The sequence below is a fragment of the Triturus cristatus genome, chromosome 6 (assembly GCF_964204655.1).
Source record: "Triturus cristatus chromosome 6, aTriCri1.1, whole genome shotgun sequence".
Taxonomy (NCBI): domain Eukaryota; kingdom Metazoa; phylum Chordata; class Amphibia; order Caudata; family Salamandridae; genus Triturus; species Triturus cristatus.
This window is the reverse complement of record NC_140589.1, coordinates 1686973082-1688126514: the sequence shown is the minus strand read 5'-3', so window position 1 is coordinate 1688126514 and position 1153433 is coordinate 1686973082. Positions and strand designations below refer to the sequence as shown.

The 1153433-nt window shown below is 44.1% G+C and overlaps 4 protein-coding genes and 1 pseudogene across 9 annotated transcripts in view; 3 read left to right on the top strand and 2 right to left on the bottom strand.

Annotated features, from left to right (window-relative positions):
• Nucleotides 1-379228: 379228 nt before the first annotated feature.
• Nucleotides 379229-858482, bottom strand: RPS6KC1 (ribosomal protein S6 kinase C1). Of its 3 annotated transcripts, none has more exons than XM_085612893.1 (16): nt 858277-858482; nt 827350-827385; nt 813569-813689; nt 794711-794826; nt 779924-780017; nt 738366-738425; nt 729838-730200; nt 694933-695054; nt 682636-682728; nt 595698-595745; nt 593108-593240; nt 539516-541117; nt 539155-539244; nt 460554-460636; nt 441192-441287; nt 379229-380428 (listed from the first exon to the last, which is right to left on the bottom strand). In XM_085612893.1, exons 1-16 carry the CDS (start codon nt 858382-858384, stop codon nt 380318-380320), a joined length of 3276 nt encoding a protein of 1091 aa, XP_085469019.1. In that variant the 5' UTR covers nt 858385-858482; the 3' UTR covers nt 379229-380317. The 3 variants fall into 3 exon arrangements, with proteins under 3 accessions (XP_085469019.1, XP_085469021.1, XP_085469022.1); XM_085612895.1 differs by having other exon boundaries at nt 729838-730164; XM_085612896.1 differs by lacking the exon at nt 794711-794826 and having other exon boundaries at nt 858277-858461.
• Nucleotides 858483-976197: 117715 nt separating this feature from the next.
• Nucleotides 976198-983657, top strand: LOC146821841 (gamma-crystallin-3-like). Its single transcript, XM_085609388.1, has 3 exons — nt 976198-976326; nt 982202-982444; nt 983322-983657. The coding sequence occupies exons 1-3, from the start codon at nt 976252-976254 to the stop codon at nt 983595-983597; spliced, it is 594 nt and encodes a 197-aa protein (XP_085465514.1). The 5' UTR covers nt 976198-976251; the 3' UTR covers nt 983598-983657.
• A 64049-nt stretch (nt 983658-1047706) lies between these two features.
• On the bottom strand, nt 1047707-1047972 carry LOC146821840 (protein S100-A11 pseudogene; annotated as a pseudogene).
• Nucleotides 1047973-1070199: 22227 nt separating this feature from the next.
• On the top strand, nt 1070200-1079150 carry LOC146821839 (uncharacterized). The gene is made up of 4 exons (XM_085609918.1): nt 1070200-1070241; nt 1076458-1076895; nt 1078100-1078315; nt 1079097-1079150. The coding sequence occupies exons 2-4, from the start codon at nt 1076458-1076460 to the stop codon at nt 1079148-1079150; spliced, it is 708 nt and encodes a 235-aa protein (XP_085466044.1). The 5' UTR covers nt 1070200-1070241.
• A 72059-nt stretch (nt 1079151-1151209) lies between these two features.
• Nucleotides 1151210-1153433, top strand: part of ANGEL2 (angel homolog 2) — a 402703-nt gene continuing 400479 nt past the window's right edge. For 3 of the 4 annotated variants that reach the window (XM_085612885.1, XM_085612891.1, XM_085612889.1), the window contains exon 1: nt 1151212-1151435. In XM_085612885.1, coding sequence (XP_085469011.1) covers nt 1151375-1151435 — 61 coding nt within the window. In that variant the 5' untranslated portion in view covers nt 1151212-1151374. Of the gene's footprint in view, nt 1151436-1153433 lie in introns of all 4 variants that reach the window. The other variant, XM_085612886.1, reaches the window with a different exon arrangement.

Genomic DNA, 1153433 nt, shown 5'->3' with positions numbered 1-1153433 from the left:
CATGGAACTGCTGTTTCAGCTGCCACAGAGGGAAAGGGTAACACTGCAAAGAAGCCGTGGGCACCGCTCGTGAAGTGCACAATGCACTGCCCCGACATGCACCGCAGCCCCGACCTCACCAACACCAGTACTTCATCATCGTAAAGCCGATATCTGAAGTGGGTGTCCTCCTGAATCCATCGACCCTACCTCATCATAAGGAACCAATGCCAGCTCAACGTCACCTCCCTGACAACAGTAAGGAACCGACGCCTCTCCTCCCCTTTGGTCATAAGGAACCAATGCCACCCGGTGCCCACAAAGCATCACCTCCCCGACACCATGCACCGTCTTTGTTTTCATTGTTTAGTAAGGTACTGTTCTTTGGGGTCCGTGTGACTCAGGGCCCGATGCCGCTCACCTTGGGATTTTCATCTGTCATGATGTTGTAATAGCCCCAGGTGGAGCTACTTGTTGCTACAAGCTTTATTTTTGTGAATAACCTATTTTTGGTGATATTGTGATATATGTATGTAGTATTTCTGACAATTTGGTCTTGTCTTGTTTTGTTAAGATAAAGATTTCCTATTTTTCTAAACTGGTGTGGTGTCCATTTGCAGTGTTTTCACTGTGTAACTGTATGTGTGCACAAATGCTTTACACACTGCCTCAGAGATGAGCCTGTCTGCTCGTGCCAAGCTGCCAAGTGGGTGAGCAAGGGTTGCCTAACGGCGTAACTCCTTTAACCTGACTAGAAGAAAGGGTCCCTACCTAGAGAATGGAGATTCCACATTTCTAACAATCCTGATTTTGGTTGAACTAAAAGTTACCTGGCCTTTCTAAAGGACTGAACATTTGATAAAATGTTATCCTGACTTTTAGGGCCCAGGCAGCAGGAGAACAATTGGGTTGAGAAGATTAATGTAGAGTTAGGATCTGACTTTGAAGCAACTGAACCTGAATTCATTGTGAATCAATCATCAGTTTTGTCGAAGTTGCACACGTAGAAACCAGTGCACAATGATTTGTTTAAATTTTGATTCATATTTTTTTCCAATGTGATTTACGAGAAACCATGAAGGGTATTTCACCAAATCAATGTAGAACAATAGTGGCCATAGTATCAGCCCTGTCTGTTATTTTGATGATAGGCTTATTATTATGTTTGAGTTCCGCAGAGCCAGTTATCCTTGAAACTATACCTACCCCTGTCGCTGTAGAAAAGCAGCATAGTTTAAATGATATACGAGCAAAAGACTTTAATTTAGAGCTTTTTCATGGTAAAGAAACTGAAGGAAATTATTCCCCAAAAATGTGGGGGCATATTATCAGGCACGGCGTTAAAATTATCGCCCCTTTATCAACAGACAACTGCCGCTAAAGCGTGATAATGGGCTTGATAATATGCCGCAGAGAATTCCAATAGAAGCCCATGTTGACACCAGAACATGGGCTTCTATGGGAATTCTCAAGGGCATATTATCAAGCCCATTATCGCCACTTTAGCGGTAGTTTTCTGCCGCTAAAGCGGCGATAATTTTAATGCCGTTTCTGGATAATATGCCCCGTGGTTCTTTAAGTTGTTGCATGATCATTCACAGGAGTTGGATGCAAAAGGAGGCTATCTCTAAATCTCTAAATCATAGAGGCGAGAAGGGAACAGATTGCGAAGGCCTCATCGAAAAGTGAGGCTACAGAGTGGGAGAAGGAAAAACAGGAGTTAAAGGATGCCAGAGTGCATCCTAGGATGAGTCTAGATATGTTAAAGGAAGGAAAGTGGTGTTTCTTAAGGTTTAAACAATGGGTTAAAAATTCACAAGAGGTGGGGAGGAGCAAGGGTATAGAAGCTGTAGAGTTAAAATGAGTATATTTTTGCTGGGAGGGAACCTGCAGTTCCTGGGGTGTATTATATGGAGGAAAAGATGTATCATCTAGATGAGTTAGAAGGCAAGCCTCTGCTCGAAAATGGGAGATTTGTCCACAGTCCATAGCAGATATTTGGGGGCATATTTGGCGCCATGAATTCCTCTGTCTGTTGTCTGATCTTAAATGACGTGAATGTCAGAAAGTCGCCCACTTTAGTTGACAGGCTGGCAGCTGACACTGCAGGTGCTTTAGATGCTATACATTCTGAGTTAGTAACAATGAGAGCGATGATGGCCCTTCAGAACAGACTTGCAGTAAATATTCTACTTTACAAAGGAGGGCGGAGTTTGTAAAGTTTTGCGCGTCCAACAATACTGCATGTCTATGCCTGATAAGAGCAAGGAGATCAAGAGATATGTTGAAAATATCACAGATTTATTGAAAGACTTGAAGGTCTTGGATGGGACCGTTGCCTGGGAAGTGATTGGGAAAAGTTTTTCGGCTGTAGATGAATGGCTTAGTGGGGTAGGTAGTGGACTTTGAGGTGCAATATTGAGGCCTATATTAGTTGTGAAGTTTGTGCGATTTGGCTGTTTCTGATGATACATGGATTCAGATTGATAATAAAAGAAGAAGGGTTCAGACAAGAAATGTGGAAAGAAATCAGCTAATAGTAAGGGAGTGAAAAAAGAGAGATTAAATTGAAATGGAAGAGATAGTGTTTTGTTTATTTTGAGTTAAAGAAGTTGGAGGAAACTAGACATAAGCAGGAGTGGCCAGCATATGGTTTCTGAAAGTGTAACCCACATTAACTCTAGCATACATGATTTATACACGATGCAGTCATTATGTACTCCTACTGTGTCACACATTATTTTTCATATTATATTTCGATTTAGCAGAATGAACTATATATGTAATTCATTTTAGTTAGCTCAGATGCATTTAAAGGTGATATGAAGCCTCACTCCTTATGAAATACATGTTGTATTTCTGCTCTTTCAGCATAAGATTTATTTTGATTGCAGGCACAAAAGTCATTATGTTCGCATGTATAAATATCATTTGTTGTTAGCTTACATTTTGAAGGTCATAGCATAGCCATTAATTTTTTTGAATGATGATTCCAGCACTTGCAGGATGGGAGGAGAGGAGGCGAATACTCCTTTGTGAGATATCATAAAGGTTGCAGTAGGAGAAGTAGTTGGCATTGCATTATCCATGAGAAGGAGGCCAGTACTCAACTACTTAGAGTATACTGAGTTTTGATTGGTTCCTGCTCTTTGGGAACCTTAAGATAATATCATTTGGATGCAATTGTATGTGTTAATTGTGTGAAACTTGTTAGAGAGAACACTTGCCCCTGTCTACCTTTGCAAGCAGATGTCTCTTCTCCTCTCTTGAGATCAATTCTCCCCTATTTTTCTGCTCATAGACATAGTCTCAAGAGCAAGTACATTTTTTCTAACTTTAATTGGAATCCTTACTTGGTTCTTCATTCGATTCTATCTTGGCTGACACCTGCTGCTTCTGAACTTCCCTGACCTGGCCACTGTTATGTTGTGCCACGCACCTTGATTTTCCAACCACCGCAGGTGAGAGGAATGCCCGCTTGATCCCTTTTGAAACAACTTCCAGAGCATGAAAGAAGAGCGTGAGCCAGCAACTATGTCACAGGGGAACCAGGGTTTGGGAGAGGAGAGAGAGAGAGAGAGATCCTGTGTCGTCGACTTCTCACAGGACTCGAGTCTTCTTAAGGGGGTGGCTCAGTCTGCACTTCTGAGCGAGGTGTAAAGCGATTCTGCTTTTGTGCCCTAGATACAAACACAAGAGGTCTCACTATTGGCAACTGAGAACAATAAAAAATAGACCACAAAATACTTTAACAGTTTCTGAATTCACACAAACTAACTTGCCACCTTACTCAACTCTTAGGCCATTTTGAATCATCATACAAGTCTCTGATGATAATGGGTGTTTTATTTCTTTCTGCTCTCGTAAAAAGTACTGAAATCTGGGTTGCAGAGGCTTATGCATAGAGTGTTCTTTTAGCAACAGTTGACAGGGTCGTTCATGCAGAATATACTTGGAACAATGTTTGTTGACTTCACACATAATAATTGGTTTACGTCACAACCAGAGGTCCGACTCTTTTGTCAAACTGAAAGAGGCAATATAGATATATCCAAGGTTCTGGGTTTTGCATATAAAATGCATGGAGATACAGTGTTCAAGGTTTAGTGCACTGGCCTGTTTCCTTGCGGCTTTCCAATGGACTTTGGATTTTGTTCTGTTCTTATTGTTGTTTCTCTTCTTTCGAGGGTCACCAGATGGAACTGTTGTTCAGAAATGCAGAGATTCATGTGGTCCTTGAAGGCTTCTTCAACTTCAGGTGAGTAGTGTAGTATGTGGAAGGGTTATACTCGCAACATCAACCGAAGCTAAGCATCGGCCTTGTCGCAGAACTTGTCTTCATCTGTCAGATGCCTTCAGACAATGGTGAGTTTTGGATACCGTGTCAGTAGCCTCATTACTTCAAATTCATTTTGAGTTTTTTAGTCGCTGTTTCGGTTTACTTATTGATGTGTGATACTTTGTCACAGTTGGAGTTGGTTCACAAGGTCAGCACTGTGATGGGCTGCGGGTAGCAGTCAAATGGGTTTGCAGAAATGTCAGCAAGTTTCATCGCACAGTCTTGTCTTTGTCAGTCAGATGCCTTCTGACAGTGATGAGTTTTGGATGCTGAGGCGGTAGGCTCACTGCTCCACATTCATTTTAAGTTTTATAGTCGCTGGCTGGGGTGTGGTATTTATACCTACTCCAGCAAAGATGTCCGCGGGCCATGGGGTGCATCCGAAATCTTGCCAATTCTCCCACGAGTAAGCAAGATTTCAATCCAGTGGTCAAAACTGAGTGGGAAGGCTAATGGTATGGGAGAGAACAGGAAAAAGGGAATGCAACAAAGTGGTTAAGGACCTTTTATGGACACAAAAGGTTTCTTAAATTCGAAAAGACGTGGAGGCCTTTTAAATTGGCAGTTCGGGTGTGAAATTACCAATCCTTGAGGATATGATTAAGTAACATGGAGTGGGAAAGGGCAGAGATGGCACAGGCGGTAACATCCTCAACCTTAGCTCAGGATTAGGGAGGTTATTTTTTAGTGGAAACAAGTCTTTGCTTTGAGTTGCATATGCTAGCTTTCATAGTGCAATATTTACATTACTGATTGAGCTGCCTGGACTATATTCATGTATGATGCATTCAGGTGATTATTGACTTTATCTAATTGATTTGGAGAGTGTAACTTTACTGATATGTTAATAAATCTTTATGGTTTTGCAGTCCACTCAAAATCTGCTTCACTGCCAATGCAATGTTAATGGATTAGTGATGATTTTCCTCAGTTCAAGACAAAGATCCCTTTGGTGGATTTAGCACAGTTACGAGTTTTCAGCAAGTTAGCGTGGTGCAAATAATACTTATTTATCTGCTATCACCTTGCATGTGCACTGTACAAATACAGGGGCTTTTCCTGCACTTGTAAATACGACACCTTTACACGCAGCACTTTGCGTGAAAGGGTTCCTCCATGGGTATTGCTGTGGGTACTCCCACACAACACCCATGGAACTCTACACATTTCTAGATTTACAAGAAATCGTAAACCTGGAAATGCGTCTGAATGCCATGCCTCTCCAGGGGAGGTGTAGGGAGGCTCATCAGGGAGAAATGTATTCATTTCTCCTCATGTTTTTCCCTCTTTCTATGCGTGCTGCATTCATAGAACTAAGAAATCACCTCTGGTGATTGTTTATGTGCAGGAAGGGACTCCTTCCTGCACATAAACAATCATTTAAAAAATGACACTTTGCAAGTTCTATGTGTGCTAATGCAGCACACATGGCAGAAAATGCCATTTCATTTCATTTATTCCATTTGTAACGCGCTCGGCTACTCAAGAGTGTCCCGGCGCGAACCAGAAGGGGGGAGAGAGACAATCAGACAAAAAGGAATGTTTTAATCTTTTTCTTAAAAACTGCGAGCTCCTGGGTAAGGCGAAGATCAAGAGGAAGGGCATTCCAGGCCCTACTGGCTCTGACCACCAAAGAGCCACCTCCAATCCTCTGGAGTTTGTAGCGAGGGACGACAGCCAGACGGAGAGCCGACGAGCGCAAGACCCTTGCTGGGGCATAGAAGGCAAAGCGCCTTTGAAGGTAGAACGGGCCCTGCCCATGAAGAGCACGATGAGCCAGGACCAGAGATTTGAATTTGATCCTGGCCGCAATAGGCAACCAGTGTAGAGAGTGCAAGTGAGTAGTGACACTCGACCTAGATGAAATACCTAAGGCTAGCCTAGCCGCCGTGTTCTGGACCACCTGCAGTTTCTTAACCATATAACCAGGTGACCCAGTAAACGAGGAATTGGCATAGTCTAGCCGGTAGAGAATCAGTGCACAGGTCACTGTTACTCTGGCTGCCTGCGGGATGAGCGGGAAAAAGTTCCTAAGTGTTTTAATAAGACCAAAGCAACAGCCGGCCGTTTTCTTGATATGAGTAGAAAACGAGAGGTTCTCCTCAAACCAAATGCCCAAGTTCTTAGTGGGCTGTCCTTCCGAGAAGGGAGGAGGAAGCTCCTGAGGCCACAGCTGTTGACGAAAGTCAGTAGAAAAAGCGCCAAAGAGCAAGATCTCAGATTTCTGCTCATTACACTTGAGCTGAGCATCAGCCAGCCAAGCGAAGATGGAACGAAGGCACTGTTGGGCGGCCAGAACAGAACTGGAGGTCTTATCCCACGTAAAGAGTAGCTGGGTGTCGTCAGCATAAGCCAGAACCTTGGCACCCAGATCTTCTGCTAGATGAATCAATGGCGTGACATAAATATTAAAAAGCAAAGGGCTAAGTGCAGAGCCCTGCGGGACTCCCGTAGTGACCATATGAGGGGAGGAATGAAACGGAGGGAGCCAGATCTGTTCGGCCCTTTCCTCAAGAAAAGACCAGAGCCAGCCCCACACGGCCCCAGAAACACCAATCTCAGTGAGACGGGTCATCAAAAGGTCGTGTGGGACCGTATCGAAGGTCGCCGAGAGTCCAGTAGGATCAAGGCTGCTCTGCCCCCAGCATCCAGGCATGTTCGAACCGCCTCTACCACCTCAACTAGAACCGTCTCGGTGCAGTGGCCTATCCGGAACCCCGATTGTGCTTGATGTAAAATACCCTCCGTCTCCACAAAATCCGACAACTGTTTGTGCACCACCTTCTCACAAACCTTAGCAATAGCTGGCAGGAGGGAGATGGGGCGATAATTGGCCGGATTAAGCGGGTCCAAGGAAGGTTTCTTCAACAAAGGAAGAATCTTAGCCTGCTTCCAGACCTGAGGGACCGCCATAGACTGAAGGGAAAGGTTAATAATCAAATTGACCTCCAGATAGATACTATCAGCTGCCTCTGCTAAGAGTCTGGCCGGGCATGCATCAGCTGGGGATCCCGATTTAAGCCCTTTAAGAATTTTCAGAGTTTCCAGAGGGGGGACCGGGGTGAAAGTAGACAATGAAGTAGAGGGAGTAATCAGGTCATTCCGTGCGCCAGCCCGCGCACCACTGTCAGGGAAAAGGATGCCTGAATGGCCAGTATTTTATCTCTGAAGAACCCAGACAGAGTATTGCACCAATCAAAGGAAGAGGGTGTAGCCCTTTTCTGGGCCAGTGGAGAGGTAAAGCCCTGGACTATGGCAAAGATTTCTTTGGAATTATTCATAGCCGCCTCAATGCGGACCGCATAGAACTGGCTTTTAGCCGCAAATATGGCGTCATAATAAGATCTTTGCATAGTTCGAAGTCTTGTTTTTGCCACAGGGCAGTAATTACTCTTCCGCCATGCCCGCTCCAAAATTTTACATTCATGTTTAAAAACTTTAAGAGCCGGGGTAAAACACGGTTTAGAAGGGGATGTTCTGGCCGGTCTGATTGGTCGACGGGAGGTAACTGAGATCACTGCTTTGGACAACCAATCCGTAAATACAGACATACACTCCTCCAAGCCCCCGGACATTACCGGCCTGGTAGAATCCAAGGCATGCACAAAATCCTGGGGGTCAATTTTCCCCAGGACAGGCTTTGAGAAGCCAGTCACCCAGGCCTCCGTCCTGGAGACTGTCCAGGAGAAGTACGAAATATAGTGGTCCGACCACGTCAAAGGGAGAGGATCATCTACCACGATGGGAAAGTTGGAGCATATAGGATCCAATAGATGACCAGCCTGATGAGTTGGCAGGCGGACAAGCTGGACAAGTTGGGCCATAGCCAGGTGATCCAACATGTCCGTCCCCTCCCTCTCATGAGGCATATCCAAACGAAAGTTAAGATCTCCCAGCACCAAGTAATGAGAGAACCTGACCGCCCTAGCAGTAAGGGCATCTCCCCAAGTTTGGAGAAAGGAGCCAGAAGGGCCCGGTGGCCGATAGATCAGGGAGGCCCCAAGAGTGAAGTGAGCTGATAGTCGGACACTAAAGTCCAGTGCCTCACAGCCGGCCCAGTCCTGGGAATCGCCCACAAAAAGATCCCAGCACTCTTTATAAATAACAGCAACACCTCCCCCTCTTGACCCTTTACGATCCACTCTCAGGATCTTATAGCCCATTGGGGTTGCCAACGCGACTATGGGGGCGGCGGAGGAATCAAGCCAGGTCTCAGTAAGAAACAGCATATCCAAGGCCCCATCCTCCAGCAGCCCATGAACTTCCGCATGATGTTGTTTTAATGAGCGGACATTAATAAGTGCAGCTGAAAGCTGCACCGAGTTAGCTCCCCTCTTAGGACAAGGGGTTATATTAGAGGGAGACGCACAGCCCAGCCCTAACTGGAAGCCACAAGACCCGGCGCCAGAGTATACCACTCGGCCAGCAATTACAGGAGAGAACAAAGATCGTGAAGCAGCCTTTCTGGCGCTGGTCGCTACCGGGGCACGGACGGGCGCAGACGGGCTTGCCTTAGGCGCGCCTTCGGTGCGCCAGCGGCACGCCCGCTGTGCGCGTCTGCTGCGCGTCCGTGCGACGCGCATTAAATGCGTCCCCGTAAAGAACAACTAGCGTGCTGACCTGCGCCAGTGGCAAGATGGCGTTGCGAGGGAAGGAAACACCCTCCAACCCTCGCCGGGAACAGCAGACAATGAGGTAAGAGAAAAGGAGTGTGCAAATAAGCAATACTGTTTTCTTTTTAAAATGCGGGTATGAGGAAATAGAATATAGCAGCAGGCAAGGAAATGTTAAAGCTTGTCACGCAGTTAAAACATCACAACATAGGCAATAGCACACATTCGCAGTACGTGTCTCAGCCCAGGTAAACCCCTTCAGGCGCTGCGCGTCCGAGCGACGCGCATTAAATGCGTCCCGGTAAAGAACAACTAGCGCGCTGACCTGCGCCAGTGGCAAGATGGCGTCGCGAGGGAAGGAAACGCCCTCCAACCCTCGCCGGGAACAGCAGACAATGAGGTAAGAGAAAAGGAGTGTGCAAATAAGCAATACTGTTTTCTTTTTAAAATGCGGGTATGAGGAAATAGAATATAGCAGCAGGCAAGGAAATGTTAAAGCTTGTCACGCAGTTAAAACATCACAACATAGGCAATAGCACACATTCGCAGTACGTGTCTCAGCCCATGTAAACCCCTTCAGGCGCTGCGCGTCCGTGCGACGCGCATTAAATGTGCGCCGCATTTCAGATGCATTTCAGATTGCATTTCAGACGCATTTCAGATTGTTTACACCTTCCTGCACATCAACAATCATCCCCGTGACGCAGGCATCCTTACACCATGGTGCAGAGGTGCCTGCATCAGCGCATGGCAGCCAATTGTGCGCCAGAGCAGGGGAAAGCACAGGGATGTGGCATTGTATTGTAAATATGTTGCATCCCTGTGCTTTGAAAGTGCCCCAGCGTGGCGCCGTCAAAGGACTTGCAGCGCAGCGCTGCAGCACTTTCTAGTAAATGAGGCCCATAATGTGCAAAGGTGTCTGATTCACAAATGGCAATTTTTGTGCGTAAAGATTTTCTACCCAATGCTAAATAACATACTAATGATACACTCACTAGAGTGATTATGGGTGTGTCTTTAAAATGTGGAATGACATATTGAGAATATGACAGCACAGTCATAAATGATTGAGCCAAGCAAGACAAGGCAATCACAGATCACACAGGAAGTGAGTAACTCGGAGAGGAGGGCCGCTAATCTAAAAAGTTTAAGGCAGACACTTACTCCTTCAACTACTCCATCTTAAAACAGCAGAAGCTTACAACTAAACGGTCATAGCCACAAGCCACACCACTGAATTCACCAATTAAGGGGGTGATTAGGACGGCGGTCGGACTTATGTCCGCCCACCAGCCTAGCGGAAACAGGGCCACGCACCAGCCATGCGGCGGTCCCGCCACCCAAATCATGATGCGAGCGCCACCGCGCTGGTCGCATCAGGCATTCTCAACATTGCAGCGGGTGCAGCTGGCTGCAGCACCCGCCACAATGGTGGAATGCCATGTTGTGCATTGCCATGCACAACGTGGCAGGCACCGCGCGGTGCCTGCCACCTTGTGCAGGGCAACCAGTGCAGTCTCCCACCCCCCGGGGGCCCGCAATGGGCCCCCAAAGTGAATCCCTGCCAGCCTTTCCATGGTGACAAAGTCTTGATTTCCACACATCCTAATATGGATGGCGGTGCCTGCTAGGCACCACCACCATATTGTGGCCCAAGTCCTTCCAGCCCATTGTGGCCCAAGTCCTTCTAGCCGGCAATCGGAATGATTGCCGACCAGCGGAAAAGCGGCGGACGCACTTTGCGTCTGCCACAATACCCCCCGCCATTATAATATGGCAGGGGATAAATCGGGTTGCGATGGCGGGCGGATCGCCACAGCCGGGCCGGCGGTGGCGATCCGCCCGCCATCCTAATCAACTCCTAAGTGTTACACACACAGATTTCAAATATCAATCAGACATTCTATAAATACTAAAAAGATAAAAACGTTTGTTCCTACATAGTGGAAGGTACACGTGTAAATGTACCCAGTCATCTACATAAAATCCCCAGAAAGTACATCAACATGGCCCTTAAGCCATTGTTGACGTAAATAAAAAGGGGACATTTTCTCATATAAAATTCGTTAAATTGTCTGATGGAGAATCGTAGCGTTTTCATTGAGAAGTGTGTATGTGAAACTGATAAAACCTTGCACAAACATAAAGTACAACGTATCTGTTGAATGGCACACCATATCATAGTTGCAAGGGATTGCAAAACTCCGATGGAGCACACATAACCCAAGTCATGGTGCTTGCTGTTTTACACTTCATGGCAGCTGGCACCTTTCACAAGAGCAGAGGCGTTGCAGCAGGCATCTCACAGCAGAGCCAGTCCAGATGCCTACAGCAGGTGCCCAGATGCCCACAGCAGGTGCGCCTCGTTCGACCAGCCCCCTGCAGCTTGCATCGCCATGTTTCAGTCCGCGAAGGACTGTGTCACATGCATCAAATCCGTTTGGTGCAATGGGTTGCAGACGTTACACCATAGCCCAGAACATCTCAATCTCCACTGCTGGAAGAACTTCAGTGTGCAAGTCACCGCTGAGGTGAGGAGAAAAGTTTGCTTGTGTAAACCAAATACCTGCCTTGGGGCAACACACAAAAGCTTCCCTTTCCAGCGCCCTGTGACCGTGGCACAACTGCAAGCCAGTGAGTGACAATGGCCGGTTGTGGCCGCTTGGTAGGAATCCATGCAGGATAAACTGTGTGCACAAGGACATTGTGAATGAGCCCATTAACAGCACTTGATGCTTGTGAGTGGCAGGTGTGCATTTCTGTGGCAGACACGCATTCTAGTGTTCCACACAGCTGTGATTCTTACTAGTCTCAGTCGCTCTCTGCTCACTCTGTTCACTCACTTCCGTTGGCCATTTGCAGTGCCTCAACTGACGTACAACTGAGTGCAAACACAAGCATGTGGCAACAGTGAGCAGACGTCACTCTTGAAGCTACGCTTCAGGTACTTGGACAACAAATGATGGCGTCAACCAGTACTCCCCAGAGGGTCTGTTTAATATTGTCCTCTCTTATGTATATGTCACTAAATAAACCTATATCCTATAAAATATGAATTCATACAATAAAACATATTTTATAGGATATAGGTTTATTTAGTGATATATACATAAGATACGCCTTTCTGTTTTCTTTTCTTCTTTTCTCTTTCTTCTCTTCATTCTTCTTTTTTCTCTTCTTTCTTCTTTTTCTTTTTTATATCCAAAAACAAAAAAATATAAAAAATGTGATGTTTTAATTTTAGAATGATCTCATTTATTAATTGTAGAATTTCTCCTTTTATATTGAATGTTAATAATTTTTTTCCCTTTACGGGTAACATTATATTTATGGTCTGATTATTTGTTCTATAAAATATCTAATTATGTACATTCATATTTCATTCAATAAAGCTTTGTTAACAAAAAAGAAATATTGTCCTTTCTGGCGCTGTGTGTTGCGTAAAAGCTACGGTGCCAGGATGAACCATTGCATCATCACTGCGCTCTTTCCAAATTCAGGGCCTTAACCATATGTTTGTCCCTCGGCCGGCTTTCATCCCCTGATGCCTATCTCACAGAGTTAGTGAACCCCATCATCGTTCTTGGCACCATCAAATGAAAGCTGAACGTTCCGTTCATCCATCTGAAATGCCATTAGTAGAGTATACAGCATCATGTTTGTGGGTCACCCGATGTCATAAACTAAAACATAGCCAGGGTGGCCGGTTCAAGTCACGTTTGCCCAACAGCTTCACATGAAGTGTGACACACGCAAGTTGTATCACGTGCACATACATTCAACTCCACTATGCTTTCTTCCTATTTCGCTTGGAATATTAAGGTTTGACACGTCCACCCTGATCTAGAATGCAGTCTTTTGCTAAGCATGTTCTGTATCCTGAGGTTTATTCCATGACACATTTGCCTTTCCACATCTCTCCCACAGGTGCATGGATATGCCATGTCGTGTTCACCATTTCCACACTCCTCCCACAGGTGCATGGATCATGTGCAACCAATCACTTTTGTTAGGTACCCTAATGGGGCAGTGGGTAGTGTTGCGATGGAAATGTGCATGTCATAAATTCCGGTGGCTCATTTCACTTACAAAAGTCTCACTGGCCGGGGCATTGTGACCCCTTTCATTGCATGTAGTGTGTGTCATGGTCGACTCACAGGGGCGTAAATACTGATCATGTAATATGGATCATCGCAAACATCCCATGCCACATAGAGAAAACGAATGCGTCAATTGGATGGACTCCCCTGTGACTCAAAAGTTGCATAGGTACATGGAACTCTACAGCATAACGTATGCCAAGCAATATGTCATGGGTGGGTGGGTATGCTTTCTTGCTGTGCCAGTCACACACCATCTAAGTCCCTGCACCACAGTTCACCTACTGGGTACCACCTTAGGCTACAAAATGACGTAGGAGGACCTCTGATGAGGTGGAAACAGCTGGAGTGGGAGACCCTGAACAAATTCCATTAGCTGTATGAGAATCCAGATGATGAACATCTGGGAAATAAGGTGAAGACGATGCCTGGAATGACATTTCAAGAAATGCTGAGCTTTTGAGGTGAATGATGGTCTAAAAAGACACTGCTCTGTGAGGGCAAGTGGACGATGTGAAGTGCCCTGTTGTCTGTAAACAGGCAATGCAGCAGACATATATAAAGGGGCACTTCTCACCCACAAGCTTCTTCTGATTTCATCATTTGGTTGTGTTTCACCTCGACAGCATCTCAGTGAGGCTTTGGCACATGTCCTGCTTATTGCAAAATTGAATTGGTGAGAAGACAGACTGAGGAACTCATGATGTTCACTGCACAGTGCTTCCTTATATGTGCCTCCTCAGTGACAACGATCATCCTCTTGAGGCTTTTTGGCCTCTGTCATACTGGGAACCTTTGTCACCACACTACAGAACATGGGGAATGTGGCCCTGGAGCGACCAAACCTCATATTTATGCTTTTAGCTCCATGTGTGTTTTTTCAAAGTGTGGACATTCTGAATTAGGTGTGAGGTTATTGCTAAGCATACCGTTCATAATTACCTCTATTACAGGGTTCTCCAAAGTGTGTCCTGATGGGCCGTATCCATGCTAGATATTTAGCATAGCCCCTTAAGATAAATGTAGTTATCTTAAAAATCTGACATGGATCCGGCCCTCCAGGACTGACTTTGGAGAACCCTGCTCTATCGTATTCTGTCTGCATGGACTGCCCATATGAATTCCATTCAGGAAAAATGTGCATGAGTACAGAGTCTGCTGCATCTGTACACATAAAATTAGAAATCACTAGATATGTCTACATATATTTTCACTTTTCCAACGGCATGTACCCAGATCCAAATGAATGCAAGTCCCCATACATTAAGGGATGGGCAAAACCCCCTGGAGAAGTGAACTTTCTTTATGTCTCATCTCGTTCAATTTCTGTATGTCACCCTTTCTCCTTTTTGCATACCCCTGCCTCTAACTTTGTCACTCTTTGCCTATGATCATCTTAAGAATTTTTGGGGCCTTTGGCAAGGCATATATTTTTTTTTGTGTTTTAAAAATACTTTTATTGATTTTAACTTATTAACAATTGGGACACTAAGCATTGTTATCCTTATAAGGGCAAGGCATACTTTTGTTTTTGTGTGACCCCATGTCTGAAAGTTTGCTTGATATCGTGTGGTTCTAAATTAGCACAATGTGGTACTAAAATTCAAAGTTTTTCCCAATAGGGGCTCCAAAAGAATGTTTTGCTCGGGGCTGAAAGGGCCGTTGCATGTCATCTCTAGATTTACTCAAATATTTTTTGTGTATCCCTCACTTATATAAATGTATTAATGCACAAAGTATTCACTTACATATGCCAAGATTTCCACAATTATTTTTGGGGGAAATTCAAGAGTTAGGGCCTGATTTAGAATCTCCAGACATTACACCGTCACAAACATGACAGATATCCTACCTGCCTTATCAGAAGTGCATTATGCACCTGTAAGATGGTGGAGAGGAGATCTGTCACTTTTGTGAAGGAGTAACCATCAGCTCAACTCTAAGTCAGGCCCTTCATGACTAAATAATGCAGTCTTGTTATGTTATGCAGCTTTGTAGAGTGCACTAACACCCAGGAGGGCTATCCTGGCACTGAGCAGATGTGAGTCTAGCTAAACCTACGGCTTAATGGGACTAGTCTAAAAGCCAGGACTCCTACCACCTGTGAAATTCACGAAGTAAGGAGGACACTCTTATGAGTAGTGGCAAGTCGTTCCATTCTTTAAGAGCAATGTAGGAGTATGCTTGACTGCCGGAACTGGTTTTCCATATGCATAGGATTTGTGCAAGTTGGTGGCAGGGGAGGAAGATGGCGACCGACTGACATCACCGCGAGGAGGCTCCACTGAGTCTCCCCATACGAGACGAATTTGAGATGCTGGGACATTATTGATTATCTTTTCAGGCAGCAGATGAACGCGGAAAACTAAAAGCAATAAACTACTGAGAGGAAAAGAATGCGGCAAAACTCACCTCAGCTTCACATCGTTGAGATCTATCCGTGACGTGAGGACGCTGTAACTGCTCGGAGATCACGGATGAAAGCTGACCTGCGTGAATCTCTCTCGGTGCAGCGGGACAGCGGAAGGCGGCTTCGCAAGCGGTTTGATCTTAGCTTGGAGCGGAGAAGACTCGTCCAGAGGCTGCGTGGTTTTCGTTCCAGGAATAGAGAAGGTGAAGGTGACGGATCGGGGTGCGGGATCAGCGCAGAGATACATGGTTGCATCCAGCGCGTCTGCCGACAAACTGCCCAAGTAAGGATGACCGGCAAGGGGGTGAGAGCAGGCAAGGGTAAGATCGCCCTGGCACCCATACAGACAGCGCAGTCAAACATCTCACTTGCACTCACTCGTCTGGGGAAAAGGATGGATACTGCGAGCGTGAAAGGCAAAGGTGGGGGCGAGAAGGGCGAAGGCATGAACAAAAACCCACAAGAGAAAGACCTAACTTCCAACCCCATGGGGAAAAAGAGCAGCATTCGAACACTTAAGGAAGCTGCTGGCTCTCAACCCTTGATCTCCATTAGTTTTGCGGTAGCAAGCGGGCCTGTGAATAGTCCGCTGGCAGAATAGTGCCACTTCAGCAGGCTCAGATATTCTTATTTCTGATGGCATAGATAAAACCCTTACCACGGTACCGGTGGTCTCAGCGGCAGATGACATCAATGGCACCGATGGCAACACGATTAGCTGACACTTAAGTCCCACCATTCTAGCAAACATCATGTCTGCCCCTAATGATTCTATTGATACTACCGGCAGTTCCACCTGTACCACACGACAATCGTACACTTACAGACTGGAGTCAAAAACGCCCGATAATCAGGATAAGTTCTACTCGCTAACAGAGGACTCCGAAATATCAGATATTAGCATTTCACTGTCAAGTGGGGAAGAAGGCAAGAAGTGGTATAGTAGTCCTAATACTGATACCCAGAGAACTAGAGTAGGCACTAAAAAACTACTCAAAAGGAGAAGGAGAGACCGGGCGCAAAGAGACGATGACTTGTCTGAAAACGAGAGTGTTAGAGAGTTGAAATGGGACTACAACAACACCCCTCTTACTTTAGCCCCAGCTGCTGCAGCTTCGGGGGGCACTCCAACAAGCAACATCTCAACAAGCATTGGCAACGGGAGTAATAAAGCAGGAGATAATGGTGACTCAAGAAGCGAACCTGCCTTGGCAGTTATCTTGCAGTCCATTAAAAGCTTCCAGGATGAAGTTAAGTCAGACAGTCGAAGATCCCGCATGGCGGCTAAAAAACTACAAGGGGCAGTCCGAAAGGTTGGTAAAACCTGTGCTGATTTAGCGGAACGAATGGCTATGGTGGAGGGATGGACTGAACAGCTTGAAAAAGATCTGACTACACTTCAGAAGCAGCAAGAGGAACATGAGGGGGTGGTAAAAGACTTGATGTGGAAAATGGAGGAACAAGAAAATCGACAGAGACGCAACAACCTTCGCTTTTTGGGAATTCCAGAAGGGGCCTGGAAGGATGACCCCAAGAAGTTCATGATTAACTTGCTGAAAGGGGCGTTTCCAGAGCTACAATCGTGGGATCTGGATAGGGAAGTTCAAAGAGCCCATAGATTCCCCCTGTTTCCTGGCAAACATGCATCAACATCACCACACCCTCGTGCCATGTTCTTATTCTTCAGAAACTTTCTCCTTCGCCAAACCCTTTTTGATCTGGCCCGACCAACAAAGAAGCGAACATTCGAGGGAATAACTTTCTTCACCAGACCTGATTTCGCTCATGCCACAGTGGAGCGCAGGTGGAGGCTCCGGCAGCTCTTTGATCCATTTAAAAAATTGGGGGCCGAAGTATATCTGCAGACCCCTGCCAGGCTGAAAATAATTTTCAAGGGGGTCATCCGCAGTTTTGTTTCTGAAATCCAGGCGCAAAAATATCTTGAACTCTCGAGACACAATTAATATAACTTATGAACTCTTTGACTACACTGGAGGGCGCTTTGCTCAATATCCCTAGTTAATAATGTATTAATTATAGCTACAATGGCTTACTGTAACTAAGAGTGGGTTATAAGGCTCAGCGGATCTCTTTTTGGTATAATGCGCTTTGTCGTTCAGTTAGGGTGTACCTATTTTCTCTCTCTCTTTCTCTTCGATGTTCTGTTTTGCCTTTTTTTAATATATATATATATATATATGTTTATTATCGTAGAATGGGGGAGTGCTCGCCCGCTATGTCTTTTGTCTTCTTCTTCCTTTCCTTTTTTTTCTCTCTCTGTTTGGGGTTTGGGGTAACTGCTGCCTGAAGATATGACTCTTTTTCTGATTTTTTTCTTTTCTGGATGATGGTTATATGTGGTTATATGTGGTGATGGGGGGGACCCGGCGGGCTCGCGGGGCTCTGCACGTCGGATGCCACACTCCTGTCTCAGCCAGGTAACCTCCAAAAGTCGGTGGAGGGTGGGGGGGAGGGCTGGGGAGGAGGGGAAGGATGGGGGAGACAGGACAAATTGCAAAAAAAGGGGTTAAAAAAAATGGTGATTATATATACGGAGCACTTTAGTACAACAAGATGTGTCTGCTAAGAATTCTATCGATGAATGTCTGCGGCCTGAATGATATCAAGAAAAGACAGATGGTGGTGGTGGGTCTTCAAGCCTGGGGCACAAATATTGTTTGTTTACAAGAGACGCTCATTGAGGGGTCACAAATGCATATTTTAAAAACACTATGCACTACATCACAGAGGACCAGGGTAAGAGGGGTTGCTATTTTAGCTAAGGGAAGCGGGCTTATCTTTAGTCACTCTAAAGCTGATACATTCGGTCGCTGGGTAATCACAGAATGCCAGTATGGGGGCGGGCAAAGGATGACTCTATGTGCCATATATGGTAGTAATCATGATGAGCCTTCAGTTTTAGAAGAGATTTCAAACGAATTGATGCATTGGTCCTTGCCTCTAATGGTCTGCGGGGATCTCAACATCAATCTCCCCAACAATTGGTCCTTAAAAGAGGGCTGGCAGTACACTGGTCGCAAACCTAAAGTTTTTAAAGCACTGAGACAAATGTGTGGTATTCATGGCTTACTGGATGGCTGGCAGACCTCAAATCCTGTTGATCCAGGGTTTGCATACTTTTCTAACCCTCATCTCACCCATGCTAGATTGGATTATTTTTTTAATTTCTAACTCAATTAAATCCAAGTGTCAAATTATGAAACTTCCCCGGATCCTATCAGATCATAATCCTCTCATTTGTTCTCTAGAAATGGACAATAGAAATAGCACTCCTAATTCATGGACCTTCGAGAAATCTCTGCTCTTAGACGAGAACTATTGCAGTCATATAAGGGAGTGGATTCCAAACGTTTTATCTGACAATGAGGGGAGTGCTTCAGTTGAAATAATATGGGACACGCTAAAAGCGGGGATCCGTAGGGAGACTATGCAATATTCTTTAAAAACTAACAAACAAGCTAAGGAAGTTATGCAGGGGCTACAAGATAACCTGAGGAAGACTGAGGAAGATTTATTAATTGCCACTATGGGCAATAGTCCAGCTAAGAAGGAAGTAGTCGAACAAGTACAACATCAAGTGGCGATCGCGAAAGCTCAAATTACGAATATCTTTTCGGAAAAAGCAATTAAAAAAGCACTCGCCCAAAAAGAGAGGGTATATGAAGTAAATGAACAAATCGGACACCAGTTAGCCGTTCGTGTGAGACAACAAGCCACCTCAAACGTAATCTGGGAAATTCAGGATTCTCATGGAACCCGCTTAGAGGGCCCTCAACTTATAAGAGATGCTTTCTGGCGATACTACCAAGACTTATACTCCGAAACTGGGGGAGGCGATCAGACGAGTATTGAGGCTTGCCTAGATAAGTCCAGTCTTGCTAAATTTGAAGCTGAAGATGCAAATTTATTAGAAGAGTCCCTCACAGAAGATGAAATCATTGACATAGTTAAAGATTTACCAAGAGAGAAAGCTACTGGGCTAGATTGTATTCCATCGGAATTTTATGCCCTTTTCCTAAATCAAATTAAAAACACCCTGGTTAATCTCATCACGCACATTTTTAAAGGAGGTCACCCCCTGAAGTCCTGGTCTTGGGCTAAAATAATCATTTTTCCTAAAAAGAACAAACCTCCGGAACAGCTCGGGTCATATCGCCCCATCACTCTCATTAACACAGATTCTAAAATCTATGCGAAAGTTCTGGCCAATAGAATAGCCCCCTTAATCCACAAGGTGATCGCTCCAAGCCAACATGGCTTCATTCCTGGTAGATCTACCACTAATCAAATCCATCGAGTAATCACCTTGTTTGATGGCATGGAAGTGTCAGGAGACCCTATGGCTCTAGTTTTGCTTGATGCGGAAAAATCTTTTGAAAGGGTCTCCTGGCACTTCCTCTGGGCTGCAATGTCCAGAATTGGGATTCAGGGAGGGTATATTCAAGCAGTTCAAAAACTATACGTTAATCCAAGGGCCGTAGTGATGTTAAACGGTAGTCTAACAGAAGAGCTGATAATTTTGCGCGGAACACGGCAGGGCTGCCCCTGCTCACCATTGCTCTTCGCAATTTATATAGACTCTTTTATCAGGCGATTAGAGGAGGACAGAGTAATTAAACATATAATATCAAAAGGCTATTCCACTAAAAATCTCGCCTATGCGGATGACATTGCTATTGTTACCATCGAGCCAATCTCGGCCATTTCCGCAATAGGGAATGAGGCGAAACAATTTGGAAATGTGTCGGGATATGCACTCAATCAGGGGGAAACCGAGATTGTGTTAAATAAGAAATGCATGATGAGGGATGCGCAGGTGGTGGAACAAGCTACTTATCTAGGTGTCTGCATTACATCTGATCTGGATAACTTGGTTAATATAAACTTGAAACCAATAACAGCTGCAATCAAGAAAGATCTTCAACGTTTGGATAATCTACATCTCTCTATCATTGGCAGAGTAAACTCGATTAAAATGGTATTCTTCCCCAAAATTCTATATTTGCTTAGAACAATCTGCTTAGAATTTTCTATACCTTGGCTTAAGTCGATAGAACGGATATTCTCTAGTTTTATTTGGGCATACTCACAACCACGGCGGACCTATAAGCTTCTTACTCTCCAGAAGGACCGTGGCGGATTAGCCCTCCCAAACGTACAGGCGTATTACTGGGCAACTGTGTTATTATATTGTAAGGAACTACTGCATAATAACTCGGAAGGTCTGGAGGGGGATGACAATACGCCTTCTACTTTTCAACTACTTCTGGGTAGTGAGAGCAGAGGGTACTGGTGGAGACATTTACACGACAGTTACCACAAAAAGGTTAAGTTTAAAACATTACTTAGTGGATTCAAGGTTTGGAAGACCGTCAGGAAATTGCTCGGGATAGGAGGATTCTCTTTCTATACACCCATAAAGAATAATCCAGATCTGCCCGAAATTTTTAATGATAAGTATATGCACAAATGGCACAATACAGGAATCAGCCAGATAGGTTGCCTCTTCTCCTCTGCCGGGATCCATTCCTTTGAAGAACTAAAAAATAAATTTGGATTAGACTGGCGGGACTTCTTTAAGTACCTTCAAATTAGAGACTTCTTGTCACAGAAAGTAAGCAGGACGGGGAGGGTTGTAAAAGTTAATCTAGTAGACACATTGTTATCTGGCACAAGAAACATGATTGGGGGTATTTATTCTCACATCAATGCTATGTTTCCCGATGATATGGAGAAAGTTACACAGAAATGGCTAGAGAAGGCTGAAATTTCCAATGAAGAGTTTAATTACGCCTATGAAATGTCACAAACAATTTTAATGTCAACCAAACGCCAAGCACAATTTTTTAAAACCTGTTTCTTTTTATACTATACACCGGATAGAATAGCAAAGTGGGGCAGTGGTATGAGCTCTTGCTGCCCTAGATGTATGCTTTATAAGGCTGACTGTATACATATCTTCTCTACCTATGAAGGACTAAAATCTGTCAAACAAGAGATAGGGAAATTTTCATCCACAATCTTGCATAACACTACTGCTCTATCCAGTGGGGTTATTTTACTGGGGGCAGCAGACCCCGGAAACACCAGTGCAAGCCATGAACTTATCTTTATAGCAATGGCTGTTTTCAGGCTATTTATTGCCTCAGCGTGGCGAGATAGTACTGCCCTCACCTTCCAACAATGGTTGGCCAGATTTCTTGCCATCGCCAACATCGAAATTGCTATCTATAAACGCAAGGGCAATAGGCGACGAAAAAGAGGTTTAAAAATTTGGTCCCCGTTAATTATATGGCGCCAGACCTTAGGATTTACGGAACGAATTGTAGGTTTAACGTGTAATCAGATGTGGGTACATTAATATATGAATTTGTGCAAGTAGAAGTCTGGGTGATTGGAGCTCGCTGAAAGGTTTGTGAAAGCAGATGCGAGTGTTGAGGTATGCTAGGCCAGTATTATGTTGTACCTTTAAAGTGTGGATGAGGAATATGAATTGTGCTCTTTTGTGACTGGGAACGTTGTGGAGCTCCTTCATGTCTAATGTGATGAGAATGGAGTGTGAGAGGTTGAGAGTGATTCTGGCCACCAAGTTCTAATTGGTCTGCAGCCTTCTGGTGAGTTTTGTTGTTGATTTCAGCATAAAGGGTGTTCCTCTAGTCTAGCTTGCTTGTGACCAGGGTCTGTGTGTGATGGTTTTCCGGGTGATGATTGGGAGCCATTTGAATATCTTCCCTAGCATATTTAGTGTATGGAAGCATGAGGCAGGGAAGTTATTGACTTGGGCAGGCATGTCAAGTTTGCTGTTGATAATAATCCCGAGGTTCTTGGTGTGGATGGGGGAACTGGGTGTCAGTTCTAGCTCTGTTGGCCACCAGGTGACGTCACACTGTGATGTGCTCTTCCCAAAGATCACGATTTTGTCTATGTCAGTGTCCAGCTTTAGACAGTTGGTCGCCATCCAGTGGCCCACCAGGTGGAGTCCAATGGTAATGTGATCTTCCAGAAGATCACGATTTCGGTCTTGTCAGTGTTCAGCTTTAGACATTTGATCGTCATCCAGTAGGCAATTTCAGTCATGCAGGCATTGAATTTGATCCGGGCACTGGGTGTCTTGTTCATGAGGGAGAGAATGAGTTGTGTGTCATCAGTATAGGAGAGGATGTTGATGCCGGGAGAGATGCTGTCTAGCAGGATCATGTATGTTGAAGTGGGTCTGGCTCAGGGATAATCCATGCTGAACTCTACATATGAGTTCACGGTTGTTCAAGGTGTATTGTGCCAGGCTGTTTGACTGGACACTTCCAGCCAGGAGGGAGCAGTTCCATCAGAGTGTGCGCCCTTGGATTCAGATGTCATGTAGGCTTTGGATGAGGATGGGGTGATAGAATGTGTCAAATGATGCAGAGAGGTTCAGGAGGAAGAGGACCGCTGTGCCTCCTCTATCTTGAGTCATGCAGATGTCAACCTTGTTGATGATGATGGCAGTTTCCATGCCTTGGTTAGGCTTGAAATCAGACTGCATGGTATTGAAGAGTTGGTGGTCATTGAAGTATTCAGTGACGTGTCTGTTAATGATTTTCTCTAAGACTTAGACCAGGAATGGTATCTGGAAGATCGATCAATAGCAGTCGAACATTGAAGGGTCCGCAGAGGATTTCTTCAGCAATGGGAGGACTGTAGTGTGTTTCCAAGCATTTGCAAAGGTCGCAAAAGAGTTGGAGGTATTCAGAATAGATATGAACAAATCGCAGAGGGTTTGCAGTCCTCTGGAGTAAGCGTGGTGGGTACAGAGATCCGATGGGGCCGATGAGTGTATAGACTTCATAGTGTCAGAGGTTTTGTCTAGGGTGATGACGGGCCATGTGATTAGCACTGGTTCTTTGGATAAGATTGTGCGGTGTTTGGTGAGATCTGTCAAGTCCGGTTGTGGGCTGAAGTTTCTGGAAATGGCAGTGATTTTGCTTCTGAATAATTGAGAGAGATTGTTGCAGAGGTCCTTCAAGGGGATCATCGAATTGGATGCAGCAAATGGTGAGGTGACATTTTTCAAAATGGTGAAGATATCTTTGCTTCTGTTGATGCTGGCATTGATGCTGTCTGCCATAGCAGCGCGTTTGGTGGTCTGGATCATTGGTGGTAGTGTCTTAGGGTGAATTAGAGTGTCCTCCTGTCTGCTTTGTCCTAGCTCATTCTCTATTAATGTTCGTTATTCACAGTGGTGTTTTATCACCCTGAATTCCTGGCCTGGGTTCTGAATCTTGTTGTATTGCTGTGTTTGAGGGGGGACAGGGAGTCAACACAGGAGGTAACCCAATTATTGAAATTCTTGATGGCTTTGGGGAGGTTGATGCTGTATTCTGGTCGGTGGGTGTTGAGAGATGTGTTCCAATCCTTGTCAGTGAGGCTGTACTAATGTCAGTGGGCTAGTCTGGCAGTGACATTGTAGACTATGGGGGTCATTATGATAGCGAAAGGACCCACACCGCTGAACCGTCGGTGGCGGTCCTTCCGTCATCACCAAGCGTTTTACCTAGGGGTGGGCGGAATTTGCGTAATCGCGTTACGCAAATCTTCGCGAAAACGTAAAAATCTCCGCAAACATGCGGAAATATCGTGAAGACGCGGAAGTGCTTGTCCTGCCTGTTCGCGATGTTTTTTGCGTGACTGCATTGGAAATGTGTCGCCAACTTGCCCATGCGGTCGCTAATGGGCGCGGCCATCTTGTTTTCACTTGTCCCACCCGCTCGCGATGCTATTTCCTGTTCCGGGTCACGCAATGCATGCTCGCACCCATTCACGATAAGTATTTCCTGGTCGGAAATGCGTATTATGCGTTTGCGACGCTATCTGTGTGCTCGGCGGGAAAAATAGAGCGCGAACTTGCCCATGCGGTCGCAAAGGGCGCGGCCATCTTGCTTTTCACTCTATTGCTATGGTTCTGGGGCCTGCTTTTCAATCCTCCCTCTATCTTTTCAATCCTTTGTTTCCGAAAACTTTTTTTGATCTTTTTTATTTATCTCTCTCTCTATTTTCCTGATTCTATATGTTTTGTTTTTGTCTACTTTTTGTGTGTTTTTTAACTACTTTTTCACTCTTTTTCTATTACCTGCTTTTTTCATTTCTTTTACTTACTTTTTAAATTTTTACCTTTTCTTTTCCGCCCCCACCTACCCCAGAACCATGGCAAAGGGCCGCAGCAGGGCTCATCATCGCAGCCAGAGCCGCAACCGCCTTCCTTGCGCAAGGGGTGGACCTTATTTGGGGAGGTGGAGTTGGCCGCACTGTTTTTGTTTGTGCAGCGCCACATCCCCTTAACCCTGGCAGCAGGTGGCAGGCCTGGGTCCGGGTACGGGCTCCGGGAGCATCGGCAGCGGTGGGGAAAGGTGCACCAGGCAGTGTTTCGCTGCTCTGGTGTCCGGTGCAGCCAGAAACAGTTGACGCACCGGTGGTCTGATATCCTGGACCGGGAGCAGGACCTGCTGGACCTGCTAGGAGTGGAGGTCCCGGGTCTTGGTGAGTAGCTATTTAATTATTACTACTTTGTGTCTGTTCTTCTGCTCTGTGTTATATATTGCGAATATATATTTTTTTCCGACCAGCTAGAATGCTGCTGCTTACATTACAGGTAAATTACGTTTAAAAGACTTCTGCGATTGTTATGACACAGGTGCTCTGCGCTACTAATCTTGTTATTTGCAACTTTGCGTTTGCGCTCATTTTGCGTGATTATGTAAGAGTTTATTATAGAGAACTTAAGTTAGGTAATGCTAGAGTGACTCTAGTCCTTCCTTTGTCCTGTCACTAAGAGATAGGGGTGGATTGATACTTAGGTTTAGTTACTTATTACGTTGTTCTAAAATGCAGCACCAACAGCAAAATGCATAAGATTAAAACTATAAACAGTGTTACACTTACAACAACTACAAGTCCATAGAACGAAGAAAAAAAATGCGAAATCATGATAACTGAACAGTGGTAGAAGCACCACCACCCCCTTGGCAGGAATATAGTTTATATAAAATTATATATGAAGATCTCTGAGCAAATTCTGGGGACCCCTCACCTTACAAGAACCTAGTACTGGTTACATCATAAGCTCTGCAAAGCTCTGGTTTGTAGAAGGGAATCTTCAGTCTGTTATGAGAAAAATGGTGCGCGTTAGTATATTGCAAGCATTTCTCAGTCGTGCCAAAAACTGTAGCATTTATATGGATAAGCAATATGGACTAACACCAGAACTCCATAACAAAGTGGCTTGTTTTGTTTGACCTTGTACGCAGCGCTTAGACAGTAGCAGTATGAGCTCATGTGGGCTCAAAGGCGTCTTTATACAACAAGCTGCGAGGTAACGACGCATGTGCAAAAATAAAAGACACAAAGGTAAAATGGTTGCATGGCTCTGGCTAACTAAGCAAAGACTAGAATGACCCCTAGAGAACATATAACTACTAGTGTCTACTCCCTGATTTGTACTAGTGATGTATGTTGTATATGTATGTATTACTATTAACTCATTTTTCAATCTTGCTAGTGAAAAATACAGGGAGGTGTATATGACACCTAAAAATTTGTAATGTTTTTTCAAGGCGCACTACCAACCACCAGTGCCGGGGCCAGCGGCGAAGGCGACGCGGCTGCTGACGGAGGAGAGGATGCGGCAGTTGCAGGAGGAGCTGCAGAGGGTGAGCCAGCAGCAGTAGTGGGCGGTGGTAAGTTAGATTCCTAATCCTTACTTATTGACATTACACTCACTGCCAGGGTGTACTGTATACTGTACAGTTGAGACTTACTAAGTAAGAAGTTGTTGTGAACGGTTGAAGACACCCTTTACTTAGCATTAGTAAAAGCATTAGCGGCGGGAGTGTTGCATAACCAATGGCCTCTTCTATCTGATTTCAACTCAGCTGTGAAAGTTTTATGGAGAAGACTAAAAGTCAGATCAGATGACCTTGATGGATGGGTTGAACGAAAAGGGAAAGAAGAGTGGAAGGAAGAAGGACGGGCGAGATTTAATATTTATGACTGGCAAAGAAGGATACGTGGGATGCATGCATGCATAGGTGGCTGATAGGAATCAGATGCATGGTTGGTTGAATGCCTTAAACTCCCACAAATGTTAAAGTCCAAGAAAGTGGGAGGATAGATACATACCACAAATGTTATGTACTGTGCTTGCTAGTGCTACCGTGCCACTATGTGTAGAATTAATTTGTCTTACTGCTTTGCTAAGAGTATATTTTACAATAGTCTTGTTTTTTCTTCTTGATATATAGCTACTCCTTCCAATGGGAAACCTGACAGGAAGGAGTTGGCAGCCAAGGCCTGGCGCCAGAAGCTGGAGGCCATACAGCGTGAATACCGTCGGCTGGTGGTTCTGGAAGAGGAGGAGGAGGCGGCAGCAGCTGCACCCTCCTCCAATGCCGCGGGCCCCAACCACCGCCCTCCAGTGGCAGCCGCCCGACGCCGCTCCTCCTTTAGCATCACTGCTGCCCCCCCGTGGATGCAACTGCCACGCATTGAAGCGCCGTGTTGCCCGCCTAGAGGAGCATGTACGTGTCCTCCAGAGTCGAGCCCGCCGAACATAAGACCCTGTTCATTGCCCCTTTTTTATTTATTCTTTTGGTGGGTGGGAATCGGGCGTTGGGTTTTCTCTTTTCTTTGGACAATTGGACATTATGTTGGACTTTTTCTTTACGGACATTGGTTGGGGTTAGGGAGAGGGGTGGGTCAGGGGTTGTGGGATTTTTTTACATAGTTTATTTTTGTTAGGGGATTAAATAATATATTTTGACTTTACATACGATGTTGTTAAGGCTTACTGTTTTACATCACACTGTTTTCTTGCTGGTGTAGGGCCGCCCACAGCCAGTGTTTGATTTTAATAATTGTCTGACTTTGTAAGACACAAACAGATAGATGCGGCACCCCTCACTGAGTGACTTGTCCTGCTAGTACTGTCAGTCTCTTCTACTCTATGCATTCTGCAACTGGACTCAAAGGGGTGTGTGAAATTGAATTAATGAAAACATGTCTATTATTAATTATGCCTCCCCCAAACTTCTCTTACCTTTGCTTGATGTTTAACTTAGGCACAGCGATGGCTGCATGGTGATTTGTTTTTTTTCCTAACATGCCATGGTTGTGGTGGTAGTAGTAATAGTAGACACTGGCAGCAGCATTTTTCAAAAAAGAAAATGAGACAGTCAGTAGCCTGAGAGAGACTCTTCGAGGAGTAGTAGAATGAAGTACAGTACAGAACTTACTGCCAAACAATAATTTGCAAAAATACAACAAGACATAATGGTGGTGGGGATAGCCTAGTAGTACACAGAGTTCTAAACTCTACTTGTGTCGAGTCACTTGACTAGGCCTACAGTACACTGGACACAAGCGTAACTGTTAGTGCTGTGTAGGAGGATGACAACAAATCCATTAATCCAATTGATGCCGGCAATTAACTCTGATGTATTAGGTTCCTTTGTTAAACAAATTACCTCACAAATATACTGCTCATGGGTGGGCAAGCAGAAGAAGAGATCCCCGCCCTGCCTTGAAATTGGAGTACTGTTGCTTTTGCCACATCCGCCCCAGCAAGCGTGTGATAAATTATTGGTGTACATTTAATTTAGTCATACCTCAATAAGTCACACAGCCCGGGGGAAGAGGGTTAGGGTTTGTTGAATGGTTGGGAAGGGGGGTTTGGGGAAAGGTTTGAGAAAGAAAAACAGTACGCATGGACAAACAACAAACGACAGAATCTTTGTAGACTACCATATCCATATCAATATGTTAAGGGAAAAAAGGAAATGCATGCATGATGATGATAAGGAGACCCGGATTACATACAGTTTGTGTTCAGTGTTACCGGACTTACTTTTACAGATAGCAAAGAAAATTTTAAAATATCTGTAGGGATCAATTATAAACAGAGAGCAAACCTAATGATAATAATAACAACAAGAACACACTTTTGTAATGATTGTAGACACAAAAATGAATCGAATTATTTAAAAGATGATGAAAGTTGATACTGTTACTGTGTTATCCTGGTCAAATGGGGAGTTGAATCTCTGCATTCCTCTTGGTCCTCCCTTCCATGGATGCTCCGTCCATCAATCTTGGGTGACGCCACTGCCTGCCTGGCAGATGTAGATTCATTGGTAATTTAAGTGTGCATTGTTTTCCCAAGTATAGCACAGGGTAAGGCCCGGCCTGTAATTGTGGATGGAAAAACAAAAGGGATATTGAGAAACCAAGTTGGAAAAAATGCACAAGTTATGGTGTAGTGCAACAAGAAAATTTTCCGAGGCGGCATGGATGCATCATCTCTACACTAGTCTGTTTCTAGCATTAACCTACAACACCAACAGGACAGAGCAGGCCCACGGTGACGGCACCCTTTGCACATCCTCCATTTAGCGTACATTTTTTTGAAAGAGTTGGACAAAGCACATATCCAGCAACATAGCATTTTACAATTTAAGTGACTAAATCAATGCACAGCAGTCATACCACCGCTACACTTGACTCCACCGCTACACAGACATGTAGGTCTGCTGTGGTTGTTGTTTACCTTTTATGCCACTCATGAAACGCCCTGACTTATTCCATCAATCATCTCCCATCCTTGTACTGAGTGACTGTGAAGATACTATGTCACTGTGGTCATCATGATGGTGTTGTTCAACTCAGTCTGCAGTGTACTGAGTGAGTGCAGATTCCATATTCAAAAATGCAATGGATCGGCCTGCAGTAGAAGTACAATTTTGTTATTAAACAACAAGAGTGGAAATTTTGACTTGAGTCACTGTTAGTGTGTAGAGTAAATACTAGTACACTTTGACTTCACTTAATGCACAACAAACAATCAAAAACATAAACACCAATCACTCAGTTGGTGTCCAATGCATGCCATTCATTACCTGTTCCTTCTCATCTTAAGTGAAGGGGCCATCTCTCTCGCCATCATCAACATGGTGCTGTCCTACTCAGTGTGCAGTGTACAGATTGAGTCCCCTTCCTATATTCAAAATGCAATGTATCGGCCTGCAGTAGAAGTACAAATTTGTTATTAAAAATACAAGAAGGGAAAAAGTGACTTGAGTTACTTTTAGTGTGTAGATTATTACATAAAGTACACAATGAAGTAACTTCATGCACAACAAACAACAACAAAATCACTCAGTCATCGTCCAATGCATGGCATCATTCATTACCGGTTCATTCTCATCTTCAGTTAATGGGCAGTCTGTCACGGATCAGAAAGGAGGATAGCTATAGTAGTCATCATCAATCATGTTCCACTTCTTTTGAAGGGACTAGGAAAGATTTTCTTTTTTCTTCTATTTTGCATCATCCAATCATCATCTGTCTTCTTGAGGGCAATGGATTTAGGGAGATTCAGGAGGATGGAGGAGCAGGATTCGGAGGATGTACTGTGAAATGCAGACAGCTGAAACTCGTATATGGGAATAAAACGAGTAGAAGACGGTGGTGATTGATTTGTTGTGATTCGAAGTTTTTAACCAGAAAGACAGACAAACAAATAAAAGAAAATAAGGAAGCAAGAAGTGCAAGACTAATTGTCAGGGAAGTATAGCTCGTCCTCAAACTCTGGGGGTTCAACCAGAAGTAGGTAATCATCATCTAACACACCACTTCCGTCACCTGAGCCGCTGTCCTCATCTTCCTCCCTTGATGCCTGTATTGTGTAAATCGGTGGTATAAAGTGCTGATTCATTTTGATCATGGTTAACCTCTCCGCGTTTTTGGGCGAGAGACTGGTCCTTCTCACTGTTACAATGGAACAAGCAGCACTGAAAACACGTTCAGAACAGACACTTGCGACAGGGCAAGCCAGATAGTTTATCGCCAGCCTGCTGAGCAGTGGCCATTGGCCCCTTTTCCAATACCAATACCGCAATGGGTTTTGATCAATGTACACCTCTGTTGGGTCGTCCAGATAGGCCTGGACCATCCGCTCAATGTTCAGGGGTGCTAAACGTTTTTCGGGCTCTTTTCTTGTTGCATCAGCACTGGACTTACCAATGCCTTGCTGTAAATACCAATCGTGTAAAGATTTTACTGGGCCTAATGATCCAGTTCTTGCTGTTGTCGATAGTGTTGGTGAGTGTTCTGAGCCAAACGCACTGCCCTCAGGCTCCGAAGTTGAACTTGACGCCGGATGCCCTGCTGCAGTACTTGTTGTGGGTTTATCTAGCGAGCTTTTAATTAGCAGCCATTCATTTTCCAACTTACTCGCTGACTCAGCTATCCAAGTTTTGTACCGGGCAACATCCATTTCTGAAAAAGGAATTAATGTCTTCAGTGCCCATTTTGTCAGTGGATCCAGAATTGTGGCACAAATGTAATGTTTTTGTGACAAAATCTAATTTTGCATCCTTGGATTGTCAGGTAAGTGACAGGCTAAGCTCTCCACCAACTCATAAGCTTCTTTTTTTCCCTCTACACCTTTGTATGCTTCAGACACCTTCTTCAGCTGATGCTCTAGCATTTGCAACAATGGGATAGCTTGGCCCATAGTACAGTCATCCTCGCTGACTTCACGTGTGAAGACCTCGAAAGGAAGAAGCATCTCAGTCAGGCATTTAACTAGGCACCATTGGTCCATCTGAAGGGTCATGCCTTTCACAGTAACATCCCTTCTATGCATGACATATTCATTGATTGGCCTGTACTGCTCAGACAGACGGTCAAGCATATAATAAGTTGAGTTCCAACGTGTTACCACCTCCTGGATGAGTGCTTTGACTGGCATTCTATAGTCACATTGAATGATCCTCAGCTGCTTCCGAGCTTTAAAAGAATGGCTGAAATTAGTGCATATTCTTCGGCAGGTGGTCAGTAAGTTGCTGACTATGGCTTCTTTTTTCAGAAAGTCTTGAACTATAATGTTAATGCAGTGCGCCAAACACGGAACCCTGAAATAGGAACCAAGCTCCATGGCCTTAAGTACATTACTGCCATTATCTGTGGAAACAAAACCAATCTTAAGCCCTCTTGGGTGCAGCCATTAAAAAACCTTGCTGTGAAACTCTTCCAATATGTTTACAGCAGTATGAGATTTCTCCATAGCGAACATGGATACAGTTGCATGTTTCCGAGTAGCTATAAAAATCTCAGCTGTGTTAACAGCACCTACTTCAGATAGCTTATCTCTAACCCCCACAAAAGAGACCCAGTGTGCAGTGATGGACATGTAATCAGTGGCTTGGCAACTGGTCCACATGTCTGTTGTCAGGTGGATATTTTGAACAGCACTCTGCTGCAAAGCTTGTCCAACCAATTCCAGCACATCATGATGTAGTGCTGGAAAAGCAACTCTTGCGAAATAGGACCGGCTGGGAACCTTTCATTTAGGGCAGATGGTTGACACAAATTCAAGGAAACCCACCCCTTCCACAAATGAAAAAGGGAGAAGGTCCAGCACTAACATCTCAGCCAGCTTTGCATTGTATAACCGTGCCGTTGGGTGGTTGCGTTGGTACTGTCCCTCCAACCTAAGCATGCTGTCAATGGGAGGCTGGATTATTTTCCTGTGTGGCGCAGTTGTGTTTTTTTAACCCAGTTAGGCTCAATGACGCACTTTGTTTCATTGCAGTACTACTCAGTCGCCTTGGTGTCTCAGCCTGACTCTGACTCTTACTGTGGTGCCACTGAGATGTTGCTGAGGATGTGGGCGGTACCACTACACTACCGGGGACAGGGCTAGAAATGTCTCTCTCTTGTTCACCTTCCACCGGAATAATATCGTCCCCTGATTGTTCATGCCCAACAACAATGGGTTGAGTTTTACTTTGTTCTAAGTGAAGTAGGTGAGCCTCCCACACGATAGTGTGGTGTATTTTGAGATGACTTATTTGGCCTCTGGTACCATTGTTTGTACCAAGCTTACCCCGTCTAACAGCATGTCGACAAATTGAGCATATAGCAATGTTCTCCTCCTTACTGCTAACCGAAAATAAGTCTCAAACTGGGGAGGAGAACTTTCTGGTGCTGCTGGCTGTGCCACTTTCAATACCAGATGAACTGGAGGGTGTGCTTGGAATGTGACTCTGTGCAGCTACACTGTGACTTCTACCACTACCTACTGAGGTGGTGGTTGAGCTGGATGTAGGTCCCTGCCTTTCCGTTGCAAACGAAAATATGGAAGCTGGAGGTCATGGTGGTGTTACCTGTGTTGGTGGTATCCGTGCTACATCCCTTGCAGCCATTTTGGATAGCATAATAATGTTGGTTTCCATCTCCTTTGGGCCGGGAGTGATGTCCGTGATGACTGGCTCGTCATCATCATCATCCCCGTCTTGTACATCTACCTCCATAACTCTAAGGCTTTCTGGGACTTTCCTTTTCACTAGCCTTGTCTTGTGGCGTGCATCACTCTCAGACTGAGCTGGTGGCTTCCAAGTGGCATCAAGATCATCAGAAACGGGGCTTGAAGAAGATGATGATGGACAAACCCTCTTTTTCCTTGCTGGGGGTCTGGAAGACAATGGATCTTCTGAAACAGTGGTTTGCTCCACTTTGTCTGCAGGAAGCTCGATTTCCTGAAATGCCCCTACTTAAAGAGGAACAACTACTATTGTGGGCTGTTGTTGTGTCTGCTGCTGTTCTTGTGGCGGCTGCTGTTCTTGCGGCCGCTGCTGTTGTTGCGGCTGCTGCTGTTCTTGCGGCTGCGCCTGCTGCTGCACGCTTATCTGCTGAGTTTCCGCCTGCGTTGATTGTGAACTACTTTGCGATAATGACATTTCAACATCGCTGCTCGTTAGTAGACTGGCTACCTCTGCGACACTCATGGGTTTGGGCCTAGGTTGGTGGGGTTGGTCCGCTGGTGCGGAGGTGCTGCTCCCAGCTTGGTTCCCAGACAACGCTGCTCCAGGCGTAATTTTTTTGGTCCCAAAAAACACATTTGCCGGCACATCGTGGTTAGTGCCTCTTCCTTTTTCTGTTCCTTCTTCTCACCGGCAACTTTCTTGGTACTGGAGGACCTGGTACCTTTCTTTGGGGCCATCTTCTTCAGATATCAGACAGGACGCAGGTGCACAAGTTTCAGAGATGTCTGTGGTCACACGTGGATGTGATGTAGTGCGCAGCAGGACTTCTGTCTGGCAGTACAACGGATGATGTTGATAGTTACCTCCTCCTCTGTCTTTTTGTGCACCTAAAAGCAAATAAGCCAGGAGAACAACATCAGTGAAATATTGCATTTGTTGTTGTGGTTCAATTACTACTAGTACAAACAAACAAATAAAAGATATAGTGTAGCCATTTGTGAGACTTTGGCAACAAGGGCTATGGTTTTCTACTTACTGTGTACAGTGTACACACTACACTCTCAGGAATGATAGGAAAGAATAAGAACAACAACCAAAATACAAATGTAATGGAAGGGAGCTGCTGCTGGCAAAGGGGATGGATGGACGCAGTAAGCCAATAGGAAAACCATGCAGGCATATATGGCAAAAGCAGCACACTAATAACTCCCACCAGAAAAGGCCACCAGCCACATGGACTCTCACAAATCACAAGCAACAAGCAGGAGGCCTGGGAAACAATGAACTGACAAAAGGCCTATAAAAGAAGCCAGGCAAAAGATGCATGCTAAACCACACTGCTTTGCCTTTTTAATGCAATAAAATGCAAAAACGAAAATCCACAGGGGAAAACAAGGTCTGCAGGGAGCACACACCAGGCACACACAACAAAGGCATTTCTTTAACACACACCCAAAAACATAAATACCCCCAAAAACACATTTTCCAACTCAATCCAATGCCATCCATGCCCTAAATGATGTTTAAATTCAACAGAACACACAGTAACACTTGTTTAATGCACCTGTGGCTACCTGCTCTGAGCCTACTGGTTGAAAGCAGGGCCGTGGGCAGATAAAGCCACACAAAATTGCAGGCCTAGGCTTCAAAATGGCCACCAGCCACATGGCCAGGCCCACCCAACTGCAAGAAACAGAGGACAGACAATGCAGGCCTATTGCAAAAAGCACACTGCCTGACTTCAAAATTGCCGCCAGCCTCATGGCCAGGCCCACAACAAGAAGCCTAGGCCATAAAGGAATACCATGCAGGCCTATATATGGCAAAAGCAGCACACTAATAACTCCCACCAGAAAAGGCCACCAGCCACATGGACACTCACAAATCACAAGCAACAAGCAGGAGGACTGGGAAACAATGAACTGACAAAAGGTCTATAAAAGAAGCCAGCCAAAAGATGCATGCTAAACCACACTGCTTTGCCATTTTAATGCAATAAAATGCAAAAACAAAAATCCACAGGGCAAAACAAGGTCTGCAGGGTGCACACCAACACACCAGGCACACACAACAAAGGCATTTCTTTAACACACACCCAAAAACAGAAATACCCCCCCACAAAACACATTTTCCAACTCAATCCAATGCCATCCGTGCCCTAAATGATATTTGAAAAGCATTCATCACACACCAAAGAAACAATTGCTTCATCATGCACCCACCCATGACTAGCTCTGGGCCTACTGGCTACCCCCAACAATAAAAAAAAAAAAGAATAAGTACCAAAATTGTAGTTGCAGCAACTGCAATGCCTCCAATCAAACAGACACAACACCAACTTACTTGTAAAATATCAAATTCAAAAGTCCTCAAATCCAATGATAATGATGCAGCAGACACAAAGAGTGACCCTTCCAGCTCAAAATCCAAAGGCAGAATGAACAGGAGATGGACAAAGCACTGGGAGGAGCCTTCTGGACAGGAACAGGAAGTTTTTTTTAAAAAGGACTCCTTGCACACAAAAGGACAGCCAAATGTCAATCTGAGGAGTTTTTTTGATCCCAATCATCATTTACAGAAGGTTTTATGCTGCTAGAGATAATATTCTTCTCCAGATTGAAAATTTAGCGTGTTTGCGATCGCAAGCTTCACCACACTTCCGCCGGATGTCGATGGCGAGTCCAAAATGACGTGTTCGCGATCTCATGCTCTCTGTCGCGGTGGAGATTGACGTGTTCGCGACCTCATGCTCTCTCTCGCGGTTTGAAAATGACGTGTTCGTAATCTCAGACTCTTGCGGTGTCTGATGGCGAGGCGAATGATGTGATCGCGATCGCGAACTCTCGCGGGATAGCGCGACCGGCTATCAACATCTCGTGGAGAACGCGAACGGATTGGAAAACTCGACGGCGATGCAGCCATGGAAAGGCTGGCGGGGATTAGGTTTGGGGGCCCGTTGCGGGCCCCCCTTTTTTGGGGGGGTTTCACTGCACTGGGGGGTACCATGGGTACCCCCCTGCATTTCCATGCACCAAGTGGCAGGCACCACGTTTTGCCTGCCACGTAGTGCAGTGAAATGCAGTGCAAGCACTTTTAACATTGCCTACGGTGCTGCAGCCAGAAGCACCGTCCGCAATGTTAAAAGCCCTGGATGCGCCTGCCAGTATGGCGGGCGCATCCTAATCGCTGTGGTGAGACTGACGCATGTCTGGCGGGCGGTCCCAAACACTGCTACGATGGCGGGAGGACCTACTCTGCCCGCCATTGTAATCAGCCACTATATGCCTCATTTCTTATCCCTTCTTCATATATAGTGTAAATATTTATGTACAAACAAAAAAGCTTATATTCTCTATTATCCTACTAATGTCCCTGATAAGTGTTCCCTTACTACATTTAGTTAAATTGGAATTTACACAGAAATACTAATCCTATTTTAGTAAGTAATCAAGGAGTCAGTCACAAGAAAAGGCATTTCGCCTAATATATCAACACAGGCACACACCAGTGGTATGAAATGTGCTGCTTCGTCTGAGTGCAATGGCAGTCTGTGTTAAATTCTATGTAAGTTATGCCTTATGGAGACAGTGGCATAGGCACTGGAAGTAGGAGTGCGGGGTGCTTGAGCACCCCCTAAATAACCATTCTGGAATTCAGAAGGAGAATGGCAATAAGGAGACCTTTACATTTTGTTTTTATCTTGTCACATTAGCTGTTTGTTCAAAGACAAGGGTCATATGTCAGGTTATGTCTTCAGAAAAACTGGATCTTAATGTTTCAGTATGGAGATTGGTGTTTTCTTTTTTTTCCTCTGACTGCAAAGTGAGAGGATTTTTGTAAAGTGAATTATATGGCAATCTTGCTATGGTGCAAAAAGTCAGAAAGGAAAAGCTGTAGAATGTCAATTCTATTCTGACACACACATCATTTAAATGCCTGTAAATGAACTATGCAAACATTAAAAAAGATATATCAGCCATTAGGAACGCACACAAGGATCATTTGATTTAGAATTCTGAATTGTGATGGAAACAACGATGTTGGTAGGCTCAAAACAAATCAAGACACTTTACTTGGTGATGCACAAATGATAAATATTTGTTAAAACCCCATTTCCATATATTGTTTGTGTGCTGTATATTTTATCTGCAATCTGTATGTCTGTGCCAATTTAATTTAGTGGTCATTTCAATGGAAAATGTGTTGTCTGTAAACAACAGTGCACTACCACAACTTGCTTTAGTAATATATGTGTGACAGTCTGCTTCAAGATGCACCACGAGCGATACTGACACATTAGACCCGTGCCACTCTCCTCTTGAATGGGCGTGGCACGTTTGTCAAGACAATTACTTATGTCATGGTTTGCATATGATACAAATTGCGACAATTTTAGGTAAAATAAAAAAATGCATTTGTGAAGGAAATATGAAAAAAACATCCAGACATTGCAGCTTTGCACTGGCCATCATTGGGTTGCTTTAAATTTTCTGAACATACATATTTGCAAGCAAATACATTCTTTCTCCTCAGCTGTCAGAATAACTCTTTATCCTCAGATGAATGTCAGTCAGGCCACCCTCTGCTGGTGCTTTGTGGCTCCTTTCCGTTGATGAAGAAAAATGCTTAAACATGAAATGAGGTGTTCGGGTAGATTTGCACGGGCCAGAAAACTGAACATCTAATTTATTTACCTCTTCTAACAAACCAATACCTGGGGAGACGTTTATTAATAAACTGCATTATCTGGTGTCTGATATGTAGCTCACACAAATTAATTACCCAGCCCATGCTAAAACCATAACAAGCCTGCAGTGCTGTAACATTTGTGCTAATTGAAAATGAGATAAGTGCTGTGGGTCCAATTTGCATTCAATGCAGTGTATTAATTATCTTCAGTTCTCTTCAGGATAAATATACCTGACTGAATCACGCTGTTAATTTGCCCAGTAATAGAGCCATAAGTGGATTCCCTTAGGTGGCCAACCAAAGACACTGGTTCTTTGCAGAGGAACTCAAATAAGCACATGTTGTGAGCAATTCTTTTCCTAAACTATGGAAAGTTTTTGCTCTTGGAATTTCTTGTGCGCTAATATACTGTTGGATAATATTGGAACTATTTAACATTTTCAAACTTGGCAGCTTACTATTTTGTGCACTGCATGTATTCGTTGGGTGTATTAAAAAATGTTGGAAGCCTGTGTGATCGCAAGGGTGTGTGTTTGTGTGTGTGTGTGTGTGGTTGTGTTGCGCGTGTTTGTGGTGCGCATGATAACTATGCACTGTACCAGGAAATTAATCTCATTGATTTTTAGGTGATGGTGTGAGTAGTTTGTGCATGAGGGTATCACATCTGTCACCCTTCTAACACTATCTACAGAGGAAAATGCTTTTCTGGTGATTTTACTGCTGCATTATCTTGGGACTTAATTACATTTTTGTGCAGATTCTGAATTAATTAAATCTTGTAATATAAGTAATGATCAGGAAAATTGTGGTTTGAAGGTACCGTAGAGCCCAGGCAGATTAAAACACTAATTGCTCCTTACTCATGGCTCTCCTTTTGGTACAGATCAAGCAGCAAACCAGGATGTGCTCCAAACCAAGCCGTGAAGGGCTTTAAAATGGAGAATAATGAGCTTATAGAAGCAGGTCTTGAGACTCTGTTTAAGTAAGTGTTTATTGGTTTATTGTTCCTTTGAACTTGGATGGTGCTCCTGGTTATCCATATATCTATATATCTATATCTATATTTATATATAGAGAGAGAGAGATAGATATACACACACACAGAGAGATAGATAGATAGATAGATAGATAGATAGATAGATAGATAGATAGATAGATAAATAAATATTGACATCAGAAAAGACAAAATGAAAGAAATCATTTTTGAGTGGGGATTTCCGGCTCTCTCAGTATACACACCCCTCACAGATCAGAAAATAACATGGGCTCTTCTTCCCTAGAGGAGCCTATGCAAATTCAAGCAAACAGTCCAAAATGTCATCAAGAGACTCAAGTAAGCATCTGATCTCTGAGAAAGAGAAAATAGTGGGTGTATGACTGCTCTGTTGTACTGGATCTTTCATGAGTGGTTCAGTTACTCAATGAATCTTCATTCATTATTCTTGCAAATCATTCTTAAAACGGAAGCAAGGACTATAATGTTCCCACAATAGTGGAGCATGTGGAATATTTATTGATCATGATTGGGTTCTTTTAAGAACAATATCTCTAAGAGAGCAAAAAAGATTTCTGAGCTAGTCTACTGTTGATGGGATGTCATTGGCTTCAGGTCATATTGTCAGGCTTCAATACATTACTGGTCTCTTTTGGAGACCATATAGAAGTGTTTTATTTCAATCTAACGGGCTCTCCCAATTGCATAGTGATTTTGGAATTCCTTGGCTAAAGTCACAATCTGTTTGCCAAAGATTTTCATGACAATTGCTATGCTTCAGGAACTTATTGGTCACTTATTGAAAAATTAAAGATATCACAACGGGGAACAGACTTTACTCAGAAGTTTTTACATTGTACAGCATTTACAACACATTTTTTACAATGAAACGACTGTTGGCACGCAACTCTTTGCATCACAAGATTTTACGACGCAATTGATCAGTTGGTGTCAGTGTTTCTCTTAGGGCTACTTTTTAGGGCTTAGGGTTGGTGTGGGCTACATTTACTGGGTTTTAGGGATCATGGCATGTGTTTGTTTCATCTATATAGGAGTTGGCTTAGTTTGGGTCTGATTTGGTGGAATTTGGCTTGATTTAGAAAAGTGAATTTGAGAATGAGGAGTTTGAGTATCATGTGTTCAGGTTGAATGCATCTGGTCTGTCTAAGGATGCCAAGAAGGTATCAGCCATTCTTAAATTCCCTTCTCACACCAATGTTAATGAAAACATAAGGTGTTATGCATTTGTCAATATTTATTTTCAATTCATCAAAGATTTAGCACATTTAACTGGTGATAGTGTCTTAAGGAAGGAAAACATAAATGGGGGTTTTCATTAACAAGCTGAAAGAAAATATAAACTACTCAAGTGAGTGTTCACTTAAGCTCCAATAGTAAAATGTATATTGTACAGACCTGATACTTCTGAAAGAACAGCATGAGCTGTCTTGTTATTAAAGTTAGAACGTGATGGATGACAACATCCTAGTTTTTATTTGACATATTTTTGATCTGAAAATGAACAGAACTATTCAGTTCTAGAAAGATAATTACCTGTAGTTGAACTAGCTTGCAGTGAATTGGGAGATCCATTGATGGGCACTAAGGAGTCCTCTGAAATTTGGACTAACTCCAGGAAATTACAGTGCATAAGAAATATTTAATTTAGGAACAGTTATCACACCAGATGGGTGTTTTTCTTTTCCCAGTATGACTTCTATTCCTGACTCAACAAATCTCCTTGCTGATGCATTGTTTCATCTTTATCCTGAATCATCACTTACTTGACTACCAACCTATTATTCCTCTCAACGTGGTGTTGCACTTCTTCAATCTTTACAGAGCGAGTTAAAAAGGCACAACAGTAATTGTATCATAATGAATAAGAGAATCTTCATCTTAAGATCCACATACATGGCAGAAGAATTTGTATATAAGAACCTTCTTGCATGCATTGTCTTAGCTTTATCCTGAATTATAATTTACTGAACAATTACTCTATTACACCCTCAACGTGTCATTTGTATTGTTCAGTCTTTTAGAGGCACAGGAGTAAGTGTATTGTAATGAGTTAGAGGAGTTTAATTTTAAGACTCCGCATACATGACATAACAATGTGTATGTCAATCAACAAGCAATCTTTTATTTCTACCAAAGAGCTCAAATAGGTTGTGAGGTGCATGTGTCATGATTCATTCATTTAATATTATAGAGGAAGAAGGACTACATTACATCTTGTTCTACATTCTCCTTTGCACCATACAAATTTTTAAGATGTTCAAGAATTTATCAATTCTTGTCCCATTTATACTTAAAACAAATCATTACTTTGCAAACCTTTTGTATAGCTGCAGTCTCATCCAGTAGTTCCGTGACCTTGGCATAGAGTTTCTATCAACATTATAATAGATCTTGAGCCATAAGGATTTTGAATTCTTAGAAGCCCCTTTGCAAGGCACTAGAGATCAAATCAGCCCTTCTTATTGTTACCATCCTAAGTCCAATGGGCAAACCGAGTACACTACTCAGAGTCTTTAACAGTTTCTCATCATCATCATCATGTTTATTTCGATCACTTAGCTCTTATTAGGTGCATAACACAATATTATTATAAAAATAGCAATCATAATTTGAAAAGAATTAAAAATAAGTTACAATAAAATACAGCAATGATTCCTTAAAAAATGAATAAGGAAAAGAGGCCTATTTAAAAGAAATATTTTTTTGAGGGATATTACTCTTCCTAATGGAATATGACCCCATATGTGCACAGTGGTTCCTTGAACAGTCAAACATGGCATAAAATCATTTTAAACAGAATCAGCAATGATTTTTTAAGGAAGGACTAGGGCAAAAGGCCTATTTAAAAACATTATTTTGAGGGATGTTACCCATGCTGATCGAGTGTAAACCCATATGTGTGCAGTGGTTCCTGGAAAAACAAACATGGCATGAATTTTCTTCAAACAGAATCAGCCCCCAATCCATAAATACAAATTAAAACTAGGCACCTAACACCTAAAACCCTACATATCAGGAGATAAGATAGTCCAAAAACCATCATTCAATACTTAGTAGTAAAAAAATCACACAATATATACGGCTCAGAAAAAGTAGTGCAAAAAAACAACATACAGTATTAAATTAATTAAAAAGATCACATGATATACTTCTTGCACCTAATCCATAGGGCCATCAGAAATTTAGCTAGGCCCAACACTACAGCACTCCTAGTGTCAGTACTGAGAATTCGAAGCACCTTAAGATAGCGTCTAGAACCAATACACCTACATAGGGGGAAAATTCACTCAAGTTTTTGTAAAAGAGACAAAAAGATTATAGATGTGCCTGGGATTCAGAACCTCCTTTGCATGCTGGGCACTGGTTACCAAGTGATTCCTGGGATTGTAATGTACTGCAAAATTCCCTAGTAGGGAAGGTCTTATATCGAAATTGGACAAACAAGTTCCGTGCCATAACTGGTGGATTTGTGTTGCAATAGGGTTTAAAATCTATAAATTCTAAAGTAAGGGATCCCTCAGCTTTGGTTAGACATTCCACCTGAATAAATTCCCAGTAGATTTCTTTAATCCTGACTCTCAGAATCAAAGCCATCTTCTCTGGGTCTGTCCAATATAGTTCCAACCCTAGTTTCCTCAGAAGTACCCTAAGTGATCGTAGTCAGGAAATGTTGCTTTAAAAAAGAGGCTGAATAAGGTCCATGAGGCCCACACGGTAGAGGGCAAGTGCTTCTGTAGACCATACCCGATGCCAAAACATTAAAAGTCTACACTCTATTTTATGAGCAATCTTCCTTTGAATCAGATCTAAAAAAACTGGCATCAGGGTGGTGCTTCCTGGGAGATTGAGTAGGGATCCAATAAAACGATCCTCAGTCACTGATAAGTTGTCAGTGTTCACACTACCCTACAGTTCTGCTCCATACAAGGCTGAGCCTAGGGCCTTGGTCTTGTAGATTTCAAATGCCAGAGCCACTTTTCTAAACACAGTTCTTCTACGTATCCTAGTTATATGTGAGGTTTGTTGGATTAGTGCAAGGTGTGCTTTCTCCTCCCAGGAAGCCCATCGAAGAGTTCAGGTAAGTTGGATGCCTAAATAATCAAAGGTTGAATTGCCCCCCAACTAGCATACTCTTTTTAAAAGGCGTAAATACATCATTAGAAAAGACCATGAACTTCGTCTATGTATTATTTAACTTCAGCCCTCACTCATCACACAAAGAGTTAAAATAATTTAATAACAGTTGGAGCCCTTGGGGAGTTTTTGATATCAATAAAGTATCATTGACAAAGAGGTTTTTGGGGCATTGCACCCATCTCTATCAGGTTGACCCACTACTCCATTAATGAATAGTGAAAACAGGGTGGGTGCCAAACGCGCCCCTGCCTAACCCCACGCCTGATCTTAAAAGGCTCTGTTAACTACCCTTCCTCCGTCCTGGGCCATATTATCAACATGTAGTCTGCTCAAAATATGTAATACATTATCTGCCAACCCCATATCGGCCAACAGCTTCCAGAATTTTCCCCTTGATACTAAGTCAAAGGCTGTTTGCAGATCCACAAATGCGACAAACAGTTTGCCCCTTTTTATTATTACTTCACTCCAGAAAATGCATATAAAATGAAAAACCTGATCCAGGGTGAGAACATTGGCACGAAACCCCACAGATCAGACAAAAGACTTACTTCTAAATTCCACTTCTGGAGTCGCGCCAATATCTGTTTACAAAATATTTAAACAATTAAACTGATGGGTCTATAACAACCAGGGTTTGCTCTGTCCCCCTTTTTAAAGATCAGTATGATCTCTGCCAACTTTCATTTAGTGGAAATCTCCATACCCATGAAAATTGCATTTGACAGAAGTTTATTGTAAACACCCCACACTTCTGGATCTTCCCTATATAGATCATTCGGATCCTATCCGGGCCTGGGGCTCTAGCTGGGATACACATATTGATTGCTGCAAGGGTTTATTTGGGAGAAAGTACCAAATACTGACCTAGTAGGTCGGTTGTTTGCCAAGTGACTACAGTTGGATTCTTCCCTGCCATCCTTACATTAGTACAATACACTAAAATGATGCACCCACTGATTTGGCTGGACAGTAAATTCAAGGGCAGGCTTTGGGCTATTTAAACATAATGATGTTTTCTTCCAAAAACACATATTGTCTTTTTCTACCAATGCTTTGTGAATAGTGGACCATAACGAACGTTCCCATTTCCTTTTGGCACGATCCAGTGTCAATCTATACATAGCTCTGCACTTCACAACTCCTTGCATGAGTTGGTCGTGGCTGCAGATAAGAGCATCCCCTTCACCTTCCTACAATCCTGGTTATACCAAGCTGATGCTTTTGTTGGATTTCTCCCCACCCGTTTTGCTTCTCCCAGGTTGTCCCTAATCAACAAATATAATGCATCATGCATAGAATTAATCTCCTCTATTCTGGCATCTTGGGGAAGGGAGGACAGGAGAGACACCTCCTTTCTTAGTTTACTCTTTATAATTTTGAGGAGGGCCACAGGTTTTTTTCCCACCCAATCCCATCTTATAGTCCTGAGGTTATTAGCTTGTGACAATACACCCAAGTTTCTAGACCCCCCATAAGCAACTTCCAGGGCTTTTGAATGACCTAGAGTTAGACTCAAAGCATTGTGGTCGCTATCTATTCATATATCCACCTCCATATCATGTACAGCTGGCCAGAGTCTACAATCAACCAGACAGTAGTCAATAAGGCTAGCCTGACTGGGTCTATTATAAGTCATTTTGCGTTTCCGATCAGAATTTTACCCTACCATTGGCAGCCCTCAGATCATTTTGCAATGTTAGAGCTAACACCTGAGCAGTTTTTTCTGTCCATCTAACAACAGGGAGCTCTAGCTGGGGGATTCTCCAATTTCTATCTATGGTCAGATCTGAAGGAGCAGCTGCAAAGGGTTCGAATGGACAGCCAAAATCCCCTTCTACCAATAATGGATAACTGCCTTTGCTCTCAGTAAGAGCAAGGCCAAAGGTAGTGGTACCTGAGCCCACTTGATTGTACACATTGTACTCTTTAATTTTCATCTCGGACTGAAAGGCAAGCTTAACTGCCATAATATCTAGAGAGACTACAGGGACAACTTTGATTTTACATTGTGAAGATATTTTCACCCAAATCGCTAAGCCCCCTTTCCCTTTCTTAGTAGCGTTTTGGCAATAGGAAGTATACCCACTCCTGAACAGAGGTAACAGACTCAATGTTTCTTGGGAAGGGTACACATCATGTGAATCAATACATTTGCCCCATTCTTCCTCTATCAACATCCTTGAGAACCCTCCTTCATTCTAAATCAATATCTTTATCTGGAATTGATTTACTGGAGATGTATTGGATTTGGAGCGTCGGTGCAGGAGCAAACTTCCCCATGTCACCTGAGTTGTTCTGTGGTTGACACAAATCTCCCTCAGACCCCATCATCATTTTCTTGGGTGACTTGATATACCGACAAATCATTCTTTACAACCTCACCAACCAACCCTTGGGCTTGGGGAAGGGTGGGTGCTTAAGTGATGAGGGTTACACAAGAAGGTCACAGCTGTTAATGCTCCCCCTCAACTCTACCTACACCCTCTTCCTGGAGTCAATCCTCATGTTCAGTGGCTCCACTGGCCTTGTTGTTTCCCTTCTGACTAGTGTCCCTTCCATTTTGGGGAGTTTTCTCCACGGTTATACGGTATTTAATCACAATTTTTGTAGTGTTTACACGGATAGTACAGGAGTCTATGACCATCAGGCCATCTACTAAATCTCTATGGGCAAAGCATACTTGCTCCATATCTTGAGTCTTCTGGTGTACAGATAGTCTTTCTGCTTGAATAGTATCATCCCTTATAATAGAGTAGCATTGGTGGGTCTTCCTAAACCAATATGTGACCTTGTTTATAAGTGAATTGTGATCCTCCCTTGCTGCTGGAGTTAGCTTTGGGACCTGCATGAGAAAAACTGCAGCTTCCTTCCTCGTGGCACAATATTTAATGTAACAGCCATTTGTAACCACCAACCTACAGTGGGGTTGAACAGTTATAGTGGCTTGTGAACCATCCTCATCTATTACTACTTCTCCTCTATCAATCCCTCTTCCTAAGCCTCTGTCCTTTGAAGGGCACCTCATTTGCCTAACCAGGCCCACTTAGACAATGAGGGAGAACGTTATTCTGGATAGGTGGTTGCCGGGCCGGCATCACTGGGCAGAACAGAGGGACAGCCTGGCAGCTATTTGTATGAAGAGACCCCTCAAGTTCATCCTCCATCATCTTTACTTGGTTTGCTCTACTTGGTACCACATCTTCTTTTGACACTCTTTTCTCCAAAACCTCCACTAATTTTCTCAAGGCAGCTACGACCCCCTTTACAATTTCCTGACATTCAAATAACAAAGTATCAGTCCTGTCCCCATCATTATTACCAATTACAATCTCAAGAAATACTTTCAACTTTACCATCATCCAGCGCTGGAATTCTACCGCTTGCGGAACTTGGCTCGGAGAAATCTGAAAATTTTCAAATCGATATCCGTGATATGCTGAATTTAATTTTAGGAGAGATAAGGGAAATGAAAAAGCTTCAGCAAATCGAGATCAATACCCTTAATCAGCGGCTAGATAAAATCGAAGAGGCTATTATGGGTCTCCCTACTAGATTCTCTGAGGTAGAGGCCAGAATCTCCACCATCGAAGATCAATTGGCAACGGTGATGACTGAAACAAAAGAAGCGGACAAGAAGAAAAGATATCTTGAGAATAAGGTTGAGGAGCTGGAAAGTCATTCCAGGAGGTCTAATCTGCGCCTAGTGGGGGTGCCTGAAGGGATTGAGGGTGCTCAGACCCTCCTATGGGTTAACACGTTCATCAAGCAGCAAGTATTGCCAGACTATGAAGGAGATCTGTCTATCACTAGGGCACACCGCATTCCAGCCCAACCCTTTCCAAATTCTCCGTATCCAAGAACAATTCTTTTAAACTTTGCTGATTATAGAGTTAAAGAAAAAGTGTTGGCAAAGGCTATTCAACAACGACAATTTCCCCTCAACGAGACACAGAAATGTAGAATTTTCTCCGATATGACAGCTGTTGCAGCTCGAAGAAGAAAAGAGTTCGTTAAGATGCTACATCTCTTTAAGGCTCATGGGGCTCAGGCGTCTATCGTTCAGCAATCTAAATTAAAAGTGCTGGTCAAGGGGAGATTTTTCATGTTTTCAGATATTGAGGAGGCCCAGACTTGTTTGAAGGGGATATCTGGCTCCTCAGGTTAAGTGTGATTTCCTGGTCGTATTCAAGCTGATGTGGGATACCCTTGACAAGAAATGTTCTCTAAAAATTTTTCCCTTTGGATTGTTCTAATCTGGTGCAGGGGGGGCAGGGGGGGTGTGCCCATGAGTGCCCAATGGGGTGTAACAACATGACACCCAGGTCTAATTATGGGAGGTGGGAGATGTGGCCTGCGTGGTGTAGGGGGGTAGTTTCCACATTTCCAGGGGAGGGGTTATTTTCAGGGTGGTGGGGGGTTGGGTGTTAGCAGGAAAAGAGCAGTAGTAAGAAGGCTCGGATTGATTTAGTAAAGAAGTATGGCAACTGGTAGTTGTAAGATTCTGTCATTGAATACCAACGGGGTATTAAATAGGAAGAAATATGGTGCACTTATAAGGTGGGCCGCTTTTCTGGACCCCCATGTTCTCTTTCTTCAGGAAACTCATCTCAAGTCCAATTCCCCCAACTTGTTTATCCCTAAAAAAATTTCAAAGGCCTTTTTTGCTTCTTCAGGGGCAGCAATGAGGGGGGTAGCAATTTATTTTTCAAATAGAATGGATTGGGAGTTTCTTCAAGTGCATCGAGACATTTTAGGGAGATGGATCTGGGTAACAACTAAAATTAGGGGTCGGATAATAAATTTTATTAATTATTATGGCCCATTATCCGATAATGTTGTACCCCTGACCCAGATCCACGAAAAGCTGATTAGTTCCCCTGGACAGATTGTCCCAGGGGGGGATTTTAATTATATTATGGATATTAGGAAGGATACCACTAATAAAAACAAAAGACAGTTGAAGGCCAATACTAAAAAAATGATGGTGGCAATTATGGAACAGTTTGGGCTCGTGGATTCTTGGCGGGATCTCCATCAAGAAACCAAATCCTTTACCTTTGATTCCAATCGCTTCTCTTCGGCCTCTCGACTAGACTATCTATTAACATCAAGATCTATACAGGTGACAAATGCGTGGATCAGTAGTAATTCCTTTTCTGATCACGCACTGGTAGGGGTTTCTTTGCTTTTGGGGGGGAGAGATAAGGAACGATCAAGGTGGCAGATGGATCATCTCCTCCTGCAAAATGAAGATTGGATTAGGGGATTCAGGGAGTGGATTGTTCATTATTTTGAGATCAACAATAACACTGCCACCCCCTCTGCTGTCTGGGGAGGTTTTAAGGCCGCGGCCCGGGCCCAAGTAATAGCTGTTATGGCCGGTCAGTCCAAAACTCGGAGGTCGCAAATTGAGAACCTTCAGAACAAGGTGGATCAAGAATATGCCTTAATGTTACATCATTCCCCCAATTCCTTTAACAAAGCTAGTAGGGAATTAAGAGATTTTTTTATCCTGGAGGAAATATGTAACTCCAAAATATATCAGCAAAAAATGTATGAAGAGAGTCAGTTAATGGGGAAGTTGTTAGCCAATTCCACCAGGAAAAAAATGGAATCCTCTCTAATCACTTCCATCAGGGACCCTGTAACGGAATTAGTTGTATCAGATAGGGATAGTGTCTCACGGGTCTTCCTCCATCACTACGGACAGCTCTATTCAACAGAGTATCCGTTTAATAATGAACAAATTTCAAAGTATTTGATGGATATTGATCTTCCCAGACTCTCAGAGGACAGAATCAAAGAATTAGATAATGAAATAATGGAAGAAGAAATTATAAGTGCAATTAAATCTATTGCAGGGGGAAAGGCATGTGGGCAGGATGGATTTCCAATCGAATTTTATAAGGTCTTTACTAAAGAATTGGCATCTCCTATAAAGAGACTTTTTAATGATATTAGAAAGGGTGGAACTGTATCTACTGAATTTAAGGAATCTATAATAATATCCTTTGTGAAAAAAAGATAAGAACCCATTAGATGTGAACTCTTTTAGGCCAATCAGCTTACTTAATTCTGATTACAAGATTTTAATGAAAGTATGGGCTCAGCGCTTCCTCCCTGCTGCTCAAGAAATAATACATAAGGATCAGACAGGTTTTATAGCAGGTCGATCTATGGCTACTAATACTCAATTTTTAATTCATGCCTTAGATTTTTTTAATACTAACGAAATTCCTGCTGCAATAATTATGGTTGACGCTGAAAAGGCCTTTGATCTTGTGAATTGGCAAACATTGTTTTTAACTTTAAGGAGTATGGGTCTCTCACAACAGATTGTTAATATGTTAAAGAATATTTATTATAGTGCAAGCGCTAAGGTGGTTATTAATCAGGAACAAGTAGGGGAAATTATAATAAAACGGGGATCCAGGCAGGGTTGCCCGCTCTCCCCGCTACTTTTTACCTTTTTTATTGAACCCTTCGTTTTAAAAATACGTAATAATGCTGCTATTTTTTCTCCTATACCAGGGATGTCTAAAGTTAAGTTGTTTGCTGACGACATCATTTTGTATTTAACCCCGACAAAAGAGAACCTAGAGCTTGCCTTTAAAGAATTTTTTTTTATTTCAACAAATCGGTGGATACAAAATAAATGAAAAAAAGACCGAGATACTGGCTCTTAATATTGATCCTAATGTTCTACCTAACAACTTGAGGGTCCAAGCTATGAAAACTGACCCGATAAGATATTTGGGTATCTATGTTACTAACCAGTATCAGAAATTATTTGAACTAAACTATCTTAGAACTAAACAGAAGATCAAAGGCTTTTTCGAACAATGGTCTACACTCCCCCTTACAATTATAGGGAGAGTCTCTTTGATTAAAATGTTCATTCTTCCCCTATTGATCTTTTTATTCTTAAACGTCCCTATTCGCCTCGATCAAACTTACTTCAATGAATTAGATACATTGTTTAGGGAATTTATTTGGGCAAAAAAGGTTCCCAGAGAAAAATTAACCACAGTACAGCTGCCCATAAATCAAGGGGGTCTAGCATTTCCGCAGATACGGACATATTATCAGGCTGCCTTATTGAATTTAGTGGTTGACCTAACTTTTTATAAGTGCATCTATGATAGCTTTTTTATTGATAAAATGATAGTAGAAGGGGGAACGCAAATGCCTGCCTTTTTAAAGACTGCCAAATTACCTAAGAGGACCCGCTACAAGTCTCTACGAGAAGTTCAGTTTAGGCTTCAAGCAATTTTAAAAAAAATAGCTCCTCAGGCTTTCAATTTCTGGGTCTGGGTGAGTGTAATAGTCTTGGCCTACATCTGCAACTAAGATATATTGAGATTTGGGGTGAGTGTGGGATTTCTCAACTTAAACACTTCATTGCCCATAACAAAATAATATCCTGGCAAGAAATAATGGATAGGGCAGAAGGTTCTAGAAAGCCCACATTTCTTGAATATATGCGGATAGTTCATTTTATTTCCAATATTGAGGGTATTTTGAATACTCCACACTATACTATGGTAGAACTCTATGATTCAAAGCTTTCGGGACTTGGGAAATGGCATTCTGTATTGCGGAAGGAGGAACAGGCAAAGGGGATAGTCTACCACATTGAAAAAATAGCAAGGGATACTGGTTGCAGATTGAGCCTTAAGGAATGGGAGAAAATATGCCTTCTAGGGCATAGGTCTCTACGTGCCGCTAATTTTAAAAGAATGTCCTTTTTATCAAGATGGCTCGCTTATTGCACCCCATCTATGATTCAGAAACGATATCTCGACCATCTCAATAGGTGTTTCCGCTGCCACCAGGAGGAGGAAGGAGGATGGCTACACATTTTTTTTTCCTGCCCGCAACTGGTGCAGTTCTGGGGGGAGATTTTCAACGATTTGGGAGCAGTTACAGGCATGAGTGTCTTTCCCCAGGTCGAAACTGCATTATTCGGGTATTCAAGGGACGAGGTTAATCTATCTAGCCCCGATAGGGTTTTTGTAGCTATATCTTGTATGGTGGCGCACTCCTTGATACTTCAAAAGCGGAAATCTAAGGAGATTCCGAATCATTTAAATTGGTTTAATAAAATGAAAAGGATCTGGAAATTTGAAGAGGCATATGCCAAGAGAGTAGGGGGCATAAGGAAATATAAGAAAAATTGGAAAAAATTTGAAGAATTACTCCTACTCAAGGATAGGTCGTAGAGATGGCGTGGATCTTCTAATTGTTAAAGAGTAATACAGCTTGAATTACTAAATCACTATTGATCCCCAAATGGACTGGGGCAATGATTTTCTACTTGTATAAGTTTTCTACTATTCATAACGTATAATTTTTTGGGGGGTCAATGACGAAAATGTTGTTCTCTTTTTTATGTGATTTTGGCAGCTTTTAATTGGCTGTTATTTGTATTTGCACTTTACCCTGTTAGCCTTATATTGTGTATTGTATGACTGCAATACTATGTTTTTCTTTTAAGTCAAGTTCTGCTGCTAGTACAATTGCACTTTAAACGGGGATAATGTTAATAGTACTGTATTCTAACAAGGCAAATTCCGGCTGCTTTTGCATTTGCACTTTAATCTAGAACCTAATTAGGTCCTTAGAGTTCTAAGATGAGTTGAGTTATATGTGACTTTGTAGTTTCATTTTGCATTTGCACTTTAGTCGTCAATATTTGTATTTGACGTTAAGAGTACTGTATTTGCCAAGGTTAACTCCGGCTGCTATTGCATGGGGCACTTTAATTTGGATTTCAATTTTTATCTTAAGTGATTTAAGATGAATCGTATATCTCAACTGAGTTATAAGTCAACTTGTAGTTACATTTTGCATTTGCACTTTATTTGTCAACTTGTCAATAGACAGTGGAATGATATGTGACTGCTTATAAATATGAAAATGCATAGCACTCCGTACTTTACTTAGTAAGTAGTCTTTCAACATACCAATATCAATGGTTGGTCTAATTGTGGTGTCTCAAATGTTGTTTTTGAAAATATGTATGTACCTTTTTGCTCTGCTCAATAAAAAAAAAAAAAAATAATAATAATTATTACCAATTACATCGGGGGCTGGTTTTTGGTATGCGACTTACCTAAAACCCCATCCTGGACTGACTTTCTGCCCATACTCGTACAAAAGAGAAGGAACTTTTCAGCACATAAAATAATACAGGAAGGAAAGAGTCAAACAGACCTTTAGCACAAAATGTCTTTCCTCCCAGTGTAGCGAGGGGTAGCGTTGAGGAAAGACCCCAATCTAAAGATTTGGGATAGAAGGAGAGTTCAAAACAGGGGGGGGATCAAAATAATATAATAGACAGAAACAGCCTTTTCAAGAAAAAAGGATTAGGTTGTAAGTCTAATACAACAGTGCATTGGGTAAAGGGTGCAGGATGTTAAAATCCCAAAATAGCAGGGACACTTTACTGTAGGGCCAACAGGGGTGGCCTTACCCTGCCTCTTCCTGGCGCTGATGCCCTTGGCTTCATCTGGGCATAGCCCGCGTGTGTTCCACTGGAACCCCCATGCGCTTATATAGCCCTAAGTTGCTTCAGCTATTGACCAGGCAGAGGATGGTGGGACTCGTAGACCCCAGCTGTCGCGTCCTCTTGGTGGCCTATTCCTCTAATGTGGCTGGATGTTGTGAAAGTCCAGAGTGTAGAAGGGACCCCTACCTGGAGTCTATTTCTTGTGCAGGTAAAGCGGTGTGGGCAGCTTACACCAGACAGCACCTTCATATTCCCCACTCGACCACAGGACACCCACGCACTTATATAGCGCTAAGCTTCAGACAGAGGTTTAGGGGATTCGTAGTCCCCAGCGGTCATGGTCGCGTCCCCATGATGGTTGGATGTTGTGAAAGTCCAGGGTGTAGAAGAGACCCCTCCTTGGAGTCTATTTCTGGTGCAGGTAAAGAGGTGTGGAGAGTTTACATCAGGCAGCACATTCACATTCCAGATCTTTAACAGTATCTTCAATGATACGGAAATGCTACTCAAGGTGGCTGAGCTTCTTACCTACCAATAGCTGCGTTTTATTTTCACAATGTGGGTCATAGCATTACCAAGGTTTAACCATTTTTATGTTTCTATGATTTTTCCAGTCTATGCCACCTATTGATCTTTTTTTTTTGTAAATCACCTTTATTGGTGTTTTCACATATTTATATATAATACGGGCTGCCGGCTTCAGTAATCAAAAAACAAACAGCACAGTGACATTAACACTTATGACACTTGGTGGGGAATCAGGCCACACTAGGCATTGGTGCCATTAGAATACGAAGACCACCACGGTCCGCAAGAACAAAGTCTAAGGCAATTCGGTTTTGTAAAGTCATAAGACGATCCTGTAGTTCTGCCGTGATATTACTTAAGGCTCCTACAGTGATGTCTATAGTGGTTTCTACGACACGAACCAGTTGCCTTATGTTTCTGCTGTTGGCCATTGGACCCCAAAAAGGAAGAAATCCTTTGAGGAAATCTCCTCCCTCTTGTCCTGCTGTGTCTTTAGAATCAATAATCCCTCTGCCATATCTGTTTCGATGATGATTTGCAGAAACGGTGTATGTAGGGGGAGGAAGGAAAGCTATATAACAGGTACCAGAAAAACCAGTTGGCAACCACGTGTAAACCCTATCGTGGCAGATAAAATACGTGCCTTGAGATGGTACTAGAGGCGGCGAGTTCTGAGAGGAGTAGACGTATGTGTGGGAACAGTTGTTTCTTTGTACGGTGTCAGTAGACTGACCATTTATTTTCAGACAGAAATTTCCCTGATGAGGAATAGTCCAAATCGGTGGAGATTTTCCTTGTTTAACCTTGTCACTAAGGCTAGTGACATAATGGGTGACGTTCCAGTTAGTGTACGCTTTTCTTTCGTCAACGGAAATCTTACTATTTTCCATGATTTTAGCCATAGCTACCATTTCCTTTATCAATGAACTATGACTAAAATCCAGACCACCAATATATGAACTAACGGATCGTCTGAATTTGCTTTGATAGGCATCGGAGAAGATAACAAAATAAGCCCAAGCAGAACCCTCATAAGAGAACGGAAGAACTAAATACAGCATTCCTTTTTCTGTGGTATGTGGCGTAAGTCCACACACCCAACAGTCAGTTGTATTGATCACTAATTGGTGTTGATGTAATAACTGGACAAATGAATTGTTGTAATATTCGGTTCTTTTAATGAGTTCATGTTGAGGAAGGGTATGAAATAGATGTGGAGAGACAGTAGAAGAAGACGAAGAGGTAGAAGGAAAGACAACTTTTTGCTGCAGAGCATAAATAATCCAACTTATACACGCCAAAAGGATACACAATAATATAATAATACATAAGGCTATATCAAAACGACTGTACATTAATCTACAGGATTCTTTTTTCATTTTATCCTTTCTCTCTCTTTTGCCTAATGTAGTTTCCATCTTTCTAAATGGATGCTCACGGCAATCTTCCTCAATCACTTAATTATGATTATCTGCCGTCCTATGACACTGCAAGTCCTGCAGGCCTATTGCCACTACTCAGGTCACAACCTGCTCCTCCTACCGTGACCCTGCAACCGGGATAGAATACTACATAGGAGAGAGAAAATCTTAAGTGTTCTTTAGTCTAGGTCTTAGGTTATAGTGTTCTTTATCAGGTGCAGTTTGATCTCGGAACAATGTTCGCGGATTTGTCGTATTCAAGCCACGATGTGGTGTTATCGCTTCCTGAAGAATGTCATTGTCCTCTTTCTCAGACAATGTTCCATTCAGGCGTGCATCACTAAAAGGTACAAATCGTGGAACCTTCTCACTCTGAGTCACTAATGCCCTTACGCACCCATTGATCGATGGGTAGAGGCAAAGGCACTTTCTTACAATGCACGCCGTGAATCCAATTTTTCTTTCCTTCGACTTTTACTGCTGTTCTCGTAGTAAGCAAAACCTGACGAGGTTCCTTCCACCGAGGCTCTAAGTTCTTCGTTCTTTGGAAATTCTTCACGCAAACCAAGTCACCTGGTTGGATGGAATTACCTGGATTTGTGGAAGCCTCTGGCAATGCACTCTGAACCTGTTGATGGAGAACACGTAATTTAGTTGTATGTTCATGTAAGTAATCAATCAACATTGGATATGGCAAGTCTGAGTATTTCTTAGGGCGAGGGACTACCCATATATTAGCTGGGCGCCCAAAAACCACCTTGTAAGGGCTAAGCCCCAAACGAGAGTGTACAGCAGTTCTGGTGGATAGAAGAGCCAATGGTAAAGCATCGGGCCAATTAAGGCCTGCACTTTCGCTAGTTTAAGTTTTAAAGTTCCATTGTAGCATTCCACTAAACCCGCTGACTGTGGATGGTTTGCCGCATGGAACTTTTGCTTGATACCAAGACCCGCACAAACTTTTTGCATGACTTGGCCCACAAATTCGCTCCCATTGTCACTCCAGACAATGCGCGGCAAACCAAACCTGGGAAAAAATTATTTTAGTAGAACTTTGGCTGTGGATAAGGCTGTATTGTCTTTTAGAGGGTATGCTTCTATCCACCTAGAAAAGGCGCGTACTACCACCAGAACATATTTAAGGTTGTTGCATCGCTCCATGTGAATGGAATCGATTTGCAACACCTCAAATGGATATGTCGGAGAAGCAAAATGACCTGTTGGAGTTGGGGTTCCCTTTCCCGGATTGTACATTAGACAAACAATACAATGTTTCACTACATTGTCTGCACACTTTGGGATTCCTTCGTTCTGCCACACTGGAGCCAGAAGTTTGCATATACCTTTCGCACTTAAGTGGGCTGGACCATGCGCCATAGTAACTACTGGGAGTACATAGGCATCTGGTAACAGCCAACGTTGGTGTTCAGAAAATTCCACCCAACATCCCATCTCATCTAACATTCCTGTACTTTCTTTCCACTTGCTCAATTCTTTCTCTGTAGCATCTTCCTGAATCGACTTTATGCTTTCTACTGTATCCTCATACATTCCTCTCTCTCTAACCCAATTCGCAGGACCCGCAACATACATTCGACTTGTAGCATCTTTCGCTGTCTTTTTCGCTACTTCATCTGCAAATGCATTTCCTCAACCAACATCATCTGTAATCTTCTTGTGTGCACTACACTTCACAATTGTTATCTGAGCAGGTAAAGAAAGTGACTCAAGAAGATCAGTCACCAACTGTCCATGTTGTATTTTAGTACCATGTGAAGTGAGGAATCCCCTCTCTTTCCAAAGACGCCCAAAATTGAACGCTACACCAAACGCATACTGGCTGTCAGTATACACATTCACTCTTTTTCCTTTTGACAACACACATGCTCTCGTTAAAGCTATCAGTTCTGCTGCTTGAGCTGAATTGTGTCTGATACGTGCTGTTTCCACAACTGTATGTAAAGTAGCAACAGCATAGGCTGAAACTGTATCTCCATTAGGGAGCTTAAAACAAGAACCATCCACTCATAGAGTTCCATCTGGATTTTCTAGCGGCGTATCTTTCAAGTCAATTCTTCCTTTTGCCTCTTCCTCAGTACGGAGGAAACAATCATGTTGTTTTTTAACGTCTTTATCTACTGGAAGAGGCAACAAAGTAGCTGGCTTTAAAGTGTTACATTGTTTGATGTGCACATGACTAGCCAAAAGTGTCAGCTCATATCCAGACAAACGAGCACTGCTAAGATGCTGTGTTTTCGTTCGGTTTAGTAAGGTATCCACTGCATGCGGCACCATAACAATAAGTGTGTTATCTAGCACTACTCCAGCAGACTGTCGAATAGAAATTGCTGCTGCTGCTGTCGCTTTAAGACAACTAGGCAATGCTTTGGCTATTGGATCTAACGTAGCCGAAAAATATGCACATGGTCGCTGTTTGTCTCCAAAACACTGCATTAAAACTGACAACGCACAACCCTCTCTCTCATGGACATAGAGCGTGAACGGCTTACTGTAATCGGGAGTACCCAATACAGGAGCAGAACATAGCGCAGCACGCAAATTAGTGAAACTCTTCTGACATTTGTCAGTCCATGGAAGGGGCTGAGGTGTATCTTTCAAAGTGAGTGCCAACAGAGGTTTAGCTAACAAAGAAAAATTCGGAATCCACTGCCTACAATAAGAAGTAATACCCAGAAAGGCACGTACCTCCCTTTGTGTGGATGGCACAGACATTTGCGCAATCGCCTGAATTCGTTCTGGGGTTAATCGTCGTCCCTCCTTTGATAGGAGATGACCCAAATAGGTAACCTCTCGACGAACATATTGTAGTTTGGAAGGTGAAACCTTATGATTCAGATTAAACAAATGGCGTAACAATGCAACAGTCACATTCTTGCAAATATCTTCTGAATCAGCAGCGATTAACAAGTCATCCATGTACTGAATAAGAGCAGCACCAGACGGCAAATGAAAGTATCAAGATGACATTTTAAAGCTTGGCTGTAAATAGAGGGACTTTCACAATAGCCCTGAGGTGCGCGCTTGAACCGGAAGCTTTGGCCTCCAAGAGAGAAGCCAAAAATATCTCTACTTTTTTCGGCAATGGGAATACTAAAGAAGGCATTCTTTAGATCGATAACAGAAAACCAAGTCGCTGTGGAAGGTATCATTGTCAACAGAGCAGTGATATCTGGGACAACAGGAAATTGTGGTACAACAATTTTGTTTACCTCCCGAAGATCAATTACGAAACGATATACAGGAGGCTGAGAAGGATCAGTGCATTTAAGAACAGGAAGAATAGGACTATTGCATATGTTTCCTCTCGTTTCTTCAACCACACCCTTCTGAATCAAATCATGAATGATTTCCAAAAGCGCTTTTTCACCTTCAGTGGAAATTCTATACTGCGGAATACGTGGCAATTCAACATTAGGCTTGAGAGTGACAACATAAGGTGGAATCTCAAGACAGCCCACATCGTTCGGACCCGTGGCCCAAAGTGTTGCCGGAAGAGAAAGCAATTCAGGTGGAAACTGATCTTTGGACAAATACATTGGAGAAATCAGTTTCTGTCCTAAAGTAAGATGTACACCAGAAGGAGAACAATATATCGTAGCATGCATTCTTTTCAATAAATCCAAACCCAACAGATTCTCACCACAACCATTCGTCAAAAGAAGCGGAGCTTCCAAATCATAAGGGCCAATTAAAATAGGCAGAGGGCAAGAAACCGGATTACGAATAGGGGCGCCAGAAAATCCTACATATACATTCGTTAAGCCAGACAAAGGTGCCCCAGGGAGTTTAGAATGAATGATAGAACTTCTCATCGCCCCAGTATCTAGAAGAAATGGCTCTGAAACACCCATTGTAGTGACATTAACATAAGGTCCATTCTTATCTACTGGAATCGACACAGCTCCCTTACTTTGCCCAAGGCTGTCCTAGTTAGCATGAAGACTTTCATTCTCGCCTTCAATATAATGGTCTTCATTGTAGTACTGTGTAGACCTAACATTTTGCTGATCAAAGTAATTTATGGAATTAGGAGGAGGAAGGGCACGCTGTTCTTGAGTCAACACACCTCGACCTCTACCTCTATTTGCTGACTGGAGGCCACCACGACCTCGTGGAGCAGATAATGCTCCATTTCGCTGCAATAAAACCGGACAACTATTCTTAAAATGACATTCCTCTCTACAATAGGCACATTGATTAGGTCCTAACAAAGGTCGCGGATTGTATGGCTCAGGTTTTTGATACAACCTCTGAAACTGCGGAGGCTGTTGAAACTGAGGCTGAACATAGCGAGGAGGATAAGCTTGTTGCAAGAGAACCTTCGTTTTTAATTCTTTCGTCTTTTTCTCTTGCTTTTCTTTTTCTTCTTTATCTCTGTTCTCATAATATTGTGCAGTAGCCAATATCTGGGCAGAAGAAGAAACAGCCCATGAACTTTCAGAATCTTCCAATTTGTGTGACAGCTCAGGAAGCAAATTAAATACAAATTTGTCCACAAATAATCACTGTCCACCCTCTGTAGCCATATCTTGACCACTGTGATCAATAAATGTCTCCTCGAAACGAGTGAAGAAGTCGGAGACACTCATCTTTCTTCTGTTTACATGCCGCTAATTTATCCCAGTTAACTCTCAAGGCAGGCATCATTGTTTTCATTAATGTAATAATCCTACCAGGGAGTTCTGAAACCAAAGCATCAGGCTTAGCACCACCCACTTGAGCTGCATCCGCGGCAGTTATAGCAGCCCAATCACCACCTAATGCTTGAACATGGTCCTCTCTACGAATTTTAGCCCATAATGCTTGTGGGACTACATTTCCTATCAACATATTGATATCAGCTAGATTCACGATGCAAGCATCAACCGTCTGTGATAATTCTTTATAATAACCCGCAGGGTTTTTATGAGGATCCGGTAGAGTCTGTTTAAGTGCTAAAACTTCAGATCTCTTCCAGGAGACATGTACCCATATACTTTGAAAATGAGCAGGAATAGCTGGATTATTACCTTGAGCAGCAACTTCTTCCTTCCACACTGGAGGAACATCTCTCATGGGATAATTTTTCAGTGTCAACCTAACTGAAGGATCGGAATCAAGGAAAGTCTGAGAGGAGAACAAGGATCTAAAGGTAATAAGTGTCCTTACAGCTTTCTCAACCTTAGAACCCACAATAAGTCCTTTACCAAAGTCAGCCTGAACGTCTAACAGACCCTGTGGAACCGAACTCAAATTCACATCCTCCCATTCCTTAATGAGAGTATCACACATTACATTGAAAACATATTTTTGCGTAGGCGCATTCCATTGTGAGAAGGTAGGCATAATATCGGGCACACTGTACTGGGGACCCCTTTCAATCCATTTACGTGCGAGAGAGTCCAACTTTTCTCATTCTTCGGCAGCTGGGAATTGACTACGAGATTGTCTTCGAGCAAAAGCCGGAGATACATTTAAAGCTTCAAAGAAAGGAGATAGAATACCAGAGACAGTGTCCGCGAGTCGCCTACGCATAGACGGAGAATTGGACATGAGGATAGGGGACAAGGTATTAGGCGAACTAACAGAAGGAGAACCGGTAATTGCAGGAGGAGCAGAAGGCAAAGAAGATCAAAGATCAGGAGATGAGGGCAAAGAAGTTGAAGTTAAAGGCAAAACTGGTAGAGGCGGTAATACTGGAAGGGGCAAATGCAGAAGAGCCGGAACAGGCGGAGGTACTGCTGGCGGCTGAACAGGCTGTAACAACTGGGGTGCATTGGCACCTTGTGCATAGGGCGGAGGCAATCTCAATAAATGAGACATTAGGGGATCTTCTTCTAAATCTTTCTTGTTATCGGAAGGGGAAACAGGCAACACCGGATAGCATGTATCTATCGCCATACGATGCTGTCTCTCTGAAATTTCCATCGCATTATCAATTTCATCATCTTTGAATTGTTGGGCAGGCTTTATAATTGTCATACCCTGTGCTTTCCTATCTCGTTTTGTTTGCTTAATTTCTCTCTGTTTGGCTTCCTTACGCCAAAGGCGGAAAGAGTCAAACATTGCCGGCCGGGCTTTTCTTTTGAATAAAACTGCTTCCAAATTATCTAGCACATCAGACTCAAAACTACCATTTTCTGGACATTTTAAAACACCATCTTTCTTCGTGTATGGGGTCCATGCCTCCTTAAAGGCAATGGGGCCAACACCATGTTTTGAATAGAGCTCATATGTGGGAGTTCCAACCGAAGGAATCGGACAAGAGTCCTCAAGCCGGGAATCCCTATTACAACCAAAGCAACAAAGTTTTCCAAACTTAGTCAGACCAGGCATCTCGTGATTTCACCGGACTGTTCACAAACTTCAAGGGGGTAAAACTCAGTTTACGCAGCACAAATGTACTTACCCCTCGGCTTCGGCTATTGCAATAGTCGAATCTAAGGACCAAAGAAACAAAGGAACAAAGAAACAAAGGACAAAAATTGTGGAAGCGACCCACCAAATACTTAACTAAGGATGTCTTCTTACGCCAACAGAGGCCCGTCTATCGTCTCGCCTTACCATACATCACCAAAGGAAAGGGCCAAGGCAGGGCGGCAATCAGGGCAGCAGTCGTCAGTAGCCGTCAGGAAGGAGTAACCACGCTGCAAAAGACCTTTGGACCACTTCGACATACAGGGGTCGCTTGGCGTGGTTCGCGATTCCTCCAGAATTTTCTTGCGGGGTTCCTCACGACCTTCAGGCAGAACCACTACCACTGAAGCCGCCCCACGTTGGGCGCCAGTTGAAGAACCAGAACCTTATGGGCCTGGCGGCGCAGGGTACGCCTTAATCTCCGGGGTTCACCTGCTTAGCTACACAGAGACACGGGGCACTCTGTCAAGCGTAAAAGATCGGATTCATTAGCTGCAGCTAGTACAGTTGTCCTAGAAGTACACACGGTCTGTTCTCAGGAGACTGCCACTTTACTCCGTGGCGCACAATCTTATATAGTACATATGTGAAGTATACATTAACCAAAAACACACCTAAAACATATAAAAAGAGCCAATAAGAAAGGTTGGAAAACAGAACAGAACCAATAGGAAAGGTTTGAAAATAAAGTATCAGGTAACTCGAAGAAGCCTCTCCTCCAACTGTGTTTGTCATCCCTCCCACAGGTTAAGGTATTAACATGTTTGTAACTGGTTTTCAGGTGGCGAGATACGTTCGTGTGTTTTGGAGGACAGTTGTGAAACAAGAAAATACAAGCAGAGGACAGCGAAGGCCAGAAGATAAGATAAAGTCAGGAGAGAATAGTGTGAACCAACACATAGTCAAGACAGGGATTAGAAAAACCAGACGGGGATTAGTGTACTCGGCCAGTCCTAACACCAGCTTTGTAAATAGAGGCAGAAGGCTTATTTTGACACGATGCTGCAAGAAAAACAGAAAAGACTTTGTTCGCCGTGCTGCCTGAGTGAGGGCAACACAAAATGGCGGCAGGGCACAAAATGGCGGGTCGATTCGATCACGATCGAAAATCGAAGTTCCTCACCCCTATGTACCATGTGTTGTAGGTCTACTACGAGCTAGGGCGACTGCTTATAGAATTACTTTTCCGGGAACCATGGTGACCGCAGCTGCGAGGGAATAGGGAAGGAAGAAGAGGGGACAAGAAGACAAGGGCGGAGAGAGGAGGGGTAGCGACAGGGGACTACCTTTGGGGGGGCAAGGTGGGCGTAATTTACCCTCAACGAATGATAAATACTCTCGCCACTGCATGGAGTTGGCCTGTGGGGGGGGGTCCCTGGCTGGCTGTAGAGTTTGTGACGTGTGCTCTGCCACGAGTGACCTACAGAGATCTAGTAACCATGTATGTGTACTAGGGGCAGCGCTGGATTTCCATGACATAGCAATTCTACGTTATGCTAACACTAATTCCAGGTCTAAGAATTTAAACCCAGTAGGAAATGCAGGGCCTGCACTGGAATTATGGTGTAGGTCATTTCCCCCAGCATCGCGCGATCTCGCCCCAGTAAGACCCAAGGTTAGGGCACGACCAGACCATGTGGATGAACTGTGCGTCCACACCTGAGCAACGATACATACATCAATTGAAGAAGGGTACATGCGGGCCAGTCTATGCGGCGTTAAATATATATGGTGTAGGTCGTTGAACTGCGTATATTTCAGTCTGGCATTTGTGGATACACTTTTGGGATATCCTATACACTGTACCCACTGCTTATCACTCATGGTAATTGATAACTCTGAGTCCCAGTATTCACGTAACTTTACCAATAGGAGATTCGGACCAGGCCTCAGGGAAGTGTATATTACTTGGACCGCGTGTCTGCCCTTTCCATGCGTTAGCAGAGCCTGCAGAACCTGTGAATCCTCTGGTTCCGAATCACCATTCACCCATGTTTGGTGAAAATTCCTTGCCAGTAGTGTATAAAGCATAAAAGTGCCCAGCGAAATACCGAAGTCTTCCACCAATCAATCTAGACTCTGCAACTGTGCGTCTGCGAACAGAGGACCCCAGGTGTCCATTCCAACCTCTGCCCAGTTCTCCAACTCCGGGTGATCGTGACAGATGAATGTCACCAGCAATATCTCAAGCGGTAACATAGGTGAATATGGAAGTGCCTGGATTTTAGGTAGCACATACCTTAACCAACTACGCTGTGCTGTCGACATTAGTAAATTGCCTTGCCGCTTTGGCATCAGAGATGTGACTCCCGATAGCCATTCTATTATAGCTGTGCGCCTTCAGGGCATTGCCCAGCTAGACATCTCAGATTTCTGGGCACTCGCCAGCCATCTCATCGGCCACTGTAGCTGCGCAGCAGCGTAATAGCACTCGTAGTTTGGTGCCCCTAGTCCCCGCCGCCTATTGATCTTTAAGTTTCATTTACCACGGATTAGATGGTCATTGATTAGTGACAGAAACAAGGACAATTAGGCTGACAAGTCTAGATCAAGTTCTTCTCCCTTTGCCCCAATACAATGTTTGGTTCCTTCCCATTTTTGATCAGTTCATACTTTACCATTCAAATTTGGGCAAAGGTATTTTGGCCCATTTTAATCACTCCTGGGGTTAATCCTGTAGCCTTTGATTTGAAGTTGCCTCACACTTGGTGGATTCATCCTGTGTTTTATGCGTCACAAAACAAACATAATGTTTCTGACCTGTATACCTATTTGACTTCAGAACAACCTCCTATCATGGTGCAAGGCCAACTTGAATACAAAGCATTTCTATCCTACCAAGAACAAAAAGGCTGAATCAGAAAAGGTTGTGTACCTTATATCATTTTCATCACCTACTTACAGTCTAATGTCAGATTTTTGCTGCCCTTTTCTGCAGCAGCATTCCTAATTGGCTATCACTCCTGTAATGTCTTTATGCTGGGTTTTTCCTGACCTTGTCTCAGGGTGGTGTTGGTGGGTTGCTGTGAGGAAATGCCATTTATGCATGGCAAATCAAACTTTTTGCTAAATGTTATTGCTGGTGTATGGATTCTAAATGTTAGCCGCCAGGCTTCCTGTACCCTGTCTCTGCCTCAGGATAGCAAAACTACCACTCCCATAATGCAATAGAATGGGTGCTGGCTTGTGTGCTTTCCCATATTGCACTGGTGTAATGTCAGCTGACTGTGATAGCTTATAAGCTGTCAGCGCCCGGTCCCAAGTATTTGGCTTTCCTTCCTTTTAGGACCACGCCCTTTCCTTGTTGGAATCCCTCCTCAGACTACCGTCACAGCACTAGTCAGCGTTCTGACTTTTCCTGTGAAATTCTGCTAAGAGAACTCTCCTTGGTATTCTGCCTTCCTGCTCTTCAGTGTGAGGACGCGCTGGTCTCCCTTCCCCTTTTTCCCACCTTGAAGCGCAAGGACGTGCTGTATCTGATTTTTCTCTTGGCTATATTAGAGCGCGAAGATGGGGACACGCTGTTTTTTTATTTTTCTTTCACTGCCATCAGAGCGCGAGGACGCTCTGTGAATACACAACTTCATGGACAATAAGGACACTTGAAGTCTAGTGCGAGCTTGCACTGTTTCGTGTTTGGTTTTGGGCTCTGCTGCTGACGAGCCGCGCGTGCAGCGGTTATTTGTTGCTCCTTGGATTCATCTTGCTCCTTCTGGGTTTGTCGAACACTCTATGCTGCAATAGAGCGTGTGAATACTCTTGCCTTCTCTGGATGAACCGGCAAAGTTGTGTGTGTGTGTGGTTCAGAGTAGTCTGCTAAGGGACCTTAGTACCTCATTTTGGAAGTTTGCAAGTTGGCAGACGTATGCTTTTTGAACAGCCTGGTTGCAAGCCACTCACGCCCCGTCCAGAGTATTCACTATTTTTTATTTATTTATTATTTTTTCACATCTGCATCGATGAAGAGCTCTCTTATACGAGGACTACCAGTAATTGCCATAGTGAGTATGTGAAGGTATACAGCCCATGATAGTATTGTTCTAACCTCTTGACTGTAAGCTGTGTTGTCTTTTAACCTGTCACTCTATTGTCTATTGCTACAGGCTCGCACTACCTACAGATTTGCCCCACCTTCCCATTGGATTGGCCTGGATGTCCCTTGGTGGTCCTACCTCTTCTCTTCGCTCCCTGGGGATACTACTCTATCCTTCTGTGTATCGTATTTAGCAGGAGGTGACTGTATCTCAAGGGAGAGGAAAGACTCACTCTTCGCTCCTGTAGATATTGGTTCTTCTGCTCAGAGACTTGACCCTCCGACACTAAACACTGGGGCACTGCCACCCAGCACCCACTATATGTGCTCTGGCTCCTATGAACATGTAGAACTAGCTAATCCCTCATTTGCATATTTAACCTACCTATAGGGCCCTAGTATATGGTACCCAGGGCCTGTAAGTTAAATGTCACTAGTGAACTGCATCACGCACTGTTCTACCACTGAAGTGACAGTATAAAAGCATGTCTTCAGGCCAGCCCCTGCAGTTTTAAAATTGCAAATTCGACCTGGCAAAGTAACCACTTTTACTAGAATAGCCAAGAACCACTGGTATCCTGGAATCAGTTGGCACTGCTGAAATAGTTTATCTTTCAAATTAATTCACTTTTCAAACACATTTTTAAAATTTGTACCTTTCTTTTAATACTTCACAATATTATCTAATTCAGTGATCTTTTAACAAAAATAATAAATTGTCCCCACTCTAATACAGAGACCAAACCTGTTACTTGTGACGACAAAATATTTTTTATATATAACAACAATAAATTCTTGTGTTATAATTAATTCAAAAAACGATGTGCCAAATGCATTTCGAGATTCAATCACTTTTTCAGGGGCTTCTCTAACCAAAAGAAAACAATTATGCATCAAGTTGGTATATTCACATATCTCATTTATGCATTATTTTCTGTTTAGAGCAGTTTTTATTCTGTTAGCAAAAATAAAGTCAAGATCCTGCAAACAAGGTTTTTGGTAATAGATACAGTCACAGTTAAATGTTCACTCATAGATTTAGTGGCCACCGATTTTAATACACCATGCATGATAGTACTCCAAAATGTTAGTAAATGTGAACAGAAAAATAGAAATAAAGAGGACTGGAGTGCCTGAACAGTGATCTAAAAGTATCTCCTGTGATCTGTTCATCGCATGCTGATGTGCATAAAAACTCTAGTACGAAGAGTGAAAAAGGAATGTCCCAAACAGACTTACTTATTGTTTTCTTGTCCAGAAAAACATCTTGTGAAAGTGCTAAAGTAAAATGAGAAAAATCACACTCTTAGTAACAAGAATAACCAAACTTTAAGCGATCCACTGGTGCACATACGGAACTAAGTAAAAAATACCTCTCTCCGTGTAATCGGAACACACCGGTGAAGATTTGAGATCAAGTATGAAAATAGCCTCACTGCATCGACAGTTAAAAAACACAAGTTCTACCTTCTCTGTGTAATCTCGATGCTGTCATAGAAATATATGGTGCAGAAACCCCGAAACCGTTCCTAGGATGCTTGTTTCCAGTCCAGGGAGGACCTGGCTTGGCAGTTTGGGCTGAACTGTTCCCATGAGGCACAGGGTCAAGACTGATTTTCACATGGCTGGGTTCAAACTGGAACGGCATGGTGAGCAAAAAAACGATGGATTTAGGCCCAGATCTCTGTATTGGGGTGAATGTATGACATTGTTCTGCATTCCGTCCATCAACTGTTGTTTTTGTCATAGAAAAATAAGCCTTATTTCTATCACCTGCAAACCTTTTTCTCAATTCTTGAGAATAAAGAGGATATCTTCAAACATCGAAACATGTAAAATCACAATGGATGAATTTAAAGAGAGATATGCAGCTAGAGGATATCCTTCTAAGATACTAAAAGACACAGAAGAATTTATTGCAAAAGAAACCCAAAGTGAAAATAGAAGGAATTATGTCTGTATCAAAATACTCAAACAAGTCCATAGTTATTAAGAAAATAATCGACTGAAGATGGGAACTATTACAGAAACAAAAGTTCCACAGTCTTTTTAACCAGAAACCATTACATGCATACACCTGATGCAAGAATCCCACAGATATATTGACAACAAAAACAACTTCACGAGAACCTCAAAGAAAAGGAACAACAAAATGCTATAATTTCATCTGTTATCATAATGTAGTCATGGGAGATACAATCATATACCCAAGAGCAGGAGAGATCATCAAACTCAGTCATTCAGCTGACTGCAATGCCAACACTCTAAAATACAGCATCAAATGTCCATGCGATCTGTTATGTATTGGCAAAACAGAAAGAAAAATCAAAGTCAGAATGATGGCGCATAAAAACATGATCCGGAATACAAACGTCAACTCCAATCTGGCTTTACATTGGACTGAACATAGGCATACTATAGCCCAGTTACAGTTTCAAGTAGCGGAAGTAATAATGAGCAAACCTGGATGAAATAATTCCCAGTTACATTCACAAAGAGAAATATATTGGATTAGACGTCTGGACACGATGCCCCCTAAAGGAGTGAATGACAAAATAGACATGAGTTGTTTTTTATAAAGAGAAACCACAGGTCAGATTGATCAATACATCATTCCACAGTAATAGCATCCTACAAATTCCCAGGTAGTTGATCACATACATATAGGTTTGGCCACTGATCCAAAGCAAACACATGTACATGTTTTTATAAGTCTTTACAGGTTCTTTATAAAAACATAATTTTCTAATAATGCACTGGGCATTTTGTGGCATTGTTACTTTCACTGGGGTTGGCTTTTTCAGGTTTTTTAAGAGGAGTAGATTTTGTAAGTTATGTTTACATTTGTAATTTGGCAGTTCATTCTGATGTGCGGCTGTATTCAAATTCATTGTTTTTAATATGTGCAGTCGGCTTTTTTGCTGTCTATTGTAGGCTGTTTTTTACGAAGAGGCATTGTTTGCAATTGAGTACACTTGCACATGGTGGATCCGATTGTCAGTGAATAGCGTCCCTTATTGTGATTAGATAGCTGACACCGGCAGTCCTATTTTCATTTCTAATTAAGAAAGACGCGTGTTTCACATGGGTTAAATACAAGCACTACAGAGATACATTCACAAGACGGTTTATGGCTGATCAAAGCTGAGCAACAGTGTTGTGCACTTCGTATCAGAAGACAGGTATGCAAGCTAGAGAAATAAGGCTCATATTTCTATGGCAGCATCGAGATTACACAGAGAAGATAGAACTTGTGTTTTTTAACTCTTGTTGCAGTGAGGCTATTTTCATACTAGATCTCGAATCCTAATTGGTGTGCTCAGATTACACGGAGAGAGGAATGTATTGCTTAGTTCTGTACCAGCACCAGTGGATCGATTAAAGTCTGGTTATTCTTGTTACTAAGAACGTGATTTTTCTCAGTTTATTTTAGCACTTTCACAAGACGTATTACTGGACAAGAAAGTAATAAGTTCGTTTGTTAGGGACATTTCTTTTTCACTCCTCGTACTAGAGTTTTTGTGCACATCAGCATGTGATGCCCAGAACACACAGGATACTTTTAGATCACTGTTCAGGACCTCTTTATTTCTATTTTTCTGTTCATATTCACTAAGATTTTGCATTACTATCATGTATGATGTATTAAAATCCGTGGCAACTAACATTTACCTTGGGGGGATTGTATCCGTTTCCAAAAATTTTGTTTGCAGGATCTTCACTTTATTTTGACTTTTACAGAATAAAAAATGGCTCAAACAGAAAATAATGCATAAATGAAATATATTAATTATGAATGTTCCAACTTGATGCATAATTGTTTTCATTTGTTTAGAGAAGCCCCTGAAGAAGGGATTGAATCCCAAAATACATTGAGCACATTAATTTTTGAATGAATTATAGCACAAGAATTTATTTTTGTTATATATATATATATATATATATATATATATATATATATATATAAAATAAATTAAATCTCATCACAAGTAATAGGTTTTGTCTCTGTATTTGAGTAGGGACAATGTATTATTTTTGTTAAAAGAAGACTGAATTAGATAATATTGTGAAATATTGAAAGAAAGGTAGAAAATTGAAAAACGAGCTTGAAAAGTGAATTTATTTGAAAGATAAATTCCTTCACAGCGCCAATTGAGTCCAGATACCAGTGGTTCTTGTTTATTCTAGCAATTATGACATGCATATGTTAGACATCGTATGTTTCAGTTGAGCACGCAACTGATAAGTAGGTAATCATTGCTAAAATATTGACAAAAGAAGAGTGCACAATACACTTACATTTCAAAGTAACCACTTTGCCAGGTCTAAACCTTCCTTTTTAATACCTATAAGCTGCTACTACTGTATGCCCTAAATGCCTGCAGAGCACGGTGCATGGTATTTAATAATTAAGGCATTTAAGAACATAACATAATGTGTGTTTGTAAAGCACACGGTCACCCAAAGGTATCTTGGCACTGAATAACAGAGGTTTATTGATGTGTACTGAAGTTTTATATGTTCTGAAAGCAAAAAATCTCCAAAGTTGTTTTTCACTGGGTAAAGGGTTGTTTTCCTGTAGAAAAGCACTGGGTTACATTAAAGCACCTTATAATGCATAACTTCAGTTTCAAGATTTAAGGACTCAAATTAATAGGAATGCAAAATCCAATCTGATGGTCAAGTCGGATTTTATATTACTGTTTTTAAAATGCCACTTTTAGAAAGTTGCCCTTTTCCTGGGATTTACCTCTGGGACTTACCTCCCACACAAAGTCAAGCATTTTTGCATGAATTTGTAAGCTAGTTGCTATGGGGATGTGTAGGGCTTGGCCCTTTTTGGCTAAAGTTCTCAAAACGTTTTGCTTTACCCCTAGACCTTTTTTCTGACATGGTGTTGCCAACTTAGATGCCTTGGACACTTTGTCACTGCTAAACAGTGTCAAAGTGCAAGTGCTCCCTATATAAAGTGTAATGGTAATTGGTTGTCCATGATTGGTATGTTTGCCTTACTAGTGAAGTCCCTAGTAAAGTGCACTATGTGTGCCAGGGCTGGTAATGCAAATGCTGCTTGTGGGCCTGCAGCACTCATTGTGCCACACACACAGGTAGCCTTAAAAAGGGAGCTCAGGCCTGCCATTGCAGTGCCTGCGCACAGTTTATTAAACTGACATGTTGTTCTGACAAGTGCACTCACTTGCCAGACCTTACCCTTCCCTTTCTATGCACATCAGACACCCCTATGGTAGGTCAAGGGTACCCCCTGGGCAGAGTGCAGTGCATGTGAAAGGTAGGACATGTACCAAGGTGCGTGCCATGTCCTGACAGTGAAATAATCTCCATTTCGTTTTTCACTGTTGAAACGCCATCTTGCCCATAGAATAGAATGGGAAGTGTTAGAAATGAGGGGGCTCTGGTTGACGCAGGTGTGAACCCACAACAAGCAGGGACCCTTTACTTCTTGTCAGGGCGAAGGATGACTCCCCAGAATAACCCCTGCTCACCCTCTAGGTGCGTGGCGCGAGCAGTCTAGGCTAAGTCTCAGGCGTACACGGTTAAGCAAATGCAATTACACATACAGTAAACCCCTTGCATGCACCACAAACGGACACCAATCAGGAAGTGTATAAAAATAAGCTTTTATGTAGATTCAGCAGATGCAAATACAAGGCCCAGTAACGTTGAACTGATGGGGCCACACTTCATAGGAATACGGTAAAGTTCTCTTTGTTACGGAAAGTTCTTTAGGCGGGCACAAGGTAACTGTAGGCCTCAGCGTACTTTGTGCTGAGGCAGCGCCCCGGAAGCACACAGCAGATGACAGGGAAATAAGAACGTTGCGGACCCTGGATCCGATGCGAGCTCGCGGTCGAGTTCGTAAGTACAGTACCTTGTTTCTTGACGCAAAGGCGGGTGCGGGATTTCAGCGGCTCTTCGACAGAAGAGCGAGGCGGCGTCCGGGGCTCCCACACTTCACGAGGGTGTCTGATCCTCAGGCTCACGACAAGAGCGGGGTGTTGTAGGTGGCGGGTGAACAAAGCGGGGCAGCCGGGCACGCAGATGCGTCCGGGCCGTCCGAGGCTTGGAGATGCTCACAAACGCCGATTCCGGCGGGAGGGTGAAGGTGCACAGCGAGCCTCCACGAGCGAGGTGACGGGGCAGCCCAGCACAGCGTAGGGGGAGCGGCTCCGATCGAGCGAGGCTCTTCCCAAGGCGGGGACAGCTAAGCAGTCCTGGTCACGGCTCAGGGAGGGACTGGGCACGAGGGTCACAGCTCCGGCGAGGGAAAGGACACCACAGTCCAGCAGCAGGCGAGTGAAGATCAGGTAGAGCCCAATGGTCCTGGGGCTCAGTTCAGGGGGCAAGCTCAGTTCCAAGCCCTTGGAGATCGTTTTGGAAAAGCACAAGTCTTGAAAGTAAAAGTAAAGTAAAGTCTTCAGCAACAGTTTCTCTTCTCTCCTTTGGCAGCAAGGTCACCACTGCAGGCCAATCCCCCAGGATAGGGACAGTCTTCCTCCTACAGCTTTCCCGGTGCCTCCTCCTCAGGCAGAGATTCTTCTTGGTCAAAAGCGGATCTAGTTTCTCAGGAGCAGGGCTCCTCCATTTATACAGCAAATCTTTTGTTCTCCCAGGCCAGGGGGGCCCTTGCCTAGTTCAGTCCGGTTTCTGAGCACTTTGTTTACGTGATGCAGGCTTTTCCTTTCAGAGTGCAGGGCAGAGTCATCAGACGCTCCACAGGGGGTGGAGCCGGCATCGAGGTAGCGGAGCACTGTCCTATTCAGAACCTAGGAGCACTCCTCCCACCCATCTACCTGTCGATCGTCCTATTCATACCAGGCTACCTAGCCCTGCCCATCTGGGTTCCCCCAGCCCTGTCACTCACACCAGCCAGACATCAGATACACAACACGCAGAGGCGGCTGAAAGGTTTAGGCAAGCAAAGGCCAACTTTCTAAAAGCGGCATTTGCAAACCCGGAATATTAAAATAAACCCTGCGAAAAGATGTACCTTATTATTCCGAGTTCAGGCATACTAAACTCGATCTCCTACCATGTTCCCTGGGTCGGTTAGGATCATAGGGTGTAATAATCCAGGCCGCCCATACTGGCCTATGAGAACAGGGTAGCCTTGCAGTAGTGAACAACAAGATGGCGGTAATTCACTACTAGGACATGCCACGCATCCAGGCTTGTCCTACCTTAGGCTTACAACGCACCCTGCCCGTGGGCCTACCAGAGGGGTGACTAACATGCAGCTAAGGGAAGGTTTTAGGGACTGGCAAGTGTGGGCACTTGCCGGTCAGCATGTCAGTACCAGACTGCACGCAGGTTCTGCGATGGCAGACCTTGGATATATTTTACCGGCCGCTTCTGTGGGTGGCACAACCAGTGCTGCAAGCCCACCAGCGGTGTTCGCATTTACATGCCCTGGCGCCCCCGGCGCACTTTACTGGGGTCTGACAGTAAATCAAACAATCCAATCATGGAATCCAACCAACATATATAATTTACATAGGGAGCACTCGCACCGCGACACTGGTTGGCAGTGGCACAGCGCGCTGAGCGGCCAACACCATAAAAACACATGAGGCACAGCGACAAAAAGAGGAAGGGAGACTCACGCCAAGGTGCCAGGTCTAACACGTGTCCCCTCCAGCTGAAAAGTGGGGAGAACTACCCTACCCCAGGGAGTTCCTCATCACTAAGGCGGAAAAATCTGGACAGACCGTCAGCATTGGCGTGATCTGTACCAGGGCGATGTTCCACCGTGAAATCCATACCCTGTAGGGAAATGGACCACCTCAACAGCTTTGGATTCTCACCCCTCATATGCATCAACCATCTGAGGGGCCTGTGGTCCGTCTGAACCCGGAAGTGAGACCCAAACAAGTAGGGTCTTAGCTTCTTCAGCGCCCAGACCACAGCAAATGCCTCACGCTCAATAGCACTCCACCTTTGTTCCCGTGGAAGTAACCTCCTGCTAAGAAAGGCTACGGGTTGATCTAGGCCCTCCTCATTAATCTGTGAGAGAACAGCCCCCACACCATGCTCTGAAGCGTCTGTCTGCACGATAAACTCTTTGGAGAAGTTGGGAGCCAAGAGCACGGGCGCCGTGCACATAGCAGTTTTCAAGGCCTCAAAAGCTTTCTGACAGGTGTCAGTCCAAATCACTTTCCTGGGCTGCTTCTTCGAAGTCAGCGCTGTCAAGGGGGCAACCATGTTGCCATACCCCTTGACAAACCTCCTGTAGTACCCGATGAGACCTAGGAAGGCTCTCACCTCCGTCTGGGTTTTGGGCGCCTCCCAATTCAGGATGGTTTCTATCTTGGGCTGAAGGGGTGCCACCTGGCCACTCCCAACTTGGTGTCCCAAGTACACCACGGAACCCTGCCCGATCTGGCACTTACTCGCCTTGATCGTGAGGCCTGCCTTGCGCAGCGCCATCAACACTTCCCAGAGGTGACGCAAGTGTTCCTCCCAAGTGGAGCTGAACACTGCGATGTCATCCAGGTAGGCTGCACTGAACGAATCCAGCCCAGCCAACACCTGGTTGACCAATCTCTGGAAGGTGGCAGGGGCATTCTTCATCCCAAATGGCATAACCCGGAACTGGTAGTGCCCATCTGGGGTGGAAAATGCTGACCTCTCTTTGGCCCCCTCGGTCAAGGCGATCTGCCAATACCCAGACGTTAAATCAAATGTGCTGAGGTAGTTGGCAGCCCCTAGCCGATCGATGAGCTCATCAGCTCTGGGGATGGGGTGGGCGTCAGTCCTAGTGACCGAATTGAGTCCTCTGTAGTCCACACAGAACCGGAGTTCGGGTGTGGCTCCCGGCGCTGCAGCCTTTGGGACCAAGACCACGGGGCTGGCCCCAGGACTGCTAGAAGACTCAATTACCCCGAGTGCAAACATCTTGGAGACCTCCTCCTTGATGCATGTCCTCACCCTGTCAGTCACCCTGTAGGCCTTGTGCCGCACAGGTGGACTATCCCCAGTGTCCACATCATGGACGCACCAATCAGTGACACCAGGGACCAGGGAAAACAGGTCAGAAAACTGTCCCAGCAACTGGCGACAATCATTCTGTTGCTCAGGGGTCAGGGTGGAAGAGAGGATGACACCATCCACTGACCCATCTTTCTCCTTGGCTGACAGGAGGTCAGGAAGAGGTTCTGTCTCCTCTTCCATTCCAGCATCTGTTGCCAAGAGCATGCCCACTTGGGACCTCTCCAAGTGGGGCTTGAGGCGGTTGACGTGTAGGACCCTTAAGGGGTTCCTAGGAGACTTCAGGTCCACCACGTAGGTAACAGGACTCTTGCGCTCCACCACCTCAAAGGGACTGGTCCACTTATCCTGGAGCGCACACGGCTCCACGGGGGCCAAGACCCATACTTTCTGTCCAGGCTGAAGCTCTACCAGAGTGGCATTCTGGTCGTACCACCGCTTCATCTCCTCCTGGCTGGCTTCCAGATTTGCCTCAGCAAGTTGCCTGAATCGCCTAGTCTGATTCCTGAAGGCCAGCATGTAACTATATACATTCTGGGGAGGCTTCCTGGGAGATTGCTCCCAGCCTTCTTTGACCAGACTTAGAGGTCCTCTGACTGGGTGGCCATACAGAAGCTCAAAGGGACTGAACCCCAGAGACTTCTGTGGCACCTCACGGTAAGCGAAGAGAAGGCATGGTAAGAGGACGTCCCACTTACGCCTCATGGCTCCTTCTAGGCCCATTATCATGCCTTTGAGGGTTCGGTTGAATCTCTCAACCAACCCGTTTCCTTGGGGGTGGTAAGGGGTGGTGAACTTGTAGGTTACACCACACTCTTGCCAAAGAGATTTCATGTACTTGGACATGAAATTGGTACCTCGGTCAGACACCACTTCTAGAGGGAATCCCACTCGGGAGAAAATTCCCATCAGTGCCCGTCCCACCACGGGGGCCGTCACTGTCCTTAGAGGAATAGCTTCCGGGTACCGGGTGGCATGGTCCACCAGGACCAGGATGAACCTATTGCCCATCGCTGTCCTGGGGTCCAGTGGCCCTACAATGTCAATCCCCACTCGCTGGAATGGGGTACCGACCACAGGGAATGGCTGGAGTGGAGCCTTCTGCTTCCTTCCACTCTTTCCACTTGCCTGGCAAGTCTGGCATGTCCTGCAGTGAGTATCTGAACTCCTGCGCATTTGAGGCCAATAAAAGTGGGTGACAAGCCTTTCAAAGGTCTTGTCCTGCCCCAAATGCCCTGCCAATGGCACATCGTGAGCCAGCCCCAGTAGGAAGGCTCTGAAGTCCTGGGGTACCACCAGCGCACGGGCTGACCCAGGCTCAGCAACCTTAGGCTCTGTATATAGGAGGTCGTTCTCCCAGTAAACGAAATGTGATCCTGACTGATCACCTGCGGCCTGGTCTGCAGCCTGCTGACGCATACCCACGAGAGAAGGGCACTCCTTCTGTGCCTTGCAAAAGTCCTCCCTGGTGGGACCCCCTTCCTGCTGCCAATGGGTCAGCTCCGGCAGGTCTCCCAGTTCAGCTATCTGCTCCCCTGTAGGCTCCAGGGCATCCCCCTCAAGGTCTGCCTCCTCCTGGACCGTGGGAACTTCAGGGGCCGGCTTCCCACGCCCCTTGCTCCTTCTCTCTGAGGCCGGTTCCTGGGCCTCCCTCTCAGGCTCCAGGACCTCTTGAGTACCTCTACTGGCTGCCATGGACCGTGTGGTGACACACACCCAATCCGGCATACCCAACATCTCCAGGTGAGCACTCCGCTCCACCTTAGCCCAAGGTGAGCTCTCCAAATCGTTCCCTAACAAACAGTCTACAGGCATGGCGGGCCTCACAGCTACCTGAAGAGTACCAGAGACCCCCCCCCCACTCAAAGGGAACCTGAGCCACCTTGCAGTGTCTCTCTGTGTTGTCAGCGGCAACAACGGGATAGAATGCATTGGGGACCACCTGCTCCTGAGACACCAGGTGACACCTGACAGCTGTCACACTGGCTCCTGTATCTCTAAGAGCTTCCACTCTATGGCCATTTATGGTCACCCACTGCCTGTACTTCTTAGTGTTCTCAGGCAGCTGGGTGGGAGGGACCACTTCACGGTCTCCTAGCGAGACCAGGGACATCTCTGCGGGACCCCACCCACCTTGGACATCCCTCTCCTCCCCCAAGGCTACACTAGTCACCTGCCGGGATGGAGCACCAGTGGGTGCTGGTTTACCAAACAATGGACACTTTACATCAGAGGCAAAATGCCCCAAATTGTTACACCTGTAACATCTTACGGGCCCCTTTTGAACAGGAGGACCTGTCGGGGCCCCGGTCGGTTTCTGGGGTGGGGGAGGCTGAGAACCCTTCCCTTGGTTCCCTTGGGGACTATTTTGGGGCCCTTTTTGGAACTGCTTCTGTTTACCCCTGTCCCCCCCACTCTTCTGCTGGGGACCCTGCCCACCTTTGGCGGAATCTCCCACGGTACCCTTGTGGACCCTGGTACTGACCCAGCGGTCCGCCTCCTCAGCAAGCTTCCTAGGGTTAGTCAGCCTACTATCGATCAGGTGCTGGCGTAGCTCAGGAAAACAATTACTGGACAAGTGCTCCCATGCCATTAAATCAAGAAGCCCTTGATAATCATTTACCTTACTACCCTTTACCCAACCATCCAGCGCTCTGCAAAAGAAAGTCACATACTCCACATACGTACTATTGGGAATCTTAGTGCAACCCCTAAACCTCTGTCTGTATAACTCAGGGGTCAACCCATACCTAGCCATCAATGCTTCCTTCATATGGGCATAAGAATTATGAACGTCAGCAGGCAAATCTAACAGTGTGTCCCGCCCTTCACTCAGGAACCGTCCCCACAACCCCGCTCCCCAATCTTTCTCAGGGACCCGGTGGGAAGACATGGCTACCTCGTAGGCTCTGAACCACTGCCCGATGTCGTCATTCCTGAAGAACTCCTTCACTACATCCTTGGGAATATAAACTCTTGGTTCCGCCGGTACTGGCGGTGTGCTGCCACCAGAGGGATTAAGCTCCAAACTTTTTGCTTTCAGCTCCAGCTCCCTCAGCTTCATGTCATGCTCTAATTGTAGTTTCTTTTCTTCCATGGCTAATCTTTGTTTTTCCATATCCATCTGCCCATGAAGTTTTGCCATTTCCACCTCGTGTGCCCGGGTTGCGGCCCTGTCTGCCAACTCTTCTGGCGACAGGCATCTGCCAAACTCATGGACACTTTCTGGTGGAACCACTTCCACCTGATTCTCTGGTGCCTTTGACTCATACCAGGCCCTCAGCGCCTTCACAATTTGTTCCTTCTTTTTCAATCCAGTTTGGGCAATCCTGAACTTGAAGCAAAGACCTTTCAAGTCTTCATTGGTACGATTCTGAAGTGCGTCTTCCTCCCAATCTACGTCTTCAAATCCAGAGATTATGGAAGCCGCCCTTCCGGCTGAAAGTGAACCAGGCATGGCTCTAACAACGGAGACTTTTGGCAAAACAAAAACAAATGCTAGCCTTGTGGCTGTGTTACTGGTCTGCTCTCACTACGTGGTGATCAGTGATTCACTATACGCAAACCACAAATGCAAATCCGTAAATCCTCACCGCTGCCACCAATGTTAGAAATGAGGGGGCTCTGGTTGACGCAGGTGTGAACCCACAACAAGCAGGGACCCTTTACTTCTTGTCAGGGCGAAGGATGACTCCCCAGAATAACCCCTGCTCACCCTCTAGGCGCGTGGCGCGAGCAGTCTAGGCTAAGTCTCAGGCGTACACGGTTAAGCAAATGCAATTACACATACAGTAAACCCCTTGCATGCACCACAAACGGACACCAATCAGGAAGTGTATAAAAATAAGCTTTTATGTAGATTCAGCAGATGCAAATACAAGGCCCAGTAACGTTGAACTGATGGGGCCACACTTCATAGGAATACGGTAAAGTTCTCTTTGTTACGGAAAGTTCTTTAGGCGGGCACAAGGTAACTGTAGGCCTCAGCGTACTTTGTGCTGAGGCAGCGCCCCGGAAGCACACAGCAGATGACAGGGAAATAAGAACGTTGCGGACCCTGGATCCGATGCGAGCTCGCGGTCGAGTTCGTAAGTACAGTACCTTGTTTCTTGACGCAAAGGCGGGTGCGGGATTTCAGCGGCTCTTCGACAGAAGAGCGAGGCGGCGTCCGGGGCTCCCACACTTCACGAGGGTGTCTGATCCTCAGGCTCACGACAAGAGCGGGGTGTTGTAGGTGGCGGGTGAACAAAGCGGGGCAGCCGGGCACGCAGATGCGTCCGGGCCGTCCGAGGCTTGGAGATGCTCACAAACGCCGATTCCGGCGGGAGGGTGAAGGTGCACAGCGAGCCTCCACGAGCGAGGTGACGGGGCAGCCCAGCACAGCGTAGGGGGAGCGGCTCCGATCGAGCGAGGCTCTTCCCAAGGCGGGGGCGGCTAAGCAGTCCTGGTCACGGCTCAGGGAGGGACTGGGCACGAGGGTCACAGCTCCGGCGAGGGAAAGGACACCACAGTCCAGCAGCAGGCGAGTGAAGATCAGGTAGAGCCCAATGGTCCTGGGGCTCAGTTCAGGGGGCAAGCTCAGTTCCAAGCCCTTGGAGATCGTTTTGGAAAAGCACAAGTCTTGAAAGTAAAAGTAAAGTAAAGTCTTCAGCAACAGTTTCTCTTCTCTCCTTTGGCAGCAAGGTCACCACTGCAGGCCAATCCCCCAGGATAGGGACAGTCTTCCTCCTACAGCTTTCCCGGTGCCTCCTCCTCAGGCAGAGATTCTTCTTGGTCAAAAGCGGATCTAGTTTCTCAGGAGCAGGGCTCCTCCATTTATACAGCAAATCTTTTGTTCTCCCAGGCCAGGGGGGCCCTTGCCTAGTTCAGTCCGGTTTCTGAGCACTTTGTTTACGTGATGCAGGCTTTTCCTTTCAGAGTGCAGGGCAGAGTCATCAGACGCTCCACAGGGGGTGGAGCCGGCATCGAGGTAGCGGAGCACTGTCCTATTCAGAACCTAGGAGCACTCCTCCCACCCATCTACCTGTCGATCGTCCTATTCATACCAGGCTACCTAGCCCTGCCCATCTGGGTTCCCCCAGCCCTGTCACTCACACCAGCCAGACATCAGATACACAACACGCAGAGGCGGCTGAAAGGTTTAGGCAAGCAAAGGCCAACTTTCTAAAAGCGGCATTTGCAAACCCGGAATATTAAAATAAACCCTGCGAAAAGATGTACCTTATTATTCCGAGTTCAGGCATACTAAACTCGATCTCCTACCATGTTCCCTGGGTCGGTTAGGATCATAGGGTGTAATAATCCAGGCCGCCCATACTGGCCTATGAGAACAGGGTAGCCTTGCAGTAGTGAACAACAAGATGGCGGTAATTCACTACTAGGACATGCCACGCATCCAGGCTTGTCCTACCTTAGGCTTACAACGCACCCTGCCCGTGGGCCTACCAGAGGGGTGACTAACATGCAGCTAAGGGAAGGTTTTAGGGACTGGCAAGTGTGGGCACTTGCCGGTCAGCATGTCAGTACCAGACTGCACGCAGGTTCTGCGATGGCAGACCTTGGATATATTTTACCGGCCGCTTCTGTGGGTGGCACAACCAGTGCTGCAAGCCCACCAGCGGTGTTCGCATTTACATGCCCTGGCGCCCCCGGCGCACTTTACTGGGGTCTGACAGTAAATCAAACAATCCAATCATGGAATCCAACCAACATATATAATTTACATAGGGAGCACTCGCACCGCGACACTGGTTGGCAGTGGCACAGCGCGCTGAGCGGCCAACACCATAAAAACACATGAGGCACAGCGACAAAAAGAGGAAGGGAGACTCACGCCAAGGTGCCAGGTCTAACAGGAAGGCTGTGTAATATGTTTTCCAGCCTATCTTCCTAAAGGCTTATAAGATGGAAAGGTGAAGTTTAGCATGCCTGAACTCACAATGTAATAACACATCTTTTTATGAAGGTGTTTTTTGCCTTGTGTGTTTATAAGCCACTCTTTTAGAAGTGGCTGGGTGTTTGTGCTCTAACATTTCTGTGTGTCTCTGTCTGGTTGTGGATTGACTGTCTGGATTTGAAAGCGATAGGATCTGGGGAATGTCATGACCCAGGGGAGGAGGTGAGACAGCAACAGGCTGACCTGCATGTGGAGATTAGGGGGAGGAGTAGCCACTAGTGGTGAAGAGGCCTGTGTTGCTGCTATAAAACAATTGTCCCATCTCCTGCTGAGTGATTGAGAATCCAGACCCTCACTAATCTAAGGAAGAAAGTGTCACTGGCAGGGAGGCACCCAGAACTGGTTTGAACAGGGGTCAGTGCCCCCTGAACACAAAGACTTCAAAGCCATTGCGGGGTATAACTATGAGAGCTGAAGCCCCTGAATTTGAGAGAATGGCTTGATCAAGATTGAACAAGACTGGAGCTAATTTGTGGTCAAGAGGAACCTTTGCCAAGGAAGATACCACCGAATAGACTGAAGGAAAGGACCGACCCTTGCTCTGTGTTCTGGGGCTAGGCCTGCAGTTTTCTGTTTTAACCAAGGAAAGGCTAAAGGGACTTTGCTGTGTCCCCCTGCTTGAAAGGACTTTGCTGTGCTGTGTCCTGAAGTAACTTATCCCCAAGGGCTCGAGGTGAGCTGGCTCCCTGTTGCGGAAACTCAAGAACACAAAAGTTTCCAGGAGAGTCTCAGCGGTGCTGTGTGCGTGTACTTGTTGCAGCCTGAGACCCTCATAAGGTGTGCCCTGTGATCGTGGGCACCTGGAGTCCAAGCGACGATCAGCGACACTGTGTGCGTGTGCTTTTTGCAGCCTGAACCTTTTATGAGGATTGTCCAGTTATTGTGTGCACCGGAATCCAAGTGAGTCTCCACGACACTGTGTGCAAGTGCTTTGTGCAGCGGGAGACCTTCGTGAGGATTGCCTTGAATCGTGCACCCGGAATCCAAGTATGTCTTTACGACGCTGTTGCGTGTGCTTTGTGCAGCGGGAGACCTTTGTGAGGATTGCCTTGTTATCATGCACCAGGAGTTAAAGGGAGTCTCAGTGACGCTGCGTGCGTGTTCATCATACAGCCTGAGAACTTCGTGTGGAGTGCCCGGATGATCGTGCACCCGAAGCTCAAGGAAGGTTCAGCGACACTGTGTGTGTGCGCCCTGTAGCAACCTGAGATCTTTGTAGCAGTAGCGCCCCGGACCAGCAGCCCCAGGGGAGCTGAGCCGCTGGCCAGAGCCCGCCATTGCCAAGTCCCAAAGATTGCATCAGAGGCCCAAGTTGCTGGACGAGGAGAGGAGAGTGAGTTTGTGCCCCCAGGTAATGTTTGTTGACTCCTGGGGCGGGACATGGGCTCGCAAGGAGGCGCTATTTGCCTCTTTCTCATTTCAGCAGCGCGAGCCTCTCCTTCGGCTCGTATCACGGCCCGCATTGCCAAAGGAGTGGCAGTACCATGGCTGGAGTGCGGAGCTGCACTTTTTGTGTTATACCATACCCGCGTGGGGGGCAACTGTTGTCAGAGGCTACCTGCGAGTCAGCACCAGTGACGAAGGGTCCACCTGAGGCACCGGGATCGGTGCCGCAGTGTATTACGGATTACTCTAGTTCTGCATAACGGAGTACCTGATTGTCGGAGAACACATTGCATCATTTCTGCATAACCTGATTAGTGTATGACGCATGGCATTATTTCTGCATAATGAACTACATGATTGTCGTATGACGCATTGCATTGTTTCTGCGTAACAACCTACCTGATTAGCGTATTACGCATTGCATTATTCCTGCATAACGAACTACCTGATTAGTGTATTAGGCATTGCCTTATTTCTGCATAACAACGTACTTGGTGGTTGTATTACGCATTGCATTACTTTTACCTTGTAAAGTACCTGATTGTTACGTACGCATTCCATTATTTTTACATTGCAAAAGTGCCTGATTCTAACATTATGATCTGCATAACATAGTGTTAGGATTACAGTAGACTGTTTAGAAGTGCTCATTAACATCGCCAGAACTTACAAGTGCTGGCTGGCCTAACCACCGGCCAGAAGGAATATTACAAATACGCATAGGTTGGATTTATATTGTGTGATCTTATCATATATCTTTTTATATAAAGTTTATACTCCTTTTTTTAAACTTGAGTGGAGTCTATTTCTGGTGTCATCATTGGGTTGCTGTGAGCGTGGTTGCAAATACTTTACACATTTGCCCTGAAGATAAGCTTGGCTGCTCGTGCCAAGCTACCAAGGGGGTGAGCAGGGCTATCTCAGAAGGTGACCTTCCTTACCCTGATGTGGAACTGCGGGTCCCTATTTGGCCTAAGGTACCTACCTCAGCCAACCAGGGATCCCGGGTCAGGGCATGAAGTTCATTTTCAGGCTATTAAGCCTACCCAGCCAGGAGGTATCCTGTCTACCCCAGCAATAGAGGTCCTTAAAAAGGGAAGTAAGGAGATGAGGGATATTACGTGTATATATGTCCCTTGTATGAGATGGGAGTAGAATCCCCAGATAGGTAATAGCTGAAGTCTCCCACTGGAATCCGCCTCTCTGAACGGGCTTCCCATGCAACCCATCCAAATGAGGAAATGCCCTCTTATGACAGCTTTTGCACTACATGTGCACCAGTGCTATCAGTAATATAGAAGGGTCACTTCAAGCATCTGTGGCCCCTTCCGTTATACTAAAGAGCCCCAGGGGCATACAAGTGCCTCCAGGAAACTTTGAAAAAAAACTGACCCTGAAGGGAAGGGTGACTTCTCACAACAGCCACATCACCACCCGGCACTTTAGTGTGCATGTCAAAGGTGTCAAGTGGTCCATGAGAATGTCCTAGGTAGAAGAAAAGGGTCTTGGGTAGGAGAAAACATTCAAAAAGGGTTAGGGTTGAGCCTTCTTAGGCTATTCAGGGGGAATGTTTCAAAAAAATTATTTTGAAACCCAATGCTTGAGTGAAGGAATCCAACTCCCTCATCAGTGCAGGGATGGTGATACTCAGGTCTGTAATGAAACAGAGTATATCATCGGCAAAGAGAACCAACTTATGCTCTCTGCCGTCTTCTGTAGGAGAGCTGTGTCTACCTCCCTGTGGCATAGCCAGTTCGTTAACACCCTGTATTTCAGTGGGGTTTACAAGCCTTTGACATTGAGGGAAATGATGTGTAAAGTGGTCATGAGCAGGAAGTTTGGCGATCCCGCGTAGGTAAAAAGCGTAGTGTTCAGAGTGTGGTCTCCTTATTTTGAACCAAATCATGGTGCACATGTGTGTCAACAAATCAAAAAAACAAGAACAACATTAACAAAGGCAGGGAGCCGGGAATCCGAAAGTTAACCCAGCCACCGGCCGTCAACAAGGGTAGTAAGACTAAACACTGGCAAAATTCAATGACAAAGGTCTCAAGAAAAACAGCACAAGTCAACAAGGAAGGGGCAAGCTCATGGAAAAACCCATGATGGCCTCCCTCACCTGGTTCGTACTCACTGGCAGATACAGTAGAGAAAAACAATGTTTGGCATGTCAATTGATCTCCAAGGAAGCAACACATCCATGGTTCCACTGTAACTATAACGCTACTCTAACCTTTGGTTTTTCCAGTGAGTTTCTAGAGTTTAAAACAATTATTTTTTTTAAAAAAAAAAATATATATATATATATATAATATATATATATATATATAATATATTTATAAAAACTAACTACTCAAACAATGATTGCGCTGAGAATATACAACTTCTTTGTTTTTGTAACTTACATATACAGAAATGTTCTCAGCATAGTTTTCATACTCTCTGTATCTTTACATAAACTTCATATTTATATTTCAAAAATACACTGATCAGTTTTTCCTATACTGTAAACTATGTGTTTTCACTATGTACATCCATTTTTAAGATGTGTGATTGCTGTCATGGGAGGCTCGTGGGAGGATCGCAAGATCTTGGAGTTATACATTTCAGTCTAATCTATTGTTCATAGATCTTTTTCACCTGGTCAGTTAAATATTGAATGCTAATGTTGGATAATAAACTCAGTACAGTATGTATAGTGTATTAATTATCTAGCGTACGAACGTACAGCTCTATCAAGATGATCACAGGAGTCTAACACACAATTCTCTGAGGAGACTATGAGGGGTCTGTGCTTTCTGTCTGGCTCTCCCGAGGCACTGACGAGAATGTACGTTTGGAATTAAGTTTTGGAATTAAGTGTATTTTTGTCATTGTGAAGAAACTAAGACATAAGTGTTGATTAAAGTAGTACAACAGTTGATGTATTGTTGATGTATTGTTGCATTTGAGATTTTTTTTAAAGTTCTCTGTTTGCACCATGTCGCTGGTGTCTCGCGAGATGCTCAGGAGAGGAAAGACATCTCAAGGAAGGACTGTGATTGGTTCATATGGATGTCTTTATTTAGCAAAGTAAGATTCCTTCCTTGTTGCTTCATTTATCTATAGGATTTTGCTGTGTGCTTAGACTCTTTTAGCTAGTTCTGTATCATTGCTGATTTTCGGTCACTAGAATGTCATCATCAAACTCAGATGAGAACCCTACACATGTTCCTGCAATTCAGCCATCTCAGCCACCCAAGGAGTCCTTGGTGTGGCAGTTTTTTTTTTAAATGTGGCCTGGTGGGAAAAAAGTATCAGCTAAACATGTCATATGAAAAATATACGAAAAGGACTACAGCAGGGACAGCAGGAACAAGCAATACAGAATGAGTACCACTGGGATGGGACCTCATTTGAGGGCTATGCACTCTCAATGCCTTGCTTGGGCTGAGTTAGCCCATGCTGAAAAGCTTGATTACTCACCATGGGCATCAATATCTTTTCAACCTGGTGACACTGTGTCTGCTCAGGTACTCAGCGCTGAAGCAGGTAACAACTCTGCTTATCTGAACAAAGCCCTTTTTTGATGCTTATGCAAGCAGATATTTTTGTCTTCTGCGACAAGTAGGGCTGCACAGGACAGTCTTCTCCAGGATCATAAATGCCCATCTGCACAGTAGTTTTTTTTAAAACCTTTTTTTCCTAGTTATTCTCCTCTTGTTTTTGTTTACTCCCAATGTCTTATTTGTGTTATACCTTTTTTTTTTTTTTTTAAAAGGTTTAAAATGTTTAAAAACACACAAAATACAGATGTTGAAGCTCTTTTCAGAGCTACCCTATACTTTTATTATGTATGCTGTGTGTCCTGCTACCCTTTTTTCCTTCTTGATGACTCTCACGAAACACTCGCGAGAGCCATGTTGCTCTCATATATAGCGCTGTTGAGTCTTGTGAGCCTCTTGCAAGAGTACTTTTATAGTGGAATTTGCATTTTCACTGAACATATCCTGTTGTAATAGATATCATTTATATGTACCAGATTTTCACTACCCTCTGTTTTTTATACAATCCCGCAAGACTCTTGTGTGATCGTAAAAGTACTTTAATGGAAGAATTTACATTTTTCTTCATTACAATACTTACCTCTTACAATCCCCACGACTAGACTATGGGGAGGGACTGGCCTCTCCACTGAGATCTTGCATGAAGATAACTAGTGTGTAGAGTAGGGTGTAAAGAGACACTTGATGTATGCTAGTAACATGGCTGCAGTCTTTTCATTCTAATTGTGTGGACTGAAGTGGAAACGTTTTGCAGAAATACATGTCTACCTAACTAAAATCCAAGGGTTGCAGCGATGATTTCAGGAATTATTTTGTATGGGAAAATGAAAGCTTTGATTATATCCTGTCTGCTTAATCAGAGCCAAACTCAGATTATATAGGAGGTTGCTATATTGTATGATTACTTGACTATAGATAATTGTTTTCAGTAATGTTACTCAGAGATATTTCAATGTGTGCAATGAACCAATGAAAAGTTTGAAATGTTGCAGATCCATTAGCCATTTCCATTGTTCCTGCTCCTGTCTCACTGTATCAATTGGGAATTGGGAAAGTCTTTTGACAGGAGTCCTAACTTTTTCTTATTCTATTGTATGTCATTATTTTACATCAGAAGCCCTAGCAAAACAAAAACTGAGTTGTTCTAGCCCGACCTGAAAATGACATGATGTGACTGTGTGCAAGTATGTGTTTTGGACAATTAACTTGTGAAACGCACAAGAGCACATTTACAAAGTTGTCAGGCATTGCAGCGCAGAAACCAATGTTGCTCTGCTGCATTGCATGAAAGGGAGGGAGCAGGACAGCACCATGTCTATTGAGATAGCGCTCTCTCTCACTGTGCTGGTGCTCAGTTAGGCTACCTAGCACTATGTGTGCCCTTGTGCGAATGCGTCTGTGTGATGCCTAGCATAGGTTTTGTACTGGAAGGGTAGACTTCCGATACAAAATCGCTGTGACCTTACACCCAAAAAATAATATGCTTAGACAGTCTTTACAACTTTTCACAATTTGGATGTGTACTGTACATGCAGCGCACATTCAACATCAGAAAAGAATGGAGAAATGCAAATGTTTCTCCTTTTTAATGTCAGCTTTGAAGGAATCTTATATTTTGATGCACAGCCCTGCCTACAAATGTTAGTAAATAGAGATTTGCACGAAAAAAACCAATGGTGGTTGCATGGGAATGCATGCCCCATTGAATCAAAGCAACACACAGAAACAGTAGTGCTCCTTTGCACCACTTTCCGGCTATTTTCCAGCACAAATAAAATGTTGTGCTAAATGTAAATCCCAAATGGATATTTTGAACCCGTCTTCATCACTTTTGTGATGCAAACCTGGCAGGAAATGTCAGTAAATCTGCCCCTTAGAATCACACTGACGTACAGCGACTGTGTTGTGATTAGCACATAAAGTGGGTAGAATTTAAGGTGGGTCAACCATGTCAGCTTGAGGCAACTAACAGACTTTTGGTAAACTTTTCTTTAACAAACAAATATCTAAAGTACCCTTGAAAATGATGGATGGAGGCTAATTGTACTTTCAGGTAATTCTGCAAAAGCATTAACCGGAAAAAACACTATATGGATCAATTTTGGCATCAATTGCAGTAGAGAAACATTCTTAATAAAAGAACACAGGTTTGTAGAAAAAAAATTATCGTAATGCGATACATTGTAACAAACCCTATTTGTTAAACAATCCGAGTAACAGTATTATTATCACTGAAAACAAGAGACTTGAAACAGTATCCACATTAATGCTGCCATTATCCGAGCAACTACAAGAATGCCAAGCTAAAATAACGAACTCAAAACACCCCAGGTAAAATAATTGCTTCTAATGGATGTGAAGTGTATGAAATTAGGCATTATTACCTAGTCATCACACTTTCAAATTGGCGGAGCTGCGGGGAATCGTGGTAACTCAGCCCATTCATGCTTCAATCAGGAGACAGATTTGAGAAAAAAGGGCAAGCTCTTTTTCATTCTGTGTTTAAAGGAGGGAAAAACATCAGTGCATTAGCAATCAAGTGCTTGAAGCATTACTGAACCCCATGCCCAGGGCAGTCAGACTTTTCATTTCCATTTTGGGAGAGGAAATATGTTTGTGGCTGTGTGGCTGCTGGCTAATTGCGTCTCATTACAGAAGGTGACAAGTGGGGGATTAGAAACACTTGTGAGCGGAGGGCATCTCACCACTACGAGCGACAGATCCTTCCCTATTCTATGGAGACAGGCCATTACCACGGGGGGTTTTAACAGCGCGCGCACACAACAGGCCGCCCTGATGCAAATCCAAGCCTGACTTTTAAGAAGAACCAGCAAGTTTCATGGAACATTGTGGGAGCAGTTTCGAAGAGCCCATCTTTTCAGCAATACTTTGACGCTGGCAATTTATTCCAAATATATTTGTTTTGCCAATGCCACATCAGCATGATCCTTTCTTTCTTCATCCGGTCTGGTTCATGATCGATTTCGCTGTCTGGGAACTCGTAGGACCCAGATATTACCACTATATGCAACTATGCATTCTGTTCCGCTTTCTGCACAACATAGAGAGTACAGCAGTGGTTCTTAATCTGGGGTCCGCGGACCCCGAGGGGGTCCACAACTGTTTCTAAAATTACTTGGTATTAGCACATTTATAAGGTATATATCCATAAAAAAGATAAAAATGGAAAATTTAAAATGTTCTTTGTTAAAACTGGGGGTCTCTGATTGGCAGAGGTAGGCACCTGTGTCCAAGCAGGGACCCTTGCTTCTAATCAGGGTAAGGATAGTACACACTTTAAATAACCCCTGCTCACCCCCTTGTAGCTTGGCCTGAGCAGACAGGCTTATCCCCAGAGGCAATGTGTAAAGTATTTGCACCCCAACACACATTAACACAGTTAAAACACTACAAATAGACACCACACATGTTTAGAAAAATAAAGTACCTTTATCTAAACCAAACAAGACCAAAATGACAAAAATCCAACATACAAGTATATTGATATCACTTTTAATATGATTACTTCTAAAATAGAACTGTAGAAACAAAATAGCTCCACCTGGGGCTATTATGACATTGTGACAGGCACAAATCCAAAGTACGGAGCCAACCTTCTAGGTGCAAGGGCCGGACATGGAGTCACAAGGACTCCCCCAACAACAGTAACTTGGAAACTAAGTCAACAGACGATGCATGGCGTCGTGGAGGTGAGGCATCGGTGCTGAGGCGAAGCCAGTTCCTTTATGCCATGGGGTGGTGAGGAGGTGAGGTGCCAAATCCAGGACAGGGGAAGTTAAGTGGCATTGGCAATGAGGGATCCGTTCGGATGAGGCGGTGCAACATCGCAGAGATCGTGAATTTACCCTCGGCGGTTATTCGCTCAGCGATAACGTGATGCTGTTGCTTGCAGTGACGGCATCGGTGCAAGCCCTGGCGTCAGGAAGGCCGATAACAGCAGGCATTGGCAGGCGTCAAAGGGCATCAGAGCTGCGGTGCAGGCGGGGCAGTACGTCGTGCACTCCACGAGCGGTGCACTCGGCCTCGGTGCAAGTCATTGCGTCACTGGCTGCATCGCAGATGGCGTCAGAGTTGTTCTTTTTGCTTTGCAGCACCAACCACACAATTCCCGGGGCCCATGAACTGGAATTGGTGCCATTTTGAATACAACCACCCACAGAGGAGTCCGGATGCTGGTCAGTGGGTGCAGGTGAAGTATTTGTGGCCCTGAGACACACACAATCCCTTGGAGATTCTTCTTCAAGCAGGATCACAGCAAAGTTCCAGTCTTTGTCCTCTCTTTGGCAAAAGCAGCAACTTCTGCCCAACCCAGCAAAGCAATAAAGCAAAGGGGCAGTACTCCTCCGTACAGCTTTCCAGCTCTTCTCCTTGGTAGAGGTTACTCTTGAGTTCAGAAGTGATTCTCTGGGATTCAGGGTCCAATACTTATACCCCATTGTTCTCTTTGTGCCAAGGGTCTCTGAGCCCAGTCCAAACCAGTTCTGTTTTCTCTGGCCCAGTTTCACTACAGGAGGTGGAAACAGCATTGTGCAAAGGAGACACAGCCTATTCAGGTGTTAGTGAAACTCCTCCCACTTATCTAATCAGGAAAGGCAGGACACACCTCCACTCCCCTTGTGACTTTCTAGAGTGAATGCACATCTCGAGCCCCTGCTACTCCAAAACCAGGCACAGAATACACAACCAGTCAGAGGCACACAGGATGATAAAGCAAGAAAATGCCCCCTTTTTTTAAAATGTGCCATTCTCAAACACACAATTTAAAAAACACCTTTACTAAAAGGTGTGTTATTAAATTTTGAGTTCAGAGAGCCTAAACTCAATTTATCTATCTTGGTCCAATGGAAAGTTACATTTGTAAGATGTTACATTGCAGCTTCCATGTTATCCTATGGGACAGACAGCCTTTCAATGGTGAAAATCGAAATTGGCAGTATTTCACTATCAGGACATGTAAAACACACCAGTAGATGTCCTCCCTTTCACATACACTGCATCCTGCCCTTCGGAGTATCTTGGGCTTACCTTAGGGGTGACTTACATGTAAGAAAAGGGAAGGTTAGAGCCTGGCAAGGGGGTTCGCTTCCCAGGTAAACATGGCAGTGAAAAACTGCTCGCACAGACACTACAGTGGTAGGTCTGAGACACATTTACAGGGTTACTTGTATGGGTGGCACAATCAGTGATGCAGGCCCACTAGTAGCATTTGATGTACAGGCCCTCACACACACACAGCACTTTACAAGGGACTTACCAGTAAATCAAATATGCAGATCATGGCTAACCAATTATAATCATAATTTGCACAAACAGCATATGCACTTTAGCACTGGCTAGCAGTGGTAAAGTGTCCAGAGTCATAAAGCCAACTAAAAACAGGTCAGGAAACATAGGATGAAGAAGCAAACAGTTTGGAGGTAACCCTGCCAAAAGGGCCAATTCAAACATTCTGTAAATGTAAAGGAATTTGAAATTGGAAGCTTAAAATTAAGGGCCAGATATATCATTCTTTCACTCAGCCCAGCATTGCAAACCACCTTTCTGCACTGCGTGAAAGGGCAGGAATGCACCCTATTTACCATTATACAGCGCGTTCCTGCCCTTTCCTAGCGCTGGTGCACTTTTGGCTCCCTAGCACCAACACAGGCACCCTTGTATCATGGTTTAAGGGTGTCTGCATACCTTCCTGCACAAAAACAACCCAGTGAGGCATTTTCCTCTTTCGACGTGTGCTGCACGTAGACAGATGAAATAACGAGGAAGGTGAACTTGCTTGGCTTGATAAATATCACTTATGTTTTGCGTCGTCCTTGCGCCTCCTTGCATGGCACAAGGGTGACGCAAAACCTTGACTCATTGGAGAAGCTCAAGTAGAAAGAACAGTAGTATTGACAATAGGTAATCTCAATTACAGAACTGGCATGCACTGACCAAAAAAAGAACATACATTAGGGCAAAAATCATAATATGCTAGAGCTTATTATATCACTTTCTGAATTATATTTTTAGAAATAGCTCCAAATATTGAATCGTTTCAATACTCCCATTAGAATTAAAAGTTAGATTTTTTTTTATCTTTTGCCTGTGTATTGAACAAAATATTTTATATTTTAGGTATTTGTTTGATGTATACTTTGTTCTTTAGTTTTGTATATTGTTTTGAGGTTCAAATCGTAGAAATTGTTGTGGTAGTGTTCCCCAGTGCCCAGTAGTCATTCATTGGTGGTGCCAAAAAGTCAAAAAGTTAAGGCTGGTGTAAAGAAAGAAGCTTCGGGACCATTATCTTTAGCCATTCACCGTTGCACAGAATTTTGCAAATAGTTAATTTTTTTAGTGTGTGGAGCTCGAAGCAGTAATGGTGAGAAGTCGATTCTTTGTGAGTCTTTCATTTGTAGTATGATGTATTCTATATTTTTTAGTGCTGCTTTCGGCGTTGGCAACAGAATTTGTTTTTCACCAGAAATATTATTTTTATTAGAGTTTAAAGCACAGCTTTCTAGACTTCGAATAGTGGAAAGAGTTGAAACGTAAACATTGGCAGAGTCAGTATGCCTAACTTTATAGTGCCAATGCATCTAAACACAAGGATGTGCAAGAGCACATCTACGCATGCATGTTTCTGCATGAGTATCAATTTAAGGCCAGAATTATAACCATTGCCAATGCTTATTTCATCATGAAATATCTTTTTTAGCACTAGTGTGTCTGCATTTTCCACTGCTGTCAGTCTACTCTCTCTGACAAAAATTAGAAATATTATAGATCTAACTTGGTTAAGGTTGCACTGTGGCTGCAGGCTAAATATACAAAGGCAATGGATGCAATCAGAAAGTATGATGCATTTGATTAAATATTCATGTTAACGATCATCAACAAAGCTCAGACAAATTCAATAAACACTGACAAAGCCAATAAGGCTTTTTGTTACAGTAAATATTTCTTTATTGTTGGGTGGCTGTGTGGTTGTGGTGTCCCCCGCTCCCAGTTGTCCTAAAAGAAAATCACACAAAGAAGCAAAGTCTTTGTCCACAACAATATGGAAGCTGAAAGTAGGGCTTCTTTGCTACAAAAAGGTAAGAAGTTCCTTCATAGAAGAGCATTGTTAAAAGTAGTGAAAAGATGATGTGTTGCAAGGTATATCCAGCAAAATATAGCATAGTGGATATTTGGCTCGAACTGTCACCCACTTTGGCCCCCACCTGAGATTATGGTAGACATTTTGTATTGTTGATGGAGCACTGTATGGCAAAACTTTGGTACCCAAAACAATAAATGAAATAACGTGGCAGTTATACGCTAGGAGCAGTATGAGGGAGATTGAAACAAGGCTCTCTTCACTCCTCAGGTCCCCACTGTCTGAAGCTGCACTAAATCTAGGCCAAGCAGTTTTACATTATGAGCAAGGCTTTTTCTCCCATGTTTTTCTTTTTTTGTTCATTTCAGGAAGTAGAATAGAAAGTGGACTTGCACAGCATAACAGTGGCTAAATAGTGAAAGTATTTGCAAGTGACAGGTCGCAAGGGGGAAAAGCATGTGAGAAAATCAAGTGTAGGTGGAGGCAAGCGAAATAGGGGTACTTGAAGTGCACCTATAGTGAAAGAATGAAAGCAAACGTGATCAGATTGCACAATTGCCCCACAAGTGTTAATGTAGAAGAGTGCATTACAAACAGTTTTTATCAAACAGTTGTGCAAGAGTGTTTATCAGATTGCAACATAAATGTGTTAAGAGATAATGTGAATCACATGCAAATACATAGAGGTTCACTGGCGCAGGCAGCAAAGCAGTAGCTGATGTAGCACAAATTAATTAAATGAAACAAAAAAGCTCATATATTTGGCTAGTAATGTTTTTTGTTTTTACAATTGTTGAGATGTTACAGATGGAGTTGTAAAGGACGCATATTTTATGTTACTGTAAGCTCGTTTTAGCGTTTGGTATATACATTAGTTGCATGCTCCTTAAGTTTCTGTAAGGAAATAGAAAGGTAACATGAAAAAATCTATCCTCATATAATGAGGCAAATATGTATACAAATATGCATATTAGTAAAAGAGCAGTTTGTGTTCCACAATTTGAAAGTGATGTATGTTTAGTGTGAATCAAGTAATAGTGCACAATTGCAATTTGCATTTAGATGATACCATCTTTGTAACAAACCAGTATTTGGTCAGAAGAATTGAGGAAGAGAATGGTTATCTAGTATGTTCTATTAGTATTCGTGGATAGTGCATGTATGTGTAAGCAAATTATTTTAAGGCACGGTGATTGAAAGTCATTAGCAGTAGTTTTTGTTAGCAAGAGAATTGTATAGGTTGTCTAATAAAAACGTGCCAAGAGCAGTGGAACATAGACAAAAAATAAAGCATTTATGTTGTGTTTTCAATAAGGTCTATTGGTGCTCATATCTATTTTGTCTATACTTGACCATGAGTCTACACGAAAGGCCAGTATTATTTATTTATCTTTAAGAACGCCAGGCACATCATCACCTTGTGAACAAAAATTATAACTCCAACATGTTATTAAGTCAACAAAGTAAAACAAACGTGCAAGGACAATTCTTGAATAACATCACGTTTTCATGACAAATTAATGCATCCAAACCTCACCCACTTTCCAAAAAGTAAACCGCCATAAAACAGCAATTAAAATGTCACTGTGTCAGCAAAGCAAAGTAAAGTAAATCGATCAAAGAACAGTCTTTGGCTCTCAAATGTCATTTCAAATCTGCACTTTGACAGAAGGACTACTTGATGCAAATCATCAAAACCTAATGAGAACACAATGGGACACTGTTATCATCCATGCAAAGCCAAGGCGTTGATGGACAGTCTGTCCAAGCAAAAGCAACCCATGAAATACGTATACACCAATGGTTAAAGGGGGTGACCCAAAGCTTACTCTCTACATCTTCTTGTAATAGTTTTTGAGGACTGGATGAAATTAGGTCATCGGAACAGCTAAAGCTGTCTGTAGCCAGCCCTACAAGGACCCTATGCAATTGAGCAAACAGAGCAAGACGATTAAAGACCAGGCACCAACCAATGGTAAAGAATGCATGAAAACTCGAGAGCAAGGATTACAGTAGAATAAAACTGTTGACTGCAGGTTGCATCTATCTTGTCCTTCTTGCACGTTAAGGGCTGGGAAGGTTGACCTTCCATAGTTACCAGACCAGCTCCTCCAGCTTGTATAGATGTAAAATGGGGAGATATGTGAAACAAGGTAGGGAAAATGTTAGACCTGGCATCAGAAAAGTACAGGTGCTCTAAAGAGGGAAGAAAAACAAAGGACATAAAAAGTCTTTCTGTGAGGAATCAGCTAGATAGGAGACTGACTGGTAACATGTAGATTGCAGTAGGCAGACTCAGACATCTGAGCATCAGGAGGGTAGAAATAAGGTTTAGCACAAAACAAGACATGTACCGACACACAACTTCAAGAACACAGTAAGAAGGTTACTGGGCATAAGAGAGTTAATTTTGGAGACTAGACCGATGGTGTGTAGGTAAAAGACAAGTATGATCCCACAAGTACATGTTCCAGGTCAGCTGGTCCTTTAAGAAACTTAGGTCACACCGTAGGCAGAAACTATATAGACAGGCTGAGATCTATGTCCATGCTGCTTGGATACATTTCATTTGGTTGTTGTAGTTACTCACTTTCACTCATTCACCAGCATTGCTTTCCCTTACCTTAGTTATTTGTGATTTTTGTATCGGTCTCTCACATGTCTCATTTCCCAGCCCTTTCCTGTTCCGTCTTAACAAGTTTAGTAGCTAGTTGTCTTATGCTGTGTTTATATTTGAATTTGCAGGTGTACACCAACAGCACTCAGTTTCCAGGAGGTGTTCAGGTTCTCTATGGGGTTTGTCACCCTCTACCTTAACCACTTAAATGTTGTGGGTGAACAGTTCATTTCCTTTGTAATGTGGAGGGCATAAATGGTTTGTCCACCACACTGGCAAAGAATATTATTTTAGAGCAAGCTCCATATGAATTTTCTTAAAAACAAAAGTACATCAGAATGTGAGGGAAAAGTTCTCCTCACATCCTTATTACTGTCTTTAGGCAATGTCTACTCTATTTTTCATTAGTACTTTGGGCTATAACTCTGTGACGAACACCAATATATGTGCAAGAGGTACCACTGGAAAGGGGACAATGGCCACTTTCCTGTGGTATCTTTCTTCAGTAAATCCCCGCTTGGGGATCACACCAGGACCACAATCCCAAAACAAAGATTCACTTACTGGACACCAGAGATTCTTTGGGAGAAAAGCCCACTCTGGCCATTGACAAGTGTTCCCAGCCAAAGAAATGAAGTCTTTCTTTCCTCCACAGGAAGGCACCAAGCCTAATAGATCACCAGGGATGAATATTCTTTTTTGTTTTTTTACCAGAAGGGGTGGGACGACCCACCCTGGTATCAGGCCATGCCCTACCCCAAAACTTCCTAAATAGCCTTTTGGGCGCCCCTCAGGAAGCAAACTGGGGGGAATTTAACCCGAATCTGCCTCCTGGGGAGGCAAAAATCCCAGTTGACACCAAGGATAATATAATTTAAAAAAGAAGGGATAGGGTAGCCAGCACAGACAGTGGTCTCTGTCCCTGCCACATAACAGGGCACTTGCAGGGTATATAGGGAGTTTAACCCAATTTGCCTGGCGGGGTGGAGGACAGAAAGCCAACTAGACACCTGGGAAAAAAGATTGAAAAAAAGGGGGTGGAGGCAGCCTGCCCACTCACCGGGCCATAAGTGCACCCATAATGGGACCAAAAGTCTGTCAGACCCCAGGAGAGAAGATTGAGGAGACGTACCCCCAATCTGCACCCTGGGGGGGGGGGGCTAGACAGAGTGCCCACTGGGATACCAGTGTTACCTTGTTTAAAACAATAATGAGGAAAATAATGGCGTGGGGACTGTCCGTCCTGACATCAAGCTGCTCCTCCAACCCACCCTTGCCATGATGCACAGCTTCACTATTTGAGTAATCTGGGGACTTTAAGAACCCTCTGCAGTTCTGAAACCAAGAGACCCAGGCAAAGCCAGGTGGTGTGGTTTATGTTCGCTCCAGCAACATTTTCTTATGAAAAACTGGCTAAAATAATGTCTTTTTTACATATTTCCATGAGGCAAAGTTCTGGAATCTGCAGGGATCCACAACATTCCCAACACCAAGCATTACCAACTATGGTACTCATTGTGAAGGCAAGCGTTGGGTCTTATCACTAAAATCACAATATAGGGGCCCCTGAAATTAGTTTGGAGCTGAGCAAAAGTGGTGTTGTGGGGTGAGTGAGGGAATCCACAGCCGCCAGACATAACACCAGCATGACCGTGGCTTAGTGTTGTGGAGGAGTGGGAAGGACTGCAAACCTGATTTAAAACAGAATTGCAGCCACATTAGCAACAGATACAATAATTAAGCTCCATCATCTGCCACAAAAGATTAGAAAAGCATTTGCAATGCAATAGGTCTCACATTTCCGAGACTTTGAGCAACTGGCATTGTAAATCACAAACCTTTTATCTATGTGTTGGTTTTGAAAACATCTAAATAAAAGGCATTGTCATTTACAATGCCAATAGCTTAAAAGTTCGCAAATGCAAGACCTATTGCATTGCAAATGCTTGTTCCCTATTCTCCTCACTGCTACGCTCATAATTTGTTCCCCACTCACTTCTGCCCACGCTCCCACTAATCTCTTACAGGCCTTTGCTCTTAGCCCTGGGAGGGAAAGAAATGGAATGCAAAGAGAAAGAAGAGCCAAGCATGGGCTAAGACGTGGGGAAAGAAACACTGAAAACGTGGGAGAGAGAAGGCAAGAAAAACAGTGCTTTGGAAACAGAGACAGGAGGGAGTACAGGAAAGAGGGAAGGAAAGCAGAGAAAGTATGACAGCATAAGAATAGGCCAGAAAAGCAAGACTTTGCACAGGATAAGTATAAAGGAAGAAAAGGAAAATACATAGGGGACAAGTGAAAGAAGGGAAAGCTAGAGACACCAAACAACAGCTTATCAAGGGAAGCAAACCAAAGAACGAGATGGTGGAAGAACAGCAGAGGCACAGGCAGCAGAAAGCAAAGGCGAGTCAGGGGAAGAAAGGCAGAGCATGGCATAAGGGAAGGGAGGAAAACACAAGAGCGTGGAAGAACAGAAGGGAGGGGATAAATGCACAGAACGAGTGAGAAGAAGGAAGAAAAGCAATATGAGAGAAGATGGGGAGGAATTGAGATAACATGGCAGGCCGTGGGTAAGTGGAGGATGGAACTAAAGAAGAGGGGAATCTGTGGTAAAGGGAAACCAGCGCACGCCTCGTGCTGAAAGTAAAAAAAAAAGGCGTGCAGGCTGCAGCGGGAGAGAGAGGCGGAGGGGTGCACCCGCGAGTGGTGCGCTCGCGCTGGGGAGAGCTGTCTGCTCTTTTTCAAAGCACATACTCGTGCTTGTGGTGCACCGCTGCGCACTCCCGCAAGGCGTATGCTGCCAAAGCACGAGTATGTGCTTTGAAAAAGAGCTGCACGACGGCTAAAGGTCTCCTAAGTAGCGCATGCGCGCTGCGTAGGTGAGACCTAAAAAACTGAATATCATAAAATGTCACGTACCATGGGCTAAGCAAGAGCTTTGGAATAAGAAGCTGCACAACAGCGAATAGGCAACATATGTATATGTGTAGCAGGGTCACATGAGAGATCACAAATGCCTTTGCCTTTCTAATGATTCACAAAATAGAGCTGAGCGCAGCCTATTCTAAAGGCACATTCTTCAGCAACTTCAAATGCCTATTGATTATCAACAGTGGTGCCAAAGGAGGAGATCAACAAATTGCAAAAGGACTGTCAACAACAGGTTTGATCTTCAAGTAAAAGGAAGATTCAATTTAACATAACTGGAGAGAACGACTCAAAGCAGAAAAAGAGAAAATGAATATCCAACTTCCTTGGAGCACCCCTTGATGGTAAAAAGAGGGAGGCTAACAAAACTTTGTCCCTACAACATGATATATACGAGCCGCTCTGATTTTCCAGTGGCCATATTTCGGAAATGGAGCTAAGCTGCAAATAATTAAGCCTGGGCAAAGCACTACGCTACGCTCGCGTAGTTTGCGAAGTTCGCGCTACTTCGCACTACGCGGATTGCACGTAGCACAGTGCGAACACGCGTAGCCTAGTGCTGCGGTCATTTTTTGCTTGCTCGCGGTCCTCAACGTCAAGTTGGCAACCGCGAACAAGCACAATGACATCCCGGCGAGACTTTTTCCTTGTTCGCGATCAGCAACATCAAGTTGGCGATCGCGAGCATGGAAAATAAACCTCCCGGCGAGATTCCCAACGCGAGGAGGTCAGGTTTCTCATTGCGAGTGGTCGCGTATGCTCGCGACCGCTCGCAATGAGAAACTACCAGTTCGCGTTGAGAAAGCTGCCGCTCGAGTAAAAATCTACTCGAGCAGCAGAAAACTACAGCTCGCACTGTGCAAAATGCCATTTTCAATGATTGCACAGTGCCGGTTGCTTGTCCGCACTGTGCAATCATTGAAAACGACATCTGGCACAGTGCGAACAAGGTACTACGTAGTTCGCGAAGTGCTACGCGTAGCTCGCGTAGTGCAAAGTGCACTTTGCGTAGCTTCGCGAAGTGCTACTTCGCGAACTACGCCCAGGAGCTGATAATTCCTGATGTATTAGTTGTAATGGGCAAAAACAGTTTGCAGCAGGAGGTACAAAATGTCAAATGGTTATACCTGAGGATGAATGCCATACAAGATGTAAAAATTAGAAATGCCTGTAGCAGAGTGAACAGCATTATTATGAGTGAATTCTGCAGCTGACAGAAATGTTACGCTATTATCCTGAGTTTTATTGGAAAAACAGCATACATACTATTCCAGGATCTGATCAGCTCACTCCACCTACTCCTTCATTTGTAGGTGGTAACCTGAAGACATTGCTTGCTGTATACTTCAACATTTACACATAGTCATCCAAACAAAGGAAATATACTGGAACCCTCAATCAGAAATGATTTGTCTGAGTATCCTAGAAAGGCTAAAATACTAAATAAAAGTATATTAGGCATTTTGTGAGCACAGGGTAATTCAGGTGAAAGACTGCATTAAGTGATTTTAGTATATATATTAGCGCGTAAGAAATGTGCGTAATTTGCTTCTGAGTAAATTCGTGAAATTGCAGCAAAATTATGCATAATTACATGAAATACAAAGTTGTCATTTCAAGCTATATTTTAGCATGAAATATGCCTGCACATCAATTTATGACATGAGAACACATTTCACACTAAAATAATTGTGCATACGAAAGCACTGCAAATAACAGCACCTCGCATGCTGTTTTCAGTCCATTACAACATAAATGGCATGTAGTTTCGGGAAGTGGCGTAATGGCATAATGTAGGGAATTTTGCGAAACAAGTATAATGCAAAATTCTCAAAATTTCTCAAATTACGGGAGAGCAATTTAAATTTCACCCAGGACTAAATATTATCCCAGTTGACTTGGTCTGTGGTCTTTTGTAGGTTATTTATGAAGCGCATGTAACACTAAAACATTTTAGTGTACTCAACTGATTTTGACACAAAACTCTTACCGATGGAAGAGTATTTCCAGGAAGTCATTTGATGAAAGTGGATTCTGCAAAGAGATATAAGGCAAATAATTTCATGTCTTGGCAACAGCCACAGAAAAGGACCTGCCCCTATAGGGTAATGTTTGAGATCTGTGTATGGTTAATGTTGAGAAGATTGGAAGGGGCTGGTTAGGGACATACCAGGAAAAGGATCTTGGCTAGCAACTCCAGGATCGTTAAATAGATTGCCCTATGTGCGATGAGCATAGAGCTGAAGATGACGCAGCTTCTAATTTGAACCCATTGTAACTACTTCAGCAATAAGGAAGTATATGAGTGTTTCGGCAAATTGAAGATCAGGCAACAGCCTTTTCCATCAATTGTAGTTGTTGCAAATGATTCCCCAGGGCAACTCGATAAATGGAATTCCCTTTGCCTGGAATCTGTTGGTATGGTGTAATAAATACAGGCATAGAGAAGTGGATAGAAATGAACGGGAGGATAGCTCTCCGAGTCTTATGTTTCCAAAAACAAGATTTTATATCTTAGCTATCTAGACCTTTGGTGTTGGCTTGGTTTCAATATACATGCCCAATACCCAATAAACATTCATTAAGGGAGCTGGTGTTGGTAGTTAGCTCCTGACTGAATGTCAATGAAAGAGCTCTGTTGGGGAGGCATCCATGGAAGTAAGATGGAGTTCACTTTTAGGTGGGTTGCATTTCATTAAGTTTGTGGTATACATCAATGAGTGAATGATAAGAAATCTGTCATTGATGACCGAAAATGACCTAAATGACTAGGAGGGATAGCCATACCGTAAATAACTTGGGTATTGTCTGTATACACATAAAAATGTGTTCTCACACAGGGAAACAGTTTAGCCAGTGAATCCAGTAGATGTTGAACAGCAGAGATGACAAAATAGAACCTTGGGGGACACCGCAAGTGAGTAATTTGTTCTCAGAGAGGTGTGTTCAGGGGTAGCGTAAGCCAAAACCTTTTACTGAGAAATGATAAGATTATTCCTCCTGAACTATTTCGCAATAAAACTGTAGACCTGGTACATGAGGGTCACCTGGGCAAAAGTTTAACTAAAGCCAGACTCAGGGAACGCTACTGGTTCCCAAATATGGACTCCATAGTAGAATACAAAGTAAGGGAGGGCGGAATTTGCAAAAGTGCCTTTCACAAAATATCACAAAACGGGAAAAAATCTCCACGATCACGCGAAATTTCGCGTGATCGCGGAGATTTTTGTGTGCTGATTAATGTGTTACTGAATTTGACCTTCAACTCGGGCACCTGCTTTATTCATATCTGTAAGACTTACAGATATAAATAAAGCAGGTGCCTGAGTTGAAGGTCAAATACAAGTGCTTCCTGTTGGAGTTTATTTTTGTGACAGGAGCATCGTGCCAGAATGAATCCTGCCCTGCATATTTACCCAAGAAGATGCCACCGTTTTGTGCAATACCTCTACCCAACTGGAGTACTTTCTACTGGCTAATCAGTAAGTGCTAACTCGTTGGGTAAATGTATGGTGCTTTTCCTACACTACAGCTGCGTAAAGGGCCAGAAGAGTTGTCTACATCGACCATGTGTGTGTGTAACGTTGCCACAGCGCCGACGGGCGCCGGGGTCCCTCGACTGAGCTGTCTATCATAGTGGGGGAAAGGGCGGGAAGACGATGCACACCGCTGGGGTGGGGGTTGTGGGGCCAAACGGGAGGGTCTTCCATGCAGTTCGCATGCCTCTTGTTTATAAAGGGCCAGAGACGGATCAAAGCAGCAGATGAGGAGACAGAACCTCCTGGTGTCAGGAACTACATGGGGATTGCGCTCGAGAAACTCATGGATGCACAGAGCTCCATCAAGGATGACAGCAAATTGTTGACGGTAGATATGGGGAGACAGCACACCTGCCTAGCCTCGACGGTGCTCACGAATGTTTTGTGCTGATTACATTGCATTACTGAATTTGAGCTTCAACTTTGGCACCTGCTTTATTTAGATCTGCAAGTGCTTCCTGTTGAGGTTTAATTTTTGTGACAGGAGCATCGTGCCAGAATGAATCCTGCCCTGCACATTTACCCAAGAAGATGCCACCGTGTAGTGCAATACCTCTACTCAACTGGAGTACTTTCTACTGGCTAATCAGTAAGTGCTACCTCGTTGGGTAAATGTATAGTGTTTTTTCTACACTACAGCTGCGTAAAGGGCCAGAAGAGTTGTCTACAGCGACCATGTGTGTCTGTAACGTTGCCACAGCGCTGACGGGCGCCGTTGTCCCTCGAGTGAGCTGTCCATCATAGTGGGGTACAGAGCAGGAAGACGATGCACACCGCTGGGGTGGGGGGTGTGGGGCCAAACGGGAGGGGCATCCATGTAGTTCACATGCCTCTTGTTTATAAAGGGCCAGAGACGGATCAGAGCAGCAGATGAAGAGACAGAACCTCCTGGTGTCAGGAACTACACGGGAATTGCGCTCGAGAAACTCATGGATGCACAGAGCTCAATCAAGGATGACAGCAAATTCTTGATGGTAGTAGATATGGGGGAAAGCACACCTGCCTAGGCGACAATTTCCGTTCCCTCGTGGATCGCGGAAGTTTCAACATTTTCGCGTTCCGCGCAGAACACAACATTTTTTAATTTTCCCAATTTCCGCGAGCGGAACGGAAATTGTCACCCACCCTTAATACAAAGTCAAAGATTGCAGCATCTGCGCAAACAGTGATCAATCTAAATTTTCTTGCAAAGTTCCCCTATCACCGGTGTTTGTACGATCCAAACCATGGGAGAAGCTTGCATTAGACATCATTGGTCCTATAAACCGGAAAAATGTACCTAAACGATTTGCATTTGTCTTAATAGACTACAAGTCCCACTGGACTGTCATAAAAATGGTAAACCAAATTACTACAGAATCTTTCATTCAATTTCTTAGAGACACCTTCGTCACTGAAGGGATTCCATCAACTATTGTCACTGACAATGGAGTACAATTTACATCTGTGACCACATCAGAATTCTTAAGAAACCTAGACATTATCCACCTCAAAACTTCTCTTTATTGTCCCAGAGCCAATCGGCTTGTGGAGCAAATGAATAGGATGATTAAGGGGTGTATTCAATTAGCATGCACCAACATGATTCGGAAGTCAGTAGCTCTAAAATCGCTGCGCATCAAGCCAAATACAAGTCATATTATGATACCAAACACGGCACCAAGATTCCTCAATGGGTGGTTGGCGGCTGGGTATGTGTCAAGAGTCCCAGATTGGGGGAATGCGCTTCCACATTTTCCAAACCTATGCAGATTGTTACAACAAACAATATGTAGCTGTTATGGACAATGGCCAAACATGGAGCATGGATAGGTTAGTCAAAGCTCCTCTGACCAATGCCCAGGGAGTCAATTCCTACTCAGATTTTCACCCGAGCCCTACCCCCAGTGGCTCGGATAACCAAAGAGTCCGCAGAGCTCCTGCTTGGCATCAAGACTTTAATATGAACAGATAATCCTACTTGTTTATATTTAGTCTTTTGTATATATATTGTACCTCTTTCTCTGCCTCTTTCCCTTCCAAGCACTTGTATTTCGTTACAAATTTCGAGGGGGGGGTAGATGTGATACATCTTATGTTTATTGGTTTCCTGTTCCCTGTGTTCCTGTAGACTACCTAGTTGGACTTGGTTCAGTCCTCTCCTTCCCACCTCTCCTCCCTTGGTTCTTCCCACTTCCTGGAGTGGACATTATAGTGATGTTGTTGATGAGATTCAATTTCTTCTGTGGCGGAGAGTGGGGGCTGGAAATAAACTCCTGAACGTATCCTTAGTGTGTGAGGATTTACTTCATTATTCATGATGATGCTTCTGCTCGATATAGATGTGAATCTGACTGAACATGTTTTTCCCCTAATTATGCCCAAGAAAGAGAGTGAAGAGAATGGACCTGTAATTTTTCTGAACCCCGTGTCTAATAAAGTCTTTGTAAAAAAGGTTTAGCAGTGACTAATTTCAGAGCTGAGATAAAATGAGAGCTAAGGGAGCTATTAAAGTTAGTTAAAAAAACATTGAGTTGCAGGCAGAGCAGCAGTCCCTGATAATATGATGGAAATGATTGAAAAAAAGTTACTGTAGAGGGGGGTTATTAACTAATTGAGGAGCTCTAGGCATAGGGTCACCTACATGTGAAAAGTTACTAATAACTTTAATCAATTAACTAATTTTAATATAATTACGAAATAAAATGTATATTAACTAAGAAAAATATATATTTACTAAATGTCTGTATTTACTAATCATGTTTGACAATTACAAAATATTATGTAAATAATTAATTGAAATGCACATAACATTTTCTTACAACATCAAAAGTTCGATTTATTTTAATGTAAAAATGTTGATTCAAATATTTTATCAAAATATATTGAGTAAATCATATATAATTATTTAACATCCAATTTTATTTATATATACTTCTAAAGTGTCAAAATAAATTATTTTAATTTAACATTATATGGGAATCTATTATTACATTATTTTCTAACAAAGGTGGTTACAATATCACTGATTGGCCATGTGTGGTGCAAGATGTCCTACTGCTCCTTTTTGGGCTGTAGTAACTTAAGCATGTAAATTCGGTCCCCTACCTGTTTAAAGCGGTGGAGACATCTAGACCTACACTTTGGAGTAACTCTACGCTTGTAAACAGTGAGTACCCAAAAGTAGTAAAGTTACTCAAAAGTGTAAGAGTAAAATTACACATGTATATTTACTCACATGTAAGTTTACCTTTGTGAATAGGTCCCATAGGTTTTACTTTAGTATGGTGAGCAATATCTTCTGATAATTTAGAAATTTGGTAGTGGAGGTATTGGGAGGAAGTTAGATCAAAATGAAGCAAAGGGGTCTTAACTAACTTTAGAAGAACAGAAGATGGTACAGTCATCATATTTACGCAAGTCAACAATGAAATCTGTGTATTTAGTTGACCAAGGAGATGAATTAATTTCTAGTGGTTGGAACAGGCAAATTTAGTTTTGATGTGAATTTTGTTCCTGTGCACAAGCTGCAAGCGGCTTTAGAACAGGTCTATATTAAGAATAGGCCACTGAAGTAAAGGGTAATGTACTCTAAATTGGTTTAACCACTGCCCTCCCTCATGGCCAGAGAAGGGTATTCTTGATGTAGTTTAATGACTTGCAACTGCAGCTCTGAAGAGCATATCCAGATTCTCTTGGACACAAAAGACAATTTATTCCCAATGACCACTGTTCTTCACAAATGGGACACTTTATAAAAATCCCCAAAAAATCTCTGACTTGTTCTATAACCGCCATGCCAAGCAGAACTCTTCTATGTCAATAACTCATACAAATTAAGTAATCTCGCACTTAGACAAAGAACAGACACAAACGAAAACATGATGCTCTAGAAGACCATTTAGTTGTTTTTGTGATAAAACTTCATCTATGGCCCTGTCTGAAGTATCAGCCTAAACGATGAAGGAGAGAAGTACGAGTACTGAAACAAATGACTGTTTAAATTCTTCAAAAGCAGGATAAGATATAGTTTGTATATGCTTTATTTCGACAATCTTGTGTCATAAAAGCTTCAAAGAGCTTTTAAAAAGAAGGTTACAAAAGTGCAAATTGACATAAGATACAGAAGTGGACCAAAACAATGTGCACAACTAGTCCATAAGAGTGCACAAATGCACAACAATAAATAGTACAGTTGTCAAAAGCTATACATTAAAATCTGTTAAAAGTTCATAGATAAAAACATAACTGGTTACAAAACAAGCATTTTAAAAACTATTAAAAGTGCAGACACAGCATCCTGCCTGGTGTGGTCATCATAAGAACCACAATATGGGACCCCCAATACATGCCCAGTAAGAGGCTAATTTAAGCAATCTTTCAGGTGACGGTAATCTAATATAAAGTGTCAGTGCATAAGTTGTAGTCTCGACGGAGGGTTAGACAGCCGTCGGGTGCTTCAGAAATTTCTTCACAGCTTCACTGCTTCTGAGGAATGATGTTAAACCACTCTTGGCAGGGTTTTTTGCCTAATTAGCCAAGCATGGCTAAGGAACTTGGCCACACCACACACAAAGAGGGCTCTTGGTTCAGACCTGAGAATGGGCAGAGCAACCAGATGGTCCAGTGTGCCCAATTGTCAGCAGATTGGTTTTAACCATTTGGACCTTGGTGCTTTGTATGCCGGACAAACAAACATAACATGGGTAACACAGTCCAGCGGGGCTCTGCAGCAGGGACAATCTTCTGGTGTCTGTTTGGGTGGGTGCCACTTTGTTGTTAGTGCGCAAACAGGGAGCGTGCCAAACCTAAAATGTATGTACAGCATCCGGTCCCTCGGTACCTGGATTATGTCTAAATAAGGTTTGAGGCCTCTAATCTGCTTGTGTAGGTAGAATTCTTCTGTCAATCTGCCCACATTGGGTTTACTGATTTCCTGGCTGGCTACCCAATCCCAGTACATCCGTTTGATTTCCTCTATGCTTGGTGGGTCTTGGCTGTCCCAATGTCCTTGAAAACCCAGAGCTGTCAGTGTTTTCCTGATGTCTGAGGTCCATTTAATTCTATGGCTAACATCTAGGAGTATGACCTCGGTAAGTGCTTCGGCATATTTGGAAAGTTCGGGGGTCCACCTTATGCGAGCCCAGAAGAGCAATGAGCGCATCTTTGCTATGTCTCTGATCGACGGTCTGCCCATATCAAGCATTGAAGGTGTCAGTGGGATGTTACGGGGGAGCATCACCAGGTTCCCCAAGAACTTGTGTTCAGATCTACAAATATCATCAACATTATCAAACCTCCATAGATTAGCTCCGTAAAGAGCTGTGCTAACTGCTTTAGCGACATAAACCATGAGGGCCGGTGCTAATGGTCTACTTTTTGAGGAACGATGTTCTTTTCCTAGTGCTCCGGTCAAGCGTTTATGGCCCAGGAGTATCTTGGCTGGGTGGGATCTACATGAAATTTTATCAGAGAGTCTGTCGCCAAGATAGTCAAAGGTACTGACTCTCTCAAGGTGTGCCCAGCCCAGCAAGATTTCTTCTAAACGGTTTGTGGGGATCAAATGTCATGAGCTTGGTTTTTGTAGTTTTAATAACCAATCCGTGGGAGTCACAAAAGGATTTGAATCTGTTAAGCAGTCTTTGTAACCCTGCTGGGGTCTTTGACACCAGCAGGGAATCGTCAGCGAACAGGTGCGTCGGTAACCTGTCACCCGTCAGGGTTGGTGCACCAGCTGGGTCTTCTTGCAGAAAGCTGACCACCCAGTTCATATATAGGGTGGACTCTCCCTAGAGCCTACACTGTTGTACTTACCACTGCCGGTGTCCTCTTTCGTCCTCTGGGTCTGGTGTGGCGCCGTGCTCCCTGTCCAAGTGTCGCCGCTTTTGCCTGTGTGGAGCCGCTGTGCGGAGATGGACTTCATTCCCCAGCGGCCTTAGCGGCGGACCCGGAAGCCGCCGGACGCTGTTTCGCGCCTGGAGGCGCTTAAATTGGAACGCTGACACTGACAGAGCGGGTGGACTCTCCCTAGAGCCTACACTGTTGTACTTACCACTGCCGGTGTCCTCTTTCGTCCTCTGGGTCTGGTGTGGCGCCGTGCTCCCTGTCCAAGTGTCGCCGCTTTTGCCTGTGTGGAGCCGCTGTGCGGAGACGGACTTCATTCCCCAGCGGCCTTAGCGGCGGACCCGGAAGCCGCCGGACGCTGTTTCGCGCCTGGAGGCGCTTAAATTTGAACGCTGACACTGACAGAGCGGGACGATGCCCGGGCAAAGGGCGGGCCCTCTGTAGCCCTCAGGAGCCGATGGAGGCTGGTACTGTTCTTGTGTGGTTGCTACTATTAGTGGCTATTGTACGTTATGTGCTTTTTATTGTCAGTGTATTGTTGCGTCTAAGCACTTGTACATTTGATTCATAGGGGTTGTGTATTGCTACTTTTATTATCATGACCAACAAATCTAGTAAGGGTACCCTTGATGGTTATCTATTGAAAGTTAATTCTGGGTTAGACCGAGAAATTACCCTTGCCGAATTAAGGGCAAGGTGTCGTAGTTCCATAGAGCATATAAAAAACATGTCCTTAACCTCAACCTCTCCCCATGATGTAACTTCATCTGATAAAAGTGCCCTCTCCCACCATGATGATATTTCATATCTTCCGGACAAGAACGACTTTTTATCACTCCCTGGTAACTCAATTATGGTTGATTCATCTAAAGATCTGTCTTCTCCTATTTTATCTTCTCCTATTAATCATCTGGCCCATTACCTAGGAAAAGGAGGAAGCTGGATTCTGAGGTCCATAAAAATAAAAATAGAAATATATCCAGCTATGAATCTGTCTTGGCTCACACTGACAAAGGCCCCATAAATGGTACCAATAACTTATCCCTCCCTGGTACCTTGGTATCCTGTTCTATAAATGACATTACGATTGCGGAATTAATGGGTAACATAGATAAATTATTTAAAACTCACATGCTACCAATTGTTGACAGTTTAAAAAGCATTGAAAAAAGGCTGGCGAAAGTTGAATCTCTAATGGGTGGTAAAGGGGACTCATGTAAGAATTCTGTAAAGCCAACAATGCTGCCTATTACTGTCTCCGTTCCTGCCGTATCACCTTCTACTCTACCTCTACATCAGAAAGCTATTCAAGGTGACTGCAGTACAAATAATGTAATGAATAACCACACAGGAAGAGTTAATATTCCTAAGTCAATCCAGTCAAACAAGGATGGAGCTTGCCAGGGAGGAAATACTCCACCACAAGGGGATGCATTGCTTGATAGAAAGACCTGCAACTTGGTTCCTATGGCTAAGATGCGTGGATCTTCCTCTATTAATCTTCCACCAGAAGCTGTTCCTCTTGTAGTGGTGCTTGCGGGTGTTCCCACCTTGAAGGATGAAGCTATAGAGGGATATTTACAACTAAAGAACAAGGTTATCCATTGGTTAGGACAAAACCGCCCTCTCCCCTCGTATATTAACGGGGAAATTTTACACGTTAGGCGTCTACCATGGTTGGGTAATACTCCAAAAAACATAAATGGGGACATTATTCTGATCAACTTTAGGGACCCCAGAGCCGTCAATCACATCTTAAACTGGCATACAAATCATAGGAGCTCCTTTATTACTACTTGGGAATTAACTTATTTTTTCCCTAGACCTAGGTCAGTCTTCACCTCTAATTTTGGGGCTCCACGTTGTACTCAATCTAATGCTTTAATTTCAACGAGAAATCGTTTTGAGGTGTTAGCTAACCTCGAAGATGTAGATTGACTTAATAACAACCAGGCCATGTTAATGAGACCCTTTGAGCCATTGTCTGACCCATCTCCTTTTATCAATGAGATAAGAAATCCACAACAGGAAGTAATTTCAGATAATTGTTCTAAGTACTCAACTGTCCCCGATCTTCTATTAACAGCCAATTGCCCGATTTACCCCCAGGGAATTACGGGGAGTTTATTTTCTTGGAATATCGCCGGGCTGACTTCCAAATTGGAATCCGTAGATTGGATATGTTTTGTTAATAACTATGATCTATGCATATTCCAGGAAACTTGGTCATGTGAACCCTGCTTTGTTCAGGGATATCTGAATTACTCGGTGCCGGCTTCAAAGGGCCCTAGGGGAAGACCCATGGGAGGCCTAACAATATGGGTTCGCCAGTGTTTAAAGCTGGTTATTAAAGTTGTGGATACCAAAAACCAAGATATCCAATTAATCAGATTGGATCTAGATAAATTAGGTAGATTGGATATCTATAATGTTTATGTTCGGAGTAATAAGGGGGGGAGGTCTGATGTTCTAGTTGCTCTAACCACTCTGCTTGACACTCACTCTCTAAATAATAATATTGTCATAGCGGGTGATTTTAATAGAACATTTGAACCCTTAATTAATGACGATGATTTATACGGTGATGAGGAGGATCGACAATGGGGTGTTCCTAAGCTTGAGCTCCCACCGGTTGTGCGGTGGAACGCCGATGTTATTGGCCTAAATAATATTTGTTATGAAAAGGGCTTAAGAGCCCTAAATGGTAGGACTAGTGGCGACAGGAATGGGTCAAGTACATTTGACAATGGCCGACATAACAGTAGAATTGATTATGTGTTATGTAGTTTAAAATTATGGCCTTTGATTTGTGACATGGAGGTTGTAGGAAGGATCGAGAGTGATCATAATCCCCTTTGCACCATCCACAAATTGTGGTCCTATACCATCTTATCTCCACGTTTTTCTACGATTGTTCCTCCCCGGATTGTTCCCACAAATGACATGCGGAGATTAAGGTGGGAAAATGTAGCAATTGACCACCAGGCCATTGCTGAGATCAATGGCCAGGTGGACATAGCAATATCAGCTATAGAGCACCTTAACCCACTTAGCTCTGGCTTAGATAAGGTTGAAGGATTACATAACTCTCTTTTTTGTGTAATCAAGGAGTATTTCCTTAAACCCGTGAAAAACAAAGGTAATAGAGTCCCTAAGCCTGCTAAGTGGTATAACGAACAATGTAGGGAAGCACGATTAGCTTTAGGTGCAGCTATCAAGGGGGGGCAATCCACTTCAATTCAAGCCGCTAGAAAGAACTATAAAACCAGTATATCAAAGGCTAAAAAGGCTTGGGATGAACACCACTGGACTGAGCTAAAGGCAGCCAGTGACAGTAGGGACTCCCGGCTATTTTGGCACATTGTTAGATGGGGAGTGCCCACATAACAACGTGCCTGAAGAAGAATGGATAAAATTCTTTAAAAACCAGTATGCTGCACCAAATAATGATAACATGGAACAGGAATTCAGTGTAGACCTCCCTAAAGTGAATGTATGTATGTATGTATAAAATATTTATAGAGTGCACTGCAACCCTACGGGCATCCTGGCGCTAAAGACATCATGAAGGGGAGAGTAACGAGGGAGGGGGGGAGGGGGGGAAGGGGATTATATTATATATCCTCGAGATAGGGCTAAGAAGGTTTCAGCCCCATGGTTCACAAAGGCATTGTGTGCTACTCGTGCCCAGTGTAAGGTGGCCGAGAGGGCATGGCGCCTTCGCTATGACCCGGAAGCTAGATTGGCTTATAGGACAATGATTAAATCCTATCATCAGGATATTCTCCGGGAGAAAAAGGATTATCTGGCCAGGAGGATTGAGACTGCCTCCAACTCCTGTAAAGAGATCTTTACTGTGGTGAGGGAGTTTACGGCGCCCAGATCCAACATGTCCCACAGTGTTCCATCGGAGCGCTGGGTCTGTGATCTGGCCAAATTTTTCACGGATAAGATAAAATCTATCCAGGACTCTTTCCCAGTGAGGTCTGCGGAGGTGTGTTCCAGTCCGATGGCCGGATTGTCCTCCCCGTCCGCGCAGGGTGCGGTTCTTGCTGAGTTTCCTCCTGTCTCTGCCGATGTTTCTTTTGCTCTTCTGGCCAACCTTAAATCGGGCTCACCATTGGATTCTTGTCCTGCCAAATTTTTGGCCAAGATGGCGGCCGTGGTTAACCCACTAGTCAACCCTTTGGTGAATCTATGCTTGAGGGAGGGGAGGGTTCCGGTGCCCTGGAAAAGAGCTATGGTGATCCCCCTCCTCAAAAAGCCTGGGTTGGACTCTGAGGTTTTGGCCAATTATAGGCCGATTTCCCTTCTGCCGGCCTTGGCTAAGATTACAGAGAAGCATGTACATGGCGTTCTCTCTAGCTTTCTCGAATCCAATGATTTGTTCCATCCATCGCAGTCCGGTTTCCGTCCTAATTTAAGTACGGAGACGGCACTTCTGGAAGTGTCGGAGATCATCAGGGAGACACTGGATTCTGGAGGAAGGGCCATGCTCGTCATGCTGGATTTGTCGGCGGCCTTTGACACCGTCCCCCATGAGGTGCTCCTCTCCAGACTTTATGACATCGGTCTGAGGGGGACGGTGTTCAACTGGTTTACATCTTTTCTCGAGGGCCGCCGACAAACGGTCTGGGCCTCTCCGAGCTCCGCCGAGATGCCGCCATTGGGAGTCGGTGTTCCACAGGGTTCTGTATTGAGCCCGACTCTGTTCAACATCTTTATGACACCTTTGGTGGCACTGGTGGAGTCCTCTGGGGCCCGGATCGTATCCTACGCTGATGACACTCAACTGCTCTTCACGTGTGGGAAAGATCAGGCTTTTGATGGAGAGAACATCCGGGGTTGCTTGGAGATGGTCTTTGGCTGGTTCCAGCGGAACAGCCTTAAGGCAAACTCCAGTAAATCGGAGGTGTTGTTTTTCGGCTGCTCTCTGGACCCTGATTGGCAGGCCTGGTGGCCATTAGGTATGGATTCCCCTGTCCAGGCATCGCTCGTGGCTAAGAATCTGGGAGTGAAGGTTGACAATAATTTGTCACTGAGCTCACATATTTTTGGCCTGGTGGGTACCTGCTTCAGCATTCTTAAGATGCTCCGGAAGTTCCTGCCTTTACTCACAGAAGAGCATAGAAAGATCACTGTGCAAGCCTTGATAGGCTCCAGATTGGACTACGCGAACGTCCTTTATGTAGGTCTTCCGGAATATCTGGTTCAGCGGCTGCAGGTTGTGCAGAACTCCGCGGCCCGGGCTATCTTTGGCCTTCATAGGCGAGCGAGAGCTTCGGGTCTGGTGCGATCGCTTCATTGGTTACCTATCCGGAAGCGGATTATGTTTAAAGCACTGACCCTGGCGCATAAAGCGCTTTTTGGCGCCGGAGCAAAGTATCTACAGCGGAGACTGTCTTTCTACCGCCCAGCTAGATCTCTGCGGTTGGAATCTTTGTTTCTCGCGGTGGTTCCTCGGGTGAGGAAGGCCCGCACTGAGGGTCGCTCTTTTAGTTTGAGGGCCCCTCAGTTGTGGAACTCTTTGCCTTTGGACCTTCGGTCCTCCTCTTCTCTCCTTCTGTTTAGGAAGAGCCTCAAGACGTGGCTTTTTAATCTTTAGGGTGTCTCTGTCTTTTTCTTTTGTCTGTTTTATGTTTTCTGTTTTACTGAGCTGCCTTGATAAAGCGCCGGGACACTCCACGGAGTAGCCGTGCGCTATAGAAATAAAAGTTTAACATAACATAACATAACATATTCTGGGAAACAGCCAGGTTTTAAGCTGCCCACGGAAAAGTGTCAGATCCTGAGCCTGTCGTAGCTCCAAAGGGAGACTATTCCATAGTCGAGCAGCCGCATAGCTGAAGGCTTTGCCACCCAACGTAGCTCTCTTTGTCTTGGGAACCAAGACTAGCCTAGCTGATAAAGAGCGCAGAGTGCGCGTAGGAACATACCAGCTAAACAGACTTTGCAGAGGTTTAGGGCCAAGGCTGTGAAGAGCTTTAAAGGTTATACACAGGGATTTAAACAAAACTCTCTGTTGTACAGGCAGCCAGTGGAGCTCGGTCAGGGCCTTGGTGCTAGATGAGAGGCGGGGTCTCAGCAGGGCAAGTTTTGCGGCAGCTGCCTGGATCCGTTGGAGCCTCCTGATTAGATAAGCCGGGGAGGCAAGCAGCAAGGCGTTGCAGTAGTCCAAGCGGCTAAGAATCGTGCAACGGACTACTGTACCTCGTACATGGAGGGGCAATAGAGGTAAAATCCTACGTAGGCCTCTCATAATCATGTAACAGTTTGAGGCCACCTTATTGACATGCGACTCAAGGTTGAGCTGCTCATTGAAACAGACCCCCAGATTACGTACAGTCTTTACTGGGGCCAGGGGGTATCCAAAGGAAGAGGCCAAAAGTTAAGTGGCAGGGCTAGAGGCACCCTGCCAACTGAGCAATGTAAAATCTCAGTTTTGGCACCATTAAATTGTAAGGCATTATTTTTCAGCCAGGTCGTCATTTCCAGCATGCAATTGTGGAAGATGGATAAGGAATCCACCTGGTCCCCTTCCAAGGAGATTATCAATTGCGTATCATCGGCATAGTTAACTGCCATAATGTTGCAGGATTTGATGATTTGCACCAGAGGACGCATATAGACATTAAACAGTATTGGGCTAATAGAGGAGCCCTGTGGGACACCCTGATTATTAGGCAGAAAATCTGACTGATACGGAGGCAGAAAAACCGCCTGCCGTCTGTCCGATAGAAAAGAGGAGAGACATTTTAAGGCCGAGCCTGTAATCCCTACCTCTTCAAGCCGATGTAAGAGAATAGTATGACTGACCGTATCGAATGCGGCGGATAAGTCAAGCAATATCAGAGTTGCCGAATATCCTTTATCCGCTCGCATTCGCAGATCGTCCAAGGCGGTGATCAATGCGGTCTCGGTACCATGCCCCGGACGAAAACCAAATTGATTCTCCTCCAGTATATCGTTGCTCTCTAAAAACCCCGAAAGCTCCAGGCTGACGAGGCGTTCAGCTATCTTAGCCGGATAAGGCAACAGGGAAATAGGGCGATAATTCCCATAACACGCCGGATCCAATGCAGGTTTTTTCAGCTTCTTTGGTATAGCTGAAATTTTATCGGCCCTGAACACGGTTGCCTGTGGACGTGCCCCTGGTCTTGATGGTGTGCCAGCCGATCTATTTTTAAATGACAAGGAGCGCTGGTGCCAGTATATCCATCTTCTTATTAATGCCATTGCTTTGGGTGCTGCGGTACCAAAATCCTGGCAGGGTGCAGTTATCATCCCCATCTTTAAGAAAGGTGACCGATCCCTTCCGGGTAATTACAGGCCAATAAGCCTCATAGACACCATTCAAAAGGTCGTGGGACGTGTGATCGTCAATAGGCTCCTGGATTGGGCGGATGAGACTAATGCTCTTTCATCATTCCAGGCTGGCTTTCGACGGTCCACAAGCACGGTGGATGAGGTTTTCCGTTTCACCCTGTTACAATGGAAGACGGTGGTGTTGGGCAAAGGAAGCTTGTATGCGGCCTTTGTCGATCTACGGGCCGCTTTCGATCTTGTCCCTCGATCTAAGCTTTGGATGGCCCTAAATAAGCAGGGTCTTCCTAGCGATTTATTATCTCTGATAATGAGGCTACACAAATCTAACTATGCTAGAATTCAGTGGGGAGGACTCGGCTCGGTAACTTCGGACTTCCCTGTAGAGAGGGGAGTCCGGCAGGGCTGTTCGATGGCTCCTGTCCTTTTTACCTTATACATTAATGATGTTGTTGCCCGCATGACTTCCGCACAAGTGGACGCTCCTTTTTTAGCTGGGACTAAAATCCCTATGTTAATGTTTGCAGATGACACGCTCATCCTATCTAAAACTCCTAGTGGTTTGCAGTGTGCCTTGTCTATTTTTGACGAATTCTGTGGGGACTACGGACTAGAGGTTAATATTGCCAAAACAAAGCTTATGATATTCAACCCCCACCGTAGCTTTAAATCTAAAATTATTTTAAATGATCGCCCGCTAGAAGTAGTGAATACCTTTACATATCTGGGTATTCATATATCTAGCAAGATGAACTGGCGGCATCATGTTGACATTGCTACACTCAGACATAGGCAATTGGCCATTTGTTCAGAGCATAGAAAATAATTGACCAAACCTGTAGAACCTATTTTACAGGTGTATGAAGCAAAAGCTCTAGGCTCCGCTTTATACGGTGCAGAGCTCTGGGGCTTCGAGAAGGTTGCTGCCCTTCAATCCTCAGAGAACAAATTTTTTAGGGCAATAACAGGTGTCCCTAAAAGTACCCCATTGTTGCCCCTTAAATATGATCTGGGTAGAAAAGCAATCTCAGATTTGGTACAACTTCGCCCCATCCTGTATTGGCGCAGGTTATGGACGACTTCTGTCCTTTCTCATTATGCAGATGGTTTTTTAGACATTATAAGGTCCGATGTTTATCACAAAATAGGATGGCTAAAATCACTCAGGACATCCCTGTCTGAGCTTGGCCTGTGCTCACTTTGGGATGCCCCGGCGACAGCCAGTTTCCCATCTAAAAGCACTTTAAAGAATATTTATTGGGAGATGGTTGCTCGCCGGTATTGGAATAGCTCGAGTGCCGGCTCTATGACCGGAGAGTTCCTAGAGGCCAAGATGTATCCTTGTCTAGAACCATATTGGGACATTATAACAAGGCCTATGGAAAGAAAGCTTCTTTTCCAACTGAGAGCAGGTGCACTCCCACTTAAATTCTTGACATCTAAGTGGGAAGGGGGATCTTGTGATGGATGCCCTGCCTGTGGTATCAGTAAAGAAACTATTGGTCATTTTCTATTTGCCTGTAAGTTTTACGCGGCTCCAAGGCGTAACTGGATGTCCCCGATGTGTAAAAATCTAGGAACAACCAGTGGTAACCTGGCCCTGCGTATTATATGTACCAGTACTCTGCCATGGATTTCAGTAGCCACTGCAAAATATTTAGGCTGGGCGTGGTCGATTAGACAGAGACTGCTAGTCGTTTGACTATTCTCATGATTAGGGAGAGACTGCTAGTCTTTTGATTATTCTCTCCTATAGCATTTTTTCTGCACTTTGATTTCTATATTATGGTTTTAAAAGTATTTTTATTCAACTATTTTTCTTCCGCCTTTTAAATTTAAATTATTTATCACCAAAAGAACAGTACGTTTTTATAGGGTCATGATTAAGACAAAAATTGCACATGTATGCTTTGTATTTGAGCATTTGATCATAATTTAATCTTATTTTTAAATATTGTATGAGTTTGTTTATTGTAATTGTATTTCTGCTTTTATGAATGATATTCGAATAAAACATACTTGACTGACTGACATATATAGAGAGAAAAGGGTAGGTGCCATGACACAACCCTGGCAGACTCCCCTGTTATCAGGGATCCGCTCTGTCAGCTGGCCTTGTGTTCCCCATCTCACCTGAGCATGATTACCCTTGTGGAGCCGGACCAGCAGATTCAGGATGAGGGGAGGAATACCCATGTCTCTAAGCCCTTGCCACAGCTTGTTCTAGGGTACCTCGTCAAAGGCAGTCTTTAAATCGATGAATGAGAGGTTAAGACTGCCCTTGCCGATTATCACTGTCTTCCAATGTATGAGGAGCAGCCTAAAGACCTGGTCGATTGTTCCAGTGCGGGCCCTAAAGCCAGCCTGATACTGGGAGAGGATAACTTCATCTTCCGCCCATAGCTGGATCCTCTGTAACAGGACTCTGCCGAAGACCTTCTGCATTGCGTCTATCAGACTAATTGGTCTGTAGTTTGAGGGGTCTTCTCCTGCGCCCTCCTTGTAAATCAGGATCACCTCGGCTCCCTTCGAAGATCCCGGTATTGGGCTACTGCTAGCAATAGCATTAGCGAGGGGAAGAATGTAGTGTGCCCAGTTTGTAGTGGCTGGGAGAAAAAGATCTCCGGGCAGGCCATCTGGTCCGGCTGCTTTAGCGGGAAAGAATTTCCTTATCGCAGCCTCGATCTCAGCCAGAACAAAGGGCTCACTGTCATTGTCAGCGCTAGAAGAGTCAAAAGGGTCATATGGCTCCTCAAGTGGCATGATCTCCGGTGCGGAGTAGAGCTTCCCGAAATGTTCGTGCCAAGCATGACTTGGAATGTGATTGGGGAGTGAGCAAGCATCGTTCTTGTTGCCCTGGGAGACTAAGGTCCAGAATAGATTGGTATTCTTAGCTAGATTTGCTTCTTTGAGTTCCTGCCAGTGTGATTCATCCCATTTGGTCTTTGCTTGGCGCAAAGCTGCTCTGCAGTTCTTCCTAGCAGCCCTAATCAAAGGGCAGTTCTTATCTCTGATTGCTGTGACTAAAAGCTGTCGTTTGTGCCTACAGTCTTTCGTTTACCATGAGTGGGGCTGTTTAAGAGGCACACTGGGCTTACTGCTCTTACTCAGGGCTAGGAAATATGCACCTACTAATTCCACTGAGCAAGAATGGACATTTGGGACGTCTGCCAGCCTCCATGGGTCAGAGGCTGCAGCCTGAAGCTCTGAAGTGCTCAAGGCCAAGACTTGACGGATTCCAGCAATTTTGGATTCTTGAAGTGCGACCTTGCACCACTTCAGGAATCTTTTGCAGTTAGAAAGAGCAACTTCTCTGGTCGTGGTTAGAATTCGGGTGCTCTCAAGATGATATGGGACAGCCCACGGAGAATACAAATTGGCACAAAGGGGCTTTTGGTCGCTGTCAGGGGTGGTACCCACATTCATATCTATAAGGCCTCCCCAAAGCCTTACATCTAGTAGGATGTAATCGATGAGTGACGGGCGGCTAGCTCTGTTATAGGTGTTTGCACCCAGATTATTTGATGGAGTTCTCTCATTTGCTGCCCTCAGGCCAAATTCCGTGGTGAGTGCATTGAGTTGAAGTGCTAACTGTGTCCATCTTTTAACAGGGGGTATGTTGAGCTGAGGCACAGCACATTTAGTGTCCTCCAGAGTAGTGACTATAGGTGAAGGTCTGCCCCCTTTAGTCCCACTTATGTAAACATTAAACAAATCAAGGAATCACTCCCCCCAGGCACCCTAAAAGTGAGTCTCAAGATGTCCGGGCTCGGACTTGATTGTAGAGTAATTCCACAGCCCAGGGCAATGCTCACCCAGATAGTCAAACCCCCTGACGGGCGTCCTCTCCCTGTGGTGGTTGCTGGCGATTGAAAACACGCAGAATTTGAATTAGTATGTTTCATTGAGGGATTGACAGTTTGCTTTTTAGCCCTGCCACGTTCCAGGATAATATTTTCAGCTGATTAGATATAGATTCCTAAGTAAAGATGAGCCCTTTCATTAACACCCTAAGTATAGGTACCGTATATCAGGGAAACTGTGTAGTTGGAGGGTAGGATCTTCATACAAGACTCTAGAGCCACTCAGATAGAAGATAAGTTCTTTATTTCTTGTTAGGCCCTTGGGTTACAGCAATGTATTAGGTACTTCTTTTTAGGGCTCCATTTTCCCACCACCTGTCCCTATCTTATAGTTCACTCCACACCACCGTTCTATTACATCCTTAACTCTCGACATTCCAGACTCCAGCTCAGACATACTAGGAATGGGGATACACAGAATAGAACAGAATAGTTCTTAATGAATTCTCTTTGCAAATTTGGCAAAGCCAAGGAAACAAGGGACGCCCTTGATACTTGAGTGGACAGGCCAGTGTGAAATGGCTGATGATTTATGTCAATCCAAAAAAAGGACATTCTCAGACAAGGTACAACCCAGGTATTCCACACTAGTTGATGCAAAGATGCAGCTCTTTGGTTTACAGACTAAATTTAAGGAGTGCAGGTGCCTTCACAGTTCTGTGACAAGCTGGACATTTATGAAATAAGAATATTAGTGTCATGAAGTGGGGTTGGAGGGGTTGCTTTCTGCTTTATGGGATTTATACATATAAAAGCAATCTGTCAGGCCTGCATGCACTAAATGTCTTCCTGCCAAGGCGAGATCAGTGATCATCTCAGAGTGCTGATACTGTGTGGACAGAGGCAGCAAACTATTCAAGGCTGTGTTGCGCAGCAGCACACTACATGTGAACTATGATACCCACCAGGCCGAACACTTGCATGTTTCAGAGAGCCATCTTCGGTTAACTGGTTTCACTTGCATTGTGATTGATGGAGACCATGCGAGACAATCATGCTACAATGTTCCTGCAGCCAGTACTTCCCATTTAATTCTGGATTCCATTTGGTTAGACCTGTTACATATTGAGGATTGCTTGTATTGATAAACAGATCACAGAGAAGTACCCTAACCAGTATTGCTGGTGATCTTGAACTTTGAAAGTAAATTAAGTTCGAACTATTGAGACTAGCGTTTCATTCATTATGGAGTTACAATGAATATGTTGAATTTTACTCTTGAGGAAAATTAACTTTTAACTATTTTTGAGCTATTGAAACTGGGATTAATCTACTAAGAATAAGTAGTGACCATTCGAGTTGAGTTGTTGAAGGATATGGAATGGTTCAGTTCAGTTCATGAAGCTTTATTCGGTTCATAACATATGATGACCATAAAAGCACACAGCAAAACACAGTAATACAGAAGTACAAACTAATATGTAAACACATTTAAAAGATCATACTTTTCCTATAATAAATAGATTTACAAATAAAACTAGCAGTATAAAAACATATATCAGGAGAATTCATGTTAAAAAGCAACCTCATTGCATCTTCCGTGTTAAAAATACCGTATTTTAAAAACATAGGTTTTAGAAATGTAATCCTTACGTTCAAGAAAAGGGTGCAAATAAGCATAAAGTGCATACTGCTTTGTTTAGAGTGTCCATCGCATGGGCAGTGGCCATCAGGATACCTTTTTTGTTGGGGGAAGGCCACCAGGACATGTGCCATTCCTAACCTTAATCTGGTTAGGACAAATCTATGAGCTGGGCGGGTTACAGTGCTCAAATACTGCTGGAAGCCCTCGTTTTCAGTGCATTTATTATATAGATGAACAGTAGTAAGGGGACCAGACTCAACTAAATGTTTTTGGGTTCTAGACAACATAAAAGATTTTTTCATATCATGTTTAACAAGAACTCGGGGAGAACAGGAATCTAGTAACAGGTCCAACCCGAAAATGGCCTGATAGCTCTCAAAAACATACTTGAGCCATGGGATTATCATACAATTATCTAATTTAAGACAATCCTTAATAACGATTTGGTTGAACTCGGTCTCTTCCTTGTGCCAAATTGCTTTATAAAGTGACAAAGGCCTAAGTGAGACAAGGTCACTCAAATAGGCAACCCCAACCTCTTTGTGGATTAACTCTGTTGGGGCGGAAGCAGGTAGGCACATTAGTTTCTTGAGGAAGATATTTTCTTCTCTCTGAAGACAACCAACATTAGAGTAACCCCACAACCCTACCCCATATAGGGCAATGGAGACACTTTTTGCCTTGTATATCTCCATCATGTCTCTTATTCGTCTATCCCCTATCTTTGCGGCAAATTTAAAAATGCCATAGGAACTTTTGGCCATTTTAGTCCTTACACTTATTAGGTCCTGGGCCCAGCTACCGTCGCTCGAGAAAGTGACACCCAAATAGCAAAAATGTCTTACTTGCTGCACTTTCACTCCTTCTATGAAAAAGGCGTGATTCTTACTAGTCTTAGCCCCACAAATGATGATGTGAGTTTTGCTTTTATTTATCAGCAGCTTCCTCTCCCCTATGAATTCGGAAAACCGATCCATCAGGCGCTGCAGACCGATAGGTGTCCGAGATAGGAGCACAGCATCATCCGCATAAAGCAGAACTGGCACACTAATCCCGGCAACCTGAGGTGCATCAGCCTTAACTGTTTTCAGGATGGTTTCTACCCCAATAATTAATAAAAATAAACAACAGAGGGGCGAGGACACAGCCCTGTCTAATTCCTCGTTTCACACTAAAATTCGGGGTACACTCCCCATTGACCCCATATCGAACGCATGCTTGCATCTTATTATATAATCTAGCGAGGAAGAAAATGATTTCCTTGGGGGCGCCTAGTTCTAACAAGACTGACCAAAGAAGCGAATGGTTAACTAGGTCAAAAGCGCTACTTAGATCGGCAAAGCAAAGATACAGATTACCATGCATAGCCTTGGTAAACTTGCCGATTAATAATTCTAAATTCAAGCACTGATCCAAAGTCCCACGGCCCTTTCTAAAGCCGTATTGGGTGTTGGCAAGAATCCCATTCTCCTCAGCCCACGTTTCCAACCTAGACAACAGCACCCTGCTCATAATTTTCACCGATGAGTCCAACAAGCTAATCGGCCGATAATTACAAGCTAATGCCTTATCCCCCTTTTTGTAGATAGGGACAATAATTGAATCTCCCCATGTGGGTGGAATCAAAGTGGTTACCGCTGCATTGAGGACCAAGGTGAGTATTGGTCCCCAAATCAGCGGTTCAGCCTTATAAACATCGATAGGGACTCCATCGGGCCCCTGAGCCTTTCCCCCCTTGCTAGCTGTAATACTACATTCCACCTCACCTAAGGAGATGTCTAGTGGAAGCATGGGCCATTGCCTTTGCTCGTTGCCAGTCGAAACACTATCTTGAAAAATAGATGAGAAATGGGACACCCAAGCCTCACTCCCCACATTAGAAGAAAGTTGGGGGATTATATCATCATGTAGGAAGGGGGAATTGATAGTGGACCAGAATAAGCGGCTATCCAAGGTTTCTGCCGCCTGTGTTAAATTATCCCAGGCTTCCTGCTGTAGTTCTTTCTTCCTTCTAGTAAGTGCCACTTTGTAATCATATCGCAAAAGTGTGACTTGATTCTTATCCCTTGGGCTAAGGGCTAAAGCTTTTTTAAGTTGGGAAAAAAGGGCTGTGCAAGCATGGTCAAACCAACCCTTACCCTTGCCTCTTATACCCGGCTTATTTCCCGTAAATATATTATTAATAATCATATTGATATTAATAAAATTAGTCACAACGGAGGTAGATGAACACCCTGATGTTAAGATAGCGTTAATATCTTCCAAATTTTTAGATATGATTATAGGCACTACTACTGCAGATTTTTCCCCTTTCCACCTAAGCCTAGTTCCATTTACTCTATGTGGCTCTATGTTAGCTAAAATTCTTGGCGCCAACTGATCTCTACTCTTCCATGACTCGATTCGCATGGTAATACAATTATGATCACTCAAGTTAGAGGCATCCCTTATCTTGATCAAACAGTGGGGCACTAGACTAGATGAAACCAAAATATGGTCGATGCTAGAGCTGGCGTTCCTCCCAGTAAATGTGGGGATAGAATGACCGCTGGCCTCTACATCAGGCCTCACCAACTCTAAATCATAAGTTGCCATTACACTATTAATAGCCTCCCCATAGGTGTTATGTGGGAAATGAGGCGTATTCTCGCCCCTGTTATTTTGTACCCCACAGGCCCTAGAGGAGGACAGACCACATAGTGTGGAATTAAAATCACCTAACCAAATAAAGTTAAGAATGCATTTTGATTCTGCTACAAGCTTCATGAGGGCACTATCAAGCTCAGCTATCACTTTGTGCCGGGAATTGTTAAAAATATTGTTATAAAAGTTAATAAACAGTGCTTCTATACCTTCTGATAGTCGCACCCAGAGGATTTGGGAATGGGTTCCAACTGACAAATGTTTAACAACCGTCAGCTTAAGGTCTACTGAGATAAGAAAAAGCAGTCCCCCCTTTGCTCTTCCATGTCTGGACTCTGAAGCTTCTACACTATAACATACATAATCATCAAAACTTGGTTTAACAATACACCAAGATTCTTGGAGACAAAGAATATCGTATGATCTAATCAGAGCCTCCCATCCCAAATTGTTTTCCTTAGAGGCCCAACCGGCTATATTCCAACTAACAACGGAGATACCCCCGTGGGAACAGTTATTGGGCTCATCTTGGGCAGTAATGGAGATATCACCGTCACTGCATATTTCATTCACAGTCACACCCAAGCTTCTGTCTGCATCATTAATCAATTTCAGATTACCCCCAGTGACGTTTGCTACTATTGATCCGCTGTTAATGGTTCCCAGATTACCATTAATCTGGAGATCCTCATGAGCTACCCTTGTCACGTTAGATTGATTAGACAGACCGCTAAAAATAGTAGTCAGCTGGGATCCGGATGTCTTCTGATGTCAGTCGTTCTGATCTAAGGAGCTCAGGGATTGATATCTATCCTGGACAGGGATTTCAAAAACTGACCCATAATTGGGGGGAAATGATCTATTTCTGTTGATGGTATGATTAGGAAGGAAGGCTCTATCCCTGTTAGTAGCATGAGGCGTCTTACTAAGATGGTTATAAAAATATCCCAGAGGTCGTACAATTACGTCAGTCTCGTTCTGTGTTATAGAGGCTGCTCTTAACAAGACCGTCGCAACATGCTGGGGGTGTTGGAAATTAACAATAACGCAATCCCCCCTACATGACTTTCTTGTATTTCCAATCCAACTAACCCTTCTTGTTGTTATAATTTGATCAGAGAACTTAACCGGGAACCCACAGTGCCTGTTTAACCAGAAAATCGTTTTGTTTTTTAGTGAGTCCTGCGACTCTGGAAGGGTTCTAGTCTGGCTAAGATCTAAAAAGGGGACATGGGATAGGACAACAACATAGGGTGCACACTCAGGTTGGAGGTCTACGGGTCGATTATTGTTAAGTACAGCTTCCCTAACTGGTATTAAAGTCACTACAGGCTCCTGCACAATACTGCTTGTCTTCCTAGCCTGCACTTCACTGCGACTTACTAGTGCAGGTGCTACTTGGACCTGCATCGCCCGACTACCTGCTCGTGTACCTGGTGTAGCTACTTGCACAGAACAGGCACTTTTGTTAATCAGTTTAGGGACGGATTCAACTCCAGGACCATCCTTCTGTGAGGGCCCAGGATGACCCATCTTAATCGTATGCCTGTCAAGAGCACTCCCTAATCTAGATACTTCGGCTGTAAATTGATCTATTTTAGTAATTAATGGCTTAACAATCAACTCAAATTTGCTCTCGATAATACCAGCTAGCAGATCAAATTGCTCGTTGTTAATAGTAACAGAATTGTCCTTGGCCAAGGTCCCTTTTTCACAGACAGAGTTCTTAGGTACAGGTTCAACTTTTCTTCGAGTAGTATTTCCTCCCCGTTTAGTAGACACTTTTCTGCATGCCCTCACTGAACGCGGGGCCGATGGGCATTGCTGTGAAACAACCTTCGGGACTGCTAATAAATCTTCAATCGGAGCACAGACATCTGAGGCATCAGAGACTACTGTGGGTAGAACTTCGGGATTAAGAAAGACTCATCAGTGTCAATAATGTCTTCTTCGGGAGGACCTAGGGGTAGGTCAGACAGATTATCTCTCCCTAAGGATTTTCTCCGGTCACTGTTTATCTTGCGTACTACTTTCACCAAATAATTGTCCATAATTGACTTTTGTTTGGTCATAGTGGCACTAGCGGATAGCACAGCTACTGCAAGCTAGATGGACCGTGGGTCGCAAGGCTAATGATCAAAGGTACGCCAATTCCCAGATATCCCGAAGCACACACAGGTCACAAGGACTATCACACAGTCACGAAACACTTACTACAGTCTGGGAGCAGCAACCATGGGGAATGGCCCAGCCCAGCCTCATTAGGCCTCTGAGGGCCACAGAGGGCCCGCCCTTTGCCCGGGCTTAGCCCGGCGTTGCCCGCGCGCGTCCCGCGATGCGGAGGGAGCCTCTCCTTTTACTGCGCCTCCGAGTGCGAAGGTAGGCGGAAGTCAGGTGATGGCGCTGAGTACGCTGGGAGCTGTAGTCTCCCCCAACTGCGGCCGGTGATATCCGTCGGCGGCAGAGGAGACCAACAGCGTAGGCGTCCCAGGTGCAGCTCACAGAGCCCAGGTACGTAGGTGCAAACTCCCTGTCCCTGCTCGCAAATACATCCCCTTGTGTTTCAAGAGGGAATGGTTAAATGCATTATAAGGAAAGATTATCAGCTTTATCTGGGACTCCAAAGGTACTGCACGAACATCATGGAAGAAGCTTGAAGCCAGGGAGATTCTCTCAAGACTCTTTCTCTTTATGGTTCACTCATCCATTGTGGGGGAGTTTTACTGATTTTGTCTCTCAGGTCTCTTTAATCTACTACCAGACACTGCTGTCCCTTTATCTCACTCTTGCTGGTCCATAATTTCTCCCTCCTTCCCCGTTTTTCCGTCTTTTTCTTACTCCTTCTTTCCTGTTTGTGTGGGATCCTTTTTAGGTCTCGGACTAGGCAATGAATGATTCATTTATGAACGCTTACTGATTATCTATATATATATATTACCTACTGGCGGTCGCCAGTAGGTAGTTATAGTTAGGACCACGTTTCCATAGGAAATCCGCAACATTCTATTTTGAATAACTTTAGCGCCGGTCGACGAATCCTTGCGAATTTTTCAAAATAGGTGGGGCGCTATGCTCCGCTCCTACCCTGAAAGTCTCGGGGGGATTCGTCAAGCGGGGGCTGAGATAAAAGGGGGGTCCCAAAACGCGTTTTTCCCATGCATTTTTCCATAGGACCTTTAGACACAGCTACAGCCCGAACGGCTGAACAGAATTACTTGAAATTTGGCAGAGAGGTAGTCCTCAGGTCAAGGAAGTGCCTTTTGTAGGTTTGGTGTAAATCTGTTCAGTAGATTCTGAGAAAATAGCCTTTAAATCAATATATATATCTGAGCCAGCTTACGGTGCGCTTACGGTGCGCTTACCGTACGCGTACGGTGACGTGCGCGAGCGCGATTCTGATTGGCTCTTAGATCTTAGTAAACATTTGTATCGGTCGAAACCAGGAAGCGGCGGCCGCCATTTTGTGTATTTCACTCAGAAAAAAAAGGGTGATAACTTGAAAAGGGGGCAAGGAAGAGAGTTACAGACCCCCTAACATTTGTAAGGGGGTCAAAGAAGGACAGAAAAGTACAAAGAAAACATTTATTGATTTTAAAAAAAATCGCGGGGTACGCGTACGGTAAGCTCACCGTACGTGTACGGTAAAAAAAAAATAACAAAAAAAATGAAATGCAGATTTAAGTGTTTAGATATTAGGGGGCTCTAAAAAGAGCCGTTGTGTTTATGAAGTGATTTTTTATTGGTACCTACAAGTAAGTACCGATGCAGAGTCTAAGGTTCAAGAGGAAGACTCTGTTCCCTTCATCAGTGAAGTGTACACCATCTCCTCTATAAATGTCTTGCATGTCGTAACGCAAGTTGTTGTGGTAAATGGAACCCATACCATAGTCACGGAGGAAAGCAGAAACAGATTTGTTGACGTGCTTTCTTGCTTTATCAATCTGCGGACAAAAATGATTGGACCAGTTCCATTTTTGCCTTTGGCATATGTTAGAAAACACAAAGGCAGTTTTAGGGAAAAGTGAAAACAGTTGTGCAAAGGTCTCCTTCATAAGCATTTCCAGACCTACCCCAGTCAAAGTGCCTAGGTCATTGCCACCACAGTGCACTATTATGAGGTCAGGGTGTTGGATTTGCATGAAGGATTTTACCATTGGCATCAATTGGTGCCACTTTAACCCTCTCTGACCAATCCATTTAATGTCTACATTTGGCAAAGCAAGGTCTCTCACCATATCTGTTTTCTCTGCATACTTTTCACTCCAGAAGACATAGCTGTGCCCTACAATCCACACTGTGAACATCTCCAAAGGAGAACTGGATGCACTCAGGAGGTGTAATTCAGTAGAATGGTAAAAAGAAATGAAAGACAGTTTGGAAATGGAGGCATACATATTTTTTTTATAAAAAAAAGAACTGATTGGCTGTTTCATACCATTCTAGAATAAAAACTAGGCTGTATGTGTAAATTTATAGAAGCATGTTTTGTATTGGTACAGAAAAATGTGTTACCAAAGAACAGTACTATGGATTTGCTGTTAGGTTTGAAAAGTCAAGCACTCTTGCTGTTTGGAAATGAAACATTGTGTGGCGAACTTCTGACCTAACTCCACACAGCAGTGTTCCATGAGCTGTTGCTATGGTAGCAGGCAGAAGTCAAGTTGGGGGAAGGGTACTAGGCAGAAGTCAAGTTGAGGGAAGGGTACTTTTGGAAAAGGGTTGGTTTTCAACCAATAGAAATGTGTGATTACATTTGAAAAAAAGGGGGAAGCACTGAGATTTGAAATTAACATGTATATGTGTGGAAAAAGAGAGGGAAAGTTTGCCATTATCTGGTTCTGCTGAGAGGAGAGAGGTGTAAAGAACAGAGATCCTGGCTCTGATAATCTGCTGTTTGAGTGCCACATTTCTTTCACAACTAACTAATTTTAAAGGTGAGTTTAGAGTTTGAGAGGGGATGTATATGGTAAATTAAGAAATGAATAATAGAATTGGAATTCCTTTTGTTGAAGTTATGTTTATTATTTTCTGTTTTGGGAGAAATTTAAATGTGAGGAACATGTAAAATAATATGGACTATGTTTTCACGATAAATTAAGGTGTACTGGTAAAAATAAGGAATACTTTAAGGGTTTGAGGTTGCACTCAGTAATGCAAATACATTCAGCATCAGTAAGGCTGGTTGCCCTTGCTGGAGTGTAGTGAGTCACCCAGGTTACACATGTTGCTGGTCTCAGAAAGCTGTTTGGTATTGCTCTGGTGATTTTACATTTGCATTAGATGGAAAGGGGGAGGTATTTTTTTATGCAGAAGCAGACTCTTAGCACACAGCCAGCTGGTTATTCTGTGGAATCATGGATAGTATTCACAACCGAGTGGGGTTTGAGGTTTCAGTTAGTAATGCAAATACATTCAGCATCAGTAAGGCTGGTTGCCCTTGCTGGAGTGTAGTCAGTCACCCAGGTTACACAGGGTGCTGGTTTCAAAAAGCAGTTTGGACATGTGCTGTTTTCAGAATCTGAAAAGTGGATTCAAAATGTGTCAGTCTGTAAAAGTGTTTATCACTTGCCAAAAAAAAGAGTAGTAAGTGTGCTTTCAAATTGGCAAAGAAATTTCGTTTTGTGATTAATATGAAAACATGACTCTGTGTGCAAATAGGAATTACAGGCAGAGATTTATTGCGTATTGCTCTGGTGATTTTACATTTGCATTAGATGTAAAGGGGGAGCCATTTTTTTGTATGCAGAATCAGACTCTTAGCACACAGCCAGCTGCTTATCCTGTGGAATCATGCATAGTATTCACAACCGAGTGGGGTTTGAGGTTTCAGTCAATAATGCAAATACATTCAGCATCACTAAGGCTGGTTGCCCTTGCTGGAGTGTAGTCAGTCACCCAGGTTACACATGGTGCTGGTTTTAAAAAGCAGTTTGGACATGTGCTGTTTTCAGAATCTGAAAAGTGGATTCCAAATGTGTCAGTCTGTAAAAGTGTTTATCACTTGCCAAAAAAAAGAGTAGTAAGTGTGCTTTCAAATTGGCAAAGAAATTTCGTTTTGTGACTAATATGAAAACATGACTCTGTGTGCAAATAGGAATTACAGGCAGAGATTTATTGCGTACTGCTCTGGTGTTTTTACATTTGCATTAGATGTAAAGGGGGAGCCATTTTTTTTGTATGCAGAAGCAGACTCTTAGCACACAGCCAGCTGCTTATCCTGTGGAATCATGCATAGTATTCACAACCGAGTGGGGTTTGAGGTTTCAGTTAGTAATGCAAATACATTCAGCATCAGTAAGGCTGGTTGCCCTTGCTGGAGTGTAGTCAGTCACCCAGGTTACACATGGTGCTGGTTTCAAAAAGCAGTTTGGACATGTGCTGTTTTCAGAATCTGAAAAGTGGATTCAAAATGTGTCAGTCTGTAAAAGTGTTTTTCACTTGCCAAAAAAAAGAGTAGTAAGTGTGCTTTCAAATTGGCAAAGAAATTTCGTTTTGTGATTAATATGAAAACATGACTCTGTGTGCAAATAGGAATTACAGGCAGAGATTTATTGCGTATTGCTCTGGTGATTTTACATTTCCATTAGATGGAAAGGGGGAGGTATTTTTTTGTGCAGAAGCAGAGTCTTAGCACACACCCAGCTGCTTATCCTGTGGAATCATGCACAGTAATGACAACCCAGTGGGGTTTGAGGTTTCAGTCAGTAATGCAAATACATTCAGCATCACTAAGGCTGGTTGCCCTTGCTGGAGTGTAGTCAGTCACCCAGGTTACACATGTTGCTGGTCTCAGAAAGGTGTTTGGTATTGCTCTGGTGATTTTACATTTGCAATAGATGGAAAGGGGGAGCTATTTTTTTATGCAGAAGCAGACTCTTAGCATTTTTTTGCCCGCTGTTAAATGATGAATGCAATTGCTTGCACAATTTATAGTGAAATGCAATATATTCTGAAAACAGCAAAAAAAAGGCAAAAAATGTTTTGGGAAAATATGTAAATATGTGTACTGTATTATAAAATGTTTTATTAAATATTAATACTTTTTTCTTTTTTTCAGATTGAGATAGAAAATTTTCGAAAACTTGAACCATTTTTAAAGCAATTAAAATTAAAATTAAATTAATAAATAATTTTTTGAGTGGGTATGGTAAGTCAAGAATTTCATGGTCCCTTTTTTCCACTTCTCCACAATCAAATTTTCAATTTTTCATTGTAGTCTCTCAAGGACCTTGTAATGTGATAATTGATTTTTAGTGTTTTTTTTTTTTTTAAAAAATAATTACGCGTACCGTACGCGTACGGTAAAAAAAAAATTAAAAAAAGTTTCAAAAAATATATTAAAAAAAGTTAAAAGGTAAGGTTGGCTCTTAAAAGAGCCGTTGTGTTCATGCAGGGACAGAGGAAAGAAAGAGTGGGAATATTAGTCTCTACGACAAATGTGCTGATCTATTAAATTGTTCACTAGGGCAACACTGGTCTCCCTATGACAAATTAGATCATGACAAGTGGCGCACCGAACTAAAACCCTCGAAAACCGATGGTTGATTTCCAGAGGACGAGAAAAAGGAGATGCTCCCCCCACAGATGAAGGGCTCAGCTGACCTGCCGAAGATGGACTCGGCACTGCAGATGATGGACCAGGCTGAGCTGCTGTGGATGTGCTTGGTTGACTTACTGAAGGGTTACCTTCAGTATGTCGAGCAAATGTCCTACCGTGTACATCTTGAAGGTGTCTCAACATGGTGTGATTCCCGAAGGAATACTTCTGGTTGGGATTCCCTCTTGAAAGTACACGGCCACAAAGCTTACAAGTCACTAAGGGTGCATTTACCTTTTTCTTGTCCTCTGGAAAAGAAAAATACTCCCATATGAAAGAGCTCTTTTGTTTCCTCCTTCTCTGCCTCAAGGTAGTGCTGCTAGCCTCACTCTCAGAAGAGTTCTGCTGTTCTGCCATCGTATCACAAAGACAACTCAGCTCCTTCTCCTAAGGGATCACAAGCAGAAATGAGGGGAATGGGTGTGGTGTAGGAGAGTTCTAGAACTGAAAGTAGTTTCAACCAATCAAAAGTTGTGTTTCATGATCACATGACCCACCGTGCGCGTACGTTACGCTTACGGTGCGCTTACGGTGCGCTTACGGTAAAAGTACGCATGCGCGTAAAAAAGACACGCGCTCGCGCGCATGCGCAAAACAGGCACGCCCCTTCACTTCCGCGTAACAAGCATGTGCAGCGTACGCGTTACGCGCTGCGCGCGCGTGACGTACGTCTACGCAAATTGCGTAAATGAACGCAAACAGCGTAGAAATCTAACGTAATGAAAGCAAGACGTGCGCATACCGTACGCGCACGTTAAACAAAAAATAAAAAAATAAAAAAGGGGAAAAAAAACCAATATGTTATACTAATAAATCTTACCTGTTTATTTTATAAAAATGGTAAAAAAAAAAACATATTGTAGAATTTTTAAAATATAACCATAGTCTTTAAAAAAGGATAGAAAATTAAAATAAAAATATGTTAAAAAAATAGAAAAAAAATAAATAAAAAAAAATAAAAAAAAAAATTAGCATTTAAAAAACCTTGCAAATTCACTGAAAAAACCATGGGTTTCACACACATTATAGTTAGGAATTAGCATTTAAAAAACCTTGCAAATTCACTGAAAAAACCATGGGTTTCACACACGTTATAGTTAGGAATTAGCATTTAAAAAACCTTAGAAATTCAATGAAAAAACCAAAGGTTTCACACATGTTATAGTTAGCTGGACATTTCACTCGTAAAAAACCAATGAAATTCCCCCGTTATAGTTAGTTCAGCTAACTATAACTCGCGCGCCCGCAATGCACTACTGATGACGTCACATATTACATCACTCATGACATGGTCACTGACATCACTCATGACATCACTGATGACATCTCAAATGACATCACTGATGACATCACTGATGACATCATCCAGTGAATGTGTGTTTTTCTGAAAATTAAATATGTTTTATATATGTATATCTCAAGGTCAATGGAAGAATAAATGGGTATATAAGTGTCTAAATGGATGCTTTTTTTTTCAAATTTTTTTTGTGTAACTGACTGATTAAGTGTATCATAGTGAATACATGGCTTACTGAGTAATGTTTAAATATGAAAATATCTGTATCAGTCTCTCACTTTGTGTATAAGTGGCTTCATGGGTTGGTGAGTAGCTTCATGGGTATCTATATAGGTTATTAGTTGTTTTTTTAAGTATCAGTCTGAGTGTCTGTATGGTTCGGTGGGGGGTATTATGTAGTGCATAGGTGCATGAATGAGTGATTCACTCTTTGTATGTGTTGAAGACAACATGTGTGCAGGACTGTATGGGTGGATGAGTGTGTGTATGGGTGTGTTAGTGAGTGAATGACTGTCTCAATAGTGTCTTTATGAGTAACTACATATGTTTTAAACTAGTATATGTGACTATTGGTGTATAAAAGTGAGTATATGTGAGAGTGAGAGATTGGAAGAGTTCCTGTATGAATAAGTATGTGTTTCTATAAGTGATTGTTTAAAAGACTAAGTATGTGTAAGTTTCCGTATATTTTTTTTAATTTTTTTTAATTTTTTTTACGGTACGCGTAATTATTTTTTAAAAAAAAAAAAACACTAAAAATCAATTATCACATTACAAGGTCCTTGAGAGACTACAATGAAAAATTGAAAATTTGATTGTGGAGAAGTGGAAAAAAGGGACCATGAAATTCTTGACCTACCATACCCACTCAAATAATTATTTATTAATTTAATTTTAATTTTAATTGCTTTAAAAATGGTTCAAGTTTTCGAAAATTTTCTATTTTAATCTGAAAAAAAGAAAAAAGTATTAATATTTAATAAAACATTTTATCAATCAATCAAATGATCTTTATTCGGATATATTTAAAACATCCATAAAAGTACATACAAGTTATTTCATACATTCTTATACAAAAGTGCAAAGTCAATGTGCAAATATGCAAAGGATACTTCTAAAAGCTAACAGGCCAAATCCATTTTGTTCACATCAGAAGCTCAATAAAATACATCGTTAAAATATATAAAAAGATCATCCCAATGAACAATAAAAAATAAAACATATATTCGACACATATTGTCGTACACCTAATGAACAGAAATGCAACATACAGATAATAAACAGACTATCAGGCCACATTCATTATAATATATAAACAGACATTATACAAGTATGTATAGACATACTTCAAGTCGTAATCATTGAGGCACGGGAGCGGACAGCAGTTTGGAGAAAATGACTGACTCTATAAATTACATCCTCATTGCTTAGTGTCCGCAAAATTCTAAAGGCCTCTTTGAAATCTGTCAGGGCATTGACTTTAAAATAAGGAATGAGAAAATGTTTAGTATATTTTTTATAGAAGCCGCAAAACAATGTGAAATGCATCAAACTTTGCTTACCACCTTGGTTGCATGGACAGGGTACATTTCTTAAATTATAGGAGTAACCTAAGGGGAAACAGAGTAAATTTACCACGCTCCCATCCCTAAATCTAAACAACAAACTCCTATTCCATCTGCCCAGTACCTTGCACAAATAACCTTGGGGTTTGTTAGGTGGCCTAGTACAATGTTCTTGTATGTGTAGGTACCCAAGGATGGCTGGCTTTCTAAATTCAGTGTTTTCTCTATTCGTTCGATACAAATCAAATAAGGCCCTTTTCACTATGAGCTTATGTGATGGGTTTATTGTGTCAGGTGCTGAGAAAAGATGCCCCATTTCTACACTTTCTAGGCTCGTCTGTACCGCTTTAAGCCAAGGGATGTAATTTACCCGCTCACATTTTAAGCAATCTAGGATTATGTCGCGGGTCAATGAAGCAGCTTGGTTACGCCAGATTTTTAACCAAAATAAAGCGGGTCTTGATTTTATAAAATCTTCTATGTAGGGGAGGTTCAGTTCTCTGTGGCATACATATGACGGAGCCGAAATGACCCCCCCCAGTACCTTCCTACAGAATTTATTTTCTTCTACCTGAATATTGGTGCAACTTGAGTATCCCCACACCTCGGCGCCATAAGTTCCTGTAGGGACGCACTGGGTTTTATAAATTTGTAAAAGTGATGAGGTGACCTCGGCGTGCCTTGGTTGGCGTAAAGTAATTAAGGAATTAATGGCTTTACCCAGTTTGTTCCTCCCTCTGGCAACATGTGGTTGCCAGGATCCAGAATCAGAGAACAGCAAGCCCAAATAAGGGAAAGTGCAAGTGCTGTCTAGAATATTATTCCCTGCCATTATATGGCGAATTTTATGTTTCTTTGGCCCACAAGACATTATATAAGATTTTTTAAAATTTGTACATAAGTCGAGATCGGCCATAAAAGAAACAAAGCCTGAAATTAAAGTGCGGAGTGCATTAGGTCTACGGCCTATGAGTACCGCATCGTCGGCATAAAGAAGTACGGGTAAAGAATTGCCATTGACGAGCGGGACATCGGTAGTTAGTTTGTCTAGTGATGAGCTTAATTCATTTATATATAAAATAAAAAGTAGGGGAGCCAGAACGCAACCCTGTCTTACACCCCTGCCAATTAAAATCTCGTCCGAAACCTCACCATCGTTGTTAATGCGAACACGAGCCTTTAAATCTCTGTGTAGATGGGCCAGAAATTGGACCAAAGATTCATCTAAACCATAGCTCAGCAAAGCTGTCCATAGACGAGATCGGTTGACAAAGTCAAAAGCGGAGCTTAAATCCATAAAACCTAGGTAAAGTGGGGATTTTGTTGCTATGATATATTTATCTAAAACTAGGTTTAGGTTCAAGCACTGCTCAACCGTCCCTACGTTATTTCTAAAGCCTAGCTGGCAAGGGTGTAAAATTTTGTTTTCCTCGGCCCAAGTACTGATCTTATTAAAAATAACCCTGCCCAAAATCTTCAGTGTATTATCAATCAGTGATATTGGGCGATATCAAGCAAGGGCAACCAGCCTTACTGATGCTGAATGTATTTGCATTACTAACTGAAACCTCAAACCCCACTCGGTTGTGAATACTATGCATAATTCCACAGGATAAGCAGCTGGCTGTGTGCTAAGAGTCTGCTTCTGCATACAAAAAAAATGGCTCCTCCTTTACATCTAATGCAAATGTAAAAACACCAGAGCAATACGCAATAAATCTCTGCCTGTAATTCCTATTTGCACACAGAGTCATGTTTTCATATTAGTCACAAAACGAAATTTCTTTGCCAATTTGAAAGCACACTTACTACTCTTTTTTTTGGCAAGTGATAAACACTTTTACAGACTGACACATTTGGAATCCACTTTTCAGATTCTGAAAACAGCACATGTCCAAACTGCTTTTTAAAACCAGCACCATGTGTAACCTGGGTGACTGACTACACTCCAGCAAGGGCAACCAGCCTTAGTGATGCTGAATGTATTTGCATTATTGACTGAAACCTCAAACCCCACTCGGTTGTGAATACTATGCATGATTCCACAGGATAAGCAGCTGGCTGTGTGCTAAGAGTCTGCTTCTGCATACAAAAAAATGGCTCCCCCTTTACATCTAATGCAAATGTAAAATCACCAGAGCAATACGCAATAAATCTCTGCCTGTAATTCCTATTTGCACACAAAGTCATGTTTTCATATTAATCACAAAACGAAATTTCTTTGCCAATTTGAAAGCACACTTACTACTCTTTTTTTTGGCAAGTGATAAACACTTTTACAGACTGACACATTTTGAATCCACTTTTCAGATTCTGAAAACAGCACATGTCCAAACTGCTTTTTGAAACCAGCACTATGTGTAACCTGGGTGACTGACTACACTCCAGCAAGGGCAACCAGCCTTACTGATGCTGAATGTATTTGCATTACTAACTGAAACCTCAAACCCCACTCGGTTGTGAATACTATCCATGATTCCACAGAATAACCAGCTGGCTGTGTGCTAAGAGTCTGCTTCTGCATAAAAAAATACCTCCCCCTTTCCATCTAATGCAAATGTAAAATCACCAGAGCAATACCAAACAGCTTTCTGAGACCAGCAACATGTGTAACCTGGGTGACTCACTACACTCCAGCAAGGGCAACCAGCCTTACTGATGCTGAATGTATTTGCATTACTGAGTGCAACCTCAAACCCTTAAAGTATTCCTTATTTTTACCAGTACCCCTTAATTTATCGTGAAAACATAGTCCATATTATTTTACATGTTCCTCACATTTAAATTTCTCCCAAAACAGAAAATAATAAACACAACTTCAACAAAAGGAATTCCAATTCTATTATTCATTTCTTAATTTACCATATACATCCCCTCTCAAACTCTAAACTCACCTTTAAAATTAGTTAGTTGTGAAAGAAATGTGGCACTCAAACAGCAGATTATCAGAGCCAGGATCTCTGTTCTTTACACCTCTCTCCTCACAGCAGAACCAGATAATGGCAAACTTTCCCTCTCTTTTTCCACACATATACATGTTAATTTCAAATCTCAGTGCTTCCCCCTTTTTTCAAATGTAATCACACATTTCTATTGGTTGAAAACCAACCCTTTTCCAAAAGTACCCTTCCCTCAACTTGACTTCTGCCTAGTACCCTTCCCCCAACTTGACTTCTGCCTGCTACCATAGCAACAGCTCATGGAACACTGCTGTGTGGAGTTAGGTCAGAAGTTCGCCACACAATGTTTCATTTCCAAACAGCAAGAGTGCTTGACTTTTCAAACCTAACAGCAAATCCATAGTACTGTTCTTTGGTAACACATTTTTCTGTACCAATACAAAACATGCTTCTATAAATTTACACATACAGCCTAGTTTTTATTCTAGAATGGTATGAAACAGCCAATCAGTTCTTTTTTTTATAAAAAAAATATGTATGCCTCCATTTCCAAACTGTCTTTCATTTCTTTTTACCATTCTACTGAATTACACCTCCTGAGTGCATCCAGTTCTCCTTTGAAGATGTTCACAGTGTGGATTGTAGGGCACAGCTATGTCTTCTGGAGTGAAAAGTATGCAGAGAAAACAGATATGGTGAGAGACCTTGCTTTGCCAAATGTAGACATTAAATGGATTGGTCAGAGAGGGTTAAAGTGGCACCAATTGATGCCATTGGTAAAATCCTTCATGCAAATCCAACACCCTGACCTCATAATAGTGCACTGTGGTGGCAATGACCTAGGCACTTTGACTGGGGTAGGTCTGGAAATGCTTATGAAGGAGACCTTTGCACAACTGTTTTCACTTTTCCCTAAAACTGCCTTTGTGTTTTCTAACATATGCCAAAGGCAAAAATGGAACTGGTCCAATCATTTTTGTCCGCAGATTGACAAAGCAAGAAAGCACGTCAACAAATCTGTTTCTGCTTTCCTCCGTGACTATAGTATGGGTTCCATTTACCACAACAACTTGCGTTACGACATGCAAGACATTTATAGAGGAGATGGTGTACACTTCACTGATGAAGGGAACAGAGTCTTCCTCTTGAACCTTAGACTCTGCATCGGTACTTACTTGTAGGTACCAATAAAAAATCACTTCATAAACACAATGGCTCTTTTTAGAGCCCCCTAATATCTAAACACTTAAATCTGCATTTCATTTCTTTTTTTATTTTTGTTTCGCGGGGTACGCGTACGGTAAGCTCACCGTACGCGTACCCCGCGATTTTTTTTAAAATCAATAAATGTTTTCTTTGTACTTTTCTGTCCTTCTTTGACCCCCTTACAAATGTTAGGGGGTCTGTAACACTCTTCCTTGCCCCCTTTTCAAGTTATCACCCTTTTTTTTCTGAGTGAAATACACAAAATGGCGGCCGCCGCTTCCTGGTTTCGACCGATTCGGATGTTTACTAAGATCTAAGAGCCAATCAGAATCGCGCTCGCGCACGTCACCGTACGCGTACGGTAAGCGCACCGTAAGCGCACCGTAAGCTGGCTCAGATATATATATTGATTTAAAGGCTATTTTCTCAGATTCTACTGAACAGATTTACACCAAACCTACAAAAGGCACTTCCTTGACCTGAGGACTACCTCTCTGCCAAATTTCAAGTAATTCTGTTCAGCCGTTCGGGCTGTAGCTGTGTCTAAAGGTCCTATGGAAAAATGCATGGGAAAAACGCGTTTTGGGACCCCTCTTTTATCTCAGCCCCCGCTTGTTGAATCCCCCCGAGACTTTCAGGGTAGGAGCGGAGCGTAGCGCCCCACCTATTTTGAAAAATTCGCAAGGATTCGTCAACCGGCGCCAAAGTTATTCAAAATAGAATGTTGCGGATATCCTATGGAAACGTGGTCCTAACTATAACTACCTACTGGCGACCGCCAGTAGGTAATATATATATATATGTATATATATTTAAAACCTTCACAACCTGCTCCACAATATGAACGGGGTCTGACACTATGGGTACACAGACGGTGAGTTTATTAAACCACCATGACATAAAATACATTCTCCTCAGTGTCCTGGTTGTAAAACCACCTGCCAGATGCGTTTCGGCGGAATGCCAGTTTCCTGTGGGAAGTTTAACAGCTGTGGGAATTTTAAAGTATAACTGGTGACTCCCATTGGAGGCTCTTAAACGTCATAGAGGGAGGACTGCGGTGTCAAGTAAAATACTGAATCAATCGACATCTTAAATATAGTCCTCTCAGTCCATAACAGTCACTCATCCCATATAAAACAGCTTGATGCGCCTCATATTAAGGCACAAAATGTGTGTTTGGCAGTCCAAATCTGCGAGCATAGGTTGGGTAACCCCCGCTCGTGCACATAATAATGCCCTGACTTTCGTCAGCTGTTTTATTGCGAAACCACACTTGCGGCTAAGTCTATGGTGGAAATACTCACAGCGGCCATGTCCCGTTAAAGCAGTTATACTGCCTTTCTCTCGCCCCACTGCAACCATGATCGTCACCGCTGGGGGGGCACTGTGTTGTGTAACTTGATACACCTTCCACCTGTTGCCAGCAGACGCAGTACACCAGACCGAGAGGCGTGTCAGTTTGAAGCGACGGCTGCTCCCAACATATAACCTCCACAGCCTGCTCCACAATATATACGATTATAATATTTAAATCCTGAAATATCTTCGGAAACCGGAACAGACGATAACAGACCCAGTTGTAAGTGCAGGTGAGTAATTTATTGAAAGTTCAGCATGCCTGCCATGACGCGTTTCAGCCTACTAGAGGCCTTATTCACATAGCGCCTTGTGAGTAGTATGTTTGTATTTAAAGTGCAAAGTGCATAGTAACCACTGACGTGATTGGTTGCCTACAACTACAGTGGACATAGAAAACATACATTTTTCTCCATATCAAAATAAATAGCTATTTGCCAACGAGCACCCTGTTAAATAACTTAAAAATACTTTTCATTAAAAGACACTTAATATGTACAATTAATCTGTATTCTAGAGTATAAGCAGTTGGGAGAAAGGGCATTTAAATATAACAATCTAATTTAAACGCATTGAAAATACATTCGTGCAAAATATACAAGATAAAATATAACCCTAGTGGGTTGAAATTGCACAAACAACTTGGGCTGAATGTTGCCAAGATATATGACCCACCCCTCAACAATAGGACACCAAATACTTGTCATGTATTTGTAGTGCACATGAGAGGGGACCATATCCCAAAGTTTTACAGGTACAAGGTAAAACCATTTGGTCACTAAACATATCTTCACAAAATGCAATGTCTACTTAAATACTAATGTATATATCTAAAAAAAACTGCTAAAACATTTGAAGATGCTGCAGTCGTATGGAAGCAATATGTGCCCTAGTGGACAATACTTAAACTATGTCCAAGTAGAGAGTGTCCGTGCCTAATAAAGTGCAAAAAGTGCAAAGAAAATGTTATAGTGTTAGAAATTTAAAATACTGTGGGTTTAGAGGGCTAGTCCGATGTTTAAGGATATGTTGTATTAGTGCAGTTATTTAGCAAAAGGAGCCCTGATACAGACATGTATAGAAGTCTTCACTAGAATTTAAACCACGTGGCATCTTGGTATCGAGTTCAAGGATATATTTTGTCTCAAGAGCTCGTAAAAGGGCTTAACGATTGCCTCCACGTCTGAGGGGCAAAACTGAGTCTATGACAAAATATTTGAGAAGCTCACTTTTGTTCTCATGGCGTTCCTTAAAATGACGAGCAACTGGGTAGGATGCGTCGCTTCCACTAATTGCCCTAATGTGCTGGAGTATCCGTTTGTGGACCTACAGTTTGGTACTACCAACATATTGCAGGCCACACGGTCACTCCAGCACATAGATGGCAAAATCAGTCTTGCATGTAAACATCCTATAGATTGGTTTAGGAATATCACAGAAAGGAATCTTGAATTCTGTTTTATTAACACCATGTCTGCAAGCTTTGCAGCTGGTGCATCTTCTGAAACCCTTACTCGAATGGAGCCATGATTTATTGATGAGTAACTCTGAACTAGTTTTCACTAAAGCATTGCTCATGGAGCGTGCTTTCCTGAATGTAATCTCAGGACTGACTGCCATTAGATCCCCAATGACAGGATCATTCCGTATCAGGCTCCAATTTTTCTTAAAGATTTTATGAAGGGCTTGATGTCGGCGATTATAAGTCAGGATAAGTCTAGTGGGCTCCCTAACTTGTACCGAATCAGCAATGGGTGTTTTGTTTTGCAAGGCTGTTTCCCTGGGAATGCAGTTGGCTTTGACGATAGCTTTGTCAATCATGGTAGCTGTGTATCCTATAGCCAGAAATCTAACTTTACTGGCTTCCTGTGCCAAACTGCACTCAGTGTAGTGCTACAAATACGCCTGATGCGCAACATCTCGCCATATGGGATGCTGCGTATCAGATATGCCGGATGGTGACGCGCGGCATGTAAGACTGTATTGCCCGCAGTAGGTTTCCTGAACAACCGAGTCTCAATTTTGTCACTTTTGACAAAGATCTCTACGTTCTAAAAAACAGACAGACTCTTGACTTAAATTGGCTATAAACTGAAAATTAAGATTGTTTACATTGATCAAGGCAATGAAATCCAGGGCCTGTTGTTTGGTACCTTGCCAAATTAAAAAGATATCATCGATGTAACGATACCATTGAATTACATGTCTGGTGAACATTTCATGGTGTATGCCATAGAGGACCTGCTCCTCACACCTGCCCATATGAAGGCAGGTATAACTTGGAGAGAAGCAAGCCCCCATGGCGACTCCTCTGATCTGCTGAAAGAATTGATTGAAAAACATGAAAAATAATTTTTTTAAACATGTAGCAATCATCGCAACCAACATTTTGTGATGGTTGAATAAATGGATAGACCTCTTTCCTAGGTAGTAATTGATAGCTTTTAAACCATCTTGATGGTATATGCTAGTATAGAGGGATGTCACATCCAACGTAATCAACCAATAGGAGGAATCCCAACATACCCCTTCCAATTTCCTCAGGAAGTCGCCTGTGTCTTGAATGTACGAGGGCAAAGCCCTCACATGTTCCTGAAGAAAAGTATCAATATAGATAAAAGTATTTTCTAACAATCCCTTGCGTGACAATATTATGGGCCTGCCAGGAGGTTTTTCAGCACATTTATGTATCTTGGGTATGAAGTATAGTGCCAGGATTACTGGATGCTCATTCTTAAGAAATTTCAGTTAGTCTAGGTTGAGCAGTCCAGCGCTTCGCCAGGCCACCAGCTGTGTGTAGTAATCTAATTGTGCCTGTTTTACAGAGGCTATATCACACCTCTTGTAGCATTGATGGTCATTTAGCTGGTTGTAGGCTTCCTCTAAATACAAATCCCTGGTCCACAGCACTACGTTTCCTCCTTTGTCGGACTGGAGAATTATGATATTCTCATTCGCCTGCAGTTTTTTGACAAGTTGGATGTAACAGTTGTTAAGTGCTGAATGCTTATGTTTGTCATGCATTGTGGAAATGTACAGTTTTTTTAATTCTGCAACAAACAGTTCATGAAATATATCAATATTTTCATGTAGCATCAGGGGTGTAAAAGTAGATTTTAATTTGAAATTGGTATTACCAGGCATATTCAAATTGATCTGTTCATCATTGATATCCGGACCTGAGAACTCTTTGTTCAATTGTTGTGAGTCTTTTAACAATTCTAGGCCATTGGCATTTAAAGCATGTGTAGTATCAGTGTTCAGACCTGTGACAGTCTTCTGTGCCACTTTGTTAGACAAAAAGAATTTGTGGAGTTTCAATTTGCGCATATATTTATAAAGATCTATCCGTGTGTTGGCATAATTGAAATTGCTTGCTGGACTATACGTAAGACCCAGGGATAGAACTCGAAACTCTGCTGGACTAAGAAGGATGTCAGTAAGATTTATTTCCGTCAATGTTGACCCTACTTGGTCGATCTCACCATTTAGAGAGCTCATTTCCTGTTCCATCTTGTGTTGGCATTGGTTTTTCTTTTTGATTTGCCATCTGTTGTTTGCTTTACGTCGTTGCCTGCGCCTTTGGTTGTTTCTTTGGTGTTGTTTGGATTTGTTCTCCTGGGTCGCAAGGTTTCTCGACGGTCCTGTCGCAAGCAATCCACCTCTTGAGCTAGAGAAAATTTTGTAAACCCCAAACCAACCATCTGTTTGCCTTGTTCGATATCCGACTCACTGTCAGGTAACGAGCTGAGGTCGGAAAATGAGGAAGCCATTTGAGGAGTTGCATTGGTGCGTGTGCTGGCTTCTGTAGGCAGATGCTGAGTTGGGTTATTGGAGGCTTTAATGGCATCAAACTTTTTAGCGAAAGTAAAATCACGGCCCTGCTGGTAATCAATTTTATCACGCTGAAATTTGTATGCCTTTCATTTTTTTATCATTTCCTACTCTTTACATAATCTAGCTAGCATGTCCTCCCAGTATGTGGCACAGTTAGCCGGAGTATCCACAGCACTTATTTCATTGTTAAGTTCATCTATTTTTATTTGTAGAGATGCACAATCGCTTTCACCATATTTCACCAATATGGTTACCAGCTTTCGTGAAGACTCTAAGTTGCACTCGGCCCATTCATTGAGCATGTTGGGGTCTGGATGTTCATAACTGGGCGCCAGCATAATGCGGAGCCCACGGGGGATTCGCCCAACCTCCAGATATCTGGTTAAGGAGCGATGCTCCCACCATTTGGCCTGTTCAGCTTTCATTAATTTTTCCAATCTCTTTTTTTTATTCATATAAACGGGCTCTGACAATACGGGTACACAGATGGTGAGTTTATTAAGGAGAGGAAGAGGACAGTTCCGCAGATATAACAAGAGGCGCGGAACCCAGGGATTTTACCCTAACCAAGGCCAATGGTGGCCACCGGCTCCTTGGGGTTATCAACCACCTCCTTTCCCACCACACATGCAATTCTTCCCATCACAACAACAATTCTATTCGAACCAGTCTTTTTTAGAGCAGGGACAAGGTCGCGCCAGAGGCAAACGGAGAGGCACCCCCACCGTCCATTGGCAACCAGATCAGACATTCCCGAACACTCGGAGCAGGAGGGGCAACCAGCAGCAAACCTCTAACTTGACCAGCGAATGAACGATCTCGTAGTCAACCTTAGTTCAAGGACCCTCACAGAAAACGAACAGAGTGTCCTAAACAGAGGGTTGGGTTTTGTGCCTACATACTCAGGCGATCCTTTTGCACTGAGATGTGAGCTGGAGAATTTCTTCAGAAAAATCCGACTCCACTTCTTTTTTAAAAATAGAGAGTCGGACGACAACATATCCCCCAGTGATGACATAAACAATGTGAACACTGGGTTACGTCTCAAAAGCAACTTTACACCTTTGCCACATCAGGTCCCTTCCCAGGTTTCGACCTTCGAGAAGGCAGTAACTTATGATGTGATGGCATTATGTGACACACGGTCGACTAATTATTGCAACTTCTCTAAAAAGGACAGATTGGCCCTCCAAAATCTGACAAAAGATACGTCCGTTATTATCAAGCCGGCAGACAAAGGGGGTGCAACTGTCCTGCAAGACGCCGCAATCTATCGGACTGAATGCCTCAGACAGCTTTTGGATACCAAATCCTATCAGGTTTTGGGAACAGATCTCACACCCAGATTAACTCTGGAGATAAAACAGCTAGTCGAGGAAGGGGAGGCAGAAGGGTGGATCACGCCACATGAGGCAAAATTTTTGGTAACTAACAACCCTGTGATGCCCTATTTTTACTGCCTCCCTAAAATCCACAAAAACCAACGACCACCCCCAGGACGACCCATTATTTCTGGGATTGGCTCATTACTTGAGCCTTTGTCTAAATTTGTGGATGTTTTTTTTACGGCCTATGGTTACTGAGATGCCGACTTACCTCAAAGACACTTCTGATGTCTTACGGATTTTGCCTGATATAGAGTTCAACATCAATACCGATATTTTGGCCAGTTTTGACGTGGAGTCACTCTATACGTGCATTCCACAACAAGAAACTTTGGACTCCATCAGGGGACTGCTGGAAGCACGTGATTTGAACAGCATGACCCCCGTCACTTTCATTATGGAGTGCGCCAGAATAGCTATGACGGAGAACTTCTTTAGATTTGAAGACCAGATCTTTCTGCAGACTTCTGGCACCTCTATGGGCGGTGTTTTTGCGCCCAGCCTCGCCAACCTCTATGTTCATCTGTTTGAACAAAATCATGTACTGAACCACAGCAACCCTTACCGTCATCATCTGGTGCTGTGGAAGAGGTACATAGATGACATACTAGTGGTATGGCGGGGCACTAGCCAAGAGATTCTGGCCTTCTACACTTGGCTTAACCAGCAAAATGCCTTTCTGAACTTTACCATGAGGTTCAATCAACGACGGTTATCCTTCCTCGATATCTCCATTTTTCTCCATGAGAATACATTGCAATGTGAATTATACAAGAAACCTATGTCGAGGAATTCTCTTCTCCCCTTCGACAGCTATCACCCGAGGGCCCTCAGGTAGAATCTTCCCGTGGGTCAGTTCCTGCGTGTGCGTAGGAACTGCTCCACTAGGGATCTTTATGACAAACATGCTAAAAAATTAGCAATTCAACTCCGGTCGCGTCAATACCCTAGGCGCCTGGTGCGGCAAGCTTGGAAGAGAGCGTCGAACAATAATCGAGATGCTTTGTTGGATAACAGCACTCCCAGGATTCCCAATGACAGGCTCACCTTTGTAACTACCTTCTGTACCCTGTCCAACCGATTACAGAAAACTGTACGTAAGCATTGGCATATCCTCAATGTGGCATCTGAAAACATCCCGCCTCCCCTTTTTGCGTTTAAGAAGGGTCCGAGTTTACGGAATAGCCTGGTCCACAAACGACCACTGTCACAGCCCACACGTGATGTTAATACTCTGTGGTCACTACCCCCGGTACGAGGCCATTATCCATGCAGCTCGTGCAGTGTCTGCCCTCAGACCACCAAGACTACATCGGTGGACATAGGGACTAGCCGTCCTTGGATACTACACAACCATACAAACTGTAATTCGGAGTGTGTGATCTATATGATCACATGCCTTTGTACTCTGCATTACATTGGGTATACCACACGCAAAGTGAATCTCCGTATAAGTGAGCATAAGAGTACTATCCGATGCATGAAACAGTCTACTTGTCTGACAGATCATTTTCTGGCCAAACAACTTAAGGCCGATGATCTGAGGTGGCTTGTGCTGGAACGTCCTTTCATTCCCCAGCACGTAACAGATATTTCAAGGTTTCTATTCTCCAAAGAGCAGAGGTGGATTTTCAGATTGAAAACAGACACATACAGCCTTAATGACAGTATACCATGGGCCTCTATCTGAAATCCTATTTGACAATTATCAGTCTGAAAATCGACTGTTGCATAGATACTTTATCAGAGACTCCATCACACACGATATCCCTAATCATTGATAGGATAGTTGATCCTAAAGGACATCTGCGCTATTGTGTATAGGAGTACTCATACTCCATCCTACAGAAACAAATGTACATCTAGGCATCCGTCATTCTTCACGCACTCTGTCTCTATGATTTGTCATTACATCCTTGGTCAATGTATGTGAACATGGAAATCGGCCGCAGTTGCTGGTTTCCGCTGTTGGCTACATTTGTATTATTCTATCTTGTATTTAGAGAAAGTGTTTTGGTGGTTAAGTCCCTTGGTTTCACTCTTTTTGTACTTATACCATACTTGACAAACAGCCCGGGATCGGTAGCTGCTACATATTTTGAAAAGTATAGACAGGTACCGTGATATGAGGTCCACCGACATAAGAGCAAACCCTTTAGGTTGTAGAAAAGCAAGCAATGGAGTGGTTTGGTTTGGTTCGTGCTTTGGGTCTTTTTTGGCTTGTGCTGACTCTGCCATTGTAAACAACCATTTAGGTTGGGTAGCTTCTATACTAGCACGCATGCGCGGGTACAGAACCACAAAGTTTTTAGGGTTCCGTTTACGACGCATGAACCTAATAGAGTGGGGTCACTCGAGGCAAGGCTTCTACTGAGGCCGTTCCTGTCGATATACTCATCCTTTTGAAACACGCATGCACCGTAGTGAGTGTCTTAGTGCTCGTGTTTCTTTAGGTCTCCTAACGCGCATGCGTTTTTGCTGTTAAGCACACTCCAGCCGCACAATTCAACTTTGAAACACGCATGCACCATAGTGAGTGTCTTGGTGCTCGCGTTTCCTAAAGGTCCCCTGACGCGCATGCGCTTTTGCTGTTAAGGACACTCCAGCCTCACAACTCGACTTTGAAACATGCATGCACCGTAGTGAGTGTCTTGGTGCTCGTGTTTCCTTAGGTTTTCTGACACGCATGCGCTTTTGTTGACAAGGACATGCCAGCCGCACAATTCGACTTGGCTAGTCCGTATAACACGCATGCTCTGAGGCGAGTGTCTCAATGCCGGCGCATGCTCCATTTGCCGCACAGTCGCGCGGGTACTAAGAACACACCCGCACCTGATTCTAATTGAGTCATTGAGCTAAATCAGGGCGGGTATTTAAGGAGCCCCTTCCTTCCTGCCGCCACCTCCCAGACAGCTCGAAGGCTGGTCTGAAGTACCGACGGACAGGTAAGGAGAGGGGGGTTCTGCGTGTTGGTTAATGGTCCATCTTTGTTTTACAAAGAGTGTTCTGCTTGAAGTTAAGAGTGAGTTAGTAACACCCCTCGCTCTGAACTCTGCATAGGACTTTAGGTCCATCTTTATTTAAACAAATAGTATTTTGTTTGGTGTCAACAGTGAAATAGTAATAACTCCTCACTCTAAACCTTGCATAGGGTATATGGTTTTTTTCCTGAACCATGTTGCATTTGAAAATGAAGAAGTTTTGAAAGGAACATCCTTTGACTTACCTGCACTATTATGTCCATAGGGGTTTCTTTAGGTCTTTGACTTTTTAGTTCTCATAGGTTTATTAGAATGTTTAAAGGTATATGTGAAGAGTCCGGACAGATGAGTATCAGTATGCAACTTGTCTGTTTGTCCTCACATTTGAACAGAGCGGTGCCTCCATCTCCGAGCAGTCAGCCGGGTGAGGTGAGGCGTTTCTCCCACAAAAGGCTGGGTGAGTTTAAAACAGTTTTTCTGAAATTTTGTTTGCAACCATCGTTTGGTTTTTCGTAAAGAAGGCAGTGCGTAATGGGCACTGCTGAATAGCGGTCATGAATGCTGTGATTTATGTGTAAGATATCTTTTTTCTGACGGTTTGATTTTCCGGATTCTTTCTAGGAAAGAAGACATAGTTCTTACGTCCAAGCACGAGATTGCTTGTCCGGTAGGGTGGCTATTGCCACGGACTTACCTGATGATTGTACCTTCACTGTTTAAATATTGTTTTTCACGATTTACATTGAACGTGTTTACCCTGCAGTAGCCTTTATTTTCCACCATATTTAGGTCCTGAAGAAAGCCGGGTCAGTTGACCAAACCGGCTGAAACATGTCGACCTTATTAGACTGAGCCAGGAAATAGTCAATTTTTTCAAGACTATTGGTTCTTTTAAATATGACACCTGGACAATTCCCAATAAACATATTTTTTGCCCAGGTAGCCATTTTTAATTCACATTCACACTAGAGCACTGCACATCACTGGAGTCCTCAGAGTTTGAACACACACCTTGGCAGGAGTTCTCCTTTTTCGGGAAGCATCAGGTTGTGTACCCAGCAGGGCCTGTTGGCTCGATATTGTGGGCCCAGACCGTGACCCCCGAGAGTCTCAGATGACGAAGCTTCGCCAGTAATGGTGGGCTGATGGACTCTTAACTCCCGCCAGGTGATGTACAACCTATCTGAGGAGTTTCTTGCACTCTTTCACAGCGTTCAGTGGCATGCTGTTCCTTATGAACGGACTTAGCACCTTCTGTTAGTTGTCGTAGTGTCTATCGGGGATTGGAGGTGTAATAGTCCCTAAATCAAATTCCCCTGTGACCCTTATATATATTGTGTTTTGAAATTATTAAACCACCATGACATAAAATACATTCTTCTCAGTGCGCTGTTCGTAAAACCACCTAGCAGACGCTTTAAGGTTGAATGCCCTTTTCAATGCCAGTTTCCTGTGGGAAGTTTGACAGCTGTTTTGGGAATTTTAAAGTCTCACTGGTGCCTCCCATTGGAGGATGTTGAGCGTCATAGAGAGAGGACAGTGGTGTCAAGTGAAATACTGAATCAATCGGAATCTTAAATACAGTCCTCTCAGTCCATAACAGTCACTTGTCACGTATATAACTGCTTGATGCGCCTCGTGTATATGTGTATATATATATATTACCTACTGGCGGTCGCCAGTAGGTAGTTATAGTTAGGACCCTGTTTCCATAGGAAATCCGCAACATTCTATTTGGAATAACTTTGGCGCCGGTCGACGAATCCTCGCGAAATTTTCAAAACTAATGGGGCGCTCCGCTCCGCTCCTACCCTGAAAGTCTCGGGGGGATTCGTCAAGCGGGGGCTGAGAAAAAAGGGGGGTCCCAAAACGCGTTTTCCCCATGCATTTTTCCATAGGACCTTTAGACACAGCTACAGCCCGAACGGCTGAACAGAATTACTTGTAATTTGGCAGAGAGGTAGTCCGCAGGTCAAGGAAGTGCCTTTTGTAGGTCTGGTGTAAATCTGTTCAGTAGTTCCTGAGAAAATAGCATTTAAATCAATATATAGATCTGTGGCAGCGCTCCGTGCGCTTACCGTGCGCTTACGGTAAGCTTACCGTACGCGTACGGTGCCGTGCGCGAGCGCGATTCTGATTGGTTGTTAGATCAAAGTAAACATTCGAATCGGTCGAAACCAGTAAGTATCGGCCGCCATTTTCTGTCTGTCGCACTGAAAAAAAAAGGTTGATAACATGAAAAGGGGGCAACGAAGAGAGTTGCAGACCCCCTAGCGTTCGTCAGGGGGTTCACGAAGGACCAAAAAGTATGAAAAATAAATTTAATAATTTTTTTTAAAAATCGCGGGGTGCGGTAAAAAAAAATAAAAAAAATAAAAAATTAACAATCACATTTAATATATAAATCTAAGGACCCCCAAGGGAGAAAAAAACAATTGATATTTTGAAAAAAATGGCGAGGCGTGCACGGTACGAAATGCGCAAGCACCGAGCGCCCACAGCGCGCGCACGGTGTGCGAAGCGCACCGTGCGCGCAAAAATTAAAAATAAATACATAACTTAGCATTTAAAAAAACGTACAAATTCACTGAAAAAACCATAGGTTTCACACACGTTATAGTTAGGAATTAGCATTTAAAAAACTTTGCAAATTCACTGAAAAAACCATAGGTTTCACACATGTTATAGTTAGCTGTACATTTCACTCGTAAAGAACCAATGAAATTCCACGTTATAGTTAGTGCAGGCAACTATAACTCACGCGACCGCAATCCTCTGCTGATGATGTCAGATATTACATCACTGATGACATATGTGTCTTTATGAAAAATAAATATTTGTAATATATGTATAGCTAAAGATACAGTATTAGCATCAACAGAGGATTGCGGTCACGTGAGTTATAGTTGCCTGCACTAACTATAACGTGGAATTTCATTGGTTTTTTACGAGTGAAATGTACAGCTAACTATAACAGGATTTTCGCTGGTTTCTTACACCTGCTTTTTTTCCTACTATGCCATATCTATCATGGGAGGTGGATTATTATCCTGAGTCCACATCTCCCTATTTACAATATTTTTCCATAACGCTGGTCCCTATCACTGGAATTCCAGTGATATTGTTGCTTATCGCCGGTATTGGCCTCGGCGATGCGCCTTGTTAATTGTGCGCTGACCGGGCAATAGAATCCGGCGATAGACGGCGTTAGGATATGTCACGCTGAAAGTGGTCAGCGATAAATATCACTGCCGCTTGTTGATATGCCGCAGGGTTCTTGTCAAACTGTGTTGGAGGCTTAAATCAGCCGCCCGTGACACAGAGGCTCATCTGTGCTGGCTGGAAATTGAAAGTCTCATGGCATTCTGTTTTACAACAGTCCATTCTTGATCTGAAACTAGCAGAAGACTGGAATACAACTATTGAATATGCTGCCTTTAAACGTGTGTCCACAAAAAGCTGCCAAGCTTTTATCATAAACTTTGGACAAGGCAGAGCTTGCCCACAAATGTCATTCATAAGCAGTTTTGACATCATGTGCTGCCTGGGCCCACAGCAATATCTGACTTTCCATTTCGCCGTGGCCAGGAGGCATGTTTGACTGCTCATCCACCTTGACATTTTTCCATCAAATGACTTGGTCCCTACGTAGAAGCAGTGGTTGTCTAACAACCCCTGCAGTTTATGCGGATATTATCAAGAAGGTTTGCTGCATCTAATCTGAGTGTTCCAGGCCCCTTTAGCTCTTAGGCGAAAACTCTTATGGCCAGCTTTAAGAGCTCTTCAAGTTAGGTCTAATTATCCTGCAAGGCATTAGGTTCCCTACTCATGCATCTAAGAAGCTGGAACAGAGATTAAATGGTTGTAATGGTTTAGCTGCAGCAATGGTTGTGTTGTACGTTATAGAGTTAGAACAAACCACTCCATTGCTCGTTTCTCACATCAACTGTACTGTTAACCAACCAGGGACATCTTGCAGCTATCAACACGTCCGTGTATAGTCAAACATCTGCCCAACATGGAGCGTACAGCAGTAGACCAGGAAAGTCCAGTGGGAAGTAACTCGATGCTAAGGACTTCAAAAACTGCTCACCAAATACCCACCAGAACTTTAGGCTTTAGGCTTTGGTTAGAACTGTCTATTCTCCATTATTTTGCAAAAGAGGGATTTTATTGTCTGGTTTTAACATTTCTTTTTAGACTTGTACACACAGGTGCCGGCAAAAGGACAGCACTCTCTGACCTACCTGTAGGGAAGCTGATGAAATGGATTATCATCTTCTTCTCTTCTGTCCTAGATATGTCCTAGATATGAGAGACAGTATAGGCATTGGATTGTGCCCCTGTGCAGATACTGATGATGATGACATATGCACATTGTAATTGACTTGGTTACCAACATGCCCCAGGACTGCCCATACATCCGTTCAATGCAGGGCAACCGTCAGGAAGGGCTGTCCTCAGCTAGGAGTCTAGGATGCTTGGTAGGTTGGTCCCCATTCCAGAGCAATCTACTCGAACCACTTAATCACACTGCACTAGCATACCACTAAGTGAGTCCAATTTGAGAAACGTTAATCCCTCAACAAACCAAAAATGTGGGATGATCATGATTTATGTTGCTGTCTATACAACATGCACTAGCACTTTATGTTTTGGACTGGATTGCTATTTCTCCAACTCTTCGCTCACTGTCTGTTCATGGGAATTACCTCCAAATAGGGAGGTTGCTTGTTGGTTCCCTATGAGCCAATACGGATCTCATTGTTTGTTTTTAATATTGTATTTATGCATACGCACATTGTAATGATTTTAATTAATCAAAAAATAAAGATGAGTTACTTCACTCATACAAGCCAGCCTCGTACATCACTACAGTGCCTATCTCACTATGAACAAATCCTTTTGTATGAGGTCTGTATAGATCCACTCTATCGCCATCTAATATTACTACTAAATCAACGTTTTCATTGGTTATTCTCCATACAACCCAAAAACTATGTGGCCTCTTTGACATATAGTTTTGTAGCTCCATAAAATGATTTTTTTAAATCCATCGATTTGATAGGAAAAGTACATGTTCCTTACAAAAACAGGATCAATCAACCTCTTCTCTTCTGAATTTTGGGCACTGGCTACACAAATCCCAATAGGTCCTTCTCATCAAGCTGCATTAGCTCTCTCAGCAATTGCAAATGGTGCATGGTAGAATATTCATTTTATCAGTTGATTAACCTTGCAGGAAACTGAGAGCAACAGCACATCAATTTATTGCAGGAGGTTCTACAGGCACTCTAGTAAACTGTAGGATAATGAGTCTTTTACTGGTTTCATTTTTTGTACCAAATGCATCAATTAATTGTATATCGATAACAGTTATTGGTACTCACACATTTACGTCTGTACCTGCCTAACACATAGTTTAAGCAGAGCCACTGATTACCTACCATCCCTCTTAAGCCAAAGAGAGCCAAGGAACATGGCATAGGCCCCAGTAACTAAAGTTGGAACTGAAAGTGTGCAACCTGTGGTGGCCTCCACAAATGGGTTCCTCAGGCCTAATTGTGGGTCATGGCAATGTGTGATGCCCAAAGGCTGGTGCCCGCAGTAAACACTGATTGCAGTGCATCTATCTGGATTTTATCTAACAGAGACAGCTCAGCAAGGCTATTCTCCTGTCACGCTTGACTCTGCTAAGTCTTCTTGCCCGAATTTTACAATAGGAACAGAAGAGGAATTTCTGACACACTCATACTGAACAGGTGTCCTTCTGTCCTTGTAATGCTGTTCATATTCCTGATGTAAAAAATAAAAACATAATTGATCTAGTTGCCTGTATGGCACAGGCAGGCTAGCTTGCTTTTTTGCTATTCTGGGCTACTCGCAAGGGCTAATTGTTATTGTTATTGACATTTATAGAGCGCTACTGCTACCCGAAGGTGACTTGGCGCTGTATGAAGTCCTACAAAAGATTGTGGATGGAAGATATGACAACGAATATTAATTGGTGAAGAGCCATGTTTTTAACGCCTTTCTAAAGGCCAGTAAGTTAGTCATACTCCTGAGGTGAACGGGAAGGTCGTTCCATGCTTTGGCAGCATTTGCTATAAAGCTTCTGCCCCTCAGCTGGGTTTTTTAATCAGTGGCACCATCGCCAGATTACCAATTGATGACCTTAACGCTCTGTTCGGAATATACCAGTGTAGACGTTGTTGCAGATAGTCTGGCCCGTTTCCATGAAGGGCTTTAAATACCAAGCATAATGCTTTGAATCGAGTGCGCTTCCTAACCGGCAGCCAGTGGAGTTTTTTTTTATCTCAGCCGAGATAGAGGCATATTTAGGGGTACCAGTCAGGAGTCTCGCTGCCGCATTCTGCAGGATCTGTAATTTATTCATCAGTCCTTCTTGGATATTAAGTATAAACTATTACAATAGTCCAATCTGGACATTGTTAATGCTGTAATAATTGTTTTTTGAGTGTCTTTGGGGATCAGTGGCAATATTTTCCTATAGGATCTCAAGATATAGGAAGTACATGACGCCACTGTGTTCACCAGGTCCTTAAAACTCAGATTGTTGTCAATCCACACTCCCAGGTTTTTCACTTTCCTCCTGGGAGTGGGAAAGGGGCCCAAAGTGTCCGGCCAGCAGTCAGAGGACCAGAAGTTAGGGTTGTTGCCGAAGACCTCAACCTCCGTTTTACCAGAGTTGAGTTTTAGGCAGTTTTGTGCCATCCTTTTGTACCGCTTTGTTCTCCATAAGTTGGCAGGGTATGCTCAGACGTGAGTCCCTTGCTCACTTTGCCACTGGATTCAAGCAAGCCTGGCTGAAGACTGCTGAAATGCCAGAAACTGGTCCTAGGAAGCTTGTTTCCGGTCCAGGGAAGGCATGGCTTTGCAGTCCGGGCTTGACTGTTCCCATGAGGCACAGGGTCAGACTGATTTACATATGGCCATGTCTGAACTGGGGTGGCAGAGTGGGCTAAAGAACGGTGATGGATCAAACCCAGATCTGTTGACTGAGTGTGAGTGTTTGATTGGTTCTGATGCTCCGTTCATCACCACCCCCTTTTGTACCGCTTTGTTCGCCATAAGTTGGCAGGGTATGCTCAGACGTGAGTCCCTTGCTCACTTTGCCACTGGATTCAAGCAAGCCTGGCTGAAGACGGCTGAAATGCCAGAAACCGGTCCTAGGAAGCTTGTTTCCGGTCCAGGGAAGGCATGGCTTGGCAGTTCGGGCCTGACTGTTCCCATGAGGCACACGGTCAGACTGATTTGCATATGGCCATGTCTGAACTGGGGTGGCAGAGTGGGCTAAAGAACGGTGATGGATCAAACCCAGATCCGTTCACTGGGTGTGAGTGTTTGATTGGTTCTGATGCTCCGTCCATCACCACCCCCTTTTGTACCGCTTTGTTCGCCATAAGTTGGCAGGTGTCAGGATTGTCAGGCCTTACTTAAAAACCAAACTTCCTGTGAGAATGAATCCCCTAAAAGCCCACCATCTAAAGAAAAGGAGATTAAGACCGAGTCAATCCAAACTGGCCGCAGGGTTGGAATGCGTGAACAGCAGGTTAGCGTTCTAGCGTACAATTCCAATCAGCTAGATCCAGGTGTCGAGTCTGAGGAGCGGCGCACTTCACCGAAGTTTCTGAGGAGATAAGACAGTATCCTGATGGCGTCGCGAAGTTAGTGAGGGAAAATAATTTTGTCGCACTTTTTCAAGTGTTCGTGATATTACGGAGTCGCAGAGAAACTACCACCCAAGTAAGACCGTTTAAATCTCTTCGAGGGATTTGAAGGAGTTAGCGCATATTGGAAAAGGATTCTATTCTAGGCTTGCGCACTAGTCCTTAGCAAGTAATAACTTGAGCTAAGGAAGTTTTAGGACAGCGCATTTAGCAGTGGCTATTCAGCGTCAGAACAAGTTAAAATTGACGCGCCAAGTTATGTAAATATAGTTTTTTCCTGTTTGCATGTAAGAATTAAATAAGACAAAAATAGTAAAATAAGATGAGGACAAGACAGTGAGGTGTTCCCCCCCAAGGTAACACTAGGAGCGGTGTTAATTCCCCCACATTAAGTAAACGGAGAGCAGAATTCTACATTAAGGCTTACAAGTGGATTATCCTCTCTTGTAAATATAAGCAAGATACAGTTTGAGAAGGAACATTTACTTACCTAGGGAATCCAGTTAAGGCACACTTCAGGACGTTGCTGGTGAGGAAGACTGTAGAACAAAAGACAAAAGAAAAAATAGATTAATACAAGTAGCAAGCTAACACCTGTCATGCTTTAGTTTACAGCACCTGAAGGAAGAAGATACATAAGACACGAATAAATAACAAGAAGAGAAGCATTGGTCACTCACAGATAGGGTAGGTGTACAGAGAGAGAAAAGACACATACACATCAAAGGAAAGTAGTAGTGCAGGATAATATATAAGTGTTAATGTGAAAATTGTCTTTCAGTACAACAACCTGTCCAGCCAAGGAGAGAAGCTGAAGATAGATAGACGTCCAGGCTGAAGAAAGAAAAGACGCTGAGTGATTGTCTCTTCTCTGTCCCATCCCCTTTCCCCCTTTGGGTTTCTTTGGCGGCACGTGTTCAAGGCACGTCGCTGGGAAGACCAGGGGAGGCATTGGGAGCTTGCGATGTTTTGCTCCTGTGTGTAGAAAAAAGTCTAGATTTGACAGAGTGAAGTGCCCACGTATTATATGCACACCTGAGCAAAATGGCGGAAGGTTTGGACTTAAAAAAGTTAGGAGAAATATTAGAAGGAATCCAAAGGGAACTGATTTCAGTCAGAGAGGACAATAGAGAGTTGAGAAAAGAAACCTCAGATTTGACATTAAAGGTGAGCAATATAGTGTCTGGCCCTAGTTTGAGATATTCGACATACCCAGAAAGGAATCCTAGTGAAGCATCAGTCTCTCAGTCTAAGGTAACGACACAAGTAAAACATTCCTTGTCACCAGAGATTCCTTTAGCGCCCCCAGAGCGATTTAGTGGAGATCCCCAAAAGGCTCAAGTGTTTCTGACGCAATGTACATTACACTTCATGTGTCGCCCGGCACTCTTCCCCGATGCGCAGTCTCGAGTGGCATTTATCCTGTCATACTTAAGTGGGGACGCTGCGTCGTGGTCTATGCCTTTGGTGACCAGCAATGCAACAATTTTATATTATTTGGATGAATTTAAAAAAGAATTTCTTCGAATTTTCGACAGGAGAAGAGTTTCGCAAGCTACGGACAATGAGTTGCTGGAAATCAAGCAGGGTAGTCGAGATCTGGTGGCTTATTTGGCCCAGTTTAATAAGTTGGTTGTAGAAACTGAATGGCCAGAGAACAAACGAGCTGCAGTATTTTATCGAGGGTTAAAAGACGAATTAAAGGATGCCTTAGCGCAAGTGCCCAACAGACCCACAGAGATTTCAGCATTAATAGATCTGGTTTTGGAAATCGATTTCCGCCAAAGTGAAAGAAGAGGAGAGAGGAAGCGAGATTTTCGTCCAAGTGTAGCCACGTTTAATCGAGTAAGAACAGAAGGAAGCACGGAGAATGACTCAAACCGTGGGGGAGAACCCATGCAGATTGGAACGATCAGAGGGCCGCTTTCAAAGGAAGAGAAGGAAAGACGAAGGGCAAACAAGCAATGCTTATATTATGGAGGTGCAGGACACTTCGTCCGGAACTGTCCCAAGAAACCAAAGCAGACACTGGCGGAAAACGCCTTGCACCACCATTAAGTGGAGTTGGACTGGTGGTTGCAGAATCTAAAACAGCTCCAGAAGCTCATACGTTGGCTAATACCTTGCAGTCTGCAGCTCCGCGTTTAATTTTGATGATGACTCTACGATATAGAGAAAAAAATTTAAGACAGGTAACTGTCATGATAGATACCGGAGCGACGGGCAACTTGTGCGATTTAAAGTTTGCAGAGAAAATTGGTCTAAGAGCTATCAAGAAGGAAAGAAAGAAGCAGTCCGAGCTGTTGATGGAACAAACCTTTCTTCAGGACCCATAGTGAGCCATACAGAACCGGTGAAATTGGAATCGAGGGAAGGTTTTCGTGAAATCTTGCAATTTAATTTGATAGACGCCCCTCAGTTCCAATTAATATTGGGACTACCATGGCTCACGGAGCATAATCCAACTATAGATTGGGGAGCTCGGACACTAACACTGAAGTCGGACTACTGTAAGGAAAATTGTTTTAAGGAATGTGCAAAACTTTCAGAGAAGACTTCGGCATTTCATTTAAGTGAAAAGGATTCAACTATCTGTGTGATCAATACAATTGAACTGCCGGCGGAGTACACCGAGTTTCAGGATGTGTTTAGTGAGGTGGAAGCGGAGAGACTTCCTCCACATAGAGACTTTGGCTGTAAAATCGAGTTGGAACCGGCGTCCAATCTCCCATGTAGCAAAATGTATGCCTTAACTGAACGAGAAGACGAACATCTGAAGGAGTATATTCGAAGGTATCTAGAGAACGGATTCATAAGACCATCCCAATCCCCTGTCTCTTCTCCACTCTTTTTTATTCCGAAGAAGAGTGGAGAATTGAGAACCTGCATTGACTACCGGGCAATTAATCGGATTACTGTAAAAATCGATACCCCTTGCCTTTAATCTCGGTACTATTGGATCAGGTGAAGGGAGCGAAAATTTATACCAGATTGGATTTGAGAGGGGCATACCATCTAGTTCGGATTTGTGAAGGAGACGAATGGAAGATGGCTTTTAGAACCAAGCATGGGCTCTTCGAATATCAAGTAATGCCCTATGGTTTATGCAACGCCCCAGCCGCTTTCCAACATTTCATCAACGATGTATTGAAGGAATTCATTGATCAGAATGTAATAGTATACATCGATGACATACTAATTTAATCGAATTCTGAAGAAGAACATGAAGAACATGTCAAGAAGGTCCTGCAGAAACAGCGTGAGAACAGTTTGTTCGTAAAATTAGAAAAATGTGCATTTAGTGTATCCTCTGTGGAGTTTCTGGGATTTGTGCTAGCTCCAAGTGGAGTAACCATGGATGAAAATAAGATCAAGGCAGTGATTGAGCGGGAATCTCCTAAATCAGTGAAAGAAATTCAAAGTTTTATTGGATTCGCTAATTTCTATAGGAGGTTCATTCAAAACTTCTCCCAGAAGCTGATTCCCATGACCAAATTACTTAAGAAGGGTGTCAGTTTTGAGTGGTCAAAGGAAGCAGAAGAGTCATTCAAGCAACTGAAGAAGGATTTCACCACAGCGCCAATATTACTACATCCCGATCCATCGGAGCCATTTTTTGTGGAAACAGATGCCTCCAATTTGGCTTTGGGGGGAGTGTTATCCCAAAGACATAAGACCACAGGGCAACTGCATCCGGTGGCCTATCATTCAAGGAAACTATCCGCAGCGGAAGTTAACTACACCATCACCGAGAAGGAGTTATTAGCCATCAAAGATGCGTTCAAGGAGTGGAGGCACTAGGCATTTGGTGACAGTCTATACAGATCACAGAAATCTAAAATTTCTAAAGTCAGCCAGAACTTTAACTCCAAGGCAATTACGTTGGTCGTTATATTTTGCTGATTATGATTTCATCATTACATATCGCCCTGGATCACAAAATGGAAAGGCAGATGCCTTGTCAAGATTGGGTACAGAAGGAGTTTTAGAAGAAATCAAGGATCAGACAATCATACCAGCAGAAAAGGTGGTTGGAGCAGTTTTGCAAGTGTCAATGGAAGACAGAAGTCAGATGTCTTTGGAGTAATTGGAAAAGTGGGTTAAAGAAGATACCGGAAGAGAAATTCGAGAAGGGTTACCGTACCATCAAGGAGCCCTTTACCTGCCAACAATCGAAATGCAGCAAAAGGCCCTGAAGGAGAGTCATGATGATATATTGGAAGGACATAAGGGAATTACAAAGACTGAAGATCTAGTTAGACGACGTTTTTGGTGGCCAAGTATGATAAAAGATGTACGACAGTATGTAACCACATGTGAGACCTGCGCTAGGGGAAAGCCGGAGCGACAACCTCCCAAGGGGTTACTGCAACCCATGCCAACTCCACCTTACCCATGGCACACCATAACCTTGGATTTAATAGTAGATCTGCCCTCTAGTAGGGGTTTTGATACAATATTGGTGTGTATAGACGCATTTACTAAAATGGCCCATTTTATACCATTAAAAGGGGTTCCCACGGCAGTAACCTTGGCACATGCATTTAGTCAAAACATAGTACGAGCCCACGGTATACCTAAGGTTTTGATATCAGACAGGGGTTCCCAATTCTTATCTCATTTCTGGAAGGCATTTACTAGGAAATTGAACATAGACACTAGGTACACCACAAGTTATCACCCAGAGACAGATGGCCTAACAGAGAGAACAAATCAGGAATTAGAACAATACCTAAGATTGTGTCTGTTAGAGCAGGAGGGTGATTGGCCAGATTTCCTGTGGGCAGCTGAATTTGCGCATAATAATGCAAAAAAATGTATCTACCGGTTACTCTCCTTTTTATCTCAACACAGGTAGACATCCACATCAATCCCTAAGTTTTCAGGAGGCAGATGTACCAGCAATCACAGATTTAGTTGGGCACATGACACGAGTGCATAGTTTAGCCACAGAACATTTAATCAAGGTCAAAGGAAGTTATAAATTCTATGCAGACAGGAAAAGAAGGAGAGAACCAGAATTGCAGGTGGGAGATAAGGTTTGGCTAAACACTAAGAATCTAGGGCTTAAGGGAGTCAGAAAATTACAGCCGAGATTTGTGGGCCCTTATTTAGTGGAGAAAAAATTAAGTACATTAAATAACCAGTTGAGGTTGCCTAAAAGTCTACGGGTGCATCTGGTGTTTCATGTCTCCTTGTTAAAAAAGGCATCAAATGATTTACGGATTCAGAAACCCCCAAGACCAATTCAAACAGAGAAGGGAGAAGAGTTCGAGGTTCAGCAAATATTAGATGCGAAGATACGAAAAGGACGACTGTACTATTTGCTGGACTGGAAGGGCTATGGACCTGAGGAGAGGTCTTGGGAAGTGTCTTCAAATGTTAATGCTCCTAGATTAATTAGGGAATTTCATAGAAGATTTCCTAAAAAGCCCAAGCAGGAAGGAAGCTCTTTGAGGGGGGTACTGTCAGGATTGTCAGGCCTTACTTAAAAAACAAACTTCCTATGAGAATGAATCCCCTAAAAGCCCACCATCTAAAGAAAAGGAGATTAAGACCGAGTCAATCCAAAATGGCCGCAGGGTTGGAATGCGTGAACAGCAGGTTAGCGTTCTAGCGTACACTTCCAATCAGCTAGATCCAGGTGTCGAGTCTGAGGAGCGGCACACTTCACGGAAGGTTCTGAGGAGATAAGACAGTATCCTGATGGCTTCGCGAAGTTAGTGAGGGAAAATAATTTTGTCGCGCTTTTTCAAGTGTTCGTGATATTACGGAGACGCAGAGAAACTACCACCCAAGTAAGACCGTTTAAATCTCTTCAAGGGATTTGAAGGAGTTAGTGCATATTGGAAAAGGATTCTATTCTAGGCTTGCGCACTAGTCCTTAGCAAGTAATAACTTGAGCTAAGGAAGTTTTAGGACAGCGCATTTAGCAGTGGTTATTCAGCGTCAGAACAAGTTAAAATTGACGCGCCAAGTTATGTAAATATAGTTTTTTCCTGTTTGCATGTAAGAATTAAATAAGACAAAAATAGTAAAAGAATATAAGGACAAGACAGTGAGGTGTTCCCCCCCAAGGTAACACTAGGAGCGGTGTTAATTCCCCCACATTAAGTAAACGGAGAGCATAATTCTACATTAAGGCTTACAAGTGGATTATCCTCTCTTGTAAATATAAGCAAGAAACAGTCTGAGAAGGAAGATTTACTTACCTAGGGAATCCAGTTAAGGCACACTTCAGGACGTTGCTGGTGAGGAAGACTGTAGAACAAAAGACAAAAGAAAGAATAGATTAATACAAGTAGCATGCTAACACATGTCATGCTTTAGTTTACAGCACCTGAAGGAAGAAGATATATAAGACACGAATAAATAACAAGAAGAGAAGCATTGGTCACTCACAGATAGGGTAGGTGTACAGAGAGAGAAAAGACACATACACATCAAAGGAAAGTAGTAGTGCAGGATAATATATAAGTGTTAATGTGAAAATTTTCTTTCAGTACAACAACCTGTCCAGCCAAGGAGAGAAGCTGAAGATAGATAGACGTCCAGGCTGAAAAAAGAAAAGACGCTGAGTGATTGTCTCTTCTCTGTCCCATCCCCTTTCCCCCTTTGGGTTTCTTTGGTGGCACGTGTTCAAGGCGCGTCGCTGGGAAGACCAGGGGAGGCATTGGGAGCTTGCGATGTTTTGCTCCTGTGTGTAGAAAAAGGTCTAGATTTGACAGCAGGGTATGCTCAGACGTGAGTCCCTTGCTCACTTTGCCACTGGATTCAAGCAAGCCTGGCTGAAGACGGCTGAAATGCCAGAAACCGGTCCTAGAAAGCTTGTTTCCGGTCCAGGGTAGGCATGGCTTGGCAGTTTGGGCTGGACTGTTCCCATGAGGCACAGGGTCAGACTGATTTGCATATGGCCATGTCTGAACTGGGGTGGCAGAGTGGGCTAAAGAACGGTGATGGATCAAACCCAGATCTGTTGACTGGGTGTGAGTGTTTGATTGGTTCTGATGCTCCGTCCATCACCACCCCCTTTTGTACCGCTTTGTTTGCCATAAGTTGGCAGTGTATGCTCAGACGTGAGTCCCTTGCTCACTTTGCCACTGGATTCAAGCAAGCCTGGCTGAAGACGGCTGAAATGCCAGAAACCGGTCCTAGGAAGCTTGTTTCCGGTCCAGGGAAGGCATGGCTTGGCAGTTCGGGCTGGACTGTTCCCATGAGGCACAGGGTCAGACTGATTTGCATATGGCCATGTCTGAACTGGGGTGGCAGAGTGGGCTAAAGAACGGTGATGGATCAAACCCAGATCTGTTGACTGGGTGTGAGTGTTTGATTGGTTCTGATGCTCTGTCCATCACCACCCCCTTTTGTACCGCTTTGTGCGCCATAAGTTGGCAGGGTATGCTCAGACGTGAGTCCCTTGCTCACTTTGCCACTGGATTCAAGCAAGCCTGGCTGAAGACGGCTGAAATGCCAGAAACCGGTCCTAGGAAGCTTGTTTCCAGTCCAGGGAAGGCATGGCTTGGCAGTTCGGGCTGGACTGTTCCCATGAGGCACAGGGTCAGACTGATTTGCATATGGCCATGTCTGAACTGGGGTGGCAGAGTGGGCTAAAGAACGGTGATGGATCAAACCCAGATCTGTTGACTGGGTGTGAGTGTTTGATTGGTTCTGATGCTCTGTCCATCACCACCCCCTTTTGTACCGCTTTGTTCGCCATAAGTTGGCAGGGTATGCTCAGACGTGAGTCCCTTGCTCACATTGCCACTGGATTCAAGCAAGCCTGGGTGAAGACGGCTGAAATGCCAGGAACCGGTCCTAGGAAGCTTGTTTCCGGTCCAGGAAAGGAAGGCATGGCTTGGCAGTTCGGGCTGGACTGTTCAGACTGATTTGCATATGGCCATGTCTGAACTGGGGTGGCAGAGTGGGCTAAAGAACGGTGATGGATCAAACCCAGATCTGTTGATGGGGTGTGAGTGTTTGATAGGTTCTGATGCTCCGTCCATCACCACCCCCTTTTGTACCGCTTTGTTCGCCATAAGTTGGCAGGGTATGCTCAGACGTGAGTCCCTTGCTCACTTTGCCACTGGATTCAAGCAAGCCTGGGTGAAGACGGCTGAAATGCCAGAAACCGGTCCTAGGAAGCTTGTTTCCGGTCCAGGGAAGGCATGGCTTGGCAGTTCGGGCTGGACTGTTCCCAAGAGGCACAGGGTCAGACTGATTTGCATATGGCCATGTCTGAACTGGTGTGGCAGAGTGGGCCAAAGAACGGTGATGGATCAAACCCAGATCTGTTGACTGGGTGTGAGTGTTTGATTGGTTCTGATGCTCCGTCCATCACCACCCCCTTTTGTACCGCTTCATCCAAACCCCTATGGCATTCATACAGTCCTGGAGTCGGTTCGCAGTACCCAGAATCCCCTCTGGCCAAATGGACACAACAATTTGGGTGTCATCCGCGTAGGAAGTCAAATTGAAACCATAGGATTCAATCAGAGGTGCCAATGAGGACACATCAATATTAAAAAGTGTCGGACTCAAAGATGACCCTTGCGGCACTCCACAGGGTGGTGAGAATGAATCAGCTTTGTATTCGCCCAGCACTACCGTTTGACTTCTGTTGGAGAGAAAGGAACTGAAAAGTTTCCAGGAGGTGCCCTGGACTCCAATCTCATATAATCGGTCCATCAGCAAAGCGTGATGGACCGTATCGAAGACCGCTGAGCGGTCCAGCATAATCAAAGCAGCCTTTCCTCCCTGATCTAAAATAGTCCTAATCTCCTCTGTGGGTTTGAGGAGCGCGGTTTCTGTGCTATGCCCCTCTCTGAAACCGTACTGAGTTGGGTTTAGTGCCTGTGAGTCTTGTAAAAACCTTAAGTTGCGTGTTCAAATTGCTCTCGATGATTTTTGCCGGAAGTGGTAGTCTGGATATAGACCTAAAGTTATTAGGGTCTTTCCCATCCAGGCTAGGTTTTTTAATCAGGGGCAGAATGTATGCCTGTTTCCAATCTTTGGGAAAGTAACCCTCTAAAAACATTGAGTTTACGATAGAGGTCAAGGTGCATGCAACTGGCTCCGCTGTCAATTTTACAATAGCTGCAGGGCATGGATCGTTCGGGGAGCCTAATTTCACTTTCATAAGACGATTGAAAGTATCTGTAGATGTTAAAGGGGCCAGTTTGTTCAACAAAAATACCTTATTATCATCTCTCTCAGAGCAACACATCCGGTCAGTAGTATTCTTGGTTTTTAAGTCCGAGAACGTTAAAAAAATAGTGTTGACTTTATCAAAGAAGAACTTCGCTATTTTTTTACACAATTCTTGACTAGCCGGGATAGTGGGAGCGGTAGGGTGGGCCAAGGAAGTGACAGTTTAAAAAAGTTCTTTTGGCGAATTATTAGCAGAATTGATTTTCTTAGTGAAATACTCTTGTTTGGTTTTTAGAAGTAACTGTTTATATTGTGCGAGACTTAACTTGTATTCTTTTTTTTCCTTATCATTGTTATCCTTCCTCCAGTTTCTTTCCATATGTTTGCAAATCAATTTTTGATTTCTAAGCTCCTGCGAATACCATGGAGATGAAGGACGCTGTCTGTTGAGGCGAAAGAGTTTTTTGGGCGCTAACTTGTTCCCTGCTGCTTCCAGCCAGTTTGTGTAAGATCTGGTAGCTTCATCCAGATCTCTGTGCAGCATGGTAAGAGTCGAGGATAGTGTTTCCTGTAAATCCTCTGCTTCCACCTTATCCCAAGCTTTTTTCTCCACATATTTTGTTTGAGGTTTGGAAAATACTTGGTCAGTGACCATGAGCTCGAATACTACGGCCCTGTGGTCTGACCAAACTAAGGGAAGAAGGCCCGTGAAACTAAATTGAGGGTTATTAGTGAAAATGCCATCTAGTGTGTGCCCTGCTTGGTGAGTAGCGCCAATCACTAGTTGCTCTAAGCTGCCTCCATTCATCAAGTCTAAAAGAATTATGGTATCTAAATCTGAAAGCAGCTCTAGATGGAAGTTAAAGTCTCCCAGTACTGTATAGGAATTCACACTTATCCCATTTTCCAATATACAGCCTGCTTGCAACAGAAACCGTCCTCCCAAACCTGAAGGCAAGAAGGGACAATGTCTTAGAACAGGTATTATGGGAATGTAGTAGTATACTGAAGGAAATTAACACTCCCCTCTCTCTCTAAGAAATCACAAAGGGAATGGTCTGCATCTGTCTAAGCATCCTACTGGCAAACTGATGGGACAGTGTGCCTGACCCCCAGAAGTAGGCAAGAGACAGATCGGTGCTCATGCCCACCCCCAGGATCGGAGGCCAAAAAGTTGTGACCTTGCATGTCAGGGCACTTATTGCTCTTCCTGCCGAGTCTAATGTATCATGACAACCACAAGTGCAAACTACTCCATCCTTTGAAGTGGTGGCACCAGTCGCCCTAGGGGAAAACCCACGAACAGCTGAGGATGAACCCAGTACCCACTTGGCATCCTCTCACCCCAATTACTGTTCAATCCTGGAGTGATTGATACCAGGTGGTGCCAACAAAGTTCAGCACTCCCCTGGAGATACTGTGCCTCCTGAAGGTTTTCCCCTCTGCAGCCGCTCTTTAACTACTGACTTATCTTCATAGAACATCTTAGCCATGACCCACTTCAGACATGCCTATGTCACTCTCATCGTTTGAACTCTGGCATCTAGGCCCTGCAATGAGGCCTATCACACAACCATATTGTCTATCATGGAAACAATCATACTAGGCTGTGTGTAGTGCTGTCACCTACAGCAAAACCATTATAAGAATATATGAGGTTGTAGACATAGACTTATTTCTGGGACAGGTATATGGAAGACGTAATAAATGGTACAAATTCTGAAGAGATAGAAGAAATCCAGGATGTCAGTTTAAATAGATAGGATAATGAATTTCAGTAAATGTGGGATACATTTCAGCTCTTTCAGGAACAGTTCATGTTCACTACACATGGGGGATTTTCTGAACGAATGCAAGAAAAATAATTTTTTTATAATAGTCAAGGAGGCAGATTTTATATTCATATTCACTTTAAATGCACTTTCAGCAGCAAGCGGATGGTAAAGGGGGAGTCAAGCAAAAAAAAAAAAGAACAGCCACATCTTGGAGATTGGTTTAATGCCCCATCCGAAAGAGCCACTTAAAACACAAACTGTTCAATAAAATATATCTGGTAACATTGAATGGTTTTTGGTGCCAAACGCTCTTTGGGAATACTGTCCTACTCCTGAAGGAGGTCGTGATATGACCCCCTACGTATCTGCAGAATTCGGAAGAGAAAGAAAAGCAGGAGAAGCCATGCTGTGTTAATCCAGATGTTGCTTGGAGAGCTGTCTCTTCCTCCACTGGTGCAATGCCATGGCAGTATCTTCTACTATAGACTCTCATGCCTTGACATTGAGGGCCTGGAATGCTAGAGCAGCAGGTCACGTGAAGAAACAACAATGCCGGTGTGACATGTGGCCACCAAGATCCCACCAGATTATTCAAGGTGTGCCTAAAAAATACACCTACAGTAGAGCACTAACCTGACCGTAGATTGTTAACAAACGTGGAGAGGTCTTTGAGGAAAGCATCACTGATTGGAACGCACCAGAAGAGTAATTTGCCACTTTGAGCACAATCTTCCAATTCTAAACACCATACAGTCCTACGTTCTGCAGTTAGGGAGGCATTGGCATTCCCAGCACACAAACTGCTCTTTGGCCTATCAGACCAGCCACCCCTTTGGAAGAGACACCCTACACTAGCTTGTGCTCAAGTCTAAGAAACTGTCTGTGTTATGCTGAGCTCAGCTGTGGAATACCTGGTGAATGCACAAATAAAATGTAGATTATAGGCAAAGTAGCAGCTCTGCCAAGTGTCACTCATCAGATGTTACACTAACGCATAAGTCTGTATTGCTACATAAGAACGTTATAAGAGCGGTGCTGCAAAACACGGTCTTGCAATTTGGAGAGTGGATGCAGGCTTTCAAATCACATTCAGCATCTGTAAAATGAAGTATTTGCCTACTGAGGGCTGATGGAAAGTGACTCGGGTCCGGATTACGACTACGGCGTCACAGTGAAGGTGCCGTGGCGGTTGGGCTGGGCCACCCCAGACCGCCGTATTACGAGTACGGTGGTCTGACCTCCTTGGGACTGCCATAGCCACCTAGGATTCGCGATCCCTGGTGTGTCGGTCTTCAGACCACAATATGCTTGGTGGTGCCACTGCAGTACCGCCAAGCATATTACTAGTTTCCTCACTGCAGCCCTAACCACGGTGGTGAGACTGCATTGGAATGGATGGCGTAGAGGAAACAAAGTGAGCCCTACATGGTTTCGTCTTTCATCAACCCCGTGGGATGCATGCAGAGGGGCACACGGTGTGCCACCCTGTTTGTATGAACCCCCTTTCCTGCACAACATGGACTTCACAGTCCATGCCATGCATGAACGGGCTTTGACGTCCTCACTGTGGTGCCTTTTTGAAAGGCACTCCCATTGGAACGCCAAAGGACCGCCCGCCAGACTACGATGAAACTCGTAAATCTGGGTGGTTGCGGACCTGTTTGGCGTGTGGGAGCAGGGAGGCGGTGTGATGGACCGCTCCCACACCGCCAAACTCATAATTGGGCCCTCAGTCTATGCAACATTATTCCTGCTACTGCCACATAATCCGAGATTGCAGTCAGGAAATGTGAGTTTTGGGGTAAAGTCACTTCCTTCAGACTGACAGCATCATAGCTTATGTGTCTCGGCTTGTGGGACTGCAAGGCCACCTCCTGTTTTTTCTGACACTGGCATTAGAATAGCGGGACTTAGAAATTACCAGCCCTGCGAGGATCGACCGGCCCAACCCTTAGCACGCAGCCAGCTGCCAGACTGCCCCCATAGCCACAGCCTCCTAGTTAGAAAAGAGCTTTGAGAGACTCACTGTGCTTCCCTTTACCCACGAGGCAGCTCGAACCACAGGCACCAGTAAATTGAACATCATTTCCTACTTTGTATTAATGACTATTTAATCTGGATACCATGTTGGAAGCATGCCCGGGAGATTAGAAAATTTGAAGTTAATAAAGAGGGTTTGTTAAGCATTCTTGCAGGGTGGGCAGCGTTTAGGGGAGGAGGTATGGGTAGTAAACCATTGACAGAAATGTGTTTAAGAAAATGTGCTTTGGGCAGGTAAGCCAAAAAATGTAAATAGAGTGAACCCTACTTTCTTCCTTCCTGCCAAAAAGCAAGTGTGATATTGGTTTGTTCCATCAATGAGCTGCATCCTCACTGCACACAGAGAGTCTTCTTATGATTCCAGGTGTGTGAGGGAATCCATCTTCAGAGACAGACTTGAACTGCTCATGTGCTGCCGAGTCATAGCTCAGACACTGATATTTGCTTTGGAAAATATACATACTCAGATGAGAGGCCTGCACTGCCAGTTTTCGGGTAAGCAGAGCATTGCCCTGTGTAGGAAGGCAGCAGTCCTCCATATTCTGTGGAAGCGAGAGGGGTATTTGTGGAGCTGTCTGATGCACAGTTTTGTGGAGATGAGGTCAGGCCCATGGAGAGCATGTGATGGTTTGTGGGATTCTTATTCATGTATTTATTTTGGGAGTTTTGTAAAGCGCTGGTGGTTTGGTGTCACCATACAATGTCCACACCAATGGCAGGAGACTGGCTGGAATGAGGTACCGTTTAATCAGACACCACCAACTGCCAAACGCTCTGCTACACCTCTCCCCCTCTACATTCAATCATTCCATTACATCATTGCATTCCACAACTATTATTCTAATTGTATAACCGTACAGTATATCAGACTTCTCCCTCCTACAACATAAAACAAAGTAATAACAACAAATATCCAGGTGAAAATGAAAAGCATAAAAAGATTAGGTCAAACATATAGCACAGAAAGTTACGTCTCAAAAATAGCACTAACCCCAAAATATCCTTATTTGCCACTGAAGATGAAAGTGAGAAAATAAAACATTAACGCTGAAAATCACACCATCATGGAAGAAACAGCACATTTTAATGTGTAATAAAGTCTTGTAAATATGTAGGTTTCTTTGTACATCTTCTACTCTACCTATCAAACACACCAACAGGAGGTCTGTTGATAGCTACGACCTCTTTATCGGCCTCTACATCATTCTTGTTTTCTGCATGAGTCAGTTCTTTCCTCCCCATCATCTCTCATGGATTTATTGCAATGGATTGTGACTCTACTCGTGTTCCAAATTCTGCCATCATGAGTCTTAACAGCATTCTTGAACAGCTTGACAACCTCCAACACTTTAGTGAACTTAGACCACTCGGAACATCCAGTGGTTGCCCTTACTCTTACCCAATCACCCACCTTGAGTACAAGATTTTTAACATTGTTCTGCTTATCATAACTGTCCTTTCGTTTTTGCAAGTCAATTTCTTCTCTCTGCACTCACCTGAAACATTGTTCACTCACCCTTTATTCCATGCCATTCGTCCTGTGCATACCTCCATACATGGAGTTCTGCCCTTGACTAGTTCAAAAGGGGCCATTTACTCTAGCCAACTGCACCCCTTCCTTTTATGTCGTAATCACGCTCTCAATCGCATCATTCACCTTAGAATGATACAAAGCTGACCTCTTTTGAATTATTCCACACTCCTTCAAATAACCTTCCATCTCCCTAGAACATATCTGCGCACCATTGTCTGTGAGAAAATATCTGGGGTAACTTTCCCTCTTCAATATATTTTCAAGAAATCCTATCACATTCCGCTACTGAGCGGGGAGTGCTGAGACCTACGAAACATGTGGGAACACTACGTTAACTATACAGTCATAAATGTATATAGGAGTGTCGGATTTTGTGCTGGGGTGTATCTTAAAAATACCTGGCTAGTAGGTGTTCACTTTTTAGTCTATCCTCTAGTCTGTATGATTAAAATAGAGTGGGGGGGGTTGGAAAGAAGGATGTCATGTATCCGTTTTCCTAAAAGGTCAACATGTTTCAAGCCGTAACCTTATTGACTTTTCATCAGGAACTAGGGAATTCCCTGGTACCACTCCTGCTGTGTCACACTGGATGCACAATTATTGCATTCTAATAAAGGTGTATTAACATGTACCACCTATCTGGTGATCACTGTCTGCATTGCTGTGGAGATATAAAATGGAAAGTTAGACTTTGCAGCCGCTGCGCTGCATGCATGCTCCCTTGCTTACAGTAATATCAGTTTTTTGTAGTGAGCACCTTCAAGTGAGGAAAAGCTGGACTTCTTTTTAAAAAGAACGTACAGTGAAGTGGGCACAGCTAGTGTAATCCCAATGGGATTCTCTAAGACCTATCTGTGGTCACAGAAACCGTTTACACAAACATACACTTAGAATCACATAAATTAATACACATCACATACATTTAGATTGCTTAGTTATTGCCTCATGGTTCCTCCAGGGGAGAGTGAAGCCCATAGTCACACTCTGTGGGTACACAATATCGTATTCTTTTATCAATGCAGGCAAACTCTTTGTTAATGCTGCATTGAGCTACAGATTTTCCATATGTGAGTAGTGCATGGCAAAAACAGTGCTGAACATCAATGAAGCCAAAACAAGTGGCGTGTGCCGTGCTTACCACGTCAGAGCTTTGCCTCTGCCCGTCTACCTATTAGGTTTATTCACCGGGGACTGCATCTTGCTGGGGCGGTGTCGGCAGGCCTGATAAATTTGCTTGAGAACGTCTGGATGCAGCGTCCTCGCCCTCACAGGAAGGCTAGACCGTGTTAAGATTAAAATGGTGGTCGGGAAATGGAACAACAACTGGGTTCCATTAAAGTATATGGTTGCTTATGAATTCCTTGCTATATATGTCGACATGAATAGGAAATATCTCAGGATGTGATCAGAATCTTTGATGGTATATGTATACGGTTGGGTTTATCAACACAAAACGTGCCATTTGACTGGAGCATAAAGATTGGGTGTGACTGTCAGTTTGGTACAAGCACTAATTATTGCTCTGTATGGATGTTCTGTCGTTTTTAAGGCACCACACTGGTGTAGTCAAAAAAGGAGGCAGGAAAATGAAAACAGACGGAAGAGAAAGTGAACCTCCTACATCAGAGTCTAAGGGTATTTTTTTGCCAAATGCATACTCGGTTAGGTTTTATTAGTTGGTCCACCCTCACCCTTATACTACTCTGTTAAGGATAAGCTGTAGATCTGGTGCCTTAAAAACCACAGAAAATCTATAAAGAGCAACAATTGGTGTCTGTACCAAGTCGCCAGACACACCCAATATTTATGTTCCCATCGAATGGCATATTTTATGTTGATAAAGTCAACCTTATATGTATAAGATCAAAGATTCACCTCGTATCCCGAGATATTGCCCTTTCATGTTGACATATATAGCAAGGAATTAATTAGCAACCTTATACTTTATTGGAACCCAGTGGCTGTTCCAATTCCCAACCACAATTTTTATTTTAGCGCAGTTTAGCGTTAGCGTGAGGACGCTCCGTCCAGACGTCCTCAACCAATTTTTATTGGGCCAGCCGATACCACCTCAGCAAGATGCGGTCCCTGGCGGATAAACTAAATAGGTACATGGACAGAGGCGAAGTTTTGACTTGGTAAGTGCGGCACACGCTGCTTGTTTTGCCTTCATTTACGAACAGTACAGCGTTTGCCTGCACTACTCGCATATGGGATATCTGTAGCTGAATGCAGCATTAGCAAAGAGATTGCCCACATTGATAAAAGAATACTACATTTTCTACCCACAGAGTTCTACTGCGGGCTTCACTCTCCCCCGGAGGAACCATGAGGCAACAGCTAAGCAATCTAAATGTATGTGATGTGTTTCAATTTATGCAATTTTAGTGTATGTTTGTGTAAATGATTTCTGTGGCCACAGGTGGATCTCAGAGAATCCCATTGGGATTATACTAAATGTGTCCAATTCACTGTATGGTTTACAAAAAAAGTCACTTTTTCCTCACTTGAAGGTGCTCACTATGAAAAAAAATTGAATAACTGCAAGCAAGGGAGCATGCATGCAGCGCAATGGCTGCAAAGTCTAACTCTCCATTTTATATCTCCACAGCAACGCAGACAGTGATCACCAGATAGGTGGTAAATGTATATATACTTTTATTATCATGCAAAAAGTGTGCATCCAGTGTAACAGAGCAAGAGTGGTACCAAGGAATTTCCTAGGTCCTGATGAAAATCCAGTAGGGGTACGGCTTGAAACACGTTGACCTTTTCAGAAAATGGATACATGACACCCTTCTTTCCAAACCCCCCACCTCTTTTAATCATACCGACTAGGAGATAGACTAAAAAGGGAACGACTACTAGCCAAGTTTTAAGATACCCTCCAGCACAAAATCCCCCCACTCCCATATACCTTTATCATTGTATAGTCACCTTAGTGCTCCAATGTAGTTCGTAGGTCGCAGCACACCCCTCCCTGCAGCAGAAAGGTATGGACCCGATGATGAAGCATGCCACCAAGGGGAAACTCTGGTGGGTGAGGGTTTTTCAAGAAAACTCTGTTTTCTCCATTGGAGGGTTAGTCTCTTAGCTGAGTTCTTGTTTTTTTTCATGAATCAGATTTGGAGGACGAACCCATTGGTATCCTCTCATGTCCACTCTGTTTTGATACATGCTGTTCCTCTCTGACTACCAACTCAGCAGTCGAAGGAAGGCTGTCGGAGTCAACAGTCTGTCAGCGGTCAGTTAAAGTACAGGCTGGATGCATTGTGATCCAGCAGTCAGACTAACCACTCCCGATGAGACCTTTAGCGGTCCAACTGCATCCAGAAGGGCTGCAGAATGCGGTCCAACCAGCATCATAATTAGGCCCTTAGTGCTGAGGTTTTAATTAACTGTGTACTTAATAAGTATAAATTTGAAACTTGATTACTGTTAGTAGGTTGTACATATTGACAAAATTAATCTAAACAGAAGAGGTTTCGATATTTGAAAGAAAATAAATACATGTGTGTCTGTGTGTGTGTGCGCATGTGTGTGTGAGAGAGAGAGAGAGGAGAGAGCGAGAGAGAGAGAGAGAGGGAGAGTGGAGAAAAATATGAATGGAAAGTGATAAACTCATAATGTAACTGCAAAGCAGATCCCTGTATTTTGTGACTGTTACCTTCACCAGTCCTTTCTCTTTAGCTGAGACCACTTTGCATTGTGGGTGTTTTAGGGCCACATAAATTATGACATTACAGGAGATGGGTAGTTTCTAATATTTAGCTAATTGCCTGGACTTAACTGCTTTGTTCTCTTCTAAATACATTGTCACTCTAAGGGGCCGATTCTGATGTCGGACGGACCGTAGTCTGTCCTATACCGGTTGGGAACTGGAACCGGATGACCTTCTGTCTTTGGTTCCAGTCCAGTAAGTAGGATTTGGTCGCCTTACTATACTTTACAATGGGAGCATGCAATCAGAACGGAATGCATGCTCTAATTGTAAAGCGCAGAGGTGCAGTTCATCCCTGCACCCAGTGGCAGGCACCTCAAGGTGCCTGCCACGGATGCAGGAATCAACAGGGGGGCACCGTAGGTGCCCCCTAGGCCGCCATTCAGCAGCCTTGCACCCATGGGGGCCCTCTTAGGGCCCCCAAACACTGATTCCCAAAATCTTTCTGTGTCGGAAAGGCCGGCACAGAGAGGCTGTGGGAATCAGCCATCGCAATCCCTCGGCCGGAAAGAGCCGGCAGAGGATTACTAGAGGGCTTCAGAATGGCGGACGAGCTCTCCTAGCCCATCGGAGGCCATTCAGAAATCCGATTTAGATCCCCTTCCGACCGACCCCATCAAACTGGGTCGGTCGGAAAAGAATCCAACCAGTCGATTACGATGGGGGCTAAAGGGCTCTGGCCCTAGGTGTCACAAACAACGCATTAAAATGTCTTACATGATCTCTCTAAAAAAAATGAAAATATAACACAGACAAACAGAAAACTATCAGCTTAGGAGGTGTGGATTGAGTGTTTGAATACAGGGGCACATGGAGCAGATTCTTTACATGTTCAGGATGTGGTGTATCTAAGTTATCTTTAATAGAAATTAGGATGAACCACTCCCACATGTGAGTCATCTTTGAAACCTTCCGCCATCACTGGTGAAGTGCAGGAGTTTTTGGTTAGGAGTAACAAGGAAATCAGAATTCCTGGTGAAGTTTGAGAAGTCATACACCATTGAGCGAATGCGTTTGTTTAGCACAGAGTGCCCAAAACAACTGTATTTGGCCCAGTAAGGCCGCAGAGATGCAGAAAAGGGGAGAAGACAGAGGGTAGTGGCTCTGCATTGGTCAAGTATACTCTGAATGGTTTGCGCTGTTGCTTGTTCACAGCATTTACTGCCAGTGTTGATGAAGTAGGCATTTTGGGCAAGTAACAATGTACTGTGTGTGGTGCAAACTTCAACTGTGGCAAATTCTGTGGCCTTAGGAACATTGTATGATGTTTTCATATGATGAGAAATTAGAGAGGGAAGGCTTCAACTCAAGGGTGGTTGCTTGGTAAATCAAGTTGACTGCTTCAGACAAATGTTTTCATTGAAGGTAGTGAATGGGATTATTGTTCTGAGTGCTGGAGCATTGCTGTTCCAAATTCATGTTGCAGCACCAGAAAAGGACTGGCTAAGATACTTTTTTAAATATATTTCAACGTTTCTAGGATAAGTATTTCTTTTTTTCCTGAATTTCTGTTTTTCCCTGTGACATTTCATTTTCATGCTGGATATGTCAGAGAGTTCAGGTGTAGGACTTATTGTATTATATTGTGTTGTAGCATTTGTGCAGTGCTTACTACCCCTATGTGACGCACTGAAGCCAACCTGGTGCTTTCCAGACCTATGACACATGATCCAACATTTTTGGTTAGAATATAGCCTCACCCGTTAATTCAACACTGCTCTTAGGGGCAAAAGTCTAGATTTGGAGAATTCTATTTCTGCAGTCTAGCCTGGCTACAACTAGGGACTGAAGGTTCTGAGTTGTGACCAGGTACCGTATGTTTCATGTATGGTATGTAGTTACCGTTGACCATTCTTGGCTATATAGCTTATGTGAAACTTAAATAAGAGTTTTTCATCAACAACAAACCTCAGATCTTTTAACTGCATGCTTACAACATTTTCTACTGTGGGCGGCCATCCCCTGCAAACATAGTGCACATCCACAAACTAACATGCGTGTGGGAATTCACAATCTTTACCAAAATCCAACCCTACTCTGAAATACAGTTGAACTTTCTCTTCTGATCATGGCAGGAGTAAATCCGTTTCCGGGAATGGCATGTGCAGTGGACCTCAGAAAAATTGATGCGGTGTAAGAAAATTGGTTTCCCAGAGGGAAAACAAGTCCACGAGGAGAAAAAAAGATATGGGAATTACCTTTGCACTGTGATGCAACGGTATTTATGCATTGGAAACTGTACACCATACACATTTACGCACGACAAAAGCCATTCCCATGCACACAAATTCACAAAACGTGAAATTCTGCGTCTGTTGCTGGTTTCCTGGAGTACTCTGAGAAATCTCTGTGAAATCCTAAAATTCATAAATCTGCACCCATGCGAAATATTAATGAAAGTGTGGGTACACACATACATGTTCAGTAGCACCTGTAAGCTATAGTTTAGCGTGCACTGGTTCTGTGAGTCGTCATTAAGTAATGTGTGAGCTATATCTTTTTTCCTTGCAGCTTTTCTTCGCCACTTGGAATCACTGTAAGGGTATAATTATTATGCTATCAGTAATCAGACAATTTTATGATGTTCACCCTTCTTCAGGCTGTCATTTGATGTCAGGGCACCCAAAGCATGCTTTCCTTGGAAACAGAGATGTATACAAGAGGGTCCAGGCTGAAACTCTCCAAGTGACAGTGAAAGGAGAAGCACCCTTTGCAATATGCTGCCATTATTATAGGTTATATGTGGAAAGAGAGAGAAAGTTAATTAAGCTACAGAAAGAGAAGTCCATCACACATCAATGGCTGCATATTAACGAGTACAACAAGCCGAGGTGTTTACTGCCAATTAAAGTGCTTTTTAAAAAAGGCATTCATTAACTCTGAAATTCAGAAGAAAGTTATACCTTGTCAAAGAAAGGCCAGAGCAGGCTGTGCCCACTTCTGCTCCCATTCATATTCAGATAGCAATTACAGCCAACCCTATATTTTCCATAGTAATGAGCCTAGGCTGCCACGTCTGTCAAAGAGTGTTTTTTAGAGCAGCTCTGATGAGAAACCCTGTAAATCTCAGGGAAACTTCTCCAATTAGTTAGCGGCATGGGCCTTCCTCGCACAACATATTTTCTGCGAAGGTGAGACGGTGAGCAGCATTTTTGTGTTCATTATTATTTCATTATAGATCATAATGGAAGCAACAAGCATATTAAATGCCTGGCCTCTGTTCTCACTGTTTATCTCTCACGTGGTTATACAGTCTGTTCACTTTTACCTCGTGCATGCGAGCTTTCCTGTCTTGTGCTGCTGCTGCCTATCGCTGTGCAACATGGCATGGCTCGCTTTGCAGCTGGAGAAGCAGATATCTAAGGGCCAGATGTACGAGGATTAGGAATAGCGATATTTTAATTGCGATTCCTTGTGAATCGCAATTAGGACATTGCTATGCCTAATGTATGAAACTCTTTCGAGTTTGATTAGCAATTCGTAGCGGGTTGCAAATAGACCTAACTCATGAATATTAATGAGGTAGATCGCAGTTTGCGACCTATTAGGAATCGCAACCATCACAGGGCTAGTGACCTTCTGAGATCAGCAGACCACCATGTCTGTGATTGCTTTTAAATAAAGCATATTTTTTTTAAAACACAGCCCCTTTTCTTTAAAGGAAAATGGGATGTGTTTAAAAAGAAGAAAAGGAAACTTGAAAGTTTCATTTTTTTAAGAGTAGGCAGTGGTCCGTGGGACCACTGCCTGCTCTTAAAACATACTTACCAACCATTCTCAAAGGGGAAGGGGTTCCTTGGGGACCTCTTCCCATATGCGAATGAAATAACACTAACTTTCAATTGGTGATAAATTGCAAATGATTTGCAACCGCATTTCGGTCGCAAAGCATTCATACATACCATTCTAATTCAGTATTAGGAAGAGACACCCTCAGCACGCCCCTTCCTAATACCACACCGCAAAACCCAAATTGTGATTTGGTAACAAGTTACGGAATACAGTTTGGGCTTTGTACATTCCAAAAAGCATTTTTGCAGTCGTAATTGGCCCGATTCTGCGATGTTGTCTAGGGTTCCTCACACTATGCAAATATTGCTTTACAGGGCCAACTATAGCACTGGTGGTGCCCAGTACGATATTCCCCATGACCTCCTTCTCTACAGATTCTCTCATCATCACCCTCCAACAATTTGGTTTAAGACACGAGGTCAGTACAATCGAGCAATCCCTAAATCTCTATTTAATTTGAGGGAAGTAAGTGAAGGCTAAAAAAAGGCTCTTTGCACCTTGCTTTTATCGATCTATCCAGTGCCTCCGATCTTGTGAACTGCATGAAGCTGTGGGATTTAATGGGCAAAATGTGAGTAGAACACGATTTATTGACACTTATTATGTGTTTACACCAGGAACCTATTGTTAGTGTCCGATATGGTCCATCAGGTGAATGCTCATCCTACATAAGATCGACTAGGGGCGTTAGGCAGGGGTGCATCTTGGCCCCTTTTCTTTTTCTGTTATGTATCAAAGGTATTAGTAACTATATTGTAGAACATGGCAAAGATGTACCTCATATGGGCCAAAAATCCTTTCCCATTGTATTATACGCGGATGACGCAGTTCTGGTCACGCATACCACAAATCCCTTTTCAATTGTTTTTAGCATTCAAGGATGACCTGGATCCCAAAGTAAATTTCTCAAAGCCATATGTAATGACATGCACCCACCCTAGTGCTAACTTAAAGACTTATAACATTGGGGACTCTGTCTTATCAAAGGTAAAAAAAAGAACAATTATCTAGGGATCTTGTTTAACCAGTCACTGAGCTGCACCCCGCTTTTAAAACTTAGAAGCCTGACTTTTAACAGGAACATTGAAGCCATTTTCAGATTTGCCTGCAAACTCCAAAACAAACCAATCCCAGAAATGCTGAATTTATACAGGAGCAAGTGCATCTCAGCAGGGTTATATGGTGCTGGCCTCTGGGGATATTATAAGGTGATATTTTACAACGTGCTGAAAATATTTAAACTATGTCTTTCTATTTTATGTGTGCTTTAATGGTCCTTGGCCGAATAAAGTTTGCTTTGACGTGACTTGATATCGCACACATTATAGAGAGACAATGAATCATATGTGTGTAAATCAGTCTATCTGATGAAAATAAGGCAATGTGGATTACAAGGAATAAGAATCACATCATCCCTACTGGTAAGCGGTATATTCTAAGAGTGTTTGGTTCTAAAGAAGCAAAAACTGAGTATTTATTACATACAACAGTGGTTGGGGTTGGCTTTACTAAAAAGAATGTATTTCTACCCAAACAAACCTTTTTTTTAGCAACGTCAGGATAATAAATGACTGGGGGAACTGTGGGGAAAAAATACACCTTTCTAACCTATAGTATGCAGTTTTTATGCAGCTCTTTGATGGCAGCTCATACCTAACAGTGCTATGAGCATAGTAATTTATGAACAGAAAATAACAAATGATCTCTGTGACAAAAGCAGTAACTCACTGAGTTATCTACATAAAATAATACAGTTCAGTGATTTGTGTGGCACACTTTCTTTGCAGTAGGTATGTTAACCCTCTGCATTATTTTATGATGAATCAAAACTGCCTCTAGACAAAACTACATTCTGTCTAGAGCACGAACATCCATCACTAGAGTAATCTTGACATTTTTATTGTTGCCTAAATAACTGCTGGACACACAAGGAACTATGCAGCAGATGCTTGTAAACCCATAAGTTATTCCAAGCACAGTGCCCCTAGCTCAGCACCAGGTGCAGTTGCACCGGTCGCACCACTCTAAAGCCAGCCCTGTTGCTTTATGCCTCACAAGATGCCTCAACTTCCACAAGAGGTATTGTAGTGAACACACTCCAAGTGTAAGAAATTTCTCGTGTTGAATGCATTGCCTATTTGAGTGAATGATACCTCATGCTCTACAATGTCACTTTTTTTATATTTCACAAATATGTGCAAACTTCCTCAGGCCACTGGCCTTACACCCACATTTTAAAAATATTAATTCAGAGCAATTTCACAAATTAACACAATAATTACAGTGTTAGTATAGTTCTAAGCAACCCAAGCTATCAAACCATTAACCTTACTAAAACACTTTTCCGTCCCACCAACCGAGGAAGCCTCAGCTTCCCTCACGCTATGCTTTTCAAAGGCTGTGACTTCACGAGGAATGTTAGTAATGTTGGATACATAACCCTACTGATATTCGGGGTTAAGGCGCAGCATTCTCGCACCTTCAAAACCCTGCAAAATTTGTCTTCCTTCACAAGAAGGATACCTAGCAATAGACAGTTTTGCATAATCATCACAGAAGGAATGAATTCATTACTTATTTGCATTAACGCACCAGCAGTGTTAGAAGCAAGCCTATCTACAAGCTTAGATAATCTTCTAATTTTGACCATCATTCACAGCCATTCCAATAGATGGATTCATAGCCTCTAATTTATCTAGCACAATTTGTCTTCAACCTTGTTTCACTCTTTTCAAACCAACAATATCGCTCATCTCATTGATATAGTAAACTTCTGGGAAAGCCAAAACAGTATAGCAGGAACCTACCCAATTTCTAGGTAGGTTAAAATGGGCAGTCTTGCCACACACATAATACATTCCCCTAAGTATTGGTTCCTTACTAACTAGAGACTCACCACTAACAACATAACGTCTATTGACCTAACTCCTGTAAGTTCACGATGCACCATACATAATTCACCCTTTATTTTATACTCCATTCTCAACCTTGGATGTAAATTCAAAGTCTTAAATTCTTCTTCAGTCTTAATCTGTTCTCTGTTTTTTTTTCATCTTTCCAATCTTTTAAAGTTTCCACTCTCTTCTCATTATATCCTTCAACAAATGTGTGCTCCTCTTTACTCAAACTACACATATACACCCTGTTAGACCTGGCACCTTGGCGTGGCTCTCCCTTCCATTTTCTGCTGTTGCCTCATGTGTTTTTGCTGGTTATAGATGCTTTGGGCACTGTGCCACTGCTGTCCAGTGCCACAGTGCAAGTGCTCCCTATGGTAAATTGATGTATGGATTTGTGATTCCATAATTGGCTGGTTTGGTTCACTTGTCATTCCCTAGTACAGTGCACTGAGTGTGCCCAGGGCTTGTAAACCAAATGCTGCTGGTGGGCTTGCAGCACTGGTTGTGCCACCCACAGAAGCAGCAAGTAAAGTGTGTCTCAGGTCTGCCATTACAGAGCCTGTGTGCAGTCTGGTACCGCCATGCTGACTGGGTAAGTGCACCCACTTGCTAGTCCCTAAACCTTCCATTTTCTGCATATTAGTCACCCCTATGGTAGGCCCAAGGGCAGGGTGCATTGTAAGTATAAGGTAGGACATGCCCTGGTGTGTGTGGCATGTCCTAAGAGTGAATTACAGCCATTTTCGTTTTTCACTATTGCAAGGCTACCTGTTCCCCATAGGCCAGAATGGGCAGTTTGATTATTATATCTTATAATCCTAACTGACTCAGGGAACTAGGTAGAAATTCGAGTTTAGTATGCCAATAACACAATAATTACAGTGTTAGTATAGTTCTAAGCAACCCAAGCTATCAAACCATTAACCTTACTAAAACACTTTTCCGTCCCACCAACCGAGGAAGCCTCAGCTTCCCTCACGCTATGCTTTTCAAAGGCTGTGACTTCACGAGGAATGTTAGTAATGTTGGATACATAACCCTACTGATATTCGGGGTTAAGGCGCAGCATTCTCGCACCTTCAAAACCCTGCAAAATTTGTCTTCCTTCACAAGAAGGATACCTAGCAATAGACAGTTTTGCATAATCATCACAGAAGGAATGAATTCATTACTTATTTGCATTAACGCACCAGCAGTGTTAGAAGCAAGCCTATCTACAAGCTTAGATAATCTTCTAATTTTGACCATCATTCACAGCCATTCCAATAGATGGATTCATAGCCTCTAATTTATCTAGCACAATTTGTCTTCAACCTTGTTTCACTCTTTTCAAACCAACAATATCGCTCATCTCATTGATATAGTAAACTTCTGGGAAAGCCAAAACAGTATAGCAGGAACCTACCCAATTTCTAGGTAGGTTAAAATGGGCAGTCTTGCCACACACATAATACATTCCCCTAAGTATTGGTTCCTTACTAACTAGAGACTCACCACTAACAACATAACGTCTATTGACCTAACTCCTGTAGGTTCACGATGCACCATACATAATTCACCCTTTATTTTATACTCCATTCTCAACCTTGGATGTAAATTCAAAGTCTTAAATTCTTCTTCAGTCTTAATCTGTTCTCTGTTTTTTTTTCATCTTTCCAATCTTTTAAAGTTTCCACTCTCTTCTCATTATATCCTTCAACAAATGTGTGCTCCTCTTTACTCAAACTACACATATACACCCTGTTAGACCTGGCACCTTGGCGTGGCTCTCCCTTCCATTTTTTGCTGTTGCCTCATGTGTTTTTGCTGGTTATAGATGCTTTGGGCACTGTGCCACTGCTGTCCAGTGCCACAGTGCAAGTGCTCCCTATGGTAAATTGATGTATGGATTTGTGATTCCATAATTGGCTGGTTTGGTTCACTTGTCATTCCCTAGTACAGTGCACTGAGTGTGCCCAGGGCTTGTAAACCAAATGCTGCTGGTGGGCTTGCAGCACTGGTTGTGCCACCCACAGAAGCAGCAAGTAAAGTGTGTCTCAGGTCTGCCATTACAGAGCCTGTGTGCAGTCTGGTACCGCCATGCTGACTGGGTAAGTGCACCCACTTGCTAGTCCCTAAACCTTCCATTTTCTGCATATTAGTCACCCCTATGGTAGGCCCAAGGGCAGGGTGCATTGTAAGTATAAGGTAGGACATGCCCTGGTGTGTGTGGCATGTCCTAAGAGTGAATTACAGCCATTTTCGTTTTTCACTATTGCAAGGCTACCTGTTCCCCATAGGCCAGAATGGGCAGTTTGATTATTATATCTTATAATCCTAACTGACTCAGGGAACTAGGTAGAAATTCGAGTTTAGTATGCCTGAACTCAGATTGATAAAATGCATCTTTTAGTGAAGTTGGTTTTAACGTTCTGTGTTTGAAAATACCACTTTTAGAAAGTAGGTATTTTCTTGTCTAACCATCCAAGCCTGCCTCTGCTGGGTTGTGTATTCCTTGTCTGGAGTTTGAGTGACAGGGGCTGGGGGATTCCAGGAGACAGGGTGAGTCAGCACAGGGCTGAATAGAGAGATCTGCATGTAGATGGGTGGGAGGAGTTGCACCTGGGATCTGAATAGGGCTGTGCCTTCCCTCCACAATGCTGGCTCCACCTCCTGTGGTGCGTCTGATGTTCCTGCCCTGCACTGTTTAAGGAAAGTCGTGTCAACAAAGTGCTCCAGGACTGACCAGGACTGGTTTGGACTAGGCATAAGCCTCTCTGCCTTCAGAGAACAAAGGATTTGCTAGTATAAATATTGGGACCCAGACCCAAGAACTTTAGATCACTTTTGGGAAACACGAAGAAACCTTTGCTGAAAAGAGGAACCAGAGAGACTGAGGCGAGACTATCCCTAAGCTTGAGGGATTGGCCTGCAGTGGTTGCCTGACTGCCAAAGAGAGGAGAAAGGAACTTTGGGTGTACTTTATTCAACTTGTGAGGGATCACCAATGCCTTGAGAAAGAGCTTGCCTCCTGCTGAAGTCTCATGGACACCAGACTTCAACCACCAGTTCCCCAAGAGTTTTTTTTAAAGTGCCTGCAGTTGTGTTGGGCTTTCTGAGGGACTGCGTGTCGCAAGGAGCTGGAAGCGCGACTCACGAAGAAGAAGCGTGTCGCAGCCGCTGTCGTGGCATCACTGAAGAAGGGTGTCGCCGCTGTAGCTGTCACAACGCATCGCAGAAGCGTCTCGCATCACCTGAGAAATGTGTCGCCGCCGCAGCGGCTGTCATCGCATCACTGAAGAAGGGTGTCGCCGCCGCAGCCGCTGTCGTCACATCACGGAAGAAGGGTGTCACCGCTGCAGCTGTCGCATCACATCACCGAAGCGTCTCGCATCACCGGAGAAGCGTGTCGCAGGGACTGTCGCGGCTCAGAAGAATCGTTGAGTTGCCACACGGCCGTCGGGCGTGCACGCATCGTGTCGCATCAAGAAGAAGACGCCATCTTTGTTTCATTGTACCGGATCTTCATTGCATCACGCCGTTGCGAGCAGCATTGCCACGGAAGCACAGTAAGAAACCGATGCATCACCGTTCCTGCGTGTAAGGAACCGACGCATCACCTTCCCTGCAGCACTTTCGTTGTATAGCGTTACGCATCCAAAGGTATATTGAACTCAAAGTGTCTAAAGAGAACTAAGCTTTAAATTTTGTTAATAAAAAGAATTTACAAAAAAAAAAAGAGAACTAAGCTAATTCTACCATTTTAAGTACAGTATTGTGGATTTTTGTCGTTTATGGTCTTGTGATAAGTCTATATAAAGAATACTTATTTTTATACTACAACTTGTGTGGTGTCCATCTGTAGTGTTGTCACTGGGTTATTGTATGTGTTCACAAGTGCTTTACACACTGGCTCTGAGATAAGCCTGTCTGCTTGTGCCAAGCTACCAAGGGGGTGAGCAGGGGTTATTTTAGGAGTGTACCCCCTTACCCTGACCGCAAGGGCCCCTACTTGGTCAAAGGTACCTACCTCTGCCAACTAGAGACCCCCAAATCTAACGCACCCCTTAATTATTTCTAATGTCCTGGTTAGTTTGTGCAACTGGATTCAAATACTTAATGTAGGTTATTAAACACCCAGGAGCTCTAGAAATAGGAAGGTTGTCCAGCAGAGCATTGAAATCTGACCGGTATGGCAAGAGAAATTCTTGTTTATTCAATATATTAACAAAAACATTACATGATAAACTGTAGGTCTTTGATAGTTGGTAGTAGGTTGCTCCTTCACCTATCAAAGAAGGGAGAAAAGCACTCACAAGACAATTGCTAACTCTTATTATCTCTATATATTCTTTCAATAGATTTGCATGGATAAAATTAGCAAAGTTACTCACTAATCTTTCCCTAACTGTCAGTGTGCTATGCCCAATTTCATAATGAACTGTAGTTAATTCAATTTGTAAAGAAGCATATCCATCCGGAAAAATTAGATATAACAGAAGGCAGTTACAGCTATTAATAACACTATTAGTGAAACCATGCTAACAATTTCACAGCACCTGCCCTATGCCATCTCTATCAAAACAATAATGCATCTTTTCTTCATTCAAAGAAACAATAATCTAAAATCAAACTTCAGAGTTCTCTTTTTTATCAGTTTATTTGTTCAGATAGTAGACTCAAGACTTGATTTCTTCATCTGGATGTGGCGTTCACAATTTTAGTTTCAATATCTCTCTACTGTCAGGATATATAAAACTTCAAGTTGATTCTTTTTCTTATAGCTTGTTTTCAAAGATGAAATGGCAGCAGTTTGTTGGATTGTAGACTTCTACGTCTGACTCTTCATCTTCCTTTTCAGACACTGGTGCCAGCTAAGCCCACTCAGGTGATATGTACTTTCTGTTCGGAATTCTCTTTCTGGTTGGTCTCTTGACAACAGATGATTCACTTTCAGTATTCTCAGAATCTATTTCAATTATATGGTTCCCTAATTGACTCTGATCATTTATTCTCCGAATGTCTTCTTTTGCAAGTTCTCTTCGCTGCCTTACGCCATTTATGTCCTCAATGCACTCTCTCGACTCTTGTCTCTTCATTTGTGACTACTGTTGAATCTTCTTCACTCACAGGCAAACTTATACTTTGATCAGAATCTTTAACTTGACTCACTGTGAATTGCTTCTTTCCCTTAGAGGTTTTTCAAAACTCAAATTTTCAGCTGGAGTTTTTAATGAACTGGATGAGAGGCTGTTTTGTCCTGCTGCTCATGCCTTTGCATCAGTTTTTCGATCTTCACACTAATCAGCATCAACAATTTAATCATTCCAAGATTCACTTCTTCTGTGTCAGGCTCCATACTGCGAACTTGAGCTTGGTCCTTGTGAATCAGTTGTTGTTGTCACCACTCCTTCATCCACCATCTTCACTCTTCTAGTGTGAGCCGTGTGAACCCACTGCGGGATTTCTCACACTTCACAGCAGTGTTAGTCATAAATACGACTTGATGTGGCCCCTTTCATTTCGACTCCGAGTCTCCTGGTTGTGTTGACACTGAGTTTTTTTTGTCAATGGTGTTGTGAAATATACCATAAGGGAGACAGATTTCTCTATCAGCCAGACCTTTGCAGTAATCTAATATGATATCATCAGTAATTGATACAAGGGTTGCTGAAGGGATGCATGCTACTCTCATTGATCTGCCCATTCAAACTTCATGAGGCGAGCGACCAGTCTTTTTGTCTGGTTTACTTCTAATACTGATTATAACAAGGGAAAGAACATCTAGCCACTTAAGATGTATCATGGCATACCCTTTAGCCAACTTACTTTTGATTTTGACATTCATATTCTCCACATCTACTTATGATTGTGGAGTATAGCTATAGTGGATCTTCTGTTCAATTTGAAGTTCATAATAACTTTAGGATATCATTCTTAATATGAGTTCCTCTGTCTGTCACAATAGACACTGGCTAACAAAAACGTGGTATTGGCTCTCTCAAAAAGAGTTTGGCAACTGTCATATTGTCACTTCTCCTGTTTGGATAGGCCTCTGTCCATTTAGATAAAAAGCAGACAATCACAAAAACATATTTAAGGCGATTATAAGCAGGCATTTCAAAGAAGTCTGCTAGAAGCCTAGTAAATGAGCCTTTTGATTTGCCTTGGGGCTCATGGCAACCAATGATCCTCTTTCCTTGAGTCTATCTTTGGCAAGTTACACACCTATGGCACAAATCCTCTTCTACAGTTCTGAATTTTGTATTGTACCAATATTAAGAAAGACCTAATCATCACATCCCTCCCTACATGCGTATGGCCATGCAAATATTGGACCATGGAATGTAACATGAAGTCTGGGAGTACAAATATTTTGAATTCTGCATTGGAATTTCTCTTACAACCTGTGAATTCCCACTTCTGCCTCTCCTTCTCTAGCACGTCTGGCTGGAGATTCTTAATTCAACAAATGTGGTCTCCACTAGATTCAACAAAAATAATTGTCATCACTTGGTTTCTGTAGTTCTCACATTGGGTTCACATTGTTCTGATTACTGTAAATAAGGGCACAGTACTTTGCCACTTGATCAACATAATTATTTCACATTGTGACTATGTCATCACTAGATTTGTCGGCTGTACATTTGATCATAGTTATTTCTCTATGTTGCTTTATTGCTCCAAAAAGATCAAGAATATAAGAGCAGCCATTCCTGATAAGAGTACCAAAGGTTGTCATAAAACCTCTTTGTGACCATAGCTGCACAAAATTGTGTAGCATTTCAAATCTATACTGGCTGTCTGTATAAATTGTCTCAATCAATTCATCTTCTAGCCAGCATGCCCTTGTCAGAGCAATCAACTCTCCCACTCTTGCTGAAGTTATGTTAGACAAGTATGATGCTTTAATGATTTAAGAAAGGGAATAAACGGCATAAGCAGCTTTTAACGCTCCATGATGGTCTCTGAAACAAGACCATCTACAAATAGTCAGATGAGCTATTCAAGAGGAACATCTTTAATATCTGTCATGACATAGAACACAATTCTGTCACATGAACACAGTCATAGTCTGGGCCCTCATCATCATCTTCATCGTTCTCTGAAACTGGCAGCAGCGTTGCAGGAGTTAAGGTATTACAACTTCTAATCTAAATGTTTTCAGGTGCTAATATTGTCTGCTCATAGCTTGTGAGGTGGTTGTTTGTCAAATGCTGAGTTCTGGTGGCAGTCGGTAAAATTTCAACTGAATGAGGGACAAACACAATGAGTGTATGACCCATAACAATGCTTTTACTTTGCTCTACTGCAAGGGAGACAGCTGCTACCCGCACACGTCCTCCACCAATGCGAACCCTTAAGCTTAGTGCGTTAGCAGCTTGACACATAGATAACAATTGTACGTAATGCAAGGATATTGTCCTTGGCGATCATTACCTGCTCTTCCTTTGTTGGCCTGTAGAACATGCCGTGTGACTGAGGGTACTGTTTGGTGCATTTTGGGTTCATTATACCCTATGGTTCTTGTTGGGGAGGGGAAGGGGTGGTTACTTGGAAGTCAGCAATAGCTTGCCGGGAGGCCCAGGGGCTGAGGATTTGAAAGCTAATTTTACGTTGCAGTTGTTTTATTCATTGCTTCTTTTTCTTTCTGTGGCGGTTGCCGTTTTTATTTTATTTTATTTCGTTTGTGTTTTGGATTCTTTATTGGCACCCTATATGGTATAGGCATATAGTTTCGTGGCGAGATTAGTACAACTCACTACCAGCATCCACCAATGTTACCCACCACTGGGGTTTAGTCCACTATGCTAATTATTGATGTTTAAACTCCCCTCATGTGCGAGGCGGTGGGTGCTGCGTCGGCGTTGGCATCCCATGTGGCCATGCTGAACATGGTGGACTATGTCATAAGAGGTGATCTGTCATCAATTCCTTAACATCACCATTGCATGGTAAATCGCGGGCATATTTGGAAATGAACACTTGGTCAATCGTTGGGTATACCTGTTGCACTCACTTCCGGCAATATTTGATGTAAGCCCTGTACGGTCTGCCATACTAGTTAACCATGCTGTTGTACCATACCATGTACTTATTCATTTGCTCGCTACTGCATATGCTGTTTATTGAAAAATGGAAAAATAACAAACTGTCAATAAAGATATTTAAAAAAAAAAAAAAAAAGGGAGACAGCTGCTACTGCCTTCAGACAACCAGGAAGAGCTACAGCTACTTGATCTAATGTAAAAGAAAATTAAGTACCAGGCCTCCATGTTTTCAAGTTAGCATTGAAAGTGAACATCCATTCTTCCCGTGGCAGAAAAGATAAAACACCATGTCATACTTAGACATTCCAACGGTGGGTGCACTACATAAATTTTATCTTAATTCTCAGAAGGCCTTCATGCATTTGTCATCAAAGGGTACCGGATCCTTGATATCACTGTGAGCAAGCTTTATTATAGGCTTCTTAGTCAGGAAAAAGTTTGGAATCCACTGGCAAAAGCAACTAACTATTCCCAGAAACATCTTCACCTCCCTCTGGGTGGTCGGAGGATTCAGCTTTGAGATCGCAGAAATGCGTTATTTTGGACTTTCCTTGTCCTCTTCTCAAATTGATGACCAAGATAAATCACTTCTTTTTTACAATGTTGCATCTTTGTAGGTGAAACCTTGTGACCATTGTCAGCAAAATGATTAAGGGGTGCAACTGTATCTAGTTTGCATTCTTCTTTTGTCCTTAATACCACTAACAGGTCTTCAATGTATTGGACTAAGACTCAATTGAAATGGGTAGCTGCAAACTTTCTAAATCTTTCTTTAGAATCTGAATAAAAAATGAGGGACTTTCAGCATACCCCTGTGAAATTCTACACCAAATGAGAACTTTATTTTCGAACCAAAATGTGGAAAGATATTTTCAATCATGCAGAGGAATGGAAATGAATGCTTGGGATAAGCTAATGACAGTATACCATTCTGCATTCAACACAACAAAAGTGTACGGTGACAATTGATATAAGAGATTTAAAGAACCATGTCCTTGGTGCTTCATAATTCTTGGCTCTGACACGTATATAGACTGAGCGAAACTCATTAGATTACTGTGTGTGGAAAGTCATCCTTAATGGAAGAGGAAACCTCACACACTTTATAGTGTCATGCTTCATCATAGGAATCCTCTCCCCACCCTGGTAGGACAATACCACCAAGGTGGACTCAACCACCTCGAAGACTGACTAGATAGGAAAGAGTTCTTACATAAATCTTACTGGACAACACCATAAGACAGGGGATCCTGCTAAATATATAAAAATGACTGAGTGTGCCAAGGGGAAATTCCTCTATTCAGTGGAACACTAGGGACGGTTAAAAATGAAACTTGGTTGGGTAGTGGAGTACAATGACTCACACCCAACTACTACCTGCCGACATGTTTCTGCCCATCATTAATAGCCTATAAGGTCTGGGGCATTTGTTAGGGCATGTGGATCCCTATGGATGAAATATTCCTAAATATTCTTCTATTTGGACAATTAAGATAGGTCAGGGAGGTCTCCAAATTTAGGTTCTGCCACACTATCCTACCTGTTGATAAGTAAGTTAAAACTTGAAACCCTAGACTTAAGTGTATACCAGCATCGTGGTCACAGAGGGGATGGGGTCCTTTGTAGTCACACATTCGTCAAAAGGAACGCCCATCTATGTTGCCTACTCCGGTCCCCACTCTGCGCCGATGGTACCCTTCTGCATCCACAGGAATCTGAAGCAATATTACAGCAGGATTTTGTACCACCGAATAACATGGGACTACAATTTAATTAATTTTCTGAAGGTCCTGCACTATTTTCCACTTATCGTTCTGGTTTTTCATGTCCATCATAAGAGAATCGCAAGGACGACCAAGCACCCCATGTAGAATACCTTGTTCAATCATTTTTTCTATGACGGTCTTCATTGTTTCTTCTGCTTGTGTTGAAAGTTTATACTGCAGAATTCTGAAATCAACAGTATTTGTTTTGACCTGTATTCTAACTGGCTTTGGACTTTATCAGTCTTATTACTTTTCCTGTGAAATCCTATACCTTTTCTTTGACATTCTGGGCCTTATGTAGGTAGCCCAACATTTACCACTTCATAAATACCGAATTTTACCGATTCGGTATTTATGAAGTGGTAAATGTTATGTAGATAATAATTCGGTAATTATTACCGAATCGGTAAAATTCGGTATTTTAGAACCGGTATTTACCGATTCGGTAATAATGCATCCCTTGAAGCCAGTTACCATTACCGAATCGGTAAATACCGATTCGGTAATGGGGGGAGCACAATCAAGGGTGGCAGGGTGTCACAGTGACACCCTGTTGCACCCCTGATTCCTGCATGTGTGCACATGTGGCACACATACATGCCCTAAGGGCATGTATGTCTGCCACATTGCACACTTAAACGTGCACAAAAATGCTTTTTTCACCTATTCGTCATTTACCACCAACTTTTAGTTGGTGGTAAATAACGAATCCCCTCAACACCCACACACTCCCCCTACATATCATTACAGGATTCGGTATTTACCGAATCGGTAAAATGACCGAATCGGTAAAATTACCGAATCGGTAATTTTACTGATTCGGTAAATACCGAATCCTGTAATGTGCCCCCTACATTGCAAAAGCCTAAATACCGGTCGGTAACGGTATAATTACCGAAAATCGGCCGTTACCGACCGGTATTAGGCTACGTACATATGGCCCTATGTCTTAAATCCAGAGGCAGGTCAGTTTTTGTTAGAATTGGGATTAGCTGAACTCTCAAGTCTTGTGACTTTATTTTAAAAAGTCAATCTTCATATTCTGTTTCAATTGCAATACCATCCTGTGTGCACTAAATCAGACAGTTCATTTTACAAAGCAAGTGCCTGCCAAGTAAATGAACAGGTCTTTAATCACACAATATGAACTGGGGACTGTTTTCTGTTGGCCCTATTTTAACCGGGACATCTGCTGTAACCTGATTAGCAATCTGCTTATTGCTAATGCCTACACTTTGGACCTCTTTTCCCAGAGAAGGGTAGGTTTCAAACCTCCACAGAATTAACTTTAAGGGGGGTTGCATCAGGATTCATCACAAATGATATAGGATGGTCATTCACCTCACCATCTACATAAGGACTGCGGTGCTCAAACACTAGGACTGCACCAAGCATGCAATCCTTCTCCCCCCCCCCCCCCTCCAAGGCACTGCCATTGTAAATGTGTCTCTTTTGAAAACTGAGGAAAATCATTGCTCAGAATCAATAGAGTACCCTGAATTATATGGCATCTTGTTTCTTATGTTTCGCTGCATCACTGGAGCTATGGGCATATTTGTATGAATCTGCCTATGATTTTGCACATTCTGCATTGGGCTGAGGCACAGTTTGATACTTCTATTAGATTTGTGTTCTGCTGCATGGGGGAACAAAATCATTCTGGCTGCAAAAAATCGGAATCAGAACTCATTATTTGGTTTCTATTGTTTCTCTGAATTTGCTTTATCTGAACAATCATCAACGTTTCCCTAATCTTTTTCTGCAGAAAGTCAAAACAATCCTTGTAGTACTTGGCGAAGTTCAGAATCTTGTCAATAATTTTAGTTTTCCAACACATTATACCCAGCTGTATATGAGAACTAAGCTATGGACACAAACCCAAAAGGAAAGCTGATACAAATCTGCTAACACCTTCCTTTTTAGGCACTTCAACTCTGCTATACATGTGCAATAGCCTTTCATAATAAGCATGCACTGGCTCTTTCTGCTCTTCTGTTGCTATCATTATCTTTGTCCAGTTTAAATGTTTTTCTCGCACATTATTTTTAAAAGTACTCCATTATGTCTCTGTATTTTTTCATGACTACCTCAGCATTGTTAGGTAGATTCCTAGATGATTCTTCAGTAGGATAAGCAACAGCAGCCTTGCATTCTGTTAGATACATCACTAGGAATAACAACTTTAAATAATGTATCAAAATCAATCCAGAGCTTCTTCACAATTGTCACCAATCTTTGAACCTCCTTATACCATTTGTCAGGTTCCTCTGTCAGTTTTGGAAAATTTGTCATAAAGGCTTAGGGATCACCTCTAGTCGAAAGCACATGCCCATAATTACCTTCATGTACTCCACTTAAAGGAATTTTTGTCCCTGCTTCTGCTTCTGAAACACTCATGACTACGTTTGCCTTCTTCCTTGTCTCACTACTTTGTAATTGGGTTACTGGTTGGGGAAGGGTGAAACCCTACTTAAGCAGGAAACACAACCCTTGTCAGGGTGAGGCCACAAGCAAATCCCAAATTAACCTGTGCACAGCCCTTGGGTAGCTTGGCACAGAGCAGTTAGGCTTAACTCAGAGGCAATGTGTAAAATAGTTGTGCAACACTTCAAATAATAACCCAGTGAAAACACACAACTAAATGATCGCACACCAGTTTAGCACAGAGCTCTAACTGTGGAGTTCTGGTCACGTTGGACAAAGTCACAAGTTCAGGCTGACCGCAATGGAGCATGGGCCGTTTACAGGGACCCAGTTAGGTCTGCTGAACAAGAGCACCTTAAATCCAGGTTGCAGACCATTGCGAGGTACCGCATTGAGGATGCATCGCACAGATGAGGCACTGTGATGCAAGGTCCTGCATCATCATTGACCATCCCGTTGATGAGGGCTTGAGATGTGAATTCCGGCATCGAGGATGTGTCACACAGTTGAGGCAATGCATCAGTTCCGAAGAGCTGTGAGGCTGCGGTGCGAGAACATGTGTCGTCGCCGAGGTTTCAGTCGACGAGAGATTTGCCGGGGGAGGGCGTGTGTCAGGAAAGTTTTGCATAGGCAGCAGTTCCAATGTGGGCTGTGAGGTCACTGCAGAGTCCTTGCATCAAGAGAACCCTTATAGCAGAGTTGAGGCATCGGTTCTACTCGGGTTTGCACTGCAGAGCAGAGGTGGTGTGTTGGTTCTAGTGAATCCACAGATGGGCTGGCAGAGCTCCTTCCTGCCCACATCCAAGGGTCCAGGACAGGGGTGGTACCACTTGGCAGTGTAAGACTCATATATGGCAGAGTCCAGGGCCTGGGTTCAAGATTGTTGGAGCCTTCTGTCCCTGAGGCTCTAGTCAGGAGGCCAGCCAACTAGCCCTTGGAGTTGCTTGGGGTCCTGGGTTACAACAGATGCAGGTCCAGTCCTTCTCACCCAGTCAGGAGGGCAGAAGGAAGCATGTCAGCACAGCAAGGCAGTAGTTCAGCAGGGCAGCAGTCCAGCTTCCCGGAAGAGAGTCCATTGGTCCAGAATTGTACTGAAGAGTTGGTGCCTGAGGTCCAATATTTATACCCAGTTCTGCCTTTGAAGTGGGATAAGTTTCTAGAGATTTCCCTTTGAAGTCCCTAGGCATCCTGCCTCCCCAGTCCTTGCACCAAACTAACTACAGGGTGTATGCAGTCCTTTGGGTGGAGGTAGGACACCGCCTATTCAAGTGTAAGTAGGGCTGTGCCCAGCTCCACCCTTTCATGCTCCCAGTGATGGCCCATCCAAGCACACCTAAGTTATCCATTCTGTGTGGCTGTCTAGGAGGAATACACAAATCCCAACTGTGAGCTATACTCAGTCAGACGACCCAGAGGCAGGCTAAAGGCAATAAATGGCTAAGACAGAAAAATGCCAGCTTTCTAAAAGTATCATTTTCACAATTGTAACTTAAAATCCGACTTTACCATAAGAAAGGGTTTTTCATTACAATTCCCAAGACATTTGAAAATAACAGCTCATTAAATGTAATAAGGTAACTCTGATCTTATCCTATGGGAAAGTTAGGCCTTGCAGTAGTGAAATACAACTTAAGGAGTTTTTCACTGCCAAGATATGCAAAACTTAAAAGTACATCTCCAACTTTTTAAATACATTGCACCCTGCCCTCTGGACTGTCCAGGGTCTACCCTAGGGGTGACTTATATTTATTAAAAAGGAAGGTTTGGCCCTGGAAAAAGATTTATTTTGCCAGGTTGAAGTGGCAGTTTAAAACTGCATCAAACCAAAAATGGTACCAGTTCCTAAGGAAAGATGCGAAAAGGGAACGCTCAACAGCCCAGGTCGGTTGTGAGTTAGGACATAAGTCTCCAAGATTAGGAATGAGAGTGTGAGAGTGGGGAGTGGTACGCCTGTGTCTGTTGTGCCCTCACACACCCTTGCGAGTGTAAAGCATCATCATTGAGCACTACTCCTCGTGGGGGTGGCGCTGCAGTCCCTCAGGTGGGCTCTCTGGTGAGATCTTTTAGGAGTTGCCGCACTTGTGCATGTGGGTGTGTGGGCCAAGTGGTGGGTGTGAGTGAAGATAAAATAAGCCGTAGGTACCCCAGTAAGTTTATTAGGGGGTCCTCTGGGTTAAACTAAAATCTAAACGGGGATGGAGATGCAATTTATGCCGATAAAGAGGGGAGAAAACAAATATATTCCCGCTGCTCTCAATCCGTGTGACAGTGTTATTGAGGTGTTAAAAGTGAAGGGTGGTCTACATGTTTTGCACTGTCAATGGGTCCCTAATGGATCCCTTCATGCTTCATCAGGACCGTGAATCTAAAAAAGGAATAGGAATCAGGGAAAAGGCGCCCTATAATCCTACCATACCTTAAATGAGGTTGGATATGTTATGTTATGTTATGTTATGTTATGTTATATCAGCTTATAGAGCGCACTAATACCCGAAGGTGTCCTGGCGCTATAGCAGAATGTCTGGAGAGGAAATGAACAGGACTCATGGCCAGAAGCGATGTCTGTGCCTAGACTGAAAACAGCCAGGTCTTCAGGCCCTTTCTAAAGGAAAGGAGATCAGAGGTGGACCTAAGAAAAAAAGGAAGTTCGTTCCAAGCATAGGAGGCCTTACGCACAATACTCTTACCACCCCAATTGGCCTTTTTTGCCCTGGTGACAACATGCCGTTAGCATTAGAGACATGTCTTAACCGTGTACTCTTGTACAAACCTAATGGAGACAGAAAAGAGACAAACAACAACAATATATATGCTTCATGGTGATGATAGCGATATGTTTCAATCCTGTTAATCTCAAGCATCATATATGTGTAGCTACATGGACATACAATGGAGTGATTGGCCCGGTGGACGATGCTGCTTTGTAGCGTGGTGAAGGATCCACGTGCTACGAGGGCCGTTTAGCTGCTGTTAAACAAATGGTTATTGGTGTATGAAGCAACTAAGGTAATGGAGTAGCGGTGTCAGAAAGGAATAGATGTATCTGTCAAATAAAAAGTGTGGTATACGTGGTAAAAAACAGGGTTGCTGTTGTGCTGGGACAACGATGTGTACTCAATACAACCCTCCATTGATCCATTACAAGTGTGCTCATTAGTAAAAACAGAGATGTTAACTAAATGAGACGTATGAAACTCACTTAAATGACAGATCATGGATATAGGTGGTTATGCGGTCGTTACGTGCCATATCGTCTAACACTGCATGTTGAGGGCTGGCAAGGCTGCAGTGCTAAGTGCATGGTAACATAACACATTGGAAAGTTGAATGTAAAAAAGAAACACAAACAAGACTTTCAATCCATACCCTCCCTGTGCTGGAGTAGGGCTGCTTTGGCGCGAGCGATCGGGTAGGGGGAGGAAGCTGTATTTGAAGGAGAAACAAACAGAGAGTGCAGATATAAGTCTCAAAATGCCACAAGCAGTGCGTTTAGATGTTACCTTGGTCTGGTGTCGTTGATAGCAGCAGGAAAGAAACAAACTTATTCCCCTCCTTCCAAAAACTGGAGACCTAGTAGCCCGCCAAGTCTGCCGGTGATTCAGTAACAGAAGTTACTGCTAAATATAGTAATACCAATCAGCTTGATTCGCGTCAGGGTGTGTGCGTCACAGATGCGTGGTAACATCATGTGGGTAGGGATGGTCAAACATAGCGGCCATCTTGAAGGGATCAAAAGTGTCTCTCATATACATTATTACGTACGTTTGTGATCAAATCGGTGGCCTCCGAAAAAAGACACACACGTGTCAACCATGGTGCTGACACATATTCATTTATACCTGTGTGACCACAAAGGAGCGTGCGTCTTGTGTTTAATAAATTGATGGTCAGGTGTGGAGTATCACAAAATGGTAGCGGCCATGTTGGAAGGTCTTGTATGTGGTGAGATCTATGGGGAAACCACATCTTGGTTAGAATAGACGTGAATAGATTGCTGAGCAATAATTTTAAATGTAATTATCCCAAACACCTAGAGCAAATCCAGACCCATTGCCCATGATGGTAAGTGCTGATAGTGGTGTGGGATTACTGCACCAACAGCGAGCATATGTATCCATACTCCTAACTGAGGATTATGTTATGGTGTCCTAAATTGGCCAGCACGGTGTGGTCGCGTGTGGGCCTGTGTGTGTGAGATAGATGTTCTAATCAATTCTTTGATAAGACGGGCAGTACATCAGAGCAGACCCCTGTGAGCTGTGGGATATGGATGTTACTTGTCAATCAAGCTCGAATGTGCTGAATGTTCTGTTATGTTGCTATTACTCACGGAGATGTCAACGGCAAAGGCAGCCCCTTAGTGGGTTAATAGTTGAAGTATCAGAGCTTCATATATGCCTATTATGGGGGAAGGTCTATGATGGGTTCAGGATGTCAGTTCCACCCAAGGTATGTCATCGTTCAACCCCCCCACATTGCTTTGTAGTTTAAAGACCCATCGTTGTTCCTGTCTGAACAGAGCCGATGATGTTCAGTTGGGGTTGGACTCAATCACGGTCCATTGTAAGCTATCTGGGAGTGGTTCTTCTCTGAAAAGTGACTCTGTAGCCTGGTTGTAGTCCTCCTTCACCGGATGGTACTTTTATGTTCTCTGTTGCGGACTTTAACTGGTCTGACTGTCATGCCTATGTACTTATAGCCACAAGGGCAGGTGATCATATAGACACAGTTCTTTGAATTGCAGTTGGTATGGCATCTCTGCTGCCATGGTCTAGTTAATCCTAAGTCTAGCTCCTTTGATGGTCTTGTTTGGGGGCAGATCGCACATGAGCCACATGGATAGTGGCCCACCACTGGGGGTAGTGTCCATAGGGTGGGTTGTTGTCGGATGGTGTTTTTGGGGCGTGTGTGCACAAGAATGTCTTTGAAGTTCTGTGTGCGTTTAAATGCAAACAGAGGTGTAGCTCCTGGATTGAAGGCACCTGTCTCCAGGATCTTCCAGTTTTTTTTCAAAATTTTCTGTATTTTGTTTGAATTGGGTGTGAACGTGGTTACACAGGTTAATGTATCAGTCTTAGGTGCCGATTACGATCCGGTAAAAACCGGGTACGAACCGTCGGTCGGAGCGTTTTCTCCGTCCGACTCGTACCCGGTTGTAAAACTTTACAAACATGGAATTACGATTCGCACGGAAACACCATTTCCGTACGAATCGTAAAAAACACCGACCGACGAAAATATACATACGAATGTGATCCGGGAATGCTGAGACGTGACGTCGGGACGCTTTCAGGCAGCGTTTCACGACCCAGGAACAACGATTCGAACCGACAGCAGTCCGGACGGCAATATTTTCACGGCACCCAAAAAGTGCCGGAAAAGCGAAGTACGGCGCGAAACGACCAGAGTAGGTGGCCCGGTACGCGCCGTACCCCCCCCCAGCCCCCGTATGTACGCGCCGACCCCCCCCAGCCCCCGTATGTTCGAGTCGTACCCCCGTGTATGTACACCCGTGTACGTGTCGTACCCCCCGTGTATGTACACCCGTGTACGTGTCGTACCCCCGTGTATGTACACCCGTGTACGTGTCGTACCCCCACCCGTGTATGTACGGTGCATACCCCCAGCGGGTACGACTCGAACGTACACGGGTGTACCTACACGGGGGGTACGACACGTACACGGGTGTACATACACGGGGGTACGACACGTACATGGGTGTACATACACGGGGGGTACGACACGTACACGGGTGGGGGTACGACTCGAACGTACACGGGTGTACATACATGGGGGTACGACACGTACACGGGTGTACATACACGGGGGGGTACGACTCGAACGTACACGGGTGTACATACACGGGGGGTACGACACATACACGGGTGTACATACACGGGGGGTACGACACGTACACGGGTGTACATACACGGGGGGTACGACACGAACATACGGGGGTTGGGGGGGGTCGGCACGTACATACGTGGGCTGGGGGGTCGGCACGTACGTACGGGGGCTGGGGGGGGTCAGCGCGTACATGCGAGGGCCGGGAGGGGGGGATTCTACTCATACATAGGAGGGCTGGGGGGAGTGTTGGGCGCGTATGCGGGCACATGTCTCCATGGTTGCTATGGGAGTTCGGTGCGGACGGTGTTTTTTCCATACGGTTGTAACATCGGACGCATTGGATGGATCGTAATTCCGCGGTCGGACTTCACTTTTCACATTTGTACGGTAAATCGTCCGTGGACGTGTCGGACACATTTTCCGACCCGAGGACGTGTGGGGAATAATTCCCAATGCGATTCGTATGGACTTTTTCCCATGCAAATCGTAATTGGCAGTTTGTACGGCATGACTTGCTTGACTACATGTAGCAGAAACAATAACAATAAATTTGACATCCATTTTAGACACAAAAATTCCCCGTGTGACTCGTATCCGGTCTTTTTACCGTACGAATCGTACAAGTGCCGTACAAACTGCCAATTACGATTCGCATGGTAAAAAGTCCATACGAATCGCATTGGGAATTATTCCCCACACGTCCTCGGGTCGGAAAATGTGTCCGACACGTCCACGGACGATTTACCGTACAAATGTGAAAAGTGAAGTCCGACCGCGGAATTACGATCCATCCCGTGCGTCCGATGTTACAACCGTATGGAAAAAACACCGTCCGCACCGAACTCCCAAAGCAACCATGGAGACATGTGCCCGCATACGCGCCGACCCCCCCAGCCCCCGTACGTTCGAGTCATACCCCCCTTGTATGTACACCCGTGTACATGTCGAACCCCCCCATGTATGTACACCCGTGTACGTTCGTGTCGTACCCCCGTGTATGTACACCTGTGTACGTGTCGTACCCTCCCGTGTATGTACACCCGTGTACGTGTCTAACCCCCCCGTGTATGTACACCTGTGTACGTTCGAGTCGTACCCCCACCCGTGCATGTACGGTGGGGTTCGACACGTACACGGGTGTACATACACGGGGGGGGGTTCGACACGTACACGGGTGTACATACACGGGGGTACGACTCGAACGTACAGGGCTGGGGGGGGTCGGCGCGTACATACGGGGGCTGGGGGGTGGGGGTTGGCGCGTACATACGGGGGCTGGGGGGGTCGGCGTGTACATACGGGGGCTGGGGGGGGGTACGGCGCGTACCGGGCCACCTACTCTGGTCGTTTCGCGCCGTACTTCGCTTTACCGGCACTTTTTGGGTGCCGTGAAAATATTGCCGTCCGGACTGCTGTCGGTTCGAATCGTAGTTCCTGGGTCGTGAAACGCTGCCTGAAAGCGTCCCGACGTCACGTCGCAGCATTCCCGGATCACATTCGTATGTATATTTTCGTCGGTCGGTGTTTTTACGATTCGTACGGAAATGGTGTTTCCGTGCGAATCGTAATTCCATGTTTGTAAAGATTTACGACCGGGTACGAGTCGGACGGAGGAAACGCTCCGACCGACGGTTCGTACCCGTTTTTTACCAGATCGTAATCGGCACCAATGATGTTATGGCCTAGCTGTGGCTTAGTTCCCGTAAGCTAGGAAAATGCACTTAATCAGGTCATATTTTAAAAAAGCAATAGCATCATATCAGTGCACACGTGATAATTCAAATGTATATTACTATTCTTCACTCTAATAATAATGCCAATTGTGACTAATACACAAAAGCTTCCTCGCTGAGTCAAGAAAAAATATTAAGCATTAAATCTTGCTGCTCATTTTCAAGTAGAATCTCTTCCCAAATGGAGCAGAAGCCCACTGTAAGTAATTGGGTTTTTATTTGAGTTGGGGGACTGCCCACCTCAAGGAATAATCACAGCTATTGACAGGATTAGCCCCAAAAGTCACTAAATTAGCCTCAGCTCTAACCTCTGGTAGCTATGCTACAGTGCATACAGGCTTAACTTAGGTCAATGTGCAAAGTATTTATGAAGTAACGAAATACACATAAAGTCAAAACCCCAAACAATATAAATCCTAAACAGAATTAGAAAATATAGAGAAAAACCTATTGAACAAAATAACATCAACACGACACAAATCCAAGATCGGGAACCAGAGATATGAATTTTTAAAGATTTAAGTGAAAATAGCAGCAAAATGAGCATAGCGCCAATGTTAGTCAATGGCGCAGTAGATCAGGATCTAGGAGTGATTTGAGGAGGACTGCGATGGATCCCTTGATAGATACACCAACTGGATTAGTCCCAAGGAAAGTCTGGACGTCAAAAAGTTTGAGAAAGTTTCAGAGTCTTGATCCACGAAGGTACTAGAAAAAGCTGTCACCCCGAGGGACAAACCTAAAAATGTAACTGCGGTCCCGCGAAGGCCCCGGAGCTTTTGAGGTTTTTGCTTGAAAAAGTATCCAAGTCCCAAACTGAAAAGGACTTTGTTGTTTTTTGCAGAGCTGCTGCAGCCTCACAGGGGGGTGAATCTGAAAATCAATCAAATGCCATTGAACTGCAGCTAAGAACTTTTCGCTGTAGGTTTCCTTGACTATGGAACAAAAGTTTTCAAAATTATCCCAACTTTTTCCTGGTGCCCAAGCAAACACAGGGGTGTACTTCTAAGCCTCCTTGGTCTTGCAGAATTGATTATTGCTGTACAGCAGAATGAGAATTTTTTAATGGAGAGGATGTGCCTCTAAACACCACAAGGTTTGAGGTCAATGGCTAGGGGAATACATCCTGGATGGAGACTGAGACTTTGTGTATGCTTGTGATACAATGTTGTGCCATGGGTACGAAATGTGCTGTAAACATTACTCTTTTATTGTAGATAATCACATTACCTTTTTGTTCTGATGTTTTGTGCCATTCTATACAAAAAATAATAAACAGATGCATTAAAGAGGTATGGTCTGAGGAGGCTGCCAAGGTCAAGGGCCTCGGGCTTAGAGCTTGCAGCGGCACGTGGTGGGCCCTCTGTGACACACGCCAGTGTCGACAGGTGAGCAGTGATCCCTGGGTGCGCAGGGTCGGGCAAAACGGCTTTGGGGACCAGCGGCCCGGGGTGCAGTAGACACACAGGATCACAGGCACCACCACTCACGGCGTGGTCCTCGTGGCGGGATGAGAGGCGCCGCCCTGGCAGGGACATTGGCCATTCCGGAAGAGAACCACGCACAGGGCTACGTGCTTTTTATTCACACCTCTACGCTAGCCTGGCGTACGCCGGGCCAGCTCACTCTGCACACGCTTACATGGGGGACGTAACAAGCTACATTTCCGTGATCTCCCCCACTGGCTGGGGTGACATGGTTGCGTCCACTGTCCACTACACTTCATACACCAGCGGTGTATGTCGACATGGATACGTCAGTGGTCTGCATACTGCAGTCTGTCCAGCACATCCACGCCATACTTGGCATTGTGTACATTCTCATTCATGGGTCACTTGCCTCCTTTGCACATGCCTGGTTCCCACCTCTCCTCACATTCTGCTAATGTGTGGCTGAGGTGCCATGCCGTTGATGGCTTGTGTACATGGCTAGCCCAGGTTGCCACAGTAAGTTGTGCTGTCGTGTCTGGTGGGTGGGCATGTTGTTTGGCATGTTGTATGTGAGTTTGTGACGTGTGCATTCCCAGAGTTGTGAATTGCATGATTGTGGATTAGAGGTGTGTGGTGTGTTCATTTGGTACTTACCAACGAGCACTGCATTTCCGTAGGTGCCAGCCTGGAAGCGCTGGTTGATGATGACCTGTCGGAAGATGTCGGAATTATGCACACTGCCTGGGTAGTTGGCGACGACGTTGGTGAAGAGTCCCCGGTGGTCCACTATTGCCTGCACATTGATGGAATGTGTGTGCTTCTGTTGCGGTAATTGGATGCAGTGTCGGCAGGGGGCACAAGTAGGACATGTGTGCAGGCAATTGCCCCCAACAAGTGCGGGAAGCCAGCTATGGCGTAGAAGTCTTGCTTGGTCTCCAGCTGTTCCTGCGCAGTGAGGGGGAAGTATAGGTACTGGTGTACCAAGCTGATGATGGCATCCAGGACCGGTGTGTCTCAGACAGATTTAGCAATTCCCAATGGGGTCGCATATGACCTGCCTCATCATTATTCATGAGGCAGGACGCAATTTGCAACCCATTGGGAATGGGCTACAATCACAGGGATGGTGGCCTGCTGGGGACAGCAGACAATAATGTCTGTGTTTGATCTTTAAATAAAGCAACTTCTTTTTAAAATGCAGCCCGTTTTCCTTAAAGGGAAATGGGATGCATTTAAAAGAAAGAAAATGAAAAGTTTTCTTTTCATTTTTTAGGAGCAGGCAGTGGTCCAAGGGACCACTGCCTGCTCATAAAAAATATTTTCGCATACATTCAGAAAGGGAAAGGGGTCTCCTGTGCATTCCTTCCCGTATGCGACTGGCTAACCACCTACTTAAAGTAGGTGGTAACTGCGATTGTTTTGCAACAGCATTTGCAGTCACCAAACAATCATACATACCAGTGCAACTCCCTATTAGGAAGGGATGCCTTAGGCATGCCCCTTCCTAGGATCACTGACACAATATAGAATGCCAAAATATCGACCTGCCAAAATATCGTGGACAAAATATAGAATGCCAAAATATCGAATTCCTATCTACAAACAGGTAAGTACAAAAATATTGAATCGAAAATATCGTTGTAAATAATATAGTTATTTAAAATATTGAATTTTTTAAATGTCCTAAAAGTAATATAAAATTAATGAAATAATAAATATAATTAACTAAAACATACTTAAAAATACTTCAATAACCTTAAAATTAATAAATAATTAATGTAAGTTATAAAAAAAGAAACATACATTTTTATTTTTTAATACATATATATTACCTTAATATTTAAAAAAATATTCAAAATTTTTAGCGTAGGATAGCAGGAGGGTAAAATTTACTATTACCACTCCAGAGAGTGCAACAGTAAGGAAAGCGTTGGAAAGCATAGGGGTAAAAATTACTATTCCCACTCCAGAGAGTGCAACAGTAGGGAAAGCGTTGGATAGCATAGGGGTAAAAATTACTATTCCCACTCCAGAGAGTGCAACAGTAGGGAAAGCGTTGGATAGCGCAGGGGTAAAAATTACTATTCCTACTCCAGTAAGTGCAACAGTAGAGAAAGCATTGGATAGCGTAGGGGTAAAAATTACTATTCCCACTCCAGAGAGTTCAACAGTAGGGAAATCGTTGGATAGCGTAGGGGTAACAATTACTATTCCCACTCCAGAGAGTGCAACAGTAGGGAAAGTGTTGGATAGCGGGAGGGTAAAAATTACTATTCCCACTCCAGAGAGTGCAACAGTAGGGAAAGCGTTGGATAGCGTAGGGGTAAAAATTACTACTCCCACTCCAGTGAGTGCAACAGTAGGGAAAGCATTGGATAGCGTAGGGGTAAAAATTATTATTCCCACTCCAGTGAGTGCAACAGTAGGGAAAGCGTTGGATAGCGTAGGGGTAAAAATTACTATTCCCACTCCAGTGAGTGCAACAGAAGGGAAAGTAATGATTTAATATTTAAATAAAAATAAATTAACTATCAATACCAATAAAAAATTAATTACAATTAATTACCAATTACAAATATTTAATAATTAATTAATTATAAATACCAATAACTATTTAGTTATTAAAAATGATTTACTTATTAATAATTAATTAACAACCAATTAATTTTCAATGCCAAAAATGTAACAAGTAATAAGAAAATTCCCAATTAATAATGAATTAACAATAAATTAATTCTCAATACACAAAAATAATTTCAATAATTACTTAATTACAATTAAATTACTTCCACCCTATTCCCCTATAAACTCACAATCTGATCTGAATAATAAATTAATACAATTACCATAATTATCAATTTACAAATTAATAAAAATTAATTACCAATTAATAAAAATTAATTACCATTTAATAATTAACAATAAATTAATTATCAATACAAATAAATTAAAATAAATATTTACTTAATTACAATTAAAATACTTCCCACCCTATTCCCCTATAAACACACAACCCGCTACAGAACTAAAATGCTAAATTAAATTCAAAATAATTAATAATTCCTAAAAATTAATATTTAATTTACTATAATTAAATTACTTCCCACCCTATAAACCCACAACCCGCTATGGAATTAAATTACGCAATAATTAAATACCATAAAATTCATCATTTTAAATAAATTAAACATACATTACAAAAATAATATACACTTTTAACACATATACTAACATAGAAAACACTTTTAAAAATTCGATATTATTAAAAATTCGATCTATTTGAATGCCTATATTATGTACTTCAATATTTTGACAGTCGATATTACTTACCTGCATTTCTATATTTTTAACCACTATATTATGTCCATTCTATATTATGTCCATTCTATATTTTAACTTCGATATTCTGTCCATCCTATATATTTTTTTCGATATTTTGTCTAGTTACCCCCTTCCTAATAGCGACTCACAAACCCAATTTTGAGAGTCGTTAATAGGTTAGCGACTCGCAAAATATTGTTTGTACATGCTAAAACCCTTTTTAGCGGTTGCAAACGGCCCGATGTTCCGTTTGTGACGGCTAAAAACTGTTGTACATCTGGCCCCTGATGCTACAGGACCAATAGACCATCCTGATGTTGAAGCATGAAGACCTTCAAAAGAGGTCATGAGCAATAACATCAGATTAAAGGAACTCCCAAAACATGGTGAGGACCAGACATCAGAGTGTAAGTCCAAAGACTGCTATGGCACATCAGGAATAGTTTTGATGACCCACCAGTATGTCTAGATCATACTCACATAGTGTCATTTGTAGGTCCCATACGTGAAACTCCCCCAGATATCTTGATGTGTGCACACTTCTATGAAGAAAAGGAAGAAATAATGACCCAAAAACACTTCCAACTGTGCCATGATTTGGTCACATCCACATTAAAGATAATGTGAGACTTAAGACAGGTTACTGTCTACCAAAGCGTACAAGGCACCACCTACCAATGGGAACATCTGCTTAGGCTAATGTTTGTCTGGGGCTTTGAAAAACGTCAAGAAAAATCCCCATCGGAAAAGCAAATGATGCAGGGTATTCATGTAAGAGAAGATGGAAACACCGGCATGCAGCCTCAGATGAAGGACAGAGCCTGAAATGGCAGGTAGTGCGATGTAACTGAAAGGGGAAGGGACGGACTATACATGAAACTGAATGGGCCAAAGACAAGTGCCTGAAAGATACCTAAAACCTCCAGAATAGGCTGGAAACCACTGAAGAGTTGTCTCAAATCGTCACCCCAGAAGGGACTGAGTGAGGAAGGGAGGTAAATTTGCTCTCTTAATAGGATTCCTTGGCAACAGAGGACTCTGTCAGTGGGGCAGGGTTAGAAATGGGGTTCCTGGTTGGCTGAGGTATACACCCAGGCCAGGCAGCCACCAAAACTCTAGTCAGGGAAAGCTATATACACACTAAAAGATAACCTGTGGTCACCCTCTGGTAAATTGGCTCAGAGCAGTCAAGCTTATCAAAAGAGGCAATGTGTAAAGTATTTGTGCAACACACACATACACTAACACAATGAATACCCCACAAAAAGACTCTGCATCGGTTTAGGAAAATAGAGAATATTACTTGGTGCAAAGTAAGACCAAAATTACAAATATTCAACCGGTACAAGTCGAGAAATGAATTTATTAAAGGTTTAATGCAAAAACAATGCTTAGAAGTCACTAGCAGTCAATAGGTTACTTGACCAGTGCAAATTCAAAGTTCAGGCCGACTGCAATGAAGAGCAGACCGACTAAAGGACACAAGCAGGGCCCGCTGAGTAAGTACCTTGGATGGAGAAAAGGGTTGAAACTGAGAGCACGATGTGTCACTCTTTTCCACTCAGTCGGGTCTCTGCTTTGTTGTAGAGCTTCACTGGGATGAAGGCAATGCGTCATAATCGAGCAATGCAGAGCGTCGTCGTCGAACGCAGGCTGTAGAACCACTGTCGTAGAATAGTCTCTGTGGCGGGCAATGCGTAGGTTCTGATCAACACAAAGGTGACCATGCGCCTGTTTTGTAGCAAAACAGCTGCAGAACACAATTCTGAGGCCCAGAACTTGGAGAGGGCACCTCAGGCAAGGGTAGGACTCACAGAAGGCAGAGTCCAGCAGCACCAGCAGAATTGCAGGAAGTCTCTTGTGTCCCTGAGACTTCAAGAAACAGGAGGCAAGCCAGCAAGCCCTTGGAGATCATTTGGAGTGAAGGAAGAGTTCAGCTCTCCTTCAGCAGAGTCAGGGAGCAGCAGGCGGCAGGGCAGCAAGCAGAAAACCAGTCCTACCAGAAAAGCAGTCCAATTGAGTCTTTTAAGCAGCACAGCATTCCTTCTGACAGAGGTTCAGTTCAAGATCCAGAAGTGTCTGCTTTTAGGGGATCAGAGACCCAGTACTCAGTGATTTGTGTGTGGGCAGGACACTACCTATTGAAGTGTAAGTGTCAGCCCCTCCCATTCCACACTGCCCAGGAAGACTCCACAGAATGCAGATGAATGCCGATGAGTGCTCAAAATGCAGATGAGCCTCACCTTCCTGTGTTTGTGGCTGTCTAGATGGAATGCACAAAGTGTAGCTGTCACCCAACCCAGAGTGTACTGGAGAAAGGCTGTCAGGCACATAGTGCAGTGAGGGCAGAGAAATGTCCACTTTCTAAAAGTAACATTTCTAAAACAGTAATGTTAAAGCCAACTTCACCAGTAAGGATGATTGATCATTACCATTCTAAAGATCTGTAACATGAAAAAGCTGCTCCTCTTTGATCAGGAATTATCGTTTAAAAGTGTATAAAGGAATTCCCAATGCTGGCCTGTGAGAAGGGTAGGCCTCACAGTAGTGTATAACAAAATAAGCTGTTTGTCACTACCAGGACATGTAAAACATAAAAGTACATATCCTACCTTTTACTTACAGGGCACCCTGCCCTTAGCGTTACTGAGGGCCTACCTTAGGGGCGACCAATATGTATTAAAAGGGGAGTTTAGGGCCTGGAAAGTAGTTATAAATGCCAAGTCGAGGTGGCAGTAAACTGCACACACAAGCACTGCAGTGGCAGGCCTGAGACAGGTTTGAAAGGCTACTTCTGTGGGTGGCACAATCAGTGCTACAACCCACTAGTTGCATTCAAGGTACAGGCCTAAGTATATGAGATACCACTTTACAAGGGACTTGCTAGTACATCAAATATGCCAATCAGGTTTATACCAATGTCATCATGTTTAGGGGAGAAGCACAGTGATAAAGTGCTCAGAGTCCTAATGCCAACAACAAGAATCAGAAAAAACAGGAGGCAAAAGGCAAAACGTCTGGGGAAAGGCCACCATGAAGATGACCGGTCTAACACGTCTAACACGTAGGGAGACATAAAGGACTTTGACTAAATTGACCAACACAATTTGACTGAAAGGTGAAGAGAACTATTTTATACTGGGTAGGGGAAATGTTTAGAGCTCTTATATTCCCTGTGACTGAGAAGCAGTGGGTGGGTTGGAAAGTTGGATGGGGTTATGTTCACAGCAAACAGAGCTATACAAACAGTACTCGCTCTAGTACTCCAATTCTATTGTACGCAGGGGATGATCCAGGGTGCGGTCCTCCCCTAACAGTGAACACTTCTGAAGTGAAACATGACTGAAGTAGTTAACTTGGACATTAAGGGCCTCAGTGTACCAGCAAAAATGAATGGCAGGCATAAATATCTTGAAATTATCCTCAGAAAGTGAAATCAGCCTACTCCAAGAGGCCCAAATCACTCAAGTGGGGCTGGGCACAGCTCAAGCCCAAATAATTCCCGGTGCCACATATTGCTGCAGGCCCACAAGAACAAAGCGTGGGTCACAATGCTGTGTGCAAATTATTTCAGACAATGTGAGTATTGCTGGATGCCACAAGCAAATCCCTGATGATCTCAGTTTTTGACAGTCACATCTTTATACTGCCCCAACAGGAACCAAAAGGTCTTATATCAGTGTATTGCCTCCTGCCATTTCACCACAATCTCTTTTAAGGTGAAAAATGTGTGTAAACTTTGTCTACCAGCATCACAAATTCGAGTGTATTGCTCTAAAGTGACTGTATTCTGCACGCCTTAAAGCATCAGAATGGATGCAAGACAGTTGAACAGTCCTGGAAAAGCAAGTGAGTAATTTTTGAATTTGTCCTAAAATTAGATCAAAATAGAGACTTTCGTGTAACTTTTGCAGAATGTGGCAACCCTGTCATTCGTATGATCACATTATATTACAAATGTCTAATCTGCGGCTGCCCCCGGCCCACCCAGGGGCCCACCCTAAACGGGCGGCCCCCCTTAGTCCCATTTGGGCATTTCCTCACCCCCACTAATAATGGCGAACTCTAGGAGGAGGCCCCTTATCAGTCGCGTCACTTCCGGCACGTAGAGGAGCGGGAGGTATTTATGCCTCCCCCGGCCATCTTGGTGTCCTCTTTGCACCGGACACGCCGTCTTGCCGGACACGCCGTCGCTCGCTCGGGAGGTGTCCTGGACATGCCGTCTGCCCCGCATATCCACGTGTTCGTGCCGATCCGACCTCCGGTGAGTGTATTCCCTTCCCCACCCCCTCCCATCACTAGTATGTGCGGCCGGTATAGGCCATTGCTCATGCCCGGTCCGCCGAGGGAGGGGATGGGGATTAGCTCACGGAGCGGGTTTCTGAATAAACCTGCAGCAATATTTTGTGTGAGACAGTCACCGGAATGCTCCTCGGCCGGAGATGCATCGGGCAACCGGAGGGGGGCCTGGAACATGTATGTCCAGCACCTGCCTCCCCTTCCATGCCAGCTGCCCTGGAGGCACCTTGGGTTGGGGAGAGGGCAGCGGCGGTTACACACGGGTAGCAAGTAAGTTGCTCCGGTGGTGATTCCGGACGACGGGGGGGGGGGCTAGGGGGGAGATTGGACTATACATGTGCGGGAGCTGTGAGGCAAGCCGGGTCAACCGCAGGCCCCCACCCGCAAGCCCCTATCAGCAGCCTGTATGTGTTCGGGGAGAGGAGATATTGTCCGTCGGCTGCGCTGTCGACTTTGGTACAGGAAACCAGGGTTCGAGCCTCGAGGTCGCGTCCTGTGATCCTGGGCAAATATCTTAACCTCCCCGTGCCTGAATATGTAATGTAAATACGGTGCCCATGTGCAGCTGCCGACTTTGGTGCAGGTAACCTGGGTTTGAGCCTCGAGGTCGCGTCCTGTGATTTTGGGAAAACCACTTAATCTCCCCGTGCCTGAATATGTAATGTAAATACGGTGCTCATGTGCAGCCGCCGACTTTGGTGCAGGTAAATAGGGTTCGAGCCTCGAGGTCGCGTCCGGTGATTTTGGGAAAATCACTTAATCTCCCCGTGCCTGAATATGTAATGTAAATACGGTGCTCATGTGCAGCCGCCGACTTTGGTGCAGGAAACCAGGGTTCAAGCCTCGGGGTCGCGTCCTGGGTTTTTGGGCAAATCACCTAATCTCCCCGTGCCTGAATATGTAATATAAATACGGTGCTCATGTGCAGCCGCCGACTCTGGTGCAGGAAACCAGGTTTCGAGCCTCGGGGTCGCGTCCTGTGATACTGGGCAAATCATTTAATCTCCCCGTGCCTGAATATGTAATGTACATACGGTGCTCATGTGCAGCTGCTGACTTTGGTGCAGGACACCAGAGTTCGAGCCTCGAGGTCGCGTCCTGTGATTCTGGGCAAATCACTTAATCTCCCCGTGCCTGAATATGTAATGTAAATACGGTACTCATGTACAGCGCTCCAATACCTTCGGGTCGGGCCCACGCTATATAATAGATGCAGCAAAACGTTTCAACGTTGGGGTGTACGAGTTTAACATTACAGGCAATGGCATTTTCTTCATGTGGGGGAGGCCTCGCCCGTCAGCGGGTCGGGCCTCACATGGTCCCAACATGACTGGGCAGGCGGTGCCAACGGGCGGGGTGTAATCCGCATGTGTCACGGTGGCTAGGGGTTAAGGTCTTCCATTATGACGGTAAAGGCTATGTGTTTAAACACCGTTGTTCCAACGCTTGTGGTGTACGGCAGCAGGTATTAGAGGCTGCGTGGGCCCGGTTGCAACTGCCTCGCCATTACCTGGGGTGCCCTACCTCCAGGTCCCTCCGCATAATCCTAAACACTGAACGGGCCCTCCTCCCCCGGCCAGAATATGGGCGGAGTGCGGCAGTTGGTGTGGGGGGGGATCTGGGGTCGGGAAGACCCCTGGCCCGCTTCCTTCTGGCACCTAGTGGCTTCGCTAGCATCGGACAACCAGCAGGTTGTTGCAGAGTAGAGCGTCCCAACCGTTTTGGGGGCCCTCTGCCCACGCGGTGAATGGGGTCCCCAGCCGGAGCGGCCCGGTCGATCAGGGGCCGTGGCAGGGTAAGCCATCTTCAAGCGGCTCCATCCCTGGGGGTGGGGAGGGTCATCAAGGCCGAACGGGAAACCTTGCAGGAAAACCAGGGTTCGAGCCTCGAGGTCGCGTCCACATCCTGAGATGCTGGGCAAATGACTTGATCTCCCCTTGCCTGAATATTTAATGTAAATACCGTGCTATGTAAAGCGCTCCATACCTTCGGGTCGAGTCCGCGCTATATAAATATGCAAAATAAATTCATGAGGAAGCGGCAAGTAGAGGGCTCGCGACCGGGCACGGCTTTTGTGGTGCTCGGGGGGGCGATCACCAAGTAGTGGGAATCGTCAGGGTCTCGCGTCTGTTGCGCAGTCTGCTAGCAAACCTTAGAACTGCACAGATGTGTTCATTGCTAGTAATCTTGCCCAGGGGGGCCACCAATGTAACCCTGTTTGATGTGGTCCTTATTAAAGCATTAATAAGGTTGTGGCCCGGGACAAGCTTCATTAGGCACAAGTAGCTCTCATGATAGAAATGTTTGAGATCCCATTGAACACAGGCGTGTTATTCCTGTACCGTAACTTGATGTGATGCTCCGGTTTCTCAACGCCGCGCCTAGTACTCTTCAACGGTGATGTGCATATTTGTTAGCCTTCAACGGATGTGTTCGTTCGCTATAATTTCGCCCAACCGGCAAGTGATTGCATTTATGGAAATCCAACGCGGCGCTTGGCCCTAGGATTGTCGGCAGTGGCCCAAGTGCACCAGGTGAGCACTGGTGCTACACTGGTGCCTTTTACCCTGGTGATGGCATTGTTAAAAGCCAGGCAGGTTCCTTTGCTCTAGGTCAGGCTGGCCATTGGGCCCTGTTGAGGCATGTTTTGGTTCGTTGCAGCACAGGCTGTGTTGCAGTGTTCAGTTGCAGCAGATTATCCTCGCTGGCTCCGCTGACTGGAGTGGGGGGTTCTGCCTGGCTTGGGTGCATACCCTGACCAACCTAAGGGTAAGAGGACTAGAGGACATTGCTGCCCTGCACTATATAAGTACCCTCCGGTGTTCCTATTTAATGGGTTTGTCCGGTAATGATTTAAAAGGCGCACCTTGGGCCTCGTTTTTGGTATCATGCTTGCACTTGTATAAGGGCGCCGCTCCATTTCGGAGGTCGTTGGTGAGGTTGACTATGCTCTCGCCGGGTGGGCCTGCTTGTGTGCCCTGAAGGGGCAATGTTCCTAGCGGTGAGCTGTGCGCACCTGCTGCCTTGCGCTTGGTATATCTTTTGGTTAGCTTGTCGCTGGTACAGGACAGGTATGATGCCCTGGTTCCTGACATGCTCGTGGCCTATGTGATGGTCTGTGGCAGGGAGCTGTATCCCTGTAGCGTGGTATCAGTCAGCTGGTGCTGTTACATAATTTCACAGCATTATAGGTTACTGTGTGTGCTAGTCACAATCAGGTAATGTTTTGATCTTTGCCCTCAGGGTAAATGGCTTTCTGGAATCAAGCAGGTTGTCTCGTAAATGGTTATGGAGAAAGGTTAGTGCATAGTGCAGACTAAGCATAGTGGGGACAGATGCCAACATGTGTCAATTTGTTTCCCTATAGCAGGGATTGTACCCCTGTGAGGTTATTGAGTTTGATTTCTCTTGAGGTCCCTGGCAGTGCCTTTGGGGCGGGCTGCCCTGCCTCTGTGTGCTTGAGGCATGCATGACTGAGTGAGATGCAACGGGGGAGCAGAAAAGAGTGGCACACTTGCTTTTCCCCGGAATTCTTATCCATGAGCCTCAGTAGCGAGAATGATCATGCCAACAGTGACAAGGAAATCATTTATGACTCTTGAATCGGCTTATTGGCAAAGAGAGGGCAGCAATGTCTAGTGACGATGTAGAGTGGGCAGTCTGTTGAATGGGTTACCATGCATCTTAACGCGGCGTGGGGGCACACAGGAGTTGTCATAGCCTGATTTCAAGAAATGGACATCTAGAACACTCGCCTGTTTGTTACACAAGCCTGGCATTGTTGGGTTCTCTGTTTGGGAAGGCAAATCGGGTCTTGCCACACTCTGGGGGGATTATACAGCCAAGGGCCACCAGTCACGTATGTGACCAAGCTGCAGGCACTGATGCCTCAGGCTTTAGAGGAGGCAGTCTTGTAGTGCGGCCCCTGCTGTTCAGCTGCTGGCGTTCTAGCGCCGCTAGACAATTTAAGGATCTTATCTGAGATGTCCAGGGGGCATCATATCTTGGCTCTCGGCTCACCCTGGGCAGAGTTTGGGACGATCTCTGCGGTGTGACTGGACTGGTTGGGAGCAGCAGCGCGGGGTGTTTTGATGCTGTTTTTATGCCTGGCCGTGAGGCTTGTCCTGCGCCGCAGGATGCTATACATGGGGTGAGTGGATGTGGTTGATGACCAGAACGGCTGACCGAGAGCTCAGAGACTATTGGAAACTGACCAATGAAATCAACGTGTGCAGGGCTTCAGACCGGAGGAGGGAAATCTGAGTCTTTTTCAACCGGCACATTGGCTAGCTACTGTATTAGTGACTGACTTGGTGTCAGTGACACTTGTTTGTTTTGGGCTTTACCCCGGTCATCACCGGCATTTCTACTGGCTGGTCTGCGTGATGCATCCGGGCTCTGCTAGGCACACGAGGTGGTAATTCTAATTGCAGAAGGGTCTGTGTGTCCGTGCGTTATATGAGATATGTGATGCCTCAGTTGGCAATGAGGTACTTATGATATGCGCCCTGCCACAAGTGTTAGTAGGATACACTGCGGATTGAGTGGATTCATAAGGTGTTATGCTATTTACAGTTCCTAGCAGCAACTACAGGGTGGTGTTAACTGAGCTGTAGGATGGTGGTCCGATTGCCCCAATGAGTTAGGTAATCCCTGTAATTTCTTGATGAGGTGATAGAACAGGGTAATAGGGGCAGATGGAAGTAAGTTTCTCTTGGATGGACGATACAATGGGTAATTAAAATAACATGGTATGGAGTCTCTTCTGTAGGGTGCATAGTGTGTCAATGTGGGAGTGCGGTTGGCACATTACATTTGCCTCTAGGATAAGCTGGAATCTCTGCCTAACCACCTACGGGGTGGGCAGGTGTCAGCTTAATTGTGTACTTTCTTCTCCTGACTAGAGAGGTGGGTTCAGCCAGGCTTAGGTGCATACCCTAACCAACCAGAAACACTATTTACATTGTTGGTGGAGAATGCCTAGGAGTTGTTTGCAGTCCATTCGCAGCCGCCCCACAGGGAGAATGTTTTGGCCACTAGGTTTGTGGAAGGCTCTGGTTTGGGAGCCTGGTGAAGAGCTAAGGTCAGGCTAGTAGGTCTCGGTCTTTCACCGCACCGTTGAGTCCCAGCCATGAGCGGATTGTATCAGGTAGAGCTGGGTGTGGGTCAGGAAGCACCAGGCATCAGTAGCACTGAGCGGCTTACAGACAGATGTGGTACCCTATCCAAAGGGCATCGGGGGATTAGAGCCCTACTCCAAGGTACCGCCTTAAGTGCTTGGAGGTCTGTTTTGCACCGCTTTCCAATGGAAACAATTGTCTAGCGGGCTGAGCTGAGCGTTTTTGCAGGCGTAAGTAACCGTATCAGCTACCAGTCCAAGCATGCTTCTGTCACTAATTTACTCAGATAACTGGGACAGGAAGTAAGGCGGGCCGGACAACTTTCTTCTAACTGCATTGGCACATCTTGTCAGGAGTATTTGTCAAAGGGATTGCACTTCGGCCGGGTAAAGTTGCACCCATCCACGCCAAGCAGATTGAGTAAGATCACCCTGGGCCGCATTGACACAGCCCAGTATTAGGCCAGTATGGTTGTCAGTGCCATTAATTATTACATTGAACTAAACAGGACGTGTGACCGTGGGTTACAACAGCAGAAATTTGGGGATAGCTAGACCCCACCCATTGTCTAGGTGTGGGTTTAATTAGTTGGAGTTGGCACTCTTGTTTGAACAGGGGTTCGAGGCTACATGAGGGCATCACCGCGTCTCAGACCGAACACGGGCATTGTGTGTTTCCCAGGGGGCAGCATTTGAAGGCAAGGCTCTTTCCAAATCTGTCACCAGAACACAAGGTAGTCAGGGCCAACTTGTCCGTTGGGTGACTTGTGCAGGCACCTGTGTAGCCATTACTCCACGAAGGGAGGATTTGTCTCAAATAGAGGGCACAATGCATATATTGTTTCAAACCAGATTCAACACCATTAATGTGTTCACCAGGGTCTAGCAATCAAAGAAGGCTGTGCAATCACCTGGCAAATGGGGCAGATTAAGTGCACTCTAGAACCAAGGTTAGGTGACACAGGAGTGTGACCCAAGATACACAGGTGGCGGAATGGCAACGCAGGATTTTCAACTTATGCTGGGTAGGAGGTTCCGTATCTCCAACTAGCAGGGTGCCATGTGGCATAAACCAGTAAATATGTGTAAGAAGGACATAGATGCAGTTCAGGGGAGGTTTGTCTAAGGTAGTACGTATTGCCAGGCATGGTTAACAACCCATCCACACCAGTTAGATAGTCACCAACTGACACCGGGAACCTCGGATCCTAATAATCATTGGAAGACACACACGATTCTGTGGTCTCGTGGGGTATGTTAGTCCCACCCTGAAGTGTAGAAAGCAATAGAACTGCACATGCCTCTATTGTGGGGGTGACAGATGCAGCAATTTGATCCCTGCCAAAGCAAACCAAGGTTCTTATGGTCAGACGCACAATATACAACCGTTCACCCTTGCCTCACTGAAGGTAGTCTTTTAGCAGAGGTATAGAACGGGACGGTTTGCGCCAGGGTGCGGATACTGCATGGGCAACACAGCAGATAGGCTGCTGCCAGACGAGGGTGCTTGCGGGCTGGGAGGCCAGGCAATGTAGCAGAGCCAATCCTAAGGACCCCTCTCCCCCACCGAACTGCCCGCAAATGCGAGTTCAGTGAGTTTTGCAATGTCGTAGGTATTTTCCCGTCCATACAAGGGCAGAAGGGTACATTGCAGGAAACTGCATAAATAGAGTAGGGGCAAGACCTATAGAGCATCAGGGATCTCAGCTGGTTAGCAGGGACGTTGGCATCTGTGATAGAGCGTTAGTCAAGCAAGTCTGGTAGTAGGCGTAAGTTCTCTCCAAATTGTTGTTGTGACTGCAATAGTGTGCGCTAGGCGGAAAACAATCTTGTTCGCTATGGATTATTATAGAGAAGGTCTGTGCACATGTCGGGTCAACCTCAACTAAGAGGTGCACTCTGCTCCCAGGTCGGGCTACGGGTCGCTTCAGTGATGCACGAAATGCCCCGTCAACATAGCCACGTATATAGGTTGGTTGTGGAAGCGGTCCTATAACGAGTGGGCTGCGGTTCCATTGAACCAGGTGATAGGGTGCACATAAGGCTAGAGAGCTGCAACTACAGGGTTCAGGAGGTGGGAGCCACTTCAGCTTGAAGGAAGATAGCGATGTTTAAGAGTAGGGCCCCCTCCTGGGAGGCCCTCACATCCTTGCAGGGCATGCGAGGCACTGGTCCTTTCCCAGAGAACCATAAATGGCCCCATGCGCAAATTCGCAGAGCAAGGGGCTTTGGCTTCATCAGGCATGAGCCATGCCGGGCGAACACCAAAGGTTATTTTACAAAGTTGGGGTGCACTTGGCACAGGTGGGCTTGGATCTGTTCCTATTGGACATGAAGATGGCCCGTGAAGTTGCAGGTTGCAGTGAGAAAGGAACCGTTTTGGTGGGGGGCTCTTTAGGTGACGGTGGTCGCCTCCAGAGCTGTGGCGGAGTTACAGGGCGATCTGGAAGCATATGGGTACAGAAAGGTTACCTCTGCAAGAGTACAATAGGAGGGCCAGAGCCAAATCACAGGAACCTCGTGTGGAGGGTCCTGGAACAACTACGTCGGCGCCCCGTTAGTCCTTCGTGCGGTTGTGGGCCTGAACAACCGGGGGTTTGCCTTGCTACGCTACGCCCTGAAAGGGGCGTGAGTAATAAGAGACCAATGTGTCACGTGATCCAGTAAGGGGATCACCCGTGATCCAGTAAGGGGATCACCCCCCATAAGGGTAGCGCTGATTGGTTTCTCCACAGTGCTTGGCTCATCAGGCTGGCAGGGCAGCATAGGTTGGTACAGCTGCCTGCCCTTGGATCGTCCGTAAGATAACCCACCATATTGCATACTTTTGTATGGAATAAACCTGCAGCAATATTTCCCCAAACAAAAGTTGTGTTGTGTATTTATTTATGCATGCATACTCTGTTGTGGTAAGGGTGGGGTGTGATGCCATAATGGGACTAAGCGCAGCAGAAAGAGCTGTTATTGGTCTTTGTGTAGCGTCCCACACTCTCACTTCTCTTTAACAACCACGCGGCAACTGTGACTGTACCGTATTCTATGTACAATTTGGCCTGACAATTATCCATTAGCAAAGCTGTGTATCTTTCTGTCGTCCGCCGTATACCAGCGAGGATCTGTTCTGTACGCCATGGGTGGACAAACACAAAGCAGACCTGCCGGCTCTAAGCAAATTTTCATCCTCGTGGACTCTACCGCGCGCCTGTTTTGTTACGTGGTGTTTTATTGTGTTTTTTCCCATGGAAGCGTTCACGGGTTTTATTACTTGACCTTTTTCTTGGCGCTTCTTTGGTTCAAAGGGTTTCTTTTTCTTTAATACGCCGTGACATTATTTTTGTTAGCAGCCGCCACCCTCTGCCCTTTGAACTACAAAGGTTAGCTCACACTTTCCATGAAAGGAAACCCATCTTTCATTTTTTTGAGACCGTGTTTCCAAATTTGGTGCCAAAAAACGAGAGATGACAATAATGCGCCGGCAGTCGGTGGCAGCTTTTGTGAGCAGCAGGGGTTTGTCAGGCGGTCACGTGAGCGCTGGTGATAAAGCGCTCAACAACAGCCGCCGCGAGGATTCCAGAGCGCTCGCCAGAAAGACTTCAGTCAGAGAACCCACTCCCTGGGCAAAGCTAAGAGGCGTCGGCAATAACGAATCAGAACTAATGTTAATTTACCTTAAATACATCAATGCTATGGCTCCCAACACCACCCGAAGGAATAAAATACAAAAGGAAATATCTGGCAAATGGGTGATTTTTGAAAAAGGATCAAAAGTTACTTTGAATTAATGATGCGTTGTATTTGATGTTTATTGTATCTTGATGCGTTGTATATGCAACTGACCCATTTCATAGAAATGTTCCTGTTGGTCTGAAAGACTTACCTGTTAATAGAGGTCAGGCGCACTAGGCCATGGGTACTCCTCGCAAACATTTTACCGGGGGCCGAAAGGTTTGGTCTATGGTGTGACTGAGGGCCGCACGGATGTCCGCAGGGTGGTGGTCGGTGGTGATGGTGGGGGTTGGGGGAATGGGAGGGGTGTAAAGTGCGTGTAGGGGAAGTGAAGCATGTACATGTACTGGCTGAATTGAATTGCACTATGTGGAACCAGAAAACCTGGGATGAATCCCGTCTTCCCCCACTCGATAAAATTGTGTGATCCTGAGCAATTGTTTTGATTTCCCTCCTTTTTCTTCATTATCACATCTAAGAGGACCCCCAAATACATTATTTCAGGATGCATGCTGTACAAAATCATCTTCTGTGTTTGGATTGAATCACTAATGGCATTGTTGTCAGGGTTGTGGGGGGGAGCAGGAATGTTTCTAGATTAATATTTAAAAATTATCACTTTAAAAAAAAATACTTTCGGATGCTCTGCTATAATCTCATTTACTGAGGTGAAACTGTACTGCAGGTTAATAAAATACCCTTTTTGAATTTTGAAGAGACTATCATATTTTACACGTTTGCTGTATTTAAAAATAAAGGTGTCCTAAAGTTAAGCGGTGCAGGACAACCTAGTTACTTCATTTTTTAACCTTTAAATAAATGCCTGCTGCTTGTTTAATACTTTTTTAGCGTTATTGCTGAGTCGAGTATACAGCAGCCCAGTGCTGCTGTTGCCCAGGGGCTGTATGTAAAGGTCAGGAAGGCCGCATGCGGCCTGCAGGCCGCACTTTGAGTATCACTGTGACTAAGCCATGGGTACTCACAAACATTTTCCCTGGGCACAAAAGTTTGGTCTGTGATGTGACCGAAGGCCGCATTCAGCTGCGGTCTGTGCAGGTAACAGCGATGGGGCTGAGTTATGTTATGTTATGTTATGCACTTTTGTATTGCGCACAGCTGCCCCAGCTAAGGGGCGTCCTGGCGCATGGCAGGCAATGTGCAACAGATAGCAGAAACACAACACAGATAAAAGATCTATTTAAAAAAGAAACGTTTTCAGAGCTTTGCGAAAGGCCAAGAGGTCAGTCAGTAGCCGCAAGTCCACTGGGAGGGAATTCCAGAGTTCAGCCGCCCTCACCCGAAAAGAGCGACCACCAGCCCGACACAACCTGTATCGGGGGACCACCGCGAGCGCCTGGCGTCCCGATCTCAAAGCGCGGGAAGGAACATACCACGACAGGAGGTCAGCAAGAATTGGCGGACCTACTCCCCTCAAGATCTTAAACGCCAAGCACAACACCTTGAACTGGATGCGTGATTTAATGGGGAGCCAATGCAAGGATCTCGAGACACCTGAGACAGAGCTCCTTCGGGGTAAGCCTACAATGGCTCTAGCCGCGGCATTCTGCACTCGTTGAAGGCGGGTAGTCTCCGCCACATTGGTCCCTACCAAAAGCGAGCTGGCATAGTCCAGGCGAGATAATACCGTGGCCTGGACTATCAGCTGCCTGGTACCACGGTCAAAGAACTTAAGAATGGGCCTCAGCGACCGCAAGATGCCAAAACAGCCGGCCGCGATTTTCTTCGAGTGGCCCTCGTAACTGAGAGCGGGATCCATCCACACTCCCAGATTCCTAAGTTCAGTGACCGGGAGAGGGACCGGCCCCAGTTCAATGGGCCACCACTTGTCCCCCCACAGTTCCGCCTTCCTGCCAACGATCATGATCTCGGTTTTCTTCGCGTTGAGCTGGAGACAGTTGTTCTTCATCCAGCTTGCCACCGCCCTAAGTCCACTCTGAAACCTGGGGGCATCCCGATCCGCATCCCCGCTGATAGTCACCGCTAGCTGAGTATCGTCAGCATACGAGACCATAGTCATGTCCCATTGCTTGACGATCTCAGCCAGCGGTCTCACATACAGATTGAAAAGCGTGGGACTCAGCGAGGAGCCTTGCGGGACCCCCTGTCTCAGAGGAAGGAATTGGGACTGGTACGGTGGCAGCGCAACGCTAAAGAAACGATCGTTCAGGAAAGAGCGAAACCACTGGAGGGCAGAGCCACCCAGCCCGACCTCCTCCAGGCGAAGCAACAGGATAGGATGGGACACGGTGTCGAACGCGGCGCTCAGATCTAATAAAACGAGCGCCGCTGTCTGCCCCGCATCCATCACTGTGCGTAGGTGTTCAGCCATGGAGAGAAGGGCAGACTCCGTGCTGTGACCAGCACGGAAGCCATTTTGGGTGGGATCCAAGATGTTAAACTGGATGAGGTGGGCCGAGAGAACTTTGTTGACATGGGCCTCCATTACTTTGGTAGGCCAGGGAAGCAAAGAGATAGGCCGATAGTTTTCAGGCTTGTCTGGGTCCAGTGAGGGCTTCTTTAGGATGGGGGAAACCATCGCCCGCTTCCAGCTACGGGGGACCGTGCCCGACTCCAACGAGATGTTGATCAGGGAGTGTACCACGGTCCGACCCACGAACGACTCATCTCTAAAGAGAGCCGAACTGAGAGGGTCGGCGGGGGACCCAGATTTCACCTGCTTTGCCAAGATGTGAAACCCTTCCAATGTCAACAGGGGAAGCGAGTGCAGGGCTGTGTCTCCACAGATGGAAATCGGAGACTCAACTGGGGGTCCTGTGGATGGAAAGGTCATATAGATGTTTTGGACCTTTTCCTGAAAGAACACCGCAAGAGCCTCACAATGAGCAGTAGAGCCCGTCGTCAGAGCATCGGGGCGCTTAGCTAGAAGATCCTTCATCAATTTGAAAATAGTTTTCGAGGGGTTAGAGCTGTTGCCGACTTCGGCAGTATAATACAATGCCCGAGCACGGCACACAGCCCGATGGTATACTTTGACGGAGGCGAGATAGATAGCTTTTTTCCCCGAATCGTACGCCTTCCGCCAAGCCCTCTCTGCGCGCCTGCAACTGCCCTTGAGCGCACGTAGGGCGCCATCGTACCATGGGCTAGATTCTCTGGCACTGGTCTTACAGGCGGTGAGTGGAATGAGCGCATCTAGCGCTTTGGAGATCCACGCGCAGAACCCATCGTAACCTGAATCAACAGTTACAAACGGATCTAATGGCTCTGCAGCGAGGACACGGTGCAGATCTTCCAGCCGTAATTTGCCCCAATGCCGCCTTACGATCAGCTTAGCAGGAGGGATGACAGTCCTACCTGATAAAGGGGTACTAATGGCGACCAAAGAGTGATCAGTCCAGCCCAGGGGCGAGACGGCAGTGACAGAAGCATCTGTCAAATTAGTGAAGAAGGGATCTAGCGTGTGGCCACCGATGTGGGTGGGCTGCTGAACAAGCTGCAGCAACTGTAAGGCCTCCAAATCCGTGAGAATGCCACTGACCGCAGGTAGGTTGGGTCTATCGAAATGGAGATTAAGGTCCCCCAGAATCGAAAAATTGGGACACCCCACCACCAAGGAGCTGACCACATCCGGGAATGCGGCGCGAAACGCCGCCTCGCTCCCTGGGGGACGATAGACCACCATCCCCGAGAGTGAGAAGTGAGGAGTAACCAGAATCTTAAACAACGCACTTTCACATCCCGCAATGGTCAGTGCGGTCCAGGAGCAAGTAAGACTAGAACGAATAGCCAGGGCAATTCCCCCTCCCCTAGAAGATCGATTAAGGGTACGGACTGTATAGTCAGGGGGGAATGCCAGATTAATAATGGCTGCGTCCTCGTCTTTCAGCCATGTCTCGGTGATAGCCACGATGTCCGGGCTTTCATCCTGCAACAGGTCAAATACTGCCTGATAATGTGACACCAGAGACCTAGCATTAAAACTAAAAATGCGGAGAACATGCTCCGGGCAGGTATAGCAAACGGCTGCCACCGGACGTGTGGGGGCAATAGAAGTAGCTTGCTCCAAAAACCACTGACAGCCAGCACAATGATAGGGACCGTCCAATGGATGTAGGAGGGGTAAGCTACAGCCAGCAGTCCGGCGTCCCAGGTCACGCAGGGTGTCACAAGAGTATGTCAACATGGCTGGAAATAACCAACCGCACCTCGTACCAGCAGGGCCTGGCCAGAGTCCCGCGCGTCCTTAGCCCGGACGGGCGCAGACGGGCAGGACTCTGGCACGACTCCGGCCAAGCGACGGCGTCCCAGCTGCGCGTTCCCGCTGCGCGGAGAGGACGACTTTAAATAGGCGTCCCCTGGACTGAAGCGAGCGTCAGGACGCTCTAAGATGGCGCCCGCAAAAGCGCCAACAGCCCCAATCCAAAATGGCGGCCAAAGTTGAATAGATATGCCCCCTCGGGACCCGGACCCGCCAAAACGGCGGTGCATCAACTCTTTAAATGCAGGTAAGTGGAGACCCTTGCCCCCAGGCCAAGCAGCAAAGCACAAGAAAAATAAACGCTAGTAAAAAGCACATTTAGTTAAAATACAGCGCTGAGGAGCGACGCGCTAAAAAGCTAGGCCAGAAGTAACAGCAGAGCCTGACCACGGGGGATTTCGAGGAACGATGCCTTGGGAAAATTAATTATTTATTTCATTTTCCCTCTGCTTCATCCCTCAAAATCCCCCACCGCTGTTACCTGCAGGGACCGCAGCTGGCCGCATTTATGCCAGCAGGGCAGCGATCGGGGTGGGATTCGCGGAATGGTGGGATAGGGGAGGTAAAGCATATACACGTAGTGGCTGAATTGCACAAAGTGAAACCAGAAAACCAGGGTAAATCCCAGCCTCCCTGCGTAACCAAATTGTATGATCCTCGGCAATTGTTTTATTTCAGTTTCCCTCCTTTTTCTTCATTATCACATATAAGAGGACCTCGAAATACATGACTTCAGGATGTGCAGTGTACAAAACCTTCTCCTGTGTTTGAGTTAGTAAACTACAATGTCGCTTAAGTTAATAGGAATCCAGGGCACCCAAAGAATGCACATAACAACTGACTTGCTTCTTAGTTCACTATTGGCATTGTTGTCCGGGTGGGGGGATGAATAAATGTTTCTAAATTCATGTTTGAAAACTTTCACCTTTAAAATAAATATTTCTCAGTGCACTGATGTAATCTGATGTACTAAGGTGAAAGGGTTCTGCATGTTAATGAAATACACTCTTTGAATTTTGAAGAGACTTTATCATGTTTTTACACTGTTGCTTCAAGATGTCTTTAAAAAAGAAAGTGCTCTTACAATTAAGTGTTGCAGGATACTCTACTTACTTCCTTTCTTTAACTTCAATAAACCTGTAAATAAATGCTTGCCTGTTTATCTAATACCCTTTAATGTTAGCGCTGAGTCAAGTAAACAGCAGCTCAGTGCTGCTATTGACCAGGGAGCCGTGTGTAAAGGTCAGGAGAGCTGCATGCGGTCCCCAGGCCGTACTTCGAGTATCACTCCACTAAGCATTCACAAACAGGCTGACTCGCAGAATGGGCCGTTTTGCGACTGCAAAAAAGCATTTTGGAATCTATGAAACCCAAACTGCGATTCAGTAACATGTTATCAAATCACAATTGGGATTTGCGACCAAATACGATTCAATATTTGGAAGGGGCGTCCCTTCCAAATACTGAATCAGAATGGTACGTATTAATGTTTTGTGACCAAATTCCGGTCACAAAACATTAATACTTTACCGATTACAAGCATGTAGTGGTAGCCTGTTCCCACCTGCCAATGTAAAAAAAGTTTGTTTAAGAGGCAGCAGTGGTCTTCAAGACCACTGCATCTTAAACAAACAAATAAAATATACATGTTTTCTAAACACAGTTCAGTTTCCTTTAAGGGAAAGGGGTTGCATTTTTTTTTGTAAAAGATTGTTTTATTAAAAAGCAATCTCAGACATAGTGGTCTACTGGCCCAAGCAGACCACCATCCCTGTGATGGTGGCGATTCCCTGTGGGTAAAAAAATTGCAATCTACCCCATTAACATTCATGAGGTAGGGCGATTTGTGACCCGCTAGGAATCTCTAATTTAAAAAGAAAAAAATCATTCATTTAAAATAGCGATTTGGGAAAATCATTATCTGGAAATCTCTATTCTAAAGATAGGTGCATCTGGCCCATAATCCGGAATTTCCAGGAGAAGTTCTACTCATAGAAAAAAGGTTGGAAATTAGGCCCTACATATTTTCCCTATTTTGTACCAAGTGAGGGAAATGTTCTGAAATAAGTGTGTTGATTCACACGCATTAACGAGTCTTGGAAGTAGGACTTCAGGAGCACTCTTACATACTCTAGCAGACCTTTGTGAATTGGCCATAATTTATCCAAATCCCTCTTACTAAGAGTTCAAAGAGGGCACAGTCCTTTCTATTTGTACTAATTGTGTATGAATATAACATGAGCATTCCCATTTTAGATGTCTTGGGACCAATTAACAAAGGCATGTAACACTACAAATAAGAACACTACTGGATGAACCATAACATGTCTTTGTGAACATGTGCCTGTATCTTTAGCCCCTCCTTCTTCCTCTACAAATAACAGGAATGATATTTTAGTGTACTGTGTCCTGTTTCAAGCTGTAGAGATGAACGTCCTCGTACTCTGCGGGCAGTTGTGCCTTAATGTCCATTCGTTTAGCTTTCATGTGTTGTGTTGCTTTACCAGCAAAGCAGACAATGCAGCCAAATATACCACTATCCATAGTCTAGGTTGGCTATGGCCTACTCTCTAACCTATTGGGAGATAGACAGTTTGGGCTAACCGAGATTCAAGCAAAAGGCCATGCTATTTACTCCTAACCTAAAGGAAGAGTCTACTTTCCCTTTCCATGGAAAATCTCTTCAGCCCCCTCAGTTGGGGTCCTTCACTCACCCTGCATTTATCTAGTGAGTGGTGATATGTGATAATATATGGCACATGTTATGTTTTTGTGTTAATCAACAAAAATAGTACTCTGGGAAAGTCAGAAAACGTATGAGGACAAGATCCCCCAGTCACCAGTAGATGGTGTGGTTTACTATAGGGATTCTCTTCACACTGATAAAGAGTATATCAGTGTGTGCGAAAACCCTCTTGGAAGGGCAGTTCTTGAGGTTTTATCGCAGGAATAGAGGATGACCTATCGGCGACAGTGTGGATGTTGATAGGATAAAAACAGAGAAAACAAATGTAATCTGCTAAAACTACCTCTTGGTAGACCAAAAGAGATAATTGTCATTCCCAAATGGGTAGGTTTAAAAATTGGAGCACTGATTTATCAAGTCTTTGCGTTGTCCATGCGTCACACAAGGTGATGCATGGACAACACAAAGGCTTCATTAAATTTAACAAACCCACGCAAGGGGTGACTTGCACCATCTTTCATGGCTTTGTTAAGAAATGTAACGCAACCCACCGGCGGAGCTGTTCCCATGCTTTCACTTATGGATTTTGGTGCATTCCTAGATTTACTAAAGATTATAAACCTGGGAATGCATCAAAATGCTATGCCTTACCCAGTGGGGCATAAAGGAGAAATATATTTTTTTCTCCTTGTTACTGCCTCTTTCTATGCATGATGCATTCTGCATCAAAACATAGAAAGAGGAAAATGCCTGTAAGGATTGTTTTTGTGCAGGAAGATGTCCCTTGGGACTGGGTTATCCAGACGGTGGCTAGTGATCATTCTAAGAATCCACCGGTTCTACTATATGACTTTCATTGTTTCTTCACAAATGTGATTTTCTGGCAGAGGGAAGGGTCCTTAAATAATACACATGGCACCTTGTGACCCGATAGTCAATTAGGTGACTGTCAATTAGGTGACTGAGCCACTGAGATTCTGTTTCTGACTTATCCTGAGTGCTCTTTTTGTTAATGTATTATTACTGCAGCAAAGTGTTCTACAGGGGAATTTTGGCCTGTTTCTTCTTGAGTTTAGAATGTAGTTGTATGTTATATGGCTGCGTTTTTTATCTGTTTTCTGGATGATATACTTTCTGGGGACATAGCATTGCACAAGATTAATGTTCACCTTTGTATTGTCTTTGCTGATGTGACATCCTTCCTGTATCTTCCCCTCAGAATGCCCTGCAGACCTTGTGGAAAGGTTTATTGAACACACTTCCAGCAACTACCTGCACTGTACGCTGCTGGAGACCAGAGAGCTGACCAATGCTTGTGTAGTTGCCAGGCATCTTTGCTAGCGGGTCGGCCTTCAAATAAGCTTACCCCTTTGGGGATGCCTGGTTCATTTTTCCAATATACATTCTCACGGACATCTTTGGACTCCCCTTTTGTTCTGCACTGGGTATTGCTGTAAACCACTGAGATCCCACTCAGGCAGGATACACAGTCTCTTTAGAATACACATTTGTTTTAACAATTAATGCCTTCCCCCACCTCTGGCCTTATTTAGAAAGCACAGGATAAATTGACCAGCTCTACTGCTCCCAGTATTTGCAAAATAAATGACCCAGCAAGACTAATTCCTTGCATTTGTGTAGATATCAAGTGTTGCTCTACAGTTTGGAGAGATGTCCATGACATTCATGTTTTTTTTAATGCTGGTAACAATGTTAGGGCATTGTAAGAGTGCTGATGATGCGCTATAATGGAAAGATTGATGCTTGATTGCCCTAAAGATGAGGAAACCCTGAGCCTCCCTGCAAGAGCCAGGCCCAGCAGTATGGAGATGAAGAGAGTACGACTGGTGGAACTCATCCTGCCATGGAGCCAAGGGAGTCTGCAGCACAGCTGGCTATGACCAACTAAGGGCGAAGGACGTTCTTCCACAGCTACTGTACTGCAACGGGTGGTGAGCCTACCATGCCTCTTGACTCACCCTGACTTGAGGGTATCTTATTATCCCAGTTTCAGCCTAAGAGGTAAATAAGGGAGTTCATTTTTGCCCTAGACTTTAGTTTAAGGTACCAATGACTGAGGTTGGTTCCCTTGGTTCTGGAATCATTTAGATAATCTCTCTTCACTTTACAGTCCTGGAAGTACAAACTTATTGTAAAGAAGTACATCGGAGGCATGGTGATGTTGAAGGCTTCCTTCTTTATTTGAAGATCCTCTTATAATAACGTCCTAGCCACAAGGCACCCCAGAGATAACTGACTCTCTATACACATAGCAACAGAGTCTTCAAGATAAACATTCCAGGACACCCAAGAATTCTACAAGAACTAGTTGGCTGACATCCAGCAGCATGTCGGGAAAATACCACACACCTTCCCCGGAAATCTAAAACAAGAACATATGCACATAATGGAAAACTTAGACTTAATCAAGTTAACAAAAAAATACAATAGTTCATGAGACATGAGAACATAGAGTACCCTTTGTTTAAAACAAAATCATGCAGGGCCCCAGGAGCTCTACATATATTGGAGCTCCTGCGTAAGGGAGAGGCAACCTTGGAGGGCACATCAAGAGCATCATGTTTAATGCAGTTACTAGAATGCATGAGGGAAATGCTACCCAAATTGCATATGTGTCCATCATCAAGTTTCACAGCATTATGAAATAGCTTTGTCACCTGAAAAGGCCGAGAGAATTTTGTTACCAGCAGACTTTTGGGGATAATGTACTTTGACACTATCTCCCACACAAATCTTTGTGTGAGAAACAGCATGTCTAGCGTCAAGGTTAGCTTTTCTCTTGGCTGACTTAAGATCCTGAATTGTCTTCCATTGAGCCTCCCTGTGATCTTCAATCTCAACACCTTTCTCCCTCATCCAAGTTTGGAACATGTGAGTGTTGGGAGTGCGGCCCCTAAACAATTCAAAAAATTCTTCCCTGTGGTCGAGAGGGGGTTAATCGGTAGACCATCACGCTTTCCAAAATTCCAGACTTCCAGTCTCTGCCTTGATCTTTAGCTAGCTGAATTAACTCCTTTGGCACATGGTTGAACCTCTCTACCATTCCATTACACTTGGGATGGTAGAGAGAACAACGCTTGTGTCTGATCCCTTTTTTTTGTCAAAAACTCTTCCATTTCTTTTGACACAACCCGAACGCCATTGTAGGTCAAGAGTGATTCTGGGAGGCCCTCTCTGCAAAAAATGTCCTCCAAGAACTTTGTAACATCCCTACTATACTCTGTGTCACTTTAACTTCAGGCCAACATGAGTACATGTCAACCAACACATGGACGCAAGACTGGCCTGCTTTACTAGTGATTGGCCCCAAAAGATCCAAGGCTATGTGCTGCCAACATCTTGTGGGTGCTTCACGTATAATTATGGGTTGCACTCTAGTCATGTAAGTCTTATCACAAGCAATACACTCCTTGCAGTCTCTTATCGCTTGCTCCATGAGGATATCAATGCCTGGCCACTAGAAGTGCAAGCAAACTCTCTCTTTAGTTCTAGATATACCTTGGTGTCCCTGATGGGCTAAGTGAATTATTTTCATTCTGACTTGTGTTGGAGGGATGAGTCTGGTGCCCCTCCAAAGTAAGCCCCCACGAACGTTCCAGAATTTCCGGACACATTCACTCAAAGTCCTGATCCCAGGCCAACCTTCAGTAATCAACCTACATACCTCATTCATGACTACATCATCCTTCATGGCGTCTTTCCATTCAACCTCAGAAATCACCCCTTCCACAATCTCGCACACCTTGTAGTCATCATCTTCCCATGAATCGTCAGGGTACAGATGGGGAACACCCACTCTGTTTGGTGACTAAACGAGAGAGGCAGTCAGCGACTTTGTTCTCTGCCCCGGGTATTTAGCTTACAATGAAGTCATAATCCTGTAGAGCAATCACCCACCTACATATTCTGGAGGAGACAGCATCTAGACTTTTCTTGCAGAAGACATCCTTTAGCGGTTTGTGATCGGAATGAACAACAAACGAACTACCCCAAAGGAATTTTTTTAACTTCTTGATGGCCCAGAAGATACACAGTGCTTCTTTCTCGATCACGGAGTATTGTACCTCTGGACCAACGAGTGTTCATGTAAGAAACATGATGGTTACTTCTTTACCGTCTCCTGCTTGTTTAAGGACAGCGCCAACCCCTTTGGACTGGCGTCGGTAACTAGAATTGAGCTTGAAGAAGTGTCAAAACTCTGAAGGGACGGAGCAAGAATTAGGGCTTTCTTGACGTCCTCGAACTCTAATTTAAACTGGGAAGACCAAGAAAACTTCACTCCCTTCTTTAGGAGGGACCTCAACGCGAAGGTGCAACTCGCGAACTGGGGAACGAATCTATTATAATATTCATGCCATCCCTAAAAAGTGACTGGGTCATCTCTGGATTGTGGGACTGGGAGTTCCTCAATGGTTTTCACCAGGCGATCTCTAGGTCTAACACCTCCTTCAGTCAGTCTGTGATCCAGATAATCGATTTCCGAAGGTTAAACTTGCATTTGTTCTCACGCAAGTTAAGCCTCTTGCATTGAACCTCTCGAGGACAGTCTTAAGCCTCTCATCATGTTCTTGTTGAGATGAGCCATGAACTAGGACGTCATCTTGATAAATCTTAACCCCCTCCACGCCTTCCAACACGTCTTCCATGACTCTTTGAAAAACGTATGCTGTGGAATTCAAGCCAAACGGAAGGCGAGTGAACATGTAAGTTCCGAAAGGGGTTATGAAGGCTGTCAAGTTCATGGACTCATATCAAAAAGAAGGGGGAAAGAGAGGTTTTTTAGCGGTTAGGTTCACCCTCCCATTGTGTACATGACTAAATAAATAATCCGAGTCTTCAGATTATGAGAACCTAACCAAAGGGTGTGAGGAAAGCACTTGTTTCCCGAAAGAACACCCAAGAAAAAGAAAGAAAGGGCAATTCCTTTCTTTAGTCCCCTCACTCACCAGGGTTTCCCCACGGTGACATGCTTCATCATTGGGGTCCTCTCAGTCCTCTACGGGCTGAGGCGTGCTGCGACTTGCGGATTTACGTAGGAGCACTGAACAAGACTATGTGTTGTGCAAGTGTTGTGGTGTGGAGTGGTTTAAAGTGAGTTAAAATAATCAACTAGTGGGCCAAAATAAATTTTATTATTGCTCCTAGCTAATTGGTTAAAAAGTGGGTGATATGCTAGAGAAAACTACTATAATGGGTAAGTGTACCTAGCATACGGTCGACTAGTTTCAAGCTTCCCAAGCTCTTCATCAGGACTACACTGGGACCAGCCCAGTGTAAGTACCACTCCTAGAAGACCTGATTTGGTGCAATAATAAGTGAAAAAAACACACAAACGCTGCGCAAAATTTGCATGCGTTAATCAAAATACATACGTAATGTACGTCTAATGAGAATCTGTAGGATGGAAAACAGACGTTAATGGAGAAAAGGCAGATTATGCTTATTGTCATAGGATAAAAAAGTGATTACACTATGCACCAGTGTCTCAATGCTCAATATTCACATATTCTTATTGTGCCACTGTATAGTTCTCCAGACAGTACATCTTTCATGCTGGCGTCTAGCTATATCGTGAATAAAAGGTGATCGTGAATGCACGAAGTGCACATTTAATAATACACACAGGACCAAAAAACATGCGTCTGACAACATAAATTACACACAAGACAAACAAAAGTACGAAAATACATACATTTTAAAAGGCAAAACTGTGCCTCATGGTCGACTGAGGGGGGGTTGGACACTCGTACACCTAGGATAGAGGTACAAGCGATGAAGTAAAAAGTTCTTGGAGCGCTGTCCTGTTAGGAGATCCAGCGCAAAATGAAGAGAGATGACATGAAGACCCATCTAAATTCACGATGGGCCAAGGGCATCCCGCTGCTGCGTGATTACTCACTTGTACTCTTCAAGCCACCCGCCGGAAACACCTACTGGTAACCTGCCTCGCCGACCGCATACTGAATGGATGCGAGCCGGGTGCCTTGATATCTACCTGGTGGGGGATGTGAAGAGGAAGGAAGGACTCGCCGGTTGCGGTCGTGCTCAATGGCCGCCATCTTGGAACTGGCAAATATCGTTAATAAAATAAAGAGTAATTCAAAAAGGAATTAATTGTTAGCAGTAAAAAAAGTATTAGCCATCCGATGCGTTTTTCTCAGAAAACCGGACAAGGAAGAGCTCGCTGGTTGTAGTTCCCCTCGATCGCCGCCATCTTGCAGCAGGCACCAGTCGTTAAAGTTAATAAAGACGAAAATTAAGAGAAATTAATTTTAGGCAATGACGAAAGTGGATATAATCATCTGCTCCGTTAAGCGCACTAAAAACGGACAAGGCTCAAGAGCCTTAGGGTGTCATTTCTCGTAAATCGAAATGGTTCGGCCATCTTAGGTAGGGAAAAGAGTATCAATCAGAGTGTAGTTTATTAAAAGGAAACGATGAAGGTTATCAAGCAGTGCCAAACTGACTTTCTTGGTAGTCAATAGGTTCCTTACCCCCAGATTGGGAAAAACACAGTTGTCCCATTAGTACCTCCATAATTGGTTCTGAACAGACCCAATTACACTTCTCATGGGTGAATGAAAAAAACTGTTTCCTCAGTTGTAATAGTGATTGTAAAGGCATCTTGTGAGGTGCCCCAAATACTGGAGAGTAGTTGTATATCTCTTGTTTTATGAAAAACAATGAAACGCAATGGCGTGCTTGAATTGCACAATATGATAGGCTCATGTATTCAGGGTGCCAAATCAGAGTGGTTAAATAACAAAGAGTTGCTGACAGATAACTCAGTTTGTTGTGAAGTGGCCCCATGGTATATCATCATTAAGGCCGAGGTCATCTGAGCGCAGTTTAAACACCCAACGTTGTTCTTTTTCGTGTAGATTCGTCTCACTGTTGGGATAGTTGTTGACATGTTCAAGAATGACCCAGCTGAAGTCATTTGGTGTATGTTGTTTTTCCAAGAAATGCGTCGTCATTTTGGTGTTATTATGTTTGCATCTGAAGTTACTGCGGTGTTCGACCATTCTCGTGCTCACTTTTCTTGTGGTCATTCCCACGTAGTGGAGATTACACACGCATGTAATGAGGTATACTACCCCGGTAGTGTTGCAATTCGTAAAAGATCGCAGATTCCACGTCGTGCCATTGTTGCAGGTAACAATCTTAGTTGCTGTGGTTAGGTGACATACGCTGCAGTTGCCACAGGGGTAATGTCCCTCTGGGAGTGGGTGTAGTAGGCGTACTGGACCAACCGTCCTTGTCAAATTAGGTCTGGTATGTACCAAGTAGTTCTTTAAGTTTTTTGCTTTCTTATGGCTAAACATTGGTAGTTGCAGATTTAAACCTCCACTATTGAGGATTCGCCAATGTTTTTTAATGATCTTGGTCACCTGATCTGATGCGGTGTTAAAAGTTGTGATGCAGATTTGTCGTTTTTCATTCTTATCCAATATTTTTTCAGGTTTAGGTTCCAGAAGCGCATCACGGTTGTTGTTGGATGCTCGTTTTTGTGCTTTGGACACAAGATGTGGTGGGTAATGTCGTTGCATCAATTTTTTGGATAGATCTTGAGCTTGCCTTTTGTAATCCTCTCTCGTGGTGCAGTTGCGCCTTAGACGCAAGAATTGCCCGAAGGGTAAATTGTCTTTGAGACTCCTCGGGTGGAAACTTTCATATACCAAGAGGCAGTTTCTTGCCGTGGGTTTAAAGTGTGTAGTCGTGATCAAGCGGCCTTCGTGCGCCGATATGTTAAGGTCAAGAAAGACCAACTCTGATCTGCTCATGGTGAAGGTGAACTTTAAAAATGGATCTTGTTGGTTGAGCCAGAGAAAAAAGCATTCAAAATCCGTCTCGTTACCCTCCCAGATGAGGAGCACATCGTCGATGTATCTCTTCCATAACTTGATATTGTTGATGTGTGGGTTGTTGTTATGGAGGATCTTGTGTCGTTCCAAATGGTGTACGTAGAGCCCCGCCAGGCTCGGCGCAAAGGTGCTTCCCATGCTCGTACCGTGGGTCTGTTTGAACAAAGAATCATTAAATTGAAAGAAATTTTCTGTTAAAGCTAGTCGACAGGACTCCAACACCACATGTCTGGGTGTGTGGTAAGCCCAATCATTTTCAAAGAGTACTTCCTCAAGGATATCCAGTGTATCCTTGTGTGGTAAACTGGTGTACAAGCTTTCCACATCAAGGCTGATTAAGATGCTGGTTGTAGGATTGAAATCTAGATTTTGAATCAGACACAGAACAGCTTTAGTGTCTTGTAGATACGTGTCGGTCGCTTGGACTAGTGGTCTCAGAAAAGCATCCGCGAATTTTGACAGGGGTTCCAAAATAGAACCAATCCCTGAAACTATGGGCCTGCCAGGTGGTTTCACCATAGACTTGTGTATCTTAGGGATAGTGTAAAAGTAGGGGATGACTGGTCGCTTGTTTTCAAGGAAATCCGCCTCTTTTCTACTGATCCAGTCATTGATAAGGGATTCTTCGACCAAGTTCGCAATCTCTATCCTCAGCCGTTCAGTTGGGTTGGTTGGTATAGCTAGGTAGTTTCTTCTGTCGTCCAGCAATCTGAGACATTCAGTTTGGTAATCCGATGTGTCTTGCAGGACTATGGCTCCTCCCTTGTCGGCTGGTTTGATTGTGATAGTTTTGTCTTTGGAGAGTTGGTGAATCGCCTCTTGTTCAATTCTACTCGTGTTATGGAAGACTCTTATGGATTTAGGGTCCAATTCCCTAATCTCCTTCATTACTGCTTTTTCGAATGCTAGTAATTCAATAGGAAGGGTATTGGGAGGAGGTGTGAAATTTGATTTTTTTGTGCAGTCCTGTGTCCGTCTTAGATGTAAGGTCTGGTTCTTTGTCTTTGAAAAATACTTCCAACTTGATTCTGCGTATGAATTCTTTCAATTCGCAGATCAGTTTAAATTTATCCAAGGTTGCTGTGGGTACAAACCCTAAACCTTTCTCCAACACATTTTTTTGAATTGGTGTTAAAGAATGGTTAGATAGGTTGACTATCAGGCTGGGTTGTTGCTCGTTGAGGGCAGATTCGGTGGGCCCATGCTTCGTGTGTGACTCCTCACTGATTCCAGTGGCTGTGCCCATTGCACTTGCTGGCCGCGTCTGTTTCTTCCTCTTGGGGGATTTTTGCCTCTCCCTAAAAAAGACTGATTGGATTCTTGGTTCTGGGGTTCCCAATACGGGTAAGGTTGTGGAGGATATGGTTGTTGAAAAGGTGGCGGCCCATAGAAGAATTGTGGGGGTGGAGGCCCATAGGGTGGGGCGTTCTGGAACGGGGACCAGCCAAACTTTGCTCCACCTCTATTCCTAGGGCGTCCTCCTCTTGGTCGTCTGTTTCTGTTCGTGGGGATGTAATTACCTCCAGGGTCTGAAAAATCAGAGCCAGTATCCGAGCCATCGCTGTCCGTGTTGTAACCCGGGTTGCGATTGGATGGAGTATAGTCGTCCCTGGTATAGGGGTACATTTTCTCTTGAGAGAAATTCTTTTGGTCTTTTTTTAGTTTAATGTACTTGGCATCTTTCAAACCAATTTCAAATTCGGCCATGCTTTTGTTAAGTTCTTCCAATCGTTTTTTTAACTCCGCTGTAGTTTGATAGGTTTTCAGACGAATCTCAAGATCATGGATTCCAATTTTCATTTCCTCAGATAAACGAGTAGCTGTTTTTATAATTAGCACTAACCAATCCCTGGTACAGTGCCATGATATTAGAGACCAGTCTTTCTTGAATAGTTTATCATTTTGAAAAATGAAAGGTTCATTTCTGACTATTAATCCACGTGGTGCGATGTTGGCTCTCACGTACTCTGTCATCATAATCCCATGTATTAGTGTTTTTATCTGTTCCCGCTTCAATTCAGTTAATTCGTCCCAGCATTGGCTTGCTTCGGATGTATCTCTGGTGTTAGTTCCTGCTAGAGGTAGCATAGACGCTATGATTCTGTCTACCTCTTCTTGTGAGTAAGTAAGGCCCGTAACTTCAGCCATGGTTGGTAAAAGTGTGAGTATGGTGTGTAATGTTGGATGTCAGACTAAGATTCTGTGATCAAGGTACAGATTCCCTCAGCTGTGTGCTGTAATCAACGTATATCAAAAAGAAGGGGGAAAGAGAGGTTTTTTAGCGGTTAGGTTCACCCTCCCATTGTGTACATGACTAAATAAATAATCCGAGTCTTCAGATTATGAGAACCTAACCAAAGGGTGTGAGGAAAGCACTTGTTTCCCGAAAGAACACCCAAGAAAAAGAAAGAAAGGGCAATTCCTTTCTTTAGTCCCCTCACTCACCAGGGTTTCCCCACGGTGACATGCTTCATCATTGGGGTCCTCTCAGTCCTCTACGGGCTGAGGCGTGCTGCGACTTGCGGATTTACGTAGGAGCACTGAACAAGACTATGTGTTGTGCAAGTGTTGTGGTGTGGAGTGGTTTAAAGTGAGTTAAAATAATCAACTAGTGGGCCAAAATAAATTTTATTATTGCTCCTAGCTAATTGGTTAAAAAGTGGGTGATATGCTAGAGAAAACTACTATAATGGGTAAGTGTACCTAGCATACGGTCGACTAGTTTCAAGCTTCCCAAGCTCTTCATCAGGACTAAACTGGGACCAGCCCAGTGTAAGTACCACTCCTAGAAGACCTGATTTGGTGCAATAATAAGTGAAAAAAACACACAAACGCTGCGCAAAATTTGCATGCGTTAATCAAAATACATACGTAATGTACGTCTAATGAGAATCTGTAGGATGGAAAACAGACGTTAATGGAGAAAAGGCAGATTATGCTTATTGTCATAGGATAAAAAAGTGATTACACTATGCACCAGTGTCGCAATGCTCAATATTCACATATTCTTATTGTGCCACTGTATAGTTCTCCAGACAGTACATCTTTCATGCTGGCGTCTAGCTATATCGTGAATAAAAGGTGATCGTGAATGCACGAAGTGCACATTTAATAATACACACAGGACCAAAAAACATGCGTCTGACAACATAAATTACACACAAGACAAACAAAAGTACGAAAATACATACATTTTAAAAGGCAAAACTGTGCCTCATGGTCGACTGAGGGGGGGTTGGACACTCGTACACCTAGGATAGAGGTACAAGCGATGAAGTAAAAAGTTCTTGGAGCGCTGTCCTGTTAGGAGATCCAGCGCAAAATGAAGAGAGATGACATGAAGACCCATCTAAATTCACGATGGGCCAAGGGCATCCCGCTGCTGCGTGATTACTCACTTGTACTCTTCAAGCCACCCGCCGGAAACACCTACTGGTAACCTGCCTCGCCGACCGCATACTGAATGGATGCGAGCCGGGTGCCTTGATATCTACCTGGTGGGGGATGTGAAGAGGAAGGAAGGACTCGCCGGTTGCGGTCGCGCTCAATGGCCGCCATCTTGGAACTGGCAAATATCGTTAATAAAATAAAGAGTAATTCAAAAAGGAATTAATTGTTAGCAGTAAAAAAAGTATTAGCCATCCGATGCGTTTTTCTCAGAAAACCGGACAAGGAAGAGCTCGCTGGTTGTAGTTCCCCTCGATCGCCGCCATCTTGGAGCAGGCACCAGTCGTTAAAGTTAATAAAGACGAAAATTAAGAGAAATTAATTTTAGGCAATGACGAAAGTGGATATAATCATCTGCTCCGTTAAGCGCACTAAAAACGGACAAGGCTCAAGAGCCTTAGGGTGTCATTTTTCGTAAATCGAAATGGTTCGGCCATCTTAGGTAGGGAAAAGAGTATCAATCAGAGTGTAGTTTATTAAAAGGAAACGATGAAGGTTATCAAGCAGTGCCAAACTGACTTTCTTGGTAGTCAATAGGTTCCTTACCCCCATATTGGGAAAAACACAGTTGTCCCATTAGTACCTCCATAATTGGTTCTGAACAGACCCAATTACACTTCTCATGGGTGAATGAAAAAAACTGTTTCCTCAGTTGTAATAGTGATTGTAAAGGCATCTTGTGAGGTGCCCCAAATACTGGAGAGTAGTTGTATATCTCTTGTTTTATGAAAAACAATGAAACGCAATGGCGTGCTTGAATTGCACAATATGATAGGCTCATGTATTCAGTGTGCCAAATCAGAGTGGTTAAATAACAAAGAGTTGCTGACAGATAACTCAGTTTGTTGTGAAGTGGCCCCATGGTATATCATCATTAAGGCCGAGGTCATCTGAGCGCAGTTTAAACACCCAACGTTGTTCTTTTTCGTGTAGATTCGTCTCACTGTTGGGATAGTTGTTGACATGTTCAAGAATGACCCAGCTGAAGTCATTTGGTGTATGTTGTTTTTCCAAGAAATGCGTCGTCATTTTGGTGTTATTATGTTTGCATCTGAAGTTACTGCGGTGTTCGACCATTCTCGTGCTCACTTTTCTTGTGGTCATTCCCACGTAGTGGAGATTACACACGCATGTAATGAGGTATACTACCCCGGTAGTGTTGCAATTCGTAAAAGATCGCAGATTCCACGTCGTGCCATTGTTGCAGGTAACAATCTTAGTTGCTGTGGTTAGGTGACATACGCTGCAGTTGCCACAGGGGTAATGTCCCTCTGGGAGTGGGTGTAGTAGGCGTACTGGACCAACCGTCCTTGTCAAATTAGGTCTGGTATGTACCAAGTAGTTCTTTAAGTTTTTTGCTTTCTTATGGCTAAACATTGGTAGTTGCAGATTTAAACCTCCACTATTGAGGATTCGCCAATGTTTTTTAATGATCTTGGTCACCTGATCTGATGCGGTGTTAAAAGTTGTGATGCAGATTTGTCGTTTTTCATTCTTATCCAATATTTTTTCAGGTTTAGGTTCCAGAAGCGCATCACGGTTGTTGTTGGATGCTCGTTTTTGTGCTTTGGACACAAGATGTGGTGGGTAATGTCGTTGCATCAATTTTTTGGATAGATCTTGAGCTTGCCTTTTGTAATCCTCTCTCGTGGTGCAGTTGCGCCTTAGACGCAAGAATTGCCCGAAGGGTAAATTGTCTTTGAGACTCCTCGGGTGGAAACTTTCATATACCAAGAGGCAGTTTCTTGCCGTGGGTTTAAAGTGTGTAGTCGTGATCAAGCGGCCTTCGTGCGCCGATATGTTAAGGTCAAGAAAGACCAACTCTGATCTGCTCATGGTGAAGGTGAGCTTTAAAAATGGATCTTGTTGGTTGAGCCAGAGAAAAAAGCATTCAAAATCCGTCTCGTTACCCTCCCAGATGAGGAGCACATCGTCGATGTATCTCTTCCATAACTTGATATTGTTGATGTGTGGGTTGTTGTTATGGAGGATCTTGTGTCGTTCCAAATGGTGTACGTAGAGCCCCGCCAGGCTCGGCGCAAAGGTGCTTCCCATGCTCGTACCGTGGGTCTGTTTGAACAAAGAATCATTAAATTGAAAGAAATTTTCTGTTAAAGCTAGTCGACAGGACTCCAACACCACATGTCTGGGTGTGTGGTAAGCCCAATCATTTTCAAAGAGTACTTCCTCAAGGATATCCAGTGTATCCTTGTGTGGTAAACTGGTGTACAAGCTTTCCACATCAAGGCTGATTAAGATGCTGGTTGTAGGATTGAAATCTAGATTTTGAATCAGACACACCACAACACTTGCACAACACATAGTCTTGTTCAGTGCTCCTACGTAAATCCGCAAGTCGCAGCACGCCTCAGCCCGTAGAGGACTGAGAGGACCCCAATGATGAAGCATGTCACCGTGGGGAAACCCTGGTGAGTGAGGGGACTAAAGAAAGGAATTGCCCTTTCTTTCTTTTTCTTGGGTGTTCTTTCGGGAAACAAGTGCTTTCCTCACACCCTTTGGTTAGGTTCTCATAATCTGAAGACTCGGATTATTTATTTAGTCATGTACACAATGGGAGGGTGAACCTAACCGCTAAAAAACCTCTCTTTCCCCCTTCTTTTTGATATACGTTGATTACAGCACACAGCTGAGGGAATCTGTACCTTGATCACAGAATCTTAGTCTGACATCCAACATTACACACCATACTCACACTTTTACCAACCATGGCTGAAGTTACGGGCCTTACTTACTCACAAGAAGAGGTAGACAGAATCATAGCGTCTATGCTACCTCTAGCAGGAACTAACACCAGAGATACATCCGAAGCAAGCCAATGCTGGGACGAATTAACTGAATTGAAGCGGGAACAGATAAAAACACTAATACATGGGATTATGATGACAGAGTACGTGAGAGCCAACATCGCACCACGTGGATTAATAGTCAGAAATGAACCTTTCATTTTTCAAAATGATAAACTATTCAAGAAAGACTGGTCTCTAATATCATGGCACTGTACCAGGGATTGGTTAGTGCTAATTATAAAAACAGCTACTCGTTTATCTGAGGAAATGAAAATTGGAATCCATGATCTTGAGATTCGTCTGAAAACCTATCAAACTACAGCGGAGTTAAAAAAACGATTGGAAGAACTTAACAAAAGCATGGCCGAATTTGAAATTGGTTTGAAAGATGCCAAGTACATTAAACTAAAAAAAGACCAAAAGAATTTCTCTCAAGAGAAAATGTACCCCTATACCAGGGACGACTATACTCCATCCAATCGCAACCCGGGTTACAACACGGACAGCGATGGCTCGGATACTGGCTCTGATTTTTCAGACCCTGGAGGTAATTACATCCCCACGAACCGAAACAGACGACCAAGAGGAGGACGCCCTAGGAATAGAGGTGGAGCAAAGTTTGGCTGGTCCCCGTTCCAGAACGCCCCACCCTATGGGCCTCCACCCCCACAATTCTTCTATGGGCCGCCACCTTTTCAACAACCATATCCTCCACAACCTTACCCGTATTGGGAACCCCAGAACCAAGAATCCAATCAGTCTTTTTTAGGGAGAGGCAAAAATCCCCCAAGAGGAAGAAACAGACGCGGCCAGCAAGTGCAATGGGCACAGCCACTGGAATCAGTGAGGAGTCACACACGAAGCATGGGCCCACCGAATCTGCCCTCAACGAGCAACAACCCAGCCTGATAGTCAACCTATCTAACCATTCTTTAACACCAATTCAAAAAAATGTGTTGGAGAAAGGTTTAGGGTTTGTACCCACAGCAACCTTGGATAAATTTAAACTGATCTGCGAATTGAAAGAATTCATACGCAGAATCAAGTTGGAAGTATTTTTCAAAGACAAAGAACCAGACCTTACATCTAAGACGGACACAGGACTGCACAAAAAATCAAATTTCACACCTCCTCCCAATACCCTTCCTATTGAATTACTAGCATTCGAAAAAGCAGTAATGAAGGAGATTAGGGAATTGGACCCTAAATCCATAAGAGTCTTCCATAACACGAGTAGAATTGAACAAGAGGCGATTCACCAACTCTCCAAAGACAAAACTATCACAATCAAACCAGCCGACAAGGGAGGAGCCATAGTCCTGCAAGACACATCGGATTACCAAACTGAATGTCTCAGATTGCTGGACGACAGAAGAAACTACCTAGCTATACCAACCAACCCAACTGAACGGCTGAGGATAGAGATTGCGAACTTGGTCGAAGAATCCCTTATCAATGACTGGATCAGTAGAAAAGAGGCGGATTTCCTTGAAAACAAGCGACCAGTCATCCCCTACTTTTACACTATCCCTAAGATACACAAGTCTATGGTGAAACCACCTGGCAGGCCCATAGTTTCAGGGATTGGTTCTATTTTGGAACCCCTGTCAAAATTCGCGGATGCTTTTCTGAGACCACTAGTCCAAGCGACCGACACGTATCTACAAGACACTAAAGCTGTTCTGTGTCTGATTCAAAATCTAGATTTCAATCCTACAACCAGCATCTTAATCAGCCTTGATGTGGAAAGCTTGTACACCAGTTTACCACACAAGGATACACTGGATATCCTTGAGGAAGTACTCTTTGAAAATGATTGGGCTTACCACACACCCAGACATGTGGTGTTGGAGTCCTGTCGACTAGCTTTAACAGAAAATTTCTTTCAATTTAATGATTCTTTGTTCAAACAGACCCACGGTACGAGCATGGGAAGCACCTTTGCGCCGAGCCTGGCGGGGCTCTACGTACACCATTTGGAACGACACAAGATCCTCCATAACAACAACCCACACATCAACAATATCAAGTTATGGAAGAGATACATCGACGATGTGCTCCTCATCTGGGAGGGTAACGAGACGGATTTTGAATGCTTTTTTCTCTGGCTCAACCAACAAGATCCATTTTTAAAGTTCACCTTCACCATGAGCAGATCAGAGTTGGTCTTTCTTGACCTTAACATATCGGCGCACGAAGGCCGCTTGATCACGACTACACACTTTAAACCCACGGCAAGAAACTGCCTCTTGGTATATGAAAGTTTCCACCCGAGGAGTCTCAAAGACAATTTACCCTTCGGGCAATTCTTGCGTCTAAGGCGCAACTGCACCACGAGAGAGGATTACAAAAGGCAAGCTCAAGATCTATCCAAAAAATTGATGCAACGACATTACCCACCACATCTTGTGTCCAAAGCACAAAAACGAGCATCCAACAACAACCGTGATGCGCTTCTGGAACCTAAACCTGAAAAAATATTGGATAAGAATGAAAAACGACAAATCTGCATCACAACTTTTAACACCGCATCAGATCAGGTGACCAAGATCATTAAAAAACATTGGCGAATCCTCAATAGTGGAGGTTTAAATCTGCAACTACCAATGTTTAGCCATAAGAAAGCAAAAAACTTAAAGAACTACTTGGTACATACCAGACCTAATTTGACAAGGACGGTTGGTCCAGTACGCCTACTACACCCACTCCCAGAGGGACATTACCCCTGTGGCAACTGCAGCGTATGTCACCTAACCACAGCAACTAAGATTGTTACCTGCAACAATGGCACGACGTGGAATCTGCGATCTTTTACGAATTGCAACACTACCGGGGTAGTATACCTCATTACATGCGTGTGTAATCTCCACTACGTGGGAATGACCACAAGAAAAGTGAGCACGAGAATGGTCGAACACCGCAGTAACTTCAGATGCAAACATAATAACACCAAAATGACGACGCATTTCTTGGAAAAACAACATACACCAAATGACTTCAGCTGGGTCATTCTTGAACATGTCAACAACAATCCCAACAGTGAGACGAATCTACACGAAAAAGAACAACGTTGGGTGTTTAAACTGCGCTCAGATGACCTCGGCCTTAATGATGATATACCATGGGGCCACTTCACAACAAACTGAGTTATCTGTCAGCAACTCTTTGTTATTTAACCACTCTGATTTGGCACCCTGAATACATGAGCCTATCATATTGTGCAATTCAAGCACGCCATTGCGTTTCATTGTTTTTCATAAAACAAGAGATATACAACTACTCTCCAGTATTTGGGGCACCTCACAAGATGCCTTTACAATCACTATTACAACTGAGGAAACAGTTTTTTTCATTCACCCATGAGAAGTGTAATTGGGTCTGTTCAGAACCAATTATGGAGGTACTAATGGGACAACTGTGTTTTTCCCAATCTGGGGGTAAGGAACCTATTGACTACCAAGAAAGTCAGTTTGGCACTGCTTGATAACCTTCATCGTTTCCTTTTAATAAACTACACTCTGATTGATACTCTTTTCCCTACCTAAGATGGCCGAACCATTTCGATTTACGAGAAATGACACCCTAAGGCTCTTGAGCCTTGTCCGTTTTTAGTGCGCTTAACGGAGCAGATGATTATATCCACTTTCGTCATTGCCTAAAATTAATTTCTCTTAATTTTCGTCTTTATTAACTTTAACGACTGGTGCCTGCTCCAAGATGGCGGCGATCGAGGGGAACTACAACCAGCGAGCTCTTCCTTGTCCGGTTTTCTGAGAAAAACGCATCGGATGGCTAATACTTTTTTTACTGCTAACAATTAATTCCTTTTTGAATTACTCTTTATTTTATTAACGATATTTGCCAGTTCCAAGATGGCGGCCATTGAGCGCGACCGCAACCGGCGAGTCCTTCCTTCCTCTTCACATCCCCCACCAGGTAGATATCAAGGCACCCGGCTCGCATCCATTCAGTATGCGGTTGGCGAGGCAGGTTACCAGTAGGTGTTTCCGGCGGGTGGCTTGAAGAGTACAAGTGAGTAATCACGCAGCAGCGGGATGCCCTTGGCCCATCGTGAATTTAGATGGGTCTTCATGTCATCTCTCTTCATTTTGCGCTGGATCTCCTAACAGGACAGCGCTCCAAGAACTTTTTACTTCATCGCTTGTACCTCTATCCTAGGTGTACGAGTGTCCAACCCCCCCTCAGTCGACCATGAGGCACAGTTTTGCCTTTTAAAATGTATGTATTTTCGTACTTTTGTTTGTCTTGTGTGTAATTTATGTTGTCAGACGCATGTTTTTTGGTCCTGTGTGTATTATTAAATGTGCACTTCGTGCATTCACGATCACCTTTTATTCACGATATAGCTAGACGCCAGCATGAAAGATGTACTGTCTGGAGAACTATACAGTGGCACAATAAGAATATGTGAATATTGAGCATTGCGACACTGGTGCATAGTGTAATCACTTTTTTATCCTATGACAATAAGCATAATCTGCCTTTTCTCCATTAACGTCTGTTTTCCATCCTACAGATTCTCATTAGACGTACATTACGTATGTATTTTGATTAACGCATGCAAATTTTGCGCAGCGTTTGTGTGTTTTTTTCACTTATTATTGCACCAAATCAGGTCTTCTAGGAGTGGTACTTACACTGGGCTGGTCCCAGTGTAGTCCTGATGAAGAGCTTGGGAAGCTTGAAACTAGTCGACCGTATGCTAGGTACACTTACCCATTATAGTAGTTTTCTCTAGCATATCACCCACTTTTTAACCAATTAGCTAGGAGCAATAATAAAATTTATTTTGGCCCACTAGTTGATTATTTTAACTCACTTTAAACCACACCACAACACTTGCACAACACATAGTCTTGTTCAGTGCTCCTACGTAAATCCGCAAGTCGCAGGACGCCTCAGCCCGTAGAGGACTGAGAGGACCCCAATGATGAAGCATGTCACCGTGGGGAAACCCTGGTGAGTGAGGGGACTAAAGAAAGGAATTGCCCTTTCTTTCTTTTTCTTGGGTGTTCTTTCGGGAAACAAGTGCTTTCCTCACACCCTTTGGTTAGGTTCTCATAATCTGAAGACTCGGATTATTTATTTAGTCAAGTTCATGGACTCATCATCAATCTTGACCTGATAATAGGCTGCCTTGAGATCCAAAGTGGGGAACACTCAAGCATTTATTAACTGGGCTAGCATCTCTGAGATGTTAGTAAGAGGGTACCTGTCTGAGACAACTGTCTGGTTGAGGGCACGGAGGTCCACACACAATCTCACTTCTCCAGAGGCCTTGTGTGCTAGAACGACTGGAACAAACCACTCACTGACCTCTGTCTCAACAATGATCCCTTCTTTCTTTAATTTCTCAAGTTCAAAGCGCATAGATTCTTTCATGGTCAATGAACACATCGCACTTTACACACTACTGGAATAGCATCAGGTTTGAGAGTGATTCTGTGCGTGTACCCTAAGAGGCATCCTAACCTCTCACCAAAGACGCTCTTGATTTTAGAACGCAAATCACATCTTTGGTTCGCTTTCATTATACCACTCGACCCGACTTTCAAAGGAACAAAATGTGAAGGGAGTTCTCTGAGAATGATACAGGGATCGCCACCAGGAACCAACGACACACCCAGATCAGCCTGGTGGAACCAGCTGATAATGCTGTCACCTCTGCAAGAGACATATATCTTCCCTGCTGTTAGCCTTCCCTTATATTCAATGTTGCCAATAAAATATCCAAATAACTGTATGGGTTGACAACCATAAGCTAGTGGCTTAATATCGGGTTTGTAGACTTTCACCTTTCCATTCAATTCTTTATCAAAGAAGACTTTTGCGATAAGTGAAATATTTGCTCCTGAGTCGAAAAGCATTCCAATTTTACAATCATTCACTTGTACCTCATCCACAGGGCCTTTACTCTTGTTCTGCCCATTTTGTAGCAAGATTTCCCCACAGTGCAATTCATTATAATCAGAATCACTCTCACCCTCTAAAGAAAATTCTTTGACATGTCTGCCCCTTCTGTTTTTTGGAGCTCTACAAGCTTTAGCTATGTGCCTAATTTTCCCACAATTGTTACACTTAGATTTGAGGGCGGGACATGTTTTGTCATTTGCCAGCTGTCCAAACATGTCACAACGATAGCACTTCACCTTAGAGTCTCCTTTGGGTTTAACTGAAGAGAAATGACCCGGTTCGCGCTGTTTCAGAGCTGGTTTCGAAGAGCTCTTTGTCACAGCGTGTACCTTTTCTTCCAAAATACCGTTTTCCTTCTTGATGACCCCGACACAGGCAAGGGAGCGTTCTATTCTCTTAGCTATGGATACCACCTCATCTAATTTCGGGTCATCCTTTTGCCATAGTTCGTCTTTGATTTGTTCGACATTGCAACCTAACATAAACTGATCGCAAAAACGCTTTTTAAGTGACCCATCAAACTTGCATGTTGCACCTAATTTACGAAGAACAGTAAAGTAAGCCTCAACAGTTTCTTCAGATTTTTGTATTCGCCTTCCAAAATGATAATGTTCGAGAATAGTGCTGACCTTCGGAAGGTAGTGTTTATCGAGTTTTTTTAGGCAAATCTCAAATTCATTGAGGCTATCTGACTCAACATCACACAAATCAGGAAGGTGTTCGAACACTTCTTGTCCTTCGAACCCAGGCAATGTGATAATAGAGCCGATTTTCTCTCAGTGCTTAGTGATACTCCACAAACCCTTGCATAGTTGAGGAATACTTTTTTCCTTTTAGACCATCGTATAACGGGATCACCAGGGTTGGAGAGAAAAAACGGAGGAGGAGTAACATTCCGCATTCTAAATAGGAGTGCAGAGAATTAACATTAATAAAAATTAATGCGATTGTCACCGAAGTAAGTGAATTTATCACTTTAACAACAACCACCTTTTGCAACAAGTGAGTGAGTTTGTCGCGTAGAGATAGCTGAAAGAAAAATAATTGTATTATTCACAGGGAACTGGTGTGCTTGTCACCGAAGAAGAAATCTGATAAGCAGGTGTGCTTGTCACCAAAGAAGTAATCTGACTAGCAGGTGTGCTTCTCACCGAAGAAGTAATCCGACAAGCAGGTGTGCTTTAACTTGTAATTGACCAGCACGTTGTCAGAGAAATAGTGAGCAGAGCTCTGCCCATAGAAGAAATGGATTTATGATCACACTGTACGATGTCGCGCTGTATAGCCAAATGTGTGTCTCAGGGCCTGTGCTTGAAAGAACTTGAAGTTTTAAGGTTACAACGTTGCTAGGAAACAGAAAGAAATGTTCATGGTGCGATGCTGACTTCCACGGTCAGGTTGCTGGGTGACAGAGCAGTTCCTTAGCAACAACAACAAAGCCGTTGTCCTCTTGTTGTCATGGACGTCAAGACACTTATGAATTCCGTAGCTCGTATCGTGCTGCGTGCGGCTCCAGCGGGTGATGTCACTTTGCTGAATGGAGACGCAACAAAGAATGAAGATAGCCGGAGGCGTGCGCATGTAAGGATGCATGTTTCGAATGATGCCTTAACGTTACAGTCTCTATTTAGTACGATAAGGTAAAAAAGTTTATAAAGAGGCGCTGAAAGAAGCGGAGCGCAGGCCATAGAGGATGCAGGGTGCCTGTAGTAATGCAGTGCAAAGTGTGCAAGGGATTTTTCATGCGCAGGGAAAGTCTGTGAGCTGAATAAAAAGGGCTGCTAAGCACATAGAGAATTCATGAGTTTATCTTTGGCTAAGCGTAGCGCGCAGAGTACCTTTAAGTTTCAGAGTGAAACACGGTTGTGTTAGGACATTTTTCTGTTGCTGTTGTGTGGATCCCTCGTAAGGTGAAAGTGGGATCCATGGTTCTTCGCTCGTGGCCAGTGTAAAGAAGTACACTGGAGGCAGGGTGATGTTGAAGGCTTCCTTCTTTATTTGAAGATCCTATTATAATAACATCCTATACACAGGGCTCCCCAGAGATAACTGACTCTCTATACACATAGCAACAGAGTCTTCAAGATAAACATTCCAGGACACCTAAGAATTCTACAAGAACTAGTTGGCTGACATGCAGCAGCATGTCAGGCAAATACCACACTTATGTAGCTGGTGTACGACTGAGACCCCTTATCCAATATCCTTGTTGCAAGCGGGCCCATTGAGTCAAGACAGCGTCTGCGATCTGTGGGTGCCTCCACCACCTGATAATGATTGCAATTAGACATTCAAGCAATAAGGCCACCAATGTTTTGTACCACTAGGGTACCTACTCTTGGTGCTAAGGCCACTCCTACCAGCCCCCTCTTGGACCATTGATATTAGAAACTAGTTGCAGCTGTGACTAGTCTCTCATTTATCTGTGACTAGTCTATCATTTATCTGTTTCCAGTGTCCCTGTCACTACCTCTCAGTCCCCAATTATCTTTTAAACTAGAGACTGGAACTTTGATTTTGTAAGGAGCTTTATGGCATCCTAAACCTTTGTCTTTTGTGGTTGGGGAATGACAGTTTCCTTTCAGGTGGTGGTTTTTGAGTGCTCAAAATGTATTCTGGTCTCGAATAGACCATGATGATATGTTATTAGTTCTCCTAATTTTGGCCTGGTAAGCACCAACACCATTATTTCAGATTATAATTTTTTGACTTTAGCTTTAAATTCTTACATTTACTATTAACTTTTTTGAAATGTTTACATATAAACTCCAAATTTGTTCTTTCTTTTTGTTCATTTCCCTTTATTTATTTCTTAGTCTTTATCTCCTACTCTATCTGAGTAACCTGATCAATCTAGTTTTTCAAAAAAATCTCTTTATTAGTTTTAACACAAGCGGGTGTAAAGCAGCCACCTGTTTGCAAACAGATGGAAATGAGGCATATCAAACAAGTATATCAGAATCTGCTGGCCGCGACACCACCCTGTGCTCTGCTGGGTTAAGATACATAATCAGAAAACACATACAACCTCCCAATAGTGTATACAAATGCCAGCTAGTATTCTTAGTTCCTTGTAACCATCTAGGGCTCCATCCAGGGCCCACCGTCACAGAATTTCCTCCTTTGCATGCTGCCATGGCTCTTTATACTTTATCAAACTTTTAGGGGCACTACATTCCCAATGCACAAATGTTTCAAATCGCATACACTAGTCCACATTGGGTTCCAAGGCCCTCAGTGTTGGAGTCTCCCTGCACCTCCACAGTCTGCTCAGATCTTGTTTCACGACCATCAGTGCAGTGTTACAAAAAAGAAGGGAGAAGTGGCCGTGGGTCTAGTCACCACAGATATCCAAGGCAATCAATTGTAGGGTCAGCTCCTTATTTTCCCCCAGTACATTTAGATCTAGGGGCAACTACAGATTGTATGTATTAGGGTACCTTTCTGCCTGCATCCCCTCAAACACAGGTCTGCCTCAGCCTTCCCCATAAAGAGCAGTCTTGTTCTTGTATAATAGGCTCTGTGAAGGAGTTTCGGCTGGATGAGTTGAAATCCTCTCGGGGGTACCAACAGGCCGCTCCCCATTCATCGTCTTCCAATCTGCGCAGGCCCCCTCCCATTTCTCCCAGAGTTGTGCCAATGGGGGTAGGCTGTTATAAAGCATGGTCGAGTGGAGTCGGGACCCTGCGTGGCGGATTAGGGGAGCTCCCAGAACCCTGTATTATTGTTTCGATTCGACAGGGGCCCCACAGCGCCTACACATGCATCCACAGATGGTGCCTCAACCTTTGATAGCATAAGTGCTGACCCCTGGACAGTTCATATTGTTCCTGTAGCTCGGAGAATGGTATCATCTCTTGTCCCCTCCAGATAAATCCCACTATGGATATACCCAGTAGGTCCCATTTTCTGTGGCTTTCCATTGTCCGTATTCTCTTCAACGTGTCTGAGGCCCATAGTGGGGTCTCCATCTTCAATTTACCTTTCCAGCCCAGGGTGTTGGTGGCTTTGGGCCTGGTCTCGACCACCAGGGTTGTGGATGTCGGCAAAGGAACAAGTCCTCTTCCACCATAGAGTTATCGGATGTAACCCTCCGGGTCTATTGCCCGTCTGTCGGCTATCAGGTAGGATTCGTGCTGAGAAGAGAAGGCCAGTTGTTAACTGTCTGAAGCTGGGTCACCTAATAGTACAACCATGGATCAGGGAGGGCTACTCCCCCGTCCAGTGATGTTCTAGTGACGGACGTCCAGGCAATCCTTGGTGTGGTGCCACCAGTGCACAATAGACCTCTTGTCATGTCTGCCACCACCCAGAAAAACCCTTCAGATACCACAAACAGGGTGTTCTGTAGCAGATAAAGAAATGTGGGGAGTAATGCAATTTTTTGTATGGCTGCCTTGCCCATCAGGGATAGTGCCAGCTGTTTCCACTGTTCTGCATCCATTTTATAGGCGGTCAGGATTTTCTCCAGGTTTTCAGCCAGAATAAGGTCTTGGTCTTTCATAACAAATATCCAGAGATGCCTAAACCCTCTTAGATGCCATGCCATTGGGTAATACCAGGCCAAATCCCACTCCCCCTCCAACAGTGGGTATGCAATAGACTCGTGCCAGTTGATTTTAAGCCCAAAATAGGAAGCAAACACCTCCAGGATCTCCAACACCCTGGGTACCGACTGGTCAGGATCTGCTAAGTACAACAAACTGTCATCCGTGTATAGGGACACAACATCTTCCCAGTCTTGGACCAGCATCTGCCTTCATCAGTACGCAACCATCAGGTAGGCCTACTCCAATAAATCTAGGGCCATTTTGACACCCAGTCACAGCATACCAGTCATCCGGCCAGCCTTCAAAGGTTTTATCTTGTTGCCCTGTGTGGCATAAAGCTAGTTTGATCGGGGGCCATCAGCATGTCGACCTGTAGAAGGCGGTTGGCTAGATCCTTTGCCCGGACCTTAGTCTCCAGGTTGAGGCATGATATTGGCCGAAAGGAGGCGTAGTCTTCTCTGGGCTTCCCTTGTCTGTGTATCATGACTAAGGTTGCCCTTCGGAGGTCCTGAGCCAGGGCTCCCTTTTGCTGGGTCCTATTGAACATTAACCTTAGTGAACCCACCTTAGTGAATCCACTGTCTGAGATTTTATACAGTTGAACAGCTAAGGAGTGAAACAGTCAGGGCCCTAGGATTTCCTGCTTTTCATCTGGCCAATAGCAACAGTCAATTCCCATTCTGGCAGCTCTACATCAAGGGTGTTCACTAATGTCCCAGAAGTCTGGGCGCTGGTATATAGTTAGTGTGAGTGTCAGATTCTAGTTATGGTACTCAACTTACACAGGAACAGAGATGCTAGTTCCCAAATCCACCCTGACAGCAATCCAGAGCTTAGTGTGACAAGTCTCTAGAGTGGCTATCTAGGGGGAAGGGGGAAAATGGATAAAATAACAAAAGAGAGAAGAGACTGTTCTGCGGCTTCCTTCAGGAGTCCGTCCAGCAGACTTCTATTGCTGAAGAGGTAACCTGTAGACAAGAGTTATTGTTATCATAAACTTTTAGTCCTTAACCTCTCTTATCTCTTAACCCCTAATGCCTTATTTCCTTACCATGCCGATTTCTGAACTCAGCTTCTCTTCTATTTCTTTTATTTCTTTTCTGTGTGTGCTTTTATTTCTTAACTATATTCTTCGTCTGCAATTAAAAAGGAAATAGCTAGAACCCAAGGTTTATCTGCCTCATATGAATCTTTCTCTCTGTGCTTCTTACTTACTTTCCTATTTTTCTTTTCACTCTCCTATGTTTTATCTTCCTTGGTATCTGCCTTAGTTCACAGTTTCTTTTTCTTTTTGCACACCTGCAATATATTTACATTTATATGTTAAGAACTTCTGCTTTCTTTTTAACTAGGTGTTATCTATTTTAATTTGGTATTCTACTTACTGAGTTTGAGGTCTTTTCCTATTTGTAATTATTCATCTGTGTATTTAATGTTTTCTCTTCTTTTCGTGGTGGTATTTTACTCTCTGTTCTTAGCTACTGTTCGACGACTTATTTCTGTGGTAAGTATGGTTTTATCTTATTCTAATTATTTGTAGTTGCTCAAGCGTTCTAACATGTATTGCAATTCTCTCTTCGTTTTTTCAGGACTTGCCGTTACAACTCGTTACCTCTGTGAAGAATTACAGTAAAGCCACTTTCCTCACAGTAAGTTCTATTACTCTATTGATATCAGTAATTTACTTCAGTTCTCTGACGTGACAAATATACACTCGTTAACTTAGCTTCGTTTTTCTTTTTCTTCCTTCAGATGCTCCTGTAGACGCTGCTTCCTCTCCCCGACGACTCGGTGCGAAATCATCACAAACTGAGATTTGCGGTTCTCCTCAAACGTCACTCTACTTCATTGAACTCGGATTTCTAACTGGTATCTACTGACTTCTGAAAGCCCTTCAGATTAGATTCTGAAAAGCCTTCAAACAAAAAAAACTGAAACACTCTTAGTCAGCGCGCTCCGAAGTACGCACCTGACTCTCTAGAATTCTTGGTGAAGTGAGCAGTTCCTAAGCAGCGCGAGCCTCACCTAGGATTCCAGCACGTTCTCGGCCAAACACTAGAACGCTAACAGCTACTCGGTTCTGGTGGCCTTTTCTGGCGCCATTTCCGAGTCAGCTCCACCCATGTACCTTCCATGGCTCGGGGTGTACAAACTTTGAGTCTTCGATGCGCAATTAAACCGATCTGTAATCTTGGGGTCCTGACAGTGAGGTTTCAAGACTGCTCAGATCAGTTCCCACCTGGTGGTTCTCCAAGTGAGTTGTAAAAGCTTGCGCTATTTCTACTGTGGATTCCACTTTTCCCAATGGCCCTCTATCAATTGCAGGAATCCATCTTTGACCTTCCTCCATTTTGGCCAGCCATGCTAGTATTTTGCTCACCTTGTTACAAACTTCATAGAGTTAAGCCTGTTTCTCCCTAACCTCATGGTCTATCTGGTGGTGCAGCTCCTCCCGTCTCCATCGATCTTACTCGCAAGGTCCGAGGCAGGGTCGTTCGAATACTGGACCTCTTATTGTGTCAGTTGGTTTTCAAGGTCCCTGATCTCTTTGTCCTTTTTCTAACATTTACCTGCAACATGGGCTACGAGTTGGCCACGCAGGACCGTCTTATAGGCCGCCCAGGAGATGTGTAGTCAGTGGTGAGTGTTCAAAGATTCCCTGTGTTAGGATGGCGGTATGCCCAAACCTACCTAGTTGGCGTTTTGGGATTAGGAGGTAATCCAGCCTGGATTGTGAGCGTAGCTGATAAGAACTGTAGGTGTATTGTCGCATACCTTGGTATTCCATCACCACAGGCAAGCGTGAGTCCCCTCTGGCACTCTCTGTCTTCCTTTTCATCCTGTCCATGTCACTTTGGTGCCATTACCCCGAATGCTGTTGCAATGCGTAAGGTGTGTAGCAGGGGGTAGAAGGTGTTGGATTTAACTCAACACCTTCCCTACTGTTGCATACACTGGATTTTGAATAGTAAATTAAGCTATTCCAATTTACAACTTCCAGCGCACCCCCGACAGCAAGTCGGGGTAAAGATTGGGATGCAACGGCATGTGGGGTAATGGCCTGCGCTGTAACGTCATACAACGGGCTTTGGGTACCCCCGCTAGCCAGGCCCAGATTCTAGTTAGTCCCTCGGTCTGTAGGCCAGGGGGAAGTACCAGGTAGAAAGTGTCAAATTTATTCCATTCCATTGGCCACTCAGGGCTGCCTGACAGCCCTGGCTGTCCATCCAGGTCCAGGTGACCTGCAGGGGAAGCGACCGGCAGGCCAATATGCCCTCCACTTTGGGTTTGAATGAAAAGCCTGCATGTGCTAGCAGGTGATATCTGCTATGTTGTAGTACCCTGCATGTGTTGCCGGCAAGGTGTGTATCCTCAATAAGAATTATGTCAGGGTTCTGCCTTGCAAGGTATTTCCAGATTGCCCCCCACCCTTCAGCTTGAAGCCAAGGTCATTAATATTGCAGGATAGAACCCTATGTTTAGGTAAATTGTAGCCATTATCTTTAGTGTCTAGCCTGGTCTAGTGCTGGTCCCTCTTGTTGGTGTCTTGGTATGCTTCTAACTATGGCTATGCCCTAAACCCACTCCTCCCTCTACCCAACCTCCTCCTGCTGCGGATTCTGAACTACCCATCCCCCAATGTGCGAGGTGTCTGTTGCTCTGTCCCAAACAACAACAACATGTGCACTATTCTTCTGATATAGATAGAAGGGGGCTAGCCTGGCCCTGTGCATGTCAATTCAATGCGTACCCTAGTGTGGACTGATGGGAGACCCCAGTGGGTGGCTCATCTATCATCCTCCGAAAGAAGCTGCCCGCAGCATACCTCATATTATTGATTATATCGGCCATCATCTGGGTGACGACTGGCCTTTTGGTGTCTTCTGACCCCGCTCCAGATCTTCTGAGTCACTGGTGTTCTCCTCTGAGTCACTGGTGTTCTCCTCTGAGCCCTTGGCCAGGGCTTCCCATTAGTTGCCCGACTCCCAGGCATGCCCCTCATTCCCACACAGAGTAATAAAAAACAATCTAGATCAATCTGCATAAATCACACGCTAATTGTGCCTAATATGCTTGGAAGCTAAAGAGAGGAAGGAAAACCCAGTCAGATGCTGGTGATGAGAGGTTACTGAAGCCCAGTACGGGAGGCGACTGAGCAGCACTGAGCCCGGCAAGATGGCGGCTGCCCTGCAGAGATCATTAGGGGGCGCGATGATACTTCTTCTGTGGAGGATCCCAGGGAAGATGACATACCGCTGATGCTTACTGGGGCTGGCTCATCATATCCTTCACTCCTGCCATAGGCTGCTGATGACTGCCGGGACTGCGGGGAGAGTCAACTGTCCAGGACGTGAGATGAGGCCTGCAGCTCCGCGGAATCGACTTGCGCAGGCCCTGGGCTGCACAGCTCATGCTGGCCGCGGGAACGCGCCGGCCGCGGGCAGCTTCCTAGAGCACATAGCTGACCGAGAGAGACTGTTGCTCATGTGCGCTCTGTTGACAGATTACCGGGCTGCCAGAGACGCCAAACTGCTGTGGACGCTGCCACCATTCCTCATATTGGGCCTGCGGTGAGTGAGGGCCACACTACCGGGACGGCAGTGGGAGGGCCCGATAAATGGAACTTGTGGGACATCTGTCAGGATCTATAGCCAACGGGAACTGCCAACCACGAGATTCACACTATAGAACAGCACAAATCATCCCCTGTTGGACCTCTGACTACCGCAGGGGCCACTGTGGGCTTGTTGAACAACAGATATTCCTTGACCTTGTGGAGCGCATATCATATTCTTGACACAAAACCACACAGCTCGAGAGAAGAGTGAGCCTTACCATAGCTGGGCCTGCGATGGAGACCATGCTGGGGGCAGGCACCAATATCTGTGTCAGCACAGGAGTGAGTGGATTCACCTAGGTGGCGCTCTCCGCTGTGGGGACACCCATCAAAATTGCACACAGTGGGGCTCAATCTACCCTGTCTCTCACTAATGGAGCCTCTGCTCTGGCATACTGAGGAGTTCGGTGACTGGAAGTTCCCCCCCGCTAGTCTGATCTGGCTAGGATAATGGGCAGGACAAAGGGCAAACTGGCTAAGCCACCCTTCGAACCTCGGAGATCAGCGCAAGCCCCTGCTGGAGACACAGAACTCAGTATGGCAGAGGGACACCAGCCAACAACACATCCTGAAGACAAAGACATGCGCGCTCCCTACTACTCACAATGCAGCAAAGTCTCACGTCTATTGGGGCCAAGATGGACTCCATGATTATGCATATAAACTTCATCACACAGTGCCTAGAGAAACACGATGGACGCATAAGCGAGGCAGAGCAAAGAATATCGAACCTGGAGGATGAGTCCTCAGTAGAAGGGGAGTGAATGCAAAGTATGGAACATCTCCTGGATGTCATCTCTGCAAAAAACGATGATTTGGAGTCTCAATCGTGCAGAAACAACATCCGAATCTTAGGTGTTCCCGAATCTACAGCTACCATGCATATGGAGGATTACATGGAGTGTATGCTGGTGGAACTGTTCGGGGTCTCTTCTCTTTCTAAACTGCTGGTGGTGGAAGGAGCTCATCGTATATTAACCGCCAGGCTCCCTCCAGGTGCTCATTCCCCGTGAGAGCAGCCAGTAATCAATGCGGGACCAGCTGGAGTGTACACTAGAATAGTATGTGCCCTCATTTTGTGTAGGTGTAGGGTTCTTGAGGCGTCAAATAATTGATGGACAGCCATGATGTCTGCTAGATGCTTTCCCGCCTTAGTGCAGGGGCCTGGGGTGTTGTATAAGCAATCCATACCTGGGTTTAATGCAACATTAAAGTCTCTGCCACATATTAAATGTGTGGAACCTATGTACAATATGAGTCCCCAGAGCTTATCAAAGATGGGCACTTGGCTGGGGGGAACAAAAGCACCTGGCACAAGCATACTCCGATCACTCCCCGGTGTTGCTGCATCTGTGCCCACCGGGAAATAGTTCCCCATACCAATCGTGGCGGCTCCAGTCCACTGCCCTGCTGGATGATTGGTTCCGAAAAGAGATAGGGCAGGAAACTCGTGACTTTTTTCCCAGAAATTTAGATTCAGTCACAATTTTAGCCTGTGTCTGGGAGGCCTTTAAAGTTACCATACAAGGAATGTACATTGCAAAAGGAGGAGGTACCTTAAGGGACATTAGGGTATCGCTCAGAAAACTTAAAATGGACATCGGAGAAGCAGAGGCCCCTGTTATTGAGGCCCCAGATGGACAGAGGCAGACGCAGCTCTGGGAACTGGTAACAAAATACCAAGCCGTTGTGGAACGTGAACAGCTCTCCCGATCACGGTATCACCGTGCCTGTGGAAGGCGTTAGCCGAGACAGTACGTAATTCCAGATTTTCCAATAATGTTTTCAGGGTGGTAGATGCAGCTGGTTCCTTACAAACAGACTCTGTGGGCATTCTCAGAACTTTTTCTAAATACTGTTCCACTCTATTCCACACACATGACGCATCACATTGACTTGTCATCCTATTTTGAAGACATTGCTCTCCGCTGGCTCAGCGAGCCCCACAGTAAGTTTCTATCTGCAGACATTGAGGAGAATGAGATCCACGTGGCCATAAAGCATTTGCGCTCTGGGAAGACCCCAGGCCTGGATGGGCTGTCGAGCGACTTTGATTAGTGTTATGCTGGAATTTTAGTCACCATATTTAAAAAAGTGTCTGAGGAAGCAAAACATTCAGCAACTCTCCCACTAACGATGCGTTAAGCAACAATTCTAACATTTCCTAAGCCGGAAAAAGATGCCACCACATGCAGGGCCTGTAGGTGCCTCTCTTTAATCAACTGTGACGTGAAAATACTGACAAAGTACTGGCTAACAGGCTAAGCTTGTTGATGGAAGGGCTAGTTTTACCTGATCAGGCAGGTTTCATACCTGGGAGAGCCACCTCCCACAATTGGTGCACTCTATTTGCAGTGTTACGGGACATTGATCCTGAGCTGGCGGTGGCATCTTTCTGGATGCCACCAAGGCCCTTGACTCGCTAGAATGGGATTATATGTTTGCGGTACTGTGAAGAATGGGACTCCCCTGCCTATCCTGTATCGCTTTGCTCTACAGCCAGCCGTAAGCCACAGTGCAGGTTAATGGTGAATACTCCACATCATTTCCCATCTCGCACGGCACCAGGCAGGGATGTCTCTTGTCACCCCTCCTGTTGGCCCTAGCAATCGATCTGCTAACGGCTAAACTCCGATAACATCATTGAGAATACATGTTACGTTACCCTTCCCGGCATATATTAATGTCACTATACGCCGGCGATATTACTCTCTACATTCGAGACCCACAAGTCAGCCTGAATCCCATTGATTTGATTTGGAGACATATCCGGAGTAAACATCCACTGGGTCAAATCTCAGGCGTTTCCACTCACCTCCAACACCCCTAAATTCTCGATGGACTACACACTGACGTGGTGTAAATCAGAGATAAAATACTCGGCTGTGGTGATTTCCAAGGATAGGGAAGAGACGCTGCTGGTGAACTACGGAACTACTATCACCTCAATCACAAGCTTGTTGACTCAATGGATCTCGCTGCCCATACTGCTGGCTGGGCGGATCTCTTTAGCGAAAATGGTAATATTACCTAAACTACTCAATCTCTTTCTCAACATACCGACTTACCCGGGCACCCTTTTTTCCACAAACTCCAAACTCAGCTAGTTAGACTGGCATGGGGAGGCAGGCAACCCAGAATGAGCTGGAATAAACCTGCTCAACCTTTTTCGCAAGGGTGCTTCGAAGCCCTGGATAGGGAGCTATATTTTCTATACGCACAAATTCCTGAAGAGGTCAACACACACTCCACGGTGGCATGCACCAACTTCGCATGGAGATGTCTAGCCAGGAAAATGAACAAACCTCTACTATATTCACCATTAACACCCCTTCCTCATCACCACCTTACGCCGGTCACACATGAAGCCTTATGTCTTAGCATGCTTGATAGGAGAGGAATAAACACCTGGAGTGACCTATACCACGAGGGTTTGTTCAAAGATTGGAAAGCATTGCTAAATGGGGGACTGTCACACCATTGGAGATTTTTTTATACATCAGAATCAAGCATGATGTCAGAGCAAGCACTCCCGACTTTCCCCAGGAAACCCCTACACTCGATATCCTACATACCCTTCTACAAGCTGCCGGACCAGTGCACGCAGTATCTAGACTTTAATACGTCGCTCTACTAGAGCACCTCGGTATACAAAATGGCTCACGGGTGGGATGGGATCAAGAGTTAGACACGCCACTCACCGATAAGCAATGGCTATACTGCTGTAAACAAACAGGAATGATTACTGCCAAGAGCCGCCTACGCATCATACATTTTAAATTCATACATCGGGTTTACTATATACCAGTGAGACTACACAGGTATAAATTAAGACCAGAAGACCTCTGCAACAGATGCAGACAGGAGTGGGTGGACTTCCTGCACCTTGCGTGGCAATGTCAGTCAATATACAGATGCTGGGTAGAGGTCGAAGCCTCTTTGTCAAAAATGGTAGGCACCCCCATTCCCCTCTCCAAGGTCACAGCGCTCTTGGGGTACACTGAGGAACTGCAGGGCACACACAGGAAATTCATTTCACTGGGGCTGCTCCGAAGCAAGGCGAAGGTTTGCATGCAGATGGTGCAGAGGGCGAGCTCCCAAATTCAAAGAGTGGCTGAATGATCTTATATATTGCAAGGACAAATTCACAACATACGTGGAGCTATTGCCGGTGACTTCCCACCCAAGGGACATTTGGGACTCCCTGCTGACCTATTTGCGAGAATACTCAGACTGATGTTTCACATAGAGAGTCAGGAGTCTCTAGCTGTCTACACCTACACTAAATAGCTGTAATGACACAAGAGCGGCGAGGACGGCACACACACATTGGGCATATGGGATTGCTTTCACGTAATGCTCTGATTCCACGCTACATAGTCCTATACTGTAAAAGGGATACAAGACAGAAGCGTCAGATACACTCTAATGATCACAGGTTGAGCACTCAAAGGACACTATGCTAAGGTGCTATGTAAATACCCAGAAGCTGTTATTACTTGACCCATGTACATTGGGAGAATGCATATCTTATTTATGTACAGGCAAATGTAATAATCGATGCACTGTGTATGCAAAACTGTATCCTTGTTGGAAAAATTAATAAAACATAAAAAATATATATGTATATAAAGTTACTATGTACCTTGTAGACAAAGAACTGATGGAGTTGATTAATGTTTGTGAGACTCCGAATCAGGGTACATCTTAATTATCATTGTTAATAATATCAGTACAGTGGTATAATTGTTGATATTTTGACCCTGTTAAAATAATTTAACAGGATCATCATCAGGACAAAACGCAGCAGTGCAGGTCGTAGCGAGTTAGCTTGGTCCGAAGAGGCCTGTATATACCTGCGACACTGATGTTTGATGGTGTGTTTCCCTACCGGGGGCACATTTCCCTGGCGATTCTTCTACATAATTGATTCATTCTTTTAGTTGCGGATCCATTCCCTAATATGGTTGTTACCATTGTCTTTTTGTACTGATGAGGACCTTGATAAATTGTTGTTAATGGGGTCGAAATATATGTACAATTATACCATTCTACTGATATGATTGACTATGATAATTAGTCTCACAAAGATCAATCTACTCTATCAGTCCTTGATCTTCATTGTACAATGTAACTCTATATATTTAATATTTTTTGCACAGCACCAACTCACTTTCTTTTCACTGATGTCACTTTACACTTTTACTGCGTCTTCTTTGGAGCACCTGCATTGCAATTTGATATATAAAATTAAATCATCTGTTTACTTCATACAGATTGTTTCCTGATATTTTAATTCTTTAGCCTAGAAGGTTCAGGCTTGTGAGTTCCCCCTCTATGGACCCAGTGGCGGCCCCTCCATAGGGGCGTGGGTGCGTCACCCCACTGCTTTCTCGCAGTGCGAGAAGCATAAACATAAAATGGTAAAACTACCATTTTATGTTTCTGCTTCTCGCACTGCGAGAAAGCAGACGTGCCTGGAGTGCCTGGTTGTGTGTGGGCCGTCCCGCTCGAGGGCAGGGGGGGAGTGGCAGGGGGGGAGTGCATGCAGCCTACACAGAGAAAATGGCCCGGCTGGAGCGCTCTCCTGCTGTGCCTCACTATCGATTGGCTTAGGGCCAGCCGGGGAAGGAGGCTGCCTGCTGGCTGCTTCCTGTTCGGGACCCGGCTGCACCATCAGACCGGCCAGGAGCGGAGATGGCGCCGGCGGTAAGGTAGGTTGGTTTTATTTTATTTAGAAGTCATACCAGAGAGTGAGAACGGCAGTAAGCCCGGGTTACAAAAGGAGGTGTGTGTGTGAATGGGTGCGCGCGCCTGTATGCTTCTGCGCGCGAATGCGCATGTTTTTTTGGGTGTGTAAAATGTGTGTCCGTGTGTTTCTATGTTCGTGTAGGTGTCGAGGGCAAAGGTTCTGTATTCCTACCTCTTTGTGTGTGCTTCTTTGTGTGTTTATCTCCCCAGGACTGCTTCGATGTAGGTTCGTTTTAGTGTACGTGTGCGTGTGTGTGATATGTGCTTGTTAGCTTTCCCGTTGTGTCAGTGGGTCTATGAATATCTTTCTATGCGAGCATTCGTGATTGTTCATCACCCCTGAGGTTCATCTCTGCCCACACGTGTTTGTTTGTGCTTGTATGTGCGTTTTTTCACAGAACCGGCAGGGGTGACTGGTGGAATTTGAAACTGGTGGGGCGTATGCAGACGAATCAACGTGTGCGATCGAGCGCAGCGAGCGAGGCCAACGGCAATAAGAAGGGTTCGGGGGTGTTCTCCCCGTGAAGAAGTTAAAAAAAAATTGCCATCTTTTTAGTGTGAGTTTCAGCACTATTTCTGTGATAAATGGACTAAAAATTCAGTTCTTCTAGGCATTCATAAAAGAAAACTCATACATTATTTCAGAGAATTTCTGGGTTGCCAAGCAAGTCTGACTTCTGAAGAGGGCTAGGGTACTAAGCAAGACTGCTTTGGCTCTACCATTTCCAATAGAAAACACTAGTTAGCGATGTGAACAAGCTCAATGGACAAACCTGGGGTCTAGGGAGAGTCCCTCTCCTGAGAAAGAAATGTAAAAAAGATTGGCAAATGGTGCATTTTAAAGCAAATGAATGCAGCGATAAAGCAAGGCTTATTAAGCAGGGGAGCGTAGAGTCTTGAAATATTAAACACATTAAAAACTGCCCCGTATCTTCTTGCATTAATTTGTTCTACAGTTACTGTAATATGTAAATTGTTCTGCATGACAACTTTAGCCGTTTAAAATGTATGCTTGCCCAGTGTCTTGCACTGCATGCAGCATTACCTTTGGAAAAATATGCTCTAACCAGACTTCGGGAAGCACCCATAGCTGCTGGCTGTAACCAACCAGTCATATAGAAATATGTGCAGACAGGTCTTTAAGTGAGATGAAAAAAGTGGGTGCTCCCTATAAAGGAACATGCCAAATAAATTTCTGTGATTCCCATAGTGTGCCATCAGACCGGTATTTTGGTTTCTCTGTGAGATGTAATTTTATCCAGATAAATGGCACAGCAACTGACATATGCCTAAAGCCTGTCAGTATGATTGGCTTTATCACTGGGTGTTAGCTGTTTAAGATAAATGAGTAACAATGATTTCTTATAAATAATTAACATTGAAAATGTTTACATTCTGAAATTCTGAAATAGTTAGTCTGTGAATTAAATAGCATTGAGGCCTGTGGAAGGATTTTTGGCCTTCAATTATGTGTGCTTTATGTTAGATATGTATCCTCTTTTTCTCTGCATATCTTGTCCATCTGCACATCTTCAACCCCCCTCTCTTTCCTCTTCAGCATCCTCTTTTCACTCTTCCCCGAATGCCGTTCCTCACATCTCTGTCACTTCACCGCCCCCAACATGCACTGCACTCCCTCAAATATAAACACTTTACTTTCTCTTACTTTTGCCTTGCAAATATTTTGACATCAGTGTACCCCCTTCACACACATTTCCACAGAATTTCAGTTGCAATTGGAATACACATATATTGTTCTGTGTGCTCTGCAGAGAGGCCAACCCACTGACTGGCACTTTGTTTGGCTTCAGCCTTAGCGCCTGCGTGCTCAACCAAAGCCCCTCATAAACACCTGGCATGGCTCAAGCCTCAAAGTATGCACTGAAAAAAATACAGATAAACAACAACATTATAAAATAGCTAACTCGTGGTTACCAGACAGACACAACACAGTGAAGCGCAACCAGTGAAACACTAGACCAGTGTGATAGCAGCAGCGCATACAGAAACGAGAAGACGAACACAAACATGTCATTTGCAGGGAATTGTCCTGTGAGTGGAGCTGGGCATTGAGCGCTGGGCTCTGACTGGGTTGGCACAGCAGTGTCATGGCTGCAGAGACAGACCCCTCCCTGATGCCTGTCACGGTAATCTCTATCCCGCTCACCAACGCGTCCAAAACGAAAACTTGTCATTTTTACCAGAGGATTGTTTGAATGAAAGCGCATGACAAAAGCGTTGTGCGGTTGAAATTTAAACATGAGACACTAGTCACAAAAATACAATTTTAAATTAGACACTGGGATGGGAGAGCTGAATATTCCGGAGTTGAATTTGATTGGCATTGGTGGAAAATAGCACATAAAGACATAAGGACCAGAATTTTGTAACGGGAAAATAAAAAAGTTCTGGCAGTAAACAAACATAGGAGGTCCAGAATTTTGCAACGGGCACACAATTGACAGCGCTCAGCTACATTGGAAATGAGGAGAACGAGGAACTGAGCAATTTCAGTGCATCCTTTAAGGTAGTAAGCGCTATATAAATACAAGTACTTGCCCTCACAGTTTACCCAATATCTTCTGTCAAGGGCACACGCTTCCTTCTTCCTGGCTTCCTTCTGTAGGGGTGCCTGCCCTCCACCCCTTATCACTGTGCAAGGTCGGTCTCCACTGTGTGTTGTGTACACTGGAATGTACACACATACAGCGTAGACTTGCACTAAGGATTAACTGCCCCCACAGGGGCAGCGTGAGGCACCAAGAGTGCACGTCTAGAGAATGTGCTGAGGTGAGTGTGTCCTCACCGGACGGGGGATCAAGGCTGTAAACCCCAAAACACTGCCAAACCCCAGAACATTTGTGCTGCACACCCTGAAAAAGCTCCAAACGTGCCCAACAGTCCCGCACTGTCACTTGTCAAGCGTGCAGGCCACAGTAAAGTGCACCAGGTCATACGTTTCAATACGATGACTCCACGTCAGAGACAGGCAGCAAAGCAGGCTGAAGTCAGACACCATATCTGGCAGGGATGCTAATTAGATTGAAATCCTCAGTGCTACAGGAAGAAACACTAACTGCAAGAAACCCTTCACAATGGGAACCTTCCAGGGCCCACCAGCACGTGCACACGCATCTGCCACCCAGGCACCGCACAGCAAACAAGTATTGAAGGTCACACGAATGCAAATCAGCCAAGGCCTTATTCACTAACCCATACCATGCAAGAACTGCCTCTCGATTCAATAATATATGACGGACTTACCCCGGCAAGGATCAGCCACGGCCGGCATGCTCATGGAAGGGTGGGGGGGGGGGGGGGGGGGGGGTTGAGGCGTGGGTGGGGGGAATAATACAAAAAATTAAAAGCTATTTACTGCGCCGCAGGGTACCACTACCACGCCGCATCCCATCCCGCATGTTCTGACCTGCAGGAAAAGGAAGCAGGCAGCCTCCCTCCTCCTACTACCTGTGATTGGCCATACCGCTTCAAGTGCGGCAGTGCTGTGCCACCCACGCACAGCACCCAATAAACAGCCAGACCTCAGACTAGCAGTCACTGTGTGGTGTCTCTTACTCTCTCAGCCAATCCAGACGCTGCATTAGCAGCGCCAGAATTTGCTGGAGCAGAGATGCCCCTCGCCCATTAGGGGATCACTGACAAAATATCGAAGGTCAAAAAATCGACCTACAAAAATATCGGAGCAAAAATATCGATGTCAAGAATATCGACATCCTATCCACAACATGGTAAGTACAAAAATATTGAAAATAAAATATCGATGTCAAAAATATCGTTATTAACAAATATTGTTTTTTCTTTAGTTAAAAAAAAGTAAAATAAACCAAATAATACTTATATATAAAATAAACATAATTAAATATATTTTATGTTTAAAATTAATAATTAATATATATAATTTAATAAAACATTAATTAAACATATACATATAATATATAATATATATACTTACCTAATAATTAGTTTTAATAATTATTTTAGTAATTTATAAAAAAAAAAAAAAAAAAAAATTACCAATACATCTATACACATAAAACAATAACATGAATAAAAATTAAATAATTACATATAACAAATTAAAAAAATTACATTTAATGTGAATATTTTTAATTATTAATTATATATTAAATTAGCTAATATAATACAAAAAATATTAAATATCAGAGAGAATAAAACTACTACTCCAACTCCAACAAAAACAACAGTAAGGAAAATGTTGGATAGCGTAGGGCTAAAAATCACTATTTCCACTCCAGGGAGTGTAACAGTAGGGAAAGTGTTGGATAGCGTAGGGGTAAAAATGACTATTCCAACTCCAGAGAGTGCAACAGTAGGGAAAGTGTTGGATAGCATAGGGGAAAAAATTACCATTCCAACTCCAGAGAATGCAACAGTAGGGAAAGCGCTGGATAGCGTAGGGGTAAAAAATACTATTCCCACTCCAGTGAGTCCAACAGTAGGGAAAGCGTTGGATAGCGTAGGGGTAAAAATTACTATTCCCACTCCAGTGAGTGCAACAGTAGGGAAAACGCTGGATAGCGTAGGGGTAAAAATTACTATTCCCACTCCAGAGAGTGCAACATTAGGAAAAATGCTGGATCGCGTAGGGTTAAAATTTACTATTCCCACTCCAGTGAGTGCAACAGTAGGGAAAGTGCTGGATAGCGTAGGGGTGCAAATTACTATTCCCACTCCAGAGAGTGCAACAGTAGGGAAAGCATTGCATAGCGTAAGGGTAAAAATTACTATTCCCACTCCAGAGAGTGCAACAGTAGGGAAAGCGCTGGATAGCGTAGGGGTAAAAATTACTATTCCCACTCCAGTAAGTGAAATAGTAGGGAAAGCGCTGGATAGCGTAGGGGTAAAAATTACTATTCCCACTCCAGAGAGTGCAACAGTAGGGAAAGCGCTGGATAGCGTAGGGGTAAAAATTACTATTCCCACTCCAGAGAGTGCAACAGTAGGGAAAGCGCTGGATAGCGTAGGGGTAAAAATTACTATTCCCACTCCAGTAAGTGAAACAGTAGGGAAAGCGTTGGATAGCGTAGGGGTAAAAATTGCTATTCCAACTCCAGAGAGTGTAACAGTTGGGAAAGCGCTGGATAGCGTAGGGGTTAAATGAACATAATAATCAATTAAATAATTTGTTATTAAAAATAGCATATTAATAATTAATTTACAAAATGATTATTAATAAATACCAATAAATTAAAATAAATATTTAACTAAATAACATTAAATTACATCCCACACTACACATACAAAAAACACAATTAATTTAACTATCAATTATTAACAATTAATAATACATTATTTATAATTAATATAGTTATAAATTAACTAGTTGATACATATTAACTACCAAATAACAATTATTCACCAATTAATTATTAATTAACAATACATTAATTAGCAATAACAACAAATAAAAAGAATTAATACATTAATTATATTTAATATATTTAACTAAGTAATAGCAATTAATTACCAATTAATAATTAACTAACAATTAATTAATAATAAATACCAATAAAAAACAATATCATTAATTAATTTAATTTAATTACATCCCACCCTATTCCCCTATAAACCCACAACCCACTACACATAAAAAATCACATAATTAATGTAATTATCAATTAATCACTTAATAAAAATAAATCACCAATTAATTATTAATTAACAATAAATCAATTAACAATGACAATAAATAAAAATTAATAATAAAGTAAGTATAACTAATATAATTAACTAATTAATAAAAATAATTAACGATTAATAATTAATTAACAATTAATTAATGATAAATACCAATTAAAGAAAACATATTAATTCATTAATTATAATTAAATTACTTCCCACCCTATTCCCCTATAAACCCACAACCCGCTCTGATACTAAAACGCTAAATTTACTTTAACAAAATTACTAATTTCTAAACATTTATTTTTAAATGGATTAAAATACTTTACAAAAATGTTTAACATACATATAAAATACATATTAAAATACCTAACACTAAAAAAAAATCGATATTATTGACAACGATATTTTTGCTTACGATATTACTTACTTCGATATTACTTACTTCGATATTAAAAAAAACGATATTACTTACCTTGGGGTTGATATTCTGGTCAACGATATTCTTGACTTCGATATTCTGTCCCTACGATATTACAAACTCGATATTAATGTAGGTCGATATTTAAAATTCGATATTTTGACTAACCACCCCCATTAGGAGACCCGGGGGCCGGAGGGGGGGGTTGCTGCGTGCAGCAATCAACCCTCGGTCCCTCGCTGTCCTAAGGGGAAGGCAGCGGCTAGTAGTGCGCATGTTCGGTCTGGTCGTAAAAATGACCATGCCCAAAACCGAATATGCGCACTATTGCTGCGCTCACAGTAACAACAACTGCTTGTTGTCTGTGTCAGTCACCACCAAGTGGGCGTGGCCCGCTGCGCGACTCATGTTATTTCAACACAATCAGATAAGATTAAGTAGAAGTGCGAGAACGAATGATGAATGGGCCCTGGGGCCATGGGCATGTGGCATTAGTGGCAGGTGGGGCAACGCCCCAGCGCCCAAATGGACGCACCACCCCAGAGAACTGGCACATGCTTGGCCTTTACAAATGCCTCTCTTAAATCAAATGCCGATTACAGTGGTGAGTGGAGTTAAAAAGAAACCTTTTTTCCAGACGATCCTTTCGGCCCCTGCCCAGATAGGCAAGTTCTTGGCATGCCTCTGGCAGTGGGTGGGGGAAACGTCTGCTTACCCACCGCAGCCGCATACTCCTTGGGCTGCACAGGTGCCCGGTGAGAGTTCTGCCACCGGGAGCGTGGGCGGGAGATACTCATGCAAACACGGTGCTTCTGCAGACCTCTCTAGCGCTGGAATTTACGAATGTTCCTATCCGCCCTCCTGCAGCCAGAACTGTGTAACTCGAGCAGAGGGACACACTCTCTGTAATATATCGTCTGGGACAAAGATCTGCCAGCTCCTAACATAACTTGCATTTGTAAAGCACACATTCTTCTTGGTGATGAAATTTTAAATGTTTATTGTGATCCAACTCATTGGTGCTAACTCTTCAGACCGCAGCAGGATTAAATCTGTGTGGACCCACCAGGATTTGAGTCTGCGGCCATCTGGTCAAATACAGATGCTTGCAATCAATGCATTAGTCTACTGAGCCATCCCCACCAACACAATGCATCAACCATCCTCAGCCCAGCTCCATTTCCTCTTACTCCTTGACTTCATGATTGTCTTTGACCGTGTTCTGCTGCCTTTTGACTAGGTTTATGTTAGTCAGTGGAAGTAAACGAGGCATGTTTGTGAATGCTGAAAAGGGTCGAAAAATACTGCAAATGTAACAGAAGACATATGGAAGTAGGTTTTTGATTTTCTACCATGACTTTGTGATCAGGCTCATAGTGTGTATCCATGTCTCCAAAGGTTAAAGGTTATGGTATTAAAAACTTAACAATACCTCGGTGGCAGCCCTGGTGACATCACCGGTCCTGCAGAATATCATTGGATGCCATTACACGGCTCTAGAGTCTTAAGTCTTTTACTTTTCCTGAAGTGCGAAAAGTTGAGTTTCACTTGCGTGTATTTTTCAAATGTGTGTTTTTTCAATAGCTGAGTTTCAGAAACTATAGGTACGAGCGTGCGGTTTTCCCTTGAAGGCTACATTGCACATATAATTTACCCGTCATGTCAGCAAGATGTCCACATTTAGCCCTGGGTGCAGCATTAGAGCTCCACACTGCCTTTGAAAACTTTGCGAAGTTGAGTGTGTGAGCCATTACTACATACTTTTGTGGGTGACAGCTGATTTTGGAATCTGATCTGTCATATATGGCTGGCATACGTATTTCAGAAAGGATTATTTGAGTGTCTGAGTTTGGCAGCAAGAAGAAAACCTTTGGCAAGAATGCCTGTAAATCTACACTTAAAATGTATTTTTTTTAAATCTAGGATTTGTGAAATGTGTCTATTGGCCAGGGATGAATTAGTGCTTTTCAAGACACAGCCTTATTCACACCTGCTATCAGCCTACTCTTAGCCTTCAGAAGAGGGAGAACCACCCTTATGCATACTGCATTCACAGAACCCGCTTTTAGCTCTTGGCACTGGTGGACAGAGATGAGCTGGATCTCATGGGCAGCCTGTGAAGGTGGCATTGGTGGATAGTGTGAGGTGCCAGAAACAGTGGACACTGTAAATGTTAGAACAGGTGAGCTCTCTCTTCCACTCTCTATCTTGTAGTCTGTTGCCATACTTTTTTTCTGCCACACTCTCAACATCTCTGTGTGGTCCTCTGTGTGATAACCTCCCCAAAAAATCCAACACCTAGCAATTTTTTAAAAGATAAATAATTCAATTGTATTGCTTTATTAACCTTCCTGCATCCTCAAGTTTGCTTGAAAATGCATCATCTGCCCACTCTTTTTTCAAAATTTTCTCGGGGGGAGAACCCCCCCCCCCCGAGCCCCCTGTAGATTGTTCGTGCTCGCTAGGTAAGCTAGCTCGCCGTAGTGCAGTACGACAATAATTTTCCGCCTCACCACTTTCAAATGTCACCAGCTGCCACTGATGGAACCATTGTTTTGCTTTATATTTGGCAGGTTGGGGACATTCTCTGGTCAAATGCCATGCCCTACATTCAACCTCTTCTCTGACCAGCCAAAGGGTAGAAAGCCAGGCCCTGCTGCCAACTCCAGCTGTGCATGGTCACAGGCCATGCACAATGGGTTTGACCTAAATTCACTGAAAAAACACAGTTAAAATTTATTAGGGTTCTGAATCACACATGGAAAATCTTAATTAGCCAGCTATGGTTACCAACGCACCCAACGCATATCATAACACACACGTGCTTTTGTTACTTATTTTGGGCACTCCATCAGAGTGCATATGTTTCCTTGCTCTCTCTCCCCATTTCCTTGTTATACCATCCAACCCCCATTGTTTCACAGCCCCCTTTCTGCTTCCCGAAGTCTCCCACGCAGCTCCTCATATCACTTTGGCTATCACTTCATATTATTTTTAATTATTATTTTTTTTTTACAAAGGTCCAGCAACTGCCAGGATGCTCTCGTCATTTTACACTCTCTGCATGCAGTTTTGTTCTCTTTTTTAACAATTTAATTTAACCTTCTAAACAGTGGTCCGACCTGTTGAAACAGTAAATTAAAAATGCTTGCCATGAGTCTTGATGCATGTGCACGCGCACATTATGACACACCCATCCAAATGAGTCAAGAGAATAGCCTGTATCAGTGGCCATTCTTGAAGTAGGTTTCTTTTAAGATTGTAGTCTCAATATGAGCTGCACCTGAGCTCCAACACAGGTAGAGATTCTAGGACCTAAAGGTAAAAGCAATTATGTGTGAGAAATCCCAATCTTACACTTGGTAGTTAGGCACAAGTAGCAAGGCCTCCCACAGAGAAAATGCCTTAATGTTTGGCTGTCTGCAGTAAAAAGAGGGAACAATATCAATGTACATAGTTACAAATGTGGAATTTTAGAACAAAACACTCTTCACATTGTTAAAAAAACACATATTGTCAGTAGAAGAGATTTTTCAATAACAGACTGGAGTAGATGGCTCATTACACAAAAGTGGGATGGATAGACTTCTCCTCCTCACACTCCCAAAGGTTTCTTTAAAGGGGCCGCACTTGCTGCTAGTACAGCTTGTCTAACTAGAACAACAAAAGCATAACATTAAGGTGCCGATTCCGTTCCGTTAAAAAAAATTACCGTACGACTCGTATCCGTATTTTTTTACACTACGAGTCGTACAAGTACCGTACGAACGGCCAAGTACGATTCGTACGCGAAAAATATCTACGAATAGCGTCGGGAAAAGTCTACGAGAGTGCGTCGGAAAGATTTTACGTCCGAATATCGTCGGGGAAAGTGTACGAGAGTGAGCCGGACATTTTTACGTGCAAATCGCAAAACACAAGTCCGAGCGCGCAAGTACGATCCCGACCGTCCGTCCGAATGCACAATCGCACGGAAAATGGCCCGTACGGAGCAAACGCAGTAGCACACATGTACCCGGGTAAACCCATGCCCGTGTACGAGCCGTACAGCCCCCCACCCACAAATCTGTCAGCACCGTACACCACCCTGTCCGCACTGTACCCCAGCCCCGCAACTGTACGCGCCGCCCCCCATGTACGCGCATCACCCCCGCATGAACGCGCCGTACCACAGGGCCGCACGTGTACGCACCGTACCCCCACCGCATGTACGCACTGTACCCCCAGCCCCCCCACCGCATGTACGCACCGTACCCCAGCACCGCATGTATGCACCGTATGCCCTTCCCCCACCGCATGTATGCACCGTACCCCCACCGCATGTACGCACCGTACCCCAGCACCGCATGCACGCACCATACCCCAGCACCGCATGTACGCACCGTACCCCAGCACCGCATGTACGCACCGAACCCCCTGCCCCCCCACCGCATGTACGCACCGCGCCCCCCATGTACGCGCCGCCCCCCCCTGTACGCGCCGTACCTCCGCATGTACGCGCCGTACCCCAGGGCCGCACGTGTATGGACCGTACCCCCACCGCATGTACGCGCCGCACTCCAACACCGTACCCCAGCATCGCGTATGTATGGATCGTACCTACGCGAAAAAGACTCATATAGAACCAGGACACTCTAAAACAGCACAAGGAGGGTCAATTCGACTCGCACAACACCACAAAACACGTCTACACGACAAATTACATCTCAATGACTGACCTGGCACATCCAAACAGGCAAACAGAGGCCCCAAATCACAACCACCTCTTATAACACACCCACCAAAATTCAAACCAATAAAAAGGGCCCACACACAACCCATGAGCCTTTGCAACAGACCCACTGCTGCTAGACCCCACAGAGAAACAACTCCACATTACTCATACCTTCACTACACCTTCACTCACACACCTCCACACAACCTCCTCCACAAACATCCCCCTCTTCACATTCACACACACACACACATTCACATTCACACCCACACACCCACAACCATCCACACCCACACCCACACCCCACACCATGCCCACAGACAAGAATCCAAAGTTCACTACGGCGGAGCTGGACCTCCCTGTCAACGAAGTCATCAGAATCGAGCCACAGCTGTTTGGAACATTGGTCAGACAGACCAGCATATCTGAAAAATCTGCCATGTGGCAGAGGATTGTCGATAAGGTGAATGCTATTGCGCCCATCCGAAGGACCAGGCATGAATGCCAAGCCAGGTGGTACGATCTGCGCCGGGCAGTCAAGAGGAAAATGAATGAAGAATATGCCAAGAGTAACATCACTGGAGGTGGGCCGCCCGGCAGACCCGTACACTACCATCCCTGGGAGGAGAAGGTGATGGCCCTGCTACCGCCGGTGGGAGTACACGGAGTTGAAGGAGTCGCAGAGCCTGGTGAGTACACAAACAACTTACGTAACATGGGGGCAATGGGGTCTACACCACATATACACCAAATGCACGCAACTTCCCCCAAGCACTCACCGCACACAACCACACTCAAAAACCACGCTCATGCCACTAACGTCTTCATGCACCCTTCACAAATCAAGGCAAGGCCATGTCCAAGGCTACAACAACCACAAACACAAGACTTGATGTCCGGGAGGCTGGGGTGGGCCCCACACAACACATTGTGGAAATGAGACGCAGACAACAATGCCCTCAGCCCATATGGCATAGGTACATACCCATGCACAATGCACAGGGACTGGCAAACTACTGACAAGGTAGCAGACACTGGGCCCTGCTGTATGCAGCACAAGGCCCTCCTGGGACCACTGTACACTCAAACACCAACTCCACAAGCACAGGTATCTAGGACAGGAACTCACACTCACTGCCATGCCAGCATGCACCATGAGGGGACAGACACATCACCTGGGAGACCCAATGACAACTCACACTACACACAACAGCAGGCCCGGTCACCCTCCCCCCCTAACACAAGCACACACCCCCGGGGCAGGCAACGGATTTACACACTCCCACAATGGACATGTGACACAACAAGACCAATCCAGAGCCAAATAAGCATCAGAGCCAACAATCTACAGGTCAAACACTCAGGAGAACATCCCAATCTGTCCCCCGCAACATACCCATCCCCAAGTGGACATTGAGAGGAATGCTAGGGACAACCAACTACCTGGAGGAACTGTGTTAACTTGAATATGTATGAAACATAGATGTCGCATGAAACACCATTAACGTTGTCTCTCTCTCACACACAGGGCAACGTCGTCGATCTCCCCCCAACACTGGGGGGGAAGAATCACAGTCCCAGGCTCCGCGTGAAGACGATCCCACCGGCAGCGACGACTCTCACCACTCCGTGGATGACCCCGACCAACCTGGACCCTCTGGTGCCCAAGCCCCTGCAGCACCTGTGTCAGGTACATGTGTGCCAACCACCACCCCCATTCCCGCCACATCCCAGGACACACCCAGGAGCCCTGCTCACACTGAACAACAGAGCCAGTCTGACCAGGAGGGACAAGGTTCTCCGGGCACCCAGGAGGAGTCATGCAACCCTGTAAATGCCATCCCTCAGGGGTCCCGTAGACCTGATGTGCCCACAAGGGCAGGCCAGGCTCAAGTGGGCAGGGGTGGTGGGAGTGGAGGCAGGCGGATGCGCGAACCTGACCAGCCAGCTCAGGACACCGGTATGTCACACATTCGCAACATCCTGGACTCATACCGGCGTGACACCAGAGGCATCAACCAGGTCGTGTCAAGACTCTCCGAGATGCAGGGGACCCTCGATGAGATTAAGAGCCTGCAGGTCGAGCATCATGCCAGTCATCAACAACACCAAGGACGGATGGAGGCAAGACTGGCTGAGCTCCTGGCGGTGCACAGGAACGTGAGCCAATCACTCCGTCAGATCGCCCAAAGCCTGGCAAACCCTCCCTGTGCCACCAGGCGTAGACCAGCACCAGACACAGGGAGGGAGGAGGAGGAGGAGGATTCATCTGACGGAGCGTCCCCAGCATCGTCAAGGCCTGCATCTGAGGGTCCCCGGAGGAAGGTGGGTCGTCCACGGAAAAGACTGTGAGGGTCAGCGGACCATCCCCATCTCCCAGGTCACCTGGCCTGGCACCTGGCCCTCTGGCGCAACAGCAGCACCTCATCCAATGACATTCTCTGCCACATGGACTTGCTGGTCACAGTCTGACCAATGATGACCAACACTGTGGTCTGGACTCTGATGACTCCAAATGCCAAGGATGCCATCTCCCCCTGTGAACTTTGGATTCTATTCCCCCGGTAGAGCACCTTAGCACATCTACCAAAAGACTCACCCCACCAACAAGAAAATCTTATTTTTCTTCACATGAGATGTTGCTGTCATTTGGCATTATTCAACAACATATGTGTGTCGAAATATCTAACTATGCCTGAGTGTTGAACTAACTCCAGCCATCCATACCCTGGGATCAGAGTCTGGTACAGGACACACATGGGTCATAAGGTATCATACAATGTAGGCATGGAGCACATCATTCACCTGTGATGGCCTCTGGCTGCTGAGGGGGTGGTTGCTAAACTGTGCGGAGAAACCTATTTGGGAGATCATCATCAAGGCGTAGAGGTCATGGCTCATGTGCAGGTACCCGCGGAGGGAGTCCCAGGTATGTGTGGCCAGGTGGGAGAACAAAGTCCTGTATGCTGGAGTACGGTGGATGTGAAGAACGGTGGCCAGGGCAAGGTTGGATGCACGGAGATGGCCCAACGGGATCTAGGATGACAGACGTACAAGGTTGGTGTGGGGTCGGGGTTGTGGACTGCCTCCTGAGTGTGGGTGGGGAGTGTGGAGGTCATCCTGCAGCAGACAGTGATCCATTGCAGCTATCTATGGTGGACGGTGAGGTGGCTGGGGCGCAGGGTGTTGAAGCTGAGGTGTGCAGACGCCCCCTGGAAGTGGACCAGTTTCCTGGGAGTTTGGATGTACTTGCTCCGTAGAGGGCAGGGCAGTATTTGACACGGATGTTGTCATGGGCCTGGGGGATGGACTGTCTTTACTTGGAGTGGATCTATCTGTGGATCATGTGCATAATGCAGAGGGCGTTGCAGCATGAGGTACAGATGCTGTGGACTAGCATGGCATATGTGAGCGAGCCAAACATGATGCACACCATCTTGTGTGTGTGGCCACTGGGTGCTTGTGCAGGGCTCTTGCGGGTGGGACACAGGCACTTGACCCAGCTGGAAGGGGACAATCCTCAGATGATCACCTCAGCCCTGTCCAAGTCCAGCCTCAGGTGGCTAGTGTTCAGCCATTCATCAATGGATCTCATGCATACTTGAATGATGGAACTGCCAATGTCTGTGTCTTTGTTGAGGGTGAGGAGCACCTGGCTGTCAATGGCATATGAGCTGATGATGAGGTGCTGTGCGCATGTGATGGTGGAGAGGGGGGTCCTGGACACTCTGTAGATTGACATGCTGAGAGATGATACCTGTGCCATATCCCAGACGATGACATCATACTACATGCTGAAGCCTTGAGTCCCACTCCCATGCCCTTGCTGGGGTACAGAGCCTGTGGGGAGTATTAGGGACGTGACCTGGTTGGTGTGACAGGGCCTGGAAGGCGGGGCAGCGCAGTGTAGGCAGTTGGAGTTGCACACTCAGCATGCAAAGGTGTCGTGTGTTAGATGTGCGGATGGACATAGCTCGGAGTGTGGCTGATACATCAGACTGTAGTGTGATGTGGGTTATGCAAGGACAGGATGGTGGTGCAATGTGCACCTTGCATGTGCTGATGGTTCAGCCTTTGGCACCGCTTTGCGGCAACAGTGGCATAGACAAGCTGAGGACAGCCAAATGAATGGGTGGAGGGAGGAAGTGAGGAGCATCTTGGAGGCATGTCTGTTGCCAAATCTGGATTCTCCGTGGGCCCTTGCTGCAGGGGCCGCAGCAGCAGGCGGCATCTCCTTGCAAAATGACAGAATCTGCACACAAAGACTAGGATGTCAGAAGGACAACTGCAACAGGCGCGTGTGGAAAGTAAGGAGTGTCCATTGTCACATGGCACACCCAGAGACAATGCATGCACAATCACCAAATAAGCATTACACCGGATCAGGAAACAGAAGGCCGACCTGCGCACAGGAGACACACCCTCAGCAGCTGTTGATGGCCCATTGTGTGGACCAACATGCCAAAATACATACACGACCATGTACTTCATGCCCAATAGGGAGCCTAATCCATGAGCTACTGCATGCATGTTGGTAAACTACACATGGACTCCTATGCATAATCTTCCACAACTATGCCAGATATGCCGCATGCAAAGTGGCAAGAGACCTGCATTGACAGAGATGAGGCACCTTGGAGTGTGACTAACACCTTTATTACACAGCCTCACACTAATGCAAATGCATCCATTGGAACAGACTCACAGGTCATTTGGCTGACCATGTGTGACCCACACTGGACACCCCCTTCAACACACAGATGTGGTAAATCCTACGGAGCTGGCACACAAGTGAAGGGGTTGAGCCTAACACCCCTTGCTGCACACGGAGAGTCTGCAATTCCCCATTGAGCCTCATATGGGGATGTCCCACACTATGTCCACCATTAGCATCCCGTATGTGCCTGAGGGACGTTATACACACATTGATGCCTTCATCAGAATCCACAAACCATGACAGATGACTGTCAGGAAGGGTGACTATCAATTCATGCAACACGTCATGTGGCCCATGGTGAGTCGACATGTATGCATGGTAACACTACATGCACAGGAGCAGTTCCCACATATCACAAACACGTACCACCCACAAAATGCCTTGCTGCACTCCTTACCCAAAATGACTTTTTTGACCATGTCTGTGCATGTAACTCCGATCCAGCACACGTTGCAATACTCATGAGGAATAGCAGGAGGGCAATGATGACATGAGCAGACGACAGCCGCAAGAACCTGGGGAGGACAGACACACAACAAGTCAGCGAAGAGCTAGTAATCCGCAGACATGTACATGTACTCTACAGGAATGATGTTGTCACCATGCCCTTAATAGATTTAGTGTCCCAGCTAAAATGTGTGGACTGACATCATCACTTGAATGACACATCAGAACACACCTCCAAGTCACTTAGCACACAGTCAGCTCGACACACACATTGCAACACATGCCACACAAGGCTCAAAGCGTGCACACTCAGACACAGGGACTCACCATCATGAGAAGAAGTTGCGGATAAGCTGACTCTGCATGTCCTCATCCTCATCCTCATCCTCACTTGCCCCGTGCCCGAGCCCTTCATCCTCCACGGGTGGATGATCCTGCTCATCCGGATCAAGGATGAGTGGCACGGCCTTCTCCACTGCCATGTTGTGCAGCATGCAGCACACAATGAAGATTTTGCAGACCTTCACCGGGGCATATGGGAGGGCGCCGCCGGTCTTGTGGAGGCACCGGAATCTGCTCTTCAGGAGTCCAAACGTCCTCTCAATCACGCGCCTCGTCTGGCCATGGATGTCGTTGTACTGGTGTTCTGCGGCTGTTCTGGGGTTGCGGAGAGGCGTCATCAGCCATGGCATGTTGGGAGAGCCAGAGTCCCCTACATGGAAACATCATGTGAAGAAGTGGGTCAGGAGATGCCGTAAGATACAAAGATAGCGCTGAACACAGGACCAACAGAGTATACCCTCCAACAAGACATGCTCGTTCCCCGTGCAGCTGCAGCATCATTTCTGGTACCCTGCTACGCCTCATGATGTATGCATCGTGTGCGGACCATGGAAAACGGGCACAGACATGGGAAATCAGCATGTTAGCAAGACACACCACAAGGGCATTAATGGAGTGGTAATGTTTTCTGTTTCTATAGGCTACCTCCTGTGCCTGTGGTGGTACCAAAGCCACATGTGTCCCATCAATGGCCCCAATTACATGAGGCATCCCTCCCAGGGCATAGAACTCACCCTTGGCACCTGTCAACTGCTCACGAGTGGGGAAATGGATGAAGTCATCCAGGTGCACCAACATGGCTTCTATAACATCATGCAGGACACGGCGGAACATTGTCTGGGACATGCCACCGACATCAGCTATGGTCAATTGAAACGAGCCGGTGGCAAAAAAATGTAGGGCTGCCATCACCTTCATCTTGGGGGTCAGAGCTGTAAGATACCTGTGTTGTGGTTGGAGGTGTGGTGCAAGCCGGCGGGTCAAGTCCTCTATCAACTCTTGGGAGAAGCGGTATCTGCGTATGCAGTCATGTTCACGCATGACATTCAGGTCTGGTTCGTCTGGGGAGAGGCGGTGCCCGGCAGAGATTTGGAAGGAGTAACGAAGAGTTAGTACATTACCACACCAATTTCACTGAGGTGAGCACATGTTCAACAGCTAATACACATCTGCTTAATACAGAGTCTGTGCTGTGCAATACATCCAGGACACGTAGGCCAGCCAGGTGATACTCCTACGAAGAGCCAGCCACAATAGTTGCATGGCAATGTTGACGTGACATGCCATTGAAATAGCTGTGGGCCAGTGTAAGTGATAAGCCAGACACATTACATGAGTGACAGACATCCACATATCAGCATTTGAAGGATGTCATCTCAGACAGACAGCTGGCGGGAGTCTCGACGCACAGGGCACATGTAATCTTGTAAAGGACAGATAACACACATTTTCATGAAGGGGTACATGTCAAAAACTGATGACACAGACATTGAGAGAACGCAGATATTGCCTCATGTCAGGAAGTCATCTTCGAACCATCATGACACATGTAACGTGTCAGTCCACATGTGGCATGGTGTGCGTATATGTGTGTCATGCACATATGCACACAGACACATGTTGGATACTGCAACAGCAGATGGATTTGACGGAACACCAACGCAAAGCTCATGGGAACACATGACACACACTTGACATAGTCACATCGTGGCACGCTGGGAGTCACATGTCAGGTGTAATTATCCGTGTACCTGGCATCAGGGGACAGTTGCGGGTGTTGCTGACTGTGCCATACCAGTGATGCAGTGCTTGACACGTGTGTCCTACATGCACACATGTGCAAAGTGTGAATGGGAAGTGTTCCACGTAGTGCCCCATCACATATGACATGTGTAAACAGCTCATCACACATCTATTGTGCCACAACATGAGGAGACATGTGCCACATCACTGCCTGACACACCTAGGCCCTGCACATGAAGGACTGCACTGACAATGACTTGATGTACAGCCTTGTGCGAGTCTGATGCCTCCATTCCTTTCGTGTGCGCCTCCTACCACCAGTGTAAGCTGGCAAAGCCAGTACACACGCTCTGAGTGCGTGTGTAGGGCCCTACTCACGTGTGTACGGCCCGTACATGCGTGAGTACGTGCCGATCACTATAGTTGGGGGTACTGTAGGTCCTAATGATACGGGCCGTACACGCGTGGTTACGGCCCGTATCACTAGGACCTATGGTACCCCCAACTATAGTGATACGGCCCGTACTCACGCGTGTACGGCCCGTACACGCGTGAGTACGGCCCGTACACGCGTGAGTACGGCCCGTATCACTAGGACCTACGGTAACCCCAACTATAGTGATACGGGCCATACTCACACGTGTACGGGGCGTACACGCGTAAGTACGGCACGTATCACTAGGACCTACGGTAACCCCAACTATAGTGATACGGGTCGTACTCACGCGTGTACGGGCCGTACACGCGTGAGTACGGCCCGTATCACTAGGACCTACGGTAACCGCAACTATAGTGATACGGGCCGTACACGCGTGAGTACAGCCCCTATCACTGTAGTGATGGTGCCCTAGGGGTACGTGTGAAACACGCCGTACCTGTGTGGGGATTTAAGAATTACAATGGGGACACATGAGGGACAAGTATTAGGGCCTAAATGCATGCTGGTTGTCATGGATACCGAGTTTCACATTCAAAATTTAACATCATGTGGTCTGGAAAAATCAGTTGGCCACATTTAACATTGTTGCAAAGTGGTTGTTGACTTGACATGATGGTGCAAAATCGAAAGATGCAAAGTCTGTCACTGGTGTATGTTTAAAGAGATTGGAGGAAACGTTGGATGCAAATGAGTCTGAGCAATCACTCTGTTCTCCTGTAAATGAAATAGGCCAGCAAGGCAGATATAAGGCAGCCAGAACCCATGAGAGGGCACTTGCCTGCACAACATGTCAGTCGATACCACTGCTGCTGTATTGTCTCCCTCTGGCACCATGTCAAGGACTGTGGAGAGGGCCCAGCCTTTCACCCAGGTGGAGAACCAGGCCCTGCTGGATGTGATCCTCCCACAGTACCCCATGCTGTATGGTCGACCAGGGGAGCAGGTGAGTGCTGACTCCACTACCTTTGCCTGTGCACCTTTCTTGTGTCTGTCACTTCTGGCATTGTGGCCAGGTGTGACAGACATGCAATGTTGGTTGGAGTGGGTCCGGGGGGGTGGCTTATGTCTCTCATGTAGGGCTTGATGTAGTTCATGTGTGCACTCCTCACTTGCATTGTGCTTACTGTGACATTCACTGCATAGTGCATGGCACATTGCGCCAGCCTAATCCTCTTGGGCATTCTTGTTCTATTGTCCTGCGGTGATTCAGTGGTCACCCCGGTGTGACAGGTGACTGCACCCACAGATGTGTGTGTGAGTTGAGTGGAGCTGTGGTGAGAGTGTCCAAATGATGTGTACGCCCCCTGGACATTGATGTGTGTGAACGTTTCTGGTCATGTGGGTGAGTGTCCATGTGGAGTGTTGCACCACAGCTGCATGGAGGAGGCAACTACTCAATCCATTTGATGTTTGAAGTAAGCCGTGCTGTGTGTCTGACTTGCTGAGCTAGCCCCACACCTGTGACCCCCCCTGGCAAGTGGCACATGTGCAGAGTGAGGTGTGCATCTGCAGTTGGCAATGGCAGGTGATTGATGTGTGCCAGTGTGTGTCTGTGTACTCTGCTGAGGTTTTGTCAGTGGGCTGGGGCATGTGACTGATTTTCGGTGCTGTCCATCAGCCTTGTGTTGCTTGGGATGCACAGTGTGTGCCATGATCAGGGATTGTTTCGCACCCCTCATGCCACCTGTGCACTTACTATGCCATGTTGTGCATTGGTGCGCCCACAGTGGAAAAAGTCCCTATGACTAAGGTGCTATTACTTGCCAGCATACTATGCCCTGTTCAACAGATCAAAGATGTTCAAATGTGTGTCTCTGTGACATGGTGCAGGTGTAGTGATGTTGTCCCACTTTGTCATACACACAGGTATCCCCCTACCACAAGGGGAAGATCTGGAAGGATGCCGTCAAGGCCGTGCAATCGGTGGAGGGTCGCAGGCGGCGCCTGCCACAAGTGAAGAGATGGCAGAACATCCGGTGCTGGACCCGGAGGATCGCCCGGGTCATGCTGAAGGAGGAGGAGCCTCGCAAGCATGGCGGGCGCCGGCGCCTGACCCACCAGATGCGGCATGTCCTGGCGGTGGTCTTCCCTGATCTGGATGGACGGATACGGGAGTTACAGCAGCAGGAAGGGGGTAGGTACATGTGTGTTTGTTGTGTGTCGCCAGCTTTTGGATCTGCTCAGTCGCCTGGATACACTGCCAGGCTATATATGTGCAGTGCATATCCTGTTCCCCAAAGTCAACCTGTGCTGTTCTTCCTCCCTTCCCCTCCTTGACATGTGTTACCTGGTCTGTGTGCCATCACTATTGCACATGGTCATCTAGGCTGCCATTTTATCAAGGTGCACACTGCTTTCAGCATCATGTGTGGGGGTGCTCTGCCTGTGCCCTGTCCTGTTCGGTGTTTTGGGGGTGCTTAATTGTTGGCACTGATGCTGAGTCTCAACATAGGAGTGTGAGGGTTCAAATGAACAGACTTGCAGCATGCATTACCAATGTTGTGGAGTCAGACATGATGTGCATGAGTGGGACATATGCTTAGTGCCGGGACGGTTGCTCCTGTAACAGTCAGCTCATTCCAGGACCATGGAGCAGTGTGCACACTACAGTCCCCTGACACAGCCTGCCCTCCTACTCATGTGTGTCATCCAACACTGTGCACATTCACTGTGGGTACATCATGGCTCTGCCTCTGTGGCATTGTTCCCTGGCCTAGGTAGTATTTTTCACATGTGTGATACATTTGTCCACTGGACAGGGATACACCAGTTTGCTTGTGCATACTCACACTGGGCAGTGCCTGTGTGGCTATTCACAACAATCTGTTGATGTTTGTTTGTGACCAATATGTTTTGCGAGCCCTATAAGGTGATGTCGTGTTAATGAAGCTAGTTTTCAAGCACAGTTATTGTAACCCTGAATAAGAGGATTAACTTCTTGATCGGTATCAGTCAGATTGACTCCGGTATGGGTAGGTGTGTGCGGGAGGGGCGTACATGTTCTACCATAATGTTTCATTGCCAGTTCTGACTTGTGTGTGATGATTCGCAGTACAGAAAGTCATCGTGCAGTGCCCCTGTGATGTTGGCCAGTGCTTAATGTTCGTGCGTCATTGCCAGTGTCAGTTTTTGACAATCATGTATCCTGGTTGTACATTTTTGCCACCTGTGTGTGGTTCAGATGCTACTGACTTTGTGTTTTGACATCTGTGGGTACATTCTGGCTTGCCATGAGGGGGAACCTACAGTACAGCTAGGCTTTTTTGCTAAACAATTGCAGGCCCATTAGCTTATGCATTGTCCTGGGTGTGGACATGTGTGCCACTCCAGATGACAGTCAGTAGGTCATATGTGTAGCCAACTGTGTGATCAGGTGACGGATAGCCATGTGACAAATGACATTATTCAAGTTGTTACTCAGAGAAAATGTCCATTGGCACTCACTACACCTGTCAAACTGTCTCAATGTTTCATATGTGTGACCTTGTTGTTTTGTTGTGAAGGACAATGATGTGCCTGCATGACAGATGTCTGCCAAGGAAGTGCACAAGACACCACCTTGACACTTTCCAGGGACACGCTGGCACATTTTAAAGTAAGGCACAGTTTGAACAAAACTTGTTTGGAGTTCATACATATACATCTTCCCACAGTGTGCTAGCATTTGGGTTAGTCCTTGGTTGCTGCTGATACCAACTTACGATTGTCAAGTCCTCCAGACCACCCTGGTGCCATGTATATGTACTTACTGATACGCCATCTCTGCCTAACAGTGGCTGATTTGAATGAGTCTGGCAGCTCAGACAATGACTGTGTACATGTAGTTTGGTGTGCACCTCCTTGTGTGACTTCTGCTATACAGACACATGTGTGTTGTGTTCACAGAGTGCCACATTCACACATGCTAGACATGTCCATTATGTAAAGGGTTGTGATACTCCAGGAGTCACAATGTATTGCTTTGGGGTGTCAAAAGTACTCACAGGTCTCTGAGTGTGGGGACACCTTCTGCATTGGCATGTGGTATTTGGCCTTGGTTGCGACAATACTGTTTGTTTCACAGTGAACAAGAGGTGGCATGCCTTCATAGTCTCGCTGTGCTAAACTGATCCCAGACACTAGCTTCTCATGATCTTGTGATTTCAAGTTATTTACTGTTGTGTCCTAATTTTCTTTTTATCCAAGTGGCATGGTGGGTCAACCAACTGGAGAGTGCAGGGCTTACATATGTGGGGAGTATCCTAGATGTTACTCATGATGCCTTTCCTGATATGCAGTGTTGTTTGGACTCATGTGTCAGATGTATACAGGTGACTGATTTTTTCCTGTCTCTTCACCTTGCCCACAGCATCATCAGAGGACACCGAGGGAGACACCGGCACGGACATGGAGGAGGGATCGAGCAGTGGTGCCACCACTGCTGAGGAGTCGGTGGAATCTAGTGGCACGGAGGGCGAGGGAAGTGAGGCAGGGGACCTGCCCAGTACCAACACAGACTACGAGGCAGACGGGTCCGAGGCTGAGCTCCCAGAGGGGGCGGAGGCTGCTCCCACAGCTGAAAGCAGCAGTACATCTCTCGCCGCCCCTCCATTCCCATCACCGCCCTTCCACTTGCTCGGGTCCCTTCTGTCTGTGCTAGGCGACCACATGTCTCCTTCGTTCCAGGCATCGCACCCCCTGCCCCTGTCCCCCCTACTGCCCTCGCTGCCGAGTCTGTGGACATTCAGCGGCAGTTGCAAGTTGGGCAGACATCGATCCTGACTGTCCTCCATGGCCACACCAGACTGCTGACCCAGATGGTGTCGTACATGGAGGGCATGTCATCAGCGATGTCTAACCAACGGAGGTTGCTGAGGTCCCTGGACTCGACACTGACGGCAGTAGCGAATCACCTGCAGCGCTGCCTCCCCCCCCTACCCCTGCCCCATCCACAAGTCCCACAACCATGCCTGTCCCAGGCACACCAAGACATCCACACACACGCACCCCACCAGACAGTAGCAGCACACCACCACATAAGGGCAAGCGCACACCTCCTGACACGAACACTCAGGGGGAAGAAGGCACACCCACTGGGTCTGGGGCACACAGGCAGGCATGCAGCCACAGTCCTCGTCCACATGACTCACTCCCCAGTCCCTCCGATCTCACTCCCCTTAGCTCCCCTGCCCCAGATTTGGAGAAGGAGGCCCACTTTGCTGGGCTGGGCCTCAGCCCCACTAGTTCACCTGGACGCAAACGGTCAAGGCACTCCACGGGTATGGGAGTTAAGTCCCCCAGCACGTCCACCACCTCCCCCAGTAGTGCTGCAACCCATCCCTCCGACCCCCCACCCTCCTTGGGGCCTGTTGTTTCTCCGGGTGCAGGGGAGACGCTTGAAGAACTGGCAGAAGTGTGCAGCGCCGAGCTCGCCTCCACCTTTGGCGCTGCCCCAGCCCCTGTGGTGGAGTCGTCTGTCCCTGCACCCACCACACCTACCCTTCCCCCTCCTGTCCCTGCGGTGCCTGGTCCTTCCCCACATGATGCCCCCCCCCACACAGTCGACGACACTGTCTTGTGATGTGCAGGCAAGCTAGGGGAGACGCATGGCCATGTGTCCCCCCCCCCCCCAAGGACTGATGATATGGACTGGCCATTGGCCTTTGTGAATAGTCTTGTTTACACATTCTTATTTTCATGCTGAATAAAGCATTTTCTTTTTCGTTTGTAAAGTCTTGCTTTTCAGGTATTGATGTTGATGCTGATGCTACAGGAGTTGGGGTTATGGGCATGTGTTATGTTTCAGGGACATGTTGTACTCTGCTGCTCATGGGGTGGAACCTGGTATCCGCGTGCCATCACAAGGTCTCTGCAAAGATTCTTTGTCGTGTATGCTCTTTGTGTTTGGAGACATTGTCCCAAGGAGTGTTCTTTCCTCTGTGTCTTCTAATCAAGAGAAAAGGGAGCTAGAAGTAGTAGTCATCCATTCTTCTTCCTAAGCTTGTATCACGAATCAAAAAAGGGAATGGATCACTTGTAACTAGAAGTAGGGGTTCTTAAAACATTGTCCGTTAGGTAGTTGTTTCCAAAGAGGCTGATTGTTGTCGTGAGGATTCTTCTTCCGTACCTCCTTTGCGGGCTGAGCACGACTTGTGCTGACGCTGGCTGGCAGGGCTCATACTGGACGAGATCCCGTGTTTGGCCGATTTTTACTCTGAGTGTAAAAACTGAAGGAGGACTAAAAAAACTGTTCGTGAGAAGTATTATACTGAATAAAGTTTGGCTCACAGATATTCTTATCAGTTGGAAAAGGTGGAGCCACTATGGATTGCCTGTATAGACCAGTGATTAATTTATAAATTGGATGTTAGAGAGGCCTGTGTGGCTAGTATATGTATGAAGTTTGATAAGTAAAAAGGAGTGAGTCGGGAAAGCCGACTTCTAGCGTATAAATCAGAACATACTAGTCAAGTTCCATGTACGTGGGTAACATATAGAATGTTTTACTTGAAATTAAGCCAAGGTATATTCCTCTGTGTCACCTGACATCTCCCCTGCAGAGAGTTGCACAATTGTTGTGTTGCCCTGTGTCTACATTTCCTTTGCTGGTGATGGATCCCTTCAACTCTGGCCATGCCTGCTCAGCAATGTGTCCGGCTGCATAGTCTGTGCCATCCTTGGTACTCACTGTACTTGTGTATAGAGTGTTTTGCCATGCCTTCATGGAGACATTGTCCCTTTTCCGCACAATGCATGTGTGTAATCCCAGCCTAGTACACATATGGTACTTGTCCTGCTGGGTATTTGTACACCTGACTCACAATTGTGGCCTTTGTATCTGTGGGAACTCCACCCGATTCCTTCCGTGACAGACAACATCTTGGTGGCTAGCCCAGCACCTGAATATTCCTATCAGTCCTGGGATGTGCGTGTCAGTGTGTGTTCTCTTTGGCTCTCTTAGTTTATTAGGCAGTGGCATGACTATACAGTCTTGTGGCATGATCTCAGTGTGTGTATTGTGCTGCATCCACCAGGGGGGGTTTTGCTTGTGTTATTTACCCTTACACCCACATGTGGTGTGTCATGCAGTGAGGGAAAGACATCCATCCTCCTGGGAGTGGGACACTGCTGTCAGTGATGTGTTGTTATGGCACTATCATCATTGTCCTAAGTTAGGGATACGTACATTCACCCATGGAGCTGTGGTCATCTGATAATGATGTACAACGCCCCATATCTCTGTCCACTGCTGGAAGTACTCTGCACCCACACCCATGTCTCTGTCCACTGCTGGGAGTCCTCTGCACCCACCCCCATGGCTCTGTCCACTGCTGGGAGTCCTCTGCACCCACCCCTCATATGTCTGGGCACTGCTGGGAGTCCTCTGCACCCACCCCTCATATGTCTGGGCACTGCTGGGTGTCCTCTGCACCCACCCCTCATATGTCTGGGCACTGCTGGGAGTCCTCTGCACCCACCCCTCATATGTCTGGGCACTGCTGGGAGTGATAGGCACCCACCCCTCATATGTCTGGGCACTGCTGGGAGTCCTCTGCACCCACCCACCCACTTGCGCCCTTGCTGTGGTACACTGCTGTCCTGGCCATACACCACCCCCAATTTACAGCTGATGTGCTGTACCAAGCCGTACACCTGCATCCGTGGCATGTGTACGCCTTGTATCCATCATGTCATAGGGCTGTAGGGGTACGCGTGGTACGGCCTGTATCCACGCTCTGGGGACGTGGGTATGGTTTGTACATGTGTACCCCTACATCACCACTACAATGGTGGTACGTACCGTACCCACGCCCCCAGAGCGTGGGTACGGGCCGTACCACGCGTCCCCCTACATCACCACTACAATGGTGGTACGGACCGTACCCACGCCCCCAGAGCGTGGGTACGGTCCGTACACGCATACCCCTACATCACCACTACAATGGTGGTACGGCCCGTACCCACACTCTGGGGGCGTGGGTACGGTCCGTACACGTGTACCCCTACATCACCACTACAATGGTGGTACGGACCGTACCCACGCCCCCAGAGCGTGGGTACGGTCCGTACACGCGTACCCCTACATCACCACTACAATGGTGGTACGGACCGTACCCATGCCCCCAGAGCGTGGGTACGGTCCGTACACGCGTACCCCCACATCACCACTACAATGGTGGTACGGCCCGTACCCACGCTCTGGGGGCGTGGGTACAGTCCGTACACTCGTACCCCTACATCACCACTCCAATGGTGGTACGGTCTGTACCCACGCTCTGGGGGCGTGGGTACGGTCCGTACCACCATTGTAGTTTTGATGTAGGGGTACACGTGTACGGACCATACCCACTCCCCCAGAGCGTGGGTACGGGCCGTACCACCATTGTAGTGGTGATGTAGGGGTACGCGTGTACGGACCGTACCCACGCCCCCAGAGCGTGGGTACGGGCCGTACACGCGTACCCCTACATCACCACTACAATGGTGGTACGGACCGTACCCACGCTCTGAGGGGCGTGGGTACGTCCCGTACCACCATTATGGTGGTGACGGGTACGCGTCCACGTCCACTTCCGTTGTGGCGGGACGTGGGATTGGTGGACACGCCCCCCGAAGTGACCAGACCATGGAGGTAATTAATGTGCAGGTTGTATTAGTATTTTGTGGGGTGTGGGTTATGTTTCCTGCCCCTTGCCCCCCCCCCTTTGCCCCTGGGGGTTGTTCTGACCTTCTGCGGCATCTGCGTCGGTTTCTGAACACAAGGTCGTAGGCTATGAGGGCCGGGATAACACGTAGGTTGGGGTCCATCGCTGTCCGTCGCGTACCGGTGCTCTTTGTTCGCGTCGTCCTCAATTTCCCGGCAGTTTTTGGCTCCCGTAAAAAATGCTACGTGCGGAATGACGTCGGCACGAATCGTACTTGCTGGTCCGTAAAACGCTGCCTGACTCCGTCCGGACGCCGCGTATGCGCCGTCCAGACTCAGATTTGTATGTATTTTTTTGCAAGTCGGTGTTTTTTACGACTCGTACGGAAATGGTGTTTCTGTACGAATCGTACTTGCGAGTTTGTAAGGTGTTTTTCCCGGGTACGAGTCGGACGGAGAAAACGCTCCGTACGACCATTTGTACCCGGGTTTTACCGGATCGGAATCGGCACCTAAGTGCTAGAAGTGATGAGAGTGTACAACTCACCATACAATCCCCATCCATTTGTATCTTCTCTAATGCTCTGTAAGTCACAGTAGGTAACAAACTAACCAAGTTCCTGGAAACCTTCCCCAAGCTCAGGAGCATCAGAAGACACTGAGAAGTGAAAGTCACGTTATATAGCAATACAAGGTAGTAGATCAAGATGTAAGCTGACCTTTCAGGGAATATGAAGGCACAAAGAAGAAAATATGAGGGAAAAGAGGAACGAAAATAGATGTAGCAAAACGCAGTTACGGTGAAAGACCTGAGCAAGCGGGAACAATACAACCAAGCAGCTCTGAGGCAACATGTGCTGCCTGCTTGCTTCTTCAATTACCAAGGATGCAGTCCCATTGCTACTCTGGCTGTCTGTTTCTGTCTGTCCTGGAAGACCCAGCACTTATCAGTGCCAGCCGCCTATGATCGGCCTCCCACAGTTTTCTAAGACTCTAGCGTCTGTCTCTTCCGCACTGTTCTACCCATGAGTCATGACACTGTTCTCTTCAAGGTGCATCTAAAAATGGGCACTGATTGGAATTAGAATATTTAGGTTTTGTTTAATTCTTAAGAATAAATGTTTTATTTACAAACTATGGAGAATGGTCTGGGCCCGTGGAAATACATTTTTCTGTGGCTACTGCAATGACTGCATAATTATGCGTTTACCACACTTGTCACTAATAGCTCAAATACATTAAAATATACTTTTATAGAATGTACCATATAACGCATCATAATTTGCCTTTAATTGCCATATATTTAGATAACCAAGATGCAAACTTTGATCCTTCATTTCTGCTAATTCTTGGTGGTCCTGACTAGCAATGATGACGCTCTGCAGAGTTGTTTTGCAGCTGTCATTATGATGCTGAGACCCATATATCCCATAGTTTGCCGGGACCTGGAAAAAACACATTTCACAGATTTTTTCGAAATATGGGTTTTTATTCCACTGCATTTTGTGCAACAAAAACACACTTCAAATTTAATGATAAAATAGATTGTTCGTATATACAAAATATTTATACCAATAAACCACTGGACTTAACAACACATCATTAAATATTAACACTAATCCAAATAAAGAAATAATACTGCATTCATAGTGATGTAACTGATGTCAATGGTAAGTCTCCAGCGATGTCATTAGTGTAATTTTCTAATGGCCTCTGTCACAGTATGTATGCTGCTCTGGCCAGTCCAATTTGGGTGCTTCTCACATTTTCGGAAGATGTGACACACTTACAACACTACTGCTCGCAGACCAACAAACATACATGAATCAATTACATTCAATTAATTTTTATTGTTTGATTATTTGAAATCATACAGTATATACTTATAAAACCAAACACAGATCCATATTAAAAAATATTTACGCCTAAAAACGTGTTATTCATTATTTGGGGATGCCACATTTTAAAAAAATAACAAGACATCATATTTCTCTGATAAAATTCCAATTATAAACTCTAGTTTCCCTTTTACCGATACCTGAAAAAGTGCAAATCTTACTGTGCAATTTCACTTTCCTACATGTCCCATTTGTATTCTTTAACACTAGTTCTGCGAATTTCGCTGCAGGATTGCTGATGTCTAATCCCTGGAGTCCAATTTCTTTTTTGCCATTAATATACATTTAGCAAAAGCGGAGTTCAAAACTATATCAGTTGATTTAAGACATCTTATAAGTGTTTGTTTACAAGACCGAATTCCGCGAGTGTTAAAATTACTCTTAAGTGTTGCTCTTCTTTCTTCCTGCAACTCTGGGCATATACAAAGTATATGGATTATATTTTCTTCTCATTTTTTGCATAGTCGACATGACATCAGTTCTGATGTGCGCAGCCATGGCATTGTGTGAAATGATCCTGGGAGAAGGCCAAATCATGCTTTAAAAAAAATATTTTTTAGTTTGGTGAACTAAGAAGTTTCTAAATAGGTTTGTGGCTTGGCCATTTTGCACTTGTTCATGATTATCTATGCATTCGATTTTTGCGAAGGATTCTTTTTGCATCAATAGTTGTTTTGTTATTTTATTAATGGTCTTTTTAAAAGATTTTGACGTTATAGGCATATCCCAAATAGAATGTGCTGAGTACTCGTCTAAGGCAGCTTGTAAATACTTCCAAGATTTAGATTTTTGATTCATTTGTATTTCTTGCCATAGCAGTTGGCACATTTGGTTCGTGGTATCTGTTTTTATTCTTTTCCACACCTGTTAATGATTATGTTATGTTAATGTTAACTGGTATTTGTATTGCGCATAATCACCGGCAGGTCTCTTAGCGCTTTGGAGAGAGTGGCCAAAAACTACTAGCGGTGCAGGGACAGGAAGCTAAACTGTGTCCAAAACCTCTCTAAACGAGACCGTTTTGAGCTGCTTCCTGAACAGGAGTGCGGGTTCCTTGCGAAGGTGTTCAGGCAGTTGGTTCCATAGCTGTGGAACTAGGACAGAGAACGTTCTGCCCCCTTTGGATGCGGTGTTGCACCGTGGAAGGGCCAGGCGGCAGGCCTCGGAAGACCACAGTGTACGGCCTGGAACATAGTTCTCAAGGCGTTCTTTAATGTAGGCTGGGGCTTGGCCATAGATTGCTTTATGGGCAATGCAGAGACCCTTAAACTTTGCTCTCTGCTTGATGGGGAGCCAGTGCAGCATGCACAGCAGCGGGGTAGTGTGAGACCTTCTTGAGAGCCTGAACATCAACCTGGCTGCATCGTTCAGTACCACCTGCAGTTTATTGGTCAGTTTCTGGGGAAGGCAGATGTATAAGGCATTGCCGTAGTCTAACCTAGAGACAATAGTGGCCGACACAATCATCTATAATGAGGTGGTTGAAAAGAGGGGGACACGTTTCCGCAACTGCCTCATGAGGCCTGTACATGTGCCGACCACTGAGGTGACCTGGTTGACCATGGAAAGCTCGTAATCAACCTTTATGCCCAGGCTTTTCACGACCTACACTGGTGTGGGAGTGGCACCTAGCTCCTGGGGCCAGAAAAGGTCACTCCAGGGGTTGCTTTTTGTGGGGATGACAAGGACTTCTGTTTTATCAGGGTTGATTTTCAGCGAATTGGCTGTCATCAAGTTCACTGTAAATCTGAGAATGTTTTGAGCCAGCTTGTGCGCATGGGAGGAGTTGTCAATATGTTATGTTATGTTATGGTGATTTGTAAAGCGCGCGATTACCAAGTAGGTGTCCTGGCGCTGAAATACGGAGGATGAGTTGGGTGTCATCTACGTAGTTGAAGACTCTGCAGTCCAAGCGAGCTAGGGCTGCCACCAGGGGCTGTAGGTAAATGTTAAAGAGGAGTGGGGACAGGGCGGAGCCCTGGGGCACGCCGCAGGTAAGGGTGCTCCTGTCCGATACCTACTCACCCAACTGAATCCTCTGGAACCGGCCTGACAAAAAGGATTCTAGCCAGCGGTGTGCCAACCCACCGATGCCCCAGGCAGTGAGTGTGGCCAGCAGTTGTGGGTGGCTGACCATATCGAACGCCGCTGATAGATCTAGTAAAATCAGGGTGCTCGTTTTTTTATTGTCAGCTATAATTCGGAGCTCGTCGAGTACAGACAGCATCACCAGCTCAGTACTGTGATGGGCTCTAAAACCTGCCTGTTGCCCCTGGAGTGGCTGGTGTTCCTCCAAGAAAGACAAGAGTGTCTTAAGGACATGTTGATCCACAACTTTCGCCAGAAAGGGGAGCTGGGAGATGGGCCTATAAGTTTTGGGGTTAGCAGCGTCTGCACCTGTTTTTTTTAACGGGGGGGTGACTCTGGCCTCCTTCAGGTTGGAGGGCAGGTAGCCAGACTACAAGGAGTTATTTAATAGAGCGAGGATCTGCCTTTCCAGCCCGGGAAGGGCCATTCGAAAGATCCTCCGGGGGCAGGGATCTGCAGGAGAGCCCGATTTGGTCCGATTCATCAGCAGTGTCAGGTAGGCTGAGTCTAGGTTGGAAAAGGTGGTAAGTAGCTTACAGGGGGGAAATGACTTGGGACTGAACCAAGGAACTCTGATTTATAGGGGTGTTATCAATCTCAAAGAGGATATCCCTGACCTTCTGGAGAAAGAAGGATTGGAATGCATTACAGTCTATAGGCACGGCTAAACATTTCAGCTCAGACCTTTGACTGAGTTCTTTCAATATACTGAAGGTCTCTTTCTGTTTGTTTGCCGCAACTGTAATTCTTGCCTCGTAGTACTCGGCTTTCCTGGTCGTAATAGATTTTTTGTACGAGGTTTTGTAGACTATCAGCTCCTATGGGTCATAAGCTTTACGCCACTGCCTCAGCTTGGCGGAGATTTTGCATCCTTTCCCTCAAAATCTCATTGAACCAGGGGGCCCCTTGCCCTTGTCTCTAACTCTGTCCCTCCGCTCTGGTGCCACTTGGTCTATGGCTACTCGTAGGGTACCGGTGAGGGCTTCACTCTCCTGGTCAAGATTTCCTATCTTAAATTGGGGGGGGGGGGAGACTGAGTAGAGTGTCCACTAGGTTCTCTGCCTCAATTTCTTTCCAGCTTAGCACCTTTTTCCACTCTGGGGGTGGTTGTGACAGTTGGCTGTCCATCGGGACCCAGCAACTAATTAGTGAGTGGTCAGACCAGGCACAGGGGGTGATATCTATTAGACTATTCCGTGGTTGTGAGGTCCAGATGAGGTCCAGGATGTGACCTTTAGTGTGGGTGGGGCCGTCAACTAATTGATAGAGCCCCATTGAGCTCATTGCTGTCTCAAATTGGTTAGCCAGTGGCTCTCTCTGTATTTCATCCCAGTGATAATTGAAGTCACGGAACCACAAGGAGTCATTGGTACCGTGAGCAGAGGTCAGTAATAATCTCTTAGAAGAGATCGTTGAAGCTGGGGGTTGACCGCGGGGGACGGTACGCTACCAGAAGAAAGGAGGCAGGAGGATTGAAATGAGATTTTGACCCCAAGTATGTCTGCATTTTCAATGCTCTCCACCACTATTTTGGCAACCATTATCCGCCTATTAAAGAAGATGGCCACACCCCGCCTCTAATTTCATCTTGTCGGTTATGCCAGAGGGCATCAAAGTCTCCCGGGAGGGCTGCAATGATGTCTGGGACTGAGGTGTCACCTATCCAGGTTTCTGTATGCGCCAAGAGGTCGATGTCTCCATCTTGGAGGAGTGAAAAGACTTCAAGGTGGTGCTTCTGTAAGGAGCACATGTTAAGGATTGCCACCTTTATGAATAAGCCTTTCCTAGCAAAAAGCTGGCTAGATAGCCCAAATTCTAGCCTAAATTGGAAGGCAAAGCGTTATTTGGAGGCTGGAAAATTAACTTAAAAGTTTTAGTGAGAGCATTGTTTACGGTTGTAGAGTCCTTTCCGCACAGTGCTTCACTACCATATGTTTATTGGGCAATAATTTTGCTTTTATTACTTTTAAAAGTGGGAGATAGTTAGGTCCTCCAAGAGATTTCTGCAAGGATTGAAATGCAGTCAATAAGTTATTACTTCTCCTTTGCAGGTCTATCTTGTGTGGTTGAAATGATCCCTTATCATCAAAAAGTACTCCCAGGTACTTGAATGTTTTTACTAGCTCTAGTTGACAATGTTGGAGATACCATGTATGCTTGTACTTTGTCAGTACCTTATTGTTAACCTCCATTACTTTGGTCTTCGTGCCATTTGCCAAGGAATAATTTGATATACTGTTCATTAGGCGTTGTAACCTATCTTTGTTTGGCTGAATAGAATAACATCATCCACATATAATACATTTGATTTTTTTTTTTTTTTAATTTTTATTTGAGAGTTCGTACCAGCAAATACATATTACTGAATGGGTACATAGATACAAGAAATAAAATAAAATGGAATATTGCATTATACCCACATGCAATGCAAAAACAGACAGAGTGATAAACAGTGAAAAACAATGGAAATTAAATTAGCATATTAAATATCGATACAGCTAATATATCATTAGTTTGTGGTTAATTTTGCTGTCCTCCATGAAGCAACTGGGGCCCAGAGTCGCTTGCCCACATCCCTTAACTTGGCTCCCTTTAAGTCATATAATGCCTCCTCAATATTATGTATACCCAACATTCTACACAACCACATTTGAAAAGTTGGGGCTTCTGTATCCTTCCAGGCTGCGCTAATTAGAATCCTAAGAACTGCTACAGAGATAAAGACTAAAGCTTCAGCCTCAATACTTATGTTTAGTTTCGCGTCACAGCCAATTATTATCAGGGTCGGGGATAGGCTAATTTTAACATCGAGTAACCCCTCTAAAAACCGTGTTATTTCAATTTTGATTGATTTCAATTTTTCACAACCATGGAACATGTGTATAAGATCTGCCGTACCTTTTCCACATCTGGGGCAGTTACTGTCTATCGCTTTCCCCCATGAAAATAGTTTTTCAGGCGTATAGTATAAGTTAAATAGGGTTTTGTAATGTTGGGCCCTGAGATTCGAGGAGCGTAGGAACCTCTTGTCCATAGCTAACGCCTTATCAACATCTATTTCTGGATCTCCCAGTTTTTTGGACCATGCAGCTTCAGTTTTGCCGACATCATCTGTTATTGCATCATTGAATATTTTATATATATCTCTAATTCTATGGCCCCCTATCTTCAAATACTCAATTAGTTCATATTTCCCTTGCAGAGTGATACATGGCCTAATTGATTTAATTCTATTTACAATCTGCATGTATTTGAATTCTTGATAACCTCGTAGAGAATAGTGCTGTGTAAGTTCCTCAAGTGTTCTGCACTGATCGCCAATCATTATTTGCCCCAGCTCAACTATACCCTGACTCTCCCAATGACGCCACGTTCCATCCCTACTAAGATTTGGAAAAAGTGTTGAGTTCCAAAGTGGTGTGCGATACTGGATGGTAGGTATATCTAAAGCTTTTTTTACACTTTTCCAAATATACCATACATACTCGAGCGTCTTATATCCAGTTTCCTTGAAATAGCTCTTCTGAGTTTGCCTTAATAAAAGCCCTACGGCTTCACCTCCCACCAATAGCTGAAAAATTGATGGTATTGCCGACTGTCTGAGGGTTGGGCCACCCGGATGGAGTAGGATAGCCATGTCTGTAAGGAGGCATGCAAGATGGTAACTCTTAATATCAGGCAGTCCCAAACCACCTCTATCTTGAGGTAATGACATATATCTATTTGACCGCCGTATTTTGCCATATTGCCATAAAAATTTCAAAAACATTGCCTCAATCCTCCTAATAATTTTCTCATCAATTTTAAATGGGATTGATCTTAGTTTGTAGAGCACCTTAGGAAACATTGTCATTTTTATAACGTTAGCCCTCCCTATCAATGACAGCTGTAATGAATCCATTCGTTTTAGGTCTGTTTCCATAGATTTCAAGAGAGGGGTGTAATTGTCATCAATTATTTTACCTGGTTCTGCATTTATTGTTATACCGAGGTAAACTACAGATCCTACCAGTGGCGGCTGGTGAGATTTTAAAGTGGTGTGGCTGAAAATTTTTGGTGTCGAATGGCGCGCGAGCGAGCGCAGCGAGCGAGCCCGAACCACCTACGGAGGGTTCGGGGGGGTTCCTCCCCCGAGAAAATTTTGAAAAATTAGCAGCCAAATGGTGGATTTTCAAGACTTTCGGAAGCCATTGTGCTTAACAGAAACAAGCCACTGCCTCCCCTAAAACTATCATCAGTTCCAAGGCCTCATGAATAAACCATTCTAAATTGCAATAAACCACAATTAATTTTAACAATGTTGCATAAATAGGTTGGATCTGCCTACTGACCAAGTGGCTACTTGAGATAAAATTGCATTCAAGGTAGCCCATCAGAGTAAAATGCCTTCTTTTTCCATATAGAATTGAATCTCATATTGGTTAGTGTTCATTTTTTGGAACTCAATAGCATGCATAAAGGCACCATGTATAAACAAAAAACACATAAGCATACAGAGATAAAATATATACATGCATGCAACACATAAAATGTTTCCCCTACCTGTGCTTGTCTGTTTCCTTTATGAATCATTTGTTCAAAGCCAAGTACACAGGAGGTGAATGAAATCTTCATATGATATAATTGGCTACAGATAGAAATATTCATTTGAAGAAAAAAATAATCTTATAGACTGTAAACCAGAAACGGACTCTGCACTTAACTGTAAGTATAGATTGCTTTCACATGGGGGGCTTCATATCACCTTCTGACGGTTCTAAGCACTAGTAATCCTTTAAAAGGGGTTTCACGCTTAAATAGTATACCATTAAATAGGGTAAAAGTAATTAACAATGGTTTCACTTCCCACATAGGATCAGAACACAGACAACATCCTTCCAACCACACCACAAGTGCTTCTGTGCCCCCACACAGGGGTAGTAATCGCTATATAAAGGCTGCAATACAATACAATACAAAAACAATTGTTAATTACAATTGCTCAATTTAAAGCTATACAATTTAACCTTGAAAACCCAGTCAAAGGGTTTCTATTCAAACTGATTCTGGTTGTCACCTTTCGCCTCGATTTCTTTTTTTCAAGCCTCTTGAATTTCTTGCAATTTCCCATTATCAAATGTCACCAAAATGCTTCACTCCTTACCAAAAAAAAAGGAACAAAAAAACCTCAAGCGCCATTAAAGCTAGACACACGGATTGCGTAATGGTAACACAATGATGACGCAGCTGAAATCAAACCCGATCCTATAACTGATACTGGCAAACATTCTCTAATAAACGCTGGGAACGAAACCACGAGCCATAACTTATGATGCTATTGAACATAGTGGTGACTTCATTTGGGGTGCTTAAAGTGGTTCAAATTGCAAACAAGCATTGGCAAAGCTAATGGTCTGGCACGCATTTTGAGACAACTAAAAAAAATGTAAAGGCCTTTGTTGTAACTTGTGTTTATCAGCTGCTCAGCCAGAATGAGTGTTGCGTGGAATGTTGGATGGATGGAATGTTAGATGTCTGTGAGTGTCAGTTGGGTATGGGCTGAGCAGCATGACAGTTGCTCCTGGTTGGGTTTCCCTTGATTTCTTAATAACTGAAATAAAGAACCTAATCAATCTACGATAGAATTCCAGAGCATTCATTGTCGATTACAACAGCCTTCTGCAGGGACAAAAAAAATGGCTGTTTTCTGTAGACAAGGGAACTATCAGACACATAATTTAATGTATCATGATCACTGTAGGTTTGAAATATAAAATATTTACCCATGCACAGCGAGGCAAGCACTCCGCAACAGGTTGAATTATACACCCAGATATCAAAGAGTAATACTCCTCTGGGCGGATATATATTTAGGATTTTTTAACAATAGGTATAAGACGCATGTGCTGTCAAGCCAGGCATAAAAATATTGTTCATCATCAGTTACATGGCATTTCAGTTGGCGTGTGTTCAGAAAAATGCTTAGCCTGTATGTAATGTTCATTACTAATTCATTCTCCAAGTCTGTAATTGTGACTTAGCTGGCCCGAGTTTCGCTTTTATTAAACATATCGTTTGGCACCTTTAATCAATGTTATCGAGAGCGGTTTTTCCACCCAATACAATATTGTCAAAACATTGGCACGTTCAATTGGCGCTTAAAAACCTGCATATTAACTCACGGCGTAGTACTAGCCACTGTGGGTGATTCTTCACGCCAGCCCACATTTTTTATTTGAAAGAAAATAAAAGCCGACCAGCTGTGTTGACCCGCTGGCTCGCTTTGTTTTGCTTGACATGTTTCTGTGTAAGCTACGGTACATTACGCTCAACCGCGCACATAAAACTATAATTATGGACCAGGGAGCAGTGAGGGGAGGGATGGGTCCGGGCAGCCGATAGGGAGTAATGCTGCGAAAACATTCGAGTATTTGTAAGGCTAAATACCTGTGGGATTGAGTGAGCTACGGTTCAGATGACTGCCCAGGCGAGGTACTCCCAGCCTTCGCTCCAGGGCTCGGGCCCTGCGAATCCTCTTGTTTATTCACCCCCGCCCCCCACACGCTATCCCCCCCTGCACATTTGTAGCATACAATCAGTACATTCATGCAGCAGTTTCTGATGACACTGGTGCATTCCTGACAGCGCTTATTGCATATCTGAGGCTTCCTTCTCACAAACGGCCGTCGAGCACCTGGCAACGCGGGAAAGCGTAAAGTAGGGGGGTGGGGGGGTGCTGGCGCTGTGCGGTACTGCCGATTCTCACTGCCATCTCTTCAGGAATGGGCCGACTGTCGCACTATTCCACTGCCCTTGTGTGCTGCCGAATGCTGCACCCCTGCATTTGGGTGGTACATTCCAACGTGCAGCAACTTCTATCGACTGTAGGTACAAATTCACCGCAACAGCAGACTGCTACATTTGGCCACTTTGGGACACCCCAATGCCCCCTGTCCACCATAGTGCACAGCATGACGTAACTTGTTTAGGTCTTCGCCCCTCTCAGGGGCTTTGTCACTAGCACTGGCTGTGTTTGAACACTAACGTGACCATTGATTACTGTGAGTAAGGATTACAATGTAATACATACCACCGCTCCTGACACGACACAGTCCGTCCCGAAAATGGCGGCTGCTGCTACATGCGCGGGAAGAACTACTCCGAGTCTGCGCAGAGGGTCCTATCCACTCGTCACAGGGACAGGTGGTTCACTTCTCACCACGCCCTGTGACGAGTTGGGAGGGGGTGGGGGTGAATCTCACACTCTCCTGTCTCCTCCACTCTCTGATTGACGTGGAGATGTTAGCAATCCCGGGCTTGTGTAAAAAACGCCCGGGGCTAACTTAATCTCCACGCCATCAGGGGGTGGAGACTGGGCCTCCAGGCTATGTCTTTGCCTGCTGATGGCGTCACAGCCTTCAGGGCTGTGAGGTTCTCAGCCGGCAAAGACATAGCAGGTGGTGCAGCGCGGGGGTATTGACAGTGGGAGGCAGCAGACTGACGACAGTGCCCCATGTTAAAGTTTGCGGCGATGTGTTCTTTTTCTTTGCGTTTTTTTATTTTCTAATTCTTAATAAAAAAGAAACGTACTAAGAAACGTACTGGTATTTATTTTTTTTTAAAATCCAAGGAAACTTGTTAAATTAATTAACTGGGAAATTACCTGGGGCGGAGCCCCGACGCCCACACAGAGAAACCGCCACTGGATCCTACATATCTTCCATCCACCTTGGCTTTTTTTTTTTAGCATAATACCTGAGTTTTGTCAACATTTAATCGGTAGCCAGACACATCTCCAAACTGACCAGTTATGTTAACTACCTCCCTCATAGCTAGCTCTGGATCCTTTGTGATGACTGCTAAGTCATCCGCATAAGCGAGAATTTTAGTATGAAACCCATTTGATGTTACTGGTTTGATAATCGCACTGTTCATTAATTGTGTAATTAAGGGATCTATATAAAGTGCGAACAAAATTGGAGAACATGGGCAGCCCTGTCTAGTACCCCTTGTTATATTAATCCTATCTGATGTTTCCCCCATTGATTGAATTCTGGCCGTGGGTGATGAATACATAGCACGAATAGCTTGACAAATTCTAGGGCCAAATCCCCTTGCTTCCATAACCTTCCATAGAAAGCTCCATCTAACGCGATCAAATGCCTTCTCTGCGTCGAGGAGGATCATTGCGACCCTCTCTCCCCTGGCAGCACCAATGTCAAATAATGTAATAGCTCTCCTAATATGGTTTGTAGTTCCTCTTCCTGGGATAAATCCATGCTGCCAGGGGGAGACCAGGGACGCAATAACCCTCCCGATACGAGCAGCCATAATTTTGGCATATAGCTTGTTATCGCTGTTGATCAGTGATATTGGCCTGTAGGAGCCCGGGTTAGTCTTTGATTTCCCTTTTTTATGAAAGATTACTATATTAGTTTCTTGCCAAGACTCTGGTATTATTCCGGTATTCATAACCCCATTGAATAGATCTAAGAACAATGGTGTTATTTCCTCCCTTAGACTTTTATACACCTCTAACGGTATGGCGTCTGGGCCCGCCGCTTTTCCACTTGCAAGATCTTGCAGAGCTTCCGATATCTCCGTCACTGTAATATCCTGTTCGAGTGACATAATCTGGCCTAAATTTAGCTTACTGCCCATGTCTAACCAGCTTGTATTCGTGTGCCCTCCAGCTGCTTCCTCCTGATATAGTTCTTGATAGAATTTCCTAAACCCCTCCAAAATTTCACCTGGTTTGTTATATATTTGGCCCTGATATTCGATTTGTGACACAGTGTTTTTACTTGCAACCTGCCTAATTCGCAGGGCAAGAGCTCTACCTGCTTGCTCACCGGTTTCATAGAGACATGATCTCTGTGCCTGATAATATGCTGCCGCCTTTCTTGCTAATTGTTTCTGGATCTCAGCTTTTATGGAATTTACTTTATGTAGGCTCTCATCAGATTGATCACCTGTAATTAAATCTTGTCTATGTTGTGTCTCTGCCTCGCTCAATTTTCCCATCCATGCTTCCCTTTCACTTTTAGCCTTCTTCCATACGTTGGTGGTATAGCTTATGGTCTCTCCTCTTATTCCTGCCTTAAAGCTATCCCACACCACTCCCCGTGAGGCGCTATACCTATTGGCGTCGAAAAAGGACTGAGACCATTTTTTCATACGAGTAATGTAGGCGGCATCCGCTAGCAGTTTTTATCGAATGTCCAAGGTCTAGGGACCTTGAATGATCTATTAATGATCATATTTAGGACTAGGGGGTTATGATCTGACATGATTTTAGGAAGCTTGTTGATTTGAACACTCTTAAGTAGGGTATTCGAGATCATAAAGTAATCTAATTTCGAATATTTATTATAAGGATGTGAGTAATACGTGAACCCTGGATCTCCGGTCGATAAGTTTCCCCACACATCATATAAGCCATGTGACTCCATCATTGACATAATTGCTCTGAACACCCTTGGCTTCCTGCCTATGTATACACTATCATCCGTGAAATTCGCAGAAATGTTAAAATCTCCACATAGTACTATATTAGTATGCCAATCGATTAGTTCGTTTTCGATCTGACTAAAAACTTGTGGCTCATCTGTGTTAGATCCATATACTGTGCAAATAGTGAAACCTAAGTTCGTTTCGCATATTGCCCATCTTCCTAGTGAATCCGCCTTACACCTTTTGGCCCCCCCTAGCCCCACTTTACCAATTATGGCCACGCCTCTTATCATAGAAGTCTGGGATGAACATGACAACAATTCATAACCTTTAAAATTCAACCAGTGTTTTTTGCTCCATGGTAAGTGGGTCTCTTGTAGACATATTAAATCTAAGTTTATCATATTTAGATACTGTTCAAACTTCCCCCTCTTTTTCCAATTATTTAATCCTCCTATATTGAGAGATCCAATACTAAGTTTTGACATTGTCAATTTTTAAATACTTCCATAGCATCAACCTGTCCAGATACCTGAATTCGTAATAAGAGCCCATCATTTGTTTCAAATTTCCTCCTTCATACACAATCCCTTTAGCAGTACGACCTCTCTTTGGTTTTTTATTTTCTCCCCCCAAATCCACCACCCAACCCCCTTTCCCCCCCTCCCATCCCCCCCCTCTCACCACCCCCCCTCCTGCCACCCTTCGAGGCATCCTGGGTTTAGACTCACCCAGCTGTTGATGGCCGTGTGATCCACCCGCTTGAGCCTCCTACCTGGCCTTCTTCTATATAATCACGCTTGGTGTCAGCCTTACATCCAATAATAGTACAGCCTTACAACCTTACATCCGATAATAGTACTTAATAGTTTATCGACACTGAATGTCTCCTTCTATTCAGTTACCAATGTTTTGCTTCATACTTGCTTCAACCTCCTTAAGATAGACCTCCGCCTGTATCTCACTTGTGAAGCTCCTTGTTGTGCCTTTATATATTATTTTTAATCGTGCCGGATTTTGCAAGTAGACTGTTGCTCCTAGTTTTTCAAAGGGGGCGAACAGCTGTCTCATTCGCCATCGTCTCTCGACTGTTGCATGTGCAAAATCCGGTCTTACAAAAAACTTACAGCCCCTATATTCTCTTTGAGCCGTTGGCCTAGCCAGATCATATATAGTGTCTCGTACCACAAAGTTTCCAAAGTTGACTAGGAAAGCTCTTGGATATTTAAGTGATTTCTCTAACCGTTTTGGTGTTGTCAGTGGAAAGCGGTGTGCTCGGCATACTTCTTTATCCATTTCCCAGGAGTTAAGTTCCGGGAAAGTGGATTTCAGTAGATTGATCATGATCACTACCTTCCAAGCCCTCAGGAATCCCAAGAAATCGAAGATTGTTCCTTCTTGTTCTATTTTCTTGGTCTTCGACCTTTGTCATTAGGTCTTTGATTATACCCTCGTGCTCCTTGGCTTGGAGTTGTAATTTGCCAACGTCTGATTCCAGGTTTTCTGCTCGAACTTCTACCGAACACATTCTATCGGAGATTTCCTGACATGTATTGCCAACTTTATTGATAGCACCTTCCAATTTTTGAATGGCGACATGGTTTCTTTGACTATCTTTCTTTACATCTTGATGAAAATTTTTGATTGATTCGAAAACTTCACTCAATGTAGGTTCTCTATGCTGCAGCTGCTCATCGTCATCCGGATCATCAAGAAAAATATTCTTATTTCTTTCAGATTCTGCGTTTGTTTTGCGATGAGGACTTTTGCGTGATAGTTTGGTTCTCGCTGTTTTTTGTTCTGGATTATAATACATTTGATATGTGTCTTCCTGCTTATTTGGGAGGGTAAGCATTCACCTTGTCCATGGCTTGTGTTAGGTCTGATAAAAACAAGTTAAAAAGACATGGAGCAAGAACGCACCCTTGTTTTAGGTCCAAGGAGGATGCACTTTTTCTTGATAAGAATGAGCCATCACCAATTCGGACTCTAACCCAGGTGTTAGAGTATGTTAATGTTAATGTTAGTGGGATTTATAAAGCTCACAAATACCCGTGGGTGTCTCAGCGCTGAATAGTATAATAATTGAATTGTTTTTAGAAGGGAAGATGTAATTCCTTGTTTTTTCAACTTTTCCCAGAGAATTTGCTGGTGCAGGCATATTTAAAGTCCACGAAACAAAGATGTAATGGTTGCTTTTTTGCTATGTGTTTGTCTATTAATATTGAGAGTACTCGTATGTTCGTCGCTGTTCCCAGCCCTTGCATAAAACCGGATTGGTTAGGCGAATTATCTGCTTCTCAGTTGCCCATTTAGATAGCTCTGCCAGTAGGACTTCTGCAAAGAGTTTGGCATCAGTGTCTTGTAGTGTGATTAGTCGATAATTGACTGGCTGTGCCCAGTCGTCACTTTTGTATATAGGTGATATTAATGAACCCCTCCACGATTCCGGTATTGATGAAGATTGAGCTGTGAGATATTCTGCCCAAAGAGTGGGTTTATCTTTGTATAAAGCAAATGGAATCCCGTTTGGGCCCGGGGCTCCGTCTTTCTTTTGATTTCGAATTAGTTGCATACTTGCTCTTCAGGTATATTTAGTTTATTTTCAGGATTCCTTTTTTCTTTTCCTAAGTAATTAAGTGTACTTACATTTTGTTTAACTTCTGGGTTACTGTTCAAGTTAGTTGTTAAAAATCCTATCCAGATAGCTTCTGTTAAAGTAGACATTATGGTCGTCTTGCTAATTCTAGATAGGCCGTTTATCAATTTCCAGAAATCTCCTGAGTTGTTAATTTTACTTGTGTATAGTGCTTTTGCCCAGAGTGTTTGTTTTAGTTGAGTTTTTTTCTTCCCAAATTAACCTTCTCAGGTCATAGGTAATACTTTTTAATTTGGAACGAAGGTCTGTATTATCCGGCCATTTCTTTTTCTGTCTCAGAAGTCTGTTGCGGTTTCTTTTTAGCAGGCGGCTTGAATAGGATAGCTGAATTCTATGTATTGCTTCAACTTGACTGCTAAATTGTTGTTTATCATAATGTTTCGATGGATAGGTGGAAATTGATTTCTTTATAAAAAGTGTCCATTTATAGTGAGAGCATCCCTTCAAAACTTGCCTTAACCAGTTTTAGTGCCAATTTACTGGTGGGTGCTTTAGAGCCTTCTTTCCAGTGCAGTCTCCTATAGTTTACTGTTCCAGCCTTTCCAGAAAGAGTTTTTAATTTCTGGGGCCTTGTACATTGGAGCTTTATCTCCTGTATTTGTTGGCCATGATCACTTCCATTTGTTTTTGCAATCTGGAAGGATGATATAATCTCGAATAAGCTCAGGGATACTATTGAGTAGTCCAGTCTTGATTTATGACCATGTGCGTGGTACGTCCATGCCAGTGATATGTCTTGTGAGAACCTCCCATTTAATATTCTCAGGCCAAGGGATTCCAGGTCTTTTAAAAGGTTTTTACCGACTACTCCTCCTGGTGCTTTATTCTTCGGGAGTAATGATTGTTGAGTTATTTCCCATTGGTGTTGTAATATTGCATCATCTCTGGTATATGACCATAGCAGATTCATGTTAAAGTCAACCGAAATAATGATTTCAGTATCTAAATCCTTATTCAATTGATGTAATACAATGTTTGTAAGGTTAGTAGTCATAATCTTCCTAGTCCCTGTGTCAGGATGTATATATATGTTTATAAGTAATAGAAGTTTGGTTTTATTTTTTTTCTTGTAGTATAATTTTACTAATAAGATGTTATTGTCATTTGTGACTACCTTTTCATGCTACAATTTTAAGTCTCTTGCACTAAAAGTTGCTAGACCCCCACTGGGTCGCCCATATTTTCTTAGTTTAATTGCTGGTAGGAAGTACCCTTTGAAACCTTCTAACATCAGAGATAGGGTTGCCCAGGTTTCTTGCAGGAGTATAATCTGAAAGTTACTTGACATCTAAGTTAGGTGCGTATTTTGTATCTTGGCTTGTACCCCATTCATATTCCAAGAACATAATCTTATGGTTTCCCTTTCTCCCCAAAGCTCCAGTGCTTTTCCTGTCAGGGTTGTATTTCCCCATCCTTGATTTAATTTTATAGGCTTTTCTTCTTGAGTTTGATTAGATATTGTTGATGGTAAGTTAGTAGTTTTACCAATAGGGTTTCTCAATATTGAAACTACCTGGTTGGGTTTTTTTCCATTGGTACTCAGATCTCTCTTCTAATGTAAATGGGTTAGGGTGTACAGTTTGTGGGGGCTGGCTAATGTTTATTCCCCAGTTTAGGAAGGTTTTGTATCCCTGGAGGATTAGTTCTGATAGACTGATCAATGATACTAATGTCAGTTATGGTTATCTTCTTTAATAGAAATTCAATGACTTCTATGTTTTCACTTGTGATTTTTATGAGCGGTGGGATTGCTTTAAAGAGTCTTAAAAAATTTCCCCGATTCAGAGTGTTGTGCCTACCCCTGGATTGATATTCTGGTTTAAAGATAAGTTGGATTTTACCATCATTATGATCGTTAATTGTTCTCTTCTTTTCATGTTCCGAGATGATTGTATATTCTTTTTTGGATGAACTCCTCCGCAGATTTGTTGACTAACAACCAAATTGGTTCCACATGTGTGTCCCCTATAGTTTTCCTATAACAATGTTTTGGAGTTTGTTGAACCTTAGTGTTCTTAGTATTGGGTTTTCTATAATATATCCACCTGAATCCTCACGCTGTACCTCCTCAATTTTTTGCTGGCCATTCAATCTTTTTAGTATATCAGAATGAATAGGCGTATCTTGATTTGTGCAGACGGTCCTCTCCTGTATTGATCTACAGGCTTCACATGACAAGGACTCTGTTCCTGGTTTGAATCCATCGCATTGTATTTAAAAAATAAAAAGTGGTTCATGTATTTGTTGTTCAATTTGCTCACTCATACCTTTGCATTCCTTGGTGGGAATGCATTCACTCTGATCTTTTTAAAAATAGTGGGAAATACTTTTTAATATTTCCTGTAATTTTGCTGGGTCAGTTCCGGGATATTCCCATATCTTGATTAGGACTGTTTGTATTGTTCCCCATTGTTCTTGTTGTTTGTGTTTGGGGTGAGATAATTACTGAGTTACTTTTTTCAATCTTATTTCTTGCTTCATGGTGTTGGTTGCTTTTCAACTTGATCTCCCATTTTTTTCTTTTAATGAGACCATAATATGTCGGGGGGTCATCTCTTTGTTAGTGCTTATTACCTATGGTTTTTGCTCTCCAGGACATTTTTTTGTCATTAGGATTTGCCTTTCCAATTTTTCACCCTGTAGGTCCAATGGTTCAGAGTTATTTGGTGACTTTATCTTTTTACTTGTTCCTATTTCCTCTGTTTGTTCCTTCCTGGAATTCTTGTGTGTCCCCAAAAGTTTGTAGAATCACTTACTGCCTCAGGTCCAGTGCTCAGAACGTCGGAAATTATGGCCAATTTATTAATCAGTGAAGTACACAAACAATCTAAGTATGGAGTTGTAGCTTGTGTTTGTGCTCCTAATATCAGGTTGTTCAAGATGGCCAATTTCTGGTCTGTACCTGCCACAGAATTTGCCATGACATTGAGCAGATCAATTTGTACTTCCGTTGTATTAGATTGATACGTTGAGCTTCTAGTGTTAGGTGAGAAGTTCAATAAAATATGTCCCATATAGCCCCTATGTGGGGTGTTACAGAGATCGGCGAGTTTTGTTTTTGATAGCACCGGCTCAACTGTTCCCATATTTGCATATGGCTGGGTCCAACCTGGAGTGACATGGTGAGCAAAAGAACAAGGGATTCAACCCAGAACTCTTTACTGGGGGTGAGGGGATGAATAGTTTCAGCTGCCGTCCATCATCTTGCTGTGTTTGGTATGTTTGCCCTAAGTGGTCAAGGATATGGTAGGTTGCTTGCTGTGCTACTGGATTCAAGCTACCCTAGCTGATTTGGAGTGATACCACGAAACCGGTCCCAAGATGCTTGTTTACAGTTCAGGAAGTACCTGGTCTGGCAGTTCGGGCTGGACTGTTCCCATGGGGAGCAGAGTCAAGATTTGCATATGGCTGGGTCCACACTGGGGTGGCATGATGAGCAAAGGAACAATGGATTTAACCCAGATCTCTTGACTGGAAGTGAGTGATTGAAAAGTTTCAGCACTCTGTCCATCATCCTGTTGCATTGGCAACAGTACTATATGTAGACATGTGTAATCAAGTTTAAAAATACATTCTGCACGTTGTTAATGATGTACAAAAATATAAAGGCACAAGAATCTCTAACACAGCTTCAGCTTCATCACCAACATGGACTGCCAGAGGTGCTTTCGTGATTGGACTACTCACTACTGTGATGTATGTTGGAGCACCAAAAAAGACGTGTTGAAACTCCAGTGACTGCAAAATCAATCTGCCAAACTTTTTCAATTTAAAGAAACCTCTCCTATCTTCCCACCTGTTGAAAAACGATATTGCTTTCTCGTCACTCTGTGAATAACAGTTGAAAGTCTCTGCATCGTCTTGAAATCTCTGACATATCACAGTCCAAAATATCTTCAGTCACTGGTCCAAGACTATAGCCCTATGTGCAACCTGGTATCTAATAATGAAGATCTGCTTGATCAGGCCAGATTTAAAGGAAAGATCCAGAGAATGTGGGAGTTCAAGCTCTAGAACATAGTGCATCAAAAACCAAAGAATGTTATTGAACCTGGAAATGTTCAAGAAAAACTATTCTATTCAAAGAAGCCTTTCTAGCAATCCAACACATGTCTGGGATTTTCCTGCAGCCAGCCCCTAGAAAGGGCTGGCGGCTGTGTGCACTGTTTGATGCTGACTATCATGTATCACACTTCTTACCCTTTGACCTGCCATTCTACATTTTCAGAAACAGTTTCATGACTTTAAGGGTCTTGTGCAATCTTCAAAAATGCTGAATTCTCAGCATGGCCAATACTACAAAGTGACAAGTTCCTAAATGTCAGCGTTGATAAAACAACTACAAATATAAAATAAGTACATTTATATATCCAAACGTAAAACATTACAGTGAAACATGTAATCCCAATTTTCAAGGGCCATATTAAAAAGTGAATTTGAATATGATCACGTGATATTCGAAGTGAAGAATAACCTTGAGTGATAGAGTTTGACATATTTGTTTGAAGAGCTGAAATAATGAATTTGTGTTTGGAATGCCTGTGCATATACATAAGAAATGTCTTTAAAACTAAATATATAACTTAAATGAAAAAATATTTAGGGAAAGTGGAAATAAGCACCAAAAGAGAAAATGATCGACAGAATTTAGAAAAAAGGCACAAAGAGAACAGAAGTGTAGAAAATAAAATAAAAAATGGTTTGAAAGCTAAACTATTTACTCACATGTATACATGCATTTATGTATGCTTTTGCTTAGAAACATTAAAGTATTTTATCTTCAAGTAGAAAGAATTCAGAGCAAACGCATTGACTGCTATCAGCGCTAAACAAATAGATAAAACTTTCTGGAACAAATCAAGGATCAACACTGTTGGTAGAAAATATGTTTTCTAACAGAAAACTGTTAGAAAATGAATGTTTAGTAACTGTATTACTAACTGTAACTAATATGACTAAATATATGTAGCTATTTTACATGTTCTCCTTAAAAGGAAAGACCCAGACTCCCCCTGATACCACCAGGGGAGTACAGTAGGAGAATGAGCTCAGGTATAGTCCATGGCGCTCCCTTCGCACAGCAAACATTGTGACTGTTTCAATGGGACACTGAAAGGCTTTTTATTGAATTTGCGCATTGTGTCCGCACGTACCAGGTAACTGGATGGGCGGGAGATGTTTTCTACTATTAAAAATAAATGTTCATGTATGTTTTTTAACTTGGATGTTTCAGTGTCATCACAACTGAAAATGTAACTGGTCTTCTTTGTAAAGCAGTGGCGTAGCTGGGGAGGAGGCACTGTTTTTGGTGGGTGGTGGAGGTGAGCAAGTCATTTCTACCGACTAACACTATCCCCTGCCCCACGAGAAAAATATCTTTGGTAAGTATTATTAACTGCTTCTTAGGTGTATTTTAAGTTGAAGGACATATTCTGCTTTTATTCTTCTTGTCTGCAATGAACATGAAAAGAGCAAAACTCCAAGGATTTAAGCAGTTTGTAGAAAAGCAGGTGGTATGACTATGTATTTGGAAGAATAAAATATTCCCTGTAGTATAATATAAGGATATTACAAGTCACCTCTTAGATTTGTGACTGTATAAAGAAACTCAGCCTTCAGTCTTGTTCTCTTTTTCAGTTGGGCAATACTGACTGTGCTTTATCTTGATTTAAGTCCTTTATCTGCAACCATACAAAGGCGGTCTTTCTCCTTCCCTCTATGTCTGCAGCAAAGCCTTTGAAATGCGGCATTCCACAGGGTTCGGCTCTCAGCCCTACACTTTTTAATGTATATATGTCACCTTTGGCTAATACTGTAGAGCAGGGGTACTCACAAACTTTCTGTCGGGGGGCAAAATTACAGTGTGGTTAGTGGCCGAGGGCCGCACTGGTAGGGGTGGAGTCAGTGGGGGCGGGATCAGTGGGGGGTGAAGCTAGAGTAAAAAAAAACCTTTCAAAACATCTGTCTCCCTCTCTCTCTGTCTCCCTCCCTCTCTGTCTCCCTCCCTCCCTGTCTCCCACACTCCCTGTCTCCCTCCCCCTCTCTCCCTCTCTCTCCCCCTCCCTCCCTCCTCTGTCCCCTCCCTCCTCCGTCTCCCTCCCCCCTCCGTCTCCCTCCCTCCCTCCGTCTCCCTCCCTCCCTCTCTCTCCCTCTCCCTCCCTCTCCTTCCCTCTCCGTCTCTCTCCGTCTCCCTCCATCCTCCGTCTCCCTCCGTCCTCCATCTCCCTCCCTGTCTCCCTCCCTCTCTGTCTCCCTCCCTCCCTGTCTCCCTCCCTCCCTGTCTCCCTCCCTCCCTGTCTCCCTCCCTCCCTCTCTCTCCCCCCTTCTCTCCCTCCTCCGTCTCCCTCCCTCCCTCCTCCGTCTCCCTCCCTCCCTCTCTCTCCCTTCCTCTCTCCCTCTCTCCCTCTCCTTCCCTCTCCGTCTCTCTCCCTCTCCCTCCCTCCTCCGTCTCCCTCCCCCCTCCGTCTCCCTCCCTCCCTCCCTCCTCCGTCTCCATCCCTCCCTCTCTCTCTCCCTTCCTCTCTCCCTCTCCTTCCCTCTTGAAGAAATATAAACTCCTTCTCAGGGGTCTCACTGATACTTAGTCCATTCAAACCGATAATAAAGAATTTGGCACAGAAGCTGAAATATAAAAACTTTTTTATTAAACTCAAATGAGTGTGACTACGTCACACAGAAGCCGTAGCAACTGAATGAGGTAGTCCATATAATGGTCTTACTTCACGTCTTATATACTCTTTATCCTGCCCCAGGCATGTAAGGGAGTTGTACCAATTACATTCCTAAACAAATGGAAAATCTGGAGGGTTAGCAGGTGAGTAGCCTTTGGGGTTTTAGCAGGATATGGGCAAAACATTATAATTACATAGTTCACAAAGGTTAATCTGATTTAGATGGCACTGCAGGGCATGGCATGATTACATGTACAGTATCTTGATTGGCAATCTCAGACAAAGATCGATCAGGGAAATTGGCTTTGCGAGGTCAGTTTCAGGTGAAGAGGTCAGATTCTTACAGTTCATTCCAGAGTCAGAAAGAAACCTAGGTAATGTATACATGGACTAAGAAGGCCAGGCCACTTTGTTCACCAGGCTACCTTCACAGGCCTACGTGAGGGCAACACAAAATGGTGGCACAATAAAATGGAGTCTGTCTCGAGAATTACAGAACCTCAGACCCTCCTTTTGCCATTACGTAGGCAATAACCTAAGACTCATGTTAATCTGAATCTAGGTCTATATCGATATTCATTAGGTCGTCAAGGTGTTGCTGTAACATCATCTTATTATTCTCTACTTCTCTCGGGACAGGTCTCCGAACACACATAGTAGCACAAAGACTCACTTCTGGTGGACCATTTTTGGATGCTAGAGGCGGAGCCACTTCCTCTTCCATGGCAATTCAGTCAAATGAGAACTTAATTAACATTTACTTTATACAATTGCACTAGAATCGCTTGTGCAACTGTGCCCAAAGTCCGTTCAAAGCCTCTCTGGCAGGCTTCTGTCGTCCATCAAATCTGCTTCCATTGTCTTCTTCCACATTGGGCCTCTCGATTCAGGCCTCTGCATGAAAATAGTACTGCTAAGTTGGGGTGCCCTCCTGGCAAACACTCACAGCTCACTCGAAAGTCTCAATGTCTCAAGGCAGTGCACCAGTGTCTCTCCTCTGCAGCAGACACTACAAATAATGTGCTCTTCATTGGTCATGGGCACAGATCATCTTGTGCAGACCCGAGTACTATTAATCGGAAAGAGCAACAGACTTTCACGCTCAGCAACACTTTCAGGCTCTAACACTCGCTATTCAGTGTCAGAGGATGTTTGGGCTGCTCTTTCATTTAATTTTCCTTTCATCATGTAGTGCCTTAGATCCTCCAGTGCACTGCCCTTCCGTTGGAGCAAAGAAAAGAGAGGGGTTGACCAAAACTCAGGCCAAGGGGCTCAAGGGACTGCACACTGTCAGAGGTTACCAGCACATGACAGGTTGAAAACCGAAGCCTCAAACCAGCCCTGCTATCAATAACAGGGATCCTTCTCTTTCGCTCTTTTACACTGAAACTCTGGTTTTGTGATGTCCAATGCCGTCTGATGGAGCAAGTACGATACCATTGATGGCGCGCTGGCAATCGCTGTCCAGCCTTGCTACTTTCAGGGTGCTGGGACTGTAGGGCCAAGATGTCCGCCTTTCATCTGTAGCTGTCACTGATGGGAATTAGGCTTAAATCAATGTTCTGCAGGTTAATATGACTTAATTCCTGCAGAATCTAGTGACGTAGGAAATGTGACACAGTTGTTAGTTTCCTTCAGTTTAGTATAAAAACAGTTCATTGTATTTAACAATAGGACTGCAGGCAGGTGGCCTGCAATCTTCAAGGGAGTGGCCGGAAGCCATGGGACAACTCTGGTTTAGAATGCACTGTCATTCTCATAAGATGCAAAGGCAAAGGCAGTACTTCTAGTCCAGGGGTCTCCAAGGAGTAGCTTGGGAGCCACTGGTAGCTCGCCAGTACCTTCAAAGTAGCTCTCTGAGGTGAAGTTAAGCCCAGAATCAATTTCAGAGTAGGTGCCTATTAAAGAAGGCAGCACTGATCATCTCAAGACCCTAAGAATGACAGCCAGCCAAACATATCACAGTCACTCATACCAACACTCAAACACACAGTGTGCCAGCCTATAGGATCTGCTACATGACAGTCTGTATCCAATCTCAATATAATTAAGCCACAAGGAGATTGACCATGTTGCAGTCTCTCCTTTATCAGTCACATGTGTGTGAACAGTGCACCATCAAAAAGGTATGGCAGCAGTAGCCTGAGCTGTAATCAGTGCTGACCCACCAAAATGCGGGACTGCAGGAGTCAGAGTGAAAATGTGTCAGTTTAGATGCATGATCAGCTCAAAACCTGAGGAGAACAGGGTATGATACAGACCAGAGAAAACTAAGAGACTTTTAGAACAGATCACCATATTAAACGCTCCTAATAGAGAAAGAGGTTGCTCCAAGGGGAGTGTGAAAAAAAAAAAGAAGTGCTCATGAGGTAGGACAGATATAAAGGAGGGGAATCCAAAAGGCAAATTCAATAACCAATCAATTAAACATTCTGGTATCATTAGTAAAACTGGACGTGGTTCATAGTGGCACCAGTTTTACAGATAGGCCAGTCCCTTATGGATTTACAAATATTCATTTCATGATTTTCTAATGGGATAAACATCTCTTAAATTACTACATCTGTGTGTTCCTACATTCCTTCTCTAGAACACCTCAAAAGGGGAAACGCATGATACAAATTATCAGGGGCATGCAGATACCTCCCTTTAATAATTGTGCAGCAAGTGCACCATGCAATACACAGGCTAAACAATATCTCCTCATGATCACTGAGAATACCTGTCACCCTAGTCTAATAATTCTCAGGTCTCTGGTGTCTGATCAACAATTTTTCCTTTCCCTAGTCACCTGTCCGGAGGGGGCACTATACACACTTAAAATCACAATCCTGCTACTCAGGACAGCAAATAAGAAACTCTTGGTGTCTCTTATGACTACATGTAGAAGTGCAATATCATAAGGAAAGTTAGGTCACCTTTAGCAAGAGCCACAGATTTATAGATCATCCTTAGGGTCTAATCAGGGAACATCAATCTAGGCTGCTCGTCCCTTAAAGGAAGGAGCACTAACATGACTAACTGCAGGTGACACACTTTCAATCCTGTATATCTCTTTTTTTTTTTTTCTGTCATATTCACAGCATGAAATATCATATCTGTGAAATTTAGAAACCAGAACAAGTCCAACCAACTGTTGCGTAGCGATGGGCATCGTCATGACCATCCCCTCACAACACAGGGGAGCTTGTAACAGTATTAAAAGCAAAAGCATAAACACAACGCAAAAACAAAAAAAGTGCATAAAATAAAAACACACATGCCAAGCCATCAGGTATACTTGCTGTATACCAAGCACAGAAAGCATAGACAAATTACAATAGCACATATAAATGAGCGGTGACGCACGCACTTCATAGGCAAATTACAATAGCACATGTAAAGCCCAAAACCCAATATTCAGGCCTGCTTAATTTGTCAGGCTTAAAATTAAAAGTACACTTTCTTTTACTTTCCTCACCCTCCTTTTGACAACTGGTCACCAGTTAGTGGTGATCAGCTGTCAAATACAACTTACTGTGTCGCTTCTGACACACAGGACCAGCAGGAACAATTCATAGAAGGACAAAATGCAAAAACGTGAAAAACACACAAACATTTTTTCTTCAAAGGAGTCATACAAAAACTCATCTTGTTTCAACATACTGCTAACCCCCACCTTACTGACCTCAAGGTCAAAATATGCCTCTCCTCAGCCCTCTCTCTCTTCACCCTGAAGCTGTCAAAGACAAAAAGCCTTCCTAACTCTTTCTAACTTGCAATAACCAACCCTTATCCAAAACCACATACCATATATTTTACTCCCTTTAGGGGCCACAATCCACTCCTATTCCCAGACTCAAAAACATCTACTGTGAATAATTCACAGAACACAACAACACAACATACCAGCTTTAGAACAAATGCTTGTTACCACCCTATGCAATGGTACTCATTTCATCGACCTAAAATGGATGAACGTCTCAGTAGGTCCAGCTAGAGTTAAAACCTTCAACCCTGATATTAAACTCAAACCTCTGCACCGGGCACATTGGCTCACTGAGCCATTAAAAGCAACCCCAAATGGAAACAACCTGCAAATTTGTATTATACCTAAATGTATGCATTTACTGAAGCCTAAGGCACTTTAAAAGCTACTTTAAATGAAAAGAAATGCTGCCTAAATAGTGCCCTCACCCAATTTCCACTTTGACACCTGGGGCACTTAAAAATAAATATCCTATAATTGTGCTACATATTAATCATCCTCAGAATGTTCTTTACAAATTGCAGAGATTGGACATTAGACATATCTCATGTAAATCCTTAGAAAAATGAGTTTTTTACACCTGCGCCAAGTGAAATTCCATATGCAAATGTTCTCATTTTTGCGGTTCAACACAACTTAAATTAAATTTTAATGCTAGGAGGTCACAGTATGAGTATTAAGCTTTATAAATATTAAAAAACGAATTTAGAAGCACTTATTTTTATTAATTCTTTTTCATAATTAATAATTTTTTTTAATAAACTCAATCATTTTTTATAGGTCCATATATAAAAGCAAGCTGCATCCCTTGCCTATCATTTTAGACGCATTTATTTATAAGCCTAAACACAGAAGCTTAACTTGAAACATGACAAATTCTTGCGCCGCTTTTTAAAAAAAAATGTAAAACAATTATTCTAACATTAGAACCAAGAATATGCTCATAAAAATGCTTAAAGAGAGGAACCCCTTAATTGAAAATGTCTTCTTGTAATACAAAATAATGAACTGTAGTTTTGGAACCTTTTTTAAAACAACAGCCTGAAGTGCAAAGTTCCACCCGTGTTTAACTGAGGGCAAAGTCCTGGCTTGAGTAAACATTCCTGTCTATTCGTGACCTGCTAATTGCTCCGCGGCAGTAAAAGCTTGTCTCTCAGTGTTATAACATGAACACGGTGTCAGTCTTTTTCAAACTCTGACATATCAATGCGTGTTGCGTTTGAGTTCAGCAAAGATTTACTTCAGCTGAAGTGTTTGCCAGTTAATATCTAATACAATGTATGTAAGTAAAAAAATACTATAAGTTTATTTTTCTACAAAACACACAATTTCGTTTTTGATGCCTTTTTATTCCTAGTGAATGTGAATTTTAATTTTATCTTTTAAGCATTTAACAGTTTGTACATATGCATAATTGCTTACTCTATAAATTAAATAGCAACATATAGCTATTGTAGCATATCACATGGTTCATTTCCAGATTTTTATTTAATTTCTACTTAATTAATTAACTGACATTTTGCTTAACAGACTGAAAACATCAAGAAAAAACCACAAACACACATTGAGCTCATTTCAGACATAAACAGAAAGGGGTCAAACACTCAGGACACACAATACAGTGCGTTTTAGTCATTTATTTCATAAATAGCGCCATCGCTATTTACTTACAGAAGTTGCACTAATGGGAAAACCACATAGACATTTAAACACACATTTAACCCACAGATCAATACTCAAGACAGAAACAAAGGACAGCCCACAGACTGTACTTAAACCAAACCATTTGTAAATACTAGTTATAAGTCATATTTACAAGAAGCGCTTCTCAATAGTGTTCCAAAAGACTGCAAAAACAGCCCCACAGACCTTTATTTCCAAGAAGCCAAGATACACTCAATTCACTAGCTTTGGCTGGCAGAACACCAAAAATCGCTCTGCATATCTCCATTCATAAGATTGCGCAGAACAAAGGATCCTTGTATGTATTATGTCCATATTTTAATTCCCTGGGGATACAGAATCACCAAGGAAGAAATATGTTTTTATACCTAAACCTATTTAGGTATTTCCTCTAGGGGAGCCGGCTAATTTACTTCACATCACACCAAGAAAAAGCAACACATTCTTCAATGTGAGCTTTGAAAACAGGCATGCCAAAAATACTGCAGAATATGCAATATTATAATCAAAGTAGTGCTTAAGGTACTCTTCGTATGTTGCACCGTTCAACTAAACCAGATAGAGAAAAATCTCCTCATTACCTGCCTACACAAATTGCAATTCGCATATACAAACCTATACAAATCCAAAGTTGGCCAACACAAGTTCCAAAATTCCAAAGCTATAGTAAGTGTTACTAAACTACCTTACCAATCCAAGGCAAAAACCAACAGTAAGAGTCGCATAACGACTTTTACCACCAAATGGTTGTTCAAATTCTAACTGCCAAGTTCTAAACGACCTAACGGTCTTTTTTTAAAATACTCACGCCAAAAATGTTCTCAGTCAGAGGTGACATCATGTGGAGGATCAAAATCAGGAAGATCAGAAATATACTGGGCTGCAGAGACAAAGAATCCCCAGAATCTCCGTGCACAGAGTACCTCCTTAGTAGAGTCCTGTCCTGTCCTCCTCAGTAGATTTCTGTCTTCTGACAAGATCACTCCCACAGATAGCCACTTCTCTGATGAGACCCACGTTGGCCGCGCCATTTGAAGAAATATAAACTCCTTCTCAGGGGTCTCACTGATACTTAGTCCATTCAAACCAATAATAAAGAATTTGGCACAGAAGCTGAAATATAAAAGAACATTTTTATTAAACTCAAATGAGTGTGACTACGTCACACAGAAGCCGTAGCAACTGAATGAGGTAGTCCATAGAATGGTCTTACTTCACGTCTTATATACTCTTTATCCTGCCCCAGGCATGTAAGGGAGTTGTACCAATTACATTCCTAAACAAATGGAAAATCTGGAGGGTCAGCAGGTGAGTAGCCTTTGGGGTTTTAGCAGGATATGGGCAAAACATTATAATTACATAGTTCACAAAGGTTATTCTGATTTAGATGGCACTGCAGGGCATGGCATGATTACATGTACAGTATCTTGATTGGCAATCTCAGACAAAGATCGAACAGGGAAATTGGCTTTGCGAGGTCAGTTTCAGGTGAAGAGGTCAGTTTCTTACAGTTCATTCCAGAGTCAGAAAGAAACCTAGTTAATGTATACATGGACTAAGAAGGCCAGGCCACTTTGTTCGCCAGGCTACCTTCACAGGCCTACGTGAGGGCAACACAAAATGGTGACACAATAAAATGGAGTCAGTCTCGAGAATTACAGAACCTCACTCTCCGTCTCTCTCCCTCTCCCTCCCTCCTCCCTCCCTCCTCCATCTCCCTCCCTCCTCCATCTCCCTCCCTCCCTCCTCCGTCTCCCTCCCTCCCTCTCTCTCTCCCTCCCTCTCTCCCTCTCCTTCCCTCTCCGTCTCCCTCCGTCCTCCCTCCGTCTCCCTCCCTCTCCCTCTGTCCTCCATCTCCCTCCCTCCTCCGTCTCCCTCCCTCCCTCCTTCTCTCCCTCCCTCCCTGAAAAAAAATCGGGAGAATGGGGCCTTGAATCGGGTTACTGTCATGTATGGGCGTTGGAGGTGTGCTGCTGCAGAATCCGAAATTTGAAACGCAAAATGCACGTTTTTTTTCCTTACCTTTCAGAAGCATTGAGCACAGTGGCAGGCAGAGAGAGGGTGATGCAAGTGTCCTGCACTGGCCTGGCAGGTTGCTGGCAGTGCATACAACCCCCTCCCTCCCCGTGGCAGCCCGGCGGGCTGATACAGCTTCCAGGTACACACACAGCCGCCCCCGAGTACTTCACAGGTCTTTAAAAGACCATTCGCTTGTTGATGAGGTTTTGTTTTGCTTTTTCACCCTTTCTAGACCCCTGCATCGCCACTCTGATTATTGCTGGAAGAATTAGCACTCTACACAATACAAGCCCTGTCAGCTGAAACCCCCCAAGGAATCGGGTTTTTGCTTGCAGGAATCGGGAGGCGGGAGACTAGCCTTGAAATCGGTAGTCTCCCGCCTGAATGGGGAGGGTTGGCATGTCTGGGTACGATGTCTGCAAGGTCCACGGGCCGCCAAGAAAGGCTGGCCGGGCCGCTGGCGGCCCGCGGGCCGTACTATGAGTACCCCTGCTGTAGAGTCTTACGCTGACGATTCCAAGTTGTTTTTGGCATTTTACAAAAATGCTCCTTCATCATTGAGCTCTTTTAAATCTTGTCTCAGATCTGTCCTAGAATGGATGAATATACATTTTTTAAGTTAAACTCAGATAAGACTGAGATTCTAATCTTTGGTTCTAACTCTATACCTGACTCCCACCTTCGGTGGCTATCTGAGATAGGTAATCCCCGTTGTCCATCCCCTGTGGTCAGAAACTTGCAGGTTAAATTTGACGCTGAGCTCACTTTTGAATCTCATTTAAAATTGCTGTCAAGTTCCTTTTTCTTGACTCTCAGATCTCTGAGACGTATGATGCATTTTATTCCAGTGGAAAAGCAGAAAACCATTGTACATGCCTTGATTACTTCTAAGCTGGACTATTCTAATAGTCTGTATCTCGGGCTCCCTTCCTTTCTTATTCAGTATCTTCAGATTATTCAAAATGCTGCTGCCCGATTGATCCTGAAACACCCTCCCTGGTGCTACATCTCAAATAATTTGCGTCCGCTTCACTGGTTGCAGGTCAATAGAAGGATCCAGTTTAAGGCCCTCACTTTTGCTTTCAAGATCTTTAACTCCAGGAGTTCTCTCTATCTTAGGCGCTTGTTCAAATTATCCTCCCAGGTGCAAACACTTCGTACTAACAACCTTAAGTTATTTAAAACCCCTTGTATTGCTAAATCCAGTAGAGGTGGTTGTTCCTTTGACAGCTAGACTGTGGAATGCTTTACCCCACACCTTGAGGAACTGTCCATCTGAAATGGTTATCAGGGAAATGCTTAAAACGCTTCTTTTTTACTCCGAAATAGCCTTCTACTAAGTCAATTTCTGCCTTTGAACTAACTGGATACTCTTTTCACTAGTGCCGGGGCACCTTTTTAGGTAGCTGTGTACTTTACAAATGTATTGTATTGTATTCTCTTTGGTCACCTATAACATCCTTGTAAGTAAGCATTCTGGTTTGGGGTTTCAACCTATTTCTGCCTGTAAAATCTCACCAGGCAGAATCTACCTCCTTATAGGTTTCAGTCTACCTAGTTCAGCAAGCATGTAGACAAGGCACATTGTGTAAAGTTGCCAGTATTATTTTTATAAATTCATATTTCAGTTCAACCAACACAGGCAGGGTCCCAGGGTTAGCACATTATTTACACATGTGGCATGTAATGATTTACAATGCCTCTGAAAGGTAGAGACAAGGTAAGGAAAAGGTGGCCTATAAAGTGAGGGGCTCCGAAAGTAATTGCAATGTAGACAGAAATATTTTGTAAACTCTGGTAATAGCACTGTGTCTGGCAAACTTTTCTTCTTACCAAAATGTAAAGCACTGATAACCACAGATTTTCAGAAGCTGGGTAAGCACTGAAAACTATCCACTGGAGTTCTCACAAAAAACACTGAAAGTGGATACCATAATTATAATGTATGGCACGGGGCACTTTATCCCAGATGTAATCTGTCTACTAGTTTATTAACTACATCCCTCAAACAGGAAGGGACATCACAGGATGTCAGGAGTGCAGCCTGCACATACATTTTATCAACAAAGAAGCACAATACAATATTCCTGAGGGAAAGATAAAGGAAATGTAACCTTTGACTTTGCACCTTAGCTGGTGTAATTAATCCTTAGGATGCACTTTCAGTTCTTATCTTTTACTTTCTGTTTCGAAAATTGTTAAAAATGGGAAACAGTTGATGCAAGATTAATGTGTAAGGGCAGGATGCCCTCACTCACACTGAAGGTTTTTGTAGAATCAAAATATTATGGCTAAAGCCACACCTAAAGGTTTAACATATGTTAATAGAAATATTTTATTGGTAAATCAGACAGAAGTATAAAAATTAATATTAAGGAAAAAAAATATTTTTGAATTCTAGTGGCTCCCATTTGAATACCATAATGCAGATATGGATTTTGTTATTTAAGAACCTTTGTTCAGCGTTCGCATGAAAATGGCTATTCAAAAGCAAAACACGTAGCCTCTAAGGACAACATTTCAATCTCAATATTTTTGCTGATTTGTATTTCTGTTTCAAGGATCTCCATGCCTTAAGGCACCGACAACATCAACAACTGATGGAGGGAAGATGTCATGAAAGTCAGCACATGGAACCCAAATTCTTTCCAAAACAGGGCCACAGTCTGAATCAAAGCTTCAATCAAATTCACCTAGAACAGTAATTCAAAATGTGTAGTGTGTTTAATTATTTCTTGCTTTCTTTTTGATGCCACAGTCTCAGCAGAAATAGCTGACGTGACAGGGCAGCCATCAGCAGATACAAGCACCTGACAGGCTGTCTGAGGCATTCCAGCACCACAGCCCGAGACACATGCCAATGAGCAGATGCTACCACATCTTGGTCCCACACTGCAGCTCATGTCTTGACAGGACTTGGGAAGGGACGCTGATTTCCTACAGATAAGTCTCAGATAGTGATTAACTTCAGCAAATGGATGCTGTGATTTTATTAACAATTTCTGTTTCAAGTTGCCATCTATTATGAACATGGGCAGTGATTCAAGTATTTTCAAATCTAAACACTGAGGTGTAAAAAAAAAGAACCCTCATTTGTTTTCTAAGCATCACCAGTTTCACTTTAAGTTGCGAATAATAAAAGTAAAAAGAAGGAAGCTGCACTTGGCGTTGATGAGCAGGCCCTTGACTAGGTGTGCTTGATATTACAGGACAACAGAGACCCCCTTTGATTGTAAATAGTGGGGAACATCCCCACTGCAACATCGGGGTGCAAAGGTGCGAATGAATAATGTCAGAACCCTGTGGATAACTGACACGCCACATGACAATAGCATTGCTGCTGGAGGCTGAAGGAGGACTTCAGACTGAGGAGGGACTAGTGTGAGGAGCACTGGAGACTGGGGTTAGACTGGGGTTAGACTGGCGGTCTCAGTGGTGTCTCTAACCAGGAAAAGAATGCAGCGAGTAAGAGAGGGAGGGCGGTAGATACTACTTTGCTGTGAATGGACTGGACAACAGGAAAAAAAACAAGTTGTTAATGGGGTCAGAACTTCGAAGTAGTGCACATTCTCGGCAGCAACATAGGAGTACAGGACATAATTGGGAGCATGCTATGTGTTTGCTGACTCGGCTTACACAGCCCTTACTGGAGCTTGAAAAGAGCAGAGCTCCTTTATGGCAATAGAAAGGGGTCAAAGGGAGACTGGCGGCCATCTTTAATTTGGGCAGTCTCTCTTTTGATAACTAGTGCATTGCAGTCATTCATCTCCCGGTTGTGACTACAGGAAGAAGTGAAAATCCAAGAATCCAGTGCGCTGGGTGTAATGTTGTCAAAACCTATTCTCCCAGGACAGGGTTAAAGAGTGGTCAGCTTCAACAGTCTCCCTATCATTTATGTCTACGTGGAAAACTAATATAATTGTGAAGCATGACCAACACTACATGCTTTAGACCTTTGTATGATGCCCGAAATAATCTGAATTTCTTTTCTCTGAAGCTATGGCCATCACTACTAAAAACAAGACTTAAACCAAAGAAATGACAGACGCCCCTACACGTTCCACACCAACAACAGATACCCTGTTGAATGAGCTTACAGAAATGAAGACGTCTAATGGATCAGAAGAGACTGCAGTGACCTAGAGGGCCTCCGAGGTATAGTCTGTGACAGTGGAAATTCCCTCTTTCCACCAAAGTCTAGACATTACTAAAACCAGGATGGAAGACATGGAGAGGAGACTTGACACACTTCTGGAATGGAGTCCAGGGATAATGGGTTTGTGACAGAAGGTCACAGACCTGGACAGAAGCCAATGAGATATCATACATATCTCAGGTTACTGGAGGATCTGGGGAAAAAAGATATGTTTTCTTTCTTTAGCTCTTTCCTCCCGGAGCTTCTAAAAATGGCCTTTAAACCACCATTGGAGTTTCAGTGGACCCAGAGGGTAAAGCTGTGCTCACCTCTTATGATGTCTGGCTCATGACCAATCTTGGCATGCTTTGCATGACATCAGTGGGTCCGTCAGATCATATTTTCAGCCAAGAAGCATGGTCCCTGTCAATAAGGAAATGAAAACCATCTTCTTCTCTGTGGATTTTTCTCACTAGACAAACTCAAAGAGGAAGCGAGTCTTGCCGATCGGACCTCAACATCATGATGGAGAGATACAGTAAAGAGTGCAAGAACCAGTAACTAGGCTAATTACTCTTAATGGGAAGACTAAGGAACATGATGACACAGATGACGTAGAGAGGTTCCTAGATGCTCTTGATGCGACAGGAATGGATAATTCAACCCAAACCTTCAACAGACCCAATGAAATGACAGGAGCAGGATGCGTCAAAGACTGTTGGTCTAGATGAAAGATCCAGGCTGGAAAGAGTCAAGTCTAGATCGTCTTTGAAGACTTATTTGCTGTGATGGGTTTGGTAATGCTCCCGGACGGCATTTTTGCTGCCTAACTTACATGTTTATTTGTGATCATACATACGTTATGACCCTTCTTCTTTTGAAACAGATTGTTTGCTAATACACACATAATATCTATATACCCTTTGTGCAAAGTTATCTATTTTTCTTCTTAGGATATACTGCTACTCCAATAGGATCAGACTATGGCTTGGTGTTTAGTTCTTATAAAAATGAGGCATAATTACTGGATTTAGGTTAAGCTCTCAAGATAATGTATTAGATCCTTTTGTGATAGTTCTTGATTAGAGCATAGTTAAGATAGGGCTGAAAATTACACTCCATGTTAGGCGCGCCTTTATTTTAGTTCTTTTGTTGACAGTGCATGATTGCACATGTGGTAAGAGACCGACACATTCCTGTCTAAGAGGACATCAAATCGATCCATCTTAAATGCCATTGCATTCCTCGTATATTTCAAGATACCTGACATTGTGTTGAACACACATCTTGCTGACAGCTGTGGGACATTATTGCATATTGATACCCAGTACAGAGCTAAGCCATGCAGAACCTGTACAATAATTAGGACCATATTTATTAAACGTTAGCGTCGCTTTGCACCACGCAATGGGGTGCATGTGTGACGCAACAATTAAGTGTGATTTATCAAGCCACGCAAGGCCACCTTGCGTGGCCCTGAGTGGCTTGATAAATCTAGAGTAATTCAACGCAGTATAAATCACTTCATTGCATCACTCTGCGCCAGGGAGGTGCTCCATAAAATGAAAAGAAAGTGACACTTATATAGCGCATGGCTACCCAGAGGCCTCCCAGCGCTGGGCGTGACCAGTACTCAGAAACACAGACATTAGGGGAATAGGAAAGTTTTAAGTTGTTTACGGAAGACATGGTAGCTGGGTTCCCTGCGGAGATGGAGTGGGTGTGCATTCCATAGTTTTGCAGCATTAAGGGAGAAGCGTCGACCCCCGGTTCTGGATCTCTTGATCCTTGGGGTTTCAATTAGGTGAAGTTCATCCGAGAGAAGTTTCCTCCTCGCTTTGTAGGGGTAGATCATGGCTGGAATTAAAGGTGGACGTTTCCCTTGCAAGGAGCTATGGACGATGCAGAGAGCTTTAAAGCTAATTCTTTCCCTCACTGGAAGCCAGTGGAGGGAGGAAAGTGCCGGTTTGGCTGAGAGGCGCTTTAACATACCCACCAGCAGTCTTGAGGCGCAGTTTTAGACAATTTGTAGTTTATTAATGACTGCGGTCGGGGCCCCTTGATAGAGTGCATTTCCGTAGTCTATCCTTGAGAGTATCAGAGATTGGACTAGGGGGGAGAAGGGGGAGCACCTTTCTGGCCGTTCTGAGCAGGCCAAAGCATGACGCAACCGTCTTCTTGGCTTGCGTCTTGAATGTCAGGTTCTGGTCTAACCACCGAAGGCGTGCCAAAGGCAAGCCCGTTTGCACCCGTCCACGCCAGTCCAGCGCCCAGCGCCAGCACCCCTGCTTGTTTTGGAGGCGGTAAGCCAACTATTTTACAATTCTCAAGTGATTATTTAAAAAGTTTAAATAGGACAGGCAGATTGGCCGGGTGTCCAAACTCTAATCTGGCTAAGGGATCGCTCACCTTCTCCACAATATGTCCAAGGTGTAAAGTCGAGCTTCCAGATTTTTCATACCAGCCAATTAAGCCGCGAGATCAATCGACGTGTGTAGACATGCTACAATCACAGGGACTGAAGTGCATTTTGTTGAACGCCAGATCCCTTGTAAAGCACAGTACAGAATGTGCCAGATTAATTGAGGGAAAAGATATAATGGTCACCTTTATTACAGAATCGTGGACAGATGAGGCATCTGGTCCAGATTTAGTTAAGGCTATGCCTCCAGGCTATGTCTGTCACACCTTAAACAGGCCTTTCAGGAGAGGTGGGGTTCTCGCGGTTATTCACCATTCTACCATTAATGCGACCTTTGAAAAAGTATCTATCTCAGATTGTGAGGCCCTAGAATTCTGTGTATATTATTCCCACCAGGCTACTTTTGAAGGGGTTCTCCTTTATAGGCCACCTGGCCTTAGGACGCCTTTTCTAACTTCAGTGGGAAATTTGTTGGAAAGGGGTCTCTGTGCCAGTTCTTTTACCCTGTTGGGAGATTAAAATTTTTATTTAGAGGCTCCGGCTGACCCTGATACAGTGACTCTTTTTGAATTCATGGAAAGCGTTGATCTTGAACAACGGGTTATTGGCCCCACTCACATAGCAGGGCATACCATAGATGGAATTTTTTCTAATAACCTGCACCTCTCGTTTACTGGCTTGCTTCCCTTGGTCTGGTCTGACCATGTGGCAGTATGCTTTGAGTTAGCATTTCCTAACCATCATGGGATGAGCAAATTAGCCAAGAAGCAAGTGACATTTAGAGCATGGAATAAAATTGAGGCTAGAGAGCTAGAAGATTTATTGATCTCTACTTCTCTTCACCTACCAATAGACATAGAAGAGGCGACCACCCAATACTCTGACTGGCTTGAGGCTACCGTTAATAAGTTAGCGCCTGAAAAGGTTCTATACTCTAATAGAGTACGGCCCTCTGCTCCTTGGTATGGACAGGAACTAAAAGATCTTAAATTGAAGTGTAAGCTGTTAGAGAGGAAGTGGAGAAATGGATATAAAGCCTTAGAGAAAGAGGCATATAAACTAAGCCTGGTAGCTTATGAACACCTTCTCCAGGCATCCAAGATTTTTTTTTTGCCAATCCAATAAACTCTGCTATAAATTCAGCTAAAGAATTTTTCAAAATAGTTACCAGTCTGGCGTACCTGGGTACTCCTAGTGTCCCCTCGAATCAGGAGCTCTGCGATGAAATAGCTAGATTCTTCTGTAGTAAGGTGGAGGCTATTTTCGCCACATTTAATGGCCCTACAACAGATGGGAAATTAGATGCCGGAGAGAGATATAAATTACGGTCAGGCTTTCATTTTAGTCTTGATGAGTTCGCACCTCTACTCATCGGTGAGACTCATAAGCTATTGATGTCTACTAAATCAGGCTCTCCTTACGATCCTTGTCCCGTGGCGGTTTTAAAGCTAGCCCCGGAACCGATTGCTATAACGCTGACCGCTATCATAAATGCCATGTTCAAGGTAGGACATTTTCCCATAGCCTGGAAAACCGCATCAATTTTGCCTCTACTCAAGAAACCCAATCTGGACCCGAAGGATCCTAATAACTTTCGACCTATCTCGCGTATTCCTCTGCCAGCTAAACTGGCTGAGAAAAGTATGAATGCACAACTAACTACATACTTACGAGAAGCACAAGTATTAGATCCAACCCAACACGGGTTCAGAGCAGGGTATAGTACGGAGTCCGCTCTTCTAAAATCTACAGATGAAATTAGGGCTGTACTAGATCAGGGAGGCAAGGCCGCAATGATCATGTTGGACTTGTCTGCGGCCTTCCACACGGTCCATCATGATTTGTTGATGGACCGGTTGTGGGAATGTGGAGTCCAAGGTAAAGCATGGGAACTTTTAAAGTCCTTCCTTTCGGACAGAAAGCAAACAGTGTCTCTTGGCACATTCTGTTCCAAACCGTTTTCTCTGCCCTGCGGGGTTCCGCAGGGCTCTTCTCTTATTCAGACACTTTTTAATGTATATGTTTCCTTGCTGGCACCCCTGATCAGGTCTTTTGGATTTGCTCTGACATCATATGCAGATGACACTCAGATCATGGTGTCTCTGATACCAGGGCAAGAGAGGGCGACAGAACTACGATTTCATGATTTCATGATTGCATGGCTGCAGTGGGTATATGGATGTCCCAAAACTGTTTAAAACTTAACTCAGGTAAGACAGAGGTTATTCTGTTTGGCAATGCTCCCAAGTTTTGGACCCCAAGTTGGTGGCCAGCTTCGCTGGGCATACTTCCAATTCCCTCCAGGAAAGTAAAAAACCTGGGAGTTTTGATTGACAATAGGCTTCAGCTTGAAGACCAAGTTAACTCAGTTGTTTCGGCTATCACATTTGCCCTGAGAACATGTAAGAAAATTTTACAGTATCTACCAAAGGAAAATCAACGCACAGTAGTGACCGCATTAACTATGACAAGGCTGGATTACTGTAACAGCCTCTACCTTAACATCCAAGAGCGACTGTTGCATAGACTCCAACTTCTACAGAACTCGGCGGCTAGACTGCTTACAGGGATGTCTAAATTCGCCTCTGTTTCTGGCGACATCAGAAGACTCCACTGGCTGCCTATCAAGAAACGGGTGCAGTTTAAATCACTCTGTACCATCTTTAAAGCTCTTCACGAGACCGGTCCAGAGCATCTGAAGCAGCAGTTTCAGTGGTATGTTCCTAATAGACCACTACGCTCTCTAGGAGCTAAATTGGTAGCAATCCCAATCTTTAGAAAAGCCGGCTGGGGAGGCAGGAGTTTTCGGGTGGGGGCAGCCAAAGCTTGGAACGCCCTCCCATTTCAGCTTCGAAATAGTATGGATCTCCTGGCTTTCAGGAAAGCCTTAAAAACCTGGCTGTTTAATGTTTAATCTGTGGCCTTTTGGTGAGCTCTTTGGGAGGTTTTTTGTAGATAGCGCCAGGACACCTTCGGGTAACAGTTTGCGCTTTAGAAATATTATAACATAACATAACCAGATACCTAGGCTCTTTATTTCGGACTTAGGGGCTGGGCCCATACCTGTTGGCCATGTGGTCCGAAGAGTCACGTATAGCGGGTTGCCCATGATCATGATCTCCGTCTTTTCCCCATTGAGTTTCAGGTGGGACGCCCCCATCCATTTAGCGACTTCGGATAGGCAGGTGTTCAAGGCCTCCAGGTGTTGTGTTGCTTGATTCAGTGATACGACCCGTTGGGTGTCGTCTGCATAGGTAACCAGGTGGATCCCAAAAGGGGCCACAACTGATGCTAGCGGGGCCATATATACATTAAAAAGGGTTGGGCTTAATGAAGATCCCTGCGGAACGCCACAAAGCAGGGGCATAGGTTTGGAGCTCACAGTTCCTTCAAAGATCTGGAAGGATTGTCCTTCCAGGAAGGAGCGCAGCCACTTTAGTGCCGTTGAGACTACTCCTATGTTTCTGAGACAGCGAATCAGAATGTGGTGATTCATCGTATCGAATGCTGCGCTCAAATCAAGGAGTATGATGGCTGCTGACCCTCCTGAGTCTATAATCTTCCTGCTTTCATCCACCACCGCCAGCAGTGCAGTTTCCGTGTTTTGGCGGGAGCGGAATCCTGTCTGGGAGGGGTGAAGCAAGCTTGAGGATTCCAGAAAAATAGAAAGAGTGTGGTTGACGTATTTTTCGGCAACTTTGGCCATCCCTGGGAGAAGGGAAATGGGGCAGTAGTTGCCTAGATCAGTAGGATCCAGATGTGGCTTCTTCAGGAGTGCTTTTACCATTGCCGTCTTCCAGCTGGGGGGGACTACTCCTGTAGCAAGTGAGGCATTGATTACGTTCATGGCAGTAGGGGCAACTATGGATGCTACCTTTTCAAGAACGTTCATAGGAGCAGGGTCATTAGGTGAGCCACTTTTAACTGAGGAAATCAGTGTCAGAATTGTTTCCTGGGGGATGGGGGGATGGACTCCAGCAGGTGTCAAGGGGGGGAGGATCCAGGGCAGGGTGCTCGTTTGCAAGGGCGTGTTTGTCAACAATAGGTGGGACCCGGTAATGATATTTTGGATTTTCGTACCGAAGAATTTTGCCTGTTTATCGCAGCGTTGGCCTGAAGGATCCATGGGTGGTGCTTGGGTATTCCCATGTAACACCCATGGATTTTGATGCATTCCCAGATGTATCATAAGTGGAATACCTGGGAATGTAACAAAACTGCCACGTCTTCCTAGGTAAGGCATAGCGAGGAGAAATATGTTTATTTCTCTTCGTTTTTTCCTCTTTCTAGGTGTGCAGCTTTCTGCCAGGGGTGAACCCACACTGGTCTTCGTGTAGCAGCTGAGACATGTGGGGTGCCAGGCGGTTGGCTAGTAACTTGCATAGTCTTTTCACAACTGCATTAATCACGGTGAACGGCCTGTAAGCGACAGGATCAAACTCAATACCACCCGGTTTGAGGAACATACAAATCTCTTCCTCCCTCATTGATGGAGGCAGTGCACCCCTCTCACGTGCCTACAGTCGGACCTGCAGGAGTCCCTGAGTCACCGTCACCGAAAATGCCTGATAGAACTCGGGAGGAAAGCCATCACTGCCCAGCACCTTTGGCCGTGGGAGCATACTCAATGCCAAATGTACTTCCTCCAGGCTAATCGGGGTGTCTAGGGACCCTGCAGCAAGCAGCACGAGCCATGGGAGGTCTGGACCCTCCAGAAACAGGACATAGTGAGCCAGCATTAAGCCAGGATCAGCAGCATACACGCGCTAAAAATGCTGCTGAAAGATGCTCACTATTACAGCCCTGGTCTCAACCCTTTTGCCATCCAGCAATATTAAGTATGTGGTCAGCGGTGGCAGGTACTCCCTGTGGAGTATCCAGGCTAGCAGCCGACCTGACTTTCCCCCTTCTCAGTGCAGCCTCTGCCTGTATTGCTTAAGCGTATATTTGTCCAGTCAATCCCAAACGTCTGCTATGCGTCAACTCACTGCCTGCTCCCTGCACGGGTGTCCGGGTGAAGTTGCTATCCAACCTGCAGCGTAGCCAGCACTGCCTCCTCCCTGCTAAGCTCCTGCTGAAGCTGCCTACGCACACTGCAGGTTAAGCCTATATAAGTGTCCCTCAACACCACTTTTAGAGCTTCCCATTTAATGACCCTACTGGAGGAGCTACCCCGGTTGACCAAAGGGTGCTCTCACTTAATGTGAATGGTCTGACACACTTTATTAAACAGAAAAGATGTTGAATTTGCTGGGGTCACAAGGACCAGGTATTGCTTTAATTCAACGAACCCACTTTACTAGATGAGACGCTAAAGCAAGATTGGATGGGAAGCAGTACCCAACTACAAACAACTGAACCTGCTGCATCATTACTAGAACACGAAGGGGGGAATATTGATAAATAAGTCACTAGCAGCATGCATTTTAAAGTCTTGGTAGACTCTATAGGTAGATAGGAATTTGCAAAACAAACTACAGTTAGACACTATAATAGTGGGATCACTATATGGCCCCACGGGTGACAAAACTGATTGTATGTCCTTTCTCACTATACAGCTGACCTCATTTGGCAAAACAAAGGTATTGATTAGTAGGTTAAATTATGCAAAGGTTGGTCGCACACTGCTCGTCACACCAGCAAGTTGCCCCAAGGGACTGTGGTAGATGTAGTGGCGACGGCGGGTACGCCTATGCCACGATGTATAAAGAACAGTATATGTTGCGTTAGCCATCCCTGGACACGTGTTTCGAGGTAGTTGCCTCTCGTCAGCAGGGAGCAGGTCAGTGTAAAGGGGTGCCGCGTGGACTGCCAAAATGTAATTAAAACAGGTCAAGTACCTCTCATGGCGCGCAGGTGCAGATCCAAGGCTCGTCAGCCCGTTGGCTCAAGGGAGCCGTAATAAATTATGCAAAGGTTGGTCGCACACTGCTCGTCACACCAGCAAGTTGCCCCAAGGGACTGTGGTAGATGTAGTGGCGACGGCGGGTACGCCTATGCCACGATGTATAAAGAACAGTATATGTTGCGTTAGCCATCCCTGGACACGTGTTTCGAGGTAGTTGCCTCTCGTCAGCAGGGAGCAGGTCAGTGTAAAGGGGTGCCGCGTGGACTGCCAAAATGTAATTAAAACAGGTCAAGTACCTCTCATGGCGCGCAGGTGCAGATCCAAGGCTCGTCCGCCCGTTGGCTCAAGGGAGCCGTAATAAATTATGCAAAGGTTGGTCGCACACTGCTCGTCACACCAGCAAGTTGCCCCAAGGGACTGTGGTAGATGTAGTGGCGACGGCGGGTACGCCTATGCCACGATGTATAAAGAACAGTATATGTTGCGCTAGCCATCCCTGGACACGTGTTTCGAGGCAGTTGCCTCTCGTCAGCAGGGAGCAGGTCAGTGTAAAGGGGTGCCGCGTGGACTGCCAAAATGTAATTAAAACAGGTCAAGTACCTCTCATGGCGCGCAGGTGCAGATCCAAGGCTCGTCAGCCCGTTGGCTCAAGGGAGCCGTAATAAATTATGCAAAGGTTGGTCGCACACTGCTCGTCACACCAGCAAGTTGCCCCAAGGGACTGTGGTAGATGTAGTGGCGACGGCGGGTACGCCTATGCCACGATGTATAAAGAACAGTATATGTTGCGTTAGCCATCCCTGGACACGTGTTTCGAGGTAGTTGCCTCTCGTCAGCAGGGAGCAGGTCAGTGTAAAGGGGTGCCGCGTGGACTGCCAAAATGTAATTAAAACAGGTCAAGTACCTCTCATGGCGCGCAGGTGCAGATCCAAGGCTCGTCAGCCCGTTGGCTCAAGGGAGCCGTAATAAATTATGCAAAGGTTGGTCGCACACTGCTCGTCACACCAGCAAGTTGCCCCAAGGGACTGTGGTAGATGTAGTGGCGACGGCGGGTACGCCTATGTCACGATGTGTAAAAAGAACAGTATGTGTTGCGTTAGCCATCCCTGGACACGTGTTTCGAGGTAGTTGCCTCTCGTCAGCAGGGAGCAGGTCAGTGTGAAGGGGTGCCGTGTGGACTGCCAAAATGTAATTAAAACAGGTCAAGTACCTCTCATGGCGCGCAGGTGCAGATCCAAGGCTCGTCAGCCCGTTGGCTCAAGGGAGCCGTAATAAATTATGCAAAAGTTGGTCGCACACTGCTCGTCACCCCAGCAAGTTGCCCCAAGGGACTGTGGTAGATGTAGTGGCGACGGCGGGTACGCCTATGCCACGATGTATAAAGAACAGTATATGTTGCGTTAGCCATCCCTGGACACGTGTTTCGAGGTAGTTGCCTCTCGTCAGCAGGGAGCAGGTCAGTGTAAAGGGGTGCCGCGTGGACTGCCAAAATGTAATTAAAACAGGTCAAGTACCTCTCATGGCGCGCAGGTGCAGATCCAAGGCTCGTCAGCCCGTTGGCTCAAGGGAGCCGTAATAAATTATGCAAGAAACATATCTGTGATTGTAAATGACAGAGATAAGTTGCTGATAAATCCAATAGATATTAACAATGAATTTGCTTCATTCTATACAAGATTGCACACTGCTTCCACACCTATGTTGCAGAAGAGATATTTATGCATGGCACAGAGGTCCCGAGTACACAAAGAAGCAAAGACTATTGCCGAGTGCAGATTTCACAGATGAAGAAACTTGGAAACAGGTAGAGTGTTTAAAGAAGCATCAGAGACAGGTCACATGCTAGGGAAATTTAATAGAGCAAAGATATCTCTTGTTTCTAAACCCGTTTAGAGACCCATTGAAATGTACTAATTACAGGACAATTTCCCTAATATACTTAGATATGAAGCTAATGGTGAATAAAATGACTAATAGATTGAAGAGTTTAATTCCACTGCTCATACATCCTTCACAAGTGGGATTTGTGCCAGGATGTTCACCTGCTAACTACTTACTTAGATTTGGTTAGATCTATGTGCTTGGCACTTTAAATAGGGTATATTGCGCAGACTACCAGAATAATGGAATTTTGCTAATTTTTATTGTTAATTAAGTATTTTGAAAAATGTAAAGCATTGTTTTGATTTTCTTTTAAATTGTTATGGTTTTAATCAATTATACAATAAACGTATTACTTACTTACTTCCTTAACTACTTACTGACCATTGCTGTCACATATCTGGTGGCAAGTAATAGATGGCACAGAGGATAAACACAGGGTGTCTCTGGATGCCGAAAAGACTTTTGACTCAGTCTAATGGCCCTACTTATTTTAGTCCATGGAAAAGATAGGATTAGGTAGATTATTTGTGGAGAAAGTTAGGGGCATATCAGCAAGGACCGGCGATAATTATCACTAAGCGCACTTAGCGCGAGGATAATTATCGCCGGCCAACTCTGAATTTTATTGCGGAGATAGCGTGCTATCAGCAACACTTATCTCCAAAGCGATAAAATTCAGAGCGCAAGCTGCCAACTGTGCGATTATCGCTGGAAATCCAGCGATAATCACACAACTTTTGGCGATAGGTTGCTGATAGGGCTACACATACTTAGCCATGATATCCACCTTCCATAGGATATCATGGCTAAGTCAGTTTCAAAGCAGGCGTAAGGAAAGTAGCGATAACAAAGGTTATCGCTTCTTTTCTTGCCGCTATGCTTCTTAGCGTGAGGCTTGATAATAGGAGAAATGTCGCTTAGCGACATTTCTCCCGTTATTCTGGGGAGGAACGCCCAATTTGCAAAGCTGGGTGTTCAGAATACAGGCGCTAATGCAAGGTTTCACGCAATAGCGTGACCTTGCTGATTAGGTGATAAAATAATCGGACGCAAAAGCGGCGAAAATGTTTTAGCACCTCGTAGAAAATATGATTAAAGACAAGGTTACTGTGCCTCTAAGGATTGAAAAAATCTCAATGTACTGGACTCTTTTGAGGGAGGACTCTCTTCACAAAGACAGGTAGGGCCAGATTTATCATAGTTTTGCACTGCCCTTGTATCACGCATGGTGTTGCAAGGGCAACACAAAACTAAAGTCAGATTTACTAAGGAACTTTCAGTCACCTTGCGTGGCCCTGTGTTGCTTGGCACATCTGGAGTAATGCAAGGCAGGCGTTCCATGGGTAGAGCGTGGGTGTTCCCATGCATCCACCTAAGGATTTTTGTGCATTCCCGAATTTACCAAGACTGGTAAACCTGGGACTGTGTCAAAATGCTACGCCTTCCCAGGGGCGTCCAATGAGGAGAAATATCTTTATTTCCCCTCGTTCTTTCCTCTTTCTAAATGTGCTTTCTAAATTGCAGCTCACTTAGAAAGAGGAAAAAGCCTCTAAGGATTGTTTTTATGAAGGAATGTGTTCCTTTCTACAAAAAAGCAATCCTGCCTGTAATGCAGGCACCCTTGCACAAAGTCGGAAGGGTGCTTGCATTGGTGCTAGGCAGCAGATTGTGCGCCAGCACAGACAGAGAGCAGGAATACGCCATATATATTGGTAAATATGGCACATTTCTGCTGTCTTGCTGCATTGTGTGAAAGATTGATAATCTGGCCCCTATTGTTTCCTTTTACAGGGTTATGTATTTGGAACAGTTTTCAATCCAGTCTTTAAATCTTTCTGCATGCTTCCCTTTTTGAAGCCAAGCATTTAGCCATTTTACCCCAAGAGAGATCATGTGTGAAACGTGAAAGTGGTGTGAAAACAAGAGGAAGCCAGCTAAGGAATGTGAGGATCTTTTTAATAAACAGTGGTGCTAAGTTTTAGGCTGTCAACATTAAAAGATGGTAAAACATCCATGGATAATTTAAGTAATCAGTAAGTTTATACAGTCCTGCTAATATACTTACATCTTGCCAATTTGAATCTTGTTATATTTTCCTGACCAAAGGTAGCTAATTTTGGTATTTCATCTATGTTACACTTTTAAAAGCAGGCCTTTTTAGTTCACTTTATATAAATGGACTATTCAGCAAGTTAGGGTTTCTATGTGCAAATTGGGAAAACAATGCCTTAACTCTTGTGACCCATATATGAAATGTGTGCAACTGTGCAAAAATTTGCACTCAATTATAGTTGACTTAGCAAAGTGTCATTGATGGCCACTTGAAAGAGAAAATGGCTTAAAATAGTTTTCTTTGTTAGCACAAAGCACATGTAGTTGAGTCTGATAAAGCAAGACAATTTAGCTTAAAATAACGTGGTTAGCTTGTAAACGTTGACACAAATTATTGCAAAAAGAAACAGGAAAATTTGCCTTTACCTAAATGTGTAAATTAACGTGATATGTTTAGCCCGATTTGATTTTAGTAAGCATCTATTTATATTTTTTTTATTGTCAAGTTATGCTAGGCCTCATTCATTCTTTATTCCACTGCATTGAACTTATTTTTGCCTCTTAACGTGTTTAGTACAAAAAAAATTGGTTTCAATGGGATTACTTCAACATAAATAGTACCCAGAATGTATGGAAAACGGACACTCAAAAAGGTACAAAAACTGTTGAATTATATCATTTGTTTGATCATAAATACATTCTTTTTTTAAGACAATATAATAAGTTGCTCCAGAGTGAGTAGGAAAGTGAAAGTAATAGGGGTCAAGCGCGGCACGCGCGCCCGCGCACATGCACTGTAGCTCTAGGCTGGCCTGGTAGCACTTTTTGGAGCCCTCTCAAAAAGTCTCGCCAGACCAGCGCTTGTGATTGTGGTGACAATAACTGCTAAAATGTGTTAAAATGAAATGATGTTGCATGATAAAGCTCCTGATATGATTCAAATGCTAATTTCAATTATAAATGGTAGTATGAACAACTGCAGCTTTCTCTAACGTTATATGATAAAAACGTGTATTTCAAAGGGACACATTGATGTTTGCTTTGGAAAATGATGGATGTACAAAAGATATTTTAAAAATGTCTTTTAGTCGTGCCTAATACTGACGTGTAACTGCTTAAGAAGAATAGTGATTGAATTAATCAAGAGAAATTGTAAAGCAATTAATAATTTCTGATTTATAAAAATCATAACGTGGTAATGATTCAGTGAAATTTTCATGTAGGCCTCAGATGCTTTTTCTTTCTTGCTCAAAAGGCAAAAATCAAGCTGAAAGTAGTCACTTTAGACGCTGTGAGAACTTTCCGTGAAGTTTCTTTTCTGTACTCAAATACAATAGGTTCACTTTTGATTCCACTACATTCTTGACCGAAATGTATCAATAGGATTGCAAACTCAGAGAAAGCACCAGGGAACGGACAGACTGTGAGTAAAAGGAAGTTTCCTACTTCCGTGGAAAGGATGAACATTTGGAACTTAATGACTTTGCAAAGGATTACTTAATGCTTCCGGATTTCTTAGTGAGAAATTGATCACATCATGAGCAGCCCACCATTAGCAACCAATGGAAATCATGTGAGGTGATGGAAAGGATAGTTTTGTGGGTGTAAACCGTGAACTTTTGGAAGTATAATTACCCCTTGGAGGCGGGCGGGCTGTCATTTTTAGGTCTCGCCTGACCCAGCGCATGCGCTGGTCTGGCGAGACTTATTGAGAGGGCTCCAAAAAGTGCTACCAGGCCAGCCTAGAGCTACAGTGCATGTGCGCGGGCGCGCGTGCCGCAATTACTTTCACTTTCGCGGCCGTACGGCCGCTAGTTCTAGTTGCATCCAAGAGAGTGATTTGCCTGTAGTTGCCAGGAATATTACTAGAGTTTTTCTGAAGGGGCATCTGGTCCGTGACTTTAGAATAGTCTGTCTCGTAGCAATGCGAGAACAGAGGGATTAGGATTTTGGCTCATAGAACAGGATTCTTTTTCAGTACAGTTACCAGGATTTCATATGGGGCCTTTGCTGCTGAAGATCTTGCTTTATTTATGTAGCAGACGACTTGACAGCAATTTGGAGGAGAGATACTGTTTTGATTGCAAACAACTCAATGGATCAAGATTGACAATGCTAAAACTTGTCTTGTTTAGAAAGTCTGCCCAAACCTGTGCAGGAAGTACACTTGCTGCGGTTTTAATGTTTGATTCACTGTTTATTACTATAATGCGCCAGAAATTGTGGGTTTTTTTTCCTTGTGCGGCTCGATGGAGAACATGCCAGTTTCGGTCAAATTGTCTTTGTGCTGCAGAATTTCTATTGTTTTTTTTTTTTTTAAGGGTCTTTATTTTTTCTATTTCAACAGACTAGGATTAAAACTGTTTTCAATGATTGGGTTTGTTTGTAGCTCTGTCCAGCTCATCCTGTACTGGTTTGTTTGCTCGTACATTTCAATTTCGCCTCATCTTTTGTGTTGCAATTTGTATTTATGTAACTAAAAAAAAAAGACACATGGATAATTACTGGAACCCTGAAATAAATCTGCATTAAATGATGCTACCATTTCATTAAAAAGTTTATTACAAGGGTTCCAGTGTAGTCTTGTGCTGTTTAATTTGATATCTATTAGACCAGAACCTATTTTCAAAGGCAAACCAAGAGTAGTTTTGAGAGGTAGTTGAGTGCGATTTATATCATGGTCACTAATGACTATATTGTATTTGTAATCGTTTCCGAAACGAGATCATATGACAACTTGTCTGCCATTATATAATTCTTTATTGAAGCTCTTGCAGGACCTTGTCCTATGGGCTGGTATATCCGAATCTGCTCATTCAATTCATATTATTGTGCTCAGATTTCCGTTGTCATAGTAAAACTATTCCACGCTTGTAGACTTTGACATTATTAAAACCTGAGATTCGGGATTATTCCAACCTTCCTTTAGATCGATGTTTATAAAAGCCTGAAACAATTTATTTGATACTTTAGCATTAAAATCCCCTACTATAACGGCGCATTATAGATATATAAGAAGCAGTTCTTCGGCAGGCGAGTTTCGGGGTGATGCCTTTATCTGTGCTTAAAAAAATGCTTATTACATGATACATAGTATTTGGTTGGCTTAAGTCATTTAACTGTTAAAGCTACAAACGTTTTTTGTGGTTTCAAAGCTGCAAATTGTGCAGCAGATGGTGGATTATGTGGCAAATCTTTAATTATGTAAAAAACGCCGCAGCTGAACAACCACTTGATTCCAGTGACCCTAGCTATAGTTTGTAGTGTCCTTGTACATCATGTTGTCTTTGTCAAGTATGTCCAGACGCTGGAATATTTTATTATGACAAATCAGTTACTTTGTATTTTACGTAGGTACAAAATTATTTGCTATGTACACCACTTGTGATTAAAGTGTTATGTTGTGTAGATAAATATCTATCACTGTTAAATTATTACTTCACAACCGTGTCTTTTAGTTTTGGTGTATTTATCAGCAGATATCAATCAAGGTGAATTTTAACGTCTCCAATGGTGGGTAAACATTTACTTATGCTGTGATATTCTCTGTTCTGTACACGTTCACATTTTTACACACTGAATTGGCCTACAGGATTAACTACCGTTGGCAGAATTCACAAACGAAAAAACTAAACATATAGGCAGACATTTACATCTCCCTGTGAATGCACTTTTATGTTTAATTTTTCCAGTTCCTCTGCAGACATTATAGATTTCTTAACATTGCGAAGGGGTTACACAACACTTGCACCTCACACCTAGTGAGGTAGGGGGCATCCCAACGGAAAACCGGGTACAAGGAAATGAACGACTGAAATAATATCGAGGGCTAATCTGTTTCCCTGCAGGCCAGGAGGCACACCCTAGACTTCCTCCTTCTGCAGCAGATGTACCTCATGAGCATGAAGCACGGCTCATAGGCGATGAGTACACAAGAGTGTGTCCTGCCGGTTTTTCCTGTGCTCTAGAACAGTCACCATATTGCTCCAGAAACTATTTCCCTCACCTCAACAGTTTAATCAGATCCACTAGGCAAATTTGTGATGGCCGGGGTCTTCTGGAGGATTGCCCATTGACTATGATCAATCTGTATATTCTCACAGGATTGCAGAAGAGCTCTTAAAAAGATATCCAACATACTGCCCTACTCTCAGCCAGGTATGGTAACTATCAGTGGCAACTTCACTTCGGACTTGAACTCCAACCTATATGTACATAGTACAGAAAACACATGTAGAAAGTCCCCTGTGCCTAAATGGGCCATCTCACAAGGCTTAACTGACACATGGTGTAAATGGCACGGGGCATCGCAGCTGTATACATACTATTTTGATACCCATCTTCTCCTGTTGATTATATAGTTGTGTCTTCAATAGATGACACTGTTACAACAGTGCAAATTGTTCAGCGGGGCTCTCGGACCACTCAATAACTTCGATATTACTTAGAGAACAGATTGGGGTGCAGAAGGCAGTTTGGAGACTTGCCACTTGTAAGTCGCAGGATGAGCACTTAGCAGGCTTACTCAGGAATGACCTGCCCAATAATTGGAGTTGAATGCAAGTGCATCTTCTACTCAAATGACCCCGTGGAAAACCTTTAAAACTGTGATTAGGGAGTCTGCCGTGCCCACTGCAAAGGCAGAGAGGCGGAAGGATGAACTGAACTGGAACAGCTAGAAAACCAACAAGCATTGGCATAGCCAATAGGTCTCGCCTTTGGGACCTTATAAGTATTTAGTTATGCAGCACAATATCCTTGGTGCAACGGCATCAACTGTTGCATGGCTAAACACTTATAAGGTCCCAAAGGCGAGACCTATTGGCTATGCCAATGCTTGTTAACTATCCTGCCTGACATGCTGTGGGACTGAACTTTGATTTCCCTTCAATGCCAAATCCCTTGAACTGAACTTTCCTGACTGTCCTGTACCTGCACTATGCCCGCTGGTATAGTTGAGCAGGAAATAACCTTTCTGCTGAAGGGTTAACTGACTCCTTCTGTGGCACACTGTGTTGCAGACCTGATTTGGTCAGGCTCCTATGTAAGATGGACAAAACCTCATCTATATTTTGGTTTGTATGCGAAGACAACTGAACCTTGTTTTCTATTGTCTCTCTCTTTTTCTGGGCAACTAGCAAATGTTTATTTTTGAATCTGCTTTGTAATGTGTGGTTATTTGCACTAATTACCTATTAATAAAACTGATGAAATGTGATTTCATGTTCTATCCATTCAAATTGAGGCTTTAGATAAATGTTTCTTATGAGTAATTATTATCGCATGTGTGACATTCTTTGGGTCATATCTTTCTTGTCTCAAAATTGATGGTTTTGAAGTACTCGGGGAAAGGTGATGAAATATATATGTATTTGCCATTTCTTTATTTCAGGTCCTCATAAGGAAATTGTCTCACGGTCTCTAAATATCAAGTCCCTGTTAGCGCAACAAAAAGACCAAAGTTTGGTTAACAAGATGGTGAATAAATTGTAATTCATTGGTTAGTTTTGTTTTGGGCGCAACCAAAATAAGTGATGAAAATAAGAGTTATGGCAGTGTGATGAAAATTGGAACGTCCTATGCTGCATCAATGACACCCCAGTTTCGAAAGCCACCAGCTGCCACTGGTTGATATACAAGCTGGGGATCTGAAAGGTTGATACATAGGCGGGGAGTGGGGCCAACAGAAGGGTTGATGTTCTGGTTGAGAACAGATGGATTGATATACAGGCTGGGGACAGAAAGTTTGATATATTGGCTGAGATTAGAAGTGCTGAAATACAGGCTAAGAGTAGATGGGTTGATAGGGTGAACGTAGAAGGGTGGTGTACAGGTTTGGAGCACAGGGGCTGATCTACAGATTGTATTTAGAGAGTTTGAAATTGAGAGCAAATGTGTTTTGTTGGGATGGCATAATGGGCTGAAAGTGGCGGGGATCATGGCAAATGGCCAATCTTTTAGACATATTAAAGGGCTGGGAGAATGTTGCGCTAAATAGATGATTATATACAATATGAATATTATCAACGAGCTTGAAAAGTGTAAATCTTGCTCTGTGTTCCTGCTCTGGACAGCCTGGCTGTGTATGCACCAGGAAGGCTGTGCATCAACAGGTGGTCCTCACTGTGCTCATGAACACCACTGTAGGTCTAAGGATTTCAAGAATCCCTAAGCAGGAGAAGTTATTATTTATTGATGTATTAATGTCGGGGTTTTCTAGCCTTGTCTATGGGAGAAATGTCCTCAGAGCTTAAGCACAATGTACAAAAATCAGACTGTGATGCCCTTGCACGGTGAGAACTTCCCAAGCTGCAGCAGATGCCTCTCTGATGTACATGGACATGCTGGCTGTTAACCCTTTCAGCGGCGGTGTGGTTATAATAGACATGTCATAGTTCCCGAGTTAACCACTGCTCATTAGCCTGGAATTTAACGCTGGCTTCCTCTTCATTAGAAAGTGTTAATGAAGAGCCATTATTATGAACACACAGGATCCTGCCTGTGGGTGATGCTTCGGTCCGCCTGTATTTACTGAATATCAATTAGCTGTACGCGCCTCAGCGGCCAACCACCACCCCTGCATTAAACGAGGCAGTACTTAAGGATTGAATGGAACCCATATACATCACCTTTTGCAATGCAAACATCTGGGCATTTTTCCTCTGTTTCGGCTTTTTAGCAAACGTGGTAATCTCTCCAGCACAACGTGCAAGCAGATAAAAGGTCATTGATGAAAGGCAAGGGGGCTAGTCACAAAGGCATGTTGGGTACCCCAGTAATACTCTTATATTACATGGGAATTTTCCCCAAACAAGTAAAATAGGAATGTCGAGGAAATATGAATATATAATTTGTACATATGGAGTGAACATTGTGCTCTTTGCACTTTTATTTATAGGGAGTTGGATGTTCCGGGGTCAATTACTGCTATTTGCCTACATATCCCACTATATATCATTTACTCTTTTTTAGGTCGAGCATTCGAGACCTCTTGTCTATACTTTAGTAAAGTTTACTAAAGTATGTACTTTGTGGGCTCTGGAGATCAGCCTTAAGACTTGTCTTCTTCCACTTAGGGACTTTTTTTTCTGTTCAACTGCCTCTATTTAACTATCTTGATAGAAAACGACCAGCAGAGGTCAGTAAAATACCAGAACTGCTTCCTGCTGAGGGACTTTCTTTTTTAAATTTTTCTGGCAACTGCCTCTATTTAATTTTCTTGATAGAAAACCACCAGCAGAGGTCAGTAAAACACCAGAATCACTTTAGCATTCTCTAGATTCCAGTCCATAGAAATTGTCTTCCATGAGCACCCGTAGACAATAATATTTTTTTCAAATCTTGTATTTCCAGTGATATGACCACTGAAGGCCCTGATTTTAAAATAAAAATAGAGCTTTGGACTATACCATTTCACGCTGAAAGGCAATATTTATCTCTGTGTTCCCATACCTAGCGTGTCACGCAGTTTGGTGCTTATTTTCCCTCCATTTTAAAGGACAGTATATGTTTCAGCACCCTGGCTAATGTGCTGTATAGCTAAATACATATAGGGTCCCAAAGGCGAGACCAATTGCATTGCAAATGCTTGTTTACCTTTACTATGTATTTCTATTTAGTCTTTATGTTCCTTATGCTATTTGGTTGTGCTTACTCTGTAAAGCGCTCTGACACCTTCGGGTCACGTTCGTGCTATATAAAACTCCTCAAATAATAAAATTAATTCACCTATTCATGTAAGAGTACTTACAAGGGTACTTCTGTTGAACTGCTTTCTTAGGCATAAATACTTTGTAAATCACTCCCAAGCAGTGCAAAAAGATGCATTCTTTCAGATTGTGGCAATGCTTGTCATTTTGTTGTCATGAACTTTATTTGATTTTTTGTTATTTGGGGACATCACTCATTTATAACAGCCACACATGGAGTTTCTTTCACTTACACAGACCGCTTTCATAGGGGACTCAGGCTTCCACATTGCTCGTAATGTTGTTTAAGGTAGATATTGGCCTTCGGAGGAGGAGACATCCATTGGATCACTTCAACACTTTTTAATTTATAGTTGCCCTTTCATTTGATTGATAAAAATGTATTGCTTGAGTCCAGTTGCCTTGCTTACTACAAAACTGCACACTTGGCCATTTTGTTCTTAATTTTCCCATCATCAGGGCTGCTGGAATACATTTGAGGGAATGTATTTCCCGTTCTGAAAAGCAAATCCCTAAATTGCACTTGAGTCTCAGGGGTAAGTCTTATTTTCACAACTACTACCTTTCAAATTATAGTGCTAATTGAATAAAGTCATCATCTCTCCTGTACCTTTACTAATTGGGAATTTAAACAAATCTCAGATCCCTCACCTCTAATCAGATAATATAATTTATGTGATTGGACCTCTTATGATTACCAAAGCAGACCATGGTTGCTCTCTGGGACACCTTTAGTCGTAAATATCCTTTTGTTGCCCCCATTGACGCCTCCAACAGAAGGAACGACCTACGGCTCCTTACCTTACAGCGCTGTCAATGATGTTCCCTTCAGTTGTATGATTTACCAGTTGTTGAATAATAGTCACCATGAAGGAATGGCTGACACCGAGGAGTTTGAATTTATCTTTAATTCTTTTCGTTATTAAGGGGGCTCAGGCAGCTACACCACGCCTGGTATTCTCCCCATTTCCTTCTGCCCACCCCCCAACTCCTCCCTTTCGGGTTCCCCAATTACTTTCCCTTTTTCAGGGCTTCCGTTACCATCAGGGTCCTTGCGTTCTGGTGTTAATGTGCAGTCACAACATCACATCTCCCCTGCCACTTAAACGTTGAGCCTCATAGAGATGAGAGCTTTTACATTTCTTCAACGAGACGAGCAGGCCTGCGACATGTTCACTGTGACCGGTATAAGGGGCTCGATTCCATCAGTGCCAGTGAGTCAGGAGAGACGCCAGTACCTTGACTTCTGGCTGGTCCCTGGTTAGCTTCGAGAACATCATCTTTTGAGATGCCCACTGCTTCTGTGGTTCCGGGATCACACTTCTTGAAATGAGAAATGTTTTGCATCACTCTCTTGTCATCAGAGGCTGCAGTGATCTTAGTACCCTTTAGATTAGTCAATCAATGAATCAAAATAAGCTTTCTTCGATTTAAAATGTTAAATCATAAAAGCACATTATACAAAAACAATCACAACAACCTACAGGTATGTTTTCATGCATAATCTATAACAATCATATTAGCTTAATATAAAAATATGTTTAAAACATCTCTATAAAAACTTTAAAAGACCCGTTCCATTGTTTTCCTACTTCTAATCATGCCTTTCAAGTATTTAATTAGATGGCTAATAAACACATCATGTTCTAGAAGTTGTAATATAAAAAAGCTGGGCGACATTGTCTCAATCCTAACACCCTTAATATTGGTACTATCCATCTTTTCTTAACATAGTATAGAATGTTCAAAATAGTAACATGTGCATTGTGCGGATATATCATCACATGGGTATGGGAATAAAATTCTTGACCAGTCGTTCATATTTGGAAAAGTTGTTAATCTATATAGGTTTCCTAGGCGTAAACGGGTCAGCAGCATCCTATCATATCCCCCATTGACATTTACAAGATAGGGTTGTACACCAGATTGAAGTAGTAGCGATTGATTTTCTCTTACTGTAGATTTTACTATTTCGGTGGAGAATCTATTTGTCTCCAAGAGCTCTAAACAATCAATCTTTAGTGATTTCCTAGAAATTGTGGTAATGCTACCCGGGTCGTCAAAATATTCTGGGTGCCCAGAGATCGGTCATGAAGTTCTTAACATATTTAATCTAGGGAATATGAAGGGCCCTTTGTAGCTTAACACAATCGTTTAGCGCGTCCTGATTAAAGCTAGTAAATGTAGTTGACCATATCTTATGCCATAGCAAGATCGGTTCAATCTTTTTAAAAAAAAATGTATTCTTTTTATTATAGAACAAAAAAATGACAACACAACAGAAAACAATAACATGAAATAAAGCAATCATCAGAGAGAATACATCACTGAGAATAAAGTCGCATTAATGTGATCAAAAATAATTAAAAGAGATAGTAGCAATTACAGACAGGCAGCTCGCAGTCTGCGCCTTCTAAAGAGATTCTCCATCTACATTATAGGGAGCACCATCTGCAAAAGGGGTACATAGAAGTCCTCTGTATTCGCTCCATGGGCCCCACACTCTAGTCCATTTGCCCGGGCAGCCCCTTCCTTCATATATCACCCTCTCAGCTTACATACACCAGTCCATATCCGCTGCCCGGTCCGTTCTACGGGGCACGGCACTTCCCTTCCACATTCTAGCAATATTCCTCTTTGCTACCATACAGCCCAGAGAAACCCACATTTGCTCGGAACGATTCAGATCTGTGGCATCCCAGATATTTAAGAGACACAACCTTGGGGTGGGGTCTTTTGGTTTCCAGCATATTTGAGACATAAGGGACACAATCTCAGTCCAATAGTGTTGGAGGCTCTGGCATTCCCACCATTGATGCATGAAAGTACCCACCGCACCACAGTCACGGGGGAATGTGGGGAGGACAGAAATCCCATCTTGACCAGAGCTGTGGAAGTATAATATGCTCTGTGTAACAATTTTACTTGGATAAGTTTAAAACGGGACCTGATGGCCACCTCTTTGGGAGAAGCCAGGGCCTCCCTCCAGTCCTCATCTGGTATGTCCTCCAGGTCGTCCGCCCATTTCATACGGATTTTATCAAGTGGTTCTGGAAGATTGTTAATTATCTTGCGATATGTTAAGGAAATCACCTTATCTGGCAGGTAGTCATCTAGTAGCCTATCTTCTAAAGGCGATGAGGCTGGTAGGTCCAAGCCCCTAGGAATGGCCTTGGTGAGTGCTCTTTGTGCTTGTAGGTAACGAAAGGATTCCCCCTCGTGGAGCTGGTTTTTGGCCTGTAGCTCGGAATGAAACCACCGTGCCCCTCACCCACATGTCTCCAACTTCAGAGAGGCCAATCAGGTTCCATTTATCAAAACCGGGCTGACTTGGCAACATCCCCAAATGACAGGATTCTAGCAATGGGGTAACTCGTGTGATTTTACCCTTCCATCCCAACGCGGTTGTAGCTGCCTGCCAGATTGAAACTGTGGTAGAGGTGGATGGGAACAAAGGTACATGCTTGGGCCCGCCGTAGAGTGCCCTCAGATAGTTACCCCCTGTCATATGAAATCGATCCATTCTGTACGCTGGTTCTGCAATAGGGCGGTGTGCTCAGTGAATAAGGACCGTACCAGCTACGTTGGAGTTTGTCTAACGCGATCCGGGGAGTGCCATCATTCCATAACAAGGAACGGACCTCCGAGTCAATTGCTGACAAGTATTGTGGCGAGACTGGGTAGGGTGTATTTTGCAATGCATACAAAAAACAGGGGAGTGCCATCATTTTAAAAAGCGCCGCCCTTCCGAGTAAGGTGAGAGGCAACCCCTTCCAATGCTGCACATCCACACGAAGCGGTACAAAAGGGGGTGGTGATGGATGGAGCGTCAGAACCAATCAAACACTCACACCCAGTCAACAGATCTGGGTTAGATCCATCACCGTTCTTTAGCCCACTCTGCCACCCCAGTTCAGACATGGCCATATGTAAATCAGTCTGACCCTGTGCCTCATGGGAACAGTCCAGCCCGAACTGCCAAGCCATGCTTTCCCTGGACCGGAAACAAGCTTCCTAGGACCGGTTTCTGGCATTTCAGCCGTCTTCAGCCAGGCTTTCTTGAATCCAGTGGCAAAGTGAGCAAGGGACTCACGTCTGAGCATACCCTGCCAACTTATGGCGAACAAAGCGGTACAAAAGGGGGTGGTGATGGACGGAGCGTCAGAACCAATCAAACACTCACACCCAGTCAACAGATCTGGGTTTGATCCATCACGAAGGCGGTGCAAGGGCGGGAGAAGATTCCTCCTGTGAAAGGAATCCTGATCCTTTGTAACGTATATACCCAAATAACGGAAGCCCTCCATGACCATACCGGCCGTACAATCTCAGGGGAGTCGTGGAGGAGCCCCACTAAGAACATATATCAAGGATTTGTCCCAGTTGATAACATAGCCCGAATATTTCCGAAAGAGGGCCAGGATATGGAGCACTGAATGCAACGAGGACCAGGGTTTGGCTAAATATAAAAGAATGTCATCGGCATATAGGGATATTCTGTTTGACCAATCCGGAGCCCAATGTAATCCACGAATAGACGGATCACCTCGAATCCATACCGCTAATGGCTCTAGTGCCAATGCGAGGAGTAACGGTGACAGGGGGCAGCCCTGCCTTGTTCCCTTCCCCAATTCAAAAAACGCCGATCTGCCACCGTTAACTGTAACGTGAGCCAGAGGTTTGGTATATAATAAACGTATCCAGGCCAAAAAACGTGGGCCAAAGCCGTACCTCTCCAGGACGGCAAACAAAAATGGCCATTCCATCATATCAAATGCCATTTTAGCATCTAAGGACACAATTATTGCATCCTCTTGTATGTTGGAGGCCCTGCCCATCACCCCGTAGAGGCGACGGAGATTGAGTGCCGTGTTTTTTGTCTGATTTACAGTTATTGAGAAGTGTCTTAGTAAATTCTGTAGGAGCCAACCTAGACCAACGGATTGAATATCCATTGATTTTATTTAAGGCAATATCCTTAACAAAGTGTTCGGATAAGTTTTTTATGTTTAACACCTTGCGTGGAAAGTCAAGGGTGATACTTATGGGAAAGTGGTCACTAAATGCAACAGGGTGGGTTATAACATTATGTAGTCTGGTAGAGTGTCAATCTGAGACCAGAACATAATCAATAACAGAGCACGTTCCTCAACCGTTGAAAGTGCAACTAAATGGGAATATGGGGGAAAATAGTTAATTTCCAAATCCAAGATCAGATGAAAACTTGATTACGTTTAAATGGTCCCCAAGTGTTGAGTGAGAAAAGTGTGCAGAATGTGTGCCATCGTCAGGCGTTAGACGACATATACCTCCGTTGGCGTGCGGAAACAAAACAGAGTTTAAGTCCCCCCCCCCCAAATTACACACATATCCTTATTCCTCTCGTTCTGCATAATATTCAAGTCCCTCTGTAAATTTCTCAGAACCCCCTCAACCTGATCTCTTGTTATGTTATTATAAAAGTTCAACAGGGCAGTACAGTGCGTGTTATGCAGCATCAATACCTGATAAAAAAATATCTGAAATCAATAAATCTATCTTTTTAACGTTCACTCTATGGGAGACATATGTGCCACCCTTGTTCCTCCCATGAGATGATAATACCGCCAGGGAGTGAAATGTTTTTATAGCCATTAATGTGCAGAATATCTTCCACCCAAGTTTCTTGCAAGCATAATACGTCAAAATCTAGCCATAAGGGATTCGAGAGTTTCGCACACAGTCCTCCCACATGCCAAAATAATACTTTACATGTTGGTGTCCTTCCATGATCACAGTTACTACGATCTGTTTTTGTGTGCTCATTGACTATAGTGAGAAGTTGTTCTGCGGGTGTCAGTGGGTTCTGGCTACAGACTGGGATATTTGTATCGTCGATTAAATTTGTGCCATTGACAGAAGGTACTGGGGTAACGAGAGGAGATGATTTTACGATACTGTTGTGCAAGACCTCATCCTTATTTGGGGTTACACATATGTTTCTTGTTTTAAGTCACTCGATGTCCTCCAAGGAGCGCAATATATTGAAACGGTTCTGCATGGGAATTCTATAGGAGTGTGGTAAAGTACCATAAGGGTCTCTCCTGGGGGTTCTACTCTGATTTTGGTTGGATGGTTGATATAAATATCCCAGAGGCATAACGTTAATATGCGTAGTCATGGTGTATTCATTGCCAACTCTAGTGAGAATCTCTTGAATCAGTTGTGGTGTTTTAAATGTCAGTACTACACAGTCACCTGAAAATGTTTTATGATCTCTACCGACCCAACCAACACTTCTTACCATATTGAATTCACTAAATAGGGCCTCTGTTAACTCAGTTTGTGTGCCCAACCAAAAAAGCACTTTGTTTCTCAGTGAGGAACCCTCTGTATCTGGGTCGCTTAAGTATGGTGGTCGACTTGGGGGAATTGTCCCTGTGCTAAGACTTGCCAGTGCCCTTAGTTTGTAGTCCTTATTTTGTTTCATGTAATTTGTATATCTATTAAGGGGAGTTGAACTGTGAGGCTATGGTCGGGTATAACTATTGGCCTTGTCCCCCTTTGTGTTTGTTCGGCGTACCTGAGGGATAAGTTACTACCTAGGCCTCCTGCTAGATTAAGTGTATTGGTCTTAGAAGGGTCGAGATATACTGCTACGTGCTTATTAAGCATGTCTTCGATAGCTACCACCCGAGCCGTTAAATTAGATAGGACATCAGTAACTATTTTTTGTAACCAGTCTATTTTAAGTGATATCTTGTTGGAGTCCTTGGTATGACTATTTGTTTGAGTATTAAATGGAGGCAGTCTTCTTCTCCCAATATCGGACTCAGTCTCTTTTAGTAGTTTTTTAATGCTTTTTTGTTAACCCCTTCGCTGCGGGGTAATTCCCCCATGGTGCGGGGGTTAGGCGCGGCGCCACGGTGCTCGTGACGAGCCCAGCTCGTCATGAGTCTCAGTGGAGCTGTGCTCATGACGAGCTGGGCTCGTCACGACTCCGGCCACTGATTAATTCGCCCGCACAGGCGGGGAATCAATCACGCGTGGGCGGACCGCGGCCGTTATGACGAGCCCAGCTCGTCATGAGCACAGCTCTACTGTGACTGAAGCATGGAAGAGGTTAAAAGATCAGACCTAGATGCAGGTGGATTATCGTCAGGGGTCTCTGATACAACCTCAGGGTTTCGGGGGCACTTTGAAGGGGGTTGAGATTCGCGTTCCTGGTCAGACGCATATATGTGGTCTGAGATTTCCTGTACAAAGCCATTTGTATTATGTGGGCCTATTATGGTCTCTGATTGTGAGTCTTGAGAAACAATACACTCAGAGGTATATTCACAATGACTTGTCTCCGATTTATCTCCACCTTAACGCAACAAAAGTGGAGATAGATTTATTACCCCATTCACAAGCAGGTGCAAACTGCAGACATCGCCAGTATTCCTGCGATAACTGCCCCAAAATCTAACACCACGGCGGACACCACCAACTAACTCTAATGAGATGCAGAGTAGGCGTTCCCGTGCAAAAACACACGAAAAAACAACACCACTTTCACAACGAACTGACAGAACTGCGAAGCGAACCAAAAACAGGCGATAAGCCGCGGTGGCCGCAGGTATTTAACACCTGCCTCAGGCAGGTGTAAAGATGGACGCCTACCTGCAGTAGGCAACAGAACCCCGCACACAGCCATACCCAAAGAACAAACAATGCCATGGAGCTACTCATCATGCAGCTCGGAGCCCCAACAGGGCCACAGAACCCACCGCCACCACCCCCAGGACCGCCACCCCTACCCCCTGGACCCAGACCCGCACCCCCCCGGACCACCACAGAGGCAGCGTAGAGTAAAACAGCAGACCTACTGAAATTGCACAACCCTCACAGACCAAAAAATAAGCGGAAGTCATTGCCCACTATAGGCTCAAAAGGACAACCATTCTCCGCATCATGACCCACATCGCCCACAGGCTGATGGTCCCAACACAGCGGAGAATCAACATCCCACCTCAGACAAAGCTGCTGGCTGTGCTGCACCTGTTGGCCTCTCGGACATTCCAACCAACAACTGCCAGAGTCGGAGGAGTCTCACAGCCAGCCCTATCAAAGTTCATCACACCTGTCCTGGATGCCATCCTCAGCTTCATACCTCAGTACCTTAACTTCCCCAACACTGCGCAGGAACAGCTGGAGACAAAGCAAGGCTTCTACGCCATAGCCGGATTCCCGGCCGTGTTGGGGGCAATTCACTGCACACATGTTCCACTTGTGCCACCTGCGGATACTACACACCACTACCGCAACATAAAGCACACGCATTCCATCAATGTGCAGGCAATAGTGGACCACTGGGGAATGTTCACCAATGTCGTCGCAAACTAACCAGGCAGTGTGCACGATTCCTACATCTTCCGACAGCCCATCATCAACCAGCGCTTCCAGGATGGCACATTGGAATGGGACTGCTTGTTGGTAAGTACCAAATCAACACACCACACACCCCACAGCCACCAACACACAAGGCACATCTGTGGGGATGCACACGTGACCAAGCCACATTCGACATGTCAGACTACAAGACCACCTACCAGACAAGACTACACCACTCCATGGTCATCCTGGGCTACCCCTGCACCCAACAGTCATTTCATGGCACCACAGCCACACAACGGCTTGACGTGTGGAGATGCGGAATGCAGCCATGCCACATGTGAGGCACTGCTCTGCCCTCATGACCCTGCCCCATTCTCCCGCAAGTCAGCGTCCCGTGGCGGTGGGCCCGTGTCGGTCGCTGTGCATCTGGGGCCACTGGCCCTGTGCAACTCGAGTCATCCCCCCCTTGTGGTTCTGACATTTCATGTCTGAGTGCCTGATGACTGTTGGAGTTGTTGCCAGCACCGGCTACTCCCTGAGGCCTGGCTTACACTCACCCCACACACAGCCAGCACAGGCGTCACTGAATTGGTGGGCCTGCCATCACATCCTGCCGAACCAAGTATTGACTCTTTTCTCCCTACACTGTCACAGGTGATCAAGGATATGCACTCTGCCCTTGGATGATGACACCCCTCCGGGACCCGAACACACCCGCCCAGAGGCAGTACAATGCGGCCCACATACGCACCAGGGGCATAGTTGAACGCACATTTGCCATGTTGAAGTCAAGTTTCAGGTGCCTGGACTGCACAGGTGGGAAGCTCCTGTACAGCCCGGACGTCGTGTGCAAGATGATCGTTGCATGTTGTGTGTTGCACAACATCTGTGTTCGCACCAGGGCCCCATGGATCCTAGTTCCAGAGGTACCGGATGATGGTGATGGGGCAGGTGGCCCACATCCCACTGCAGCAGGAATGGCCCATAGGAAATACATCATTGACACCCACTTCTCATGAGCACATCACATTGTGTCCTTCAGTGGCAATCATGGGACAGTAGTAGATGTCCAATTGCACTGCATGTGTGAATAAAACATATTTGCAGGTTACAGGTTGGAATTGTGCATTGTCATGTTACATATCCCTGGGGTTACAGATGTGATTTGCCTGGTTGTGCACATTTACCGATCCAGTTGTGTCCTGTGTTCAGTTGTGGAGGGATGTTGACAATGTCGAGGTGCACTTCTGCTTATCTGCGTATGCTGCATGGTGGGTGTGTCACTCCTGCGGCTCTGATTTGTCTGACACTGGTCTCTTTCATGCGGTGTGCCTGTCGGTTCTGTCCTTCCACGGTGCTTGGATGTTGTGGTGTGCATGTTGTCCTCTGCAGTTGGCCAGGGTGCATCCGTGGTACTCCGCTGTAGCTGTATTTTGTTCAGTGGCATTTTCCGTATACTGTTCTTGTGCTTGTTTCCGCATTGCGCGTGAGTTTGCTGCCCTCGCGCTGCTTATCTCTGCTTTCCTCATCGCGGAAGGGCTCATCACAGGTTTTGTGGTGTTGTGGTTTTTGTTTTTATCTCCGTCGGGGTGGTTGTATCGCAGTCATTGTCTGCGTTTTCGGCAGACTATCGCATGGCACCGCCGTGTTGTCAATTCCACGTTGACAAAGGGTTATTTTCCCGCAATGGGCTGCGATATTGAAAGTTGCGTTACGCTACTCTTGCGGTAGTTATCACACGTTCTGGTGAATATACCCCGCAAGGTTTTGGGAGCTCGGAAATCCCCCTACAACCTTTTTATGTTGTATTAGTGTCTCCTCCACAGAGTGTATTTGTTTTTGATGGCCCCCGTTGCTCCCGATAAATATTTCATTAACGATTGCTGGGGCCCCCGGCTGGCTTTGGTATACTCCTGGCTTTTCTTTTGCCCATCACTCTCACCCAAAACTAAAGTGCACGTACAGTAGTACTTAGGACTCTGTACTATTTCTAATTGTTAAATCGATTCCCTGCTAATTTCTCAATACTTTATAATCTCGAAACAAGATGTACACTGAATAAAGATCCCTTTGCACAGTATTATACTGAATACTGAAATGGTCCCAAATCCAGCCGAAAAGAAATTACGATATTCCCTACTCCACCCCTCAATAGTTCAATGCAACAGTCTCTCTTGATGTTTTTATCAAATCCCGGTATACGTTTGTCCAAAAAGTCCTGTTAACCACCTTCGCATAGGCCAAAGTTGTTTGCGCTTATAATAGTTAGTCACTGCAGAGAATACGTCCCAGACAACCAGCAACCATAAGGGGAACTCACACTCAATATGCAGAGGAACCCAGAAATGAATGATCAAGGGGAATGCCCGGCCCGGCCTCGTCCAGTCTATGATGAGCTAAGACGAGCCCGTCTTCGCCCGGTCTACACCCGGGCTTGCTGTGGAGGCAGACCCCTGTGTCAGCCCAGGGTACAAAAGAGGTTGTAGGTGGGAGACTCCACCGAGAGTGGGCAGGGACCCCAGCAGTAGGGTCAGGGGGACAAGGGTAAACAGAGGGAGTGCTCTAGAGGGCCCCAATCTAGTTCCCAGGGTCAGGATTCCCATACCCCAGGTGGGAAAAAGCCTTGGATCTCTACAGGGAAGCTTGCAGGGAGGGGTCCCCGCAAGTGTTTTGCATGTGGTCAGGAGGGTTACATGAGGGGGTTCCCAACTGTCCCAAGTAGACACCGGCACCCGCTGCTGTGCAATTACAGGGGTTGGTCAGTGTATCTCTTGGGGAGGAGCTGGTTCCAGGAGAAGGGTCTCACTAGGGGACAGTGAGATGGTCCGAAGACACTCGTGGCTGAGAATGCTAAGAAGTATAGGAAGTGGGTGACCATCAACAGACAGAGGATGAAGGCTCTGAGAGACATAAGAATCAGTGTGACTATAGGAAGGTGTCACCTGGTACCTGAAGAGCAGGTGGTCCCTTATGCGTTTCACCAAGTAGTTGCAGTGGACAACTATGAGCACCGCTGTGTGGTGGTGCAGGAGAATAAAGTGAGACCACAGCATCCACCAGATCGGCCAGGGGCTGCACATAGATTTTGAAAAGTGCTAGACTCAGAGCCAATCCCTTAGGTACCCCAAAGGGCAATGCATGACACATGGTGTGGCTGTGTTAGAGAAAAGGTAGACAGCGACAAAGTACACAAAGACGGCTGAAGTCCATCACTCTGCTGCGGCGAACGGTGGATATTACAGGGCGGGCCAGAAGGCATTGTGCATTACATCATCATAGAGTAATGGTGGCCCATCAGCCAAACCTTAAATGAGGCTCTTAATCTTCTTTTCAATCATAATTTAGCTGGCAGGTGTTACAGGTAGTCTACCTATCTCCACCTACACTATTTCCAAAATAATGAGAAGTGCACTTACGGATTATTGTTAGGCTCAAAGACAAGACAAGCAATGTAATGTAACATGTAAAAATGCAATTTAGTTTGGAGATTAATTGTCAAACACAGGTGCTCTGCATTTCCAACCTAGTTGGATATCTAAGCTCAGGTAGATTTTAAAAGAAACAAAACGACAGCTGCTTCTGTAAACGTAACCACATCCTTTCAAATACCCGGAGATAGAACGTGAAAAGGGAGATTGCGAATATTACAAGAAGTGGTAACTAAACATCTCAACCACTCAGATGGTCAAATAAATAAATAGAGTGTGTGAATGCAACCCCCGTGCCATACATTTCAAACAAGGAAGTGCTTGCTTCTCTGACTTCCTATCTGTCCTTGAGAACAAAGGAACACGAAAGGCACGAACTCTGACATGCTTCACTTCCTGTTTCCCCACTTCACAGTTTATTGTTCGTCAATTACAAATACAACAATCTTCGCCAAAGACCTCATAACAAAGTGTGCTTCCGCAGAAGGAGGAAAGTGGGTGCAAGCTTCAGAGAGGTTATTAGCTCATAAACATCAGTACCGGAAGTGAACGAGCTTCCGAATGAGCACAAAGACCGTGTCACCCACGTGCGAGGAGTGATTTCATTGGCCTCCTTTAAACCGAGGATCATTTCTCAGAGCACAACAACAGAGGATAGACCGTCTCCAAATGTTCGATATTAGTCAAATATTTAGACAAAGCTTATTGGTTTGCAATGCAAGAAACCACAAAAACACAACGGTAGAATGCATAATTCCATAAAGAATCTATGCATTTAGATGAGCTACAAATCCACATCCGTTTTGCGGCTACACATATGGCTAATTGTACAAAAGTAATTATTTAATTCCAAAACAGCCCCCACTGTACTTTCTCAAACTGTGGGATTTGTAAATGTGAATGTCCTTCCTCTTGGAGTGGCCATAGCACTGCTATGGAAATGGGTGAGAATTCTGTACTGCAGACCTGCATAAACAACACCCTGATATCTCCAGCCTTTACCCAGGTCTGAATTAACCAGAATAATAAGAAACCCAAAGAAGTCTTAATAATCACTTACTCTCCGACTTCTTGGGGGGTCGGGGGGAGGCTGCGAAATGTCTGTGGTGAAGGAAATTTCTTTTAGAATTGCTCTCCCCGATTTACCATTTCCCTCAGAGATGCCATGGGGTGTGTTCTACACAGGAAACCAGACTGCTTTTTTACAGGTTAAGGGAGATGGCTCTAGAAAGATTTACAAGGAATGGGTGGCAAGGTTTACAACTCTTTCAAATCACCTCGGAAGAAGAGATCGCTATCTTTCTTCAAAGCTGTTGACAACAGAGTAACTGCAGTAAACCACTACAGAGGGAAGAACCACCATTCCACTTGATGAGCTGCTCCCACTTGAGATATGTCACCCCGTGGTGGCCAATAGTAGCTTCACCGTACTTCTTAGAGAAAGCCGGTGAGAGTCCAAGAGTGTGATTTTCCTACAATCCGCAATCTTTCCACACAGGTGAAGTGGTTACATAATGCACTTTTTTGTTCACAAAATTCACTGTGTTGATTGTTAAGACAGATTGAGTTTTTTCATCAGACTAAGTGAAGACTAAAGAGCATTCAGGCTTTTATTGTGGTTACAGAGGGATGGTATGTTGATTACGATCATTTAGTGATACAGTTCACACGCTGATGAGTCTCCCAGGAGAGTCCTCTAGTGTGAAACAATTTCCCATAAAACCTAATACTGGATATAAAATGGAATGAAAAGCCTTCCCTGAAAGGAAGATCCTCTTACACATATATCACCCCAAACACTCACAAAGCTGAATGCATCTAAGGGAAATTTGATGGGCTCTCTCAAAATCGACTGGACAGTGTGCGGCCGATTCACAGAACTAATCCGAGACAAAACCCTAAACTTACTACTTTTGGTATTCACAGAAGGCATTTAGTAGTAGTAAAGTTAGGATTTTGTCATAAATTTGACTTAACTTAAGATGGATTTAAAACAGACTTAAGACAAAAATCCTAACTTTACTACTACTACTAAATGCCTTCTGTGAATACCAAAAGTAGTAAATTTAGGATTTTGTCTCAGATTACTTCTGTGAATCGGGCCCTGTAACATAAAACCAATAAATGGAATATCAGTCAAGCCTGGCCAGAGTAACAAAGATTATGCAAAATGCCATATGCGAGAACGAACGCCCCAGGAAAGCTCGTGCAGCTGTACCAATCAGACTTTATTTTAAATTCCATATATTTTTGTTTCTTTTTGGCAGTTGTTTGTTAGGTCATTGATACCGAGGTACCCCTCGAACTGCAAGTTGGCACTCGGGGGGGGGGGGGGGGGGGCAATCCATTGGTGTGCCTGAGAGTAAAGAGGCCTCACCCCTGACACTCCCTGCACAAGCCCTTGCTGATGCAGCCTAGTTTTGGGATGCAGAAGCTGCATTCAGGGAAGCTGCCCTCATGCCTCTTTATATACCTGAAGCTTCGAGGCACGCGGCAGGTGGGGGTCCCTTTCCTGCATTTTATTTTTTCTATGTGTGACATTTGCAGAAATTATGAGCACATGTTTTGCAAAATTGATTTTGATCATTGAAACAAGCATTTACAGTAAATGCTTTGCAAACACTATTCATGCACATACCATGGGGGTTAACCTCAGTTATATGTTTCGAAGACCACCTGGAGGAAACACACCCAGTTGAGTACCACACCGGCCACTGGAAGGTGCACCTACGCTTCTGCACATAGACAGCGGCTAATGCAATGCATTCTAGGGAGAGGGACTCTCAAATATCTCTCTAATGAGGGACCATGCCCGAGTGTAATTGGCAGGACCGTTTCACCTTGGAGGATGCACCATTGCAGTTCAGCTTATTGAATTTCTCTTGATCGCAAGACCGGTGCTTTCAAAATCTCAAGTGGAGTGCTGCTGGTGGGGCGCTGGCTGCGATCTGAAGACCCCTGCTGAAGATCTGCTGCCGGCCTTGCTGCTGCGATCCTTGATTCCGTCAGAGCCCCAGGGCAGCCCTGTGCTTCAGAGATGGGGCTCAGTCACTTGGAGTCCTCTCTATCCGTCACCAGAAACAGGAGGAAGGAAGCCTGCCCAAGAACGAGTGCTAGAAATGCTGGTACGCCGAGTGGTGCAGAGTCTGGCCAGCACAATCCCTCTCTGCACTGCCTTGGGTGGCGCGTGCGTCCGTCCGCCGTGGTGTAATGCAAGCAGTTCTTGCCTGCGGGCTAACACCCATTCCCGTAAACCAGATGGCAACACTGCCCCCTCCATCGTGTTATGCTCAGAGCAGGGCGTTGCTAACCTGGGGCTTCTAGGGCCTGCAAGTAGGAAGATATCCCCTGATAAAAGGCTAATAGCACTAACCCTGAAGTCAAGAGGTAGGCCCCTCCCTAAAGGCTTTCCAGAACTCTAAGACATAGCTGCGTTACTGTCCGGATTGCAGAAACACTGTATGTCTCTTTCCCATTGTGTTTATTTATAGGTTTTCATGAATGGAGGGGTCATAAATATTTAGGCAGAAGATGGACCCTTATTTTTATAGTATTGTGACCGTGATCAGTGTATATTTTTCAACACTGTTGAACCATTGCAAAATTCTCATAACAAACTTGTGTCTCCTCTTTCAGGATTGTGTCAAAGTTCACACATGTTTAGTAATCTGGAACAGTATGTAGTGTGAAAGCCACGTGCCCTGATGTTACAACAGTAAACAGTAAAGCGCTGCTCTATCAAACTGAGCGTGTTCTCTGCCGTCCAATCCCAAACAGTATTGTTTGATGAAAGGCTGAGCAGAGGACACAATAAACATCTCTAATACCTTCTGAGCAGCAATACCTCTCAACAAAACTGGCACAGATGTCTTGCCTCTCACACAGTGGGCATGAAAGGCGTCTGGTGAGGAAATGTTTGTTGATTTGTTTTCTAACGCTTCTGTCTAGCTTCCTCACCTCGAACTTGGCAAAAAACACAGGCTGTGATCAACCCACAAGGACTGTGAGCAGGGGGCTCTCGTCTGCCTCTCTTCCTTCTCAGGTTGAGGCAGGAGAAAGAAGGGCAAAGATGTTGCCCAATTGACATGGCAAACTGGAGCTATCTTTGGAAGAAAGGAAGGTGTGACCTTCATGTAACTTTGTTTTTCAAACATATGCTGAAGGGAGGAGAGGCCGAGAGTGCTTGCATCTCACTGGCCCTCCTAGCTGATGTGATTTGAAGCAAGGAAGCCATTTTCTATCATATATATAATACAAACATAGAATGGTTCAAATGGAGGACCCATCAGAAGTGGATGAAACCGGATCAAGGTGTAGACATAGATTATTCGTGTCCCTGTTTATGTTTTTGCTGTCGCTATTCAGGAACGCCAGAATCTCTCATTCGTGCAGGTATTCCAACAATAAAACCTATCTGTTCAATGACTTTTCTCTGGACTTGAAAAATTGAATGGAACCAGAAACTCCACTGAATAACCTGGTGGGGCGGGGCAGGAGTGCAGAGAAAAGGTGTGGCTGTCCTGGGGAGAGAGATCTGCTCCATCAGGACTGCTGCAGGGGTCAGGTGTGGGCTGCAGTTTGATACAGCCCACAGTCTTTGACCCTGCAGCATTTAAGACAGGTCCACTCTCTATGACCCTGGATTTATCGAGTCTGGAGTTTGGGGACCAGACAATTCCAGGCCCGAACAGACTTGTAGTTCAGAGATCAGTTATTCTATCTGGAGCTAATCTGGTAAAATACCTCAATTCATAATTAGCGCTGTATTAGTTTTGAAAGGCGTACACACTTCATTCTTTACATTTCAACATGACAAGTAGGCCTTTGTTTAGCATTGCTGCATATAGATGTATATGGTATTGCATTGTATACCACTCTGCTAGTTCCTCCACACCTCCATCTTATGTTTCTCCTTCTACCTGGCGGTTAGAAGCTGCAGATGAGGTGACATTTTTTTAACGATCTATTTTAATATATTGATGCTGTCTTTTAATTACATTCTCATCTATTTTTCCTATTGAGTGAAACTTTCTGGGTAATTCTTTCTTACCGGTTTAATTTGCCTGCTGTTTGGGTAATCAGCCTGTTTCTGCTCCTCCCCGGTCCACCGCAGCACTTTCGTGCTGATTGAGTGGAGGGAGTGGCAGTAGTCTTGCTCTCCTCCTGTCCTCCCATCCATAGGTGCCATTTTGGGAGGGTGGCGTTCTAGTTGTTTGCTTGACCCACTTCCTCCACGGTAAAACCAGAGGATGGCACCGACGCGCAGTGGGCGTGCCGAAGGCAAGCCAGTCTGCTCCCGTCCGCACCTGGACCATGCCTAGTGCCGGTCCCCCTGGCTGTCCCCACTCAGATGTTCGTCAGCAGCTCAAATATTCACGAGAAGCCCTGCTCAACCTAAATACAGTGAGTGAGTCAGTCTCATGTCCTCCATTAAGTTTTGCAGATATGACAGAATCCTTATCTACTTTTTGCTTTACTTGCAATAGATTCTTCCTAAAGGTGCATCCACCTTTGGAGGGCTTTATTTGTAAAAAACCTTGCCAATAGTCCTGAGCCTCTAGTTGCCCGACCAACCATCCTTTGTGCCCTTACTAACTCTAGAGCGCTAGTAAAACACCATGTGGAGGTCATTGATTTTTATCTCTAACCAGCTCTTAGACCTGGTATTTGTGACAGAAACGTGGGAAGATGATTCATCAGGCCCGAGATCATAGCAGCGGCACCTGCTGGATATAATGTGTTCCGTCTTGATAGACCCATTAAAAGGAGTGGGGGGTTGGCAATATTTTATAGCGAGCACTTGCAAGTTGCTTTTAACCCAGTCACCGTTGAAGGTATGGAGGCAGTGATTTTCGATATTGAAGTCACAAAGACCTAATCATTTAATGGCCTGCTTATCATTCGCCCTCCTGGGCCAAGAGCATAATGTGTAGGAAAAATCAGCCAATTACTGGAAGCTCTTCTTCTAAAAACTGATTTTACAGTCATTGGGGACTTTAATTTCCATCTGGAAAATCATTCTGACACAGAAACAGAACACCTCTTAGATACACTGTCAGCCCTTGGCTTAGTCCAGATAGTGGAGGGGCCCACTCATCATGCGGGCCATCTGCTAGATGGGATATTTACTAATAACCCTAACATTAAATCTATCCACGCTCTGCTATTACTTTGGACAGATCATTATGCAGTAATGTTCAACTTAAAATTACAAAGTAGCTCTCTTCCTAGGGTTCATAAACTATACCAGGCGAATCGTGCATGGCACAAAATCCAAACTTCCAACCTGGACCTTCGATTATCACAATCATTTTCTAATAATGAGACCAATCCAGATCAGATGGCAGAGTACTACTATAACTGGATTTGCTCAGCCCTTAATGGTGTTGTTCCTTTTAGGGGTCCCAAAATGAATAAAACAAAGATGGTTCAACCCTGGTTTGATGGTTCTCTTAGAACCATCAAACAGGAATGCCGAAGACAAGAGTGCAAATGGCGCTCAGAATATAAGAGAGAGGAGAATGGAAAGTATAAATCGTGCCAAGGTAGTTATAAAAAAATCATTCCTGGCTGCCAAATCTAAACATTACTGATTACAAAAATAAAAACAGCTACCAATGTGTCCAAAACTATTTTTCATTAAAAAAAAACTGACTACCCCTATGGGATATGATATAGCAATCAATAATTAAGAATTTTGTGGCTCCCTATTCCTTTCAGGAAAAAGTTTTGAATATCTTTACAAATTTCACCAGCAGTTGCTCCAAAAATATATCCACAAAATCAAGTCCTACGTCAGCTAGCTTCGGACACTTTATGACCCCCCCCCCCCCCCCCAGTGGCACAGATTTCTGAATTCATTCCAAAGATTAAAGCAGGATCTCCTATGACCCGTGTCCCCTTAAGATTGTTCACCTGGTCCCAAAAGCCATATGGCATCACATTTATCTATCTGTTTTCTTCTCCACCATGTTTAACACAGGGATTTTCCCTACCTCCTAGAAAGCAATCTCAACATTCTGGATGCCAACAATTATCGACCCAATGCTCCACTTCCCTACCCAGCTAAACTAGCAGAAAAAATCATGAATCTCCAACGTTCCTCTTTTTTTTAGGCTAATCATCTTTTAGATGATGCTCAGTTCGGTTTTAGAGGAAATCATAGTACCAAAACTGCTCTGGTTACAGCCACAGAGGAAATTAGAAGATCCCTTGATGGAGGGGGTAGTGCAATCCTGATCCTGCTTGATCTCTCAGCGGCTTTTGATACAGCCAACCATGAGATACTGGTTGACTGCTTGCAGGATTTGCGGATTGGAGACTCAGCATTGGCTTTATCAAAGTCCTTTCTCTCGGGACGCCGACAAGTGGCATCACTTGGTGTATTCAACTCAGATCCATACTTCTTGCCTTGTCGGGTTCCTCAGGGCTCTGCCCTGTCTCTTACCCTGTTTAATCTTTATGTTATACCGCTTGCCTCTTTGAATAAATCCTTGGGCTTGTCTTTGGCGTCGTACACCGATGACACACAAATAATAGTCTCACTGGCGAAAAGTGAAAAATGATTCCGGTAGCATGGTCAATAATTGTATGTGTGCAGCGAGTAGATGGATGGATAGCAATTGCTTGAAGCTTAACTCTACGAAAACCGAGGTCGTCCAGTTCGGCAATAATCCGTCTATCTGGTCCTCAAATTGGTAGCCCTCGGATTAGGGCACAGCACCAAAGCCAATGTACAAACTCCCTATCCTGCTGGATAGGGAGTTAAAATATAAAGATCAAGTCAACTTCCTCCTCCTTCCACTGGCTTAGAATTATCCCAAAAAATTGAAAACTTTCTTCCAGTTGATCTGCTGAAGGCGGTGGTCATTGCCTTAGTTTTATTACAACGGGATTATTGTAATAGTCTTTATGTTGGCCTTCCAAAAGGTCCACTTAAGAAGCTGCAGACCGTTCAAAATGCGGCCGCACAATTTCTTTAAAAAATTCCTAATTCTCAATCAGTTAGGTCAACCATCAGACAATTGCATTGGCTTCCGGTTAGCCATCATATCACCTATAAGGCACTCTGCTTTGCCTATAAAACACTCTACGAAAAAGGCCCAGCCTATTTTAAGAAAAACTTTGTGTGCTACATACCAGGCAGAACTTTGCGTTCCTGTTCAGCTACACTCATAAGGGTTGCTTTCTTCAAACTCGCCACCCATGATGGAAGCTCATATGAGGGTAAGACAAGCCTTCATATTCTGGGCAATTAAGCTTACTGTTAGACGTTTTGGGTGAACATAAATTCTGTTCTAGGTAAGTAGATTCTGTTTTTTGTTACCAATTTGTATTAAAAGCTAAACATTTCGACAGTAAATCAAGAGATCAAAATAGCAACAAAAAGTTAGAAATAAAATCATAGTACACACAAAAAATGCAACACAAATATGACACAAAACAGTACGGCATATTAAATACATAAGATAGTGTTCAAGCATAGACATGAACATTTTATTAATACTGGGGAAAGAAAATTAATTAAATATGGACAGGAACTTACTTTACACTTCTAAGAGCAAGACTTGCTTGCTTTCAGAGCCGTTAAATGCCATTTCCAGATTAACCGCTGATACAATTTGAAGTATACAGATATTTTCTATAGATATTTCATTGAGGAATTCCAATTTGGATTTCATCAGAGCTTGTACATGCTAACCTAAATTAGCCTAAGTTTTTCAAGGCATTTAATGCTTTTGCAGCAAGACCTCAGGAAGATGAGTGACTGTTTAAATGTATACTCTTAAAATGGGCGACCAGAGAAGAAAAATGTAATTTCAGAACTCTGGTGCAATAAGGTACTCAATTAACATGTGAAAGAGAGTCACATTTTCAGAATTCCATCTCCAGCATTTGTAAGTTAGTGATGATTTGAGTTTGGACAAGTAAGTGAGTTATTCTAGTGGCTTAACAGAGAATCGGGTGGGTACATTCTCCATAAATGAAACAGATTGTAGAGATCAAACAGGAGCAGAAGGTGAGGATTCCATGGCTGTCTGGTCCAATCTGGGGCAATAAGAATGACATAAGCCTGGTGGACTGGTACTTTCAGGATTATTTTCTCAATAGAAGGAATTGGAGCAAATGCATAATGTAATGAAAAGGTCCACGTCAGACAAACTAGTCTGGTAATCCCTTCTTAAAAAACTTGCTTTCATTTATTGCTTCATCTGATGGCAAATAGATTGTTTCAAGTGGCATGCCCCAACAACTGGTCCATTGCTTCCAGCTGCGGTTACCAATCAAACCTGATGGATGACATACTGCTGAGGAAGTTCACTGTCGTACATCTTCCACTTTTCAGTAGGAACTGTTTGTTTGTTGTACAACATAAACGTTGGGATGGTGCCAGGAAGATTCTGTACAGACCTTGAGGATATGTTGGCCTATAGACCAACTAGCTCACAGTGACACCATATGTACCCCTAACCCTAGTAAGATAACAAATGGGTTTGGGCAACCTCAGAACACGATAACCCTGATCCCCCCAGGAATCGTGGTAGCAGATGTACAACTTTTTCTCTCAGTCACTCATGCTCGCTTAGAGATATACACAAGAAATACACAAAGGGGAATTTTCAATATTTATTGAACCATTGTGATTATTGTCTTAAATATATGAGCTGCAATGATTAATAGACAGAAGCAGAGGAAAGTGATTAGCAATACAAGGACAGTAAAAAGAATGAACAATTCCACCATTGTGCTAAAACAGTGTGTATATGCTGGCATATAAGTACTGTTTATAGTGTACTCCTACAATGCGTTCCCTAACCTAGTTGCTTAGGGCTGATGTTCTGCCAAGAATCATCTAGTGGATGATCTAACCCCCCCCCCCCCCATTACCTGAAGGCAAGGTATGTAGGTCCCCATCTTGGTCACAAGAAGGATATCCCTCCTCGCAGAGGGTAAACAGGAATCAGTTGAGCTGAAACTCCAACACAGCGACGACCTCGCAATAACAGCAAAGTGCTTCTCTGATTTGAGCACAGAAATGCATGTGTATTTATAACAACAGTGTCTATGCTTCCATGACGATGCTCCAGCGGGCTGTCATTGTTTATTGTCTGTGTGTGTCTTTTGCTCCGTGAGAGCAATGTCGGCTCATGGATTAAATAAACAACATTTGCACAATGTGTGTCAAAGCTTTGTACGAAATGTTCAAGCTGTCGTTATAGTGTACTTACGAAGTGGATCTGTAAGCAATGTGATTTCAGAGAAACTAATCCTGCACTGTCACTCAAGCAAATGCATGCCAAAAGTCATCATGTTGAATAGAAGGCAACTTATGTAACGTGTATATGTAAAAATTGCAACTTTTTTTCCGGACCTAACCTAGCCACGTGACACTACCATCATGTTCTCATTTCTCACTACATAAGTTGGTGACACACTACCATTGGTCTGTCAACAACCTATTCCCATAGCCTAGTCCTTAGCAAGGTAGCTCTTCACTCCCTGCTTGTTCAGGTGAAACATCGCAGTTGTGTTTATCATTAGAATTTGGATGTGAGTATTCTTCACTTGTGGCAGAATCTGAGTGTTAGCCTTATTGTCTTCCACTCTAAGACAATGCTATAGTGAAAGGACTCTAGAGTGACCATAGGGCATTAAATGCCATATGAGCCCTCTGCCCTGGAAAGATGGCCAGAGACAATTTTACATCATGCTAATGAGCCCGGAAAAATAAGTTACTTTCGGTAACGCTCTTTGTGGTAGAGACTCTATCTAACTACAAATTCCTCACCATTTGAATACTTCCCCAGGGTTTAGACTAGATCCGTATGTTTTGTTTTAGCATTACCCCGGTGTACTGGCTGGTGGCAGGACCCTGCCCTAATCCTGCAACAGATCCTCCTGACGGGGCAGCCTCATTGGAGGACAGATGCTCATGTCCAGGAGTTCATGATACTACAATCTCTGTGCCCAGTCCGGTGCCACTTGGATGACTTGGGCCCGGTTGGTCCTGATCTTCCTCAAAACTTGAGGCAGGTATCGATGGAAAGGCATACCGGAGGTCCGAGTCCCATTTTACATTGAACGTGTCTAGAAGCGAGAGACGCCTTGGAAATTCCAACACCCAAACATGTTGACATTGCATATTGTCAGCAGTTACAAAGAGATCGAGTCAGGGTTCTTCTAATTTGCGGAAAAGACCCTGCACCACCTCCATATGCAACTGCCGTTCATGATCTGAACGGTGTTGATGGCTTAATTTATCTGCTTTGGTCTTCAAAGAACCCGCCATGTGGTCTGTGCACCAGAAAAATCCCTTGACGGTCTAGCTACAGCCTCCTGGCATAAGGTCCACGACCCCACCACGCCCTGCTTGTTGCAATACCTGTTGGTGGTGCGAGAGTACCTCCATCAGCTTCTCTTTGATGGAGGGTAGGAAGGCTTTCAATGCCAAGCAAATGGCTCTCTGCTCCAGAAGGTTGATATGATGCCGGACCCCTACTGGAGATTAGACGCCTCTGATCGCCACCTCTCCTAGAAGGCCTTCTCAACCCAGAAGCAATGCATCGTTAAACACTATAAGCTCTAGGTGGGGTTAGGAGAGGGGTCTGTGACTGACCCACTCATAGTCCCGCAGCCTTCACCACAGATCTTTTGCAGTCTCTTTCGAAATCTGGATCAATAAGATCTCCCTAGTGCTGTGCCCACTGGTACTTCAATTCCCACTGCTCACATATGCCATCTGCTGTGCTTGACCAGCAGAATACAGAATGCCATCAGTCCCACAGCCCAGAAATATCCTCACTGAGATCTAGGAGAGAGGCTGAAACATCTTGAGCATAGCCCGAATCCTGGATTCTCTTCTCCGGCAGATAGGCGCGAAACTGCACCACGTCTAAAGTGGATCTGATGATGGGCAGAGTCTGTGAAGGAGTTAGGTGTGACTTCAGCATGTTGATAGTGAACCCAAATGATGTTAGGAGGTTTACTGTAGACTGGAGGTGGGAGATGACTATCTAGGGCGAGCCCGCATTCAACAGCCAGTCATCAAAGTAGGGGAATACTGGGACCCCTAGCCTCTGAAGATGTGCCGCAAGCACCTTCATCACTTTGAAGGAAACCCAAGGAAATACCTTGAACCTTGCCTTTGGGTCGAGGAAATACGCATCATGCAGGTCCAATGCTACGACCCAGTCTCCAGGACAGCGTGAGCATCTTGACCGTGTCATTTTTCAGTAAGGTATTGAGAGGGCGAAGGTCTAATATGGAACAGAAGTCCATGTCCATTTTCGGAACCAGGAAATAGCTGTATTTAAGCCATGGCCAACTTCTGGTGCCAGGACCCTCTCAATGCAGCATGAGGAACAGATGGTCCTTCGTCAGTCAATCTGAAGAGGTTGGTGCGTGTGGCAGGATTCAGAGAAATGGTAAAGCATAAACCAGCGGAACAATTTGTAGGAGCCACCTGTCCAAAATGATTGCCTGCCTCTCTGTCAGATCCTGACTCCGAAAGAGTGGCTGCGTGCTGACAAAGGCATGCTAAAGAGGCTTGGGAGGGGGCGGCAGTTGGGAGTGTGGAAGACTTGGCTGCCTGTTGTCTATGTTGTCCTTTCCGAGAGGCACTATGGCCACGGTTACAAAAAGGCTATATGGATTGTTGTACCGGTGGGGGCTACCGGTGGTATTGGGAACCCCTACAAAAGCCCCAGAGGGGGCAAACCTGCTGGTGTGACTAGCGTGAGGGAGCAGAAAGGCCCAAGGAGCGTGCTGTGATCCTGCTATCTTTGAAACACTCCAGAGCAGAGCCAGCCTAATCGCAAAACAGTCTTTAACCATTAAAAAGGCATGTCTATAAGACTGGCCTGGATTTCTCCCGAAAAGCCGGTTGAACGCATCCATACGTACCTACAAATAGCCACACTAGCACCGGAAGATCTATAGATGAAGTCAGTAGTATCCAGTCTGCAGCAAATGGGAAACTGTGCTGCATCACAACCATAATGTATGGCCACCGAAAGAATGGCCCAGGCTTCTTCTGAAACCATGGGCAAAACTTTTTCCACTGAGTCCCACAAGGTGTGAGAATAATGGCCTAAAAGGCAGCTGGCATTTACGGAACGAAAAGTCAAGCTTGTAGAGAAGAAAACTCTCTTACCAAAGGTATCTATCTTCTTTGATTCCCTGTCAGGGGTAGTAGAGGGAAAACAGTTTGGGTTAACCTTTACTGGTCAAAGCCTGCATCAAAAGGTTTTCAGGAGTGCAGGAGTGGCGTACTGAGTGAGGAAAGCAGGGTCACCTGGAGCATGGCAATAGTGTCTGGTGATGCACAGGTGGGCCTGAGCACGGTTTGGCCAAGGTAACAAAGGGGGTATCTGTGCAAGCCCTATCAAATAAAATCTCAGAACTTAACTGGCCAGGCTGCAACACCTTCTTCAGAACACTGGTTTTAACCTCCTAAGTGGGAAAGTGAAGATCAAAGACCTCCACCACCCTTCGCATACCCATAGCAAAGGAGGCACTTTTTTTCTGTGGCAGTTGCTGGGTGGGAAACTAGGCCAGTCTCTGGTGAGGTATCCAAACAACTAGCAATCTGGAGATCCTCATAGCAGTTTCCCTCTCAGTACGGACGGGCAATCTCATCTACAGCATCAAAGCCCCCACTGTCTGTGATAGTGTTGAAAAGACCATGAAGAACCGGAGCCCCACTGGAAGGTAGAAGAACTGTGTCTGAGTCAGAAGCGTGATAAATGGCATGAGGCTCAAAAAGAGGAGTGTGGGGCCTTGATCAATGTTGAGCAGCCGCGTCTTGGCTTTGCATAGCACTATAGGTTGGCTGTTGTCGTCTGGAGTCCACGGCGCTTGTGGATCACGTTACAGAGTGGGCTGTGGTGCCGGGGAGTGAACTGGTACCATGTGCAAGTCGAGAAGTCCCAATTGGCACTAAGGGTGAACCCGCAAGCGGAAGCCCAGACGGGAGGCCTCTCGGCTCCTTGGGGCCATTAGGCATGCCAGAGGAAGCTGATAACATGCCAAAAAGGCACAGCACAGCTTGGCCAGATTGCTCGATGTGCTGTGGTGTTGCGCACAGGCTTGGAAATTTCAGTTTCAGAGGGACCAGAGTTGCAATCAACTCCAAAGTAGACAGACTTTAGGAGCGCAACCTAGAAGCATGATGATGTCCTTGTGCCTTCTCGGGTGGACCATTGCGGGACAAGGGAGAGTCCCGCTTGAACTTGTTGCATTTCTTTTTGGATTTCCCTGAGGACTTAAAGCGTGAAGAAGACCAGTTATGGAAGCAACCTTGTGAGCGTAATCAGGACTTACCTTTAGACCTCAACCGATCCCGGCGCCGGGTCTTGCATTGCTTCACCAGAAAGAGCTTCGCATCCCGATGTCGAATGGCCTTGGGATGCATCACGGTGCAATCAGTGCAGGCCTTGGAGTTGTGATCCGACCCTAGGCACATGTGGGTCAGTCACAGACATTTATTTGCAACATTCCCCACAGGGTTTATACCTTGTAGACTTGGGAGTTCACATAGGTCCTCTGCATACTGAAGAATTTTGACAATTTAAAATTTCAAGGAGACGAGGGGTAGCTCTGGTTTCGCATATGCTAGCGTGGAAAGAAAGGAACTGATTTCAGCCCACACAGGTGGTGCTTACATGGGCCCACGCATGTCACATTCGACGTGGAATGGCATTGGTGAGGAGCTGCCGATGCCGCCTGCCGGCGTACAGGTGCACTGCTGAAAACAATTTCAGATCCAGTCTGACACTGGAGGAAGTATTAAAAAAGTGAGGAATCTGCAGTTAGATGTCTCTATCAGGAATAGTGGCTCACCAATGGGTTGTTTGGATTTGTTGGCCATTGCAGAGTGACGGAAGGAAATATCATCTCTCAGAAGCTTGTAGTAGTGATTTGATTTATTTCGTAGCTACAATAGCTACGCTTTCATTTTCATGCTTGCATACATTGATGCACAAAGCCATCCTACCCAGGAGTAAAACTATACGGTTGTCTGACAAGGTGACCTGGACAATTTTGAGACAATGTGGTTTGTGATCAGCAGTTTGCCATGGTGGATATGCATGCAGATGCATCATACTGGAATCTCACTTAATCAGTGGATGTGCTGGCAAAGAGAAGGATAATATATATTCCCATTCAAGGAAAAGCTGAGCTCAAGCAAAAGTGCAGCAAATACACTGCAAACAGAGCCTTTACCAGCCAGCCATCCACAAAGGGATGACTGGAGTGTCCAAGACAGAGTAAGTAAGCCATCACCATTGTTAAAACTACTAGAGGCTAAGGTCAGTTTAAAAGGCAGTAGAGAAAATTGATAATGTTATTCTACTGTAGCAAGAAAAATACTTCCTGTCCTGTGTAGAAATTAGTGGTAAGTAAACATCTTGGAAGACTAGAGAAATCATCTAATCCTGTTTCTGCAGCACCTGACGGACATGTCAAATTGCAAGTATCTTGTTTTGAAAAACCTTTTGAACCGATTCAGGTCCAAAACTGTGTGCAAACCTTCTCCTTTTTTGGAAAAGAGGAAATATCCGAATAACATCTTTGCCAATCACTAATAGGAGAACAATTTCATTATCAAAAGAGACAATATCTCTTTCAGATATTTGTGTGTGGGTGGACCTTGCAGCCTCTTCCTGAAGGGCACAGAATAACTGTTCCAGAATTTGCATTTATTTCTGCCAGTTACACAAGAAACCCACCACCCATCCTTCCATCAGACAGTTTTGTGCTGGTAATATCAAGGCCTCAGTGTGATATTTGTGTTGTTGGTGCTGATAAAAAGCGTATCTTTTGCATTCAGCACCTCTGCATCTCGAGGAACAAAACGTCTGTTACGTTCCTGGAGGAAATATACATTGTCTTATGAAATGGTGACTGTAGTCTCCAAATTATTGTTGAAAAAAACAGTAGGCTATTGAGGCAAAGCCCAATGCATGGGGTGCTTAGTCACTTACTCCTGCATACTAGCCCTCCTGGGGTACAGGCCATCAACCAGGACTCTCCAGCCATCTGTGTCCTGGACTTTTCTTTCAATCTGACTGCAGATGGAACCCAACTCCTTGCAGTCAACCTCAAAGCCTCGGCGCCAGAAGTATCCTGGCCCTCCGTTTTTCCTTTTCCCTTGAGGGTTCCATGTCAGGTGTTGCCTAGTGGTGTTTGTCTTCACTTGGAAGGCTTCTGTGAGTTGTCATCCATGGACTATCTTGCAGGTCATTCCCTCGTAAGAGTTCCTGATGATTCTTATGTGTTTAACTGGCACACCATAGTGGCAGAGAAGTTTCCAAAGGGTCTCTCTGTCCACACTGCCAAATGCCTTATCATAGTCGATGAAGATGGCATTGAGGGGTGAGTTCCATTCCATCAACTGCTCAATGATAATCCACAGTGTTGCAATCTGCTCTGTGCAAGATCTACCTTTGCAGAAGCCAGCTTGCTGGTCTCACAACTGAGCATCGACTTATTCCTTCATTCTGTTCAGGGTGACTCTGTTGAACACATTGCCTGGGGTTGATAGAAGAGTTATCCCTCTTTAGTTTGCAAAGTTACTCAGGTCACCGTTCTTGGGGATCTTAATGAAGTATCCCTCCTTTCAGTCTGATGGCATCCGGATCCTTCAAAACATAGGGTAGAGCATGTTTACTGATGTTTCAATGCCTGCCTTCAGGCCCTACTGCCTTCCCATTTTTCAGATGTTTGATAGCTTGCCGTATTTCTTCCTTGGATGATCTGCTGAACTCAATTGGTAAGTCCTTGTCAGCTGGCTTTATGTCTGGTGGAGACTGCGGCACAGACTGGTTCAGCAGTTCTTCAAAGTGCTCCATCCATTTTCGTTGTTGGCCTTCACGAACCATGATTGTCTTCCCAGCTTTGTCTCTGGCTTGCTGTATCTGCCGAAGAGTTTCCTTGTTATGTCATAGAGTTCTGTCAAGTTTCCATGGCTAGCTGCTTCCTGGGCTTCTGTGGCAAGTCCACTGATGAATCTTCGCATGTCTGCTCTGAGGCTTCCCCTTGCTTCCTTGTTGGTTTTGGTGCATTCGCCTTGAGCTTTTGCTTTTTCTGCTCTAATTCGGCTGTTTTGGAATGCAGCTTTCTTTTTCCTTTATCTCTTGTATTTTGCAGAGAGTCTCGGTGAAGATCCATTCTTTATTCTGGTGTTTCTTGGGACCCACTACCTCCTGGCAGGCTGATGTCAATGTTTCTTTGATCTACTCACAACTGACTTTCTACTGAGTCTCTGTCGTCCTCTAGTTCTTGTAGGACTTGAAACTTGTTACTGATGGACTGAGTATTCACTCCATTTATGTGCACCTTTGAGAAGAGGTTATATCCCTGGCGTTGATTTGTCGGTTCTATCCATATTCTCTTCAGCATTAGCCTGGCCACGACAAGGTAATGGTCCCCACACATAACCCTCCTCCTTTCGCAGCTGGGCTTTGGACTGGCCATGGCAGAGTTTGCATGGAGCTCGGCTGTATTTGAACTTTTCTACTGACTTGTCTGCTTTTTCTTCAAATAGATGCTATTTATAAAGAGGCATATCAAGCACTTGAAAGTGTAGATCCTGGAAAATCTTGCATATCTGTACACTAGACATAACAAACCTGGATGCTATGCCTACTGTGTTCAGGCATTTTGTATGGCCTGCTTAGATGGCATTATGCCATTTTGAAGATGCTCCTGAAAAGACAGTCTATAGGATTCTGGCATGCCTGAGGTTGCCAATATAGCAATCTTCTGGTCTGTATTTATGAGACTCTGATCGGTCAGCCACACTTACTGATTCTGACTTTTTCCATGCTCTGTACATTCTTTGTCACAGTATATATATATCACTAAAGAGAGAAGGCTTGGTTTGCTCTATTTGTGTAGCTATAAGCCAATGTTTCATCCGCCTTCTTGATCACCACAGTAACATGTGTCGGCTCATCATAGGACCTTCTTGGGAAAAAAACACTACCTTAGGAGTAACATCCATCCCAACAGCTTTTTTCAAGTTGGCATATAAATTCAACTAAGTGTACAAGTTGGGAAGGAAATTGTCCCATTCTTTTTTGTCCTGTTCTTCTTGATGTGTTCACAATGGGAGTCTAATGGTATGCAGAACTCACCCAAAGAGGCTGACTAATGTAACATACCTAAAGTAGTGGAAGGAATCTGGTGGAATTCTCTCTGTTGGAGCCAGGCTTAAGCAGCTTTGAGTCTAGCAGACTGTCAAATGGCCCCAGTTTTATTTCAGTGAAGCTGGTATCAACTGAAGTAATGCCATCAAAGAAACAGCAGAAGTAGTCGTCTGTGATAGTGGTTTTCTAATAGATGGCATAGAAGAAGAATCAGAGACCAAAGCCATTAGTTCTGCAATGGAGTCAGCTGAGCTAAAGAGCCTCCTTTCATCATGGCAGCTCCTGTAAGCACAACATATGGACTGCAGTGTAAATAACTATAATAGCCCTTGAAAAGCATCAATTTGCTATGAAAAAGCCCAACGTGGGTGAATGTTTACCTGTGATATTTTCTTCAGAATTGGAAAAGTCTCAGAAGATAAAAAGGAGTGTTCCTCTGATTTCTTATGCGTTTTGTGAAAGGGGGACAACAAATTATGCTCCTTCTTATGTATTTGTTATGGTGACGTGGGGAACGGTCCCAGGAATGGGTCTGTGGATGTCTCCTGATCCTGGTAGGAAACAGGACCTTTTCTTTGAGAGAAGCCATCACCAAATTTGTCTCTCTCACAGGGCATAGACAGAACATGACAATACATCATTGAACCTACCCAGGCACCAGAGACAGTCGGTATTGGGGTGAGTCACTGGAATTTGCTATCAACAAGAATCACATGGCTCAGAGCCTGAAGACCTAGGCGACATGCTCTTCAATAGTGAAGATATTTATATTTACAAAATGAAATACATTTTTGTTTCGGGATCCACTCCGAGGACACATAGGAAAAGAATCAGATATCACCGTCTCATGTGGCATTCAATTCTTGTTTCCTCTTGGCAATATAGACAATACCGCTTCGCACTACGATGAGAGAAGGTTAATGTAAGGAATCCGCAGAAGCAAACAACCATTAGAAGTGTCTTTTGGTGATGCAAAAAATGTCAACAAAGCCCAGCACTTCAAAATGTTCTCAGAACAGTTTTTTCAAGCAGTAATTTGTTCAACTCCAATTAAAGGAACTGCAAATGGTAGGGCTGCTTTTGGCAACGACAATCACATATCTTAAAGGCATCACCTATAAGGTGTATAAAACATTAGACTACTGGAATGTTCAGAGCTTCATTAAAGACAATAAAGTGGTTCAGGGTCAGTAATGGCTGGTATAGATCTTCTGCTCCAACATTCCAACCTTTGCCTTTCTGTTTCTCCTATTTTGATTTAGGACATTTTACGCTCAGTATATATAATGTTCTCATGGCTGTTCTGCCTCAGGTTACAACAGTGTTTCAAGGCCCTCTGCCTCACTATTGACCCTCGCTCTTGGCCGGGTCCTATACCTTGAACTCAGGGCCTTTAACAACAGGTATCAGCCTCAACAGTGGGCTACAATGCTATGAAATAGCTTTTTGATACGTTTTAGAAAATCAAAATATATATATATAAAACTGATAAGCTCCACAATTGCACCAACCCTCTAGGTTTCTAGGCACAATTATTTTACCAGCACTTCATTATGGTTCAATTGCTAACCCTGGAAAATATGCTCAATTACTACATATAGCCCATTGCCCACTTTACAGATCCCTAGTTACGTTGCACTCCTAAAAAGTACAAGTCTTCAGTTTAGTCTTCAACGTCTAACTTAGGTGGAAGCATCCCAGTCTGTCATGTTTTTCAACAAACTTTGTATCCCTGCTGAAAAAACATTAAAAGCACTGATTTGATTAGAAGTAGAACCAGTAGACGAAAAGAATCCTCGGTTTATCTTTGTGCATTTCTCATTGGAAGACCTAGAGCTGCAGAGTATTTGGAACAATAAAACACCTTGCTCTAGTAAAAAAGAAGCTTTGCATGTTAATATGCATGAAAAGTCCAGTCTAGCAGATGTGATGGCAGTATGGTCACCCTTCAACACAACTGTCTTAGAGACAACACCTCCGATCAGATGATCGCTCTTCCACAGAACTGTCTTAGAGGCAACAAACACCTCCAATCAGATGATCGCTCTTCCACAGAACTGTCTTAGAGACAACAAACACCTCCGATAAGGCAAAATGTACTTGAAATAATTGGAATATCTTACTTTTGCTTGCGTTTGCATTGTGTAGATTGCTTGGAGTAAATAATTTACCAGGATGCATATTATGTTCTAGACTAGATTTATACATGCACCTAATAACCTTCTACCCTACCCAGTTAGGGAACAAAGACTTTGGATAGGACTTTCTTTAAGACGTTTTAATAAAGACTTCTTGGGAGGCAACTGTTTTACTGGGATGGATTGCAGATTACCTTAGAAACATTTGAGGTTTTTGATGCAGCACTTACACAGCTGTAGGAGCAAAGTTGGTGAGTTATAGTATAGTTGCCCCTAACTTTTTCTAGTTTCTTTAAAAATGGCAGAAGTAGTGGTGATTGCATGCTTGCCATAACCAGTTTTCAGTTTTTGTTAAAAAGTACAAATTAAGTAGGTGGTGGAATTTTATTGTATAATACTGGGTTTTAATCTCTGATAATGTTATATAAGTAATATTTTAATTCTATTGATGTGGAGATACTTTTAAATAACCTTCAATAAAGTAAAGAAGATGACTAATCTTAACCAATCCCATACCCCAAAAATACTTAACCCAACCATAGCCATATACCTTTCACTACAGCATCTCTTCCTATAACCGTAATTCAACTCAAAGAGTTAACTGAACACTAACCTAACCCGTTTGCCAGATTAATAACTCATACCCAATCATTATGCTTCCACTAGCCAATACACCTTACTCTACATCACTGTTCATCTAAACTTTACTCTAACCCTACCCTAAAGATTACCTAATCCTAACACTAAATTCTGCCTAAATCCATCCCTTACCACAGCACCAATCCAAGCATTTTTTTTCATGATTTTTCAACCTTTTTAGATATTCTACTTCTCTGTAGACTCGTGTTGTATGTTTCTGCTTTTTTATCTCTACTTTTATTTATTCTAAATGTTTAATTCTCATGTTTACTGCAGACCACAAAGAGAGACGAGACTGAATTAACTGGATCGGAAGGCGTATGGGAAGGAGAGAATGAAACATAAAAAGTGATATTAAGAAAGGAAAAATTAAATAAGGAAGGATGGGTTGATGAGAGGATAACTGGGCACATCCATGGCAGTGTAACTGGATAACAGGTCAATGGGAGGATGAATGGATGGTAGGTGAAGATGTGGGTGGATGAATGATCAGTGGGAGGGTTAACTTGATATGGGATAAGTTATGGACAATGAATTATGTTTTTGAAGAAAAGTGATGAGTAGGGGAGAGATTTGGGAAGGAGATGGGTAAGGGAAAACATTTTTTGATGGAGAATATCGTAAAACTGTACGTTAAACTGGACTGTTAAGACTGCCCTGTTTGTGCTCATTACAGATTTGGGTGTTAGGAGTAATCTTCTCACCACTGATAAAACAGTCTCAGGTTAGAGAAAATTGGTGTGAGTACCCAAGGCACAGACTATGCTACATGCTTAGATACTGCAGCAACATGTCTACTAAAAGGCACCTAGGCAGTAGGGTCAGAGCCACTGAGAAATGATGGGACAACTTTGATCAAGTCTTTTTCTAAGATCGCCTTTATGCAAAAACACACTTTGTGAAGGGCCTGTAATCATTACACAACGTCACATGTATTAAAATGCAGTTAAGGTTCTTACATGCCTGTTAATTTAATCACAGTAAAGGAATGAATAACTCCAGCAAGATGCATTTCATCTTGTTTTTATTAAATATTAATGACAGGTAACCATTGACTGTTGTTGTACTAACCGTGGTTCCCTCTAGTACGTCACAAAAAGACATGTTCAAGAAACCAGAATTTCATTGGTGTTCCATAAGTAATGCAACCAGTCATTCTATCTCCCACACTAAAGGCTGCCCTTTAGGAATTTGCTTTGAACATGATAAAACTTAGTGATGAAAATCTCACTTTCATAGCTCATTTTTTTAAAAGCACGTTATTTAAACATCGCCACTGTACTCACATTTCTAGGTTCACTGAGGCTTTTCAGGCAAAACTTTCTAATCACATGCTTGCCAACTATAAATTTCTATTTATACGAAGTTATTGTAAGCCATTATCACAAAATGGGATCCTCAAACAACTCCGCACAGGAAAACGAGGAGCTGTGGCAGGGAGGTGTCACGCTTTAGTTTTAAATAAAAGGTTCCACAAATAAATGTACTTGCATGATTATTCTCTAGGACTTTGTCTTCAGAGCTACAGGTGGGAGGAAGTGAAAGGCAAAACAACATACAGAAGGGTCAAGCACCTACACAGGGCAGGCTCCACTCTGGGCCGGAGAGACATCACAAGCTCTCTAGGTCACTTCCGGAAGGAAGCTCTGAAGCAGCACTGTCTGGGCAAGTGAGCGATTTATGACCAGCTCAGCCGGGCCTGCCTTCCTGCTGCTCACCTGCAGGACTTCCTGCCAGGAAGCAGAGCAGGCTGTGGGTTTCACCTCTCCATAGGCAGCGATACTCCTGACCTACTACTGGTCACTGCTGCTGTAAACAAGAATAGCATTTGGAGCTGAAAACAACAAAAAATGAAATGACGCCTGCCTGCTCTTATTTAATTTGGAAAAACACGGTTGCATTGCCTCTGTGCACCTGAACCATGTCATGTACATAATCCTCTTTCTTGACCCAACAAAGACCGTTGTTTAAAAACAAATAAGAGCACAGCATAAAGAAATGCTATAACAAAAAATACAGTTACAAAATCAAAATAATAAATAATGCCATACTTTGTTTTAAATGTATTTGTCCCTCACCTTCAAAGAATACAGTACAGTATTACTCTAATAAAAACAATGTGCAAAATATACTATTTAATGTTAAAAACTGCAAAACTGAATCTGTAAAGATAATTCAATGGACAGTGTTAAAGAGGATTTTGCCACGACTGATATATATGTGAAGTACGTCAGTCACTGAAAGGAGGGCAGGGGGATGCCTACAAATGGAAAAGGATTTCTGCCTTTCAACCTGATCCACATTTTCTCTTGCAATGGCGAACCATTTATCATTCCTACTCTAACATTGGCACTGATATATGCTCTTACAACTAGACAGGATCCTAGTAATCTGCTATCACTGAATGACAGATGGAAAACCAGCATCTAATGCGTGCCAAAGAGTGGAGGCGTTACAAGGGAGCGCCCACGGGCGAAGCCAGCGGCGTGAGCAGAGAGCAAATGACTGGTGGCCCACTACATTTGATACATTAGAAGGACTGACTATCAAAGGGATGATAATGTACCCTTGCTGTTAAAAGTAGGGCTGCTTCAGCAATGGTGTCATAGTGTAGCCTTGTTATGGGATTGAGAGTAGGGCTGCTTCATCACAAGGATAATGCAACTTTGTCCAAATGAGTTCAGAACAGGGCTTCTTCAGCAATGAGATGGAAACTAAGGGCCTGATTACGAGTTTGGGTTACTTCATCACAAACGTGACGCATCTCCCGTCCGCCTATTACGAGTTCCATTATGTTCCATTAGATATAATGGAACTAGGAATATGGCGGATGGGATATCCGTCATGTTTGTGATGGAGTAACCAGTCAGCTAAATTCGTAATCAGGCCCTTAGAGTTGTCCCCTTAGATATGGAGCAGGACTCCTTCAGCAACAGAATGATGAAGTGGCCTTGCTCCTACGCTCTTAAGAGCACTGTTGCCTCAGTGATAGGGAGATGTCGTAACCTTGCGTTTTTTAAGAGCATGGGTGCTTTACTTATCCATTGATATTGATTCCTTCTTCTGGAATTGGGCGTGGGCCTATTTCAGTAATATTTCTATTTCTATTTGTTGGATTTATAGAGCGCATGGCTGCCCAAGGGCTTCCCAGCGCTAAAAAAGAGCTCTGACAGTGAACAAGCTGAGCCAATGCCTAATTATTGTGGGAAAAGCCAGGTTTTCAAATTCTTCCTGAAAGCTAGTTTGTTTGGGGCAGCACGAATTTCCAGTGGGAGGGCATTCTGCAAATTAGTTACCAGATGGGTGAAAAATCTACCTCACCATCTGGCTCTCTTAAGTCTGGTAGTTTTGAGGAGCTGTTGCTGGCCGGATCTGAGATGTCAAAAAGGAATGTACCTGGATATCAGGTTCCTCAGTTTTTCCGCCCCAGAATTGTTAATAGCTTTACGAGCGATGCAGAGAGTTTTATACTTAACTCTAGCTTCAATGGGTAGCCAGTGGAGCTGTTTAACTGCTTCCCTGCAGAGATGCGGTTGGGGATCTTTAATAAGAGTCTAGCAGCCGCATTCTGTACCACTTGTAGCCTCCTAATGACATATTTAGGTGAACCCAAATAGAGGGAGTTTCCATAGTCCAAAAGTGAGATGAGGAGGGATTGTATCACCATGTATCACCATTTTCCTCAGCTGCTCAGGGATTACATTAATGATTTTCCTTACCATTTTGAGCAGGGAAAAACATATCCCTGAAAGTTTCCAGCCAAATACCAAGGTTTTTTATTGCGGATTTGGCGACAGGAGGATCTCCCATACATTTGTGCCAATGTATTAGAGGTGAGTGGATACCTGGATCTCTGAGCAACATGAGCTCCGTTTTGCCCCCCGTTCAGCTTAAGATAGCTGTTGGACATCCAACTCACCACTCTCTCCAGACAGATGGGTAGTTGATTGTTACTAGATTCAGAGCCATTAGAAAAGGACACCACTAATTGGGTGTCATCGGCATATGACACCACCGATATTCCAAATTCCTGTACCAGCTCAGCCAACTGACGGACATAAACATTGAACAAAGTCGGACTGAGGACGAGCCCTGCGGGACGCCACATGTGGTAGGGAGGTGCTCTGAAGCACAGTCCCCTTCCATCACCTGGAAATATCTATGATCCAGGAAGGAGGCAAGCCACTCCAAGGCTTTCCCCTGAATTCCCACTTCCCCCAATCTCACTTTTAAAATAGCATGATCCACAGTGTCAAAAGCGGCACTGAGATCTAGCAAGAGGATGGTGGCAGACCGACCCTCATCAAGTGTGGATTTTAGCTCTTCAGTAACTGTCAGTAAAGCTGACTCAGTACTGTATGTGGCTCGGAAGGCCATCTGGGTAGGATGGAAGATATCATTGGACTCCAGGAAGTTAGACATAGAATGGTTAACATGCTTCTCCAGGAGTTTACCCAGGTATGGTAAGAGGGAGATTGGACGGAGATTATTCAAAATTGTTGGATCGAGATTGGCTTTATTTTGGAGTGGCTTGATGATAGCATGTTTCCAGGCTTTTGGAACTAACGCCGAATCTAGGGAGAGATTGAGAAGTTCAGTCACCGAGGGTGAAAGAATATCCAGTGCGTCCAGAAGCACACGAGGGGGCACTGGGTCCAATGGAGAACCCGATTTAATTGTCCTAATCAGCTGTCGGACCTTCTCTTCATCTAATCTGGGAAAACAGGCCAGGGAAGATGTTGGGGGCAATTTACCCGTTATAACAGTGATAGATTCCCTGTTTTTTGGGAATTGATTGTATAGTTTAGTCACCTTATTAGAAAAATAGGCTGCAATGTCATTGCATCTTTTAATAGAGGTAGGGGGGGCATTTATGTTTTCGTGTGGGTTGGACAAGGTTTTTACTACCTTAAACAATTCCTTAGGAGAGTTTGCTGCCCGGGCTATTTTTTCTCCATAGAATTTGGATTGGGCTAACTTCATTTCATTGTGGTATGATCTGATTAGCAGCTTGTAGTTAGATTTGAAGGAGGGGGTCATAATTTTTCCTCCAACCTCTCTCTAATTTTTTGCATTACTTTTTAGTGCGAGAAGCTGCTAATTATACCATGGGGTGATTCTAGAGGAAGGTTTTCTGTTAAAGGTTCTTTTCGGTGCACAGATATTGGCAGATTGAGTAATCCAGTGTTCCCACTGCTGGTATTTTTTGACTAAGTTCCCCAAGAGGATAAGGGAATTTTCCTTGAGGGTGGTTTGCCATGTTTTCGAGTCCACTTTAGACCAACTCCTCTTAGTGAGATTTTGAACTAGAGATGTGTGCCCTTGCAGTGGCCAGGGTAAGGTGAAGGTAATTAAACAATGATCTGACCAAGGTACTGGCAAGGGTTTAGGGACTGTAAGTTGCGGATCATTTGAGAAAATAAGGTCCAGAGTATGGCTCTTCTCAGGGGCAGGTAGAGTTACAAATTGGGTAAATTGCAGTACTTCCATGTCCCCTGGAAGCTGTCTAATATGATTGGAATCATGCTTATCTACATGAAGATTAAAATCACCGAGAATTATCAACCGAGTCTTTTCTATAGTAAGGCTGGATAATAGGATAACGTAGTCCTGGGGCATCAGGAGCAAGGCTGTTTCAGCAACGGTATGGTGAAATTGCCTTATTCCTAGGATCTGGGGGCATGACTACTTGTTTAGTGGAATGATGTAATCTTCTCCTTGTAGATCAGGAACCTAGCTACTTCAGCAAGGACATGTTAAAGTAGCCTTGTTCACATGGGACCAGGTGCAAGTCAGTTTCAGCGATAGGATGATGATGCAGGCTTGATTCTTCGACATCGGCTTCACTGATGGAATAATGGTGTAGATTTGCTTCTAGGGGATCTGGAGCAGTGGTGCTTAGTGATGGGATAATGATGTAGCCTGGGTCCTATCAGACTGGGATTAGGGCTTGCCTAGAGGTGGGATGATGATAATGTAGCCTTGACTCCTTTAGACGCAGAGCTGCACAGTCAGTAATGTTCCTGCCCTGTGTGTGAATATGCATAGAAGTATTCAGCAATATGCAACTGAGGGAAGAGGTCACTCTCATTCGGAAAACCATCTGGTTGGGGTTTTAAGTCCATGCTCTCCACCACCACAAGGCACACCTCTATTTCCTCTGTTACAAAATAAAATATAGAAAGTGACCAGAATGATGAGGAAGGCATCATAACTAAAAGGCCGGACAATAGTCTTAACAAACCACATTAAGTTTGCCCTGCAATAAATGTAAATTAAGGGCCATAAATTTGAGCCAGTGAGAACAATAAGGTAATCTCCATCCAACTTGTGGGGTGCATCAACGCATATGGAGTCAGCTGACAATCAATGGCTATACCGGAAGTGCGACAGATAGGGTCTCTGAGGTCAAATATTAGACTGTGGCAGATTTACAAGACATTTGGTCAGAAATAAGAGATTTGAATGTGAAAAAAACTTTAAAAAATCCAGTAAAGAAGCAGATGTTTTAGAACATTTCTCCTCTATATGTTCTCAATATATACAATTACTTTTAGTGACTAAAGTGTTGCTCAATAATATTATTAGAAAGATTTAAAAACTGGTAAACCTGAAAAATAACTGACATTTTCACATCGAGAAAATAGAGTACTCGCTGGTGAACTACAAGGACATCGGATCAAAGAGGAATATTCATGATACAAGGCATAGAAAATTAAAGATTATTACTAACATCAAAAATAATGGAAATATTAGGAAAGAAACACAGCAGCAGCAATGATCATCTAGCTTTGGTGACTCCAAAACGTCCATGACAAATATGAAACATACCGGTCAACTCCAAATGGAACCTCCGTTCAACAGAGGAAGAACTATAAAAAGTTCAGTAAACTGACATTGAAGAAAAATGAAAAGAACAAAAAACAAAAAAGAGCAATAAGCATCTGGCAGTACTGAGGACTGATAATCTATGTTATTGAAAATCCAATTAAAATCTACTTTTTTTGATTGTTTTTGAATTTATTCTTGTTTGGTTCTAAACTGAAAAATCATAATTAACAGCAGCATGTATTTAGCTTGGAGTTGCACAACATTTTTATTGGCCAAAGTATGAATGACGACAGAGGCAGCCAATGAAGAAGCTGTCATGGTTTGTGCTGGTGTCTTGTTTTTCTCACCACCAGAACCAGATTCTACGAACGGCATAGCTGTAATGGATGTGGCATGGGAATGCTTGGCTGGCTTATGTGTATTATTGCACTGGCTATGGTGTACTGTGTGTGGGATTTACCGGCACCACTTAAGTGGACAGTAGGCGTCCATCAGTGGGGAATCAATGTCCTACATCCCTCAAAGTGAATAGTGTCACACCGGACAAGTAGGGCAAGTGGTGTGTGGTTACGCTTTCCTAAGGCAGGCTCAAGGGGACAAAAAACTGTGCAAAGGAACCCGGATAATAGCAGAACATGGGATTATGCTTAGTTGTTAATAAGGTACATTGGTCATCAAATTCTGGATAGGAATGCGGTTAGCAACTGCGATCATATCAACTTTGAAACATCTTGATGTGTGCTTCGTGGTATGACTCCATTTCTGAGGAAACCTTTCCCACACTTGTCATTTTGCAACAAAATATTCCCTTTCTAGAACTGTTTGAACTAGCACAATATGTTAGCTTTTGACTTCACAACAGCATTTGAAGACCACGGAGGAAACATCATTTTCATCTGAGGCACCTCAAAGGGTTTAATTAGGTTTCTTTCATTGGATAGGGACTATGCATCACATTCAGAATTCTGCCAAAAGGTTGCCTCTTTCAGTAGTGTTTTATCACTTTTCCTGAATTTACAGTTAAAGTGTTGTACACACTGCTATTAAATTTAGCACAGGCCGAACGTGTCAATCTAGTAGGGACTCCTGACACAAAACAAATAACACCCCTTCTATCCGAGTCCACGTTATCATGATCTCTTTTGGCCTGACTGTAAGAGTGCCAAGCCAGTTGGTACTGGCGCTCTGCTAGTGTTCTTTCTGGGGGTGCATCACCTCATAGAAATGTTCATCGCTTGCACAAGTCCTGGGCTTCATTCATCTCACTAGTTCTGTCCAATTCACACCAGCAAAAAATGGATGGGATTTGATGTCTTCAACTCCTCCTACTCCGGCACCCAGGCGTTCCAAGGGATTAAACTGCAAAAGCTTTAAAAAACACAGATTGTTAGAAAATAACCTGGAAGCAGCAACTACAAAATCAATTCCCTCACAATTTACAAGCAAAACCACTGAGGTGATCAGGACCGCCACAAGTAATATCCCCTTCTGCTTTTCTTGAGATAACAAAAGGAGTCTAACGCAGTAGCGGCTGGTATGCAGGCAGGGTGCGGCAGGTGATGAAAAAAAAGAACTTACCTGCCACCCACCGCTTTTCTGCAGCACAGGCTCCCAAACGCGCCTGCGGCTAATCCCGATGCTGCTCTCATGCTGCTGCATGAAAGCAGCATCCGGATTGGCCTGAGCACCCTGAATTTGCGCTCCCAGTGAGGCTGGGAGCCTGTGCTTGCTGTCTCCAACCTGGCAATGCAGCTCATGTTGAAGACAGCTCAGAGCGTACGTCGGTTTGGCGGTCATGAGATGGGCAGCCAAACTGACATACGCACTGATAGCAGTGCCCACCACTCCCCCTCATGACTGCCCCTGTGATGGCCCCGCCTCCAAGACTCGGGCCAGCCTTTGGAACTTGAAAAATAAAACGATAATAAACCTGTTTTATTATAGTTTTAAGTTTTGAGGCTGGCGGGGGGGGGGGGGGGGGGGGACGCTCCATTGGCTTAAGCGGAGGAGCCGCTGCTGGTCTAACGTAAACTTGTATATAAATGGCTACAAGAAAGATGATATGGGGCTTGAATGGCGTTCGTTTTGGATATGATATGTCATGGCTGCCCCGGCTCTTTCATCACTTGATTGGTGCTACAGCGTGTATACTGAAAGGTTTGTGTAATGTGGATCTATACAAGAATCCATCCTTTGTGTGCACCTCTCGAATACCAGCTCAATGGGCCAGAGGCACAAAATCATTTTGTGGTCGCAAACTCTGCGATTCGCAAAACCACAGAAAATTCCATTTTCAAATTTACTAGCACTTTTCGTGATTCCGAAAATAATTAAAAAGGCAGAACATGGATTTTGCAACTCATTCTGAATTGCCATTGGGGTGCATGAAAGGGCCATTGCCTTGTAATGCGATTCATAACAAGGTGTATCAAGCATTTATGCTAGTAACTGTGATCACAACTGAAAAGTTACCGGGACCTCAGAGAGGTGGTAAATTTATTCACAATGGGAAGCTGTGCCTGTTCGACAACTTCCTTTTTTGACAGTTGTATCAGGTGAGCAGAGGGGAACAGGCAAAGCCTGCTCTCCCTTCTGTTCACATATGGGAAACATTTTATATTAAAGCAGCATAAAGTTTCCCTGTTTGGAATGTGAACGGTCTGCTGTTTTGTAGGCAAACATCACTGTGTTTGCAGTGACAGGAGGTCAAAATACCAACTGCCTAATTAATATTCATTAGGCAGGTCGTTTTGCAACCTCCTACGACTGGACATTTTGAGATCTATCATTACACTGATCACATAGCAAAGTTACAGACATGTCATCAAAAGAAGGTGTGCAACTAGCACCCACTAGTTGCAACCTGTCTGTTAGTACATCAGATCTATAGCGCCTTAAGATTTTAACCCACAACTGCATTAAAAAAAGTCAAACCCACCGTGCTTCAATGCATGCTAGTGATAGTAACACCACAATGCAATCCTCCTATGACATCTAACCCACCACACTGCACCATAAGAATGTTGACATGCCACACTATACTCCATTCTAATCGTGTCAGGTCACCACGCTGCCCTGTATTCTAAGAGATAGTAATTTACCACACATTGGCAGCGTCCACCTAACACTTAATTAGGAGCACTAACCAATCACCCTGCACTAGATACTAGTTGAGTAAAATGTGCTACATTTTAGGGACACTAACCTACCTTGGTGCCTCCTAGGTTGCCTGACCAATACTCTACACTTCACCATATGGCGCTAACCTGATCATGCTACCTCTGAAGAATACTAACACACTCAGCTGCATCATAAGGACCTTATTTAGAGTTTGCCAGACGAGATACTCTGTAAAAATGTTGCAGATTTCCTGTCCGCTGTATTACAAGTGCATTACAGCCCATGACACTTGTAATACGGTGGACAGAATATCCGCTGCATTTGGCGGAGTATACCATCCACCAAACTCTAAATAAAGCCCTAAATCAGGAATTTCTCCTGTATTCCAGGTCTAACCCACCAAAGTTTAACTTAAAGAAAATTCCATTGACACTGCCCTACTAGACAGCACTGCACACTAGGACACCGGCCCCACTATACTTCATTCTCTTGATACAAATCTACCACAGTACACAGTATGTTGAACAAGTTATTTACCAATGGTAACGTCTTATCTGGTAGCGACTATATGTAGCCGCAGATTCCTTACACTAGAATTTTTCCAGGCGGCAGACTGGATCTGGAAAAAAAATTGTGATCAGTACCCCTGTGCGCCGGTCAGTGGCGTCAATCATCTCCGCATCCGTCGTCGGCATCGTATGCGCTGGAAATGATGTTGCAGTACCTATATAGGCGCACCCAGGCACGCTGACATCAGTTACTTATCAAAACTTCCCACGCAAGAAGCGTGGAGCCATGAAGAACATTGACCACAGGTGTGTCAAAACCAGGGCCCTGAAAAGGGCCATCCGTCTCAAGAAATCTGTTCGCAGAGCAGGGAGGATGGGTGGGGCGGTAAGGAATCTGCAGCTAGACATAGTCTCTACTAGATAAGGCGTTACCAAAAGTAATAAGTTGTTCATTTGTTAGAGACTTCTAGGGGCAGATTCCTTACATTATAATAGATACCCAAGCAGTACCATCCCTGGAGTTGTGTCTGCGAACCAATTTAAGACGAGAAAGTCCTGCAGGACCGAACAGGCAAAAAGCCCATCCCTACAGACCTGACTATCCAGACAGTAATGTTTGGTGAATGTGTGCAGGGAAGCCAATGCTGCTGCCTGGCAGATATCCAGGACCAGAACTCTGCGTGCTAACGCAGTGGTGGCCACTTCAGCTCTGGTGGAATGAGTCACTCCTCTTTCTTAGAGGGGTGTGGTGGAGCATAAAAGGTAGTCAAGATGATAGATTAACCTACATAAAAAGGGGTGATCACTTTTGGCAGAAAGGAGGCCCTTGTGTGAAGCACCACCTTGTCAGGGTAGACTGAGAGGTAAGGCAGCTTAGATTATAAGGCCAGTAGCTCACTCTGCGGGCAGATGTAATTGCCACAAGGTAGGCTGTTTTCAAGGTGAGAAGCCTGAGGGGATAATTATGTAGAGGCTCAAAAGGAGCATACATCAAAAAAGTTAAAACCAAGTTAAGGTCCCAATGAGGCATAATGAATGGTGAAGGAGGGAATAGATGTGTAAGACCCTTGAGGAACCTATGTACAATAGGGGGACTTGAACAAAGAGGGTTGATCAGGCAACCGGATGAAAGCAGAAAGGGCAGGGAGATAGCCCTTAAGAGTGCCAAGAACAGAGCCCTGCTGGGCAAGAGAAAGAATGAAAAGCATATCTTCAGAAAGAGGGGCAGAAAGGGGATCAACAGATTTCTCTGCAAACTATACCACAAACTTTTATCAATGGCAGGCGTACACTGTCTTGGTGGAGGGATGCCTGGCTGCCATGATGACGTTACAGACTTCGGGAGGAAGGTCGAAAGCTGTCCACTGCAGCCGTTTAGTCTCCAGGCAAGAAGGTGGAGAGTGGACAGATGTGTGGAGAACCATCCCCTGCTGCTGCAACAGAAGATCCTCCTTAAGGGGCAGCCTGATCGGAGGATCGAGGGACATGCTCAGAAGCTCGGGATACAAGGCTCTACGTGCTTTGTCCGCACCCACAAAGATGACTAGGTCCCAGTCGTTCTTGAACTTCTTGAGAACTCTGGGTAGGAGTGGTATGGGAGGAAAGGAGTACAGGAGACCTGAGCTCTACTCAAGATGAAAAGAATCTCCTAGTGATTGCCGCCTTGGACACTCCAGCGTGCAAAACTGCTGACATTGCCAGTTCTCGGCGGTGATGAACAGATCTAACTAAGGCTGGCTCACTGCTGAAAGAGACCTTGCACCACCTCCGGATGGAGATGCCGTTCGTGATCCACTAGGCATAGTCAACTGAGTTTGTCACTCTAGCGTTCAGAGAACCTGCCAGATGTTGTGCCACCAGAGAAATGCCCTGGCATTCCAGCCATGTCCAGAGGTGCAAGGCCTCTTGATAAAGGGTCCACGATCCCACCCACCCTGTTTGTTGAAGTACCACATGGCGGTGTTGTCCATGAACAATTGTACCGCCCACTCTTTGATGGAGGTTAGAGAGACTTTTAATGTCAGTCGGATCACCGAGAGTTTCAGCATGATGATGTGGAGTCCAGATTCCGCCGGAGACCAAAGTAATTTGATCTTCACCTTTCCCAGATGGTCATACCATCCCAGGAGTAACACATCTGTCACTATTGTGAGATATAGTTGGGGATGGAGAGGGGACTGCCTCTGTCTCAATAGCGGTTTGTGAGCCACCACAGTAGATCGTAGTTCCCTCCAAGATCTGGAGCAGGTTGGAGAGATTCCCTAGATGTTGCACCCACTGGAACTTCAGGTCCCACTGCAGAGCCCGCATAGGCCATATGGCACGTGTCACTACCAGGATGCAGGAGGCCATGAGGCCCAGCAGCCTCAGTGTCAGTATCACCGAAACCTAGGACAGAGGCTGAAATATCGGTATCATAGCTTGAATATCCTGGACTCGCCACTCAGGAGGATAAGCACAAAACTGCAGTGTCCAGAACAGCTCCGATGAAAGGGAGCATCTGAGAGGGAGTAATGTGTGACTTCGGCACATTGATAGTAAATCCCAGCGAGTGTAGGAGGTTCGCCAAAGTCTGGAGGTAGAAGACAACATCCTGGGGCAGGCCCGCCTTCAGCAGCCAGTCGTCGAGGAAGACTGTCACCCCTGACCTCCGCAGATGAGCTACAACCATCGCATCACCTTGGTGAACACCCAAGGGGCGCTGGTAAGGCCAAAAGGAAGCACAGTGAAATGAAAGTGCTTGTGGCCTACGCTAAACTGCAGATCGCACCAGTGGGCAGGCAGCACATGAATATGAAAATAAGCGTCCTGCAAGTCCAACACTACCACCCAGTCTCCTGGGTACAAGGCAGGCAAGACCTGAGCTAATGTGAGCATTTTGAATTTCTCTTTTTTTAAGAAGAGGTTGAAAGAGTTCAGAGATTGATAATAAGGCGAAGGCACTTGTCCTTTTTGGGGACCAGAAAGTAGCAGGAATAACAATCACAGCCTACTTCTGGCACTGGAACCCTCTATATGGCTCCCTTGGCCAAGAGAGCTGAGACCTCTTCATGGACAAGGGACAGACGATCTTCCGTCAACCAGTCGTGACATGGTGGCATGGGGGAGAGGTAGTCTCAAAGGGGAGGGAGTAGCCCCTCAGACAATCTGCAAAACAGACCTGTCCGAGGTTATGAACTGCCAGGGGGGCAGGTGATGTCAAATCCAGCTGCCAACTGAGTGCCAATGGTGGTAAAAGGACTGACTAGGAGGGTTTGGAGGCTGTTGCAGAAAAGGGAGGTGGCGGACTGACCAGACCGCTAACCACCTGACCCAAGAGGTCTGTTGGTACCGTGCCCTAGGCCATGCAGGGGCTGGGGAGCCTGCACAATGCGGTGGCTGGGCTGGAATTAGCACGGCTGAAAGCCCCTTCCATAGCCACGAAGGAGGGAAAGGCAGATTGGGGTGGAGGTGTGGCTGCAAAGAGGCCTAAGGACCTGACATAGCACAAGAATCCTTAAAGCGCTCGAGTGTCGAATCTGCATGGTCTCCGAGGGGACAGGTGTCATCAACGGGTATGTCCATGAGGGAAGCCTGGACATCCCCCAAGAAGCCAGTCGTTCTCAGCCAGGCATGGCGCCTAAGGGCCACTGTTGTGGAAACCGCTCTGCCCAGCCAGTCGGCCATGTCAAGTCCACAGCGAATTTGTTGCTGCGTCTCTCCCGTCGGTGACAGCTTGGGAGAGTACAGCTCAGGTCTTCTCCACCACCTGCAGCAGCACTTGCGCAACCATATCCCACAAAGTGTGAGAATAACGGCCCAAAAGGAATGCGGTGTTCCTAGATCACAAAGCCAGTGGAAGAAAACATCTTCTTCTCAAATGAGTCCAGCCTCTTGGATTCCCTATCCGGGGGAGCGGTAGGGAAAGCAGCTTGGGAGGTGGAGAATTGGACCACCAAACAAACAGGAGAAGGGGGTTGGGTGAGAAAGTTTGGGTCCCCAGGTGCGGGATGATGCCGGCGTGCAATTGTCCTATTCACAGGAGCCCTTGTGCTGGGTTTGGACCAGGTACCCAAAAGGACAACGAGGGCACCACTGAACGGGAGTAAGAGTTCTGATGTGGGGCTTCCCAGTTACAGCACCTCCATCAAGAGTTTAGTCTTGATTGACACCATGGGAAACTGAAGGGCAAGGACCTCAGCTGCCCTATGCACCACCATTGCATACGGTGCTCACTCCTCCGTAGCCATGGTTGGGGGAGAATGCAGGCCAGAATCTGGAGAAGTAGCCAGACCACTGGCCTCACCCAGGTCCTCACACCATTCCACATTCTGTTCATCATAGGGCTTGTATTCTAAAGAGTCCAGCGACCCCCTCCCATGCTTCCCCGAAGCCTAGCCAATGAAAATAAGGCTCAGGCTCCAATCTGGGAGGCAGAACTTACGTCGGCATCGGGCGATGACCCTCCGGCTCCGTGTTGGAGTCGAGGATGATGATAGGGCTGGCAGCATCGGCGTTACGATTGGAAGGTCAAGATGGCTTGACAGATGCCAGTCCTAATCCAGGAATGGATCCGTGGGGTCTCGCCGGAGCCCCCAGTGCAGAACTAGAAAACGCTCCCTACAACCCCGCGGAGCCCAGAGGTGCATTGTCTGGGTCGGACTGCCCAAAAATGAGGAACATGGCCTCATAGAACTCTCTTAACTGGGCGTGGGTCGCTCCAGCCATCGGAAATTCAGAAAGGGCTGAGTCGGCCCAGGCGCAAGTTTCCTGAGAAAGAGGCCTTGAGCGCCAAGGCTCCCTCGTCTCATCATCTGACGGACAAGGAAAAGTCGAAGAAAGCTTTGACTTCTTACTCTTCTTCCTCTGCTCCCTACCTGAATGCCAAGACGACTTTGAGCAGGAAGACAACGACTTCGGAGTCCGCAAATGATCCAGATATCGACCACCGCGGTGCGGTTTTCCAGCCCGCTTGCAGCTACAGGGACTGCTCCTTAAAAGCCTTTGGAGCCACGGCCCGGCAATCAGAGCACGCCTTTGTGTCATGGCTGAGCTCCAAACACCAAAGACACATGAGTCCAGCGCCGACATCAGCCCATGACAGGTGCCACAGAGCTTAATACCTGACCTGCTTGTGGACATCATCGACACACCAAGACGTAAACCTCAACAGAAGTCAACAAAACGTTTAAAAAAAGGCCTTTCAAAAAGTGACAGAGGGGTAGCTCTTCTCCGGAACAACGCTGGCTGACGCGGAAAGAAAAGAACTGACATCAGCACGCCGGGGTGGCGCATATGTACGTACTGCAAAATCATTTCTGGCAGGGACGATGGACGCGGAGCTGATCAACGCCACCAACTGGCGTGCACGTGTACTGCTCATAAAAAATCTTTAGGATCCAGTCTGCACCTGGGGAAATTCTAAGGCAGTAAATCAAAGGGAGGGAGAAATGGGCTGTTATTTATCCAGGTCCAGCATACATGTCCGTTAATTAAACTCTACAAAAGTGGTATGCAGTTCCTAATGTAAAAAGCAGGAGATAGTGTGTTTTTTTATGGGCTCCGCACGTAGGTGTGGAGTCACAGAAGTGGGGAGAAGGAACTTCTCCTATCAGAAAAAGACCCTCACACACCCAGCCAGCTAGGTGTCTTGCTTCATCATCGGGTCTGCTCCTTATCGGGTCGTCGCTGCAATACCTGATCGGCACCCGAGAAGGGGCCTTCTTGGCAGAGATCTTTATTCCATATGCAGGTGGGTGAAGTGCGTGTGAGGGCCCTAGATCAGTGTAGGTGATAGTGATGTGTAGGGAAGTGGAGTAAAATAGGGGAGGTGGTCCACTCAAGATAATTTTAATGAATGTGGCCCCTACCCTAGTTAAAAGTAAAACAAGGCACGTATCTCCACTCTAAGGATGTGAAGTTTATGCGCTTGTAGAGAAGGTCAACATGTTTCTTGCCCATTAATCTATTGGATGGCAATTCATCAGGACCAAATAGGATCTACCTACACTTTTTGGTGGTGGTCAGCAATGAAGTGAAGTAGGAAAGTGATCACCCTTACAGCACCTAAAAAAGTGGTACCTGTAGATCTAAAAACACAACCCCATTAGGGTCAAGGTTGCACGGCATCAGTACCGGCTGGTGTAGACACTAATGTGTAGTGTCGGTTCCTCTGGAATACGGGCGGCAGTTGTCCTACTCTCACGCAGCCGGTCCGGGCAGTGTTGAAATTCTAAGGCAACCAGATCTTTCTTGATGATTTCAATATCCACTGGAATGTCACATATGACCCTTTAATAAACAGCTTCAAATTCTTTCTCCGAGAACTCAACCTGGTTCAAGCCTGCACCAGCCTGACGCACAACAAAGGGGTCACCTTAGACCTAATAATAGTTAAGGACCATACCATTCAAATGGAATCTATCCTACCACGCAATTGGGCAGACCCCCGCTGCATCATATTCTCCATAGTAGAAAGGGTAGTTATCTCTAAAGGTCAACCAGTAAAAGACAAATGTTGGGCCAGAGACACCAGAAACATCAACCCTCTCACGCTAGATACTCTCAGTAGCAACATTCTTCCTCCACCTACCAACATTTCAGACACACAAGATCTCACCGATCAGTATATCAACTCCATGTCGCTCATCATGCATACAACTGCGCCCAAACAACTGAAAAGAATCCAGATCAAAAAATCTAACCCCTGGTTCTATTACAGCCTGAATGACGAATGAAACTCACTAAGAGCAGCAGAAAGAACTTGAGACTCTCTCCCTCTACAACTAATCTCAATTTCTTGAAATCAAGAATGAAAGCCTATGAAAGGCACATCAGAAGAGCCAAAACATATTTCTTCAAACGAAAATTCGACAAGGCCTAAAACCGTCCCAAGTAACAGTTTGAACTTGTCCAAAATCAAACTATAAGGAAACCCAATCCCATGTCATCTGAGAACGTATCTCTGCCTATCTGCGATGTATTTGCCTCCTTTTTCAATGAGAAAACAAAGGAAATTCACACCAAGCTCCAAACGGCTTAAGAACTGTTATCTAGCACCGACCCAACCAGAAGACAATGCCTCCTGGTCCACTTTTAAGACTTTTGACTAACAAGACTGCTCAAATTTACTATTCTCTCTGAAATATTCTAACCACAACGTGCCCTTACCCTCATAACATTTCAGCGAGATCAAACACCCTCTGCTTCCTTTATGAACCAATATTAATAACACAAGGCATCATACCAGATTGTCTAAAAAGTGACCAGGTGGCCCCCATAATAAAAAAAAAACCTCACAACCCAACAATTACTGCCCTATTTCCAACATCCCAACTATGGCCGAAATACTGGAAAAATGCGTACATCAACAGCTATTTTAATCACATAGATCAATTTAAACTTCTCGACCAATACCAATCTGGTTTCGGGCAGGGCCACATCACTGAAACTCCTCTGGGGCATATCGTCGATGACGCACTAAGACATTTTGACCAGAATGAATCCTGCTTGATCTGTCAGCTGCACTTGACACCGTTAAGCATGATAAACTTTTGAAACTCCTATAATGCAGAATGGGTCTATCCGGTACCGTGTTACAATGGTTCTACTCATTCTTACACAATAGAACTCAAAGAGTTATTTTCAACCACACTCTGTCTATCCAGACGCCAGTCACGACTGGTGTCTCCCAAGGATCTTCACTCTTAATGCCTTTAAAACTGAATTCCTCTTAATCTCTCCACCCAACAACACTCCGAACATCAAAGAATGGCTTGCCGATCTTACAGCCTTGAACTGTTCCTCAAGCATCATAACCTCCGCTAAATCGCTAGGAGTAATCCTGAACTATCACTTCTATTTGCAGGAACACATCAGCACCCTCCGCAGGTACTAAAGAAACGAAAACCTTTATTACGACTGCAGATCTTAAGACAGCAATACAAGCGCTTGTGATCACCAAAGTAGATTACGGCAGTGCCACTGTCATGGGTCTATCAAAATCTAAACTAGCACCTCTGAAGGTAACTTTTAACGTGGAAGCTCAACTCATCACATACTCAAAAAAAAGCGATCACATTGCCCAGGGTCTCAAGACTCTGAATTGGCTTCACAATGAGGCTAAGATCCACCTACAAATGTGCCTGCCTGACTCAAAAGCTCTTCACCACAACACGCCAAATTACCTTGCCAAGAAACTCGTCCTATCTGGCGAGACTAGAACTTTAGGAAGCACAGGCTTCCTTCTAAAGAACCCTACAAATTAAATAAAGAAATACCTACAAGCGCTCCTTCTCCGGAATGCCCCCCAAAATCTAGAACTCACTTCCCCCTGAGACCAGATCCAACGCCTCAACTTCCATTTTCAAAAACAAGAATAAAACAACTAATAATGATTAGATACCTTCCCAAATGAAGATGCAACCTCTCCCTCCTGTCCATTAACAAGACTATTGGGCCACATTTCTTCATCCTCGTTATGTTTCTTCAGTGGCATGCTACATATCCTAACATGACCATTCTCAATCAAGCCTCTACGTATGTCAGCCTATGTCTCTCCCTACACTCCCTCTTCACTTCCTGATGTTCAGCACTTTGAGTTTTATTAGGCTCACTTGTATATTGTTATCTGCTTCTACTCACTTTGGCTGTTCTACTGTAGTTGTAAATTACTATGTTTGCTCTTCCTGTTGCATGCATTAAATTTGTCCCAGTTGGTTTTGAGACCTAAGCATTTGGCAGGTCATACTATTGATTTGTTTTTCTCAAACTTATTGCTATCTATTGCTGTGGGTGCTCTCTCCCCGCCTATCGGGCAATTATGGTGATCTCAGCCATAGGCTCACTCAGTTCAGGCCTATATCTTGGGAACAGTCCAGGGATGCCATTTTAAAATGCAAGTCTGGGTCTCCTCTTGATGCGTGCCCTCCGACATTGCTTGCTGAAGCTGTTGACATTATCAACCCGGTGATTAACTCTGTTTTCAATCTCTCTCTGTCTTCCGAAGTTGTGCCTGACGTTTGGAAGCTTGCTAAAGTGGTATCTCTGCTTAAGAAGCCTGCATTGGACCCCAGCAGTTTCTCCAACTAAAGGCCCATCTTTTTGTTGCCGGCCTTGACAAAAATGCGGGAAAAGCTTGTTAACACCTAGCTCTCTGAACATCTTGAGGCAGGAAAATTGCTACACCCATGCCAATCTGGGTTTCGTCTAAGTCATAGCATGGAATCAGCCGTACTGGAAATCTCTTACCATATCTAATGGACATTGTATTTAGGGATCAATGCAGCCTGCTGCCTTCAACACCTTCCCACACTCTATCCTCCTGCACCGTCTTTCCATCTTAGGTGTGGAGGGTTCTGTGTGGGACTGGTGCAAGTCATGTTTGACAAATAGAGGCTAATCGGTTTGGCTTGCCCCTTTGTCCTCGGATGTCAAGGCAGTTAACCAATGGGTCCCACAGGGCTCTTCTCTTAGCCTTACCCTTAAAAAAAATCTTCATAGCCACCCTGGCGTCTGTTGTCGAGCCATTTGGCTGTAAAATCATTTCCTATGCTGATGACACGCAACAGCTCTTTGCCTTCGACAGTTTGCCTGCCTCTATAGCAGACCCTTTTTTGGACTGCATTCGGTCTTTGATTGATTGGAGAACAGCCAACTGCAAGACAATGAAGAGAAGACTGAAATTATCTCTGTCGGGTCACATTTGTCCAACTGGTGGGAAGATCTTTGGCCCTCCGCATTGCCTGCTCTGGCACCTCCTTTTCTAGTAGTAAATAAATTGAGAGTAAAACTGGACAATACCTTCTCTGTGAAAGCTCAGATTTCTGCAGTAGTAGGTCAATGCTTTGCACTGATTTGTACCATTATGAAATGCCTTCCCTTCTGCCTTTGGAGGCAAGAAGAGTAGTGATCCATCCCATGATCACTTCGCTTCTTGATTATTCAAATACTCTGTTCTTGGGAGCTGCTAAAGCCCAGGTGAAACACCTGCAGGTGGGTCAAAACGCAGCAGCCAGGTTACTTCTCCATCTGCCTAGGTGTTTCTCAACCACAGCTGCCCTCAAGGTCTTGCACTGGCTGACTGTTAAGAAACGTACCCTCTGCAAAGTATTAGTGATGGTCCATAGACCTTGTTCTCTCCTAGCCCCCGATATTTTGCAGATAGATTCCCTAAGTATATTCCCCCAGAACGCGATTCTCCACCTCCGATTCTCTTTTAGTTATTCCCCCGCTGTAAGCAGGCTCGAAGAGGGGGGGTAAGGTCTTATCTTATTTGGCTGCCAAGCCTGGAATGAGCTCCGCTGTGAGCTTCAGTGGACGGTTTCTGAGCCCGTATTCCGTAAAAAACGTAAAACTTGGTTTTTCTATGGGGAGAAGTAGTTCTTCTGGTATGGGTATGTGCACCTGGGCTCTCCTGCTACCACCAGGAAACTCCTCGGAGTAGCTGTGCGCTTGATAAATCTATCATTCATTAATTCATAGCACTTTGGTGTCCGGAAGGATCATTTTTAGGCCTACTTTTCCTGATGTTCAGTGCTTTAGTTCCCCAAAGGGTCACTTCTTTATGCTTATCTGCTTGCCACCATGTTGTACAGCACTCTGATACCCGAAAAGGTAATGTTTGCGCTATATAAAATTAAAAAAATTAAAAATAAGGAACCTGCGGTTAAAAGTCTCTATGCAATAGGGATTTTGGCCTATCGCAGTGCAGTGCTCCTCCTGAATACTACCTCACCACTCTGCATCTCAGGGAAACAAAACCAATACACTAGATACCAACTTTGGACAATGCATTCAATAATAGGAAAATCTAACCCGCCAGAATAGAGTGCATCCTAGTGATACTAATCCACTACTCTCAACTGCATCTTAGGAACACAAATTCACCACGTTATATCTCTCTGGGGACACTAATTCCATATATTTTAATGCATCATAGGGAAACTAACCCGTTAGATGGCACTGTATTGAGGAGACAGCTAGGTGCACACCCTAGACAAAATGCGTGAACTCAGTCATGCCATCAAAGAAGTTCTGATGCATGATACGGCCTGAAATACTAACTTTAAATTGTTAATGCTACTTTAAGCCAAGATCAATGAAACACAATCTGGATGCAGATAAAAACCCACACAACAGTGTACTCTGCCCCATTCCTACACCAGATGGTGATCCTTCTGTGCAATAATGGCTATAAAAAGAATAATGTTGACATTTCCAAAGCCACTCATTAACATATGAATGAAGGAATGAATGATTCAATGGACTACATTTAAGCATATGTATGAGAGTTCGAAGTGGGCAGGATCTGTGGGACACACAACATGCCCAAGCTTGTTTAATAAATTTAAAAAAAGTTACTTTACTTCTTGTAAAAAGACAACTGCCCCCTTACAGCTAATTCCAACAGCTGTGATGCCTAGGCTAAAATGGAGGGGAGTGAGTCTCCTTTGAGGTGAAGCCGAGGGAATGACAGACATTTAAACATGAAACACGCGTTCTTGCCAGGGTGCCCACTGTCTCAGGGAAATGTAATTGTGTGCAATCGGTTATTCTGCAATTGTTTCAGGCAGCTTGATTTCAATTGGGGGAATCACTTTAAGCTTTGTGATGGCTAAGATTCAGGACCGTTTCTAGGTGTTTTGCCGCCCTAGGCGAGAATTGAAAAATGCCACCCCCTCCCTTTTACTACCATCACTCTCTCCCCCTGTCATCCAGGCTAGAGAGGCACACCCTCTACTGCCGAACCCTTCTATGTTACTCTCATTTACTATCAGGAAACATGATCACAACAGTCAGTCTTGCAAACGACCTCAACGAAAGGCCCAGGCCAGACCGTTACAGCAGCCATACACTCACAGAACTATGTACACGGATGCCCAATAGAGCCTTGTGTTTAAATACCACCGAGGCGTCAGTGCACCTCGTTTTCAAAACCAGAAACAACAAAAATAGTAACTTGCACCATCTTCCAAGGCCAGACCTAGTGGTTTTGCCAAAGCTTGTTTTTTTCCACTGAGGCGCCTGAAATAGTTATCATCTCCATTGTATCCATTTAATAGAGGCTGATCACAACAATTAAAAGATTTCCTTGTCAGGGAGATTATAGTTCATGATGCTCAAATCTGTGCTAATCAGAGACTATGGCAAGACGTTAATAAAGTTTGGCGTACAACACAGAATGAACTGCTTCTTGGCGCTGTGAATAGAAGTTATTGACAAGCTTGTGCATGTTACCGCTGGAGAGTAATCCTGACCAGAATTTTAGCCGGTGTGAGGCATCTTAGCAGGGCCGTTTCTACCATTAGGCAAGACTAGGCGGCTGCATAGGGCGGCAAAAGGGCTAGGGCGGCAAAAGGGGGAAACATTTTTTTATTTGATCCTACAAACGTAAAGCTAGGCAGCTGCCTAGTCTTGCCTAATGGTAGAAACTGCCCTGCTTCTGAGGACCCTTCAGGGGGCGCAGACTGTCTCTCGCCGGATCCAGCCAGAGAGGGCGACGCGCGCCAAATCCCCACCTTGGGCCTTCGTCTCTTTCTAATGTGTGCGAAAAGTGCTGGACTCCCAAACAAGCAGTGTCTCGGTCGGTACAAGAGAAGGGGCTGGCAGTGCAGGGAATGTAGACTGTTTTAAACCGCTCGCCACGGCTTTCCTAAACACCGAGAGCTCAAAGAGAGGGGTGTAGTGAGAACTGATTTCAGTGCTTTGAGGTGCCCTTATTACGTCACAAGCGCTGCACAAATAATATGCAACGTAACGCTGGATGGAAGAGGATAGCCTTCTACTTGAAATGGGCCATTCCTCTGCTACTTCAAGGCACTCCCACTTCGGGGCTGTGCGTCTTCAGCACCAGCCACAGACCACTGGGCACAGTCTGCACACCATGCACAGAGCTGCCCAGACCCTGCAGACCGTGTTTACTCATTTCTCATCACAGAATTAAATACCCTTCATATGATTCCTGTTGGCATAATGCAGACCCGAAGACGCAAAATTGCCCAAGGCTGCAATAGCAGTGTCGGTGCTCACTCCCTGGCAATTGTCAACACAGTACATGTGACGCACAACGAGAAGGGATGTCAACAGACTTACAAATAGAGGGCTAGACCCCAATGTTGCTCATGTTTTTCAATAAAAAAGTACATTTTGTCTCATTTGACCGTCATAAAAAAAACATATTTTTTTTTAACCGCTCGGTACCTTTTTGAAGACATTGTTGGAAGGCTGAGCAGAGTAACTGAGTGGCGATTGCCTCTTATCCTGTAAGTATCACATTTGCGCCTGTTGTCATAATAATAGGCTGTACGTGCCTAACAAAAATGAATGTGTCCTCATGATGTAACACAACTTGAGCTCGTGTAGGTGGCGCAAACCCAGGATTGGTTGAAGGTGTTCCACAACATGGAACCACTTGTCAACTATGGTGAAGTGTGCATTCTGCCTCCCCACGAAAGGACGGGCGACCAAGATTGGTCGCCCCCAAGATAGCCAACGGCCTCCCCCCTAATCAAGGCGCGAGTTGGCAGGCAGCTGGGGGGTTAAATAAGGGCGAGAGGCCCTGAGGTAGCATGCACCCCCCCCCCCCCCCTGCAAGGAGAAGAAGGATAAAACGCTAAGTGTAATCGATAGAGGAGACAGTTGTTCTGGGGTACAGATTGGTGTTTACTCTTACATTCATCGGATCTAGCGTTATTAGATTGAATGTTGCACCATTATGCCTTCTTTGCATTTTGACTGCTGCAGTGATTATCCTTTCATCACTGGGTGTTTTATGTCACTGTTGTTTGCTGGCTCCTGTTTCTCCCTTGCCATCCTGTAAAGATAAAAAAAAAAAGGCAGCGAAATTTGGGCCATTGTTGTACACAGCTTGGAAACAGGGCACAAAACCTGCACCAACACTCGCGAGTTGGGATGCATTTGTGTGCTGTAAATGTAGGAAGCCTGAGCGGCTCTCCTGTGGCCACATAAAATGAAAACAAACATCCGTTACTTGTGGCTGGTGTTGCTGCGCGTGGGTTTAAGAGGTGTACTTTCTGTGCTTCAGAGTCTCCCCTCTGCTGCCTTGTGGAAAAGGGGATGATGATGCTGCTGTTTTAAGTCTCACAGTGCAGCACAGTTGTTTGCAAGGTATACTGTTAGAAATTCTTTAAAATGTACAAAGAATGGGATTGGCTGCGCCCATAGGAGAAGTCCGACTCATCTCCTGGTATTGGCTGTCTGGTGTATTATTCCACCTCCTAAAGAGTGCTTGCATTGAAACCCATAGGGGCCTATTTTACATCTCAGAAGTACATTCAATTATGACACATTAAATGATTTATCTCACAGATGTACTGTATACAGAAATAAATCATTTTTGTTTTTCCCCCTGTAGGCATTTTATACATGCTGAGTACATTTCGTCTAAAGGAGAAGTGCAGCGGACACGGAAGTATCCTTGCTGATGCTTTATGAATGTGCATGGCGTCGTCGTCACAGAGATCCAGTTTCACTCCTGACAATTTGTACAAAGAAATAATGTAGCTGGAGGTTAAGGTTCTATGTCTGAATATCTATAGTAAAAATATTGTCTGACATAAACATTGGTAATGCCAATAGCTCTGGCTTTGAAGGAATGTTGTATGGTAATGTGAGGCATTACAGGTAAATTGTAAGGGAATAGATATTTATTTGTGGGGAAGCAAAGAACTGTAGAATAATATTGGCATAGGTCCAAAGTTCAAATGTCAGTTGCAATGTCAAGCTATACCCAAAAATCCACATAGACTGACGACTGTCCTCATCCCATCTGTGCTGCTGCCAGATAAAACAACGTAAATTATCTACTAATCTAAGACACGTAATTAGCATTCCAATGGCACGTGTGTGCCCCTGAAAGGCAGTGGGATAAAAAAAATGATCACTATTGTGTGAAGGACAAGCACTTTTTTTGTGGAAGCACACAACTTCCCTCCAATTACAACATGTACTCCTGACTCTCAACATGTGGGCGGAGCCAAAGACCCTCTCTAGTGATGCTCACATAACTGTCTGATGACAGCTGAGTGGTCAAGCCAGGTGATAAAAACCGTGGGTTAGGGTTGGCGGGGCTGTGGGGACTCACTATTACTTGTAGATAGGCTTGGATAAAGGACGTTTGATATGTGGGGAGACTTTTGTTCTGTAAAGGCGTTAATGCTCCACTATTTCACCTACAGTAGTTGGATGGTAGCCTGGCGTTTGCTTACACAACTCATACGAAAATAAAACACTGTGAAATGTTTTTAGTTTGTGTGTGAAGCACAAGTGCCTTTCTAAATGTGTGAATTCAGACCTGATACTATGCTGTTTCCTAACCGAGGGGCATGTAAAATAGAGGGCCAGAGTGAGGGAGAAAAAGCAGAAGAAATGTTTTCATGCTTTTCCACAAAAGTGTGGGACAGATAAAGTGATGCGTCAGGAAATTTATTCTGAAAGGGCAGCAGTGACGGCTGCTATTTCACAGGGGTGGGGAGGCCTGGTTGCGTTTGGTAAATGAAAAAAAAAATAATAATACTTACCTGCAGGCCGGCTGGCCACCATATCTCGGTCCTCTTCAGCTCCTTGACAGCAGGAACTAGGAACCAGGAAGCACCCAGGCTCCTGAATCCCCTAGCCAATCACGACGCTGCCTTACAGCAGCGTTGTGATTGGTCTGAGCGCAGTGGTTCGGTGCTCAGAGAGGGAGTGGGAACCTGTGCATGTTCCTCACCAGGCTGTGTATCACAGCTTGGTGGGGAACATGCAAAGTGCGCATGCTGGTTTGGCCGGCCCAAGACAGATGGCCAAACTGTCATGCGCACTTTATAGTGTGCTCACCGCTCCTCCCCCTGGCCCCTGCTCTGGCAGCCCCGACTGCCCCACCCCACTCTAGGAAACGGGAAACTAAAATTATAACATTGGTTATTATCATTTTAGCTTTCTTTTAACTACTGCTCGCAGAGCACTGGGGCGATTCTCCTCCGCCTTAGCGGAGGTGACACCGCTGAAGGGTGGCAGGCTTCTTTAAATCCCCTAGGGATGAGGAAAATTAAATTGCTTGACACTTCGTGCCCCTAAAATTCCGATACAGCTGGGACATGAAGAAATCACTTCTTAAAAGCCAATTGGGCTGGAATGGAACATTCACATATTAACGAGTGACTCTGAAAGTCGGCTGAGTTCCACCGGTCACATGTCAGGTCAGTAGTCCTAGAAAGTGATTATTCCAGGTCAATGACAATGTCATGTCAGCTTGGCTAAGAAAGGCTGGCAATCTGAGACACTATCTATGACCGTATTTACAAACTGTTGGGGAAGAGGGTGCCCGTGTCAGAACATCTCTATAACTAAACTCTCATCTGCGGGACCAGGTAAGACTTATCTGCAGTTGCACTTAAAGAAGGGGTGTATGTAAAGGAAAAAAAAAGAATTTACAAACTGTGAGCTCTTCAGGATGATGGAGGCTCTAAATGAACATCTGTCATGGGGCAATCTGCTCTATTCGAACCTTGGCTAGACGGATCTTGTGTGCTTAAAAATTCAGCAATAGGACTAATAAAATATGTCAATTCAAATTCTTTATTCGGTTTGTGTTAAAAACCATAAAAGACCACAAAAACTGTAAAAACAGTAAATAAAATATGTAAAGCATTTGCACTGTTCTGTCAACCACGTTTCTCAATCTAAGTCTGTAAGGGGCATATGTATCAAGCCCTTTTCTTGTTCACAAACGGGCCGATTCTCAGAATCGGCCCATTTGCGAATGGGAAAAGGCCTTTTGGGATGTATCATTCCCAAAAGGGCATCGCAAATTAGAGAAACGCAAAATTTGCAATTCTCTATTTTGCGATTGCATTTAAGGAATTGCAAATCGCAAGTTACCACCAACTGACAGTTGGTGGTAATTTGAGGATTCTTTGAAAAAAGCACACATGCTCATTTCAGGGGTGCATCAGGGTGTCTTTATAACACCCTTGCAACCTTGAAATCGCATTCTCAATTTGCGATTCTCTAATTGGTAATAACAAATTGAAAATGTCTTCCCATTCATTCCTATGGGCCTCTACGCCCATAGGAATAAATGGGAAGGTATTCCTTAATTGCGAATCGCTATTTGCGATTCGCAATTAAGGAATATTAAGGAATCGCAATTATTGTTGGGATTCCTACATACATAGCATTTTGCGATTCCTTAATAGCAATTTGCTAAAAATCGCTATTAAGGAATCACAAAAAGGCTTGTTCATACATATGCCCCTAAGACTCTACTTCGTAGCTAGGAAATACAATGTCACTTTGTGATTCTTGTGTGGAAGAACACAATTTGTAATTCATCTCAATAAATGTATGCATCTGTCACACAAGAGCGACGACATAAAACTATAAAGCTGTATTAGGAGAAGACCGAGTAGCGTTCCAGGCAGAGGAAGCATTGCTGGTACTGGTCTTCCAAGAGCTGGAGGCAGCGAGCTCGGGAATGTTCCTCTGACCTGCGCGCGGTGCGGGGGGAAAAGAGGAAACCGCAGACAACTTGCTAATCATGTCAAGAGACCTCACTTCCTCTTGCTTCAAAGGTCTTCCGGACACACTGAATGGTGGCTTCCTTGTCTAGTTGAAAGGAAGAAATATGACAGGCCAGATTATCAACATGCAGGTCACCAACCCTCTCTAGGGAGCCCTGGTTCCTAAGGATTCGTACTTCTCAACTCCAGCTGAGTAATGCGGCAGAAGTGTTTGCATAATGCTGTGTTGACGATCATCCTCATGGACCTGTGGTCTGTCAATGGTGGAATATGAAAATGGACTTACGAAGTCGCACTGATCTCATGCTAGAGCAATAAAGGACTACACAGGTCAATTAAAAAATCACCCATAGGTATACAATAACTTTAAGTATACAAATACCTTCTATAGGATAATTCAAAACAATATCAGAAAACTTCAGTAAAACCCAGGTGCAAAATTTGGTCTGCCATGGGAGTATAATTCCATCAGCAAAGGAAGCTCTGACAGAAAGCAAACACACATGTGCATCATTCGACCACACAGGGTCTGCTGAAAAATAGAGCTAACCAGAGCAAGATTACCTGGACATATTATAAGACAGCTATTCGACATACTCCACACCTGGTTCGCTGGTAGCTGCTCTACAAATGTAACAATATAAATGGGGTATGCTCACAGATCAAGAACACTCAGCCCTCAACACACCTCCATAGTCTTGCTTCGTACTGGATTAATACAAAAAACACAAAAGTTGTTAGGTGTGTGTTAGACCCGTCAGCCTCAGGGTTGTCTTTACCCAAATATGTTTCCTTGCTCCTCCTATTTTTGCTGAATTCGTTTTGTTGGCCTTTAGAACTCCACACACTTTACCACTGCAAACCAGTGCTAAAGTGCTTGTGCTCGCTCCTTTAAATATGGTGAAATGTAATGTACTTGCACGTCCATAGTAAAGTGATACTACACCCAGGGTTTGTAAATGAAATGCTACTAGTGGGCCTGCAGCTCTCAATGTGCGGCCTACTTAAGTAGCCCTTTAAAACATGTTTCATGCCTGCCATTGCAGCCTGCGTGTACTGTTTTAAACTGCCATTTCGACCTGGCAAAAAACACATTTGCCAGGCCTAAACCTTCCTTTATAATACATCAAAGTCCACCCCTAGGGTAGGCCCTAAGCAGCCCATAAGGCAGAGTGCAGCGTATTTGAAGATTTGGCCACATACTCCTAAATTCATTTTTCACTACTGCAAGGTCTGCCCCTCCCAGAGGATAACATTGGGTTTCCATATTACGTTTAATAAGTGATAACTTTCAATTGGGAAAAGGTAGGAATGCCGAGTTTAGGCTCTAAAGAATTGCAATTTAAAACCATCTTAAATTGTAAAGTTGGATTTTAAGTTGCAATTCTGAAACTACCCATTTTAGAAAGTTGTCATTTTCTTGTCCCAACCATTTGGGTGTAGGTGACTATGTGTAGTTGGCCTTTGTGTATTACTCCCAGACAGTGAGACAAAGGGGGAATGGGTGCTGGCAGGATGGGACATCTCTGACTTGATATTATGGTGGAACTGTCTCCTACCACACTTGCACATAATAAAGACTCTACCTCAGCACACTCACAAAAGGGTTTCATCCTAGTGGTTTGTGCCCCCAGACAAGCTGGGGCCAAGGTAGGGAAGCAGGAACTTCCTGACATCTCCATAGGGGGAGAACTCTAGAAGCTTATCCCACTTAAAGCGGGCACCAGGTATAAATACTGGACCCTCAGACCCAACTCTTCAGCACACTTCTAAACCTGAGTAAGAGCCAGAAGGACTGCTGTGCTGCTCTGCTGCAAGAAGGTTTGCTACTCTGCTGCAAAGGTGTGAAGGACTAGAAGTGCACTTTGAACCCAGGACCACCAGAGTGACTCCAAGGGCTAGTTGGCTAGCCTCCTGATCAGAGCCTCAGGGACAGAAAAGACCCCAACCACTTTGCACCCTGCACCTGAAATCTGTCTCCTGCAAGCTTTGCCCTCAAAGTAGTGCCATCCCAGTCCTGGACCCTTGAAAGTGAGCCTGAAGGTGCTCTGCCACCCCAGCTGTGGTGTTTGAGCAGAACCAACGCAGTGCAACTCATCTCTGCATAGGTACTGCCCCTGTGCAACCCATCGACGGCGCAGGACTCTGCAGTTCTTTGGAACAGCTGCTGCGCGACACCTTCTTGTCGCTGGATCTCGTATTGCAGGCCTGCAGCCCCTCAGAACTACCACTGCACAGTGAATGCTCGACGCAGGACCTCGCATCACAGCCCCTCAGAACTGCAGCTGCGCGATGCATGCTCGATGCAGGACCTCGCATCGCACCACCACAGCTGTTTGGAATTGCGGCTGCGCAAAGCATCCTCGAGGCAGTATCTTGCAGCGCTCTGCAATAAGGATTTAAGGTACTTTGTGCAGAGGAACTAACTTGCTCCATGTAAACGGCTGGTTCTCCATCGTGGTCGGCCTGAACTTGTGACTTTTTACCGGTCTGGCATGAACAGATAACCACAGTTGGCGCATTGTGCTTTTAGGCACTATGTTTACCTAAATCTTTAAAATTGGATGTCTCTGGTTCTACTGATTGGATTTTTCTCATTTTGCTGTCAAATAATTTATTAAATGTTACTCTATTTTTCTAAATTGGTGCAGGATTTTTTTGTGTTTCTATTTTCAGTTTATTACTGCTTATGTGGTGCATTAGTACTTTACACATTGACTCTAAATTAAGCCGGACTGTTTTTGTGCCAACCTACCAAAACTACTTGAGTAGGGTTTCACCCCCTCAACCAGTAACCCACTCCTACCTGTTTGCACTGCCTGACGTACTGTCTGGCTTTTATACTGGAACAAAAGAACCTGGCAAGTAGGAAATTTTAAGGAATGAAGGTTGGACTAGAAAAGTTACTGAAACCATGCAACAACTTGAAAGCATCGTCAGTGCAGAGTAATAAGCACATACATAAGTAACAGATGCATACATTAATTTCACGGAAATTCTAGCTCCAAATAAATAACCAACAATTCTCAGAGAGCAATCCAAAAAATAAGATCGACATACACAGTCACCCTTTTTTAAGTTACTCCAATAAACCCCTGCTAGAGGGCTTTAAGAGTGATGCTCCATTATGCCAAGAATTTAATCTTGAGACTCTCTGCTTGGCTCTCCAGAGAATGTAACCAAGCTCTACGTGAATACTGGTGTGATTAAAGACAGGGCAACCCTGCATTCTATGTGGAACCAAGGTATAAATGTAGCAAGGTTACAAATTGTAATTGTAAATTGTATTTGTATAGCACTTGCTACTCCTGATGAAGAGTTGAAGCGCCTTGCGGCGAATAGGGCTGTACTCCGTAGCCCAAGATAAGAGGTCAGTAATGGGAAGGGTAATAAAAAACAAAAAGTTCTCTATGTGTATTAGCTGAGTGAGGTTTGCGCTCTTGATTTCTTGTGTGTTTAGTAGAGTTTAGAGTAGGGATAATATAATGGGAGTGTATTTGAAAGGGGAAGGAGTAGGTTTTTTTCTAAGTAGAGACCTAAGTGATTGTTAGTTGGGTGACATCAATAAAGAAAGGAGGGGAGAGTTTGAGAAAATGCTTGGGGGCTCATAGTAGATTGAAATTTTTGGGATGAGTCAGAGAAAGGAGTGATGGGACAAAGATTGAAATGAGGGATTTTTTATTTATATATTTCATTAATTCAAAAACTGAAATTAACTTAGACATACATGGATGCACACATTTGGTAAGGTTGCATTGGCTGGAGAAAACTGCTTTATATAAAATACCTATATATGCATAGAACCAGTGATATTTAATATGGTCTCATGTGCGCAGTTATCCGGTGTATGTGTAAGCAATTTTTTTCATGACATTTGTTAAGATTTAGAAGTAGGCATAAACTCTTTTATACATATACCTATATGGATATAGAAGCAACAATTATGACACTGTATGATATGCATGCGTCTTGGGTTGTAATATACCTCTTTTCGCCTTATATGAATGTATGTGCTTATAACAGGAACCATAGCTCAATGTGTAATGACGTATGTTGACCAATAAGTTCATCTCAATCCCGTGAGAAGCATAGTTGGTCATGTATGAGTATGCTGTAGTGGTACACTGTTGTGTTGTAAGTATAGTTATCATGTGGGGAAGAGCCAGTTCTTGAGTACTTTTCTGAAGCTAAGATGGTTGTCAGTGGATCTTATGTGTGTGGATAGTAACTGCTTGAACAGACGCTCCACCCATGTTTTTTTTCTTGCACGTTGGAATGTTGAGTCGGGGAGCCATTCTCAAGCATAGGCTCCTTTGCTGCACTTAGTTATCTTTTCTTCCTTATGAAGAGCAGTCTTCAGCCATGTATTGCTTTGTGTGTGATACAAAGCAGCTTGAAAGTGAATCTTCTTGCAACTGGTAGCCAGTGTAGGGCCCTCAAAGCAGAGGAAATTAGTGCCTGTGGCTTTACATGCAGTAGTCTGGCGGCACAGATCTGAATTTTCTGTAATCTTCTCATAGTCGGCAGAAGTGATCCATGATACAGACCATTAGTGTAATCCAGTTTATATAGGACAAACCAGATGGTAGCTTGAACCTTGTGAGGGAATCCTAGATGTGGAAAGATGCATTGTAGTGTTTTCAATGTAAGAGAACTTGATTTGGCTACCTTGTCCACTCTTACCTCCTAGGATATTTTTGGTAGTGTTCCTAGACCATCTGGCCTGACGCAGAAAGAGGGTAATAGGTTTTCAAGTCACCACAGGTGAGTTACTTCAGTTTTGGAGGCTTCAATTTGAGGTGGCTCCATGTCATCCACTGGTCAACGGCCCGGAGGCAATTGAAGATTTTTGATGTTCCAATGTCTTTTAGGGTTTTCCAAGTTCAGAAGCATCTGAGTGTCTTCTGTGTAGTTATAGCAAGTGAAGTCAAAGCCATGTATCAGATCTTTAATGACTTCATATAGGTGTGGAAAAGCATAGGTGAGATGATTGAAACTCATGGTTTAGAAGAGAAAGCAGGAGCATGTATAATATTTGTCCTATTGTGTAGGTACAATGTGTTCCAAGCAAGAGCTGTGCACTCTATTCCGTCTTCTTCAAGTCTCTGGATTAGCGTGTCACGATTCATGTTATGAAAAGCTACCAAAAAGTCCAATAGAGGAAGGACAGAAACTCTGTTCTGGTCAACCATGTTTTTAAGGTCTTCCCAGATAGAGATAAGGGCTGATGCTGTGCCTCTTCTTGGACGAAATTCAGTGTGGAAGTCAGAAAGTATGGATTTCCCTTCAATGAACTTGATTGAGAGAAACCTGGCACATACCTAATGTTGTGACTTATGCACCACGTACAAACACCAGCGGCAAATATTCATCCTTAAACATCAAACAAGATAAATGTGCCTATAGGCTGGTTTAATTTAAAGGCTTACATATTTTGGTACAGTTTTAAGTACATGTTTACCACTAACCAATGGCAAAGCCACTGGCTGCCATTCTCTTGACCTTGCTGATGCTTGTTTTGTCCTATTTTATCTAAAATGTTATTGCTGGGGGAGATGCCTGGCCTCTGACCAGTATACTAAAAATCATTCTCAAAAAGCACACATTGCCATACTAGTCCCTTGCATTGAAGGAAGCTACTTTGTGAGCAAATGTGCGCTTGTTAAAAGAGGAGAATGCCAGCACTCACACTGAACCTGGTATGTGGCTGGCACTGAGGAAGACCTAAATCCAAAGACCCCAACACCACACCTTACAATCGTATGCACCCAGAAGGCTAGAGATCGCACTGCTTTGCTTATTTATACAATGTGGTGTCCTTAACCACCTGATTCGCTGTACCTTGAACAGCTTGGTGGAAAGCCTTCAGAGTCAACCAAACTGCCCTAGACTCCACAGAATATGTATGGAGACAGTGTTCTGAAGACAACCATAGACCACTTCTTGTCCCATTTGCGAGCTACCCAACTGAAAGAAGTGGATTTCACACTTAGCGGAAATGCAGAAGAACTCAAGGCTTAGACGGCCTCTAAATTCTTCGAGTACATCCAAACAATTAGATCTTCTGCGGCATCAGGTTTGATAACCACCTCTCCTATTAAGTACTTAAGTGGTGGAGCCACTGATGATGCATATACCAACAAGAGGGCCACATCCATCACATAATGCGAAGAGGATACATAATGCCATTAGTCCTAAATCCATGAGAACCTTCAGAACAGGAATCCCTGCCACGAAAGAGACCTTTGGCTCATAGCTTGAATGTCTTGGATTCTCTGGTCAGATGGAAATTTGCAGAAATGTGCCAGAATTGCCCCAATGAAGAAAAGATGCTTCAAAGGCTAAAGATGTGACTTTGGCACATTGCCATAGAAGCCCAGCTGGTGCAACAAGGTCCTAATTTCAGCAAGCTGAGGTGATCCCAGTGTGAACAATCAGTTGTCCAGATATGGTTAGACATACACTACAATCTTCTTCAAAATGTGCGGACGCCACAACCTTAGCAAAACAAATTGAAGCACCAGCATGCCAAAAGGCAGTACTGCAAACTGATAATGATCTGAGCCAACCACTTGGACTGGAGAATCATAATCTGAAAATATGCACTTTGTAAGTCCAGGGGATGTAAACGTAAACTCAGTTTGGGTAAGCGAACTGCAAATCATCTATTTTGAGGACTCACTCCATATCTAGAGCATTTAACTTGTACACCCTTGATGAGTACAGGAAGATGGAGGTGTGGGGGAAAGGAAAGCCAGCATCTGAGCAGGAGGATCACTGGCACAGCATCCAGAGAGAGCAGAGTATAACCTAGCTGAATGATCAAAAGAACCCTTTGGTCTGAGTTTTTGTCCTCCACTAGTCCAAAATTGAAGATACCCATCTACCTACAGGATATTGGTTTTGAAAAGGTGACTACAGAGGAGTACTGCTGTTGCTGATGGTGCTATCTAAGTCAAGCACCTTCTCTGCCTACTGCCTATGTACTGGCAAAACAATTACTGGGACATTTGAACAAGTCGAGCAGACAGCCCCTGCCTTGACGGCTGTGACCTGGTAAAGCCGCAAAACTTACAGTACGTTTGACAGAATTGTCTAGCAGGTTATGTCAGACCCAGGGACCTTGCAGTGCCCTTACTGCAGCTTCAGCCACTCAAAATAGGACTTGACGTGCACTATCGAAAGGTATGTTAATATGGCCTTCCCTAACCATCTGGGAGAAATGGCCGCATGTGTTTTGGTCAGATATAGTAACAAGACTATCAGTTTACTTGGAGTGCATTTACCATGCCAACTGCATTTATCCTTAGCAGTGCACATGGAAAGTCCTATGTCCCATGGCATCAAGCCATTTCAAATACCAATTGAGTCCATAAGAGCTTCTTTAATGAAAGCATAGGCTCAGCCAAAGAAATCAAAAGCTGCAGCTGACACAAGAACATTCAACACATATGATGTTTTTTATGACCGAGAAAAAGGAAGAAAACTACTTAATAGGAGTACCTGTGTTGTATGCTGCATTTGTGTTGAGCCAGGTGTCCAACCTGATGGCATGCTGTAGATCCATATGAACACCCCTATCTCTTGGTGCTCAACTCATTATCATCATCCCCCATGTGAGGAAACCCTTGCAGTGGCATCTCAAGAAGATCAGCGTCTGAACCAAATAAAGCCTCCATACAGCCAATCTTCTGTGAAAGTGCTCCTCCAAAAAATACTCCTTAATAGAGGCTACCCTAATTTGAGCCATAGTCAAAATGTGACTCATTAATTCATGTTGGTGAGTCTCCAAAGATGTAGGCTCCGTGATTTGTATGGTCATTTCAGAAGCTGAGACAGAGCCACCAACTTGTTAATGGGAACCAGCTTGAAAGGTTTAATAGAAAGAGCCATGATCAGTGCTAATTGAATCCAGACAGGGTCAACTGACACTGGAAATTGAGTCCCTGGAGGCACAGAATTGATAATTTTGAGTTAGCATTGGTAGAAAAGGGTGTACCAGCATTAGTATCTCAGCCTGCTTGAATACAACCTGATGGTAACGGGGCGAAATGAAAAAGCACTATACCACAACAATTCCAATACATAACTGTGTAAAGGTTAAGGAGTGCTCACAAAAAACTATGGAGTGTGATACTAGCTTGACCGCAATCAGCACACTCCAATTTGGAGGATCCTAATCCAGTCAAAATTGAGTTACTTTGTTGTGTGAAGGTGACAATCACTGTTCACTACTCTACTATTTAACACCTCAAATAAAACAAAACAAGCAAACACAATGGTAAAAGACACCTGGAAAGTTCCAGTCCTAAAATTCGGAATGTGTATTTAGTGGTTCCAGAAAGTATGCCTCCTAGGTTTAAGTGTCTGTCTCGCTTGCTGGGAGACCAGATGCTCTGGGTCAGTGGCTCCTCACTCAGGGATACCAACCTTAATGATGGTGGTGGGCAGATCTCTCTACTTCATAAAATTTGGTGTAAGCCTAAAAGCGCGAAGACCACCTTTCAGGTCATACAGGACTCTATACAGCTACTTTGCAAGTGATCTTGGTAGTGGACTATCACAAAAGCAGCTAACAAAAAAGGTGTAGTGATCATTTGCCAGAGCCACTGCCCAGCTAACAGATACTTCGGCATGGTTCATCAACCTCGCACCAAGCCAGGGGTAAACTAGCTGCACTCAGTTCCATTATTTTGGAAGCACCAGCCTGAACAGAGTCAAAGCATGTCCGCGTTGAAAAGTCTTCAACAAGCTGGAAGTTCAGAGAGGATACTTATTAGAAATAGTTGAGGCTGCCAGGTAAAGGGCCAATCTACAAAAAAGAGAGGACCTACTGTTCAACAGACAAAGAAAAAAGAAAGGAATACCCTTAGGTATTGGACTCATCACTGAGTATAGAACAGAAGTGAAAAAAATAAGAAGAAGAATGAGTAAACACTGGCATTTAATTATAAGTTACCCCATTAGAGGTAAATGAGTGCCCAATAAACTGGCCATAACATAGAGATGAGCTAGACCCATGAAGAATGACTTGGTGAAGTCTAGTCCAGAGATAGATCTAAAAACACATTGGTTAGAGAAGAGCCAGGGGTTCATCAAATGTAAAAATAAAATGTAAGACTTGCCAATTTGGTACTAATAAGAATGAGTTCCCCACTCTTTTCCATAGAAAATCGATGAAAATACTTGGTGCATAAAACTGTAGAATAGATTTTGCTGTATATATTTGGATGTGCCTATGCGTTCTTAGATATGTGGGAAGTACTATTCTCCACGTACATAAATACATCCTACAACATGTAAGGGCAATCTAAAATAGAGATAAAACCTATTCAGTGGCCCGTCACTTCAATGAGGTTCATGCGAGATGTGAGAAGTTGGCCTGGCATATGCTGTCCACTAGTTATAGGGGACACCTTGCACCAGTCCAATTCGACTCTTATGGTGATAGGTTAAAAGACAACCTTTAAAGAAAGCTATCCTAGTGGTAGCTGTGGAGAGCAGCCTTCAGGCTAAGTCTTGAAGGAGTGTTAAGCTTATTGTTTTACCATAGATAACCTCTTGAATAACCAAATGAAAGAGTAGTCCACACAGGTATATATATAAAATATATGTATTTATTCTAAGAATAATCCCACTAGTCTCTTTATGAAACTAGAGGTAAAGATACAATTCAAACAAGCATTGCTAGTTACAATAAATAGGACTGGAACCATAGGGCCCCGGGGGGGACCAAACCATATATGAAAAAAGTGGTATAAGAACCACGACAATTCTACAGACAGTGCCTAGGGCACTTAGGGTCGCTGGCCCCTTAAGAAACCACCCAAGGTAGTGAGGAAGGGGGCCCACAGGAGACGCGTGCAGTGGTATAAACTACTGTTGGGATCTCTATTAAACACTATGGAGAATGTCGCGGTTGGAAATTGCAAGAAATAAAACACTTCTAGCAGGAGTTCAAGTTCAGCAGCTTAGAGTTAAGCTCTTGGAGGGCCCACACCCACGACAGTACCGAGGTACCACTGTTACCTGCCCCAGGGAAGCCGGGTGCATAGGTCGTTTTCGATGTCGGGTCGCGATCTCGTTTTCAATGGGAAAAGGTGAAGAACTGCTGCTGGCGTGATGCGTCGTCGATGTCGTGCAGTTTGAAGATGTAGATCTTGAAGGTAAGGACCTGAAAGCAGAGGGGACAGAGTCTGGGTCATGGCACAGTGACCAGGGGGCTCAGGAAAAAGAGCCCTTCAATGTCGGGTGCTTCCAGGTGGAAGATGGGTAGCTTGGCTCGTCAGCCACGGGGTCCAGGAGGCTTCAAGGAAGGCCAGCTTCTGGAGGGCGACTGTCCCACGAAGGATGAGGGTCGCTGCGGTGTTAGTGTCCGGATTGGATCCACTAAGCCTTGGCAACTGCAACCCATGCAAGAATCACAAAACAGCTACTGGTGCAGACCCACGAGGTCTGAGCAAGGTCTCCAGCGAGTATACTGTTGAGCAGGCCTGGAGCAACCAGGGGAGCCCTTTAAAGTGAAGATTGACCTCCGCTAGGGCCCACCAGTCGAGAGACAAGGGACCGCGGGAGGCAGCAATTTGGCGTGCGTAAAGATGCGCCCACGGGTCGCCGGAGCGGGCTAGGGCGTCGATCTTTGGCACAGATGATGCTGAGAGGTTGGCTCAATAATGGGCCAAAGCACAACTTCCCCACTGGTCGGGATCGTGTGCTATGCAAGAGGTGGCCGGTGTCCTGGGGTATTGGGGATCTCGGCACCCACGGGGTCCACGGTGCTGAGCTTTGCTGTGCACACTCACTGGCCTCTGGGATGCCTGGTAACCCACCTCAAGGTAGGCAGAAGTCTTCGTTGTCCGTAGGAGCAGCGGAGTTCCAATCGGGTCACTTGCAGTGTTTCAGGTGCCTGCCAAGCAGGGGGGTAACTCCTTTACCCCAAGGGAGATTTCTTCATTCAGCTGTGCGGCAGCAAGTCGAAGGTTCAAGTCTGTGAAGTCCAAGATTAATCTGAGGCTCTGGGGACCCTGTATTCACCTTTATCCAAGGATATGGGGAGTGTCTAGATCAGAGCCCACCAATGAGAGTTCAGGCGGGAAAGGGTGGCTACACCCTCTCCCCTTTGTGTGTTTTCCCGCCTGGGCTGGATGCCCCTGAACCGGTTTTAGGCGGTGTATGCAGAAGTAGGCACTGGAGAAGCCTACGAGCAAGTCTGAAAGACATCCTATGGTGCACCCACCCAGTTCCAATCCACATAGTCTGTCTGGGGAGGTGGGAGCACCTCCCTGCAACAAGATCCCTATTGTCCAGCTGCCGTTGCTGGAGTTCTGCCCAGCAACAGGCAGCCAGAGTCGTGTGGGTGGCGGGTAGCATCCATTTTGTACTACGTGTGCACTTTTAAATTGGTGTCTAAAATCTGCCGCTTTTACCATATCGCCCCTCTAGCAGGGGGGAATCAGGCCCTCACTCCCATGGTTGGATTGGGGGTATGATTCCTACATGTTTGACACCAAACACGACATGGTTCTGTGCAGCCACTCTCAAGTTATCACGCCATCGCGATTACTTATAATGCGGTTAAGAGTATATGGTATGGCTGCACTACAAACAACCCAGCAATAGTTTTACGAAGGTTGCAGAGGGGCCCTACTCAGGTAGGGGTTCCCCCTTACACATATCTCAGCACCCTGCCTTGTAGGATTAGCAAGGCCTGCCTTAGGGGTGACCTATGAGGATATATGTGTTGTATGGAGTGGGATACAGGATACCTATATCCCTGTAAGGGGTGCAAGCACCACCTTACCCAGACTACAGTAGTTATCTGGTGGTGTCAGTTTGTATGGCTGTCCCAGGGGTGGCACAATAAGTGCTGCAGCCCCTGGTAGGCCTCTGAGGGACCCATGCCCTGGGTACCTAGGGTACCATCTACAGGGGGCTGATAGGGTGTCCTCAGTATCCAATTGGTATGTACCTAGGGTACTCACATCAGTTTAGAGAGGAAGCAGATAGGCTGGGGTCCTGGATAGCAGGGCCACAGCCTGGCTAGAGTCGGAAAACAGTCAAAACATCAGCAAAAAAGTTGGGGGCAACTATGCAGTCAATGCCACTCTCCTACACGAGCATTGACAAAGCTTTGCAATACTATGTGATTAATTCCATACCAAGAAGTTCCAGAGGAGATAATAGAGAAACGGAATTGAGGAACTCAAGTCAAAGTGCTTCTTAGATCTTGATAGTAAAACTCCAGGAGGCCTCAATACTGAAGATATGTACGCCTATCTCAGATGAGGAACGGGAAAAAATCTGGTAATGCCTATGGATATTGATGCATTTGGCTTTACTAGTTCTGGTAAAACAGACAAAACAGAAGACGTATATTCTGTGAATGTTTTCCCACATGGAAGTGATAAGTTGATCACAATGATTTATAAAGGTGTGCGTTTGCTGCAATAGATGATATAACTGATAATCAGTTATAAATTTTTTCTCATTCGTATATTAGCACTGGGCACTCTATATAGTTCACTTCATTATATCACAATAGAATGAGTTTTCAATAATTATGAAGAGATAAAATAATGTGAATATTTATAAGTAGAATGATGCATTAATATATATAACCCATTATAGTTCAGACTATGGTTCCAAAAGAAAAAAACTTTTTGGTTTACTTATAACTTTAGCGCTGTTGGACGAATCTTCATGAAACTTAAAAAAAAATGTCTGATCCACCCCAGCTCCTTCCTGGTGAGTTTCCAGAGCGATCTGTCAAGTAGGGGCTGAGAAAAAGGGGGCCCCAAAACACGTTTTTACCATTCATTTTTCTATAGGAAAATTGAACAACAATACTGCAAAAACTGCTGAACGGAAGAAAGCTAAATCTTGGTCCAGAAAGCATGCTTTCTGATTTGGTCTAAATCTGTTCAGTACGCTTTGAAAAATTAAGGTTCAAAACCTTTGTCTATTTCACACCATGGTGCAAACAGATTTTGAGGTACGATCCGATTGGCTGCCATCACATCAACAAAGATTTGGTAGCAGTCATTGTAAGACCCGGGGACCCAGTCCCATGTCCTCTTAAAAAGTAAAACAAGCATTGGCATAACCAATAGGTCTCGCTTTTGGGACCTTATAAGTATCAGTTATGCAGCACAATATCCTTGGTGCAACAACATCAACTGTTGCAAGGCTAAACACTTATAAGGTCCCAAAAGCGAGACCTATTGTCTATGCCAATGCTTGTTTACATAGTAACTGTTGAGTATCAGCTACGTCCTGCTCCTAAATAGACAGCTAGCATGTCAACCGACCAGAGTGAGAGAGAGAGAGATTTAGAGATTTAGAGAGAGAGAGAGAGAGATTTAGAGAGAGATACATGTAAATTATATTAAAAATAATATAATAATTTATTAAGAAGAAAAATAATCGTTCTTGACATCTTGGCCATCTTTGGCAAATACTCCGGGTTCAGTATTAACTGCCAGAAATCCCTCCTCTATGTCCTCCGGGGAGACCCTCCTCCATTACCGCCAAATTGTCCAATACAAACTGCCACAGATGGTTTTAAATACTTGGGAATATTTATCTCTCTAGAGCAGACACTCCGCTATACTCGTAACCTCATCCCTCCACTGCAAAGACTCAAACATGACATAGCGAATTGGAAGTCACTCCCACTCTCAATGTTGGGTAAGGCGGCCCTTTTTAAAATGATGTTGTTGCCCCGTTTTTTGTACGCTCTGCAAAACTCGGCTGACCCTGTTCCTAATTCATACTTCAAAGACATTGAAGGACTCCAGCGTGATGTTCTGTGGGACGGGAGACCACGCATCGCCTTGCACAAACTCACACTCAACTGGTATGATGGAGTAATCAGCTTGCCAGACATTAAAAAATACTATTGGGCAGCACGTCTTGCTGCCATCAGTCATGGAATATATGGCCGCCCTGATGACCCGGGATTTAATATGGACAGGTGGCTCCTCCCTGGAGGCATCTATAATTGCGTGCTCTACTCCAAACCAGGTAGATACCCACTTACGGGTCCCACCAAACACGCGGTCGATGTCTGGCATTCAGCTAATAAATCGCTCGGATGGGAGCAAAAACGTACACTAGCAACGCCCCTATGGGATTCCCAGACACTGGGGGACTTATGGAAATCAAAAGGCTTTGACAATTGGGAACTTACAGGTATCTCACGCATAAAGGACCTCTGGGACAAGGGTGAGGTGAAACCCTTTGCTACGCTCCAACGTCAGCACGAGTTGGTGGAACCGGAATAGTTCCAATATCTACAGGTCCGACATGCTCTTCAGTCGGCCTTACCTAAAGGGTCCTCCCCCCCCTGACGCCTTCTCATTAGAGGACAGGATACTAGATGAACACTTGCCCTAGAAAACAGTTTCCCTCATATATAAAAAACTAATAAACAACACGGAAAACCCCCTCCGCATATTGCGGGAAAAATGGGTCGGAGACGGCATTGAAATGGATGATGAAGAGTGGCAGGAAGCGGTTTCCTCCCCTAGAATAGTTGAAATCCCAGCCCGTCTCCGCCTAGTACAATTCAAAATCCTCCATAGAATCTATGTCACTGGACCCCAACTGCTGCACGGTGAAGGGAACTGTAGAATGGGATGTGCTCAGTTAGGTACTTTTATCCATATAATCTGGGACTGGGACCCTATTCAACGCTATTGGCAGGAGGTGCATGAGGTGATCGGCAAGGTCCTGGCAATTGTTCTCCACCCGGAAATGTGCAGGTGCCTTTTAAATATCTGGGAACCCACTGATCTCAACACTTACCCAACACAATGGGTTATGCTTGGTCTTATGGTAGCTAAGAGAACCATAGCGCAGCTCTGGGGGGCTTCAAATACACCCACAATAGCGGATTGGAAGAGAGACCTCGACTGGTGTATGCACAGGGAAAAGACGGTTTACGTGGCCTGAGGTTGCCCCCGTAAGTGGTCTAGGATTTGGGACCCCTGGAACTCATATCGTGGAAATATATGTGCCCCGCCCCGAAATATTGACTGTGACGATGTCCCTTCTCCATGACACCCAATGTAATATTCCACTGCATTTGTGATTGTACTTGGTCTCCACTGTATCTTCAGATGTCTTCCACTGTACAGTAAGTTTTTGTCGATACATGTTAATAAAAAGATATGTAAAGTGAAAAAAGAAAAAAAAAATCAGTGGGAAGAGACTGAGAAGGAACAGTGAAGAGCTAGGGAGTGGTGGACGAAAAGCAATGGAGAGGAGGGGTGGCAGAGCAACGGAGAACTGGTGGGAGAACAAAAAGCAACAGAGGAGGGTGACAGAGGAAGAGAAGGAAGCAACACGAAGGTGCAGCAAGGTCACGGAGCTGGGGGAAGGGGAAATGAAAAGCAACAGAAAAATGGGTAGTGGTGAGGGCAAAAACACAAAAAGCTGGCAGGGAGGGGCAAACGCCCAATCGGTCCACTCCAAACAATGCTCCCTCCTGATACTTTGCTGCAGAACTAACTGTAAACATTTAAAAAGCAAAATTTTAAATGACATTTCAAGAAGGATGTAAAACGGGAGGAAGTGCATTGTACTCGGTATTTGAATTTACTTATTTTAGGAAGAACACTAATTAAATTGCAGTTTTAAAAGGCATATATTTTAATCATTGCGGCTCTGAGACATGCTCATGAGCACCCTTGCAGTTTATTAGATATATCGGTAAACGCAAATGCTTTAAATTAACAACTGTCCGGGATGTAGCGTATAGGACTTTGAGGCACCGAAATGTTTCCTTTGGTGTGCAGACTGTAATGGTATATGTAGCGTGTCTAATATCAGTAAGCACGGTCCCAAAGCAAGCACCAGTAGAGGCGTGTTTGGAAGCCGAAGGCTGTGTAAGGGGAGGGATGCATGGATTGGAGAGAGGCAGGCTGTACCATGCAGAGTTTAGCAGTCATGTTGGGAAAGAGACTACCAAGAGATCTGTAGCACGAGCAGCGGGAGAAGCCGGGAGGCGGGGCACACGAGTACACGAAGGAGGACGCGGTTTCAGATTTATCTTCTGCGAGTTAGGGCTATATTTTAATTGAAGCATTCGCTTTCGTGATGACCTATCTGTAGTGAGGAGGGAGACGTTTGCACAGGATTCCACTTGGGAAACAGTACCTTTTGTTTGCTTTCTGTTTAAACAGCAATACGTAGCAGGCGAGAATACAAATATTTGAATTTATTGCCCAGTTTGCACCTAACCGAAACAAACTAGTGGGATTACAATCAAAACAATTCTTGTCTCGTGAGTCATCGCGGTTACATCAAAGCTCGGCGAGCAGCAGTGACTATAAAAAATAGCCAGTAAGGTGTGCGCGAATGCAATGCAGTGGATTCAGAAATGAAACTGAGGACGCAGAAGACTCAAAACTCCTACCAAACCTTTGCCGTTTGATTGGGGGCGATTACTTTATTGTGAATTAAAGGGTTGTCTACAAGTATCATGGTAGAGGCATCAACCGACATGTAAAAAGCAAGACCGGATCTTAGAGCACGTTACGGCTGTTTCGTCTGCATGAGAGTTGTCAATGAGGGTATAATATTTGCAGCGCAAATTTTCCAAAATACGTAGGGCAATGCCGACCAAAGAGCGGCTCATGTTCGATGTTCCGTTTCTGTTTTGAGCGTTCTGTGGGGAGGAGGAGAGGGTGGGGTGGGGGTTAGTATCAGCATCAATCCGCCTCCGAGGCTTTTCAAGAAGGCCGAGGAGTAGATAGTGAGAGGGCCGAGGAGTAGAGAGTGATGTTCGACTGTCAGCATGGGGAATGTTTTCCATGGGTGCAGTAACCCGATCCTGCTGGGAAGCCCTGGCGAACGAGCTCTCGGACTGGGGGCGTGCAATGCGTCAGTCGCGGACTTACGACACATGCCTGGGAACAAAGTCGAACGAAACTAAGAACGAAACTGAAATATTTCAAGTGTAACAATATTACGGGCTTATGTTAAAGTACAAAAACAAAACACGTTTGCCTCAGTAAACCGACCCTGCTGGGAAGCCCTGACGAACGAGCTCTAGGACTGGGGGCGTGCGATGAGTCAGTCGCGGACTTACGAGACATGCCTGGACACAAAGTCGAACGAAGCAAGTGAGTGGTACACAATGCAGCAGCGGCAAAAGTGAAAGTGATCGCGCTCCAGATGGCGCCTCGGGCCCTGAAAGCTGGCGGCTTACTGTAATATAATATTCACGACTTCGGTGTCAGTGGATTCCTGTGCATTTCAAGATGGGTATGCACATAACAGTGACGTGGTTAAAGCACTGCACGAGTTCACATTATTACTTCACAAACCGATCTTGCTCTGTTATTTCACATGGCACGATAAAGAGGGCGAAGGAAGCACGGGAAATAATTTTAAAAACACGCGAGAGGTGCGCGTGCAGCAGCGGCAAAAGTGAAAGCGCTCCAGATGGCGCCTTGGGCGCTGAAAGCTGGCGGCTGCGCACGAGCATGCGCGTGTAACCGCAAGTGCTAGGCCAGCGAAAGCGTGTGGTAGCACTTTTAAAAGCCCACTTACTAAGTGTCTTGCAGAGCAGCGCATGCGCTGGCTCAGGCGAAAGCTAAAAGACATATACAGGTACTGGGTAGGGCTAACCTGCCTCCCAATGCTAGGCGAAAGCAGCAGTTATTTTTTAATCATCTGACAAAAAAACTCCTGCCTTTTTTTTTTTTTTTTAACCAACGTTGTGCCAGGGTGGAGCATTGTTGAATTTTTGGGAGGGGGGCATGCGGCACCCCCTCACCATGCCTATGGTTTTCCGAGATATACGGCCCCTGCACAATTGAGATTAGAGTTTGGGATTCAAAAACAAGAGCTGCCCCGCAAAGGAGCGTACATTAAAAGCTGGTATAAAATTAGAAAGGGGGATCCAGAAACCCTAAATGCCTACTTATGGAAAGAACTGAAAGCGAAGGAGGCAGGCCTAGGATGACGCTATCTGGAAGACTCGCTCGATCAACTAGGCCTACGTGGCCTCTGGGAGACATCAGGGACCTACGTGAGCTTCAAAAAACTAGTCATCAAAACTGTCAAAAGAGAGTCTCTTATACAGGATAAAGCCATCCTGTCACAGAGCACATGGCTGGCTCACTATTCAGAGGTACACCAAAATTATGTTGCAAACATACCTTCACATTGGATTCTCCAAGGCCATATAGGAGAAGTTCCTGAAATTTCACCTAGGTGATACTACAATCTGCATTCCATTTGCCACCGTGGTTACACCCTCCGATTCCAGCAACCTGACGACTCTGTGGGGACGGGAAGGAGGACATCCTGCACCTCCTAACTATTTGCACGGAACTACTAAGCGAGCATTGAGAATTACTTAGACCACTGTTTAACAGGAAAAACATACGGTCTTGCAGACAAGCAGTGATAGCAAGCTTCTCTGGAGAGGACGTCCAGCTGAGTTGCCATCTGGTAAAAATTCCTGACCATAGTGGACACAAAGCTAAACGATAAATAACCAATACACGACAATACAATGGTATAACCATATAAACTTAAAGACGACCTCGGGTGGACCAGCCTCTTATCAAAACTGCAGCAGATGAGCCGACCGAGCTACAAATTAAATGTTGCTGCTACCATTTTTTTTTAATTGTACAAGATGGCTCTTGAAAACCGGCTATTGCTACTTTTGCACACAAAACACGCACATTTTTTTCTCTCCTGCTGGGGACTTCGAACCACAATATCCCAAAGTCCCCATTCCTCAAATTTTAACCTATTTTATTGATTTTCTATGTGAAACTATGTTAATGTAAACTTGCACAATTTTAATCTAGTGCTTAATCATTCTATTTTCTAAGTAAATTATTGCAACAGTTTTAATTAATCATGCAAATAAAGACATTCCTACATTCAAAGAGGTCCTGGTGACCCCATCCACGAGGCTGATATTTTTTAAATGCCAAAGGCCATGCCCAGCAGGAGATTGACTGCCAGCGGGGGCTGGGTGCAGTGTGTAGTTATATTATAGTTAGGACCTAGTCACCATAGGAAGTACATTTTTGGATTTGCTGTAATTTGACGAATTTTCACAAAACATTCAACAACAAAAAAGTTCACTCTCCTTCCTCAAAAGTTTCAGGTTGATCTGTGAAGCAGAGGTTGAGAAAAAGGGGCGTCCCAAAAAACAAATTCTGCATGAAATTTCATAGGGAATTTTAGACATGGCTACAGCCAAAATGGCTGAGCGGAATTACACCAAATTTGGCAGAAAGCTAGATCTTTACCCAGAAAGTGTGCTTTTTGTGATTTAGAGTAAATCCGTTAAGTAGGTTTCGAGAAATATATAGATATCTGGAGGGCTGGGCTCGCGGTGTCTTGCAGGAGTCCCACAGACATGCAACTTCCTACAATAGAACTATTTGACTGGCCGAGGGGGGCTTTTTTTTCTATTGGTTGTTGCTTCTTTCAAGTTCTGTGGGAGCTCACATTAAGACTGGCTGGCCACAACATGAAGAAAAATGTTGCAGCCGGCATTACAGGACACAGGACTCGCTCCCCTGGTCCTGAAAATGAAGAAAAATCCCCCCGTACTTTTAGGGCCAATAAAAACAATTTAAAAATTGAGGGATTGATGCAATCCCACTGGACTCTCACTGGAGCCAGCACGACCCTGTCATTACCACGGGATCAAAAAACAATTTAAAAAAAAAATACATGGGGTGGGTGTCCCTTGGGGCGTGGCAGGCCCTGCGGCCAACTCCACACGATGCACGATGGAAGGCCGTGCATGGTGGGGGAGATGGCGCGCCATGGGGGACTAGGTGCAGGGCCTTACTGCAGGCCAGGCATTGGAGCTAACCAGCTGTGCGGTGGGGGTCGGAATAGTTATGTATGTAACAAAATCTTACTTTGGGTTAAAACAAAAATCCTAGAAATTCACTGAAAAAACAAAGGATAAAGTGACGTTATTACTAGGTATGGAAATAATATTTTACTTTACATTAAAAAAAAACGTAGAAATTCAATGAAAAAATCAAAGGTTAAAGTGATGTTTTGAAAATGTTAGGTTAAATGTAAATTTTTAAGTAAAATAATTCATCAGTTGTAGTTCAATGAAGTAACTATAACTCGCTCCCTCACCAAGCAGTACTTCTATGCAAGGTTAAGAAGAACCAACAAAACTTTCAGTACTGAAAAAAATAAACAGAAAATGATTGTCACATTGCCCTCCAAAGAGAAAATTGTCCAAGGTCATAAACTATAGGTAGTAAATGACCCGTAACAGTGAAATCCATTGACAAAATCTGTAACAGACATTGGTATTCCTGCTTCCCACTCTGAACAGCTGCTTCTCATGGCTCCTCTCCCCAGCTCTTGAATTAGTCCCACTGGTTATTACGAAACAGACCCAGTCTCCCTTATTTTCAGTATCCCTGATCTATCGATCAGTTGATACCCTTCTCCGGTGGAGTAACCCTAGGCTTTCCGAAGAGCACAGATGTGCTCTACTCTGGCTCTGGCACTATAAAAGACTGATTGCTACCGAATTTGTACAGCTTTAAACAGGTCATGTGTTTGTGCATTTTATTGGAGTGCTTTCCAATTCACACCAATCTAAAATGCAAGATGTGGTCAGGCAGCCGGAGTATGATCTCCTGGTTTCGAGCCAGGAAGCAAAGTCTCCAACAGTATTAACATGTCTGCTATCCTTCCATATACTGAATGTCAAAGGTTTGACAAATCCTTCCCTGTCTTAGTTTGCTGTAGAGGATGTCCAGTGAGCTTAACAAGTTTATCTTTAAATGTGCTGTCCCTTCCAGGGGAGAAACAATCTCTTCAAACTCTGCTCAATGAGAAGTTGACAAATGTCGCTCAAACGTCCCTGCGAGCAATGGCAAATGTTGGCTTGTGTGTACTTTTTAAGTCAAACTCAATCCAGGCTATTGGAGGCGAGGAAGCACCTTGAACAAAGGCCCTTCTGTGTCTGCTGCTGGGCAGCAGGGGCACATGAGTCGCTTTTCTGGATGTGCTGCGCTGGGATCTCCCCTGGCATGACTCCCCACGGCGGCTGCTGTGATGAGGGGTGAGGAGGATGTCTTTTGACAAGTGAGGAGCCGAAAGAATGAGCCCGAACTGCCATCAGACAGCATTTGTAAAACACAGATGTCAGAAATGGCCCTTCCTAATCTGAGAACTAACGCTGATCATCGGCACATTCCCCCTTCGGTTGTCTCGCGCCAAAAACCTGCTCACGGCTCAACACAATAGAGCGGCGGTGGGAATTCTTTGCGCTTCTTTCCCTCTTCTCTCTGCCAACCCTGTCAAGATCTCTAAATTGCCTCGCCAAGATCAGGAGCAAAGTGCTGACTCCAGCACCAGCACCTGGATCCGAGGCACGGTCTTCAAGAATGGAATGTCAAGCAGACCGGAGCCCAATCACATTTGTGTTTAATATTTCATCTGTGATAAGCCGCACCGCACTGGGGCTGACGAGCCCTTCCTAACCAGCTGCTCGAAAATCAGTTAGGCTGAAATATAGTTCGGGAAAAAAAATACATGTTGTCCTCATATTATCTGCCCCCTCTCCTTTTCCACCGCTGCAAACTGCTCAATGCCAACAGTTTACTTGGGATTGCGATGTCTTTGTGGGATGGGGCTGGCGCCTGCCTGACTTCTCAAGGGCTATCAACATATGTGTGCCCACTGCCCTGTATGCTTTAGTATGGAAAATGTTCCTACCCACTTATGTGGATGGACACACAGACAAAAGTGTGGTGGCAGAGCCATGCACACACTCAAGAACAGACAAACGCACATATATGAGCCCAAACAATAATCAAGCTAAACAGTGGAATTTTCTTAATGAAGTCTTTAAAAATGAACTCTTTAAGTATGAAAAACCCCTCAACATTCAGGTTTTCTCCCTCACATTTTTTTATATCACATCTAAACTTGTGCCAAGGTTCTGCCACCTAGCCGCCAATTACAATGTAAACACGGGAATAGCATTAAGTAAAGGGTGTTTTTCCCTGTGTTTACCACTGCCAGAAGCCGGCCAAATCCCTTCCATGGGAGGATCTGGTGTTGACAATCTTTACCCAATTCGACATCCAGTTCTGACATGGTCTGAAGGAAGGGCCACCCATCGCCCCACTCCTCGGCTGAGGAAATCACCAAGCATTCACCACTTTCCTGCTACAAGCGTGGGAATTCCTTAAGCACTGAAGAGTGGGAGAAGATCCCGCCACCCCTGCAAAGTAATGCGACTGGCAATGTGTAAGCATAGGAATCTCTAGGGATCCCCAAGGTCTGGGAAGCCTCAGCAATGCACAATTCCCGCCAGGCAGGGGTAACAGTGTCATCAACACAGCATGACTTGCACCACCATCTTGATATTTGCCCCTTACTCACCATCCTCCAGCACATGGATAGGCTGATCGTGTAACCCAGGGCAAATACCACCTCCAGCAAAGGCGTGGGGAAGATGGTACTAGGGCCTGGGTGGGGCAAGTCTTAGTGGAGGCACAGCTGTCCTTTTTTTCTAGTGGAAACCATCTCTCTTTTAGTTTGCACAGCATGAACTACATTAAATGAGAACATGTACAATCGGATATAGAAATATTCATAATTCTGCTTATCGCCATCCACACGTGGTCTTTAATGCACCATCATTTCAAAATGCAATGCGCTGCCTGCTATGGCTGGTTTTTGGCGCACATCTTTTTGACAGCCGCATCACAGGAGGGGAGGGAGGAAGGAAAGGGGTTTACAGCCGCTGTGTCATTCAACAAGCTCTAGTGTATCATTCAGAAACTTTTGCAGGTGTAAGGTACTCTTATCACCTCAAACAGCTGCATTTAGGGCTGCTACATTTCCGACGCATAGTCCTGGGTATTTTGCCAATATATATATATATATATATATATATATATATATATATATATAATTCACTGAAAAAACCATAGGTTTCACACACGTTATAGTTAGGAATTAGCATTTAAAAAACCTTGCAAATTCACTGAAAAAACCATAGGTTTCACACATGTTATAGTTAGCGGAAATTTTACTGATAAAAAACCAGTGAAATTGCCCCGTTATAGTTAGTGCTGGCAACTATAACTCACGCGACCGCAATCCTCTGCTGATGCTAATACTGTATTTAGACACTTATTTGCCCATGTCTTCTTCCATACATTTTTAGCTATACATATATTACAAATATTTTTTTTTCATAAAGACACATATGTCATCAGCAGAAGATTGCGGTCGCGTGAGTTATAGTTGCCAGCACTAACTATAACGGGGCAATTTCACTGGTTTTTTATCAGTAAAATTTCCGCTAACTATAACATGTGTGAAACCTATGGTTTTTTCAGTGAATTTGCAAGGTTTTTTAAATGCTAATTCCTAACTATAACGTGTGTGAAACCTATGGTTTTTTCAGTGAATTTGTACGGTTTTTTAAATGCTAAGTTACTTTACGCCATTCGAGGCGTGCGCGCCCACTTAACGCAGTTCGTTCCGTGCACGGTTTTTATCAACTTTAATAAGCCCTGTACATTTGGTGGCCTTCGGCCACCAAAAGCACAGGGGGTGGGGTCAATGTGGATAGTGTTTTTTTTATTTCGATTTTATAATTTCATGTTGCAAAAATTTAGTTTTTTTTACCTATTAATAAGCCCTGTACATTTGGTGGCCTACGGCCACCAAAAGCACAGGGGGTGGGGTAAGTGTGGATAGTGTTTTTTTTTTTTTTTTTTTTTTACCGTACGCTTACGGTAAGCGTACGGTAAGCGTACTCGGCGAAATTGCCGAAAAAAAAATAAAACCGTTTTTGCTCTTGGGGGATGTTTGGGGACTCCCTCAACATGACTATGTGGGAGGGCGTTGTCAAAACAGCCCCGTAACATGTTTTTGGCCATCTTGTTTGATAAACAACACTCAGTGCGAGAGACAAAATGGCGGCCGCCGCTTCCTGGTTTCGGCCGATTCGAATGTTTACTAAGATCTAAGAGCCAATCAGAATCGCGCTCGCGCACGCCACCGTACGCTTACGGTAAGCGTACGGTAAGCGTACCGTAAGCGGGCTCAGATATATATATTGATTTAAAGGCTATTTTCTCAGAATCTACTGAACAGATTTACACCAAACCTACAAAAGGCACTTCCTTGACCTAGGGACTACCTCTCTGCCAAATTTCTAGTAATTCTGTTCAGCCGTTCGGGCTGTAGCTCGTTCTAAAGGTCCTATGGAAAAATGCATGGGAAAAACGCGTTTTGGGACCCCCCTTTTATCTCAGCCCCCGCTTGACGAATCCCCCCGAGACTTTCAGGGTAGGAGCGGAGCGTAGCGCCCCACCTATTTTGAGAAATTCGCAAGGATTCATCGACCGGCGCCAAAGTTATTCAAAATAGAATGTTGAGGTTTTCCTATGGAAAAGGGGTCCTAACTATAACTACCTACTGGCGACCGCCAGTAGGTAATATATATATATATATATATATATATATATATATATATATATATATATATATGCAAATTGTAGGCAGAAACTAACAATATCACAAATTCTCTATTGTATTTAATCGGTGTGCATTTGTAGCGAACTTGGGCAATGTGATTGCCTCAACCATATTTGGAGTGTTTCTAGACTATGATGAAACAGGTGTAAATTTGTCGTTTCACAGCTCGTAAACTTTTTTGTCAGCTTCTTTTATAATATTTGTAACACATGAATGAACAGACAGGCAATTGCTATAGTCGGTGTTTTAGAAATGTCAATCAATCTTCACATATATTTATCGCCACTTGAGAAGCTTCTCCCACCCAGACTTCGCCCTCTCCCTTCTGTAGGCCAGAGGTAAGCATTACGGTCCAATCACAAATGTTTTAGTCACATTAAAGAAACGTGCACACGCTCCACTCGTGATTCCTGATCCGGATTCACAAATTAAGGAGCTGCAGAACTTTAAAAAAGGGGTTGTCAGTTTTGACTGCAGATTTAACAGCAGGCGGCAGCCATTCTGCAGTCACAAGTAAAACCCCGCAGTACTTGTCTGGTGACCATCATAGGACTGACTGTTCCTTGTAAACTGAAGTACTTGTCATGATGACCATCATGGGACTGACTGTTCCTTGTAAACTGCAGTACTTGTCATGGTGACCATCACAAGTCTGACTGTTCCTTGTAAACTGCAGTACTTGTCATGTATCATAGGACTGACTGTTCCTTGTAAACTGCAGTACTTGTCATGGTGACCATCATGGGACTGACTGTTCCTTGTAAACTGCAGTACTTGTCATGTATCATAGGACTGACTGTTCCTTGTAAACTGCAGTACTTGTCATGGTGACCATCACACGTCTGACTGTTCCTTGTAATCTGCAGTACTTGTCATGATGACCATCATGGGACTGACTGTTCCTTGTAAACTGCAGTACTTGTCATGGTGACCATCATAGGTCTGACTGTTCCTTGTAAACTGCGGTGCTTGTCAAGGTGACCATCACGGGACTGACTGTTCCTTGTAAAGACTGACTGTTCCTTGTAAACTGCAGTACTTGTCATGGTGACCATCATGGACTGACTGTTGCTTGTAAAGACTGACTGTCCCTTGCAAACTGAAGTACTTCTCATGGTGACCATCACAGGTCTGACTGTTCCTTGTAAACTGCGGTGCTTGTCAAGGTGACCATCACGGGACTGACTGTTCCTTGTAAAGACTGACTGTTCCTTGCAAACTGCGGTGCTTGTCATGGTGACCATCATGACTTTCCTTGTATACTGCGGTACTTGTAACTGTGATCATCACGGGTCTGACTGTTCCTTGCAAACTGCGGTGCTTGTCATGGTGACCATTACAGGACTGACTGTTCCTAGTAAACTGCGGTGCTTGTCATGGTGACCATCACGGGACTGACTGTTCCTTGCAAACTGCGGTACTTGTCATGGTGACCAGCACGTGACTGACAGTTCCTTGTAAACTGCAGTGCTTGTCATGGGAATCATCACAGGACTGACTGTTCCTTGCAAACTGCGGTACTTGTCATGGTGACCATTACAGGACTGACTGTTCCCAGTAAACTGCGGTGCTTGTCATGGTGACCATCACAGGACTGACTGTTCCTTGTAAACTGCGGTGCTTGTCATGGTGACCATCACAGGACTGACTGTTCCTTGTAAACTGCGGTGCTTGTCATGGTGACCATCACAGGACTGACTGTTCCTTGCAAACTGCGGTACTTGTCATGGTGACCATTACAGGACTGACTGTTCCCAGTAAACTGCGGTGCTTGTCATGGTGACCATCACAGGACTGACTGTTCCTTGCAAACTGCGGTGCTTGTCATGGTGACCATCATGGGACTGACTGTTCCTTGCAAACTGCGGTACTTGTCATGGTGACCAGCACGGGACTGACAGTTCCTTGCAAACTGCAGGGCTTGTCATGGGAATCATCACAAGTCTGACTGTTCCTTGTAAACTGCAATGCTTGTCATGGTGACCATCACAGGACTGACTGTTCCTTGCAAACTGCGGTGCTTGTCATGGTGACCATCATGGGACTGACTGTTCCTTGCAAACTGCGGTACTTGTCATGGTGACCAGCACGGGACTGACAGTTCCTTGCAAACTGCAGGGCTTGTCATGGGAATCATCACAAGTCTGACTGTTCCTTGTAAACTGCAATGCTTGTCATGGTGACCATCATGGGACTGATCCTTGTAAACATAGTCTTCAGAGCCAAAGTCTTACCATTGTAGGTAATTACAAACATTTCGAAAGCGTTTTCCACTCATATCTAAAATTACAACGAGAAGTAACTGATGCCATGCACCAATATTTCACCATTTTCACCAAAGGTACTAAAAGGGAAAACACGTCCACAGACACTCAGACATAAATGGAGGCAGAGGCAAACAAGGTATATTTTTAAGTTTAGCACAGTGCAGCATGTTTGCCTCTTCTTGAGATGGCGATGACATTTAAGTCCCTCCCGAGTTCCACAGTTAACACTTTGATTATGATTGGACCTCCCATCTTTTCTAGGTCTGCTTTTGTTAGCGCACATGCAGGATTTATGGATACCCTGTGGATTGGTTAGATTGGGAGGGACAATATTTCAGGTCACCAGTGTTCCAGAAAGGACTGCTGGTTCTCACATTCTTTAACCTCTTGCACCCCTAAAACACAGATGTTTATTACCATATGCATATTTCTACACAATCAAACCTTTTTTAAATAGGCACTGTTCTTCTTAGCCATTACTAATCGCTCATCCATCCGTCTTGCTTCTAACTGAGGATGACTGATTTCCGCGGTGCTCCTGACTGCCTGCTCCACCCTGTTCTCTAAGTCTGCCGCCGTCCGTTATTCAAAAGGGTGCTAATGTGGTCTATGGTAACCAGCAGATAAGCAACGATCATTTGTCATGGACAGCATTTGTGCTGAGGACAGACAGGTGTCGGGAGGGAGGCGTGCCTACCCTGGCTGAGCTTCCTCCTGCAACTCCACGCTCCAGCTGCCCCTTAGGGTTCAGTCTGCTGCAGCATTTTCATGTGTGTGGCCTCTAGTTTATGTGTGCCAGCTCATTATTTATCATGAATGCATCAGTTAAAGATGTCTGCCGTGTTGGAGTGTTAGTCCCTTTTCTCAGTTTTACTGTGAAGCTAAAAAATTTAGGAAGCTCGGCAACCCTCTAGCTGTTGGTCTGGTGTTTATGGTCTTGCTGGCTTTGTGCACAGTGACCCTGTCTACATCAAGGCTTTCTCTGCTCACCCACACCTGACCAAGGTGGCATGATGGTTCCAATGGCTACCAACAGTAGTGCGTCTTTCACCTTACAGGGGTGCATTCTTTGGAGTGTTAGCAGTTCAATCGAAAGATGTCCCACTTGGTAGAATGCACCTCCCTCTAGAACAGTGTTTCTTAACATTTTGACTTCTGTATACCCCCACTTATTCGTTACTGGAATCCAAGGACCCCCACTGAATCATCATTAGGATGCACGTACACCCACTGAGACATTATTGGAAGACAGGGACCCCGGCTTCATCAATTTCCATTATTTCAACTTCAAAACTATACACTATAATACAGAAACGAGTATTAATCAAACAAATACACAAATGAAATATTTTATTTAACTCTCAAACATATATACAACAACAACAAAAATCTAAATTTTAATTTTAATGGGAGTGTTGGGGCTTTCTAAAATCAATTGAGGCCACCCATCGTCCATACTAAATTGTGTTTGATGCTTTTGCACTGTTCCGACGAAACTTAATTTTTAATCACCAATTTCAAATTTCTTCACATTTATGGAACATTTAAAAACTTTCAGTTTTCTATTTTGCTTCTTTATTTGTATACGCTTTATTAATCTGCTAGTACTATTTCATTTTCTAAGCAATCCCATGAGTAGGCGTCATGGACCCCCAGGGGTCCCTGGACCACCGGGTAAGAACTGCTGCCCTAGGAGGTCCTTCTGTGCCAGGATCATTGTCCATCACCCCAACTGAAGGCCATGTGGCTCACTGCTGAAAGTTAGCAGAGGAGCGGTTCTTCGGCAGACCACTGAGCCTTCCTTGCCTTGCCTCCAGCATCTCTATATTCGAGTTCCACTCTCAATGGCCACAGCCATTTGAGAATTTGCCTATTTAAGTTTCTGGTCGTTCGCTGTCGCCCTGTAGATGAACTCTGTTAGAAGAATAAGACGGTAGCCTGCTGTGAATTACTTTGTGACTACATGCAATCTTTAGGTCTTTTCTAGCAGCTTGTTGGAGCCAGTCATTTTAAGAGGAGTGTGATGTGATCTGATATTGGCTCCTGTTGAGGATGCCTCTTGAAAGTGCTTGTTCTGCGACTGAAATCCAAGTGCGGAATGGATGGTTTCAGTTTTCTGAGCAGGTGAATTTAACAGGAGGTGGGTTCGGTGATATGATCCTTTAGAGTATGACCAATGACTAAGACCCAACATGTGGAACTAGGGTTGCACACCTAACTCGGGGGTTGAAAATGTCGAGCAGCCTGTGAACTGGAGGCGAAAAGTCATTTGAAAGAGGAAAAGAAACTCTGTTTTGGACAGGTTCATTTTCAAATGAGGGGAGGTCATCCAACATGCTTCTAAAATGGATGCTTGGTAGTAGGGTACAACGATTGGGACACCATTGATAGTGACTGTAAATGGTTGAACAGGATTTATACAGAACAAAAAGCGTGTCGCTTATATGCCAGGGTGTTCAGAGTTCAACACCTACAGCCGAAATAAGCAGTGACCTGCAGGTCACCATCTTTTATCCCTGCGCAGCTGACTCACCTCTCCCTCCTTCTGAAGGTCGGTAAATGAAGTATGTGATAATCTTTGACCAGTGACACTCACCTTACCAGCGGACCCACAGCAAAACCTTGGCCATCCTCGCCGCTCCTGGGTTGTTGACGCTGTTGGTCTCCCTTGTCGGCGCTTCATTCAAACGCGCTCACGACAGGGGGAGACTACAGCTCCCAGGCTGCCTTGCGGCCGACTTCCGCTTCTCTTCACGCCCGGAGGCGCTCAAAAGGAGAAGGCTCCCTCGGTGGAGCGGGGGTGATAATCTTTGACCAGTGACACTCACCTTACCTGCAGACCCACAGCAAAACCTTGGCCATCCTCGCCGCTCCTGGGGTGTTGACGCTGTTGGTCTCCCTTGTCGGCGCTTCATTCAAACGCGCTCACAACAGGGGGAGACTACAGCTCCCAGGCTGCCTTGCGGCCGACTTCCGCTTCTCTTCGCGCCCGGAGGCGCTCAAAAGGAGGAGGCTCCCTCGGTGGAGCGGGGGTGATAATCTTTGACCAGTGACACTCACCTTACCTGCGGACCCACAGCAAAACCTTGGCCATTCTCGCCGCTCCTGGGGTGTTGACGCTGTTGGTCTCCCTTGTCGGCGCTTCATTCAAACGCGCTCATGACAGGGGGAGACTACAGCTCCCAGGCTGCCTTGCGGCCGACTTCCGCTTCTCTTCGCGCACGGAGGCGCTCAAAAGGAGGAGGCTCCCTCCGCGTCGCGGGACGCGCGCGGGCGGCGCCGGGCTAAGCCCGGGCAAAGAGCGGGCCCTCTGTAGCCCTCCGGAGCCGTAGGAGGCTGGGCCGGGCTCACCCTCTTGACTTTTATCTTTTACTGTTCTTATTCGAGGGTAATTTTGTTTGGATTGGTTTACCTTACCATATGTTATTGCCACTCCTGTTTTTCTTTCTTTTAAAGATCTGTTGTATGTATTACTTTAGGGGCGTATTTTATTAGTGACACCAACATGGCTGATTGTTCCAAAAAGGGTACCCTTGATAGTTATTTATTTAAAGTCAACTCGGGATTAGATCGCAAAACCACTCTCGCAGAATTAAGGGCGAGGCGCCGTAGCTCTATTGAGCTCATCAAACATTTGTCTTTATCTACGGCCCCTCCATATGAAGTAACTTCCCCAGACAAGAGTGGTCCACCTTATCAAGAGACCTCATCCCTCCCGGGTAAAAATGACCTTGTAACATCACCTAGAAACCTAACTATGGATGAGATATCTAATGATTTGTCCACACCTGCTTTACCTTTACCCATTGATTTAATCACCGATCTGGTTGTACCGATTGGGCCATTACCACAAGCTATTAAGCCTTTATCCCAAAAGGTTAACTTATTTAGGCAACCCACATTATCTGGCCCATTACCTAGAAAAAGGAGAAAGATAGACTCTGAGTTACAAAAGAGTAAAAAGAAAAAATCCAGTTGTAACTCTGATTTGGCTCATATTGACAAAGGTCCTATTCCTTATATTGATAATATATCTCTCTCCGGTATGTCTAAATCCTGTTCTGTAAACGATATAATCTCTACGGAATTATTGGGTAATATAGATAAGTTATTGAAATCTCTTATGCTACCCATTGTCGAGAGTTTAAAAGCTATCGAAAAAAGGTTAGAGAAAGTAGAATCTCTAATGGAAAGCAAAAGGGAATCAACTATGAGCTCCGCAAAGCCAACAACAGTATCCCCTATTGTCTCGGATTCTGTTGTACCACCCTCTATCGCATTATCACAAGCGTTGATATCCCAAGTTAGCCCGAGTACAAATAATGTAATTAGTAATAACGCAGGAGAAACTTCTACTCCCAAGTCAATACATTTAAACAAGGTTAGAGATTGCTTGGGAGAAAATATTCCAATACAAGGGGGGCCAATGTGTAATAGAAAAAGTTACAACTTGGTTCCTATTACAAAATCACGTGGCCCATTTTCTATTGACCTGCCACCAGAAGCTGTCCCTCTTGTAGTTGTACTTGCGGGTGTTCCAACTATAAAGGATGATGTAATGGAGGGATATCTACAGCTAAAAAACAAGGTGATTCATTGGCTTGGACAAAATCGCCCTCTCCCCTCGTACATAAATGGGGAGATCTTACATGTCAGGCGTTTGCCCTGGTTGGGAAATACACCAAAGAACATAAAAGGGGACATCATTTTAATCAATTTCAGGGACCCTAGAGCCGTTAGCCATATTTTAAACTGGCATACAAATCACACGAGGTCTTTTATTACTACTTGGGAACTAACTTATTTTTTTGCCAGACCTAAGATAGCTTCCACCATTAATTCTGGGGCTTTACCCTGCATTCAACCTAACCCTCCCATTCCGCTGAGAAATCGTTATGAGGCTTTAACAAATCTTGATGACGTGGATTGACTCAATAATTTTAAGGCCCAGGCATTGGTCCCTGATGAGCCAATGCCTGATGTACTTCCAGTTTCTAACGAGTTAAGAAATCCTGCACCTGAAGTAAGCGTAGACACTTGCACTAATTATCCTACTGTCCCTGTTCCTTTATCATCTGTTAATTGTTTGGCCAACATCGAGGATATCACGGGGAACTTACTCTCCTGGAATATTGCAGGGCTATCCTCTAAACTGGAATCTGTGGATTGGACATGCTTTGTTTTTTTTGACTTATGCATATTCCAGGAGACTTGGTCATGTGAACCCTCTTTCGTACATGGATATTTGAACTATTTTGTGCCTGCATTGAAGGGCCTAAGGGGGAGACCCATGGGGGGCTTAACAATATGGGTCCGCCAGTGTCTAAAGTTGGTTATCAAAGTTGTTGACACCAAAAATCGAGATATCCAACTAATTAGATTGGACTTGGATAAACTAGGAATGTTGGATATCTACAATGTCTATGTCCGGAGTAACAGGGGGGAGGAGATCCGAGGTCTTAATAGCCTTGGGCAGTCTTCTTGACATTCATTCCTCAAATAACAATATCGTCATCGCGGGGGATTTTAATAGAACATTTGAACCCCTAGTTAACGAAGACGACCTTTTCGGTGACGAAGAGGATCGACACTGGGGAGTCCCTAAATTAGAGCTTACTTCGGTTGCGCGCTGGACCGATGATGTGATCGGTCTGAACACCCTATGCTACGATAAGGGCTTAAGAGCCCTAAATGGAAGGACTAGTGGTGATAGAAACGGGTCAAGTACATTTGATAATGGGCGACATAATAGTAGAATTGACTACGTCTTATGTAGTCTTAAACTATGGCCCCTGACCTGTGATATGGAGGTTGTTGGGAGGGTAGAGAGCGATCACAACCCCCTGTGTACAACCCACAAATGGTGGTCCCACATCAACCGGCCCACAGGCTTTCTTGAGACCGCCCCTCCCATGGCCGTTTCCACTAATGATATGCGTAGATTAAGATGGGAAAATGTAGTAATTAATCACCAGGCTATTGCTAACATTAGTGGACAGGTTGATAAAGCAATATCAGCTATAGAGCACTTTAATTCACTTAGTACGGGCTTAGACGAGGTAGCAGGATTACACAACACCCTCTTTCGTACAATCAGAGAGTACTTCCTTAAACCTGTGAAAAACAAAGGAGCTAGAGCCCCACAGCCCGCTAAGTGGTATAACGATCAGTGCAGGGAGGCGCGATTAGCTTTAGGTAAAGCCATCAAGGGGGGGCATTCTGCTGTAATTCAATCCGCCAGAAAGGATTATAAAATTTGTATACTTAAGGCAAAGAAAACTTGGGATGAGCACCACTGGTCCGAGTTAAAGGCAGCCAGTGATAGAAATGACTCCCGGTTATTCTGGCACATTGTTAGGTGGGGTAAATCGGGTCATCCTGAGACCCCGCATAACAATGTGCCTGAAGAAGAATGGGTAAAGTTTTTTTTAAATCAGTACGCCGCACCAAACAATGCTAATTTGGGCTTGGAAACTAGTGTAGATCTCCCCAAAGAAAATTTCTTTGACATTGCTGAGATCAGGTTGGCCCTTAGCACGGTCGCTTGTGGACGTGCCCCTGGTCTTGACGGAGTGCCTGCTGATCTATTTGTTAATGACAAAGAGCGTTGGTGTAAGTATATCCACCTTCTCATCAATGCTATAGCAATGGGTGCAGCGGTACCTATATCATGGCAGGGTGCAGTAATTATTCCTGTCTTCAAGAAAGGTGACCGATCCCTGCCGGGTAATTATAGGCCAATAAGCCTCATAGACACTATTCAAAAGGTTGTGGGGCGTGTGATCGTCAATAGGCTCCTGGATTGGGCAAAGGAGACTAACACACTTTCGCCATTTCAGGCAGGTTTTCGTCGATCCACAAGCACGGTGGACCAGGTTTTTCGTTTTACATTGTTGCAATGGAGGACCATTGTGCTGGGCAAAGGTAGTTTGTATGCGGCCTTTGTTGACCTACGGGCCGCTTTTGACCTGGTTCCCCGGTCTAAACTATGGTCGGTCCTTAAGAAGCAGGGTCTCCCAAGTGAGTTATTATCTTTGATAATGAAGCTTCATGAATCCAATTATGCCAGAATTCAGTGGGGGGGACTGGGCTCGGTTACCGCGGACTTCCCTGTTGGGAGGGGAGTGCGGCAGGGTTGTGCGATGGCTCCCGTCCTTTTCACATTGTATATCAACGATGTTGTTGCCCGTATGACTTCTGCTCAAGTGGACGCCCCTTTTTTAGCTGGGACCAATATCCCCATTTTAATGTTTGCAGATGACACGCTCATCCTATCTAAAACTCCTAGCGGTTTGCAGCCTGCCTTGTCCATCTTCGATCAATTTTGTGGGGAGTATGGCTTAGAGGTTAACACAGCCAAAACAAAGCTTATGATTTTTAACCCCCATCGTAGCTTTAAATCTAAAATCATTTTAAATGACCGCCCGCTAGAAGTAGTGAACACTTTTACATACCTGGGCATGCATATATCTAGCGAGAAGAATTGGCGGCATCATATTGATATTGCTACACTCAGACACAGGCAACTGGCCGGTGCTATTTCTACAGAGCACAGAAAATCCTTGACTAAACCTGTAAAACCCGTTTTACAGGTTTATGAGGCAAAGGCTCTAGGCTCTGCGCTTTATGGTGCCGAGCTTTGGGGCTTTGAGAAGGTGGCTGCACTCCAATCTTCAGAAAACAAATTTCTCAGGGCAATAACTGGTGTCCCTAAAAGCACACCATTGCTGCCCCTTAGATATGATTTGGGTAGAAGAGCAGTTTCAGATCTGGCACAACTTCGCCCGATCTTATATTGGCGCAGGATATGGACGACTCCTGCGCTCTCTCATTACGCAGAGGGTTTTTTAGACATTATACGATCTGATGTACACCATAAAATTGGATGGTTAAAATCACTTAGGACATCCCTGTCTGAGCTTGGTATGTGCTCACTCTGGGAAGATCCGGCGAGAACCACTTTTCCATCCAAAAGTATTCTAAAAACCACATACTGGGAGTTGGTTGCCTGCCGGCTCTGGAGTAGCTCCAGAGCTGGTTCTATGACTGGAGAATTTTTAGAGGCCAAGATGTATCCCTGTCTAGAACCATACTGGGATATTATAACCAGGCCAGGAGAAAGGAAGCTCCTTTTTTAACTGAGAGCAGGTGCACTTCCCCTCAAATCTTTGACAGCTAAGTGGGCAGGGGGATCTTGTGATAGTTGCCCTGTTTGCGGTATTAATAATGAAACCATCTGTCATTTTTTATTCTCCTGTAAACCTTATGCAGCACCAAGGCGTATCTGGCTGTCCCCGATGTGTAAAAACCTAGGAACAACCAGTAGTACCGTAGCCCTGCGTATTATATGCACTAGCACTTTGACTTGGATTTCAGTAGCCACCGCAAAGTATCTAGGATGGGCGTGGTCGATTAGACAGAGATTGCTAGCCATTTGACTACTCTCTTGACCACGCAGAGACTGCTAGTCTTTTGACTATTCTCTGCTATGTTATTATCTTTTTCTGCATCTTATCTCCTGTATTATTTTTTAATTCATCTCCATTCAAAACATTCTATTTTTATAAACTTGTCATTGATAATAGAACAGTATGTTTTACCCAGGGTTATTACCCAAGTTAGAATACTTTGCAAAGTATGTCTTGTATTTGATGCCTTGACTGGAATTTAATCTCCATTGTAAATTGTTCTATGTAATTGTTTATTGTAAAATTGTATCCTGCTTTTATGAATGAAATTCGAATAAAGCATACTTTGACTTTGAGTATGTTACTTTGGGTAATAGAAGCACCGGTTATTTACGTGGCTAAGAAACTGAAGAAGCGGGTTATGGAGTGAAATGTAAAGAAAAAGTTTATCACCTTCCCCACTGACATCATAGTGACAACCTTCGAAAAACACAGATCAGTTTTATCAGCGGCAAGCAATAAGTTTACATATGGCTGCGTGAGCGATATAACTTTGTGTGACTTTCATTCTCTGAGTCACCAAACCTTGACTAGTCTGGCACCTTTTCTGTCCACCGGTTTTAAGCTATCTAGCAAGATTTTTTAAGTACAAATCTTGGCATTCTCCTATTGCATTTAAAGTGCACACAAATAACGTCTAAAAGGAGGATTTCTGGTCACGTTCTGGTACTTTAAAGTTGCCTTTACTGGATAGGAGTTAGAGCAGGAAATAGTGTGGGAAACCTCAAGGAGGGCGCCTTGCATTTCAGAAGAGTAAAGAATAAACATGATGAGAAAACTAACAGGAATGCTAGGAAATTATAAAGACAATAGGATATTTTAACCCGATATCTCTCTTTGTTTGAACATCAAGCTTTTGTCATACTTCTTTCTGAAAGAAGGTGGCATTTACTAAGAGATCAGTCATTAGTCCAGCATTTCTTTTAAATACTACATTGCATTTCAATATTTTCTCCCCACATCCCTCCTAAGCAGTATTTATTCTATGATTTGTAGTCCAGCAGCCTCTCCTAGCTGGTCCCTACGTCTTCAATTGGCTGTTCTATGTCATTACCAACCACTCACCCGCACACTCCACTCCCACAAGACTTTTTACTCCAGTCTGCCGCTCTTTGCTATGCACGCCCTCTCACATCACCCCCCCTTCGGATTCTTACATCACCTGCACGTGAATGACAGGTAAACCATCTTCTCACCCTCTTTTACGGACTGAAATCCTGAATACCTAACTTCAATCAGAAACTACGCTGCTTAATGTTCAATTCTGCAGAAAATGGAGATGATTTCAATCTTCTTCTACTGTGCCTCAGTCACTCTCTCTACTCATTGTTCGCTGACAGAATTACTTCCCCTCATCTACCTGCACCCTTGGTGCCCACTGTGACAATGAAATTAACATCACCGCTTCGCCTCCACTAACAGAGCTGCTCACCTCCGACTAATAAACGTTAGTAAGATGGGTCCACGTATCACACACCGTGCTGCTGAAACACTAAAAGACATATTGGCTAGCACCATGCTTGACTACTGCTGTAGTGCCCCCCACACCACCACTCTTTCCTACCACTAGACAAGCTCCTTCACCTTGCAACATGTGTTGCGTACACCGTTCTCTCCTCTGTCATAACTGTACCGACACATGCAAGGGCGGTGGCTACGCATGCAGAACAGGGATTATCAAATTTCAGAAATGGATTTTGAGGGGAATGAAAAGTCTGCCCTCACCCACATACTGGGCAACAATATCACATGCTTCCTGTCCCCCTAATGCCATGCCTACGACCACTCTTACTACTAGCAGCTCTCTAATGGAGTGTACAAAGCCTACCTACCTCCCTCCATGGCTTCAACTCAACTGTAAATCTCCATCTACTTAAGAAAGGTGTCAGGCCTACTTCCACATATTTGGCACTATTTGAGGCATTCGACTAAAACGTTGTATATGTGCAGAGAGTGTAATATGCTATTTATTACCATTGTTGAGTGTAGAAAGGGAACATGATTTATGAGAGGTGAAGCACTGAGTGAGTCATGATGCCCCTCCCCAGTCGCGGTCGGCATGAATCGCGTGCGGGGACCGGGTGGGGATAATTGATATAAAAAAAAAATAACCTTCCCTTCGCCTCCAGTGCCAGACTCCCGCGTCGCGCCTCCTGCTCTCTGCTCACAGGAAGCAGAAGCAGGCAGAAAACGGAAAGTGCTATGACTGGTTTGGTCCGCCCTGGGGACGACCAAACAGTCAGCGCCCACAACATTGGGTCAGCCACTCCTCCCTAAACCGCCCACCCACCCGCCCCCAACCAGGCATACCCTGCTTCTGCTTTCTCGCAGTGCGAGAAGCAGAAACGTAAAATGGTATTATACTATTTATTACCATTGATAAGTGCGAGAAGCAGAATCGTAAAATGGTATTATACTATTTATTACCATTGATAAGTGCGAGAAGCAGAATCGTAAAATGGTATTATACTATTTATTACCATTGATAAGTGCGAGAAGCAGAAACGTAAAATGGTATTTATACCATTCTACATTTCTGCTTCTCGCACTGCGAGAAAGCAGTGAGGTGACGCTCCGACGCCCACGTGGAGGAGCCGCCCCTGCTCCTCACTTATCAATGGTAATAAATAGCATAATATACTCAGTGTATTTACATATATGGTTTATGGTGTGGTATTATTCGTGTGTACTATTTTAACAAATGGATATTAATAAAAACCAAGAATTAAGAGCTCACATTTGTGCAGCGTGCTACACTCACACTCTAGAGAGTTTGGGACTATTAGGAGAGATCTTTCCTTGCATAAAGTAATTGTTAAATACAATCTGTGTGGCAGTACAATGTAAATTGAGCTATAGTGATCTAATAACTTGAATTTGACATTTGCACTCTAGTAATAAATGGGTGAATTTGTGTTTATTAATACAACTGCTCTAAGTAATGCATTATTGGTCACATTTATTTTCACTGCGGTGGCATAAGTACAGTTATTTCTCCCCCTTCCACCCACAAACTACAAATAGATATGTCTTCAGCGTTATGCCACTGTATGTTGAGACATTGTTTCTATGCACTCCTGCTGGGATGCAAAGTGTTTCTATTAGCAGTGATGTTTGCTTCTGGTAAACCTAAGCATACAATACAAATCATGAGAACAGGATATGCCTTGATCTTCCCGCTGTCATTACATTAAATTTCCTTTACAATTATGAAAACTATGTTCTGATGTGTTTATCAAATATGTGTGAAGAATTGATGGACTTGAGAAGGTGCTGTATAGGTTTCAACAAAAATATTAGTAAATGCTGGACGGTATTTGTAAATAAACGTATACATGTAATAAAATAATTCTTAAAAAAATAAACTATCAACATGAACCAAACTGCTTGTGATTATCGGTGGCAGCTATCTGCAACACCTGGTCCAGCCCAGTGCTCTCCAAGAGCACCCTGGGCAACTGGTCTCCCTCGCAATCCCCCAATTCAAAAGCATGTATCCACCAATATCTCTTCAGTGAACCATGGCAGGCCTAGTCTCAGATATATTCAGACAGTTAACAGTGGCCGCCACTAGGTGGCGCCATATGCTGGACGCTATCTCTTCAAAGGTCCATGGCAGGCCTAGTTTGTGATTTATTCAGTCAGTTAACAGTAGCTGCCGCTAGGTGGCGCCATCTGCTGGCGCTGCCTCCAAACGTTTCCGCACATTTGCTCCAGTTTGTACAAGGTAAACTAGAGCAAGCCCTACAGAAGGGACCAACTGGTCACCCCTACTAACCAGTTTGGCCCGTGCCAATTTTTAGCCAGCGAGTGGATCTCAAAAGCATACTAATGATGAATAAAGCACTTTGTAGGGAAGCTGCAGAGCTCTGGCCGTGCTCATGAAAAGCAAGGTTTTGGAATCTAAAGCACAGGTTGAAGTGGGCGGGATCTGAGGGGCACAACGTGCCCATACTTTTTTATTTTAAGAAACAGTTCCCCTACTTTTTGTGGAAAGACATCGATCCCGGGACAGTTAGTTCTGACAGCCGAAGTGATTCAGCTGACGTATAAGGCAGGGAGTCTCCTGTGCTGTGAAACCGAAGCAAGGGCAGACAGCTAAACAAGAAATGCGCCTTCTTGACAGGGTACCTGCTTGCCTGAAAGAAATGTACATGTGCATAACTGGTTAATCTGCAAATGCAGAAGGGTGCTGGGAAGCTGGTATTGTCTTTAATTGATGGAATCACTTGAAGCTTCCCGATGTTACAGATGTATGCTTTTTGAGTGGTATTGCAAGGGAGTTACCAGCTGAGCTGTGAAGTGTGCCTTTAATGTACAGTTTAAAAAAAAATTGCATTGAGTACCCTCTGGATATTATTAACGTGTATTTTGGAAGCCTTTTTATCTTAAACCCTGTTTTAACATATTGTAGCAGTCCCTCTGTGAGTAATGCCAGTTTAAACTTATGAATTACATTTTCACAGTGCTTTGCGTCGCAGGCTAGGACCTCATTGGAATTCTCTAGCTCTGGTTGCACACAGAGACCTCTACAATGCAATAACTAATAGAGGTTTCATAATGTAGGAGGGCATTTCCCACTGGTTAATTTAAGTTGCATTTATTTTTCAATTAAGCTGTGCGTTATTTAACCCGTTCCCTGCTCATGACGGAACCACTCCGTCATGAGCCACGGGCGCCGTGTGCTCATGACGGAGTGGTTCCGTCATGCTGCGGCCGTTGGCGGCCGCTCCGCCCACGCGGCACTGATTCCCCGCCTGTGCGGGCGATCAATGCAAGTGGGCGGAGTCATGACGGAATCACGCCGTCATGAGCACAGCTCCCCCGTGACTCATGACGGCGTGGTTCCGTCATGAGCATGGCGGCGCCGCGCTGACCCCAAACCCCCCCAGCGTCGTGGCGGAATTCGTGCCGCGGCGAAGGGGTTAATATGTAGCTGCTTACATATTTAGCTACGCCTTTGACCCGCCCACTGACCCCTCTCCCATTGCACACAGCATCACAGTGCCCATTCTTTTTCATGCACCGCGACCACTGTCTAAAGGAACAATCCAGGAGGGAACTCAAAGTCAACATTTGCATTGCCTTTCAATGGAATGGCTCTCCTTACCTAGCCTGTTCAACCCCCTAAACAGTCAATCAACACACAGCTCCTCCTCAGCCTTGACACATTATTGTGCTCCCTTCTGCACGGTAAAGTTGTACTTTGCTCGCCCACCCGGTAGGTACCTCCTGTTTTATATCAAGCTGTGTACTGCCTACATGGGCGAGGCACACGATACGTAAGAGCATTTGGTAAGATAAAACAAACATTCATGGCACCATATTATATACTGTCAATTTCCCAGGGATTAATCCAGTACTCAACATTATTCGGTAAAAACTTACCATCAAAATATACAAAAATAAAACACATGTATTAGTTAAAAATTGGATAAAACCAATGAAAAAGAAGCGATGAATAGCAGCAATCACATGTAACAAAGAGCATCCTCGGTCAGTTTATAATCCAGATAACATATTAAAATCTAGCTGAGATATATCACCTGACTGTAGCGCCACCCATCCCTTTACCATGGCCATCTGCTCTCGTCGGTTTCCCAGGGACTGGTCCTGCCATTACTCTTCCCGGATACCACACCACAGCCTACCCCCGGCTTCTTCTTTCTCATGATGATTTTGCTCATCCATTCTACACCAGAAACTATTTGCGTTTTCAGTTTCTGCAGCATCACATCACGGCTTACCTGTCGAAGCAAGGATCGGGCCTCCTCTGAAACGTGTTCTGGCATGTTCAAAAACGAGTGGGTGTTTATTCCCGATGGATGGCAGTCAACCAGAGCCTGCGAAACCCAGACAACAGTCACGTTGGGACCTTAAGCAGAACACTTCTCACAGACCTTTAACATCAAGACACAGTTATGACAGGACACAGTTATGACAGGACATGACTTGGCACTATTGCCCCTTGCTCTGGGAACTAGCCCCTGTTCGTGACCTGTTATTATGAGGACAGGGCAATCAGCAGCTTGTGAGGCCCAGCAGCAGGTGGGTCATGCAGCTATATGCACCAGCTCCCTAATCTCACCCCACAGCAGCACCAAGGTAAGGATCTCCGGAGCAGCAGGCACAATTACATTTCGCTTTTTGGGCACTCACTTCCCCGGGCAACAAAACCTTTTGATGGCATTTGTTACAATTTGCACTTTCTTGTGGGTATTTGGGATGGCCCACAATATAGCATCTGCACACAACTCTTGCACTCTGTCTATTGTATGTAGTTGCATTTATATAGGTCTTTCTTCTACTGAGCAGGCGTTGAAGTGCTTTATGGTGGGTGGCCGGAGGTTAGTGGTCAAACCATTGGCTATTGATTATTATTGGTTAGTTACCGTTCATTATTGCCTAGTGGGATTAATCTTGTGCTTCTGATGCAAACCGCTCCATGGGCTGCCCCACTCTCTCTATATAGAACGTAAGGAAGCAGTAGTTTATGTCCCTCTTCTATGTTTTCTGAGTAAACCAATCACCGCATTCCGCACAGATTGCAAGGACGCGCGGATTCAACTTGTAATGTTATTGAGTGACAGGTGAAAATGAAACCATGTGAAAGGCCCATCTGTGATTACACTCAAAAGAAAATAAAAGTGGTGCGATGCGTTCCCTGCGTGGCCCTCGGAAGGCAGAGCGCTTCGGATATGGTTACACTCGCACTGGGTGAGAAAGCTCGCAGACATGGACACTTCTGGCGGGCTGGACTTCCCCTTCAATGGAAACCCGCACAACATGAATGCCGCCTTTGTTCAGGTCACACTGCAATTAACCACGGAGATGTAATTAATGCAGACAGTTTCCCAAACAAATGAGAGACATGGGCACTGACCACAAGAGCAAATTAAAACGCAACGTCTTATCAGATAAACCCTGGATCAGTAATTAAGAAGTGGAAATTGTAAGTGGAGGAAAACTAGGGGAAAAGAAGGGCAGCTGCTTGGTTTAAAAAATGGTCACAAAACCATAATTATGTAGGTAAGCTTTATGTGGTGTTTGCCAAATCAATTAGTAAGCAAACTATCGGACACGAATTCCCATTTAAAAATCTTCAAAATTCCTGCTTAAAATCTTCCAGTTCATAATTCCTTATCATTTATGGAAACAAAAATACACAAATTATTTCAAAAGAAAAAAACAATGTTAGCTGACTTGTACGCAGGTTTGTAGTAGGTCTGAATCTACATCACACAATATAACACCTGGGTCTAGACAAAAGGAAATTGAAACAAGATTACCTTAGGTGGCATACTTCATCATCGGAAACCTCCTTGCACCGTGATGCCTAGTCACATTGCGGGCTACAACTCCCTCACTGAGAGAGAGACAGAGAGAGGTGAACAGCGGATGTTTAAAAAGGTATAATAAATACATATGCTTTATTGAACTGGGAGTACTGAGGAAAGCAGAAAGTGATCATTAAAACTGGCTACAGGGTATGCAAACACTTTTTTCGTGCACCGCTGGGTCAGGATTAAAACGAAGGACACTGCAAGAAGGACTAAACCTGCTGAGGTGTGTCACCGAGGTAGGTAAACACGTTTCAGCCAAATCCGATCAGGTGGGGTGTTGCGACATTCATCAGGACCTATAGTGATAGTGCTTCTACTTCAAGGTTGTGCTCAAAATATAATAATGTAATTTAATACAAAACCTTCCAGGGTTCTCTGTAAATCCATGGAAGGGATCCACTGGCGGTCACCCACAATTGTCGGGTGTGGGGCCTCAACTCAGGCCCTGGCATGGGGTTCAAGGTATTCTCTATCCTCTCAATGGATGGCATCCAGCCGCTGGAAGCATGATGGTGGGTGAGGGAAATCGTCCTTTAAAAGGAATACCCCATCTCAGCCAGATTGTCTTGTTTCAATTTTCTCTTGTATAGACCCAGGTGTTCTATAGTGTTATATAGTGTCAAATTGGGGAGTCAACTCCTGGTCGTCTGTAAAACTCCTCTGGCCCTCCTTTTGTGTGAACCTGCTAATAAAATAAACTTTCCTTGAGACAATAATGATGCTATCCAGATGAGAACGCAAGAGGGAAGAATGTCAGCTAGCAATAAGTTATAGCACACTGCCACACAAAGTGTGAAATGAGGGGTAACCCACTTGTTCACATCGCTCAATACTAATTTCTGTGTAACTGGCAGAAACCTTCAGAGACATTTATGATATGGGGAAAAAGGCAAAAGTTAAAACAGAACATGCACATGTATGTAATGTAATATCCAGGTGTTACCTCCTTTTGTCAGTCACGCCCACTTGACTGACCTCCTGAAAGCATGAGGTACAACTAATCACTGGTATAAATTCTAACCGATGGGGCAAATATGCTCCCAGCTAACTTTATTCTGCATTCTCTTCACCAAAAGCTTTGCTACACCTGTGCAAAAGTGTTTCCTTTCTGCAACCTACAAAACAATTGGATTCATTTTCCAGGACTTAAATCAGCTCTTGGGTACAGATATAATTGGCGGAGGTTTGTGCAGAAGTAGAAGTGTTATACAGAGACAGGTTTCATCTGGGGTTCCTAATGGTCCAATGCTATTTTTAGGGGCTCTCTCTTTGGACAGCTCTCTCCATAGTACGTTTTCAATATATTCTCTTTTAAAAAAATTAAGGGGTAACTCCAGATCCCAAAAAAGTGAACATTCATAAATGACATGATTCAGCCAACATAACTAATTAGAGATGTTTAAGTGTTCGACACATAAAATTGGTCCAGAGTGTAAGAGATTGTGAATTCCACAAGTTTTATTTAGCCCTCCTTTTAGAAGAGTGAATCTGTACCTGTAAAATAAGCGTGTATCCTTATTTTAAATGACATATGCTGCTTGAGAAATGACTGGGTTTTGGAGGCTATGCCCTGTGTAACTATAATTTCACCTTGGTGCTTAGCATTCCTTATGAAACCAGTTCAAACCCTGCCAAACGCTTTTGAATGATAGAAACATTATATTGTTGCAGTAAAACATTTGATTAACTGATAGATTTACAATGTGCCATACATTAAAACTGCAATTCTATTGTAATTCTAAAATGGTGTATTTTGACAGTGATTACATCCCTGGCTTTCACATTATAGCCCTTTTTCGACTTTTGTCTTATACAGAAATGTTATCCGTGTATCCAGTTCACGTGTAAACAGCCCCAAAGCAATGCTTAAAAAGGCATCTTCTTGCATGATGCACCTAGTACCACAACGTCTCTGCAATAATGAGACCCTTTTCAGGAAAGGATTGGGAAATATATTGACTATGTAAGGACAAAACGGAAAAAAACTTCTTTGGATTTCACAGTGTCTCCGTTAATGAGAAAATATAAATATCAGCTTTCTAGGTCGCCACAAGTGGCGTTGTTATGATAATGATAGTGTATATTAATCTAACAATAGTGTTTTGATGCATTGCTACTGCTAAACAAGCTGACATCAAAAACTGATGCACTGGATAAACTATTTGAAAATAATCCTCACTAAATACATGAGCAATAGTTCCTAATGTTGAGTATGTACACCATCTTTTATACCTAGAAGGGTGAAATCTATAAAAGAATACTAAAACATTTGATTAAGTCCAAAATATAGCAATATGTAAAATAACAGCAAGGGACTATCATCAGCAAATACAGTCCAGTGAATGAATTGCTTTAGAAGATAAATGGACTGTTGTCAGAAATCGAAGCTTCAGAATATTAGATCTACCCCAAAATAAGAAATGTAGATTTAGATTTATTAAACAGGTGCTTTGGGCTGCAAAAATAGCCTTTTGCATGAAAATACAAAAAAAGAAAATGAAAGAAAAAACACCTACAAGGGTAAATATATAAAATGTTATGTTATGTTATTTAGGCTTGTAAAGCGCACTGTTACCCAAGGGTGTCCTGGCGCTGAGCACTATCTACCTGGTACCCTCAACCCCTGGGCCTAGACTGAGACTAAACTTGAGAATACGAATAAAGTGAGATACGGTAAACTAAAATAGTCAGGGAAAATAATATGCTTCCTTGTAATGGTTAAGCATAGGATAGCCACATTCATTTTAGTGCTACAGTGGTTGATTGCAGAGGCAGACTCTTAAAGAAGTCTCTTTATCTGGGGTGTGAGCCATAATGAAGCCCTAAGGAACTGTGTGTTATATTCTCTGCTCTTAGCATAAAGTGAGCAATTCAGAAAAGCAAACAGCCATATTTCTCTGTAGTTCCACAGCTTTATTAAGTAGGACTGAGCATGTCGGGAGGGGAGGGGGTAAAAAAAAAATAAAAAAAAATCTGCCTGCCCTACTGGGCGATCGTTCTCAGGTGGTTTTTAATGTCTTTTCCATTTGTAATTTAGGGAACTGTTTGCTGATAGTCATGTTTATTTGTGTTGTTGTCGTGATCCTTAGAGCTGGATTTTCTGGAGTTGGAACAAGTCCTAGACTCTGGGCTTCTTCCTTCCAACGAGCGGCAAATTGTGACTGTTTTATATAGGCTGAAATGGCCTCACCAAGATTCGCCAACTATGTTTACTACTGCCACTTTCAATAGTTTTATGCCATATTTTATTAGAACGATTTCACATCTTTTCTGACTTGAATTGTAACTGACATCAGATTCCCAGGCAATGGTTGGGAAACCCGTTGGTAGCATCACCAGGGACATTCAGAAGCTTCTTTCATGGATCCCTATTACCACTGTTGGTTTATCCAGACCCCAGTGTTATGCTTCATCGGCTATTTGGCTTCCAACCTTTGCCTGCACAATGCGATCAATATTCTGTGAGAAGCCGTTCCCATGGATATGTGACACTCAACAGAGAGTATTTGGGGAGGCTTTTTCAATAGCTGTAGAGATGTTTGTTTTCATTTGCGATTATTGGCAATGGACAGAGTCAGATAGTGAAGGAGTTTGCTTATTCCAGTCTTTTGTTGTTATTCATAAATGTTTTCTATCTTTTCTGGCTCTTTCTGAAATACATTGTTTTGGTTTCCTCTGTATTTATTTATAGAATGTTTTCTTGACAGTACCTGTCTAATGTCGTTAGTTGTGCTTGCAATGCAAACACTTTGGGATTTTCATAATTAATATGGAGTCGTCGGCATATTGGAGTGATGGAGCTTGGAAGGCATCAATTGCAAGGACGTCTATGCTTGCCTGCAGAATTAACTGTAAAGGTAATTTCTACAGTGAAAATAAACATCTTATCGCTCAACTTGCCTAGGGAGAAACAATGGCAGTACAACCTGCTAACTCCAGCAGACCACGTTCTACTCTAATGATGTAATCCTGAATGGATCACACTAAATCTCAGCAGGAATTGTCCTGCTAGTGAATAATTTCTATCAGATTAATCTATCAACTGGAGCGGAAAGGACGACCTCATGCAGGTGTCAAATGTACATTGCTTCATGGGCAAACATATAATTGATGGTCTTGGTTTGTATCCCTGCAATTTATAAGCCACTTACAACTCTTTTTGGGCCAAATCTTCATTCTCAAAAGGCTATTTTTGTTCTACACTGAGTACTGTGTTGTTCACATAGCACCAATACAACGCAATTAAACTGATATTTTGGCAAAATAGTGATTCATTACAATAGATATGATCATTTGAGGGGGAGCCACTGTTCTAATAAATTTGTTTACTAACCCAGGTTCCTCTTTAATTTGGATTCCTCGGTCTTATTACATGATGCACTATTCGCGACTGAATATTTAGCCTTGTTTCTGATAAAAACAGATGAAGTAGACATCCTTCTTTTGCTTGGAATGACAATGTTAATTAATTTGTAGGAACTAAAAGTTACAATAAAAACAGAAACATCCCAGTCCCAGAAGGACGTTTAAAGAATGACACTAAAATGAAAGTTGTTTTAGCAAACTGAAGTGGGGAACAGGCAGGTCCAGGGAAGAAGGCCAGAAACATCTCACATGTAGTAGGTCCTTGATTTTTCGCGGCTTGTCTTCCAGAACAAGGCACTGGCACACAATAAAAGATTCTTCTCAATTCTCCTAACACTGATCTATGTTCAAGTCTTGGAAAGTTAACACAAGTACTGACATGGGGTCTGAAAGAGTACAGTAGATCAGTGGGCTTAAAGTGGTTAATATACCGGGATATGAGCAAAAGGAAGCTGTCTGTCTGTGCCTGAGTAAAGGCCTGGTCACACTGGATTAACACATTGTGAATGCAGTTCAATAACAATTATAACACCACGCGGAGGAGCAGTGATTGTCTGGCAGGGATGGCCTCCAAGTAATCCTAAGGCATCTGACAAACCTAAGAGGCACGGCCTGTGAAGCAATTCTGCTCAAGATCTCTAGCATCTGGACTTTAAGAGAATTTCTTTTCCAACAGTGCAGAGGCGAAATGTGCCTCTGGTGGTCTATGGGTTTGGACTGGTAAAACACCAGTGGTGGTAGCCCTAAGCCAGTACTAGAGGTCTCTTCAAAACTCTGACTGGTGCTTCTTTTTCTGGTCCAGCTTAGATCTATAATTGACCACCAGACCAGTTTTTGGGATCAAAATGAGCCATTGGGGCTCTTTGCAGCTTATTTGGAAGACTATAAATTCCAAACACTCCAAGTTCTGATGCCTTTTGTTAAATAAACAGCTCATATGCTTAATTGGTACAATACAGAGGCTTTCATCATCATCAAAATATTCTTTATTCAGTTACTTAAAACCATAAAAGGTACAAGCAATACATTATGATCTAGGATCATAATACATGAAGGGAATCAACCAAACACTAAAAATAAAGAGCTCAAGCTAAAATCCTTTGCTGGTTAGAAACAGAAATCATGTTGGCCAAAAATAGAATAAAATTACAGGTAAAACAACATCTTCTTAAAACCCAAAACATTCATCCCATGGAGTCGCTATCAACCTCTTCTCTATCTAGCTGTAATTGTGTCTATTAAAAAGTTGGTTACGTTCAAACATATTCATTATGCAGCATCTGTAAGAAAGTTAAGGCAGGTCTAATTTGGGTATATTTTTTTCCTCTTAATAAAGGTACAATAAATTGATTACAAACAGTACTATAATATTCACAAAATAAAACAAAGTGCATTTTGTCTTGATCAGAAAATAAGTCACAACTACATGGGGCTAGATTCTCAACTTTGTTCCAACCCACCAGCTCAGCCAAAATCCAATGCAGCAAGTTTATCCTAAATCTTGTAAACAAAAAACGAGGTTGAGAGTTTGTGACTAATGTAAGATAAGGCTCTATATACCCACAAGCTTTTGTAATAACGAACATGGACAGAGGGCTTTCATACCTCTCTGCTCTCCCTGGATGCTTGCACTACAACATTTTTTTTTTTACCCACATAAGATCTCCTCGAACAATCCTATCAGGGCAATGATATAAATCCGGTTGTCACAAATCCCTAAAGGCTAATCTAATATAGCGTAACCATAGGATATAGTCAGCCTTGTCGAGATGCCTACAAACCTTCATAATTGCCTTGTCAGCTCCAATTCTGGGTTTAACCATATTGAAACCCATCTAAGTAAGGGTCGCAGAGTTAACAGATCAGAGATGTATCCCACCTCTAACTCCTCATGCACAACAAAGGAGGCCACAGATTGGGGAACCGAGAGTAGGCACTCAAAACCATATTCTTGATTACCTGTAACTAAGGGGCCTATGTATAGCCCTAGACATCACTACCGTAAGATACCAGGGAGATACATTTAGAATGACAGACTTTAATCAGTGATTAAACGGAAAGGGTATACAGTTCCTCTATTAGTATAGGAGTGTGTAGGGTACACTCTCCTTTGAATTCAGACAAAGTGGGGGGTAATGTCTAGTAAGCCTGAAGGGTACTAGCCTGTGTAGGGTGGGGGAACCCACATTGGTGGAACTAAAACCCTCACACACCCAGCAAGCTAGGTGTCATGCTTCATCATCTGGGTTTTGCTCCTCGTCGGGTCGGCGCTGCAATTCCCGACGGGCACCCAGGGATGGGGCTCTTTGGCGGAGATCTTTTTTTCTTTGCCGAGGGTGAGTGCAAATGAGGGCCAGGTAAGTGTAGATGTTTGTGAGTGTGGTTTAAAAAGGGTTGGTTAGTCTGAATATATAATTTTATTCGGTCAGTAAACCACCCTGTTAAAAATGAAATGAGAGGCGGTAGTCTTGACTAAATGGGTCAGGGACTACTCTACTCTGCTCAGGTGGTCAACATGTTTCATGCCTACAAGGTCAGGGGGATCCAGCGGCAATTCATCAGGACCGGTGATTATAACTATCTACAAGATTGTGAGGGTGTGTTGCTAATTATTTACAGTGATATCTGGATAAAACTACCCTAGGTAAGTGTCGGAAAAACTAGACTCTTACGTGCTGGACTGGCCTAAAGTAAAAGGAAAGAAGAAACAAAACAGGCCAACAGAGTACATTAAAACACACACTTAGTCAAAACTATACGTTTCAAAATAGGAGCCTGGGACTCCTCATATGCATGTTCACTGAGAAAACAATTTGCGCTAAATAAGAGTGATCATGCACAGGTGGATGCATGGTGCAGGTACGTGTCAGGTGATCAAATCTAAAATATAAAACACTCAGATTATTACGTTGAACACGGTTATGCTCACCTAACGTATTAGAAAGTGCCACTCCAGTCGGTACTTGGCGAGCCTCTTGGGATTGCGTGATAGCCTACTGTGAGTAATGGTACAATGTAAAGAGGCGAGAGGCTCATGCATGTAGGAGAGGCATGCTCCCTGATGCTATGTCCAATCAGGGCAAAGGTAGCAAAGTTCCCCTCGGAGCCCGCGACAGGAGAACCACCGACCGTAGAACGGCGCGACCCCCGGCCCCAAGCGTCTCACGGGGGAGACAGGAGGGAGTCTAAGGATCGGGCCGCTACCACAGCCGCGGTCCGCCGATCACCGAAAACGAGTAGGTCTCTGCTCGTGCAATGCAGTCTTACGAACGGAAAGCAACTACTTACAGTTTTGTCGCCCAAGGGTGGTTTGTAAACCTACCCCGCTCCGCCGAAACCGGGAAGTGAAGTCTGCTTCCCGCTGATCAGTTAAAAGCCAATCCTATGAGGCTAGACGGGTGCTGATTGGTCACTGGAAACTGGCGAGGAAATTAGACAGGCAGCCTAGTTTCCAGCGATACCATGGGTGCCATCTTGGAGAGGGGTATATCACCATGTAATAGATCGTGTATTGATCACAAGGAGGTTAGAGGGTCCTTGAGAGATAACAATGAGATGACAAGATTTGTCATCTGATGTGACCCTATCAAGAACCTTGAATAGTCACGCTTCGTATGTGTGATCGTATGAATGGAACTCAGATACATACAAGGGAATGCGTCTCAAAACTAAGTGTAACAGGAGGTATAGCGGGTCTAATTCCCGCTAATCAGTTAAAGGCCAATACCGTCAGGTCTAAGGGAATACTGATATGTGCATTTAGACACTGACGTAATAATTCAAACGGCAGTCTCGTCGTCAAGGTTGACTACGGGCGCCATCTTGAGATGGGATAATGCATTATGTGACAAAAGCGGAAAGTCCTGAAAGGTGACAAAGGGCTACAGGACGTCGTCATCCGATATCCCTGTCAAACAACATAGCAAGGTCACGACTAGTGTGAATAATGTCGTGGGAGGAGTTTGTATATAAGCACGGGAGTGCGCATTGAAAACATGTGAGGTGGCTTCGACATGTCGGTGTATGCCAGAGATATCTAGTAAGGGTTGCTGGATATGCCCAGTCACTATCACTATTATGAGATGGTGCCCCTCCCTTGCTTGGATTTTACTTGAGGATAGGGACTGTAGTGAAGTGTAGGCATATTCTAGGTCTCAGTGAGTCAAGGAAACCCATGGTATGTCATCATTTAGACCCCGTGTATCAGAAGCCAATTTGTGGACCCATCTTTGTTCTAATCTGAACAATGTTTGTGGTGTCATGCCTGGATGTGATTCAAGGACAACCCATCTTAATGAGTCTGCTGTGTGGTGAAGATTTTTCAAATGGCAATACAATTTTGTGGTCTCCTTAGAGCATCTGATGTTACTTTTGTGCTCTGTGATGCGTGTCTTGATTGATCGTGTCGTCATCCCTATGTAATTCAAAGAGCAAGGGCATTGTAACAGATAGATGCAATTCTTTGAATTACAATTTGTGTGACGTTCCAATTTCCAGGTCAAGTTATCGGACAAAACCAATTCCTTGACGGTCATCGTCTGATGGCAAGATGTGCAATTGCCACAAGGGAAATGTCCTGTGACTGGTGGAAGTCCCCAAAGGGTGGCCTGGGTATTCTGCGCTGTTTTTTTGGGTCTGGTGTGGATCAGAATGTCTTTAAGGTTTTGCGTTCTCTTAAAGGCAAACCTTGGTTGCGGTAGAGTTAGATCCCCAGCCGCCAAAATCCCCCAATGTTTCTTAATGACTTTTTTCATGTTGTTGGAGGATGGGGTAAATGAAGTCACACATGTCAAGGTTTCGGTTTGTACACGGGTCTTAGTCTCAAGTAACACCTCTCTAGGGTTATTCCTTGCACGTTTCATTGCATTATTGATAGTAGCGGAGGGGTACCCTCTCTCTTTTAAATTATTAGCCAGAGTATCTGCCTCTTTCTTGTAGTCCGACACAGAACTGCAATTTCTCCTCACTCGGAGAAACTGGCCAAACGGTAGGTTATCCCTCAGTGCTTTAGGGTGGTGACTACTATACAACAACAGGCTGTTCCTGTCCGTTGGTTTTTTGTAGAGGCTAGTGGTTAAAACTCCGGACTCCAATCTGATGTCTAGGTCCAGAAAGGCAATGTGGGAGGGGGAGATGTGGTTGGTAAATCTCAGATAGGGGTTCTGGGTATTGATCCATTGGCAGAACTCTTCACATCTGCTCAGAGACCCCTTCCAAAGGATGAGGATGTCATCAATGAATCGCCTCCACATAATCAGACTCTCATTAAAGGGGTTAGTCGGGCTCTGAATGATCTCCTCCTCGAAGGCTGCCATGTAAAGGCAGGCTAAGCTAGGGGCAAATGTACTGCCCATAGAAGTCCCTTGGCATTGATGGAACAATTCATTCCTGAATTCGAAAAAATTCTCTGTTAATGCTAGGGATGCTAGGTCCATTATGAAAGACACCGGGGTGGGTGATGTCCAGTCTTCCTTACGTAGGACCTCTTCGATCACAGTTAGGGTGGCTTGTTGTGGGATATTTGTGTAGAGTGCCTCCACGTCAAGGGTGACGAGGAGGCTGATATCCCCATTAGGTGCCAACCCTTCTATTGTTCTTAAGATGTCACTAGTATCTTTGATATAAGATGGTATCCTTTGGACCAGGGGTTGTAGGTAGTGATCCACAAATCTGGATAGAGGCTCCAGAACCGAGCCAATCCCGGACACAATGGGCCTACCTGGGGTGGGAAAGGTTCCCTTGTGGACTTTTGGCAAAGTGTAAAAATATGGTGTTACGGGATTCAGTGTGTTGAGGAAGTCAGCCTCTTTCTTTGTGATCCACCCATTGGTCTCAGCCTCCAGCGTGAGGCTATTGATGGTGTCCTTCAGCCTGGGAGTGGGGTCTAAAGTGATCGGGGTATAGTATTTCCGATCACCTAGTTGTCTCCGACACTCTGTCTCGTAATCAAGGGTGGACTGGATGACTGTAGCCCCACCCTTGTCTGCTTGTTTGATGGTGATCGAGGGGTCATCTGCCAGGGCCCTGGCTGCATTCATTTCCTCCTTAGAGAGATTATAGAAAGTGTTAGACCTATCTCGTGTCACGGCTAAGTCCTTTAGTATTGCTTTTTCAAAGGTTAGGACTTCAGGGGGGACCATGCCAGCGTTGGGAGTAAAGGTTGAGGGATTGTGTAGCCCAGTGTCTGTATGTTCTGTATCGTTACCAGATTTGTTGTGAAAGAAGGCTTTTAGGCGAATCTTTCTAAAGAAACTATGCAATTCGCATGCTTCCCTGAATTTATCAACCTTAGGTGTTGGTACAAAGCCTAATCCTTTGCGAATCACTCGTAGTTCAATGTTGTCGAGTGGTCTTTCAGAGAGGTTAATCACTAGGTCCTTCTTCCCCTGCGTTGGCTCCGGGTTTCCATCGGTGGCTGAACTTGGTCTTGCCACTGAACATGTTGTGTTCCTCGCCTTCGCCCTCTTCCTCTGCCCCAGCCTCTGCCTAAAAAAGGTTGGGGATTGGTTCCTGGGTAGAATTGGGGAGGGCCTGGGGGAAACATCGGGTATTGCCAAAATTGAGTTTGTGGTGGTGGGCCTGGGAATATTGGTTCCCCTCGATTATAGAAGGGACGGTTGTTCTTTCTTCTCTGGTTAGGAAAATCCCAGCTACCAGAGCTTGAGTTGCTGTTGTTGGAACCCCTCCTGCTATTATTGCTAGATTCTTCGTCGCTGGAATAATTGTTCCTGTTAGGTGTAAAGTCTGGTTTCAGGTAGGGGAAGATTTTTTCTCTGTCAAACCTAGAGATGTCCTTCTGAAGCTTAGCTATCTTCTGTTTAAGAAGATACTCCCTATTCTCCGTTATTTCTGAGTTGATTTCAGCTAACTTGGTTTTGTAAGTGCTGTTAGGCACTGCAGATTTCATATTGGACTCAGCGGTTTGTATCCGTAATAACAAAGCATCAGCGAGTCTTTTCGCAGTGTTAATTATAAGTACTAGGAGGTCACGAGTACATTTCCAAGAGACTGAAGACCAATCTTTCTTGAATGGGGGATCCTCCAGAAATAAACGGGGAAAGATGTTAACGATCAGTCCATTGGGGGCAATGTTAGCCCTCAAATACTCAGTCATAACAGCTCCATGCATTGTTATTCTGAGCCAGTCTTTTTTGAGGGATACCAAATTAGACCAGTCATCTGAGTGGGACACGTTTGCTGTTGCACCGTCTACTCCTAGGAGTGATGGTGTTCTGAGGATGTCTGAGACCGCCTCCTCGCCATAGCTAATCCCTAATTCTCCCTCCATTGTGTGGAAGACAGGGAACAATGGCCACTAACCCAACGTGGGGGATTAGTCTGTTGTGGGGTGGGCCTACCAGTGTAAATTGACACTGTAGGTAACCTCAGTCTTTTCCTACGGTTTTCCAACCGCGCAAGGAATCATAATCAAATGAAGGAAAAATAAATAAAAACCGGGTGGGCTATATTTAATGAGGTCCAGTATACAAGCCCTGAAGTGATTAAACGGAAAGGGTATACAGTTCCTCTATTAGTATAGGAGTGTGTAGGGTACACTCTCCTTTGAATTCAGACAAAGTGGGGGGTAATGTCTAGTAAGCCTGAAGGGTACTAGCCTGTGTAGGGTGGGGGAACCCACATTGGTGGAACTAAAACCCTCACACACCCAGCAAGCTAGGTGTCATGCTTCATCATCTGGGTTTTGCTCCTCGTCGGGTCGGCGCTGCAATTCCCGACGGGCACCCAGGGATGGGGCTCTTTGGCGGAGATCTTTTTTTCTTTGCCGAGGGTGAGTGCAAGTGAGGGCCAGGTAAGTGTAGATGTTTGTGAGTGTGGTTTAAAAAGGGTTGGTTAGTCTGAATATATAATTTTATTCGGTCAGTAAACCACCCTGTTAAAAATGAAATGAGAGGCGGTAGTCTTGACTAAATGGGTCAGGGACTACTCTACTCTGCTCAGGTGGTCAACATGTTTCATGCCTACAAGGTCAGGGGGATCCAGCGGCAATTCATCAGGACCGGTGATTATAACTATCTACAAGATTGTGAGGGTGTGTTGCTAATTATTTACAGTGATATCTGGATAAAACTACCCTAGGTAAGTGTCGGAAAAACTAGACTCTTACGTGCTGGACTGGCCTAAAGTAAAAGGAAAGAAGAAACAAAATAGGCCAACAGAGTACATTAAAACACACACTTAGTCAAAACTATACGTTTCAAAATAGGAGCCTGGGACTCCTCATATGCATGTTCACTGAGAAAACAATTTGCGCTAAATAAGAGTGATCATGCACAGGTGGATGCATGGTGCAGGTACGTGTCAGGTGATCAAATCTAAAATATAAAACACTCAGATTATTACGTTGAACACGGTTATGCTCACCTAACGTATTAGAAAGTGCCACTCCAGTCGGTACTTGGCGAGCCTCTTGGGATTGCGTGATAGCCTACTGTGAGTAATGGTACAATGTAAAGAGGCGAGAGGCTCATGCATGTAGGAGAGGCATGCTCCCTGATGCTATATCCAATCAGGGCAAAGGTAGCAAAGTTCCCCTCGGAGCCCGCGACAGGAGAACCACCGACCGTAGAACGGCGCGACCCCCGGCCCCAAGCGTCTCACGGGGGAGACAGGAGGGAGTCTAAGGATCGGGCCGCTACCACAGCCGCGGTCCGCCGATCACCGAAAACGAGTAGGTCTCTGCTCGTGCAATGCAGTCTTACGAACGGAAAGCAACTACTTACAGTTTTGTCGCCCAAGGGTGGTTTGTAAACCTACCCCGCTCCGCCGAAACCGGGAAGTGAAGTCTGCTTCCCGCTGATCAGTTAAAAGCCAATCCTATGAGGCTAGACGGGTGCTGATTGGTCACTGGAAACTGGCGAGGAAATTAGACAGGCAGCCTAGTTTCCAGCGATACCATGGGTGCCATCTTGGAGAGGGGTATATCACCATGTAATAGATCGTGTATTGATCACAAGGAGGTTAGAGGGTCCTTGAGAGATAACAATGAGATGGCAAGATTTGTCATCTGATGTGACCCTATCAAGAACCTTGAATAGTCACGCTTCGTATGTGTGATCGTATGAATGGAACTCAGATACATACAAGGGAATGCGTCTCAAAACTAAGTGTAACAGGAGGTATAGCGGGTCTAATTCCCGCTAATCAGTTAAAGGCCAATACCGTCAGGTCTAAGGGAATACTGATATGTGCATTTAGACACTGACGTAATAATTCAAACGGCAGTCTCGTCGTCAAGGTTGACTACGGACGCCATCTTGAGATGGGATAATGCATTATGTGACAAAAGCGGAAAGTCCTGAAAGGTGACAAAGGGCTACAGGACGTCGTCATCCGATATCCCTGTCAAACAACATAGCAAGGTCACGACTAGTGTGAATAATGTCGTGGGAGGAGTTTGTATATAAGCACGGGAGTGCGCATTGAAAACGTGAGGTGGCTTCGACATGTCGGTGTATGCCAGAGATATCTAGTAAGGGTTGCTGGATATGCCCAGTCACTATCACTATTATGAGATGGTGCCCCTCCCTTGCTTGGATTTTACTTGAGGATAGGGACTGTAGTGAAGTGTAGGCATATTCTAGGTCTCAGTGAGTCAAGGAAACCCATGGTATGTCATCATTTAGACCCCGTGTATCAGAAGCCAATTTGTGGACCCATCTTTGTTCTAATCTGAACAATGTTTGTGGTGTCATGCCTGGATGTGATTCAAGGACAACCCATCTTAAGGAGTCTGCTGTGTGGTGAAGATTTTTAAAATGGCAATACAATTTTGTGGTCTCCTTAGAGCATCTGATGTTACTTTTGTGCTCTGTGATGCGTGTCTTGATTGATCGTGTCGTCATCCCTATGTAATTCAAAGAGCAAGGGCATTGTAACAGATAGATGCAATTCTTTGAATTACAATTTGTGTGACGTTCCAATTTCCAGGTCAAGTTATCGGACAAAACCAATTCCTTGACGGTCATCGTCTGATGGCAAGATGTGCAATTGCCACAAGGGAAATGTCCTGTGACTGGTGGAAGTCCCCAAAGGGTGGCCTGGGTATTCTGCGCTGTTTTTTTGGGTCTGGTGTGGATCAGAATGTCTTTAAGGACTTTAATCAGTGCCTTAATGGGCTTGGCCCCTATCCGGCTTTCAAATTCAAACACCGAGGCCACTGTCCGAGCCATAGCGTTCCTTTTAGCTTTTAATCAAGGGGCCCATGAACCCTTTTCATCAAATAAGACCCAGAGGTAGGGAAAGGCTTTTACCCTAGAGAGCAAACCTCTCCCCCCCACCCCCTTTCCAGGGTATATTTCCTTCATCCCTTTCGTCCCAACCCTATCACCATGGTATGGGATTTACTATAGTTTGTGCAAAAATCCAAATTATTAATAAAACTAACAAATGAGTTGAGGAGATGTTGCAGAACTACAGCAGTCCTTGGTAATAACACAGTATCATCGGCATACAAAAGGGCAGGAGTAAGATATAAAGTCGCTCAGGGGATATCTTTACAGGCTGCACATAGTCTTCCCCAGGTAATTTATATATCATGTAAATAAAAGGGGGCCAGTACGCAACTCTGTCTAACTCCCCGGGAAACCTGAAAAGGTACAGTGATGTTCCCAGCTTGACTGTATCAGACTACTGCAGACATATCTTTATGCAATTTGTGTAAAAAGTACACTATAGCTTTATCAAGACCCACATTTAAGAGAATGGACAACAATGTACTTCTATTGACCTTGTAGAAAGCTGGAGTGAGGTCCATAATAGCAGATGTAACTGGCCCCTCTTAGCGCTGTATACTTCCCTATGATCAACTGATAAAACTTGATCCAGAGAACTTCAACCCGCTCTAAAACCATACTGTCAGTCAGACAAAACTTTATTTTCATCCAACCATGATTACAGTCTAGAGAGAATGACTCGCCCCATGACCTTGACTACTAAATCAATAAGTGATATAGGTCTATAACAGAGCGGGTCATTTCTTTCCCCTTTTTTGAAAACCAGGACAATAATGGATCTCGCAGGGTACCATCTGTTACTGCTGCATTTAATCCATTAGTCAAAATGTTGGCCCATTTCACATCGTCTTTTTTTAATAAAAATTAGCAGGTATCCAGTCTGGCCTGGTGCTTTATTTTTGGACATACGAGCAATAGCCTCTTTTAGCTCTTCTTCTCAGAAAAGCAAATTACATTTACCATACATAACCTCCACAGCGGAATCCAACACTCCAGCAGAATCATAATCCTATATCCCCTAAAAACACTGCACCCAAGCTTCAGGGCGTATATGATATTCCAATAGACCATTTGCAGCCCCTGTAAAATGAGGTTAATTTACTATATCGCAAAATCTTGAACTGTTTTAAGGACATTGACTTGAAGAAGTTCGTTCCATGCTTCTTGACAGATTTTTCTGATTGACGACTGCAATCTTATAGGTCTTTCTATATAGTGCAACTTCCTTGCTGTTTTTTAGGGTTTTTGTGAGAGCTGAAAACAAGTTTTGGTGAGCCTTGGACCAATTGAGATCAAACCATCTACATTTGGGAGCCTTAGATTTGCTCCCATAATGGTTAGGGTCTCGCAAATAAAATTACAAATCCTGTGAAAGACTGGCAATAATCCATCAGGGTTGGTGGTAACGTCTAAACAAGTGTAGATGTCCTGGCCACATATGAAATTACCCAATAAGGTCTGTGGGACTAGCTTAATTCACTTCAATCTACTTCCCTGATCTACCGTTTTGATGTCCAACCTCTCAGGACTGGTTTTCATCTTGACATCTTTCACCTTTCTCCATTCAATAACCAATGACAGGGGGTTATGGTCACTGAATTGACTCCACATTACCTTGTACTGCTTAACAAAGTAAACTAAGTTAGCTGAAATCATTATATAATCAGTGATGGAGTTTGAACTTCTCCCAACAACTGTAGGAATGGCTTCTTCCGGTTCTTCACCACCTTTATTATAATTAAGGAGCATCAGATTGTTGTCAGCCATAATGTTGCTTAATAGATCACCTTGTTCCCTATGTTCAAGATGGAGATTGCCGTCCACAGGCATCTCCTCTCCAATTATACAGGGCTGACAATATAAGTGGGTATTAAAATCCCCTAGTTAAATCACCACAAATGGCAAACATTGCTTTTTCAAATATCTGTCAAGAATTTTTTTTAGGGCCATCAAGTGATCATTAGGGGTATTCTGCGAGTATGGATTATAAAAGTTTATTACTAATAGGCTGAGTGATGTTTTAAATATCAAGTGGACTGCCAATAAAGACTGTGAGCCAATGTTTACCTGAGACACTTTACAGGGAATGTCAAGGGAGATCAAAATAAGTAGACTGCCCTTGGCTCTGCCCCTAAGCGAGGGGATAGGTGGGGCGAAGGAGATACACCCATCTAAATAAAAAGTCATCCCTGTATCTCAAGTCTCTTGCAGTCCCACAATATGTTTACCCTTTAGTTGGCTCACCCATGTATCATCGAATTGCTTATTGGCTAAGCCAACAAGATTCCAACTCAAAATTCTAAAAAGGGTATTCATCTTATGTGTTTCAGCAGGGATAGATTTTGTAGATGAATCTGTGGCATTTCAAAAGCTTAACACAAGAGAGGCATAGAAACCTGTCCTTTGTCCAACAAAAGGTATCAAGACTAGAAGTGAGTGGGATTTTAGAGTCTGCATTGCACCTTTCAATGGAACAAGTGGTCCTGGGATAAAAAAAACCTTGGCTTTGAGCATCAGAATCAGAAAGAATGTAGAGCCATTGAGATCAAAGACTGTGTTCAGGATTGGCTCATTGTCCTTTGGATCAGTATCTCTTTGTTCTTTGGATAGGTTTATCTTGGGCTTGAAAAGCCAAAAGATTACAAGAGAACCTTCCTTTCCCAGTCCCTCACACCCTTTATGTTTAGAATGTCAACAGATTTGGACCTACCTTGAACTGTGATCCCCAGACTCGGGAACCATGTAGAATAGCCTTGTCAGTACTGCCAGAGATGTTCCACTTATGAGGCTAGTGCTACTTGCATTGTAAAAATATGGAGGGGGGGGGGGGGGGGGGGGGAGGGAAGAGATTTTCCTAGCAAAAAATGGATTAGTGGAGAATACTTACTAACAGATGTATGAAGGCAGGTGAACATTAAAGTGTCACATAGCAACACCCCATCATATGATAATAAGGAACTGAGCATGGGAAACAGTAAGATCCAGAAAGTGAGTTTTAAATGGAAGCATTTCTAAAGCCCTGAGGGTGGAAAAAGCTTCCTCAAACAATGGTCGAGAATCAATGAGCAGTGTAGGAATTTGAAAGAAGAAAGCACATTTAATAATAAAAGTATTGTAAATTAAAAACCATGTATGTTTCATACATTACCTTCCCTGTCAGAAGTTCAAAAAGAACAGCACCCATACTCCACCAATCACTGGCTTCGGTCTCTTCAGTTATGGCTCCAATTTCTGAAAAAAAGAATAATATTTTCTTTTATACACAAAACCAATGTCCATCTTCAAAAACAACAGAATAAATTTAACAGAAAAAACATTACTTGATAATTCCAGTCACTTCTACTGATAGGTTATTATAAAGGAAAATAAAGGAGATATAAAAATGACTGTTGAGGTATAAAAACTTTGATGGATGGTGCACAAGACTAACGTAAATGGGGCTACAAAATGCAGGCCGAGGCGAGAATGATCAGGTCCGAGGAAATTGAACCCAAGACCCGCCGAGGCGGGAATTGAACCCTGGTCCCGGGCCAGACTTCTGCATCGGGGTCTGCCGCTCTAACCATTGAGCCACACTTAAAGGAAGGACAGGCAGTGTACTAGGGGTTGTGTTAAAGAGTAGAAATGATTCAAGTGAGCTTGCTTGAACCTAGATTGAAGGAAAGAGTGACGAGTCCCAGGAAACCGAATACTGATTTTGAAGGACACTCTGAGGGAGTTGTGAGGAGGGAGCACAGATATCGGAGTGTGGGAAAGGGCAAACAATAAAGGTAAAACGCATCAGGTTGAATAATGCTTGACAGAGATAGGCAGGTTGGAAAGTACAGCTAGCTATGAACGATTACAGCTAAGAAGGAATTAAGGCATTTGTGGAGGATTAGTACTGTAAAAAGTAGGATCTGCAAGAAAAATAAAATGAAGTTCACATTTACAGAGGTGTGAGAAGAACAGCAAGTAGAGCATTTCATTGACTCGAAATAGAACTGCAGCAGGATATACCTTGGATGTGGAATGATTTGCTGACTCAGGCTGCTTAGGACTGAATGGAAAGCAGAAGAGCTAATAGTTGATTAACGATGGGAAAAGGGTGATGAGGGCGAGTATCTCAAGAAAACATGTTAGGTTGTGGGCTTGCTTAGTTGCATGGCAAACGTGATGACGTGATGAGGGGAATGAAGGCAGACTAGCCTGATCCACAGTGTGGTTCAAGACTTTTTATAGCACCCCTCAACCTTATGCAAAGATTTTCCAATAGGTCAGAGGGCAGGCACTGACATAAGGGTTCTGTGCCAGATGGCAAAAAGTCAAAGATGATGATTATGACAAAAGATTGTTATAGCACAGGAAATGAGAGTAGAACCCTGGTTTGGAGGAACTAACTGGAACGTTTCGAAATACTGAAAGATGTGAAGTGAAAAACCCAGAGATATTAAATCAAAACTTTGGAACGTGATGGGAGACAATGAGGAAGGACACAGCAGGATGAGATCGATTCAGTAAATAGAGTATGAGAAATAATAGAAGACGACAGCAAGTGATTGACATAGGAATAGCCTGGACAGGTGCGGAAATAATAGTAAACAATAAGATCAAGAAGAAGTTGGGAAGGAGGAATTACATTGGGGGCGTGTCAAAGTGAAGACTGAATTTACCAAGGTGGAATAAAATGCATATAACAGGGGAAATGACAATTAAGAGTGAGAAAACTCGTCAAGAGAGAAGAAGATTCAAAGATATATACAGCTAAAGAGCAAGTAAAAAACAAAGCGAAAAGGCAGTATGGAGATATCCAAATGAGACGATGGCATATGGATATGTGAGAGAGAAAAGCGATAAGGGATGCAAAATAAATTCTGTACTTTCCCCACAGCCTTACAAGAGGTTCAAGAGAACGTGAAGGATTATGAGGCTGGAGCACGAGCACAATTCAAGTGTAACAATTCAAGACTAACTAAAGTTTTGCTGCAGAAAGAACACACGCTCCAAAGAGAAATGGAAAGCAAGTCCGTAAATAAATAAATGGTAATTAAGGTCTGTGGGGGGCAAAGTTCAGACACCATCAAACTGATGGGAGAGGCTGAGATGGCAACCACCACCAGCTGCTGGATGCACAGCGCCCATAAAGAGGAGAGGCAGGGAGAAAACAGGCAGAGATCCTGCCACTGTGGGGAGTGTGGCAGAGATGAAATGAATGTCTTATTATTTATTAATAATAATAATAATAATAATAATGTAATGCCGAGCCATAGATCACTACTTCCAAGAGAATGAGGGAACGGTAGACTCTGCCCAGACGTTGTGGGAGGCGTTCAAATCAGTAGTACAAGGGCAAGCACTGTCCCTAATTGCTGGAACGAAAAAGGACAGGCAAAATGAAATTGTAGAGGCGGAAGAGGAGGTCCTCCGACTGGAAGAAGAGCTGGAATTAGAGGTTACCCTTGAGACACTGCAACTCAAACAGGAAGATTATAAAGCGTTGGCCACTGATAGGGCTAAAAGCCTGGGGAGAGAAAAACTGAGCAGAAGTTATGACCTGGGGGATGAAGCGGGGAAGCTAATTGCATGGCTCGACAAGAAGGAGAGTTGAGGGATGGCGATAGCACTTCCATAACCGAACCACAAGAGATAGCGAATCAATTCGCTGACCACTATCAGGCAATATATCATAATAGTGGGTCATACACGAAGGAGGACTCCCAGTTGCTATTACAAGACCTTAAGCTTCCCACTCTGACAGAAGAAAACCGACACTTCCTGGAAAGTGAGTTCACAAATGACGAAATAGCACAAGCCATCAGGTCACTACACTCAGGCAAGGCCCTAGGACCCAATGGTATTCCCATTGAATTGTATAAACTTAGACCTGATAAATTAGCTCCTTACCTCCGAACTATGTTCGTGGAAAGCAGAGAGCTGGGAGAGCTACCAGAGGACCAGAGGGTAGCCACTTTGATCGCCATTCACAAGGAGGGTAAACCAATGACCAGCTGCGCCTCCTATAGGCCGATCTCCCTGCTCATCGCAGAACCCAAAATCCTAGCAAAACTCCTTGCAAACCACCTGGTGAAGGTAATTGGCGGCCTGGTTCACTGCCCCCGCCCCCACCGGTGCGGCCCTCAGCCACAAACCACACTGTAAATTTGGCCCACGAGAGAAAGTTTGTGAGTACCCATGCCCTAGAGCATCTGGCTACATGCATTCATAGAGGTCCTGTCATACGTGGTCTGCGTTGGTCCCCCAAATGGGAAGACCGTATCTCACTTTACGCTGACGACATCCTGCTTTACCTAGCCTCCCCTAAAGCATCATTAATAAGCGTATTGGATATTTTGGCCATATTTGGGAGGTATTCTGGGTTTTCCGTTAATTGGAGTAAGTCCATCATCTACGTCCTAAAAGGGGATCCACCTACCCCACCACGGAGCTGCCCAATGCAAATCAATACAATGGGCTTCAAATACCTAGGTATCTTTATCTCCCTAGATCAGACACTTTGTTTTAACCGTAATCTTCTCCCTCCACTAAAAAAGTTGAAATGAGACATGGCAAGCTGGAAACGCTTCCGCTCTCGCTGCTGGGCAAAGCAGCCCTCTTTAAAATGATGGCGTTGCCCCGCTTTCTATACGCACTGCATAACTCCTTAGACCCAGTTCCGGTGTCATACTTCACAGAAATTGAGGGCCTACAGAGGGACCTCTTGTGGGATGGGAAACCTCGTATAGCATTAGCCAAATTAACTCTAAATTGGTATGATGGAAGGATTAGCCTCTCAGATATTAAAAGCACTACTGGGCGACTCATCTCGCAGCCATTAATAAGGGCACCTACGGACGCCCGGACTAACCGGGATATGCTATGGATAAGTGGCTCCTATCGGGAGGGAATTATAACAGAACACTTTATTCCAGACCCTGGAAACACTCCTTAACTGGACCCACTAAACACTCGGTCCATATATGGCACGCTGTAAATAAGCACATGGGATGGGACCGAAAACTCACATTGGCAACCCCTTTATGGGACTCTGAGAGGCTGGGGAACCTGTGGAGGGCGAAAGGCTTTGATAGATGGGATCTTTTTGGGATCTCACAAATCAGAGATGTATGGGTTAAAGGCGAAATGATGACGTTTGCCTCCCTGCGGCAACAATATGATCTAGCCGATACGGAATGTTTCAGATACACCCAGATCCGCCATGCCCTCGAGAGCCATCTCCCAAGGGGCTCTTCCCCCCCAGAGGTCTTGCCACTAGAGGACAGACTTCTAGATGGCGACTTGCATGAGAAGGCCATCTCCATGACTTATAAAAAAAAAAAAATCAATAACATGGCAGACCCTCTTCAGCCACTCAGAGAAAAATGACTCAGTGACGGGATTGAGTTAGACGACAAAGACTGGCAAGAAGCAGTGTCCTCCCCGAGGGAGGTGGCAATCCAGGCTAGACTGAGATTAGTCCAGCTCAAAATTCTTCACAGAGTCTACATCACAGGGCCCAGTTTGGTTTGCATGGGTAGAGCAGAAGGAGGTGGTTGCAGGCAAAAATGTGGAAGAGGGGGCACATTCATGCACATAATATAGGAATGCGCTCAAATACAAACATTCTGGCGCAAAATTCATGACATCCTAAGTGAAGTGCTCACTCTAGACATACGCCCAGAAGCTCGGAGATGTCTCCTGAACGTGTGGGAACCCTCCGACCTCAATAATAATAACAGACAATGGGTCACACTGGGATTAATGTTAGCAAAGAGGATTATTGCACAACTCTGGGAAGCCTTGCAACCACCTAGAGTAGAGGCCTGGAAAGAAGACCTAGATTGGTGCATGTTTAGGGACATAAGACAGTTTATGTAGCTTGGGGCTGCCCCAGGAAGTGGGCCCGGGTGTGGAGCCCTTGGAATCGTTGTAGAGGAAACATCTACAACCCACCGCTGTGCACTGACTCAGATGAGTCCCCAACCCCATAAAATGTCTATACAATGTACTGTTGCGCATTTCTATATGATAATGTATCTGCTGATAGAAAGTGTACTTTGTCTCCTCTGTATTGAATACTGCTTGTCGATGAATACGTTCAATAAAAAGAAATATTATAAAAAAATAATAATAATAATGTAGTGCCACCAGCCACTAAGGTATGGGGTTCCTTGTCACCTCTCCAGTAAACAGGTACATTGTGGCCCGCCACACTCTTCGGTCTGACTCTTGGACTATTATTGAGGCTGATTGAGAACACATGCTCCTTTTTAGGTATGACTTGACAGCACAGCTGCCAACAGACCTTATGTGATCAAACTAAAATAGCTTTCAGAAGAACCAGAGAGAGGGCTTTGGCTCCACCCACATGTTGGTGGACAGGAGTATATGTTTTTACTGGGCAGAAGTTGTGAGCTTCCACAGAAATAGTGTTTTATATTCACACAGCTTTGGTTATATTGTTTTTTTCCCAACTGAATGAGGCAGCAGTAGTATGGCTTATCAGAGAAGAGACACTAACATGCATAAAGTATAAAGTATCAAGCTTACAATGGGCTGGAGGTTGACCTTTCAGGGTACTGTAAAGCATCTTGGATAAGGAGATAATTCACAGTATTTGTTTTTCTTTTGCAGAAACAGAGATTTCCGTCCATTCCCATCATTAGTATTAGACTTCAGGGTGCACTTGTGTATTTGAGAGCAGCATGGAATGGCCATGGCAGTGGTCGCCGGACCTTATTTGATCAACAAAAAAGAGCTTTCAGAGGTTCTACTGAGCGAGGGACTTAGGCTCCACCCACAGGTTTATTTCCCCGAGAAGAGGATTTAATTGGGCCAAATGTGTGTGCTTACATTAAAAGTGTTTGCATTGCACTTTGTTTTGGCTTTTGGAAAGCTTATACTCAATGGAGCATGATTGAGATTGTTATGTTGGCAAGCCAGTGATCATGGATATAGTCCTGATTTATTATCCAATGTTATGAGAAAGGCAGTAGGCCTGATGTATTTATCGTTAAAAGCATATGTTAAAGTCAATAGGCATGTAAGGCTAGATTACTATTACTCAATATTAAAGCCTAGTCAGGCAATTTGTTGAATAGAATCTCACATTTGTCTGTAGTAGGCAAAGGTTTTTGTGTTGGTTACACCTTGTAATAAACTGTGGATACAGAAGACGCTCTGTAAGAATCAGTGTTAGGCCCTCTTAAGAGAGATTGTATTTTGCTTAGTGAACTTTAATGTTGTATACCTTTATACGTTAATGACTGTCTGCCTGATGGTTGCCTCCTGTAAAAGTCTACACCCAAAACAGTATTCCCGAGTTGCTGATGGTGACAAGCTATAGGCCTGATTGGTGCACTGTGAAAAGTTATGTCCGTTGCCATTGGTTTAGTTAGCTTACTATGAAAAGTTATGGCAAAGGCAGAAGGCCTAGTTTATATATTGTGAATACAAATGTTAAAGCTAGTAGACTTTGAACAATCGGTGGCTATCACATTGTGTTACAGGTGATAGATGGGTATTTAGTTTCATGTAATTTCAAAGATTACCATAATAAGCAAATGCTATTCACTCTGACAAACCCTGGGTAGTTTCACAGTGATGATTTGACTTACCCCGTACTGAGAAGGATTGTATAGTATTTTGGAAACTGTATTTTCCACATGTTTGTAATTGTGTAACTGTACGCATGAGGGTTGCAAGTTTATGTGCACTTAAATAAATCTGTGCTGGTTAAGGTGTACAGCCAATGGTAACAGTTCTAGGACTTATGAGTTCATTGGGAAAAGTCATGCCAGATATGACAGGTTTGATCTGTTTTAAAAAAAAAAACCATTAGGACTAAGCTAGTAGGCCTGACCAACATATTGTGATTATCATGTGTTTAAAGCAATAGGCTTTTGAGGCTAGATTGCCATTACACTGTACTTAAGCCCAAAGCCAGGTATTTTATTACATTGAATCTCACAGAGTGCCTTAGTAGGGAAGAGTATTGGTTTTGGTGACCAACTCAAACAAACTGTTGGAATAGAAGATATGCACTACTATAATGCTTATTAGGCTCTCTTAAAAGAGAAAGAGTATTTTGCTATGCCTAGTATAAATTTGTAATTTTATAAGTGCATGTCTGATCGTTACCTTGTGGGAAAGCTTACTCTCAGTAGATTAGACCCAAGTTGGTAATGGTAACAAGCCAATGATAACACCTATTGCCATTATTGGTACAAAGGGAAATGTTCTGCCAAATACCATAGGTCTGGTCTATATATTCTGAAATGTTATTACAAAGGCAGTAGGCTTGTCTTATTTATTGTGAAAAGCATTTGTTAAAGCCAACAGGCATTTAAGATTGGGTTGTTATTACACTGTATTAAAAACTACAGACAGGAGTTTTGTCACATGAAATCTCATGTATTACCATAGTAGGCAAGGGTTTTGGTTTTGGCTACTTCCTCTGACAAACCGTGGGTATACTGCTAATACACTTCTAAAGTAACTACTTGAAGTATGTTCCAAAGTCCTCATTATGAGTGGCATGGTGCTTAAAGCACCAGGCCACTCATACAAAAACCAACACCAATGTGCACGTAATGTATCATGTGCAGAATCATTACCTATTAGCTGGCCTGTTTCCCCTAATTACATTTCATCAGGTTTAACCTGCCGAAACTTAACAAGGGTACAATCTTTATTGCACTTGATAATTACTGGGTGTAATAAACATTGCAACACGTATAACTGTGATCACAATTTACGTGGGCATTAGTATTGACATATCCTGACATTACTGGCCCCAACCGAGTGAGCCGAAATACAAAAGAAAAATGTGAGTAATGCTGGAAAAGACTATGTTTTGAAACGTTCTAGCGGATGAAACACAAATGGGTAATACAAGTTAGATGCTTGACAAATCTGGATTCATACCTATGAAGAGGACACAAACTAACATGGTAGCATGAAATTACATCATCATATCTATCCTAGAGAAAGGACGCATGCTTTTCCAGTGCTGTATGGCTCCTAGATCACCTTCAACATCTTCTACCATGGCACCATACTCAGCATTACAAAAGTCATGGCTTGGACCGGCTTCTGTGCATGAGTCACGAGATGCCCCTGTTCACCACTATAACCAACCTAGTAGTATAGATGAGGTGTTCTTAAGCATTGCTCCTTACGAGGGACTCAACACAATGTGAATTCTGTTGACCAGGTAATAAGATTACGCTTTGGGTATCTTATAAGAAATTAGAAGCAAATTGACTGCCACCTGCTTGGACTAGCCACCAATCGAAGAGCACTTCACCTCCTAAATGCTGTAACTTACACGTAAAGGATCTGTTAACAATGGCCCACTGCACATCCCAACAAGGTACTCCATACTGCACTAAAGGTTAAAAAGAACCTTGACTTCCAACCAACTAAACAAATGTGGCCAGCACCTGCAAAACGATCACAACGTAGCAGAAATCAGCTACAGGCAGAAATCTCGTACAGGCACAAATAATCACAATCATCCTACCCTGCTATCTCCTCTCCTTTACTCACTTATCCTTATGCTTCAGTTTACAGTTTTACACCTTAGGTGGAATGCAGTGCTATAAAGAATATTCTGAATCAATTCATGAATATCATCTAAAATGTAAATCTCCTATATAGAGGCATGGAAACATAGGATCAAAAGCAGCATGTAACATCATGGGCATCACATTTAATTGGCAACCTCTAGTTACGTAGAGATGGAATACTTGATCATAGACTCAACACAGTATGATGACTGTCGTTCACTCTCAAACCCTCTTCACAACAATCACAAATATTTATAGCAAAACAAAGGCATAGCTTGAATGACTTCTGGACAACAAAGGGCTTTACAGAGGATCAGGAGCCCCGATTAAAGATATAGGGCGCACATTTCCTTTTTGCGCCATGGTGCACATTTAAGCAGGAGCACGAGGTACAAGCAGGGAAATTGCGCCCCATATTGTTGAATGAATAGCTCTCAGGGCAGCCGCGAACTCACACTGCTCCCAGGGCAGCGCATTCAAGAGAAATACAGAGCGGGTGTTTAAAAGCTGCTCCATGTTTCTCTGTGCATGTGGCACTTTAAGAGGGATTAGAGATCCCCTAGCCGGCAGGTGCAATGAGTCACTGTACCAGCCTGTAAGGAGATGACGGAGGGGTCCATGGGTCCCCCTTTCATTCGTCCAGAGGGCTGCCTTTAGGAGGCGCACTTTCAGTGTGCCTCGTTTTTGTGGCACACTTTTTAGTGCGTCTCCTAAAGGTATGTTTGCCTCTGTGCCCACTGCGTTAATATGCAAAAGAAACAATTTATGGACTGAATGCTGGACAATGCAAACATTCCCTCCCAGTCACAAGGATCTGGGTTTAATCCATCATTCTTTTGCTCACCACACCACCCCAGTTTGGACCCAGCCATATGCAAATCAGTCTTGTGCGCCGGGTATGCCCAGATGTGGGTCCCGGACTCACTGTGCCACTGAATTCAAGCTATCCTGGCTGATGAGAGTGAAACACCGAAACCGGTCCTAGGATGCTTGTTTCCGGTCTAGGGAGGACCTGGCTTGGCAGTTCGGGCTGGACTGTTCCCATGAGGCACAGGGTCAAGACTGATTTGCATATGGCCAGGTCTAAACTGGGGTGGCATGGTGAGCAAAAGAATGATGGATTTAACCCAGATCTCTTGACTGGGGGAGAATGTGTTGATTTGTTCTGCATTCCGTCCATCAATTGTGTGTCTCTTTTTCACTGCAATAATATGGCATTGGTGAGGAGGTACAGAGATTCCCTCATTTGCATTGCACCATGTCCCATGCAAATGAGGAAACGCTCTTTAATGACTGCACTGGCGCTACATGTGTGCCAGCATTATCTGTGTTACAGAAGAGGCGGCAGAAGCGTTTGCGGTCCTTTCTGTATATAATACCAAAGTACCCAGAGGGCGCACAAAGGGGGGTGCCAACGCCCACTGCACTCCCGGGGCACTTCTCGAATACGGCACCAGATGTCCTCAAATCTGGTTTATTAACCCACAAGAAAAAATGCACCTTTATCCCTCCAAACACAAATTGTTACTTAAGAACCTATGATACACGACTATCACTGATTAAAAGGCAAAACTCAGAATATGCTGTATTATGACTGGCTCAGAATGCAGGCAATAACTACTGTTATTTCCATTCATTCTAAGTTTGGTGAAAATGTGAAGCGGGAACATGCACAGACAGAGACAATATTTGTGACTGTAGTGTGGAAGGTGACACGAGGGTTAGAATGCTAACAGCCTTTTTGACCACGCACTGCAGAATGTTAACCTCTGTTCCACTTCCATAAGTGTCCACAACTTTGCTTGGCCGATAACCGAAGGGTGGTTATTTATCTGTTGTTATTGCCCCCAGCGGAGACAAATAATTTAAACATATCGGTTGATAAAGATCCGAACACAAAAAACTCCATTTATGCTTAGGTGGTTCCTGCCTACAAAAATAAAAGTAAACAAATAAAAAAAATAAAAGTAGTATAGCTTACACCCTTATTTCCCTTTCTTAACTCTTCTCCCCACACAATATTTCTTTATTTCAACTCCTGAAGATAAGTAGTTTTGTCTACTTTTCTACAGTACTCTGAGTCAGTCCCTTCGCCTTTTCTCCAACTCTCATGAAATGATACATGGTGCCGCTGTGTTTTATGTTTATGATGTTACTTAAAATCATTTTCTGGTATTTCCATTTCCCTTCAAAGATAGCCTCCGTCCTCTGCAGCTACTCTCCAGCATGCATCCAATTTTAAGCCAATCAAAAGATGACTGCTTTCAAAGGCTTCTAAAGTAGTCTTCAAGCTTGTTTGTGTTTTTCTTATAGAAAGAGGTGCTTCAGCCTCTCAGCCGTACTTTTTCATGTGAAACAATAGCTCGCTGCTTTGAAACTTGTGTATGCCAATCTAATGAAATTGCCTTCCTTGAGCCAGATATGAATTATTTAGACTTGTAAACCACATTTTGATATTTTCAAGTGTGTAAGACCATGTTTACTTGTGATAATAATTTAGTATCCCCATGCAACCTTACTCCACATGGGATTCGAATTACATTACAATGAAAGCTCTTGAAAATACTATTTGTATGTGGCTGTTTGGGGAGCAAAGTCGGACAACAAGCTGTCATGAACTGCCCTGAAAAGCATGAGACAAATTCATATTTAAGTACGGGGGTACATTTCCAGAATTGCATATTACCCAGCACAACCTGGCATTAAAAGAATGAAATGGATGCCACATGACAGTACTGTAGAATTCTTATTCTCAACTAATAATATACCTGGTAAGCTAGGTCAGAGGACTGGGGTGCATAGAGTGGAATGACATTTAGATGATTTGTTTCACACCTTTAAAGACTTAATATCAGACGTCCATTTCACATTCTGGGAACCTTAAATGCCAACAATCATAAGCACTGTGCAAGCTCCACTATGTCACAAACACAAGAGTACTTATTCACCTGAACAAATTATGAGTGCTCCTAGAGGTGGGATTTTCAGTGTGCCACCCCTTCCTGAATGGCTAGATTCATGTTTAATTTAATACTTCAGTGCATCGGCAGCAGTGTTTTAAACGGAAAAATAAAAGTGCAGGTACTCTCGATTTAGGGAACCCGTTTGCTCCTGAGAAGTGTCGATACACTCCAGAGGCGACTCCCTCCACAATGGCGGAGGAGTGCCGCCCCACTGGCTCAGATCCAGCACCTGAAAAATAAAACGATATACTATCATTGTTTTATTTTTCAGCTGCGCTGTAGGGAGGGGCGGGCCTGGCCATGGGAGGAGTGGTTGGTGCACTTAGAAGTGTGCCTGTGTGTTTGACCATCCGTCTTAGGCCGGCCAAACACACATGCACACTTCGGTTTCTCCAACCTGGCTGCACTGCACAGCCTGGTTGGAGAAACAGCACAGACTCCCTGTCCTGAGTGAAGCGTCAAACCAGCGGGCTCAGGCCAATCCCCGCGCTGCTCTCATAGAATGAGGGCAGTGTGGGGATTGCACAGGGAGTCTGTGATGCTGTCCCAGGGGCTGCCGGGACCAGGAAGACCAAGGTGTGACGCAAGAGGTGACTGGCAGCTTCAGGTAAGTCTCTTTTTAAAATAATTATTATTAAATACCCCCGCGTTCGCCTGATCTGCTCCACCACTGTTTGCGACTCAACATTAAATGTATGGAATCGCTGCTGAGAAGTGCAGATACTCACCCTTTTACATTAAAGAAGTGGAGGTACTCAGTACCAGCCTATTTAAAGCACTGATCAGTTGTGATCGAAAATTGACTCCCCAAGAAAACAGAGGATAAATTGTGGGATCTAGTTACACAGATGTGGGAAATCCACAGCAAAAAGTGATGGTGACATGTGGCTACCAGAAAGACAGAATTGTTAGTGCACGTCAGTACCATCCATGTCTTCCACGATCAGTGCGATTAAGTTAATTAAGGTGACACGAGTACGCTAATGAAAAGAAAAGAACATTTTGAGAATGAAGACTTAGTGGTATCCAGCTACAGCGCCGGTTATGCATGAGGGTCCACATATTCCCTCAAACAGAGTCTATAAAAGCAGAAGAAAGAAAAGATTACAGATATCTATGAGGTGTACCCATGCTCATTAGAGTTGTTGTAGCCAACGTTTATGTGAAGCATCATATAGCCAGATTGGAGGGAGTAAGCGCATGTTTTATAATTAAACAAAGTGTGTACAGTACTACCATTGACATCTGAGTCGCCACAGTTCCTTCTCACTTTCTTTATATCCCCCCCCCCCCCCCCATTCCATATTCACAAGCTCCAGGACCATCTGGGAGCAAAGATTTAACGAACTGATATACATTGTGTCACTTCCAAAGATTAATCTGGGATTTTAGAGGCTGACATGCAATTTTGGCCTTTAATACATCTTCTCTTGTACGATTGTTAAGTCATGTTATCTGCTATGGATGAGTTCTGTGAGTAAACAGATGTTAAGCTTTTATGGGAATGCTATATCGGTCGCACTCCAGTGTGTAATCATTGTAGCTGAGTTACACAAATGATTAATATAGTTCAGGTGCTGTGGGGTACCACCTCCTGATCGATGAGGCGTAAGTCAATATGAACATCTAAAGTCCTTCACCACTGGAAGGAACACCCCATGAAGCACGCTACTGCGAAACAGGTTCGCCTTTCAATAAACGTAATTAAACTTTTTTATACGCATAGATGAACGTTTATTCCAATACTATTCAATAACGTGGAAATATTCGTTGAATCCAATGTTCAGTTTAGACACTCATATTTGGAATCATCCATGAAATAAGCTATTGTGAGATCACAGGAGTATACATCCATGGGGTGTTCCTTCCAGTGGTGACGGACTTTGGATGTTCAAGCTCTTATGGGAATCACATCCCTTAATGTCACCTTGGTGGGTTAAGTCACCAAAAGACCTCAAAATCATACAGTTTATTAACTCAGTCTAACTTTGCATTCAATGTCTGCTATGTGATGGCATACTTCATACTACAGTAAACACAAAATCTGAACCATATTTCAAAGGAGGTCAAATGCGACTCTAAAACTGTTGCGTCAGAGATTTGGTAATAAAGGACATGAAGCACAGCTCGCCCCCTATAGCCTGAACAGAATTATTCTCTTGATATTCATAAAGAGCTTTTGTGGCAAGTTAGTAGGTAAATTTTACTTTTGTTTTAAACTGACACATTTTCGAAGCTCTTGTCTTTCATCAAAGCAAGCAATGCACCTTTTTTGGCTGTTAGAAATAAAAATGTGCTCAGAAAACAGAAAGCTGGCCCACGGTTGTTTTAATTAGAGAATTCAATCTCTGAAGATTAGCTTTGACTCCACGAGGGAAGCGGATCACTGCAGAAAATTCATACCTGGCTTAGGACCAAGGTAGGCACATTAAAACATGGCTACTCTTGATTCTCTTCATAATTTCCATCCATGAATGACTTTGCGTCAATCATTTATCCTCAAAACTAGTGTAATGAGTATGAGAACTGGCCTTCCTGTCCAGCCACGTCACTGATACAATCTTAGCATGAGCCCAAGAAGACCTTTTACAAACATTTGATGTGGATGGCACGGCTAGTTTCATTGCCCTTGACCCAGCTGTAGTTCCGAGGGTGTGTAGCACAATAGCCACTGGTTTTCAACTGTGGGAAGATTATGCCAACAAAACAACCCTGGACCGATTTACATTTTTCACCTATTGCATGACCCAACAAATGAATATGGAATTAATAACGGTTTAACGGGTCACCTTAACATGGCGTGTCCCACAAACCTCAGCTCACCCAGCCAAATTTTACACTTACTTTAGATTCCTAGAAATGTTTACCAACTGTGGCCTCAAGATTCATATGAAAACACACATTTACTCCAACTGAAAGGAAACAAGAGGTGGAACACCCATGCACATTGCTTCCAAATGATTTACGCATAGACCATTCAAAACTGCCTCTGCTTTAATACAACAAGAAACTCAAACAAGCATTGGCATAGCCAATAGGTCTCGCCTTTGGGACCTTATAAGTGTTTAGCCATGCAACACTTGATGTGGTTGCACCAAGGATATTGTGCTGGATAACTAAACACTTATAAGGTCCCAAAGGCGAGACCTATTGGCTATGCCAAGGTTTTTGTCGGGTTCCTTACTATGAATTATGCACAAAAAGAATAAAAGCCCCAGCGTCGCTGCTAGTCTCGAGCAGATGAAACATCAAAGTGGAAGTCAACATGTCTTGAAAGGCCACACCCACCCGAGAAGAATTTAAGTAGTTAAATGAGCATCCATAGACTAGCTTGGATTAATTGTAGCCACGTTTCCTTTAAAAACCAGCCTTAATCCCCTCTTTTTTACATGGAAGGTGTAGAAATGCAGCATTTTTTTCCTACGAAAACTCTGTTTATTGCTCTTAACAAACATTCTTCTTGTCATGCAGGCGTGATTGCTTGCCGCTGTCAATTCAGTTCAAAATAGACTGCCATCTCCCATTTTAGAAGTGGTAATCTGGTTTTTCGAGATAATGAAATACACATATCTGTAGTATTTTGTAAGACAAGAAGAGGCTTGTTCCATAAAAAGTACCTTTGCTGTTAATCAGTCAAAATTAATGGATATGGTGGCTGTAATTTTACACCCAGAACAACTCGTGTTGTAGGGATAGTCTTCCTGTGACTGCCCATCATGTAATCTTGGTATGCTTCGTTCCCATGTTTGTTATTTAAATTAAGAGATATGATGTTTGAGTTCTAACCAATGTCATACTAAGCTGGTAATTAAATTAGCTTTATGAAGGGCAATTTATTCTCACCAATGTGCGTCTTTAATTTCCTTTGGGTTTGTCCTATGTATACCATTCCACATGGGCATTTAATTACGTCTTCAATATTCTATAAATCACAGTTATTATATTGGGATAAAATCATAGATAGATGTGGAAAGTAAAGGCAAGTGTCTAACTTTAAATTCTGATACTGCCTCAGACAGCTGTCATGTTCTTTTAAGCATTTACAGCTAGTCTTAAATTGGAAAAATAATTTTTTCAAGATTGAAACTATTAAGAGTCACAGTTAACCTTTCAAAGTTAACTGCTGCGTTTGCCTCAAATATTGTACATTTTTGCAGACCCTGAACTGTCAAGAGGCCTTTTTCTCTTGCACGTCGTCTTATTAGCTTCCTGTTATTGTGTGTGGAGAAGAATCATGCTAATTGTGCTTAATAATTCTTGTGTCTTGTAGACATTGACTGCTGGACTCTATTAATGAAACATATTTTCACTCAATTTTGCTCCTAGTAGTTCAGAAAGTGCCCATTAAATAAAATCTACTTATTTTGTTTTTGGATTACCACAGTGATAACCTTTTAATTGCTCTTACGAGTTCATGAACCTAACTTTACCTGAAGAGGTCTCACATATTTGCATAAATATTTCATTAAAGGATTGTGAAATGTTGTAATACGTTTGAGACCGTTGTTAATGTCAGCACATTGCATACAAAAGTGTTTTCATGTGTGTGCCTCGCAGAAGAGGATGTGAAGGGAAGTACTAAGGGAAAGTCGTAGTCAACATGATCACAGACAACACTATTGTAATCAGATCCAATAAGTGTCTTTTGTAAATCTCTAAATCGGTTGATACTGACACAGTAGTGAAGTATGAGGGCTCTTTTTGGGCTGACATTATTTAACATACGCCCAAAGTTGATTTATATATATAGTTTTGTTTTGTGGGTTATTGCTGGCTAGTGAGCTGAAGTACCCAATAGGATGCAAACCCTGAGAGCTGGTCAGAGGTCCTGTCTCACTTTCACATTTACATCTTCCAGCCCCTCAAGGACAAAGAAAGGGGTGTTGACATCCAAGCAACAGTTACAATCGCAGTCCTGTGATACGCTACACCTGTGAAGGCCATGTCCCCACATGTTTTAGTTATTGGGTCCATATTTTGTACAGACCAGAGCCCTGTTTTCGTTCGGGCTGCGACACATTGAATGGCACAGCACCAACCTCTTTCTCAGTCACCTGGGAGCCCAAGGACTGAATGGTCATCGTCTGAGCTGTAAGAAGTGTGAGAAGCTTGGCCTCCTGTGCAGGACTGCTCCTTATAGCGTTTTGACTGAGTGAAGTTGCATTATTGCATTGGCCAGGAGGTGCTATACGCTTCTTTACGCTCAGTATGTATAACGTTTAATTAATAAGCAAACGCCTAACTTCATGGCTCTTTAGGCGCTTGTTTTGTGGCTCTGAAAAATATACATAGAACGTCCACTAGACTTGTAAAACCTGCAGGCCTGTTATCTTTTTGGTCTAGTGACACTGGGAACACAACACAGAATCCCAAATGTGTTAGGGTGCTCTACTATTACAAGGATTGTAGCCATAATGAACGGTGCATTGCTGCTTCCGGAAGTAGTGTGGGCGCCTTTTTGAAACATGCGGATACTGTGCCTTGAAAGACAGAGCTGCGTTACTTACACTACAGAGCCGCGAAAACACTTGGCCACGAGGGCAAATGAGATTTCAGACTCCATAGCCATTTTATCCTTGTCCTCATCACCGACACTGGCATTGACCTTTTTCTAGATTCAAGATGTCTCCCACAGCTAGCCTGATGCTGTCCCCTTCTTATTCTGAGGTTGAGACGGTTCCATTAATGGCACTGGCTTTCGGTTCAGATACTGTTCCGTTCTCCAAGTGTAGTCTCAGTATGGCTGTGGGCTTAGGTCTTTCCTCTACCATATTGACAGGGCTACAGACGCATGTAACCTTGTTTCTCTCAGTAGAAGTATGGGAATGCTGGATGGTAGGACATCCGCCATTAGCAGCGAATGCTAGGGTTCACATTTTTAGGGTATCCTGGGTAAGAACAGCTTGTACAGAGCAGACCAGTCACACCTTCTTCTACTGTTCAGAAAGGAGGGTGGTAGATTTTCCTGAGAACTGTGAACCAGGGGACAAAAAACGTAGCTGGGCCCCTTTTTAGAGATCTATGACAAAACCTTAAATTCAAACTCTGAACACCTAGGTTCAGTTTTGGACTTTTCATTGGGATAGCCGTGTTTTATGCTCATGCAGCCACTTCCTGGTTTGTGATGCCAGTCATGCACCTGGCTTCACTGTGGAAGCCTCTGGTGCGTGCTCCAGAGGCCTCTGAGGTCATGTCCTTCTCACTGAATGTAAGTAATTTCTGTAGGAGGGGATTTCTAAAGAATATGGACCTCCTGCAAGGCTTCTGCAGTGGTACGCTCCGTGTCGGCTGTCAACCATTGCCTTACACGTTGCTAACTGAGCGGTATGGCTGTTACATGTTACCTTCGGTGACCACTAATGGAGTATCTCAAATATGTGTTGCCTCCCAACTGCCTAATGATATACCCGAGCTGGTCAGTGCTGAACTGATGACATGAATGGTAAATTAAGTGAAACAAGCATCCAGGATTTAACTCACTTTCTCGACTGCCTTTGTATTAGCTTCCTTCGATCGCTCCGGGTGGGTGGAGGGGGGGGAGAGTAAATATTTTTTGTAAAGCCGTAGTGTGACAGGGCTGCATTCTCATCTAAGTGGGATCCTATTCTGTGGCTGGGTCATGGATGAGCCATCCCCTTTTCACTGTTGTCATTCTTTGGCTGGGCACATCTGAACTCTTCCCTTCTCTTTCTTGTAACGGAAGGATGATTTTGGCGGCGTCGGTCTAATGCTGTTTTTCTGTTGGCCGAAAAAACCAGGCGACCACATAGGGAGTATTGTGCCATTTCACAAGATTAGCAAGAGACGAAATGAAGAGACCATTTTTTATAAGGACGGCTTGCCTTGGGTTGCTGTCCGTATGCTAAACCTATTTGCTCCTCTTCAGGGTTAAAAAGCGCTAGCTATATACATGCAATTTAAACTAGCAGTTCTACAATGAACAGATTCCCTCCTTTGATTGTTTTAGTTGGTATGCTAATGCTAAAAACAATAAACTTCTGTTTCCACTAGGTGTCGCTCTCCCTCCATGAAAGGCATCCAACAACATAGTGGTTTGGCAGGCATTTTCCCTCAAATCTGGGAGAAAACTGTATGTCCCATAAGATGTTGGGTCAGATATATGAAGCTTTTTGCGATCCCAAGCACTCCAATTCGGAGCTCGCGACTAAAGCCATGTTAGGTGTTTCTAAAGTTTTACCGACGCTTAAAATGGGATTGCGACTGGATAACGGTTCGGTATTTGGAAGGGGTTTGTTTTAGGCTTCACTTCCAAATAACAAATCTTTTCCAGATGCATCAGTGGTTTCAATTGTATTTCCGCTCGCAAACCGAAAAGTTACCAACTCCCAAAATGAAGTGCTAACTAACTCTTTTATAAAAGGAGCGTGGTGAAAGCGACCACTCTAATTCAAAACCTTGCTTGTGAGAGAGAGGAGAAGGAGGTGAGCTCGTGAGTGGTGGGCGCGCGCGCTTGGGAGAACAGTCAGCTCATTTTCAAGCACTGCACTTGTGCTTGTGGCACGCCTCTGAAAATGATCAGAGCAACGGCTAAACGCCCTCCTATGCAGCGCATGCGCGCTGCGTAGGCAGGACCTAAAAATGGGCTTGGAAAACCCACATCACGTCTCATTATGGATGGCTTCTGCAAAGTGTAGGTGTAAACTATTCACTAAAGTATTACCATAAAGAACATAGTCAATTATTCATTCCCCTTTACACCTGAATAAAGTAAGCAATGAAGGGTATCATCTTCCAATTTCAGGTTCTGAAAATTGTTCTTTCTAAGTGAAATCCCCTTTATGGCAGGGGCACCCAACGTTTTTCAGGATAGCCCCAACAGAGATATTTAGATTGGATTTATGATTAGTTAGAAATCATTTAAAAAGTCAGTGGATATCCTGAAAATCTGCCATGGTCAAAGCCACACTAGACCAACATTGGAAATCCCTGCTTTATAAGTCATTTATTATCATTGCCTTTTCCCATATAGTTGTAGCAGAAAGATTAATTTAAGTTAATCCCATAACATTCCACAATAACATATTTTGGATACCATTGACACACAAAAAAACATGATTGTAACAACATTCACACATTTGTTTCCCAAAAAACACAGAAAGTCTGCAAATCATGCCAGTGCTTTTTCTACAAGGAATACATGCTAACCAACTCTATAAAGTGTGTAAAGAACCAAACCCACAAAGGTGGTGTAGGAAACTGGATACATAACTAGAGGGAGAGACACCCTCTGCTTTAAGGTTACCTGTAGCCGAGTTCACACAAATCTAAATCATACAGAATTAAAAGTACCTATCAGCGAGGAATTGGGCAATTATTCTAGGAGCTTCTCGCAAGCTTGCCTCAAAAGATGTGTGCTTAAATAGGAGCAAGGCAGGAGTCATCAATCATTTTTGTGCCATTTGTTCTAAAAATGTAATTCTGACAAATATTTACGTTTTTATTAATTATTACAATATCACAAGAATTATGTTTCTAGCTTGTTCCTATGCAAAGCTTCAAAGTGCCGTTTTTAAAACATTGGACAGCTTGCTTCATGCAGATTAAAAATTCCATTTGAACTGTCCTTTTGTGAGATGCAGTTGGCAACAATATACCTGTCTAAAAGTATGTAACTAGGCAACTAGGTCATGCCCTTAAGAATGAGTTACAATACTTTAGGGAAAACTGCATGCACTGGTTAGGGGACGTCCGTTGCAGCTATCTAGGTGCCTACAAATCAATGTGGATTTCTGACTGTGAGGTGACATCCTTGATCATATTTTTGCACCTCATAAGCTATTTAAATTGGCCCTTTACTTCCTCTGTCTTGGTCCGACTATGGGACTAAATATGCTTCTTTATGACACTAAAGCATTTTCTATCTTAAGAGATTCCTGCTGGAGCTTGCAGATAGCCATGATACTGGTAGCACCCTATTTAGTGAGAGGACAATACCATTTTCGATTCAACCCCTCTGGTTAGCTTTACAACTCCGATGACATTTACGCTGCAGTCCCTGGTTTAAACAAGAGCTCCTTTAGGGTACGCCTACTTGAAAACAGTAGAGCAAGGATGGCAGAGTCACTACAACGTGCTGTGTAAATCCATCTAACATTGATATCTACAACATCTTCATCTGGCACAGACAATCTACTATTCTAATCATATCTGTAAAGTGGTTAATTTATCCCTAGAGCTTTTCCTAGTGGGAAAACTTCCAACTCCAGTTGCATTTCAGTTTAAAACTTTAGTATCCCCACTCTCTGTAACGAAATCTCAGATTTGTTTTTAATTCCCAAATTGATGGCATTCATGAAAACACTGAGATTTTCAAGTCTCACCTATATGCAATCCTGTCTCTAGGCTGCATGATTTTCTCACTGCCTTCCAACCTATTTCAGTGGAAGCTCCACTGTCTTACATTACAAGTCGAAAGCTGGGTCTACTTTGGACGATTGTGAATGCTGTGGACATGGCATGGTATAAGTCACTCTTGGTGGCACAGCTGGGGTGAAAAGAGCCCTCAATGAATGCTTGTTGAGTTCCCTCCATCATACAACTCTAGCACAGGCTGGTAATGTAATATATGTTTACCTGTATTGAAAATAGCAGAGGAACATGTTCACTATATGTCCTGCTGTAAATTTCATTCTTGAATAAGGTCAAAGCCTATGTACCGCATAAGGCAATTGGAAATTTAGAGGGAAGTCTATTTAAACCACACAAAGTCATCTAGCACTTGCTTACAATCCTCAGGTCGATGTGCCTAGAGAAAGCGGGCTAGGCGATATAATTCCAGCTGTGATATTTGGTGGGAGTGTCCTACAGGTCATTCTACTGAAACTAAGGTAGGTGAGATTCTCCTTTGTTGAGAACTCTACATGACTTTGTGAGTGCCAGAATAAATACGGTTTGGATTTCCAAGGTTGAGAAGTAAAATGAGCTATGTTCAAATCACTACAGGGCTTCAGAGAGTGTTGTAACAGTAAGCTGTGTACACCTCTGTTTCAAGTCACAAACAAGCCCATTAGATTCTGTTAAATCTCTGGTTAGATAGTTAGGTCGTTAATGTATGTGGAAGGTGATATTTCAGTACAAGAGGTCACATTACTGTTGATCAGAACGTGCAAGAATGGACATCATTTGCAAACAAAGTTCTCATCTTTAAAATACTTTAGCACCAAAGGAGGATAATTTGGATGGGCATCTTTATATTTTCCAAATACAGTTAAAAACATGAACCATACTTATAACTGGCCTAAGGTGCATTTGAAACATATTCTTCTTTCAGCTTCCTTACTTCCTCCAGCCTGATGATTAAGTTGTATTAAGGTCAAGCCATCATCCAAAAGTATACCTCCGGATCCTGGGACCTTTCTGTGAGGTAGCCTCCTCTACTGGGACCTTTTTCCTTATTGATTTACCCATCCTTTTCATCCATTCTTTCTGAGTCGCTAAATAGGCTTGCCGTTGTTTCTTGTTCCACTTGAGCACTGTGGGATCACTTTTAAAAGCACATATAATTCAGTTTCTTTGAATAATTTTCCATTTATTGAATGAATGATAAACGTTTATTTGCACTATATTTATCTCATCACCTGTTTATAGAAGAAGATTTTGCTAGACATTTTACATTTGGTTTGTTAGTGGCTACATATTGATTACTCATTCATTCCTTAATTATTAGGAAGTTAGTCCACTCTGAACCAAGTTTTCATGGTATTACTTTAACTGCCCACAGTTCTATGGTAGCATGTTGGGCCACCCTTGTGTTTGGTAACACTTTATAAATTGCCAGTCAAGAGGGCAAAGAACAGGTTTAATAAGACAGGAACAGTTTGAAAATTCCTTGTGGGCCCAGACACTAAGCTCATTTTTAATAACAGCAGAATACAGAGGAAAGACTAATGACTTGGATGTCATTTAAACCATGAAGATGTCACACCAGAAGAAAGATGGTTGGTCTATTTTTCTAACTAACATGGCTCCATTGATGTATCCGACAGTCTCTTGATGACTGTCCTCCAGGGGCGTAACGCAGAACCCTGTGGGGTAGAGGTCCCCAAACCTTCAAGGGGACCCCATTCAGGCAAAGGTCAATGCATATATGAGATGTGGTAGACTCCGGGCCCCTCATCACATTCTTACATTTTTCCATTACAAAAGGATATTTGCAAGAGTAACCTTGATAGCCGCGCCCCACTCCAAACCATGAAATTCAGAATAACATTTGATTCTCAGGTTTCTTGAGTCATTGAGTATTTCCATCATTACTATAGTCGTTAGAAAGGATGTCGGCGCTGATCCTGCCTTTTAGTCCTCCAAGTTGACAGAGAAAACTGTTTTGGGAAGGCTACAGGCCTGGACTGGGCAGGATCGAATTCTATCTGATTTCCTGCTCGTCTTTTAGAGATGGTATTGGCACTAGGAATAGTGCGTCAAGCTATATAGTGTTAGTAAATACGTTCTCGTGAAACAGTGGCAACACATTTGCCCTTTGTGGACCTGCCCTTCGTGTTTGATATGGTGGAGAGGTCCAAGTTCTGGGACATCCTGAAGAGCGGGATGGGAAACATGCGGCTTTATTATAAAACGTTCACAAATCTCTCCACGTCACTGTGAAAAAAGGATGCTCTGGCAAATGCAAAACCTGACTGACGGCCACTCACCACTTTTTATTTCACTCTTTATAGAAATCAGTTTGATGATGACCTGCAAGTGGAGCTTTCTTACACCGCCAAATTAGGTGAAGTAAGTTTCATTCTCTCTTGGATGCAGAGGACACCGTTCTTACATCACACATGACGATTGGTTTAGAGTGTCTGGAGATCAAGATGGTACTTTAATGTAAAGTCTTAGATTGAAGATCAATTTGTTTAAGCCCTGTTTTAAGTCAGTTGTGACTAAGAATATTCAAATCAAGGCATTCAGTAATAATGATGTTTGCCTTGAAAAGGGTATGGTCTGTGCTTACTTAGTAGAGTGTATGAAAACATGTGATCTTGCAGGTTTTAGATGCCAAAGCCAATGGGATATTTATTTGGTAAAGCCAGTGACAATGGTGGATTGGAAAGTCTACCCATCCTCCATGGTAAACATTTACACTGCCTACCGTATCTGCATTATGACATATGGAGCAGGGATTTGGGGTTATATCAAGAGTTACTGGTTGCAAGTAAGAAAATATGTGTATTAAGAGAAAACTGGTTCTGCCTTAATCTTCACCAACCTATGCAATTTCATCAAGAGCTCACATAGCCTTAACTAGAGGACAATATAAGGTGGGTCCTTTGGCTACCAATGTAGCCACCAGACTACCCTTACTGAATCCACAGTGGTGGACATATTGAGAATGTGCGCAGTCTCTTACTAGACAATCTTCACACAGCTATCCAATGGTTGGCTGTTCAGCGATGGTGGTGAATCTCCACTTTCTGTGCCATAAAGATCGATAGAGGGCTGCTAAAATGTTTAATGCCTATGTGTTTGTGGAAAGTGAATCTTTAGGATCAGCATAACCATCAGTCTAAGCGTGTGCAACCTTAAAGTGCGCACCCAGCATGAACATTATGTGAGCTTGTAATCCAGTCCTTTTGTGAGACACTTACTAGCTCAATGCAGGCAGGGACTAATCATTGGGTCCCTGGGCCTTGCAAATTTGAAAACTAGAGAGTAAACATTCCTTTCTGCTCATGTGACTAAGTTCATTCAGACATGCATGCCGTTCTTCTCAGTGGCGGCTCACAGAGAGAGTGCTGCGGGGTGGTGAGGCGGGGCTGGGGAGGGGCAGGGCGGGGGGGTAGTGGAGTCGGACATACGACGGCCACGAGTAAAGTAAGTAAGTAAATAAATAAAATGATTTACCTTGCGCTTGCTGCATCGCCGAGTTGGCGATGCGGCGAGCGCATGGTAAATAGTTTTATTTATTTACTTACTTTACTTGTGGCCGTCGTATGTCTGACTCCACTAGCCCCCCCCCCCACACTGCCCCTCCCCGCCCCACCGGTCCACAGCACTCCCTCTGCGAGCTGCCAATGATTCTTCTTTGGGTTTATGGCCCACCCAGAAGAAAAATGGTGCACGTGTTCTGCACGCTAGACCATACACATTGTAAACTGACCTCTTCGAATCTAATGCCTTCATCAATGCTTTAGTGTAACTTTTTAGGAGAAAATCTTGTTATTGATGTTTTCGTTGTACGTGCACCCCACCTACAACCACCGGCCATCAAGAAAGATTGTCTGGTACACTTCAAAATATTATGGTCCAACATAGACTATTTAGCCATAAACCGCATTAACAACCCCCTCCCCGACCTCTAGAAGCACTCTCCATCAGAAACCAACTTATTATCTGTTTTACAGTTCAGTTCCCATTGTCCTTTCCTCCTCCACCCTGGTGCAAAACCTGTTTATTTCAGTTGTGAGATGCCTGTTGGTAAAATGTGAAGCATCCCAGGATACCTGGGGCAAGGGAGCTCCCAAAAGACTGTCACGAAATATGATGGGAAAAGGGCCCGTCTATGTCAAATTCTACTCCTCTCTGTTTCCAACACTGTGCTGAACTTTCCATGTTTTTTTTTTTTTTGCAGAGTTTTATATAGCGCGAACTTGACCCGAATCCAATCAGGTATCAGAGCGCTTTACATAGCACCCGTTACGTTACATGAGGGGACACATTCATTTTTTTTTTTTTTTAGGCACGGGGAGATTAAGTGATTTGCCCAGAATCACAGGATGTTTACCGAGACTCGAACCCAGTTCCCCCAGATCCGGGGTCGTTAGGCCAACTCCTCTCCCCTAAGTTCAGAAGTTCCCACATCCAGTCTCTGCCTGTGGTACACAGCCCCCCGCCCCGTTACGGGCAATGAATTGTTTCGCTGCACATTGTGCTTGTGACGTCTCCTTACCGCTGGCTGCGTTCAGCAGATATGCTTGTGCACTTGGCAGACTTCTACAGCATGCAAGCAGGGAATCTGGGACTGCTGGTCTGGAACATTGAGTCTAAATCGAGCCAATGCCTAATCTGATGAGGCCTGTACCTCTTTGCCTCCAGGAGACTGAGGTCCCTCTTCACCAGCTCAAATCATTTCTTGCAGTCGCTTTACATTTGGGGGGAATTCTGCAATGCCTTGTATTGGGTATGAGCAGGGAGGGGAATGTAGTAAGAGCCCCCTCACGAGTTAAAAAGTCCCAAAGAGTCTGAATGGCTTTGGCCACCTGGGAGGAGAAGAGCTCCCAATCATGGTGTCTTTTATAAAGCCATGGCACGTTCCAAATCTGCGAGCCGCCATAATTTTGCCCCTGAGTCACCATTTCCCTTCGATCCCAGGTTTTCTCCACTCCAACACAAAGCCCAGTAAAGCAGCCTGGAAATGATTGGGGGCAATGGGGAAGCCAGAGTGCTATTATCTTGGCTGCAGTAATGCGACCTAACCATGGCAGCCCTCCCATGAGCCAGGCTGGGAAGTCTCTCCAGATCTTGGCCACAAATGGTGTATAGTCAGACAGGGCCACCAGTGCTTATGTGGGTGCACTCCCAAGTATACTACATTGTCGACCGTCCACTGAGAGGGGAATTGGGCCTCATCTGTGAGATCTGTTCCAGGAGAGCTGGGATTCCCCAAGATCAACAATGGACTCTTCACAGTTACTTCCTTCAACACAGGAGAAGGCGATTTCAGAGGGTCTGAAATGGACATCAAGTCGTGTTAATTTATAAGGGAAATTATGGGATTGAACAATGGGTTGGGTATTTGTTGATATGTGCCCTTTACTGACACTTGCAATTTGTCTGATTCGCTAGGTTTATAATATAGTGAGCTATGGTTTATATGCATATCATATGTGTGTGTTCTTCTGCCACGTCATACTATCTAGTGCTACTGTTTTTACCAGTGTTTTATGATCTATTGACCGAAATAAAATTACTTTACAGATACAAATCACCACCAAATTAACATGCATTACATTATCCTTATGATTACAAATCATTTATTTATAATCTTATAAAGCGCAACAACTAACCACAATTTCACGGCGCTAATCAAGAAGGTACGGTGACATAGCTGCTGTTTAAAATAACCAAGACCTCAGCTTTTTCCGAACTGCAAGAAGTGAGGTACACTTTCTCAGAGACTCAGGAAGAGCGTTCCACAGTTTGGGGCCCAAACCAGTGAAAGAGCGACCACCCATACAGGTCAGTCTGAACCTAGGCACAGTACACAGGTCCTGCTCCATTGATGATTCCAAATCATTCAACTGCATACATTTAAGCTGCATATGTAGTAGTACACTGTGAAGAGTTCTAGGGAGTTGTCTGCTGCGAACAAATGCACATTAATTGTTTGTATACTACCTTTCCAGCCTGTGTGCTTTGTTAATGCTGCTTCAAAGCGTCAAGCACCTCTCCATTGGTTCTACTAGAGATGTCGGATCCATGTCAGATCTTCAGACAGGTAAATCACAGAGTTCAGGCTCCCTCACATCAAACATTCAATAAAACTCCACCATCGGCACTTTAAAGCCCGGCCTATGTCGAACACTTTGATTTGCTTCCAATCAAACCTTTGCAGTCCACCTAGGTTAGGTAGGCCTCAGATCCAATGCGTCACCACAGATTCCTAGGCCCACAGACCTCTCGCTTTCTATTAAGCTTATGACATCATGGCTGTGTGAGAAAGAGGGGATATCTTTGTTTTCCTGCCAGAAAAGACGCACAAAGTCCTGAATTAGCTAACAAAAATATAGATCAATAGAATACAAATTTTGGAATCGCGTTTGTAGTTTGAGGCGGCCTTATGATGGCAGCAGAATGCTCACTACTGGCCCTGAAAAAAAATCGTTTATTTTCTAAATAAAAGCAGTCAAGTGGCTAGTGAAGTCGGGATGAAAGGTAAAGTTGTCACCTGATTATGATGAAAACGGTTAAACTCCTGTTTAAACAGCCCTTTGCCCCCACTGCCCCCTGGGACTCCTTATCGTGTGCGTCATCAAACCAGCGCCCACCTGCCACGAGCTTCATCTCTCGGCCGGGCATCTTTTATCTGCTGGGGACATAGCCTGCCCGGCTTGTTTTAGAAAATATTTCCAGCCACATATTTGATTTGCAGACAGAAAACTGTACCGGTGCCAGTTCTGCAGAGCTCACAATATTCCGGCCCAGGAGAGAGGTTTAAAGAGTAACAACACTATCAAATGATCTATGTATCAACATGTTTGTCTTTATTTGAGAATAACATAAAATACACGATTCTGCTTTGCTAGAGATGCCCACCTTGATTTAAAAGGGTGTCCTGCACCAATGTGATGTTCAGGCTTTAGAAAAAAAATGGACTCACAAAGTCTCTCCTTTGTAAACATCCTGCTAGAGTAGCCTATGTTTGTACAAAATCCTGTAAGTCGTACAGTGTGCGGGTGCTCATTCATTTACAGACTGACAATATTCAAAAGAGGTCATGTGTAGTTCAATGCCCCCGAGTGTGTGGAGTCATTCTGTGAGGTGGGGTTTCCACTTGTCTCTCTATTTTAATTGTACATTGAAAACCGTCTAGGTGACTAGCTCGGTGTGACCGGGTGGCCACCTCACTACGAATATGACACTTTACAACACAGATTTTACACCTCGATACATTCACAACGCGGTCGTTACAACGACCTCGTTGTTACAATGCAGTGCCATTACAACGCAAGTCGTTACAACGACTTGTGCTAGATGGCGCGATGGATTTAGGAATAGTATGATTTACTAGTCCAACTCCAGTGTGTGCAACAGTAGGGAAGGTGTTGGAATAGTAAATCATACTATTCCTTAGTCTAGAGCGCCATCTAGTGCAAGTCATTGTAACGACTTGCGTTGTAATAGTACTGCGTTGTAACAAATGCAGTCGTTGTAACAACCGTGTTGTGAATGTATCGCGGTGTAAAATCCGTGTTCTAAAGGTTGTTTCCCCCTCACTACAGGCCACAGACAGTCTTTCTAGTCCTGGGACTTGCCTTGATGACCTAATGCTTTCTGGGTGTTGCAGACCGGGGTGAACTCATTAGACTAACACACACACCTACGCATGGGTGCGACACCCATGGGCATACGCTTCTGCTGCCTGGCTTCAAAGGGACAGCCCTCGAGCCAGCTCTAATCCTATTTGTAGAAGGACATTCAAACAGTCTAGCTCATGACATTAACCTCCCAATCAATCGAGAGCAGCTGTTCTCAACCTTTTAACTTCTGTGGTCCCCACTGAACCATTACTGGAATCCAGGGGCCCCCCACTGAGTCATTACTGGAATCCGGGGACCCCCCTGAGTCATTACTGGAAGCTGGGGGCCCCCAGCCTAACTAATTTCTATGATTTAAACCTCAATCAATAGACAGAAATAAGCATACAAATGCTCAAACATTGAAATATTTCGCTTAATTCACAATCAAATCTATAAATAGTTTTCACATATCCGATTTTGCTTCTTCATTTGTATATACTTTATTAATTTTAATGTATTCGTTTTACTCTTTCATTACACAGTTGCATACCCCCCGCGTAGACCTCACAGATCCCCAGGAGTACTCGGGCCACAGGTTAAGAAGCACTACTCTAGAGCGTTCTACGCGCTCCCTACTATACTTTTCAAACTGTGTCTCTGTCCCTTAGCTACAGTCTCAGCTTCTTTTGCTTCATCTTCTACATATAAGTGGCAGATCACTGTTTATATTTAGATTCAAGTGCGATGTTGATGCCACCTCCTTAACTGTACATGGCTGTCAGTATTCTGTGGTTGCACGAGAATCAGTTGGAGGAAATTAAATACAAGTGAAATGGAGGTAAAGCAAACAACCCAAGAGGAAGCATAAAGGCAAGTCTTAAGAATCTCAAACAAGTGTTGGCAAAGAAATAGGCCTGTCTATTTAGTCGGCCAATCCTTTTTTTCTTCATTGGCTTTAACATTCCAAAATGGCCGACAATATGTCAAAGTATATGCAAACTGTGATACATGTGTGGCATGCAGATGCTTGACTGGCCATCTGGAATGGGGTATTTTATTAAACTACAGCTATTCTAAGATGGCTACCAATGTGCCCTCATGTACTGTCACGTGTGTGTCATTGCTGTGATGTATGCATGCATGTGTTGTGATGCACCTGTGGCCATCATGGCAGTTTTAATTTATCGCTCTAGAATGGTGGACACCATTTAAGAATATAAATTAAAAAGAAAGTAAATCATGCAGCAGCACACAAAAAAGGATGCAAGAAGCATGGTCGTAAAAATAAAAACTTTTTTTTTTAAAGTCAATATGAAGAGCTGTGGCGGTGGGGGTGGGGAGTAAATACAGAGTGCGCTGGGGGCAGAGGAGAGACAGCAAGGGAAAACGTGCACTCCAACAGAGTGCGGAAACAGAAAGACATGGTATTTTTCCAGGTGTACATTTAAAAGCAGCCAAGTCAAAGCTTTTGTTTTCCACACTATCCAGAAGACATTTTTTTTGCAAATGAGCATTTTTGTGTCAATGTAAATAAACTAATGCCTTAGCAATTCAAAATTTTGTAAATAAAAAAAATAAAAAAAGAATACTTGGCGTTTACTAAAAGCAAATAGCCGAGAAAACGGTCTACTATAAAATGAGATGCATGTTACATTCTTTACTCTAATGGAACCATATAATATAGAAAAGTGTGGCGCGCTAGCACACCTGCTTTAAAGAGTTGTGTAAGGAGAGAGCAATAGGTTCTGAAATGAGGGTTGAATTAATTATAGCTTGCACTTCTGCACAACTAAGATTAATATATTTTCCAGATGGCTGTTGGAAGTGACAAAATCATGTTTACAGTGACACTGCTAAGGGTTCTAACAATTTTCTGAGCTTGTGCGTAAGGCAGCATAAACTAAAAACAAGCATTTGCAATGCAATAGGTCTCGCATTTGTTGGCGTTGGAGCTACTGGCATTGTAAATGGCAATATTTTTTATTTATGGTTTTTTGTTTGCAGTGGAGTGAATATTTACAAAAAAAGTGCATACTATACCATATAATAAGCTTTTATAGCAACTGTACAGTAAAGCTATGGCTATTTTAACATAAAGGAGTGTGAATGGATGAATAAAAATACAAAAAAGGATTTTAAAATGTATGATGGAATGTATAGTAGATGACAGACACGACCGATCACAACACATGTACTTGAAGTGATTGTGGGCACCACATGCAATAAAAAAAAAAATCGGTTGTATGGGGTGTCAGTGACGCTTGTGCAAATTATGTTCAGCTGGTGAAGCGGTCAGCTCTGTTTGCAGATGAAAAGGAGTGAAAGGTGAAGTGGTCACTCTCTGCGGCGGTGAACATGCTCTTTACTGTTGCTCATGGGCATCAAGAGAATCTGCCAGGTCTTACCTTATGTGATGACTGGGGTTTGTAAATGAACCTACATTAAACACGACTAAGAGATAAAAACGATTTCTGAGACATCACGTGATTTTTCTCCAACTTTTGTTTTTCAGTTTTACTTTTTGATTTCCTGGGATGCTCTGGCGTAAGATTCCCGGTTACACCGTGATTCATTTTGTACAGTAAGAAAACACATAACTTAAAATACTCTCAAACTACAGTTTAACAGAGACATGTTTTTCTGTGTAACAGACAAACGCCTGACCATGGACATAGCAGGGGCACGTGCCCCCTAATCCAGAGCTGGATTGAGACACTTCTCTGACAGGAGTTCTGCCAACCCACCAGTAGCCAAAGCCATGGATCCCGGGAAAATGGGATAGAGAGAAAGGGGGGACAGGGAGAGAGAAATGGGAGACAGGGAGAGAGAAAGGGGGGACAGGGAGAGAGAAATGGGAGACAGGGAGAGAGAAATGGGAGACAGGGAGAGAGAAATGGGGCAGAGAGGGAAATGGGGGCAGAAAGAGAGAAATGGGGGCAGAGAGAGAAATAGGGGACAGAGACAAAAATAGGGGACAGAGAGAAAATTGGGGGAAGAGAGGCGGGAAGGGTGAAAACGAAAGGGAGAGAGGGCGATAGTGAGGGGTTACAGGGAGGGGAAGGAGGTGGACAGGCAATATACATTTTAAAAAGCAGGTCTTTGGCAGGAGGTGATGACTGCTGGCAAGGACCAACATCCGGGAAGGAGATTTAACCTCCGAGCCCCCACTATTATAATGTTAAACTATGAAGCAGCTGCAACATAACAGTCACAAAAGGTGGAAGCTTTCTAGAGGCACATGACCCGCCTGATGTACACACTGCAAGATTCTAATAAGTGCCAAGAACGTTTTAGTTACAATAGGATATTTAGGGGTCTATCAGTATTTAACATAAAGACACATTCATCTGGCGCATTAGAAAAAAGTAGTCCTTTTCAAGTAGCGCTTTGTATCGAAATAGCTCCATTTCTACGCACTGTTAACGGATATAACTACTACCCAATCAATGGTATTCGATTGACCCACCTCGGAAGAATGACTTGCCGGGACTGTAAGCTCCGCCCCTTACAAGTGTAAGTCTCACTGAGTCCTTCTGCCTGTATTGTATTAGACAGCTGGTTACGGTTCAATCCGTTCAGACCGTTTTATGCAGCCTTTAAAAGGAAACACAGCAGAGCCCACTTTTGTAAATGCAAAATAACTAGAAAAACAAGCAATACACGAGGCAGGAGCGGCAACAGGGGTCACAGAGGTTAAGAGAGCAGCCTTGACTCTGCCCTTTATGAATAACTTAAGCTGCACACGCCTACAAAACATGATTGTGTCCTTCTAAAACATATGTGGTGTGCATGTAAAGTGCTCCAATGCCTACAGATTGAGTTTGTGCTAAATAAAAAAACAAAAAAATAAATACAAACAACTGACAGTCTTTTCAAGGTCTGGCGGCGGAGTCATAGTTCACCTGACCCTTCTTTAGACAGAGCAGTCGCCCCTGAAAACCAGCAAGGCGGAGCCGACAAGCAATACACGAGCAGGAGGGGCAACCGGAGTCACAGAGGTAACAAGAGCAGCCTTGACTCTGCCCACTCAGGTGTCATGAATAAATTAATCTCCACGCGCCTACCAAAAATGTATGTGTCCTTCTGTAACGTTGTGTCTTGCATGTAGAGCGCTCCAATATCTACAGATCGAGTTTGCGCTATATAAAAAAAAAAAAAATGCAAACAACTGACAGGTCTTTTCCCAGTCGGCGGCAGGTTCGCAGAGCAGTATTCACCCGGCCCTTGTGTAGACAGAGGATGGGCCCCTGATAACCAGCAGGGCGGGACGGCTACAAAAAAAAAACAACGCTTGACCTGCAATAGCCAGATGGGAGGAGGGAAGAGAGCTAATCGCACAAAGGAGGGACTTTTAGAGAACTGCAGCAATAAGAAGCCAGCATTTCTGGATGCCATAGATAGTAACCAATGGCAATTGGTGGGTTTGCCAAACCCCAGAGTAGAGATGTAACAGGTTGATCGATGCTCGACCTAAAAACGGAAGTTCCTATGTAAAAATATGCATCACCGCAGCATCTGGGTGTGCTTTGATACTGGAGTGAAATCCTTGTATGACAGCTGCCGGGGCAGTTAAAAAATGAGCGGGTAATAGATACGGTCTGTCGCTACTGGTTGAAGTTGTTGTGTCAGCAAAACCGCTCTGCAAGCACAATTATATGTCATAATACCATGAGCACAAGGCAATTTTTGGGTGCTACAACTGTTGTGTAACAATTGTACAAGCTCTTTGTGCACCAGTCATTGAGCATGCCAACATCTAAAGTTGTCACAATGGTAAAAGGATATTCACAGCTGGAAACTTGGTGAACAGGTCCATTTTTGCACACCTTGCTTGCTCCTGCTCATGTACTAAGTCTTTAAATTAGAGCATGAGCAGCAGGCTGTGTTTGTTTTGGGTGACTGGGCGCAAGGCCCAGCTGGAGATACTAGGGAATCAACATCCGCTCAGTTTCACCTCAGAATGGCATAATTTCTGTGTACAAAGCAAAACCAAAGGCAAATGGCATAATTTCTGTGTACCTCAGTTCCTTTAACTGCCAATATTGGTAGTGGGGAGGTGTGGAGGTCAGCGAGCCTCCAAATTAACAGGTACAGCATAGCCGAGCCAAGGGTCTGCTTGCACAAGCCGAGCTGCAAAAAGATTTGGCATGTAAATCATGCAACAAACATCATGTAAAAATATGACTTCAAAATTCAGGTATCTTAAACATACGGAACCTTTTCACATTAGTACATCAGATTGTATCCCTGCATTGAGATGTATTTATTAAAAGTTATAGTTTTTAAACAAGACCTACTCTCCTGTTGACAATGTCATTAATAAACTACACGGCAAGTCAGTTGTCATGTGTACCCTATATGTTGCCAAAATACTTAATGTACAGTTAGCAACGTTACAGTCTATTAAATCAAACACAAGAGGTTTTTAAACAGAGCCCATTCTGAATGTGCACTTGAAGGTGCTCTGTGACAAAGTGCCCTTTTTGCGTGGTCACCACCATTTGTTGCAGACTGATGCTACTGTTTTTTGACTGATCACTGGGGCACTGCTATCCAGCCTCAGTACATGTGTTCTGACCTCGAAAACATGCTAAACAGGCTTTCTGTTCGTTGGCCAATTTAACTTTCTTATAAGCCCACAGTATATGGTGTCCCAAAATAAAAGCCATGTCATGGAAAGTTAAATGTCACCTATGGACTACAGCACTACTGTGCCATCCACTAGTGTGACAATACAAACAAGACTCCAGGCATGTCACTGTAGTTCAGTCTGTCAAAATGACCCTTCTTGACAGGAGAAAACCTCAAACATTAATAAGTCACCCCTGTGTAGTCCATGTAGCACACAAAGCAGGGCAGTAGACATGTAGAAAGGTAAATTTGGGGAGAGGATGTGGCGCAACGGTTAGAGAGGCCGATTTTGAAGGTGGGGAACCAGCTTCGAGTCTCGGCTGGAGGCTCAAGATCCTGTGAATCTGGGCAAATCACTTAGGGACTAATTACGACTTTTAGCGGTGCGTGCGGCATGCAACCACCGCACCCCCACACCGCTAAAAGTCGCTGCAGCCCGCCTGCCAGATTACAACTTGTTGGGCGGGCGGCATGGCTGTCTTGCAGCAGTGCCTCTTTCAGAGGCGGTGCACTGCACACAAGGTTCCTGCACGGCATGGACTCGTAAGTTAATGCCATGCAGGAACTAGTGTATAGAACAAATAACAATGTCTCAACACGTGTCAATTCAAGGCAAGTTTAAATATGTACACATTATTTGTAGGGGAGCAAGGGGATACAAAAGAAGGGGGACATCATTGGATTAGCAAAGAATGCTAAAAGTGGTTTTAAGTACAGAATTGGAAGAAACAAGAACAAAAAGCACATTTAATGACATGTAGCCTGTTCCACTTGTGCAAATTTGTGCTAATGAAAACAGTGAACGGTGCTAAGTGACCAGTGTAAACCAGCGAGGAACGGCGTAAAGGGACAGTGAAAGGTTATGTACAAGACATTAGTAATGGTCCAGTCACAGGAAACAATCACTAAGCAACAGTTTACAGGATTGAGAAACCAAAACACAGATGCGCCTGGTAAATTGCGCTAGGGAGTGGACTACGTTTCGAACTGATAAAAGTCCTGGTCATAATCAGGACCAGGTTACATTTAATTGGAAGTGCTGCATAAGGCCCACCGGAAGGGCACGAAGAAAGAACGCTGGAGTCAGCGTCAATATCAGTGTGGAGAGGAGACCGCCAGGAATGGCTGGGTCCTACAGGTTGTCAATTTCAAGCTGAGGGTTGCTTGGATGAAGCAACCATCCTTGGAGTGGGACAGAGTGTACGAAGTATCATGGGTTCGGAGGAAAGTACTGTCTGATTGGTAGAGGCAGTGGAAATAGCAAGAGCGGCGTCCAGATTAATGGGCGTCCAGCAGCATCCAGCAGAAAGGTGTTCACAACGACCAAGAACACAGAACTCGAGCAGCAAAGGTGTGTGACCGTGCTGCTCTGGGGTGCCCGGAACAGAATTTAATCCTTGCACAGAGGGGGGCATGAATATGCGCCCCTGTGTGCATCCACATGCGGAGGAGCCCTGTAGGACCCCCTTTTGTTTCCTCTCCGCCACGGTTTTCTTGGTGGAGAGGAAACTCATAATATGGTTGGCGGGACCACGGTGGTCCTGCCAAGCATATTGCGGCCTCAGGACTGCTCTGCCACCTCCAGGGAACAGCAGTTCCCTCGTAGCGTTGGCGGTCCCATGGCGGTCTGACCTACCAGGTCATCATGGGGCGGCCACCGCCGCACATCGACAAGTCTTGTGGTCCTCGGAACGCCAGATTCTGAATTGGGCACTAAATCTCTCTGTGCCTTAAAAAAAAAAAAGAAATGAATATATTCGCCTGTAATGCACCTAGTGCTCATGAACAGTGCTCTGATACCTTTGGGTCGACTTTGCGCTATATAAATATAAAAAATAAAAACATATTACCTCGTCCTTACAGTGACTAGAGGCCAAAAGCTAGTGTAGGAAGGCTGGCTGTCCCACAGAGAAACACTGGGAATTAATAGTAAATATTAATTAGGCTATCTCAGGATAGCAAAATGATTAAACAATATTTTTTAATATTTATTATAAGCCCGACTCAATGGTTGAGTCTGATTTTGATAAATATTAAGGAAAATTGACTTTTAGAAAGTAACTTTTTCCTTACTGGAAGCTCCTAGGGGCTAATTTGTATTCGCCTCCAACTGTCGCATAGCTGGTGAATAGCTTTAATTAGGGGTGAAGACTAAGTACACACAATGGTCTGAGTCTGGGGAGGTATTTTTGTTTCCTTGAGAGGACCAGCTGGGCTGTGCCCAAGAACGTAATTTACTTCAAAGAGACCTCCTCTGGCACAAACAGATGACATCTGAACAGCCCCCTTCCTCTGTCCTCCCAGTCAGGCAAGCAGCACACCCAGAGGGGGGAAGCTTCCCCGAGAACTGGTTTACAGGAACCAGAGAGGAGGCAGCTGCCCCCTGCCCTGACCACAGTTCTGGGTGGGCACACAGGCTCTGCACAAATGTAAAAGGGTTTCTCCATTTTGGATATGTGAGGGGTACTGGGGGATTGTTTGCAGCAGGGCACACAAGGAACCCCTGCAACAGAGAGTAGGGTTACTCCTAGGACTTTTTTCCCTATTGTACTAGCAATACGGACATATGGAACTTTTCATATTGAAAATGCATAAACATATACCATTAGTTTCCCGCACTTTCTTATAGATCTCAGATACAAAGGAAATTGAGTTAAAACCTAGTCTGATCTTGAAGATTTCCATTCGCAACCTGAGGTCAGGTAAACTAGTTATGTATGGAAAAAGATCCATATGGCCCAGTGTATTATAAGAAAACTCAATTGAGGATTTATTAGACAAATAGTTCCTATCCAAGCTTTGAGACACAAGGTGGGCAGTATCTCTCAAATTATATTTATTTGGGGACTGTTCCACATTCCCATAATGCCTAGCTTGCTTTGCATTGCTTTAATTTTATTGATTCTTTTAATCAATCTTGTCGCCCACGTCTGATCAGTAGTATGAATTTCCTCCCAATACAGTTTAGATATTTTTGTATGAGGTTCACTTAAAGATAATTTATTTAAGACTCTGAGGAACCAAGCTTCGCCATAAGTTACTAGGATGCAAGATTTAACTGACAGCATATACTTTGAATCACAGTATTTTTCGAATGATTGAGTATGTGGTTTAATGCAGCACTCTCTAATTGCTCCCAGATATTAGTGACCTAAAAATAAAACTTCAAAACCATAAGGTGCCTTAGAGGTAAGGGCCATCGAGAACCCCCCCCCCCACCCCCACAGATGTGATTGAATGTAACAGAGGTCTCGCGTGGAGCAAGACTTCTTCACCTTTATCATTTTCATACTGTCATCAAACTTTAATTTGTTGGTAGAATATAACCATAAATATTTACAACAATATACTATTTCAATCCTATTGACATCGAGTGACCAATGAAAATTTAACAATTTTTTCCAAAAATTAAATTTTGTACTTCTAGATTTTTTTATTTTCATTGCATAACAGTACACAGAAAACCCATCCAGCTACCTTTGTAGGCCTGTTGCAGTGTAGTCTAAAAGTATCAGGTCGTACTCATTGAGGAGGCAAAGCATGTGTGTGGAACCCATTGTGGAAGAAAAAAACATGCTTGATGTTAGGGCCTAATGGTTAGGGAGGGGCAAGAAGTTACCCTCGCGCACAGGCTAGTGCCAGGCATAAATGTGCCACCCTCAGACACCTTTTTCAGAACACTGTGGGCCCATTGAAGAACAAAAGAAGGACTTCACCTGCTGTCAGATACCTACGTGAGGACCTGAAGGATTGGACCTACTCTCGCTTGTACCCAGGATAAAGAAATGGACTTCAAAGGTGATATGGCTTACCTCCTGTGTAAGCTACTGGGACACAACAAGCTATAGGGCACAACAAGCTGCAAGAGGCCGTTTTCTAAAATGCTCAGCTGACCAGTACCAACTGGATATCACCTGGACCCTCTGCTGGAGTGAGAGTTGACCCTAAAGTGCTGTTCCTCAAGTCATGGGATCTTGGCAGTGTCTAACTGGACTTATCATTCTCTCCTGCAGACCTGAGACACAGAAAATATTTCGACTTCAAGACCTCTGAAGGACCAGGACAAAAATGGGCAAGACGATCCACCCAAATTGTGACTTCACTGGGCTGAGGAAACAGGTATGCCCGCTTGGAATTTCTCCACAGCAGCAAATCTATTTTAGAAGGACTTCGGCAACAAGGTATCTGGCCTCGTGGGGCTCGCAGCCTTGTCCCACTGGAGGATTTTGAGCACCGAAAAAGGGACCAAGTCTCAAGGTAAGAATATTTATCGGGTTATCGGGTAAAGGAACAAAAAAGTATGCAACCGGTGAGAGGACTTCCTGGCCACGAATTTCTAATTCTCAAACTCAGATGGTTTCCAACTATAACCAACAGTTTCACCGGGTCCTCGTCCAACACCTATTTGACTTTGTGTAGCCCTCCTCAGGAACAGCCTGCTGCCTTGCCCCGCTGAAGGATTTGGAATTTCAGGAAAAACACTATTCCAGAAAAAAGACTAAGTCCCAAGGTAAAACCTCCGACTGAGTTGAATCTGGTTGGTGGATTTGATTCGCTCTCTATCGTATCTAGGTCCCAGTCCATTGAGACATGCATTGGCACTTAGTGCTTTTTGGAGCTATTTTTGTTTAAATCCTCTAAAATTCATATCTCCTGTAAATCTTATGAAATGTCTTCATTCAGGTTTCATTTTTCTCATTTAATTTTCCTCTATTTTTATAATTTGGAGTTGGATTTTTATTGTGTTGTGTTTTTGACTCTTTAACTGTTTTGGTATAACCTAAGTGCTTTACAAATGTTTTCTAAGTTAAAGCTTTCTGCTCTGTGCTATAGATACATAGGTTTGAGTACAGGTTTATATTACTGAAACCTTTTACTAGACCCAACAGGATAGTGTTTCGAAGTACGTGTTGTGGACCTCGATCCACTCCAACTAATAAACCACTTTCTCACATGCTCTCATATGTGATAATGAAGAGTTAAGGAGACTGGATGAAATAAAATATTTGCATAGGATCATACAATTTGGTATAGCAGGGAAGCCAGGATTGATCACAGGTTTTTTGTTTTACTTTGTGAAATTCAGCCACTACATGGTTATCACCAGCTTTGCATCAAAAGTCCCTACTTTGTTTTTAATTCTTGGTGCATGAGCTTACTGCGTGGATGCGTGAATGGCAGGCACAAGCCATACGAAAACGTGGCCCATTTCAGGCCCGAGAATCCAAAAACAACTCGAGATTAACCAGACATGTGGCTCGAGCTTTCAGTGGCTCGCCAGCCTGTAGGCAGGAGTGGGAAAATTGCTGGTATTAACTGTTATATAAATACATTCACATTATAGATATTTCTACAGTAGATGTTTATGCCCCTTTGTATATTAATTTGTAACTAAATCAGAATCCTTTTACCAGTTTCAACAGACAACCATCAAATATGTTTCAGAATGACACATGCATGTCATACTTTCTAGCTGTATGGGGCACTTCAGCGTGAAGCTGATGTGTGCTGTCCCCAACACCCCTGCTTAATTATTCTCAAGTACATACCTCTGATGAACACCAAACTGCCTGAGGTACGTCTGCAATTGTTGAACATTTTGAAGTATGACTGACTCTGACCTTTGACTTGGAAAGCTAAGACTGAACTCCTGTGATGAGAATTTTCATAACGGATAGTTACTCAGTTTCTGCTCGTCATTGACACAATCTTCTGGCATGGGGTAAATCTTAAAGTTGTTCAGTAGGTGTGAGTCATAGGGAGCTTTCAGGTGTGATCGCTAGAGGTGCTAGACATGCAAGACATATGGAGGAGGCCTAGGGATTGCTACAGGTGTGAGCACTAAAGTGCAAGTGAGCTCTAGGGGTGTGAGTGCTACAAGTATGATCAGTGTGAGTGGTTGTGTATTCTAAAGGCTTGAGGTTAGGCTGGGGAGGGTTGACAGAGGACTGGAGATGGACGGTTCAAAGCATCGTATCACTTGGGATATAAGCACTGGCAAAGCCAATAGGTGTCAGCATTGATAACTGTATGCTCCTATGATCCTTTATTTTCCTTAGACAGTCATCTTGGATGCCTGCACAGAGGCCATGGCTATCTTTGAATAGGATTGTGCGATGGTCACCATGGATGCATTAGCATTCATTTCGGCCATCTTAGAATATATTTCTAGTATTTGAATAAACCCCTTCAAAGATTGTCACAGTGGATGCACACACATCTATAGAGTCCACCTTTGAATGCATTTGTAATATTTTAACAACCCCATTCAAGGTTGGCTCCGGTAGATGTGTGTGAATCCATGGCAACCCTCTTCGAAAGGGTTTTTTCAAAGATTAGAAATGCATTCAAAGATAGCCACCAATGACGCACATTTCATTGTGCTGACGCGCATGCATGCATGCACACTCACATGACCTCTGCTCATTGCATGGCAGGAAAAAAGCTAAAAAGTAAAATACATTTGTTGGGAAAGGGAGAAGAGGACAATAGGCATGGAGGGGTAGGGGGAAGAGGACAATAAGCCTGGAGTGGTAGAGGAGCAATAGAAAAGCTGGTGGAGGGCCGAAAGAAGCAACATGGAGGTAAATCTTGGGGGAGGCACTGGTTATGCAACTTGGAGAGCAGAGGCATGATGGGGCAAAGTAAAGGATCAAACAGTATATGGAGGATAGAGCAAGAAAATACATGCACTCCCTGAGGGCAAGCAAAGTTTTAATGGAAGGATTTAGGTCTACCAATCAAAATAATGTGAGACTTAAATGTTCCTAGGTGGGTTAGACACAGTAACAGAGAAGGTAGCCACTGAATAAAGAGGAGACAGCTGAGACAGAAATAAAGCCATCCAACTAGATGCAAGAGACTGACCCAAAGCACATTCTATTTATATTGGAGAGAAAAGTCAGGCCCACTGATATCTAAAGCAGAATGACGACATTCAGAAACAGCTCTAATCTAAGGCATCTAGGGGTTTCTTTACTAGCTATTGCTAGGTATGCAATGCACCTTTACGCACACTCTGAAAATACACTGTACTTGCAGTAAATTGTAAGTGCCAGATTTAAGGATCTGGTTAGAATGTTCTATCACAGCAGTTCTTAACTTGTGGTCCAAAGACCCCCGAGGTCAGCAAACTCTAATCAAGGGTCCACGACTGCTTAGAAATTTAAAACATATTGTACAGTGTATATAAATAAAGATGTAAAATTGAAAAAATTGAAATGTTTTAAATATTCTGTAAATGTGAAGGAAATTTAAATTGGTGTCTAAAAATTAGGTTGGTGAACTCACATTGATTTGTGGGAGCAGTGCAAATGCAACAGACTATAGCTTGGATGAAGGGTGGCCTCAGTTAAATTTAGAAAAGCCCCACCCTATCAATTAAAATGATACATTTTTATTTTTATTTTTTTATTTCTTTGTGACTTACATGTGACATTTGGTACTTGTGTATTTGTTTGATAAATGCTTGTTTCTGTATTTGTGCTTTTGTTGTCATTGAAGTTGCTTAAGCCAGGGTTCCTGGCTACCAGTCATTACTGAGCGGGAAGCCCCAGATTCCAATAATGATTTGGTGGGGGTCCCTGGATTTTAGTAATGATTTAGTGGGGGTCCATAGATGTCAAAAGGTTAAGAACCACTGTTCTATCAGATGAGGGTCTGGAGAGAGAATGGATCCAAAACACACCAGGATTTATGGGTCATGAACACCACATTAATGATGATTTATCCCAACTGAGCTCCAGTGGAAAGGTTACAGGTTGTGAAAATCAATCATTCCAATTGGGGTCAAGCAGTAGGTGTGCAGCAGTATTCTGAGCCAATTTCAGTCATCTTAAATAATCAACAGTGATACTCAAATACAGGGAATTTCCATAATGCTCAAGTACAAAATAATGGCACAGAACTGATGAGTATAGGAAGTAGGTTTTGAGAATACTGTAAATTTACCTAGATTTAAAAGAAAATGTTTTAGCAAACACAAGTGCAGAAAATTAGGTTACTGGTTGAGGCAGGCAAAACCCTACTCAAGCAGCAACCACAACCTTTGTCAGGGTGAAACACAAGCAAACCCCAAATTAACCTGTGCTCAACCGTCTGCAGGTGTGGCAAAAAAAACAAGCATTTACAATGCAATGGTCTCGGCATTGGTAAAGTTAGATCTATTGGCATTGCTCATGACATTATTTTTGTTTATGTTTTTGTTTTTAAAACATTTAAAGAAACGGCATTGTCATGAGCAATGCCAATAGCTCTAACTTTAACAATGCCGAGACCGTTGCATTGTAAATGCTTGTTCTCTGTGTGAGCTGTGCTTTTGTCCTTTTATTGGCGCCGGGTACAGTAGAAGGATAGGGGAGCTTCTAATCTTTAACCTCTGACCTCGGACAAAACAAAGGTCGGCAGGCCGAGCGTATGGTTAACGCAGACTGGAGGTGTCGACGGGGTTGTTGAGGGGTCAGTGTTATATGGGGACTCAGTCCGTGTCCCGGAGAGCTTGCTGTGACGCTGCACACACCACGCACGCATGGCGACATTGACGCTACGCCGACGAGATAGCTGAGTCGGTGGAGCGCCTGTTTCAAGTGAGATATTTGAGTCCTGGCAGGTTCTTCCCAATTTGTATGTCACTTCGTTGTGAATATAAAGAGAACCGCATTTGTTTAATGAGTGCAGGGCTTGAATACCACAAGGACGGGTCCAGCGCTCTCAACAGACACAGGATGTTATAGTAAGCGTTTACGCAGTGTGCCGAGAAGCAAATCTGTTCACATTGTGCGCTACAGTGGGAGTGTTCCCTGTAATGCGCATCTTATGTTTTATGGTACGGTGCCACTAAGCGTTTGTAATATGACGTTATTCCATAAACAGGGCACTATTGACTGTTTTCACTGCGTCCGTGTAAACGTTAATACGAAGAGCCGTCTTTTACATTAACTCTTTCATCAACAGCCCGGACTGCCTTGGAAATGTAGTCCCACCCAAGTCAAGACTACCGCAGCCTCAACCTCATGTGGACGACAGCCCACCAGGATTGGCAACCGCGGCCTGTACTGTGCAAACAGATCTCCACAGCACACCCCAACCCACTCGGCCACCTAACAACTTCAAACCGACAGCTTGCATGACTGCCAGCAACAAGCACGCAGCCCACGCCTCCAGCCCGCAGCCCGCCTCCCCAAAACATGCACGAATGGATGCTGAACACGCAGAGAGGGCTGTTCACAGCCAGTCACCACTTGTAGGAAAACAGCAACTTCGTGTAACTGCAAAGTAAACAGGGCCGGCCTTCAGGGGTCAGGCAGAGACCTGCGACTTCCGCAGCGCCTTCTGCTGTGTGTGTGGGCGCTGCCTGCGCTCTCGGCCCAGACACTGCAGCCTGCTAAAACCCAGCATCGCACTCTGATACCGGACAACTGGACAGCACAAACCCAATGAGGTGCAAGTGCTTGAGTGATGGGTGCTGTGAATGCCCACTTCCAATGGCACTCGTGGCAGTGACCTCAGAATGATGAAAGGCAGAGTCAGGCACTGCTGTTTTTAACTGCTTAAATAGAGATGTCCAGTGCAGGCACATCAAGCATAATTTAAGGTGAGGGAGCAACGCCGGGACACCACCGCCTTTCTCCGAGGCAGAGAAGAACTGCCTCGGAGAAACGCAGCCTCGGTTTCGGATTCGGGGGCGTGTTTCTTTTTCTCTCCTCTTGCCATTGGCTGGAGGAGAGAAAAACACACCCTGCGAAAAGCAACGAAAAAACACGCCCCCCGATCCGAAAAGGACGGGGCTTCAACGGAGTGACTGGACCTCTTCTCCAGTGGCTGGCCAGCATTTAAGAGGCCAGCCAATGGAGAACAGGAGAGAAGAGGGGCGGGTGCAAGCCCCTCTTCTCAAAGACATTAAATCTCCGGACTTCCGGTCTGCCGACCGGATGGTCCCGAGTCCTAAAAACAGACTAAAGTACTGATGCAGCACTCAAACAGTAATGAAGCGAAAACACAACACAAGAAAAATCCCACATCAATTTAGAAAAATAGCGTAAAATGTAATAAATTATTCGACACCAAAGCAACAAAAATCCAAATAGTAAAACCGGGAATATGCAATTTTAAAGATTTTGGTGAAAATAGTACTTAAAAACACAAAGAGGCAAATGTGGTTATCTGGTCATACCAGAACGGAACAAAGTCACAAGTTTAGGCGGTCTGCGATGGAACGTGGGCCAGATACAGGAACCACGTTAGTCCCACTGAGAAATGTATCTTAAATCCTGGTTGCAAAGCACTGCGTCACGGTCGTCACGAAAACCGATGTGAGGTCCACGTCGAGGATGTGTTGGGCAGTGGTGGTTCCGATGAGCCGGCTGCCTTGCAGGCTTACGAAGAGGCTGCATCGATTCCGAAAAGAAGCTGCGAGATCAACGTTTAGGATGCGACACATAATGGCGGTTCCAATGAGCTACGCAGGCTGCAATGATGACTTGTGTTGAGGCTGCATCGCACGGCATTGGTTCGGATGAGGTGCTGCGAAGAGCTGTGTCATATTTGCATCACACTGAATTGGCACTGATGAGACCAATGCTGGACTGGCAGAGCACCTGTAGACTTACTTTTAGCACTGGAGGCACACCACTTGGGGGGCCATTAGGACTCACAGCATGCAGAGTCCAGGTGCAGTGATCAAGAAGGTTTGAGCCTTTTCTGTCCCTGAGACTCTAATCAGGAGGTCAGCCAGCTAGCCCTTGGAGTCACTCTGGTGGCCCTGGGTTCAAGGTGCAGTCCTACTCACTCAGGCAGCAGAGCAGTCCTTCTTGCAGCAGAGCAGCACAGCAATCTTCCACAGGCCGGGAAGTGCACTGAAGAGCTGGGTCTTCCACTTTGAAGTTGGAGAAGCTTATAGTGTCCTCCCCCTACAGGGGGTCTGGAATTTCCTTCCTCCCTGCCCTGGCACCAGCTTGTCTGCAGGCAATAAAAGACTACTGTGAAACTTTTTGTGAGTGTGCTGAGGCACAGTCTTAGTGATGTGCAAATGTGCTAGGTGACAGCTCTGTCCGCCTATCAAGTCAGAGATGGCCCATCCTGCTAACACCTATTCCCCCTTTGTCTCCCTGTCTGAGAATAATACACAAAGACCAACTGCCAGCTACACCTAGTCAGGTGACCCAGGATACAGGCTGCAGAGACCAAATCGATGGGGCAAGAAAATGCCAACCTTCTAAAAGTGGCATTTTCAGAATTGTGATTTAAAATCCAACTTTACTATTAAAGAGGGTTTTCAAGTACAATTCTTTAGAGATCAAGCTCAACATTCCTACATGCTCCCAATTGAAAGTTATTACTTAATGAGTGCGATATGGTAACCCATTGTTATCCTATGGGAGAGGAAAGCTTTACAGTAGTGAAAAACAAAGTTAATAGTTTTTCACTACCAGAACATGTACCAGTCAAAAGTACATGTCCAAATGTTTAAGTAACCTGCACCCTGCCCTATGTTCACAGTCTACTGTAGGGGTGACTTATATGTATAAAAAAGAGATTTAGGCCTGGCAGGAAGTTTATTTTGTCAGGCCGAAATGGCAGTTTAAACTGCATACACAGGTGCAATGGCAGGCCTGAGACATGTTTAAAGGACTACTTAGGTGGGTGGCACAATAAGTGATACAGGCCTACTGGTAGCATTTAATTTACAGGCCCTAGGTACAGGCAGTACCACTTTAAAAAGGGGCTTACAAGTACATTTATTGTGCCAATTGGGTGTAAGCCAATCTTACCATGTTTAGAGGAAAGAGCACAAGCCCTCTAGCACTGGTTAGCAGTGGTAAAGTGTGCAGAGTCCCAAGGCCAGCAAACACAAAGTCAGCAAAAATAGGGGGATTGAAGGCAAAAAGATGGGGAGGATGCCAGGTCCAACAACAAGCAATCTGGATTCTACTGATACGTTTCCATCTACTTAGACTGCTAGGTTTCGCCTTACAAAGAAAAGAGATGTTTTGCTTGCACAGTTTGCAGAGGTTCCACACTACGAAAAAATTGTAAAGACATTTTATTGGCCTGAATTGGGACCAGATCTGATGCAACATGTGGCTGAGCTCCCAACCTACCTATTGAGGTCCACAGAGATAGACGGTTATTGGCCCATGTGGGTGTTTTTTGCATTACCTTTGGTAGCTGGGACTTGGAAAAAAGGCTACAAAAGGCTGTTTCTAAGTTTCTATCTAGGGTGTAAATTAAATGTAACCTTGCAGTCACTTTAGACCACTGAGTGTACAGCAATATTATCTGACCGGTAACAGCCTTCCCGGATGCAAAGGATGATTACTTAGCCAGTATTCTTCAGATTCTACCATTTTCTTGGCAGGTTCTCAAACAACTATCCAACTGAATAGCTCAAATTGTTGAGGTTTCATTAAAAGACAGGTGGTTGGATAATGCTCTTAGAAACCATATACTACAAAAACTAAAAAAATATTGCTTAAAGACTGAATGATACAGTAATACATTTGCTCACAAATTGGTTAAGCATGAAAGAGAAATGTTTAAAAAGCAACATTAGAGATTTTTTAGCATAAGAATTGGCGTAGCAGATAAATTAGGAACTTGGACAGCTCAGCACTAGAAATACTAGTGTTGCATCCACTCGAGGGCAGCAGAGCATCAACGATAATATCTACGCCTTTGAAGTTCACTAGTAATCACATAGGCCAATGGGACTGACAAACAAGTTACTTACCTTCGGTAACGTTTTTTTTGGTGGATACAGTACCTGCCTATGGATTCCTCACCTTTTGAACTATCCCATTGTGTAGAATTCCACTGAAACTTGTCTCCTCAGCTCTTCCCACATCAACAAGGATGTCACAATAGAACGGCTCCGCATGGGACTCGTGACGTCATCGGAGTCATAAGAAGACCTTGTCGCCGTGTTGACGTCAGCTCCACCCATTTTTTCTGTGCCTCGGAGGCAAATGGGTGTATACACAGTATACGAACAGAACCAAACCTGGAAATTCTTCACAGACATTTTCCAATGTCAACTTTCTCATGATTCCAGCAATAAATCACACAAAATACACATTGATTACTTTTCGGTATAAGGAGACGGGCAAAGGGAGGCGGGTGGGTCAGTGAGGAATCCACAGGCAGAAACTGTATCCACCAGAAAAACCGAAGGTAAGTCATTTGTTCTTTTGATGAATACGTTTGCCGGCGGATTCCTCACCGTTTGATTTGAATCTGCCAGCAGTCCCGCTCTCGGAGGAGGGTGCCTGACTGTCTATACCAAAACATCCTGCAGCACAGAATGACTGGCTGTCCCTCCTCACGTCTGAATCCAAACAATAGTGCTTTGCAAAAGTGTGGAGGGAGGCCCAAGTTGCCGCTTTGCAGATGTCTACCATAGGAACACCTTTAGCCAAAGCTGAAGAAGACTTACTCTGGTAGTATGAGCACAAATACCTTCAGGAGGCTCCTTCTTGGCCAAGGTGTAGCAGATCTTGCACAGGATTAGCCAACTGGACAGCGTTTTTTTGTGGACAGCTTTGTCCTTTAGCTTGCCCACGTATCCTACAAAGAGCTGATCATCCAGCCTGAAATCCTTGGTTCTGTCCAAGGAGAAGCTCACCGCCCTCTTGGGATCCAGGCAATGAAGTCTCTCCTCCGCCTTAGAAGGGTGAGGGGGAGGGTAGAAAGTAGGTAAGGTGATGGGCTGCCCCACGTGGTATGGAGGGAACACCTTAGGCAGGAAAGCAGCTCTGGTCCTTAGAAACAACTTATCCACATGAAATGATGTAAAAGGAGGCTTGGAACTAAGAGCTTGCAACTCGCTCACCCTCCTTGCGGATGTGATTGCCACCAAAAATATAGTTATAAAAGTTAGAAACCTTAAGGGACACCTATGCAGAGGTTCAAAGGGTGAACCCATCAAAAATGAGAACCAAATTCAAATCCCATTGAGGCCTAATAAAAGGAGTGGGAAGAAACCTATTAGTGAGACCCTTAATGAGGGTTTATCTGGTAAACAGAGAAAAGCTGACAAGGCAGATTTGTAGCCCTTTTAACAGTTGCTACTGCACAATCCTGTTGTGTCAAGGAAAGAGAAAAACTCAGAACATCAGATAAAAGGGCCTTCAAGGGGTCAACAGACTTCTCTCCACACCATTTCACCAATCTTGCCCATCTACCATAATAAACAGATTTAGTGGAGTGTCTTCTGGCTGATAAAATAACATCCACCACATCCGGTGGGAGAGAGAAAGAACTGAGGTTGCCCCGTTCAATCTCAAGGCATGAAGGTGCGGGCTCTGGAGGTGGGGGTGCAGAATCTGCCCCAGCGAATGCGAGAGGTCTGCCCTGAGAGGGAAACGGAGCAGAGGGTGGAATGAGAGGTAAAGGAGGTCTGTGTACCACACCCTTCGCAGTCAATCTGGGAAGATTAATATGACCTTGGCCCGGTATTAGCGAATCTTCGTCAGAACTCAAGGAATCAAGGGCATGGGGTGAAACACGTAAAGAAGCTGCGAGCCCAAATCCAACTTAAATGCGTCCCCCAACGCTCCCTGCATCGGATATTGAAGACTGCAGAATGACGAGCAGTGCAAGTTCTTGTGAGTGGCAAACAGGTCCAACTGAGGAAACTCCCACATCCTGGAAATGTGAAGAACTACTTCCGGATGGAGAAGCCACTCGTGATCGGCCGTATTACTGCTGACTGAGACTGTCTGCACCCACATTCAGCACTCCGGCAAAGTGATTCGCGATCACAAAAATCTGATGGTCCTGAGCCCAGGACCAGAGTCGCAAAGCCTCTCTTCAGAGAAGATACGACCCTACTCCTCCCTGTTTGTTGATGTACCACAGTGCAGAAGTGTTGTCTGTTAAGACCTGAACCATCTGACCGCGAAGGGAAGGAAGGATGGAAGGCCTTGAGAGCCAAACGTATTGCCTGCAAATCCAAAATATGAATGTGGAACAATCTTTCCTCTAGAGACCAAAGACCTTTGACCTCCAGATCCCCTAGATGAGCTTGCCACCCTAGAGTGGAAGAATACGTTATCCCTGTGGCCACAAGAGAAGGAGGGTGAAACGGCTTCCCTTGAGACAGGTTGCCTGGCACACTCCACCATCGCAGATCCGCTGCAGTGTCTATGGAGATTCTGACCACTTTCGAGATCTCCGTTGTGTCAAAACCACAGTCTGCGGAGGCACCACTGGAGGGCCCTCATATGCCAGTGAGAATGGTTGACCAACAGAATTCAGGCGAAGACCTTCAGGACTGGAATAGACACTTCAGTCTGAAAAAGTGGAATCATAGCCTGGAATTCTTGAATGCTCTGCGGAGACGGGAAGGCATGACTCACAGTAGTGTCCAGTACTGCTCCTATGAACAGGTTGCGCTTAGAGGGCACCAGGTGAGATCTGGGTACATTTATCGAAAGCCCCATACTGAACAACAGTTGCGCTGATAACTGCAAATGATGCAACACTATCTCTGGCCACTTAGCTTTGAGCAGCCAGTTGTCCAGATAGGGAAAAACAGGAATCCTCGACCTTCTGAGATGTGCTGCCACCACCGCCATCACCTTTGTGAAGACCCGAGGGGCGGAAGTAAGGCCAAACAAAGGACCACAAACTGATAATGTTGAGACTCCACCATAAAATGGAGAAACTTCTGATGTGACTTCAGAATGGGAATGTGAAAATACGCATCCTGTAAATCGATCAACACAATCCAGTCTTCCTTCTCCAGCGCAAGAAGAACCTGAGCCAGGGTCAACATTTTGAACTTCTCCTGTTTGAGGTAAAGATTCAAAACCTTGAGATCGAGAATCGGTTGCTAACGACCATCCCTTTTGGGGATATAGAAGTACCGGAAGTAGCACCCCTGACCCCTTTCCTGCTCCAATACTATATTGAATGCACCCTTTTAAAGTAATAGCATCACTTCCAGCGGAAGAAGCAGAATATGCTCTTCTGAGCAAAAGCCCTGATGAGGAGTGTAAGATGGGAGAAACACCTGGAAGGGTAGGGCATACCCATTCTCTATGATATTTAGCACCTGTAGTAACAACCCTTCAATGAGGTAGAAAATAAGCCACCAGTCCTCCTAAAGGACCTGCATGCCCTAAGATGTCGGTGTTAGAGCTGCTTCCATGCAACAATGGTTGGAGATGGGGAGGAGATGGAGGAGACTTGCTGTCGGGTAGAACCCCGCAGACGACCTCTGACTTTTCCCCTGTAGGACTTGTACAAGGGATTTGCCTGCTGCGGCTGTGGTTGCTGTCTGCCATGAAAGGACAAGTTTTTCGCAAAGCCACGAAACCTGTGGAACTGTCCAAAACTTCTGGGCTGGGTCTGGAGCCCTAAAAACCTTGCCGTAGCCTTGCTATCCTTAAAGGGATGTAGCGCCAAATCCGCTTTAGCCCCAAACAGGCAGGAACCATCAGAAGGTAAGCCCAGCAATTTTGCTCGAACATCAGGCGAGAATCCTGAACCTCGCAAACAGACATGCCTTCTCATCACCACAGAAGACTCCATTGCCAGGACACAGAGTCCGTGGTGTCCAATCCAGATTGGATTACCAGTTTGGACATCCGACAGCACTTCTAAAAAATGCCCTTGGACCTCCGTGGGCAACTTTGGTATAGCCTAATTGGCTGTGTCCATGAGGGCATGAATGTAACGTCCCAAGAGACATGTGGCATTCGTGGATTTTAGAGCCGTACTCTCATATGAGAAAACTTTCATTGCCGACCGCTCCATACGCTTTGGCTCCCTATCAGCAGCGTAGATGGAAAGGCCATTGCCGAAGAGCACGAAATCTGGACCACCAAGATTTACGGTGAAGGATAGGAGGACAGAAATGCTGAATCTCCAGGAGCGACATTGTATCTCCTAGCCACCGTCCTGGAAACCGCAGGAGTGGACATTTGTTTCTGTCAAACATCTAAAATGGGTTCAGTCAATGCCTCATTGAAGGGCAGCAAAGGTTCTGATGCAGAGGTGGAAGAATGTAAATCCTCCGTTAGAATGTTGGACATCAACTCCGGTGTGGGAAGAGGTAGTTCCAAAAGGTCCACAGCCTTTGAGATTACTGTGGGGTATGTTGTCACTTCAGGAGGTGGAAGGCCCTTCGGCGATGTCAACTCCCACTCAGGAGAGGTGTCCAGGCCACTAGCCTCTTGCAAACCCTAAAATTCAGGGTCAGGATCCACTATCTCTCCTTCTTCAGCCCCTCCATGCTCATCCTGGTATTCGTCTTCCTCCAACAGCCTTTGAGCCTCTCTCCGAGATATCATCCTCGGAACCGCAGCCCCAGTGACTTTGGAACCGGCGTCGAAGGAGGGTCCACAGGAACAGAGGTCGAAGTCGGCCAAGGTCGAACTGGCACCGGTTTGAATCCAGACAGCGCCGGAGAAGAACCATCCAATGGAATCTGACCCTCTAAAGACTGCAACAACGTCAATAACCTCGGCATCGGAAGAGGCCAATTCCCTGGAGCCACAGGCATAAAGTTCATGAACGGTGCCTGGGGAACATGAGGGGGAAATCCTCCCAGGGAATATGCTAATGGACCCATGGGGCCAGCAGGCGCACTAGTAGGATTTGCAACCCTCACAAACAAGCAGAAGACAGCATTTAAAAAATGCAATGGATCCGATCCCAGAGTGGGAAATGAAGGTTATGCCGGATCCGGAACAACAGGTTCTGGAGCTGCTTGTGAAGCCACCTAATTTGGCTACGGTTGCAGCATCAGTGATCTAGGAGCTGGAGGTGGAGAAGCCGACCTCGGTATCGCAGGAGGCATAACATTCCTCAGAGCCAGAGGAGTTGCAGCTCTCTGTGCCGAAGACGGGGCCGGAGTCACTCCTGGAGATGTAGTCAGAGAGATTTCATCCCTGCGATGATGCCTAGGACTTGGGGACACTGACTTTGGACTCATCCTTTGAAGAACAACACCGAGAACCATGGCGCCGCTTCTTCTTGTGCTTCTTAGATGACCTCGAAGTGTGAGATGTCGCAACTTCGATCTGGTCCAAGACCTCCTGCGACCCCTTTTCTGTTTTTTGGCTTCGGCCATGAATAACTTGGCCTCCCTTTCCCTCAGAGCCTTCGAATTCATCCATTTACCCGAGGTACATGTCCCAACGTCGTGATCAGAGGACAGGTACCACAAACAGTCTTCATGGGGGTCAGTTATGGATATCAGTCCTCCACATTCTCTGCACGGCTTGAATTCCCACTTTCTTGGAGAAGTCATCTTCGACTGCTACAAAATCCCGACAATAGCGACAAAGAAACTCCCAGAAATAGAGAGCCTGGGAAAAAACTTTACGTGCCAACGGCGGGGGAAAAAGGGAACTGACGTCAGCACGCCGACGAGGTCTTCTTATGGCTCCAATGAGGTCACGTGCGGAGCCGTTCCATTATTACGTTCTTGTCGACTAGGGAGAGCTGAGGAGAAAAGTTTCAGTGGAATGCTATGCATTGGCATAATTTAAGGTGAGGAATCCATCAGCAGTTAAGTTAATTACCTTGAAACATGCATGGGGATTTCATGGTGGTGATGCTGCTCAGGTAGTCGCAATACTATGGAAATGGTATTTGCTATATCTCAGGACGGGTTTCATAGAATCCAGACAAATTAGGCACAGCATTTGGAGCGGGGGGGGGGGGGGGGTGCTTTACCGTAGACTACTGAACTAGTGGCACAGGACTTCTAGTTTACCAACAAAACCATGCCATATGAACTTCTCTGTCAGATTTGAAGGCTCTTCAGTCCAGGACCTTACAGCTTCCGGATCAATCTGCTAGGCTGCATAGCGAAATACATGAAACCAGCAGACCAGAGACTGTACTGGAACTGGGAGTTAGCCAGGAGACTCTCCTTTTTTTTATAAACAGAGATAAACATACAGAATCTGTTTTGTGGGCGTTCTTGGGAATGTAGTGTGTGGATTCTAGGTGCAGAAATAGCTGCTTGTGCTGGCAACTTAACAGATGTTCACGGTATTTCAGAATAAACCAGCAATGTAACTTCAGGTGAAGTGTCAAGCATTAACACAAGATGGCCACTGGTCATAACCACAGCCGAGCCACCATTCCAATTTTCCGTCATCCATTTCCTTCATGCAGCTTGCTTGCGAGATGCTGAGTACAGTATGGTAATGATAAAATTCCAGTGGCTCTTCACGTGTCGGGTACAGGAATTTACATTGTGGAACTCACACTGATGAAATACCACTGTAAACAACTGGAAAGCAAATGGACCACCACAGATAAGGTAACCGCAAGCAGATGTGGATCATCAAACACACAGCTGTTGCAGATCGCATCGAAGCCAGCTTTAGTAGCAGCAAGGAAATTTAAGATTTCACTGAGTCTCCTGTATATCCAGCAACATCACCCCCTCACAAGACTCTTGCAGCAAGCCCTCGAATTCTTCAGTAACAAAATCACCTCCCTATACAGCAACTTTGACCCTCAACTGGACCCTGCCACCATCACAAATCAATTTCCTATCACTGTCAAAGAAACCCTGACCCACTGTTGAAATCGTGGCCCACTGTCAAAAACAATGCTACCATGAAGACCATCCACTTGACTGTACGATCTGACCTTGCCCCCATCATGCCTTCACCAAAGGACTCCTACCAATCAGCGAAGCACTAATACCTATCCTGAATGCCTCATCATCTCGGCCACATTCCTGAACACCTAGAAACATGACATTGTCATGCCCCTGCACAAGAAACCATCCCCTGACCCAGGAACGCTTTCCAACTACAGACACATCTCCCTCCTACTATACCCAGCAAAGATCTTAAAGAAACGAAACAACTGACGCCTCACTGATCACCTCAGCAACCACCAGCTCTTCAACACCACACAGTCCGGATTTAAGCTCAACCACAGTTTCAGAAACAGCACTCATCGCTGCCACAGAAGACATCCCCATGATCCTTGACAGAGGAGACACAGCAGCAGAGCTTATCTTTCTTGTCCTTCCTCTTCCCTGACAGGCGGCGCCGGGAAACCCTTGGGTAGCTGTGTGCCTAATAAGACTAAATTAACAATACCAGCCCTCTTTCACCTGACTTCTCTGCAGCATTTGAAATGTTCTCACACCCTATCTTCCTTAGATACCTGCACGAGATTGACATTCAAAGACCCACTCTCCGCTGGATCTGCTCTTTCTTAATGGATAGAACACACGCTGTAAGCCTGACACCTTATTCCTCAGAGGCCCACAAACTCATCTACAAAATGCCTCAAGGTTCATTACTCAGCATACATGATCCCTCTGACCAACGTCATCCATGGACACCACAGCCCCATCCTTTCCTATGTGGATGACATACAACTCATATTCTGTCTCTTGGACAAGACCCCTAACACGAGAAATAAGTTCACTGCCTGCATGACCAAAGTTGCTACCTAGATGAAAGCCAATTGCCTCAAGCTCAACACCGACAAGACAGAAGTAGTGATCTTTGGCAAGAACACCTCACTATGGGACTTCAACTGGTGACCGGCTTTACTCAGATCCACACCCAGTATTCATGCCAGGAACCTCAGAATAATCAACAGCAAACTGGACATGACCTCACAAGTCAACGCCATCACTGCATCCTGCTTTCTCTACCTGAAGATGCTGAGGAAGATCATCAAATGGCCCCAAGCAACACTAGTAAAACTGTCACTCACACCCTAGTCACCAGCAAGTTGGACTACGGAACACCCTCTACAGCAGGATCAGCAAGCAACTCACTAGAAGATTACAACCCATCCAGAACTCAGAAAAACAGATTCATCCTGAACCTCGCACACAGAACTCAAATCACACCACACTACAGGGAGCTCCACTAGCTCCTAATGCACAAATGTGCATTTCAAACTCCTCAACCACAGACATTCAAGGCACTTCACAACTTAGGCCTCACCTACCTGAACAGTCGCATCTCCTTCCAACAACCACCCAGACACCTACGCTTGGCATGGACTCCTAATCCCACACATCTCACACATACACAGAACCTGATCAGGATGACGACATCACTCCTAAAGCGTGGAATGGCCTCCCACTCCACATCAGAGCCTCCTCCTCTCTGTAGTATGTCAATTAATGGAAAAATAAAAACTGAGAAACCACATTGGAGGAAACCAAATCATGGAAAACCAATTTTTAAGGAAAGACAATTTCAAGGGAATACCAATAAATCAAAAATTAAGGGCAACGTTTTAAAGGAAAGATAATTTTAAGGAAAATTCCAAAATTACATTAAACTTGGGTAGAGTTTAGAACTAGTGACAGGATTTTTTGAGATGGGGAATGTTTAGGGTAATGAGGGCATTTTAGGGATCAGAAATGGGTGTAGTTCAGGCTTAGAAAGGAGATTTTAGGGTTTAGGGATGAGTGGAGTTTTGGGGTGGTGAGGTTTTTTTTTATGAATCTAGAATGGATAGACTTTAGGGGTAGTGTGGTTCACGGATGAGTGTAGTTTAGGGGTGTCAGGTGTTTTAAGGCTCAGGGATGGGTGGAGTGTAGGGTTGTTGAGGGGTTTTAGAGTTCAAAGATTGATGGAATTTAGGGCTGGTGAGGGTTTTAAGGTTCAGTTATGGGTAGAGGTTAGGGGTAGTGAAGACTTTTTAGGGTTCAGGACTGAGTGGAGTTTAGGGTGGTGAGGAGTTTTAAGGATTCAGGGATGGGCGGGCTTTAGATGTAGAAAGTGATTTTTAGGGTTTAGTGTTCGGTAGAGTTTAGGGATAGTGGGGGATATTTAGCTGTCATGCAAGGGTGGTCTTTATGGGTGGTAAGAGTTTTTGCAGGGCTCGGACGGCGAGTTTGGGTGTGGTGAGGGATTTTAAAGGGTTGGGTATGGGTAGAGTTTAGGCTTAGAAAGGGGCTTTTAGGGTTCAGGAATGAGTGGAGTTTAGGGGTCTGGGATGAGTGTAGTTTAGTTGTGGTGAGAGTTTTTAGATTTCTGGGATGGGTGGAGTTTAGGGATAGAAAGGGTCTTCAGGGTTAAGGGGCGGGTGTAGTTTAGGTGTGGTGAGAAGTTTTAGGGGGCAGGGATAAGTGGTGTTGAAGGACTGCGAGGGGTCAGGGATGGATGATGTTTAGGGGTAGTGAGGGGTCAGCAAATTAAAAGCATCCAAAGTAACTGTTAGACAATATAAAATATATAAATCTGAAATTATCCCCTGAAGTAAAGCACTGAATTAAATACCTCTGACAAAACTGTTTCTGAAAGTAAGACCTGCAATCATTGCATTTACACCTTAAAAATAAGCATGCAAAAGCCAATTTGGAACAATGAAGACATTCTATGAATTGGTTTCTATGAAATGGTAAATGCCGTTAATTCTCAAAATTTCAATTGACAGCTTAGGTGAAGTGGTTTCTCAGTAATGGCATTCCATGAAACCATTTTCTGTGAAATCACATACAACCCCTCTTCTGTATCTGAATTTCGCAACAAGCTTGAGACCTGACTTTCCAATTAATCAACCTACCTGCTCAGTGCCAGGATACCCTCATGGGTGATAATGTGCTTCACATACACATAACAGATCAAAAGAACTACACAAACACAAGTAAAGGGGTGGACACTTTGGTCTAAGCGTGAGGTGCACATCCCAGAAACGGCAATGTAAGAAGAGTAGTGTATGGGTCACCAACTCGCACTGGCAGCAGCCAGGCAAATCGGTAGAGCCTCATCACTGTTTCATGTGCACCAGCAGTTGTGAAAGGATGAAATCATATTTGTTGTTGGCATGGATTAGTGCAAGCTGTACCACCGGCTGCTCCAATTATGCTTTGTGTCATACACTGTTGATTCTTAAGACTTACTAGGCGACAAAGAACGAGCAAAGCATACCTATGGACACCCAAAGCATACATTGCTGTGCACATGTTGACAAAGGTTGCTTAGCAAACAAACAGAGATGATGGACAGAGCACTGAAACTTTCCAGACACTCACCCCTGGTCACAGATCTGGGTTGAATCCATCATCGTTCTTTAGCTCACTTTACCACCCCAGTTCAGACACAGCTATATGCAAATCAGTCTTGACCCTGAGCCTCATGGGAACAGTCCAGCCCGAACTGCCATGCCAGGTCTTCCCTGGACTGGAAACAGGCATCCTGCAACCGGTTTCGGGGTAACACCCCTCATCAGCCAGGCTTGCTTGTATCCAGTGGTAAAATGAGCAAGGGACCTACATCTGGGGATACCCTGCCAACTTAGGGCAAACAAAGCAAACACAAGGAGATGATGGACGGAGCTCTGAAACTTTCAGACACTCACCCCAGTCCCAGATGGTTGCTTAGCAGCTTACATGCGTTTATGGCTGCCATTAAAAATGGATAGCCTTCTTGTGTTTTATCACACAGTAGTCTCTACTCTCTCCTATAAGCTTGTAGTGAACGGCTTCTGGGTACAGCAAGGGGTTGCAAAGAGGTGCGGTTACAATGTCATTTGCACGTACTCCAGAATGGTTCCCTAGCTGATCCTCGTGTGTTCAACACTTCCTTTACCACAGCGTGATGCACTCAAACGCCTGGGGAGCATAGCTTCTGGCCAGGACCTCTCAAAGGCCTTATCTTTCATAAACCAAGGAAGCTGCACTCCCACGTGCAGCAGTCCAATGCACTTGACTTGGGATACCACACCTGCAAGGAAGGCAGCTGAACCCCACCGAACCAGTGAGTCTAACCAGATCTTCACATAACAAAGGAGAGGAGGTAAGTGTCTCAGCCCTCCAAACTGCAATGGTCGTGCAGACAAGAGATCTCTTGAAGCTGTAATTGTCTCCATAGGATCTTCTAGAGGCGTTTATCGCACACAGTCAAGAGGTTCTTCCGTGTCGAGCAGCTTTTTTTCATAGTGTGCTGATAGCAATATTCTTTAAAGACAACAAGAGGAGAATCTGCTTTAATGATCCACTGTACACAGGGGGCAGATATGGCTGGAGAGTTTGAGCGCACAGGGCAGGGGACTGAGGAGTTCCTACAATCAGTAGGTTTTGCCTTCTCTAGTTACTCAGTGTGACATGCCTGGGTCCTGGGGAAGAGTCTACTTAAGTGAAAATCTAACAGAGGGCAGATGGGCTGTGCATCTGGAGCAAAAAAGAATTTACAGTCCCAAATACAGCAATCTTATCACGTGGCTCTTATAAGGCATTAGTGGATGTTTTGGCATGACTGTTAAGCAGGGAGCTACATTTATGGAAAGGGTCTCTGGGAATTCTTTGCACACAAGTGATAATTTCCTGCAAATATTGTGAAAGGGTTTGAAAAATAATCTCATGGTACACTGGCAGGTGCTTTCACATGTACACACCTCCTCCTCTCTCGTGCATGCATCAGTTAATCTGTTGGTATTTTAGCCAGAAAATGCCTTGGATTAGCGATTATGTGGTTTAGATGTTTTCTTGTGCTTGCACTGTCAATGCATATTTGCAGCAAGCTGCACAAAGGCAGCTGAATTTTAATGAGGATTGTTTAAGTAGTCTGACGAACTAATAGGTGGGACTTTAAAATCATTAGTACAATCTTTATAAACACAACGTCAATATTTTGCCATTGTTAAAGGCGGCGAAGGTACGTATTTGGATCAATCTAAGGCAAAAAAACACTATTAAGGAGTTAACTTAATAATTTCGGTACTGGTGAGACAGTAGAAAGAATACAACTTCCAACTGACGGTTGCCACCTACTGGCCGATAGGGAGAAATGCACAATTTCAATTCAAGCGTCCTAGGAAGGGTTGACCATCGACACACTTTTAAATGCAACATATGCCTTTCGATACATGGTTCCGCTTTACTTTTATTATTCCATGAGAACATTGAACGGATCCGACTGACGGGTAACTCGGACAGCCATTCTTCTGTTTACATTGGAAAGTTACACTAACACTCATTCGGGAAGAGGGTGTGGCTCAACGGCTAGAGCAGCCGACCTTGAAGCTGGCAACCAGGTTCGAGTCTGGCGGGAGGCTCAAACATCCTGTGATTCTGGACAAATCACTTGATTGCCCCGTGACTAAAAAGGAACGTGTCCGTCTGTAATACAACCGGTGCTCGTGTAAAGCGCTCTGAATCCGATACCTTCGGGCCTAGTTTGCGCTATATAAAACTGTACCCAAAAAAAAGTCAGAACGTCGTACTACTCCTGGGGGCTAATGCATGATGTGATTGAGAAGTCCCAGGGCAAACACAAACTTTAACCTGTGTGCAACCCTTGGGTAGCCTGGTACAGAGCAGTCAGGCTTAACTTGGAGGAAATATGTAAAGTATTTGTGCAACACTTTAAGCAGTAAAAAAGTGAAAAACACACACAAAAAGATCCAACACCAGGTTAAAAACATACAGCTTAATTTAGTGCATAAAACAAGAACAAAACGAAAAAATGCAATTAGTAGAACCAGAGTTATGAATTTTTAAAGAATACAGTAAAAATAGCACTTAAAAGTATTAAGCACCAACTAGGGATATCTGGTTGCTCTAGATAGGGTCAAAGTCAAAGGTTCAGGCCATCTGCAATGAAGGGTGGATGCCGATAGCCCCGTTTGCCTTGGAGAGGGTCACCTGGAGCAAGGAGAGAGTCACAGGCAGTGGTCAGCGTGGCGCGAAGTGCAGGCCGGGCGTCGCGGACAGGCAGTCTGGAGCTTCGCGTTGGTGGACTGACCGGGACTGTTGATGCTGCTGTGTGAAGAAACTGGCTTAGGGCGACTCGTGCTGATTTTCCGATCGATCGGTGTGGTTCTGGTGCAAAAGGGCCCGTACGTGGTCACGAAGAGCCAAAAGCTTGATTTCAAGAGCTCAAGAGCAACACTAAGGGTCCAGAACCTGAGAGGCACCATTTGGGGGTCAGGAACTCACTGAAGCCTGGTCCAGGGGCTGCTGGGGAGACCTTTATGTCCCTGAGGCTCAGATCAGGAGGCCACTCTGGAGTCCTCGGTTCAAGATGAATTTGCAGGTCCAGTTCTTTTTTTCCCAGGCAAGTTGGTAGTAGCTCAGCAGGGCAGCAGTACATTGTACAGCAGTAACTCCAGCAGAGTGGCAGTCCCTGTAAAAGCACTGCAATCTTTCTTCCTGGAAGAACATCCCTAGGTCCAGAAGTGTACTGAAGAGTTCGCATCTGAAGTTCCCTTTTTATTTACTGGTGCCCTGCTTCTGGAAGGTGGGAGAGGCTTCTAGACAGTATCTTTGAAGTCCCCTGCTCTGCTTCCAAGCAGGCTGCATAAGGCCCTTTGTGTGATGCCAGAGCACATGCTATTCAGTTGAAAGTTGAGCTGTGCCATGCTCTGCCCCCTCATTCTGATTTGTATATGTCTGGGTCTAAACTGGGGTGGCATAGTGAGCAAAAGAACAATGGATTAAACTCAAGTCTCTTGACAGTGGGCAAGTGGTTTAAAAGTTACAGCACTCCGTCCATCATCATGTTGCATTTGCTATGTTCGCCCTAAGTGGCCAAGAGTATGCCCAGTATGTCCTTTGCTCACTCTGCCACAGGAGTCAAGCTAGCCAGGCTAATATGAGGTGATACCTCGAAACCTGTCACGGTATGCTTGTTTCCAGTTCAGGGAGGACCTGGTCTGGCAGTTCGGTCTGGACTGTTCCCATGAGGAGCAGGGTCAAGACTGATTTGCTTATGACCGGGTCCAAACTAGGGTGGCATAGTGAGCAAAAGAACAATGGATTAAACTCTGATCTCTTGACTGGGGGTGAGTGGTTGAAAAGTTTCAGCATCTTGTTGTGTTTGCAACTTTCTAAAAGTGACATTTTCAGAATTGCAATTTAAAATCTGACTTTACCATAAGTTAGGATTTTAAATTGAGATTCCTGAGATGCCAAACATGAACTAGTGATCTCTTCCCATTTGGAAATGACACTTATAAAATATAATAATGCCACTCTAATGTAATCCTATAGGAGATGTAGTGTTTTGTGAGATAGAGATGACGGGACCCTTTGGGTTCCTGACGGACTCCATAGGACACTGTCATAAGTGCATGGGTGTGGGTGATGGAATTCATGATGTAGAATGTCAGTTAATGGTTACACGTTGAGGAATAAAGAAGTGTTATACCACGCTCCGTGTGTGGCGTGATCCTTTGCATGTACCCAGGCTGGGGAGGACGCTACAGGAGAGATAGGCCTTACGGTGGTGAAAAACTAATGTAAAAGTTTTCACTACCAGGACATGTAAAACGTAACTTTTTTAATACATTGCACCCTGCCCTCTGGGCTGCTCAGGCCCTACCATATGGGTGATTGTATGCATTATAAAGGAAGGTTTTCCAGGTAGACATGGCACTTTAAAATGCACACACAGGCTCTACAATCTCAAGAGGGTGGCACAATCAGTGCTGGAGGCCCACCAGTAGCATTTAATTTACAGGCCCTGGACACATGTAGTGCGGCTTCACTAGGGACTTACAAGTAAATTAAATATGCTAATTGGGTATAAGCCAATTTCTACCATACTTTGAGGAGAGAGCACAAGCACTTCAGCACTGGTTAGCAGTGGTAAAGTGCACGGAGTCTTAAGGCCAACAAAAACAAACTCGGCAAAAATGGAGGAGTGAAGGGAAAAGGTCTGGAGATGACTCTGCAGAAATTGGCAAGTCAAACACTAGCTAGCTATCTCCTACACAACTACTAGTGAGGCTTCAGCACAGAGACTGCCACCTTACACATTGAAGACAATCCCCTTTTGACCACTAGTGAAGATGATTCCTGCTTCCTGATATTGCTGGACCTCTCGACTGCCTTTGACAAAGTGCACCATCCCACCCTTATACGCTCTCGAGTTGCGAATGGGATGTGCCAGCAATATCTTTTACTGGTTATCCTCCTACATTTCCACCCAACACACGTTCGTTCACATGTGTACCTCCAGGTTATAAAAAATCCCTCAGCAGATCCAGAGGCAAGAGGCGACAACAACAGACTCAGGTCCACTGGACCGACAACCCACCGGCAGTTTGACAGAAAGCAATACAGGACAGAGTTCCGAGATGACCTTGTTATAAATCTGAGCAATAAGGCCTTAAATTCAGACAAACTATCTCTTCTAAATAAAGGTCTTGGTTTTGTACCCTCATATCGAGGAGATACTGTTGAAATTAAACAAGAACTAGCTCAGTTATTTCGTAAGATTCGTTTGAATTTTTTCTTTCGGAATAATGTGCCTAAATCTAATGCTGAATTGGATACAAACACGGGTCTAAGAAATAAATCTACATTCAATCCTCTTACTAGCCAGGTTTCTCCTCAGGTTCTTACTTTTGAAAAAGCCGTCACCTCTCAGGTCATGAACATCTGTACCAATGAGAGCAGACAATACCAAAACCTTAATAGGAGAGAACGACAAGCTTGAACGTCTCTTATGACTGATGAAACCATAACTATCAAACCTGCGGATAAAGGTGGAGCGATCGTGTTAATGGACACTGTTGCTTATCGCACAGAATGTCTGAAACAACTACAGGACGGTCGCTCTTATCAATTACTGAAAGATGATCCCACCAAAAGGTTACAACAAGAGATAAAGGTCCTTGTAGAAGAAGCACGCAACAACATCTGGATAACTAGCCATAAAGCCGTTTTTTTGGTAAAAGATTATCCTGTTGTGCCTTACTTATATTTTACCAAAAGTGCACAAGAGCCAGCGTCCGCCTCCTGGCCGTCCTCTTATCTCTGGTCAAGGGTCACTTTTAGAGCCACTATCTTCTTTTGTTGATTATTTCTTGCGACCCTTTGTTACAGACATGCCCACTTATTTGAAGGACACTAAAGATGTCCTCATATTGTTGGAAGAACTTAGTTTTGAAGTCGAGACAGATTATCTTGTTTTGTTTGATGTGGAGTCACTATATACATGTATTCCACAGGACGAAACATTATCAGTCATTGAATCTCTCCTTTTGAACAAACCTCCTGACTCCATCACACCTGTGTCTTTCATCATCGCGTGTGCCAGACTAGCGATGAAAGAAAACTTTTTTCAGTATGAGGAACAACTGTTCCTCCAGGTGTCCGGTACATCCATGGGGATCATTTTTGCTCCTAGACTGGCCAATTTGTATGTCCATATTTTTGAGCAGGATTACATTTTCAATATTAATAATCCATACAGAGACCACATACGTGTGTGGAAAAGATATATTGACAATGTTTTTGTAATTTGGCATGGCACATTGTCATCTCTCATGGAGTTTAAGATTTGGTTGAATAATCGCAATGCTTTTTTGAACTTTACTTGCGAATATAGCGAAACGCAACTACCCTTCTTGGACATCTTGATTTCACCTTTTGCAGGTGGTCTGAGTACAGAATTATATAAAAACCGATGTCCAAAAATTCCTTGTTGCTATATGGAAGTTTCCATCCTCAAGCACTACGTGATAATCTGCCCTTCGGACAGTTTTTACGTCTCAAAAGGAATTGTTCTTCCTCTGCTAAGTACCATGAACATGCTCAGATCTTGACAAATCAACTACAAGACAGAGAGTACCCGATTAAGTTAGTGAAAAAATCTGCTAAGCGGGCTTTCAATAATAATCGGTTAGCCTTAATTGAACCAAGCACTCCGAAAGAAGCTACTAGTAGGCTTACGTGTGTTCACACTTTCTGCCAACATTCTAATAAAATCGAGAAGAGCATTCTGTCCCATTGGAGAATTCTAAATATAGATGGTGAAATCCTCCCACGACCTTTGTTTGCTTTGAAGCGCAGCAGTAACATCAGAGATCGCTTAGTACATACTCATCCCCGGACTACCAATAAAAGATCCCAGAAAACATTATGGGAATAACCCCCAGTACTGGGGCACTTCCTGTGTGGATCGTGTGCGGCTTGTCCGCATACCATTGTAACAACAGAAATTGATATTGGATCAGTTAGACCATGGGTCCTTAATTGTCATACCAACTGCAATAGTGACAACTTGATTTACTTAATTACATGCCCGTGTCCTCAGCGATATGTAGGTATGACTACACGACGTGTGAAAATTCGTATTCTTGAACACAAGAGTACCATTAGATGTGGGAAATCCTCAACAAAACTGACCAACCATTTTCTGACAGTGAAACACAGTCCGAGTGATTTGAAGTGGACACTGCTTGAACGACCATTCATTCCACCTCACATAACTGACAAAACTACTTTTTTGTTCAGACGTGAACAATGGTGGGTTCACAAATTGAAGACGGATAGTTCAGGTCTTAATGATGAAATTCCTTGGCTTTCACTCTAATACAACAGTCTGATCTATTCGAGACTTTTCTGATGTTATTTGTTCATTATAATTATGATTAACTCGAGGCATGCCATTTTCTTAGCCTTCTTTGAATTTGGAGGTATTCTCAATACATTACATTTGGTCTCTTTTTTACGAAACATCAGCTTTTTTGAATATGCACATGCATAGCTAGGAAGCATGTCAGGTTTTAACTTGATACTTTTTAGGTTTATTTTTTGTACCAAATAAATGCTTGACATTGACCATTCTGTACCTTTCTAGATCGGTGTGCTTAAAAACATAGACATGCAGGCGCCAATATTATACACCGCTGAGATTCCCCTCATACTGATTGAAGACGTTATGTGCCTGACAATAGTGCAGTTTAGGCAACACATTTCAGTGCCATAACTAGAAGTTGCAAAAACAGCGCTTGTTTACATCTAGCGCATGCGAGATCCATAACGTGTTTAGTGAGACACATGCGCGACTCAATTTCTAATCGCGTCTACTTTAATCCTTTCCCACGTGACTGTGATTAGCTGTTTTGATTGGTGGTTCCCACGCTATTGGGTGTCTTTAAAAGGGAAGCTATCCTGACGTTCGGTTACCTCCGTCTACAGGCTCTATTTCACACTGAGGAACCGACGGACAGGTAGGCTTCCGGGTGCTCCAACATACAGTTATTTGATTTTTGGTCTTTCCCGGCTATACCGTTTTCTTTGCTCCTACTAACATTTGCGTAAGTGTATTGGTATTCTCAAATTGATTTTTCAATTTACGTTCTATCGACTGTTTGTGTACTTTGGTTGGACACATACTAGCACTTAGAGCTTTGGGGCTGGATTTTGGTCACTAAGGGTTTCTGCATGACCCGGTGACTCATCTTGGTCACTATGTTTGTGACTTATAAAGAATGCTAAACACACATGTGGTTTATAGAGAGCTAATATTTGTTTGAGTTGGGGAAATTAGCTGACTTTAACAATGTCAGTGTTATGCTTTCCCTTTTAATTTACGCTTGGTTAGACTTTTCAGTATAACCAACTGTCTGCCTTCAGACACTTAGTGACTATATTGATAGTGTACTGCCAATTTTGGATGTCTTTCCCTCCTTTTCATTTCTTAACTCACTCTTTTGTGCCTATTAAGGGTATTGGTATGTTCTACTTACTCCTTTTTGATTGTGGATAGGACACAAATTAAGTCATTAAAAGTATTTGCACACCGTTTTCTTTCAGAGGGGTGCCCCTTTCGTGAGCGGTTGCCAGGTAGAGGTGTGTTATCCTACCCAGTAATTACGGGTACGTGGTTCTTCTTTCTGTTTTATGTATTTTGTGAGACAACACCTGTTTTTTAAATTTATCTATGCCCATTATATTTAAGTTTTTTCTTTTCTGTTTTCAATTCTAGGTAATGTTCACTGAATACAGTTATATCAAAAAGCAAGATTAGCAGTTTTGATATCCTTTTTGTGTTATCACATGCACAGAATTGTTTGCAGTAGCAGCTTAGGTCCTGATGAAAGCCTTGCCTACTTAAAGGTATTATGGCTGAAACATGTCGACCGATTTATTCCACCATTGCGGTTTAAATTGTTTAATACAGACCATTGATGCACTGTTTTTTTAATCCTGACCAAGCACGTCTCACATTAAAGTTTCTTTTGACGCTCTTGAGCTAGTTTTAAATTCATTCTCCTCACTATTTTGATTTTCTTTGTGCTGTGCCCTCACTCACACTATTAGCTCTTCTTTTGTGGATTTACATTGTCCACTTCAATCTAAAACATCCCTGAGCTCCTCCCTCTCAGAGAAGGGGTTGTAGCCCCCAGAGGAACTAGGTTTTTCCTCTGGGAGGAGAATCCCAAATGATGAAGCATGTCACCTCTTGGTGAGTGAGGGATTTCGTCCTTTAAAGGGAAATGCCCACAGCTAGTTCTGTTGGGCGTAGTCTTCGGTTTTGTCTCCATTTACATATATACTTTTTCACAGATTTAAACTGTTTGTAGTGGTCTTATCCACACTCTCTTGAACACTGTTGTAGACCCCAGGATTTCCTATTGTTGTTTGGACTGTGATTGGGGAATGAATCCTGAGTGGTGTTAAAAATTTTCCCTGGGACCCTCCGGCTTTGAACCGTCTTTTGTTATAGTATAAAAAATCCCTATCATATATGGAGTCCCCCAAGGTTACATATTGTCTCTTGTCAACTTCAACCCTCACATGGAGCCGCTTGGTGCTCTCCTCACAGATAACAGCATCAAGAATCATCAATATGACCCACTGGCGGAGTATGCCGGTTTCGCTCATGGGACATGCCGTCCTGTTTAAAATGATGTTCCTCCCGCGCCTTTTGTATGCGCTACAGAATACTCCCTTCTTAGTCCCGGAGAGTTTTTTTTGTGCACTGGAAGCAGAGCAGCGCACATTGATGTGGGGGGTGGGAGCCCTAGAATCGCCCTACGGAAGCTCCAATTGGGGGGTCTATGAGGGAGGACTGGCGTTACCGGACCTCAGAAAGTATTACTGGGCGACGCAGCTGGTCAACATTAATGGATGGGTATTCTACTCCACTGAGGAACCAGCATATCGGGTGGATTGTATGGCTCTGAGGAGGGGCAGCTATCTTGCAGCCCTCTATAGGAAGCGGAGGGGCACTTCCACTCTTCCAACTCATACGGATACAGTGGTTGCTCTATGGCGGAAGGCAACTAAGATGATGGGGTGGGAAGTTAAACTCACGGAACAGACCCCACTATGGGAAGGGGATTTTCTGTCGGAAACCGTGCGCCTGAGAGGCCTCCGTGGCTGGTGCGACATCAGTATAGATCTCCTGGGTGACGTCTGGAAAAAGGGGAGGATGATAGACTTTGCCGCCATACAGTCAAAATATCAGATGGGGGAGTGGGAATATTTCCGCTATCTACACTGTCATCTGAAGGATGGGGAACGATTGCTAGAATATGCTCCATTGGAAGTTAGGCTTCTGCTTGATCCAATGATTGATAAAGCCATCTCACTCACATAAAAAAACAAATAAACAACACGCCAGACCCCCTGGGACCATTACGAGAGAACTGGGAATCAGACGTGGGCCTCCTCGAGGATGACGACTGGACAGAGGCCCTACAGAGCTCCAGAGAAATAGTGATAAGGGCACGGTTTCGTCTTGTCCAGTTTCGAATTCTTCATCGTTCATACGTCCCTAGGAGAGTGCAGCATCGCATTGGCTATTGTTGGTCCGACAAGTGCATGCGGGGATGTAAGGAGACCGGGACATTCTTCCATATCCTGTGGGAGTGTCCTCTGATACAAAGGTACTGGAAGAAGGTGGCCGAGGTCATGTCTGAGGTGGTGGGCTCTACGGTCCCGGTGGACGCTAGGTGGCATATCCTTGGAGTGACTGGGGAAGTAGTATGGCCCAAATGGGCTACAATCAGGCTCGCATTGGCAGGCATAGTGGTGAAACGAAACATAGCCAGACTATGGGGGGCTAGTGAGGTTCCTTCGGTGGGGGGCTTGAAAAAGGATCTCGATTGGTGCCAAAGGGCAGAACATACTGTGTACCAGAAAAGAGGGTGCCCGCAGAAGTGGGAAAAGATCTGGGGGGCCTGGATGGCATACTGGGGGGATTTATTGACTGATTGCGGGGCATCACCAACCAACGTGCGGGTGGCTCTTGGGAAAACAGAGATTGCCTTGGGGATATTAGAGAACTAAGGGAATTGTACATTATGAATAATGCTATGTAACTGTATTCGCTGACCCACTGCTGAGTATCTTGTCTCATTGAATGGAAAACATTGGGGTTTTTTTGTGGTTTTTTGTCAATAAGAAGATGTTTAAAAAAAATAATAATCATCAATATGCCAATGATATGTAACTCTACTTGAAAGTCTCCTCTGCTTTAGGCATGCAACGCCTCAAACATGGTTTGCACATCATCTAGACCTGGATGTCCAAAGCGTACCTGAAGCTCAATCTTACTAAGAAAGAATCGCTATTATTTACCAAGAACAACTAACAAGATACAGTACAAACCTTCCTGAATAGCATGTACCAAATAGGCTTTGAACCCCAACTCCCACCATACGCAAGATCACTTGGATTCAACCTCTCCCTCATGCAACACATTGCCATAAAAACAAAGACGGCCTTGTACCAGCTCTTTCTTCTAAAGAAAGTCAAAAATGTGAATTCAGAATTGCTGTTCAATCCCTTGTACTCCTAAATATGGGTGGTGGTAATGCACTATGCCGAGGACTCCCAGGCTCCACACTAGCACCTGTTAGGCTCCACTTGCCAACCCGCACCATCTTCAAAACCAGCTGCATCATTTCCAAAGCCATCACAACCAGCACCTCTGCTTATCTTGCAGACAAACTCATCATCTCTGGTGGTTCTCTGCAAAACCATAGAAAGCGCACCATCAGACTGTGGACTATTAAGTGTAAAAAAGTACAAACAAGACAGTAGGCCTTTTCCATCAATGCACCCAGGCTTTAGAACAACATCCCCATATCCATCAGGACCACCCCAACACTGCTCCTGTTCATGGGAGTGTTGAAGACTCTCCTTTTTAAAGAACACTATATCAAAATGAATTAGCCATCCCAAACTCAAAGCTTCATCGCCTGCAACTCACTAACTTTAATCTTGCCTTTGACCACGTACAGCACTCTGTTGCCTTTTGGCTAGGTTCACACTATAGATATAACATATACATACATACATACATACTAATGTCTTATTGAACAGTTTCCTGCTTAAACATCAGCAATACCATCATAGTTTTTTGTGGCCATCAATGCTGTAAGTGAATTGGAGATACAGCTCCAATAAATATTTCCATTGACTCTAGATGAATTACAACTTCTGCTTTTCCAAATAGTGACTTGATCACCATTTTAAAATCCACATTTTCTAAGACAACAGTGACCACACTTTTTGTTCATTTATTATTTATAGACCTCAATAGACAACAGTGATTACTCTTTTTATTTTTGTTAACATTCAGCAATTCAGTGTTCAGCATAATTTCACCACCACAATTTTTACACTCTCCAAGTGAACAACCAACGGACTGAGAAATCTGGAAACCTGAACTTTTGGAATATTTTGATGTACTTGAAGGAAAGGACTGCACTGCATGGTGGAAACTCTCACTTTTGAAACACTGCTTAGGTGATTTTTTTCCCAAGAGTTCAAGAATTTTCCAGCATTGGAAAGGCCTGTGGCTTTATATGTATTTCAATATGCTTACAAATAAATGGAACTGCATTACGGGAAGAAGTAAACACAGTATTGGAAAAGTATAAGTTCTGTTCTAGGAGGCGAGGCCAGTCTATTGAGGGCCATGTAGCCGCTCTAACATTGCTTGCAGTAATTTGTGACTTTGAAAACATTAACTATGAGCAAGTGATATGGGATCAAACACTTATGAAGCTTAAGAACAAAAAAGGCCAAAAACGTTTATGGGTTGGGTCATGTCTCACCCTTAATGAAACGATTAACATCACTAAAGGTATTGAACATTCTGAACATTATGTGCAATAAATATGAGAACGGATTCTAAGAATGAAATTAGTGCAGTTAACACTAAAGTAGGGAAGACAGAGCAAAGAGGAACCAAGCAAACAGAGAAGCAAGTAGGGCAGGTACTAGAATATGCTATAAATGTGGCAGCCAATTTCACTTGGGAATTTTAGAGACAAATCTTGCATCAAGTGTAGAAAAAAGTCATTTTTGTTAGAGTATGTACAAGTATTGGAATGAAAAAGGTGAATTTAGTCAGAAGAAAGGAGGATTTTCAGCATTTTAGTCTTAATGCGGTCTTGTCAATAGAAGGAATTGGTAAAAAAAGGTTTACTCTCTAGCAAAATTAACATGGAAGGGAATGAAGTTACTGCACTAATGGATTTGTATGCATTGTGAATGAATTTAGGCAAAGTCGCCTTTGAGTGATTCTAGAAGAATTGAACATTGCTATTTGTTTGGGTCAACTTGGAGTTTTGTGGTAGGCACACAAGAGGAAAGATTTATGTACCAGAACATGGGCAGTCGTTGTTGATGTGGCTGCATATGGAGGAAATCGGGATTAGACTGGACCACAGAGCTGATCCTCCTGTGTAGGTTGTAAATAATATCTGGAGGCACAAAGCTAAGGAAGGAGGATACTGTATAACTTCAGAGGAATTGGTTAACAGGCTTAAAACAAAACACAGCACTGTGAGGATTTGGTGATATCCTGTCATAATACAGCATTGTATAAGAAACAATCCCCAAACAAATGGAGCTAAACTAAGGGATTTATTGAATTATTTATGTGTGGTGGGAATAACAGAACCTGTGGAAACATCGCCGTGTGTTTCGCCAGCATCGATTTCAGTTAAGAGATCTGGCTGCCTGAGATTATGTATAGACACACCTCCGTAAACAACAGGAAGGCATTAAGGAAGGAGTGGTTTATGGATCTAGAACTTTGAAGTTGGCGGGGAGAACAGAACATCTGGAATAGAAAAAGAATAACGTGTGTGTGGGATGATGAGAATTACAGGATGATTTTGTGGTGAATTAAAAGATAGAGAGAGACCTTAAGTCACTTGTTAAAATGCTACCACCTGGTAGGCAAGGAACCATGACTGTTAAGTTAGCTAGCCTTACGACGTGCTTATAAGCTTTTCAGTATAAAATTGAATACGTTCCTGGAACAAAAATGTACATGCGGACTGCATGTCCAAATTGCCTTCAGACAGTGGTGGCACTTGTAAATATGACAGTGATGGGGTGATTATGGAAGAGTTGTGTCTGAATGAGTTGAATAAATACACCACCCTCAGTGTAGTTCAAAAGAAAGTGAGGAAGGGTTGTCCCTGAAGAGTGCAAGATACTTGGTGAATTAAAGGCTTAATACAAAGTACAAGAGGAATAGGGAGTTGAGAATGAGATAAGGACCGGGGGAGACAAGATTATACCAACTTTTGAATTAAAGAGGATTTCTAGCTCTGCCATGAAGGTAGGTCATATTGGAATGTCTGATTCTCAAGAAATGCACGAGTACTTCTGGTGCCTGGGTATCGAATACCTTGACAGACAGATGGGTTAGAGAATGCAGCAAATATGTGAGGAGTGACAAGACGATCAAACTGTGCATTGTGGAACTTCAGCCTGTGGTACTACCAGAAGGGCCATGGAGGAAGTTAGGAATGGTTATTATAGGACCATTTGGGGGTATGCCCAGACTCAAGGCTTTGGTATTGTATTTGTTGACTATTTTTATAAATGGCCAGAAATCAGAATGGTGGGAACTGTGTCACTTGAGGCCAATGGAGAGTTATTGGGCGAAATATTCTCTCTGGAAGGAATCATGAAAGAGACAGTAACGGACAGTGGAACACAATTTGTGAGTTCCAAATCAGACAAGTGTTTTTGTCACGCATGGGATAAAGTAAAGCAAAACATCCGTGTTTTATCCTGAGTTCAATTGTCAAGTTGAATGCGTTAACAAAACTGTTAAGGAATTCACCCACTCAGATGTAACTGGATGTATTGGTTGTAAGAAGACTTTGTAGGCCTCTTTGCCTAAAAAGTCCAATGTAGTGTCTACGGCATTTCCATTTGAATTTTTAAGGTGACGGGAACCAGGTGTGAAGTTAATGCCACAGTGGCCGAAGCAGCTGGTTGTGCTTGTGCCCCCTCCTTTGGACCTCACTTCAACTTTTCACATCGCACAGTAGTAACCCTTGCTTGTTATATGGCCGCCAGCAATGGTGATGACTGTAGTGGGGCAAACAGTTTGCGTGTCGGTCAGGGGTGGAGGCGGTACCGGTGTGGCTTGCAGCACCGGGCATGAGGGTTCAAGCTGAGCAGCGACAGGTTGATGTGCTGAGTGCTTCAGGCACTCTGTGAGCGTCTGAGCCCTTCTAACTTTGCGGGATACCTTGATCCCCCAGTGGTTCAAATCCCTACCTGTGAAACCTCTGGGTACAATTAAGTATTTCATTAGGGGTCAGGGGCCCTCGGGTGATTTTGAGGTCTCAGCTTTTGGGTCTCGGGCACCTTTCCTTCAGTTAGTCTGATTTTAGAGGTAGCGAAATTACTTGGGCGTTCTTTCTTAAACTGTGCTCGATGGGAAAAAGGGAACTGTGTGTGAGGAGGCAAGGGCACAGAAGAATACAGAAGCAGTGCTAAGGTGAAGCTGAGGAGTTGAGGTATTAAGGGCTTTAATTCAAGCATAATAAAATATGGATAAAATAAAGGCCCCACCAAAGCAGTACCAACCAGGCAAGGGCAACCTGGCACGGTGACTGAAAACCTCCTTGAGCATGCAGTGGGAGCCATTAATGAAGAAAGTGTACTGAGTGAAAGTTGCATTAATGTTGTAAAAGCTACTAGTAGCCAGGTGGGCAGTTCAATTAATAGCTCCATTAGAATTAAACCCATGGAGGTTCAGAGTAGGTTTGTTCCTGTGAATGCTGATATCGTAGTTGAAGCTGAAATGCATAAGTTCTATGATGAAAATGGAGCTACTTGTCCTCCAATCTGCCTGCAGGTCTTACCTCATTGGTATATGCAGCATCAATTTACGGCCAACATGCTCCCGCTTTAAAAGCAAATGGTGTTCCGTCTATAAGTGTTCTGGCTCAAAATATAGCTCAACAGTTAAACAAATTGATTACTATGCCCTCAAAGACTAACTTATGAAACATATTCATTGCCTGTTGCAGCAGTTTTTTTTATCAACTTAAGGAAAGATTGTCTGCAATTTAATCCAAGCTTAGTTTTGTTGGATACTCTATTCAATGTTCAGTGCCTACCCCTTGCACTGCTGCAGTATATAAAGATCATGTTATCAAGCCCCCTTTGGCCTTATCTCAATACATTATTGCTCCTGCTCTGATTAATAATGCCACCCTTTTATCTGTTAACAATGCCTCTGTAACCTTGGAGAATAAGGAACCAGAACTGGGCAATAATCATTCTGACAGCTTACCGCCTATGCAGCTACCTACTTAGGTAAGAACTAATGTCAAATTCTTACTGGCATGTCCCTTCTTAGGTGCTCACAGAAGAAGATTTTGCCCAAATGAAAAACATTAATAAAAATATTCTTTAGTTACATACAAGTATGGGAGGGACAAGAATTTTGTTCCATTAAGTTAAAGTGTATTGGAATTCTACCCTGAGCAATTGTAAGTGGTTAGACTTATTGGTAAGCATCCTCTTCATCACCTTTTGTGTGTTTGATGTAATGTCATAAGTGGCCAAGGGAATACCCAGACCTAGGTCTCCTCCTCACTGTGACACCTGAACCAAGCCACACCGACTGAAGTAGCCGAATCAGCTCACACCCGGTCTTGGGTTGCTTGTTTTACGAACAGTGAAGACCTGGTCTGTTCCTATTGAAGCCAGATCAAGGCTGATTTGCATATGCCTGGGACCAAACTGAGGTGGCATGGTGGGCAAAAGAACAATGGGTTGCAATGCTGCCTTGAGCAATTGCCAGTGGTTAGACAAATTACAAGGATTCCTCCCATCACCTTTGGTATGTTTGATGCACCGCCCTAAATGGCAAGGGTTTGCCCAGACGTGGGACCCGTCCTCACGGTGCCACTGGAACCAAGCTACACCTGACTGAAGAGCCCCAATCAGAGTGAAACCGGTTGTGAGTTGCTTTCGTCCTGGTTCAGGGAACACCTGGCCTGGAAGTAAGGGCTGGACTGTTGCTACTGGAGCAAGGTCACAACTGATTTTCACATGGTTGGGTCCATACTGAGGTGGCATGAGGGGCAAAAGAACGATGGGTTGCAATGCTACTCTGAGGGATTCCAGTGAATAGACAAATTGCAAGCATTCCTCCCATCACCTTTTGTGTAAGTGAAAAGACTGTTTGACCACACATATCGGAGAAGCTTTTCACCTTGTAGGATTATTGACGTTCCTTTGGTGGTTTTCTGTAAACCCTCATGGCCCATTTCTGTTGCAGGCATTCAGTCTGAACGCAAAACACCATATATAAACCATGTCTGCCTCAGTCACCTTTCTTTAACAGATTCTCTCCACTATCTTTCCTTCGCCAAATGATTGACCATTACCTGCCATGTCTGCGTTCTCAGATGCAGTACATCCTTCGGTATCTTGGTGATTCAAGTGAGTCTGTCGGGTAAAGCCAAGAACATTGGACGATTCCCAACGGATTTATTTAAACATAATCTTGCTTTATGGGCACATACTGCCTCCACAGTACTGAACGCATCTGGTGCCACTTCCATGTGCTACTGGCCTGTACCAGTAATAAACTCTGTTGTAGAGGTCGCTGGATAAATTATTATACATAATTTCAAGACTGGACTCAGGATAAGGGTGTTTTGGAAGAAATCTAGTAAGACTTCAGAGCTGGTTTGCACATTACTAAACAATGTATAGATTTACATCTTCAAATTAGTACATACACTGATGTGATAGGGGTTGTGTTCATTTAGTATATTTGGAACTGTGCTAAGTATTTGATTGCGTGAATAAACTTTTGCTCTGGAACGTACTTACCCTAATGGGTATGAATGGTGATAATGTCGATTCTCTGAGCTGTTTGCAGTGGGATCTCACTGGAAAGTTTCGATTTGGGCCCGATAGTGAGTGTACCAATAGTTATAGACTTCCAAATAGAGTAGGCAGGGGTGCTTTTTGGCACCCTGCTTTTTATGCTTTATACAAATTATCTATAGGACTGCCTAAAGAAGCATAGTCCTGATGCCCCTCATTTGGACATCATGTCCTGCTTTCTACAGGGTTGTATGATGGTACAACGCATGCCTGAATAACGCATGCCTGCACCACGCGGTCTCTACCACGACCGCGATTTTAATACGCATGGAGTTACCACGCATGCCTTTACCACGCAATTTCGTGGTAAAGACATGATGGGTAAAGGGGCTTGTGGGCTGAAGTTCATACCCCTGCCCTGTAAACTGTCCCTTTTCCCCCTGCCCCATAAAATTAAACCTACACCAAAAACTACCCCGACCCCACCACCCTGCCCTGAGCCCTAATAAACTGTACCCACCCTCCGTGAAGTACCCCGACCCAGCCCCCACCCACACTGAAGCCTAAAACCATCCCCTGCCCTGAGCCCTAAAAACTATCCCCAACATCACTAAACTACCCCGTCCCTGCCCCATGCCCTGTAAACTGTCCCTTCTCCCCTTGCTGTGAGCCCTAAAAATTAAGCCCCACCCCAAAAACTACCCTGACCCCAGCCCTGAGCCCTAAAAACTGTCCCCTGCATCCCTACTACCACGACCCAACTCCCTGCCCTGTAAATGGTCCCTTTTTTCCCCACCATTAGCCATAAAAACTGTCCCCAACCCTAAAAACTACCCCAACCCCCTCCTGAGTTCTGAAACCTACCCCCACCCCGAAAAATTACCCCTCCACCCCCTAAAACCAAGCCCCAGCTCCTAGCCCTGTGACTCGACAACTAGACCCTCATATTAAACGCAGGCATCCAAGAAAAACGTAATTCTTGGCCATTGTCTTTGGTAACTCATCCGCTGTGCGGATGTGTCACACTCATGAAGGCTCATATTTCTTCAGTCACTGGGAGCCTTGTCCAGTTTTGGCACTCGACTAGGGAATAAGCTCCTAAACCACATGTTGGATATTTGTAGAAGCAAATTTGTATCATGAGCCCACTATGGCGTGAGTGTTGCGAGTATGTTAACACAAGGAGCCTAAAAGCTGAGGAAAAAAGTTTTTGTAGGTGGATTCTGAAGCCCCACAAAACTTCCTATTTTAATTGTCACAAAGAGCTGGGTTTATGTTATCAGAGGACAACATTTAGTTTATGTTGTAGGCGAGCATCATGACTAACCTTGTTGCCTCATTTAAACATGAACATATCATGGATAGTTTGAAATGTGATATATATTTAAGATCCCTGTGGTTAAAATACATTCGGGATATCAGTCCCCAATTAGGAAGACCAGATCTTTTTATGTCAACAGAGTCTATTGTGACGATGGATAAAAAATGGTCTAGGGATGACTTTTATAGCATAGAAGTCTGACAATAGATTGCACAGAGCTGTAGAGACCATCTGTTAGATCTGTTTTGCTGAAAATAACACAGGGTATGGAGATGTATCTTTGTCTGGTATCGGATAATTATGAACTTGTGTCACTTACCGTATTCAGAATAGGCATTGCCCATTATATGTTGATGTTCCCTAAGGGCTGAATTACTTGAATCTCTTGATCTCTACCCCTGTGATCGCCCTGACCCATTGTACCTGTATCAGTGTCTATTTTAAAGACTGCACACCAGTGGTTTATTACACCTCTGTTGAGATCTGCTGGTATTATATCTTATAGACCCTCATTATTTATGCCTTGAAATCCTCTGATCTGTTATTCTGTAGCCGTTTTTTGTGCTGTTTTTTTTCAAGATCAAGGCTAATATTGCTGTCTGAATGCATTATGATTTTAGAGATTAGAATATTGTGTCTACCCTTAGTTTTATTGTGCATTTATGTTTTTATTTACTTTGTTTTTATGGCTGAATTTGTTTGAAAAAAAATAAACAGAATTAACTGAGGTGGAAAGTGATTCTGGGATTGATTATCAGAAAATAACAAGAGCTGTTCAAGCATTTAGGTGCGACATGATGAAAAGAATGAGTTAAAGGAGGTAAAAAATGAAGAAAAATAAGTTTAAAGAAAGGAGATCTAGTCTAATTTAAAAAAGTACAATATAGGAAAGTTCTTTCAAGATGGTCTGAGCCCAGCAACATAATACATGCAAAGTGAATTTGAGTAGAGCTTTAGCGTTTAAAGATTGTGTTAGTGAGTCACAGTGGAATAACGAGAAGAGGTGAATGCATGAGGGTAATGAGAATGTGTTCTTGGATGTATGTGTCTAAATCTGAGGTTCGGTTAGAAGATAGTGGAAGTTCCAGTAATGAAGGTGAAATGAAGGCACCCCAGGGTTCATTTCCTATACAAACCAATCAGTGTGAGAGGTCAATGGTGGATGTTCAGCCCAAAAGAAGGAGCAACCCTGGAGAGTTAGGCCTATGACATTCAATGACTTTATTCTTATGAAGCAAAATACACACAATTGATGGACGGAATGCAGAACAAATCAAAACATTCACCCCCAGTCAAGATATCTGGTTTAAATCCATCATTCTTTTGCTCACCATACCACCCCAGTTTAGACATGGCCATATGCAAATCAGTTTTGACCCTGTGCCTCATGGGAACAGTCCAGCCCGAACTGCCCAGCCAGGTCCTCCCTGGACTGGAAACAAGCATCCTAGGACCGGTTTCAGAGTTTCACCCCTCTTCAGCCAGGATAGCTTGAATCCAGTGGCACAGTGAGCCCGAGACCCACGTCTGGGCATACCTGGCGCACTTCGGGCGAGGAAGCAAAAGACACACAATTGATGGGTGGATTGCAGAACAAATCAAAACATTCACCCCCAGTCAAGAGATCTGGGTTAAGAAGGCAACTCTCCAAAGTATTATATGTACTGTGTTTTTATGTATGTTTCTTTATTGTTTTGTGATTAAAACAAAGATAGGGCGCGTGGTAATGACTTTTCACCTGTTGGTTGAATGCTGTGGGGTGGAATAGAAAACATGTTGTTATTTTATTTAGCCCAAGTTATTCGGCTTAGGTCTTAATAGCTGAAAGGTGCTCTGAGGAGGGCTTCTGGTGTAGCTTTGTTTCTTGAACAAACATAGTCTTCAGTGGACTGCTCTGCAGAGCATCTTTCGATTTATTGTTTCCTTAAGTAACACTGACTGCGGAGAGAATAGTGCGAGTACTGCTATCATTGAATAGGTCTATAGATTAAGCTGCGAGAGGGACATGAAAGGTGCTCAAAAAATAAAAGAAAAGTTCTAGCATCTCAGCAAACTACTGTTACATCTCTGAAACCTCAATGTTTTCTGAAGATCAAAGATGACAATTAGGACTGCTTTACATTTTTTGTAATCTTACAATAAAACCCAGAACATATCTGCTCTTTCTTTGGCAGCGTTGAACCTCTCATTTCAGGCCTGACCTCCAGTGATCACAAAGGAAACTCACAGTGTATTAAGTAAAACTAAGGGCCAGGGGGGTCCTTGAGTGGCTTCTAAAGGCGGGTTTTGTGTCCTGCGATGATTCTGTATCTCTCTTTTCTGTGCAGCACAAAAGACCATTTACGGCCCAACAATGGTTCAATTATGAACAGTCTCTTGCATGACAGGACCAAGATTTCTTTGAATATCAGACACTGCATTAACTGGAATAAAAGTATGTCACCCGAGCTATAAGGGGAAATGAAAGCTGCTAATCGACTTTTCAAGGCAAACGTTTGCGGCGATTGATCTAACCTGGGGCGCAGTAGAGTCGCTCCATGGCATCATTGTCGCAGGCGTCTTCCACATCACTCCACCTGCTAAAATACGTTAGCTGAATGTGTCCTAAAAACAAAACGACAGGAGAAATCAAAACATTTTTCCCTTCCATTTTCTGCAGAAGTGAACTGTAATTACTCCTTTTGTAGATAAAAACAGTATCATTAAGAATAATGGCATCATTAAGTACTAGAAGCTATTACTGCGGGTGAATTTGCGGCGCTGATAATGAAGCTCTAGACAGGAAATGAAGATACTAATTACAAGATAAAACGCCTCCTCAGTTAATTGGAAGCAACAGCGACTAAAAAGAAATGCATTTGCAAAAGTTCCTGACCTCTATCATTCAATAAGATGTTGTTTGGGTTCAAATCGCGGCACACAATTCCTTCTCTGTGCAAAGCGTCAAGGGCTACGACAATTTGTGCAGCCCATCTCTGAATGTAGTCCTCAGGGATGGAGAACTGGGAGGTGAGTGCTAATCTCTTGTCAAGGTCCTGGAACATTTGATGGATCTCCTTCTCGGCTTCTTGTGCGCTTCCGCCACCACATGCGGACTTGGGGTCTTCATCTTTGGCCTCAAATGGGAATGTATTTTCAGGCTCTTTGTCAAGCGGATCTCCGACTCTATCTACAGAGAGAAATGGGACTTCCATGATCGAAGGGCCTGCACCAGCGCCATCTTCTTTAGGGTGCACAACTTGATGCAGAGAACTAAGGCTTGTGTCTGTGTCTGTAGCGGTCAAAGCCGGAGGAGCTGAATGTGTCCGAAGCCCGCCAAGTTCAGGGTCTGAATCAACGAATGCAAGGTCCGCACAAACAGGACGGGTAGAAGCAAATATTGTCCCCAAAGCATCCTCCGAATGTCTTTTCGATATATTACACACTTCATTCGTAACGAAAATATTAGGTTCCTGAATACCTGAGCTAACAAAAACTTCCTGAGTTTTATTAGTTTCTAAACTATGGTTTAGTTGTAAGACATCCGGGGTCCCTAAGAGTCGGCTCTCCAAGGCATCAAAGTCAATCTTTGGCTCGCACACAGATTCTGCTTCCTGCTGCTCTAATACACCTGGGAGGTTGACCAGTAGGTCTGGTCGTCCCTCGTCTGTACTACTGACGTCATCAAAAGCAGCATCTTTAAAAGATATAACTGGCACAGAGTCATTTGAGCTCTTGCTTACTGTGTCGTGGCATTGAAAGTCCACTATTTCGACTGTGGCCTCGAGGCTACTGGAACTGCTTTCGTGCCCTGGTACAGGCATGAATGGCTTCAATGTTTCAGATTTTAAACTGGTCAATTTCTCTCCAAAATCAAGGCTCGTGAGGTCACTGGCGCTGTCTTTACTGTCAATTCGGAATAATTCCATGGGGCTGTTTCTGGACATGGTCAACGAGTCAGATATTTTTGTGGGAAGCATCCCTTCAGAGTCCCCCTCTCCAGCAAACAGCATTAGATCCTTAGATACAAACGGAGAACTGAGGCCATTGTCAACTGAGTGTTGCGGTGGTTGCAAGCTTCCTATATCTTTGATCAACACCCCACTGTCAGCAGGCCTGCGGACTGGCTTTTCTTTCAAAGACTCAGGCTCAATCTTATCTTTCCCATATTCATTGCATAGTGTTAGATAACTTGTAGTGCATTCTTCATCTGAACTTGACCCTGACTCTGCCCACTTCAGAGAACTTCCTCGGTGGACTTCTTCTTGGGTGCTGCTGTCATCTTGAGAACTAGCAGTGAGGCTGCTGTGCAGAGGTCCCACTTTAAGCATGCCCCCGCTTTCTCTTGAGTCAATGCTGCTACCAGTGTCCTTTGGACTGGGAGTCACAGCCTTCAAGTAAGCTTCGCCAGAATTTAAATGTGGTGCTTCATGGACATTAAAGCTGTCTTGTGGGCTCCTGTTGAGGAATTTACTGATGTAGGACCACAACTTGCCACCTAGATTCAAGAAAAACATGTCATTAGAAGGAAAGTACTGTTTTTGTACACAATATTAAATCATCAAAATCAGGAGCAATTATAAACATCAGAGCAAGTGTATTTCAAAGATGGCATGCAGGGTAACTTTGCAATAGCGAAACTTACATCATCACTATTCAACATCAGTTACCAGAAATCACAAAACTGTTGCTCATTTGTACAGTTTCATATTTTAAAATGCTTTTTACTGGTTACAAAATACTAATCGTCCAAAATAAAAAAGACATTTAAAAAAAATAGATAATGGATCACTTATGCATAGATATATTTATGTGTTCGGATACTACAGCTAATGTTGAATTGTGCCAGATTAAGGGTGTTGCAACCATGCCTTTTCTGCACGATCATCCTTGATTTTTAGTTTTTTTCTGGACCCAATTTTTGCTGTTTTTTAACTCTGCACTTTCTCCCTGTTAACAGGAGTAAAGTGCCTATACCCTCCCTTGGAGCACAGTTAAATTGGTTTACCCCGATTGACATTTTTAACTTGCCTATATGCCCTAGTATATGGTGTAGAAAATATACCTAAGGCCTGAAAGTTAAATGCTGCCAATGGACTGCTGCATCTGTTGAGCCATCCACCGAGTAGGCTTGTAAAACATGGCTTAAGGTAGAGGTCTTCGAACTGTCGGATGCGCCCCCGGGGGGGGGGGGCATGGATGGGTTCCCAGAGGGGGCGCAAATGCCTCTGCAAGTACATGTAAATGAAGATGGCCTGGAAGTGCAGCGATGTTTATTTGCTGCATTTCCAGGCTTGAAGTGAAATCGGAGTGCCATGAGGCCGGAGGTCAGCTCCAGCTACTGTGGGCTTGGCTGGGCAGTGTCTGGAGTCTTATCTCCAGCACGCCCCAGTTTTTCACAGGTCTTTAAAGACTATTTGCATATTTACATACGTTTGTCAATCCTTACATTTGCATTTTACTTTTACTAGTGTGAGAATGCATTTCATGAAAAGGAATATAAAGTAGGGTTGCCAAAAGAAAAATGCCAGCCATGAGTTGTTTAAAGAGCCTGCAAAGACCTCGTCTTGACACTAAATAGGGTTATAAATAAAAAAGTATGTATTCATTTGTAATGTGACTTTTCTGTCTTTGTTCCCTTTAATTATCAGTCATGAATCATTCAGGCCACCCTAGAACACAATTAAAAGTGCTCTCTATTTATATTTGCTGTTCAAAGTACGCACAGATAAGTGCTTAAAATACAGCTTTAGGTGACTATTTATTTTTGTACCGTCTATGACATCAAAATAATGAGCTGGCAACCCTAATCATAAGACTGGAAGTTTGTTGCAGGATCAGCGCATTATTTATTTCCTCCAACCTTTATCCCCGATTAATGCCATAATACCAATAGTTTAACTTATATCTGAAACCCTACGCCGCCGTCAATAACATGCTGATTTACTTCAAGTGTATGGGAATGCACCCTGCATTCAGACAACTCACTCCTCATTCTTACCCTTCACTTTCACGCTCACCCTGCGCTCTTAGCGCATAGTTAGGAATTTCCAGCATTTGCCACATAATCCATTATCTGCTGCATAATTTGCAGATTAAAAACAAACTTGTTTCTAGCTCAAACGGTTCAAAGGTAATTAAAAATGCAGAAACACATGTTGCCTCACGGTGGAAGGCCCTTTCTAAAGGCTGACTGGCTACCTTTCTGTTGCTTACTGCTATATGTGGGTGTTAATGTGGTACTTATGAGAGGCAATAAAAGCCAGGACAGTGTTAATAAGTGTAACAAGTATTTGCAATGCAATGCAATGCGATAGGTCTCGCAATTGCAAGATTTTGAGCTATTGGCATTTTAAATAAGGAATATGCTACTTACCAGTATGCATCTGTTCTTGGCATGTAGAGCTGCAGATCTACACACTTTTGCATAGATCGCCATCTGGTGTTGGGCCCGGATGTTTGCAGTTTGTTTTTCCTCTTGGAAAGTCTTTGGAAGTCACGAGGTCGGTGACTCCTCCTTTGGATGGTATTGCGCATGGGCTTCGGCTCCATCCTCAGATTGTTTTTCGCCAGCAGGGAAAGATGGAGCGTAGTAATAACAGTGAAGAAACCCATTTGTGTATCTAAATAAGATAAACTGGAACAGATACAGGTAGCCGGGGAGGCGGGTGGGCGTGTGTAGATCTGCAGCTCTACATGTCAAGAACAGATGCATACTGGTAAGTAGCACATTCCGTGCGAGGCATATGAGCTGCAGATTACACACTTTTGCATAGACTGTATAGCAGTTCCCAACCTTAGCGGCGACCACCGGTATCTGTTGCAGTGGTTTGAAATAATGTTTTGAGTACAGCCTGGCCCACATTAGCTTGTTGCTTAGTTTGCACATCTACACAATAGTGTTTAGTGAAAGTGTGCGGTGTTGACCATGTAGCTGCTTTGCAGATATCATCTAATGGGATGTTCCCTAAAAATGCCATGGAAGCCCCATGTAGAATGGGCTTTAGGAGGAACGGATAGCGTTCGTTTTGCTTTGTAGTAGCAAATCTGAATGCATTTTACAATCCACCTAGCTATCCCTGATTTCGAGATGGGGTTGCCCTTGTGTGGTGGAGAGAAAGAGACAAACAGTTGATTGGTCTTGCGGAAAGGTTGTGTTCTCTCGATGTAGTAGAGTCAGGCTCGTTTGACATCAAGCGTGTGCAGAGCCCTTTCTGCAACGGTCTGTGGTTGCGAGAAAAATACTGGTAGTTCTACAGATTGGTTTAGGTGAAAAGGGGAAATGACTTTAGGTAGGAATTTTGGGTTGGTACGGAGAACAACCTTGTTATGGTGCATTTGAAGAAAAGGTTCTTGTATGGTAAGTGCTTGTAACTCACTGACACTTCTAAGGGAAGTGATGGCTACAAGGAAAGCTGTTTTCCATGTTAGGAATTGTAGTTCGCATTTGTGTAAAGGTTCGAAGGGAGACCCCATTAGCCTTGTGAGAACAATATTTAAGTTCCACACAGGTGAGGGTGGTACTCTGGGGGGAATTATTCTTTTTAGGCCTTCCATGAAGGCTTTAATGGCAGGTACTCTAAAGAGTAAAAGATGTTGCCTGTTTTGTAAGTAAGCTGCAATTGCTGCGAGGTGTAGTCGAATGGACGTATAGGCTAGATTACACCTTTGTAGGTGGAGTAAGTAGCCTATGATGTGTTGGATGGACACGTCCAGGGGATTGATGGTGTTGTTATGGCAATAAATAACAAATCGTTTCCACTTGGCAGCGTAGCACGCTCTAGTGGTAGGTCGTCTAGCTTCTCTGATGACATTCATACAGTCAGGGAAAAGATTTAGGTACCCAAATTCTAGGATTTCAGGAGCCAGATCGCAAGGTTGAGCTGAGCTGGGTCTGGGTGTCTGATCTCTCCATGGTTCTGGGTTAGGAGGCATGGTGAAAGGTGTAGTTTTTGGTGTGGTGGTACTACAGAGAGTTCCAGCAGCGTGGTGTACCACGGTTGTCTGGCCCACGTTGGAGCTACTAGGATCAGTGTGAGGGAGTGTTGTTGTAGTTTGCGCACCACTAATGGAATGAGTGGGAGAGGCGGAAAAGTGTACGCAAATTTGCCTGACCAGTTAATCCATATCCCATTTCCTTTGGACAATGGGTGTGGGTATCTGGCGGCGAAGCTTGAGCATTTTGTGTTTTCGTGGGTGGCAAAGAGGTCTATCTGTGGATGCCCCCACATTTAAAAGAACGGATGAAGAACCTGTGGGTGAAGTTCCCACTCGTGGATTAGTTGTGTCTGTCTGCAGATCTGCCACGGTGTTTTGGTCTCCTGGGACATGTTGAGCTAGGAGAAAGATTTTGTGGGGAATTGCCCATCTACATATGCTCTGTGCTAATTGAGAGAGCTGTGGAGAGTGTGTGCCGCCTTGTTTTTGTATATAATACATGGCCGTCATGTTGTCTGTGCGAATGAGGACTGCCTTGCCTGAAATCTGTGTTTGAAAAGATTTTAGGGCTAAAAAGATTGCTAGTAACTCCAGATGGTTGATATGGAGTAGCTTTTGTTGAGGCGTCCATGTGCCCTGCACGGTGAGATGTATTAGGTGAGCTTCCCAGCCGGGAACCGGGTCCAGGAACGGTCAACTTTTGGAAAGGTTTGTGGTGTTCCACCACTGCAGAGAGCGATGGGTGTGACCGTCTACCAACACCAGATCTGTCAGTTGACCTTGGGCCTGGTTCCACTGGTGCGCTAAGCACTCTTGGTGGGGACGCATCTGGAGTCTTGCGTGGGGCACTATGAAAATGCAAGAGGCCATCATCCCTATAAGTTGCATGAACACTCGTGCTGGAAGGGAGTGTTGAGGTATGAATTTTTGTCGTAAAGCCTGAATGCTTTCAATCCTGGCCGGATTGGGGTAGGCTATCGCTTTTGAGGTGTCTATGGTGGCACCGAGGTATTGTTTTATGTGGGATGGTTGTAGCTGGGACTTTTGGTGGTTCACCGTGAAGCCTAGTTGGTGAAGTAGTTCGATTGTGGTGGAGGTGTGTTGTACACACTGATTGTATGAAGTGGCTTTTATCAGCCAATCGTCTAGGTATGGGAAGACGTGAATGTGCTGTCTTCTCAAGTGTGCCGACACCACTGCCAGGCACTTGGTGAATACCCGTGGTGCTGTTGTGACTCCGAACGGGAGCACTTTGAATTGGTAGTGTTGTCCGTCCACTACAAATCTGAGGTACTTTCTGTGAGCATGGTGCACTGGAATGTGGAAGTATGCGTCTTTCAAGTCCAGAGTGGTGAGGAAGTCGTTTTGGGAGAGGAGCGGAAGTACCTGCTGAAGCGTTACCATATGAAAATGGTCTGAGTGTATGTATGTGTTTAGGGGCCGGAGATCTAGAATAGGTCGTAGAGTCTAGTCCCTTTTTGGTATGAGAAAATATAGGGAGTAGACCCCCATATTTTGTTGATTGACAGGAACGTGTTCTATTGCCTGTTTTTGTAGGAGGGAGATTACTTCCTGCTTTAGTAATTTTTAATGTTCTTGTGACATTGGGCGTTGCCTGGGTGGAATGTTTGGGGGGGTAGATGTTAGTTCCAGGCAGTAGCCTGAATTATTTGGGTCACCCATTTGTCTGAGGTGATGGTCGCCCAGACATGAAGGAAATTTTGGAGTCTGCCTCCGACCCGAGTGGAATGGTCTGGGAGGAGCGGGGGGAAGTCATTGGGTAGGAGGTGTGGCAGAACGGGCGTTGTTTGTTTTGCCTCTGCCCTTGTTATTGTTACCCCTGTAGCTGCATCTTTGGTAATCTTTTGTAAAGGCGGTCTGAGTAGGGGATTTGTATGATGTGAACGCTGTGTCTGAGGAGCAGCCTCTGGATGTACTCCGAAAGGAGGAGCGGCGAAAAAAGCGTCTGGGCGGGTGAGACTGTAAGGCCCCCATGGATTTTGCGGTATCCGTGTCTTTTTTCATTTTTTCTAAGGCCTCATCCACCTTTGGCCCAAATAGATGTTCCTGGTCAATGGTATGGTTAAGGATGGAGGCTTGTACTTCTGGTTTAAAACCGGATACCCTTAGCCAAGCATGGCGATGGAGAAGGACACTGGTGTTGATGGCCCTGGAGGCTGTGTCTGCTGCATCTAGGGCACAACGTATTGAGGTATTCGTGATTGTTTTACCCTCTTGAATTAACTCGTTGGCCCTAGCTATATATTTTTCAGGGAGATGGTGCATTATGCTTTCTAACTCGTCATAATGAGCCCTGTCATATCTGGCCAGTAGTGCCTGAGTGTTTGCTATATGCCATATGTTGGCTGTCTGGGATGCTGTGCGTTTGCCTGATGCATCTAGTAGTTTTGATTCTTTGTCAGGTGGTGGTGGTGACGCTTGAGAACTTGCCCTTTTACGTGCCGTAGATACTACTAAAGAATCTAGTGGCGCTGGTCCTCTGATGTAGGAGGGATCTGAGGGAGCAGGTTTGTATTTTTTTTCAATACGTGGGTTAATGACCCTGGCTCTAACTGGGTCCTTAAAAACGTCTGCCGCATGCTTTACCACTCCTTTGAGCATGGGCAGTATGGAGGTGGACCTATGTGAGGTATCAAATGTGTCTAGGAGGAAATCTTCCTCCACGGGGTCGGTATGCAAGTCCACCCCGTGATAATGTGCCGCCCTTTGCAGAAGATGGTAGAACCCTAATGAATCTTCTGGTTGAGGTGGCCTAGCAGGGTAAAGATCGTCTTGTGGGACGTTGGGGATATCTGGAATATTGTAATCATCCCATGGGTCTGGGGATCCTGTGGCACATCCCCTATATCATGACATGGGTCCCCCTGATCATCATCGTCTGGAGACGGGATCGGAGAACGATGAGGTGGGGGTGGAGAGGGCGGAGGGGGTGGAGGTGGCGAAGGAGGAGGAGGGGGAGGGGAAGGTATTCTGAATGGAGAGGTAGCAGAATCTTTCCTCTTTGGAGGTGGAAGCGGAGCAGGCTTCTCCAAATGTCTCTTTTTGGTAGAGAGTGTCAAATGTCCAGTTTTTGGATCCTTGGAGAGAGTTTTTTGCAAGGGATCCGGTGTAAATAGTTCTGGTGAGGTTATTTGGTCCATTGGCGCCGATGTCTTTTTAGGTTTTTCTGTGCCGGTTTGTTGCTTAGAACCCGGCTTGGGACCCTCCGGTCTCTTGGTCGGCGCCGAGATGGGCTTCGGTTTGGAAGTGTCGTTGCCGGTGGCCTTGTGTGGTTTGGTCGGTACTGAAGATGGCGTCGGTACCGAAGAGCTGGGTTTTGACCCCGAGGGCTTCGGTGCGGAGCTCGGTGTCGAGGTGGAGGCCGGTTTCTTTTTCGGTGCCGAAGTGTGTTTCTCTGCACTGCTGGTAGGCTGGCTCGAGCCCGAGCCGCCGGAAGGCTTACTTGGCTTCTTCACCGGGCCCGAAGGTGGGGTGTGTGAAGCAGTGTCTCTGGTCTTGCTTAGGCCCGGAGGCGAAGGCGCGACTGAAGCCTTTTTGGGTGTCGGCGTGGGTGTGTGGGGGGGGGGTGTAGATTGGTACTCACGACCCTCTGCGCCGGAGTGATGTCTTCCACATCTGACTCATCGGCCTCGGAAGCGCTGACGAGGTCCTCTTCGGTGCGATGATGTTCCGGATCGTCGATGTCGTCTCCGAAGATGTCGACTGGAATGGACGTCGAGGATTGTGCCATGTTCCTTCTGGCTCTTCGGTCCCGAATAGTCTTTTTAGATCGGAAAGACTTACAGGCCGGACAGTCTCGAGCCTCGTGTTCAGCGGAGAGGCAGAGGTTGCATCCCTCATGAAGATCGGTGTGGGGAAATTTGGACCCACATCAAGGGCACTTTTTAAATGGAGTTCTTTCCATGAGCCGGGACTGGAGCTTGGGTAGGCCCGAAGGCCGCCGTCGACGACTGGAACCGAAGGTTTCTGCCGATGAGAAGGAGCATTGATTGAAGAGATCGCGATCGAAACAATACCGCAAATTGAGGTGAGGATTGCGCGTCGATCGTCGAACTGGAAGCTGTTCGGAACCGGAGCGCGAAAATTACAACCGAGCCCGATGGCGGAAAAAAACAATCTGAGGATGGAGCCGAAGCCCATGCGCAATATCATCCAAAGGAGGAGTCACAGACCTTGTGACTTCCAAAGACTTTCCAAGAGGAAAAACAAACTGCAAACATCCGGGCCCAACACCAGATGGCGATCTATGCAAAAGTGTGTAATCTGCAGCTCATATGCCTCGAACATATGTCTTTTATTTATTGTTTTTAAAACCTGCATTTACAATAGCAATAGGTAAAAGTTTCTAAAATGTGAGACCTATTGCATTGCAAATACTTGTTATAGACAGAAAACAGTCAAATTCATACAACTCTAGGCATTAAAATCACACGTTCAAAAAGAGGTACGTTCTGGTAATGTATGAACAAATATATGCGCTGTTAATATGTAACAAATATATGCAAGGGTGTGAGCACATTCACTAATGTTCCTTCCCATGTAAACATAAAAATTAAACGAGACATAAAAAAGCTTTGTACAACTGGCCCCTAGTAACAACAACCTACTTACCAGAAGTGATGCAACACTGAAAACAACTTGAGGGCATGCGCTTAGAACATGGCATTTTATGTTTTCTGCATGGCATGATCGGCCGTACTGGGCATCAAGGGATTTTCGGAGGAGACTGATAGGGTGGGGGCCGGTTTTACAGTAGTGAGAGACACGTTTTTTGTTGTTACTGGGGGCCGGTTTTGCAGCAGTGCTGCAATATTGTCCCCCAATGCCAAAAGCAGCAGTGCTTGCACCCCCTCCATGGCTGGTACTACAAAGTTGCCAGGGCTACTTTGGGGGCCCAGTCCGGCCCTGGATTTCTGGGTAGTTGCAATCTCCCTAAATTCAATCTGGCCAGGTTGAACACGCTTCTGAGGGAACAGTTGTGTTCTCCTGTAAACCATTGTTGACTGCATCCCCGCAGACTCTTCATCCACAGTAACCCTGCCGCGAGGCCGTCAGTGTACGTGCATCTCCTTGGCACCATGTCCCGAGGGTGACGGTGCAAGCACAGTGCCGGCAGCAGGTCTCCGGAAGGGCTGGGCCGGGTAGGTGTGCGCGAGGCATTAACCCTGCTCATCCCAGGGCCGGGGGCTACTTACAGTTTGGGAAGCAGTGCCACTGTGTCCGTTCACAGCTAGCCACCCCCGCTCTCTTTACCATACAAAAGGGTTGTCACATAACTCCACGTAACAAGCAACAGGCTCACCGGGCTGCCCCAGCCCCGCGAAGGGGACACCAGACCCCCCAGTGTAGATGAGAGTCCCCGCGGGGCGCCGGTGAAAGCCTCCCCAGAGCAGAGCGCGCGGATGGCTTCACTCTCATCGGGAGAAGTGAAAGGCATCCCCGCAGTGGCTGCGACACGGCCCCGGGCAGGGCTCTCAGGTGACAGGTGTAATGATGACTTCATGGGGGTGGAGCCCGCGGCCTGCCCAGGAGGCAGCCCGGTAACAGGTGCAGCCTGGCCGGCCGCAGGACAGCGGATCAGCTGTGAGTCGCGGCTCGAGCCTCCTGGGTCAGGGGTCGCCGGGCATGGAGGCCGCCGGGAAGGAGCCCCCGGGGAGCAAGAAGAGAACACTGCCATTCCTGAAGGGCTGACTCTACATGCTAGAGAGGAGGAAGACGGACACCATTGTGGAGAGCGTGGCGCAGGCGGACCCGGGCAGCTCGGGCACCCTGAGGCGGAGCCAGTCTGACAGGACAGAGTACACCCAGAGGTTAAAAGGTACGTGGGAAGCTTGCACTGCAGGACTACCCGCACTGTGAGCTTTTTAATTGTAAAAATATAGATTGAAAACAGGTCTGCAAACGTATGGGCTTTCTGGTGTCACATATGGTGTCAATCTTGATATATAAAAATGCAACATATGGTAAATGCACATTGGAGCAACACATGACAGATCATAATTAGATCATTAATCTGTCTCACTGTAACAGCAACCTTTGACCTGCGGATTGCAAAAAGATCGTTTCAGCAGGCGCATTAACCAAACAAGATTTTCTACGGGATAGGGGCGCCTGACCTCAAGTTTATCCACTGTTCTGAGGGGCGAGTGCCCAACTCACTGAACTGTATTGAAAACTTTCCATATATATCAGGTCTGAGATTCTGTCTAGATACAGCTGCTGGACGTCGGCTTCTGATGTTTTAGGTTTATTTTGTAAAATGTAGAGTTGCCTCGCATATAGCTCCCCTTAAGCCGAATCAACCTTATATAAGTAGCGCTAGCCTCTTTAAGCTGGTAGCGGTTCCGAAGTAACATTCCTGTCGCTTCAATAGGAGTGACGGTAGGATAGATGTTTGTTATTGTAAAATATAATGAAATGGATCCAACAAAGAAGAAGCCTGCGAGTGGTGAGCGCCCGCCACTGCGAGCCATGTGATTTCAACTATCGCGCCTGTGTTTGGGCACGATAATTGAAATCACATGACGGCCGGTGCACGTAATAGACATCAATAGGCCATGGGTGGAGCAATGCGCCCACCTTTGGCCTATTGCGTGCTCTGTTTGTCAAAAACGAGCACGCACAAGCCAATCGCGGGGATCAAAAGAAAAAGCACACGCACAAGCGTGTGCGATTTATAGGTACATTTTGAAACCCCCTACAAGAGATCTCTCACTGCGCGAGCAGTGCTCCGCACTGCAACGCTAGGTGCGAGACCTAAAAATTGCAATATATTGCAGTGATGCTATCACTAAATATGAAGCATTATGCAGCATAATTCGTCTTCGCTTGCTCCAGAATTTAGTCCACCCTGCTGCACAATCTGGCCTTCTCCTGCCGCATAATTCCCGTGGCCTTGTTAACCCCTTGTATGCCCATGACGAGCTGGACTCGTCATGGAGCACAGTCGCGCTGTGCCCATGACGAGTCCAGCTCGTCATGAGGCATACCCTAGGGAATCCCTCTGGTGATTCCCTTTCTGCAAAAATAGCCTCTGGAGCTGGGGAAGAGCTTCCCCAGCACCCGAGGCCCCCCTCCCTTTCACTGTAATGACGATCGGCGCGCACGTCGCGCCAACGTCATTACAGTGAAAGTGAAACTGAAATGAGCCAAGAGGCTCATTCCAGGTTTCACTTTGTACGTGCTCAGGGGGCTATCTCAGCCCCCTGAGCATGTAGAAAGACGGGAGAGGTATCGTTGGAAAGGGGAGAATCTGGATCTGGCTCTGGATCCCTGCTTGGGGATCGCCACAGGAGGGCGATCCCCAAGCAGGGATCCACCCACTAGACACCAGGGAGGGGGGAGCGGCCCCTAGGGCAAGGGCCTTTGCTCCCCCGTGTTTATTTTTGGCAATTTTAGTCTTTTTGCCCCGGGGGGGCAGAAAGCCCACTAAACACCAGGGATTAGTTTTTAGTTTTATTTTTAGAGTGGGGGCTGCCTGCAGCGGGCACGCCAATGCCCCCACCCACCCGCCACCATTACAGCCTTTCTGACCCCCCTGGGGGGCAGATGGGGCATCGGCCCCCAATCTGCCCCCCCCCGGGGGGGCAAAAAGCCCACTAGATACCAGGGAATTGTAAAAAAAAAAAAAAAAAAGAATAGGGGTGGGGGCTGCCCAAAACGGGCAGGCCCATACCCCCACCCCACCCCTCAATTATTACAGTCTTTCTGCCCCCCAGATGGGGCATTGGCCCCTAATCTTCCCCTTGGGGAGGGGGAGGGGGCAGACAGCCCACTAAACACCAGGGTTTTTTTTGCGCAATTGTTTTTAGGGTGTGGGCTGGCCGAAACGGGCACGCCAATGCCCCCACTCTCCCCCCCACAAAAATGTCAGTCTTTCTGCCCCCCAGGAGGCAGATGGGAGCTGTAGCCCCCAATCTGGCCCACCCTGGGGGCGCAGAATGCCCACTAGAAACCATGGATTTTTTTGTTTTATTAGTGTAGGGGTAGGGGCTCCCCAAAATGGGCATGACAATACCCCATCCCACCCCACCCCCAGAGAAATTCCAGACTTTCTGCCCCCCCGGGAGGCCAGATGGTGGCAGTGGCCCCTGATCTGCCACCTGGGGGGGTAGAAAGCTCAGTAGGCGCCAGCGAGTATGCAGGCTTTTTTTATGCGTGGGGGTGGGGGCTGCCCAAAATGGTCATACCAATGCCCCCACCCCCACAAAAAATAGCCACAGTCTTTCTGCCCCTTTAGGGGCATATCAGGATGAAACCCCCTTCCCCGATTCCCCCCCTGGGCGTCAGAAAGCTCACTGGGCTCCGATTTTTATTTAGCAATGTGCATACCTGTGGATTTTGGGCCCTAGCGCAGTTGGCACGTAGGCAAACCTTGCAAAACTGTACATTCTTTAAAACTAGACACCGAGGAGAATCACCGATGGGGTGACTCACTGGCTCTCACCAGGTTCTGTTACCCAGAATCCATTGCAAACCTAAAAATGTGTTCAAAATAACACATTTTCCTCACATTTCTTTGTCGGAAAGTTCTGGAATCTGCGTGGGTCCACAAAATTCCACCCACCCTGCATTCCCCAAAGTCTTCAGAGAAAAATGGTACCTCACTTGCGTGGGTAGGCATAGTGCCCGCGTCAGGCAAGGGCCCAAAACCTATTGAGGAGACATCAAAATTACCTATCACAAAACAACCTGGTTTTGCAAAGGGGGTCCTATGAGTTTTTGGCCCCGGGCTTGGCGGCCACCGAGGGAAACCTACCAAACCCACACATTTCTGAAAACTAGACACCCGGGGGATTCCAGGGAGGTATGGTTTGCGTGGATCCCCCAACGTTTCCTTACCCAGAATGCCCTGCAAACCTCAAATTTAGCTGAAAAAAATCACCTTTTTCACACATTTTTGTGTGGGAAAGTTGTGGCATCACCGGGCTGACACAAATTTCCTACCACCCAGCGTTCCCCCGGGTCTCCCGATAAAAACGGTGCCTCACTCGTGTGGGAGGCCCAAGTACCCGCGACAGGCAAGGCCCCAAAACGTATTGAGGCGACATGAAAATTGCCTACCTCAAAACGACCTGGTTTTGCAAGGGGGGTCACCTGGGTTTTTGGCCTGGTGCTCGGCGGCCACCTAGGGGAACCTACCAAACCCACACATTTCTGAAAACTAGACACCCGGGGGATTCCAGGGAGGTATGGCTTGCGTGGATCCCCCAACGTTTCCTTACCCAGAATGCCCTGCAAACCTCAAATTTAGCTGAAAAAATCACCTTTTTCACACATTTTTGTGTGGGAAAGTTGTGGCATCACCGGGCTGACACAAATTTCCTACCACCCAGCGTTCCCCCGGGTCTCCCGATAAAAACGGTGCCTCACTCGTGTGGGAGGCCCAAGTACCCGCGACAGGCAAGGCCCCAAAACGTATTGAGGCGACATGATAATTGCCTACCTCAAAACGACCTGGTTTTGCAAGGGGGGGTCACCTGGGTTTTTGGCCCGGTGCTCAGCGGCCACCTAGGGGAACCTATCAAACCCACACATTTCTGAAAACTAGACACCCGGGGGATTCCAGGGAGGTATGGCTTGCGTGGATCCCCCAACGTTTCCTTACCCAGAATGCCCTGCAAACCTCAAATTTAGCTGAAAACATCACCTTTTTGACACATTTTTGAGTGGGAAAGTTGAGGCATCACCGGGCTGACACAAATTTCCTACCACCCAGTGTTCCCCCGGGTCTCCCGATAAAAACGGTGCCTCACTCGTGTGGGAGGCCCAAGTACCCGCGACAGGCAAGGGCCCAAAACGTATTGAGGCGACATGAAAATTGCCTACCTCAAAACGACCTGGTTTTGCAAGGGGGGTCACCTGGGTTTTTGGCCCGGTGCTCGGCGGCTACCTAGGGGAACCTACCAAACCCCACACATTTCTGAAAACTAGACACCTGGGGGATTCCAGGGAGGTATGGCTTGCGTGGATCCCCCAACGTTTCCTTACCCAGAATGCCCTGCAAACCTCAAATTTAGCTGAAAACAATCACCTTTTTCACACATTTTTGTGTGGGAAAGTTGTGGCATCACCGGGCTGACACAAATTTCCTACCACCCAGCGTTCCCCCGGGTCTCCCGATAAAAACGGTGCCTCACTCGTGTGGGAGGCCCAAGTACCCGCGACAGGCAAGGCCCCAAAACGCATTGAGGCGACATGAAAATTGCCTACCTCAAAACGACCTGGTTTTGAAAGGGGGGTCACCTGGGTTTTTGGCCGGTGCTCGGCGGCCACCTAGGGGAATCTACCAAACCCACACATTTCTGAAAACTAGACACCCGGGGGATTCCAGGGAGGTATGGCTTGCGTGGATCCCCCAACGTTTCCTTACCCAGAATGCCCTGCAAACCTCAAATTTAGCTGAAAAAATCACCTTTTTCACACATTTTTGTGTGGGAAAGTTGAGGCATCACCGGGCTGACACAAATTTCCTACCACCCAGCGTTCCCCCGGGTCTCCCGATAAAAACGGTGCCTTACTCGTGTGGGAGGCCTAAGTACCCGCGACAGGCAAGGGCCCAAAACGTATTGAGGCGACATGAAAATTGCCTACCTCAAAACGACCTGGTTTTGCAAGGGGGGGGGGGTCACCTGGGTTCTTGGCCAGGTGCTCGGCGGCCACCTAGGGTAACCTACCAAACCCACACATTTCTGAAAACTAGACACCCGGGGAATTCCAAGGAGGTATGGCTTGCATGGATCCCCCAACGTTTCCTTACCCAGAATGCCCTGCAAACCTCAAATTTAGCTGAAAAAATCACCTTTTTCACACATTTTTGTGTGGGAAAGTTGAGGCACCACCGGGCTGACACAAATTTCCTACCACCCAGCATTCCCCCGGGTCTCCCGATAAAAACGGTGCCTCACTCGTGTGGGAGGCCCAAGTACCCGCGACAGGCAAGGGCCCAAAACGTATTGAGGCGACATGAAAATTGCCTACCTCAAAACGACCTGGTTTTGCAAGGGGGGTCACCTGGGTTTTTCGCCGGTGCTCGGCGGCCACCTAGGGGAACCTACCAAACCCACACATTTCTGAAAACTAGACACCCGGGGGATTCCAGGGAGGTATGGCTTGCGTGGATCCCCCAACGTTTCCTTACCCAGAATGCCCTGCAAACCTCAAATTTAGCTGAAAAAAATCACCTTTTTCACACATTTTTGTGTGGGAAAGTTGAGGCATCACCGGGCTGACACTAATTTCCTACCACCCAGCGTTCCCCCGGGTCTCCCGATAAAAACGGTGCCTCACTCGTGTGGGAGGCCCAAGTACCCGCGACAGGCAAGGGTTTTGGGCCCTTGCCTGTCGCGGGTACTTGGGCCTCCCACACGAGTGAGGCACCGTTTTTATCAGGAGACCCGTGGGAACGCTGGGTGGTAGGAAATTTGTGTCAGCCCAGTGATGCCTCAACTTTCCCACACAAAAATGTGTGAAAAAAGGTGATTTTTTCAGCTAAATTTGAGGTTTGCAGGGCATTCCGGGTAAGGAAACGTTGGGGGATCCACGCAAGCCATACCTCCCTGTAATCCCCCGGGTGTCTAGTTTTCAGAAATGTGTGGGTTTGGTAGGTTCCCCTAGGTGGCCGCCGAGCACCGGCCAAAACCCCATGTGACCCCCCTTGCAAAACCAGGTCGTTTTGAGGTAGGCAATTTTCATGTCGCCTCAATACGTTTTGGGCCCTTGCCTATCGCGGGTACATGGGCCTCCCACACGAGTGAGGCACTGTTTTTATCGGGAGACCCGGGGGAACGCTGGGTGGTAGGAAATTTGTGTCAGCCCGGTGATGCCCCATCTTTCCCACACAAAAATGTGTGAAAAAGGTGATTTTTTCAGCTAAATTTGAGGTTTGCAGGGCATTCTGGGTAAGGAAACGTTGGGGGATCCACGCAAGCCATACCTCCCTGGCATCCCCCGGGTGTCTAGTTTTCAGAAATGTGTGGGTTTGGTAGGTTCCCATAGGTGGCCGCCGAGCACCGGCCAAAAACCCAGGTGACCCCCCTTGCAAAACCAGGTCGTTTTGAGGTAGGCAATTTTCATGTCGCCTCAATACGGTTTGGGCCCTTGCCTGTCGCGGGTACTTGGGCCTCCCACACGAGTGAGGCACCGTTTTTATCGGGAGACCCGGGGGAACGCTGGGTGGTAGGAAATTTGTGTCAGCCCGGTGATGCCTCAACTTTCCCACACAAAAATGTGTGAAAAAGGTGATTTTTTTCAGCTAAATTTGAGGTTTGCAGGGCATTCTGGGTAAGGAAACGTTGGGGGATCCACGCAAGCCATACCGCCCTGGAATCCCCCGGATGTCTAGTTTTCAGAAATGTGTGGGTTTGGTAGGTTCCCATAGGTGGCCGCCGAGCACTGGACAAAAACCCAGGTGACCCCCCTTGCAAAACCAGGTCGTTTTGAGGTAGGCAATTTTCATGTCGCCTCAATACGTTTTGGACCCTTGCCTGTCGCGGGTACTTGGGCCTCCCACACGAGTGAGGCACCGTTTTTATCAGGAGACCCGGGGGAACACTGGGTGGTAGGAAATTTGTGTCAGCCCGGTGATGCCTCAACTTTCCCACACAAAAATGTGTGAAAAAGGTGATTTCTTCAGCTAAATTTAAGGTTTGGAGGGCATTCTGGGTAAGGAAACGTTAGGGGATCCACGCAAGCCATACCTCCCTGGAATCCCCCGGGTGTCTAGTTTTCAGAAATGTGTGGGTTTGGTAGGTTCCCCTAGGTGGCCGCCGAGCACCGGCCAAAAACCCAGGTGACCCCCCTTGCAAAACCAGGTCGTTTTGAGGTAGGCAATTTTCATGTCGCCTCAATGCGTTTTGGGGCCTTGCCTGTCGTGGGTACTTGGGCCTCCCACACGAGTGAGGCACCGTTTTTATCGGGAGACCCGGGGGAACGCTGGGTGGTAGGAAATTTGTGTCAGCCTCGTGATGCCTCAACTTTCCCACACAAAGATATCTGAAAAATGTGATTTTTTCAGCTAAAATTGAGGTTTGCAGGGGATTCTGGGTAAGGAAACGTTGGCGGATCCACGCAAGCCATGCCTCCCTGGAAGCACACGGGTGTCTAGTTTTCAAAAATGTATAGGTTCGCTAGGTTTCCCAAGGTGCCCGCAGAGCTAGGGTTCAAAAACTACAGCTAGACATTTTGCCAAAAAAGGGTCATTTTTCACTGCGAAATTGAGGTGTGACCACGTTGCGTTTTGCGCCGTTTCCTGTCGCGGGCACTAGGCCGACCCACACAAGTGAGGTACCGTTTTTCTCGTAAGACTTTGGGGAACGCGGGGTGGGTGGAAATTTGTGGATCCACGCAGATTCCGGAACTTTCCACCACAGAAATGTGGGGGAAATTTGTTTTTTTGTAAATTTTCTAGGTTTGCAAGGGATTCTGGGTAACAGACCCTGGTGGGAGGCAGTCAAGTCACCCCATCCTGGATTCCCCTGGGTGTCTAGTTTTCAAAAATGTATAGGTTTTCTAGGTTTCCCAAAGTGCCCGCAGAGCTAGGGTTCAAAAACTACAGCTAGACATTTTGCCCAAAAAAGGGTCATTTTTCACTGCAAAATTGAGGTGTGACCATGTTGCGTTTTGCACCGTTTTCTGTCGCGGGCACTAGGCCGACCCACACAAGTGAGGTACCGTTTTTTTCGTAAGACTTTGGGGAACGCGGGGTGGGTGGAAATTTGTGGATCCACGCAGATTCCGGAACTTTCCACCACAGAAATATGGGGAAAATTTGGTTTTTTTGTCAATTCTTTAGGTTTGTAAGGGATTCTGGGTAACAGACCCTGGTGGGAGGCAGTCAAGTCACCCCATCCTGGATTCCCCTGGGTGTCTAGTTTTCAAAAATGTATATGTTTGCTAGGTTTCCCAAGGTGCCCGTAGAGCTAGGGTTCAAAAACTAGAGCTAGGCACTTTGCCAAAAAAGGGTAAATTTTCACTGCGATATTGAGTTGTGACCACGTTGCGTTTTGCGCCGTTTCCTGTCGCGGGCACTATGCCTACCCACACAAGTGAGGTACCATTTTTATTGGGAGACTTAGGGTAATTCAGTTTTGTAAAGAAACTGTTATTATCTATTGACTTTCGATGCATTTCTGCCTTCCAAATGAAAGATATTGTGTAAAAAAGAAGTAATTCTAAAAAATGACTGATAATTCTTATGCTAGTATGAGTATTCCCAATTTCAGAAATGTGCAAATATCTACGGTTTCTAAACTCTATATTTTGTTCCCATTTCAGAAATACATAGGTGTCTTTCATACCGATTTTTCCATGTACACATTTTTACAGAATAATTACTATATACCCGGTACATAATAAAAAACCATTGCAAGTTGCTGCTCAGTTTTTGGCTCTGGGTTCGTCGGGCTCTTGGTGAACCTACAAGTCCTATATATCCCCACAACCAGTAATGTCCAGCGGATGTAATGGTATATTGCTTTCAAAGAGCTGTCATAATTAGAAGAAGTTACAGGTGAAAACGTTGACGCGAAAGGCTTTTTTTTTCAACAAGTTTTCAATTTATCCTATATTCAACTGTTAGTTTCTATAAAAATACCTTGATGGATCTACACAAATGACCCCTTGCTGAATTCAGAATTTTGTCTTCTTCTCGAAAATGTATAGCTTTCCAGGATCCATTATTGCTTTTGTACCCATTTCTGCCATTAACTGGAAGGAGGTCAAAAGCACAAAAAATAGCAAAATTAGGCTATGTCCCAGAAAAATGCCAACACTGTGTAAAAAATGTTGGGTTTCTGACAAAAGTCTGGTATCCCCGAAAAGCTGGGAAAATGGCGATTTCAACCCCACAAACCCTTTTTTGATAACATTTGCAGGGAAAAACCCAGATGCTTTCATTTGCAGCCCGTTTTTCCAATTTTTCCGAAAAACCCCAAAATTTTGCTGTATTTTGGCTCATTTCTGTGATCCCTCTAGGAGAATCCACAAACCCTGAGTACCTTTAGAATCCCCATGATGTTGGAAGAAAAGGATGCAAATTTGGCGTGGATACCTTATGTGGTCAAAAAGTTACAGGGGCCTCAGCGCGCACTACCCCAAATAGCCAAAAAAGGGCGTGGCACAGGAGGGGAAAAGGCCTGGCAGCGAAGGGGTTAATAGTGTTATGAGGTCCTAGCCTGTGGCAGAAAGCACTGTGAACATGTAAGTCATTATTTTAAAACAGTATTTACATACTCTAAGCTAGGCTGCTGCAAAATGATTCAATAATTGAGATAAGGGAGGGAGGAGCCAAGATGGCGACCGGGACGGCAGCGTAGACTCCCGGCTCCGTGAACCTCCGCATCCCGCACGAATATCCTGCCTGAGATCCTCAACCTGTGCTACGTGGTCGTGTTTCTGAAGGAGAGGGGCTCCCGACTGTGTGACTCCGAGGTTTCTAGCAGTGCTATCGCCGGAGAAAACTGCATCTGAACCTTGCGGCCTGTGCGACCCTGGAGCCGGGACATCGAGTGGGCGCCGTGGCCGGGTGGCAGTGCGACAACAGCGGCTGGTGGTGACTGGGTGGAGTCGGCCCACCGGAGCGGTGCCAAACTCGGCCTGCATCTCGGCGTGGTCATTTCTACTGCCCAGTGTAGCTGACCGAGTGCATGACCGGGGGCGCAAATCTTGGATCCTCCGGTGGCTGCCCCTGCCTTGCTGGTGAGCTGCCCGGCCGCCGTCCGTATCCTGCCCCGATCATTGCGGGCCGCCCCCGGATTTCTACGGGAGCTGGTCCGTGGTGGGGACGACTGTTGCCCGTGACCACGGATAGTTTTTTTTTGCCTGCCCCCGGAACCCGGTCACCCGCGACGTGGACATCGCGACGCTTGTCCCGGGGTCCCGGCCCCGGTGAGGGTCGGGCATACTTGGCGGCCATCTTGGGTCGATGAAGCCTACCATCCTGTCCGCTGGGCCGCAGCGGGCCTGTGAGCGTACGATTTTTGAGAGTGTGGCGGCGAGATCACAAAGAGCTGAGCTGGGGTACGGCGACCTCCTCGAGGCTATTGGTACTCTTCATTCCTCCTTGGTTCATGGTTTCGTGATCTTGGGGAGTAAGCTCGATGGTGTGGCGTCGGAGTTGGGGCAGTGGCGGCCCGCCTGTCCGCACGAACACGGAGTCTACCCACACTGCGCGCAGGAGGACGCTGTGGCGGCCACCCCTGAGGTTAGTGTACGACTGGACGCCCCGGCCAGTATGCTACAGTGTGTTCGACCTTCTGAGAGCCTGATCTTTCCCGGAGGCGTCGGACCTGAGTGGGATGTGGTGGCCTCATCCCGTGCATGCCCTCCTGCGACCCAGAGACAACTCCAGCACCTAATGTCTGCTTTGGCTGCTTCTGCCTTCCTGAACCTTGCGTGCAGAGCAGATCCTAGGGCAGCACTGGGAAGCCTGTTTCCTCAAGCGGCGGACTGTGTTGATGCTCAGAGACTTCCACCCCACCTGTGTGCGTCGCTTCTCTGTTGTTGTTGGACATTCCTCTGCCTAGGAACATTGGGTATGGTGCTGGGTCGAGGGGTTGGCATGGGCAGAATTCCGAAGAGTGGTCAGGGATGAGGCTAGCCCCTCGGGGGTGGTCGCCTAGTGGACGGAAGGGCTTGGGGTGGTGTGCTCTCCTGACATGGCTACTGGCACAATAGGTGCATAATGCTCCCCATCGAGGTTTGAGAAGTTTGTTTTTGTGCTGTTCCTTGTTCACTTTAGGGGAACCTTACCGTGCGGGAGGGAGAAGCCGGGGGTCTGTTATGAAGGCCCTCCTCCAGTTTATAAATACTTTCTCTACCCCCCCGTCTGGTGGGGGTCCTTTCCTACTTCTTTTTCCCTATTCTCCTACATTTCGGGTCTGGTTCCAGGGCGACAGGCACACTGCTGGGGGGGGGGGCCGTACTCATCTGCAGAGGTGCAGGGTGGGGGGTTGGGGGAGGGGATTCTGTATTCTTTCATCTTTTTTTCCATGGCCTCCTTTTTCTTCTCTGATTCTTTTTGTTTTCTCTTCTGGGATCAGCGTGATACACCTCCTTTTGCTATGCCTCGTTGCCGTTCCATGTGTTCACAACTTCCGGGGTGTTCTTGGGGAGTTCTGGCGGGTGACTGCGGGCGCAACTGTATACTATGTGTTTCCCCATCCTGATGTTCTTGTGTTTGCGCCATTGACCGAATAGATTGCTGTAAATCGCTAACGTTCATTACTCCGCATATCCGTGATCGTTGTTTTTAAAATTGCTTGTCACCTGATCCTTCTGCCTCGTTTCATCATAAAATGAAAACCTCTTTCTCCTGGTGCCCTACTTACGCTGTTCACAGTATTAGCAGTACGATTTTGCTCCCCGAAGTGCTGCCTGTGTTTCTACTTGTTGTTATTGCTCTGATTGCTTAGCGGCCGGCCCTGGGGGGTTGTAGGCCCATACTTGTTCTTCTTGAACTGTCAATAAAGGTTTTCAAAAAAAAAAAAAAAAAAAAATAATTGAGATAAGACAATTTCCTACAAAATATACTTTTTAGTAATAAGTAGTCAAACTGTATCTAATGCAGACATTTTTGTAAGTGTCTCCACTATTCCAGATCTCAGCTGATAACACCTTTACATTACATCTGAAAGAGAATAAATCTTTGCCACCATGAAGCTTTAAGCAGAGCCACTGGAATTATTCAGCAGAAGATGACCACATTATGCGGCAGGTTTGACTGAATTATGCAGCAAGAAAAGGTATATCATGCAGCACAATGCGCCACATTTTGTGGTTAGCATTACTTCATTATTTTGTCATTTTAACTCAAGCTAACGCTGTCAGGGGAAAGATTTCACCTCATTAGTACCAGTTTAACACCCAAATACACCAGTAACCAACTACAAGATTACCGGTCAATCTTTGCAAAGGGAATTCCACTACTCCGGAACTCTTTGGCATGCTTTAAGTAACTTTTGTTCCGTTTGAGCTAGAATCAAGTTTTTCTTGTTGAAATCTGCAGATTATGTAGCAAATGCAGTAAACTGATAATTATGTGGAAAACAACTTAGGGCAAGATGTATGACCGTTTTTGCATGCGTAACCGAGTTTGCGAACCCGTTTGCGTATGCAAAAACAGCATGGGCCATGTACAAAGCCTATTTAGCGAGTCGCAATTTATTTGCGACTCGCTATATAGGTTTTGCAACTCGCTATTAGGAATGGGCGTTCCCTCCCTAATAGCGAGCGCAAGCCCATGTATGAATGTTTTCCGTCCGCAATTTCGGTTGCAAAACACTTGCAAATTACCACCCTCTTCAAGAGGGTGGTAATGCACTCGCAAAAGGAAAGGGGTCCCCAGGGGACCCCTTCCTCTTTGCAAATGCAGGGGAAGATATTTTTTAAGGACAGGCAGTGGTCCCAGGGACCACTACCAGACCTTAAAAAATGTAACGAAAACATTTCATTTTTTTTTTTTTTAAATGCATCTCGTTTTCCTTTAAGGAAAAGGGGCTGCATTCAAAAAAACGGCTTTATTTAAAAGCAGTCCTAGACATGGTGGTCTGCTGAGCCCAACAGGTCACCATACCTGGAAGGTCCTGCCATTCCCAATGGGGTTGTAAATTGCGAGATGCTCATTAATATTCATGAGCCTCTCAATTTGCGACCCCATTGGGAATCACAAACAGTGGGACGCAAACTGCTGTACATCAAAAATAGCGCCTCACAAATTGCGAATCGCAAAAAACTCGCAATTTGCGTGGCGCTATTTTGAGCATTCTACATCTGGCCCTTAGTTTCATATGTATTACACGAATGGGAGGGGAGGTGACATCGTTGCACTCGGTGATTGCCAGAGGAGCGAGCCGCCATCTTGGGGGAAATTGAAGAGCAGCGGGCTAGTCCTTACCCTTGACGCCATAAATGCACGCGCTAACGCGACCGCGCAGCATTAGAGACTCCTGAGGCGGAAGCCGGGAGACAACCTTAGCTTATTTGCACACTTCGCACATTTTGCACTCGTGATTTTTAAAACTTGTTTAAAATTTATTTTATCCTTGTACTTGGCTTTTAAACCTGCACTCACCACAGGCAGGGGAGGTGACATCGTTGCCGCCATCTTGGGGGAAATTGAAGGGCAGCGAGCTAGTCTTTACCCTTGTCGCCATAAATGCATGTGCTAACGCGACCGCGCGGCGGCCTAAGGCAAGCCCGTCTGCGCCCGACGGAGCCCTGAGGCCAGGAATGTTGGCCAAAATGAGGTAAATAGCCCAAACTCTAGCCATCTAGCATATTCTGCTAAATCCCTGTTCTCGATTAGAACACACAAACACGCTAGGCGCTCAGTTCATATGAGCTATCCTAGGAAGTTTCCAAATGTGTTGGAGGGTCCAGTAGCCTGTAGGCACTGCTGCTTTCAAAGAGATTTGACAATGGTTAGCCCATCGATTTCAATGAAGAGCATGGATCGAGATATAGTTGGTTTAAACAGTATACTGTGTAATGTTAGATCTTTAGCAAAGCACCCCATTGAAATATGGGATTTGATTACTTCACATTCCCCAGACATCTGTTTTCTCACAGAAACCAGGTTAAACCCGACAAATCATCCTTTGATAAATTTAGCGATCCAGACAGTTATAAATTTATACACCTGGACAGGGAAGGAAAAACGGGCGGTGGCATTGCCATTGCCTTTAAAAATCACCTTAATGTGAATTGGATTTCCACCTTAAGTAATAGTAGCATGGAACTGGGTATCTTTAAGATCAATATATCACCAACAGACAGTTGGAATGGAGCATTGATCCATTGTCCCCCCCGGATCTAGGGACAATTTTATTGATCAATTGGTAGAACAAATAGCCATGCACATGCTCGCATCTAATAAATTCCTTTTATTGGGTGATTTTAACTTTCATGGGGAAGACTACACCAATTCTGAAGTTAATAAACTTCTTTTCAGCCTAGACTTAATTGGACTTACTTAAAGAGTTAAAGGCCCAACACATCTGGCTAGCCACTCGTTAAACTTGATCTTTTCCAACATAGATTACCTGACCTGTAACCCACCGGAACCTCTTACATGGACAGACCATTCTATGATTATGTTCTCTATTCAATCGCCGTGCCTGACGGGCTTAGCAGTGAACAAAGAACGGGAAAAAAAGGTGCGTAGACCATGGCACGACCTTACTTTGGAAGCTTTCAGCGAGGCATTCCATCCTAAATTACCAGATAACGACTTGGAAGTATCCAAACTGTTGGAAGACTTTAATTCCGCCTTTGTGACAGCATTGGATACAGTAATTCCACCTAAAAATTATGGCTCTCTACAGAGGCGTCAATCAGCCCCCTGGTATACATCTGATTTAAGAGCTGAAAAATCCAAAGTAAAACTTTGGAGAGACTCTGGCGGAATAGTAAAGACCCCCAAGATAAACAACTGTATAAACAGTCTTTGTCCAGCTATCATCAGAATATAAAAACAGCCAGACAAACTTTTATCATGCACCAAATAGAACACGCTACTAACTCCTCAAAAGTTATTTTTAATATAGTAAGGGATTTCGAGGACCCACAAGTTTGTAGACAATCCCCAGTGGAATCTCAAGAGCTCTGTAATTCATTAGCAACCTATTTTCAAGAAATAATATCTATGCTAATTTTCCATCTACTGCCTTACAGAACTCAGAATCTAATATTAGACTAGGGAAATTAGGAAAGGTGACACCCAGTACATTGGACTGTTTTGAAACAGTTATGTCAGAGGAGGTTTTTAACTTTCTGTCCACAGCAAAATCCGGTTCGCCTCTAGACCTTTGTCCCCCGAAGACGTTGGCTCTCCTAGCCACCAGCTGCGCCCCAGAAATTCGAAATATTTTTAATCGTTCGATACAAACGGGTATCATCCCCACGCCATGGAACAAAGCATATGTGCGGCCAATACTGAAAAAACCCACGGCTGACCCTCAAGTACTTCGCAATTACCGTCATATTTCCTTGCTACCCCTACTGGGTAAGCAATTGGAAAGTATAATAAATAGGCAGCTGAGTTTATATCTTGAATCCAACAAAATTCTGGACCCCTCACAATCAGGTTTTCATCCGGGTTTCAGTACTGAGACTGCTATTCTGGCTGTGACTGACTCCCTTAGGCAGGTAATAGACGCAGGAGAATCAGTAGTATTGATCCTATTAGATTTCTCCACGGCGTTTGATACCATCTCGCACTCAAAGCTTGTGGAGAAATTACACGCCTGTGGTATCCAAGGTACAGCCTTAAAATGGCTGCAGCACTTCATGTCAGACAGACAACAAACCATTATGTTAGGGCCCTATTTTTCAGAACAAATGCGCCTGAATAAGGGCGTACCTCAGGGTTCCTGTCTAAGTCCGACCTTATTTAATATATATATGGCCCCTCTGGGAAAAATCTTAGAGCAGCTCGGCTTTGAGATAGTTTCATATGCTGCCAATACTCAGCTCATGTTTATAGTCGGCCCCAATTTAGAAACAGAAAATACGTTTCACTGCCTGAATGCTTGCAATCTCCAGCTGGATGACGGAGAATTGCCTTCAATTAAACCCTGAAAAAATGGAGGTCATGTTAATGGGGAAAGCCTGAACTATTTGGTCGGATGAATGGTGGCCCCAACAGCAGGGAACAGCTCCGGGACCCAAACAATGTGTAAGAAACCTAGGGCTAAAACTTGATCAGACATTAACAATGAAAGATCATATTGCTGCCACGACCAGTTCTTGCTATTACAGTCTGCGTCTTCTGCGCAAGATCCTTCCCTATCTGCCCATTAACGGTCGTAGAACTTTGGTTCAGGCCATGGTGATTAGCAGATTGGATCATGGGAACGCTCTACTGGCAGAAGCAGGAGAGACCCTGCTTGCTAAACTACAGGTGATTCAGAACACTGCGGCAAGAATGATTCTGAATCGCCCGGCAGGCTCTCCCTCTGGCCCTCTGTTGAGAGAGTTGCACTGGCTACCAGTGAGGAAGCGATCATATTTTAAAATCTGTTGTCTTTCTTACAATGCCTTGAAAGGCAAAGGTCTCTGCTATCTGCAAAAGAAATTTACAAAACACGTACCCTGTCAAAATCTTAGATCCAGTACACTAGCTCTCCTACAGGTGCCCCGAATACGTCTTAGTCGTACAGGGGGCAAAGCTTTTTTGTACCTTGCTCCAAGATACTGGAATAAATTACCTATTGCTCTGCGTGAAATTTCCACCTACGGTACATTTAGGAAACAACTAAAAGCTTGCCTGTTTTAATTTTGTATGATTTGATTTCCCAGTTTCAGGTTTTTCTCTAAGCAGCGCCGAGATGCCCCCGGGTGAGTTGTGCACTATAAAAGTAGAACTAACATAACATAACATAACAAACGTATAAATCTTTGGCAAAGTTATATTTTTAGTGAATATTTAGGAAAGGTGGTTTTTAGAAAGTTTCATTTTCCCTACCTGCCTGAAGCCCAAGAAGTGCTTGACCTTAATGAGGTGTGACACCACTTCCAAAGAGGAAGAATGGATTAAGGGTGATGACATCAGCCTAGGAAGGACAGTTAGGGTGGGTATAGGAACTTCATTAACTAGAAAGAAGCCAATGTAAAGACTGCCCACTCAGAGGTTAGACTAAGGAGAGGCCTGAAGAAGGGAATGCCTCTGTACCCAAATCCCACCCTTAGAACTGGTTTGGAGTGGACAGAGAGGGAGCTGCTCATTTCCCTCCCCATACCTCTAGATGACCCCAAAAGCTCTGCACCAGGGAGAAAGGGATTCCACATGTTGGATTTTATGAGTGAAAGCCACTGTAGGATTGTATGTAGTTGGGCAAACAAGAATATGCTGAAAAAGTGTGTATGGTTGACCCTGGGAACTTTTACTCTATATGTACAGGAGGAGCCAGTAGACACCTCTACCCACTATCGGGTGCCAACCATAAATGTTGTATTCCAAGGAACTCGTCAGAACACTTTCTGAACCTGCAGAAGATTGGAAGAGGACTGGATATGCTGGCTGCAGCATGAGAGGAGCCCCAAAGACTGCACAAGCTCTCTCTCCCACCACACACAAGTAAACACCAAGGACCAACTCAAATTGCACGGGTCTTGCTGGTGGCCTCTACTGGAGTGAGTCTTTGGCATTAAGTGTTGCCCCTGAGGTTCTAGCATTATGTGTTGTCCCTGAGGTTCTGGGAGCCTCAAATGTGTCCCAAAGAAACAGCTCTAGAAACTCTGAAAAGTGGGCACTTAAAAAATGCTTGGACTTACAAGACTTCCAGAGCTTTTAGGGGAACCTCGAGGCAAATGTTTCCAATTTCAATATACATTCCTTGGATACGCCTTCAGGCTGCCCTGCTGAAGGATTCTGAGCACAATAAAAAGGGACTGACTCAGAAGGTAAAATCTTTGACCCATACAAAACTAGGCTATTATTGGCACCTACTGCTTCTTGGTGCTATTGTTTTTACTTAAAATTATAACAATTCATATCTCTGGTACCCCTTATGGGATTATGTCATTTTGTTTCTTAAAATTTTACTCTGTTTTTCTAATTCAGTTTAGGATTTTTATTGTTTGACATTTTGACTTTATTACTGTTTTGCTACTGCATAAACACTTTACAAATATCTCTAATGTAATCCCGTCTGCACTGTACCATAGCTACCAGAGGGGTAGAATTCAGGTTAATTTAGTGACTTAGGGGTCAACCCTGGAAAGTTAGTGCTATTGGGCCATACGTACAAAACCTATTTTGAGGTTACAAATGGCTCAAAAGGTTTTTAAAATGTGCAACCGCAGAATTGCGATTCGGTAACCCGTTACCGAATTGCAATTTGGATTTGCGATTCAGTATTTGAAAGAGGCGTGCCTAGGCCATCCATTCCTAATACCGAGTCGCAGTCGTATGTATGATGTTTTGCGACTGAAATATGGTTGCAATACATTCATTTTTTACTGATAACTTAAGGGTGGTGGTAACCATTCACAAATGGGAAGGGATCTGCAGGGGGTCCCTTCCTCTTTGTAAATGTTGAAACAAATATTTTTGAAGAGCAGGCAGTAGTTCAAAGGACCACTGTTTACTGTTAAAAAAATGAAACTTCTAAGTTTCATTTTTAGGTCTTGCCTAGGCAGCGTGCATGAGCTGCTCTAGCAGGGCCTTTAGCCATCGGTCTTCACTTTTCAAGCACTGCACTCGTGCTTGTGGCGGCATCCACTATGCCGGCGGGAGCAGCGGCGCGCCACAAGCACGAGTGAAGTGCTTGAAAAGTGAAGACTGCTCTCCCAAGCGCGCGCACCACTCGCGGGCTCACCTCCTGCTCTCCCTCTCTCTCACAACCTCTTCGTCCTAAATCACTCCCTCCTCCGGACAGGAGATGTGCCCGGACAGGAGATGTGCACGCGTACGGCCGGCTGGCTTTGCGTGCTTTCAGTTTAATTTTTTTTATTTCAGCATGCCATGCGAACTTTAAGTTTCACAATGGCGGCGGCCGCCGCACATACCACTCGCGGGGCGCTGCCCTTGTTTGTATGAGCCAGTGCCAGCCACGGTTTAGAAGGCTTGGCAGAGCTCTGCAAACGACCATCACTTGACTTAGAATGGCGAGAGCAGAAAGCAGTACGTGTGCTTTCATGGCGGACGGCGTGTAGCATATCACCACATACGGCACCGGACAATCCCTCATACAAACGGGGGGCAGGGCACTCAGCTCAGCCAATTGACAGAAAGGACGGGCTGCCTGGAGGCAGGCGCTGTGAAATGCACTAACAATGTACCAGCGGAAAGCATGGCCTGGGGCAAAAACGGCGAGTCTGGTGACGGCAGGAGGGCCGACGCCGAGCCTCAGTAAGAGCACTTGCAAAGCTTCCCTGCCCCCAGGCAGCTGAGTCAGCGTGTACCCGGCTGTAACACAAGCCACCTGCACTATTCTTGCCACGCACAGATCTCGTTTCCCTTGAATAATACAAAGCCTGGTTTTGGTGGCAGAGCTGGGCAGGCCCCACGCCCTCCCTGCACTTCTCTTTCTCGTCTAACTTTCAGTCACAACTTTCCTCCCTCTAGACTTCTCTACAGACAGGCAGCGGCCCTTGCGGGTGTTCAGGCGAGCGGCTCAAGGCGCTCTCTGCACTACCAACACTAAAAGAAACGGACAGAAGGGGAGATAGTGTCCGTTCCCCAAGAAGCCAAGCTATACCCAGAGTGGATTAGCTGGTGCTAGTTGAAGTAACACTCCTCGGAAAGGGGAGAGTTCGAGCTGTAAATAAAGCCTCCAATGTTCCCTAGGTCAGTGTTCCTCACTGCACATTTGCTAGCTACCAAGGGTTGAACAAGAATTAATTTCCTGAGACTTGGCTGGACCTACTAGTGTTTGGTTTGGATTGGACTGTACTTTAACCCGTTTACCGTGGCGGTAATTCTGCCGCGGAGCGGGGCGTTCCATTGAGTGGGCGGGGCCGCGTCCGCAAACGGACATGCGCAGCTCTACCGAGGTAGTGCTCGCGATGGCCGTTGGCCGACGGGCGCAACAAACGGGTGAAGGTGTGGTACCAAGACTCAGTTGCATACGATTGGTTTCTGTCTGTACTGGAACAGATGTGCCGTAAAGGAAGTAATCGAACACACATAGAATAATTATCAGTAATTCTAAATGGCTCGTTTCCATCCATCACCTTTATGTGTTCTACACTTGGGAAAAGCAAAACTACAAGGTATAGAATCCAAAGTGTTGTTCAATAAAGACATAAGACTGGCTAAAAGTGTCTTGATAACACAGCCAAGTGAGCTAGCTAAACTTATTCGGAACCCCTACTGACAGGATGTGGCCTAAGGGCTAGAGTGGTCGACCTCGAACTAGGGGAACCGGGTTTGAATCTTGGCAGGGATGCTCAACATCCTGTGATTCTGGGCAAATCACGTAATCTCCCCATGCCTAACAAAAAAACAATGAACGTGTCCATCTGTAACACAAATAGTGCTCATGTAAAGCGCTTGGATACCTTTGGGTCAAGTTCGCGCAATATAAAACTGCAAAAAAAAGTCAATCTTGTATCATTCATCAAATTTCCACATAACATAGAGTCTCAAAATTTCACAGAATGTGCAATTTCAAAATGTTTTTGGTTTATGGCAGTACAAGTGTTGCTTCGAGCTATGCAGGAAAGCGAGAGATTCCAGAGCTGCATATTCATTTTTTAAGCGTGCATTTACATGAAAAGCTACTCACACACACACACACGCATAAACATTCACATCATGCTCTCATCACAGTTCTTCAATAAATGAACACAGAAGGCATGACCTTGTTGCAGGTTACTTGGCTCTCCTAGGAAATATTCTGCAACTGCTACAGATGGGAGAAGTGCATTTAGATGCAGGTGCCAGCAGACACATGAAAACACAAACTTTGTATGGCACCGGCAACTTGCTCTGCTTATGCAGCAGGCAATCCAGAAGCAACTGGGAGGCAAACGATTGTAGTTCTTCTGTGAACCCATATGCGTCACCCACTGGCGTTTTCCTTCCAAATCACTAGTGACAGAGCTGCGCGGAGCTAAGTGTCAGGCAAATATTCTGCTGCGAACAAAAAGAAGCAATTAATGAACTCTTGAGGGATACGCTATTTGCCATTCTTGCTACAAGCCCCCAACGTGAACATGGGTTCTTGGCAAACAGCGACAGAGAGGGGGAAAGTGCTGTCCCTGGAGCGGGTAGAACGCAGGTCTCACTTTCTGCCAAATCAGACGCCGTGGAAAGCAGATTGCAAACAATTCCTGCTAATGCTACCGAAGGTCAGACAAACCAGCTATCATTCTTCATCAGTTGTTGGCGTCTTCCATGCTCAGTGCTTCGTACTTTTCTATCTCCATCCAACACACATTTGAAAGTTTAAAATGGCGTGAACAGCCATGTACCCTCATGACATGCACAGCACCATCAGCCAGCCCTGGCTTCTCAGTCAACAGCACTTTGTATTCTAGGTCTTGCTGTTGCAAGTAATAGTAATTATAATAACTTGTCTTTCTGAATAGCGCTCTCTACTGCCCTGCTGCCATTTCTAAGCGCTGTAGGTAATGCATGTGCTGATAATTGCTAATACCGAATTTAGTGGTACTCAGTTAACCAACCAGAAAAACTGAGGATTTCGTTTTCTGCGGAGAGTGTTCCCGCTAACTTACCAACCTGAAGCGTGGCGGTTGAGTTTTCAAGATTGAGTAATCTACACTAATTTACCAACCTAAAGAGTGGCTGGTTGAATTTTCAGAAGCCAACGTTCTACACTAATTTACCAACCTAAAGGGTGGTTTTGTTGAGTCTTCCCCAGAGAGAGCTCTACACTAATTAACCTACCTGAAGAATGGAAGGTTGGGTTTTCAGCAGTGTTCTACACTAATTTACCAATCTTAAGAGTGGCTGGTTGAATTTTCAGAAGCCAACGTTCTACACTAATTTACCAACCTAAAGAGTGGCTGGTTGAGTCTTCCCCGGAGAGAGTTTTACACTAATTTACCAACCTAAAGAGTGGCTGGGCTGAGTTTTCTGCCGAAGCGTTTTCCACTAATTAACCAACCTAAAGGGTGGTTGATTAAGTTTTTCCCAGTGAGGGTACTACACTAATTTACATACCTGAAGACTTGAAGGTTGGGTTTTCAGCAGAGTGTGTTCTCGCTAATTTACCAACCTAAAGAGTGGCTGGTTGAGTTTTCCACAGAGAGCGTTCTAAACTAATTTACCAACCTGAAGAATGGAAGGATGGGTTTCAGCAGCCAGCGTTCTGCACTATTTTACCTACCTGAAGAATGGAAGTTTGGATTTTCAGCAGAGAGCGTCCTACACTAATTTACCAACCTGAAGAGTGGCGGTTGAGTTTTCTGCAGACAGCGTTCTACAAAGATTTACCAAACTAAAGGGTGGTTGGTTGAGTTTTCCCCAGAGAGTACTACACTAATTTACCTACCAGAAGAATGGAAGGTTGGGTTTTCAGCAGAGCGTTCTACACTAATTTCCCAACCTTAAGAGTGGCTGGTTGAGTTTTCTACAGCGAGCGTTCTACACTTATTTTTCCAACCTGAAGAATGGAAGGTTGGGTCTTCAGAAGAGCGTTCTACGCTAATTTTCCAACCTTAAGAGCGGCTGGTTGAGTTTTCCGCAGCGAGCGTTCTACACTTATTTACCAACCGGAAGAATGGAAGGTTGGGTTTTCAGCAGAGAGTGTTCTACAATAATTTACCAACCAGAAGAGTGGCGGCTTGAGTTTTCAGCAGAGAGAGTTCTACACTAATTTACCAATCTAAAGAGTGGCCCATTGTGTTTTCAGCAGACAGCGTTCTACACTAATTTACCCACCTGAAGAGTGTCCAGTTGAATTATCAGCATAGAGTGTTCTACACTCATTTACCAGCCAGAAGAGCAGCGAGTTGGGTTTTCAGCAGAGAGCGTTCAAAACTCATTTACCAACGAGAAGAGTGGCGAGTTGAGTTTTCATCGGAGAGTGTTCTACACTCATTTACCTACCTGAAGAATGGATGGTTGGGTTTTCAGCAGACAGCATTCTACACTAATTTACCAAACTAAAGGTTGGTTGGTTGAGTTTTTCCCAGAGAGCGTTCTACACTACTTTACCAAACTGAAGAATGGAAGGTTGTGTTTTCAATAGTGTGTGTTCTACACTAATTTACCAACCAGAAGAGTGGCGGCTTGAGTTTTCAGCACTGTGGGTTCTACACTAATTTACCAACCAGAAGAGTGGCGGCTTGAGTTTTCAGCAGAGAGTGTTCTACACTAATTTATCAACCTGAAGAATGGATGGTTGGATTTTCAGCAGACAGCATTCTACACTAATTTACCAAACTAAAGGGTGGTTGGTTGAGTTTTTCCCAGAGAGCGTTCTACACTACTTTACCAAACTGAAGAATGGAAGGTTGTGTTTTCAACAGTGTATGTTCTACACTAATTTACCAACCAGAAGAGTGGCGGCTTGAGTTTTCAGCACTGTGGGTTCTACACTAATTTACCAACCAGAAGAGTGGCGGCTTGAGTTTTCAGCAGAGAGTGTTCTACACTAATTTATCAACCTATAGAGTGTCTGGTTGAGTTTTCCGCAGAGAGTGTTCTATACTAATTTAACAACCTAAAGAGAGGCTGGTTGAGTTTTCCACAGTGTGTGATCTACACTGATTTACCAACCAGAAGAATGGAAGGTTGTGTTTTCAGCAGAGAGTGTTCTGCACTCATTTATCAACCTAAAGAGTGGCTGGTTGAGTTTTCCACAGAGAGTGTACTACACTAATTTAACAACCTAAAGAGTGGCTGGTTGAGTTTTCCACAGCCAGAATTCTGCACTAATTTACCCACCGGAAGAATGGTGGCTCGAGTTCTCAGCAGAGAGCATTCTACACTAATTTACATACCTGAAGAATGGAAGGTTGGGTTTTCAACAGAGAGCGTTTTACACTTATTTACCAACCTAAAGGGTGGTTAGTTGAGTTTTCCCCAGAGAGAGTTCTACACTAATTTACCTACCTGAAGAATGGAAGCTTGGCTTTTCAGCAGAGGGTGTTCTATGCTAATTTAACAACCTAAAGAGAGGCTGGTTGAGTTTTCCGCAGAGAGTGTTCTACACTAATTTACCAACCAGAAGAATGGAAGGTTGTGTTTTCAGCAGAGAGTGCTCTGCACTCATTTATCAACCTAAAGAGTGGCTGGTTGAACTAATGTAACAACCTAAAGAGTGGCTGGTTGAGTTTTCCACAGCCAGCCTTCTGCACTAATTTACCAGCCGGAAGAATGGTGGCTCGAGTTCTCAGCAGAGAGCATTCTGCACTAATTTACATACCTGAAGAATGTAAGGTTGGGTTTTCAACAGAGCGTTTTTCACTAATTTACTAAGCTAAAGGGTGGTTAGTTGAGTTTTCCCCAGAGAGAGTTCTACACTAATTTACCTACCTGAACAATGGAAGCTTGGCTTTTCAGAAGAGGGTGTTCTATGCTAATTTACCAACCTAAAGAGGGGCTAGGTTGAGTTTTCTGCAGAAGCGTTCTACACTATTTTAACAACCTAAAGGGTGGTTGGTTGAGTTTTTCCAAGAGAGAGTTCTACACTAATTTAACTACCTGAAGAATGGAAGGTTGATTTTTCCGCAGAGCGTTCTGCACTAGTTTACCAACCTAAAAAGTGGCGGGTTGAATTTCCAGAAGCCAGCGTTCTGCACTAATTTACCAACCAGAAGAGTGGCTAATTGAGATTTCCATTGAGAGCATTTTACACTAATTAACCAATGTAAAGAATGACTGGTTTGGTTTTCAGCAGAGAGTGTTCTAAACTAATTTACCAACCGGAAGCATGGTGGGATGAGTTTTCAGAGAGGAGTGTTCTACACTAATTTACCAACTAAAAGAATGGAAGGTTGAGTATTGGGAGTGCATTTTCACACTAATTTACCTAATGGAAGGCTGGGTTATCATCAGAGTGCGCTCAACATACTGAACTATCCTATTATAAGCGCATGTTTAAAAGACCTACAAAGCAAAATGATGTAGGCTTAAATGCCAGGTCTTACTGAATGCCTTCCATAGCATGAGGCTGCTTTAAGCCTATGGAGACGGATATGTTCAAATTCCCCGGTGAAATGAATTAATCAGTATGTAGTACTGGACAGAACCCAAATTGCACACCTTGCATCTTTTAATTGGAAGAAGGGTGACCAGACGTCCCGGATTTCCCCGTACAGTCCCGGTTTTCCGTGGACTGTCCCGGAGTCCCGACACATTTCTTCATTTAAAATATATGTCCCGGTTTTGGGGACAAAGGTCAAGTAACTGTAAGGAGAATTGAAAGTTTGCTCTCCTTTCAGGGGCGCCTCAGCAGACTGAACAAAAAAATATTTATTCTGTTTCTGTCAGGGAGCACAGTAAGAGTTCGGCTGCATGTACCCAGCTGAGGGGAGGCAGGGTGGAGAGTAGGGCAGGGGGCTCAGGGTGGAAGTCCTCCATAGATAATGTTCAGTAAATGTAGCCTTGCAAATAAATGTTTGCCTATATAGGCACACGTTTACAAGCTTACTGTGTATAACTATTTAAATGTATACATTGCGAGTAAAAATGGCAACTATAAATAGCCAGGGTCTGTAACAAAAATGGGGGTTAGCAGTCTAGCTTATTTTTTATTGAAACAAAGAAGGGATCGTATGCACAATGTCACTTTAAATAGAAGTTCTAGACAGCGGGACTCTATGGTCCAGTTGAAGGAAGTAGCCGAAACGCGTTGACCGTCCATGCTCGCACTTATGGTGTACTAAATAAAGCACTTTGGATTGAATTACCTGTGGAGACTCTTTCTGGTGCTGTGGAAACTCTTGTTGAATGACGAATTTTGTTTGAAGATATTTGTGCGGTGGCTGGTCTGCACACCACGAGCGCTCCACAACTGAGGTGAAGCGGATTCACGCCGTCGACTCAGCCCCGTTTCCGAGTGACGGAATTGCCGGACCGACGCCTCTGCCACGGAAGAAAAAGGAAGCCATGTGAAGGAACGAAGCGGAGACTGATAGCGGCGATAAAAGCTTGGCGGTGAGTACAGGAGACGGGGGAGGTTGTGTGAGGGACGGCCGACCACGTTGCGGGTGCAGCGAGGAAGGCACGCCTCACAGCTGACACTGTCCTTCCCGAAAGCCGCCATAGCCTGTAACCGCTCCGGGAGCTCGCAGCGGTTTGAATGAAAGACCGCCTCCCGCGTGTAGTTTCAATCGCGCGGAAAGAAAGCTGTACATTGGAAGAACTAAAAGAGCTACGCAACTGGAAAAGTGGCATTTTGGTGGATTAATATACTTGACCATATATGATCAGTATACAAAGGAGAGATAATTCCACAAAGGAAAATAATTCAATAAGGAAACATTATAAACTAATGTACAACGAGTGCGAGCTAAAGATTTACTTTCTAAAAACCCCCACTGACCCAGCAAAAAGATTTGAAAAATGGCAGAAAGAAGCAGGAGTCGAGCTCAGAGAGCCAATGAATTGCTAGATGACAATATGGCATAAAGTGACCATTCCAATCCAAGAAGCATGTATACAGAAGGGAGAAGAAAAACAATTCAAAATACCATCAGAGAGCTACAACAAGCCAGGATAGTCGAAGTTAACAAATGGTGGAAAAACTTTAGGAAAATACATTGAGTTTAAGAGAGTGCCAAGGGGCCTGCGAATTTGAATTATGCCCACGCTAAACGACTTAGATCTGGACCTGATAAAACAGTGGCAAACGGACACTAATGAATGCTCTCTAAAACTGATGAAAACTTTAATTATACATGCGGAACGGAAATTAGACGCCACACTTCAAAAAATCAAAGAATTGGAAGGAGAACTGGATAATTTCCCAGACAATGATGAGAAAAAAAGAACTGATAGACACAATGGAAAAAAAGATCAATAAACATAAGATTGATGTGGAGAAAGGGAAAGCCAATAAATGTCATCGCGATCGTATTGACTATGCAAACAGCCGCATATATACCTTTGCAAGGAAGTACGATTCCCTAAGGAACAGAGCTGCCATGGACAGATGTACGGGCTATAATACCACGGGTGCATGTGATAGCTCTGACTTAAGATCCACAGAAGAAGAAGCAAATATATCCAAACTGGATTTTTGTGGGGCAATGAGGCTTGCACAAATGGAGACGTGACAGCGAGGACGAGGAAAAGGAAGGGGAACAACGTGGGGAAGGGGACAAAGCAAACCCCAACCCGAAGAAGTAGGAGAAGGAGCAAGACCCAAAAGAGGAGAAGAAAAGAAAAAGCAAAAATAACAAAGATGGCACATCAAAAGAACCTGGTAATTAACATCTCCAGCATGACATTGAATCCGGACCAAATAAGCCTACTGAACAAAGGACTAACCTTCTGTCCAAATTACAACATGGACATTCCAAACCTCCGCATTGATCTCTACAAGTTCTGCCGCAAAGCAAAGCTTAAGAAATATTATGAAGAAAAAACTCCCAGTGCACGAAATCCAAATCAGGTACTTACTGAAATATCCCCACTAAATCAAATTAATCTGACAACATTGAGGGCCCTGAGGACATTAGGGACCAATGTTATGGATACAGATCAAACATCAAATTCAGGAACAGAGAATGACATACAAATATGCCAGAGGGAAGGCACAATTACATGCAAAGGTGAAGAAAGTGGACTAAAAGCCCAATCGAAATTCTGCCCACAACTCCCTCCAGGAAATAAGGTGGACCTTTTTCGTGAAATTGTAGTGGAAGAAATCAATCAATTATCAATGAAAAAGAAGAACAATAAAAGATCATGGAACCTCATGCCAAAAGAACAAAAGGCTTTAAAAGATCTGAGGGAAAATCAGAAAATCATCATAAAGGTCGCCAATAAAGGCGGGAATATTGTTGTGCAAGATCTGGAACAATATATTGCGGATGCAAATAGACAACTGAGAAATCAAAATCACTACCTAAAACTGGTGAAAAACCCAATGGAGTCATGGACAAAAGAATATCACATGCAGCAACAAATATGGAAGGAAAGGGGATTGATTGACTTCGAAGAATATATGTACCTTAAAGTAGCTCATCCGGTAACATCAACTATTTATTTTTTGCCAAAGATGCATAAGTCACTCGACAACCCACCGGGGAGACCGATAGTGAGATCTATAGGCTCCCTTCTTGAGAAAACTTCCCACTACATAGATGTCTTTCTAATGGAATATGTCACATCACTTCCTTTGTATCTCAAAGATACAAAGGCTTTCCTGAAAAAGATACAAAACATTAACTGGAATGAACATCATACCATGGTCACCATAGGTGGGACATCTTTGTACACATCAATTCGTCACAGAGACGATTTAGCAGCAGTCAGACAATTCTTGAAAACGAGATCATTAAGCTTTCTAGAGCACTCAGAAATGAGCATGGAGATGTTGAACTATTGTCTGACACAAGTCTTCCTTTTTAATGGGGAGATATTCCTCCAAAAACAAGGCACAGCGATGGGAGCATCTTTCGCCCCCACATACGCGAACTTACTAATGACGGTATGGGAAGCGGGTATATTGAGAAGCAGATATAAATCAAACATCAAAACCTGGATGAGGTTTATAGATGACCTTTTCGTGATCTGGGAAGGGGATTCATCAAACCTTCAAACCTTTATCCAAACACTGGACACCAATGACTACAATCTCTCCTCCACATCCACATGCAGCAAAATGCAGGTAACATTCTTAGATGTGGATGTATTTGTCCAAAATCAGAGAATATGCACAAGGATGCATAGGAAACCAACCGCCAGCAACAGCATCCTCCACGCGAACAGCGGACATCCACAACATTTGAAGTGGAGTATACCATATGGAGAGATGCTCCGCGCAAAGAGGAACTGTTCTGAGACTATAGATATCGAACGGAACCTAGAGGAAATGAGTACGTGATTTTTGGGGAGGGGCTATCCATCTGGAGTAATCGAAAGTGCCCAAACTAAGGTAATTGACAAAACTAGACTCAAATTACTAGAAGACTGTAAGACCTGTGAAGAAGATAATATAACACGCATAATCATGGACTTCAATGTTGAAAATAAAAGTCTAAGAACCATCTTAAAAAAGCATTGGAGCATTTTAATGCTCGATGAATCATTGAGGAAGAAACTACCAGCAACCCCTAAAATCACATACAGGAAAACAGCTTCATTAGGTGACCTCCTAACACATAGCCATCTGGAGACACGAAGAACAGGGATAACATCATGGCTAACTACACCTGGATTTTGGAAGTGTTCCAAAATGTAAAGTCTGTGAACATGGCCGAAACGTACAATCATACCGACTACAGAATGGGAAGATGGAATGGATCTCTGACCATATCACATGCGAATTCAAGTATGCGATATACATCCTAGAATGTCCCTGTAAGAAACGTTATGTTGGGAGTACCATCAATAAACTGAAACTACGGATACTTCAGCACCTCAGAGCGATAAAGAATAAAGATCTTTCTTATCCCATGGCAAAACATTTTCTGGAAAACCACTCAGGAGATAACCAAGAATTAATATACTTTGGGGCAAAAATGGTGAAGCAAAATGAAAGAGGAGGGGACAGAACCCTTGACCTAAGAAAGGCGGAATCAAAACTCATTTTCGCCCTTGGGACAGAAAATCCTTTTGGTCACAATCTGGATGCTGAGTTATACGTACATTTGTAAACAGAAAACAACAAAAAAGAACAAAAGAAAGAACAAACTGAGAAACAAAAACAACGAATTAAGAGGTGGACTCTCACAGCATTAAAGGACATTCCGTAAATTTTGGCCAGAGAAGAATTGTAATTCATTGAAGGGAGGAAATATAACATGGAGTGGCAAATTTTGGATAATAGAAGAGGAGAAATTGAAGGAAAAGTGGGAAAGGAAATAAAGATACAACTCAAATTATTGCGCTAATAAATTAGATGTTGATGGGATTAAATTAATTGAAGAATCGTAGATGTCTCCACTGACCCATGGTTGTTAGCAACTGAAAAGAATGAATTCTACTTTAGAAAAGAAAAGAAAAGCAAGAATGGACATAAGAGAACATAATTTGCACTTAGCACTTTTTCTCAATAAGCTGCTATACACAAACTAAGGGTGACAAGGACAATTAAATTATTTTTATAAAACTGTAATATATTCATAATGGAAGTTAATGGTCCGATCGATCTCATACAGCACTTTAGCGAACAGTATCCTTTTAAAAATGGTATTGATTGTGTACTTTACAGACATTACTTATCAATATTTTGTTGTTTCTTTTGGAAGCTTACTGTTCACTTTCTGTGTTTCCTTTTCTCCTTTCTTATTTCTCCCAAACTCTTCTTCCTCTAATCGCCATAGCCAGAGATGAAAACGGAGGATTTATTTTGCACATGAACAATGAACGATATCTCTTCCTTTTAAATTGCTTTTATGAATTTGATTGATAGAGATTTTAACTGCCATGGTACTTTACCATCAGTGTTGAGAGTAAAAATGGCAACTACAAATAGCCAGAGTCTGTAACAAAAATGGGGGTTAGCAGTCTAGCCTATTTTTAATTGAAACAAAGCGGGGATTGTATGCACAATGTCACTTTAAATAGATGTTCTACACAGCGGGACTCTATGGTCCAGTTGAAGGCAGTTGCCGAAACGCGTTGACCGTCCATGCTCGCACTTTGGTGTACTAAATAAAGCACTTTGGATTGAATTACCTGTGGAGACTCTTTCTGGTGCTGTGGAAACTCTTTTTGAATGACGAGGAATGGTGAGGAGTTTTGTTTGAAGATATATATACATATATATGTGTGTGTATATATGTATGTGTCTCCACACCAACTTGCTGCCGTTAACGCCGTTCGCCTGCCAAATGCGCCGGTGCTAGCCGTGGCGACAGACAGCCACAAAAATCCGTAATTCAATCCCACAAGGTCAGGAAAAAGGCGGCACAACCATCCGTAATTCAAGTAATTTATTCAACTACAACAATGCGTTTCAGCCGCAGACGGCCTATGTATGTGTGTGTGTGTGTATATATATATATGTATGTGTGTGTATATATATATTCACTGAAAAAACCATAGGTTTCAGGCACGTTATAGCTAGGAATTAGCATTTAAAAAACCTTAGAAATTCACTGAAAAAACCATAGGTTTCAGGGGAATTATAGTTATCTGGACTTTTCACTCGTACAAAACCATAGAAATTCCCCCGTTATAGTTAGTTCAGCTAACTATAACTCGCGCGCCCGCAATGCACTGCTGATGACGTCACATATTACATCACTCATGACATGGTCAGTGACATCACTCATGACATCACTGATGACATCTCAAATGACATCACTGATGACATCACTGATGTCATCATCCAGTGAGTGTGTGTTTTTCTGAAAATTACATACGTTTTATATATGTATATCTCAAGGTCGATGGAAGAATAAATGGGTATATAAGTGTCTAAATGGATGATTTGTTTTTGAAAAATTGATTGTATAACTGACTGAATAAGTGTATCTTAGTGAATACATGGCTTAGTGAGTAATGTTTAAATATGTAAATATCTGTATCAGTCTCTCACTTTGTGTATAAGTGGCTGCATGGGTTGGTGAGTAGCTACATGAGTGTCTATATAGGTTATTAGTTGGTTTTTGAGTATCAGCATAAGTGTCTGATGTCTGTATGGTTCGGTGGGGGGTATTACGTAGTGCATAGGTGCATGAATGAGTGACTCACTGTTTGTATGTGTTGAAGACAGCATGTGTGCAGGACTGTATGGGTGGATGAGTGTGTGCATGGGTGTGTTAGCGAGTGAATGACTGTCTCAATAGTGTCTCTATGAGTAACTACATATGTTTCAAACTAGTATATGTGACTATTGGTGTATATAAGTGAGTATATGTGAGAGTGAGAGATTGAAAGAGTTCCTGTATGAATAAGTATGTGTTTCTATAAGTGATTGTTTAAAAGACTAAGTATGTGTAAGTTTCTGTAGAAGTAAGTGTGGTGGTGTGTGTATAACTGTATATGCAGGTAAACGGATGTTTGATTCTTTATTAGCATGAGTGACTATGTGTGTGAGTAACTTTATGGATGAGTGGCGTTGTGTAACAGGATGTATAGGTGTATGAGTACATATGATGAGTGAGTACATGTATGAGTGACTGTATAGGACTGTTGGTGAATGAGTGGATGTGGATGTGGATCTTACAATTACTGAGTAGGTTGTTGTAAATGGTATTGGTATGTCCATTGTTTTGAAAATGTTAATTTCTATTTTTGAATGTGTGTATCAAAGGTTATATTAGGGGGAGAGGAGGTCTGCCACTCTATCACAAGGATGATGTCATCAGTGATGTCATGAGTGATGTCACTGACCATGTCATGAGTGATGTAATATGTGACGTCATCAGCAGTGCATTGCGGGCGCGCGAGTTATAGTTAGCCGAACTAACTATAACGGGGGAATTTCTATGGTTTTGTACGAGTGAAAAGTCCAGCTAACTAGAACGCCCCTGAAACCTATGGTTTTTTCAGTGAATTTCTAAGGTTTTTTAAATGCTAATTCCTAGCTATAACGTGCCTGAAACCTATGGTTTTTTCAGTGAATTTCAAAGGTTTTTTAAATGCTAATTTCTAGCTATGCCTACAGAGATAGGACATGTGAAGAAAAAAGGAAAAACGCACAGAAAGAAAAAAAGAAATGCAGAAAGAAGCAACAGAAGTCCTCAAAGACGAAGAAAAGTGCAGGAAGAAGTATAACGTGCAGAAAGAACAAACAGAAGAGCAGAAACAAGCCTTGTTGCAAAATCATCCAGTACCCTCAACTTTTTCAGACGGATACTGGTGGTAACTGAGTCTGACTAACCAGTCCTAGAGCCAGTGCTATGTTAAAAGACACTCAGAATACAGTGAAAACACCTACATACACTAGGGCACACTATGCGTTAGGGTCCCCCTGTGATTAACATGACCTCCTCTGTAAGCCCCTAGTATATAATAGGGCAGGGGATTAAAACTACCTCTTAAAACGCACCACAGGGCGTGTTTGAACACGTCACCTCATGCCCCGTCCCCTCCCTTCCCCACTGTGTAAACACGCCCTGTAGCCGTTTTAAGTTGGGAGATTAAGTCCCCTTGAATCCTGAGGGTCCCTAGGGTCCAACTAGACCACTAGGTACCTCCAGTAAGCGCCACGGAGCTGCGTTGCAGAGAGGTGTAAAAAGTTGCACGGCCTGCACCACCTCTCTGCAACGCAGAGCAGTGGTGCTTACTGGAAGCACCTGGTGGGCTAGTTGGACCCCAGGGTCCCTCAGGATTGAAAGGGAATTATTTCCCCAACTTAAAAACGCGCCACAGGGCGTGTTTGCACACGTCGCCTCAGGCCCCGTCTCCTCCCTTCATCACTGTGTAAACGCGCCCTGTGGCCGTTCTGAGTTGAGAGATTAAGTCCCCTTGAATCCTAAGGGTCCCTAGGGTCAAACTAGCCCACTAGGTACCTCCAGTAAGCGCCACAGAGCCGCGTTGCATGGATGTGTAAAAAGGGGCGTGGCCTCGGAACACCTGTCTGCAACGCAGCTCCCTGGCGCATACTGGAGATACCTGTTGGGCTAGTTGGCCCTCAGGGACCCTCAGTATTGAAGGGGAATTAATTCCTCAACTTACAACTGGCCAGGGGGCGCGTTTGCAGAGTGCTGCAAGGAGGGGGCGTGGCCTCCGGCACGATGCCGGTCTTTTATTTTTTATTTTTTTTAGAAGGAGGGCTGTGTGGCCCCTTTTCTTTTTCTAATTTATTAGCCCTGGGGACCCCATCCCCCAGGGCCTGCACCCTAATTTTTTTTGTTGAAAAAAATTAATTTGGCCCTCCCAAGGCCTTAATCGGCCCCGGGGACCCCAACCCCCGGGTCATGGCCTATTTTTTTTTTTTTTTATTCTTTAGGAGGGGGGCTGTGTTGCCCCCTACTCAGGCCACTTATGGCCCCGGGGCCGGCCTTTGATTTTTATTATTTTTAAAAAATATATATTTATAGAAACACCTAGGACATGCTGGACAAACCGTATGTACCTATCACCATGACGATTTGCGTGATATTCATTAAAAGGCGAATATGCATACAATAAATCCATGTAGAATGTATTCACACCGCTAGTGAAGCTCTGACATGTCTGACACCCTACTGTGCCTAATCCCGGCGCCCCCGCTGGTGGGTACTCTCCAAGTAGACACCCTTGTCGTTTATTTATCCAAACATGGGTAGCTATTGACGGGCACATTTAATACACATGCACACCAAGCCATTCAAAGGGGATTCGACAAAAATTCGACCAAACTATGCAAGAAACCCCCTCACGGTTAATAAAACACACATCCACCGCCGGATGTGTAATACTTTTTATTTTACTCTCTGGAAAGGAGACAAACCTCACTTGAGAGTCACAGCGTGCTCCTGGCTGAGCCCAATGCTGTGTTACACCCACCAGTGCCCGCCGAGTGCCACAAACCTCTGTGTTGTATTCCACCAGCTAGTGCGTATGCTATGACACTCTCTAGCCCATGTGCACTGTAACACCACCCCGTGAATATGTCATGCCACACTTGCCTTCGAACGGGTTATATTGCCCCATCTAACGTGCCTTCCTCGATGCCTATGTTAAAAGCACAGCGCTATGCCATACATATTATAATCTGGGATCCATATCTTTGTCACAGTGCATATGCAATGTTACACTACCCAGCACATATTTGATATTACAACTTTAGAGACTACTTAGGTTACACAACACTGCCCTGTGCATATTACACTCCAAGGCGCATATCACATAGCAAGCGCTAGTGCCTGTGCTATCTCGCGCTCTCCAATGAATCTGTCACTGCGCACAATGTATTGCATATTATATTTCAAGGCCCGGTTCATCTTGTATCACACTTTTTGGTTCATAGTTTATACCATATACTATATCTAGTTTTCATTTTCAATCGTGCTCTCAGGACTATGTTCTATATAACACTGCGTCCACCTACCCTTTTCACGGGCATTACATTTTGCGATGGGGGGTGGAGGGTCAGGGGATGTTTTTGCCAAGTGAGCCCGGAGTCACAGTCCCAAACGTCCTCTTCTTCCTGAATAAAAGTGAGATTATGCTGCATACTTGTTCATATTTTAAGTAGTTCGCACAGACACACATTTTAAAAACAATAAAGTTCCTAATAGCCACCTTCTATGAACAGTTAGCTTGCTGCCCCATCCACCTCCTCCGTATCCTCTGTTGTCTGAATCCATGGACTAGCCTCCTCCCTCCTGCCATGCATGGTCTGATGTGCTGCCACTGCCCTCAATTTAGCATGATGTACCAGTCCACTCCTCCTACCCTCCATTGCCCAATTCTATGGCCCATCATTGACCTCCTGCTTAGCCTCTGTGCTTAGCTTGCTGCCCCTATTCTCCTTCCCCCTGCCCTCCGATGTCTTTGTGCATGCCCCTGCTCCATCCTTTTTGACCACCATGTTCCATGGACCTGCCACTCCTATCTACTCTGAGTGTTCTGTTGAGCTCCCCTCCCACCTGCCTAGCATTGTCAGATGACTGTAACCTGTCCCTGCCACCTCCACCCTGCCTGTCCACATGCCATGCCCCTATCCCCTTCCTCCTGTCCTCCATTGTCCATTTTACTGCCACACCCTTCTGCCCTCCCTGGTCTGTTGTGCTGCAACTGCTCCTCCTGCCTGCCCCGCGCGGTCTGTTGTGAGGCCCCTTCCCCTGAACTCTCTTGTCTGTGCCCAGGTCCTGACCCTCCTTTCTATCCTCCATGGTCCTTTGTGCATGCCCCTGCACCCTCCTTCTTGCCCATCATAGCCATTGTGCTGCCACTTACCCTCCCGCTTGCCATGCATGGTCTTCTGTGCTGCCATGGCCCCTCCCACCTTCCCTGTGTGGTCAGCTAGCTGCTCCTGACCCCCTCCCACCTTCCCTCCATGGTCTGTGTGTATGCCATCATAGTCTCACTGTTGCTCTCCATGGTGTGTCTTGTTTCTAGTGCCCATCCTGCCTGACCTCCATGGTCATCTTGCTGCTCCTGCCCTGCCCCCTTGCCCCCAGCCCTCTGTTTCCATGTGCAGACCCCTATTCCCTCCCTTCTGGCTTGTCGGTTCCATTGTAATGCCCCTGATCCGTCCCTCCTGCCCTTTATGGTCTGTTATGCTGCAGCTTTCTCTCCTGTCTGTCCATTATGGTCAGCTAGCTACCATTGCCTCTTTCCCCTCTGCTGTCTGTTGTTATGTTATGTTATGTTAAATTTATTTCTATAGCGCGCGTACACCCAAAGGTTTCATGGCGCTGAGCAGTGAAGTACAAAAAGCGAGGGTTACTGGTAGGCTTTTGTGAATAGAAAAGTTTTGAGAAGGGATCTGAAACGCGGCAGGGATAATTCAAGTCTGAGATCCAGCGGGAGGGAGTTCCACATCTGAGGTGCCAGGAAAGAGAAGGTGAGTCCGCCGTGTTTTTTTCGATTGAAGCGAGGAGAAATAAGGAGGTTAGATTGAGACGAACGGAGTGTGCGAATGGGAGAATAACGAGAGATTAAGGTAGAAATTAATACAGGTGCCTTGCAGGTGAGGGCTTTAAAAATAATACAGCCCAGTTTGAACAGACAGCGTTTGGCAACTGGGAGCCAATGGAGGAGCTTAAGCAGTGGGCGAATGTGTTGGGACCGTGGTTGATGGGAGATGAGGCGGGCGGCCTGATTCTGTACCAGCTGGAGACGATGAAGTTGATAGAGGGGAATGCCAACATAAAGGGAGTTGGCATAATCTATTCGTGAGATGACCAAGGCCATGAGAACCACAGTGAGGGCCTCGGAGGTGAGAAATCTAGCGATCTTCCGGATTCTACGTAGGTGGAAGAAGCATGAAGATGTAACTGCCCCAATCTGGGGTGTCATGGACAGGTCACTGCTGATGATCACTCCAAGGCTTTTAACCGATTTGGAAGGTGAAGGAGGATTACCCAATGAGGGAGGCCAGAAATTGTTGTCCCAGGGGTTGGAGGGGGCCGGTCAACACCAGCTCGGTCTTGTCTGGGTTGAGCTTGAGCTGACTGATATTCATCCAGTCCCTGATGAAACAAAGGGTGGCCTGAAAACAGGAGACAGACACAGCAGAGGGTTTGATGTCAAAGACAAGTTGAAGATCGTCCGCATAGTTGAAGCAGACTACTTCAAACTTGCGGAGCGAGTGAATGAGAGGAACCATATAAAGGTTGAAGAGCAAAGGTGAAAGAGACGATCCCTGAGGGACGCCGCAAGTAAGGGGAGTCTTTTTTGCAATAAAGGCGGACAGGCGTACGGCTTGAGAGCGGTCGCCCAAAAAGGAGGAAATCCATTTTAGGGCCAAGCCCTGAATGCCGGCAGCTCTGACACGGTCGATCAACAGACTATGATCGACCGTGTCAAAAGCGGCCGAGAGATCTAAGAGAACAAGGGCTTGGGAGAGATTGTGATCCGCCCCCCTGCGGAGCTCGTTCATCACGGCAAGTATGACCTGCTCAGTGGAGTGAGCAGGTCTAAAACCGGCCTGATGGGAATCTAGGTAGGAGGAGCATTCAATAAAGGAACTAAGGCATTGTGTAACATGAGCCTCCAGGATCTTGCTCAAATAGGGGAGGAGGGAAATAGGTCGATAATTGGAGAGAATAGTGGGATCAGCCTGAGGTTTCTTCAAGATGGGGAGAACCTCAGCTGCTTTAAAGGAGGCGGGGACAACTCCTGTTTTTAAAGAGTTGTTAAGGAACGCAAGCGGGAGGTCAGGACAGGTAAGGAAAGCTTCAGAGAGGAATGGGGGGGGGCAAGGATCCGAGGGAGAGCCCGAGCTGACCTTTTTTAAGAGTAGAAGGAAGTTTTCCTTGGAGATCGGAGGAATTTGATCGAGGGACATGGTGTTTGTAGGAGGAGACCCCAGAGTTAACGGGGGAGGAACCGAAGGAATACTTTGTTTGATGGTAGAAATTTTCTCAATAAAAAAATTATTGAGGGCGTCGCAAAGATCCTGAGTGGGTGCAGGTTTGAGGGTCACCCTGTCGGGTAAAGATAATTCGTTGACGATATGGAAAATGTCTTTAGTTTTGGTTAATGAGTTCGTAATTTTGTGTGAGAAGTAGACAGATTTAGCTGTGAAGATAGCTTTTTTGTAATCAGTTAGCAGCTTGAGGAAGGTGACTTTAGTACTAGGAGAGTAATTGCGTCGCCACCTGCGTTCTGCCTGTCTAACAGAGAGTTTCTGCAGTTTGAGGTCTTCAGTGAACCACCGCTGTGCGTCATGAGGTCGCCTGACTATGGAGAACTTTTGGGGGCGACGGTGTTACTGGCTGCACAAAGCCAGTTGTGGATGGCAGTTTCTTGGTCGTTAAGACAGTCAGTGACCGTGGGCCGGGAAGCGGAGAGTAAAGAGCAGAACTTATCTTTGTTAACCCGACTCCAATTCCTAGTTAGGATTTTTCCCGGGATAGGAGGCTTGGCTAGGCGTGGCAGGTCTAGAGAGAATTGAATGGAGTAGTGATCCGACCAGGGACAGGGAATAATAGATAAAGAGGAGATGGATAAATTGGCTGTCCATAACTGGTCGAGGAGGTGTCCTTTAATGTGGGTGGCAGTATAAACATGCTGAGTGCAGTTTAGGCCCCTGAGAAGGTCAGTGAATTCGCGGGACTGCGAGGTTTCGTTGGGATCAGAGGGCCAATAATTAAAATCACCTATTATCATTAGATTGGGACTGTTTATTAAAAGGTGCGAGATGAGGTCGCCGATTAACTGGGGAAAGGAAGGCATGATGCGGGGAGGTCGGTAGAACAGGGCGCATACCAGGGAAGCTAGAGGGGAGTCGAGTTTGATAATGAGACTCTCAGTAGAGGGGATCGCAGTGACCGTGAGGGCAGTAAACTGTAGCTGGTGGTGGATGATGGCAGCCACACCACCTCCATGAAGCCCGTCAGGTCTATTAGTCTGTAGAATGTAATAGCCAGTAGGAATAGCTGCCAGAATGTCAGGGAAGGAGTCGTCTGTGAGCCAGGTTTCGGAGAGAAGGAGAACGTCAGGTTTTAGAGTGTCAAGGAGGTAGAATATTTCTGATTGATGTTTGGGGAGGGATCGGGTATTTAAATAATAAAAGTTCAACTTATGTTTGATGGAGTGAGGGGAGTGAAGGATGTTCGGCGGGGAAAGTGAGGAACATATAGTGGACTGAGGAAGAGGCGTAAGAGGACCAGAATACAAAATTCCACAAGAGGAAAGCAGTTGGTTTAAAGATGGCTTAATGGGCCAGGAGTGACGAAGAGAGCATAAGTCACTGAAGGAGTATTTTAGAAAGTGAGTGGCGAGACCTGGCCCTGGGCCCGGTCGGACGCGGACGGGCGCAGACGGGCTTGCCTTTAGCGCGCCTTCGGCGCGCTGTCGGACCGCCCGCTGCGCGCGTCCGCTGCGCGCTTGCGCAGGCATCAGGAATTTATGCTCACTGTCTCTCAGCGACTAGTGCGCGAGTTGTACCCCTCACTCAAGATGGCGGCCTCGCAGGTGAGTGTCGTGTCCTGCCGCCGTGAAAGCACGACGGGTTCGGACAGGCAAACGATGTATGCGGGCGGGCACTGAAACCAGGTGAGGGTAGTGGCTAAGATCGGCGCAAAATTAAAAACATGGAGCAAAAACAGAGTGCAAGTGGATTAAAGCACACAAATAGTACACAAGTTTTAAAAAGCAAAAATAAAACGCTTCCCGGCTTCCGCCTCAGGAAGTACTGCAATTACAAAGTATTACCGATAAGGTTTCACAAAGAGCGCTTCCCGGCTTCCGCCTCAGGAAGTACAGCAAATGCAGCGCGCTTGCGCAGGCGTCAGGAATTTATGCTCACAGTCTCTCAGCGACTAGTGCGCGAGTTGTACCCCTCACTCAAGATGGCGGCCTCGCAGGTGAGTGTCTTGTCCTGCCGCCGTGAAAGCACGACGGGTTCAGACAGGCAAACGATGTATGCGGGCGGGCACTGAAACCAGGTGAGGGTAGTGGCTAAGATCGTTCTCCATGTGCATGGTCCTGTCCCCTCCTTATTGCTTTCTATGGATTGATGTGCTGCACTCCCGTCCCGCATGCCCTGTGTGGTGTATTGTGCTGCTGCAAACCCTGATGCCTGCCCTGTAGGGTCAGTTTGGTGCACCTCTCAATGTCCCTCCTGTCCTCTGTTATCCGAGTCCATGTCCCTACCCCAATTCCTCCTGCCTACCATGATCCAATGTACCATACTTGCGACCATTTTGAACTTGGTAAGAGGGAGATTTTGAAATAAAACTGGGGTATTGATTTTCCCCTTTGAGTTACATTGAAAAAGAGAAGATTGTAGACAGGAAACAGATCAAGTAAAGCCCATTTGAGCTTAAAAACATTGGACGTTTCCTGGCTGAAACGGGTCTGTTGGCATGTATGGTTGTATGACCGCTGCCTCTTCTTTCTGCCCACAATGGTCTATTATATTGCCACAGCCTCTCTTGCCAGTTCTGTATTGTTGGTTTGTTGCCCCTGCCCCCCTTTCCACTGCCCTCCATAGTCTGTTGTGCTGCCACTGCCCTTCCTGCCTGCCTAGTGTGGTCAAATTGTTGCCTCTGCACTCACCTACCTGCCTTCAATTTTCAGAGTCCGTGCCCCTGACCTCTGCCTCTCAACAGTATCCCAATGAACAACTAGATTGCTAACATTCTATATTTATTACAAAAGTGTGGAACGCCTGACGTCATCTTGATGTAATCAAAACTGTAATGCCTAGAGCATTTCCTTTAGAAATTACATATATGAGAGGGTCTTATTTGCATCACAATTATGGTTAGTGCTCTAAAAAACAAAAATGAGGACATATTTTCTGAGTTTTTAAATAGCGACAAAGAACTTTTAAATTATTTGTAATCTTAGTTTTTTTATCCAATTGACCACTTGATTAAATGTTGCATCCAAGGGGAGAGGGTATGGTGTTACTTCCAGAGCTGCAGACTTTGCAACTGGGGAACCAGGTTGGAGTTTCTGCTTCAGCTCAACATTCTGTGATTCTGGTCAAATCACTTAATCTCCCCATGTCTACAACCAAAATGAATTTGATCTTGTGTGATGTAACCGATGCTCATGTAAAGCACTCCAATACCTGACAAGTCTGCACTATATAAAACTGCAAAACACAAAAAATAAGTGTTTTGCACACTTCTGTCATTGGGCTACATTTGGGCTACATCTGGGTGATATTTGGGCTACATTTGGGCTCTTTTGTCTCTGGTGGCCATTTTAGGAGATTTATTTGTTATGAAGTTTCCTAATTTCCTCATTTACTGCAGTCTCCTCATTAGGAAATGCTTTCAGTTTTTTACTTTGATTCCATCAAGAAGGTATTCAGATATGTCACACATTTGCCATAAATTCTGAATGTTAGCACTCTAGTTGCTCATTAGATCACTGTAGTAAAGCTACTGCTCACCACGGAAGTCTGCTGCTAGTATTAGAAGTGCATGTTTCAGTCTGCATATCAGAATTTTTTAATGAAATAGAAGAGGATTTGAGAAGTCACTCAAAATGTGCCCTAATTTTTCTTTCTTCAGCACTAATCATAATTTCTATGGCAACATGAACCCCCTCATTTTGTTCCTTTGTAAATTAAATGTTTTAAATGTTACCACTTTATTCCAATCAAGATGGCTTCAGGTGTGCCATACTTTTGTCATAAGTAAGACTGTTAGCGCTCTAGTTGTTCTTTAGAGCACTCTGGGAAGCTGCAGTAGAACACAAAGGAATCAACTGACAGTCTCTGCCCTTGTTGGATGTACATGTTTTACTGAGAATGTCAGACTTCATTCTTACATGACTGAGAAAGATAATGTGAATTTACAGAAAATATGCTCTCAGTTTAGCTTATAGATCACCTTCCAAACCTCTGTGGGAAAAGCACGAGAAAATAGTTTTCTCTCAAACATGGTTCATGATATCACAGCAGAAGGCTTTTTCACATGGTAAAATCACCTTAGAACACACCACAATTCCTAAAATGAGTATGGTACCATCAACAAATGATTTATAATGTAACTAAAGTCTTAAAACCTTCTATTAACTGCAATGCTTTTTAATGAGGTGCTATCATGTATATTGGTCCCAAGATGGCTGCCAACACTTCTTGGATGAAGTACTGACAGCCAATCAGATCTCACGATGAGATGTGTCGTTAGGCTCCGCCCAGATATGTATGTGATTTTACTTTTGATTTTCTCAGGAACTACTGAACAGATTGACACCATATATGCAAAATGCACATCCCTGAGCTGAGGACTACCTCTCTGCCAAATTTCAAGTAATTCTGTTCAGCCGTTCGGGCTGTACCTTGGACTAAAGGTCCCTATGGAAAATTGCATGGGAAAAACGTGTTTTGGGACCCCCCTTTTTTCTCAGCCCCCGCTTGACGAATCCCCCCGAGACTTTCAGGGTCGGAGCGGAGCGCCCCACCTATTTTGAAAATTTCGCGAGGATTCGTCAACCGGCGCCAAAGTTATTCCAAATAGAATGTTGCGGATTTCCTATGGAAACACGGTCCTAACTATAACTATCTACTGGCGACCGCCAGTAGATACTATATGTATGTGTGTATATATATATATATATATGTATGTATGTATGTGTGTGTGTGTGTGTGTGTATATATATGCACACATTTACAAGCCTACCGTATATAAATATATATATATATAAAGGCACATATTTACAGGGTTAACTGGGACAGGCCAGATACAGAAGTAAGACTAAAGGATTTAGACCTATTTTTATTTCTTTCCTGTCACGGTTTTTGGTTCTCAAAATTTGGTCTCCCTAATTGGAATTTGGAAGGCATATGCCCGGGTGCTTCCTACAATAGCTAGACAGCTAGCACAGCTAGCACACGGAACGCTGTGTTCTTCTGCAAGAAAGAAAGCGCGGACTGACCTTCTGCGTGCTGCAGCACTAGGAAGACGGCCTCCTCGGAGATGATGTACTTGTGCAGGAACACCATGTTGGGCACGCAGCGTGGGATGATGGTCTTTCTGCTCCTGCTGTACTCGCTGCTCTTCCTGAGGCCCTGGGAGACAACAGAAAGGTCACTTGTACCCCGGCTGCCTTTGGAGCCCGCTGCGCTCCGTGCACATCAGCCGCGCGCCCGCCGCTCCGTGCCTCTCTGTCCCTGGGGGCCGCGCGCGAGGCATCTGGCGGGCTATCAGAGGCGGAGGTGGCACAGAGCGGCCATTACAGTCAATTACACGGGTCAGCGTCTTTATCAGAATCTCTCTCAGACTTAGTTCGACACTTTGCGTTCTTCGTCTTGGGAACGCTTCTTTAACAAAGACACCGATAAAACCTGGGTTTAAAAATCGACGTTCAGGCCGCAGAGTCGACGGCACGAGGTGCACGTGCCATGACTGGGACGGTGACAGGAGCCCCCACCCCCAAGAGGAAACAGACCACAAACAGAGAATGCTACCGGCGCGTACTAGCTGGGCCATAAATCACACACAATGTTAGGTAATGTAACCCCTGTTCGCCAAGGCTGTACCATGTAAAGAATTCACCGTTTTGCAAGTTATTTTGGCATTTTTTGACGATTTTACTTATGGTTTATGTGATTCACGCCCTAATGAATATCGAATGCTTGACAAGAAAGACTGCGCCTGTGTGATTACGATGTATGTTATGCATCAACATCAAAAAACACACTGACCCACTACCAAGTGAAAATACTGTCTATTAAAAGTTATGTGTAATTAGTTTCCAACAGAAGCAGCTCGAATGAGAGCCACCTGCCTGTACCCAGTGTTAATCAACTATTGCTAGAGGAAATGGTGAAATTCAGTTAGAGTTAAACCCCCCCATACCCAGAGCATTTGAACTCCTTTCTTTTATGGTGAGTAATTTCACTCACTTATTTGAAAGGATACTCCGGTCCTCTGACCAAGATATACCTTTTCCTCTAGCAATAGTCTATCAACATTGAACTACTTCTGGTGAGCAACTTACTACACACAACTTTTGATAGACAGTCTTCTCACTGGGTGGTCGGTGAGTGTGTTTCTGATGCCGACGCATGTGTGTGTTCTGTGTAGAGGTGAGCCGGTGAGAAACTTTCACAACAATTAACCATGCAATCAATCCAATGTCCTTTGGATTGCTAAGTGGACTCTATTTATGTGGATCCCCAAATGGAGATTGGATGTCAGTGCCTAGACGCCTTCGGGTATTAGTGCGCTATATAAATATATAGATAAATAAATAAAACGTTTTTTTTCCCTTCTCTCCGTATGTCATTTCAACAGCGTTTGCACTACCCAAGCAAGGTGTAACCACATATTTTATGTCTCATTCCAACCTATCCTTCCATGACCAATGTAAAGAGTGGCCTAATACTGACAGCAAGATATGTGATAGGCAGGAATGGGGCCAGGTCCTGTTAACTGCTGTGGACCAGTCAATGTCACAACAGCTTGGGGGCAGAAACAAGTCGACTCGTCACTAGGGACCTGCATTGCGCAATTGCTTCTACTGATGCGATAGGGAGGTACTAATAAAGATCTTCATCCCTTAGCCATCCTTTACGCATTTCTAACTTGTGTAGGTCCCATTTGTGTGACCAGTAGGGAGGAAGGATTTCAAAATATTTCTTCTCTTAAAGAGCTTCAGTTGAAGCCCAGTGTGAAGACCTTTTGGTTGCCACGGTAATGAGGGGCTCAATATTGAAGTCCTTTTTAGTGAAATATCCATGATATCCACCACTTTTGCAAACCCATAATACACCGACCAGGTCACCCAACAGAATACTTGTCGTATTGTCAGATACTCCACTGAGATCACAGTATCGCCAATGACTTGTATGGGCTGCATGGGACTGACCAGGAGAGCAAAGATCTTGCTATCTATGTCATTCAGATCCCTTCTAGGGCAGGGAGAGCTTAGCTCCCAAAGCCTCACACCCTCAGCGGAAAAGATCTCACCATTGAGACAGCTCCTTCGCCCCATGAACAATTCTGTTTCATCTAAATGGCACACATTATTTCTTGAAATCAAAGTTTACTTGAAGTCTGAAAAATCACCAAATTGGGAGGTATGAAGACCCTGATGATCGTTTCTGTTATTTGTACCCCGCTGGGGCACCATTTATGCAAAATAATTTGACAAAGGGAAGTATCTATATAATAAAATAATTACATTTGAAGTACCGCAAAGATCATTAATGCTAGCAACAGGACTTTAGGGAACAGTTCCAATCCCAGGGTAAAATTAATATTGTTCTTAGCCAGATCCCGTGTAAAGTAAATCTCACGGAGTCAAAAACAAGTGGAACAGGAGAAAACGTGAATCAAGCAGTGCAGCAACCCTCATTAATGTGCCATAACTTTCTGACATATTTGGCATCATTGACCTTTGACCTCCCTGAGCCCTGAAACTCACCAAGTCTATATACATCCTGGAGTACTAGTCTAGGCCCTGAAAAGTGTGTGCAGCATAAACCTGTAACAGCATTAAACAGCGGGTGGACATTACTTACTTTCAATACAAACGTCTCGTGGGTCCTAGTGTCCTGTACAAGCAAAACCTATAACAGAAGATCAGTTTAATTAGTCACTCAATTGCAAGTTATTGAGAACGCTTCAGAGGTCTGACATTCTGGGACTCCTCTCAGAATATACAGAACAGCAGACACAGAAAAGAAGCAGTTACAACCCTTAAAATCACATGGAACTCGTATCATTCCAGGGGGCACACTTCCATCTTTTTTCAAATGGCTTTGGGCAATAAAAAAAAAGACCAATTTGATTATTAAAGAAACATTTCAAATCTACAACTAAACCAAAGCCATCTTTGCATTACCAAGGTCAAAACAAACCTGGGATAGCTTCCAATTTCCCCCAAAATATATATATTTTCCCCTTGCCTCACAACCTTCAGAAAACTCTTTTCTATTTAATGAAATCATAAGTTAGACGCGTTTATGGGAAGAACCGCCAGCCAAAAGCGCTGTAGTTTCTGTTCTAAGGAATCTGGACTCAAGCTCTGCTATTGTGCGTGTCTACAAAAAGTGGCAGGTGCTGTACGGGTCCCTAGAGAGGACACAGGGTCGTCGCAAACGAGTCAGAGCCCCCGGCTACAATAAATAAGTGGGCTGTCAGTTTACCGATGCTTAAAGCGTCCATTCACTCAAATGTTTTTTGTTTTTTTCTTTAACAAAGAGCCCACTGTCGCCTGACCCACTGCCGCATCACTTGGGACTAATGTTACCCCTCGGCTAGAAAGCTCCTTCTAAAGAAGCACATAAATCAATAATGTCTGTCATAGACTGTTTGCTATGTCTGGGGATAAAACAATTGACATGTGTACATTATTTTCCGTAAAGTTTCCTTTGCTATGATTGGCTGTTTTCTCTACATCTGTCACCGTGTAATTTTTTGTTGTTGTTGCTATTTTTATGAAAGAGATTTTCTTTTTATTCAACGAAAAGAGCCACAGAAAGTTTTCATTATGTTCAGCAGCAATGTATTGTCAGATTTTTCGAAACATTTTAATTTTCGGGTTTTAATTAATGTCTCTCCTCAGTCGCAGTAACAAGTTTTAATTAAGCACACTCTTGTGACAATGGTTGGGGGTACAGCCAGGGCTTTAAATGGGATGAAAAAAGTGGGAGGGAGTCTATCAAAGGGGCGTGGTCAATGTAATTAAGGGCGTGGCTTAAAAATACGTAAGCTCAAAGTCTGTGTTTAGTACAGTGTGCCGCCCGACTTGTATTTTGCTGTTCCTATCATTGGGTACAGATATATGATACAACAAGTCGCATCATACCTAAAAGTCAGGACTATTGACTTTGTCAATGGTTGCTAGTTGCATAAGATAAATACATAGCAACTATGGCTTGTATATAATATTGAAAAAAACTTTCACTTAAAGCCCTGATTACACCACGACAATGTTGCTGCTCCTGAGTTTCAAAAAGAGAAGGGAAATCCAGAGAGAAAATTACTCTCTTTAAAGGATTTCCCTTCCTCTACAACGCGCACCACGCGCACATCGATGTGCCTGCTGTCACTGCAGTCCGGAAAAAAACGGACCGCCTGTGCCAGGGCAAAAAAACAGAGCCCGATAGAGACCCGTTTCGAGGCCCCCTTAAAAAAACTGCCGGGGTTCAGACCCAGTGAGACCCGGCCACGTAAAGCCCTGGGTACAGGCGTACAGCACTCCTTGATACTTGCTCTTCTGCAACACGGGTCAGTTGGACCTCTTTCTATGTCACTGGAAGATCCTCTCCCAATAAGGAAGGAGAAGATTAGTGGAGGGACAGCGACATCATGCTTTCTTAAGAGATGACGGGGGACTTGCACATCTCTGACTTTCCCCGCCCACAAATCTAGAATAGGTTCATAGGAGATGGCAAGGAGGAGGACTGCTTCTGCTGCACGCTTCTAATACCACAGAGGGGCCACCTAGGCCTTCGTCTGAATTATGCAAGGGTGTCACTGTATTGACCAAGTGGCAGCACCCTGTGCAAACTGGCATTATGTGTTGGAATAACAAAGGACTTATACGGTATCCCATGCACACTGCCAATACACAACAAAGCCTGCAAGGGGGGGGTGGGGGTGCTACATGTCTCTGCAACCATAGAGAAGGGTCTGAAAGCCCCCAAACGATGGGTGCAGTCCCAAGCAGTGTGTCGATAGCCATTAACCCTTAATATGTAGATTGAATTTAAATTCTAAAAAATGTTTCAGTTTTGATTCATTTACGGCTTTAGGCTTAGTTGTAGCTCTGCATGAAGATGTAGAAAATGATTCTGAGAGGGTGAATCCTTCGATAGTGCAGTGGTCACCATGTGCCAATACGTTTTTCTTCAAGCAGTAATCAAAGTGATGTACATGAAGTGAATGAAACAGTTATGACATGTTACCATCTACATAGATCGTGGACACTGCCATTTGTAAACAAAGGAAGACGTGATAGGACCTGATACAAGTAAAAGAAAGCACACTGGGAAACAACGTATAGAGTTGAGTTTTGAAAACTACAGGAAGATAATATTGGCCGAAACATGTTAAGGTTTTTAATCGAAGTGAGAAACACAAAAGTGAGGATTCAAGCTGAGCTATAGGCACCATTTGCACATAATACTTCCTAAAAAAGCAACCAAACATTCTAAAGAACCTGTAGGCAGCATATAAGTGTACATTTCCTCAGCAGATGAAATAAGGAATAGTGGACCACAGCAGGAGTCATCAAATTATTAATATTAGATGATTTTTCACATAGCACAAACCTTGCTGAAATGCTTTGAAGCTCTGTACAGAAAAACCTTTAAGAAAAGGAGGCATAGCAAGTCCTGAACATCAACGACCAATTAAACTAAATATGTAAACGCCCCTTGTAGCTTTCCTAGGATACCCCGGTTTCATTTTCCCGATGCCTGCCTCAGTCTGCCCTATATATATAACCAACTAGCTCAGAGGTTTTCAGTCTATAGGTCCTCCACCACCAGAAAAGAAAGCAGGGAAAGAAGCCAGCACCTGCTGTGGCTGTTGGCAACCTGGCATTCTTAGGTGGCATTCCTTCTGAATAGAAAACGGTTTCCTGCCAGTGCTCAAAAGTATTAAAAAAAAATAGTGGACATCTGGAGCTACTATTTCATATTTGTGCTTACTTCAAAAGCACGTTTGGCATGCCCGCTGGGGGACAGCGAAGTGCAACAACAGGGATTCTACCACCAATCTCCCTGAAGATGCAATTGAGTTTAAGTGACCTACAAGGTGCCTGAACCTGTGGTTCCCTGCGACAATGAGGAGCTTGCCTTGGTGTTCATAGAGGCCCCAGAAGTGACAATGAGAGCACAATCAAGGCCTAGCCACACCCTGTCCATTGGGAATTACAGCGCTTACCAGAAGAGTCAGCAAGAAGAGAAATGGGGATGGCACACACAGATTTGAAGACCAGAATAGTCGGCATGAATGAGAAGGTGCAAGGATGTGTTGATGAGCCCAGAAGCAATGAGCGAGGGCTGGTCTTGAAACCTAGGGCGTGCCAGGACCTTCACCTGAAGGACAATGCTCGTCTCATGACATCAAGTGAAACTCCTTTGACTGTGAGAGGCGGCAGTGGGAGGAACTCTAGTTCACCCCCTTGTGTGGAGGCGTTTCGGTGCACAGTCCACTAAGCAACAATGTCCAAGACGTGTTCAGGACATTTTAAGCCTTTACTCGGCACTCGACCATTCCCAAGATCTTGCCACTTTATAGTTTTGGAGCCTCCTTTAGGAGGTCTAAATTGCTTTGTTCATTACAAAAGGCGTGCTGAGGTGGAAAGGAATGCTTTCATATCTGTGCCAAATTACCTAGATTATGGGGCACTCAGAATGTGAATTTACAGCATCAGGCGGAATTCTCAACTCTCAATGTTCTGCTGCAGGACCTGAATTTAGGAAGAACTGCGATTTTAGCATCCCTCTCTTACTTTGAATTTTCAAAATGACGAATCTTGCCTTCTAATTCTTTGACAGTTTTCATGGTCAATTACATCGATTTATAGACAAAACAGCTGTTATCTTTATAGTACGGAGAAACGACTGAGGTCATTCTTAGGTGGAATGTGATGCTGAACCTCTTTTTGATTTATATTAAGTAACCATTTTTTGCGGGTTGGTGTTGATGAGGCAGAATCTGGGTGAAGGTCAAACCTTTTTTCTCCCAGAGTCTGCACAGTGTGACAGGGTGAACGCCTAGAGTCTGCACAGTGTGACAGGGTGAACGCCCAGAGTCTGCACAGTGTGACAGGGTGAACGCCTAGAGTCTGCACAGTGTGACAGGGTGAACGCCTAGAGTCTGCACAGTGTGACAGGGTGAACGCCCAGAGTCTGCACAGTGTGACAGGGTGAACGCCTAGAGTCTGCACAGTGTGACATGGTGAACGCCTAGAGTCTGCACAGTGTGACAGGGTGAACGCCCAGAGTCTGCACAGTGTGACAGGGTGAACGCCCAGAGTCTGCACAGTGTGACAGGGTGAACGCCTAGAGTCTGCAGAGTGTGACAGGGTGAACGCCCAGAGTCTGCACAGTGTGACAGGGTGAACGCCTCCATCATTCACCAATGAAACAAATACAAATCAGACAACAGGCAGGAGCTAAATGTCGGGCAGTTAACAAGCTTAATGGAGGGCATAAAGAGTAATTTATGGGAGAACATTTCTTTATCTAGTGTTCTGAGCCGGTGACTAATACATAACAATTACTCGTGAAAATGGATTGCTGTGCAATATCCCCTTGAAGGGCTGAGAGATTATACCCAGCAAACAACCTACCGTGGGAAGAGATGCAATTAGCAATTAGCCTTTATGCTGGTCTTAAAGCGGTGGATGGTGCTCTGCCCAAGATCATCAAAGTTACTGCTGCCAACCTCACTCACCGAGACACACAGCTGGGAATCAACCAGAGCAGCCTAGACATGCCCAGTATCACTATGAGCAAATGGGAGAGCACAACTTCAAGCTGCTCCACTCACATTTGGCAAGAAGAAATCAGACCAAATCTCTTCTCATGACAACAATGTACTAGCATCCAACATGGGGCAAGCCAGACTTTAAAAATCCTGTGTCTAGCACACCGAATATTACACGGTCTTGTGAATAACAGGCATTCGGGAAAGACCTCTGCATAAACAAAATGCTCTACCTTCTGAAGCTCTCTCTCCTTACACACTAGCTTAAGCAATCTTACAAAAAGTGCAGGTGAGAACCAATAAGACTCTTGTTGCACTTATTTTACATCCTATATGAGCACTCTCTACACTCTAAAGCATGAAGACGGTGGGAAAGGAGCTTGGAGAAGGCGGGCTTGCTGGCCCTACCTTGTACAGACATAAAATGATCACTCAGACCAGTTCATATCATCAGGCGTAGCCATATGTCCCTTCTCCCGGGTACCTCTTGCAGAAACTGGTGAGGAATCACACCAAGCAGAAGATGACCAGCCCAAGTTTGACTCTTGAGGTAATGAGCTGCACTATCTCCCTCTTCTCTGACGGGGACATTCAGGAAGGAGGTATGTATGGCGTCTAAGGTGATCAGGTTCTTTCCTTACTCTGTGCCTCCTACGAGAATGTCCAGATTGAGGCACATCTGTGGACCCATAATGCTGTTCACTCTGGGACATCAGACCTTTCTGATGAGGTTGAATGACAGCGATTCACTTTGAGGTGGAGCTGGGACAGTCGATGACAGCTGAGAAGGCTGTTGTAGAAGAATCCTCTGTGGCGAACACGGCACAGGAGGATGGGACTGGTAATAATCTAAAGAAATAGTAATGACTATGTACTCAGTATACGGAGATGATGGTGAAGATGGGACAATTCACTTCCAGGTCTTTCAGGTGAAAGGTAAAACAGGTTTTATAGAACATGGCAATACTGTGAGTGAGGGGAGTCCTTCAACGTTGAAATGTATCCAGTCATTGACAGACGCCACGATAGCGACACAGAACTCTCTGAAACCATCAACATCAATGTGTAGGTATGTCCTAATGTCTAATATTTCAGCATCAAACTACTGTCTCTTGACATCGAGCGCCTCGATGTTAATCAAGATTGGGAGTGCCAGAAAGAAAGATAACTTCCTCAGATGTTGAATAATACCACGAAAAAGTTGATCTTAGTAGCAAAAACAGCTTTAAATAAAGCAGGACAAAGTTAAAGATCTTCCTTACCAAGTGGAAAAAACAAACCGCCAAACAGGCACCCTGCTGGACATGATGGAATAGTGTAGTCTTCCACGATTTTTAAAGAGACAGGGTTTAATTCTTAAAATGTGCATGCTTAGTATTGGTGCTCCAATCTCGTTTATTTTTTCTTTTACTCTAAGTACAGTGTTTCCGGAGTGGTGTTTTCAATCAAATATACTTGTCTCGCCAATTGTTAAAAAATAAATACATCAATTTTGCTAATTGCCCCTGATTTCTGTTCATGTAGTTTTACCTCAAAACATGGACATTTTACACAAAGTTGTTTGTGTTCCACAATCTTGCACAAGTGCGTAGAAACTCTCCCATTTATAAAAAACAGAGAGAATTCCATGGTAAAGGTCGAATACAGCACTGGTATTGTGCATGAGCGACACTCTGCATAGTCATGTCATACTCATAGTTCCTAAAAAAGGACACATTTTGCCATTAGGTTAATGTATTTGCAAGCACTATGAGGCTCATGCCGTGTCCTGTGCGAGTATTGAAAGGTAATACTTCCCTCTCGAAAAACCATACCACATCTTTCTTTTTTACCTCTCAATTCTAAGTGTGCCATGCGACAATTGGGGATAACATGCAGGGACAGTTTTACCACATTTCATTCCTCCCCGGAGATTCCTCCAAGTAGTACTGGGAGTCATTTTTGCAGGGCAAAACTGCTGGTCCACATGCGGTTTTAGGTCTCGCCTGGCGAAAGCAGTGCATGCTCTGCACTCGCATGGAGAGCACCTTTTGAAATCAATTCAGCGGAGGGCTTGTATGCGCGCGTCTGCATGGACAAACGTGGCTGCTCTTGCCATGTGTCCATAGCAAACAACAGCATATGCGTGTCCGTAGTGACTGTGGACAGCCCGACGCCATTTTGCATCTTGGTGTGTCCTAGCAACGGAAATGCACGTTATCCCCCCCACCCCCTTCCCGTTCTTCGTGTTCCTGTTCCCTTTGTTCCCGCCCCCCTCCCGTTGGCCGTGTTCTCCATCCCCAGCCCCCTTCCCGTTGTCCTTTCCCGTTGTGCGTGTACGTTGTCTCAAAATTCGCTGACGAGCCAGCGGTAGTGTGTAGCAGAGACGGCTGCTTCCTGGGCATTTGGAATTTGTGAGGCCGCGGGGAAATTAAACGAAGATGGACCAAAGATACGTGGGTGAGTGTCTCCTGGCTGAAATCCGGCACAGGTCTTTTGGGATTGGACACCCGCCACCATCGCTTTCCCATGCATTGCCTTGCAGTTGGTCCGTCTGGCCGTCAATTGCTGTGCGGGTTTCTGTTGGGATGCGTTTACCCAAAGCTCGTCTACTGTCACTTAGCGAATCTTTACAACGCCATCGTGTTTTTCATTCTTGGCGGAAATGGTGGAGCTTGCGGTTATTCTTTCCCAGATTGGTTGATTGAATATTTAAAAATGGATTGTTATTACTCTATTAAAGCTTTCAGAGAGTGATTTGTATTTTGTAACATGGAATAGTGTCCACTCACGGACTGCTGAGTTTCTTGCCTGTGTGTGGTCCTTCTCCCTGCCTGCTGACTGCCCACCTCAGCGCTGCTTGCTGAACGGCCACTCTGCCTCCTAAGCATCCACACACTACACTCTCTGCCTGACAAGCACGAGCTCGCTGCTTCTTTAGCCCCCGCTCACTGCCTGATCGCCTACTCACTGCAGTCTGAATGGCCACTCACTATCTGATGAGCTCGTGTGCACATTATGTTGAGCCTTCTCTCATTGCCTGCTGTGCTGAACTCACTACCTCTTCTAATTGCTTCCTGAACATCCAGTCTGTCGGGCACGTGATTGACTCGACCCCATCCAAAACACCTTACAGATGCACAAGCTTGTCGGCAGCTCACTCTCCCCTCGTCCACGCCGGCCCATCTTTGCTGGGACGTCTTACAGATAAGACCCCAGGAGAGCCCTCTCGGCGCTTCACTCTGTGTGCGAGGCAAACTTTTTATAGTCTCCGCTGGTCAGGGTATGGGCCTCTAGCCTTGGGCTCTCGGCTGTGACCCAGGAGCAGCTCTCCTCACTGGGCTCCGCATCAGGGTGCGGTTCATGGATTTACTCAGCTGGCACTGCAGTGGTGGTCGGCCCAGTTGGCCTGGTGGTGCCTCTTCTGTGCTTGGAAGCTAATTCACAACACTGCTCCGAGTTGTGCCTGACTAGTCTGCCGTGGCTGCCAGTAGTGGGGTTAGTGCATTTGCGTTCGCCTCATATATCTGCACATCACAGGTCCGGACCAATGCTTCATCCTTTCCAGGCCGATTAACAGAATACCACTGAGGTAGCATAATCTACTAATGATTTACAAACGTATACAACCCTGGCAGCAAGCGCCACGTGGAATGCAAGCCAGGCATATTCTGAAAACAGGCCTACTGAACACAAAAGGTGTTTTTTTTACACGATCATACTTCAATGGATAACAAGGCAGCTTAGCTGGTTAATGCATCTGTTACAAAGCCTTGCTTGTAGCCTGTTTGTCACTGGTTACGGTTCCAGTGGAATGGACTCTGCCCTCCACCTATCTGAGGTTGATAAAATGAGTACCATTGCGATGAGGAATGGTGTACAGCAGGGTCAGACTGGGACAAAAAATAGGACTGAGCACCAGTTAGCGAACCACATAGCTGAAAAATGTAGCCAAATTTTCAAATCGAGCCTGTTTTGTTAAGTCACGCTGTATGAGTATCTTGCAAGGCGTGTGTGACTTCATGTATTTGTGTTTCCAGTTTTTTGTTACTTTTTTAAAATTATTTTATTTTGCATAGTGACTTTATGTATTTGTGTTTACAGTTTTTTGTTTAAAAAAAAAATTATTTTATTTTGCATAGTTTTATCAACAAACATAAAAATAATTACCGTTACCATAAAACATGAGTACATTGTAGGAAGGTGCATCAGTACAAGAAATCACATCAGTACAGTCAGCTGCATGCAATGGTTATGGTAATATCAGGTCTCGAAATCAAGGTGCTGTACAAAGAACAGCAGGTGAAACCTAAACCAGCATGCGAAAATCTCTAACTAGAGCTGGTTTATGTTTTTTCATTTCAAGGGATTGGAGGGCAACGTCATTTGCCGTGACTCACACGGTTTGTTGGGGTGAGTGGTGAAGCCGGGATAAAAGCTGACACATACTCACTACACCTTTCCCAGTCTGTGCACCTGCTGGAACAGAGGGCTTGTTGGTACAGTCTGCTCCAGTTCTGAATACATCTCCTACAGCAGTGCATGTGGAATCGGCCCACTGGAGAATGTTGTTCGTAATGCGCTCGGGCACCTCGGGGTAAATAGCGCGCTTTATAAAAACGCATAAATGAATACATGTTGCTTTATATTAGACCGGACCCTGCAACTGATCGCTGAGCATTGCAAAAAGCCGCACCAGGAACTGTTTTTTGGGGGGGGTTTTCCTCATTGTGCCCCTTTTACACTTGTCGCTTACCTGAACCTGTGAGTGTGGGGGGGGGGGGCACTTGCATTGAGAACTGTATAAAGATAGTTGCGAGGTTGACAACAGCTCTCAAGGAACTAGATATATTTGGTGCCTTGCGGGGAGGGGCTCTTTGTATCCTAGTTGTGGGTGGGCGTATAAGCATATGGACACCCAAGGGGAACAGATGGGGTAATTCCAGACGAAGGCAATCTCGAAATGACACTGAGGAGGAAACTCCGGGGTGACAGACATGGGCTCTTAGCAGCAAGCTGGTGGTTGGGCACTGCCTAATCCTAGTGAGCGCGGTGGCGGCAGAGTCTGGCAGAGTTCCTATAACTTGACAGTTCTTATTTTTCGTTATGTGTTCATTGACTCTTCAGCTCAATACACGATAACCTCTGTTGTCACTCTTGAGTACAAATATGTGTCACAAAACAGTTGCATATGACTGTAATATGTAAAACTGCAATAAAAACATTTTAAACAAGCATTTGCAATGCAATAGGTCTCGCATTAACGCAAGTTTAAGCTATTGGCATTGTACCTGACAATGTTTTATTTATGTTTCAAAAACCAAAACATAAATAAAAGGCATTGTCATTTTCAATGCCAATAGCTCAAACTCGTGTAAATGCGAGACCTGTTGCATTGCAAATACTTGTTGCAGTTTTTATGCAATTTGGAATACAATTTGATTTGGACACAAACACCTGGTTGCCCCCTAGAATGGAATTGCTGATACCCTCGCAAAATTGGGATATATGTATTGGGCTGTACTTGCTATTCCTTAAACATGTCTGCGGAATTGGAATGCAATAATCTTCGCACTTAAAGGCCGCAGATGTAAATACAAAATAAAAACAGCAAAAAATGTGCAATAGGGATGGTCAGGACATTATTGAAAAAGTTCAATATAGTGTGTTTTTTAAATTTCATCCGTACCATTTTCTTTGTCTCAAAACATTTACCTTAATCTAAACAAGCAAAATACCACCATTCATTGTCATTAAGAAGCCCCAAAAAAACGATAAGCTACACCTTATGAGAGGAAAATAAATTAGCTCGTTAGAGAACAGATGAGCTGCTTTTAATTCCTGCTTTGTGTTGGTCTCCCAAGTTTGTTTACAGCTGGAGCCCATTCACATTGCAGCAATAAATACGAGAACATATGCGATTTTTTTTAAATGTGCCCTTTGACTGTCAATTTCTCCTAAACAGGTGTTGGCTAAATGATTATAAATTGGCCTCTAGATACACCTCTTCAGCAGAGCCATGCAGGCCTGGTGATAATATAATTAGACCTAAAAACATCAGGCTGCCGAACGCCTCCCATCTGTCTGGCAATATTGTTTAGTTAACCACAGTCTTTAAAGAAGAACCTTCAACTTGCACTTAGTGGCTTGTTTATTTTATTCTGTGATTATGTCAGCTTAATAACAAGATCCGGAATCAGTGTCGGGGTCATTTAGCTCCATGAGCGTGCGTTAAGAAAGGACGCAAAATCAATGTATCCTGTTTTACTTCCGGTTCAATCTCAGGTGCCTACTACCAGCTTTGACCTGACAAAGTAACCACGATAACGGAGAGTAATCGATTGCTCCGAGGCAAGGACTTTTTGAGCCCCAAACAAAATACACAACATTTGTTGTTGGGGCAGTCCCGCTTCCCTACCGACAAGGATATTTTTAGGCCATGTGTTGTCTTCTGGAACCTCCACATTGTGGCGCCAGAAGGCAGCTGAATACTTTCGTCTTTAATGTAGCTCCAGCCTTGTTCATCGGCTAATGACGTATGCAAAAGAGATACAAAAAACGGGCACACATAATACTACACGGTAAATATAACGTCCAAACAAACCCATCCTATGACGTGCACAAATATTTTCTACACAAAACAGTTCTGCACCTGCAAATGGATCACGAGTCAAAGCTACCCTACAGGAAGTCAGCACACAAGGAGAAAGAATGGAGTGAACCAGCCAATGTGGCAGGGGGGTGCAGAATTCACATTTACATTATGATCAACTAGCTCAAATCATATACTTATTTAATACTCTACAATATATCTGTGACACGGAATGGTAAGGTTGAAATACATCTGCCACAGCAAATGCAAGACTAGAGGGTAAAAAGTGCCACTGCGACAATCTTGTTTTGCCGCCTTGAATCTGAAGCGAACAGTGACGTCAGCCAGCAGGCGACAACTTGCTCTAGCTTGGACACGTCATAAATTGGGCAGTCCGACACTAAGCATCTACAGAGCTGCCTTAGCAGCAGCTCCTCTTCTTCTGCACCCGCCTCTCCAGTTACCAACAAGCTCATCACAAATCTACGGGAAGTTCCATTAAACTGTAAGCGTTCAAGACATAGAACACTCTTAAAGAGGCAGAAAAGACGACGTTTTCTGTGAGAAGAAATCCCCGAGAGGAAAGGAGGGGTGTTTGTGTCACTTTTCTACACTGATTGCACCACTTACACCTTTTTAGGTCTCGCCTGACCCAGCGCATGCGCTGGTCTGGCGAGACATTTTGTGAGGACTCCAAAAAGTGCTACCAGGCCAGCCTAGAGCCACAATGCATGTGCGCGCGTGTCGCGCTTTAACGCGATTACTTTCACTTTCGGGGCCGCGCGGCTGCTTTGATGTTTGATCGAGATCACTTTCACCAATAGATTGCAGCAGCGAACACAAGCATTGGCATAGCCAATAGGTCTCGCTTTTGGGACCTTATAAGTGTTTAGTTATGCAACTGTTGCATGGCTTAACACTTATAAGGTCCCAAAGGCGAGACCTATTGGCTATGCCAATGCTTGTTGTAGTTGGTTTTAGTTTAGAGGAGCAAAGAGTGCAGAAATGGTACAACGTGTTTGTGAATACCCACACATTTGTTATAGTCAGTGTTCACAAGATCTTGAAAGGCAGCTGGTAGGGATGGCCAATTCCCTCTCCTTACAATTACGAGCATGGAAAATCCAGTCTGACATATTTTGTGCAATTGTAAGAGAATTGGCCAATAGAAAATTCTGCAGATCCTAATTCTGTGAACCCCAAAGGCTTCCTAAACCACTGGAAAGAGGATATGATCAGAATGGAATTGTTTGACCCAAGAGATAGTAGAAGGGTATTAAATACAGGTTCCAATCAGGTTCCCAGACACCAACGACTATTCCAATGGGAGTCGGCCATTAGAGAGTAAAGGATTCCCTGGGTCAGGTCAGGCCTTTCAGGGTAATCCACACGTAATTCCCTCAGCAGCATCAGCATGGGGAGATGAAAATGTTTTAATGAATGTGCCTTCGCCCCCCCCCCCCCATCCTCTGGAAGTTTAGGTGTTGTATAGAAACTGCAGGGCAATATAACAGCCTACAAATGTGCCAAAAAATAAATATAGGGAGGCTCCAACCAACCTTGTGAAGGGAGGAATCACCCAGTACACAACGTGTCTTTTCCAATTGAATATGTTTTTATTTAATATGTCTAGTAAGTATTTATCCAAATCTCTTCTTGGAATAACCAAGCATTTATAGAGGTATTCACTATTAAAGTCCATGTATTGTACTCCTTTCTCAAAGGTTACGCCAGTATTTAATGATCTAATCACCATTCTGAAATAGAGGTTTCCCTGGTAAGGCTCAGTGCTGCTCTGATTCTGCAGCCCCCCCCCCCTCCAATCACCATACTTGCCTGAAACATAGAGGTTTCAAGGTAAGGATGGGTATTGCTCCCATTGTGCATCCTCACCTAGCTGATCCCTCCAGGCTTTTATAGTAATTGACTCCTCGTCCTCTCCCCCCCACTCCTCTTACCAGAGGTTGCCACCTCCCCCTTACCCCACAATGTCTTCTCCCTCCTGTTCTTATTGGTTACTGCACTCTTACGAAACCCAGGCCCCCACTCCCTTCCCCTTACAGTGGAGACCTGGAGTTTCTGGCTTCTTGGTCGGTTATCTGCCTTCCTTGCACATAAGACATTCTGCATTTCAAGCCCCTCCATTTCTCTGCTCTGCAGGCTGTCGTGGGATTGTGCCTACAGCTCCAACCTTTTTTTCACTTTGCCAAAATACAGCTGTCTGATGGGTACTCTCTTTCCAAAACACTAATACAACCTGGGTCAGTGATTGAGCCAAGAAATTACACAAAAAGGTCTAGGTGAAACCCCATTCTCAACGTGACGACTCTATAAGAGAGCACTCCCTTCAACAGGACCCATCAATCACTTAAGGTGGTTAATTGTTATTATCATCTGGGTCTGTGTACTCCAACCAGCAGGACCAGTTCATGAAGCAGTGACCCGGTCACTAGCGTAGAAGGAGCAACCAAGGAGGATTGTCACCTGATCTCTCACGAGTATTGTCTTGGATGAGGTACTACCCATAGATCAAAGGTGGGAGATCCTAAAGGTCAGCAGTAAAATCATAATAGTGTGAGTTAAAAATGGCTAAGGGTGCTCAAAAGTTCTTTAATAGTAGAGGACCCCTGTCATGTTTAAAAAGCAAGATGGCAATATGGCATAAATTAAATTGACATTATGCTATTGTCCATAGCAAGTACGGTCAACATGTTTCTGCCCTCAATCGATCAATAGTATCTGGGCTTTCGTCAGGACCTAAATTACTGCTGTGGTTTTATTGTGAAAAAACGTGTAAGTAAATTATACAAAAATGGGGTGCAGATAAATAATTCCTACCGCACCGTTCAAGTTTCGAGGCAATCAAAACCGGATACCTGTGGAAAAATTGGAAAAGAAACAAAGACCCAATGTGTAAAACAAGCTCAACTACAGGTCAAACAAACTCAATGACCAAAGTTAGCATTCACTAATGCTGTATGGCATTCAATACTGTTCATTTTGAATTGCACTTACCCATAAACAGTGGGTACTGCCCTCACCTCAACCTGGTCTCGACTCAGGGAAAGGGGCCCCGCTCTAAAAGGACAAATTAGTAGGAGAAAGAGAAAACAGGTAATACCCGAAAAAACTCTCCTCTTTAGAAGCATGGTTTAAAAACCTGAGAACTGCACCAACATATCCCAGAATGCAAAGGCAGGTATGGTACATGAAAGTCATTATGAAAAGAGGTATTAAAACTGTGCCACATGTGCAGACACATTTGAATGTTCACTATCATACTAGGTAATTATTAAACTGTGCCAGTAGACGTGAAACATGGAGGCAGACACACACTGTTAAAACAAGTCACATAACTCAAAAAAGAGTTGTCAAAGTAAATGTTAAGCCACATGTACCAAATAAACTGGTATGCAAAGTAGGGGGAAGACAAAGTTATTCACTGAGAACTCCCTTAAATAGCGTGTACCCAGTCAGTCAAACTGATACAAAATGAGCCTGAAAAGACAAAGTATAGCATAGCATCCACCCAATCAAACCATCTGGGGCTAGCAAACTGAACACTCACCTGTCCGTCGGTACCCCAGGGCGGTCTTTGAGTTAAGACCGGAGGTGCCGACGGACCCGGCGGGGAAGTCTATTTATCCCTGCTCAGTTCAAATGCATACAGGTGAGGCGGGCCAGTTTAGCTGCCCAAAGCGATGCCTGTGAACACGTACCGCGCATGTGCGGCGAAGAGATGCTTGTAATTGAGTAAGGCGCAAGCGCGGCGGAGAGATCACCAACTCATTCTCTCACGTCAACACCGCGCAAGTGCAGGATCTGCCCAATATTCATTATAACACCCCTGCCAGACGTACTTGTTAAAGAGCAAAACCGCTCCCATGCGATAGAGTAACCGCAACCGTAATGTTGCTCAAAGAGTGTGATAGTGTATAGAAAAATCGATGATTGTGCAACCTAGGTCATATGGGTGTATACAACAAAGACTCTCTGTCAGGGAAGGTCATCAATGTATGTACATCCAAAAAGGACATACATGGGAATGTCCCATCTCCAGTGTGATAATGTTGCAATATAGTAGCCATCTTATCATCATGATCCCCTATATAGCAAGCATATAAATGCACATCAATATTAGCCAAAAAAGAGGATAGGTATTATAACAGCAGCCAAGGAATTTCATCGTTCAGACCTTCCGTGTCTGAATGAAGTCTGTGCACCCATCTCTGCTCTCTGACTAGAAGGAACTTCTGGATGTCAGTAATATGAGCTGGAATATGTGGTTGTTCTAGAACCACCCACTGAAGCTCGTTCTCTTTGTGTCCCACCGATATAAAGTGATTAGTGAGTTTGGTAGCACTCTTTTTGCACCGGATAGTGCACTTGTGCTCCGATATTCTCACCTTAACCTTTCGTGATGTCATGCCCACGTAGTTTTTATTGCAGGGGCATTTTATTAGGTAAATCACTCGTTCACTGTTGCAGTTCGTATGGGTTTTGAGGGACCAAGGTCTATTCGTCCCTATCTCTACCTCAGTGGTGTGTCGAGTCTGGGGGCATACTGCACAATTCCCGCATGGGAAGTGACCTACAACTGGTGGTAACCCCCAAAGTGTAGTTGTTTGATGGTTTCTCAGCACCCTCGGGCGTGTATGCACTAATCGGTCTTTCAGATTTGATCTCCTTTTAAAGGCAAAAAGGGGAGGGGGTAAGGGACTACCCTCTATTTTAAGAAACCTCCAGTTCTTCAGGATGCTCTTCTTAAGTGCATTGGAATAGTTGCAGAAGGTGTTGACACAGGTAATCCTTTTGTTCTCTTCCATGGGATTCTGTATCCTCTTCTCGAGCAGAGCTTCTCTGTGGTTGTTTCTGGCTCTCTTCATGGATGTTTTTATGATTTTCATAGGATACTGTCTCTCCTGCAGTTGTGTAGATAGAAGAGAAGCATGTTCATGATATTTGGCCACCTCAGAACAATTCCGACGAATACGAAGGAATTGTCCAAATGGGAGGTTCTCCCTTAGAGCCCTAGGATGATAGCTCTTGAAGTGCAAGAGGGAGTTCCGTGCCATTGGCTTCCTGTAAAGTTCAGTACTGAGGTTGCCATTCTTCGGTCCAATCCGTAAATCCAAAAAGGATATACTTTCCTTTGAAAACTCGCAGGTGAATTTGAGAAACCTGTTCTGGTTGTTCAACCAGGTGTGGAATTCCTTGATGGTCTCGATGGACCCCCTCCAGATGACAAAGATGTCATCAATATACCGTTTCCAGGTCAAGATGTGACCTAGAAACGGATTCGTATCGGAGAGGATCTCAGTCTGTTCAATCTGGTGGACGTACAGATTCGCTAAAGATGGTGCGAAAATGCTCCCCATGGACGTCCCCGAGATTTGTAAAAAGAGATCTTCTTCAAATTTGAAAAAATTCTCTTTCATGGCTATGGTTGCACATGTCATAATAAAGTCCACTGGTGTAGAGCTCTGCAGTGAAGCACCTTCCAGGAGCATTTTGACAGTGGATAGAGTCTCATCCTGCGGAATGCACGTGTATAATGACTCGACGTCAAAACTCACTAAAATGTCTTGGGTGACATCAAATGGCATTCCATCCAGGATGCGTAGCAAATCTTTTGTATCCTCAACAAAGGAGGGCATAGTTCTCACCAAAGGTTTCAAAAAGAAATCTACAAAGGTAGAGAGGGGTTCCAAAACAGACCCTATCCCCGAAATTATAGGTCTACCAGGAGGGGGAAAGACCCCCTTATGTATTTTGGGTAATACATAGAAATACGGGATGATGGGATATGCTGTGTAAAGGAACTGTGCCTCATGACCAGTGATCCAACCTGCTTCAAGAGCCTCATCTGTCAAGTTTTTAATGGTCGCCAGAAGTCTCTTGGTAGGATCCAACTTGATACGGTGATAGAAATTCGTATTGCTTAGTTGTCTCCTGCACTCTGATTGGTATGCCTCCGCATCCATAATAACTGTCGCTCCCCCTTTATCAGCAGGCTTTATGATGATAGATTTGTCATCTGCTAGCGACCGGATGGCAGAATGTTCACTATTAGATAAATTAGAGAAGTAGCGATGTTCACTTTGAAAGATAGTTTCAGCATCCCTAAGGACTGCCCTTTCGAAAGTTAGTACTTCTGGAGGGACCATGTGAACTGGTGGAGTAAAGGTCGATTTAGGTCGTAAACCAGTGTTAGAAATGTTCTCTTGAGTTTCTTCAAGTGGTTTGTCCTTAAAGAAGGCCCGTAATCTGACCTTCCTAAAGAAACCCGCAAGTTCTTGTCTGGTACGAAAGGGGTCACCCTTGTATGTGGGAACATACCCTAGTCCTTTTTCAAGGACCGAGATCTCATTTTCGCTGAGAGTACGGTTACTGAGATTCACAATCAGGCTGTCGTGTTGCTCGGGCCTGCCACTGGAGGATCTCTCAGATTGCTCCGTGTTCGAGATGAAGGCGGGCTCCAATGAACGTTGGGTTGTGTTGATCTCCTCCGCCCTCTGGAACGGCGTTGGCCCTGCCCTAAAAAAGGCTGTTGTTGAAAGTTTTCATGATGGAAAGGACCCTGGAAACCAGGATGAGGGAAAAAGGGTTGTGGATAATTGAAAGGACCTGGAGGCCACCATTGTGGTTGTTGTGGACCCCCATAGAAATTACCTCTTCTCTGGCCTCGCTTGTTCCAATTGCGACCTCTAGATGGAAAACTACCACCATGATCCGAGTCTGAGGAATCATTCTCACTCCCTGAGGTCGAATAGTTTGAGCCAGGTTTCCTTCCATGTTGGTTAAACACCGGAGGGGTGTAGGAATCACTGGTATAGGGATAGATCTTAGTCATGGAGAACTTAGCCAGGTCCTTCTTGAATTTGGCTATTTTACTTGCCAGTATAGTATCCCTAAACTCCTTAGTAGTCTTATCTGTCTCCTTGGACTGTTTGTTAAAACTGGAGGTGACTAAAACTGATTTGATCTGGGACTCAAGGAGTTGGATCTCAACTAAGATGTTATCTGCAATCCTCTTGGCTGTTGTTATGATCAGAATGAGCCAGTCACGCGTGCAGCGCCAGGCCACCAAAGACCAATCTTTTAGGAAACCCTTGTCATCCAGGAATAACCTCGGGGCATTGGTTACTATTAAGCCTGTAGGTGCACAATCAGACCGCAAATACTCGGTCATGATGGCCCCATGGACTTGGGTGCGTGCATGTGTACGTTTGAGGAAAAGTACTCTGTTCCAGTCCTCATCTTTGGTAGTGACAGTATTAGGTGGTAAGTCTATAATACTAGGTGTCTGTAAAATGTCTAACGCTACTGCGTCATCGAACGATAGACCTTGTCTCTCAGACATCGTGAAGTGTCAATCAATAGAGTAAGAAAGTTGTGTATTACACAGAAAACAAGAAGAAGAAAAAAACCATATGCCGAACAGTACGGGATACAAGATGCATACTCAGGAGAAAACCAGCACAAGAGCGTGTCGATTCCCAAATTTTGGTTTCGACAAAAAAACCAGACCTACGGCGAATGCCGTTCTAGCACTGATAACACATATCAACGTGGGGTAGAGATAGGGACGAATAGACCTTGGTCCCTCAAAACCCATACGAACTGCAACAGTGAACGAGTGATTTACCTAATAAAATGCCCCTGCAATAAAAACTACGTGGGCATGACATTACGAAAGGTTAAGGTGAGAATATCGGAGCACAAGAGCACTATCCGGTGCAAAAAGAGTGCTACCAAACTCACTAATCACTTTATATCGGTGGGACACAAAGAGAACGAGCTTCAGTGGGTGGTTCTAGAACAACCACATATTCCAGCTCATATTACTGACATCCAGAAGTTCCTTCTAGTCAGAGAGCAGAGATGGGTGCACAGACTTCATTCAGACACGGAAGGTCTGAACGATGAAATTCCTTGGCTGCTGTTATAATACCTATCCTCTTTTTTGGCTAATATTGATGTGCATTTATATGCTTGCTATATAGGGGATCATGATGATAAGATGGCTACTATATTGCAACATTATCACACTGGAGATGGGACATTCCCATGTATGTCCTTTTTGGATGTACATACATTGATGACCTTCCCTGACAGAGAGTCTTTGTTGTATACACCCATATGACCTAGGTTGCACAATCATCGATTTTTCTATACACTATCACACTCTTTGAGCAACATTACGGTTGCGGTTACTCTATCGCATGGGAGCGGTTTTGCTCTTTAACAAGTACGTCTGGCAGGGGTGTTATAATGAATATTGGGCAGATCCTGCACTTGCGCGGTGCTGACGTGAGAGAATGAGTTGGTGATCTCTCCGCCGCGCTTGCGCCTTACTCAATTACAAGCATCTCCTCGCCGCACATGCGCGGTACTTGTTTACACGCATGCGCCTTATTCAATTACAAGCATCTCTTCGCCGCACATGCGCGGTACGTGTTCACAGGCATCGCTTTGGGCAGCTAAACTGGCCCGCCTCACCTGTATGCATTTGAACTGAGCAGGGATAAATAGACTTCCCCGCCGGGTCCGTCGGCACCTCCGGTCTTAACTCAAAGACCGCCCTGGGGTACCGACGGACAGGTGAGTGTTCAGTTTGCTAGCCCCAGATGGTTTGATTGGGTGGATGCTATGCTATACTTTGTCTTTTCAGGCTCATTTTGTATCAGTTTGACTGACTGGGTACACGCTATTTAAGGGAGTTCTCAGTGAATAACTTTGTCTTCCCCCTACTTTGCATACCAGTTTATTTGGTACATGTGGCTTAACATTTACTTTGACAACTCTTTTTTGAGTTATGTGACTTGTTTTAACAGTGTGTGTCTGCCTCCATGTTTCACGTCTACTGGCACAGTTTAATAATTACCTAGTATGATAGTGAACATTCAAATGTGTCTGCACATGTGGCACAGTTTTAATACCTCTTTTCATAATGACTTTCATGTACCATACCTGCCTTTGCATTCTGGGATATGTTGGTGCAGTTCTCAGGTTTTTAAACCATGCTTCTAAAGAGGAGAGTTTTTTCGGGTATTACCTGTTTTCTCTTTCTCCTACTAATTTGTCCTTTTAGAGCGGGGCCCCTTTCCCTGAGTCGAGACCAGGTTGAGGTGAGGGCAGTACCCACTGTTTATGGGTAAGTGCAATTCAAAATGAACAGTATTGAATGCCATACAGCATTAGTGAATGCTAACTTTGGTCATTGAGTTTGTTTGACCTGTAGTTGAGCTTGTTTTACACATTGGGTCTTTGTTTCTTTTCCAATTTTTCCACAGGTATCCGGTTTTGATTGCCTCGAAACTTGACCGGTGCGGTAGGAATTATTTATCTGCACCCCATTTTTGTATAATTTACTTACACGTGTTTTCACAATAAAACCACAGCAGTAATTTAGGTCCTGACGAAAGCCCAGATACTATTGATCGATTGAGGGCAGAAACATGTTGACCGTACTTGCTATGGACAATAGCATAATGTCAATTTAATTTATGCCATATTGCCATCTTGCTTTTTAAACATGACAGGGGTCCTCTACTATTAAAGAACTTTTGAGCACCCTTAGCCATTTTTAACTCACACTATTATGATTTTACTGCTGACCTTTAGGATCTCCCACCTTTGATCTATGGGTAGTACCTCATCCAAGACAATACTCGTGAGAGATCAGGTGACAATCCTCCTTGGTTGCTCCTTCTACGCTAGTGACCGGGTCACTGCTTCATGAACTGGTCCTGCTGGTTGGAGTACACAGACCCAGATGATAATAACAATTAACCACCTTAAGTGATTGATGGGTCCTGTTGAAGGGAGTGCTCTCTTATAGAGTCGTCACGTTGAGAATGGGGTTTCACCTAGACCTTTTTGTGTAATTTCTTGGCTCAATCACTGACCCAGGTTGTATTAGTGTTTTGATATTTGTTGTTAGGGGAAACACAACCTGCTGGTCTACTGTTTTGTTTAAACTTCCCTTAGACCTCCCCCCACGTTGATATGTGTTATCAGTACTCTCTTTCCACCCATTTAGAGCCGCCTTATCAAACAGGGGAGCCCCCGCCTTTTCCCCAGCCGCCTGATGTGAGGGTGGCTCCATGTTATCTGGGTATGTACTTCTGCATACCTCTTTACAGTAGGCCAATTGCTTTAGGTTCAAAGCAAGTACAACATGTACATTTAGAAGGAATGGATTGACTTGAGGAAGTCCAATGCTCACTTGGAATGTGTCTAGCATAGAATCAAAACTCAATAACAGTTAGTGGAAAGACTGGATGTCAGATTTTTGTTTTGAAAAATGTATTTACTATAAACAATAATATCCCATAATGTGTATAGCAATGGCCAAATAGCATTTTGTAAGGATTACCGGAGGTCTGTGAAAGTGGCTTAATGATAATTTTATTAGATCTTTTACTGTCATAGATTTGAAGGCTATCCAGTTATTTTAGGCAACTGATTTAATAGGTGGCTCACTTAACCTCTATAATCTTTATAATAGGCCTTCTCTGGCCAATAAGGAGTCTCCCTCTTCTACGTCATCTGGTTGCTTTGTGAGATAAGGGTGTGCAGCTCCAATAAAGACAACCAATTACTTACTGTGTTAGCCGGGATCTACATACTTCTTTAAAAGACCCATTAAATCCAGAGGTGGCGGGCAGTGATTTAGCATTATGAAGAGTGGGACGCTTAAGTTATTTAAGGAACAAATCTCATGTCACCAAGATTTGCAAATACATAATGATGTTTTCCATAGAAAATGTGTTTACAGCTTGAATGGGAGATCTCCTCTTTTTCTCTGCTATGACTACATTCCACAAAGGACCTGTGCAGTCTAATTTGACGAATATGTGGATTAAAATAGCTCAGCGGTATTTATGGCAAGACGAGGTAGTACAGGATCATGTCGAGAGCAAATAAAAAATATATTTTTTGCTTTAATGAGCAACCTTTACAGCCTTGTGATACTCTTCAAGATAACTCTAAGAGGATGAAAGTAACATGGGCTGAATCATGAAGGAAGTGCAATATTTGTTGTAATATATTTCTATTCGGTAAATATAGCCATGAAAAGAAGTGCAATATTTATTAACTGGACGACATTTTGCCTGATCCATTTTAAATAAATACTTCACATGAATCTCCTCCTTATCCGAATGCTATAAGTAGTACAATTGCAGTTTGGGAAAGTAATGGAAACTAAGGGAACTGAGTTGCCCCATCCTCCAAAGCAGTCACACAATCCCAAGCTTGGTAGGCATGATAAATAAATGTGGTGTTGCCAAGGAAGCCCTGTTGCCGGTTGCTCAAGAGCATACACTAAATGGAGTTTCCTGTGCTCGCACTTAAGAAATACTACTACACACGTTGAATAAAGAAGAAACATAAGAATGCAGCAAATAACTAGGACCCGTTGAAGAAATATATTAAAGATAAGGAAATGACTCAGAATGGAAGTAGATATCTTAGGGCCTTATAGGGGATCCCTGCTTTGTGATTTTACTGAGCATGCAATCACCAAGCAGACACCCATGCCCTCCTGGGAATGGGCCTGTGCTCCCTCCTGCCTCTGGACAAACCAGTCTCTCCCCTGCAGGGTGGATAGGGGATGGTGCTTACTGCCAATCTGCCCCTCCACCCCTTTGACAGACGGCCCCTATGCACTAAGGAATTGTGCACTTCACTGTTTCTGGAGGAGAGGCCCCCTGAACATGGGCCTGTACACCTCCATTGGACAAATCAGTCTTTCTGCCCCCACCAAGGAGGGGCTAACAGGGGGTGTTTAGTCCCAACCGAAAGCCCACCGGGCACCAAGGAATTTCTCACTTCTCTGTTTGGGGTTGGGTAGTGCCCCCCTGGGCATAGGCCTGCGTTCCACTCTCCCGGGGGCCAGAAATCCCATTAAATCACCAGGGAATGGTTTACATTTACTGTATTGGAGAAAGTGTTCCTCCCCCACTTGGTGTGGGCCAGTGCTACTCTGCCAAAGCCAGGGCACCAGAGTTTTTATGTCCCTCTCGGGGGCAGATAGGGGGTGTTTACCCCCCAATCTACCCATCCCCCCAGAGACATAGAAGCTCACTAGACACAGCATGAAAGGCCAAATAAAAGTGGGGGGATGCAATGGCCTACCCACACATTGGGCTGTGGTCCCACCTCAGAATGGGGGCAAGTTATTCCGCCCACACGGGGGAAGAGGGGTAGATTGGTTAGTTTACCCCCAATTTAGCCCTTGGTGGCAGAAAGAAGCAAGAATGCAGGGAACAAATGGCAAAAACAAGAGGGGGGGGGGGTGCAGCCCACCCAGGAACTGGTCTGTGCCCACTCCCCAGAATGGGCTCAAGAGCCTTTGTGACCCCAGAGGTTTATTGGGGAACTTAACACAATTCTTATCTAAGGAGGGAGGAAGCTCACTAGACAACAGAGATATATTTTGTTCGTTTTAGAAAAATAAATATGGGGTGTGGGCAGACTGCCCTCTTGTTGGGTCCATCCCTCACCCCTGAAGCATTGACAGTCTTTCTGTCTGCCAGAGGCATAGAGCTTCCCCATGGAAAGCAAGAGAAAATCTTGATTCCTTTGGGCGTAGTTCTTTTTTTTTAACAACAGATTTTTATTGTCATTTGCACAATATACGCAGGGCTCTGTTCCCCAGAGGCCACTGCAGCATCAAGTTACACAGTAATAGGCCCGCAAAGGACATTTTTGTTTTTTAAGAAAACAAAACAATCATATTCTTTGAACTTGAATGTCATCTCGGATATCTACCCCCCTCCCCCCAACTCCCCCCCCCAAGTTGCGCAATTCCCAATGATGACCGCTCACCCGCCAATACTCAAGGACCAATGGGAGTAAAGAAAATGACGGCCTACCCGATCTAGTGGAGGACCATCCCACTCTGAGCACACACACACCCCCGGCAGCCCCCCACCCCCCAGATATCAGACCCAATCACTCTGCCCTGCCCTCATCCCACTAGGAGATCTTCCGTCGCCGTTGGAGGCTCCAGCCACAGGCCCCTATAGTCCGCCCACCGCTATTTTATAATGCTTACGCGGACAGCCCCGGGCCACAAAGATGGGCTGTTCCAGCCCCATGCAGAAGTCTAGGCCATTTTTCCAAGCGGCCACCGAGGGAGCCCGCACATCCTTCCACATCCTGGCAATGTCGCGTTTCGCCAATGTAAGGTGCCGTTTATAGATATTGCCCCCGATGCCATCCATTACATGCAGCAGTGCGAGCTGTGGCGTACGCGGGAGCAACCACCCCAGGACCTCAGACAGACAAGAGAAGACCCCCCTCCAGAAGCGGTCCAGCGACAAACAATGCCAGACTGTATGCAGGAATGTGCCCTCCGCCCCACCACACCTGAGGCATTCCGGGAGGCAACCAGGCCCGCCAGATACAGTCGCACCCGAGTATAGTAGACCCGGTGAAGGTACTTGAATTGGATGAGGCAGAGGCGCATCGCATCGAAATGGCCGCTCCCCGAGGGGCGGCCAGGACTTCCCTCCAATCCTCCTCCTCCAGCGTACCCACATCCTCCTCCCACACCCTCCGTAGCTTGTCCAATGGAGGCACACTGTGGGTGACCAGGAACTGATATATCCGCGAAATCTTTTTGGTTGCGAGATCACCCATGAAGACTTTTGCCTCCAACGGGCTAAACTCGGGAATGGAGGCATGATGGAGCTGGAGGTACCGGTAGAACTGTGTCCGGGGCATGCCAAATTCTTCCTGCAGATCCCGGAACGATTTAAGGGACCCATTCCGCATCATGTCGCCCAGGGTGGAAATGCCGATGGCATCCCATCTGCTAAAACCTTGCAGCGCCGCCAGCTCCGGCAGCCGTCCATTGTGCCACAAAGGGGTTTCCCCCATCAGTGTATTCCACCACCCCATTCTTCTTAGAGACTGCCGCCAGATCTGGAAGACCACCCTGGACACTGGCAGCAGCGCATTCCGCAGCGTCGCCGAGGAGAGGATTGTGTGAAGAGTGTAACGCCCCATTAGGTGCCTCTCCAGTGCATATGCCGGGTCCCCTCGGTCTCCATACCACCACTCGTTGAGGACCAACAGGTGCGAGGCCTGATAGTATGAAAGCATATCTGAGGTCGCCAGCCCTCCACAGTAGGTGGAGAGAAAGCACGTGCGCAACACCACCCGCACCGCCCCCATAGAAACCGGCCCAGCACCGAATTCACCAGTCGGAACCAGCGAGGCGCGATCGGGTACGGGTGATTCTGTAATTGATAGAGCAAGCGGGGGAGCGCAACCATCTTAAAGATTGCCGATCTACCATATATAGTCAGCGGCATACGGGACCAAGTCGTAATATCTGCACGGACGCGCTCCCACACCGGTGCCAAGTTCCACTCCCATGATACCTCCGGCACCTCCGACAGGAAAACTCCCAGGTATTTAAGTCCTCCGTCCGCTACCTGTAGCGCAGATGCCCACGTGCCCACCCCCACCCGAGTACCCAAGACCCACAGTGTGGACTTGCGGGGGTTCATATACAGCCCGGACGTTTCCCCGAAAATTCGCATTATCTCCAGTATGCGTGGTCCCGACCTATCCAATGCTGTTAAAAAGAATAGGACATCATCAACATATAATGCTATCCTGTCCGATAGGCCAGGGGCCCACTCAAACCCCTTCAACTGTGCATCTATACGCACCCACGCCGCCAACGGCTCCATAGCTAGGGCGAATAAATAGGGCGACAAGTGGCACCCCTGTCTAGTACCCCGACGAATGGGGAAGCCAGCCGAGACCGCCCCCGCCACGCGAACTGAGGCTGTCAGCTCGGTATACAAGAGCATCACATACGACAAGAACCGAGGGCCGACACCTTAGAATGGGCATACCTCTTTGCAGTGCTTCAGAAGATGGGATTCGGGCCCGGCTTTATAGGGTGGATCCGCCTTCTGTATGCGGACCCGCTGGCACAAGTAGCGGTCAACAATAAAAGGTCGGAGGTGTTCGCCCTGGGCAGGTGTTCCAGACAGGGGTGCCTTCTCTCGCCGCTATTGTTTGCCCTCTCCCTGGATCCGCTCGCGGCGTGGATCCGGAGTGATGTCTCTGTCCGCGGACTTCACTGGACCGAGGGGTGGGAGGATAGAATTTTGCTATATGCTGACGACATCCTTCTCTACCTCTCTTCCCCTGCGCGTTCCCTGAGGGTAGTGCTGGACATTTTTGCCAGTTTCGGACGAAACTCGGGTTTCCGCATCAACTGGAGCAAATCGACAATCTATGCCATCCACGGGGCCGCCCCCCCCCCCCCTCCCTAGAGACTGCACGATACAGGTTGCGGCTGAGGGCTTTCAGTATCTAGGGGTATATATAACTGCCGATGCCAGAGCTAGATACGAGAAGAATTTGATCCCTCCCCTGCGGAGGCTACGACGGGATGTTGAGGTCTGGAAAAAGCTGCCTCTGTCCCTGCTCGGGAGAGCAGCATTGTTTAAAATGATGGCATTGCCTCGATTCTTATATGCTCTCCAGAACTATCCAGATGTGGTACCACGTGCATTCTTTCAAGAGGTCGAGTCCCTGCAGAGAGATTTGCTATGGGATGGCAGACCGCGGATAGCGCTCGGTAAGCTTACGCTCGGCTGGTACGATGGAGGTATCGCCCTCCCCGACATCAAAAAGTACTACTGGGCAGCGCATCTGGCTGCAATCAACCAATGCCAATACTGGAATGGGGACGACCCGGCGTAAGGTATGGACAGATGGTTGTTGCCTGGTGGTGACTTCACAAGAGCCCTTTACTCCAAACCAACTAGGTTCACACTTACCGGACCCACGAAACACGCTGTGCAGCTGTGGCACATAGTCACCAAAGCGTTAGGATGGGCCAACAGGCTCACTATGGCCACCCCTCTCTGGGATGCTGAACAGCTGGGAACATTGGGGCGCACAAAATGTTTTGACAGGTGGGACCTTATAGGTATCTCGCACATTAGGGACCTCTGGGGGAAGGCGGGAGTGATACCCTTCTCAACATTACTGCAGACATACGAAATGGCTGAGTCAGAGCGCTTTCGATATGCACAGATTAAACACTCCCTGCAGGCGAATATCCCATCTGGTACGGCGCTGCCCGAGTCGTCCCCACTCGAGGACCGGCTGCTCGACGGGCACCTACCGGAAAAAAGTATATCGCTCACATATAAGAAACTTATTCATAATACCCCTGATCCCCTCACTGCACTTCGGGAGAAATGGGTAAGAGATGGCCTCGAAATGGACGATGAGGAATGCAGGAGGCAATCTCATCGCCAAAGGAAGTGGCCATATCCGCTAAACTTAGGCTAGTCCAACTCAAGATTCTACACAGGGCGTACCTCTCAGAGAAGCAATTAATGATGATGGGCAAAAGCGCAGACGGGCAATGTAGGAGACGGTGTGGGATGGAAGGCGGGTTCACGCATATTCTTTGGCAATGCCCGTTAATTCAAGGCTACTGGGGAACATTTTTAAAATGTATGAGCGAGGTTTGGGGAGTCCCTCTTATGCCCGAGGCCAAAAGATGCCTGTTGAACATCTGGGAGCCCACAGATCTTGATGTGAAGGGGAGAATATGGGCCACTCTGGGGCAGATGATTGCTAAACGTAACATAGCACAGGCATGGGGCGCCACCGTGCCGCCGAAACTGAAGAAATGGAAAGAGGATATGGACTGGTGTATGTTGAGAGAGAAAACGGTCTATGTGGCTCGGGGGTGCCCCAAAAAATGGATTGCAATATGGACTAAATGGAATGTGTACCGGGGAGGACTGTGCGAACCCCCAAATGCCCCAACACCCTAAGAACATTGTATGATATAAATACCACTACATGAAATGGTAGGGGTGCCCGTCATAGCGGGAAAAATGTATGTCAGCCTTTAAACTATGTTTACCACTGTGACGTATGACACATGTACCTGTAAAGCATGACTGTGTTGCTTAAGTTCAATAAACAGATTTATAAAAAAAAAAAAAAAAAAAAACTACCACTGATAACGCATCAAAAAAAAAAGAACCGAGGGCCGAGATTAATCCGGCGAAGGAGGGCAAACAAATAAACCCATCTTAGAGATTCAAATGCCCTGTCCATGTCCGCCAGTAAGAGCGCCGCCGGCTCCCCCATCCCCCGGACCGCCGCCAGTGCTGCATGTGCCCGCCTTATGTTGTGTCGCGTCGCTCTATGAGGCATGAATCCGGCCTGGTCCGGGTGGACCAAAGTCGAGATATGAGGCAGGAGGCGATTAGCCAGGGCCTTGGCCAAAACCTTGGCCTCGACATTGAGGAGAGAAATGGGGCGATATGAAGCATGTTGTTCCGGAGGCCGATCAGGCTTGTGGAACACCACCACCTCTGCATGTCGCCAGTCCTGTGGGAGCTGACCGGCCTCTCTGGCCTCCTCCACCGCTGCCCGATAATAAGATGCTAGTTGTAAATTGTATCGACGATGAAACTCGCTTGGGAACCCATTGGGTCACGGTGCCTTCCCTGAATTGAGCTCCCCTAGGGCCTTACTCAGTTCCTCCTCCGAGAGGGGGAGTTCCAACTGTTGGCGTGTCTCGTAGGGCACTGCTCTGGGCGGGAGGTCCTCAATGAACTTGACCACCGTTGCCTCCGATAGGCACTCCTTAGGGGCGTATAAATCCGCATAGTAGGCGGCGAAACTCTCTGCTATGGTCATAGGGTCAATGATCGGCACTCCCTTTTCATCCAGCACCCCCGGGAGGACCTGGGGAGAAAAAACACCCTGGCAGAGCCGATGCAGCATCTTGCTCGACTTGTCGCCCCATTGATAAATTCTGCTGCGCGTCGCAAGCCATACTTGGCGAGCCTCATCCATAAGGAGAGAGGCATAGGACTGCCGTGCCAGCAGTAGCTGTCGCACCTCCAGCCCGCCACCTGCCCCCCGGCTCCGACGCTCAAGCCCGTCCACCTCCGCCTCTGCCCTAACCAACTCATCTCGATGCTTTCTACGGGCCGCCACGTTCCATGCAATGTCCACCCCACGTAGAGAGGGCTTCAACGCCTCCCATAGTATTACTGCACTGGGGGCCGACCCCGCATTAGCGACAAAATAATCCACAATCGCCTCCCTCATACACCTCTCGTAGACAGCGTTTTGCAAGTTCCACACTGCTAGTCGCCAGCGAAATGGTTGCCGCCCCCTACCTAACCGCAACGCCACGGATACCGGTGAGTGGTCCGACAGCCCCCTAGTAAGGATCTGCGCGGACATTACTCTCGTTGCGATCGCCCGGGGTACAAAGACATAATCCAACCGCGAGAAGGACTTATGGACCGCGGAGAGGTATGTATATTCCCTCCGATCTCCATGTACATGTCACCAGGTGTCGACCCAATCAAGGCTCCCCACCAAGGAGTGCAATTTCGTGGGATGAGTGCCCCCCAGACCCCCTCCCACCCTGTCCCTGTCCCTCCCCATATCCATAACATCATTCCAATCTCCACCCACCACTGCAGCCACGTCAGGCATGGCCGCCCACTAAGAGAGCAACCGCTCCACCAGGGACCATTGTAAGGGGGGAGGGACGTAGACACAGACGAGCACAATAGACTCCTCCCCAATCTTACCCTGAAGAAACAGGTACCGTCCCTGCGGGTCAAGCCACTGTTGCGCATGCATGTATGGGACCCTACGATGTATCAATACCGCCACCTCCCTAGAACCCTGTATGAACTCAGCGTGAAAGACCTGCTGGAAGCCATAACGCTGCAGGCACAGGGCCTTAGAGCCCATCAGATGAGTTTCCTGTAAGAGGAGAATGTCAGCTCCGACCCTTTTCGCCTGACGCAGGACTGCACCTCGCTTAATTTTGTCCAGAACCCGACGTACATTCCAGCTGACAATGCGGAGGGTGCCCGGGGACCTCCCAGCCTCTACGTTCCCCACAGCCATGGGGCGATCAGCCTGGATGGAGCACGGATATGAGGTCCCAACTGCTGGTGTGTACGACCAGATGGGCACAATGTAAAAGCGCAACTCGTCCCCCTAACCAAACCCCTTCCCCATAACAAACCCCCCTACCCATACCTCAAAAACACTGAAGTACCTGTCGCGGCAGGGTTGACTCAGGGCCCCCAACAGGGGGCATGGACCGCACCCGCCAACGGATCCCCAACTGACAGCCCATATCGCCCAGGCCCACCCCCCACAACCCTGAACAGGTGGGGATACAGCCCTCCTAGAAGCTCCCTCTAGACCCATAAAAGCAAACAGTCACATAGTCTAAAGAAGGAAGCGCCCCGGCATCACCCTCCGTGCAGGCACCGAGGATCCAATGTCAGGGGCTGGGAGGCAGGGTCCTCCCGGGCCGGGGCTCCCCGAGAAGCAGAGCGCCTCTGGGAGCGCGATCGTCCATGCCCTCTCCGGCGCCGTCCACGAGCATTCCTTGACGGCCCCTCACTTAAGGATGAGGCTGACTGCAGCCCAGGCGCCGTACGCACCCGCACAGTTTCGTTAGTCCACTTAAAGACCTCTTCCGGTGAATCAAAGAAGTGGGTGCGGGATTGAAAGACCACTCGCAAGCGAGCAGGGAATAGGAGAGCATACGGGAGATTAAGGTCTCTCAGTCTGGCCTTCGCCGCCATGAACGATTGGCGTTGTTGCTGCACGAGTCGTGTATAATCTGGGAACACCAGGATACGTTGGTTATTATAGAGCAAAGGTTCTTTGGCGCAGGCCTGCTTCAGCACAGTGTCTCAGTCAAGATAATTCAATAGTCTCGCAATCACCGGTCTTGGACGAGCCCCCACCGGGGGTTTCTGCAGAAGTGCTCTGTGAGCCTGCTCCACGACGAAGCACCGGGACAGCGCATCAGGCGGAAGCCAACTCTCCAACCACTGCGTAAGGAAACGCTCCATGCTACCATTTTTTGGGCGTAGTTTTGACATATGCACCAGCAGAGAAGGGACAAATCCAAAATTCCTCTTACTTGCCATGCTGAATGGCTGCAATATTCAGGCCTGGGCCCAGAGAACCCTAGTAAACCCAAATATTTATAAAAACTAGACAACCTGAAGAGTGCAAGGGTTTGTTTCCAGATGGGATCCCACAATGCTTTCATACCCACGATGCACTGCAGAACTCAAAGTTTGCCAAAAATGACGCATTCTCCTCATATTTCTGTGACAGAAACATTTGGACGCTGTAAGGATCCACAAAATTCCTACCACCCAGTGTTCCCATATTTAATTTCCAGGATTTAATGGACTACTTTACAGCTCCAGCAATGGCTTGCCACACTCAATGGACAACAGACTCCTTTGCTGCTAATTTGATACAGTTGTTTGCCAAGCCAAGGCTCAAACCAAAAGCATCTTTTGTTTCCTCATTGAACAAACGTTGGCATAGCAAAAGAGGGGATCATGCAACAGGTACTTCCTAAAAGGGACCTTAGCGTGTGCACACAATCCGTGCACGGACTTCCTTTTACCAACAAGTTTTGCAGCTCAATGGTGCATTAGATGATGCACAATAGCAATGCTGCGGTTCCTGCCTTCATAACATATAGCGTCAAAGTCACTAGAAATGTCAGCTATTAATCAAACGTGCCCAGCTTGTGGGTGCAACGGGACAAATCAATGTTAGAATTCCCCTTTTTATAATTACAGAGATCTGTGCAGATAGCAATTGACTAGATTTCCGATCTATTTGTATCATATATGACCATGGTGGTTAAATGTAATAGAGTCACTCAGAAAGTAACCGTCAGGTCTAGCAGTCAGTAACTTTGTCAGGCAGTTTCTGAAGGCTGTGAATGTGCTGTGCCTAATACTGAATGGTAAGAGTAGGCACTATCAGCCCTGGAAACTCCATCATTAGAAAACACACCAATGGATGCTTTGGTATAGAGCCACCTGAGGGCACTGCACTTGTGGGGGTAAGGTGGCATATCAGAGGTCAAAGTGGGGCGAATCGGAGAGAGGTAGGACGTGCCTATACTTTATTAATTTAACAAAAACAGTTCCCACACTTTATGTTAAAAGGCAACGGTCCCGGATGATTAATTCTGACATTTGAGATGTCTCTGCTGAAGCAGAAGGAGGGAGAGGCTCCTGTGCTGTGAAGCTGAGGGAGGGACAGACAGCTGAACTAGAAACAAGCCTTCTTGCCAGGGTATTAACTGCCTGAAAGACATGTAAATACGCGTAATTGGTTAATCAGCAAATGGCTTGGGAGACTATATTGGTTTTAATTGATGGAGTCACTTGAATAGTATTCTTAAAGCCAGACAGAAGGTAGTTCTGGGTCTCTCTGCTTACTCACACAGATATCTGCAGTGATAGTATTAAATAATAAAGATGTCACAAAACAAAATAGCGCATGTCTCTCAAACCCCAATCCACTTTTGACTCAGGATCACAGTTCTCATACTTTTTTTAACGAGCCTTGTGCACTGTAACACATGCCCTTTTTGGCAGAAATCGTATCTATATAGCAGTTACTACCCCCGATGAGGCGTTCAAGCGCTTTTCTGTGAGTAGTGAGCTACTCCGGAATCCAAAATGGATTAGTGGTGGATTAGTACATGGAAATATAAATTGTTAGTTAGAGCAGTGGACATGTGAGTCTGTTAGTTGGACTGAATAGGATAAAGTAAAGGAGGTATGGAGTAGGGAAGAGTCTAGAAAGTGTTATTTGGGAAGTCATAGGAGTAAAATGAGGTTTGGGATAAGCCGATGGAGGGATAGAGGAAGAAAAAGTTTAGAAAAGGTTACTAGGGACAGTGAGGTGTGGAATGAGTCAGATAGTGGAGGCAGAGGATATATTGATAGAGGTATAGGATGAGACAGTAGGGAATTGGAGAGAGTTGAAGTTTTTTTTCCTACAGTAGGAGTAGAGTAATAAATATATAGATGCATAACTATACGTGTATATAGAAAATAATAAAGAGATATAACGTATTATATAACATCTAGTATGTGCACGTATGCGTAAATAGTTAGCAACTCAGGCTTTCTAGTGTTGCTGTACATAATACTCAGTTATGTGTATTTTTATAAAACATTTGGGGAAATAATATGTTTTTTAAAATGTGTTCATTTTTATTTGATATTTTCCCCAATATTTCATTTTTAAAGCACTTATAGATACAATTGTTATGATCATATTTACACATTGAGATAGATACAATAAAACAGAGACCCATAAGCATATAACCAAATAACATATGTAAACTATACATTGACCTATATACATGTTAAATATCAAATAATATATATATTAACCATAATTACAACATTTAAGAAGATCTATAAGAATATCTATATATTTTTAGACCATAAGTATCATATACATATTTGTACAAAGAAATGCACATATCTAAGTTCAAAATACATGCATATAATCAAATTATACAAGTTTCCATAACCAGACATATGCTGTACATTTGTGTTTTGAGTATTGTAGTCATAGGAAAGAGGCAACACTTGAATAGTCTTCTGAAGATAAGATAGTTATCCGTGGCTCTTATGTCTGGCAGGGGCGGCTCCTCCATTAGAGCGGACGAGTGTTGCCCCACTTAAATGCCCCCCAAAGCCCCAGAGATGAAAAATAAAATGGTAATTTATTACTATTTTATTTTCAATCATCCCATCCTGAACCAAGTATCAGGACGTGGTGGGGCCTGCTGAGTGGCAGGAGAGAGGAGTGGTAGGCAGAGGGCTGCCTGTGCACTGTTCAAAGTGTGCATGTCTCTTTGGCCGGCCATCTTGCGACGGCCAGCCAGACATGCACACTTTAAACCTGTTTAAAACAGCTGGGTTGAGAGCAAGTGCAGGCTTCCAGTGCGCTGGGGAGCGCCGAGAGAGGTCGCTTCATCCAATTAGAGCGCTGCTCTCATGCTGGTTAATAGCATGTGAGCAGCGCCAGGACTGGTCAAGGAAGTTTGCTGGTACGCCCGCACTGCAGTCGATGGACGAAGAGGTCCGGAGTGGAGGACATGTTCAATAAGTGTTTAATGTTTTATCTGTTTATTTATTTGCATGTGTGTGCGCCTACCTCCCCCCCTTTAGATGCCAGCCGCCACCTATGTTTGGGGGTAATGAATTCCATAGTTTGGCTGCTTGAAAATTAAATGAACCGTGTTCGCCATTTTCCTCCATTTGCATTTCGTTTTGGTTGATCAACCAGGTGTCTTAATAGTTTAATGGTTTAAGTAAAAAGGAAAAAAATATAAAAATTCTGCTTACAGTAGTTACTCTTTAAAAAGAGCACATACTGGAAACCTAATAGGTGAATACAGTAACATTATGCAATTCTGGAACTCTTAATTATTTAAGTAAGACAATCATTAGTATTTAGAAATCAAAATCGACAGGGATCTAAATAAAACCACAATCACAGCTTGTGGTGGAGTCTAACAGCATGTGGTCACGGAGCTCTCCAGTCTTTTAACAGCGATTCTTTACTAATAGTTATACATAGAATATTGAGCAGAATAAAACTGAACAACAACAAAAGAGCCACACAGCCGAAACTTTTCACCCATATTCCAACTTCACATTAACCCTGCTTGTGAGTCCTACGGCATTTAAAGGACAGTAGTTTGTGTAACGCCAATATCATAGAAAATGAACTTGATGTAAATAAAAAAATAAATATAAGCGGAGGACAACCACAAATCTGGAGTGCGGATAAAATAGCCCAGCGAGTCAATCACTGGGTGCTGCCATCTGTGTGTGGTCTCCAGTTCACAGGTTCGAATCTGCCAATGTCAAGTGAGCCTCTCATCCTTCAAAGCATCATCAAATAAGTACAGTCTGGTTCTTGCAATAAAATTGAGTATAACGTTCTGTGTTCACTGCTTCAGTAAAAGGTCTATATTAAAAGTTTAGTCATGGATTACATTCAGAAAGGGGCACCCGCTATAAGGATTTATGATATTGTAATAATAGACCGCCCTTCAGTAGTTTTTACTGCAGGAACTTTCTTAATAAAAGCTAAAAATAGAAATCAATGGCGATGTGAGTGTATTTCAGATGAAAACATATTTTAAGGGGGAGCATGAACCATTCTTGAAGTAAACTGCGAAATTCAGGACAGCTGAGGGATGTAACCTCGGCATTTGTTGAAGAAATACACATTTAACGATTTTAACACAATATCGTAGATTAAGCTCAAGCACATTAAGAAGTAAGATGTTAGCAGGAAAAAAATACTAGTTGAGACACACTCTGAAACATCAGTGCATCTAATGCAATGGGTCATGTCAAACCAAGCACTGGCACAGCCAATAGGTCTGGGTTGCATTGTAAGTCCTAGCTATAAAGTTAAAAGAAGTCTGCTGCAGTGGGGAAAAAACCGAATTTAAAAAAAACTGTTTTCTGTATACAATGCATCCGAGAGGGGAAGAATTTAATATGTGACGATTTAGTATACTTTTAAGTCCCCTTTGTTCTGCAATGCAAGCGCTCCTTAGAGAGGAAAATGATAAGACAAAACTATCAAACAAGAGTAGCGAGAGAAATACTCCTCTGGGTAGAGCCAAACCCACCCCATGCGTATTTAAAGAATTGTTAACAGGCATGTAGGCAGCTGTGCTGTCCAGCTACACCTAAAACTGTCCTGCCTCATCAAGGCTCTGTAAAAATAATAATAAAAGAGGTGATGATATATATATATATATTGCGTGGCAAATCTCGGCGCTCATGCGAGCAATATCGGATCATGCATCATGCTGTTTGGTTTGCTGAATAAAGGCTTCCAACAAATACCCCGCTTTGTACTTGGGTTTCCTTGTGAGAAGGTGATCGTGTGGAATATATTTTGCGCCTGCCAGGAGTGCAATACAAGGACCCGTCCAAGCAAGCGTCCAGGAATTTTGCTGGCAATTTGGCTCTTTTATCAAGCTACTGATAGTTTCCAGGACCGCCTCAGGAACGGGCCAAGCAAGTGGCCGCTGTCAATGACAGCCTGTAACTTTACAGGGAGGCGGGTTGATTCACTCCTGCTTCACAGCCCTGTTTTGTTCCTTTCTCTTGGGGCTTTGGACGTTGGGGACCTGAGGGAGCTCTAAACACTTGAATTACGGGGTCACCAGCCACTACACGGCCTCCCCTTTGCGTGGCAAATCTCAGTGCTCATGCTAGCAACATCGGATCCAGCTGCCAGACGGATGGTATCTAGTGCATGCTGGGAGCTGTAGTTGTCTACCATACTGCAGCATTCCCAGGCGGCAGGATCAGCTGAGCTCCCACCAATGGCAGTGCCCAGGCATCTACAAAGGAGGGAGGAGGTGACACCCGTGGACGATTCAGCATCTGAGGAAGGCATATTGGCCGAAATGCATCATGCTGTTTGGTTTGGTGAATAAAGGCTTCCAACAAATACCCCGCTGTGTCCTGGGGTTTCCTTGTGAGAAGGTGATCGTGTGGCATATATATACATATAAATCAAAAATGACACGCTGTTGTGGGCCTCCACTGTGGGTGCTTTTTTCGTATGGAATGTAAATGCGGCCTGCCCAGGTCGCGGAGAGCCCCTTGCCGCGGAAGAGCGGGTCTGACGTTGTTACTAAAACAGCGTTAAAGGGACTACGTGTCATTCCCCCAGGACAAGAACAGCACGGTAAATCTGCCTAGTGCACAGAGCGGCCCACTGTGGTTTTCAATATTTAACTAGGAAAATGGGCGGCAGGATCTACTTAAAGAACTGCTAACACCACAATGCAATATGCTGACACGCCCAGAGGCGGGACTATGTGATTATTTAAACCTACATGCTTAGCTGCCTTTCTAAGTATGCCATTTTCCATGATGAAGAACGAGAGACGCTCGAAACGCGTAGGAGTTGTATGGCTGAATTTGCTCGTGTTCACGGAGGTGTGTTAACTGTGCTGCCTGGTGGAATAAATCAAAATTGACGCGCTGTTGTGGGCCTCCACTGTGGGTGCTTTTTTCGTATGGAACATATATATATACATACATACACACACAGTTGTGACACTATGGCACCACAAAAAGACCCAGATCTGATAATCAAACCCTCCAATAAAGGAGGTAACATAGTCCTAATGAATAGAGAGGACTACGTCAGGGAAGCCTACAAAGAACTGGGCAATACAGCCTGTTACATTAAAGTTAACAAAGCCTATGTCAATGATCTGCAGATAATGTATACAGATCTCTTACAGGCTGGTGTAACAACCAACTGTTGAACTGGGATGAGTTACAGTTTTTGAAGAATGATACACCTACCATCCCTACCCTTAATCCTACTCCTGAAGGTCCACAAAAGTTTGATTGACTCCCCAGGACGTCCCATAGTCTCATCCAAGAATAGCCTTTTTAAAAATATGTCTACTTATGTTGACTATTTTCTGTTTCCATTTGTAACTGACTTGAACTCTTTATGTGAGGGATACAAAAAAAATTCTTTAAAAAAGATTCAAAATCTTCACTGGGGTAGTGAACGCTGGCTGGTATGTCTGGATGACAAAAGTCTCTACACTAGCATCAGGAACATTGATGGCCTGAATGCGTGTAAATACTTTTTGCGTGCAAGGAGTATCCACGACCTTGAACATACCCACATGATTCTTAAAATGATTGAGATCTGTTTAAGTGAAAATATATTGAAAAGGTTGTGTTTGAACAAATTTAGGGAACTGCGATGGGCACCTACTTCGCCCCCAGCTACACTAATCTAGCGATGGGTTGGTGGGAGGAGCAGGTACTCTGGAGCAATGACCTAGCTGACTGTACAGTACAGATAAGTATATGGTTCAGACATATTGTCAACATTTTCTTTGTCTCGGAGGGCAATGAGGTGGACCTCAAACATTTTCTATAAAAATTAAACAACAACAATGTAAATTGTGAGTTTCCATGCAACACAGTCACAGCACAATTGATTTTCTAGATGCGAGACCTAAATGCAAAGGCGGGGTTTTAAACACCAAGCTATTCTGAAAACAAGAAGTGGCAACTCGATTTTACACGCTTTGAGTTGCGAACCACCTACTTTTAGATGGAATATACCCTACAGTGTGTATCTACGGGCCAAGAGAAACTGCAGATCTGAACAGAGCTACTTTAACATAAAAAATGGGATGACACAAAGTTTCAGAGCAAGAAACTAGCCTAGAAAAGCACTCAAGCAGGCGAGCAAGAGAGCAGACAGAGTCACTAGAGAGGAGGCTCTATTTCGCCCACCCCCACCTAAAATACAACCAGGGAGTGAAACGATCCAGTTCATTACGAAATATTTGAGAGACTGCAGAAAATCCTGAAGAATAGATGGGATATTCTCACACAGGACAGTATCCTGGGGGAGGAAATAGGGCAAACACCCACAATAACTTACCAGCAAATCTGGTCTCTGAAAGACATGCCAGTACAGAGTCACCTGAAATTTAAAAACACTAATTGGCTGAACCAGAGTAAGGGTTTCTGCAAATGCAGCCAATGTAAAGCCTGCAGATACAGTCAAAACACCCATGAAGTTACCTTGCCAAGAGTGAATAAGAAGTGGCACATCCCCGAGCTGATAACTTGCTAAATAGACTTTCTATTCTATATAATACCTGCCAGTGTGGGAAGTGGTACATCAACTCCAAAATCTTTTCTGTAAAGAAAGGCATTCTAGAGCACTCAAGAGCCTTTATTAATAACGACCAGACATATAGCACAGCTAAACACTTCTATGAAGTACATCATGGGGACTAGACGGTAACCAGATATTTTGGCATTGATTCAGTACCCAGACATCCCAGGGGTAGAAACTGATTAGCTACATTACACAGATAGCAATCCTGTTTCATCCTCCAAGCTGGCTGTGTCATTCCAATAGGGATGAATACTGATGAAGAGCTACACGCACATTTGTAATCTGTAACACTTTTATGAGCCCCCACGTGCTACCCAATAAGGCTATTTACTTATTTAATGACATGATAGGGTTAGTTTAGTTGGTGAAGGGTTCATTTAAAGTGTGGCACGGGCAAATCAGGAGGATGTTCCTTATAACCACTATGGATTTATATATACACCAGGGCAGGTCTGTCTCTTTACTGTTGTGATCCCATGATCTTACTTTGTAATGACATACATCATAGTAATACTGTGCTTAATGTTTTACAGGAACATTTGGTTGAGAGTATGAATATTTGAAAAATAGCAACATGCAGACAGTTAATTGGCACGGGATAATTGTACTACGCTATTGTAGAACTCATTTTCCGGTGGATAAGACGAGTTATTAGTAATAGGGATGCTGAAAGCTTCGAATTACGTGTCTTCTAAAGTTTGGTTGGTAACTGTACATTCTTTCCTGTTTCCCACATGTCTTATCTAGGGTGCCGGATTATCACAATACACTACAGGTACTATACCATCAAAAAGAAAACTATGTTAACGATATACACTGCTCTGCGCGAACTGCACTATACATGCCGTTTCTTGTCATCAAGCAAATCATCTTTTCCCTGTATTGATTCATAGAGGGATATCTAGGGTTCTTGGGCAGCATGATGCCATAACATTATTGTAAGATTGTGGAACATGGAGTCTTTGGGCTACTTCAGCTATCAATTTTGTTTCTTCTTTGTGTATTCATGGCACGTGCCAATTTATTTTCATTCCTTTTCATTCATTTGAATGGAGCCAAGAACGTTTGTTGCCCATGTATATTTAATGACAGACATGATGTTAATGGCTAACTGTATCCTTGTGTTTTTCGCATTGTGCATAAGTTGTGAGTCTTTTCACTATGCTCATTAATGTCACATCCTGTGTGATGTCGAATATAAGCGTTTTCTTTCGTTGTTGTGGTCATGTGACCTGATCGCTGAAATGCGTTATCAGTCCACTTTGCCGGAATAAAAACTATGCTAATCTGGAGTGGCTTGTTTTTTCTCATATACATACATTATCTACTGGCGTTCGCCAGTAGATAGTTATAGTTACAACCTAGTTTCCATAGGAAATCTCAAAATTCTATTTTGAATAACTTTGGCGCCGGTTGACGAATCCTCACGAAATTTTCAAAACTAATGGGGCGCTCCGTTCAGCTCCTACCCTGAAAGTCTTGGGGTGATTCGTCAAGCAGGGGCCGAGAAAAAAGGGGGGTCCCAAAACGAGTTTTCCCCATGCATTTTTCCATAGGACCTTTAGACACAGCTACAGCCCGAACGGCTGAACAGAATTACTTGAAATTTGGCAGAGAGGTAGCCATAAGGTCAAGGAAGTGCCTTTTGCAGGTCTGGTGTAAATCTGTTCAGTATTTCCTGAGAAAATAGCATTTAAAAGCATATATATATGTGGGCGGAGCCTAACCACACATCTCATCCTGAGATCTGATTGGCTGTCAGCACTTCATCCAAGAAGTGTTGGCAGCCATCTTGGGACCAATATACATGATAGCACCTCATTAAAAAGCATTGCAGTTAATAGAAGGTTTTAAGACTTTAGTTACATTATAAATCATTTGTTGATGGTACCATACTCATTTTAGGAATTGTGGTATGTTCTAAGGTGATTTCACCATGTGAAAAAGCCTTCTGCTGGGATATCATGATTGAGAGAAAAATATTTTCTCATGCTTTTACCACAGAGGTTTGGAAGGGGATTTATAAGCTAAACTGAGAGCTTATTTTCTGTAAATTCACATTATCTTTCTCAGTCATGTGAGAATGAAGTCTGACATTCTCAGTAAAACATGTACATCCAACAAGGGCAGAGACTGTCAGTTGATTCCTTTGTGTTCTACTGCAGCTTCCCAGAGTGTTCCAAAGAACTACTAGAGCGCTAACAGTCCTACTTATGATAAACGTATGGCACACCTGAAGCCATCTTGCTTGGATTAAAGTGGTAACTCTTAAAACATTTAATTTAAAAAGGAACAAAATGAGGGGGTTCATTTTTCCATAAAAAGTATGATTAGTGCTGCAGAAAGAAAAATTAGGGCACATTTTGAGTGACTTCTCAAATCCTCTTCTATTTCATTAAAACATTCTGACATGCAGACTGAAACATGCACTTTCAATACCAGCAGCAGTTTTCCCTGGTGAGCAGTAGCTTTACTACAGTGATCTAATGAGCAAAAAGAGTGCTAACATTCTGAATTTATGGCAAATGTGTGACACATCTGAATGCCTTCTTGATGGAATCAAAGTAAAAAACTGAAAGTATTTCCTACTGAGGAGACTGCAGTAAATGAGGAAATTAGGAAACTTCATAACAAATAAGTCTCCCAAGATGGCCACCAGAGACAAAAGAGCCCAAATGTAGCCCAAATATCACCCAGATGTAGCCCAAGTATAGCCAAATGACAGAATGTCCCAGAATGTTCTTAAAAACAACTAGAGCGCTTACTGTCTTCATTATGACAAAAGTATGGCACACCTGAAGCCATCTTGATTGGAATAAACTGGTAACACTTAAAACATTTCATTTAAAAAGGAACACAATGAGGGGGTTCATTTTGCCATAGAAATTATGATTAATGCTGAAGAAAGAAAATGAGGGCACATTTTGAGTGACTTCTCAAATCCTCTTCTATTTCATTAAAAAATTCTGACAAGCAGACTGAAACATGCACTTTCAATACCAGCAGCAGTTTTCCCTGGTGAGCAGTAGCTTTACTACAGTGATCTAATGAGCAAAAAGAGTGCTAACATTCTGAATTTATGGCAAATGTGTGACACATCTGAATATCTTCATGATGGAATCAAAGTAAAAAACTGAAAGCATTTCCTACTGAGGAGACTGCAGTACATGAGGAAATTAGGAAACTTCATAACAAATAAATCTCCCAAGATGGCCACCGGAGACAAAAGAGCCCAAATGTAGCCCAAAATCACCCAGATGTAGCCCAAATATAGCCCAATGACAGAAGTGTGCAAAACACTTATTATTTTGTGTTTTTGCAGTGTTATATAGTGCAGACTTGTCAGGTATTGGAGTGCTTTACATGAGCATTGGTTACATTTACACAAGAACAAATTCATTTTGGTTGTAGACATGGGGAGACTAAGTGATTTGACCAGAATCACAGAATGTCGAGCTGAAGCAGAAACTTCAACCTGGTTCCCCAGTTGCAAAGTCTGCAGTTCTGGAAGTAACACCACATCCTCTCCCCTAAGTGCAACATTTAATCAAGTGGTCAACTGGATAAAAAAACATAAAGATTACAAATAATTTAAAAGTGCTTTGTCGCTATTTGAAAACTCAGAAAATATGTCCTTATTTTAGTCTTTTAGAGCACTAACCATAATTTTGATGCCAATAAGACCCTCTCATATATGTAATTTCTAAAGGAAATGCTCTAGGTATTACAGTTTTGATTACATCAAGATGACGTCAGGCGTTCCACACTTTTGTAATAAATATAGAATGTTAGCAATCTAGTTGTTCATTGGGATACTGTTGAGAGACAGAGGCCAGGGGCACGGACTCTGAAAATTGAAGGCAGGTAGGAGGGTGCAAAGGCAACAATTTAACCACACTGAGCAGGCAGGAAGGGCCGTGGCAGCACAACAGACTATGGAGGGCAGTGGAAAGGGGGGCAGGGGCAACAAACCAACAATACAGGACTTGCAAGAGAGGCTGTGGCAATGTAATAGACCATTGTGGGCAGAAGGAAGAGGCAATGGTAGTACAACCATACATGCCAACAGACCCGATTCAGCCAGGAAACGTCCAATGTTTTTAAGCTCAAATGGGCTTTATTTGATCTGTCTCCTGTCTACAATCTCCTCTTTTTCAATGTAACTCAAAGGGGAAAATCAATACCCCAGTTTTTTTTCAAAATCTCCCTCTTACCAAGTTCAAAATGTTCGCAAGTATGGTATATTGGATCATGGACGGAAATGGGGACTTGGATAACAGAGGACAGGAGGGACATGGAGAGGTGCACCAAACTGACCCTGCAGGGCAGGCATCAGGGTTTGCAGCAGCACAATACACCACACAGGGCATGCAGGACGGGAGTGCAGCACAACAATCCATAGAAAGCAAGAGGGAGAGGACAGGCCCATGCACATGGACAACAGAGACCAGAGGGGCAAGAGGCCATGGTAGCTAGCTGACCATAATGGACAGACAGGAGAGAAAGCTGCAGCAAAACAGACCATAAAGGGCAGGAGGGGCGAATCAGGGGCATTACAATGGAACAGACAAGCCAGGAGGGAGGGAGTAGGGGTCTGCACATGTAAACAGAGGGCTGGGGGCAAGGGGGCAGGGAAGGAGCAGCAAGATAGCCATGGAGGTCAGGCAGGATGGGCACTAGAAGCAAGACACACCATGAAGAGCAACAGTGAGACTGTGATGGCATACACACAGACCATGGAGGGAAGGTGGGAGGGGGTCAGGGGCAGCTAACTGACCACACAGGGAAGGTGGGAGGGGCCATGGCAGAACAGAAGACCATGCATGGCAAGTGGGAGGGTTAGTGGCAGCACAATGGCTATGATGGGCAAGAAGGAGGGTGCAGGGGCATGCACAAAGGACGATGGAGGATAGAAGGGAGGGTCAGGACCTGGGCACAGACAATTGAGTTCAGGGGAAGGGGCCTCACAACAGACCACACGGGGCAGGCAGGAGGAGCAGTTGCAGCACAACAGACCAGGGAGGGCAGAAGGGTGTGGCAGTAAAATGGACCATGGAGGGCAGGAGGAAGGGGATAGGGGCATGGCATGTGGACAGGCAGGGTGGAGGTGGCAGGGACAGGTTACAGTCATCTGACAATGCTAGGCAGGTGGGAGGGGAGTGGCAGCTCAACAGAACACTCAGAGTAGATAGGAGTGGCAGGTCCATGGGACGGGGCCTGAGTTAACGTGTGCAAAAACGCCCTGTGGCCTGTTTTAAGAGGTAGTTTTAATCCCCCTGCCCTATTATATACTAGGGGCTTACAGAGGAGGTCATGCTAATCACAGGGGGACCCCAACGCATAATGTTCCCTAGTGTATGTAGGTGTTTTCACTGTATTCTAAGTGTCTTTTAACATAGCACTGGCTCTAGGACTGGTTAGTCAGACTCAGTTACCACCAGTATCCGTCTGAAAAAGTTAAGGGTACAGGATGATTTTGCAACAAGGCTTCTTTCTGCTCTTCTTTTTGTTCTTTCTGCACGTTATCCTTCTTCCTGCACTTTTCTTCGTCTTTGAGGACTTCTGTTGCTTCTTTCTGCACTTCTTTTGTTTCTTTCTGTGCATTTTTTCTTCTTTCTTCACATGTCCTATCTCTGTAGGCATAGTTAGAAATTAGCATTTAAAAAACCTTTGAAATTCACAGAAAAAACCATAGGATTTAGGCACGTTATAGTTAGGAATTAGCATTTAAAAAACCTCAGAAATTCACTGAAAAAACCATAGGTTTCAGGGGTGTTATAGTTAGCTGGACTTTTCACTTGTACAAAACCATTGAAATTCACCCGTTATAGTTAGTTCAGCTAACTATAACTCGCGCGCCCGCAATGCACTGCTGATGACGTCACATATTACATCACTCATGACATGGTCAGTGACATCACTCATGACATCACTGATGACATCTCAAATGACATCACTGATGACATCACTGATGACATCATCCTTGTGATAGAGTGGCAGACCTCCTCTCACCCTAATATAACCTTTGATACACACATTCAAAAATAGAGACTAAAATTTTCAAAACAATGGACATACCAATACCAGTTACAACAACCTCTTCAGTAATTCTAAGATCCACATACACATCCACTCATTCACCAACAGTCCTATACAGTCACTCATACATGTACTCACTCATTATATGTACTCATACACCTATACGTCCTGTTACACAATGCCACTCATCCATAGATTTACTCACACACATAGTCACTCATGCTACTAAAGAATCAAACATACATTTACTTGCATATACAGTTATACACACACCACCACACTTACTTCTACGGAAACTTACACATGCTTAGTCTTTTAAACAATCACTTATAGAAACACATACTTATTCATACAGGAACACTTTCAATCTCTCACTCTCACATATACTCACATATATACACCAATAGTCACATATACTAGTTTAAAACATATGTAGTTACTCATAAAGACACTATTGAGACAGTCATTCACTCACTAACACACCCATACACACACTCATCCACCCATACAGTCCTGCACACATGCTGTGTTCAACACATACAAACAGTGAGTCACTCATTCATGCACCTATGCACTACATAATACCCCCCACCGAACCATACAGACACTCATACTGATACTCAAAAAACCAACTAATAACCTATATAGACACCCATGTAGCTACTCACCAACCCATGCAGCCACTTATACACAAAGTGAGAGACTGATACAGATATTTACATATTTAAACATGACTCACTAAGCCATGTATTCACTATGATACACTTAATCAGTCAGTTACACAATCAATTTTTCAAAAACACATCATCCATTTAGACACTTATATACCCATTTATTCTTCCATCGACCTTGAGATATACATATTCAAAACATATTTAATTTTCAGAAAAACACACATTCACTGGATGATGTCATCAGTGATGTCATTTGAGATGTCATCAGTGATGTCATGAGTGATGTCACTGACCATGTTATGAGTGATGTAATATGTGACGTCATCAGCAGTGCATTGCGGGCGCGCGAGTTATAGTTAGCTGAACTAACTATAACGGGGGAATTTCAATGGTTTTGTACAAGTGAAAAGTCCAGCTAACTATAACACCCCTGAAACCTATGGTTTTTTCAGTGAATATATATACACATATATACATACACACACATATATATTTATATATGTGCTTTGTAAGCATCAAAACGCGTTGGCGTTTGTGCCTCTGTTTAAATAAATAAGCATATTTGAAAACTACTACCAGAGTGCTGTGGGATCCTTTCTACGGAGTGCGAGGTAACCGCTTTCTTGACTATATATATATATATATATATATATATATATATATATATATATATATCACTGAAAAAAACGTAGGTTTCACACACGTTATAGTTAGGAATTAGCATTTAAAAAACCTTGCAAATTCACTTAAAAAACCATAGGTTTCACACATGTTATAGTTAGTTGGATATTTCACTCGTAAAAAAACAATTAAATTCCCCCGTTTTAGTTGGCTCAGATAACTATAACTCACGCGCCCGCAATCCTCTGCTCATGACTTCACATATTACATCACTCATGACATGGTCAGTGGCATCCCTCTTGACATCACTGATGACATCATCCTTGTGATAGAGTGGCGATCGCGCGAGTTATAGTTATCTGAACCAACTATAACGGGGGAATTTCATTTTTACGAGTGAAATATCCACCTAACTATAACATGTGTGAAACCTATGGTTTTTTAAGTGAATTTGCAAGGTTTTTTAAATGCTAATTCCTAACTATAACGTGTGGGAAACCTATGGTTTTTTCAGTGAATTTGTACGGTTTTTTAAATGCTAAGTTATGTATGTATTATTTTTTTTTTTATATATTTATTTTACAATAAACGACATATTAAATTTTTTAAACATTTTTTTAATGGTTTTTCACCGTGCACGCACGATGCGCGCACCCCCGCGATTTAAAAAAAAAAAATTTAAATGTTTTTTTCTGCCTTCGGGGTCCTTCAGGGACCCCCTGACAAAGGCTAGGGGGTCAGGAACTCTCTACCCTGCCCCCTTTTCACGTTCTCCACCTTCCTTTTCCACTCTCGCACTGAAAACAAACAAAATGGCGGCCGACACTTCCTGATTTCGACCGATTCGAACGTTGACTGACATGTAACAACCAATCAGAATTACGCTCGCGCACGTTAAGGTGCGCGCACGGTGCGCGGCTATAGATATGTATGTGCTTTTAACTTCAATTTTCTCAGGAACTACTCAACAGATTGACTCCATATATGCAAAAGGCACATCCCTGACCTGAGGACTACCTCTCTGCCAAATTTCAAGTAATTCTGTTCAGCCGTTCGGGCTGTACCTTCGACTAAAGGTCCTATGGGAAAATGCATGGGGAAAACGCGTTTTGGGACCCCCCTTTTTTCCCGGCCCCCGCTTGACGAATCACCCCGAGACTTTCAGGGTAGGAGCTGAGCGGAGCGCCCCATTAGTTTTGAAAATTTCGCGAAGATTCGTCAACCGGCGCCAAAGTTATTCAAAATAGAATTTTGAGATTTCCTATGGAAACACGGTCCTAACTATAACTATCTACTGGCGACCAGAAAAAACTATAGGTTTCAGGGGTGTTCTAGTTAGCTGGACATTTCACTCGTACAAAACCATAGAAATTCCCCTGTTATAGTTAGTTCAGCTAATTATAACTCGCGCCCCCGCAATGCACAGCTGATGACGTCACATATTACATCACTCATGACATGGTCAAAATTTTGGAGGGGGGCTGCGTTGCCCCCCTCCTCTGCCCACTAAAGGCCCCGGGGACCCCATCTCCCGGGCCCACCTTTTTAAAAAAAAAAATTTGGGGGGGGGGGGGGGCGCGTGGTCCTCCTCCCGGGCCACTAATAGCCCCGGGGAACCCATCCCCCGGGGCTGGCCCTCTCTGTTGGGGGCTGTGGGGGGGTCCCCAATCCCCCCACCGTCCCGCCGGCTCTCCGCCTCCTGCGGGAGCCGGCATTGCTGTTCCACATGGGGAGCTGCTAACATGCAGCTCCCCGTGTGGAAAAGCAATTTGGTTTGAATTTTGAAAGGGAGAGCAGGTTTCCTGCTCTCCCTTTCAAAATTCAAACCAAGTTTGCTATGGCAGGGCGGGAGCCACGAGGCTCCCGCCCTGCCATGGCAAACTACAGTGTCCCGGGGGTGGGCACCCTGGGACACTGCAAGAGCCGGCCCTGGGGGGTGGAGGTCCCCAGGGCCATCATTGGTTCCGGGGTGGGCTGCGCGGCCCCCCTTCCACCAATTTCGAAAGCCTCGGGGTGGAGGTCCCCGGGGCTAGGGGGTCTGTTATGGACCCCCCAATTTACATATTTAGAGCCCCGGGAAGGTGGCAGTTCCCGGGCGTGTGGGGGGGCTTGGGCCCCCCACACCGGGTATTGTTTTTTAGAAGAATACATAAGCCCCGGGGGTGGCGGTCCCCGGGGCTGCGGGGGGGCCATGAGCCCCCCGCAAATATTTTCACAAAGTCCCAGGGGGTGGCAGTCCCCGGGGCTTGGGGGGGCCTTTGAGCCCCCCAGCCATTCATTTTTGAAGCCCCGGAAGGTGGCGGTCCCCGGGGCAGGGGGGGCAGAGAACCCCCCCACACATTTACATAAAGCCCCAGGGGTGATGGTCCCCGGGGCTGGGGGGCCGCTTCGGGCCCCCCAACCCAATACATACATAGCCCCTGGGATTTGGCTCCCTCGGAGGCAAATTAGAAACAAAGCTTCGTTTTTTTTTTATCATCCGGATCCGCGCACCCAGCGTGGATTTTGCAGATTTTTTAAATAAATTGGCGCCCTGGGGGTCCTTGTGGGACCCCCTAAGCAGGCCTAGGGTGTCAGGGTGTTTCTACCCTGCCCCCTTTTTGCGTTCTGCGTGTTTTTTCTTCTCTTTTCTTGTGCCTCGGTTCTACCGAGGCACAAGATGGCTGCCAACACGTCCTGGTTTGGAGTGTTGACAGCCAATTAGCATACAGCTCGTGCTCGGCAGGGTGCGCGGATCCTCCGAGGCCATAGATAGATCTATGATTTTACTTTTGATTTTCTCAGGAACTACTAAACGGATTTACACCATTTAAGCAAAAGGCACGAGTGTGAACCAAGGGCTACCTTTCTGCCAAATTTGGTGTAATTCCGTTCAGCAGTTCGGGCTGTAGCTGCGACTAACGGTCGCTATGGAAAATTGCATGGGGAAAACACGTTTTGGGACCCCCCTTTTTCTCGGCCCCCGCTTGATGAATCACCTCGAGACTTTCAGGATAGGAGCGGACCGGAGCGGGCCACGAGTTTTGAAAATTTCACGAAGATTCGTCAACCGGCTCCAAAGTTATTCCAAATAGAATGTTGCGGATTTTCTATGGATAATAGGTCCTAACTATAACTACCTACTGGCAACCGTCAGTAAGTTGGATGGATGGATGGAGATATATATATATATATCTCCCAATGGTTTTCTTATATCTTTGGAGCAGTTTGACCGATCTTCCCAAAACGTAAAAAAAATATTTATTTTTACCTCATTTCCTTCCTGGAAAGTTTCGGAGGGAGGGTTGGAGCAGCAGTCAAGCAGGAAAAAAGTGTGGGGGGGGGCGGGGTATCAAAACGCATTTTCCCCATTAATTTTTACACAGGGAATTTAGGCACAGCTACAGGCCAAACACCTTAATGCATTTACCCCAAATTTGGCAGAAAGCAAAAGCCAGATCTTGGTCCAGAAATCGTGCTTTTTGTGATTTGGTATATCACGCTGCAGAGGCTCCGCCAACCCGACAGATCTCATGTTGAGATCTGATTGGCTGCCACCACATCAACTACAATATGGCATGGCTATCCTAGGACTTGGGACTCAGTCAGAGTCCTACAAAAAGCCAAATGCTATAAAAAAATGTTTAAAAGACATAAGAGGCTAGGGATAACTTTCCCCCTAGGCCTGGTGGCAAAAATAAGTGTGGGCTCCCACGCTACTAAAATACCCCAGCCCGGGTGGGTCAGGGACCCGAGTCTCTGGGAGGCCCTGGTGACCCCATCCCCAGGGACCGACATCAGTATTTAGGGGATGGGGCTGCGCTGAACCCCTGCTCGGGCCTTCGTAGGCTGTTAGGACCCCCATCCACATGGCCGATCTTACATTAGGGGAGGTAGACATGCGGCCCATCTCCCTGCCGAAATGAAAAGGCACCGGGGACTCGCTCCCCTGGGCACGAATACCAATAAAGGGAAAGGGGCGCACAGGTCCCATCGTTGATCCTCTACAGGCCTTGGGAGCCCCATTCCTGGGGCCATCATTAGAAAGGGGAGTGGGTGCAGACCACCTCAACAAGCCTCAATAGCCCCCATCCTCCGGGGCCAATCTTAAAGTAAATGGGATGGGGTACACTTCCCTTCCTCCTCAAGCCTCTAAAGACCCAGGGACCTCATTATCAGGGCCGGCTCAATCACTGTGTCCCAGGGAGCCCAGCCTGAGACACCGTAATGTCCTTGCCCATAAGAGTGTCGGCTTCCACACCAACTGGAGCATTTTTAAAGCTCCCACCGGGGGGGAGGGGCTGGGAGCTGACCACAGGAACACGGGGAAACTCACACAGCTCCTGCACAGCTGGAGCAAATAAAAACAGCTGCTGCCGCTGGGCGGGAGCAATGCCATCTACCACAGCACCCAGGTTGGGAGCATGCGAGCACCAGGCAGGGAAGTGGGGAGCTGGGATGGACGCGGAAGCCCTGGGGCTCCTTGCGTGGCCCGCAACATACTGTTTGGTGGGTACCCCGGGTGGGGACCGGGGCACCCATCGAGGAGCTACTAAGGCCTCATGAGATGGGGTCCATAGGGACTACATTGGCTCAAGGAGGGAGGCCACGCACCGATCTCCCCTTCATAAAAAAAAAATTAAGGCCGTGGGAGATAGGGTCGCTGGGGCCCATAGTTGCTTGGGGAAGGCGGGGCTGCGCAGCCACTCCCCTTAATTAAAAAGGAAATACCCCCTTCCCCTAAAACATATGTTAAGGGGTCCGGGGATGGGGTCCCCGGGCTCAATGTTGGCTCGAGGAGAGGAGCCATATGGCCCTCCCCTTCAAATTTATGGTCAGGCCCATGGGATAGGGTTCCCAAGACCACTATTGGGTCGGGAGGGGGGCAGTGCACCCCTTCCCCCAAAACACAAAAAATGCCCTGGAGGATGTGGTCCCCAGGGCCCATGGTGACTCGGGAATGGGGGCTGCTTCCGTTCACTTAATGAAAGGGAGGGGGGCTACTTTCCTTCACTTAATGAAATGAAATGGCCCAGGGGGTGGCTTACCTCCACTCAATTAAATGAAACGTGCCACGGGATGGGGTCCCCGAGGCCCTAAAGGCTTCGGGACAGGGGCCATGCACCCCTCTCCACTATTACAATAATTAATAAATAAGGGCCAGCTCGTGCCAGCACCCGTGATGTGTTGGCCAACCCTTGCAGCCTAAAGCTGTGCGCAGCAGGGGATTGGCTGCCCGCGAAGGGTTGGACGAAGGGCCTGGCCACAGGGGACATGAGTTATAGTTACCTTAAGGCATGAGTTACATTTACTTTAGATAACAATAACTGGTGAATTTCAGTGGTTTTATTAATTTAAAATGGTATCTTTTAACTGACATTTTCACCTAACTATAACATTACTTTAACCTTTGCCTTTTCACTGAATTCCTAAGGTTTTTACATTTTTTTTATTTAAAGTACGATATAATTACAATTCCTAACTGTAATATCACTAACTAACGTTTTTATATTTATATCCACGCTAAACTCCGGGGTTTTGAGACAAAGCTTGAGCCCTTACACATTTGGTGCATGACAGCATCCAGGAAATGCCATAAATCATATTTTCAAACATACCGTTTCCTTAGCGGACAAACAAGTCGACACAGCAGGGAAATGCAATTCAAATATTTATTTTCTTCAACATGGAGTGGGACGCGTTTCGGCAAACCAGCTTTTCTCAAACAGGAAGTTACCCTCTCCTTCTGAGTACTTCCTTTTAAATATTCATCGAGAAATGAAAGCAAATGACATACTAATGTTCCTTACAAAATGTTTTCAAACGTATGACCAACAAAAAAAATTATATGTACTTCATATTTTGTAATGTATAGGGCAGGGACTTCAAACTGTGGTCTGCATATATGCTGTCAGATGCCACTATAATTACACTAACTGTTTTTATCAACATAATTGGGATCAAACCATCACCAATAATTTGAAATTGTAACACAGTATTCGCCATACACAATTATTAGGTCGCAGTGGGCTAATCATTCTGATTGTCCAAATAATTTCAGTTGTGAAAATATAAATTCCTTGTAATAAGAAAGAAAGATATACATGCATGTGCAACACAATATTATAAAATATAATATGAAAATTATGATATATATATATATAGATAGATGGATATACATCTATACATACATATATATTTTGCATTGTGTAGTGCGGGTCGAAGACTAATAAAAGTATTTTGCTTGAAACACGTTTACCAAATAAATTCAAAATGAGACATTAAAGAACAAAAGAGGGGTACAACCACCTAAGGCTGCGGAGAAAAAGGCACTGGGCTCAAACAATTGGCAATACAGTCAACAATTGGCAGTGCAACAGCCACTGTCCAACAGTGGAGCAATCCTTCAACTTTCTTGTGGTCACTGGGGACACAGAGCACTCTTTTGTTCATTTATGATTATGTCTCTTTCCCTGCGATCATTTTGTAAAAATATAATTTGAGTACATCACAGGCCAGTATTGTGTCAAAAACTCTGAATGATTCATTTGTCCTTACTTTTAACTCCTCCTTGGTCTTTCTTTGGCATTTATTGACTGCAGTAATTGATTAGCTTACCTGTAACACCAGTTCTCCAGTACTGGAATCTTTCATAAATTCACATGCTTGAATCATTCCCTGTCGTGGAAGTGGGAGTCCCAGGGTACCATTAAAGCAGTATGTAATAGTATAATGAGTTATAATGGCAATGCAAAGATATTTTAATAGCCTATCTATGTGGTTTTTTTTTAAACAGAGGCTGAGTCCCTCAGATTTTAAAGATCCAATACCAGAAAACAGAAGTTACATAAGGACTTGAACCTCTACTGTTCTATTTAATGGCATATCCTTGAGTCTAGCAAGGAGAGTGTATCTGAGAGAGCACTTGTGTGCATAAACCTAGATCTATATTGGAAACCCACCGCCTCACTGTACCTATGCATGCTTCAGAGAATTCAGATAACTGAATTTAACCCAACGTGGGTATGTGAGTGAGTGGCAGTACCCATAAATCTTTGTCTGTTTTGTAAGCCCACAACCTCTCTGTAACTCTGGCTCCACTGGAAAGTTCATATCCCCAATTGTAGCCCTTAGCACGTAGTCAGTGGTTGTGTGAGCAAACTTGATCTTGTTTTGGACACCCACCAGCTCAGTATACCTTTTCCTCCATCAGATTGTCCGTCTCCCTGAGTGTACTGCAAAGTGTGTATCCAAGTGAGTGGGGGTGTGCATAAACTTGGACCTGTGCTGGAGGCCCCTTCTATTTCACTGTACCTTTGCAGCATCAGAGCAATCATATCCCTGAGTGTAGCCTTACGAGCATGCTTTAGTGAATGGCAATATTCATAAACTTGGACCTCTGTTGGACAAACACTACCTCAATGTACCTTTGCCTGTATCAGAGTACTGATATCACGGAGTTTAGCTAAGCGTGTATATTTGTGTAAGCGCAGGTTTACGTTAAACTGGATGTGCATTGGATGCACTTCGTTTCACTGTACCTTTGCTTCCTGTAAGCATTTATAACCCAAAGTGATGGTATACGTAAACAGGGACCTGTGTTGGACAGCCACCAGATCATTTTTTTTTCCTACATCAGAGTGTCCATATCCTTCACTGTAACCAGAAGGTGTATATGAGAGAGTGTCAGAGTGAGTAAACGTAAAAAATGTTGGACACTCACTGCATCAGTATACCCATGTTACCATCAAAGAGTTCATCACCCTTAGTGTAACTCGGAGTGCTTGTCTAAGTGAGTGGTGGTGTGTATAAACCTGGCCCTGTGTTGCACATTTATCACCATACTATACCGTTGCCTTCGTTCATATCGCATACTGTAACCCTGAGTACATATCTGAGTGATTGGTGGGGTGCGTAAACATGGCCTGTGTTGGACACCAACCACCTCAGTGTAACTCTGGTATCATCAACGATGTCCTTGAGTGAAGCACTGGCTGCGTATCTGAGTGAGAGGAGGTGTGCCTAAACCAGGGCCTGTTTGGATGACTACTGCACTTTTGCCTCCATCTAAGAATTAATACCCCTGAGTGTAGACCTGAAGGTGTATCAGAGTGAGTGCCAGTTTCCATAACTTCGGACCTGGCCTGGACTCCCCTCTGTACCTTTTGCTCCATTGGATCGTTTATATCTCTGAGTGTAGCCCTAAGTGTGTCTTTTAGTGAGTGATGGTGGGCGTAAACCTGAACCTGCACTGGAGAATCATTGCCTTACTGTATCTTTGAATCCATCTGAGTGTTCATACCCCTTAATGAAGCCCTGAGTGAGTGGTGATGGGTGTAAACCTGCACCTGCATTGGAAACTTGCCATCATATTGTACCTGTGGCTCTATTAGAGTGTTTATATCCTGACTAATGCCCTGAGTGCAGACCTGAGTGGCAGACTGTGTAAATGTACACCTGCTTTGGACACCCCTACAGCATCAGTGTACCTTTGGTTTTATTGAATCATTCACATCTTTATGAGTGCATACCAGAGTGAGTGGTGGTGAATGTAATCTTGGACCTGTTTGGACCTCTCACCGCCTCCCTGTACCTTTGGCTCCATCAGCACGTTCATATCCCTGAGTGCTTATCTGAGTGGAAGGTGGTGTGTATAAATCTGGACATGAATCGTACACCCACCAGCTCACTGTACCTTTGCCACTATCTGAGCGTTCATATTCATAAGTGTAGCTCTGATAGCTTTGTGTATCTGAATGTGTGAGTGGTGTTGCACATAAACTTGTGCCTGCATTAGATTTCCACTGCCTCACTATAACTTTGCTTCCATCAGAGTGTTCCCATCCCTGAGTATGTCTGATTGCGTGACAGTCTGTTCAGACCTATACCTGTATTGGACTGGGTGTAAAATCACCAGATGTCTGAATCAAGAGACTTTCCAAAATGAAGGCTTTTTCTGCTACATAAAATAGCTCCTCTTTTGTCCAGCAAACCACAAATTAAGGAAAACTTCAAATGTGATTGACAATAGATCAAAACAGCAGAGATTATCCCTTTCAAGCCTGTCTGGAAACTTTGTTTTAATTCTATTATCTCAGAAACTACAGAAAGCACTACATCAAATAAAAAAAAGAAAGCTTTCTGAGTAAAGCTATACGTTCATGTCTAGTTTGGTGAAAATTTGTTCTACGGGAACTAAAATAGGAAACACTTTTTTTTTCACCAACCTAAACCTTTTTTCTCTATGGATGGACGGAACTTCATTAAACTTAGCATGACACACCTTAGCTATTAGATTACCAAGTTTGTGCAAATACATCCATGTGGCCAACAGTTATAGGCAAATTAACAAAAGCCTTTTCAATGAAAGTGTGACTGAACCATAATTACACAGTGGTAATGGCCAATATGATAAATTATCTATACATATATTCATTGAAAAAACAAAGGTTAGAGTGACGCTATAGTTAGGTGTTGAAATGAGATAAGAACTAACATTTAAAAAAAGAAAAGGCCCTGAAATTTGCCATTTATAATTTAGTCAACTAACTCTAACTTTTGCTCGTCATGCACTGCTCATGACCGAGCATTTCACATCACTTGGCCAATACCCTGGGAGCGGCCAAACCCCTCTGTGGCCTACACTCAACCCACTGCAGTGTGGCAAACTTCTGCTGAGCAAGGCCACTGCCCGAATGGAGGGGGTGTTGGACGCAGGCCCTGTCCGTAATCCACCACAGAGCGGCCAACCTCTGCTGCGCACTGCCAAAGGCCTAGCCTGTGGACAGCCACAGAGCCCAACACACTGCAGAGCACCCATCCACCACTACACACATATAAAGGCTGTGCACAATGTGGGATGTCCACAGGCTAGGCCCTACGCCCAACCCCCTCGCCCCGGGAACTGCCAACCTTTGCCAGGCCCAGACACAAACCTGCTGTGGGGTGACCAACTCGTAATGGGGGTCTGCAGGGCCCGGCCTGAGGCCAATCCACAGGCATCCAACCTCCCACACTGCACTCATCTTTTATCAGTGCGCAGCAGTGCGTTGTCCATGCATCCAACCCACTGCAGGCAGCCAACCCGCCACTGTACATGGCTTACAGCCTAAGGCCTGCACAATGGGAGTTGGCTGCTGGGCCTGGTAATTTTGTTTTACATCTTTTTGGTACCAGGGACCCAAAATATATATTTTTTTAATTTGACTTAAGGGTGGGTCCATGCCAGAGCCGACCAGAAGGCTCTATTTTTTCATATTTTGGGGTAAAGCAGGACTCCCTCGGAGTCAGATATACCTAACTTTTTCTGAGCATTAACCCCATGGTGCCCAACCTAAGCCCCTATTTAAACACTAAAACTAACCTAAGCCCCGATTTAAACACTAACACTAACTTATGAACAAGTTACTTGCCTTCGGTAACAATATATCTGTAAGAAACATAGGTTAGTTATAGATTCCTTACCTTATAATTACCCCCAGGCATCAGACTGGATCCGTAAAGTTTTTCGTCAGCAGTACCCCTGAGCAATGTTCCCTCTAATTATTTTCCTCTGTGTGTGGCAGAGTAAGGTCTCTGTGTGCTGCAGCAAAGGCTATGTGCGCCAAGAACCTGACCGCGGGTGTAGACCAGGGCTTTGAGTGGGATGAAAAACCTCGGTGATCTTTCAAAGGAGCGTTAACCGATGCAATCAAGGGTGTGGCTTAAAAGCAATTAAGCTAAAAATATGTGCATCGCATAGTGTGCCACCCGACTGATATTTTGCTGCTTCTGTCATTGCATCCAGATATACAATACAAGTAACATTACACCTACAAGAAGCCAAGACTATTGGCTTTGTCAATAGTTTTTATTTTGCACCTAGTTTTATATAATATTGAAAATGCTTCCGCTCGTGGTTGTGGCTTAATGCTTAAACTGTCGACTTAGGAGATGGGTTTTGAGTCTTGGGTCTGCTTAACATTCTGTGTTTCTGGGCAAATCAATTAATCTCCCCATGCATACAAAAAATTATATTATAATAAATCATGTAAAGCGCTCCAATACTTTTGGGTTGAGTTCCCATTATATAAAAACTTGCTGCATTTCTTTTCTAAATGCGGGGTAGAAACCATAACAGATGGAGAAAGAATGAGGAAAATAGAGGGAAAAAGAAAGGGAGGGCAGAAAGGAAGAATGAAATATAGGAAATATGAAAAGAAGGAAGAAACCGCAACAAGAAGGAGAGGTCAATAAAAGGATGGATACAAAGGTGAAAGGTTTGAGAGATGGAAGAGTAAAGTTTTATTTGCATGGGTTGGTGCACGTAAGAATGGATTGAAGGATGAATGTTTGATAGATGGATGGAAACCTGGATGGAAAGGTGAAAGGATGGGTGATTGATACAAGGTGGGTGACATGATGGATGATAGATAGAATGGTAAAGGAAGGATGGATGGATTAGAGGAAAAGACAGACGGATGGGAGCATGAATAGACAGGTGATATGGACGCTGGATGAAAGGCTTAAAGGTTGGAGAGAATAATAGATAGAAGGAGGGATGAAAGGATCTCTTCTAGGGAGGACGGGCCTTACTAGCTTCACTCTCCTGATGGCATTTGAGGTACCAATCGAATTGGGAAGGGGGTATTTTAGTTTGCTTTTTGGCTACCCCTGTGTCCACAATACGTCTTCGACAACAGCTAAAGGCTGTCTAAAGGTGAGACCTGGAAAGGCCTGGCATGGAAAAAGTTTAAAGTTAGTGGCCCCTAAGCCCAGGGGCATGAGGGGCCCACAGACATCTCTCTTTTACTACCAGATGACGGTTCCGGGAGTTCTCTTACCTCCTTGCAGAACGGTGCCCGTGGGGCTCTTGCTTTACCACTGTAAACTGTCATTTCAACTTCAAGCAATCCTTTGTGATGCTGATTACATCGAAATGTATTTTTTATTGCAACCACAACATGGCAGTATCTATGAATAAAATCAGCTGTGAACAATTAAATACTGAGAGCCAAGCGCCTGGTTATCTGGTATAAATCCACTAGAAAACAACTAGAGGGAAATTTCACAAAATGTTAGGGTAGTTTCTAAGTATGTCAGTAGGAGTGGAACAACTGAAGCGCAACAAGGTGGGGCACTAGCCGCTAGACTGCCCCCCACAAACAATGATGTACTTGTTGAATAGTTGTACAAAGGGAGTTGCACTGAAAGGGCTGCTATGTGAAGCTTTGTAACAACATAAAAATTAAGAATTGCAGCTGTGGCCATCCATGCAGATAAGCTTGGAGGGAGCCTATTAGGATTACACCTTCCAACTGCAAGCATGCACTTTAAGGACGGTTGGGCCACTTTTGCACTTAAAGCAGAAAAGGACTGCCAGTGAGGCTCCTTAATAACATAAAAAATGAAGAATGGCAGCTGAGGCTATCCATGCTGGAAAACTTGGAGCGGCTTAATAAGATTACACCTTCGAACCGAAAATGCACTTAATGGACGGTTTGAGTAATTTATTTGCACATATGTTAGATTGACCTTAAGTGGCTTAATAGAACTGTACTTCTGAAATGAAAATATGTACTTTACGGATGGTTTGCTACTTTTGCATGTGTGCCAGGTGGTCATATATTGTAATGTAAATAATCATGACAGGCACTTGGGTTTTGAACCTTGCACTTTTTTTAGTGTTTTGCTATTTTGCATACAAGACATCTCCGCCAATAATAATGCCCATTTTTTGGACCCTTTCTACTGTGGAAATGGTTTTAGACTAACAGACTTTTAGAATGTGGTTTTAATGTTACACAGGTTTTGATTAACCATGCTAATAAATAAACTTGAAGCTTGAAATAAAAAAAAAGAATGGCTTATTGCTTTCTTTTGCCTTGTCTTTGCTGCATGTCTTTTCTCAATAGAGAGAGGCAGCGGGCTGATTGTGGGCATTTGTGAAAGTATTCCTGTTAATCACAGCGCCCGTCATGCGCTGCAATTAACAGGAATACTTTCACAAATGCCCACAATCAGTCCGCAGCCTCTCTCTATTGAGAAAAGACATGCAGCAAGTCCAAAATCATGACGTGTGCTTTACACGTCGTGCTTTCGGACTTGCTGCATTTTTAATGGATCCCGGCTGGGGCTGATTGTGGGCCTTTGTGAAAGGATTCCTGTTAATTGCAACACTGTCATGCGCTGCAATTAACATGAATATTTTCACAATGGCCCACAATCAGCACCCAGCCGCGCTGTATTTAGAAAAGAAATACAGCAAGTCCGAAAGCTTTGGACTTGCTGCATGTCTTTTCTCAAAAGAGAGAGGCTGCGGGTTGATTGTGGGCATTTGTGAAAGGATTCCTGTTAATCACAGAGCATGACGGGCGCTGTGATTAACAGGAATACTTTCACAAAGGCCTCAGGCAACCGGGAAATTGCCGTTTTTCGCAGCTCGCATTTTAAAAGCGGGCGGCGGTGCGAACGTGTGAGCGCTTCGCACGGGACACTGCGCACTCGGTACCTTAAAGGTGCGCAGGCGCGCAGAAGCGCACCTTACAGGGAACACTCCCCACGAGAGTCGAAAGGTGGCGTCGGTCGCCTCCGCGTTCTTCGTCGGCGTCGCAGGGAAGACGTCGCGTAGCAACATATACGCCACCCTTGCGCGCTGATGTCAGTTCTGTACACGACTTTCCACACCAGAAGCGCAGAGCCATGCAAGACACTGACCACTGGTGCACAAAACTAGGGCCCTGAAATCTTTAACCCTAGAAGTCAGTTCGCAGAACGGGGAGGATGGGTGGGGCGGTAAGGAATCTATAACTAACCTATGTTTCTTACAGACATATCGTTACCAAAGGTAAGTAACTTATTCATCTGAAAAAAACAGTTATTTATAGATTCCTTACCTTCGAATAGATACCCCAGCAATACCAAACCTAGAGGTTGGTCTGCAAACCAAGTTCACACCAGAAACTCCTGGAGAACAGAACAGCCAAAGAAGCTGCCTCTCCGGACTTGAATGTCCAGGCAATAGTGTTTGGGGAACGTGTGCAGCGATGCCCACGTAGCTGCCTGACAGATGTCATTTAGGGGGACTCCTTGTCCCAAAGCAGTAATAGCTGCCGTCGCCCAGGTGGAATGGGCAAGCAGCCCCACTGGAGGCTCCTTCTTTGCCAAAGAATAGCAGGCTTTGATGCACAGAACGACCCACCTGGAGATGGTCCGTTTGTGCACGGCCCGACCTTTCTTAGCGCCCATGTAACCAACAAAGAGCTGGTCGTCCACCCGTCATTGTTTGGTGCGATCCAAGTAGAAGGAAAGCGCACGTTTTGGATCCAGAAGGTGGCATTTGCATATGGCTGTGTCTAAACTGGGGTGGCATGCTGAGCAAAAGAATGATGGATTCAACCCAGATCTCTTGACTGGGGGTGAATGTATGATTCATTCAGCATTCCATCCATCATTTGTTTGCGTAGCACTTTTCACCCTATGTGGGATCGGTATGCCCAGACATGGGTCCCTTGCTCACTGTGCCACTGGATTCAAGCTAGCCTGGCTGATGAAGGGTGACATACCATGAAAACGGTCCCAGGATGCTTGTTTCCGGTCCAGGGAGGAACTGGCTTGGCAGTTCGGTCTGGACTGTTCCCATGAGGCACAGGGTCAAGACTGATTTGCATATGGCTGGGTCTAAACTGGGGTGGCATGGTGAGCAAAAGAATGATGGATTCAACCCAGATCTCTTGACTGGGGGTGAATGTATGATTCATTCAGCATTCCATCCATCATTTGTTTGCGTAGCACTTTTCACCCTATGTGGGATGGGTATGCCCAGACGTGGGTCCCTTGCTCACTGTGCCACTGGATGATTCAAGGTAGCCTGGCTGATGAAGGGTGACATACCCTGAAACCGGTCCCAGGATGCTTGTTTCCAGTCCAGGGAGGACCTGGCTTGGCTGTTCGGTCTGGATTGTTCCGATGAGGCACAGGGTCAAGACTGATTTGCATATGGCTGGCTCTAAACTGAAGTGGCATGGTATGCAACAGAACAATGGATTCAACCCAGATCTCTTGACTGGGGGTGAATGTATGATTCATTCAGCATTCCGTCCATCATTTGTTTGCGTAGCACTTAAGACTGCCCAGAGCAGAGCCCTGCTGGGCCAAAGAAAGGAGAAATAAGAGAACCTCAGAAAGAGGGGCGGAAAGGGGATCCACAGCCTTTGCTGTGCACCATCCCACAAATTTGTTCCATCTGCAGGCGTATACCGTCTTAGTGGAGGGACGCCTGGCTGCCAAGATAACATCACAGACTTCGGGAGGCAGGTCAAATGATGTCAACTGCCGCTGCTCAATCTCCACATAAGGAGGTGGAGGCTGGACAGGTTCGGGTGGAGGACGGTCCTCTGCTGCTGTGACAGAAGATCCTCCCGAAGAGGCAGTCGGATCGGAGGATCGATGGCCATGTTGAGCAGGTCGGAATACCAGACTCTTAGTGCCCAATCCGAAGCCACAAGAATGACTTGGGCCCGGTCGCTCTTGACCTTCTTCAGCACTCTGGGCAGAAGTGGTATAGGCGAAAAGGCGTATAAAAGACCGCAAATCCACTTGCGACGAAAAGCTTCGCCTAGCGAGTGCCGCCTTGGAAATTCCAACACGCAGAATTGCTGACATTGCGCGTTTTCTTTGGTGGCGAATAGATCTAACCAAGGCTCTCCCCACTGTTGAAAGAGACCTTGCGCCACCTCCGAGTGAAGACGCCATTCGTGATCCATCATGCACCTGCGGCTGAGTTCTTCCACACTGGCGTTCAGAGAACCTGCCAGGTGTTGAATCACCAGGGATATGCCCTTATGTTCCAGCCATGTCCAGAGATGGAGAGCCTCTTGACATGGGGTCCATGACCCCCACCCTGCCCTGTTTGTTGCAGTACTACATGGCGGTGGTATTGTCCGTGAACACCTGCACTACTCTTTCCTCGACAGAGGAAAGGAATGCTTTGAGTGCAAGACGAATCGCCCGAAGCTCCAGAAGGTTGATATGGAGCCAGGACTCCGCGGGAGACCAGAGGCTTATGATCTCCGCCTCCCCCATGTGGCCGCCCCATCCCAGAAGTGATGCATCGGTCAACACTGTGAACTCTGGTTGAGGAAGGGAGAGGGATCTGCTGTCCCTGGTTTGTGAGCCACCACTGCAGTTGGCATGCGGTGCCCTCCGAGATCTGGACACAATCGGACAGGTTCTCCTGATGCTGTGCCCACTGGAACTTCAGGTCCCACTGCAGAGCCCGCATATGCCATCTGGCATGATCCACCAGCTGGATGCAGGAGGCCATCAGGCCCATCAGCCGGAGGGTCATCCTGACCGAAACCCGTGATAGAGGCTGAAAGATCGGAATTATAGCCCGAATATTCCAGACTCGCTGTTCGGGAAGATAGACCCGAAACTGCACCATGTCCAGAACCGCTCAGATGAAAAGGAGCTTCTGAGAGAGAGACAGGTGTGACTTAAGCACGTTGATGGAGAACCGCAGCGAATGCAGAAAGTCGGCTGTAGTCTGGAGGTGGGAGACGACTGCCTGGGGCATGCCAGTCTTCAACAACCAGTCGTCGAGATAGGGGAAGACAGGCACCCCTGATCTGTGCAGATGAGCTCCAACCACCGCCATCACTTTCGTGAACACCCGAGAACGCTACCATCCAGTCTCCAGGCTCGAGGGCAGACAGAACCTGAGCCACGGTCAACATTTTGAACTTCTCCTTCCGGAGGAAGCGGTTGACGTTTCTGAGATCCAATATAGGACGCAGGCCCTTGTCCTTCTTGGGCAAAAGAAAGAAGTTGGAATAGCAACCACGACCTACTTCTGGGGCAGGAACTTGTTCGATGGCGCCCTTGGCCAAGAGAGCCGTAACTTCCTGTTGGAGAAGGGCCAGATGATCCCCTGACATTCGATGGTACTGAGGTGGCATTGCCGAGGGGGTAGTCTCGAAGGGGAGGGAGTAGCCCCTTCGGACTATCTGCAAAACCCACCTGTCCGACGTGATGGTACGCCAGTGGGGGAGATTATGGCAAATCCTGCCACACACTGGCGTGTGATGGGCCTGAAAGGTCGGATTACAAGGGTTTGGAGGCTGCTGCATAGGGGGTGGTGGTGGACTGGCCCGCCCGCTGGCCCCCAGAACCACGGCGGTGGATCCCACGTCCCCGGCAGCACTGGGGCTGAACAGCTTGCGCCGGCCTGTGGCCCTGGAAGGAACATGGTGGGGCACCCCTTCAGTAGCCACGAAAGGGGCGAAAAGCAGACAGTGCAGGGCGTGTGGTGGAGAGGCCCAAGGACTTGCCCGTAGCCCAAGAGTCCTTGAAGCGCTGTAGCGCACTTTCTGCTATGTCGCCGAACAGGCAACGGCTATCAAAGGGCATGTCCATCAGGGTGTTCTGGACATCCTCAGAAAAGCCAGTCGACCTCAGCCAGGCGTAGCGACAAAGGGCTACCGACGTTGCAATCGTCCAGCTTTTTGAATTCCCTATCAGGTGGAGCATTAGGGAATGCGCCTTTGGATGTCGAGGCTTGGACCACCAGGTTCTCAGGGGTGGGGTATTGGGAGAGGAAAGTGGGGACAACCGGGCCGGGGGGAAGACATCGGGCAATCATCCTATCCACAGGAGACCCTGTGTTGGGCCTGGATCAGGTGCCCAAAAGGATGTCGGTTAGGACTTCATTGAACGACAGCAGGGGCTCAGAAGAGCTCGCTGCCGGCTGAAGCACCTCTGTCAAGAGGTTAGTCCTGACTGCCACCATAGATAGCTCGAGGTGGAGAGCCCTGGCCGCCCTACGCAACACCACTGCGTATGCCTCTCCCTCCTCCGTAGCCACGATAGGAGGAGACAACATGCCTAGGTCTGGGGAAGGTATCCAAACCCCTGGCATTGCCCAGTTCCTCTCTCCAGTCCGGATCATAATCCAACTGGTCAGTTAAAGGGTCTCCAGACCCCTCCCAGTCTTCCCCACCCTTCTCTGGCTGCCAATCTGGCTGAAAAGGGCCAGGGTGGAACACAGACACAAAAGTACCCATCGGTGTGTACACTGGGGCAGAAGCTGCGGTCGGCGCCGGCTGCGGACGTGGTGCAAGTGGAATCGGTGCCGGTGGAGGTGTTACGAGGTCAACCGGCGCCGATTCGGATCCAGGCCTGGATCCAAGGGGGCCCAGCGGTGCAGAGGCCAAAGCCGCCTGCGTCAAAGGCCTAGGGCCCCCGGTCGAGTCTGCAGGGCCCGAAGGCACGGCAGCGGAGTCGGGCTGCCCAAAGATGGCATACATCGCTTCGTAAAATTGACGAAGCTGGGCAGGGGTCGCTCCTGGTCCCGGGAAAGGAGGGAAGGCCGGAGTCGACCCTGTAGGCTCCGAACGCCGAGCCGCGGGAGGGGCACCACATGCACCCATCGTCGCGTTGGCCGACGGACAAGGGGAAGTCGAAGACCGACGATGCTTCTTTGACTTCTTCTTATGCTTCGACTTACCTGATCCTGAGTGCAAAGACCTGGAAGAGGAGTGATGATGGCTCCGCGATCGGTCCCTCGACCTCCCAAGCGACCGGGACCTCGAGCGACGCAGAGCCGACTGCCGGGCCTCATGTAGCTTTTGGGACCGCTCCAGCAAAGTCTTCGGCCATTGGTTCGGCAGTCGGAGCACGACTTGGGGTCATGGTCACGCTCCAGGAAGTAGAGGCACACGGGTGCGGATCCGTCACCAACATCAGTCGGTTACAGGAACCGCATGCCTTGAAGCCGGGCATCCCTCGTGAAAAATGTCAGTCAAAAAGTGACTAGAGGTACTGCTCTCTCCAGATCTGCGCTTGCTTGCGTGGAAAAAGAAAGAACTGATATCAGCGCATGAGGGCGGCATCTATGTAACTACCGCGACATCATCCCGGCGATCACGACGCCGAGGACTAACTCGGAGTCTACCGATGCCACCTTCCAACGCGCAGGGGTACTGCTGACAAAAAACCTTCCGGATCCAGTCTGACGCCTGGGGGTAATTCTGAGGTAAGGAATCTATAACTAACTAACTGTTTCTTTCAGATACATTTATGTACAGGTTATAGGATATTTGCCACTTCCATCATTTCTTTTATTTTCTAACATTTATCCCACCAACCATCCTTAGATGCACACCCTTATCCCCCTCCATCATGGTATATTCTGTGAATGTTCTGTTTTCAACCATTTTATTCAGTGGGTGTGATACTACTCACCTCTCTCAACGTTGCAAGTCAGTTGGAGAGAGCGCACTGAAAAGGTTTTCCATTATGAGTTCCCTCTACATATAAGCTTGGATTGGTATTCTTTAATTGCCTCCAGTAGTGTGTACAACAGTCAAATTGGCAATGAAGAGAACTTGCTATGCAGAGGACAGCATTACTCATGACAGTCCCTGTTACTTCCATCTTTGTCAGCGTAAAGGACTTACCCTGATATTCATGTCCTACTTGTTGGGGTTCAACTAAACAACCTCTATCTGAGAGAGGTAGCACAGCAGTTTTATTTGGCAGTGTGGAGGGTCTGCTTACATTCGCTGGAAGTAGAATCGCAGTTGTCTTCATGCCGGGTACGATGCGTATGTGCGATACACTATAGTTATTGACTCATGTTGTTTAAGTATTTGGGATCTCGCAGCTTTTCTAGCTTACAAGATCCATTTTGAAACGCTGGGATAAAGTAATTAGCTGAACCACTATACAGTTCAGATTTAAATTAAAATTGATAATCATTTAACCATTTTCCAAAAGATTATAACGCACTAAGTCAGCCATGCAGACACAGACCAAGTGGTCTTATTTAAAGAGATGCTTCCGTTAGGGCCTATGAGCTCCACAAAAGCTTTTTCATTCAGGTTATCTGAACTTAAAAAGCCAGTCTTTCTAATGCACACGTATGATTTTTAAGGTCATGTTGAGCACCAATCTTATCTTGCCGAAGCTGAATCCCATGTCACAAAGGAAAATCAAATCTAAGTTTGCAACATGAACTAAAACATTTGATTTCACGATTACACTACCTTCACCACCCCTTCTGACTCTTCACTCATATTGAAAAGAACACCTAATTAGAAATCCACCTGGGATTGTTGTTGTTTGACATCTTCATTGGTAATCTAAATACTATGGAAAAAATAAAACTGGCACGTGGCAGTTTCAAATTAATGAAACTCCACTAAAAACCCTGATATTTTTGGACACCAATATTTCACTTCATTGATCATACTGAATGCATCTTGCCCTAAAGGTCCTATGAATGTGGGAAGATAACAAGTATAGGGCCCCATGCATCAAACTTAAAACCGGTCGCAAACGAGCAGATTCTCAGAGTCTGCCCCTTTGCGACCGGTATTTTTGCATTTGGGATGCATCATCTTCCTTTTGACACCCTTGCACCCTTGAAATTGCATGCGCAATTTGCGAGTACCTAATGGGTACTCGCAAATTGCGTATGCAATTTCCATTCATTCCTATGGGCCTGTAGGCCCATAGGAATGAATGGAAAGCCATTCCTTAATTGTGACTCGCAATATGCGAGTCGCAATTAAGGAATTTGTAGGAATCGCTATTTTTTTGGGCGATTCCTACATGCATAGGCTTTTGCAATTCCTTATTAACGAATCCTTATTTTTCGCTAATAAGGAATCGCAAATGGCATTTTTGATGCATGTGCCAGATAGTTCCTAATCTCTGTAGGCTTCACACCAAAAAGTGGTAAAATATAGCATAATAATAGGAACATTAAAGTTTATTGAGCAATTGAGAGCCCAGATTCTGTGATACTGTAGTTTCTTAGTATTATGAATAAAAGGTTTTGTCATTAGAAAGTCAGGCTCACTTGACCGGTGACTATCCATACTACCTCAGCTGGCCCGATATGAAGAAAAGCTACTCCGTCTATGAGGGCCAGGCAATGCAAACTGCCAGAGAGCAGTGCAGTCTGGCCACTGTTTCCAGTCAAAGCTGCAGCTGGTCGTAGTTGTACCTTGGAAACCTCTAAAGCACTCATTACGAGTAAAAAGCATTCACCGTGATGGATAACACCAGGTGAAATTCAGCCATGTGCAACTGTCCTGGTGTCTCTGGATCCGGAATTATCAGGTCCATAACCGCTGGAGCCTAGAATTCTAGGCCAAAAACACTGGACTCTGTTTCAAGCTGCAGCAGTAAGGACTGATAAGACAAACAAATGATGATTGGAATGCGGAACATATCAACCATTCACCCCCAGTCAAAGATCTGGGTTGAATCCATTGTTCTTTTGCTCACCATGCCACCCCAGTTTAGACCCAGGTATATGCCAATCAGTCCTGACTCTGCTCCTCATGGGAACAGTTCAGTCCAAGCTGCCAAGCCAGGTACTCCCAGGACCAGGAACAAGCATCCTGGGACCGGTTTCGGGGCATCCCTGCTCATCAGACAGGTTAGCTTCAATCCTGTGGCAGTAAGGAATGAGGGCAGGAGCACAGACTGGCCGCCCCAACGCTGCAGCAGCACAGGCGGAGCAGACAATACCCCCGCCAACCCCAAACAGGCTCAAGTCTGCCCGGAAGCCCTGCCTTTCCGTCCCATCCCCTCCCCACCTCTTCTGAGCAGGTGTAAAATAAAAATACATTTGCCAGAAAAGGGTAGAATACACAGGAAAGAACCCGGTATTAGTGGTTTTTAAAGAGGAGGTGAGCTAAATGCTGACATTCTGAGCTTCAGGACAGTCCTGGTGCTGCCACTGTAGCTGCTAGAGACATGTCCTTGCCACAGGCTGGAAGCAGATGGAGGCTGGTACATAACGGGTGTATGTGTGTCATGGCCATGCACTGACATCTCCGGGTCTGGTGGCATTTACAGAACAGACATCTGGTTCATCTGTCACCAGGATAATGCAACAGTATTACTATACATGAGAAAACACGGTCTCTCATCGTGTAACCTACACACACACATATAGCTAAGATCGAGAAAGCTTTCTAAAACAATACATAAACTAACTACTTAGAGAAGTTTACTTTCAGCTTCAATTCATCAGCAGCAAGTCCAAGTTATGGGTAATTCGAAAGGCACACTTAGTAAAGCTTAGCACGGATCTTTACTTTTTTCTTACTTTTTTTTTCAAATTATTAGTTTTAGATGTTTCTTACTACTTCTTTCTCCCACACCGGAAGATGAACAAGCACAGTGTAACACACAGCGAGCTATCTTTTTTTTAAAAAAGGTGAAAAAACAGATGGTCTGTGTTTGTTACATGTTCTTTCTTGTTTGTTTTTCTGAAACATTTTGGATCTAAAAGTGCTTAAAACAGAAAAACTAAATGTTGGGGTATATTTTTCTTCTTGAAAGCTAGCACTCGTAATTTCTTTCAAGATTTCTCCTCAGCCTAAGAAAAGTCATATCTGTTGAAAAAATTAATGATATCTTTGTTATAAGCACTCTGTTGTATACATGCGATGTACTATGCAAGATTTACTGCTTGCCACTACGGAGTCTCATCAACAGAATGCTTTAGAACTTCCAAGGGAAAAAAAAGCATGTCCCAGTATGTGATAATACGGAACTAATTTAGAAAATAAATACACTTTACAGTTTACACATATGATGTGGAGTGTGTGACGAAAATCTGCATGTACTCAGGCACGATTAAGCTATTACTGCCACATAATTTAGCTTTGCTCTACGACAACATCGTTCATTTTAGGATGTTTTAAATGCGCAGAAATTAGCGAACAGTTGAGTATGCTAATTCATTTTTAATTAAAAGAGATTTCTGTAACAAACCCACTTTCATATGCACTGCTGATTCCGCATCAAACGCGAAGTTTCCAACTTAACACCAGAATAGCCGGTGGCAGCCGGAAGGTTCGCCATCTGCCGCCACCCCAAAGTCACGGCGGCCACCTTCAGAACATATGCATCAAAGCCCAGAGATAAGAGGCGCAAGGAGCAGCGGCGAAGACAGCATACGGGGAATCACAGGCCCAGAGGCAGGCGCGAGGCATGCCACCGGAAACAAACACGGTCCACCATCAGTCACCCTACAGAACAGCCACGCAAGGTCACAGGAGAGGCTGCTGGGAAACCAGGAGCAGCCGGGACGCCTCTCTGAGCCCGTGCGGCCGGACAGCAAGCAGCGCTATCATCTGCAGCCTCCTTTGTATGATCTGTTAAACATTTCTGACAGACATGGGCTCACACGGAGCTTCATAAAAGCACTGAAAACGAATGGAGGAGGGGGCTGAGGGTGAACAAGCAAGCTAATGACCTCACGCATGAAGCCAAGAATGACGTTACCAAGGATATCACTGATGTAATCAATGACATCACTATGTAATGCCAAAATAGTGTAACTGTAACAAAATAACTGGTACAAAATACAGAATTTCTTGGAGCAGCAATGGTAATATGAGTGGGTTTAAGTGAAGGTGAAAGGGTGAACACATTAGAAATCTGTATTGCTGCACCTGAGCAACGAACGAAAAGTCAGATTTTCAGCCTGATGCTGGACTAAAAGAAAAGTGATGCCTAGATAAGAGTTCTCTTTGGTCATTGTGAATGCGCCCTGCACTAGTGCACGATACACATGGACAAAGGCATGCGCAGTGGGTTCTGTACCTGCTGAGATTGGTTGCAGGGCCTGACTGAAGGCTAGGACCTGAACTCAAACCTCTGTGCAGAACTGAAGGTTGTGTGACTGGGTTATGGTCATATGAAGGGTCGGTACAGGCCCTGCACTCCTCACTCGCTGGGTATGGGTTGTGTCCATACTGGGGTCGGGGGAACACCTCAGTCCCCTCACTGAGCAGGCCATATGGTGGAGCAGGTGATGTGATGTTGGACAAGAAACAAGTTACTTACCTGAAACTATAGTTCTCCAGCATTGTTATCTTTCATAGATTCATATGCTTGAATTATTCCATGTCGTCAAGCTGGCAGTCCCACGGTCACCCTTCTACAGCAGTACCAAACAAGCATTTGCAATACAATAGGTCTCCTATTAGTTGGAGGTATTAGCATTGTAAATGGCAATGTTTTTTATTTATTTATTTTGTTTGCAGTGGAGTGATTATTTAAAGAAAAAAGTGCATGCTATACCATATTATAAGCTTTTATAGGAACTGTACAGTAAAGCTATGGCTATGTTAACGTAAAGGGTGTTAATCGATGAATGAAAATACAAAACAAGGCCATGAAAAGTCACACAGGGTGACTTTACGTGATCTCGTAAATATTGCAAAGCCCACTGCACTGGCGGCAACGCAATGGGCTTGTAAATAAGCCCCTCTGTTTTTATTCTTTAAGTTTGAAAACATGCTCTCTCTTTCTTATGAAACAGCTATGCACTAAAGATATAAGTTGTTTGTGGGGAAGGTGATGGTATGACCGTGTATTATAAGGAATAAAATACCCCCTGCCACTCATTATAAGGATATTACAAGTCACTGAAGAGTTCCATGATCATATATATTGAAAAATGAGGTCAAAGGTGGAGTCCTTTATAAAGTCATGAAACTCTAAGGTGACTTGCAATAGCCTTATAATGTACATTAGAGGGTACTTTATCCCACATATTATACAGATAAAAAAGAATGGGGAGAGTGGGGTCACAGAGGTAGGGTTGAAATGAGAGAGAAAAGAAGCAAGAGTGGGAGGAAATCAGATTGAAATAGAGGCATTAGACCAATAAGAGTACAGAAAACGACTGGGAAGAAAATGAGTGAGAACATGAGGGGAAATAAGGGATAGTAAGAAAGTAAAGGAGAGTGAGAACATAATCGGAAGAAAATAAAGAAAAGTCAGACAGTGACAGAGAAAGTGAGTGTGAGACAATAATAGGTACTAGGGAAGTAAGAAAGTAATGTGGAGTAAGGAAGTGAGAAAGTACAGGAGAGAAAGTGAGTGTCAGAAAATAACTATAAGTGAGAAAGTAACACAGAGTTAATAATGACGTTAGAAGAGAAAACTACAATCACTCTGGTGGAAAATGAATGGGTGAAGTACAAGAGCAGGCAGGTGGATGAAAGAGGTTTCATGCTTGCCACAGTCAGACATACCTTCACGGAGAAGACTAGAGCATTGAAGCCAAGGCAGTAGCAGTTACAGGGTATGACATTGAAGAGAGACCAGAGCACGTAGTCTTTGGGCGGTGGCCACCGTCAGCTGCACTGCATCTATGTGGCTGCAGCTCATCGTGCGGCAGGACTGCAAGACATAGGGTGGAGGGGATGGCCCCGCTTCAGGGAGCCCGGATAGGGCGACGGCGGGACTTGACACTTCGGGTGGCATTTGGGGTTGCTGGGCACGGCCACAAAACCCTTCTGAATGGAATCAGACATTTGGTCTAGCTCGAAAACCAAGAGAGCCACGTCCGGACAGCCTGAGAGAGGTTTGTACCTTCACTGAGAGCAGCGGCCCTCTCCAGCTCAAGAGAAAAAGCCTGGCGGGCTCAGCGCAAGCGGGAAGAGGGGGCAGCATGGCCCGGAGACAATCTCAAGTCCTGGCTGACAACAACCCCTCAAATGATGTGAACCCCCAAACATGGGAGTCCCTCTGCCGTCCCCTCCACAGGAAGGGGAGCCTCCGCCCCCCCCAGACCCCACCACAAGTGGAAACGAGCCCGGCTCTGGGAAATAAAATATTAACACAGCGCACCTAAACTAAACAATGAGCGCAGCGTCCGTGAAGAAACATTAAGCACACGGCAAATAAGTAAACAAAACACGATCAACTCTCACTGCAAAGCAGGCCAACAAAAACAAGCCGCAAGGAGCACTTACGAAGAAGACCGTTACAGCTGGAAGCAGTAAGGAGGGATGGAACCAAGCTATGTATAAGGCTGCAGTGCTCATACAGGAGGAGGGAGGATGGGCCATCACATGCTTTAACAGTGTGAATGCCAAACAAAATGTTCTCTTAGTGAAATCGCCAGGGAGGGAACTGAGCACACAAAGGAGGGACATTTAAACAAATGCACCAATAACAAGCCAGCATTTGTAAATGACACAGGTAACAACCCATGGCAATCAGTGGGTGTGCCAAAGCCCACAGAAGTGATACAACTGGTCTTTGCAGACAGCACAAGCGCTGTCAAGGCTCGACCTAAAGAGTACATTAGAAAACAGCTGAAAAAAATCTCACCTTAGGAGCACAATCACCAAATTAGAAAAGCCTGTGGTTGCTACTTCCCACGTCAAATGAGAACTAACACTATAGATTGAATAGAAAGACCTGTCTTAGAGTAACATAATACAATACCAGCAGCTATTCACTTCCCTATTCTGTGTTTCGATAGTCAGCATCCTCTCTGCGGGTGGCCGAAAGCAAATAAGACCTGATCTGTCAAAAAGATCAGGTATGGTTGATGCAGAATTTTATACATCTGAGGAATGTAGCCCACTTTTAGCAAACAGTCTGGAAAAACACTTTGAGTGCAACTAGTCTATTGAAATGAAAGCCAGTAGGCACCTTGACAAACAGTGTGGATTGGGGCTTAAGTATACACTATTCTTGAAGGTGGGCACACAAAGGTCGGCCTGATGGTGAAGGCATTTATTTCACTGACTCGACTATTGGACTTTATAGTAGACAGTAGAGCTGCTTCCATGATACAAATTTGATGCCAGTTGCATATAAAGGTTCAAATGGGTATGCCCAGACGTGGGTCCCGGGCTCACTGTGCCACAGGATTCAAGCTAGCCAGCCTGATGAGGGCTGAGGCACCAAAACCGGTCCCAGGATGCTTGTTTCCAGTCCAGGGAGGCCATGGCTTGGCAGCTCGTGCTGGACTGTTCTCATGAGGCACCGAGTCAAGACTGATTTGGATATGCCTGGGTCTAAACTGGGGTGGCATGGTGAGCATCAGAATAATTGATTTATCCTAGATCTCTTGACTGAGGGTGAAGGGTTGATTTGCTCTGCATTCCGTCCATCATCTATGTGTCTCTTGCTTTCTTGCCCTAAGTGCGCCGGGTATGCCCAGACGTGGGTCCCAGGCTCACTGTGCCACTGGATTCAAGATAGCCTGGCTGATATGGGGGGATGCCTCAAAATTGGTTCCAAGATGCTTGTTTCCGGTCCAAGGAGGACCTGACTGGGCAGTTTGGGCTGGAATGCTCCCATGGGGCAATTGGTCAAGACTGATTTGCATATGGCTGGGTCTAAACTGGGGTGGCATGGTGAGCAAATGAACAATGGATTTATCCCACATCTCTTGACTGTGGGTGAACGTTTGATTTGCTCTGCATTCCGTCCATCATCTTTGTGTCTTTCGCTTTCTCGCCTTAAGTGTGCTAGTATGCCCAGACCGTGGGTCCCGGGTTCACTGTGCCACTGGATTCAAGCTGGACTGGCTAAAGAGGGGCGATGCCCTGAAACTGGTGCCAGAATGCTTGTTTATGGTCCAGGGAGGACCTGGCTTGGCAGTTTGGGCTGGACTGTTACCATGAGGTACAGGGTCAAGACTGATTTGCATATGGCTGGGTCTAAACTGGGGTGGCATGGTGAGCAAAAGAACAATCGATTTATCCCAGATCTCTTGACTGGGGGTGAATGTTTGATGTGCTCTGCATTCCATCCATCAACTGTGTGTCTTTTGCTTTCTCACCCTAAGGGCGCCAGGTATGCCCAGACGTGTGTCCCGGGCTCACTGGGCCACTGGATTCAAGCTAGCCTGGCTGATGAGGGGTGATGCAACGAAACCGGACCCAGGATGCTTGTTTCCGGTCCAGGGAGGACCTGGCTTGGCAGTTCGCACGTTCTGCATACTCCTGCCCTCTAGTGTTGGGTCCAGAGTTGTGCAAGTTGCTTTTCTTCGAAGAAGTCTTTCGAGTCACGAGGCTGGGTGACCCCCCTCCTCTCCGTGATACTGCGCATGGGCATCGACTCCCTTGTTATTGTTTTCTCTGCGTAGTTGGGTTCGGATGTGTAAGACTCTGCTCTATGTGTCAACTCTGTTCGGTACGACTCTTCCGTTGTTTTTACAGTCTTTGATGGTATTGTTTAGATCGCGCTTTCCACTTCTGCGCTGCTCCCGAATTTCGTCGGTCCAGGCTTCGACCAACAGCGCTTCAGAGCACCACCCGTCTTGGGCCTACACCCACATGCACTTGTTTTCCATTGATGCCTTTCTGATGGAATGCACACCCTTCAAGTTTTGCCCACGTTGCCACGTGAAGTATCCGGGCCACCAAACAACACCTCGTGTGCAACTTGTGTCTTTCACCGGACCATCATGAGGCTGACTGCGATGCGTGTAAGTCTTTTCAGTACAAAAAGACCCTCTGGGATTGAAGGGCGTATCGGTTTGAAATGTTTGCAGAAGCGGAGCGGACACCCCAAACATTTATGACAAGGTACTTGCCAAGAAGGAGCCAACTTCAGAAGAAGAAATAGGGTGCTTCTCCACTGATGAAAGCTCCAGCGTGGAACTCGATATAGAGATGTGCAGTCTTCCATCTGGTCAATGTGCACATACTGCCGCCTCTAACCCAGCTCCAACACCCAGGCATGCCTCTAAACATTCACATACAGAGGTCGCCGAACCACCACTGCCTTCGGGCCAAGGTTGGATCTGAAAGACTGCTTCGGTCATCCCGCCCTCGGGCCTGGCAGCAAAATCTGATACCGAGGCCAAGCCTTCAGTATCGACTTCTTCGGACCGAGACCAACTTCCGGGACTGTGCGGGCAACCGACCACATCAACCTTGGTGCCGACCCAAAAAACTGGTTCCACACCGAAACCTTCGGGTCCAAACACTATGGAGCCGAAACCTTCCAAATCTTCATCGGGTTCCATGTCTCTGGTCGAACCCATTCTTGAGCAAATGGAGACTCAATAACATAAAATCCAGTTACAGGAAGGTACAGGATGGATCCTTGCTTCTCCACCACCAAAAAAGAAGCTGTCTTTTCAAGAAGCACTGGACAGCCCTATCCCTCAAAAGAGGAAGATGGAGGACAAAGCCACCAGTCCTACATATTAGCCTCCTCCTCCACCATCACCACCTCCTCCTCGCCCACCACCTTCTCCAGCCCCCTCCGTCACCTCCTACATCTCCAGAACATGACTCACTTGATGCTACACATCCAGAGTCACCATGGACAGATGATGGGGGTAACAAAGGCCATTAGGGGATCCTGACCATGGGATGCGTATGACTCTAATCCCATTATCCCTAACGACCTAGATTTATATCCTGCTGCTCCCTCACCTCTAGATGATGTCACTTCTTACCAACAAGTCATTGCCAGGGCAGCTGTATTCCACATTGTTGAGCTTCACATAGATTCCTTGGAACAGGATTTTTTGTTTGGCACCTACTTCCACACACAGGGATTCACAACATTTACCCATGCTTCTTGGCTTGATGAGGCATGCAAACAACGTTTTTTAAAGAGCCAGTCCGAGCCCGAGTTATCACCCCACGGGTGGTAAAAAAATGCAAAGCAGCCCCTTCTGACCCACTTGTTATCTGGGGTCAAGTCTCACCTGACTCCACAGTTGCTGCGACAGCTCATAAAAGAGCTAATAGCCAGGCTACTGGAGACGCTCCACCACCTGAAAAAGAAAGTAAAAGGATAGACGCAGCTGGGAAAAGAGTTGCAGCACAGGCAGCTAATCACTAGCGTACTGACAATTCTCAACCCCTTTCGGCTCATTATGACAGAGCTCATCGGGATGAAATGGAGGAACTGCTACAGTACCTCCCTGAAAAACACTGAAAAACAGACCATCTCCAACAACTCCATCCGATGTGCACAAGATGCTGTGTATACAGCTGCTAGGGGTGTCAATTAGCCGACATGCATGGCTTAGGTGTTCTGGTTTCAAACCAGAAGTTCAGCAGGCATTAGTTAATATGCCTTTCGACAAAGAACGCCTATTTAGGCCATAAGTAGACACTATTCTAGATCAAATGAAAATGGACACTTATACAGCTAAAGCCTTTGGAGCATTACTGACCACAGCTTCCAGAGTGTCCTTTCATCGCTCAGGCTACAGGGGTGCATACAAATCCACCACTTCAAACACCTCAACTTTACAGCAAAATCAAGCCTAGTCTACCTACAGTAAAGGCTACTTTAGAGGTTCCTTCAGAGGTGGCAACAACAAGGGAAGAGGCAGGGGTGCCCCCCACTTGTGAAGCAACACCCACTGCTAAGCAATGACTACCCAAACCTTCTCCCCGACCACTCCACACCTGTCCCGGGAAGACTACAATTTTTCCACCCAGTCTGGAAATCCATCCCCACAGACCAATGGCTATTGGCCATTATCCAACTTGACTATTGTCTGGAGCTCATTTCCACATAACCCAATATCCCTCCTCGCACCCACATGTTGTCACAAGATCAACTAACACTTCTCAAACAAGAAGTCAAAGCTCTCCTTCTCAAAGGAGCTATAGAACCTGTCCCGCTTCAACGGAAGGAACTGGGCATATACACTCTGTAATTGTAATTGTAAAATATTTATAGAGCGCATGGTTACCAAAGGCATCCCCGCGCTAGAGGCCAAAGGCTAGTGAATAATGTCAAATTATGGAAACAGGAAAGTTTTTAAGCATTTCCGAAAGCCCAGATGGTTAGTTACACGTCGAATATCTAGGGGAAGCGAATTCCAAAGCCTGGCTGCATTATAGGAAAAGGAGCGGCCCCCGGCACGTACTTTCCTAATTCTGGGAACAACTGCAAGCCACTTGTTGCCTGAACGAAGGTGTCTGACCGGGTGATAAAAGGAAGCAAGGGAACAAATAATAGAAGGGGCAGAACCTGATAAAATCTTATGTAAAATGCAGAGAGCCTTAAACTGTACTCTCTGCTGAATGGGCAGCCAATGCAAAGTAGTTAGTGCTTGCCGTGCTGACTCGCGTTTAGGAATGTTCAGGAGTTGGCGTGCCGCACAGTTCTGAACAACTTGCAGTGTCTTGACCGTGGAGCAGGGTGTTCCTAGGTAAAGAACATTGGTGTAATCGAGCCTTGATAAAATAAGGACCTGAATCACCACTTTCCTTGCACTAAGAGGGAGGAGAGGAATAATTTTCCGTGTCATCCTAAGTAATCCATAGCATACACTCTGTATTTTCTCATTCCCAAAAAAGACAGGTCACTGAGAACAATCTTAGATCTCAGACCCTTGAACCAATACATCCTCTTAGCACATTTCCATATGGTGACTCTACAGGATATTATTGCAATTCTCCAACAGGGTGACTTTATGGCTACACTAGACCTAAAGGACGCCTACTTTCATATACCAACACACCCTGCACACCACAAATACCTCAGATTGGTCATAGCAGGCAAACATTACCAATTCAAAGTTCTACCATTCGGGGTGACCACAGCACCTCGGGTTTTCACAAAGTGCTTGGCCGTAGTTGCAGCACATCTGCACAGACAAAACATTAATCTATTTCCATACCTGGACGACTGGCTCATCAAAGCCAGTGCCCACCTTCAGTCAATCTACTTCACAGATTAGGGTTCATAATAAACTTTCCCAAGTCTCATCTTCAACGTCTCCAAATTCAACCTTACCTAGGGGCCATCCTCAACACACTAGCTTATCCAATCCTGCTTGAATTCAGAACTTTCAGATAACTATACCACAGTTCCAGTTGGATAAGACTCTCATAGTTCAGACAGGGATGCGTTTGGTAGGAATTATGGCTCCTTTTTTTGCCATAATTCCCCACGCGAAGTTTCACATGCGCCCTCTGCAGCAATGTCTAGCTCAACAGTGGTCTCACTCACAGGGTCACCTTACAAGTAATAGAAAGGAAGGTTTGGGCCTGGGAAGTTGGTGTAGTTGCCAGGTCAAAATGGCAATTTAAAACTGCACACACAGGCTCTTCAGTGGCAGCCATGAGACATGTTTAAAGTGCTACTCTAGTGAGTGGCACAATCAGAGCTGGAGGCCCACTAGCAGCATTTAATTTGCAGGCCCTGGGCCCCTATAGTGCAGCTTACTAGGGACCTTAAAGTAAATTAAATACGTTAATTGTGGAAAGGCCACTGCTGCCATGCTTTAGAGGACCAAGCACCTGCACTTTAACACTAATCGACAGTGGTAAAGTGCACAGTTACCTAAAGGCCAGCAAAAATAGGTCAGAAGATCATGCCAAGGATGCCAGCTCTAACACTAACCCTATTCAGTAGCGGAAAGAGCTCTTCATACTCTAGACATAAAAAGAGCACTCATGCTCTACATAGATAGAACTAAAAATTTCAGAAAAACAAATCAACTCTTTGTAGCCTTTTCTTCACCTCATAAAGGCAATCCTATATCCAAATCAAGCATAGACAAATGAATAGTCAAATGTATTCAGACTTGCTACATTACGGCCAAAAGAACTTTACCAGCACACTCCACTCGTAAAAAAGGAGCTACTATGGCCTTTTTAGGGAATATTCCCATAGCTGATACATGTAAGGCAGCTACATAGACTACCTCACACACATTTACCACACACTATTGTGTGGATGTTTTAGCACACCAACAAGCATACATAGGTCAGGCAGTGCTACGTACCTTTTTCCTAACAACTGCAACTTCCACAAGCTAGCCACCGCTTCTAAGGAGGGACTGCTTTACAGTCTATGAAGAGCATGAATATCTACAGTCACACATGCCACTGAACGGATTACTTACCCTGTAAGCACCTATCCGTGGCATGTAGTGCTGTAGATTCACATGCCCCCTCCGCCCTCCCCAGACGCCTGTGGCCATTGCAGTTAAATGTCATACTTGTGATATACATTTAGATTTAGTAAAGACATCTTTGTTCTTAAACACTCTCTTACGGAATCTGTACACCGTGGTCCAGATTAAATAATTCTACATTTAAAAGTTACAGATATTATATGCACAGCAACTTTTCATGAAGGCGACACAGACTTTGTTTTCACCTCCACATCTGCCTGCCTTACCAACATCAGATTGCGAAATTCTTAACAGAATTTGTTGACGTTGATCCTAACAAGATGCATGTTAAGGTAGTAGGAAACTTGCATGATCCAATTCCTGGTAATTTAATGAAGGTTTGTGTTCTAGCAGTATTGAAGATGGCCAAATAAAAAAAGTCTCACTTGTCTATGACTTTAGGGAATTTTGGCTTCAGTCAAACTGTGTAAAAATCACCGGAGAGAGCTTTGGAGGCTAACAACACTGTTGCAGGACCAGGCTCCTGAATGAATTGTCTGTGTCCTTCTATTTACGTCTCCATGCTATAGAAACATTATGGAATGTTTTTCAATTGACTTGTGCGGAGACACTAACTAGTGCATAACGCAACTGCATGAATGCTTCTTACTGAAATTAGTTTTCAGTTATTTTATCAATGAGGCTGTAAGGGTCCACTTTTTTTTTTTTTTTAGAATATTTGTTTATCAATATTTTGAGCGACAACATGGAGTATACTCATGTAATCAAGCAATACAACTGAAAAGATATCCGTACATTTGTCATAGGGGTTTCAATGCATGCATTATTTTGTAAGGGTCCACTTTATGCTGTCCCCCAGTACACATAAGGCTCTGCAGAGATATTTCATGCAATGTGCATAGGTCTGGATGAGTCATCATTAGGCTTCATCAGCCAACAATTGCATTGCACTGGTCTTGGCAAGACTGGACTGCTGCAACAGTCTTTATTTGGATCTGCCCAAGGGCTCCTTATAGGAACTTCAAACCCCTCAAAATACAGTTGCGCCTTTTCTTCTAAAAATCCCCAAATTCCACTCAGTGAAAGCGACTATTAGTGAATTACACTGGATGCCGGTCAAACCACGTGTTATCTTTAAAGCCCTGTGCACTGCCTATAGGAGTTTGCATGGGGAAGGCCCCAGTTAGTTCAGGAAGAACCTAAGGTGGTATGTGCCGAGCAGGACCCTCCGTTCTAGCTCGGCTATGCACTTGGTGGTACCATCGTTCAAACGAACATCTTGGAGTGGCAGAAGTTTTTTCAGGTCTACGGTTTGAAGGCAGCTGCCTCTCTCTCTGTATATTAGGAAATCGCAGAAAACTTGGCTCTTCATCAAACTGACAAATAAGGATTCACTGCTCCTACTCCCATAGTGCCAAGACGCCTCCGGGAAATCGCTACACTCTATAAGTCATTACATTCATTCATTCAAACATTTGACAGGTGTATCCATTTTTGAGACCTATGCCTAAAGTTAAACTTGGTCCAGCTATTTGTTGCTGTAATGCTATGGCCATCTGATCTGAAAGTCTTGTAAGACAATGTTTTTCCGCTGGCCATCTCTTGCGTTACACCTTAACAAGGAAGAATAATTGTAATCTAAAAATCATGGTGTCTGACAGCATAAAAAATGGACAAAAATTATTTTGGGGGGGTAAAGATAGGAAACATTGAACACAACATTGCCAAGAAAATGCCCAGTCTTCATCATCATATAAAAACAAGATAGAGCCCATCAATCAAGAAAGATCATTCTGCCCGTTATTTGAGGTTAGCAAATCACCCATGCTGTCCTACGTGATTACCAGTATGATTTCCCTACTTCAATCGAAAGACACAAATATTCAGAAAATGCGGTTGGGCTAGATTTTCCCATGAAGGGACAGGTACGTATTGCACAAGTTCTTCCAGAATAAAAAGGAGACAGCAATGTATATGAAATTATATGTGTTCTGTGTGTAATAGAGGCTTATTCAGGGTGGTGGAGGCTATCAAGGATTTAGTCAGTGGTTGTGAATTAATACTCCTGCAAAAGAAAGTCTCTAGATTATGTTTCTCATTTCTAATTGGAATATTTTTAAGCAGGTAAAACGTTAAAAAAATCACTTTAAAAAAATCTGTATTTATTTGATATAAACAACACTTTTTACAACTGGAAATTCACACAAATGGAAAAATATATATTTATTGGGTAGAAACAAGAGCATAAGCCCTGATCAGAGCACCACTACTGTTGTCACTAATATAGACATATTACTATGTGAGGGCGTGTATAAATGTGGGTAGACTGTGAATCTGCTACTCCCTATTTTTTTATGTTTATAATATTTGTCCAACTATATGAAATAAAACGTTTTTCTGAATGTCTGTGTACAGGAAACCTACTTTAAAAAAAAAAGAAAACTTCAAGTTGATAACAAGAAATCACGATGGACATAACTGCTTGGGTGGATTTATTATTACTTTGGTAATGTCGCCATATCTACCCAGAATTCTATAACCCACCCCATGCACTGTGAAAAGGTAACCATATTCTGACAAGCTAATCTGTCTAAGTTTGTGTTATTTGTTAGTGTACCACATTAAGTTCTTACAAACCTTTATACTAACTTGTGTGCACACTACAGGTAAATTATCCGACTGCATATAGTAACCTAACAATAGGAATGTTATTGTTGGTGTATCTAAGCAATTTACAGCTTCCATTCGCATCTCTGTATACCTTGCTTGTTTACAACTCATAGATTGTACTGAACAAGTCTTGTTTGTCATAATAAAAACGATTAAAACTATGGTAACAATAAGGCAGATAAAACTGAGAAAAAAAACACAACATAAGGCTACAATGTGCCGATCTTAAAAAAATTGAACCTGGGCTGCTTTGCTTAAAAACCAATGCAGCGGAATCCCCAGCAATTCAAACGTGACTCATGGCTAAAAGAACGGAGCTCACATCCTTGCTGGAAAGACTGAGGTGCTTAAATTACAAGGCACACTCTGCCCGTACACACACTGCGGCGGATCGCATGGGCCGCCTGCTGGCCTGGCTCGTCCGTCAGGATGACGCTCGATCGCCCATTGCCGCAATCCGCTCCCCGAGCGCCATTCTGGTGTACACCCAAGCTGAGATACTCCACGAATTCACACATCACTATCAGACACTATACAGGTCCAAAGCCGAAGCCTCCCCGGCAGAAATAGAGCGGCACCTTACAGCAGTCGGTCTCCCTCGCCTTACCCTTGAGCAAAGGCTAGAACTGGATGAGCCAATATCCCCAGAAGAAATACATGCCGGTATCCGCGCTCTGGCCATGGGAAAGACCACTGGCCCGGATGGGCTCCCAACAGAGTTTTACAAGGCCTATGCCACCCTCTTAGTACCTCAGTTGCAAACGGTGTATGACGCCGCGCTCTTGAACCGCTGCCTCTCGGCCCTGCAGCAAGCGGCGCTATTGGTCCATCTCTCTAAACCTAATAGGGACACAACAGACCTAGGTTCGTATAGATCGCTGGCAATGCTTAATACCAATTACAAAATCTTAGTCAGCATTATTGCAGCTAGACTAGCTCCCTTGGTCCCCTCACTCGTCCATCCTGATCCGAATGGCTTTGTGCCGGCCCGTAACACCTCTCTCAATATACGGTGGTGCTTCCGACTACAAGAGTACGCTCCCCAGGTCAGGCCTCAATCGGGCTGCATAGTCCTTGACCTGGGAAAAGCCTTTGACTCACTGAAGTGGCCTTACTTATTTTTGGTCCTCTGCCAGTACGGGTTTGGGGAACAGTTTATGCAGCTTACACAGCTATTATACACAGACTCCCTTATTAGGGTAAGCATTGGACACTAAATATCTGACCCTGTACCCATTGGCAGGGGCACCAGGCAGGGCAGTCCGCTGTCACCTTTGTTATTTTCACTGGCAATGGAATCTCTAGCAGCAGAACTGAGAAACAGAGGCTTACATGTCGTGTCTCTGTATGCAGATGTTCTGTTTTTATACCTGAGGGATGTCCACAGTGTGCCGAGCACGGTTGCAGAGATCTTACAGCGATTCGCCCGGCTGTCGGGGCTCGGGGTAAATTGGAGGAAGTCTTGCCTATATCCATTCAGTACTCGCACACAGGACCCAGGACTTATGATCAACGGGGTACATATACAATGGCAACCAACGACCTTCCGGTATTTAGGAATCTGCATCTACCACTCTTCAGAGGACATTCTAGACGGCACCCTTACCAGAGCAATAACATCTATCAGATCCCAGATTAAGTTCTGGCGGACTCTCCCACTGCCTATCATGGGTTGCATTACGCTTTTAAAAATTATAGTATTGCCCAGGATGTTATATTACTTTGCCAACTTGCCAGTATACATCTGAGCAAAAACATTTCGAGAATCAGAACAGTGGACCAGAGAAGACTCTGGTCCACAATTTCCGTAGCGCCATCCTGTGTCGCCCTCTGTTCAAGATGAAGTGGAACGGAGGGCGACACAGGGTGGCGCTATGAAAATTGTATGCACCAGTAGAGTAGAGTGGATTGGCTGTTCCCAACTTGGAGCTATATTACCTAGCCACCCAATTACAGTGGGTATCGAAGTGGCTGGAAGGCCTGTTGCTAGAAGACTTGGGTACGCTACTACCGGCATGGACGCCAGACAACATACATCATTTATTCTACCCCGTGGCTAGAGCGCCCACGCACAGCCTGGGCTGCTAGCTCTGGCCAATCGCTGTTATAGGAGCAGTCTGTATCTTATCCCGGGGGACGATCCCATACGTGCCCGTGCTGCCCTTGCTTGGCACGCCGAGGGACAGGGTGGCCACAAAGGGAGCAGAACTGGTACCATGGCACGCAGCAGGGATACAAATTCTGGGTGATTTATTAGAGGATAGAACGCTGCTGACGTACAAGGGATTATCCCAGGGTTCTGACATTCCCCAGGCCAGTTCCTATTATACAACTCACTGATAGCCTCGCTGACACGGGCCTGGGGAGGCCTAGACACTGAACCCCGGGCCCTATCTAGTTTTACAATATCTGCATGTGATGGGGATGGGTAGTCATATAATACACTGGTTAACTGAGGCGCTACTAGCAAACTCGAGGGATCATCTCACCTCCCTGCGTGGCAAGTGGGAAGCAGACAGAGGGAGTCCCTAGGCAGACACAGAATGGGATAAGGTTTTGGCTAGTGACACTCAAATTCCACGGAACGTTAGGTTTCGACTTATACAACACTACATCATCCATAGGGCGTATCTCTCCCCATATAATTTAAATAGGTACTTCCAGTCGAGCTTCGCGGCTAGTCGGGCCGGCATCCTACAAATGCTGTGGTCATGTCACGCTCTGCTACAATACTGCCGGGAAGCAACGTTCTGTCAAGCCACATGTACAGAATGAACGGAACTGCATACTTGGGAGGAATGTGTACTGGGATCGTTTCCTAGATCCAAGAAACACAAAGTAACTTCCAGATTTCTGGACTTGGGGTTGATCACAGGTAAGCGTTTAATCACACGCAGGTGAAAACGCCGACTCCCCCCAACCATAAGGCATGGTTTAGGCACAAGCAGAAAGTATAGCGCTAAACAGAGAAGCAGCACTGGGGCTTAGAAAATGTCCTATTGTGAAACACTGGGATTCCATGCTGAGGGCCTTACAGGTTATCACACACCCGGAGGTTGACGACTCCGCAACCGGGGACACAGGGCTGGATTCGAGATTGGTGTGCTCGGGCCTCTTGCAGGCGATCGTTTCTCATGTGAGTGGCTGGGGGGTGCCTCTCGGGGGATGGCTGGGTGGATATAGGGGGGTTGGCACAGTAAGGGGCTAAGAAAGGACTAGACATCTCTTATGTTAAGTCTGATTTGTTTAAGCATATAACATCACGGACACGTAACCATGCTGGTACTTTGGCACTGGCCAAGTTGATCCAATCCAAGGCCCACAGAGTGCATATTTCCTATTGAGGGTCCAGCCCAGGACTTACGAACCTGCGATATATGACAGCAACTCTACCACAGACACGTGCCTCGCTAGGAATTAACCTGATGCACATTCATGTAAAATGTCTATATATTGATTATTGTCGATTATCAGCTCTGTCAAGATCCCTTTACATATTCTTCTACTGTAATTATGCTAACTCACAAAATGCCAATAAAGAGATACAAAAGAAAATGAGGTTACAATGTGCACACATGACAACTAATGCTAGCACTCATTACTGCAATACGTGTTCACAAGTTTGGATTTCTTTACAACACCTGGTGAGCATAAGAGAATAGATGGACATTTTTTCACCGTCACTCCTGCAGTATACACTACAAGTGCGAAAATATACATAAAAAGAACATAACTTGTCACAGTTTCTATACAAAGGCCTAAATAGATCACCTTTGAGCACTAGAGGAGAAACCGCATCGCTGTGTGTTACACCTCAGGCAGTCGCCATGTTGTTTAACAGGCTGATGGTTACTCAGACAGCCAGATTCATAGTCCAGGAGTAGATGAGAAATCATTGGGGAACAAATTTGCAACAAAAACTGCGGAGTTAATCTATTTTTATGGTAACGTTCATACTTTTTGAGAATTAACACAGAATTCCAGGAGAACTTCTGGGAAGCTGCAAGAGTCAAAGCGTCTCAAAAATGTTCACAAGTGCAAAAATGTAAGCATTCGGAATGGTACTGATTGTATATTCCTGCATGTGTATATGTAACACGAGTATATGTACGCGTAATAACTATTTTATTTCTACACTGGGAAAATATGTCACTGCGGCCAAATCTCTTCTGCTACCTTCCCACCATTTTTGTGGTTGTCCCCTCGCCATCTCATCCCAATATTGAGTTCACACTTGCCATTGACAATAATAAGTCTGCTACTATTGTCCGTGCGGGTAACTGAATGAAACGGGATTGCATGGGTGTGGGTAGTAACTGCTTTCACCGGGTGTTCCTACCACCGCCCACCCAATGTGTGAGATTTACGCATACTTACAGCGTAATATCTAAGGCCAGCATTCCGAGTTAAGCCAGTCTGCCAAAAAAGGTGCCAGTAATTGAAGTTAACGGCAGCTTCAGGATTATAAAATTGACCATCACATCCAGAGACTTTGGTTACTGAAAGCACCAAAATATCTGGCTGAAAAGTGGGCACAAGCCTGTGGAAATAGGCGTGCAAACACCGCTTCCCACACTCCCCACCCTCTGGATTTACTGATGCTCCAGGTATGGGGAACACCAGGTGGGGCTGAATACCGAGCAGAAACCAATCCATTTCAGAAGGAAGCCCCAAGTATGCGTAAATCTATTTATGAATGCAAATTCACGTTTAGCGAATCATTAACGTGACCGAACATGTGCGCGAAAATGGGGAAAACTGGCCAGGAAATTATACCTATAAAAATGAGTAACTCTGTCCAGCCTATATAAAATCACAATACAAGCCCCATAAAAAGTACCTAACCTGGAATCTGAAATGCACATTCAGCAGGCTACTCCCAAGCACGCACCCGGAGCTCGACCCCGTGTAGCTGGCAGCGTCATGACACAGACCCCCAGCGAGGAGGCGTATGCGAGCGTGACCTTTAGCCGCTGGACGCCTGCGAGCACGCACCTTGCCCTTTGGCGTAAATAGATTTCGCCTGACCTTACATGAAGAGGGTACATAAAAGCTTGCTTCCTCCCGCTTTTGTTATTTTAAAGTGCAGATGCATCTGAGTCATTTTACCCTTTTGTTTCATATTCTAAGATCCGGGGCTTCAAAGACAACATGTCAGCGTGCAGTCGATTTATGAGTGAACTCTCCAAGAGAAGCCGAAGAATTACCTTGTCAATCACTCCGAGGACCCGGAAGGCCTTCAGCTCCTCGGCAGGGCTCCTTAGGTTCCAAGAGGGCCTTGAACTCACTGATCCTGGGGGCTAATGGAAGATATCAAAGATGAGACATCAATCAGAGCGGCACTTGAAGGAAGGCTGCCTGCTGCAGCACACGCCGGGCCCAAGGAAGCCAAATTTATCATAAATCACAGGCAGGAGATGAAAGCTCAAGTTGGCCTCTGAGATAAAGTTGCCAGTAAATAAATCAAGAGCACAGGAAAAAGCATATATATATAAATGAGGACAAAAAGCCACCAAGTTTAAGTGCTGTGCGAGGAGGTATTTAATTAGGAAGCAGCGCCAGTACAAATAACTTGGCTTCAATGACCTGCTCTTAAATTCGGCCATGATCTGTACCCTGGGGAAGGCAGGGTAGTTATTCAAGTAAAAAACACACTTCTCACTACTGAACAGCAACGCACAGGTCGGGCAAATAAATATACACAAAATGCTAAGGTATCGCATTAGCTTGATAAACCAGGCAGCATTGGCAAAGGAAACAGGTGAAATACAGGATTAAAGTCTCTAGCGAACAGGCTGCCACATGTCCATGTTTCATGCAGCATCTCTGTTTTGGTGGGGTGCACAGACTTACTTTGATGCCCTCTACGCTGCAATGGCCTGATATCCCAGAAAGTCTCCACCTTTCTACAGGTCTACAAGCAAAGGCATCCTTAATTAGGGAAAGTAGGAGTCCCGAGGGAACTCCAGCTCTGCCTCTCCCCTATCACACATTTGGAAAATTTTCTAAGCACTGTCTGCCATTTGATCTGTGCTCGGTCTTCTCTATTTCCACTTTATGGTCACTCAACCTCTATTTGGCATGTTCCTGTGCTTTTTTTGTTTTGTTTGTTTTAGCAGTGAGAGATTCAGCAGGATTCGTGTTTTCATGAGCAATATCAAAAAATCCAGCTCGCTGTGCTGGCCTTGGTGTGCCTCCTTGCCTATCTACTAGGAGTCCTAGTAGATATGCAGAGCTTAATTCGTAAAAAAAAAAAAAAGTGTTAGTCTGCAAAACAAATCGTCTTAAGGAAGTGGGCCGGGGAAGCAGGCCATACCTTCCTCGCTTGTTAGACCGGATAGGTCCAGACCAGTGCTTTAAATGGGCAAGTACTGTCAGGCACTGGGCACCTGCACTTCTCTAAAGGGAGAGTACCTGCACTTATCAGCAGAGGTCCATTACTTTTAACAGGAAAGTGATGGCACATCTAATTAGTAAACAGGTTCTCTGGGTCAGTGAGTGGTTACACTTCTATATTTCCATTTCAAGCACTGGTTCCGACAGCAGCAGCAGCTCCACTACCAGATCTGGGCACCCGACTGCCTCGGACAGCTGCCTGCCTTTCGGCTGTACAGCCAGCCTGGCCAGAACAAAACCGCTCTCTGACCGGAAGGGACAGCTACGCTGTGGTTCATGGAAATAGAAGAAAGGTTACCAATACACTAAAATGGTGAAAGATCATATGCCTGTCCTATTTCAAGGGGCCTTTATGTGACCATCAGATGCACAGCAGGTCTGCACAGGAGGTGCAAATAGTGCTGGTCCCCAGAATAAGTGCCGGAGGTGGCCATCAACACAAATTATGTACTGTGCATACATCTCTTGGACCTGATCTAAGTACCTTGCCAGTCCTCTTCCTGCTTCTGGCTGCTTAGGTTCCAGTGAGGGGCTGATGCAGAGGGATTATAGGTTGTAAAGCTAGTATTGTAGAAAATCTATGAAGATTTGGCGATTTGATCTCTCAATGCCTGTGGGTCGCTTTCCAAGATGTGGCACTAAAGTTTAAAAAGCATTGACAAAGCCAAAAGGTATCGCCCTTGGGACCTATCGGCTTTGCCAATGATTTTAGCAATGTGTTACTGTATATACATTGCATATTTAATGTAGGTAGGGACCTTGAGTTTGTTAACAATTGTAAACTCTCTTTGCTTTAGTGCAATTTTTATTGTAGTTAGAATTTACTTTACTAAGTATTGACAAAGCCAAGAGGTGTAAGCTGTAAAAGGCTAAGCTGATGTTTTTTTCGAATGCTTTTATCGCACATGTGAGCTGAGTTGTATTTAGGTGTCGGGGTGAGTTCTAGGTGTGGGAGGGTGTTCATAATGGAGCGCGATCGAGAGCCCTGGAGCTGAGTCGGAAGGCAGTGGGTCATAACAGTGTTCTGATTCCATGCTCAACCAATCCTTGGCCTCTCTCCAGTTTGCACAAAGTGATGGCCATATATCTACCATTTGTAATTACTAATTCTAATTATTTATTACAAAATCATTGTTGGTACTCGTTTATATCAAACTGCTAAAAATCACTCACAAATCCAGCAGGTCTGGCTTGTTTTAGGCATACATTTGTTGTTGTGTGATATGTCTGATGCAGTAGCAAAAAACTCACAAACAGGCATGGTCAGGCGGGGTGCTGTGTAAAGCACAGGATTAAAGTTCACATGTTTTAATCTATGCCCTTAAAATACTCAGGTCACGCCCCTTATAGAAACATCCCCCCACCTTTTTTTAAAATCTCAGTTAAAGCACTGCGGTCCACAAAACTAAACAGGAGGCTCAGTGGAAAGGGTAGTAGACAAGTTAGAGAGGTAAGGGTGCTGATGAAATATTAGCAAAATTCAGAATTAAAAAGGCCAAAGAGAAGAATTAGAGAGAGGTTTGATATCTGGATTTTAGTTTTTTCAAGATATTCCAAATCAGGAACACGTTCATTACACTGGCAAGTACCTCCAGAAGAGGAGCTTTTTTCCTAGTTCTCCTATGCCAGATTCAATTAATGCACTTGGCTGGATTCATGGCAGCCGTAACTAGACATAGCACTGCATGCTGGCATTATACTGCACTGTCTTGTATTGCGATTTCTTTTATAAAACACTTATGATCCATGATGAGGAATTATAAGGCTGTGCAATTGTCTGATCTACAACAGGTTGATTAGGTATTGATCAGAGATGGTAAGAGTGCATTTGATGGAGCAGAGGCGTGGATAGGACACAGCACTGAGCTTCCTGTAAACAGTGCACAAAACAGCATGAACATTTCAATTGGAATCCACAGTACTACCAGTCTGTATTCATTCTTCAGTTTTGGATAACTGGCTGAGATGTATATCAATGTTCCTATGTGTATAACAAACTGTAATTCAAAACTGCTGAAGTTCTCACATTTTGCACAAGCATGTCTGCATTGGTAAATCCATGATTGTCACTTTTGATTGGATTGATAGCTAACTAGTTGTCTCTATATTGATAGGTTAGTTATATTGCTTTCTTTTGAATCTGGCAAGAATACACATCTGTCTGACATGGAAGGAGGCTCTACACTTAGGGTGTCCAACATAGATCCACGAAGACTAGATTCATGCCAGGTTTACACGCTAACAATGGAATAGGCAGACAAGTTACTTATCTTCTGTAACGCTATTTCTGGTAGACTATATCTAGCTGCAGAGTTCTCATCTTTGAATATTACCCAGGCGTCAGACTGGACGTGGAACATATTTCAACAGTACCTCTGCATGCCAGAAGGTGGTACCTTGCGGCTTCACACTGATGCTGTTCATCTATGGAAATTACTTGCAAGGCCATATAGGCACCACTCCTGCGTGCTGACATCAGCTTCTTTCGAGACTGTCCACGCCCCCACATGCAGAGCTCCAAAAGCAAATTGGTAGATAGTGTGCAGATTCCTAGACTTGGGATCTTATTAAAAGATAGAGTTCAATCAAAGAACGGGGAGGATGGGAGGGTCGGTAAGGAATCTGCAGTTGCAGTGACAGCAGATCCTCCCGGAGGAGCAACCTGATCGGAGGACACATGCTCAATCCCGGCAGTTTTCAATACGATACTCTGTGCCCAATCCGGAGCCACTAGGATGACTTAGGCCTGGTCTGTCATGATCTTCTTGAGAACTCAGGGCAGGAGTAGTAGGAGTCAAAATGCATACAAGGATCCCGAGTTCCACTCGAGGCCGAATGCATCTCAGAGAGAGAGAGAGAGAGAGAGAGACGTTCTGGATACTCCAACATGCTTAAGAGAAGACATTCGCTCCCTGCGGTGGCCAAAAGATCAAGCCACGGTTCTCCTGATTTGTAAAAGAGACCATTTCAGCTCCGAGTGTAACTGTAATTTGTGATCCGCTAGGCATCGACAGCTGAGCTCGTCCACCCTGGCATTCAATGATTCTGCCAGGTGGTTCACCACCAGGAAAATTAACTGGTAGTCCAGTCATTTTCAGAGGCGTAAGGCCTCCTGGCACCGGGTCAGTGACCCCACCCTGTTTGTTGCAGTACCACATGTCATGGCAGTGTTTTTGTCTGTGAGCAGCACCTGGACCAGCCTTCCCTTGATGGAAGGCAGAAAGGGTTTCAATGCTAGGCGAATTTTCCTGAGCTCTAGAGGTGGATATAGAATCAGGACTCAGCTGAAGACAGGAGGCCTCTGATCTCCACCTCTCCCAGATGGCCGCCCCATCCCAGAAGCGAGGCATCGGTCACCACTCTCAGCTCTGGGTGGGACAGGGAGAGGGATCTGCTGCTGACCTAATTGCGGTCCAGCAACCACCACAGCATATCTTTTGCAGTCTCCTCTGAAATCTGAATGTGGTTGGAGAGGTCCCACTTGATGTTAGGCCCACTGGGACTTTAGAACCCCCTACAGAGCCAGCATATGCCACCTGGCATGCTCAACTAGCAGGCGCAGTAGGCCATCAGTCTCAGCAGCCTCACAGTCTACCTCTCTGAAATCCAGTGCCAAGGCTTAAAGATCGGGATCATAGCCTGAATGACCTGGACTCTCTTTCCTAGAGGAAAGGCACGAAAACGAACCATGTAAAGAATGTCTCTGATGAAGGAGTCAGGGGTGACTTTGGCATGTTGATAGTGAACCCCCAAGAAAGACTGGCACCCCATACCTCTGAAAATAAACAATCACCACCGACATCACTTTTGTTAAAACCTGAAGGTCTCCAAAGGAGAGCACAGCACGCTGGAAATGCTCCTGCCCCACCCCGAACTGCAGGTAGCACCAATGGGACAGCAGGACGGGAATATAAAACTAGCCACCTGAAGGTCCAAAGCCACCATCCAGTCTCCAGGGTCGAGGGTAGACAAGACCAGGGCCAGGATGAACATCTTGAATTTGATTTCTCCTTTTGGAGGAAAGTGTTCAGATGGCGCAGGTCTAATGTAGACCAAAGGCTTCTGACCTTCTTGAGCACTAGAAAGTAGCAGAACTAACAACCACGCCCCACTTCTGGCGCCAGCACCCCGTAGACAGCCCCTTTGGACATAAGGGTTTGCACTTTCTGCCGTAAAATGGAGAGATGTTCCTCCATCAGTCGTTGAGGGGGGATAGTAGAAAGTGTGGCAGGGAAAAAAATGAATGGGAGGGCATGCCCTATGCAAATTATTTGCAGGGCCCACCTGTTCGAAGTGATCACCCGCCAAACTAGAATGAATCACTGGATTCTGGCTTCCACTGGGTGGCCGTGCTTTATCAAGGGCCCACTAAAAAGGTTTGACAGGTGGAGCAGCGGGGGGGAGTGGCAGGCTGGGCAGCATACTGATCTTGTTCACATGGGCGGAGTACACGTCAGCCATGAAATTGCTGGGTACCCTGTGAGGGGTTGTTCAGGTTGGCGGTAAAGGGTGCCTCTTCCAAAGTCACAAAAGAAGCATTCAAACTGTTTTGTTGGTAGGGAGGGGTTTAGAGTCTCAGAAAGCGAGCCATAGCTCTACTCTCCTTAAATCGCTTGAGAGTGGAATCAGCCTTGTCCCCAGACAGGCGCATTCTGTCAAAGGGCATGTCCATCAGGGAGGACTGGATGTCGTAGTCGCCAGAGAACCCAGTGGATCGCATCCACGCATGGAGGTGAAAAGCAACATTGGTGCCAAAACCACAACCCGGAGACACGACAATATACATTCTATTCCGCAGCGCATAGGAGCTACTCCCGACTAGATCATATATTGACACATAAGGGGAGTGAGGGATGGTTTTCTACTCCTAAAATAGGACCACGAGGTATATCGGACCACTCCCCGGTCGAACTAACACTAAATGGCCTGCCGTGCCAATTTATCTTACCACCTAGACTAAATTCATGGTTCTTTCAGAATAAAGATAACGCACATAAAGTTGGAAAAAGAACACAGCTATACTTCCAAGAAAACGAAGGTTCTGTGACAGAAAGCTGCACCCTATGGGAGGCTTTCAAAACCAGTGATGAGAGGATATGTCCAAGCATGTGTAGGGTCAGAAAACAAGGAGAAGCGAATGCGATGGGATCAGTTACAGGAGACGGTGTTAGATCTAGAGAAGTGCTACATCGAGGGTGGGAGAGCGGATGGGGAACTGGCAAACCTTATAGATTTGCGGAATCAAGAACTATGGGCTATGGCGACCAGCGCCTCAAGGTCGGCTTCCCTAGCTACACAAAAGAGAATATATGACCTAGGAGATAAGGCAAACAAAATGATAGCATGGCTCGAAAAGCGGGAAAGAGAGAGAAGCTGGGTGGCAGAAATCCGAGATAGTGGTAGGAACATCCACTCGACCAGAGAGGCCATTGCGGGCGCATTTGCAGATTATTACAAACAACTTTACGACTCGAAGCCCACTAGGACGCCCAGAGACTGTTACGAACTCCTATCAGAAATGCATCTTCTGACCTTGATGGACGAAGATAGGGACGCCATAGACAGGGACTTGAAGTAGAGGAGGTTACTGGTGCCGTACAAGATCTGCAGGCGGGGAAGGCACCTGGACCCAACGGGCTACCGGTGGAACTTTTTAAATGTACAGCCAATACGATGGCCCCATACCTCCTAGCTATGTTTAACGAAGCAAGGGAGCGAGGCTCACTGCCGATCGACCAACGTACAGCAACGCTAGTGGTGATACCAAAGGCCAGTAAGCCGGCGGACAATTGTGGGTCATATTGGCCGATTTCACTGCTCAATGTGGAAGTCAAAATTCTGGCAAAGGCATTGGTAAACAGACTGTTGGTTCCCATCCTGCCGCTGATCCACCCAGATCAGTCAGGCTTGATGCCCAACCGCAGCACTAGACTTAACCTACGTCGACTGTATGGGGTGCAGCATATGGTCGCGTGTACCCCAGAGGTGGAGGCGGCTCTACTATCGCTCGATGCCCGTTTGGCATTCGATAGTGTTGAATGGCACTACCTATTTGAAGTTCTGCGGAGGTTTGGTTTCGGACCCAGGTTCATCTTGTGGATCGAACTACTATATACAAAGCCCATGGCACAAGTAAGGGTTAATGGTTCAGTGTCTCGCTCCTACACAATGCGGAAGGGAACCAGACAGGGGTGCCCCATCTCTCCGCTCTTGTTCGCACTAGCGCTTGAACCTTTGGCAGTGTGGATCAGGGGGACCCCGTAATATCGGGAATAAGAGGAAATGACCAATGGGAAGAAAGGATCTCACTTTACGCAGACGATGTCCTCCTGTACGTTACAGGACCACGGTTCACGGTAAACAGGCTATTACAAATCTTTAAGTTATTTGAAGTTATTCAGGGTACTAGATTAACCGGGACAAGTCCCTTCTCTATATGTTAACAGATGGGCCACCGCCGGATCTAGGAACTGAATCTAGACTCCAGATCAGAAACAGTTTCAAATATTTAGGCATACAAATTGAAAAAACTGACAAATCCTTTATACATGGGAACCTTAAGCCACAATTGGATTGCGTAAGGAGTGGTGTAATGCAATGGAGGAAGCTGCCCATCTCCTTGATGGGGCGGGCAGTACTCTTCAAGATGATGTCACTGTCCCGGTTGTTATACATATTACAAAACACGCCCTGCCCAGTGCCCGATAAATTCTTCAGAGACATTGATAGCGAACTCAGAACGCTATTGTGGGATGGTGGGAGTGCACGGATAGCACTTACGAAACTCCAGAAAGGAGTATACGAAGGCGGCTTAGCAATCCCAGACATTCAAAAATATTACTGGGCGTCTCAACTTATGATTATTAACGACTGGGTCATTGTGGATTGGAACGACCTGGCTTACACGGTTGACCACTGGGCAATGGGGGAGGAGGGATACTTGAAAGTGCCATATGGCCCAAAGAAATAGGAGGGACTGCCCACACACACACACGATTAGTGCAGATAGCCTGGCACAAAGCGACACGCTTCCTGGGTTGGATGGGACGATTGACAGAACAAACACCTTTGTGGGTCAGCGAGCTTCTCTGCGAGGTTGGTCGCTTGCAGGGATTTGCAAAGTGGAAATTGATAGACATCGTGCGTTTGGGGGATGTGAGGAAGAGGCAGGCAGTAATAACATTCACAGAACTGCAGAAGGACTCTCACTTAGCATCTACGGAACATTATAAATACATGCAACTGACTACGCCCTACATAGACACATTAAAGACGGGGAGCAGATTCCGGAATATATCCCTCTAGAGGATAGATTGTTGCTGGACCCTATACCAGAAAAGTCACTCTCCGCTACATATAAGAAAATAGTAAACAATTCCCCAGACTTAGTAGCCAAGGTGAGAGAGGCAAGGGAGTCAGATGTAGGACTATTAGAGGATGATGACTGGGCCAAAGCTGTGCAGAGTCCAAGAGAGGTGGCAATCAGGGCTAGATTCCGACTAATACAGTTGCGGATCCTACACAGATCCTATTACACTAGTACACTGCTGCACCGAATGGATCGGATCCCGACAGAGGACTGCCAAAGAGAGTGCACCCAGAAAGGGACATTCTTCCACATTTTATGGGATTGCCCGGTCATACAGAGATACTGGACTAAAATTGCAAATATTCTCACCGAAGTGCTCGAACAACAGGGTCCGACAGATGCTAGGTGGCATATATTATGTGTGACCGGAGAACAGACATGGCCTAAATACTCAAACCTATGGCTGCAAGTGGCGGCAATGGTTGCGAAAAGAAATATAGCCAGAACATGGGGGGCGGCCCAACCACCTCTGGTCTCCCAGTGGAAAAAAGTGCGGCAGAACGAACGATTTATGTAAGCCGAGGCTGCCCTAAGAAATGGGGTAAAATATGACAAATGTGGGAAGATTACAGGGGGTTTGGAGGGCAGTAGGACACCTACGCACGGGGCGGATTGGGATTTAGGATTTCTGCCAATCGAGTTGTAATAAGGAATGCACGTCAGACTGAAGATATTAATGAGAACATGTAATTCATTCTCAATGTATGTTCATGACAATGTAAAGCTGACGTTGGTTTAATATAAAGATTCTTAAAAAAAAAAAACATTGGTGCCAAAACCTCGCCCAATAGAATCGGTGGTGTCCAAGCTACAACAAATTGTGAACTTGGCCGCATAATGACCATCCAGAGTTGATTAGTCTAGGAGAGGGTGAAGGTCGTCAGGGACATCCAGAAGTACTTGTGGCACCAAATCACAAACGGCATGGGAGTAACTGTTGAACAAGCAGCTGGCGCTGACTGCAGAGATCGAGGCTACTAAAGTTTCCACGTGTTTAGATTGAGGGGAGTGGTAGGAAACATGTTCCATATAGACTGCCTTGTGGAGGTCTCAACCACAGGCTATCAAGTGAAGGATACGGCGAGAGGAAAGTAGGGTCGTCCGAAGCAGGATGATGGCGGCTGGCAACATGTCGGCTGACAGGTGAACCAGAGCAAGGTTGGGCCCAGGTCCCTAATAAAGTCCCCATCAAAGCCTCATTAAATGGGAGGACATGCTCAGCAGCAGTCTGTCCAGGTTGCAGGAACTCAGTAAGCACATTAGTTTCTACCGCCATGGTGGGGAGCAAGAGGTCAAGAACTTTGTCTGCTCCATGAATAACCGTACCATCGGAAGCAGATTCTTCTGTGGCAGGTCAAGGAGGAGAAAAAAAGAGCAATTTCTGCAGAAATATCGAGGCCACTAGCCACCTGCAAGTCTTTGTACCAATTGTCATCAGTGTAGAGATGAGCGAACTCATCCCCCTTGTCATAGTCAACATAATTGGTGCCAAAAAGGGATTGCAAGGTGGGATGCCTCTCTTGAGGGGCTGGCAAGTCCAATGGAGGAAGAGGCGCTTTGGGTGGATTGGATGAGACTTTGGTCAAGGTCAGATTGGCGCCGAATCGAAGACGGAGAGAACGAGATGGACGTCGAGGAACCCAGGCAGGCACAGGTCTCGGGGCTGGAAACGAGGTCGACAGTGGAGCCGGAGATGGGTTTAAAGGGTCGAACTGGCGCTTAGGGTGAACCCACTTGCGGCACTTCAGATCGAGCACCTAGTGGCTCATTGGGGCCCAGAGGCACACCAGAGAATTGGCATGGCATTTGGCCCCGGAAACTCGGGCTGAGCCGGCAATAGGTGGCGGGATCGGCTCCGAAGTCAGTCAACTTTGGGAGCACGATTGAGAAAGTGGTGCCCCCTCCACGCCTGCTCAAGCAAATGCAAGTGGCATAAGGGAGCAGAATCCTACTTCAACTTCTTCTGTTTCTTTTTAGATTTACCTGAAGACTTGGAGCGCGATGAAGACCAGCCTCTCAAGCAGCTCCAATGACTTCAGGAAAGAGAACGAGATCAGGACTGAAACCTGGACCTGGACCCTGACTTCAAGCAGTCCCGACACGGAGTCTTCTTGAGCTTGGCGACGTAGAGTTTGGCCTTGCGTTCCCTGATGACTCCTCGAGTTATCAGCGCACAGTCGGTGCAGGCTTTGGAGTCATGGCTCGACCTCAAGGAAAACAAGCATACTTTGTGGGGATCCGTCACAGACATTTGTTTGAGACAGTCCATAAAGGACTTGAAACCTGTAGTTTTTGGGGGTGACATCCCTTGCACACCAGAAAGATTTGAGGTACAATGCCTCTAAGAAGCACAGTAGGGAATTCCAGATCCACATCTGGTGGCATAGAAAGAGAGGATCTGACATCAGTGTGCGGGAGTGCGCCTATGTATGCCCCAGAAATAATTTCCGGAACTGAATGGTGTCAGTGCAGAGCTGCAAGGCACCAACTTTCAGCGCACAGAGGTACTACTGAAAAAGTTTCCGGATTCAGTCTGACACCTGGGTAATATTCAAAAGGTGAGAAATTTGCAGCTAGAAGTCTCTATCAGAAAAAGTAATTTTATAAATAATCATTGTATATAAATATATCTTATATGGTTATCATGAAATCTGACATGGATCTGGTCCTCCTGGACCTATGCTGGACATCTCTGATCTAGACCGTGCATTTGTTGACCGGAACCAGGTGGTAACACAGGTTGGTGCTGATCATGCTGGGTGGGGGCACACAGGCACACGCTTGAAAAATGAACACAGTGATTAAAGAAAGTCATGGCTGCCAAATATCTTCAGGCAGGGGCAGAGGTACTTAAAAAAGAAGGCTATTGACCCAATATCTTGCATCAGCTTTAGCGGTCCAGTCAAACAATACGATGGAGACCACCAGGCATTATTGGGTGCTCTGAGGGAAATAGTGTAAAAACGAACCAGCACAAGAATGCAGCTTAAGAACGACAATACTGATAAAGCAAACCATGGCCCTAACTAGACTGGAAAAAGCGACCACCTTCTGGAATCTTTCTCTTCCCAGCAACAGTAGTGCCCTGAATAGTCAGGAAATCAGAACGTAGACACTAATAAATACAATAGTTTGGTGTCCTTGCACCAAGGTAAACATTCATGGGAGCTAAGAAAATAGAGATTAATATAAATAAATAGAAGGGAAAAAAACCGAAAACATAATATAGACATCAAGTCAATAACAGAGATAGTATTGATGCACATCAATAGTATGCACACGGACTCTTACATTTGTGGTCTTTCCTACTCGTCAAACGCTGATTTACTTTAAGCATGCCAATTCGTTTTTGGTGCAACAGTGTACAGGTCCAGAACCATTTTCCAACTGAATACCACCATTTTTTTTAATTATGAAATCTGATTATAACATCTTTATGAAAGGGTATCAGCCTCACAGTAAGCCTTTAAAGTCGGGGGTTGATTTGTTGGCCAGTGGATAAGTTGGAACTCCAATATGACTGTCTACGAGAAACATCCAATTTTCAGATAGCTCTTATTGTATGGAATGGACCGCAGACAAGATGCCACAATAGCCTTATTGTAGATCTGTGCTAGATGCCATTTTACTGCAGCTGTTAGTTTTTTTAATGAAAGTATTGTTTTTTTAGCTCTTTGTAAACATTTCTCCAAATAGTGAGACCATTACTTAGATGAGATATGATGAAAGAAACACCTACCCCAGGAATAGATCCATCTTCAGATGAAGGGTTTCCATATATGCTGGAAATTCTTTCTGCTCGGAGAAGGTATTCAGCAGTCTTTTTCTTCACCGCTTCTCGGCGAGTTGGACTTGATTCACCTAGAATGAATAGGATTCTGGTATTATGCGCGTAGGAGTGACAACAGTAAGGTTTTGAACATTTTTATTCTTTAAGAACAATTAATTTACCCAATAGGATGTTGCCCCTGAATAGTGTACTGCTTTATAATAATGTCTTCTTAATGATTTTAGGAATAGCTGAAATTTCTCACTAATTACTATATTTAATTTACTGTCATAGAAATCTGACTACGGCTGGTATGTCTCTGGACCCTCCACAATGTGAACCTAACGAATCTTACCTTTACCTGACATTCTCTGCAACTTTGGAAATTTTTGTAGTCTAAGGGCCAAATGTGCGAAACATTTTCGAGGTCACAAATAGCCCCATTCGCAGAATCGAGCTGTTTAAGACATCAAGAATGCTATTTTTTAATGTACACACCACAAATAGCAATTCGGTAACAAGTTACTGAATGGCAATTTTGGTTTGTGACTAAAAACAGAATCGCTTGTTTCAAGGGGCGTGTTTATGGCGTCTCTTACAAATAAGGAATCTTAATGGTACGTACTAATGTTTTGCAACCGAAATGCGGTTGCAAAACATTCATATTTTACCACCAACTCTTGTGATGCCTTCGCCTTTGAGAATGTTTAAAAAATATTTTTTAAAAGCAGGCAGTTGTCCCACGGACCAGTGCCTGCTTTTAACAAATAAAAATTAAAGGTTTCCTTTGTTTTTATTAAACACATCCCACTTTCCTTTAAGCAAAATGGGCTGCCATTAAAAACAAAATAAAGATTGCTTTATTTAAAAACAATCACAGACATGGTGGTTTGCTAACCCCAGCAGGGTACCATCCCTGTGATGGCAACACATTTTAGTGGGTCATAAATTGTGACCTACCTCATTAATATTCATAGGGTAAGTCTATTTGCGACCCATTACATATCGCTAATTAGGAAATAAGGGCCAGATATACTTATAGTACATTAGTAATAGCGGATACCAAATAGCGATTCTCCACCCCAAAAAAAATTGTTATTTCAAATGTTAGAAATTGTGCCCCTAAGTTCTTTATCCTCTATCTCCCTTAGCTCTATTACATCCTAAATTGGGTACAGTGGTAAAGTCCTGGCGTAATCCTGAATATATGACTTGTAAAATTACATGCTGTCAAAGTTATTGAGTAACGAGACAGTTTCCATTCTTAGGGTTCCTGTCGCATTGTTGGCAACACAATATTCAATATTTAAGAAGCCACTTAGTTGCCTCTTGATGACATGATTATTGACTCTATACAGAATTATTTAATAGCCATTGAATGAATGAACAAAAATGTTTATATAGCATAACGGTTACCCTAACAATGTGACCTGGAGCTTTGAAAAGGCTATTACAGAATTAGGTTAATAACGTCTTGATTTTTTTTTCTAAATGTCAGGTAATGGAATCCGCTTTAATGCGTAGCGATACGTCATTCTATAATTTAGAGGCATGGTAGTAAAAAGATCGTCCTCTTAGACTGTCTTTTTTATGAGAAGGCTAGACGAATAATCTTATTTAGGGAGTGATGTGCTTATTAATGCCCTGAGGCCCAGTACCTGGGAAAGCTCTGTAATAGCTATAAAGGGCCTTAAACAGTACTTGCTTCGGGATTGGTTGCCAGTGCAGCATGCAAAAATGTGCCAAGATGGACTTGTGTAAGGAGATTCCTAGTAGTCATCTGGCCTTGTTGTTAGCTTAAGCCTGTTCATGAAAATATTAGGAAGGCCCAGATACAGGAAACTGCAGTAGTCCAGGTGGAATAGCATTTACTGCCTGGATTACAGCTTTTCAACATTGCAAAGGTAAAAGCAGAAGTACCTTAAGCATGAGGCACAAGTGATAAAAAGATGCAGATGTAACTTTGTTGATTTGAGAAGTAAATAAAAAATATTGATCAAAGATTAAACCTACTTTTCCCCCTCCACATTTGTTGTCCTATATGTTCCTTTGTTCAGAATGTGACCCCAGGACCCCCCACTTCGCATGGGGCCCACATTATCTTAAATTAGGATAAGCCATACCTCATCATGTATGAGGGTGGACATCATGCATTTTAATCACCTGCATGTGAGGTGCTTTGCAGTATGTACTTATCACAAATTACACAAATAATTTTCATGAACATGGAATGAAAACAAGCACCATCTATGTTTCCGTGATATCTGTTATTGTTACCAATTTCTTTTCTTGTTATGTCTTTAAGTGTGTGCATTTTTTGTTCAGTGTAATTTTATTTATTCTGTGTTAACATAATTCACAGGACCATAACAAATTGCAGACCAGGCAAATATTGCCCAGCAGTATTGTACTAGAATGGTTGCTAGCAAATGTATGAATGTACTTCAACACAGATAGGAGTTAGGAAAGTAGTGATCTAGGTCCTGAAGAAAGCCTGGGACCCTGAGTAGGGCCGCCTGAAGGCTGAAACATGTTGACACATTAAGTTGCAGGTATAATGGTCAGTCCAATGCATCACCATAGTTTTTTACTATCCCTTAAGCGCACCCATAGTAACAAGAAATTCCATGGTTTAGAGCACAGGAATCTTTAGTTTTCTAGGCCCTGGTTCCATTGAGACCATACCACCCCTGCCGCCTCAGAAAAGTTCTCCCCGCAACTACGAAGAGCCCATTCACCACAAGAAAATTCTCTGAAGAATTTGGCATGGCCAATGATGAAGCATAATACTCAGGAGGGTGTGAGGCCATGCTAAACAATTTTTTGTAAACCGAGTTGATCCTTCACATATTGTCAGACACAACTTGGAAAATGAAGAGCTCCCGGGTGGTAGGCAGTTCACTTTGGGAGAGCCCTTCAGCAAGTCACATTTGCTTAGTGTGTTTATAGGAACATATAAATTAAACAGAGTAGGGTTCATGTATGAACTTAGAGGAACTCTGCATTTTAGAGTGTGTGGAGAAGAGTAGTTGGGGAAGCTGAACTGCTTAAGTTATAGATGTAAGAAAAGAAGAAACCAAGATAGACCAGTGCTTTGGATCCCTACGGAACTCAAATGGTGCACAAGTGAATATTGCAATATTGTATTAAAGGGGGTGCTGAGATCTGAAACAATTAGCACAGGTCTCCCACCTTAGTTTAAAGAGGCCTGTAAGGCCTCAAAATCAGATAAAAATGTGGATTCTGTGCTATGAACTGGTCTGAAGCGGTCGTGAGCGGGGTCAAGAAAGGATGAGAAATCAATACATTGAGAGGATTGCTGGTTGTTCTCTCTTTCCAAGATCTTAGATGAAATCAGCAATAAAGATATTGGGTGGAAAAACTTGAGTACCGAAGGGTCAGCTGAGGATTTTATCAAAAAAAGGAAGGAGTAGGGCATGTGTCCAGCAGGAAGGCACCCTGCTGAAGATGTGGATAAATTGCTAGCGAGATAAGAACAGTTGTCACTTCTTTGGATACCATATGTAAGGTATAAGGTGAGCAGCAGTCTAACGGGGAACCTGATTTAATCTGGAGGAAAAATTGTTCAGTCCTTTCAATTGATAAAAGGGGAAACTTGTGTAAGGCTGAGTGGGTAGACCAGAGTTAATAATTCATTCTAACTGCGTACAAGGGTTCTGACCACCAAAATCCAACTGAGAAGTGGTGCTAAGAGCAAGAGTAGGTGAATTAGAAAAGTTATGAGCGAGCTTTGAGATTTTATCCTCACAAAATATGGCGAGTTGATCACAAAGCTGTTCTGAAGTCATGACAGTGGTGGCAAGATGGAGGATTACAAAGTTTATTCACAACAGAGAATAGCTCATGTGAGTATTTTTTTCAGCTGCTATCCTACTACTGGAGAGAAATTTTTACTCAAAAATCGAACTGGACTGTAAGACAATTGGTCTGGTGTTTTTTCATCAAGGTCGGGCGCCCTCCTTTAACATTTGGTGAAAAGACAGTTAACACAAACATACAGTTTCCAGACACTCTTAAGTGAAGAGGCACAGAGCTCACACAGCTTTTTATAGGAAAGTCCTCACTCAAAGCTTAAGGCCGGCAAACTGGCCAAAGATGGGAGGATCAACGATCCTACATTACGTTCTGTACTTCTACTCTGGGGATTCTTATAAGAGTGAGAGCATAATTGCTGTTTGAAGCGGTTGTCATGATTGTTGACTCAGAGGAGAAGTTTTTGCTTGCCACTGAAAGCCTTGGCTGGGAGCCTATATATATGCACAGTCCCAATATTGACTATGCCAATTTTTTTCCTTATAGTTAGCCCGAACAACACAGGTACCTCTTCACACTGCGGGCAGAGACTTCAAATGTGCTGCTGACTATGCATTAGAGAGGTCGCTTCCCTAGCTAAAAATCCACTTTCAACACTAAATCCAGAAATGTGCTGTAATTGAAAATAAAAAAATGCATACTGCTTGGCATTTGGCTAAATTCTCGCCATATAGATAGGAAGCAGCCTTTTACTCTAGGGATAAATGGTCTAAATGTCAGAGTATACATGTTCCTCATGAGAGGAGAATCCGAAGGGGGGCTAATCACGACAGAATACCTGGGCAAAATTATATCCGACCACATTTCCCCGCTTAATGGCAATAGATGTACCAAATGGGGTGGTGCTGGGCAGTAGGATGACCAGAGTTGTCAGCAAGTCGTTGACCAAAACTGTAGGGGACTCAAAATTGAAACAATAAACAATGGAATTGCAGATGCTGACCAATAGCTGTCTTTGTGAGAGCTTTTTATGGACAATTTGGATATGTTGCGGCAGGAACCAGGTTAAACTGCCTAGATTACTGACTATATTAAGTCAAACAATACATAGAGGACAATAAATCAGAAGATTACTGAAATAGCTAATCTGTGACTCTAGTGTGGGATGGAGGGTCTTACAAATCAATATCCTGAGAACAGAGACAGGCACATGGCCCAGTGATGAAAGATACGAATGCAAAATTCTTCTGACACTATTGTACCCTGTATTCACAATGGCCAGCTCCACACCCTTACTATATTAGAGAATACCGAGCATGATATGTTCTATTAAAGAACATTTGGTTTTTGTGGAAAATTTGTGAGGCCATTTGGATACTCAGTAGAAACGAAACCCCAGGAACGGTTTGCTAGTCGAATTCCATAGTATGTGCCAAGACTTCTAGCGCTATTCAGAAGCTGCACATACGTGCCCAGCCATCTCCTAACTTGTGTGAGAAATTATAGTAATGATACCAAAGTAAGGAAAAGGTCTTCTGTTTTGAATGGTGAATCTAGATTACTTAATCCTAGGGAAGGTTCTGAGAACCATAAATTAACATACAATTACTCATCCTGTTCATTACCACATACAGATCTGATGCCACATGTTAAGACAGGTAGGAATATTTCGAAGTGGAGGCTGATGAGGAGCGAGACTCTGAATTCATGGTCTTCAGAAATATATAGAGAAGGACTTGTGGCCCGGATTCTGCAGGAAAATGGAAATTCCTACTCACAGATCAGGTCATTCACTAAGATGACATAGGAACCTTGACAGCGACTTGTTCATACTTAAATTGCACTGGTATTCCACGCATCAATGAGATTGACCATCACTGACCAGCAGATCCCAACTGTGCAATGGCTGACGTATGAGCTAGAGTAGGGACTTATTACTATACCTGATGTAGGATTTATCTGCTTCGCAAATCACAGGCCCTTATCAATTGTCACGTTTTCAGGACCATTGAAGGTGCGGATTGGAGCTTGCAGACACATAGTGTCCTTTTATGTGATGGGTGGTAGCTGTTTGATCCCTGAACCTGTTTTATTTTCTCCCTTGCTCGACTTCTAATTCTGTTAAAACCAATTGTAAAAAAAATTCGCAATACAAAAAAGTTGTTTTTAATTGTAAAATGTGTTTGGTACAAGGGATTTTGCTGTTGCAAACTCTAAATTTAAGCAATTTGGAAACTTGGCAACCACAAAAAACCTGTGTACATCTGGACCATAGTTTTTAATTTCTGTCAAACCCTGAGTGGATTGGAAGTGATTCACAGCTCCATCAGAAAGAGATAGGATAAGGATTAGTGACCTCTCTGACAAGATTGTTTAATGAAAAGACAAAGACAAAAGTTCAGCTTGGTGGACAAATGGAATGCTTCTATAGATGACACTATGCATGTAAGTCAAAGCGATGCCGAAAGGTGACGGAAACTCCTGCTCTAAATAATGAGGAAAGTGTCAATCTTAAAAATAGTCATGTTGCCAAAATTCTTAAATGTCCTATAAAACACCACTTGTGTGATCCCTGAGATCTTCTCTGAAAATCAGACAAAACACTGTGTACATTACTATGGGATGGGGTGTACCATGGATTGCCTTGCATACATTGCACAGGTCATTTTGAAATGGAGGCATAGCACTTACAGACAACAGGGCATACTACTGGGCCTTCCAGCTCTAGGTTATTAATGAATGGGTGTACGCTTCAAGGAAATAGCCCGTAACGAGATTCAAAGAATCCAGGTGAAAGCACATAACTACATATATTATTAGTATAGGAAACTATTTTGGGAGGGAGTACTCTGAGTGGAATACGGCCACAAAATACATTGAATTGGAGGAGAGAATTGCCGGAGAAACCTCGCTATGGAAAGTGAATGTGCTGCAAGAGGTGAGGACAGGGTTAAGTTAGGAAACATGCTAGAGGGGCGAGAGCCTAAGTCGTCTGAAAAACTACAGAAAGTATACGACCTAGATCATACTAAAAAATATAATTATTTATAATTTAGACATGCCTTAGGTTGCAGAATCAGAGGATTTGACAGATTTTCCAGACAGTAGCCCACGAGCAAATAAAGTGCTTTTGGAAGAATTAAATAGCCAAGCAGTCACTTGTGTATACTGTACCCTCATAAATAACAAACCAGATAATCTACAGAATCTCACGGCTATCTGGGAAAGTGATGTGGGATGTTTACTGGAGGCCACCCTGATGCATCCTTGAGAAATTGCTATACAAGCGAGACTGAGATTCATTCAATTGAAAGTATTTCATAGAGTTTACTACAACAGAAGCAGATTATACAAAATGGGCAGTGTGCAAGCTCCAATGTGTGGTAAATGCAGTGCCGCAGAATGGACCTTCCTCCATACGATCTGGGAATGCCCTAAAGTACAGCGGTAATGAGTAGAGATCGTTTCAGTGCTTGTGGCAGAGCTGGAGGTTCACATACCCAGTAGTCCCAATCTGTTATATTAGGCATCCCATGTGACGTTGATAGACCCAGAGCTAAATAGAGGTTTTGTGCATTATGATTCATAACAGCGAAACAAGACATTGCACGAATACAGGGGAATCAGATAGCCCTAACTAAGTAAATGTGGCTAGCAGAAATTAAGATATGCATAGAAGCAGAGAGAGTGGTCTATGAGGAGAAAGGCTGACCGAGGAAATTCACTAGGTATGGGGAAGTTGAAAGACCCACTATGGGCTGAACTGCGATGCACCAAAACTACCGGGAACCGAGCACATGACAGTTTGCTCAACATACAATTTAAAATGGGAGGGGGGGCTGCAGTGTCCGGCAGGGACAACATTATGCTCAGCGATTGGCGGAGGGCAGTAGAGTGCCCAGAGTGCCCATTATGCAGGCCATATGTTCTGAGAGATACTGCATTTATCAACTGTGTTGCATTTGATGACAAATTGCACAATGGATACAGTGTATTGTTTGAAGTTTTTGGATACAAAAGAATTTTAAAAACATTTTTTTATAATCATGCAGGCCTATAATGTGGAAACATTGTCAGAATGATACGCGATGTAAAGGAGACTTGCAGAGCAAATGTTTATCATTTGCATTTGGCAGTTAAGTACTTAGACAGAACAAAGTAAAAAGAAATGCAGTAATTTATGCAGGAGCCTATTAAAGCCGCTGCGGCCATCTTCTGTAAGCAGTGGTGGTAGGAAATTGAGATCTATAAGAGCACGTTTGGCCTGTGTATTCAGGGACAACTTGTGTTGAAATTGAACTACTAGACAGTTACCCATTCTACTTGGCAAGAAGAGACCCTCCAGACATCCGCATTGCTGCCTATGATCATGATTTCACTTTTGTGTGAATTCACCATGAGCCAGTGAGATGTCCAATAGTGTCCTTAACTACTAATATGTACGAGAGGAAGTTTTGAGCCTTGACACACAGACGACAGTAACTTGAGGACATTTTTAAACATCATTGTCTAGGAAACTCAATGAGATTAACCGACAAGTATCCCAACGTCTCAGGGTAGCGGCCTATTCATGGGAGGTGGTGTGGCTAGTACCACAGTCCACAGGCATGCAATTTAAAACACCCAATAAATCATTGTTGAGTCAGTGCTTTTACTTATACAAAGGAAAACTACTTTATTTCAGACACACTAGATAATACTTTGCCAAAATATTACAAATCTGTATATGATGGCAGGTGGAAATACCTAAACCAACACCCTCATAACAGTTCACACCCCTAGAGAGCTTTGAACCCTCAAACCACAGTACCCCTTTCAACACAAGTTACAATAAAAGGAAGTGTAGTTATTGAAAGGCAGGCCTACTGTTTTTTTGCAGTGTGTCATCACATAAGTAAGAGCAGAACTAGGCCATAAAAACTCAATGCAACATTAATACGACTTTGGCAGTGCAGCGCCGGGTTCGCCCCGCCGCTGCACCTCCAAAGCAGCGGTCAGACCGCCCATCAGATTAGGAGTTTCCTCCAGTCTGGCAGGCTGATTTTTGCCGTTCCCACGGAAGTCCCTCTAAAAACAGGCACCGCAATGGGAACGCCTAAAACAGTTCCTGCCATGCAGGAACGGGGTCGCATGCACAAAGGAGGGAAAGTTGTGCCTCCCTGTGTGCATCCCCATGCGGAGGAGGCACAAGGGGCACTGCAGGGCCCCCTTTGTTTCCTCTCTGCCACGGTGCTCATGGAGGAGGAACCTCCATGACACAGCCAGTGGAGAGGAAACTCGCAATATGCTTGGCAGGTCTGCAGCGGTCCAGCTGAACATATTGTGGCCTCCCGACCGCCCCAACACCGCCAGGGCATGGCGGTTCCCTGTCGGCTGCAGCGGGCTGTGGTGGTCCGACCGCCCTATTCCTAATAGGACAATTGGGAGACCGCCACCGCAATGCCCCCATGAGCCTGGCGGTCTATGGACTGCCAGACTCGTAATCGGACCTCAATAATGGAACAATCTTGCAAAGACATTCATTGTGGCCCATCATGACTCACTGTTAGCCTTGTGATTGTCAATAAAGGATTTAAAAAATGTTAATGACCTTCATCGAAACGTGATGCTTGACTGCTACCTTTGTGTTTGTCAGTATAATGATTCACTATAAACTTTGAAATGCTTGATTCACAATAGCATGTGTGGAGCACCCAGCCTGGTGCTTTCTTCTGTCCTTGGGAGCTCCCAGGGACCTAATCAATCAAGAAGCATGTGGGTACTCATGTTTTCTCTGCTTTCTTCCTTTTTTGCTGTGTGGGGGCCCATGAGAGCAAAATAACTAATGGGAGGAAGCTTCACACATGCACCGGCCCAGCCTCCATGTATCTGTCTAGCGCCAACCCCACAACCCAAGGGGCCCTGGTCCTTCCCCAGGGGTATTTTGAACCTTCATGGAGCAGAGTGTTATGTGCACCTGGTCCCCCCCCAGACCGCTGTGTGGAGGTTGATGTATTTGGTGTCTTTTGCTCCTTGTGGCCAGCTCTAGCCACCAGGAATGGTTTCTTTAGGGCTCCTCGCTTCTACATTTGTATTTTTGTAGGCGATTGCTCTCTCTTATGTGCTTTCTCTTGGCACAGGAACTGTTTCCTGTCTGGGAACCTGCACTTCTCCTGGGCCCAGGGTCTTCCTCAGCAGCCGTCCCAAGAGCCCCAATACAGAAAGCCCTCCCTGCCTGACCTCCCCAGGCCCTATGGCTTCCTAGCCACTTGCAAGGCACCTGTGTGCTGGAGAAATCAGGGCCCTCTTTTTTTTTTTATAGTAACACACCTGCAGGACTAGTCCACAGAAGAACATAGGAACCTGCAGGGTCCCTACCAGCAGGTTCATCCCTCTCCTGGTTCCCAGAGGGTGTAGGTGAACCAGCGGCACTGGACCAAGAGAAATAAAGCCTAGTCCTTGGGTGCCAACTGAAGTCAGAAGTCCTTCAAGCCATCCTTGCAGTAGGGGTCAGGTGTCTCCTCTCTTCCAGCTGGGAATTCCACCATTGTCGCTTTTCCCAAATCCAGATTGTTCTCTAAAGTACCTCCCTTGTTCACAGCTTTTTAAGTGGTGCGGGCGGAATGTTTCAGAAGGTAGGCCCCTCTGTCAAATTCTGGGCTGACAATCATTCCACCCCTGTCCCAACCCCCCCCCGCACAGCATTCTGGGACATTACAAAATGGTGACTTAAGTGGACTTTTGAAAGACCTTCTGAAAGCCTAAGCTCCAGACCTAACTGACACATTTGCATAGTCTCCTCTCTCCAAAACTTCAAAAGGGAGACCCTCCTGAGCTTGGCTTCAGAGGTCTGGCTTTTTCCCTTTGTTTCTGTAGGAATAAGCCTCCCCAGGACAGGTGCAGTGTGGGAAGTAATTAACATATGCATATTCCGTTACCACGCTTTCCTTTTCAAGAAACAGGTCTAAGGCACTCGAAAATAGCCCTATTGTGTGGGGTGGCCTATGATCCCCCTGCTGGCCCCCAAAGTAATTATTTTTCCAAGTAGGGGGAACAAAAATGAGGAATCTAATTAGGAGCTGATTTGGAGAAATGTGGCAAATCCTTAAATTCCAGAAGTAGTACAGATATGTGGAAATTAATGTAAAATCTGCATTCAGGATTGTGATTTTCTATAATATTGGTGCGTGAATTGAGTCTCTTGGCCTGACTATGGCGAACCTGTAGTTCAGTATATATTTTGCACAGTGTATAATATAATGAAGCACACAGTCTTTTTAGTAATCACTACAGATTTCTATACTCACACTATTAGTGTGCACAGTGAGGCCTGCCCAGCTTAGCACCAATCCTAAAGGGTCCCTCTCGTGACAAGCTCCCTTTGTGCGAAATGCCAGGATAAGATAGACAAGCATGTGCATATGTGTTCCTGTGTAACCAGCCCAGAGCCTCTTACACTAGCTGAGCAGCAGTGGACCTTATCTTAAAAGTTGGACTCAGGCAATTAGTACTCCCAGTCCATTATAACAGAACTTACAGTAAGTGAGCCTCAGGTAGTGAGCCCCACTCACTGCAGAAGTCTATAAACCAGGCAGGCCAAAAAGCAACTAAACGTTATGTAGATTATATGGGCAGAGCCCATTTCTCACATTAATATTTAAAAATCTTGCTTTGGTCTTGTTCTAATTCCTCTTGCAGAACAGACAGAAAAGGTGCCATTGCATTTGAATCCTGCTGCGACCTGAAGATATAACAAGCCCCTAGGAAGTTGTGCCCGCTGCCCCCTCTGCCCTTTCCTGATTGTTCTCTGAGGTCTCCCTTTCAGGATGGGCTTCTGGGGCCCTTAATGTAAGAGAATGCGATACAGCAAATGCTGAGCCTCCCACAGCAACCATCGGAGCACAGCAGAGACCCAAATGGGTTCCTCAGTCCATAGGCTCAGAACAGTACCCACACTAGACACATTAGCTAGGACCCTGGGTTGTGGATTCATATCTATAGGTTTGGGGTGCCGACTATGCAACCACCGGTAATGGCTACCGCCTTCATTTCCCAGAAATTATGTCCACTGATTGATATTTACAAGGACCCATTTGTGCTTTACTTATCATTAATTACAGCAATATCAAAGGTTATAAAGTTAGAAACATTATAATGATCATGAAGCTCAGAACACATACGAGAAGTGTTCATGACCATCTACTGTACCTCTCTCAGAAAGGTTGCTAGTAGCTGACCGCAAACATCTCGATCGTTGAATGCTGACTGTAAGATGAAGGATGGATACTGACCACAAAAATGAAAAACTCGGCCCATCTCAGGGAAGTCCGGTTGCATCAAGACTTCCGGGCAGAGTACTCTTCGTAGGGTATCCTATGTTTGGTGACACTTATCTACCACTGCCTGCAATGAATGATATAGGCAGGATTTGAATGCCTTCAGCATCTGACGTCTTCTCAGAAGGAGGAGGAAAACTGATCCCAAGTGAGTAGACGGAATTTTAAACTGGAAAGACTTATAGGAGATTGCTAAATACAAAAAAACTATACATAAAAGTTTGAACCACTCAGCAACTCTTCAAAAACCTTCACCTCTTCTAAATCTGCTTTCCTCTGTATGTGACTGCTGCAACCACCATTATGCCCTAATGGGGGTATCCACTACTCTCCCTCTGACCTGGCAGGAGCCTATGTACAAGAAGTGCCCATGAGCCATATTTAGTCTTCCCCTGCAGCAGTCGGGACAGCTACTGGTCCAGCATGCGGCTGGATAGCCTGCTAGCTGAATGGAGAGCTCAAATAATTCCCCATTGAGTCCTTTTTTGCTAGAGAGCTCAAATCCCCAACATTATTCTGAGGGTTGAGGGCCAGAGTGCAGACTGACAAGACGTATCTTTCCTGGACTGCCTCCACTGGACCGGTGTCAGTTGTAGCTTTGGGGTACCAGATATCCCACTTTTAATCTCTAGAAATGAAGTAACACTGAATCCAGAAAACAATACATCTATTTGATCAAATGTATGCAATAAAACAAACAAGATCACTGAAACCAGAGAAAATCACTCCACATTTTCAGAATGTCTACATAAAACTATTTTACGTGCAAATTAATCAAAATGATACTTCACGTCAGTAGTCATCCAAACAATCTCAAATAGTACCGTCTTCCTTGACCTTCATTTGCCAACCCCGTTTTATGATTTCATCGAGGTTTTCCATAAAAATGCTGTACTTTTGGTACAGATCACTATCAGCGAATGAAAACAGTACATTAAGAGTCATCATTTTTGAGGAAAGCAAACCTACAAATGGCATGGACCCAGCCGCACATGATATCAGGACTTGCATCTTTAGAGCTTGGGTGAAGATGCACTGATTGACGCTCTATTAACACCCTGGCTTGACTCTGGCTCACTGGATAGGTTAAACCTACGTCCTGGAATAGGCCGTGTGCACAAGAGTAAAAGTAGAGACACCACTGCTCAGGATTACCAATACAAGGAGCAAAAACAGAATATTCCCCATTTCCACTTCAATATAACTACTCAATTGAGGCAAATCGGTGTCCCCCTGCATGGAATCCTTTCCTCCCTTCTAGACTGCTTTCCTGAACTACAAGGAGTGGGCCCCACTGCACTAGAACCAGGAACAGGAGTGGTGCCGCTGGAGTGCTTCTATCCACTTTCCATGAACCTTCGCCTTTCATCGGATGTAATGTTGTGACAAGAACACTGATATTGTGCGATGTAACGTGGGCAGCACTGAAGTGTAACATCAAGTAATTTGCCAGCATCTGCCGCAAGGTAATCACACAAAGCAATTTGAGAAAATGACCTCTTAGCAGGGCAGAGGAGAGTGATTAGCACAGGATCTCTTCCATTGGATATAGGAGAACATAGAGTTCAGACAGGAAATAGGTAGAGAGGAGCAGTTTCCAAACACAACAAACCGCCCACATGGTGGACAGGCTGACCGCCCAGGGGGAACATCGGCTTCCCGTCTGATGGAGAGGTGCTGCAAAGCAAAACAGATCACTGACAGCATGCTGAAGCAAACAGAGGATGAGCTGCATTATGCAATGTGGAGAGAACATAATGAGAAGAGGCGGTTGAAGAGAAGCTAAAGGACGCAAGATAAAGAAATTGTAACTTACCTTTGAGAATGATATTTCTGGTGGATACTCTAGCTGCAGATTCCTCACCTCTTGAACAATTCCCAGGAGCCAAGCAGATCGGGAAAACGTTTCTTCATCGCTCCTCTAGTAAGAGGCACCAGCTCCATTCAACTCGCAGACAGCAAATGTACATTGCAAGACTTACCCCAGAACATTTCAGGGACCTCTTTCAGTAAATCAGAGTGATTCTAAAGTTAAGACCGGAAACAGAGGGTCCCTCTGAAGCTACGGAGTGTCCCCCGGCCCTTCTTGGACCATTGTTCTCTGGGAGAGGCTATCCACCCCCACTACTCAACAAGTAGCTAAGGGGCACAGTCTCCCGAGCCTTTGTGCTCTTGTTTTGATTTGTCCTGAGAGGAGACACCCAGATCCCCCACCTTCCTGCACACAGTTGTCTCAAAGATCATGGCAGGACAATCTGTGTAGAATTCACAACAGTGCAGAAGTGACATGAAGCCCGGGATCCCACACCAGTGGTAACAGGGAGATTTGTTTGAGCTCCAGGGTTGGAGACTTCCCGTCAACTCGTTTTGCCAGGTTTGAGACCAGTAACCTAGGAAAGATTCACTCAACTGGACAGGAGGGATGCCTGTGTCCTCCTTTGAAGGAGAGCGTTGACTTACTGCTCAGAAATTACAACCAAGAAGTCCTTGCCTGAAGAAGACAGAACTCAGAAGACGTAGAGGCTCTATGGAGCTGAAATGAAGTGACACCGACACAACAGGGCATAGCCTGTATTAAGAGGCTGTAATCATGGTCCAGATGCCTGAGCCTGTCTGCTTTGTGAGGGTGGCTTCGACACCTATGACTGAGTATGCCCCAATATGGCACCTAGATGAGTAGAAACACTGAGGCAACTGCAAACATCTACACAAATGGACGTTTCAGAATCTCCAAGTGCTGAGGAAACTAAGCAATGGCTGGGGGAATGTCACAGCAGAAACTCGGGGTGATCACCAGCAGGTTTTGGAAGAAGGCTTGAAACATGCCTCAAGGAAGCCCCAAGCAGCAAGATCCCTGCAGCCGTACGCTCTACTCCCACCTGCATACCTCCACATGACTTGGTTTGGCCCTGATGTGACCTACTTCTGGCTACAGGTGGCGAGCTTAGTGAAGCACAAACTCAACTGAAGTATCCTTGCTTGGTGGCCATACTGAGTGCACACCATCAGAGCAGTGCGCTCTCCACTAATTGCAGCACACATAAGTACCGCCTGTGAACGGATTTCATGAACTTCACTACTGGGATGAGTAAACGCAGTGTGACAATGTTCCCTGGGGGAGAGATGAGAGTAATTGAGTAGAGGCTAAATGTAAAATCTCACTATGACTAAGAATTACAGTACCAGGCAATATTCCCTTCAAGAACAGCCTTTGTAGAGCACCAGAAAAGACTGTCTGATAACATACAATAGTATTGTTGTCCTCTGCTAAATTGTGTACAGGGATCCTTTTTCTTTATTGTGAATGATAAAATGAAAGTTTTTTCTTGTACTGGTAGGACAGGGATTTATTACTTTTTACCCGAGGACTGTTAAGTGCGGAGTCTCTAATACGGCACGATCTCCATGAGTAAGCCTTGAACTGCTACCCTCAGAATCATGGGCTAGAAGAGTGTACTTGGTTAAGCCCCTGAACACCAGTGGCAAATGAGTCTGCCTGATACATTCTGAGCACAGTAATCCCTGACTGCCCACGGAGTCCTGAAAACGTTCCCGAAACATTAAGTGGTTGATCTTTGGACTAAGGTGGGAGTGGGGGGGAAGGGGGTGAAATGAGTTCTTATGAGTCCTTATGTTGTTTCAGTGAACAGTTAGAACACCAAGCTGGTGAATCTGCTCAACTAACTTCATGAAACTAAGGGCCAGACATACATAGGTTTTTCCAGGTCCCAAACAGCCCGATTTGTAGACTGGAAAAATGCCTTTTTCTAGGTACCAAACACTATTTTGCAATTTGGTAACCTATCACCAAATCACAAAATGGGTTAGCGATTCGGTATTAGGAAGGGGGGTATTAAAGAATCCCTTCCTAATAGCAACTTGTAGTGCTATGTGTGAATGTTTTGCAACCAAAATACGGTAGCAAAACATTCACATTTTACTGCCTACTTAAAGTAGATGGTAACCCATTCACTAAGGGAAGGGGTCCCCAAAGGACCCCTTCCCCTTTGTGAATGGTTGCAAAATCGTTCTTTAAGAGCAGGCAGTGGTCCCACTGTCTGCTCTTAAATAATAAAAAGAAAACTTTTCATATTTTATGTTTTTTAAACACATCCTGCTTTCCTGTAAGGAAAACTGGCTGTATTACAAACAAAGCATTGCATTATTTAAAAGCAAACACAGACATGGTGGTCTGCTGTCCCCAGCAGGCCACCATCCCCGTGTTTTTTAGCAATTCCCAATGGGTAGCAAATAGCACCCTACCTCATGAATATTAATGAGTTATGTTAATTGCGACCCACTCAAAATAGCAAACAGTGTAAAACACACTGTTGTACATAGCTGTTTGGGATTTCCTAATAGCGAATCGCAAAAAATCACTATGAAGAAATCACAAACGGAAGTCTATATACATCTGGCCCTAAATCTTTACATTAGTCAGGGATTACGTGGGAATCTAGGGTTAAAGATACATACCTTAGGTTCCAAATCTCATAGGATCAACTACATAACTTGCTTTAATTCTGTGCCATTACCACATCACTTACCACCTGCTGAATACCGCTTCACCAGCCCTCTTAGCTCCCCTTCCTTTTGTAGACAGTGGCTTGCGGAGGGAAAGCCACATAGGTCACAAAGGTTGGTCAGAAAGCGGGTGGAGCGGTGCCATTTATTCATCCTCACCCATGGCTCCTCCAGCCACCCTTAATGGTTTCCTCTACAACCCCCATTTCCAGTTCTGTGCGTGCCTTTAGGCAGGAAGGTGGCTTGGTACAAGAGGGCCTGGAAAGCTTGAATGAGGGTGAAGGGGTTGAGAGAGTGGAGAACACGTGCAGGGTCACCTGGAACCCAAAGGACCTCTGTAACCCCACACCTCTTACAGTTTCACAGTCTAAATACCAAATACTTCTTCTATCCTTTGTGTAAATGGGGCCAACACCAGGAGGGTGTTGCAGGATCTCGCCCAAGCTCTGTGAAGCCCCCCCCTCCTTCGGGGGGTCAGCTGGGGCGCTCACAATGACTGCACTTTCAGATCCGCTTTTCATACCAAGCGAAATGGGCATGTGCAGGCCTCTAAATGAGCCCAGACGGGCTTGTGTGCCAGCGCCTGATTCCCCGATGAACAGCTCACTGAAGCCTGCATGAAAAGCAATAATGCGGATGACAAAGGGCCGCTAATACAAACCCTTCGAGATTCTTCGCATATCTCCCTGCATTTAGCACCGCGCGCGCAGCTGTGCCTCATATAGCCTCGCTTGAATGAAAATATTTAGGCGCCAATCCACCCACTTAGTTTATTTTCCATTTGACTTTCCTGTAATTATTTTGTAAACTGTTCGCACAACAATACATAAAAACATCTGCAAAGGCAGGTAATTAATGTGTCAAGCCAAACTAATGCATTTTTATGGTGTCCATGCTTCGTCTACTGTAATTATAACTCTTTTTAAGCAAATGATGATGTGTTTGTTGCAATATGCAAGTGGTTATTTTAGAATCCTCTTTCACTGTTAGTGCAAACAAAATATGAAACTCAAAAGCGCCTTAATTTCCTATGCATCTAAACTTAACCCGCATGGGCTTGCAAGAATGGAAAAGGCGGCCCCTGCCCCGCTGCCTATTATCACGCGCCTGCCGTCTCCATCGCAAGCGCCATCTTTATTTATTTACTGCATAATGCTGATGAAGGATGCCAGGCGGGCAGCAATGGAAACCAAGCGAGCCATCCACTTATCGCCTGAAAGTGTGCTGCTGGATAATGCCTGTGCCCCCTTCACTCACATGTATACCCCTCGCCCCACACTCCACCCCACCTCTAGACAGGTGTCAATGCGGCAGTGGACTGTACAGCTAGGTCACTTCTTGAACCAGGGTCTACCATACTGATTTCATGGCTTTGGAAAAATCAGGGCACTTGCTGGCAGGTTGGTGACTTCTGTAGTCCAGAAGGGCTGAACAGAGAGTTAGTATAATATGGGAACATCTAAGAAAAGCACGAATGGCCTCTCTGAGGCAAGACCTTTATTCGAATATCTCAAAATGTCTCCAGTAGGCCATTCCACTGATGCGGTAAGCCATGGTGATCTGTACAAATGACCGACTCTCCAAACTCACCCAACAGTAACAAAGCAGTGGGTCCTGGTGATGAGAAGACTGCAGGAAGTCAGGTCTGAAAGCCAACCTGAGACAGGGTAAAAGCGTGTTGTGTTCACAAAGGTTAGCATGGAGAAGATGCAGCTAGAGGGTTCAATGGAAAGACTTCAGCGCTTTAGGGCACAAAGAAAAAAAACCCAGTAAAGTTTGGGTTTGAAACCGACGCAGTATTTAAACAGGAGGGAGGCAGATGAATAGAGGCTCAACCCTAGAGATTTGACACCAAAGGTATCAGCTAAGCATCGCTCCCTAAATTCATACCGGATCAGCCATGACATGGGGTATGCCTAACACACCACTTTAGTACTCTGAAAATACGGATCCCTTTAAAATCTTTGTAACAATGTATGTTGTCCCTGAAGCTGTCAATGACATGAAAGCTCTGCTGTGGTTTGCCCGAAGATCAGAAGGGACCATGAAGAAGATGGAAATGGAGTAATAAACCAATGATAAAAAGAAAAACACAAGCTGTGCTGAGCAGAATGACCATAAGCCTTCCTCTACATGAATGGCATTACAATTTGCAATTTATCCACAACCAAAGAAGGGGAACCAGAAGTCACGGCCAACAAGCAATGGGATTCAGCGCATTTTTCTCATACTCATCAATAACTATGACCCATTCCATTTTCAGCTGCAATGCTGAAGTAGGAAGCGAGAGAGTACATTCCACCGCTAGGAGGTAGGAGGAAGTATATGTTGGCACCACATGCAAACGGCTGCAGTAGATTGGAAACAGTTTCATATACTCCACTCTCCTCCTTGTTGTGGACCTACACACTGTTTCATTGCTTCACATTACAACATTCAAATACAGGGGTGAGGTACACAGAAAAAGACCACAACGGAAAATGCGTTGAAGACTTCCTTTTAAAACCCTTCAGCATGATGGTACATGTTCCATCAGTAGCACTTGTGTACGGTGTGCGCCGAGGGCCGACTCGGGGCGTTCTAGATTTCCATAGGGTGAATGCGTCAGACAAAAGGAATCACAGGATAGCTCTGGAATGCCTTTATAAACTAACTTTGTGTGGAGTCTATATGGATTGTTTGATAACATAATAGCCATCTTGATATTGTGGAATGACACAAAATAGTGATTTAGTTCCAAAGGGCTTAATTCTATGCAGATAAACAGGCAATGGCCCTCAGACCTCCACGTTGTGGAGCCACGTTCCACAACAGGAAAACTCTGGGCGACCATGAATGTCAGGCATGTTCTGCGGGCACTAGAGCACACAGGAGTCTGTGGGCAATCACTGTGATAGGTGCTGTTTGTTGCTTAAGGAACCTCAAGGATCAATTACTACTAACAGCTCAATTACTACTAACAGCTCAATGAAGTGCCAAGTACCTCCTTCAGAACAGTCTTGAGAATCCCCCACACAACACGCACACACTTTAGCAGCTTGAGCGGAAAGCAAGTGCCACTTAGCAGTTCTGATTAATTCATACAAAACACTGAAATTTAGTTTTTTAGCTCTTTGGATTATGATTGGAGACTGCTGGTTTCCAATCAGACATTCATGAATACTACTGCAATGAGACCGCACGTAAGGGCTGCGGAGTGCAGGAACAAATGGAACAAGAACCCATCCAAGAAAGGAAAGGGAGGATGGATGGATGGATGAATAGATGAATGGATGGAAAAAAAGACAGCTGGATTGAAAGAAGGGAGGAATGATGGATGTATAGATAAATAAAAAGACAGGAAGAAGAATGAATGAAAAGGCGGAAGGAAGGAAAGAAATACAGAAAACGACATAATAATCAACAGAAGAAAGGAATGACAGAAGGAAAAAAGACTGAAAGAAGGATGAAGGAAAAGGGCAGTTCAGAATTTCTTCAGGAGAGCAATCCCCTAAACGACTGACAGCCTCGCCAGCCTCAAATGCTCGCTCACTGTGCTATTTGGGATATGATCCAAAGCGGGAGGTATTAAATTATTTGGGTACTTCCTTGACCACCTTTCTATGCTTTGAATTTCAGGCGGGGGGCGAGGGGGGAGTTAGAAGGTGAAGGTTCTCACTTCTATGATATTGATTTAGACACTCATTACAGGTAACATCATTAGTGCACATTAAATAAATGGTCTAGTCTTTTTATTACTTTGAAGAACCAATAGCACGTTTATTCTGGCATCCGATAAGTTGGTATTAATGTGATAGCTTCACAGTTAAAACACTTCTACCGAAAACTGGGGACAATTCACGTCTGCGCAGTCGCAAGAACTACACTCGGCGCTAGTTGGAATCAGGCAGTGGGACTATCTTGGTTTTTAAAGACTAATTACACATTAGACTCCTCGTGGTGGTGGGCTTATGAGGTTAAGAGTGTTGAGCAAGCCCTACGTGTCCTTGGTGGACTATGGCAGTGCCGGGAGCCTTGCAGTAGGACTCTGGCTCTCATCCGCTTGCAACCAGCAAGCAAGGCCGGTGGGTGCCCTCAGAGGTGGACACAAGGCCTTCCAGCATGGGCTCCATCTTGTTCAAGATGGATTGACTTGTTTGGTCATCTACAAAAAGAGTCCAAATCTGCAATGGTTTCCTTCCACTCCAATTTTAGAAGCAAGCCCTACGATGAGCATCAGTGGGTCTCAACAGAATGTTCCCGCACTGCTGTTTCTTTGTTAGTCTCCTACACAGTGAAGGCAAGGAGGAGACAGAGAGGAGATCGAAAGGTAGATGGAGAGAGGCAGAAATAGAGAGCGGGGAGAGAGAGAGAGTGTGTGTGTGTTTCTGCCGTTTCACAAAGGGAACTGATGCTGGTAGTCCAGGGGGCAAGTAAAAGTAAATATTTTTGTATGTTCTAAAATGCAGCATAATACCCGTAAATATTGACTCACTATTGGTAACACAAACGAGGTCATATTCACATCTAGTGTGGCAACCCGTTGTGTTGCAATGTATCCTGTAAATTGTTGTACAACAGTGACAAACATGAAACAACAAAACTATACATCTCAACACTAATGTGATTGTGCAAGAGCAACAAAGAACAAAGTGAAAACTGCCACTATTGAAAAAATAATTATTGTTGAAGATTATCATGTTCGTATTAATTTATATAACCATTTTCTAACGACCAACAATCATGTTGTTATTTATATCTCCTATTTTCGATGCAATGCTATAGAAAGCAAATGAGCATGATTTCCTAGCAAAATTGTGTAATGAAAAACATCAGTCTGAAACATATTGGTAATGTAACCAACAGTGGATCAAAATATGTCTTCATGAACCCCCTAATGACTGTGTTCCAAAATGCAGACATTCTGTTCCTAAGTCCCACTTTCTAACAGTTCTAGTAACTCATGTACAAATCAAGGAGTTTAAGCCCAGGAACAGTATCCAATAGCAAGAGAACATACAACAGAGAAAGGTGGCACAGTATTACATATACGCACAAAACCCTAAGTTGGTGACCTTACGTTTGTAAACTATATTCAATTATTCTACCATTAGGGGCGGGGAAGTAGAAGAGCATAAGGCTCTTCTTATCACAAAGTAACCAAAGGCTAATTTAATTAACAAGGACAAATAATTCTTCATCCTTACTATGGCCTAATGGGAACACTGATCCAAGTTCAGTTATTTAGCGTGACTCCGTGCATTCAACCTCCAGCTTTTGGTGTCTGGGGCATGTGGTCTTCTATGAGGACCAGTTGCAGATTATAATTAAGTAAAAAGTCAAGATGAACAAAATCAGGTAGCAGACCATCCACACTTGCAAGTTTATTAATGCTGAGTATTCAGTAGAGTTCGCTTCAGCCAGCATGTCATTCTCAAATGACAGCTTCTCTGGCTTTAATGACAAAACTGAAGGAGCACATCTACCAACACAATTGTACATCATTCGATGACAGAGTCCTTCTTTCTGTTTAGTAGCTCCTACAAACTTTTGGATGCAGCCATAATAGCCTTATCAGTAGCAACTAATCTATTCTGCATACCTTTACAGCATCACCATTATGTATGGACTCCTATCCGTAGTTAAAAATGCCACAATTTGACCAGAATATTTAACTTGCTCATACGCAACACTTCTACGTCTGTGTCCCACTGGCCAGGATATAGTCCCTCAATCCAGCAGAATTTGAGTTTTAATGTGATGGGTAAGTCGGCATTGCTGTGACAATTAAATGCCTGCGTGCGTACAGCTTACAAATGGAGAATGTTTCACTTTAGTAATATCAGCAAAATCATTGACACTTTCATGTGTTTTATTGTGTATGCATCCTGATGGCAAAGGATTGGCACTCATTACATAATAAGAGGCTTGAGAGCACCCGAAACCAGAATCAGGCATGATGCAGTATAAAGTTTAAGTTAAAAAAAGATGGGAATACAAAAACAGACCAAAAAGAAAACAGTATGTGGTACGTAACGTACGTATATGGTAGCAGTGTACACCAATTACTGTAGGTCAAGTGCAAAACGCAAGTTATATCCTCACCGCTGACAACCAATGTTAGAAATAGGAATCTCTAGTAGGCAGGTTGTTACCCTGTCCAAGTAGGGACATTTCTTCCTAGCCAGAATAAGGGGTAAACACTTCTAAAATAACCCCTGCTCACTCCCTTGGTAGCTTGGCATGAGCAGTCAGGCTTATGACAGAAGCAGTGTGTAAAGCATTTGGCCATAACCAGCAGTAATACAGTGAAAACACTACAAAAGGACACCACACCAGTTTTAGAAAAATATCCAATATTTTATCTGTTCAAAACAAGACCAAAAACTATAAAATGCAGTTTATTCCTCGACAGTGGTTCGGGGAGATGGACTCCCTGGAGACGTACTTTCTATGGCACATGTCCAAGCCGTGGCTGGCTCTCACGAGGTGTCAAGGGGCACCTTATGATGGCGAGTTGGGCATGGCTAATTTGTACCTCTACTACTTGGCATCTCAGATCCTGGTCATAAATGACTGATTTAATGGGGGGTGGTCGGACACCGCGTATATGGTGGAAGTAGTCTCACTGGGGTTCGAGGTTGTGCTGGGGATGCTGTATGGCGCCAGACTCCCTTCCAGATGTTACCCAAATGGTTTTTCTCATCCGGGGTGCTGCGAGTCAACATTCCATTTGGGACTCCAAATGAACTCAACAAACCCAGTTGTGCAGGGGGAAGTGGTTGCATGAAACAGTTGACTTTAAGGGATTTAACCTTTGGGATAGCATAGGCATTTCCCTGCTGGCGGATGTTTGGTCTGGCGCCCTGGTATGTACCTTTCAAGAACTTCAATTGACATATGCCCTATCACATACACAATTTTATAAATATCTTCAACTGCGGCACGCACTGAGGGTGCACATTTCCTCGGACACGACACTCCCTGAATTCAGTCCCCTAGAGGCTAAAATCCAGATGGGTGCATTGTCAAAAAGAGGGTATATTCCAGATATATCTCTCGCTGCTCCTTAAATATCCCTACACATTGACACATAGGAGGACTTAATGAGAGGAATGGGTAGGACAGCTGGAAGATTATGTCTGGCGTGATGCCATTACGGCTACCCACCTGATCAAGATTTCCTCTAGACTAAGGCTGGTGCAGACGTATTATCTTTAACATGCCTACATCATCCCCAGTCACCCCCACAAAGCACGCCTCCTTCCCGGTCTAACATGCTTCAGATGACCAATTGCAGATTATAATTAAGCAAAAACTCAAGATGAATAAAATCAGGTTGCAGACCATACACACTTGCAAGTTTATCATTGGTGAGTATTTGAACAGTAGAGTGCAGCCGGCATGTCATTCTCAAATGAATAGCTTCTCTCTCTCTAGTGGCCAAACTGGAAGAGTGCATCTACCTACATAACTGTACATCATATGGTGACAGGGAGCCCTTCTCTCTGTTAAATATATCATACAAACCTTTGGATGCAGCCATAATATCCTTATCAGTAGAAACGAATATATTCAGCAAGAAAACCATGAGTTGTTTTCTCTTTTTGGACCTCTGTTTTTTCAGACTTCTGCTGTGGCGTGGGATCCTTAAAAGCGTTTCACCAACTCTAATGTAACTCTAAATAGTTATCAGTTGCAACCTCCAGTGCCCACATTTTAAAATAAGATCAGTCCCTGGGTATGCGAGGCTAGGTTGTTCCAAGGAGGTTGCGCATGAAGCACACACACACACAAGTGCAGGAAGAACAAAACTGATGTGTGACGCAGCCTAGCCTCTGTGAAAAGGTAACACTTTGACAGATGAGGCCCAGTCAGCATTGGTCAGATTAAATGGACACTGACAGGGCACCACTTCCTGTTGGTTAAGTGTGCAATGTTTCCACTTTATGTACTTGCTGTTATAGGGAGTTTACACTGCAACATTAGATTGGAACATGATTCAAGAAACAGAGTCGATGCCTTGTCCATACATTTTTGGACCCGGACTCCAGATATATTTTGACAAAGTTGGATTCCTTAACATACTTTGTGAAACAGCCTTAATAAGACTTGTATTTTGAACAGCCCAGTTGAGTGAGATAGTTACTGTTCTGCAAAAGCTGGCACTTACAAGGCACCTGTTGTCAATATGCAGTTTCCAGGAGGATTAAACATGATCCACTGGAGGAATGGTTGAAATCGCCATATCATCATTCAGTACAGCATAGGATGTTCCCAGGAGTTGATCATGGAAAGACCCAAATTGCTGGCGCTGCTTCTCAATGGGTCTCACTAAACAATTTTGGAAGGAAAAAGTAGGCATGAGCAGGCAGAAATTAGTTCAGAAAGAGATGTGCCCACATTTTAGAAGGAGGTAACATTTTGAATCATACCGAGAATCGAGCATAGGAGTGGGACAGAGAGCGGACTGTTTCCTTTCCTGGTAGTAAAGGCTGGATGAATGTTGAGGTACTCACCACCAGGTTGGGTGCTCCACCAACCACAGGACACTACAACTCCATCCCCTGCATAGGGTGGGAGAGCTGAGAAGAAGCCTGTAGAGATCAGATGAAGGACTGGAGAAGCTGATTAAACCCTTTCTGGAGTAAGGGGGGCGCGCACACACTCCTGTAGAGTATTCTAAGCCTCGCAAACTCTCTCCAGGGCTGACACGAGCTCCCTGACTTTCTCTCCACACCACTAAACAGGGGACTTGCTGGGAACCCTAATGATAAGGGGAGTCCTGTGGACGATTCCGGCTGTAGTGCCTTGAAGAGTTGGCAGTGGGGCTCTTGTTGTCTTTCGGTCACTCTGTAAGAGGTTACAAGCCTGTGTGGTTGAGCAGTGTAGCCAAAGAGTGTTGTCTACTGTGGGGGACTATGCGAGTGCTGCTGAGGAAGATTCCAAGTCAGGAGATCATTGGGGCTTGGCAGAAGTGCCTTACAGTGAAATTGCTGCAAGGGGAAAGTGGCAGTAGTGCCAGAGGCTGTCAGGAGACTGAAGGAATCCCACATTAAATCATCAAGGCAAATATGAATGGCATGAAGAGACAGAACTCTTACAAGGTAGTAAAGTGTCATCATTAATCAGGAACTGTAATGATGTTCACAAACTGGCTACAACACATTTCATCGTAAGCTTGTTTTTTTTCCAGGGGGCGAAGAGAGACATGGAAGTATTGCCCACACCTATTGGGGATGCTCTTGATCCTACCAAGGCAGTGAAGAGTTCAACATGCCTTCACATGGCTGCAGACTCTTTTTTCTGAAAAAGGTCCATGAAAGAGGCATCCCTCCATGAAATGCCTGGTTGAAGAAAAGCCTACAGTAAATTGAATTCAAGTTTAGATCCAAATATCTGTTTGAAAATAGCCCTTGAGCCCAACCAACAAGATATCCTAATTGTATCTTTAAACTAGTCCCAAAACAGCTGAACTACTTTACACCAATCTAATCCCAGAAAGCAAAGGCCAAAAGCAATCGTCTGGTCTAAACATGGAAGAAATTCATCCAGCAGTTTTTGCTAGGCAGGGAAGTGTAAAATTACTAGTAAAAATGTTATAAAAGACAACTGACCAATCAACATGTGAAACAAAGAGACAACCGCTTAACATTATTATACATAAATGGAATTCTTATGATCAATAATAGTTAATTTATTAAATGTGAGAGTCTTGTAATAATACTGTCTCTGGAAATGTTGTATAATATGAATTGATGTAGAAATGTGTGAAAATTGCTATTTATCTATGCACTTAAGCGTGTAATACTAGAGAGTAACTGGAATTATGAAAACAACTATAGAAGACAGCACTGGGCCGACTTCTACAAGTACCACATACATTTCAAAACTGAGATTACAAATCACTCGTCTAGAGCTTCTGGTGGGTTTCTCTGCAGTGGAACTCCTACCTTCAAACAGGGACCACAGATCCTTCTCACGACGAACACTGCATCAGCAGTTGGGTACATCAACTAACTGAAGAATATAAAGTCAAGGCTACAACATAAATGACCAGAGATTTCTGGCACCATTATGTAGATCAGCAGATTTACGATTATACACAGAACCTTTCATAGTCTACAACATTTGATCGGGAATACATTACAGCAGCTGTCATCAACCCAGATGTGCTTTACCAAATTGCTGAAGCTAGTGATGATAGCCTAAAGGACGGGACGTATACAAGCGCTAATATATCAGGGAGTTATGTGTAAAGTATAATACTTCAGTCTCTTTCATAACATTTACACTTTCTTATACACTACTATAGACAATCAGTATTAAATAGTATTCATTGTTTTTATGCAGCAACTGCTTTGGAAGGTTGCATATAAGAGAAGATGAGATATGCAATAAGCAAAAGAGGGTGGTCAGTGTTAGCAAATTAAAAATACCAAAAAGGACAACTGATGGACAGAATGCTGCACAATGTCAAACATTCACCCAGTACATAGATCTGGTCCCAAATCCATCATTGTTTTTGCTCCCCATGCCATTCCAGTTTAGACCCAGCCATATGTAAATCTCTCTTGACCTTGTTCACCATGGTAACAGTCCAGCCGAATTGCCAGACCAGGTCCTTTCTGGACTGGAAACAAGCACCTTAGGACCAATTTCGGGGTATCACTCCTCATCAGCCAGGCTAGCGTGACTCCAATGGTATGGAGAGCACGGGCCCACTTCTGAGCATACCCGTCTCACTCGGGGTGACAAATGCAAAAAGAACAATTGATGGACAGAATGCTGCACAATGTCAAACATTCACCCCAGTACATAGATCTGGGCCTAAATCCATCCATCCAATAAAAAATACCAGCATAGTTTTAAGGGGACGTGTTTTCAGTTCCAAATCCTATGACTTCACATTAGCCCTCAGAAGGAATATGCTACTTACCAGTATGCATCTGTTCTTGGCATGTAGAGTTGCAGATCTACACACTTGTGCATAGATCGCCAACTGATGTTGGGCCCGGATGTTTGCAGTTGTTTTTCCTCTTGGTAAGTCTTTGGAAGTCACGAGGTCGGTGACTCCTCCTTTGGATCGTATTGCGCATGGGCTTCGGCTACATCCTCAGATTGTTTTTCGCCAGCGGGGAAAGATGGAGCGTAGTAATAACAGCGAAGATGCCTATGTGTGTTGTATCTAAATAAGATAGATTGGAACAGATAAAGGCAGCCGGGGAGGCGGGTGGGCGTGTGTAGATCTGCAGCTCTACATGCCAAGAACAGATGCATACTGGTAAGTAGCATATTCCGTTCGAAGCATACGAGCTGCAGATTACACACTTGTGCATAGATTATATAGCAGTACCCATCCTTAGTGGCGACTACCCGTATCTGTTGCAGTGGTTTGAAATAATGTTCTGAGCACAGCCTGGCCCACACTAGCCTGTTGCTTAGTTTGCACATCTACACAATAGTGTTTAGTGAAAGTGTGCGGTGTTGACCATGTCGCTGCTCTGCAGATATCATCTAATGGGATGTTCACTAAAAATGCCATTGAAGCCCCTATTTTACGTGTAGAGTGGGCTTTAGGGGGAACGGATAGCGTTTGTTTTGCTTTGTGGTAGCAAATCTGAATGCATTTGACAATCCACCTAGCTATCCCCGACTTGGAGATGGGGTTGCCCTTGTGTGGTGGTGAGAAAGAGAAAAACAGTTGTTTGGTCTTACGGAAAGGTTGTGTTCTCTCTATGTAGTAGAGTAAGGCTCGTTTGACATCTAATGTGTGAAGAGCTCTTTCTGCAACCGTCTGTGGTTGTGAGAAGAATACTGGTAGTTCTACAGATTGGTTTAGGTGAAAGGGAGAAATAACTTTAGGGAGGAATTTTGGGTTGGTACGGAGAACAACCTTGTTCTGGTGCATTTGGAGAAAAGGTCCTTGAATGGTAAGTGCTTGTATTTCACTGACCCTTCTGAGGGAAGTGATGGCTACAAGAAAAGCGGTTTTCCATGTTAGGAATTGAAGCTCACATTTGTGTAGAGGTTCGAAGGGAGGCCCCATTAGTCTGGTGAGAACGATATTTAAGTTCCACACAGGTGAGGGTGGCACTCTGGGGGGAATTATTCTTTTAAGGCCTTCCATGAAGGCTTTAATGGCAGGTACTCTAAAGAGTGATAGGTGCTGCCTGTTTTGTAGATAAGCTGCTATGGCTGCAAGGTGAAGTCTAATGGACGTATAGGCTAGATTGCATCTTTGTAGATGTAGTAAATAGCCTATGATGTGTTGAATGGACACATCTAGGGGATTGATGGTATTGTTGTGACAATAGACAACAAAACGTTTCCACTTAGCCGCGTAGCACGCTCTAGTGGTGGGTCGCCTAGCTTCTTTGATGACGTTCATACAGTCAGGGGGAAGATTTAGGTTACCGAATTCTAGGATTTCAGGAGCCAGATAGCAAGGTTGAGCTGGGCTGGGTCCGGGTGCCTGATCTCTCCATGGTTCTGGGTTAAGAGGTGTGGGGAGAGGTGTAATTTTTGGTGCGGTACTATGGATAGTTCCAGCGGTGTGGTGTACCACGGTTGTCTGGCCCAAGTTGGAGGTACTAGGATTAGTGTGAGGGAGTGTTGTTCTAGTTTGCGCACTACTAGTGGAATGAGTGGGAGAGGCGGAAAAGCGTATGCAAATCTGCCTGACCAGTTCATCCATATCGCATTGCCTTTGGACAATGGGTGTGGATATCTGGCGGCAAAGCTTGGGCATTTGGCGTTTTCGTGGGTGGCGAAGAGGTCTATCTGTGGATGCCCCCACATTTGAAAGTACAGGTAAAGAACTTGTGGGTGGAGTTCCCACTCGTGGAGTTGTTGTGTTTGTCTGCTGAGCAGATCTGCTATGGTGTTTTGGACTCCTGGGACATGTTGGGCTAGGAGAAAAATGTTCTGGGTTATGGCCCATCTCCATATGCCCTGTGCTAGCTGAGAGAGCTGTGGAGAGTGTGTGCCACCTTGTTTTTGTATATAGTACATGGCTGTCATGTTGTCTGTGCGGACTAGGACTGCCTTGCCTGAAATCTGTGTTTGAAGAGACTTTAGGGCTAAAAAGATGGCTAGCAACTCCAGATGGTTGATGTGGAGTAACTTTTGTTGAGGTGTCCACCTGCCCTGCATGGTGTGATGTAATAGGTGAGCTCCCCAGCCGGAGAGCGATGCGTCCAATGTCAGTACTATCTGAGGAACCGGGTCCAAGAACGGTCGCCCTTTGGAAAGGTTTTTGGTGGTCCACCACTGCAGAGAGCGATGGGTACGACCGTCTACCAACACCAGATCTGTTAATTGACCTTGGGCCTGGTTCCATTGGCGCGCTAAGCACTCTTGGAGAGGACGCATCTGGAGTCTTGCGTGAGGTACCATGAATATGCAAGAGGCCATCATCCCTATTAGTTGCATAAACACTCGAGCTGGAAGGGAGTGTTGTGTCATAAATTTTGCGCGTAGAGCCTGAATGCTTGTAATCCTGGCCGGACTGGGGTAGGCTAGCGCTCGAGGTGTCTATGGTGGCACTGAGGTATTGTTTTATGTAGGATGGTTGTAGATGGGACTTTGCGTGGTTTACTGTGAAGCCCAGTTTGTGAAGTAGCTGGATAGTGGCGTGCCTGTGTTGTACACACTGGTTGTATGAGCTGGCTTTTATCAGCCAGTCGTCTAGGTTTGGGAAGACATGGATGTGTTGTCTTCGCAGGTGTGCTGCCACTACTGCTAGGCACTTGGTGAATACTCGTGGTGCTGTAGTGACTCCAAATGGGAGTACTTTGAATTGGTAGTGTTGGTCATCCACTACAAATCTGAAGAACTTCCTGTGAGCGTTGTGCACAGGAATGTGAAAATAGGTGTCTTTTAGGTCTAAAGTGGTCAGGAAATCGTTGTGGGAAAGCAGTGGAAGTACCTGCTGAAGTGTTACCATGTGAAAATGGTCTAAGTGTATGTATCTGTTTAGGGGCCTGAGGTCTAGGATGGGCCGTGGAGTCTCGTCCCTTTTTGCTATGAGAAAATATAGGGAGTAGACCCCCATATTTTGTTGGTTGGTAGGAACGTGTTCTATCGCCCCTTTTTGTAGGAGGGAGATTACCTCCTGCTTTAGTAGTGTTAGATGTTCCTGTGACATTGGGCATTGTCTGGGTGGAATGTTTGGGGGGGTATATATTAGTTCTAGGCAGTAGCCTGACCGAATTATTTGTGTTAGGGGAGTGGAGGGAAGTCATTGGGTAGGTGCGGAGGCAAAGCGGGCGGTGTTTGTCTTGCGTCTGCCTTTATTATTGTTGCCTCTGTAGCCGCCTCTTTGTAACCCCTTGTAAAGGTGGATTGGGTAGGGGCCTTATATGAAGTGGAAGCGGTGTCAGAGGAGTAGCCTCTGGATGTGCTCCAAAAGGAAGAGCGGCAAAAGAAGCGCCTGGGAGGGTGTGATTGTAAGGCTCTCATAGACTTTGCTGTATCAGTGTCTTTTTTCATTTTTTCAAGGGCCTCATCTACTTTTGGACCGAACAGATGTTCCTGGTCAAAGGGGTGGTTCAGGATGGAAGCTTGTACTTCTGGTTTGAAACCTGAGATCCTTGGCCAGGCATGGCGACAGAGGAGGATGCTGGTATTAATGGCTCTGGAGGCGGTGTCAGCTGCATCTAGGGCACAACGGATGGAGGTATTGGTGATGGTTTTGCCCTCCTGAATTAACTTGTTTGCCCTATTTTTATATTTGTCAGGGAGGTGTTGCATTATGGCTTCTAGTTCGTCATAATGGGCCCTGTCGTATCTTGCTAGTAGCGCTTGTGTGTTAGCGATACGCCATATGTTGGCAGCTTGTGATGCAGTGCGCTTGCCGGATGCGTCCAAGAGTTTTGACTCTTTGTCAGGTGGTGGTGATTCGCCTGACGCTTGGGAGTTGGCCCTCTTTCGTGCTGTAGACACTACCAGGGAATCTAGTGGTGCTGGCCCTCTGATGTAGGAGGGATCTGTAGGGGCGGCGTTATATTTTTTGTCAATGCGCGGTTTAATGACCCTGGCTCTGACTGGGTCTTTAAAAACCTCCAGCGCGTGTTTAATAACTCCTTTGAGCATGGGCAGTATGGAGGTGGCCCTGTGCGTAGTGTCAAATGTATCGAGAAGGAAGTCCTCCTCCACGGGGTCGGTATGGAGATCTACCCCGTGATAGTGTGCAGCCCCCTGGAGTAAGTGGTTGAACCCTAATGAGTCTTCTGGTGGGGATGGTCTCAAAGGGTAGAGATCATCTTGTGGGACGTTAGGAATGTCAGGGATGTTATAGTCGTCCCATGGGTCTGGGGAGCCTGTAGGAGTGGGGTCCCCTGTAGGTAGATCATGGGGTACGTCCCCTATGACATCATAGACATTATCATCATCATCATCATCCAGAGAGGGTGTTGGAGAATGATGAGGTGGGGGTGGAGAAGGTGGAGGAGGGGACGGTGGAGGGGGTGGAGGAGGTGGTGAAGGCATTCTGAAAGTGGAGGTAGCAGAGTCCTTCCTCTTTGGAGGTGGAGCTGGGGCAGGTTTTTCCAGCTGTTTCTTTTTGATGCTGAGCATCAAGTGTCCGGTTTTGGGGTCCTTGATCAATGTCTTTTGTAATGCATCCGGTGTAAAGAGTTCTTCTGAGGGTGGTTTGTCCGTCGGCGCCGAAGGCATCGGGGCCGTTGGGTTTCTGGTTTTAGAGTCTGTGCTAGTCCGCTGTTTGGAACTATGCGGTTTGGAAAGAGCGGTTTGTTTACTCGGTGCCGAGATGGTTTTCGGCTTCGAGATATCGGTGTCGATGGCCTTGTGTTTTTTGGTCGGTTCCAGGGATGGTGTCGCTACCGAGGAGCTGGAGCTGGTTTTCGGCGCGGAGTGCTTCGGTATGGAGCTCGGTGCCGAGGAGGCCATTTTCTTTTTCGGCGTCGGTGCGGAGGAGTGTTTCTCGGCACTGACGGTGGGCTGGCTCGAGCCCGAGCCGCCGAAAGACTTAATCGGCTTCTTCCCGGTCCCGAAGGTGCGGTGTGGGAAGCAGTGTCTTTGGTCTTACCTAGGCCCAGAGGCGAAGGCGTGACCGAAGCCTTTTTCGGTGCCATCGAGGGTGTGGGGGAGGGGTAGTTCGGTACTCACGACCCTCTGTGCCGGATTGATGTCCTCCACATCTGAATCGTCGGCTTCGGAGGCGCTGACGAGGCCCTCGTCGGTGTGGTGTTCTTCTGGAGCGTCGACGCCTTCTCCAAAGATTTCATCGGGAATCGCCGTCGACGAGTGTGCCATGGTTCTTCGTGCCGTTCGGTCTCGAATGGTTTTCTTGGACCGGAAGGACTTGCAAGCCGGACAGTCTCGAGCCTCGTGTTCAGGGGAGAGGCAGAGGTTACATACTTCGTGAAGATCGGTGTGGGGGACTTTGGACCCACATCGAGGGCACTTCTTGAAGGGAGTCCTTTCCATTAGCCAGGACCGGAGCTTGGGTAGGCCCGAAGGCTGTAGTCGACGACTAGAATCGAAGGTCTTGATGGATGAGAGCCGCGCCGAGTGTGGAGATCGCGATCGAAACAATACCACGAATTAGGGTGAGGATTGCGCATCGATTGGAGAACTGGAAGCTGTTCGGAACCGGAGCGCGAAGATCACATCCGAGCCCGATGGCGGAAAAAAACAATCTGAGGATGGAGCCGAAGCCCATGCGCAATACGATCCAAAGGAGGAGTCAACGACCTTGTGACTTTCAAAGACTTTCCAAGAGGAAAAACAACTGCAAACATCCGGGCCCAACACCAGATGGCGATCTATGCACAAGTGTGTAATCTGCAGCTCATATTGATTGATTGATTGATGTGAAACTTATATAGCGCAGCTATCACCCTACGGGCATCCTGGCGCTTTAGACTGGAGAAAACATACCAAGGGGGACAGAGGGAGGGTCAGGGGAGCGGCACAGGTTTAAACTTTGGGGTACAGCCAGGTTTTAAGCTCCTTGCGAAATTCGAGCAGGGAATTGCACTGCCTCAAATTCAGAGGGAGTTTATTCCACATATGCCTTTAACATGTGGTTATCCTGTTTGCTGTGATACTGTGGCTAATCCACACAGCATCACAGGAGGAATCATGGCTGGTTAAAAGAGCAGGGACTTTAAAAGAAGAAATCCCAATGTTGGAGATAGTGGTTTAGCACCCTCAGAATGTTGGTGCCAAACTGTGTATATTTTGAAGCTTCAACGTTGGATACTGAAACAAGGATATGAAGCAGAGCGGAAGGATGGTACATATTCATCTGATTTGTATGCAAGGCTAAGATACGGAAACCCATAGTACAAGCATTAATCTGTGTCACTCAGGTGGAAACAGTTTAGCATATTTTAAAAGCTGGGTTTTTAGTTGCTTTCTCACGCTACATAGGTATCAGGTTAAAAGGCAAGTTTCAGAATGAAAGAGTAGGTTTCTAAAAAAAACCTGCACCACTGAAGACACAGCGGAGTTCGGCCACACACCCTTCCACTGGGTAGACAACATGTATCCTAAGGATTGCCAGTCCTCATATATAGCATCGCCTTAGTTATGCTTTCAGCCCCCGTGCACATATTGCAGCTAGTATACCTTGTCCAGCTTCAGTCATTTGTTCGCTCTGATTACTAAAACCAGCAGGCAGAACATCTTAAAAAAACAGGAAGTGTCTATGTCTGTTGGGCCCCTGTATGAATCAAGGTGGCTTTGTCAATGAAGGAAGAAGAATGAGAAGAAATTAAAAGACTGATCAACGTACGAAAAAAATGAATATGGTCTGAATGGAAACCAGTACTGTTCAAGTACAGCCGAAATTAGAAGAACATTCTAATGAACTGAATGAAGTTGAAAGGCTATGGATGGAGTGGGTGCATCAACATTCGGATCATGGTTAATTAGCTAATGCTAAGTTTTTATATTGTTGCTATAATGACCAATAAAAGGTGGTATAACAAAACCCATCTAAAGAAAGATGTGACTCGAGCCAAAACTATTATTTTACACATATTTAATTCTCAAGAGATAGAAATTTAGAGTATGAGTAGTGGTAACAAGTATTTTTCTAACTCAATATCAATGGAAAATTATGTGCTGGTTAAAACAAGGGCAGATAATTTCTTTCCTAATTGAACCAAAAGCACATCAAACTAATCACAATAGCACACTATTCAAATAGAAAAATTGTCTGGGTGGCCTTTGAAAATAAATGATCAAACAGAGTTCTTCAAGTACACATCAAAATATTGAAATACTAAAAACAAGCGGGTAGCAGTCTTACCTTGAACACCTTCCAAAAGTAGATCAACCCCTTTCCTATAAAAGTTCAAGGCAGCTTCATAGTCCTCTTCTTCTTCCTTCTTGAAGGCTAACTTTATTAGCTCTCCTGCTTTCTGCAAGTAATCTGGTTTGCTTAGCCTTTGCTTCAAGCTGCCCGAAAACAGACTTCGGCTCTCCCGCCCGACTTTAAGTTTGCTTTGCTGATGTTCAGGAGTGGAGGATCCTGTTGCGATCAGTTCCTTGGATGGACTGAATCCAGAAGCTTTATTGGGCGAAGTTTGATTGGATGCCATTCCATCATCTAACTCTGTCACCGAATCGACATCCACTGCCAAAGAGATCAAATCACTGTCACTGGAGAATCCTGTGAAGTGAAAACACAAGTTTTATCCTCAAACCAACTTAAATTAATAGAAATGGAAACAATTAAAAATCTTTACCTAGTGAGTTAGTCCTTTTTATTTTTAAGAAATTTAACACAATAGAGTTCTACAACATTGGCGATTGGGTCATTGTGTAAGAGAAAGGCCGACGCATTTCGGTGATTTCCCTTTATCTTGACCATAAAGTCCTTAGCTTCGAACAGTCCATTTAAAGTGACATAATGCATTATCTCTAAAACAACTAGAATGTTAAAAGCAGATTCAATAATGGCCATGCTCATCCTCCATGACAGTACTTTAAGTCATCTTACACAGCTGTGTAGAAATCATAAACATGACTCTCAATGGTTATCTGCTGAACATCAATTTTGAATTTTTTGTCAAATATATTATTTCTCAATTGTCTTTAAGATGTCTGCAACAATTTGACAATAAATTGATCATGACCGGGTAATAATCCTAAAAGAATGACAGAGAATGAAAATATATGTATATATAATTTTTGGGGAGGGAACCTCCAGCTTTTTAAAAATAAATAATTATAACTTTAACTTTTTACTAAATTTGCAGGGCAACACCCCAAAACCCCACTTTTTAAACTTACCCTGACCACCCTATACCCTATTAATCCCCTAACCCTAAAAATACCCTCACCACCCTATATCCTTACCCACCCCTTAAACACTAAAAATACCTTCACCACCATATAACTTTACTCACCTCTAACCCTTAAAAATAGCCTTACTATCCTATGCTGCTACGCACCCCTAAACCTTAAAAACACCCTTACCACTATATGCCCCAATACATTTCTAAATTCTAAAACTACCCTTACCCCTATACCCACCTCTAAACCCTAAAAACACAATTATCATACTATGCCCCCACCATCCTGTGTTCCTACCCACCCCTAAACCCTAAAAACACCCCTCTCTTACTATGCCCATACTCGCCCCTAAACCCCCAAAATATCCTAACCACCCTATAACCTTACTCACCCCTAAACCCTAAATACGCCCTTACCATCCTATGCCCTTACCACCCTATACCCTTACCCACTCCTAAACCCTAATATACATTCAATGAAAAAAACAAAGGTTAAATTAATGTTATACTTAGGTGATAATTTCAGTGAAAACCTAACGTTTAAAACAAAAAAATAAATACAGAAATTCACCAGTTACAGTTAGCTCACGTAACTTTAACTCATACCCTAAAGTAACTATAACTCGTGCCCTAAGGTAACTATAACTCGCTCCCCCATGCACAGTCATCTCATCAATTAAGTTATTTCAAATGCTGCAGTGATATTATCAATGATGGCGTAGAAGATGTCATGAGTAATGTAATAAGTGGGGTAATTAGCAGTGCACTGCATGGTAAAGGGTGCGTGGTAAAGGCTGTGCACTGTATATTCTGCATTATTTATTGAGGTTCTGAAACATCTGTGTACCTGGGTCCTGGGAAGATGTCTGGAACCCCATTTAAGTCATTTGAGTGAGTGACTGTGAGCCTTGCCTAGCTGTCTTGCCCTCTCAAGGTAACCCATGTCACATGGAGCCTTTGCTGGTTCACTTACCTCGGGTGTATACTGCTTTCCAACAAGAACAATCGAAAATCTGTTAGTCTTAAAATATACAAAATAATCTATGTGGCACTTCTCCTGGGAAAACCAGGGATTGAGGCTAATGAGAAGTCTAAGCTCCAGCTGGAGAAACCAAAGCATCGGCGTGTGAAGTACTCCAACAAGGGCCGTACTATGGAAAGTGCCTTGGGGGCGCAAAGGGCATGTGCGCCCGCTTTGCGCACCCAAGGCACACTTTTGTATTACAGGAAGGGCCACAGACGCTTGTGTGGCCCTTTCTGTAATATAGATAGCACTGGTGCACATATAGCGCCAGCGCTATCACCAGAGAGGGATCCCATATTTGCATGGGGGCACGCCCCATGCAAATGAGGGAATCTGTTAGCCTCTGTGCCCACACCATATTATAGATGCGGGCGCAGAGGCAAAGAAGCTGTCAGGACGCACTCTAACAGTGTGCCCCGTGATAGCAGCCCTCTGGAGGGGGGAAATGGGGTTCTATGGACCTCCTAGATATCCCCTAGCAGGCAGATGCGGTCACTCACTGCACCTGCCGCAAGGGGATCACTAATCCCCCTTAAAAGTGCAGGTGGGCTGCCGCCTGCACAGTGAAACATGGAGTGATTGCTTCAAAGTCACTCCGTATTTCACTTGAATGTGCTGCCCCCATGGCAGCACGAATTCACGGCTGCCCTGAGGGCAGCGCATTCAATACACTATGCACACTCTCTTTGTTTGCGCAGGGCTCACCTTTTGAGCGCGTCGCAAACAAAGAAAGCACACCGTATTCTGTAAGACAGCCCCTGAGGCCTATTACACAAAGTGCCCAAAAGGCAAAAGGGAGTTGCTCCTGCTTTGAGTGCCCCCTGGGCACTTTGATATTACAGAAGGGGTCACAGATGCTTGTGCGGCCCCGTCTGTAATACTGAAAGCGCTGGCGCACATACAGTGCCACCGCTTTCTCAAGAGGGCATTCCTTCATTTGGATCAGGGCGTGGCCCCAAGTAAATGAGGGAATCCTTTTGTCTCTCCGTCACACCAATTATAGACGTGGGCGCACTGGCTAAGAAGCTGTAAGGGGGTGCACTGACAGTTCGCCACCCAAAAGGTGGCGCACTGTCAGTGTGTCCCCTGACAGCAGCCCGGGGGAAAGAGTGTCCTATGGATGGCCCACACATCCCCTTGCAGCTGGGTGCAGTCAGTCACTGCACTCGCCTGCAAGGGGATCTCTAATCCCTTTTAAACGTGCAGGCAGGCAGACACCTGCACGGTGAAACATGGAGCGGCTGTTTCAAAGCTGCTCTATTTTTCACCTGAATGCAATGCCACAAAGGCAGCACGAGTTTGCGTCTGCCCTAGGGACAGCACATTCTATGTAATAGGGTGCACTTTCCCTGTTTAAGCCCTGGGCACCTGTATGAAGGTGCGCCAGGCGCAAACAGGGAAAGTGGGTCCTATACATAATAGGGCCCCTGATGTACTGCCAGCAATGTAAAAGTAGCACATCTTACTTACATTGTATTGGATCAGTCAGTCAGTGATTTCTACCATTATGAAAGTTCTGGACATATTTGTTATCTAAAGTAGAAAATACATAAAGAGCAAAAGACGACTGTGAACCAGACACACAAACAGCTGAACCTGCTGGTTCATGCACTGGGTTGCCGTCCCACCAGAACAAATGATATCTAGGGTCATTGGACATATCAATTCTACACTCAAACCAGACCATGCGAGTCCTCGAATATTTCATGAGTGCCATTTCAGAAGCTATGTTTTTGTTAGCAAATTTAGTGAAAAGTGTGCTGTAAAAGCCACTATATAGCCTCATTGTTCAACCTTCACCCGTTTAAATTAGTTGACCATGAAGCACTAGTTCTTCAGCAAGATGTTATTGTAAAATTGTATACACACCAACTTAATATTGTCATGATGTGATGTTTCAGTCTTGCAAAAATCAATAAAAAGTTTTATACTAAATAAGAGAGAAAAGTATGAAATAAGTGGTTCTGCTCCCTGAAGAAAGGCAATTCTGTGAACTATAAGGACACATGAGCAGTTGTAAATGAATGAATAAATTATGACAGGGTTACAATGAAGGTAAACTCCTTACTCAGCCTTTGCATCTACACCTTATTAAATCCGATCATAAGACACATCTTAGGTTTCTTCTGTTGTGACTGCTACTCTAAGATAAGAAATATATAAGCTTTACTTGATTACCCAATGAGGTATTTACCCATAATTCTGATTGTTTATAGATTCTTTCAGTATTTTCACTGTTTGGAAACAAAGTTATGAAATGACAGGGTATTTACAAATGCCCTAAATTAAATCAATTTGTTAGACCCGTCAGCCTTAGGATGATCTTCCCCCAAACGTTTGCCTCCGTCCTCTTATTTTTGCTGATCTCTGCACAGTTTGTCACTGCTAGGCCTACGTCTCCCATAGGATAACACTGAAGTTACCTTACTACATTTAATAGGTGATGATTCCCAAATGGAAGCAGGTAACCAGTTCATGTTTAGTGTCTTTGGAATTGTAATTAAAAAAATCCTCTCTAAGGGAAAGGCAGATTTTAAAATACAATTTTGGAAGCGCCACATTTAGAAAGTTGGCCTTTTCCTGCCTTAGCCAGTTAGTCCCTGTAGCCTACCTCTGGGTCGCATGACTGGGTATAGCTGACAGCTGGGCTTTGTGCATTCCTCCTAGAAAGCCACACACAATAGAGAGCTTACTGTGTGTCTGGATTGGCTATCACTGGCAAATTGGGAGGGCAGAGCTGGGCACAGCTCTACTTACACTTGAATGAGAAGTGTCCTGCCTCCACACAAACGGCTGCATCCCCCTTGTAGTTAGTCTGGTTAGGGAAGACAGGATGCCTGTGGACTTCAAAGGGAAACCTCTATATCTCCTCCCCACTTCAAAGGAAGGCCCAGTTATAACTATTGGACCTCTGATCCCAACTCTTCAGTACACTTCTGGACCTGTGGATACTCTGCCAGAAAGAACAACTGCTGTGCTGCTGAAAGGACTGTCGCTCTGCTAGACTGCCAGAAGTTGCTCTGAACAATAGGTCTCATCCTGCAGCCAGGATTTAATTTTGGAGGCAGGTCGCCTGCCCCAGTGTGCGGCCACTCTACGTTTAGCCAGAAGGAATAGAATTGGGGTCAGTCATCTGGCATAGGGTGCCTCTTTCACATAGCCCAGTAGGGCAACCTGGGGTAGCTGCTGTAGGCAATGGTCCGTAAATCAAGGATGCAATTATAGCAAGGCAATTCCAGGCAAGGTGCAAAAAGGTGGCTGTAGGTGCTGCACATCTCAGACATGCGCAACTTCTGCCAGTTTTATCCTATGCAGTTGGCCAGGTGTAGAGTGTTTTTCTGGCCTCTGGTTTGCCTGTTTCTGCTCTTTTTTCTGCCCTCTGTTTTGCCTTTCCTGCTCTTTTCTCTGCTCTTTGTTTTGCTTTGCCCGTTATTCTACCCTCTTTTTTAACTTTTCGCTTGCTTTTCTGCCCTCTGTTTTGCCTTTTGTGCTTGTTTTTCCATCTTCTGTTTGTGCCTTCTCCGCTTGCTTCTTGCTCTATTTTGGCTTTTATGCGCTTTTTTGCCCTCTCTTTTGCCTTTTTCTGCTCATTTTTCTGCCCCTCTTTTGCCTTTTCTGCTTGTTTATCTGCCCTCCATTTTGCCTTTTCGGCTCATTTTTCTGCTCTCTGTTTTGCCTTTTTCTGCTCGTTGTTCTGTACTCTATTTTGCCTTTTCTGCTTGTTTTTCTGTCCTCTATTTTGCCTTTTCTGCTAGTTTTTCTGCCCTCTGCTTTGCCCTTTCCTGCTCGTCTTTCTGCCCCCTGTTTTGCCTTCACTGCTTATTTTTCTGCCCTCTGCTTTGCCTTCTTCTGCTGTTTTGCCTTTCAAGCTTGGTTATCTGCCCTATGTTTTGCCATTTCTGCTTGTTTTTCTGCCCTCTGTTTTACCCACTTCTGCCCTATTTTGCCTTTTCCTGCTTGTATTCCTGCCCTCTGTTTTGCCATTTTCTGCTGATTTTTCTGCCTTCTGTTTTGCCTTTTTCTGCCCGTTCGTTCCCGCCGTTTCATCGCAACCGGTCGCAGGGGCAGCTGACACAATAGAGACCTTGCACCCCAGCACTCCCAAAGGGTGACAGTGCCACGCTATGCAAATGCTGATTAATGGATTGATCGATGGCAGCCTCGACGACGATGCAGGTTCTTGAATGGCAGCCTCACAGCTCCTCAGAACGACACATCGCCTTGACTGTGCAACGCATCCTCAACGCCGGACTCCGCATCGTAAACACTTGTCGGGAGGATCCTCAACAATGATGCAGGACCTTGCACAGCACCTTAGAACCTACGCATCGTCTCGGATGGGCGATGCATCCTCGGCGTGGGACCTTGCAACGCCTTGCAACCAGGATTTAAGGTACTCTCAGGCCTAACTGTGTCCCTGTAGCTGAGCCAAGCTCCAATGCGGTCAGTCTGAGCTTGTGAATTTGTCCCATTCCGGAGCGACCAGATATCCACAGCTGATGCTTTCTGCTTTTTGGCACTATTTTCACTAAATTTCTAAACCTGTATATTTCCGGTTCTACTAATTGGGATTTTGTCATTTTGGTCTTGTTTTATTTATAAATAATTTGTGGTTTGTTTGTAATACGGTACTGTTTGAAGTGTTACACACTGCCTCTAAGTTGAGCCTGACTGCTGTGTGCAAAGCTAGCAGGGGCTGAGCACAGGTTAATTTAGGGTTGCTTGTGACTTAATCCTGACAAGGATCGTGGTTTCTGCTTGAGTAGGGTTATACCCACCCTCCCCGCACCCTATCCCCAACCAGCAACCCAATTACTTGCACAATTACATTGTTTATGTGGTGCATTTAAAGAGAAAAGATCAACTACTCAACAGCAATTCCCTCAGAAAGCATATACTTTCAGAAAGTCATAACACAGAAAAGGGGGATATTTGATCTGGCCAGAGGATCCCAAAGCCATGGGTAGGCTCCTGTTAGGGTTATTTATAATCTTATGCCACCACAAGATGAATGGTCACGTTTAGACTGAAAGGTTCTACTACTTTTGGTATTTTGGCATGTGGATCGCCAGGGAGGAACTTACCATTAATAGAACATTTTTAATACAATTGCACATGGAAATATTAAGTCCAGTATTAAAAGATCTGGGTAAAGAACAATGACATAGGCAATGATATCTGTATTTGATAGGTACAAGGGATCAAATACATCACTCTATCATGGGATATGTTTAGTCTAGTTTGACAGCAGAAATCAAACACATCACTCTATCATGGGACATGTTTAGTCTACTTTGACAGCAGAGATTTTGTCACTAGTGAATACATTCAAATTGCCTCACTTATTAGCTATTGGCTCTTTGGTGTCTCCATCCACCCTAGAGGAAGTGCCTTCATTGTAATGCATATGACACTACAACATTTCGAAAGTGACTCTTTTTCTCAAATTCAGCTGTTTAGGTCAAAAGTGGATTCTAGACACAAACATTTTTTCACAGCAAAACAGCAAACAAAGGCATTCTGCCAGGCTTGAGTGCAAGCCAGACCCTAACATAACTCCATCTTTGATTGTTTTCTTTTTACATCAGGACAAAGTGTTCCGTATATGGACACTCAAAGTCTTATTAGATCGGAGCTATTTTCTCCAGCTCCCAGCAGCATCACTTCACTGCCTTCGGGGCTCAGTATTTCCATTTTTAGATCCACAGCAGGAAGCCTTCAATATAATCCTACTTGAGTTTTTAACTCACAGAAAAGAAAGCAGGACTATAATAAAGGATTCATTGTCATCTGATCACGATAATGAAGCATTTCTGCTATTTGATTAAAGTTAACTACGGCAAGGGAGTCTTCTTTAAAGTCCTGTTTTTGTTTCTAAGACACAGAACCAAAACAAGGACTATAATGAAGGCTCCCTTACCATTCGATTTGAATTTCATTTGGTTAACGACACAGAAACAAAAGCAAGACATTCATTAAACAATTGTCTGGATATAAACTAAATAACCTAACTCTTAAAAGGCAGTCAGTGAGCATGTGTATTTTATACTGGCTCACATAAGTTGAAGCAAGACTTAAGTCTGCGATTCATATAGGAGACATCATAGATGTAAATAGGGCTTTACGATGATGGACATATTAGGTCAGTCTCTCTTTAGCCAACAGTTCTGCACATTTGATTTTTCCAAGCCCACATAGAAATAGAAAAAATGAAACAATTTGCTGGATTCATGGTGCGATGAGAAGTTCAAAGTTAATGATAAATGTTGAAGGACGGTATGACAGGTGCAAGTGAAAGGAGGAGTAGCATGGAAACATAGATGCAGGGGAGGAGTACAATAGACAGGTGTGGGATGAGAGTTACAGGGCAGAGATATGAGTGCTAGTAAGAGGTGCCAGGCAGAAGTTAGGGGTTTCCAAAAAAGATTGTGAGAACCCTGTAGAGTGCTAATAAACAAAATACAAGTCCGAAATTGCAATCTGTCTTCCACATTACATAAAGCACTTACTACTTACCACCACATTCCGACAAGCTAGTGATAGTGACATCATCAAAGGCATTTACATCTTTTCGAACTAAAAGTCAAAAAAGAAAACAATTACAATGAAAACCATGATAGAACTGAGTTTTCAATATGATGCAAACTGTGTCCTGCACTGGGAGTGACCAAACACGCTCACAATGATTTAAACACACCAACTTTCCGAAGACCATTTGGAAAATTGAATTAATTCAGCCTTAGAGAGCTCAGAAGGAAGGAAAAGAGCGAGTAGGCCTTTCTGGGGTTCGTTCTCATGATCCACAGATGACCACAGTTTTCAGTGGTGACATTGAACATACTGACACTGTGGCAACTTATATAGAGAGCATACATACCTTAATCTCCATGTGGCTAAGGAAAGGACCCAAAATAGACCAGACTGCAAAGAAGTAACTACGGTTAGTAGACCGTATTACCCATCATTTTTGACGACTCTTTACAGGACGAAGGCTACACATCGCAGGGAATTTCAGAAGGTGGGGCGATGGCGAAAATGAAGTCCACCCCCAGGACTATGCCATCTGACACGGCTGGCCTGCATGACCAAGCCGATGTAAAGAAGTGTCTGTAAGGACACTTTCTATGTGTCAGGTATAAAGATTATAACATACGTGCTGACCACCGCAGCTATCTGATGCAGTGAGACTCTGCAAAGGATGCACAGAAGACAATCATAACAGGAAGACAAGAACTACAAGACAAGAAGACTCTCCCTGCGAGCAGCAGAACAATGCCAAAGACTTGGAGCAGGCACAGTTGTGGTTTTGCATTTGGGCCGAGGTCATAGATAAGCAGTCATCTGAGTTCCATACTCACAGTGTCCCAGGGGCATTACGGTTGTGATTCACCAAAGGTGGGTCGACAGCATTGGAAAGGAAGATTCTTCCACCACTTTTTTTTTTTGCGGAGGGTTTCAGTTTTTGGTGGGAAATTTATAGTACAAAAGCAAGAATAAATGTTCTTTAAAAAGCCCCACCAAAACATAATCATAATCTTTTTGGGGTCTAGCTCTGACTCAAATGAGCATGCATTAGGTTTCCCTGTCCCCAAAGGCAGCCACAGACCGCTAATACAAGGGTTACATGGAGGGATAGGTTTCCTGTGTGGCCTGGGGGTCCATTGGATTTCCTTGACAGCTATGGGGACAATTTCACTATATTACACACAAAAGGGCACAAGGTGAAGAATGCTAAAACTTATCCTCCCCATCATCAAGGGCAGCTCCTCCGCTAATGCGGAGCAGCGTCGCCCCTCTGCTTTTTGAGCAGGAAAAATAAAATGATAATAACGGTTATTATCATTTTATTTTTTGCAGGTTCGCAGCTGGGTTAGGGCGTGGCTGGAGGCACAGAGGGAGGAGTGGTTTGCACACTCAAGTGTGCATGACTGTTTGGCCGGCCGTCCTGGCCCAGCCAAACCGTCCTGCGCACTTTGAAAGTCCCCCACCAGGCTGCATTACACAGCCTGGAGGGAAACACGCTGATCCACGGCGCTCAGACCAATCACAATGCAGCGTTGTGATTGGCTTAGTGGAGCCAATCACAACGCCACATTGCAGCATTTTGATTGGCTAGGGGGAGCCTGGGTGCTTCCTGGTTCCGGAGGAGGGACGCAGATGGCGGACAAGGTAAGTGGAATTTTTTTTATTTTATTATTTTGACCCCCCACCACTCCACCCTCATTCCCTGCTAGCCGCTACTGCCCATCATCAATGTACACACAACAAAGGGTTCTTTAACAATCTCAAAAAAATTATCGTTATTTCACATAGAGTGACCTCTCTTGGAAAAGCAGCGCCCTCACCCACTGGGATGCGGCATGCTTCATCATCGGGCTTCCCTCTCCCTCGACCCAAATGAGTCCAAGGGGGACTTCCATCACGCAAAGTGTGTAATGGGACAACCAAAACCTACATCAGTAAAACAAGCTGGGCAGGCAGAGCAGCTGTTACTGATACTGACGGATTGAATCTACCCAACAGCTTGGAGCAGTAGAGTGTTTCCTTGACATAAATGATAATTTTAGAAAGATGTATTTCTTCATTAATTAGAGTGAGGGACGTTCGCATCAAAATAGTTTAATTTTTAAAACAAAATCCAAAGGGAAGCAATTCAACAAATAGAAAAAGGCTTTTTGTTCGCAAGTCACTTAAACAACAATATGCCCTCTTGTCATCCCGAAGTGTGTAGTGAATGAGGCTGCAGTGGGAAGTTTGAGGGCATGAATGAGAGGGTTGCAGCAAGGAAAAGGGGGTCAAAAGCCAAACGCAAGGTTGGCAGCACCCTGCATCTGGCAGCGGCATCACAGGGGACATGTATTCAGTGCAACGTCACCGACGCTGCGTGCGTCGCTCGGTCGCGTACGCTGCCACCGACGTTTCATAAAGAAAATGAAAAGTTAGTCTGCGTGTACGGTTTACAGAGGGGTTTGAGACCCATACAAGGGGCCTTGTAAACTGCGTGTGGCCAACAATGTAAAATCTGCCTGAGCACACCCCAGGGTATTACTGGGTGAAAAAGCAGAGCAGAATAGTTTAGGGGAGTGGAGGAAGCAGGTGTTACTTTGAATAGGCAGGTACTGTGTACCTATTCAGCGTGAGTTTACAGGCAGAGTCAAAGGTACTCGGAGATTGAGGGTACTGCATATGGGTACTCTTAGAGGGTACTGCAAACCAATACTCTGGAATAGAGGGTACTGCAAGTGGGTACTCTGCGATAGAAGGTACGGCAAACAGGTACTCGGAGATAGAGGTACTGCAAATGGATACTCCGAGATAGAGGGTTCTGTAAACAGGTACTCTGAGATGTAGGGTAGTGGAAACGGGTACTCTGAGATAAAGGGTACTTGAAAACAGGTACTCTGAGAAAAAGGGTACTGCAAATGGGTACTCTGAAATACAGGGAACCTGAAAACAAGTACTCTGAAATACAGGGAACCTGAAAACAGGTACTCTGAGATAGACGGTACTTCAAATGGGTCCTCTGAAATACAGGGAACCTGAAAACAGATACTCTGAGATAGAGGGAAATGCATATGGGTACACTGAGACAGAGGGTACTGCAAACAGGCACACTGAGAATGAGGGTATTGCATATTGGTGTTTTGAGATAGAGGGTATTGCAAACAGATACTCTGAGATAGAGGGTACTGCGAACAGGTACTCTGTGATAGAGGGTACTGCAAATGGGCACTCTGAGACAGAGGGTACTGCAAACAGGCACACTGAGAATGAGGGTATTGCATATGGGTGCTCTGAGATAGACGGTATTGCAAACAGATACTCTGAGATAGAGGGTACTGCCAACAGGTACTCTGTGATAGAGGGTACTGCAAATGGGCACTCTGAGACAGAGGGTACTGGAAACAGGTACTCTGGAGAGGGTACTGCAAAACGGGTACTCTGAGACAGAGGGTACTGCAAACAGGCACACTGAGAATGAGGGTATTGCATATGGGTGCTCTGAGATAGAGGGTATTGCAAACAGATACTCTGAGATAGAGAGTACTGCCAACAGGTACTCTGTGATAGAGGGTACTGCAAACGGGTACCCTTAGATAGAGAGTATCTGCAAACAGGTACTCTGGGATCGAGGGTACTGCAAACAGGTACTCTGAGATAGAAGGTACCTGAAAACAGGTACTCAAAGATAGAAGGTACTGCAAATGGGTACTCTGAGACAGAGGGTACTGCAAATGGGTACTCTGAGATAGAGGGTACTGCACATGGGTACTCTGAAATAGAGGGTACCTGCAAACAGGTACTCTGAGGTAAAGGGTATTGCAGAAAGGGACTCTGAGAATGAGGGTACTACAAACTGGTACTCTGAGATCGAGGGTACTGCAAACCGGTACACTTAGATAGAGAGCATCTGCAAACAGGTACTCTGGGATCAAGGGTACTGCAAACAGGTACTCTGAGATAGAAGGTACCTGGAAACAGGTACTCAAAGATAGAATGTACTGCAAATGGGTAATCTGAGACAGACAGTACTGCAAATGGGTACTCTGAGATAGAGGGTACTGCACATGGGTACTCTGAGACAGAGGGTACTTCAAATGGATACTCTGAGATAGAGGGTAATGCACATGGTTACTCTGAGATAGAGGGTACTGCAAATGGGTATTCTGAGAGAAGTTACTGCAAAAAGGAAATCTGAGATAGGGAGTACTTCAAACAAATATTCTGAGATAGAGAGTACCTGCAAACGGGTACTCTGAGACAGAGGGTACTGCAAATAGGTACTTTGAAATAGAGGGTACTGCACATGGGTACTGGGTGATAGAGGGTACTGCAAATGGGTATTCTGAGATAGAGGGTACTGCACATGGGTACTCTGAGATAGAGGGTACTGCACATGGGTACTCTGATATAGAGGGTACTGCAAATGGGGACTCTGAGATACAGGGTACCTGCACTTTGTCTCTATTACAACCATTGGTAACGGGTCCATTTGAATGTAAGCCTTTTCAGTATTTCAAGTTGCCCTCATATAGTTTTGTGCCCACCAAGCCCCCTGGTTGGATTTCTTCCATTTTTGTGTGCAACAAAAGTGACCAATGGTGTGTTCAATTGCTGACTATAACCCAGAGACAGTCATTCAAATATAGATATATATATAATGTAACCTTAATCAAGTTTAAGCTAACTCTGGGTGGAACCCTGCCATAAAAAGAATGCTGCATGCTCTTGTCACAGGCCGATGGCCTGATGAAGACCAACACCGTCGTTTTTTTCCCTTTTCATGTGAAGGACCAATAAAAATTGTTTCAAGAAAAAAGTTAAGACTCTGAAGCACTGAGGATGATTAATCACCAGTTTCACCCACAAGAGAATCCCTGAATGACCACTTTCGAAGGAAAAATAGCAAGTGGGTGAGCACACCCCTTAAAGAAGCAGAGTGGGAGCAAGGACAAGGGACACTGCGAGGGCAGACAGGAAGGCTGCTTCCTGTTCCCCACTTGCTGGGTTTGCTGCAGAGGGCCAGCATTACTATGAACAAATCCCCTATGAATTGAGTGTCATGAGGTTCTTGAGCAGCATTTCTGGAGTTTCACTGTTGGCAGGAGAGACAAGTGATGGCTCTATTCTGCATGATTGTTTTTATTCATAAGGAGAAAATACACAGTCGAGGCATCGAAGAGTGCAGGATATTGACAGTCAAATTTCAGAAAACGACTCTGATACTAGGTGTGGCATTGACATCAAAAGATGTAAGGGACCTACTACCAGTGTTGTTTCTCTCTAGGGAAAAAACTGGGATATTTGTTTTCACCTGCCTGTTACCTAAAGGTGCCATGGTAAAATCCCAGCCACTGCGCGAGCACACTCATGTGCAGGCGCTGCTCTGATGCCATCATGTCACATAGATAGGCACCTCAATGGCACAAGGAGGCCCACAGCCCATGTAAAAATTGGCCACCTTATTTTGCCCTCGTTTAAAGCGAGTAGAGGGACCCGCCAAGGATGTCCCATCTTGCCACTGTTATTTGCTCTTGTGATGGAGCCATTAGCTCAGAGGGTCCGACAATGAGGTGAGGAGTGGGGTATACCTCTGAGCAGGGAAATACATATAGTTTCACTGTATGCGGATGACTTACTCCTCTATATCCGTGACATATGGAATGGGATTGCGAGGATCTCAGAGAGTCTAATGGAATTTCAAAAGGCCTCGGTCCGGGGTGAACTAGACTTCATCGTGTGTCTTCCCGACCCATGCAGACAGCCCACCACAACAACTAATGGTGGACACCCACCCTATAAAATGGGAGCCCTGCACGTTTCGTTATCTGGCGATCCGCATATACCACAACACGTGAGATCTCACTGACGGGAATCTGACCAGAGCCATATCCTCCCTGCGCCCTCAGATGACGTTTTGGAGCATCCCAACCCTTACAGTCGAAGGGCGAATCTTGTTAAACAAAATGGTGGCGCTCCCCTGCCTCCTTTATTTCTTTCATAAGCTCCCAGTGTATATCCTAGTGTCCCACCTTCCGTGCACTGCATTTGTCTCTGGGCACTTTAATCTGAAATAAGGGTCGGAGACGAGTGGCGCTAGAGAAATGACAGCTGCCCGTAGATAGAGGGGCTTGGGTGCAGCCAATTGTGTGCATTATTATCCAGCAGCACGGCTGCAATGGCCTGCGAGATGGCTGGCAGGGCGGCTGACAGAAGAGATGGGTCTGGGACTGCAACGCGGGCGCAGGCAGTGCTTGTTGGGATGTTCCTCCCACAGGCACGACTCCCCCGAGCATCTAACAGTTTAATGCGCATAGCCTACGGTACCTAACGTAGGGAGATGCAACTCATGCCATTGATTACTCCGCACTCCCAGCAGTTACATTAAGTGCTACTGTGAGGGTGTGGCGACTTGGGCCGAGGCTGGGGTGGGGACACTGGGTGACTTATTTTCTGAGGGCTTGCTTATCCCATTTAAGCAGTTACAAGAGGATAATTATTTGCCAGCAGGGCACTTCCTTGCAGGTTGCTGGTAATATTGGGGCAGTTATGGAACATTATTGACTCTGAACCAGATCAACTCCCACTCGTACACACCCTAAACATTATGGATAATAGACGCAGGCTCATTACTTGGTTCACAAGGACACTAGCATACACCCCGCTAGATCCGCAACAGGCAACATGCCAATGCAGGGAAAAAGATATAGGTCGGGATCTAACAACCAAAGAGTTGGAAACAGCCCTGCATTATCTAAGGAAGGTACTCCGAAATGCTAAATTTAGTTAAATCCAGCACAGTATTCTTCAAAGAGTCTACCTCACTCCTGCACGCTTGCATAACATGTTTGGGTCTTCTCCACTTTGCCCTCGGTGCCGTGCACCAAATGCCAAAATGGCATACATGTTTTGGAGCTGCCCGGTGGCTACACCCCTCTGGAAGGTGGTTGCAGAGGCAATATCAGAGGTGACGGGCCGTGAAGGGTTTCTCACCATAGAAAGGATGTTATTTGGTACATCCAAATGGAAAAACGCCCAAACGGCAACTAACAGATTCCTAGACTTGGGCCGACTCTTTGCCCGAAGGTCTACAGCGATGAATTGAAAGACAGACGTCCTCCCAACCCTACAACACTGGTGTGCAGCAACTCTCAAGTGGGGTAAGGCTGAAGCGGTGGCACTCAGGAGGGAAGAAGTCCAGGGTCTGCACAGAATCCCCACTGCAGCCTTGTGTGATTGAATGCTGCATGAGCTGCAATCATTCCAGGATGCCCTTGCGGCTTAAACAGTGAACACCCTACATCTATAAGGGGGTACCACCAAGTGCTGGTCTGTCAGGCCTATTGTTCCCCTCAATGGTCTCCCACTGTTGCTCGTCTAATGGGCTTGGTCCCCTCCAATCAGTGGGTGACAGATGCCTAATGTTTTTAGGACAGGAAAGGGGATGGAACAGTATTATTCCTGTTGTCTTAGCTAAGTAGGGGTGCTACATATATAACTGATTTAAACTGCCTGAGTGTCTAGATCTGTATACCATGATGAAAACAAATAAAAATGGTCCCAAAAAAATGCAGCAAGGAGGTATCCGTGACCACAGTCTGTAGTGCTTGCAGACTTCTCAAACAACATACCAACAAAAAAGGTTTGAAGGGTCCATCCATTAGTGCAGATCCAGAAGAACGGAGTGGGAGATCTGCACCTGAGGCTCCCTTGAATCTGGAGCAACGGTGACTTAAGCAACAAGTATCGGTCCCTCATTCGCCATCTGGATGTACAATAGGAAGCACAAGGGCATGAGAATTTGAGGCTAAATCAGAAATCTCTAAATCCTCTCCTGAATAACCTGACTCCTCTCCTGAATATCCGTTACTCTTGGCAGAGAAGGAAAAGTCTTCAGATGGGCCGTGTCCAGTATCCGTGTCCGGGACAGTATTTGTGTTGGAGAAAGATGGAATTTCTGGGTGATGATGGTAAAGCCTAAGTCATGGAGAAGAGTAATTCTACCCTAAAGTTGTTTTCTGACCAGCGTTCTGGACTCTGTTTTCATTAGCCTGACTTCCAAGTATGGAAATAAATGGACTTCTGACTGTCCAAGTGAAGCCACCACAGCCACAGCACTATCATAAGAGTTGTGGCGTGGTCACCTGTCCAGACGGAACTGTGAACTGATAGCGGTGAGACCCCCACCAAGAACCTCAGGTATTGCCTGTGAACAGGAAGATGGAAATAGGTGTCCTGAAGGCCCAAGAATGCCAACCAGTCTCCTGTATATAGGGCATCTAAGACTTTGCTCAGCGGCAGTACTCTGAACTTGCCCTGTCGAATGAAAAAATTCAGAAGGTGAAGTTCAAGAATGGATATCAGACCTCTCTCCATTTTGGGGATCAAGAAGTAAAGGGAATATATTCTGGCTTCCACCTTGGCTAAAAGGGTGGCTTCGCTGATACCGGCCCTGATACACGCTGATCAAAATGGTTTCGACCCAACCAGGTGCACCTCCCTGAATATTCGCAGGCTATTTAGAATTCAAAAGTATGCAACAACAAATTGGCCTCGCTCTGGCTGCTTGATACTAGATCAAGAGAAGGCCTTTGACTCGTTGGAATGGCCCTATCTAGCGGCGGTCCTGCGTAAATACAGATTGGGAGACGGATATTTACAATTGGTGCAGCTGTTGTATCAACATCCTACAGTTCGGGTCCGAACGGGTAAACTACTCTCTGATACAATTAGGGTTAGGCGCGGAACTAGACAGGGGTGCCCGCTGTCCCCGTTGCTTTTTTCTCTTGCCATGGAGCCTTTAGCAGCTCTCCTTCGCGAGGGTGGAGCAGATTGGGGCATCCCCTTAAGTGACGGAATTCACACGGTGTCCCTATACGCGGATGACTTGTTGTACATAAGAGACCTGCATGCAATACCGCCGGCGATATCTGAGTTGTTCCGCAATTTTGAGGGGGTGTCAGGCCTCAGAGTGAACTGGGCTAAATCGGGTGCCTACTCTTTCAACGAGGACGTGGTTATGACAAATATAAATTTTAATGGGATTGCGCTGACTTGGTATCCCACCACGTTCCGATACCTGGGTATATATGTTCATAGGTCACCAGCAGACATACTCGAGGGCAACTTGATGCGGGCCATTTCCTCAATAAGAACACAGATGCAATTCTGGAAGACTCTACGGCTTAATGTAATGAGCCAAAATCACTTTAACTAAAATGATTGTGCTGCCAAGGTTATTGTACTATTTTGCAAACCTCCCGATATATGTCCCAGCAAAACTGTTTCGGGAACTGGAGGGATTAACCCGAAGTCTAATTTGGAACACAGGGCGGCCCAGGATAGCACTGCAGAAACTATATGCGCCACCAGAAAATGGAGGATTAGCAGTTCCTCACCTGGAACTAGCTGCACAGATACAATGGGTTACAAAATGGTTAAGCGGTAAAAACTTGGCAGACACAGCGACCGAAACAACGCTATGGACGCAAATCCAAGTTTATAGATTGTTTCCCCCACTGGCGAAAATCCCCCACCCGACGTAGCTACACATTGAATTAGCTCACAGATATTATAAGAGAAGCCTTCAGCTTACAAAAGGCATGATCCCCTATGCCCCAGTACTACCAATTATCGGGACACCCAGAGGTAGAGACTCTATAAGCGATACAGCACTGGTGTCCTGGTCTGAAGCGGGAGTAGAGACATTAGGAGACTTATATGCAGAAGGCACCCTACTACCTTTTGCGACACTGACGGCGGATAATGGCTTACCGGCAGGCCAGTTCCTACTGTATGCAACCATTACACGGACGTTGACACTAGCCTGGGGAGATATAACTAATGAGCCACCGACACATCAACTGTTGCAATACTTACACGTAATGGGGGAGGGATCACACGTGATACATTGGTTGGTACAAGCTCTGCTTACTCACGCACTATGACCACTACAGAGTCTTCGTGAGCATTGGACCGCAGACAGAGGCCATCCCTGGACTGATAAGGAATGGGAATGTATCCAAGCAAGTGCCACACACATACTACGCAATTCGTGCTTTAAACTCATTCAGACCTATATACTACACAGGGCGTACCTTTCACCAGATAAGATTAATAAGTATTTTAACATCAACACGTCCGAATGCCCGAGATGTCGTCTCCTAGGTGCTGACTTACTACACATGCTATGGTCTTGCCGCCCGCTTTTACCGTACTGGCGCACGATATTAGATACGCTCACGAAATGCACCAATGTCGAGGTGCCGGCCACATGGGAGGTCTGTATTCTGGGATATTACAAACGCACCAAAACTAACAAAGTAGGTTCCAGGTTCTGGGACCTGGGCCTAATAGCGGCGAAGCGGCTGATAACTAAGAGGTGCAAATGCACACACCCACCGGTAGCATCACACTGGGTTAAATCATTGGAAGTCTGGGCACAGGCAGAGAGCACTACCCTACACAGGGAAGAAACAGCAGGGTTGCGGAAATATCCCATAGCGAATACCTGGGATGAAATGCTCAAAATCCTTACACGCTCTGATATTCCACTATAATCGACGTTTAACCAATGAACTAAGGTTAGTACCTGACATAACACTAGGTAGCAGAAGACACGCCACAGCCCCAGGATATTTAAACGCTAAAGGTCAGCTATGACACGAAAACTCGCATTCCTTGCAGAACAACACATAGACATGACAATTACCACACGCTACACTAATATCCAGACAACAGAGCATACAACAGAAGCAGCAACTCGCCCCCACCACCCACACGCAGGCCTAGCCAAGGCTATGCCTCAACGATACTCTACATATCAGCCGCATGTATTCTTGCGCAATCGATATCTCTTATTTAGATTCTTGTATTCCTTTTTGTTGGAGTTTTTATTAGATGTGCTTATATGGTTATATATAAAATAGTAAATAGATGTCTGATATGCAACGCTTTATGTGGTAATTACATAGTTCAGATGTGTATGAACACTGTGCTTTTATATACATTGATATGTACAATTATAAATAACTGCAGATATATAAGGACGCATTGGGTAGGCATGATCCGGCTCTCGATTGGAGATGACAGTATGTATAGGTTTCCGTTGCCCAGGGTACCTGATATATGCATGAATAATCATGCACTGTAAATGTAACTTACACCGGAAATCGTAAGTCAGTGATGTACTGATCTATGCTACCAATGGCAAAAATGGCTATTATTGTCCACTGTGCAATGTGCATTGATTCTTGAAATGGATGCAATAACAAAGAGGCAAAAAAAAAAACCGCAATAAAGATATTGAAAAAAAAGAAGTAAAGGGAATATAATCTTGTGCCACTTCTTCTCAGGTACCACCACTATGGCCCTCTAGTCAAAAGGGCAAGGAAGTCCTCCTTCACAATTGAGGCACATGCTGGAGAACACATCCTGGTGGTAGCAGTGTGGTTAGGAAAAAAGGCGAGGAAGCTTAGGATGTAGCCCTTGCGGATAGCTGGATGACCCAGAGATCAGCCATGATCACTTCACAATTGTTCAAAAAATTAAATATCCTCTCCCCCCCCCCCCCCAACTGGGAGATTGTGATTTGAGCAGGGAATCTGAGACTTTTTGAGCCGGCAAAGGATGACAGAGACTGCATCTGCAGTTGGTGTCGTCCCTTAGATCCACTAGGCCCCAGAAGGAGTGGTACGACTGCTGCGGTGTCTATAAAGGCTAAGAAGCTTGTCTCTGACAGGACGGTACTATTAAGGAGTAGCCACAAAAATGAAATGTGCTGATGCAGCCTGTCTGCTGTTCCCAATGTGTCTGCAGAGTCCTGTCTACATTTTGAAATCTATTTGTATATATCTAAACTGTCATTGGGCAATACCATAAACAGCTTTGCATGAGGTCTGGAAAGCTGCTCACCATACATTTTGCCAACTCCCACAAGGCATGAACATGGACTGAGACTTAACATTTGTCTTTTCTATAGACTTTGCAAAGGTAGTTCACAAATTTTGGTTGCCTAACTTCTAGTTTACAACATTAGTTTATGACTATTTTGTTCAACTCTTACTCCAGTCTCTACGTTCATCTGGGTCATTTCCGGTCTTACTGGTCCCAGCTAATATACATGAAGCATACACTAATTGGATAGCTGTTATGGTTGATACTTATCCTACCATTTTAGTACCTTCAGACTCATTTCACACCTATATGATGTCTCTAACCATTTCTTACACTTTTTCAGGGCCATATAATGTCCCCAGCTGCGGTTATGACCTCTGTTCCACAGACCACATTTGAATAACAGATCATCTCGACATCACGAGCTCAGGCCTTTCTTGCTTGTACTTTATAGCTACAGGACTCCGATTCAATTTCCTTATCAATAGGTTTGTTCATGATATCATTACATTTTCTCTTCACCACACTATGGGCGTGAGATAACTGTCACTGCTCTTGTACATGGATCTAACATGGGAGCAAAGGCTTATCTTTTTTATTCTCACTATGTCCCACTTGGGTGTCTTTTTTTTCTCTCTATAGCACTTTGGGAACGTTTTTGGGATGTATCTCCCCTACTCATGATACATAACTTAGTTTTTCACTGTCTCTGTCACTTTTATAGTTATGCATCTGACGTTGTACTGTATATTTTAGAGCCTAGAAGAAGTCACCTGTGTGAAGAAAACATGTCGTTTGTAGCTGTGTATTATAACGACCCTTACTTTGTGCTGAATACCTCATGGTAACACAATACAGTGAACTGGACTCAATCTACTGGCATCCTTGCATTTAAGGTCTTGATACATGTTCTGTTTGACTTCTCTATGAACTAAACAACTGTTTAAATCTTATTTTAAATGTGTATATATGTGTATATATTGTGTTGAAATTTTTAGATAACTTGTGCTTTTATGATCCGTTTTAAAAAGATTGAATAAAGCTGTATGACTGACTGACTGACTGAGTGCTTTGGTATCTATTTGTATCTGATTTAATGCACTGGATCATTGCATCCTGTGCCTCTGACTCCCCTGGTAGTAGGGGACCTGGATACCAAGTATAGCCCCAAACGTACGACCTCCTTTCTACATTATACTTAGCCATGAAATTGTATACGTTGTGAGGTGTGATTGTTCATATGACTACTATCTTTTTGTAAATCTCAAGGCATGAACATATCGACCCAGGACGCAGATGGCATTCGCAGTGCAGAGCGCCAGGTTGCCAGAAACAAATATTTTATGGACCAAGAGTCAAGTTTCTTCAATTCTCTTCCAGGAGGCGCCATAGGGAAGGTATTCAGATTCTGGTTTGAGGAAGACGTTCCAACCAGTAGACTATCCAGAGGTGAGTAATTGACAAGAGACACAGCACCAAAAACATGTAGATCATTCAGAACAGGCCTATGATGTCTGGCAATATGTTGATGGCTGCAGGGCAAGAAAAGTGCTTCTTCCATGTAGCCATGACATGATCCAAGAGGGCTTCATTGACTGGAAACAAGGGCCCTGCAGTCATCAACATATTGCCAGGCATCATGGGAGGAATCTGGTTTGGAGCAGCCAAAGTCACCAGCCTGCAAGAACGTGCTCCTCTTTTGGGGCTGGGGGTATCTAGGCAAGAGGGTGCCTAGCACGCCAGAAGGCTTCCACCTGCGCAGGGTTGGACAATGGAACCGGACACACCAGTTTCATCTTTTTTATCATCTGGATCTTCTTTAATAATGAAAAAGAGCTCAGTGTCATAGAATGGAGTTGTGAAACAGCGACAAGACTCCAAACAAAGAAAACCTTTCTGGACAAGGCTGGTGCCTGGAATGATAATTCATAAAGTCATGAACCTGGAGGAGAAATGCATCCATAAGAATTAGATATATGCTTACCGACAGCTTGCAGAGGAGTACAAAAATCCAGGGTGGTTAGGAAGTATGCCAGATGCAGAGTAAGGTGAGGGATATGTTGCGATCATGGTTGAAATGTAGGTATGAGGAAAAGAGGAACAGAAACAAGAGGATGTGATGGTGAAAGAAAATGCAGAGGGAAAACAAGGCGGTTGGTTGAAAAACCTAAAAAAATTGGCAAACATTTAACCAAGAAGCTCTAGTAATGTTCAAAAACTGCTTTCTGACAGTTTATTCTTCATTTACATAGTGAACCTCAAGGAATCCTTGAACCGGCTATAGAGTTTGTACGTATTAGGGTGAGTTCCTTTAATTACTGGGAAAAGGGAATAGATTGTATTTCTTTAAATACTAGATTGTGTGGTGCTCCGGCATCAGAACATTAGTTCATCTCACCGGGTATAGCTGCAATGTTAATGCTGGCATGCCCCTTGAAAATCAAAGCTGGAATAAAAATGACTACACAATTCGAGGACAAAATATTGAATCCAAAATACTGAAAATTAAATATAGATTTTCTATAGCTAGTTCCACAGATATGTACCTATATGATACATGTATCTTCAAGGGAAGTAGATGTCGAGTAAGGATTAGTACAAATACACTTACCTTTTGATATTTTTGTCTTCGATATTTTGTCCACGAAAGTCCTGTATCTTGATATTCTTAACCTCAATATTCGGTAGTACAACCGCAAATGATGATTCGACTGGGTTCAGTTACTGCTCTGGTCCCATGGAGTAAACCCCGGTAACTCGGTTACTCATGAATCCGAGCCTCAAACTTCTTCAGAGGACCAAATGAAAGGGCTTACTGTGCCAGGCTGCTGTTGCTGAAGAGTCTCAAACGGGGAGAGCCCTGGGGTCATAAGGAGCTGTTGGAATGTGAGAACAGTTCCCCACTCAATGAACGAAACATGTTATCTTCACTGAGTTTGGGGTACGGGCAACATGGAATACATTCTTTCAGTATTGGGGCAGCTTCAGAAGCAGCAGCACAGCCTAAGGAAACTACTGCGAAGCCTGGGACGGCGGCGATCGAGCAGTTAGAAGAGATGCACAGTCACTTGCACAAAAGGAGAAGCCAGGAAGCATGAACGTAGCCCAAATGCGAGACACGACGCGGTCAAGTGCTTGTACTGGCTCCTAGGCTGGGTGCACACTAAGACTGAAACTGAAAATAGAGCGAGGCCTGCCTATGGTGGGCATAAGTACTTGACTGGATGGATTATGGAGATCCTGATATACATATGCCCTTTACAAGTGGAGTTAAGGATGCCGAGACCTCTACCTTTGTTCGGATACAAGTTTAAATCTGGGTTAGGGACACAAATGTGCAGCAATGGTTGAATAAGCGTTCTGAGGATTACACTACACCGTTGTTTGCACACTACTGGAGGGGTCGTCAGTACTTAATAGAAAGGGTAGCTAGCGCAGACTCTGCGAGGTCACAACAGGGAGCCCCAGAGGAACAATGACTGGCCCAATGAGCCCCAGAGGAACAATGACCGGCCAAACGAGCCCCAGAGGAACAGTGACTGGCCCAACGAGCCCCAAAGGAACAATGACCGGTACAACGAGCCCCAGAGGAACAATGATTGGCACAACAAGCCCCAGAGGAACAATGACCATCCCAACGAGCCCCAAAGGAACAAAGACCAGCAAATGAGCCCCAGAGAAGCAATGACCGGCCAATGAGCCCCAGAGGAACAATGACCATCCCAACGAGCCCCAAAGGAAAAATGACCGGCCAATGAGCCCCAGAGGAACAATGACCGACCAATGAGATCCAGAGGAACAATGATCGGCCGAAGGAGCCCCAGAGGAACAGTGACCGACCCAATGAGCCTCAGAGGAACAATGACCGGCCCAACAAGCCCCAGAGGAACAATGACTGGCCCAACGAGCCCCAGAGGAACAATGACCATCCCAACGAGCCCCAGAGGAACAGTGACCAGGTAATGAGCCCCAAAGGAGCAATGACCGGCACAATGAGCCCCAGAGGAACAATAACCGGCCTAATGAGCACCAGAGAAACAATGACCGGCCCTACGAGCCCCAAAGGAACAAGGATCGGCCCAACGAGCCCCAAAGGAACAAGGACCAGCCAATGAGCCCCAAAGAAACAATGACCGGCCCAAAGAGCCCCAAAGGAACAATGACCGGTTCAACGGGCCCCAGAGGAACAAATACCGGCCCAAAGAGCCCCGGAGGAACAATGAACGGCCCAACAAGCCCCAAAGGAACAATGACCGGCCCAACAAGCCCCAAAGGAACAATGACTAGGCCAACGAGCCACAGAGGGACAATGATCGGCCCTACGATCCTTGTCCTCCAATGTTTTTGTGTCAGAGGCAATTTCACCCATGCCAGTTGCATCGCCAGCACTGGACAGTGAACTGGCTCATAAAATCCAGACAACACTGACATTTTTCACCTCCAGAAGCAGTTTATTGACAACGGCGAAAATGTGCTTTTGGTAACAGGGACTGTTGCGTTTAGCTTGAAGATGTGTGATGTGCACATGCGAGAAATAGAAGCCTTTGGGGTTTTACTGTAAACTGTGCTTGGGGTGCGGTCCCTTGCGTCAGGGAATCCTACATAGGTGGTGCTGACCAACCAATTAACCTAGTAGTGGTCTTTGCAGAGTGGTTGTGGTCTGTTTGTCAACTGGTAACCCGAAAGATTATCTCAAAGGCGGTAATGTAAGATTCACCCTCAGCTAGTGGGTGTGCACCTGATCCACATAAGGGATGAGTATAGGCTGCAAACCACTATAGGGTGACTCGTGCGCAGACTGATGGGGCTGGACTTATTAATAAGTAGATCTAAATAAACATTTTGGCAATCTCTGCACGAGATTGGAGGCACTGTTATGTTTGCTGGGCCCAACCTCTTCATTTAGCCCCACTATGTGAAGCAAGCCACACACCTCCCAGGGACATACGCTTAGTAAATACCTTGGCTTGTGCATTTCAAGCTACTAACCAGACAGAAACGCTATCTTCTGTAGTTCTGTAGTAGGGGTTCAGCCGGCTGGAGATCGCACAGTTTATATTTTACTTCCGCTCGCTGGATTCCGCTGATCAATGCATGCTGTGAATGTATGATGCTCGGTTCCAAGTTCTCTGATTTTGGCGAGCCACGAAACACCAGTTTTTCACCTCACTGCATACGGATAGCTTTTTGTGACGACGTGTACCATGCATTAACCAAGAATATCTGATAATAATTCAATACAATTTTTCCACTCCCAATCCACACGCACAAACAAAATTGCAGAATAAATAAGTGCTCTGCGCGTGCAATGGAGAGACCGCAACCCGTTTCGGGAAGCTTCCAGAACACAACATTATGAGCAGGAAGGAGGTTTGCTCAACTCAGAAAACCTGAACAACCCTTCTGCTACCCTCTGAGAAGCACCACAGATCACTTCGACAAGCGAGGACGTACAACAGTTCGGCCCGTTAACGCTTTTTACAGGCTGTGGAGGAAGCACGCAGGAGGTTGAGGAGTTAGTTGATGAGTTGTGAGTGTTCATTGTATATTATTCGATATACATAGTACAACATTTAGAGAAAAACAGAGGTCGGTACACGTTGAATGGTCAGGGTAGTAATTCAGAGCAGTCTTGGAGGAGGCTGGCAGTTTTTTTCAAGAGTCTTGCTTTTTCAGGTGCTTTGCTGGACATGTTAAGAAAACCTAAACGTGTTTATTTTCACCCGCTGTCTACTCGGGCTCTTAAGAGGGGCTGAGTAGCAGCATAATTACAGCAATGAAAATGAGGATGTCTGACAGAGCGTAAGAGCCGAGAAAAACACCTGCGATCTTTGTTTTACAAAGCCGACTTCAGCCCCAGCATACGGAATTACCAAACAACCTCAACGGTGAAATCCGAGTAAAATGAGAGGGCCGATACTTCCATTAGCTTGACACTGCTGCCACCCAGCGGGAACGAAAAACATAACCTCGCTCTTTGCATTTGCTGTGACAGTTTTATCGACATAACGAGATAAAAGGATGGGAAACACACTGGATGTCACATTTAAGTAAATCATATTTTCCGTCAAAACGTGAAACTGATATTTCTGGGTACTTGTTCAGAATGTTGAGCATTATACAGGCCCGGCTGACGCGGTCTCGCAGAGGCAGCCCCCATCGGGGGCATAAGAGGCCGGCGCCATAACCAACGCCGGGCCCCCTCCCCACCCCCGCAAAAAAACGGTTTTTGGCGCCAAGAAGCGCCCACAGGACAGGAGGCTACCCGCCCCCCCCCCCCCAGCCGCGGCCGCCGGCATGGCGCCAACCACCCCGGCCAATGGGGGCCCTAGCGCCATACAAACGGCCCAATGAGGGGCGAACACCGGCAGGGGCGAGCAACGCTGGGGGGGGGGGATATAAGCATGGCTCCCCCAAGCTGGCTACTATACTTGGGAGCGGGGGAGCAGCACCGGCGAAGGACCCCCCTTTTTCTTTGGTTGGGCAGGGCACAACACGAGTCCGGCAAGGTAGCGAGTTGCGGCCTAACTCCGGGACAGCTGCTACACCTCCCACGCAGAAGAAAGGGGAAACCCAACCGGAAAGAACCGACAGAAGGACCAAGAGACAAGACTAACATGCCAATAAAGCTTTTACCAAACTGCCAGTATAACTACATGTATTCCTAATAAAACTGCGGCCAACAAATGACCACCACAAGAAGTGTGTACGTTGGCTTATTTGCACAAGGGATACAACGTGGGGAGAGTACCACTGGGAGGGGAGAGTGGGCTAAGTGCGGGGGTTATCTTAATAAACACATCATGTGCCAAACCGTTGTATAAGTGATGAGGAGACAAGCCTTTAATTAATGACTGACAAGAGGGCACAATTAGCATGGTAGAACCATGCTGTGATACAACTGTATAATCCACATGGACATACCAAAAATGCACCACTTTTAACCCCGTGGTAGGGTTAACCAGACACCCCCGTGCCGTGACAGTTATAAGGTGCACCTCTCAGGCACCTCGCGCGTTCTCGGTGCTGCCTGCAGAAGTGATGGGAACACAGCTGCACAACTACAGGCTGTAAGGGCAAAGGACGTCTGGGACTTCCCAAGACAATATACTAGAAATCATACTGAATAAGCTCTGATCCAACACAAGTCCCCGCATCTTTTAAAAATAAGCATTGACAAAGCTAACAGGTCCTGGTTTAATGTGTTAACGTGTACAAGAGTTTCACAAATAAAAACTGTTTTGATTTCAAAATATCTTTATTGAAAAGTTTTATGAAACAAAACAGAGAAACAGTACAGGAGTTGGGCTCAGGGCGAGGGCCCCTAATACCCATGACTGTGTTTCACCGGATCAGCGGATTTGATAAAGAAGACGGGTGAGGTGGCGATGAGGATTACATTAAATGTGTAGATTTATATTGCGCGGTTTATCACCCATGAGGATATCCAGGTGCTGTCCATTGGGGAGATTAAGTGATTTGCCCAGGATCACAGGATAGTCAGCCAACGCAGAGACTGGACCCCGGATTTCCAGCTCTGGAGTCGGCAGCTCTGGCCACCGCGTCACGTCCCCCCTACATGTATTTAACAGGGCTCAGGCATCCTGCTGGGGATGTTCATATGTGAGATCTGTGAGAAAGGTCAAGGGTTCAAATTCCAGAACTTTCTGGTCTTTCTTATTCCAAGTGAGCAGAGGTGCCTTCACTTGGGTATCAGACCCGCCCGCCTCGGTGCGCAGGCGCTGCTCGGTCTGCAGTGCTGGCTCGGTCACTAACTGTAGGTTGAGCTCAGTTACCAATGCTGTCAGTGACAGGAAGGAGAGAGGACAGGCTCCCTACCAGGCGCGCAACACCCATTGGACTCGCAGGGCTTCAGCCCAGGAGGAGACAGCTTCCCGGGCAAAAAAGCAGCCGCACCCAAGCACTTCACAGGTCTTTTAAAGACCATTTGCATGTTAATGAGGCCTCGCTGTTGTTTCACCCCTTCTAAGAGCCCCTGCAGCTCCACTCTGCCTATTGCTTAAAGTTCAGCCCCCCCGAAATTTTTGCTCAGCCCCCCCCGAAATTTTTGCTCAGCCCCCCCCGAAATTTGGCTCTAGTTGCGCCTCTGCTCCCTACTCACAGCCGGAGCGTGACTCCTACCCGCACCATCTCCCTGATCAACCTGTCGCGGAATGAATGAACATAGGAATATGTTCGGTTTCTTCTCCCTGAAAAGAAAAGCCTCATACACGTGTGAAGAAACTAGCAATTCACACCGCGTGAAAGTGAAGTATATCCCTCGGCTGAGACACTAGGCTTCCCAAGGACAGGCAGTTCATAAACCCCTGGCTCCTCTGCTTCGAAGACCCCGATGCAGTGTCCCCCGAACAGCCCTCTCTTTCAAAGAGCAGGCAGTGATCGAGTCTTAGACTGGCGCCGAACCTCTCACAAGTCCTGCAGCGCCATCTTCTGGTCAGAGCAGACCTCTTCCAGGCCGGACACGGATGGCAAGAGCCGCACGTGCCAACCAGCAGCTTGAACTTGGAAATATCTCAAGAATCCGTCCTTGATCAAAAATTACAAATACGGGGAAGACAAAATACCTAAAGGGCCCATCGCACACGCAGATATTACGAACAAGTAACAGTTATGAAAAAAGCCCCCCAAAACGTAAGTGGGTCGGATATGCGAAGGTATCAAGAATTCAGGGACAGCGACGAAGACTGAGCGAACTCTCAACATCTTCACCTTGGCTCTTGACATCAAAGATGAAGAGTTTGATACAACAGCGTTATTTTTCTGCCATCTACGCTATTCACTAACAGAATGACTGACAGGCAGGCGAGAAGCACACCCATCTGTGTGTACAAGAGACACAACTGTTTGGGGGGCTGGCGCCACGTGCCGGGCGGCTGCGCCACCCTCGCCCCTGCCAGTGTGTAATCACAGGATGCAGATGCCGAGCTCTGGAGTGGGTTCATCTGGCGCCTTCCTGAGCTCTGCGGACACCGGTGTTGGCAGCGTGAGGGCAGCCGGTGGCCTTTCCAAGCCAACAGTCAGCTCCATCGGCCTTTGTCTCCTCTGTCAGGCTTTGTCTCAGGATCTGAAAGCAGTTTCAGGCTAGCATTGACTGGGAGGTAAATCCTACATCTTAATCACCGTGCACACCTTTCATAGTCCGATGGCTGCCCCCCCCCCCCCCCCCCCCCCTTCGGACCTCACCCCCACAGCCCTGCTTTCTAGATACTGCCTGGTGCCATCCGAAGGCTACTTGGGACCATCTGTAACAGTGTGTGGGCCATTCGTTCGGCGTCCAATTCGCATATGCGAAAAACAATTTTGTCGCGGCAGCATGCCGAATGGAAGAATATTTAACGAAAGAGTTTGGAAGTTTTAACTAAGTCAAAATGAAATATTAAGTCAAGATGGAAGGTGTGCAGCCAGGCTCTCTGCTGTACAAGACTTGGCACCAAAATGTATCATTTCCATCTGAGCAGCAACTTGTAATTCCTTCTCAAAGTGGGAGTCCCCTTGCAAGCGGAGAAGCCCTGCGTTGATTCTTGGGGCACAGCACTGGAAATGGGCATTGTCCTAGTGGCTTTTTTTGTTGTTTCGGGGCCCATCAAGAAGACTAGTTGATCTTCCATCAATAATTCAACTAAAAGTCAAAGTTACAGCTCCCGCCTCTGTCTTGCAGCCCTTCACCGGCCTCTAGTGATCTTCTATTGCTTTCCAATCCTCTGAACACAGAAAGCCTCGGGGGTCATACAAGTCCACTCTACTGCAACCAGTATTTCGAAAACATTAATGAACACATGCAGAGTTGGTTGCCGATCAGAGTGTCTCCTGCTCTGCACACAGCACGAATGACACTTTCTTCTTACGAGCAAACACAAGTATGCTATATATTCCACAACCTTTGATATTTGATGCATTTTCTAAATACTCCTCTTTTGAACAGTTCAGTTAAACAAAGTATTGAAAAAGCAAGTGCTCTATATATTTCCTCTTTTTGTGGCATACTCTCGCTACAGACAGCTCCAGCTATTTGCTGCGAACAGCACTCTATACAATACACCACAGAGCCCATCCTGGCTCAAGATTAGATGACATTTGGGTCAATATCACTTGTCTTGTTTTTATTTGCGGCTTTTCTGTATTTTACCCGCCCTCAAGAGCTTTTTTGTTTCAGCATTGGTAGATTTTGTCGATTGTCCTGCTCTGAAAAACCTCACTGTTTTTTTAAACATCTACTTCTTTCTTCTATTGACTATTCTTCTCGCCTGCCGTCACACGACCCAGTGTACTAACAATTATCCACTTTCACTCCACCTCCCCCAAAACTCTCCTCTATCTACAAGATTTCCTTGTTTTGACCCAGTCTATTTATTGCCTCTCTGCACTGATCAGGGCCCGTATTACAGAAGTAAACTGGGGGCACAACGGACGTTAGCGCAAACTCTATGCACCTTCGGGGCACTTTGGTGTTACAGAAGAGCCACAGACGCTTGTGCAGCCCTTTCTGTAATACAGATAGCACTGGCGCACAGGTTGTGCCAGCGGGATCTCAAGAGGGCGTCCCCTCATTTCCATGTGGGCATGGCCCCATGCAAATGAGGGAATCTCTTTCCCTCTGCACCCCGCAGTATTATTGACGTGGGTGCAGAGGTAAAGAAGCTGTCAGGAGGTGAACGGACAGTGCGCCACAAAAGGTGACAATTACATGTAAATGTCGTTTCTACTCAGTAGATATCTATTTTGATAGCGAAACAACCAGGTCTAATATTTTTTTTTATATTAAAACAAAACAAAGAGATATCAAAGAGCTGAAAGGATATGTAACTAGTGTGCAATGTGCCATCTGGGCATGGTGACAGCTAGGTTAATGTGCAAACAAGGAATATAGGCCAATATTCTCGTGTGCCATACAGTTTACATAAATGCTAGGGTGAAATGTAGCAAAGCCACTTCTGTGTGACGTCCTGTGAGGAATGCGAGGTCTGCACCAATCACAGGAGTCGCGGTCAAGGTGACACCTGGGTACAGCGCATCCTCTACCTCTATGCAGTCTGCAGAATGTTTGGTCACGCCTCCCTTGCGGGGGGCTCCCGCAGAGCGGCAGTAGTGCGTATGAGGGTTCTGAGCATGCCGTCCCAGGATTGCGCAATTGGGTATTTTCGCAGCCCTGCCGTTTCTTCCCTAAGTAGAGTGGTGCCCTCCGCCTGCATGACTTCCAGGGAACTCACCCAGTGTACTTCTTCCGGTGGATCCTTGTGTTTCCAACGCTTAGTTATAAGTCGCTTTGCTGTTATTAGGCCCAGGTCGCGAAATCTGGAACTTACTTTATTGGCCTTAGTTCTTTTAGAAAACCCCAGAATACAGATTTTCCCATGTGCTAGGCACCTCAGTATTAGTGCATGTGGCAAGTGTGCCTGTGATCGCGCGCCAGTAGGGTAAAAGCAAGGGACAGGACCATAGCATATGTAATAGGTCAGCGCCCAGGGAACAGCATCTCGGGCACTCGGAGGTGTTGATGGCAAAATATTTATTCATTTTATCTGGTGATAGGTACGCCCTGTGTAGTATGTACGTTTGTATAAGTTTGAATCTCGAGTTACGTGGTATATGTGTGGCACTGGCCAAAACACGTTCCCATTCTTTATCAGTCCAGGGACGGCCTCTGTCTTCAGTACATTGCGCGCAAAGTCTCTGCAGTGGTTTTAATACATGGTCAAGCAGGGCTTGAACCCGCCAGTGTATCACATGCGATCCCTCCCCCATAACGTGTAGATATTGCAATAACTGATGTGCCGGTGGCTCATCAGTTATGTCTCCCCATGCTAGCGTAAGTGTTCATGTAATGGCTGCGTGTAGAAGGAATTTGCCCACCGGCAGTCTGTTATCCGCTGCTAATGTCTCAAAAGGCAACAAGGTGCCATCTACGTATAAGTCTCCTAACGTGTCTACTCCCGCTGCAGTCCAGGTCATCATCGTCGTGTCTGTTATAGGGTCTCTACCTCTGGGCGTCCCGACGAGAGGCAGAGTCGGAGCATATGGGATCGTGTCTTTTGTGAGGTGGAGGCTTCTCTTGTAACATCTATGCGCTAACGCCATATATAGCTGCGTCGGTCGAGGAACTTTGCCCAACGGATGAAACAGTCTGTAGATATGAGCCTGCATCCAGACCGTTGTCTCGGTCGCCGTGTCCGTCAAACTTTTGTCACATAGCCATTTTGCGACCCATTGCAACTGTGCAGCTAAATAGTATATTTCCAGATGGGGAACTGTTAAGCCCCCACTTTCCGGGGGAGCATACAACTTCTGTAACGCTATCCTTGGTCGCCCTGCATTCCAAACAAGGCCTCTGATTAACCCCTATAATTCCCTAAACAGCCTCACTGGGACATACACCGGAAGGTTTGCAAAAATAATATAAAAGCCTGGGCAATACTATCATCTTGGCTAAGGTGATACGGCCCATCACGTTGAGTGGCAGCGTCTTCCAGAATTGTATCTGTGATCTTATGGAGGAGATAGCGCGAACCAGATTACCCTCCAGTATGTCCACTGGGGACCTGTAGATGTATATACCGAGGTATCTGAACGTGGTCAGATACCAGTCAAGCACAATCCCGATGAACATGATATCCATCACGGCCACACCCCCGCGAAAAGAATAGGCACCTGACTTATCCCAGTTTACCCTGAGGCCTGATACCGCTTCAAAGCTACGGAACAGTGCTGGTATCGTCGGCGGTATTGCATGTAGGTCCCTTACGTACAATAACAAGTCATCCGCATATAAGGACACTGCATGAAGTCCATCCATCAAGAGGATGCCCCAATCTTCACCATCCTCCCGGAGGAGAGCTGCCAGAGGCTCCATAGCTAAAGAAAAGAGCAGCGGGGACAGAGGGCATCCCTGCCTGGTTCCCCTCCGTACCCTGATTGTGTCAGACAAAAGCTTGCCCGTACGAGCGCGTACTGTGGGGCGTTGTTACAGCAGTTTCACCAGCTGCAAGTATCCATCACCCAGCTCATATTTACGCCACACCGCTGCAAGATAGGGCCACTCCAGCTAGTCGAAGGCCTTCTCCAGGTCCAGTACCAGACAGCCAGAGCAGGGCCAGTTCTCTACTGCATATTTCTGAATTCTAAATAACCTGCAAATGTTTCGGGAGGTACTTCTGGTGGGAACAAAGCCATTTTGATCATCATGTACTAGAGACGGCACAAATGGGGAGATACGCCTGGCCAGTGTGGAAGCAAGGAATTTATAGTCTGTGTTCAACAGAGCCAACGGGCGATAAGAGCCTAGGAGATCGGGATTTCTGCCTGGCTTCAAAAGAGAAACTAACGTAGCCTCATTCTGTGTCGGCGTGAGTGTTGAATATTCTAGAGCCGCCTCATATACCCTCAACAGTTCCGGCACCAGTATATCTGAATATGCCTTGTAAAATTCAGCCATCAGGCCGTCGGGGCCCGGCGTTTTACCATTCAAAAGTGAATAAATACTATCTCTCAGTTCGTCCGAAAGCAGGGGAGCACCCAGCTCCTCCTGTTGATGCTCCGTCAGTTGTGGCAATATTAGGGTAGAAAGGAAGTCTTGTACATCAGCTTCCGTAGCTGTCAAACAAGATTTGTATACCGTGGAACAGTGCACCACAAAAGCGTGGTGTATATCGCTTTGGGTATACACAATGATTCCTTGCGCATTGTGTATTGTTGTCACGGGTACCGTAGCTATGTCCTGTCGTATCAACCACGACAGCAGCCTGCCAGGTTTGTCCCCCGTATGATGGGTGCGCGCAGAGTGTGCTGCATAATTGAGATTACGGAGACGATCAAGCAATCTAGCATGCTCTTCCCTAACACGCTCCAAAGTTCCAGTATCCCCCCTCCCCCCCCCCCCATCGCGTCTCCCTCCCTTTGGAGTATGTCAGTTTTCAAGGCATGTAAGGTCTGCCTCCAATTGTCGCCGCATGCCCGTCTGTGCACCGAGACAGTCGCTCCTGATCACCACCTTGAATGCATCCCACTCTACCTGAGGTGTTGTAGCTGTGCCGGTATTGTCCTCAAAGTATTGGGTGATGTTGGCGGCTAGTAGTGTACAAAAGGGTCAGTCTAGCAGTAAATCAGGTTGGAGCCGCCAAGTCGGAATTGGTGGCCGAGGGTGTTCCCTCAGCATCTCCAATACGTGTGGATTATGGTCAGAGTGCGTCCTGCCTAGATAGTAAACTGACGATACATTGGGGAGAAGTACTTCCGATAGCATATAACGGTCTAACCGCACATGCAAGTTATGAGCCCCTGAGTAATAGGAATACACCTTGTCGCGAGGAAACCGGTGCCTCCAGGCATCTCTCAAGCGCCATTGTGTTGCCCAGTTAGTCAAGGGTTTCATGACGTGGTGGGTACTGGTGCCCGGAAGGGGCGGAAAAGATCTATCTAGTGAGACATCAAGTACACTGTTCTAGTCGCCTCCTAATAACATGGGAACATCGTGCCACCATGCAAGGATGTGTGACACCCTGTCTAGGAAAGCAGCTTGTTCTGTGTTAGGAGCGTATAGTGATGCAAGTACTACATGCTGGCCATCTAGCATGCCCCTAACTAATACATACCTCCCTTCGGCATCTACCTTTGATTGTGTAATTGTAAGCGGAACACCTGACCTCACCCATATCAGTGCACCTCTCGCAAAAGCTGAGTACCCTGTAGCATACAGTTGGCCGCGCCAGCGGCGGTGTAAGCGTTGTACTTCTGTTTTGGCCAGGTGGGTTCCTGCAATAAAGCTATTTGTATGTGATGTCGTTTGAGGTATGAATATATCTGGTATCTACGTGACGGCGTGTGCATGCCCCTCACATTCCAGGTACCAATTTTAATCGAAGACATACATACAACAACCCTTCAAATGAATCTGTGTCCGTAGGGAGGGAACTGTCACCATTGAAACAGAGTACCCTTTCTGCCAAAATATAATTTAGGCCATTAGTTTCTGGGATGCAAGTCAAAAATCTCAACGGGGCAAAGCAGCAGGCTAAGGCCCAGGACAAGGTCTTGGTGAAGCTGTTGATTTTTGGTGGGAAAGCAAAGAACGAGAGAAATATGAATTTCACACCCAGACAAGGTGCCGTGCTGGCCACATACTTTTGGCGCTTTCTCCCACTGAAGATTTCTACATTCTGACGTATTTTGTTTTAGCTCAGATTCTTCCAGCGGGGCAAGGCTGTAGGCTGTGGCCGAACAAGGGTCCACAAGGGCAGATGCCTTCTCTGCGAGCTCCCACGAGTTCAGATTTGCTTCTGCAGAAAAGGATAGAGCAGGAGCAACCTGAATCTTCAGACCTCCAGCAACACATCTTCATCGTATTAGCGTGGCAGGTTGGTTCTGGTTCTCCAGAGGTCTTTGGAGCTAAAAAGTGTCTAATAGCTTGTTTCGGGAATTGTTAGGAGTACACTTTGACACAGCGAAGGGTCCCAGGACATTGAGGAGAGCACTAGGGGGGTCAAGACTCACTCCCGCAGAGCCAAAAGGAAGGTCCAGTTGGAACTGGTCAGCTGGGCAGTTGCAGGAAACATAACATAACATATTGTGTCCCTGTAGCTTGAACAGCATGTCAGCATTATAACCCTTGGATTCCCCTTCTTTGTCCTGGGTACAGAGGAGAGAGCAGGTCCAGTCTAATATGCTCTTCACAGGTCTCAAACACCAGGTTGGTTCCTCTTCTGACCTTCCATAGGTTCAGTTGTGTTCTAAGGGGTGCCACATTTATTCCCGGCACCAGCCTGTGGGTGTGACTCCTGGCTCATCCCTAACCAATGTGGCACACTTTTCTAAGGGTAGCCCTACCCATTATTGTAGCATTTCATGTGTGCTCTATTTCAACCAATCCCACTGTGCCTTCTCTACCCAAAACCAAGCTGGCAGAATCTTTCTTCCCCTCTGCAGAGCATGTGTGCCCCACCCAGAGGTGTGGACAGGCAAATGAGCAACCCTTCCTCTTTAGTCACTTTAAACCAGCTGTAGGGGCAGCTCCTCTCCCACTGGGATTTGGTCCTGCCTGACTCGGGGATCAAAGGAGGGCTGTGTCCAACATCTGCTAACATATGCCTGAGAGAGGGCAGCCCTCCGTGAAGTTAATGAAGCCCCTAGACACAGCCCAGATGGTCATCCTGCCAGAGAAATAGAAACACTTCCCCACACCCAAGCCTTTTCATGCCTCATCAAGGGGGCTATCCGGGTGACAGTTAGAGCTCATCCAAATGGGCCTCCAGAGGGTTTAGGCACAGAAAAGGTAAATTTCTAAAAAGTACCTTTTGCATAATAGGTATTAAAAATTGGATCTTGCCATTAAATTGAATTTTGAATAACCACTGAAAGTTTTCAAATTAGATTCCTGTTTTCTAAATGAAACTAACATTAATACATCTAATAATGTAACCCAGTGTTTTCATGCGGATCAGCTAGCTTTGCTACAGTGAAAATTGCTTTTTCATTGTAAGGAAACTTTTAAACTTAAACCTTCACATGTTCTAAAAACCATTCAGCCTACGTTATGGGTGATAAGGCTTTCTTAGTGATGGCTTATAAATATTTGTAAGGAAGGTTCTGACTTGTCAAGATGGATTATTTTGGTATGTTGAATGGGCAGTTAAAAACTGCAACAGTCACGCTACAGATGGTAGGCCTGCAGTTATGTTTGCAATGGTTGCTGCCGTCCACTAGTGACATTTCCCTTACATGCCCTGGGTAAACTTTCTACCATATACTTGAGACTTATAGGCAAGTTAAATATGCCAATCAGAGTTATACTAATTTCATCATGTTGAATGGAGGCGTACAGTTGCTTTATTACTGGTTAGCAGGGGTAAAGTGCACAAAGTTCTACAGACAGCAAAAATACGATTCCGCAAAAAAATCCAAGATAACCATGTGGAAAGGACAAAATGCTTACAGTGCTCTATAAAGTTTCTAATTTGTCAAGCTGCTGAACGCATGACTCTCAGAGGAGCAGAGTGAACTAACTGCGCAGCACTTCTACCAATATGCTTGGGCGCATCAGGCTGATCTTCCCTTTTTTGCACACCACGCCAACTCAGTTTGGAACCAGCTTAATGTAAATCAATCTTGATCGTGCTCCAGTTGGAACAGTCCAGCCCGCACTGCCAAGCCAGGTCCTGCCTGAAACAGAACACAAGCAACGCAGGACCGGCCTTGTTATGGGCTCATCAGCTGGGAAAACCTTGGTTCCAATGATACAGTGTGCAAGGGACCCACGTCTGGGCATACCCATCCCACTTAGGGCAACATACTAAAGTATACAAAAAGTGATGGATGGAATGCTTGAATTAATCTGAGATAATAATTCGGCCCGCATCTCAGTCATTGTTATTTTGCATACCATGCCACCTCAATTTGGACCCAGCTATATGCAAATAAATCTTGACCCTGCTCCAATGAGAACAGTCCAGCTCGAACTGCCAAGCCAGGGTCAAGACTGATTTGCATAGGGCTGGGTACAAACTGATGTGGCATGGTGGGCAAAAAAACATTGGATGGATTTAGATGCAGTCTGAGCGATTGCCAATGGCTGGGATGAATTCAAGCATTCCATCCATCACTTTGTTGTTGTTGCATTTGATGTCCTAAGTGCCCTGGGTATGCCCAGACGTGGCAACCAAGCTATTTCTGGTTGAAGAGCCCTAACCATGGCGAAACAGGTCCTAGGTTGCTTGTATTCCTATCAAGATAGGACCTGGCTTGGCAGTTTGGACTTGACTGTTCCCATGAGGAGCACGGTCAAGACTGATTTGCATATGACTGGGTCCAAACTGAGGTGGCATAGTGTGCAAAAACGATGGATTGGGATGCGGCCTGAGCGATTGCCAGTGATTGAGATTAATTCAAGTATTCAATCCATTACTTTATTGTTTTTGCATTGCACGCTAAAGGCGTGTCTAAAGCAAACCCGTCTGCACACTAGATGAGCTTAGGGCCAGGAACGCTGAAGAACTGAGAGTCCTCGCAAGTAGAGAACTTAGCTGAAGACCTCAGTCTCTCCACAACTCTCCTTTAAGCACTCTTAGGTCGTCTGAATTTGCCTAACTACAATGCAGTCTTTCATCCCAGTCTAACATGTAAACCTTTTCAATATGCATGAGCTTCGGTCACAGATTCATTTACCACCAATTCTGTATTGTTACACCCGACAAATAACACCCTGGACACAGATAACCATTTACATCATTTAAAGCGTGTTTTAATCAATGCAAGTTCATTGGTAAACCCAATCAGATGTTTATGAACCTTCTTCCGGGTGACAGAGTGGGTATTGCTTTTATAACTCTCTGAAAGTAGATTCCACTCCTCACATTGCTGTTCAGTTCCTCTAGGCTACTATAAAAAGCATCTCAATTGCCTATTACGTCCTGGTGGAGGCGTTCCAGTCGTTTTTAAAGCCATCTTCAAAGTCTCTACGCTCGCAGCAGGCCAAATTAAAAATGTGTAAACTGTACCCAGACCACAACCGTTAGCCCTCATTTCTCCTTAAAGGCACTATTAATGTAAGGACCTCCTGGTCTTGAAAATAGTTTTTTATTTCACTGTTTGAAGTGATAGCCAGTATGTGTCTGGACACCAATGACCTACATGTTCTGGGTGAATTTAACCTAAATGTTAATGACACTAAGGACAAGGTAGCTCAGGAGCTTCGCCTGATTTGCCGCGAGGATCGTTTGGAGGACTACAGTTCCCAGGGGGCCTGCTGCCATCGCCCTCACCTGGTTGCAATTTGCCATCCTGCCAGGCGCCTTTAAAGCGCCTCGCCGCTCCCGCTGTCGCGGGAGCCGCTTCGCCTGATTTGCCGCGAGGATCGTTTGGAGGACTACAGTTCCCAGGGGGCCTGCTGCCATCGCCCTCACCTGGTTGCAATTTGCCATCCTGCCAGGCGCCTTTAAAGCGCCTCGCCGCTCCCGCTGTTGCGGGAGCCGCTTCGCCTGATTTGCCGCGAGGATCGTTTGGAGGACTACAGTTCCCAGGGGGCCTGCTGCCATCGCCCTCACCTGGTTGCAATTTGCCATCCTGCCAGGCGCCTTTAAAGCGCCTCGCCGCTCCCGCTGTTGCGGGAGCCGCTTCGCCTGATTTGCCGCGAGGATCGTTTGGAGGACTACAGTTCCCAGGGGGCCTGCTGCCATCGCCCTCACCTGGTTGCAATTTGCCATCCTGCCAGGCGCCTTTAAAGCGCCTCGCCGCTGACGCGCAGCGGACGCGCACGGACGCCGCCGGACGAAGCCCGGACAAAGGGCGGACAGTCTGTGACAGTCCGGGACTGTCCGAGGCTGGGCTGGGCCCTACCCTGTATGTCGACCTAAGCAGCCACAGAACACTGAAGACTTCCAAGCTGGTAATTTCGTCAAAGGGTTGACTGTACAGTCGAACTATTAACTGGTGTTAATTGCCCTGGTTATTGTCTTTTGTCATTTTGTTTGCCTTGACCATGCCTAAAAGCTTAAGGGATCCAGGGCTAACGGGGACCGGCCCTCTTGATAACTATTTAGTTAAAAAGGTCAATAAAATTAACAGTGACCGACGGGCTTCCCTGGGGAAGGATTGCCTCCAGGTGAGCCCCCAAAATCCTTTAACTAATGAGAGTTCGCTTTCGGACAAAGTTGTTTGTGTTTCCCCTCCCCTTATTCAAGCAAGCGCTATGATTACGGCCACTGCCCAGGTTCACAAGGGCCCTGTAGATCAGGATTTGGATGTGAACTCTGCAAGTGATGAGACAGTTGAGGATACATATGTTCCCAGACCAGTTAGGACCTGCAGAAGGAAACAAAGGAATAAGGGGGGGGCTTCTACCAAAGGGAAAAAAAGGGAGAACATTGGAGAAAAATCTCATATCGTGCCAGACGAGCCTTTAAACAGCAGTCCTGGTGCAACAACTACTTTACTCCCTGACCATTTTTCAAAATTGTTCAGCTCCTTTGAGGTTTTACTCGATACAAAGCTAGATCTACTTTTTCAACCTCTGGTAAGGAAACTCGATATGGTCGCTGACGAGGTAAAAAGGTTGGGAGGATTATTAACAAAACATCTTGATTGGGTTGACTGTAACAAAAAGAAGGGGCAGTGTGTAGCTGGGCACGTCAATCTGGGTAGAGTAGAAAACCCACAAACTTCTTCTCAGCCCGTTAGCTTTAATGCTAGTGTCACGCCATCATCACCTATGATTACTATAGCCTCAAACACAGCTTGCCCAATAGAAAAGGAGCGGGTTTCAGTGTCTAAAGGTGAGGCGGTAACGAAAGTTAGATCTATTAACCTCCCCCCGGCTTGCTCTCCCTACGTTGTGATCTTAGCCAATGTCCCTCCCCAGGATAGGTTGGCAGTTCCCTTGCAAGAGGAATCGCACGACTCACTTAAGCAAAAGACAGTGTCGTGGTTACATAGGAAGTGTGGGTTCCCTTTTAACATGGCGAACGATATCTTAAGTACTCGCAGGGTAAACTGGATTGGGCCTTCCAAAAAAACATCAAATGGAGATTGTGTTATAGTCAATTTTAAACACACACAACATGTGGCTACTGTTTTACTGAGAGCAGCTTCACTGCCATTAGATATTAATAGTATTCAAGTACGCCCCCTTGGATTCTTCTACTCTCAATTTCCACGGAGAGATAGTTTCCATCTGATTAGACAGAGAAACTTCATCCCAGCATCAAATTCGCTGCCTCTTTTTCACCAGGGGGCAGGTGCTCCCCACCAGGTTATGGGTGGGCTAAATATACCCACATCTAATCGCTTTGAGGCACTCTCCCTGTTAGATACGTGCGACTGACAGGAGGTTGGTATACGGGGGGGGGACGAGTCATCCTCGGTTAAGGCTCTTCACATAGAGGATCAGCCCCCCGCATTACCTACAGAGAGTCATCTGCCTGCCGATGACCGCAAGGGGGGTTCACCCAAAAACTTGATCAAACTATTAACATGGAACATTGCCGGTTTACGTGCTAAGAGTGATAATTTATTTTGGTTAAGCTTCTTGAAGGACTTTGATATCTTGGCATTTCAAGAGACCTGGGAAACAGAAAGTAATTTTTGGCTAGATGGTTTTACTTCTCACTTTGTTCCAGCTTCTAAATCAGTTTCCGGAAGGGCCTCAGGAGGCTTAGTGGTTTTGCTCTCGGTGAAATTAAAAGGAACCGTTAGCAGGATAACTTGTACATGTAACAACTTTCTTATTCTGGAATTTAAACTCCCCAATGATAGGAAGTTGTTACTGATAAATTGTTATAATTCTCAACAAGAGGTCGTGCCGAATGAACACTTGCTATGGTTGGCGAATTTTTTAAAAATGTATTCTTTGAAGCAAACCACTTTTTGTTATTATATTTTGCTTGGTGATTTTAACGTACATTTATGTAGTCATAACTGTTGTTTAACTGATATTGATGGACCTGATCTGACATCACCCCAACATTTTGAGCACTCAAGTAAGGGCGAAGCTCTGGAAAATCTTCTTATTGAAAACCAGCTGTATCAACCAGGCTTCCACGAACAAACCGTACGGGTGCCCACCTTTATTGGAAGGGACAGTAACACCATTATTGACTACATATTTCTTTCATCTGGACTTTTACAATTTGTATGTTTTTATAACGCGATTCCATCTATTTTTAGTGACCACAATCCGGTGGTAATCGAAATGTTAGATGGCCTCTCTCTCTTAAATTCCTTTGCCTCACCCATGTTGGACAATAATCTTAGGGCAAAGGATCAGGGTAGAAGGTTAAATTGGTCTAAGGTAGTTCCAGAGGATTTTTTTAACTCAATAAAGCTAGAGGCGGCCCTAGACTTGGAAATCTGTGGGGACCAACTTTCTACAGGGAAGGAAGTAATCTCCTCGTTTGAGGCCGTATGTTTCCTAGTGTCAAAGGACCTAACTAGTAAAAGTAGACCAGTACAAACTAAAGTAGTCTCCGGCTGGTTTGACCATAACTGCACTATAGCTCATAACAATCTTAAAATTGCACTTCAGGCCAGCCCGAGGAATAAAATTTTAGTGTCGCAGTTAAGGAGCGACTATAAAGAAGCACTGTTGGTCCGGAAAAAAGAAATTAAACTTAACGCCTGGGCCGATCTTATGGACAAGGCAACTCTAAAAGACAGTGCGAAATTTTGGTCTATTATCAACACTCCTTTATTCTCTGATGTTAAAAATGGAGTGTTGGATACTAATATAACAGAGAAGGACTGGTTAAGCCACTTTAAAATTATATATGGTAGCGACTTAGATTTAGAACCCATAAACAGGCAAGATTCGGCTTCTACTTTAATTCCAGTTAATTTTTATTTAACTGAAGTTTTAAAAGCAATTGAAGACTCTGCGGGTAAGAAGGCTCCCGGACCGGATGGGGTCCCTACCGACCTGTATAAGGCAAATCCGGTTTTTTGGGCCAATATATTAACCAATGTATTTAACTCCTCGGTTATCGCAGGTTTTCCTAAATCCTGGTCCCATTCTACCATAATACCGGTGTTCAAGAAAGGCCAAAGGGCAGACCCTAAGTGCTATAGGCCCATATCCTTGATAGACTCCTCTATAAAAATCCTGGGGAAAGTCATACTTGCTAGGATAACCAATTGGGCCTCGGACAATAACATCTTGTCCGATGCTCAATATGGCTTCAGAGCTGGCCGGAGCACGGAGGATCAATGTCTGAACCTCCTATTAGTAATAGATAAATATACTAGGGTGGCCGGGGGCTCTTTTTACTTGGGCTTTATGGATTTGTCCACGGCCTTTGATCTTGTTAATAGGTCAAAGCTGTGGACAATGCTTTTGGATTTGGGACTCGACCCCCCACTTGTGTATTTCCTTTCAGAGCTCCACCAAGATTTGAATGCATCGATAAGGATGACGACGGATGGGAAGTGTACGGCCAGCTTTAAGTCTAGTAGAGGGGTACGACAGGGATGCATTCTTGCGCCCATGCTGTTCACCCTATACATAAACTCCCTGGAACAAAATCTGCTGGCCGCAACGCAGGACATCCCGCGCATGGGAGGTACCCCGATACCGGTCCTCCTATACGCGGACGATGCTGTCCTGCTGGCTAGGACTCCCCTGGCGCTGCAAAGATTGCTGGACTCGTTCGGGGACTTTATGCATAGCCTGGACTTGGTGGTTAATAACGGCAAATCTCACGCTATGTCGTTAGGCCTTGCGAAAAATAAGGTAAAGCCTTTTTATTGTAGGGGAGCCGTAATCTCAAGAGTAAAGACTTTCACCTACTTGGGAGTAGTCTTTGACGACAAGGGCTCATGGTCCCCCCAGCTCTCTATAAAGATAAACTCAATAAAAATCTCAACTGCGGCTGTACTTGGCTTTGCAAAAAGGCTGGGGGGTAAACCGACAGAGGCAATACTAACAATTTACAAAGCCAAAACAGTTTCCATTGTAAGGTACGGGGCGCCAATCTGGGGTTACATTAAACACGATGCGATCCAAACGGAAGAAAATAAATTTCTTCGCACCCTCCTCGGCCTCCCACAATCTACTGCTTCTTTCTCAGTCCATTTGGAACTCGGGTTAGGATACATAGCAGACATGATTAAATTAGCCCCATTATTGCTATGGATTAAAATTTGGCTAAACCCGAAACTTACTCTAAACCATAAAATACTAAAGGACTGTACTCGACTTGACAACATGAATAAAATTCCATGGCTGTCAAATATCGAGAGGTTATCTGCCTACATTGGGAGACCGGAAATTTTTTCTAGCCCTGACACTCTCTGTAAGGCAGATCTTGACTGGGTAAAATCCAATTTCACGAAGTTAAGGGAGGCCGAGCGGGAAGAAGTTGAACTACGTAAACCTTCCGTCAGGGGACACGTCCTGGTATCTCAATCCTCAGGGTTGTCTTTATATCTTACAGTGGTAACCCATCCCTTTCACAAATGGTTGTTGTCCAAATTCCGGTTCAACCAATTACACCTTGTACTTTGGGATGTGGCTGGCTGGCATAAGCCTGAAAATGTTGCACCTTGCAAGTGCGATGATATTTCTCCACAAGACACTACGCACTTTATGTTATTCTGCCCCTTTTTCAAACATGCCAGGAAGAGGTTTATTATTCCCTTGCTAAAGAGTAGGAATTTTACTCAGTATAAACCAGCTTTATTGTTCCTAAGCATGCTTGATTGTCCATTAATTATGTTCTGTGTCGCTAGTTTTCTGGTGGCAGCTGTTAGAGAAAGGAGGGTGAGACTAAAACCTATACAGGATGTGGAGCCTATCTGATATATGGAATTTGATTCTGTATTATTGATTGCACGTTGTTTATGGTCTTTTATGAATTTTTATTAGGACTTGTTTTTAACTGTAGATTTGTGAATCGCATGATTTTATGTATTTATTTGTGTAGTATACTTTTATGATTTTAAGTAATCGAATAAAGTGGTTTTGACTTGACTTGACTTGACTCCTGCTCGGCTTTCAGCTCACCCAAATAGTCTCTGGACCTACATTCCAAGCTGGGCACACCACAGTGATGTTTGCCCACCAGGGGGTAAATCAGCTCACACAGTTGATCATAAAGCCATTTCTTTGGTTATTTCTTGACTCATTTCACCTAAAATAGACTGCATTTCCCACATATCCCAATTGTGTCGTCCGGGGTCCAAAATTAACATTTCTAACATTGCTTCTCCATTGGATTGTACTCAGCCCACTTCTCACGCAGACATCCATACTCAGCCAGACCTTTTTATTTAATGAGATGAGAAAGTATTAGGCACCGTTATTCATTTAAAAATCAGAAACTTCCCAAGACAGCTTCCTACGGCCCTTTGGTACACTGAAGAATTGTCTGTACACAAGAGATGCTGTAAAAAAATCTGAAAGGCAATGACGAATTTACTACAGCACTGCTATAAAAAGCTAGATCAAAACATAAGAGCAAAATACTATCACTATATTATATTGTCCAAAACCCTTCTAACGCCATTTTCTCGATATACAACACTCTCGTTCACTCTGTTGCAGCCAATATGACTGCTGCACCAGGTCTGTTTTGAACTTTCTGACTTTTTGCAGGAGAAATTCAAAAAACGAACTCCTGTCCTTCCAAAGATATTCTTACCTCATCAGAACAATTACACTCTGAGTCTACATTTTCAACAGACCCAACCCTTGTTTGGTCAACATTTGCTTCAGAGCATCAGATGAGATCTTTGCAAAGATCATTCTATCTTTTCTCTTGATCGTTACCTGGCAAAGATTGTTAAATCTATTGCTTCCTCCCTCACTCCTTTCACAAACTCCCCTAGTAACACTTCTCTTACCTCAGACAGTGTGCCTGATGGCTGGAAAAGGTCTTGGTCATTTACCTCTTTAAAGGCACACTTGAGACCCAGCTGTTCTATGTAAATACTGTTGTATTTCAATGCGGCCTCTGACGGCTAAGATTTACCAGCAATTGTCTAAACATATTCATGATCACTCGTTATTTTACACGTTTCAGCCTGGTTTCCGTCACCACCACAGTGACGGCTACCAATGACATCAGGATGATTCCAGGGGCGGGAACCTTGGCTGTCCGTATCCTTTTAGATGTTTATGCTATGGCCTCCCACGACATCCTACTCTGTAGGGTGGATGCTGTCGGAGTCACGGGCACTGTTTGAAACTGGTTTTCTTCTTTCTTACATGGGTTTTCCCAAGCTGGAGCACTATCATTCTGCAATAAAGCCCATCATTGATGGTGTCTCAGGGTTCTTCACTGAATTCGATGACTGTCTTTGATACAGGCACCTTTGTCCTTGTGGGTACTTTTGTTGTAGGGTTTGAAAATGTCAGTAGGGGAATTGAACCCTGCATTGAAAATACCTCTGATCTTTTGCCTTGTATTTCTGACTGAAGAATTTCTTTCTTGAAGGCCCACTGTCTTCAGGGTCTCTGCCTCATTTTTCATCTTCAGGGTTTCTTCTTCCGTGAGGTGTGCCAACAAGGCGGATTCTGAAAACGGATTGTTGGTTATTTTTAATCGTGCCTCTGGCTTTAAGGTGTTAAGCACGAGCCAGGCGGATCTAAGGATAGACACCCCATGATAATATCCAGTGGCAGCCAATTAGGTTGAATCATCTTTAGGATTTGTGGTATGATTAAATACCAGCAAATGGTCATGTAGCATTGCTTGTCAAAACTCCTCATACAATCACACGTTTCCCTCTGGTAGCCTCCAAGGCTGAAGTATGACTACATCTCACTGAGTCACTATTACAGAATCAGGCTTTGGTTCAGGTTTAAGAAGCTCAAAATCCTGTTGTGGGGCCGTAGGCGCAGAGTAGTAGCTTTTACAAGAGCCTAGGAAAGGAACTTTTCCACTGCAATATCAAGTAGGCCAGGCACTACATGCAGCAAGGGTATTGGGGATGCTGTCATCCATAATGTTTCCAACCGGACCAGCTGACTCCGGTGCCGCTGCAGGAATGTTCAACCTAGAGATTGTTGATCTTGCTGCTCTGAAAGGCAGTGAATGGGCATCTGGAGTGAAAGGATGGATTATAGGTTGTGGAGGCTTTGAAGGACTCTCTATTCTTTTTTTCAGAGTCAGAGTTTGTGAAGAGGTGGCGATACGTGGTTTTACCTCAGGAGACATGCCAAGTTGGTGTGGAAAGTATTACCTTGGAGAATCCGTTGACAACATCAAGGTACGTGATACTATTGACGGCTTTGGTTTAGCCATCATAGATATCGATGTTGCAGGATTGGGTGAGAAGTCCATTCTTGATCTTTTCAACGCCGACAGTAAAGAGGACATTTATAGCGTTCTATGGCATTTCCTCTTCAAAGTCAATGAGTGTGACACAAGGCAGTGGTCTGGCTTCAACATCAGAGGTGTTGAGAGTGCTGCCCAAGTTGTCTGTCTTAACTGTCGATGGCGAAGGCTTCTTAGGCGGGTGCGTCGTGTAAGAGGGCTCTCCATGACATCAATGAGTCGTAGACATTGAGCCCCCTTTAGACGGATAGCAGGTCCGTGCCGAAGCTCTGGACATTGATGCCATTACCATACATGTCGATCTTGAATGATGTTGAGAATGATGTGGTTGGTGGTATCTTTCCTTTATAGGAGGGTCTCCTTTCTGAAGATCGCCCCCTGTGCGATTCATTTTCAGGAGAAGGCTATTTTTCAGAGGATACATGAGAGGATGATTTCTCCAGCTCCTTTTCGTCTTCCTTTTTTCCTCCGCTCTTCTATCTTACATTATAACTCTGAGCCTTAAGTCCTCTCAGTCATTTTGGACATTTTTGCAAATGTCATCATCTTTGACCAAATGGGAGGCCACCAGGAACAGCAAAGAGATCCAGTGAGGGTCAGAAATGGCTTTCCACCTCCCACAGGAGGGACACTTCTCAAACACAGAAGGCATTTCTGAAGAAGAATGTTGTCAAAAAACTGCACAAATCACTTCTCTTGACAGAATGATGTTAAAGACATCAAGGGAAAGGCAAAGACTGGCTACTTTTTTCAGCAATGAAACAGAGGTGTGAAACCTCAGGTGCTTTGAGATCCTACTCAAGGAAGCCAGAAAAAAAGACCCGGCTCTGTGAGGCAACTGTCCGTACAGTGCCTCATGGGGTGGAAGCACCTAGAGTCCTACGAGACATGAAGCTTTTTCACAGCTTTCAACGTAAGCCTCTTATAGGCTCCTACCAGGCGCGGCTCATAATATGGATCTACTGACAACCTGTGTTATAATTCAATGAACAGTGAAAAGTGAAATGAAGATCCTATGATGCCGAAGATCCTATGATGCCGAAATAAGCCTCCAGGGCTATGTTTGAGAAAGGGACTGGAATCGAAATATTGCATTTGCTTTGTCAGCATCCACAAAAGCCTCTGCTGCCTTAAAGCTGCAAATCAGGGCTACACAATCAAAAGCATAAAGAGTATCCTTGAATATTTCATCCTTCAGCTTGTATCCCCATCTCTCGCTTCTTCCTGAATTCTAAAGAGTACTTTTAGCTTTGGTTCTTCTGAGAAAACTACCTGCATTGCAGTTTGAGTTTGAGTACAGAGTGTATGTGATGTGAGTGTATGGACAAGTACAGAATTCAGCCAATCATATTGGTTTTCACAGAAGAGCGAAGACCCACTGATAGATGGCACATTGGAGTCCTAGACTGTACAGAAATAGAAGTCTGCAAACTAGAAGCCTGCATTCAAAGGGGAATAAGTCATCATGGCCTGAGAATGCGCTTTGTCCAATAAAGGGAGCGCAGTATAGTTATCGGGCCCTTGGCTGACTACTTACCTGCAGAGGTGCCTAGGAAAAGTTAATCAAGGTTTGTGGGATGTTGCCATTTATGTATCCAGTTTGGAATTACATGTTTGATTGTGCTAGGTGCTGCAGTGACCATACGGTGCCCTAGCAGCAATTGTAACATCAGAATTACAGACCTGAATGCCTTTAAAGTATTTTTACCTGTAAGAGGAGGGAATGGATCAGAGAAGGGCCTGGCGCTGAACCGTCACTGAATATCCTGTAACTGAGGGAGCGTGTGTTAAAGTCCTTCACTGTCTAGGCAGGGAGAGCTACCCTCACCCTAAAGCAATAATAAAGGCCAATGACGCTGCCGCCTATGCCCTGGAGTGGTTGCAATACCCTTGCTGGGCAGCCGCAGTTCAAAGGGTCGACACACAAGCTTTGAAGGCCACTTTGTGGGGAGGTTTCCAGCTCATCTTGGTTTCCACCGTTCAATATGGTCTCTTCGAATGGAGAGCATGTGAAGAGAACCGATACTGTGAGATACTCAGCAGCAACTGTGTGCGGCAGGTCTGGCGCGGTTTCAGCGCAAGCGAGGTAGCTGGTCGAGTTCCTTTACAGTGATGCTTACTGTCCTTGCGCAGGGGGAGCCCAAAGCAATGTGGAAAGCTTCCAGTCTATGAAGGGTTCCTGGTGTAAACTACCCTCCTCAGAAAGAGCTGCGGCTTCTACAAATGTACAGTTTGTCAGAAGCCTGTGAACATTGGCCACAGCAGGGAAGTAAAGCCAGCATATTGGTTCCTGAGGGGCCAGTCACGAAGGAGGGTACATGACTGCAGCATGGTCCTCATAACCTAAGAAGAGAAACCCTTTTAAATCAAGGTAATAACCTGAGGTAATGTTTGTGGTACAGAATGCACTGCGGATTCCCCTGACGCACCGCTTCTCCCACTTGGGTATTTGCAGGGTCAGTGTTTGGTTTCCCCTTCTTGCTTGCAGTAGCACTCATCACCTGCCCTCCTTCCGGCCACTGGTGGCATTCCCCATCTGATATCAATTCTTCATGTTTTTAGCACCACAGGAACCGAAAACTAACAGATGGGATGTACTGCGACATAAAAATAGTCTCAAATGTATGCACAGAACGCATTTTTCATTCACGCCCCCACGAACACCAACAGTTTAATAAAAACACAGAAAGCAGCCAATTTGAATGAGGGAGAAATATGCTGCCTTGCATTTCACACTCAGAAGAAACCTGCCATTCACACTGCACAACTGACCTCTCTATAAAGTGTGCGAATTCCCATCGTGGCACATTTAGCAAATATTGAGGCAGAAATCTCATGCGTTGCTCACAGGCTACAGTAGGCATGCACGTGGCAAAGTATACACCGGTGGGTGCACTGGAGACCAACCTTCGGTACTGCAGTCCGATAAACTGTCCGTCAAAGAGTCAGACAAGGGCTCGGCTGGGCCAATCAGATCCGATCCGTCGTGCACTTCTCCTCCCTAAACGGAGAACACAGAAACAGTGTGTGACTTTCTATTCTGCACGGAGAATATGAGGCATCAAGGGAAGAAACAGTTACCCCCAAACTCCCAGTCCTGCATTCTCCTCGGCTCACGCCCTCATGAACCATCTCGCAGTTGTATATTTAATGGTAGATTGGAAACTGACTATAACCAGCAACAATGAGCTACTGACGCGCTATAACAGGAACCCGCAGGAGGGTAGGTTTCACCTTCAATCAGCAGGATTGGGTGGGTCTTTAGGAACACCCCGCAAACAGAAGCTCAGATACATGTCTGTTTTAAACTCATCATGTCTCAGATTGTTCATAGGAAAGAAGAAAGTTACTTACCTGTGACACCACTTCACGAACATCAGAATCTCCAAGAAATGCATAATCACGAATTATTTCTGTGCATACCTGAGGCTCCTGGACCCGTTTTGAATCTCAGCGAAATACAAAGGCCAACATATACTCGTGGTTTTATTTTTAATCAAAATCGACACGTATCAAAAAGAAAACCTTTTAGGAATTTAAAATAGATAAAAAAAACACACAGCATAGCAATGATGCCAAAATCCTTTTGATTTCTTCCTTTAAAAGCAAGAAAAATGCTCCCCATGCCAGGAATCTCCCCCCCCCCCCCCCCCCCGCTCTTCACGTGGTTTGGACCAAAACTAACAGGATAGCCCAACTTGCATCTCGACCACAGGCCCCCGCGTGCATGCTTTACCAGCGCGCGCATAAGATCTTACATAAACAATATCTAGTTTCACTCCACAAATACCTCCAACAATTGTTTCGCAGTCGTACAGCTTCATCAAGGCTCACTAATATATAGTTATGAACAGGAGTTCATATGTCTTTTTTATGTCCCCGTGATAAGATCACTAAAATCCATGTCCATGCAGCATTTATGATTGCTTCGGGCGGTATGCAGAAATGTTCATAGCTCTTCATAGCCACAGGCAAATCCAGTTCAAATATTAGATTACACTCGTAGGAAACTATATGTAATAGACAGTAAAATGTTTGACCTCTCGATGGTGGTCTCCAAGTTCTGGAGAGAGGTCCTTGGTGCTGAACACATAGGCCCTCACTAGGAGGTGGGATATTTCACAGGAGTGATACCTAGCTGTGAAATGGGTTTAAGGGGTGTATGCTGTATGCATAAGACTGCCGACCCAGTGCTGCAGGTTAGGACTTTTAGGTTACAAAGGAGGGATATTGCCTAGTGTAACTGTGGCTTGATATGTCATGTGTTGAAGTCGCCCAACATGCAGCAGTTGTGGTAAGTCATCTCAGCAAATGAGTCAGGGATGGCAGCAACAGAAATTAGGATGGAGAGATGGAGGATGTTAGCAGATCAGCAAGAATGGGGACATGAAAGTAATAGAGGGGGAACATCCTATGGTCAGGGCTTTAAGTTGGCCGGGTCCTGTCGGTGCTCAGCACCGGCAGTTCTAAAAAGCAGGTGCTGAGACAGGTCCCTATCGGGCTCTCCATTTAAGCCATCACTCTCAGGATGAAAAAAATACATCTTAACTCTGCCACCCTTCACTGCCTTTCACGTAACTTCAAAGAGACTTGTTCTTTCACAGTCTTATCATTTCAAAACTGGAGCACTTCAAATATGCTATACTACAAAGCCATGGCTATTGCTTATTCATGTTATGCAACTAACACCCATTGACAAGGCCAATAGTACTGGCTTGTTGTAGGTGTAAAGTTACTTGCTGTATTATATATCTGAATGTAATGACAAGCGTAGCAAAATACCAGTCGGGTGGAAACCTAAGAAGCTAAGGATAGATTTTCAGCTTAGGTGCTTTTAAGCCCTTTGAGACCCCCCCCAAACAACACCCCAGTTTTTCCATCCCACTTAAAGCCCTGCCTATGGGTATCGATTCACATTGTGAGCCAAGGAAGATAGAGAAGCCTTGGGGGCTGAAGTAGGAACAGAGTCCTTTACCTTCTACGTTTTATTATTTAGAATTGCGATTCACAAAATAATGGCACAAGAGGATCTAAGGCACCAAACCCAATATAACAAATGTAAGATACAAAATTACCATCAGTTCCTCATGAGCAAGCAATAGGTCCCTAAAGAAAACCGCTCATGAAGCCTTTTCAGTCTTAAAAGACACTTCACTTCACATCCCAGCACATCACACAAGGTCTAGCATAAGCCACAGAGAAAGCCAGGAAGAGAATGAGGGAAACTGATAAGGAAAACCTGTGGAAGGAGGGTATCAGGTGCCTCATGACAAAAGAGCAACTTCACTGTTCTACTTTCCATAGTAACACACAACACAAATTATCCTGATCTCAGTCACAACATATTGTGAACCCTAGAAGTAATCGGGTCAAATGCAAATGATAGAACATGCCATTACCATAGAACCGGAAGAAGAGAAAGGGAACAAGCCAAGTAGGCCTTTCAAAGAGCGACCACTAGGGAAAGTATTCCTTGGCGGCTGCAGGCCTGGTGAAGGTGACATTTTGCAAACATGAGCAACTCTGATGAGCTGGGCTGAGATCCACAATGTGCTAGTCGACACCAATGCAAGAAAATCTTTCCACAGTTCTTGCTATCTGTTGAAGTTGAGTTCACCACTAAGATCAGGAACTATGAATATGAATCAGCCCTCCACTTGCAGAAAACCTTTCTAAGCTGCAACTTTTCAAATAACAGGGTGGCGCAGATCAAGATCTCCCAGGACCACAATAATGGTGTGAGCCCCTCTCATCAGGTGTACGTAGGTTCTGATAACCATCGAAGACCTGGGAACTTAGTTATGGCCAATTTAGTCACAAAAATGTCTAGGCTCACTGATAGAATGCCTTCCCCCACTGGTATGCCGCAGGACATTCCTACCTGTCTCCACTATTATCGGCAGAATGATGCTATCATGGCGGCCGTGCATGACAGAAACGCAATCGACGTTGAGGGCACAAAAGTATGATCATACCAGCACCTTTTTTCACACCGTTTGAACTACGACTACTCACCGGCTCTTTTGATAAGCGCCTCCTTTCTGATAGCTATACCCTACTCATTACACCATTAGTCCCCATCAAATCACCAACGAAGCAACGCTGGGACCTTGAATGTGGACGCCCCTTCACCCCCAAGGAGTGGCATGACATTTTGCACAGAGCGCATACCTCTACCTGTAGTGTCTCTGGCAGAGAAACAGTACTTAAAATAGCACACTACTGTTACTATTCCCAAGCTAGGATAGCCAAATGAAAGCAAGAGGAAAATGCTAACGTTTGGAGACAATGTGGACAGGTCGGCACTGCCCCAAAATATAGCAGTTCTGGGCAGAGGGTATAGCGGATGTTAATGAGATGTACAGCACTGAGTTTCCCCGCTATATTTTGTTAGGCCTCCCAAATGCATTAACATCCCCTCTGAAATCGGTGCAGGGCGCGCTATCGCACTGGCTCTTGGTGTCGCTAAACACGTCCTCTTATCCCGTTGGGGCTCTGAAACAATACCCACAAGACTGGATTGGCTGCACAAATCTGGGAGCTCTTGGAAATGGAGAAACTGATCTCCCGATCCGATACAACATGGGGACACTGTATCAGATTTCTAGCCAACAAATTTAGAGAGTAGACCTGTCCGGCATACTACGCCTCACACAAGCAGCCCATTCTACTGACTTAGAATTTCTGAACCACAAGGGAGCCAACCTAGGCTCCACCAAGCTGCACAGCCACATAATTGCCTGAATCCAATGAATCAAATTATTGTTGTTAGTTCAACTTTTTCATTTTTTTGCCGTTAATTTTCATCCTTCTTTCTTTTGTTCAATTCATTCTATTCAATAGATGCTTAACGTCAATTTTCAAACAAGCATTGGCATAGCCAATAGGTCTCGCTTTTGGGACCTTATAAGTATTTAGTTATGCAGCACAATATCCTTGGTGCAACAATATCAACAGTTGCATGGCTAAACACTTATAAGGTCTTAAAGGCGAGACCTATTGGTTATGCCAATGCTCGTTTCCCATGCCCTACCTCAAACCAGAGCCCCTTCTTCCAGTAGCATACCTCAAATATGTATATATGAATCTTTCTCAGGTACGTGCTGTGTTTGGAACCCGCACAGGACACACCGGTAAGCTTATGGTGGGGTCAGTGCTGGGAATGGTCCTTCTTTTCACCATTGGCAAAAGCTTGCATGCTACAAGAGCAGTGGCGTCGGGCTCCGGCGCACTGTGAGCATCAGCTGTTGCTGTGACAGTAGTTCCATATGTGATGCTGAAAGGCACAGAAGGGGCACCTTTCATTCCGTGCGTAGGTTTCTTGAGCTAATGCTGGCCCCTTTTCAGAACAGATGAATAGACCTGCTAACACGCTGTCATTTCGTGCTGCGCCTGTTGCAAATGAACGATATCCCGGCATCATATACTTTATGACAGCTGTAATGTGGGGCACATTATAGGTGGCAGAACATTATGTATGATGCGCAAAAATGCCCTACACTAAGCAAATGCCCTGCAAGCCAATCTGCTGCCCACTGGCAGGAGTGTGCCACTCTGCATGTGTGCTGGCACCTATTCTGTGATGTGGTATGAGGGCAGTTGCAGTCCCAGATTGCACCCTATCAGCCCGTGGCAACGGAGACCCTTGTACCCGCAGCGATGCTTGGAAAGCTGAAGACATTAGTCCACAAGATTCCCAATGTGTAGCCCGGTCCAGGATTGTATTGTGCCGCTGTGCGATTGATCACCAGCTCATCAGTGCTTCTACCTCAAGCACTTACTGGAGCCTGGCTAATTATGCTGACTTCAACCGAGCTGTAAAAGGACTCCTAACTGAGGGGAGGAAAGTTAATAAAAGAAGTGTTGCAGATTCCTGTAGAGAGACAGCCTATGTTTTTCCCCACTCGCCTCAGGGGCACAGCAAGCAATATATCCACTCCCCCCGCTGTTCTCCAGACCCCACTGACTTCCTGAAATGAACCCACCCACCGCTGATTCACGAGAGAGCCTGCGACCCATTTTCGATCAGCTGGAACATTTCATTTTATAGCCTAATAAACAGGACTGCGCCTGCTTGACTCTTAAATATACAACTATTTTCAACTGAATCAAGAATCGAGTTCTAAATAAGTTTTAGAAAAGTGATGTGCTATTTTTGTGTGTGCATATTTTGGCTTTTGGGTTGTTGTACCATAGCGAGCAAACAATTAACTCACCAGCCTTGTATTAACTTCTGTGTTGGTTTTTGGCTATGACTTGGAACAATGATTTTGATGTTTTGTTGCAGCCACAGGGCCATGACGTTTCTCGCAGAAATATCTGTCATAGTGGAGGGGTAATGAAATCAGTGTGAGCCTCTCACAAGCGGGCTGTGGTTAGAGGACTTGAATCTTAGTTTTTAAAAGAATGAAATTGATTTACAACCAAAACATAAAACCAAACAAGCATTGGCCGCGCGGGAAACAAGTATTGGCCGCGAAAGTGAAACTGATGAATGCCGCGAAAGTGAAACTGATGAAAGTGATCGCGCAGCCTGCTGCAGTATAGAAGGGGGGGGGAGGTGTGGAGGCCAGCAGAATGACGCGATCTGTGGTGGGGGAGGGAATTGAAGCACAGAGAGAGGCATGCAAGGAGGGAGGGAATTGAAAAGCAGAGAGAGGCCCGCAAAGCGCGCTCCCGCGCTCATGCACTCAAGCTCTAGGCCGGCCATGGCAGCATCTGCTAGCACTGTTTTTTTACCCCTTACTAAAAGTCGAGCAAGCAGCGCATGCGCTGCTCTAGGTTCGACCTAAAAAGCACAGGAGCATTAACTTAACTAACTTAACTCTACTTAACTTAGAATTTCCCCACTCTCCAGTACATTCCCTCCTTCTGCCAACTGAATGTTAACCTTACTTATCATTGAGATCTTTCAAATTACCACTTTTACTTCTTATGTTCCTCCTCTATCTACCCTTTCTTCCCTAGCTCTTCTAGTTCGTTCTCTTTCTAAGGTTTCTGGGCCAGATGTACGACCATTTGTTTTTGCGACTCGCAAATTGCGAAAAAATGCGAGTCGCAAAAGCAAATATACAACAGTCAGAGACACTGTAGCGATTCCCAATGGGGTCGCAAAATGCAAGGCGCATGAATATTAATGAGCCACTCGTAATTTGCGACCCCATTGGGAATAGCTGGCCCTCCCAGGAATGGTGGCCTGCTGGGCTCAGCAGACCACCATGTCTAGGACTGCTTTACAATAAAGCATTTTTTTTTTTAAATGCAGTCCATTTTCTTTAAAGGAAAACGGGTTGCATTTAAAAAAAAAATGAAACGTTTTTGTTTCATTTTTTTTAAGGGCAGGCAGTGGTCCCTGGGACCACTGCCTGCCCCTAAAAAATATATTCCCCTGTATTTGGAAAGGGGAAGGGGTCCCCTTGGGACCCCGTCCCTTTTGTGAGTGCATTACCACCCTCTCGAAGAGGATGGTAATTTGCGAGTGTTTTGCAACCGCAATTGCGGCAAAACATCCATACATGGCTTTGGGGTCGCTATTAGGAAAGGAACGCCCCTTTGCTAATAACGAATTGCAAATCCTAAATAGCGAGTCGCAAATAAATTGCGACTCGCTATTTCGGAATTGTACATGTTTGCGAAAACCCGTTTGCGCATGCAATTTAGGGTCATACATCCGGCCCTCTATTTCATCTTATTGTCTCCCAGCGGCAGTTGGAAGAAGGTGTTTTTTTTGTATTATGTCCCGACTTCAAACAATAAAACAAAAAATCCACTTTTGTACAATCTGTATATGCCTCAACTGTCTGTAATTTCGAGGCTGAAGCAAACACAAAGACAAACAAGTTGTTTAACTTCAGTAATGCTCTTTCTGGTGGATATCTAAATGCAGAGACCTTACCGTAGACATCTCCCCAGGTGCCCGTTAGACCTGGAAACTTTCCCCATGACAGGACTTCCACATGTACATAGGTAGTGCTGTGCAGCTCCAAGTTGAGTGCATACCAGCCTGAATGTTACAGAGCGTAGCTGCATGTAAGTGCCACCCTTGCACGGTGATGTTACTTTCTTGTCTTTTCTCATTCCACATCCTCAGATGTAACGTGTGAACAAATGTTGGTACAAGTGTGCTGAATACTAACATTGGGCCTCTTCAGATGTTAAAAAGAGGCCAATCAGCAGAATGGGGAAGGGAGAAGACAGTGAGGAATCTGCGTTTAGACACAGTATCGACCAGAAAAAGTGTTTCCAATGGTTCTAGTGGATACTTCTAACTGCAGATTCCTCACCTCAGAATAGAAATCAATGCAGTACCTCCAAGGTGGTGAATCTGTGAAGTACACGCAGAACAACAATTCTTTCAGACAAAATGTCCTTCCTACCAGACCTGGCTGTCAAGGTAGTAGTGGTTTTTGAATATGTGCACTAACACATTACAGTCTGGCAGATGACATGGACAGGCAGTCTGCGTGTCAATGCAGTGGTTGCAGCCTTGGCCCTGGTGAAATGGGCTTTGAGCCATTCCTGAGGCTGCTTCTTGGACACTGCAGAGCAGATCTTAATACAGAGGACTATCCACCTCAATAGGTCTTCTTTTGCACAGCCCTCCTTTTATTTACTCCGGAGAACGACATCAAAAGTGTATCGTCCTCTCGATGGTCTTTGGTACGATCACTATAAAAACTTAAAGCCATTTTGGTATCCATCCAATGAAGCCTCTCTTCCTCTTTTGAGGGGAGCAAAGGGATGGACTGCCCAAAGTGGAGGGGAACTAAGTCACAATTTTTGGCAAGAATGCCGCTCGAGTCTTCCGAACCGACTAGTCCCGGAAAAAGGTGGTATATAGTGGTAGCACTGAAAGTACTTGAAGTCACTCATGAGATGAAATAACGTAATGGCAGAAAGTTGTTAAATGTCAGTAGACACAGCAAGCAGATAGGCATCAGCTTGAAGGGAGTACACAAGAGCAGCATCAAGACCAACTAAAAGTCCCACTTGGGTATCACAAGGGGACTTTGCAGGGAAACATGTGCCAAGACTTTAATAAATCTCATGCACAATAGGTGATTTAAACAAGGACAATTGGTCAGGCAAATTAAGAAAGGCCGACAAAACTTAACTAGTACCCATCGCAAGACCTTGCTGGGCCAAAGATAAAACCAACAAAAGGATATCCAACAGCTTTGCACGTAAAGGATCAGTCTTTCAAATGCCACACCAGATCACAACTTTGTTCCAGGCCCCGGTGTGAATAGATTTCATGGAAGGGCTCCTGACAGCAAAGAAGACATCCACTACTTTAGGTCGCAGATGAAATGCTGTCAGTTCTCACTGCTCAATTTCCACGCATGTAGGTGCAGATTGCGCAGATTGAGGTCAAGGACCCTGCTTAGACAGGAGGGTCTCGGTAAGTGGTAACCAGATTGGAGGACAGATGTTCATGCCCAGAAGGTCCAGGTACCACACAATTCTGGCCCAATCCAGAGCTACTAGGATAAGTTGGGCCAAGTCGTTCCTAATGTTTTTCAGTTCTCTGGATAAGATAGGCAGGAGCAGGATGGAGTACATGAGCCCTGTGTTCCATTCCAGCCAGAATTAATCTCCTAACAAGTTTTATTTGCAGAAACTTCAATGTGCAAAACGTTAGACACAGCAAATTCTGCCATAGGTAGAATATCTATCCAGGGTACTCCTCACTGTTGGAAGATGCTCTGCACCACTCATGATCTGCCGGACACTGCCAGCTCAGCTAGTCCGCTATGGCATTCAGGTACCCTGCCAGAAGGTTTGTGATCAGGAAAATTCCCTCGAGCTCGAACCACCTCCAGAAGTGAAGTCTCTTTTGACACCGGACCCAATTCCACCCTGCTTGTAGTGTTGTCCATGGGAACCTGCACCAGCCTCCTTTTGACAGACAGCAAGAAGGTCTTCCGAGCCATATGACTGGCCCGCAACTCGAGCAGACTGATGTGGAGCCTGCCCTCTGCCCAAGACCAAAGATCCTTATGATCTTCTCCTCCCTCAGAGGACCTCTCAAGCCGAGCAGGAACACATCTGTTGCTACCATGAGCTCTGATGGGGAGGAGAGAGGGGCTTGCTGTTGGAACAATTGCACTCGAGCAGCCACCACTGCATATCTCAAGCTGTCTCCTCCAAGACCTGGATGGTATCGGTCTGACTGCCTTGATGCTGAGCTCAGTGGAAATTCAAAATCAACTGCATGTCTCACCTGGCATAGCTGATCAAGAGGATGCAGGAGGCTAAGAGGCAAAGAAGTCTCAAAGCTGCTCTCACCATTATCTAGCCTGAAAATGATAGCCCGAATGCCCTGGACTCGTTGTGGCTGAGGGAAAGCCCTTAACTCCACTGCTTCCAGGATCCAGCCAATGAGTGGAATCAGGTGCGACTTCTGCTCATTGATTTTTGACCCCAACAGTGTCAAGAGGTTCGCCATGTAGAGGTGGTAATGACTGACTGTGTTAAACCCACCTTCAACAGCCAGTCGCCAAGGTATAGAAATAATGGTATCCCCCCCCCATCCGAAGGTGGGTTGTAAAAATCCCCTCCGTTTCATAAACACCTGAAGGGTGCTGGTGAGGAAGCATAGCAAACTGAAAATGTCCCTGGCCTACCATGAACCGCAGATAATGTCTGTGGGACTGCAGGATAAGTGTATGAAAATTTGCGTCCCGTAGGTCCACGGATTACATCTAATCACCAGGATCTAGAGAGAGAGAGTCTGGGGCAGCCAGTGTAAGCCCTTTGAACTTTTCCTCACACATGAAGGTGTTCATAGCCGGAGGTCCAGAACAGCCCTCAGACCCCATCCTTTTTCAGAATGAGAAAATAGCGAGAGTAACAACCCAATCCTCTATCAGATTCCAGAACCTTCTCAATGGAACCTTTGGAGAAGTACAGTTGCACGTCAGGTAACAGAATACACAGGTGCTAAACAGAAATCTGCTCTGGTGTGAGAGGAATAATGTGTGGGTGGGAAAGAAAAAAGAAGGACACAGCCATTTTGAACGATTTGTAAGACCTCTCTATCTGACATGATGGATCGCCAACCTGGAAGAAAATGTCCAATTCTGCCTCCAGCAGTTGGATATGCCCCACTAAGTGCAAACTAACGTTTGGCGGCCGTAGTGGCAGAAGAGGAGTAATTAAGAGTACTGAACCCCTGCTGGCCAGCACTTGGACTGCCAGACCCACATCCACCTCCTCAAAAGGACTGGGGTGCCTGCTGCATTGGCTGGAAAGGCTTTCTCTGCCTTATAGACTATGCCTCTGGAATACCATCTAAACTTTCTGAATTGAAAGGAGGCCTGATCATCACTGCAGAATCATTCGGAACATATCCACATGTGTCGATGAAGTACAACACTAGTACCAACTTCCATCCCTAGGCAATCTGTAGTATCCAGACTTGTGGGGTAGCAAAAACCTATCCTTGCAGAATTTGTGCAAACAAGAATGATTCAATTTTGCACTTACTGCTGTATTTGCCCAGAATTCTTCCATGAAAGATGCAATCTTCTTAAACTGTTGTTCTTACAAAATGGGATTTCAATCTATATAGAGCTGCTCCAATGTTTCTAGAACACAGGCAATATCACAGAGCTCTTCAAAACATGTAAATATAGTTTTTAAAGAATCAATTTTCGCAAATAGCAATATTTTAGCCATCTAGGTTAAGTGTGAATTAAACCATGTTTAATTTTAACATTATGTATGTTTTGTTAATATGTATTAATAATATTAAACCTAATTGGAAACTTGCATGGTGAAACTTTGTTTTTTATGAAATCCTAAAAACAGGAAAGTATTTACATGTGTTTATTGTCCAACAAATGGTTGTCTCCCCTATTCAGTGAATTAATGGCTTATGAATGTAATTTATAAATTAACATTGATGTTATGAATTGTTTTTATATATTTTTGATATTTGAGGATTTTAATATTTATAATGATTTTAAGTTATCAGAAACAATACATATATTGGTAGTGACACAGTAAACAAACAGCATTTATGGATCACAATGCTAAACTGGTGGAAGAAAACCAGTGCTTGCCAAAAGCCTCAATCCTCTTGGATTCTCTGTCCAGAAGAGTGGTTGGAAATGAGATAAGATTCACCTTACTGGCCAAGGGCTGACAAGAAGGCTTTCTTGGGTGAGGTGCTTGGTTAGCAAATTAAGGTCACCAGGTGTCGGCCTGCAATGTCTCGCCACCTGCCTACTCACAGGCAGGCAACAACAAAGAATTTACCAAGACGCCATCAAAGTATTAATGAAGGCATTGATAAAGGGAAGCAGGAGCTCAAGGATAGCTAGCCAGGGTGTAAAATCTCAGTTAGGACGTTTGTTTTGGTCTCAACAGAGGGTAGCTGTAATTCTAGTGCCTCAGCTGTCCTCCGCACCACCACTGTAAATGAGGGACTCTTTTTTGGGGGGGAAGTTTTATATAGCATGAACTCGACCCGAAGGTATCAGAGCGCTTTACATGAGCACCAGTTGCGTTACAGACAGACATGTTCATTTTGTCATGGGGAGATTAAGTGATTTGCCCAGAATCACAGGATGTTGAATGTCCCTGCCGAGACTCGAACCTGGTTTCCCAGATTTGAGGCCGACTGCTCTGCTCTAGCCATTAGGCCACATACTCTCCTCTTCTATTGGTGAACCAAGTGGTGAGTCAAGCTCAGATGAGATGTCAAGCCCACTGGCATTCTGTAAGTCAACGTATAAGGGCATCATCAGTAAAGTGAGGGAAGCTAAGCCATCCCCATCATCGTTATCAACATCTTGCTATGGCATAGGATCAGAACCAAATAAATAATGGAGCCTCTACTAGTAGGTGTGATGTGAATGAGGCACTGGGTTAGAATCAGGTTGCATGATGACCAGTTGCGCTTTTGTAATTTGGTGGCATGACATCGGCAGGATTTGAGTCAAAGTCAGTTTTGGATCCAACATTGACATCAGCACTAAATCCTCTTCTTACAGCGGTGACATCGGTACCGGCATCAGTGTAACATGGAATGATGTGGATCTATCGGCCAAAGCAGAAGCCTGTACTGGAGTCAGAACAGGCTTGGTAAAGAGTGCCAAGGGGACAGACAAGGCTATGGACCTACTGGCAGTAACCGGACTGTGGGCCCCTGAGGATCTTTGGGCCTGAATGCATAGTAGAGAGAGCTGAAAGTGTTATCAAAACTTTGCAGCATGGTCTGATGGAAAGGCCTCGATCTACTGCAGGGTTGACGATGACCCAGGACATTGGGGACTCTTCAGGACCAACAGAGAAATCCATTCCATCAAAGGAGACCTCGAAGGGGACTGACATGGTTATGATTGTGTGCCTTCTCTCTGGACTCAGAGTGGTGGGATGGGATTGAGCCCCAATTCCATTTCTTATGCTTGTGCTATGATATAGGCTTACAGGAGGATTTAGAGCGCAAATTTTAGCTGTCACAGGGATAGCTTTGGGACTGGGTCTGTGTATGCGCATGGGACTAGGACTCATGCAAAGGTCACAACCTCTTGTATTCGGCGCCATACAGCTTCGACTCTTGGTCTTCGGGTGCAGGAGGGCGTATTCATCCCACAACTCAGAGATGTGGCCCGAGTCCAGATACCAGAGACACATCATGTGCGAGTCCGTGACCGGCATCGGCTTCCTGCAGTCACAGCAGGACATGAAAACTGTGTTTTAGTTTGAAACAACATTCCTTAGCACACTTGGGAAATCACTTAGAAGGTGTCAGAAAAACCAACAAAGTTAGGAGCTTAGGTTTGTATCCACGATGGAAGAAGGCGCTGAAACAAAGGAACTGACCTCAGCAGCAGCGCTGGTGTTTGTATATAGTTCAGCTATGTCACTTCTGGGAAAGCATGGACCTGGCATGGAATCGCACAGGGACAACTAGTGGTATGTGGGTGCATTGCTATGGAGAAAGTTTTCCAGATCCAGGCTGGTGTCTGGGGAGCATTCTAAGGCATCTGTGGTTAGAAGTATACATCTGAACTCCACTGCACTCTCTTCTCAACCCTCTCCAATATTGCTACTCCATCCAAAGCAGCCATTATCCCCCCCCCCTCCTCTTTTGGTCCTTCAATAGATTTTACAAAGCAGAATCACCAGCTTCCTCTTCCAACCCTCCTCTCTGCCTTAAGGACTGGAAAAAGTTGTGCTTTCTCATCCTGCTTTCCCTTGCCTGCTTTCCACTCATTATGTCACCCTACTGATCTGCTTTGTTGTTACACTGTGCTGCATCCTTCAAGGGACGTTTTCCTTGCGAAAGTTCTCATCCAGCAAGATTGTCAGGAAACAGTGTTCTGGTCCAGCCCCCGTTAACCCAGCCCCTGTTACTGAAATACATATGTCTCTACACCTTCATATATCAGCAGTTCAGCATCTTGATCCTAAGGGGTTGGCACACCACTCACACCAGTAGAACCCAGATCCCATATCTGTTCACTGCCTTACGCCATGTAAATCTCCACCGCCCAGGGAAGGAACCAAACAGCTCTCACATGCACACCACACACTGGGCTGGTTACAAACACAAAAACTACATCAGCAGTCACATCACCAGTCATTACACCACTTCAGATAAAATGCTAAAGATGGTCTTCCGTGGCAGGTTAGTGGAGCAGTGACAAGAGCTCCTATGAAGGTGGCATGTTGGACAACTCCAGGTGCCCCCTCATCACCACCACCACCACCACCACCACCACCCCACCCACCAACCAGAAAGAAAGAAAAATCTTGGGAGACAATACCTAGCTTCCCAACTTATCTTCTTAGAGGGATGATCTCAGGTCTAGATGTAGCCTCATTGGGTGGATTTATGTCAATTTTTACAGTCATCTCTGGTGACTTATTATATGCTACAATTCCTTAGTAAGTATTTTAGTAAGGAATTACGCATAAATGTTGCCTTCGTGCCCGAAATAGAAGCTTTTCATCACAACAACTAGGAAAATTCATATATCTATAGTATGGAAATGCAGCTGTAATTGCTTCAAGTTATTGAAACTATCAAAGGTGCAATTTACTGCAACATAATTTGACAAAAGATTTTGATATTCATCAAAAGGTTGCTATTAATCAAATCTGCAGTCTGTCGTTTTTGAAGTGATGGTGTTACTCTTATAGTTATAGCCGTACAAATTTGATTTGTAATTTAAGTACACGCACTAGCACAAACAAAAGATTCCTTGCAGGTCTGACAAGCTCATATAACAGCAAAAGATGTCGATAAACTGCAGTGAGCTCTGTCTAGAAATGGTATGACATCACGCATTTCTTTCTGTAGTTTTTCAGATGTACAGTTAAGCCCATGTACAATTCCTAGTAAGTCTGATGCGTTTCATGACAATTTTCCGGGTCATGTTGGTAAGATACGACAGCTTTACTAATATTCATTTTACCTAAAGACATTTTCTTGCAATTCTAAGCTGTTTCACACCACACTAAACCATGCTTAGTCCTAATGAGATTCAAATTCACGATGAACAAAATGTGGCGCAACAAAATGGAGAATACACATGACTGTAAAATAGATAGATCCATTACCAAATTCCACGCATGAACGAAACATTATAAATTTGTCTGTGTAGAACGTTTCATTCAACCATAAGGAAGCCGAACACTGGCAGAAGCGAAATCTTTATAATGAGCAAGAATGTGGTGTACCTGAAAAAAATCTTCTAATTGTTGGCTGTTATAAAGTGCAGGGATGTTGGCAGAATACTGCAGTAAATCTTCAGCGCACTGCCTTCTTTCTTCGATCACACTCTCATCAAAGCGCCCTGGCACAAAAGAGAAGGGGCATAACTTTATACTGGTGAAAACATTCAATATTTGCAACAACGCTTGACTTAAAGACAGCATGTCACAATAATAGAGCATTCACACAAGGTCAATAGCGCTGGTTCCATAGACCAGGCTGAAGAGCAGGGATTTACTTTTCTGGGGCTGTCCCTACAACCTCCATAGGAAGAAAGAAAATGCTTCCAATAATGACGCCCTAAAATGTTCTCACTGAGTGCATACTCAGTTCTCCCTGGGGGTACCAATGTACCACCTACTTGACATTGAGCAATGGACAGGTATGAAGTTACCTAAGTGAATTAGATGTCTCTGTTCAAACTCTCCCTTTTTTCCACACCTTCCATTGTATAATTAAAATGGGGATAAAGATTTTGACAGTTGGTGAAAAATACTTAGTCATTTAGCCCCGTCTCATGATCAACATGTTTAGGCATTCTCATATACCCAAACAGAGTGTGGTGCCTTCAACAGGATCCAAAATTCAATTGAGGCTGTTCATAAAATTTTCTGTTTGATGTACTTGCACTGCACCCATAAATCAATCAAAGGATAGCACCTTCATTTGTAGCTTCCAATTTCAAATTCTTTCACACTTACAGAATGTTTTAAAAATGTCAAATGTGCATCTTGCTTATTTATTTATATACACTTTATTAATCTGTTAATATTATGTAATTTTCTACGTAGTCACAGACCCCCCGAGTAGGCGTTGTGGACCCACAGGGGTCCCCAGACCACAGGTTAAGAACCATTGGTTTAAGTACTACAGAGGGTTCTAGGTCCCTATTACCCAAGTCTTCTTTCCAAAAGACTGTCACAAAGCCAATGGTTTAGAAAACAGTACACCTTCCTTTCTCTTGCAACTGCTCAATGAGGGTTCGGAGATATCCTGAAATCAGTGCAGTAATAAATGGACAGAAACTAGCTATGTGGTTGTTTCTAAGTAAGATGACTTTCTGCTTGCATGCTACAGAAAAGTACGGAACATAGATTAGATAGTTGAGGGTGAGCACATATCGCTAACCAAAAACTGATACATTCCACAAACTTGGAGGTAGACGTACAATTATGAATCACCCGAGTGGTACAGAATGACTTGTTTAACCTCGCTCCCCTACATAGACAACACAAAGAGACACTAAGTGGAATTAAATGCAACTTTAACACCCAGCATTATCAGTGTTATCTAAATTGCTTTCTGCTACAGGGTGCTATCCAGCTCTGCACTGGGAACACATAAAACTTGTCTTCCTCTGTGTTCAATCAGCATGAGCTACATTTTGTAGTGATGTTCCTTATAGGCCCAGTTCGTTTCTCCCTTAGTTTAGTGTATTACATGTTTTAGGCTGCTTCTGCTTGCACAGCCACACATAACACTTTTGTTTTTGCGGCATTATTTTAGAAATCCGCTGTACATGTTGTTTTGTTATTCTGTGACTCTTCTTGGGATTCCGTCTGTACATTTCGTACAAGGTCATTTAAAATAAATACCACCATGTTGTACTATTTTCGGCACAGTCAGCAACAGCTCTTAACGTTTTAGACATAACACGATAGTCTAGCTGCAGCACGATAGTCTAGCTGGGATCACTTTCCCCTGATATACAGTTATACTGTCCTAAAACTGAAGGAGCAGTTTATACAGATCAGAGATCTGGGGTATAGAGGAGTGTAAAGGCCTAACTACCAAGAAGAAGAATTGTATTAGATCCCTTCTTAACAGGCCTGTTAGTACTACAATACTTCTGCTCTTTATAGATCTAGGTCTAAGACGCAAAATTAAGACCACGTATCAACTAGTTTAGACTTTGGTATACTCCAGAGTTGGTCGCTTAGAGATTGGAATTACTGGAGCTGATGGGGATGGCCAATGAGAATGATCATCCTTGGCTAAAGTATGTCAAACATTGGTTATAAAGTACTTTAAGGCAAATGTATTTTATGGGATAATCCAAGTGGAATCAATGATATTCATATGAATCGCCTGAAGGTGCAGTATTGGTCATATGTCTCTGAACATTACATTGTGAAGGCAGGGGAAGGTGGATTAACTAATACAGTTTTGACTTTCAAGATGTCCATGAAATTTGAACCATATTTGGACAATGTTTTTCCTTCCTATGCCAAATCCCTTCATATTAAATTTAGATTAACCACTTAACCGATTAACTCCTTTACTGTTAAGTGGTCTTCAAAGCATGCTAACTCTGCTCATTCTTCTGTGAGGATGTCTTTGAATCAAAAAGGCATTTTCAATTTTTTTGTCCAATCTATAAAGCCGTTGTGAAAGAAGTGGATTTGTCAGATATACTTGGATTTGCGGAAATATCAGACAGCATCCATTTTCTTAAAATAGGACACATACGAGCCTATAGTCTTTAGCTAGAGTAGATTTTTGCATACTGCTTAGCTGTTAAGGAAGCAGAAGCTGGATATAATTAAGGCCTACGATGTTTAATCATTTTGCCTCCAATTGGAACAATGTAGTTTAAGGAAGGTATGATGTTTAATAATTGTGCCTCCAATTGGAACAATGTGGTTTAAGGAAGGTATGATGTTTAATAATTGTGCCTCCAATTAGAACAACGTGGTTTGATAAAGGATTTAATCTTGGTTTTTATTTGATATTTTCTGACATATATTTTTTACAGTTTGCACTTCTATCTATTTGTATTGGAAGGGGTTGTTACTGTAGTATAAAATATTTATTTTATATTGATTTATACTTTACAAAAGTTAAAAACCTAGTATTTTTTCTTTTGTACATTTAGCCCTAGTATAGATTGCTTTAATGAGTACAATGTCGCCTGTTTAAATATAATGGCATTATTTTTACACGCTTTTAATAGTTTTTAGTGTTTGTGTTTGCACATGTTTTACGGTCAACTTATGTTTATATATTTTATGGATGATCACTTATCTGAAATAAACATTCAGGATCACTGTCCTGCATGTAGAATGAGCAGGATAAAAAGCAACAGATATATGTATTGGAGGGCAAATTAAAGGTTGAATACCATTCTATATTATCTCTCTATAATGGAGTAATATTACAATTTTAAACATGAGTTGGACACAAAATCATATTTGTGTAAAAAACAAAATCACAATTGTATAAAAAAAACAGGTAATTACAAGATGGGTTTATCTGTATAGCTTATCGAAAAAAGGGGAATTTGAATGCTCCTATGAAGACTAAATGGGTAGCGTGAAAGGGACAAGTGAAAAGTCACCCTTTGCAGAAGAATAATTAATTCTCAGCAGTACCACCAACACTAGAATTATAGTAACAATACTCAGCTCCATTCAATCGCATCATTAAGGCCCTCTGAGTCGGTGGTTTCAGAGAAGATCCACTTTGCTTTCTTTCTTGAAATAACTTGGTCAGTCCTCAATCATGTCCATAGTCCATTTCAGATCTGTAAGTGGATATTCGTTTTTGGAGAAGTGTGAGGCCAACTTGGTAGGAAGTTTTTTTTACCTTAGTGTATTAATAGTTTCTTGAATGTGTAATTTTATTTTCTTGGTGATTCTAACAATATAATATAGGTCACACGGACATGTGATTCTATAGATCACTCATTTTGAGCTGCAATTTGTGAACTTCAGTTATCTCAGTACTTGTGTGTTAAGGTGCAATCTTTGCTACAGCGACAAGGATGGTTTCCAGTGAGTCCTGGATGTTACCAAATGATATTGCTGAAGGGCATCACACTTTTCGGATATGTGTGTACAAGTCTGCCCCAAAAATTGCTGGATTTTTTACAGGCAAACCTGGGTTTGAGTAACTTGTCATCTCCAGTTTCTAATAAGTGCCAGTGTTTCCTAATCATATTGTGGATCTGGGTTGTGGGAGATCAAAAGGGGAAACAAAGGTTATACATTCAGATGTGGGCTTCAGTTGTTTTTCCAGTGGAGAAGCCCTAGAAGTTTATAGTGCTCGTTTATAGCATTGCCACATACATTTTCTTAGGCATGCTCACAGTGACAATTTATTCTGATGGCATTACTGTCCTGGCAAATCCAAGACACTGGCCACCCTATAGTTTGAAGCAACAATGTAGCTACAGGACTCACTTCAAGTTGGTGGGTAAAGTTAAAATAAAAGGTAATAAACAAACTTTGCATTTGTGAAGAGCAGCCCCACACCACAGTAATAAAACAAGATTTAAGCATTGAAACAAAAAAATATGTAAACAAAGGATACTGAGTCCTTAATACATAGTAAAAACCAAGCAAATGATGTGGCTGCAAAGGCAATAAACACTTTGGGCCACATGCATCAAGCTAAGGAATAGCGATTCCTTAATAGCGATTTTTAAGGAATCGCAATTCCTTATGCATGTAGGTTTCGCTAAAATATTAGCGATTGCTACACATTCCTTAATTGCGAATCGCAAATTGCGATTCAGAATTAAGGAATGCCTTCCCATTCATTCCTATGGACCTAGAGGCCCATAGAAATGAATGGGACAGCATTCGCAATTTGTGATTACCAAATAGGTAATTGCAAATTGTGCATGCAATTTCAAGGGTGCAAGGGGGACAAAAGGCCACCCTGATGCACCCCCAACAAAGGCAAGTATGCACATGTGGTGCACACACATGCCCTACGGGCATGTGTGTGCCCCACATTTCAGTTTGAAAAATGCATTTTGGTGCATTTTTCAAAGGAAGTGCAAATTACCATCAACTTGAAGTTGATGGTAATTTGCGATTCCAAATTGCAAAAACCCAATTTGTGAATGCATAATGCATCGCAATTAGGGAATCGTAATTTGCGATTCCCTAACTGCATTTGCAAAATACGTAATTGCAAAAATTGTGATTACCTATTTTGCGAATGCCTTTGGGCTTGATGCATCGCAAATAGCATTTTACTAGTCGCAAATGGGCCAATTCTGCGAATCGGCCAGTTTGCAAGCGGTAAAATGCTTGATCCATGTGCCCCTATGTCACTGGACTCAAGCGGCATCTCATTGATGGAGCCCAAATATACCGAAACCAGTAGGGGTTACTTCTGTTCCTGTCTAGAGGTGGCATGGCCTGGCAGTACAGACTGGATTGCTCTTACTGGAGCAGGACCACATTTGATTTGCTTATGGCTTGAAACTGGGGCGTGGCTTGGACGCCGCGGAAAATGGCCGCTGCTCGTCGGAGCTCCGTGAGGGAGTAGCGCGTTGGGATCTCCCCAGGGCATCTTTTCCTCATTTCGGGACTTTTTGCCAGCAACATCATGTTTGGGACACTCGCCTGCTTCTCCTGGGGCATTGCCGACTTCTGGTGCTGACGGACTCGGCAGGTTTTTGCCTTTTGCCTCCTCTCACGGTTCTCTGAATGCCGCGACCGCCATTTTGAATGCTCCGGTTTCCCGCGATGGAGTTTCTCCTCATACTCGGCTCCTCATGTGACCAGCGGTGAGCTGTTTTGACCGCAATTTCTTCAAGGTTTTTGTTTGTTGCATCCTCTTGATGCCGTTATATATCTTCTTGCTCACAATTTTACTTTGAGGCGTTAATTCTTTTAATTACACCGTTTTAGTCTCATTGGACTATTTTGCCTGCTCAATTCAGTTTTATTTATTTTTGTGGCTTTTTTGTATTTCCTGGAATATATGGCAATGCCTTGCACTAACCGTGGTAGCGTCCAACAGGTTAAAAATGCGTCAATGGCAGATTCTAATCCTTTCAGTGTGCTACAAGATACTATGGAGGACGCTAACTCTGACTCTGTAAGTTCTAATATTTTGTCTTCTGCTCCTCCTTGTGCCAGTGCTAAGGCAGTATCGAAAATTCCTTCTGCCTCGCCTTCAACATCTGGTAAGAGAACAAAGGTAACTCCTCCTTCTCCTCCTACTACTTCACCTACAATTTCAATGGAACTTTTGTTGGAAGAGATACGCTCTCTTAAACCCTATATGACAGAGACTAATGTTCGTCTCCAACATCTTGAAGATAACTGGTCGAACACGGAGAAGAGGGTGGATGATCTTGAGATTCATGTCGGTTCTATTCAAGCTATCACAGATCATATTCCTGATATGCGAAGGGAAATCTCACATCTAACGCAACAGGTGGAGAATTTGGAGAACCGAAATAGGCGTAATAACCTACGCATTTATGGCCTTTTGGAGGGCCTTGAGAATCCTGACCCCTTGTTATTTTTTCGCTCTTTCCTACCAAAGCTTCTTGGTTTTCCTGAGTCACCCCCTCAACATCCAGCGAGCTCACCGCCTGGGTCATAGTCCAGGTCCTTCTACTGCTTCCTCTCATGTGAAACCCAGGGGTGTCATTTTATAAATTTTTGGAATATACTGACTTGCTCAGGGTCCTTCAGGCTGCCAAACAGAAAGGAAAGATTCTTTGGAATGGCTCTACTTTGTTTTTTGCTCAAGACTACTCCAAAGCCACAGCGGATCGCCGGAAGAAATTTTTGGATATGAGGCCTGCACTTCGTGCGTTAAATGCTCGTTATGGTTTATTTCATCCGTGCCTGTTCAAGGTGACCTATCAGAACAAAACTACTAACTATGACGATCCTGCGCTTCTCCAACATTTTTTGAATACTTGTAGAGATGAATCCATGGACATGTCCAGATCGTGATTTTCCTACTTTATTAGCATTGTTGTGATTTTTTGCCTCATGTCCACCTTGTTTGCATTTCCCTTTTGTTTAATCTGTGACTTTGTTGGTTAACATGTTTTCTTTTCCATTTTCTTGTAGATGCATTATTCAATCCCTTCCTTCTTCCCCCGCCGTTCTCCCTGGAGGTCGTTATCCCTCGTGCTCTCGTCAGTCCTGGAGTTGTCCGTCTTGGTATGCTGCCTTTTCCTATGTGGCTTCACCCCCCCCATCCTCAATGTTTATTTGTGGTATGTCTTTTTGACTTATTATATTGGTTTGTATTATCATGTCTTTTTATTCTTTGGTTTTCCCTTCAAATATTAGCGTTCTTTTGTACTGTTTCTTCCCCTATTCACTCTTTCCTACTTTTTTCTATTTCCCTTTCCTTTTTCTTCTCCTCTTACTGTTATATTACGCATACTGTTGCAGTTGTTTTTATGTTTTCTGTTCTACACTTCTTTGTTACTTCTTTTTCTCATCCTATGTTGCTAGCTCTCTTCTCTTTTCACTTTCAAATATCGGCATTATTTCGTATTGGCTATTCCAGTGTGGATTCTCTCTCACTTTTTTCTTTTTCCAGTTCCCTCTCTTCTCTCTTTTTTTCTTACTGTTGCATTACGCATGATGTTGTTGTTGTTTCTCTGTTTTTTGTTCTAATCCTCTCTGTTATTTCTTTCTTTCCTCCTGCTTTGCTAGATTTCTTACTTCCTCGCTTTCAATTTTGTTCTTATCATACTTCTTTATTGCACCTTATCATTTCTCTTCCTGTACTAATATTACTTCTCTCCAATTTTTATATGATGACTTTATGGATACTTATTTGCCTGATTGTTTCTTATATAAATGATATTCTTTACTATGAGATATATAGTTAGATGTTGCTAAATATATTTACCTGGAATGTTAAGGGTTTGGGTTCTCCCATTAAGCGGCAACGAGTTTTGTCCCATTTAGCAAATTTAAAGGGAGATATTGTGCTATTACAAGAAATTCATATACAAGAAGTTGAAGTTGCCAAATTACGCCGTAATTGGGTAGGACATGTATTTGCGTCTCCTGGATCAGGGAAGCGTAATGGTGTTGCAATTCTCTGTCATAAACGGTTAAATGTTAAAGTTGTAAATCAAACCAATGATTCTGATGGTAGATGGGTCATCGTATCTTTGTTGGTTGATAAAGTCCCTTTAACTATTTTTAATTTATATGCTCCTACTGTACATGATAAACTTTTTTGGCCCCAGATATTAGTCTCGTTGATGCAATCCTCTGATGATTATCTCATTTTAGGTGGGGATTGCAATATGGTTATGGATCCTATTTTAGACCGGAAATCCCATTCACGTTTTTCTCCCTCTTCCATGCACACTCAATTTACATCCACTATATCCCAACGCTCTCTTGTTGATTCTTGGAGACTCTGTCATCCTACACTTCAGGAGTACACATATTACTCACCAGCTCATTCTTCACAATCCCGAATTGACTATATTTTTGTTTCTAAAGCTCTGATCCAACACATTACCCATTCTGAAATAGGCTCCATTTTAATTTCTGACCATGCCCCAGTTTCCTTGCACCTTGATTTGCTTCCCCCCATAAAAGGTACTAGGAGATGGAGATTCAATAATTCTCTCCTATTAGACCCCAAATTTACTCCAGCTTTCCTTGAGTTTTCATCCCTATTTTTTATTGAAAATGAGTCTCCTCTAATATCCCCTCAGGTATTATGGGACACTTTCAAAGCTGCTTCTAGAGATTTCATTATCTCGTTTGTTTCCCATAAGAGACGAGCTGCATTCCACTCCTTACAGTCAATTAATACACAAATTAAGCAATTGGAACATCGTTATTATTTAACTAGCTCACAATCTGACTTGGATAAACTTCTCAAGGCCAAACTCTCCTTTAATAAACTCTCCACGGACTCTGCTAATCTAATTTTACTTAAATCCAGTGCCAAATATTATTGTGCGCAAAATAAGGCAGGCAATCTTCTTGCCAAGTATCTCAAGGTTAAACAAGAACGCACAAAAATTGAATCTATTGTTTCCTCCTTGGGTCCCACTCTTCATAAGGATGAAGATATTCTAGCAGAGTTCACTAATTTTTATCAAAATCTCTATACTCCGGAATATCCTCCTCTTTTAACAGATATTGACCATTATTTGTCTTCCATTCCTTCTCCTTCCTTTCCAGACACAGACTTTGCCCCATTGGAGGCAAATATAGGTCCTAAAGATATCCTAGAGTCCATTCGGATAATTAAAAAAGGTAAGGCTCCTGGGCCAGATGGCTTTACGATAGAATTCTATCTACATTTTGCGAATTTGCTTGTTCCCAAACTTCATCAACTATTTTAGTTTTTTATATCCTCCAAAAAATCTGAGGGGTCTTTCCAAGAGGCCTTAATTTGTCTCATACCTAAGGATAATAAAGACCATACTTTGTGTAAAAATTATAGGCCCATCTCTTTAATCAATCTGGATTATAAGATCTTTGCAAAAATTCTTGCGCTCCGTCTTGACAAAATTTTACCTAGTATAATTGGCAAGGAGCAATGCGGTTTCATTAAAGGACGTCACCTTTCTGACAATACTCGTCTTTTCTTCAATGTTCTGAGTAAGTCTCACTCCTTTCCGCATTCTTTAGCTGCTGTTGCATTGGATGCTGAAAAAGCATTTGATAGGGTTAATTGGCAATTTATGCTCACAGTCCTTGGTTGATTTGGTTTTGGCCAGAAATTTCTTGCTTATGTTTCTCTGTTGTATTCCTTTCCTAGATCCTTTATTTTGGCTAATGGTCTTGTCTCTTCCTCGTTTCCTCTCTTCAGAGGCGTTCGACAAGGATGTCCACTCTCTCCTCTTCTTTTCATTTTGGCGTTAGAACCTTTCCTGATAAAAATTCGTATGAATACAGATATTACTGGTTTCCCTTATGGGGATAAGAATTTGAAGCTTTCTGCCTATGCGGATGATATTCTTTTATTCATTTCCAATCCACAATCCTCTATTCCATCCTTTTTGTCGGAGGTATCTGACTTTGCGAAAGTCTCGGGTTATAAACTCAATGTTGACAAGTGTGAAATTCTCCCTTTGAATAAATTTTGTTTTCATGCAGACTTCTTGGCTTCTTCTTTCCACTGGAGTCCGGCTAAGATAAAATACCTAGGCCTCTGGTTTAAATCCTCTATTAAAGACACTGTAGCGCTTAACATTAAAAATCTACAAACAATGATTCAGGACTCTACTACTCGTTGGCATCCTTTGTTTTTATCCTGGTGGGGAAGATTGGATTCAATTAAAATGATGTTGGTTCCCATTATTTTATTTTATCTTTCTAATCTTCCAGTTAATATACCTAAGTCTTGTTATAAGAATATATACTCTACGCTGTCTAAGTTCTTATGGCAGCATAAAAAAGCTAGATGTCTTTGGCAAAACTTAAACGATCTAAGCAATTGGGTGGAGTTAATTTTCCGGATTTTGCCTCTTATCATTCCTCATTTTTCCTTAAGCATTCTGTTCCCTTATAATCTGAGCAGGAAGCCGATAGCATTTCAAGACCTTTGTGGGTTGAGATTGAATCGTCTTTTTTTCATCCATTTACTTTTGAGGAATTTGTATCGCTGTCTCATATTCCAAATAAATTTTCCCTCCCTATTCTTAAAAATTCTCGCAAAATTTTTTCTCCTCTTTTCCTGGGAGGTTTAGATGACCGGTCGCGTTTTTTACACTCTCCCTTGTGGTATAATCCTCTTATTAAACTTCGCAATATGATGCTTTTTTGGAAAGATTGGAATAACCTTGGTATTAATTGGACCCATCAATTGTTTGATGAAGGCGCTTGTGTCCCCTTCTCTATCCTTCAATCTCGCTTCTCTTTACATGATTCCTTTGAATCCAAATATAATCTACTGAGTACGGTTTTGCAAAGCAGTTATGTCACTCTTTCTAATTCCATCACTCACACCAATTTCTCCCCGCTTTCTCTCCCTTGTTTGCTTGCTTCTTCTTCTGCTTCCCAGATATATGCAAAGCTAAGAGATGCCTCTGGCGCTCGGGATAAATCTAAAACAGAAACGGACTGGGAATCAGATGTAGAGGACACTTTTTCTGTCTCCTTGTGGCAAAAGGTTTGGATCAAGATAAGGAAGTCCTCTAGAGCAGCGAATACAACTCAAACGTTATTTTTTATATATAACAGACTTTTGATTACTCCTGCCAAGTTGCATGCAATTGATCCTTCCATCCCTCCCTCTTGCTGGTCTTGTTCAGCATCGAGGGCAGATCTTAAACACATGTTATTCTGCTGTCCGAGGATTCATAAATTTTGGACCGATGTGTGGGCTCAGATCAATAAGATCTTTTCCACCTCTTTCCCTCTTACATTTTCACATATCTTTTTAGGTAGTCTCTCAGACATATGGTCCTCTTCCACCATTAATACGTCCATTATTGACTTACTTCTAGCTGTAGCATTTCAGCAAATCACTAAATCTTGGAAGGATACCTCCAATGCTTCATTTCAGGCTTGGTGGTATGGAGTCTGTTATCATCATAGACTTGACAGAGCTTATGTTTATCCCATTACACTTGCCATTAAACGTGATTTAACATGGCTTCCCATTACAGATTTTTTAGATATGTCTGCTCGATCCCTACCCTTACATAATCCACGTACAGAAGAAGTTCCCAAGCCCCCGTAAATGCATTCCTGATGGTTTCATGTACATATTTTTATTGCTTGTTTTATGCCTATCTTGTATTTTTTTTTTATTTTTTTATTTTTCTTTTAATGGAGAACTTTTTGTGCGTTTGACCTATTTCTTTATTCTTTTATATAATTTTGTATGACAATGATTACATTTATTGCAACTGCTTTTGTGTTATTTGATGATGCTTTTCCCCCCTCTCCCTTTTACCTCTTTCCCTTATCTTTTATTCCTCTCACTTAATTATGATGTTCTATTTTTCTATTTGAGATGAATTTTAATACTATGTCTTCCTGTTAATCTGTTGTTAATGAACTTCAATAAACTCTCCTTTAAAACTTATGGCTTGAAACTGTCTTGAGTGGAATAGAAGGCAAAAAAAGATGGACTGGAATGCGACCTAAGTAATTACCTGTGGCTGTGATGAAACCCAGCATTCAATCCATCACTTTCTTTGTTTTCTATTGTATGTTACAGCACCAACGATAAATAGGTGATGAAAGTCTCAGCAGTCGAGAAGGAAAGAGCTGGACCAAAAATTGTAAAGACTACATCCTTTTTTTTAAAAAAAGCCGTGTGGATAGCTACTACACATGCTCACTGCTTACTAAGCAAATTGAACAGTTTGTGTACTGCCTGAAGGGCAAGGTGGGCAAGTACGACATCGGAACTTGAGACTGTGTAAAGTACTTCTCTGCAGAAACGGAGTGGAAATTAAGTACTTTATTCGGTATAAGCACCACCCGCAGAAACACTGTCCAGCTCTATGCGACTCGTCACAGCAACTGTCTGGATGCAGAAGTTACATTCCAAACTGGAATGCAGAATGCATCCATGACAGCCTGCACGAGCCACTTGCATATGAGCTGTAAACAACACAACACATCTTTCCCCTTTTCTTTTTTTTTCTTTTAACACCAAATTCAAAACATTATATATAATATGGAATAATGCTAGAAATATAAAACAAAAAGAACATTTAGAGAGAATAAGTATCTAACAAAGTAGACATGAGCAATAGGCATATATCTCCAAAAGGATAAAAACGTAGACAGAATAATCCGCCTACATGCAGGTTTCCTTCTGATCCTTTTACCCTCTTCACCAAAACTCTTTTGCACAGAACCACTCCCCACATCCTCACTGGAAACGCGCTGTGTCAAATCAGTGACGGTGTTCTCACCCCCCTATCCTCACTTTGTGATTCAGTGACATTCTAAATATCATTATTGACACAATAAGGCGATTTGACATAACTGTTTTTATCACCTCTGAGGATAGCAATACGTTTGAGATTCCAAACCTTTCCATCGCTTAACCTTACAGCATTTTTCAAAACTTCCACCACATCAAAAGGTCCCAAGAATTTACTAACTCCTTTTTTAACCCTCCACGGTTTCTTGACCTGACTGACATACCAACTATGAGTTCGGTGCCCCCCTTAAAGCCTCTCCTTTGATTATATATAGACTTGTACCGGTCATGAGTGTCCTTAATCTTGCACTTCACCGATTCCAAAACCATGTTTGTACTAGAGCTTCCAACTAACCATGAAGGATTCCATTTAGTCCTAGCAACTCGTCCCCTCATAATTTTAAAAGGGGTACACCCGGGCATTTCATTAATCGTGGTGTGATACATCCACACAGTTTTGTGAATTTGTAACTCCCAATCACCGTTGTTCACACCTGCCAATTGAACAGTACCTTTGAATACCCAGTTAAAGCTATGAATCATGCAGCTCCCACTAGGATTATTTAGGGACGTGGTGCCATGCTTCCAACCCAATCTACTAAATTAGGTATTCGTTTTGGGATAAATAAATTGTACGCTATTGTCTGTGATAATTGGAGTAGGAATCCCTTCCTCTGTGAAAATACTGTCCAGAAAATCCAACACAGCATCAGTATCCACTTTGTCCATAATCCTGACAGCAGGCCACCTGGAAAAACATCAATGGCTGAAATATCATACTTAAGACTCTTTACCAACAGGGCCTATAACGTCTACAGCAATAGTTTCCCAAGGATTACTAGGAATATAAGGCACACTCATATTGGGTCTCAATGTTTTCAGAGACCTCCATGACCTTCATGACACTGCATAGAGATAGATTTCCTCAACTCTATCGTAGGCACAGCTTTGTCACCTCTAAAATGCCATTGACCATTGACAATTCATTTTACACATCCCAAAAACACCTTAAATCAGAACCTAACGAGCTCTTGATAGGCAATTTATCATCAATATATGCAAGGACTTTCTGTATCGCCTCATCTTTAGTGTATGCTGCCAACCATGCTTGTTTCTCAATGAAAGGAATACCTACATCATGCACCAGAGCACTATGAAAATCCACCCATGCATCACCAGTATTCTCCCTCATCTGCAAAGATATTCTAGATAAAAAATATGCCGACACATTATCCTTACCTTATCTGCCGCATAAAATATCTTATAAATGAAATCCTGCAGCCTCATCGACATCCTGGCAATACGCGCAGAAGCTTTAACCATCCCATCGGTGGTGAGAAGTCTGATTAAAGGTTTATGATCGCTTCTCAAATCACATTGCTTACCCTAAACAAAAGCTCTCAAATGCTCTAGGGCCCATACACAAGCTAATGTCTCTCTTTCGATAATGGATTTCTTTTTCTTCTGCCTCGGTAAGGACTCTAGAAGCATAAGAAATGATAACTTCACCACCGCCTTTCTGCTTTTGGGCTAAAACACCCCTAAACCTTTGGAACTGGCATCAGTGGTAATAACACTGTGGAGATTTGATCAAAACCAGGCAAAGTATTGGCTTCAGCAATGGCACGTTTATCATCTTTGAACTCTCTTTCACACACCCCACACCAATTGAATCAGCACTTATTTTTAAGCAGTTGTCTAATTTGGAAAACCCTACAAGAGAAATTCTCTAGCAAATGTGCATTTAGAACATTTTACAGTTAAACTCCTCAAGTCCGGTATTTCCAAGACTCTTTTTAACACCTGGTCACGTTCATTCCTATCCTTCCCATAAATAAGTATGTCATCCTGAAAACACTGGACATTAGATAACTGACCAAATAATTAATGCATCAATCTTTGGAAAACAGCAGCGGCTGAAGCGAGACCGAAAGGCATTCTTTTGTATTGATAGCAACCTACAGGAGTGATAAATGCTGTATAACGTTTACAATCCACCTGCAGCAAAATCTAGTGATACGTTGCAGAGAGGTCTATGGTTGAAACATACTTAGAAGTCTTGATAGAAGAGAGCATTTTTGATATACGGGGTAACGGAAATTGATCTATGAGGATATTGTTATTAAGATATCTCATTTCTATGCACAAACAACAATTTCCATTAGAACATCTGGCAATCACCATAGGAGGAACCCATTCAGACGATTCTACTTTTTCAATAATGTCCCTCACAACCAAAGTATCCAACTCCTTTTCCACTTCCTTTCTGACAATTATAACAATTATAGTTATAGTTCTTGCTTTAAATATTTTAGGACAAGCATCCTTTTTAAGAACAATATTGTGTTCGAAATCTTACAATTTTCAAAGTTTGTCACAAAACACTCCAGGAACTTTTTAAAAAATTTTCCCTGTATTCTCACTGTCATCCAACACCATAACAGGTTCAGAACTATTGGGATCAAGTAAAATACCAAGTTCACCTTGATCAAACCACCCTAAAGCGGAGGTTCCTTTCTTAGCAATATAGAGTTTTCCAACAATCTCACGGTTCTTAAATGTGTATACTAACTTGCCAAAACCCAACATGTCTATACTTTCTCCAGAAAATCCTTCAGGAGATATATCTGGTTCCTCAAGTACAGTACCTAATTTCTCTGTAAACTTGGTTCTCCAAACACTTTAATTAATAATGGAGTAAGGAGAACCTGAATCAGCATAAATGTGAATGTCCACCCCACCAATGGTCATGTCACATAAATGTTTCTTTTCTTACCACAACATTGTCTACGTTAAGAATGTTACTATCCTCACTATCTTTAATATTGAGAACAAATCTTTCATTACCCCGTGAGAGAGAATCATATGAATCATCATCACTTATGTCACTATCCTCAACACACTTCACTTTTTGTTTCATTTTCCTCCTGCACACCTTCCCAAAATGCCCTAACATGCCACAAACAGAGCATTTCTGTTTCAAGGCAGGGCATAACTTACTATTGGTGAGATGTGACTTACTATCACACCTAAAACACTTAGGACCGTCCTTTAACTGATCTTTTGACTTTTCCTTAAACTTATTTTGTTGCTTGTAATCCATTTCTTGAACTACATCTTTACTTCTATGTACGTGACTCACTATTTACTTTACTAACACATTCTTCACGCTTGACTCCAAACTCAGATTGTAAGACTTTGGCACTCCTACTGGACATTTCAGGCTTTCTAACCAAAGCCAACACATGTTGTAAATTAACGTCACCATTTACCCATAACCTCTTCTGAATAGATGCATCCTTAACATGCATAACAAATTGATCCCTGATCAAATCTTCCTGCAACGATCCAAACTTGCAATTCAAAGATATAGTACTAGGAGCTGCCACATAATCATCTATAATTTGGTTAGACTTCTGTGTCTTGTGAAAACATTTGCACCACACAATACCAATGCAAACCTTAGGGGGAAAAAACAGTTGAAATCCGCAATGGCACAATCAAAAACATTCCTCTCACTCTCCCCTCCAATTTCTTTAGGCCAGAACAATTGTTAGGGGGCTAAGGAGAAATTCTGTGCACACATTTTGAAAATGTATTAAAGATCAAAGAGGGACTAGTTCACTGTGTATGTAAAAACTATGTAGAAATGGAGCCCGGACAATCAGCAGAACAGAAAGCAGAAATTGAGGCAAAGCAATAAGTAAAATCTTTTAACAGTGTCCATTCTTCACCCTCAATGAATAGAGGAGAAATAAAGGAGCAAAAATATGCCTACATTTCCATAACAGATTGACCTTAAATGAAGAAGAAAAAAACTTTTGCAGAGCAAAAAATGAAGATTTCTAAAAATAAACGTGTCACAAAGTAAAATTAAAAAGTTATTTACCACAAATGCCAATACAGACTTTTGCTGAGGAAATCGGCTTGACGCAGTAAACAGAATCCACCTAGTGTCAAAGTAAAGCTGTAGCTGTTGCCAGTGAGCTGTGACCAGGCCCAATCAACCTGAAGGGAAATAAAAATGGTTGCACGCAACGTGCATAACTAGAGAGACAAGAACGCTGATTCAATGGGGAAACAGCATCCAAGATGGCCTCACGCAACGTGCATACAATAAAACCCTCAATCAAAGTGGATAAAACTCCGCACAATATGGAGTCACATAGCGTGCATGCGTGTATTGTCAAAACACGCACAAGAAGACGTCATAGCAGAGTCCCCAGGCCACACTGGGTGAGCACAAGCTCAGACCATGGACGAATCGAAGTGAGGAGAAATGTCAATTCCCAACTGTAAGTAAAAAACGAAAACATGGAAATTCAATAACTCACGCTCAGGTGTAGGTCAAACGACCTAGGAGGAACCACCGGCAAACTGTAAGCGAAGCGATGTAGAAAATTAGAGAACACGCTATAAATCCAGAAGTAAAGTGCCGAGATGAAATGAAAAAAACACAGGGACCGCACAAAGGTCTGTCGGGGTGGTGCTGGAACTCGTCGCCAGAACTGTAAAGTACTTCTCACGCAGAAACAGAGTGGAAATTAAGTACTTTATTCGATATAAGCACCACCCGCAGAAACACCGTCCAGCTCTATGTGACTCGTCGAAGCAACTGTCTGGGTGCAGAATTTACATTCTAAACTGGAAGGCAGAAAGCATCCATGACAGCCTGCATGAGCCACTAACACGCGAGCTGTAAACAACACAACAGACTCTTGAAATGTTGTCAACTTATTTCCAAGCTGTGCCTGCTATAGTAAGATAAAGCAATACCTAGGTCAACAATATGGGCTCACGTTACAATAAAAACATTGTCTAGCTACACGGATGGCTTAACTGATGTGATGAGGTTGCCAGGCTGGCCTAAGATCCGCTGGCTGAGGGAAGTCAAGCGTCTTCTCACCAATCTTGGCCTTGGCGACGCTTGGAACAATAGAACTCCCCCCCCCCAAAGTCTGTCCTGAAGAAGATATATTGGAGATGGGTAGCTGATGGCAGAAACAGTAATACCGATTTGTGTAGGACCACCTTGAACTTTCTTTTGGTAAAGGATGTGTCTTTCTACGAACCATACTTGGACGTCATCACAAACCGTAGGGACAGGGCTCTATATTTCCAATTCAGGTTAGGTCTACTCCCCGTTGGGGAATTGACTTCTAGGTGGAAGGCTCCGGCCCAAACAGTTTCTTCCTGCCCATTCTGTGAAAATAGGACAGAGTCGGTACCCCATTTGTTGTTCGAATGCCCGGCTTATGTAGCCCCCCGCAGTAGATGGTTAAAGCCACTCTGTAGAGAACTTGGAATAAGACATTACAAGGAGGCCCTACGTATATTGAAAAATGACCCACGGCCCCTCTTTGCTTGTGGCTTAGCAAAGTTCCTAGGATGGTCTTGGCGTATTAGATCAACTAGGCTTTTGTATCTGGTTTAATCTGTATTTTTAATTGTTTTTACTTAATTTATTGGTGCCACCAGTAGTATGAAATATATGTTTATTTTCCTATGTATTGGCTCCTTTTATTGTTTTATTGTTCATTAATCTATGTACTGCTTTTTAAGATATTCATCATATCGAAATAAAGCCAATTGACTGACTGATAAAAACATTGAGATGTTGACACTGGCTTGTATTTATTTATTTACGGTTTAATTAGAAGGCTTGTTTTATAATAGTCTGAGAAGACCAAAATAAAGATTATCTTTATTTGAAGAACATAAAAAAATCAAAGTCTAAATGAGGGTCTAAATAGAGAAAACATATATTAAGATGAGAACATGGGTAAGAGAATCAAAATCAACATAGAACACTGGTTAGATGTTTAAAACAGGTTTCTTCCCATTACATTCTAGTCATTTTGCTGTGGGTCCAAGCAAGGTGGTGGCTCATGGCTTTCAGGCTCACAGCTTTGCCCTTCTCTTTTATCCTCCCATACTCTGCTCATCTTTCAAAGCACTGCAAGAGACTTTGCAATAAGTGGCCTCCTTCAGGGCTTTGTAACAGTGATTAAGATGCTGGTACACACCATGCTAAAACCTTCAATGAGGTCCTCTGCAAGGCTTGAATTCTGCTGCACCACACATACTGCTGTATATGTCCTATGCAGTGCAGTTCTCACATTAATTAGAGCAACAGATGTACTATGGCCATCAAAAAGCAACACACCACAATAACACAGGAGTAAGCTTACCAAACACTTTAGCTTTGGCAAAAGGTGGGAACAAGTCTGTATGTCTGTACACGTTTCTGTGAATCTGCCAGAGATCTTTGTGTAGCTTCTTAAAGTCACTGTATCTCTTCCAAACGATTATCTGAACAGAGAGAAAAGCAAAAAAAGTAGCAGTGAATAATAATCGATATATGCAGACAGTTGATATTTGTGTCGGACTGTACCCAACAACAGCTTAAATTAAAAGCCAACTATTTATTTCCTGAATCTGAACCTTGAAATCTATGTACGACAGACCAAAGTGAGCGAAGTTCACCTCCCTATGAATGAGAGCTCAGGAGAAGTGTGTCTTTAGTCACAAAGAGCACAATCAACAGTTGTGCAAGGACAAATGCACAGCAGACAAATTATATTAATGTTGTTTTCCGTTTCCTCATGTGTATCACTTTAGTGTGTTGTGCACTACTGGTTTTCTAAACTCGTATGCAGATTCTGTGCCAACTATGAGGTCACAGAACTCAGTGCCTATGACCCTGGAAATGTTACTGAGTTCATCGTTAGACTGTAGTGTGCAAAGGTATCATTCTTTCCATTGCAATATTTGGCGCTGGGTAGTGATTTATGTATTTGCTAAAAGGGTACATTTGTGTGCTTTCTGAGATACACAACAGTCTCTTCTCACTTTCCAGCTGTTTATTAAGCAATGACATGATTTTAAGTTTGATTAATACAACTGCATCACACCAGCCCAAGATACAAACATGGCTTCCCTATATGGCAGCCATCAATGTGTTAGCTGGTCTGTGTGTTTGTGATGCAACAATGCCTCCAGCATGAACCGGGTTGTTTGACTTTTAGTTACATCCCAAGCCCAGAATACAAGCACCCTGAGTCACAGGGAACAGCAGAAAGCAACAAAATATTTTTTAGGTCTGGAAGAAAGACAGCTTTAGCTGTCTTGCCATCCTCATGTTTTTCCAAACATTATCACACACACAATACATTGGTCTCTTGACATGTCACTCAAATTATACTCTCTCCCACCCCAGCAGTACGTATAGATCAACAGACCAGCCCAATCTAGCCATTGGATGCCTTCATGTTGAGTGACAGTCTTTTTCCCCTGCACGTATACACATACACATGAAAATAGTTCCCATGAACAGAAATTGTTAGGCACTTGCACTTCCCAATGACTGATAGCACCTATGTATAGTAGGGTGCCATCAACTATTTTCATAACTCTTAAAACATTTATTGTAAATTACAATATTCATTCTTCACAATAAACCAGGTTTGGTATATATTCATAATCCTATTGAAAATTAGCACAAGTCATTAGTGTAGCTAACGTGAAAATGCAGATTTTTAGGTTGAAATCACACCCCGCAGGTTTGCGATTGACATTTCAACCACTTGGGAGAGCCCTCTAGTAACTACATGTGGAACGTTATCACCCCTTATCAGTAAGCAGAAAACAAAGCTCACACCTCAAAGACAATGCCTAAACCCACCGAAACATAAACAGCCAAATTAAGCTATCTAAGTGCACTTGCGCTCACCAGTGAATAAGATTTCTATAAATAGTAGCGTGTGATCACAAACGTAAAAATAAGAAAAATTTCTTAAAATCAGTAATTTTGACTGGTTATTAAGAACCAGTTTTGGCAAATAATTAATATTATGGAAAACAAGCACAAATTATTAAAATAGCAAAAGCGTATATGCAAATGTCGACTTTTGACAACACCTAGAGACAACTAGGGCAACTGCAGCTAGATGAAAACATTTCAATACTTTTGCATTTGACTTTTGACTGAAACCTAGTGAAGAATACTGGAATTGTGGCTTTTGCATTGAACTTGTGAAGAACACCTCGTAAAGCCTGGAAGAATTATAGGTTTGAATATATATAGGCGTAGATGGCTCTGTGCTAATCCTATGCCTAAAAACATTGCTAGAAAAAAAGATGTTTTAGGTAAGCAGATTCAGAGTGTCATTGAATATGTAGGGTGTTATATATAGGAGGGGTTCTCCACATAAACTTGGGAACTGCCCAGACAGATAGACAGACAGACAGACAGACAGACAGACAGACAGACAGATAAACAGATAGACTCCAAGTTAGTTTGGGTTCTAAGGCAATGACCACCCTTAAGTATGGGAAGCTAAGTCTACATCTAGAGAGACAGTCTTGCCAGTTGATGAACTCTGGACCATGGGGATATGGAGTGATGTGGGCCAATTGACCACCAAGCCGGATGCATCTCCATATAACTGGAGCATCTAGAAGAGAAAGGGTCCAGCGATGTGTGATTGATAGAGAAAGATGCAACATGTTTCCTGCATATAATACAATGCGGTCCTCTGGACAATTCTGCCAGTGAAAGCCCAAAATTTGGGTTTCGCAGCATACCCAGACTGCCAAGGGCTCAATCAGCAAGGCGAAGAGCAGTGGTGAGAGAGGGCATCCTTGTCTAGTGCGGGACAGGACACCGTTGACTGTAACCCTTGGTTGGGGGCAGCATAGAGCACTCTAATGAAGGACAGCAAGCAGATTCAAATCACATACGGCAGAGGACCCAGAGCAAGAATCCCTAATCCAGGGAGTCAAATGCTTTCTCAAAGTCCAGGAGCATCAGCGCGGAAAGGTCCCTGAAGCCATGGCAGTGCTCCAGGGATGCAGTGTAGGGTTCTACGATGAGGCGTGAAGCCACATTGGTCTGGGTGGATGAAGGAGGACAGCAACAGCAGGAGGCAGTTAGCGAGGATATTTGCAAAGATTTTCATTTTCGTGTTGATAAGGGAGATCGGACGATATGATGGACAAGCTTCAGGAGGTCATTCCAGTTTGTAAGGAACTATAATTATTGGAAGATCAAGCTCAGAAGGAAAGTGGCCCTTGTCCACAACCTCTAGGTAAAACTTTAGGAGGTGGGGAGAAAGTAATGATAGGTATTTCTTATAGTATTCGATTGGGAAGCTATCTAGCCTGGGCATCTTGCCCGACTGCAGGCTGCTGACGCAGTCAGTCAACTCCTCCATAATCAGGGCTGGTTCAAGAACTGCACAGTCTGCCATCGTCAAATTTGCCAGTAAAAGGTCGGCATTCAGAGGGTGAGTGTCCTCACGCTAGGCACGGTTGTGTTGTCCATAGAGGGAGCCATAGTAAGAAGTGAAAGTAGCTGGAAAATCCTCAGTGTTGAGGCACACCCCCCCCCCACCCCCGTGGGGTACAGATCCTGGGGATCAATCTAGAGGATGCGTCACGTGTTATCGGCCAATATAGGAGCTTCCCGGATTTGTCTTCCTATTCATAAACATGTCTGGTAAAAGCCATCCAACAATGTTGGGCCTCCTCCACACACAGCTGTCGGAGAGACGTTCTGCAGTTTTCTAACTGCAGCAGGGAGTGGGTATTCCCAAGCTGCTGGTAGCGACTTTCAAGAGGCACAATTTCTGCTTCCAGGTCCGAGACACACTGACGTCGGGCAAGAGGCCAGTCTGCAAAGAAAAGTTTTGGCCCTACCCCACAGTAACACCTTGCCGGCCTGCCACAAAATCCCTTTGGTGCCAACCGATCCTGTGTTGAGGTCCAAATAAGTATGGAGCTCTTGAAATTGGTAGGCAGTGCCCTGCACGTCTGCCAGGCACAAGGTGTTGGTGCCATGGAGGTTAGTTGCCTCCAGCGCACTGTCCATAGTGCAGCACAATCGGAGCATGGTTGGAGAGGTCCTGAGGTAGAAAATCCATGGCTCCCACTTTCAGATTATCCATGGCCAGAAGAAAGAAATAATCAATGCTAGACAAACGACTGAGGGCTGCAGAAAGGTCAGTATATTCAGTCTATTTTTAGGTGCCACATTCTCCAGACGTCTCAGAAGCCTAGAGATGCCTCCCACTTTGACAGCAGCAAGAAAGATCATGAGTGTGTTGCCCTTGCTCCTGTTGCATCTAGGTAGGAGTCCATTACGGTGTTGAAATCACTGCAGACAATGGTAGAACCCGGTGCTAGTTCCAGGAGGATGTCTACGATGTGTCCCAGGGACGTCTGAACTCGATGTCGTGGAATATACACATTAAGGTAGTTGTATTGTATAACCTCAAGGAAACCCTTTATCCGGACATACATCCTCTCAGCATCTAATGCTGAGTGACAGACAGAGAGGGGGGTCGGTGTTGTGGACAATTATAGCGACACATAGGGAGCCTTTAGTGTGATCGGCATGGTAAACTCTGTCATACCCAAACTGGGCAAGATCCGGGCAGCAAGTTCCGAGTAGGTCTGTCTCCTGAAGAAACAGCACAGCAGGGGAGTGGCACTTAGTAAAGCGAAGCATCGCACTTTGTTTAAAGCAGTCATCTAGAGCACTGGTGTTCAAAGTCATAATATTAAACAGTGCCATCAGTCTATGGAGCCGGGTGGGTGACAGCAAAGAAAAGGATGACTTGCAGAGAAAATGCATCAGTTACCAGTGGTGGGGAGCGAAGAAGGCATGCATGTGGCACAACGGATACAGTGAGTGCGTGTACTGTGTGGGTGAAAAAAACAAGGAAAGGCAATAAAACAAAAATGTGCAATCAAACTTCCAACAAACCCCTTAACAACCCTCCACCCTTCACTTCAGTCTCAGAAGCATCTATCACCCAAACTTCCTCTTAGAACTAAACAATAAGGGTCGTGGAGAAGCTGCTTTCACCAACACACATCATATTGGAGTAAAGGATAAAATGCTGCTGGTGAAACATACATAAGTCCAATATTGGTAGCAGAATACATGGGCTTGTAGTTACAGTACGGACTTGAGCCACTGAGGCAGGGGCCTGGTCACGAAAGTCTCAGCCTGGGCCCAAGACTTGGACCCCATTGGGGCCGGAGAGGGAGAGAGGTCCTGTTGGAGGCAGCAGACCCCCCAGTGATCACTTTCACAATTGGCCTTATTTGGCCCGCCTGCAGTGGCCCCTCGTCATCACCTCCAGTGCCATCATCTTCTCATCCCACCACAGGTTGCATTAGCGTGGCTGCAGAATATCCGACCCTGAATTTTTTGCGTTATGCGACCTAGTCCTATGCTGATTCTGGGGAGTCAAAGAAAAATGAGCGGGATTCATAGAGGACCATTACCTGGAAGGGAACAGAGTATGGACAACAGCTCAATTGCGCTGAGCTTTTACATAACTGAGACAATGGCCTTTTGTTGCTTCTGGACAAGGCAAGTGTAGTCTGGAAAGATGAGGATACATCATTACTCATAAAGTCCTCCACCAAAACACTCCGCAGTACCTCTCAAAGAAACTCCACATTGCGGGCTCCACTCGACCTCTGAGAAGCACCAACACCCTACTCCTAATCCCACCTCTGCATAAAAAGAAAGCCACACAATCTCGCTCCTTCTCTGGTAATGTCCCTATTATCTGGAATGCCCTCCCAAAAAACCTGTGCTGTAATCCCTCCTATTCTAGTTTCAGAAAAGACCTCAAAACCCACCTCCGCAATTATTATTGGGGTTCCTAACCAGTGCCCTACTCCTGATCTCTTATCAATCATACTATATTTGTTCAGTAATATATACCCTGTTCTCCTGTTCACCATTTACCTAATTACTTAAATGTATAGCTCCTGCCCCTGTTTATTTATCTTGATTTGTATAATGCTCATGTTGTTTGTACTTTGTATATTTCAAATTTTTGTTGCGCTACCTTTCATATGGTTTTATACCCTATGTGCCTTATACTATCCTTATCTTGTAAAGCGCTCTGATACCTCTGGGTCTAGCCAGCGCTATATAAAACCTTAAAAATAAAAAAAATAAAAAAATAAGGATACAGGTAGCTTGAAATGGGCCTGTTCAATCTATTTCCATAAGAACAGCATCTCTATCTTTGTAGCTAAGGATTTTGGGTTGGGAGGGGCCCAAGATGGAGGCCTTGCACCACAGTTCTGTGGGCACGTTCCAGCACAAAGCAGGTAGACAGGTGGTCAAATGGGAGCCAAGATTTGATCCAATCTTTCAGAAACATTTTTGGGCATCGACCCTTCCACTACCTCTAGGAAGCCAATGAAATGAAGATGGTTTCTGTTAGCTTTGGTTTTTGTGCCCACCACACGTTCCTCTAAATGTTTGGCAGATGTAGACAAGCGGTGGATGGTGGATTTGAGCTCCTGGACAGTGCCCTCAAGATCCAGATACAACCTTCGGCATCAGAAACCCTGTCCACCACATTACGCAGGTCCAGACGTAATAGAGTGACATCTACCCTCATTGGTTTTGGTGTCAAGGGTCGGTCGAGAAGCTTGTATACCCGATAGGATAGATTCCGTGCTAATGGCGTCCAAGGACACTGATGCTGGCATAGGGTCAGGTGCGGGCTTAGAAGAATCCCTTGAAGATGTGGTGTATCTGTCCATTTTCATTTGTGCTTGAGAGGGGAAAGGACGATCCTTGCCCATGATGCGGTCTAAGGTATTACCCCCAAGTCATGGTAGGCTGCAAAAAAGGGTGGGGTGTTCAGTCCGCTTGCACCACAGGTTCGCATTGGTAGCACAAGAAGTGGTCCGCTCAGAGTAGAAGTACCACTGGAGCCACTCAGGAGCTCAGAGGAATGATGGGCCAGGGACCCGGCCGAGATCCAGCAGGTAGTGGAATTGGCCTCACCGGTGTCCAGGCCTGGAGGGAGTCCAAAGAAGGTCAGGGCTAGTCTATATCCACAAAACTAGAGAGAGGTCCCAAAGATATGTTTCCCAGCCGGCCCTGGCTGACCCCCCCACTCAGGAACATTTTGTTTGAAATAAGTTGATTTTGCATGTTGTGGTTTGCGTTTCTGTGCACATTTTTCCACCCACAGTCATTTAAGAACAAACTTGGCATTCATCTCATCCACACAGACGCTTCCCTTGCACAAGGTTATTAACACCCTGATACAGCATTTTATTCTATATTAAATATGCTTAAATGTGAGCTCTGACTAGGGTTTAGAAAACATGAATGATTCCACGGAGTGAAGCCTTATGCCAAACCGTCTATGGCAAAACAAATGAATAAATGTTGTCATTACAATATAACTGACAGTCAAACAAGTAAGTACGTCGACGTATCTATACATTAGATAAATTAAGACAGAGTCTTCATCAGGACAACACAGGAAGTAACCTCCCCTTCACTGAAAAATCAAGTGGAAGATCTCAGGGTGCAGACAGCTAACTTTTTACACAAATCTCCTTCATGGACCACAAATGATCGCTTAAATATCCTTCAATTCGGGATGGGGATAAATAGTACCGATGCCAAAGATCCGAAACTGGGTTTAAGCAGCACAGTACATTTCAGTCGATGCCATTAAAAACAGCTGTAGCAGTAAAAATGGCCCAAAAACTCTAAATATTGCTGTAAGAAATACAGAGAACAGAAACCACAGCTACACTAAGCTGACCGTGCCTGCCAAAAATAAGAAACAAAAACCTAATAAATACATTTATCCATCCTCCAGCCTTTCATCTCATCCACTGACCTGCCACAACAAGTGAGCTAACACCCACGAATGACACAACTAGATTTCCATCCATCAGGAAAATGTAGAGGTGAGGAAGTATGGCCAAGGCAGTCAAGTGAGTGACCCATGTCTGTGTATTTTCCTAGTAGCAATGACAAGTACTGAACAAAGGACCCACCATACAGATCTACACTTCATCAATCTTTTCTTTCTTATCTGTAAGTAGGTAAAATATGCCCTAAGGACAGTTTATGTGTGGAAAAGCTGTCATCATTCATTCCCATTGTCTACTGTGGACTTGATGGTTCCAAGCAAATTCTTTTTTCTTGAGCTTGCATCACAGAAAATGTATTTCTGTTAAAATCTATGCCCATGTGGCCAATTACAGTCCAGTCAGTATTTTGGTGCAGTAGCGTGACACTAGATAAAGAGTGACACTGCGAGGTGTGGCATTTACTGTGTGTAGTATTACCACCGCATTTCGAGTTCCACAACTCGGAATGTGAAATATGTGTTGTGCCCCAATATGACGCGCACAACTTAGACTGGTGTGGTTTCTCTTTGCACACATTCCACCAGGCCGTACCTGGTGAAATACCTGGTGAAAAGTATGTGGAGAAATTCATAAGGTGCATGTTGGAATCCTGATTCGAGATTTCAAGTCTGTCGTTAATAATGTCCACTTATAATGTTTATTCACATTGATAGACAGTGGGATTTTGAACATTAACACAGCAATCACTTTACATAACAGCAGAGTAAACAAGGACTTTCAGTAAAGTAAATCTTGGTTGTAATCATTGACACAGTAAACAGGTAAATAAAATATTGAAGTGGTGAAGAGAATGCAGCCAAACAAACAAGCTAAGACATATTTTACTGCACTTAAGAAATACCCACTCCTTTTTGTTGACTTAAAATCATGATCCAAAGGATAAACTTTCCTGTTTAGTTACCAAGATCTTAATTATTTTGAGCAAAGATTTAGTTCTCTTTAACAAAATCAAAAGTTTGATCGCTAAAATAAATTATTTGCAATACTTTCAGGGCTTTAAACTGTAATAATCGCATGAAGGGCATGGGCGTGTCGGGCGCGGCCCTGGAATGGTTGACCTCCTTCCTGGATGAGCGTTTTTTCCAGGTATTTGAGGGCGAGATGGTCTCTTCCAAGCAACCAGTCAGCTGTGGGGTTCCGCAGGGCTCGTCCCTCAGCCCCACCCTTTTTAATATCTACATGCAACCTCTAGCAAACATAGTTCAGTCCTTTGGTGTGCGTATTGTCACCTACGCAGACGACACCCAACTGGTGGTCTCCTTGGACCACACTGAGGGGTCGTCCAACACCTTAGGTCTATGCCTAGAGGCCGTTGCTGAGTGGATGCATTCTTCCTGTCTGAAACTTAATGGAGAGAAGACAGAGATCATGCTATTAGGCAACCCTCCATCCTCCACACTGGCTTCCATTTGGCCTACATGTCTTGGCTCTCCCCCCCTCCCCAAACCCCAGATAAAGAGCCTTGGTGTCTGGCTTGACAGTGCGCTAGATTTCTCGGTTCAAGCTAACAAAACTGCCTCCACTTGTGTAGGGCTAATGAAAATGCTTCGCAAAGTCCTTCCTCTACTTCCTTTTCAGGCCAGGAGAGTTATGATCCAGGCTCTGATCCTCTCCCGCCTTGATTACGGGAATGCTTTATACTTGGGTGCTCCCGCAACAGTGATCAATAGGCTCCAAGTTACCCAAAACTGTGCCGCCCGACTTTTGTTCAACATCCCCCGCTGGCAGTCAGCCAAGAAAGCTCTTAAGGAGCTGCACTGGCTCCCGATGGCTGCCAGAGCACAGTTTAAGGCCATGTGCATTGTGCACAAATCTTTTAATCAAACTGGCCCTGCCATTCTGTCTCCCTTTGTGGTGCCCTACATCCCTTCCAGATCCCTCCGTTCCGGTTCACTGCACCTAGCAACTATAACAAAGGTCACAAAAGCTCGATGGGGTGGCCGTTCCTTCTCTCACACTGCTGCCAGACTCTGGAACTCCCTTCCCCAGGACATGAGACAGATCAACAATCGGCTGGCATTTAGGAAAGCCCTAAAAACGCATTTGTTCGCCAAAACGTGTTAATGCATCTTGGAGCCGTCATAGGACTCTGCTTAAAGCGCGACGAGGCCTCCGGGCAGTTACGCGCTATATAAATATAATTTTTCATTTCATTTCATTTCATAATGATTGTGTCTTACATATGTGCCTTAACATTCCCCAAATCACAGATATTAACTCTTTAAGAACTTGATGTAACCCATTACAGTGCCCTTTGAAAGTATGATTTCGTGAAGGTATTAAGATGTTGGCACAAGCAAACACACATTTAGATTTTGTGTGTTTTTGGTATTAGAGAACCTTAATGGAGCACAAGAGCCTACAGGTAGACTCCTGGGGCGTATTACACAAAGTGCCCCAGGGGCACAACTGGCATTAGCACCCGCGTTGCGCACTCCCAGGGCACTTTGGTATTACAGAAGGGGCCGCAGATGCTTTTGTGGCCCCTTCTGTAATACTGATAGCGCTGGCGCACATACACCGTCAGCGCTTTCTCAAGAGGGTGCTCCATCATTTGCATGGGGGCATGGCACAATGCAAATGAGGGAAGGACTTGGCCTCTGCACCCGCACCATATTATACACACGGGCAAAGCAGCTGACAGAGGTGAAATGACAGTGCGCCTCCTGATAGCAGCCCTCTGGAGGTGGACCCCCCCCCCCCCCCAAGTCATTCCCTTACAGGGGGGTGCAGTCACTCACTGCACCCACGTGAAAGGTGATCTCAACGCCCCTTTAAAAGTGCAGGCAGGTTGCCACCTGCACAGTGAAACACAGAGCAGATGCTTTAAAGCTGCTCTGCAATTAAAATGCGCTGCCCCTAGGGCAGCACCAGGTAGCGTCTGTCATGGGGGGCATCGCATTTTATGTAATAGGGTGCAAACAGGGAAAGTGCACCCTATACGTAATACGGCCCCTGATGCTTTCAAAGACAGTGAAGCATCTCTTCAAGCATCCCTCAAAGCAAAACCAGAAGGATCTACGCTTGTCAAGTGGTGTGCAAGTAGGGAGGATGGAGAGATTATGTGAAGATGTTGGCTCTTCCCAAAATGTTCCAGTGTACAACTCTGCACTTAAAAACAAAAAAACGATGCTAAAGGTCATGCACTTGCGCACCTCGTTTTGGTTGCCAAAGGCCAGGCCCTGTGCCCAAACCAGGGGCTAGCCTTGCCGCCCATGGCAGGTTGGGTGCAGGACCTTGCCAATGTTAACACCCTTTGGTCAACCACCTCGGCGCATGGCAGAAGGCTGTGCGCAGCAGAAGTTGACCGCCCGCAGCTGGTTGGGCGCAGGGTCTGGCTGCAGGCAGGATCCGCAGTCCACCTCCACTACAAACAGCCAGGGTTGGGTAGGGCTGGAAATCCTAGTGAAAGAAACCTTTGCAGAACTGTTGTCGCTTTTCTCTCACACTGTCTTGGTGTACTCTAATACATGCCGAAGACAGAAATGAAAGTGGTCAAATCAATTCTGTCCACAGATTGACAAAACCAGGAAACATGTTAATAAAAGTGTTTCTGCATTCCTCAAGAGACCATCACATGGGCTGTATCTATAACAACAATCTGGGTTTTGACATGCATGGAATTTATAGAAATGATGGAGTGCATTTTACAGTGAAGGCAACAGGGTGTTTCTAAGTAACCTGAAACTCTGCATCCGGGTTAATGGGTAGCAGCCATATACACACAACCAACACTACGGCTTTTGTCAGAGCAACCCTAGTACCCAAAATATTGTGAAGTTTATTTCTAAAGGTTTTTTATTTTATTTTAGGGGATCTTCGCGATGTTGCGAGAATGTAAAACAAAAGCAGACATTCAATGGCCACCAACACATCCAAAAATAATATGTAAAAAAATCCATTCTGAACACTGCCCTACACATATTACTATATACATACTTCTTACAAAGCATGTTTTTAAACTCCTACTTTTCTACTAAGTTTCTTTAAAAACCATCTTTCAGACATATTTGCGTTTTGACAGTTATTTGGGTCATTGCAATGACATCGTTAACTGCAACTTTCCCAATCAATAGTACCCACTGTGACACCTTGTTCGCAAAATGTCATGCAGATTTGTCAAACGACGACAAAGTTATAGCCAAGTCAAAAAATGCGGTGGTAGTCGCATCGTCGTACGATTAAAAAAATCTATCTTAGACACATAACTTGTATCATTAACACCCCTATTTCTCAACCACAGTGTCAGAGTATCACCACCTTGACCTCTTATGTGGACTTTCACACACATTTTCAGCTTCGGTTACCATTCCCGAGGAATAAAATGACGCCGTAACTTTCTGTTCAGGTCATGCATTTGCAATTAATTACGAAACCACTGCGAAACATCCATGGCCAGAGATATGACTATAATTTTTAACTTACATTTCTCAACAACTACTAAACTGATTTACAACAAATAAGCAAAAGGCACTTCCTTGAACCAACATCTACCTCCGTGCCAAATTTGGTGCAAGTCCGTTCAGCGGTTTGGGCTGTAAGTGTGGCTAAAGGTTCCCATGGAAATTAATATCACAAAAGCAACCTTATTTTGCGACCCAAATTCTCGGTCCCCATTGCACAAATCACCCCCAAACTTTCATGAAGATTGGTCAAATGATGCCAAAGTTATAGGCAAGTCAAAACATGCTTTTCTTATGGAAACATGGTCCTAACTATTACTACCTACTGGCGACTGGAGTGCATTGCTCATGTGCAGTGTAATACAGGAAGCACACAGACAATGGCAATTCAGGGATCATGCTCTTGTATACAAGTAATACAGACACACACATATGTACAATGTGTAAGCAGGCAATAGATTAACAGATACCAGGGATTCAAAACATCAACACATAGATGACGGGCAACCCAATAACCCCTAGGGAGCCAGAGTTAAATTAATTTATATGGTAAATGCTAGCGAGGAGATCATTTGTATTATAATATTTGGACATAGATTAACTTGTTTGTCAAAGGGAATTAATTCAGAGATGTGCAAAACTGATTAATCATATAAAATGGTGGAAAAGGGAGAAACAAGGTGTTGCACTTTTCACAAGCTAACACTTGGATCCGTGGGTTGATGGATATGCACAAATGACTGATTCCATTCATCAAGAGAGTGGACTTGACATGCAATCATTTAAGGTTTTTTTTATGGATTTCTGGTTAGTGTACATGGTTAATGTATGCTGGGCTTTTACTTCTGAATGCACCCTACAATTGTAATGTATTCACATACAAACGACATAAGTGCTTTGTGTACGCCGGTTTCTCCTTTTTCTACCATTTTATTTTATTAATCAATGCTTTGCAGATTTCAAGATTAATTCCCTTTGACAACCAAGTTAATCTATGTCCAAATAATATTATAAATTATCTACTTGATCGCATAACAGACACTTTCAAACACATCATACATCTTAGTGTGAAAGGATCGCTAAGCAGGTATGACTTTAAGCACAACTCAATTTAATATAGGAAGAAACAGTAATGAAATTGAAACACATGGCTAGAGTAACTTTGAATACTATTGTGTAGCCTTTGTAATTTCATTTAGGCCACCTTTAAAGCCTGTTACCCCAAAAAGGTTTCAATCGGAAATACACAACTTAAAGGACCCCCATAAATAGTGCTTAGTGTATTAGAATTACGTTGACATTGCAGACATTTCTCATGTTCAGAGTTTTCCAAGAAAGATAACCCATACAAAAGGTCATTAAGGTAGTATATGTAAGTCATGGAAGAATATCTCAATAATTGTCTGTAAGGCCTGGAGTAGGACTAGATTATAATTTATTTTTCAGTAAAGGACTTCCTGTTCGACCTTCACATTTACTTGATTAATATACATATACTATCACTCCTAAGTTTCAACGTAAAGGAGTACTCCAAGACACACAGAAATGTTGATGTAATCTTCATAGTACTGACGCAGGCAAAGGGATAAATGGCCTGGTAACGATTGTGAATAGTCAAATAATGTCCTTTTCCAAACATTACTACTGCAAAGGGGCAAAGTTAAATAAATGGCTGCAAAGAGGAAAATATTTCCAGCACAGTAGAACTAAATTTCTGTTGTATAAGCATGAACAAAGGATTTCGATCCAGAAATGAGGCTGTTATCCAGTACGCCCAACTAAATTTCAGGGGGTGGGATTAACTGCATACTTTGACACTGCCAACGACAACATTAACTTCTAAAATAGGCTACCTCTTGGACGTCATCCGGATTTCGTCTTGAAACAATCTGAAAAAACAAAAGAAAAGTAGTTAGCAGATACACACTAAAAGGCAAGAGATCACAAACAGCACGTGTTTTATAGGTTTTTACTTTTCTGACACATGGAAGAACCACTTCTGATTAATAACGAAAAAGAGGCACACAGATCAACTGCAAGAGATATAGAAACTGTGAAAATCCAACCTGTAAGTTTAATGAATCATCTGCAACATCTGGAATCAGTTTTACTGCCACAACTGTGTAAATGCCATTAAAGGCGGCAGGTATTTCAGCAACCTGGAAACATCCTAAACGTAACATTTTAACCCCTTGCATGCCCGCCCCTTTCCCCGCCCAGTGCCGCGCTTTGTATTAGCGGGCGGAGTTCATGACGAGCTGGACTCGTCATGGGCACAGCGCCACCGCAGCCCATGACGAGTCCAGCTCGTCATGGGCACTGAAGGGGTTAAGACATTAACACCAAAATAAGTGACCCAAAAAACTGATGTTTGGTTCGATCCTATGAATTCTCTATTTTGGACTCTTTCGCTTCTAGAGTTTACTAATTGACCTTAAACTTTTTGGATAATCTGAAAGGAAAGGAGTTTCGAGCCCAACAATTTGTATTTATTTATAAGGACACTCAGATAGTCTATGTGGTGAAATTTCCACTTGGGGAGAATGTCCTTCATAAGGAGATGTTTTGAGAACCCTTCATGTCCCTATTGTCACGTAAAAACAGGGTGATTCTGTTAGCATTCAATACAGAAATCTCTTAAGAAGGCACCAACAATGTTATGTGCATACTGCCAATAACCAATCACATGTATCAGGGTCTCTGCGGTGGATACAATCTATTACCCACCATGGTGAGAATTACACTTTATCACCAAGTGGTAATCCCCAGGCTAGGAAACAATAACATTTACATACACCATGAGACTGCTTTAGCTTGTGACAGTGCAGCGGTCTACTGAAATCATAAATGTTATTACAATATTAGTGATTTAATTTTAACACACTTACAATCTACCGACTTAAAAAAACAGAATGATCTTTCTTCACCACACATTTTTTGAAGTAAGGCATGGCTAAACTATCGAAGTTATGCTAGAGTCAGATAAGCCTAAAAGGTCCTCCTGCTTTTCTTAGAGGTGCTGCCTGGAATTGTAACTGTGATCGCACAGATATACCAGCCTTATTCTAAAAACAAGAATGCACAATCACAACCCTATGCCACTGATGAATGCCATAACATGATTTAGTACAGAGTTTACTAGATGTTCTATTGCTAGAAAAAGTACACATGAACTGAGAAATACAAACAACTAACACATTTCCCTGGAATATATAAGCATCAACTCCCAAGACATGCTTATTACATCATTTAAACTCCGCACACAAAATTCCCAATCAGCATAATGAAAGAGAAGCATTCGCATGAAGCGAATCATGTTGGTAAAAAAGGAAGCACCATGGGCCATAAGGGACGTAACACAAAAGGACAATTGCTGAAAGTGGAGAAGGTATTCAATATGCTACTATAGCTATATCTGCTTGGGACGCTTTCTGGGCCACCAAAGGGACGTGTAAGAAAGATGGTGACAGTATATGATGGTCCTAAACCAATGGTACCCACAAATGGTCTCCTATTACAGCAGACACAGAGGGGAAATTAAAATTGGCATTTGTGCCCCACTAGCACCCCTTCTGTTTGAGCTCATCATTAGCAACACTATTTAGAACTGCACAGGGATACCGCTTTGGAAGGTTTCCATCAGAACAAAGTAATGTGTGTACCTTATTCAGGCACATAGAAGATCAGGCCCATCTACAATCAAAACCAGTTGTGCAGGGTCTCAGAGGATCCGCTAATCTCGTAATGGAAAGAGGTTCAAAATGTTCACTTGGACAATAGGAGTCATTCATTTTTCAAATTTGGATCTGTGGGTCCAGATTCGTGAGGCATCTGCCAACTAATGGCTATGATATATATAATTTAATCCTTAAAAGTCTGCACAACATGTTTTTATAATGCAGATATCTCCAAAACAGTTGAACTGACTTATAGCAATGCATAAAAAGAGCTTATTTCAAGTTAATCTGCTGTTTCCGGTCTTAATGAAATTCTATAGAGAAGCATTTGTTGGAAATAAGACTAGAATTCATATAGGAGCTGAAATGGAAAACACTTCTTTTTAAAACTCCTGTATCACTCTTTCCCTTTGGACAGATGAACATAACACTTGGCATATCAAAGCTTAGGCAGATGTGTAAACTAGCTTCCGAGTTATATGCAGAGTCATCTAATGTTGTCAAAGCAATTAACAAACCAAAAAAGGTATCCTCAATGGAAAGTTAAAAAAAACATAACTAGAGACCCAGAGAGTGGTTACCATGGACTCTGCAATACGTACCTATAAATATATATATATATAAAAGTTGAACATGTTATAACGTACTATTACCAAACTATATAGATTATGAATAACTGCAGTTAGTCTTGCAGGCAATTCACTGTAAGAGGTTGAGGCCTCCACATTCCTGGGAAGTGTCAGACAAGCAGAGCAACACAGACACCAACGTCAAGGCAAGAATCGGCAAAGCAAGGACTGCCTTCATTGAGCTAAAGAAGATCTGGAGCTCCAAGGACCAAATGCTGCAAACCAAGATCAGGTTTTTTTAACAACAATGTACAAACAGTAATTCTCTATGAAGCAGAACTTGGAGGACAACAGTGACTACCACCAACCAAGTCCAGACCTTCATCAACACCTACCTGAGGAAAATCCTCCAAATCCGGTGGCCAAACACCATCAGTAACAACCACCTATGGCAACAGACTATCAAACTTCTTCCTCATGAAGAAATAATGGAAAGAAACTGGAGCAGGATAGGTCACACTCTCCCACCAGGCAAGCCCTGACCTGGAAACCACAAGAGAAAAGGAATAAAGGAAGGCTAAGAAACACCTTGAGGCTGACTGCAAGGAGATGGGTTACACCTGGAGTCAGACTGAAAATAAAAGCCCAGGACAGAGGTGGCTGGAGAGCCCTGATTAATTGCTTATATCTTCGGATGGGTAGTAGGCATAAGTAGATAATAGATTATGGAATGGAATATGGTCACATCTTATAGACCAACTTTAATCTTTCTATGAGAAGAAGTATATGCAGAGAAGTTAGCCTCTCTTCATTGAGTCAGGTCAACTCTTCCTGAATATTTTTGTCAGTACTTCCTGGCAAACCATTCTACTTCTTGCATTCTTGACATGCATGTTACATGAAATTTACATAAAGTGAAGATCAGTCTTATTTTAGAGAAAACGTATAGATCATCATGATTGTTAGAGCAACCACATCAAGCTATCCTGTTCATGATAAGGCATTCACTAACCTAAATGTTGTTTTAAACCTAAGGAACATATCCTGCAGTCCTGCCACCCACCTGACTTTTTAGCATACAAAATGATTGGAAGTAAGTAAAATGCAAAAAACGATTTGCTTGTGTGATACTATGCATTTTCTAAAATGAGTCTGACTCCAAGTACATGTTATTTTTATTGCATCAGCCTCAACTGTTAGTGCTCTATTTTGGACACTTCTTGGCAACTCCATATTGTACGCCCTAGCATCGTCACATACATATTATAGATAAATTTATAAAACAACGATGTTTTGTGAATTAAGGCAATTTTAGTGTTTCTCTGTGTGAAATGTCTGCAAATTATATTTTGAATAACGTACTGTTACAGACATGCATTTTCAGATTTCAAAAACTGTTTCATTTGATCCTCTCACAACACTATGTTGCCTATCGATCTTTATATCCAGATCACTTTATTAGCATCTAATGTGTCTTTAAGTACTTTAGATGTAAAGACATCAATAAAAGAACAAGATCATTATTTTCTTTATCCCCTGCACAAGGATACGTACTGCGACATAATAAAGAACAGTCTTTAATGTCATTAGGTTTCAGCTTACATTCTCAAGTTCTCGCTCAATAGTCAAGAGGGGTGGTTCTCTGTAGAAAGTTTGTGGGTTTAGCCATCTGGGACTTCACTGTAAGAAAACCAAGAACCAGCTTCGACAGCTGCTTCATATCTCTCGTCAGCCCTGGTGCCTCCCTCCATGGTTCTACTGTGTCCCATAAGTGGGGTTGGTAGGAGGGCCCAACTCTCTCACGAGGGTTTGGGTCCATGTCAACCCTTTAATTATAATCTTTGGAGTTGGAGGAGAGCGTAGTCCAAGGTGTGGTCTAGGTTCTGAAGTTGTGAGATATAGAAATCAGCATGTTCCTAGTCTGGAAAATATGGTCTCTCTTTCGATTTCTTTTTCCTTCCTTTTGAAGTAGCATTTTCGGTGGTTCTCCATGCTGCCCAGCTTGCTCACTTTTCCTGTCAGTGGGTCTCAACTCTACTTGGTATCCAGTGGCTCCTCCAAGCCATGTAGAACACCTACAAGTACGATCCCTTCTATCCAAGGTTCACTGTTTAGGTAGCGTTAAGGTGCTGGTGACTGCCCGTCATCCCAGTTTAATTCATCTAGAACAAAACACCTGCAGTGACCCGGTCACACACCTCTAAGGGCAAATAATATTTCCAACCTAAACTATGTTTATCTTTCATTGTAGAGATATTTACAGATACCTACTGCATGGCAAATCAAACATGCAAGGATCCAGAAGTCTAACACTTCGCTATCCAGATGGATACACATTTTTGCCTCGACTTCTAAGGAAGCTCTCTTTTTCTGTGTTAGTCCAGGACGATTCAGTGCTCACATAGGAAGCAAACATAATAAATATTCTATGACTACAATATTTGTAAATTATGCATATCTTGTTTTTAATCCATATAGATTCCAGTCAACAGTGAATTCACCAGATGATATTTTTTTGTTTCAAAGCGCAATCTCAAACCTAAATGTAGGAAACTACATAAAGCGGTTAGTTGGAATATCCAATAAATTATACGTATGAATGAAAGTTGTGATATACATGACAGATTTAATTTGTGCTGCTGAAAATCTAAGCAGGAGGCTGTTTATCTTTGCAGCCTGTAGACATCCTCTGGGATGAGTTCCCCCAGAGATGCTTCTCTGCTTTTTCTAATATCACAATGGATCCATGTTACTGGTGGTAACAAAGAATAAGAAAGGACACTGCACATCCGCTTAGAGTTGTAATACATAAAATGTATTTTGAAGAAAAGGTACGTTTTGGTATAAAATTAGGGTTGAGATGTAATGAATTTTTCCTCCATTCACAGTGGCTGACTTTAATTAGAGGATCTAACATTCATCTTAATCGTCTCTGGGATTTTCCTAAATGTCCATTAAACAACATATTTCAAGAACAGAGTTGCCTTGATTATTTATGACAGCAGATGAGGACAATTATGTATGTATGAACAGCACATTTCAGTAAACAGTTCATGCTTTCTTTTTTAGGTCTCGGCTAGCGAAGGCTGCGCTTGCGCAGTCTCGCTCGCGAGATTTAACGTTTTGTAGTAGTGAGGCTTGAACCCGCCCCTCTTCTCCATTGGCTGGCCTCTTAAATGCTGGTCAGCCATTGGAGAAGAGCTTTGTCTCTCGAAACAAGCCCCGTCTTTTTCGGATTCGGGGGCGTGTTTTTTCGCGTCTTTCTCTTTTTTTATGCCCCGCCCCTTTTACACGTGGTGGGCGTGTTTGTTTTTTGTTTTTAAAGATAGGAAGGGTCGGCCATTTTGTGCACGGTCGGAACGGAGCGGGACATGGGGTCGCCTCTTCCTTGCTGCAAGGCTTATCTTTGGAGGATGGAACCTCGCTCTCCGCTGCTGCAGGTCCGGTGCCCCTGCTGTAGCTGTTACGTTCAGCGATACTCTTCCTGTGCCCACCTCTTCACTGCAGCTCCCAACCACGCCTGCTCTGCTGCTTTCCCTCCAAAGACTGATCTCTGCCCTTCTCCTCTGCTGACACGCAGACTAAACCCCCCTGCCCCTTGGTCGCCCGCTCCAGACTAAACTCGCCACAACTTAAAGCTCGGAGTTTCCTGGCGCTCGAGGACGGGCAGCAGAGAAGTAACAGGACTCCGTCTTTTCCTTCTTACTTAGAGAAGAAAAATACAGTGTCCGCTTCTGCTCTGCCGCTGCAGCTGCCCCCCCATTCTTTCCCCTCCTCCTCACCCCTCTCCAGCAGTGACTTCTACTCCACGCCCTCACTTGGCAACAGGTATTAATACCACCCCCTCGCGTTGTAGCCCCGCACATTCTCCAGCGCTAACTCTGCATCAGATTAACTGGCACCTAACAAGGGGCCTTGAGAAGCGGGCCAGGGAATGAGCGCACAGCAGTGGGCGAAGGGACGCGTGCACTTGTGTTATATCTACTGGTGCATGGCTCTGCAGTGGTTCAAGGGGTGGTGCACTTGTGTTTTATTCTACTGGTGCAAGAGAACATTGCAGTGGGCGAAGTGGCGCCTGTACTTTTGTTATATCTACTGGTGCACGGGGCATTGCAGCGAACGAAGGGGCGCACTCCCCCTTGTTGTATTCTACTGGTACAGTGAGCATTGCAGCGGGCGAAGGGGCTCGTCACGGGGCATTGCAGTGGGTGAAGGGGCACGTGCATTTGTATAGTTGTACTCGATTTTACTGGTGCACAGGGCATTGCAGTAGGAGAAGAGGCGCGTGAACTTCAGCTATGTTCTACTAGATCATGGGGTAGGGCTTCCCTCCTTCATTCAGCACTTGTTAAGGGGATCTGACGGTTTGTACAGCGCCTTCGACGCACACAGGGCCGGCTTTAGTGCTGGTGGCGCCATGTGCGACAATGCTTCAGCTGCCCCCACCACTCTTTCATTCTTCCCTCTCTTTCTGTCTAGCAGTTCTTCTCTTACTGAAAACCTTGACTTCAAGATGGGGTTCTCACTCTCTTTCCTCTACTTTCTGTTATTTGCTCCCCTGTGAAATGGATCCAAAAAAGGAAATCATTTTTGCTGGAAATGTCGTATTTTAATTCTAAGGTGCAGCATCTGGAATAAAAGGTTAAAAATATGAAAAATAACTAAATAAAGTAAGACAGTGGTAGCAAACTGGCCAGATTGATTTTATTCACACCCAAACACATTAGTGCCACTTTTACAGAGTTTGCCAGTGAAGCGCTATTTTTGTTTTCTTGTCTTTGTTTTCCCTGGGTTTGCAACTAGTGCACCAATCCTGGAGGTACTGCAAAGTGTGGATTGGAAAACAAAATGTGTACTGCGGCTCTGCGTCCAGGGATGTGGTCTTTTTACCATACTGCTAACGTTTTGTAAGGATATCAGCAATGGACATTGAAATGGGACCATTCAAGGCCCCTTTCAGGCAAAAGCACTCACTGATTTCTGAATAGTGAGTGTAAAAGCGTTAAGGTAACAATGTTGTTCCTGCTTGCATTTCACATGGTATGCTAAATTTTGCATTCCCCTATGAGTGTTTGCTTTTTCCAGGATGATGTTACTTTTTTTTGTAGGCCGCATATTACTCTTGTCTATTGCGTCATTTAAATTGAGCCTCATCCAGGTGTTTATTGCCGGCAGCAATTGGGTTGTAGTTGAAGGCAGTGTGAGTTTTTCTCAGTGGGACAGTATGGTGTAGAGTGGGGGAGAGGATGTGGCACTATGGCCAGAGCTGCTGAATTTGGAACCCGGTGCTCATGAATTGTGTGTGGGAGGCTCTATGTGTGTGTGTGTATGTGTGTGCCTGTGTGTGTGTGGCTCTGTGTGGGTGGCTTTTTTTGTAGGTGGCTCTATGCGTGGGTGTCTCTGTCTGTGTGTGGGTAACTGTGTGTGTAGGTGGCTCTGTGTGGGTGGCTCTATTTGTGTGTGGGTTGCTCTATGTGAATATCTCTGTGTAGGTGGCTCTGTGTGGGTGGCTCTGTGTGTGTGGGTGGCTTTGTGTGTGTGGCTCTGTGTGTGGGTGCAATAGGTCTCGCATTTGAGAGAGATTAAGCTATTGACATTGTAAATAACAATGCCGTTTCTTTAAATGTTTTAAAAACAGAAACATAAACAAAAATAATGTCATGAGCAATGCCAATAGCTCTAACTTTAACAATGCAGAGATCATTGCATTGTAAATGCTTGTTTGAAAACCCATGGCAATTTATGCACACCAAATTCTTGTATAAACATATATTCACCAGGAAAGACGCTGGGTACATAGCCCAATAACTCAATAAAAAAATAAACACTACATCGACTTCTGAAAGCACTGAGAATGAGGTTGGTGTTAATGTTATCGTTTTTACACCAAATACAGTTTAGGAAATAATAGCAAGAAAGTAGGTAGACATCGATTAAAATAAAAAGTCAAAAGAAGTTTACTTGATAACAGGAACATGCAAACTTCATAAAATCAATTAGTAACTTATAATGGCTGTGAAGTAGTCTACCATTGTTTAGAGATGTGTGTGTGTGGACTTGGACTGTCTGGCTAACAGACACTGTCGAACAAGGTGAATCCCACTGCTGACAAATCATGCATGGATACCTTCGCTGTTGGCTGACATCCTTTACTTAGCAAGGCCTAACTTTTAGGGAGACCAGTCGTCTGACCCTTGTGGGACTCCCAATTTCTGCTCTGTGCTTGCAACAGTGGCATCAAGAATGACTGAAGAAGGTGCTTACTGGGACCTACTGTCACACCATTTCAGAGGTTCCAGCCTCAACATCATTCAGCCCACCTTTTGACATTGGTAATGTAAAATACTGGGTAAGAAGACAGCATGCTCCGTCTCTTGCCACTGCTGTGCTTTGCATGAAATGCATGGCCCATCCAACAGTCGGGGGGATTTACGAAAGCTGCTTGTAAACAAAGCTAACTTACAACAAGCTCCCTAGCGTTGTCTTGGTTTGTTACTGTGTTACTACTTCCCCGTTAGTTCCTGCAGTATCACTCACTTATTGAAATTATTTTTGGGCCCATATTCACTATAACTCCAGTAATTCTGTTGTATGTGAGCTGGTGGGTTGTTGGGTACTAAAAACACCAGTACAAACCTGTTACTAAGAAAGTGTTGGGCCCTGGGAGGACTGATGGGGTTCGACTCCCACTAGATGCTCTTTTTCTCTTATTTTAACTACACAATTTTCAACAGTCCTTACCCAGAGCCTGGTAAGGCTGACATCTTCCCACACCTATTTCCAAAAGCATAAAAGTAGCATGAACCATTGCCAACAATGCCACTTTAAAGATTCCTTGCAGCCAGTAAGAGCTATAGACCGCATTCACTGGTTTTTGACAACACGTCACTGTCAATTATTTTTTATTAGATATAGATTGTTGCGTAAAAAGTGTCCAAAATAGGACATTTCGCGAATTACCATGTGTATCAATAGCACCTCTTTTATTAGCTTCAAGCTCTCTATTTGATAAAGTAAACAAATGGAGGAACAAAGCTTAGGATTCTTTTATGTGCTTCTAGAGAGTACTGTAAAGTCTGCAAATACGATTCTCAATAGCATTCTATCCTCGAACTGGGGATCAATCCGAAACAGCAAATCAAGTCATCAAAAAATATCTGTGCTCCTTTATTAGAGATTCACACCCAGTAACTAGACCTTATTATCTCCACTTGTAGAGTTTTCTCACAATAATTCAACATTTACTTTGCTAAAATGTTTCTTTTCTTTTGCAGTTACTGATGTAATCCAACAATGTTGCTTTGTCTGTAACTTTCTGCACTGAAGTGGAGGCATCAGATGACAAAGCGCTTGATCATTAACAGTCATATTTTAAAACAAGGAAATTGGTATCTACAATATTCCAATAAGGATACAATCCATTTACAATTTGAAAAACACAGGCCAGTCCAACAAATTCGCCACATTTTTGGTTTTATTTTGGTATTGCAAACATGGTAAACACAGTATCTCTATGGTTGAGCCTATCATATCAGCGAAGGGCCTGTCCAGTACAACATGTGTTGATACTGAATCCTAATTGCCCAACCAATTTCACAAACAATGCTCATTTAGCCTTGCCGAATCCAAACTTGAAGAGCAAGTCATATTCGGCGCATGCAATTGATTACATGCTCAGAATGCAGAGTTCACTCGAAAGAGTATGGCCTAAAAAGCACTTCCTTAGAATTTATACCTCAGAACATGTTCCCAATTTGACACAAAGTTTTCACATCTACTATCCTCATACACCAACTCTATTTCCTAATGCCACAACCTTCAACCTAGAGTGAGATTCTTTAGGGGTCTATTTGCTACCACATAAGTATAAATGTTCTCAGTTGACAAAACCCATTACTGACAAAAACCTCTGCAGTTCCTTTGCTGATGACAATTCTTCTTTAATTGATGGAGTTCAGCGGGGCCTCTAGATCAGGTACGGAGTTTATTGCACAGACAAGCCGCGGTGTCTGTGGAACCAGATGCCTACATACAGAATCCCTGCACAACAAAAAAACCATCTCCATGCTTGGTAGCAGTGGTGGTGCAGGAATTCCAGAACGCCTTTCCTCAAGGAACCATGGTAGAGAACTGGATGAGGAGAGGCCAATCTATCCAATGCTACTCCCATCCTTCAAATGTGTAGCATGTCCATTATATATAACTGGGTGTAAAAACTTATGTTGCAACATAATTTTTTATAATGCAACAAAATTATGTTGCTGCCTTTGTAACGAGATCTCTTATCGGTGTCTCAAAGTTGCTGCCTTCCTGTGTCTTTGCACGTTCTTCACATAGCTGTTATTCTTTAAATTGCTGATACCACTATTCTTTGTTGTATCTCAGAGAACTGTGATGTAAAGGGCAGTTAGGTAGACGGGTCGCAGGAATGTCTTTATTGACTGTTTCCGTTCTTTTCCAAGCTGTTTCTCAGCAGCAGACTGCCAGACTCTGTCATGAGAACAAATGCTGAGGATGCTGCCCCAACATTCAATGGATGGTTCAGTTACCCTGACACTCAAAAGAGGTACAGCACAACTTTAGAGAGTTTGCTGTGGTTTGTATCAACTCCTTCACATTTGACCACCCCAGTCAATAAACAATCCACAACAGAATAGTGTCAATTTACAATCCTAGAAAAAAACAGAAATAATCCATGAATATGTACTATGATACGATGTTCATATTCACTAAGTGTACAGAGAAGTGAGTCCATCACTGACAGCTGCTGAAAGGTCCAAAGTGCTGTAGGTCGAAAGTGCTGTAGACCACTGCTGCGATCTCCTTCTCACTTCACTGAAGAGTAAGGGCTAGCTGTATAAGAGGTAATTAAGGCAGCACTTTCTTACTGGTAAGACTGCCCCTGACAAGGTCCCTGGTCCTCAAATTTAGCAAATTTCCAATCAAGTTTTTCTTGTGCCTGTAGGATTTAGTAACTGTCCATTCAAGAGCCCAGTACAACCAAAGTACTGTGGTCATGTCTCCACTGAAGGGCTCGCGGATTCTAATGAATTGTGTTAATTTTCCATTCCTATATTTCTTGATTCTAGATGTTTGAGTAATGTACACATTTTTCCTGGTATAGGTGAAATTGTATTATTTAAGAGCAAAGCGCTCTTAGTCATATTCCATGTAAGTCAATATTAAGCGTTCATCCCTACATTTGAATAGAACACAATTCTAACTAGCAATTTCTTTAAGATACAGACCAGAGTATAATGTATTGGTTGATCACTTATTACAATAACAATTTATTTTCATCATAACATAATCCTAACGTTTTTCGAGCACTACACAGTTCATTCCACATGTATATTTTAACTGCTAAAAACACAAGAACTATTTACAACAACAAATAATTTATCCCTAAATTTCACTTGATTACCATATTCCTTTGATTAATTTCTTGATTCTAATGCTACCTCTTTTGTTTGTCCACAAGTTTCAGACCTTAGCAACTTCAAGGCCTCCTCAAGAAAAAAAGAGAACCGCTGAAAATAATTCATAATAGACTGCCAGACAATAGACTTTTCCGATAGTCCTTCTTACTTTTTCTTTTCATATACCATAATGTTTTTCAGAAGCAAGTTTCCTGTTTTGCGTGTTATTTAAATAGTTTAGGAATTAAATCTTACTGAAGAGCAGCCCCATTTACTCACAAGTGGCTCCTCACCAACTTAATCAGAATTAAGCAAGGTGCACTGAAAAAAAGCTCCTTGTGTCCAGAGTTTTTCAGTACACCCTGTGTACACCATATTAGCATTTTTCAGTACATCCTGTGTACACCACATTGAGCATTTTTCAGTACACCATGTGTGCACCACAGGGAGCGTTTTTCCTGCCGGGAGTAGATACTCACACTAGCTGGCTTCAGTAGCTGAAAAGAGAAACCTGTTTCTCTTGCATGTGTATTACCTGCAATGTGAATATCCTACAGCATACTGTAGGAGATATTCTAAGACTCATTTTTGGCCATGCAAAACAGGCATGCATCACTGATTGATTTCATGACCAAAAGCATCTATTACCTGACCTTTACTTGACCAATCTGGTTCAATCTTGCAAGCATACTTTCTATTTAAAAAACATTTACACATCTTCCCAAATGTTTGTTTTGGCTTGGCTCGCTTTACTCCATATCATGGCATCATGCTATTCGGCAACCTCAACTTTGGACATTTGGTACTGCTAGGTACAGTCCATTGGTTTGCCAGTTTCCAAGTCGGTCATCGCTGTTCTCAGATCATTCACAATATTTTATTAAGGACTGCACCTTCCTTTGGTTTGAGTCCCTCATATATCATCAGTTTAGTACTCTGTTTAAGATTTTAAGGTGGGAAATATCCAACCTGATGTTCTAAAGCAGCCTTCTCAGATGTTAAGGAGTTCACCATTTTTTAGCTTTAATTCAGCAACAAATTGATTCAAACGTGAATACTTGTTCACTACAGCCTCTCACCAAATAACAGGAGCGCACTTATCATAGTGGAAGTTTCGCGTCTTTAATTTATAAATATTGAGAGGCAGTACAGAAACAGTCACACCTAGTCTATGTTTTAAATCGAGTCAAAGATGAAATCTGTACTAGATGCACTTAAGCTGTTTCCACCAAGTCTCGGAATCATTACAAAATCTGATACTGGGCTGTGTACACTTTTTATACAACTTCTCAAAAGTTTCTTTGACACTAGCGTGAACGAAACAGTCAATGTGGGATTTGCTGTGCGAGGTTCCATGTACGAAGGACACTGTCAGCCTTGCGTTGCTACGCAGTGTACAGAAGAGAATGCGGTGTAGAACCAGGCTATGTTCTATGTGCATTGTGTGGTGACGAGGGCGGGGACTGATGCAGCCCTCAACATATGTCAGTGGGCTGTGAAGCACCAATCTTCCAACAGAGAAGGTTGGATTGGGATCTAAAATCACCCCAGGCACCACAAACAATTGGTCCACATTTGCAGGTAGCTCTTTTATGCAAAATGCTGCTTCAGTATTTTAAGTAGAATGAAAAGACGAAGGGAGGTTCTCTAAAAGAGGCACTGGCTATGTTGGCTTTCTTGCCTATGTCTCATCGATTGGAGTACTACCCACCCCTAAAATTCCCATGTCTTACAAAAATTGTAACATTTGGTCTTCAAAATATGTAAAAATCCCAAATAGTATTCTAATTAAGTATTTGTGACTCTTCTTCTATCTCAGTTAAGATATTGTAGTCTTTTTTTTTTATATAGTAGATAATGGACATTCAGGGTTCCAGTTGAAAAACTGTTCCCAAAAATGGTAGATTAGAATGCCGCTGTAAGCAGGGAGGGGAGGAACAATTCCATCCCCTAGGCTGGAAGTGCGTTACGCCAAGCCAAATGAGTTCAGAAGTCTATATTCTATTTTCATTAAATTTATTTGATCTTTATGGAGTTTCCCTGAGTGCTGTAGTTATGTCCTGTTCTAAGTGCTAAAGGTCTCCAGGGGCACCTCGCTGACTACATCTAATGATGAAGAAGAATATTTGGCCATGCTCATCCCCCCACAACAAAGATATCAACTTGCAAAATCAATTCTTACTTCTCGTTGTAGACCTGGTTTAACTCCTTAGCACATGGTGTTTCCCCTCTTTGCAACAGACAGACAAATGCAAACATGTTGGAATGGGGCAGAATGCCTAAAAGCAGTGCTTAATTTGTGCAGCTGGCTGTAGGTGGTGGGTGTCGGCACTCATTTAAGTGGATTAGGCTTGTTTTCCTCATGATTTCTTTGTAGAAATGCACATATTACTTATGGATAAAAATATACATTCTTTCCTCTAGCCATCCTTTAGCCTATTCATACAACTAACAGACTTGCATGTCAACCACGCCCAGTAACAATTTATATTTCACCCTACTAATCCATCACTAATCCACCTTTCAGCTCCTGAGTAGCATGTTACTCACCAAAAAGCACTTCAAAGCCTTGTCAGGGGTAGTAAGCCGTATATAAATACAATTACAATGGTTAAAAAAGCGAAACTGATTTATTTCCAAGAAGCATTGTCCATGTAATTAACGATATGGTTTAAAACATTTGAACTAAATTCCTGTGACAGACCAGTCTTTGGGTACGTCGCTGTAAGTTTTCTGTTATCTCATCCAGACCGTATTTCCAACTTCACCATTAGTAGATGAGCAGATAACCATAAAAACCTACCAATCTGGTAAGCCATAATCGGAGACGGAGCAACCATCGATGCTCCTTTTAACAATTTCAGTGCAGTATCAAAGTCTCAGCATAAAATATTTTCCTAAAAAGCGTCACAATATCCATCGCATAAACAAAGGACTGGCGCTTCTGAATGCAGTTAGAATTATTAGAACCATGGCAATATGGGGGACTGAACTGAACCTGTGACCTTTTGATGGTGAACATAGTCATGCAATGAGCACATTAACCTATGGGCTGTCAGTCTAGCTGTAGAGATCTCTCAACCACATATTGACCCTTAAATTTTGTTTACTGAACTTCACTGAGATCTTGTGCATAGATTAGTTCACACTTGGGAACCCACCTGAATATCAATGAGGACACTTCTGCTCAGGCCCCCTGCCCTTGCTCAATCTGCCAGCCCAAGTCAGCTTTTTATATCAATAGGACCGGCCCTACAGGGGATTGTGAATGACATCTCCCGCCCCTTGCTGAAAAGGTGGTAATAGAGCTGAGGCCCATCTGCCTCCAGGTACAGGCCCCAGAAAGCCCACTCAGTTCTCCACTGGGCCGCTGGCTGCGTCTGAACAGCACAGACAGATCCCAAATTGGCAACCATGCTGCCTAAAAAAACGTCAAACAGCTGTAACTATTACTCGAGTGCCCAACTCACCAAATCAACCCTGCTGCAGAGAGTTGTGCAAATATATCCAAAGCAGGCGAATCAGAGAGTAGTGCTGTGGGCAGTGAAGTGCTGCAGGGTGTTCAGTGCTGCATGCAGTGGTCTGCGTAGTGATGTGCTGCAGGCTTATATCTTTCAAAATGCAAGGACTGATATGATGAGACAGCTATTAACTTGCCTGATCGGGATGACCCCACAAAAAGAACAATGTAGCTAATATGATTCTAACTTTACCAAGTCCAAAAAGCTCCCCTTTAAGTCTACTAGAATGTAACCAATTGATAAAACATAGTTACTTTTTACAGATCCCTAAATGACATTATGCCAGCCACAATGGGTAAGGAACTGCTAGCTCTTAATAGCATACAAAATATAATTAATGACTTACAACAAGCAGAATTCCAACAAAGCATAAGTCAACAGCAGTAAGTCCTCTTCTAAAACAAGCATTCACAAAGCCAACAGGTCTTGCCAATACGAGATCTACTCTTTGTCAAATTTGCTACTGTTGAACAGAATGGATGAAAGTAAAAAAGAAAAGTGATATGACACGGCCAGTGTTGACTGTGTCATAGCACTTTTATTTTCTTTACATTGAGCCATGTGGCAAAGCATGTTGTACATGGCTGAAAAAAAAGCCCTATGATGCGACCATAGCACTTTATATCTGGCAAGAGGGGGCGGCGGGGAAGAGGTAAGCAATAACTGATTCAGACTGATTCAGTGAGCTCCATCACAGCGTCTGACAAATCCAAAATCATCAGCGTGGGGAGCCCGGCCCCTGCATGATGGGGACGTTGCATTGCCTGCGTTTAAGCAATCTTTGCAGAAGAGCTGATTGAGTGGGGAGTCTGGCCAGCAGAAGTTGTGTTGCGGAGAGCAACTCAGCCGAGTTGAATCACATGGAGCAGATGAACTGCCCTAACCGTGCTGTCCCCAGATACGCTGGAAGAGAGTGAGGGAAGAAGCGAGGACAAGCAGAACGATCTCCAGACCCTTATATCTGTAGGGGTGCTCCTGTCGAGGCCTCTTGAGGACGCAAATTGAAACCGGTTAGCCGTGGCTGGTGCCCATACGTAACATTAGGAACTAATCTGCTCACTGGTGGTTGGGACCACTAGTGACGCGGAGCTTGCTGCTGACTGAGAAACAATAAGCCCTTTGGTGGAGCAGGTGAGTAAGTGGACAGAGCTGCCAGGGGCAACACAACGGGGCACGATGACGACTATAGTTTGCTTCCCTTTCTGGGCCTCGTGAGTACTCCATTGTTGACTGCACTCCTTGTGAATGTCACCCTTGATCTTGCACAGTGTTGCCTACACACTGCCTGTCATTACATGAGTTGCGCCTATTCAAGAGGCGCTGTCCCTAGAAGAGTAGGCTCCCTACCCGTTCCCTGTGCTGCACCCTGCCAAAAACTGGGGTATGGGGATTAGGCAGCAAAAGCAGGAGGAGGTGGGGACTACAGTTCAAGCTACAATGGGGAGGGTGGAGTCAAGCAACGATGGGCAAGCAGGAACAGGAGTTGGGGGTCAGTGGACAGACTACAGAGGAGTTAACATCACTTCTTCATGAAGAAATAGTGTCTTTCGGTCAGCACTTCCCCAGTTGCTGCTCCTGGGAATGGGAGATATAGGGTACAACAATTCCTGATATGCTTGACAACAACAAGCAGGCACTCTGCTGCCTCCAACTGCAGATCGTTTACATTCAATAGGCACCACAGGGGATCCAAAGCTGAAAGTGATTAGCTGTAATATGTTCCAAAGGCTCCAACTTGACATACTTTGCCATGGTATTGATGGCAGCTGTTATCATGCGGCAGAGCACCTGAAGCTGGGACATAAGACGCCTGATCCTTTTGCAAAAGTTGATAGTTCTCAACACTGTCCTATAGTAAACTATGCATCACATACAAGATGCCATCGATGAGTCGTGGACGGGGCAAGCAAGTGGGGGGTGTGGTGGGTTTGAGGTGGCAACAGTGACAGGAGGGAGGTAGTGGGCAGGAGAGAAGCAAGCAACAAAGAAATGGAGACAGGGTGGGAGGATGGTTAGAAAAGGCCTAATCACAAAATTTGAGAGGTACCCTTACAACAATAGGGGACAGGGTTAACTGCAATATAATTGAAAAAGTATCCCCCACTTGACAATGTAAAAAAAACTTTTTAAGGTGCTAACTCCTCATACCTCAATCATTCTACAAACTCCAAATACTGAACCCAAATATATGTGACAATGTTGTTGTTTATTATGCGATACCAATATACATAAAACAAGTTCAGAAATGTTAAAAATAGTGTTTTTTCAAATAGACAAAGGGGCTTTCTCTTTTCTCTTTAGGCCACCTCGCTTTCCCCTCTGTGCCAATACATTTCATGCATTAAATGCCATAAGTTAAAAACTTTTGTTTAAAAGACAATTTAACATTCTCATACACAATAAACAGGTTAAAAAACAACACGGATATCTCAAATATTCAAAATGATTCTAGTAGCATATAGTTGTCGACGCGGTATTTCAGTGGATGTAACTTGATATAACCACCTTCTTCAGGACTCTAATTTATGACAACAATCATCTGTATGATTGTTATCTAGGAACTACACATGGATGTCAATGATCGACTTCACATTGAATTGTTGTTCATGTTATAAACACTCCTTATCATACCTTCAGTGCCCTTTTATTGTTCTTTTTGTTTACCTTTGATAATCATAGAAAGGAGAACATATTGCTTTAAGCCTTCCCCCACGTGTCTCGATTTAGTGGATGGAGGATGAGAGCTCCTTTTGGACCTCGTTTTATAAAGATCATGGAGAGTTGCTCTGTACTGGTTAAGGCACAGCCATTCAAGTTTCTGATTCTCTTTATTTTCAATCCTCCCTTCCTGCCGATCGGGTGTCTTCTATCCATCCCAATTAGAAAGGCCTGCCACACTATACACTCTTAAGGAGTGCTACACTTTAAAATAAAACGACGAAGAGGATGGAAAGCAAGCAACAATTGGGCAATCAGCGACGGAACGGAGGTGGTGGCAGGGACGGGGGCAAGCAACAATGGAATGGGGGCAGGATGGTGGTGTCGGATAGAGTCAGCCTTCAAAACAATGCACTCTTATGTAGTGAGACACTATAAAAAAAGAAGACATCTGAAAGCATGCAATCAGTTGAAGCACACAGGCAGCAGACAGGAAGCTGTACTTGCTCCAAGAAACCCGACACAGACTGTAAAAGAATTGGAAAGTAAGAGGTGCTGACCAATGAGAAGTGAGGAAATAAGAGTGACACATTGAAGCCAACCAATCGTACGTAATGGTAAGACTCACAAGCGAATGTCCATGCGATGTTTCAGGCAAGAACTAAAAATAGCATTAATCCCTGGAGTGCCTTCAAAGTGCTGACTCTCAGTTGCCATTTCTGCAGAGGAGTAACAATAGCCCCTGGAGCCCCCGTGGTGCTGGGGGGGCGAGCCACAGGGGGCTCCCTCCGGCACTGTGCACCATGGCTGGACAGGTCCCAGGAGGCTACAAGGGTGGAGACCGGTTTCATTACTGTAGGCCGATTTTGCATTGTTGCAAAATCGGCCCCAAGAGCCAGCAACAAAATCAGCAGCCCAGTCATTTTCCAGCTCAGGTTCAGGGCAGTGAAGGCGTGAGTCCAAGACAGACAAACCGAAGTCCGTCTTTCATTTCCACTACATCAGTCATTGTGGAGCTACAAGACAGACAACGGCCTCTGTGCTCACATGGTGACAGATGGTGATGTGGGCAGTAGTAGAGAATGGAATGCCATTGCCTGCCCAGAGCTGGAAATGATGCCACCTGGTCATACGAAGGTGGAACAGTTCCTTTGACTATTTTGTAATGGGGAATGAGATTCGACACTGGTGGGTAAGTGATGGAACACATTTTACTTTTTGTCATTGCAGGCCCTATTTCCTCCCTCCTAATGCATTTGAGAATATTTTCTTCATTACCTTAAGTTAAACCTATTGACACATGCCATCAAGGTCATTTGAAAACTATTCTTTTACTGTCTCCGTGCCTCGTTAAATTGGCACAGCCCCCTTGCTAGAGGAAGCCATCCATAGTGTCACTTGGGAAAAGCTCTAGATACTCCCTTGTGTGCACTGTGTGGGGTAGCAGTTAGAGGTGGGTGAGCCAACAAATTAACGGAGTGAGCCGAGTCAAGAGTCTGGCTTGGCCCTGAGAGCTCATATACGAGCCAAGCCATTCGAAATGTTTCCATGTAAATCATACCATAAACCTCAAATAAAACAAAGTCTTTTCAGAGTTCTAAAAAGTGTATTTCTTTAACGTGCGGTGCTTTGGCATTACATTACATTATATCACTGCGCTGAAAAGGTACTTATTAAAAGAGATATTTTTAAAGCACGAACCTAGGATCGTTCCTGCACAACCCTGGCGACAATGTAATTAAGGAATTAAAAGGCAGGTCAGTTATGTACACCCTGTATGCCGCCCAGATTCTTACAGAAAAATGCAACACTATTGTCTATAAAATTAAACACACTTATTTTTAGTACTGTTGGTATTCCGAACTCGGGCATTTGAAGGTGCTTTCATAAGCGGCAAGCATCTGGGAAATGACATATTTCACAAGGACCACACAATTTGGTTTAAGTGGGGAAGGTAGGCTTAATCCCATGTTTTCTAGTTTCACTTTGTATAAATCAGCCACTAAATCAGTGTCTGTTGCTCCGTTTTGCCTCAAATATTAATGCTTTGCCTTTAACTCTTTGTTCAAGAGGATATAGCAAACACGGAAGGCAGAAACAACATGAAAACTCAGCTTGGTTTGGGCTTAAGCTACCTGGAGGACCTCAAGCTGAGCCAGAGCCATGCATATGGCTCGAGCTTCGAGTTGCTCGCCCACCTCTAGTTGTAGTTGTGCTGCTCTGTTTTTTAGGTCTCGGCCTGGCGTGAGCAGCGCATGCGCTGCTCTCGCCATGGCGAGTGCCTTTTGGAATCGATACGGATTCCAGGCGTGCAACCGGTGGGACAGAAGATGTGCACGCGGGGATTGGATGCTTTACTGGCGACGTGATACTCTGGGGACATTTTTTTCGCCGCCAGTACAGCCAGTCCCCGCGTGCACATCTTCTGTCCCACCGCGTGCATGCCTGGAATCCGTATCGATTCCAAAAGGTCGCCATCTGTGTGCCTTGCAAGTGTAGTTCATCAGCTTAGGGTGCATGCGTGATTAATGCCCCTGGTATCGTAACAGGGGGCACTCACAAGCAGGTAACTGTACTTTAATCTGCAGATCGCTAGTAAGGGGTTTCTTCATCACTGCACCTTTCTTAGGGAATTAGTGATTGGCAGCGTTCAGTCTAGAGTTCTAACGCACACTTTTTAAATTTGATATCTTCCACGTTTTCAGCCATTCTCGTCGGATGCGTTGTTTATCATCGTCAGTTTGGCTCATTGGTGGTTGTGTGTTCTCCCTTTAACTCTGCAGAGTCACGATGCATGAGGGCGAGAGTGCACCCACCGCATTTTGATTTAATTTGCTCTGTGACTTTCCTGGAGTCTGTGCCAGAGAATACAAAGTTTCTCACCAGCTGATTATCAGACAGTGGCTATGCGTGTCATTCTTGGAATGTGTACCATATCAGCCAGACTGCAAACATTTGGCGTTTGTATAACTTTGTGTGTGCTTCCATGGGTGGCTCTCTGCTCTTCTATTAAAAGATGATTAGTTCAGTTTCCACTAATGGTTGTGTGTTTTAGCGGTGGCTAAGGTGCACAAGTTTTCGACTTATGGGTCAGGATTCATAGTAAAGAATAATGTCTACTTTAGATTGATATGTATAAATGTCGCATTCAAATATGTACATTTACTAAGTTAGATAATCCAAAAATTGTGAGAAAAGCCGATGGGTCTGCGAGTTTTTTGGCAAAGTTGTCAATAATATCCCAATCTACAACAAATGTATCTTTAAACACAGATTAGACCACATGCAAACCATTTTTACTCCTGCTCTAAAGAAAGCACTGCTATACAAACAAGCATTGAAAATGCAATAGATCTCGCCTTTTATTAAGTTAAAGCCATTTGCCTTGCTATACAATACCATTAGCAAAGCAAATGGTTTTAACTTAATCAAAGGCGAGACCTATTGCATTTTCAATGCTTGTTTTGAGTTGTGGTGATCATCACCTCAGCCGTCACTGACTTGCTTCAGAGTCGCATCCAATGCCGGACTGGCAGTAGCAGGGACCGGACCTTACCCTGGGAGGCTGGAAGGGTGGTGGGTCGGTTTTGTGACTGGGCTGATTTTGACTGAATGCTGCCACCATTCACTTTCAGGCTCCAGAGGACTCGAGTGAGTTGGGCCAAACTCTGCGCTGCACAATACAATCCTGCCACCCCGGGGCATATTTACAACGAAGTGGTGGAGTGGGGCGTTAGACTCGTTGGCTTAACACCACACTCCACCACTTCTGACACGCAGGGCTGCATCATATTTACAACAATATGGTGCAGCTCTGTGTTTGCCCCTGCGCTGGCACTAAATTTAGCAGCCTAGCGCCAACACAGGCAACCTTGCACCATAGTGCAAAGGTGTCTGCGCTGAGGGGATGATTATTTATGTGCAGAAAGTTGTCCCTTCCTGCACATAAACAATCTTTAAATGGCGTTTTGTCACTTCTATGTGCGCTGCTTACTGCAGGACACATACAAGTTACAAAATGTAATTTTTTTTAAAGATTGTTTATGTGAAGTAAGGGACACCTTCCTGCACATAAACAATCATTGGCGTTTTGCTATTTCTATGTGTGCTGCACAAGGCAGCACACATGGAAACATCAATAACGAGGACAAATAAAGCATTTCTCCTCGTTTCGCCTGTTTAAGTCCAGGTTTTCTCTGGTCTTAATTTTGGCGCTCCCTCCTATTTACTCTGCTCTTGCAATAGGGGGCAGCGTCAAAATCAATGGGTGTTGCGGTGGAACGCCCACCGCAACACCCTCTGCCCTCCCCTTTCACGCTAAGTGTAGCGTGAAAGGGGACCTTATTTACAAGGCGAAGCACATATCGCCACAGGAACGTCACTAAAAGTGACGTTCATATGGCGATAGGGGATTGTAAATATACCTCCCAGTATCGCTTTTAGAGGTCCTCCAGCGTCCTCCTCTGCTCACGTTAATGAGGTTAGTTAGGAAGCATTTGTCTTGAAATTCTAATCGTATTAAGCAAGATGAGAGCCATGTAACTGTCAAGTGTTTCTGTATGACGTTTTAGATCCGGGAAGCAACAGGCTTTCACTTTATCACTTAATTCGAGTTAATTGGACTAGTACAAATATCAAAAAAGTAATTAATATAATTATGAACGGTGGTTCATAGCAGAGTCCTCCTTGCGGTGGTCAGGCCCGCTCACTGCAATTGCTCGCTGCTTACTATATAGGGGCTATGCTGACAAAATTTGCCAGGGCTGCATTGGGGTCCAACTCCTGCCCTGCTGTGCACAGCAGCAAGCCACTGACCTGAGAGCTCTTTACTGAGTCCGGAGCGTGGGGGGCCCCACTCCATGTACTTTGCAGGGGGGCCCCCTAAAGTTTTGTTACGCCACTGCATTTCTGTCTATATTGCTAGTGAGGGAAGCCAATGAACTGCATTTGTAAAGGGCAACAATGTTTTCCATCCAATGCAGGAAGGCATCCGCTCTGAATGCGGCACTCAATTGGTTATCACTGTGGTAATAGACAAATGACACAAACATATGCAGGAGGGAAATGTAACAGCATTGATACTGCTGGATTTGTCGGAGGCCAGTGACAGGGCTGATCACTAGGTTTGCCTTAAAAGGCTCAGTGATCTTGGAGTCATAAATGTAGCATTACCTTGGGTTGAGATTTTCAGATTCAAGGTTCCAATGCATCTTATTCCTACCACATTCGTCTTCACCCAGACCTCTTCAATGTGGGATCCCACAGGGATCAATTATGCCATCCTCTGCTATATCATCTATATGTAATCCCGCTGGTACATTTAATTCAGTCCTTTGGTTTTACATTCTTACTATGTGCATACAATACACAGTTGATTCTGATGTATGTGTGACAAATGTAGTAAACTGACTGCAGTTGATAACTGGATGTAAAGTGAAATTAAATGCAGACAAGACCAAATTATTAATATTACAGTCTCACAGCGTGACAAGATATCTACCAATCTGCCCACAATCCTTCAGGCATCCCGCTCAACACATAAGACCGTGTAAAACATTTAAGGGTAAAGATGGACTCTAAATTAAGTATGTCCGCTCATATTAATAAAAAGGTTTATTTTAGCTATCCATCAATTAATCAATAAAACTTTATTAGATTCTAAAATTATAATCGTAAAAGCACACACATATATAACAAGCATTAAAAATGCAATAGGTCTCGTATTTACAAGAGTTTGAGCTATTAACATTGCAAATGGCAATGCCTTTTATTTTTGTTTTTAAAAGATAAATAAAAGGCATTGTCATTTGCAATGTCAATAGTTCAAACTCGCGCAAATGCGAGACCTATTGCATTGCAAAGGCTTGTTTATTTTTAGGAGAGGAAAAGCAAGTTTCCCCTTTCCCAGAACCAGCCCAGGATGGTACCTGGTGTGAGCGGATGCTACTTTAGTCCTCTTATTGCCTCTAAACCTTTTTTCAATGTTAGCTCAGAAACCTACATTTCGTAAATGCAATAACAAATGTTTTTGTATTGTGCTTTGTGTTGGCAACCTCGACATTCACATGGGCCCGCATAAGAAGCTGAGAAAAAAATGCATAAGTCAGTCTGATTAATATAGTGCAAAAAATATTTCCTGCTAAAAAGACGTTTCACTGCATCTCAGCTATTAATCTCCCCCTGTACTCTGGGGCACCCAGACTTGCCGCTTCGATTTACTGCTTGGTGTAAACGACTTTAAAATTTCGCCCAGCAGGTCGTCAGCAGCGGGAGAGTGAGGAGTGCTCTCCCCTTCCCTGAGGAACTGCACCTTCCCCACACAGTGCCGCCAGAGGGAACTGCGAAGCTGTGTTTTCCCCTGGACCTGGAGTCCTGTTACTACCAAGAAGGCGTCCGAGGACCTGGTAGCTGCGAAGCAGAAGCCGGAGGTTGGGGGGCAGAACGGCCCTCCTTTATCACGTCGACGGTGGGAGTGGTGTTGGCTCCCGCGGGGAAGGGGGGGGGGGGGGAGAGCCTCGGAGCGTGGAGGTGCCCGAGAGAGACACGAACAGCAGAGGCGGTGGCGGAGTTTCAACGCGTCCCGAAGCCCTATTACCGTCTTGTAGTAACCGGGAAGGGGTTTTCTAGTAGTAACCGCACCTGGTCCAAGATTGGTGGCGGCCAGGGCACCTGTGACATTACGGGGGCACACTTTGTTTCTCTACTCCCTGACAACAGCAGAGGGGGCCGTTTCACATACTCCTGCAGTAAAAAGATCACGGGGGCAATCCTCTACCGGTGACATCACCTTGGGGCTTGCTTTAAATAGTGACACCATTGTTGATATTACACGGGGGAGTGATTCTGTGGAGACCATGGATATTGGAGTCTGAACTCGGACAGGACACAATCTGATTGTTTAGTGGCTCTTACGATACCTGTCAGGAGATATGGGTAGATGTGCTCTGCGAGACTCAGGATAAAGATTGTACCCCAGTAATCCAGCCCTCAAAACCTGCCTCGCTTAAGTAATCCATGAAAGGGATTGCATCCCTGGCCCCCAGTACAAGGAACAGCTCTTTGTTGATGTGATTTATGTACTTATTGGAGCCCGCAACTTGCTTCATTCTGCCGCCAGCTGCCTCCCGCTGCCAGAGGGGACTCCAGCCCCCAGTTAACACCACGCCTAGAAGCCAAGCGGACCCCATTACGCCATGACGTATTTGCTCGGCTTTTTCTGCCGGCCTCGCCTGCCAAATGGTTTCTTGTCTTTATGGGGCCATGTGTTTGGCCCCATAAAGATAAGAAACGTTTTGCGACGAACGCAAAGCAGGCGAGGCCGTCCGAATGGGACGGCTCAGAAAGCCAAGCAAATACGTCACAGACACCTCTTTTCCAATGGCTGGCCACTGTTTAGCATAAACGGTGACGCCAGCCAATGGAAAAGAGGGGCGGGGCTTAAGGTCCCTTACAGAAAAAACCCACATCTCATTAAAACTCGCCAGCAAGACTGCGCATGCGCGCAGCCTACGCCAGGCGAGACCTAAAAACTGAACATAGAAAAATTCTTATGGTAAAATAAGAAATTATTTATATATTAAAAATTATGGAATTACAACAATGAACTGAAGCTTTAAGAAACATACTCATAGCAGAACAAACTTCAGCACCAAATAACATTTGATGTAAGCATAGCAGCACTCTTCAGTACATAAATCAATGCCTCAAAAATAAGATTAAGTGTTTCCTTCTAAATAAGTGATAAAACTTACAGAAAAAAATGTCAACAAGGTCTAAAAGAAGACTTATTTCATTGACAGATCTGAACTGTTTCATTACTTTGCTGTACTTGGGGAAAGGAGCGATATCCATGTAGGATACTTAATTTAAATTTAATAAGAAGGGCTCGTTCCCAAGGATGTATAGCAATCAGTAAGTAAGATTTCAAACTTGGAGTAATCTTTAAGACAATATGCTGTCTTACCAAAGTTTTACATAATTCTACTCCCTCCCTCTGAATACTCATTCGCTCCAAAAACACTCTCTTGGCCCATTGCTTGTAATTTTTTTCAACAGAACTAGCATTGCAAAACAAAGACAGCCTACGTAACTCCCCAGAAATTGTTTTAATGTACCAAAGCCATGGATTTTTTGAGCCTTTGGAACTTTTTTAACAATATCCTATTAATATCCTGTTTAGAGTAGATTTACGATTAATCCATATGGCAATCCACAGCATCAGGGGAGCTACTATCTTTTATGTCATCTAAGCCCAGCTCCTAATGACAAACGTAATGAGGACTGCTCAAGAAGAGAGCAAAAAGGCGGCGACAGAATAGCTTTCCTTGATTGAAAGATTTTTCAGTAAGGTGTATCCCGAGGCACCAGCACCATTTAACATAGTTGGGCTACACTGTAATTTATATATCTCTAATAGCAAAGGAATAGGCTTGCCTATATTAGCCACAAGGTTAAACAAAGTTCTTATCGCCTAGCTGAATTTATGACATCTGTCAGTAAGGCTATGTGCCTAGGTACTAGCTGAGTCCCGGTACTAAAAATGGCTGAATTTTTCTGATCTGTTTTCTTTTAATATAAAAACTTCTAGATTCCATAAATTTATGACTTCAAGTCATAATCTATGACTCAGAGGAATCGGTTTCCAAATCTGAGTACTCAGTAAATAAAACAGAGGCATCTATGAGGTGTTGAGGCAGTTTGGAGTGACGGGCAATAAAACTGCATCATCATCATAAATAAATTCTAACCATAGCTGAGAAATACACAGAAAAGAGAAATATCAATACCAATTTGAATTAGGATGTGCAAAGGATTCAAATTATTCCCGTGATCAAACGCCCTAATTAGGTCCATACAAGCAAAATGAACTGATCTCGCTAGCACTACTATATACTTGCTAATAACAGAATGCAGGTTTAAACATTACTTCATGGTCCCTAGTCCTTCTCTGTACCCATACTGTACGTCTGACAGAATTATGATCCTCCACCCAAGCTGGAATTCTATGCAACACCACTCTGCCGATGACTTTCACTACAGAATCTCTTAGATAGTGGTCTACAGCAGAGGGCATCTTTACGATCACTCTTTTAAAATACAGGGATCACAGCAGAGGGCCATGAACTAGGAAACTCACTTCTACAGGCGGAGTTCAAGACACTCTTGATTAAAAGAGCACATAGATCTATTTTGGACCCTTTTTCTTTTTCAAACCAAATATTATTGGGTTTTCTGTTCTACTCTGCTAGGCATATTCATAAAAGGACATCATGCAGCAATCAGTAAATTACTAAGAACAGAAAGTAAACAAGGCAATACAACTTTACAAAACAATAGCAAGTCTGGTTATATGATGTGTATCATGAGGATAAAGGCGAGATGGTGTCAGCGTCCCAGTACACCTATCGGCAGATCCTTTGCATCCCATCAAGGAAGTCCAACTGTTGCTAGGGCGGTGTGGTGGGTTTTACGGGACAAGATTACATATAACAATAACATGATGTAGCATACAAGCCAGCCTACGACTGTCCAGTTTCATCTTTCACATCCTTTTGAGTGGAAAGATTAATTTGTCCCATGTATGAGGGAATAGGACGTTTGTGGAGTCTGCGCGCCTCTTCACAGCATAGGGATACAGAGTCTGTCTATGCCCAGAGAATCACTGTGACTTGCAACTGGATAATTCCAGGCATGGACAAAGCCTCAATCTCATTGTGACTGTGCACCTAGCTAGGGAATTGAACCATTTATGGGTATCACTATGATCCTTCTTAACGGGCCTAATAAGCAAATTCTTAATAGAGTCCCCTAAATTAATAAAGGAACCTACAATATCCTCAGGTGAATACTCTGATGATAAGCATGACTAAAAGCATGGTAAAGGGTTTTTCAGGAGACTAGATAAAAAATTGCAGGCATATGGAAGTTTCCAGTTGAGTCTTAAATCTTTGGACTTAATTTAAAAACGTGAGTTATCCCTTGGTAAATAACTGATAGTAACGTAACTACTGATAACTAAATAGTAACTGTTAGAAGGTTGTTCTCACTGGAGCAACTCGTCCTGACACCCACTTCAAGGATGAAATTTCCCAAACCCAGAGAAACCAAGACATAATCAAACATTGTAGAGCATCCTTGCCTAGTGAACGCGGGAGTTTGCTCATCACTACCATGGACAATTTTATGGACACTTTCCAAGTTGAACGCATTGAGATGGTTGTATAGCGCTAAGCCCCTTAAATCTATGGGTTGTAAAATATGATTAACTTCCTTAGGTAAATATAAAGGGCTGAAAGGCAATGATTTTGACCCATTGTTTGCCTTAAACACACCCTCAACTATCAAATCAGAGGCCAGGTAAGACTCCTTGCAACATATGTGGATGTTAACAAAAGTGAACAAAGTACCAAAATGATGATTACCTGAACAAAAATCGTCGTATGAATTTACATTCCCACTTAACTAATAATACTTGAATATCCTCATGACCAGGAGCGATTGGTGAAACGTGATATTTCAATGAAAACCTAAACCAAGTAGGAAGTCCTCCTTTTCCCATCCCAAAGCTGGATGAAACACCAGGCAAAGGATTACAATCAAAACCATTAAACGTAAAATCAGCCGTAGTCCAGGTCCACAGCAGTAACACAATATAAAAAAAATATATTTGTATTACGTTTCCATCCGTACAGTATCGTATTACAGTAGTGACAGCTGTTACATATCGCATACTTTTGTTAGCACGTAATGCACAAACTAAGAAGATAATATAATTCCGTCTGTTATGGACATATTCACATCTGGAATCTGGGGCTAATCACCCAATACTGTGTTTGGATATAAAGGATGTATCTTCTGAAAACAACTCTTAACAATTCAACTTTAAGTTGTTCCCTCCCTACCCCCGGGTCACATTGGGAAACACCTCCCTGCACCTTGTATCTGGACTCAGACCTTAACACCCTTTTAGGCTTCTAGTGAGTTCACGGTCCGCGATTGTTCTCTGGCCATGGGCCCGCATCCGGCCTACCTCCATCCGTCTGCGTTCCCTCATTAGCTTGTGAAAGGGGGTTCTCTCTAAGAGGGATTTCTAGGATCATAACATACCATGACCTCGCCTCTTCTTCTAATTTTTCATCTCTTCGGACACGCCTAATTCGGATTAGTCCCGCTGTGGCCCATTCCCCTAATTTTTAAGCCCAGTTTTCCACCGTGGGGGGCAGCGAGCCCATCCAACTAATTGCAATCCTTCTTTTAGCCAGCACCAGTCCCAACTGTAGGAACCTTTGGGTAAATTTTCCCCCTTTAGGCCTGGGAAGAAGACCCAAAAGCACCTGCTTAATGGAGCATGGAATTGTCCACCCCGTCACATGTCTTAAACGTTCAAATATCGATTTCCTAAATGATTTAAATTCCGGGCATTCCCAGATCATATGTAAGAACTGGGCGTCGGTATGACCACAGAGTGATCAGGTAAATTTTGTGCAATGTATGTGGAGTCGGGTATGTTTGATGAACAATATTGAATTGGGTGAGCTTAAATCTCAAATTAGAGCTAATTTGTTTGACCCCTTCATGCACCCTTTTTCAATCTGAATCTGTCAAAGGCTCTTCCAGTAGTCCATCCCATCTGGCCTGCACCGGGAGCAGATATGCGACAAGGTTCTCCCCTCTTAACACGCTATTTATGTGGGACACAAGTCTGCGGTCCCCGCCAGCAAAGTGACAATATACGATTTTATAAATGACTACCAGTGGTCCAGTTTGATCTGGGCCATGATACCAGCAATATTCCAGCTAATCAGATTTATAGAAGACAACCTTTCATTGAGTGAACCCACTTTGGAAAATACAACGATGCCTCATTACTTTGTACCTGCGCATGCTTCCTGAGATTATGTACCTATTCTCATTTCTCTGATAATGTAAGATCATGAATGATTTTATTTCATCACTGCTTGATTAATACAACTATTTAAAACATCCTTATGACTTGAAAGAGAAACTTCAATTAGTACATAATGCGAAAAGATAGTAGGATTATGGACATGATCACATTACTTAAATGCCTAACACCCTCCACTACCTGCCTCTATGTCATAAAATTGTACGCTCCTACTGCATAAAGTCATAAAATTGTACGCTCCTACTGCATAAAGCCTTATATTCTGGCAAGCAATAATTTTTGTACTGAAGTTTATTTGCTACGATCCTCGACATGCCTTAGATTAAGCTGATCCATGCCACCACAAATTAACCAAAATAAGTGTTCCTTTCTAGGAAATAGGGCTTTCACGGCAGCAGGATTTGTGCAGCGCACTGTAACACTCTTCCCTTTAACGTTCGATCAGAAAACAATTTGCTCAAGTGCCGCTAGGCTTTAAATACATAGCTTAAATCCGCATTGGTATGATAGTTTGATAGCAGTAAACCTGCAATTCATTCATTAGAGGCAATGTGTCACTGGTGTATGTTCGTGCTATACGAATACACAGATACAAATGGTATAGGCATCGATGAGTACAGCCAATGCATATGTATATAACTGGATGTCTTGTGTACAGTGAGCTGTGCTGAGTTGCAGGCATGGGAGTGTTTTGTGCAGCAACTTGTGCTTTGGTGCCATGTGTTTATGTCCACGGCACGCAGTAGTGTAAACAGTTGAATGAACAGGCAGTTCTATGTGAACTGTGCAGTGTTGCCTGCAGCCGACTGTAAATAAACAGCTGTGTGTAGTAGGAGGTGCAGTATTGAGTTGAACTGAGATACTAGCCGTGCTTTGATACAATTAACCCTGCGTGAAATAATTGACTGTGCAGTACGACAGTACAGTGCAGTGCTTTTGCAGCGTTGTACCCAGCTGGCTGTCCAGACAGTGTTTTTAATTATACAGTAAGCTGTGTTAAGTCCTATGCTCACCGAGCGGCTGACACTTACCCTAGCGGTCACTTTGTAAACGGTGTAACCCCGCTGATGTCTCTTAGGTTCAGTGACAGTGTAGAAGCGACCAAGTTCCCCGCCACTGCTGCCTCTGCGGGCGATCATGCTGGCCTGGTGGCCCCAGAGACACCATCAGAACCGCCCCGGGCTGTCACTGAGCAGTCTCCACCACAGCCGTGTCCAACAGCTGCGTTTACACTTCCGGGTTACTAGATCCATACAGTCACAAGTGTACTGAAGGACAAGCTAGCGCCACCTGATGTGATGCAATGGGACGCTCTAGCGGCCATGTTAGAGTAAGCACATCTCTAGCACAACTTGCCCCTTGAGGATGCTATCAAAGAAATACATTTATTTTAATAAAGCTATCGTTAGCCACTAACGTTGGCCAGTACTAAAACATCGCTTAACCTATATAAAAAACGATACGAACCCACTGTATTTACTATCATTTAGAAAAAAAGACAAAAACAGGAATAACTAAGTAAATCCAGCGGCCATTTTGGAATGGAATGATTTTAGTGGTTGTTCCAGTAGAAAACGTTGTCTGCAGCCATTTAAAACATATGTTTGTAATAAAGTGTTGATTTACACAATTGACAAACTACGCAGGCATGCTACTCTTTCTCGAGCAGGCCTTACTCACCAGTAAGGAGGTAGCATGATCAGAGATTAGGTGCCAATATTTAGAGCGGATTCACTAAGATCCCATGCGGGAACTCCATCAGTAATGGCCCTGTGTCTGTCAAGGTTACCATTTGAAGCTGGCAGGTAATTATCTTTTCCTTGGGTCCACTGTATCTTACAGAAAGGGTTTGCTTTTTCTATCAGGTTTGCTACCTCCCTGAACTCAGACTCAAACCCTGTGTGGAACAGCTCCCTATGTCTTCCGGTGTACAGCATCCTGCAGAGGTTCTCTTTTAGGTGCGTCTCCTGCAAAATAATAAAAATGTGCTAGCATTCGCGCCAAGAATTTTCAATTCTATTAAGGACACGGTGGCGAGGATTATGCTGTCTCTTTCTTCACTGTTTATTCTACAGCAGCCAATGAAAAACAGTTAAACATTTGACATACAGCATTTCCCATGATGCAATGGGGCAATCCAATAACCATAGAGACTATGCTCTATAGATGTAATCTCACACACAAGCACTTTTCTCTTTCTTTGCCTTGAACGAACACTGTCCAATTGAACCGAACTTATGTCCATTAAAAGAACTTGTAGAAACACAGAACACAACTCCTCATACCAGAGCCACTGACGTCCATGTGACTGAAGGGTGCGCAGCACGCCATCTGAACTTGCAAACAAGTAGATGTTCATTGATCACCTTTCTGCTCCGTCCCTGAAACAGAAATTCGCCAACCGTAATAACCATGATAAGCAGAAATGTCTGGGCGGGTAGTCAATAACAATCATGAATATGAAACATATACATTGGGCGGGATAATCCTCGCCTCCGTGTCCTTAATAGAATTGAAAATTCATGGAGAGAATGCAAGCAAATTTTTTATTATATTACAGGACCGGAGGCATCAGATTATGCTAGTTCAACGCTTTATCAACACAAAAGAAGCAATGTCGCCCACAGGTTTATAATAAGACTGCTTAAAAGCAGAGTCAGATGACCAATCAGCTGCTTTCATTATATCCTGTAAACGGGTGCCTAACATATCAGATTTGTAGGCCATAGCGCCTCTCACTGAATGGGCCCCAAAGAGCTCAGTGTCAATACCAGCCTCCTGCATTATATATCGGAGCCATCTGGCAATAGTCGCAGACGTAACAGGCTTAAACGGTTTCTGCAATGTAATTAACAATGTAGAACAACCAACCGGTCTAACCGCTTGGGTATATTGTTCATAAGCTTTCAAGCACTTTACAACACACAATTTATCGTTAACAGGAAAAGCATGGTATTCAACAGAACGTGAAAATGTCTTTGTCTGAGCGGAAATCAAAAAGGAGACCCCTTCTGGGGAACACACTATACCTGTTAGGTCCAGAGCTCTGATATCAGAGACTCGTTGGCAGGCAGACAAACAAAGGAGCATGGCTAGCTTAGAAGATAACTGTTTTCTCGAAAAGTTCTTCATTACAAGGCCAGTTATCAAATAAAGTCAACACTTTAGAAACATCCCATAAAGCCGAATACTTAGCCTTAGGAGTATGCGCCACACGTATACCTTTGAGGATTTGACACATAATCCGATGCATACCTACCGGTTTACTGTCAATTTGCGTATGTCCCGCTGAGATAGGGGACCTGAAGTTGCTAACTGATCTGTAGGAGAGGCCTTCCGAGACTTTTTTGGATAAAAAATTCACAACCTATGAGAGGTCTGCTTCCACGGGATCCACCTGTTTCTCCAGGCACCAATCCAGCCATGCTCACCATGCTAAGGAGTATCGCTTCCTGGCAGAGGGAGCCCAGGCTTGCTGGATGAAATTGGAAGCCTTCTTTGAAATCCCAGGCAACGACCACTGTTGCCTGAAAGCCTCCAGGCCATCAGGGACAACTGTCCTGTTAGCACTAATGGGCGCAGCTCCCCTTGAGTGCCCTGGAGCATCGTCTGAGACCATGGAAGGGAAAGCGGGAAGTCACAGGTTAGTTCCAGAAGAACTGGAAACAATGGCTGTGACTTCCAAACCGGTGTGACCAGGACAAGTTCCGCTTGTTGAAGGACAATCTGGTTCGCTACTCTGGGAATCAGAGCGAAAGGGGGAAACTCATAATTCAAGGACTTCGACCAATCCTGTGTGAACTCATCCATGGCTTTCGCCAGAGGATCTGGCCTCCAACTGACAAACGACTCTGGTTGGCGATTGAGCCTGGAGGCAAATAGATCTATCAAGCAAGGGCCCCACATCTCCTGAATCATTTGAAAATGAAAGGGATGGAGCTGCCAGTCGCTGTAATCTGGCAAGTGACGGGAGTTCCAATCCACTATTGCATTGTCCTGCCCCGGAAGATATTCCGATTTCACTGTAATCTGGTGGGCTAGGCAGTAATGCCAAAAATCCTTGGCTATCTCGGCCAGCATGGTTGATCTCGACCCCCCCTAACTTGATTATGTACCTCACTGCCGAAATGTTGTCCATCCTCAGAAGGATGCAACAAGAGACCTTCTTGGGTGAGAGAGAGCGGATCGCGAACCACCCCGCTAGGAGCTCGAGGCAGTTTATGTGCAATGCTAATTCCTGGAGAGACCATCTGCCCCGTGTGGTTATCTCCCCGCCAGTGGCGCCTGGTGAGATTTGAAAGTGGTGGGGCGTAAACTTTCTGTCAGAGTGCACTGTGGCGAGCGAGCGCAGCGAGCGAGCCCGAACATCTTAAGGAGGGTAAATGGTGCATTTTCAAACCAATTTGAGAAGCAGGAAGGTTAATAAAGCAATTGTGAAAGTGCGGTTATTACATTAATAAAGGGATGTCATATAACAACATGTAGATAGAAATCTTTCTGAAGCTAGGCCCTGCCAGTGCCATGCACCCCTGAGCAATATACACGCTGTGTGCCAGCAAGGCCTAGCGACAGAAACATTTCTATTGTTATGTTTTTGAAGCAGAGAGTGGTACAGAGGCATACACACTATCAGCCAGGGAGCTCACCACAAAGACACTGTCATGGTGTGAGCTGCCACAGTGAGGTCAGGACACGGCCTGATAACCTGCACTAATGGCGGGTGTGCTTCAGAAGTGCACTCACTCACTAACCCTCACCTGCATTCTGTGACCCACACACTGACAGCCAAGGTGCTGAATACTAAGGCTGTCTATACTTTTTTCACCTCATGCGGCTTTTCATCCACCAATGTATTCTTTCTTACCCTGCCATCCTTGTATATGTACTTTTCATCCCTGCATTCTCCATTTTCCACTATTTTGCTGTCTTTGACTTCCTTCTGCTTTTACATAGTGCTGCTTTTCTCACTCACTCTCGCTCTTGGATAAAGTCTGATGATTAAAAATAAGTCCCAGTCCCCCGAAAGACTGCCGGTGGGTCCTACCTGCAAACACAGCTCCAGTTAAGCATTGCCCTCCCACAGTAGCAGCCTCTTTCACTGTGACCAGGGGGCTCTATCACCATCATCGGTGACACACACGTTAAAGAGGGGGACAGTTGTCTCCACTTGTCATGTCTGTTAGAACGTCCTTTCTATGTTGTCTACCTCTTTAACGTGTTGAATCGATGACGGTGCTAGCAGAGGTTATTCGGATCAGCTGTTATCTAAAGTCCAGTATTTACAGTTTCTGTCTCCAAATGGTGTTTATTGAGGGCAGGTGAGGAGCAGTTGTCGCTCCTGGATGTACAAATAGCCCTCCTGGTCACAGTGAATGAGGCTGCCACTATCAGCTCAAATGAAGTAAATAAAGATCTCTGCAAAATCTGACTAGAATATACTTTGCAGCAAAGTTCAAATTAATAACAAAAAGATGAACTTGCATACTTTCACTGACAGAAGTGAAGCACAAACGGTGATAAGTAACTCGGCTGTCACCGTACAGGCGTGTCGCTGTATGCTGTACAACCTGCCCAATACACCCCCTGCCCCCACCGCCACCCTACCTTACGAGGTTTCACAAACTTAAAAAGATTACCGTGTCAAAAATAAAATACTGACTAGGTAACTCGAGCTGACCCTGTTACGTCCGGCATTGGGAGTGGGCTTTCTTAGACATGTTACCTGAATAAAAAAACATTATCAATCGAAGGCTACAGAATGATTACTGTACAGTACAGAAATAGTGTTTTCAAGTGCTTATGATTTCTGCGGGAACACTTACAAACTGGTTCAACATTTTGTTTTCAGTGATCTACATTTAATTTAAAAGAACGACGTGAAAAGTTTCATTAAAAGGAGCATGATGTCAGAAAATGCAAACAGGTGGTGACGGCCCCTGCCTACCCTCTTTTGTGCACCCAAAAGCCAAGCTAGTCAGGCATAACCCCGGCTCTGCTGTTACCAGCACAGTAACGGATTCAGTGATGCACATTTTGACTGGGTGGCGCCCACCCCCTTTTTCAAGCAGCTTTATTGCTGTTCGATAATCCACTTCTCTACTGCTCAATTTTCAGAGAAAATCCTCCACATAAGTCTCGCGAGCCGCTGACTCGCTAACGCCCGTGAGTGACTTTGAACCCGGAACGGCGGGACTCCTGCAGTGAACGACTGATACAATCATTATCTGTACCCTCTAATTAACCACATTCTCCCCTATGCCTCTCTGTTAATGACCTCCAGCATTAGAAAAATGAATATCAAAACAAGCCTGCAGCTGGCCAGACTGAGTCACATAACTTGCATGCAAGTACACCGCATGTGGGCATGAAGTTGTGGGATCAGTGCACACCACAAGCCCTGTACAAGGCACGAGAACAGTGGTGTACTGCAGAATAGAGATTAGCTAAGTGTGAAATAAATAGCGCTGCACACCAGTAGCATTGTGCTTGGACCTAAGCACTCCCAGCTGCTGCTGGTTGATCAGTGCACGGAGGCCTGGCCCAGGATCACACTGTGTGATCGAGCGAGGACATGGCATTTTTTTGAACAGACGCCTGACAGCTTCCCGCACACACCGGCCTCAGGTCTACGTGTACCGATTTGTTTGCTGTGTTTAAAAGCACACCATCCTTTAAGAGTCCAGCTTGAAGGTGCTGCTCGCGGACTATTAATACCCGCGCTCTCCGCTCTGGTGTGCTTCAAGTGTCGTCAGAGTATTAATGCCCGCTCTGGTGTGCTTCAAGTGTCGTCAGAGTATTAATGCCCGCTCTAGTGCTTCAAGTGTCATCAGAGCAGTCACGGCCGGCATGAGGGGGTGGGGGGTTCATTTAATGACTAACACTTACCAGTATTCTCCTGCGGTCCCACGTCGCATCACGTCTCCTCTGCACCGTGGAACTAACTTCTCCCCGCTCTTTTCTTTTGCTGCTCAACAGGAAATACTGCCAAATCAGGAGACTGGATGCGATGGGGGCCGGGAGGCTGACCCTTATTTACTGTGTATCCTGGCATCTGATAGGGCATGGGGCAACTTTGCGGAAAACGCATCACCGCCCAAGCAGGAGCCTCTGTTCAGATGCCTGCACTACACTAGGCATGCGCAGCATACCTAATGGTGTGTGAATGTGAGTGAGGAGCAACGCTCCTCTCTCACATGCGCAGTCAGACCATCTTGGACTCTAGCTCTCACCTGCGTGCCCTGTACGCTGACATGGGCACTTTAACCCCATGAAGCACAGGCCGGACCGGAAATGTAAACAGACGAATTGTGTGAAAGCTGTCAATTCGTCTGCTTACATTCCTGTTGCCCGAACTGCTGTGAGCAGTTTCTTTTGTGGGGCGCCGCCCCGGCGCCCCTAATGGACCAGCCGCCACTGCTCCCCGCATCTCGCCCCCCAGCCCCACCGGCTGGCATCAGACTCTATCACCACTTCCGGGCAAGATCCGAAGATCACTCTGCCATTGCAAGCATCTACGTGTGTCAGCCACCAATTGAGCTCCTCCTTCACCTCGTCCGTGAGGGGAACCTGGTCACAGTAGGAAAGACCCTTCTGCAGGTGCTGAATATTTAAGCGTTGTAGGGCCCGGTAATACAATGGCCCTGGGAAAATTGCTTGAATTGAGGATGCAAGCAGTCTCACCAAACGAGCAATGGCCCTCAGCGACATTACTTGCTTGGTTAGTGTTACTTTCAGCTCCTTCTTCAAATCCCTCAACTTGGCCTTGGGCAGTTGAAGTTGAGCAGTCTGAGAGTTGATTACAAAACCCAGAAACTCTATCGACTGAGTCGGAGACAGGACAGACTTGGTTGAATTGATTATGAAACCCAGATTCTCCAAAAGCTGCACCGTGATTTGAAGGTGTTGGACTGCTAGGGTAACCGATGGTGCCATGATAAGTATGTTGTCTAGATAAATTATAAGACGAATACCCTGCCCCCTTAGATGAGCAATCACCGGTTTCATCAGCTCAGTGAAGCACCAAGGCGCAGAGGAAAGACCGAAAGGAAGGACCAAATATTCCAACCAGCGGTCTCGCCACCGGAACTGTAAGAAACGTCGGTGTGGAGGGAAGATGGGCACTGTGAGATAGGCATCCTTGAGGTCCAAATGGATCATCCAATCTCCCTGTCTCAAAAGATCCATCAGCAGATGTATTCCCTCCATCTTGAAGTGTCGGTAGAGAACAAAATGATTAAAACCTTTCAGGTTTAGTACCAGTCTGTAACCACTGCCCCTCTTTTGCACTAGGAAGACATTGCTGCAGAAACCCTCAGTTTTGGCATCGCAGTCAGCTACCGCGTGCTTCACCAGCAATTCTGTTATTTCGTGCTCTATAAAAATGTCTTCTTGTTGGGAAAAAACCAACGGGGGTGGTAGAGAGTCTTGAGTAGGAGACTGGGAGAACTCTATTTGAAAACCCTGAATGGTTTGTAAGACCCAGGCGTCTCATGTAATTTGATCCCAATTGTGTATAAAATGACAAATGCGACCCCCGAGAGGGTAAACAAAGCAAAACCAAAGGGGATGATGGACGGAGTGTTGAACATTGCAAACACTCACCCCCAGTCAACTGATCTGGGTTTAATCCATCATCATTCTTTAGCTCACTCCGCCACCCCAGTTCAGACATGGCCATAAGCAAATCAGTCTGACCCTGTGCCTCATGGGAACAGTCCAGCCCGAACTGCCAAGCCATGTCTTCCGGGAGTCGGTTTCGGTGCAGGTATTTGTACCCTATAGGCTCTTTCCACAGAGGAAAAATTTGGAGAGCCCTTTAGGCTTAAGGGTGTTTAAGATCCAGGTTTTAAAAAAAAGTTCCACGTTTGGGCCCTCTGCTCTCTCGGGCACACCTACTAGTCTGATATTGTTCCTTCTTGACTTCCTATTGGAGTCCTCTAGTCTGGCCTGTGTAATGCCATTGTCTTTCTGGAGTTTGGTAACTTCTCTACAAGAGTTTTTATCTCACCCGAGGCACAGATATAGCAAGTGTGTTTTTCATTACCCTTTAATTGATTTTGCGCATGCCCGATCAGAGTGGTTGACCTCAATTTTCAGGGCATCAGTTGTGTTCTCCAGTGTTCTTAGATCCTGAACTACTGTAATTATGCCCCTTAACGTAGGGTCTGATTCCTGAGAACAGCCTTTGGAGCATTCTTCATTGTCCATCACTCCCCTCTCCTCCTCCTCCAAACCCTACCACCCTTCCCTCCCCCGTTTGGGAGGCTTGACCCTGAGAAATTTCCATTTCTCAATCTTGGCTTTTTATTGTGGCTTGCCCCCTTTTTCTTGTTCTATGTCGTTATGTAATGCAATTTGATGGTGGGATCAACTTCACCCTTGGGGATAGTTTTAGTTGATCCCTTGTTATAGTCTTGGTGGTCGATCACCCATTCCTCGCCGGCCACAAGGGCCACTTTCCCACTGTGAAGGGCGCAAGGACAAATGTAGTTTGTTCACCCCCAACTTGTTTTTCAAATTACCAACTCTACCGTTACAATGTCTGTAGTGCAAGGTGCAACTCCCTCAATTTGACGTTGACGTTATGAATCATATGCAACATAGTTCCTTGTGGCCATTTTCCACTCACAAGTGAGCACCACAGGAGTGATGGACACCATAAGGCCCTATGAGGGTGGCCTGTCATGCATGATGCTATGCAGTCCTACAGTGGCTGTGATACCAGAAGGGACGTTGGCCAAATGGGGGCCATGGGAGGCTCTAGGAGTATTCCCTCCCGCCAGAGTCCAACTTTGAAGTTTGCTGCTCACACGAGGTCCTCACTTGCTTTCCCCAATGCTCCAGTTGGTTTCTCTGCTCCAAGCTCTCTCCTTCAAGATGGCAGCATGGCAGCTCCTGTCCGAGTGGATTACAGGAGCTGAAATTTCAGGCTACCCCAGCAACCATCTCCTTACCCCTCACTTAGGTCTATAGGCCCTACAGTTGCACCCTCTTTTTTGAATGGCACTGCCTAGACCCTTTGTCTCTTCTCCCCATGGCAAATCTCTGGCACTCCTGAGCCGCACTGACTTCACATTCCTTCTCGGCCTCAACCCTGCCAGAGCTCCAACATGTCTCTGAATGTCAGAGTAGACAGCCCCCTGACTTCTCTGCCACGTCTGAGGTGTTTCCTCTTTCTTCATGAGGTTTACTTTTTCAGGACGATGTAGCGGGTGGATTGGGGAGTCTGCATCAGGCTTGAGTGCTCTAAATACTAGTGTCTATCTTCTTCAGTGGTTAGCCATGCCCCTCGTGCAATATAAATCTTGTAGAAGTTCCCTGTAAAACTATCTAGTGCCGGTGCTTTGTTTCCCATAACAGATTAGGGGCCAGATGAACGACTATTTTATGCGCTCGCAAATGGGCAATCTGCCTGTTTCAACTGCAAAATAGGTCTGCCCTATTTACAAACCCTATTTTGTGAGTCCGTAACTTATTACCGACCTGCAAAATAGGGTTTACGACTCCCCATTAGGAAGGGGCATGCCAAGGACGTCCCTTCCTAATAGCGACTTGCACTTCAATGTAAAATTATCTTATGGCCACAATTGCGGCTGCAAAACACTCCAGTTTACCACCCATTTCAAATGGGTGGTAACCCACTCGCAAACGGGAAGTGGTCCGCAGGGGACCCCTTCCCCTTTGTGACTGGCATTGAAAATATTTTTTAAGAGCAGGCACAATGGAGCACTGCCTGCTCTTAAAAAATGAAACAGTAACGTTTCATTTTTCTTTTCTAAATGCATCCCGTACATTCCTATTTGCGAGTCGCAAAACTACGCAATTTGCGAGTCGCAAAACTACGCAATTTGCGACTCGCAAACTGGTAGGGTCGTACATCTGGCCTTTAATTGTCTATGTGACATCGGAACTGCTCATAGTTATGTCAACACTATCTTTATGTTCTATTTTTAGGGCACTGTCTTAATGGCATACCAAAACTCATCAGGCGCAACCTCAGTATTTTCATTCACAAATACATTTTCCTGCATTGGTTTCCTTTTTTCCTCCTTGAAGAGCGAGTCTCTGAGTAGGGATGTGTGCATACAACATAGATCATTCTTTGCAGTTCTACAATGTCAAGGAGTAGCCAGAACAATCTGACAGTTTTATTAAACAAAGCAATATGCATGCCTCAAAACTCATCTGTGTTGTCATGCTTGGCAGGGAATACCCCGGTTTGGGAAATGGAGACAAGTAGGAACATGTTGGGGCTTCGTACTACAAATACCATATCTAGGGCTCAGAGGATGACTGAGAGGAACTAATCGTAAGGTGGACTTTGGGTCAAGGTCGAGGTACCCCCATTCCAACAGGAAAGCGCTGTAGAGTTTGTTATATTGTTTTCTTGCCCATAGTTATTGACAGGAAAGGAATGGTTTGCGGCTTAGCTGAAGGTATGCAATGTTAGCTGGCTAGTCATCATGGTCTGTCCTGACCACTGAGCCTCCTCGGGTGCTCATGGTTCTGGAAATGGACCCCTGCGCAAGCCTTGTTACCCTGCACTCGGAAACTGCAATCTTAAACAGTGGGAACAGGACAGGGAGCCCTGCGATGGCGTATAATGTAGTTATGTGTGAGGCATGGCTATGCCAGCAAAACGGCACAACATTTACACATATTTAAGATGCGGGTGTGCAAACATCAAGGAGACACATATGAATGACATAGAACTGAAAAAACGTAGGTAGAGGGGCCAATTGATGAATACTAAATATTCTGCCTACGCTAGAGAAGTCTCGGTGTGGATATCCTCGGATACACCATTGCAGATTTACTCCAAGCGGGTGGACCAGGAGGGAGGTATGTGGTGATGGAAGATCTGCTAGATGGGGAACCCTTGGTTCTGGTTGCCATTTCTGCCCCGCTAGTAACCAAGCTGCCTTTCTGGATTCTCTCACTCCTTCCTTGATCAAGAACCTCCAGGTGCAAAGCTGGGGGAATACACTAGATGTAAGATCATACCGTCCCTTAGCAATGCTGAACCTAGACTATAAGATCTTGGGGAAGATACTTGCAAACAGGCTCCTTAGTGTGGTGACCGCAATTGTGCATCCTGACCAGAAGGCTTTGTGCAGGGAAGGAACACATTAGATGCATGGTGCTTTCTCTTGATACTGAGAAGGCCTTTGACACCTTCGGGTTGACTTACTTGAATTTGGTTTTAAAAACACTAGGGCTAGTCCAGTGCTTAAGTCAGAGGCTTCAGTTGCTATACACGCAACCAGTGGCAAAGATGCAGACAGGCCGGGTGATATCGAAAAATTCTCAATAGGCAGGGGTGCCCTTTATCGCCCTTATTTTTCCAATTGCCATGGAGCTGCTGGCGTGCCTGCTTCACAGTACGGAAGTGAAATAGGGATACAACTTTGTGACCAATGGCAGATTATTTTGTTGTACGCAGATGACACACTCATTAATTTTCGAGGGCTTGGAAACACTTCCGGAGGCAATGGCCCATTTAAACTATTTCGGGGACAACTCTTTGTTAAGAATCAAGGGGGAAAAATCATGTTTGTTTCTCCTACCACCTCTGTCAGAGAAGGAATGTGTTGCTTTACCCCGGGGGAACAGAAGTGAGACCACTCTCCTTCAGATACCTGGTGGTGAATGTATACTACACCGGCGATAACTTAATGGAGGGGAACCTGGGTAGGTCGATTACAGAAGTGGACCAATCAATAAAATTCTGGGTGTCTCTGCCCTTGCCCCCCGTGGGATAGATAGCAATATCCAAAATGCTGGGTAATGCCTGACTGCTATAGTTCTTCTCAGCTCTACCGGTCACATTGCCTAAGAGGTTTTTTATAGACCTAGACAAAATGCTTTCTTGACTGATATGGGGGGACTGGTAAAAGATGAGCAGCGCTGAGTCACCTGCAAAACCCTAATGATTCTGGAGGGCTAGGCTCAGTGTATTTAGATAATTACATGAACTGGAGATACTATACTGGCTGATGTCACTGGGAGTGATGAGCCGGAGGGTTACAAACTGGGGGCTATAGCAAAGCATTGTTAGAGGCGGTACATGCACCCCAGACACCGTGTCCACCCACATGTGCCAGATCTCCAGCTCTGGCCTTCCCCTGTTTTTTTGTCCCTCACCAACACACTTGATAATGTGACTGGGTGGAGGCTGGCATCTCCACAACCAGTGATCATTTTATACACAGTACCCTCTGCACTTTCCAGGATCTCGAGAATGACTTTGGATTTGGACTGGGGCGGTTTATTATCTATAATGCCCTGGTACACATCATGGGACAAACATGGGGACCAGACAAGGTTGAACCCCCTACAATTCTTGTCCTTCAGTCATTACTCACACATGAACTGAAATACTCACATGTGGTGATTGGAAACAGTATGACCCACTCTGCGCCTGGCCTGACAATCTGGGACCACTTCCTAAAGTTTCTAAGGAATTAACCTTGCAATTCCCATGGACTTTAAGTTATCATTGAACGCTGAAGCAAAATAATTAGCAAGATCAATCTTAATTACTATGAAAACTCTGCAAATTCATCTACCCCTACCTAGGATTTTCACACACAATCCAAGCTACTATCTCCCTTATACGTCTAAATTTGATTAAACAATGGTCTCTACCACCAATTATCTTTATCAACTATGAAAGGACTACAATGAATTCAGAACTCTGCAGCCAGATTACTCCTACATGTAAAGCCATAAGCCCACATCTCCCCTGCCTTGAGGGCCCTACATTGGCTACCGGAGCCAGAAGATCCACCTTCAAGCTGCCTTGTATCACCCACAAAGCAATACATAGAACAGGACCATTTTTCATCAGGAATAAAATCACCAAATGCATACAACAAAGAAGCCTCAGCTCCAGATTCACACCTCACCTCAAAACCCCAGCATACAAGAAAAAAAACATGGGTGATACATCTTTCTATGTTCAAGCAGTCAAACTATGGTATTCATTACCACGAAACATAAGATCCATGGATAACTATCTTATCTTCTGATGATAACACCAGAGCCGGCTCTTTCCGACATAACCACCACACTTTAGCACAAATGTACAGCATATGCCTGTGTATGTAAGCTTTTATAATTTGATTATATGTATTTAGATATGCACATTTCTTTGTACTAATATATATACAGATAGTCTTTAGATCCGCTTAATAAATGTATATATTACATATACATATATATGTTAACAGTAGGTAGTTATAGTTATGACCTACTATAGGAATTTTTTTGTTTGACTTGGCTAGAACTTTGGCGTCGTTTGACCAATCTGCATGAAATTTTGCAAAAAAAGTGTCATGGTGGGTACTATTGAGTGGGAAAGTTTGGGAGTGATCAGCACAGTGGGGACTGAGAATTTGGGACGCAAAATAAGGTTGCGTTTGTAATGTAAATTCCCATAGGAACCTTTAGTCACCTCTACAGCCTAAACTGCTGAACGGACTTACGCCAAATTTTCAAGGAAGTGCTTTTTGCTTATTTGGGGTGAATCTGTTCAGTAGTTTTTGAGAAATGTTTTTAAAAAAAACAAAAAAAGACCTTTATTGAGAAAGTTGCACAACATGTTACAATATATTCAGGCGGAAGGGCCGCAGTCAAAGAAGAAAACCACATGTGTTACATACACTGTAGAGAAAATCATGCATAAGAAGCACGGTATATTACATGGAGAAAAGCTGTGTGGAACGAAGCAGAGAGGACAGTGGAACGCCTGGGAGAGGCCAAGTGCTAAGGGATATGGTAGCAAGGAATCGGTAGGGTGAGTGAATGGAGGCGCTGCACATTACGAGCCATCCTCGGTGGCCGCCGCCAGCAGAGTGCTGGCGGAGGGCGTGGGAGAGGCCGCAGAGGGCAAAGCACTCTGGTGCTGGAGGTAAGAAATAAGGGGACCCCAAATGTCAATCGGACGGGTGGTGGCCGGCACCAGGTCCCAGAGTTCAAACAGAAGTGTCTGACAACGCGCAGCGTCTTCGAGCCAAGCGCAGACCCTGAGCACAGACTTCCGTCCCCACTGAATTGAGACCCTACACCGTGAAAGAATGAGCAGCATGGCGGTCAGCTTGCGGGAGGCATCTGGGCAGTATTTCACAAAGCCTAAGAGGCAAAGCAGGGGGTCTAGCGTGACAGGCGTAGAGGTGATCTCAGTGATGGCGGCGCACACATCACGCCAGTAGGCAAAGACCTTTGGGCATAACCAGGCAAGGTGGGAAAAGTCGGCAGCGGGAGCGGAGCATTGCAGGCATCTGTCGCTGGGGATGAAGCCCATTTTGTGCAGCGTGACAGGAGAGCGGTATAATCTATGCAGGTATTTAAAATGTATGAGAAGCAGGCGGTAATTGGGGGACAGGCGTTTGGTCTGATTTCAACAGTTCAGGCAGACCTCCTGAGAGAGATTGGCGCACAAGTCTTCACCCCAGGCAGCACGGGTGCGGTCAGCAGTAGTCAGGGACGCTGCCAGCATGAGGGCGTAAATCCAGGTGACCAGCTTGCAGGGGCAGCTGGATGTGTAAGCGAAGTCTAGGACAGCCATCAAAGGGGGGGGCTGAGGAAACGTGGGGTGAATCTCCCTGCAGGAAGCTCTAAGTTGGTAATACAGTAGTGTGTCCATGGGTCCGGATTCGGCAGCAAGGGTAAAGAAGGTATTATCAGGATAAAGGTCCAACACAGTGAGTAGCCCCAGGCGGGTTGCGCGCTTAACCATTCCGGCAGTCTGCAGAGGGGGAAATGCCGGGTTGTGTGCGATGGGCATGGCATTAGCGGAGAGCATGCTAGAGCTAGAGTATCTCCTGAGTCCGTCCCAGGCCCACTGCAAGGTCTCCACTGTGTCTATTTCACCACATGGGGGTTTTACAGGGGCAAAGAGAGCAGTCAGGAGCGGCTATGGGGCAGCGAGGTCAGCCTCCACTGCAACGTGAGGTTGAAAAGGCGTCCAGTGCAACCAGAGGTGAAGGAAGCTGGCTTGGGCGCTAAGGGCGTATAGTTTGAAGTCTGGGGCACCCAGTTAGTTTTTGAGAAATGTAAGTTTAAAATATAGTGATATGTCAGGCCACAGATATTTAGCGAAGGTTTCGCGATGAATCGCGAATGCACACACCAATGGGAATGCTGTGATTGGCTGGACACACCCTGAATAGAACATTGCGGCCCCCATTTTATCAATCAGGAACGGTTCCCGGGGCTGAAAATGTATGTGAAAGCCCACATAAGGGGTCAGGGTGGAGATACTCTGACCCCATGGTTGAGAATTAGAGGTGTTAGTGACACAAGTTATGTGTCCAAAATAGACTATTTTCAATCACACTCGATATTCGCAACAATGACGCGACTGCTAGCGCGGCCCCGTGTACCAATCGCAGAGACATTGCGACTATGAACGTCATTGCTAATATTGGTGAAAAAATAAAAACAGTATATCAATGAATCATTAATACATTGTTATAGAGATATTGATAAATGTTTTTAAAGAGTTATTTATACAGTGAGTTATCTACTGTGATGGTTAGAATTAATTATATAGTTATAATTTTTTTATGTGGTGTTGGCTATTGAATTCCTGGTTTTGATTTCTGCTTTCACGATGTAACCACGGGGTTCGCGACAACCAACGTCATCGAAAGCTTTGGCCTCACAGCGAAAACAGAAAATAGGTTTTAGAGATGGTTGTTCTAGAAATACACTAGAAAAACATGAGTTTGAAGTGTACAGTAATAAACCCTTGGTGTGTAAAATACTGTTATATGTGTGCATATATGTGTTTTCATTTTATGGAAAAGGCGCGATCGTCGTGGTCAACGACGTCATCGCGACATACCGAATAACCTTGAAAACGCAAAATAGTCTGAAAGATGGTTTTTAAAGAAACTTAGTACAGAAATATGAGTTTAAACATGCTTTGAAAGAAGTATGTATATATTAATATGTGTAATGCAGTGTTCAGAATGGATTTTTTTACGTATTATTTTTGGATGTGTTGGTGGTCATTGAATGTCTGCTTTTGTTTCACAGGAATCGCGACTACATCACGAAGATGCACAAAAGCTAAAGAAACAAAAAAACCTTTAGAAAAAAACTTCACAATATTTTGGGTACTAGGGTGGCTCTGATAAGAGCCGTTGTGTTGGTTGTATGTATATGGCTGTTACACATAAGACCGGATTCAGAGTTTCAGGTTGCTTAGAAACCCCCTGTTGCCTTCATCTGTAAAGTGCACTACATCATTTCTATAAATTTCATGCTTTTCAAAACGCAGATTGTTGTCATAGATACAGCCCATGCGATGGTCTCTGAGGAATGCAGAAAAAGTTTTATTAACCTGTTTCCTGACTCTGTCAATCTGTGGACCTTTTCAATTTCTGTCTTTGGCATATATTAGAGTACACCAAGACCGTGTGAGGGGAAAACGATATCAGTTCTGCAAAGGTTTCTCTTATTAGAAGTTCCAGCCCTACCCTTGACAATGTGCCTAGGTCGTTGCCACTACAGTGCACAATCATTAGGTGGGCTGGGAATCCACAATGGATTTAACCAAAGCCAGCAACTGATGAAACTTTAATCCTCTCTGTCTAAACCAAGTGTTGCACATTTGGCAAATCTAAGTCCCTGTAAATACCTCTCTTTTTTGCAGCCTCTTTAGCCCAATAGATATAGCTGTGGCCCACAATCCATACTCTAAGCATTTTGAAATGAAGGAGCAATGGTAGTCAGGAGAAGCCTGGAGCTGAATGAGGCTGTTTTCCAAAAGAAAAGCAGTTAAAATGGAACTGTTTAAAAATATATATATCTCTTTCATTGGATGCTGTCAGTGAATAAAATTAGGTAGTGTGTTGGATGCCTTATTGGCTGTAGTTTAAGAAAAGAAATGAAATACAGACATGAATATATATTTTTGAATCTGTGGAGTAAAGCCTACCTGCTGTATCTTTTTTTTTTTTTTTAGAAATCTCTTTATTAGTGTTTTTAATATTTCAGCATTGCTTACACACAGGCTTCACCAAGTATATAATAAAGTACCAAATACAATAATTGCATATTGAGGGCCTTCATCCCTCTTCTGTAACACTGCGCTCAATCATTTCTCTGACTCTGGCATCTACATGTAACATAATACATTGGTCTTCTATCATTTGCAACTATGCATTCCTGTTCTAACACTGTGTTATATTTACTCTGGGGAAGTTGCAGGTAATCATGCGATTTGTAGCTATATCTTCCAGAGTAGCGTGCTACTCACCAGAAAAGCGCTTCAACACCCGTCAGGGGTAACAGGTGCTATATGAATGCAAACCTTTCTTCCCCTTCTATCCCTCTGCAATCCTTCTCACTCCAAATAACTGACTAATATCCACCACTCAAATTACTTTCATATTTCACCATACTAATTCTCCACTAATCCTTTATGGGTTTTCGGAGTAGCGTGCTCCAACACCCCATCAGGGGTAACAAGCGCTATATAAATACAAACCTTTTTTCCTCTTCTAGCCTTCTGCTATCCTTCCGAATCCAAATAACGGACTAACCTATCCAGCACTTAAAATTTACTTGCATGTTTCACTATACTAATTCAACACTAATCCTCTATGGGTCCCGGAGTAGCGTGCTACTCGTTGAAAAAGCTCTTTGATGCCTCGTATGGGGTAGTAAGTGCTATACAAATGCAATTACAATACAATTACAATACAATCTTGTTTTATAGTGATAAATAAATTGTCCCTTTAACCTGTGGAACCAAATAAAGTAATCATATCCAGTGGTATCTCCAAAATACCGCATTTTGTCTGTGCAACTTCTCCTTGTGCACTGCTTGTAATTATTTACTACGGGGAGTGTGGGGGGGTTTGGGTCATTGTCAGTGCATCCCCTTGTGTTTATTGTCTGTATCTATTTTCCTACTTATAAACTAGCAGATATGTCACTATCCGTCTCTGTACTTGCATCTATTTCATTCTGCTCATCGCTATGCTCATCTCTTCTACCAATCCAGGCTCTCAATACTTCTGTCCATAGCTCCGATAAGGGACGTCTTCGAATTCCCATGGCTTCCTCTCGCTGTATGACCCTTTCTTCCGTCTTAGCTCAGTTATCCACATTCTTCTCCCACATAGCTATTGGGGGTCCCTTCTGCACTTTCCAGTTCATGACTATTTACCTGCGAGCTAAAATCAAAGCTAGGTCTGCAAATCTGGAACCCACCTTCTTAGCTTTCGGTCTGGGGAACAATCCAAGGAGGAATACCTCCTCCGAGCATGACAGCATTTGGGCTAGTGTTGACTTAATCTGTGCAAGCACTGTGGCCCAGTGTTGTTGCAGTATCCCATTCCCCCATGTTGCACACCTGCTGGATCTTATTTGGAAGCAGCATGTTCCTTCTTGAATGTGCTGTGTACTTTTGACCTACTGGTTCCACTGGGTTGCTAGGTACACTGAACTAAGGCTATACAGCCATTTATACACCCATTTACAACCCATGCAGTCATTGAAATACTGAGGCACACGCGTGCATTGATGAAACAGGCTCTACTCATGCACTCATATAATTACGTAGAGAGTACAATTGTAGTATACTATCACCCATCCAGTACCAATGCAGTCATTTAATATAAATGCAATTACAATTAATTACTGAGCCAATAGTCTTGCACTAATACAATCCCCCCAGCAGTATACTTACTTTCATCCAATCTCTCAAACTTTAACAATGGAATCATGCAGTCACTTAGACACTAGTCATGCACTCATCTAATTAGGTAGGTACTACTGATGCACTTATTCAATTCTCCAGGCACTACCCATGTGGTTATGTAAGCATCCAGGCACTATCTTTTCAGTCAACCAAAAAGAAATGGGAAGTATCAAATCGCTGAAACACTCTCCATACACTCATCCAATAGGCTAGGTGCCATGCATGAACTTAAACAATCATGTATGCTCTATCCATGCACTGCATACATCACCTATATACTGTGGATGCACTCTTGCAATTATCCAGGTACTAGATTTGCACTCATTTAATCACCAGTATCTATGCATGTATTGAATTATTGAAGCATTAGTGATTCACTTGTTGAATCATCAGGGAATTATCTAAGACACTACTTGTATGCTCAGGGAATCACCTAGGCACTACCTATGCACTCATTCAATCATCCAGGGAGTATTGATGTATTCAATCACAAACTCATGTATTTACAAGTTTTACTGAGGAATATGTTGTTTTTAGACAATATGGGTGATAGGTTTACTACAATGGTATACCACTCAACAATGCACACTTTAGGTAGGAGGCTGTATTATGTGACAACTCTTGCTTTATGTTTACTAGAAATAAATAGAGCACTTTTGCATGGTAGTATGGCAGACGTAGAAAAGGTTTGTATATACTTTAGTATATACTTATTACATACTTATAAGTATACTTATATGTGTATGTACTTTGTGGGCTCTGGAGATCAGCCCTAGGACTTGTCTGCTTACGCTTAGGGACTTTTTTTCTGTTCAACTGCCTCTATTTAGTTGTCTTGATAGAAAACGACCAGCAGAGGTCAGTAAAATACCAGAATTGCTTTCTGCTGAGAGACTTTCTTTTTTTAATTTTTCTGGCAATTGCATCTATTTAACTTTCTAGATAGAAAACGACCAGCAGAGGTCAGTAAAATACCAGTATCACTTTAGCATTCTCTAGATTCCAGTCTATAGAAATTGTCTTTCACGAGCACCCGTAGACAATAATATTTTTTTCAAAATCTTGTATTTTCAGTGATATGATCACCAAAGGTCCTGATTTTATAATAAAAACAGAGCTTTGGACTATACCATTTCCTGCTAAAAGGCAATATTTCTCTCCATGTGTTCCCATACCTGGCGTGTCACACAGTTTGGTGCTTACTTTCCCTCCATGTTAAAGAACAGTAGATGTTTCAGCACCCAGGCTAATGTGCTGCATAGCTAAATACATATAAGGTCCCGAAGGCGAGACCGTTTGCATTGCAAATGCTTGGGTTTCTTTGGTCCAGAGCTGGATTCTAGGGAAAATTAAGAGATGTTAATAGGGGGAGTTGCAGAACAACAAACATATGTTACAGTTGATAGTTTTAAAAATAGACACAGTGTTGTTGATGCACTTACTAGAAGATTTAAACACAGGCTGTTGCCTTATATTTAAAAAGTAAAAAAGTAAATTATAATAACTGGCAAAAGTTACCTGCGTATTTATTTGTAGAGGGATGGTTTGACTTGTCTATACGGCAATTTATAAGTAAGTAGTATTAAAATAAATTGGAAGATAATAAAATGAACAACACATATATATTAGATGCCCATTTTGTAAGATAATAAAATGCCTGCTTATGTAGGAAAACTATGAAGGGACAAAAATTAAAAATAAATCAACATTTATTATTCTTTTCAGCATTGCGAAGGGCTGTGATGGACTGCTCTCCAACACTCACCTCACCTCCACAATCCATGCAGTGTGATGCCATCCAGGAAAACTGTGGAGCCCAATCTTGAAGTTGAGATTGGACTTTTGAATAGACTCTCTGCTTCGGTGTTGTTGTGCTTCTATAGAAGTCGAGGGTCCTTCAGCTTTGCGTTGCCTTCTTGCTGCTCACTATGAACTCCTCTTATGAAATTAGCAAAAAATATAAAAGGGGGAACAATACCATGCGTGATTTTTGGCAGTATTGTAATTAGCTGTAACACACTGCTCACCAGCTGTTATAACAGCACTAAAGTCCATGCAATATGTGGCCATTCTTAAAAACTGTGGAGCAATATCTGTTGTAGTGGTCTGTAACTCTGAAGGGACTTTCTGGCCAGGGATTGTTGCTGCTGCCACTGATGTAGATGGTCCTCCAGCTTCCCTCATATTGATCAACAGTTGGAGACATTTTCTATGATAAGTTTTAAGATGATATAACATGAACGTCGTCCCACATGAGTACAAAAAAAGTCTCCAGCCAAAATCCACCACCTGTTCACAATAAACGTCTGGAAAAGAAGATTCAAGAAGTAGAAGTGGGTATATATTTCCTATTCATTTTACTGAACAGTATATTATCCAATGATATTCCTTACTTTCACGGTCATGTGATGTTTTGAGAATGTGCATTGCACTAGTTTGGCAACAGTTTTTAATTCCCCATGAGCTTGGGTGACAATGGGTAGTTTGATGGGTGTTTGGTAGTTATGTTCTATTTCTGAGTTCAGATGCTGAGTTTGAAACTGTTCTTTTTTACAATGTGTTGTTAAAATAAAGTTAAACCAATATGTTACTAAACAGCTAGACTCAAACGTTGTATAAAATATATCTATGTATCTGTTTTTCACTTTGTTATTTGTATTCGTGACTACTGATGTCATTGTGACCTCTGGTGTTACTGTGCAGAAGGAAAATGCATTTTTGATTTAGTTATTTTGACAAATGAATACAAAGAGAGTTTGAAACTGTTCTTTTTTATAATGTGTTGTTAAAATAAAGTTAAACCAATATGTTACTAAACAGCTAGACTCAAACGTTGTATAAAATGTATCTATGTATCTGTTTTTCACTTTGTTATTTGTATTCGTGACTACTGATGTCATTGTGACCTCTGGTGTTACTGTGCAGAAGGAAAATGCATTTTTGATTTAGTTATTTTGACAAATGAATACAAAGAGAAAAGTTAAATTGGTATCTTACTAATTAACTACAGTGAAACGTAATGTAAAATATGTCTATATATGTGTTTTACATTTTGCTAAAAACACCCAGTATTCGCAGTCTGTTCTTGGCAATGGCACTAATAGAATCATACTGGCACTACCTGTGCAATCATCAAGGCGTCCTTTCTCATCACTCTGCTAACGTACCCCCTGGCATAGTATTAGTTGAAGGATGAATTCTCCTTGGCTATTGAGGGTATTTGGGGTCCAATTATCCCTCTAGTTACCTCCAACAAGTACCACGCAGTCAGTTTGCTAAGAGGTCATCAGAGGCCACACACCATTTCTGCACCACTCTGCAAACACGTATCCTGGCATACTACTGGTTGGGAATAAAGTTGTCTTAGATGTAAAAGGACTTTGGGAACAAGAAGCCCTCCTGGTACTTCTCAGCGGAATTTCTGAAAGGAGGTCAGAGACCCTGTCTTTTTTCCACACCATTCTGAAAGGACCATTGCTACTAAAAAAATCATGGAAATTCACTGAAAAAAATCAAAGGCTACAGGTAAGTTATAGGTAGGAATTAGCATTTTAAAAAATCTTAGAAATTCACTGAAAAAGCCAAAGATAACTGGGCTGTTATAGTTAGGAAATAGGATTTAAAAATCCTTGGATATTCACTGAAAAAAACAAAGGTTACAGGGACGTTACAGAAGGCTTATATTTCACTCGTACAAAACCAGAAAAAAATCAGCAGTTATAGTTAGCTGAGCTAACTATAACTCGCACCCCTGCAATGCACTGCTTATGACCTCACATATTACATCCCTAATGACATGGTTAGTGACAACACTGCCAAGTTTTTAATATGCTTATGTGTGATATTTCCATGTTTGCAGAACAATTATGTGTTGCATTTCTATATCTTACATATGACACTTTGAGGGACACTTTTTCACAAGCAGACCATTGATTTCAGAAACTACTTCTATTTGTGAAATCTACTTATCCGAAATGTTCCTTAAGAGAGCTACAGCATTCTCAAAGGGCTCATGTAAGGTAAACAATTAACAGGGCCCAGATGAAGCACAGACCCATACATACAAACAGACGTGATTCAAGCAGGCAGCGCCTGTTTTCTTTCATTTTTTAAAATAAAAATGGCTTTATTTTAGCTATCTCCCACACAAAATTGCCTTTGCTTTAATGTACAAAAATGAAGTCCCCCTTCTTTCTAATGCCAAAATGTTGGAATGTATGTTGACCCCTTTGTAGCACACCACTGGCAGCATTCTCAGTCTAAAACATCTAGACACAGGTGTTAACTGCAATCGCATATCATTGCTACAGGAGGGCAGGAATTTAGATCTCATGGCCTCCAGACATGCAGAGTATGCTCAAATAGACACTGGGATCCCTGCTGTTTTATTTAAGTCTGTCAAGAGTCCAACACAGGGAAAAAGCACAGGGACAGCTTAGAATAGAAGGGCTCAATGGCCTGGCTCTTGGCACCAGAAACATCCAGAGAACAGCCTGCCATTGGGAGTCCATCAGTGGCTTTTGCTTCACCATTCCTTTGCCTTTTAATGCAAATTGGACCAGTAGCATTGCTTGTAGACCATTTTGCAGTGGATGCTTTGGACGATCTCCCCAAGAAAGATTTTGTAAAAAATATGGAAACTGTTCATTTTAAATTGCATACTGGTTATGGCGAGAACTGAAGAGAGCTTAAAGACACAACTCTACTTGGTGGCTGTTTGCCTCGTCTAAGGATCAGGTCTTTCAAGTTACTAAAGTCCACGCATGAGTAGATCATCCATTTCAGATGTTTTCTTTGCCTTCCTGCACTTGTAGTCCTGTTTATTATCTGTACATCCCTTGTGTTCACCACAATCACTATATAAGAGATTTATTCATCTCTGGCAGGAGAAAGAAACAGTAGATGAGTCACAAATCCGTCCCCACTCAGGGTTATCACTCCAAAGTACTTTCAGTTTCTTTCTCCTGCCCATGACTAGGACAGGAATGGGAAGTCGGGTACCTGTGGGCTTGGACATCCTACAATTTTACCCAGGGTCCATCTGTTTCAGCACAGGATTTAACTTACCCCTTGAGGAGGAATTTGTCTCCGGTGGTACGTAGGAGCAGACCTTCAGGGGAGTGCGCCATCTCTGGAAGATCAACCAGGTATGTCCTGCCATTCCCCAGTAGATTGTTCGCAGGGACAATGGTGTCAATAATGGCAGCATGCAATATCGCTGGTGGTTTCCGCACAAGCATTTTAATAGTGTCTCTATTCTTGTGCATGCACAGGGATTTTTTACTGTAAAAATATGTGCATGCTTTCCTTTGTATTTAACTACACAATGTAGCGTTTGCTTAAATTTCTATGGTGCTCGTTGAGCTGAGTTTTTTTTTTGAAGCAGCATTACGGGCAAACACAGTAGGAAGACGCATTGTGTGAGAACATTGTTTTTGCTCTCCCAAAAAAAGGCACGAGGAACAAAAGTGGAACTGTTCTAGAAACAATATGGAAGAAAAGATTAGGAATATTGTATTAAAGACTATGACGACCATACAATCATCCTTCTATACCTCAAACACCTTACTCTTCTTCTTCACCTGAGGAGGAAGAAAACCAATTTGAGATTTACCCAGTGGTATGAGGAGTAAATATATAAACAGAGAACTGTGTCCTGAGAGACTGGCAAGAATCTAAAACAATATGGGATGTCCAGTTGAAGAATCTCTAAAAGATTCTAGTGAGCTGGTGTTAAGGCAAATTCAAAGTGCTCTGGCTATGGGTCTCCCTAGTCACCAGCATGTCACAGATGTCACCTTAAGAGAATGGAAGGTTCCTGGTAAAATAAATGTCCACAAAATCATGTCAATGATGGAGCAGGTAGAGCAAAATTTTGTATACCTCCTCTATTTTGCATGAGAACACTAACTATATAACCTACTGATTATAATTGTACTAACAGAGTGCAGTGTGAGACTAAGACAACCATTTGCATACACCAATTACACATGGGACACTGCTATTTGCATGGCAAAATAACTCTAATAACTAAAATATGTACACATATTAATAGTAGTACATGTGGTAATAGAATATCGCATGATTTACGTTGCTTATGTGATGTTTGCATTCCTGTTTGGATCCCAAAGGTGAATATTATGGCTTTAAATGTCGCAATAAGCTAGGAAAATACTAATATATAAAGGGATTAGTGAGGGTTTAACATTAGAAACATAATTTCTTTGTATTAATTATTCTTTTGTGTTTGTTTCGCTTAAGTTGATATTTGGGCCTACCCAAATATGGCGTCCGAAATCGAGTTCAGAAGTGGCCACCGTCTCGTGAGCGCAATGCCTACTGCACAGACTCGAATGGCTCCGTGAACGTCCTGACAACCTTTGCACACCATGTCCCCAGTCAAGGATAGGATCTTGGTGGACTGCCAAACTTCAGTCAGTAAAAACTGTTCTAAATGAACAATTGGATCATACAAGCAAACCTTAAACATTGTTGCATAAGGACAAACATGTGCTACGGAAGTGAACCAGCAAAATCCATGAGAACCTCATAGAATAAAAATCGGACGTTTTCCAAACAGCCAATCACAGCTCTTTGTCGCCTAAAAAATGATTCATGTTAACCCGAAAATTATTATAAAAAGTGTAGTAGCATAGGGAGGAAAAAAGACGTTCTCCATTTTTCCTGCTATGCGGTCTGGGATTCGGCAGTTTCGATGACTGCATACCCTCTTTGACCCTACAGACGATGACAGATACTTGCACGATCTCTGGTCCTTTGGAGAACTTTGGGACTGTAACGTGCTGAGCAAAGAACTTTGGACTTTGAGCTTTGGCCTGCTTTATTTGAACAATTAACGGCTAAATTCGGTTATGCAGAGGCAAATGAATTAGAGAAAAATCCAGATAGCAAGAATAGGTAAATATAAATGTCCTGTGATCTGTATTAAATGATTACATTTCTAAACTTTGATTAATCATAAATGTTGAAACTATTTGCAAACAATATTTAGATAAACAATCATTTGATTAACAGAAATTACGAGTTTGTGGTTCTTCGATGAAGAGAATAAAGGATTCTGAGTCTTAAAAATGTGTTTTAGCTGGTTCTAAATCACCATCAACCAATCCAACTAATTAGTCCGTCGACCAAGTGGGTGGAGTGCCTTGATGTTTAGGATTATGAATCTATAGGTGGCGAATGCTAATGTATATTCTGTAAAATAACTTTTCTTTTTTATAGGTTATATGGTACCCTTCCCCACATGTCCAGCGCTTGAACTATTCATCCCTCCTGGGGGCAGACTCGTGAATTGAGACGTGTGAGTGTTGGTGTTATGGGCCCCACCAATGACTGCGTGTGTGTGTGAGTGAGTTAGTTTGACGACGGGTCTGCGACGCAGGAAGGATAGTTGTGTAAAAATTTGCCCTTCCTTTTTCTCCCCGGTTCTCTCTCGCTGGATCAGTTTTTCTGGTAGCAGAATGATGGTTTTATTGTATTGGTTTGGTGATTATTGCTTATAGATTTGATTATTGCTTATTTGATTTCCGATTTTGAATATTGCTTATTGGTTACGGATGTCTGGATGAGTATTGGTTTATGTATTAACACTCTATGTTGAGTCGCGTTGAGTTCTATGTTGTTTTTTGAAGACTTCTGGAATGTAGGAAGTCGGATGCCTGTGGCAAAGAGAAGTCACATGGTGAATTGATGGTTGCCCTGTAGGTACACGGGAAAAAAATTGTGACGATTGAAGTTGCACGACGCATTGTCTGGGTTCTATTTGGTAACATCGTCGTGTGTTACTGTTAGAGACATTTCTGTGTGAAAGAGGTGTATGGGTAGCGAAGGCCACCTGTCAAATTCTGGTCTTAGGTACCAGGAGTCCACATGAACTCTGATTACACTTATCACTGGAAAGGTAATAGGTGTTCCCTAAGCTTGATAGAAGGATAAAGTAGATGCTACGTTATTAACGAGTGAAATAATTCTGTAGTAGGGCAAATTGTCGCGCTGCTCTTGGGAAAGACAGGATTCTGTGTGAATGAACTACATTTTCCGTATGAAAGTGTGTGAATGAAATAGCATTGGACTCAATTGTGAAACTCTGGTTTTATTTCTCAGGAGCAGTGCGTCTCCAACTAGGTGTCTTATTTCCAGAGAAACGATTAGTTAATGCTTGCTAGAAGGGTAAGGTAGAGGGAAGTGCTACTTTATCAGCGGAAGTAATGATTCCGTAGTAGGGCAGATTGTAGCGCTGCTCTCGGGAAAGACGGAATTCTTGTGAAAAAGGTTTGGATTGGCCAGCTGTAGAGTGACGAAAACGCACAGGATTGGTGCGTTGGTGTGAGTCGCGCTGGGAGTGGAGAATTACAGGGTGACGTAGACGCTCCGGATTGGTGCGTTAGTGTGAGTCGCGCTGGGATTGGAGAATTGCAAAAGTGACATAGACGCTCCAGATTGGTGCGTTAGTGTAAGTCGCGCTACGATTGGATAAGACAACAGAATAGTCGTAGAAGAAAACTAGCGATACAGAAAAGAGAAAATGATGTATTAGGATCCACCAGAAAAAGTCCTGGTTCGGAAAGATCAAGGGCTTATTTAAAAAGGACAAACCGATTGTGACTAGAGAGGGACAGTTGCTTCCTCCACCGAAAACACCAGCTTCTTCTATGATTGTGAAATATGGCTATCATACATGTATTTGGTTAGACAATTGGGCAAAGTATACTAAAGATGATGGAGTTTTAGCATTTCCAGAACATGGTCCGTTCAATTTAACGGTATTGAGGAATTTAAGAGAAAGAATGATGAAACTAGAACCGAGACCTAGACCTACTCAATTTGAAGCATTGACAGACTGGGAAGATGAGATGTATGACAGAGACCGACAGCGGAGTGGCGGAAGGTACAAATATATGTTTGGTAGATCGTATGGACAAGAGAATCATGATGATAGAATGAAGAGATGGCGAAGTGCGAATATGACCGATGGGATGTTCCCTATGAGAAATGTTGAAGAGACTAGTTGTAGAAAATGTACAGAGAAGAGAAATAATACAGGACCGACAGGTTATAGGTATGGTGTGCATGAGTCGGAGGATGATGTTCTTGTGGACATGCTTTATAAAAATCCACCCCCGTATCAACAAAATTCCACATTATTGACACCAAGTGCCCCAGTAAAAGAATCACCTCAGAATATAAAATTTGAGACAATACAAAATGAGGTAGGAAGAAATAATCCCTTCAGAGAAACAGAAAATACACAACCTAGTAATATGGCTAATGAAAATTCAGCTGAATTAGCTAGAAATACTTTAGAATTAACTGAAAAAATTAGGGAATTGACTAAAAACATGGAAGCTGTAACTGTTGTTCCTGTAACAATAGGACCTGTAATGCCAATTTTTGATAAACAAAAGGATAGCGAGCATTGTCTGACGATTCCTTACAACAGTAATAAAGAAAATGAATTGCAAAGAAGGGGTTCAAGAGAGAATCCATGGGGACAAGCGGTAGGTATTTCTGAACAAATTACTCCTAAAAATTTGACAGTAAATCAGAGTCTAGTGAATAGAGCAATAATGATGAGAGAATCAGTACCAGGGTCACCAAAAGGTTTAGAACAAACACGGAATTAAATGATCTCTGTAGGTCCTACTTCTGATTAATTAAGTGAATGGTTAAGGAGTTTACAGCAAAAAGATGCTGAACCTCGACCTTTAGATGTGGCCAAATTAAAAACATTTTTAGAAGAATTAATAGTAGGAACCATTCCCACAGAAAAATTAAAAGCCTATCAGGATGAAGAATTAATGTTTCTATGCATGTTTCTATGCAAAAGTATAACATGGAGAGCAAGAAATGTACATGAAAGATTAGAAGAAGTAGCATGTGAAATGGGTATCGACTAAAGTCATTACAAGAACCATACAGAGTAGACTTTTCTGAAAAAGATATTGAAAATTTGAATACTGCAGGATGAACAACTCAGATTAAAGACTTAATTATTTTACTGAGAAAATGGGGCTATGTAGACAAATGGAAAAGTAGATGGTTTCGCAAACGAGACGATGCAGCAGACAAAACGTTTGCAGCTTATCCTGTAAGAGAAAAAGAAAAGGTAGTGACTGAATGTCCCATGAGAGAGATTCCAGGTGGAGGCTAGGTACATGTCCCCTGGACCAGACAAGATATTTTATCATTTACCAATGACTTTCCTCGATTGCGTGAGAAGCCAGTCGAGTGGTGCAGGCAGGTAGACAGGTTTGTAAAATTATCAAAAGTACTATGGATTGATTTAAATAGTTTATTTGACATAATTGTACCAGCAGACCTATGGACAGAATGTAAAATTACAATAGGTTGGCCAACTCAAGAATACCCTGGAGATCCAAAAACAGGTGCCCCTGATCCAGAAGTAATGAGAAAATATGAGCAAGTAGTTACCTTTCTGAAAAATAAAGTACCTCCTAAAGAAACTGATTGGGTAAAAATTGATAGAACTCATCAAGAAGTGAAAGAGTCTGTACACGCATATTATGAGAGGTTGATACTCGCTTTTAAACAATACAGTGGTGATGAAAATTTGAGTGAGAAGGATTTGAGTCCTTTTGTAGAACGATTTGTGTATGGGTTGCGGCCTGAAATAAGTGAAATAATTAAACACCATACAGTAGATTGGCAAAATAAAAAGATAGATGAAGTACTGAGACATGCAAAATATTTTAGTGATGAGATTGAAGCAAAGCAGCGTAAATTAAAAGAAAAAGCCATGTGGGCCCAAGTAAAAGCGGCAGAAAGACAGGAAGCTCAATTGATTGAACAAGCAAATGGTACGGGCATGAGACAAAAACCTAACATTGGGAAAGGGAAAAGACAGATTAGTCTAGATGAAGCAAAAAAGAAATGGCCATGTCATAATTGCGGAAGAATAGGGCATTGGAGAACCGAGTGTAAATTTCCCCCAAGTGCTAATGGTGATAATGCATCATTGAATTCACAGGTGAGGTGAGTTGTCAACCGCAGCGACAGCAGCAGGTTGTTGCCCAACAGAATCAAGCGCCAAAACCGCCTTTTCCAAAGAGCGTAAATCCTCAGAAATACAGTAATGAGACAGGATTCTACAACGAAGAACAGGTTAATAAGCTGCCGCGCGCTAGTGCTGTTTCGCAGTATTGGCTACAACGCGATGAGAGTGAGTCAGAAGAAAGCTATTGATGGTGCCGAGGGGAGGAAGAAGAGTGCGTACTTGGCGCAACTCTAGAAGTAGACCAGACAGGCCCTTTTGTTGATGGAAAGGTAAATGACGAAAACATTACTTTCCTAGTAGATACTGGTGCTACTCGTTCAACTGTTAGGTCAGCTGATGCTAAAAATCTTTCTCTCTCGGATGAAACGATCCAAGTAGTTGGAATATCCAACAGACAGATAAAAACATATCTCACTGAACCAGTTAAAGTTAACATAGGGAAATTTTCTGAAATGCACCGTTTTGTCGTGTGCGATTCAAGCCCTGTAAATTTGTTAGGGAGAGATTTGCTGTGCAAGATGAATTGCACAATATTCTGTACTCCTGATGGAATAGCTTTTGAGACTCCTGATGAGGACGGACTGTACAAAATGACTATAGCTAATATGGAACCTGAGATTACCGAGGCATTTGCTGTATTTGACCCCGAGGAATTGCCTCAAGAATTGAAAAAGACAGTAAAGACAGAGGTATGGGATTTCACAGAAGATGTGGGATTAATGAAAAATGTAGATCCCGTGAAAATTGCTGTAAAAGAAGGAGGAAGTTACCCAAATATTCCGCAGTACAAATTGACACTCATTGCAGGAGTCACTCCTATAATAGACAGAATGATTAAGCAAGGTATTCTGAGAGAAATAATGAGCAGTCCATGTAATTCACCAAATATGGGTCTGAAAAAGCCTAATGGAACTTTTAGAATAGTACAAGACCTGAGAAAAATAAATAAAATCGTTGTATCATGTTGTCCCATTGTACCGAATCCATCTGTGATTTTGTATCAAATTCTTCATGATGCAGAATGGTACACAGTGATTGATTTGTATCATGCTTTCTTTTCCATTCCATTGCATCCTGACAACCAACAGATTTTTGCGTTCCGGTTTGGCGAACGTATTTTGGCATGGTGCCGAATCCCACAGGGGTTTACAGAGAGTCCCTCAATATTCAATCAGATATTGAAAAAGTCCTTAGAAGATTTAAAAATGCCCGAAAGTTCGGTACTGGTCCAATATATAGATGACCTGCTTGTGGCATCGAGAACTCGAGAAGCTTGAGTAGTGGATACCATTGCATTGTTGAATCATTTGGCAGATGGAGGACTTAAAGTATCCCCATCGAAAATTAAATTCTGTCAAAAAATTGAAAAAGGATTGAGGAAAGTAACTGCAGATAGAATCAAGATAATAAAAAGAATGAGAGCCCCAATGTCACAAAGGGAAGTGAGAATGTTTTTCGGAATGGTTGGATATTGTCGTCAGTGGATTAGTAATTTTTCCCTGATTGCAAAACCTTTGGTACACTTGACAAGGAGTGATGTAAAAGATCCCATTGAACTAAATAAAGGAGAGTTGAAGGCTTTTAAACAATTGAGAGATAGTTTGTGTGAAGCACCAGCACGTGGCATGCCTGACTATGAGAAAGAATTTGAGCTCTATTGCATCGAAAGGAATGTATGTGCACTTTCTGTGTTAATACAGAAACACGGAAAATTGAGGAGACCGATTGCATATTTTTCAGCTATATTATACCCTGTAGCTGTAGCATTGCCTGGTTGTTTGAAAGCTGTAGCAGCTACTTGTAAGAGTCTGGAACAGAGTGAAGGAATTGTGATGGGATATCCTGTGAGAGTGTATGTACCTCATGATGTGGCAATCCTTTTAACAAGGAGCCGCACTCAGTTCATGACGCATAGTCGTCTGACTAAATACGAGACAGTCATCCTAGGTGCAACAAATGTGAGCCTTGTGAGATGTCTGAATGTGAATCCTTCAACATTGCTACCTGATGCTGAGAATGTGGAAGTCGGAGATGACGTGGATCATGACTGTTTGGAAGTGCTTGATTTCTGTACCAAACCACGTCCAGATATAAAAGATGTACCTTTGACAGAGAGTGACTATGTGATGTTTGTGGATGGATCATGCTTGAGAACAGAAGAAGGAATTCTGAGTGCAGCGTATGCAGTATGTACGGTAGCAGCTGTACTGGAAGCATCTTTACTGAAAGGAGTAAAATCAGCCCAGGTTGCTGAACTTTTTGCATTATTGAGAGCATGCAAGTTGGGAAAGAATGTGAGAGTGACTGTGATAACCAGTAGTCAGTATGGCTTCGGTGTAGTGCATGACTTTGGGCAAATCTGGTCCCAAAGAGGGTTTTTGACATCGAGTGCTTATCACTTGGTGACATCACACGCTGAAGTTGGAATAAGCGCACTCGAGGAGCACTTCGGGGCTATAACACACACAAAAACAAGAGGAGCATTTTTGTCGCACTAGTGCACGTCGAATCTTTAAGTATTACGCATTTCGAAAGATGTTATTACCGCGGCACCTCATAGAGGACCCCCTCTTCTAGTTGTGAACGCCGAATCCGCGTATGTCCTTTCAGAGCAGTTTTTTGACGGCATACATAGTCCCCTGGGTGTGCTGGTGCACTGTGCTCCCTGTCCTGCTGTTGCCGTCCTGGCCTGTGTGGAGCCCAGCGCGGAGACGAACTACATTACCCAGCGGCCCTAGCAGCAGACCCTGAAGCCGCCGATCGCGGTTTCGCGCCTGGAGGCGCTTTAAAAACGAACGCTGACACTGACAGAGAGGGTGATCTTTCCCTCGAGCCTGCACTGCTGTGCTTACCGCTGCTTGTGTCTTTTTCAGTCCCCTGGGTGTGCTGGTGCACTGTGCTCCCTGTCCTGCTGTTGCCGTCCTGGCCTGTGTGGAGCCCAGCGCGGAGACGAACTACATTACCCAGCGGCCCTAGCGGCGGACCCGGAAGCCGCCGATCGCGGTTTCGCGCCTGGAGGCGCTTTAAAAACGAACACTGACACCGCATCGCGGAACCGCGCGCGGGCAGCGCCGGGCTAAGCCCGGGCAAAGGGCGGGCCCTCTGTAGCCCTCAGGAGCCGAAGGAGGCCGGGCCGGGCTCACCCCCTTGACTCTTTGCGGTATTGTTGTGACTTTGCGGTATATCATATTCGTGGTAGTAGTTTTTAAATGTTTATCTTGTGTATTGTATTGTAATTTATATTTTGCGTCTAGGTATTGTTAGATGTGCTTCACTAGGGTTGCGGTCTATTAGCTACATGATCATGGCCAGCAATAAGGGCACATTAGATGGCTATGTCTGGAAAGTTAATTCCGGGGCAGACAGAGAAACGACCCTTGCCGAACTAAGGGCGAAACGTCGCAGCTCTGTAGAGCATATAAAAAATATGTCCATAACTTCAAATTTGCTCGATAATGTTAATTCATCTCATAAAAGCCCCCTCCCCGATCACGAGACGTTATCTTGTTCGGATAACACCGACAAGTCAATACCTCCTGGTAATCCTTCCATGTATGATCTATTGGAAGATTTGTCCTTTACCACCTCACCATGTCCTACAGAGGTAACTTCTCCGCCAGTTGTATCTAACGATTTACAAATAGTGGCATCATCATCTCAAAACACTATTTTCTCAGGGGCACCTAAACGAATAGGTCCATTGCCAAAGAAAAGGAGGAAGCTAGATCCAGTAACCTGTAAAAATAAAGGCAAACACAAACCCAGCCACAAATCGAATCGGGCTCATACTGCCAATAGTCCCATCCACGTTGCCATTGATACACCCCTTCCTGGTACCTCGGTATCGTGTTCTGTAAATGATATCACAATAGCAGAACTAATGGGCAACATAGACAAATTGTTCAAAACCCATTTGATACCCATTTTGGATAGTGTAAAAAATATTGAAAAACGGCTGGTGAAAGTAGAATCTATAGTTATTAACAAAGGAGACTCACGTAAGAGTACTGCAAAATTAACAATGCCGTCTTCTACTGTGTCCGTTCCTGCGGTATCATCTCCCATTCTACTTTCACACCAGATAGTTAGCCAGGGTGAGAGTTGTATAAATAACGCTATAAACATTCACGCAGGAAGAACCAGTATTGTCAAGTCAATCCAGCCAAAAAAGGTCATGCCATGCCAAGGAGGAAATATTCTATTACCTGGGGTAGTAAATTCTGACAGCGAGACTCGTCGTTTAGCCCCTATGGCAAAGATGCACGATTCTCCTTCTGTTAATCTCCCACCAGAGGCTGTACCGCTTGTAGTGGTGCTTGCGGGTGTTCCAATTTTGAAGAGCGAGGTTAAAGAAGGATATTCCCAATTAAAAAACAAGGTGATTCACTGGTTGGGACAAAATCGTCCCCTCCCCTCGTACATTAATGGGGAAATCCTACATGTTAGGCGCTTGTCATGGTTGGGTAATACACCAAAAAACATAAAAGGAGACATTATCCTGGTTAACTTCAGGGACCCCAGGGCTGTTAATTACATCCTAAACTGGCATACAGATCATGGGAGGTCCGATATTACTACCTGGGAACTGACTTACTTCTTTCCTAGACCTAGGCCAGTTTCTAGTTTTAATCTTGGGACCTCATTATGTAACCAAATAAATACCCCAATTTTGACGAGTAATCGCTTTGAGGTGTTAGCCAACCTCGAAGATGTAGATTGACTTATTAACAATCTGGTCACGACAGCGAGCCCTGTTCAACCAATGCTTGATCCTTTTCTTTCTAGAAATAAGACAAGAAATCTCCAAAAGGAAGCAATTATAGACATCTGTGTAGTAATAAGGTCCACTCTGTTGTGATGATTTAAGGAGGTTTATTAGAAGATGGTACAAGATCACAGGTAGATAAGAACAGGACCAGATGAGGATCAGTACAGGTCCAGAGGGAGACCAGTACAAGACCCCACCAGGAGCAGCCAGCAGGCAGCTCAGCCCAGTCAACTGTGACTTCTCTGACTGATCCCCAACATTCTGACAGCATCATCACCTTAACATTCCACTTGTGGTAGAATGGCATTGTATTAACATTAGCAGGATATAACATATCCCCCTTTCTCCTACGGAAAACAAAAAAACTAGAAACTGAAAAGAAAAACCTGAGAAAGTGAAAGCAAAGTGATAATACAAAAACAAGGAGAACAACGATCATGAGAAAAGCAGTGTGAGAACAACCATAGAGAAAAGCAACAGAGAGAAATTAAGAAACAGAGAAGAATCAAACAGAAGAATCAAACATAGAAACCATCCTCCCTTCTTACACAACAGCGAAGAATAAAAAAAAACAACAACGTAAGAGAAAAGGATAAAAGAAAACGCAACAGACTGCCCCAAAACATACCCACTGGCCAGAACAGGAATGAAATGGAGGCTGAAAATGGAAAACGAAAAGAACACAGGGCAACAGATAGCGACAAACGCAGTGGAAGATAACACGACAGAAAAACAAAAGAAAGTCCAGAATCCACAAGAAACACGAGAAGAAGAACTCAGAAGGAAAAAGTAAAGAAGAAAGAAACAAGAAAAATGAGGAAAAAATATAAGGGTAATTCCCCATCTAAACACCACTATCTTAAAGCAATGACAAAATTGTAATGGAAAAATAACAGTGCAAAAACAGCAATAAAATATAATATCAACAGAACATACTTAGCAATGAAAATATGAAAAGCATTGAAATAAGGTATAAACCTAAGCTAAGTATGTGAACTAAACTGCATGGGTGAGAACCCACGACTGATCTCTTGAGAAGGAGATGACTTCCCATACACATATAAGTGTAAAAACAAACTTTGTGTGGAAAAGCCACACAGTGCACTGAAGTAATGTAGCACATATGAGTAGGTACTCATGACATATTCCAATCAATGAAAGGAATGTTTGGATAAGAACCCCTGGTAATGCAAAAGGACTGTAACCTTCACATGTGATCCCAATAAAAGGGCAGAACTGACGGAGTTTGGGTGGGAACCCGCACTTATGCAATAGGACTGAAACCTTTGCATGAGTGACCCTGAAGACAGGTACACTAGAAATCTTACGGGTAGGAGCCCGCAACTAGACTAATGCGAAAAGACTAATCTTCGCATAAAAACACACCTTGTAGACAGGTAGATAAGAAACCGTACGGGTAGGAACCCGCAAATTGATTAATGCGAAAGGACTGTAACCTTTGCATGAGTGACCCTGAAGGCAGGTACACTTGAAAACTTACGGGTAGGAACCCGCAACTAGACTAATGCGAAAAGACTAATCTTTGCATAAACACACACCTTGTAGACAGGTAAACAGGCTCAGAGTACTAAAATAATGCATGAACAGCGACATAGCAGTATGCATAAGATTGGAAATAAACAAACTTTGTTACCTCATGAAAATACTCCTAGCTTTAGTAAATCAGGTGAATACAGAGATAACCTTGCTGCCAACGTAGATGTTACTGTGTGCGAGAAATGTTACCAAAAAACATGTACAAGTAAACATTTGAATCCCAACAAATTGCACCATAAAAGAAGTATAATGTTAAAGTCACTGGTGTGCCTGTCACCGAAATAACAGACAATCGTGGGACAGTTCGTGACACTTCATGAAGACATGTTCACACAGTCATAGACTCCATTTGCGCTGCTGAAAACAAAACAGACCAACGAGTGTTCAAACTGAAAATTAGAAAATGCTGCTGCACAAGAGATAGATGGCCAGTAGATGGCATTGTAATATTAGAATTAAACTGAAGTTGGACAAACCAAAACTGCACTCGAGACACAATGAAAAATTAAAAGCTTTTCCAACATAGCAGAAAAACAAATAAAAGTGTCCCCAACCTTGATGCGAGTGTTCTCTGACCTCGATGGGATGACTACGGACTACAAAACATAAGCAGGTGTCAAATGTCCAGTGACATGAAAAAGAGGACTGATAAATCGGAGGATGTACTCGACATCTTTCAATGTTGACACGAAGTACGAGATGGTTGTCTGTGAGCCAGCATTTATCTCTAGTGAAATGTACAATAAAGTTCATATATATAAAAAAAAACGTGGTTGGCAAAACTCGCGTTGGATCCATAGGCATATTGCACTGTAAACCATGTTAGCCACCAACCACAAAATGGCGGCATGCACAGTGACGTCGCGCCGGATGGCTCCTGGCATAACCGTGCAGTGAATTATACTGGCAGCAGTGTAGATTCGAAGCAAGCATCACGTCACGTCATAGGAGGAAACGACGAGGAGAAAACGCTCGTGAGGCCTCATGCAAAAGGTATGTCTCGCGCTTGTAGAGAAATGGCCGTTATTTTTAAGTATCTATGGCACAGATAGCGTGAAGATGAAAACAGTCCCAAAAGGTGCCATTTTAAGAACTGCTGGTGACACAAAAGATCGTAGAGGCAAAATAGCAACACCTCACTTCATGCCTTAAAAATAACACAGTATATAATTACCGTTGTGAACATAGAAAAAGATGGTTTGTGCTGGATAAGAAACAGATGCAGTAGAGACAACAACAGCATCCTAGTTCCTTTATGTTGACACGCTGTGGAGACACACAAACTAATTTTTGGGATTTTTGAGGTGCTGCATGCGTAAGAAAAATAGTACTTTTCACGAACTGTAGGAACAGCAGGCAAGACGCATACATTGGCAGGCTTACCCTCTCAGAAGAACAGGAACTGTCAGTAAAGCAGGACAGTAGATACAGACGTTGGCAAGCTAAAGAAGTGTTAGGCTTACCCACACTGAAGGCACAGCATTTCCACAGACATTAGTAGGCTTACCCTCGCATGAAGGCACAGCAAAAGACGTGAAGCAATAACTCTGGAGAGTAGACGCCCAAGACTGAATGGGCAGCTGCAGAAGTAGATCTCCCCAGGCGCTTTTCCTCACAAGAACTACTGGCAGACTGCTAGTGGGCGACCGATGGGAGGTCACTGGTGGGGTCAGGATGCCAGTTGAGATAACTTGAATTGAGTTGCTGGAGGATGATGTATTTTTTAAGTTGCTTGAAATTGAAGTTGCTTGAAATTGAAGTTGCTTGAGATTGAATTTGCTTGAGGTGACAAAGGTAGGTCCTTTCAATTCAATTCGTCGCCAAAAAATTGTAGTAATCAGGTCCACTCTGTTGTGATGATTTAAGGAGGTTTATTAGAAGATGGTACAAGATCACAGGTAGATAAGAACAGGACCAGATGAGGATCAGTACAGGTCCAGAGGGAGACCAGTACAAGACCCCACCAGGAGCAGCCAGCAGGCAGCTCAGCCCAGTCAACTGTGACTTCTCTGACTGATCCCCAACATTCTGACAGCATCATCACCTTAACATTCCACTTGTGGTAGAATGGCATTGTATTAACATTAGCAGGATATAACAGTTTCTAGTTTTAATCTTGGGACCTCATTATGTAACCAAATAAATGCCCCAATTTTGACGAGTAATCGCTTTGAGGTGTTAGCCAACCTCGAAGATGTAGATTGACTTATTAACAATCTGGTCACGACAGCGAGCCCTGTTCAACCAATGCTTGATCCTTTTCTTTCTAGAAATAAGACAAGAAATCTCCAAAAGGAAGCAATTATAGACATCTGTCCAAAACAAGTTTATGACCTTCCATTGACCACTATATACTTGTGGAGAAGTGTGGCTCACTGGTTAGAGTAGGCAGACCTGGAAGCAGAGGTCAGCCTGGGACCAGGGTTCAATTCCCGGCTCGGCTGGGTCTTGAGTCCATAAATTGTCCATGGACTCGATAATTCTCGCTCCAGTGCATACTCGATTCATGGGTTCACACTCTGCGACTCTGGGCAATAGCTTGCTTAATCTCCACAATGGCCCCTCGCGGCGGGATGCCTGGCTTTCACCTTGTGGATGCCCTGCTGGGTTATCTCACAGGGGAATACCAGGACGGGTTCCCTAAGCAAGCGCTTAGAGACCGGTTGGTGATTTGCGCTATATAAATATCTGCACATTTACATTTACATTTACATATGCCCCAGTAATGTCCAGGGATCTAAGGGGAGCTTATTGTCCTGGAATATTGCTGGGCTGATTTCCAAACTAGATTCACCAGATTGGCTTAGTTTTGTCAACAATTATGACCTTTGCATATTCCAGGAGACTTGGTCATGTGAACCTTGTTTTGCTTAGGGATATCTTAATTACTCTGTGCCGGCTTCTAAGGGCCTTAGGGGCAGACCTATGGGAGGACTAACAATATGGGTTCACCAGTGCCTAAAGCTGGTTATTAAAGTTATTGATATTAATAACCAAGACATCCAACTAATTAGACTGGAATCAGATAAATTGGGAAGATTGGACATTTATAATGTATGTGCCCGGAGTAACAAGGGTAGAAGGTCCGATACTTTAGTCGCTCTAAGTAGTCTACTCGACACCTATTCTTTAAACAATAACATTGTCATTGCGGGTGATTTTAACAGAACTTTTGAACCCCTACTTAATAATGATGACTTATTTGGTGACGAGGAGGATCAACAATGGGGTGTTTCCAAATTAGAGCTTCCACCGGTTTTGCGGTGGACTTCAGATGTTATAGCCCTAAATTCCTTATGCTACGAAAAGGGCTTAAGAGCCCTAAATGGTAGGACTAGTGGCGACAGGAATGGGTCAAATACATTCGACAATGGCCGACATACCACTAGAATTGATTATGTGATATGTAGCCTAAAACTATGGCCCTTGATCTGTGATATGGAGGTTGTAAAGAGGATAGAGAGCGATCATAATCCTTTGTGTACCACTCATAAATGGTGGCTTTATACCATTTTACCACCTTGTCCTTTCACGACTGCTCCCCCACGGGTCGTTCCTACAAACGACATGCGGAGGCTAAGATGGGAAAAGGTAGCAACCAACCACCAGGTCATTGCCGCGATTAATTCACGGGTGGACACTGTAATATCGGATATAAAGAACCTAAATTCACTTGGAAGTGGCTTAGGTGAAGTGGAAGGATTACACAATGCTCTTTTTTATAAGATCAAGGAGTATTTTCTGAAACCTGTTAAAAATAAAGGCAATAGAGCTCTTAAACCTGCCAAATGGTATAATGAACAATGCAGGAAATCAAGATTAGCGCTAGGTGAAGCTATTAAAGGGGGTCAATCCACTCTAATTCAAGCCGCTAGGAAGAACTATAAAACTAGCATATCCAAGGCCAAAAAAGCTTGGGACGAACATCACTAGATCGAGTTAAAGGCAGCCAGTGACAGTAGGGACTCCCGGTTATTTTGGCATATTGTCAGATGGGGTAAAGCTGGTTCTCCGGGGTCCCCAAACAACAATGTGCCTGAAGAAGCATGGATAAAAAATTTTAAAAACCAATATGCTGCTCCAAAAAATGACAGCATGGCTCAGGAGCCTAGGGTTGACCTCCCTAAAGTGAATCTTTTTGGCACTGCTGAAATTATGTTGGCCCTGAACACGGTTGCCTGTGGTCGTGCTCCTGGTCTTGATGGTGTGCCAGCTGACTTATTTGTAAATGATAAGGATCGCTGGTGCCAGTATATTCACCTTCTTATTAATGCCATAGCCTTGGGTGCTGCGGTACCAAAATCCTGGCAGGGTGCAGTTATCATTCCTATTTTTAAGAAGGGTGACCGATCCCTACCAGGCAATTACAGGCCAATAAGCCTTATTGATACCATCCAAAAGGTTGTGGGACGTGTGATCATCAATAGGCTCCTGGAATGGGCGGATGAGACAAATGCTCTCTCACCATTCCAGGCTGGCTTTCGACGGTCCACAAGCACGGTCGACCAGGTATTCCGTTTTACCCTGTTACAATGGAAGACGGTGGTCCTGGGTAAAGGCAGCTTGTATGCAGCCTTTGTAGATCTACGGGCCGCTTTCGACCTTGTCCCTCGCTCTAATCTCTGGACGGTTCTAAATAAGCAGGGTCTCCCCAGCGATCTACTGTCCTTAATAATGAGGCTACATGAATCTAATTATGCCAGAATTCAGTGGGGAGGACTCGGTTCGGTAACCACGGACTTCCCTGTTGAAAGGGGAGTCCGGCAGGGATGTTCGATGGCTCCCGTTCTTTTCACCCTATACATCAATGATGTGGTAGCCCGCATGACCTCTGCACAAGTGGACGCTCCCTTTTTAGCCGGGATAAAAACTCCTATTTTAATGTTTGCTGATGACACGCTCATCCTATCTAAAAGCCCGAGTGGTCTGCAGCGCGCCTTATCTATTTTTGACCAATTCTGTGGGGAGTATGGATTAGAAGTTAACACTGCCAAAACAAAGCTTATGATATTTAACCCTCATCGTAGCTTTAAATCAAAAATTATTTTAAATGATCGCCCGCTAGAAGTAGTGAATACTTTTACATACCTGGGTATGCACATTTCTAGCGAGAAGAACTGGCGACATCACGTTGACATTGCTACACTCAGACATAGGCAATTGGCAGGTGCCATTTCCTCAGAGCACAGAAAATCATTGACCAAACCTGTAAAACCTGCTCTACAGGTTTATGAAGCAAAAGCTCTAGGCTCCGCTTTATATGGTGCTGAGCTCTGGGGCTTTGAGAAGGTTGCTGCACTCCAATCTTCAGAAAACAAATTTCTTAGGGCAATAACAGGACTCCCTAAAAGTACTCCATTGGTGCCCCTCAAATATGATTTGGGCAGAAAAGCAATTTCAGACATGGTACAACTGCGCCCGATTTTGTATTGGCGCAGGTTATGGACGACTCCTGTTCTTTCCCATTATGCAGATGGTTTCTTAGACATCATAAGGTTTGATGTTCATCACAAAATAGAATGGTTAAAGGCACTTAGGACATCCCTGTATGAGCTTGGCTTGCGCTCACTCTGGGATGATCCTGCGAGAGCCAGCTTTCCATCCAAAAGCATTCTAAAGAACATCTATTGGGAGCTGGTTGCTCGACGGAATTGGAATAGTATGAGTGTTGGTTCTATGACTTCAGATTTTATAGAGGCAAAGATGTATCCTTGTCTGGAACCATACTGGGATATTATAACAAGGCCCTTAGAAAGAAAGCTTCTTTTTCAACTTAGAGTAGGTGCACTTCCCCTTAAATTTTTGACATCTAAGTGGGAAGGGGGTTCTGGCGATGGATGTCCTGTATGTGGCTCAGGTAAAGAAACCATTGGTCATTTCTTATTTGTTTGCAAGCTTTACGCAGTCCCTAGGCGTAACTGGTTGACCCCGATGTGTAAAAATGTAGGTACAACCAGTGGTACCGTGGCCCTGCGTATTATACGAACTAATACTTTGCCATGGATATCTGTAGCCACTGCAAAATATCTAGGCTGGGCGTGGTCAATCAGACAGAGACTGCTAGTCGTTTGACTATTCTCACGATTCGAGAGAGACTGCTAGTCTTTTGATTATTCTCTCCTATGTTTTATGTCATTTTTTCTGCTATATTTAATTGGTTTTTAAATAATTTTATCATCTAGTTGAGTTTTAAAAACTTTTTATTCACCGCTAAAGTTCAACACGCCGCGGGGTTATGCTTATGATAAAAATTTCATGTGTATGCTTTGTATCTGATCCTTTGATCACAGTTTAATACTTTTTTAACTATGTATGTAATTGTCTATGCGAATGTATTTTTTGCTTTTATGAATGATATTCGAATAAAGCATACTTTGACTTGACATCGAGTGGAACTCCTATAAGGAATGCTGAAGTGGTTGGAAAATTGCTTGAGGCGATTCAGCTGCCTAAACAGTTAGCAGTGGTGAAATGTGCTGCACATACTAAATCCAATGATTATATTTCAGCTGGGAACCAATTTGCCAATGACATGGCTCAGTATTGTGCACGCAATCAGACCTCTGTGAATCGAGGGAGAGAAAGAGAAATGAATTCATGTCCCTTGTTGTTTACTAACACTGTAAATACATGGGAAGAGGTGAAGCAGTTGCAGGAAGAAGCAGGAGATGAGGAAATGAGACAGTGGGTAAAAGCAGGATGTCCACCACGGGAAACAGATCATGTGTGGGTTTATCGGGATGGGAGACCAGTCATGCCTGATAGCATGGTTTCTACCATGGCACGGATGTATCACGGACAAGCACGTGTAGGGAGAGATGCTATAATCAGACTTTTCAAACAGACATGGTATAATGCAAAATTTAGACTTGTAGCTGAAAGCCTTTGTCAAAGATGCCTTATGTGTCAACAATTCAATCCTGGAAGAAAAGAAAAACAGTGGCAAGTCTGGCAACGATAGGTCGAGAACGAGGGCCTTTCACCAGAATGCAGATTGACTTCATTGAAATGCCCCCCTGCAACAGGTTGAGGTATGTTTTAGTGATGGTTTGTCTGTTTTCACGATGGGTGGAAGCATACCCAACTAGAAGAAGTGATGGAATTACAGTAGCCAAGCTATTATTGAGAGAGTTCATTCCTAGGTTTGGTTTTCCAGTCATGATCAAGTCAGATAGAGGAAAGCATTTCCATAATGAAATCATGAAATTGATTTGTGAAGCATTGAATGTACAACAGAAATTACATTGTGCCTATCACCCAGAGGCTTCTGGTGTGGCGGAACCAGTAAATGGCACCATTAAAAACAGACTGGGAAAAATGTGTTTAACCACAGATTTGAAATGGCCTGATGTCTTGCCTCTGGTACTCATGACTATTAGATCTATTCCAGATAGGAATACAGGCTTGAGTCCCCATGAAATTGTGATGAGGAGAGCAATGCGACATGTTTTCATACCAGTCAACAAGCTATTGCCTATATCTGATGACTTGGTGTTGGATTATTGCAAGGGGTTGGCTGATTCCTTTCATTCTGTGTTCCATCAGGTTGGCTCGTATGCCACCACTCTTGAAAAGAAGCCAGCTCATGATCTGAGCCCAGGTGACTGCGTGAGAATAAAAGTGCATAGAAGATGAAATTGTTTGGTCCCACGTTGGGGTAAACCACGTCAGGTGATCCTGACCACGACGACAGATATAAAATGTGCAGGAGTGAAGAACTGGATTCATGCTAGTCACACCTTGCAAATTCCAAATCCAGTGGATAACATAGAAGGAGAATACTTTGAAGAATCTGATACAAGTTCCGAATCAGATACCGAAGAAACAAGAGCAAGACAAACTCCTGAAAGGGGGGAGTCAGAACCAAGTCCAGTTATAGCACCAGAGAATCTTCCATTAAGGAGAAAATTGCAGATTTCTGACATCAGCTCAGAATAAGACACTGAACCAGTACAAGCACATAAGAGTGAAAATAAAACCAGTGAAGTGACTGTTAAAGAAATTCTTGATAAAAAAGTTCCGAATGAAAGGTCAAGAGAAATTCCACCTGAAATAATAGAAGTAGATGGTAAGGTACCAGATACAGAGAGTGAGGGAAAGATTGTCGCGGAAGACCCCCGAGGAGATGTAGGGAAATTATACATCCAGGTAGAAGAAGGGACAGTTAGTCAGCAGGAGGATTGTGTGGAAGAACCACTAGGAGGGACAAAAGTAGGTAAGAAAAAGGAAGTGGTGGAAAGAAAGTCTATTGAAAGTAAGAATCAAGTTGAAACTGAATCAGAGGACAGTGATGAAGAAGTACCAGAAGGTCGAGTCCTGAGGAAAAGAGCATGGAGAACTGAGAGAAATGAAAAAGGAAATAAGCAAAAAAGGCCAGCAAAGGATGAGATTTGGCCAAACAAGATTAAGAGATTGAGATACAGATTGACACGTGTAAATTCATCTAGAGCTGAACAAGTGAATGAGGTGTCTAGTCAAGAGAAAACAAAAGACATTGAACAGACACCATCAGAAGAAAATAAGCGAACAAGAAGCCCTAACCAGAAGTATAAGTCACCGGAATGGTCGTATGTGGCACTTCCTGAAGTACGAGAAGAGGAAGATAGCCAAGGAGGTGACTGTACCCGAAGTGGTTGAGGAAGACGAAGAAATGGAAATCCTAAGAGTTATCTTGTCCGACATAGGGGAAGAGAAGGATGTTCAGGAAATTCTGAATCAAGATTGTGAAAGAAAAGTCAAATGCCAAACTGAAGAGACAAAAGTGCTCTAAAAGGAGAAACTTGAAATTTACCGGAAAAGACATAAACTGAGAGAACCAAGTAGGTGCTTAGAGCCTTGCGTTAGACAAAACTAGTTGTGAAGTAGAAGAGGCTAAGTCAAAAGACACGGATCATTTTTCGAAATGGCAAACACAGAAAGTTGAAAATCTATGTTCCTTAGAAGATGGTTCAAAATGTGGTGTTGTTGTACAGGATTACTAATTCTTCTGTGGAGTACGTTAGCTTTAATGGTCTCATTTAAGGTTACATTAGAAACAATAGAAGGTCATAGTGAAAATAAAACTAATGTAGAAAAGATTTAGAAGATTTATCCTACTAAAATACATAAAAATTACTTACATAAAGATAGGTCCATAACTGATTTTTCTAACAATGTTTTTTCAAAATTATTGTATGAATATGTTAAAACAATGGATGTGAGAGACTGCTACGTATGCATGCAGTTGCCTGCATCAGTGTCTGAGGGAGTGACTTACGATCACCTTCCAGTGACATATGGAATAACATGTAGTGTATTAGCAAGTTTGTTTTACCAAATAGGGAAATTAGAGTATTATTTTTTAGATGTAGATAACATATTTTCACAAGTACCATTTGTCAATAAACTAAATAAAGTAAAACCTGCTAAAGTGTTAGATTAATTTTTCTTAGAAACTAAAGAATTAACATTAGAGTCAATATTTAAAAATAATCTAACTTGTAGTCTGAAAAAAGAGGAGAAGACTTTCTTAGATATGGTAGAAGAAAGAAGATTAAAAATGCAAAAAAAGGTACCTGAGGGAAAAGAAGAAAAGACAATTTGGGATGTTGAAAGAGAAAAACATTTGTAAGGAGAAGCTAGTCCAACAATGGCTCTAGATTGGCCTCAGAAAGGAAAGCTGTGTATTAGAAGAAATCAAACTGCATATGATAACTATTTTGTAGGTACAAGTGATTGCCATGATACTTATAGAATCATGGGTGGATGGGGATATAGAGGAGGAAAAGATCCCGTATTTCCTGTATTATATTTTATATGCGGTAACAAAGCTTATTATCGTTTACCCGACCATTGGTATGGCACATGTTATCTAGGCCTGGTTTTCCCAAAGATATTTCATGTGGGAAGAGGAAAAGATGGTGCACATGAGATAGGTAGACAACTAACATGTCGAAGAAGAGAATCTTGGTCAGAAAATTTAGGAGACATTTTTGGAGCACTGATACCAGCAGTCAAGATTTAAAGACGTGCATTAAGAATATAACTGATTTGCATGAGGAGATTGTTCCACTGGAGGTTGAAGGTATTCGGGAAAAGATTGGGAAAAAGTTTTCTACTATTAAGGACTTTTTACTAAAATTAGGTGGTACTTTTATTGGTAAAATTCTGTTTCCAGTAACATGTGTGATTATTCTAGTATTAATTCTGAGATTAGGATGTTTATGTAGTAAGAGAAAGAAAATACAAAATAACATAAAATGAGAAAATGTAAAGAAAAGAGAGAAAGAAAGAAAAGAAAGAGAATTTGAAGAGCTAGAATGAGAAGAGTGGAAAGAGAATATGTATAAAAAGACAAGGGAAGAAGAGACAGGAGAAACAGTCATGTGATCTAACAAAATTCAAGAGAACTGAATTCATTTCTATTCACAAATTTTATAAAATGTTATTTAGGTAGTGTGGTGATGTTAAAAATCACCAATGGGGGGATTGATGGAGCAGGTAGAGCAAAATTTTGTATACCTCCTCTATTTTGCATGAGAACGCTAACTATATAACCTACTGATTATATTTTACTAACAGAGTGCAGTGTGAGACTAAAACAACCATTTACATACACCTATTACACGTGGGAGACTGCTATTTGCATGGCAAAATAACTCTAATAACTAAAATATGTACGCATATTAATAGTAGTACATGTGGTAATAGAATGTCGCATGATTTATGGTGCTTATGTGATGTTTGCATTCCTGTTTGGATATCAAAGGTAAAGATTATGGCTTTAAATGTCGCTATAAGCTAGGAAAATACTAATATATAAAGGGATTAGTGAGGGTTGAACATTAGAATCAGCATTTCTTTGTATTAATTATTCTTTTGTGTTTGTTTCGCTTAAGTTGATATTTGGGCCTACCCAAATTTGGCATCCGAAATCGAGTTCAAAAGTGGCCACCGTCTCGTGAGCGCAATGCCTACTGCGCAGACTCAAATGGCTCCGTGAACTTCCTGACAACCTTTGCACACCATGTCCCCAGTCAAGGATAGGATCTTGGTGGACTGCCAAACTTCAGTCAGTAAAAACTGGTCTAAATGAACAATTGGATCATACAAGCAAACCTTAAACATTGTTGCATAAGGACAAACATGTGCTACGGAAGTGAACCAGCAAAATCCATGAGCACTTCATTGAATAAAAATCGGACGTTTTCCAAACAGCCAATCACAACTCATTTTCATCCAAAAAATGTTTCATGTTAACCTGAAAATTATTATGAAAAGAGTAGTCGAATAGGGAGGAAAAACGATGTTCTCCATTTTTCCTGCTATGCGGTCTGGCATTCGGCAGTTTCGATGACTGCATACCCTCTTTGACCCTACAGGCGATGACAGATGCTTGCACGATCTCTGGTACTTTGGAGAACTTTGGGACTGTAACGTGCTGAGCAAAAAATCCAGATAGCAAGAATAGGTAAATATAAATGTCCTGCATTCTGTATTAAATGATTACATTTCTAAACTTTGAATAATCATAAATGTTGACACCAATTGCAAACAATATTTAGATAAACAATGATTTGATTAACAGAAATTACGAGTTTGTGGTTCTTCGATGAAGAGAATAAAGGATTCTGAGTCTTAAAAATGTGTTTTAGCTGGTTCTAAATCACCATCAACCAATCCAACTAATTAGTCCGTCGACCAAGTGGGTGGAGTGCCTTGATGTTTAGGATTAGGAATCTATAGGTGGCGAATGCTAATGTATATTCTGTAAAATAACTTTTCTTTTTTATAGGTTATAAGGTACCCTTCCCCATATGTCCAGCGCCTGAACTATTCATCCCTCCTGTGTGCAGACTCATGAATTGAGACGTGTGAGTGTTGGTGTTATGGGCCCCACCAATGACTGCGTGTGTGTGTGAGTGAGTTAGTGTGACGACGGGTCTGCGACGCAGGAAGGATAGTGGTGTAAAAATGTGCCCTTCATTTTTCTCCCCGGTTCTCTCTCTCGCTGGATCATCAACATTATATCCATTAGAATAGGTGGATAAGAACTTTCCATAGTCTATTCCAGTGGATTAATTTGTGGCGAGTTTGGTTGGAAGGACTTCAGTCTCTGAGGAGAGCATTTTAAAAGACCAAAAGAATGGTGTAACTCTCTATAGCTAACGGTGGCATAGGCTTTCCACACCAACCTTTACTACCTTTTAAATAAGATGACTATTTCCCTTCTGGAGTCCCTTCTACAAATTTCAGATTCATGCACATGCCTGAAAAATGTGGTCCTCTGGTACTTGAGGAATGAAGCAGGGTTTTGTTGAAATTTCACAGTGTAGACATTTGCTTTCTTACTTAGCAGCCCAGCTCAGATGCATAGTATAATTTGAATAGGCCACTAAAAGAAAAACAGTGGTGCTTTATTGACCAAGTCATAGCAGGAGTGCATATCTGGAAAATCCCCTGGCTCCGCAAGAAACACTGGCTCACCAGCATCTACATCTCACCCATTATGCGTGCGGCCATGTCAGCCTGTAGCAGAGTTAATGTAGTGAAGGGCTCCCCCTCCTGGCCATCATAGGTAACCCCGCATATCTCTCAGTCCATGCCAGCTCAGAGGTCTTTGCATAGCAAACAGCCAATTGCAAGCAAATTGGTGTCCTGTTTGACCACACCAGAACACTAGACTTCTCACAACTCCAATCCAATTACGACCTCCTTGACACCAAATACTGGCACTAGACAGTCATCAAATATTGGGTAACTCACCCGGCAACCCGCCCTCACACCTCCAGGCTGCTGACATAATTTAAAAAATGGCTGATCACTAAGGCAGATGATAAATGCCTGCTCTCCAATATCTACATTTTTTTGAACACGCCCCCAGACCCCTGCAAAGCCCCGGGTCAAAACCGATGGGAAATTGAACTGGAACCCACCTTTACACCCAAGGAATGGTCTGATATTCTACATAGAACTCACAACTCTTCATACATCACTGCCGGGAAAGAGTCCTTGCTTAAGACCACTCACTATTGTGGAAGAGGGTGGAAGAGGTGTGGCGCAGCGGCCAGGGTGCCTGACACCGGACTACGGGGTTCACGGTTCAATCCCTGGTGCTGGCGGCAGGTTAGCCTAGTTAGCCCAGCGCAATAAGAACAACCACACCATTATTTGCACTTAGCAGAAAAGGTCACTTTATTAGGCCAGGCAACAGAAATTAGCATCTTGTTACAATAACAATTATTGGTACAAAAAATACCCCATTGTCATTACTCTTTGCAACTTTTTTGATATACAACCAAATATTCCCCACAAAACTTCTCATCAAAATACCCCATGAAATGCACAATCCCAATCAACCTTTCCAAACCCCCCTCCCCCACCCCAGAGGGAAGGATAAGCCCACTCCAGACTATCCAACCCCCCAAGAAAAAAACGCCTCCAAGGAAAATCAACAAACAAAGGAAAAATTGTCACCTGACCTAATGTGACTTTTATTATTTTTGTATTTTTGTATTTTATATATATATTTTATTTTATTATTATTATTTTTGTATTTTTTAAATTATTTTTTTTATAACAGAAAACAGCAAATAACACCCAAAAAATTACGGGAGGGTGGGTGGGTCACAAAAACGGCCGCCTTCCAATCTCCTCAAGAAATCCCCGTTTCCCTCCAACCGCCGCCCGCTACCTCGCGCTACTAAGCCCTGCCCACCACCTGCCTAGAGCCCTCACGTGCTGTGTGGACTGTTCCACCTCACGAAACTCCCCAGGGGGACAACGGCTTGTGCCGCGATCCCCCTGGGACCCCAATCTTCCCGAGGGCCCCCAGCGCCGGGACACCACTTCGGAGGTAGCTGTGCGCTTTACAAATACTGGTATTTCATTTATTGTTATTATGCACCAGTTAGACTGACAAAATGGTAACCCAACACCACAGACACCTGTTGTCGGAATTGCGGTCAAATAGGCACAGTTACTCATCTGCTTAGGTGTTGCCCCAAACTTAAGAGATATTGGGAGGAAATGCTCAAAGACATTGACAACATTTTCACAACAGATATTTCCCAGCTATGTCCTGCAAGGTCTCCCAAATCGATTGACTTACCCACTTTGCTGTGACAGGGCGAACGCAATGACCCCTCAGCACCTGCAAACAGGTACTTTATCTAAATGGGGCACAGAAAACGCACCTGTCCATTCACACTGGCTACACAAACTATGAGACGCGGTAGCTATGAAGAAACCTATGACCTGCTTGGAAAATATTCTGCCTGGTTTGACAGACCTGCCCCCACTATCTCCGAGTTCTCAGATTAACAGGAGGTGAGAATCAACAAAATAGCTGTTAGATCTGGTGTTCACCCACCGGGGTGACCTTGCAGCTCAAGTCCAGGACTCACTGGCACCTGTAACATTACGCTCTGAGTGACTGGCCATCTCCCTCAACTGCACCCACTTACCCCTCTCCCCTCCCAGTTTATTCCTCCCTCAGCCCCTCTTCAGCGGTCAGTGGTTGTAGATCAGAGTATGTGTTATATAAAATGTAAATCAAGAGATCTGAACCTAAAAGACAAAAAGGGTTAAGAAGATTGACTCTTCACTTAACAAGTCTTAGGTGAGGGAGCATTTAGCAATGAGAGCCGTCTTTATGGCGCCTAAACTACTCAATCTACTTTTTCATATTTCAGGAGACAGCTGAGTGCTCTGCACTAGTTAAAGTTATAGAAAAACAGGTAGAATTAATCTCAGACATCTCTTTTGACATTGTAAGAGCAGCAGAACTATGACGCGCGGCAAGAAGGAACCCATATCTGAGAGAGTGGCATGAGTGGCATGAGGATTCTGCCCAGAGGTCTACAGCTCTGTGTATAACCCTTGAGAGTACAAAACTGTCCTAGACTGAATTAGACAACAAGCTCCACTGTCTCTTTAAAGATAAGAAAGTGGTCTTTTCATCATTCTTCCACAACCTCTAACTTCTTTTTTTAGTTTTCAACCTCTTCGTTTTGGCAGCCAGACCGACATGCCAATCACAGGAAAACTTTTCAAAACGGCAAAGAGAAAAACAATTTCAGTTTAGAACAACCAAGCTTCTTCATCCACAAGAAACCATCACTACTGACTACGATGGCCTCGAATGGACAGTAGGAGCACTGATTTCTCGTTTTAAGAAGGCATCGGAGGATTCCACTTCAGATTCCTGGCTGCTTAATGCCTTAAGTAATCCGTGTTAAATAGAATTTACATCAATACCACCAGGACTGAGACAGTCCATACACATTGCCTTCACGACACTACCAGGAAGGCAGCAATGAAGGCTGTAATGCGTGAATTGAGACTGAAGGGATCTATTGTAACAATTCCAAAATTGGAGAGGGGGGGAGGGATCTTACTCCATCATATTTCTGTTACCAAAACTATCAGGACAATATCATCTGATAATAGATCTCAGGAAAGTAAACACATGAATATAAATAATACCATTCAAGGCGGAAATGCTTCAACAAATAATTCCCCTAATACTGGGATTAGCATTCATGATAGCTGTGGATCACATGCATGCATAATTCCATATTCCAATGGCAAGAGCTCATCAGATGTATCTGAGATTCTTTTTCTTTGGGAAGCACTTTCAATTCTGGGTTTTGCTCTTTCACATCAGATCTACCCTAAAGGTTGTAAAAAGAAATGATAGCTCCCTTAGTTGCATGGCTACATCTCCAGGAATGGAACACCTTCTCCTATTTAGATGACAGCTTCCTTCATAATCCCACAAACGTCAGAGCACTGTAAAGTTGGGGAGTGATGAGAGATTGTCTTCAGTGACATGGCTTGTTGATCAGCCTCTCCTAGTGCAAATTGAATCCAGTACAGGACATTACTTTTATAATGGCCTAGTTCAGGACTGACATGGGTATAGTCTTGTTGCCTTTGAAGCAAGAAGTCAGATTTAGAATTACACTCTCTCAACTTCTGTCTGTGGAGAAGGGCCAACTTATCTGTAATTAAAGACTCAGCGCCATATAGCATCATGCGTATTTCTGGTGCCTTCGGCTAGTTTTCTCCTTGCTTATTCATCTTCTCAGATACTGGAAACCTGCATGAATGTCATTAGAGAAGAAAATTCCAGTAAGTAATGTTGCAAGCCAAATCATCTCTAAAGTGGTGGGTAGACCCTCACATTCTACAGTAGGGCTTTCCGCTGGGAACAGGATCTCTAGAAATTCCGACAATAGATGCCAGTTCAGCAGTTTGTGGTGCAACATTGTTGAGCATGACAGTCTTGAAGAAGTGGAGGATCAAGGACAGGAGCTGATCTTCTAATTGAGGAGAACTAATGGCATCAAATCAAGCATTGCTATATTTCAAATCTTACTTGATTCAACATGACATGCTTGTCCAAAAGGACAATTCTGTAGCAGTCGCTTACATCAACAGACAAGAAAAGTACAAAATCCTCTGCTTTTAATGTGATAGTATTGAAGAATGGAGCCTCAGCGATCCACATCAATGGAAAGGCCAATGTGAGGTTGAGTGAAGTCTTCCTGTCATCTCAACACATCTTCTTAATGCAATGGGTAGTTTCTCTAACATGTCAGACATTCAGGGTGCCATTTGTAGATCTATTTGTTTCCCCAGAAGATGCTCAGCTTCTAAGGTTGTTTATTGCTTTCCTGCACAAGGGACCTTGGGAGTGGGAGGTCTATCTATAACAGGCCTTCCTTATCTCCGTTACTCTTTTCTTCCATTCCCTCTTATCTCTCTGCTACTTTCAAGGATCCAGGAGAATGAAGTGGAAGTAGTAACTCTCCTTTCTTTTTGGCCTTGCAGAACTTGGAAACCTGTGGTGAAAGCCATGGCTCTAGCCTCTTGGTGTACCGGTATTACTTCCCCTGTCAAAATATTTTCTCTTAGTTTTAAATTTGAAAGGATTGGGCTTCAGATTGGAGGGTTCACAGAAGTTTTAGCTATTGCTACTGAGTGTTCGAGCAGGGGCGTAACATAGGACCCCGCGGTGCGGGGGGGCCCCAAGCTCCAGAGGGCCCCCACTGCACAGCACTCTGGCGGCAGAGCTCCTGATTGAGCACAGATGGGGCCCCTCCAGGTGCCTTGCAGGGAAGGCCCCCTCGAGTTTCGTTACGCCAGTGTGTTCAAGGTGACCCTCTACTTTCATTAAAACCCTAAGGTGTGATGTTCTGCTAGATCTCATCCGCCAGTTAAATGTGATATTACTTCTGCTCTTCAGTTCTTACAAGATGGGTTTTATAAACACTTTCCTATCTCCGTAAGAGCTCAGTGGTCAGCAATGAATCCATTCAGAAGCTCTTGGAAGGGGGACTAGACAAGGATGAAGCTCTGGTATGGAGGCTACTGAGTAGCTTCTGAAACTCTAGATCAGCTGTTCTTCCTGTTGTTCCTTCTTAGGATCTCCCTCTAGTAATGAATTATTTGCATGGCGTACCTTTCCAACCTTTATCTATGGAGGTTTATCTATGAAGGGGGCATTTCCAGGGACAATCAAGTGTGCTAGAAGAATTGGGGCTTTATTATGCAAGCCTCTCTTTTGAATATGTTAAAAGATGGTTTTAGTCTCAAACCTAATCTGGTTTTTCTTCTGAAGGTTGCCTCCAACATGGAAATTGAGCAAGAAAAAAGGCTCCCCATATTTTTCTTCTTTTATTCTAGAGAAGAGCTATTTTATTTATAAGACGTTAAACATGCATCATTTATTTGTGGAATAATCACAGACTTCTAGGAAGTCAGACAATTTATTCATTGCATTTGGAGGATCTAATCAAAGACCTTCTAATATGACTATATGTAGGTGGATAGATTCCACTATTGTGAATGCCTCATCTTTGGCAGACATTGCCGGTCCTCTGGCAGAGGCAGAACAAGGGCCTCTGTTGAACTTTTGTAAAGCGCTACAGCACTAGGAACGTTGGCGCTGAAGATCTGCCTTTTGGTCATAATATCTTGAAGGTACTGGTTTCAAGTACATTTGATGGATAATACCTAGTTACTTATGGTTAATGTCATTATCCTTAGTACCTCTTGTTCCTGTCACAGTCGATATGACCCACCCATCCTTTCTGTTCGCTTGCCTTATGGGTTTGGTATGGCAGTAGGAACTTCAGGAAAACATACACTTATGACATCCTGAGGGTGGGCGGAGCCATGATTCACATCCTGGTTCTTTCTCCTGCAGTAGATGGAGACATCTCTTATATAATGATTACAACAGAGACAAGAAGAACTAAGGATAATGGTGTTTACCAATAAGTAACTAGGCATTCCATTTTAAATCTAGTACCAGCATTCTAAGAAAAAGCCGGCAGTGGATTAATACTCATGCATGGGCATGGAGAAACTTGAAAGCTGTAAAGAATTGTTTTTAAAATTAGCATTTAATTTAACACACACTGAACAAGAAACAATGAGCACACTATTTTATGAATATGATTTGAAGATGCGGTCACACAAAGCCTGAGAATTGGAACTTATCCTCCAAAGGAATATTTTAGGAATTACATGGAAAACTGTTTTTCTAAAGTACACTAGATATACAGGCATACTGTCTCTTTTACTCCTTCCCCTATATACCTCTTTTCCCTCATTACCCACATCTAAAAAGGCTACTAAAAAATGGATATTGTTCAATACCAAAACACTAAATCCATACAGGATAGTGTTCCTTTCATCATATAGTGACTTTGGTTTAGAACTGGGGTTCTCATAAGACGTCTGGCTGGGGTGTTTAAGAGCTTAGTACCTGCTGTTTGGAAGTTTCAACCATGGAGGTATACAACGGAGACTGTAAAGGGCAACAAACCTGAGACTGAGTCTGACCGGAGCCCGGCCGTACCCTCTAGGTCCGCCACTGGACACAATGTTTCAAGTTTCGCAGGTCCATGCATGAACACCTCACTCAGTCCAGGTCTTTCGCTGAGGTATTATGGCACTTGCAGCCATATTTATCCTATTATAAAATTAGGGCTATAACACCTTAGTGAAAGAGATGCTTAGGGATGGAGCTAGAAAACCTGAGAGCTCTCTGGGCAAACATGTACCAACAGATGGAGCAGTCCTATTTAAATTGCCTACCAAGTAAACTGGGATGGAGTAAGGCTGGCCTATGTGGTGGCTCAGTGTACCAATACATCCACTATAGGGACCCAAGAACCTCAGGTTAGAATTGAGGGAGAAGCACTCAGCCTTTCATCTTCCCAAGTCAATCAAATAAGTATTATTAAGTTAGTGAATGATAAATACTTGAATGAATGAATGAATTCCCTTGGAATGAATGTTAGCTGCTGCAAACTGATGTGGTTTGCAGCACAATCGACAGATCTATCGCTGCTGTAGTCAAGCAGCGTAGATTAGTTGGGAAATTAAATGCGAAGGGTTTGTAGCACTGTGTTTACCAAGCAACTAATATGCTATTTGATACGACTGTTTTTACATTGTATTACTTGTTACGGAATTGCTTCTTACGTCTTTGATGCTATTCATGGATTATTTTTCAGTATTTTTTTGCACCATGTCACTTTATGTACAGAATTGTCTGCAAATGATTTTTAGACAAAATGTAACTCAACTGTACTGCTCAGTTTATTTTCTTCTGACTTAACCTGTGACTATGAATGGGCATGAAAGGTGAAATGATTTTAAGAGAGGCGATTTTATCTTTTGAGAATGTGTTTTCAAAGAATGAAATATATTTTATGTGTATTCTTTCATGGTTTTGTTAAAACCGAAAAAGATTGCAACATGTAAAAACTGAGCTGAATGTTAGTAATACTCATGCTGTAATCTCAGTTCCACTTTCTCGTCCATCACTACTGGATCTTCTTTACTCCTTCAGTCCCAGGTGAGCTGCTGGAGGTACACTCTTCTGCTTACTTTCCAGCTTCCTTTTCACTCTTTCACTGCAGCCTTTCTTTCAAGCCTTGTGACTTAGCGTGTTGTTTTCTCCTTCGCCCCAGCTCTTTTCTTCCTGCTGACCCAAGGCTTGCCACTACACTCTTCCTTCTTCACTTCAGGTAATTCCTTCACTCCTTCTCCATCCCTCACTCTGGGTCATCTCTCCCTCATTCACACAAACTCCTTTCTTACCAAGCTATTCTTTCTTTTAGCACAGAAACCCCTCCTTTACTTCTGTGCTTCTCTGTCATTTTTCCACGCTTTTCTTCCCACTCTACATTCAGGTGCTGATCGCCTCTCCAGCCTATCTCCTTCACCTCGTCTATTCTTCCCCTCTGTTAGTTCCAGGTGCCCCCCTTTCGTTACTCTCCATCCATCATTGCAACCCTCCTACCACCCTATCTCGTATGTTTATATTTAACCCTCCTCCCTCCTTCGCAGCCTATTTCCCCTCTCCTCAGCACCACTGGGGCCTTGGCATATTGAGCATCCAGTGTGCATTGGAAGGCCTCTTAAGGCTAAATGCCTTGTTGATCAAGATAAAATGCAATTACAAGGCTACATTTGGGGGTGCATGGGTATATTCTTCTTCCAGGTGTGGGTGTCACCTGTAGTAGCAGGTGAGTTGACACCTCTGTTAGTACCACATCTAAATCAAGTCACCAGACAGCTGGTCCACAAGGGAACTGAGATAGTGTACATGGTGTACTATATATATAACCTCTACCTCCACCCTCTGACACATCTCACACCTCATTCTACTAATGTGATCCCCAAAATAACCCTCTCTAGACTCTTACCTCCTCTACCCCTCCTTGCATCATCTCATACCTATGTTACTTGTCAGATCTCTCAAACAGGCCTTTCTAAACCCTTCCCTCTGTCTCGTCCACCCCTTTCTCCCCTTTACTCATCCCAAAACCTCCTCCTACTGCAATAAGCACCACAAAAACAACAAAAACACTTTCAAGACCTTCCCTCTTCGATCCCTCCACTATCCATTTCAGTCCAACTAACAGACTAACAGTTCCACCGCCCAAATTAACTTCATATTTCCCTATACGAATTGCCCACTAATCCTGTTTGGGTTCCAGAGTAACATGCTACCCGCCAAAAAGCGTTTTGACACCTTATCAGGGGTAGTAAGCACTATATAAATGCAAACCCCTCCCTCTTCGATCCCTCCACTACCCTTTTCAGTCCAACTAACAGACTAACATGTCCACCGCCCAAATTAATTTCATATTTCCCTATACTAATTCACCACTAATCCTTTTTGGGTTCCAGAGTAGCATGCTACTCACCGAAAAAGTGCTTCAATGCCTCATCAGGGGTAGTAAGCGCTATATAAATGCAATTACAATGACAATCTGTCTTCTGGTACAGACCCCCAAATGTCTGACAGTCTGTTCCTCCTCTACCCTCTCCCCATGTCACTTGCCATTCAGCCCTCCCTCTCCCTCTATAACCTTTATTCTCGCCACAAGACCTCTGGCTTTCTGTCTACATCCTCTTTGCTTCACTCTTTCTTTTTCTCCAAACTGTCAGTTTTTCTCACTTTATCTTTCTCTACACCATCGATTCTCTCTGATGTCTTCTCTTTCTCCTTCCCTTTTTACTGTACTTTCTTGTATCTCTCCTTTATTCCCTGCTTCTCGAGCTTTCATTTCCTCCATAACCTGCCATCTTTCCTCTAGTCTACCTTATATTGTTTCTCCTCCCTGGTCTCTTTCCTCATCCTTATGTCTACTCCTCTCACACCCCTCACCCACTTGCGCTTGTGTCTGTCATCCACATCGCTAGTCACCCTCTTCCTTTTGCCTCTGCTCCAGCGGAAAGGGCACATTTACATATTCTCCCTATGTCACAGACTCGTCATCACACTAACTCATCCATACATTCATTCATTGGTGGGGCCCATAACACCAACACACATTCGTCTCACTCGAATCTGTACACAGGAGAAAAAGCGCTTGACATGTGGGGGTACCTTATTACCCATCAGGATTACATTTCTTTACATTATATACATTATATACATCTGCACCTATAGAATCCTGACTTTGACATCAAGGCACTCCACCACTTGGTCAATGGACCAATTAGTTGGACTGGCTGATGGTGATTTAGAACCAGCTAAAACACAATTAAAGCCTAGGAAACATTTGACTAATTTTCAGTACCTAATTAAAGAACCACAAACCCATTTCTTATTAATCCAACTTTTTGTTTTTCTAATATTAATTTTCTCCGCATTAGCATTCAGACGCTACAGCATATAACATAGTTCGTTTTATTTCCAGACATAATTAAATATTTAAAACTTAAGCATATATATTTTGCATGGTAAACAACGTTTACCACAAAACTTTTTCCCCGACGGGAATCACAACGCGGTCGTTACAACGAAGGCGTTGTGATTCCGCATACCATTACTCCGCAAGTCGGAACAACGACTTGCGGAGGGGGGGGAGGTGTTGGATTTAAAATCCAACACCTTACCTAGTGTCCGCACCGACTGGAGTTGGAATAGTAAAGTATACTATTCCAACATCCAGCGCCCCCCCTCCGCAAGTCGTTGTTCCGACTTGCGGAGTAATGGTATGTGCCAGGCGCGGTGGCGCGCGCCCTCTGTCCCTGCAGCTGGGGTTGGCCAGGCTAGTGACCGCCATAGGTAGGCGGGTGTTCGAGTCCCCTACAGACCTACGTTGGTGTCACAACTGGTATGTGGAATCACAACGCGGTCGCTGTAACAACCGCGTTGTGATTCCCTGCGGGGAAAAAGACTGCGGGATGACGACATAGATTCATTTCGCATTGCGTTTATATTTACCAAGATTTCAAAGTTGGTGACCCTCCGATCACAGGGATGCAATATTCAAAGTCACGGCTACAATCTCCAGAATAAACTGGCCAACCCACAGCAATAATCAATCATCAGATGGAACAGCTTTCCCGAATTTTTAAAGAAACCTAAGACAAACCAGAGAAATCTTCGTCAGTTCAACGCAGCCCCAACGCCAAAGACGATCAGTCCAATGAACCACCCCCCTTTGGCAGATCAGAGTCTTTATACCCTTTTCCCGCTTACTTCAGATCAATATGCAACAATTTTAGGGGTAGAAACTGTTCCGATTGGCTAATCCAATTCAATTTGTAAATTCTCCGAATTTTCTCATGTTCAACTGGTTTCCCATGAGATCTGGCATGGCAGAGAGTAAATGTATTTCTTTTTTTGTGGTTCACAGGCAAAAGTTCCGGAGTTATAATAATCCATTGTCCCCTTGGTAGTTCACACCGTTCATCACTTGGCAACCCTCCATGCTCCTATCCTTGACAAGGGACATGCTGCTTGCAGGAGCTGAGGTCACTTGGAGATCTCCAGAGCCTTCCGATTCTGCGCAGTAGACATCGCGCTCACATGACAGCGGCACCATCGGAGCTCCATCTTAAGTACTGTGGCCTAGCGGGCCCGAATGCTAACTTAAGCAAAAACAGACATAACAGTAATTAGAATATAGAAATGAAGATTCTAATGTTTAATCCCACGCTAATCCCAATATATATTAGTATTTTCCTAGCTTGTAGCAACATTTTAAGCAATAATACTCACCATTCTGCAGCACTAGAAGCACAAACCATCACAAAAGCAACGTGAATCGTGCAATTCTCTATTTCACCACATTCTAAGGTTAGTTTGTGTACCACAGTTAATTAAGTTAACTGTTTGCCATGAAGTTTGCATTTTAGTCCCACGTGTATCTCGTGTTTATCAAGGTGTAAAAGTTGGTTAGTCGTCTCACTTCAACTAATTAGTACGAGTTAATACTTTGAATGATTACGTAATTAATTTCATGAAAAATGGAGGAGGTATACAAAATGTTGTTTTACCTCCTCCATCAATCCCCCCTTTGGTGATTTTTAACATCACCACCAATCACTAAGTTAAAAAAAAAAAATTCTAAAGAAATGGTTACTCAGTTCCCTTGCATTTGTTAGATTACATCCTAGTATTTCCCATATCATCTTCTCTTGTTTTCCTGTACATATTCTCCTTCAATTCTTCTAATTCTATATCTTCTATTTCTCTCTCTCTTATTTCCTTCTCTTTTCTTTTCTTAACTTCTCTTTTTATCTTGTTTTGTAATTTTCGTCTTTTTATGCACATACATCCTAGTCTGAATATCAGTACTAATATTATCACACAGGTCACTGGTATCAGTATTTTACCCACAAAAGAGCTACCTAATTTTGTTAGTAAATTCTTAATATTAGAAAAACTTTTACCAAGTTTCTCCCAAACACTTTCAACCTCCAGTGGAACAATTTCTTCATGCAAATCAGTTATATTTTTAATGTACTTCTTTAAGTTTTGACTTTCGTCAATGTTTCAGCAATGTTGTACCTTCAGCATTCCACAGACTCCTCCCTCTTTGGCCAATATAATATCAAGGGCAAGTCGATTTTGCATAATTATAGCTCTCATGGCAACCATTTCAGTATTCACCATTAAGAACCCTCCAGCTGTGCTTGTTGATAAGCGATCTGCAACTGTGGACAATTTTCTGATTTTATGTGCATTCAGAGATATTCCAACTGCTGATATCAGTGCTCTAAAAATATCCCCTATAATCTCTGACCAACTCTCCCTCCTTCTGCGTGTTAGTTGTCTACCTAGCTCGTGCAACCCGTACTCTCCCCTTTCCATATGAAATATTTTTGGGAAGACCAGGCCTAGGTAGCATGTACCATACCAGTGGTCCGGTAACCTATGATAAGCCCTGTTCCCACAGATGTAATGTATTCCAGGGAATACCGGATCATTTCCTCCTTTAAATCCCCATCCTCCCATGATTTTATATAAGTCATGGCATTCATTTGCACCTACAAAGTAATTCTCATAAACAGTGTTATCTCTACTGATGCACAATTTGCCTCTCTGAGGCCAATCTAAAGCCATTGCGGGATTCGTTTCTCCCTTTAAATGGTTTTCCTTTCCAGCCTCCCAAAATGTTGTTTCCATCTTTTCCCCAGACACTTTTCTTTGCATCTTCACTCTCCTCTCCTCTACCATGTTCAGGAATATTTTCTCTTCTTTTCTCAGACTACAAGTAAGATTATTCTTAAACACTTCTTCTAAAGTTAATTCCCTTGTTTCCAAGAAAAATTAACCTAAGACTCTACCAGGAATCATATTGTTTAGTTCGGGAACTACAGGTATCTGTGAGAAAAGATTATCTACATCAGTATAATAGTATTCTAATTTCCCTGTTTTATAGAACAAACTAGCTAATACCCTACAAGTTATCCCATATGTCAAAGGAAGGTGATGATAAGTGACACCTTCTGACACGGATGCAGGTAACTGCATGCAAACGTAACAGTCTCTAACTTCCAAAGTCTTTACATACTCGTACAGTAACTTTGAAAAAACATTATTAGAAAAATCATTTATGGATTTATCCTTGTGAAATTCTGTTCTATTTACCAGTTTAGTAACATGGCTGTCATCAATCTTTCCCTTATTAGTTCCGTTCTCGATGTGTTTTTCTATATCTTCAAATGTTACTCTAAATGAAATTGTTATTGCTAATATGATCCAGACAAGCATTAGTAATCCTGTACAACAAAAACACATTTTACACCATCTTCGGAGAAACCCACATGTAGGTTTTCTACCTTCTGTGTTTGACATTTTGGAAATGATCAGTGTCTTTTGACTTAGCCTCTTTTCATCCACAATTTACCTTTGTCTAAACATAAGGCTTTGATTGCCTACTCGGTTCTTTCTGGTCACGTGTCTTGTCCGGAGCTTTAATTCCTTGAGTCTTTCTTTGTCATTTCAATCCGTGCATGGATCGTCTTTGTCTCTGTTTTCACAGTCTTGGTTCAGAACTTCCTGATCATCCGTTTCTTCTCTGATATCAGATAAGATAACTCTTAGGATTTCCGAATCGTCTTCTTCTTCAACCACTTCCTGCACAGTCACTCCTAGACTTTCTTGGCTATCTGCTTCCTCTTGTATATCAGGAAGTGCCACATATGTCCATACCGGTGACTTGTACTTCTGGTTCAGTTTCTTTATCCTCTGTGCTCCTTACAAGTGTTTCTGATCAGTGTCTTCTGCTTTTTCTTGACTAGACACTTCATTCACTTGTTCAGCACTGGAAGATTTTATTCTCGTTAATCGGTATCTCAATCTTTTAAGTTTGTTGGGCCAAATTTCTCCTTTTGACGGCCTCTTTAACTTCGTTCCTTTCCCTTCTCGCTCCATTTTCCAAGCCCTTTTCCTCAAAGTTCTTCCCTCCTTGCTTTCTTCTTCACTCTCTTCGGATTCAGTATTAATCTGGCTTGTACTTTCTTTGGATTTTATTCTCAGAACCTCAGGTTCACTATCTACATTTATCCCTCCTCGTGTTTCTTCCATGCATTGTTCCTGCTGACCAACTATCCCTTCTTCTACCTGGGTGTGTGTTGTCCCTACACCTCCTCGGGGGTCTTCCGCAATGATCTTACCCTCACTCTCTGTATCTAATTCCTCACTGTCTATTTCTATAATTTCAGGCAGAATTTCTCTTGTGATTGTACTTGGTGCTTCTCTATCAAAGATTTATTGTTCAGTTTCTTCAGTATTTTCATTTATCCTTTCGTGTATTCCCACTTGTTCTGTCTCTGATTTGGAGCTGGTATCAAAAATTTCCAGTCGTCTCCTTAGTGGTATATTCTCCAGCCCCACTACTGGGCAAAAATCCGCTTCTCCTGCTTTTGGGTTTTGTCTTGTTCTTGTTTCTTCGGATTCTGATTCAGAGCTGGTATCTGACTCTTCCAGATGCTCGTCTTCAGATCGATTTGCAGGACCAGGGACTTGAAGAGTGTGACTAGCATGAATCCAATTCGTTACCTTGGCACACTTCACAACAGTCGTCGTGGTCAGAATCACTTGACGTTGTTTCCCCCAGCGTGGAACCAGACAATTTCTCCTTCTGTGTACTTTGATGCGTACACAATCTCCAGGACTCAAGTCATGAGCTGGCTTCTTTTCGAGAGTGGTCGCATCTGGTCCAACCTGATGAAACACAGAATGAACTGTTCAGCCAACCCCTTGCAATAATCCAAGATGAAGTCATCAGATATAGGCAGTAGTTTGTTAACAAGAATGAAAACATGTCTCATGGCTCTACCCATGATAATTTCATGGGGGCTAAAACCAGTGCTCCTATCAGGAATTGACCTAATAGTCATAAGCACAAGAGGCAAAGACATCTGGCCATTTTAGACCTGTGGCCAAACACATTTTCCCCAATCTGTTCTTTATGGTGCCATTCATTTGTTCCACCACTCTAGAAGCCTCTGGGCGATAGGCACAATGCAGTTTCTGTTGCACATTCAATGCTTCACAAATCAATTTTATAATCTCATTTTGGAAATGCTTTCCCCTATCTGATTCAATCATTACTGGGAAACTAAACCTAGGAATGAACTCTCTCAATAGAAGTTTCGCTACAGTAACTCCATCATTCCTTATGGTCGGGTAAGCCTCCACCCAACATGAAAACACGCAGATAATCACTAGTACATATCTTAGCCAGTTACATGGGGGCATCTAGTGAAAGGACCTCCATCCCATCCTATGGTTCCCAAACTCACCACTGTTTTTCTTCCTGGATTATATTGCTGGCATATAAGGCATCTCTGACAAAGGCTCTCAGCTATAAGCCGAAACTTTGCATTATACCAGATCTGTTTGAAAAGTCTAATCATGGCATCCCTACCTATGTGAGCCTGCCCATGGTACATCCTTGCCATGGTAGAGATCATGCTATCAGGCATTACTGGTCTTCCATCAAGATAAACACAAACTCTGTCTATTTCTCGTGGTGCGCATCCTGATTTTATCCACTGTTTCTTTTCTTTTTCTCCTGCCTCTTCCTGTAACTGCCTCACCTCATTCCATGTACTCACAGTGTTAGTAAAAAGCAAGGGACATGACTCCATTTCTCTCTCCCGATTTCGATTTAAAGAATTTTGATTCCGTGCATAGTATTGTGCTATGTCATTTGCAAACTCATTGCCAGCTGACACGTAGTCAGTTCCCTTCATATGCACTGCACATTTTATGACTGCAATTTGTTTAGGCAGCTGTATCGCCTCAAGTAATTTTCCAACCATTTCAGCATTTCTGATTGGAGTTCCACTCTACGTCAAGAACCCTTTTTGGGACCAGATCTGCCCAAAACCGTGCACCACTCCAAACCCATACTGACTGTCTTTTCCCACAGTGACTCGCAGAGTCTTTCCCAACTTACATGCTCTGATCAGTGCAAACAACTCAGCAACTTGAGCGGATCTTACTCCTTTCAAACTACATACATCTAACACAACCGCTACAGTACACACAGCATACGCAGCACTCCAAATCTCTTCTCCAGTTCTCAGACATGACCCATCCACAAACATTAGAAATGGGTGGTGGGCGCACTCGTATTTTAGGAGATAAACTGAGATTATGACGGTAGGCGTGCAATATTGCCTTATGCTTGCGTGGCACGTGGTATGAAGGAAAGGGGGTGGCCTAGTATGAAATTTACTAGGACTGCAATATGCACAGCTATAAAGTTGTTTCAAACATTTAATTCATTTCACTTCAAAGTAAACAATGATCATATGCAATTTTATCATGTGAGTTTCCACAATATACATAATCATTCAATGTGTATACATTTATACAGTAATAAACACAAGTAACTGATTGAATAACTTTTCAAACACCCAATGCATTTCGGGACATTTGTAGTCCCTTCGTCAGGGGTAAACTGTTGGAGAAGAAAGGAGAGTATATATCAGAATCTGCACGATGCGTGAACAGAATGTCGTGTTTTTTAATTTAATAATAAGGTATACGATACCTTTCAGTAGTTCGCATGAGTTACATGTTCGTATTCTAAGGAGAGAGTTCAAAACAATGGAAGTGTAAGAACAACTAATCTCTCTGTTAGTTGATAATGATAAATAATGCAAGGAACCCCGATATCGTACCTGGACAGTTATGTCATTTTACACGATTTTCATGTTGCTAACAGGAAAAAATCTGCAGAAATAAAAGCTCTATATTAACTGCGTTGTGTGAAGCATTATGTCTGGATACACTCAATGCTTAAAGCGAAGCTCACCTTGATAACAACAGTTCAGGTGGCGGTAAAGAACCGTTACTGGAGCAGTGTGTTACTGATCTGAAAATAAAGGACAAACCTTACATTCCAGTCAAATCTTTAAGTGCAAGCCCATAGAAATGGGGTCATAAAGTATAACGTCCTTACCGATTCGAAGAAACGTTCGTGATGAAGTGTGTTTCCCTCGGTCGAGGTTAGTAGCTCGTCAGTTTCAGGTGAGTAAATAGTCGCGCTGTGAAGCGTGGACATAGAAACTAAAGAAAGACTACGAGGCACCATAATCGCGAAGAAAGATTCAAGCGTTACCTATGCGCTCGGTACAAATCTACAAAATCTATTCACCTTTAGTGAAGTGTGTAGATCATCTGGTTGAAAAATAGAATGTGATTAGAACCATCTAAAATCGTTCGAATAATTTTCAGAGTAGAATGAAGGCGCGATAAGTGTGCTTAGTGCGCACGGGTCGTTTGTCAATAAAGTTCTGAAAAAAATGAAACCTGAACGAATGTTGTTAATGGATGTATATAAGTTGTGTGACCGCCAGAGTATACCTGGCTTCATAAAATAGTGTGAGTGAGCATAGTTTATACGCTGAATTTCAGCAACAGTATATCAATTTAAAACATAATCAGATGATACAGATCATATGAATTATATGGTCTAACATGACGTCAACAATTATAAAACATCATCATAATCAAATATTACGTTTTATGGTCTATGTCTAAGGGGGTTCAGGAAAGAAGGACCGGTGTGTGGGGAAATATATGTGTGTGTAATGTCAGGTAGGAAATAAACGTGGGTTGAATGCATTATAGGTGAAAGTACTTTCAAATTGAGTCGGGATCCCAGGGTGGAGTACAAGTATCAGATATGAATATTGTTTTTAGAGAAAGCAAGCCATCTCGAATTTGTCGTTGAGTCCGTGCGGAGTAAGAGTTTTCAGCTTCTTAATCCAAAATGCCTCTCTTTGTAAAAGATACTTAGAATTGTCACGATCTGTGTGTTTTGGTACTTCTTCGATGATCTGAAATTTCAGTTGGGCAATTTGGTGCCGTGATTCCTCCCAATGTGTCGCTATGCTAGACGTCGTGCTTTTGGTGCGTATTTTACTTTTATGTTCCGTCAATCTGATTTTCATTTTCCTCTCAGTTTTGCCGACGTATAGTAGCCCACAAGGGCATTTTATTGTGTAAATAACATTTTCTGAGTTGCATGTTGTGCTGCTGTGAATTTTAATTTTTTGACCCGTGGATGGATGCAATAAAGTATCACCTGTGATTACGTTGTTGCAATGTGTACAGTTCCAGCATTTCTGTGTGCCTTTACTTGGTTCAAGAGTCCTTATTGATTTTTGTTTTTTGGATAATAATTCTTTCAAGTTTTGAGCTCTTGTGAAGGCGAATAGTGGTTTCTCTTTGAAGAGATTTTTGAAATAAGTTTCCAATTGGAGTAAGTTCCAGTGCTTGTTGATAGTTTGTTTAATCTTCCTGGATGCTGTGGAATATTTAGAGACAAAAACTGTACGTGTGCTCGTGTCTTTTAGAACTTTCTTCAGCAACTCTTCACGTGGTCGGGTCTTGACTTTGTTTAGTTGTTCTAAAACAAGTTTCTCAGGATATCCTCTGTCTGTATAGTTCTTTATTTGTTGATGCCATGTGGATTCACATGCCATATCTGTAGAAGAAATTCTTCTAGTTCGCAAAAATTGGGACACTGGTAAATTCCGGATCAACGAAGGAGGATGGAAACTGCTGAAAAGCAGAGCATTATTTCTGTCTGTTGGTTTTTTATACACACTCGTTTGTATTTCGCCTTGTCCAATGTCAATCCATACGTCTAAAAAAGCAATAGATTTGCGGCTTATTGCGTGAGTGAATTGAATTCGAGGATCTATCAAGTTAAGTGTCCGTATGTTGTTGATAAGTTCTGGTTCTGACTGATTCCAAATGAGGAAGATGTCATCTATGAAGCGTTTGAAGAATATAAGGCCTTCTTTCCATGTAAGGTCCCGGAGGATATAGTCATGTTCGAATTTTGCCATATACGTATTAGCGTATGCTGGTGCTCCTGGAAATCCCATAGATGTTCCATTTAGTTGTATGTAGAACTTTTCATCCCAACAAAAATAGCTGTTTTGTAAGCAAAACTCTAGTAGTTGTATAATGAAATGTTTGGGTATTTGTGTATTTTCTTGTTGCAATAAAGCCCATTCAACTGCTTCAATTCCGTTAGCGTGTGGTATCGAGGTGTATAATGCTACTACATCAATAGTGCATAAAATCCAATTTTCTGTATTTAGGTGATTTAACATTTGTAAGTTTCTCAGGAAGTCCGTGGTATCTTCAATGTAAGTCTCCCAGTTTTGAACAAATGACTGTAAGAATGTATCGATAAACCTGCCTGGTTTTTCAAATATTGAGTCGCATCCGGAGACGATAGGTCTAAATGGAGGATCCATCAGATTTTTGTGAATCTTTGGTAGTAGGTAAATTTTTGGTCTCCTTGGGAAGTCAGTCCAAAGGTATTTTTTGGTTGGTAAGTCAATCCAATTGAGTTCTTCCGCTTTATTCAGCATGAGATTGAGATTGTTGGAAATTTCCTTTGTGGGGTCTTTATCAAGTTTTCCATAAGTACCTTCGTTCGTAATGTGTTCAAGAACTTTCCTTTGGTAATGCTCGGAGTTCATGATTACTAATCCTCCCCCTTTATCTGCTTTTGATATTGTAATTGTTGGGTTTCTGGCTAGTCTGGTTAAAACACTTTTTTCCGCTCTACTCAGATTGTTTGCTTTGCTGGAATATTTTATCTTTTTTAGGTCTTGTTGTACCAATAGTTCAATAGATAAAATATTCCAGCAAAGCAAACAATCTGAGTAGAGCGGAAAAAAGTGTTTTAACCAGACTAGCCAGAAACCCAACAATTACAATATCAAAAGCAGATAAAGGGGGAGGATTAGTAATCATGAACTCCGAGCATTACCAAAGGAAAGTTCTTGAACACATTACGAACGAAGGTACTTATGGAAAACTTGATAAAGACCCCACAAAGGAAATTTCCAACAATCTCAATCTCATGCTGAATAAAGCGGAAGAACTCAATTGGATTGACTTACCAACCAAAAAATACCTTTGGACTGACTTCCCAAGGAGACCAAAAATTTACCTACTACCAAAGATTCACAAAAATCTGATGGATCCTCCATTTAGACCTATCGTCTCCGGATGCGACTCAATATTTGAAAAACCAGGCAGGTTTATCGATACATTCTTACAGTCATTTGTTCAAAACTGGGAGACTTACATTGAAGATACCACGGACTTCCTGAGAAACTTACAAATGTTAAATCACCTACATACAGAAAATTGGATTTTATGCACTATTGATGTAGTAGCATTATACACCTCGATACCACACGCTAACGGAATTGAAGCAGTTGAATGGGCTTTATTGCAATAAGAAAATACACAAATACCCAAACATTTCATTATACAACTACTAGAGTTTTGCTTACAAAACAGCTATTTTTGTTGGGATGAAAAGTTCTACATACAACTAAATGGAACATCTATGGGATTTCCAGGAGCACCAGCATACGCTAATACGTATATGGCAAAATTCGAACATGACTATATCCTCCGGGACCTTACATGGAAAGAAGGCCTTATATTCTTCAAACGCTTCATAGATGACATCTTCCTCATTTGGAATCAGTCAGAACCAGAACTTATCAACAACATACGGACACTTAACTTGATAGATCCTCGAATTCAATTCACTCACGCAATAAGCCGCAAATCTATTGCTTTTTTAGACGTATGGATTGACATTGGACAAGGCGAAATACAAACGAGTGTGTATAAAAAACCAACAGACAGAAATAATGCTCTGCTTTTCAGCAGTTTCCATCCTCCTTCGTTGATCCGGAATTTACCAGTGTCCCAATTTTTGCGAACTAGAAGAATTTCTTCTACAGATATGGCATGTGAATCCACATGGCATCAACAAATAAAGAACTATACAGACAGAGGATATCCTGAGAAACTTGTTTTAGAACAACTAAACAAAGTCAAGACCCGACCACGTGAAGAGTTGCTGAAGAAAGTTCTAAAAGACACGAGCACACGTACAGTTTTTGTCTCTAAATATTCCACAGCATCCAGGAAGATTAAACAAACTATCAACAAGCACTGGAACTTACTCCAATTGGAAACTTATTTCAAAAATCTCTTCAAAGAGAAACCACTATTCGCCTTCACAAGAGCTCAAAACTTGAAAGAATTATTATCCAAAAAACAAAAATCAATAAGGACTCTTGAACCAAGTAAAGGCACACAGAAATGCTGGAACTGTACACATTGCAACAACATAATCACAGGTGATACTTTATTGCATCCATCCACGGGTCAAAAAATTAAAATTCACAGCAGCACAACATGCAACTCAGAAAATGTTATTTACACAATAAAATGCCCTTGTGGGCTACTATACGTCGGCAAAACTGAGAGGAAAATGAAAATCAGATTGACGGAACATAAAAGTAAAATACGCACCAAAAGCACGACGTCTAGCATAGCGACACATTGGGAGGAATCACGGCACCAAATTGCCCAACTGAAATTTCAGATCATCGAAGAAGTACCAAAACACACAGATCGTGACAATTCTAAGTATCTTTTACAAAGAGAGGCATTTTGGATTAAGAAGCTGAAAACTCTTACTCCGCACGGACTCAACGACAAATTCGAGATGGCTTGCTTTCTCTAAAAACAATATTCATATCTGATACTTGTACTCCACCCTGGGATCCCGACTCAATTTGAAAGTACTTTCACCTATAATGCATTCAACCCACGTTTATTTCCTACCTGACATTACACGCACATATATTTCCCCACACACCGGTCCTTTTTTCCTGAACCCCCTTAGACATAGACCATAAAACGTAATATTTGATTATGATGATGTTTTATAATTGTTGACGTCATGTTAGACCATATAATTCATATGATCTGTATCATCTGATTATGTTTTAAATTGATATACTGTTGCTGAAATTCAGCGTATAAACTATGCTCACTCACACTATTTTATGAAGCCAGGTATACTCTGGCGGTCACACAACTTATATACATCCATTAACAACATTCGTTCAGGTTTCATTTTTTTCAGAACTTTATTGACAAACGACCCGTGCGCACTAAGCACGCTTATCGCGCCTTCATTCTACTCTGAAAATTATTCGAACCATTTTAGATGGTTCTAATCACATTCTATTTTTCAACCAGATGATCTACACACTTCACTAAAGGTGAATAGATTTTGTAGATTTGTACCGAGCGCATAGGTAACGCTTGAATCTTTCTTCGCGATTATGGTGCCTCGTAGTCTTTCTTTAGTTTCTATGTCCACGCTTCACAGCGCGACTATTTACTCACCTGAAACTGACGAGCTACTAACCTCGACCGAGGGAAACACACTTCATCACGAACGTTTCTTCGAATCAGTAAGGACGTTATACTTTATGACCCCATTTCTATGGGCTTGCACTTAAAGATTTGACTGGAATGTAAGGTTTGTCCTTTATTTTCAGATCAGTAACACACTGCTCCAGTAACGGTTCTTTACCGCCACCTGAACTGTTGTTATCAAGGTGAGCTTCGCTTTAAGCATTGAGTGTATCCAGACATAATGCTTCACACAACGCAGTTAATATAGAGCTTTTATTTCTGCAGATTTTTTCCTGTTAGCAACATGAAAATCGTGTAAAATGACATAACTGTCCAGGTACGATATCGGGGTTCCTTGCATTATTTATCATTATCAACTAACAGAGAGATTAGTTGTTCTTACACTTCCATTGTTTTGAACTCTCTCCTTAGAATACGAACATGTAACTCATGCGAACTACTGAAAGGTATCGTATACCTTATTATTAAATTAAAAAACACGACATTCTGTTCACGCATCGTGCAGATTCTGATATATACTCTCCTTTCTTCTCCAACAGTTTACCCCTGACGAAGGGACTACAAATGTCCCGAAATGCATTGGGTGTTTGAAAAGTTATTCAATCAGTTACTTGTGTTTATTACTGTATAAATGTATACACATTGAATGATTATGTATATTGTGGAAACTCACATGATAAAATTGCATATGATCATTGTTTACTTTGAAGTGAAATGAATTAAATGTTTGAAACAACTTTATAGCTGTGCATATTGCAGTCTTAGTAAATTTCATACTAGGCCACCCCCTTTCCATCCACAAACATCACATAGTCACTCTCTTTCAGAGGCACATCGTTTATGTCCGGACCTGGTTTGGTGCAGAAACCAAGCACTTCCAAACAGTCATGATCAACATCGTCCTGCACTTCCACATTCACAGCATCAGGTAGTAATGTCGACATTAAGGCACCTTACAAGGCTCACATTTGTGGCACCCAAAATGACCTTTTCATATTTCGTTAGACGACTATGCGTCATAAATTGCGTTCTGCTCCTTGTCAAAAGGATCGCAACATCATGGGGCACAAACACTCTCACAGGATATCCCATCACAATTCTTTCACTCTGTTCCAAACTCTTTCAACCAGTCAAAGCTACGGCTACGGGATCCAGTACAGCCGAAAAATATGCAGTCGGTCGTCTTAGTCTTCCATGCCTTTGTACCAACACAGAAAGTGCACATCCGTCTCTCTCACTGCAAAAGAGCTTGAATTCCTTTTCGTAATCAGGCATTCCAAGAGCTGGTGCTTCACACAAGCTGTCTCTCAATTGTCTAAAAGCCTTCATCTTTTCTTTATTCAGCTCAAGTGGATCTTTCACATCACTTTTTGTCAAACGTACCAATGGTTTCGCAATCAGCGAAAAGTTGCTGATCCACTGGCGACAATATTCTACCATCCCAAGAAACATTCTAACTTCTCTCTGTGTCATTGGTGCTCTCATTCCTTTTATTATTCTAATCCTGTCCATTGTCACCTTTCTCAGACCCTTTTCAATCTTATGACCTAAGTATTGTACTTCCTTCTGACAAAACTATAACTTCGATGGGGATACTTTGAGTCCTCCATCCGCCAAATGATTTAACAGTGCAACTGTGTCCACCACACATGCCTCTCGTGTCTTCGATGCCACCAATAGGTCATCGATGTATTGCACGAGTACTGAACTTTCGGGCATTTTTAAATCTTCCAGGGACTTCTTTAGAATCTGATTAAATATCGATGGACTTTCTGTATACCCCTGAGGGATACGGCACGATGCCAAAATATGCTCGCCGAACCGGAACGCAAAAAATTGTTAGCTATCAGGGTGCAATGGGATAGAAAAGAAAGCATGACACAAGTCAATGACTGTGTACCATTCCGCATCATGGGGAATCTGATATAGGATTACCTAAGGGTTCGGTACAATGGGACAGCATGGAACAACGATTTTATTCACTTTTCTCAAATCCTGTACTATCCTAAAAGTCCCATTCGGTTTCTTCAAACCCATGATCGGCGAATTACATGGACTACTCATTATTTCTCTCAGGATTCCTTATTCAATCATTCTGTCAATTACAGGCGTTACTCCTGCAATTATTTCTGGTGTCAGTTTATACTGAGGAATATTCGGGTAATTTACTCCTTCCTTTACAATTATTTTCACAGGATCTACTCTTTTCATCAATCCAATATCTTCTCCTGTGAAATCCCATACTTCGGGTTTTACCATTTTCTTCAACTCTTGAGGCAATCCCTCCGGATCAAATACAACGAATGCCTCAGTGATTTCAGGTTCTAAGTTTGCCATTGTCATTCTATAAAGTACATCTTCATCAGGAGTTTCAAAAGCTATGCCATCAGGGGTACAGAAGATCGTTCAATTCATTTTGCACAACAAATCTCTCCCTAACAAATTCACGGGGCTAGTGTCACACACGACAAATCGATGCATGTCGGTGAATTCCCCATTTTAACTTTAACAGGATTTTTATCTGTCTATTTGAGACGCCAACTACTTGGATTGTGTTGATCCAGCGCGAGACTGGGAAATGGGGAACAACATATACCGATATCCTCCCTGCGTTGCAGACCCATCGTCACACACACTCATTCATACATGCATTTATTGGTGGGGTCCATAACACCAACTCACACACGTCACCATTCACGAGTCTACACACACAAGAAGGATGAGTAATACAAGCGCTGGACATGTGGGGGAACACCTTATAACTAGGGCTCCCTATTTTCCGTTTTTACTGATTTTTACAGATAAATACAGACAGAAAACCATTTATTTTCTTGTCTGTATTTATTTTTAAATGTGGATAAAAACGGAAATTGGGTGCTTTTTGAGTGATGCTAAATACACTTTGCCATGACTGTGTGGATTGATAGGTAAGGAAGGATGTTAAAAAGGAAAGGAATTTTAGTAAAGAGGCTTAAACAGCAGTAGCTATGCACAAGGCTGATTCTGAAATGTGCATATTTTCATATACATGCATTGATGTATCTTCTGCGGGTGTACATATCACTGAAACCTTGCAGACATTCAATTATAAATGCATATTTATTGGTTAAATAAATGTGGAAATATACCAGTTTCAGCTTAATTTTATCACAAAACCCATAATAAATATGGATAAATACAGACAAAGCTGACCAAAAAATAAATATGGATAAATACAGACGGAAATGACCAAAAAATAAATACCATAAGACCAGGAGCCCTACTTATAACCTATAGGGACTAGAAATCGTGCAAGCATCTATCGTAGCCTGTGGGTTTTTGAAAGGTTGCAGTCATCTAACGATCGGGCAGCATCTGGACCATCAAGGAACAGGCGTTGATGCGATCGTGCGAACACTAATTTCTAACCCACTACCCTTTTATAATAAAAACCAGGTTAACATGATACATTTTTAGGACAAGAACATTGGTGATTGGCTGGTTGGGATCGTCCGATTCTAATTCCCAGGTCACTTGTCCGCTCTAATGTCGGCTTGTTCCGGTTTACTGTAAGGCTGATTGTTCCCTTATCTTGGCGAACCACCAAATTCTTATCCTTGACCGGGAACATGATGAGTAAAGGTCGCTAAGTAGTTCACGATATTGTCCGTACATGCGCACTTGACTCTGCGCCTCACGAGACAGTGGCCACTTTTGCGTGCGATGTCAGCGGCCATTTTGGATTAAGCCCAGATGTCAACTTAAGCGAAACAAACACAAAATAATAATTAATACATAGAAATAATGATTCTAATGTTAACCCCTTTCTAAGTTTGTATTTATCTAGCGTATAGCGACATTTAAAGCCATTATATTCACCTTTTTCGATCCTCCACGAAGATGCAGACGTCACAAAGCAATATATCATGCAATATACTATTATCACATATACTATTGTTAATATGCGTACAGATTTTAGTTACATAATTTATTTAGCCATGCAAATAGCAGTTTCCCACGTATGATTTTGTATTTTAATAATGTTGATTAGTATACATGCAGCACTCGTTTAATAATATTATGATTAATAGATTATTTAATTAGTATTTTCATGCAAAATAGAGGAGGTATACAACATTTTGCACTACCTGCTCCATCAATCCCCCCTTTGGTGATTATATCACCACACTACCTAACAATTGTGTACAATTTTCTCATAAAAAGAAATGAATCCAAATTCATAAGTTTTGTTAGTTCACATTTCTGTTTCACCAATCTCTTTTTCTTTTGCTCTTCTATACATACTATCTTTCATCTCTTCTAATTCTACTTCTTCAAATTCTCTTTCTCGTCTTATACTCTCTTTCTTCTTCAAAGTCTCTCCTTTTATGTTTTTATGTATTTTCTTCCTTTTGCAACATAAACATCCTAATCTTAGAATTAATGCTATAAATATTACACATGTTAATGGAAATAGGATCTTACCTATACATGTACTGCCTAATTTTAATAAGAAATCTTTAATAAAAGAGAATTTCTTTCCAATCTTTTCCCAAACACCTTCAACCTCCAGTGGTGCAATTTCTTCATGCAAATCAGTTATATTTTTTATGTAAGTCTTTAAAGCTCGACTTTCGTCAGGAATGTGAGTACAACAATGTTGAACTTTCAGCATTCCACAGACTCCACCCTCTCTTGCCAAAATTATATCAAGGGCAAGCCGATTTTGCATTACCATGGCACGAATGGCAACCATTTCTGTATTCACTAATAAAAATCCTCCGGCGGTGCTTGTTGACAAGCGATCCACTACTGTTGATAGTTTTCTAATTTTGTGTGCATTCAGAGATATTCCCACTGCTGGTATCAATGCTCTGAAAATATCTCCTACAATTTCTGACCAAGATTCTCTTTTTCTACGTGTTAGCTGACTACCTAACTCATGTGCACCATCCTTTCCTCTTCCCACATGGAATATCTTTGGGAAAACCAGGCCAAGATAACATGTGCCATACCAGTGATCTGGCAATCAATAATATGCTTTGTTCCCACAGATAAAATATAATCCAGGAAAGACTGGATCATTTCCTCCTTTAAATCCCCATCCACCCATGATTCGATATGTATCATGGCAATCACTTGTACCTACAAAATAATTATCATATGCAGTTTGATTCCTTCTAATACACAACTTTCCTTTCTGAGGCCAATCTAAAGCCATTGTTGGACTAGCTTCTCCCTTCAAATGCTTTTCTCTTTCAACATCCCAAACTGTCTTTTCTTCTTTTCCTTCAGGTATTTTCCTTTGTATCTTTAATCTCCTTTCTTCAACCATATCTAAGACAATCTTTTCCTCTTTCTTTAAACTGCAAGTTAGATTATTTCTAAATATAGACTCTAATGTTAGTTCTTTAGTTTCTAAGAAAAATTCACCTACCACCTTTGCAGGTTTTACTTTATTTAATTTGTTAACTACAGGTACTTGTGAAAATATGTTATCTACATCTGAAAAATAATATTCTAATTTCCCTATTTTGTAAAACAAACTAGCTATTACACTACACGTTATTCCATATGTTACTGGGAGGTGATGATAGGTCACTCCCTCAGACACAGATGCAGGTAACTGCATGCAGACGTAGCAGTCCCTCACGTCCATTGTCTTTACATATTCGTATAGTCATTTTGAAAATACATTGTTAGAGAAATCATTTATAGACCTGTCTTTATGTAGATAATTTCTATCTATTTTAGTCGGATATACTTTCTGAATCTTTTCTACATTAGTTTTATTTTCACTATGTCCTTATATTGTTTCTAGTGTAACCTTAAATGAAATCATTAAAGCCAACGCACTCCATAGAAGCATTAATAATCCTGTACAACAACAACACATTTTAAACCATCTTCTAAGAAATACACATTTAGCTTTTCTACTTTCTGTGTTTGCCATTTCGTAAAATGATCAGTGTCTTTTGACTTAGCCTCTTCTACTTCACAACTAGTTTTGTCTAACCCAAGGCTCTAAGCACCTACTTGGTTCTATCAGTTATGCCTTTTACAGTACTTTATTGTCTTTCCATTTGGATCACTTTTGGTCTTTTCAGTTCGGCATTTGATCGTCTTTCACTTTTCTTTCATAGTCTTGATACAGAACTTCCTGAACATCCGTCTCTTCCCCAATATCGGACAAGATAACTCTCAGGATTTCTGATTCCTCGTTTTCCTCAACCACTTCTGGTACAGTCACCTCTGGATTTCCTTGGCTATCCGCCTCTTCTTTTATTTCAGGCAGTGCCACATATGACCATTCCGGCGACTTATACTTCTGGTTAGGTTTTCTCGTTCTCTTATTTTACTCTGCTGTCATTATTTCCCCGTCTTTCAATTTTTTTGGACTAGATACTTCATTCACTTGTTCAGCTCTAGATGAATTCACTTGTGTCAATCAGTATCTCAATCTCTTTATTTTGTTTGGCCAGATTTCATCTCTTGCTGATCTTTTCAATTTATTTCCATGTTCATTTTTCTCAGCTCTCCATGCTCTCTTTCTCAGGACTCGACCTTCTGGTACTTCCTCATCACTGTCCTCTGATTCTGCTTCAACTTGACTTTTACTTTCAGCTGTTCTTCTTTCCACCACTTCTTTTATTTTTCCTACTTCTGTCCCTCCTCGTGTTTCTTCCACACAATCTTCCTGCTGACTAACCGTCCCTTCCTATAACTGGATGTATGAATTCCCTACAACTCCTCGGGGGTCTTCCGCAAAAATCTTTCCCTCACTTTCTGTATCTGGCACCTGACCATCTACTTTTGTTACTTCAGGTGGAATTTCTCTCAGCTTTCCATCAGGAACTTCCTTATCAACAATTTCTTTAATTGTCTCTTCACTGCTTTTCTCTTTTCCAGAATGTACCTGTGCTTGTTCAGTCTCTGAGTCTGAGCTAGTATCAGAAATCTGCATTTTCCTCTTCAAAGGAATGTTCTCTGGAGCAAAAGTCAAATTTGGTTCTGACTTCCCCTTTCAGGATTTTGCCTGGTTCTTGTGTCCTCAGCCTCAGATTCAGAACTAGTTTCTGACTCTTCCAAGTATTCTCCTTCCTTGTTATCCACTGGGTTTGGAATTCGCAAGGTATGACTAGCATGAATCCAGTTCTTTACGCCTGCACACTTCACAGCTGTTGTCGTAGTTAGAATCACTTGTCGTGGTTTTCCCCAACGTGGGACCAAACAATTCCTTCTTCTGTGCACTTTAATTCTCACCCAATCACCTGGGCTTAGATCATGAGCTGGCTTCTTTTCAAGGGTGGTGGCATCCGATCCAACCTGATGAAACACAGAATGTACGGAGTCAGCCAACCCCTTACAGTAATCCAACAACAAGTCATCAGATATAGGCAACTGCTTGTTGACTGGTATGATTACATGCCTCATTGCTCTCCCCATCACAATCTCGTGGGGACTCAAACCTGTGTTTCTATCTGGAATTGATCTAATAGTCATGAGTACCAGAGGCAAGACATCAGGCCACTTCAACCCTGTGGCTAAACACATCTTTCCTAATCTGTTTTTAATGGTGCCATTTACTTGTTCCACCACACCAGAAGCCTCTGGGCGATAGGCACAATGCAGTTTCTGTTGTACAGTCAATGCTTCACAAATTAGCTTCCTGATTTCATTATGGAAATGTTTTCCTCTATCTGTCTCAATTGTGACTGGAAACCCGAATCTAGGGATGAAATCTCTCAATAGTAGTTTGGCTACTGTAATTCCATCACTTCGTCTCGTGGGGTATGCTTCTACCCACCTAGAAAACAGACAGACCATCACTAGAACATATCTCAACCTGCTACAGGGGGGCATTTCAATGAAATCAATCTGCATTCTGGTGAAAGGCCTTCCTTCTCGACCTATCGTTCCTAGACTTACCACTGTTTTTCTTGCAGGATTGAACTGCTGACATATAAGGCATCTTTGACAAAGGCTCTCAGCTACAAGTCTGAATTTTGCATTATACCATGTTTGCTTGAACAATCTAATCTTTGCGTCTCTCCCTACATGTGCTTGTCCATGATACATCCGTGCCATGGCAAACACCATGCTGACAGGTATAACTGGTCTTCCATCCCAATAAACCCACACATGATCTGTTTCCCTTGGTGCACATCCTGCTTTTACCCACTGTCTCATTTCCTCATCACCTGCTTCTTCCTGTAACTGCCCCACTTCTTCCCATGTATTCACAATGTTAGTAAACAACAAGGAACATGAATTCATTTCTTTTTCTTTTGCCCGATTTACAGAATTCTGATTGCGTGCGCAATATTGAGCCATATCGTTGGAAAACTGGTTGCCAGCTGAGATATAATCTCTAGCTTTTGAATGCGCAGCACATTTCACCACCGCTAATTGCCTAGGCAGCTGTATTGCCTCAAGCAATTTCCCAACCACTTCAGCATTTCTTATGGGGGTTCCACTTGAAGAAAAACCCTCTTTGGGACCAAATTTGCCCAAAGGCATGCACTACACCGAAGCCATATTGACTATCGGTTATCACAGTCACTCTCACATTTTTTCCCAATTTGCATGCTCTTGTTAACGCAAAAAGTTCAGCAACCAGGGCTGATTTTACTCCCTTTAGGTAAGACGCTTCCATTACCGCTGCTACTGTGCATACTGCATATGCTGCACTCAAAATTCCTTCTACTGTTCTCAAGCATGACCCGTCCACAAACATCACATAGTCACTTTCAGTCAAAGGTACATCTTTTATATCAGGACGTGGTTTGGTACAGAAATCAAGCACATCCAAACAGTCATGATCCACATCGTCTCTGACTTCCACATTCTCATCATCAGGCAACAACGTTGAAGGATTCACATTCAGACATCTCAACAAGGCTCACATTTGTTGCACCTAATATGATTTTCTCATATTTAGTCAGCGGACTATGCGTCCTGAACTGAGTGCATCTCCTTGTTAAAGGATTGTCACATCATGAGGTACAAACACTCGCACAGGATATCCCATCACAATTCCTTCACTCTGTTCCAGACTCATACAGGTGGCTGCTACAGCTTTCAGACAGCCAGGCAATGCTACAGCTACCGGGTCGAGTATAGCTGAAAAATATGCAATTGGTCTTCTCAGTTTTTCATGTTTCTGTATTAATACAAAAAGTGCACATCCATTCCTTTCACTGCAGTATAGTTCAAACTCCTTCTCATAGTCAGGCATGCCAAGTGCTGGTGCCTCACACAAACTGTCTCTCAATTGTTTAAAGGCTGTTAACTCTTCCTTATTTAATTCAATGGGGTCTTTTACATCACTTCTCGTCAGGCGTACCAAAGGTTTTGCAATCAGGGAAAAGTTACTTATCCACTGACGACAATATCCAACCATTCCAAGAAACATTCTCACTTCTCTTTGCGTCATTGGGGCTCTCATTCCTTTTATTATCTTGATTCTATCTGTAGTTACTTTTCTCAGTCCTTTTTCAATTTTGTGGCCTAAATATTGTACTTCTTTCTGACAGAATTGCAATTTCGATGGGGATACTTTAAGTCCTCCATCTGCCAGATGATTTAGCATTGCTATGGTAGTTCACTACACAAGCTTCTCGAGTTTTTGACGCCACAGGTAGGTCGTCAATATATTGCACTAGTACTGAGTTCTCAGGTATCTCTAGATCTTCTAAGGACTTTTTCAATATCTGGTTAAATATTGAGGGGCTCTCTGTATACCCTTGTGGGATTCAGCACCATGCCAAAATACGTTTGCAAAACCGGAACGCAAACATCTGCTGACTGTCATGATGCAATGGAATGGTAAAGAAAGCATGACATAGGTCAATTACTGTGTACCATTCCGCATCATGAGGAATCTGATACAAAATCACAGATGGATTTGGTACAATAGAACAACATGACACAACAATTTTGTTTATCTTTCTCAAGTCTTGCACTATTCTAAACGTTCCATTAGGTTTTTTCAGGCCCATAATTGGTGAATTACATGGACTACTCATTATTTCTCTCAAAATACCTTGCTTACTCATTTTGTCTATTATAGAAGTAACTCCTTCAATTATTTCGGGTGTCAATTTGTACTGAGGAACATTTGGGTAACTTATTCCTTCCTTTATAGTCACTTTTACAGGATCTACATTTCTCATTAATCCCACATCTTCTCCTGTGAAATGACAGACTTCCGCTTTTACTGTCTTTTTCAGTTCTTTTGGTAGTTCTTCAGGGTTAAATACAGCAAATGCCTTAGTAATCTCAGGTTCCATATTAGCCATAGTCATTTTATACAGTACATCTTCATCAGGGGTCTCAAATGTTATACCATCAGAAGTGCAAAATATGGTGCAATTCATTTTGTGCAATAGATCTCTTCCTAACAAATTTACAGGGCTTGAATCACACACAACAAAGCGGTACATTTCAGAAAATTTCCCTATGTTAACTTTTACTGGTTCAGTGAGATACGTTTTAATCTGTCTGTTGGATTCTCCAACTACTTGGATTGTTTTCGGCCTATACCACTCAACTGGCTTTTCGCGCAATCGAGGGAAATCATTGGTAAATGACAAAATATCTTCTCTGGTCCAAGGGACGTGTACATATCCTCCACCTGGAATTTCTCTCATGGGACATTCTGTTACTACCTTTTCCTTTTCTCTCATTGGGAAAGCTGCAAACGTTTTGTCTGAGACATCATCTCGTTTTCGAAACCACCTACTTTTCCATTTATCTACATCTCCCCATTTTCTTAACAAAATGAGTATGTCTTTAATCTGAGTTGTTTGTCCTGCTGTGTTCAGGTTTTCAATATCTTTTTCAGAAAAATCTACTCGGTATGGTTTTTGTAAAGCTTTTACTCTTTCAAAGTCTATACCCATTTCATTTGCCACTTCTTGTAGTCTTTCGTGTAGATTCCTTGCTCTCCAAGTTATACTTTTACATAAAAATAATAATTCTTCATCCTGATAGGTTTTTAACTTCTCCGTGGGGATAGTCCCTACTATTAATTCTTCCAAAACAATTTTTAGCTTGGCCACATCTATAGATTGGGATTCTGTATCTCTCCGCTGTATGCTCCTCAACCATTCGCTTAATTCTTCTGAAGTAGGCCCTACTGATTTTTTATCGCTACTAGGTTGTTCTGAACCCTTTGGTGATCCTGGGACTGATTCTGTCATCATTATTATTCTATCCACTAAACTTTGATTTACTGTCAAGTTTTTAGTTGTACTTTGTTCTGAAATACCTGCTGTTTGTTTCCATGGGTTCTCATCTGAATTCTTTCCTGGCCTCTCTGTCTGTTTATTACTGTTAAAAGGAATCGTCAGACAATGCTCACTATCCTTCTGTTTATTAAAAATAGGCATTACAGGTCCTATAGTTACAGGAACAGTCACGGTTTCCAAGTTTTTAGTTAATTCCCTAATCTTTTCAGTTAACTCTAAGGTTGTTTTCGCTAATTCAGCTGATTTTTCATTACCCGTTTTACCATGTTGTGTTTTCTCTATCTCTCTAAAAGGCTTATTTCTTCCCACCTCCTGTGATACTGATTCAAATGTTATATTTCGCGGTGTCTCTTTTATTGGGGCACTTGGTGTCCATAATGTGGAATCTGATTGATATGGGGGTGGATTTTTATAAAACATGTCATCAAGAACATCATCCTCTAATTCATGCACACCATACCCTCCTGACTCAGTATTATTTCCTTTTTGCATGCATTTTCTACTGCTAATCTCTTCAGCATTTCTCACTGGAAACAAACCCTCAGTCATATTTGCGCTTCGCCATCTCCTCATTCTGTCATCATGATTCTCCTGTCCATATGATCTACCAAACATATATTTGTACCTTCCGCCACTCCTCTGCCGTTCTCTGTCATGCATCTCGTCCTCCCATTCTGTCAATGCTTCAAACTGAGTTAGTCTAGGTCTTGGTTCTAGATTCATCATTCTTTCTCTTACATTTCTCAAAACCGCTAAATTAAATGAACCATGTTCTGGAAATGCCAAAACTCCATCATCTTTTGTATACTTTGCCCAATTGTCCAACCAAATACATGTATGATATCCGTATTTCGCAACCATAAAGGATGCGGGCGATTTTGGTGTGGGAAGCAACTGTCCCTCTCTAGTCACATTCGGTTTGTCCTTTTTAAATAAACTCTTGATCTTTTTCTGGTGGATCGCAATACATCATTTTGTCTTTTCAGTATCGCTAGATTTTCCCTACGACTATTCTGCTGTTATTTTCCAATCGTAACGTGACTTACACTAACGCACCAATCCGGAGCGTCTGTGTCACCCTGTAATTCTCCAATCCTAGCACGGCGTACACTAACACGCCGATCAGGAACGTCTACGTTGTTTTACAGCTGGCCAATCCCAGCGCAGTCTTTCTGATGTCAGCTTTTCTCGCTACTCCTGCTTCTGCTGACCCCTCCTTTACAAAATTTATCGGTAAGCTTCTTACGTTCTCTCTGACTTACAAATCTGTTAGTAACGACATAAAAAACGCCACCATTATCTGTTTCGCTAACAAAAGAATAGTTAATGGCCTTTCTTACAAGAATTCCGTCTTTCCCGAGAGCAGCGAACAATCTGCTCTACTACGGAATCGTTACTTCCATTGATAAAGTAGCACTTCCCTCTACTTTACCCTTCTAGCAAGCATTAGCTAACCGTTTCTCTAGAATTAAGACACCTGTTGGAGACCCACTGCTCCTGAGAAATAAAACCCGAGTTTCACAATTAACCTGAATGCTATATCATTCACGCACATTCACACAGAAAAATGTAGTTCATTCACACAGAATTCTGTCTTTCCCGAGAACAACGAACAATCTGCCCTACTACAGAATTATTACACTTGTTAATAAAGTAGCACTTCCCTCTACTTTATCCTCCTAGCAAGCTTAGAGAACACCTATTACCTTTCCAGTGATAAGCGTAATCAGAGTGCCTTTTGGACTCTTGGTACCTAAGACCAAAATTTCATAGGTGACCTTCGCTACCATACATTTCTCTCATACAGAAAATGTCCCTAGCGGCAACACACGACGATGTTATCAAATCAAACCCAGACAATGCGTTGTGCAACTCCAATCGTCACACGTTTTCCCCGTGTACCTACAGGGCAACAACAATTCCGTCTTTCCTGAGAGCAGCGAACAATCTGCCCTACTACGGAATCGTTACAAACTTCCGACTTCCTACATCCCAGAAGCCGTCAAACAACATAGAACTCAACATAGAGTGTTAATACATAAACCAATACTCATCCAGACATCCACAATCAATAATCAATAAGCAAAATTAGAAATCAATAAGCAATAATCAAATCAATAAGCAATAATCACCAAACCAAAACAATAATAACCCTCATACTGCTACCAGAAAAACTGATCCAGCGCGAGACTGGGAAATGAGTAACAACATATACCGATATCCTCCCTGGGTTGCAGACCCGTCATCACGCACACTCATTCATACATGCATTTATTGGTGGGGCCCATAACACCAACTCACACACGTCACCATTCACGAGTCTACACACACAAGAAGGATGAGTAATACAAGCGCTGGACATGTGGGGGAACACCTTATAACCTATAGGGAGAGAAGAGTCAATTTACATTATATACATTAACTTGCGTCGCCTATAGATCCCTATTCTCAAACATCAAGGCACTCCACCCACTTGGTCGGTGGACCAATTAGTTGGATTGGTTGATGGTGATTTAGAACCAGCTAAAACACATTTTAAGAATCAGAATCCTTACTTTTCTAAAAGGAAAACCACAAACTCATATTTTCTTGTTAATCAATTTGTTTATCTAAATTTTCCTAATGATTTATATATGCATTTGTCTCGTCAAAGTTTAGAATTTCTAGATCAATTCAAATAAATCGCAGAACATCATATTTACCTAATTTTGGCTATCTGGGATCCTCTAATTCATTGGCTCTGCATAATCAAGTTTTGTCATAAATTGTCCGAATAAAGTAGGCCAAGGCTCAATGTCCAAAGTCCTCTACTCGGCACGCTACAGTCCCAAATTTATCAAAGGACCAGAAATCGTGCAAGCATCTATCATAGCCTCTGGGTTTTTGAAAGGTTGCAGTCATCTAACGATCGGGCAGCATCTGGACCATCAAGGAAAAGGCGTTGATGCGATGGTGCGAACGCTAATTTCTAACCCACTACCCTTTTATAATAAAAACCAGGTTAACATGATACATTTTTAGGACAAGAACAGTGGTGATTGGCTGGTTGGGATCGTCCGATTCTTATTCCCAGATTCTCAGTACAGTTCGAGGGGTGAGGTCACTTGTCCGCTCTAATGTTGGCTTGTTCCGGTTAATGTAAGGTTGATTGTTCCCCTATCTTGGCGAACCACCAAATTCTTATCCTTGACCGGGAACATGATGAGCAAAGGTCGCTAAGTAGTTCACAATATTGTCCGAACATGCGCACTTGACTCTGAGCCTCACGAGACAGTGGCCACGTCTGCGTGTGATGTCAGCGGTCATTTTGCATTAGGCCCAGATGTCAACTCAAGCGAAACAAACACAAAAGAATAATTAATACATAGAAATAATAATTCTAATGTTAACCCCTTTCTAATCCCTTTATGTGTTTGCATTTATCTAGCGTATAGCGACATTTAAAGCCATTATATTCACCTTTTTCGATCCTCCATGAAGATGCAGACGTCACAAAGCAATATATCATGCAATATTCTATTATCACATATACTATTGTTAATATGCGTACAGATTTTAGTTACATAATTTATTTAGCCTTGCAAATAGCAGTTTCCCATGTATGATTTTGTATTTTAATAATGTTGATTAGTATACATGCAGCACTCGTTTATAAATATTATGATTAATAGATTATTTAATTAGTATTTTCATGCAAAATAGAGGAGGTATACAAAATTTTGCACTACCTGCTCCATCAGTGTCACCGGAGAGAGGAAAATTTTTAACGTCAGCTGATCTAACAGTTGAACGAGTAGCACCAGCATCTACTAGGAAAGTAATATTTTCATCATTTACCTTTCCATCCACAAAGGGTCCTGTCTGGTCTACCTCTAGAGTTGTGCCACGTACGCACTCCTCTTCCTCTCCTAGGCACCGTCAATAACTCTCTACTGACTCACTCTCATCGCGCTGCAGCCAATACTGCAATACAGCACTAGTGCGCGGTAGCTTCGTTACCTGTTCCTCGGTGTAGAATCCTGTCTCATTACTGTAGCTCTGAGGATTTACGCTCTTTGGAAAAGGTGGCTTTGTCACCTGACACTGTTGGATAACAACCTGCTGCTGTCACGGCGCTTGCCAACTCACCTCATTCTGCACCTGTGGATTCAACGATGCATTATCACCATTAGCACTCAGGGGCAATTTACACTCGGATTTCCAATGCCCTAATTTTCCGCAATTATGACGTGCCATTTCTTTTTTGCTTCCTCTTAGCTGATTTGTCCCTTTCCTTTTCCAATATTAGGTTTTTGTCTAACTTGGCCCATGCCATTAGCTTGCTCAATCAGCTGGACTTCGTGTCTCTCCGCTACCTTAACTTGTGCCCACATCGCCTTCTCTTTCAGTTTGCGTTGCTTGGCTTCGATTTCATCACTAAAATATTTTGCATGTCGTAACACTTCATCTATCTTTTTATTCTGCCAATCTACTGTATGCTGTTTGATCATTTCGCTTACCTTAGGTCTTAAACCATAAACAAATCGATATACAAAATGACTTAAATCCTTCTCGCTCAATTTCTCATCACCACTGTATTGCTGAAAAGCTAACAGTAACCTTTCATAATAAGCATGAACAGATTCTTTAACCTCTTGGTGAGTTCTATCAATTTTTACCCAATCAGTTTCCTTTGGCGGCACTTTGTTTTTCACAAAAGTAATTACCTGTTCATATTTCCTCATTACCTCCGGATCAGAGGCTCCCGTCTTAGGATCCCTAGGGTACTCTTGAGTTGGCCAACCTATTGTAATTTTGCATTCTGCTCATAAATCTGCAGGTACAATTATATCAAAATTCAGATCTATACACAACACTTTCGATAATTTAACAAAACTTTCTACCTGTCGGTACCACTCAACTGGTTTTTCTCTTAACCTCGGGAAATCATTGGCAAATGACAAAATGTCCTGCCTAGTCCAAGGAACATGTACATAACCCCCTCCTGGGATCTCCCTCATGGGACATTCAGTTACTACTGGCTCCTTTTCTCTTACCGGAAATGCCGAAAAAGCCTTATCTGTCGTATCCTCTCTCTTTCGAAACCATCTACTTTTCCACCTATCTACATCACCCCATTTCCTTAACAAGGCACTAAGTTCCTTAATTTGAGTCAATCTTCCTGCAGTATTCAGATTTTCAATATTCTTCAATAAATATACTCTATATGGTTTCTGTAATGATCTTATTTTTCCAAAGTCGATGCCCATTTCACTCGCTGTCTCTTCCAATTTGTCATGCAAACTCCTCGCTCTCCAAGTTATACTTTTGCAGAGAAACATTAGCTCCTCGTCCTGATATGCTTTTCATTTTTCTGTTGGAATAGTCCCTACTATTAATTCCTCCAAGGTTACTTTTAATTTTGCCACATCTAAAGGTTGAGGTTCTGTATTTTTTCGCTGTAAACTCCTTGAACAATCACTTAATTCCTCAGATGTGGGACCTACAGGGATTGTTCCACTTCTTATTCTATCCGTATTTCTCTCTGGGGTTTCTGTTGCCGATTCTGTTGTCATCAGCGTCTTACTTGCTGGACTATGATTTACAGTCATATCTTTAGGAGTACTTAAACCTGATGTTCCTGACATATTTTTCCATGCATTTCCTCCAGATCCACTTCTTTCTGTCTCGATTCGTTTACTACAATTGTAGGGAACTGTTAAAGAATGCTCACTATCTTTCTGTTTATCAAAGACAGGCATCACCGGCCCTATGGTTACAGGTACAGTCACTGCTTCCATGTTTTTGGTTAATTCTCTAATTTTCTCAGTTAATTCCAGAGTAGTTCTAGCTAGTTAAACCAAATTTTCATTTCCAGTCCTAACAGGTTGTGACATTTCAGAGTCTCTAAATGGATTATTTTTCCCTAAATCAGGTGGCGTTTGCTCAAGATTTTTATTTAACATGGTTTTTTTAACCAGTGCACTCGGCGTCAGCAACATAGAATTTTGTTGGTACGGGGGAAGATTTTTATAAAACATGTCCTCTAGCACTTCATCCTCCGATTCACTCACACCATATTTATAACCTTCTGACCCTGTATTGTTTCTCTTTTCTGTACACTTTCTACCACTTGTCTCAGTATTTCTCAAAGGAAACATATCCTCAGTCATGTTTGCATTCCGCCATCTTCTCATCCGGTCCTCATGACTTTCCTGCCCACACTGTCTACCAAACATGTAATTATACCTTCTTCCACGCCAATGCCGTTCCCTTTCATACATCTCTTCTTCCCACCCTGCCAAAGCCTTGAACTGAGTAGGTCTAGGTCTCGGTTCTAACCTCATCATTCTTTCTCTTAAGTTTCTTAATACAGCTAAACTAAACAATCCACTTTCTGGAATCGCTAGGACTCCATCCTCTTTTGTATACTTTGCCCAATTCTCTAGCCAAATACATGTATGGTACCCATATTTCGCTACCATAAAAGATGCAGGCGATTTCGGTGGAGGAAGTATCTGTCCTTCCCTGGTCACAATCGGCTTATCCTTTTTAAATAGACTTTTAATTTTCCCAAACCATGATTTTTTCTCTTTCTCAGGTGGATCGTAGTACATCATTTTTATTTTCCCTAGTTCTGAATCACTAGACTTTTCAAATCATTTCCCTTGTGACTATTCCGTATGCTCTCCAATCCCAGCGCGACTCACACTAACACACCAATCGGTCTAAGTCACTCCTGAAGTTCTCCAATCCCAGCGCGACTCACACTAATGCACCAATCCGGGGCGTCTACGTCACACTGGCAAATTCTCCACTCCTAGCGCGGCTCACACTAACACACCAATCCGTGAAAGCTTTGTCTCTCTGCGGCTGGCCAATCCCAGCGCGGTCTTTCTGACGTCAGCGTTTCTTGCTACTCCTGCTCCTGCTGACCCCTCCTTTACAAATTTTATCGGCAAACTTTTCTTACATTTTCTTTAATCAAAATCTGTTAGTAACAACATTAAAACACCACCATTGCCTGTTTCGCCAAACCAAAGAGATAGTTTTGTTCATTTACACAAGAATTTTGTATTTCCAGTAGGCAGCGCTTACCTCTACCCTACCACAGAATTATTCCGTTTCGCCGATAAAGTAGTACTTCCCTCTACCTTACCCTTCTAACAAGCAAAAAGACTAACCGTTCCTCTGGGGATAAAACACATGTGGAGACTACAATGCTCCTGAGAATTAAGGCCAGAGTTTCACGAGAGAACCTGTTGCTATTTCACCGATAACACACGACGATGTTATCAACTCGAAACCAGACAATGCGTTGTGCGACTTCACTTGCCACACATTTCCCCATGTACATACAGGGCAACCAGACAATACACTGTGCGACTTCACTTGCCACACGTTTCCCCGTCTATATACAGGGCATCTAACTTCCTACGTCCCGGAAGTCTTTAAACCAATTGACAAGATAAAACGCAACACAAACTCACATAAAGTGTTAAACATAAATCAATAATCACCAATCCAATGCAATAAAACCCATTACTAATCACCAAACTAGCCAAAAATAACCATAACTCTGGTACCAGAAAACTGCTCCAGCGGAAAAGGGCAAATTTACATATCCTCCCTATGTCACAGACTCGTTACCACATTCATTCATTGGTGGGGCCCATAACACCAACATTCACATGTCTCACTCTAGTCTGCACACAGGAGGAAAAGAAGCGCTGGACATGTGGGGGTACCTCGTTACCTATCGGGGGTAATTCCTTTACATTATATACATTATATACATCAGTACCTATAGAATCCTAACTTTTACATCAAGGCACTTCACCACTTGGTCAATGGACCAATTAGTTGGACTGGTTGATGGTGATTTAGAACCAGCTAAAACACATTCAAAGTTTCAGAACCATTCGGTAAACTTTCAATACCTTATTAAGGAATCACAAACTCATTTCTTCTTGATCAATTTTTAGTTTATCTAATTTAGTTCACTCTGTGTTGGCATATTCAGGATTACAGTTCAAATAATTTCTCTATTGAGCAACTTCCAACCCTTGATCTTTTAACATAAATTGACATAACGTTTATATTTACCTAAATTTTGAACATTGGCGACCACCTCCAGAAGAACCCGTCAACCCACAGCAATAATCAAAATCCCTTCAGATGGAATCGTCCTTTTATAATCAAAGAAACCCAGGTAAATCCAGGAAAGTTCCTTCAGCCCGACGCAGTCCCCACGATTCAGCCAAAGGACCGGGCTATCGAACCAACGAACCAACAACCCAGCACAATCAACCCTCCACACCAACAGCAATCCCCTCTTCCAAACCCCTTCCTTTTATACTCTTTTTCTCCTTACTTCAATGTGCAACAATTTAGGGGTAGAAAGTGTTCTGATTGGCTAAACCCTCTGAAATTTGTAAGTCTCTTGAATGTTCCTATGTTTGCCTGTTTCCCATGAGACCGGGCATGACATTTCTCAATTGTATTCTTTTTGGTAATTTCACAAAAGTTCCGAAGTAACACCATGTAAGCTTTCTTGTACAGGTCTTGTACAGGTCTTTCATTGTCCCCTTGGTCTTTCACACTAGTCTTCATCTTGGCAGTCCTCCATGTTCCTGTCCTTGACAAGGAACACTTCGGTTCTCGTCGGAGGTCGCTTGGAGATTTCCAGAGCCATCCGAGTCTGCGCAGTAGACATCGCGCTCACATGACGGTGGCCACTTTCAAACTCCATTTTAAGTATTGCAGCCTAGTAGACCCGAATGCCAACTGAAGCAAAAACAAACATAACAATAATTAATATATAGAAATTAAGATTCTAATGTTTAAACCCGCACTAATCCCAATATACATTAGTATTTTCCTAGCTTATAGCAACATTTAAAGCCATAATACTCACCATTCTGCAGCACTGGAAGCACAAACCATCACAAAAGCAACATGAATCATGCAATTCTCTATTTCAACACATCCTAAAGTTAGTTTGCGTACCACAGTTGATAATTTAATTATTTGCCATGCAAATTAGCATTTTAGTCCCACGTGTATCTCGTGTTTATTAAGGTGAAATTGTTGATTAGTCATGCCACTTTACACAAATTAGTACAAGTTAATATTTAAAATGATTACGTAATTAGATTTCATGCAAAATAGAGGAGGTCTACAAAATTTTGCTTTACCTGCTCCATCAGGTGACGTAACATACTGACGCATTCCCAGGTTTATGAATCCTCGTAAATCTGGAAATGTGTAAGGTTCCATGGGTGTTGCTGGGAACACCCACAGCAACACCAATTGAACGCCCCTTTCATGCAAAGTGCTGCGTGTAAAGGGGCTGTATTTACAAGGACAGGAAAAGCCATGCAGGGTGGCTTTTCCTGTCCTTGTATATATGGTGCAGTGAAATGCGGTGCCAGTGCATCACAAAAGGTGACGTACTGGCAGCGCAAGGGGCTTCTAAATCTGCCCCTTAATGCTTAAAGTACATGCATGAGAGGGGGACTGTTGTCCTGATGGTGAAGTTGTTCTCTAGAGCAGTGGTTCTGAACATTTTGTCTTCTCTGGACCCCCACTTAAACACTTCTGAAAACCGGGGACTCCCAATGAAGCAATATTGGAATCCGAGGACCCCCACTGAGTTATTAGTGGAAGAAGAGGACACTAGCCTTTGCATTTTTAACGACTTGAACTGTAAAACAACCATAAAATATTCAGAAGCAAACATTCATCAAACAAAGATAAAGATGAGGAAATATTTTATTTAATTCACTAATAGTTTTCAAAAATTCACCTTTATTTTTTTTTAAATGTTATTACAACGGAAAGGCCGGTCCTTTCTAAATTCACCCATCATCCATACTAAATTCTGTTTGATGCACAATTCAAGTTGATACTAACTTAATTTCCTTCACCTTTACAGAATATTTTAACATGTTCAACTGCCTGTCTTACTTCTTTATTTATGTAAACTTTATCAATTTGTTAATATTATTAAATTTTTTAAGTAGTCGCGGACCCCTGGGTAGGCGTTTTCGGACACCCAGGGGTCCCCGAACCACACAAGTTTAGAACCACTGCTCTAAAGCATACCATTGGAAGTAAGGAAGTAATGGATATTCAGCCTATGATTTTTTGAACTATTATCTGGTGTCCATTTCAGGGGGGGCAAAACAAGTCCTGGAAACCCTGTCCCTTCTCCTGTGTTGATAAACTGGCATCATCCTGTGGAGTTCTGCTGCTTCTCCTCTTGCACCCTGATAAGAACATTTTGTAACAGTAGTTGGAACACGTGTAAGCAATAGTAGTTGGGAGTGCATATTTGATCCATTCCCAGACTTCATGTAAAAGGAGAAACTATGGGCCATATGTACAATGAAGTGGCTGAGTGAGGCGTTAGCCGTCAGGGCTTAACGCCTCACTCCACCACTTCTGAAACTGCACCATATTTACAATGTTATGGTGCAGCCTTGCGTTTCCCCCTGCAATGGCGCTACTCTTAGCAGTGTAGCGCCAATGTAGGCACCCTTGCACCATAGTGTAAGGGTGTTTGCGTGCAGGGGAGGATTGTTTATGTGTAGAAAGGTGTCCCATCCTGCGCATAAACAATCCTGAAAAGCCCTTTTGTCACTCTCATGTGTGCTGATGCAGCACACATAAAAGTCAAAAAATTGCATTTTTTTAATGATTATTATATTATGAAGGGGGACTTTCCTGTACATAAACAATCCTTGGCATTTTGCTTTTTTGATGTGTGCTGCACAAGGCAGCACACATGGAAAAAGCAAAAACGAGGAGAAATAAGGCATTTCTCCTCGTTTCACCAACTTAAGACCAGGTACTCCCTGGTCTTAATTTTGGCACTACCTCCTATGTATGTGTTGCATTTCATCCACGTATATGTTATTCCTTCATTATAATTGTGCATGTATTTCACTGCCTCCCTTGCCCTTGTTTCCTTGGCATGCGCTTTATGTATTTTCATATGTGTTCCACATTCCCTTTAGAGTGCTTGTTCTACTCAGTTGCCTCCAGTTGCATCTGGAGATCACCCTGGGAGGACGCATTAGCCGTGCTGCAAAAAAAACTACTTTTCTTCATAATTTGGATTCAGTATCTTTGTAATATTGGCGACGAGCTTAAGCATCATTCCTGCCTATCCTGCAGCACGGGAGTGGAGTGGTTGGATATATTTATTTTGTCACCATCAGATCTGGAAACTGCCTCAATTTTCAACTGGAAATTTCCTGGGATATGCCTACAAGACACAATCGTCTTTGTGTATTTGTTTTGTCTTTTTAGTATCTGCCAACATTTTCAGCATACCCGGTAAGCGATCTCTTCAAAAAACAACATCTCATTGGATCTCTTACCATACGCGAGACTCTGCCACCCGCCATTGAGTCTCCGCATTCCCAGCTGACGAATGGAACCTTAGAGATCCCCTTGAACACATTCAGGCAAGTACATACACGTCATCGCGCTATTCTGTGCGTGCAACATGCGTAGCGGCCATATTACTGTTGTCCTGACAACGCTTCGCCGCGCATCGGCAAGTGTGTTTGAGAAACAAAATATATACTGCTGTGCGCTTCTCCTAGGAGACAACATGAAAGTGTATGTTGAAGCCGTTAACCAGGATGGAAATGAGGTTCAAACCCACTACAAATATCGCCTTAAATTGGTTTAAAGTTTACACCAGGTCTCAAAAAGAAGATGAGTCATTTGACGATTTTCTAACTGCCTTAAGATCTTTGAGACTACATTGTAATTTTGGTACCATCACAGATGAAATGATTCATGATCAAATACTAGTACATGGGAAAAACAAGAAGATACAGGAAAAATTATGGGTCAGGGGTGACCCTAAATTAGCTGAAACTATTTCTACGGCAAAAGCTTTGGAGCTTTCAGAAAAGTGGATGGAAATTGTAAGGCAGAATTCCAATAAATCTGTCAATGAGGAGGAGATATGTGTAGTTAGAGCAAAAAACTATTTAAAAAATGATATTCCACAAGGAAAATTTCCTACTAAATACAATAACAACAGTTATACCGGTATGACAATTCATTTAATCATAATACATGTTACAGATGTGGAAGCAGATCCCATGTGGCATGTTTTCAGGGATGTTCTGCAATCAGCAGAGAGTGCAGAATTTGTAGCAGGATGGGGCACTTTGGAAATGTATGCAGAGACAAGCGCTACAATAACCAGACACGGAGTACTAGTTCTGGTACTTCTAAAGTAAATAGAGTAACCAGTGTTAGACTCCTGACTATAACAAAGGTTTTGTTGTTTCCATCATACACAGCGGACTCGAAAAAGAAGTCCACATGAAGTCTCCTAAATGTGTGTTTCAAGTTTTAGATACTGACTTAGAGCTCATGGTGGACTCTGGGTCACCATGGACATTTATCACCACACAATATTTTAAAGAGAAGTTACATACTGTGTGTAATTATGATAATTTACAACCATCTAATATTACTGCTGAAAGTTTTGAAGGGTCAAAAATTGAAATGGAAGGTTTTTTCCAAGTACCATTGTATTTCAAAGGGAGATGTGCTCATATAAAATTATACATTGCTGTGAAAGGGGTAAATGTTTTGGGCTGGCAAGATCAATGAAAGTTGGGCATAATCCTTAATTCGCGATCCAAAGATCCTGTTTCTCTTTGTGGAGAACAAGAAATGTGCAGTGTCGCTACAGTTAACACGAATACGGCCAGTCTTGAAAGGGAAACAAAGTTGATCAATACATAAAACAAATATTTTGTGACAAATTGGGGAGATTGAAGAATTTCACACATAGAATTGTATTAAAAGAAAATGCCTGTCCGATTATACAAAACTTGAGGGGAGCACCCATCAACATAAGGGATGAATTGAAGGAATTGCTTAAGGAGTTGTCACATGAGGGCATTATTGAGCCCATCGAATCATCTGAATGGGTTTCTCCCATTGTTCTAGTGCGCAAACCTGATTAAAAAACTCTGAGTGTGTGTGGACTTGAGAGGATTAAACTCTAACATTGTTATAGATTGCCACCCCCTACCCAACATTAACAAGGTTGTTTCTTTGTTAGAAGGTGCACAGATATTCTCAACCCTTGATCTAAGGTCTGCATATCACCAAATTGAACTTACAGAGGAGTCGAAAAAGTATACAGTTTTCTTCACGGCACAAGGGCTTTTTCAGTATGCTAGAATGCCCTTTGGAGTGGCGTCGGCGGCGTCAGTCTTTCAAAGGGTAATGTTTCAGATCTTTAGGGACATTGATACTTATGTTAAATGCTTTCAAGTTTATATTTTAATATTCTCAAGAATATGAAGTCCATTTAAATGAGGTATGCAAGAGGCTTGAATGTTGTGGCCTCACCCTCAAGGCTCACAAGTGTAAGCTTTTCAAACGCTCTGTAGAATACTTAGGGCACACGTTTTCTGGTGAGGGTGTTATTCCTAAAAAAATCCAATGTTGAGGCCATCCTGAATGCTCCATCTCTTAAAAACAAGGAAGAGTTATTATCATTCTCAGGGATCTGTGAGTATTACAGCAAGTTCATTGAGAACATTGCTACCAAGATGGATCCATTGAGGAAATTATTAAGGCAGAGTGTCACGTATGAGTGGAAAGAAGAACAACAAAAAGCTTTTGAAGCCATAAAAAGAGATATTATTGATGCTCCCACTTTCAAACCTTTCCGCATGAGGAAAGAATGCATCATAACAGTTGATGCCAGTCTGAATGGGCTTGGAAGTATATTATCTCAAAAGGATGGCACGGATGAATGGAATATTGCCTTTGCATCAAGGACTCTTAATGAAACTGAGCGCAAGTATGCAGTAATTGAGAGAGAGCTGCTTGCATGTGTATGGGCAGTCGAACATTACAGAATTTATATGTGGGGCAGCAAGTTCATACTCAGGACGGACCACGAACCGTTAGTACATATTCTGTCCACAGGAGGAGGATGGAATTCCACAGCCAGAATTGCCCGTTTAGCATCAAGGCTCCAGGAGTATAAATCTAAAGCTGAATATGTACCGGGTAAGAAAAATGTAACTGCTGATTTTCTTTCACATCTTTACAGTACCGGGAAATCACAGAACAACTCTGTGGGGGAAGTGAACAGAGTGATGACAGGTGGAGTGATCTTAAGAAATTTGTGATGGGAGGATGGCCAGGGAAGAGTGATGTGAGGTCAGATTTATTGCCTTTTTTCTAATGTTGCAGACGAACTAGGAATCAAAGGTGATCTAATTCTCAAAGCGGGGAAGTGCATTCCTCCTAAGGGTATACAAGATATCATTTTGAAGTTATCTCACAAGACACATCTAGGTATATCCGCCATGAAGCGCCTAATCAGAACCTACTTCTGGTGGCCTGAAATGGACAGGTTCATTGATCGAATAGTCAGGGAATGCCATGCATGTGTGTCCAGTGAGAAGATGCTAAAAGTGCATACCCCTCCCCTAAAGGCAGTTAAGTGGCCTGAGGAGCCATGGCAGAAAGGTTGCATTTGACATTTCAGGCTCTTTCAGTATGTTGCCTGAGGGTTCCCACTTTGCTTTGGTCATGATCGACTATCATTCTAAATGGCCAGAAGTGAAGTTTGTCCCAAAGGCCACCACCAGTGCTGTTGTGAATTTCTTTGAAGAAGTAGTTGCACGTGAGGGATGCCCTTCTACTTTGGTTTCTGACAATGGGGTGCAACTCACATCGTCTGAAATGGAGGATTTTCTCAAGGGTTGTGGTATTCGGCATAAACTCACCTCACTCTATGAACCACATGAGAATGGGCAGGTCGAGCGCTTCGACCACGTGCTCAAGAATTTTGTCACTGATTCCCTCAGACAAGGAGGAAATTAGTTGAGTGCGCTTAGGGAACGTCTTTGGGTGTATCGAATTACCCCACATTCCACTACTGAAGTCAGTCCCTTTAAGTTGCTCAAAGGTAGAAATCTGGCTTCCATTGTTTGTCCTTGGTGGTTCAGGGAAAAATGCAAGAGTTTGTTACAAGAGAGAGAATGTGCCCATGACACTGCCAGGAGGGTAGAAACCAAACAGAACAGAACCAAAATATGGTACAATAATAAATGGAAAACGAAAGCACATGATTTCAGGGTAAGTGATTGGGTCACAGTATTAAAACCTGGTCTGGTAAATAAAGGTTCCAATAGATATGGAAAGGCCTTGAAGGTCAAGAAGGACTTGAGCAACAGCATAAGCATTCAGGATGGTAAGGTATGGAACACCAGGAGGGTTCTTAAATGTCCTGATCATTCGCTCTCACAGATTTGTGATTCTAGGAACACTGACCACCAGAATGGAAATCTGTGTAGTGGACAGGACAATGAAACAGTGGCTTCCAGAGTCAAAACTAACACTCAGTTGAGACATGCTCCGAAATTGTTTAATGATTTTGTTTAACCCCTCCTCCCCGGTCCCCTTTCTCTCTTTTCCTAATGAGGGGTATGTGTTGCATTTCATCCACGTATATTTTATTCCTTAATTTTAAGTGGGCATGTATTTCATTGCCTCCATTGCCCTTGTTTCCTTGGCATGCGCTTTGTGTATTTTCATATGTGCTCCACATTCCCTTTAGAGTGCTTGTAACTGAATGTTCCACTTGGTTGCCTCCAGTTGCATCTGGTGCTGCAAATAAACCTGCTTTTCTTCATAATTTGGATTCAGTATCTTTGTAATAGTATGCTGCCGTTGTACATAGGGGGCAGCATCAAAATCAATGGGTGTTGTGGTGGAACGCCCACCGCAACACCCACTGCCCACTCCTTTCACGCTAACCATAGCGTGAAAGGGGGACTTATTTATGAGGCTGCGTGAAGCCACTTTAAGTGGCTTCGCGCTCGTAAATAAGGCAAAGCCCCTATCGCCACCGCAACGTCGATAAAAGTGACGTAGTGGCAATAGGGGCTTGCACATATGCCCCTATATTTGTTGATTACTTTATAGGGTTCTGTGGGTAATTGCAGTCACTTGATTCTTTTTTTTTTTTTTTTTAATGAGCAGAGCTTAGGATACATAAGTTCTTAGTTACATAATCTGAGAAGAGAAAGAGGGTAAAGTAAAAGAAAAAAAAAAGTGAAGAATCCAGTAATACATAATCAATTTGATAGCTTCCATTTTCAAAAATAAAACTTTGAATATAAGAAAGATAAGTATTCAGCAGCAGCAGCAAATATCATCATCGTCCAGTATTGATCTGGTGCAAATCATTTAAGATAAAGTACAATAATCAATACGGTTACAAGTTTAAATAAATTTAGATAAAATGCAACAGTATAGAGTGCAAGATATTTCTAAAGTACAATACAGATCGGCTAGAACATTGATATAAAAAGTGAGTACTGAAGTCCCTCTCTGAATTTTTCTAAAGTAAAATAAGCAATAAGCTTACAGATGTTCCTAAAACACGAAAAAAGTGCCACCATATAAAGTGCAAATGCTACTAAAGTGCAATACAATATAACTAGAACATTAGTATACAAAGTAAATTTAAACTTTTCTAAAGTGCAAGAACCAGTGAACTTGCAAATGTTTCTGAAAATATCAATAAAGTGCAACAATATAAAGTGCAAATGCTTCTACAGTACAATATAATACAGCTACAGCATCGATATAAAAAGAGAATACTACAATCCCGCCTTCGACTTTTCTAAATCAATAAAAAACGTCCAATTCTTTTCAAATTTCCTGGATGCCCCAACCCGTCTGGCATAAGCTTTTTCAAATTCTCGGGTCCTTTTCATTTTGTTGAACCATTTCACATGCGAGGGGATTTCACTAGATTTCCAATTCTGGAGAATTAATGAACGAGCTACAGTACAAGAAATAAGTAGAAAAGTTTTCTCTGCCTCCGATAAGATTGTTCTATCTCGACAGATTCCGAATAGCGCGGCCTCTGCCTCGAATGGAGCATGCTTACCGATTGATGACTCAATATCAGCAAAAATTACCTCCCAAAAGGGTCTCAGCCGAGGGCACCCGAAAGAAATAGGGTGCCACTCACCTTCCCCATCTGCCTGGCAACGAAAACACTTATTCTCAGCTCCCGGAAATCTTTTTTCTAAAACGGCCGGAGTTAAATAGGAGAGCCATCGCGAAAGGAAGGTCATCCTTTTAAAATTCGCCGCACGCAAAGATTTATTTCCTAGATGGCATATAGCCTCCCAGTCATTCGGGGAAAGGGTACATCCAGTCTCACGATCTATTTTAGCTAAATGACTCACCAACACGGACATTTGGCCCTGTTTATATATTAGCCGGTACCAGTTCCCCACCCCGCTCACTCTGGCCCCATATAAAGCTACCATCAATTGATCAGGGGTGTCCAAGACACCATTCATTTTTTTTTTTTAAAGTGGACGATTTGTAGATATTCAAAAAAAGGGGGTTTTTGATGGCTTTCTGCCCGGGCCATTACCTCTTGCCAAGATATCACCCGATTTTGAATTATAAAATGTCTTAACTCGAGTAAACCACAACTTTCCCAATTCCTGGTATGTCTAGATCGAAGTTGGAGAACACAGCTGGAAATTTCTCTCAATTTTTAAGTATTGGAAACCAGAGGAACCCGTCTTTTTAAAAAATGACTGTAGTCTATAAGCCACTTCCTTCAAAGTCTTATACCTGGGTTTTTTGGGAAGCTTAGAGGTTTTTAAAAATACTGGAGTTTGCGAGTCACTTTCTTGAATCATTGTATCTAAAAAAAAGCTATCTTTAATACGTTTAGATCCCATGAGTCCCGAAATTAAATCTATGAAGGCTGCCTCGTAATACGTTCTTAAATGAGGCAAGGCTAAGCCCCCTTGTGCAGTAGATAGTTGAGCCACTGTCATTTTGACCCTTGGTACTTTATTTCCCCAGACAAATTCTGTAAATAGACTTTCTAGTTCTTTAAAAAAGGACATATTAATCCTAATTGAGAAATTAGTAAAAAGAAATATGAGTAACGGGAGTATAGACATTTTAAATAACGAGACTCTTCCTACTATCGATCGGGGAAGTAAAAGCCATTGTTCAAAGAGTTTCTTAATTTTCTCCTTCATCTTTAAATAGTTCAGTCTAAATAGCTGATGATATTGGCTAGATACATATATCCCGAGATATCTAATTGGGTCTGATTTAATTGCTTGCCTCCTCAAGCAAGGTGGAAGAGAACTTAAGTCTGCATTGAGGGTGAGAACTTCCGTTTTATTAGCGTTTATTTTATAGACACCGATTAACTCAAACCTTTTAAATTCCCTTAGAACCAATTCGAAATTGTCTTTATCTGGGGTCAAATATAAAATATATTGTCTGTAAAGAGTTTCAGCTTAGCCATGCCAGAAATTGGAGGTTTAATCGCCATATTATTACGTATTTTAATTGCAAGTAGATCGATAAAAAAAGTAAAAAGCAAAGGCGAAATCGGGCAGCCCTGTCTAGGCCCGCGATTTATTTTTATAGTCCCAGCTTGCTTTAAATTAATGACTACCTGGGCCGTGGCTCCCTGGTATATGTTGCGAAGCATATTGACCACCTGGACCGGGAAACCAAATCGCTCAAGAATGAAAAACAAGGTTCTTCAGTTCACGAGGTCAAACGCTTTCTCTGCATCGACCATAACAATGCAGGCCGGGGTTGAATTTGTATTAAAGAAATCCAAAGCCTGTATTAGGAACTGGGTATTCACAGTCATTAATCTGCCCGCTATAAACCCGGTCTGATCACTACCAATAGTCTCTTGAGCTGCAGATAAAAAACGCTCAGCCCACACTTTCATGAGTATTTTATAATCTGAATTCAGAAGACTAATGGGCCAATATGAATTAACATCGGCCGTGTTTTTATCTTTTTTGACAAAGGATACAATAATTGATTCCTTAAAGCTTGTTGGAACTAGGCCACCTCCTTTTACGTAGTTAAATAATTTTTTCAAAGGAGTGATCAGCTCCCTTAAGAAAACCTTATAGAATTCAATAGGGAATCCGTCCTGTCCACATGCTTTAGCCCCCGCTGTTGCTTTGATGGCTGCCGAAATCTCATCTGATTCCACATCTGATCCAACTAAACCAGTCCTGCTTTCTGATAATTTAGGAATATCCATATTTAAGAAATACTCCTGGATCTTCTCCTCCTCTACCAGATATTCAGTAGAGTAGAGTCGGCGGAAGTGTTCCAGGAATATCTGGGGAATCTCGCTGCTATTGGCTACATCCAGACCTGTCAGGGGATCGGACATTTTTGATATGATGGCAGCTTCTTGTTTTTTTCTGGTTGAGTTAGCCAGGAATTTACCTATTAACTGGCTTTCCTCATACACCCTTTGTTGGAACATTTGTGAGCTACAGGTCTCCTCCAAAACCAAAAAATCCCTCAGTGCTATTCTTGCTGGTTCTAGATGATTAGGAAGCAACTGAAGTTGGAGAGCATATTCCTTATGCACCTCTAGTTGTAGTTCAACTATTTTTAGCCTCCGGGTTTTTGCTTGAGCGGCCGTAAAAGCAATTATTTGACCGCGGGCAGCTGCCTTGAACCCACCCCAGACTGCAAAGGGCTCTGCTGTGTTCTCATTGATATCAAAGTATTCAGATATCCACTTTCTGAATTCCTTGACCCAGTCCTGATCCTGCAAGAGGAGTCAGTTTAGCTGCCACCTGGGCCGCTCACTACGTTCACTCCAAAGTACCATTTCCAAGCCAATATACACGTGATCTGAAAAAGGATTACACCCAATATCTGCCTTAAGAACTTGAAGAGATCTAGACATAAGAAAAAAATCAATCCGTGATGCTGTTCGAAAACGATGCAAATAACAAGTGAAATATTCTTTATCGAGATTCATTTCCCGCCATGGATCTATCAATTGATACTCTGTTCTAATGGCTTCCACTATCTTTTTAGTATCAGGTTTCAATTGTATTTTATTTTTATTAGAGGTGTCCTTTCTCAGGACCTGTATGAAGTTAAAGTCCCCACCAAAAATAAACTGCCCAGGAGCCCCTAACATAAGCTCTTTTATCTTGACCAATGCTGAGGTATCATCAGAGACAGGACCGTAATAGTTTATAAAATGTAAAAAAAAATCCTTGCAGCCTTACTACTACCCACATCCATCTGCTATGTATGTCCTTAAGTATTTGTAAAAATTCCCAAGGAAGAATAAATGGCAACTCCTTTCATAGCAAGACCTGCAGATGCAAAAAAAACATTAGAGAGAACCCTGGGAACAAATAATTTAGGAAAATTAGATTTTAAATGTGTCTCCTGAAAAAATAGAACTTGAGGGTTAAAAGATGTCAACCATTTTATCAGAGCACCATACTTCTTTTTGTTCAAAATTCCGTTTACATTCTCTGATAGGATCTTACATTTACTGGTTTCCAATATTATATTTTTCTAACGACATTTTCAATTGTACATTCTCAGTATCATCTGCTCTTACTTTTTTTTTTCCCCCTGCAGTGAACCCTGCGCCACCCTACCACCCTGCCACCCTGAAAAAAGCGATCCCTACCCCGAAATGTGGAGAAACCCCTTCCAACCACGCTGGCCACATTTCGCCCCTCCCAGCTACCCTCATGGGTGTCATGAAATTACACCCTAAGTGATCCCCGCCGACCCAAGAACCCCCCCACAAAAACGTTTCAAAGTAATCAAAAAGATATATATATATTTTTTTAAATATCCCATCTGACTTCCTAAGTCTATAAACAGAGTATAAGGGAGACCCCTCTATAATTTTCGAAAGTATTTATTTTAATACAAGCTAATGGCAAAATATTCTTAATTTCAATTGATAATGATAATTATATTTTCCCTATCCAGCCCAATTTGTATCTTTGGGGAAGGGAACCCAACATATTATCATTAGTTCTGGTAGTTCCCCCCACACTTCTATATTCAATCACCAGACCCTACTGAAATCTCTTTTAACAAAGCCTGAGCCTCTTCAAGTCACTTGAGTCTGGGGGCGTGGCTTTGGAGCCGTTGGTGATGGCCGCTGATTTCGGGAGCTCCGCGGCGACGTAGACAGTGGAGGGCTTCCAGGCTTCTTTTCTTCTGTCCTGGGTCGCAGAAATCGACATGTCCTTCGTCGGAATACCTCAGCTATCGGTGTGAGGAATAGCGGAGAGTTTCCATGCCGTTAAGGTGATTTTATTTCGGGAAATTCAGTCAGTCAGAACAACGGCCGCCATTTTGTTTTTTGTGACGATAGTTTCCTGATACGTTCGTCACCCTTTTTATCAATACCATTCACTACGAGACTGATATTATATCATATGCACAAAGGTTTTTTCTTCATGTATGGTGTAATTTCCGGGTCTTCTTTGTGGCAATTATTGGAGTACCTCCTGCAGAATCTTTTTTTCTTCAGTTTTTCGTTCTCCTCTCATCAACGCTCTGTGGCGGACTTCTTCCAACTTTGACAGATATTGTTGTCTGAATCATCTCTCCTTGTGACCGTCTCTTTCGTCACCAAAAGAGACTTTGTCTTCATGGCAATGCCGCGCGGTGCTCGCAGTGGCGCTCGCGCTGGGGCTCACCAAGTTATCTCCTCGCCACTGGCTGATAACAACCCTTTTAATGTCCTACGAGGCGCTATGGATGAAGCTTCTCCGGAGTCTTCTGATCATAAAACCTCCTCTTCGGCGGATACTCGCCCCAAACAACTCTCCAAATTACCTGCAGCTTCGCCCTCTGGCAAACGGGCAAAAATTAACCCCCCTTCTCCTACTAATCCATCCTCTTCAGTCTCTATGGAGCTTCTCCTTGAGGAAATCCGTGCTCTGAAGCCGTATATGGAAGAAACTAATTCGCGCCTACAAAGCCTTGAAGACAACTGGTCTCACACCGTCCAGAGAGTTGGGGTCCTTGAACAAAGAGTTGACGCGTCCGAAGATACCTTACAGCAAGTACCCCTCTTACATACAGAAGTTGATCGGCTCAAACAACAAGTCGAACAATTGGAAAACCGCAACAGGCGCAACAACCTGCGTATTTATGGTCTAGCTGAAGGCCTTGAAGGTTCCAATCCAATTTCATTTTTTCAGTCATTCTTACCGTCTCTTCTTGGTCTTCCTGAATCTCCTCCTTTGAACATTCAACGCGCTCATCGTTTGGGCCGGTTGTCTGCTTCTTCCTCCTCCTCAGCGAGACCTCGAGGTACTATTTTATATTTTTTGGAATACACGGACCTCCTCAAAGTACTCCAAGCTGCCAAACAAAAAGGAAAGATCTCTTGGCATGGCTCCAATCTATTTTTTACTCAAGACTATGCCAAAGTGACTGCAGACCGTCGGAAAAAGTTCCTGGAAATGAGACCTGCTCTTCGGAGTCTTAATGCGAGATATGGCCTTTTTCATCCATGCCTTTTTAAAGTGACATATAATAACAAGACTGTTTCTTATGAGGATCCGGCTGTTCTCCAACAATTTTTGAATAACTGTCGTCATGAGTCTATGGATGTCTCCAGATTATAATTATTTTCTCTCCCTCATGTAGAATGTTTGCTGTTTTACTGTATATGGTTTTATTGTTCCACATCGTTAACATTTGTATTTGGTCTTTTTTCCCCTTAGTTTTGGATACTTGGGCCCCTGTTTGTTACCCTCTTCAATTTTCCTGGATGCCGCCCTCCCTGCCGTCGTTGCCCTGTGGTTTCCCGTTCGGCGTTTCATTTCCCTGATGTGGTTCCAACACCCTCATCCTTTCTTGTTCTCCTGTGGTATGTCTTTTGCCATTGTGTTTTTATGTTTATGGAATTGGTTGTTTTTGCTTTCTCGCTTTCTTCTCCTTATTCTACTCTCTTCTCTTACTCCTTCTTTCTTTTCTCAGTATCATTGTCTCATTCTTTCTTCTTTTGCTCTTACCTATTGCTCTTTTCTTTCTTTTTCCCTCTTTCTCGGGATTCAGTTCCTTCAATCTATTTTTTATCTTTTTTCCTTATTTGTGTATGCCTATTTCATTCTCATTTTATCTCTGTATTCTTTGATTTTCTTCCCTTTTCAATATAATGTGTTTTATGGTGGTTCCTTGGTCGTATTTATTAAATTATGTATCTGCTTTTCTTTCTTGTATTTGATACTATCTCTTCTCCCTGCAATGCTTTGTCTTTCCTTCCTTTAATAATGTAAGGATTACTATCCAATTTTTCCCTATTTATGCTTTTCTGTTTTCCTTTTATTTACATTTTTCCCCTTCTATATGAATGACTTTGAATATTTTATCCTGGAATGTTAAAGGTCTTGGGTCACCTATTAAACGCCAAAGAGTTTTATCTCATGTAGCAAATTTAAAAGGGGATATTGTTTTACTACAAGAAATTCATGTTAAAGATACTGAAATTCCTAAATTGCGTCGCAATTGGGTTGGTCATGTGTTTGCCTCTCCTGGTTCTGGGAAGCGCAATGGTGTTGCCATTCTATGCCATAAGAAGTTAGATGTTCAGCTTGTCAATCAAGATAATGATACAGATGGTAGGTGGGTAGCAGTTTCTTTGTTGATTAATAAAGTTCCTTTGACTATTATTAATATTTATGCTCCCACTGTTCCAGATAAAGTCTTTTGGCCCCATATTCTCTCCTTACTTATGCAAGTCACCGATGATTATCTAATTTTGGGTGGAGACTGTAATATGGTTGTGGACCCCTTTTTGGATAGAAGATCTGATTCTAGATTCTCCCCTTCCCACATGCATTCTTTGTTTACTTCCACTATTTCTCAAAGAGCCCTTGTTGATTCGTGGAGGCTCTGCCACCCTACTCTTAGAGAGTATACCTTTTATTCACCTCCTCACTCTTCCCAGTCCCGGTTAGATTATATTTTCATTTCCAAAGCCCTCACTCAGCTTATTACTCACTCAGACATAGGTTCTATCTTAATTTCTGATCATGCTCCAGTCTCCTTAAGCCTGGAATTACTCCCCCCCGTGAAAGGCACTAGGAGATGGAGGTTTAATAACTCTCTTTTACTGGACCCACAATTTACACCAGCTTTTATGGATTTTGCCTCCTCATTTTTTGTAGAAAATGACTCACCTCAATTAACTCCTTCCCTTATTTGGGACACATTTAAAGCCGCCTCTAGAGACTTCATTATTACATTTGTTGCCCGTAAACGTCGTAAAGCCTCTCAATTGGCCCAGGTACTTAATACACAAATTAAACAATTAGAACACTCCTTTTACCTTTCTAAGAAGCAATCCGACTTAGATAATCTTATTAAGGCTAAGATCTCCTTTAATAAAATTTCCACTGATTCTGCCAATCTATTTTTACTTAAGTCTAGTGCTAAGTATTATACTGCCCAAAATAAAGCCGGTAATCTTTTAGCTAGATACCTCAAAGTCAGGAAGGAACGTACTAAAATTGAATCCATTGTTACCTCCTCTAATGTTGTGGTCCATAAAGATGAAGATATTTTGGCCGAATTTACGGATTTTTATCAGCGTTTATATACTCCGGAATCCCTCCCAGCCGTATCCGAAATTACTCGTTATTTATCATCCATTACCCCACCTTCCTCCTCAGAAGTTGATTTTTCCCCTTTAGAGGCTGACATTACTCGCAATGACATTCTGGAAGCTATCCAAACTCTGAAGAGGGGTAAAGCCCCTGGCCCTGATGGGTTTACTATAGAATTTTATTCCCATTTCTCCTCCTTACTTCTTCCTAGGATTCACCAACTATTCTCATTCTTTATAACTTCCCAAAGATCAGAAGGTACCTTTCAGGAGGCCCTTATTTGTCTTCTCCCCAAGGATGGTAAAGATCACACCTTTTGTAAGAATTATAGGCCCATTTCCCTAATTAATTTAGACTACAAAATTTTTGCCAAGATCCTTGCACTTCGTTTAGAAAAAATTCTCCCAAAATTAATTGCCAAAGAACAATGTGGGTTTATCAAAGGACGTCACTTATCTGATAATACCCGTCTCTTCTTTAATGTTTTAAGTAAATCGCACTCTCATAAGTCGTCATTGGCAGCTATTGCATTGGACGCTGAGAAAGCTTTTGATAGAGTCAACTGGCAATTTATTTTTTCCTCCCTTTCTTGGTTTGGTTTCGGCCCTAAATTTCTTTCTTATGTCTCAATGCTTTATTCCTCTCCTAGATCTTTTATTCTAGCTAATGGCCTTGTTTCCTCTTCCTTTCCGCTTCTCCGTGGGGTTCGACAGGATTGTCCGTTGTCCCCGCTCCTATTTATATTAGCATTAGAACCCTTTTTAACTAAAATTCGTATGAACGCTGATATTTCTGGTTTCCCTTATGGTTCTACACAGTTAAAGATCTCTGCATACGCAGATGATATTCTATTATTTCTCTCGAATCCCCATACATCTCTTCCGGCATTTTTATTAGAAGTCTCGAACTATGCATCAGTGTCTGGTTATAAGCTTAATGTAGACAAATGCGAAATCCTTCCTCTTAATAAATTCTGTTTTCATGCTGATTTCTTAACTTCTTCCTTCAACTGGAGCCCAAACAAAATCAAATATCTTGGTCTTTGGTTTACTCCTTCTATTAAGGACACAGTGGCTTTGAACTTTAAAAATTTACTTACAGCTCTCACTACCTCTACGAATCAATGGCATCCTTTGTTCTTATCTTGGTGGGGTAGACTAGACTCTATCAAGATGATGTTGGTTCCTTTAATCTTATTCCTTTTGTCGAATCTTCCGGTTCACATTCCTAAGTTCTACTACAAGAATATCTACTCCATTTTATCTAAATTTTTATGGCAAAACAAAACGGCCAGAATGTCTTTCTCTAGACTTAAATCTCCCAAACACTTAGGTGGTGTTAATTTTCCTGATTTTTCGTCGTATCATACTTCCTTTTTTCTTGCTCATTCTGCTTCTTTCATTTCTGATCATACTCCTGACCCCTCTTCTTGTCCTCTATGGGTAGAGGTTGAGACTTCCTTTTTTCAGCCTTTTACGTTTGAAGAATTTGTTTCATTGTCACAACCTCCAAAGAAATTTTCTCTTCCTATTCTCCAACATGTTTGCAAGACCTTTCAACCTATTATTTTCCATAACCTGGATGACCGTGCTCGTTTTTTACAATCCCCTATTTGGTATAACTCTCTTATCAAGATTAAAAATAGATCTATCTTTTGGAATGATTGGCTTTCCCTAGGTCTTAAATGGACTCATCAACTCTTTCATGATGGTTCTTTTATTCCCTTTTCTATTCTTCAGGATCGTTTCTCTCTCCCTCTTTCTGCTCACCCTAAATATACTCTATTAAAATCGGCGGCTCAAGCTACTTTTGATGCCCTTACGGATACTTCCATTCAACACAGTTCTTCTCTCATTTCCTTACCATCTTTGCATTCCTCTCCATCTGCTTCTCAAATTTATAAAAAATTGCGAGATACGTCTGCTAATCGACTGAAATCTCCTGTGGAGTGTGCCTGGGAATCAGATTTAGAGGATTGTTTTCCTCTTACTACTTGGGATAACATTTGGAACAAAATAAGGAAGTCATCTAGAGCGGCAAATACAACCCAAACCCTATTTTTTATATACAATCGACTTTTAATTACCCCATCCAAACTACACCACATTGACCCCTCTATCCCGTCCAGCTGTTGGTCTTGTTCGGCTTTAGTGGCTGATCTTAATCACATGTTGTTTATTTGCCCTGCTGTTCATCTTTTTTGGGGCAAAGTTTGGCAACAAATTAACTCCATTTTTTCTACCAATTTCCCCTTCTCTTTTTCCCATATTTTTCTTGGGAGTCTCTCACAATTGTGGTCCTCCTCCAACACTGATACTTCCATAGTTGACCTCCTTCTTGCTGTGGCATTTCAACAAATCACGAAAGCTTGGAAAGATACTTCCCTTATTTCCTATCAAACATGGTGGTATGGGGTTTGTTATAACCATAGGCTAGATAGAGCATATGTCCTTCCTATCTCCCTTGCGATTAAAAGAGACTTATTATGGCTACCCATTACCTCTTTTCTAAATGTGTCTGCCCAATCCATCCCCTTACACAACCCTTGCAGGGAGGAAGTATCTAAACCTCCTTAATGTTTTTGTTCTTATTAATAATTCTGATAGTATTAATATAGGTAATTTTGCCAATTTGCTCTATCTCTTGTTACATACTAATTCCTGTATTATGAAATCATATTTGTTCCTTATACTGCCACTTATTTAATATATTGTTGTAATATGTTTTTGATGATATCCCTTTTTCTTTCCCTCTTTTCTTCTTTCTCTTTCTCTCTCTACTTCTTTCATTGATCTGAACTGATTTATAATGTATTTTTTATCATAAATGTATATTATTATTGTATTGCAACTTTTTTCATTCTTCAATAAAATCCTCTTTAAACTGAAAAAAAGTCACTTGAGTCTTGTTCTCTAATGCGTTGTTGTGCCTGGTTATAATTGTATTTTTCATTTTAACTTTAGACGTGATATGCAATTTTGTTCTTTATTGCTGTGTCAACCAGCATTGTTGATTTGTGGGATGAGATTTCGGAAATTGCTTGATTTTTGGGGGTGGAGAGAAGATTAGCAGCACCTGCTCTGTGCCGAAGGGCTTCTTTAATTTGAATTGCTTATGTTGAAGTGGTTATCGAAAGGCGGGGCCGGGATCGGCCCCGCCGCAAATATGGCGGGGCACCGACCCCCTCCTCCCCTCGCCGTTGTGTGTCCATCAGGCGACGCGGACCACCGCGTCATCATGACGCGGTGGGCGCGCCGTGTGTGGGATTGGCTCACAACGGTGACCCATGGCCCGGAAGCGGTTAAGGCGCTTCCGGGTCATGGGGGAGTAGGGGGGGCTGGGGGTCAGACCAGTTAGAACTGGTCTGACCCCAGGTATGAGGTTAAAAGGCTGGGGAGCGCGGGACTCGGTCTCTTTGTCCCGCGCTCTCACAGCACCTGGTCGCAGCCCTCTAGGAGGCTGCTTAACTTCTTTTGTTTGTTTGCTCCCCTGCAGGTTCGCTTCACCTACGTTGCAGCGCCGGTGTCGGGTGTCCTGGTTCCGGTTGTGAACTACGCTGGGCTGCTGGCGGTCAACATCATCCTGGGTGCGGCGCTTTGAGGCTGGCTCGCGTATTACAGAACACGGAAGCTGAGGCATCGTGGTGCTCCGGTTCGCGAAAGGTCCCGGTTCGAGATCGGGTGGACACGCTTTCGAGAGGCTTGTGAGACCTGGTGAACGGCGCGCGCACGCGCCGATAAGGTATTCGTTAGGGGGGGGGGGTGCCTGTGGGTTTCGTGTAGCGAGGAGGCTGGCTATTAAACCTACTGGTGCTTATGTGAAGCGCTCTGATACCACCGAGGGTGCTAGTGGTGTATTACATTAATTTGGTTAATGTTTGAGGGCGGTTTTTTAAAGCAACATCTACCTAATTGGGATTTTTGGGGGATAGATTGATGCTTTAGCTGGGCGGTTGCTGTTCGGGGGTATTACTCGCAGGGTCACAGGCTCAATTTTCAGGTGGGCTAGTTTAAACTCCTGCTACTGTGAGGACCTGGCAACGCATTGGGAATTCTCATATCCATTGACAAAGTGTTAGTAGTTTTGCGCATTTTATCGTAATTACATTGTTGCCGGTCTGTCGCAGGTGAGAGTTAAGTGGGGCAGGGACAGTGTTTACAATATTGTATTGTTATTTGTCCAGGTTTATGTTGTACATTTGAGGTATTGTGTCTGCAATATTGTGATTATTGTATTGCGCTAAGCCTGTGTCGCTTGTGTTGTTCCAGGTTAAGGAGCGAAGGGAAGTGAGATTGGGTGAAGGGGATTGAAAGGAAAGCGCGAGCGTCAAAGCATAGCATGTCAGGGAAGCGGGGAGCCAAGCGTTCGCGCATGGAGCATATGCTAGAGGCAATGATGCGTAGGATGGCGACTATGGATAGGAGATGTGGCAAGGTGGAGCAAATTGGCCATAGCTTGGCTGAGCTTAGGCAGAAGGTGGAGGATCAGGGTGGGCCGTCCGGGAGGCCTAAACGGACAGTAGTACCCCCAAAACCGAGGGGGGAATTGGAGGCTCTCCCTAAGAGGGTTAGACCGAAGAAGGGTAAGATTCAGGATCCCAAAATAGTGGAACCTCTAGAGACACCGGGGGGGGGGGTGGGCCGTCCGGGCTCCCAGCAGTGCAAGAGACTCCAGATTTAGTACCCAACATCCCGGGGTCAGCAGTGCCAGTACCTGCACCAGTTCCTGTGGCCCCTGTGACGGAACCGGTTGTTCCAAGTATCATCCCGGTCATGCCCCTAACAAGCCCCAATGTTCCCGTATTGAACCCTGTGGCCCCGGTACCATCACCAGTAGGGGGAGGGCAGGTCCCGGTGGAGTTAGCCACTCAAATAGCGGCAGTGCTTTCATGGTTAGGAAAGGGGGGGGTTTTGCCTTTGGCGGTGGGCACCGATCCCTTGGCAGAGGCACAAAGAATGGTGGCAAAGATCATGGCGGCCCCGGGCGTTGAACAGAGCCTGGGCGCGGTGAAGGCCCAGCAAGCACAGCCAGGGCCGCAGGAAAGCGACAGTGGAAAAGCCGGGACGCCAGAGCCAGCGGGTAAGGAGCTGGCTTTACCATTGTTGGGCGCCGGGGTGTTACCTTCCAGGAAGGAATATTTAGCGCGCCATGTTGCAAAGGACGTGAAAGAATTGATTTGGGCTGGGGCGTATGTAAATATGTTTTCCTTGTTGGTGGATAACAGGGAAATGGAGTATGCGAAGAGACAGAAGGATTGGATGCTTCCCAGTGAGTGGCGGGCGGAAATGTCTAGATTCAGGGTAGAGGAGACATTGACGAATTGGATAAGGGCATTTTCTGTTTATATGGCCATAGTGGCTGAACGTAAACCTAATATGCAAGCGGAAATGGCATGTTATCAGAGCAGGGTGGCAATGACGCATGATAAATACGGTGGTGTGGGTTGGAAGGAATATGATATGAACTTCAGGAAGGCGAAAGAGTTTGACCCTTCACTCACATGGGACAGGGTGGATTCTATTTCCTGGTTTGATCAGTTTGGCCCCGGGCAGTTGGGCAGTACAGCTCAGAATTGGGGCAAGGCGCACATTTCACCGCCGCATCAGCCCTTTCGGTCAGGGCACCCCGGGGCGGCGGCGGCGGCCACTGAGAAAGGGGGAAAGCGAAAGGGAGTGTGCTGGGACTTCAATAGGAAGTCCTGTACTAGAGCCCAAGGCACCTGTAAATTCAGGCATGCATGTGCCATATGTAATCACCCCTCTCACCCAGAGTCAAAATGCCTTAAGAAAGGGAACAACTTTTCAGGGTTAAGAGGGGGGAAAAAACAGGATTGAGGAGGAAATTCAAAAGGTAACACACTCGCCCATTGATGTCTTGGCTATGAATCCTTGGTTAAATCGGTATCCAGATCATGCTACAGCTAGGATGCTGCAGGAAGGGTTTTTGTATGGTTTTAGGATACCAGTCGGGGATTACAAAGAGACATCGGAGTGCAAAAATCAATTGTCTGTCAGAGCAAACACAAAGGTTGTAGTGCAAAAGATTAAGAAGGAATTGGGCTTAGGGAGAATAGTGGGTCCATTTGACGTCCCCCCGGTGCTTAATTTTGTCTGTTCTCCCCTAGGGGTGGTACCAAAAAAGGAAGAGGGGGAGTTTAGATTGATTCATAATCTATCAGCACCCAGAGGCAAGTCATTGAATGATGCCATCAATGAAGAACTTTGCAGTGTAAAGTATGCGTCCTTTGATCAGGCAGTAGAGATGTTGAGGGTGTTGGGCCCGGGGGCCTGGCTGGCAAAATCTGATATTGAATCTGCATTTCGACTGTTACCAGTGCATCCTTTAGATCATCATTTGCTGGGTTTTTCATTTCAAGGACAGTTTTACATGGATAGGTACATGCCTATGGGTTGTTCAGTTTCCTGTGCTTATTTTGAAAAATTTAGTTCGTTTTTGGAATGGGTTTTCAGACAAGTGACAGGACATCATTTTGTGATGCATTATCTCGATGATTTTCTCTTTCTGGGACCGGCGGGCTCTCAGGAATGTTTTGTGGCCTTGGAGGAATTTTGTGCCCTCATGCACACATTTGGGGTCCCCCTGGCTCAGGGGAAGACAGTGGGGCCAACAACCACAATTGAGTTCCGAGGCATTGAAATTGATTCAGTACAGGGTTGTTTTAGGTTACCTGAACAAAAGATAATGAAATTCCGTGCTGCGTTGCAGCAGTGTTTGTTAAAGGACAAAGTGACCTTACATCAATTGCAGCAGGTGGTAGGCCAGTTGAATTTTGCACTACGGGTGATACCTATCGCTCGACCATTCGCTCGTTCCATTTCTCAGGCTATGGCAGGCTTACACGAAAAACACCATCACACGCGACTGTCATCTGAGGTTCGCCAGGACATGCGGATTTGGATAGCATTCCTGGAGGGTTTCAATGGCAGGGTGGTGTGGCCCGGTCCCCCCATTACTTCGGCTGCCTTAGGTCTATGGACTGACGCGGCGGGTAGTGTGGGATTTGGTGCCATACTTGGGAACAAGTGGGTGGCTCAGCCGTGGCCGGGGTGATGGTGTGAGTGTGGCTTAACAGCTAACATAGGTTTTTTGGAATTATTTCCCATTTGGGTTGCATTAACGGTATGGCCCCAGGATCTGCAGAACCAGTCTGTAATTTTTTGGTCTGATAACATGACAGTGGTAGAATCCATCAATCAACAGGCGGCAAGGTGTAGAATGATTCTTCGCCTGTTGAAAGAGATAGTACTGTTATGTATGAAACTAAATGTACAGTTTAAGGCAAAGCATGTCCCGGGAGTGCGGAATAATGCTGCTGACGCACTCTCTCGCTTCAAGATGCAGGTTTTCAGGGACCATCTACCATCTGCGGAGGCAACATCAGCACACTTTCCAGAAGTTCTTTGGCAGATTGGTGCCCCCAACTACAGAACCTTGTGGCTGCTAGCCTAGCTCCAGGGACCAGGAAAGCTTATGAAGGGGCGTTTTGGTCCTACAGTTCTTTTTTGGGTCAAGACTGGGAGGAGAGATGAGATACGTCAGGCGCATTCCTCTTGTTTTTAGACAGGCTACATAAGGGGGGGCGCACAGTGGCGGCAGCCAGGCGACATGTAGCGGCAGTTTCCTTCTTTGCGCAGATTAGAGACACGAACGATCCCACAAATAGTTTCATTGTGAGGAAGGCATTGAAGGGGTGGCGACGAATCCAAGGGGGTGCCTGACACCAGGCAGCCGATAGGGTTGGAGCGGCTGAGCGCACTGCTGTCGGCGCTGGGTGCTATCTGCAGTTCAGTGGGGGAGACTCTATTATTCAGAGCTGCCGTTGCATTAGCTTTCTATGGGGCATTTAGAGTGGGTGAATTGGTGGCTCGCAACAAGCAGGATAGGCAGGGTGGCCTCTTAATGGAGTATGTAAAGATACAAGGTAACATTTTGCTTTTGACCATCAAAAAATCAAAAACCGATCAGGAAGCTCGGGGTGAAGGGGTGGTACTGCATAGAGCGCGAAACAACCCGTGTTGCCCGGTAATGCATCTGGAAAATTTCCTCAGTCTGAGGAGCAGCGCGTTGGGTGGAGCATTATTAGTACATGCAGACGGTACACCACTTACCAGGTACCAGTTCAAAATGGTGTTAGATATGGCAATCACCAAGGCAGGCATGGATCCAAGTGTTTTCGGAACGCATTCTTTTAGGATAGGGGCTGCCACTGAGGCGACGGCTAGGGGGTTGCACCCCAGTAAGGTACAGAAGATTGGACGATGGGTTTCCAACAGTTATAAGCGTTATGTGCGGCTGCACATGTTGTGATGGCACATTATAATGGTGTACTGATGCTTCTCTGTCTGTCGTTTTCTTCACAGTTTCTCAATCCTGTCACGCAGGGGGGGGAACTGCCATCGTCCCAGCAACAACGTTCTCCGCATGGATCAGCAAAACTACAGGTTTCAGGGACACGTAATGTGTGGATTGTGGGGCATTCATATGTTCGGCGTATGAAATCTGTTTTTCTTGCAGGTGACTATAGAAAACGGGCAGAACAGAAGGGGCTCACAGTATCTTTTCATGGAAAGGGGGGCCTTTGCCTTAGTCAATTTAGGGGCTTTATGACTGATCTGCTGAAAAGACACAATCCTCCTCCCTCTATCGTTATTTTACACCTGGGGGGCACAGACTTGGTCAGGTTGGGCAGGAGGGTCTTGTTTGAGAGCATAATCTCTGAGATTGGTTGGTTAGCCAAGGTGTGCCAAGGGGCCTACATAGTTTGGTCACACATGGTACCCAGATTTAAATGGAGAGGGGGGGACTCTGTGAGAGCTTTGAACCACTCGGTAAAGAGGGTCAATAATAAAATAGGGAAACTGTTCCGATTTTCCAAGTTACAGTGCATTGCACATGGGTGTGTTAGGGGGGAACTGTGCTTCTTAAAAGACGGGGTCCACTTGACTAGGTTGGGTAATGACTTGATGTTAGAGAATTTCATGGCTTGGCTAGAGGGTCTGAGGGAAGGGGCATGACCTTTCTGAGGGATGGTTTGGGGGGGGGTGCCAGATAGTCGGGCAACTATGCTGGCCTGTGGCGGTTAGGTCATGACTAGTGAGCAGTAAATTTAAGGTCCTTAGGGGGCGGCCTCATTCTCGGATGGGGTCGCCCAGGGGGAGGGACAAGGGGTCTCTCCTATAACTCCAGGGGCGGTACATCCGGTTGGCTGGATGGGTGCGGGGAAGGGGGGGAGTCACGCTTTCTTTTAGGCTGGTTGGCCACCCCGCACTGGCATGGACGTCATTAAATGGCGCAGAGTGCAAGACCCCCCAAAGTGGCGTGGAGTTCAGGGAACGTATGGGGGTAACCGGGGGGGGGAAGTACCCTCTCGGTAAGCGGGCCCCCTGCGCATGCGCAATCCTACGGGGGGGGCGCGGTCAAATTGATAAGGATCTGACACCAGTTAATGACCTTGCCGTAGGCCCAAATAGGATACGCAGAAACTAATTAATGTATGATTATGGTCTTTATGTTAGATTCAGATAGGAAAACTATGTATTAGTGATATGTTAAGGTTAGCCATCTGAAATCTGTGCATATTAATTGTAATCAAATGTTGTGTTATGTTTCTGCGTATAAAATGTAAATAATGTTTTTCTTAAAACTTTTGATTTGTTTTCATATTTTAATAAATACGGCCGGGGGTTGTTCGACCCCCGCCTCCAAAAGTCAATATCTCTTCATGTCCCTCATTACAAATGTGTTTATGACCAGGGGGGGGGAGGGGGAAATTCGGTAGTCCCTGCCCATATCGAAAGGCGGGGCCAGGATCGGCCCCGCCGCAAATATGGCGGGGCACCGACCCCCTCCTCCCCTCGCCCTTGTGTGTCCATCAGGCGCGCCGTGTGTGGGATTGGCTCACAACGGTGACCCATGGCCCGGAAGCGGTTAAGGCGCTTCCGGGTCATGGGGGAGTAGGGGGAGGCTGGGGGTCAGACCAGTTAGAACTGGTCTGACCCCAGGTATGAGGTTAAAAGGCTGGGGAGCGCGGGACTCGGTCTCTTTGTCCCGCGCTCTCACAGCACCTGGTCGCAGCCCTCTAGGAGGCTGCTTAACTTCTTTTGTTTGCCCACCCTCCATCCCCTGTTGCAAGGTATTTAATGGGTGTTTGTAATTGACGGTGTGGTTCCTTCCTTAGGCGTTTTCTCCCACTTGCAGGTCTTCAATCGTCGTATTTATTGCTATTCCTTGGTCAGGCGGTAAGGTCATGACTAGTGAGCAGTAAATTTAAGGTCCTTAGGGGGCGGCCTCATTCTCGGATGGGGTCGCCCAGGGTGAGGGACAAGGGGTCTCTCCTATAACTCCAGGGGCGGTACATCCGGTTGGCTGGATGGGTGCGGGGAAGGGGGGGAGTCACGCTTTCTTTTAGGCTGGTTGGCCACCTCGCACTGGCATGTTTGTCATTAAATGGCGCAGAGTGCAAGACCCCCCAAATTGGCGTGGAGTTCAGGGAACGTATGGGGGTAACCGGGGGGGGAAGTACCCTCTCGGTAAGCGGGCCCCCTGCGCATGCGCAACCCTACGGGGGGCGCGGTCAAATTGATAAGGATCTGACACCAGTTAATGACCTTGCCGTAGGCCCAAATAGGATACGCAGAAAGTAATTAATATACGATTACGATCTTTATGTTAGATTCGGATAGGAAAACTATGTATTAGTGATATGTTAAGGTTAGCCATCTGAAATCTGTGCATATTAATTGTAATCAAATGTTGTGTTATGTTTCTGCGTATAAAATGTAAATAATGTTTATCTCTTAAAACTTTTGATTTGTTTTCATATTTTAATAAATACGGCCGGGGGTTGTTCGACCCCCGCCTCCAAAAGTCATTATCTCTTCATGTCCCTCATTACAAATGTGTTTATGACCAGGGGGGGGGAGGGGGAAATTCGGTAGTCCCTGCCCATATCAGTTCTCCTTAAGCCTGCGGAATTACAAACCAGTATTTAAGGTTTTTTCTGCACATGCAGAGATTTTGCAAGCAGATTTGCTGTTTGAAATCTCCACATGGTACGATACTTGTAAAAGGGTGCATTCAAAACAAGCCATGAAACCGTGGAGTGATTTAACTAAACCCAACTTCTAGTTGGCGATGACAGTGCGGGAATTTAGCGCAAAATGAACCTCTGTGTTTTTTCCTCCTCTGTGCTGGACTTGATTTATCCTGAAAACTGTTCTTACATATAATACAACAGCAAAATATATAGATGTTCCTACCTCAGCCCTTTGCCATTTCAATGATGTCATGCATCTACAACAGACATCACCTTCATGGCACTGACACCCCACGAGACATTTTCTTTCCGTTTTTTAGATGCCTGACCACACAGACATTTTTAGTGAGCACAACTTGAAACGCCGACAAACATCAGGAAAAGACCTGGCTACACGGCCAGAAAGATTTTTCTCTGTGTAGAACGCTTTCTGAATTAACTACACTGCCTTTAACAAATGAACAATGGCGCCTTTTGTCGCTGTCTCCAGCAACAAAAACAGCTGCTCAGCAAAATGCAAACAGCGTCAGCAGCAGCAGCATCACCTCCAATGAAAAGGCAGTGAAAGGGCGCCTTTGTCTCACTGGACGGAAAGAGCTGCAGCATTCATTGAATTGTGGCAGGTGAAGATGTATATAAGGGCTGCTGTGCGCCCACCCATAGCACCGAGGTCTCACAACCATCCAGCAGCCAACATGGGCAAGGTGAGTAAAGGATGGCCATGGATGTACATTTATACCAATATGGAAGCATTGCCCAGGGTATACGCATTCACAGGGCACATACATTCAATTAATTAGGTGTGAAAAGTAGTTGCCACGTTTTTTACGTTATTTCTGAATTTCCAGTGTAACACACTATGGACAGTGGCAATCAATATGTGTGAATGTGGTTTGCCTGTTTACATACCCCAGCGTAGAGGCCTGCCCCTCTACGACGTTACTTTTTTGTGGTTTTGGTCATGACACACCAACATCAAGGCAGTAGATCCGAACTTCGGCAGCACTTTTTACAGGAGAGGTGGATTGCCTGTACCCTTCAATCACCCAGGCAGTAGTGTACTGTAGAAGGGTACGGTTCATAAACGTCATCAGCCTCGCTTGTTATCTACATCCTCATTTCTAACTCCCAAAGCAGGTATTTTTCAAAACAACACTAACTTCACGAGGCTGGTGTTTTAAAAAGAGAGGATGTGAAAATACCATAAAATACGTTTGGAGCGAGAAACTCATACACAGTATCGGACTGGCCTAAAAAACCCATACACAGTATCGGACTGGCCTAAAAAAAACATACACAGTATCGGACTGGCCTATTCTCTCTTAAAAAGAGAGAATGTGAAAATACTATAATATACGTTTGGAGCGAGAAACCCATACACAGTATCGGACTGGCCTAAAAAACCCATACACAGTATCGGACTGGCCTAAAAAACCCATACACAGTATCGGACTGGCCTAAAACAAAACATACACAGTATCGGACTGGCCTATTCTCTCTTAAAAAGAGAGAATGTGAAAATACCATAAAATACGTTTGGAGCGAGAAACTCATACACAGTATCGGACTGGCCTAAAAAACCCATACACGGTATCGGACTGGCCTAAAAAAAACATACACAGTATCGGACTGGCCTATTCTCTCTTAAAAAGAGAGAATGTGAAAATACTATAATATACGTTTGGAGCGAGAAACCCATACACAGTATCGGACTGGCCTAAAAACCCCATACACAGTATCGGACTGGCCTAAAAACCCCATACACAGTATCGGACTGGCCTATAGGGCTATCAGGCAGTGCCGAAGGCCTGGTCTGATAGATCCTGTGTGTGGTCTGTTTTTGGCTGTTTGTGGACCAGCATTATGGTCTTGTGTCCAATTTGTACTGTTGATTTGCCGGATACTGCCACAACCCTTGCCTGCAGCAAGCAGAAATTCGTGCAGCCTCCATACCTTGCAAAAACACCTATACAATGTGTCTTGCAAAACACCTATTCAACATATCTTAAACAAGTTCAAAACTGCCATCTTTGCAAATGTGGGTCACTTTTTTAGCTCTCTGATTCGCTAATGGGGGCCACTTTTATTTTGGTGTCCGGGCCTATTTTCTGCCCAGTCAGACCCCGGCAATACAGTGTTACAGACACGGAAATATTCTCCCATAAAACACAGTACAATCTGTGGCAAAAAATATTTTGTAATGGAAATATCACCAAGACACAAAGTTTTGCAAATATGGAAACTCTGCAAATTCATAAAGTTGCAAAATGCGTCCCATTCGTGAATGTTTGCAGGTGATATAATATTTTTGTACAATCCTATTTTTTTTAACGGCCGAGGAGGAGGTAGAACTCTGCATGATTGGCAGCTTTACCTATTCTAAGTAGGCTCGAAGGGACTGCAGTTCCCAAGAGCAACGTCAGGCCGCACACTGCCTCATTGTGGCACAACCTCAGGTTAATGAAGCCTGTAGACCAGCCATGTAACCTGCTGTCACTCGCTGTAAAACCAGGAAGTACATACCCCTCTGGCTGCTGTGTGAAATACAGCATTCATCCTGGTCAGTTGGCCACTCTGGCGTCTAGACACCAATATTACTGCATCTGCTCCACAGGGTCGTCGCTTCGGTGGGGGGTGTAATTGGGGAGTTACACCCCCTAATAATTTTATTTTCTGATGAATAGCTGGGTACAGGTGCTTTCAGTCGCCTTTCAGTTGCTGTGTATGATGAGGTGTCTGTTGGATTTTACCTGGGATTTTTGCAGACACACTGACAAAAACACACACACACACACACTCTCTCATATCTGTTTTTAAAGTCCTCAAAATGTTAGTTATTTAAAATAAAATTGTGATTCTTTCACTTAGTACAATCTACATTCCTCACCCTTTCCACTGCCACTTACATCTCTCTTATGCACCCTGTTTGTTGTATAATGTATTTTAACATGCACCCTGTTTGTTGTATAATGTATTTTAATATTATATGCCAGCATGATTGGTGGGAAATTGGAAGCCCAACCTTCCTCAGTCTTACTGACCAAGCTACGCCCCTGCCGCTCCACCAATGCAAGCTACACCCATAGTGCAGGCTGGAAGCTTCTATGCAAAGCTAGTGTGAGCCTCGGTGCTGTGTACTGTACATTACTATTTCACTGAATATTACAATAAAAACAAATTGTGACTAGACCTAAGTGCTGAATTTGGGCCAGTGGATGCAGTTGGAGCCCACAAGCAGTCAATTTTGGGGAACGGCCTGTATTTTTCCTCAACAGGCAGGGAGGCAGATTAGGAGAGTAAAACACAAAAGAGGGGAAGAAGGAAAAAGAAAGATGGAAAAACAGTGACAGCGGGAGAATTCAGGGGCAAAAAATAACTCATAAGATTGAGAAAATAGACAAGGAGAGTCTGATGGTGGATTAAACAGGTTTAGGGTGGATGAAAAACTATGCAACCTTAGTACTCGGCAACCCGCAAGCACTGGCCATGGGCTTCTGGAAAAAACTTTCTGCTCTGGCTCATATTCTGGCACATGTTATCTTACAAATTAGTCGCTGTTAGGCCTCAATTGGATTACCATTCATGAAAAACAATCTCTGTGTAATCTGACTTTAAAATCTATCCTATTGTAGATAAACAGGCATCTTGCTCTAAAAGTGCTCCCGCATACATGACAGAAAGCTTTTAGTGAGACAAAAACACTGTAACTGAACGTCCACCTATACAATCCTCTATGGGGGACATATTACATTACTTGGAAAGCTTCACCTCAAAGCTAGGGCCCATCTGCAGAAATAACATACGAAGGGGCTGATTACGATGGCGGTCAGAAAGGCTCTGAACTGCAGTCGGATTCCCCTAAACCGCGTCGGAACATATGTTTCCGACCGACTCGGAAACATTTCTGACTGACCGATTATGATGGAAGGTAACTGTTCGGTCTGTCTGACTTGGTTCCAACCGGCACTCAGAGACTTCGAGTCGGTCATAGCTCAATCGTACAGCTCTATGGACCTGCGTTTCTGACCGATGTATTACGATGTTGGATTCGGACAGCCTTTTCAGATCAGTCTGTCCGACACAAAAAGGCTGTCGGACACTGACTTTGGGGTCCCATAGCAGGCCCTCCGGTTGGGGTCCTTGGGGGTACCCAAGGGACCCCTCTTGGCAACCAAGCACAGTGTGGCAAGAACCATGGCGTGCCTGCCACAGGGTGCAAGGTTTTCCGGAACCACCCCTTTCTTCAATGGAACCTGTGTTGTCATTTGGAACCTAGGCTCCCATTGAAGTCAATGGAGTCTGACTGAATGGTGTTCGGAACCATCGTAATCGGTCGGTCAGATTTCCTGAATCTGAGTTGGTCGGAAACGATTCCGACAACTTGATGGAGATTTTTTTCTCACTGGTCGAGGAATCTTTCCACCCTAGATGTTCATAACTGTTGTTTTTGGACAACAAGTGTTCAATGCCATTTATGGCATAAGTATCACAATCCGCATTCCTGCTTTTAACATACCCTGGGCCGCTGGGCATAAATAATTTAACAGTATGAATCCCCAGAGGTATTTCTAATTCACACTACTTCATCACACATACACAAAAAATTCCATCTCCGCTGTAACCAGGCGTCGTAGCACAGCTGGGTAGCATTCGGCTACTCAGCTGGGAACCTGATGATGAAGCATGATACCAACTAGGTTGGTGTGAGAGGGTTGTTCTAACAAACCCAAGTGGTGCCTGGCACTACAAGCATTACAGAGCTATCTATCTTGGGTACGTATAAGTTGATTGTGATATATATACCTCGGGACGGGGACGGTCCAACGCAACAGTCCTTACTCTCTTTTTTGTTCTTCCTGATATATGTCATAAGCCCAAGATATTTTCTTGCACATAGTGAGTTTCAATCTATGTTTCAAAAATGCATGGTTAATGTGAGCTTAGTCGCGTACCTTCAACAGATCCATATAACATTGTGTGACTAATCACACTTAATCCTGCGCTTTAATTTGGTCACTTTTTCTAAAATATAATTGATATTTCATTAATTCACAGTTTGATTGATATTCAAAATGTTTTCAGCTTCCTAAATCACATCTTCCACATTTTGTAGTATTTAGAACTGCTTGATGTTTCTAGAAATACCAATACATTCACCAGAAGCTCATGAACAATCTGAAATAAGATTTTTGCAAAAATAGGAATCTAATACCTTAAACTTTTGATATAATAAATCATTGTTACATTCTCCATTTGGTAAATTGCTTCCTCAATGTAAAGTCACTTTTTCGCAAACCTTAAAACTTGTTTGTGCAATCATATTGCTTGTTCAAAGAAATACTTAGCTTAAATTGATTTTAAATCCTGATTTCTGATGTTGGATTTATGTTCGTTAATCTTTGTTCCTAAAGGACACAAGATAAAAAAAATGAGTATGGCGGACTTTGCGACCTAAGAATTAAGTTGTGTTCATCCTAGAGGCGTTCACAATGGTAGAGCTAACAGCTGCTCTTTTATTGAGATCTTTGTCTTTCCCAAGATCTACATGAGGTGGGAACCCAGAAGATGACTGACTGAATTTAAACCTTTTTGGTGGACGCCCAGTTTCAGCCCTTTTCATAAGCAGGCTCTGTTTGGAATTTCCATTAAAATTACCTTCAGGCAATAATTTAATGCAGTCTGCTATTCTATACAATTAAAGTACTGTTGCTGCTATTGAGTGCAATATTATGGCCCACTATTTCTAGAGCTGTGTCACACAACACTGTGTGCCCTATGAAAAAGCACTTCACAAAAATCTACTACTAATGAGAAGCAGTTCAAAATTAGTTGTAAAGGGACCTTCACTAGTTTAAGAAATTCTCTGCATTTAATAGAACGTAGGTAATTAACACATTTTAAATTCATCATCGAAACCATGAGTCATATTACACTATAGGGCCTATTGCGATGTCGATCAGAGTTTCCTCCGACCAACACCATGGCAGAAACTGGACCATCTGACCTCCAGTCAGCAGTCTCAACCACCTGATTATGATGTGACCACACATGGTGCGGTCCCATTCCCACATTTTCCAATAGGAGCATGTGTTACGTGCAACCATAGGTTAAAGTGAGGTTGTGTAAATACCTGCACCCCGTGGAAGGAACCAAAATGTGCCAGCCACAAGGTGCAGGGATTAACCGAGGGGCACCATATATGCCACCATATGTGCCACCTCAGCCACCAAGTGGAGGCCGCAATGGAAAAGGCTCCCACTCTTTCCGGCAGGGTTTCCATGTCGGAAGGGCCGGCGTGGAAATCCTGCCTGAAACTGTGCATCATAATCCGGTTTACACCGTCCATTTGGATTACAGGCCGGTTCCAACTGGCTGACGGGGCTCCTTGAGCCTGTCGGACGCCAGCTGGAATGACCAGCCTGTTTTAATTCTGAATGGCTGTATCATAATCAGCCTGTCAGAATCGAAATTGACGATGTCGGTCATAAAGCCTCTGACCTAAGGTCGGAGGGATCATAATCAGCCCCTATGTGTTTCTTATTCTGTATAATTAAACTGTCTTATTTTTATCCACAATAGATCATCTTCTACGAGGACAGGAATTTTCAAGGCCGCTCCCACGAGTGCAGCTCAGAGTGTCCTGATCTCAGTCCTTTCTTTAGTCGCTGCAACTCCATCCGAGTGGAGAGTGGCAACTGGATACTCTATGAACACCCCAATTTTAGAGGACATCAGTACTACCTGAGGAGGGGCGAGTACCCTGACTTCCAGCAGTGGATGGGTTACAATGATTCCATCCGGTCATGCCGCTTGACTCCTCAAGTAAGTGGTTTATATAGTTATGCTTTAAAACTACATCAGACACTCGGAACCTCAGGTAAATCTTGCATGGCAAAGTGGGTGCATAGTCTAAAAGTTTGCAAGAGATGCAGTCTAATCTAATATCACTGGGGAAACAATAAGGCAATGTTACATAGTTCCATTGATGCCAGTTTTCTCCGCTTCATCTTTCAAATTGTAAGGAGTTGCACAAGAAAAGCATAGCAGAGCACAAATGTGATGTAATGCCAAATTGTATGGTAGGAATCTTCTTTGCTAAAAAGGTTCCTGCAAGGTCGGGCATAGACAGTACTATCGAAGAAGTTAAAAATCAGTTTTCTCATACTGAATGGCATGTGTTTTCTGCTTAGATAAAATTTGTGTTCAGAAACAGGGAAGCCATGAGGATTCTCTATAAGATTCATGGAATCATAGTTCGAGCAAAATGGTAGTCAAGGAAAAATGTGAACCACCAGTCTCTTAAATTTTCTGAATACTTTCCATAGGGATTTCCAAATGTCTTTTACTATAAGCTATAATTTTATTATTTTAAAATAATATTTTAATACTATAATATTACTTTGATTTAGTATAATATTAGTACACTAAATGCTGGCATTTTGTTATATTAGTCTTCACACTCGTTTTTTTAGCACATCAATGATTTATATTTTGCTTATCTTTCTGATTAAGACATGTGTTTCTGCAAAGCAAACTATAACCTGCTCTTGGTTAGAAAAACAGAAATAGCTATTCACATTGTACTTGGGAATGTATTATCATTTCATGAGAATGTAAATCTGGGTTCTTTTCTGTTACTTGTGGATGTTTTAACAAAGGTTATTCCATCATTTATTTTCTCTCCTTGTTTCTTATCCAGCACCGTGGATCCTACAGGATCAGGGTTTATGAACGAGAGAACTTTGGTGGCCAAATGATGGAATTCTCTGAAGATTGTCCACATGTTCATGAGCAATTCCGCTACAATGACATTTACTCCTGTAACGTACAGGATGGGCACTGGGTCTTCTATGAAGAGCCCAACTACAGAGGGCGTCAGTACTACCTGAGACCCGGCGAGTACAGGAGATACAGCGACTGGGGAGCCTCAAGCCCCAGAGTTGGATCTTTAAGGAGAGTCAGGGATCATGCTTGAGTTACCTATAATGTAAATGCCAGTGTATAAAATTATACAATAAATTGTCTCACAATAATATTCCCTTGCCTTGTCTTGTTGTCAACATTAAACTGATATCTATTAGTAAACTGAAAGTACCATGCTGGGTGTATCAATACTGTAAGTTATAATAAAGAACCCTCCATTCAGAATAGTTCAACTCCAGTTGCTAATAACCCAATCAAACCTACTGTCCATTCTCCTGTACAAAACCTGTCTTCTACAAAGATAGCTCTATCACTTTCTGGAACCATAAATGTGTGACTATGCATGGACACAAGCACCCATATTATCATCATCAACATCTTGGCATAGATGGATCTGAATCACAGGGAGAAGTGTTCAGCTGCAGTCCAGAGGGTCCAAACAGAGTGGTGGCATGTGGAGGTCAGCAGATTTGACACAACGTTAACACGCCTAGCAGTCAGAAAGGTGCCCAGGAAACCCTGGGTACTAATGCCATGACCCAGGAGACGGGTCATGGCCAGACGCAAAAGCCAGGGGCATCGCATTTGTTTTGGTGGGGCCACACATAAATTGGCGCAAGGGCACAAGGTGTTTCTATATGCACGATTGGGAGTAGGAGCACTAGAACAGCTGCAGCAGATATCCAGGGGAAGAAGCGCATCTTTTCGGTGGTGGTGGTGGTGGGACATGTACTTAGAGTAAATCAGCTCTAGTAACCAGGTCCTTTGTTTTGGTTTCCGTTTGAGGTTATCATGTCACCAGACGGCCAACAGGAGAGTTGTGGGGGGGGAAGACACCATTGAACTGGAAAAACTGGATGACCTAGACTGACTTGAAAGGTTACGTATGATTCTACTTTTATTTACTTTATTGGTGTTCCTCCGCAGCCAAAGTGCCAACAACAGTCTGAATTTGGGCTTTCATTGTTAGGGTGGCATCTAGCTTAACCCCTAAGTTCTTCACGATACTAACTGTAGTATATCCCGAGGCCACCATTGGTGCCATGATTCGCAGGGCGGACAACCAAAAAAGATAATTTCTGATTGTTCTGGGTTGCACTTTAATTGATTAAGCCGTAGCCAAGAGAAAACCTCCGTCAGACAGGTGTTGATCTCCTCACCTCTAAAATCAGAGCCTTTGTCACACGTAAACAGCAGTTGAGTATCATCGGCGTATGATACTATCCTAGCGCCGTGGGACTCTGCTAGGAGTGCAAGAGGAGCCATATAAATATTAAACAGTGACGGGCTCAAGATATACCCCTGCAGGACCCCCACCTTCATAGGTGGAAAGAGGGCCGAAAAGGGGGGGGACCAAATTTCCTGCCGGCTGTCATTCAAAAAGGAAGCAAACCACTTGAGTACCGTGCCTCCAAGGCTGCATTCCGGCAGACTTTGCTGCAGCAGGTCATGGGGCACGGTATCAAAAGCCGTGGAAAGGTCTAAATGTATCAGCACTACGCTTCCTCCTCTTTCTAGTTGCTCTTTGATGGTTTCAGAGACTTCCAATAATACTGTTTCGGTGCTGAGATGGGCTCTGAATCCGGACTGACTAACATGGAGTACATAATTGGCCTCCATGTATTCAGTCAGTTGTAGGTTAACGTACTTTTCTAGGGCTTTGGAAAAAAAGGGCAACAGCGATATAGGCCTATAATTAGAGGCTTCTGTTGGATCTGCAGAGGGTTTCTTTAATAGGAGAATTATTTTGGCCTTTTTCCAGCGACTAGGGACCTGCCAAGTTTGTAATGAGGAATTTAAAACCAGGTTGACAGCAGGATTTAAGCTCCCTGCAATGACCGACAGTATTTTTGCTGGCAGGGGTCCGAAAGGGAACCTGACTTCAAGGAGTTCATTATCTCGAAGGATTTCTCTAAGGAAATAGGCAGGAATTGAGTGAAAGAGGGTCTGGTACCAGGGCTGGACAGACATAGGGGCCTAGTACCATCTTTCTTAACAGGAAATAAGTTCATGAAAGAATTTTGAATTGTCCAAATTTTATTGTGGAAGTAGTCAGCAATATGATTAACCCAATCTATTATAGTGGGCCTTCAGAGGCTGTTTATTTCTAGCATTGTCCTTAGGGTTGAACTTAGTCCGCCACATTCTCTCCAACCATTTTCAAGCACTTCTGCTTTTTCTAAGAGTTTCAGTAAACCAAGGAGCAGAGGCGCAGGTGGATTTAGCTACTCGGGTGGTGAGGAGGGCCAGTTCAAGAGCTCGGCCCTCCAGCCAGTTCTCTAAAACCTAAAAGGAAATGATCAGACCACACCAATGGGAGCGGGGGGGGGGTATCTGTTTCTATTCTGATATTAGAGAATATCCGATCTAAAATATGTCCTTTCTCATGGGTGGGAAGGTGAAAATAGGGGGTCAGACTAAAAATCTCCAAGGAATCCCGCAATTTCATGGACTCAGATTCGGCCAGGTTATCCATGTGGATATTAAAATCTCCTAACACCACGCAATGCTTGTATTTGGTGGCAATAGGAGAAACAACTTGGCTAAGTGACTCAATTAACTTACCGGCAGGGCCGGGAGGTCTATAAATAAGTACACCTGCTATGGCCTGATGCACAGATGCGGTGAAGAGAAAGACAAGGCTTTCAGCGCCATCTATCTCCTTGATAGGAAGAATAGAGCATGAAAATAGTTTTTAGAAAATTATAGCAATTCCTCTCCCTCTGCCTACCAACCAATCCTTCTTTATGATCAGATAGCCAGGTGGGACAGCACTGGCAATAGTGGGATTGGAGCTCTCATTGAGCCAGGTCTCTGTTACAAACATTAAGTCAGGGTTATTGTTGAGTAATAGATTGTACAATTGCAGCTCGTGTTTTCTTATAGATCGGGTGTTTAACCGACAAGCCTTAAGATGGGCCGCCTCCCCGGGCACACGTATCTAGGGGGTGCCGCCGGGCTGCCCTGACACACTTTCCCCATTAAGCTCCCTACTAGACGGGTCGGCTTCCCATTTACACATATTACAGATGCGTGGCTTCGCCACATGGTTCAGGGCTTGTGGAAATAGCAACTCACCAGCTTCCTGATACCCAGCAGCTCAGCCCGACTATTATGCACACGACCAATAGACGTGGGGTGGAAACCGGCAGCATTTCCGGCCACGGCCGCCTCCGGGTCGCTGACGTGCACAGGCGGGCTTGCCTTAGGCGCGCCTTTGGTGCGACGCGCCCGCTGCGTGCGGTTGCGCAGCGCCCCTCGTTAAATAACCCAGGCTTGTTGACTAGACCGCTAACTTCTTTCACTTCGATAGTATCTAGCATGGAGGAGGCAGGCGAGTCATCAAAGGCCCCTTAGGGGAGGAATTTTCAATTTGGGAAACAATCTCCCTTCTATTTAAGCTTTTTCTGATTCAACACACAAAGGTGCCCCATGTGAGCAGCATCACGGTTATACAGGTAGTGAGCAATCTAGACTTGGGCTGCAAACCGAAGTGATTAGCCACCAATTGTGTCAGCACCCAGCCCAAGCAGTTGACTGTGTGGACCACCAAGTCTGAACAAGGAGTTTGGCAATACAGATATACCTGAATGGGGTCCATGTCTACTAGGCCACATTCCAGATCTACCCGAAGCACCCAATGGATATTGTGTATCCATGATAAGCAAATTCAGCAAGGGCAGCAAGATAGTATAAGTAAAAATGTGGTGCCTCAAACCCCCTTATCATAGGTTTTCTGTAATTTAGCCCAACTCATTCTTTGTTGCTGGTCAGTACCATGCTAATATAATCATAATGGAGCAGAGCTCGGAGAAGAATGACTTGCAAAGAGGGATAGTGATGCATTCTCCTGCACAATGGGATGAGTGCCCCCTGTGTCTCTCATATCTTGCAGATATTCATTAGCCTTGGACTGAATGGGGTTCCGTAAAGATTTGATGGCCCTCTGAAGGGTTAGGATCCCCCTGCACAGCAGGGGCTTTTATTATGCCCCTGGGAATTGGTTGAGCACAGATCTGATTTCTGATGCATGTAATTCAGGAAATTGCTTTGAGTTCAGTCATAGCCCCAAGCCACGGATTATTTTTTACTGGAATTGGAGGAGAATATAGCACCTCCCTGTTCATTTTTTGTTCGAGTTTGTGTCATGAGCATGAGGTGCACCTTTCTATGTTCACCTTATTCCTAGGACCTCTCAAGAAGTACAGCACAAAAGGATAAGACTCTTTTCTTTCTGTGATAGGGTGTGGACGATCTGGCGGTCTTCTGGTTCAGAAGTTGCCAAATTGCTTTTTGGTGACATGGCAATAAAGTATCAGTCCTGGAGCTGCCAGTTCCTCTCTCACACATGCGTTTGTTAATATCTCCCAGCTAATGCTGGGATGTTTTCTGCCCAGACGAGTGTAATCATAAATGATTTTAAGGTGGCAAAATAGGTCCTTGTAAAACCCATTGGAATATTAAAAAAGGAAACAAGAGACTAAGAAGAACCAACATCTCCAACGCAGTGATTTGACCCGCCAAGAAAAGTGGTATTTTATTCCTTCTAAAATCCGGGCACCTAAATTATAGTTCATCTTTCTTTCTAGTACTTGCTTGATTGCAGCTATATAGCTATGGCTTGCACTGGATGTGTTATACAACACTTTTGTGACTACACAGAAATTCCACACAATTGTAGTGTCTGTATTTTAATAATATAGTATTTGTATTAATTAAGGAATATTTTTCATTCATCAGTATATTATCATTTCACTCAGTTAATTACTCTTTGCTAGCATTAGTTGTGAATCCTGATTAGATTTTTAATAATTCATTTTGGTATGATGAACAGAGGCTCTATCAGACTGTTATCACTCTTTGTGTCACAGTGGGGGGTTTCTGAGTATTATAATGGCATGTGCTTTTCATTGTCAGTGTAGTAGGTGGGTGACCTTGCTGGACCCATTATTTGCACAATGGGAGTGGACATTATTTATTATATGTTTGTGATATTCAGCTACATCATCAGATATGACTGAATCTGTTATTAGACAAACGGTTTAGTAGCATAGGAAATGCTGGTATTATAATACTTGTGTGCAGGGAGGCATGGAAATATGTCCAGTACATATTCTGAGCCTCATCATTTGAAAAACTTATTTTACAGAACAGAGGCCGTCTACTCTGTTGTGAAGGAGGAGAGAAGATGTGTTACTCCTGCAACTGAAGTAATGCCCTGCAAAGAAAGTTTACAAACTTCAATAGAAACGCTATGGATAGTGCTTATACTCCTTAGCCTTCAGAGCTGCTAAAAAGAAAGAGCTAAATTAATCACTGCTTTGAAAAGCATCTTGCATGAGACAACTCCAAGAATAGTTTGTTTCCATAATCATTGTAAAGCATCCAATCACCGTCAAATACAACTATCTACAGTATAGGAATCATGAGCTCAAGTAGGTGGGAATCATTGGAAAAATTGAATAGAAGTCAATATTTACTGCTATCTCTGTATCTGTTGAGAAATCAATAATCCATAAATTAGCCTGGGTTCCTAGAGATTAGTCTGTAATGTCCATAATACTTGTTAGACCTATCAGTCTTAGGGTGACTTCCCCCAAACCTTTTGCCCTACTCCTCCATTTTTCTGATCTCGCTTTTGTTGGCCTTAGGACTCTCTGCACTTTACCATTGCTGAGCAGTGCTAAAGTGCTTGTGCTCTCTCCTCTAATCATGGCCGAATTGGCTTACACCGAATTGGTATACTTAATTTACTTTAAGTCCCTATAAAAGTGGTACTACATTTACCCAAGACCTGCAAAGTAAATGCTACTAGTGGGCCTGTAGCACTGTTTGTGCCACCCACTTCAGTAGCCCTTTAAACATGTCTCAAGCCTGCCATTGCAGCCTTCGTCTGATGTTTTAAACTGCTATTTCAACCTGGCAAAATAAACCTTTTGCCAGACCCAAAACTACCCTTTTATACATATATGTCACCACTAGGCTAGGCCCTAAACAGTCCATAAGACAGTGTGCAGTTTCTTTAAAACGTTGGATATGTATTTTCAAGTTTTACATGCCCTGGTAGTGAAAAACTGCCAGATTAGTTTTTATCCAGACCTACCCCTCCCATAAAATAATAATGAATTACTGACAACCATTGCTTGAGAACAGGTAGAAATGCCTTACTTGGTTTCCTAAGAATTGCAATTTAAAATCCTCTTTAATGGTAAAGTCGGATTTTAAGTCATAATTCTGAAAAGGCAATTTTTAGAAAGTTAACAATAAGCGTGAATGGATCAAGCACTCCTTTGTAATCTTTTTTCAATTTGAGGAAAGGTACGTATGTTGAAGCTTGCAGCAGGGTACCGCTTTCTGATCTATGAAGTGTGTAGTAACATGGAAATTATAGTGTTCCCCTCCCTGGGGATTGTCCCCTTAATGCACTGTCTATATTCCCCAAAGAGGGAGTGTTCACATTAATCACCAGTTCAACCCGTTGATAGATTTTCAATGATGTAATTTATTTAAACAATAAATTCTTGTTGGGTTATCTCCATCCATCCCAACTTTTCATAATTTCTCTTTATTTCACTGTAGCAATTTATAGTTCTTGATTGGCTTGAAAATTCATTCACACGTGTAGATCATCCCAATGCATTTTGGGCTGGCATTGTCCTTTGTCAGGGGATAACGATTCTACAAAGAAATATGAGTGTGGTGAAAACGCATTCTAACAAACAGGATTTAGATAATCAATATGATACTACTTGAAGACAGATACACTGACATGAATCTCAAAAGAAATAGGAAATCAAGTAAAACTCAAAAATTGCCAATTGTAATATAAGGATGCGCATCATGACATGTGTTTAAAAAGAAAAGAAAACACTTAAAACGAGAACCAGAGATTTAAGGTTGTAAGTGCTAGTAATAGTGAAAGATCAATGCAATCATAAAATATGTTTAACGCAAGTGATGCAAAGTAGACCCCTCACAACAATTCTTACTGTTCAGTCCCTGGTGTTACTGAGTGTATGGATGTTCAACGCATATTATATGTTTAACTGCAAAACATCGTGGTGCGTGCTCATCGTGAGTGGTTTGAGTACCGTTTAAAAAGAGACCATAAGACATGCTCCAAGTGGTTAAATCGTGAAATAAAGTTTACCGCAAGTGATACATAGTAAACACATCAAGAAAATTCTTACTACTTCAGTCCCTGATGTTGCTCAGGGTTCGGACGTGCAGCCATATTGACACCAACATTCAAGTAACGAGAGACTATTTACCAAGAAAAATCACCAAAAATAAAAGGGTAAACGGGGGCCATCTTAGAGTGGTTAATACAAGTGAAGTTAACCGAGTGACAAAATAAAATGCTCTCACAAATATACAAACCAAATAAATATGAATTGGCACTGTGTACCTGAATAATGTATACAAAGATAGTATAGCTCATTAATTCAGACAATTTAGGAAGAGCAACTCATATAAACGAAAACACTTATAAACAACAACTAAATTCCATCCGGTCATTCAAATCATTAGGCATGAGTGTATCCAGTCTTCTTATCCAAAAGTTCTCTCTTTGTAAAAGTTATTTTTGATCAAATCTACCCTCTTTAATGTCAACAGTTTCAAGAATCATGAATTTCAGTTGGCAGATGTTGTGACTAAATGCTCGAAAATGTGATGCAATAATAGATGTAAAAAATGTTGTCCTAATATTACTCTTGTGTTCATTAAGTCTTATTTTCATTTACCTTTCTGATTTTCCAACGTATGCCAACCACGTGGGCACTTTAGAAGGTAAACTACGTTCATAGAGTCATGGGAAACATTGTTTGCATCGCAAGCGATACATCGCATACCATTGCAATGCGGTAGTTACAATGACGGCGTTGTTACATCGCAAACCATTACGATGCAAGTCGTTACAATGACTTGCTGTAGGGGGCAGAAGGTGTTGGATTTAAAACCTTCCCTACTGTTGCACAGACTGGAGTTGGAATAGTAAATGATACTATTCCAAAACCCAGCGCGCCCGCTACAGCAAGTCGTTGTAATGAATTGCGTTGTAATGGTATGCAATGTAACAAAGCGGTCATTGTAACAACCACGTTGTAATGGAATGCGATGTATCATTTGACCAATGGCACCATCACAGAGGAAGTTAGATGTTACCTCATTCAGGACAATCCAAGAAGTCCTAACATCTACATGTTGCCTAAAATTCATAGAAATCCGACTACGCCTCCTTTCAGGCTAATTGTATCCATCCAGAGATCCATCCACGAACCAGTGGGAACATTTTGGAATAGACATTTACAATCTTTAGTTCAGAACATGACCACCTACATTAAAGACACTACAGAATTTTTACAAAAAATTGCATCTATTGATATGGAGTTGGATGAACAGGTCCTGTTATGTACTATATATGTGAAAACATTTTATTCCTCCATCCCTCATGATTTAGAAATAGAAGCCATTGAATATTCTTTAACCCCTTCGCAGATAGGCCTTTTCCCCCTGTGCTAAGCCTTTTGGCTATTTGGGGTAGTTTGCGCTTAGGCCCCTGTAACTCTTTGACCACATAAGGTATCTACACCAAATTTGCTTCTTTTTCTTGCAACATCATGAGGATTCTAAAGGTACCCAGGCTTTGTGGATTCCCCTGGAGGGGACCCAAAAATTAGCTAAAATACAGCTAAATGTTGGTTTTAGGGGCAAATATTGGAAAAAAGTGCTGCAAATGAAAGCATCTGGTTTTATCCCTGCAAATGGTATCAACAAATGGGTTGTGGGGCTGAAATCACCATCTTCCCAGTTTTCAGGGACTGGCAGGCTTTTGTCAGAAAACCAACATTTTTTACACAGTTTTGGCATTTTACTGGGACATAGCCTATTTCTTCTATTGTTTGTGCTTTCAACCTTCTTCCAGTTAATGGTAGAAATGGGTGTGAAAGCAATAATGGATCCTGGAAAGCTATACATTTTAGAAAAGTAGAAAAAATGCTGAATTCAGCAAGAAGTGTCACGACGGCTCCACGCTCCTCAGGATCAGGGCGATGCTCATATGGGTCCACCTCCTGATTTCCCCACACTCTGACTAGACAATTGTGAACAGAGCATAGAGGTAATCAAGCGAGGGAAAGGTAGGGAAGGGGCTGCAAGGGAAGGGATACCTGAAACGAGAGAAAACACACAGGTCAACAACAGTTCATTTCCCTAACTACTCTCATTTCATTCTCGCTAAGACCTCTTCGTACCATCAGTCTTCTCTAGTCCTGACGGTAGGATGTGTTTCAATCACGGATGAGAAGAACCATGCTGCCCACACTGAAAGCATATAGGAACTCTGCCAGCATCTAGCAGCCGGAAACAGAACAAACCAAAAAGGCCCCTCACCGGGGAATCAAAGGAATGCAGCAATGTTTTTATCAAACGAACATAAGTCTCGTCCCTGATGTTTTGCCCCTACTAACAAAAGAAAAAACAAGCCCCTCCACTTCCTCCCTGGAAGCCTAGAGGGTGGTGGCCAAATGTCTCGAAAACAAATGAGTAAAGCTACTCTCAACCTCCGCTCCGGGGGTCAAGAGTCTTACCCCTCTGGTCGTCGGCAGACCCAGGTCTCACGGAGTTCGACCGGGAACAGTCCTGCCCAAAACCCTGTGAACTCAGGGAGACACAGGGGGGTCTGGTACACCGCTACGAGTCCTCCCGCCTTCGTGGAAGGTCCGCAGCTGATTCGTATCTTCGGTTCAAGGTTCCTGGCCTCCCGCTCACGATTCAGCCGTGTCGCGTAGCCAGAAGGTGGGTCCGAATTGAACCCGGGTTGGACGATAGCACTCGTCTCGTAACGCGGAAATCACCGTGCCAAGCGTCCGCTTGGCAAGTCTGGTCAGTATCACGTACGACGCCAGGAGCGTCGTACGCGACTATATTCTCGTGGCTCCTCCCCTTCGGCAAAGGCCGCCGGGAATTGTAGTTCCGACGTTTGTCGGGAGTAGGCGCGGCTCGTTACCTCACGGCCTGACAGTACGCCCCCCTCCCAAGCGCCTCCTAGCGCCAGGTTTGGTCGGATTTCGGGCATAAAACGATCGCACCGCACGGGGGGCATGGACCCCTGAGCACGGTTCCCACGAATCGTTCTCCGCAGTGTAACCCTTCCATGACACCAAGTACCACAGGCATCCTTGGCGGTACTTGGAATCCAGGATGCGTCGTACCTCATATTCTTTTTCCCCGTCCACTATCACGGGGGACGGTACTTTGTGGGGTTTGCCTTTTGCTGGTTTCAGCAGGCTGCAGTGGAATACTGGGTGGACTCTCAATGACCCTGGCAACTTCAGTTTATAGGCCACTGGATTTATTCTGCGCACGACGGTATATGGACCTATATACCGTGGGTGGAAAATGCTTCGATAACGGAACCGTAGGTTCTTGGTAGAGAGCCATACTCTATCGCCTGCTTGGTATGTGGGACCCTCTTGTCGGTGTTTGTCTGCCCATGTCTTGTAGGATGTCTTGGCTTGTTGGAGATGGGCTTGGATGCGGCGATGACCTTTTAGGAGGGCTTTCATCTGTGCCGAGACCGTTGGATGGTTTTGTACTTCACTAGGAATGGCCACTGGTAAGGTGTTTGCATGGAAGCCCGTATTTGCCCGAAAAGGGGTTTCTCCTGTTGAACAATGCCACGCATTGTTGTACGATAGTTCGGCCAACCATAACAAGGATACCCACGATTTTTCTGCTTCGTTGGCATAGCATCGCAGATATTTCTTGAGGGTTTGGTTTAGTCTCTCCGTTTGCCCATCGGTTTGCGGGTGGAAGCTGGTGGACAGAGCGTCTTCCACTCGAAGGGCCTGGCACCACACGTGCCAGAACCGTGCTATGAATTGGGGGCCTCTGTCGGAGATTATGACCCGGGGAATTCCGTGTAGCTTCACTACATTTGTCAGAAGTAGTTGCGTTGTTTCGCTGGCCGTAGGCAGGTTCTTGCAGGGAATAAAATGGCCCATTTTCGTCAGACTGTCTACGACTACTAATATGGCGTTACATCCCTGGTCCCGTGGGAGACCCACTATAAAATCCACGCTGATCGATTGCCATGGTTGGGAAGGCGTGGGTAGAGGCATTAACAGTCCTTTGTTCTTGTTCTGTTCGCCTTTTGCCCTGGCACATGTTTCGCATTGTTCTATCCATAGTTTCACGTCCTTTGCCAGACCCTCCCACCAGAATTGCCTTTGCACCAAGTGCATGGTTTTTTTCACTCCTGGGTGGCCTGCTAATGTCGCATTGTGACACCAATTGAACGCCTTCAAACGGAGGGTGTGGGTAGGCAGGTATAGTTTGTTGTCGTGCAGCGGGATTCCATGTTTGAGAGTCCTACGAACGTCTTGAGATGCCCATTTTTTCCACTGTTGTGGAGATCGGTTACCGGTCACGTGTTCCATGAATTGATTTGCGGCGATGGTACATACAATTCTCTCGGGGGGTATGATTGTTCTTGGTTCATCCTGTATGGCTTCTTCCGCTTCCCCCTGCCTAGACAATGAATCTGCTTTTCTGTTGTCAGCTCCTGGTCTAAAGGTGATCACAAAGTCATATCCTGCAAAAAACAGCATCCATCTCATTTGCCTTTGTGACAGGTGTCTGGCCGTTTTCATATACTGCAAGTTCCGGTGGTCCGAGTATACCGTTATTGGATGTTGTGCTCCCCAAAGGTAATGCCTCCACTCTTGGAAAGCAGTCTTGATGGCCAGGAGTTCTTTCTCGGCCACCGTGTAATTTGCTTCTGCTGCATTTAGCTTTTTGGATAGGAATGCCACCGGGTGCAATTGGCCTGTGTGTTTGTCCCTCTGTGATAGCACCGCCCCGGTGGCCACATTCGAGGCGTCCGCCTCCACAATGAATGGGTTCTCCATTTGGGGATGTCGCAAAATGGGGGCGTTACAGAAGGCCCTTTTCAGTTGTTCAAATGCCTCCGTGGCCTGTGAGGTCCACAGAAACGGGGTAGCCTTTCTCAGCAATCTAGTGATGGGAGCGGCTACTTGCGAGAACTGAGGGATGAACCGTCTGTAGTAATTAGAGAACCCCAAAAAGCATTGCACGTCCCTCACGCTTTTGGGAATGGGCCAATTCTGGACTGCCTCCACCTTCCTCTCTGCCATTCGAAACCCCCGGGGATTTAATATGACTCCCAGGAATTCTACCTCTGTAACGCTAAACTCGCACTTACTAAGTTTACAATAGAGGCCATTGTCCTGTAGTGCTTGTAGGATGAGAAAGACATGACGGGTATGTTGTTCAGGTGTGACTGAATAGACCAAAATGTCGTCGATATAGACGATTACGAATCTGTCCACGTATTCTTTTAAAACATCATTAAGGAAATACTGGAATGCCGCCGGGGCGTTACATAGCCCGAACGGCATAACCAAGTATTCAAATAAACCAAAACGAGTTTTAAAAGCCGTCTTCCACTCATCTCCGTCTCGGATCCTCACCAGGTGGTACGCCCCTCTTAAATCCAATCGGGTATATATCTTGGCCTCCCTGACCTGATCCAACAACACGGGGATGAGTGGGAGAGGGTATCGATTTCTAATGGTGTTTTTATTCAGTTGTCTGTAATCGATACACGTGCGAAGTTCCCCATTGGCTTTCGCCGTAAAAAAAAGGGGGGATGCCGCTGGTGAACGAGAAGGGCGAATAAAGCCAATGGAACAGAAATGATCTAGGTAGGCCCGTAGGTGTCTCGTTTCGGGTTCCGATAAGGCATATACCCTACATGATGGGATGATGGCGCCATCTATGAGATCAATTTGACAATCATATTCGCGGTGTGGAGGGAGTTTCTCCGCCTTGGTTTCACTGAACACCTCTTGGTATCTCCGATACTCCGCGGGCAACGCTACGTCCTTTTCGGCTGCTGTGGCTACCCGGTAACCCTGAATCATGGATAGAACCTGCGAGGTATGTGCTTTCATGCACGTGGTCATACAGTCAGGAGAGTTGAACGCTATGGTTTTTTGTTTCCAATCCAGGGTGGGATTGTGATGCCAGAGCCATGGCATGCCCAGAATTATTTCGTATTGTGGTGCCTCAATGATGTTCAGCGCGAGGTTCTCCACATGGTCTTGTGGTGAGCCTTCGAGCACTAGTTCTATGATATCCGTATGCTCAGTAACGGGACCGGATTTCAACGGTTTGCCGTCTACTGCTAAGACGGTCTCTGGTTTTTCGCTGGGCACTCTTCCAAGTCCCAGTCGCTGCACTAGTCCGTCATCTATAAAGTTACCGGTGGCCCCGGAGTCAATCATCGTCCGAACCAGATGTTGTTTCCGCCCGGTTCGGAGGGTCATTGTCAACACTATGTGAGCGGTTGCTCCCTGTACCCCTGAAAACCCCAACGACGGAACTATCCATTTGCATTCAGCTACCTCCTCCCGCCTGATGTCTCCGGTTTTTCGTTCGTCAGACTCCGTTTGTGCGGTGGCTACTTGTTTCCCTTTTCTTGGGCTTCACAGGGCACTCCCTTACGTAGTGTCCCTTCTTCCCACAGTACATGCAGAGCCCCTGCACTCGCCTGGATTCGCGTTCGGATTTTGACAGTGGAGGCCTTATAGCTCCGACGTCCATGGGCTCGGGAACGGCCTCATTCGAGGCCTGAGATGGTCGGATTGGTCTCTCTACGCCCCCCGTCCCTCTTTCTCTTCCTCTACGGTCCCCGCCCCTATCGGACATTCGATGGTCTAGTCTCAGGGTGAGGTTTATGAGATCCGTACAAGTGTTGGGCTGGGGATCAATTTGGGCCAGGACGTCTTTTAGTTCGTCCCGAAGTCCTTGGTAATACAGGGCCATTCGTTTTTCCTCAGGCCATGCTGTTTCTCCCACCAGTCGGTTGAAGGAGGTCATGTATGTTACCAAATCCTTCCTACCCTGCCGCAGTTCCAACAACTCCCTACCCGCACTGAGTGTGGTGGCTCTCCTATCGAACACCCTCTCGAATTCCATCCGGAAGGCTGTCCAATCGGAGAGTAGTGGATCGTCGTTTCTGACCAACGGAACCGCCCAATTGGCGGCGTCCCCAGTGAGATATGATATAGCGAAGGATACCCTAGATATGTTTGTGGCAAAAGAGGCAGGTCTACAAGAGAAATGAAGTGCAATTTGTGTCAGGAAATTTTGTATTTTATGGGGGTCGCCTGCATACCTTTCCGGACTAGCCAAGGGAATCGGCGGGGGGACATGTACTTGGATTTGTGAACTGCCTGAAGACACATCAAAGGGATTTCTGGCTTGTCTATCAAGTCTATCCTTCAGCACCGCATTCTCTGCGCGAGAAGCTGCGACTTCCTGTTGGACCAAATTCAAAGCTCGGATAACTTCCTCTAACGTAGCCATCACTGAGCCGAACCCTGACCGGGAGGAGACTGTTTCGTGGGTACGTGATTCTGTCACGACGGCTCCACGCTCCTCAGGATCAGGGCGATGCTCATATGGGTCCACCTCCTGATTTCCCCACACTCTGACTAGACAATTGTGAACAGAGCATAGAGGTAATCAAGCGAGGGAAAGGTAGGGAAGGGGCTGCAAGGGAAGGGATACCTGAAACGAGAGAAAACACACAGGTCAACAACAGTTCATTTCCCTAACTACTCTCATTTCATTCTCGCTAAGACCTCTTCGTACCATCAGTCTTCTCTAGTCCTGACGGTAGGATGTGTTTCAATCACGGATGAGAAGAACCATGCTGCCCACACTGAAAGCATATAGGAACTCTGCCAGCATCTAGCAGCCGGAAACAGAACAAACCAAAAAGGCCCCTCACCGGGGAATCAAAGGAATGCAGCAATGTTTTTATCAAACGAACATAAGTCTCGTCCCTGATGTTTTGCCCCTACTAACAAAAGAAAAAACAAGCCCCTCCACTTCCTCCCTGGAAGCCTAGAGGGTGGTGGCCAAATGTCTCGAAAACAAATGAGTAAAGCTACTCTCAACCTCCGCTCCGGGGGTCAAGAGTCTTACCCCTCTGGTCGTCGGCAGACCCAGGTCTCACGGAGTTCGACCGGGAACAGTCCTGCCCAAAACCCTGTGAACTCAGGGAGACACAGGGGGGTCTGGTACACCGCTACGAGTCCTCCCGCCTTCGTGGAAGGTCCGCAGCTGATTCGTATCTTCGGTTCAAGGTTCCTGGCCTCCCGCTCACGATTCAGCCGTGTCGCGTAGCCAGAAGGTGGGTCCGAATTGAACCCGGGTTGGACGATAGCACTCGTCTCGTAACGCGGAAATCACCGTGCCAAGCGTCCGCTTGGCAAGTCTGGTCAATATCACGTACGACGCCAGGAGCGTCGTACGCGACTATATTCTCGTGGCTCCTCCCCTTCGGCAAAGGCCGCCGGGAATTGTAGTTCCGACGTTTGTCGGGAGTAGGCGCGGCTCGTTACCTCACGGCCTGACAAGAAGTGTGTAGATCTTTCAAGGTCTCTTTATAGAAACTAACAGTTTACCATTTTTATAGGTAGACTTTGGAGAATGCGGGGTGCATGAAAGTTTGTGGTCCCACGCAGATTCCAAAACTTTCTATCACAGAAATGTGGGGGAAATATGTTTTTTTGACAAAGTTTGAGGTTTGTAGGGGATTCTGGGTAACAGAACCTGGCGAGAGCCACACAAGTCACACCATCCTGGATTTCCCAGGGTGTCTAGTTTTACAATTTTTATAGGTTTGCTAGGTTTCCCTAGGTGCCGGCACAGCTAAGGTTCAAAATCTACAGCTAGGCACTTTGCAAAAAAGGGCGCAGTTTTCACTGTAAAAATGTGGTGTTTCCACTTTGCGTTTTGCGCCTTTTTCTGTCGTGGGCACCAGGTCTACCCACATGAGTGAGGTAATATTTTTATCAGAAGACTTTGGAGAATGCGGGATGGGTGGAATTTAGTGGATCCATGCAGATCCCAGAACTTTCCATCACAGAAATGTGAGGAAAATGTGTTTTTTTAACTAAGTTTGAGGTTTGCAAGGGATTCTTGGTAACAGAACCTGGTGAGAGACAGACAAATCACCCCATCCTGGATTCCCTTGGGTGTCAACTTTTTATAGATTTGCTAGGTTTCCCTAGGTGCCGCCAGAGCTATGATTCAAAATTTACGGCTAGGCACTTTGCAACCAAAGGGTCAGTTTTCACTGTAAAAATGTGGTGTGTCCACATTGCTGTTTGGGCCATTTCCTGTCGCAGGCAGTACGCCTACCCACACAAGTGACGTATCATTTTTATCGGAAGACTTTGGGGAATGCGGTGTATGTATACGTTTGTGGATCTGCGCAGATTCCAGAACTTTCTGTCACAGAAATGTGAGGAAAATGTTTGTTTTTTTACAAAGTTTGAGGTATGCAAGGGATTCTGGGTAACAGAACTGAGTGAGAGCCACACAAGTCACTACATACTGGATTCCCCTGGGTGTCTAGCTTTAAGAAAGGTATAGGTATGCTAGGTTTCCTTGGGTGCCAGCTGCGCTAGGACCCAAAATCCAGAGGTAGGTACATTTCGCAAAAAGGTCTGTGCCTAGTGGGCATAAAGACTGTGGCTATTTGTTTGGGTGGGTAGGGACATTGGGAAGCCCATTCTGGGCAGCCCCCACCCCTATGTATAAAAAAAGCAAGCATAATCACTGGCGCCTTGTGGGTTCTCTGCCCCCCCCCCAAAGGGGTAGATAAGGGGCTATTGCCCCCATTTGCCTCCCGGGGAAGGCAGAAAGACTGTGGTAATTCTTTGGGGGTGGGGGCATTGGCATGCCCATTCTGGTCAGCCCCCACCCCTTTGTATAAAAAAAAAATCCCTGGTGTCTAGTGGGCTTTCTGCACCCCCCCAGGGGGGCCGATCAGGGGCTACTGCCTCATCGTACTCCTGGATGGGGCAGAAAGACTGTGGCATTTTTTTGGGGGGTGGGGGCATTGGCATTCCAATTCTGGGCAGCCCGCCCCGAACTTTAGAAAAATAAAAATCCCTGGTGTCTAGTGGGCTTTCTGCCCCCGGGGGGGGCAGATAAGGGGCTATTGCCCAATCTGCCTCCCAGGAGGGGCAGGAACACTGCAGCATTTTTTTTGGGTGGGAGTATTTGCCTGCCCATTCTGGGCAGCCCCCACTTCTACGTATATATAAAGAAAAAATCCCTGGGGCCTACTGGGCTTTCTGACCCCCTGGGGGCAGATAGGGAGTTATTGCCCCATATGCCTTCTGGGGGGCAGAAAGCCCTATTCCTTCTTTGGGGGGGTAGGGTGGGGGCTTTGGCATGCCCATTCTAGGAAGCCCCCACCCCTAGCCTATAAAAAAAGCCCTGGCATCTAGGATGCTTTCTGCCCCCCGAGGGGGCAGATCAGGGCTCCTGCCCCCATATGTCCCCCAGGTGGGGGCAGAAAGGCTGCCTGGCAAAATTAAATGGGGGGAGCAAAGGCCCTTGCCCAAGGGGCTGCTCCCCCCTCCCTGGTGGCTAGTGGGTGGATCCCTGCTTGGGGATCACCCTTCTGGGAACATTCTCCCCTTTCTATCGATACCCCTCCCAAGTGTTTCGGTGCTCAGGAGGCTGAGATAGCCCCACAAGCACCGAAACATTGAAACTGAAACTGAGTTTCAGTTTCGTTTTCAATGTAATGACGACAGCATGCCATGGGCACGATCGTCATTAGATTGAAAATGAGCAAAGGGCCTCGGGGGGTTGGGTAAGCTCTTCCCCGCCTCCCGAGGCCCCCCCAAAAAATGGAAATCCTTCTATCAGAGCTATTTTTGCTGGGAGGATGAATTTTATTTACAACTTACAGGCATCGCTGTGGGCGATTGTGCTGCCCCTTGCTATGCTAACCTGTTTATGCATACATTTGAAATGGATCATATTCTTACTAACGAGATATAGAGTAAAAATCTAATTTTGTTTGTCAGTTACAACAAAAAAATTCCTTATGCAAAGGATCAAAGTATGAGTTGGTAACAGTAATAAATGAACTCAACTCAGTGAATGACAGAATACAATTTACGTATGACATCAATGAAAACAAAATACAATTTTTAGATGTCCTAATTTCCAAGGTGGACAAAAGATTGGAGACTGACATACACAGAAAAGAAACAGATCGTAGTAATTTAGTACTCTACAACAGCTTCCATTAGATATCTCTAAAAAAATCATTTATCCTACTGACAACTGTTAAAGGTCAAAATATATTTTCAAATCTGAGAGTACTTGAAGGGCGAATTAAACATATGAAGGAAAAATCTTAAATAAGAGGATACCCATTGAATGTACTACAGGAAGCCGTGGGACATTTTTCAAGTAAAACCCAACAACAACTGTTGGCCCCCTCATGTAAAAAACAAAAAAAACTAAAAGGATGGTTCTGATTTCCAAATATTCCACGATGAGTTCACAGTTCAAAAAAATTATTTTGAAACACTGGCCAATGATACAAACTGAACCAGACTTCAAAAGAGTATTTTCAGAACAGCCCCTATTTGCATTTGAAAGAGGCAAAAACGTTAGAGAGTTACTAACTAGCAAACAAATTCAGGAAACTAAACTAGTATATAAGGGAACTACTCCATGCTTGAATTGTGATAACTGCAATAGTATCATTAAAGGCTATTGCATTTCCCATCGCGGAAGGGGAACAGAATTCAAGCCAAAGCTTCCACCAGCTGGCTGTGATTCTGTGAACGTAGTTTACCTTCTAAAGTGCCCATGTGGCTTGGTATACGTTGGAAAAACAGAAAGGAAAATTAAAACGAGACATAATGAACACAAGAGTAATATTAGGGCAACATTTTTTTAATCTGTTATTGCATCTAATTCTCTGGCATTTAATCACAATATCTGCCAACAGAAATTCATTATTCTTGAAACTGTTGACGTTAAAGAGGGTAGATACATTCGAAAATACCTTTTACAAAGAGAGAAAATTTGGATAAAGAGACTGGATACACTCATGCCTATTGATTTGAATGACCAGATGGCATTTAGTTGTTATTTATAAGTGTTTTCGTTTATATGAGTTGATCTTCCTAAATTGTCTAAGTGAATGAGGCATACTGTCTTTGTATACATTATTCAGGTACACAGCGCTAATGAATATTTATTTGTTTTGTATATTTGTTAGAACATTGTAGATTCTATGTGAAGGAGCCAACACTGAGCCTCAGAGTACTTTCCCTTCATTTTATTTTAGCACTCGGTTTACTTTACTTGTATTGACCAGTTTAAGATGGCCCCCATTTACCCTTTTTATTTATATCCATTTTTTATTTTGGTGATTTTTCTTGGTAAATAGTCTCTTGTCACTTGAATGTTGGTGTCAATATGGCTGAACATCCGAATGCTGAACAACATCGGGGACTGAAGTTGTAAGAATTTTCTTGACGTGTTTACTGTGTATCACTTGTGGTAAACTTTATTTCACAATTTGGCCACTTGAAGCACGTTTCACATCTCTTTTTTAACAGTACTCAAACCACTCGTGATGAGCATGCACCACAATGTTTTGCATTCAAACGTGCAAAAGGGGTTGAACACCTGTACGTTCAGCAACACCAAGAACTGAACAGTAAGAATTTTTGTGAGGGTTGTACCTTGCATCATTTACGGTAAACATATTTTATGATTGTACTGTGCTTTCACTATTTCCAGCAGTTACCACCTTGAATCTCTTGTTCTCCATCTTAGCTTTTTCTTTTCTTTTTCAACACGTCATGATGCAAATCTTCATATTACAATGGCCAGTTTTCGAATTTTACTTGATTTCCTATTTCTTTTGAGATTTATGTCAGTGTATCCGTCTTCAATTAGTATCATATTGATTATTTCATTCCTGTCTGTTAGAATGCGTTTTCACCACACTAATATTTCTTTGTAGAATCGTTATCCCCCTGACGAAGGACAACGCCAGCCCGAAATGCATTGGGATGATCTACACTTGCGAATGAATTTTCATGCACATAACAAGTTGACATTGTTTTGTCCTATTTAGTGCCTGCTGTCTGTGTCCTGGGTCACATATGTTGGCGTAGTGGTAGTTGGCCCTTGTGTATTTCTTCCAGACAGTGTCACAAAGCGGTACTGGGCTGTGGCAGAATGAGTCATCCTGACAGGATGGATGTGGTCAGAGCTGTCACCTACCAGACTTCCACTTCAATAGGGACTGCCGCCTGCACTCACAAAGAACTTCACACTAGCCCTTTTGTCACCCCAAATATCTTGATGCCAGGGCAGGTGAAGGAAGGAAATTCCAGAAGCTGATGTAAGGGGAAGAGTTTTAGTTTCTTCCACTTCAAAACTGTCACCAAGTAAAAATACTGGACACTAACACAAACTCTTCAGTACACTCCTGACCTGTGGACACTGCAGAAGAAGGATTGTCCGGCTACCCAAGGTTTGCCCTGCTTCTGAGCCCTGCACTGCTCTCTAAGAGGGAAGACTGGGTGTTCTCCCTTCATCCCAGGCTACCTGAGTGACTCTAAGTGGTAGCTCGCTAACATACTGACCTGAGCTACAGAGACACAACAAGCTCCAGAAGCCTCCCCTTAACTGACCAGCTGACCTGCTGCAACTGAACTTGCCAGGACCTGCAACTGGTGCAGCTTCAGTCCTACTGGCCTCTGCTACAATAAGTCTCTGATCACCAAGAGCTGCCTCTCCTGGGCCCTTAGCAGGCATCAGATGGCACTCATCTGAAGACATGGGAGAAATCCTGATATTTTGGGCTTCCCAATTGCGAACAGGTCCATTTGCGCCAAGATATTGCCGCCCACAAATGTGATTCTCTGGTGAACCTAGGCATTATATCAACCACCAGCGATGATCACAGCTCGAGTGCTGCACTTCATGCTACAGCATCGACAGCTCCTTGTGACCACCAATGTGAAGCTCTAGCAACGACTGTTACACATCGGGCCTCTTGTCTGATCAAATGGGCTTCGTAGGAACAATAAAGTTATCAGAGAAGACAAGCTATTTTTAGACGCTCCCTGCTCGAGGACTATGGAGGTGGAGTTTGTAGACGCTCCCTCCTTTAAATAATGGGCGTCGACTTGAAGCCAGTGCTTGGCTTTCAGTTTCTAGAATCCTGTTTCCTTGCTAAGACCAAACCAGAGCTGTTCCCTGATTTCCCGTGTCTCGACTGTTTGGTGGTTCGTGCTTCCCATTAGAAGAGCCCAGCGGGTTGTGTTGGCGTTGCCTAGCGAAGGATTGCTTTGCGGGCGAACGCGTTAAGAAAGTTCCCGTTTCCCTAGCGGTAAGCCTGGCGATTATCGCTGGTGCCGTGATTGTTTCCCTAGCGGTAAGCCTGGCGATTATCGCTGTTGCCGTGATTGTTTCCCTAGCGGTAGCCTGCCGTTTGCCGCTGTTGCTGTGATTGTTTCCCTCTTGTATTCCGCCGACCTAAGGTGTTCCTGATCCTTCCCGTCTCTCCTCATTGTACCCGTACTCTTGATAACAGACTGCCTTCGTCTTGTCAGTCCCTTCCCTAATCCAAGATAGCATTGGAGTATGTTTGTGCTCATATAGAAAGGCTATTTGCGAACTATTATTTTTCTAGTGCCCGCAAAGCAGGAAGTGATTAGGTCTGGGAAAGGTCTACTCAACTTACGAGAAGTGTGTTACACTTGCTGTGGTGCAGAACAATTACTTTTGATTTTTGAAGTGGTTTTAATGCGCGGTGCGCGTTGAGGACGGCTTGGTTTCTTCTTCTTTTCATTTGTACAACTCCCTTGACTGGCGCAGGGAGCGCCTTGAAGTCGTAGCCTGCACACTCATACCTTTTATGTTGTTTATTCCAAAAAAGACCTTCTTGGGAGCGTCCTTTTAAAGAGTGACTTTATTCTCTTTGCCCTGGGGTTCACAGATGAGGGAGTTATAGTCCTCAAACTTCCCTAGTGCTCATTTTGCCTCCTTTAGGACGGTCTTTTCCTCATGAGTATAGTCACCTTCCCTTTCTAGTCCTCGAGAAGGCAGTAAGTGACACTCAGTCTTTACGTCCCTTCCTGGCCGGAACCTGTACCTGATGCTGCTGAGTCATTCCTTTAAAAGTTCCCTGAGATGTCCAGCTGGTAAGACAAGAAACGATGTACACTAATACACCCTTGGTAAATTAGCGTGAGAATAGAAAAAGGTGGAGAGAAAGTCATTTGTTAATTATGTCCTATTTATCTCCTCTATAGGTCCCTTCTACATTCTCACCCTTGGAAGGAAACCAGCTGGGGGATCTAAAACCAATTCTTCCGCGTTTTGGGTCCCCACATCTCCCTTTATCTTTCTGCAGATAGTGTGTGATACAATCATTCTTCTGTAGAGAGGTCTAAGGAGTGTGGGAACATTATCATCGTTCCTGTGGATCAGAAGTTCACATCTTACCGAGGTGGGTGTGTTCGGCAACAGAAAGCCAAGCCCACGAATTAGATCCACCCGAGCGACGATGAATTCAGAAGGAGCAGGGGCGATAATGGATAGTACCCCCTCCAGTCCCACAGTTGAAGAGTTGGCAGCAGCTCTCTCAGAATTACAAAGAGAAGTAGGGAGACTTAGGGCAGAAAATCATCACCTACATACAGAATTAGAAAACGCCTCTGTAAAGATTAAACGTACTTATATTCAACCCGCCCGGTTCATGGTTCCTTCTCAGTCAGGAGACTCTGTCACTGCTAACCCTTCCTCTCCTCAGCCAGTACAGGTCTCAGTACATACTCCCACTCCTGTCCCGTTGGCAGTGCCTGAACGATTTTACGGAGATAGCACTAAATTTAGTGTGTTTCTCAACCAATGTCAATTACATTTTTAGTGCAAGGCGGCCGCCTTCCCAGATGATGCTGCTAAAGTGGCATTTATTATTTCATATTTAGGGGGTAATGCGGCTAATTGGGCCGTACCCTTAGTGATGAGCAATGACCCCCTCTTATACAACTTTGTTCTTTTTAAAGAGAAATTGAAGAGTTTGTTTGCACGACACACCTATATACAAGCCAGTGACAGTGAGTTGTTGAGTTTAAAACAAGGAAATAAAGACATTCTCCATTATGTGACAGAATTTAACAGATTGATAGTTGAGACTCAATGGCCAGAGGAGAAAAGAACTTCCTTGTTTTATAAAGGGTTGAATGATGAGCTGAAGGATCTATTGTCTCATATAGTGGACCCTCCCGATGACTGTCATGCCTTTATAGACCTGGTCGTAAAACTTACTCATAGGCTAACGGAAAGAAAAGGAGAAAAAACGAAGGGACCCCTCACTCGTTTCATGATAGTTAAAAGTGATAAGAGAGATAATAAGGAACAGAAGGATACCAGTGAGCCCATGCAGATTGGGGGAGTAAGGAGTCCTTTAACGGGAGAAGAGAAAGACAGACGCCGAAAACAAAATCTTTGTCTGTATTGTGGCAAAGGAGGACATTATGCTAGAAACTGTCCTGTCAAAACAGGGGCCATTCCTAAAATAGGGGTCTTAAGTAATGAGACCTCCTTGGCAGCGGGAAACGAACGAACTTGAAGAAAGAAGAGACCATTTCTTCAAGTGAGGTGGTTAACAAGGTCTCCATAGAGGTGGCTAGTATGTCTACTCCGGTGGCCCGTCATTTCACCATAGCAGTAGTGTTCATTTTATCTCTTCAATGTCGCAAGAATATATCCATCCTGTTGGATTCAGGGGCAACTGGTAATTTTTTTGATATTCAACTGGCTCGCTCCCTGAATATTCCGTTTTTGCCTAAAGCAAAACCTGAACCCATTAGAGCAGTGGATGGAACTGAGTTATCATCTGGTTTAATAACTTATCATACCCCTGCTTTGACCATGGTATGTAGCAACGGACATTCTGAGGAAATCGTGTTTGATCTGATTGACACCCCTAATTTTGGGGCTATTCTTGGAATACCTTGGTTACAGGTCCATAACCCATTGATTGACTGGATTGGGCGCACGGTCACGTTAAAATCTGCTCATTGTTTATTGCATTGCTATAAAGAGGCTCCTGAATGGGACTACCCAGTTTGTTGTACCATGGAGAAACCTGAGTTGCTTCTACCTCCTATGTATGATGAGTTTAAAGAGGTATTTGATGAAGAAAAAGCATCCGCCTTACCTCCTCACAGGAGTTATGATTGTAGAATAGACTTGATTCCTGGGGCAGAATTGCCAGTGAGTCGTGTATATGCCTTGACAGAGCCGGAAACGACATATCTGCAACAATACCTTAAGGACATGCTAGACAAAGGGTTCATTCGACACTCTACGTCCCCGGTGTCATCTCCCCTCTTCTTCATCCCTAAACGTGAAGGGGGTCTAAGAGCCTGTCTTGATTATCGTGCCTTAAATAAGGCGACCATCAAGAACAAATACCCTTTGCCTTTAATACCGGTATTACTGGACCAAGTGCGGGGTTCCTCTATCTTCACCAAGTTAGACCTAAGAGGAGCATACCATCTAATAAGAGTCAAGGAAGGCGATGAGTGGAAAACCGCCTTTCGCACAAAATTCGGTCTATTCGAGTATTGTGTAATGCCTTTTGGGCTTTGTAATGCCCCTGCGGCCTTTCAATATTTTATCAATTACATATTACGAGAATATCTGGATATTTTCGTGATAGTGTACATTGATGACATATTGATATTCTCCAAGAACGAAGCAGAACACATAGAGCATGTCAAGAAGGTCCTTACAAGATTAAAAGAACATCATCTGTTTGCTAAACTTGATAAATGTTTCTTCCATACATCGAAGGTGGATTTTCTAGGATTTGTCATATCACCTGAAGGCATACTCATGGATCCTAAGAAAATAGAAGCCATAGTCAAATGGCCTAGTCCAAAGTCGGTAAAGGAAGAACAATCTTTTTTAGGTTTCGCTAATTTCTACCGACGCTTTATACATCACTTTTCTGATCTGATCACACCCATTACAAGGCTCTTGCGGAAAGGGAAGACATTTGTTTGGTCGGAAGAAGCAGAAGAAGCCTTCTCTCAGCTTAAGAACAAATTCACCACAGCTCCCGTGGTGCGTCACGCTGACAACACTCAACCGTATTTTGTGGAAGCAGATGCTTCCCAATATGCGGTAGGAGGGGTGTTATCACAACGCAATCCTGTTACAGGGTGTTTGCATCCTATTGCTTATTTCTCAAAAACTCTACTCCCAGCAGAACAGAATTATACCATTGGGGAAAGGGAGTTGTTGGCCATCAAACTTGCTTTTCAAGAGTGGAGACACTATTTATTGGGGTCTCCCCATACTATTACAATTTATACTGATCATCGCAACTTACAATTCTTTAAATCAGCTAAGGCCTTAAACCCTAGGCAGATGCGATGGTTACTGTTTTTTAGTGAGTTTGATTACATCATTACCTATCGTCCTGGAAACCAGCAGGGAAAAGCAGATGCCTTATCCAGATTGGGAGCAGAGCATAAAGCTCTAACACTTGAACCGCCGCCCCTCATTCCGGGGCATAAAATGATAGCGAGTAATACAAAGGAACCAACAACCGATACGTTTTTCTCCCTATTAATGAAAGCTTATGGTGACATATCCCCTCTTGAATGGGTGAATACTGCTCTATGTACCATTAAAGATGGGTTGTAATTATATGATGGTAAAATCTATGTTCCTGTGGTCAAATTACAACAACAGATAATAAAATGGTGTCATGATACTTCTTTAACTGGACACCCAGGGGGAGAAAAGACAGTACAACTGTGTAAACGATGGTTTTGGTGGAAAGGACTCACTAAAGATGTTCTTTCTTACGTTTCAAGTTGTAGTGTATGTGCTAGACAAAAGTCGCAACATACAACTCCTGCAGGATTATTACGTCCTATCACAGTTCCTTCTGTTCCTTGGCATACAGTTAGCATGGACTTTGTCACAGATCTCCCCCTAGAGCAGGGTTATAATACCATTCTAGTGGTAGTTGATTTATTTACCAAGATGTCACATTTCATTCCTTTAAAAAAATTGCCTACGGCTAAGGAACTAGCTCAGGTGTTCATAGAGCAAGTAATCAGATTACACGGCATATCATCAGTGATTATAACAGATAGAGGTACCCAGTTTGTTTCCAGATTTTGGCAGGGGTTGTGTACCGCATTGGGAATAGACCATAGGTTGTCCACAGCCTATCATCAACAGACGGATGGGCAAACTGAGCGTACCAATCAGACCATGGAACAATTCCTGAGATGTTTACTCTCTACTGTCTCTTCCAGTTGGGTGCAGGCATTACCTCTGGCCGAATTTGCATACAATAATGCTACTCATTCAGCTACAGGGATGTCTCCTTTCTTTTTGGCACATGCTCAGTATCCTCGATTCCTTCCTCTCCCTGTGTCAAGTTATTTAGATCAGGTACCTGCCGTCCAACAACATCATGAACGATTGGTGCAGATTTGGGAGGCAGCCTCTAGAGAGTTACAAAAGACACAAGACACTATGAAAAAACAAGCAGATAAACACAGATGTCCTGCACCTGACTATAAGATTGGGGATAAGGTATGGTTGTCTACCAAGAATTTACGAATGGAAGGTCCACGTAAATTACATCCTCGATTCATAGGACCATACAAGATCCTCAAGATAGTCTCCCCTGTGTCCCTGAAGTTGGAATTGCCTGCAGAAATGCAGATACACCCTGTTTTCCATATATCCTTATTGAAAACGTATCAACCATCACCAGAGCCTGAAGTACCTCCTCCTCCTGTTTTAGTAGGGGATGAAGTAGAATATGTTGTGAAAAGAATCCTTGATTCCCGTAGACAAAGGGGCAAACTGCAATATTTAATTGACTGGTTAGGTTTTCCTCCTGAAGATAGGTCCTGGGAACCTGCGGAAAATGTACATGCTCCTGTTTTGGTACGCAGGTTTCATGCTCTCAATCCCAGAAAACCCCGCCCGGTAAATAGACCTTTGGGAGGGAGAACTGTTACACATCGGGCCTCTTGTCTGATCAAATGGGCTTCGTAGGAACAATAAAGTTATCAGAGAAGACAAGCTATTTTTAGACGCTCCCTGCTCGAGGACTATGGAGGTGGAGTTTGTAGACGCTCCCTCCTTTAAATAATGGGCGTCGACTTGAAGCCAGTGCTTGGCTTTCAGTTTCTAGAATCCTGTTTCCTTGCTAAGACCAAACCAGAGCTGTTCCCTGATTTCCCGTGTCTCGACTGTTTGGTGGTTCGTGCTTCCCATTAGAAGAGCCCAGCGGGTTGTGTTGGCGTTGCCTAGCAAAGGATTGCTTTGCGGGCGAACGCGTTAAGAAAGTTCCCGTTTCCCTAGCAGTAAGCCTGGCGATTATCGCTGTTGCCGTGATTGTTTCCCTAGCGGTAAGCCTGGCGATTATCGCTGTTGCCGTGATTGTTTCCCTAGCGGTAGCCTGCCGTTTGCCGCTGTTGCTGTGATTGTTTCCCTCTTGTATTCCGCCGACCTAAGGTGTTCCTGATCCTTCCCGTCTCTCCTCATTGTACCCGTACTCTTGATAACAGACTGCCTTCGTCTTGTCAGTCCCTTCCCTAATCCAAGATAGCATTGGAGTATGTTTGTGCTCATATAGAAAGGCTATTTGCGAACTATTATTTTTCTAGTGCCCGCAAAGCAGGAAGTGATTAGGTCTGGGAAAGGTCTACTCAACTTACGAGAAGTGTGTTACACTTGCTGTGGCGCAGAACAATTACTTTTGATTTTTGAAGTGGTTTTAATGCGCGGTGCGCGTTGAGGACGGCTTGATTTCTTCTTCTTTTCATTTGTACAACTCCCTTGACTGGCGCAGGGAGCGCCTTGAAGTCGTAGCCTGCACACTCATACCTTTTATGTTGTTTATTCCAAAAAAGACCTTCTTGGGAGCGTCCTTTTAAAGAGTGACTTTATTCTCTTTGCCCTGGGGTTCACAGATGTGGGAGTTATAGTCCTCAGACTTCCCTAGTGCTCATTTTGCCTCCTTTAGGACGGTCTTTTCCTCATGAGTATAGTCACCTTCCCTTTCTAGTCCTCGAGAAGGCAGTAAGTGACACTCAGTCTTTACGTCCCTTCCTGGCTGGAACCTGTACCTGATGCTGCTGAGTCATTCCTTTAAAAGTTCCCTGAGATGTCCAGCTGGTAAGACAAGAAACGATGTACACTAATACACCCTTGGTAAATTAGCGTGAGAATAGAAAAAGGTGGAGAGAAAGTCATTTGTTAATTATGTCCTATTTATCTCCTCTATAGGTCCCTTCTACATTCTCACCCTTGGAAGGAAACCAGCTGGGGGATCTAAAACCAATTCTTCCCCGTTTTGGGTCCCCACATCTCCCTCTATCTTTCTGCAGATAGTGTGTGATACAATCATTCTTCTGTAGAGAGGTCTAAGGAGTGTGGGAACATTATCGTCGTTCCTGTGGATCAGAAGTTCACATCTTACCGAGGTGGGTGTGTTCGGCAACAACGACCTTCCACGACACCTGACAGTATCTAAACGCAACAGCGCTGACCATCCGCAACACTCTCCCTACTCCTCGCCCTCCTCCACTGCAACCTGGATTCTTTTAGCCGAACTTGGAGGCTGTAACTTTTTTAGTGGGGAATAACCTGGTCTCTGTATCTAATCCACGCTCCATCGCGGTCAGACTGAACTTTCTCCCGGTCTAGTACGACCAGATGACAACAACTTGTGCTTTGTGCTTTTATGTGCTTTTATCTAAATCTACAGTTCTACTGATCTGATTTTGGTCGTTTTGGTCTCATTTTATGTGTTGCATTTGAATCCATTTTTTTAAATTGGTGAAGGATGTTCTTGTGTTGGAGTTTCACGTTACTATTGCTTGTAGTCTGCATAAATACTTTACACGTTGCCCCTAAATTAAGCCTGACTTTTTTTGTGCCAAGCTACCAGAAGGTTAAGCACATTTTAATTTAGTGACTTTGGTGTTCACACTCCTCAACAATTAATCCAATTTCTCACAGAAAGTGTGTGAAATGCTGTGAGAAGGAGATGAAGAGGTGGCATGGGATGTGGTACAGGTGTGCACCCATAAATTTACCAAGGTGCCCTTGAGTAAACAGTCACTCTATCTTTGGCTTAAGCACTATAGGATGTGTCTGTATGCAGTTATCAAAACTGGACTATTCACATTAATATGTTTATATTTTCCACAGAAAAGCATGTTACCTACAGAATTTAGTACCTCTAGATTTTTATTAATCTGCATGTTTTTTACTTTTTTACACATAATCAAATACGGTAAGCCAAGAATAAAGGCAGATACGAATAAACAAAATCCCCAAATTAATAACCCAATTCTCAATTTATCCTTACCATTACATAAGAAACGCACCAAAAACATGTGAAACAGTGTACCGTATTATTGGACTTGGCCCTTTCTGCAGCTTTATCCCCAAAACTTTTGTCTGTGCCTTCCAATTTTTTGTTGAATTTCTTTTTTGAGCCTTAGGACTCTAGCACTGGTTAGCAGTGGTAAAGTGTTCAAAGTGTTTTTGCTCTCTTCTTAAAACATGGCATTTAAGAATTGGCTTATACCCAATTGGCATATTTAATTTTCTTGCAAGACCCTAGTAAAGAGGCACTATGTGTGCTCAGGGCCTGTAAATTGAATGCTGCTAGCGGGCCTGAGCAGAAAGAACAATTGATGTACAGAATGCAGAACAATGCCATACATTCACCCAAGTACAGAGATCAGGGCCCAAATCCATCGTTTTTTTGCTCCCCATGCCATTCCAGTTTGAACCCAGCCATATGCCAATCAGTCTTGACCCTGTGCCTATAGGAACAGTCCAGCCCGAACTGCCAGGCCAGGTCCTCCCTGGACTGGAAAAGAGGCATCCTAGGATCGGTTATGGGGTTTCACCCCTCATCAGCCAGGATAGCTTGACTCCAGTGGCATGGAGAGCACAGGAACCACGTCTGCCATACCCGTCCCAATGCGGGTGACAAATGCAAAAAGAACAATTGATGTACAGAATGCAGAACAATGTCATACATGCCCCCCAGTACAGATATCTGGGCCTAAATCCATCGTTTTATTGCTCCCCATGCCATTCCAGTTTGAACACAGCCATATGCAAATCAGTCTTGACCCTGGGCCCAATGGAAACAGTCCAGCCCGAACTTCCAGGCCCGGTCCTCCCTGGATTGGAAGCAAGCATCCTAGGACCTGGCCTGCGGCACTAGTTGTGCCACCCACATGAGTAGCATTTTAAACATGTCTCAGGCCTGCCATTGCAGAGCCTGTGTGTGCAGTTTGAAACCTCCATTTTGACCTGGCAAAGTAAATGTTTTGCCAGGCCCAAAACTTCCTTTTTAATTCTTAGAATTCACCCTTAGGGTAGGCCCTGGACAGCCATGAGGGCAGTGCACTGCATTGAGTTTGTTCTAACTGGGGGGGTCTTGTGTGTCTGGAAGCATGTGGATATATGGAGAAGAAGAAACACGTAGTCCCAGGCTGCACACAACTTTGTACCTAAAGCCTCCTTATTTGGGGTCAGCAGAGGTGGAAGGCTTGGACAGCAGATGGTCCCAGACAGTTGAGAGGCTCTGGTGACATTACTGGATGACTCAATTTCACCGGGTACACCATTTCTAGTCCACCCTCCTTTTTCTGAACCTTAGCCTATATGAGGTGAAACAGTACCACTACTTCCAGAATGCACTGAGCTGTTAACTGACTGCACTTAACTGTTACTTGGTATCTTTAGTGTTATGAGGCCCGGGTCATGAATGCACGGTCGATGCGCATATGTTTGTGTAAATGTATCAATATTGAAAGCCCCTACTGGAGAGCCACAGCGGAGCATTTCAGCTCCCTGGAAGCCTAGCTGACGCAGGCAGCCGTCTTGAATGTGCACGCAGCTACAGGTGTGCAGTCAGTCAGAGCGTTCCTGCAGGGTTCAACTTCAGCGTTGCTCTAGGCTGTTCCATGCTTTGTTTTAGATTCCTAGTTTGTGCTCCTTGGGGGTGCATGAAGAAGAGTTGGGAGCAGAAGTTGTGCAAAGTGGTTGGAGCCCTGTAGCCTCGTGCCTGAAGACGAGTTACAACATCCGCAGTCCAAGGCCTAAAAGTCAGCGAACATTAGGAAACAGCGAAACAACTAGCAGCAGAAAGTAGGCACTAGTACAGAATGCCTTCTTTTGTCACCATGCCTCCATACTAGCTCTGCAATCTGCTTTTGCCCCCCCCCAACCCCGACTCCGGTATGCATACTCATGTAGGTCAGTTGTATGTTGGGCTAGGAAGCAGCATGTGTAACAATCTATTGCGATTCGCCTTTGCTTGTTCCTGGTGGAGGGAAGTAGAGAGAGAGAGAGAAAGAGAGAGATTAACTTATAACAGATGAATGACACACAATTCCTGCTGTCTCGTGAGCACTGTCAAGTGACTCTGCGTTCACTGCCTAGCCTGGGGATTGGTTTCACTTTGTAACTATGTTAGAAAGACACGGCACCAAACAGCCTATACATTATTCAGCTGGAGATGAAGTCACACGCCAGGCAACATTGATTACCACAATTTTTGCCACATCGTCGTAACTTGAGTAAAAGAAACTCCACCAGTGCAGAACTCTGAAGAATCTCACAGATTTTTGGAGGAATTCCAGGCATAATAAATACTGGACGTCAGACACCAACTCTTCAGTACACTTGTGGACACTCTGACAGGAAGACAAACTGCTGTGCTGCTGAAAGGATTGCCACTGATGGACTGCTGCTCTGAAGAAACTACTGCCCTGCTATGCTGAGCTTCTGTCCTCTTGACTGGATGAGAGGGACTGGATCTACATCTCCCAAACCTAGAGTTACTCCAATGGCTAGCTGGCTGGCCTCCTGATCTAAAGCCTCAGGGACATAAAATGCTTCCAAAAACCTTCATCTGCAACTAGACTCTGCCATCTGTGAGTCTATCCTGCCAAGTGGTGTCACCCCAGACTTAGACCCTTCGAAGTGGGCTTAAGGTGCCTTGGAAGCCTCTGTGGACCCACAGGGAGCCTATTCATCTCGTAAGCTGCACAGCTCAAACCTGAGCAGAACCGTTGCATCTCCGCTGCTGCGTGGACCATCATCGCTGCTACAGACCGCATCGGCCTTTGTAACCACTGCAGCACAACATGTCCTTGGCGCAGGCCCTCCCATCTCTCATTGAAGGCAGTCTCAATGGCGTCACATTCCACATTGCACCCTCGCAGTTCTTTAGAACTGCTGCGTCACCCCAACAAAACAAACAAGATGATGGACGGAATATTGCACATTGGCAAAACTTTTACCCCCAGTCACAGATCTGGGTTTAATCCATCATTATTTTGCTCACTACGCCATCCCAGTTCAGACATGGCCATATGCAAATCAGTCTTGACCCTGTGCCTCATGGGAACAGTCCAGCCCGAACTGCCAAGCCATGTCTTCCCTGGACCGGAATCAAGCATCCTAGGACCGATTTCGTGGTTTAACCTCTCTTCAGCCTGGATAGCTTGACTCCAGTGGCGTAGTGAGCACGGGACCCAAGTCTGGGCATTATCTTCCCACATAGGGCGAACAGCAAAACACACAAGATGATGGACGGAATGTTGCACATTGACAAAACATTCACCCCCCGTCACAGATCTGGGTTTAATCCATCGTTATTTTGCTCACCACGCCACCCCAGTTGAGACATGGCCATATGCAAATCAGTCTTGACCCTGTGCCTCATGGGAACAGTCCAGCCTGAACTGCCAAGCCATGTCTTCCCTGGACCGGAATCAAGCATCCTAGGACCGGTTTCGGGGTTTCCACCCTCTTCAGCCAGGATAGCTTGACTCCAGTGGCGTAGTGAGCACGGGACCCACGTCTGGGCATACCCTTCCCACATAGGCGAACAGCAAAACACACAAGATGATGGACGGAATGTTGCACATTGGCAAAACATTCACCCCCAGTCACAGATCTGGGTTTAATCCATCGTTATTTTGCTCACCACGCCACCCCAGTTCAGACATGGCCATATGCAAATCAGTCTTAACCCTGTGCCTCATGGGAACAGTCCAGCCCGAACTGCCAAGCCATGTCTTCCCTGAACCAGAATCAAGCATCCTAGGACTGGTTTCGGGGTTTCACCCCTCTTCAGCCAGGATAGCTTGACCCCAGTGGCGTAGTGAGCACGGGACCCACGTCTGGGCATACCCTTCCCACATAGGGCGAACAGCAAAACACACAAGATGATGGACGGAATGTTGCACATTGGCAAAACATTCACCCCCAGTCACAGATCTGGGTTTAATCCATCGTTATTTGGTCACCACGCCACCCCAGTTCAGACATGGCCATATGCAAATCAGTCTTGACCCTGTGCCTCATGGGAACAGTCCAGCCTGAACTGCCAAGCCATGTCTTCCCTGGACCGGAATCAAGCATCCTAGGACCGGTTTCGGGGTTTCACCGCTCTTCAGCCAGGATAGCTGGACTCCAGTGGCGTAGTGAGCACGGGACCCACGTCTGGGCATATCCTTCCCACATAGGGCGAACAGCAAAACACACAAGATGATGGACGGAATGTTGCAGATTGGCAAAACTTTTACCCCCAGTCACAGATCTGGGTTTAATCCATCGTTATTTTGCTCACCACGCCATCCAAGTTCAGACATGGCCATATGCAAATCAGTCTTGACCCTGTGCCTCATGGGAACAGTCCAGCCCGAACTGCCAAGCCATGTCTTCCCTGGACCGGAATCAAGCATCCTAGGACTGGTTTCGGGGTTTCACCTCTCTTCAGCCTGGATAGCTTGACTCCAGTGGCGTAGTGAGCACGGGACCCATGTCTGGGCATTACCTTCCCACATAGGGCGAACTGCAAAACACACAAGATGATGGACGGAATGTTGCACATTGGCAAAACATTCACCCCCAGTCACAGATCTGGGTTTAATCCATCGTTATTTTGCATACCACGCCACCCCAATTCAGACATGGCCATATGCAAATCAGTCTTGACCCTGTGCCTCATGGGAACAGTCCAGCCCGAACTGCCAAGCCATGTCTTCCCTGGACCGGAATCAAGCATCCTAGGACCGGTTTCGGGGTTTCACACCTCTTCAGCCAGGATAGCTTGACTCCAGTGGCATAGTGAGCACGGGACCCAAGTCTGGGCATTACCTTCCCACATAGGGTGAACAGCAAAACACACAAGATGATGGACGGAATGTTGCACATTAGCAAAACATTCACCCCCAGTCACAGATCTGGGTTTAATCCATCGTTATTTTGCTCACCACGCCACCCCAGTTCAGACATGGTCATATGCAAATCAGTCTTGACCCTGTGCCTCATGGGAATAGTCCAGCCCGAACTGCCAAGCCATGTCTTCCCTGAACCAGAATCAAGCATCCTAGGACTGGTTTCGGGGTTTCACCCCTCTTCAGCCAGGATAGCTTGACCCCAGTGGCGTAGTGAGCACCGGACCCACGTCTGGGTATACCCTTCCCACATAGGGCGAACAGCAAAACACACAAGATGATAGACGGAATGTTGCACATTGGCAAAACATTCACCCCCAGTCACAGATCTGGGTTTAATCCATCGTTATTTTGCTCACCACGCCACCCCAGTTCAGACATGGCCATATGCAAATCATTCTTGACCCTGTGCCTCATGGGAACAGTCCAGCCTGAACTGCCAAGCCATGTCTTCCCTGAACCGGAATCAAGCATCCTAGGACCAGTTTCGGGGTTTCAACGCTCTTCAGCCAGGATAGCTGGACTCCAGTGGCGTAGTGAGCACGGGACCCACGTCTGGGCATATCCTTCCCACATAGGGCGAACAGCAAACCACACAAGATGATGGACGGAATGTTGCACATTGGCAAAACATTCACCCCCAGTCACAGATCTGGGTTTAATCCATTGTTATTTTGCTCACCACGCCACCCCAGTTCAGACATGGCCATATGCAAATCAGTCTTGACCCTGTACCTCATGGGAACAGTCCAGCCCGAACTGCCAAGCCATGTTTTCGCTGGACCGGAATCAACCCCTGCCCCCGTACATCTTCCACAGAGCCTCCACGGCCATCGCTCCAGAGTTAGCCCTCACCGTCAACTCCTCTCTGGCATCGGGCACCTGCCCCATGGACTGGAAACGCGCAGAGGTGAAGCCCCTCCTCAAAAAACCCTCGGCCGACCCTACTGACCTAAAGAACTACTGACCCATCTCCCTACTCCCCTTCGCTGCCAAAGTAACTGAAAGGCTCGTTAACGCCCAGCTGACTACTTTCATCGAGGACAACGGCATCCTGGACGCATCCCAATCCAGCTTCCGCAGCAACCACAGCACCGAGACAGCCCTGATCGCTGCCACCGACGACATCCGCATGCTGCTCGACCAGGGCCACACCGCAGCCTCATCCTCCTGGACCTCTCTGCAGCCTTCGACACCGTCTCACACTGCACACTGACCACCAGACTCCAGAACGCAGGGATCCAGGGAAACGCCCTCAACTGGATCCGCTCCTTCCTCTCCCACCAAACACAGAGAGTCAGGCTCCCCCCCTTTCTCTCCGAACCCACCGACATCATCTGCGGAGTTCCCCAAGATTCCTCTCTGAGCCCTACCCTGTTCAACATCTACATGGCCCCCATCGCCACCATCGTCAGACAGCATGGATTCAGCATCGTGTCCTACGCTGACGACACCCAACTCATCCTCTCCCTCACCAGTAACCCAGAAGACACCAGACTCAGCTTTCAGGAAGGAATGAGGAACATGGCCAGCGGGATGAAGGACAGCTGCCTCAAACTCAACTCCGAAAAGACCGAGGTTCTCATTTTCGGACCCCGCCCCTCCGCATGGAGCAACTCATGGTGGCCTTCCACCCTCGGCCCACCGCCCACCCCTACGGACCACGCCCGGTACCTCGGCATAATCTTGGACTCCTCCCTCTCCATGAACCGCCAAATCAATGCTATCTCATCCACCTGTTTCAACTGCCTCCGTATCCTGCGTAAGACGTTCAAGTGGATCCCCCCTGACTGCAGAAAGACCATCACACATGCACTCATCACCCGCAGGCTCGACTACGGCAATGCCCTCTACGCAGGAATCAACAAATACCTACTTCGCAAACTCCAAATCAAGCAAAACGCGGCCGCTAGGCTCATTTTAGGGATACCTTGCCACAAACACATGACCCCACACTTGCAAGAACTCCACTGGCTCCCCGTCGAGAAGAGAGTCACCTACAAGCTACTATACACATGCCTACAAATCTCTCAACAACATCGGACCCAAGTACCTCAACAGCAGAATGAGCTTCCACGCACCCAATAGGAACCTCTGTTCAGCCGACACCACCCTGGCAGAGATCCCCCGTGTCCGCCGAAGCAGATCCGGAGGGAGAGCATTCTCCTACACCGCAGCCACAGCATGGAACACTCTCCCAGTAGAAATAAGACGCTCACCAACCCTGCACTCCTTCAGACGGGCTCTCAAGACCTGGCTCTTCGACTGACCGGAGCTGCCCTACCTTTCCCCTCAGCGCCTTGAGACCCTCACGGGTGAGTAGCGCGCGTTACCAACCCCTGATTGATTGATTGATTGATTGACCTTCAATTTCGCTACATCTAAAGGTTGTGGTTCTGTATCTTTTCTCTGTAAACTTCTTAACCAATCACTTAATTCTTCAGAAGTGGGACCTACAGGGGTGTCTCGCTTCTTATTTTACCTGTATTTCTCTCCGGGGTTTCTGTTGCTGATTCTGTTGTCATAAGTGTCTTACTTGCTGGGCTTTGATTTACAGTCAAATTTTTAGGAGTGCTTAAACCTGATGTTCCTGCCACATTTTTCCATTCATTTCCTCCAGACCCGCTTCTTTCTATCTCTATTGGTCTACCACAATTTTAGGGAACTGTTAAACAATGCTCACTATCTTTCTGTTTATCAAAGACAGGCATTACCGGTCCTATAGTTACAGGTATGGTCACCGCTTCCATATTCTTAGTTAACTCTCTAATTTTCTCAGTTAATTCCAGGGTAGTTCTAGCTAACTCGGCTGAAGTTTCATTTCCAGTTCTAACGGGTTGTGGCATTTCAGAATCTTTAAATGGATTCATTTTTTCCAAATTAGGGGGCGTTTGCTCAAAGTTTTTATTTATCAAGGTTTCTTTTACCGGCGCACTCGGCGTCAGTAACGTAGAATTCGGTTGATACTGGGGAGGATATTTATAAAACATGTCCTCCAGCACTTCATCCTCTGATTCCTCACTCCATATCTATAACCTTCTGACCCTGTGTTATTTCTTTTTTCCGTACATTTTCTGCCACTCGTTTCTTCAGTATTCCTCAGAGGAAACATACCATCAGTCATATTCGCATTCCGCCATCTTCTCATTCTGTCATCATGACTTTCTTGACCACAATGTCTACCAAACATGTACCTTCCTCCACTCCGATGCCTTTCCCTTTCATACATCTCTTCTTCCCACTCCGTCAAAGCCTCAAATTGGGTAGGTCTGGGTTTTGGTTCTAACCTCATCATTCTTTCTCTCAAATTTCGTAATACAGCCAAACTAAAATGAACCACTTTCTGGAAACGCTAGTACCCCATCTTCTTTGGTATACTTTGCCCAATTCTCCAACCATATACATGTATGGTACCCATATTTCGCTACCATAAAAGATGCAGGCGATTTCGGTGGAGGAAGCATCTGACCTTCCCTAGTCACAATCAGCTTATCCTTCTTAAATAAATGTTTAATTTTCCCAAACCATTATTTTTTCTCTTTCTCAGGTGGATCGTAGTACATCATTTTTATTTTCCCAAGTTCTTAATCAACTAGGCTTTGCAAATCCCTTCTTTCACGGCTTCTCCGTATTCTGTCCAATCCCAGCACGACTCACACTAACGCACCAATACTGGGTGTTTACGTCACTCCTGAAGTTCTCCAATCCCAGCACGACTCACACTAACGCACCAACACCTGGGCGTCTACGTCACACCGGTAATTCTCCAATCCCAGCGCGACTCACACTAACGCACCAATCAGTGAAAGCTTCGCCTCCCTACAGCTGACCAATCCCAGCGTGGTCTTTCTGACGTCAGCCTTTCTCGCTACCCCTGCTCCTACTGACCCCTCCTTTACAAAATTTTATCGGCAAATATTTTCTTACATTTTCTTTACTCAAAATTCTGTATTTTCAGTAGGCAGCGCTTACCTCTACCCTACTACAGAATTATTTTGTTTTGCCGATAAAGTAGCACTTCTACCTTACCCTTCTAACAAGCAAAAGGCTAACCCATTTCTCTGGGGATAAAACACATGTGGAGACTACAATGCTCCCGAGAATTAAGGCCAGAGTTTCACAAGAGAACCTATTGCTATTTCACTCACACACAATCATACAGTAAATGTCCCTAACGATAACACACGACGATGTTACCACCTTGAAACCAGACAATGCGCTGTGCGACTTCACTTGGCACACATTTCCCCCGCCTACATACAGGGCAACCAACTTCCTACTTCCCAGAAGTCTTTAAACCATTTGACGACATAAAACGCAACACAAACTCAACATGAAGTGTTAAACATAAATCAATAATCACCAAACCAATGCAATAAAACCATAACTCTGCTACCAAGAAAACTGCTCCAGGGGAAAGGGCAAATTTACATATTCTCCCTATGACACAAACTCGTCATCGCACTAACTCATCCATACATTCATTCATTGGTGGGACCCATAACACCAACACACATTCGTCTCACTCGAATCTGTACACAGGAGAAAAGCACTGGACATGTGGGGGTACTTTATTACCTATCAGGATTAAATGTCTTTACATTATATACATCATATACATCTGCACCTATAGAATCCTGACTTTGACATCAAGGCACTCCACCACTTGGTCGATGGACCAATTAGTTGGACTGGTTGATGGTGGTTTAGAACCAGCTAAAACACAATTAAAGCCTAGGAAACATTTGACTAATTTTCAGTACATAATTAAAGAACCACAAACTCATTTCTTATTAATCCAACTTTTTGTTTATCTAATATTAATTTTCTCCACATTAGCATTCAGACGCTACAGCATATAACATAGTTCGTTTTATTTCCGAAAATCATTAAATCTGTAAAACTTAAGCATATATATTTCGCATTGCATGTATATTTACCAAGATCTCGAAGTTGGTGACCCTCCGATCACAGGGATGCAATATTCAAAGTCACGGCTACAATCTCCAGAATACACTGTCCAACCCACAGCAATAATCAATCATCAGATGGAACAGCTTTCCCGAATTTTTAAAGAAACCCAAGATAAACCAGAGAAATCTTCGTCAGTTCAACGCAGACCCAACGCCATAGACGATCAGTCCAATGATCCACCCCCCTTTGGCAGATCAGAGTCTTTATATCCTTTTCCCGTTTACTTCAGATCAATATGCAACAATTTTAGGCGTAGAAACTGTTACGATTGGCTAATCCAATTCAATTTGTAAGTTCTTTTTATTTTATTTTATTTATTTAAGCAGGGCAGAAAGCAAAAAAGGAAGATACATTAATACATTAAATATTATCAATTTCATACATTTTCATACATATCCTATGGGTAACCTATTGATGTCAGTCCAGAGAGAGAACTAGCCAAGTCCTTCACAACAAATAATCTATTACAGTATATACACAGCCTTGGTCTTATTTACATTATCAATGATATACAGTTTGATTTCCGAGATCTTCTTGCCCCATTTATTTCCTTTCTTCCAACCATTTAATCATAGGTGCCCATGTCTTATAGCCTTTCTTCCTGGCTCGATAGCCCTTAATCTCATATAGTGCCATTTCTTGAGTATGTATATTAAGGAGCCGGTAAAACCATGCTAAGTAGCTGGGCACTTCTACCTCTTTCCAAGCTGTTGCAATCAACAGCCTAGCTTCTGCCACTGTCATAAATACAAAATCTATCTGTGTTGGTAATAGACCAAGTCTGTAATCAAATCCAAATAACATTAGTGTCAAAGTTAAATTGATATTTTTATTAATAGATTTTGTCCAAAATTATTCTATGACGGTTTTAAGGGATATCAGTTTCCTACATGTGGAAAACATATGTATTATATCTGCAGGGCTATCCTGACACCGAGGGCATGTATCGTCTTCCCGTTTCCCCCGTTTAAATAGCTTCGCCGGAGTATAATACAAATTAAATATAGTTTTGTAGTGCTGTGATTTGAGATTAGAAGAGCGAAAATTCTTTTTTGGTAATTCTAGTGTCCTATCTATATCTACTTCTTCATCTCCTAATTTCTCTGCCCATTTGGCCTCAATTTTCTATATATCATCCCGAAGATTTCCCAACAGGATATTATAGTAATCCCCAATCTGAGCTTTTCCCCGAAAAGCCAGTTCTAAAACTGGTATAGAATCTAGATTAAAAGTCTCTTGCGGAAGTGTCTTCAGCCAGCTCCAGATTTGAATATATTTAAATTGAGTTCGTTCATCTATTCCCTTATGTCTGACCAAATCCAAAAATGTTATAATCTCGGATTTATTGTTATACAGATGACTAATTCTATCGATCCCAACCATTGCCCACCCTCTTGCCATAGCATCATCCATCCCAGTTGGAAACAGTGATGAGCCCCACAGTGGAGTATATCTATTATATTTTGTGATTTTTAATGCGCCTGTAACTTTCCTCCATGCCCCCCAGGCAGATTTTAGACATTTAAACCGGGTTTTTTTGTAGTAACTGCGTTCTATTTTCCTCAAAAATATACCCGAAGCCTCATTGCCGATAGCTAAATGGTATATTGATGGCAGATCATTTTCGCTCAGAGTCCTGTCTTTTAACAGAGGAACCATTTGTTGTAAAAACACTGCCCAATAATACAGTTGTAAATTTGGTGCTGCCCACCCACCTCTATCTTGGGACAGTGTTAGATATTTTAATGATCGCCTAATTTTCTGATATTGCCATACAAAACGTGAGAACATTGCCTCCGTTTTACGACTAGCAAGCACCGGTAGTTCTAAAGGGATTGAACGAAATAAATATAAGATTTTTGGGAAGACCTTCATTTTTAAAACCTTGATCCTCCCAACTATAGTTATCTGAATTTTGTCTATCCGCCTTAGGTCTTTACCAATTTCATCTAATGTTTGGTCAAGGTTATTTGTCCATATTTTTTCTAAGTCTGCTCCTATCTTTACCCTCAGATAGGTTGCAAATTCAGTTTGACGTTGATCTAGAATATTACAATTCTTTGAACAAATGATCTGTGTCTTACTTTTATTTAGTAAATATCCAGATCTAGGTCCAAATTCTTCCGCCATCTTTTTAACTTCTCTTATTGCCAGCTCTGGCTCAGACGTTGTGATGGCAATGTCGTCTGCATATGCCAGCACTTTTGTTTCATAGCCACTAGTTTTTATAGATCTAATATTAACATTTCTAAGTAGTTGTTCAATAAAGGGGTCTAGATAGATGGCAAAAAGAATCGGAGAACATGGACACCCTTGTCTTGTCCCTCTAGCTACTTTTAGGGCTGCTGAAGTATTACCCATAATTTGTAATTTAGCTATTGGGTTATAATACATCGCTCGAATAGCTGTTAAAAGTCGAGGTCCAAATCCTCGTGCCAATAGAGCATCCCATAGATATTGCCAGGCCACGCGGTCGAAAGCCTTCTCGGCATCTAAAAAAATTATAGCCATTTTTCCCTCTTTGGCCTCAGCAAAATCCAATAACGATATCGCCCTTCTAATATGATCCGTAGTTCCATGGCCTGGGATAAAACCATGCTGCCATGGCGACACTAGTTGGGCTATCACTTTCTGTAGCCTATTTGCTAAGACTTTGGAATAAATCTTTGCATACAAATTTATTAGTGCAATCGGTCTATATGAACCCGGTAGCTCTGGTGGTTTATCCTTTTTTGGGAAAATTACAATATTGGTCTCTTGCCATGAAGTGGGTGGGATACCTCGATACTGTACATCGAGAAATAAATTGAGTATTAATGGAGCCACTTCTGACTGGAGCAGCTTATATATTTCAATTGGAATTTTATCAGGGCCGCATGCTTTCCCATTAGATAGAGAAGCTATTGCAATCAATATTTCTTCCATTTTAAATTCCTCCTCTAATTCTGACTTTGCTCCTTCCTCAACCTTACTCATCTCTATATCCCTTACCTCACTGCTCTGTATAGTTACACCTATCTGTTCCTCTTGATATAATTTTTGATAAAATTGCTTAAAAACCTCTATAATTTTCTTCGTATTTGTCTCCAGTAAGCCCTCAGTATTTCGTATTTGTACTATATTATTTTTAGTCATTCTCTGCCTAGTACGAAGAGCCAATATTTTCCCTGCCTTCTCGCCATACTCATACATTTCCTTCTGGTATGCTTGGTATGTTTGGGCTGCTTGCAACTGGAAATTTTTGTTTATTTCAGCTTTAACAATGGCAATTTTAATCCATGATTCATTCAATAGCGCCTGTTCCCCTTGTATAATCTGTTCAGTAATCTCTAATTGTGCAAGTTCTGCCATTAATACATTAATTGTATTTTGTCTCTGTTTCTTCTGATGCCCCACATATTTTATCGTCTCCCCACGTAATCCTGCTTTGTATGCGTCCCATACCATAATCTGTGAGGCACTATATCTGTTCATATCTAAATATTCATTCGTCCAACTTTTTATATAACTTTTATATGTCTCATCAGATAATAGTTTACGGTCAAATGTCCATTGCCGTATTCCCTGATTTTTACAAATTTGCCAATCTATTTTTAATATCAATAGATTGTGGTCGGAGAACATTTGAGGCATTTTCTTAATTTCCATGTTTTCCAGCAGTGAGGTAGAGACCATAAAATAATCTAGACGCACGTATTTTTTGTGCAGATGCGAATAGTATGTATATCCCCGGTCATTAGTATATTGGTATACCCAGGCATCAGTTAGCCCATATGACTCTCGACAAGCTTTTATTGCCCGGTAGACCTGAGGTTTCCTACCTTGATACTGGGAAATGGTTGATCGTCAATTTTCATTATGTATATTAAAATCTCCACAAATTATTAGTGGGGTCGACCAGGTTGCTAGCTCCACTTCTAGATCTGTCCAAATTTTCGAGTCGTCTTGATTAGAGCCATATACCGTAGCTATTGTTATCCCTGTTTCTAATGTGACAATGGCCCATCTGCCCCATTTATCTGCCAAAGTACGTTTCACAGATCCTACATTGTACCACAAATATATCGCAACTCCTCTTATCGTTGTCGTCTGTGTTGAGCATATTACCATATCATATCCCCTTACCTGCAAACATTTTTTATTGGTCCATGAGATATGCATCTATTGTAGACACATAACTTCTTGATTCCAAAATCGTAAAATTTTGAACACCCTTTCTCTTTTTTCCTATTGATTAATCCTCCCACATTCACTGAACACACCCTAATTTTACCCATAGCTTTTCCCCTTTGTTATTTCTTTCATATAATCAACCATCTCTTTTGATGTGTTTTGTTTTACCTCTCCCTCCTTTATTTGGTCTGCCCTGCTTGAGTTTTTCTCCCCTTTTCTCTCCTTACCCAACACCCCCCTCTAACCCACCCTGTCTACCCCTTGACCCCCCCACCCTCCATCCCCCTTGGAAGCTTCCAGACCTAGGTCTGGCGTCAGATGGATACAAATTCATATCCCAATCCATCACCCCCTCTCCTTCTTCCATTGCGGCCAATCTAGTTATCTTGCACTTTTTCATAGTTTTTCATAATTCAATATAACACACATCCTGCCTTCCAGCAATATACTCCGTTTAGTCCCCAGGTTTCCAAATCATTGAGTTAAAGCAATGAATCATGTATTCCTTCCTCTCTTACTTCTTTAACTCATCTAAAAATTCTTTGGCCTTAACTTCTGAGGTAAAGAAACGCGATCTATCCCCAACCACTACTTTCAGTTTGGCCGGGTTCATAAGAAAGGCCTTGGCACCTTTCCCTTGGAATGAACTTATCATTTGTCGAAGGCGCCAGCGCCTCTCTACAGTAACATGGCAAAAATCAGGGTGCGTGAAAAACTCCAACCCCTCAATCTGACATTTCTTATCTGGTCTGGCTTTTTCAAATACAGCCTGCCTGGGCCTTTCATCAGTCTGAGTATTCTGCTTAACATTTAACGGAATTCGGTGAGCTCTCTGTATTTCTTGTGCCCAATTCCAGCCTGTAAGCTTTGGATAAGCTTTGGCCAATATATCAATCATGAAGAGGCATAAATCCGTCCCCCCTTATCTTCTGGAATGCCCAAAAATCTTAAATTGTTCCTTCGTTGGTGATTTTCCTGATCTTCAATTTTCCACTGAATATCCACCAATCTTGCCTCTTGCGACTCAACTTGCATTTGGGCTGCCGCGACATCCGTCTCCAAATTTTCGGTTCTTGTCTCCAGCATTGTAAGTCTATCCGAGATTTCCCCACAGACTTTAGCAATTTTGCGAACTGAGCCTTGCATCTTGCGTATAGCTGTTTGTGTCCGCTTATTTTCTTGGTTACTTTCCTACCGATGAGCCAATACAGACTGCAATATGGTATTCATCGTAGTATTTAGACTGTTTTCCAGCCCTGGTAACTGGTCCCCAGTGAGTTGGTTTGTGGGCGTATAGTCCCACTGTAGTTCGTGCCTTTCCTGGTCAGGGAAAATAGGTGTCTGGCTGCCCTTCCTTCTGATTGTAGCAGAGTCCTGCCCAGTAGCATCTGATTTATTTCCCGAATCACTCTCTTTCTCACTTGAACTCAAAATCATGGATGAATCCTCAATTGATGTTGTTCCATCAGAAAGGGAGTAAAAAGGCTCTGACATTTCCTTCTCAATATCCGTTATGTGTTGTGTTTTATTAGTTATTAGCTGACCTTCATTAGATTTGTTAGTCTTAAATCCTCGTTGCCTATAGCTTTCTGGTAGTTTCTTATTCCAACTTTTAAGAGTAATCTTACTCCTACATTTTTTCCCTTTTTTATTCTTTGTTGCCACCATGCTAACACTCAAATCTTTCCTTTGTTCCTTCTCCTTTACACCGTTAACGGAGCATGCAGTTTGTGGTACTGTTGTTTCTGAATCAGATTGTACCTCACCAACACCGTCTTTAATCCCAGTAGTAACATTAATGGTAGTATTATTCATTTGGACCGCCCAAGCTGACATATTCTCAGACCGGTCTGGTTCTCCTCCTTGTCCAATTCCCCCCTCGTATCATTAAGAGATCTAAAGTCTCCACGAAATTTGATGTTTCATTTAATAAACTTAATGAGCTTCCCCCCTCTGGCATCTGTTCTGCCAGTTCAGGCTGAGTTAATAACACATTTATAGCCGCACCGTTCATGACTTTCGCAGCCTGTACCTGATCCTGATCCTGAACCGGCGGACGTTCATCGGCCACACGGGTTAAAGTTTGGGGGGTTACATCTCCAGCCGGGTCTGATTCTGGCCTTTCGCTATCTTGCTGGACCAGATCTGTAGCACCGGCAAGTCTCTTTCGCCCTGAAAACAGCTCCACAATAGTCGGGCCGGTTTTCGGCTGGTAGTTCACCTCGGCTTTTCCGTTTTGCCCTTTCTCCTCGGCGGGCTCTTTCCGATTTGCCATCTGTCCACAGCATCCCTGTTGCCGCGAAACTCCCGGCGTTACACCATCCGCCACCAGCGTCTACACCGACGGACTTTGGACACCCGCCGCAGCCTTCCCTCGGGTCAAAATTGCCACGGCCGCCGCCTTCACGGGACCCTTCGGCTTCATGACAGCCTGGGTGTCTCCGTGTATCACAGTGACTCGGCAGCTCCCACAGAACCCAGGTTGTTGCACTCTCTTCCCGTAGGTACGTCTCAACTCCTTTGATTGTCGCTTCAATATCACGGAGCAGGTGGGGGTGCACTGGCAGGGGTTAGCTTGCAGCAGATCCAGTATAGTATCAATAACCTCTTTTAACATCCTGCTCAGCTAGTATACATTTCTTAATCTACGGAGAGGGGTTCTCAGTGGATCAGGGTATTAGCTTCGTAAACAGTGCCTCAGCGTTGCCTCAGCCTCCAGCCATCTTGCTTCCCTCTGCACATCAATTTGTAAGTTCTCCGAATTTTCTCATGTTCAACTGGTTTCCCATGAGACCTGGCATGGCAGAGAGTAAATGTATTTCTTTTTCTGTGGTTCACAGGCAAAAGTTCTGGAGTTATAATAATCCATTGTCCCCTTGGTAGTTCACATCGTTCATCACTTGGCAACCCTCCATGCTCCTATACTTGACAAGGGACATGCTGCTTACAGGAGCTGAGGTCACTTGGACATCTCCAGAGCCATCCGATTCTGCGCAGTAGACATCGCGCTCACATGACGGCGGCACCATCGGAGCTCCATCTTAAGTACTACGGCCTAGCAGGCCTGAATGCCAACTTAAGAAAAAACAGACATAACAGTAATTAGAATATAGAAATGAAGATTCTAATGTTTAATCCCACGCTAATCCCAATATATATTAGTATTTTCCTAGCTTGTAGCAACATTTAAAGCAATAATACAAATTCTGCAGCACTGGAAGCACAAACCATCACAAAACCTCGATCTGTTCCCCTTCCCCTCTTTAGACTCCTGTGGATGGCTGGGGTCCCCCATTCGGGGAGCACGTGTGGTTACTTTCGATTGCGGGTTGCCTTGCGGGTGTGGTTTTCGTGTTGTTCGTATAAAATGAAACCGTATTGTGGGGTCAGAGTGATGTGGCCCACGACGTTGATACCTCCTGATTTTGCTTTTCTGCAACGCCAAGTGTTTTTGAACGTATGTCATATGCTCCTGTCATTCTAGCGGCCGGCCGGAAGGTTGTAGGCCCATACTTGTATATTCTTGAGATTGCAATAAACGGTTTAAAAAAAAAAAAAAAAAAAAAAGAACGACATATCCGAGATGAGTATGACATATTGCACTTTATACTTGTTTATATTCTTTATTGTCAAAAATGTATATGTTTACTACGATGCTTACTGTCTAATTCGTTTTGCAGTTTCCTCCTCTTTATATATCTTCTGCTCAATAAAAAAAAAAAAGAAGCTGTAAAAAAAAAAAAATAAAATAAAATAAAAACAAAAGCAACATGAATCGTGCAAATCTCTATTTCACCACATTCTAAGGTTAGTTTGCGTACCACAGTTAATTATTTTAATTGTTTGCCATGCCGTTTGCATTTTAGTCCCACATGTATCTCGTGTTTATCAAGGTGTAAAAGTTGGTTAGTCGTCTCACTTCAACTAATTAGTACGAGTTAATACTTTGAATGATTACGTAATTAATTTCATGCAAAATTGAGGAGGTATTCAACATTTTGTTTTACCGGCTCCATCACCTCTCCTCCCTCCCCTTTCTCATTGTCCCTTGTCATGCTTTGTCTCTGTTTCTCACTTTCTTGCTGTATTCTGTGCTCCTTTCGTCTTTGCCTCACTTACCTCCACTTACACCCTTAGTCCTTGACTTCTCTTTGTTGTGTCTCTTTCCTGCTCCTTCCTTCATACTACTTTCTTCCCAACGTTTATCTTTCTGCTTTTCGATATAACACCTGTACAGGGGTATCTTTGAATCATGCACTGTGAAAGGTTAATAATGAATGGGAGTCTCCAAGAGCACCACAGATTCTCAGTAGATCTCACTGCGTCTCCCCAAGCTCGTGTCTGCAGGAAGGGATGACAGCTGAGAGAAACTGACTCTTGAGGAAAGCTGTATTTTGGATTTTGGGGCATTACCAAACAGTGAACAGGATCATGCCTAAAGGGGGAAGCAGCAAGTGGACTTGTCACTCATCTGTTCGAGACAGGATCAGAAAATAAATATACTAATCAGTGGTATATTTTTAAAATAATAAGTGCACAGTGCAAAGACTTTTGCTCAGAAGCCCACGGCTGAAGTCTGAGTGCCGAATACCAAGTCCCAGATTTAAAAGCATGTAAGGTAACACAGCACAGCACCGAAAGTGCTGCACTGCACTGTGTTCCGTGAAAGGGAGAGAGCAGGAAAACACCATGTATACTAAGATATAGCATAGTGCAAGGGTATGGGCAAGATGCTTAGCATAGGTCTTGTACTAGAAGGGTACCATTCAAGGTCATAAATCATAATAGTATACCTAGACAGACTTTAAACTTTTTCCCACTTTGGATGTGTGCTGTACAGAGAAGCACACATGCAATGTCAAAAAAGGTTGGCGAAATAAAAGCATTTCTTCTTTTTATGACACTCTCTTCATCTGTGGTCAAGAGGGCAATGGCTGCAAGGTGTAAGGTTGAGGTGTCCCTGCTGCAGGGTGATCTACAGCCAGATTGGTAGTTGTGAAGGAGATGGCTAGTACTGATGTGGTGTTGGGAGTTACACATTGACTGCTTTTTCAATGATCTAGCCAGTGAATGATGGGTGGGCGAAGGCCTGGTGGTTAGCGTGATCATCAGGGTCTAGTGTAGATTTCTTTAGGAGTGAAAGGATCTGGCCTGCCTTGAGAGCTTCTGGGAAGATTCATTGAGTGAGGGAGGCATTGACAATCATACGTAAAGTGTAAGAGAGCATCTCCAGCGAACTTTAATGAAGGACAATGGTAAAACATCATCCTCATAAGAAGTGGCTTTGATGGAGTTGAAAATGTCAGCAAGATCTGGGAGGGATAGGCCTTTGAAGTCGATGTGCTGTGGGATCTTCTATATTTTTTAATGGAAGAAGAGGTTAATGGCATTGTTTTTTCTGTGGGGTGAGAAATAAGTGGGTCTGGCAAGAGGTTGATGTAGGGCTTCTGTTTTTGAGAAATTGGGTTGTTAGTTGTGGGGGGTGTGAGTCCTTCTCAAGCAACAGCCACAATCCTTGACAGTGTGAGCCACCAAAAGTCACTAAATTAACCTGTGTTTATCCTTCTGGTGGATTGGTACAAAAGCAGTCATGTTTAACTTATATACAATGTGTAAAGTATTGATGCAGCACTTAAACAGAAATAAAGTGAAACCACAACATAAGAAAACCCCCACACCAATTTAGAAACATAGAGTACAATGTAATAAATTGTTTGACAACAAAATGACAAACATCTAACCATTAGAACCAGAGGTATGAATTTTAAAAGTTTGTAGTGCAATCTAGCGCCTAAATAATCAAAGCGCCAACTGCAGACAATTAGTTATGCAAGACTGTGGCAAAGTCTAAATTTATGTCTGACCTCAATGGAGCATGGTTCGGAAACAAGAAGGGGATTGGGCCCGGTCTTGGCTTATCTTTGGATTTAGGAGAAAGCTTGAAGAAAAATGTCTGAGAAGGTAAAGTTCAATGGGGCAAGACAGCCAGTGGTGTCTGGGGAGGAGACATCCATGTCTGGTAGCCACTGGACGAAGTCACAGTGAAGATTTATACATTTGGACTAGGTCACGTTTTTGGCACGTATCATAGCTCCACTTCATCTCCTCATCCCACAGAACTAGATTGCGTAGAACTTTTATTATTCTCTGTGCATTCGAGTATTTGCTCTCACACTGACTCTTTCCTTTCCGAACCAGCCCAATCATTCTCCCTGAATTGTACGATTCATGCCCTTTTAATTTGAGAAAACATCTTAGTTAGTTCTCCAGTTTGATTTTAACTTAATCTTTAATTGCTTTCCTGTCAATAAAAACCTGCCTTTCATTCTCCAACTACATTGGAGGCCCTTCAATAGCTGGTTCTTTTCCTTAAAAGGACTCAAATGGCGATATACCAGCTATAGTTAATTATCCCATGTCCTCAAACTAATTTCTCCAATTCATGATTTGAAGATTCTTCCATAGATTTGTAGACAAATAGTACATCATTATCTGATACTAGAGACTTAGGAATGCCTTCATCCATAAAAAATATCTCTCAGAAAAGTTATAATTTCTTTTGTAGTTAATTTTCTACTTTACACACCAACAGAGTTAGTATGATAGTCCTTATACAATTAAGCCCAAAAGCAAGTCACAGAAAGGTGGAGTACCAGATATTACTGAGCACTTTCAGCAATACTACTGGGTATTTGTCTTCGTGTCTCAATATCTCTAGTAGTCCTAAAATATCAATCGCTAACTTCTTCCATTATAGATTTTGTATCTTTGCATAGTTCAGTGGTCGTTCTCTGACTTTCTTTGTTTTATTACTGCTAGTATATGCATAATACTTCTTTACTTCCTTTTTAGTTCGATCCTGGGCAGCGCATGCCCTGCTGTGCAAGGCATGCTGTATTAGTGTATACACTTGAAGCCCCACCCACTCTCCGCCCATATTTTTCATTGGCTTCTGTCACTAACCTTCATAAATGCTGGCTTCTGATTCGTTAATAGACTTGTTAGTCCCTCCTAAGTACTGCCTTGTCTTCATTTGTAACTTCCCATGAGGACACTCCCTTTTACATGTGTTGTTGCTCGGTAGGCTTTAATTACAGCCTCCGAGCACTATTTCGTTTAATGGTTTTCTCAAGCTCTCTTGCAATGCTTTTTTTTTTTTACATGGCACGCTATACTGATAGTGGCGGCCGTGCCTTTTTTTTTTTATTACATTTATATAGCGCTAATCACCAAAGGTCTCTAAGCGCTGCATCATAGACGACAGACCTAACTTAGCAACAACGCTAATCCTGATAAGCCTAATCAAATGCCTCCGGAAATAGCATCGTCTTAAGCCTCCTCCGAAATGGGAGCAGTTTAACTTCCTTGCGTATATCATCTGGAAGCTTGTTCCACATCTGGGGTATAAAGACCGTAAAGGCCTGGCCACCAAATGTCGCCATGCTGAAACGAGGGCAGGTAAGGAGACTGGCCTGTGAAGAACGAAGGTGGCGGCTCGGTACATAGGGCTTCAGACGATCTTTAATATATTTGGGGGCCTCACTAAACAGGAACTTGTGTGCAATGCACAAGCCCTTGAAGCTTACCCTTTGTTTAATAGGCAGCCAGTGAAGATGGCGCAACAAGGGAGTAGCATGTATTTTTCAGGGCAGCTTAAATATCAACCTTGCTGCATCATTCATGACCACCTGGAGTTTCCTCAAAAGTGTTGCAGGGAGGCCAATATAGACTGCATTGCCATAGTCTAGGCGAGATAGTATTAAGGCAGTCACCACCACCTGCATGGTGGTGGATAACAAAAGGACAGATAATTTTCGGAGCTGACGCTTCAATCCGATACCGCTTCCCATAACAGCGGAAACCTGATTCTTCATGGTCAGTCCGATGTCCAGTCTGATACCCAGACTTTTCGTGGTCGGCACTGGCGTAGGAGTACTGCCAAGCTCTTGAGGCCAAAACAGGCTGGACAAAGGGGAGGAATCTGGGAAGAGTACCAGGACTTCAGTCTTATCTGGGTTCACCTTTAGAGAATAAGAGGTCATCCAGTTCATGGTGTACCTAAGAATGTTCTGAACATTCCTTTGTGAGTCACAGGTATGATCAATGCGGACTATTAGCTGGGTGTCATCCGCATAATTAAACACCTGGCAGTCTAACTTGGCCAGGGCCTCAATCAAAGGTTGGAGGTAGATGTTAAAAAGCAGGGGGCACAATTCCGAACCCTGCGGGACCCCCCAACAAAGAGTGCCCTGTTTAGACATGAGGTCACCCAACTGGACTTTCTGTCGGCGATCTTCCAGAAAGGAAGTAAATCACTGAAGAGAATCCCAGTTACTCCCAGCCGCCGCATACGAGTGAGTAACTGCCCATGATTCACCGTATCAAAGGCGGCTGAGAGGTCAAGTAGGATTAAAGCTGAATGGGTCTTTTTATCTACTGCAAGTCGTAGATCGTCCAGAACTGAAAGCATCACCAACTCAGTGCTGTTATACGCCCGAAACCCAGCTTGCCGATGATGCAGCAAGTGGTGTTGTTCAATGTATGACGCAAGAGCTCTGAGAACATGCTGTTCAAGGACTTTGGCCAGGAACGGGAGTTGGGAAATGGGGCGGAAGTTCTTCAGATTCCTAGCATCCGCCCCCGCTTTCTTCAGCAGTGGGAGTACTATAGCTTCCTTAAACTTCTGAGGTACCTTTCCTGAGGTCAAAGATAGATTCAGAACAGACAGCACCTCAGCCTCCACCAGAGGGATGATCATTTTGAGCACCTTTGGAGGACAAAGGTCCTCAGGTGACCCGGGTTTCACCTTAGACGCTATGCGGGCCAAATCCTCTGGTTCAAGCAACGGAAGCTGAGAAAGGGAGGCATTCAAAGAATCAGAGAGCTCCTCCTCTGCTGATTGCGGACAGGAAGTAATGTGCGTATTCTTAATGGCCATGACGATATCTTCAACTTTAGATTAAAAAAATTCTATATTTTATCACATTCAGCTTGATTAGTGATCGGTTTTTGTTCAGACAGCCTACTCAGTTCCCTGAGTACAGTAAATGTCTCTTTTTGTGTGTCACTTGCCTCACTAATCCTAGCTTCATAATAAGCCGATTTAGTTTTAATAAGAGAGGCCTTATAGTGAGCTAATTTGACTTTGAATATCTCCTTGTCACCTGGAACAAGGGATTTCCGCCATAGGCGTTCAGCCTGACGGAGAACTTGTTTTTCCCCTCTAAGCTCACACGTATACCATGGGACCCTAGTAGAGCCATGCGGAATCCTAATCCTCCGGGCAGGAATGACTTGCTTTACTTGCTGCGCCAAACGCGGCTGCATGTTTTTTTTACTATTTCATTCTTTTTTTCTAATTGCTCCATGCGGCACTCTAACTTTAATGTCGGCCGCGCTCCTTTCCTTAGACAAGCGTGTCTAAAGAAAGTGGTGAGGCCACCATTAATGTGAAAGCGTGGTATGGGGCGATTTTACAAAAAAAAGCATTTGTTTGTCAACTTGACAAACAAATGCTTTTTGCTTGTAAAAGCACCCCATACTGTGCTTTCACTTTAATGGCGGCCGCGCCCCTTTCTTCAGACACAGCTCATCTAAGGAAAGGGGTGCGGCCGACAATTAAAGCTAAAGTGTCGCATGGGCATTTTTATAAACTCGCATTTGTAATGCAATAGGTGTCGGCTTTACGAAGCTCTCATAAATGTGATTTATATTGCATTGCAAATGCTTGTTCACTTTACTATCCATCTTCATGTCAGGCTTCAGACACCGTTCAGACACTGAGTTACGTGCAGGGCTGGGAAGGGATAGAGAAACACTAGAACACACCACACAGCCTCGGGAGACATCCTCACTTCTGGGTTAACACATGACCTTTCACTTTGATGTGGGAGAGTCAATACTTTTCGAACATGGAGCAGATGCTTGGCCTATGTTGTTTAGTTGCTGTGGTTTTTCCACTTCACATTGATTCACATCCGTTCATCCGTCCCTACACTTTGTGCTGTTTTCTCCATTTCTGGTCCCTCATGGTTAGGGTAGTTCCTTGTTTCTCTTTGTATTGCCTTTTGATCTGTGGCTTGTTTCCCTTTTGTTTCTCTGCTTACCAATTTGATTTCTCGAACTATAACTTGGTCTGGCAGGAGCACATTACAGCACCATTACAACAAGTAATTCTCATTGTATTCTTTGGCATTACCTTTGTGTCCATGTGGTACTTTATTCTCAACAGTCCAATTTTACTTACTTCATAGCTTGTTTTACTTCCTCACAGTCCTCGATGCACCCTGATAGATGTTCTCAAAAGTCTCCACTGAATGAGACAAAACCACACTGAGCGTACATAAAGTCTAGAATCTATCTCTCTCCCATTTCCCTGTTTCCCCCTAGTTCCTCAACAAGCGCATCATTTTCCAGTTCACAAAAAGGTTTTATCCAGTCTACGTTTTAGTTTAGTCATGCTTCTTCCATAATGTTTCTCTAGAACTATCCTCATTATCTGCATTCTCACTCATTTGGGAGAAACAACTTGCTTTCTTTCCATCACTCCATAACCATCTACACTCAACTCATCTCTAAATTTGAAGAACATCTTTTCTTTCTTTAAAGACTAATGCAACCTTGTTCACCCATTTACAATTTGTTCGTTAACAACTTTTAGCCCTTGATCATTCTCTTGTGTTTCATTCTATTTATCTTCTTACAAATCCAACTCATCAATAAACACAACTGTAACTGTATCTCTTGTATTTCGTTCTGTCACAGTCCCTCCCTGGCTATCCACCATTAACCTGGACATACAGTCCGCCAATACTTTCTTTAAGCCTTTTATATATCCCATAATTAAAAACCCTTACCTCATAACTTCATAACTTCCATTTTGTTACCTGAGACACTCTATTTAATTAGAAACCTCTCCCACATTTGAAAACATCAACTACTGGTCTGGGGTCCGTTTTTACAATGAAATATAATATGTTTCATGGCCCAACAACAAGCTAAAGCTTTTCTTTCTATTACACGATTTGATAATTACACATCTATTCTCCTCGTAGGTAGATTACATAATCCTTTCTTGCCAATATACCACTTAAGTTAACACACCTCATATCCCCACATCATGGACTTTAAACACATTTTTCCTGGCTCATCAAAGTGCCCTAACATAGGTTTTGTGCTATGTTGTCTTTTATTTTGCAAAATGCCTCCTCCCGTTCATCACTTCACTGATATTTCACATTTTTCCTCACCAGAGATCTCATAGGTTTTACTATCGCAGACAACAAACTTATATATTTTGAACAGTGCTCGGCTAGTCAAAAAAATGATCTTACCTGTTGTTTGTCCCTAGGCCTGGGAGCATCTCATATTGCCTCAACTACACTCAGTTTTGGCGTGAACCTCACTCCAAGTTTAGATGTTTGAACTAGATGATTTCTCTCATTTGTCACCTTTCTTTCTTTTTCCTCATTATAGATTTCTTAATGCTTTTCATCACTTTCTTAAATATTGCATCATGCACGGCCTCGGTCTCTCCTTTTATAAAGATACCATCTTGGGGGGCGTGGCTTAGGCGCCTTAGGAGATGGCCGCCGTTTCCGAGAGTTTCGCGATGGCGTGAGGTAACAGAATCTCTCCAGGCTGTCTCCGCTCACTCTCGGAGCGTAGAAGCCGCTTCCGATATCGTCGGAAGTGTTGCTCCAATTAACACGCTACAACCACCGGCTTATGGTGAGCTTCAAGATGTATTTCGGCTCCATAACGGCTGTAATGTACTCGCGGCCGCCATTTTGTTTTTATTTTTAATGCGCTCCTCGCGTTTGCTGCCACTGTGCCTCAGAGGATATCTGTTTTTAATGAAATGACTGCTTAAACAGAATTTTATTGCGCTTCCTTTGAGCTTCTTTATTGTTTTTCGCTTGGTACATCATATTTGAACACCATAGTTGAACTATCTTATCTGACACAATTTTTGTTCCTTGGCTCCCCTCACGCTTGCTATTTCTGCACTTGGAGAACGATTTGTTCATCATAAAACCAGTTTGACATGGCAGGGATGTTACTCTTTCGCTCCATACTGCTGCCAGCTCATTTTGGGTGACAATACTCGCTGAATCAGAATTTTTGGAACCGTCACCAGCGTTTCTTCTTATATAGTGGTGTTGTGTATTGTCCTACATTTAGTAGCTTCATACAGCTATACTTTACTCTCCAGAATTTGCTGAAGATCGCCTTCTTTCAGTTTAGACCATGGCAACATCTCGGACTAATCGTAAAGAAGCTCCGCAGTCCAATGGTGTATCTTTAGAGGACTTCAATCCTTTCAACATTCTACAAGAGAACGCAGACGATATCCCCAGTGACTCTGCGGCTATAAAGGGTTCCTCTCCCTCTACGACTCGACTAGGCTCCAAACAGGTGTCCAAAATACCATCTTCAGCTCCCTTCACGCCTAGAAAACGAGGAAAAATGAACCCACCTTCTCCTACTAATTCTTCTTCGCCTCTTTCGTTGGAACTTCTTCTCGAGGAGATTCACGCCCTCAAACCTTATATGGAAGAAACCAACATTCGTTTGCAGAGCTTGGAAGATAATTGGTCTCACACTGAGCAAAGAGTTGATGTTCTGGAGAAACGAGTTGATTCTGTTCAAGAGTTCGCTGTGCAAGTTCCTCTTATTCATAAAGAAGTTGAACATCTTAAACAACAAGTTGAACATTTAGAAAATTGTAAGAGGCGGAATAATCTACGCATTTATGGTCTGGTTCTAACGCAATATCCTATTTTCAGTCCTTTCTTCCAACTCTTCTTGGTCTTCCAGAATCTCCGCCATTAAATATCCAACGTGCACACCGTTTGGGCCAAAACCCCCGTTCTCCATCTTCCTCAACGAAACCCAAAGGAGTAAATTTGTATTTCCTAGAATATACAGATCTACTTAAAGTCTTACAGGCAGCCAAACAGAGAGGAAAGATTTCTTGGAATGGTTCCAATCTCTTTTTTGCTCAGGACTATGCCAAAATAACTGCTGACCGTCGGAAGAAGTTTTTAGATATGAGACCAGCTCTTCGCAGCTTGAACGCTCGTTATGGCTTATTTCACCCCTGTCTTTTCAAAGTGACTTACAACAACAGAACAACCAACTATGAAGACCCTGCTGTGCTTCAACGATTTTTGGACTCTTGTAAAGGAGTCTCTATGGACACTTCTAAACCATAATATGACATGAATATCCTTGTCTCAAATGTTCAATGTTTGTTACTTATTTATCCGCAAGTGTGAATTTCTTTTGTTTCAGTCATATCTGTAAGTTTTGGTGTTATTATAATTTTCCATATTAATTATTATCTTATTTTTCCCTTTTACCAGGTTGTGGTTTCTGTGCTCCCCTATTCTCAGTGTTCTTCATCCGCCTGGATGATGTTCTCTGTGTGCTTCTTGTCCTGCGATCTCTCGCCTGGTGTTTGGCCTTCCCCATGTGGCTCCACCTACCCCGACATTATTGTTCTTTTGTGGTATGTTTTTCTATTATTGTATTGTTTTATCAATTGTTAATTTTGTTTTGTCTTTTTGTTTCTTGTTATCTTCACTCCTTCCCTCTTTTTCTCCTCACGCCTCTGTTTTATCTCAATTTTCAGTTTTTCTTTTATGCTTCTCATTTATATCATCTTTTTTCTCATCCTCATTTTTTCTTCTATCTCATGAACTTACGTATTTCTCACTGCTATCTCTTTACAATAATGCTCTTTTTTCATATTTTGATGAATAATTGGCATTGTTTTTGCCTTTATACATGGCAGACTTTTTCAAGAATTGTTTTGATTAATTTTATATAAGATTTAAATGTCGTTAAATATTATATCTTGGAATGTTAAAGGTTTGGGTTCTCCTATCAAACGTCAACGAGTTTTGTCACATATTGCAAATTTAAAAGGAGATATTGCTCTTCTACAGGAAATTCATATACCAGATACTGAAATAACTAAATTACGACGGAATTGGGTAGGCCATGTTTTCGCATCACCTGGCTCAGGAAAACGCAATGGCGTTGCTATTCTCTGTAATAAACGCCTGGATGTAATCCAGCTCATAAGACAGGATAATGATTCTGATGGTAGATGGGTTGTGATTTCCTTACTGATTAACAAGATGCCTCTCACTATTTTTTTATATTTATGCTCCCACTACTCAGGATAAATTGTTTTGGCCCCAAATTCTTTCCCTTTTAATGCAATGCACTGATGAGTATTTGATTTTTGGTGGGGACTGTAAAATGATTGTAGATCCCTTTATTGACAGGAACTCCAACTCCAGATTCGTCCCTTCTTTTATACATTCTCAATTCACCTCCACCATCTCTCAAAGATCTCGTAGACTCTTGTAGACTTTGTCATCCCACACTACAAGAATACACTTATTATTCACCTGCTCATTCTTCACAATCCCGAATAGATACCTTTTAATTTCCAAGGCTCTACTTCAGCACATTTCTCACTCAGACATAGGATCTATTCTAATTTCTGATCATGCCCCAGTTTCCTTAAGTTTAGATCTACTTCCTCCCATTAAAGGTACTAGACGCTTGAGATTTAATAATTCTCTTTTATTAGACCCTAAGTTCACACCAGCCTTTCTCGATTTTGCCTCCTTATTTTTCGAAGAAAATGAATCCCCTCAATTGTCTCCTCAACTTGTATGGGATTCCTTTAAAGCTGCCTCTAGGGATTTTATCATATCCTTTGTTGCTCAAAAGTGACGTGCAGCTTCTCTTTCATCTCAGGCACTTAATTTACAAATTAAAAAACTGGAACACCTTTATTACTTAACAAAAAGCCAGTCTACCTTAGAGGAACGTATTAATGCCAAACTTTCTTTTAATAAACTTTCTACTGATTCTGCAAATCTATATTTACTTAAATCTAGCGCTAAATTCGATAGTGCACAGAACAAATCTGGCAACCTTCTTGCTAAATATCTCAAAATCAAAAAGGAACGTACTAAAATTGAATCTATCATATCCTCACCTAATACCGTACTCCATAAAGACGAAGACATTCTTTTAGAATTCTACAATTTTTACAAATCACTATACACTCCTGAATCTCCACCCCTTTTATCTGACATTGATCAATATTTAGCCTCTATTCCTCCACCTCCTTCTTTGGATGTGGATTTCTCCTCTCTAGAAACTGATATACACACTAAAGACATCCTCAAAGCTATTCAATCACTTAAAAAGGGGAAAGCTCCGGGACCTGATGGTTTTACTATAGAATTTTATACCCACTTTTCCAATTTGCTCATTCCCAAACTACTTAAATTATTCTTGTTTTTTATAACTTCCCAGAGATCTGAGGGTTCATTTCAAGAGGCTTTGATTTGTCTCCTTCCTAAAGAAGGTAAAGATCATACACTATGCAAAAATTACAGACCTATTTCTTTAATCAATTTGGATTATAAAATCTTTGCGAAGATTCTTGCGCTTCGTCTAGATAGTATTCTACCACAATTAATAGGTAAAGAACAATGTGGTTTCATTAAGGGTCGCCACCTCTCTGATAACACCCGTCTCTTTTTCAATGTACTCAGTAAATCTCATTCCCATAGATCTTCACTAGCAGCTGTGGCTTTAGATGCTGAGAAAGATTTTGACAGGGTTAATTGGCAGTTTATCTTTTCAACTCTTACTTGGTTTGGTTTTGGCCCTAAATTTCTTTCCTATATTTCACTGCTTTACTCTTTTCCAAGATCGTTTATTTTAGCTAATGGCCTTGTTTCCTCTTCCTTCCCACTTCTCAGAGGTGTCAGGCAAGGTTGTCCCCTTTCTCCCTTTTTATTTATTTTGGCTTTAGAACCTTTCTTATCTAAAATCCGGATGAACAAAAATATTACTGGTTTTCCTTATGGCGATAAACATCTAAAACTCTCGGCATATGCCGATGATATTCTTTTATTTATATCTAATCCTCAGACCTCTTTACCGGCTTTTCTTTCAGAAGTCTCTACTTTTTCTTCAGTTTCAGGATACAAACTCAATGTAGACAAATGTGAAATTCTTCCGTTAAATAAATATTGTTTCCATGCTGATTTTGTATCTTCTTCTTTTCACTGGAGCCCTACTAAGATTAAATACTTAGGCCTATGGTTTACTCCTTCTATTAAAGATACTGTATCACTCAATCTTAAGAACCTCCAGTCAACTTTAACCAATTCCACATCGCGATGGCACCCCTTATTTTTATCTTGGTGGGGTAGACTAGATTCTGTAAAAATGATGTTGGTTCCTATAATTTTATTTTTCTTATCTAATCTTCCAGTCAACATTCCTAAATCCTGGTACAAAAAAATATATACTATTTTATCAAAATTTCTGTAGCAGAACAAAAAACATAGGATGTCTTTCTCCAAGCTTAAACAGCCTAAACATTTAGGTGGAGTTAATTTCCCTGATTTTGCATCATATCATACTTCCTTCTTTCTTAAGAATTCTTCTTCATTACTATCACAGAATACGACTGATTTGTTATCTTTACCTTTGTGGGTAGAAATTGAATCTTATTTTATTTACCCTCTCTCATTTGAAGAATTTTTATCCATATCTAACACTCCTCAAAAATTTTCTCTCCCCATTCTTAAACATATTCTTAACAAATTCTTCACCCACTTATGCTAGATGGTTTAGATGACCGAAACCGTTTTTTGCAATCTCCGATTTGGTATAACAGTCACATTAAGATTAAAAATAGGACTCTTTTTTGGAAAGACTGGTTCAATCTTGGTCTTAAATGGACTCATCAGCTTTTTCTAGGTGATACCTGTATACCCTTCTCTATAATGCAAATGCGTTATTCCCTTCCTTCTTCTTATCATTCTAAATATATATTATTGGCCCTAGCTGCTCAAAGTTCTTATGATAACCTCATGACTTCTTCCGCACAGATTAATCCTTCTCCTGTACAAATTTCGTTCTTGAAGTTAACCACTTCAGCTTCTCAAATTTACAATAAATTGAGAAACATTGGTCATACTCGGGATAAGTCTACGGTAGAATCTAGTTGGGAATCTGATTTAGGCACTTCCTTTTCCACTTCAGTGTGGGGTAAAATTTGGACTAACCTAAGGAAATCTTCTAGGGCAGCAAATACTACACAAACGCTATTTTTCATATATAATAGACTTTTAATTACTCCGGCCAAATTGCATCAGATTAACCCTCTCATTTCCTCTACCTGTTGGTCCTGTCCAGCCCCTGTTGCAGATCTTAAACATATGTTATTTACATGTCCAGTTATTCATCAATTTTGGACTAGGGTATGGCAACAAGTTAACAAAATATTTCACAAACATATCCCTTTTTCTTTTTCTCATATTTTTCTAGGTAGTGTTGCAGAAATTTGGTCCTCTTCCACCTCTCTTAATACCCTCATCATTGACTTACTTATAGCTGTTGCTTTTCAACAAATTACTAAATCGTGGAAAAATGCTTCAAATGTTTCTTTTTAGGCCTGGTGGTATGGTGTTTGTTATAACCACAGATTAGATAGAGCTTATGTTCACCCGATTGCACTTGCAATTAAACGTGACTTATTATGGCTACCCGTTACCAATTTTCTAAATATGTCTGCTCAGTCATTACCGTCACAAATTCCAGTCATAGAAGAAGTTTCCAAGCCTCCTTAAATGATTGTTAATTAAATATTATTATATTCTGTTCTTATTCTCAATATATAATTAAGTTTGTAGTAGTGAGATAAGTATGATATGTATGCTATATTTTTGAATGATGTTTCAGTTGTATTAATATAGGATATATATATTTTTCTGCTTTCCCTCCCCCTCCCTCCCTCCCTCCCCTCCCACCCCTCTATTTTCTTTGTTGTATACAGCATATTTTCCATTTTATTATTACTATATACTGTATTGTATTACTGTTTTATCTTATACTTATACCCAATAAACTTTCTTTTAAACTTAAAAAAAAATAAAGATACCATCTTGGAAACATCATACATTGGTTGTTATCTCGCATTTTTTTTGCATTCAACTTAGCAATATTCGCCTACTGTAGTCATAAACAATGTTAAATGATGAGACTCCTCACGCAAATATATATGGTGCTAATTAGCAGACATATTTAAGATGCTGAATACTTTAACATCCCCATCATAATTATAATTTCTGATATATTTCTGAAAAAAGCTGTCTTGCAAAATAAAACACACTTAGACAGTCCTCTAAGATAGACACACATGCAAATCTTACCTCCAGGTTTTGGGGCCAAAGCTACTGGGGAAAGCCACTCAGAAAACTCAATTGGGTTTAAGATATCTTCTGCAAGTAATTTATTTTGCCCTTTTTGAAACGGTGCTCACATGAAATCTGGAATACATCTGAACTTGTTGTCCTACTGGTGTTGGGAGTGAAACCTTTCAATAATTCGAACCTGTCTAAAAATATTTCTACATCAAACATCTGTTCTCTCTTGACTTTCTGCTCCATCACCATTACTGAAGCAGCGGCCGATGCAGGTAATCGCGGTGAGGCGGGGCAGGGCAGGAGGGGCGGAGTCAACAGACGACAGATTAGAGAAAATTAAATAAATAAATAATTCCTATTCTGTCGCCTGTCGACTCTCCCCCACCCTGTTCCACCGCGCTTACCTGCACCGACCGCTGCAGCAAAACTGTCTCAACCTCACTGACATCTAACACAATGTTCATTTCTTTTTTTTATGGTGCCACCCCAATAAGGTAATCCATCCCCAGTAAGGAGTATTCTACCATGCACTTCTCTGCCTTCACATTATATTACTACTATGTGACTGGACAGAAAGCACCCTCAGACTTTTAAATGATTAAGTTGATTTATCAATAGTCATATTTTCTGCATCTCTCAAAAGTGACAAAGAAAAGGGAAATGAAAGATGTGTATCTAGGCTGTCTCTGTAACAACGATCACAGTTCCTGAGCTCTCTCTTTTCTTCAGCTTAAGGTTCCCAGTGACTGCGATTTAGCCAAGCTTAATGTTTTCCCCAGGCGCCAGGAGCTTGTCCATGCGGAGAACACAGATAGCCATTTGACCACCTGCCTCACTTAGAGTGGATGGTCTGCTGTTTGTTTTTACTGTTCTGGACCACCAAGGGAAGCCTACGAGTACCAAACAGAACAAAATAATAATGATCTCCACACCTTGTTTTACTATGTTAAAAAAAAACAAATCTGGTATGTGTTTCCAAATCTTTAGAAGGAATGGGGGATGGGGGATTATCACTAAGCAGAAGAAAACATAACCTTAGTTAAAAAGAATCAATCATAAAACAATACTGCCTTCAAAGAAATGTCCAAGTTCATGCAAACACGCAGGGTGGCACTCCAACAGCCAAACTGAGTGAGATGCAAGCCATTAAGAAGCAAGATTTTTCAAGGTAAGAACCTTTATCTACAGGAGTTCAAAGATGGCTGATACATTTTAGTTCATTTTTGTTCTCATTTGAAATGAGATTTTCATGCGGACACCATGTTGGTTTGGGAAAGATACACCGCTCACAATTTCGGCTTTTATCTTAGAAGCATAGGGCCAGATGTATCAAGGGTTTTCCCGTTCGCAAATGGGCTGGTTTGCAGAATCGGCCCGTTTGCGAATGGGAAAAAGTCTTTTGGGATGTATCATCCCAAAAGGCCATCGCAAAATAAAGAATCGCAAAATTTGCGTATCCCTATTTTGCGAATGCATTTAAGGAATCAGAAACTTCAAGTTGGTGGTAATTTGCGATTTCCTCGAAAAATTCACTTTTTTGCATTTTTCTAAGTGCCATGTGGTGCACATACATGCTCCAAGGGCATGTATGTGCGTCACATGTGCACACATGCATATTTCAGGGGTGCAACAGGGTGTCCTTTCTATGGGCCTCTTAGCTCATAGAAATGAATGGGAAGCCATTCCTTATTTGCGACTCGCAATTTGCGAGTCGCAAATAAGGAATGCGTAGGAATTGCTATTTTTTTAATTGCGAAACCTACATACATTGCATTTTGTGAGTCCTTAATAGAGAATCGGTAAAATTCGCTATTAAGGACTCGCAAAATACAATGTTGATACATCTGCCCCTTAGAGCGTTAAATACATCTGCACTAAATATGTGAAATCAGCTTCCAAGATTACAATGACTAAATGTAAGAAAGCATAAATATATCTGATGCCTATGTCCATCACCTTGATTGGCCCTGTAACGAATCCTCTCTTATTCTGAACTGAAATAAAGTGTACCATATTGATGTTCCTGGCTTAGTTCATGGATCTTGACTCGAGACTCCTATGTAGAAATGACATGCTCTGTTGGAGATCTGTTCAGCAGGCGCGTGTATCCCTTAATTATGTAATAAAAAGACTAGCGTTGCCTGGGAGTCCCCTGCTTAGTGATGGATGACGGGATTGATAATTATTGAGTCATTGCAGACTCGCCCCGTTGACTTCTGAGTAGCGGTAGGCTTACCCAGTGATTAAAGCACTGTGTAATAATAGCTGTTAGTCATACTTTTATGTTGGTAACTGGACTGAGTCTGACATGACCCCCTCGAGGTGATCTGAAGCGTGTGGGGTCCAGTCAAAACAAAAAAACAGTGACTGTGTACTACTCTGTGAGAAATTGCCCCCATTTTTAATCATTTATGCCGGTTTATGTTATGACAAATGTGTAATGATAATCTTTTGCCATGGATGGAATATAACTGTGTGAGCAAAAGTGTGATGTACGTCTGTACATCTGTACATACTTGAGATGTGGCTTGGGTGCGAGAGTTCTGGCTTTGTCTTCTTCACATTATTACCTTATGGCAGGCAATACCCCCAATCAGGCTCAAAAAAACTCCTGGAAGTCAATCTGATTATCTTTCTTCCCATCAACCCCACCATCCAAAGAGGCCATCATTTTCTTTTAAGCTCCGGTCCTGAAACGTTCAAACTCGTCGAATGAAATTTTGCTGCGGTCCCCTTCCTTGACAGCATAGTGCTGAAAAGTGGTGATCAGGTATTCCATGCAGCACTCCAGTTCTGAAGGCAGATCTGTGCACATCTGTGCCATTGTGAAAGTTCAGGAAACACCTGTCCTTTGGTATCTACAAAACGTGAGCCTACAGCCCTACACAGCAGAGTGATGTTCTAATCTTCAGGCTGGACTGGGGGAATGTACTTTTCAGGGGAACAGTCGGTTATCTTTAAAATGGCTGCTACACTTGATATCTTGCATTGTCTGGTTCGGGTTCTCAATGGTAGGTGTGTGCAAAATACACATAATTTCCTTTCATGCAATAGGAATTAGGTTTTAGGACGGTGAACTATTTGAAAAACTACTACTATGTCAAATCACGCAGAATGCAAATATGCCATGTACCGGTATAGTACCTTATTCTGGGGGGCATATTTAGCACACTTTCACACAGCGCAGCAAGCCACCTTTCTGCGCAAAGGTAAAGGGCAGACATGCGCCATATTTAATTTAACATTCTATGATGCATTTCTATCCTTTCCCTGCACTGACACACACACTGCTGCCTAGTGCCAACACAGGCACCCCTGTGCCGTGGTGCAAGGGTGCCTGCGTTGCAGACAGAATTTTTCTGTGCTGGAAGGGGCACCTTCTTGCACTAAAACAATCCTCTGAGGCATTTTCCTCTTTCTAAGTGTGCTGCAAAATGCAGCACACATTTCAAAAGGGAATAAAGAGGAGCAATAAAGGTATTTCTCCTTGTTACGCCTCACCTGGGGTGGTGAAACATTTTTGACGCATTCCCAGGTCCACCACTAATAGCGAATTTGAGAATGTGCCAGAATCTATGGGGGGTGCTTGGTAATACCCATGCCCCACTCATGGAACACCTCCGTGGGGCAGAGTAACTCAACACAGCGACTTGCACTGCCTTGCCTCCATATATGTATGAGGCCATTCAAGGCCAGGCAGGGTGGCTATGCGTGGCCTCATACATTTTGTACAGTGCACACTCAACTTATGTTTTTCAAGGTGCTGTCATGCGTGATAATGAAGAAAGGGGAGGCATTGTGTTGCAGTATTGTTAGCCGTATGTTGACTTCATCAACATTTTTACTCTTGCTTACAGTCTTAACAACTAATCATGGATGAAGAGCCCGGTCCCTCCAAAAAGGCAAAGAGTAAGACTTACTACTTCCATCAAGAGTGGGAAAACAAATTTTTATTTACACAAATTAAAGACAACTGTGTATGTTTAATCTGTGGAGCTAAAGTTGCAGTGGGAAAAAAGGGGAATGTTGAGAGGCATTTTTCAACTAAACACATGCATTTTGAGAGGAAGTTCCCTAAAGGAAGCAGCCTGAGGTCACAAAAAGTAAACAAACTGAAATCTGCATTGCAGACACAGCAATCTTTTTTTACAAAGACCACGAAGAAAGCCACTGCAACAACTGAAGCATCCTTTGTATTTACTCATCACTTGATTAAGCACAAAGCAACATTTTCAGATGGAGCCGTTGTGAAGGAAGCAATGCTTTTAATGGCCCAGTCCTTATTCAAAGACTTCAAAAATAGCCCTGAAATTATGTCTGCCATTTCAGATGTGCAGTTAGGGTCAAACACTATGGCAAGAAGGGTATCGGCATTATCGGCCAACATGATAGATCAGTTAGAGCACGATTTGAAGACATGTAAATATTTTTCTCTTCAATGTGATGAATCTGTTGATGCAAGCGATATTGCACAGTTGACAATGTTCGTTAGAATGTTTTTTTAAGATTTTACTGATAAAGAGGAATTTCTAACTTTGTTGCCTCTGAAAACCACAACCAGAGGATCTGACGTCCACAATGAGGTGAAAAATTATTTTGTGAAACAAAATGTCCCATTGAAAAAGTTAGTGGCGATAACCACTGATGGTGCACCCGCAATGATAGGGCGTCATTCTGGCTTCATGGCCAATTGTAAAGCAGATCCAGATTTCCCTCCGTTATTGAACTACCATTGCATTATACATCAACAGGCAATATGTGCCAAGGTAATGTGGTTTGATCATGTGATGACTCCTGTTGTTAAAATTATTAATTCAATTCGTGCAAAGGCCAAGCAGCACATAACCTTCAAATTGTTCCTTGATGAACTATCAGCCGAGTATGGTGACCTTTTACTGCACACTCAGATCCGATGGCTTAGCAGGGGAAAAATACTGCGAAGATTCCTTTCATTATTGTCAGAAGTCAAAGCTTTTATGGAGTCTAGAAATGAAGATACCACACTGTTATCAAACACTCAATGGTTGCTCGATTTAGTTTTTTTGACTGATGTGACAGAAAAATTAAATGTGTTGAACTACGAGTTGCAAGGCAAAAACAAGACAATAACCAACATGGTAAGTTCTGTCAAAACATTTAAATCAAAACTAAACCTTTTCATACAGCATGTACAGAAAAGAAAGATGCAGCACTTTCCCTCTGTGCTCCAAATCCTTTCAGAAAACAAAGCTGAGGCTGAGGTCCTGGACATAGAAAAATACAGTAGCCTCCTCATGAGGCTTAATCAAGAGCTCAGTGACAGATTTAGTGATTTTGAGCAACTGGAGCTCTGTGTGATGTTCACTTCAAACCCCTTCATGGAAGTGGATGTTACTGACATTTCGAAGAAAATTAGTGTGCTTTTGAACCTTGACAATGGAAATGGAGATTGTCACACTTCAAAATGACATTGAATTGAAATCGAGGCAATCTGACATTCATTTCTGGAGTCTTGTGGATGCTGAAAAGTTTAAGAACATCCACACAGCTGCATTGAAACTTTTTTCCCTATTTTGCTCTACCAATCTTTGTGAATCAGCATTTTCAGATATGAACTTCATAAAATCTAAGTTTTGCACACATCCAACTGACGAACATTTAAATGACTCCATAAGAGTTGCCCTCTCAAGCTACACCCCAGATTACAAGGGATTAGTGGACACCATACAGTGTCAAGTCTCTCACTGAAATAATTGGAATCAATTCGCAATCAACACTTGTTCAATGACAGCTCCTGGTGAAATCCCAAATCTAGGTATCTGTTTCATTATTAAAACCAAGATTAAAGTCGCTGCAGAGAAGAATCTTCAGCCCCCAGTTTTTTTTATTAGTTGAACAAAAACAAAGGAACTTGTACTGCAGGCCTGTTTTACAAACACAAGAAAAAGTAGCTGGAGAGAAGAATCTTCAGCACCTTTTCACATTTTTATTTGCTGCATAAGAGCAAAGCTGTGTTTGCTGGAGGCCTGGTTTATTGAGATCAAGGAAAAAAGGTAGCTATAGAGAAGAATCTTCAGCATCTTTCAAAATTCCTTTTGTTAGTAACAGTTGTTAGAGTTGAACAAGAACAAAGCAATGTGTAGTTCAGGCATGCGTTTCAGACACCAAGAAAAAAGTAGTTGGAGAGAAGAATCTTCAGCACCTTTCTAAATATTTATTTACTGCTCAAGATAAGAAAAAAGCAGTGTTTACTGGAGGCCTGGTGTATTGACAACAAGATAAAAAAAAGAGCTAAGAGAAGAATCTTCAGCATCTTTCAAAGATCTTTATTGAATAAGAACAAAGCAATTTGTACTGCAGTCCTGGTTTGCTGACACTCCTACAAAGTAAAGGGAGCAATGACAATACAACTGCGAACATAACTGGTGCCATAACAACCTTAAAGTCAAAACGGAACCTTCTGAAGAATTCCGAGTGGAGGACAAAATCTGTACTTTCCAATCCAAACAGAGCTGAACTTCAGCTTATCCAGCAACTGAGAAACACAGCGATCTTTTCAAAGCTACAGTAGAAGAATCCATCTGCAATTGTGATTCAGCAAAGCTTTGCACAGGCTGACTGCCACACACTGTGTGACAGTGTGACTACTTCACTACTTTAATGACTTCTTCGGAACTGCCCCCGCCAGGCTACCAGATTACACAGCAATAGAGGATATCATACAGTTCCACATTGAAGGTAAGATTGCTGTTCCTGTTTGTTTGTTAATTGAGCTGCATTACAATGATTCATTCAGTGACTGCTATTGAAAGGTCCTGATTTTGAAGCTATTATATTGAAAGGTCGTAAAGCGGTTTGCCAACAGCACAGATCCAAAGTCATTCCTTTCAGTGTTATTGTGTTCAAACCACAGTACTATGGGCTCTGAAGACATAGGCTTAACCTTAACATCAATGAAACTGGGCGTGGGAGGTCTCTCGGAAAAATACGTGAGTTGCTTGGGGTTTAGTAGCTCACGACGATTTTCACTGACCAGAAGTAGCTCTCACTACACAAAAGGTTGCAGACCCCTGATCTAGACATTTTGTTTGGCAGGTAATGGTACACCACCCACAACTCCTGATTTAAGTAGATTATTTCACTACATTTTCCCATTATTGTGAAAGGTGAAGGACAAGACTCTGGATCAGTAAGTTCTTTAGTTAGGTTTCTCCCTTTGCATATAAGTCAATAAATATGACATAGTATCTTTACTCTGGGAAAATGTGCAATTTGCAAACGTTTTTATCTAGTTTTCAACTTATCATTTGCACAAAGAATCCATTTACGGTACTTAAACTTCTATGACCCCTTTACAGGTAGCCCCTTTTGAAGGACATAATTTTTGCTCTTGATAAAAATCTAACCCTAAGGTGTTTAAAGTTTATGAGATTGTGTAATTATCGCCTAGTCTGACTTTAAAAAAAAAAAAAATGTATAAATCTTTTTATTAACCCCTTCCCCACTCATGACGGAACCACTCAGTCATGAGCCACGGTCGCCGTGTGCTCATGACGGAGTGGTTCCGTCATGCTGCGGCCGTTGGCGGCCGCGCCACCCACGCGGCGCTAATTCCCCGCCTGTGCGGGCGATTAGCGCAGTGGGCGGAGTCATGACGGAACCACTCCGTCATGAGCACAGCTCAACCGCGGCTCATGACGGAGTGGTTCCGTCATGAGCACCGCGCCACCGCGCTGCCCCCAAACCCCCCCCAGCGCTGCGGCGGAATTCCCGCCGCAGCGAAAGGGTTAAACAACCGTCGACATATAAGCAATTCCAGAATCCACTCAATATCCATCAAGGCATGACAAATTGAGACAACAATTGTTCACATTATACACAATTAGGACATTTCAGGGAGGGAGCAGGTCATCAAGTACAATACTTTGCGGGGGTGCAAATGTCACCACAATATGAGTTCCATTGTGTTCAAATGCGGGACTACTTTCTAGGACAGCCTCGGTGATATATACCGTCTTTTCCCTGAACATACACCAGTCCATACTCTTTTCCCAAGCCTCTAATGTGGGGGGATCCACCGCTCCCCAGGCTTGAGCGATGTTTCTTTTTGCCAGTGTGTATCCCAGAGTGGCCCACTGTGTTTGTTGGGTATTCAAGTCAGTTGGTTCTCATATATTTAATAGGCATCTACGTATTTCAGGGTGGATAGTGACACCGAGGACTGTTCTCATAACTTTGTGTACCTCCATCCAGTATGTTTGAATGTATGTGCATTCCCATATGATGTGCATAAAGGTACCTATATGTCCACATTTTCTGCGACAGTCTCCTGTTTTAGCTCTTCCCATTTGTAGTAGCCTGGGGCCGGTCATATATATCCTGTGCAGGATTTTAAGCTGTACCAGTCTTAATTGTGCAGGGATAGCTACCACTCGAGGAGAGGACACTGCCTCCCTCCAGTCTTCATCATCCAGTTCCACCTCATCTGCCACCCATTTCTGTCGAAGCACTGAGAGAGGGTCATCCAAATTATATATCAACTTATTATAGATTAAGGTGATGGTTTTATCTGGGAGGTGTCCATCTAGAATCGGAGACGATTCAGGAAGGGAGGAGCTCTTTGGGAGGAGTGAGTACAGTGCATGGCTAACCTGCATATATCAATAAAGCTCAGTGTTAGTTAGCTCGTATTGATTTTGGAGAGTGGCAAAAGTTTTCACTTCATTTTTTTCCCATAGATCTTTAATTTGTGAAATGCCAATCATGTCCCATTTATCGAACCCCTTCCAAGTCCATAGGTTACCTAGTTGTGCAGAGTCCCACAGGGGAGTGGCCAATGTCAGTCTACGCTCCCATCCGAGGGAATCTATTCACGGTATGCCAAATCTTAACCGAATGGCCAGCAGGGCCCGTTAGCCCTAGTCGGTCGGGTTTCGAATAAAGTGATCTGTTATAGTTCCCACCCGGGAGGAGCCACTTGTCCATACGGTAGCCTGGGTCATCAGGGTTACGATAAGTGCCATGGTTAATAGCCACCAGGTGAGCAGCCCAATAATATTTCTTTATATCTGGGAGACTGATGCCTCCATCATACCATTTCAACGTAAGTTTATACAGGGCAATTTGTGGTGTACCAGTCCATAACAAGTCCCTCTGCAGGTGTTCAATTTCTTTAAAGTATTTCAGTGGAACAGGATCGAGCTAATTTTGAAGGACATAAAGAAAACGGGGGAGGGACAACATCTTAAAAAGGGCAGCCTTGCCTAGTAAAGAGAGGGGAAGATATTTCCAACTGGCTATGTCTCATTTCAATCGTAATAGTGGGGGCAGGAGATTCTTTTCATATCTAATTTCAGTGTCTAGGGAGAGAAAAATCCCTAAATATTTTAATCCTGTGGTATTATTCTCGATTGGGCAGTTACGGGGCCGGTCTGGAGGACCTCCCCGCAGAATATAGAGGTGGGACTTAGTCCAGTTGATCGTAAATCCAGAAAATCTGCCAAAAACCACCAATATATCAAGGACTACAGTTAGGGATCGTTTGGGATAAGTAAAAAAAAGCAGTACGTCATCTGCATAAAGCGCGATGCGGTCCTCCCATTCAGGTGCCCTACGCATACCACGAATAGCTGGATCTCGTCTGATCACCAACGCCAAAGGTTCCAAAGCTAACGCAAACAGGAGAGGAGAAAGTGGGCACCCCTGACGGGTACCTCGACTCAGATTAAAAGTGTCAGATTTTTTATTATTAACCACGACTTGTGCCAGTGGCGCTGAATATAGGAGGCAAATCCACCAAATGAATTCCTGGCCGAACCCCAATTTTCGAAGGACAGCTATAAGATAAGGCCACTCAATGGTGTCAAACGTCATGGTGGCATCTAAGGAGACAAGAATAGCCGGTTCCAGAATCGTGTCCGCCCTGCCAAGGGCCCCGTGCACTCGACGCAGATTAAATGTCGTGTTTCGGTGCGGTATAAAACCGGATTGGTCCGGGGGCACCAGGTCAGAGATAATTTTAATTAGTCGATTAGCTAGTACTTTGGCCAGGATCTTGGGTTCAGCATTAAGGAGGGAGATTGGCCTATATGAGGCACAGTCTGTTTTGGGTTTGCCTTCCTTATGTATAGTCACTATGTTCACTATCCACTGGTTAGTAGGTAGTTCCCCTTTGTCCCTACTCTCCTCAAACATGGCTTTAAGATAAATGGCCAATTTATCAGGGTTAAGTTTATATAACTCAATGGGAATGCCATTAGGACCAAGTGCCTTCCCTGAGTTCAGTGATCTGATCGCCTTTTCTATTTTGTCTCCTGTCAAGGGGCTGTCCATTAATTGCTGATCCGACAAGGAGAGGGTTGGGAGTGTTATGTCCCTCAATAATTCAGCCGAGTCTTCCTTACTATATGTCGCCACTGCAGTATATACCGTAGCAAAGTGACTGGCAAAGCGATTTGCAATGTCTTGGGGGTCAGTGATGCAAGTATTATTAGCCTCTTGCAGAACCGGGACCAATCTGTTCACCCATTCCCACTTATCAAGCCATGCTGTCAATTTTCCCGCTTTATCACCTAGGTCATAAATCCTGCCAAGTTTCTCTCTTCCCAGTGCCTTAGCCTTCTCTGTGACTAACGTCCCATATTCATCCTGTTTAAGGCTTAGCAAGTGGAGTGAAGCTGGTGTGGTCGTTCCCGCCATGTCTCTTTCTAGGTTGTAGATCTCGTCCTCTACACTGGACACTTCCCTTTGTTGCTCCTTTTTTTGCCCAGATATTAATGAGAGCGCTTCTCCCCTAATTACAGTTTTGAAAGCTTCCCAGAGTGTCTGTGAGGAATCTACTGTGCCAGAATTTTCACTAAAATAAGTGTCTATGGTATTGAGAAGATCTTTGCGAATTTTAGGGTTGCGCAAATACCAGGGGTTAATGGGGCTAATTCTACCCACCTTATTCTGATCCAGAAGTATATGTAACCAAAGCGGTGAGTGGTCGGATATGCCCCTTGCTAAATGTTTGTTTTCATGAATAAGTGAGATTTGGGGGCTGGGGATCAAAATGTAATCTGATCTGGACAGGCTACCGTGGGCACCAGAATGGAAGGTGTGCTGTATTTTCTCAGGGTGGTAAGTACGCCAGCCGTCCACCAATCCCATGGTCTCCAGAAAGTCCGGCAGCCATCCTTTAGAGGGCCCCAACTCACGCTGGGGTGACGGTCCAGCCTACCCGAGCCCACTGAATTAAAATCACCTCCCAACAGCAGTATTCCCTCCGGTAGTGAGAGGAGAGTGGTGCACAGGTCCTGGAATGTAGTGGTTTGAAGGCCAGGTGGAACGTAAATAGACATTAATGTAATGGTTTGTCCCTCAGAGGACCCAGTAATACCTACATAATGGCCTCTATCATCCACCCATGTAGAATCTACGCTGAGGGGGATGTGTTTTTTAGCATAATGCCCACCACTCTCGAGCTCGTTGTAAAACCTGCATGTGCAACCAATTTATGCCCCCATCTGCACATCGCCTTACATGCACTGCCTATCAGGTGGGTCTCCTGTAAAAGAACAATGTCAGGGGCCTGCTTCTTGACATACTGAAGTACTTTACTGCATTTAAATTTATCCCCAAGCCCCTTTAACATTCCAGCTCAAAATGTTTGCCCCCTTATCCCACTGCATATGCATCAAACTTAATAGAAAAGGTCAAGGCCTCAGTCACGTCTATCACATTGCTTGTCGACGAAAAAACTGCAATTACAAACAAAAACCAATTTCCCCTCCAACAACCCCCTCCCTGCTTCCCTGCCCTCTGGACTTGTAACTGCCCATACCAAACTGGCAGAGCGCCTGTCGCCCAACTATTGTACTAAATGAAGAAGATGAGGGTGCGTGATACCCCGGCCCCCTTACCCCCCCACCCAAGAACATTTTACTTAACTCTGTAAGGAGATACTACATTAGTGCATTTCGAGTCCATCAACCCAGATTCACCCCTTGTACCGGTCATAATATGTCCACAGTGCCCATCTGCTTCTTCTCGTGGAGGTCTAGTTTGTGTCCAAGTTCCAGGGGGCATCTCCATCGGTCCTGAACTTGCTTCCTCGATAGTAACTTCTCCGATCTCAAGCTTTCCGGGTCTCCAGCCAGGTTGCTGTAATCTCAGGGTTGCCGAAAAACCAAGCCCTACCATCAGCTTCCACTCGAAGCTTGGACGGGAAGAGCATTGCATATTTGAGCCCCTTGTCTCTTAGCAATTTTTTTGCCCCAGGAAGGACCGTCTTTGCTTCTGGGTTAGTTGAGTGAAGTCAGGGAAGAAGGTTATATCGGCGTTATCCAGTCTGAGTGGAGGCCCCATTCTGGCTCGTTGAAGTATGGCGTCGCGGTCCCGGTAGTTGAGGATCCTGACCAGAATGGGACGTGGTGGGGCCCCGGGACTCGGTCACCCTCCTGGGACTCTGTGGGCTCTTTCCACAACGAAGAAGTTGCTAAGACCCTTGGGTTTAAGATGTTGAAGAATAAGGCTTTCCACAAACATGTCAACTGACTCCCCTTCTGCTGTTTCGGGGACCCCCAAAATGCGTACGTAATTGCACCGGAGGCGGCCTTTGTATTCATCCAGTTTAGTCTCCGAGTTCTTTCTGAAAGTTTGCAGTTCGTTGATTTCAGTTTGTAAGTTTGAGGTGTCTTCTATTACATTGGTAGTCTTGAGTTCCACCTGTTTAAGTCTCTCATAATTTTTATTGAGATCTGCACGGATTAGGTTCACTTCAAGCGTTATGGTGTCCATTTTATGTTCAAGCGAGGTTTTTATCTCTGCTAAGGCTGTCATGACATCCTTAAGAGTAGGTTCTTTATCTGTGATCCCCTGCTCTCCTGCATTCCTGTGTTTAGGGGAACACTTCATTGCATTGTCTTTTGAGAATGCATATTTGTCTAATTTGTTCGCTTGCACTGACTTGAGGCCCCTTGTGAATGCCATTTTGCCTATCTTCGGGGTCTTCACTGTGCTCAAAGCCGGATCCGCAATCCGGCTCAGCCAGGCAGGAGAGTTACGGTATGGCGTGAGCGATAGGAGCAACGCAGGCGTAGGGCCGCCATCCGGGCGTTGCGTATGCTGGACAAATAAGATAGGCGCGTGGGAGGTATGTGTTCACTATGTGTCCTTGGCGCCGCCTCGGTCAATAATTGTGGGGACCTTCCCTCTAGCTAAAGGAAAATGGTGTCACGTTTTCACTGGTGGGGCACCTCTCGCAGGGCATGCGATCTCCCCTTTATTTAAGTGAAGGTCAGTCAGCTTGTAGAGGGTGTTTACCAAGCTGTTCTTTTATGCCTCCAATTTCTTGGTGAGGGGTGGCGGGGGGGGCCACCCCGATTCTCTCTCCCCATCGCTCATTCCACCACCGCCGGCCAAATCGTGTCTTCACCGTTGCGGTGCAGGCTTACCAGCGTGCAGCACGGGGCCCGCCAAGCTTGGTTCGTGCCGTCCGTCCCACCGCCACTACGGCCCCCGCGGTCCGCCTCTCACTGCAGTTGATGCAGAGATCGGTCCGGGGTAGGCGTGTCAGGACCAGGCTCTGCGTCCTGCCGCCAGTGTCACAACGCGCCCCACGTCGTCAGTCAATCGAGGCCCCAGCGCTTGTTTACTGTGCAGGCCGCGTGGCTCCGACAAAGATACCACAGGATAGGGAGCAGGTGCGGACTCTGCTCCTCACGCCGAGTATTCAGGGTGCCTTTCGGTTGTCGGGTTTCTCCTCAGGTAACAGGATATGTATGTCGGATGTGGGGTTTTAGGGTCATGGTCGCCGGAGCTCCACTAGGCTGCGGCCATTACGATGCGCCGCGAAGCCACGCCCCCCTATTCTGACTTTTTAAAGAATAAAATGCACAAAGAGTGTATTTGAGGGGTGAGGTTGATGTCCAAGGAAAATCCAAGTGACTTGGCATTCAGTGAAAGTTGTTGTTTGAAGCCATCATGGTTTATGTCATTGAGCTAGGTTTGTACTGTTTCTTGTTTGTTTGTTCTTGGAAAACACTAGGAATTCTGCTTTTTGTTTGATTGAGCTTCAGATAGGTGCTGGACATCCAGGTCTGAATAATCTTCAGCCAGTGTTCGAGTTGCAGGATGTCTGAGGCAGAGGAGAGTACAGTTCTGAATCATTGGCATATTGGTGGATGTTCGTGCTGTTATCTGTGAGTAGAGCACCATGTGGCTCCATGTAGATGTTTTTTAGGTCTCGCCTTGCTATCGCGTAAGTGATCGCAAAGCGAGACTATAGGGGCTTTTAAAAGTGCTCCCAAAAAAGCTGATTGCATTGCTAGCACGCGCACAATCACGCGCTTGGTGCCGCCATGCACTCCGCTTTTTGGGAGCACTTCAAAGGGTTTGCTCCCCCACCCCCAAGCACGCTTTCGCTACGCTCCGCCGGGCTGATCACAGATTAGAACCACCTGAGAACACGTTTTCCCTTTAAAACACCGACTTCCTCACATTACTGGCATGCATGCCGGGAGCTACAGGACACTAAGTAAATCCTCAGGGCCAGGATACTTGATGAAGTAAGTCGTGTGCATGAGAAGAGGTCGGGATAAAAATCCACTGCACGTCAATGTTTCTATGCCGCCGTACCTCTGCTGTAACAGATCTCTGTTGTCTCTCCCGCTACCTCATGCATAGGGAAAGAAAGGGGTCATGTCTACATGGCCCCTTTCTTTCCCTATGCATGAGGTAGCGGGGTCGTCTTTTGAGCAGAATTTTTAATTTATTTCGCACGGTTTTAAAACACCCGACCTTCCGCCCACAAATTAAAAGAACAGGATACCTGCGAACGGACAGTGCTATGGTGGTCGTCATTGCCGACAAGAAAGAACACCTAGTGATCTGGGGGAGGTAATCTTGTCAATGTAAGATAATTAATCAACCTGGGAAAGGCGTCATTCTGGCTTACGGTACAGCGCAAGTGTGCCGCACAGGGTGTTTGTTACCTTCACACTTTAGTGAACGAGCCCAACTGATTTTAATGGAGTCTCGCACCTGGGAATCGCATTTCTCCGCTTGGAAGATGTACCGTTGGCCCAATTATCTCAAACGCCATTTTGTGCACGAAAATAAAACACGCTTTGACGATGTACTCGCTAAAGTAGATTTTAGCCACGCATCTCCAACCACCCAGAAACAAATTGGGATGGTGGGAATGGTTCCAAAACGTAAACATGACTTAATCATAGGTTGTTTTAACCTATAGTTAATGTATAGATGGTACTGTAGGCAAATCAAACCACTGACCTGAACACTGCTCGCGAGACCAAAGGGCATATTATCAAGCCAGGCGATAGAATTATCGCTGTTTTAGCGGCAGAAAACTGCCGCTAAAACGGCGATAAGGGATTTGATAATATGCTCTATGGAATTCCAATTGAAGCCCATGTTATATGTGAAGGACATCTAACATGGGCTTCAATTGGAATTCCATAGAGCATATTATCAAGCCAATTATCGCCGTTTTAGCGGTAGTTTTCTGCCGCTAAAGCAGCAATAATTTTATCGCCTGGCTTGATAATATGCCCCTAAATTAGACCCTTTCTCTGAATGGGTTATCGTCCTCCCTTAGCCCTGGAGCGGTTTAAGACGACCCGTGTGCCACTGTTATTCACCTGAGACATTTTTGGGCACTTTTTATATAGCACTAACCCGACCCGGAGGTATTGGCGCGCTTTACATAAGCACCAGTTACATTTAAACAAGGACTCATCCCAGGAGCACATGCATGATTTCCAGGGCAAAACGTCACCAAATGAGTGTCCCTGGGTACCCCAGTCCCTCCCATGGTACTCAGTAATCCACATTTCCCCGAAGGCCCAGGCTTGTGGCGCGCGCTCTTACCCTCCAAGTAGAAGGCCCTGCAGCCTTCGTCCTTCAGCCGCTCCATCAGCAGTCCCAGCACGCTATCTCCGGTGCCGCCGCCGTTCTGGTTGCAGTCGCTGCCTTCGTCGTAAAGCAGCACTGTGTCGGTGCGGCAGCGCCGGCCGAAGCGCTCTCGGTCGTCGGCGCGGGGGAAGAGAGCCCGCAGCGGCAGCTTCCCACCCCTCAGGCGCCGCAGCATGAGGCCCGGCAGGGCCACACTGAGCGCCGCCTCGATGTGCGAGGACTCGTAGAGCTCCTGCGGCCGGCAGTCCATGAGCAGCAGCCGCTCGCTGCCCTGCTCCATCTGCTCCTTCAGCCAAGCCGCCGTCTTGCCGCAGCCGCTCGTCAAGCCGGACGGGCGCAACTTCTCTAGCATGGGGAAAAGGCGGCGGGCGGCACGGGTTCGAGAGCACGGCTACTGTGGCATGTGCGCGCTGGTTCCACTCAGCGGAGCAGGAGTGACCCTGGCTGGGAGGACGAGCCTCGTCACAGCTGGTGGAAGACCTGAGATCCCGCACTTGAGGTCTTTTGACGGCTTTAAAGGATGCACGTTTCCGGGAGCTTTGATGTTTTCTTAGATGCAATTGTGATCTGGCACAAGGTAGTCCAGAGGTTTTAATGTTGGTCCGTCGAGGGGGTCGCGTGTGGTCTTTGCTCTGCAGCGTTTGCCCTCACTCAGTTCTGATCTCAAGATTGAAATAGGTTGTCTCTGTTCTTGGCTGTGCGGCACCTACTCCTTTAGGCATATGCACAAATCTGTGTTTTCGTCGGCTGGGGGTGGAGGCCTTAAGTCAGTAGTGCTCTCTGACAGGATGTTTTTTTTTGGTTTAGGCCCGCTAGTCCCTGAGCAATAAGGCTGGCTTGTTGCACCCACGGGCGCGCAACAATTCTGCTTCTCTCCCTGACCTGCCAAACTTCCGAGATCACAGCATGCCACGAGACCACCCGCTTTCCACAGCAAGCCTCGCAAATCCCGATCCACGGATACGTCCAACTTTCTCTTCTGTTCTTTCCTTCTCGACAACTCAAATCCAATTACCAGTCTGCCTGCAACTGGGAGGGGGCTCTCAATGGCTTGCGCCCTGCCTGCGAGTCCCCGTCTTCCTCGTGCTTTGCGCTCCTGTCTGTCTCTTCGGGCGCAGGCCTGCTTTTGTTATGCACTCAGGGGCCTTCAGCTTCAGGGAAACTCCGGTAGCAGCTCCGGCTTCAATGGAGACACGCAGAGAGCGCCTCAATGGGTAACCTTCTGTCAGTTCAACCAATCAGGACGTTGTGCTCCTTGAGCGCAGTGATTGATTGAGCACAGCAGAAGGTTACCCCATTGAGGCGTTGCCGTGGCGACGGAGCTGGCTGGAACAGGTTGTGTTGAATGAATCGGTAATGAGTTTGTCATTCACAAAAAAAAAAACAGAAAGGAATTTCCTCTCTTCGGATCACAGGAAGGAAGGAGGAGGAGGGGGCAGAGTCACCCCGGGCACCAGCAGCTCCTACTCCCCCCCCCTCCTCCTCCTCCCCCTCCTCCTCCCCCTCCCCAGCTGAAAGTTCACACAGCGCCGGAGACACGTTACACAACGTCCCGCTGCAGGCCGGATCTGGCCACACGCTCTGTTTCATTCTCCATACCGCCTCTGCCTGCACGCTTTTATGTACCACTTTCTCCGCCATTATGATTTAACCGAATCTTTTCAGAGGAGAAATTGCGGATTGTTTGGACTACCCCCTAGATCCAAATATAACATCAGTGTTTATATTGCGTACGTGTTGCCTTCTGAAGTGTTTTCAGCCATGAAATCTGAAGACAGCCTATTTATGTGCGGTTTAATATAGGGCGGGCTACAATGGTTATTGGGGCGCTTTGCAATAGAATAGATCACTACGTAAGAGACATTAATTACACCAGTAATGCATATTGCGTAACAACACGTATTTTGAGGCCAAATAAATCATCATGCAATGTCAAGGTAAAGGGGTAAGGTTAGAGACAAGATCAATGTAAAATCTAAGTCCGAGATGGGTTTGTGGGGAGAAGAGAAGTTAATAGAAATGTCTTTTTAATAGAGGGGTTTTCAGTTACAGTTTAAACGTTGTAATCGCGGTAGTGGTGCGTAAGCTTGGAGGTGAAAAGCTCCAGACTGGTAGCAATTCCTTGAAAAAAGGACTGAGCAATAATTCACTCCTTTTTAGGTCTCGCCTTGCTATCGCGTAAGCGATCGCAAAGCGAGACTATAGGGGCTTTTAAAAGTGCTCCCAAAAAGCGGATTGCATTGCTAGCACGCGCACAATCACGCGCTTGGTGCCGCCATGCACTCCGCTTTTTGGGAGCACTTCAAAGGGTTTGCTCCGCCGCCCCCAAGCGCGCGCGCGCCACGCTACATCTGCCTGCCCTCCCCTTTGAAACGTACAAAGACAACAATAAATAGCAGGCTTTCGCTTTACTAAACTTGTAATACCTAGGTGTCTACATAAGAAATGTAACCTCGTTTCCCATAAACACTTTATGATGCATAATTCTTCCCACTGGCACCTCGAGAACCTGATTCACTGTCCAACTACAGTTCCCATCAGCACGTGGGTGATGTGTAGTTCTTCCTTTTGATGTCTGAATAACTTTATTAGTATAAAATTGCTTCATACAAAGATTTACAATCTTCACAGAGGGTTCGTAAATACCACCAATTTCCCCTCCTTAGGATAGTGGGTTTGTTGCCCCTTTCTCTTCTTAAAAAATAGTTTAAAATATCTAGAATGAGTCAATTATATGTTAAATATCACTTGGTACCGGCTCGTATCGTATAGTACTACTACATTTCCCACCTACCTGGTGCGTTTTTTTCGACTGACGCTGAAATCCGCGTAGAGATGACACAATCATAGGGCGCCACACTGATCACAGATTAGAACCACCTGAGAACACGTTTTCCCTTTAAAACACTGACTTCCTCACATTACTGGCATGCACGCCGGGAGCTACAGGACACTGTAAGTAAATCCTCGGGGCCAGGATACTTGATGAAGTAAGTCGTGTGCATGAGAAGAGGTCGGGCTAAAAATCCAGAATGCCGGTGACTCTCCCTGACTTCTGACTCTATACGTTTTTAGGTCTCGCCTTGCTATCGCGTAAGCGATCGCAAAGTGACACTATAGGGGCTTTTAAAACTGCTCCCAAAAAGCGGATTGTATTGCTAGCACGCGCACAATCACGCGCTTGGTGCCGCCATGCACTCCGCTTTTTGGGAGCACTTCAAAGGGTTTGCTCCCCCGCCCCCAAGCGCGCGCGCGCCGCGCTCCGCCGGGCTTGTCTTTTTTTTTAGTGTTTTTTTTTTAACTTTAAGCGCGACATCTGCCTGCCCTCCCCTTTGAAACGTACAAAGACAACAATAAATAGCAGGCTTTCGCTTTACTAAACTTGTAATACCGAGGTGTCTGCATTTCACACGGTCGCTCCAAATGCATCATCTTTGTTTAGGGGTGTGTTATCTTTCCCTCAGTCACCCTCCCACCATGCACCCACCCTTAGCTCCTTCCTCTCTTTCGTTTCCCTGAGCACCAGCCAGTACAGGACAAGCACATTCACTTAAAATATACAGCTCCTAGCATCGAAGTCTCTCTTCTGGGCCCCTCCCTTAAAGCCCTCCCAACATCCCCATGCCGCGCATAGCTTATCTCCCTCATTGGGCCATAAATCTTCTCAGGCTGCCCATTTGCTTTGCTCTAACCTCCTCTCTCCTGTTGTCCTGTGTGTTACAAATGCTTGTTATTTAAGATGCTGAGAGTACATTTTTATTTTTAATTTACCCGGGAGGATTCCTACAAGCCCTTTTCATTTAAACTGACCCTGTCCCTTTACCTTTTAAAATTAACTCTTTCCTCCTCCCCCTTTGCCTCCCTCTCCCTTCGACTGCCCCCAGCCAATGAAAACAAGGATTTAAAATGCAATAGATCTCGCATTTGCGAGAATTTGAACCATTGGCATTGTAAATGACAATGCCTTTTATTTACGTATTGGTTTTGAAAACATAAATAAAAGGCATTGTCATTTACAATGCCAAAAGTTTAAACTTGTTTGAGTTGCATTTAGTTCCTCGATGGTGATCACTGCCTTTGCTCCTGCCCTTCCTGCCTCCGCCTTTTTAGGTTCCTCACTGGAGATCACTGACTCGCGTCCTTTGCTCACATCTGCTGTTTTGTTCAGTGCCAGAGAAATTATAACACATACATCTTCAGCCTTGTTTATTAGAAAGTTTGGTCCTTTTGCTTGCAGCTGCCGTTGCAAAAGGAAAGGGACAATATTAAATGACATCTGCAGGACATTAAAAACAAGAACAGGCATGCAAGAACACAATATATGGAGGTGTGTTGATGTACAGAGAGGCATGCAACCTAAGGAGATAAAAGGAGTTATGTCGATGTGCTTTTGGGTGTTCTTTGAAACGTAGGTAACCTTATATGTTTGGAATCTGGACAAGTTGCTGTTACTTTGCAAATATGTACATGGAATCAAGTAATAAAAAAACATTTAAAGTCCGTGCTGCATATACTTAAAGAGCCTGCGCGGGTAATAAGGTCACTTTTAAAAAACTGCTTTGGCTTCCAGCGCTTAATATTTGCCGGTTTCCACACGCAGGGTGCCAGAAGATACAGATATGGTGTAATACATAGAAGTAAGAGGAAAATAACAATTTACTGCCGGGTACTACAACCATGCATTCTGAACGCTACAGACACATTTATTTGACCACGGGAATTGTTATTGTTTTGCCTCCTTCTTGGTTTTCATCAGGGCCCGTACTCAAAGCATGCAGGGGTCTTAATTTAAGACGGTGTCTGTCGGAACGATCTACTGCACTTTAAAATACATTCAAAATAATAACAGATATAACTTTGTCTAACAATATCATCTCTCCCCTCTGCCTCTCCTCTGTCCCGTGACCCCTATTTGCCATCACTATCTCTCTTTTTGAAACAGATTACGTTAGCTCTGGAACTCCTTTACCCTATGCCTCTTCTCTTTATCGCCAGCCCTTCTATCCTCCTCTCCCCTCAGCCTCTCCTCTCTCCCTTAAACCCTACGCGACAGCGCTATGTGACTGTTTATTCAGAGGCACAGAAAGCGGCCTGTACTAGGACGCTTAGCAGTGTGTTTACACTTATCGACCATAAACATTGTCGGCACCTTTGTTTTGCCTCCTTCTTGTTTTTCATCAGGGCCCGTACTTAAAGCATGCAGGGGGCTTAATTTAAGCCGGTGTCTGCCGGAACGCTCTACAGCACATCAAAATACATTCAGAAAAATAACATATATAACTTTGTCTGCCATCCTCATCTGTCCCCTCTGCCTCTCCTGTCTCCCGTGACCCCTATTTGCCATCACCATCTCTGTTTTTTAAACAAATTACGTTAGGTCTGGAACTCCTTTCCCCTAGGCCTCTTCTCTTTCTCGTCACCCCTTCTATCCTCCTCTCCCCCTTAACCCCTACGTGACTGCGCTGGCTTTCGCTTGCATAAACAACTAGGGGGGTATCTTGGGGCTGCATTCCAGAGTCAGGTCACTTGCGCACGCAGACACAGCGCATCTCAAACATTTGAAAAAAACAGTGCACTGCTCTTCTTTCGTTTGATCCTCACCCGTCTCCATAGCATCCACTAGGGCCATAATATCATCGAGTGCAGGGACTTTACATTAAGCCAATGTCTTCAAAATAAAGTGCACGCCATAAAACAATGCCAATTCCACGTAACACCTTTTTGTTTTTTCAAATGGTTACTAGCACTTTGTCGGCGTACAGGGGCACAATGGTGGGTTTTAGGTGTAACAGGGCCATAAAATTAGCACCTGAAAAAACCTGACATTAGACATGTGTCTGCTGGGGCGCTTAGCACTGTCTTACAAATTCTCTCCCATAAACATTGTAGGCACGTTGTGTTAGCCTCCTTCCTGATTTTCATCCGGGGTTTATATTCTTGCATTGTCTCCTAGCACGACACCTTCCAATAGGCTGCTGCCACAAACAACAACAGTCGGGGAAGACTTCGCTCACCTATCTTTCAAGTAAGTCTAGTTTATTAGCAGAGGCACTTTGCTAGCATTTGTGGTTTAAGATTGTAGTGAAATTTGACTACGAGCATCAGTTCACGAGTTGGCCACCTTTGTAAAAGAAAGAAAAAACAGGCCTCAGTATAAGTGCAACCTGAGATTTCGCTGTGAAAGCATCCCTCACAGCAATGCTGCTGAAGCAGAAAAAGGGTCAGGGGAGCGTATATGTAAGTGTTTTTAAAAATATACAGTCATATTAACATTGCTTTAATGTTCGTTTTATCACACTACTATAGTTTATATCGAACTCACACTTATTTCTCAACGCAGCTCATAATACACGTATCTAGCTTTTTGTTGTGAAGGCAGCAGGCTTAGGGCTTACAATGTGCCGGGTACTACAAACATGCATTCTGAACGCTACAGACACATTTATTTTACCACGGGAATTGTTATTGTTTTGCCTACTTCTTGGTTTTCATCAGGGCCCGTACTCAAAGCATGCAGGGTTCTTAATTTAAGACGGTGTCTGCCGGAACGATCTACTGCACTTTAAAATACATTTAAAATAATAACGGACATAACTTTGTCTAACATTCTCATCTCTCCCCTCTGCCTCTCCTCTGTCCCGTGACCCCTATTTGCCATCACTATCTCTCTTTTTCAAACAGATTACGTTAGCTCTGGAACTCCTATACCCTATGCCTCTTCTCTTTATCGCCACCCCTTCTATCCTCCTCTCCCCTCGGCCTCTCCTCTCTCCCTTAACCCCTACGTGGCTGCGCTGCCTTTTGCTTGCATAAACAACTCGGGGGATATCTTGGGGATGCATTCCAGGCTCAGGTCACTTGCAGCAGGCAGACACAGCGCATCTCAAACATTTGCAAAAACAGTGCACTACTCTTCTTTATTTTGAGCCTCACCCGTCTCGTACTGCTTTCAATACAACACAAAGCATACACTAGGGACATAATGTCATCGAGTGCATGGGCTTTACATGAAGCCGATGTGTGCACAATAAAGTGCACGACATAAAACACTACCCATTTCTACGTAACACCTTATTTTTCAAATGATTAATACCACTTTGCAGGCGTACAGGGGCAAACTGGTGGATTTAAGTTGTAACAGGGCCGTAATATTAGCACCTGCAAAGACCTTACATTAGGCAGGTGTCTACTGGTGCGCTTACCACTGTATTTAAAATTCTCTCCCATAAACATTGTAGGCACGTTGCCTTAGCCTCCTTCGTGATTTTCATCTGGGGATTATATTCTTTCATTGTCTCCTAGCACGACACCTTCCAATAGGCCTCTATTTCCACACACACCTCCACTATCTTTAACAATGTATCACGCACATCTGTTAGGTGCTGCGAAAACCTGGCACGTACTCCAAGCCTGCAAGGGAAATAAATTACGCCACTGTCTCCCGGAACGCTCTACAGCACATTCAAATACATTCCACTGAATTAAAATTATAATTTTCTCTGACATCCTCCTCTCTCCCCTCTACCTCTCCTCTATCCCATGATCCCTATTTCCGCGCGCGGCATGCTCCGCAAGTGAATACACCTTTAAAAAACAACATTTAAGCCAGATTGTCAGAGTGCTGTTCAACATCAGAACATTAGTAGATAAGTGATTTTATTAGGGCAACAAAAAAAAATAATTACAGTCAGAAATATTACCATATGAGATATATTACTTTAAACACACACTATTCAACACACTCACACTGAAGCACCCTCTCTCCCATATCTCACACAGACTCTAAAAAACACTCTATAACACACTTAGTACTAAACTCACACACACTCTCGCTGCTCAGAATTCGCTTTTATTACGGCAGGGGGCTACATGTGGACATAAGGGATGCTATTTATCACTTTCACTACAAAATTGTGGTCCTAAAAAAACAAGCAAAACTAGCATTCAAAGGAGAAAGAAACAAGATGTCACGTCGCATACATTACAAATAATATCAAAAGCGTTTATATACTAAGTACAGAAGTAATTTTCGTCAGGGTCAAAAACATAGTCCCGGAAAATTGTAATAGTCAAACATGCAATAAATACGTTTTGAAACGCTAACTTCGACGCCATCACAAACAAAGCACTCTCTCACATATCTCACACACACTCGAACACACTTGGTACTAAACTCACACACACTCTCACTCAACATCATACTCGTTACCTTTAAAATACACAGTCTCTCAAGAAAAAATGTATCACACATACAATAACACACACTTACTCACATACTCTCGCAATGGTAGGGACACACACATACCCTCAATAACATGCAGTCTTCCACAAATACACACTCACAAACAATATCTCGCAGACGGTCTTTCACATATGCTCTAACACAACCACTGTACCTCACATACTCTCTCACCAAAATTATGACGTGCACTCGCACACACACACTCTGTCACACTCTCACACAATCCCTAACACACTCTACCTCACACTCTCCATCACAAACTCTCTATTACACACTCTGCATCACACACTCTACCTCACACACAAAATTACATACACTCGGTCACATACACTCTTAACACACTCACAGACTCTATCACACACACACACTCACTGACACTCACACACATTCAGGTTGCTCAATAAGTCTTTAGAAACATTCTATGTAATGTCTTTTGTTCGCATACATAGAGAAAATAAAGGTATACACACATAGCTCAGCTCATAGCTTTGCATTTAAACATTAAATATAAATGGGGTGGCATTGGATTACCAATTGCAGAAAAAAAAAATCGCTAAAAACCAACTAGTACAAAAAAATAGTTCATTAGAAGTAAAGCTACATATCTCTAACTATATCGCCCTATATCTATTTTAATGTTAGTTTCACACGATGTCCAAATCTCAATTCGCTGTATAGAAAGCCAATGCTGGTACCACTTACAACACAATGTGAATCCAACAAAACAATAGGGTAAAAATAAACATTAATCAATAGCATTTCGAGAAATAGTTCCCCTTACTCACAGAGGAACACACTCGACCAAGCAAAAATAAACCGCTTTTCACATCAAATGCTTTATAAACAATTATAGTTTTGATATGTTGTGGCAGGGATAAATACATCTCACTCACACTTTTTCTTTTATTGATAAACAGGTACCAGTTGTGCAAGAAAATACTAAAAGAAATTAAGGTAAGAAGGTTTGCTAATATTTAGAAAGGCATTGCGGAGCATTACTATATTCAATTGCAAATTACACAACAATTTCACAACAGGGGCCATACGTCCGATCGATCCTTAATACCTATTACATAGCACCAATACATATACTATGCACAAAATCCTACAGGCTAGTTACCATCAAGGAAATTAAAGATTTCATAGCCAATCACAAGGAAAACAATGCCTGCCAAATAGTACTTTTGCTCTTTTACATAGCTTTTACAAACCCGTTAATACATGGCAGGCAAATGATCTACATTATATTATGGACCTTGGGGATGCTTTATATAGACACATGCATTCGATTAACAAGGAAACTCTTATGCATCCAGATGACTTGCCTAAATATATAGAACACAATAACAGCTTTTATTCAATTACACTACGTACACCTTATTATGGAGACGTGCTCAAACGATTTGCTAACGAATATCCAGATATTGCAACTGCATTAAATTTTAACACTTGATAGGCATTATGGCATACTACTTTGTATGAATGTATATGTGATTGCTATTTTAAAATATAGACAGACATTCTTTGTCTTTGATTCACATAGCAGGGACAATGAAAGCATGCCTCATCCTACTGGAACATGCATAAGTATTGAAATAACAACATTTGGAGGACTTATGGACTATATAACAAAACTTGCACGCTGCATAAAAAATCCCTTTGAAGATCTAGTGCAATTTGAGTTAACTCCAATACGTATAAGTAGCATTAAAAAAGAAACATTACAAAAATATGTTAGGGAACACACGAAAAAGGCAGATTTAAATACAAGTGAAAGACTATATGTACATAGGACAGGAATGCCTTTACAGCAAAGTATTGAGACAATAATCTGTCCGTCAACAACAAGGGAAATATTACACCAGGACAAACGTGACAATGATATTAATTATTCACATATGTCACAAGAAAATAATGATGTTGTGGGAACAAATCAACTTACACAAAACATAGGACAGAGAAGGGATATTTTAGTACCAAGAAAAGCAAAAAAAAGGCCATGCACTAGTACTAGAGCAGAAGAATTACACACCCATAAAAAAAGGTGTGTGGAACAGAACAAACAAGATGAATTTGCAATACATACGTCACCCCAAACAAATACACAAAGTATTAGGGAGGTAATTAAAAACTTTCATAAAGCAATATTGCATGGCCCAGAGTACATTTGTACTATTTGTAATCAATTGTGGCATAAACAATATTTAGTAAATACACATAGTGTTTGCAGGAGTGACATATTTGTGCTATGTGACATTAGTAGCACAAAAAATCAATTTATTTGCAGGAGTTGCTACCGTTACATTAAAAAGGATAAAATACCACCATGATCTGTTTTAAACGGGATGAAATTCCCAGATATACCAATACAATTACACTTGCATAATTTAGAGGAGCGATTAGTTTCTCCTAGAATTCCATTCCTACAAATTCGCTCTTTGCCACGGGGGTTCCAAAAATCATTATAAGGTGCTGTAGTTAATGTACCGGCAGATGTGATGGGAACTGTTACCATTTTACCAAGACAAATTAATGACGCCATGACAATACCAGTGAAATTGAAAAGGAAGTTAGTCTACAAATCATACACACATTTTGAGAATGTTAGACCAAATACGGTCAAACAGGCAGCTCTATGGCTAGCAACCAATAGTTCACTGTTTAATGAATATGGCGTCACCATTAATCCAGATTGGGAGTATATACCACCTGAAATAAGTAATAGCGATCAAACGTCTGACACAAATTATTCATCTGATACTTCAGATCACAAGGAAGCAGGGAATTTAGATACTATGTTAACTAATGAAACTATTACCAAGGAATGTGTTAATGTCTTAAGTTTAGCACCAGCCGAACATAACACCCCAAGAGGTTTATATGAAGATAAAGATTCAGAATTTTTAGCTTTCCCTACCATTTTTTGTGGTGAGCGAAGGCCTGACAATAATAATAGACACGTACCTGTACACTATAGCACTATTTGCCAATGGGAATTAAGAAGTTGTGACAGGAGAGTCGCAAGATCAATTAATAATGTTCTCTTTAAACTCAAAAAATTGCATATTAAGCAAATCCAAGGAAAAATTTACATTTCACTACGGAAACATTTTACCGGTGGAAAATTTATTACTGCTAAAGACATCAAATATAATTTAGGTAATGTCTTGCAATACAATGAGGGTTACAAAATCTTAAAAACTATCCGCAGTTCACCACCATATTGGGAAAAGTGCAAAAAATATCTATTTGCTATGATAAGGCAACTTGGAATCCCAACTTTTTTTCTCACTTTATCTGCTGCTGAAACTAAATGGCAACATTTAATCAATATACTACTACGCATACAACAATTAGAACCTTGCACTGAGGCAGATTTTTTAAACATGTCTTGGGAAAATAAGTGTAAATTAATACAACAAGATCCGATTACATGTGCAAGGCATTTTGACTATCAAGTTAGGGAACTGTTTAAGTCAGTTTTGATGCATAAGGAAAATCCCATTGGGGAAATAGTCGACTACTTCTACAGAGTTGAATTTCAACAGAGAGGTTCACCACATATACATGCATTACTATGGATAAAAAAAGCACCACGATATGGTGTATCAACAGTCGATGAAGTAATTGCCTTTATTGATAAATACATCACATGTCATAAGTCTGAAACAACACATTTGCAGCCTTTAATTGCTCTACAAAGGCATGGACACACTAAAAATTGCAGGAGGAAAAACCAAAGAACCTGCAAATATCACTATCCTAAATATCCAATGCCAGACACTCTAATACTCGATCCTTTGCCACAGGACGAAACAGATAAACAGTGGAAAGGAAATATAAAAGTCATCCATGAGGCTATAAATAGTGCTAACTTTAATACGCTAAATTTTGAAGAATTCTTGGCCATGATCAATATGGACAATAAACAGTATGTTACTTCTATACAAACTACACTGAAAAAAACTACAATCTTTTTAAAACGAAACCCGAGAGAATGTTTTATTAATAACTATAATCCTACTATTCTAGAAGCTTGGAGAGCAAACATAGACTTGCAATTTGTACTAGATGCTTATGCTTGTGCGGTCTACATCATTTCATATATCAGTAAGTCACAGAGAGGGATGAGCAAACTTATTGCACAGGCGGCTAAAGAGGTACAATGCAATACTGTTGTAAAAGAACAACTTAGGCACATAGGGAACAAATTCCTAAACTGTACAGAAATTAGTGCTCAAGAAGCCGCATACCTCAGTCTTCAAATTCCATTAAGGAAAAGTTCACGATCATTTGTGTTTATTAATACTAGCCCTCCTGAAAAAAGAACATATTTAATGCGAGATATGGAGAGTATTAATGCTCTGGAAGATAACTCTACTAACATCCAATGTGATAATATTATTGTAAAATACTGCAACGCCCAAAAACATTAGAAAATTGTACATTAGCGGATTATGCTGCTAATTTCAACTATGTCCATAAAAAACTACTTCCAAAAGAAACAAATGACTCTGAAAACTTGCTTGCAGAAACTAATTTTTACAGCTCAGATGAGGAAGAAATACAAATAGAATGCACAGGAGAGGAGGGGCAAAGTGTAGCGTTTGAGAAAAAATATGCCTTAACTAAGCGCACACGCAGCAGAATAATACGTTACTGCAGATTTAACAAGGAAAATTATTACAGGGAAATACTAATGCTTCACTACCCATGGAGGGTAGAACACAAAATGTTATTGCACAATAACACTTACTATGAAAGGTATCTCGAAGTTAAAAACATTGTAGATCCACAAATTAAAAGGTATAACTACAATGACGGGGAGATTCCAAAAAATATTGGTGATATTAGTGAGGGATTCATAGTAACTCCTCCACTTTCCCCAGTAATAATTACTTCAGAAACATTATGCAAAGAAGGTAACTATAAAGAACAAGAAAATCTATATGACTTGTCATTAGATTTAGGGATTCGAAGCATTCCTGAAGAGCAAAGCATAAGCAACTCTATTTTGCCTGATGACAAATACAAACATATAATGCACAATTTGACTGGGGAACAATTAAATTTTGTTTACCATCATTTGCACTGGTTGAAAACAAAAGACGAACCATGCTATACTTTTGCACAGGAGGTGCAGGAGTGGGGAAAAGCTTTCTAATAACTGCACTATACCAAACATTACTACGGTATTATAATACTAAAGCAGGGGAAAATCCAGACAATATTCATATATTGCTTACTGCTCCAACTGGCAAAGCAGCACATAATATTAATGGAAGAACACTGCATAGTACTTTTAAAATACCAGTATCACAAAGTTTTAGTTATAAGCCACTGACACATGAAAATAGAACTGCACTTCAAAATCAAATGATGCATGTAAAGGTAATAATTATAGATGAGATTTCAATGGTGGGCAGGAATATGTTCAATTTTATCCATAACAGGCAACAAGAAATAAAAGCTTCAAATCAACCTTTTGGCGGAGTTTCCATATTAGCTATTGGAGACCTATACCAATTAAAACCAGTTTTTGACAAATATATTTTTGAGGATGCAAACCAAATGAATGGCCCTTTAAGTACTAACTTATGGATAGAACATTTCAAACTATTTGAGCTAACAAAAATAATGCGCCAACAAAATGATAAACACTTTGCAGAATTGCTCAACCGATTACGCGAGGGAAAACATACACAGGAAGATATTTCGTGCATTAAAGTACGGGAATTAGCACTTAGTGCCAGCCTTTCGAAAACAATTCCATATATAATGTCCACAAATAGAGAAGTAGATGAAATTAACAGCCGAGTGTTACAACAACATAGTGAACACTATCCCATTTACACAACAATAGCTAACGATAGCGTGGGTTCAGATGTGGATGAAAACGTTAAAAAGACTATACTGAAACAATTACCAAAAGATCCAACAAAAACAATGGGCCTTTCACACACATTACACATTGCTTTACAACTACGATATGATTTAACTTGCAATGTCAATGTTAGTGATGGGTTAACAAATGGAGCTTCCGGTTTAGTACAGCTAGTAGAAATAATTAACAATACACCATTTATTATATGGATGGCATTTGATAATCCTATGGTTGGCAAATCTACACAGAGGAATATAAATATTTATATCACTCACCAATTTTACATACATGGACACCAATACATCCTATAGCAAGACAATTTCAATTTACTAGGAAATTTATAACAGTTAAATGCAAACAATTTCCTTTACGGCAAGCATCCGCACGCACTATACATAGAACACAAGGGGAAACTCTAGAACCACTTTATATACACTTTAATAACAGTAAAATTCATCATTTGCATTATGTGGCTTTAAGCAGAGCAAAATCTATACACAACATATATATTCAAAATTTTGATGAGGAGAAAATTCTTGTGCATCCAAAAGTTTCCCAGGAAATGCAAAGATTAAGGGCGCATATGCCACTAGACATATCCATTCCACAATTACAAAATTACAGTGCACATTTTAATATCATCGCACACAATATACGCTCACTTCAAAAACATTTTACATCCATGTTAGCAGACAAAAACATGTTACAAGCAGACATTATTTGTTTGACAGAGATAAACACTACAAAAAAGGCAAAAGAACATGATTTTGAAATACAGCAATATTATCATTTGATATATGATAAATTCCATACACAACACACACAACATGGAATGATACTTTACTACAAGAAAAATCTTTGTATTCTACCTATTTATGAGACGCAAGAAGGTATTGACATTATACATTTCACATTACATATTAATAATACTGATTACATAATTATTATTGTATACAAGCCACCACATACATTAATGCATTCACGATTAAAAGCTATTATAAACATCACTAACTTTTACCCACACTGCAAATACGTCATAATGGGAGATTTCAACATAAATTTAGGGGAAACAAATTCAAACACTACAGGACTTCTGCAGTTTTTCGAAAAAAAATTACGGTGCAAACAAATCATAAACTGTTACACAACAAACTACCAATCTATATTAGATCACATATACACAAATGACATATTGCAAAACTATGGGACATTAGAATGCTATTATAGTGATCATAAAGCTTTATGGGTATCAATTTAGCAATGCATTAACTTTTATTACATTTTAGATGCAGACTATTCAAGACATTGCTAAGAATTGTGCCGAAGAAAATAAACCATATCAGAAGCCAATAAGAGTCAACGTCATCAAATGCTCAGAGAAAACCAACTACAAAAATGCGAAACACGAAAACAAAGTACTATATCATTTAGCTTTAGCAGATACAACTGGAACCATTAAAGCTACTTGCTATCAAGAACAATTGTACCAGCAAACAAAAGAAAACTGTGGACTACTAATTCGCAATTTCCTATTCAAAAACAATTCAATACTAATCACCAAACAAACAAAAGTCACAAAATATCCAGCTATGCCATTGAAAGATTTCATAGTGAAAGAAGCAGAGAAAATATTACAACCCCCAGCACCACCAGCATCACCTATCAAGGAAATTAAACATGCAACAGTGAAAAGTTTAATGACTGTGTGCGGCACCATTTCTGAAGTAAGTATCACTAAACCACTCAATATCTATGCTCTACCTCTCTCTATCTAACTCTCGAAACAGACTGCTCTTTCCGGGTCTTTCTCTCTGTATACACATATCTCTAGGAAACTACACAACTATCTCTATAGCACTCTCTCAAAACAACGCCAAATAGATCTATCTATTTCATTCCTCTCACTAACAATACAAACACATCTAATCATCAACCTAAATACACACTAGACAGCATCTCGCTATCACCTAACTATTCTCTAGAGCAAAATGTTTTAGCACACCACTCAGACTCGGTCTAACCATACATATCTTTCTCTCTCTCTCTCAGAAAATATAATGGTATCTATTTAAAAAAACATCCATATCTGTCTACACACCTCTCTCTAAATCTCTCAAACTCTACATACATACCTTACACTCGGCACACCTATATTTCGATCACAAAAAAACGCTCTCTACACCTCACTCTCCAACTCAGCCTGTTTATCTCTCTAAACACCTATCTATAACTCTACACAACTCTCTATCACACTCTCGATAAACACATAACATTCTATCTCTACACAACACTCTCTATCACTCTCTCTACACACCTCAATCGTCAAGATATATGCACACATCTCTCTAGAACAGTCTATCTAATAAAATCTCTGTATTGGTCTCTCTCTACACACCTCTCTCTCTATACACATCACTATCGCTCTTTTACAATCAACAAACACACATCAATCGCTCTCAACACCAAACACTCCCTAGACACACATCTTTTTGCATCTAAACCCACATCTCACTATAACAATACACATCTGCAGTTCTCAGTCGCTCTATATATATATATATATATATACACACACACAGAGCACATTAAATATCTATAAACAACTTTCACGGTTTGTCTATAAATCTGCACAACTCTTACTCACAATCTCTTAACACACCTTCATCTCTACACACCACTCAATCTATGCAAACCTCTGTATCTCTATCTATACACACATCTCAATTTCTCACTTTCTCTCCTCAATTTATCACTAGATAAAATTCACAATCTATAAAAAACATCCAAATTTTAGTACACAACTCCTCTGCTACACACACACCTCTTTTATTCTCTATCCCTCTGACTAGCTCTCACTCACTCTCTCTCTCGCAACACACCTCACTCTATAAAATTAAATATTATTAACAAACTTGGATTCTCTTTTAGGAAGAAGAAAAAAAGACTGTCTTCATCAACGGCCAACAAACTGCTATAAAATCAATTACTTTGAAAGATGCCACGGATGAAATAAAAGTCACACTATGGAGAGAAGCAACGCTGTTTCAAACAAATATTGGAGAATACGTTACAATAAGCCATGTCACCGTGCATCTATTTAATGGGCAAAAAATATTAAATACGACAAGGCACAGCCAAATACAAGTATGTATTACATTACTCACCTATAGCTGTCCTATACCCCTCTAACACACCTCCAAAAAAATTAACAACACACGTCTCCTCTTATTCAAAATATACAAGGCAAATACTATACTACCCCGACTCTATACACCTCTTAGCCTATACTAGCCCACAAAAACACAATACAACTTTTACAGCATCTATCACTCTTCTACTGCTTTTAGACAACTTACATAGCACCATTATATACCTCTTCAACACTTATTCAACACACTGTCGCAGCCTTGAATCCTCGGAATCGTACGTTGCTTTTATGGTCCACCTCTCGACACCACCACGGTCTGGTTTGTTGTCACAGACTCCATGGAGTGGTCAAGCGGGGGAAGGAAAGGAAGGGGACAGCGGGGAGGGAGACCTGTAAACAAAAGTACAAACACTTAGGTATAACGAACACACATAAACATAAGTCATGTACAATCCTGTCTACCCTTATACTGGGAAGGCACCCTTGACAGATGAGAAAAAAAGGCGTCTGCTTGTTTCGTCAGCAGTAGGAAGTAGCAGTTTTCAATTGTGTCTAAAAAACAAGAACCACATTGTTTTAGCAAGAGCGGCCCCACCCCTATTGTCTTGTGATCCCCTCAAAGATGTATCAACACCTACCCCAGGAGGCTGAGAGCTTGAAGGTACAGGGGTGCAGGGCTGACAGTGGCGCACGTTCCCCTGTAGGTAAATAACAGAAACACAGCACCCTCTCTTGAGGAATTAATGCACTAACTTAACATTCACTGGGTACTGCTAGATCACCCAATACGCCACTCCGGGCGCTTTTCACACTGGCAATGGTAAACGATAATTGTCACACAATACGCCACTCCGGGCGCTATTCACACTGGTAATGATAAACGATAATTGTCACACACCAAGGTCTGATACGTCTCACACCTGTAAGGCTTCTGCCTGTTTATGTCATTAGTTTTTCCTGCAATCACAAGTTCCAGCAAATCACAGGTAGGTAGTAAGTGACACGCGGGGCAGATGCCACTGCGCGGTCCACTATCTGCTCCGGGGAAGGATTCCCCCAGCCGGGGCTTCCCAGGAGAAATCAAACAAGCCTACCTCCCGCAAGAATCCGGACATGGATTCCGCCAACGGGAGCGTATGCGTTACCAAGACTTTGCCGCTTCCACTACGAAGCACTGCCACACTAGAGCTCGAGAGACCCCAAGATTTGGTGCTACTGCACCCTTACCGGACCGTTGGCAGCGAGTGCTCCTCAGCGTCTGGAGTAACCGGCACCGGCATGGAGTGTTCAGCCCCGGAAATACCTTCCTTGCGCGTCGCGCTGATGTCATCGACGCGCCTCGGCCGGGGCTCATGGGAATTGTAGTCCTGAGGCCGGTCGGAACGGGAACCTCCTGTGGCGCCTCTTCAGTGTCTTCCGACGTGGCTCCTGACAGTACATCCCTCTCCTGAAGAACACTGACAGAGGCAAGGTTTGTGAGGGAAACGATTGTGAAACATCCGCACATATCTAGGAGCGTGGACGGCCCTAGCAGGTTCCCATGAATTTTCTTCTTCACCATAGCCTTTCCAAGCGACCAGATACCACAACCGGGTGGGGTGGATCTTTGAACCTAGTATGCCCCGCACTTCATGCTCAACCTCCCCATCCACCAGAACGGGGGCTGGGATTTTACTCGCCCCTGATTTAGCTGGTTTAAGTAGGGAAATGTGAAAAGCCGGATGTATACGTAGGGAAGAGGGCAGATTTAGCTTCACTACCACAGGATTGATTAGCTTCGTTATTCTATATGGGCCAATGTAGCGTGGGTTAAAGATACTGTATCTTTTAAACCTGATGTTCTTGGTTGATAGCCATACATAATCGCCTATTTTGTACGAGGGACCTTCCCGCCTATGCTTGTCTGCCTGTGTTTTGTACTGTCTTTTTGCGTTCAGCAATTCATTGCGAACCTGTTTCAATGTTGTTTGGATGTGAGTTATCCTTTCCCGTACCTCGGGCACATTTTTTGGGCCCACAGGATGCTGGAAGGGAGAAAAGTCAGGATGAAAGCCATAAGTGCAGTAAAAAGGCGTGTGTTTTATGGATCTATGCATGGCGCTATTATACGCAACTTCCGCTAGCCATAGTTGTTCGACCCAGGCTTCGGTGGCAACCTCCCCATAACATCTGAGGTATTGTTTGAGGGTCTGATTGACCCGTTCTGTCTGGCCATCGGTTTGGGGATGGAAGCTAGTGGAAAGGTTGGATGTGATCTTAAGGGCCGAACACCATGATTTCCAAAAGTGTGCAGTGAATTGGGCCCCCCTATCCGATATTACCACTTGAGGCAATCCGTGTAGACGGACCACATTATGCAGCAACAGTGATGCCAATTCTCCGGCGGTCGGGATCTTTTTGCAGGCTATGAAGTGAGCTAACTTGGTCAAATAGTCCACCACAACCAGAATTACGGTGTGCCCTTTGTCTGGAGGCATCCCGACCACGAAGTCCAGGGATATCTGTTTCCAGGGGATGATTGGCGTAGGAAGAGGGTGTAGGAGACCCACCGGTCGAGCGTGGGTGGTCTTCATTTGACAACACACCGTACATTCACCCACCCAAGTTCTTACGTCCTTCCTGACTATGGGCCACCAGAATTGTCGCAGGATTCGCTCTCTGGTTTTTTCAATGCCATTATGTCCTGCACTGGGTAAGGAATGACACCAGTCGAATACTTGTTTTCTTAAGCGAAGAATAGGTACCAGTATTTGGTTTCCTCGTACGGGGATCCCCCCTTTTACCGACCACTCCTTGTTATTACCCAACCATTCCATCCATTTGGCGTTGGAAATGTTGAGTGCTATGCTCTTAAGGAATTGTTCCGTGACTGTGGCGTTGATCACATTCTTGGGATTAACGATGGCATTCTCTGCTGGAGTTTCAGGAGTGTCGGGAGAGGACTGGCGACTGAGCGCGTCGGCCTTTTTGTTTTCACTTCCAGGGCGGAACGTTACGATAAAGTTATACTCCGCAAAGAAGAGCATCCAACGAAGCTGACGGGGAGACAGGTGTCGGGCTGCTGCCATGAATTGCAGATTGCGATGATCCGTAAAAACGGTAACCACGTTTTTGGAGCCCATCAGGTACTGTCTCCATTCCTGGAACGCATTCTTGATGGCTAACAGTTCCTTCTCAGCTATCGTATAATTACGCTCTGCGGGGTTTAACTTTCGTGACATGAAGGCCACCGGGTGCATTTGCCCAGTCTCTAGGTGTCGCTGTGAAAGGACTGCTCCTACCGCATACTCTGAAGCATCCGCTTCTACGATGTATGGTTGGTCGGGGTTGGCGTGTCGCAGCACCGGGCGGAGGTAAAGGCATCTTTTAAGGCTTCAAATCCCTTTTGGGCTTCCTCGTTCCATTGAAATACCACCTTCTTCTGTAATAGGCGCGAAAGGGGAGCGGCCAATTTGGAAAATTGATTGATAAACCTACGATAAAAATTGGCAAAGCCCAAGAAGCATTGTATGTCCCGAACCGTTTTAGGAATTGGCCAATCCTTTACTGCTTGGATTTTCCTGGTGGACATTTCCTGCCCGGAAGGGGTTAGCATTACTCCAAAGAACTCCACGGTGGTGACACTGAACTCGCATTTGCTGATCTTGCAGAACAGTAGGTGGTCGCGTAGAGCCTGCAGTATGGTTCTTACATGAGCTCGGTGTATTTCTATAGATGAAGAATAGATCAAGATGTCATCTATATATACCACCACAAAACGATCAAGGAATTCCTGCAGTACATCATTCAGGAAATATTGGAAGGCGGCAGGTGCGTTGCAGAGTCCAAAAGGCATGACCCGGTACTCGTATAGCCCGTACCGGGTCTTAAACGCCGTCTTCCACTCATCTCCCTGTCGCATTCGTACCAGATGATACGCCCCTTTTAGGTCTAAACGGGTATAAATCACGGCCTTTTGGACTTGTTCCAAAAGGACAGGGATGAGAGGCAGCGGGTACCGATTCTTCACGGTGATGGCATTAAGGGCGCGAAAATCCACACAGGCGCGTAACTCGCCGTTGGCCTTGGGTATGAAAAACAACGGGGACGCTGCCGGTGATTTGGATACCCGAATGAACCCTAAGGCTAAATATTTATCCAGGTATTCTCGGAGATGGAGGTTCTCGGGTTCAGTCAGGGCGTACACTCTTCCTGTCGGTACCACTGCCCCAGGCAATAGGTCTATTTGGCAGTCATACTGTCTGTGGGGAGGTAGGGTTTCGGCCAAAGTTTCATTAAACACATCCTCGTAATCCCTATAGTCTTCGGGTAGTGTCACTGGATGTTCCGCCGCTGTAGCAATGTGGTGTTTTTCGGTCTCAAGGGTATCCGGGAGAACGAGGATGGACTTGCAATGCCGTTGGCAGTAGTCAGATGTGAAGGTCAGAGTTTGTTTTTCCCAATCCACCAAAGGGTTGTGTTTCTTCAGCCAAGGTAGGCCTAGGATAAGTCCATACTGTGGCGCGGAGATAACATTGAAGACCAGTCTTTCAAGGTGGTCTTTCCCATGGAGAACTTCCACTTCTTTGGTGCAGAACCTAATGGGACCCGCCTCCAAACGTCTCCCATCCACTGCGTACACCGCTTCAGGCAGATTCTTCTCGAGTAGTTCAAGGCCTATTTCCACCGCGTGCTCATGATCGATGAAGCACCCAGTTGCTCCCGAGTCCAGCATAGCTTGCATCTGCCTCCACCTGCCTTGGATATGAAGCTCTAGCGTCAGGAAATAGTGTTCTTTCCCGCTAAGATGGTACCGGTCTAATGAAGGGATGTACGTTCTGCTTGAAGAAGTCCCTTCGTTCGTCCTCAAGCTTGATCGTTTCCCGCCGTCGACGAGGAGGTGGCTGGAAATGACCTTCGGGTGTCTGGACGTGCAAATTTTGTTCTCAATGAGCACTCCCGAATAAAATGGCCCTTTTTGCCACAATAGATACAAAGGCCTGTCTTTCTACGGTGTTCTCTCTCCTCAGCGGTGAGTGAGGCCCGCACCGATCCGATATCCATGGGTTCAGGTTTATTGAGGGAGTGGGTTTCTCCACGATAGGGTGGATCATATCGAGGGGGCACGCGCTCCTTCTTCTTGTGATCCCCTTTCCGGTCGCTTAGGCGATGATCCAACCGTAACGTAAGATTTATTAAGTCTTCACACGAAGTAGGTTGGGGGTCTATCTGGGCCAAAACATCTTTCATTTCGTCCCTAAGTCCTTGCTGGAATAGTGCCGCTCGTTTGGATTCCGGCCAGTCGGTCTCGGCAATCAACCTTCGAAAGTCATTTAAGTATGAGATGAGATCTCTGTTTCCCTGTCGCAACTCCAATACGTCTCGGTCAGCTGAATTCGTGGCGGCCCTGCGATTAAAGGTTTTCTCGAAGGCACTGAGAAAAGAGTCCCAATCGTAAAGCAGAGGGTCATCGCTCTTCACTAAAGGCACGGCCCATTGGGCTGCATCCCCTGCCAAGTACGAGAGAAGGAATGCCACCCGGGCATGGTTGGTAGCGAAGGCTTTGACCTTGCATGTGAAGTGTAACATCACTTGGGTTAAGAATACTTGGACCTTGCTACTGTCCCCGTAATACCTCTCCGGTGGGGCCCAGGGAAATGGGAGTTGGCATCTCCACTACTACAGGAGTGGGATGGGTTACTTGAGAAATGCCAGCATTAAAGGGGTTCCGCTGCATTCTATCTACTACTACATGTAGCGCAGCGGTTTCTGCTCTAGCGGCCGCGAGTTCTGTTTGCATTAGGGCTAGTGCGGCCATGACGTTGTCTATAGTGGCCATACTCAATGTACGATCGGGAGGATACGTATACTTGGGCCGGTTACTCTGTCGCAACCTTGAATCCTCGGAATCGTACGTTGCTTTTATGGTCCACCTCTCGACACCACCACGGTCTGGTTTGTTGTCACAGACTCCATGGAGTGGTCAAGCGGGGGAAGGAAAGGAAGGGGACAGCGGGGAGGGAGACCTGTAAACAAAAGTACAAACACTTAGGTATAACGAACACACATAAACATAAGTCATGTACAATCCTGTCTACCCTTATACTGGGAAGGCACCCTTGACAGATGAGTATACCTGCAAAGGAAAAAAAAGGCGTCTGCTTGTTTCGTCAGCAGTAGGAAGTAGCAGTTTTCAATTGTGTCTAAAAAACAGGAACCACATTGTTTTAGCAAGAGCGGCCCCACCCCTATTGTCTTGTGATCCCCTCAAAGATGTATCAACACCTACCCCAGGAGGCTGAGAGCTTGAAGGTACAGGGGTGCAGGCCTGACAGTGGCGCACGTTCCCCTGTAGGTAAATAACAGAAACACAGCACCCTCTCTTGAGGAATTAATGCACTAACTTAACATTCACTGGGTACTGCTAGATCACCCAATACGCCACTCCGGGCGCTTTTCACACTGGCAATGGTAAACGATAATTGTCACACAATACGCCACTCCGGGCGCTATTCACACTGGCAATGGTAAACGATAATTGTCACACAATACGCAACTCCGGGCGCTATTCACACTGGTAATGATAAACGATAATTGTCACACACCAAGGTCTGATACGTCTCACACCTGTAAGGCTTCTGCCTGTTTATGTCATTAGTTTTTCCTGCAATCACAAGTTCCAGCAAATCACAGGTAGGTAGTAAGTGACACGCGGGGCAGATGCCACTGCGCGGTCCACTATCTGCTCCGGGGAAGGATTCCCCCAGCCGGGGCTTCCCAGGAGAAATCAAACAAGCCTACCTCCCGCAAGAATCCGGACATGGATTCCGCCAACGGGAGCGTATGCGTTACCAAGACTTTGCCGCTTCCACTGCGAAGCACTGCCACACTAGAGCTCGAGAGACCCCAAGATTTAGTGCTACTGCACCCTTACCGGACCGTTGGCAGCGAGTGCTCCTCAGCGTCTGGAGTAACCGGCACCGGCATGGAGTGTTCAGCCCCGGAAATACCTTCCTTGCGCGTCGCGCTGACGTCATCGACGCGCCTCGGCCGGGGCTCATGGGAATTGTAGTCCTGAGGCCGGTCGGAACGGGAACCTCCTGTGGCGCCTCTTCAGTGTCTTCCGACGTGGCTCCTGACACACACCTAAAACAAAAACAATATACGCCTCAAACTCACTTAGAATACATTCTCTCACAAAACAAACTCTACCCCCACTCTAACACTCTACAAACAATAAGGATCACTTGTAAAGCAACTATTCTGCTAAAAGAAAAACAGTCAAATTAATACTAAAATAAAACACACTTTGTGACTAACAGGCCACTACGCCTCAGGTACTTTTATCCCACTCTCATACCCCTAAAACAATAACAAGAACGCTACACTAAACATCAACACTTTGCATATCCCTACAACAAACATCCACCGTCCTCAAACTCTCTCACTTTTCAACAACTCCACAAAACTAACATTTTCTTTTCTGTTTTTTTCACAGGTAACACAAGCACCACCAGAAACAATCGAAGTTGCTATATATGGAATTGAGAGCACACAAGGAGACATAAGTACTATTACAACTCAAGTGACAAACACAGACAATTTCCAGTCAATGGACATCCAAAATAAAATTCTCATTGACTGGTTTATGCTAGATGAAGATTTGGGAAACATTGGAGATGCCCTAATACATTACCTCCCACAAACATGTGAAGTCATTTTTTGCAATGGACAAATTATTAAAATAGTTAAGGAAAAAACAGAAGAAGAACTACAATAAGCAACGAGGACAAATTTACTTTATTTATTTATTTTATTTTTTTTGGGGAAAAATTTACTTTAAAAGAATTTTAATTAAAAGGCTTAACAAAGAGCATAACTTCTGTTGATTGCAATAAAAAGAATTACAAAATACTTTGCAAAGGCATGTTTGAGTCAATGCATTGCAATACTTTTTACTGTGTTTGCCTGCATTATCAATCTGGAAAATGCAAGTAATGTTTCATGTATATTCAAAAAAAATAGCACAGCTGGTTCAGTGTTGGATGTACAAATGTGTGTATTGCCTGTAGGTGACAGGCTCAAATCATAGCAGGATCAGCTCAGTTATAGGCTGGTATAACGAGTAGTGTGGAATTATGTAATAAAAGCAGACGTTGAATAGTGAACATGATTTATTTTTTTTCACATTTAACATTGGTATGAACTTTAGCCATTTGTAGGGACAAGTCATCCCTGTAAATGACACTAGCCAGGTAGTCTTTAGCTGGCATTGTGTACTAAAACAAACATAATACATGAAGGCTACAAAGGTGACATACAGCTGTAACAGCAAAACATGTTGCTTTTTTTGTTATTATTAGTTTGAGTTTTGAAAAATATCCAAACAAAATATCTCTTAGTTATGACTTTTCATATCCTCAATTTTGTGTCCAGCATACACGCAGCTTTTAGCTATCTGTTTGCTAAAGACCCCATGTTTACCATACTACAATTTGCTGTGCACTTATGGGCAGCACACTGCTTACCATTTGTTGGCTTTCTTGTCTTCCTTTGCTTGTTTCTCTTCACGCCTCACACTGCTGCACGCCTCACTGTTGCACGCCTCACAATGCTGCAGGCCGCACACTACTGCACCCCACACACAGCTGCACCCCACACACTGCTGCATGCCACACACTGCTGCATGCCACACACTGCTGCACACCGCACACTGCTGCACACCGCACACTGCTGCACGCCGCACACTGCTGCACTCCACAGACTGCTTTTATGCGACTTTATGCTACTGACAATGTAAATGACAATGCCTTTTATTTGCTTTAAAACAAAAACATAAATAAAAGGCATTGTCATTTTACAATGACAATAGCTCTAACTCTTATAAATGCGAGACCTATTGCATTGCAAATGCTTGTTTATTTTTGTAACTCTTTTTATTGAAGAACAACATTTTACATGTATACGTTCAAACAGCAGGTGTTTAGCGCATACTGATTTAAACTTTGTTCCATTGAATGATATCCCAGATCCATGGCAGTTTGTAAGATCAATCTTCAGCATGATTATTCTGTACAGATTCATCCAGCAGTGGAAGGGAGGGACATGGGGGGGGGGGTACAAATATCACCACGATAGACATTCTATCTGGCCCACACCTGCAACCACTTCTTCGGGCATCCCCTGGAAACATATATGTTTTTTTCTCAAAACATGCACCAGTCCATGTCTTTTTTCCATGAGCTTTGGCCTGGGGCTTCACTTGCCCCCACATTCTAGCAATATTACGCTTGACTACCATATGTCGCAGGGTTGCCCATATTCTATCTTTGCTACTCGGGTCTGTCGGTCCCTACACATTCAACAGGCACCTTTTGGCCTCCAAGGTCTGGTCCAGTCCCAGCACCTCCCCCATACAATTGAGAACATCTGTCCAATACTTGCTGATTTGGGTACAATCCCATAGGGTAAGCAGAAACGTACCTTCACTACCACAATGTCTCCTACAGCTAGAATCCTCTCTATATCCCATGCGAACCAGTGCTGGAACCGAGTTATATACTCTATGGAGAACTTTAAACTGCAACAGTTTAAGTCACAATGGGATTGCAACTTCCTTAGCGGAGGCGAGCGCCTATGACCAGTCTTCATCATCCAGTTCTAATAGGTCTACCCATTTTTCCCTAAGCCGTCCCAGGGAATCAGGGGCGTGATTAATTAACTTTCGGTAAGTGAGGGATATAGATTTCTCAGTTAAATATACCCATCTAGTAGCCTGCCCTCGAGCGGAGTTGCCTCGGGTAGCGCCTCCCCTAGCTGTATGTTTTTGTTTAGGGCATGTCGCACCTGGTAGTACCTAAAGATTTCTGAATCTGCGAGTTTATATTCTTGTTGCAATACAGAAAACTCTTTCACCTTACCCTCTTTCCATATATCTCCCACCCGTGACAGTCCGATTAGATCCCACTTGTCAAATCCCTTGGTGTCCTGAAGGGTTCCTAGCAGGTACCAGTCCCACAAGGGAGTGGTCTGTGTAATTCTATTGTCCCATCCTAGACTTATGTGTGTGGTATGCCAGGTCCGGACCAAATGTAGTGTGGGTCTCATCAGTCTGAGATTGGCGAATCTAGAGTAGAGTGCTCTATTGTAGGACCCACCCGGCAGAAGCCATCTGTCCATTCTATATCCCGGGTCATTGGGTGGACGGTACATACCCTGGTTGATAGCTGCCAGTTGTGCTGCCCAGTAGTATTTTTTAATATCCGGCAGGCCTATCCCCCAATCATACCAGCTCCGTACCAACTTTGGGAATGATATTCGTGGCGTGCCTTTCACCCACAATGACATTGTTTGTTATCTCTCTATGGCCACGAAGTATGCAGCAGGAACAGTACCAGGCGAGTTGGATAGAGTGTATAGGAATCGGGGCAAGGACATCACTTCTAAGGCGTCGCAGTGGTGGTAGGAGATTGTGCTCATAGTATGATTTCGGGTCTCTGACAATGTATATACCTAGGTATTTAAAACCACCCTCCGCCTCTGTCACGCTGCATCCCGTAGGCAGGGGGGGGAGCTTCCCCCATAATATATAGATCAGAGACTTAATCCAGTTGATGGTGTGTCCAGAGTACCTGCCAAAGGTGGTAAATATATTAAGGACTTTACTGATTGATGCTCGCGGTGATGCAAGGTATTGCAGGATATCGTCTGCATATAGGGAGATGCGATCCTCCCAGTCTTCTGATCATCTCAGCCTCCTCACGATGGGATCCTTCCGGATCTAGCTCGCCAAAGGTTCTAGTGTAAGAGGGGTCCATGTAGATGATGAAGAAAACAGGGGCAGTAGGTAACTGTGAGGGACTCCGCAGGTGATAGGGATCTTTTTGGGAGCTGCCCATCTGAACAAACTATTGTCAGTTGGAAAGGTAGGAAGAGAACCACTGAAGGACATTGTTGGTGAATCCAATTTGAGACTCCATATATGTATGAGGATGAGATGGTTGACTGTGTAGATGGAAGCTGAGCGGCCCAGCAATATCAAGAGATACTTTATCTACATCTGTAGTCTAAAGTGCATTGTCTATGAATTGTAGCGGTCTCTGTGCTGCAGCGTGACCTGAGGCCATACTGATAGTTGTGTAAAAGATGGTTAGCGCCATACTGATAGTTGACTAAATGATGGTTAGCATTAACGTGATATTGGACTTGAACATATACTATTTGTATGATCTTGCCCGTCTTGAGAGCTTCTGGGAGCTTCTGGGAAAACGTCTTGAGTGGAGAAGGCATTGACAATGGTCAGTAGGTGTGAGAGACCCTCCCCAAAGAGAGTTTTGATGAAGGACTAGGGTAAGACATTCTCTTCAGAAGAAGTGGCATTGAGGGATGTGAGTATGTCAACAAGAACTGCAAGAAAAAGGGCTTTTAAGCTGACCATTGTGGGGTTGTCCTTTAAGTGGGTGTGAGAGATAAGTCAGGCTTGGTGTTTATTGATATGCTGTCAGATCTTCTGTATTTTTTTACTGACAGAGGTTCATTGCATTCCACGTTTTTGTGGAGCCAGGAAAAGGTGGGTCTGGCAGGGGTAATGCAGATTGTCTTTAAAATCTTTCTTATTCTGTTGGAAACATAATTGATGTTATTGGTATAGCAGTTTGCTTGATCTCATGTGATGAGCTCTCTGTGCGGACAGGGACTTCAGTATCATGAGGTAATCTGGGGTTCTGCTTTACTTCCATTTTCTTTCCTGTCTGCAGATTAATTGTTTCGGTCAGCAAGGTCTTTAGACTTCCACGGTGATGAAGGCTTTGACTTGCACTTGCACGTTTTAATTGGGGTGTGACTGTTTAACTAATATACCAGAAAAGTGTTGAAGTTGTTTGGAAGTGTGTTGGCGTTGGACATAGAAATGATAGGGTGAGAGATGAGTTAAAGCATTAGATTGTCTCTGAAGGATCTAAAGGTTTGGTCTTCTCTTTTGTGTTGCCCTTGGTTTGCTGGTAGGATGCTGAAAAGGGTGGTACTAAAGAACCAAGCAGAAATCATTGCTGTGGTTTAACCTGAAAGTTCCCAGCTGTTTATTACTGAATTGGATTTAAAGTTTCAAACAATAATACAGAATACTTTAAGATTTGGCTCACCAAAATATAGGCATTCAAATGTGGAAGAATCTATACTTTTAGTCGACATGAATTATTGCATGTAATGTGTTAGGTTCTATTTGCAACTTAATCTAAATAAAGTTTTCATGTGGTAAACAAAATGTTGTTTATGTCACCAGAACACTTTTCTAAATACGTTCAATGCACTTATCAAAACAGTAAGTATGTTCTGAATGAAGAATTCTCATGTTTAATGGGTTCTGAGTCAGAAACAAAAATATCCCACTTTTATCTCTCATCGATAGTGACTCCTTTTCCTTCATCCTCATAACCACTACATAAGGAATAGATAACAATTTTAAAGGTCAATTTCCCATCCCTCGTTCTCACACCTCCCATGTTCATATTACACCAATGTGTACCTCCTTTCTCACGTATCTGTACCACATGTATTAGCGAATGAGACAAAACAATTATGTGTCTTTGCGATACCATTTCTAACATCAGGTAAACATTTTTAAACACTGCATTTTTATTATCACTAATACACATCGAAACTTTGTAACATTTTACGTCCAGAATCTAAACGCTGCCAACCCATGAGGATGAAATGTACATCTGCTACCCACATCTGTGGCACTATAACACCTGATATATATATAGTAGGCCCTATGAACTCTACATTTCAACCTGTGTACATAGCAGTGGGTTTTCAAGCAGGACATACTCCATCATAGACTTACCCAACATCTACTGTTCTCAGAAGTCGCCTCAGTAGGGTCCTAATTACGATGTCGGACGGTAAGCCTCCGACCGCTCGTCAGAGGCTAACTGACAAGCATGGAAGGTGTACATTCCTACCGCAGAATTAAAATGTCAGCAGTCAGAGTGTAAACCGGCTGGGAAAATCGGGTTTCGGTAGGATGAAGGAGCCCACCAGCCAGTCGTAAACCGCTCCTAATCCCTTAAGGATGGTGTTCCCTCCATCGGGATTATGTTGTTGGTTTCCAACATGGAAAGGCTGTTGGAGAGCGACTTTGGGGGCCCCTAGCAGGGCCCATTCTCCCCTGGCACTATGGTTCAGGCCCTGGGGGGCACTATAGGTGCCCCCTTCACATCCCTGCATCCCTAATTCGGTATGCGAAGTGCCAACCTATGGTCTGGCGGGTCCCTCACCGAAATGGTGTCTTGGTTGTTAATACTTGTAAAGGTCCAGGTAGCAGAACTTACTTGTACCTCATTGAAGCACTTCAAAGGTAAGACCAAAGGTGTTCCAATAAGCTGGCCTTTTCTCAGCCCTACTCCGATTTACACATTTCTCCCTTCATGAGGCACATTCAAGCAAGCCTGGCTGAAGACGGCTGAAATGCCAGAAACCATTCCTAGGAAGCTTGTTTCCGGTCCAGGAAAGACATGGCTTGGCAGTTCGGGCTGGACTGTTCCCATGTCCATCATTTCCTTTGGTTTTTGCTTTGTTCGCCATAAGTTGGCAGGGTATGCTCAGACGTGAGTCCCTTGCTCACTTTGCCACTGAATTCAAGCAAGCCTGGCTGAAGACGGCTGAAATGCCAGAAACCGGTCCTAGGAAGCTTGTTTCCGGTTCAGGGAAGACATGGCTTGGCAGTTCGGGCTGGACTGTTCCCATGAGGCACAGGGTCAGACTGATTTGCATATGGCCATGTCTGAACTGGGGTGGCAGAGTGGGCGAAAGAACGGTGATGGATTAAACCCAGATCAGTTGACTGGGGGTGAGTGCTTGCAATGTTCAACACTCCATCCATCATTTCCTTTGGTTTTTGCTTTGTTCGCCATAAGTTGGCAGGGTATGCTCAGACGTGAGTCCCTTGCTCACTTTGCCACTGGATTCAAGCAAGCCTGGCTGAAGACAGCTGAAATGCCAGAAACCGGTCCTAGGAAGCTTGTTTCCGGTCCAGGGAAGACATGGCTTTGCAGTTCGGGCTGGACTGTTCCCATGAGGCACAGGGTCAGACTGATTTGCATATGGCCATGTCTGAACTGGGGTGGCAGAGTGGGCGAAAGAATGGTGATGGATTAAACCCAGATCAGTTGACTGGGGGTGAGTGCTTGCAATGTTCAACACTCCGTCCATCATTTCCTTTGATTTCTCCCTTCATGTAACAGTTTATTGTATGCCCTTTTTCTGAATTAACTTGTCTTAAGTATGTGATCTGAATTTGTTTCAGGGGGTGTATGGTGTAGCTGCACAATTTAATTTTCAATACATGTATCTCCAGTCCTAGAATGGTAATCCCCTTGTGATTTCCGACTGGATCTAACTAACTGTTGAGATGCCTGACAGTGTCTTCAGAAGACAGGTAGCCGTATATCCCACTGTAGCATGGCCCTACATTACTTGTCTAGTACTGTCCTAAGTACACATGTCATGTACCCACAAAATACCTTCTTGGGTCCACTTTGGTCTTCTTAAATATTATATTTGGGTAAGTATATGGAGCGCTTTAGGGCAGAGCTTGCCTGGTCTTAAGATGGCCGCTTAAGTTAAGAGCTCAGTGAACGCCGTCAAAACGATCCTAAAGGAATCCTATAACAGACTGTAAGAAATTGCCATACCATGGTGCAGCGAGTCGCACGGAGCTGCAGCGTCAGGAGAGCGCCTTCAGAAGAAAATTGGACGCCGCACCGCTGAGTAAGACGGCAAGCAGTTTGGGGAGCGGACGTGGCCTGTGTCGGACTCGCAGTGAAAGTGCTATCATGTTAGACCCTGAGGCGCGGAGAAATAAACCCACGAGTGTTTGACCAGAGCCGCTGCAGGAGCTGGGATATTGACAGCAGGGTGCGGCGGGACAGCAGCAGCCTACTGGCAGCCAAAATTTGACTTGAACGGGCCCGCAGAACGGATCAGGTCAGTGCAGAGGGGCCCATAGGGTGAATAGCGTGTGTGCAGTAGGCGGCCCCGGCTAAGACAATATTGCAGCATAGTGGGTGCATATCCCCCGGCCGCTGCTTGTTGGAAATAGTACTCTGCTGGACCCTCTAGTCCTCATACAGCAGCAAAAATAAGGACTAATGTAACAAAGAAGATTGTGACCCCGGGGAATTCACACATGATAAAAAAGGACATGGCCTGGGTGTGAAGAGAGGACTCATATCTACAAACTGCGCAGATTCAGGCAGATGCTGTGACTTGGCAGAGTCAGGGGACACTGGAACTAGTTCACTGCATAAGCGCAGCAGAGGAGATATGTGTGGGTAGTGGCGCCAGAGCAACCTATAGGGAAGAACTGACAACTATCGCAGCACCTACAAGTGGGTCCACTGTACGAATGCAAAGCTGGTAAAATAGTGCGACAAGTGAGCGAAGCTCAGCATAGGTGCAAGCTGCGCTGCTCCTGAGTCAACAGTGAAAGGAGTGTCTGCCGAGAACCACTAGTGACATGATGGGGAAGCCAGATAAAACCCAGACCAAATTACAATTTGACTAGCACAAATCAACCAGAAATAGAGAGGGGGACACTGAAACGGAACCAGAAGAACGAGAGGCTGCAGGGACAGAACTGCGGAGCGATCTGCTCAAAATACTCGAAACAATGCAACAGAGCCTCACCACAATAGATGGGAAAATAGATTCGCTTTCATATTGTATGGATCGCATGACGGAAAGATTAGATAAACATGTGGAGAGAATTGACATGGCGGAGCGCAGGGTCTCTGACCTCGAGGACCAACAGTCAGAAACCACGAAGGCGCGAAAGCAGATTGGGAAATTGATGGATACCCTGCAGCTCAAGACCAAAGATTTGGAGGCACGCTCTTGGCGTAATAACCTACGCATAATTGGTGTGCCGGAATCCACTCCCGTAGGTAACATGGAGCTTTTTGTGGAGAGATTGCTAGTGACACTCCTGGGGCGAGACACTTTCTCGGACATCTTTGTGGTAGAACAAGCGCACCGCACTTTGGCTCCTAAACCACTGCCAGGGGCTACACCACATCTGCTACTTGCCAGACAATTGAACTACTGAGACAGGGATGCAGCCCTGCGAAAGGCAAGAGGATTAAAGGTACTTAGCTCTCGAAGGATCCGACATCGCACTTTTTCCAAATTTTACTATAAAGGTTCAAGAGGCAAGGCAAAGATTCTCCCCAGTGAAGAGGAAGCTCAGAGACCTGAATATAGAATATGCGATGCCCTACCCGGCTCGTCTAAAGGTCACAATTGAAGGCAAAACGAAGATCTATGCAGACCCCAATAGTTTACAGCAATATCTTAAGCATGTTACAAGGTCCAGGCTCGATGGACAGATGCCGGAAGCAAATGACAATGAAGAGCAGGGTGCCAACCCACTGGGTCAAAATGACTGAAAGAATTGGTGCTTCGGAATGGGCGATAGAGATGGACCGGAACTATACTACAGAAAGCAGGCTGCGCAATAAGGTTGTATGGGTGCTATTAGAGTATGTGGGAGGACGCCTGAACTATCTGAGTGTAGAACCCCATCACAATAAGACTGAGATTGGTGGGCACGGTTGTAACTGTATTCATATAGGTAGGGCACCCAGCACATAGAACTGGAGGAACTTTATCTGTATAAACGTTGCACATGTATGGTTAAATGTGCAGAGCAGGACTAAGTCAAGATAACAGTCTACATATTGAGAACCTGATGGGTGATAGTACTGGGGCCTAAACAGTGGTCGGGCACTCTCCTCCCTGATGTGTTTCACACTGTTTCATGGGTTAATGTGCGGGGTTGGTTTACTGAGGGGGAATAAGGGAGGGACCAAACCAAGCATGTCAAAGTTCGGGGGACATGCCGTGGGGTGGAAAGGGATAAAGGAGCATCTATAGCTTATGATGTAAATAGCCCAGAGAGTAGATGTAGGAAAGCATGCGATAAACAGCAAAGGTACAGCAAAATAGTTACACACCATGAGTGAAGATATAGTTAATGGCCCACCTGGCGGAGCACGAGGGACACTGTTACATTTCTTAACATAATAAAAGAGGATTAAATGACTCGCATAAAATACGTAAGGTGGTATCATATTTGTACAGGCACACCGTCGATGTAGCATTTCTACAGGAAACACACCTCAAACCTCAAACGGGACTTCTCACACAGAAAAGAATGAAGGAGGAATGTATAGCAGCTGGTTTCACATCGCACGCACGGGGAGTGTTAATATGGGTCAAAGAGGACTCCAATATTAAAGTGCAGACACTCGAAGTAGACCCGGGAGGCAGATCCATAATAGCGCAATGTGGCAGGGGGCCCCTTCTGTGTGAGGTTGGTTGCTATATACGGTCCTAATTATGATGACCCACGATTCTATAGAAATTTGCATTGCAAAATTGCCATGTACACGGCGATGCCCACACTTGGGGGGGGGGGGGGGGGCGATTCTAACTGCGTGCAATCTCCCGAGCTGGACGGGTCAAGGGTGCCAGTCAGGCAGCGCTTAGCGGCGGCAAAGGCTATGGCTGCGATATTGGATGTGGAGGATCTGCAGGATGTATGGAACTATTACCATCCCCAGGGAAGAGAATATACACATTATACATCCACTTATGACCTTCACATGCGCATAGATTATTGGCACGCCTCAAAGGAACTGACCCCACATACTGTAGAGTGCAGGCACTTAGCCCGTACTTTTTCAGATCACTCTCCGGTAAGACTACAGATAACAATTGATGAGATCAGTTGCACCGCCCGGTTGTGGCACTTTCTACAGTACTCACTGCTTTATGCAGTGTTCAGAGAAGAACTTTTGCAGGAAATAGAGCCATATTTCAGCCACAATCTAGGCAGTGTCCCTAAAGTGGCCACCATCTGGGAAGCATTTAAGTGCTATATTCGCAGGGTGGTGATATCGAAACATTCTGGGGTGCTACGCTCAATTAGGGGACGTTTGCAAAAACTGGAAGCTGACATAGCAGAGTTGGAAAAGGATACGCTGAGAGCCTCCTCTCCGGAGGTGCTGGACCTTATTAGGAGCAAGATAGAAGAATACAATACTGAAGCACTGGCAGAGGTGAACCATACTGGCAAGTATGAAAATAGCAAGAGTATATGGGGAAGACGAAATACCTAGCGCCACTCTGGCAGCATTAACACGTCCATCAAAAGGTGTAAATGAAGTAACAGAAATCGCAGATGACCAAGGAGCTCCGATATATGAAGCACAAAAAATAGCAGACAGATTTAGGAAATACTACACAGAATAATATACATCTAAGACCCTCAGGGCCGTGGAAACAGCAGAAGAATACTTAGAATATATTAAGACGAGTTGGCTGATGGATGAACATAGGGAGAGGTGGCTGGCCCGCCTGTGACCGACTGAGATAGTGGCAGCCCTTAAAGATATGCCCAACCAGAAAGCTCCAGGCTCAGATGGTCTCACAGGAGGAATATCAGGATCAATTAATTCCACATCTAGTAAACCTATTCGAAGAGATGGCTAGGGACGGAATCATGCCCCCCCCCCCCACCATGAAGGAAGCAATAATAATTACCCTACTTAAACCAGGTAAACCTGCGGTACAGTGTGCATCGTGTAGGCCTTTGTCATTGCTGAATACTGACACAAAGATTTACGCGAAAGTGTTGGCAAATAGACTCGCCCCTCTGCTGCCCCTTGTTGTAGCACCAAAACAGTCCGGATTTGTTTCAGGATGGTCACTAACCAGTAATCTGCGAACGATCTTTTATACAATCAATCGCCTCGACCCAGAGATCAAAGCTGCGGCAGTTTTCCTGGACGCAGAAAAGTCTTTTGATTCGGTGGAGTGGAGGTTCCTCATGGCAGTGCTTTGAAGAATAGGTGCGGGCGGTATTCATCCAGGTGCTTTATGCAGAGCCTACAGCACGGATACACGTGAATGGACTTTTCACGACCCATAAAGATTACCAGAGGCACATGGCAGGGATGCCTCCTCTCTCCCCTGTTGTATGCTCTAACAGCAGAACCTCGAGCATGTGCCTTCAGGGAGTACCACAGTCACCGTGGATTACGGTTTCCTCTATATACATGCTAATAATATCTGCGTATGCAGATGACACGTTGCTATACATGCGGGACCCTGAACGGAACTTGACACCAGTGTTGCAGGAGGTGGAACGGTTCAGACAACACTCAGGTCTAAGAATTAACTGGACTAAGTCTAACTGCAGATACCACTCCGCACCAGTCGGACAATCGAATTGCATGGACTGCAGATTCCATACGATATCTGGGTGTGCAGATACACACAGACCTCGAAGTGTTGCTATGCGAAAATTAAGGCAGGGCCATACAGAAACTTATAGAAGGGATCGAGAGGTGGATTAGACTCCCGCTGTCACTGCTGGGACGCATAGCGCTCATGAAAATGATAGTTCTCCTGAGGCTCTGTTTTATTTAGTAAATATTCCAATCTCTCTGCCAAAAAGGTTCTTCCACATGCTGCGTGCCCTAATGGTCCAGATGGCCTGGGCTGGGAGGCAACCTCATGTACAGTGGGAAACACTGACTAAATCATACGCTACAGGGGGGTGCAACGCACTGGATTTTGAAATGTACTATTGTGCTGCGCAACAAATGCACGTTTTGGACTGGTTGCAAGTATCATACGAAGCCCCACATATATATATAGAAAGGGAGGAGGTGAGCCCGTTGTCACTCCCACAGCACATGATGCAGAAGGCACACAGAAGATATCATGTCATAGACCCAGTAGGCGTCAATCAAATCCAATTTCATAGAGTCGCAAAGCTGCAAAAAGTTGACCTGCTATATTCCCCGAAAATGCCCATAGACTGGTGCGAATGGCTGAAGAATCACAGAGATAAGGCATTCATTCACGCAATGCATAAACTGAAAATAATCACAATGGGTGACTTCTTCAAGGAGGGGGTGGTTAAGACATGGGACCAACTGCAGGACACTACACCAACAGTCACCCAGCTCGAGAGATACCATTTTTATAGGGCAAGGCACGCACTGCGTGAAGTGTTGGGAGACAATATGCAGGAGCCTCCGGAATATGCAACACTAACATACCTGTTACAGGTCCTAAATAGGACAATATCAGCATTGTACTTACTTGCCAGAATGGACAATAGCCCTTTGCAGGCCAAAGCCCTACAGGACTGGCGCACTGAACTAGGAATAGACATAACTGAGGAACAGTGGTTGTACTGTTGTGCTAATACTAAAACCATATCCAAGAATGGCTGACATTGCCTCATTCATTTTAATTTTTTGCAAAGAGTATATTATACACCTGCCAGGCTATACAGGTACGGGCTGAGAGAGGATGATAAGTGTGACCGATGCATCACAGCGGAGCGGATTTTACCCATGTGGCGTGGACTTGTCCAGCAATACAAAAATATTGGTCAGAAGTTATGGGGGCATTACAGGACATGTCAGAAACACATATACCCCAGACACCGCTGGTAGTAGTGCTGGGTTATGTCAAGGTGATACCCAAAAGGGTCTGGAAGCTGATTGCACTGTGAATACTGATAGCAAAAAGAAGTTTAGCTATGAGATGATTGAGAGGACCTGTGCCTACACTCACAGTATGGTGGGCTGACCTATCATATTGTAATACTCACTCTGATAACTACAACGCTCTCATACCAACGTGGTGTAGACCAGAGAACATTTGGGAGCCATATCAATCATGCCAGGCAAGCAGAGCCTCGGCTGAAATCACTACAGACAGCCAAAATAGCACAGGGATCGGCTAGACTGTTGGGTACTGGGGGTTCCAGTCTATAAGTGAATTGAACTTTATAAGTTAAAAAAAAGGTCTACAGGCAGTTATTTGAAGACAACGTGGAAGCCACGTGTGGGGGCAAAAGATATGGGACTGACAGTGCTCAAGTGCAACAGGTTAGGGTAGACTACACCACTCGCAATGTAAATGGTAGATGTATTGAAATGTCTCAGAATGTATTATGAGAAGTTGAAGCTGTACAAATTCACAGTATAAGAAGAGGGCTACAGAACTGCTGTTGTTTTGCTCATGACAAAATAAAAATAAAGTTTAAACCCCCCCCCTCCCCCCCCCGCCCCCCCCCCGCCAAACAAAAAAAGTATATGGAGCGCTTTAAAGAGCTTAAGACTGACCATTTTAAGGAAGGACCCATTTTGCATGAGTCATACTGATATTGTAGATTAGGGTTCTGCATCCCCGATTAATTCTCCAGAATCAGGACTACATTCATTTTAAGCAATCTGTCACATTGGATTTGTGTTTCCAGATGACGCTGGGTGGCTGAAACAGCCATCTACAGAGATTGCATAGATGCTCCTCTGTATCTGTAATGAGTGTTTAGCGCTTCGCTTCAGGTCCATGTGTATGGTTTAAGAATCAAGATACAAATTGGAACTTAAAGATTGAAATGATGATGCTTTAGTCTGTGTCAGCACCTTAGGCAATGCATGCAGACCCCTACATAGTCAAGGGAAATAAGGATTGTTAGGCTAGGGAGTTGAGCACGGTCTAAGAGTGTTGTGTTTAAGTCACGGTGTGGAGTACAATGTGGTTGGCAATGTTAAGGGGCCATCTCCAATTGTACTTTACATACAGATTTAAAACAGGCTATTGAGGAAGTAAATGTGAATACTATATTTCAATAAATTGCTTATTAGTTTAAAGAGATAATTTTATCTCTACTTAGGCATTACTTTATTCTTAGAACAATCCAAGTATCTAATGTTATCTCACTTCCTGATATAACTTCAATTTAAGTCAACTTTCCTTAATCTCAATGTTTCTCAATGAAAAAACTAATAGCTAGCTCAGCAGGTTCAGGCCATTGTTTGTAATTCACTCTTTCAGCAGTCCATATAATATTAAGACACGGCTATCCTTACAGCTGACAGTAGGAAAGGGCCCATTTTCGACTTGGTCACCTCCACTTTTTTTCCTGGTATTTGATGCAATTTTGACTGAAGTGCACTGGATTCCTGCTAACCAGGTGCCCAGTGCTGGTACACTTTCCCTAAAACAAGGTTACTGTTCAATTGTTACTCAATTGGCAAGACCGTTAGCACCTCTGTAAGTACCTGGTAAATGGTACCTCGGCTTTGGGTACTAAAGAGGGTCCCTAAGGGCTGCAGCATGTATTGTGCCACCCTAAGGGACCCACCACGAAACTCATGCCGACTGCCATTGCAGGCTGTGTGAAATGGTGCAAACAAATGTGAAAACACAACATGGCACACACCCTGTGTGTCATTCCCACAGACACTACATGGCATATATATAAGTAACCCCATACAGCATGCCTTATAGCCCTAAGGCAGGGTGCATTATATTACATGTGAGGACATACCTGCATGAGCAGATATGCCCCTGTGCTGTCTAGTCCAACTGCTAGATAGTACAAGTGAACTGGGAAGCCATCTTAAGTACATGTACTGGGCACTGGTCATTACGAGTTCCCCAGCTACATGATGGCTTCACTGAAACCTATGGTTTTTGGTATCAAACACCTTGTCTCAATAAATCCATACTGATGCCAGTAGTGGATTCAGATATGCACCCAGAGGGCACCTTAGAAGCGCCCCCTCAAAACCTACCAGCTTCTTAGTGTGCTGGCTGACTGGTATTTTCAGGCCTGCCACCACAGATGAGTTTTTGACCCCCTGAAGGGGAAAGCCCACGCTCTCAGAAGACAGAAACAATGCCTGCTCTGGCAGGAGGTGTTTACATCTCCTCCAGCAGGATGGCTGGTGAATCTGCATACCAAGGCCAGAGGCTTCAAAGCCTCTGGCACCTTTGATATGCGATATCTGATTCCCCCAGACCTGAGAGATGCCATCCCTTGTCATGGGGCCCATTTGGCACCAGAACAGGTGGGAAATGAGCTATGCAAGTGAGACGTGCTGCATTACCAGGCCAGTCACACTTGTAAGGTGGGCTGCCTGATGTGCTCCACAAAAGAAGGATTCCACCATCTTTTTTTTGGTGGAATTAGGAACTTTGGGACAGAGTTATGTCCACTTCCCACAGGAAGTGGTCATATAGGGGATGTAGTGATCCCAAGGGTAAGTAGTCCCTTGGCTAACTACCCTTCACTCCCCTTAACGCCCCTAAATTCTGTATTTAGTGGTCCCCTTGACACCAGGAACTCAGATTCACCTGACAAAAGTAGAAGGACCAAGAAGAGCAGAAGAAGTGAGAACTGTGGACTACTGGTGGACTTTGGCGTCCACCGGGTCCACTGACGCAGCAGCCACCCAGGAGGAGGTCACTGTGCTCCCAGAGGTCAGATTCATCTCCTCTCCAACTGTGAAGAAGCCAGGAGCCCCCAGAGCTGCCCTGCACCAATACCTGGGGTACCAGACCCCTTGCAGCAACCAAAGATTAAAGTCCAATCCGGACTCCAACGCTGCAAAGAAATACCAGCCAATAAGGGACATCAGCATTGCAGAGGCCAGCACCGAGTGTGGTCTAGCTGTCCTATTTGGTCCCCGCTTTGTAGGACTGACCAAAAACCAGGAGTGCCTTTGACGCATGTGCCCAACTGACCAAAACCCTCTGCACCCAAGCTCCCCGGCCTGATTACACGACAACGACGGTGCCCCCATGCTCTCAGGACCCTCACTAAATGAGCCTCCCATTGGAAGCTCCTGAACTTGTCCCCAAGTCTCCCTCTGCAGCTTGTTTCTAGGTGGCCCCCCTCTTTGCCTTCGGTGTAGCGCACAAGGCTACCAACCTGTCTAGCACATCTACACCTGGACACTCCAAGGCAGGTAAACCTGAACTGCTGGTAGTTCTTTGGACCATGGCCCCTTGCATCTTCAGTCCTAAAGGGAACCTCCGAAATATGATTGCAAGTACCTGTATGCAGTATATGTTTCTTTCTCTATTGGAAAGCATTACCACGTAAAAACAAATTTTTGTTGCATTTTCACATACCTGTAAAAATTGATATTTCGAAAATCACTTACCTAATTACTAAATTCTTGGTGTTAAAATATATATATATATAAATAGCTGTTATTTGTGTGTGTGTCTCATTTATTGTGTGTGTTCAACAAACACTAAACACTACTTACTGAAAAGCCGAACCTGCTTGCCCACACTACCACAAAAGAGAGCATTTGAGATTATTAATTTAAGCCAAAAAAAATCAGAGTGAGAAGACTGGACCTGAAGCTCTGAACCCAGAAGCCCTAAGTAACACCACGGTCTGGTTGACTAGCCTCCTCCTCAGAAGCCTCAGGGACAAAATAGGCGTGCAACAACCTTGAACCCAGCACCTGCATTCTGCCACCTGTGAGTCCTGCTCTCCTGAGTGGTGCCACCCCAGTCATGGCCTCCTAAAAGTGGGCCTGAAGGTCCTCTGCCAGGCCATCTGTGAATCCATCTCCTCTACAGCACATCTCCCACAGAACCGGTGCATCGCCTTTCCTGCTCGACACATTGCCCTCGGAACCAACACACCGTCTCTGCTGCATGGACTTCCCCGATGCAAGGACTTCGCATTGTCATCGCAGCCCATGAAAACCGCCGCTGCCTAACAAATCTCTACAAAAGGACACTGACTTGCACCTTCCTGGAACCACTGCTGCATGACGCATCTCCTTGCCTGGACCTCGCATCGCCTCTGCTGTGCGACACAACCTTGACACATGACTCTGCATCTCTTCACAACCAGGATTAAGGTACTGCTACTGTGTTCAGCAGCCCTAACTGGGTCTCTGCAGCTGGCCCGCTGTATATCGCAGTCGGCCTGATCTTGTGACTTTGTCCCAGTCCAGTGCAACCAGATAATCACAGATGGCACTTTGTGCTCTAGGCACTATTTTTACTTAGATCTTCAAAACTGGATATCTCTGGTTTACTGATTGGTGTGGGATTTTTCTTGTTTTGTGTTTTCATTTTATTACTGTTTGAAGTGCTGCATAAATACTTAACACATTGTCTCTAAGTTAAACCCAACTCCCCTGTGCCAAGCTACCAGAGGGTTGAGTACAGGTCAATTTGGGGTTTGCCTGTGCCTTCACCCTGACAAGGATTGTGGTTCCTGCTTGAGTAGGGCTTCACCTCCTTCAACCAGTAACCCAGTTTCTTACAATAACGGTGACCACTTTTTTTGCATTGAAAAATTTATCTTGACAATGGTGGATACATTTATTGTTTTTATTTCTTTAGCTCTGTAAACTGTTTATTGTGGCTGTGCAGCGTGTTTCAGCTCCCCCATTGTTTTTTCAAAGTCCTGGGCTTGCAATTACAGCATGGGAAGATTAGAGGTTTTTGGGAGCAGTGGGTGTGGATGTTTTGAGAGCTAAAAGACAATTAGCCATGCTAAATAATTGGGTGGAAGGGGAAAAAAGTTTGGAAAACATTACTGAATACAGTTAGTAAGTCCAGAGATGTACTGACACCTCTGACATGGAGGAGGGATGAGTTGACGAATATGATGATGCCATGAGGTCTTTAGAGTATAACTTTGGCAAAAAAAGTGAGTATTATGATAGCACAAAGTAGTATGTATTGTATGTAGCTGCACTGCGCACATATGCGGCTACAAGTGTAAATTTAAAGATCCCCAAAAGGAGATCATTAGGCAATAGGGTGAGTAGTATGAAGATCGAGGAAAGGCTATTATATTTAAATGACCCTATGTTAGATAAGACTATAAGTGTGGCACGCTGCATGGAAAACACCTAGTGGAATGTAAAGGAACTCACCCAAGGACACAATGACAAGAAAGATGATCAAGCTGATTCAAATAATGTCAATGCTGCGAAAAACGGTTGTATGTCCGAACCACGAATTCGCTAACCAGGCATGCCTAAACAACTTGGTCTTAAAAACAACTGTGTCTTAACCACGCATTCCTTTACCATGCATGCCTTTGCCACGTAATTTTGTGGTAAAGGCATGAATGGTAAAGGGGTATGCGTGGCTAAGGTTGTGGCCCCTCCCTACCACCCCAAGCTACAAACTCCTCCCCATTCCCCCTCCCCGCGCTGAGATCCAAATATCCCTAACCCATCCCAGCCCCCACGCTGTCCCCTCCCCCTGCCCTGAGGCCTAAAACCCTGTCCCTTAACCCGACACAGCCCTGACCCAGCCCAAAAAAACTGCCCCGTCCTCCCCTAAGCCCATAAAACTACCCCTGACTACCCATTCCCCTCCCCCTGAGGCCTAATACCCTAACCCCTAATTAGAAAAAACTACCCCAGCCCTCCACCAGCCCTAAAAACTACTCTGACCCCTCAGCCCTGAAAAATACCCCTGACACCTTGCCCTGAAAACTACCCCCAGCTCTGAAAACTAGCCCGAACCCCCCCAGCCCTGAAAACTACCTCCAACCCCCTCTGCCCCAAAGACTAGCCCTGAACCCCCAGCCCAGAAAACTACCCCAGACACACCCCTAGCCCAGAAAACTACCCCGAACCACCCCGAGCCCAGAAAACTACCCGACTACCCCAGCATACAGAACTACCCTCGACCTACAACACAGCCCAGATAACAACCCCGACCCCCCAGCCTACAAAACTACCCCAACCCACGCCAGCCCATAAAATTACCCTGACCCACTCCCGAGCCCACAAAACAACCCAGGCCTCAACCCACAAAACTACCCCGACCCCTTCAGCCCACAAAAGTACCCTGACCCACCCCATCCTACAAAACTACCCCCAACCCACTCCGAGCCCCTAAAAGTACCCTGACCCACCCCATCCTACAAAATGACACCCGACTCCCCAGCCCACAAAAGTACCCCGACTTACCCCCAGCCCACAAAACTACCTCCGACCCACCCCCAGCCCCACTTACCACACCGCAGATCTCAAGGACTTCCTGCTTCCGTCCAATGCAGCCAGCAGCGAGACCGTGCATTGCCTTAACCACGCACATGCGTGGCTAAGGCATATGTGTGGTTAAGGCAACCAAGTTTAGCTTGTGGAATTGGAACACTTGTGGTTTAGACCGCGGTGTACCACTGTTTCCCATGAGAAACACACCACACCCAGAACAGAGAAGGGAAGTTGTCTGGACAAATCTAGAGACCAAAAAAAACCTGCACCCCACATACACATCAATATGTTTTTGATGATAGAACGAGAATGATGATCCACGCAAATACTGTCATTAAGATCTCTTAGATCAACACACATGCCCAATTAGCTTTCGCGGCCAGAACCACAAGACTTAGCCACTCAGCTGATTCTGTTAGTTTAATCACATTGCCATTACACAGCCTGTCTACCTCTTCTTTCAATTGCCCCGGTAATACCAATGGGACATTTCTTACCTTGTGAACTTTCGACATCACTCCCAAAACAATAAAGTGTTCACATTTTTTCAAACAACCCAATTTGGCTTGGAAGAAGTTTGGAAGTTTTTCTTTCGTTTTTTCAGCATCACCCTCACCTAGGAGTAGCACCTAGTCAGGATGATAAGAATCAAGTATCATGCACAGGGAAGGTTGTTCTCTCCATCCCAACATAGTCTTGCCATTGTTCATACCATATATTCTTTCAGATGTCTACCTCCCTTTATACTTTAATTGACATTAAAATACCCCACTAGAGGTAATTTGATCCCACAGTAACCTTCTGGTCCAACATCGAGTAGAACCAGATCAACACCACCCACACTCTTCCAAACTGCTCTTTCCATTAAAGTATATGGTGAGCATGAATCTCTTTCAACACAGAAACCTCTACCCCACTAATCCCTACCAAATGTATGTGTCTTGTAAAGCGCACTGCTGCCCTGAGGCATCGTGGCGCTGTAGACCGCTGGGGAACCCGTCCTGGCTATCCCTGTGAGATGGTCCCTCCTGGGTATCTCCAAGGTGAAACCAGGCATCCCCGGCGAATGTGGGGGGCCGTTGTGGAGATGAGGCAAGCTAATGCCCAGAGTTGCCGAGTGTGTTCCTGGTTAGAGTAGGTACCGAGGCGAGAATTATCGAGTCCGTTTTGACCCTGGTCCACAACCCTGCCGCGTCGGGAATTGAACCCTGGTCCCTGGCCGATTCTCTGCTTGCGGATCTGCTGCCTCTAACCAGTGAGCCACACCTCTCCACACATTTCGAGGGCAATCCGCCTCACATACACAGCTCACATCATATGTCTGAGACTTTTCATTCCTTACTACTAAAACCTCAAAGGACTCCTCATCACTTGCATACTCCTCATCAGTGTCCACTACTCTGCATTCTTTCACAGTGTTGACACTGTTTTCCTGTCTGATCAACACAATAGCACATCCTGGAAAAGTGCCCTTGTTATTTGCACATAAAGCACACTGCCTTCAATGCAGGTATGTTTTGTGCTACCACACCTGTGACAGACACTGGTGTCGTTGGTTGAAAACGCAATCTCACCTGAGAATAAAGAGCAACTACATTCTTTCCTTGGTCTGGCTATGCCACATTTTTAGACTACTTTTCCGACCAGATTCATGTTCTATGGATGGTAATAAAAAAACGAAAGTAAGTTTGAATCATCTGTTGAATGCCAGAGTACATTTGATTGAATCAAGAAGTGCATTCTGCATGTGGCCAGTTATGTACCCTTTGACTGACAATATTTAACCCATTGTGGTTACAGATTCCCGTGCATATGGGCTTGGCGTGGTTTTGATGCAGGGGAAAAATGGGTGTGAGAAATGAGTGGCTTTTGCATCTCACACATTAAAGGGTGCAGAAAGTTTGCACCCCACTATATAAAAAGAGGCTTTGGCCTACTGATGGGAATACAACATTTTAGATTTTTTTTAAATTGTGCAATCACCACAAACCGTTAGTTAACTTATTTCCAGTGAAGGGTTGCATGCAAAACTACTCCATGAATAGCCAAGTAGATGTACTGTTTACAAGAGTATACCTTCACCATCAAATATGTAGCAGGTACCAAAAATGCCACTGCATATTGTTTATCTGGGATGCCCTTGAAGAATTTGGAGCAGGAAAACAAGTATGAATGGATTGTGGCTGAAATAGGACAATTGTGCAGGGGTGCTCTTTTGAAGGAAGATTGGAGGAAGGAGATAGCTAAGTTGTAGTCGATGCAATTATCAATAAGGCTGTTACCTCAGGTGAAGAATTTGACAGAAATAACGGAAGCCGGATTGAGTGGTTTTACACCAGTGTTAGCAGAATTATCTGTGCTGGATGGGGGTAGTAAGAAGGTGTGAGTTTGGTTGTGCCAAGGATTTTGTGGCAAAGGTTACTTAAATTGTTACGAGGGACATGGGGGAATGTCCACCATAAAGCGAAGGTCCAGGGTTGACTACTGGTGGTGTGGAATGGATCAGGAGATTAAAAGGTTTGTGCAAAATTGTGTTGCTTGTGCATGTAGTGATAAGTCCCGCAAATGTGTGGATACTCCTTTAGTGCTGGCTGAATTTCCTGAGAGAACCTAGGGAAAAGCTGTGATCGACATCTGTGGCCCATTTGGGTATCCAGGTATGGAGGGCAAGTATACTATAGTAAGGATCAACTACTACTCCACATGGCAAAAAGTAGCGTTCTCGGCAGAAAATGAAGGCATCCAATGTGAGGAGATTTTCAGGAGAGAAGCAAGTTCGGGAGGAGTTGTTACTGAAAATAGCCCACAGTTTGTGGCACATGAATTCCTGTCTTTCCTTACAAAGGAGGGAATCAAGCAAATTGTCTGGTTCAATGCTTTAATCGAGTGCTTAGTGAATGTGTGCAATTAGCTGGCTGCGATGTTTGGATTGGAAGCGTGAAATTCTGAATATGCTTTGGAGCTAGAGGACAACGCTAGATTCGGTAACTGGGGAAACACCATTGTTTCATATTGAAAGGAAGAGTAGCTTGCACTATGATTACACCTGCTTGGATTGAAAGGGTGAACTGCGATAAGGATGACAAGAGTAAAATTGAGTACAGGGTAGGTTTCCATCAAGAAAGTTATGGCAATAGCACAATGATTAGTTGAGGCAAGAACATCCCAGATTGAACAAGGAGATTTTGTGTGAGTGTGTCATGGGGGGACCCAGGGGGAGCAGGGCGCAAGCCGGTTTCCCCTGGGTATTTTCACACAATGGAGCGGGCCACCAGGTGCGATTAGGGAATCGTTAGGAAAGGCCAGGCGTGTGAGGGAATCTATATATAGAGGTTTGGCGGGGCGGGAAAACACTTGTGTCGGAGGGGGTCGGGCAGGTCATTAATTATTCATTGTGCCAACCACCCACCCCCAAAAAACGTATTTGTTTTCCTGAAAATCATTATCTTCACATCCCTTAAGTCGTGCTGAATCTACAGTTAGAATTTCTGCCACTATAAGACAGGTTTAGGTTTCTCCATGTAGACTAGGTAGGCGGATTTTTGGAGGGGTGGACAGTCTTGAGTGGGCTTATCCATCCCTCAAGGGGGGAGGAGGGAATACAGAACACGGGGAAAGGGAAGGAAAATGATGGGGGTTTCTTTAACATGAGTACAGTTCTTTTTTTGTTAAACATACTTTATTAAAGTTTGTATACAGCGTACATCATACCACAGAACCAACAAGCCACCTCTCGCAGGAGGTCACCAGCTGCAATGAAGCTGTAAAATGTCAATGACATTTAATGATTCCTATCAGTCCAATCCCGTCATCACTGAGCAGCTAAAAAGAGGTTTCAGTTCCTTATAGTGACAGGGTGTGAGCAAAGCCGTTAATAACTGTTAAGAAGGATCAGTGTAGCAGCTAGCATGCTATTGGTCTTTCGCGATGGTGACAAACATTGCATCCCGCCTCAGAGAGTGGCACTTGAACAGTTCACATTTGTGCAGTAACAGCCCCCAACCAGTGGGAAACTAAAACAACAATTATAAAGAGAAAAAAGAAAAATAATCCCTCCCTTCCTCCCTCCCTTCTCTCCGACAATGGTGGTGGCGGCGGCGTGTAAAATCCAGGCTGACTATAATCGTGTAAGATAGATTATAGTTGAAAAAGATGAAGAGCTCTAATAGACGAAGGGCATACCGCAGATGGCAGGCCTCGTGAAAGAAAGGCCACCAGGGGACCCCATTTGAATTCAAAATTCTTAAAGTCATCTCGAAAGACAGCAGACATTTGTTCCAAACTAAGAAGTTTCCACAATCTAGCATGCCACAGGGAAATCGCTGGGGCTTCCCTCCTTTTCCTGGCTGCTGCCAAGGTAACTTTTGCTGCGCCTATACAGAGCCACATGATTGTTTTGTCTGCTCGAGTTTGGTGTTCTAGTGCAGGATCCCGAAGGCCCAGAAGGACATCCCCCTATGGTGGTTGGAATAGGGTACCCCAGCATATCCTTAATGTGTGTGAGTATTTCCTCCCAGAAGGGCTGAATAGTCGGGCAATCCCACCAGATGTGTTGAAAATCTCCCAGTAACCCACACCCTCTCCAGCATCTATCGGAAGCGTTAGGGAAAATCAGCTTGAGCCTAGAGGGGTGGAGGTACCAGTCCATCATGGTCTTTAGATGGGCTTCCTGTAGGTCGTAAGAATTATTGAATCGTGTAATGTCCATCCATAGGTGTCCCCATTCAGTAACCGAAATGGGACAGCATAAGATGTCCTCCCACATGGACATGTATCTTGGCCTCGGGGAAACGAAAGTGGTGAGAAGAAATTTGTATATGAAGGAGATCACTCCCTTCATTAATGTGGTCTTGGTAAGGAAGGATTCGAATCGGGTGAGGGGCCGGGTGGCTGCAGTGCGTATGTGCGGAGTGAGGGCCCAATGCATCAACTGGGAGTAGTGGTATCGTTCGGAACTTCCCAAGTTATAGTCCCGCTGGCAATTGGCAAAGGTGAGCGGGTCATAATTATGAAAACGATGAGTCAGCGCAAGACAACCCCCTCCCTCCAGGCATCAAAAGGTCCCTCTTGAGTACCCGGCTGGAATTCTGGATTAAAGTGAAGTGGTGTAAACGGGGAGGGGAAAGAGGTCCACCTTCCGTCACCCGCCACAGTATCCCATACTTTCAGTGTAGTGCGTGTGGGCGTAGCGATGTACGTGTTTGGGGGCCCATCTTTTTTAGGACGCCAGACCAAGTCCCAAATGGTCCTCCCAGTCACGCTACGGTCCATGCGCAGCCAGTGTTTGTCGGATTCCCCTTTCGACCACTCGACCAAAATTCTGAGCTGCGCTGCCTTGTAATATAACTGGATGTCCGGAAGGTGCACTCCCCCCTCCGAGCAGGGGTGACGCAGCAGGGAGAAGGAAAAACAGGCGCGTCCCCCTTGCCATATAAACTGTATATAACTGTATCGGCGAAAAAAATCCCTTTCTAGCTCTATGGGTAGGGCATGAAATAAATAAAGAAGCTTGGGGAGGAGTGTCATTTTTACTGCGTGTATCCGGCCCAGCCAGGACAAGAAGAGGGGCCTCCACTTTATACGGTCAGCTTGGATACGGTTGAGAATAGGCGGAAAGTTAGCCTTATAGAGCCTTTCAATCTTGGACGTGAGGTGAACCCCCAGGTATTGTATGGAGGAGGTAGCCCATGTGAGGGGGGTAAGGGGCTGGAGCCGAAGGACTTCCATAGGTGGGATTGTGAGGTTAAGGATATAAGATTTGCTAAAATTTATTTTAAAGTCTACAACAAGTTCGAGGCGTTCAAGTTCTGTCTGTAGGGCTGGAAGAGAAGTGTCCGGTTCACAAAGGGACAGGAGAACATCATCTGCAAATAAGGAAATTTTATGCTGTTCTCCAGTAAATGGTATACCCCGAATACTGGGATTATTTCGGATTGCCATGGCTAGGGGCTCAATGCTAAGAGCAAAGAGAAGGGGTAAGAGGGGACTTCCCTGTCTAGTGTCCATAGAGTGTAAAAAGGAAGCTGAATGAACCCCGTTAACTACCACTCGGGAGCAAGTTGTCGATAATTAGCTCGGAGCATGGTCAGAAATTTGGTAGAAAAGTCAAATGCCTGAAGGGTGTGAAATAAAAACGTCCAATTGACACGGTCGAACGTTTTCTCCGCGTCTAGACCCACCAGAACAGCAGGTATCTGACGTCTATTGGCCTTTTCAATGAGATGAATAATTCTACGGGTGTTGTCGTGAGTCTGGCGGCCCTTAATAAATCCAGACTGGTCCGGATGTATGAGGTCAGGCATGAGGTCATTCAATTGTTTGGCTATGATGGAGGAGTATAATTTGGCATTTAGCTTGAGAAGGGCAATAGCACGATAGGAGGCACAATGTTGGAGATCCTTACCGGGCCTCGGGATCACTGAGATCATGGCTTCAGTCTTAGAAATAGTAGATTCCCCAGATTCAGCCATCTTATTGAAAAGCCGCGTATGATAGGGGCAAATGTCTGGGGCAAAGGTCTTGTAGAAAAGAGCAGTGTACCCATCCGGGCCAGGGGCTTTGTGGGGTTTGAGGGCTTTAATCGCTAAGTTGACTTCTTCACAGGTGAAGGGAGAGGAGAGCACCTCGTTCCATTTGTTGGAAACCTGAGGTAGGGGCAGCACCCGACGAAAGTCCTGCTGGACATCCGTATCTAGTTCCTCACCGGAATATAAAGTATCATAAAATGAGCCAAAAAGGGCCGCCTTGTCTTCATCCTTATGCGTAACCTCCCCATCGGGACCCACAGTGCCACCAATGTATTCTTTCTCCCGTTTACCACGCAGTTGCCTGGCCAAATGTTTACCTATTTTGTTGCTTTGGGAATAAGATAATTGGCGGGGTTTGAGGAGAGTGAACTCAGCTCTGTTGTTATAAATGGCACGGGGCTTGCCGCGAGGTGCCGTCAACTGGCGGAGGGTCTGTCGCGTGGGGTTCAATTTATGGGCAGTTTCGACAGAGGCCAGTTCCTGCTCTAGCTGCTCACTTTCTCTAGCCCGCTGCACGTTTAACGCGGAGTTAAGGGCGAGACATTTCCCTCGAAAGACTGCTTTGTAAGCGTCCCAGGTGGTTAACTCCGACGTATCCTCTGGTGCGTTAAACTCAGAAAAGTCTTTAATGGCGTCCCGGAGTGTAGCACAAGAACCTTTATCTCGCGTTAAGGATGCCGGAAAGTACCACCTGGGAGTTGTAGGTACATACCCGCGCCAGGACAGACAGATGGAAAACAAGCTATGATCGGACACAGAGAGAGGGAAGATTTTAGCATCCTGAAGGGAGCCCAACAAGGACTGACTAATAAAAATATAGTCAAGCCTAGAGTATGTGCGGTGCACATGTGAATAGAAGGTGTAGTCTCGGGCGAAAGGGTACGCCATGAGTCTAGTAAGCCAAGATCTGAGCGCTGTGAGTGTGTGCTGTCTAAATCTTTATGCCAAGTCAAATTAAAGTCTCCCATGAGGATAATCTGTCCTTCCGTGAAATCCAGCATCCTCCCCAGCAGTGTGTGTAAAAACAATGTTTGACCCGAATTGGGTGCGTATATCTCTACAAAAGTGCAAGTCTTCCCTCTAAGACGCCCCTTGACCATGATCCACCGGCCCTCCCTGTCGTGAAGAACATCTAGGGGTTGGAATTGTACAGCAGAGCGAAACAGCAGCGCCACCCCCCTGTGTTTGGTAATAGCCGAGGATCTATAAATCAAGGGGTATTGTTTGTGTCGAAAACGTGTGTCCTCAGCTCTAGCGAGGTGCGTCTCCTGGAGCGCCACTACATCTAAATGGTGATCAAGAATGTACGTTTTTGGAGGGGAATTAAGACCTTTGACATTCCAGGTGCCAACCGTAACTGTCATAGTATCAGTGGAAAATGGACAGATTTTTTGGAAGCCCCCGCATCTCACAGACGTACTGCGCTGTTGCGAGCCCCCCAAGGTTCGCGCGTTGCTCGTTCATCTCAACCACAGGTAGACAAATACTCAAGAGCCAGCCAGAGCTAAATGATAAAAAGCCGCCACCATGCCCCCACCCCACCCACCCCAAACCCCCCAACAAAAGGCAACAAACAAAGAAAAGAATACAATTCCAAAATACATCAACAGAGCTCCGCTGGGTGCGTAAAGCCCTCGCAGAAACCAGGGGGAACAACGGGTTCGAGGTCCCCGTCCACGCCCACCCTGGCCATTGAGTCCAGAAAGAAATCTTAACATTGTCTAGATACGGCAAAATAACAGTGACAGGCATAGGGCCCTGCCAGAATGAAAGCCCATATAGGCCTCCATCTAAGAAGGAAAAAGCACATTAAGACATGTGAGTACAGTTCTTTTAAGGATGCTTGATCACCATTGGGGGTTATGTTTTGAAGCTATGTTTAGCTGATTTGGGGACTGACTTATGATCTAATTGTAATGTGTTATTTAAAGTTATGGTATGCACCTGTCTTAATAAAGTGGCCTTTTCTGCTAAATAAAGAAGTTGTGGGTCGTGCGTTATTGTGCAAGAATCTGGTTGCATAACAAGGATTCTCACTAACGGTTTGATAACAAAGAAGTTAACTCTCACTAACGGTTTGGTAGCAAACAAGTTAGCGATGGGAAAAGGTATTTGTTAATAAGAGATAAACGGGAGTGCACGAGTCAGAAAGTCCAAAAAACCAAAAGGTTATAAACAAATATCTTCCTTATTTCAATTGTTAAAGAGTTCCATCTGATAAAAAGTTCCAGCCAACTCATTTCATTCCCTCAAGGGGAACTTCATCATGGCTGTAACGTGACAAGACAACATATATATTACATATATATTACATACAAATCATAAGGCACAGGACTTACAACACAAACAAATATTTAAAAACATACTTTTCAATAAAGTAATCAACATAAGACGTAATCACAAAATGGCAAACAAACATTACATCAAAATATGTCATACTACTTTGCAAATAGGTCACACACCTACACCTAAAGGATATCCATCATTTGTACAAATAGGCAGGTAGAAGAAATGTTTAAGAAAACAAACTTCACATATATATACTTCCATTATATACATATTCACAACCTTTTATGAAACAAATCACCACCTTATGGGTATACCCAACTGATTGCTCAGTCAGTCTTCAACCAACCATTACATGGCCACTTAGTGGCCGGTCCCTACAAAGAATCTCTCTATAGATAATCACAGGCAGATTGGTACAAAATAAAAAGAGATAGGTCCATTTGCTAGGTCAAATACATTGTAATTCATAATTAGAGCTCCTTCTCTCAAAGGTTATTCTCATGATTCTTAACAAAAAATAAAATATGAAAAGAAAAAAGAAAAAGACCTCACACTACCATGATAATTTCATGCCATTTAGCCTCCTAGTAGATAATTAAAACAAGGGGGGGGAGAGGGAAGGACATACATACCTTCGGTTAGTGTTTCTGTTTCCGTAGTATTTCAAAGAGATTCACGGGTTGCAGTATATTTCACATGCACCTCAGATTCCTGTGAAAGAATACAATGTCTGATATCAAGACTCCAATCCCTAGTGTAAGGTTCTCAGTTTGCCTGACAAATCAAATTACAGCTTACATAATTCTATGGGATAGCGTCCACTATTTAGCGCCGTATACCCTGTTTCCAATACCATCACCATTCACAATATCCAAATACACAGGCGAATGTCATCTCGTAGTCGCATCACGACCACCCGATGATCCGCATTCCCCCTCAAACATGATCAATCTGATGAGAGGCACCCACTCCATTCGGATGCTCACTGATGTATATGTAAAATGAGCCTTTGCCAAACCGAAATTATAAAAGGGGATAACTCTATTGGAGGAAACATAGCCACTACATAATACAGCCCTAGATCCTTCGGGCAATGAGCTGTAGACCTGTATCTATAAAGTAAATAGAAACGAAAAGGCAGCTCGGTATTAGGAATTGTATTCAAGGCATGATGAGTTCAAATCCACTCAATAACCAGACGGTACTAGGTACATGACACAAACCCCAGGGACAAGGACGGGACACTCGTAGTTACGGTCATAGAAGAAGTGTATTTCCCCCTAGCTAAAGGTATTTCGGATCCATCACCCGCCAACCTCTCCTTACCAGTGTTTGGTTCAAAAGTATCCTTAATTCATCAGCATGTTCCTCGATAGATTTCACCGAGTCCGCCATTGTTTTTAAATATACGGCGCTCCACCCCCAAGTGAACAACTGGCCAATGAGTATGGGACAATCCCAAAATTCCTGCTCAATCGTTTATCACAAATTCAGCCGCCATTGTAAAGTGAGAAATATAACATGAAAACACTTGGTCTCCAGCCATTGGGGTATTATGAAAGAAACACAAGTTAAAGCGTGTAAATTTATAAACGTAGTCTTAATGATTTAAACAGAATGAAACATAGAAAACCGGAACGAGAAAAGAAAATGTATTGGCCATATTAACATCAAAAAGTCCGCCATATCCATTACCACAATTTTTAACGTGTTCATTCAGATCAAACCACGCTATATAATCGTGAGAGAAAGAGCACAACCGACACATACCTATTGCGGTTCGTTAGGCGGCCATCTTAGGCTAGTCATATAGTTAAAGACACATGGGCCATTCCAACCTTACGGTGTGTCACACATGTCAGTTTCCATGAAAAACTAGGATAGGATAATATCATATCCTGCGCATACTAATGAGCAAGATGGTAACAACAAGCTCACAGAGTGCGTAACCCCAATTATAGATAAAACTCCATTAGACAATACTACGCATACAATACTTGGAGCGCTAAGTTATTCATAATGTTGAATTCAGTCAAAATGTCATAAATACGACGAGGACGTAAGTGTGATACTGTCCAGTTTACTTATTCACCACTAGATAAATAGAATATGACAAGGCAACATTGCCACAATATGTAAGGGGTAGAAAGGTAAAATTCAAAGCAGCTACAACAAGGCTGATACATTGAAAAGTTGGAAAGTTGGTATCCCTAAAAGGTGCAGCATGCTAGATAGGGTTTATGTAAAAAGGATGACCCATAGTGGTAGCAAATATAGCCACACAATATGGTGTTCAAGAGCTAAGAATATAACAATAGGAGTTTATATTCAAATAGCCTGAAGCAAGGAGTCACTTAAGGAGTAATTCATAATCAATGCCAACATGACCATATCATCCAATGGTCATAAAAATAAGGTTAAAGTCACCTCAAGTATTCAGTCCTATTCTGACAACATAAAAATTGGGGGATTTCAGAGAACAGTAATAGGGTGTAATAGGTGACCAGGCGTTTCCTGTGACAAATATTGCCGCCGATATTGTATCATATCAATGTTACCTGTCATGTCATCCCTTTATTGCAATGAAATGGGAACAGGAACTAGTAATGTAGAACACAAAATACAGAACTCGGAAATCTACGGATACTAATACTATAGAGAGTATCTCATGCCTGCTACCAAAAAATACATAGTGACAACGCTAAGCAAACCATCATTTTAAATTGGAAGAAGGACTTATATGTAAGAAATATCTAGTCCCTATCAACATTGAGATGACATAATGTGCCCTAAAAAATGGAATACTGGTCACGTGGGCATATTCATTAAGGGGTCTATACGTCAGTCATGTACCCAAAAATATGCATTAGATGGTAATCAGAACGTCCTTCTATGGAGGTACAGTGCTAATGTATGTGTATTGAATCATAGGTATCTGTGTATTAATCGTTTTCAAGGAAATAATGCATTTCGCGATCGCTATTAAAGCCTTCAGCAATGCTCCGAAGCCTACAGATCCATTTTGCCTCACACTGCCTGAGCCGCAGGTCCAGATCACCTCCTCTCTCCATGTTCTCCATATGCTCAGTAGCATGAAATCAGAAATTGGCCAGGCCCTCATGTTTTTTAGTAAAGTGTTCCGTAAGGGGATATCTAGGTATTTGTTAATATGAAGGATGGAAAAAAATGGAATTCATAAAAGTTACAAAATGTAGTTAATTGGAATGACAGGCGTAGCTTGAGGGGTAGAATCAATGTGAATCAACAACTGGAGAAGCGTAAGTACTGATGCAGTGCAGCTATTATAAAACCTTCCTTATGACACCAATCCAGAAAAACCCTTACACCATTTGTCCATCGGTGGGGCCCATAACACCGAAAAACACATTCACTCAGTTTTTCTGGATCAGTGATAAGTAGATGAGCTGCAAGACATACGGGGTACCTTGTTAAACTTTTACCTAACTAATAACTATATACATTATATACATTTGATTTTGGAATTGTCGGTTCTAAACATCAAGGTACTCCGCTATTTTGGTCGATGGATCAACTAGTAAAAATCAGTTGATGGCGATTAAGTCCAGCTCAATCACAATTAAAACCTTTTAACAATTATTGATCATAACTTTCATTCTAATAATCACAGACTCAGCTCTTGAGTTAGCATGAAATTGTATCTAGATTTATTGAAAAAGTAAAGTTTTATAGGCAAATATTCTAGACATTATTTTTGTAAGCATTTAAGTAAAGATTGAATAGAAACGGAAAATACTCATTACCCTTGGCCTTAGGGCGATGACGAGAATGATTCACCAGAACATGAATCGAAGATCACAGGATAGGTTCCCAATACTGCCTGACTGTCCCTTCTAACCTCCTCGGACGTATTCCCTCCCAGGATAGAATCCCGAGACGGTCTCCTTTCTTTTCCCCATCAAAGTTCGAAGTCCAAAATTGACATAGTCTTTTTCAGCATCAGAAGGAAAAATCGTCTCAACAGACAGCGTGTCGTGTTGAATAGATCGATGTAGAATAAGCGTTGCCTTATCATTGTAAGCACAAGCTCTTTTATACCCTTTACTCTAACTTGCTATAGCCAACATTGAAACCTTTTGGAGGGGTGGTGATGGTCACCTCATCGTTCTCCTTGCCCGAACCGGTTTTGCAAACAATCAATGCATACAATAGTTCACGTGATTCATCAGGTCTAAATGTACTTTAACTTTGTTAATATATTTGTAACATTATTCGACAGTCATGAATTAGTTCATCTTCTGGAGTTCAAGTCTCCCATCTGTTCCCATGCATTCATGCTGAACTCTTGGCACAACTCTTGTTTTAGGTCAGACTGGCATTGACATCTCTCACTCCTGGCATAGGCCACACACTCGTGACTGGAACTTCCACTCTGCTCATGCGCGGGGGCCATCTTTATTCGGCGCATGCAATCACGTCTCTCTGCAGCGGCCATTTTCCAAGCAAGGCCTAGCAGGCCCGAACGGAACTAATATGAAAACAACATAGCAGAAATTAGAGATAGAACTTAGCCTTTCTGTTTACCACCCATCATTCTAATGACCCATGTTAGGTGTTACCTAGCATAAGCGACATTTAAAGCCATTTTACTTACATCTGCATTCATGTCACAATATAATTTTACTACAACCGAAATACATGCAATTTACGTCTACTTTCTACACGAATCACAAACCCATGTTCATTTAATTTCATACTTGTAAATAAATTAGAATTTTGCAATGCTAATTCGTTTCCCGCGTGTAGTGTCTAATTAAAGGTGCATTGCATTCAAACTGTTCAAACTGTTTGTATTTTTAAAGTTATGAGGTCATTAATTTCAAAGGGGTACAAAAATGTTTGTATTTCCCCTGCTCCATCAATTCCCCCCTTTGGTGATTTTTAAGATCACCACAAAAACCATCTCTACCAATTTATCAGAAAGCATGTTTCTTGTCTTTTTTCATTTGTTAGCTCAAACAATTGTATTCTTCACACTCTGTCTCTTAGACTTGTTGTACATTTTCTCTTTAAATTCTTCCAATTCATTCTCTCCCATTTCTCGTTCTCTTTGTTTATTTTGCTCATTTTGTCTTTTTACTTTATTTTCTCCTTTTCTTTTTCTAATACATACACATGCTAATCTCAACATCAATGTCATTAATATTACTATTGTCACTGGTATTAGTATTTTCCCAACTAATGAACTACTTATTTCTGCAAACCATTTCTTTACGGAAGAAAAACTCTTACCAAGTTTCTCCAAAGCACCACCAACCTCCAGTGGGATTATTTCTTTATGCAATTTAGTAATATTCTTTATATACCTTTGTATATTCTGACTTATATCAGAAATGTAAGTACAACAATGTTGTACCTTCAGCATTCCACAGACTCCTCCCTCTTTTGCCATAAGAATATCAAGGGCAAGTGGATTTTGCATCGCCATAGCTCTCATGGCAACCATCTCGGTATTTACCATTAAGAATCCTCCAGCAGTATTCGTTGATAAACGATCTACTATTGTTGACAATTTCCGAATCTTATATGCATTGAAAGATATACCCACTGCTGGTATCAATGCTCCAAAAATGTCACCTATTATCTCTGAGAAACTTTCCCTTCTTCTACGTGTTAGTGGTTTACCTATCTTGTGAGTTCCTTTAGTTACCCTATCTACATGAAATATCTTTGGAAAGACCAGGCCTAGATAACATGTTCCGTACCAATGGTCCGGCAACCTATAATAAGCTTTGTTCCCACAAAAAAAATAGATCCCTGGGAATACTGGATCTTTTCCTCCTTTGAATCCCCATCCCCCTATAATTCTGTATGTATCTCGGCATAAACTAGCACCCATGAAATAGTTGTCATACATAGTGTTATCTTTACGAATGCACAATTTCACCTGTTGTGGCAAATCTAACCCTATTGCTACATTAGTTTCACTGTTATCATAACTTCCTTCCTCAAAACCCCATGGTGGTGTTTTCATCTTTTCTCCTGTTACTTTTCTTTGAAACTTAACTCTTCTCTCCTCTACTTTCTTTGAAACTTAACTCTTCTATCCTCTACCATGTCTAAAAATACTTTTCCTTCTTTTCTTAATCTACAAGTAAGACTGTGTCTCAATGTGTAGGCTAATGTTAATGCTTTTGTTTCTAAGAAAAATTCCCCAAAAACTTTACCAGGCTTCACCTGGTTTAGTCCAGGAACTACAGAAACTTTAGCAAAAACAGCATCCATATCAGTATAATAATATTCTAATTTGCCTGTCTTATAAAATATACTAGCCAACACATTGCAAGTCAAACGTCAAAGGAAGGTGAGGATATGTTACACCCTCTGTCACAGACGCAGGTAACTGCATACAGACATAACAATCCCTAACATCCATTATCTCTACATATTCATATAAAAGCTTTGTAAAAACATTCTTAGAAAAATAATTTATTGACCTGTCTCTATGATATTATCTATCAGTGTTGCAGTATCCTTTGTGTTATGTGCCTTATCACTATTTGTTTTATGTTTCATACCAGAGATATTCTCTGCAGTTAATCTAAGTGGAATAATTATTGCTAAAATGAACCAAATAAGCATCAGTAAACCTGTACAGTAAAAACACATTCTACACCATCTGTGTAGAAACCTACACCTAGATCTTCTATTTTCATTCTCTGCCATGGTAAACTATAATCTAACATATGTACAGAAAAATGTATCTCTCCACACTCGAAAATATGGCCTTCGAACCAACTGCCCTTAGCGTACTGTTTGGTCCTTCAAATTTTTCTTTGATTTTGTCAGTTTGTCTTTATTCTGGTTTCTTCAGTCTCTTCAGGATGGGCACAGTTCACTCTCACCCTCCTGCTCACAATTTTCGTTTAGGTTCTCTTGACTGCTATCTACCTCTTCGATGTCAGGCAATGCTATGTAAGTCCATTCAGGTGATTTGTATTTCAGATTAGGTCTTTTTACTCTTTTCGGTCTTTGCAATTGTCCTTTATTCAGATTTATTTGATTTCTTTGACTTGTTATTTCATTCACTTGTTCTTCCTTGTCTTTGATCAAATTTATTATTTTATATCTCAGTCTTTTACTCTCGTCGGGCCAATTGTCTCCTTTTCTTGGCCTTTTTAGTTCAGTCTCTGTTTCTTCTCATTCCACTTTCCAAGCTCTCTTTCTTGGTCCTCTCCTTCGTCTTATTTCTTCTTCACTTTCTTCTGATTCTGTTTCAGATCTCACTTCACCTTTTTAACTTTGAACTTTATGATCTCTGATTCTCCGTCTGATTTTAGATTTTCTTCTGTTGTTTCAATTACTTCTGAAGGGATTTCCCCAAAACTTGTACTTGGTTGTTCACCATCACTATGAATTATTTTTGTCTTGTTTCAATACCAACTGTCTGTCTTTCAAAGTCTTCTGTTTGCTTTTCAATGTCCTCAGTTTGTCTTTCACCAAATTCAGATTGTTCTGCTTCACATATCGAACTGGTGTCTGATATTTCCAGATGTCAACTTACAGGTCGATCTTCAGGATCTGGAACTCTGACTGCTTCAGTTTCTGTTTCAGATGCCGAACTGGTGTCTGATATTTCCAGATATCAACTTACAGGTCGATCTTCAGGAACTGGAACTTTGATTGTTTGACTGGCATGAATCCAATTTTTCACACCTGCACACTTTACTGCTGTGGTAGTCACCAAGATCACCTGACGTGGTTTATCCCAGCGAGGAACCAGGCAATTTCTTCTTCTGTGGACTTTTATGCAAACCCAATCTCCCGGACTCAGATCATGAGCTGGGTTTCTCTCAAGAGTGATGGCATCCGGTCCAACCTGATGAAACACAGAATGCACCACATCAGCCAATCCCTTGCAATAGTCCAGAATAAGGTAATGAATTATAGTCAGCAGTTTGTTGACAGATACAAATGCTTTTCTCATTACTCGTCCCATTATTATTTCATGAGGACTCAAACCTGTTTTTCTGTCTCGTACGCTCCTTATGCTCATGAGCACAAGTGGTAGGGCATCTGGCCATTTGAGTCCTGTGGCTAAACACATTTTTCCTAGCCTATTCGTGATTGTGCCATTTACTTGCTCAACCACCCCAGAAGCCTCTGGTCTGTAGGCACAATGTAGCTTTTGATGAATGTCTAATGCTTCACATATCAGCTGGATAACTTCATTTTGGAAATGACTTCCTCTATCTGTTTCTATTGTTACCGGAAAACCATATCTAGGAATGAATTCTCTCAGTAGGAGTTTTGCTACAGTAACTCCATCATACCTTCTTGTCGGATATGCTTCCACCCAACGAGAAAACAAACAGACAACCACCATGACATACCTCAGTCTGTTACTTGGGGGCATTTCAATGAAATCTAGTTGCATTCTGGTAAAAGGACCTCCTTCTCGTCCTATTGTTCCCAAACTCACTACTGTTTTCCTTCCAGGATTCAACTGTTGACATATAAGACATCTTTGACAAAGGCTTTCAGCTATAGCCCTAAATTTTAGGTTGTGCCAAGTCTGTTTAAAAAGTCTGATCATTGCATCCTTACCTATGTGTGCCTGTCCATGGTACATCTGTGCCATGTTAGAGATCATGCTATCAGGCATATGTGGTCTTTCATCCCTGTAAACCCAAACTTCATCTTCCTCTCTTCATCTACAGCCTGATTCTATCCATATCTCTTTTTCCTCATCGCTTCTTCCTGCAATTGTCTCACCTCTTCCCACGTTTCAATTGTGTTAGTAAACATCAAAGGACACTTTTTCCCTCCTCCGATTCATTCAGGTCATATGTCTGGCACAATATTGAGCTATTTTATCAGCAAATTTGTTGCCCTCTGTAATTTAGTCATCTCCATTCTTGTGTGCAGCACATTTTACTACCGCAATCTGTTTAGGCAGCTGTATTGCCTCATGCAACATTTTCACAAACTCACCATTCCTAATTGGAGATCCTGAAGAAGTCATGAATCCCCTCTGGCACCAGATCTGTCCGAAATCATGTACCACTCCGAAGCCATACTGGCTATCCGTGATCACAGTGATTTGGAAATTTCTTCCCAGTTTGCAAGCTCGAATCAGAGCAATCAGCTCAGCAACTTGGGCTGAACTTATTCCTCTCAAACAAGATGCTTCCATTATGGCATTATACAGCATACACAGCACTTAAAATTCCTTCTTTCGTTCTCAAGCACGATCCATCCACAAACATCACATAATCTGACTCTTCTAGAGGTTCATCTCTGATGTCAGGACGGGGCTTTGTGCAGAATTCAAGTACATCCAAGCAATTGTGATCAGCCTCATCTTTGACCTCTGCATTTACTGCATCAGGCAACAAAGTGGAAGGATTCACACTTATGCATCTCACAATCGTTACATTGTCTGCACCCAAAATCACCTTCTCATATCTGGTTAATAGGCTATGTGTCATGAATTGGGTCTTTGTTCTGGTCAGAAGGATTTTAACTGAATGTGGGACATATACCTTTAAAGGATATCCCATCACAATGCCTTCACTCTGTTCCAGACTCACACAAGTAGCAGCTACTGCTTTTAGACATCCAGGCAATGCTTTTGCTACTGTGTCCAAAACAGCTGAAAAATATGCTATTGGCCGTCTCATTCTTCCATGCCTTTGTACTAGTACTGAAAGTGCACATCCATCTCTTTCACTACAGTACAACTCAAATTCTTTCTCATAATCTGGCATTCCCAATGCTGGGGCTTCACACAACCTGTTTCTCAGTTACTCGAAAGCTTCCATCTCTTCCTCATTCAACGTAATTGGATCTTTTGCATCACTTTTTGTTAATCGATGTAAAGGTTTTACAATCAATGAAAATCCATTTATCCACTGTCGGCAATAACCAACCATTCCGAGAAACATTCTCACCTCTCTCTGTGTTATTGGGGCGCTCATTCCTTTAATAATCCTGATTCTTGCTGTTGTTATTTTTCTCATCCCTTTTTCAATCTTATCACCTAAATACTGTACTTCTTGTTGATAGAACTGCAGCTTAGATGGGGACACCTTATGTCCTCCTTCTGCCAAATGATTCAATAATGCGATTGTGTCAGTAATACATGCCTCTTTTGTCCTTGATGCCACTAATAGGTCATCAATATACTGGACCATAACAGATTTCTCAGGCATTTTCAAACTTTCTACAGATTTCTTCAGAATCTGATTAAAAATGGAAGGACTTTCAGTATACCCTTGAGGAATTCGGCAACATGCCAAAATACGCTCGCCAAACCGGAAGGCAAATAATGGCTGGCTGTCAGGGTGTAGGGGAATGGAAAAGAATGCATGGCACAAATCAATAACTGTGTACCATTCTGCATCATGAGGAATTTGATACAATATTACAGCAGGGTTTGGTACAATTGGACAACAGGGAACAACAATTTTATTCACCTTTCTCAGATCCTGTACTATCCTATAGGTTCCATTAGGCTTTTTCAATTCCATTATAGGTGAATTACATGGGCTACTCATTATTTCTATCAGAATCCCTTGTTCAATCATTTTATCAGTCACTGGTGTTATTCCTTCAATAATTTCCGGCGTTAATTTGTACTGTGGAGTATTCGGGTAAATTGCTTCTTCTTTTACAGTACTTTTTACAGGATCAATTCCTTTAATTAGACCTATATCTTCACCCGTAAAATCCCATACATCAGTCTTCACTATTCCTTTCAATTCAGTAGGGATGTTCTCTGCATCAAACACAGGGAATGTATCACATTTTCTGGTTCAAGTGCTGACATAGACATGTTATACAGAACATCATCAACTGATGTCTGAAAAGCAATACCATCAGGGGTACAGTAGATGGTGCAGTTCATTTTACAAAGTATATCGCGTCCAAGTAAATTTACGGGACTGCAATCGCACACTACAAAACAGTGCATTTCTTTAAAGGGACCAATTTCCACCTCTACTGGTTTTGTAAGAGGGGCTTTAATTTGTCTGTTGGAGACACCTACGACTTGGATGAATTCTCCTGAGAGAGGAAGGTTTGAAATCTCAACTGATCTTACAGTAGAACGGGTAGCACCAGTGTCCACAAGGAAAGTAACATTTAGACCATTCACCTTTCCATCCACAAATGGACCTGACTGACCTACCTCTAGAGTTGCGCCAAGCACGCACTCTTCTTCCTCTCCTAGGCACCGTCATAAGCTTTCATCCGATTCATTTCCATCCGGTCGTAGCCAATACTGTGAAACGGCAGCTGCGGCAATTTCGTTACCTGCTCTCCACCGTAGAATCCTGCCTCTGCACTGTATCTTTGAAGATTTACACTCTTTGGGAGAGGTGGCTGCGGCACCTGACTCTGTTGAGTAACTACCTGTTGCTGTGGCGGTTGTTGATAACCCACCTCATTCTGCACCTGTGGATTTAATGATTTATTCTCTGTATTAACTTTTGGGGGTAATTTACACTCGTTTTTCCAATGCCCTAATTTTCCGCAATTATGACATGGACATTTCTTTTTGGCTTCTTCTATATTTATTTGACCTTTTCCTTTACCAATGTTTGGTTTCATTTTGGTATGTCCTGCTTCATTAATCTGGTTAATTATCTGGGCTTCTTGCTGTTCTGCAACCTTCACCTGTGCCCACATTGCCTTTTCTTTGAGCTTACGTTGTCTGGCCTCAATGTCACCACTACAACATTTTGCATACCTTAGTACCTCATCCACTGTACTAGACTGCCAACACAACATATGCTGCTAAATCATTTCACTTATTTCAGGTCTCAAACCATACACAAATCGATATACAAAGTGACTCATGTCTTTTTCACTCAAATTCTCATATCCACTGTACTGTTTAAAAACTAGAAGCAACTTTCATAATAAGCGTACACAGACTCCTTTGGTTCCTGAGTTGTTCTATCGATCTTTACCCAATCTGTCTCTCTCGGAGGTATCTTATTTTTCAGTAATGTGACTGCCTGCTCATAGTTTCTCATTACTTCTGGACCTGGGGCTCCTGTTTTTGCGTCTCTAGGATATTCTTCCTTTGGCCAATCAATTGTGACTTTACATTCTGTCCACAAATCAGCAGGTACAACAATCTCAAACAATCCATCCAAATCTTCCCACAATACCTTTGAAACCTTTACAAACCTTTCCACTTGTCTGTACCATTCTACAGGCTTTTCTCTCAATCTTGGAAAATCATTTGTAAATGACAATATATCCTGTCTGGACCATGGGACATGTACATAACCTCCTCCTGGAATTTCTCTCATCGGACATTCTAGTACTGTTGGTTCCTTTTCTTTTACTGGGAAAGCTAATGTTGCTTTATCAGCTGTACCTTCTTTTCTCCTTATCCACCTACTTCTCCATCTGTCCACATCTCCCCATTTTCTCAGTAACACAATTAGTTCTTTTATCTGTGTTAACTTTCCTGAAGTGTTCAGATTTTCTATATCTTTCTCACTACTTTGCAAAATCTACTCCCAATTAATTTGCTGTTTCTTCCAATGCAAATTCTTAGCTCTCCAAGTAATACTTTTACACATAAACATGAATTCATCATCCTGATATGTTTTTAACCGATCTGTACCAATAGTCCCTAGAATCAGTTCTTCCATGTCTATTTTTAATCTTACCACATCCAAAGGTTGTGGTTCTGTATCTCTCTTATGCAAATTCTTGACCCACTCATTTAATTCTTCCGCGGTTGGACCCACAGGGGTCGTATTTAAATCTACTCTATTCACACTTTTCTCTGATGTTTCAGTTGCTGATTCAGCTCCCATAGGAATTTTATTTATTGGACTCTGATTTATTGTCAAATCCATAGGTGGAGTTAATCTGACCGAATCTTTCGTCTCCCTAACTTCAGGATAAATCTTTTCTCGTACTTTTTGCATACTGGAATTTAAGGGAATCGGTAAGGAATGTTCATCTATCTTTTTATTTTCAAATACTGGTATCACTGGACCTATACTTACAGGCACAGTTACAGCTTCTACATTCTTTGTCAATTCTTTTATCTTTTCAGCCAATTCTTTTGTTGTACTTGCTAGTTCAGACGGCCGGAGGTGTCCCGCTCTAATTAGGCTTCAGGAGGTCACCATCCGGATTTCGTCACGGTGCGCTGGGCCCCAGCCAGGCCCGAGGTTGCACCTCCGTGCTCCGAGTCCACAGGGGGCTACAGTCTATGGTATTTTCTGTCTATTAAACGGACTATTTATTTCAGAAAACCGTTCTGGGTTTTGATTAATCACAGTTTCCATTGGCGGTGCATTTGGTGTCACCACCGCAGAAGCCTGTTGATATGGAGGGGGTCTTTTATTTAATATGTCCTCCAGGAACTCATCATCTGTATCACTGGCTCCATACCCACACCTTTCTGGTACTGGATGCTTCTTTTTCTCTGTACACTTTTTTCCTACTACTTCTTCAGCTGTTCTAGCTGTTGTGTCCAAATAATTATTCCAAGGGCCACACTTACCATTGGCCCGCAATGTTATGCAAAGAAGGAGCAGTTGGCAACGTGGAAGGTTCAAACGTTTATTAGCCACCACAGAACTCTATATAGAGGAGCCTCGTCGATCCTCACCCATCAGGTGCGCCGAGGAAGACTGCTGGCTCCTTGACAGTAACACACTTTTATACATTATCAGTACAGCATACAAAACCTTATATGTGGAAAAGTACCAGTTAGTCCTGGCGCCCCTAATGAGCTCATGCCTATTTCTAGTTTCGGCTACACATAAAAAGGGTTACTATCTTTACAGAGAAGGTCGAAAGGGTGACTCCCTTCACGTCCCAGGTCTAGAGGAATTTGCCTGATACTCCCTTTTAGCAGATGTGACCTTGCTTCTCAGCAACTCAGCCTGTCTCCTAATTAAATGCAAGGAAAGGGGAAAGCAGAGGGTGTGCGGAAAAGACCACGTGACTCCCAAGTGAGAGAGAGAGCCGCAATCCAAGATGGAGGCGGTTCGGTTTCTCGGCCCTTTTTGTCGTACCGAACATAATCGGGGATTTCGAACCGTTTAATACACCATAGCGAGGCAAACTATCATTAGATATACTGCGCTAATCATATCGTAATATCTTGAATACCTCAGAACGGCCCTTTTAGCGCAGCATAGCTAATAACGGGGTCAGTCTTCGAAAATACCCTCATCAATCTGCATTAAGTCGTGCGTTTCCTTCTGAGCCCGCTCAGTATCTATTCTGGTTTGGACGGGCTCGGGCCTAGGGATGGATCGGCGTACTTGAGCGGCACAGTATGCACAGCAAGCAGGCCCGCACTGTAGACAAAGACAGCAGGTGAAAATGAACCCCACTATTCCTAAAAGAATCATAAATAACTTCCATCCCCAGGTGGTCACCAAATCCCAAAACCACCCGGACAAAGACCAAGTACCAGTCTCGGTGTGAATTTCTGAAGCAGTTTCTGAATGGCTAAATGGACAGAAGGGGCGGAGTCAGGTATATATACACAACAGGAGCTGCCGATGACTCTACAAGCTCCTCCGCGATCAGCTAGGATAACATCTAGAACAAGACGATTTTGGAGGGTCACGAGCCGGGTCGCCTGGAGCTCCACAGTGATATTAGTTAATATTCCTGCAGTAGTATTAACCACCCCTTCTACCACTCTAGATAGCCTCCTAACTTCCTTACTATTGAGGATGGGTCCCCATATGGGCAACGCCCCCTTTATGATATCAACGAAGTGTTGGGCTGGAGTATCAGTCTGGTCAGTGGCATCATTACTGGCAACTTCGGCCTTTAGGCTCCGCCGATTTAAGGAATGAGACTTATGATAATCAGAAGGAGCTATGTAGACCGGTGGGTAAAGAAAAGATAAGTAACATCGACCTGCCCATCCTCTGGGTAGCCAAGTGTATGCATTTTCACCGCACACGAAATAAACATTGGGAGGGGTTAGTGTTGGGGGACTACTGAAAGTCTGTAGTTTATAAGTGTAATTACATCTACTATATCCTACGGATAAATGTCCAGTACCCTGCACGCAGAAGGAGGAAGACGTATTCAATACTGGGACCGGAATGATCTTCTCATCTGAGACATTTCGTTCCTGGAAATACTTGAAATACTCAGTAAAATTAAAAGTCATGAAATCCAACACTTCATCCCTCAGCCAGGTATCATTTTCATGATCAGTGTATACGTTCATGCAGGCGGTAGGATCAAGGGTACCATCCGTCCCCTCAGCATTAGGAGTAAAACCTTGGTGTGTCTCTATATAGGCTAGAATCAAGGCATAATCCTTCTCTGAGAATCGACATTCATCTATAGCGTAGTGTTCATATAGCATAGATAACATTTTGAACCAGGCTTCGCAACTACCTAAATAAGACAAGGGCATTGATATGAACAAATCTTGCTTATGCATCACTGACGGGAGAAGACCACAGACCCAACAATCAGTAACATTTGTGGAACTATGAGTCTGGTGTAGCATCTCAATGAAGGCATTATGTACATATGTCTGTCGGTGTCTCTCCTTATGGGGGGCAAAAGTCTGGAAATGATGTTCCTTAGGAGCAGGGGTAGACACTATCAAGGTGTGCACAGGATGGCGAAACTCTAGATATATAAACAAACCTAAGCATAGTACAAATGATACAATCAATATAGAAATGAAAACAATTTTAACACGCAAGCTCCATGAGGAGAACATTGGCAAATGCGGGGGAATGGCACGGGGTACTATGGGCCGCCCTTCTTCAGGGACAAAACGAGCAAAAGGGTACATTTTCTCACTAAAAGTCCAATATAATCTCGGGAAAAGGGCTACGAGCAGTCCGACCTGCCGGAGGGTGCTTCTTTCCTGTGTCCGTATAGAGCCTCACAGGCAGACTCCTATTGTTCAGAGAGACCAAAAAGGGAAAAGATAAAAAACTTCTCGCGTTGGGGTTGCACTTGACGCAACCTTTGTTGAAAGGAAACTCCACCTGGGCCCCCACCAACCGACCAATGTCTCTACCTTCGTTCTGAACAGAGCTTTACTGAAAGTTCCATGCTCTCAACGAGTTCAGTCCAGTGTTCTATCAATCCTCAGGTCTTTGCCGAGGCCTCCAACTTCACTCGCCAAGGCCAGACCTGGGATTCTCTATTTCCGGGGCCGCAGGTGATATCGATCCCGACCAGGGGTTTCAGGATTCACAAACAAAACGGGCACAGTGGGGTCAGACGAGGAGCTGGGCTCCCGACCAGATGCCTCGCTTTGAGCAATTGAGTGGCCGCAAAAGGGGTCTTCCAGGTTCACAGCACTCTCCCCTCGCCCGCCAACCTCTCTGCGGGTGTCCAGGGAAAGTCGTTCTCTAGTGCTGGGTTCGCCCTGAGTTGGCAGGCCTTCCTCCTGGTCAAGCTGCTCCCTTGGCAATGGGAGAGGCACTCGCTTAAGATGGGAGATATGAATCCAGCGCTGCTTCCCCTCGACTTTCACCGCCGTTCGCGTTGCCAGGAGCACCTGGTACGGTCGGGACCAGCGCGGATCCAAACTCGATTTTCGTTGGTAGTTCCGAACCAAGACCCACTGTCCAGGTTCCACGCTGTGTCCAGGTCCCTCCGGCAGGGGCTGCAGTACGGCAGATATCTGTTGATGAATGGAATGGAGATCTTTAGTCAAAGCATACAAATAATCAGTCAACATAGGGTGGTCGATGTCCCTGAAGGATTTGGGCCGGGGTACTCCCCACAAGTTGGCAGGTCTGCCAAAAATTACTTCATAAGGGGAGATACCGCTCCGGGAATGGGGAGTAGTTCTTACGGACAACAGGGCCAGGGGCAGGAGATCAGGCAATTTTAATCCTGTCGTGTCTTGAAGTTTGGCCAGTTTCAATTTCAAAATCCCATTATATTTCTCAACCAGACCCGCTGACTGGGGATGTCGAGCTGTGTGAAACTTCAGCTGAATGGACAGACCCTTGCATACATACTTAACTAAGTTAGCATTAAAATGTGTCCCGTTGTCACTCCAAATCACCCGTGGCAACCCATATCGAGGGAAAAACTCTTTTACCAGAGCTTTCGCGGTTGCCAGGGCAGTATTTTCCTTTGTGGGATATGCCTCCACCCATTTACTAAAGGTACAAATCACCACCAGCACGTATTTCAGATTGTTAACTCGCTCTAGCTGTATGTAATCCATTTGAAGTACTTCAAAAGGCAGGGTGGGCGGCGCAAAATTACCCGCCAAGACGGGAATGCTAACCCCAGGATTATGCTGGAGACAAATCATGCAATGCTGAACCAAGTTCCTGGCTGTCTTATGGATATTAACATTATACCAGACAGGATCCAATGTGGCACAGATGCCCTGAACCCCTACATGTGAAGGTCCGTGTGCCATAGTTACTACTGCATTAACAAATGCGTTTGGCAGCAACCATCTACACCTTTCTGACAAGTCAGTCCAACATCCATTCTCATCAAGCCTCCCCACCTGTTCTTGCCAGTATGTCAGTTCTTCCGGGGTCACCTCCTTTTGTAGCTCTTTCACACTGTCTATGGTGTTGTTAAAAACCCCTGCTTCTATCATTCTTGTCACTACAAACATGGAAGTGGTGTCAGACTGGGCTGTTTCTTTGGCGACTCTATCCGCAAAGGAATTTCCCCTCCCTACATCATCAACTATAACCTTGTGTGCACTGCATTTCACTATGGCCAGGGTTTTAGGCAATGTTAATGCAGCCAGCAATCGGTCAACTAATGGTCCATTCTTTATCTTTTCGCCATGAGATGTCAAAAATCCTCTTTCCGCCCATAACCTCCCGAAGCTATGTGCTACACCGAACGCATACTGGCTATCGGTGTAGACATTTAGCTTCAAACCTTTCCCCAACTCGCAGGCCCTGAATAATGCAACCAATTCGGCCGCCTGGGCCGACCGGTATGGTATCTTGGCTGCCTCGACTACCGTTTGCAGGGTAGTGATCGCATAAGCCGCAGCTGTCGTACCATCCGGTAATCTAAAACAAGACCCATCAACATATAATTCTCCTTGGGCATCAGATAGTGGGGTGTCAGTTAGATCTATCCGGCCCTTGGTTTCTTCTTCAGTTCGAAAAATACAATCATGTATGTCTTGTCCACCATCCCCCGAAGGGAGGGGCAACAACGTGGCAGGGTTCAAGTTAACACATCGTTTGATCGTTATATGAGGTGCAAACAGGGTCAATTCGTACCCTGTAAGACGCGCACTAGTTAAGTGCTGCCTCTGTGTCCTGTTTAATAATACGTCCGCAGCATGAGGCACCATCACTGTCAGATCAGTATTCAGGACTAGCCCTTCCGATTGTCTGATCGCTACAGCCACTGCCGCTGCAGCCCTCAGACAACTGGGAAGTGCTCTGGCGACGTTGTCCAAAACCGCCGAGAAATATGCACAAGGCCTTTGCTTACCACCAAAGTCTTGTGTCAACACTGAAAGAGAACAACCGTCCACCTCATGCACGTAGAGCACAAAAGGTTTCCGGTAGTCAGGGGTGCCAAGCACAGGAGCAGAGCAAAGAGCAGTTTTCAGAGCAGAAAAGGCAGTCTGGCATTCATCGGTCCAAGGTAAAGGCTCATGCACATCCTTCGTAGTTAGATACAAGAAAGGTTTAGTCAAGAGAGAATAGTTAGCAATCCATTGGCGACAGTAGGAGGTTATACCAAGCAAAGCGCGGACATCACGTTGCGTGCGAGGAACAGGCATGTTAGTTATGGTTGCGATGCGCTCAGAAGTCAACCGTCTTCCCTCCTTCGACAGGAGATGACCCAGATAGGTCACCTCCGGTCGACAATATTGAAATTTAGAGAGCGACACCTTGTTACCATGAGTGGCCAAATGCCGTAGCAAAGTAACCGTGGCATCGCGGCAACCATGTTCTGTATCAAAGGCCACAAGAAGGTCGTCAACATACTGCAATAGAACATTACCTGGTGGCAATTGTAAAGAATCCAATACTCTTTTTAGGGCTTGGCTGTAGATACTAGGGCTTTCGGTATACCCCTGGGGGGCGCGACAGAATCTAAAGCTGCGGCCCCCCAATGAGAAACCGAACAAATGTCTGCTATCCGGATGTATGGGAATACTAAAGAAGGCATTCTTCAAATCAATCACCGAGAAAAATGTTGCAGTGGGAGGAATCATGGTCAAAATGGAATTAATGTCTGGTACCACCGGATATTGGGGTACCACAATCTTGTTAATCTCTCGTAGATCAATCACAAATCGGTAGGTATCAGCATAATCAGGGGACTGGGGTGCGGGGGCTCGTTTAAGAATCGGAAGAATGGGACTGTTACAGACATTTGAAGCCGTTTCCTCCACCACCCCTGTTCTAATCAAGTCAGAAATAATGGCCAGTAAAGCGCGTTCCCCTGCGGGGGCTATTTTGTACTGTGGGATCCTCGGCAATTTGGCATTCTGTTTCAGGGTGATGGACACCGGGGGAATTTGTAGGAATCCTACGTCAGTGTCCCCCAGGGCCCAAAGATCCCTCGGGAGTTGTGCAAGCTCAGGAGGTAGTGAGTCCGTTTTCGAAAAACATTGAATGGAGGGGATAGAGGTATTCCGAATGGTCAGATAAACTCCATCGGGGGAGCAATAGATGCGGGCATGCAATCTTTTTAATATATCCATACCCAGGAGATTTTCCCCACACTGGGAGGTGAGGAGGAAAGGCGATTCTATCGTAACCGGTCCCAGAGTAAGGGAAAGTGGCTTAGAAATGGGGCTTACCACCGGAGTTCCAGAGAACCCCACGGACACATTAGTCTGGCCAGACAGAGCGGCCCCCGGGACCAGGGCACGTGAAACAGAACTGTTCATAGCCCCTGTGTCAACCAAAAACTTACCTGATGCATCCAACAATCGTGCATGGACATAAGGTCCAGCTTGATCTATCGGGATTGACACATGCCCCTTACTCTGCCCTTGGCTGTCCTATGCTTGAGTATACCCGGTGTCTTCGTCCGTGACGCGTCCATCATTGTAGTACTGTTTACCCTGGCTTTGGTCGAAATAATTCTGACTGTTCTCACCTCGGGCTGCCTGTTCTTGTCTCGTGTATCCACCTCGATGCCCACTCATCCTTCCCCGTCCACGACCCCTTGAAGCAGTATTCTGTTCATACAGCAACGGACATTGTGCTCTCCAATGCCCCTCCTCTTTGCAAAAAGCACATTGATTTATGCCCAGATCTGTTCGCCCAGCTGTTTGCGTCGGTCCCGCCCCTCTTGGGGCGAAATTCTGCAACCCTCGTCCTCTTCCTCTACCCCTCTCCACTTGCTGCAGTAACACTCGTGTTTTCAACTCTTTCGACTTTCTTTCTGTCTTATCCTTACTCTCATTCTCCCGATGCTCATAATACTGAGCCATGCTTAGTATCGTTGAGGGCGTGGTGGTCGTCCAGGTACTCTCAGCTGCCTGTAACCGGGCCGATACCTCAGGTAGCAAATTGGTTACAAATCTATTAACAAATAAACGTACACCCCCCTCCGTTGCCAAGTCCTGTCCGCTGAAGTCAATGAACACTCCCTCAAACCTTGTGAAAAAATCAGAGACACTCTCGTCCTTCTTTTGCTTACAGGCCGTCAGCTTGTCCCAATCCACTTTCCTGGGTGGGATCAACGAATGCATATAAGTTATTATTCTCTCAGGCAAAATCAGTATCTCAGGTCGGGGCTTGTTCCCTGGTTTACGATCTCTATCCCAGTTTCTCAGTTGTTCCCATGTCCCACCAAATTCCGTAACATGGTCCTGGTCATGTACCTGGCGCCAAATGTCCACCGGTACCAACAAGGCAAAGAATAATTCAATATCTGCCAACGTCATTACTGCTGACGAGGCGGCCTCGGTCAGTTCCTTGTAATATGCGGTGGGGTTCTTTCTAGGATCTGGCAACTGGCTTTTTAGGGATAGTACCTCACTCCGCTTCCAGGGGGTATAGACCCATTGTTCCTGGAACCGGGCGTCTACCCCCGGACGGGTAACGACGCCGTGGGCATCCACCACTGCAGCAACTTCTGGATGGAAGATAGGGTGCACTTCTCGCATAGGGAACTGGGAGAATCCGGCGGGAGTGGCAGACTGCAAACGAGTTCTATAAGAGACCAAAGTCTGTACCTTCCCATACACCTCCTCTGGTGTCAACTGAGACTTATGGACCTGATCAAGAATATCATATAATATAGCCGGAGCCTTCCCTTCCTGGTGTACTTGTTCCCACACAGAAATAAGACGGTTGGCCATATGCTCCAGAGCATGCTGTTGCATCACCGGTTCATAGTCTCTCATAGTACTCCAAATATCGGCAAGCGTATAAATGGGATGTCGCATCCACTGGGACGCTTGTGTAGCAATAGTTTCCCTTTCTTCCGTTCCCAAGGCCGAACGAGTGAACAACTTCCTACCCTCAGTTAGACTGGCCGGATGTATCGGAGTAGTTACAGCTGTTACTGGCGTGGTACTGGCGGAGGAGGAGGGCAGAACAGAAGGGGAAGCCATTGACCCCGGCGACAGCTGAGGGGTCCCGGCTGCAGCTGTCGTTAATAAATTAGGCAGTATGGCCATAACTTCAGACACAGATGTCGGTAACCGGAAGAGGTTCGGCAGGGAGGGAGGGGTAGTAGTGGCCGGGGGAGCCGAAGCCGAGGCCCCCAGGGACATATTTGGAGCCGGGGCCGAGGCCCCTGATACTTCCGGATATATCCTCTGTGGTACATAAGGGGGTGGTGGCCTGGTGTCCAATAAATCCTCTATCTCATCTTCTGCATTCGGGCGGGTCACATAGCTCTTATCCACCTTTAATCGAAATTCGCGAATCATGCAATCCAATCCCTTTTCTACTCTGTCTCGGTCATAGGCCATAGCTTTCTGAGTAACATTCTGTCCTGCCTTGGCTCTGGCTACTTTCTCTTCCCTTATTCGCCGTTGTTTGGCCTCTTTCTGCCATGCAATTAGAGCGTCAAACATGGCCTGCCTACTTCGCCTAGAAAACAGCTGTTCCTGTAGGAACGCAATTTTCTTTTCATCAAATGAGCCCGTTTTGGGCCAGCGTAACTCCTCATTGCCCTTGGTATACTTATGCCACAGAGTGCAAAACAACAACGGAGAGATCCCATGTTTGACATACATAAAATGGCTAGGACTGCCCTCCGGCGGGGCAGGTTGGCTCTCCGCTAGTCTGGAGTCACTTGTTCGACAGCAGCAGCCAAAACAATTCAATTTACTAAAACAAGAAATTTTTGTTAGTTTTCAGACATGTATACACAAACAACAATCAACACGAATCATACACAACATACAATCAGTATCAGAGAACCAAGCCCGTCGACTCTGGTTCATAGTCCAAACACCAAACTGCACGCGGGATTCCGGCCACCCTCCTGGCTCACCACTAAGACCAGCCCCAAACGAGGACTCGCCCCGTCAGGAGTATGTCCTGTGGCTACCCAGTCTAGGTCGCGGGTCCTTCCACGCACAATCTGTTTTATAATCCTTTGGCGCGCCGTTTTTACTCAATCAAATACAACCTGTACGTACTTCGAGTCAAGCCACGGTAATGCTAACCTCGATCAAGCAAGACACCACCCTCCGGTGCGTGCCTTCAAATCAATGCACCGCTGTCCAGCGCGAGCTTCAAACAAATGCAATCCGTGTTCAAAATCAAAAATGCATCGTTCTCAACGAATGCTCTCAAATCAATCAAATAGCACACCGTCTTCAACGCGTGCCTTAACCAATAACGCACCGTTTACAACGCGTGCGTCAAAATCAAATCAATACTCACCGGGTGCACCCAGATACGAATGTTCGTTCTCCGCTGCCAACTCCTCCCGACCAAATCGATCCAGTTTCTGGGTTAAGCCCGTAGGACCCCGGTGAAGGGTAACTAGCAGCAGGGGACGTACCGAAAAGTCGTGCAGGGTGGAAGAAATCCTCAGGCTCCTCTCCCGCCAACCGGTCAGGACGCCCCCAACCCCACCACCCGAATACGGGGGGGGAAGACCCTTTCACGGGGTCCCTTCGTGGTCGCCAACTGTTGTGTTTAAATAATTATTCCAAGGGCCACACTTACCATTGGCCCGCAATGTTATGCAAAGAAGGAGCAGTTGGCAACGTGGAAGGTTCAAACGTTTATTAGCCACCACAGAACTCTATATAGAGGAGCCTCGTCGATCCTCACCCATCAGGTGCGCCGAGGAAGACTGCTGGCTCCTTGACAGTAACACACTTTTATACATTATCAGTACAGCATACAAAACCTTATATGTGGAAAAGTACCAGTTAGTCCTGGCGCCCCTAATGAGCTCATGCCTATTTCTAGTTTCGGCTACACATACAAAGGGTTACTATCTTTACAGAGAAGGTCGAAAGGGTGACTCCCTTCACGTCCCAGGTCTAGAGGAATTTGCCTGATACTCCCTTTTAGCAGATATGACCTTGCTTCTCAGCAACTCAGCCTGTCTCCTAATTAAATGCAAGGAAAGGGGAAAGCAGAGGGTGTGCGGAAAAGACCACGTGACTCCCAAGTGAGAGAGAGAGCCGCAATCCAAGATGGAGGCGGTTCGGTTTCTCGGCCCTTTTTGTCGTACCGAACACAATCAGGGATTTCGAACCGTTTAATACACCATAGCGAGGCAAACTATCATTAGATATACTGCGCTAATCATATCGTAATATCTTGAATACCTCATAGCAGGAAACATACCATCCGTCATATTAGCGTACCGCCATCGTCTCATCCTGTCTTCATGACTCAAACCCCATACTCTTCCATGAACAGTCGTACGGCCCCCCCAGCCTCCCACCCCTCCCGCGTACATCCGCACCGTACCCCCCACCCCCGTACATACGGACTGTACCCCCACCACCCCCCGTATGTATGGACCGTAACCCCCACCCCCCGTACGTCCGCACCGTACCCCCCACCACCCCCCGTATGTACGGACCGTACCCCAGGCGTACCCCAATCCTTGCGAATGTACGGCCCGTACATACGCGAGGATGGGGGTACGCCTGGGGTATGGTGCGGACATACGCGGGTGGGGGGTACGGTGCGGACATACGCAGGTGGGGGTATGCCTGGGGTACGGTGCGGACATACGCGGGTGGAGGTATGCCTGAGGTACAGTGCGGACATACGCGGGTGGGGGTACGGTCCATACATATGGGGGGTGGGGGATACGGTGCGGACGTACGGGGTGGTGGGGGGTACGGTCCGTACATATGCAATGTTGGGGTACGCACCGTACATGATGACACGTACGATGTGGGTGATGGCGTGTACGTCACGTAGCGGGCCCCCTTTTCGTCGTGCATCGCAGCGTACTTAGCTTTTCCGTCACTTTTTGGCTCCCGTAAAAATATAGCCGTGCGGAGTGCTGTGGGTACGAATCGTACTTGCTGGTCCGTAAAATGCTGCCTGACTCCGTGCGGACATCGCGGACGCGCTGTCTAGGATCAGACTAGTATGGATTTTTTAGCCGTACGGTGTTTTTTACGATTCGTACGGAAATTGTATTTCTGTACGAATCGTACTTGCTGGTTTGTAAGGTGGAATTCCCGGGTACGAGTCGTACGGAGAAAACGCTCCGTTCGACCATTCGTACCCGGGTTTTACAGGATCGGAATCGGCACCAGAGTGTTAAACATAGAAATTAATAATCAATAATCCCCTAAACTGACCTATAGAAACCATAACTCTGCTACCAAGAAAACTGATGCAGCGCAGCTATTATAAAACCTTCCTTATGACAGCAAGCCAGAAAAACCCTTACACCATTTGTTCATCGGTGGGGCCCATAACATCGAAACACACATTCACTCAGTTTTTCTGGATCAGTGACCAGTAGATGAGCTGCAAGACATACGGGGTACCTTGTTAAAATTTTACCTAATAACTATATACATTATATACATTTGATTTTGGAATTGTCGGTTCTAAACATCAAGGTACTCCGCTATTTCGGTCGATGGACCAACTAGTAGGAATTAGTTGATGGCGATTAAGTCCAAATCAATCACAATTAAAACCTTTTAACAATTATTGATCATAACTTTAATTCTAATAACCACAGACTCAGCTCTTGAGTTAGCATGAAATTTTATCTAGATTCATTGAATAAATTGAATAATTAAAGTTTTACTAGGCAAATATTCTAGACATTATTTTTGTAAACATTTAAGTAAAGATTGAATAGAAACGGAAAATACTCATTACCCTTGGCCTTAGGGTGATGACTTGAATGATTCACCAGAACATGAATCGAAGATCCCAGGATAAGTTCCCAATACTGACTGATTGTCCCTTCTAACCTCCTCGGATGTATTCCCTCCCAGGATAGAATCCCGCGACGGTCTCATTCCTTTTCCCCATCAACATTCGAAGTCCAAAATTGACATAGTCTTTTTCGGAATCAGAAGGAAAAATCGTCTCAACAGACAGCGTGTCGTGTTGAATAGATCGATTTAGAATAAGCGTTGCCACATCATTGTAAGCACCAGCTCTTTTATACCCTTTACTCTAACTTGCTGTACCCAAAATTGAAACCTTTTAGGGGCTACATTCATTCTGATTGGTCCATTGGAGGGGTGGTGATGGTCACCTCATTGTCCTCCTTGCCCAAACCGGTTTTACAAACAATCAATGCATACAATAGTTCTCGTGATTCATCAGGTCCAAATGTACTTTAACTATTTTAATATATTTGTAACATTATTCGACAGTCATGAATTAGTTCATCTTCTGGTGTTTGAATCTCCCATCCGTTCCCATGCATTCATGCTGAACTCTTGGCACAACTCTTGTTTTAAGGTCAGACTGACCTTGACATCTCTCACTCCGGGCATAGGCAACACACTCGTGACTAGAACTTCCACTCTGCTCATGCGCGGGGGCCATCTTTATCCGGCGCACGCAATCACATCTCTCTGCAGCGGCCATTTTCCAAGCGAGGCCTAGCAGGCCCGAACGGAACTAATATGAAAACAACATAGCAGAAATTAGACATAGAACATAAGCCTTTCTGTTTACCACCCACCATTCTAATGACCCGTGTTAGGTGTTACCTACCATAAGCGGCATTTAAAGGCATTTTACTTACCATCTGCATTCTTTGCCACATTATAATTTTACTACAACCGAAATACATGCAATTTACATCTACTTTCTACATGAATCACAAACCTATGTTAATTTAATTTCACACTTGTAAATAAATTAGAATTTTGCAATGCCAGTTTGTTTCCTGCGTGTAGTGTCTAATTAAAGGTGCATTTGCTGATTAATACATGCATTCAAACAGTTAGTATTTTTTACGTTATGATGTCATTAATTTCCAAGGGGTACAAAAATGTTTGTATTTCCCCTGCTCCATCAGTACTAGGGTCAAAAACAAGCCAAAGAAGTTTGACGAGTATCTGAGTAAATATTAAAGCGGTACAGCGTATTCCCTTTCCTGTTTGCAGTGTTTCCTACTTTGTCAATTCATTTTTATAGCATCCATGCCTTCTGTTAATGTGTTGTTGCCAGAATATGTAGCGTTCTTATTGTTTCCTGATGCCAATTTGTTTCTTATTGTTTATATAAAAGGGGATATGTTAGGTTGTGTAAGCTTTAATGCATTGGCGCCCCTTATGTTGTGTATTCTGAAACGAGAATGTTACATGCCAATAAACCTGATTCAGGCATGAGACTCACGATTTTTTAAGCCAAAAATGGCTTTATTTGAGGTAGTTTCCTGCCTAAAATTGGCTCTGCTTCAACTTAAGCCAATGAGGAAAACACATTGCCCTTTTTTTCAAAATCTCCCACTTTGAAATGTTGGTATATGATGTTGGAGGAGTGGCAGTATAGAGAGGGAAGGAGCTAGGTCCGCAAAGGCATAGCTGCCAAGGTTTCAGATTGCTATGTGTGACATTTTCATTATGTCAGTGTACTTATGAGTGACATTTCAACAACTATGAGTGACATTTGTTCACCACCAAAATCAAGCAATGAAATTCTTGGTAATAGTTAAACATCATAAATTACATCCATTTGAGCAAGAAGGAGGTCAAAAAAGATCTTGAAATGGCTGCAGAATACCTGAAATTAAAAGCGTTACAACAAACAAATGATGGACGGAATGCTGACAATGCATACATTCTCACCCAGTCAAGAGATCTGGGTTAAATCCATCGTTCTTTTGCCCACTACACCACCCCAGTTCAGACATGGCCATATGCAAATCAGTCTTGACCCTGTGCCTCATGGGAACAGTCCAGCCCGAACTGCCAAGCCATGTCTTCCCTGGACCGGAATCAAGCATCCTAGGACCGGTTTCTGGCTATCAGCCGTCATCAGCCAGGATAGCTTGACTCCAGTGGCTTAGTGAGCACAGGGTCAAGACTGATTTGCATATGGCCATGTCTAAACTGGGGTGGTGTAGTGGGCAAAAGAACGATGGATTTAACCCAGATCTCTTGACTGGGGGAGAATGTATGCATTGTCAGCATTCCGTCCATCATTTGTTTGTTGTAACGCTTTTCGCCCTAAGTGGGATGGGTATTCCCAGACGTGGGACCCGTGCTCACTACGCCACTGGAGTCAAGCTATCCTGGCTGATGACGGCTGATAGCCAGAAACCGGTCCTAGGATGCTTGATTCCGGTCCAGGGAAGACATGGCTTGGCAGTTCGGGCTGGACTGTTCCCATGAGGCACAGGGTCAAGACTGATTTGCATATGGCCATGTCTAAACTGGGGTGGTGTAGTGGGCAAAAGAACGATGGATTTAACCCAGATCTCTTGACTGGGGGAGAATGTATGCATTGTCAGCATTCCGTCCATCATTTGTTTGTTGTAACGCTTTTCGCCCTAAGTGGGATGGGTATTCCCAGACGTGGGACCCGTGCTCACTACGCCACTGGAGTCAAGCTATCCTGGCTGATGACGGCTGATAGCCAGAAACCGGTCCTAGGATGCTTGATTCCGGTCCAGGGAAGACATGGCTTGGCAGTTCGGGCTGGACTGTTCCCATGAGGCACAGGGTCAAGACTGATTTGCATATGGCCATGTCTAAACTGGGGTGGTGTAGTGGGCAAAAGAACGATGGATTTAACCCAGATCTCTTGACTGGGGGAGAATGTATGCATTGTCAGCATTCCGTCCATCATTTGTTTGTTGTAACGCTTTTCGCCCTAAGTGGGATGGGTATTCCCAGACGTGGGACCCGTGCTCACTACGCCACTGGAGTCAAGCTATCCTGGCTGATGACGGCTGATAGCCAGGAACCGGTCCTAGGATGCTTGATTCCGGTCCAGGGAAGACATGGCTTGGCAGTTCGGGCTGGACTGTTCCCATGAGGCACAGGGTCAAGACTGATTTGCATATGGCCATGTCTAAACTGGGGTGGTGTAGTGGGCAAAAGAACGATGGATTTAACCCAGATCTCTTGACTGGGGGAGAATGTATGCATTGTCAGCATTCCGTCCATCATTTGTTTGTTGTAACGCTTTTCGCCCTAAGTGGGATGGGTATTCCCAGACGTGGGACCCGTGCTCACTACGCCACTGGAGTCAAGCTATCCTGGCTGATGACGGCTGATAGCCAGGAACCGGTCCTAGGATGCTTGATTCCGGTCCAGGGAAGACATGGCTTGGCAGTTCGGGCTGGACTGTTCCCATGAGGCACAGGGTCAAGACTGATTTGCATATGGCCATGTCTAAACTGGGGTGGTGTAGTGGGCAAAAGAACGATGGATTTAACCCAGATCTCTTGACTGGGGGAGAATGTATGCATTGTCAGCATTCCGTCCATCATTTGTTTGTTGTAACGCTTTTCGCCCTAAGTGGGATGGGTATTCCCAGACGTGGGACCCGTGCTCACTACGCCACTGGAGTCAAGCTATCCTGGCTGATGACGGCTGATAGCCAGAAACCGGTCCTAGGATGCTTGATTCCGGTCCAGGGAAGACATGGCTTGGCAGTTCGGGCTGGACTGTTCCCATGAGGCACAGGGTCAAGACTGATTTGCATATGGCCATGTCTAAACTGGGGTGGTGTAGTGGGCAAAAGAACGATGGATTTAACCCAGATCTCTTGACTGGGGGAGAATGTATGCATTGTCAGCATTCTGTCCATCATTTGTTTGTTGTAACGCTTTTCGCCCTAAGTGGGATGGGTATTCCCAGACGTGGGACCCGTGCTCACTACGCCACTGGAGTCAAGCTATCCTGGCTGATGACGGCTGATAGCCAGAAACCGGTCCTAGGATGCTTGATTCCGGTCCAGGGAAGACATGGCTTGGCAGTTCGGGCTGGACTGTTCCCATGAGGCACAGGGTCAAGACTGATTTGCATATGGCCATGTCTAAACTGGGGTGGTGTAGTGGGCAAAAGAACGATGGATTTAACCCAGATCTCTTGACTGGGGGAGAATGTATGCATTGTCAGCATTCCGTCCATCATTTGTTTGTTGTAACGCTTTTCGCCCTAAGTGGGATGGGTATTCCCAGACGTGGGACCCGTGCTCACTACGCCACTGGAGTCAAGCTATCCTGGCTGATGACGGCTGATAGCCAGAAACCGGTCCTAGGATGCTTGATTCCGGTCCAGGGAAGACATGGCTTGGCAGTTCGGGCTGGACTGTTCCCATGAGGCACAGGGTCAAGACTGATTTGCATATGGCCATGTCTAAACTGGGGTGGTGTAGTGGGCAAAAGAACGATGGATTTAACCCAGATCTCTTGACTGGGGGAGAATGTATGCATTGTCAGCATTCCGTCCATCATTTGTTTGTTGTAACGCTTTTCGCCCTAAGTGGGATGGGTATTCCCAGACGTGGGACCCGTGCTCACTACGCCACTGGAGTCAAGCTATCCTGGCTGATGACGGCTGATAGCCAGAAACCGGTCCTAGGATGCTTGATTCCGGTCCAGGGAAGACATGGCTTGGCAGTTCGGGCTGGACTGTTCCCATGAGGCACAGGGTCAAGACTGATTTGCATATGGCCATGTCTAAACTGGGGTGGTGTAGTGGGCAAAAGAACGATGGATTTAACCCAGATCTCTTGACTGGGGGAGAATGTATGCATTGTCAGCATTCCGTCCATCATTTGTTTGTTGTAACGCTTTTCGCCCTAAGTGGGATGGGTATTCCTAGACGTGGGACCCGTGCTCACTACGCCACTGGAGTCAAGCTATCCTGGCTGATGACGGCTGATAGCCAGAAACCGGTCCTAGGATGCTTGATTCCGGTCCAGGGAAGACATGGCTTGGCAGTTCGGGCTGGACTGTTCCCATGAGGCACAGGGTCAAGACTGATTTGCATATGGCCATGTCTAAACTGGGGTGGTGTAGTGGGCAAAAGAACGATGGATTTAACCCAGATCTCTTGACTGGGGGAGAATGTATGCATTGTCAGCATTCCGTCCATCATTTGTTTGTTGTAACGCTTTTCGCCCTAAGTGGGATGGGTATTCCCAGACGTGGGACCCGTGCTCACTACGCCACTGGAGTCAAGCTATCCTGGCTGATGACGGCTGATAGCCAGAAACCGGTCCTAGGATGCTTGATTCCGGTCCAGGGAAGACATGGCTTGGCAGTTCGGGCTGGACTGTTCCCATGAGGCACAGGGTCAAGACTGATTTGCATATGGCCATGTCTAAACTGGGGTGGTGTAGTGGGCAAAAGAACGATGGATTTAACCCAGATCTCTTGACTGGGGGAGAATGTATGCATTGTCAGCATTCCGTCCATCATTTGTTTGTTGTAACGCTTTTCGCCCTAAGTGGGATGGGTATTCCCAGACGTGGGACCCGTGCTCACTACGCCACTGGAGTCAAGCTATCCTGGCTGATGACGGCTGATAGCCAGAAACCGGTCCTAGGATGCTTGATTCCGGTCCAGGGAAGACATGGCTTGGCAGTTCGGGATGGACTGTTCCCATGAGGCACAGGGTCAAGACTGATTTGCATATGGCCATGTCTAAACTGGGGTGGTGTAGTGGGCAAAAGAACGATGGATTTAACCCAGATCTCTTGACTGGGGGAGAATGTATGCATTGTCAGCATTCCGTCCATCATTTGTTTGTTGTAACGCTTTTCGCCCTAAGTGGGATGGGTATTCCCAGACGTGGGACCCGTGCTCACTACGCCACTGGAGTCAAGCTATCCTGGCTGATGACGGCTGATAGCCAGAAACCGGTCCTAGGATGCTTGATTCCGGTCCAGGGAAGACATGGCTTGGCAGTTCGGGCTGGACTGTTCCCATGAGGCACAGGGTCAAGACTGATTTGCATATGGCCATGTCTAAACTGGGGTGGTGTAGTGGGCAAAAGAACGATGGATTTAACCCAGATCTCTTGACTGGGGGAGAATGTATGCATTGTCAGCATTCCGTCCATCATTTGTTTGTTGTAACGCTTTTCGCCCTAAGTGGGATGGGTATTCCCAGACGTGGGACCCGTGCTCACTACGCCACTGGAGTCAAGCTATCCTGGCTGATGACGGCTGATAGCCAGAAACCGGTCCTAGGATGCTTGATTCCGGTCCAGGGAAGACATGGCTTGGCAGTTCGGGCTGGACTGTTCCCATGAGGCACAGGGTCAAGACTGATTTGCATATGGCCATGTCTAAACTGGGGTGGTGTAGTGGGCAAAAGAACGATGGATTTAACCCAGATCTCTTGACTGGGGGAGAATGTATGCATTGTCAGCATTCCGTCCATCATTTGTTTGTTGTAACGCTTTTCGCCCTAAGTGGGATGGGTATTCCCAGACGTGGGACCCGTGCTCACTACGCCACTGGAGTCAAGCTATCCTGGCTGATGACGGCTGATAGCCAGAAACCGGTCCTAGGATGCTTGATTCCGGTCCAGGGAAGACATGGCTTGGCAGTTCGGGCTGGACTGTTCCCATGAGGCACAGGGTCAAGACTGATTTGCATATGGCCATGTCTAAACTGGGGTGGTGTAGTGGGCAAAAGAACGATGGATTTAACCCAGATCTCTTGACTGGGGGAGAATGTATGCATTGTCAGCATTCCGTCCATCATTTGTTTGTTGTAACGCTTTTCGCCCTAAGTGGGATGGGTATTCCCAGACGTGGGACCCGTGCTCACTACGCCACTGGAGTCAAGCTATCCTGGCTGATGACGGCTGATAGCCAGAAACCGGTCCTAGGATGCTTGATTCCGGTCCAGGGAAGACATGGCTTGGCAGTTCGGGCTGGACTGTTCCCATGAGGCACAGGGTCAAGACTGATTTGCATATGGCCATGTCTAAACTGGGGTGGTGTAGTGGGCAAAAGAACGATGGATTTAACCCAGATCTCTTGACTGGGGGAGAATGTATGCATTGTCAGCATTCCGTCCATCATTTGTTTGTTGTAACGCAATACCTGAAATTAAAAGGCACTATTTGACGTCTACTTTGTAACCTGATGCTGCTGTAAAACAATTGCGTAACCACACTCTAGTCACAAACTACATGATTTTACACCCGTTCTGACCTCTGCAGTTGCTTGCAGAACCACAGACAAATTACACCATTGTAAATTTGCCAGAGTGTGTTTGGCAACGGAATACCTTATTGCAAGATTTTAATTGTAAACAGTACCATATACGTGATCTCTCTCCAAACACAAGAATCAAGTAACTCTGTAGTGCTTGACCCGCCTGTAACAGGCCATGGGCTGACAGTGATCTAGTAGTTTGTAAGCAGCTGGGACGGGGTGTTATAAGTATTGATGATTTTCATCTGCTCCTCTCTTTTCCAAAAAGGATATATTCTGCACCTATATACTCGCTTCAGAATTACCATTTTACTTGAAACTGTTTGTTTTATGTAAAATGACAAGAAAGCAACGTCTGATGCTAACCTGTTAACTACCACGACTGCACAATGGGACCACTACATAAATGCAAGGAGCTGCACAGCGCTTTGAAGGCTTTCTTTCATTGCAAAAACAACAGTTGATGGACAGAATGCAGAACAATGTCATACATTCACCCCAGTACAGAGATCTGGGCCTAAATCCATAGTTTTTTTGTTCACCATGCCGTTCCAGTTTGAACCCAGCCATGTGCAAATCAGTCTTGACCCTGTGCCTCATGGGTACAGTCCAGCCCGAACTGCCAAGCCAGGTCCTCCCTGGACTGGAAACAAGCATCCTAGTACCGGTTTCAGGGTTTCACCCCTCTTCAGCCAAGATAGCTTGATTCCAGTGGCATGGAGAGCACAAGACCCACGTCTGGGCATACCCTTCCCACTTAGGGTGACAAATGCAAAAACAACAGTTGATGGATAGAATGCAGAACAATGTCATACATTCTCCCCAGTACAGAGATCTGGGCTAAATCCATAGTTTTTTTGCTCACCATGCCGTTCCAGCTTGAACCCAGCCATATGCAAATCAGTCTTGACCCTGTGCCTCATGGGTAAAGTTCAGCCCGAACTGCCAAGCCAGGTCCTCCCTGGACAGGAAACAAGCATCCTAGGACCGGTTTCAGGGTTTCACCCCTCTTCAGCCAAGATAGCTTGATTCCAGTGGCATGGAAAGCAAGGGACCCACGTCTGGGCATGCCCTTCCCACTCGGGTGACAAATGCAAAAACAACAGTTGATGGACAGAATGCAGAACAATGTCATACATTCACCCCAGTACAGAGATCTGGGCCTAAATCCATCGTTTTTTTGCTCACCATGCCATTCCAGTTTGAACCCAGCCACATGCAAATCAGTCTTGACCCTGTGCGTCATGGGTACAGTCCAGCCCGAACTGCCAAGCCAGGTACTCCCTGGACTGGAAACAAGCATCCTAGGACCGGTTTCAGGGTTTTACCCCTCTTCAACCAAGATAGCTTGATTCCAGTGGCATGGAGAGCACGGGACCCACGTCTGTGCATACCCTTCCCACTCGGGGTGACAAATGCAAAAACAACAGTTGATGGATAGAATGCAGAACAATGTCATACATTCTCCCCAGTACAGAGATCTGGGCCTAAATCCATAGTTTTTTTGCTCAGCATGCCGTTCCAGCTTGAACCCAGCCATATGCAAATCAGTCTTGACCCTGTGCCTCATGGGTACAGTTCAGCCCGAACTGCCAAGCCAGGTCCTCCCTGGACTGGAAAAAAGCATCCTAGGACCGGTTTCAGGGTTTCACCCCTCTTCAGCCAAGATAGCTTGATTCCAGTGGCATGGAAAGCAAGGGACCCACGTCTGGGCATACCCTTTCCACTCGGGTGACAAATGCAAAAACAACAGTTGATGGACAGAATGCAGAACAATGTCATACATTCACCCCAGTACAGAGATCTGGCCCTAAATCCATCGTTTTTTTGCTCACCATGCCGTTAGCTATCCTGGCTGAAGAGGGGTGAAACCTCGAAACCGGTCCTAGGATGCTTGATTCCGGTCCAGGGAAGACATGGCTTGGCAGTTCGGGCTGGACTGTTCCCATGAGGCACAGGGTCAAGACTGATTTGCATATCGCCATGTCTGAACTGGGGTGGCGTGGTGAGCAAAATAACGATGGATTAGACCCAGATCTGTGACTGGGGGTGAATGTTTTGCCAATGTGCAACATTCCGTCCATCATCTTGTGTGTTTTGCTGTTCGCCCTATGTGGGAAGGGTATGCCCAGACGTGGGTCCCGTGCTCACTACGCCACTGGGGTCAAGCTATCCTGGCTGAAGAGGGGTGAAACCCCGAAACCAGTTCTAGGATGCTTGATTCCGGTCCAGGGAAGACATGGCTTGGCAGTTTGGGCTGGACTGTTCCCATGAGGCACAGGGTCAAGACTGATTTGCATATGGCCATGTCTGAACTGGGGTGGTGTGGTGAGCAAAATAACGATGGATTAGACCCAGATCTATGACTGGGGTGAATGTTTTGCCAATGTGCAACATTCCGTCCATCATCTTGTGTGTTTTGCTGTTCGCCCTATGTGGGAAGGGTATGCTCAGACGTGGGTCCCGTGCTCACTAAGCCACTGGAGTCAAGCTATCCTGGCTGAAGAGGGGTGAAACCCTGAAACCGGTCCTAGGATGCTTGATTCCGGTCCAGGGAAGACATGGCTTGGCAGTTCGGGCTGGACTGTTCCCATGAGGCACAGGGTCAAGACTGATTTGCATATGGCCATGTCTGAACTGGGGTGGTGTGGTGAGCAAAATAACGATGGATTAAACCCAGATCTGAGACTGGGGGTGAATATTTTTCCAATGTGCAACATTCCGTCCATCATCTTGTGTGTTTGGCTTTCTTTCATTGCCATTATGGTAATAGAAGCAGTTATTTAGTCAGTGGACTGGAGACCAACAAAATCCCAGTGCACACTGATTGCACATACTACCTCCTGTCCTCTGTCTTCCATCTCACTCCATGTCTACGCACAGTCTTTTTAGGTTGCCATTTTCTTTTGAGCTGGAACTGACCCAAGCAAGCTCTCCAACAAAAAAGGAAAGAGGAGAAAGGGTTTTTGAAAGCTGCAGTGGGGAACAAACACTGCTGACAGCTGCTCTGCTCAGGGCTGCTCAGTGGTCTCTGAGAAGGCAGATGCTCTCAGAAATAGAAGTCACAGTGAGTGGGCTAGTCTGTGACACAAATTATTAGACTAAGCTTTACCTTTAAAGACCGTACTCACCGTGACAAGTTGAGCCGATTCCGAGCCCTGTCTCTGTCACACGATGTCTTCCTGGAGGCCCGGCAAAACTTCCTAAAAAACATCCTGCCTGCCGGATGCAGAAAATCAGGTATGCGTTCCTCCTAGACTAGATCACCAGCACTGTCACTGAGGCTGAGTCCCGCTATGTTGCATGGACCAGAGGAACTCTCTACTGGCGAGAAGCAACAAGGAAATACAAACAAAGCTCCCACACGACGCCTCTGCTACTCTGATAGGATGTTGCATTTTTTAACGTGATTACGCGCTGCTGTGATGGAGCACGTGACCTAAAGCCGAATGGTGGTTTGATTCAGTGCAGCTCCCAGGCACAAGCGGTACCATCATGTGCTTAGAGTGATAGTTGCCCCATGTCACTGCTTTGAATTTACCAATACACTCAAAGGCCAGTACATCATGCAGGATCAATCTCGGTCAGTGAAGCACAGTGTACACTCTGCCAGTAGCGCTAATGCCGCTGGACGCCAGGACGCGGACAGCACACCACTCACTCCAGTCTGGTCCCGCGGCTTCTTCAATATCTGACCTCACTTCCTTCCAGACCAGGACGTGAGGTCACAGCCACGACATCACCACTGTCCGGGTCTCCGTACTATTGGGCAGTGAGTCAGTGATGTGACATCCACGCCGTGGGCGGGTGGGTATTTCAATGAATGCAGCTAGCAGGGCTAAAACAAGGATACATTGTCGCACAAAAGCAGAATCGGGGAGCAGCAGAGCAAGCGCACAGGAGTCACAGGTGCTGGCGCACGCTAGTAGCCTGTTTAGCGCTGGTAGCTGATTGAGACAGTGGCAGGCATTAAAATGCGTGACAATGCATTTCAGTGCGGTGATGCGGAACACCACACTGAAATGCGTTAGAGTCACACCAGATGCATGATACTTGGCAGGCCTGCAAATGGATTGTAAAATACTACTTATTAATTAATACCTTCTTAATCACGTATTAATTACAACCTTCTTAATCACCTATTGTCACCTCAGTTCATTAAAATGCGGGATCCTGTGTGTTTCCATTCCCTGCATGTCTGCACTGGTGTCTGGAATCCTGAGAGTGGAATGCTGAATGTGAATGATGCAATAGAATGTTGGTTTGTAGTGGAAACTAGGAGACTGGGACAGATGGCAGGAGGATGGAGCCTGATAAGACCTACCTGCTGCTGCTGCTGCTGCTGCTGCACCCTACGGGCATAATATGTAATAAAGAACTCATCTCCTGCTTGAGTGACTCAAGGCTCTTTTATAAACTATGTATGCCCTTCAACTTCAACACTGTCTCGTCATGATAGAAATGGAGTACTTCTTCCTACGTTTAAAGGCTGGCTAGCGGAATGCCAGCGATGTGGAAGTGCTGGACAACGTGAACTGACATTTGGTGTGTAGCGGTGTTCTTCTTCGGTATCTTTGCCCACGTTCCATCTCTGCATACGACTTTCAATCCAACCAGGCAGGCTACACAAAATCCCAATCCAACATGGCTACCGTTAAACGTCCATCAAGATGAAAAGAATGCATTCTCTGATTGGGAAGACATTCTGGAATGAGACCGGTAGCAGGCCACGCTCCCAGCTCCGATCAGCGCTGGTTGCCGATTATTTTGATGATTGGACGCTGAGCTACGCGTCTGAACGCAACAGCGCCCGCCCCGGGCTGTGATTGGTGGAGGTCACACATTGTCTATCCTGCAGCTACAGAGCACAAGCTCATGGCAGGCTCCAGGCAGCGTCCAGAGGAAGCACGACTTAGACATAAGCCACCGGACACAGGTGAGTTAGGAGTGTACCTGTACCAGACAGTGTGTATACTGGGGGTGGCACGAGGCGGCATTAGAAGCCTGATGTAATGCGTGCTAATATTGTGTTCCACGATTTTATTTAAACTTGGATGCTCGCTGATTCGTGGCATAACAAAATGTGAGCCCAGCCCCCCTGCATAGTACACGGAGCCTCCCCCCCCTCCCCCTCCAGACTGAGTCAAGAGTCCATGGGCCACCGCCCTTGCACAGTGCGGGGGGGGGGGGGGGTGGAACACGCCCCCCCCCCCGCACTGCTGGGGCTATTGTTATGTAACTGACGCTGATCATAACGTTTCTTATATGAAAAAAATAGTTTGTGTCAGTGAGACCAGCATCTGTCAGGGGACACGCCGACCTACGCTACAGATAGTTAAACAGCTTAGTACTAAAGAATGGTGGTGCATTAAACTTCCCAGAATGACACGCTGGGTTCCCCGCCCCAGGCGGAGGCCAGACTTTGTTAGATAAGTACATTGAAATGGTTCAAGTAGACTTGGAGCTTAAACTCCGAGTTGACCTTTACCATGATAGTACCCTGGGCGTAAAGAAATTTAGCGCCCTCGCTGCTTGTGGATAAAATAAGTACCTTCTGTGGTCCGAGATCAGTTCCTGAATTGTGGCTGGCCTCTGAACGCAATCCCAGCACCTCCCGAGTTCACCTGAATCACTCCCTGACTATCTCCTCACCCTAGTGCCAAGTTTTTTGGTGGGGGTTAATGGTGTGTGGCAGCAGGGGCGGTGAGAGGGAGATGGACAAGAAAGGGGGCTGATGGGGTGTTAAAACAGCGCTTCTGCACTGGAGCCAGGCGAGAGGGACTCCGCTACCAGCATGACCTAATGGGGACCGTTCATTACACCCCCTCTGAAAATTGGGCCCAGGTCGCTCATGCCAAAAGCCGGCCCTGCTTAAATGAATTAACCGCGCCAATTATTTAGGAACTCCAAGGTGTTGGTTGGCTGGAAGTTTGTAATTATTTGAGGTCCAATGTGGGCTTTTTCCTGAGACTTATCATAGGACCCTGTCAAAAGGACGTGAAGGCTTTTCGCAGAAAAAACTGGATAAGAGGTTTAAGAAGAGTGAAGAGATTGGAGTGTTATTTAATCATGCAGGCAAGGGCTATCTTGGAATGGATATTTCAAGTCTCTGGTTAAGTTTTAAGAGCATTAATTGAAGTACGAACATTGGAGGTGTTTAATTATGAGCAAGAAATGTCATAGTAAAGAACGTGTATAGAGTGCTTGAAATTAGGCCGCCTTGTTTTAAGCACTTAAATCTGCATTGTGTGCTTATTTCCTGGTAGTATATCGTTTTGTATACTCGACGGTTGAAAATCCCTTACGCAGTATCCGTGAAACAATCTGCACCTCATTTTTACACCCAGACAAATCCAATATTTTTGTCTTGGCAAGAAACATATGCAGCACGTTTCTTGATAAGTTCCTGCGTATTTATGGTATGCTGTTTTAAAACAGAATACTAATCCCATCGTGGTACTTACTGCTTTTTTAAGAATAGTGCCTTTTGCTTCCATAACTGGTCTTTGACAATATTAATTGCCGGTGGTTGCTGATTCTAGTATCTGGGTACAGACCTGTTTTGCTCAATCAGAGTGGGGGAGTCTGGCTTCCCCTAGTAAAAGCCACACACAACATAGGTCATAAATGGGTCCCCCTATTGCCCCGATTCCTTATCCAATGTGTACAAGAGTGTTTGGGACATATGTGCTGGTGTAGCCCAACTGTTGGCCCTTTCCATAGGTATGTAACTCCTAGAGACTGAGATTGTGTTCCATATGGTTAGTGTATGCTGGAATGTGCTGTCTCCCTTCTCTCTGCTTGCTCCCCCTGTACTGCTTTTCTCGGTGCCTTTCTTCCTATACAATGTTTAGTGAACCTAGGTACAATTGTCTGGCTTAAAATACTCATCCTGAATGAAGGAGAGGTGAGAGGTTTTGTTGTCGCTTGACTG

Bases quoted from the DNA above. Each gene is read 5' to 3' on its own strand.
- LOC146821841 (XM_085609388.1), top strand. From the start codon at position 976,252: ATGTATATAAGGGCTGCTGTGCGCCCACCCATAGCACCGAGGTCTCAC. The intron at 976,327-982,201 runs GTGAGTAAAGGA...TATCCACAATAG, and splicing joins CAGCAGCCAACATGGGCAAG to ATCATCTTCTACGAGGACAG. The intron at 982,445-983,321 runs GTAAGTGGTTTA...TTTCTTATCCAG, and splicing joins CATGCCGCTTGACTCCTCAA to CACCGTGGATCCTACAGGAT.
- RPS6KC1 (XM_085612893.1), bottom strand. From the start codon at position 858,384: ATGATCGCCCGCAGAGGCAGCAGTGGCGGGGAACTTGGTCGCTTCTAC. The intron at 827,386-858,276 runs GTAAGTGTCAGC...TTGTTTTTTCAG, and splicing joins TTTACAAAGTGACCGCTAGG to ATTGTTTCAAGACGAAATCC. The intron at 539,245-539,515 runs GTCAGGAACTTT...TTTTGTTTTTAG, and splicing joins CATCTTATTGAATGATAGAG to GACACATTCAGCTAACGTAT.
- LOC146821839 (XM_085609918.1), top strand. From the start codon at position 1,076,458: ATGCAGACTATTCAAGACATTGCTAAGAATTGTGCCGAAGAAAATAAA. The intron at 1,076,896-1,078,099 runs GTAAGTATCACT...ATTCTCTTTTAG, and splicing joins TGTGCGGCACCATTTCTGAA to GAAGAAGAAAAAAAGACTGT. The intron at 1,078,316-1,079,096 runs GTATGTATTACA...GGGTACTGCTAG, and splicing joins CAAGGCACAGCCAAATACAA to ATCACCCAATACGCCACTCC.